Below are 891,219 nucleotides of genomic sequence, written 5' to 3' on the forward strand. Positions count from 1 at the left end.
TACAGATCATTCAGCATTGCGATGGTTGATGACAAGACCAAGTCCAGCAGGTAGACTGCATAGGTCTACAGGAGTACGAGTTCGAAATTGTTTATAGACCAGGCAGAACGAACGTAGTGGCAGATGCGCTATCGCGTGCGCCAGCAGGAGTATTGGCGGCGTTGGGAAAGAAGTCGAGAGTCACCAGGCAGCGAGGAAAGGTGACACAAGGAGGAACGTCTCAACCCCTCACGCGAGCAGCAAAACGGCGTGCAGATGAAGATGCACAACGAGAACGAGAACAGGTTGCGGTGGCGACAATACCAGCTCCGGATGACGTACGACCAGCGGTGAGTGGCGGCGACGAACAACACAGAGGAGTGGACGAGAACGGTGAACGGCGAGACCCGAAGACGATGAATGGTGATATTGAACGACCGAAGCAGACTAAGGCGACTCGGCAAACGAAAGTGCCGGCACGCAGGCAACGCAGAACTCGGACGTAGAGGAATGAACATCAGGAGATGGCCCCAAACGATGAAGACGAGTCGGTGCCAACATACGAGAACGATACTTCGCTGCAGTTGACGGACGACGAGATCGTCGAGGCGCAAGGACACAGCAAGTTGGTACAGACACTATTGAAGGCGGGCAAGCATCAAGGTATGAAAGTTACGCGAAATTACGGCTTGGTGTTGATACAGACGGCACAGGGACGCAGAGTGATCCTACCGCCAGCGTTGTGGCCAAAAGTGTTCAAGGAATGTCATGACTCAGTGTGGGCGGGACATTTGCGAGGTCCTCACACTTATGCGAGGATTGCAACGATGTACTGGTGGCCGCGAATGCAGAAGGAAGTACGACGTTGGGTGAATAATTGCCAAGAGTGCGGGAGCAGGAAAGTGAGGCCACGCGAAGTTGTACCCCTCTACGAGGCGGAGACGTTGGTGATAGATGGGTGCTTGATGTAGCGGGGCCGTTTCCAATAGCGACTGGAGGGCAGCGTTACGTCATTGCCGCTCTCGAGTATGTGACTCGATACGCTGTTGCAGCTACAGTGGTGGAGATCACGGCAGAAAGTGTTGCATCGTTTTTTCTGAAGGAGGTGGTGCTACGATTCGGACCATTTCGAGAATTGCTGACTGACGGAGCTCCTGAGCTCACTGGAAAGGCGATAGAGCAGCTAGTGGTGTTGATGCAGTCGAGACAGATCAACCCGGTACCATATCGACCACAGATGATCGGTCTTGTTGAACGCTTCCATAGGACGTGGAAAGACTGCGTGGCGACTTACATGACGGAAGAGAACCAAACGGATTGGGAGTTGTGGGTGAAGTACGCTGTGTATGCGTATAACTCGGCGAGGCATTCTACGGTGGCGTTGACCCCAAACGAGCTCATGATGGGTAGGAAATTGAAATCTCCGAATGAGTTGATGCGGAGGACGGCAGTAGGAGAGGCTGGTGAACTCATCGCGTACCACGAGAAGTTGTTGGAGCAGTTGTTGCAAAGTGGTAAGTGTGCGGAACAAGCGCGTGTCAAAGAGCAAGCAAGACAGGCGAAGTATTACAACAGGCGCGTACAGCAGAAGCGAGAGTGGAAAGCTGGCGACCGAGTGTGGTTGTACAGGCCGCCACGCGGGCCCAAAGCCACCAAGTTTGTGCACAACTGGATGGGACCGATGAGAATCGCAGAGTCTACAGGGTACGAGAATTGGTTGGTGCGACGAGAAGACAAGACGGGGAAGCCCGAGGAATTTATAGCACACGCATCGTTCCTCGTGACTTACCATTGTTCGGCAGAGTTGTTGGCCAAAGCGGCCGAGGATTTGACAATCGAGCTTCAAGATGAAGGTGCAGTCACTGCGGAAGACGATGTCGAGACGCGACAGACGATTGTACGAGCAGCGCAAGCTCCAGTCAATACAGCAGCGGCAGCAGGAAAGAGGAAGCGAAGTCGCAGCGCAGTGGACCGTGAAGACGCATTACGAAACTCGAGTACACGATTGGTGGAGTTACGAAGGCGCAGACGAAGGAACAGGGCAGGTCAGTACGTATTGGAGTACGAGATTGAACCCGCGACTGGCGAACGACGCAACGGCGGACACGCAGAACGGCATTGGGTGTCTATTACAGAGTACGAGCAGCTCTTTAACGACGGAAGGGACGTGGAAGACCCTTAGAGTGAGGAAGTCGTGTAACAGGTTAGCGGGAGAGCAGCCAGGCAGCTGGAGGGAACCGACAGACGAAGCTGTCGTAGCAGAAGAAGAGGTGAACGGTGTGCAAGCTGTACCCAGACAGCGACGCCTAAGCGAAGTGAGATCTTGGTCAGAAGATCGCCCACGTTGGACACAGAGGGCCGACGAGAGGCAGAGAAGGCAGAATCAAATTTGCAGCGAGGAGAGCAGACAGAATCGAATTTGCAGCGAGGAGAGCAGACAGAATCGCATTTGCAGTGGTGCAAGCAGGCCACGAGAGCAGATAACCGACCAGAAGGGTCGAAGGGGCGCAACCGAGAGTCGGTGAAGCCTACGGTGTTGTTGGACGACGGCTGAAAGCGGCAGTAGACCGACGGGTCAGCTGTTTGTTGGAGCGAGCAAGTGGAGCGAGTGCTGCACGCGGAGACGGAAGGATAGACGGCCAGTGTGTCGACGAGTTTGCTGTACGCTGCGGTGTAAGGGTAGGCGTCAGTGGGTGTACACCCAAGTGGCTAAGTGAGCGTTGCCGGAGGTGTCTGGCAACAGTTGGTCCCTTGAAGCCATTAACGACTTCAGTTGACGTCCAAGACGGACGAATTGCTGAGCATACAGACCAGCCCGGCGTGCAGGGTAATTGAAGACACGTTACAAATCCAATGTTCAGGTCCACGAAAATGCTGTCAAACAGCTTCCCCTGGCGTTCTTGCTGCCCTTCATGCGCTTCGCGACGTCGGACCTCTTGCTGGGATGTGTCGTTCCTGATTGGATCTACGTCATCCCCATCAAGGTCACCCTCGTCCTCCAAGTCCGTGCATGCGACTTCGGTGCCGATTCCGTCGCTCTCCGCGTCTCCAAATGGTTGGCACTTGCGCCTGCCTGGCACAACCTTCCCCGGCTAGTTGCTGCTGAGTCGGGCAATATTCCACTTCAACTTGCTTGATGGCGATTGCATCTCGGATGAAGTGATATTTGATCCGCAAGTGGCGAGTGCGCTGGATGCTGACAGCGTTCTTAATTGATTTGACTGATTGTCTACCCGGAGTAGAATCGTATCGGTTGACTGTGAAAGCCCGAGTTCTTGAAGAAGTTGGTGGACTCCAATGCAATTCTGGACGGCTGAGCATGCGGCAACATACTCAGCCTCCATAGTTGGCAAAGCCACGGTCGTTTGTTTTCGTGATGACCACGAGATGGTCATGTCGTTGATCAAGAGGACTGACCTCTCGTAGACTTCGCGGTTGAAAAATCCCCAGCCCAGGTTGCATCGCAATAAATGACTGGTAGTAGGTTAGACGTGATTCCATGGCCGTACTTGAAAAACAGCCCGGTACTGACCGTGCCTTTCAGGTAACGGAGGGTCTGCTTGACACCGTTCAAGTGTACCGATGCTGGGCAGGAAACGAAACGAGAGAGGAGATTTGTTGCTGTGGCGATGTTGGGATGCGTGCAATTGGATATCCAAAGAAGGCTGCCGATTGCTTCTCGGTTCGTGAAATGGTTCCGTACTCTCCTCAAAGAAGCGATGGTTCATACCCATTGGTGTTGCAGCCGGTCCACCCCAATATTTGCGAGCAGATCTAGCGTAGTCTGGTGCTGGTGAATCGTGATTCCGTCCGCAGTGTAGGCAATCCAAATTCCGAGGCACTTTCGTTCATCACCGAGATCCTTAAAATCAAACCGCTTGGTGAGTTGAGTCATCACGTGCTCAGATAGCTTCGGGTCTTGGCTCACAATTAGGATGTCGTCTACGTAAACCCCAAAACACAAAGCATGCCGCGTTGCCGAAGGAAGTAAAGGCACGGGTCCATCCGAGACCTCGGAAAACCCTGCGCTTGTAAGAAGGCGTCGATTAGATCGTTCCACAACTTGCCATTTCGGTTTAGGTCGTAGAACCCTTTTAGAAGCAGCCACACGCGATTGTCGTCTGCACCAGTGGTCTCGACTGGCGTTTTGAGGCAAATAGGCCTGCCCAGCGCCGATTTTAAGTACGCGTACGGGACGTCGCCTTAGCGGAGCTTGACTTTCCAGGTCGCCGCTAGCTTTACAATGAATCGTAAGCTTGAAATCTTCAACACCGGTGAGTAGGTCGCCTCGAAATCTATGCCGTACCTCTGTGTGAAGCCACGTGCCACCAGACGAACTTTAAACCGCTCAAGCTCGCCGTTGCTGCCGAATTTTATCTTGTACACCCATTTGGACGTGACAATGTTGGCTTCGTCAGGTGCTTCCACCAGTTCCCAGTTGCCGTTTGCGTCCAATTCAGCAAGTTCTTTATCTATGGCGGTTTTCCATTAAGGCGAGTGACCACTTCGCCCTAGCTTGCACAATGGACGTAGGTTCTTTCACGTGGTCCGCAGCTTTGATCGTTATCAGAGCTGCTGCAGATCCAGCAAATGCATCAATGAATGACTGTGGCAGCTCGAAGTCGGCAGGTTTGTTACCTCCGCGTTGTCCAAAGATGCGCCGAAGAACGCCAGCGGAAATTGGGCGCCCAAGTCTTCGGGAACACCAATATCATCACCGTCTCCACTTCGTTGACCACTTGGTGATGCAGAAGCTTGCTCTGCTGCTTGGTTGGTATCGGGAGTAGTTTGTTCCACATTTGGACTGGGGTTTTCTCCATAGGACTTCCGCTGTATCGGGGTCCTGTACATCCAACTTGTCAATGTTTTGGACGTCTGGGTTGGTCACAAACCGCTTCGTTCTTGGTAGCAGAAGCCGGTAGCTCTTATGCTTCGTTGAAACTCCGAGTACGATCGCTTTCTCAGGGCGTTTATGAAGGCTTCGACCGGTCTTGCGGGGGAACAAACATCGTGTAATTTGAGCCGAATATGAGAATATGCGAGACGCGAGGCTGCTGTCTAGTGAGCACGTCGATGGAGGACTTGCAGCTTGCATTAGCCCGAGTGGGGGACTCTGTTGCGGATGTAGGACGCGTAGAGAACAGCATCTCCCAAGTATCGTGCTGGCAGCGACGACGCCCAGAGCATGGCTCGAGCCGAGTTCATCCATGTCCGGTGGAAGCACTCAACTTCCCCGTTGGAGGCCAACGTGTCTGGGTGCTTGTTCTGCGGCCGGATGCCATTGCGGGAGGCATATTCTTCGAACTGTGAGTTGAGGAACTCTGTCCCTATATGGGTACGTACAATCTTAATCTTGAGGTCGTACTGCCGCTGGAACTCATTTGCAAAGAGTAAAAAATGTCGCATGTCTCGTCCTTTGTGTGCAGGAGGAAGAACCGGTTGTAGTTCGACGCATGGTCCACGATGGTGAGTACATGACGATGCCTATTACGGTCAGGCTTGAGGTCCGTTTTTAAACTCCATGCATATGACCGCGCTAAGTTCACTGGTAGGAGCTGAATCGGACGTGTCCTGTGTTGCATGATTGCTTATCTTCTGCGAAGGCCATACAGAATGTGACTTTTTTGTTTTCTAGCTCAACGCCACTTGCCAGGTTGTTGTTGAACATCCGAAGCAAGTCTTGGAAGTTCACGTGGCCAAGCCTCTCATGCCATTGTTGCAGACAGCTCTTCTTCATGTTGACGAAGAAAGCGTGCGCGTCATGGGCGGAGGCGCCCATCGTGGTTGCATTGACGACCCAAAGTTCATCTCGTTCAACAGCCTCACAGATGACAGTTCTGTCGAGAGAGTGGAATGCGCATTTGTCCGCGAACACAAGCCGAAGACCTTGAGCCCGGAGCTTCGACAGCGAAAGTAGATTTCGGCCGAGTTGTTCGCAGTAATACACGTTAGTAAGTAGGATGCTGCGCGTAATCCCATCGACAGTGGTATGCAACAGGCAGTTGTCCTTGAGAGACGATACTATTGTGTCGGAGTTGGCGACCTTGATAGTCAAGTTCGCAGGTTGTACGCCGAATAGTATATTCTGGTCAGTACACAAATGATGCGTTGCACCCGAGTCAAGAATCCACTCGGTGGGTGGGGACGACGGATTATTCGGGTTGTTTGAAGCTGCCAGCCATAGATCCCCTTCGTCGTCGTTCTCAACGGTGTATTGAGTGACCTCAGTTGCTGGAACAGACGCACTGTGGGCTTGGCCGTGGCGCTTCACCGCCGCCTTTACCTTTTTCAGTTCGGGGCGTGCAGGTCTGCGGTGCCTTTCTTCATCACATACGTAGCACACTAGTTTACCAGGCAGCTTTGCTGATGCAGTATTCGCCTGCTCATGGCTGCTACGCGGGTTTTGTTGGTGCTGGTTTGAGCTGCGCGGTTGGTGGTTCGTGGGATGCCCATTGTCTCGTTTCTTGTTCTGTTGTTCGCTATTTTTATCCTGTCGTCCGGCTTGGTTGCGCATGCGACCATCTCCGCGCATGTCTACTAGACGGATAAGCATGCGGTCTGCTTCTAGTAGATGACTCTCATGCGAACGGTCGATCCGGGTTATAAGCGTGATGTCGAGGTCCGGGCAAGCACTCGTACAGAACGTCTCCAGAAACAACAGGCTGTGGTCCCCTGTCATGAGACGGGCCACGTACTTTAAGTAGTCCACGTATTCGAACCACGTGTCCTGTGGACGATTTCCAGATGTTCAACGCTTATACAGCTGGACTCGACACCCGAATTCGGACTTCAACTTCAGCTTGAAATCATCATAGTTGAAGCTTGGCTTTTCTGTTCGCCACTGCGTCACGTTGATGTGAAAACAAGCATGCAGCCTTGCCTTCTAAGAAGTTGACGAGAACAGATACCTTGATTTGTGAAGTCCATCGCGACTGATTGAGCAAACTTTCCGTAATAATAGCTTGTTCGTACTCTAGTATAAAGTCCTCAAACCCAGCCACGAGTCTGGGGTACACTAAACTTGCGGCAAAGCATGTCTCTGATTCGTGGTATTGTACTCGCCGGTGTTAGCGGTGCAGAGGGTGACGATTGGATTGGCGGTACCCTCGTTGAGGCCACATGAAGTGCAGTTTTAAGATTTGCAATCTCGGCAAAAAGTTGAGGCGTAGTGTTCGCGTTGGATCTGAGCTCAGTCAACTCAGCCTGTAGTTGGGTCTGCGCAGCCGTCATTTGAGCGAATCTAGCGCGCATCCTCTTGATTTCAGTTATCATATTGGTCGTCGCAGCAGCTTGACGGCGCAGCTCAATCACTTCTACCCGCAAGCTTACTAGTTCCGGGTCAGGTTGCGTACCGACGGACTCAGTTTCCACCGTAGCCTTGCCAGATGCAGTTTGAAGCTCAGCCTCGAGGCTTCGACGTGCACGTGGTTTCATTTCGTCGTCGAGATTCATCACTTTGGTCGTGTAGCCGGGCAGCGTTCAACAAGTTGAAGTTGGCGCACGTCGCAGGCTCACACCTCACAGATATCGTGCATGCCAGGTATCAGGTGACGCAGTTATTAAAAACAGTAGCGGCTACTCGAGCTCTATCGAGCTCTTCGCGCGCGAGTTCTCTCAGCCAGCTGCAATGAAAGCATTAACTACTATTAATATACACTAGCCAAAGAGCAGAGACTGAAAGCGTTGAGCAAAATATACTTATGTTATGGCTAACGCCAGGCTTCACTTGTTACACATAAACGCTTGGAGTCCACCGAGTGCTGAGTTAATGCTGCGACAGCAATACTGAAGCTTTCGGTGATCCACTTCGAATGCTTTGTTTCCATCTCCGTCGTGGCATAGCACGTTCCGCGTTTGAACGAAATAGGCCATGTCTTCGTCTAATTGCTTGGCTTCGTCGTCGCTACAGCTCTGCATTAGGTTCACGGCAAACTGTCGTTGCTTGTTTCGACTGACGATATTACCTGCTTGCAAACCACACATTAAACTCTTTGGTTCAGAAATGATCGTAAAAAAGCAGCCCGTTTCCCACCTGGGTTGTTTGAGTATCGCCCGGCGAAGAGTTGGATGCGTTTTTCCGTAATGCCACAAAGGCGATATGAATAAAGTTTGAGCTTGAATTCGGCGCTCTCTCGCTCCAACTCGACAATTGTTTCCTTGGCCTTTTCGAGTTCGAACCTTAACTGGTCTTTACGACGCCGATTCGCGGCACATTCCTCCAGTGCTTCTTCCTTTTGCTGATTATACTCGTCCGAAATGTACTTCCATCGTTTAGCAGCTTCTGAACATTCGTTGAACTCAATTTGGCCCTGTAACGCACGGATTGCACGGTTGAGTTCCATCGTCATAGCTTCTCTTCCATCACGCCAAATTTCATTTTCTGCAGAATCCTTTGCACGTTCCTCATCAAACGCCATTCGCACTGAATGCTCCATCTTTTTGTTGAGCTTCATTTGAGTCTGTAATCGCAACACTTCTTCAAGCTGATCGGCAGCTTTTGTCGCCAGGCTTGTTTTCTCCTCCTCCAATTCTTTTTGTTTTGCTGAAAGTTTTGCTGCTAACTCAGTGAGATCCGATCGAGATTTTTGTTGGTCCTCGCGTTGCTTGTCCAGGCTAGCTTTCAGCACAACTAGCTCAGCGTGGCTGAGACTAGTTTCCGTTTTCGCCGGCTGAGACTCTTGTAGTTGTTTAAAATCATGATTCACGGACTGTAGCTCATTCTGGAGCTCGGCCACACTAGCTAGACGCGCAACATCACGCTCCTCCAAGTGAATTATCTTCTTCTTCAGCTCCGCTTCCGTTGATGATGGAGCACTTTGCAGTGTGAAAGCTCCTCCTGCCAATCTTTCTTCGTCTTTTCCTTTATGTTGGCGTCTAACCGACGTTGCTCTCTCAATGCTTCCCTCATTTCCCGCACGAGTGACTGCTCGAGCGCTTCCAGCTTCTTTGCGTGGCCCTTAAACGTGGCGAAGTGTCGATTGCGAACCATCCGCAGGTAGTCAACAGTTGTATCGCACTGCCGGGCGGCTTTGTACGAAGTCGCCATGAGATTTTTTTGCGACGCAGACAGTCTGAACGGCTCACACTTTAGCCGGCGCCCATATTGACGATGTCCATGCTTGTCTCGTTCCAATTTGAGTTTGAGTGCGCGGCACGCCTCTGGTAGATCTTCCAATGTGAGTTCTTCGTCTTCAAAAGCAATGGCGGTGTCTTTCTGTTCAGTCGACGGTGGAGCCAAGCTGGACAAGCAACTAATGCTACCGCGACCAGAGTTTTTTGTAGGATGCGCATCAGGAGAAATGATTGCAGGTGCTACACCCGTTTTTCCAACTGCAGTCGAATCGGGTTTCTCAGCTCTATCATGAATGACGACGTCTGCCTTATGCCTGTAATAAATAAACGTTACAATCCTTTATCTAGCAATATGTATTGTACCCACCTTACCTCTTCCCCGAAATCTCGTTCGCATACGCGTTTTTGTGTGCTCGCTTTCGTGTGTCTCTGGACTCTGGCGGATACCCAGGCTGTGGTATCTCCGTTTGACTGGTCTCTTGACGAGGCGTGGCCTTGGCGTCCGCGTCCGCGTCGTGAGCCATGCTGTCGACCTTGGACTCTCGAGATTAGCAAAGTGAGAAGATGAGATCAACAAAGTGAGAAGACTGGTGGATGATTTTTTTGAATATTATATCGGATGTAGGGGGATATCATAAATAACAGGAGAAATGTGTGGATTACCCAATGCCACCTGTTCAATGGTTGTCCATGGCTATTATTTTACTTTTCGTACACCTTATAAAGGTCCTAATTACGCGCAAAACTTAAGCCCACGGCTCACGAAGTCGTCATAATCCTGCTCCAGGGCGTATGCCGATGCAAGATGCATTCAAGCGGCTGATGGCCCCCTGCCTGCCACGAGTGGCGCAGGTGGACGCGGGGCTGGCGGCAGCGGTGCTGGTGGACGAGGTACGGGTGGTAGGCTGCATGTGGGCGACTGCGTGGCGTCGCGCTGATGAGCGCGGCGCTTCCAAGAGCAGTAGTCTACATTGGAGCGACTGGTAGTCTATTGCTTACCCCAAGCAGCACTGATAAACGAGGGACCGGTGGACGCGGTGCTGATTGCAGGCTTAATTCGGGTGATTGCTGAATATCACGCTGATGAGCGTGGCACTGACGAATGCGGCATGGTGGATTTGGGAGACTGGCAGCCGTCCTTCCTGCCGCGAACGGCGTTGATGGTCGCGAGGCTGATAGACGCGGTACAGGTGGACGCCGCACGGGTGGTAGGGTGTATTGCCGACTGGTAAAGGTAGCGTTAATGATGAATACGTGGTGACAAGAACGGCAGGCTGTGTTCAGGCTCTGGTTGCCCCTTGCCTAAAACAAGAATGGTAGCGCTATTAGCAGATAACGTGCAGTGCGTTTATTATATGTGTTGTGTAGCCTTCCATGCGTTAAACGCGTTTGTTTCGTCGGTACATATGTAGGGTGGAAAAACTACGAGGTCAACCAGGCGTTGCATTTCTGCGGCAATCGCTTTTGTCGGCGTAAATTGCTCGAGGTATTCTCGCGTAATTGCTTCAGTAAGTGTTAGTCCATCGAGGCTGACGGCGCGTGATAACGCAACGTATAGCGTTTGACACGGGACAGCACGACGCCGATCCAGCCGTGTAACAACTATTCCATCGTGGCAAGTTTTGCCTTGAAGCTTTTCGGTTGTGCATGCGAACGCGGGCACAAGTGCAAATTGTGTCACTGTGACGGTGGATTGGGACAAATTCGGAATATTAGCGAGCCGTACGCTTCCGTGGCGTGGGGGAAGACCAATGACACCTTCCGGGAAGCCATCTATCAGTATTGACTGCACCCCATGCAGCCGGATGAGCATCAAGGTTGGCAACCGTAATAGCTTGTGGATGAAAACATCAGACGCCTCATAGACAATTTCAGGTAGCTCGTCAAGGGGCGGGTGTGTGCCTACCAGTGTTTCTATCACTCCGTTCGCAATCACATCTGCATCGATCAAGTCGGGATGCTTATGCGTTACCATAACAGGCATTCCGACGAAAAAAAGCAGCTTCATCGGGATCCGGCCTGTAAGGTTATCATTTACGTTTGCGAGGTGTTCACAAATCAGCTTTGACCGTGTTGATGGCACCGCGATACATTCATATACGGCACATTGCCGTGTGTCCGCAATCCGGAAAATCATATCGTTGTTGATTGCACAACGCAGCTTGTTGGTGCAAACAACAACCGGTCGATATTTAAATTCGCATTGTCCCGTTGCTGGTTCTTCCCGTGATTCTGCCGTCCGAACTCTGTTGTTTAACAACTCCAGCTGAGTACCCGAAAGACGCCCCCATCGCAAGTCGTCGAGTATCTTTGTGTTGATAGAATCAAATCTGGCTCGCATATTTTTTGTAAGAAATACGACGAAGTTGATTGCTGCATAGAGTGCGTAACCAGTATGCCTTTGCCGACTTGCGTGAGCTGGAGGGGGTACGAAACCTAGGCAAAGAGTGGCACAACTTGTTAGACAAGATACTAAGGTGGTATCTACACACTAGCTAGGAATCGTACAAGGTGAGCCTGCGACGGGTGGTAGCTGCAAGAGGTCTCCAATCAGGATTGTATGCTTACCTCCCATGAATTTTTCGGGTGTCGTTGACATCGAGCGCGATACGGCGTCCGTTCCCCCGAGTAAACCTTGATCGATTATCGAAATTTCATCTATAACAACTAGCACCACACGCCTGAATCGAAATTGCATCTCAATCGTTGGGGATCCATTGGGTTCTGCACCGTTCAGTTTTAAATTGCGAGCACTGTGCATCGTTCGGCCTATAATGTTGATAGCCGCTACCCCTGTGAAAGCCAATGTTTCTACACTTCCCGCTCGCCCCCACTTTCTTGCAAACGTGAGCAGTGCATCAACAACAGTTGATTTTCCAGTCCCCGCTTCTCCTCCTAAGTAAACAATCAATTGATCTTTGATATCGTAAGGCCTCACTTGCGTCTGCGTCGGTAGTAATGGCTCCGACAGTGCTTCAGATATATCTTTTGAATACGCGTATAATAGATGACGCGCAGCAACCTCAAACACAACATGCTGCCAAAAATTGAGCTGAAATGCTTCTGATACCATCGCAATTTCTGGAAACGCAGGCAATTTTGTTGGCAACCAGCGAGGCCGCCCATCAGGAACACGAAACAGCACTGGTCCGAAACATTCACGTAATTTTTCTAATCGCGTTGGAGCCTCTTGAAACTGCGCAACAAAATTGTGCGTACCGAGACACTCGTCGTTATCCATGATAGTTGTCGTCACCAGCCTGGAAGCGTACGATGCAATATCAAATTCTGGTTCAATCGAGATAGCGCTAAACAGATTAGAATAAGACTGGCCTGCCGACTCAATTGCAGTTTCCAAGTTGAATACATTTCGAATAGTCGCTTTTGCATCGTCCAATAACTTCTGAGTGGAATAATCTGGTGTTACGATTGCATTCGTGTCGATAAGGTCGTCAGGAATGATTTCATCTAGAGTGCCAGCATATTGGCGACCATTGTCCGCAGCAGTTGGTATTGAGGACGTAGTTGCAGGAGGCCTTGTTCTGAGTAATTCACTGGCCTCAGCTGCAGATCCACAGCTTCGCACGCAAGCACATCATATTTATCGAACAAAACCCATATCCAAGCTGATACAATAGTCACAAGAGAGACATGCACCCTCCAAAGACACATGACGGTTTCCTGCTTCGGTGCTCCATCACCACGCCAAAAAATTCAACTCCGCCACTGCCGGCAATCCCATTATCCATTCTTCGTTAAAGCTCAAACATCATTCCTGTTTCCCCACCAACCCATGCTGCAACCCCACAACCACCACCCGCCACTACGCCAAGAACCACACCAGCTTCTCGCTGAAACCCACCTCCTCACTGCCGGTCAACACGCCTGGCTCCGACTATTCAGCTCAAGACAGCAACGCCATCATATCAATCCACCATCGGTGCTGCTCGTTCCACCGCAACCACACGTGCCTCAACCACAAGTACCACAACCACACGTGCCATTGCCTATTGTTGGCGGCGACTACGACTTCGTAGAACCTCGAGAGTGGCCCACAGACGTTGTCCGTATCGATCACAACGTCTTCTCGGCTTCTCGGCCTTATCCAGTAATGGAAGTTCCCCACTTTAGCAACGAAACCTGCGAATGTGAGATACACTGTGTTCCCCCCATTGGCACGCATCTGACAAGTGCGTGTGTCAACGTAAGCACAGCTACCGTTTGCGATGGCACCAACTGCAGACTTGGTGAAAACTGCGGTAATCGATTCCAGCAGCACTTTCCACTAGATTTAGTCGAGTCTCGAGTTGGACTTGGCGTGGTTTCCGCCCACTGGATTCCGCAAGGGGCCTTCATTATTGAGTATGTCGGCGAAATCCTGTACGGAATTGAAGCAATCGAGCATGCTGACCGACGATTCCAAGCACAGTTTCGCACTCGAACTAAGTGGAGTGGAGGCTCGATGGTGTTTGTCGACGCGCTGGCCTGTGGAAATGAAAGCCGATTCATCAACCACTCGTGCCAGCCGAACTGCGCCATGTACGAGTTCAACTGGACCAACACGACTCGCCTCGGGATCTTTGCAATCGACGATATTCCTCCCCTCCAAGAGCTAACGTTCTATTACGGTCGTCACGGCCGACAACTGTTCAAATGCCAGTGTCCTGCGCACCTTGGCCAAGCTCTCTGAGTATCTGTGCACATATTGCCACCATAGTGAGTTAATATGTTTTCATGAGCAATTACTTGGTCGGCCTTGGTCGACACTTTTGAGAGTAGTAGTAATACCTCCATGCCAGCCACCCAAGGCAGGCAGCAGCTCCATGCTGGCTGTCGACGGCGCGTCGTCTAATAGCAGTGCGGCCTACATCAGTTCCCCAGTAATGGCGCCGTTTAAGGCAAGCGGAAACGCCATGGTGGCCACCGAAGGGAAGCAGCAGCTGCATGCTTGCTGTCGGCGACGAGGCGTCCAAACATACCGTGCCTTCGAGCACCGCAGCAGTAATGACACCGGCGAATGCGAGCGGAAGCGCCATGCTGGCCCTGCACCGCAGCTTCCAGCAATGCGCCACTGGTACAACTGCTTTTCTCAGGTGTACCGTTTTTAATTCTAAACGATTTCTATATGGCAAGTTGAAGCTGGGGGGCCCTTACAAAAGCCTAGTGAGAAGTCGCGCCATATTTAGTGATTCGCTCTCATTGGCCGAAAGTGTACCCATGTTTACTTTGGCAGGTAACCCTGACGGTACTTTTACGCGACAAACGACCCTTCCTCCGGTGGATAGAGTACCGTAGCTATCTGGCGAAGTTTATTTCTAAGAGTAAGTCCAGTGCAGCAATAGACTACATTAACTTTAACCAGGGCAGTACCGTGAATTGCTGAAAAAGTTAACGAAAAGTAAATGGCTTCAATTGGGTAATTCTTTGAGAGCAAGTGACTCGACAAACCGGTACATTCACAAATATGAAGGGTCGTCCCATGCGAGTTTTCCGCACGGATGGCTCATACAAGCGCCAAGTGAAGCCAAAAGAACAATTTACAACAATCCGTAAAGAACAGGTGTAGCCACTCCCGGTTTTCGCAAAAACGGAATAAAACACCCCCAAAATCCCAAAAATTCAGTTGAGTGCCCTTTAGAAACGAAAGTTGGCTGTTATACTCTCAGCCCTTCAGGCTGAGAGAACACAGATGTCCGGTTTCAGAGGGTCGACAGTCTGACTTGTTCACGCTTCAGTGTGAGTCGTGTCTTGGTGTTCTGGCTCGGCGCTCGGCTAGCCCCAGCCACCTCCTCTATTGCGCACTAGGGAGGAAATTTCAAACTGACATGTATTTGAGCTCCGTTAGAATTTGCCTGCACTGCGTGCCCTCCTTCTAACGCTAGCCATGGTGCGCCGCTACTACAAACTTCCCCAGTGCCGCACTGGCAGACTGCCAGTGGCAGTGCGACGCCTCGGTGGGTACAAACTAGAAATGATATTCCAGCCCGGCTGAGATCTCACAACCCAGAACCCAGAGTCACCTTCAGCCTTCCGCCACTCGCTGTCTGCTGGCTGCCGCCCATTGGCGGACGGAGGCGGGTCGACACCGTTGCTGCATGGCTGCAGATCATTACCCTCTCTTCTTGGAGGCTCCTTTGCCTTTCTTCGTGGGTTTGCGCGGACGTTCGTCGACAAGTGACGACCACATAGCATGAGCTGCTGAGTCATCAGGCTGCGAGTTGACGAACTGTTCCACCAGTCGGGGAACGTCTTCGAACATGATTGCCGCTGGTTCCCACGATGCTTCGAGCGGATCAAGCCCGACCCACTCGACTTCGATCTCCCACACGTGAGACTCAGCACCGAGACGGCATTTGAGGAATTTGGCAACAAGATGACCACCGTCCGCATGCATAGCATGAGCTATCAAATCCTCCGTGACGTCGCGACGACTGTCTGCATACAGCTGTAAACGTGATGCATGGTGCGTGGAGACTTGGAACGGCGGGCTCAAATCCTGCACCTCGAAAATGTAGTCTGTGAGAGCGCGGACGATGCGCCGCGGACCTCGCCAGTGCACGGCCAACTTGTTCACGCGGCCAATCACCTGAGCCACAAGAACGAAATCTCCAATTTCAAAGTTTGCCATGTGCACGCCCGATTGTGCAGCTCGTCGTGCCCTTGCCTGCTCTCGCTTCGTCTCTGCAACACTGGTCACTGCTCGATGCATGTTGTCTAGCGCAACACGAATGTCCGCTAGATGCTGGCGTTGCTTCTCGTACACGGCCTCCACGTCAAAGAGGACTTGTGTCTGCGGGTGCAGGATGGCATGAATGGGAGGCGAAGCGGGTAGCGCAGTAAACGCTGTAACTGGAGCCACTCCACCAAGCCGGTCGGCTGGCATTTGGTTGAGGGCAGACTGCACCAATGGGAGAATGGTAGGCCATTCAGCCGCATGCAGTTTCAGCTCGCTCAGCATCGCCCGCATGCACCGTAGTAGCAGTCTGTTCACCACCTCCACTGTCCCGTTAGACCACGGACAGTATGCTGTTGTAAAATGATGCGATCCACCATAGAACTTCCGCACCTGCTCGAGAATGGTGTTCTTGAAATGAGTCCCACGATCCGATATCCACTGCGTAACAGGTCCAAAGCGCTTGAACCAATCCAGCAATGCCGAGCATGCTGCCTCAGCCGTGGCACTTTCGCAGGTAACTAATTCACAGTACCCACTCATGTCGTCCTTCAGCACCAGCACGTATGGTTCACCAGTCGAACTTGCCGGAAGTGACAGAAAATCAAAGTGCAGAACCTCATTGGGAGCGGAAGCGTGGAGAGCTTGGCCAAAAGGTCGAGGAACAACGCGCTCACCCACGACCATGCAGTGGAGACAACTACGCACAAACGCCTTCACATCGGCTTTTAGAGTAGGCCAGTCGAACTTTTCAGCCAGCATCTGCTGGGTCACTCCCTCGCCACGATGCCCACTAAGGCCGGCATGTGCCAGCACACACAGTCGTTGTTGGAGATCGACACACTGTTCGGGGATCCAAATACGGCCCGACTCCGTCACGAATAAACCCATCTCGTCGTTCCAGCGACACAGAGGTAGGGCATCGGAAGGATCTCGAGCTGCAAGCTGCTGACGTTGTTCAGTCACGATGTCGAGCTCCTAGGCCAAGCGAAATCCGGCTCTGTCAGCGGCGAAACTCGGTTCACCACCAGCAAAGTACTCATTCGAGCGGAGGCTACCTTTGTCGGTGCGCTTGCACCCCATCGAGACAAAAGATCAGCCCACACATTTTCATCCCCGCGTACATGCTCGATAACGTAGCGAAAGGCAGTGAGAGTCATTGCCCATCTTTGCAAACGGTCGACTTGATGGCGGCCGAGAGAACTGTTGACCGCGAGCGGGTCGAACACATACTGCAAATTTCGATGGTCGGTAAAAATACGGAAACCTCGCGGACGAAGCAGCAAATACATCAAGCGTTTGCATGCCGCAACAGTCGCGTAGGCTTCTTTGTCGATCGTAGACCAGCGTGCCATAGCCCCAGTGAATGATCCGCTTAAGAAAGCGAGAGGCTGGTGACGCTGCTTCTCGATGGGCAGGCCGGCATCCTCCGGTGGAATCTGCGACACCACTGCTCCGAAATGAGTTTGGCTCGCATCAGCAAATAGGCATACCTCCCAGTCGTCCTTCGGATGGGCTAATGTGACCATTTTGAGCAGAGCGTCCTTGACATTGGCCAGTGCCGTATCATGCTCCGGACCCCAGCCGACCGAGTCAAGCAGCACCCGATGTAACCGCGTTTTCTTCCGACTTTGAGCAACAGTAGCCGCCGCTTCCAGGACTTCGTACAGCTTTGCTGTGAGAGCGTTGTACTCGGGGATATTGCCACGCATCCAATTTACAGCACAAAGGAACTGCTGTAGTTCCCCTGCTGTGTGTGGCGCCGGCAAGTTTACCAACCCATCAATCCGAGATGGGCAGTGACGAACACCTTGTGCTGAAATCATTCGTCCACACCAGGTAGCCTCACGGGTGAAGAAACAACACTTTAGAGGGTGCAACTTCAAACCGTACTCTGCGCACAACTCCAGTACATTCTTGAGCACGACCAGCAGCGCGGATGGCGAGCGAGCATATCCGAGAATGTCGTCGAGCCAGGCGAGGATCTGACCGCCACGAAGAGGTCCAAAAATCTCCTCGACGACGCCTTGGCAGTATGCTACCGCATCCGTACTGCCCATCAACACTCTGGTCGGGGTAAACATCCCGCGGTGTGTCATGATAGTGTAGAGTTCCTGTGAGTCTTCATCCAGTGGAAGTTGCCAATATCCTCGCCACCAGTCAATCGTGAAATACGCTTCAGAGTCCTCGACTTGAGCCAAGTCTGCCTCGATGTCTGGCACAGGCCACGGCATCGGCTCGGTGAGAGCGTTGACGGCCCGTGTGTCGACAGTCATCCTGTATTCCCCGGGTTTCCGTTTCGCCACAATCCGAGGTGCTGACGCCCAGCGACTGCGGTGATTTTTCTTCACTAAACCGTGACGGACGAGTTCTTCGATGTGTTCCTCCAAATACCGTTTGTGATCAGGCGGATAGCGCCGCGCTTTAGCCTTCACAGGCCGAGCTCCTTCCTTCAGATGAACGCGAAGGGGGGGAACGCGCACTGGCGGGTCATCACCAAATGAGAGTCGGAACACGTCGATGTGGCGAAACAGGAGCTCCTGCAAATCGTCCCCTTCTTTGCTTGTTAGTCCATTCGCACGCGCCTCTTGTATTTTAAGTTCCAGAGCTTCTTGTACGGCCCGCGTGGTCTCTGCGACGAGCCTTGGAGATGCAACAAGTTCATCCAAATCATCACCGTCCACGTCCAATTCATCAAGGAGCCGAGTTCGCATCGCCTGTACGCGGACTAACGGCGAGTTGTTCTTGTCGGAGTCCTCCTCTGCTGGTTCCGTGAGACAGTACTCGGGCTGGCGTGTTCGTGCTGCAGCGAGCAGACCGTCTGTAGAGTAACCTAGGCGGTTCATCACTGGACGGCCCACGGTTAGAGCCAACGATCGATCTTCTTCGTGCACCAAACAATCCAGGTTGCGTAGAAGTAGTGGACCTGCTGAGGTCGCAAACTCCACTTCACCAAAACGTACTTTCCGGGCAACTGGGATCAAATGCCCACCCACAGGTTCCAATGCCGTGTTAGCCGAAAACGTCAGGATAGGAACACCAGCCGACTCCAAAGCGCGCACAATCCCTCCACTGACCACGGAGTCATCCGCACCACTATCTAGCAGCGATGTCTGCAGAGTAAAGCCGTCAATAGTCGTTTGAGCCGTACCGTCGTCATCCCTTAAGCCTATCGAGTGACGCAGGGGGTGATTGGACGTAGTTGCTTGCGCACAACCTGTCTCGGCACTGTCCTCATTCACAACTTGCACACGCTTGAAGTGAGTGCTAGTCGCGCTATTGGTCGACGGATTTCGCGCCGCCAGGAGTTTATCCACTTCATCGGGGGTTACATCTGGGCACTGCCGCACCAAATGCGTTTGCGATCCGCACTTGAGACAGGTACGACGAGGCGGGTTTCCACTGCGCGGCTTTGGGGGTGGCTTTCCCTCTGTCGGACCTGCTCGACCTCTGCTACTGTTTCCCGATGACGGCCCAGGCTTCGCTCCATGGCTGTGGTTGTCCTCCTGCTGTGGTCGGCGAGGCTGTTGACCAAACTTGCTCTGCGGGCGAGCCTGGGGCTTTACTTGGGCTGGCTGCCAGACCAAATATGCCTTAAGTTGCTCCAATACCCACGCGTAACACTTGACAATATCTGTCTTCAGAGCTTTGTGCTGGGCGTATTGCAGACGCTTCTGGATTGCCTCGCGGAACTCCGCCGGCTCCAGCGCTGCGACAAAATACTTTACCACCTTCTTCTGTTCCCGCTCCAGCATCACCTGCTCCACGGTATGTTCGTCGAGGATATGGTGCATGTCAGCCCGCAGCTGACCCATTCGTGATGCGGCATCAGGAAAGGTTGTCTTCATCTTGAGTTGTTTCATCGCCAGGTCCACTGCCGTATAGTCTTCCAGTTCCGGTTCCCGGGCTTGCAGGAAATAGGAAATCCACTCCCCCTCCGACACTTCGTTGGGGTTCTTCTGGAACTCGTACATGCAGATCATCTGGCATGTTCTTTCCTCAATGCATCCACTGACCGGCATGATAAATGGACGCGCGAAACCCGTGTCGAACGCACTGAGCGCATGATAGTAGGTCTCGTATGCACGCATGAAGCTCCGTCGGTCCTTCATCGTGCTGCCCGCGTACCGCGGCGCCGCAGGAAGCGTTGGGGCGTTCGTGATTCGCCCAGACTCAGCCTTCTCCTTCTCTGCCGAACTGGCCCTTGCAGCTGGCGTGTCCCGTCCCGGTGATGCTGTGGCCATTGTCACGTCGCCATCATCGGAAGAGCTCCCCCAGGCTGCAGACCCAGCCGTCAGCGTAGCAAAGGGACCGGACCAAAGTAGACGCCGCTGCCCGCCCAAGCCTCGGGCTGCGCGGTTCGACGTCGGCGTAGCGGCGTGCATCTCCTGCGGCTCAGGAGACGCCGGAAGCGGGGGAACGTCGATGGATAGGTCAGCAGCTTCTTCGCTCTCCATCGTCTTGAGTCAAAAATCCGCGAAAAATTAATTTTGTTCTGGCTCGGCGCTCGGCTAGCCCCAGCCACCTCCTCTATTGCGCACTAGGGAGGAAATTTCAAACTGACATGTATTTGAGCTCCGTTAGAATTTGCCTGCACTGCGTGCCCTCCTTCTAACGCTAGCCATGGTGCGCCGCTACTACAAACTTCCCCAGTGCCGCACTGGCAGACTGCCAGTGGCAGTGCGACGCCTCGGTGGGTACAAACTAGAAATGATATTCCAGCCCGGCTGAGATCTCACAACCCAGAACCCAGAGTCACCTTCAGCCTTCTGCCACTCGCTGTCTGCTGGCTGCCGCCCATTGGCGGACGGAGGCGGGTCGACACCGTTGCTGCATGGCTGCAGATCACTTGGGCTCACAACCTGAAAAAAGGCTAGATAGGAAGTCGGCTGAAGAGTGCGGCGATGTAGGAGACTTGAAGGTTGTTTGTTGGTTAGCGGGTAAAAGTGGGATTGGAAAGAAAGCTGGAGCTCGAAGGTTGGACTGCATGTAGAGCTACCCTTTGCCAAGCCACTTGAGTCCTTCATGGAGAATTGAGAACTGACATTGATTGTTATCTTGGCTTCTGCCTTCTGACCTACTCATGCATTGGTCTTGGTGCCTGAACCCACATCATTGGGTACAGCCAGTGACTGATATAAAAGTTCACCCATGCGCCAGTGCTGACAGGCGCCTGTGGCGGCAGGGTGATGAAGGAGTATGTCACCTTGGTCTCCTCTGTGGAATTAATGAAGTAAGGTGAGGATACTGGCTACACATGTTGCCAGTCCTCGGGCTGAATAGAAATGAGCATGCGCAGCAGGACATATCACTCCGCGTGTGTGCGTCCGTCGCTCTCGCTGGCTGTATATCACCGCTGTAATGCTTGCACGAGATTCGATCTTGCAACATAAACTTCATTCACCCTCGCCACCACATCCACCAACGTGCCCGTGAACAGCAGCCATTATCCATTTAACCCTCATGCAATTAGTCTTTTGCCACCCGAGCCCGCTTGCCAGACTTGCGTAGTCCCAGTGCGTCGCGCTCATCAGCCTGCTTGGACTTGAAGGCGCGTTGTAGACTCTCGAGTTTCTTCTCCGACACAGGCCATTTGCTGCATGCCTTGGAGTTCTGCCAGAAGAACACACTCGTGTCGAACGACGCGATGCGCCAGCGAGTCTTCCGGATCTGCTGCTTGCCCTCGCAATAGCCGTGCTGCTTCTGCGGGATGAGAAGGTGCCTTTGGTTGAAGCGACTCGAGTTCAGTTGTTGCCATCCCTGACATTCATTCAAAACGCACCATGCCATCAGTATGCTGGCAATAATACACACTAGTGCAATAATCAGTACCTCAGTCTCGTGCCACGCCGGGATGATAACAATGAACGCCAAGGGGCCGTCGGCAGCATTGAGGAGCTCAGTCATGTGGTCTGCCATCCGCTTGATCACCTTGGGAATGAAGGGCGGGTTCGCTTCGAAGGATCTACAGTTGAACACGAGAACAACAGCACAGGTCAGCGTTGCAATTCGTGTTAGAAAGTGACAAAACAAGTACTATCGCACCCGGAGCGTGGCGAGAAGTCGAAAAAGCTGCCCACACTTCCAAACGCGAAATCCGTGTCGAGGAAGGCGCTGCAGAACCGCGAGTAGCGGCAGTTCAACGGCGATGCGAAACACTCCATCTTGCAGTCGAACTCCTTCAGCAGCACGTCGAAGCACTCTTCGTTCAGCGCAGCCTGCCCGCCACAAAAAACAGCACAACCATATTAGAGATCAGCACACCTACAGGGCACACACCACTGCTTCCCGCACCTGAAATCCTCCGCCGTCCAACGAGTCGTACCGTAGCAGCAAGCAGAACAGCGCGCTCTCAAACTGCCTTTGGTCCTTCGGTGCCATACTCGACCCATTTCCGCTCAGCCCTAGCTTGCGCGCGTACATCTCCCGCAGCTTGGCAAAATGCGATGCACTGAGCTTCACCGTCGAGTTGCCATAGGTCAATTGTCGCACATCATCCCCCGCATCCGCCACGTGCACCTTCTTCTTCTTGCCGGCCACAAAGTCCTGCTGGCCGAATTTGCGTAGCATCCTCTCGGCCTCTTTCGTGAGCTCCTTGCACTTCCTCGTCGCACCAGACTTGGTGGCGCCGGCCTTGCGCAGCTCCTCGAACAGTCCGCTGTAGTCGCTGCTGGCGTGGGGGATGAGCGGGTCCTGCTCCTTCACTGTGAGCTGCGATGTCAACTGCCACGTCTCGTAGGCCGAGTTGGGCAGCTTCCCGATGCCCAGGTCCTCGCTGGCGCGGCGGATTTTGTTGCACAGCACACGCACAGTTTGCTGCCGAGTGATTTCCATTGCGGGGCTCACGGACCACGTCTTGGCGGCGTCTTGCAGCGTATCGAGCGCGGCCAAGTCCAGCGGCATCTCCTCCTGCGGGTTCCAGATGCCCGACGGAGGTGTGGAAGACACCTCGCGACCGCGCTTCTTGCCCGTTGAAGCGGCAGCTGCGTCCTTCGTCTTCGTCGCGGACTTCGTGGGCGGCGACGCATTGCCCGTGGCCGCCGCCATGGACGCCAGGATGGCCTCAAGCGGGTCCGCCATCGTCGACCAGCTATTGTAAAGTGCGATTTTGCGAGTCAAGGCATCGTGTTTTGGCCGAGTAAAAGCAGCGAAATCAAAATTGCTTCAATTAGATTAAAAGGTGTCGCTCGGACGAGTAAGATTTATTCTTGCGACTCTGCCACGCCCTCTTCCTCCGCCATGATATTGGAGATGAAGTCGAGAGACTCCTCCTTCGCCATTGAGTAGACGTTGCTGATCTTGTTCTGGTAGCCGATCCCGTAGAATTTGTCCGCGATGTTCACTAATTCAGGGCGGAATGTCGACGTGATGAACTACAAAATCCACCAAGCAAAACGATGAGCAGAAACGATGAGAATGAAAAGGAAGGGTGCGTACCTGTGCCGGGCTGTCCTTCGAGTGTGCTTGACGATGGATCAACGCCGCGACGGCAGCTCGGTGAGTGGAGTCCAACGCCTGGTCAATCTCATCGAACAAATAAAACGGAGCTGGGTCGACACGCTGGATGGCAAAGATAAACGCCAGGGCTACCAATGCCTTCTGACCGCCAGATAGCTGCTGCATCAAGTAGGAATCGCCTTCGCCGCGGAAATTCACCTTGATCTGCACACCAGAGTATGTGTCGACATTTGATTCCTCGTCGCCACCGTCCGTGCCATTATTGGACTGGTCCGTGTCAGCCCCAACCAGGATCATCTTGCCTTCTCCTGTTGGTACCAACTCGCGAAAGACTTCCGAAAAGAACCCCGCCACGCCTTTGAACGTACGGAAAATGGCTTCGTCCTTTCGCTTGTCCAAAACATCGATCAAGTCCTCGATAGAGCTGTACGCATCATCAATCTCTCTCTTGCGCTCCAGAAGCGTCTCGCGCTGTTCGTTGAAACTCATAAATTGGTCCAACGCCTTTTTGTTCACATGGCTGTACTTCTTCAGCTTCTCGTTGCGACGTTTGAACTGCTTGATCACCTCCTGGTATGATAACACCTTGAATTTCTCAAGCTCAGAAATGGGTAAGGTTCCGAGTTCACGGATATCTTTGGTTGAATCTTCACGCTTCTTTAACAGCCGACGGCGTTTGTTCAACACCTTCTCTGCTCGCCGGGCTTCCTGCTCAATTTGATCGCTTAGCGATACATCCTCTCCATTTAGCGCATCCACTTGCACATTCTCGTTCGTGATTTCCTGCTGCAAAGTCGCAATCTTTCGCTCGATATCTTTCAGCGACGAATTATTGTCGTCAACCAAACGCGAGGCATCTTCCAGGTCGATCTGCTTTGCCTTTAGGGCCTCCTCTCGCTCACTAATTGCCAGCTCTTCAATTCCTTCACCAAGTTGTCGCGCCAGCTCATTCTCACGTCGAACAAGGTTTTCTTCCAGAACCGTCTTGATACCTTCCTCCCTAGAACGTATCTCTTCTAGACGCTGTCTTTGGTCTCGTTCTTCAGCCTCAAATAGCGAGATTTTAGCAGACAAGGAATGCAGCAACTCCTGCTCAACTGCTGTCAAGGTATCTTGCATAGGGGTAAGAAGTTCAGATCGCAGCGAAGTAATCTTTGCAGCCAAGTCCTTCACTTCTCGTTCCTGGAGCTCACAGCTTCGCTCTCTCTGCGCCAGATTTTCTTTCTCACTGTGGATGTGGTTCTTGCGTCGAGAGATTTCGTCACACAAGTTTTTGTGCGCGGAAATGGAACGGTTCTTTTCCGCCTCTAGCTTCTGAATCTCGCTAATGACGCCGGTCACTCGCTGATCTGCTTGCTGGGCCTCTGTGTTCACTCGCCGAGCTCTCTCCGTCACACTTTCCAAATCAAGCTGTGCCTGCTTCACTTCCATCATTGCTCGGGTGCGAGATCGTCGAAGGTCCTTAAAGCCACCATTGAGCGCACCGCGACGGTGAACCATGTCACCATCCAATGTCAAGCAGTCCATATTCGTCTGTTCCGCGTAGCGCACGCACGCATCTAAGTCGCGACACAGCAATTTCTTACCAAAGGCAGTCATAACACCCTTGCGAACCTCGGCGGGGTATTCCAGTTTCTCGACCAGTGCGACAACATCGTCATTATGAGGGTAGTCGAAATGCTCCTTCACCTTTAAGCGGTTCAGGGGCAAAAATGTAAGTCGGCCTAAGTTCTTCTTATCCAGCTCGCGCATGATCTTGGCCGCTGTATCATCCGTGTCTACAACGACGTGAAAAAGAGAGCCACCAGCAGCCTCATCCGCAGCAATACAATACCTCTCGTCCACTGGTCTCACGAGGTCAATCAGCGGTCCGTAAATTCCTCGGATGCGACCTTGCATTTCGCGCACTGCCTGTAGACCACGGCGGACGTCGTATGCCATTGTGCTTTGCAACGCATTTTCTCCATCGTTCAACTTCTTCGTTAGCTCCCGCACGTCGTACGAAATCTGATTCTCCTCGCGCCATTTCCCTTTCCGCTCTTCATTAAGATAGTTACGCTGCTCCTTCAATCGCAACATCTCTGCTCCAACAGCGTCCACTCGACGGCGGTGTTCACGCAGCTCTTCTATCTGCTCTTGCAGTGTTCTGTCGGAGCCCTCAATTGATCGCGCTAAACCTTCTGTCGAGTGCCTCAGGGACGCCGTGTCAGACTCTTTTCGGCGCACCAAGCTCTCAATGTCGCTGATCTCACGCTGAAGGTAGTCATCGCGCTGTTGCTGGGTGAGAAATTGACTTTTCCGACTTTGTTTGGCAATCAGATGCTCCGACTGTGCTCTGCACTCCTGAAGGTTTCGTGCCACTTGATCGTGTGTTTGCTCTGCCTGTCGTAGCGCAGGAAGGATTTCATTCGTCAACCGCGCTCGCTTGGCTGCGATCTCCCGTTTCACCACTTCCACCTCCTTGGACACTGCCGACCGCTGCACGCCGTCCGAGCGGATCTGCTCCTTCAGTTCTTTCATCTCCATTTCCAACTTGTATCGAGCTTCCATAAGCCCGTTCCGCTCATCCTCCCGGCTTTTCCGGTCCTCCACCAACTGCGCGAGATCTTGGTCTCTACTACGATGGGCACTCTCGATCCTATTGATTTCAGCTCGCACGTGCATGAGCTTCTCGTGCAAATCCGTGGCCAGCGCGCCCTCTTCTTGCCTGTGTCGATCCAGCGCTTCGATCTCGGCACGTACCTTCTGCAGCTCCTTCTCGTACATGGTGTACTCCAGTGCACGTTGCTCCCTGTCCAGTTGCTGGTACTCCTGGAGCTCCTCCTTCTCCTCTTCAAGCTCCGACAGCCTCTCTTCAATGTAGCTCACGACCTCCTGGATCTTATCTCTCTGCGCCTGCGTCTCGTGCAAAATCTTGAGCGCCTTTGTTCTCTGATCCTCGTACACTTTGGTACCTGCGACCTCCTTGAGCAGCTCCAGCCGCTCGCGCTCGCGCATGACGGCGAGCGCGTTCACCTTGCCCTGCTGCACGATGTAGTAAGGGTTAGAGCGGGAGAAGCCGGCACTCTCCAGCAGGTGCACCACGTCGCTCTTGGGGATGTGCTTGCGGTTGAGGAAGAACTCGTCCTTCTTGACGCCGATGGTGCGGCGCAGCGCCACCTCCACGTCGTCCACGGGAAGACGGCCGTCGCTATTGTCGAATATGATCTCCACGTACGCCGACATGACGTGCTTACCCGAGCCCTCGTGTAGTAAAGCCTGGCGCTCTTCCGGCCGCAGGTTGGCGAAGCGAGACGTGAGCAGCCCGAAGCGGATAGCGTCGAAGAAGTTGGACTTGCCCGTGCCATTGCGCCCAATCACCACGTTGTGCTGTTTGCTAAAGGGCTCCACGGCCACCTGGTCCTTGTAGCTGCGGAAGCCGCAGACCACCACCTGCTTGATGTGCATGGCCACTAGTGCCTTGGTTGCCCTTGGCGCTTTTTTGGTTGCCGATGGCTTTTGATCGGCAACTTTTTAGTACAAGTACCGTTGTGACGGTGGCTAAGTGCGTCTATAGCTGATTGGCTGGGTTTTCGTCCAATTGGTGGTGCAATTCGAATCCCCCTATTTCCGATCTAGCGACTGGCTGGCGGCGCTTCCCTTTCGACTGCGCTAATGGGGCCAGCAGAGCACTTTGAGTTTTGCAGTAACTCTCGTAGCAAGTATGGGTCACCGTAAGTTCGAGGCTCCGCGTCACGGTCACCTGGGTTTCCTGCCCAAGAAGCGTACCAAGCACCACCGTGGCCGCGTTCGCAAGTTCCCGCGCGATGACGCGTCCAAGGCGCCGCACCTCACGGCCTTCATGGGCTTCAAGGCCGGCATGACGCACATCGTGCGCGAAGTGGACCGCCCCGGCTCCAAGGTGCACAAGAAGGAGATCGTTGAGCCTGTGTCGATCGTCGAGACGCCCCCCATGGTCGTCGTCGGTGTCGTTGGCTACCTCGAGACCCCGCGCGGCCTGCGCACGCTCACGACGGTGTTCGCCGAGCACTTGAGCGAGGAGATCAAGCGTCGCTTCTACAAGAACTGGTACAAGTCGAAGCGCAAAGCTTTCACCAAGTACGCCAAGAAGTACCAGACGGCCCCCGCCGACATTGAGAACGAGCTCAACCGCATCAAGAAGTACTGCCAGGTCGTGCGCGTGCTCGCCCACACGCAGGTGCGCAAGGTCAAGCTCCGCCAGAAGAAGGCCCACCTCCTCGAGGTGCAGGTCAACGGCGGCTCGGTGGCCGACAAGGTGGACTTCGCCAAGTCGCTCTTCGAGAAGCAGGTGCCCGTCACGGCTGTGTTCGCCAAGGACGAGATGATTGATGTCATCGGTGTCACCAAGGGTCACGGTATTGAGGGCGTCATCACCCGTTGGGGTGTCACCCGCCTTCCGCGTAAGACCCACCGTGGTCTGCGTAAGGTCGCCTGTATCGGTGCCTGGCACCCGTCGCGCGTTCGCTTCACGGTGCCGCGCGCTGGTCAGCACGGTTACCACCACCGTACCGAGATCAACAAGAAGATCTACCGCGTCGGTGCCGCGGGCGACAAGAAGTCGTGCATGACCGAACAGGACCTGACGGAGAAGGACATCACCCCTCTGGGTGGCTTCCCCCACTACGGTGTCATCAACGAGGACTGGCTCATGATCAAGGGCGCCATCGTCGGCACCAAGAAGCGTGCTCTGACCCTGCGCAAGTCGCTTCTGGTGCACACCAAGCGTTCGGCCCTCGAGGAGATCAACCTCAAGTTCATCGATACCTCGTCCAAGTTCGGCCACGGTCGCTTCCAGACGGCGGAGGAGAAGGCCAAGTGGATGGGTCCCCTGGCTCGCCAGAACCGCGCTTAGGTCGTTTCCAAGGCTTTTGCGCAGCTTTGCTAGATGGCAAGCCGCCCTTGTGGCGCTTGTTGAGTAGCGTAGCAACCATGCTTCTGTAGACCTGTTAGGGAAACCATAAGCAAACGAAGATACTGCTCTACTGCGAACTCTTAAACCTCTTCTTTATTGAGGAAGTGCGTGCGCACTTCAATGTTATCAGTGCATTCGACACGTACTGATACAAAGGACGTAGTATCAACTTTTATTCGCACTTAGCCCCATCTGCGAGCACAAACCGATCACCAAGAGCCGAGCGCTGCGCGGACGTGATGGCGGGGCTGTTACACCAGGACGCGCGCAAGTCCATTGACCATCTTGTGCTGAGCGCGCGCACTGACCGTGTACTTCGGCTTCGACCCGACGGCGGACTCGCTTCACACGGGATACCGTCGACGCTTCGCCCCATTCTGCTGGACGTTGCGGCCGCCTCAATTGGCGGTCGACAGATGTGTTGACGACGAATCCTAGGTGAATTCTGGATTGTGTACAGGTAGTCGGGGACCACGGACATGATCAGCCCCCAGCGGCAAGTCGGAGCGGCGCGTGCTGCACAACGCGCAGAAGGTCACCCAGGGGCCCTCGGCGGCGCTCGACTTCGACGACCCAAAGACGGGCGATATCATCTGCAACAACGCCGAGTGGCACACGCACATGTCGGTGGTCACGTCGTGGGCCGGTGCGGTGCAGCTCAGAAGGGGTTTTGTATGGTGAGTTCAAGCTGACGTGGTGATGCTGGTGCAGGATCTTCCGTATGAACGCGGTGTTGCAGCGCGACAGCGTCAAGAAGAGGCTGAAGACGGACCAGGGCACCGGTTTCCTCGACTATTCGTATCAGCTCTTCCGGGCCGACGACTTCCTGCATCTGCACAGGAATTACGGCTGCGTTGCGCTGATCGGAGCCAGCGAGTGACCAGTGGGGCAACTTTGTTTTGGGCATTGAGCTTGTTCGTAAGAGCACGGACGAGGTGAGGTGCGTTGCTGCGCTTCGCCACCAGGTCGACGGGTGAGGCTGGTCGGTGTGCTGGATGCAACAACAGGAGGGGTTTGGAGCAACGTTGGCACTGCTGACGACGGCTACGCGGGCAATGTAATTTAGCTCGTACATGGACCTGTTGCAAGTCGAAGGAAGTATGTTGATGCCGATGCGAACCCTGCCCACCACTACTTCAGTTCGACATGTACTGATAGTACTGATAGTACATGGTGGGCGCCAAGCACGGCGTCTACGGTGACATGGGCGAGGACGAGGACGTGGACAAGTTCGGCACGAATGAGCACATGGCGTAGATTGAGGATGAGGACCACTCGCACGGTGATGGAGAGAACGGACAAGGATCGGGCGTCGTGTGGAAGCTGCTATAGGAACGGTAGGCGGTATCTACTGATCGCTCTCATATTAATATCGTAAAAGGAATGAACGTGACGGCCTGTGCGTTGCTGTACATGCACTTAGTTTTTGCTGGCCATCTTTTGAGTTGGTGTCTCTGGGACAGACAAAAGTTGAGAGCAAATGCTTTATGGCTTCAATAAATACTACTACTACTTCGCGCTACGCAAACTGCAAACTTGTCTTCAGGCTGCTCCTAGCTAGCTGGGTCGGTTGCTCAGCATAGTACCTCGCCATCGCGATTGTCGGCGTCAAGCAGCATGTCCATTCGGCGAGCGAAATCGAGGCACATCCCACGAAGAAAGTCTCGGACGCAAGCACCGAAGCAAGGTAGAAGAGCAAGCGAGTGGGCGACCAAAGTGGTCAACAGGGAGTAATGAGTCCCCGTCGACCACTTCGAAAGCACACCACACCACGCCCGCAGCTCACGCGAAGCACGCCAGCATCTACAGCTTCAACGGAGGTAATGAGCCCCGATCAACTGAGACTGCTGGCGCGACTTCACGTGAGGCCTACCAAGCCGCGGCACTCCACGTCCAGCAACCTTCCACGAGTGATCAGCCACGACAGAGAGAAATGGGTCTCTGCTCGCCAAACTGGGCTTGCGGTGCCGCTTGATGTCGTGTTGCTTGTTGCTTGGAACAGGGGGAAATGAGCCCCGCGTCGCGCGGAATGGCCACGATACGAGGCAGAGATGAGTGCCCCATACCGTACCGATTCACCGTGCCAACCGTTCGATCCACTTGTCGACAATCATGATCTGCAGCAGTCCAGGCCCAGCTTTCGTCAAAGACGATTAAGCTGACGATCGCGGAGAAGTCTCCGGCGACGACGACGTGGACGATGTCGCCGCAGACGAAGGCCCCGACCGCTGGTTCTTGTTGTGCTCCCACCTGGACGTCGCCTTTGACGGAACACTCTTGGTCTCCTTGGGCTTCGTCAACTCCTGCTTCCGGCCATGGCGCTGCAGCGTTTGCGCTGGCACCTTCAGCAACGTCGCAGACGTCGTCGTCGCCTTTGTCGAGCCTCTCAAGCTCGCTGTCGACGGACTGCCACAGCTGTTGCTCTTCTCACGCAACCTTCGTCCCTGCTCCTGCAGCGACTTGACCTTCTGTCTCTTCTCCAGCTCAAACTTCCGCATGCGATCCTGCAGCGTTTGCGCTCGCACCTCCACAGGATTGGCCACAGACTCCTTCGACGTTGCAGACGTCGCCGTCGCCTTTGTCGAGGCCCTGGAGCTCATCGTCGACGGAATACCACAGCTGCTGCTCTTCTCACGCAGCCTTGGCCTCTGATCCTGCTGTGTTTGCGCGCGCACCACCAAGGTCGTGCGCTGCTGCGTCGGTACCGACACCTCCACGGGCTTGGTGAACCGCCTCTCCTTGACCGTGTTCGTCGTGGCCACAGCCGTCTTCGCGCCTTTCTCCAGCGCCGTGCGAAGCGTCCGGCGCAGCTCCTGGTGCTGCACGGCTTCGGCCGTGGCCTCTGCGAGTTCCTTCACGAGTTTGTCCGTGGCCTCGTCGCTGGACCGGCGGAAGCTGTCGAAGTCGTCGTCTTTCTGCTGGATCATGCTTTGGAGCGCCGCAACCTCGCTCTTGGACGTTGTCTTGAGCGTCACCATCTCGCTCTCGAGCGCCGCAACCTTGGCCATCAGCGCTTGCTCCCGCTCCTTGGCCAGCTCGTGCGCCTCAGCGAGCTGGCGCTCCTGCTCGACCTTCAGCTCGGCCACCTTGGTCACCGGCCAGTGCGTCTGGTCATACTCCTGCGCCAGATACGCCAGGTACTCTTCCTCCAGAACCTTCCTCTCCACCTCCTTCACGAGCGACGCGCATGCGGCCTTCCATCGAGAGTGCTCGGCCTGGAGTTCCTTGTGCTGGGCCTGTAGCTTGTTGTTCTGCATCATCCAAAGCCAGGTGTCGCCCTCCAGATCGTTGCGCTCGTTCAGAAGCTCGGCGTACTCTTCCTGGAGCTTCGTGTGCTTGTTCTTCGTCTCCGCGTGCTCGTCCTCCAGCAGCGCGTGCTTGGTCTTCATCTGCGAGTGCTCCTCCTCCAGCAGCGCGTGCTTCTCCTCCAGCAGCGCGTGCTTCTCCTCTAGCAGCGCGTTCTTGTTCTTCATCTGCGCCAACGCCTTGCGGTAGTAAGTCTCGGTCACCATGGTCGTCTTGGTCTTGGCTTGCTTGGTTCGGCTCCAGTTCTGGAATGAGCAAAACCCCACAGTGCCAAACCCGAGCGAGAAAGTGCAGCACCGCCGATGATTCGACTTGGGAAAATGCTGCAGGCCACGTGGCAATCGACTTCAAAACCTCGGGCGCTCCGGGCCCCACGTTTGCACTGGGACAAGTTGCTCCTGCACAAGTTTAACACGGCCCTGCTGCAGGTTGCCGAGATAAAGATGGTGCCCGCCGCCTCCGAGGAGGGCTCCAAGCTCGTGCAAAAGGCGCCCCGCAAGGCCTTTGCCCTTCATCTTTACGAGAGCTCCATGCAGGTAGCTCGGGAGCGTGCTGCTGCTGGGCGTGGCGACCACTTCTTCCACGAGCCACGCACTTTGGTGCCGCAAGAGAGCCAAGTACACTCCTTGGTGCAAGGCAACATAAGGAGCACCACAGCTCCCGATCGTACATGGGGCCTAGGCGCTTGATGCAGATTGCTACTGCGCGCGAGGACTTTGTGGTCGACACGCTGGCGCTTCGTCGCTACCTGCCGATGCTGAACCAGGACCCGAGAAAGTGAAGGCGGACCACAACCGCTTTTCCTGCTCTGCATTCGCTCCGTCTCAACTGCTGGCGTACAGACATTCCAGCAGACCTGCTCGCCTTTCTAGCTGGAACTGCAGCCGATCCTCCGTCTTTCTTCACAGACGTTTCTGAGTGTCTCGTCAAAGAAATCCAGCAAGACCGAGAAGAAGACGTTCATGAAGCTGCTAGCGGAGACCAACAGTACGTCCGTAGAACGATCCAATTCAGCTTCGTTTAACGTCCGAGCTAATGCCATTTTGCCAGACGTCCACGACTACTTTGCGGGATCAACAGCATACCCCAGTAACCACGAGCCGGACTTGCAGTAGAAGGAAGCAGGTCGCAGGTTGATGTAGGACAGCACGTCGTAGACTACGTAGAGCTCCGACGGGATGAAGTAGAGCAGCAGTAGGGCGCCGGTGGTCTCGCGCTCGCGTCGTCAAGAAGCACCCAGGGTCCTCGTCACCTGCGTGCCCACACTCACGTGCATGTAGCTGGTGATCAGCAGCTTGAGCAGCGACTGAAGCGCTACGCGCGCAGGCCGAGCTGAAGCGTACGCTCTGGCGCTTGGTCAACTCGTTCAGCAGTCCGTAGCCCACCCGGGTCCCATGCACGTGACGAAGATGCTGCGTTGGGTCTTGCTCTCGCGTCCCAGCGGCACCACTGAGTGTAGCATATGACAGCTTCAACATGCATCGAGTGTCGAGTGCCGCACAACTTGATCATGACCCACAGCTCGAACACTTCTGAAACGCCTCTTGCTCTTGGATTCATTGGCCGTAGCATCCGGGAAGCTGTGCGCGCAGTCTGAGGGAACGAAACAGCTAGTGCGACCGTCTCTTCGTTGCTCTTGAAGATAATCCAACACAATGTTTGCTAGCTTGCGGCTCCACCGCTCAAGGATTTCTTCCGAGCTCAAATCGCTGTACGTCAGACTCGATAGCAGCTCTCTATCGCCAACGCCGACAAGATGAACCAAATCACTGCCTTCCAACAGCAATGACAGCAATGACAGCAATGACAGCTTGTCACTGATTGCACACACGCATGCATCGACTCGCAGCATCTTAAAGCAACTTTCAAACTGGTGGGCTGGACCATTTCGCTCACTACCAGCCCCATCAAACACAGCATGGTGCGTGCGACCGCGGCCACGAAGCTCTTTCGCCATAGTCAAAACTTTGGTCCCGCTCGACCTCGGTGACGAGATTCCTTGATCAATTTGGCAGCGTTCGCACTCGAGTCCCGCTCAAATACCTTAGCCACTGGTGTCGCCTTTTGCTTTGCGTACAATCAGTCACGCAAGAATGTCATCTTCAGCCCGTTCTCGCTCTTCGTGGACTCCTGATCCACTTGAGCATCAAACCGCGTCAGTATCATGTGCCGCTTCAAACTACCCAAGGACGTGGATGCGATGAGGAACGGTTTGTCGGGGCTAACCACCTGGTGAAGGTCTCGATACCCACGAATTTCAGCGACGGCGCTTCTGCTCGACGCTGGATGGTACACATGGAACTGAATCGAGCTCCCGCGTAAGTTCTGTTGGTGAGAAAAGTGCAGCTTTCAAGCTCGAACCACCTGAGCTCGCCTCGCATGCGAACACGGCCAAGCCACATAGTCCGTCCGCACGGTAGCTGTCACGATGCAGGAGCTCTTCTGTGTTGTAGCTGTAGGTCTCGCGCTTCCTTACTTCGTGTTGGTGGCCATCATCCTCTTCATTGTCACTTTCTGTGTCGCGGTCGTCTAGCAGATGAGTGCATGATACAACTGCTGCTTGTTTTCCATCACCCTGAGTTGCTCAAATATTGCAGCACTTTCATGCGAAGTACTTGCCCTCTGCCTGATGAGTGGAGTCTCCCGCACCGTGAGTGAGCAACTACGCATCCATGGTCTCCACCACCGTTGGGGTCCCAAGAAAAGTAGCGTCGTGCGACGTGGCGGGTAGTACCTCTCCGCTCCCTTAGCAGTGCTTGCTACCCTGATAACTCCACCGGCAGACTGGCCTCAACTTCGCTTTCTCGTACCAGCACCACTTGCTCCACGCAGGATCCAGGCAGCCGTACACGATAGTGACGAGCTTGGGCCTTCTTTGTAATGTATTATCCCCCCAGTTGCAGCACGTGTCGATACAGCCTCACTGTCGTCACTAGTTCATAGAGACTTGGAGCCTCACTCGACTCTGGAATGTCCCCAAATCTTCGTTTCTGCAGCAAACAGAGACGAGCGAGGTCCACGGGTGCAGGTCGCTTTTGATGGTAAGCAAAGCAGCCCAGCAAGACGCGCTGGGCTCCGTCCCGAAGTCCTACATCACCTTCGAGTGTCACACTGTGTCCAAGCGCCAAAGCATTGCGATTAGCCTGGAAATCAAAAGCTTGACATGCGCCTTCGACACCCAGCGACCACTTTCTCAATGCTGGCGGACGAGTAGTTGAGTGCAACACGGCGTACTGTGTGGAACTTGAGAGAGTGAGGCCAGGCAAAGGCGCCTCGAGCTTCTCAAGAATAGAAACGTTCGCCTTTCGTGGTACGTCCTTGGCCACCACTTGCAGCGATGAACGAGGGCGATGGAACGGACAGCCTCGTGTCTGAGCGAGTTCAGCACGTACCAAGCGCTGAGTTAATTCTTCATCACTGTGATCGGCATCTCGTCGTTCCGTGGGTTCGTGCTGCGCTTCACGTTTACTCAATGTGTGGTCACCTACCAGGAATGGGTCACTTGACCGTGTACTTGGTTCAAGAAGATGCTGCAATCGGGTACTAGCGGCGAAAGCCGTAGCCCACTTGAAAATTGCTACCGCAGCTGCAAACCCTCGGACGGTGGCGAAACAGCACCTGCAGCAGCATCGGCAATTTTCTGCATCCGACGGGTAACACTGACGTCGCAACGCAGGAGCCGTGCACACTCCCTCCACCGAGTATTCGAAACATCCCACTCGTCATCCGAGTCACTGTGAAAATCGTAAGAAGCCGCGCCAGACCAAGCACAAGCGCTGGAAGAGACTTCCTATCTTCCGTCGATTTCGCCTCAGTCATCATGAGTGTTGGCAGCGCGGCCATTTCTTGACATCCCGCTTCATCAATTCCTTCAATGCAACTGCAATCACAGAACGAGACGATAGTGCAAGCTGCAGATGCAGATGCACCAGCTCTCGGATCTTGGCCATCCGAATTCGCCGAAAGCGACCTCGTGCCAGCACAATTTTGCAACGCGACGGCGAACTAGAAACCCGCCTGCCTAGATGAACGAGTTGGCTCGACAAACTCGATCTTCGTCTGCTCAAACAGCTCGCGAACCAGCATGCCCCGAGCAAATGTCTGGATCTGCACTAATGGCGTGTATTGGTCATTTTTCTGGCGCTCGGCAATTGCGGCTGCATGTACTGCTGCTTGCTCCTGATCTTCTCGTCGTTGCTGCTCTTGATTCAAACGTGCAATTTCAGTTCTCTCACCTCTGCTCGATTCAATCCGTTTGAGATGAGATGTTAGCAAGAAGGTGTTAGTTGTTCCTTTAACCACTGAAAGTGGTTGAATACAACGTACCGTTGCGTCTTGAGCGGCCTTGTGTTCCATCTTGAAGGTGTTGAGCATCTCCTCCTTTTCCTGAATGTTGACGGTGTCGCTCTCGTACAAGTACTTCCTTTCCTCGGGCTTGGGTGGTAAACACTTGCAGTTCCTTGCCATAAACTTGAGCGGCAACTTCAGCTTCATGAAGACGCACCATATCAAATGCACCAATGTGCGATGGCAAGACCGAGCTGTATGTTGTCTTACCAGCACGAGCTGGTGTTCGCGATTGTGGTCGGGGAGAGCGGATCTTGGACGGCGTGTTAGGAACGAGCTCTTCGTCGCTCACCACGCGAGTCTCGTACGGAGTTTGCGCTCTCTTTCTCTCTGTCAATAGCTGAGCCAAGGCACCCGCATCACTTGGTCTGCCGTGTCAATTCTATCTGCTGGTTGGAGGTCCAGTTGTTGGCCCGCCAGCTTTGCTCAACAGTCGAGCTTCAATGCATTTCATCTCGAAGAGCGTCGGGCCGAGGCGTCTACAGGTCGATGGCGTCTTCCTTCGCGACTTCCAATTGGATGTGGCCGTGGGAGCGATGGCAGCAGCTTGGAATCCATCAAGACCGGGTCCCACGAGCGGCTCGATGGCGCCAGGCAGGCTAGTGCGAGTCGCTTCGGGGGGACTGCGGTGCTGGAAACGACCGTTAGCTTTTAGTTTGGCGGCTGCTGTCGAATCTGAACCTCCACCAATCACATGCTTGAGATGTGATTCCAATTGTAAATAAACCATTTAAACTACATATCTAGTCCCAAAATGAGCTTCAAGCTGCAATACGCCAGTTTCTGGGAAGGGCCTACTACGTGTGCCAGACCGGCAACGCGCCGTGCCGACTGCTGGCCATCGCCAATGTACTGCTGCTACGGGGACAGTTGGCACTCAAGAGGATTGTGGAGGCTCCAGGCTCCGTGAGCACCAAGAACCTCATGCATTTCACCCACTGCCGAATGCTGGACCCGCCGGTGAGTTGCGCCACTTGATTGACTGGAGAGAAGGAGACTGACACTTGTGTGCTGCAGCTCAGCAATGTCAGTGGAGTGCAACAACTGACGCAGGAGAAGATATCCAAGGGCGTGGTCGAGCTGGGCTCCTGGGTAGCTGATGGTTGCACTTGTTGTTGGTGAATCCACGGAGCATGCGAGGGATCACCGTATAAATCGCTGAAGAAACGTTCAGCGCTTGATGAAGGTATGCTTTTATATTGCCTGTAGGTGACGCGATATTGACGGAAATGATGTGGTACAACAGGAAGGAGGTGCAGATCGTGTGCAGGTCGAGGGAGGCAAGGAACGCGCCGAAACGAGTAAGGACAACACTGAAGCTGAGCTGGAGGCAACTAACGGAGTTATTTGTACTGCTTGTTGCAGTTCTCGACCATCGTTGATGGTGGAACTGCTGTGATAGGGCACATCGTCCTTCGTCCTCAGCACACTACCGTAGCCTCCAGGGATGATTCCATACTCAAGGCCGCACAGGTATTATAATGCTGCCATCTTAGCTCCGCGTTCTTTTACGACTAAAGTGGGGATCACTAACACGTAAGAGGCCTACGCCTGCATTTGTCTTTGGTGGATTTGTTATGGCGAAAGGGCTTGAAAGAGCCGTATGCAAGAAGCAAAGACACAAGCAACGGGGGTTGAAATCCCTAGCACACTTGACGCTTCTTTTGCGTTCGCATTTTGCTTAACAACGTATCCTGGTGTTCCTCTGATGCTGACACAGCCTTCAAAACTCACAGTTGGTGCATCTTGCCTGCATTAATCACGTCAACTTACTCGGTTTTCTTCTTCTGCACGGGCTTCTTGGCGATGCTGATGTCCAGACGGAAGAGGAACATGCACACGATGAAGAAGGCCAGGAAGGCCGACACCAGCAGCAGCGGCTCATGCAGCATGAACTTCTGCGGGAAGTCAAAAGTCACCTCGAAAGGCACATTGTGGGCAGCAACAACGTTCTTCTTGTCCAGAACCACCACAGGTCGGCCGATCGCGGGCGTGTCCAAGTACGTCTGACGCGTCGTCTCGCTCGTGCCGTCAAGGCTGAACGGCACGTTCACCTGCACGTTGGTGGCGCCCTCGGGCAGGATCACCTTCACCGTTAGGTCATCCACGGAGGCGCCCTGGACGGGCGTCGAGAAGTCGACCTCGAGCTTGAACTTGTCGCCGACGTGAGTCAGCACCGAGTGCGTCGGCACTGAGTAGCCCAGGTACCACTGGCTTTTCCAGCCGCCGAAGAGAGGGAAGCGCGGCTTGAACTCCAGGTCCAGGTGCGAGCCCGTGCGGCCCGCGGGGCGCAAGCGCGAGGTGGAGATGTTGCCGATCTGGTCGCGGTAGTACACGTTCACCGAGTCCTTTGGCAGGTGCGCGTACATCTCGTGAAACGAGGCGCTGCGCTGGTGCAGCTGCACGTAGTCGTAGCGCGAGAAGCCGTCCTTGAGCTTGGCCCCAGTGTGCTCCATGTCGTACACCTCTTCGAAGGACACACGCCCCCACATGGACACTTCAATCTCCCGCGTGAGCTTCGTGATGGTCATGAACGGGGCGTGGTTCTTGTAGTGCACGCTCAAAGGCGATTCTTCCACACCGGCAGCGAACGCCTCCACGTCCGTGTAGGGTCCGAGGGAGACCACCGAGCCCTTCCTGGAGATGGGTTCGGCTGCATGGACGCTCTCCACGTTACCCGAGGGCAGCTTCAGCTTGGTAGTCTGCGTCTTTGTCACGTAGGGCGACGTAATGAGATGGCTTGCCTCGAAGAGCACCAGTTGGTCCTCCTTCTGCGTGATCTCCGCCGGGTAGGGCGTGAGCACGCGCGTCAAGAAGGCCGTGATCTTGACGGAGCCCGTCTCACCCTTGGCCAGGGGTTTCTTCAGCAAAACCGTGTAGAGCGCGGCGTCCTCGGGCGTCTTGGCCTTGGCCGCGTGCTCGTGCGTGGCCGGCACAATCTCGCACGGCGTTTTGCCGCATCGGGCTGAGACGTAGGCCAGCTGTGTCTCCAGCGCGCGCGGGAAGGCCACGTCGTACTGCGTCACCTCTGCGTCGGCGTCCGAGAAGGAAAACTCCGTGTGTTCGCGCACCACGTGCTTGGTGAGGTCGAACGTGCGCTTGGCCTGGGAGATACAAGCGTGTTAGAGCAGGTTTAAGGGGGAATTTGAACGTAACCAGCCGCGTACCGACTGGTTGATGACCTCGCCCTGCACGGAGGCCAGCGCCGTCGCCGCCAAGAGCAGCAGAACGCGCTTCATCGCCATGATATCACTGGAAGCTCCTCGTGTCAACTCTGGCTGTATCCCGACGACACGTAGCATTTGATCACCTCGCTGGGATTGGCGTAAAAGGTATCCTTTCCTTTCAGCCAGTCACAGAGCTCATTATTCTTTCGCGGTTATATCACTGGTTGAAAAGCGTTTCATGACTTTCCTCCAATCCGCGTACCTGTCGGTTCGTGGTCGAGCAGCGCCGCCTTCATAGCTGCTTGTGGCCCCAAATTCCCGACTGTCCTCCGCTGTAAAGAATGCTCTCGCGCGTGTCCCGAGTGGCGCTCCGCAGCGCGGCCGTGCGCCGCTCGTGTGCCAACAGCATGCGTCTGGGCCAGGTGGCCTTTTTCTCGGCCGAGGAGGCCCCCAAGATGCCGACCAGCGCCGAGGAGGAGCTGGCGCTCTCGCCCAAGGTGCAGACCGTGCTGGACCAGATCCTGGACCTCAACATGGTGGAGATCGCCGAGCTCTCGCACGCCATCCAGGTACGCCTTATCTATTTCAATATTTGCCAAATAATTCTGTGCTGATAGGCGAGTTTTCCCGTGCGCTACAGACCAAGTTCGGCATCGCCGAATCCGCGTTCCAGGTGGGCATGGGCGGCGGCGCTGGTGGTGGCGCGGCCCCCGCGGCCGAGGAGGCCAAGGAGGAGAAGACCGCATTCGATGTCAAGCTGGCCAGCTTCGACGCCAAGAGCAAGATTAAGGTTATCAAGGAAGTGCGTGCCATCACCGGCTTGGGCCTGAAGGAGGCCAAGGAGCTCGTCGAAAGCGCCCCTAGTACATTAAAGAAGGACGTGAAGAAGGAGGAGGCTGACGAACTCATCGAGAAGCTCAAGGCGGTGGGCGCGGTCGTGGAACTGGAATAGAAGCGCGGGTATTCGCTTGTGCAGTCGGGGAGGAACCTCTGCGTCTCCCTAGCCGTGTGCAACCCTCACAGATTAGCAGCGTGTTTGGTGTCGCTTTTTGCGTCGTCTCGCTACAGGACTTTATCATGCATAACGATCCATCGACTATTGCAAAAACCTCATACACGCGCAGTTTTGTCTTCATTTGGTGCAACGTTCGTGCCGATCAGGGGACGGAAGTCTACAAGCCGCACATGGCATCTTTTCGGCAGCTATCACTAAGTACGATTCGTAGGACCACTGTTGCGCTATCACATTGGCAGGACGCAATGGAGGCGCTTAAGAAGACGTTCCAGGGCGCAACCCAGCGCCTCAGTGAGGAGGAGGAGCGCCATCACAAGTGCGACGACATGCGCGAGAAGGCTCTGACCAAGTGTGAGTGCAGTGGCAGCCAGTGGACGCGTCTGCAGAGCTGGAAAAGTACATGTTTTCACATGTTTCAATGTTGTGCTGCCTCTTGAACTGCGTGGCTGGTGTTAGGTTCGCGCGTCAAGTTCCTGGTGGACGCCATGGAGAAGATGGGCTGCAGTCTCGAGCCCGGCTTCTTCTCCAGCGTGGACTGCGAGGGAAAGATCAACGGAGGCTTCCATCTGGACGACAAGGGCAAGCCTGGGGTGAGTGGAGACTCCCATTGCAGTGGGGACACTGGGATTGATGTGAAGTGCTGTTTTGTGTATTTGCTACAGGTTGTGCTGTGCCAGAATCACATTCCGGACCAGGAGTGGATGGATCGCACGATGGCGCACGAACTGATCCACGCGTTCGACCACTGCCGCAACAAAATCGACTGGAACAAGTGTGAGCACCACGCCTGCAGTGAGGTATGGTGCAGTTGGGCAGGAGATGGCGGGGATTGCTAGAGTGTAAGTGGAGGTGACTGATGGTGTTTTGATGTTGCACGCTTGGGTAGGTCCGCGCTGCCGCGTTGAGCGGCGACTGCTATTGGAAATATGAGTTCTTCCGCAAGAATTTCAACGTCAGCAAGCAGCACCAGGTATGCCGTAGATCTCTAAACGAAGCTGGAATATTATGACTGGATGCTGACCTTCACATTTTGTTGTCTTCAGGTGTGCACGCGGCGACGAGCAAAACTTTCCATTGAGCAGAACGACGCGTGCAAGGGCAGGGTGCGTTCTAGTGTTTGATCCTCTAGGGGCTAGAAGTGTCTCTTACCTACTGAGTCTGATGTTTCTGCATTGCACTGATGCTCCACAGGCGGACGAATGCATCGAGAAGGTCTTCGACTCGTGCTACCGCGATTGGTCACCCTTCCGCGAGATCCCGTAGATGGATCGAGCAGTGAATCTACTCAAACCACGCTGCAACTTCCAGCACAGGCGTCACCTCCAGTGTTGGGAGCATAGTCTAACAACAACGCAGCAATAGAGAAACAGCAACTTGCAGTGCTTGCACCAATCACAATCGGGTACTGGCCAATCATTGGCCCACAAACGAACTGACGCAGCCACCGAGAATGACGACTCCGCAGCCCGAGGATGTATCAGTGTCGCCCGCGCCGCCGGCAACGAACATGGAGGCACCGGGAGCGCCAACGTCTACACCTGCGTCTCCCGCTCCTGTGGCCAAAAAGCGGCGCGTGCAGAGGCGCGAGCGTATGCGCAAGAGCGCTCTGTGCAAACACTTCGACAAGCCCGGCGGCTGTCCGTTCCCCAAATGCAAATATGCTCACGGGAGGTGCGTCTGCGGCTGACAATGGCCTTGTTTTTTACTCTACTTTATCGTGACAATACTGCTATTGGCATTCACTTCCTGCAGGGTGGAGATGAATGACACGGACGCGCACTCGGTGGCGGCGCAGCGCAAACTCATCCGGGAGCAGGCGGTACATCGCGCCGAAGAGCAATTCCAGACGGCGGACGAAGGCGCCGTCACCTCCAAGCGCCGAGGAACGATGGTGAGCTGCTGTTGTAATTGCAGGCTCACAAACTGGAGACTCACCTTTTCGCTGCTGTAGATCGAGCGCTACTACACGGAGATGTTCTCGTGCGACACGATGGGCATCCCCATGGAGGACCAGTACGTGCACATGCACTCCAACCGCTTGTGTGTCGTGGGTGTGGCGGCCTCCCACCCGCTCATGCAGGAGGAACTAGAGAGTGTCGAGTTCTCGCAGAACGTGCTTGGGAACCGCGTGACAGGCAAAAAGAAGAAGGGTGGTCTCTTCGCGCTGCCGAACACGGGGCTCTGTGTCGTCAAGTGCAAGAGTGGACGTGAATTCAAACTTTATAGCTGCATTCGCGGCTCGCTGATTGAGGTTAACGAGCGCCTGCAGAAGGAACCAGAGCTGCTGAAGGAAAAGGTGCGTCTGCTGTGCTGATGGCTTGTTTAGTCCCCATAGGCTAATAGTTATCTCTTTTTCACGTGGCTGCCTTACAGAGCCAAACGGATGGCTACCTTGTGATCATTCAGCCAAAGAAGGTGGAGGTTGCGGAGATCCAGGAGTCGCTTCTCTCCAAGGATGAGTACAAGCAGTTCCGTGCCATCTCGGAATCTCTCGCGAAATCGAATACTGCCCAGGCTGGCGATGCTGCTGTCGCATCGAACGAGAAGGCCGCTGAGTCAACCTCAGCAGTGGCGGAAGTTAAGACTGAGCTGGCCAAGGAATCGGAAGAGCCGACGTCTGAGGTTGTACCTATGGAAGAGTAGATAGTGATAGCGAATAGACTTTGAGAAAGCAACCAGAATTCACACATCCATCGGACGCGGCACCTAGACACGAGAAGAGCAAAATGAGGCACGTTGAGGCACTTGCACAGGAAGCACCTTACCTCCACTCTCCAGACAGCAGCTTTCTCGGAGGACTGCACCTATACTTTCTTCTTTCTAATGACTACGTCGAGAACTGATCGGATGAATTTGGTCATCTCGGACCTGCTGAAGCTCAGCTCCTCCTGCAAACAAACACGAAGCCCATAGCCCAGTCAGATTGTCGCTCTACAAGCTTGGCCAAGAAGAAAACCCAAGGCGCAACGTACTCGTAAATATGACGGCACTTTAACGCCGGTCGGCGGCTTCTCGCTCGGAAGATAGTCGATTTCACTCGATGCGATGACAGGAACGGCCAGCTCGAACTCAAACTGATTCCCAGTTGCAGAATCCTTCGTTGTGCACACGATTTCCGTGCAGTCGTCACCGTCCTGGTCGTCCTCTTCGGTCGACTGAATGAGACGAATGTCCGTGCTAGTAACCAGACGGTAAACTTCCAACAGCTAAAGGTTCGACCACAAGTGCGTTAGTCAAACGACCAACACAAGAAGTCGCAGTACTGGGTCCGCACCTTGTTAGCTTGGTTGAGCTGCAGAATGGCTTCGCTGTTCTGCATTGCTAGAATACACAGCACACACAGAAACCATCAGACCATTTTCCTCCAAGGACTAAAACAGGCAGCAAAAATCACCTGTAGCAGCTGAAGCAGCAGCGGCGTTCACAGTCACAACATCGTCAGGCCCCGTGCTCCTCTTGAAGGACGCGAACTGGGACTCGAGCTCCTTGATGTGTTCTTTGAGCGCCGCCTTCTCTGCGTCTGCGTCGCTTCTGCTGCTTTGCTTGGTGTCGAGCTCGCGCATCCTGTCGGCCACAATCCTGTCCACATCCCTCTCGCGCCTCTTGCGCTCCTCCTCCATCTGCTTGGAGAGCGTCGTCACGTCTCTCTTCAGCTTCTCGATGAGCTTCTCCTGAGTCTTCTTCTCCTGCAGCGCTAGCTCTCGCACCTCCATGAGCAGCCGCTCGCTGTCGCTCTCGTACTGCTGCCTGCGTGCGCGGTGCTTGTCCTCCAGCTCCTCCTTCTTCACCTTTTTCCGGCGCGGCGGTTCCTTCTCCTCCGCAACCTTGCGCGGCCTTGCACGCTTCTTCTTGGGCTTGGGCTGCTCGCTCTCGTCGCTCTCACCACCGCTGTCGTCCTCAAACTCTCCGTCCCCGTCGTCATCCACGTAGTCCCACGAGTTCTTGCGCCGCTTCTTGGGGCCGTTCGCCTTCTTGGACCGCCCCACGGGCTTCTTGCTCGGCGGCATCGTCTGTCTTGGTCACACTTTCCCGCCCGTTTTGAAATTTAGGTGCATCCAATATTTACATGCTGCGATTGCGATTTGCGATTTGTGACAGAAAGTTGAAGTTGCCTGAGTGGCCTTCTTGAGATGGACGACGGTCGCCATCGTTCCGATTCAGCGGGAGCTTGGAAATATTAGCTGCAAGGTTTGTGTAGCCAAGGCTGCGTGCGTGTCGTTGAGACGGTGGAGGTGAGGCTCATTGCCCACGTGTCGTTGTCTTCAGTGAAGACTCGCCACCAGCTCCCCTTCCGTGCATACTTCACGGCGACCTACCGGGAGTGGCAGACATGACGAGGAAACTAGGTACAGTACAGGGTATTGTCGACAGCCCCATCCGAGAGTGGGCTGTAAAAATTAGCTTGGAAAATTGATTCCGTGCACAGAAGCGGTGTGGCTTCCAGCGTGTCTGTCGCGGACCAAAAACGGAGCTGCCGCCGCCGATCCAAACGCCCGTCACATCGTCGCAGCGCGGGCTGATAAGCATGCGCCAAGTTTTGCTCCGTTGGATATGGAGACTTTGAACTTCAAAGTACTACGTCAATTATCCACACAAAATTATCCTTATTAACAGCTTTGTTCCTCTGGGCATCTACGGCGCGGGTTGCACACTACTTCACTACTACTACTCTTCGTCCTCGCTCTCATCGTTTCGCCCCAAAGCTGATAAATAACACTCAATGGCCTCGTCGTCTCGCCCGCGCTCATGCAAAATGCGTCCCAGCAGCGCCACACCGGCACCAGTGGGTTGCAGTCTCAGACTCGTCATGCACGCCTCCTCGGCAGCAGCAGGCTGACTGACCTTCAAACGGCACTCTGCCAGCATGTACCACAGCGTGGCGTTCGAGCGTTCGATTCCCGTGGCGCGCGATAGCTCCAGAATGGCAGCCATGTACTCCTGCTGCTTCATGTACAACCGCCCGGTGCGAATGGCACGTGCCACCGCGGCATGCGCTTTCTCGTACCGAGCCACACGCGCCTTCGCCTTCTGCAACTCCTTCTGCGCCTTGGTCGCCCGCTTCGTGGCCTCGCTGTACATGTCCAGCAGATCCGGCAGCTCCTTCTGATGCTGAAGTACCAGCGCTTCCAGGTCCGACATCTGGCGCATGGTTTCCTGGTCTCTCTTGGTCAACTTGTAGTTGGCAGTCGTACGAGCCTTCTCCTTCGCGGCAAGACTGGCAGAGTCAATCCCCGCGATGGCTCTCTTTTTGGCTCGATGCTTGGCTTCTAGGTCCTTCTTTCCTCGATTGGACGCGGCGATCAGCCTCGCAAGGGCCTCGTCCTCGTCGTTGCTGAAACACTCGTCGTCGCTAAAGCAATTGTCGCCGCTCAACAAAGCATGCGTCTCCTTGAACCCGTCGTAGTCAGAGATAGACGACGTACGCGATGACTTGGCACCACTATTTTGAGACGATGGCTTTCTGCGCTGCGAGAGTGCCTCACGTTGCACTCGCTCTCGTAGAAGCTCACTGCTGTCTCGAAAACTGGCATCGGCAGGCCGGAATGGCGGTAACATTTTAGCAGAGCTCGGATGTTGGCCGCGAACCTTGTTGTCGTGCTTGCGCTGGTTCGACGGCACCGCATCGCGTCTCCTCTCACTGGAATAACCCACTGGACGCGCTTTACGTCTACTTGGGCCTCGACAAGACTCTTCTTCACTGTCTTCCTCGATCATCGGCTTCAGACTCATTTTTTGCATCACTGGTTTGGGTTTCAGGTATTTCTGCGTGATTGCCGACACTTCAAAGCTCTTCACGCTGCTGGAAGAAGCGCTGAAGTCCAGGTGCTCCTTTTTCTCCATTGAAGCACGATTGGTGCTGTCGGCTCGGTCCTTTCCAGGCCTACGCACCACCTTCTTTTTATCCGGCACGTTGTTGCGGACATTTGCCTTGGACTCTGACTCGGAGTGGTCGGACCCGGCCAAACTGAAAATGGAGAAGGTCGAGTCTGCAAATTCGCTTGGCTTCTCCTTTTCCTTCTTCTTTTGGCGGGGCGGCGGACGCTTCGGTGCCGCTACCGCTTTCAATTCCTCGTTTGCATTTAACCCGGCGTAGAGGTTGCTCAGAGTGGACGAGGTGGTGCGGCAGGTAGATGTTGTCTCCTTGCTACTCAATCGCTTGACTGCGCTGGGTGCTGGACTACGCATCTGCTCATGCTTCCGGTTCCTGCTTGGCTCTGTGCTCGGTATGCGGCGGCGCTCTTTCTGTCCGGGCGAATCGCGCGAACTTCTCTCGCGTGAAGGAGCTCTGTCATGCAGATCTCTCGCATGCAGCGCCCTGTCACGTTGTTCTCGTTCACGCGGGTCTCTCCTTTCACGCGGGTCTCTTCTTTCACGCGGGTCTCTTCTTTCACGCGGGTCTCTCTCACGTTGACGAGGGTCCTTCTCCCTGTTGCGTCGTTCCCTGTCGCGCGGGTCTCCTCCGCCCATGAGGTCCTTAGCATGCAGTTCCCTGTCACGCGACGGTCGCTCGCGTCCGTGCGGAGACCGCGCGGCATGCGGAGACTTTGCGCGCGGAGACCTCATGCGCCGCTCGCGCGCCGAATCCAAGCGTTCGTCCCCATCGCGTCGCGGGCGGCGTCTCGGTTTATCGTCTCCTCCGTTCCACGTCCTATTGTCTCGTCGAGCTCCCTCCAGTGTCCTCCTGGACCCTTCGTGTGGGCTTCGCGCGCGGTGTCGGTCCTCCAGCGTGTGTCGGCGCGGTTTGTCTTCCGGCAAAGTACGCGCAACAGCAGCAGCAGCAGCAGCAACAGGCGGGGGCGCGAGTCCTAACGCGGCAGTGCGGCACCTGGGGTAGCACTTGTCACACACGCGCTGTGGCACTTTGGACAGCGACGTGGGCACGATGACCTTGTTCTTGGAGTGCTTGCCGCACACCGAGATGCCGCAGTGGCGGCAGTGGTGGCGCGTGTGCATGAGCGAGAAGGCGGCGCTGCAGATGCCGCATTGGTCCTCCACCTGCCAGCGCTTGGGCGTGAACTGGGCCATGGCGCTGTTGCCGCGGGGGCCCGGAGCTCGCTGCGGTTGTGGCATCGGAATTGCCCTCCTCTCTCTGGTCAGTTCGTCCGTCCGCCGCTGCTTTCGCTTGCGGCCCGCCGACTAGCGAGCGAACTGAACGGCCGTCGCCGCTTTCCCCCCGAGACGGACGTCGACGTGTAAACGAGCGCCGGACTCGTTGTTGAGGCCGACAAAGCTGTACGGTTCGACACGGCCGAGGAAAGACAGGCGAGCGGAGAGCGTCGAGAAGATGAGCAGGGAACAGCACCAGACGCCCAATGCGCTTCGGTTCCGGCGGCGGCGGCGGTGGTGTCTTGGTCTCCCTTTCGTGATTGACTGACGCGAGGGTAACACCACGTGCTGCAGCGGCGAAGCACCCTCAACGTATGGGTTCCGACCACTCGATCACTGGATGGTGCCACTGGCAGTGGAGACTTTTCAAGTCCCAACGTATCTCCTGGTCCGACCATGCATGCGAGCCCCGCCTTTGCCAGTTGCAGATGGTTTGACGTAATGTCCTGAATCGAAGGTGATTTTTTACAGGGTAAACTGAAAAATGGGCACTCTCGGCGGCTTCTTCGCCCTCGACGACATCGAATGCTTCCCGTAAGCTTAGCCTATTGTCGCCGAGATCACCACGCTGGCTTCAACAGTGTCGGCTCTGGTAGGCCTGCTCGTGCGATGCCAATGACACTATAATAGACAACGTCCCATCGGAAGAAATGACACTGGGAAACGTATCTGGTAATGAAGAATGTAAGTCTTGTTTCAACGACCAACATTTGATTTCCGTTCCAACAAACAATTGTGGCAAATGCCACTCACTCCGACGCAAGAGTCTTGTGTCTTGTCCGACAGCTCATCGGAACACTTCCCTCGCTGCACAATAGTCTCCATTGTTGCGTACTAAACTGAGCCTAAGACTTGGTATTGGACGGCTTCTATTGGAAAAACGCGAGCTTCACCAGCGGTCCCAATGCTGGGCTTCAAGTCAACCGACCCGTGCCAAGATAGCAAGGCGAGAAACCTTCTCGATCGATCATCAGAATGCCGCGTCTGTCGCTATAATTCGCAGAGCCTCGAGGATTTCTGTTTGACAAGCCTGTATACTTCAAACTTGAGGCAAAAAATATAATCCGGTCCTTTTATTTGCAAACTGGTCATCCAGCAGTATGGACGCATTCCTGCGGCGGCGGCTGTTCGCGGCGGACGTGGCGCTTCTCGTGGACCAGACGACGGGTGGGGACGCCATCAAGGAGCTGCGTGCGCTCGTGGAGGCTCAGGGCGGCGTCGTGGTCGAGCAGCAGGCGGCTAACGAGGCTCAAGACGCGCGCGTGAAGCTGCTGCTGCTGCCAGGGGCGCCAAACCAAGAAATGCTGAAGCTCGTGACCGCCCGCTTCCCCAGCGCTGCGCTGGTTCGCGCCCAGTGGGCCAAAGACAGCGTTCAGAAGAACCGGCGATTGGCCACGGCCGCCTACCGCGTATTGGTGACCACCGAGACGGCGGAACCGCCGGCCAAGAAGCTCAAGCGCGCGAGTGCCGACCTGTTCACTGTTAAAGGAGATAAAGACTCAGATGTAGCACTACCGGAGCCCCATTTCACTCCTTGGAGGACGGTGCAGGACTCGTTGTACGTGCTGAACGCTCGAGCCAAGCAGCAGCAGGAACAGGAGAAGGTGAAAATTGCAGGCTTCGACCTGGACGGAACACTCATCGTGACCAAAAGCGGCAAGAAGTTTGCCAAAGACCAGGACGACTGGAAGTGGTTCCACCCCACGCTCGTGCGTGAGAAGCTGGCAGAGCTGGCGCGTGATGGATTCACGCTTACCATCTTCTCGAACCAGAACGGAGTCGCCAAAGGACACGCGACGGCCGCGCAAGTGCAGGTGTGGATGCCTGACTGGCAGTTCGTGGGAAGTGGTGGATGTTGACTGGTGTCTTGTGTCTGTTGTACAGAGTAAGCTGGAGGCGATCGTGAAGGCGTTGAACCTGCCCATGTTGGTGTTTTTAGGGACAGAGAACGATGCGATGCGCAAGCCTCGCCTTGGCGCGTGGGACGAGATGACGAAGCTCCTTGCCGCTGACAGTCAAGCAGTTGTCGATAAGGAGGCGAGCTTCTACTGCGGCGATGCAGCGGGGCGGCCCAAGGTTGCAGGGCGCTCCAAGGACTTTGCTGCGACGGACTACAAGTTCGCGCTCAATGCTGGCATTCGCTTCTTTACGCCGGAAGACCTGTTCCTCGGCTCAAAGCAGCGGATCCACACACGCCCGGACACGTGGGAGCTCGGCTTCGATCCAAAGTCCATCGTTATTAGCGCTTCTGCTGGTAAGTCGTCACCAAACGTCAAGTTTATTGCTTTGAACAACTGACTGATATATGCTGTCTGAAGAACCATTGCTGAGCCCAGTTTCGGCGCAAGTCACCAAGCCAGAGCAAGAAATTGTGGTTCTGGTGGGTTCACCAGCTTCTGGGAAGTCGTTCTTTGCGAAGACGTATTTGAGTTCGTACGTCCTTGTGAGTCAAGACGAGCTGCGCACAGCTGCTAATTGCAAGAAGAAGGGCCTGGAAGCGATCGCACGGGAGAAAAGTGTTGTCGTTGACAACACGAATCGTGACCCGCGCGCGCGAAAGGAATGGATCGCAATTGCTCAGGAAAAGGTTTGTTGTGTTTTTAAAAACCATGAAAGCGCTGTTCAAATTCTTACAGTTTGTGGTTTTCGTTAGAACCTACCGGTTCGATGCTTCGAGATGGACGTCGACAAACCGCTATCGATGCACCTCAACACGTTTAGGTCGCTGACGGAGCAGAAGAAGATCCCTGATGTCGCCATTCACGGATTTTATAAGAACCTCGTGCCGCCAACGGTAAGCGATCGCTGTGCAATGCAAAATGATCGGCGGGTTGTGCTAATGATGGGTGTACGTCGTGTTAGGTCGAAGAAGGGTTCGCAGAGGTCGTGAAAGTCCAATTTCGAGTCGACAAAACTGTGTCCGACACGCGCCAAGCTCTGCTGCGATCCTATATTTGAAAGCTTGAGCCTCAGGACAAAGTTCACTATTAATACCAGGGTGTGCTTCCTCTTTGTGATTGCTTCCTGCTACAGAACGGTGAGATATTTTGGGGCTTGCTGATGATAGCAGGAGCGAGAACATCTTACTTCCGTCTGTCTCACTTGTGCACTCCTTCGTGAGGACAAAAGTGGAGAGCGGCGGAAATTTGGGAACGCGGGAGCGTACGCAATGTCGTCCAAAATCAAGGATGGACTCTTCATGGGCGACATGGACGCTGCCCAAGACGCAGACTTCCTCCAGCTGAACGGGATAATGCACATTGTCAATTGCGTACCCCGTCAGGTGCCTAACATTTTCCAACAGAGCCTCGGCCTGTCCTACACCGCCTGTGACCTGGAGGATACACTGCGACGACCCTTTTTCGATCTCAAGAACCGTGAATTCACGCACATTATTCAGCTTATCGACCGAGCGCTCGAGCGGACGGAGAGCGTGCTGGTGCACTCGTTGAACGGTATCAACCGCAGTCCCAGCATAATGATCGGGTACTTGATGGTGAAATACTGTTGGGGTCTCGACAAGGCGCACGAGTTTGTGACGATCAAGCGCTCGGACATGAAGCTGCACGAGTCGTACATCGACCAGCTGTGCTCTCTCGAAGCGCAGATTCAAGAAGATCGCCCACAGCGCGCCACCGAGCGTCAGCTGTACGAGTGGAGTACGCATGCGGCTGACCCAAAGAGTGACGAATTTGTGCTCATCCACACGTTCCTGAATACCGGTTCGGCGCCTGATGTGAATGATGCAGCTGAACGCGGACGAAATGAAACGGGCAGGCGTTTACGCGGCTTAGTCCCTGAACGACGACTAACCTGGATCGACCAGACCCCCGAAATGGTATGCCAACCATTCAACGACACCGCACGCTGACCAAAGTGGCTAACTGAAATTATGTTGTGTTCGTTGTTCAGAGGAAGCTGCATCCCTCGCTGTTGGTCCGGCCGGAGCGTCCGCCCAATCATTCATACAGCAAAATGAGTGCGGTGAGTTCCATGGGCATCACGGATTTTTGTGTATTCGCTCTGCTAACGTACGATGGCGACACTATGCAGGCGAACGGATGGGTAGACTTACTCGATCCTTCACCGGCACTTGCCCAGCAAGCTAAGATTAAGGTAGATTCTGATGCGTGGCGGGAGCGATGGAGCCAGGGATTCTAATACCTGCTACCTTTGTTCATGTATTGTAGGAAATGGCAGCGGAAGCTGGCCATCTGGCTACTCGAGTAGCCTTTGCCGATCTCTCATCGTCTGGATTGAGTTCCAAGCTTGACCCCCGAGTAGCGAGCAGATATCTTGATCAGGGTGAACCAGAGTTTGACATGGCAGGCCCATCGGCTGCAGAAGCGTCGTTGGCACACAACAACAAGCGTCTTCACTCTTTTTCGGCTCCTAAGAGAACTGAGGTCCTTGACGATGAGGCATCTACGTCTCCATCGACGGTCAGTGAAGAGCTCGATTTTATGCCAGAGGACGCTTTGGCGGGCTCCAACCCCCGATACCTTCGTGAGACTCTCGCGTCTATCAACTCGCGGCAGCGTCGTCTATCGAGCACCAGCTCCGCTGCTTCGTATCGATCCTCGACGACCGCTAGCAAGCGTGTGTCGGTTCCAGCTAATGGGCGCAGCAACAGCTCCGGTGCCATCCTCGGCACAACTGGGTCAAAGGAGACAAAGGCAACAAGCGCTGCATCGAAAACTGTGGCTAAGAAGGCAGGAAAGAGCGCCACGACGTCAAGTTCACGACCAGCTTCAACGACAGCACAAGGTCGCGTATTCTTCAGCGTCGACTTCCCGCCACCTCAATCTTCGACGGCATCTCTTTCGAGCCGCAGCCGAGGCGGCCACATCCTTACGGGATCATCTCGTCGTTCCATGGCTGAGCCGCTGTCACAGCAGCCCCAAACATCCGCCCCGATGCGTCCACGAACGGCACCCCCGCGTAGCCGGAAAGACGTCGAGACGAAGGACCTACTGCAGAGCAAAAAGGTGGATTTGGGTGGATTCAGTCGGATCACGATCGATCCGAAGTCGCAGTCGTCATACCGCATGCACTCGTCCGTGGACTATACAGACGCCGATACCAACCCCGCTACTACCAGCTCAACGTCCCGCGGTGCTCGACGAACTTCAGCTTCCTCCACCACTACCACAGGTTATGGCCGAGCTAAGACTGCTCGAGCTTCATGGCGGTAGAATCAGCAACAAATGGCAAGATCTAACAAGCAACTCGATGGAAAACCAAAACAGAGACTCGATGATCCACATGAACACGACATGCTGTTGATACACGACGTGCGTTATTCCTTTGGTGGTTCGTATCTGTAGATAGCTGTTGGCTGTGAAGAGGCGTAGTCAGGAAGAAGGTGCAGCATGGGCGCCGGTGCCGTGACTTGCTTCACGTGGGTGCCTTCAGCTCGCGATGAAGGCCACACAGCGTGCTCCAAGGATGATCCTGAGGAAGAGGTATGGACTCAAGTGCCTAAAGAGGATCACGGCGCGCTCGGTACTACTTGACGTATTAACCAAGTTATGGATCTTTGTTCAGGTGTCGCAATCAGCATTTGCAATTAATGTTGTCATACCAAAGTCTCTCGCCCACGGCATGACCAATCTGAACATTGAGAAAAAAAACTTTTCAATGACGGACCGCTTGGTATTGTCTGCTCGACCCTCTTACTCAAGTACGGCAAGCTCGAAGCAGATACTACACCAGCTCCCGGTTGTTCTGCTTAAGCGGTTGCTATTGAGGGTTCTAGAGCGAAGAAATGAATTATTCCAGCAACAGCCAGTTGATGACACTGATTCAGAAATGGTTCTTACGATCCCAACCACGAGGCCGTACACACCTCTTCATTTGTACATTGCTAGCTCTATGATGAACGAGCATATCCGAATAATATTCGACATGTCAAAGCCAGTAATGGAGGTGGAGTCGGGGCTCTCGCTGTCTTTGCAATTGTGTTCACGTTGCGGAGTCAGCACCGGATGCAATTGCGGCTGGCGGCAAGACCATGCTATCTGGCCGCAATTGGAACATCTTAGCATTTTGGAATTCGTCGCCTCCAGTTTGGTAAGGATCTAATACTTAGGATACCATACCATACCATACCTTCATAAACCTGACGAATTTGGGGCTACATGCACAGCCTTTTACCGCTACTGCAAAAACGGCATCATGCTTCAACCTGCACCTTCGCGAACGTCGAAAAGAGAACATTTCAAACTTCAGTATCCAAAACTTCGGGCATAAAGTCCAGCGACCGATGGTTGAATGTCCCTACACGGTACGTGTTATCATACAATGCTCAGCCATTCAGCAGTTCTTACTTTCTCATGCCAATACTGCCTAGGTATTCAAGATAGAGTTACATCTCGGCAATTTAACGTGGCGAATATCTCGGCGATATCGTGAGTTTGTTAAGTTGCACAGCCGCTTAAAAGTGACAATTCGACACGACAAACTTCCTCAGCTTCCATCTTCAAAATGGTGCGTGCCGATAGCTCTTCGCTGCTATCCGCGAACTCACACCAGTTTGTCTGAATTTACAGGTTTGCGGTAACAGAGCATAGTTTTCTTCTTCGCCGGCAACGTCTACTTGAGAACTACCTCAAGGGAATATTTATGATCGAGGAGATCCAAGATACAGTTCCTTTGCTTGCATTTCTTGGAGGTCAGTTACGGGATGGATCTCTCTGCTCATTTGCATTATCCGCTTTTTACTCAGCCAATGATTTGCTTGACTGGGTCAAATGTCGTGCACAGTACTCTCAACATCTTACTTTGATCACGTGGCATTGCGAAACTACCGCCGGCAAATACTTCACCTCCAGGTGCTAGAATTCTACACTCGGCCAGGGGATTTAATTCTCTTCAATAGCCGAGCCAAAGTCAGCGGAATTCAACGATCGGTGAGTCTTAAAAAACTGGTCTTGCCCTCTTTTCAACGCACTGACGAACCACATCACCCTACCTTGCTGCTCCAGATGACAAGATCGGAATGGGATCACGTTGCTATTGTCGTTCCATCTCGCGACAATAGTAACCTTCAGCTCCTGGAGGCAACAGGTGACGGCGTCACGTTAACTCCTCTGGTGCGTATGCTATCGCCGAGCTGAAGAGCACAATACTAACCTGGCTGCTCTTGCTGCTTCACAGACCGCACGGCTTCTAGCATATTCAACTTTCCTTGTGCGGTATTTCGTGCTGAGGAAACTCCACACTCCGTTGCTTTCTCGAGCTGTTGTGAACGACTTGCTCGAGCGCTTCGCTTCTGAGGTTCGTGGCAACTCGTTGACAAGAAACAACATCGTGCTGAACGGTGGCTGGTGAATTCCAGGTTGAGGGCCTTCCCTACGGTTTGAGCATCCGGAGGATTCTTCACGCAAAACAAGCAGAGCAATCTCGATCACGTGGCAGTACATTCTTCTGCTCTGAATTGGTTCGTTCAGCCAGGAAACCCAGCTCTACCAGTTCGTTCGCCCAGTATTGATATTTCACCTCATACGCAGGTGGCAGAAGCTTATCAAGGGCTCGGAATCATCTCAAGCTCCAGCGAGGCAAACGATTTCTGGCCTGGTACGCAATTCCACAGAGCAGATGACTCGTACAGGTCAACTAAAACTAACCTCTCTCCAGGATCATTTTCACCCGGAGACTTTGCCGATGCTGAACTTGCTCGCCACGGTGCCTCACTGAGCCCCGAGATCATCATCGATTGTAAGCTGCTAGAAGTCGCCACCGCCACACAGCGATCTCAAAACCCAGCTTTACACTAAAACTAATACTACCCGCCGTACCAATCTCGGATCTCGCGATCTTGAAAAGGCGGTGGCCCTTCATCAGTCTTGAGTTCCTCCAAGATGAAGAAGCTCTTCAAGTTGGCGTCCAAGTTCCACGGCGTCGGGCCCGTGGTGTTTGCATGGCACCCGAACGGGACGTTCCTCGCCACTGCTGGCAAAAATGGTCTGGTGCACATCTTCGATCGACAGGGCGAGCAGCACGACGAAATCGGTCTCGACTTGACCGCCCCCGTCGTTGCTCTGGAATGGGACACGGAAGGTAGCACGCTGGCCATTCTGCAGCAAGGCAGCAGTGTCGTGCCGTTATGGGACAACGGGACACGCTCGACGTTGAGTTTGGACACCAACCTGAAAGACCCGACGTTCGCTCGATGGTCGAGAGAGGGGTCGCTGTTGGCTGTGGGGACGCAGAAGGGCAACCTCGTGCTGTACAGTAAGGTCACTCGGAAGCTCGTCCCTGTTGTGGGGAAGCACTCTCGTCGCATTCTGTGCGGATCTTGGAACGGAGACGACAAACTGGTGCTGGGAGGGGAAGACCGGATGCTCACAGTTAGCAATCCGCAGGGAGATACCATTGAACAGCGAGAGCTGAGCCACACGGTGAGTAAAAGGAAAAGAACTCTCGTTGTGGTGTGTTTAATGATCTTCTGCTGTTGCTGCTCTAGCCATGGGATATCAAGTTCGGTCGAAAGCGTGGAGATTCGATGAAGGCGGCAGAGCAATTGATCGCGATCGCATTGTCCAAGGCGATCATTCTCTTTAACCTGCAGGATCCGTCAAACCCCGTCGAGCTAACCTTCCAGACAGTAAGTCCGCCATCATTTGGAGCTGAGTGCCAATGAGGAATCTAACATGCTACGTCGTTTTTTCTTCACCTTTGTAGCACTACGGTAACATCATCTTCATCGAGTGGTTTGCAGACGGCATGATCATGATCGCTTTTTCAGAGGGCTATCTCATTGTCATCTCCACAAAAATTGATGTAAGACGCTGAAGGCTTTCACTCACTTTTTGGCAGCAAATTTACAGTGAGTTCGTTCTCGTGTAACAGGAAGTTGGCGAAGAACTTCAGTCTCACCGCTTTTTCTCGGAGCGAATTTTCACTGCCTGCTACTCACAAACACTCGACCGAGTCGCTCTGAGCGGCGAAAGTGGAATTAAGGTTGTCGACATGACTTCCTTCACCGAGGTCGCTGCGGACTCCATCAAGCTCTCCGATACCGAGGAGAATGAGGCCCACTTGATGAATTTCACGGCAGACGGTCAGATCTTGACTGTGGCGACCCAAGGTGGAACCGTGCTTAACTTTTTAGCACGGATGCCTCGTATTCACGACCATTACGGCCACTACGTTGCGTACCTGAGCTCGCTGCGAGAGCTAAGTGTGGTTGACACTCGTCGCAATGAAACGGGAAGCAGCAGCAATGGAGTGATTCGCATCGCGCTGTCCGTAGAGCCCTCGTTTGTGGCCATCGGACCGCGCCACGTTGCCGTCGGCATGAACAACCGCGTGTGGTTCTACCGCTGTGACGGATCATCCGCTGACGCACTGGTGAACGAGCAGCAGTATCTTGGTCGTGTCACTAGCATGAAGCTCAACCGTGACTATGCAGTGGTGCTTTGCGACGGCAAGGCAAGCCTGCACCTCATCGAACCAGGAGGTGGTAGCCCCAGTGGCTCGCACTCGCCATCGAATGGCGGTGAGCTACAAGGGGAACATGGTAAAGTGTTTTCAGGTGGCGGTCGCGACGAGCGGAACAGCGAGATCAGTGCAGTGACCCTGACCAAAGACTTTTTCATCTACTCGACAACGAACGGCACGGGCTCGCTCCAGTTTTTCTACCTGAATGCTTGGCAGTTCCTCGACGGCTGCGCTTATCGCCACGAAGACGGCGTGGGGATCGTGCAGCTCATGCCCAACAAAAGCGGCACCCGAGTTTTCTTCCTGGACGCTAAGCGACGTGGATTTGTGCTGAATGCGGCCACACGCGAGACCATGAGCGTCCCCAACCTACCCACGAGCACCACGGGCGTGCTTTGGGATATGGTTGACCAGCAAGTTTTCCTGGCATTGCAGCCGAAGGAAATGGGGGTCTTCCAGGTGTCAGACGCTACGATTCGAGGACCCGAGGTCACCCAGCTCGGCGTCTTGGAGGTTCTCCCTGATGGCGACGTGCTAATTGCTCCACAAACAACACCGATCCCGCCCGACTTGGAGCCCATTCTCGTGAGCGACGGCATCGTAACTTGTCAACATGCTTCGGGAGGTGGTCGACTAGCTTCACTAACTGTCGTGACGCACGACCAGCTACGCAAAGTTCCTCCTACCTCAACGGGAGCGGGTGAACCGGAGAAAGCAGCCTTCCGCCAGAATCTGAGCCTGCTACGTCTGGACGAAGCTTGGAGACTCGCGTCACGCATTGATCAGCGGGACTACTGGCTCGCTCTAGCCGGGCGTGCCATGCACACCCTTGACATTCCTGCAGCTCGTCGTGCGTATCGATCACTGGGAGACTCGGGCATGGTGCTCGGTCTCGACCGCCTAGCCGATATCGAGGAGAAAAGCCTACTGGCAGGTCACGTGTGCATGCTGTTCGGCGACTACAGTGAAGCCCGTCGTCTCTTCTTGAACTCGAGTGATCCGCTAGCAGCTCTACACATGCAGCGCCACCTGCTGCAATGGGAACAAGCTCTGAAGCTCGCCGATTCACTCGCGCGCGAACTTGTACCCGAACTAAGTGCTGCCTACGCAACGCAGCTAGAATTCCGTGGAGAGTTCGATGCAGCTCTCAGGATGTACGAGCACGCTGCAAACGCGATCGAGAGTATCAGCAGAGACGAGAGTGTTGCCAAGCCACCCGAACCAGAAGTGGCGGCTAAGCTGAAAACCCAAAGCCTCGCCGGGGTTGCTCGCTGCACTTTCCGGTTGGGAGACCTTCGTCGTGGCGTGAAGCTTGTGACGGAGCTGGGCGATTCCGCGGTGTTCAAGGAGTGCGCTGCTATCTTGGAGTCCCTGAAACAGACTGCGGAAGCTGCAGCGTTGTATGAGCAAGGCGGTCAGATCGAGAAGGCTGCCCAGCTCTTCGTGCAGATGAAGAACCTCGCCAGAGCTGCGCCGCTCATGGCTCGCGTCAAAGCGTCCAAAATTCACGCGCAGTTCGCTCGAGCGAAAGAGGCAGCAGGTGAATTCGCCGCTGCAGCCGAAGCTTACGAGCGTGCCGGTGAAATGGACAACGTTGTGCGGCTTCAGCTTGAGCACCTCGACGGCGCCGACCGTGCTTTCGAAATCGTGCGCGAGACCAAGTCGTCGGAAGGAGCTTTGTCGGCCGCACGATACTGCGCCGAGGACGGTCGGTATCCAAATGCTATCGAGTTCTTGCTGCTAGCGAATAAGGAAGACGAGGCCTTCGCACTAGCCCAGCAGCATGGCGAAGTCGATAGCTTTGCTTCGACTCTCGGCCAGGAGAATATGTCGGCAGCGAGGGCCTCACAAGTGGCGGAGCACTACGAGAGGATTTCTCCGGAACGCGCGGCCGAGTTCTACCAGGCTGCTGGTAACTACCACAAGGCTCTGAAGCTGCTGCTCGCATGCAGCGCAGCAGGTGGAGGAGGTGGAGCCGGTGGCAGTGGATCAGCTGCAGATTCTGCGCTCGTCCGTGCGATTGAAGTGGTCGGAGCAGCTCGCAACGATATGCTCACGCACACACTGATTGATCACCTCATGGGCGAGCAAGACGGCATCCCGAAGGACCCGCACCACATCTTCCGGCTGTACTTGGCGTTGGGCAACTACACGCAAGCAGCCAAGACAGCGGTGATCATCGCTCGCCAGGAGCAGGAGCTGGGCAACTACAAGCTGGCACGCGACGTTTTGGTGGAGACTTCGCGTCAATTGCGTGCACGCAGACTGAGAGTGGCTCGCGATCTTCAAAACGCACTAGCGTTGCTGCACAGCTACGTGCTGGTCAAGAAACTCGTCCGCCGATCGCAGCACGGGCCAGCAGCGCGAATGCTCGTGCGCGTGGCTCAGCACTTATCCAAGTTCCCGACCCACGCCGCCAATATCCTCATTTCGGCGGTCATCGAGTGTCAGCGCGCAGGTTTGCGTGCCTACAGCTACGACTTTGCTGCGACGCTGATGCGAACACCGGAATACCGTGGGTCCATGGACAAGGACATCCGTCGCAAGATCGAGGCCATCGTGCGTCGCCCCAACAAGGAGCAGCCCCCCGATACTCGAACCCCGTGCCCGTACTGTTCCCACGAACTTGCTGAGGCGGACTTGGACTGCCCAACCTGCAAAAACGCGATCCCATACTGTATCGTCACGGTGAGTAATGTCATCTACGCTAACGTCACCGCCGTCTAACCTTTGTTGTGCCTGTGCAGGGTTATCACATGGTCAAGGATGACTGGACCCAGTGTCCTCGCTGCACCTTTCCAGGTCTCCACTCGCAGTTTGTCGAGCACTTGGCCACGGATGCAACCTGCCCCATGTGTGAGCAGCCAGTGACCCCCGACGACCTGCACAAGGTTCCTGAAAACGAGGTCTTGCTCGACGACGAGGTCGCTCCAGACGCTGCCGAGACCGGAGCTTCGCCATAAGTAATACGCAGAGTAGTCTATAATCTTCGAAATACATGTAAGTACCTCCTCCTTACCTGCTACACGTCTCTCAGGACATGAATTGCATGGTCTTCTCGTACACGAGGAAGGTCACGGCGCTGACAGGGAAAGCTCTAAGCATGGTGGCACTGAAGCCCTTGAAGAAGAACCCCGGCCCTTCCTGCTGCATCCTGCTCCTGGCCATCTGCGTCATGGTTTGCTGATCGCCTTGGAGACTCTGACTCTGCACGCAGCTCTTGACCACGTCCTGGGGCATGCTCACGATCCACGAGAGCATGCCGGCGATGCCGCCCGCCATCATGAGCTTCAGGTCCGTCTCGTTCTCGCTCTTGCCCTCCGTGAGCGCGCGCTTGGTGGCCTCGTAGCCGCAGAAGTAGGCTCCGAAGGCAGGCACGTCCCTCAGTAGACACACCTGCCAGCCCTTAAACAGCGTGCGGGCTCCATACCGCCTCAGGATGGTGCGCCCTGCAACCAGTGAGCTGTGTTCCCGTCCCATCGCCCCAGTCTGCAGCTGGATCTTGACGTGCTCCGACGGCGCCGCAAAAACCACCTGCACGAGGCCTGCGCTGGAGCCGGCAATGAAGTGCTGGGTGCTGGACAAGGGCCCGTCCCGCTGCAGGACGCGCACCACTTGGCCCTGAACGCCGAACACCGCTGCGTTGATGGGCGCGTTGCTCAATATGGGGCTCAGCAGGCCGCGGTAAAGTCCGGCGGTGCCCTCGGAGCCCACGACGCGCCGCAACGTGCGCAAGACGCCGGCGCTGGCCTCGCGACTGGTCTGCAGCTGCACCTTGACGGTGTCCAGCGGGTGCCCGGCTACGATGCCTGCCACGCCGCCGATCGTGCCGGCGTTCAGGTCCTTGGCGATGTCCAGCCACTCCATGACGACGGGTTCCGAATCGCGAGTGAGGAGCTACTTATTGTATTGTGAACGTGGGATGGATGCGCTTTGAAGACGAGTGCTGCACATCACTCTGGATATTAAGTTGCTGCAACATGCTACGCGCAACGTTAGTAACTTCAAGTTGCACTTTTGCCTCACCAAGCAAGTTCTAAATGCTCTAGGCAACAATGTACATGCTTAGCGTGCATAGACTTCCTTCTCTTTTTCGCTTTGAGCTGCTTCTGCTACACGCCACTATCGAAAAGGTAAGACTCTTCGAACAGGTACATGGGGAACAATGCTTCTTGCTTGGGTGGGCGATGGAAGCACAGGACCGTGTACATGAGCGCGGAGTCAGTGACCGGCGCCGCACAGAACGTATGCCCAGACGACTATCGTTTGATTCTGTACCCATTCCGGCATCATGGACACGGACGTGTTTTGAATGTTGAGCGACATGGTGAGCGCATCTGGAGTCGTCATCTCCACGGGGAGTTCTTTGAGAGGATTATTTTTTAGCTGAAAGTCTGCGTCGCCAGTGTTGGAACCGTCTCGAGCTGATTGCACATGAGTGACAATATATAGGCCGACATGAAGGACATTTGGTACGAAATCTCGTTGAGGATGCCCTTCTCAAAGACGAACAACAAGCGCGTGCCACTTCACGTAGAGATCAGCTGGGATTTTTGTGAGGTTGGTCTCTGAAAATTGCACGCTCAACAACGCCACAGGTAGAGACTGAAGGAGTCCTGTTGGGAACTCGGTCATGTTGCTAGCAGTGAGAGTGTTATTGACTTCCGACCCTTTGGCTCTGGAATGAGCGCCCCTTCATTCACCAACAAGCAGCGCGAAGCACACGTGAAAACGAAGTAGCACGTTCGTAGTTCGAGCACGATGGACTTGTCGGCTGAAAACCCGTTCGCAGATCTCATGAACAAGGCTGTGAAGCTCAAAGGAGCCCAGCAAGCCCAGCTTCGGACCCAATTTGATTCGTGGCCGCAGTACTTCCAGCACTCGCTATTCATGCAAGAATCTGTCGTGACCGTTCGCACCAATCCTTTTCCTGAACGGATCGCCGCTGCTGAAGGCATGAAAGCGGCAGGAAATGATCACTTCAATGCTGAAGCGAACGAAGAAGCGGTCGCAGAGTACGAAAAAGCATTGGCGGTCTTCAAGTATCTCGAAAACAAGGACCCTGGCTGGAAGAAGAAGGGCATTGAGGACGGAGACATGCTGGTCACCGATTTCAAGTGCGACAACCCTGAAGATCAAACAAGACTTGATGCTCTGAAAACATCGTGCTACTTGAATATCGCGGGTGGGTAGTTCATGTGTTTGTTTGGATAGGTGAACGTTTGTTTTTCGGTATTAAACTTGACGCGATGATGGTTCTTGGGCAGTGGCCAAGTTCAAATTGAAGGAGTATCCTGTCTGCGTTAGAGCGTGCGATGACACTCTCGAAATTGATCCGCAAAACGTCAAGGCCTACTACAGGTAACGAAAACCCCTCGATTTTGTTTTGTTGCACCTGTTGTTGTGTAACACGTTGATCGAAATTTGCAGGCGAGCGCAAGCTCTGATCACTCCTGCGTCGTCTGGAGCGCTGGAGTTTGATCGAGCTATCTCTGATCTCCAGAAAGCGTATGCGATAGATCCTGAGAATCGAGGAGTGCGTAAACTGCTCCGAGAACTCATGGAGCAACGTTCCAAGCAGCGAACTCTTGATAAAGAGACGTTCAGCGGTATGTTCAACAGAGGGCAAGTGTACGGCGAGGCTTCGAAGGAAAATGGCCCAAAACTCGATGAAGCAGCTTCAGAGAAGAAATTTCAGCAGGAGGTACTGCATTTACCGTCATGTAGTCACCACAGTGTTGTATTGTCCGGTAGCTCATCTCTCGAATGGAATCAGGTGGAAGAAGCTGAAGCACTTGCGCGGGGATTCGAGGCGAAGGGCAAGCCCGAGTATGCCTCGGAAATCAGAGAGAAAATCACTCAGGCACGGGACGTTCGCAATCGCCGCCACAAATGTGTCGACTTTTTCAATCCGACGGATGAAATGATCGCAAACGCGAAGGAAAGCGGGTAAGATTGTCATGATTGGCAAGTGTCGCGTCAACTAACCGAGGCGTCTGGTTTTCAATGCCAGAATCGATCTGACCGACCGGAATGTCCAGCAAATGCTGCATGACCTTCAAGAAGAAGAGCGAAACAAATCCTCGTCGTCGCCATCAGGGAAGCAGAATGGTCAAGCAAACGAGGCCAACCGATCGGCGCCTAGTGCAGTCGAGTCAGTGGATTCGTTGCTCAAATCCATGTCAAGCACTGAAATCGCGCAACTGCTGCGTCGCGAGGGCATCGACTACCATAAAATCTCGGACCGGGAGCAATTTCTCGAGACGGCTCGGCAAGTGCTGCTGGCTAAGCTCGACGACAAAAAGGAGTCCGCAAAACCTTCATACGCTCGGACTATCGTCCTGCTCGCCGTGGCGTGGACTTTGCTGCGTTTGTATACCTCTGGTGGTCTCTCCGTTCTCGGTCGCATCCTTACGAACGTTATCACCGGCAGCGACGATGCCACTACCATCAACCAAGCAGCCAAGGTCATGGACATCTTTGACGAAGACTAGGAAGGAAAGGATCGGCGGAACCCCATTGACGCATTACTCGACGAGGACAACACGAAATCTTGGGTGCTTTTGATTATTCTCTTCTTCTTTGTCAGTCTAACATGCACAGCATCGCGAGAGGAAACATTGAGACGCCACATCGGTAGCACGCACTGCTTCTCGTCAACTTGAGTGCGCGAATTCCTACCTCCCGCTGGACGCCATCCCTGAATATATGGCCACTGCCTCGCTAAAATTCCGCCTCCACTATAGGCCGACTGTCAGCGGCTGCAGCAGAGTGGCCGCGACTGGCGGCTGAGTGGCCTCGCGAGTTAGCCTCGTGACTAGCAACATCGCTCGCTCCTGATAGACCCCGGGAGTCGGCGCCGGGGCTCGTAGACGACGAGTACGCCGTTGCAGTACCCGTGGCGTCTGTAGGGATCGACGAGATCACCAGCTTCTCGACGTGAACGCGGCCTGGTTCCTGCTCTTCGCTGCTTGAGCTCGAGCTTCCGCTGGACTTCTTAATAGGCGGCCGCTCACGGGAGATAGTTACCTCCACGCGCTCAAATTGCTCGTTCATCGATGCCTCGAGTTTCTTCAGGCCTTCGTGGAACTGCTTTGGCGAGATGGGCATCAGGTTCAAGTGTCCATTCTCCACGAACGACGACAGAGGAGTACCCTCGCACTCTGAAGGCATAGAGCTTTCATTCCCCAGAGGCGGGTCAGACTGATCCGAGTCCTCTTCATTGAGCAGAGGGGGTGGCGGAGGAGGGCGCAGCTCGGAGACCAGATTGGTCACCTCCACAAGCGCGTCTGGGTCTTCACAGAAGTAGGTGAAGTCCTTGAATGTGGGATCCTGGACTGGAGGAGCTGCCTTTTCGCGGTTACCACGACTCGACACCAGCGACAAAAAGCCCTTTGACTTCGCCGCCGACTTGTCTGTAGGGGACTGCACTTCGTTGTGCACGTCCAGATCCGTAAACTCGGTATCAACGTATTCCACGTCCAGAGCCGACGCAAGCTTTGGCTTCCACGGCGGAGTGATTTGCTTCTTCAGTAGCAGGTCCCAATCGATGCCGCGGAAGAATGGATGTCGAAGAATGTCGCTGATGTTGGTGCCAAGACGCTTCGTAGGATCCTTTTGGAGAAAACCTCGGAGAATAGACTTGAGCTCGTCTGTGAGCACCGGCTTGGAGGGGAAGACTAGAGGGTCATTCTGGATCTTGTGGTACATCTTTTCAATGTTGTTGTCGTAAAAAGGAGATTTGCCCACGCTCATCTCGTACAGCAGGATACCCAGACTCCACCAGTCGGCCGCTTTGCCGTACGATCGCTTGGCCTTGGGTAGCAGTAGTTCCGGAGCCGTGTACTGGGGGGATCCAGCCATGGTCTTCGCGCCCTTGTATTCCGACACGTGCAGCTTAGCAAGACCGAAGTCAACGAGAGCAACGTGCCCATCTGCGTCAATCATAACGTTTTCAGGCTTGATGTCCCGGTAGAGAATGTCGTGTTGGTGCAAATGGTGGATACCCAGCACCAGTTCAGCCGTGTAGAAATGAGCGCGGTCCGACGGTATCCTGCAACTCGATCCTTTGCTCATGTGGTGGAAGAGATCTCCGCCGCCGTAGTAGTTCATGCCTAGGAACAGCTTCGTCCGGCTTTGAAAGGCAATGCGCAAACCTGCAATAAAGGGGTGGTGGATGTTCTGGGCCACACGCATTTCCGTGAACGAACTCTCCACATCGTACTTTGTCATCTTGCCCTTCTCCAAGATCTTGAGCGCGTAAATCTGTCCGTCACTCTTCTTCACTGCGTTCACCACGGTACCGAAACCGCCCTTGCCAATCACGTTGTACACGGTGAAATCCTTCATGGAAATACTCAGCGACCGGTTCGATCGGACCGACGCGTCCGCCATCTCAGAGTACGGGTTTTTGACGCCAAACGACTTCCAGTTGCCCGTCGTGCTCTTGAGATCCACGTCCACGCGAAAGCGTAGAATGCGTCCGTACGGGCCGAAGCGGATACGGTGCGACCACGACTGTGTAATCACCGCGCCCGAGTGTTTGCTCTTGATCGTCTCTGTGCCCTTCACCGTCATGCTCTTTCCATTCGCGTCCAGCTCGCAGTCCTGCACCTTTGTCTCGATCAGATCCACGTTGCTCTGGAACGTGCCCAGGAAGTGCAGCAGACCTTCTCGGCCGAAATAGTCACCGCTGAAGGGCGTGCTCTTCGGGTATGACGACGAGAACACGAGATCCTTGTTAAAGTACGACAGCAGCTCGGTCACCACGCCGGCTTCTCCGCCGAGCATGCGTCGGAACGCGTCGTAGGCCTTGTCTGTGTGCATATCTGGCAGTGCTCCGTGGCGGTACGTGTTGTACACGGGTTTGTTGTTCTGCCTCATGCTAATGCAGTCCACCCCCGCCTAATAACAAAACAACACAAAAAACACGGCAACCCACTCAGAAAAAAAACTACAGCAAAAAATCCACTTTAAGCAATCATCCCACCTCCAGGAAGTAGACCCAGGCCAGCTGATCAAAGTGCGTGGGCACGGAGCAGTGGAAGACCTTGCCCTCCGTCGTCTCGAAGGAAAATTCAAAGCCGTGGCCGTTCTTGGCCACTTTGTCCACCTTGACGGACGCCACGTTCACGCGGCCCTTCAAGTGGCTGCGGTTGCGCGCGTCCACCTTGTTCTCATAGTCTACAAACCAGCCCAAACATGAGAATGTCAGTACTCTCTCTTTTTACCCCCGCACCAGTATCACCCTCCAACTTACACGATACGAGGTTCCCTTCGAGCGTGAAGAAGCGCATCTTCCAGTTGCGTACGAGGTGGCCTCTCTTGGTCACGTAGCCCTCCCACTCGACGATGGGCAGGTCCAGGCTCTCCACGGCGTGGTCGCCGCTTAGCGAGCTCGGGGGCGTCGAGCGGCTGTTGTTCCTGCTACGGCGCATGCTGGAGAAGAGGCCGCTCTCCAGCAGTTTGGACTTGGCGTTAGCGCTAGCGCTGCGGCTGCTGTGACTGTGGCTTTGGCTCTGGTTGGGCGGCTGCTGTGCCATCGAGGACAGCGCCGTGGTACTGGCGGACGTGGGGAAGCTCTGCTGCTTGTGGCGGGCGTTTAACGCGCTGCTGCTGCCCACGCGGCGGCGGCTGGCGTCGTCCTTGAGGTTAGTGATGTCAGGGCCCGCGGCGCGGCTCAGTTCGGCGCCCATGGCGGCGTAAGGGGCTCTCTGGGAAGAGGACGGTCGTGCGCTTGCGGAAGGGCGACCACGCGAGTGTGGAACTGGCAATGGCCTGGAATCAGCACTGGAAAGGGCGAGTTGATTGCACTGCGAGAATAGATTGTGATGTGGTGTACGCTAACACTAGATTTATATGGCGGAGGAAGCTGTGAGAATGAATATCATTCTGGAGACGGATTGGGTGATGCTGCTGCAGTTTTGGGGGGATGCGGTAGTGGTGAGAGCGGGATTTTCAGGACATGGCCTGGGCATACTCAACTCAAGAGGAATGGTGCTGTTGGCTGGGAGCGGAAGCTCTGCGAAGACAAACGATGTCACGCACTGATATTGGTACTCGTCGAGCACCTGCCAGGTGGCTGTTGCTGCCGAGGCACTCACGGCGCCCGAGATGCAGCCGCTGCTACAGTTCTCCATACAAATTTGCAATGCCGCGATACGCACAAAGCCGTGCGCGCTGCAAACATTTCAGCCAGTCACACGGAGCCGCGTGATGGAATAAGCAAGCGTCGGACCGAGCCTTGAAGCTAAAAGGCAAGTTGGAAGTTGCCTTTTTTGGCCGGCACGACACACATTTGGCTGTACTGTACTTGCCGTCAACGCAGCCTCCAGTGGAAGGTGCGCCCGGTCGAGACGTTGAGCTTGGCATGATCAAGGCCATTGCCGCCTGTCGCCTCCTGGCGCTTCTGGTCCAGCAGGTGCTTGGGCTTGTGAGCTGTCGCAACAAATGATCTCAATGCGGCGATCCGCACTTCTCCGAGTTGTCTTGGTGAACGAGATGCTTAATTTGGCGCAGTGCCTACACGTATGGCCGACCAAAGGCGGTTTTCAAAAACCTCTGGTGGTGTATTCTGGGCTCGTCCAGCGCAGTCTATTATGGAGACCAGCAGACTGGCATGTTATGACCACAGTTGGTCGCACTTGTAAACGTGATTTCAGAGTCCAACCACCAGCAGAACAAGGTAAAGGTTTCGGGAAATATAGCTGACCCCGGGCTTCGAGATGAGCTCTCTCCAGCAGAAAAATGGCAGCCCAAGGCGTGCACCTCAGCTGATACTGGAGCTGTCGCCGGTTCTGTACAGCGCGGCATGGCTGTTCATCGTTGTATTCCACGCGGTTTGCGGCGCTTACCTCATCTGCGCCGCGATGACTTATTGGTACCTCACGAAAGGGATCATGCCGTTCTACGTTTCAATTTGGTCGTTGACAGGCATCCAGAACTATCGTTTTTACGGTGTCGTGTTTGGCATCGTTGGTGGTATGCATGGACTTCAGATTCTGCGTATCCTCGAAATGAGCATCCAGGCTCGACGACTGACGCTCCGATCAGATACAAGCGTAATCAAAGCCTTGGCGTCGAAAGGAATAATGTCCAGTCGCCAAGACAAGTCTGCTAAAGATGTAGTGCAGAATTCATCATCAGGATCGTCGGGATTGCGGTTCGCTGGTCCGTTTGTGGTCATGTGGAACAACGTTTTCTCGCGTCAAGGGATATTTGGGGTCGAAAGCGAGCATTTCTCGACTGTTTTTGCGCTTCGCGAGCTGTTAGAAGCTAGCTCACAGACATACCAAGCCTATCGAGCTAGCAATTTGCTGCCTCGTGCCGGTCTCAACTCAATCATTGTTGGGTTGCTAATCACGAACTGCTGGACGACCGCCGCGATCGAGCTTTTTCTTCGAAAGTCACCAGCTCTGGAGAGAGTGATCACCTTAACATACGACGCTTCAATCAGCTTCGGCATGATGATCGCCGTGCCGCTGAGTATCTTCCTTCCTTATGTTACAACATTCAACTTCGAGTATAGCATCTTCAAGAACCCAGACTTTCTATATGAGCCCGTTCCTCTCTCTGCAATGGTCTTGGAGAATCGGTTGATCTTTGCGTCGAGCCTGTTTGATTTCGGAACCAAACTCATTCCACAACTCAGCATTATCTTATCTCTGGTCACCGTAAGCGAGCTTCTTGGACGCGGTGATGTGAAGGTGATTGCGGGGGTGATGCAGACAGTAGCTGTGCGACCGAAAGACGGCAATGCTGCTCAGGTTAAAAAGCTTAGCGTTGATCAAAAGTCACCAGTAGAGTCTGCTCTGCAGAAGTGGAAACACATCACTGTGGTCGTGGTATTCGTGCTTTGGGGATCCATCATCATTTTGTTTCACGGATTGGCAGCGCAGCGGGCAGCAAACTATGAAATGGTCGGATGTCTGTCAGTTACTCGACCCTGGTTCTCAAATGGCAAAGAACCGTGCTCAAGTCTTGTGTATGATTGCCATGTTCAAAACACCACCACGCCAGACCAGACGTCGTTTGATAAGCTGGACCATGATGCTCTTGCTACGCTGGCAATTGTTCATTGCCCAGAGCTAGAGATGCCTCCTGACTTCCAGCGTCTCGAGAATTTAGTGATGCTTCATCTGTACAATTCGACCATCGTGAGCTGGGACGCTTCTAGCTCTGTGTCTGCCACAACACACACGCGGTTGCTGTCTGTATTTGTGGGCAAGACGAAGATGGCTGAATTCCCGCAAGGGCTGCTCCAACCTCTGCCTGCGTCCCTGATGAGTGTACAGTTTTCCGAAACCAACCTTGCGAAATTACCCGATGATCTCTACGTGCGGTGGCACGCGCTAGCGATGATTTCCTTTGAAAACGGCATCTTGACTGAAGTCCCATACCAAATGTTCTTCATGCCCGTGTACACGTTATCGCTCATGGGGAACCAGATCGAGACACTTCCAACACTAGGGATGATGCCACCGGGTATGATCATACCCGAGCTTCGACTGAAAAATAATCCGCTCCGGGAACTTCCAGCAGCACTGATGAATCCGACGCCATTCATTATGTCGTTGAATGTGCAAAACACGTCGCTGACTACTATGCCAGCATGGGTGAAAACGAATACGAAGGTCGTCTGGGCAAACAATACCCCGTTCTGTGCAGCGCCCATGGCGGATCCGACGCTCGCGTACCAGGTAATGTGCTTCGAGCGCCCATTAGGGCAAGAAGGATACTTTCCCATGTACCTCTTCGATGCGCTCTACCTGTACGTCGAGGATGTGTACCGGTAGCTGTTAGTTCGACCTGTAGCAGAATTGTTGGCGTTCTTCGAGTCTACATATATATAATAATAATAAAAAAACCTCTCTTTACATGGACGTGCCTGGCGCTGCCATGAACGTTGCGCTCAACTGTGAGCTAGACAATGTGTTGTTGCCGTGCCTAAATGCTGTGGTCAGCGCCAAGTTGCCATTCGAGCACGCCAAGGACGCCGGCGGGCAGTACCTTGATTGTGCCACTCAATTACTGCGCGACGACGATGAAATTGAGCAGGCCATGCAGTCGAAGTTGCTCACACTTCATGAGGATAAACAGCACGTGTTGGTTTACGACCTGTTTTAACCCGATGTCAGAGGGGCAGCAATCCGATGAACTTTCGTCTGCTTCACAAAGTGTAGCAGACGTATAAAGCACTAGCGAGGGAAGCTGGTCCTGGTGTCTAATCCAGACGTGGGATGGTCTGCCCGTGCAGTTCTCTTGAGTCTAACCTACAGCTCTGCACTACCAGTCATATTGTACAGCACCTACGCAATTGGCTCCCTCGCATTGTTGGCCGTACGCACTTCAACATTGTTGTCACGAGCCCGGCATCCGCAGTCAATTCGAAGGTGTTCTCGGAGGTGTTGTTGTTGACTACGCTCCGAGACTTCGCTACTCCACCAAGCTCTCACTTTTCATTTCGCTCCGTCAAGCGCACTCGTCCAGTCTCCAAGCTCCAGCGCGCAAGCGCCGTCCTCCACGGAGGCGAGGAGGAGGAGGAGGAAGAAGAAGATCGCTGAAGGAGTCCCGACACTCCGTTGTTCGTTGCTGAAGAACTACCCGCCACATCCAAAAATGCTTTTCTTGGCGGACCTCCCAGTGCAGACGTAAGGCTCGAGGAGAATGCTGCGTCGACTCGAGCGCTGCTCAACGGATGTCACGTCATGCAACCTGCATGACGGGACTGAGCACCGTCCAAGTTTGCTTCAAGACAAGACGTAAGCAGAAAAGTTTCCTAGTGTCGCCGGGTGCCTATCTGGAGGTGGGGAAGGTTGCATGGCGATAGCCGGCTCAGGCATTAGCCCTTTCGGACTCTGTAGGCTACGTATCTATAAGACGCCCTTCGGGGAATAATTGGTTCATTTACTTGCATGCAGTTTTGTTTCCGGTTGAATTTTCAGCGCTTCTTCGGACGAATGCAGGGTACTGAAAAGTTGTTGTAGTATGAGAAAAATGTGCGAGTACGACTAGGTGCTTTGATTGATGCTTGTGTGCGAAGATTTGGCTTTGTGTATATGATATCTTGGCCCAAAGCTAAGATAATACTTCGAAGTTTGGCGAACGAGTGGTGATGCACGAGGATGAATCCCACTAATCTACTACTGGAAACTTGCTCGAGAGCGAGCACTTCTCCTCCATGTTAGCATTTCGTGAGGTGATCTTAGTAATTTGTTTTCACGTGTCGGAACCAGTTGCCTTGCTCGTCAACAGGCTGCTGGACGGCCGCAGCTGCCATATTCAGCTCGCCCGCCATGCAGTTATCAGCTTTGGCATTATGGTTGCAGTACCGCAGAACATCTTCCTATTGAAACTCGTGTGCACTTGCCAGCACATCAAGTGCAACGTGATCCAGTTGGTTGAACGTTTCCTCACACGGCCACCAGGTAGAGTAATATATCGGACGGTGAATAGTCTCTTGTAGATGAAGTTGAAGTAACGAGTGATCAGATTTTGCTAGCAGTGCGCCATTCCGAGATTGTCGGACGAAGCAGGGGGAATTCAAGGAGTGCTCTAGTGCGAATTCCTGCATTTTCACAGGTTGTGACTGTTTCGGTGATTGTAGAGGTCAATCTGTGTCAAGCGACAAACCCCACATGACTCAGATCCGCCAAGGAGTGAGACGAAAGAGGGGGATTCCAAGAGATCATCAAGAACTCTTGCTGCGCTCGTCAAACTCACTTTCAAATTCGATTCTTCTCCAGAAAGCAGCGGCGCAACAAGAAAACTACAACAGAAGAATGACGAGGCTGGCAATCCTCATGCTGGTGGTTTGTGCAGCGTTTACTGCATTGGCCGATGCAAATGGCGCTTCCACCGATCAACACGTCCAGACACGCGTCGAGGAGATCATGTCGTCCATGGTACGTACGTCGGAGACTAGAAAACACTGTTACTGCATCCTTTCTGACGTCTTCATGAAATGCACAGGACTTGGCCGCTATGCTCGGGCAGATGACACAGTTGGACGTGAGCACAATCCTGCACCCAAATCGCACGCTGAACCGAGCAGTTGTGCACGAGCACGCGAAACTCAATGTCGGCTCATATCTGAATACGCCCGGAGCCGAGCTGAACGACTCGAACGCGAACTCCACTCACAACTTCTCTCCAAGAGAGTGGCGCGAATTGATCACAGAAATCCAAGACATTTTCGCTAGCCACGGCAGTCAACCCATCATCTACGGGCTTGACTCGGTGCATGGGGCCAACTACGTCCGTGGGGCGGTGCTCTTCGGCCAACAACTCAACGGCGGTGCAACGTTCAATCCGGATCTGGTCTACAATATGGGTCGAATCACCGCCCGAGACACGGCTGCAGCCGGAATCCCATGGTTGTTTGCACCGATCCTCGAGATCTCGCAGAATCCTCTTTGGGCCAGAACGTTTGAGACTTTCGGTGAACATCCTCACTTGGTCTCCGTCATGGCGGATGCCATCGTACGCGGCATCCAAAACAACGGCACTACGGCGGCGTGTATGAAGCACATCATCGGCTACTCGAAAACGACAACCGGCCAAGATCGCGTTGGAGTCACGGTGTCCGATTTCCAGCTGCTCAACCATTTCGCACCCCCTTTCATGGCTGCCATCGCCGCAGGTGCCATGGCTGCGATGGAGAGCTACATTTCCATCAACGGCGTTCCGGTCGTTGCCAACACGAAAATTCTGCGGGATCTAGTGCGTCACGATATGGGCTTCCAAGGCCTCATCGTCACCGACTATGCAGAGATCCACAATCTCCACGTGTGGCACCGAGTCGCCAAGACGGACCAGGACGCGGTTCGAATGGCGTTGACGAACGCGCCGCTAGACATGAGCATGGTGCCTTACAACACTTCCTTCATCAAGATGGCTCGCCAGACCGTTCAAGAAAACCCTGCACTGCTGGGTCGAGTGAAGGACTCTGTCCGCCGCATTCTCACGACTAAAACGATGCTTGGACTGTACGAGAATCCACTTCCAGGGACAGACAACGACATTGCCCTCGTCGGTCAAAACGAGAGTCGTCAAGCAGCGCTAGAACTCGCTCGCGAGTCCATCGTTCTGCTTAAAAACGAAGATGGTCTCCTTCCGCTGAGTGCAGAAAGTGATGTATTCCTGACGGGGCATTCAGCAGACAATGTGGGCTTGTTGTGTGGAGGGTGGTCTCTTCGCTGGCAAGGTGTGTCGGGAAACAACCTCTTTCCGAACGGAATCTCGCTTCGACAGGGCATTGCAAACGTGCTCAGTACGAGCTCTGGTACACTTTACTACGCCAATGGACTTCACCCCAATGGTTCCTACTCACCCGCTGATCTAGAGGAGATCAAGCACAGAGCGGAACGGTCGAGCTACACGATTGTTGCCATCGGAGAGGCGGAGTACGCAGAGAAGCCTGGTGATCTCGACGACTTGAGTCTACCATGGGGTCAAGTCGAGTACGTTCAACAAATTGCTGCAACTGGAACGAAGGTGATCCTGGTGTTGGCGCAAGGTCGTCCTCGCCTCTTGCAGGGTCTCGCTGACGTCGTCCATGCTGTCGTGTACGCGATGCTTCCAGGTGAGCTTGGCGGCCAGGCGTTGGCTGAAATCATCTTCGGTCATGTCAACCCGAGTGGTCGACTACCCCTTACGTACCCAAAGACACCAGCAACTATCGGGATTCCGTACAACCATGCTGTCGACACGCGCTGCCGGGACGAACGTCCGTGCGCGATGGAGTGGAATTTCGGACACGGATTGAGCTTCACTTCGTTCGAGTACGGGAACGTGTCACTGAGCAAGACCACCATCCCAAACGGTAACGATGCCTCACTGGGGGTGACTGTGGAAGTCACAAACGCTGGATCAGTCGCTGGTAAGGAAACGGTGATGCTGTTCCTTATCCAGCCGTTCCGCACCATCTCGGTCCCGGAAGTCAAACAGCTTAAGAAGTTCACCAAGGTTCATCTACAGCCCGGAGAGACTCAAGTGGTTTCGTTCACTCTCACGCCTCAGGACTGGGGCGTGTTCGACCCACAGATCGGCTCAGGTTTCCGCCGTATCGTCGAAGCAGGCGACTACGTTGTGGCTTTGAAGCCCGAAACGGAGTGCGACGTCTACGACGAGAGTGGACCGATTTCAAGTGCTCTGTGTGCGCCATTCACCATTCTTGAGGGCTAGCTAGAGTTCAACAAGTCGGTCAGTTTCTTAGCAATGCAGGTCATACAAACCGATACAGCCGATTCTATCCATCACTTGCGTCAGCATGAATTGATCAATGCTAGCACTCCTTCATCAAACTCGTCAATCTTCCTCTGCCTTCTCTTGTTTTGGGGACGTCTTGGGCTCTGGAGTTGGCGGCGACAGCTCTAAAAACTCCAGGAGCACTGGCTGGGCGCGTGTGTTGGCACACCGTTTGCAAACTTCATTCAGATAGCCGTGGAGGCCAATGGCTTTCTGTTTGAGATAATTCGGTTCAAACTTGTTCCACATTCTTGTACCGGGCAGTGCCGGGATCTGCTCGTGTTGGAACATCTTGCGCAGCTGGTGATGCAGCTTCGCGAATTCAGAGTATCGTCGTTGAACAATGCTTGTGCCTGCAGCCGAGGATGCCACTTGGATTACAAAAGCGACATACTCTTGGTCGTTCTCATCTAGCTTGATCTGGTGTCCTTCAATCTTCGTTTGAAGCCATTCACCTGTTTTGCTGGCCTTGGCGGGACCACCGAAGCTTCCTCGTGTGCTGTCAGTCATGATCAGCACCGATGAAGGGCTGTTTTCTAATAAATCTTCATGGCGGAAAATCTCGACAGTAGGGATTCGCTCGAATACTTTCACCCAGCGGTTGAACGACTCCTGGTTCTGCACCCGCATTTCGACCGCAGACCCCCGGCGAGCTACCACACGGATGAGATACTCACGTTCGAAACAGAACGCCTTCGTTTTATGAAGCGGGAATTGTCCAACAAAATCGAGTTTAGGCGAGTTCTCGTAGCAAGACAAGTGGTCCTCTTGGAGAACGAGCCACCGGTCGTTCCACGAGTCATACCATCCGCTGGCGGTTTTCTCTTTGAGAAAGCCTGCTTTGATGGCGTTGAAATAGTCGATACTCTTTCCGGTTGGGAGATCGACGAGGTTCGCAGTGTCCCTGAGTACTTGGTCTGCAGGTGGTTCCTCCGCAAAAGTACTACCAGCCTGGACAACCGTCTGATTGACAGCATCCATCCATGCGTTTCGAATCGGCGTCGATGGAGCCTTGAAAAGGTGCACACCAGGCTGAATAGCGTTGTTCGATGTTGGCGGTCCTCCGGATTCTTGAGCAGCAACGGTTTCACTCGGCACAATTTTCAGCATGAATGAGTCTTCGCCGTACGTCGCTTTTGTCGTCGCGGTCAGCTTTAGTCTCCACTTGCGACGGCAGGCAACCTCGCTGAGTCGTGACAGGAAGTAAAGGCGGTCCTTGTCTATTAAGACAATTTGCTCACGCGAAAGACCTGTGCACCGGTCACGGACGAGTGCAGTGGCAGACAGTAACACCTTCGTATGCGGTGTGAGCTCAACAATGCTTCTCATGAGTCTTGGCAGAGGGACACGCGCACTCATGTACCGATGCAGGATATCAACCACCGGTTGGCACAGCCGCATCAAGGTAAATAAGACAACATCATCGCTCATCCAGTACGACGAGTGGGAGGCGGCAGCAAATGCCACTTCCATCATGCCTTGCTCGCGTTTGCGACGTCTCAAAACGTAGTCGTGCCGATACTGAAATCCGTGCACTGGGCCTGTCAAACCTTCCCAAGTCTCCTGCAACTGACCGAAAGTTTGGTCCTTGACAGCACTGAACTACACGTATCAATAGACACAGACAAGCGGACGAATAACAAGTTAGATAGCTCTCCATCGACAAAAACCACAGCTACGTTTAATACCTGCATCAACTGCACTGGTTCCTTGTCGTGCATTTCCTGCTTGATCAATGGCTCAATGCGGTACGCAATAGGGTCAATCGGGTGGTAAACATTGAAATACCGCCGGCATTTCGGGATTTTGATTCCGGGAGTGAACTCCCCATCCTCGATGTTGAGATCACCTCTTGATAGAATCATCACTCCAACCGGAGACCTGTCGCAACAGCCAAACCCGTGAGTCCTCACGATTGTAAATCCTTGTAGTAATGCACTTGGTAGATATCTCACCCGACGCCAAAAAAGTTGTCAACTTCAAAGTCAAGACCAGGGAAACGGACGCCATTGCTGGCTATCTCTCCCGGCTTGTGCGTCAGAATATCGTAGGAAATCATAGAGCCAAGGGAGTGTGCGAAGATGGACACCTTGCCGTCCCAACCTGTTCACAGCAGATACGTGTAAGTAGCTCATCATGAACAACACAGACCGTAGACACAAACGCACCTGGATGCTCGTCCATAAAGACGCGATACTTTTCATTGAGTTGGTGAGTGACGGAATCCACGATCAACTGACCGTAACGTGGTGACAAATAATACAGCACGTCCATAAAGGTCTCCTTGTTGAACTCACGAATCCTGAATTCCCACACCAGAAGCGCGTTATTCACGAGAAACAATTAACACGCAAAAACGAAAGGAGCTGGAAACGTACGCTGACGATCCTTCCGGGGAAATAAGGTCGAAAATGTTGTCCAATCCCGTTGGCTCGTGAAGATCTTCGTGCCACTCGATGGATTGCATTTCCAGTGCGAGAGGAATGTCCTGGAAAGTCGTTTCCAGCATTGTGCGGAAGATATCTCGGAAGGCGTGGTTTCCGCCTTCCACACCCGTCTCTCCGTTCCACGATTTGAACTCTCCGTCGCGGAAGTCAATGTGCTGTCCGATGCCGTGAATCACAAAGACAAGGTGGTTGAAAGTACGCAGTCGTAGCTGACACAACCAGAATAAAAGGGAGCGTTAGCAGCAGTATACACATTATCAACCCCGCCGCGAAACAGTACCGTAGAAGGGAACTCTTCGTCTTCCTCGTCGCTACCGGCCTCATCGACACCTGCAGTAACACAAATCACCCAGTCAGCCAGCCCCCTCCTCACTCAATTCCCAGCATCGTCCACGTACTCGACGACGTGGATGATCTCGACGTCACCGCCTTGCTGTAGCTCTTGTTCCGGAACGTAGCGATGCTGGGCCTGTCCAGTTCATTCCTCATGTGTTCATAATGCGCTTTGAGCAGAGGCACTCGTAGCGCCGCTTGCGGTAGCAGCCGCGCAAAGTCCACGACGATCGAGTCCAGCACGGGCGCCGGGATCTCCTGCGACAAGTAGCCGTAGAAGGCCTCAGCGGACTCGTTGGCCATGCCATAGGCCAGCGCGTGGGCCTTGAACCTGTCAAACTCGATCTCGTCTCGCAACGCGTGCTGCACTCTGTCCGTCACATCGTTATTCAGAGCGACGGCGGCTTTGCGGCCTTTCACAGGCTCCACGTCCTGGAATCCTGCGTCCACGTCGTCGTCCACGTCCTCAGAGCTGTAGTCGGACACGGGGATGGACGAGCTGCTCTGCGTCCGCTCGAGCGCGAACGTCTCGGGGTCGGCGGCCACGAACGTCGCGCTCTCGAGTACCTTCTGCTTGAAGAGAGAAGAAGTGGCGTCCAGGAGGACGCTGCAGTCCTGCAGCGCACACAGATTCTGCCACACGGTGGGGCCCGGGACCGCCGTCAGGTGGACACCATTCCACTCGAGCGGCTCGGCATCATCCCCGTCCGTCTCGAGATTGTCCTCCTCCTCCAGCAGCCGTTGCATGCGCTTGATGAGCTCGTTAATCTGCCGCTTGTACTGCTGCAGAAAATCCCGCGGGAAGAAGGCGCGCTCCGGGAGCGACTCGGGCGACGACATGTCCACGACGACGGGCTCCATGAAGGATGCGAGAATGGGGATTCCACCCAGACACCCAAGTGACGATGGTGATGACGGTCTGCGAAGAAGAGATGATATAATGGCAGAAACAAAAAGGATACAATATCTGGCTATTGTGTGGTAGGTATGTAAATAGTAGAAACAAGTAAAGAGGACAGCATCCAGATAACAGTATGTGGATATTTGCCATGTACTTGCCGCTGAAGTGGGCTCTACTTCTTGCTGTCTATCCAGGCCATGTAGTCGTCGATGAGCACGGGCCAGGCCTCGTTCTCATCGTACTTGTCGTACGACTCGCGCACTTTGACGAAAAAGTCCAATAGCAGGTCCCACGTGTCGCGAGTCACGCCCTTCACGGGCTTCTTCTCGCCCAGGAAGGCCAGCCAACTCGCCGTGAGCGTCTCAAAGCGCGTGGGCAGCAGCAGCTCCCACATGGCTACAGCAATGTCTATGCCGAGGCTCTTCTGGCCGGGCTCCTTGGAGAAACCGAAGCAAAAGCAGTAGAACTTCTTGAACTCGGGCTCACTCACGATGGCTTCGCGCAACTGCGGGATCTTGGCCTTGAGCTTGTCTGCAGAGTCGCAGTCCATCTCCTGCATGCCCTTTTGCCACTCCTTGCGAGAGAACGCGCACATGTAGGCCGCCTCCATCTTCCACGCGATCACGAGCACTACAAGGTCTTGCGGATCCACGCCGATGTCCTCGCAAAACTTGAGGATCCCTTCTTCGTTGATGGCGTCCTCGTCGTCATCAGGGTCTGAACAAAACCCAACTCATGTTAGCCATATATCTCCACAATTGCAGTACCATTGCAGCACAACACACCTAGGTAGCTATCGAACCACGCGTTCACTGTGTCCATGGAGATGGTGGACTTTTTGCTATTAACCAACACAGACCATGAACAACCCCCGTTAGAAAAACAAATACTGCGTAGTACGTGAGTATCACTCAGTGGCAGCTGTTACTACTGTACTCACACAGGCGTGAGGCTCTCGCCCCCGTTGGCAAAGAACTCGTCCACGGCACGCATCAAGTCCCAGCTGAACTTTTCCAGGTACGACTTGGCCATCGAGTCACTAGGAACCCAGCGAAAACGTAGGAACTCGTTAGTACAATTCAAATCGCATTACGGATGCAGATGCAGCACGCACTTGGCGTTCGTCGTGCTCTTGAAGGCCAACAGCTTCTTCTTCTTGTCGTTGAGGAATTTGCTCGACTGCGGAAGAACACAACAGCGAGCGAATGAGGATACGGAGGTCAGTGTCCGTATATAGCAGCAACACCAAGGGGGTGGTTATTCTCGAGCAACGCGCGGCACGGACCGACGCCTTACTCAGCGGAGCTTCTCACCATGTTTTTTTGGCGCTTTCTTCTTTCAATCTGAATTTCGACCAGTTGAATATGTGTGGCCCACATGTATGCAGGAGGTGCACATATATTACGCACGGATTTCTTCAAAGCAGTGGAGATCATGGGCAGAACTTCGAGGCAGAAACCATCGACCGCATCCATGCTTGTCTGAAAATGATGTCTATGCATTACTGACTTTAAAAGATGGGTAAAACCAACTGAAAGAAAAACTGCGTGGAGAGAAGCTCCAGGGTAAAGAGTAGCTAAAACCAAATCAAATCAACCAGCCGTCAGGCCAGGCTCAAGAAGAAAATCAGATCCACCGTGTCGTGCAGATGAACCGTCCACCGTTGCGCACCCGCGAGGTAGCCACGTTGCTGCGTCCACTGTACCGAGGACCCCGTTTCCAGTTGCGGCGCGTGCGCTTCTCATGGTAGCGGTGCAGCGCGCGCTTCTTCTCCGGGGTCTTGGAACTTTTGCAGATCCAGCACGTCTTGGGGTCATGGTGGTACGCGGCGACCTTCGCCTTCGTGTGCTTCGGAGACATAGACTGCACCGACTGTCGGGGACCGAGGGCGCCAACAGTCTTCACAGCCGCACCGTTGCTCGAAAACGACAGGTCCATGCGAGGCACCTGAGCCCGCGGGATACGCGAGTCCAGGTTCTTAAACACCGGTGTACGGATGCAGCTGCGAGGGTCCAGCGGGAACTGAGTCGCCCACACGGGGGCAGACGGGATGATCTTGACGGGGGCTTCTGCCTCCTCCATGTCCTCGTCCTCGTCGGAGGACGAATCCTCCTGCTGCTCCTCAACCAGCGCGTCGAACGCGGCCGAAAGCTCGTTCACGTTCATCACGTCATCCTCTAGACTGTCAATCCACGCGTCCTCACTGGCAGCAACCTCTTCCATGTCGTCGCAGGGGAGTGTAATGTCCGCTCCATCCACGAGACCCTCGAAGATCGCTGACAGGTCGTCCACGTCGTGGGCCAACTTGCCGTCGTCCGCTTTCTCCACGAGCTCCAGAGTCTGAACGGTGCCAGAGCTGAGCAAGCTCGGCTTGTCCAGCGCCAACGGCCAGTCGCTCCAGTTCTTCATGGGGTCGGCCATGCGCAGCCACGCCGTCGCTTCTTCCGAATCGCGCAACATGCTGCTACTTGTTGTTTTTCTTCTTGTCTTCTTCTTGTTCTTGTCACTTTTGAGCTGCTTTGTCTCGATTTGATCTCTCACTTGCTCTTTGTTGCTTCTTCTTCTCTTGTCTTCAATTCTTCATTCTGGGGAACCATCCTCCTAACTCCGTGCTACGTCGCCATCATTTCTAACGTTCCGTTTGTTCTTCAAACGCTGTTGCCATCTTCTCTTAGTCCATATTCATGTTGAGTACGGACGGAGGAGCTGAAACCGATCTTCAAGACATCATCTTGACCACCACGCAGAAAAACCCACCAACTTAGAAAGACATAGTCTCCCTTGTTCGTTTGCTCTTCTTAAGCTGCTTCCTTGGTAAAGGGCGGGGGGGAAGGGGGCCAACAGCGGCTTTTTGGGTAATGGCCGCCGCGACATCGAAGCCGGAACGCATGCCAGCGCAAAGGCGATACTCGTGCGATCCAATCGAGCCTGAAGGGGTTATTCTATCATGAAGGTGCTCGAATCCGTTCTAGTGTACATCGAGCTGCAGTTCAGTCAACAAATATAAAGTTTAAACAGGAACGACCTACACTCAGCTGCCACTTCAATACATCGATGGAATTCCGCTTCCCGACCTATCGCTCATTGCGGATGACTTGAATGGCTCGTAGCAGGCATAAACCGTATGGTATGTGTAGCGAACATCCACAGATATTTTCATGCACCAGTCATTTACACCCCTAACCTTGCTTCGGAATGTCTAAAACCCGTTCTACCCACCCAAATCTCGAGATAGAATATCAATTTGAGGTGGGGTTAAAGTCACCTCAAAGGACTTAATTGGATAAATCCGCTCCTTTCACTGGGCTTAAATTGTTCTGGGTTAATAACAGAAATTCGAAAAAGCCCATGTGCTATCGCGTTTTTGCACCATTACCATCGCTCATCATCACGATGAGATTGGACGTGCACGTCACTACATTAATTCACAAGAGTGCCCTCGCATTTAATCGCATACTCCCAGTACCACCCGCCTCTTCCGCAGGCAAAAAAGCGCGGGAGGCAAACTTTTAAGTTTGATATTCGACCATGGAACGGTACCAGCGCATCGAGAAGGGCGGGTCCATCGGCGAGGGCACGTACGGCGTCGTGTACAAATCGCTGGACCTCAAGACCAAGAAGGTCGTGGCGCTCAAGCGCATCCGCCTCGAGACGGAGGACGACGGCATCCCCAGCACGGCGCTGCGCGAGATTTCGGTGCTGCGCGAGCTCGAGCACCCCAACATCGTCAGGCATGCACCAGCAATACTTCCTATTACAGTGTTTGTAGAAGGGGAATGTGACACTAAAAACTATTTAAAATGCCAGTCTCCTCGACTGTCTGCAGGAGGACGGCAAGCTCTTCCTCGTGTTCGAGTTCATGGACAAGGATCTCAAGCGCCATATGGAGCACAAGCTCGGCAAGCTCGAGCCTGCACAAATCAAGGTCTTCTATTGTTGTTGCTATGCGGTGTTGGAGACTGTGGAGAACTGACGCTGTCTGTGCTGTCTACAGAGCTTCCTGTATCAGCTGCTCAAGGGCCTCGCGTTCTCGCACTCGCGCGGCATCATGCACCGGTGCGCGCCTTTTTTCTATTGCTGTAACTACCGTGCACTGATGATGTGGATATCGCTGGGTGCAGGGATCTCAAGCCGCAGAACTTGCTTGTGAACGCCACCGGCGAGCTCAAGATCGCCGACTTTGGCCTCGCGCGAGCGTTCAGCCTCCCCATCAAAAAGTACACGCACGAGGTCGTTACGCTCTGGTACCGCGCGCCCGAGATCTTGCTCGGCCAGGAAGTGTACTCACCTCCTGTCGACATTTGGTCCGTCGGTGTCATCTTCGCCGAGATGGTCTCCAAGAAGCCGCTCTTCCCGGGTGACTCAGAGATCGACCAGCTCTACCGCATCTTCAGGCGAGTTAGCTGGATTTTTATGTAGCTGGCGTATTGAAGAGCGTACTGACATTTCACTACTATAAGGGCATTTGGCACACCGAACGAGTCGACGTGGCCAGGTGTCACCAAGTTGCGCGATTACGCCCCCACGTTCCCAAAGTGGAGGAAGAAGGACATGCGAGAGCTTTTCCCGCAGCTAGATGAGGCTGGACTAAACTTGTTGGAGGTGCGCACACTCCGCCCATGCGTGTTTGGTTTAGGCTAACCACTTTTAACATTGTTGACCTCAGTCCATGCTGCACTACGACCCATCGGCGAGAATCAGCGCAAAAGTAGCCCTCCGCCACCCGTACTTCGACGACGTGGAGTCCAAGTTTTTGTAGTCGAGCTGCTCTGAACCGACCAAGGCCATTATCCATGCAGCCGAGGCAGTCGTGTTGACAATTTCCGTCTGCTCATCCTGAATAAGCCGCTTACTTTATCGTACATTCCTTAACTCTCGTCTGTTGCTGACTGTGTTCCAGTGTTGGTTGCAATAGATGTGGTCTCTTGGTGAGTGCAGGTATCGACATTGAGGTCGTTCATGTTCTGCTAAACAGAGAAATTGAGTTTGAGTAGAAGCACTAAAGCGCAGAAAGCTGTAACGTTCGCATAGAGTCGAATGTGTACCTGTGACGCAGAGTATTGTGCAAACGGAACTCCGCCCATGTCCACGACTGACAGCAAACTTGTCTGGTCTGAGCGAAAAGTGTGAGTGAACTCCGTCTCAACAAACCCAGTGCAAAGTATGAAGGCGTACCTGTGCTTTCAGTAAAGCGATCGATGTCTGTGAGGTAGTTCAGCATCGGATCTCGAATGGCAACCTCACGATCGACTTCGCTGTCCATACAGATAACCCTGGTAACTTGTGCGTCGTCGAAGTCAGTGTACGAAGCACTGCCCGCTGCCAGCTCGCTGAGAGACGGAAATCCGTGACCAATGTAGTCGTCAGATAAGGTGGAATGCGACCTCCGTACTTTTCGATTGTCTGCCAAGGAAAACAATGACGTTAGTTGCTATGATAGCGCCGCTGTTAGGTCTGCCAGGAGTCTTACCTTGTCTTGACAAGTTTCTATCGCTAATTTGTGAGTGACTAAGGAGCAGCTCAACGTCTCCAATGCTGCTCAAAATTTCACGCAGAAACTCATCCTTCTCCATCAGCTCCGTCAAACCTGCCGATCGCGTTATAGCTTGTAGTTGGAGTTCGTTATTGTCAGAGTCCATGGGCATGCCGTCATCAAGACTCCGAGATGAACTTCGGGTGTCAACTTGACGGGTGACAGAGCTTTCATTAACTTCGGACCGCTCCACGTCGACTGCGTTGGGATCTGAATCCAATGGACTAACATCCCGTTGTGTAACTGGTTCATCATTTGTCGAGTCCAACAAACTAGATTGATAGCAAACTTCAGCAATTTTATCGGCGTGGGTTGGTTGCGATTCTTCAGTTGTAAAAGGAGGTTTGAGATTGGTCTCTTCAATGCTGTCACTGGGGAGGCGACATTGAATATGCTCCTCTCTCGCATATTCTTGTCCTGAATGCCAACCACATTGGCGATCACTTGATTCGGCACTTGGTACTGGAGACAAATCGAGACCGAAAGGTTGGTTTGTCGATGCATCGAAGACAAATGGCTCAATCTGAGGAGAGCCACCGTCCCACGACGCCGTCAACTCGTCAAAAGTATCATGGGATTTAGCGGGAGACCTCGTTGGGGACGGTTTTGGGGAAAACTGCAGCCGCACTTGGCTCCAAACAGAAGGAGGATGGTATTCACGTGATTCTCGAGCTCGCCGCTTGTCATCTACCAGCATTTTACGGAAGCGATACAGCTTGTGGGCTTGCTTTTTCTTTTGCTGTTGTCCCAAGAACCCCAATATTGCACCAACGTCCTCATTTCGTTTCTTCAGCACAGAACCTTGACCCTCCATCGCGAATATCAACATCACAAACTTAATGACGATCACAGTATCATCACTGTTTGTCTCGCCAGAGTGATGGCCTCCGTCGAGCTCACCCCAATGAAGCTTGCAAGAACAGCGCACCAAAGCCTCAATGAATTCTGGAAAGTTCAGTGCCTCAGTATCTGGAGATGAACACGCCGATAGCTTCACAGCATTTTCAAGCTCACGGCGGTGAAAAAGCTGCGGGAACACTCGAACCTGCTTCATGAGAGCGATAAACGCAGTGCTGCTTATTCGATAGTCTTGTGTTTTATCTGTCGCCGAACAGCTCTGAACAGCTTGACGCAGGAAAAACTGTCCAAGGATGCGCATGTATTTCCTGATCGTAGGTAGTAACTTTTCCAGCGCCAGATCCATATCAGTGGGCATCAGTTCCCAGACCCAGTATGCCTTCGTTTTCCTTGGACGGGCTCTTGCTCGCTTTTGTAGCAAGAAGTAAGGTTGTAAGTGGCGCTGAGCTAACCAACTCAATGCACTCAATGGAGTTGGTGATCGTGAGGAGTCTTGCCGGATGCAAATGTCTAGGTATTTTCGATATGCGGGGTGGCTCTCGACTAACACTTCAAGGAACTGTTCAAGCTTCAATTGCTCTTCATGCTTGTCAGCGTCCACCGCATAGCGTGACAACTCGATATACTTCTCTTTAAAGCTCGCATCGAACACTTTCTGGAGCTCGCCGATGTAAAAGTCGTTTTGAAGAAGCGCTAAATCACGGACCATGCGATAGCAGATGCTCATTCTCGTTACTGTCACCTTCGCCAACTCATTTCCTGATGTCTTGGTGCCCGCATAAATTAGGACGCTATCGGCGTAGAAGCCTACGATTTCTCGGATCACGGTTACATCGCACACAGGGCCGTCATTCCATTGAGCATCTACATCAGCGAGGCCATTGCCGTGCTCTGAACGTTTAGGCCCAGTGCTGTCATTTAATTTCAAAATGTCAGCCAGGGATCTTGATTCATTGTTGCAGCGAAGGTTGACCCCTTTGACTCGCTTTTTGTGCGCAGTGTGTCGCGTTTTAACTACGGAAAGCTTGTCATCGCGACCCGTGCTATTGCTCTCGGAGACGGGGACTAGACTCAACGATGGCTCGAACATGGCAGGTGTAGCGTTCATTGGAGCGCAGACGTCAAAGTCATATCCACGTGAGCTGAAAGTATCAACACATTTTCGGCGATCATCACAGACTGATTTGGGCATTCTTCCATTCGGGTCGAACCCGTGTTGCTTAGTACACGAAAATTGCTCAACAGTGTTTGCTTCTCGTTCTTTCTGGAAGTTTGAGGCAAACTTAATCGCGTGTACTCCAGTAGTGACATACTTTTCCTGGTGCGTGTTTCCTGTCTGGTCAAAAGCGTCCCTATTTACTGTATCATCGTCGAAGAGAGGTAGCATGTTCCCGGGTATGGAATCATGGATTTCACGTGATGCATCCTCTTGGTATAGATGATTCTCAGATTCCAAGTACCTGGATTCCGGACACAGTTGGTTGCTGTTGGTAGAGTCAAGTAGCAAGAGCCGCTGGAGCAATTCAGCATCATGTGCTATTGTTTCGGGACAAGAATTATGAATCGCAACCGGCTGGCTATGAATTGTACCCTCAGTCGTATCGATGGTGGCTTTACCATCGTGGATTTCGTTATCGCCACAACGTAGATGATGATTTCGAGATATTGTATCCCCACTAGGCGTTTGGTTGTCGAATATTTGCCGACGGGGCTCGGAGTCAAATTCAAGGCGATCAACAGTAGCAGCATCGTCATGCTGCGCAGCTAATATCACAGTTGCTCTAGCATTTGGTTCAGTGCGGGAAATCTCGTTGCCACCGTCCTGATAATTTCGTGCATAGCTCGCATTTTCAGTGGGATCAAGCATGCGTCGCATCTTTCGCATCGATTCCACTCGAGTGTTAATCGCTTCTTTAGACATCACTTTCGTTTTTCTCCTGGGTAACTTCTTCTCCCTCTTCAGGTTACTGATACGCTTCGATTGGGCTATATAGTTTTGTTGCTGGGGGTGATAGTACGAAAGCTTGCCAATTGTTTGCTGCGCCTCCACCAAAACCTTCTCTTGTTTTGAATGGATGATTGACTTCCACCATCCAAGCATCGTCTTCAGAAGCAAACGAGTGTGAAAATGATCCCTAGCAAGAAGACTACTCTTGCTGCAGCCGATATGCCATCTTCGAAACCATCTCCTTAAGCGAAGAAGAGTTGCTTGCCGCGACCTCACTGCTGTTCTTTCCAGCTCACGATTTAGCTGGGTTTTCCAAAGGGATTGTCTCTCTTGAAGGTTTCTTCTCCGCTCAACCAAACACTTCCATTTGGCGATCATGAACATTTGAAGTCTGTAACGCCGCGACTCCCGTAAGTAGCGTAGGCGCGCTCCACGGTTGTTGTTACTGCTCGACATCGTTCGTGCAACACGACGCCACTCCCGAAGAATCTGGCAAGCAACATGAAACATTTTCCAGTGAGACCAACACTGTCGAGCTTGTCTAAGCTGGAGCTTTCTGTGTAGCAGTTTCGTGTATTTGCAAAGCTTTGAGGCTTGCTGCCAACGGTGCCATGCACGGGACACAGCCGACGAAGCTGGATACTTCCCAAAGACTTGGTGGAAGTGTGTTAACTTTCGGGAAAACACTTTCTGCTGCGCCGAGCGCTTGTGCCAGTTAGTGAAACACGAACGCAACTGTCGTTGTGCATGAGTGCGACGAAGCCTTGATAAGCGCTGGCAGGAGTGAAACTTTTCTTGCCACGTGAGGAACCACATCGCTTGTAGCTTTGCTTTGCGCTGGTGTTGTACAGATTCGCCACACAGACGAACACGATGCCAGTTGGTCGATCGGCGGTGCCATCCTCGAATGACTCGGGTACTCAACTTCCGGTCATACACTCGTTCAGCCAACTCACAAATGGCCCTAACTTTTCTCCACTTCTCCACGCGACATTTCCAATGAGTGAAGAGAGTTCCAACTATCTGCTTACTCTTGTAGGAACCCAAGGCACGTAAACAAGATCCCAACGTTGCTTGTCGATGCCAATTTAACAGCACTCGGCGCTTTGTACGCAACTGATAAAGCTCGTCACAACGGTGACGCTGTCGACACCTAAAAACAAATACGATCCACCGGTTCCACCTTCGCCGGCATGGATTGCATATTGACTTTTGGTAGCCAGGGCTCAGCTGCAGATAGTTCAGTTGATCTGAAAGCTTCCGTCGGGATCGTGCCATTGCTTGCCACGCTTGAAAATGTCGTTTCTTTAGGGAAGTGCGCATTTTTTGCCTGAGGTGGTGCCCCCGCAGTGAATTTTGGGTGTTTTGATATACTGCACCCCACAGACAGATTACTCCTAGATGAAGCAGGTGCTTGTGATGGTGTTGCTGTGCTCTAACCAGTTGTTGTGCGTGGTCCAGGCGATACTTGTAGTAGGATTTCCAATTCGCCAAGGTTCGTTGGCAGCAGAACTTGCTGTGCAGTTCTTCTGCTCGCTTTTCCTGATGGTGCCAACCCTGTCGCCCACAAATGAACCTCTTCCAAACACTGAGGTATCGGGATTCAGAAGCTAAACACGCGTGTTTGCATGCCAGTCGCTTGCGGTGAATTCTGAGCCAGCCTTCCGACCAAGCGCATCGCACAAGGCGAGTTTGCCACATCTGTTGTACCCGACGAATGCCTTCTCTCCTCCTTTTTCTTTCTCTAGCTCGTGCTTGTAGACGCTCAATAGCGATGGCTAGGCGATGACGAGTTATCATCAATTGTGCGCGATTACTGTGGGCACTAAAGCTGGCTTGATTCTTAAAGGCCTCAAAGTAAATAGCCCGAAGGTGCTTTTCACGATTTTTTCTTACTTTGTCACCGAGTTGAATTGCTTTCGTAGCTGCATCCCACGCCAAAAAATGGTCACGGAACACACGAGACAAGAGTTTTGCTCGTTGACGCTCTACGATGCTAGTAGTTCGAGCGACTTCACACCACAACACAAAATATCGCCTCCGCCTGACATCAAATTGCACTTGGCACGCCAACCTTCTATCTCGACCAGACTTATTCGCGACAGTTCTCCATCGATTCAAGAACTCACGCTTCCGCTTTAAATTCGACTTCCCACGATACTGTGTGCACATTGTACGTTGTTGCTCCTGAATAGAACGAAAGCCGTGCAAGACCTTGAAACATCGGCGCAACGCGATTCGAGCTTGTCGAGCTCGAAATACGTGGATTCGAAGTGCATCCCAGACATTACGCAAGAGTAAACGATGAATACAGTTAGTTCGCTGGGCTAGCACGACGTGAACATACTTTGTTTGCTTGGCAAATTGGATCCATCGACGCCACATACGCTGCAGAATCAATCGTCCCATAAAAGATCGTCGGCCTCGCTCCAGTAGATCACGCAGCAGATGACAGCCTTGCTTCCAGTGCACCCAACGCGAGATCGCACGAGACACTTTCCAAGAACCAAGAAGACGCTGTTTATCGTGTTCATATCGCCGCTGCTTGAGGAAACACGCCCATTTCGTTATAACCTTCTGCTTCAAGAACGCATCTACAATTGCTCGACGCCGAGCTTCCTGTCTGCGATGCCTGACAAAATGCCGCCACTGCCGAAACCACGTCCGAAGCGTGCGACGGTCTCGTTTAGCTGACCGCGACAGTGGTAAAACCGACGATTCTGCTGATGAAGCTGAAGATCGCAACCTGGAACTCCGTCGAGGTCTGGAACTCAGTCGATGCCGCGAAATTGACGATGCTCCATCACTGCTCTCGCAAAACCCGCTGCTCCTACTGTCACATGAATACTGGCTGGAGTCCGATTCATCGCCGAAAGTTTGCGCACGCCTCGAAATCACTGAAAACACAGCCGAAGGTGGCGGTAGCGCCGCGAGGAAGGCGTCATGTCGTTGGAGGAGCCCGCTCCTCTCGTTTTTGCGACTCTCAACGCTTTCTGCGTCCTCAGAGCCGCGCTCCAGTATCCCCAATCGGTACAAAGTCTCGAGCTGCGATGTCGCCAGCGCCTCTGTCGAGTCCTCCATTGTTCCCAACGCGGCAACCCAAAGTTTCACTGCTGTTATAATGTAGCCATGTCGCGGCAACAGTCGCCAAAAAATGACTTGACCTCAGTATACCTCGACTACTCATCAGAGACCATCAACGTTATGGTGGACAAGCAGGAGGAGGATATCTGGCGAGACTCACTGGTGCGGTACTTGGGCTATGCGAACGAGCTGGGCGAGTCGTTCCGGCCCATTCTACCCCGCCTAGTAGTGCCGTCCTACTTTGTAGCGTTCGGCTACGTGTTGGGCGACACCTTTGACAAGGCCAGCAAGGCTCACACGAAAGCTGTGGACGAGGGCGTCTCCAGCCGCAAACGCAATGCACTCGTGGCAGACGCCACGATCGACACGCTGGCATGGCAGACAATGGCCAGCGTCGTGATCCCCGGCTTGACGATCAACCGCGTGGTGGCGCTGAGCTGCGTCGCCGTACAACGGGCGGCGAAGAACTCGCCGGTGGTTCGGCGCTGGGCCCCGACGGCCATCGGTCTGGGCGTCATCCCGTTGATCATCCACCCGATCGACAGCTTCGTGGACGCTGCGATGGACAAGTCGCTGCGCAAGTGGTCGAAGGATTTCCTCGATGGTATGGACAAGTGAGTTTCCGATTCAAGAGACGATGAAAGGGAAGAGACGTTGTAGTTGGAATACAGCAGTTTGAGTTGACATTTTGATACTTCTCGAGTTGTTTTTCAGTTGATGTTGATGCTTACATGTCGACTTTGCCTGACAGAATGGAGGTGATGGTGCGGGCGTTGGTGTCCTCGAGGAGGAACGGCACGAACTCGGCGGTGGAGACGCTGTACGTGCGGTGACCGATGACTCGCATCGCGGCGTTTGTCAGTCCGCCGTGCGTCACGACGCCAACGTATGACGTCTTGTGGCTGTAGAAGACGCGATTCAAGAAGATGCGCACTCGGTCGTTGATGTGCAGTTCGGACTCGCGATCATCAGGTGTCCACCACGGATCTGCGTCACTCCACAGATCACTGAAGTCGACGCTCGGATACTGCAGCGCCTTGGAAGAGATGGTGCCGCGAAGGTCGCACGTGCACACGCCGATGGTCTCGCGGGGCCACTCCATCGATCGTTTCGGGATCTGCACGTGGTTCTGGAACGCGATCATGGACGTGTGCAGTGTTCGCTCCAAAGGCGACACCACCACTTCCTCCATCTTCAACCCCCTCTCAAGTTCTGCGTCGACTCGCTCCGATGCCTTTGCAGCCTGTTGTATACCCAAATTCGTCAACTTGGCATCCGTGTACTCGGCCAGTTTGCGATAGTATCGTTCCCATTCCTCCGTGCCGTACTTGGTCTCGGCGACGTTGTGGGTCCCCTGTCCATGGCGTAAGAAGAGGAATAGCTTCACGTGCACGCCTTGAGCTGCTCGGTCATTGATATAGGCGTCTACATCAGCCCACGTGACGTTGTCAAGCAGTCCGAGGTGCTTTGGGTTGGACGTAGGTATCTCCACGGACGGCGTTCCCTGTTTGAAGAAGCCCGGAACATATCGAAGCGAGAATGGCACGTTGGACGCGTTGGGGTCGGCTGAAACGAATAATGAGCCGATGAGTAGCTCCACGAGCATCAGCAGAGACGCCGAGGTGCGCATGGTACTGGCTGCTTGTCTTCGGCTTGGGGTTTGTCTTTGAGGCACAATCACGCACCAAGAACAGAGAAGCCGATGGGGGTTTCTCAAGGGATGAGTTATATAGAGCTGCAGTTCTGACTTGGTCCCGCTCGAACTCTCCGTGTGTGCTATCAGATGAACTGCGGACGGCTCGGTTGCATGCTCGTTTGGGAGGCCTCGGTCGCTGTGGCAATCTCTTCTTGCGCTCTGTCGGCTGCTCCGTACGACAGACAGAAGATTTTGGGCGCTGTATCATTGTCAAACAACTGCAGGAAATTGACGGTGAATCGTCAAGAAGGCTCCTGTCGATGACAGGGTGTCATGCGTGAGCGCTGAATTGTGAGGTTGGAGATCGCTTGAGTGCAGTGTGGAGCACTAACCGTTCGCACGCGGCGCAGTATGTTGAGGACCCTGCGGCGGCAATTCGAGAGACAGCGTCAGTGAGTTAGCACAAGGAGTTGGAGAGGCCACGCGATAGGAAGTGGAAGATTGAATTTCGAGTGCTACGAATGTGCTACCAGAGCGGCCGGAATCGTTTAGCTAGCTGGCTAACGCAATGATCTGGCCTACGGTGGTGAAGAACTGAATTGCATCAGGAACGTTACGTCGCACCATTTGTCGGAGCGAGCAATTCCGGGGGGTCTCGACTGTTTGGAGACTGATGCGGACGTGGCGGGAGTTCGACCGAGTTGCCTCCGTTTTCGTGGCACGGCGCAAATTCGTCCTTGTTGAAATGTTGGACGCCGAATCACGTGGAGTGTGGGCGGTAGCTGACACTGGAACGTGCTCAGTGGAGTCTTGCGAAGCCGCCATGGCTGTCGTGATCGAGGTCGCCCACTTCTCCAGCTCGACAGCGCTGGATGCGCGCATCAAGATACATTTACCGTGAAGGCCGTATTGCAGACGAAGGGTGTTGCGGAATCTCTCTTTGCCGAAACAAGGCAAGAGCTTGACGTTCGAGTCGAGGGGGATTGTCACGGACCTGCCGGCTATGCGTGGGCGCTGGATGACGAGGTTGAACACCGCGGAGCTAGAACGCCGGAGCGTTGCGATGCGGATCAAGTAGACGGTGCTTAGGAACCTGGGAACAGGTGAAGTGGCAACAACGACAATTTGTAAGCACAAGCAACAGAGAGAGAGTTGACGATAGTCTCCTCGTACGAAGCCTACCATAGGAGGCCGCACGATTGGATTTGGAGTTTGCCACACGTCATCGTAGCGGCCGAGAAGTTGAACGAAGGGTTGGAGGCTTCGCTGAGAAGGGATGGAGTACGTTTGTTGCAGGAAGCAAATTGGGAAGTGATAGCCATGGCCGCTTGAGACTGTACATCCATTCGCCGCTAGGATGGCATGTGGAAGTCGGAGGGGAAGGCAGCGAGTATCCACCATCCAGAAAAGTCTCAAGTGTGTGCTGCCACAGAGGCGGCCTCCTAATTTGACAAGACATACTTACGAAATGCTCTGGCTGTCAGCAACGACTGGCTCAGATGCAATATTCACGAGCACCAAGAGAACTAGTGGTGGTCCGGTGGTCTGTACAATCTCAGATACTTTCTATCCTGTTGGGACAGATTCGCAAAGCCCGTGGATGTCATCGCCACAATAGCCTCATTTGCATTGTCAGGAAGGATAGATGCAGTTGGTGTACGTGGGGTACATTGCTGGAGCTTCCGCGTTGGGATCATTTCTACGTTTCGGCAGTCTCGTAGCTGTCACATTTCTGCCTCGATTGATTCTGGCCACGAAGCTGACCATGATGGCTACTTACTTTGTACTTTGACACGCACTGAGAATCTTTGTTTAATTTGATGGATCTTACTTGGAATTGATTCGCGCGAGAAGGGTCTGGTAAATTGTATTATAGCGGAGTGGAAGATTGATTTTACAAAACGTCAAGTTGCTACATATCGGTGGACAGCAAATAGGCTGCTTGGGTGTGCTGATAACATGAAAACGGCACGAGGTTCGCACAGCAAGTTGATAGACGGACAGCTAGGGCGTTGGGCCTTCTTGGCAGTACTTTGGGTTGACTGACTCTTCCTGTAACAGTCTTGCGCCGAGGAAGGTCTTGCTTGGCGTGTCCGGCGTGCGGTCCTTGGGTAGGCAGGTGACGAGGTTGGTGGAGGGGTTGTTGCTATTGAAAGCAAATTGAGAAGTGATTGAGATTGAGCTGTTTGCTTTTACGGATGTCCTTGAGACCACTAGTGTACTACCCTAAAGCCTATCCTTCTCTAATCTCAGCTGCTATCTGTTCTACCAATGATCTTGTCTAAAATATCCACGTAGTTGTAGTTTCATCAAAAATCCAGTTCCCATACTGGATATTATCAAATCTTGATGATTTAGACCAATCAAATTAATGATTATCGGACGTATCAGATTCTTGTTCTTATCCTTGAATATCTTGCGCCATTCAGATATTGGTAGACATGCATACGAAAATTTATTGTTCAACCAGATTGGTTGTAGTTGCGGCAATACCTGCCGCTGACGGCAACTGCGTCACATGACCTCCCTTCAAGAAGACGCCTATTTTGAAAATGGCTTCGGTCGCTTCTTGGATTTCCAATAGAGGTCGATGAGCCCAGGAATCTGCTTTAGATTCTCAATGGGTTCCCAGGTTGCATCAGCTCTGAATTCACCTAGCCACCAAATCTTGTACTGCGGTTTTCCCTTGTACATGCGGTGATCAATCACCGCTTCAACGAGTTGTCCTTCGGTTCCATCGGCTAACACGACTTTGTTCACCTGCTGCCTTCGCTTTGGGTCCTTGCGATACGGTTTCAGCAATGATGTGTGGAACACAGGATGCAACTTTAATCCCTTCGATAATCCCAACTCATAGGAATCTTTTGAGATCTTCTTTATCACTGGAAAAGGTCCAATGTATCGTGGAGCGAGTTTCTTCGACTGGGCATACCCCTTGTGACGGATATCCAAATTCTTTCCGTCTAAAAGCACCATGTCGTTGACTTCGAAGTTCTGGACAAGTCTATTCTTGTCGTAATAATACTTCATACGCTCCTGCGCCTCGCTCATACGGTCTTGTGCGACCTTGAGTAGAGTCTCTTGCTGAAGTAAAAACTCTTGCGCTGTTTTCTCCAATTTCTTAAACTCCGGATCTGATGCCACATCGTCTGGCATGTAGGGGACATATCCTAGATCCGCTTCGAACGGCGACATTCGAATCGTGGAGTGTACACGTCGGTTGTAGGCAATTTCTGCCAAATGGAGATATTCATCCCAGTCATTTTGAGCTGGGTTGACGACACCTCGAAGATAATCTCCGATAAATCGATTTGTCCGTTCCGTTTGTCCATCTGTTTGGGGTCGGAAAGCCGATGACAAGTTGTGCTGCGTACCAAGCGCACTCACAATACTCTGCCAAAGTTTGGACGTAAACTTGGTGTCTCGATCGGATATAATGGTTTTGGGTAAACCGTGATCCTTTACATAATTCTTCATGAACACGTTAGCGATATCTGTGGTGTTGTCCGTTGTCTTCGTCGCAACGAACTTCGCTCGCTTTGTCAGCCGGTCAACGATTACCATAATCGCATCGCAACCTTTGGTGCTGACAGGCAGTGACACTACAAAATCCATTGAGATGTCTGTCCACCTACCCGAAGGTATGTCTAGTGGTTGAAGTAGTCCCGGCGGCTTGGTTTGTCTCGCCTTGTTGCGCTGACACATTTCACATGTGTTGACATAGCGCTGGATGTACTTCATCATCTTCGGCCAGTAGTATTTCTCGCGTACTGCCAAATAGGTCTTATAAAACCCTGGGTGTCCTGCTGCTACTGCATCGTGATTCTCGCAAATGACTCGATTCTTCAGATCTTCGTCATCAGGGATGTACAATCGTGGAGTCTGGTCTTCCGCAGTTTGATAGAAAAGAATGTCATCCTGTAAGGAGTATTTAGGCAATTCATCCCCTTGCTTCAGCTTCTTGATGATCCACTGTAGATCCTTGTTCCACGAATACATCGACTTCGCCGTTTGGGCCACTGTCACCTTGTTTGGTACAATCGTTGCCACAATTTCACGATTCTTGGCTGCTTCCAGTAGCTCTTGTAAGCTTACTTGAGCAGCTTTCAGTTCAAACTCTGGATTTCGTGACAATGCATCAGCCACGGTATTCGTTTCTCCGGGAATCCACTTGAACAAAGGCTGGAATTCAGCAAGCTCATTGAACCATCGTGCAACGCGTCGGTTTGTAGTCTTCTGAGTCAGAATCATCTCAATACTTTTGTGATCCGTTTCGACCGTAAACGGTCGGTCAAGAAGATACACACGCCATACTCGAAGAGCATGCATGATCGCGAGCAACTCCTGTTCTCGAACAGGGTAGTTTAGTTCTGCTGGCTTCATCTTCCGGCCAGTATACGCGATTGGATGCTCTAGCCCTCCCTCCTTTTGAAACAAGACTCCCCCGATTGCAAAATTCGAGGCGTCCATGCGAATACCAAAAGGTTTTGTGAAGTCAGGAAGGCCGAGAACTGGTGGTGAGGCTAACCGGCGTTTAAGCTCTTTGAAGCACTTGAGTTGATCGTCCGAGAGTTCAATAGTCTCTCGTGGACGCTTTCCCTTGATGCTGTCATGAAGTGGTCCTGCAAATTGTGCAAAGTCCTTACAGAATCTGGACACATAGACCGTAGTTCCTAAGAAGCTCTCCATTTGCTTCTTGGTCTTGGGAACAGGCCATTCTGCGATGATGCGAACCTTGTCTGGATCCATTCGGACTCCTTTTCGTCCGACGAAATCTCCTAGGCATGGAATCTCGTCCACACAGAACTGACACTTGGATAATTTGATGTAAAGTTGCTGTTCTTCACATCGCTTGAGCACACGATCTAAAGCTTCAAGGTGCTCTGCGACATCTTCACTCGGGGTGAATACGTAGATGTCGTCAAAATAGATCCTCATCACGTCTCTTAAGTCCCTAAAGACTTTCTGTAAAAGACGGTTAAATGTTCCGGGACTACCACTGAGTCCCATTGGAGTAACGAGGTATTCAAATAGACCATCAGGGGTCGAAAAAGCTGTAAACGGTATGTCCGATTCACGTAGCTTAACTTGGTAGTAACCCCACAGTAGGTCCATGCACGAAAACCAATGACTGCCCGCCATGGCATCAAAGGTATCCTCCTTGCGCGGCATTGGTATAGCCGGCAAAATTGTCGCTAGATTTAGCTGACGATAGTCGTGCACAATGCGCCATCCAACAGGCTTCTTGACACAGAACGTCGGCGCGGAAAATGCAGACGTGCTTGGTCGAATAATGCCCGCTTGAACCATCTCTTTGGTCCAATCTTGAATTGTGATGCGCTGATCAGGGCTCTGGCGCCATTGTTTCACCGAAATAGGCGTGGTACCAGGCTGGAGAAGGATTTCGTGTTCGATCCCTTCTCGTACAGGAGGCGTCTCGTTTGGAAGTTCCGTGCGAAAAACAGTATCCGCATACTTGCGTAGTATATCATACGCTGGATTATCCTTAAGTGCCTCCCATCCTTGACTCTTAAAGCGTTCTGCCTTCTCAGAGTCATGCGGATTGATGACAAAGATTGCTTCAATGTCCTTGTCATGACGCAACATTCTTAGAAATTGTTGAGCTGAAATAAGTCGCGTCTTGCCATATTGGCCTTTGTGGCCATGCTGCCGATAGTGGTTGAAAATCTCGCGACTTTGGTCGATACGAGATCTGCGTTGTCCAGCGACTCTTCTAGCTGGGCGTTGCTTAGGCAGTCTTAGTTGAGCATCTTGCTCATCCTCCATCTTGATGCGTGGTGTGACCTGCCCTGTACTCCAGTCGATATCCGGGTTTTGCTCTCGCAGCCACATCATGCCCAGAATAACATCCTTGTTTTCTGGAACGGGCATGACTTGGAAGGTTCCCGACGTCAATGGGAAACCTGGTAGCTGCAGATTCATCTCCACGGTTCGACGCGGACGGTGTACCACTTGGTCATAACCAAGGTCGACCTGCATCAACTCGCCTTCGGTTACATCCAGCCCAAGCGTTTTCACCAATTCCTCAGATACGCCATTTAAGCTGCATCCATTATCAATGAAAATGGTGACGGATCTCTCTTGACCCGTTTCTTTGTACGCATGAGCCTCGGCTTCCAAGATAGCATACAGTGCGCCGCTGATGTACCTATTTGCTTCCTTACGTTTTGGAGCGGTACATTGCGGGGAAATGTGGCCAACTTTGCCACAGTTATTGCATGTAGCTGTTTTCGTCCAGTCATCATTCTTGTTCTTCTTCTTCTCGAATCGCTTTGGTTTCTGCGATGTCGGCTTGATTGAACGTTTACCGGATTCGGCCGGTGCCTGCGATGACTTGGACGGAATGCGAGGTGGTTTACCCGAGTAATGTGCAAACTCGAAGTTAGAGGCAATCTCCATAGCGTCTTGAAGCGTACTCGGACTTTCTTCTTTGATTTTCTTCGCGGTTTCTTCCCGTAGTCCATTCTGGAAAAAGAAACGCTTCTCTAGTTCACTTATCTCTAATTCAGTTTGAGACAACAAGTCTTGGAACTTAGAGACATATTCGTGGATTGTTTCCTTTTGTTTTAAGTGAAACATCCGCTCGCGAAGATCATACTCGAAGTCCTTGGGTCGGAAACGTGTACGCAGTTGACGCTTGAACAGAGACCATGTTTGGTGAACGCTCATGCGCTCACAATCCGTGATAAAGGCACGGTACCAATTCAACACGGACTTGCCCAAGTTACTGGAGATTAGCGTCACAAAGTCTGACGAATCAGCTTCCATTATGTGACGCTTGTTGGCATAGTACTGTTCAGTAGCGAAGATCCATAGCTCAATGTCTTCGCCGTACTTCCCTTCATACACAGGAGGGTCCTTCTTCTTGTGTTCGCCTCTTGATGCAACGAGGAATTCAAAACGCTCGTTAGCCTGCTGCATTTGGGCTTGCATTTGGGCTTGCACCTGGGCTTGATATTGTTGTTGCTGCTGTGTAAGATACACTAGTAACTGCTGCATGGACATCGTATCGGGTCCATGACTTGATTGCGCAGCTGCTGCAGCGGGGGCGGCCGAATTTGCCTCATTATCGGCACTAGCCCCATTCGGTTGTGCTTGCGTGCGTGTTCTGGAACGTGTTGTCGGGCGTGTGGCTTCATTGTCACTCGGAGAGCTCATTCTGCTCTGTTGACGAGGTCTAGGGTTCGGGGACGGGCGCTCAGTTGCACGACCTCTTCTTTGGGTCATATCAACCGGACTTCTCAGCGCCGTCACTATATATACTACCGAAACCCTAAAATAAAGCCTTTGAAAATAAAACGGAACTGTCTAAATTCTTATTTACAGTCTACGTTTCTTGTAAAGTTGGACGGAGTGGTCGAATGTTCCTTCCAAAACCGTTTGGGTACGCTCGATAAGCTGTTTCAGCTGTTCCGAAAATTCGTGAACGACGTTCCTCGCACTTGAATTTTTACAATCCGGAATTTCGTTTCGGATGAGTTTGACAACCTTAAGTTGCTTTACCGTCGTTAACCACAGGTCCTTTCGAAGCTTATCAAGCTCCTTATGGCGATCGGTTAAGACCTTAGTGGTGTTGACGAACGGTTCTTCGGGCTCGCGAGTTTTTCGTTTACCCATGCAACAATGCACACTGAAACAGTTGCAGTAGCAATGGATGTAGATCAAGTAAGACCAAGTAGGTATACCGAAAGGAAGTTATTCTCCGTGTTTTCTGAGGCGGGACAGGGATTCACAAAGTGAAAGCACTAAACCGCGGACCCACAGAAGGAGTACCAATCGAGTAACCACACTGGTTCACAACCACACCGACTAGCCACTGAACGTAACGTTCGTGCTAAAAGACAACCCTTTCGCAACCTAGTGCTCCCCACGATGTGGCTCGCACTAATAGTCACAGGATACTCGCTTCCCACTATGTGGCCACAAGTACCCTAGCCTTGAACTCTTGAACTTGAACCGAAGCTTGAATCGAAGCTTGACACGGCAAGTGCTACTATGTAACAGTCTTGCGCCGAGGAAGGTCTTGCTTGGCGTGTCCGGCGTGCGGTCCTTGGGTAGGCAGGTGACGAGGTTGGTGGAGGGGTTGTTGCTATTGAAAGCAAATTGAGAAGTGATTGAGATTGAGCTGTTTGCTTTTACGGATGTCCTTGAGACCACTAGTGTACTACCCTAAAGCCTATCCTTCTCTAATCTCAGCTGCTATCTGTTCTACCAATGATCTTGTCTAAAATATCCACGTAGTTGTAGTTTCATCAAAAATCCAGTTCCCATACTGGATATTATCAAATCTTGATGATTTAGACCAATCAAATTAATGATTATCGGACGTATCAGATTCTTGTTCTTATCCTTGAATATCTTGCGCCATTCAGATATTGGTAGACATGCATACGAAAATTTATTGTTCAACCAGATTGGTTGTAGTTGCGGCAATACCTGCCGCTGACGGCAACTGCGTCACACTTCCTGGGCGAATTTGCAGAGGAGGACGCTACGAGTGATGCTCGTCGATTATTCGCACTTGGTTGGTGGGATCGACCACTTAGGCAGAACAGTGAATTGTGCAGCTCTGGGGGGCGAGGTGAGGCGGCTGAAGGCTGGAGATTTGCGCACAAAATTGTCGCGTTTCCGCGGCCACTTGCGTCCACTTGAGTGCAAGGTTGTCGTAGCCATCAGCCAGTCTTTTGATAGCATCGATAGAGTGCAACCCAAGTGTGCGTGCGGCGGGGGTGGAAGTCATGTCGATAGCAGGAATGTCACCACTGTCAACCGAAGCAGGGAGCGGGAGGAATACGGTGTCGTGATCGTTTGGCGCGATTTCTCTCGTCTCACTCGTGACGCTTTGACCGACCTTGGGCGTTATTGGCATACCGTTTTCCATCGCCGATGGAGGCGTTTGCGGCTCGTTGAAGCTTGATATCAGGTAATGCGATTGTTCATCGACAGAGTATGCACTGCTTTCGCTCGAATGCTCAGACACCGTGCGCGCGGTGCTTGAAATCGGTTCGCCTTCCACGGACCCTCGCGACGCCCCCATGGCTGCGATAATGCCGACAAGCCATTTTTCGCGCTCGAGCGAGTCGGAGGCGCGCATGGTGAGGCACTTGCGCATTGCGCCGTACCGGAGACGAATCGTGTTGTGCATTGCTTCTCTCCCGGAGCATTTCACAAGTCTCACGGTCGAGTCGATTGGGATTGTCAAAGTGCCGCCCGCAATGCGCGAGCGCTGGATAACGAGGTTGAAGGCTGCTTGGGCAGGACGCTTCGTGCTATCAAACAGCGGAAGCGCAACGTGCATCAAGTACACGGTGCTCAGGACCCTGTAAGTACGACAATGACACCCAGTGTGAGGGACACAAATGATTGCCATGTAGGCAAACTACCAAACACGAGTGTACCAGAAAATGCCACGTGATTGAACATGGAGTTGACCGCACGTCATGGTGGTCGTGAAGGTTGTCACTTGCTTGGAGGTTGGTTGGTTAGTTGATTGTTGTGCTGCTCGGTCGATGTGATCTCGGCAGAGCAAATTGGGGAATGACCGAAAGAATCCGTGCGCTTGAGTTGGCATGGTAGCAGCAGCACAACAGCGACTCAACAGCACCATAAATGTGCTTGAGACATCCAAAAGCGGCAAGTGAGAGCGAGTACTCGCGGTTGGTTCTCGTAGACGTTTTCCATCGGTGACCAAGCTGACAAGGCCTCGCAGAGATGGTGACCTCGTGTCTCGAAGCCTTCGTTCGTCGTCAAGCAGGTAAGAGACGGTCTCTGCGCCCGCTTTGTCCTCACCTCGCAGCATCGGACATGACGGTCTCACTTGGCCACCCCCGGGCTAAGATCTCTCAGCCATACGGTGAGTCTGAATCCGCCACACCGCTGACCACTGGACAGTTGCTCATATTGACCCCATTGCTGGTGACCGAAGTCTTGGTGCGTATGCAGAGCCATGTTAGCGCGAAGCCATTACGACCACAATGTGGACACGTTGGTGGTCAGCGGCCGCCAGTGGTGGTGGTACTGCAAAAACGAGCCTGAGTCGGGCTCTTCAACTTCAGATATCGGGAACATATCAGATTCGGCTACAACCGCATGCCTGGGAGACCGATACCGGAGACTGCGGCACGTTTGGCCGCTCTAACGACGTGGACAACCAATGCCTGCAATGACATGCAGCTCCCTAGCATTCAAACGCTTTTGCTACCTGTGTGTTGATAAGCTGCCAGTTTCAACTTCGGATTTTGTTGTTGTTATCGTATTCGAACTGACAAACGAACCCAATACATGCATGTAAACTTCAGTGATGCGACAGGATTGCCCGGAAAGTATCTGAAATTGCATGAACCACCAAATCATCAAAAATATCGATTGGTCTGGATAGAGGAAGTGGTGGTGTCGCCTTTGGAGCGAACACTGCACACGTCCATGATCGCGTTCCAGAACCACGTGCAGATCCCGAAACGATCGATGGAGTGGCCCCGCGAGACCATCGGCGTGTGCACGTGCGACCTTCGCGGCACCATCTCTTCCAAGGCGCTGCAGTATCCGAGCGTCGACTTCAGTGATCTGTGGAGTGACGCAGATCCGTGGTGGACACCTGATGATCGCGAGTCCGAACTGCACATCAACGACCGAGTGCGCATCTTCTTGAATCGCGTCTTCTACAGCCACAAGACGTCATACGTTGGCGTCGTGACGCACGGCGGACTGACAAACGCCGCGATGCGAGTCATCGGTCACCGCACGTACAGCGTCTCCACCGCCGAGTTCGTGCCGTTCCTCCTCGAGGACACCAACGCCCGCACCATCACCTCCATTCTGTCAGGCAAAGTCGACATGTAAGCATCAACATCAACTGAAAAACAACTCGAGAAGTATCAACATGTCAACTCAAACTGCTGTATTCCAACTACAACGTCTCCTCCCTTTCATCGTCTCTTGAATCGGAAACTCACTTGTCCATACCATCGAGGAAATCCTTCGACCACTTGCGCAGCGACTTGTCCATCGCAGCGTCCACGAAGCTGTCGATCGGGTGGATGATCAACGGGATGACGCCCAGACCGATGGCCGTCGGGGCCCAGCGCCGAACCACCGGCGAGTTCTTCGCCGCCCGTTGTACGGCGACGCAGCTCAGCGCCACCACGCGGTTGATCGTCAAGCCGGGGATCACGACGCTGGCCATTGTCTGCCACGCCAGAGTGTCGATCGTGGCGCCGGCCACGACAAGAGAGGACAAGTCGCATGTGTGGCTGTCGGTATTCCTGCAAATTCATACTCAAAGTTTATATGCGGCATTCAATCTATAACAGCTGATGCGGCGTCGTACAAACTTACTCCTTAACACACAGGTAGCAAAAGCGTTTGAATGCTAGGGAGCTGCATGTCATTGCAGGCATTGGTTGTCCACGTCGTTAGAGCGGCCAAACGTGCCGCAGTCTCCGGTATCGGTCTCCCAGGCATGCGGTTGTAGCCGAATCTGATATGTTCCCGATATCTGAAGTTGAAGAGCCCGACTCAGGCTCGTTTTTGCAGTACCACCACCACTGGCGGCCGCTGACCACCAACGTGTCCACATTGTGGTCGTAATGGCTTCGCGCTAACATGGCTCTGCATACGCACCAAGACTTCGGTCACCAGCAATGGGGTCAATATGAGCAACTGTCCAGTGGTCAGCGGTGTGGCGGATTCAGACTCACCGTATGGCTGAGAGATCTTAGCCCGGGGGTGGCCAAGTGAGACCGTCATGTCCGATGCTGCGAGGTGAGGACAAAGCGGGCGCAGAGACCGTCTCTTACCTGCTTGACGACGAACGAAGGCTTCGAGACACGAGGTCACCATCTCTGCGAGGCCTTGTCAGCTTGGTCACCGATGGAAAACGTCTACGAGAACCAACCGCGAGTACTCGCTCTCACTTGCCGCTTTTGGATGTCTCAAGCACATTTATGGTGCTGTTGAGTCGCTGTTGTGCTGCTGCTACCATGCCAACTCAAGCGCACGGATTCTTTCGGTCATTCCCCAATTTGCTCTGCCGAGATCACATCGACCGAGCAGCACAACAATCAACTAACCAACCAACCTCCAAGCAAGTGACAACCTTCACGACCACCATGACGTGCGGTCAACTCCATGTTCAATCACGTGGCATTTTCTGGTACACTCGTGTTTGGTAGTTTGCCTACATGGCAATCATTTGTGTCCCTCACACTGGGTGTCATTGTCGTACTTACAGGGTCCTGAGCACCGTGTACTTGATGCACGTTGCGCTTCCGCTGTTTGATAGCACGAAGCGTCCTGCCCAAGCAGCCTTCAACCTCGTTATCCAGCGCTCGCGCATTGCGGGCGGCACTTTGACAATCCCAATCGACTCGACCGTGAGACTTGTGAAATGCTCCGGGAGAGAAGCAATGCACAACACGATTCGTCTCCGGTACGGCGCAATGCGCAAGTGCCTCACCATGCGCGCCTCCGACTCGCTCGAGCGCGAAAAATGGCTTGTCGGCATTATCGCAGCCATGGGGGCGTCGCGAGGGTCCGTGGAAAGCGAACCGATTTCAAGCACCGCGCGCACGGTGTCTGAGCATTCGAGCGAAAGCAGTGCATACTCTGTCGATGAACAATCGCATTACCTGATATCAAGCTTCAACGAGCCGCAAACGCCTCCATCGGCGATGGAAAACGGTATGCCAATAACGCCCAAGGTCGGTCAAAGCGTCACGAGTGAGACGAGAGAAATCGCGCCAAACGATCACGACACCGTATTCCTCCCGCTCCCTGCTTCGGTTGACAGTGGTGACATTCCGGCCATTGATCTGCGCACTAGAAGCAGCAACAACTCTCCTTGGATACGTACGCAAAGGAATCTTGCTGTTGTAACGCAGTTCCTCGTCGCCTTTGGTCAGCGAATCGCCCCCTGCTAGTTCGTGAGGGGTACCAACACTCCCGATCGAACAACAAACCCTACCTGTGTGTTACTTATCGGCTAGCCAGTTGCGCTAACCAGATCCCGTACAGTCAACGCTCCAACGGAGTTGTCGACATCCCCATATCACCAGTTGATCCATCATAGATAATTTACATTAACAGCCCCTTACATTCCAATTCACTCACACCAATTCGCTTCTCTGATCAAGTTCCGCACATGACATGGCTGGGTTCAGGTCACTGTTGAATGCTCTTGGTGGAATCAGGAGCACTGCTTCATTCATCGGTACGGACAAGGATTATGAATCGCACCCGGGTGGCCTTGAATTTGTCTCCTCAGTCCTAGCGAAGATGGCTCTACCTCTCATCACGGACTCCGTTACGCCAATACGTCGAGCATTTGTTCGAGATATTATATCCCACTAGGCGTTTGGTTGCCGAATATTTGCCGGCGGGGCTCGGAGTCAAATTCAAGGCGATCAACAGTAGCAGCTTCGTCATGCTGCGTAGCTACTATCACAGTTGCTCTAGCATTTGGTTCAGTGCGGGAAATCTCGTTGCCACCGTCCTGGTAATTTCGTGCATAGCTCGCATTTTCAGTGGGATCAAGCATGCGTCGCATCTTTCGCATCGATTCCACTCGAGTGTTAATCGCTTCTTTAGACATCACTTTCGTTTTTCTCCTGGGTAACTTCTTCTCCCTCTTCAGGTTACTGATACGCTTCGCTTGGGCTATATAGTTTTGTTGCTGGGGGTGATAGTACGAAAGCTTGCCAATTGTTTGCTGCGCCTCCACCAAAACCTTCTCTTGTTTTGAATGGATGATTGACTTCCACCATCCAAGCATCGTCTTCAGAAGCAAACGAGTGTGAAAATGATCCCTAGCAAGAAGACTACTCTTGCTGCAGCCGATATGCCATCTTCGAAACCATCTCCTTAAGCGAAGAAGAGTTGCTTGCCGCGACCTCACTGCTGTTCTTTCCAGCTCACGATTTAGCTGGGTTTTCCAAAGGGATTGTCTCTCTTGAAGGTTTCTTCTCCGCTCAACCAAACACTTCCATTTGTCGATCATGAACATTTGAAGTCTGTAACGCCGCGACTCCCGTAAGTAGCGTAGGCGCGCTCCACGGTTGTTGTTACTGCTCGACATCGTTCGTGCAACACGACGCCACTCCCGAAGAATCTGGCAAGCAACATGAAACATTTTCCAGTGAGACCAACACTGTCGAGCTTGTCTAAGCTGGAGCTTTCTGTGTAGCAGTTTCGTGTATTTGCAAAGCTTTGAGGCTTGCTGCCAACGGTGCCATGCACGGGACACAGCCGACGAAGCTGGATACTTCCCAAAGACTTGGTGGAAGTGTGTTAACTTTCGGGAAAACACTTTCTGCTGCGCCGAGCGCTTGTGCCAGTTAGTGAAACACGAATGCAACTGTCGTTGTGCATGAGTGCGACGAAGCCTTGATAAGCGCTGGCAGGAGTGAAACTTTTCTTGCCACGTGAGGAACCACATCGCTTGTAGCTTTGCTTTGCGCTGGTGTTGTACAGATTCGCCACACAGACGAACACGATGCCAGTTGGTCGACCGGCGGTGCCATCCTCGAATGACTCGGGTACTCAACTTCCGGTCATACACTCTTTCAGCCAACTCACAAATGGCCCTAACTTTTCTCCACTTCTCCACGCGACATTTCCAATGAGTGAAGAGAGCTTCAACGCCGTATTCACTGGTCAGAATCAATCGCCCCATAAACTCCATCACATAAAACTCGCTGCTCCTATTGCCAAATGAATACTGGCTGGAGTCGGACTGCTAAAGGTGGTGGTAGTGCCGCGAAGAAGGTGTCATGTCGTTCGGGAAGTCAGCTCCTCCCGTTTTTTTCGACGCTCAATGCTCTCTGCGTCCTGAAGTGCGCTCCAGTATCCCCACTCGGTACAAAGTCTCGAGCTGCGACCGCCGTCGAGTTCTTCACCGTTCCCAGCAAGGCAGACCAAAGTCTCACTGCAGCTCGACAGATTGAAGTGAACGAGCTGCGAGCGCGGCGCGACAACCGCTACAATGTAGCCATGTTGCGACAACAGTCGCCAAATAAATGACTTGGCCTCAGTAGAATTATCGGAGACCATCAACGTTATGGCGGACACGAGACATCAGGCGAGATTCGCTGGCACGGTACTTGGGCTGTGTGAACGAGTTGGGCGTGTCGTTCCTGGTATAAGGCTGCCTGCCTTCCTACTTTGTAGCCAACGTGTTGGGCGACAGGTTGGATCACTGAGACGGCACAAGTTACCCCTCTCCAAATCAATATGGCTACAATCTCACTTACTTCCGATCCGTGAAAAACAGAACGTTCTGAACCGCATTGTCGGTTACGTCCCCTCGTCCTCACGTTGCCTCTCAATTGAAAATGACGTCGCCTCGCCTGCGCTACGTGCCTGGCTTCTTCCTAATGGGCGTGTCGGACGAGCCCGTGGACGAGATGGGGGACCCGCCCATGCGCATGGGCCTCGTGGACGGCAAGACCTGGCCGGACGTGTACGCCTTCATGCAAAAGTTCGAGCGCCAACTTCCCGGACGCCGCCTTAAGCTCGTGATCCTCCTTCGCCACGGAGAGGCCACGCACAACGCGACCAAGGCGCGCGTGGGCGACCAAGTATGGGAGCAGCAATACGAGATGCTCCCCGAGTTCATCGACGCGCCGCTCACGGCCCGCGGCCAGCAGCAAGCGGACGCGGCCGCGCTCATGCTCGAGAAGCAGATCGCCAAGTGTGGCCTCCAGCTGCAGCGCATCTTCGTGTCCCCGCTGGACCGCACGCTGCAGACGTACGACCGGGTGTTCGCCCGGCTGCGAGACATCCCCGTGTCCGTGGTGGAGCTCGCGCGGGAGACGCTGGGCGTCGTCAACTGCGACCGGCGCAAGCTCCTGACCCCCAAGCAGGCCGCGTACCCGCAGCTCGACTTCGACCACGTGGCCAGCGAGAGCGACACGTGGTGGCGACCCGACCACCGTGAGACCAACGACGAGATCGCCGCCAGAGCCGCCGAGTTCCTGCACGAGGTATTCTACAAGAGCCCCGAGAGCTGCGTGCTCGTGGTCTCGCACAGCGGCTTCAGTCGGGGCTGCTTCGCGGCCGTGGGCCATCGCTACTACCGGCCGAGGAATGCCGAGTTCATCCCGCTCCTCATCACGGACGCCACGGACGAGGAGCTGCAGCAAGCCGCATAGAAGCTTTTTTTCCTTTCACCTTTTTGTCAGACTGACGCTTGTGTGCTGTAAACAACTTAGATAGAGACGTGTTTCCATGGAGATTTGCCAGCGTTGATGATGTTGATTGAAAACAGTGATGGAAGCAAGCAGAATGCCATCCATCACCGAACGATGGCGCTACGTGAAAGCCTTGCGTAGTTTCCTGGGAAGTTGAGTCATTTGCAGCCTTTTACCTGGTTTGCTGTCACTTCTTGTTTCGCACACTACGAAAGCCCAAGTTATATGATGATGTTATCTCGAGTCGTGATGCTCGTGGTGATCTGCTGTGCACTGCTTCTGCAGGGAAATGTGGTCCGAGGACAGCAAGCGGCGTCAACCAAGTTACGCTACCGCCCTGGGTACTTTGTTCAGGGCGATACCAGTCAACCTGTTGAAGCGAACCCGCCTCACATGGGGCTCGTGGAAGGGAAGACGTGGCAGGACGTGCAAGCTGCAGTGGATGCAAAGCAGAAGAGTGGTGTTCGTATGAAGCTCGTCGTCTTCCTGCGTCACGGCGAGGGCACGCACAACGTGGCCATTGAAAAGTACGGCGGCGATGCATGGAACGCCTACTACTGCAAGCTGCCGGAGTATCTCGACGCTCCGCTGACTTCAAAGGGTGTGCAGCAAGCGGAACAAGCGTCCACGAAACTTAACACGGAGATTAGCAACGGCCTACAACTGCAACATGTTCTGATCTCTCCGCTCGAGCGCGCGCTTCGAACTTTCACGATCGCGTACCAGAACCAAACGTCCAACATCGCTAGCACGCCGCTTGAGCTACCTCGAGAGGTGCTGGGTGTTGACACTTGCGACGAACGCCGCAAGATTTCCGAGAAGAGACTGCAATACCCAGAGCTGGATTTCGGCGGATTTGTGTCCGATTCGGATCCATGGTGGACGCCGGATCACCGCGAGACTGACGCTGAGTTGGAGACCCGTGCAAGCAAGTTGTTGGGTATGATATTCCACAACGTGTCAGGACACAGCGTCGGTGTTGTCTCGCACAGCGTATTTGGCGCAGCTCTTTTGCGCGTCATCGGCCACCGCGAGTACAGTCTTGGGACAGCAGAGTTTCTACCGCTTTTGATCGAGGAGATGGCCACAGTTCGATCCGTGTGAGATCGACTTCGTGAACTCAGTAGCAGGTACGCATGATATTGATAATGGTGGCATCCGCCGAGGTCGGCAGCACTAACGAGCTTAATCACGCAGGCTCTTCGCCGTGCAACGACCCTGCATGATCCAAACTTGGCTGGCACGAACTCTCAATTCGCTTGGCACATTGTGTAAAAGCCACGATGCAGGCGCAACCTACATGTACTCAGTCTGCAAGTGCTCGATAAAGTCTGTCGCAGCCTAACAAACGTGTTGAGTCAAGACTCACGCGATTCCCATCACAATCTTAATCTCGATTGCGCAAAGAACTCGGTTCTCGGACCACCGGAGAGTCTTCAACGTGACGGCACAACTCCAGGTGGATACGGCCTCGCATTATCCATTGGTCGACATTTGACGCGAGATGTTGAAGTAACCCCAGCGTATTCCCCGTGATAGGATGCAAGTCATTTACCTCGGCACGCCAATCCACAATGGCCTTCCTCTGTTTGATTATGATTTGAAATTCGCTGCAGCGAGTGCCATTGCTGGATGGCAGGCATCACCGCAAGTTTACTTTCACGGCAAGACTAGGGCTTGATAGGTGCAAGGCTCCGTATGCATAGCAAAGTATCCTCTGGTGGCCATGAGTGGTTGATCGTCCTCAGCTCCTACGGCGTCTTCCTCTTCCACCATTTTGCTTTTTGCTTCCGTCTCCACACACCGATCGATCGAGGAGCCCCCCGCAACCATGACCAATCCCGCTCGCGTTGTGGCCCTGTGCGCCGCCGCACTGGCGCTTGCCGGCGCTGCTACCCACTACGAGTACAAGACAGTCGATGTCGACTACAACTTCGACGAGAACGAGAACGACCCCCGCAGTGTCATCATGATGATCCCGGACGGCACGGGCCCCAACGTCTTCACGCTTGCGCGCACGGTGCTCGATCCAACCCTCAAGACTCGCCTGCACATCGACCCGCACCTCATGGGCACTATCCAGACCCACTCGTCCACGAGCTACATCACGGACTCGGCGGCGGCCGCTACCGCTTACGCGACGGGGTACAAGACGTACGACAACGCGATTGCTGTGGACACATACGAGCAACCTCTAGGCACAGTGCTGGAGGCTGCTAAGGCGCGGGGGATGGTGACGGGTATGATTGTGACTTGCCGTGTGACCCACGCGACGCCGGCGTCATTCGCTGCGCATGTGGTCGACCGCGATTCGGAGGATGACATCGCTGCGCAGTACGTTGCGAACAAGAACCTGGACTTCCTGCTCGGTGGCGGCAAGAAGCACTTCAACGAGTCCATGTTCGAGGACCTCCAGTCTAACGGCTACACGCTGGCCAACAACTACCAGGACTTGCTGGACTACCAGACCGCGAACGCGGACACCGGTGCGCTTCGCCTGTTTGGTCTCTTCAAGGACAGCCACATGACGTACGAGGTGGATCGCCTGCGTGAGCTGGTTGATGACAACTCGACTGCGCGTGAACCGAGCCTCCCTGAAATGGTTGATATTGTGCTGAGTCTGTTGCGCAAGAACGAGCAGGCCAAGAAGCACGGCTACTTCATCATGATCGAAGGCTCGCGTGTCGACCACGCCGGTCACTCCAATGACCCGGGTACGATGGCGAAGGAGGCCATTGCGTTTGATGAGACGGTCGCTGTCGTACTGGACCACGTGGATCAGACGCCTAACACGGGTCTCTTGTCTGCTGCCGACCACGGCACCGGAGGACTTACGCTTGGACGCAGTGGCATGGAATACCCGTATGTGTGGTATCCGACCCAGTTGCAGCTGCAGAACATGTCGACCGAAGTTATGCAGGAAAACCTTGACAGCATTTTGGCGAGTGACGAGTGTGCCGTGGGAGCCAACGAAACGTGCAAGACTGTCCTGCTCGAGTCGGCGAAGTCAATGCTGTTCAACTACACAAACGTGACGTCTGTGACGGATGATGAAGTTGCGAAGCTCGTGACGGAAATCGGTGCTGCTGTCGACGAGACGCGCGATCTCTACTTCGTTCTGATTGAGCTGGGCCACATTATTAGCGCCCCAGCTTGGATTGACTGGACAACGGTTGGCCACGTGGGAACGGACGTGAACCTGTACTGCAAGGGTCCGCTCATCTTCGAGCGCATGTGCAAGGGCGTCCACGAGAACATATACCTGAACAAGATGATGACGATGTACTTGGGCCTGGAGCACCAGCAGGAGCTGGAAACGATGAAACACCGCAACATTACCGTTCTGGAGGATCCGCTGGCATTTTAAGCTACGAACTGGTTTGGATCCGGACGCTATTGAATGTGCAGCAGCTTTCTCGTATTCAATAATTTGATAAAAAAACACAATACACGATTGAGTCGCTGCAGGGAAGCTGAATCTTGATATTCTGAGGACTGAGTGGTGCTTGACGAATCACAACAATATCACGCGCCACTGCCTGACTCAGGCATCACCAATGAGTGAGATTGAGATGGACGCCGAGATAGCTTTAATGTAGCGGTGGTGGACCAATTGACGCAGACTCCACCCGGAACGCAAACCTTGGAAAGGCTGTCGCGTTTTCTTCGTCAGATCACGAGAAAGTCACGTAAATCGGTGGATTCCGCTGGCGTACGGTAGGCACCAGGACTCCTGGTGCCTGCTTGGCAGGAGGGCACCTGCGCGAGGTCACTGCAACACTTCAATCACGCAACTTCCCTCTGTGCTACCAATCTGTCCCGTGCATTCACCGTCACGGACGTCTGCAAGGTCTCAATTTGAGAATCTCGGCTTCTGGCTGCGCTCGCACGTGTGGCACCACGAGATGTCACGATTCGATCGCAGAGTGATTCAGCAGCAAGTGGCCCCGAATCACTGACAAGGATCATCAACCGGAGCTCGCGCCCCTCCTTTGCCACGAGAAGGACGATCTTGACTAAAAGGGCCAGGGATTAAGGTATTAATTAATCTCGTGTGCTTCAAGCAAGATTCACTGCACGACGCGAGCCGAATCCATCAACGGCCCACAGCTGTCGTTGAATCTCCTGGGCCATCTCCAATTTTCCCTCTTCGAGCACAACGTGCGTGTGGTAAATGAAGGGCTCCGTATCAATCGCCTCTTACAAACGGAGACCCGCAGGCTGGGTCGTCTCCGCTCCACCATTCCTCAACTTCTTTTGGTCCGCGCACACGCTTCCTGCACCTCGATGACCAATCTCGCTCGCGTTGTGGCCCTGTGCGCCACCGCACTGGCGCTTGCCGGCGCTGCTACCCACTACGAGTACAAGACAGTCGATGTCGACTACAACTTCGACGAGAACGAGAACGACCCCCGCAGTGTCATCATGATGATCCCGGACGGCACGGGCCCCAACATCTTCACGCTTGCGCGCACGGTGCTCGACCCGACCCTCAAGACTCGCCTGCACATCGACCCGCACCTCATGGGCACGGTGCAAACGCACTCGTCCACGAGCTACATCACGGACTCGGCGTCTTCTGCAACTGCCTACTCGACGGGATACAAGACGTATGACAACGCTATCGGCGTGGACACGTACGAACAACCGTTGGGCACGGTGCTGGAGGCGGCCAAGGCTCGTGGAATGGTGACGGGTATGGTCGTGACTAGCCGTGTGACCCACGCGACGCCGGCGTCCTTCGCATCGCACGTAATTGACCGCGATTCGGAAGACGAGATCGCTTCGCAGTACGTTGCGAACAAGAACTTGGACTTCCTGTTGGGAGGTGGCAAGAGGCACTTCAATGACTCCATGTTCGAGGACCTCAAGTCTAACGGCTACACGCTGGCCAACAACTACCAGGACCTGCTGGACTACCAGACCGCGAACGGGGACTCGGGAGCTCTTCGCCTGTTTGGTCTCTTCCACGACAGCCACATGACGTACGAGGTCGACCGCCTGCGTGAGCTGGTTGATGACAACTCGACTGCGCGTGAACCGAGCCTCCCTGAAATGGTTGATATTGTGCTGAGTCTGTTGCGCAAGAACGAGCAGGCCAAGAAGCACGGCTACTTCATCATGATCGAGGGCTCGCGTGTCGACCACGCCGGTCACTCCAATGACCCGGGTACGATGGCGAAGGAGGCCATTGCGTTTGATGAGACGGTCGCTGTCGTACTGGACCACGTGGAGCAGACGCCTAACACGGGTCTCTTGTCTGCTGCCGACCACGGCACCGGAGGTATCACACTTGGTCGAGGCCCGGCTTACCCGTACGCATGGTACCCAACTGAGCTGCAGCTGCAGAACATGTCGACCGAGGCAATGCAGGCTCAGCTGGAAGACGTCCTGGAAGGAAGTGACTGTGCTACGGGCGGTAACGAAACCTGCAAAGCCTCCCTGCTCACCTCGGCCAAGACACTCCTCTCAAACTACACTAACGTTACTACAGTCAACGACGACGAGGTGGTTGAACTGGTCTCTCTGATCGCTACGGCCGTCGACGAGACGCGCGATCTGGAGGATGTCATGATTGAGCTGGGTCATGTTATTAGTTTGCGCGCTGCCATCGACTGGACCACCATTGGCCACGTGGGAACGGACGTGAACCTGTACTGCAAGGGTCCGCTCATCTTCGAGCGCATGTGCAAGGGCGTCCACGAGAACACGTACCTGAACAAGCTAATGACGATGTTCTTGGGTTTGGAACACCAGCAGGAGCTGGAAACGATGAAGCACCGCAACGTTACTGTGCTGGAGGACCCCCTCAATTTTTGAGTAGCGTAAATGCACCGTCATTGTGAATAACCTTGCATTCGAGCAAGACAATTGCTTTTCTTACTTTCGTTCATTGTTGACACACTGATGAAGCCAGCTTTACTTGTGTAGGCTTTTGCTCTGCACCTCAACCAATTTGCTATACACTTTGATTGTAAAGGCAGTAAAATTGCGACGGGATGCCAGGGTCCGAGGCTCTGACGTTTTTAACTTGATGTTATCTGCACCACAATGGACCTAACGTAGCAATCGATTGCGAGTACTTGTATTCGGATGATGAGTACGAAGTATGTTTTTTTTGTTTTCTACACGATCGGTCCTCCGCAGCCATCGAGGGTCAGAGAAACTGGTGCAAATTGTGCTGAAACAACGCAAAAACTACAAGTGCTCAAGATGAAGACACTCATCTTCTTAACCATCGCAGCGGTGCGGCTAAACCTCGTTTCGTACAGTACTTAGGTTCTAGTCCATTTCCACGGCCGGCAATTTTAATCCCGCACATCCGTGACTTGAAAGGTAGAACCATTTAAAGCGTGAGCGAAAGTTCACCTCGGATAGTAAGCAAAACCAAACATTGGCAGAAGCAAAAACAATGCTCTTAGCACATCAAGCTGATATGTTGTAGCTGAAAAACGTTGTGCGGTGAAGCTTTCTATGTGTCATCCCACAGAAACGGCACGCGATTTCGTGTATGCGAGGCCGACAGAGGTACTTCGAAGTATTCTGCTTGATGCGTGATTAACGACTATATATTCTCAGTTGAAAAGTTCAGCAAAAAAATATAAACGGAAAGCCCCTCTTTCGGCATCAGTGAAGCAATCCATTTGTGAAAATCCCTCGGTGTGTGGGAATTGCTGGATGATGTAGCAAAATGCTTCAGAAGACCGCATTTGGATCAACCATCCGCCACTGGCGAGCAAAACATATTTTATGGTAGCTTCATGAAGATAATATAGTTGAGCGAACTACCAAACCGATCTTTATAACTGGCATTCATGTGTGCAAAGTGCTTGAACACATTGTGGGAGCACATTTTCAATTTTGATACTTACGTGTTTCCACTCCAATCAGCACATTTTGCGCTGGAAGCACTCCTTCTAAGCATTTTGGTCGACACATCGCAGCACCAACATATCAAGCATACGTACGGATACGTCGGCAAGTGTTTTTTGCCGTGTTCGTCAACGATTTCAATATCAGCGATATTCTGATCAAACGCAATTCCTTTCTTGGCAAGGAATCGTTGCCCGCTGATTCTTTAATAAAATGATAAGGTGCTTTTCTTGGATTGCTTGCGATATGAGGTACTTAAGAGGCGAACGAAGTAAGCTCAATATACACGTACATGTAGAAGACCTCGAAGTAGCGACAAAGATGTGTACGCGCTCATTTTGTTTTGAAAAGTATGAAGTCAATTGAATGCCTTTCAGCGTTTACATGAGCTCATGGATTCGGCAGGTGTTCACTGGCCACTGCCATGCATTCCGGTGTCACTCGTGCGTTATCAAACACTTTCGAAACAGCTACCAGGTTGCCAAGCAGCTTGAGCAGTGGCGTCAGCAAATCCACTTTGTGCTGCACCATGGCAACTCGTCCGCTCGAGTAATCCCACTCGAGGCAAACCGATCCGCGCATGACAAGTTGTTGGCCCAGCAGTCGGCGAGCTAGCTGTTCCCGCTCACCTCCTTTTTTATCGTTCACCAAATGCGGGAACGCGTGACGCAGTGTGTTTTCCGTGATGGTAGTCTGCCCAACGTGCTGCCGACCACCCAGCCCTCGGCGCTGTTCTCCAAGCACAAGAGCTGGACGTCAATGTCCGGGTGGAACGTGGTCACAAACCCCCAGTTCTCGATCAGTGCATCCACTCCATAGCCCGTATCACTGGCCACGCCCGGAACCATCGTCGACTGCAGGAAGCTGCGCTGCGTCTCCACTGGGACCTGCGCATCCCACCCCGGAGCCTTGACCCCATAGCGGAAGACGCGGAAATACTCGGCCGCCACGTTCCAGACCGTCGTGCCGCTCATGACGCCGGTAGAGAGCACTTGTCTCTGCAGTCGGAGCTCCTGGACCTCGGCGTGGAGCTGCACAGTGGCAGCCTCGAGGTCCTCGACTTTCTGGCGCTGCTTCATCTTGTGGCGCGCCTGGTGCAAGCGGTTGCGCTGTCGTCGACGCTCCACTTCGTCCGTCGTGGAGGTGGACGCATTGTCCACTGCTGCCACGCACTGTCGGCTGTTGCCGCTCGGGGGACGTTGGAGGGGTCCATTGGCATCGAATGAAACTGTCAAATGGACACCTTGGAACTGGCTTTTCTGCTGCAAGGGGAGGAGGGCGCTCGCCTCGCTTGACGGCGCGTAGGACGGGGGGCTGATGCGCTGTGCGATGTTACCGATCACGCTGTCGCTCAGTGCGTGGCGGTTCGGCGGGTAGAGCGCGCTGTTGTCCATGAGGGCGGAGGAGTCCAAGCGCATACTGTGCTGTAGGAAGGTGTGGCTGCGAGTCGGCAAACTGAATGTGAGCAAGGGGTTTGTCAGGCCAGCTGATCTGCGGTGATCACAAATGACGATAGGCTGCTCTAAATCCTACTATTATAGTAAATCCTTAAAAGGAGTACATTCAGTAGACACGATAACGTGGTAATCTGGTCGCCAGCCATGATGTGAGCCTTGGGTTTCGAGCGCTTTTGGTGCGTCGACCTTGAACGCGATGGTAGGAACTTCAAGCTGACTGTGTTATCCGTCAAGTCGTTCTCGACAATTACCACAATCGATGGGCATTAACGTTCTAACTGCTAGGCGTTGAGATCGGCAACGTCATGTGACCGCCGTCACCATCGGTCCTGAGGAACAAGTCCGTGGTTCCAGACTCCGATTGCCTTCACGTCAGTGGACCTAAGGGATGACCCAACTATTGTAGGGCTCTCGTCGCCGATCCTTACCGTCGTCGTGTTTTACTGGTAAATAGGATCAAGGACTCTAACAAATGTAAACAAGTAATGCTGTTACTTGATCATGTCTAGGGTTTATTTTTTCAAAAGCAGTCCGCGAAATTGAGTGTGTTAGCACCAGTCTTGATATAGTACATCTGACACGCCACACAACCACAACTCAGCTGACTCTTTTTGATTGTTTGAGGTCATTCCCTGCTGTGGCAGCTAGAGCACTATGTTAAGTCTGCAGCAAAAGTTGACTGTTGCTTCCGTTATAATTGCCAAAACCACGCACGAAGTAGTATTTTTCTGTTCGGCAATGTCGTACCACGGTCTCTATTTCTCTTCCAGGTGTCTCGAGTGGTTGTCTTTCAAAAGGAGCAGGGGCCAGATAAACCGCCACATTACCGTCTACTGATTTCGCTGCCAAGTGATGATGAGTCTGCCCAACGTGCTACCGACCATCAACCCTCCGCCGAAGTAATACACTCTCTTGCGATTTCTTGCATTGTCTCAAAGGTTAGCTTAGTGCCGAAAAGATGCTTTCGAATCTAGGTACGAATCGCGATGTAAATCCATTGGAAAGACGTGTGTCTTGTGCATATTGCGAGCCCTTGATTGCTTTGACGATGTTTGACGGTCGTCTTTCATTTTCAATTCAACTTCTATAATAGCGTGAATATTTTCAATTTTCGGTTAGGTACGAAATATGCTGGTCAACTCGAGGAGCGATTATCCTCGTAAGCCAGCTCGTCTCAATGCTCGTGCTGTCGTTGGTTGGTCATCTGCAGCAAAGCTCATTTCCAATTTGCGTCTGCACCGTTGTGCGGTCGTCCTCTCCGCTACAAAAAGCTCGGATTTCATCGACCTCATGTTCATAACAGAAAGTAAAGCTTCGCTTTTGCATCTCAAGAACCGCCAACATCAGCCAATGGACTCGAGCGAGCGAGCTCCACCAAGTCAGTCACTCAGCTTTGAGTTGACACCAAGCAACGTTGTGGGTCACACTGCAACAACTTTTCGAGAACCCATGGTTCACGAAGAAGTACGATGGAAAGGCGGCAGTACCGCAAATCACTGGGCTTCGGCGAGTTCGATTCTCCACGACTTCAGCCCATTCCCCACGACCAGGAAGTGTGTACCTACCTCACTCGGCACGCCAAATGAGCGCTCGTGTATTTCGTATGCTGGACTGGCAGCACCTCCAGAGGCCGACGGACTGCATGATGCCCTCCAAGCTTCACACGTCAACAACGAAACAGAAAAGTCGAATGAAGAAACTTCAGAGCATGGCCGAACTCATGAGGTTGATGAAGGCAGTACCGAAGCACGTGAAGCTGCCAAGGAGCATCTCCGTAAACAGCGGAGCCGGATTCACCAGGAACGGCATCAAATGAAGAAGCGTAAGATCGTAACCGACCTCGAGGGCAGTGTCAAAAAGTTGCGAAAAGATATTGACGAGCTCCGGATGCAGCATCGAATAGTTCAACTGGACAGTTCAGCAAACTCTACGGTGTGGAATGTGGCTGCTGAGTTCTTTCGCCTCTTTCGGAACGCGTTCAATGCGTCTGTAAAGGATTTTGCCGCAGGGATGTTGCAGCCTCGCGAATCTCCAGCTCAGCGAGGTTTTCTTCAGGTCTCAATGACTCCAGATGTGATCGGAAGTACGGGATACGGTGTGGAATCGCTGCTAGAAGACTGGAGGCTGATTTCACTGTACCACGAAGATATTGATATACAGCTGATCAGTCTGGAAAATGGACCAGGCAACTCTCTAATTGCTACCACCAAGGATCGAGTGACGATCAGCGCAAACACGTTGCGTTATGTATTTCCGCACCTGATGTATGGAGGAAGCGAAGAGGTCAACGTTAGCTCCAGATTGCTAGGTCAGCAATTCTCGCTTCGTGGCACCTTTCACTTCAGGTGGGATGAGGAGAGCGGCCGTGTCATGAGTGTGCAGCACAAAGGAGACTGGTTGACTCCCATGCTGAATCATCTTGGTAGTTTGGAGGACGTCTCTCGGGTATTTAATGGTGCTTTCATAACGCTCGACTGCGATTTAGTTGTTAGGGAGGATCTTAAATTGCCTTCAGGTTCAATGTTATGAGATGTTTTAGTTTGCTGCAAGTATCCACGTGTACTTTACGAGTTTGTCTACAACCTGGTGATGGTAAGTGGCCTTCTATTTGATGTTTATGTGTTTTCTATAGAAGCGTTTTGATAATATAAAAGACGCGACTTGATGTCGTTCATCTGTGTGGGTGGTGTTGCTTCTGGTTGATCTCGTAGTTTGAAGTTGGATAGGTAGCTTTGCATTGGGTCTGTTGCTGTGCTGGGTTGCTGCAGGTGGAATTGTCGAGTCTTGTGGGTTTATGTCAGTGTTCGAACTGTTTCCAGGTCGGCTTTTGCTGGTGTGCTCCATTGTACAACGAAGAAGCGCTGTAGCTCTTGATCCAGTTCCTGGATGGGGCTGTCGCTTTGTGTTGTCGCTGGTTTTGCATTGAGGGACTTCTGGATTGTTTTATCCACACTGTCGCTTCGGAGGTACGTCTTTGCTGTGTCTCCGAGTTTCTGTAGGTTTTGGAGCCCATTGTCCAGTATTTTCACCGCGTTGGTTTGTCGGGTTCCTTGCCTGATGCTTGATGCTGCCACGTCATATCGTCTTCCTCTCTGAGTAAAATCCATCCTCCGTTCACTTGCTCATCTGGGTTTGTGCTGACGTGGTATTGCAGTTTCCTTTTCGCGAGAGCTGGAGCTGGACTTGTCGGTTCGATGGTCGTCATAATGCTGTGGCAATGCCGAGACATCGACCTTGAATCCGTCAGGTGTCGCTTCGTTTCCACCCGCTTGCTATTGTCATAACTTGGAACGTTCCTGCTGCTTGAATTGCTGCTTTAGTTTCTTGTACTGAGATTTCTTCGTTCTCGAGCACCACTTTGTTACGATGTCTCCATAACATCAGCGTAGTGACCGTTGTCCAGATTCACCACAGTGTGTTCATCGCTGCTGTGTGGTGCGGTAATATATTGTTATATATTGTTGAGCTACTGCTAAAAATTCTGTCGTAATTGGGGGGGGGGGCTGCCCTTGACGCTATTGCCTCTTCTAGTTCTTGTCGCTTGTCGTTGCTAGATGTTGTTCCAGTCCATTTGTCGACTCATTGTGCCCATGCTGCTTGTGCATGTGCACATTCCCAACCTATGTGGTCGATCGTCTCGTTGGTGGCTGTGCAGCCTTCTCATTGACATCCTTGGTTGAGTGCTCCAATTACCACTCTATAGAGTGTCCAGTTCTGAAAGTCTGGGAAAAGTCTGTGTCGGTCCCATAGGTTGCTTGGGCTTTGTGTAAGCACCGCTCCTCCCTAGATTGAGTTTGTCTACAACCTTTCGAGTATCGTTGGGGACTTGGGTGATAAACTTATGTGCATCCACGCGTATGCGTGAAATTAACCTTGTGCCACGAACCGCGTTAGCATTGCAGGTGAACCGTGGATGTTCAAGCCAGGACTCGGTTGGGTTGCTACAAACTTCATCCCGGTTGTAAACGCTCAGAAACTTCACATCGAGAACGGTAATGGAGACGCGAGTATTGCGACCACCAAAGTCAATATAAAATCTCTAGCACACTTGAAAATGCGTTTTCGCGTATGGTCAACAATCGTAAAATGTGGGAACGCTCGGTTCCAAGCTGCTACGTCAGTGACTGTTTCTGCGTGTTTCGCACGCGTAAGATGAGATCGATAAAACGGCCGTAATTCAAGTCTGCTGAAGATGTGACGGCAATATGGTTGCTAAGGAAGGCCAAACCAATTTTGGTCAGGCCATTTCAGCTCGCCACACGTGATCTGAGTTGTGCGCATTTAAAAACCTACGGTCTCCATTTTTCGTGCTGCTGCAACTTCACGCATCAAAAACCTACTCTTTGGCCATGTCTGAATTTTTGCTCGAAGAGTTATTGAGCGAGACAAACTTGAGAACACTTTTCAAATGAACGTCGACTGGTGTTCTGACTCAGGACAACAGTGTACTAGGATGCACGACTACTACAAGTATTCACAAAATCCTTGCGCGTGCAAGCAAAAAAAAAACGAATCTGGAAGAAATGCTAACGCGGTTCGTGGCACAAGGTTAATTTCACGCATACGCGTGGATGCACATAAGTTTATCACCCAAGTCCCCAACGATACTCGAAAGATTGTAGACAAACTCGTAAGGTACACGTGGATACTTGCAGCAAACTAAAACATCTCATAACATTGAACCTGAAGGCAATTTAAGATCCTCCCTAACAACTAAATCGCAGTCGAGCGTTATGAAAGCACCATTAAATACCCGAGAGACGTCCTCCAAACTGCCAAGATGATTCAGCATGGGAGTCAACCAGTCTCCTTTGCACTGCACACTCATGACACGGCCGCTCTCCTCATCCCACCTGAAGTGAAAGGTGCCACGAAGCGAGAATTGCTGACCTAGCAATCTGGAGCTAACGTTGACCTCTTCGCTTCCTCCATACATCAGGTGCGGAAATACATAACGCAACGTGTTTGCGCTGATCGTCACTCGATCCTTGGTGGTAGCAATTAGAGAGTTGCCTGGTCCATTTTCCAGACTGATCAGCTGTATATCAATATCTTCGTGGTACAGTGAAATCAGCCTCCAGTCTTCTAGCAGCGATTCCACACCGTATCCCGTACTTCCGATCACATCTGGAGTCATTGAGACCTGAAGAAAACCTCGCTGAGCTGGAGATTCGCGAGGCTGCAACATCCCTGCGGCAAAATCCTTTACAGACGCATTGAACGCGTTCCGAAAGAGGCGAAAGAACTCAGCAGCCACATTCCACACCGTAGAGTTTGCTGAACTGTCCAGTTGAACTATTCGATGCTGCATCCGGAGCTCGTCAATATCTTTTCGCAACTTTTTGACACTGCCCTCGAGGTCGGTTACGATCTTACGCTTCTTCATTTGATGCCGTTCCTGGTGAATCCGGCTCCGCTGTTTACGGAGATGCTCCTTGGCAGCTTCACGTGCTTCGGTACTGCCTTCATCAACCTCATGAGTTCGGCCATGCTCTGAAGTTTCTTCATTCGACTTTTCTGTTTCGTTGTTGACGTGTGAAGCTTGGAGGGCATCATGCAGTCCGTCGGCCTCTGGAGGTGCTGCCAGTCCAGCATACGAAATACACGAGCGCTCATTTGGCGTGCCGAGTGAGGTAGGTACACACTTCCTGGTCGTGGGGAATGGGCTGAAGTCGTGGAGAATCGAACTCGCCGAAGCCCAGTGATTTGCGGTACTGCCGCCTTTCCATCGTACTTCTTCGTGAACCATGGGTTCTCGAAAAGTTGTTGCAGTGTGACCCACAACGTTGCTTGGTGTCAACTCAAAGCTGAGTGACTGACTTGGTGGAGCTCGCTCGCTCGAGTCCATTGGCTGATGTTGGCGGTTCTTGAGATGCAAGAGCGAAGCTTCACTTTCTGTTATGAGAGCCCGAACTTTGTCGAAGCATCCCAAGAGAACGACTGGACAATGTTGTACAGTCACTGACTTGCAATTCGTCGCGCTATTCATGTCGCTCTGGGTTGCACTCCGTCATGGCAGATTGGAAATGGGCTTTGCTAGTAGAGGTGCCGACGTTGACGTTTTTAACCTAAGAAACGTTATATTTGTTACAATAAAAATGTGTCCGAGTTAGTTATTTAGCTCAGAATAACACACACAATGCCGAAAACGAAAATATAGCCACGACATGTTCATGGTATTGCAAATATCATACAATGTTAATTTAACGCTAAAAAACTTAACGCTACTAACGTTTTATTCCGTGTTAGAGAGATAACGGTAACGTCGCCACCACTCTTTGCTAGAATGATCAAACACCGTTTTTCACAGAAGTTCAAGCCCAGCTCGAGCATAACGGCGTCCATGTTGCTGGCGATGCTGGTGGCGACTGTTTATACGCTGCCAACTATGGATTGGTCTAAGTTTTCCTCTGGAGGAAAGTACCATATTCATTGCGAGCCAAATGCACGGACAATGTGAAAAGCAAACGCCACAGAGCAAGGAAGTTCGGGTAAGTCTACATGTAAGCTTACCGGTACCTTGCCATTGTTGTATAAGATGCATGCGATTGAATTTCGTCTTGACTGCAACGTAGTTATTTTCCCCCGCCTACAACTATTTTGCTCTCAGGGGTCAAGTGTGCACGGTCAAACACGTGAGCTGCTTCTTCTAAACTGCCTAGCAACTCCATGATCGGTGTCAGCATATCTACGCTGTACTGCAGACTGACCACCCGGCCTCGTTCGGCGCCCCACAAAAAGGTAACATTGCCTTCCATCACAATTCGTTGCCCGTGCAGCTTCATCGCAAGAGGTGTCCATTGTCCGTCGTCAAAAAGATGAGGGAATCCATGACGCAGAGCCTTCTCGCTCATGGTAGTAAAGCTCTGCACCCTGGCTATCAGGGTGTCATCTGCACCAGCAACAAGGCGCACAAGCTCGACCTCAAGATCGTCATGGAGGAGCGACAACTCCTTCCACCCTTCCAGTATTGAATCCACCCCGTATCCTCCATCAGAAGCAACGACATCTTCGGCCATTGTGGCCAAGAAGAACTCTCGTTGGACGAAGGTCTCACGTGGCTGAAGTGATCCCACCGAGTCCTTCGTGATCAGCGGCTGCAAAGTTGGGATGGGTGGCTTGTATCCGTTCCGGAACAGTCGAAAGTACTCGACTGCAACGCTCCAGGCCGTAGTGTTGGTCGACACGCCGGCACAAACGATATTTCGCTGCACTTTGAGCTGCTGGATCTCATCTCGGAGCTGTCGAACGCTCATCTCAAGGTCCATGAACTTTTTCTGCTGTTTCATCTTGTGCTTGGCTTGGTGCATCCGGTTGCGCTGTCGGCGTAGCTCGATTTCGGCGGCAGCTCGAGTCAGCTCCGCCTCGTTCATGGGCAAGTGTCTCGCATTATTGGCCTGGTGCAGGGAGCTGCTACCACTGATCGCAACGGCGAACACGTCGAGTGACTGCGGTCTGGAGCGTTGGATCACTTGGCGGACGATGCCATTGCTGAGCCTCTGGCGGTTCGGTGGGAAGAGGGGGCTGTGGTCCATGGGCGTTGACGGACCGGATTGACGAATTGTGTTGTGAGCGTCGTCTTCGAAAAAATAAAGCAATGTCATCACGATTTTGTCACACTATACTAAGCCAACCGTCTCTCCCCCGTTCAAGCCAGTAGGCCATACGAATCGAATGGAATATTCAAGGCCGGCAGCCTCCCTCTGCTCTGTTCAAATCTCGCACGATAAGATCACATCTGAGAAATTATTCCTTTGCCCAACGAACGGTGCTTTTGATGATGCGCGGAGTTCTGTTTGAGTTGTCAGACGGCCACTCATGGAGGACCACGCTCGCAATCTTACCAGAATCTCTCTGTGATTGTGCTTCCTTGAATCTCTGCGCGCGACGGGATCATAATACAGTATGAACTAACGCACTATCTGATGACACGTATAGATCAACTTGGTCAACAATCGCTTCACTGGAGCGATTCCCGTAGATCCAAGTCCAACACCTAAGTCTTGGATTGCCTACCGTTACTGTAAGCAAGCATATATGGGAGTCTTTATTTTGAACAAAGTCTGGGATTCAAAAGGCTGGTTTGCACTTTACTGGAAAGGTTTAAGAATTGTGAGGGAAGGCGAAGGTGAATCCAAAGCGCATTTTCGATGCCTGTTTTGCAGGTAACCAACCTCAGTAAACAGGCAAACCTGAGTGAGGACCAGCTCTAATGAGATTCAGGGAATTCAGAACATCGATTTTCCTCATTTGGGCCCATGGCATCCATCCCGGATGGATGGTACAGACGGGGAAGCAGTTTTTCCGGTAGTGTATGTGCAATACTGGTACGTATTTGCTCAACAACCAAGGTGGTGCATGTCTTGTAAAGACTGGCCACGGAAAATGCCATTAAAATTGTGCGTTGTCAATATCGATTTTCGAGCCACTCCTTCTACCAACAGCTCTCGACACCGACCTCGTATCCAGCAGCTGTGGCCACCGAACACCTACGACGGATCGCCATTGACAAAACCAAGTGGAAGCGCCTTTTGACTACGATTAAGACACTGCCCCATGAAGCGGGAGTCTCGATATATGCGGACACCACTTTATGCCGCTAACTAGCAAAGTTGAGTCTAGCGCAGGCATAATTGGCTACGCGATAATGTACATCATTTCCTTCTGTCACTCGATAAGGTAAATTAACCATTTCCTTCTGTCATTTGCCATAAGGAAGCCTGCGCCCAAATCCTCACGTTAAATCTGCTGAAAGCTGTTATCAACCACCTGTTTGGCCGGCTCTTTCGGCGGCCTTGGCGTTCGAGAATCAATTCCCATTGGAAACTGCACCGAAAGGTGGCAAGAATGCGCGCTCTACCGTGCTATTTGAACAATCCAACTGCCGACCTCCTTGAACTTAGTGCGCTACAGCGCAGTGGGTTGTCCCAACCAACCAGGCTGGAGACGAAAGAGCATTTGCCTCCAATTGATAAGTCTCCCAGAGCCCTTCCCCATCTCCAGCTAGAGTTCACGCGCACTCTCAACTTAAGAGTGAGGGTCTCAAGACTCTTGAGTCAAGAGTACGAACTGCTGCAATCGCGATGCGGCATACCTCCAATGGGTGTGTTCCTGCCGGTTCATGTAACTTTCCGCTTCCCATAAGCTAAGATAACGTCTGATCCCCTCTTTCCTACCGCCGTGCCGAGTATTTGGCTCCTCTACCGTATTACAGTGATCGGGCGATGCAACCAGTCATGCAGAAGTACGAGTGCTACACATCGCGGAAAGTGAATACATGTAACGCCGCCTTACCAGGGTATGCATAAGTGTGTCAGCAGCGTCCAAGCGCGTTGCGCCGCAGAACGAAAGTGAGACCGCCTAACTTATAGTGCCTCCGCCACTCGAGCCTTACGTATCCTGCCCTCCTACAACTGTGTCGCACTGCCCACCACTTAGCTCCAGGTCGAAGGTGGGCCACTCAGCTCACAAGCGAAAGCCAGCCTAATTTTATCGTAGCAAATTCTAGCACAAATCGGTACGGATCACCTCCCACACGACCACGGTCCCAAGAAACGACTGGGTATGGACGACAGCGCATTGTGCCCTCCCAACAGCCAGTGGCTCGGCGATAGCGTCATCGGCGACGTGGTTCAGCACTCCAGCCGTAGCCTCTACGTCTGCTCGGCCAAGGGCGTTCCCAGGAACCTCCTACACTCAAAGTCTCGAGTGTCATTGCCCAAGCGCAAGCGGTCGCCTGCATCGCAGTCAAAAGCGCTGCAAGCCACAACGACAGAGAATCAGGACAACAGCAGGGGGAATGAGCTCGAGCGCCGTCGGGAGCGCAATCGACTGCACCAGGCGCGCTACAAGATGAGGCAGAACAAGCTCGTGATGGACCTCGAAGAGACCATCCGGCACTTGAAAGACGAGATCCAGGAGCTCAAATTGCAGCGCCAGCTCATCGTCTACGGAGCGTTAACGAGCACCAATATGTGGAGCGTCGCGGCCGAGTTTTTCCGCCTCTTTCGGCGCAAAGTGCAAGCTCCCACGGCTCTTGGTAGTGAATACCACGTACAGCGGAATTTTCTGCGCGCGACGATGGCGCCGGATGTGACGGATGGTGCTGTGTGGGGCGTGGAGGCCCTTTTGCAGACCTGGGCAAGCCAGTCGCTCTGTTACGAGGAGATTGATCTGCAGCCTGTGCGCATGGAAAAAGGCCCTGATAACGTGCTCTTTGCTACCACCAAAGGCACGCTTACGGTCAACGAAAACACGCTGCGCTTCGCGTTCCCGCACCTGGTCCGGGACGGAAGATGGTCTGCCCTCGCCACCGAGATGCTGGGGCAGCGTCTAACTTTGCGCGGCTTGGTGCAGTTTGAGTGGGATAGCACCAGTGGTCGAATTACGAGAGTGGAGTGCAAGGCGGACATTTTGACGCCGTTGCTCCATTTGCTTGGGAGCGTGGACGCGGTTTCTTGTGTTTTTGATCAGGCTCGACTCACCCCGGAAGGTAGACTGGTGGTGTCACGTGAAGCGGTCGAAGTGTCGTATGTTGATACAGCGCTACCCGATGCTCTGTAAAATATTCCTCGACGGCAACTGCCCAAAAGGCAAAAAGCTAACCGATAACTCACGTGACTTCATTACGAGCTTGATTATGGACGACAGCGTGCTCTCCCCTCCCAACAGCTTCTGGCTTAGCGACAGCGTTGTAAGCAACGTCTATCAGAGAGCGCGAGCCGGCCGCGAGCTGATCGTTTCTGAAGATGGCCAGGTGAGAGTAAGCATTGCATCCTCCGTGCGGTCACTTAAACCAACAGATTGAGGCCAATGCAAATTCTGAGAGGTCGAGGCGCAGAGTAGACGGCTCCATTGAGGAAACCAACAAGACGCGTTCAGACGGAATGGGGCTCCGAAGTCAGCGCAATCGAATTCATTAAGCGTGGTACAAGGTAAAGCATAGCAACTGAAAGAAGAGATCAGGAGCTCAAGCTGAAGCAGCAGTTTGCTGTCTAGTGTCCAAGCACACAATAATATCTGGAGTACTGTCATTTGAGTGTTTCTGACTATTCCGCTTCGTGAGAACTACAGTGTATCAAAGGGAAGGCTCACTCGTCGTGTGACTCACGAGTATGACACGACGTTAGGTGATCCCTGCTAATAACCTAGCGACACGTGAGCTGTCGACTTTTTGTGATTGTATCGTGGATTTGACACCCAGTACGCCATGACAATACGGTCTACTCTGGAGTGAGCGCTTCCTCGCTTGAAATTGATCAGTCAGAAGAGAAGCCACGTAAGACCATGATCGATAGCGCTCTGTTTCGTCCACACTACCGCCAACTCAGCGACCGTGTTGTTCATGATATTATTGTCCGAGCCATCCCCCAATCGCTGCAGGCGTTTAAACGAGCTTACCGAGTCGACATCGCAAGCGCTGGTCGTCACTGGATACATTTGACACGAAAATGAGGATTCCTGCCAAACAAACCAAGAACGAAGGAGCGGAGGACGAATTGGCGCTCCGCAGAGAAAGGAACAAGTTGCACCAACGACGCTACAAGAAGAAGCAACGTATCCAAATGCAGACCCTCGAAGACAACATTGAGCAGCTGAAAGAAGAAATCCAAGAACTCGAATTGCAACGCCAGCTCGTGGTCTTGGGTGGCTTTAGACAGCAATCACAGCCCAGCAACTAATCCGCACTCAGGTGTAACAAGCGAGTTATCAAACACACGAGACACGTCTTCCAAACTGCCCAGCACGCGCAGCAACGGGGTCAGCATGCATGCCTGGAATTGGAACCTCTTCACGCTATTCAGCTCCTGATGCCACTCGAAGCGCACTGAACCATGAACCACAAACTGTTGTCCAAGAAGTCTGTAAGCCAGTTGGGAGCCCTCGCTACTTTCATCACTGGTCAAGTGCTGGAACATTGGGCGATCCTGCTCTCGCTCATAGTAACAATTTGCTTCAACGTCGCGACCAACGAGTCCCCGGGGCCGTTCTCCAAGCATACGAGCTCAATGTTCATGGCTGAAACACAGATTCTGGAACTTGGACGCCAAACCGGGAGAGACGAAAATATTCTGCGGCCACGCTCCACATATTGTTGCTCATCGGCGCCATCAACAACAGGATCTGTTGTTGTGTTCGCAGCTCCCGAATCTGTCCTTGAAGCTGCTGATTGCCTTCTTCAAGATCCGCCATGAACACCTTCTGCTTCTTCTTGTATCGTACCTGATGGATGCGGTTGCGCTGTCTTCTACGATTCAATTCGTGTGCAGCTCGTGCGTCGGTGGATTGCTCGGTTTGGTTAGCAGCAGCCACTTGAGCGTTCGGTCCACCTCTTCCGTGGGTCTCCACTGCGCCATTAGGGCCCGGTTCTCGACGATAGTGACTCGTATTTACAACAGCATTCTAGCCAGAACAATGCTGGCTTGGTGAACCTAATAATTGTATTCTCAGAGTCTAAGCAGAGCTTGCTCGATAACATCAGGTTGACAGATCACCAGGTTTCGTCCTATCGATTTGTCGTTTTTATTCGCTACTAAGTGTAGTGCTAGCACTACAGTTAGCGTTTGTGCGAACACCAACGACAACGTTACACATCGGCGACACTTGTGTATGTACACTGCGCATGAAAATCGAGTCGTCCGCTTCCATCAAGCGTGACCAGAGCTTGAGCTTCTGCCGACGAGATTGTAGCACACTTTTCGACGTTCGGGGTAGCCTGCTGACAAAGCTACTTATAGGCACCCTCCTGCGGTAGCCCCTCTGACGCACACGCATTACCTTAGGGAGTCTCATATTCATCGGCACTTTCTTCAAGCTACCTGGAGGGATGCCTTCGGTGCCATTGGGTGTACAACTGGAAAACTGGAAGTTGATTTCGCTCTGTCACCACGATATCGACATCCAACTAGTGCGACTGGAAAATAAGCCCGCAGATTCTCTGATTGCCATCGCTCGAGGACGACATACTATCACCGAAACCATCCTGCGTTTCGCACTTCCGGAAACAGCGATGAAGGTAGCCTTGCCAGCAGGCATTTGAGCCGAAGCCTCGCCATGAATGGATGCTCAAACGTTATTTGGGATAACGAAGCAGGGCAGATACTGAGCATCCAGGACACAGCCGACATGCTGGTTCTCATGCTCCAGTTGGTGCAGCTTGGAAGATGTGTCCCGCGTGTTTAGCAACGCAAGACTTAACCCCGAAAGCAGATTTGGTTGTATTATTAATTGTTCTTTTTCAATTGTATGCTCGAGTTGATAATAAAATCTGTTGAACTCGAACCGACCGTTCCGGAAGACCCGAAAGCATTCAGCCACAATGTTCCATTTGGTCTGGGTGAAGGTGACGACTTAGCGCTGGAGTTTAAGCTCGCGAAACAGAAGAAACCTAGGCAATTGTAGCAATGTGCAAAGGCCGACTCGAAACCACGTTTCAATGGGGCCTCATTCAACACGATCAAATGTAACCTCGAATTTGGAGATGACGACCAACGTGGACGTCGTGCCTCACCCAGACACGATCAAACTTACCCTCGACTTTAGGAGATCGAATGTGCAGCTAGTGGGGTGCGTGAAGGCCAATAAATCTCGAGCACTCGTATCGACCATTTGAGCAAAACGGCGAGGCAGTAAGGTTGAAATTGTGCGTTCACCGTGCCACAGATGCGTCGCACCATGGCTACGTTTCTCACACGTCGCATACATCTCTGATAGGCGTAGGTCCATCTTTATTTTCTCCAATCAAGTCTTTTTCATTTAGCTCATCCATTTTTTTTCGGGCATACTCAGATCAAGATCTCCATGGGGTGGAAGGCCGTAGAATCAGAAGAATACGAAAGCTCAGCGCCCGCCGTGCAGGCACATTTCCACGCCGTCCGCGCCGAGGATGCGCTCCGCCGCGACGACGTGCGTCTTCCTCTCCGTTTCCTCTCTTCCAAACGCACTGATTTGCAGTGAAATTCACGTCATATTTGCCTCGCAATTGTATTTTTCCCCTGCAGTATGTCCAGGCCGAGAAGGAGGGCCATTTGGCCAGCGACAAGTTCCTGCAGGCGGCACAACGCGTCTCAGACAAGCGCACAATCGACGCGCTGATGCTATTGGCCGAAAACTATGAGTACCGGGCCAAGGTGGCGCGTGCGAGGAACCCGCGACCGGTGGAGACGCAGGCGGAGGCTAAAGTGGCAACGCAGGAGCTCCGTAGCGAAGACAAGGGAGATGGAGATGTGCAGACGGAGGTTCTGGACCCCAGAGAGGGCGAGAGGGTAGAGACGCAGCTGAACGTGGCGGCGGCGGAGATGGAGGAGCTCTGGAGGCGGCTCAACGAGATAGGACTGTCGAGTCCCGGCTCGGCTGATAAGGTGGGGGGCTGCAGGAGAGGAGAGCTGACGAGAGAGGGATCTGATGGCTGTGGTGGTGGCTGTAGAACTTGTTGATGTCATCACGGCATTTGTCGTCGTCGTTGGGGGACTCCTTTTGTCTGCTGCCGTCGAAGGCGAGGTGGGGAGATTGTGAGGAGAAGAGGAGGTTTTTTTTTAGAGCTGATGGAGTGATTTGGTAGGACGTCTGTTGGAGTCGTTGCGACGGCGGTGGATGGAGGTTCGACACTTCGGGCTGCGGTGGCGTCGAGGATGAGGAACCAGCGACAACGGTAGGGAGGTTGGTGGGTTTTGGATGTTGTGGAGTAATTAATTAATTGTGTTTAGGTTGATGGAGCAGCAGCTTGGGGGAAGAGCTCCGCTAGACCCGCGGAGATCAGGAGGAGGAACGCCGACGAACGGGAATGGAGCGACTCCATATCGGTATCAAGATGGACGGTCTTCGTTGGGGAACGGAAGTGACCCTATGAATGGACAGGGAGATCTTGATGGCTTGCAGGAAACTGTTGCTCATCAAAAGATGGAGATTGTTCGTCTACTGAACACAGTGAAGACACTCAGTAGTGAGAATACCAAGCTTGTGAAGGTATGCCGGGCGCGGTGATTGTCCGTGAATATTGTGGATTGATCCTGTGTGTTACTCCCGTAGAAATGTGAGGCGTTGACAAATGTACAAGCTGAGAACCGCGAAATCCGCGAATCCATGGATCGCTTTAAGAAGGACTACAACCAAAAGGTTCATTGCGGTCGGCATCTTATGGCATACTGCGTGGTGGTTCGCTGACGTGCACTTTATTCAGCTTGTCATGATAAAGAAGGCGCTAGAAGAGTGGCGACGTCAACGGAATAGCGGGCTTCAAGCTGTATCATCACCCAGCATTACGGGAGGGTATGCATCCTCAGTTGTCAGGCTCGGGCACCTGCTTCGCTTCGCTGATTATATGTTGTTTGCACCAGGAATTCTGCGTTAGAAAGCAAACTCAAGATGCAGGAGGAACAGATCACTAAGCTGATGGACGAAGCTAGGATCAAGGTGCGCCATCGTAGAAATATGCGTAAATTATCATTTGAACCTGACCTCTTTGAACCACGGAACAGGACGACCGCATCGCGAAGTACGACAAATGGTACAAGACGTTGAAGGCAGGCGCGAAGGCAAAGCAGCTCAGCCAGAGTCAGAATAGAAATGGCTCCAGCAGCTTTAGCAGCTCGAGCAGCTTCGTGCAGAATAGCGGGGGCGGTCTTGGCGAACCCAGCAACTCGTTCACGAACAGCAGCAGTTTTCACGACTACAGCCCAGGATCGGGCGAGTCCTCAGGTAACGCTAGCAGCAGCTCAAGTACGCCACGGCAGTTTAGTCGTCCTCCTGCTCACCCGAACCGCCGAGCATTGTGAGTTTGAGCTAGCAAGCAAACACAGGCGTTAGGGACCGTACAGTGAATGACAACCAACACACGACAATCGTTGAAACAGTTCATTGCTTTAGTAAAGCTGCACTGCATCCGAGCACACCACACACTCGAGCTACGACTTCAACGTCCCCGAAGAAGCGAAAAGATTGGCTACCCATCGCGCACCTAAGAGCCGCCGAGATGACGTCCGCCTCGCTCGTCTCCGAACCAAGCAGCGGGGAAGGGCCTCTCACCTCGGTCGCTCAACTTTTGCTGATGATCCTAACCAAATTCTACTATTGATTCAGCAAAGAGTACCTGACAGTACCCCTTGAACGGGAACAAACATACCCTGTTGGGAAGCCCGTCCTCTCGTCTCCTTCGGTTGGCGTTGGCGTTGTTGGCTGGTTGTGCGGCTTGCTCTGCAGGTCGTTGACCGGATACATCACAGTGAGCACACGCAAGACGGCGTGCTTAGAAGCCGAAGAGGCCGCTGAGCGGCATCTCCGCCTGCTCCCGTGCAAACGTCTCGAAGTACTGGTAGATGATGGTCACAGCCAGCAGGATACCGGTGCCCGAGCCAATGGCGCCAAGCAAGTCAGCCACCATGGAGAGCGCGCCAATGCACATGCCGCCGAAGGCAGCGGCCGTGGGGATGTAGCGGTTGAGCACGTGCACGATAGACGAGTCACGGTGGCCCTTCATCACCATCTGCTGGTCACGGAGCTGCTTGGCCACATCACGAGCCGACGAGCCAGAAATCTCGATCCACGTCTTGGAGAAGAGCGCGCACGAGCCGAGGATGAAGATGACGTAGATGACGAACCGGATCGGGTCGAACATGATCTGCGCCAGGTTGCTGGGAGCCGACATGTAGTACGCGGCGCCGCCCACGGGCACCGTCTGGCCGGCGCTGCCCTCCACGTCCTGCCACACGCCGAGGAGGCGCACGAGGAAGTTGCCGCTGAACTTCTTGTAGAGAAGCTGTGAGATGAAGTACAGGTTGGACACGAGGGCCGTCTGCAGGATAATGGGCATGTTGGACGTGTAGAAGAGCTTGATAGGGTACGTGCCCTGCTGGCCGCGCAGCTTCTGGTACTTGACGGGGAGGTCCACACGGAAGCCCTGGAAGTAGATAACGACCACAAATACGAACATGGTGGCCAGCAGGTTGGTGACGTTGGGCAGGTTCTGGCGGTAGAAGGCCTCCTTAAGCGCGCGCAGCTTGTCCGAGCGGGTGATGAGCAGGTGAAACAGAGCGATGATAGCGCCTTCGAACTCCGTGCCGCGACCCGTGTTGATGGTCGTGGGGGAGAAGGCCTTCCACACAATGTTCTCGCAGATGTTGGTGGCGATGAAGAGCGAAATGCCCGATCCAAGACCGTAACCCTTCTGCAGCATCTCGTCCAGAATGATCACGAGCACGCCAGCGCAGAGCAGCTGCACAATGATGAGGATGGCGTTGAACGCGCCAATGTCCGAGATGTTGCCGTACATGCCCGAGACCACGTAGGCCACGGCCTCGCCGAGCGTGATGAGGATGCCGAAGAGCTTCTGCGCGCCGCTGAACAGCGCACGGTCCTCCTTGAGCGTCTGGTCTACCTCGATCATCTTGGAGCCGGCCAGCAGCTGCATGACGAGGCCCGAGGTCACGATGGGACTGATGCCCAGCTCCATGAGCGTGCCGCGGTTCGAGGCCAGGATCACGCGCATCCAGTAGAGCGGGTCGGACGACTTGGACGTCTGGATGCCGTAGAGCGGGATCTGGCAGCACACGAGGAAGATGAAGAGCGTGATGATCGTCCACAGCACTTTCTCGCGGAACGGGATCTTGCGGTCGGGCTGCGCCACCTCGGGCAGCACGCACATGACGGGCCGGATCAGGTGCAGGAAGCGCATCGTGAACCAACTATACAAGCACTCTCTGGTCTCTCGATACTCTTTTGCGGAATGAGCGAGTGTGAGGGGGATCTTTGGGCGTGCTCCACAGGGCGACACGTATGACCGCGTACCTTCGTAAAAACAGCCAAAACAGGAGTAATTACGTCAAAGTACGCTGAAAACGGATGACCGCGCATAGAAAGGCGGTGAAGAACCTGCGAGACTGGATTAAGTCGCCAATTGCTGCCGCGCATCGCACAGGACTGCAGCACGTCAAGCCCGTGCGTTTCTTCTCGCAGGCGCCCAATGCCGGCGACGATAGCCCCACCGCCGACTACTTGGGAGTAGTGTACGACGCGTCTAAGGAGAGGAAGTGCAGCGCCGAGCTGGAGATTGAGGGCCACGTGATCAGTGGCGGAGACGTATTGGACGCCGCAAAGATCGACGACGAGCTCGTGACGCTCTACTATTGACATGGAGTCTCCCCGCAACTTCCTCAATGGAATCAGCTTAGGGATCAAAGGGTGAAACCGAGTGGCAGACACCAGACGCCGGAGACCGCTACGCAGACATCATCCCGTCCATTCCGCAGACCTATTTGACCATTGACGAGGTCACGGAGGCTATGGACAAGGAAAAGGTTATCGACGTGTACACGGTGGATCTGGTTGGCAAGATTAGTCGGCTTTCGCAACCGAAAGGGGTCGGCCATGCGCCGCATGTTGGCCTGCGATGCTGATCAAGTTCATGAAGGCGTGGCAAATTGTGGACGACTTTGACTACTCGATGGAAGTTCGCGACTGCGACGGCAACCACATTTTTTTTAGGTGCACTTGATGCGCGCAGACACCCGCCGGATCTTGGCACTGGGAGAAATGGAGGGCGACAAGCACAGCGTCTACGGTGACATGAGTGAGGACGAGCCATGGACATGTTCGGCACAAGTGAGCTCGTGGAGCACCATGAGGGCTAGGACCACCCACACGGTGATGCAGAGGACGGACAAGGATCGGGCGTCGAGTGGAAGTAAAACGTTAGTTGTTGTTGAAACGATAGTTTTGCTACTGTTCACACTTGTATCAAAAGAGAAATGAACGTGACAGGCGTTGCTTTACTTGGTTTTTGCTGATCATCGTTGTGCTGACGTTGAGACGACGTCTGCGTGCTCCAGTCTCCAGGGTGTCAAGTCAAGCATACTAAGTGTATTGTCTCAAAGTCCACAGATTAGTCGTCGAAGCAAGATGTATCGAGTACTCAACATCCATGACTTTTGTTCTGCATTGCTATTGTACTTGCTTTCAAGTTGTTCATCTGATGCGAGTGCTTGCAAGTTCCTCTTACAGATCCAGAACGCCTGCCAAACGTTGAACTCCACCCGCTGCTCACTCAATCATGGAAATGTGAACACAAGCATCATAGATGGAGTATCATCTCGTCGCGCTGCGTGGTCTCGGCCTTGGCCTTTGCGAGTTCCTTTGTGCGTCTAGCCCAGTCCTTCATCTTGGCCTGGCTGCTCTTGGCCCAGTAGTCCTCTTTGTCCTGTAGCTGGCGCTTGAGCGTCCAAACCTCGCGGGTCAGCGCCCAGTACCTGTCCGCGACAATAGCCTCAGCCTTGCCCATGGCCTGTATCTCGATCGCATGCTTCAGATCGGCCACCGTCCAGTGAGTCTGTTGCTGCTTGCTCATGAACAGCTCCGCGGACAGCACCTCGTTGTGTTGCGAGTGCTCCTTCTGCATTTGCGCCAGCGTCTTGAGGTGAACGCGTCGTTTGTCATGGTCCAGTCAAAAGTGCTGTGTGCGTTCCGATGGAGCTGTTGGGAAATGCCGCCAAACTGGGGACTTCTGGGCGGGGAAAGCGAGAAAGTGCGCCGCTCGTGAATTCAAACGAGCCTGTGGAAACCGATATTTTATTTCGCAGGCTGTACCATGGCCCGCGCGTCCTAGAAGTCGGCGTCGAACTCGTCGTCCTCCTCTTCCAGTGCGGCCTGCTTCGCTGCCGTTTTGCCCGTCGGAGACCTCTTTGTAGCTTGGTACGTTGATCTGCCCAGAGCGGACTTCGTGCCGATGAGGTTCTGCAGATCCACCTCCTCTTCCTCCTCGAACTCCGAGTAGTCGTTCATCTTGCCGCCGCGCATCAGCTGTTCAGCATGGATGGACGATTCGTGAGGTGGGCTCAATTGCAGGCAAGTATGGTGGTAAGCAAGCGCACCTTTTGGGAGAGCGTCATGGGGCCTGAGCTCATGGACGCCAGCACGTCGGAAGACCCGCTTGATCTGTCCTTGAAGCTGCAGATCACGTGGCAAGATACTGTCAAGGAGCTATCTAGCGAGACAGCATAGTGCAAACCCTACCTTGACGACGCGATTCCAAACACCTTGTGCTTCGGAGGGCTCTGTCGCTGGAGGAAGGCCGTCTGAAGTAGCGCGGGGGTGCCGATCCTACCCTCTGGCTCGGCAGTCTTGGCAGGATCTGGACTTGGTGTACGTTGTTCTTGTTTTGGTGGAGACGGCGGCGGAGACGTGGTGGATCTCTCTTTTCGTGGGCTTGGGGTCTTGCCACCACACACTGTCACTAGGAATTCACGGAGCTACGATGCACAAAGTTAGCTTTGAACGCCCAGAGGATGCTGTTACACTTGATCGGTACCTTTCGCTGCGATCGTTGGTTGTCAGGATCGTGCGCGAGGAACGCTGTCACGAACATATCTACCAGGGTCGAGGAGGATATTGTCTTCAGCTGCACTAGTTGTTTCATGTGACCCGACAGCGCTTTCCACAAGTCTATACAGCCACAGTGCGTTAGAACCCATCTGCTGTCAACCTTGACTCATCGAAGGTATACGACTCGCACTTACCGAGTTGCTTTTCCTTGTTGCTCTGGTGAAGTTTGCGTAGTTTTTGGTCATTCATGATGCCTTCGAATGCCTTTGGCGGAAAAAGCACTTCAGAGCGAAATAGCGATCGTTAGTGGCACCTCCCTACAGTTTGATAGCACTCAGCAAAGAGCACTTGCCTGGACCAAGGTCCCTCGAAATATCTATGATCAATTCAAAACAAATATCGGAGCCGAAGAATGCAATCTGCGCCTTGCGACCACCCACCGCCATCCTTTCACATAACACAATGTCGTCAGAGGGGAGTAGTAGTCAGCAGGCTAAGTCATATACTAACTTCAACAGCTCGCGCTTGGAGTCGTTTGATGACCCTGTATCAACAGACCCTCCCAGAGTATCTCCCTCAGTTGCACCCTCCTCTGTCCGGCTGATCAAAGCTGCGAGTGCCTTCACACGATCTACTGGCGACAGTTTTTCGGTGATTGATGCCGTATTTGCCTGCGTGTGGAAAGCAAAAGCACGTGAAAAGAGCCGATTTCCGAGCGAGCTTGCTATGAATTGATTTCAATCGTACCTCTTTTAGGGCCTTACTTGCGCTGTTTGTAGCGGGATCCACAGCAACGGGGGACTTACTTTTCACGATGGTATCGCTAGCGCTTATAATGCTGGGTATTTTTGCAACTGGTTGAACGTTGGTCGCGGACAAGTCGAAGTCATCACTTTGCATGCTCGTTAACAACATGTCCTCTTCAGCCGCTAGTGCATTAGTTGGCTTCAAAGCTGGAGGTGAAAGAGGCTCCAACAAGTCAAAGCTGTAAGGGATCGCAGGTTCAGGGACTTCAACTGGAACTATATCGCTGATGCTTTCCTCGTGTTCGTGAACGGATGCTTCGGCAGCGCCGGAAGTATGTGAAGCCGTGATTGAAGGACTCTCATCTGTTGAGCCGTAGGTAGCATCGTGGAGCGATTCCATCGTGCTCGTATTCTTGCAGCTTGGACTTGGATCGAGCTCTCGGTCATCTTCATCTTTCATTGATGCAATCGGAACAACTTCAATGATCCCAGAACGCATGATATCGTCGATCGGTTCAATACTAGACCCTTTCATCTCGAGTGAGCCCTCCGAGCCAAAATCACTCAACGTGTTGACGCTGTTAAAGGCTTCGTCAGGTTTTCTTGGGATGCTCATCTTTTCTACGTCGAGTAAAACGGCATCTCTCTCGTCCAATGTCGATGCTTTATTGTGTGCCTTTCCACGAACTTCATTTTGCGATTGTTGCACCGACGTCCCAGCGAGAAACTCAGTTTTCCCTTCATACATGCTTGGACTTACCACAAAAGTCTCCTTAACTGCTGGTGCGCTGGTCGTAGGCGGTTCCTCAATCATAACGTCTTCGATTACAGGCTCTAGGACAGCATGGTACTCCACATCAGCTCGATCGGCATCCACCGGAGTGCTCGGTGTGCCGGCGACTGGAGTTGTGATACCGATCGGGGTAGCAGGCGTGTTTGCCACGCGATTTTCTTCAATCTTAGCTGGTGGAGTGCTCGAACGAAGACCTTGTGAGCTTTTGATAGATTCGGAGGCAGGATTGAGGGATATTGAGTTGCTAATACCAGTAATATCGCTTTTGCGCTCGTTTTCGGTGCCAGCGCTATGAAAATTCACAGCATTTAGCATCATCGAACTCGTTCCATGCAAAGAAACCTGCTCGTTGGCTTCCGGAATGGGATCGAGCTTTCCTGTCACAAAGGTTGGCAATACTTCAACGTTGCCATATGATTTCTTGGTCATTTCTTCATGGCGGTTGCTTCCAATTCGCTGTTGACTCATATCTGGACGAGATACTTGCTGTGAGAAAATCGCACCAGACGTAGAGGTCATATTCCCTGATCCAACCAGCTGATCGCGCAGTACTAATGGGGCTTGAGCAATAGTGGCGCTTTGTTCGAAAGTCATATAATCATTCCTGGCACTTCCAATTGTTGTTGTCTGGTGTCTCTCGGTTACGCTGGGGTCGAGAAACGCAGGTCCTTCGTCGAACCTGCGTGGAATTTCTTCAACATAGTCATCTTCGAAAGTTTCCTCGGATCGATATCCTTGGTTTGGATACCGTTGGTTCATATCAGGGTAGTACGGCCGTGTAGAGGTGTTCATTCGTGCAGGTATCTCGACTCGGATCTGGCGCGCTGATATCTCTTCATCTTCGTACTCCTGATTCTCCTCAAATGCAAGCGAGCTAGGCAGTTTAAAAAATAGTACGTGAAGGGTAATGCGTGTCATAACAGTGGCAGGGGCAAAATGCAAACCTGTTGCCTTCTCGTAGAGCACGCAGTGTGTTCCGCGGCGAGAATGTCTCGGAAAGTTTTTCTGTGCCGTTCAATACAGTGTTAGTATGCAGATCCCTCACAATATAGTTGTCTATGCATACCTGCAAGCTCCTCATCCAGTTTGGGCATCACCTCCAGGTGTTTTTCCGCTTGTTGTTGAAGGTAGCTTCTCGCTTCTAGTGCCACTTCGCGGATACTTTGATCGACCTCCTTGGCTGCAATATACAACTCCACCATCAGTGACATAACCTTTCCACCAGCACCAACTCAACCACACTCGTACCTTGATTCGTACTCTGCGTGCGCAAGAGTTCTCTCTCGTACAGCTCGTTCTGCTCCAAGTTCTCAGCCATCTCCACTTCATGGCGCTGTGGAAACCCACGTTAGTCTCTTAGCCACAGACACAGTTCACTCCCAACCCACCGTCTTCCGAATCAAATCACCCAGTGTCTGCTCCTTCTCAAAGCTCTGCCATACCATACGAATCACAAGCATCAACGACCCAGCACTGCAGCCAACTACAGCTGCGCATCCCACCTTCTTGGCCAGATACCTCCGTCTCTCCACCTCCCTCTTCTTGTCCTCGAGCTCCCTCAGCTTCTGCACTCGCTGGCGCTGCAGCTGCTGCTGCCATGCAGGGAAAATCTGCTCGACGCGGCGGTTGTACCGCGCCTTCTCCTGAGCCAGCAGCGCGCTACTGCTCGACTGGTCGCCTTGCAGTCTGCCCCACGTGTCATGCACCTGCCGCTGCGTCTCGTGCAGAGAGTGCACGAACTCGTCGTTGCGCTTCTTGGCGGCGATCGCGGCGCTGCGCTGGGCCTTCCACTTGTGCTTGTAGCTTTGCAGCGCCACAGCGCTGAACTCGGCCGCCGTCGCCTCCCGAAGCGCCACGCGCTTCTCCACCGCCTGCCGCTGCGCCGTCCTACAGCGATAACTAAATCAGTAACACGCACTACACATGCTACCACACAGCAGAACATACAACTCCTCCCGCCTGCGCTGCAGGACCTCCATGCGCGCCGTATACTCCGTCGACATGATTCTCGCGTCTTCTCGCTTCAACCAAGTGACCATCACTCTGACCGCTTATGTAAATACAATAACGATATTGGCTGGAAGAGGTCAATTATATAGATATCATGTCTATATTAGTAAATAGATTAAACTATTTAGTTCATGAAGCGAATTTTCGCCCGGAGTTCAAAATTGCGCGCGGACTCGGAAAGGCAGCCATAGGAGGAAGCGGACGCCATGCACATCGAGGAGATCATCCTGGACGGCTTCAAGTCGTACGCGACGCGCACGGTCGTGAGCGGCTTCGACCCGCGCTTCAACGCCATCACGGGGCTCAACGGTAGCGGCAAGTCCAACGTGCTGGACGCCATCTGCTTCGTACTGGGCATCACCAACCTGTCGCAGGTGCGCGCCAACAACCTGCAGGAGCTCGTGTACAAGCAGGGCCAGGCGGGTGTGACCAAGGCGAGTGTGACCATCGTGTTCAGCAACCAGGACGCCAAGGCCTCACCCGTGGGCTACGAACAATACGAGCAGATCTCCGTGGCGCGCCAGGTCGTGATTGGCGGCCGCAACAAGTACCTGATCAACGGCCACACGGCCCAAGTGAGCCAGGTGCAGAATCTCTTCCACTCGGTGCAACTCAACGTCAACAACCCGCATTTCCTCATCATGCAGGGCCGGATCACCAAGGTGCTCAACATGAAGCCGCCTGAGGTGCTCGGCATGATTGAGGAGGCCGCCGGCACGAGGATGTACGAAAACAAGAAGATTGCGGCGCTCAAGACCATGATGAAGAAGGAGAAGAAGGTGGACGAGATCAACAACATCCTGGCCGACGAGATCACCCCCACGCTCGAGAAGCTGCGCGCCGAGAAGACCCACTACCTGAAATGGGCGGCCAACAACACGGAGATGGAGCGGCTGCAGCGGTTCTGCGTAGCCCACGATTACCAGAAGGCACACAGCGCACTGGATAACACAGCCCAGCACGTGGACAAGATGCAGCAGGCGCAGCGCGCGGCCGTGGAGCAGGAGGCGCAGATTGGCCACGAGATGGAGCAGGTGGAGGACGAGATTGAAGCGCTGCACCAGCAACGCGACAAGGAGATGGGCAAGGAGTTCCAGCAGCTGAAAGACAACGTGGAAAAGATCGGCAAGGAAGTGGTCAAGTTCTCCACCAAACTGAAGCACTGCAAGGCCTCGATTGAGCAGCAGGCGAACGCGGAAGCTGGTGTCAATGAACAGCAAGCGGAGACCCAACAGACCATGGCAAAACTGGCGAAGGACATTGAAAAGGTAAAGAGAAAGGTTAGCCAGGTCGAAGAGACCTACACGGCCAAGGAGACGGAGGCGAACGACTATCAGCGCCAGATTCAGGCACTGAATGCTGGCATAGAGCAGAGTGGAGACAGCGACGAGTCATTGTCGGAGCGTCTTGCGTCAAAGCAGCGCGAGCTGCAAGAAAACAGCACTGCGATCAAGCAGATTAACCTCAAGATGAAGCACACGGAGGAGAGCATTAAGCACAAACGCCGCGAGATCGATCAGACTCGCATCAACAACCGCAGCATGGACGAAGAGCGGAAGCACAAGATCGGTGAACTGGAACACATGCAGCACAAGGTTGACCAGCTGACGGGCCGCTTTAACCCCGACGAGGAGCGCAAACTGCACGACCACGTCCGCGGGCTGAAAGATAAGATCATGTATTGTGAAAGGGAGGTCGATGAGATCTCTTCCGGACTGTCGTCTCGTCTGGATTTCAAGTACACGGATCCATACCGTAATTTCCAGCGAGACAGTGTTAAGGGCGTCTTGGCTAACCTGCTGGAAACGAAGGAAGAGTGGTCCGCACTCGCTCTTGAAATCGCTGCCGGTGGAAAGCTGTACCAAATTGTAGTGGACAACGAGAAGACTGCAAAGGACATCCTTAAGTTTGGGCGTCTCATGAACCGCGTCACTATTGTTCCACTCAACAGGATTTCGCGCAAGACGGTGGATCATCGTAAAATGGACAAGGCTCGACAGGTCGCTCGCCAACAAGGCGGCAAGGTATGGGAAGCGATGGAACTGATTCACTTCAAGCCAGATTTGCTACCGGCGATGGAGTATGCTTTTGGGTCCTCCATCATCTGCGAGACGAGCGAGCTTGCAAAGAGCGTCACTTTCCACAGGGACATTAAAGTCCGGACGGTGACACTCGACGGTGATTCGTATGATCCAGCTGGTACGCTGCAAGGCGGGTCTGCACCTTCTAACGGCACTCCTATCTTGCTGAAGCTACACCACCTGATCAACCGCACACGGGATCTCAGCGACATGAGACGAGAGTACCAGGATGCCTCTCGATCGTTGGACGGCATGAAGCAGGTACGTTCCGGACGACTGGAATGCCCTGAATACGTTTGTGCCGAGAAGACTAACTGAATTGATATTTGTTGTGTTGTGGATAGGATTCTGACCACTTCCGCCAGTTAAAACACCAGATTGAGCTGAAGGAGCACGAGCTGCGATTGCTAGATGAACGCATCTCCGATAGTGTTTTCGCACAATTGGAGCGCGACGTTGCTGCGTCGGAAGAGCAATACGCTCAGGACAAAGAACTGTTGATCGCTAAAAAGGAAGCTGTTGTTCAATTAACCAAGGAAGTGAAAAATTTGGACGCGGATATCACCAACTTGAAAGAGTCACGCCAGTCCAAGATTGGCGTACTCGAGAAGCGGTTTGCTGAAGCCAAGAAAGAGACTCAAAAGATTGGAGTGCATCTCAAGTCTGCCCAGCAGGAACTCTCCGAATTGGTTTTGGAAGCAGAGTCTGCTGAGCAGGAGATGACCAGCAATAACGAAAGCGTATCCGGTATTCAAAAGGAGCTTGATTCCCTGCGTAAAGAGGAGAAAAAAGTGGAGGACAAGCTTACTGAGATTCAGGCTACCTACGAGAAAGCATCTCAGAAGCTGGAAGAGCGTCGAAGCAATTTGACGATGTACGACCAACAACTGAAGGAAATGGGAGCTCGTCAAAGTGCACTTTCCAAAAAGAAAAGTGATCTCGAGATCGAGCGCAAAAAGACGGAGCACAAAATTTCTCGAATGGCTAAGGACAAAAGTGACGCGAAAATGATGGTGAAGAAGCTCGAGAAGGCTCACCCATGGATTGAAACGGAGAAGGAATTTTTCGGTCGCGAACACACTGACTACGATTTCCAGCGACGGGATCCCGCGACCGCTAATCGCCGCCTGCTTGAACTGAAGGAAACGCAGGGTGCTTTGTCCAAGAAGATTAACAAGAAGGTTATGGGTATGATTGAGAAGGCTGAACAAGAGTACCAGGGCTTGATGAACAAGCGTCACATTATCGAAAATGACAAAGAAAAAATTACGTCAGTCATTAAGGAACTCGACGCGAAGAAGAATGAGGCTCTCCAGACCACGTGGGTGAAGGTGAACAAGGACTTCGGCTCCATCTTTGGCACATTGCTGCCAGGAACGCACGCCAAGTTGGACCCTCCTACCAACGGTAACTTCTTGCATCCACCCCTCAGACAAAGCAGGAATACTGAGACTGACATTTTTGTGTGTTTCTTGTCATATTAGGAACCATTTTGGATGGCCTCCAAGTGCGTGTTTCATTCGGCGGTGTTTGGAAGGAGAGTTTAACGGAGTTGAGTGGTGGGCAGCGCTCGTTGCTTGCGTTGTCGCTCATTTTGTCGTTGCTGCTGTTCAAGCCCGCGCCGATGTACATTCTAGATGAGGTGGATGCCGCGTTGGATCTTTCCCACACTCAGAACATCGGCCAGATGATCCGGTCACACTTTTCACACTCGCAGTTTATTGTGGTGTCGCTCAAGGAGGGTATGTTTAACAACGCCAACGTGGTCTTCCGAACCAAGTTCGTTGATGGTGTTTCCACTGTCACTCGCACAGTTCCGAAGTCGCGGGCTCGATAATCGCCTGAAACGTGCAAGAGGAAATGGCTTGGGCGTCTGAACGTCCGTCTTTAAAGACGAACTCGGCGTTTGCCGGTGTCACATGTGACGTTGATTGATTACACGATTACGTTTGCTACACGCTACATTGTTGCTGCTTTCTGCCTCGGTTTTGGATGCTCAGACGCCTTCGAGTTGCTCGATTCTGTTGTTCTCATCAGGTTCAGCTGTTTCATCTTCTTCATCCGCAGCGCCCATGGCATTTAAATCTGACATTGGCAGCATATTGCCGGTTGAAGTCAAAGTTGTCACTGAGGTATGCTCATCATACCCATCAGCCCCATCGTCAGGGCTCAAGAAAGCTACTTGAGACCGGCCATCGATGAATGAGGGGTCTATCTCGGCATGACTTCCCTTATTGTAATCGGGCACAGCAGGTTCATCCTCCAATACATCAACCTGCGATGCTGAGAGTACTGCATCGTGCTGCTGCTCGAAAGCAACCGGTGGGTTTATCACTGAGGTCAGTTCCAACTGCGCGTTCAGATCATCCATTTCTAGCTGGAACCTTTTCCGACGAGCAAGTTCCACCATCACCAAAAGCGGCATTGGGCCAGCGTTGGGATCGCTCAGGTAGATTTCAGTGAGAGCGTAGCCGTACGCCATACGCCACAACTTCCGGACGTGTTTTGCGATGGCGCGTCGATGATCATCGCGGTTGTAGAGCTGCGCTATCTTCACTGCAGTGCGTTTCTCGTTCAGGATGCTGAACACTGCATAGATCAACGTCATCACGTTTGTGATAATCGCCGCATTCGTCACCAGTCGAACCACGCGCTCATCGAGGTACAGCAAACCCATCTTGAGGATCAAACCACCTGAAGGATCGGCAACAACACGAGTGAGTTGTCATAACCGAATACAAGATTCACTGCAAGAGTTTGCGAGTTTTACGAACAGAATAAGGTAATGAAAAGCTGGATGTGCGTCACTCCAGCAAGTGCACTGTCGGAGGGATCCCTGTATGGCTTGTAGAACAACATTACAGAGAGATACACAAGCCTGCTCACAAAATTATCAGCACACAGGATGGTTAGTCGCGAGAAGAGAATGCTTCCGTACAAGCTGAATTTACGTGACATACAGGACTACAAGCCCACAAATGACTCGATTCGCGCCAGCCTTCGCAAGCAGGCTGATTATGCAGTTCAACAAGAGCTTGCGACCGAGGTCCCAAACTTCAAACCACCAAAACGCCGTGCCGTCTGTGAAGTAACAAAATAAACAACACCAGGTGTTGGTCAAGTGTGGAGCTGTACTAAGCTGACCAGCAATAAACACTTACAGGAATGGTAGATGAACCCCACTTGCGCTACGGTGCTTGGCTCCTGTAAAATACAGCAAAAAGGAGTGTTAAAGTCTTGTCATGCAGAGTTGTCGTCGCCTACGAAAAAGCTGGATCTCACGTTCAAGTTCCTGTCGCGTAGATACTGAGTTAACATTTCAGTCTCGAAAAGCTGCAGCTTTTCTTCGTCCACGAGTTGACCACGTTCAATAATGTGAAGTCTCATTTTGAGAAGCAAGCGCTGTTTTAGTGCATCTTCGGACGAGTCTTGGATCAAAAGGAGGGTATCTTGAACACCGCGCGAGCGCTTTAGCGATATAATCACCCAGAACAACAGCGGCACACCTGAAGCCACAGCCAAATGCATCTGATGAGTTACTGCATGTGAAATACGTGATAAAGCGACATACCAGCGACCCAGACGACGATCAACACCATGCTGAGCGGAAGATAGTATAACCATGTGCCTTCGTAGCACAGGTTACTTCTGTCGAGGCTCAAGTAGTAGTGACTGCCCACTTCGTCGCAGTAGAATGTCCCGATCACACGCTGAGAGAGCATCGGGTAGAACAGCAGCAAAACCCTAGACAAAAGATGGCAGCCGTTATCAACCTGCACCATTCTTTTGTACGAAGCGATGGCAACGTACCAGAAGAAGAGCTTAATGCACCTGTTTTGGTATGCCTTGTAATATAGACGCATCCACACACGTGCACGCCAAAGACGAAGATTGCTGTGTACAACCATCGCCAAAACATCATTTTTGATGCGCTGGGATGTCGGACACCTGGGACTGTGAGTGGATATGGATGCGGGGAGTTGCGTGAGGCGGTCTACTCTATTCAGGATGCTAGCAGCTAACCGCATGAGCCTTTGGGAAATTCTACTAACAACCGTTTGTTGTGGAGAAATCCCCAGCTTCGACTTGAGTCGCTCGAATAAACTTGACTTCTCTTTGTTGAAATGTGCGGCGCGCATTTTCTGCTCCATCTTCAGCTTAGCCACCAACGTTTTCCGTCGTTCAAGGACTGGTGGTGCACGGTGCTGCAATGTGAATACTGGTAGACCGCATCTTACGCAATGACGCGGAAGAGTTGAAAGCTTGACACGATACCGCAAAATCCCCCAAGAAGTGACCAAAAACACGAGGAGAAGCATTCCTACTAGAGCAAATAGAGCAAGGCTATAGCGGCAAGACGTAGTCAGTAAACTGTACAACCCTACATATGATAGAGAGCGTACACACATCTTACCGATAATTCATGAAGTAATCCCGCTTGAACAAGCATTCCGCTGCCGTTGTGTCCACGAAATTAAAATCTGCTAAAGAGCAGATATCCATGAGACGGCTCATAGTATCAGGCCACGGAATCTCATACACGTTCTTGAAGCTCCCGATGATCTGAAAGAACCCAACCATAATTTTAAACTTTTCTGGTCGCCATCCCGGAATTTCTACAGCTCTGGGCTCGATCTGGAAAAGATATGACCTAGGCTGTTTTCCCGACCTGGCACGTTCAGCTACGGATTGCATCATCGAGCGAACGCGTCGCCGAATACCTGCTTTGGCAGCCTGTAACAGCATTTGAGTTCGCGATTGGCCAGTATAAATCTGGAATCTCTTCGCAGCCTGAGCCTGATTAACAACTCGCTGTTCAGCTGTGTTCGAGAAAAGATAGCAGAGAAACACGAAAGCGGCGGCTGCAACAATCATGGGTAGCATCGCAAGCATCCGGGTACTTTGAGCCACGGCAGGGTCATTAGGATCCGAACACTCTACAAGGAAGTTGCCGCGTTAGTTATCGTTGTAGACAGCAACACAAAAATTACTGAATATGGACACGTACGCTTGCAAGACCCACTTGAACCCTTGTAAAATCCATCGGCACAAGTGGCGCACATGACGCCCGAATATCCAACAGCGCACTGGCCTGGAGGTTGGACAGATGCCGCGCTGACGGATACAGTAGCTGCCACACACGCGACATTCGTCTACATATGAAATACAGCAAAATCGAGCCCAACATACCAGTTGTTAGTTACTCCCCCACTAGGTTTTAACATGCAGGAGATACGCCTCCTACTTACGTCGCACGTGTAGTACTCATTCCCAGAAAGACACGAGTAGATCCTGCTTCTGCTCCAGTACGTAGAGAATGCATCGGGTTTCTCGCTCGCACATTTGTGAATACGAGCAGTCAGGTTGCTGATGTCGATAGACTTACACGGGTCGTCTGATGGCCATGATTCCGGGTCTTCACAACTGGATGCAGCGTAACTCGATCGAGTACTTGAAACAAAGTATCCCTGCTGGCGTCGGGGAGACACCACTCCTATTGATACCCCGCTACCATCCTTTTCCTCGCAAGTTGCCCCCGGTGGACACAGGTAGCATTTTTCACCGTCCAAACTGCAGCCACAGACAAAAGCATACTCATTAACTGTGTGCATTTGGTGAAGTAAGAATTGTATTCTTACCTGTAGGTCCCTTTTTCACAAGGGAGGCACATCCTAAAAAAACAAACGATGTGTTAGTAATCGCAGCGATGCAAACATTACAGGATGCAGCGTAAACTGACGTACCCGTTGACATTTTCGTAGCCGGGATTGCATTTATCAACGGTGATATCAACTACAATCGGTTTGTTCAGAACCGATGACAATGTGCAGCTCACGTTAAGCTGGTAAGGTTCATCTCTGAAATCCGAAAGAACTTCTGCCCCTTCGAAAATAATATACCCTTCATCAATAACGACCCAAGTCGGAGGAATAAAGGAGAATATGCCATCTTCGCTGGTTGATTTGGCTGCTCGACACTGTGTGACGTTATCGTAGCTTGCGATCGCTCCATAGTAATCACGAACTACAACTGTTGGCCATAGCACAGTCGATCCAGGCTTTGTCAAGCTTGGATTTAAGCTTGCTGATGTATCTGCAACATCCTGAGACGAGGATGAAGAGGAAAGTGTCAATTTTCTGGATGGAGTAGTCCCCACTGATGCAGACCCTAGACTCGAGTTCGAAGGAGTCTGCACTCCAACACCTAGGCTCACGCCACTTGTTACGATTGGTGGCCACCAACCAGGCGTGACAGTCATAGCATTTGTTGAAATCATGATCTTCTCGCTTCCGGTCAGTAACGCGCAGTCGATACATTCGAAAGTGAACCACGGGTAGTACACCCAGTAAATATCCGCTCCTGCAACTGCTGTATTTCCATCAAATCGTGCGGTTTTACAGCTTACAGGTTGGCTCTTCGTTTCTACCACCTTGTCAATGTAGATACCGGCTCCAAAGTCGTTGGCAGTATTGTTCTGGAATTCATTGTCGATTGCAGACAGGGAGACATTATCTTGAATTGAAATCGCACTGCCAGTATACGCTTTGTTTCTAGCAAAAAAGCTCCCTGCAACAATTAATGCAGCACTCCCTCTCATCGAGATTGCGCCGCCGAAAGAACTCGCGTTGTTGTCATTAAAGTTGGAATTCACCAGAGTTATGACGGCAGACCCCATCGCGTACAAAGCCCCCCCTTCTTTAGCATCATTAGCTTCGATAGTTGAGTCTGTAAGCGTGGCAACCGCTCTAATAGACGAGTGTAGGGCCCCACCCTGAACGCTAGCAGAATTATTTCGGATGATCGTTCGCTTCATTGCCAGATTAGTCGATCGACTAATTTGAATCGCAGCTCCTTTCGTGGCAGTATTGAATTCGAACACGGAATCTTCGATGTCCACGACGGCATCAATCACGTTAAGGGCGCCTCCTTCCGTGCCAGAGCCTCCATTACCAGAAATGAGGCATCCTTTCAGATGCGCTGTATTCCTTCTCCCCACGAACATTGTCGAGCCCAACCCGACATTGGTATTGCGAGTAAAATTCGAGTTGGACACCGTGCAATTTACACCCGCTCCAGGATATAAGAAAATTGCCCCTCCGCGATCCTGAACGGAGTTGTAGTCAAAGATCGAATTGCGAGTGGTCAGTTTTCCTCCGTCTTTCATATAAATGGCCCCGCCGTCATAAAAGGCAAAATTGTCGAAGAAATAGCTGTCAGTAATGTCAAGGAGGGTATTTACGGCGAAAATTCCTGCTCCGTAGTCGTATCCAAACCCGCGGTGCAAAGTTGAATTCTTGATGTATAGATTGACATTGGCCGAGTAGATAAGGCCACCGGAGTATCCTTGTCCAGAATGTAATAACGAATTAGCGATGGTTAGAGTTGTTTCAGCATTTTCGACGTAAATGATACCGCCATTCAGTGCCAGAGTGGCTTTATCGTTGCTGATCAGCTGTGAATCAGTTATCGCAATATTTCCTTTGGTAATGTAGATCGAGCCACCTTGGACGCCCACCTCGTTTTTTACCACAGTGTTGTTCATGAAGTCCCAGTTGCTGATCATCACAAAACCTTCGCTAAGCACAGCCATGGCTCCGCCAGACTTTGCACTATTCTCTGTCAGGACATTGTTTGACCCTGTTACGTTCGTCTGGGTTACCATTATGCCTCCACCAACGCCAGCCGTGTTAGCCATGAATGAGCAGTTGTTCATCGAAAGCGCGTTGATGCTTCCTGGTATTCCACCAGATCCTATGGCACCGCCGGAACCTGACATTGAAGCGTTGTTTCTAACGAAGGAACAGTTCCTCAGCGACAAAGTACTGGCGTAGCTGGCATATACGCCTCCTCCATCTGATGCATTTCCATTTTGAAACGACGAGTTATTTAGCGTGAGTGTCGCGCCATCAACGTATATACCAGCCCCGCGAGAAGCTTGTCCGTCTAAAAGCGCAAGTCCACTGGCGTCTAATCGGCTAGTCAGTGCGATATAAACCCCACCACCAAAGCCTTTGGTCGAGTCGACAGTTGGCGCGTAATTTCCTTGAAACCGTGCCTGCGGAGATGTATTGCTCTGCTGCATTATACTCGTTACCCCCGTCACGAATGCACCTGCTCCTGATGGAGCAACATTGGACGACACCGACACTCCGTCATGCCAAATCACTGCGTCCGCGATATTTATCCCACCTCCAGTTTCCTCTGCCGTGTTTCTCTCAATGACAGAATCGATGAGGGTACAAGTCGACCCACTATTTACATTAAGCCCTCCACCAAAAGAGGCAGAATTGTTAGTCATGGAGCAGCCTTTGATTGTTGCAGTACTGCGATCGAGGGTTATTCCACCTCCGGAGTCAGCTTTCCCAGACGATACAACCAACTTCTCAACAGATGAAGATTCAGTTAGAAAAACATTTCCCCCAGCATCAAGTGCTTTATTCTCTGAAATCAGTGAAGACGATGACGAACTTAAGGCAGACACCTCACTATCATTTAGGTAAAGACCGCCTCCAATATTTGCATCGCAGAGTTCAACAGACACACTCTGATGAATAACGGTCGCACTCTCCAGGTACATGCCGCCGCCAAAGAAATCACTGTGATCTTCTAGCACATTTACGTCTTGTAACGTGACTTTTGATTTTGTAGCGTAGAGACCACCACCTTTTTCGGAGGCGCGCGAATTCGTTAACGTTGTTTTTTCGATGCTGAGATCAGAGTCCACTGCGTATACAGCCCCTCCCTCCTTTGACTCACAATCGTCAACTTTGGCCCCACCGATACTTGTGCCTCCTGTTAGGTACATGCCACCTCCATGCTTCACGCCACTGCAAGATTTGATCAACATACCACCTGAGATAGTACTAGCGCTAGCGTACAAACCTCCTCCATCTGGCGCGTCATTCAGCCCCACAGAGACAGTGTCTGCAGTCATTTGACTGCTTATCATCCAAATTCCTCCGCCAGCCACGCTTGCAGAGCATCCTGTGAGCTCAACATCTACAAGGTTGAGCGCTGCATTCCCCACATACATGCACCCTCCACGTACAGCTTCATGAGACTCTAGTTTCACGTTTCTTACAGTAGCATCTCCTGCGACAAAAAATGCACCACCACGCTGTGAAGCCGTGTTGGAAAGACATTGAGTATCAACAAAACCATCCATGGTACCCTTGTTGACCCATACTGCGCCACCATCCACAGCACTGTTTTTCGTGAGAAGAACCGAACCTTTGCAAGTCAGACGCGAATTGAGCAACACGAGACCGCCTCCCTCCTGTGCCTCGTTAGCTTGAATAACCACACTCGCCCAATCAACAGTGCTATCCACAACTGCCACACCGCCACCCGATGCACTGGCGAGGCCACCTTCAACACGGATTCCTTTAAGGCTCGCCTGTGCGTTGCCAAAATACATACCAGCTCCCGTCGCTACATGGCATACACAATTATTCACAAACTTACAAGGTGAGCTTGACATCAGGACAGTTGATAAAAACAATACTTACATGCTGAATTCTCTACTACTGAAGACTGGGAAGACGCCTGTTTGTCGAAAGTAACAGTGATGACACCGGAGGCATATATGCCGCCACCATTTGTGACTGCCACATTACGTTGAATGGAGGTGCCCATGGTAGTTAAAGTTGTCGTACCACTGAGTGCCAACCCCCCGCCAGCGGCTTTTGCCGTGTTGTCAGCGATTATGCAACTTTCCATTGTCAGTTTTCCGTTGTCCATGGCAAGACCACCTCCAGTTGTAGCTTCATTTCTTTGAAGCAAAACACCGTCGAGTGAGATAACTCCATTCACGAAAGCACCACCCCCACTCTCCGATGCAGCATTTTCCGTGTACACAGTCTCAGTTGCAGACATTGAGCAAGCTCCTATCAAAGCCACCGCACCACCACGAGCCGCGGTACTTTTGGTAACATTAGAGGCGAACATCACGAGTTTCGAGTCCTTTAAGTACAGAGCCCCTCCTTCTGTGGCAGCTGAGCTTTTTGTCAAGCTTACTCGCCTAAAAGTAACATTACTGCCGCTACCAAAGAGTGCGCCACCGTTCCGTGTGGCAATCGTGTTGGTGATAAGCATATTTTGACCGACAAATTCACTGTCAACAATTTTAAATGCTCCTCCGTCTTCTTCTTTGCAGTGTTGCAATGTTATCCCCTCCACTACCATGATAGAAGACGTGCTGGATGCAAAACGTGCCGCTTCCTCGCAATTAACAGTAGTCCAAAACGGACCTTTCAAAGTAGTGATCGTGAGGTTCGTCGAAAGAATTTGAAGGTCGCGATTCAGTGTGCCGGAATATCTTCCTGGGTAGACAAAAATGACACTTTTATCCTTACTCAAAGCCACAGCTTTGGCCAATGTCTTGACAGCTTTCGACGCAGTTCCTTTCTCGCTTGCATCCATCATCTGACCAGTTCCATGCTCGTCGTCACCAAATTCCCCCGATACAACTATAACTTTCGCTGGGTCCATATCGCACACGGGGTGATGGCATCTCTTCGGGTCGGAACAACAAACGATTCGGTTGTTACAGCCCTCCCCAGTAAAACCAACACTGCAAATGCAGCTTCCATCCAGTTGACTGCGTCCATGACTAGTGCAAACGGTGCCATCGCCTGGAGGAGGGATTCGAGTGCTGTCGGTCGTTCCATCTATTTCATACTGCAACTCAAAACCTGAATGTGCAACACTGGCATCACTTGTAAACGCAATGATTATTGAGGCTCCAGTTTGGTAGACAAAACGTCCTGTTCGTCCGCAGCCGCCTTTCCACCACGTTTCCTTCGTCGTTGCATCAATAATCTCCACGTAATCGTGATCGCACTCGAGCATAAAAGACGAAAACTACGAAATAGTTGTCACAAGCACAAGTGAGTCGAGACCGCACCAACCTTTATACAGAAATTGCGTACCGTCAACGTAATATAGGTATAGGAAGTAGTCGGATCGATTCGCCATCGCTTCTTGACATTATTTGCATAGTTGAGTTCACTGATATGCCCCAAATTGCCCCGGCAAATAGCGTCAGTTGCTGTGTACGACGCGTCCAACGTCGTGACAGTGACTGGATCGCTGCTATATAATCCAGCAGAAGTAACAGCCTCAACTGTGTACTGATAGGAAGTCCCCGCAGAGAGTCCTTGACTGTCGTAGGCCACTGGACTCAATACACCAGCGACAACTTTAATCCCGTTTCGAAAAATATTATAGCTAGAAGCTCCGGAATATGAAAACCACAAAAGTTCGACCGAGTCGTGTGAAACTGTGATCAGCAAAGATGTAGAATGCGCTAAAAGTTAGTAAACCGGAAAATAAAGCTACAACAGATAAGTATTCCTTACCGCATCCAACTCGTGGAGCCGCTAGTCTGTTGGGCGCAGATGACGTGGTTGCATATCGCGAGAAACTTGCTGAACCCACATCTCTCACAGTATTCATTGCTGTCTGCCAGGTTAAAACAACAGGTTGGCGAGGGTTAGTAAGCTTTTACAATAAGAAATTAATGTCGTTGGGGTTCTACTTGCCATCGAAATTGAATAGGTTGTTGCCGGGGTCAGCTGGGTCAAAGTCATAGACGAATCTTTCGTGGTGAAGGTTTGAGCCAAAGCATTTGAGTCATCCGTCTTCATGACTGCCACAATATAACTATCGATAGCGTCTCCACCTACATCGCCGGGTAAGCTCCAGGTGCACTTAATGGAGTCGTAGCCTACAGACACAATTTGTAGGTCCTGAGGATGGCTGGGAGGGGTGATACTGCGAGTAGAGAACTCTAGGATGGAACTGGGTGGCGACTTTCCTTCATCATTTTGTGCCGTAACATACACCCAATACTTCGTGTTGGCGTTGAGCAGATCAATTGACGTTGTTCTTGCCATATCGTTGTAAATCTCAGCGAAAGGACCATCTTTAGAGCTGGCCATGCTTAATGAGTAGCTGTTCAATGGAATTCCTCCCGAATCTGCTGGTGCTCCCCAAGACAGTGTAACGAACCCGCCTGTGACTAGATCCACAGTCAGTTCAAGTGGCGCGCTTGAGATCGTTGGACTTGTAGTCTCAACAGCAAACGTAGATGATACCCCACCACTAGCGTATTTGCTAATTGGACGAATCTGGATTCCGTATAGAGTCTCTGGGTCCATGCCGCCCACAAGAATATTTGAAAATACTGATGCCGTGGCTAATCGCCGGTTAGCTACTGCAGCCAATCTTCTCGTGCCACTGCCAGCGCCATATGTAGCCTCTTCCAAGCTTGAATACGACATGTTCAAGATGTTGTCACTATCCAGGTAGAAGTTGTAGATCATGTCGCTTGGTAGTGCTCCACCCAGATCTATCGGTTCTGCAAACGAAATTTCCGCCGCCCCGCCGGTAGTTGTTTCCACGGTGATTTCAATTGCACCGTGTGGCGGCGTGGCAACTTTAGTTTTAAACGTAGCAATAACACTTTCAGATCCAAAACCAAATGAGTTGCTAGCCCGAATTACCACGTCGTAGCTTGAATCAGCGAGTAGCCGGTAGAACTCGCACGAAGTCGTATTTGTCCTCACAGTTGTTCTTCCGGACCCATCCAGACTAGACCCAATCGTAGCATAAAAGTCCGTAACAGCAGACCCACCATCGTCCACAGGATATTTCCACGACAGTGCCAACATGCCACCTGTCGAGCTCACGAGCGTGGGCGGATCGCATGATCCAGGGGGGGATCTGTTTGTGGTTTTGACGATATTTACTGAAGAATTGATTGAGTTGAAAACCCCATTGTTGACAGATGCGAGGAAGGCATAATCGGTCAGGGGTTTTAAGGGAGCGACTGTAGCTTGGTGGTTGGTCCCTGAATACGCGAATTGCCAAGCGCTCGATGGTTCATTTTGTTTGTAGTACAGCCAATGGTGCTGGATATCACTGCCCCCAGTGTCGTGGGGATCGATCAGATTCATCGTAATACCACCACCAGTTCTTCTGTACGCCACGAGCTGTGGTGCCCCGGGGGTAGTGACGTTCACTGTAGAAATAGTCGCATTTGGCCCAGTCGTAACTCGTCCAAAGTTGCAAAGGGAAAGAGAATTTAGGGCTAGTGCACTCACATTGTAGTTCGTGTTTGGCTCCAGTCGTGCCACAGAAACAAATGCCCTGATCTGAAGGTAATTCGCTTTCGATGTCGTTTTCAAGTAATAATCCTCTCCCAACTTCTCCCCATTCCAGTAAAGCGAAAAGCCCAAGATCGGAATGCCACCTGAAAACAAACAACACAGTGTTAGAGCTATATCAACTATTTGGCAGTTCAAGAAAGGTGATAGTACCTGTATCTTCAGGTGACAGTAGAGTCATGTTTATCATTCCGCCGGTTGAAATCGATACTACCGGAGCAGGTGGGCGATCTGGAAGGGTTGGTGCTGAAGTGTTAAGCATACTGAAAGTTGTAGCTTGCCCCAATTTCCCACCCGGCTGGCCCACAATTGAAGCTGCAGAATGAGCATATTTTAATTGAATAGACCCGGTTGCTGCGCTTGACATGTCCCCGACTACAAACCAAGCATCCTGTCGATAAATATTAGTAAACGAAGAATACTGTCCAAAAATGGGTACAGATGACAAACCTGGATTGCGATTACGGATCCGACGGACAACCAACTTGATAAATCGCTGGTTGTGCGCATAACTCGAGATCTCTCCGCGATCGACAAATTTCCTGGGAGTTTGACTGATTTTATCTCGTTGATAGCCAAGACAAAAAACTCGTACGCAGTGCTTGCGTTCAGTCTTGTCACCGAGGCAAATAATGGCTCCGATTTCAGTGACACTTTTGCTGCCAAAAAGTACGGTCGAGAGGAGCATGAGGCGAAGATGGAATATGACGAAATGCTAGTTCCCCCTATTGGAAACCAAGTAAACGTCAGAAGGCAGCCATCTCACACACGTTTTAAATGCTGGTAGTACCTGTGTCGAGCGGGGCTTTCCAGCCTAGATAGACTTTGCCTCCAGTAGCATTCTTGTACGGCTCTGGATTGAGGATAAGTGGGCCTGGTTGAGTTACTGTAGTCGTTGAAAATTTGAATGAAGAACTCATGTCGCCCCACGTATCGATGTCATTTATTATGTTCCCAGCCTGCCGGAACAGATTCAATTGAGAGTTCGTGAGTCAATTGGTAGTATTACAGAACAAAACAACTAATCAGTTACCTGAACAGAGAAATTGTACGTGGAGTTCGCAATTAGCCCGTACGCGGTTGCACGCGTAGTCGGCTGTAAGTTTTCAAAAGCGATCTAAAACACAACGTGGGGTATGAGGGCCTTAGGCATCCAAGAAGCGTCATAACACGTTAGACGCACCTGGGAGTTGGCATAAAGACGGTACTTGGTGATTGGAACACCCCCCGTGTCATCAGGGGAAGGCCATGTAAATGATATTCGACCGCCCGTTTTGGATTCAACAGACAGAGAAGAAACTGCACCGGGGGGTGTTGGAGCTGTCGTTGAAAACTGAGTGATGTTGCTAAAGGATCCATTTCCAAATGAACTAATCGCAGCCATGGAAATGTTGTACGCTCTCGAAGCTGTCAAGCTTCCAATCGTAAACGTCGGTGCCACTACCTTTATGAAATCAACCGAACTGGTCTCAGTATTAAGCCGCACCACATAGCTTGATATCGTTCCTATTGTACTTCCGTTATGTTCGGGATAGTGTGCTGCAAATGTTGCCGATCCACCCGTCCGCGATATTAAATCTGGAGGTGGGCATATGCCAGGATCAGAGATGTCGCCATCATCCAGAATCGTAACACGAGTGAGGGGTTGACGCAGTTTGGCCCCGCCACTAATTACTGTCATCGTAATAAAGAAGAATTCGTCTGGAAACTCAAACGTCTTGTCGTTAACGATGGTAAATGTGAGAGTTGCAGTCGTGACACCGCTGTCCATAACGATTGGAGCTGTTGCCTTGCGGTAATCCGATTCTGCTGTTGCCGTCCCTCCCCAAAAGTCAAAGGAGAGAGAGATACTAGTACTTTTGCCATATTCGCGAATAATAGAGATAGTAGCCGTCCTGGCATCTTCATAAAAAGAATAACTTGGCTTCTCAAAACTGACGAAACCAGCATCACCATCATCCACAATTGTTACGGTAGCTACACTGTTGCTACCGATCTTGGGTGTACCTTCCTTTTCGGACGATACTAAGGATACAATACGAACAGCAAACATCTCGTCAGGCGATTCATACTCTTCGTCGTTCAAGATGAAAATCACAATTGAATTTTGACTCTGCAGTGGCGCGAACACAATCGTTCCTGTGGTTGTGCTCGAGCCTTTCGTGATTGCATAGTCAGACCCCACAGTTGCTGGACGGGCTCCTGCAGTCTCCGTTCTATAGGTAAGCGTAATCCGCCCGCTCAGCCCTGAAACTCGTTGCACAATGAGAGCAACCTGGGTCGCATTCTCGAGAACGGACACGCTGCTTTCCGCGAAACTAAACTCACCAGCCGTATCAGGTAGCGTCTTAGCAGAATAAATGGGACTCCAAAGGCCGTTTCCTTTTTTGTTTGTGGCGGAGACGGAAACATTGTAGGCACTATTGTAAGCCAGTTGAGTCGCCGTAAACGAAAGATTAATGGATGGATTGATCGCCTCAAAACTGGAATTCACGACACGAACAAAATAGGACAAATCCAAACTTCCGCCAGTGTCGGCTGGTGGACTCCATGTAAACGAAATTGATGTTCCTGTAGCACCAGCAAACACTGGAGCCAGCATAATTGACCCTGGTTGGTTTAATGTCGTCGTTTGAATGGTGGTATTTTCACTTAAAAGACCTTCACCGGCCGAGTTAACAGCAGAGCAAGCAATAGCATACTTCGTCGATTCACTTACACCGAAAAAGGTGTATTGGGTTGGAACTCCAGCAACCACTTTCAATGTCGCCTTCAATTTCGCCACCCCAAGAACATACTCGTAAATGTTTAAGTCTGTTATAGGCGAGCCTCCCGTGAACTCTGGTGAATCAACTTGAATTGTGAAGTTACCACCAAAAACAGACATGCCCACAGGCTTTTCTGGACTATTTGGTTTATTCAAAGAGGTTGTTGCCATAGCAACACTCACCTCTTCGCTGGCCCCGACATCATTATAAATTTTGACGGAGCCAGTGTAGATAGTACTTGCAGTTAGACCTTTGAAGAGATATTTGGTAGCAGTCCCAGTACTGGATCCAACCAGTGTTGAACCCAGCATCAGTTTTACTTCATACGAAGTTATCGGGCGCCCACCAGAATCTCCGTCAGGAATCCACGACACGTTCAGAAAGCTAGAGCCTGATATCGTGCTTAACAATTGTGCCTTCTGTGGTTTAGTGGCCATCGTTGTGTTTGCTGGCAATTCTTCACTAGCCATCGAAGATATTCCATTTTGAGCTACAGTTCGCACAGTAAAGTTGTAGCTCGTGCTAGCTACCAAACCGTCCTTATTGATAAAGCTCCTCGTCGTTGCAGATAAAGTCCCGCTCACGAGCATTCCGTTACGAGAGACTTCGTACCCCGCAATGGGTTGTCCTCCAGTATCGATTGATCGATCCCATCCAATTGTAATCGCACCGCCAGTGTTGTAGGTCAATTGCCGAATATTCAATGGTGTCGACGGAAAGGTTATCGTGTCTGTAGTCGCGACGAGGGTGGAACTATTAGGACTTGTACCGGCTGCATTGAGTGCCATGATCAAATACGAGTAGCTTGTAGATGCTGTTAAATCATTGTGTACAAACGAAGCCACCTTTGCATCGTTGGTTTCAAAAAGCTTATTTGCTGTTCCAGACACATCAAGAAAGAAAAGCGTATATCCTGTCAGCGGAACACCTCCTTTATCGTTCGGTGCTATCCAAACCAGCTCAATAATTCCGCCCGTAAATTGGCCGACGAGAAGTTGAGGTGCAGGTCTTGGGGCTGTTGCGATTGACGTTTTTACGCGAATGACTTCACTCCATGCCTGTTCTGCTGAGTCGAAGCAGTTCGAGACCTCCAGGTACGCTACTACCTGCATACCATATTCCGTATTAGCTGTGAGGCCGTAAACCGTTCCTTCTTGTGCTGGAATGTCTTTCCCATCGTATCCGACCAGATTGGCCGAGCTACCAGCAATAGATACAATTCTTATCGTATAGCCTGTAATGTGCCGGCCGCCAACATCAAGAGGCTGGTCCCACGACAGCGTTATTGCACCACCAGTCGTGTTGCCTCCTTGTACATTCAATGGCGCGCTAGGAAGGGATTTTGCTAGCGTCTGATGGGATACGATGGGACTGTAGTCACTCGGACCAGCCGCGTTTTCCACTTGATACTTAAAGTAATAAACCGTTTGATATCTCAGTCCGTACACGGTGTGCTCGTTAGACGAATCGTTGTAAGCGGAGGTAAAATCATCATCACCTTCAGCTCGTATAAAAAGTATGTACAATTGGATATTGGATCCGCCGATATTCAATGGGTCGGACATTTGAATTGTCATCGCTCCTGCGCTGGCCCAGGAAACAACCGCCAGTGGGGGTGCATCTGGGAAGCTGGGTTCAGGCGTTTCAAACGTCAAAATCGCAGATAATACACCGCTCTTAAACGCAGTCGATGCTCGAATTTGAATGCTGTAGTTTGTCTGCGCTAGTAGTTGCCTAATTTCGGAAACAGTGCAAATTGTTTGTGAACCACAATTTGTTGAGTTAAACACGGAAAGCGTACTGGTTCCGGAAATATGGTAAATCAAGTACGCAATGATTGGAGACCCACCATCATCCAACGGAGCTACCCACGCAATCTGAGCGATAGAACTTGATAAGCTGACAACTCGGATATTGAGAGGTGCGGTCGGAGATGTCGCGGAGGGGGTTGTGTACATTGAAGGCGTACTGGCTAACCCAGCTCCTAAAGAACTCACAGCCTGAACAGAGACGTAGTAGGATGTTGATTGGCTCAGTCCGTACACGATCACCGTCTCGGTGTCAGAAGTTTGGGTGCGGACCAGCGCAGTATTGGCCTGCATGATGTTTACTGAGTAACTCAATGCAATATCCCTTCCGCCACGATCCACTGGCGAAGTCCACTGAAGCTCGAGTGAGCCGCCAGTTATAGATTGTTGCTGAAGATTTGTACACTGTTTTGGCAGTGAGATATCTCCATCATCGAGTGCAGTCACAGTTACATTAGGGTTCGCTCCATAGAGGACACCACCTTCAAGGATATTAAAGCCGATCGTGATACTGTCATCAACGTATTGAAATTCAAAATCATCAATGATTTCTATCGAAACAAACTGCTCTGCGATCCCCTCTGCAAACGTTATGGTTGAATCAAGTAAATGAAATCGATCCGTCACGCTTGCATTTTCAAGAATCACCGGATGGATAACAGCAGTAGGGCTAACACCACCAGTTCGAGTGATAGTCAGGTCTGTCGTTCGGTTGGACTCGTAGATCGTTAATGTTGACTTCGCAAATGAAATAAACCCAGCATCGCCGTCATCCTCTAGCACAACACGAGTAGTGCTTCGTAAACCGGTGTTGGTATCCGTAATGCCCACAGTGAACGCAATTCCAGGGTTGTACATCATATCATTGATGATTGGAATGTCAACATGACCCGCTTTGATGTTCTCAGCCAGAATCTTTGATTCTGCTGTATGTATATAGTTGATTCCAGCGACTGCGTCGTCATCATATGTCTCGAAAGAGTACGAAATATCCCCAAACGAACCATTAACCCGCGTAATTGGTACTGACACCGCTATGGCGTTTTCATTCACTGTCATCTCCGAGAGTGCAGCTACGATGACACCTTCGAGCGGTTGATTCGTGATCACTAGAAGCGACGAACTGGCGCTCCCAGCAAGGAAAGTTCGTGTCATTGCCACCACAGTTGCGGTGTAGTAGGAGGAGTACTCCAAATCTTTGATTAAGGTGGTATTCGAGTCGGACGGTTGCACTTGCTCAGGCTCAAGGTTTTCCTTAACACCGTCACTATTGGACTTGTAGTAAGTCACGCTGTAATGAATACGTGGATCTCCGCCGGTATCTTCAACTACGTCCCAGGTGAGCGTCATTTGGTTGAAGGAGACGGATTCGACCTGTAGGTTTTGAATTTGGCCCGGAGTGGAAATCGCCGTCGTGGTTATGGTAAGAATCTCACTTTTGGTCTCACTATGTGAGTTGCTGGCCGAAACCCTGAATGTGTATTTAGTTTCTGCGATTAGTCCGTAGATTGTTGTATTCCATTCACCCGCAAGAAAATGATGCACTTCATCGCCATCCATGTACAAAATCAGCGTGGCATCTTCCCCACCAGTGTAAGCTGGCTTTTCAGCATGAATATAAGCACTGCCACCACGAATATCTGTTGCACTGGGCTTTGGGGGAGCACCAGGAGCATCGATAGGACCCGTCGTGAAGGTAACATTCACTAAATTGCTTTCTCCTACTTCGTTGTACGATTTCCCCGATATCCTGTACTCTGTATTTGCTGGAAGACGCTCGAACGTAGAAGCCAATGCACTTGTAGTGATGTTATCGACCGTAGTCAATCCATCCGCGGTAAGTAACGCGATTTCGTACTCATTAATAGGGATGCCACCAGAATATTCAGGTGCCAACCATGAAACTTCGATCCTTCCTCCAAATGGTACCAGATTAAATTGTGGTGGATCCGGAAGCGAAGGCGGCCCAGTCGTAGCTGATATAACGATGGCGGGAGCCCTGTATAACCCATTGAAAGCTGCTATCTTGTATGTATAAGTTGTATCAGCACTCAGACTAGACCTGTCTTGAAACTCGGTTGTAGTTGTGCGAAATATGTCTGAACGCCCATTTCGAGAAATTTCGTAGTGCTGGATCGGAAGCCCGCCACTGTCGAGAGGAGGGTCCCAAGCTAGCAAGACACTGCCACCACTAACGTCTGAATAACGTAAGGCTCGTACTTGAGTCGGCTTCGAAGCAGTTAAGGTGGCTGTTGTGAAAATGGCGCTCTTCTCGCTAGGTCCATCTTGGTTCGTAGCGGTAACTGCATAACTGTAGTATGTTCCCTCATTAAGACCGTAGTGAGTAAAGTTTGCCTCAATAGGCAGGACGCTGCCCAAGTTTTCAACAACGCCGGTGCTAGTTGTCACCAATTCAACATAGTACCCTCCCAATTCCACACCGGCAAGATCATCAGGAGCACTCCAACCAATTGTAATTGCTCCGCCTGTTGCAGATACAAGGAATAGGTTCTCTGGAGGTGTCAAACGGCTATACGACAGTGTCAAGACGTCCAAGAATGTGCTAACATTGTAGGAGGCAGGATCAGCACAAAAGCTAGCGTCATTAAGAGCGACGACAGCAAAAGCGTACGTTGAGCTCCTTTTCAGGCCTCTAGCAGTGAAAATCTGCTCCTTCGAGTCCTGTCCGTCGTAAAGAGTGAAGTACCCGTCTGTTGCAACACTGTATTTTTGGTAAACGATATAGCCAACCACATCGGATGCCCCTCCCAAGTCATCAGGTGCGTCCCATTGAAGCTCAATGTTGCCGGCCGTAATAACCGGAGCGCGTAAATTGAGAGGTGGTGAAGGTAAGTCAATTGTAGCACTAGTTTGAAAAACTGCACGCTCTCCTTCCGGGCTCTCTCCCTACAGCACACACGAGCACAGTAAGCACAGACTAAACCAGAAATACCACAACAGCTAACGTACCATCGCGTTAGTGAATACAGTGTACACCTCGTAGCTTGTACTCGCCAGTAAGTTGCTGACAGTACACGAAGGATTATCGAACCCCGCCATCTCCACTTTACAGCCGACCAGGAATTCCGTTTCGGTGCCGGAGCCACTGTCGACAAACTTGCGCATATAAAGCGTGGAATATGTTAAAGGTTTTCCTCCGGTGTTCTTGGGTCGTTCCATCATGAATGTAAGAGCTCCCCCGCGAGGTTGTCCTGACAGTGTTACAGCTAGAGGTCGCCCTGGCGGTACTCCTACGGCTGTTGAAACAGATATCTGCGCAGTAGATTTCATTTCGTCGAGAACTGGATATGATCCTGTAACACTGGAGACGTAGGGAACGTAGTAACTCGAAGCATTAAGGTCCTTGACAGTAAAGTTTCTATCTTGAACATCGACGGAGTCAGATATCAAAACATTTCCATGGGTGTCTTTAACAGACACATGATACCCCTGAATCGCACTCCCGCCATCATCTTGAGGAGCTTTCCATGTCAATGTAAATTGTGTATTCGTCACATCTGCCGCACTCAAAGAGAGAGGGGGTCCTGGGGGAGTGATATCGTTTGTTGTCACAGCTATAGGATCCGAGTACTTTCCTAAGCCAAACGTATTCCAAGCTGCGACTTCGACATGGTACACACTTCTTGAAGAGAGGCCTGACAACGTAAACGACGCGGTAGTCGTATTGTATACATTGAAGAAGGTTCCCAAGCTGGCAGTTGAGACGCGAACCAAGTAGCCGAAAACGACCGCTGGGTCATCAACAACATTTCTCCACTCAACTTTGAATTCTCCTCCAGTCGTGTAATTTACAGAAATGTCAACGACTTGACGGGGGACTGCGTTCAAGATACTTTCATCATCGTGTATCGTCACGCTGTGTGTCGCCAAATGGTTGTCATCGTTCACTACCGACTGTCCAGTCAAACGGAGGCCGAAAATTTTATCGTTATTGATGACGTGGTTGTCAAGGATCCGAATCCAAATCTGTGAAATAGTCTGCTGGTCTGCCATCACCCCAGTTCCGTTCACAACGAGATAGTCCTCTCCAGCAACCGCAGTGATGTCGAATGACTCAAAACCGAAAGTTATGTTCCCTGTTGTACCGTTAAGGCGCACCACATTGACCATCGCAAACGATTCGTCCTCCAAAACGCCAGATGGGGCCTCGGAAAAGGACACAAACCCAGGTTGTTGCCATGCATCCGTGTGCAAACGAGCTACATGTTGACCAGCCAGATCCACTCCAAACGGACCCACAGCTACAAGAGACGGAAGAAGCTCAGCTGAGTCATCATTCCATATCGTGAATGTAACATTTGCACTCTCCTGCCCGTCAACAAAAGCCAGGCTACATGGTTCCGATTCAGCGCCAGAAGTGACCAAATACAAAGTACAACGACAACCTTCGTCAGGAGCACTGTTGCATCGCAGAAGTACTGTGTCAGGCTCAGTCATGTTCACGCCGACGGCAATGGAACCTGAGGTTCCGCTGCTTCGATGCACCACTGTGCGGATGACTCCGTCCTTATCGGCGCTATAGTCCGTTTTGGACATCCCGAACACTCCTGTATACAGCATCGACAGACGAATCAGTAAATCAATGTCAATCACCGCTTCAACGTAATAAATATCCTACCCGTTGAAATACCGCTCGTGTTGAACCAAACTAGGCTTGAATCGCTTGACCCAAGAGGGCCATTGGCATGGACACTGATCTTGTATTCTGTCTCATATGCCAACGTCTCCAGTTTATACGAAGCGGGGCATATATATTGGCCAACGTCGTCATCGTTTCCACAGGTGACAATTTCTTGCTGAATCTCAACATCATCTTGAAAAAGAGATACGCCAAAAGAAAGAATTTCCGTACCGAAAGGCTGCAATCCAAGCGCTACAACTGCGCTGTAGGTGCCCACTTTTAACATCGAAGCAACAGGACTCAGCGGGATTCCGGAAGTCGTCTTGTAGGTTGCTTCAGCCCAAAGCGATGCTGACGACAGTATATTTACCACTCTGGCAAAGATGACGTACTGAGTATTAGGTTCCAGACCCTGCACGACAAAATTACAGCAATTGAAGGTGGACGCCTCAACCTCGACCCCTGCGTATTTCACTACATACTGGTAACTCAATGATCCCTCACCGCCGGTATCACACGGAGGGATTACACTTACTTGCAGCGAGTTGTACATTCGTCCAGTCAAAGACAGTGTGGGAGGTAGTGGGGTTGAAAATGTCTCGGTGGAAATCTTCGTTGATGTCATGGCACCTTCAGCTAGTGACGCGTTCACTGCAGTAACGCCGTACACATACGCAGTGTCCGCCATCATTCCACCACAGTCCGTGAACGGGGGAGTAATGTAGCCTGGAGTCAACAATTCGTAGTTTCGATACACATAATAGCCGACTACCGGGCCTCCTCCAGTGTCCTGCAGCAAATGCAGAAGTGAACTTTTGAATCAATGCTTTGCCATTCCCGGGACAGAACATATGATGCAGCGTACCAGAGGCGCATCCCATGTGAGCTGCACCGACCCGCCAGTTGCTGATAGTTGGCGTAGGTTTGAAGGGTACGAAGGTGGGGTTTGACTCCTGGAAACACGTACAACATACAAAAATGCATCGTTAGTGAGATGCAGAGAAAAACAAATGTATGCAGTCTCCTCACGTAGTTCGAAGCCCCTGGAAAACAGTGCAATCTCCTCTTCCAGCCTGATTAATCGCTTGCACACCGAAATAATAGGTCGACGAGTAGTTCAGCCCATTAAAAACTGCTGACGTTGTTCCCTTCACCATTCTCGGCTCTTTTGCAGATACTATACGCCCGCATGGCATCCGGTACGTGTATCCGCTGTCTGGCCGAGTAAGACAGCAATCCATTGAACCATCGGGGCAACTAATCGTTGCTTTTTCACACACAGACGCACTTTTGATTAGCTTGTGTTGCTCCACCGAAAGCTTCACGGAGTTGCATTTTGAGCACGAGTCCTCGGCCGCCTTGTCGAAGCATGACGTGGAAGAAAATATGGTGATCTTGTATCCCATTGAGGATAACAACCCCCCTCCTCGATCCAGTGGTGGATTCCACGCAACTTCAATGGCCCCTCCAGAGGCAAAAATCGACGATATTCCCTGCGGTTCACTTGGAGGTGTCGGTGACTGTGTCTTGAATGTTGCACCGACAGATCGGGAACTGTTCTTTGCATCTGCGTTAGTGGCAATCACCTTTACCGTGTATAATGTTTCAGCAATTAGATCTTTCAACAGCGTAGAAGATGAAAGTGCATATCTCTCCTCTTGGCTGCCGAGTGGCATTAAAAAGATTGTGTAGCCTAGGTATAACATGTCGTAAGTTAGTCAAGACACTATACAGCACTGCAATACTTTGACACCAAGCGCACCGGTTATATCGACACCTCCACTGTCACGTGGTAAGGACCATTCCATCATCGCACTGCTTCCAGTGACACTCATCACTTTGATGTCGCGTGGTGGTGTGGGAGTTGAAGAAGCTGTCGTGTTCATGATAGTTGACGTACTATACGAAGAGGTACCCAGGTTCGTAGTTACAGCAGCGGAGATTGAGTAACTCGTGCTTGCCTTCAAAGGTGCCGCATCGTACGTCACATTGTCGACAGTCTCAAAGCTGCTCGTAAAAGAAGTTCCATCGTCATTGGTGATTGTGATCAAAAACCCGGTGAGTTCTGCCCCCTGCATATTAAAGGGTTTGATCAAGCTCATCGTTATCATGCCTCCACTGGCCTTCAGGAAGTATGGACTCGGCGGTGGGCCAGGCACAGAAGCTGCCGCAGTCGTTGCGTTTGTCGCATCCGCAAGCTGCAGACTGCTCGGAACTGAGATACAGATATCGGCAAGATTTACTGCCACTGCCTTGAAGATGTACCGGGTTTCTGGAAGAAGCGGTTGATTTTCCAACTCGGAAGAAGACAAAATCTCCACGGTATCAATCGTGTCCGAGCCGAAGGTGCTCGCAACCTCCACAAAATCGACGACAGCTTCGGTTGTCATGTACACGTTGTAGCCTCGTATTCGATCTCCACCTGTGCACATACGTGTTTGTAAGCAAGCCGTGGTATGCAATATGCCACTACAAAGCAGCAATACCATCATCGAGCGGCGGGTTTAACTTCAGAACAATTGAAGCACCTGCACTTGCCAGCATGCAATGCGATTAGAAAAAAAAAATACCCAACGGTTTGCAACCCATGACTGGACATACCTGTAGTGCTCAATATTGTTGGTGAAGGGCATGGGCCAGGAATCTGCAGCGAAGTGGTCACTACATTCAACGCATTGCTCTCTGAAGAGGAAATACCACCCTCGTTCGTTGCAAACGCTGATATTCGATAGCTCGTGAGCGCGTCTAAGCCGTATATATCGTAGATGAGTGAGTCCGAATTTTCAGGAGACTGAGATTGTCGTAGCAATTCAGTCAATGTACTGAGCCGCCAAACAACCACCGTCACACGGGAAAGATCGGTGCCTCCGGAATCTAGAGGTGGCTGCACACTCACTTGAACAAATCCACCGCCCACTGCCAATTCCGTCGGAGAGGTAGGGATAGCAGGTGCTGACTGATCCAAAGTAGTAGCAACAATCACATCCGAGTACAGCGGTGACGCCGACGAGTTATCAATGAAGCTCGCCTTCACTTGGAGAGTATACTCCGTGTTACCGGTCAATCCATACAGGTCGTAGGAAGTCGTATCTGGGCTTTTATTCCCGATCTCGTTGCCATCCAGAACCACCAGAAAACTCTTAATATCATCCTTCGTGTTGGTAGAGATCCACGCGGTCGAGATCGTCCTGGAATTGCCAATCAAAATACACCCAGATCAGCTAACTATCTTTCAAAATCCTCCAAAAGTTCTCATCGCACCATTTGAAGTGCAGCGCCCCGCCCGTTGCCGTCACAAACGCAGCTATCGAGGGCTCTGCTGTCTGTGCTGTAGCGTTCGCAATCCAAACGACCAGAAGCAGTATCCACCACGCTACGAAGTGTCGTGCCATGCCACTTGTCTTGGCTAAATTAGTAGAAGAGCTGTCGGCTCAAAATGGCGAAAGGATACGGCGACCTTTTGTGATCGCTTTGACAGGCAGGCAGAGACCTTCTGCGTTTGTCAATCTCGAGAAATACTTTCTTGGATCGTTCATGGGTACTTTGATAGATTAAAAATGGTTTGAGGCGTGATTGCCGGTCAATGGACATAAATTGACGTTTGCGAGCGTCATCAAAGGAATCGAACTCAAGCTGTGTCGAAGACTGTAATGCAAGGATAAACTCTCACCGTTGTACCTATTCCTTGGCATTGATGAACACCAAGCGATTGAAAAGGTCGATGCTCAACGGTATCATTCCGACTTCTGCGCGAACTTGTGGAAAGACATCGGCAGCTTTCTATGCGATCAATCACCCCAAATATCATCGTCGCGTTGCTCCGCTGGTCTGGTTGTGCTGCCCATGTTTGCCGGAACAGATTGGGGCTTGATTGAATCATAGTACAGCTCTGCGTGTACCCCGACTCAGCGGCTTCCTATGACCCTCTTGACAATGGATCAAATGTTCACGACTGTGGGGTCCAATGCAAGCTATGCTGGGTTGCTGGCGTGTACCCAAATTTGCCGTGATTTATTTGCTCTTGGTGGTGTTTCGCGGTGGGTTGTCGAGTATTTGGTGTTGATGAAAAAAGGTCGTGGAGAAGCGAAGGTCGCGAGTTTGGCCAATATCAACCAGGAACATCTGGACAGCTTATGTTGCCAAGTATTTGGACATTTTAAACTTCCAAACAGCGCATCCGTTTGGCGGCCTCTGCTATTGCTGGTCAACCGAATTGGTGCATGTTTGCTAACTCCGGTACTTGGGGAATTCGATATCCAAGTTCCTTATGTGTTGTTGGATCGCTCCATGACACGATTAAAACTGTAGCAGAGAGAGAGAGTTTACAAGATCTCTGAATGGCCTGCAACAATATGTAGACGATACGATGCTTGACCTTCAAGCGTGTCAATCGTGAGGGATGTTCGGTGCCTGATTTTACGCAGTGAGGATCAATGCGTTGCTGGTGCTTGGACACACAACGGCCACGCTTGGTCATCTGTTTCCTGGCGCGCTGATGAACGCTGAAATAGAAGAAATTTTGGTCAAACTTGCTCCCTCGAGAGTTTTCCGAGCCGCGAACACGTTTGGTGCTTCGACTCGACAGTACTTCGGCGCGCACCGCGTCCAGCGCCGAGTGGCCAACTCATTCCACAAAGAGATAACGAAACGCGCAAAATCGACTGGACATCAGTGGCAGCATTGCTCTGAATGGTGATGGCGGAGCTGGCGTCGACATTTTCTTTGCTCTGAAGATGTCGATTTCAGCCAAGCCACGCTAACAAATACCTGAGCAAGACGACTGCTCCCCCAGCGTTTCTGAAGTATCATGGTGCGCATGTGGTGCGAGGGATTATGAATTGCGTCGCCGTCGCCGTGTCAGATTTTCCGGGACTTGTTATTCCACCTAGATGCCTCGTCATGAGCCAAAACGCGACTTTCACATTTTATGGGTCGTTAGCGAATCATCCAGCGTGTTCGCCTGTTATCCCAGTCCACTCGGCACCAGAAATCGCTCTCAAAACGGCGATCCGGAAGTGGTTGATGAAGTCGTTGAGGAGATCGTGAAGAGAAAGAAACGGTTCGGTGACGCCAACGAGCTTTATGCTCTTTTTTTGAGACCAAACGGTTGAAAGCTACGGTCGATGCCCAGTTTGCGGCATTCTCGTCTTAGGAAGGAAACATTTTATCGTTACATCTTTACGTTCTCGACTCTCGGAAAACACGCACATTGTTTTCTTATGATTTCCTCGTTCTATCGCACATAGGTTGATGAAAGCTGTGGGTCCTGCTTCGAGCCGATGGCTCGTCCTTCAAAGTATGAGGCTCCTAACGAGGCATGCAGGATCGTGGAAAAGATGTCGTTTTAGCACACGTATAAATCAGAAGACTTCAAATCTCCACCACATTGTTGAGCCGATTGTGTTGCAACCCCCACGAGGCTTTAGCATACATGCTGAAAGCTTTAGCTACATCTACATATCACTACTATAGTTCTATGCAGGCAAAAATGGAGATCCTTGGTGTCACTACACCACACTGTGGCGCGGGTTCATTCGCACGTACTCGCGCATCACGCGATCTGCCTCAGGAAAGAGAGGCTTCAAAAACGGGTCTTCGTTCGACATGGACATCACCACGTCAGTGGCTTCGTGTCGGTAGCTCTTCTGCCACTTCTTGTGCTTTTTCAGTATTTGGTGGGCGGTGCTTCCTTGGACACGATCCTGAACAAAATGAGCATTATAAATGTTACTTCACATATCATCTACAGCAAACGTGTCTGCTTGATTCACGCACCTTTTCCAGCATGTTCAAAATCTCAATCGCTTCGGCACGGACGATATGTGGCTCCTTCATTCTGCCGATCCCATCGGGGTTCTCCAAGATGTTCAACAAGAACCCAAATAGATCCAGCCGGCTAGCGAGATACACAATGCCGGTGCTCGCATCTCGGTCGCCATGCTCTGGGTACTCTAACACTAACCGTCGCATGATTTCCAGAACGAAAGCACCCTCCAAGTGCAGAGGCCCTCCTCGCATGGGATTGGTGATCGCCATTAAGCAAGATAATGCTGTGGAGCACATTGGCTGCATCGAAATAATGCACGCTCGAGACATAGTGCATACGCGCAAGATGCGAACCACATTGACAACGCACGGCTCACACGCTTGCGAGCGGACCGTATCGTTCAGATAATCGCAGCATTTTGCCGGAATCTGCAGCTCTGCCACTTTATCGAGCAAGGACGTTTCCACCTGAATACAGCACGATCAAAATTCCGTTTAGTTCAATCGTCAAGCAGATGCAGCAGAGCTGAAGGTATTACCTGCAACAGGCACACGAGCGACGATCCCACTAAGTCCACCAGATCGATGTCGTGCTGGATCAGCTCGTCATCAGCTTGAGCCATCGTCGCCCGTAACGCAGATGTCATATGAGCAAGTTGCTTGAACAAAACTTCAAACTCGGACCACAAGCACGTCATGAAATACCTAACAATCACAAGGTGGATGCATCAGTACAACAGCATGCATTTCTACACTATGCCTTGAGCACGTACAGAGGATCGTGTAGGTTGAAAGTCGGGTCCTCCATGAACAGGGTGAGGTAGACGTTGCCAGCTATTGGAGCCGGGTAGAGACCGGTGTAATCAATCTCGAACGAGTCCACTACAGATGTAAAGTTGCCATCCTCCGTCTCGGTCGTCGACGTCGACGAGAAATAGATGTTGAGGAAGTTGACGACATTATTGCGCTGATGGTTGCGGAATTCAACGTTCCATACGAGCTCGGGCGTCATGTGGTCAGCCTGTAAAAGTCACACAAAGGCACGAACGATTAAATGTTGATCAGGCCAGCCAGAATGCGCGGTACCACTGCTGTGGGCCATCTTACCATAATGTATTCCACGATCGTATCTGGGCTCGAAGCAACTGTCCGAACGATCGCTGGTGGGAAGAAGCGGCAGAGTGCACGCCGCGACTCGATATTCAAAGGCCCTCCATCTTTGACCATTTCTGAGAGAACCAAGGCGGACGGGATACGCAAGCGTTCAGCAGCATCAAACTCGTCGTCGACGATCGTTTCTTCCACGAGCAACACCCAGCCAATAAATTCCAAGTACACACCCGACTGCAGAATTTCAGAAATGCACTTTGCTGCAGCTCCGTTTGCACAAAGGTTGCGGATAATCCGGAGGATGTCGGGTCCCACGTCTTGGCAGATGTGAATTAACTCAATGAGGATATCACAAATCCCGTATTCCATCGACGCCGTTCCAAAGCACTCCAGCGTCGACAGGACTTGCAGCGTCGCAATGCAATGCAGTCGGCACGGAACATACAGCTGCGGGGTCAGCACTAAACTCTTTTCGGCGTCTTCGCTCTGGTGGACTTCATTGTCGGGTGGGAATAACAGACGCAAAACCATCTTCATTGCGCTATCGTTGGCAACTAGGTTCTTCTCCACTAACGCCGGAGCCACAGAAGTTGCAATTGACAAGCAATTCAGCGCAGTAACTCGATCCATCGTTGTCCGCTGTTCTTCGGTAACGTCCCAGCCAGCATAAGGTGGAAGCGTCTGCACAGCTCCCTCCTCGTTGACAAACTCGGGGCAGATGAGTTTTCCGCTGTCAATAAATGAAAACAACTCTTTGAAGAATGCCTCTGTAAGACCCAGCTGGGACACTGGCGCCGGAACCAGACTCTTTTCAATAACGAGAAGACTCCCCATGAGCATCTCAATGTAGAGTCCACCGACATAGAACAGGTCTGCAAGGTACATGAACCGAAACTGGATTGCTGCAGTGTAGTGCTCGTCCATTTGCACTGCCGGCTCGATGTTCGCCCTAGGCGAGACAAAATCCATCTGCTCAAGACGCATCGCGCTGTTCCAGAACAACGTGTACGATTCACACTCTCCGTGGAAAATCTTTAAGAACTCGTGATGACTGCTGACTAACAGCAATCCGGACAAGTTTGGGGTCATCAGTGCATCGACAACTTGCTTCACCAGAGAATTAGCCGGAGATTGAAGTTCGCTCCCTTCAGCAAAAAACCCTCCCAGCTTGCAAAGAGCGCGGACAGCCATGATAGCCAACAAATTCTGCACCTCCACAGCCACGGTCGCAAATCCTTCCTCCTCAGAGCCAAGGCTTTCCTGTAAACGAGTGTGAACAGTAGTATCATCTAGATCCACCTCGTATATCGAGAAGAGCAAGAACAATTGCCATAAGACGCCGGCCTTGGCAAGCCGTTGCTGGTTCTTTTCCAGTTGTGCCATCCTAGACACGCCTACAATTAATCATTCAAGTATTCGAAACTGTGAGAACCAATTCCAGCAGTAGTTTGGATTCATAGGCGTACCTTCGAGAACTTGTTGAGTGATCTTTGACAATAAGAACGACTTTTTAGCGGCGTGGTTCCAAAGCCACAGAACCCGAACCATGTCCACCACCAACGTGGGTGACTCCGCAATCCAGTCTCGCCCACGAGGAGAGGCCAACAGTCCGGTGATAGTTTGGAGCAAAAAGAAGCAGACTTCCAGTAATTTTGGGTTTTCGGCTGCTTCACAGCCAACCATCGAGTCAACGCAGAAATTCACCACCTTCTCCAAAGTATTCAAACTTGGTTGCTCCAGCAGTAAGTCACCATTCGTGAGGGACACAGCGCACGTATTGTAGATAAGTTCTGCTGCGCAAACTGAGATCTCAAGAGTTTGGGCCTTGGTAGTGCCTTGAGGCGGGGTTCCTTGAGCTGTACAATGGGCATCCAACAGCGGAAGTAGCAGATCGTAAGCATCAAATTCGTAGTTAGACAGTTGTTCTGGATAGCGGTTGCACATAATGACCAAAGAGTGAAGCAGGAGCAGCAAATTTTCTGGGTCATGGCCGATAGTTAATAAGGTCGGTCGTGGGCAAGTAAGAATCTGGTAGGCCTCTCGCAGTTCACTCAACCTAGTCAAAGACACAGCATACATGCACGTCAGTCTACATATAGTTAATCCGATTAAAATCTGAGTGAACAAACCTCTCGTTGTACTCATCAGCGGGGATGTTCGACTGCAGCAGTGATCTTGCCTTCTCTTTGAAGCCGGCGCGAAGAGTAGCATCAGGAATCTGACTGCTTTCTTCCACCGTAAGGCCCAGCATTTGCTGTGCTTGGGTAGAATTAAGGGAGACGTCTTGTCTACTTATCTCAGCACGCCATTCCATTGTCAATTTTTCCATGAAGTCCAAGGGATCCAAAATGGCGAAGTTTTCGTGCTCACAGAACTGGCCCAAGTACACTCCACCACACCAAAGTTCTTCTGCAAGTTCCTTGAAGGCAACCGGTGCCATCCAACAGAAACACCACTCACGTGCTGCATCCTCTTCCAAAGCCTCAGCAAAATCTTGCAAATGAGCCTGACACTGGACCTGTAGATGTTTTCGCATTTCGGTACTCCAAATCACCAGAGGCGACTGCTCTCCCTCACAGAAAACCTTTGTAAACGCAGATGGAGACGATCTTTCGAGCAAGTTGATCATATCTTGTGGGAGAATACCCTTTAACGCGCTAGTCCTGTTAAATCCAGCCTGAACCTGGTGCGTAGCCTTCAGCAACCCAGCCATTGCATTGAAGTCGGGTGTTTCTCCAATGAATGCCAAGTAGAACAAACCCATGGAAAACAAAGATGCGCAGTTTGTAATGTCTTCTTCAAGTGATTCGCCAGCTTGCTGGCGATCAGCGTACAAAAATTCGAGAAGGGTGGCAACCTTCTCCCAAAGCTTGGAATGATTACTTCGGACTAAAACAGGAAGAATTGAGCGAGTATACCCCCAAAGTGTTGTTTTTCCTCGGGGTGGAGGAAAAATTGGAGCTGCTGAGTCCTCACCGTCCGTGCTATTGTCGCCTAGCAACGAGTTACTGCGTGCCACAGAAAGGAGAATACTAATGGCGTCATGCGCTGTTTGAAGCGGATTCAAACCACCAAGAACCCCCACTTCCCATCGTAATTGAGCGATTTCCATCACTTTAGCTTTGACTGTCAATGGTTTGCATGCAGGGTCATCTTGACGTCTCACCCAGAAAGAACTCATATCCGTGTGCTCTTCATCTCGTTTCTGCTTGAGCTCGTTCACGCTAAAAGGTCCGAGCTGTTCTCCCTCATCAGTTTCGAGAAGCCACAGTTTTTTCGGCTCAGCGATGTCACCAATTTCACGGTTAGTAGAGTGTGCCAGCTGGAGAAGCTGCACAGCAAGTTCCAGGTTGTGTTCATTGCTCAACACACGTCGAGCATTTCTGGGGTGCAAGCACAATGACCGCACCGTGTGAAGGAAGTTCTCCAGCATTGATGCATGAACAGTTTCACTCATCAACGTCCATAAATGTCCAACCTCTTCAAAATCCACGGCATTCACGTATCCTGCGTGGGCAGCTGCCACAACCCCCATACTTTTAAGGCACAGTATCGAGGTTTCCAGGTCATCCCTGTACTCAGCGTGGATGTTTTCTCGAAGTATTCGTACATACAGCGCTGCCAGTACCGCTGCAGGGTTTCGAACAGGGACCTGCTCGGGGGTAAGCGCTACGAAGTCGTCCTCCTCCTTTACTGTTCCAAAGAAGGACAGTTTGCTTCGCAAATGTGCCAATATTCTAATGTAGCACCCACCAACTACAACTTCGTTAGCTAGGCTAGCGTATGACACCCCGAAATCTTCGTAATTCCACCGAGCTTTCATGCCGCCGCTGTTAATTTGGAACCGGGTAAAATGCTTGATTTCGGTATAAAGTGCATACCGAAGCTCCCCTCGCGTTTGTTTACTCCAAATCATGTCGACAACCTCGTGGTCTAGGCTGAGCAAGTGAAAGAGCAGACGGAAATTCTCTTGAGTGCGGGCAGAGCGTGACATTGCGTAATGCCGTCTCTTCGAAGATTTATGCCCGTGGTGTGACGGCGATTTTTTGCCACCTGACAAAGCGCCCAAGAAACTCAGCGCAACATCTCTCTTGCGGAGGCGAGGCGCCTGGTCATGTGAACTAAAGCTTCGTGTCTTAGACTCACGGGCTGAGTTGTTTGTAGATCGCAAGCGTGTCGCCGTACCGTCAACCGAGCTTTTCAACTTTTGCAGCATTCTAGCCTTCGATTGTTCGTTTTCGATCGGTGTTTCAAAAGAGCTGCGTCCGTTGGTACCATTCCACGTCAGTGATGATCGCTCGCCTGAAAACGACGAGCGAGCCTCTGGAATTGGCAGATTTGACGCTGATAGGCGCCGGCGCTCTGAGTGGAGCCCGCCCGAATGCCCATTACGCGCACTCATGTCTCCCATTGATACGCTTTTTCGCGCCATCTTTTCTTGATGAATATCCAAACCGGCAATGCTGCTGGTTTCACCACCAGTTATCCAATACATCGAGTCACCCTGGAATGTCGACTCACTTGTTGAAGATGTGCGATCGTCATCAGTATACTCTAGCGAGCGCTCCTGGCGTTCCTCTTCCATTGCCTCACGCTCCAATCGATCGTAGCCTTCGATCTGGGCTGGTGTTCCAGGGGGTTCCTTCAGTAGATGGAAAAAGCCAGCAGGGATCATTCGCGACAATAGTTGCTTAGATCCATCGTGGTGGCTCATCCACAGAGACACCAGATACCGACTCACACATCGCTGATCAAAAGACTCGTCGAAAAGGCCCTGGTAAAAGTGTCGTAGCACAATCCCTTCTGTCAACGCCTTGTCTCGAATACTCGATGCAACGACTGGATCGCACTCCTCGAGAGTGGTCTTCAGCAATAGCGTGCCTGGGGATAACACCAAAGCAGCGTAAGCAAGATCATAGGATCATAGAGGCTGGCATATACGTACAAGCCTCGACGGTGGTTGCGCAGCGAGACTGGAAAAGAACTTTCAATAGCGTGCTGTAAAACTTGGCCACCCCTTCCACCAAGGTCGTGAATTCCACTGCGCCAGTTGTAGAAGCGCGAGAACATAGGCAACCTTCGAGGGTCTGGAGCAAACCCATCATGACAAGAGGGCCAGCCCTCGGTCTTTCATTTGTGTTCTTGCTATTCGGCTCCATATCGATATCTTCCAGGTGCGTCATGAGAGATTGCGTTAGATAAGTGTTACCGAGAAATATTTTCTTGTTTTGTGTTTCCACCTCCTCGCAATATCTCAAGGAGGGCTTGTCCAGATCTGTGAACAAGGATAATCACGCAAACAAGTTAATCCAACCACACAGCCTACCAACAACACTTCTTCAACTCACTGGCTGAACTCGGAGCAGTGTGTGCCGTCACTTTCCTCAGCAGCAGCGTTGTCCAAAACACAACAAACTCTTCGCCATTGATCAGCAAGTTCGTGATGGTCTCAGAGATCTGGCCAGCTTGTCCAATCTCGTGAAAGCCATAGTAAGACGACGAAATACGAAACAGTGCCTGGATAAGGGTCACCGCAGAGCGCTCCGGCACGGGCTTTGTCTTCGCGACGTAGTAGAGCTGGGCGCACACGGGCCGCAAAGCATCGCCAATAATGGAGTGTTTCGTATTGTATGGGATTCCACTCGCAGGGACGTTCGCGTTGAACTCAGCTACAATCTCGATAAAGCTGTGTCTCATGCAAATAGTTAACAAAACTACGTCTATACAAAACAATGCAGTGAGGCACATACCTTCTATCGCCAATTTTCAAGGAGTTCCCGAATTTCCCCACTGAGGCCATACGCTGAAGATACCAACTTCCGATCGAGGGGTCATTGAAAAAGGACTGAGTCTCGGCTGTATCTTCAACGGCGGAAAATGGCAGTAATCGCAAGCCTCGCTGGTTCACGACGCCGCTAATGAATACCTCGGGATTTTCCTCGCAGGTCGCACATATGTCGTAGATCGCACTTAGCACCCCGTCACGATCTTTGGCCATATACGTGCGTACTTGGTCGTTGCGGAACTGGATCTCAAACTGCTCTGCATTGGTCGGCTCGCGCACGAGCACATATATATCGGAGTAGTTGTAACATGCGATAACTTTCTCGTCTCGGTCCAGTTCTACCAACACCTTCTCGTGCAGTGAAAGGATGCGCTCCTGTGGCTCACTATACTTAGGCGTTAGCTTCCGCGCATGGAACTGCACAAACGGCTCGCCACTGTTCAATCCGTAGTACCCCCTCTCTTCCTGGACCTTCTCCACCGTCACGTTCGGCCTCGCCGTGATCTTGCATCCAATAGCTTCCGCCGCCGCTTGAATGCGGTGATAAATCTGCCCTCTTTGCTGACTAAAGAGCAGTCGACTACGCCCAGTATAGCCCACCGCGAACCCATCCTGGGAGTCTAAGAGCAGCGTCACGTGCTCCATCTCCGTGTACAAGTACTTGGAGCGCACGATCCCAGGCTGCGTGATGGTGACGCCGTCCATCCCCACGTCCAGCGTGCAGCTCAGCATCTCCCCCTTCCTGGACCACTTGGAGCACTGGAAGCCCGTATCCGGGTGCACATTCCGCTGTTGGTACTGCTCCTTGAGTCGGTACAGGTCCGACAACAGCCTCGAGCGGAAGCGGCACCTCAACTTGAGCTGTTCGTCCTTCTTGGCCCCTTTCAGTGTCAGCGCGAAGCCCTGCAAACGCCAAAAAAGAAATATAAAGGCAGCATTTTTTTTAAATACGTCAGTAAAAAAATATAATTACATGTGTTTTTTGCTGTCTTCCCACCTGGTTGTCCGTCGCGTCGAGGCTGATGCTGCGCAGGGCCGTGAGCGACCACGTGTTGGTCACCTCAAAGTCCCGCGGGTCGATAGTGCAGAAGCGCGTGGGCGCCAGCGCCACGATGCGCTCGTACTTACCCCTCCAGGACACTTTGATTACCTGGTACTTGGCCACGAACTCCTCGATGGGCGTCGCCCCCAGGAACGACACGTTGCTGGCGGTGGTGGAGCGCTGAGAGCGGCCGTCGCGGGGCAGCAGCCGGCGCCGCGACTCGGCATCCGGAAGGGACACGGTGGGCCCGCTAGAGTTGCCGTTGCTGCCGCTGCTAGCCTCGGCCGCCGCGCGCCCGAACAGAGTGTTCGACATGATGCGGAATCGCGTCTATTACTACTGTAGTATAATATTTCTATGATGCGGAACGGCTACGTCTGATATTTCTATGATATGGAACGGCTACGTCTGATATTTCTATGATGCGCTCCACTTTAAATGTTCGTTTGGTTCGTGAAACGTACCCTGGATACGTTAAAACGTAATCGCGCATGCTATCGATGCTGTTCCTGACGCGTGGGCCGCGGTGCGGCAGCCTCGCCCGCTTCTCTGGGGGTCGCTTCCAGCAGCAGCGTCTGGGAGGCGTCGTTTTGTCTCGCTCCGTGGGATCGTCCGCCCCCGAGTCGCAAGACGCAGAGACCAAGCCGCCGCTCTTGGACCGCGTGGTGATCAAGCTCAACGACTCCATCAAGAAGCACCCGGGCGAGACGCTGGCCGTGCTGTTCGCGTCGGACATCGGCAGCATCGGCGCCATGTATGGTGTGCTGTCGGTCTCAGGCATCGAGTTCTCGCCCGAGTTTGCGCTGGCCTTCGCTGCCAGTCGCCCATTCCGGCGCTTCCGCCTGCCGCTGGACTTGGCGGTCGCGGCGGGCGTCTCCAAGGTATTCCCGGCCTTCTCCAAAGTGCGGCTCTCGGACTTGGCGGGCGCTCTGCCAAAGTACGTGGATACCTTTGTCATTTAATTCTTTGTTGCGGCCGCTTATGCTCCTTGTTGTCATGCTGTTGCAGCCGACCTGGCCCGACCAAGATGCCCGACTCGGGCATGATAGCCAAGGCCATGAACAAAGCCAAGGACGTGATTGACAACTACGGAGCGGCCTACATGATGGGCTCTCGTCTTGCCGGCGTGAGTGTGGTCTGCGCGCTGTACGCTCTGATCAAGCAGGGGGTGGACCTCATGCCGATCCTCGCCTCGCTAGGCATTGATTCAGTAGGTGAAGCCATGGGGTCGTATGCGGCGGCGGTGGTCTTTTCATCACTTTTTTATCCTGCCACACTCGGTGTCTCGGGCTACATTGTGCCTGTGGTTGCCAAGCTACGCAGAACGGTCATGCCGTAGACAGCCGACTGAAAAGCGCTACCACGGGAGCTCTGCTTTAGAGTAATACATGTCGCCCTCATTTGTTTGTTGGGTTCCTTTCCCAGCTGATCCTTTGAATCAAATGCACGCCGTTTGGCATTCGAGAATATCTCGCATGATGGTGCCGCCGTCCAAGACTCGTGGTGTTCCCAACCGAAGCCCCCGACGCCAACAAAGGCCAACGGAAGGGCGGTGCCCATGCGTCTCACGCCGAAGTAGCGATGGCATCTGCGAGCTTGATGTTTGGCTGGGCACGACCGTTGATGCGGACGCGGCTCGGTCTGGTAGATGCATGCTTCGTCCCAACTTGCCCGTAGTTAAGAGCAAGCAGTGGACTGTGTTCAAATTCCCAGGTAAGACCACCGCGCCCGTGGAGGAACGGACTCAGCTAATCTCCTCGATGCTGTCTTTGCCAGGCCATCTTTACCGTTTGGTTTCGATGAACTGGGTTCTGCTGGTCAGTGTCTTTGTTGGAGCCTATGTGGGGGTAGTCGGTCTATTCGCGCTACTGCTTGCCGCCTGCCATGGGTAGATTCTTCGCAACTGTTCTGCATACAATGCGAGGGCTGCTATTGACCTGTGAATGAGCTAGAATGAACCAAGACAGTCCAGGAAATACGAAGAACTTCTTCAACTTAAGCCTCCAGACACTATCAACCACGGGTGAGAATTGCCACCGAAAGCGTTTACAGAACTATGGTTAATGTGTGCTTTTTGTCGGCAGGGTATGGGGCTCTCCATCCAGCAAACGCTTGTGCAAACTGGATTTCTGTTATGGAGTCCTTTTCATCCATGCTGCTTACGTCTTTCATAACCGGCATCGCTTTCGTCAAGTTTGCCCGGCCACACCCAAGCATTGTGTTAAGCGAGGTAAAAGATAAATGCCACATTGCTGGCATTGTTGCGTGACTAACGTTAATGGTATCAGGTGTTCACAGTCTCGCAGGGAGAGGACGGACTGGAGGTGCGGTTTCGAGTAGCCAACGAGACACGTCGTGATCTCGCCAGCAAGGGCGACATTATCGACGTGAGCTTCAAACTTATTCTTATGCGAGTTGAGGTAAATCTTTCTTGCAAAGGGGTATCAAGTTTGTGCTGACGACTGACCTTGTTGCCAAATAAATTGCTAGACCGGAAAACACGGAGAGCCGAAGTTGTGCTACTACGACTTGAAGCTAGAGACGACTCGCCTTATTTCGCTGAGGTACGCTGCTTTGAGGTTTACGCCTGTTTAAGTCAGGTCGTAACGTTTGCGTGCATTCCGGGTTCCTGTCCACAGGCTGGAGATCGAACTGGTGCATGTCATAAACGCCAGTAGTCCCTTATTCGAACAGACTTCGGATGACGTAGTGCGCTCGGACTTTGTGTTCATCCTCATTGCCTCCGGTTTAGACGAAAACCTTCACGATATGATTCACGCGAAACGGGAATACGGCCACCAGGAGACCAGATGGGGTGCGAAGTTTCAGCCGATGCTTAACTGGGATACAAAGCACAAATTCATCGAGCTCGACCTGGACAAGATATCAGCAGTGGTACCAGCTCCAATAAAGTCCAAGGAAGACCATTCCATCGATGTCAAGCTATTGAAGTCGCCAATGCAGAAGGAGGAAGAAGAAGAGGTCTCTGCTTCTTGGCTGTCCGGTGATGAAATAGCTGACAACGGGGGTGATTATTCAAGCCAATGCAGCTCTCAGCATTTTCAAACGGAGGATACGCTACCGCATAAATTGGCCGACGGAACCCTGTGGGAACTAAGTGACGATTACAACGGAGAAGCGATCGTGAAGCACACAAACAAAAGCCAACAAAGTGACGGGAAAGTGGCAGACACGAGTTCATCCCTGGACTACGACTTGGAGCAGGAAGCAGCTTGTGAGAAGCATGAAAGAAGCAACTCACGTTCGGTCTCATGGTGCCATGGTCATAGCCACCAACTGACTGGTGACCTTGAGGACCGGCCCATGAGTCTACTGCAACGAAGAGTCAGGGTTAGAAATCGATCACGGAGCTTGCTGATGAACGGGATGTATCAACGGGCTTTGTCAGCTTCGTGGCCCAGCTTGCTACTTTCGCTTATCGTTGCCTACATGGCCGTGATCGCTACAGTCGCGCTGCTGATCTCTGTTTCGGTGCGTTGAGTTGCTTTTTGAAAGCAGATTTTTCGACTGACATAGTGATCTTGTGTGCGCAGATACATGAACCTCTCGAACAACGCGTGCATGATGAATTCACGGCCAAGTATCAGGAAGTTCTCTTTTTCTGCGTTCAGACGGTCTCCACCGTTGGATATGGAGCTCTGAGTCCCAGACAAGATAGCAACGCCGCCAACTTCTTCGTGTTTCTGCTCGTGTTCTCCGGTCTGTTGGTTTCCACACTGCTCACAGGTTTGTCAAGTGTTGTTGATAGTCGCTGAACCTGTTGATGACAGTCATGCGTTTGATTTCCACAGGGATCACGTGGGCCAAATTCTCGATCCCCAAGGCGTCTACCCTGCTCTACAGTGACGTCCTGCTTCTCACAACATTCCACTCACAACGCGCAATCATGTTTCGCGCGGCTAACAACCGCAAGTACGGAGTTCTCGTTGAAGGATCATTCAGGTAGACGTGTCCAGACATCTTGGACTGAGGGGCAAGTGCTGTAACGATCGACTCTCTGATATTGATTGATCTGTAGGATGAGTATCGTGGTGCTGAATCGCAACTTTGGACGCAGAGAGACCCACGAGTTGCGGCTGGTACGAACGCGATGGACTAGACATCTAACGAGCTCTGCACTAATTCGTTCAGCTGGATGCAGGCTCGTAACGTGTGGCCGATCATTAGTTTGTGCAACACCGTGACGCACATCATCGATGAGCGCTCGCCTCTATACAACTTATCGACGAGCGACTTGCTGTCAGGAGATCACTTCTTCGTTGTGCTGTTCACCGGCCTGGACAACATCATCAGCGACACGATGGTCGCTCGCAAGGCGTACCACGCGTGCGATATCCTGGTGGACCACCATTTCGAGGACAACATCACGCTCGCAGCCGACGGTCTGTACGTCGACCTGGACGCGATCAACGCCACGTACTGCGAGTCTGACATCGGCGGCCAGAGTAGCGAGGAAGAAGAGCAAGCAAACGCCGACAACACTCCCCACAGCGACTACGTGCGATTGAGTGGCAGCAATGGTCACTTCAACATGTTGCGCTCGACTTGATTACCTCGAGCACCGAGATTTGATTGGGCTCCACTATTGGCTAATTCGAAGGTGGTACTGTACTTGATTGGGATAGACACATCGTCCTCCTCGCATCAGATGAGTGTCATTTCCCAATTTACCCCGAGGCGAGCTCAATGGTGGCCAACTCCCAGCACGAGGCAGCGACTTCCAACGCAACCGCCAACGCCGACGCCACTGCAGGCGCCGCGACTTCCTCGCAGAAGCGTGACGTGTACGTCACTGGCTTCGGCAAGTTCGGCGACATTCTGGAGAATCCCACGACGTTCCTGGCCAAGCGGCTCGTGGATCACCCCAAAGTGACCGAGGCCCATGTGCTCGAAGTCGCCACCGAGAGTGAGACAACAGCAGTCTACTGAACTTGGTGTAAATCCTAGTAACAAGTGGATTGTGTGCAGGCTGCGTGGAAGCTCTGGGGGACATGTACGCCCGGGCAGAGGTGAGACTCTCACCATTGAGCTTCATCTTTGGCGTGTAGACTAACGGTTCATTCATTGGTGGTGGCGCCGGCAGGAGCGTGGACGGCCGTGCATTTTCCTGCACTTTGGCGTGAGCGCGATCTCCCGCTCGCTCAAGCTGGAGCAGGTGGGCTACAATATGGCGGACTTCCGGATCCCGGACGAGCGCGGCTATACTGCCAAGAACGAGATCATCCATGAGGGAGAAGCGGACGAGATCACCACTAAAGTGCCGCTGGAAGAGATGCTCGAGCCGCTGCAGGCCGTGAGCCCGAGGGTCGCCATCTCCACTGACCCGGGCCGCTACATCTGTAACTACGTGTACTACCGGTCGCTCGTCTGGGTCAAGCGCCAGACCGACGAGGGGCATCCCGGCGTGAGTGTTTGCAGCCTGCTCTTTGGACATGTGTTTGCTGCTTACTGACTTTACTTGCTTGCTGTAGCACCTCGCGCTGTTCGTGCACGTGCCCGAGTTCCGGAACATCGTCTTGGAGGACCAGGTCGCGCTCGCCTCCAAGATTGTGGACCTCGTGGCCGAACTGTGATGTCCAGACCCGACATCCTCGTACCGGTACCCGGATACTTCAAGTACTAAATACACACCTTTTCCAACTAAGTACGTGTTGATGTTTTCCACGCCAACTTTGTGTTTGCCACACCACTCCGCTGACACGTCAAACCGTCGTCGCCATCCATTCCGCGTATACTGGCCTGCTGTCACTCAGCAAGACTCGAGGAGCCCAGCCGCAGATAGGTCCGGGGCCTTTTGCACAGTACAGACCCAGCGACAAGAGACTCGCACCGCGATGAGCGCCCAGCAGACCAAGGCTCCGGGTGCGTGGCTGTTTGCAATGCCGCGTCCCTCCCAGGAGGAATATCCATGCGCAAGTGACTGACCTCTTTTATTCCTGCTGCAGAGGGGGCAGAGCTCAAGGAGGCCATCAAGAGCCAAGTTGAATTCTACTTCTCGCGCGCCAACCTCGCCAACGACGCCTACCTCGTCTCCCAAATGAACTCGCAAATGTGGGTTCCACTCTACCACTCTACCATCAGCGCAGTAGGCTAATTGTTGTTGCCGTTGTGCTGACTTCCAGGTATGTACCGGTGGAGATCATCATCAATTTCTCCAAGATCAAGCAGCTCACGGACAACACGGCGCTTCTGGTTGAGGCCATGCAGGACTCTACGGTGCGTCCTTCGCTTCTCTCTCCTCTGCTACCGATGCTGCCAGCAAAGACGCAGTTGTCTGGCCAATGGAAAGTTTTAACTGCTCCCGACGTGATGCTGACTGTGTTTGTTGCTCTCCTCTGCAGGTCTGCTCGCTGAACTCGTCCAAGGATGCGATTAAGCCCAACATCAAATCCGAGCGCACCACCATCATTCTGCGCGAGATCCCGTCGTCCACCCAGCCCGAGGAGGTTGAGGCCATTTTTGAGGGCTGCGGCAAGGTCGCCAGCGTGCGTAGCGATGTCGGGGACACGTGGTTCGTGACCATGAACACCGAGTCGGAAGCAGTTAGCACGCTGCTGGCTCTGCGCAGCAAGACGTTCAACGGCGCCGCGATCAAGGCGCGTCTTAAATCGGAAAACGTGCTCAAGTCCTTCTACCCTACACAGCCAGCGGAGAACGTCATTGCTCCCGGCGTGGCCGCGCCGTACGGGGGCCGTGGCTACTACGCCTCGCCCAACATGGGCTACTACGACAACTACGGTGTCCAATACAACACAGTGAACCCTCGTGCGGGTCAGCACCACAACCACACCAACGGTGCCGAAAACAACCGGTATGCTGGCAACAACCAGCGTGGAGGTGCTGCCGCTGGCCGTGGTCAGGGCCGTCAGAACCGGGCAAACGGCACTGCTCACCAGCAGAAGGAGGGCCGAACCAAAAGCGGTAGCTTCGAACAGCGGGGACCCGGCAGTTCTCGTAAGAGCAAGGACAAGCGCTCAAAGGCTGCGTCTCAGCAGCAGCAGGCGAACGGGACCAGCAACGGCAAGAAGGGTGCTACCGCGGCTCCTGCCGAGCGTCAGCCGGTTCTTAACGCGGCCAACTTCCCGCCGCTCCCCACTGCTTTGGAGAAGGGCGAGACGTCAAACGTTATCACTTACAAGTACGCTCACGAGGACATCATGGAGATCGTCAAGAACATGGACGAGAATGATTGCATGCTGCCTGACGGTAAGATGGACTACGCTGTGCACCCCGCAGCGCTCACGCCTGAGGCACACCCCGATCTGCTGCGCAACCAGCGCACATACAGTATTGAGCAGGCCCGTGATGCCATGCGTCAGGGACGACCGATCCGCAGTGATTCGGTGGGCTCTATCGACTACGAGAGCATGATGTATGGTGAGGACTACACGAAGGAGGCTCGCGAACAGCGCAAGCAGAAGGCGGAGACTGCCCCTGCAGCTACTGAAGCTGCCCCCGCTCCGAAGAAATCTGCGAAGCAGACCTCGGCTGCGCCTACATCAGCAAAGTCAAGCGCCGCGCCGGCTAACGTCGTTGGCTATGCCGCCGCCGTTATCAACGGCACTCCGGCTTCTACCCCGGCCCCTGAACCGAAGAAGCAGCCTACTACGAAGACTGCCTCGAAGACTGCTAAGGAGGAGAAGAAGCCCACCAAGAAGGCGGCTAAGACTGCTGAGAGCGCGCCGAAGGCTGCTGCTGGCTCGGCGGTGGACGAGTCGCTGCCGAAGACGGGTGCATGGGGTGGCCGCAATTTCCTCGATGTCGTCAAGGCTGACCCGCCTGCTGCCCCTGTGAAGGCGGCTCCGGCATCAAGCGATAAGAGCGCAGCTCCTGCTAACGAGAGTGAGAGCAAGTAGACGGTGAACGCAACGGCTAGGAGGCGGGAGGCTGTGGTGATGCGTGGTGGTTAGGCGAAGAAGCACTCGTTTGGTCTGGGTCCTGGTCCGGTGTTGGCGCGCTTCGAGGCGGTTGATGCGGCAAATTAGTCCGTAGCTACAGCTTCGCTGGATCGCTGGCTGCAGCGTTGGGTGGTCGGTTGGGTTGCCAAGTGAGTTTGAGAGAATGAAACGAGACGGCCACTGACTGGAACAATGGTGTGATCCGGGCCTGGGGATGGCGAAGACGCTGAGGAGCGGAGTGGCTCTCGGCTGTCGTTGTGTTCTCTGCATTTTGGATATTTTTCTTCATTATACATGGATTTGCTGAATGCCCAAAGACGAGCGTGCGCGATGTTCATGTGACATTGTGTGCCCTCGAGCAGAGAGCTTGACGTGGGTGTTTGCTACGGTCTCCACGCCTGAAGCGCGCAAAGCCACACAAGCATGTTGCTTGAGGCTGCGGGTGGCTCAGTCGAGGAGGAAATTTAAGGGTACGGTGAGAGTTAAGGCCTCGAGCGGTTCTGCCTGGCAGGGTGCGATAAGAGAGTCGAGCTGATGCCGTTGCCGACATGCATTCCACGACAGCAATAACAAATAGACATGGGTACGAGGACCTGGCGGCGGAAGCATTCTTTCATCTCTTGACACGTTCACGTCACCGTCACAATCTTGCATCAATCATCAAAATAAAGCCTCACACGAGTGTCTCGTTGGCCACACCATGTTCCACGTCCGACGACAAATTTGAGTTCAAATACACCACCGCTGCCTTGCTCGCCTGTTCCTCGTTCATGTGCTTGGCGTTCATGGCTTGGATCTTCTCGAACATATCGCGCTTGCTCTTGGAAAGACCTGAGGATGCAGGGAAGCCCAACGTTCGCAGCGCCACTGGTTGAAGATTTGGACACGAACTGCCGATGAAACCTTTCCACCAGTGAAGTGGACTGCATTTCTGTGCCGACTCCCAGATAGCATCGTCGGCAAATAATCCTGTTCGTGCTGTAAACCGAGTCATCTCGTCCACAATAGACCCGTAGACCTCTGCATTTGACGTTCGCTTGATATAAGCCAGAGCCTCGCTAGTGGCTTCTCCCGAGAGGCTGGACGGAGGGAAACGTGGATCCAAAAGGTAAGCCGTGTACATTGCAGGGTGTTGGATGCTTTGCCAGCAGCCTGACATGATATGTTGGAACTTGGACGCGAGACTTCCGTATTTCTCGAGATGCCCCCAAAGTAGCGTAAATCGATGGTAAAATGTCGACAGCAGCGGGTAATCCGACTCGAACATCTTCAAAACCTCGAGGAATGGCTCAAAGAACCCAGTAAACATGGATACTTCTTCCCAGAAGGCTTGGCCGATAATGCGGTCCTTGACGTGGGTGCTTAGATTGTCGAGCGTGCCATTTTCAGCGACCAAGATGTCGAGTGAGTGACGATTGCGCTCGATGGCGAACAGAGTGTCGAGCAGTCCACTCGGACTCGTATCATCCGGGTCGCTCATCGGCACACTCCCCTCCATCGACTGCATCTGCTCCGAAACTCGCGCAATAGCATTTCGTGCGACATGGTCCTGCGCGAAGAAGCGTGCTAGCTGCTTGCAAGTGTCGAGTGTAGTTGCGATCACAGGCTGGGCCAGCATCTCGGTCATCATCGCGGTCATTGTGTGGGCACAGCTCGGCAGAAACGTGATGCCGGGATACTTGTTCTGGAGAGTCAACGATGCCTGCTTCATACTTTCCGTCGTATCCATCACAATCACCGACACTCTGCCTGTGCCGATCTGGGTCATAATGTTCTCGATCCTGTCCACGAGCACCTCCGGTGTGTGCGGGATGTCTCCCGGGCTTTCGAACCCGAACACCGCTGGGCTAGGTGTGCTAATCACGCAGCTCATCAGTAAGCGCTTCTGCGACGCCGCCCCCCACGTCTCGACGCCGACACTCACGGCCGTGGCGTCCAGCACTTCGGCACGCAGCTTGATCTGCACCTCTGAGTACTCGAGGTCAAGTACCGACGTCGCCAGCACACATGCACTGGGTGGGTCATAGCTCGGGTTCATGCGCTTGAGCAGCTTGGCAAAGGAAGGGTTCTCCACCGTGGCCACCGGCAGCCCGGCACCAAAGACGGCTCTGGCCACGTAGCCATCCAGGTCGCTCTTGTCATCCAGCACAGCTACGCTCGTGGATGGCGGCGGTGACGACGGCGAGACCGTTTGGATGACTTGCCCTGTGGTCTCGGTCTGTGTCGGAGGCAGCTCGTGCACGTGAGCTTGAGCTGGAGATTGCACTGGTTCTATCTTGGTGCGCGGCTTCTTGGATCGCGGGGAAGTACCTAACAGCTCGGAAAGAAAGGCAACTTAGCGACCATAATTGCACTCTGAAGGTTTAGTAAAAGCCATAGTCAACGTTTAAAAGCACGCACTGCGGTCGAGTTTGCGGCTGATCTCGGCGAACATCTCGGCCTTGATGGGCGCCGGACAGCTCGAGCACTTGCGCGCCAGGTGCATGCGCATGCGCGTGATCAGCCCGCACATGTTGAGGTCGCAGTACTTGCACGTGGCGCGCTTGTTGGCCATATCTTTGCGGAAGTGCTCCCACAGCGGGCTCGGCGGACGCGGCATCACTTCAACGCTTCGAGCTTGTTCCTTTCGGTTTTATTCATTCGACGCCAGTCAAAAAAGCCCCTACAGTGACTTGGCATCTGTATGTAATAACATACGAGGTTTTATTCGGCGAAAAAAGCTCTCTGTTTCAATTTGAGAGCGGTCGCGCGACAAATTGGGAGCAGATTTTTACCAAACCTGTGGAAATTTATTACCACATGGCAAATTGTTTCAAAGGTTTTGGCAAAAAAAGTTTGCCATAGAATATATTTTTTACAGGTTTGGCAAACTTTTTTCTCAGTTTATCAAGTCTCACAGGAAAGGTAATCCGACTGGATTTTTGTATGCCTTTTCCGAGCAGCTCATGTGGACACGGCATGATTACGCGCGGCGGCAGGTATCCGTTTCCAAAGTCAGTAACACTGGCCATCAGATTTACATACGATTATCCGCAACATGAACGAATATCGTTATAAGCAGTATCAGCAAGGACAGACCACTATTTTTGCGTAGGACTAAAACTATTGTGAATGAGTCACACGCAAAAATAGATGTGCCAGTTCTTCACTTCACACTTGACCAGCTACCCCACAAGAGTCCCGATCCATGAAGTTCCTCCGTTGCCTCGCTGTTGCCGTGCTCGCACTCTCCGCTGCTTCGGTCACCTTCACGTCCGCCGAAGAGACAGGTGTCAGGGCGCGCCACATGCTCGCCATGGGCGACGAGTCCATCATGCTCGCGCGCGGCTCGCTCCGCACAAGAGACTAGAAGCTTCTAGTGTAAAACTATTTAATCTATTGCTCGCACTCACAGCTCTTTATCATTCTTGTTTTGTTACATGTACCTGCCGCACGAGGCTCAGACCGTCCCACAGCGGCAGCACCACTTGCATCGAGCGAGGGTCTTCCGCCACGTAGCTGTTGAACTCGGCCAAGCCGCGCGCGATGCGCTCTTTGTTGCTGGCTAAGCCGCCGGCGTAAGACGCCACGCGGCCGCGGAACAGCGTGTTGTCGAACACCAGCAGCCCTGTCGGGTGCAGGAGCTGGTGCTCGAGCACCAAGTCGTAGTATGCACGGTATTTGCGCTTGTTGGCGTCCACGAAGATCAAGTCAAACGGCTGTTGTTCTTGACTGGAAGCGACATTGGTGAGGTATTCCAGCGCGTCCTGATTCACGGCCTTGATTTTGAGAGCGTGAGAGCTCCGAGCGAAGAATTTCTGAGCGAATTGCATGGTGTCGCCGTCGATGTCGCACGTCACCAGCGACCCATCCGAGGCCAAGCCGCTGGCGAGACACAGGGCAGAGTATCCGGTGAAGCAGCCGATCTCCAGCACTCGTTTGGCTCGAGTGGTCCGCACGAGGAAAGAGAGGAACTTGCCCTGCATCTCGTCGACGAGCTGCTCCGCCTTGGGCCACTTTCGAGCTGTCTCTCCCCGCAGCTCTCGAAGCAGCGCGCCGTCGGCCAAAGAGCTGCTTTGCTCGAACGCGTAGTCGGTTTGCAAGCTCGAGTCATCGATGCTTTTGTCGAGGACTCGTGAAGCAGTGAAATGACGAGTATGGGCACCTCTTGCAAGTGATCGCTTGCTAATGTACTTGGGCAGCGCGTTCGGAATCGGCGGCATCCAGTGGGTTGCTTGATGCTTGCGGCGTTCTTTTTGCTGCTGCGTCGACATCGCGTTCATCTTGATAAATTCCTGTTTACAAGCTTCACTGCATGCTCCAAGCATGCCCGTCGCACACTTGGCACACTGCAGGGTTAAGCCTCCACACATGACATTGCTGCAGTTGGTGTGGTGGCTGCACGGCTCGCCGCACTGGAAGCACTTGCCCAACACATCGGCCGTCACCTCCTCCGACTCCGTCAGCTGGCCAACGCATCGCTGGTCGAACACGAAGTTCTTACCCTTGAACAGGGACAGCTCCTCCTCCACCTTGTCTCCGCTGCTCGCAGCACTCTCTTCGGCAGAAGAACGACCACGCGCCGCCGACGCTGCCTGGCGCTGCTCCTTCAGAAAACGCATGTAGTTGACGATGCCGCCATGCAACTTGTGCACGTTGGAGATGCCCTTGTACTGCGTCAGGTATGCGCCCACCTTCTCGCAGCGGATGCCTCCGGTGCAGTACATCATGACCTCCTTCGGCTTCTGACCGTCGTGCTCCGCCTCATGCTTGTCGAGAATCTCATCCAGTGCGTCGAACGTGTCTCTGAAGGTGTCGACCATGATCCTCGTGGCTCCGTCAAAGCGTCCGATCTCATGCTCGTAGAAATTTCGCACGTCGAGTACGAGCGTGTCAGAATCGTGGCTCTCATTCCTCGTCTTGAGTTTGTGATGCCACTGATCGGGCGGCAACGAATTGCCCGACTCCTGCAAATTCAGATCTCCTCTCTTAAAACCAGCATGCACCAACTGCTTCCGAATCCGCACTGTCAACTTGGAGAACGGTTCCGACCCACCCTCCGTCTTGCTCCCAACCTCTGGCAGCGATTGTCCGAAGAACATGTTCTTGTCTGTGAAAACCTGCGGGAATGAAGTTGCAAGTGCGTCCACATTGCTCCGAGGTAGCACCAACTGCGCGTTGATTCCTTCGGGCGATAGGTATATCCGCCCATGTACGCCCAACGCCTTCCAGCCACCCAGCAGACGCCGCCGCAGCTTCGGGAGCTCGCTCTCCTCCAACGGCACGTACTTGTACAGACTCACATACTGTCGAGGCTCCAACCATCCATCACTACCTGCTCGGGTCGAAGCCCAGCGACACACCCACGGACGCTGCAGACGACGGAGCAGCATAGCCGCACGTTGCTACCTGAGCTCTTGGCCAATGACGATACTTCTAATGTACTGAAATGATGGCATCGTCCGATACAAACTCCAAATCAAAAGCCGTTACATTTCGGATTTCGCTTTGGGTGGTGGTAAGATGCGTGGCTTGTGTGCTCCTGTGCGGCTCGTGCCGCGTCTCCAGCGGTCCCCGCTGCTTCAGCTGCCATTGCAACGCGTTCTGGCTGGTGGTGGCGAGAGCAACGCGTTGTGGCACCGTCGGCTGTCCAGTACTCGCAACGACGATGGGATATCTCACCCGGCACTGCGTCGTCAGTACATTAGTCTGTACAACTACACGCCTCTGGACAAGCAGAAGCTGCCAAAACTGCGGAGGGACATGCGCGAGCAATGGGGAGATTTAGGTGTCGTAGGACGCATTTACATTGCTGAAGAAGGGGTCAATGGGCAGTTGGTGGTGCCGGAACTCGCGGTGACGGCGTTTGAGAGGTCATTCCCACACTTGCTGAGTAATGCCAGGCTGTTCTACGGACAGTTGATTGAAGACCAGCCACAGGATAATGTGACTGGAGGCAGGCTAAAGCCTGCGGAACCTTTTCACAAGCTAGACATTCGCATACGAGACCAAATTCTGCACGACGGATTCGAAGGAGGACCGCTGAATTTGCAGGAGTCGGGCAATTCGTTGCCGCCCGACCAGTGGCATCACAAACTCAAGACGAGGAATGAGAGCCACGATTCTGACACGCTCGTACTCGACGTGCGAAATTTCTACGAGCATGAGATCGGACGCTTTGACGGAGCCACGAGGATCATGGTCGACACCTTCAGAGACACGTTCGACGCACTGGATGAGATTCTCGACAAGCATGAGGCGGAGCACGACGGTCAGAAGCCGAAGGAGGTCATGATGTACTGCACCGGAGGCATCCGCTGCGAGAAGGTGGGCGCATACCTGACGCAGTACAAGGGCATCTCCAACGTGCACAAGTTGCATGGCGGCATCGTCAACTACATGCGTTTTCTGAAGGAGCAGCGCCAGGCAGCGTCGGCGGTGCGTGGTCGTTCTTCTGCCGAAGAGAGTGCTGCGAGCAGCGGAGACAAGGTGGAGGAGGAGCTGTCCCTGTTCAAGGGTAAGAACTTCGTGTTCGACCAGCGATGCGTTGGCCAGCTGACGGAGTCGGAGGAGGTGACGGCCGATGTGTTGGGCAAGTGCTTCCAGTGCGGCGAGCCGTGCAGCCACCACACCAACTGCAGCAACTTGATGTGTCACGGACTGATTTTACAGTGTGCCAAGTGTGCGATGAGTCTGTTTGGAGCATGCAGCGAGGCTTGCAAACAGGAATTTGTCAAGATGGAGTGCATGACCCCCGAGGCGCAGCGAACGCACAGGAAGGCGAATGCGCTCAAGTGGAAACCGAAGAACCCGAACTCTGTCAAGTACATCAAGTTCAGACCAGTTGCACCCGAGTTGCTGGAGAAAGCGTAGATATCGTGCGTGTCGACAGGAGGTGCATACTATACACCGCATGAGCTAGGCAGGTGCATTTTTGACCACTTCAACTTGGTTTGAATTCACGAGCGGCGCACTTTCTCGCTTTTCCCGCCCAGAAGTCCCCAGTTTGGCGGCATTTCCCAACAGCTCCATCGGAACGCACACGGCATCTTCGACTGGACCATGACGAACGACGCGTTCTACCTCAAGGCGCTGGCGCAAATGCAGAAGGAGCACTCGCAGCACAACGAGGTGCTGTCCGCGGAGCTGTTCATGAGCAAGCAGCAACAGACCCACTGGACGGTGGCCGATCTGAAGCATGTGTGATCGAGATACAGTCCATGGGCAAGGCTGAGACTATTGTCGCGGACAGATACTGGGCGCTGACCCGCGAGGTTTGGACGCTCAAGCGCCAGCTACAGGACAAAGAGGACTACTGGGCCAAGAGCAGCCAGGCCAAGATGAAGGACTGGGCTAGACGCACAAAGGAACTCGCAGAGGCCAAGGCCGAGACCACGCAGCGCGACGAGATGATACTCCATCTATGCTGCTTGTGTTCACATTTCCATGATTGAGTGAGCAACGGGTGGAGTTCAACGTTTGGCAGGCGTTCTGGATCTGCAAGAGGAACTTGCAAGCACTCGCATCAGATGAACAACTTGAAAGCAAGTACAAATAGCAATGCAGAACAAATGTCATGGATGTTGAGTACTCGACACATCTTGCTTCGACGACTAACCTGTGGACTTTGAGACAATACACTTAGTATGCTTGACTTGTGCGTCCTCTCCAGCGTTTGTAGGGCGGCTCGTTGGATCCGTGTCGGGTTGTCTTCGCAGCCTCGGTGGCACGCTTTTTGCTGGCCTCTTCGTCACGACGCATCTCGTACTGCTTCCTAATCTCTGCTGTCTTCTCGGGGTCGTGATGAAGAATGTCGTACCCGAAGCTCTCAGGTGGCTCTCGGTTCACCAAATTGCTATCTGCCTGAATGATCGTGCCCAGGATGCTACCCGGCAGCGTGTTGAACTGGCCGTGACGGTAGATCTCGTTCTGTAACACCTGTCGAGCGTAGTCGAAGGAGCGCTTGATCGTGCGCATTTCGTACGAGTTCTTGCCGATGTCGAGGCTGGGTTCGTTCGGGTTCTCCATCGAGATGAGGAACGGCCGGCTGCCATCGTACCAGCGGCGGTCTTCCTTGTAGAAGTACGAGCCGCCGTTGCGCACCGAGATGGCAAGCTGCGTGTAGTTGAAGTCCCGTCCGTACAGCGTCAAGAAACCGAGCAGCAGCTGGCCCAAGTTGTTAAACTTGGGGTCGTCATGCTCCGCGCCCAGTGTTCGTCCGTGGTGTTGCAAGAAGCTCACCACCATCATTTGCAGCAGGAACGACCCAACTCCCCCCGTGTACGTCTCATTCAGTCCTCGCTGCGCCATAAAGTACTTGAGTACGAGCGTGAGTGGGCGGAACGACGGGTACACCCTCATATAATGCTTGACCAGGTCCCCGGTCGCGAGTCCTCCTGCCACATTGAACGACACGTCCACGTGGATGTCGCTGGCCTTGTGCACCATCTTGACAATGGGGATCCGGGCCTTGTCGATCACCTCCAAGTAGCTCACGAGCTCCTTCTCCTCTAGACATTGAGCCAATTTGAACAGCGGCGCCTTGCCTGCGGGCACACCAAAGAGCACCATGTCAATGTCGCTCTGTGGCAGGAACATCTGCGTATAATGGGACCCAAAGGTCTCCACTGTGGCATCAGGCCAGAGCTCTTTGACCAATTGTCGCATCTCGTCAATGAGCTCGGCTCGGCTGCTCAGCTCGTGCTCTGTGGGGCTGACGAATGTCACAAAGTCCATCACCTCCTCGTGCAGACACTCGTACACGTTGTCCCGGAAATATCCCTTGCGGTCCCGCATCCAGGGCCGCGACTCGAGCTGCAACGCGTGGTTCTCTGTTTGAGGTTCTGCATTCTTAGTTGAGGTGTTTCGCTGCTCTTCCTCGTCCGCTTCGAACTCGATGAAACCGTCGTCTACATCATTGGACTCGGGGCTCTCATTAGCCTGTTTGGCCTGGCGTTTCTTCTCCTCCTTGGCGCGCTTGACGGCGTGCTTGGCCTTGCCTTTTGCCTTGACCTTGCTCTTGGCTTTCTTGCGCTCGGCCGCCAGCTTCTTGCCCTCACCATACACGTCGCGGGTCGCACCCTTGGCCTTGCGAGCTGCCGCCTTGGTCCTCGCCATGGCGATTGGCGCAAAATGACAGGCCGCGAGCGAGAGGCGTCACTACGATCATCTCGCAACAGTGACATAACTACAGATATGTACCTGAACACCGGCACACTGGTGTGCGCCACGCACTTCAACCCGACGAAAAATGTGAAACGGTTCAAGTTCAGTGCACCACCACGCTGGTCGCGGACGGGGTGTCACGTCGCATATCGGTGGTACATTACTTGGTTTCAGTATGGTAGTCCATCGCTTGTCGTCACTTGACCTCCGTCCGCACCCGCTTGATCGCAGATGGCTTCGTTGCCCCTTCGCCAATACTAAAGATTTCTCCAACTGGTCGCCATGTCGGACCGCAGTCGCTCGCGCTCGCGCTCGCCGTCTCCGCGCGCCGAGGACGACGAGGACAAGAGCGCGCGCCCCGACCAGCAGCAGGACGAAGGTGAAGGCGACGCGCGCAGTCGCAGCCGCAGCCGCTCACCACTGCCCGCGCGCGAAGGTGCCAAGCCCGACGTGGGCAACCCGGGCAACAACCTGTACGTGGCCAACCTGGCCACACGCGTGGGGCAGCCGGAGTTGCAGGAAATCTTCGCCAAGTTCGGGCGCGTGGACAAGTGTGAGGTGATCGTGGATCCCGTGACAAGAGAGTCCAGGTGACTGCAGTCTAGAGAGAGACAAAGACAATTGCACGACGGCTGACTGTTGCTGTGTAGGGGGTTCGGCTTCGTAACCTTCGAGGACGTGCGCGATGCGGAAGACGCCGTCAAGGAGCTCAACAAGTGCGTGGCGTGCGGCTTGCGAAGGTTGGAGACGTGACTGATGGATGTTATGCACTGCAGCCAAGAGGTGCAGGGTCGGAAGATTAGAGTTGAACACGCCAAACGGAAACGTGGACACGAGAAGACCCCTGGACAGTGTACGTGGAGGCTGCGGGTGAGGTGGATGACTGCCGCTGACTCTGTGTGTGTGTGCTAGATCTGGGCCCGAAACTTGCCAGTGCCAAGTACGGCGGCCGCGACCGCAACAGCAGAGATCGTAGTCGAGACCGTGGACGCCGCAGTCGCAGCCGAGACCGCGGCGGGTACTCGCGTCGTAATGACGATAGAGACCGAGGCCGTTTCGAAGACAGGGACCGAGGACGCGGCCGCTACGATGACCGCGATCGCGGCCGTGGAGGGCACGACCGTGACTCGTACGACGACCGGCGGCGCCGTTAGTCGGACGCACCAGCTTCTCCTGCATTTTGCAGGAACACGCGCCACTGCATTTGGTACTTGTGGCTGTGGATTGATGTCTCCCACCTGGGCAGGCCTGTTGGCCGACCTACGGCTTCGTTTGCTTCGACATCGACCTCCAGCCGCTTTTTCCCTGCGTGCCCAGCCCAGCTTGTGTTTAATCCCAACTAAATAAATCGAGCTCGTCCACTTATCCACCAACGTCGACCGCCGCAGCAGATCAACAAACCAGCGACTCGAAACCACGGCACCATCAGACCGTCGTTCCAGACGATCGCTGCCCTCATTCATTAGACGCTATCGCGGGCTTCAAGAGAGGCTGTAGGCCGAAAACGACCAAGCCGCTCTCGCTCAGTAACTGCTCTACTGGCGACTGTGCTCTACTCGCGCTTGAACACCAGCATGTTCGACACGACCTCCGACGAATCCGCGTCTCCGCTCACGTCGCTGTGGACAAACGATGCCGCCTGCAGTCGAGAAAATAAGCACTCAGAACCCTGGTCGGTATCACAGCGAGCGTCTACGATGAACGCACCTCAACAAAGTGCGTGTTGGTCAGGAGTGGTCTGATCTTGGCAGCAATCGTTGAGTACGTCACGATGTACGTCGGCAGTTCTGGTGAAAGGTCGCTAGCCAGATTATCCGAAGGCGACAAATGGTAGAGCTTCGTGAGGAAGTGCCTCGGGTCACGCTCAAGCTGGTGCGACTCGCAGCCTTCGGTTCGTTCGCGATTGCTTCACTCAAAGCAAACAGACATTAGACGGCTCAACACGGATAGAAAACAAGTGTTGGAACTCTGCAGCTAAAAAATACAAAGTCGTACGCTGGGGAGCAGTCTGGGAACCACATGGAGACATTCTGGTGCAGATAGCTGTAGTACGGCGTAGCATGACAGGGAGTCCAAAAGTGGATCGAAGCCTCCGGATTTTCTGTGCAGCAAACACGGAAAAGGTTAGAGACTTGGTTGAGTGCATGCCAGCAAATGTACCTTGGATACGCTCTGCCAGATAGTCCATTACTTCAACGGGAGCGCGCTGCAAACCAAAACAATAGCTCACGTAAATGCCATGTGACTACAAATTTCCTAGCTACCAATCCACAAACCTGGTGGGATCGAGACAAATAGTAAGCACTGAGCACATTCGGCACGATGACAGAGAATGCTGCGAGTCGCAGCAGATTCCACTGCGTTCTTTCGCGAAATTGAACGTATAGCTTTCGCTCGAGGTTGCGAAGACAGTACCCAGCGTAGACAAATGCGGGAGGCAGCAGTGGCAGGACGAAACGGAACTCTGCGGTAGAGAAGAGTGAGTGTGTAGACTCCCGAGCTGTGGCACGTGTATTGAGAACCTTACCTTTGTGGGCAGTGTTGCTGTAGACTAAGAGGGCCCACATGATAGTGCGGCCCAGATCTTTCTTTGAGGCCTGTTTTCAAAAGGTGAGTTAGAAAGAAAACCCCGCTCAAGGTGTGCAACACTAGATAACGCTTGCCACTCACTGGCACAGTGAGATACCCAGCAATCACGATCGGCAATGCCGTGCCTACAATAGCTGGATACCCCTGCGAGAAATACCAGTTCCACGGGTGCTCGCCGTACAGTTTGTCTTTACCCTGAAAGTGGTTACCACGTTAGCCTAGCAGAAGTATATGATCCTCACTTTGCCAGCACGTACCTCAAGGACGTTGAACTTGAAAAAGTTGAATGGCACGAAAGTCCACTCACCGTACCCCAGACGATCTATGCAAAGCATTGCCAGCGTCGTGACCAGCGCAATCGGCAGGACAACACCGAAGATAAGGTGACCACGGTCACGAGCCTGTAGGAAGTGCACAACCCCAGGGTACAGCCAAATGATGGCATTCGTCGGTCGAAAGAGCACACCCAGAGCTGCGAATGCAAGCGCTAACGTGCGGTTGCTGCGCTTCACTGGGACAGCGTCGTCGTTTTTCTTCCTGTTATCTCCATCCTCCTGCCACGCCAAAAAAAATCACAAAAGTATCAGCGAAATCTCCCTAACGACTTCCTGTATTATGCTCCATCACGTACCAAGAACTTCCACGGCCAATACGCCAGTGCAGCTGTCGTGCACAGCGTCTCAACGCAATTGGAAAACGGCCGCACCATTACGTAAAATACGAACCACGAGAAGAGTTGACACAGCAGCGCCCATTTGGCCGACTTGGCGTCAAAGTAGTTTCCCGCCAACTTGTACAAGAAATAGTCATTCATCGCCGACAGCAGTCCCTACATGACAAGATCGAAGCAATCAGAAAAAGCTCCTCGCACTACCAATAATCACCAAATTCACCTGCACAAGTCTCGGGCCGTATGCCACCGCCCACCGCGAGTCCAAATTCTAATGCACCACGTCACAAATTAACTCAACAATGGACTACATCAGTAGCAAAAAAACAAGACTTCTACCAGCAGCTCCAGAAACTTGTAGAGTCCAGCAAAGAGCGCCGGGTGGGCGAATCCCCGTAGCTGTGCGTCCTCCTGCCACTCCCACGTGCTGCAATCGTTGTAAGTAAGCAAAAAATGACACTATTGACCTTTTCGTGACAAAAGGCCGCACAGGTATCCGTAGCCGAAGACCAGTCGATGCGCCACCTCCGTGCTCTGCCAATACTCGTCCGGGTTGAAGGACGTGCGCACGAATAGCGCGTTCCAGAGGCGGAAGGCCGCCACACTCACCCAGAACACGCGCGTTGTCACCAGCTCCTCGAGCATCTTGACACGCACGGCGCGATTGACGAAATGAACAAATGCGGATACAGGTATCAAAATTGTTCCTTCTCTATTTTTGTGTTTCAAATATGTAGCCATGAGTTAATTGTTGTAACCATGTGTAGCGTATCGCCAGCCAGCTAGGGCAACTTGATGTTGAAGACCTCGACGGTCTTCTTGAGCGCCTCGGCCAGCGGCTTGACCACAAAGTCGGGCGTTTCCTGCGTGCCGATCTCAAGACGCGACGCGGCAGTTGGCACGAAGAAGCGTGTACCGCGCGAGTGCCGCATACCCTTGCCGGCGGCGTGTGCGAGCGACGACTGCCACATCTCAAGCTCCTGTGTCGATGCAGCCACCAGCACCACTTCACTCTGCACTCGCTCTACGACTTGACCGCTGTCCAGCTGCAGCGTCACCAGCGGCTGCGAACGAGTAGAGTTCGTGATGCGCAGGCAACGCGCGTCTCCCGCGTCCGTCTCGAGACGCACGTGGCCCAGCGGAATGATGCCGCGCAGCTGCTTGCGACTGGAGAAGTAGTAGAGACAGTTGCGGCTCAGAACGAACCAGCGACGCACTGTTGAGAACCCGCCCTTCTTCAGTAAGTAGCCGTTGAGACTGGTGTCCGAAGGCCAGAGCTCCTGCTCCTCAGCAGTGGCCGAGCCGAAACTGTGCCACATGACGTCCAAGAACACGTGCATATCGCGCTCGTGGCCGTCAATCGCCTTCAGAGATGGGCGTAAACGCGGACCCATCGGCAAGCTGTCCACGCCTACGCTGAGGTGGAGGCATAACCGAGCTGAGCTCTTCTGCCATTCGACGCGGTAAATGTAGCGCAACGGTGTCATCCATTCCACCACGGGCTTTGTGAACGACCCCACGTTGATGTACAGCACGCGCTGCTCCGTCACGATCAACCAGTGCGACAACTGAACCTTCAGCTTTTTGACTGATTCGTCCACCGAATCATTTCCACCTGCCAACGACAACCGACGCAACCGCGCCTTACTCGTCCCTCCCACCTCGATTTCACCGCCTTCGGAGTTGTCAGACTTCGACGTCGCAACCTCCTGCAGCAGCTCTTCAGCACTTTCAAATTGAACCGTGATCGGTCGTGCCGTGCCACGCAAGAGTGCCAACGTCTCATGGAATCCGACGCCTCGAACGTCCACGCCGCCAATACCTATCAGGCAGTCTCCTTCTTGCAGCACTTGCTGTCCTGGGGCTATCTGTCCGCGCACCTTGACCTTCGACTTCGCGGTCTCGTCCATCGCCTTGATTGTCACGTTTTCACAGTAGAAGTCCGTCTCCAGATCCATCCCCAGCCTTTTCTGATAAAACACTACTTCATAGCGCAGCTTGCGTCCGCTACTTTCGCCTGCACTTGTACTCGGGTGCTCACCGGCAGCGCGCCGACGCTCGTCATTCTCCTGAAGCGCTCGTCGCAAGGAGTTGGTGCGCTCGCGAGTTGAGTCATTATTGCTCTTGGGCTTGCCATTTCCAGCACTGCCACTGCGACGGCGATTTCGCGCCTCACGTGTGAGATCCGCCGCGCTCACTGATTGCATGATTTCGTTGTAGAAGATGATCTTTTCGCCAGACAAGCGATCACCGCCGACTCTTTTCAGCAGTTCATAAGCAATTGTATCGGCTTCCTTGTAGCACTTGAGCTCGTTGTAGCGTCCAAACACGCGCGGTCGCCGGACGCGCCTCATATTCTGTCCATTTTGCAGCGACCGGTTGCGCACACCCTGCGTAGCGCGTGATGCGAAGTCAAAGATACCTGCCACAGGCTTCACCGGAAGACCAATGATTCCCGTAATTGTGCCCCTCACGAAGCCCACCGCGCCGCTTTCCTGCGCTCCACGCATAGGGTTCAACACGAGCCCTGCAACACCCTCGTAGACTCCGAGGCTCAGCTCTTTTGAGCCTTGCACCAGGCCTTCGCGCAAACCGCGGACATGACGACGACGAGCGCGGGCACGATTCTGCTGATAGTGGTCATCTAGACTTAGATTTGCGAATCCTTGTCCAAACGTCCCCGAAATCTTACTTGCTGCGTCGAACGTGCCGTCCACCGTATTAGTCATCAGACTGGCTGTACCCTTGGCCAGACCCTTGCTGAAGCCCTTACCACCGATTTTCAAACCTTCCAAAGGCTCATACACGAAGTCACGCACTCCCGTACCAATATGATCCAAGAAGCCCACTGGGTTGCCCAAAAAATCAAACGAGCCCAGAATCTTGTGGAGCTGTTTCCATAACTGACGCGTGTAATACTTTGACACACGGCGGGTCAAGTCGCCACTCGTACCGAAGGCGTGCTCGATCATCAGAGCATTCAGGCGGACGGGAGCGTTATCAAGATCCGGCACATGCATCGTCAGACTAGGAATTGCCCAGGTCATTGCGGATGACGAGTCCTCACTACCTGCCTCTCCGAACGAGGATGGTGCCGAACTTGAGCGCTTCATTTCATCATGATTTCCTGTAATCTTCGACTTCTTGAAGCTTGCCGCTTCGTGAAGGCTGATCGTCGTGGTCGTTTGGAAGACATCGCTGCGGAACGTAATATCAAAGTCCATCGGGTGAATGTGCAATAAAGCAAAGTACACCTTACGGGTCTCCGAGGACGAGGTCGTAGTATACGATTCCAGACTCTTCAGCGGGTCCAATTCATCGCTGAGTGTGTTTTCTCTGTACTCTACCAAAGACTCCATCATTGTCTCAATCGGGATACTCTTCATTCGAATCTCACCTCCACGGTTCTGTGACCGATGCTCTCCCCATGACTGTGACATCGACGCCATGAATGCTCGAGCCGACACCAAGAGCTCTTCATCCAGCTGCGTGATGACTGGGTACAGCCAGAACGAGCAGTGCTTGAAGTAGTCCGTGTTGCCTTGCTCGTTAGACCATGTACAACAGAAGTGCATCGTAGCCATATTTGCCTGGCGGTACTTGCAGTCCGCACAACTGAAAATATTCTGGGTTGCGATCAAGCCCGTGTGTTCTTGAGAATCGTCATCTCCATCGCCACCAGCAGCAGCTCCTCTGCCTTGATTAACCATTTCTGCAAGATCTTCATCAATATCACCGAGTGTCCTTTTCCGTGTCGGGGTAGCTGACGTTGGAGCACCTTCCATACGAGGGCACAGCAATTTCGTAAATGTCGCTTCTTCGCTCTGGTTATCAATCTGCACATCATCCAGCGTGACGTTCATACGCATATTCGAATTAACGCGCGAGTAGTGGAGACTAATTCCACCCAGGTAGATGTAAACCAACTCCATAGGAAGCTCATTCACACATGAGATCCCGACTCCATCCACGCGCAAATGCAATGCCATACCGGATGTCAGCGACTCAAAGGCATTCGTCGAGGTTTCGCTAGCCGTAGGTGAATCAGATGAAGCTGACGTCGAGCTCGATAGCTCGTGCTTGCTCTCTTTCTCGTCAAAGTCTTCCTCACCTCCTTCAAACAGCTCCAAGACCTTTGTGGGTCCGTCAGCGCGGATACGAACGTGTACGTATGTTTTAGCTTGTTGAACCTGCGGGAGGAGATCTCGCTGGGAACGCATTGTTTTTGGGGCCAAAAGTGTTCCAGACGGCATCGGTGTCTCCTCTAAAAGCTCGTCGACGGCGTCGGCTTGGAGCCCCTGCGTAGCAAGCCGCAATCGCCTTACCCATATTTTGGCGATCTTAGGATTCTTGGCCTTTAAATCATAGCACTTGGTAGGCGTAATGATAGAGAATTGGTTCGAGCCGACAATGGTTGATTTAGCGCCCACCTTGACGGAGAGATCACTATCTCGAGGTGTGGTCATGCTCGTGCTATCTTCAGAGTCCATGTCAGAGTCTTCCGCAAGATTGATCGAATCAACAGTGTACCAAACAATCTTTGAGCACTGGAAGCTTCGCAGCGGGGCTTGTTTTCGTGCACCTGCATCGGTCGGTGCAGGCACTGGTTTTAGCACGCCAAGTTCCATCATTTCCTGCGCCGTCGTGAATGACTGCGCCCTTGTCTGTGTGCTCATTTCTGTGACCAAGAAATCCACCAAGTCTTGCCCGTTGACGTAAAACCCCTTCCGCATGACGCCACTTGTTGTAGCCGTTTGGTTGTCAATGTGTGCGCTCACAAACTTTTCGGATTCTTCGCATAGAACGCTAGACGTGGTCAACGATACTGCAAGTCGTATCAATTCTCTTGATCTGTCACCTTCATCTTCATCGTCATCATCGCCTCCATCGTTACCCAACTGCCTTGATCCTCCACCAAAGAGACTGCCCGAAATTGACGAAACTAGACCGTTCAAGGAGATAAAGCCACTTTTCGATGGGGCCTCCGCAGCCTTTTCAAAAATCGCGACCCCTCCAACACCTGGCACATCAGAACCTACTCGCAAGTCTACTACTCCAAGAAGCTCCTGATCGGTCTCGTTGGCGAAGTAGTATAGCATGTGTTCGTACAGTCGGAAGTACTTCCGATTCCACTTTAGCATACTGTCCTTTTTCAGCAAGTACCCTTTTTGTTCCGGTTTCAGGAAAAGCTCTGAAGGCAACGAGCGATGAAGCTGGATGCGTTTGTGTGTAGCCATTTCATCCAGATTGTACTCGCGGATCTCCACTGCATCCTTATCCGAGTCACCGCCTCTCTTTGCTGTCGACGACGTTACCCGCATAAATCGCACTTGAAGTGAACGAGACGAAGAACTTGAGCTACCAGGGAAGGCAGGGTCTTGGTTCGATGAAGATGACGACTTAACCTCGGACCCATTCAAATAATCCCACGAATACGCACATGAAGAGCGCGGTAGCAGTTCGTCAAAGTCCTTGTCTTCTCCCCAGTTTGTCTGCTTGTAGCGGATCCGAAACGATGTCATGTTATCAATTCTGTAAGGCGGGAAACGCCTTGACTCCTCCCGGAAGATTAACGCAACTGACCCGCCCACCAGCTCGATCTGGCACTGCAAAATGTAGATGCGGGAGGGGTCATCTCGGTCGCGAAGCTTCAGGTAGGTAGTCCCAAGTGAGTTAATACGAAAGCTCCCACTCCAGCTGTATTTGTACAGTAAAGATACTTCCAGTAGCTTCTCCCTTGACGCACTTGGCCAATGGAACGGGACCAGCTCGTTGGCAGCCAGCTGCAAGGTTTGAGGCGCATCAAATTGTCGATACTTGATCGTTTCTTCCGTCTTGTTGATCAAAATGTAGCGAGGAACGACGGTTGCCATGATAGTCTCCGAAAAGCGCCCACTACCGTAACAACTCCACAGAGCTACTTCCTGGCTTCCCTTTCTAAGGTCACTCTCCTGGTCCTGGTCATAGACCTCGTTGGTGAGGCTGATGACTTGAGCTACACCCGAATTTCCCATTGCATTGCGGTTAAGACGAATGACGTCGGACCACGGCGATGAACGCGACCTAATTCGAAGTACATCCCAGTGCTTCCCGCCTGAGCTGTAGGGTAGAACGTCTCCCCACGGCATTGGACGCATTTGGGCAGGATTTGAGCGTTTGGAACTCGTCACAAGTGACCGAGGCGTGGCGTGATGTGAACTCGCCGTACTTGCCTCGTCGTACAAGCGAATGGTTGTCATCGTTATCCTATGACACAAGTGAAGCCCATGACGACGTCCTTTGCTTTCAATCCTTGACGTTATAGGGATAGGCTGGCCGTACCACCGCTCGCCCTCTGGCCGTCCCGCGCTTCGAAGGGAAACGAAACGGGGCAACGCCAGCTCGTAAAAGTCAAAATCGTCCATCTCCAAAACACCAACAAACCCACACTTTGAGCAAACGAGATCAAAAATTTCCGACATGAGCGAGCTCGAGTAAACTTCGACAACAACGCAGGCAAAACGGTTGTGTGGAAGATACACTTGAATCCCATGCGATTTCCCCATGTGTGCTGGTTTTGTTGGCGACCCATTGATCATCGTAGCCCCCATTGCTCTTGTTGATGTTGGATCGTATGACAGCAACTCGTGCGAGCGCGTTGACTCCACCTCACCAGTAAAAGGATAGGCTTGGCGAGCACGCATCGAAGCTGGTGCACCGATCAGTCCCTCGCTACTAGATGGCGTTTGAAGCCGTTGCAGGGACCTGGCTGTACTCGTGGATGGAAGCGGTCCTGGTGCTTGCTGCTCCTCAAGTACAGAAGAATCCTCAACGTCATCAAGCTCAAATCCTTCACTCTCTTGCCTTGGCAAGGACGAAGGCCTCGCTGACCCACCATGGGCTGACGGTGAGTTGAGATCCTCAACACCCTCTTCGACACTCACCGCTGTATCCATATCCGATGGTAATTCCTGTGATGTACCAACCGAGAAAGACATGCTAATGTCTCCCCGATGAGTACTGGCCAGATTGTTTTTGGATGCTTTCCGCTCACGTGAGGACTTACGCTTCAGCAGCTTGTACCAATTGAACGCTACAGCTCGCTTGCGGTCTTTCAGAATACTATCCACTTTCACGGCTGTGACCCCAAGACAAGTATCCAACCCGTAACGTACGTTGCGCACTTCAATGATAATGCGCGCCAAATCCAGCGTCCTCACTTCCGGCGGGAAGCGAAGCAGCAGAGTATTTTGCAGATGGCCATCCCATTGAGGAGCTAACCCACCAGACGGACTCGGCTTTGTGGTTGCAGACCAGATTGCAACCATTTCAGGTTTCTCTAGATATCTATCTTTCGGGTTTTTGAGCACGTACAGGGATGCTCGTACATAGGGACTCTGCGCGCCAAAATACTGTGCGTTGTACAGCTCCCTCGCCTCCCGAATAACGACAATCACCGCAACTGGACTAGCCGATGGCTTAACCTTTTGCAGTCGAGTCAACTGATTCTCTCTAACACCGTCCCCGTGGAATGAAAGAGAGCGCGCAGAGAAATTATCGGCTTGCTCTTCTGCCGAAGCTGGACGTCGGTGCACATACTTGAGAACACTTTCAAGCCGCTTCGAAGACGAGCTCGTCGAATTGCAATACTCAAGATCAAGGTCGGTGTGATTGACGATCCAAATTGAGCAGAACACGACGACGTCCCGCCCTGATAGTTTCACTTGAAGTTGTAGGTTGGGGATACTTCCCTGTTCTCCAGTAATGTCACGGTCAAAAGCGCGGCCAAGCAACTGCACTGGTTCGATTGACTCCTTGTATGGAACTGTGTAAGCCGACATTTTTGGGTTGATAATCAACTTCGGAGCGCTCCAGCTGTAGTTCTCTAATCGGAAGGATACATACAATAGTTCTGTCGAATCAACCTGGAATAGTGGAAGCACGTTTCCCACAGCTAAAATACCTTCTGCAATCAGCTGAAGAGAGCCATTCAATAGGCGGTACGCCATCGCCGTCGCCAAACGATTGTGTAGGGTGAGAAAAGGAGACACAGAGAGGTAGTAAAGACTAGAATTGGTCGCCTCATACAACCCTCGTCGCTGATTCGTGGCTCTCGCCTCATCCAACTCATAATTCGCATCCCGTAGAGGGTTCATCCGCTGGCGCTGAACGGGCTCACCAAAGACATGGAGGAAATCGTCCTCCACCTTTTCGCTCTCTTCTTCTTCGACTTGTGTCAAATCAATTGTCCGTTTCTCTGCTAGATGGGGGTCGTCAGTACTCGAGAATGTGGCACGCATCAAATAGTATGCTTCCACCTCATAAGTGCACTTCCAAGTTGGCAAATCTCGAACGACGAAGCCGGACAGGGGAATTGCAGAAGACATCGAGGAAGTCGAGACCACCTCCAACGCCTTTGCGGCACTTTGCAGCTCCTCCATCGTGGAAAACGTCTCGAAATTGCAAACACAGTTGCCAGCTCGCACGAAACGCTTCGTGTTGACCGATTTTGCCGCTCGCACTTCATCGCCTAATTCTTCCAAGCTAGTCGTCAGCGGTGCGTATTGAACATACGGCGAAGGTCTGATACTGATTTTACTGTGAGGGTGAACAAGCTGGAGAGGAATATGACAAACTTGCTCACGATCAATAATCCACTCCTGGATACAGCCTCCCTCGCGAGGCGAAAACGCCCAGACCATAAGGGGGACAGACGTTCTGTTTTGCAGCACAACCTGAGAATGCAGGCTAATCAGCTTACTACCATCGGCTTGAATACTGATCTCAGCAACCAAGGTCGGAGGGGTCAAATCTTCTTCACCAGCATTCTCAAAATCATTTGTACTATCATGACCCGCAGATGCCGCCTGTGATTCTCGGAGAGGCACGGCTACATGCCCAACCATGTCTACGACGACAGGGTTTGCACTAACCCACTTGCTGTCATTCAGCCAGACAGAGAGTGTGTGGTTAACCGTGAGAGCTTGACGATCAGTTTCGCGCAAAAAGCGATCAGCCGATGCACTGTCAAAACTCCGCATGTCTCCCTGCTCTCGGCAATCAACGGACACTGTTTCATTGTCCGGGACTAATTGCTGAATAACATTGCCAGTACCACGACGAAAGCTAAATTTCAGCTCCAGGCCGGTTTTGTTTTCAACCCAAAATGGCGCCGTCGACTTTGACCCCGATGTGACAAAGTCTGCTTGCTTCAACGCCTCCGAAGACAACAATGGGGCCATAGCAGGTGTCATGTTGAAGTTGACAGTATTCGGCAAGTTTGCAAAGACCTCCACAAGACTGTTTTCTTCCAGAGCGCGATGGATGCGCATCTGAACTACGAAAGGCTCCACCAAGGGCTCCCATCGGTAGATGCTATTGTTGAAGTAGTTGAACAGCAACGTAGCGCCCACAGTAGTTGAGTAATCTTCGTCTTTAATGTACTCACATACGATCTCCCGCATGCGAAAATCAGCAATCGGGATCCCCAAGCTGTTGTTCACGAGCACCAGACGTAGCTCCCCAACATCACCGAGAAGCTTGTCTGCAACATAGGTTGTCAGCGTAGGCTGGGAGCTGGAGGAGGGTCCAATCCGTGCTCCATTTGTAGAGATCGTCGCCGAGGTTGACCGAGTGGATGTTGGTATCCACTGCAAGTAGTTGTTCACAATGTTGATAAATAAGTTCGCATCTTGCACAGAAAATCGAGTTTCTACAGGAGCCAGCACAAATGAGTTGCGTCGTGAAAGCGTGACGGAGCCTTCAACAAAATGATCAAATACCAAAAGAAACGAATTGGACAGAGGAAATGAAGCATCAATCTAGAGAACAGACAAGCATAAGCATCGTTAGTCTTTCGAATAGTGCCATACATGGAGAATCACCGCATACACCTCTTACCTGCAGGTCTGGAAGTTGTGAGAAATAGACGCCATGCTGATCAAACTCCAGATGGCACTTGGTCATATCTGCCGCATCCTCGCATTGTTGGTGCGTGGAATACGCCGCCACAATATCTGTCAGCATAACTAACGCTCGTGCGTCCGTCGTCTCAAAATCCTCCAGCATTGAGAAAAGACATCCGATCGTAGTCACGAAGAAGTCAATCTTCTGCCAATCTGGTGGCGGCAGCGCCATGAAGCCCACTCCAAAATCCGAGAATGCACCCTTCGCGAAAATTGGGTCCACGAAGAACGCCACGACATCGTGGAAAGCTGGATATACACCGAGGAAGTTGGTGTTCCTCACCTTCAAATCAAACATGCTATCCGTCCAATTCATCTTCTGGCTGTACTCAATTTGAAGACCATCTCCAGGCAGAGGACGAATAATTTCAGACGCCGCCTGACTGCGCGATGGCCGAATATCAACTGCCGTGAAAGACAGCGCCGACGCGCTAAACTCCACTGAATCATCTGTTCGCAAAGTAATCACCAATTCGAGCTGGTCCCAGAACAGATCGGCGACAGGGTGGTCACTGTTCGAAATGCGAAGCGCAGCGTCAGCTACCTTCACTGGGATTTTCAGCCATATCGCGTTGCAGTGCTCGTAATCAAAATGATGCCCTCCACAAATAGGACATAACGGAAAAGAGTCTTCCGTGACCACGCGAGAAACCTCTCCAAAATTCTCATAGATCATTCCCAAGAGCGTTATGTACTGTTCCGGCCCCGTGCCTATGCTGAGTTCGTTCAGTGATAGGCTGACGCCGAAATACGAGCTCAGTGCTGCCTCAGACAAACTTTCAGGTTCCGAGTCAATGCGCCCAGTCAGCAACGAGTGATGGAAAAGTGGCGACGCAGAGTTTCGTGTGGTTCCGCTTAGATCGACCAGCTCAAATTCGAAAAGCCCTACAGACGAGGTCGACATGTCTGCGTCTCCATGTCCCCGAGTCATCATGTTCGAATCCAACGCAACGCGCGCATCATGAAACTCAGCGTCCTCGGCCACGAAAAGTGGCGCCATTAAATGTTGAGACATACCTGCAACTTCGTGACGAATTTGCTCCATCGAGTTTGATCGCCCCCGTGAGCTACTCGTCGGTGTACCCGCCAAGAAGTGTAGGCTATCCCGACCTCCGCTATTTAATGCATCACCTTCAGCCTTGGCTGTATCAATTGCAGCGTCCACCTTCAGAAGGTACTGCGACAGCTGCTCTAATTGTTGATCCAAAAGAACAATTTTGTTGTGGATAATCTTTACCGCATCTTCAGCTGCTGGTAAAGCCTGAAAACCTTCATGCAAATAGTTTTGTGCTTGTTGGGTGGCGCTCCGAAGATCAATAAAGAGCTGGCTCCGGTTACTCAAGATACGCGAGCGTTGATTTTTAATTTGGCGCCTCAAATTCCTCAACTCCGTACGCCGCGATAGCTGCGCCTTCGCCGCAGACGCACCAGCCAGCGCTGAGCCATGCGACAATCGAGCTTCGTCGACGAAAGTACCATTCTGCAAGAAATCAGAGGTGGAGGGGTCGATTCCACTGCTCCAGATGCGAGCATTTGTCGAGCGCAGGATAATACTATCCCGTGAGAATGAGCTACGTGGTAGGGAAAATGCCAAATCATTTGCGACGACTTCAAAGCGCACTTCACCCATTTGGCTTCTCGATATTCCCATTGCGGCAGCGCGCTCGTTCACCTCAGCCACCACCGTGTCATAATACACACGTAGTACTTCGTCCACTGAAGCCGGAAGCAAACCAGTGTTTACCTTGAAGTGTTTGAAAATAACATCTGCCTTACCACACGTCGGATTCGCATCCAATGGATTGGCAAGACCTACGAGGATGTGGTCAAGTACGTAGTGATGAAACTGCTTGTAAACCCGATGCAGATACACTACGCAGACAGAATCCAGTCGCACACGCACAATAACACCCCCTTCATCACATCCACTGGCACTTGTCGATGCGCTATTTCTCGAGTAGATGATCATAAAGTCGATGACGTTTTTCACTCCGAACGACCCAACATCAGCAACTCCGTCTAACATGTCAGAGGGAGAACCAATGGCTTGCCGATTTGGTAGCGTTGCATTTGCCGGTGGTGCAGGGCTTAGATCTGTCAAATCAGTCAGCTGCAAATTTCTTACAGTACCTTTAAGTTCATATTTTCTGTCACACACAGCAGCACCAGATCCACAAGCTTGCAGTGATACACTTGAAACCTCTGCTCGTGCGATTGTCCTGATGGGGGCAAAACCATCAATAGCGACACCAGGCGATTGGTCTCGGTGCTTGATATCAATTTGAAATCCATGAGCAATAGACAAGTTCGCGACAATCTCGTCCTCAAAAGACGATGAATCCTCCAACAATGTTGACGAAGCTTGAGATCCTAATTTTGACAAATTGCGCCGAAAATCGTCAAGCTCGTATCCGAAACTAGTAGACAAAATAAAACCCAGCAAATATCTGTCGTGACACCCTCCAATCCATGCCAGCACCGTTTGCACGTTCGGAAGGAACAATTCTCCATACAGGTGCTCGATAGAAATCACAATGTGGGTAACTTGACGATCGAACTGCAAGGCTGATAGCACACTACCTGTTGTCCGCAACTCGTTGGAGTACATTCGATCCATCTGATACGTGGCACAAAGAGCAGGCGTGCGCAAACCTGAGCTTCCAGCGACTTGAACAATAACATGTTCATCTTCTTGAAGCGAAATTGATGCTACAGTAATACCCTGGGAAAAGGTCGTTGTGCATACGCGTGACGACCAGTCCACGTCCTTGATCGAGAGCGTAAACGACGCCAGCGCACCCTGATCTGGGCGGTCATCATTAACACAAAACTGAATTTCTGGTGTCCGAATCGACCACCTTCTTTGGCAAACCAAATTCACAGTCGAATTTCCAACTGCAGGATGCAGATCCCGAACTGGCCCGTTATCAGGTTTGTCCGGAAGAAAGAAGCTCCATTTACCAATCACCCAGAGTAGAGCTTCAAGCTCCACCACCTTCCAGTCGATCCGTACTGCCGGAAGTCGAGCTTCGTAGTTGTACATCGCAGTCTCTTTTTCAGGATCAAAGTCGTTCCGCTGGTAGGAAAGCGCTCCGTGATTTTCTAAGGTACAGTGTTTGCATGAATAAGAATCCATATGCCACTGCGTTCTTGAGTGACTCGTCTTCGTCAACGAAAGTTTGGTTATAGCGACAATTTCATGCATACCTTGCACATTGTTTAAACTCAGTTGAGCTTGTAATTTGGCTAAACTTTGTTCTCCTGAAAATAAACGGAAACTTGTCTGGAAATCACTTCTCACAAGTTTACGATCAGAGTCGGATGTACTGACTGTTACATCCTTCAGTTCAGCGCCAAAGCAAAATTGATCGTGAAGAGCGAATACGAAGCATATTTTCTCCACCTTGATTCCCATGTGCGCAATTGGTGCAATCTGGTCTTCACTGTACGCGACCAATTTACTGGGATGCGATAAATTCCACTGATTCCACCACAGATACACTGGTGCAAGTAGAGTCATCCACATGACCAACGTTTCGTCTTTGATAAACATCAATATGCTGCCCAGCTGAACATCCAGGGCAGGTTGGTGGCCAACTAAGCGACTCTGATAAGCAGGGATGACGCAGGATATCCGAATAATTGGGGTTCGCACCGAAGACGAGCCGAAATCTTCTTCAGTTGCATGATCAATAATGCTGTAGCTTTCGCTGCGACCAGCAACTTCATACATTCGCAGTGACTGGACGCTGAGCTGAATCTCGTCTTCCACGCACGATTGCTTTACAACACCGACCGTCTTCCCCAGGATCCAAACCCACTGGATACCCGTTAGCACATCTTCTTCAGTCGCAGCAGCCACTCTGGCAGAAAAGAAAATCCCAGCACCGTGCTGCAGTTCTGCCCGAACAGAAAGACTCGGTGGTGTAATTGCATCCTCAAACTCATCGTCGTCATCATCATCATCCTCCGCTGCCAGCGTAAACGTTTCTCCCACTATAGCATCCAGGCAATCAGTCAATAGCCACTGCTTCGCATACGAGAGAACCATCAAGAATCCATCCGGCCGGGATGCCTGCTGCTGTGTTAACGCGGCAAGACGATCGTACTCGTCGTAAGGCGCCTTCACTTCAATCAGAATGGCGTATAACACGTCGATATGCTCAGGTCCGAAGTGCACTCTGGGTTGGTTGGCTGGCAGCACGAATTTGTCTTGCCCGCTTGCGTTGTGGGCGGCGCAAATCTCGCATAGTTCAGTAATACTTCCAGGCTCACAGCCAATATCCACATCCAACTCCACGTCCGGAAATGCGGCATTGGCGCTATGATAAAACAAACTCGCCTACAAGCAGAAAAACACATTGTAAGCATGCAGACAGGTCTGTCAAGCTCCACATACTCTTCATACCTTTACTGTGCTGCGCCATTCGTGAAATAAATATTTTCGCTGCATCTTTGGCTCGTGTGTAGCGATCTGTTTATCCGGATACTCAATGTACGCCGCGACGCCCTCCACTTTCAGCAACTACCCAATCCAGCAGCCCATCAAAGTCAGTCAATTACAGAAACAAAACTCTCCGCAAACCACAACGCACCTTTCTCGACTCCATCGTCGCATTGGACTGTGGCGAGAACTCCAGCTCCCACTCTGCGTTTGTGTTGATCAAACTCACGTGTGCAATCTCCAACGTGCCGCTGCCCGGTTGCTGTCAATGGAAATACAATAAATCAGCCATCCATTCACACCAAAACTCCGTCATTTCATCCTCCTACCGGCGCCAAAGAACTCGGGTCGCAGTCGTAGCGAACTTGCACGTCCGACAGCTCGATCTGCACGTTAGCGATGATGTGCGACACCAGTCTCGACAGATATGTGCGATCTACAAACAGCAGCTCGTCAGCCTCCTGCTAATAACCCCACAACAACACAGCTCTGTTACCGTCTCCGTTGCTGCCGTCGATGCTTGTGTCCACGCGCTCCACCTCCTGCTGCTCCTGCATCTCCGCCGCCTCGTGGGGTGTGCGGTGCAGCGACACTCGGATGCGTTGCGCCTTGACCTGCACTGGCTGCGTCCAGAGCGCGCGCCACGGGATCTTGACGCTCAGCAGACCGATGGCGCCCTCCCCGTACGACAGGCGTAGCTGCAGGTCCTGAAACGACACGTCGCCCTGCCACAACGACAGCTTCAGCATGCTCGAATCGAACGTCACGAACTTGCCCAGCAGCCGCTGCAGCAGCAGCGCCACCGCGTGCTGGAGCATCGTCTCGTTAGTCTCGCACTCCCCACTCTGCCCACAATATGGCTACAGCCGGAATCGAACTTGAACGGGAGACGAATATGGTGTGTGACACACCACGTTACGCAGTATGCCACATGGCAGCGTTTCGCAGTGGATACTGTACAGACGCGAGATATGGCGGGGAGCATCGAGAGCTGGTACTATGGGCTGCCGTACGTCACGCGCTTCTACCTGTCTGTGTGCTTGGGCTCGACGCTGCTGAGCACGCTGGGCCTGCTCAATCCGCAGTCGCTCTACCTGGACTTCGACCTCGTGTGGCAGCGCTTCCAACTCTGGCGCCTCACCACATGCTTCATGTTCCTCGGGAGCTTCAGCTTCCCCTTCCTCATGCAGCTCATGATCCTGTACGTAGCCTGGATATATATGCACAGATGCAGTCGATTGCCCAGGCTTGGAGCACTCTTAGCGGCCGATTTTAACGAAGATCGTGCTTTGTCTTCTCCTTTTTGCAGGACCAACTACTCGTCTCGACTGGAGGAGGACCCGTTCCCGGGCGGTGGCGGCCCCACAGCTGACTACGCCTTCATGCTGTTCTTCGGTGCTGCGGTCCTGTGGGTGGGTGCAGATGGATATTGTATGGTGATCTCGTTCAATGCTGAGACGACCTTTTGCTTATCGAGTGCAGGTGGTCGCTTTTTTCATGGGCATCCCGTTCCTCGGCACATCACTCATCTTTATGATCGTCTACGTCTGGAGCCGTCGCAACCCGACTGCGCCCGTCGCTATCTGGGGTATGCTGCGTCTGACTTGGCGACCCATGCATTGCAGCCAAGTCCTGGGCTAACTTTGTTGAGCGTGTTCTTAGGCTTCCGTTTCGACGGACTGTACCTGCCGTGGGCGCTGATCGCCTTCACGGTGCTGGTTGGCGGCAACCCGATGATGGACATCTTCGGGGTCATCGCCGGCCACCTCTACTACTTCCTGCTGGAGGTGCTGCCTGCGACCAAGGGCTGGAACCTGCTGCAGACGCCTGCCATCTTGTACGTAGCGAGATACTTCTCTGTTCGGTGCAAGTAACTAGCATACCGCTGGTCTAACGGGTGTCACTGCCAACGTATTTTTCTGCACAGCGCGAACCTGTTCCCGTCTCCGCAAGTCGCGGTAGGAGGCGTCCCGATTATCGGCGCGCGTGGTGCTGCTGGCCGTGGTGCCGCTCCTCAGGGCGGAGGCGGCTACGCCTGGGGCACTGGCCAGACACTGGGCACGGATTAAGCGACGGTTGTCGTAGAGTACCACGTGGACAGAGACGTTCGTGCATGCTCTCGGTGGAGTCCAACGCGGCCATTCTAAGGGAACGGTATCCCATAAACAAACAATTCGCTTACGTGGTCGTTTACGATGATTATCGGCCTGTCAGATGGGTCATCAAGGATGGCACTCTAATACCTGATACCTTGTCACTCCAATACCTCACATATGAGTAGAACAACAGGTACGGTTCCCCATGCCCAACCATTTCAATAAGGGAAACTAGCAAATGTCCCTTATCAAATCTCAATACACCGCCTATCTCTATTATATTAAGTTTGCACATTATCGGCTCGGATTTGCAAAATATGAGTACCACTGTTGATGGGTGCTCTCAAACCTCACTGAAAAGACAAACGTGCGACTTTCCGCCAATCGAATGGGGAACATTAATTTATAGTGTGAACCACATCGTCTGTTCTGGCCAATCACGAAGACGCATGATTACGTTTAGCATTGGTTACGCGTCACTAAAGCCAAACCTCTTTGATTATTTACCCCTGTATATCTGGTAACAATTATCCCATAAATACTACTCATTCGCCCTTATCATATCTAATCCCTCTGAAATCACTTGAGGACACGTGCGCTTACTGTATTTTGGGACCAATCGCGTCTAGAAAATCACAAATCACAACCGAAGTCGCAGGTCAAAGCGGACCCGCGACTCTCACCCGCCGCACGCGCATGGCGGCGGAGCACGAACAGCGCAGACCGGGCATCGATGCCATGGGCGGCATGGACGGTGACATCGACGAGGCGAAGTTCCCTTCCACGCCGTACTCGGCAGTGCAGGCGCAGCGCGAGCATCTCCAGATGCAGTTCCAGCAGCAACTGCAAATGCACCACATGCAGCTACAGCACCAGCAGCACAAGCAGTCGCCGGATTCCATGGACGGCATCGGACCGGCGGCGTCGACGCTGATGCAGGTGCACAGTGGACATCTCACTAGCGTCGAAATGCAGATGACGAGCGGTGCAATGCAGCAAACAATTGCCACACAAAGCGCCGGTTTTCTAAGTGCGTCGCCAATGCAGCACCACAGCGCTGCAAAAATAGGCGGCGGCACGGTCATTACAGGAGGCGAGGAGGCAGGCATGCCGCAGCTCTACAAGACGAGCAAGATGCGGCGCCCCGAGCTGTGGCAGTTCATTCGGCTCGTGGTGCCGGACCCGCCGTACCTAGCCGCCGGACGAACGTACACCAACCAAGACGCGAAAGAAGCGTACTGTCTCAAGTGCAAGCGCATTATGCACTACAATACCGGCAGCAGCAACAATGTCAGTCGCCACATGGCCAAGTTTCACGCGGCCGACCTGGCGAACTACGCGCAGAAGATGGCGGACAAAAAGATGAAAAGCAAGAAGCAGCAGGATCGGAATACGTACGTGCAGACGAGCGAGGCGTCCCCAGGCAGCAGCGGCACAAGCAGTCCGGGCACTGGTCACAAACGGAGACGGACGGAGGTCGGGATAACTACCAGTGCTATATCACAAGCTGACGGTCCTCGGCTGAGTCTGACGCTGAGCGATGATCTACGAGCCACGGAAGTCGATGCCAGCAAGGAGGAATTGACGCAGGAAGAAACGGAGCGATTGAACGCGATTGTGGCTCGGTGGGTGTCCAAACACCACCACCCATTCAGCATCACGGAAGACCCGGAGTTACAGGAGCTACTCCGCTTTGCGGCGACGTTGCGCAAGCCGATCACGCTCCCCCCGCCGAGCTCCGTGCGAGCGTCCGTCCAGTCACTGAGCGCACGCACGCGGATGGATCTGATGCGGCAGATCTCGAGCGAAGTCCTCTTCTACTCTATGGCATCCGAGGTGTGGGTCACATCTGAGCGCGACATATTCGTCTCTTTCAGCATTCACTACCTCACGGAGAAGTTCGAGCGACGTCACTTTACGCTGGATGTACGGGAACACAGTGGTCACCAAATCTTCGCCTATGAGATCAAAAAGGATATGCTGGATACGCTGATCTCGCGATGGAACCTAGACCCGCGATATTTAAGCTCGATGCTTTGGCAGTCGCAACCGCGCGTTGATGATGGCGCGGACGCGATAACACAGCCACGCACTCAGCAAGCGGAGAGTGCTGCCCACGGCTTCGAGATCATCTTGGCCCCTCTGCTGCACGGCACCAGGGAGCTAGAGGCGGACGGTATGCAGGTGTTCTTCTTTGATGAGATGGTGAACAACGCTGTCGCTTGTGTGCCACCCGAGTACCAAGCGAGTGTGCAGTTTGTACGGGACCAGGTTACTATTTTTCGGGACCTCGCCTTCTTTCTGACCAACCACCCACGCGCCGTGGTACGTCTGAGCAAGCTCATGGCCGGCACAAGCCAACAGCGACTTGTGACCGACTCCAAAGCCAGTTGGATTAGTACCCTCGATATGCTCAAGCGTCTCGTTAAAAAGCGCGACGTGATCCACGATTTTTTCGCGTACGCAGATACCAGTGAAGGCCGTGCAGAGTTCCAAAATGCCTCGGGGTCATCATCATCTCCTTCTGAAGCAGACAGCACCATGCACCGCCGTGAGCCAACCGACGAGCAGTGGTGTGTGGTCGAGTGCCTATTGCAGCTGCTCCAACCGTTTGAGAATGTCGCGCTCGCCATCGGGAAGGAGAAGTATGCGGGGTCATCGCTTACGTTCCCGCTGCTGAAGTTTTTAAAGCGCGATTTGGAGAAGGTGACCAACTTCCAGCGGGTTTTTGCACGATATTGGAACAACCAAGCGAGCGAGGCCGCTGAAGGTGAAAACCCTCCGCGCGACTTTCAGACACAAAGCCAGAATATTGCCACGCAGCTGGAGGTCGTGCGGAACTTCCTGTATTCGGAGTTCAAGGCACACTTCTCGCGCGCTTGCGGCGAGCTCATGTGGGTCTCCCAACTGGATCCTCGCTTCGTGCGGATGAAATATCTGAGCGATGAGGAGCGCGAAGTTTGCAAGGCACGGCTCACCGATCAGTGCTTCGTGCTCGCCAACTTCAACCAGATCATGGCCAACCAGCGCATGAAGGCAGCCGCCGCCGCATCAGCAGTCGGCTCCGGCGTAGACAACAGCTCGCTCGATCCTGCCAGTGCCTCTTTCCTGGACTTCCAGGCCGGCATCCAGTCGACGCGCGAGGACCACGACACCAACAGCTTCCTGCGCGAGCTCCTGTTCGACGACGCGCACGACGACCCCGCTCTAGTGTTCCAACAGCAGCAGCAGCTGTTGCTGCACCAACAGGGACAGCTCGGCGATTCACTTGGCCCCGTTCCAGTTGCAACGTCAACCAGCTCCTCCTTGAACGCCAATTCCGCCGCGTACGTGGAGCAGGAGGCGGCGCTGCGCATGCGCGTGGTGGACGAAGTGAAGTGTTACTACGACGCCGTGGCCGCGGCTAAAGTGGCGGCCATGCGGGACCCCCTCAAGTGGTGGAGGGACAACACGACCAACTTCCCGCTGTTGGTGCCTCTTGCGCGTCAGTGGCTGAGCTCAGTTGGCTCGGTGCGGCCCTCCGACGTGGTGCAGATCGGCGCTGGCACGCACGGGGACCTCACCACCGCCACCGCTCAGGGCGTGCAGGTGAATGCCACTACGGGCGCGGCGCTTCCCTATGGCTCCCATGCCGTGCACTCAGAGCCCGAACTTGTGCGCGATATCATGTTCGTGCACGACAACTGTTAACAATAGAGACGTCATGTTACTGGTCAAAATCAAATACATTACATCCAATCAAAACACGTCTTCAGCCCGTTCTGGTGAGCCGACACTCACTCTGCAAATTGCTTGACAAAGGGGAGGGAGGAGCTCTCGCCACCAAGCGCCCGAGTCGGTCTATTAGCCTAGCACGATGCCGCACCCGCGCTTCCCCAAGATCGAGATCCAGGAGCTGCGCGACGACTTCATCCGCTTCGAGCTCTCGGAGACGGACGCCAGCGTGGCCAACGCCATCCGCCGCGTCATGATCTCGGAGGTGCCCACGCTCGCCATTGACCTCGTGAGCGTCGAGATTAACACGTCCGTGATGACGGACGAGTTCCTGGCGCATCGGCTGGGCATGATCCCGCTCAACTTCGACGGTGGCCTCGAGAACTTCCGCCAGCGGTTCGTGTACTCGCAGGACTGCGACTGCGACGAGAACTGCCCCAACTGCAGCGTCGAGTTCTCGCTGGACGTGACGGCAGACGGTGGCGTGCTGTCGGTCACAAGCGAGGCGCTCAAGTCGTCGGACCCGTACATCCGTCCCGTCAACTTCTCGTCGGAGGAGGAGCTCAACAACACACAGGACACGGGCGTCATCATCGCCAAACTCGGGCCCGGACAGCGACTGCGCCTCTCGGCCATCGCCAAGCTCGGCATCGGCAAGGAGCACGCTAAGTGGTCCCCCGTGGCCGTGGCCACGTTCATGTACGACCCCATCATCACTCTCAACCAGGCTGTGCTCAGCACGTACTCGCCCGAACAGAAGGCCGAGCTGTACAAGTGCTGCCCCACGGAGGTATTCGAGACGGACGAGAACTATGAACAGGTACGGTAGTAAGTAGCTGTGATTGCAGAGAGCTTGGTTGTTGATGGTCAGTGGCTGTGTGATGCAGTTCACGGTAGGAGACGCCATGCGGTGCATGTACTGCGACGAGTGCGTGAAGCTGGCAGACTCGTTCAAGGACAACCCGGAAGACGACTCGGCGGTGTCCATCCGGATGAGGGAAGACAAGTTCATTTTCTCAGTCGAGGTGCGTTGTATTTGCTGTATCGAACGAGCAGGCGGCGGCTTTGGTATCTTAGTCTCATCTCGATGTTTGTTGTATTTGATGACAGACTACGGGACAGCTGAAGCCCGAGGAAGTGGTGATCTGCGCGCTGGACCTTATCCGCGAGAAGCTGTCATCACTAAAGCACCAGTGCTTGGAGCTCAGCCAGGACGACCAGGGCTCGGCAGCACCGATCACCCCATTTGGATAAAAAGGAGATAGCCACCGGGATGCAGCTAGCCCGGATTGGCGCCGCTGGAGTTCGCTGGACCCCTGCCAGACGACGGGTCACAACGTAAACTGCCCGCCGCCAGCTTGCCAGACTCAAACAGCGCGAGATTCCACCCAGCTAGTTGCAGCTTGAACAGCGCCGATAGATTTATGCTGCAAGCGTCTTTGCCTTTTTATTCATACAACTGATATACCCGTGTTTCTGTGTGCTTCACGAGTAGTGAGGCAAGATCTCGGTGCTCCCAGCAAGTGTCTGCGAGTTTTCCAGCGCTGACATCGACGCACTGTCTGGGTTGGCGCTGGTGTCAGCAAATTCCGACACAAGCGGACAAGTGTTAGCGTGATGATGATCCTAGCACATTTACACACCCAGCCCGCCACGTACGATTGGTTTGGGTCCAGCTCGATCGCCTCTTGCTTATCGCACAGCGTTCCAAGCCGTGAAGACTTGTACACTTGCAGCAGGTTTCCGAGCAAATCGGTGGGGTGGACGTCACTGCTCGACACACCTTGACAGACACACAAGAACGCCACGTTCTCGTGGAGCATGCTCACCCCACGGTCGAATCCAACACTACCGTCTGGATAAAGCGTGTGGCATCCGGCCCCTTCACTTGTATTTCCGATCGTTGAAAACGATCCGTTGAACTCCATCGGATGTGGGTACGTGATCTTCAGGTACTTCACAAGGCAGTGCAGCAGATGAATCACCTTGCCCAGCGCCGCAGAAACTACTTCAGGTGGTACGCTCTCGTACTTCCCCGCCTTTGGGAGCGGCAGTCCCACAATTGTCCTAAAAAACACAGGGGCATTTGCTCGTGCTTTCCTCCTCTCCTGCTCCTCCGAGGCGCCTTCCCGCTCATCAGGAAGACCACTCAGCGGATCCTCCTCCACACCACCCTCCTCTTCCGGAGTCAACCCAAACAACGCGAACAGTTCCCGTAGTCTATCCCCTCTCACTTTTGCAGCATTCTGGCCCAGAACAACGTCAGTCACCAAAGGTTTTCACCACAAATTTCAACAGCAGCTTGCACCTCGTCCGCCCATTGGACTTGGTAGTCCAGACACTCGAGCACCGGGGCATGGAGACTCGCGACTTGCTGATTCTCGTTCTGCAACTTGTGCTGAGCTTCTTCCGCCCGCTCCGTGCGCTCTTCGAGCTTGGACGTGCGTTCCACGACTGTGATGCGCTCGGAGCAGAGCTGCTCGCGTGTCTTCATGACCTTATCAGCCAATAGTTCCACCTGCTTCATGCACCTGTCCAGCCGCAGCTCCGCGTGCACCAGCGCGCTCTTCGTCTGAAAGAAGTAGCAATTTAACATTAGCGGCGTTTATTGTCATATTGTTTTCGCAGGAAAGAGACGCACGTTCAGGGCGAACTCAGTCTTTTTGCGCAGCACCGCCACGTCCGCCTGCAGCGCGGATAGCATGGTGCGACGCTGCTGCAGCATGGCGGACGTGCAGCTCGAGCACGAGAAGACGTCGCCGTCACGGCGGCGGTGACACAGTGCACACTCGGTCTTGTCCATCGTCGCAAATTCACAGATGTGCAGGACAAACTTGACATTCGATACAAAATGCAAGACGTTTGATTGACCAATCATGGGACTCTACGATGGCTTCAAGTTGAAGGCATCTTGTACTCGCCGATAGAGCACCTAGGCGACGACCCACCGCATGCAATGCCGACTTGCAACTTTTGGAAGTCGAAAACGGTGTAGTATTCATGGAGGAAGTTGTCGCCGAGCACCCACCAGTACAAATCGTCCCCCAGACTCCTGCATCATCAAAGCGGTAATTAGATGCAGGAAGACACTTTTTTCGGGTGGAGTTTTACTTACGCATGGTTGAGTAGTTCGATGTAGCATGAGTCTTGGCCGCAGTCGAGATAACTTTGAGGTCCCAAGTGGAAGAAGTTGCCGTCATTGGACGACCCGAACGAGAATGAGAGGGTCGGGAAAGACTCGTACCCAACGTTCTCGCAAATGAGTTGGTCCAGATCGCACGACTTGCCAGCAGTCACCTCAGCAATGACGGAGTCGTATAGCTGCGGAGGTACGTAGATGAACGAGGTGCCAGTGTCAAGGATGGCGTAGCAGAGTGGCTCGCACAAGTTGGAGCTCTTGCCCTGGCGGACGACGTGGAAGTCGCTTACTGCGAGAGTCCAATAAGTCGGCTCCGTGGCGGCTACAATGAACACAACACGCACCTCAGACATCAAACCAAGAGAGCCAATCTATGAAAGCACTCACTTGGTAGGGTCAGGATGGGAAACTTGGCCAGCGCAGCTCCTTCGCCAGCAACAGAGAGATCATACCCCCCAAAGTGGAATTCCGAGGCTTCTTCCTCAGTCTCATCCGTGAGGTGAAAAGCAAACACGGGCATGAGGTCGGGGTTGGAATTGGACACGATATCCAAGATGGTCGGGTGCGCGACCTTGCTCATGCCTGCGAACGCCAGTCCAATCACTCCGTCATTTGCAAGCGCCTACAAACAACCGCGTTAACACTGTCATCTTTTGCATTCTACTACTGAGCTGCACCAACGAAGATACATGCATACAGGAATGTCACCCGTCTCTTCAGTGAGCACGGCGAAGGCTAGTTCCGGGACCGAGTAGTTCCCGATTGTAAAGCCGTCTATTCCAACGAGTCCGTACGAGTCTCCACTGCCGTAGATCCCTCGGAAAGTTTCCGTGGTCGGTTGAAACGAACTCGACTGATGCCGAACAAACCGAGCGTGGTCTCCACACGTCGAGCATGATTGATCGGGCAACCACGCATCACTGGATCCTAAACAAGCAGCACATGACCTAATGAGCACTCGACGCTCCCGAGAATTATCGCTGTCGGATGATACCTGTGTCAAAAAGCACTCGAAAAGACTGCGGGGGAGTCCCGACAGTCACAAGCCCAACGTATTGGTCGTTCTCGAAGTTGTGCAACGGCACCTGCGATATCTTGGCATGGATCGAAACGGAGTGCGTTGGTGTCGAGAGTTCTTGCATCGCAGCGGCTTGCGGCGAAATGCCTCGTCGACGCATAGACAGCGGGATACGAACCACCGCGCTGCATCTGGCGGCGCACACAGCGATCAACAAGTACACGAGCAAGGCCGCACATTCACACCACTGCATATCTGTTGAGTGTGTTTATCATGAAAGGTCACTGGCCTGCGGCTCTCAGCATTTTACGCAGAAGGCACCAAAAGAAGGGTAATGAGGTCTCCGTAGCTTGGCGCTATTGGGCCAAGTCCCAGCTTACGTCTCATGCTCGGATGCGGGCTTGACGTTTTCGAGTCGACTACAGTGTGAGGTCACTCGAAGATTGCAGCGGGACAGTAGTGAAAGGTGACGAGCTGACACACGATGATGGCCAAATACCAATACACGAAATGAATCTACTGACGCGGTTTGGTGGTGGGGAAGAGCACTCGATACTGGCCAAGCTAGCCTATTTGACAGTTCGGCTCGCCGAAAACGAGGGGCTACGGTCACAGCGACAACACCGGCACCATGGCGCGCTTCCCGCAAAAATAGGTGGGGGACAAGGACATGGGCAAGACGGCAAGACGGCAAGACGGCAAGAGATGACCGATCTTGCCGCCATGCCAATGCGCAGGCAAAACGCGCATAGCGCCTGAGCTTGACTTTTGCTTCGACAACAGTTCGTGCTGCCGCCCCTTTTTAGGGCAAAAATGTCTAAATCCGACCGTAACAACAGGGGGATTGTGAAGGAACAGGACAGAGGACGGGAAACCACGAGGGGCCTGTCCCGACAAGCGAAGTGAGAGGCATTGCACCTGCACTTAGTCTTCGCAGGTCCCGGTGTTGCCTTCTTGGCGGTATCGCGATACCCAGCGCGATAACAGATCAGAAGCCAACGAAACCTGCGATCGAAGGCATCGGATCGGATGAAGAGCAGCGCGTAGTTCGCGGATGGCCCCGGTCAGCGTTGGTAGAGGCCTTAGTGGCGTGTACTTTCCCCCTGACCAGCACAGCAACGAGAAACGCTAACATTGTCGCTTTCGTCATCGTCGAGAATTTCTGTGCTGCAAAAAGCTTTCGGACCAATCAACAGAGTCATGCAAGCTCGTCAATCTAAACAGGTTCTCATGCTGCCTTAAGCCACTTCGACCTTTGCTCGTGCGTGTTGTAGAATGAAAGAAATCGTACTGTACATGTAGCTCCGAGTCTTGTAGGATTCTCCTTCTTCCATCCAAAGCCATCTTCGAACATCTCATAGCGCCCAAAGTCAGATTCTTCGCCATGCGAGCGCGAAAGCAAGGGTCACCACTAATGACCAGACCAGTTCGTTCCTGTGGTGACTGACTGCATACTTGTGCAGAACCTTCGTGCGAGATTTTAGTCAGGAAGCAAATGCCCCTGTCGTCGATCACGTTGCTGTAGCTGTTTCTCGACGTTCGGAGATTTTTTCTGATTTTGTCATAATGCGTACGATTTGAAAACGTTTTCTGAAGCTCCGTCTTCTGCGAAACTTCGAATATACAAACGCCTATATATTAGCCGACCGACCACGCCAACCGACCCTAAAATTGCAGTTTCATCTTTCATCTTTGAAATCGAGTACCTTCAATGGTTGATACTTGGCTATAACGATATGGCACATTTTATTAGGGATAAGCATCAGAACCTTGCATCTTTTTATAACACCCTTGTATACGAGTGAACCTTGCTAACCGTATAGTATGCTTTCCAGTAGTCCCCAACCAAAGAAAAACGCAACGAAAGACACACACAACGCAACAATACAAAAAGCAAGTGCAAGCCCATTTACAGATATCCAGCATCAAGCGCACAGGTCTCGCCAGGAAGCGTCGATAGCAAGTAAGTGCCTTCCACACGTCACATGCTGCCGTCTGTGCCGTCGTCTTGTCTAGCTCGCCCGCCAATCTTCTGGCGTTGTCGCGGGCGCGACGAAACGGACGGCGGCGACAGCGGAGCCTTCCACCCAACGGGCCGCTTCTTCGTCGTCCATTGCCTCTCTTGCGCTGCTTGCAGCTGTTAGACAGGAGGGAAGGAAGGCGACGTCGAGCGATTCTTGGACCGTTCGCCCCCTTTGTAACATAACGGAACACTAACTACAATTCTCCCTCTGGTGTCTTGTGACGCGCGCCGTCGCTAGGAAACTGCACGCTCGCGACGAACACGCCCGAAGCGCACAGAAGAGCTTTGGACAACGAGAGCGCAGACTGATTAGGCGAGCTAAACAGACGCGAGACGGAACGTTTAAGAGAGAGCAGTAGGGTGTCAACAGCCATGCCCAAGCGCAAAGCTAATTGGTGGCCGCCCAGCATCCTCTCGGACCCGGACGTGCTGAGCGTGGACGACGAGGGCCGCTTCGTGCTGTGCAAGATCTGCCACGTGCACTACGCCGTGCACGGCGGAAAGAAGCCCAAGCCCGTCATCATGAACTCCAATTTCCGCACGCGCGCCTGGGACGTGCACAAGGAGCGCACCAACTCGCACCGCATGCAGAAGCGCCTGCAGCAGGCCAAGACGCAGCAAACAGAAAGACAACAGACAACAGACACGCAGGCGCAGCAGGCACAAGAACAACGGACAACAGATACACAAGCGCAACAGCAACAACAACAACAACAAACGCAGCCAGGACAGACCCCTCGGTCACAGCAATCGATGCAGGAACCACAGCAGATGCAGCAAGCCCAGAGGAAGCAGCCAGAGGAGCAGCAAACGCAGAATCAAAGGACAGGGCAGTCGCAGGACCCGCAGACTCAGGGCCAAAGCCAATCGATACCAGCATTATCAACGCAGGCCCAGACTTTAACGAAAACACCACCTCGCCAGGGGCAGGCTCCAGCTCCAGCTCCTCGCACCCAGCGACAGATGCAGCACCACTCTTTGCAACAGGCAACGCTGCAATCGCAAAGTGAGGCTGAGGTTCTGCAACAGCAGCAGCAGCAACATGGCCTGGAAGAGACCAAGGACGCTGGACACAAGGCATTGCAAGTACCGACCCGGAATAGTGTGACCGAGCGGCCAGTAAGTGCCGCTCCGGAATCTATAACGGCAGCAATCATGCCCAGGGACAGTAGAACGCATGACAGCGGACTGGTTAAAAACACTGCCGGCAAACGTCCCGCATCGACGGCGCCCGATGGTGCACCGACACAGAGGCGTCGCGTGTTTCGGGCAGGATCACCCGGGTCTTCAATGCAGCTTCTGGCAGAGTCGGAGGTAGCAAGACGTGCGACTGGGCACGCGTACGAGAGGAATTCGTTCATGGTGCCTGGTCCTGGAAACAACGCGAAGAAGACAGTACCCAGCGAGCATGATATGGCGATGGAACAGCAGGCCGATAGCTCAGCGCGCTGGCGGCACATGCATGACGACGTAAGTCGCGCTCTGAATGCAGCCCCTCGACGACGCCAGCAAGGGCCGGCCTCGTACACTAGCGGGGAACTACGTGCAGCGAAAACGCTGGCCAGAACGGAAACGGGAGACCTCGGCAGCAACAACAGCGAGAGGGTAGCCAAGAAGCTTCGGTCGCTTAACGCTGAGTACCACGCCAGCAACATGCGCCATGCAGATGCGTACAATATGCGGCACTCAGAAACCTTCGACCGCCGCAGTGCTGGCTACAAAGAGTACTGGGGCACGCTTCGTGACGTGTACACTTCCTCTGGCACCACAAGTGGTGGCTCGGGCAATGCAATATCCCATCGCAAATCGCACCACCGCAGTGGTTCGTCGTCGGTCAAGCAAACAACTCGAGAGGCAAGCAAGGAGGCAGAGGCTGATTCCACGACCCCGGATGACTCCGGCTCCAGTGAAGATGCCTTTAAGCCGGTGGTCGTCGTTCATGACGCTTCGCTCATCAACGCCATTGAAAGACTCACGGATGCCACATCCAAGCAGATCGCGAATCTGTATGAGAAAAAAACGTCAGACACGAAGGACACGCTAGCGGGGCTCACCTCTGTGATGACGGACTTGCGCGTGCAGCATGGCAATGCAATTGGGCGAATCATCGAGCTACAGGAGAAGCACCTGAAGGTCATGGAGAGCATCCTGGAAGTCAAGTTGCGCAAGGAGGCAGCTCGCAACGGGAAACACAGTTTCTGCTGCAATGACAGCACGACCGCGAGCAGCAGCGGCAGCGGCAGTAGCCCCGACAGCAGCACAAGCGGCGTCAGTACGTTACCCAACCAAGTTGCGGAGAACCGGCAGCGTGATTGAGATCAACAAGCAGCCAAGCGCATGGAATGTACGCGTTCTTCCCCGGATAAGTGAGCGATCCGAGCGGCGCAAAGAGAACGAGAGTGAGGTTAATGAGTGATGATATATAAGTCTGCGCAGTCGCGAGCGCAGACATCCATACCTGGTTCTTGAGAGAATGACCGAGTCTTTCGCGTTAAAAGTTCACCACGCCACTTCTAGTGTAGACGTCTGCGACTGCGCTTTCGATCGCGACTGCGACTGCGACTGGAGCTCGACGAGCGTCTTGTCCGGTGTCGACTGCTCCGTCTCCGACTTCTCGATCGCTCTCTGTCTCTTGATCGCTCTCGACTGCGCCCTACACTGCGTTCTCTCCTCGATGGTTCCTCCTTCTTCTCCTTCATCTCCTTCTTCTCTTCCTTCCTCTTGTGCAACTCCGTGAGCTTCTGCCGGATCTGCACGTAGCCCATGTGCACTTTGCCGCCGAAATGGTCGGCCAGGCGCCTGTCACTGTCGAAGATGCTGAGGAAGGCGCCGCACACGTCACACACGCGCAGCTTCTGGTTGACGTCCTGCACATCCCTGCGCTTGAGGCTGTCAGCGTCCTGCGCGTCCTGCGTGTCCTCGTGCAAACGCTTCTGGCCGCGGGCGATCTTCTTCTCCACGTCGTCCAGCAGCCTTGACAGCTCATTGGCCAAATCTCGCTCGTAGCCGAAGCTGCGCGAGCTCTGCTCGTAGGCGGCGCGCAAATGCGGAATGTGCAGCAGCTCGCAGGCGCCCACGTCCAGCCGCGTGTTCTGGAACAATTCGCGCGGACACAGACCGCACAGCCAGGGTTTACAAACCTTAGCGTGCTCGAAGTCGATGGCAGCGTCGTCGGGCCGGTCCCCGTCCCGGTTGAAGCCCATTAGGCGGTCGAGGAGCGCGCGCTGCTCGTCCATGATCTTGCGAAATGTATGCAGGCACAATGTGGAATCGAAAAAGTGACATCACCGCACTCGTAATAGTGACATGTACATGTAGCCATTTACTTCAAGTTGAAGTTGATGTAGCCATGTTACACGTTTACCTAAAAGTCAGTGGGTTTCTCCCAGGACGACAGACCAGTCTGCTTGTTGAAGTAGAAGGGTTTGCCGGCGCCATCGTCCCATTGCTCTATCCACGGGTTGGGCTGCGGCGCATCGGGGTCGGCTGTCTTGTTTTTCTTGGCCTTTTTGCCTGTGAGCCGGGCCTCTTGGCGCTTGGCCTCTTGCACTTCCTCCTCCTGCTGCTTGGCGAGCTGCTCCTCCAAGACGCTCTCTTCGTCGCGCATGGCGTTGTCGACGATGGCTGCACCAGCTGCAAGTTTGTCCGCGAGCTCGTGCGTCTTGGCCAAGATCTTGGCACCGGCGGCGGACTCGGTCACGGTCTGCTTCACCTTGCCGGCCATTCTCTCGACGAGAGTGGTCTGGGGCATCACTGATATCATGCCTTTGCCTGTCTTCCAGGCTGCTGGCCATATCTGCTGGAGCTCCACGGGGTAGTTGCTCTGCACGCATACGCGGAATGGACCCTCCATGCCGCTCACGTAGGCGGCTATCAGCAGAGTGTACGTGCGTGCTGCCAGCTCGCATTGTACTCGGACTTCGCGACTGCGGCCGGGAACGCCACTGTGAGCTGCTACGTTGTCTTGGTTGAGAGTGGTGACTCGCCTTGCGCGGTCCTTCTGGTCCTTGTGCGCCACGATGTAAACTGCAATAGGTAGCACCGTCACCGGAGCCATACCATGCGAGTCCACCTGCGTCACGGTGACGATGACCTCTGTGGGGCGCGATACACGCAGCGAAAAGTGCGGGTTGTTGTCGAGGCCTGTACACCCGGGGTTATGCCGCGTCGGAAGCCCGCTAGCAGTGGCGTCTTCGCGTGAAAAGCGCGCGTCGATCGTCTTAACGGACCATTTGTCCGGGTCGTAGTAGCGGCACACGTACAACGCGCGGAAGGCGTGGCAGAAGTCATCGAAGCTCATCCAGAACGTGTTATCGTCCCCAGTGTCGCTGCCCTTCCGAACATCCAAACGCTTTCGCAGGCGGCGTGTCCACAGCCGCGAGGCATCGCTCCAGTCGCCTTTCCATTCCTGGTGGTCTCCTGGTGGATTTCGCAGTTGCAAGAGCTGAGCGCCGTCTACATCTCGCACGTCGTAGATCACATAGCAGGCATCGAACACCAAGCCGGATGCGCGTAGTGCTGGATCTGCGTGCTCGCTGGGTAGCGAGGCAGCACCGAGCAAGAAGCGGTTCTTGCGAAACAACTTCAATTGTTGCCACAGCGTCTTCTTCAAAGCCCCTCGAGCTGCTGGCGCCAAGAACACTTCTTCGCACTCGCACCCTGAGAGTACTCGCAGTGCATGGTGCACGTAGCCGCCTTGCAGTGCGGCATACCCGCCGTAGTACTTGGCGAACGCCTTCTCAACCAGCGGCACCCACAGCTCCTCGAAGTCACGGCTGTGCGCAAATGCTGCCCCAGCGCTCACCGAAAGCTCTGCGTCACCATCAGCGTCCATCCCAGCAGCTTCACGCTCAGCAGAGTCGTAGAGTACCGGGAAGTAGTCGTCAACGATAACGGTCTCCCATTGACAGTTTTGGTAGAGCCTCAACGCGTAGGCACCAGTGAGTGAAGTTTGCTTGGTAACAAACAACCGGTCGATGAGCAAATCCACTTTCCCATCGTCAACGCCACCTGAAGCCGCCATAATGCTCAATGCACTCAGCAACCACGCATCATCCAGACGACCCACGCGCACATCGTCCGGATCTGTGCCACCATCAAACAGGCCTGAAGCAATGTTGATAGCGGACGACACCTTCCACGTCGGCGCGATCTCCGCTTCCTGTGAACACCCAGCAAGCGACGTCGTGTCTGGAGGGAACTCCCGATCCACGTACTGCAGGGACCGACCGAATTCGCCCGATACGCACGAGTATCCCGACTCGATCTCCAACAGTGCTTCGCGCGCGTTCTCAAGACCCTCATCGTAACCTGGTCTGCTTTCCTCCTCCTGGGTTAATATGCCTTCGCTCTCGCGACGCAGACGGCGAGCTAAAAACTCCTGCATGCGTTGACGGCACTGTTCGGCTTCTCGTGGTGCCCAGTATTCACGCAACTCCTTTTGCGCTACAAGGGCCGCACGGTCCTCAGCATCTACAATTGTGTCTGTCCGCTCCATTTCTTCGTTGAACGCGGCCTTCAGCGCGTGGAACCTAGCACGGGCGTCTGGAGTGAGTGAGAGCAGCCAAACGGCCACCAACGGGATGTCGATGGACGCAAAAGAACTCGTGCGGAACACATTGGCCGGAGGACTGATTCCGTTAGACATGAGCTTGAAGCGGTTCTCTCGTAAGAACTTCTGGAACAAAATCTTCTCCCGGCTCAGGCGTGCATCGGACGCTGTCAGCATCAACAGCTGCAAGTGGATCACACACCGAGTTTCCTCGTAGAACTCACGGTCCAAAGCTGCGTCTAACTGAGGTAGCTCCAACAGCAGCTCCACTACGTCTCGTGACGGAGATGCTGGTGTCGTATCAATTCGGCGATTTGGCTGGAAAACTGTGAGGTCGCTGCTACCTCCTCGTTCGAGGAGATCTGCTTGCATCTCAGCGTCTAGAGTTGACCCATCTTGAGCATTAGCCTTAGATTTCTTGCACCACCTGAGCGTCGATGGGCAGTACTTCCATCGTATGAACCGAAGTAGGCGTGGAGGAACTGTGAACGCGTACAAGAACCCGAAGGGCCCCACTCCACGCTGGAAAATATCGTACCTCACTTCTTGCCACGATAGAAGCCCATCCGGTCGAGCCACTTCTAGCCCGTGGATAGTAGTGATGTATCGGCATTGACGGTCCACATCCTCGATATCGAGCGCGATGTCACCGCTTGTATGTCGAGGCTCCACCTTTGCAACTTGATCCTCAGCCTTCGGCTCTGCTGCTTTTGTTCCCTTTTTCCGACTTGCAAACGCACTAGCGGCACCTCCACCATACGCAATGGCCTGGAACTCGAGCTCGGCTTTCTTTTCTCGACGTTCTTGCTCCACAAATTCGGGTGACTCGAGAGTGAAAGGCTGGCGCCGGCGGTTTGAAACAGCCTGGGCAGCTTCGCTGGCGTCTTTGAGTATCATTTCATTCACGTACTTGGCCGCAATTCCCATTTGTACAGGGGTGACGGCGCACAAATGGGCCGTGACGCCAGCAAAAGCCAGCAACACGAGACTGCAGAGACCCACGCCGAAACCGAGCGGGTCGAAGAACATGACGCCCGCCACCCCCCACAAAAACGCCAATAGAAAGACCATGTAGAGCGGCATGACGTTGTGCGTCTCGTCCACGACGTTGTTGGTGAAGGCATTGTACGAGAAAACAGGAAACAGGTACGGCGAGTAGAAGACGGATTCATCGGCTGAGCTCTTGGCCACAATCCAGCCAGCAACAAACTGCAGTGAGTTCTTGAGAAGCAGTACGACGAATACAATGGAGAGACACGAGAAGAAGCTCATTCCTGTGGCCAGAGCGGCAATAATGGCAGCGACTGTGGCAGCTAAAACGATGAAACTCGCTTGCCGCTGGTAGACGGGGGCGAGATAGCGGTCGTTCTCGACCCATTTCACGAGATAATACGTGAGGAAGATAAACAGCGCCAGCAAAAAGGAGAGCACCCCGCCAAACGCCACGCTGATGAACACGTACACCTCGAAAATCCAAAACGCGACAGCAACCACGCAAGCTCCGCCAATACGGCGTATTGGACGAGTAATGACCCAGTTCTCGTCCTGCCATCGACAGAGTGTGACTGCAAACAGCAGGAAGGTCGGGTAGAACACCAGGATCGAGAGAATGGCGAGTGATTCGACTTGGTTCACGTTAGCCTTGAGCACAGCAAAGAACAACACGAACCCAGTGATCCAGGCCAGCACGCCGCTCCCTCCAAGCGCATACTTCATGTCGGGTGTGAAGGTGGCCGTCTGGAAGTATTTGATGGTCGGAAACAGCGTGAAGATGAGCACATAGCTCCCTGTCCAGACGAGCTGACCCAGCCACGCAGGGTTCTCGGTAGCAGTGAGAACCATACCATAGAGCAGGATTAGAAACAATAGCCCGACGAAGCAGCCGAGAGTCATGTGATCTTGTGGCAGCAAGAAGCCTTGTTTGTATGCCTGGTACATATTCATCTTGCCGAAGTCTATATCGCCCTCTCCACCCAGAGCCATCGTCTTGCGTCGAGCCAAGACAGCCAAGCTAGTGGCATTATCATCCAGTAGCGGTTTTTCAGCCTCATCGCCATCGTCCAGGGCGGTGTTGGCCCCACCATTGCGATTCAGTAGCGGTTTGGCCGTCGGTGAGAGATTGTCCTCCTCGCGATACTTCTTCAGCCAAGTTTTACGAGAGAGCAAAGCTCGCCAGCCAATTTCTCCTGCCATGAGATTTCGCAACAACGCAAAACGTGGGGGCTTTGCTGGCATCATTGCTAGTGTCGTAGTCACCTGCAGGTTGCCCGTCGCTTTCTCGGAAATGACAGGGAGATCCGGGGCAGGTTTTGCCAAGCTTGTGATGGTAGTTTTGCTGTCACCTCCCTGACTGGCGGCTGTTCTGCTTCGACCCGGAAGCGTGAGGCCTAGTTTCTTGGTTGGACTTGTAATCCCCGCTGTCTTGCTCCCAACGAGCCCCAGTAAACTCTTTGACGGTAATGTCGGCATCTTGAAACTCTCATCGGCACTATCATAGACGTGGTTGTTTCCTTTGCCCTTCAGAGGTGGAAGCACGAATGTCTCGCGCATGAGCTCGGCTTCCTTCTCCAGTGCAGCTTCAGCGTCGAGAAACCCACCGTCGTCATCATCATCGAGAACGTCTTCTTCGTCGTCTTCAGGGGGCCAAACTACAAGACGGTAGTCGTTCTTTTGCCACTGCACGTGTACTGCAAGCGAGAGCATGAGAATCAGCGGCGCGAACACCGATGACACGAGGATGAAGGTCGACTTTGTCGATGCGTATACGAACAGTCCAGAGCAGATGACGAGCACTTCCGACGCAGCCGCCAGCATGAAAGGTAGTCGCAGCGGCCTCACGAACAGATAAACATGCATAGCATAGTCCGAGAGGAGCTGCTCTTTCTGGAGAAAGAATGCTCTCGAGGTGGCGAGCGACAGACCAACAAACAGCACGACAATGAAGGCGAGTACGCCAAATATCCACAATGGCCACTCTTGGCCCAGCACGGGAACTCGCACAGTCTGGTTCGCGTCGGAGCCGAAAGCTACTCCAAGTAGCAGGAAGAGGTAGAAAAATGACAAAAACCCGAGAACGAATTCAGGCGTCGTCCCCACATCGAGTTGCTGCTGCCGCTCTCGCTGCGGATCATGGCCGAAGAACGTGACACCACCAGCTTCCTGCTTGTTCATGCGGGGCAGGTTTCTGCCGATGATTTCTCGACAGAGAGCAGTGCCGAAGACCATGTACAGAAAGGCATGGCCAAGGATCCAGTAGGTTCCGCATGTGACGGCGAGGCACACTCGAACGCAGCTGAGGAGGAACACCACGTAGCCAGCAGACCAGTTATTGGCATTCTTGCCACGATGCAGCATGTACACGCACAAGTCCACTAGAATCAGTGTGATAGAGATCCCAAGGGCCTGAGTTCCGTACTCCGTCCACGTGCTCGCCACGACGCAGTAGACTAAGAGCGTGGCCAAAGCACTCCAATAGTACCGACGATTCAAGCGCTGCCGAGTAGAGGCAGGTGTCACAAACGCGCTTTTGAGGATGTCAGCGTACTCCAATCCTGGCAACGACTGCTCCACCGTGTAGTGTTCGCCTAGGATTGCAGCGAACGCAGATTCCTTCCGTTTTCGCTTGGCCTTCGAGGCCGCAGCAGATCCTTGTTGCTGGTCTTCGGAGTGAGCTTCGCCTTTTGCAGAGGCCAGCTTGAGCCCAAGAGTACCGAGGTTCTTGAATTTGCTTTTCAGCGTAGTGACCTTCTTGGAAGCTCCTACGACAGCGATCACTTGCTTGAGAGACTTGGAGAGCTTGGAGTCGTTGGTGAAAGCGAGCCAAATGATCGGCATCATGTTGAGCGTGAGGAAAATGGACGAGAGCGAAAAGAAATCGAGGTCTTCGCCGCCCACATACACCTTGGGGTCTGCAAACGTGGACGAGAAGAGGAATACGAACGCACCGAAGAATGCCGCAGCGAACAGATGCAGTGTTCGTGCCGTCATGCGCCACCCTGTGCGCACCCAAACTGCGGCCGCGTAAATGCCTCCGAGGGCACCAATACCCAGGAAAATGAGTCCGAAGCCGAACGCTGGGGGCGTCACCAGACATACAGATGTCACTCCCCACGATAGCAGGATTAGCACGGGGGATGCAATCACAATATACAGCGCACAGGTTGCGTAGAACAAGTTTCGTCGGAACTGCTCGTTGTTGACGCCGTCGCCGTAGCAGAAGAAAAGCTGCGCCACAATGTCGGGCTTCTTCGCTTTTGCCTTTACAGGCGCTTTATCCTTTGATTTTACTCCAACTGGACTGGGGTTGTCTTTCCTGTTGGCCGGTGCGCCTGGAGCAGCCGAGAGCTGGCCATTGTGATTCACAACTTTCTCAGCCAGGAACGACTGCACGCGCTCAATTCGCCAATGCATCCGTTGTAGATACCGCAAGACAAGAGTCACCAGGAACACCAAGGTGAGCCAATATTGACACCCTATCTCGAGGAAAATCCCGCGTGAAAACTCCTTTGAGTAGACAGCAGGCACGACGTCCAGCGACTCGTGCGGGACAGCGATAATGAAGTACATGCTTAGCGTGGTGTCCGTATAGTTGAGCCGCACATTGGCCCCCGTGACAAGTCCTCGTCCTTCGGCGTCTCCGTACTTGTTGATGGCGTGCGGAGTGAAATTCTGCGCCACTGCCTTAAAGTCTCCAGCTACGTCCATCAACTGCGCGTACTCTCGCGTATCGACCCAGCCGAAGGTCGTGTTCAGCCATTCAGGCGATGAAGCCTCGTCGTCTACGCGACGGAACACGAAAAGCTGAGCTGCAAAGTTGAAAGTCACGCGCGCGTATGGAGCATACCCATAGGAACTGATCATCGAAATGTTGCCTTTGTCGTTGTTGGAAGTACTCGATGAGCGGATCAGCAGTCCACCCTGCGAGTCCGCCATTCGGTAGTAGCTCAGCAACCGCGTCTCTGAGCTGGAATACACTCTTCCGTAGAGCCACGAAGCCTCATCGGGGAAGTAGCCGCCCATTCCTTCGTTGACCAAGGCACCCGACACGAAAACCTCCTCCGCTCTCGTCTGGAACGGTACAGCCGTCATGCGAATCCTCATGCATGGCGTCGAAGAAGTCTCGTCGGAGCAATCGCCACTCTCACTCAAAGGGACCCAGAGCTCTTCGACGCACATCGGTTGCTCGGGGATCTGCCATGTGGACGTATCGTTCGAAGGCACCTTTTGCTTCACAGCAGAATACGCCGAGCAGTAGATGGCGTTGAGCATAACCTGAGCCACGAGGTCGTCGCCGAACTCGAAGCCGCTGTCCTTGTCCCAAATGCGCACGACGATCTCCGTTCCAGCAGGCCGGAAGCCGAAGTTGAGATCTCGTGCAAGGTCGTCCTCCCCGGTGCATCCAGGCTCAGCACATGGAGGCCACTTCGGATTAAGCGAGTTCCACACGATACCCGACGTGCGTACGTTGTCACCGATGCTTGCCTCGACGTAGGCGTCGGTCTCGAGGCCAGCGAGCCCAAACCCATCCAGATTAGGCAGGTGCCGCATTTCCACGACGGTCAACGTGAGGTTCCCACCAGCAGCGGCGTATTGTCCGCCATCGGGGCAATTACGGGCTCCTCCCGTGCAGGAAAATGCTGCCAACGTTTGGGTGGTCGAGTAGCGTGGATCTGGGTAGCCGAGCGACTCTGTCGTCTGTGCTATCACCTGTGAAAGCGCCAGGAGCTGCAACAGGACACCGACGATGCCGGCATTTTGCACATTCCACCGAGTCATTTGATGGTACGGCGGCGCAAGGCTGGCATGGATGACGAGTGAGAGGGTCGCGGCCCGTTTCGGAGCCAGAGCCTCCTCCAACGTAACGGAAGTCCGCTTGCTGTTGTGACCAATGCTGGCCGACGAATGGACTTTGCACCAAGCTGTCACGACGAGACTTTGCATCCCGCGATCTTTGTACCGCCTTCAGGTTTGTCATCAGTGACGGTGACAGCAGCTCATATAGTGATACATTGATATGCTTACTCGCATTTAGATAGTTTGGTAGCTTAGGGCAGGTCCGCCGTTGGCTTCTTGGCTAGCACAAAGTTATACGTCACAGGCTCTTTGGTCGTCCGCGTGAGCGTGGGGGTCCACTCGCGGCCGAAGTGCGTTCCTTGCGCTACGAGCGCCGCTTGCACCTCCATCTCCCAGGGCAGCTCGCTGAACACGCCCTCAAAGACGTCGTCTTCGCCGTGCTTGAAGAGCAGCTCGCCCAGCTCGCTCTTGCAGAGTTCGTTCACGTCCTTGAACAGGGTCAGCTCGCCTTCCTTGAGCAGCGCGAGACCCGACATGTCGCCCCAGATTTCGCTCCCAGCGGCCGACAGGATGTCGATGGTCTTGAGCAACGCGAGGTTACTGGCGCGGTTCAGGTACATCATGATCCCTTCGAGCGCCCAGAACGTCGGAAGGTCCGGGTCGAAGCCGCTCGAGAGCAAGCTCTCTTCCCAGTTGAAGGCGTTGAGGTTTGCCACGATGCAGTCGTGCCGGTCCGCGAGCAGCTTGGGGCCCAGCTCTTTCAGCACCGCGCGTTTGTGCTGGAAAAGCTCGGCGCTCTGGTCGATCTCCAGCACGTGGCAGCCACGCAACGAGTCAAGGCGGAACACGCGCGTGTCAAGTCCAGCGCCCAGCAGCACCACCTGACGGATGTTGGGGTTGCGTTGGGCGATGGCCTCGTCCAGGTATCGACTGCGCAGCGCGATGTAGTCTTCCGGGTGGGGTTGCTCCTCTTCCCACTTTTGAAGTCGGCGCGTGAGCTGCGGCGCAACCTGCCGCGTCAACGGCTCCGCGAACGGGTCGTGCACCAACGGATCGTCCCGAGCACCTTCGATGGCGCGCAGGCAGGCGTCCATGAAGCTCATGAACTGCGCAAAGTCCTCGTCCTGCATTTTGCTGCACGACGACGCCGGAGGAGAACGGACGTCGAGCGGTTCCGAGGCGAAGGTGGACACGTTGGCGGCGCGCTCCATGGGGCAAGTCGAGAAATGAGAGCCACATCAAGCAGCGGCGATGATCGCGCGTGGAGAGAGACCAGGCTGCGCGGGCATAGCGATGCGTGCCGGCAGCCGGCCGGTCCCTTGGAGCAGGCTTTCCACCCGTCTCTAGCGCTCAGCGGAGGTGGAGTGCAGCCGCGCCTTCGCACGCCATGCTCCCGACAAGGGAAGAAACGCCGCGCGGATCCATTGCGGCGCCACGGGCCTCAGTTGATGCGTGCGTGCTGCTTCGATTCCCGCGTTGGAAAAGATCGCTCCCAGGCTGGAAGCTCCAGCGCCGTTGAGGACCTCAATGAGGTGGCCACGGGATCAGTTGGCCATGGTGACGACAGAGCGGCTGCGCGCCGCACGACACCGCGGCCTGCGTCCACCTCCGGCTGATCACCGACGTCCACGGGGTCCGTTATCGTAGAAGTGCAAGGGTATCACACCGTCACGTGGTCTCGGATGGAGACTCTCGAGTCACTCTAACGTCGTGACTCACCCAAGCTCAGCGGCAATTATTGCTCACGATTCGTGGCTGTGAGCCGCTGCGCTACCGGTAGTCGCGAAACCCACAGACGAGTCCAGGACATCTGAGCGGCCCGATCGAAGAAGGGTCCTTACAATGTGAGTCACGTGGACTCATCGGTCCTCCTCGTCTGTGAGCCGCGCTTCAGGTGGCTGTGCCTCATCAGCACCTGTGGCACTTCTTCCGACCTGTCTGTCTGGCAAGCCACGCTGGCTGCGGGGCTCTGGTGGCCAATGGTTCTGGTCTGCGGCGCGCTCGACGTGTTACTCTTCAACTACTGAAGCAAAGCAATCCTCCATCAAGCGTCGTGCCCGCGTCTTGATTTGTAACTATGCCGCGGTCTCGTCGTCGTGCCCAATCTTCATCCGGGGCTCCATAGAAGTGCTGGAGGAAGCGGACAGCTACTGCCTCTCATGCGGTAGGCAATGCTCCGACACGTCGCTCTCCGACGCATCCGCCCCTCCGTCTCCACTACCAAGTGCTTCAGTAGTGACTCGTCTTCTTCTATCTGCATGTATTTTAATACATTGCTGAGGCTGCTGCGCGCACTCTGAAGCTATTGGAGCGCGGCAAGGTCTCAACGCTGGGCATTGACATCTTCAAACGCAACACCAAGCCCATTATCATGGTCACGACAACCCGTCGGTGGTGAATTGTTGGACTGTGAGAGCACTGAGACGACGATCGCTGTGATGATTCACCACACTACAGTAGAGTAGTTAGTGAAGCGGTGCACATGCTGGCGGTGTGGGTGAGGCTCTCAGTCTTCATGTCATGCTACCCGTCCACTGGTGGCCACGGATATGCCATTCAGCACATGCGAAGGCGATCAGCGAAGTAGTGAAGACGCTGGCGAACACAGCAGCCACGACCTGAGAGTGGTGGATCATATCATTTCCTGGAATTGATCAAGTTTGCGCAGACAAAATATACGTCAGAAGAGTGTCGTATGGATCAAGTTTTGCTGTTTATTATATGTAAGAGGTGGCGAGCACGGCGGCACAGCTGAGAGGCTTTTGAAGTCGATGGTAACTGGAAAAGTGTCATCAACACCTTGAAGTCGCTCTCGAAGTCCATTGCTTCTACACAAAAGGATCAACATTGTAGCTTGGGTCTTGTGTCTTCCTCTGTAAGCCGCCAGAGGACCGCTCTTCCAATCACCACTCTCTTCCAATCCAGAGCCCCACGTTCGCGGCCCACGTTGAAGCGCCCATTCACTTCCGAAGTGGCGTCTTGAGACTGAGTATGCTGCAGCGCACCATCGTCAACTCCCTCAAGCCCACTGCTAAGAGACTCATGTCGACGCAAATCCCCCCGTTCCACCTCGCGGTGCCAGTGCACAACCTCGAACAAGGTGCGACTAGAGAGAAGAGAAGCGTCGCGTACATGCATCCTCAGTCTCCTATGCTCTGTATACACCCAACAGCCAAGGAGTTCTACGGTGCCAAGCTGGGCTTCATTGAAGGCCGCTCATCCAAGCAGTGGCAGGTCCGTGCCATGCTCTTCTCCACCCTGTGCTCACTCGATCTCTGATGGTGTCGCACCCCCGGAATGCTGAGCAGGACTACAACATGTTCGGCCATCAGCTCGTCGTGCACCAAGTCACCAACGAGTACCGTGGCGTGGACTACTTTAACCCCGTCGGTAGGTGCTCCCCACCGTTTGTGCTTTGCCATTCACTGACGCTGCACTCTTCCCACAGACGCGGACGATGTGCCGGTTCCACACTTTGGCGTGGCTCTGACAGTCGACGAATTCCACGCGCTCTCCAAGCGGGTGCAAGGGCTCAACATCGAGTTCATTGTGGAGCCGCACCTGCGCTTCGTCGGCCGCAAGGGAGAGCAGTGGACCATGTTCTTCAAGGACCCCAGTGGCAACAATCTCGAGTTCAAGGCCATGACCAACCCCGAAAACCTCTTCGCCAAGTACGTCGAGGAGTGAACCGTGACACGAGTTTTGCTCCGCTGAATCTGAAAGAAGTTGCTGGTAAATGCAGATAAATTACGGGGTCTCTGGGATTGAAAAGCTTATCTAGATGCAGGTGGGTTACTGGACTAGTTGTTGCCTCCATCAATGACGTATGGCTCCAAGCCACCAAACTCGTCTTCACCAACAGCATCGCTGCCTTCCGGAGCAGTAGCTAGCTTCTGCCTATGGCCGTTTCGTACATGCGCGAGGTACATTTCGTCGGATACGTGCTCCTGTGTAGCAGCCGGCTGTGGCAACTCGTTCAGATCGTCCTTGCTTGTGTGTGCAATCGATGCAGAAAAGTCAATCTCCTCCGTTGGTGCACTGTTGTAAGTTTGACGAAATCTATCGCCGCCGCAGCAGACTCTAGACTGCCGTGTCCTTCGCTGTCATCGTCGCCATCTTCTGACTGGCCGGGTCGTACATTGCCATCGGAGGCTGCTGCTGCTGCGGGGCTGTCGGCTGCTGCTGGTACATCGCTGGCTGCACGACGACCGGTGTGGCTATGACAGAGGCCGCAGCTGCAGTCGGAGCAGGACAGTGTGGGTGGCGACGCTGCCAGCGGCGCTGGCGTTTGCACTGGCGGCGATGCTCGCGGCGGAGCTCGCGGTCGTAGTCCTGCTGGCAGTCGCGGCGGCGGCCGCCCGCACGGCGTAGCAGAGAGAGGAGAAGGAGGACGCCCATGGCGGTGGAGAGTGGGGAGGTGGGGAGTTGGAGGCAAAAGCCAAAGTGAGTGAGCGGCGTGCAGTCGAGTCCTTGTCGATTGGCTTGGCTAAACTATGAGCCGGGGCTTCTGTAATCCGCCGAGTGGCATGATTACGACAATCCAGCAAGTGGTGAAATCGAGTGCAGCCACTTGGTCGAGTATCCAGGCAGCGGTGGCGCGGCGATTGAAGCGGTAAGACAGGTGTGGCTTGGTGGGGTCGGAGACGTGTTCGACTGGCATGCATTCGCCTCCTTTGCAATACCGAGAAGTGCCTCGCTTGGAGTATCTTGTCGTAAACGTATTCGAGTCATGCTTACTGCAAACACAATGGAGTCGCTGTTGGCACATCAGCTATGTCGAGTTGCATTCGTGACTTCACTTTCCATTTCGTGTACACCTCAACAGATCGCCTTCGACCGAGCCAACAGACGAACGATGTGTTTGCTTGTCCTCATCCGCGTTGCCCGCCGTTGTATCTGCCACCGATGTGACAAAAACCAAGAGGACGAAAACGCCAGCTACGAGCTACGTCGTGACGGGCCAACTTCCTCTCGAGCACCGCCTCCTCGTGCCCAGGTTGTCGACATTCAGCCGGTTCACGTAGTAGGCGAATCAAGTTCTCGACCGATGGCTCAACCCGCCGCTGCGTAAGGAATTGCTGTAGCTGGTGAAAATCAAAGCAACACTTTCTGTAGCAGGTAGATGAAGAGGCACGGTAACACCACAATTAATTCTTTGTTCATCTATCATACAGCTCAGCAGTTGCTGGCCATCGATCCATTCTTTTGAAGCGCACCACAGCCAAATCACCACAGCATGCACCAATTCCAGCCAACTATTGCCAACGGGGTTTTCGGCATGGTTCGCTTAGTTATCTTCTTCGCGTTAGCGATCGAGGCACTTCTCGGTATTGCAAAGGAGGCGAATGCATGCCAGTCGAACACGACTCCGACCCCACCAAGCCACACCTGTCTTACCGCTTCAATCGCCGCGCCACCGCTGCCTGGATACTCGACCAAGTGGCTGCACTCGATTTCACCACTTGCTGGATTGTCGTAATCATGCCACTCGGCGGATTACAGAAGCCCCGGCTCATAGTTTAGCCAAGCCAATCGACAAGGACTCGACTGCACGCCGCTCACTCACTTTGGCTTTTGCCTCCAACTCCCCACCTCCCCACTCTCCACCGCCATGGGCGTCCTCCTTCTCCTCTCTCTGCTACGCCGTGCGGGCGGCCGCCGCCGCGACTGCCAGCAGGACTACGACCGCGAGCTCCGCCGCGAGCATCGCCGCCAGTGCAAACGCCAGCGCCGCTGGCAGCGTCGCCACCCACACTGTCCTGCTCCGACTGCAGCTGCGGCCTCTGTCATAGCCACACCGGTCGTCGTGCAGCCAGCGATGTACCAGCAGCAGCCGACAGCCCCGCAGCAGCAGCAGCCTCCGATGGCAATGTACGACCCGGCCAGTCAGAAGATGGCGACGATGACAGCGAAGGACACGGCAGTCTAGAGTCTGCTGCGGCGGCGATAGATTTCGTCAAACTTACAACAGTGCACCAACGGAGGAGATTGACTTTTCTGCATCGATTGCACACACAGGCAAGGATGACGAGCGGACCCGGTCACAAGTACATTAACACAGCCATCAGAAAGCACCTCTTTGCCGAAACATTGTGACGACGTTGTCTGCTTTGATCTCTCACTCGCTGGCAATATAATCGGTTAGAGTTGCTGTATTAATATATTGTGGTGAGTTGATTTCAACAGGAAGAATGGATCGATGGCTAGCATCATTTCATTTCGTCGAGCAAACTATTGTAGTGTTACTGTTTGCTGCAGGAAATTTTGTATTGTATCGACACCTTACGCTGCAGCGGGTTGAACCATCGGTCGAGAACTTGATTCGCCTACTACGTGAACTGCCTGAACGTCGACAACCTGGGCACGAGGAGGCGGTGCTTGAGAGGAAGCTGGCCCGTCTCGACGTAGCTCGTAGCTTTCATTTTCGTCTTCTTGGTTTTTATCACGTCGGCGGCGGATGCAACAGCGGGCTACGGGGATGAGGAGAAGAAAGCACATGTGCAAGTTTGTTGGCTTGGTCGAAGGCGGTCTGCTGAGGTGTACACGAAAAGGAAAGTGAGTTCAACTCGAGAGCCGACCGAAAACAACTCGACACAGCCTCATATACCAGCAGCGACTTGTAGTAAGCATGGCCACGACACGTTTACGACATGATACTCGTGGTTTTCCACAACCCAGCTCTCAGATCTCTCACAGCTGTCCCAATTCGCCTCAGCTGTTCATGCCGTTGCAAGTATCAAGAATCGATGGTCTAGTCTGCTTTAGTAGTCTTCTTCACGTCCTCCGTCTCACTTTTGGCTGTTGGATGCAGCCAGTTCTTGTACGAGTAGGCAGAGGCACCAAGCATTTGCTCCAAGTGACGATCGAGACACTTCTCGATACTGCAAAGGTGGCGAATGTATGCCAGCTTAGGCCACACAGCACGCTGTCCACCTTCGAGGTAATGTGCCATGTCTTGCACAGTTGGGTTTAAAATGGCCTTGATGCCGATCGATTCGAGGAATCGGAAGTCCGGGATGATAGTCACGTTCCCCGAAAAATTTTGTTTGAAGTACGAGCTGAATTGGTGGCCGTAGATCTTTGGGAAGAGGCCTAAGAATGCGAGCATCTTGAGGCGATGGCGCACGTCGCCAGCGATAACGCTTTCCAGCTTGTGAAAAATGCTCTTACTGTTGCTCGGTTTGTCGATTTCGTCGCTGACAAACGGCACCACATGAGGGTTCACCTGCGAGACGATAAAGTTGGTGACATCAAAACCACTTGCCATTGTTTCCATTGGCAAGTCGTGTTGGATACTGCCATCAACCCACTCCTTGTTCAATGACGCGTAGGGTACGATGTTCCCCTGAAAATCTCTTGCCATAAGCTGCTTCCCTTTCATGATGCCAGGGAGTGAGCAGGATACGGCGACAGCGCTCCAGAGCAGCACATGGGGTGTGTTGATATGACTCAGCAGCAGCTTCTTTGGTCCTTTGTGACCCGTGATGTCCGACGCCGATACGGTAATACACACGTGGCGACCGGTCTTAAGGAAAGCGTCTTGGAATGTGTAGTACATAGTTTTCTCATCCGCATTCATAGGTTCGCTGTAGTAGTGCTCCGTGGTGCGCTCAAATTCCGACGAGGCCACAAGGAACCCCGTTTTCACACAATGAGCGAGCTGCTCCAAAAGTGGCGGAAACCAGCGAATCCCAAGCGTGAAATATCGCGTTGAAATATCGCTCACCAGAACATCATTTAGCAATTCGTCATTTGTTCTGCACGCAGTAAAAGCCGCCGTAATCGAGCCACCAGACGAGCCGGAGATGACATTCGGCAGTACGTTAGCCTCCAGCAGTGCGCGGATAATGCCCATATGGTACATTGCGATAGCACCTCCCCCACTCAAGCACAGCGCCGTGGAACCAAACGACTGCTTCATCCGCCGGAAGAAGCGCACTTTCTCAATATGAGGAAACTCTTCTTCGCTCATTTCTGCGAGAGTATCCAATGCTCGAATGACCAGTGCGTTGTATTTCGTGATCGCAGTCTTGGTGCCAGAGTTGCATTCAAGGTGAAGACTCGGCGAGTCCACACCCAATTCGTCGCGCATGACGGTCGACGCAACAATGTAGCGCAGCTCGTCCACGTTAATTGTCTCGCCAGCATCCAGCGCACGCGTCAGCGCCTCTACATTGCGCCGCATCTGCTGAAAGTCGCAGTGCTCCGTGTCTTCCGCTCGAATTGTGGTCTTCCAGTTGTCCTTGCCTTCCAGTTCGTCCAGGTACTGCGCCATTTGCTTCCACTCACGGTAGCTCTTGGTTGTTTTCATGAGTCGCCGCAGCCTCTCGGCCTGGTGGTCGCGCACGCGGAACAGCCCAACGTACACGCCTCTCACTGCCACCAACATTTGCTTCACCATTTTAACAGTGACGTACAGCGAGAGGGAAAGCATGATACGAGCCATCTGATACAGCGCGACGATCCACTGCAAGATGATGACAATCTGCAGGCCGCAGAACCAGCCCACCCACTTGTACTTGCGCACCAGCAGTATCGCTGTAGCGACAATAACCGCCACGGCTAGTGGTCGCGCGACCACCTGCGGGTCCGACAAGTCCTCGAGCTTGGTGTATCGGAGACCTTCGACCACCATCCAAAACTCTGCGACAGCCTCGCTCCCCAGAGCCACCAGCACGCTTCGACAGTGCTGCACATACTCGTCTAGATGCGCGGGTGCGTCGGCGAGCCGCGCGAGCAGCGCCTCGGCCAAATAACTACCCAGCCCCAGCACCACGAGCGTGCCGCCCACTACGTTGGCCACGAACTGCGCGAAGCGGTTCGAGTCCTTCCACTCGGCCTCCTCCCGCAATGCGCGCTGCAGGTCCTCGAGACTGCGCTTCTTGTTCATCGGCTGCATGCCAAGATCGACTTGCGAGGCGCTCGCCGACTCGGAAACTGGCTTGTCTCGCGCGCGAGGGGTTTCAGCTTGTGACTTGGTTTTGTATGCTTCGAGTCGGCATGCTGCAGGTCAGCTGCGGGTCTATGTCTTGGTCAAGATGAAGCGACGACGCTGCGGTAGACTCGACCTTGAGAGAGCGCGACGGAGTCCACTAGGCGAATGAGTCGCATTACGGCTTGCAATTGCGAGGCATCCGGCGCCTCGGCGGTGTCGGCGAAGTTCGTCTTGAACGACCACAGCACGGCGTTCGACAGCTCTGTCAAGACGATCTCGCGGACGGTGGTCGAGTACACGTCGACAGAGTGCTTGGCTGCTGCGTCTTCCGCTGCAGCTGACGCTCGGGTGACCCAGGCGGCTTGCAGCTTGTCCAGGAGATCAACGTCTGCGTGCAGCGGTGACTGGGTCTTCAGTGCTGCTGCTCGCATTGCCTCGTTGTCGATGACACCAACGTCTGGGTGTGGCTTCTTCCTGCGTATCCGTGCGAGCATCGCATCTCGGTGAGCCGCTGTGCGAGGTGATAGTTTCGGCGGAGCAGCGGGGAGACGCCCGAGCAATGCTCTCGCCTCACTATTTAGCAGTCGCAGCATATTCTTCCCCTACAGCAGCAACGGTCACAGGTTAGTACTCCTTATCAACCACTCCTTATCAACCTCCAAATGTGCCAGCTCACCTGCTTCAAACGGTGGTAGATCGGAAACACCGACGAGAACGTCGGCGCATCCGCGACCTGCTCAAACTTGTGCGACTTCACCTCTACCTTCTCTAGCATAAACGTTATCAACCGCTGGTACCCACCTCTCAGCCTTGACACTTGCTTCGGGAACGGCATCTGAATGCGGACCACCGGCACGTCGGTCCTACCCTTTTGCTGCTGCATGAATTGCCTCTTGGAGCTCAACGACAAGTGCTCACTCATTTTGCAGCAGAATGCGAAGCGATTCGACGCCTCTCTCTCCTTCACCTGCAGCTCTCCCAACTGCGTCTCCAGCGCCTTCAACTTGCGAGGGTATTCCAGTCGTACCTTCGGCATTTCCTCTGCCTTGCCCTCCACCGCCTCGTGAGCTGCTCGCGTCGCCTTTGCGACTGCTAAAATACTCTGCAGCGTCTGCTCTTCAGCACCCGAAGTCGCCTCTTCTGCACTAATTTCCTCCTCGCCCTGTCCTGTGGCCAGTTGCGCCCGAACTTTGCGGGCGCGTCGGATGGCGTCCTGGATCGACTGTTCCACCGCCAAAGTCTCCGTTCGCTGCGCGGTTTTCACCTCGATGAGCGACGTTTCCAGGCTGCGGATGAAGTGGCAAACGGACTCGAGACTCTCGCATTGCCGTTGTAGCGCGAGCGACCGGAAGCGTACGTCGGAGTCGATGCTGCAGACCTTGCGCAGCAGCTCTTCGGCGACGACGTCCCAGTCGGTCATTACGGAAAGTCTTTTTGGGTTATAGAATTTTCAAATGTTGTTTGGGCTGTAGCCATCTGAATCCCACTTGATATTTGTATGGTGCTCCATTTCACCCAAACCTTGTTGCACCGCTAGCAAGAGTTGTATTGAGTGGGTTTTCTGCAAGCCGATGTTAACTCGCGATTGGCCAGGACGCTTCAAGTTGCCCTTTCCGGAGATCCGCGCGCTTGCGTCTCGTTGGACCCCACGCAGAGAGGAAGCATGCCAGGATGTTCTGCAGCACGGATACTAACGGTAAGTGCAAACGGTTGCAGACACAGGACGTGGTTTGGGTCCGGTGTACACTGCAAACTGTACATTCACTTCTAGAAGAAGCCCGCGGGATTCTCTGCACTGTATCCACTGCCCAGTCCGGACCAACGAACTCAGTGCTGTGCAGTGGTCATGGTGCTCCGGATCAGGTTTCAGCCACCATTTTCAGCCACCATTGGTGGTCCACCAAACGCTCCCAGGCAGCAGTCGCACGGAGACGTTGTCGATGCTGGTATCGCAGGACACGCGTGAAAATGGCCATGAGGAAGCAGAATGTTTGCTCCACAGCTGGATTTGAGTCTGTGAAGGCACCGTTTCCCTCGAGTCAGATTTGCTTTTTGGCTCGCGATTTGTATTGGCGCGTTTTTCTGTCGCAGAGAAGCCCATCGAGTTCCGGCCTTGTCCTGTATCGTCGTGTTCGCTCGCTTCAACAGCAAAAGTTCACTGGCGGCGGGACGCACACTTGACCCTGGCAATTCGCGCTCTGGCCCGGCCTGCATCGCCGCGTTGTGCCCCCCCCCCCCCCCCCGCAGTCGCGGAACAGCCGGGGAGAGCCACACACCCAAGCACCCCCTCATCGCCATGAGGCAGCAGACCGATGGTGACGAGCTTCGCGGTCGCGCGAGTGCCGCTCGAGGTGAGCTCACGCCACAGTTCCGCACGTGCATCTTCCTCGGCTAGGAAAATGACGACCGACTGGCTTTTGTGCGCAGGTCAACAGCAGCAACACCAGCCGCTCGCTGCCAACGACGGCAACGCGCGAGGAAATTACGCTCGCAATGACCAGGTGGGCGTTTCGCAGTGTTTTTTTTCGTAGGATTCTGCAGTGGTTTAACACTCGCGGTTGCCTGATCAGGACAATCAGGTGGCTGTACAGGAGCCACGACCGCCGAGCAGGAGCAGAGGCGACCGCGACTGGAACGCTCGGATCCGCGCGTCCATCTCGCGCTTGATGGAGATCGACGGCATTTGCTTGGACCCGGAGTCGTTCTCCAAAGGAGCGGAGAAGAGGAAAGCCACAGCGTCGCAACAAGCTTTCCACACCCGCGTGGATCGCTTGCAAGCCGCGAGTGAGATGGCTCATCAAGAGTACTATATCAGGTTGCGGGATGTTTACTCTGCGTCCACCGCAAAGAAAATGAGGCTGACGACGACGACCAACTCGCCGCCTCCGTCAGCGTCTGCGAGGCACGAAGCATTGGACACCTTAGCCGTCGCCGCTGCTGCTGATCAGTTTACCGAGCCGGAAGCGCCCACGCAAATTAGAGCGAAGCAGAAGAAAAAACTTAAACGAGATAGCCGGCGGCAAAACTTACTTCCAAGTCAAGAGAACGAAGGTACGTCCCGCAGCACGTTGGCAATGTGATATGTTACTTTTTACAGACGGTCGCTGCGTATTCGTCAGGATCTGAGCGAAGCCCCGTGCCAGTGCACGATCCGGCATTAGCCAAAGCGGTGGAGAAGCTCACGAGTAAAATGGCGGAGCTCCTCTGTCAATTGCACGCAACTTCAGATGCAACAGCGGCAGAGCCCATCCTTGCCGCCGCCGCGTCCATCGCCCTGGAGGCGACGGAAATGCGTCGCTGCGAGGAGGTGGCGATGACGCGCATGGTGGAGATCGAGGAGCACCGCCAGCAGATCATGCTGGGACTCCTAGAGTACACAAAGCGCAAGGAAAAGCGGGGAAATGACGACGGAAACGCCAACACCTCGTCCGTCACGCGTGGCATCTCGCCCCCACTACAACACAGCGACAGCGCTCATGCCATCCAGGCAAACGAGAAACAAACGCAATGAGCACATTGGCAGCATGCACATGTAACAATGTGCGGCATGGTAGCCTGCCCCCCCCCCCCTTGCGAACAATAAAAGGCCACAACGACATTCCTGGTCAAATCATGGACAACGTTACTCTGTTGAAGAGAGCCATCGAGTGTGGTGCACTCTAACTATACACAACATTTACATAGCTGTCATTTACACAGGCATTATCTATCTGCCGCGATGGACACGGAGATGGTCGACGCCGACGCTGCAACGGGGCTGTCAGCTGATAACCTCGTCACTAACACATATCCAGTTGGAGGTGACGCGCCCGCGTCTGCTGCAGACGCCGATATGACGCAGCCGAGTGCGTCCGAGGACGAAGACGAGGGCAAGTCGCTCGTGGCGCGGCACGGAGATGTGACGACGGACGACGACCCGCAGGAGAGCACGGCGGACGAGGAGGAGGATGACGAAGAAGACGAGGTGGACAGTGACGAGGACACGGTGGAGCTCTCGGACAGCGCGTCCATGCTGCGCCTGCTGCAGAGTCTGCCGGAGGACGAGGCGAGACGCCACGAGCAGTTCCGGCGCTCGCACTTTGAGCGCGGCGCCATCAAGAGGGTACCCGAGCAGGTTAATTTATTGAAGATAGTTAAGGGTACTACTGACGCCGTCGTGCTGCTTGTAGTGCATGGCCCAAGCCATCCAAGAGTGCTCGGCCACGGACAAGAAGGCGCCCAGTGTCAACAACGTCATGGCCATCGTCATGGCAGGCATGACCAAAGTGTTCGTCGGAGAGATCACGGCAGAAGGTACGTAGAGACGTGGAGTTTGGTGCTGAAAGAGCTGTGGGTGACTATCGTTTGATGTGCGTTGCGCAGCTCGGAGGATCATGGAGAAAAACGGCGAGACGGGCCCGATCCGGCCGCGCCATCTCCGTGAAGCTCACCGAAAGTACTATAAGCGTCGACCACTAGCACGGGGCCGTAATACGCGGAGGCTGTTCCGGTAGGAGCGCCGCCGACAAGCAGGTGGCAAATGCACACAATGTACGCGGACAGACTTGCTTGGGGTCACATGTCTATTTAGTTGTCATAAGAATCTATCGTGGCGGCTTTTGCTCATCCAAGAGACGGTCGTCTTCTCGCGGGGGGATGCCTTCCTCTTCCTCGTAGGTGCCGTAGCCGCCACCTCGAGGCGATGCGTTGGCGCTATCCTTGCTGCTGCGCCGGTGGCTGGCAGCAGCAGGGATCGTGGACACGGACGAGGAAGCCGACATGAGTTGCGATGAAGGTACACGTCCAGGCGATTCCGGGTAGTAATACTCCTCTTCTTCAGTGTACATGGACAACAGCCACTGGTCCTTTAATATCTGGCTGATCTCCGGGAATGACGGACGTACATCCGGGTTTTGATGCCAGCACGATCGCATCAGGTGTGCCAGTGCCGGTGGACAGCTGATCGGAATCACTGGCCGAAGTCCATTTACCACTGCCGTCATCTAAGCACCAGACCACACCAAAACGGCGTAAGTATGACATGGATATACTCAGGCCCATTGCGATAGAATACAACGTACCAGTTGGAAGGGGTTCATGCCTTGATCACCATACGGCTTGCTCCGCGACCAAGTGGAGTACAGCAAGATGCCGAAGGAGTAGACGTCGCCCTTTGTAGAGCACTGAATACCACCCATGGTTGCCATCTCGGGTGCCATGTAGCTTGGTGTACCGACCTCCGCGGTCATGGTCGTGGCATCTGGCTCGATGAGTCGCGACAGTCCGAAGTCGCAAATGTTGACATCTTCTGTCTCGGAAATGAGCACGTTCGCCGGCTTGAGGTCGCGATGTACCACGTTGCGGCTGTGCAGGAAGCCCATTCCGCTAACAATCTGGTTGATGACCTTCATGAAGACAGATTCCTGCAGAGGACCTTTGGCCGCTGGGTTTTCAATTAGTGCACTCAATGACTTTGGACAAAAGTCTGTCACAATGTAGAGAACCCGGTTGTAATAGCTCACACCATAGAAGCGCACAACATTAGGGTGGTGCAGGCGGCTCAAAATGCTGACCTCGCGTCGGAAGAAGCTTTGGAAGTACTCCTGACCCGTCACGGGGCTGTACAAACGCTTGACGGCCACCACCGAGCTACCGCCACCACTGTGTAGTAAACTTCGGAACACCTGGCCCGAGGTACCATTTCCCACCTCGCACTGCAGAGAGAGCGAGTCAAATGGAATAAGCCAATCGCGGCTGTCATTCGACACGAAGTACTCCAGATCCGACATATCCGAGATTTCTACGTACTCCGATTGTGAGAAGCTGTTCCCACGGTTCAGGAATGGTCCTTGCAATGTGTGTGGCTGACGAGCCAGGCGGCGCATGGTGCACATGCAGAAGCCCAACGTCGAAAGTGCAATTGTGCCCAGAATGGCCACCATCGCGAACGGAAAATCGTACGACTCGCAGCCTTCGCCACCGTAGCGAGCATCGCAGTGGCAAACTGCCTGCGTGCCTGACATAACGCATTGGCCATGACCATTACAAGCCACCTCGCTTTCAATGAAACCGGGGCAAAGCTGGCAAGTCGGCCCAATATATCCTTCGGCGCACGAAGTGCACGGCATCTTTCCTTCAAGTTTCCAACCCTCCTTGCATAAACATTCACCCGTTCCATTAAGTCCACTCGAGCAAGTACCATGGCCACAGTCGCGCGGACACGGTACGCAATCCTCACCGAAAAATCCTTCCTCGCAATCGTAGCAATCTGTGTGAGAGTCCCAGCCACGGTGGCAATTGCATTTGCCTGAGCCGTGCAATCCATCGTCGCACCTCCCTTCGCCACATTTACGGCAGGAAACGCAGGTCTCTCCATAATAACCGCTCATGCAGCCCACACAATTGTTTGAATCGGACCATCCAACGTCACAAATGCATCGCCCGTCTCCATCTACGCCTGAGTTGCAATGTCCGTGTGGAGCACAAATTGGGCATGACCTGCAGTGAATTCCAAAGTGCTGCGGCGCGCACTGGCACGACATCGTCATCGGGTTGAAGTCCCATCCGTCGTCGCAGAGGGAACACCGGCTTTCAGGCGTGTAGCCTTCATCGCAAATACATATTCCGTCACCAGAGCTGGTGTCATTACATCGGCCGTGGCTGTTGCATGAGCGGCACGGCGTGCATGATGGCCCATAAAAGCCATTTTCGCACTGGAGACATCGAGACTCCGCTGAAAAGCCTTCAGAGCACACGCATTCTCCGTCACCAAGCAGGCCGTAGTTGCACTTGCCGCCATCGCAAGGTTTGCACGGCTGACAAGTCGACCCGAAAAAAGAGCTCATGCATTCCATGCAGTTGTTGTCCGCGTCAAAGCCTACAGCACACGAACAGCGACCGCTGCCCATGAGGCTATCATCGCAATTGCCGTGCGGGAAATTACAGTCTGGGCAGCGCTTGCATTTATCTCCAAAAAAGCCGGGCAAGCAAGTTGCACAGCGGGTGTCCGGGTCAAAACCCTCCGGACAAATACATTTGCCTGTTCCCATCAGACCGGAATCGCAGTGGCCATCATTGAGGCACGGCTCGCACGTTCGCTTGCATTTATCGCCAAAAAATCCGCTCGCGCAGTCCCGGCAGTCAGGAGCAGCATATCCGTTCCTGTATTTCCCGTAAACCAGTTAGCACAGCGTCAGTTAAATACTCGCTATCACTTCTACAACATCTGATAAACTTTTCGTACACGCATGAACAGGTACGAGCGGCCATATCATTTGCTGCACATCCGCACTCGCCATTACCAAAACAGGCGATTAGTGTGTTGCTATCCCACCCCGGGCACACTGCACACGAAAAAAAAATCATAAAAAATATCAGCATTTGCATGCCATCAAACCACAAACCCAACAATCCGCACCTGAATTGTCCTGCGCTTCGAGGTAAATATTGATCTCCGCATATCCTGCAATGGAGACACCCACCATGGAGCATACGGGGGACTCCTCGTGTGGCCCTTTCCAGCTAAAATGAATAGAGATCGGTAAATCCTCGCTTGTGATTTCCGGAATGATGGATTTCCGTCCTTCCGGCCCAATAATGCCGTTCCCCCACGGTGGGAAAATGTTGAACATGTCATTGCAGTGTGGATAGTTGGCCACCAGGTACGCCAGCGACGGGTGAGCGGGCGTCTGCAGCATCTCGACGCCGTTGATAAGCAGGCTGTCCACAGATCCGCGTCCTCCCGCAGGCGACTCCCAGTCAATCTGCTTCACGGCCACGGATAAATCTGCCTGCAGCACAACAGGATCACTCAAAATTTAATCCCGATTTTTTTTTACCACAAAAGTTGCAATTGCGTACCTTGCACACCGTCTGCTGCGTGAGCTCGAGTCCTGCAAAGTGCACGGGCTCCAGTGGAGAGAAGATGCACGTGCTGTTGGCCCAGTCCAGACACCTGGCGATGACCTGCGTCTGCTGTACGAGCGTCTGCACTTTGCCTATTGCTGCTGTCCACAGCACGAACGTCAAGGCCAGCCACGTCTTGAGCCTGGATATCCTGTAGGTCCTGCGCATCCTACGCTCCTGCATCTGTATCGTGGCCCCAACGCGCCTGCGTCTCCGTCTCTGGGGCCTGCAGCGTTGCCTGCCACTGCGACTGCCGAGGACGACGCTGGCGCGCACACACCTCTTGGATGTGGTCGCTGCAGTGCGGAGAAAGAGAGGAGATGGATGCGGGCGTGAAGGCCGTAAGAAGTCGGATACCTGGCTATCGCGATGATCTGGCTTGATGACACGATTTGTATTTGAATATGAAATACAATAGAGAGAATTTTTAACTGTGATAATGGATGACGTATCTTTGCTCAAAAACGCTTTTTACGGGACTTTTTACGGATTGGCGCTCCCGTTTTTATTTTACGGGCAAGAACTTCAATAGCAAGACTTCAACGCCTGTATCTCATTGTCGTGGGGGGCGCTAGCCACAGCTGCGCTCGAGCTGGCATTGGCAGCGCTGGACGAGTCCCGGCGAAATTGGGTCCCGATTTGCACCGCGCAGGCGACTGCAACCGCTTCAAGGCGGCGGCCGTGCTGGCGCTTTCAGATGCCCTTCATCGGTGACTACAATTGGAGTACCCGTGATCAACAACCACGGCAATCATTATCTCGACTTGGCAGCTTGTGCTGTGGTGTCGCCAGTCAGAGATGAGTCAGACCGTCGGAAGAGATGCATGGCCATGTACGTTTGCGTCGTCAAGCCGTTGCAGTCGCCACTTCGCAACAAACGTATCGTTTGAGCAATTAGCGACTTGCCACTGTGCTCAAGACTGCTTTGTGCTAAGGCAGCAACCTCAACGGCAGCGATTTTTCCTTCTTCAAGGCTTTGCCGCGTTAACTGCTCCATGTCGGGCTCACTGATATGCCTGGAAATGCATTGGTGCGAAAGAATGCGAGAGCGAGAGGGTAAGTTACATGAGTCGTGTTTTGTATTGATATGGTTTTCATATTTGGCGCTGGACGCCGGGTACAGGGCACTTGCCTGTGCGTTATTTTATGTTTCTATTGTTTTCTAATGTGCTTCTCTTCATTTCCGCGCCCCATTTTCCGTCATGCCAGGTCCAGTAGCATGTCGAAGCACTCGTCGGAGATCTCGCGGATGCGCTTGTTCCAGTGGGAGGTGGCGTTCTCGTGTAGCGCCGACGCAATCTTCTCACGCAGAAGCTGGTCGCAGGACAGGTACACGCTCATGAGCTGGAAGTTCGCGCACATGTTGCAGGCTTCCTGGGCCACAAGGAAGTGCGTCGACTGGATGCAGGCTTGGATGCGCGTGAAGGCGCGGTGTACCACGTCGGCGGGGAACATGAGTCCAAGCTGCATGAACTGCGACAGCAGTCCCGCCGTGAATCGCACGAAGAACAGCTGCAACTGGACGTTCCGCAGAGGCCACTTGAGCAGCATCCAGCGCAGGAACTCCTCGCCGTGCATCGGAGAGAACGCGGCCATGCGGTTGACCAGGTCCCCCATCGCGCGGTACGTCGTCGCCTCGGCGGAGTCGCTGCACTCTGCGAACTTCTCGAGCTGGTTGCGGTTGGAATCGGTGTTCCCGCTGCCTCCAGGAGAGCTCCGTACAAGTAACCGGATCGCGCGCATGATCTGGCTGCATAGCCCGCCGATGGTCTCGCGGATCTCGTCGTCACTGCTGCCGAACACGTCGGCGTTGTGCCGCGCGTCCTTCTCGATGTCGCCCACGGCGGCATTCAGGAATGCAACCATCCCCTTGACAGTCACGAGGTCCTTGCCGGCATCACAGGGCGTGATTTCGGCCAGCCCTTGGTGCTGGAAGATGGCAAGCGATGCCGACGACGCCGCAGTCAAAATGCACGGGCGGCTGTCTGGGATCGCGCGAAAGATCGCGCTCATGACAGCGAACCTGTCATACTGGGCGAGCACGTCCAGCTTCACCATTGCCAGCATCTCGTGGGCGATCCACTGCGGGGTATAGTACAGTTCCTGCAAAGTCTCGGCAGGCGTACCGCGAGCGGGCATCTCGTGGATGGGGGTGTCCGAGTTGAACAGCATGGTCGTCATTGCGGCCTGAAACTTGAGCAGGTCAATGTCGAGCACGCCGCTCTTGGCGTTGCGAGCCGACGGAAGGTCAACGATGTCGTCCTCGTCAAAGTGGAAGACGTCCTCGTGCGGACCGCCGCCGAGCAGCAGCAGGTTGAGCTCCTGGGTGACTTCCACGTCGGGGAAGAGCAGACACATGAGCTCCAGCACAACCTCGTCGGCGTTGAGCGCGTCCGCAGCGTTGGCGCGCTTTTGCTCGTGTCTGCGGCGCCCCACTCGGCGCTTGGACTTGCGCTTGGGAGTGCTCTCTCCGACCGCTTCGGGGGACGACCCGAGCTCGTCAAAGTTGTCGTGGCTCAGCAATTGGCCCGACTCGTTGAAGATCCGCGCGCTCTCGAAGAGTGTCATGGGGCGAGCCTCCCGTCGGCGGTCACTCTGTCTCGCGGCGAAAGCCGTGGAGGGCGCCGACGACGCGAGCGAGAGCGTGTTCAAGCCGTCGTCGAGCTCGTCGCCGGCGGTCATGGCGGGCGGCCACGAGGTCGCGGGCGGCCCGGAGCAGCTCAGCTGTTGTTGCGGGTCGGGGATGCAGCGGTGCGCGCTCTTGGCGGGCAGCCACGCGTCCCTTTCGAGACGCATGACGTCGGCGCGGTGCGCGTGGTGCGCGTGCTGCTTAAAGCGCGGCTCGGCGCGGCCCTCGGCGGAGCGGCGGCCGGCGTCGCGCTGGTGGTGCTTGAGCTTGCGCTGCAGCTTCCAGTCCGGCTCCTCGAGGACGCGGCGCGAGGTGTCGGCGGCGGGGGACATGGCGGCGTGGGCGCTGGGTACGGCGTGTGAGGTGAACTGGCGAATGCGTCAGCGGCGCGATCGACTGCAACCTGGTGCATTTGCCGTTTGTATGCACCGCGCGCGGCTATGGCCGCCATGTCCGTATGAATTCTCGTGTTCCAAACTGAATTATTACGTATGCGACAGAGGCGTGCGCCCATTGGCCGCCCAAGCGGTGCAGCCCGACCCCTTGATCAGTTCAAACTTGAAAATCGAGCGCGCCAAACGGAATCCGCAGATTCCCGCGAAACGACCGATACGCAGCTGAAAGATACAATTCCCATCGGGTGCAGTCTCTATTGCGTTCTGCCGCAGTGACTGCGGCACAGCGCGATCTTTCCGTCGTTGCGTTTGGCGGTTGAACTGCGGGCGGGACGATCCCGCCGTTGCAATCGCTGTGCGGCGAGCAACGTTCTCCTGGCGCAGCGCCGCCGCCAGAGAAGGCACCCCGTCCCCTCCCATTGCAGCCGTCTTGATTTGAGGGTGCCAGCTGTGACACTGCCGACGTCGCCGGGTCCGGATTGCACACGAGGACGGTCTCTGGTCCTCCAGATCCACTTCAACTTGCCCAGCCGTTTCCGGTCCGTCGACGAGCCTGAGATTCCGCGCGAATCGCCAGATACGACGAACGCGCTGGACAAGTTGGCGAGGACGGCGACCGATTCTCCTTGTTGCTGGCAGCAGCAGGAGGAACTTGCTGCTTCCACCTCAGCAGATGATAACTCTTCGTTGTGGAGACTGGCAAATCGCGCGGCAAATCGATCGAGTCATGAAGCTTCGTAACCGCTTTCGAGGGGTCCACCAATGGCTGCAACTTGTAGTACCCTGCACAATGTACATGTAGCTTATTCGCCCTACGTCACCACGTTGCATGTCTGAAGCCACGATGCGCAAGCTGGTGCTTGCTGCACAGCTTGCTGAGCCGTCTGCACTGCAAGCTTACGACCAACGCGGCGACGCACTGACGAGCATACATTCGTATGGCAGGAGCTTGTTCGAGACGGCGACGGCCACTGTGCACACGAGACAGCGACTTCTAACTGAGAAGTCGCCAGTTCTATCGTAGAGCCAAGTCACCAAGAACTCGCTCGCAACGATCAAATCAATTGAACGTTCCGTGACCAGCTCGGTGGTATAGTACAGTGCTGTACGCTAAACAGAGTTTGTGGGGCCGCCTCGACCACCAAAACGAGGCGTTCTGTCAAGTCCTGGTGAATCGTGGCGTTGGCGCAGGAAAGACCATAGTCCACAGAGTTCTAACGCTTTGAAGCTAATATTCGTGTTCGTCGCTGTAGGAATCATCCGCAGTGTTTGTTGTGATTTGACAACCGGAATCCAGTCCGGATACCGACTTAAACATTGGCCACAGTGTAAATGTATACCACCGATATGTATACTTGTATACGGTACTGTATACACGAATACCGAAAAAGTTCGTGATGGCCTCGGTCAAGCGCGAACCATCGGCGCCGCGGATGCTGGAGCTGCTGGCGCCACGTTTCTCGGACGTCGGCGGCGCTGGTGGTAGTATCCCTGTATCGCTAGATCTGTCGGCGACGCTGGACGTGCAGCTGGTCTTCTGGGAGCGCTCCGTCACGCGCCAGCTCGAGTGCGTCAACGTGGACGAGGGCTGTCCGCGCTGCAAGTTCGAGAGCTTCCTGCGCGGACTCGTGATCCTCAAGCGGCGTGGCCTGCTGCACATCAACGGGGCGTACGTGGTGGACGCAGCAGAGCCAGGATTCGCGCTGCTGCGACTGCAGGTGGAGGGCTGCGAGGCAATCGCAGAAGCCTCGAATGTTGACGAATTCAAGTTCGTTACAAGCCACTTGCGGAGAAGTTCTGCTTCAGAGACGACGGAGACGCAATTGCAGGCAATTGAAACTGCGAAGCGCAGTTTGTGCCACATTGTAGGCTGCAAATTGCATCGGTGGAAGACGCCACGTGCACAAGTGACGCCCGAGAGAGTGTTGCCAGTTGCAGTTGCAGTTGCAGCTTCAGTGTCTGCTCCTGCCAGAGCTCGAGCCCCAGTACCAGTTCCTTCTCCTGATCGAATTAGAGATCCCGTTAGGACCCCGGTTCCCGTTCTGCCTCCTACTGTGGCGTCATTGACAGACCCAACCTTAACGGATAGTATGATGCTGGTGAAAACGGAGACACAAGTGCCAGCTCCGGCCTCACCAGCCGCAGAGGTGGAGGAGCCGAGTTTCTCGGATAGTGCCGAATCGTATGAAGTGGAGGGCGAAGTGCCGACGGAGCCTCCGCCAAATCGGAAGCTGAATCTTCCAGATGTATTTTACAGTTTGATGGCTCGCACTGAAGCGAACCCGTCCAAACTGTGGAGTGCAGACATCCCGGGGCTAGACTTAAGGCTTTATGAGCATCAACAGCGAGGATTGAGCTGGATGATGAAACGAGAGCGTGCGGCGTTGTGGGATACCGTCCTGCCGCATCCTTTTAATGTTCCTGGCAAGCAGAGTGGGCAGAATGAGCGTACCTTAGAGGAGGAGTTCAGTGAGACGGCGCACGATGTCTGTGGCGGGATGTTGTGTGATGAACCGGGGCTGGGTAAAACTATCACGATGCTGGCGCTGATTCTCCTGACAAAAGGCCAGTCTACGAAAGATATGCCTGTGCGGGTGGATGCACCAACTTCCAACACAGCTAGTGTTCAACTCCGGTCAACTTCACGTGGTCCCTCACTTCGAGGTGAAGACTTGGTGAGCTCAGCTGCGTGCCTTATTGTAGTTCCAGATGCGCTGGTCGAACACTGGGAAGAGCAAATTGAAGCCCACGTGGTGCATAATGGCCTCAAAACGTATGTCGACAAAGCAACAAAGGAACAAGGAGACTTGCCACAATGCACCAAGTTGGCGAAGTATGATGTTGTGATCACATCGTTTTCACGCATGGCCAAGGAGTGGAAGCTTCACCGGCCTCCTTCCGCGTTGGAAACGCAAAGCATATCGAGATACGGCTTTGAGGACCAACCAGATCGGTACTTGGATGGAAGTCTCCGAGGGCACGTGTCATCGCTCCTGTCGGTCCATTGGCTGCGTGTAGTCGTGGACGAAGGTCATAAACTTGGCGGTCGGGCTCCCACGCAGCTCATGCAAATGTCAAGGCTGCTGTGCGCGGAGAGGCGTTGGGTGATGACTGGTACGCCGTCGCCTAACACCCTCCAGTCGGCAGACCTCCAATATCTTCATGGACTTCTAGTTTTCTTGCGCAATCAGCCGTACGGAAGGCCAGACGGATATGCCTGGTCGAAGGCAATCGCTCGCCCTTTTGAGCAAAATGAGGTCATCGGATCCTATCGCCTTCAACACCTCCTCGGCCGAATTATGATACGGCACACGAAAGAGTCGATTCGTGATCAGCTTCCGCGCCCAATCCGCCACACCGTGATCGTTGACCCCACGCCAAGTGAATTTAAGCTGTACAACGCTGTTGCCGAGCGTGTGCGAGCGAACCTAGTTGCTACATCCATCGATCTTCCTGAAAGAAAAGCTACTGGAAGTCAGCAACGTGCCTCCCCAGACAATGTGCATCCGAAAAGCTTACTGCATCGTCAAAACCGCCCAAATGCTGGATATGTGGAAACCGCTCTTATACTTTCATTTATGGGTGGATATGCTGTTGATTGGACCGTGAAAGACGGATGGAAAAAGGGGACTCTCGAGAAAACTATCACGAGAACTATCGACAAACTGCGCAAACTGGGTGTGAACGAATCACGAATATCAGAAGTCACTGCGTATTTGAACGGCATTCTCCTGACGAAGAAGACTAGGTGCGCAGACTGCGGAAGTGAGCGACGCTTTATGATGGTTCTGCCTTGCGGGCACTTGTGTTGCGCATTTTGTGTGCAAGACATGAGGAAGGAAGCGGGCGAGTGCCTCTGCAATTTTTGCGAGGATCCCTACGACGAGGACGAGTTCGATTATTTACAACCAACACGTACAGGCGAGATAACAGATCAAGGCCGAGAAAACACGCTAACGAAGCTTCGAGCGTCTGGAGTGAATGAGTTGAGGATTGAGCGCGTGATTGCATATATGGACACGCTAAAGTCAAAGCCAACGACGGAATGCAGAAGTTGCAGGCGTGAACTGCACTTGCTGCTGATTCTACCTTGTGGTCATTTCTGCTGCCCCAACTGCGTAGAGAAGCGATACCAGGAGACGGGTCCGAGTTGTTGTCTCTGTCATGCGCCGTATTCTCGGAAAGAGTTCTACAAACTACAGCCTGGCATTTACCCAACAGCACTTGATGAAGATGGCGACAAACGAGGGCAAAGAAAAAAAATGGCCGTTGACAAGAAGCGAAAGCAAACAACTCAAAGAGCGAAAAAGACCGTAAGACTTGTGAACGTGAAGCGAGATTTTTGGAAGATTGAGTCGAGCAAGATATTTTACATGGCAACTCGCGTTCGTGAGCTGAAGAAGATGTTTTCTCAATCTTCGCGTGGACGACAACGCGAGTTGAAAGTGATAATCTTCTCACAGTATCGAGAAAGTATTTGGCGCACCAAAGTGGCGTTCAAGCAGCAAAACATCCCCACGGCAGATTTTATCGCACTCGTCAACCCTCGCCAACGCATCAAAAACTTGAAGAAATTCCGATCAAAGTCAAACTTGAACGTTCTTCTTCTTTCAAGCCTAGGCTCGCACGGCTTGGATCTCTCATTCGTCACGCATATCTTTTTGCTGGAAGAGATATGGGACAAATCCGTGGAGATGCAAGTTATTAGTCGAGCGCATCGAATGGGAGCGAGTGCTTCAGTGGTGGTGGAGCAGTTGTGGATGAGAGGGACCGTGGAGTGTCAACTGACATCGATGAACCAGCATCTATTTAATAGTGAACAATCGACAGAGGACGGAGACAGCATGACACAACCAACTCGAGAGGAGGTACAAGAATCCTCAAGCGCTGACAAGGGCAGCTTCCAGAAGATGAAGTACAACTACATCCTGAACAATTTGCGCGTGCTGGAAAATGGCATTTGTGGAAAGGAAAACGAAGTCCGTTTCTCTGTCGTGGATGAAAACGAGACTGTTATTCGCCATGGCGTGCACGCCATTTCAGATTCAGGCAACGTGACTACTGTTTCAACCAAGCCAAGCACTGCACAGAGGTGCCCTGCTCCGACAATCACTTCATCAGCGTCGAAGTCTCCACCTAGAAGCAATCCACCCACTACGGAAATTTCTCGACAAAAGCCGAACGCTCCTGAAGTCATTGTCATCGACGATTCTTCCTCGGACGAAGAACACAAAAGTCAAGCCAATGAAAGCGACAGAGAAGATGACATTCGAGTGCCATCACTCAAAACACGGCGGCGTACCGGGCCAGTGAAACAGGAACCCGTTTACATCGAAATCAAGGACGAGGAAACGGAATCGGAGTGATGCAGCAAAGACAAATGTACTTTGTGGCGATCGTGACGGCTTAATGCCACTCCGCAATCTATACAGGGTTGACTGATTCTGGAACGAAACTTGACGTGAGGCTGTTGCGTACGAGATCTCCTTACGGAAGACGCGCTCCATCAAGATGTACGATTCCAGCTCGGTGAGGGTCAGCGTCTGGATAGCAGAGGCGACTTCGTCGTCGTACAGGGGGTTGTTGTTGTTGCCTCCTCTCTCTGCAGCATGTGGGAATGATGGCCATCTTCTCGTCGTTCATTCCCGCCTTAGGAGACGTCTCGATGCGCCATGCGCATTTGACAGAGTTGCACGAACGTGGAAGACACTGCTAGAGCCAAGCTCCAGATTCAAGTACGAGGTCGCGCAGACAGAGAAGACCACATAGAGAAACCAAGCGCTGCAAGTTCTGGACGCAGTATCCCAGTGCATCACGTTAAATACTTAAACCCTTGACGGTCTATCGTCGAGCTCTTCGACGCCACGCCCTGCACCACGCGTCCCTTTGCTCCGGAGCTAGGTCGCTTACAGCACTCGACGCTGTCAAGCACTAGTCTCGCTAGTACTCGTCTTCTCATCTAGAGTCTTCACGCAGCTCTTGCGCACCTCCTTGTTGTTCCTGCTTCGGCTTCAACCCCTCCTGGGCTCAGCCATTCTGAAATACTTCGTTCTGGTAATCCTGCACGATGCTTCCGAAGCGCTGGATGCACCCGACGTGAGGGAAGAAGTGCACTTCAAAAAAAAAAAAACCGAGCGGTCGTAGGACAGCACACTGCCCACCATCTTCACGACCTTAGGGGCTGAAAATGAAGGTTGTGCCATCGATGCTTTGAACAGAGTTGGGGGTTGAGCAGCAGGAGAGGTGACCGCCCGAGCATATACCAGCCCTTCCTCCACAAGCAACGACATAGCCTCGCGAGTATCTTGCAGCGTCAGCAGCTTGCTCATCTTCGTGTGGGCTCGCTTCTCGGTGATACCAGGCGCCTGAATAATCAACGACAGCAATTTGCGCTGGATCTCGAACAGGAACGTATAGTTTGTTCCGCCGTCCATCTTCAACCACGGGAAAGACAAGGTGTTCTTCTCACCTTTGAAGACAACCTGGAGTTTCGACGATGACCTGGCACTCGGAATCACCGAAAACGGCCTCAGCAACCACACGTCTCCATGCTCCTTCACAATGTAGCGCTGTTCGTAGTATCCGTTCACACACATCAGCACACCCTGATCAACAAGCGCGTTGAGACAGCGTGCCACACGCATTCGTAGCTCAGCGTGACGCTCATCGTCGTCGTTTGAGCGCAACTTTCCCATTAGAGATGGCATTGTCAGCCCCTCCTCGCCAATCCCACGGATATGAGCAACCACTACATGAGCAACCACCACATGCTCCAGCGCTCTCTCGGATTCCTCTCGATACTCAAACGGGCGGAATGCAATTCTCCCCAGACCGCTGTTGTCGTCGACCTCTTGCAGAGAAAACGCCTCACAGGCGCGTGTGTCCTCGACACTCGCAGCGTGCATTCTAGTCTCAACTCGCCAACTCGCCAACTATCAATGAGATCTGACGCCTTTGCCAGCGTTCACCTTGTTGGCCAAGCGTGCAGCAAAGCCAGATCTGGCCTTTAGGCTCTTGCAATTCAGGAGACTCTCCCTCTTCGTAGAACTGGGCAGTCTCTTCCCGTTTGTCTGCTGTGTCGCGAGCGTATGTTCAGATTCCGCGTCCGCATCGAGGGTCGTTGAGTGGACTGCTGTAAGCGAGCATGTACCGAGCACTTGGCAGCTTAACTCGAGCGCACACTGCCCAGGTGTGGCATTTATCGGGAAGTCATCCTCGACAAGGTGATCACTACTGTGAAGAGATATGCCGCGCTGCCCTGCTTCGCTGGACTCAGGCTTGCCCGCTGTGATCTCTTCGAGCGTGGAGCTAACCATACTCTCTTGCTCGGCAGCTTGCTGGAATAGCAACAATGGGTACAACAATGTGGTCACCTTGAGTGAGTCTTGAAGTCGCTGGCTGGTGGAGTAGCCACGACCTCGCTCTTTCTCCGGTGCGCGAACGATCCAGTTCTTTAACCAGAGATATCGCCAAACGAGTCGGATCTCGTGTGGACTCCAGGACGAAACCAACTCCTCAGCGACAAGCGGGTCATACTCTTCTCGGGAAGACACGATCATCATCACAACGCACCGAAAAAGTGCTGTGAGCCTGGTTGACCCTCGGATCGCAACCTCCTCGTGAAATAACCCACCGGGGTTGTCGGCTAGCTTCCATTCCCGCTTTGCGCTTTCAAACAGAAGTTTGACGACAGGCTCCATCAGCTTTTCCTTGAGCCGCTTCTTCACGTCAATCTTCCGTTTGCCCAACTTTCGTGCAATAGCCACAAGACCAAAACCCGTTCGAGAAATTGTGTGGTTTCGGAAAGCGACTTGCTCCTTTTCCCGCTGCAATCCGTGAGGAACAGCAATTTTCCACTGACCCTTGCAGCTGTCAATAAAGTACTCCACCAAAAGCTGTTCATCCACATCTGTCCAAGTGAGTGGTCCTGGTCCCCACTTCGACTGATCTTCGTGGCCTGCATCCTTCTTCCTATGCCTTCGTTTGGCTTCACCATAGCCGGCAGTGGACGAGGCGCATGAGTTTCTTGGTGCTCACGGAGCCTGGGGCCTCCACGATCCTCTTGAGCGTCAACTGCCCCCGTAGCAGCAGCACATTGGCGATGGCCAGCAGTCGGCACGGCGCGTTGTCGGTCTGGCACACGTAGTCGGCCCTTCCCAGAAACTGGCGTATTGCAGCTTGAAGCTCATTTTGGGACTAGATATGTAGTTTAACTGGTTTATTTACAAGTGTAATCACATCTCAAGCATGTGATTGGTGGAGGTTCAGATTCGACAGCAGCCGCCAACCTAAAAGCTAACGGTCGTTTCCAGCACCGCAGTCCCCCCGAAGCGACTCGCACTAGCCTGCCTGCCGCCATCGAGTCGCTCGTGGGACCCGGTCTTGATGGAGTCCACGCTGCTGCCATCGCTCTCACGGCCACATCTAATCGGAAGTCGCGGCAAAAGACACCATCGACCTGCAGACGCCTCGACCCGACGCTCTTCGAGATGAAATGCAGTCACTAGGCCCACCAAGACTGGGGCGAGACAGATAACGAGGAGGAGATCAGCAGCTTCCGGTGGAGCGGAATCAATTACCTACTGACATTGGCCTCAGCTTTGGAGTTTTTGGGCAAGCACACGGGTCTTACGGAGTGAGTGGCTGGGGTCCTCGCTTCAGCGCTCTTCGTGAAGCTGAAGTTGCCGCTCAAGTTTATGGCAAGGAACTGCAAGCACTTGTCACGCAAGCCCAGAGAGAATTGGTTGTACTGCGTCGAGTGTCTGAGGAAAAGTGGTGCTTGTACGAGAGCAAAATCGTCAACAATCAGGAAAAGGAGGAGATGCTCAACACCTTCAAGATGGAGCACAAGGCCGCTCAAGACGCAACGGTACGTTGTATTCAACCGCTTTCAGTGCTTAAAGCAACTACTAACAGCGTCTTGCTAACATCTCAAACGGATTGAATCGAGCAGAGGTGAGAGAACCAAAGGCCCAGGGTTGAATCAAGAGAAGCAAGATCAAGGGCAAGCAGCAGTACGTGCCGCCACAATTGTTGAGCGCCATGAACATGACTGTCAAACTGCGCCTTTAGTACAGCATTTGTACAGCATTTGTACAGCATTTGTGCGCGACACAGATCCAGACATTTGGTCGGGGTATGTTGGCTCGCGAGGTGTTTGAGCAGACGAAGATCGAGTTGGTCGTAGCCAGCTCGTTCATCCAGGCAGGTGTGCGCGGGTTCCTAGTTCGAGTCGAGTTGCAACACTGTATTGGCACAAGGCGGCCTCTGTCCATTTGCAACGTGTGGCTCGCGGCTGGTTTGCTCGGCGGGTAGCACAAGCAAGACGACTCCGTGAATTTCCAGCCGAGCGTATTCAAAAGGTGGTGCGAGGTCGCTTTGGGAGAAATTCGGATGGCCAAGATCCGAGAACTGGTGCGTTGGTGTGTGCAGTTTGCGCTTGCGGCTTGATCTGTGAATGCAGTTGCATTGAAGGAACTGACGAAGCGGGATGTCAAGAAATGGCCGCGCTTCCAACACTCATGATGACTGAGGCGAAATCGACGGAAGATAGGAAGTCTCTTCCAGCGCTTGTGCTTGGTCTGGCGCGCCTTCTTACGATTTTCACAGTGACTCGGATGACGAGTGGGATGTTTCGAATACTCGGTGGAGAGAGTGTGCACGGTTCCTGCGTTGCGACGTCAGTGGTGCCCGTCGAAATGCAGAACTTTGGTGATGCTGAGGCAGGAGCTGCAACGAGCATTTTTGTCACCGCCCGGAGGGTTTTCAGCTGCGGGAGTTGCTGTAGCAACGCCATAGTTGCGTGAGTCGGTGCTTGGTACCTACGCAGAATATCTGGACTTCCGAGTCGAGACATTTGAGCGCATTCCACGAGGCTGGCAAGCAGCGGTAGCACTTTTCAAGTGGGCTACGGCTTTCGCCGCAAAAACGCGCTTACAACATCTTCTTGAACCACGCGGTTTGATGCTCAAGTGGATCAGGAGTCCACGAAGAGCGAGGACGGGCTGAAGGTGACCTTCTTGCGTGACTGATTGTACGCAAAGCAAAAGGCGACACCAGTGGCCAAGGTATTTGAGCGGGACTCGAGTGCGAACGCTGCCAAATTGATCGAGGAATCTCGTCACCGAGGTCGAGCGGGACCAAAGTTTTGACTATGGCGAAAGAGCTTCGTGGCCGCGGTCGCACGCATCATGCTGTGTTTGATGGGGCTGGTAGTGAGCGAAATGGTCCAGCCCACCAGTTTGAAAGTTGCTTTGAGATGCTGCGAGTCGATGCATGCGTGTGTGCAATCAGTGACAAGCTGTCATTGCTGTCATTGCTGTCATTGCTGTCATTGCTGCTGGAAGGCAGTGATTTGGTTCATCTTGTCGGCGTTGGCGATAGAGAGCTGCTATCGAGTCTGACGTACAGCGATTTGAGCTCGGAAGAAATCCTTGAGCGGTGGAGCCGCAAGCTAGCAAACATTGTGTTGGATTATCTTCAAGAGCAACGAAGAGATGGTCGCGCTAGCTGTTTCGTTCCCTCAGACTGCGCGCACAGCTTCCCGGATGCTACGGCCAATGAATCCAAGAGCAAGAGGCGTTTCAGAAGTGTTCGAGCTGTGGGTCATGATCAAGTTGTGCGGCACTCGACACTCGATGCATGTTGAAGCTGTCATATGCTACACTCAGTGGTGCCGCTGGGACGCGAGAGCAAGACCCAGCGCAGCATCTTCGTCACGTGCATGGGACTCTGGGTGGGCTACGGACTGCTGAACGAGTTGATCAAGCGCCAGAGCGTACGCTTCAGCTCGGTCTGCGCGGTAGCGCTTCAGTCGCTGTTCAGGCTGCTGATCACCAGCTACATGCACGTGAGGGTGGGCACGCAGGTGACGAGGACCCTGGGTGCTTCTTGACGACGCGAGCGCGAGACCACCGGCGCCCTACTGCTGCTCTACTTCATCCCGTCGGGGCTCTACGTAGTCTACGACGTGCTGTCCTACATCAACCTGCGACCTGCTTCCTTCTACTGTAAGTCCGGCTCGTGGTTACTGGGGTATGCTGTTGATCCCGCAAAGTAGTCGTGGACGTCTGGCACAATGGCATTAGCTCGGACGTTAAACGAAGCTGAATTGGATCGTTCTACGGACGTACTGTTGGTCTCCGCTAGCAGCTTCATGAACGTCTTCTTCTCGGTCTTGGTGGATTTCTACGACGAGACACTCAGAAACGTCTGTGAAGAAAGACGGAGGATCGGCTGCAGTTCCAGCTATAAAGGCGAGCAGGTCTGCTGGAATGTCTGTACGCCAGCAGTTGAGACGGAGCGAATGCAGAGCAGGAAAAGCGGTTGTGGTCCGCCTTCACTTTCTCGGGTCCTGGTTCAGCGTCGGCAGGTAGCGACGAAGCGCCAGCGTGTCGACCACAAAGTCCTCGCGCGCAGTAGCAATCTGCATCAAGCGCCTAATCCCCATGTACGATCGGGAGCTGTGGTGCTCCTTATGTTGCCTTGCACCAAGGAGTGTACTTGGCTCTCTTGCGGCACCAAAGTGCGTGGCTCGTGGAAGAAGTGGTCGCCACGCCCAGCAGCAGTAGCAGTAGCAGCAGCAGCACGCTCCCGAGCTACCTGCATGGAGCTCTCGTAAAGATGAAGGGCAAAGGCCTTGCGGGGCGCCTTTTGCACGAGCTTGGAGGCGGCGGGCACCATCTTGATCTCGGCAACCTGCAGCAGGGCCGTGTTAAACTTGTGCAGGAGCAACTTGTCCCAGTGCAAACGTGGGGCCCGGAGCGGCCGAGGTTTTGAAGTTGATGACCACGTGGCCTGCAGCATTTTCCCAAGTCGAATCATCGGCGGTGCTGCACTTTCTCGCTCGGGTTTGGCACTGTGGGGTTTTGCTCATTCCAGAACTGGAGCCGAACCAAGCAAGCCAAGACCAAGACGACCATGGTGACCGAGACTTACTACCGCAAGGCGTTGGCGCAGATGAAGAACAAGAACGCGCTGCTAGAGGAGAAGCACGCGCTGCTGGAGGAGGAGCACTCGCAGATGAAGACCAAGCACGCGCTGCTGGAGGACGAGCACGCGGAGACGAAGAACAAGCACACGAAGCTCCAGGAAGAGTACGCCGAGCTTCTGAACGAGCGCAACGATCTGGAGGGCGACACCTGGCTTTGGATGATGCAGAACAACAAGCTACAGGCCCAGCACAAGGAGCTCCAGGCCGAGCACTCTCGATGGAAGGCCGCATGCGCGTCGCTCGTGAAGGAGGTGGAGAGGAAGGTTCTGGAGGAAGAGTACCTGGCGTATCTGGCGCAGGAGTATGACCAGACGCACTGGCCGGTGGCCAAGGTGGCCGAGCTGGAGGTCGAGCAGGAGCGCCAGCTCGCTGAGGCGCACGAGCTGTCCAAGGAGCGGGAGCAAGCGCTGATGGCCAAGGTTGCGGCGCTCGAGAGCGAGATGGTGACGCTCAAGACAACGTCCAAGAGCGAGGTTGCGGCGCTCGAGAGCGAGATGGTGACGCTCAAGACAACGTCCAAGAGCGAGGTTGCGTCGCTCCAAAGCATGATCCAGCAGAAAGACGACGACTTCGACAGCTTCCGCCGGTCCAGCGACGAGGCCACGGCCAAACTCGTGAAGGAACTCGCCGAGGCCACGGCCGAAGCCGTGCAGCACCAGGAGCTGCGCCGGACGCTTCGCACGGCGCTGGAGAAAGGCGCGAAGACGGCTGTGGCCACGACGAACCCGGTCAAGGAGAGGCGGTTCACCAAGCCCGTGGAGGTGTCGGCACCGACGCAGCAGCGCACGACCTTAGTGGTGCGCGCGCAAACACAGCAGGATCAGAGGCCAAGGCTGCGTGAGAAGAGCAGCAGCTGTGGTATTCCGTCGACGATGAGCTCCAGGGCCTCGACAAAGGCGACGGCGACGTCTGCAACGTCGAAGGAGTCTGTGGCCAATCCTGTGGAGGTGCGAGCGCAAACGCTGCAGGATCGCATGCGGAAGTTTGAGCTGGAGAAGAGACAGAAGGTCAAGTCGCTGCAGGAGCAGGGACGAAGGTTGCGTGAGAAGAGCAACAGCTATGGCAGTCCGTCGACGGCGAGCTCGAGAGGCTCGACAAAGGCGACGACGACGTCTGCGACGTTGCTGAAGGTGCCAGCGCAAACGCTGCAGCGCCATGGCCGGAAGCAGGAGTTGACGAAGCCCAAGGAGACCAAGAGTGTTCCGTCAAAGGCGACGTCCAGGTGGGAGCACAACAAGAACCAGCGGTCGAGGCCTTCGTCTGCGGCGACATCGTCCACGTCGTCGTCGCCGGAGACTTCTCCGCGATCGTCAGCTTAATCGTCTTTGACGAAAGCTGGGCCTGGACTGCTGCAGATCATGATTGTCGACAAGTGGATGGAACGGTTGGCACGGTGAATCGGTACGGTATGGGGCACTCATCTCTGCCTCGTATCGTGGCCATTCCGCGCGACGCGGGGCTCATTTCCCCCTGTTCCAAGCAACAAGCAACACGACATCAAGCGGCACCACAGGCCCCGTTTGGCGAGCAGAGACCCATTTCTCTCTGTCGTGGCTGATCACTCGTGGAAGGTTGCTGGACGTGGAGTGCCGCGGCTTGGTAGGCCTCACGTGAAGTCGCGCCAGCAGTCTCAGTTGATCGGGGCTCATTACCTCCGTTGAAGCTGTAGATGCTGGCGTGCTTCGCGTGAGCTGCGGGCGTGGTGTGGTGTGGTGTGCTTTCGAAGTGGTCGACGGGGACTCATTACTCCCTGTTGACCACTTTGGTCGCCCACTCGCTTGCTCTTCTACCTTGCTTCGGTGCTTGCGTCCGAGACTTTCTTCGTGGGATGTGCCTCGATTTCGCTCGCCGAATGGACATGCTGCTTGACGCCGACAATCGCGATGGCGAGGTACTATGCTGAACAAGCGACCACGCTTGCGAAGACCAGTCCGAAGACAAGTTTGCACTTTGCGCGATTTGTACGTGTAGCTTTAGCTGAGTAAGACTTTATAATTGCTTTTGTCCTGCCAAGGTTGTTGTTGTATTGAGTCTGTCTGTCTTAACTACGTATGCGCTACAGACCAAGTTGCAATTTCTCTAAATCACCAGCGGGCTGCTCACAATCGAGAAACCCGTCGCCTCGCCGTGTGCTTGAGCACAACCCACTTTCTACCAGACTAGTGATTAACAATTCTTATGCGTAAGTGAACTTAATGAAGAATCTTAATATTAATGATTACCATAAAATTGAGTTGCTCTTCTGGCACAGCTCGCGTCAAGCCCCCTCCTACTTCACGCCCCACCACGTGAACGATGCTGGCAAGACGTACGCGCGAAGAAGGTCACTAGAAAACTGTCCGATGAAAATGAGGGTCATCGTTGCGAAAGCTACTACCGTGAGGTGCCAGTTCGAAAACACCTCCAACGTAGAAAGCGTCTCTGCGGCCACGAAGCTAAAAGGGTCCCGCTGAATCGTGTCGTAAACACTTCTCGGCACGTCAACGCGCTCAATGGCGAAGTCTTCGGCACGCGTTACAATTATGCCCAGTGAGTTCTGTTGTGCGCCAAACATGAGCGAATGAGTATCGTTTCGCTACTTGTACAAGGGTAAATCGATAAATGCAAATGCTTACCTTATCTGGCATGTGACGGAATACATCGAAGGCAACATCTCCAGCGCTTAACCTGCGCGAGATAAACCACAGGCTACAGTTGATACCACGAAACATACCCACCAGCAGGATATGCGTCATAAAGAACGTACGAAACGAGAGCGTTGTCTTCTCCCTCTTTAGCCAACGGCGGAAGGTTTTGCTTACGGATCCAATCGGCGTTCAAGTACACCCACTTCAGAGCACGATTGACTTCAGTGCTAGATGTGAGCACTTGAGCCGGATCTCTGTCGTATTGCATCCGCCGTCCACCAGCAAAAAGACAATCAAATCAGAACCACATCTCAATTGGAGCAACCTTCCTTCTTAGCGCACAGACCTGGCTCCGACGATTTTGGGCAGCACAAGCGTGATGCCTTCATACACGAGCGATCGGGCACGGTTTCCCATCCGATGGCTGATACTATGTGCTCGAGAGCGCTCTCGTTGAAGAGTGTGGTCTCGAAATGTTCGCCTCAGGCTTGCATGCAACCAAAATCGAGCTGACTCGGCTTTCAGCATGTTGTTGATCTTGTGGCAAGTTGCTCGTGCCACCAAGAGATCGTCGGCTGTCAAGAAATGTGCCACCTCAAACTGGACTTCGTACGGTAGGTTGAGAAAGGTGCTATCCTTTTGCGAGCTGCAACATCACACGAGAAGCACATAACAAGTTATACATTTTATTCAGCCAAGTGGTCGAAGAACGAATCCACTTACTCTTGTGATAGTCGGGCTGATACACCGGCAACCAAACGGCGCTCGACTTCAGCGACATATTCCATCGTAAGCTCTCCACAAACACACGCCACGATTCCAGCCGTGGTGCCAAATTGAATGGCAACCAGAAGATCTCGGGGCCAGAAAAACACATACGATAAATACCAGCCACCGCAGAGCGAGGCAATTTCCATCCACGACCGCCGCGCGTGACTGGTAAAGTTCGTCTTAAAGTACAAAATTCTCTCCTGGAGGATCATGCCGACCTTGCGCGTCGGCTTCCAGATGACAAACATATCTCCAACAAGCGCGAAGATGACACCGCTTGTTGTCGCGAGAACAAATGCCACCTCGATACTTCGGAGATGTGTGTAAATAATGTTAAACGCCACGGCTCCCACGAGGCCCAGTAGACTCATAACGGGGAGCGGGAGTATTTGTGTTTCCTCCACCTCTTCCTTCTCAGCGTCTGTAAAACGAAACAAGACAGAAAAAAACATCAGTAAGACAAACGATTGCGGAGATCGACAACTGCATTGCCGTGTATCTGTAAATGGCTTACCATTCAGTGGCAGTGCTCGCGCACAGTTTCGCAGTTGCTCTCCACCTAGGGTGACAAGCATTCCAGAAAGAGTTCCCACTTGAACTGCAACCATCAGGTCATGATAGATTGCATAGCTACCGTATATAACACCCATGAAGCAGCCAAACTCGACAAAAGACCGCACCGGATACGCGTGCCAGTTGTGCTTTACGTTGATGAATCGGTCCTGCAAGATGACACCTGCCCATCGGGTTGGCTTAAACAGCACTAGCATGTCGGCGAAACACAGGAAGGCAATTCCAGCAACGGTGGCCAGTAGAACAGTGACCTCAAGGCTGCGCATGTTCTCGAATATCCACTGAAACGTACCCGATCCAATATACGCGAACAAGAGCATCACAGGGAGTGGTCGAGCGCGGCTGGGCTCACTGACGTTATCACATGACGCTCCCATAGGAGATATCGGTGCAGCAATTACATCCGCATCGCTGAGCAAATTTCCTCCCCATGGAATAAGTTTCGACCGGTTCTTTCGGAAATACTCACCCGAAAGCGTCACCGCAATTCCAGAGAACGTGCCGAGTTGAAGAGCAAGCACCAGGTCGTCGTACATGGCAAACGACCCACAGATGACTGCAAACCACGTGAAAAGCTCCAAGAACGAACGCAGTGGCTCTAGTTGCCAATTTTCTTTGGCATTCGTAACTCGACGTTGCAGCAGAATCCCCACCTCACGAGTTGGCTCCCACATGAGAAACAACTCGCTTGCTGCCAAAAAGAAAATGCCAGCAAATGATGCGAGACAAAACGCCGCCTCGATACTGTCAAAGTAGTGGTAGATTGACACAAGTGATATCATTGACGCATACGTGATCAGGAACAGGCAAAAGAGTAGCGCGCACGTAGCCGTTAATTGCATTCGTATGTGCGTACCAACAGTCAGGTGCAGGCGCGAGCACACCCAATGGCCACCAACGGACACCACAATACTCGAAAGTGCTGCGAGTGTGAGGGAGCTGAACACCGTGGACGATGCAGCAAATGTGCCAACAAAGACACCGACGAAGACAAGTGTCTCAACGAACATGTGCAGAGGGAACACGACCCACTTGTTTTTGAATTGTTTCACACCAGTTTGGAGCAAAATTGCAGGATGCAGCTCGTACGGCGCTGGGCTCGTCAGGTAGCCCACCGATGCAGAAATCACGACGTTAATGGCAGAATACTGAGAGAGTGACAGTGCGAATTTGTCCTGGTTGATCACCGCGAAAAACGTTGAGCACATATCCAACGTTGACACCACCATAATGCCCACAAACGTCCACTTTACGCGCTTGTAAAAATGAGGGTATCGCTCTTTCACGCAGCTTAACGCACGAGTGGACCACGACTGTGTCGCATTGCTGAGGCTCCCTGCTCTCACTGCCGGAGGGTCCTCTTCTTGTAAAGAGTTGTGCTCAGCACACGATATTTCTCGCAGCTGGCCTTCTTCATTCACCTCGATATCATCCCAGCACTCTCGCGAAAATGCAATGCAGAAGGCCGACAGTCCACAAGAAAACACGACCCCCGGAAGGCCATGGGAGGCCTTGGACGCAAGGAGTGTAATGCCGCTCACGCAAACCTTGGCTCCCAACCGTCTTCCGAACCGCGCAAGCTCCAAAATCGAAGGTTTTCGACCAGACAGAGCGAGAACAGTGAGTGTAACAGCGGCCACGCAGATGAAGCACAGCATGAGTGCCAGCGAGCTCGAAGGCACGTTAGCAGCCCGCACAATCGCGGCATACACTTGGACGAAAAAGTAGAGCATCATCACAGCCACGGGAATGAGCTTCACCCAGTGGTCAGCAGGCATCTCCACGGCTGGTTGCGGGGTCGGCGGACTCACGAACCGTGGCCTGCTCGCCGAGGCTAGCAACTCACTACTGAGGATCAATAGAGCGCCACAGAACGTGCCGAGCTGCAGAGACCGCAGCATATCTTTCGAAGTGCTGTAGTACAGCGTCGTGGCTCCAAAGGTGCCCGTCACTTCGACCAGCGAGCGCACGGAATGCAGCTCCCAGTTCTTGCGCGCACCCACAATGCGTCCTTGCAGCACAATCCCCGCTCGTCGCGTCGGAGCGCACAGCAACAGCAGCTCGCTGGCAATGATCAGCGACGCGCCCACCAGCGTGATCAGCAGGTAGTTGAACACTAACTGGTCCACCGACTGGAGCTGCTGCTCTTCCTCTCCAACTACGTAGCCATGCAGCGTGCGACCCGTCTCCGAGATGATGTACCCCACACACGCGTACGACAGCGCCACCTTGAGCCACAGCATGCCTCCGATGCCTCGCATCTGCAGCGGGTCCAGTCGCGTCTCCAGCAAGTGCAGATACGCCGCCAGCAGGTCGCTGACGAAGGCCAGCGCCATGGCGGCCGCCGCGCCGACGCCCACCGCGATCCAGCTCGAGTGCGACGCGATGTACAGCGACAGGACGCTCGCCATCCACGTACAGACCTCGAGGAACAGCCTTCGCTTCTCTCTAGGCCACGAGCGCGGATTGGAGCGATCCAGCAGCAGCTCGCCCACTCTTTGGGCCTTCTCGCTCCCTGGTAACGCCCTCAGCACGTGGCAAACGCTCAAGTGGCAGACGCCGGCGCTCGCCACCAGCAGGATGCCACCCACCAGGTCGTGCACACGCGGCGGCAGGCCCCCGCGCTTCAGGGCGAGCCACGCGGCCAGTGCCAGGATTCCTTCTAAAGCCAGCACGATGCGGCTCTGGGAGCGCGCGCCTCGCTGCTGGGTGGGGGCCGGAGGCGCTAACTGCAAGGCCGAGAGCAGCAGGTCGCCCAGCTCGTACGTGGGGGCGCTGCGGTCGCTAGTCTTGGGCCACGGCGCCGCGGCGCGCATCGCGGGAGTGATGGTCGCCAGCGTGGAAGGTTCCTTCTGCGGAGACGTCAACTTCCGCACTGAGCTGGGTCGGTGACCTTGAATTACGCTGGGCAAACGCGGGTTTAGCTGGCGTTACATCCAATAGTACGACAGTTTGGGATGAGTCCTCGCGATGAAATAGGGGTGGAATTAAGGGAGGGAGAGAAAAGACTGACGACGGACAGCGGTGAAGTTGAGGTGATGGCTGCGTCATTGGCGCTAGGGTCTCCATGTGCGACATCCACGAGGAAACCTGAGGCTGTGGTGAGGGCAAGCAAATGGTGGTCGGTCCCGGGCGTCGTCATGTTGACTCTCGCGTTCGGTGATGACTGCGGTAGTCGCGGCTCTCAAATGCTGCTGCAAATGCATAGCCCGAGCGCACGGTTAGGACAAAAGGCTGCGTGAAAGGAGACCAGGCGACGGCGCCGCTGAAATTGTTGGTCGTGACGCGAGGACGCTGTTTGCAGCAGCCAACGTGTTCGATGCCGATTGAGCTCGTATGCCTTGTGGATGGCGTCTTTGAGTGTTATGAGTTATGAATCGGCTTCGGAACGAATCAACGTCGACCTTCGTGCCAGAGAAATATCTTCTGAAGACTAAGCTGCATCAAGCAAAGGGGGGGGGGGGGACCACGACCAAGACTCAGCAGACCAGCTCACGTATTACAAAAACTTCCATTGCTTTATTTCCCCCTCTCCTTCATCCTACTCACTGCGGTGCTTGCTGGAAAATGAAAGGGGGGCAGGAACACTCGACACGTCAAAGAAGAGGAAGATCCACACGCAGACGGAAGTAAGCTTAGGCCAACTCCACGCTCTTGCCGCTGGCCTTGGACCACTTGAGCAGCGCCTCCAGCATCACGTTGGTGTCGGCGTCGCCCTCCACCAGGATCTGCTGCTTCTCCACGTCGCACTTGACGTCCGTCACGCCTGGCCCAGAGAAAAAAAACTGTATCGTTAGAACATCATAGCTGAAAGAGAGGGGATCACGAGGAGAAAGCGCACCTTCGATCTTGGTCAGGATGCGCGTGCAGGCGCTGGAGCAGCCATCGCACGTCATGCCCACCTTGAACTCAGTCACTTTCACCATTGTCTTGCGGGGAGAGGAGTGTTACGGCTTGCTCGGTGAATTGAGTTGTGTGAGAGGAACGCGTGTGCCAGCAAGGAAATAATTACAGTTGGTGCTGTAAACTTGTATGTATGTTATCTTGAAGGGTATTGAATGCCAGAGTTCTATTATGCTCAACTACGGATCTGGTCTGAATACTGTATTACAGGTTATCTATTGTAGTATATTTTAGAGCGGTAACGGTACTACGTTATGTCGATTTCACGATTTCACTGTAAAGGACATCCTGTCCTCATCACGCTATTGTTGACAGGGAGAAGCTGAGGCGTTAAAGAGCACAGGGTGGACCGAAGCAGCAACTCGCCAGGATGGCGGCTGGTGGAGGCGCTTGCACGTGTAAATAGTTGGTCGCAGCCAAAAATCGTCATTTATTAATACAACGCGGGTGTTCGAGTGAATATTCACGGTTTAAAGTTTTAGTGTCATCTTAATTTTTGCTGCCATTGGCATGCTCGCGCTCCGGCAGCGATGCCACGTTGCTCTCTCAGGGCTTGAAGTTGCTCAAGGTGGTATACCCTTCGTCACCCTTGGAGGGGTCCCAGAAGTACTTGTACTCCAGCATCGGGGTGAGCGGCAAGTCGTTCTGGAAACGGCCCACAAGGTCCGGGTTTGCCATGAACAACCGCGCGAAGCCCACGAGGTCGGCCGAGCCGCTTCGAAGGACACCTTCCGCAGTGTCTCTCGAATAGCCCTTATTGGCAATGACAGTTCCCTTGAAGGCCGTCTTAGCGTCGAAGGTAGTCAGGGGGCGGCACTTCCCATGGTACACTGCGTCTGCACCAACACCCTCCCAGCCGTCGAGGATTGCCAAGTACGCCAATCCATGCTCCTCGAGACGCTCGTACACATACGTGAACATTTCAGCGTTGTCGACACTGCCCATGCCACCATACGGGCTGTTTGGAGCGGTGCGCACGCCAACGCGATCAGCTGGGTAGACGGCCTTCACCGTCTCGATGACCTCGTGCAAAAGGCGGTAGCGATTGTCGAATGAGCCGCCGTATTGGTCCGTGCGTTGATTTGTGCAGGACTGAAGGAACTGGTCGATCAAATATCCTCCAGCAGCATGCACCTCGATGCCGTCGAAGCCCGCTGCCTTCGCTCGTTCGGCGCACTTGCGCCACTGTTCCACTACGCCCGGGATCTCGTTGAGTGTCAACGCACGGGCTCTTTCGTAGCCTACATGCTCCCCATTGAAAGCGCGCGTTCTTCCGGCCTCATACAGCGTGGGCGAAGACGACACCACCTCGTTGTTGGCATGAAACGAAGGGTGCGACTGACGCCCCATGTGCCAGAGCTGCACGAAGATTTTGCCTCCCTTCTTGTGGACACGGTTGACAACCTCCTTCCAGCCTTCAACGTGCTCGTCAGTGTACAGAGCTGGGGATCCGTACCAGCCGAAAGCCTGCTCGGAAATGGCACACGCTTCCGTGACAATGAGGCCAGCCGTGGCACGCTGCTCATAGTAGACAGCATTGCGCTCTGTGGGTACGTGGGTGTCAATGTCGCTGCGAGCACGGGTGGTAGGACCGTACACGATGCGATTCTTGAGTTCAAGGCCGTCCCCCAGGCGCAGAGGCGTGAAAAGCTGGTAGTTGGCAGTCTTGGAGACCATAGTTGGGGGTGGAGTGACAGTTGTCCAGAAGCTTGGCAATTGCAAAGTGAGCTCTCGGGTGAAAGGTAGAGTATGGCTCTTGTTCACCGACAGGTCAGAAATGTTTCTGACCTAAGCATGTCGTTTGCGTCAGGTATTGCCAGCACTTCCCGCGCCACTACAGACGGCCTGAAGAAGGTCTGACCTAAACAAGCCGCTTGCGTCAGACGTAGCCATCTTGTTGATTGTCCTGGCAACGACAGCACCTTTTCACTTGTTGAGAGTTTCAAGTCTTAAGAGAGCAACATACTGTCGCTGCCACTGAGCGTGCCTGTGAATTCCAAGCTTCAGATGAAGACGATGCAGCGTGTGAGAACCTTTCGCCTACACGCACCTGTCCCTGTCCGACAAACTTTGCAACGCCCTTACCAACATCCACTACTTCTTCCCATGCGGATAATACAATTGACGCCTGCAAAATGGTTGACGGCGTATTAGCCCGCGCTGAAAAGCCAAGTGCACTTGAAGCAGTTCCGCTGTATCCCATCTAACTACATATAGCTGAAGTCAATTCCATTATATAGGTTTTCTCGTTTTTGCCCAGTCTCGAAGCAGCGCGCCGACCAAGCGATGGCGGACACCGCGGCGGCTCCGAGCGCCGTCGGCGTGGACCGAACCATCGAGTTGCTAGCGCCAGTGTACGCAGAAATAGGTCAGGTCAATGTTCGGGGCGCAACAGCCGTCCCCATGGCGCTACAACGCACGACAGACGACTGGATCCAGCTCGTGTTCCCCACTCTCAATGTCTTCAAGGACGTGGTGTGCGTCAACGGCGCTAGCGGATGCCGCTGCGACTTCGTGCGCTTCCTCCGGGCGCTGCTGGTGCTCACCGAGCGGCTGATCATCCAGCTGGACGCTACGTACGTCGTGGTGGCCCAAGAGCGCGTCGCGATGCTCCAGATGCGCGTGCGCGTGCACGAGAACGCCGGACGCGGCACGACGCTCAAGGACTTTGACTTTGTGCTGTGCCATCTACAGGCCTCCGTGCTGTCCATTGTACCACGCAACGAGCAGGCGAGGAAAGAGGCGCTGGTGGCCGCGCTGGAGGAGGCCAGGAACAGCTCGTGCCATGTCGTCGGCTGCAGACTGCACCCGTGGGACGCAGCCAAGCAGGCGAAGCAGACCACGCAGAAGCTCAACCTGCCCGACGTGTTCCACAGCCTGACGAGTCAGATGGAGGTGGACCAGATGGAGATCCGAGACGACGCCACGTACTTGGCGCGGATGACGCGCCCGCACAAGACGGTGCTCATGACCGACCTGCCGACCAACATACTGCAAAGTGTCGTGTGCCTCATGGATGCGCGCGACCTCGCGTCGCTAAGTGGCGTGTGCTCGCTGTTCCAGCACATGGCGTACGAAGTGGTTCCTGGACTGAACCTCGTGCTGTATGAGCACCAGCGGAGAGGGCTCAAGTGGATGCTGCGCCGCGAGACACCGTCTCTGACTTGCATACCGCAGCCACATCCGTTTATACTACCGTCGGACTCGCAAAGTAAAGCTGCAACCGCTATTGATTTGATTGAGGGCCGCGTCATCGCGCACCCTCACGTGACTGCAAGCGACGCATGCGGAGGCATGTTCTGCGACGAGCCAGGTCTTGGTAAAACCATCACCATGTTGGCACTGATCTTGCGGACAAAGGGACAAACGACAGATAACACACCAGTCGAAACGCATGGCCCTGGCGGGGATACAACAAGACCGGGATTGCGCTCGTCAAGGTCGCGGGGTCGTTCGGTGAATGTTGAAGACCTGGTGAGCTCTGGCGCCTCTCTAATTGTTGTGCCCGATCCGCTGGTAGAACACTGGAAGTATCAAATCGAAACTCATGTGGCACCAGGAGCCTTGCGTGTGTTTGTGGACCCTGGTCTTGAACACACCTTGCCGTACAACATCGATCTTGCTCAGCATGATGTTGTCGTCACCTCCTTCACACGGCTGGCGCGGGAGTGGAGACTTCACAGACCAACTTCGGCTTTGGAGGCGCGTATGCCTGAACGATACGGTTTTGAAGGCCCGCAACGGTACGCTGACGGAACTCTTCGCGGAGAGGTGTCTTCTCTTCTGACTGTTCATTGGGTACGAGTGGTTGTTGATGAAGGCCACAAACTGGGTGGTCAGACTCCATCAGATTTGATGCAGTTAGCCCGGTTGCTGTGTGCAGAGAGGCGATGGGTTATGACCGGAACGCCAACGCCAAATACCCTCCAGTCAGCCGATCTCCGCTATATGCACGGACTCCTTGTGTTTTTGCGTAATTTACCCTACGGGAATCCAGACGGGCAAGCTTGGGTGAAGGCTATTGCTCGTCCTTTCGAGCGGAATGAGATTGTCGGATTTTACCGCTTACAACACCTCCTCAGCCGAATTATGATGCGGCACACGAAAGAATCGATTCGTGAGATATTACCTGAACCGATCCGACGCACAGTTTTCATTGACCCCACGCCGAGCGAGTACGCACAATATAATGGTGTTGCCGCTGCTGTCCGTGCCAACCTGGTCATTACGAATATGGACCCGAAAACGCCTGGTAATCAGCATCCGGACAGCCTCTTGAATCCGATCAATCGTAAGGATGCATTGCGCGTCGTCTCCAATCTTCGGTCTGCGTGCTGTGGCGGGTCTGCCGTAAAGGTATCACTGGCCGAGATATCTCGATTGGATACAATTAATATGCTGAGCATGCTCAACGTTGACGGCGAGAATATGGCTGTGGTGATTGAATATCTTCGTAAAGTGCAGCTCCAAGGAATGGTCACTGAGTGTGGATGCTGCAAGCGCAAACTGCAATTGCTTATGATTATCCCGTGTGGCCACTTATGTTGTGCAGATTGTGTGGAAGATCGAATGCAAAGGGTTGGTCCCAGTTGTTTTCGCTGCAATGCAGTGTTCGATCGTGAAGCCTTTCAAAAACTGCAACCAGGTTTTGAATTTGAAATGGTGGAAGACGTAGCGCTTGAAACGGACCATCCTAACCTAAACCAAAATGGCCGACACGGAGGACGTGTCAATCAAATTCAGCAGCTTGTCAACCAAGACCAACGACATAACCGAGAAGGACGTGAGCCCCAGGCCCGTGGGCGAAATCGACGTGGCCAAGGGGCAAATGCTCAAAATGGCCCCCGACAGCCTCGTCGCGCGCTAGATCTTACGCGCGATATTCACTTCATTGACGCCAGCAAAGCATTTTACGCTGCCACCAGAATTAAAGAGTTGAAGGAGGAGTTTCTACTCGGGAATATTCATCCGAGTGGCCGTTCGTCGAGGCGCCAGGCGCGTTATCTGAAAGCCATCATCTTTTCGCAGTTTAAGGAGCACATTTGGCACACTAAGGTTGCATTTGCGCAGCAGGGTGTACCAACAGCCGATTTCATTGCCGGACTGAGCCCAGAAGTTCGAATGAAACAACTGATGCGCTTTCGCAAGGACCCAAATGTGAACGTTCTTCTGCTGACGGAGGTTGGCTCGCACGGTTTAGATCTGTCATTTGTCACGCACCTTTTCTTGATGGACGAGATCTGGGATAAATCGCTGGAACAGCAAGTTATTAGCCGGGCTCATCGAATGGGTGCAAACCAAGCCGTAGTGGTGGAGCAATTATGGATGCGAGGGAGTGTGGAAAGTCAAATGTTGAAGCCACCGGAAACGGAGGAGTTGAAGGTCGAGCTCGAGAATAAAAAGAAGCCAGGCGTAGCTACTTCGCCTTCTCGAGCCAGGCAAACGCAAGAAGGTGGTTCTCCCGGTAGGTCACCGAAGAAACCTAACACGGGTGGAGGGACAATGTTTAACGCCCCGAGCAAGAAGCGCAAACGACACCGACCTGGAGATGCGCGGAAGGCTGCAAAAGGCAACAAGAATACCTTCCTTCAGCGTAAGCTCGACTATGTTCTGAACAACCTTCGGCTGCTAGGAGAAAACATTGTCGGGGAGCCTGGCCAAGTTCGCTTTTATGTTGTGGATGAACAAAAGGATGTAATACGCCAAGCAGTCCACGTCATGCCTAATCAAGGCTCTCGCGAAAGCACCTACTCGGCAGAGACTACACCGCCACAAGCAACGGTATGGGCAGCAGCTGCGCCGCTTCCGCCAGTCCCGGCCACTGCGCACCCGCATCCATCAGCAAAACGAACTGTTACATTTGGAGAAGCGTCTGTGGAGAGCATTTCTTCACATGTTCCAAAGCCCAAACGCCCTGCTCCGGATAACGTCATTGTAATCGACAGTTCTTCTGATGAAGAAACCAAAGAGGAAGAGAACGAGCAAAAAAACGAAGACAATGATGAGAGAGACGATCTTGAGGCGACAAGGATGGCACAAACTGCTCGACGTCGCTGGGCACAGCAGCGAAGTATCATTGTTGCCCTGAGCTCGAGCGATGATGACGATGAAATCAGACCACCGCCTCTGAAGACCATGGCAGGCACGAGGACAAAGCGGAACGGAATTGTAAAAGTTGTGACGAAAGTGAGCCCCAAGGCGAGGGCTGCGTCCTTGAAAATAATCGACGATGATGATTCAGATACTGAGTCGGAGTGATTTGGGGGACCGCTGACAACGCGAGCTAGAGAATGGCAAACAGGTACTTGTTCTTATGCCAATGTGTGAATAGATCTGGAGTACGGTAGATATTTAACCCCACACGGCTTCATGTGGAGAAGCATTGGCTTCACCTGCCTTTTTGATGATGGAATAGAAATTGTCGCCGGAGGCTTGGCATTTCGTCTTGTCCATTCGCAACTGTGCGTTGCGCAGGAAGCCGAGAAACTTGCGCTCTTGAGCACTCAGATCGGGATGCCAAACATCGATGATCAACACGATGCGACTGCGGGCGTCGTCGTCGTTCCACGCTTCGTGCTCGAAAGAGTCGTCGAATACAAAGCACTTGCCCTCTTGCGCGTAGACCACCTCGTCGCCTGCTCGAAGACGGCACATGCCTCCAGGAACCACCAGCGGCAGATGGCAACGCAGCTTCTTGTTGGTCGGCCCGTGGTGCTTCTTGATATGTGTACGCGGCGCCAATGCAGAGAAAAAGGCGTGGTCGTAGTGCGCGTCAATGGACTCGATGATCGCAGCCGTCTTGGGGCACAGCTCTCGGTTCGCTTTGAAGTCCACGTTATGCAGGAACAAGTACAGCACGTTCCAGTCGCCCGCGTCATGGCCAGCACTACCCAGTCCGTCCTCCGCCTACAACAGCAGCAACAACATCAACCACTGCTACAAACCAGCAAGTTGATCTCTCACTGCTTACGCTGGTGTCACTGGCCCAGGATGGCGCCCTGTACGGCTGGAAGCCCGACTTGACGCTGCTCTTGAGCGCCAAAAGCTCCTCTTTGATGACCGCGTAGTTGCTCTCCAGCGTCTCCACCCACGGAAAGTTTCCGCAGTCCCACACGGGCGTCGCTCGCAGCAACGGGATCACTTGTGGGCAACCCATCTGCCACTCACAGCACTCGTCCGGGACGCGGCGCTGGTTGAGCTGCATAACGATCCACTTGCGCAGGCGTCGGAAGTCTTCCCCATCTTTGCCTAAGAACCTGTCCAGCCACTGTAATACAATCCGCTCGCTGAACGTCGACACGCCCCAGGACCGAACCAACTCGCGCAGCTTCGCCTCGACATCATGCACGTCCTGCATTGCCACAATCTGTGTAGCCATATCTTTCTGCGACAACATAATTACACTTAATGGCGTCGCCGATTGGTTAGAAAATAGAACGAGTTAGCAGTAATTCACAAATTGGCCCTACAAAATTGGCGCGACTTCAGCGGACACCATGAGCGGGTACCTGGACATTGACACGATTCTGGCGGAGGACGAGCGAGTCAAGTGCACGTTCAAGACGGACGTGCTGGACTGCGGGTACTTGGACGCTAGTTGCCGCGATCCGGACCTGGCGAAGGGCGCCGTGGTGGAGCTGCCGCTGTGGCTGGCGGTGGTGCTGGCCAGGCGGGGCGACGTGTCCGTGGAGGCGCCGCACTTCCTGACCAAGCGCTTCCGGCGCATGCTCAAGGCCGGTCCGTCCAGCGTGAACCTGCGCGAGTTCTCGTGCTATGTGTATGAGGTGGGGCGCCAGCTCATCCCGTACGTGGAGGCCGAGGACCAGCGCGAGATCGACGAGATCTTGCGCCTTTGCTTCGGCGGCGAGCGGTACCGCCACCTCCTCAACAACGCCATGAGCTCCTTGGACGCGGACACGACCGAGTTCACCCGCAAGCTCACACAGGACGAAAAGAAGCTTTTCGAGGCGGGCCTGCGCGACGCCAAGGACTTCCTCCAGTGGAAGGGCCGCAACGCCGAGACCATCACCACCGCCGCGGTTGTCGAGCGCTCGCTCAAGAAGCGCAAGTTCCGTGCCTAGATCTCAGGTGTCCACTTTTGGAGGACGCTGGTGGACACACGGTAAAGGTCAATATAGTTAATAAAATAAATAACGAACCAAACATAGCAATAACTCCACCAATTTTATAAGGTATTGATTCTTATATCGTACTTAGTCAATACGTTTCGGTACGTTTCTGTCAAAAATGCTTTTTGAGTCAAAAATGCTTTTTGAGTCAAAAATTCGGTTTTGCATTTTCGACACTTCCCGTCAAGATGCTCGTGACGTTCGTTCTTGACACGAGCGCGTCCATGAACCAGAGCACGAGCTCGGGCATGACGCTGCTGGACTACGCTAAGTCGGCGGTGGAGCGCTTCGTGAAGCGCGTGCGGGACCCGAGTCGGCGCTACCAGCACCACTTCATGCTGTTGTCATGCGGACGAGAAGGTCATAAAAAAAGTGGCAAAAATGGCGATTCCGCAGCGTACACGGGCCGCGTGCGCGTGGGCTGGGACCAGTCCACCAATAAGGAGGCATTCCTGCGGGAGCTCAAGAACCTGCGCGCCACGGATCTGAGCGACGTGGGCGCGGCGCTGCGCCAGGCCTTCGAGCTCATGAACCAGATCCGGCTGCAGTTTAATTGGGACAGCTACGCGCTGGGTCGTACCCCATGGAACACCAACGTGTCAGTCTGTGTATTATTGACAGACGCCACTTTGCTGTCTAATTCTGATGGCCTGGTCCAGGACGCGCTTACAATTGCGCCGTCTTCCGCCGTGGGCGCCGAGCTCACGTACGAGCCGTTCAGATGGGACCAACGGCTTTTTACAGTCGCGTTGAAGCTCTCAGCCTCCATGAACGGGCTCAAGACCCAAGCGGCGGTGCCCGCGGACCTCATGGCGCTCAGTGAAGCTACGGGCGGGATGCTCTACATGCCCACGTCCAAGTCTGCAGTGGAGCAGAGCATGGACCAGATCATCCTCAAGCTAAAAGCAGGAGCAGTGGTGAAGTTCAAGTGTGAAGCTGCAGAAGGGGAAGCAGAATTCCCCGTGACGAGGAACATTGTGGCGCCCATTCTGAGCGGTAAAGAGTACTGCTGGCCGCTAGCTGAAGCTTTTTGGCTGGACAGGAACACGGCGGCTTTGCCAACGCGAGAGGCGCATCCGACGCTGCTGTACTGCAGGACAGTGGAGAACGCCATTGAGGCGGCTACGAGCCACATGTTGCTGGACACGCTCAAGTTCCCGGCCGACCACTACGTGCTCGAGATGCCGCTCAACCCCACGCCCGGTCGAGGTCAACGCTGGCTGGTGTATGTGCAAGGCAGCAAAGGAGACGGACGGTTGGGAGACCCGGTGGGGATGCTGCGCTCGCCTACGTCAGGCCCCAGCGTCTCGTCATCGAATGCGGTGCTCGTGCTACTGCCGTATAACTACCCGAAACTCTTTTCACTGCTTGTGGAAGTCGCGCGCGTGTATCAGGCGAGCGGACAAAACATCAACTCGGCGTCGGGAGCGTGGATGTTTCAGTCCAAGGCCATGCCGTCCTCGTGGCGAGAGGCGTTCTCGGCGTACCTGAGCGGCTGTCCGCTCTACTACTACGCGCCGTTAAAGAAGGCGCTACGCAAGTACAATTTGCATGAGATGGTGCCGGAGGTCCAGGACTCGGGACGCAGCTACCAGATCTCCAGCTTCTTGAACAGGCTGCGGGAACAAGCAATTGCAGAGAGCGACAGCAACAACAAGTTGTTTTCTCGAGGGAGCCGGAGTGAGACCACCAACTCAACGTCAGGGCTGCGTAGCAGCGGTATCCCCGATTCGTCTCCGTCTGCGTCGCCAATTGCAGCCAGAGATGCGACCGGAATGAACCCAACGGATGCAACACTGGATGCCATTGCGAGCATGTCGCTCCAGGACCTGCGTGCGGCTCACCAGAAGAGCAAGGCTCTTTTCTTTGAGAAGTCATCGAAGCATCAGTTCCAGATAGCTCTCCCGCGCGTGACGGCAACGAAGGACGCGTCGGTGCCGTTAAAGTTGGCGCCTAGTTGGCGTGCCGTGGAGGAGGACGAAAAGCATCGCCAACCGATTGACGTTATGAGCGACTACGAATCTAGGCTTGTGAAAAAGGAGGCACTCCGTAACCCGCTTGCTGAAGCTGAGCCTGACGAGGATACACCGTCTGGACTACGACGACGCCAGTTATGCTTCAACCTTGGTAACCCGTACAAGAAAAGCTCGTCGAAGGCAAGCAACGTGTATCAAGGCGAAGCTGCGGATGAAGCAGCTGCGCTTGGGGGCCAGTCTCCGAAGCGCCAGCGCACGCGTAAGCGGTCTTCTCAGCTGAAGCGGGACAAGAAGCACTCGAAGCGCTCCCACAGAATGCACGGCTCGCCATCCTTCAAGTCGTCGCCGGGATCGCCCTCACACTCACCCAGCTCTCCTGTTTCCAGTACTTCGTCCACAGTCTCGTCCCCCGGTCGAAGCGAGAGTGGCGACTCGGTCATGACGGACAGCTCGGTGGGTTCGAACTACTCGGTCAAGGCTGAAGCCGCACAGATGCTTGGTATCCCACTCCACGACGGTGACTTTGTGGAGGATGAAAAGAGCAGCAGCTTTGTTCGGCTGGTCTATGGGGTCCTGGCAGAGAACTGGGAATCGTGGAGCACTATCATCCGTCTTATCAAGGCGCGTACGACTACGCAACAGGTATGGAGCATTTCGTCTGTAGGATGCGTCTTGATTAGCCTGATTGACGCAATTTGTTATGTTGTGGCAGGAGAAGGAGTTTGTTGTCAGTGGCCTTCGGGCGATGAAGGGCGGCCCGACAGCTGTGAAAACGTACATCGAGCAAGCCATTCACTATTCGCAGCAATTCCGACAGAAGGAACTGGAGCAGCAGCTGAAGCAATTGCTAGAAGAAGTGACATCCGCGGCGAAGGACCAACCCGAAGGACCGGCAGTCAATGGACTGGACAAGGAAGTAGCAGCCTAATTCTGCGTTTGGTGGAGATTTGTCCTTTTCAATTCGAACGGTAACCTTTTATTTCAATTTGTAGGTGTGCTGCCGCAGAGCACCTTGATCTTCTCGTAGGCTTCGAGCGACACCATGGCGTGCGAGTAGTAGTAGTCGATATACGCATTGCCGTCAATAATGTTGTTTGGGTTACCAACCGATGTTTTGGTGATCAACAGGATTGGCCGCCAAAAGTCGCGAAACGAAAACCATCTTGAAGGGACGGACGTACACGACATCGCTCGTTCCTGGTTGTGGGGACAACTAGAACGTGAAGAACGCGTTGCCGCAGTCGCATCAATCAGGCCGGATGAGCAAACGCAATTCAAAAAAGGTGAGGGACTCCGATTGTATTGAAAAGTGCCGCTGCTGGGTGTGACGAGTTGACTTTTTTCCATTGCAGTCTGCAAATGCGGCATCTCTCAGCTTGGTACTAAAAGCTCTGGACAAGTATGACCAAGAGGATACAAGCTCGACGCAATCGGCATTTGGATCTCTTCTTGGAACAGTAGGAAAAACTCCCTCCAAGAAAGAACCCCCGCCCCGAATTCAGCCGCTGAATTATCCGGTCCAGAGCGGCGCTACAGGAAGCAAGACTGCCAAGCAACCACCCAGGGTCAGCAGAAGGGCACCACCAAAGGCAACGAAGAAGGCCGCCCCGGGTACTTTGGGAGGGGCGGCACTAGCGGAATGGCTGGAGTCTCAGGTTCCACGTGACGGCCTCGGACACCCAGCTATTGCCGCATCCTATGCAGGATCATCGAGTGATGCGGATCCCTATGCGTGCATTGCGGGTAATTTTCTTCCGTTGTGGTGCTTTCTTGATGTGGAAGATGCAGGTACTCTTGGCCAACCTCCTGAATTGGCGCAACAATTGCCGATGAAGGCGGTTGGACTACCACTCGATGATATTACTGGTGTTACGGGGAGTTGGTCCAGTTGTATGGTGACAGCCTTTGACGCTTCGCTAGATCGATTTATTGTATCATGGTCGGCTGGAAAGCGCGTGGGGTCGCCGGTAATGCATCGGGGGCTTTTGTGCATCGAAAAGGACGACTGCGAGGCCTTCGTACAGCGTATCCAGCGTGCTGTGCAACGACGAGAGCAAGCAGAAGCTGCGCTGCGGCAATCGCTTTATGTGGAGAGCATGCCGATCAGCTCGGATACTCAATTGGATTCGCATACTATCAGCAACATTCTCCAACTGACGCTCTCGTCTTCATCGGTGCCTACCAACATAGGCACATCGGCGCTGTTAGAGGAGGTGAACGCCGACTACATGTACACAATGAACAAGCTGATCTTCGAAACCAACGTGGACGACATGGAAAACGAGTTCTCCGACCTCAAACTGCCCAAAGTGCCAGCCCCGCCGCCACCACCTCAATGCGGTGTCATCTCGCTTCCAGCGTATGACTACAATCGCAGATTTCTGGACATCGCAACTGATAAGTTCGTGAATCTACCGTTTGCAGTGAACGCACTGTTGGATGTACGCCGTAGTTGCGTGGACGTCGGCTCCCAGAAGCTTTTGCTGGAACAGCAGCCCACAGAGATCAGCTTTGGTAGCGGGGCACGGCCACAACCCAAGAGCATTACGCTGGCTGAGTTCCACTCGCTTCATACGCAAATGAGTCATACGGCACTGCGCTCTATGCGTGATTGCTGGACGCGTTTGGCGGCCAAGCGTATCCAGTTGCACTTCTCACAGGCGCAGCATCTGCAATACAACCCAGCGGAGCCGAACCGCCAGAAGTACTTGGAGATGCCGCTTCGACGATTTTTACAGCGCGTCAACTACATGATTGAAGACACGCTCCGCCTGCTCATCCAGCAGAATTTCGAGGGCTACGCACAGTTTGTTGAAGAAATGGCCGGCTACCATGTCGAGGTACGGAGTCCCAGCGATATTTGTGAACGCTTACTGCACTCTTCCACAACCGAGCAGATAGATTCCCAGCACAAATTGGATTCTGCTCACAACTCCATCGCGACACATCAGCCGCTCTTTCGGGTAGAGCTTGTCATCTCCTCGGAAAGACACATCTTAAACCAGAACGAAGTGGGCAAACGCGCAGCAGAGATTCGCGAATGGTCCCTCGCGAATGTCCAAGATCGCTCAGCACAATGTCCAATTGAGTCCATTGAGCCCCAAGAAGGATATCGGTTTGAGTACGTGACAAGCCCAGCCGAGTTTAAATGTGCTCTCGCGGGTCAGTTCGATGTTGCAATTGATCGCCTGAAGTCGCTCGAGTTAGTGGAGCGCCTTGTGATGGACCGTATTTTTTGGCCCAACCAAGAGAGCATCGCGTGTCTCCGAGACTCTGCGCAGTCCGTAGCTACGCTGAAAGAGCATGTGGGGAATGTTGTGGAGCGAGCTGCTCAGCCGTTGCTGGACTACCACCGTCAGTTTGACCAGTACATCCCGCTGCTCAACCTGGATGTTGACGATTACCTGAAGACCATCATACGTATGCAGCCCGAAGAGAGTGCCGAAGGCGAAGATGGCGAACCAGCTCCTCTTCTTCCGCCTGTCGAGCTCAATGAGCTTCGTCGACTATTAGCTTATCACCGCGACGAAGAAGAAAAATTGATGGAAATCATTCCGTCTCGTGCAGTGAACCTCGGACTCTTCCAGGTGGACCTGACAAATATTCGTTTTACTCTAGCGAAGAAGCACCGCGATAGTTTTGCGCGGTTACTAGAAGCACAAGTGGCGTACTGTTTCCAAGTGGCAACTCGCATCATGAGCAAGTTCGACGAGATTAACCAGAATTTGTCTTCAACTCCGAAGGATATCGAAAGCTTGACCGCGCTGCAGGAGTATATCACTGGACTGCCCGCTGTGCTGGCTCCCCTGCAGGAAGAGATCTCCCAAATGATGCGCGACAACTCCCTCATCGACGATTTCCACCACTACGTAAGTGACGAGCACCTGCGGCTAACCTGGCAGGTACAGGGTTGGCCCAGCAAAGTGCTAGCGCAGAGCGCGCGTTTCAAGTGGGCACTCGAGGAGCGCAAAGTCAAGTTCGCCAAGCAGATGGAGTCCGAGCAGGAAAGATTTGAGAAGACACTGACAGCGCTGCAAGACGAGATTGAAACCTTTTCCCGCTACGAGAACCTAGCGTTCGTGGATGACGTGGCGCATCATGCGATGTCTGTCCAGCGGAAGCTTGAGCAAGCACAACAAGATGCGATACTATTTAACAGCCGAGAGACGCTTTTCGGGCACGAAGTGACTTCGTACGACTCACTGGCGAGCGCCAAGAAGACGTTCGAGCCTTACCATCAACTCTGGTCTACCTCATATAACTGGATCCAGAGTCGAAAAACTTGGATCCAAGGAAGCTTTACCGATATTGATGCTGAACAAGTGGAGAAACTAGTGGATACCTACAGCACAGGAATTCAAAAGGCCTTCAAATTCTTCAGCAACAGCGGAAACGAGGCGTGCTCGAAGATTGCAGAGACAGTGAAGGAGCAGATCTCGGTTTTCAAACCGTATGTGCCGCTCATTGTGTCCCTGCGAAATCCTGGCATGCGGATTCGTCACTGGGAAGAACTCAGTAAAAGCTTAGGTTTTGCACTTGAGATTGATGAAAGCTTCACGCTAACCAACATCTTTCAGCTTAATCTGCTCGACCGTATCGACGACATTGTGAAGGTTGCTGAGGCCGCTGGCAAAGAGTACCAGGTCGAGCAGGCTTTACGAACGATGAAGGCGGCCTGGGAGAGCGTCGACCTGCAGATTGTTGCGTACCGCGAGACTGGCACTTATGTGATCAAGGGTGTCGACGAAATTCAGGCAATCCTGGATGAGCACGTGACAATGACACAAGCCATGATGTTCTCATCGTTTAAGGGACCCTTTGAGGAAGAGATCGTCGAGTGGAACACAACTCTGCAGCTTATTTCGGAGGTGCTGGAAGAGTGGCTGGCTGTGCAGCGTAACTGGCTGTACTTGCAGCCCATTTTCGAGTCTCCCGATATTAACAAGCAGCTTCCTGCGGAGGGCAAGCGGTTTGCGTCTGTGGACAAGAACTGGCGCCAAACGCTGGCATCTGCGAAAGCCAAACCAAAGTGTGTCGAGTTCTGCCGGAGCACGAAGTTGTTGGAGAGATTCCGAGAATCGAATCACTTCCTGGAGCTCGTGCAAAAAGGGCTAAGTGACTATTTGGAAGTCAAGCGCTCAGCATTCGCTCGATTTTACTTCCTCTCGAACGACGAGTTGCTGTCCATCCTATCAGAGTCCAAGGATGTCAAGCTTGTGCAGCCACATTTGAAAAAATGCTTCGAAGGTATCGTTCAGGTCACCTTTGAAGACGATCTGAATATCAGTGCGATGATCTCAGCTGAAGGCGAAAAGGTGCCGTTCTCGACCATGGTAGACCCCAAGGGCAAGAACGTGGAGCACTGGATGATGGAGGTCGAAGACATGATGAAGCTGTCCATCCGCGATATCATGGAGCGCGCTATCGCGAACTACACACAAATTGATCGATCACTATGGATTCAAAAGTGGCCGGGGATGTGCGTGCTTAATGGCAGTCAAATGCACTGGACGCGCGAGATGGAAGAGGCCATGGATGCCGATGGACGTGAAGGCGTGCAAAAAATGATGACTCGCCAACTCGGTCAGCTAGCTGACATGGTCACGCTCGTGCGTGGTAACCTCGATAATATGGCTCGCATCACGTGTGGTGCTCTGACGGTTATCGATGTGCACGCCCGAGATGTCACTCGCAAACTTGTAGCTCAAAATGTGGAGTCGAAGGGAGACTTTCTGTGGAGCTCTCAGCTAAAATACTACTGGGCGGACAAGAACCTGTGGGTGCAAGCAGTGACGTCACGACGTCCGTACGGCTACGAGTACTTGGGGAATTCGTTTCGACTGGTGATCACGCCGCTGACGGATAAATGCTACCTCACACTGATGGGTGCCCTTCAGATGATCCTAGGTGGGGCACCTGCTGGGCCGGCTGGAACAGGAAAGACTGAAACTACCAAGGATTTGGCCAAGGCACTGGCCAAACAGTGCGTTGTGTTCAACTGCTCTGATGGTCTGGATTACATCGCCATGGGCAAGTTCTTCAAGGGGTTGGCGTCTTGTGGAGCCTGGGCGTGCTTCGATGAGTTTAACCGTATCGATATCGAAGTGCTGTCGGTCGTAGGACAGCAGGTGGTCACATTGCAGCTTGGCATTCGTCGCGGCGATACACGAATCGTGTTTGAAGGATCGGATATCAAGCTGAGCGACCAGTTTGGTGTGTTCATTACCATGAATCCTGGCTACGCTGGGCGTAGTGAACTACCCGACTCGCTTGCAGCGCTCTTTCGACCGGTGGCTATGATGGTCCCCGATTACGCGCTTATTGGTGAGATCATGTTCTTTGCCTACGGGTTCTCGGATGCACGTGCGCTTGGCGCAAAAATGGTGACGACGTTCAAGCTCTGTTCGGAGCAGCTCTCGTCCCAGTTCCACTACGACTACGGCATGCGTGCTGTGAAAACGGTGATCACAGCAGCAGGCAATCTCAAGCGCGATGATCCCGACATGGATGAAGACGTGTTGCTGCTTCGGGCGCTACAGGATGTCAATCTACCGAAATTCTTGGCGCACGATATCCCGCTCTTCAACGGCATTATCAGCGACTTGTTCCCTGGCAAATGCCGTCCGAACCTTGATCTTGGTGCGCTTATTAGTGTGATTAAACTGCAGACCCATCGCCTGAATTTACAGCCTGTTCCGTACTTCCTCACCAAGTGCATCCAACTGTATGAAACAATCGTCGTGCGACACGGTCTCATGGTTGTCGGTGCTACTGGAGGTGGCAAGTCATGCAACATCGCAGTGCTCGCCGACGCGCTTACAGAACTGAAACGACGGGGAGAATCCGGGTTCGCGTTTGAGAAAGTTATCAAATACCAGCTCAACCCCAAATCGATCACGATGGGGCAGCTTTACGGTGAATTTGATGCCAACACGCACGAGTGGCAGGATGGTATTTTATCCACTCTGTATCGTGCGGCTGCAAGCGACACAAAGCCTGACCGTAAATGGGTCATCTTTGACGGGCCTGTGGATGCTATCTGGATTGAGAACATGAACACTGTGCTTGACGACAACAAGAAGCTTTGTCTCAATAGTGGTGAAATGCTGCAGATGTCGAAGCAAATGACGATGATGTTTGAGGTGGAGGATCTATCTGTGGCTTCTCCGGCTACTGTTAGTCGGACAGGTATGGTTTACATGGAGCCAAGTACACTTGGCCTTGGTCCACTTGTCGATTCGTGGGTCGAACACCTTCCAAAATCGGTGGCACCATTCGCACACGTGTTCATGTGGCTCTTTGATGTGTACTTGTATTCGTCAGTCACGTTCGTTCGCTCTTTCTTGGGTGAGCTCGTGCCCACGATGGATAACAATTTAGCGCAGAGCCTCATGAACATACTGGATTGTACACTAGACCCTTTCCGAGAAAAGCCTGCGGCTGATGGCACCGGTGAACCTCAACCGGCATCTAAATCACCGAGCGCACAGTTCAAGGACGACATTGAGCCGCTGTTCATCTTTGCGCTGATCTGGTCTGTGGGTGCTTCTACAAACGATGCTGGTCGTGTACGATTTGATAGTTTCCTGCGCAGCGAGTTGGTGGCGAACAACTGCAACCCTCCACTACCGCCTACGGGACTGGTCTACGACTACTGCTATCAGCTCTCTAGTCACAAATGGGTACCCTGGATGAGCACTGTCAGTCTCTACAAGGTTCCTGCAAACTCGTCTTTCGCCGAAATCGTTGTGCCTACTGCTGATTCTGTGCGCAACAACTATCTACTCGAAGAGTTGATGAGCGCCGGCAAACACGTCCTCATGGTTGGCGGCACTGGTACTGGTAAGACAGTGAACATCACGCGCTACTTGCAGTCCCTGCCGGCGGATATCTACATTCCAATCCCGATTTCTTTCTCAGCGCAGACGTCTGCTAACCAGACGCAGGACATGCTGGATGCCAAGATGGAAAAGAGACGGAAAGGTGTCTACGGCCCACCGGCAGGCAAGAAGTACATTATCTACGTGGATGATCTGAACATGCCCAAGCGCGAAAAGTACTTTGCTCAACCTCCTCTGGAGCTGGTGCGTCAGTGGTTCGATCAAGGCGGTTGGTACGACCGCAAGCTGCTCGTCTTCCGTAGCATCATCGACATTCTGTTCGTAGCCTCCATGGGTCCTCCTGGTGGTGGGCGCAACCCAATCACTTCTCGACTGGTACGCCACTTCAATGTGGTTGGTTATGCTGAACTTGGAGATGACAGCAAAACCATCATCTTCAGCACCATCCTTGGTAACTTTCTGGGCTCAGGCTTCCCTGGTGACGTCGCGCGGCTCACCGATAATGTCGTCCGAGCCTCCATCAGCGTGTACAATACGATTTGCCGCGAGTTGCTTCCCACGCCAGCTAAGTCTCACTATACGTTCAACCTGCGTGATCTGGCGAAGGTTTTCCAGGGTGTCCTCATGGGTGACAGTCGTCGTATCACGGAAGCGGATTCGTTGATTCGTCTGTGGGTGCACGAGTGTAAGCGAGTCTATGAGGACCGAATGGTGTCTTTGCAGGACCACGACTGGTTCCGCGAGCTCATGCGCTCATCGACGAACGAGTTTTTCCAGCGCGAGTACGATCAGGTTGTGACAAATGAGCATCTGATCTACGGCGACTACTTGGTGCCAGGTGCTGATCCAAAGATTTACGAGGAAGTGGTTGATGTGGACAAGGTGCTGAGCATTATGGATGAATACCTACTCGACTACAACGCAGAGAGCAAGTCGCCCATGTCGCTCGTGCTCTTCATGGATGCTGTCGAGCATGTTTCGCGCATCTCTCGAATCATTCGACAGCCCATGGGCAACGCGCTACTTCTTGGTGTAGGTGGTAGTGGTCGCCAGAGTCTTACAAAGCTCGCGACGTTCATGGCAGGGTACAAGTGCTTCCAGGTGGAGATTGTTAAGGGCTATGGACTCACCGAGTGGCGTGAAGACGTCAAGAAGTGCTTGTTACTTGCAGGCGTGAAAGATACGCCGGTTGTCTTCCTCTTTTCAGACGTACAAGTGGTCAATGAGACCATGCTAGAAGACCTCAACGGTGTCTTGAACGCTGGTAACGTGCCAAATCTCTACGGCCCAGAAGACCTGGATCAGATCGTCACAGCATGCAGAGTGGACTGTCAAAAGAGGCAGCTCCCTCCTACAAAGACCAACATCTTCCAGCAGTATATCAACCGTGTGCGACGCAACATTCATTTGGTCATCTGCATGAGCCCCCTGGGCGGCTTGTTCCGTGACCGGCTTCGAATGTTCCCGTCGCTGGTGAATTGCTCAACCATCGATTGGTTCAGTGAATGGCCTGCTGAAGCTCTAAACTCAGTCGCCTCTGCCATTCTAAGCGATGGTAACTTAGCACTCGGCGACAAGCTTCCAGCGCTTGTGGAGGCGTTCAAGATTGTACATCAAAGCGTGGAAGAGGCTTCCAAACAGTTTTACAATACTTTACGAAGGTACTTTTACGTGACTCCGACAAGTTACTTGGAGTTGTTATCGGCATTTAAGTCGGTGCTCGTTGCAAAGCGAGAGGAAGTGAATATGATGCGTAGCCGTCTGCAAAACGGCGTGGACAAGCTGTCAGAAACCAAGGAAATTGTTGCAACGATGCAGACGGAGCTTGTGGAGCTTCAACCAGTTCTTGCTGCTACGCAGCTGGAAGTGGAGCAAATGATGGTCCAGATCGCGAAGGACAGTGCCGAAGCAGATGTGACAAAGGCAACGGTTGAGAAAGAGGAGGCAGCAGCCAGTATCAAAGCCAGCGCCACCAAGGAAATCGCAGACTCGGCGCAACGTGACCTCGATGCTGCTATACCAGCATTGGAATCCGCTGTGGAATGTTTGAATCGGTTGAAAAAGTCTGATATCGATGAGGTCAAAGCTCTCAAGACGCCACCTGCTGGTGTCAAGTTGACAATGGAAGTGGTGTGCATGCTCTTCGGTCAGAAGCCTGTGAGCAAGCCTGACCCTGATCGCCCTGGCAAAAAGATCAATGACTACTGGGAGGTTGCACAGAAGGTGGTGCTCTCGAATGCGAATAAGTTCTTGGAGAACCTGCTCGGTTTCGACAAGGACAACATTCCAGATGCCATTATCACGAAAGTTGCGCCTAGTATGGAAGACCCGAACTTCACACCGGAGGCAATCGAGAAGTCTTCGAAGGCCTGTACTGCAATCTGTATGTGGTCACGCGCCATGTACACGTATCATTTCGTGGCCAAGGCTGTCGAGCCTAAGAAGCAAGCCCTCGCCCAGGCGCAAAAAGAGTTGGATGAGACGCTTGCAATTTTGAAGAGTGCACAAGCGAATTTGCAGCAAGTAAGCGATCGTTTAGCAGAGTTGGAACAGTCCTACAATGGTGCTGTGGCGAAGAAGGAGGAGCTCGGACGAAAGGTGGTGCAGTGTCAAGTTCAACTGCAGAATGCTGAACGACTTATTGGCGGTCTAGGCGGTGAGGAAGCTCGCTGGAAGGAAACGGTCGCCCAGCTCACACTAGACTACGCCAACCTCACGGGAGACGTGCTTGTATCAGCCGGCACGATTAGTTATCTGGGTGCGTTTACGGCCGAGTTCCGTGAGCAACTTGTGGCCTCATGGCATGAAGCTCTCGTAAAGCACGCGGTGCCTCACTCTCCAGGCTGCGATTTGATTCGGACCCTGCAAGATCCTGTAAAACTGCGCGCGTGGCAGATCGCTGGATTGCCTACTGATACAGTCTCGACGCAGAACGGCATCATCATGGGGCGTGCTCGAAGATGGCCCTTGCTAATTGACCCACAGGGACAAGCTAACCGCTTTATCAAGAACCTTGGACGCGATAAGAAGCTTTGTGACAATGGCATGGATGTGGTCAAACAGTCAGACCGTGGGTTCCTCCGTGCACTAGAAAACGGTCTGCGCTTCGGCAAATGGGTGTTACTCGAGAACGTAGGCGAGGAGCTTGATGCCGCTTTGGAGCCTGTGCTGCTGCAGCAGAAATTCAAACAGGGAGGTCAGGACATGATCCGACTAGGTGAGAACGTGATTCCGTACAACGACAGCTTTCGCTTCTTCCTCACTACCAAGTTAGCAAACCCGCACTACGCACCGGAAGTCTGCGTGAAAGTGAGTCTGCTGAATTTTACGATTACAATGAAGGGCCTCGAGGAGCAGCTTTTGGGTGTGGTGGTGCTCAAAGAATTACCCGAGCTCGCAGCCAAGAAGAATGAACTGGTGCTATCAAATGCAGAGGGTAAACGGCAGCTTTACGAGATCGAAAACCAAATCCTGTACCTCTTGTCGCACTCTGAGGGTAACATTTTGGATGATACAAACCTCATCGAGACGTTAGCGTCGGCGAAAGAAACCTCCGCCGTTGTAATGGCGAAGATGCGTGAAGCCGAAGAAACCGAACGCGAAATTGATGCGCGCAGTGACGGTTACCGTCCGGTTGCCTTCCGAGCAGCGTTGCTGTTCTTCTGCATCGCCGACCTCGCACTTGTGGATCCCATGTATCAATACTCGCTGACGTGGTTCACGGGGATTTTCGTTCGCGGCATTCAAGCTGCCAAACCGTCTGCCCAACTGGAGACTCGCCTCACAAACCTGAATGAGTATTTCACGTACTCCGTCTACAAGAACATTTGTCGGTCTCTCTTTGAGAAGCACAAACTGCTATTCTCCTTCCTGCTGACCATCAAGATCATGCAGGGGAACAACGAAGTGGATGCTGGCGAGTGGCGTTTCTTGCTCTCAGGGATCGGATCCAACCCACCTGTCGAGGCCGACAACCCAGCTGCACGATGGCTCGAAGCGTATGCGTGGCAGCAAATCTGTGCCCTTGCCAGCTTTACTTCTTTTCAAGGTCTTGAAGTTGAGTTTGCAACGCATGTTGCAGCGTTCCGAGCCATCTTTGACTCGACAGATCCCGAAAATCAGCCGCTGCCTGGTGAATTCTTGTCCAAACTTGACGAATTCCAGAGACTGTGTATTTTGCGTGTCCTACGGCCAGACAAGATGATGCCCGGGATTCAAAACTTGGTGTGTGCCAAGCTTGGCAAGGAGTTTATTGAGCCGCCGCCGTTCGACCTCGCCAACACGTTTGAAGACGCAACCCCGACGACGCCTTTGATTTTTGTGCTGTCTCAAGGTTCCGATCCGGCCAAGGACCTTCATGGATTTGCTGTAAGCACAGGCATGGAGAGCAAACTCAAATCGATTGCGCTGGGTCAGGGCCAAGGCACTTTGGCGGCGCGGCTAATCGAAGGTGCCACGACAAAGGGCGAGTGGGTTTTGCTGCAGAATTGCCACTTGGCTCTGAGTTGGATGCCCGAGTTGGAGCGAATATGCGAGGAACTCGACCCTACCAAACTACACGAAAATTTCCGCCTGTGGCTTACGAGTATGCCGACACCGGCGTTCCCTGCCTCGGTGTTGCAGGATGGCGTGAAGATGACGAAGGAGGCACCCAAGGGACTGCGAGCGAATCTCAAGAACACTTACTACAAGCTGGACGAAACGCGTCTTGGAGCTACTCGAAAGCCCGACGTCTTCCGCAAACTGCTCTTTGGACTCTGTTTCTACCATGCTATCGTGTGCGAGCGGAAGCGGTTTGGTGCTCTCGGGTGGAACATCCCGTATCAGTTCAATGAGACGGACTTGGACATTAGTGTGGCGCAGCTCGAGATGTTCTTGGACACCTACGACCATGTGCCCTTCGACGTGCTGCAGGTGATGACCTCCACCATCAACTACGGTGGTCGAATCACTGACGACAAGGATATGCGGACGTCGGATGTCATCCTCATGACCTTCTTCAAAGAGGCCATCTTACACCAGGACTACGCGTTCTCAAGGAGCGGCATCTACTACTCGCTGGATTGTGATCCGCGCAATGCGTACGACGGCTACGTGAACTACATTAATTCACTGCCGATCAACCCGGAACCAGAAGTCTTTGGCATGCACGAAAACGCGAACATCACAAGTGCTCAGGCTGAAACGTATGAGGCTTTCGATCTGCTGTTGTCTCTGCAACCAAGAGTGAGTTCTGGTGGAGGCAAGAGCCGCGAAGAAATTATCGCGGATGCTGCTCAGGCCATTGCGTCTCAGCTACCAGCTCAATATGACTTGGAGCACGTCCAGGCGGCATACCCTGTGTGCTACGACGAGTCCATGAATACGGTACTGGCACAGGAGGTGGAACGCTTCAACAAGCTGCTGGCTGTTATGCGGAGCACGCTGCATCTTGTCCAACAAGGTCTCAAAGGTCTTGTAGTCATGTCTGCCGAACTGGAAGCCATGGGCGCATCGCTGTATGATCAAAAGGTCCCTGCCGTTTGGGAAGCAAAAGCTTATCCGTCACTCAAGCCGCTAGGTGCTTGGGTGAAGGACCTGCTGGAGCGTCTGGCGTTTATCTCCAACTGGATCGCGCACGGCATTCCGGCCGTCTTTTGGATCTCGGGCTTCTTCTTCCCGCAAGGTTTCATGACTGGCACGATTCAGAACCACGCGCGGCGATACAAACTGCCGATCGACTCGCTGTCTTTCCAGTTCATCATGATGCGCGAAAGTGTCGAGCAGCTCGTTACGCGGCCTGTCGATGGTTGCTACACTTACGGTTTGTTCTTGGAGGGCGCTCGCTGGAACCCGGAGGTTAACGCATTGGACGACCCGTTGCCGCGCGAGTTATTCGCCAAGATGCCAGTCATTCACCTGTTCCCACAGCCTCATCGCGAGGCCCCGCAACGTGGCATTTATCGCTGTCCGGTCTACAAGATCCTCACGCGGACAGGCACGTTGTCAACTACAGGCCACTCGACCAACTTCGTCATGTGGCTCGAGATCCCAGCCAACAAGCCCAACATCTTCCGCAACTCGCTGGTATCGGAGACCAACGCACAAGTGCTTTTCGCCGACCAAGAGTACTGGATCAAGGCAGGTGTGGCCTGCTTCTGCAGTCTGCGCTACTAAAACACAGACAACGAGAACAATACCTTGTTAGACACGATCCAGCAGCCAAAGAGGAGTCGCAGAAGAGTTCGTTTTTCTCCTTATTCGGCCGAGTCGCTGCTTTTGCGTTGCCAGACTCGCCTTTTGCTGGGAATGGGTTTACTTTCACATAAATATATGCATACTGTGGCGTGAGCTCGACTGGTTGTCAAGCAGAGAACCCGGTGTGAGGAAAGCTGGTAGTCGTCATCTCGCCTTGGGTCGTCGCTTGGAATAAAACATGATTATGCGTGGTAGGCTAGAGCAGATACGAGATGAGGCGGATCCACGGCGAGACTTGATCCACCTGGTCCATTTGCATCGAGATGCGGTGGATCAGCAGCGACAAGCCGTTGCACACACGGTCCATGGTGTCGAACATGACCATCGCCGATGCTGCGGGTGGCGCCGTAGCAGGTTGCGGACTGCAAGCCGTGGCCAGAAGCACCAACAGAAGCAGCACCGCCAGTACGAACCCGGGCGGGTCCGTTATCGACGCCGCGCACACGTAAACAAACGACGAGAAAGTGCGTAGACTCGGCCGGCGTCGGAAGGCTGAAGCAGCTGTGTTGGTGGTGAGCGCCCGGGGAGACGATGGCAGCGTCAAGTGCGGACACTTTTGCTTGGCCGGCGTCGCGGCGCCCCGCGTCTCGGCAGGATACAGCGACGCAATGAGGTCTTTTAACAACAAATTCACCTGCAGCTCGTGCATCGTCAGGATGCCTGCAGGTTGACGACATAGTGGACACAAGTGGCCCCTTGTCTGCTGCACTGTTGGTTGTGGAAGCCTGAAGGACGGTGCTTCTGCGTCCTCCTCGTCTGATGACGCAGCTAGACGTGGCGAGCGCAACGCTGGACGAGCAGTGACATCGTGTGCCCACGCCGTCAAGATGCAGCCTCGGTCGAAGTTGTGTCTGTACAAGAGTAATATTAGTACTCCATGCGGAGAAGTTGCAGCAAGGGACGTTCGAGCGGCGTACCCGCAAGGAAGCGTCACTGGAAAACAGAGCGTGTCGAAGCAAATGGAGCAGCGCAGGTCTTCGAGGGTGACACAGAGCGACGAGAACGCGACTGGGCGCTGGCGGCGACGCGCGGCGGCTACGATGGCGAGCTGTAGCGGCCGCGGCAGGCGCTGGGCGGTGACGGCCATGGACGTCGTGAAGAGCTCTTGTGGCGCAGCCTGATAATCCGGGACTGCGTCTGGAAGAGGACGGCGCAGTCTGAGTCGGGACTTTCGACCAATGCGAGCGCGCGAAATAGATCTTCCGGTATGGGGATTGGATGAAAAGATGTGTTGTTGAAGTCGGCTCTGTTTTAGCGTAATACCGGCCGTAAAGATGGATGACGATGCCCAGCATACAAACGCCAAGTGTTACGTCCCGTCTATACGCTACGGAGAAGCCCTTAAATCCGAGCCGACGGTTCGCGGTTGAAGCGACATACGGCGACCGCCGACACGAACTGCGCCGACGACACCGCCAGCAATGGTGCACTCTTCTCGCTCGACCAGAATGACATTTGCTGTATCCACAAGCGTATATATGCTATAGCTGGTGGTTTGATGGTGCCGATGTCAGAATGAGATCCAATACGTGCGTCGATGCGCCCGGCGACAAATTGGAGTCTTCACGCCCGAACGTACATGTACTGGGCAGCTTCTTGGTCATCGCCGTCAATGCCAATGCCATTGCCGCTAGTCGGTGGTTGATGACATCGCGACGCAGAACTGTTGAAGGAGGGATCAGGCCCGTTTTCTGGAAACACCAATGCAAGCCTGCCGTTGCCTGCGACGGGAGCGGCTCGTAAACCTGCGGCGAGCGGTCGGTCAAGAATTGCAGGGAGGCGAGGTGAGGCAAGACGAGCAGCGGCGCAAGATTCCCTCGCGACACTCCGACTGGTCCATGGTGTTGCCGAGAAGTTATTCGCTCACGCAATCCGAGATTGCAGGACAAGGATTCGCGCAGGCAGGCTGGAATTGCTGACTCGCATGCGATCACTGATTGCCTGTCGGCAGCTTGCCCTCAAACAAGTTCATATCGCAGTTTTCATCCAAGAGAGGAACTGCGTCAACCAAGAAGATAAAGACGACTCCGGAATGGTCAAGCTGCAGCACTGCAATGACGGTCGTGAGCCAAGATCGTGAGAAGATCGATGCGCGCAAACGCTGGGAGCCTTGAGCGCTCAGAGAGCTCGTTTTCCAGAGTCAAGGCTACCATTAGGTGGCTGTCTGCTGAGGGTCGAGCAAGCGCTGGGAGTGTTGCGCGTTGTTTCCGCTGAATGCGAGGCGACTGAAACACAGGAGACATACCTCGACTGCTCCCGTCGAAACAGCTACGCGGCTTAGTGCTTCCTTCTCCAGGGGCAGTGTTAAAGGTCTCGATTTGAGCGTGCGGGCTTGTCAAGCGAAGAAGCAAGCTCCCGCCAAATGGACTACAATAACATCTCGCTCGCGACACCTTTCTCCGCCGCCAGCGCCACAACGAGGCGCTCGCTCGCCAGGAAGAACGCACGCCAGGCGAAGTGCTTGCAGCAGAGCTTGAAGTCGCAGGTGCCCATTGAACTCCTCTGCCATTGGTCGAAATGCAGCCTCCATCGGGCTGATTCCGCGCTCTCATTGGTCGCCGCCACATCCGAGACGAGAGTGTTGGTTCTGATTCTCCAGAGCTGTTCCCCCGATCTTCGCATACAAAGTGCAAGAGGAAAACCGCTTCAACCGTTCCGCACCCCTCCGCATTCTCTCACACCCAATTCCGCCCCCAAGAAGAAGAAGCCTCCTCCCCTCTAGACCATGCGCGTCCTCTCCGGCGCGCTCCTGTTCGCCAGCCTGGCGCTGTGCGACGCCCTCAAGTCGCCCCTCGAGTACGAGCACGAGTTCTCGGCCTGGATGCAGACCCACGGCGTGTCGTTCTCGGACGCGCTCGAGTTCGCGCGCCGCCTGGAGAACTACATCGCCAACGACATGTACATCCTGGAGCACAACACCGAGAACGCCTGGACGGGCGTCACGCTGGGCCACAACGAGTTCTCCCACCTGTCGTTCGACGAGTTCAAGTTCAAGATGACGGGCTTTGTCATGCCCGACGGGTACCTAGAGCAGCGTCTGGCCTCCCGTGTGGACGGCCTCTGGGGCGACGTGGAGGTGCCCGACGCCGTGGACTGGCAGGACAAGGGCGGCGTCACGCCCATCAAGAACCAGGGCATGTGCGGTTCGTGCTGGGCCTTCTCCACCACGGGCGCCGTGGAAGGAGCAACGTTCGTGTCGAGTGGTAAGCTACCGAGCCTCTCGGAGCAGGAGCTCGTGGACTGCGACCACAATGGCGACATGGGCTGCAACGGAGGCCTCATGGACCACGCCTTTGCTTGGATTGAGGACCACGGAGGGCTCTGCGGGGAAGACGACTACGAGTACAAGGGCAAGGCGGAGGTGTGCCGCAAGTGCGACAATGTGGTCAAAGTCACGGGCTTCCAGGACGTTAACCCGCAGGACGAGCATGCGCTCAAGGTGGCAGTGGCCCAGCAGCCTGTGTCGGTGGCCATCGAGGCCGATCAGAAGGCGTTCCAGTTCTACAAGGCGGGCGTGTTCAACTTGACGTGCGGCACGAGACTGGACCACGGCGTGCTGGCGGTCGGGTACGGCGCCGACAACGGACAGAAGTTCTGGAAGGTCAAGAACTCGTGGGGACCCTCATGGGGAGAGCACGGATACATCCGTCTCGCTCGTGAGGAGAACGGACCCGCCGGCCAATGCGGTATTGCCTCGGTGCCCAGCTACCCGTTCGCGACGCTGATTTCGAAGGATGAACTGACCGAGGAGACTGAGGAGGTGGAAGAGCCGAGATCGGTCCCTGCTGATAAGCCCGTGGACTCGTTCCCGGCTGATGAGGCGCGCGACTTCCGCCCCAAGAACCTGGCTGATCTGTTCTCTTCGGCCAAGATATCGCAGTGTGGTGATGTTGGCAGCGCGATCATTGACTTTGACCACTTGGAAGTGACCCCGACGTCGCCTCAGCGCGGCCAGCCGGTGGTCTTCTTCGGCAACGGTAACTCGAAGCAGGACTTCGACTCAGCCAACTTCAAGCTGGGTGTGAAGCTGGCTGGCACCCAGGTGTTCGGACACAGTGGCAAGCTGTGCGGCGACACGCACGTTCCTCTTCCGCTTGGCCTGGGCCACATCGACGTGCACGGTTTCGCCTGCCCCATGAAGAAGGGCAAGTTCTCGGACCTGAAGGTGGACGTGAACCTGCCGATCATTGCCCCCGCTGGCAACTACGAGATCCTGCTGACGAGCGACGACGACAGCAACAGCCCACTGTTCTGTGTGAACGTCGAGCTGGATCTGACGGGCGCCGACGAAGCCACCACGAAGACACACGTGTACGAGCCTCTGTCGTACATGTAAAATTGCTGCGCCTGCAAACGTGAATTGTATATCGGCGGTGCCGAAACGAATTCAAGAGCTTTATATTTTCTAGCCGGATACAGTGAGCTGTCGTCGTTCCCCCGAATGGGAAGGAGGAGCTTGTTGCTTGTCTAACATAAAAATGGTTCCTTGCTCGAACATCGCAGCGATACAGCGATTGCATCTCACTCTAAGTAATGTTGTTCTCGCTCGCTTGTTTCAGAAAGGAATACAGCAGCGCGTTGGCGAGTTTTTAGCTGATCTTCGCTCACGTGACTCGATGCCGAGTTGAAGTTGCGAACACCGAAATTCGTGCACATTGTAATATTATTTGAGCATCTACTGTAATCAGGGCTCGCCGTTTTCAGCGTAAGCAGGCATCCGCCCAGTAGTTGCCTGTTGCCAGTGGTTGGCTGTTCACTCCATGCTAGGCTACGGATACATGAGCAAAGCAGCAGCGACTTCGGTCGTTTTGTCACTTTTCGTTTCCTCCTGGGCTTAGAACAAGCCCCCCCCCCCCCCCCCCATTCGACCATGGACCTCATCTTGGAGTACGCCGACGAGTACGTGCTGGATGCGCTGTACCCCGCTGAAATGCCTCGCGACTTCATCCCTCGCCAAGTTGCGTCTATCACGGGACTTACGCTGGTAGGTGGGTACTTCCTCTACCTCACGGGCGCCGGGTTCGCGTACGAATTCCTGTTCGACAAGGAGTTGATGAATCACCCCAAGTTCTTGAAAAATCAAGTGCGACGCGAAATCTCCGCTTCATTGAAGTCGATCCCCGTGATGGTGCTGCTCACGCTCCCGTGGTTCCTCGCCGACGTGCGCGGGTACTCCAAAACGTACTCGGAGTTCGGCAAGTACGGCTACACGTTCGAGGCCTTGAGCGTGTTCTACTTTATCATGTTCACCGACATGTTGATCTACTGGTTCCATCGCTGGCTGCATCATCCGCTCGTGTACGCGACGCTGCACAAGCCGCACCACAAGTGGATTATCTGCTCGCCGTTCTCGTCGCACGCGTTCCACCCGTTGGACGGCTACATCCAGAGTTTGCCCTACCACCTTTTCATCATGCTATTCCCCATCCACCGCGGCCTCTTTCTTACGCTGTTCATGGCTGTCAACTTCTGGACCATCAGCATCCACGACGGATTCTACCTCTCACACAACAAAATCGTGAACGGGGCACTCCATCATTCTGTCCACCATGAATTGTTCCGTTATAATTTCTCTCAATACGTCACGTTATGGGACCGTCTTGGTGGGACCTATCTCGAGCCACCCAGCACGGGCTACTCCGTCCCGAATGCCAAGAAGCTCGAATAAGACGAAGGCAGGAGAAGTTGTGTAGGTTTCAAATGCATCAAACCCGTCATATCCGATAGGTAAAATACATCAGCTTTTCAATCGCATTCATCAATTTCTGAGAACACCATGGACCTCTCCGTCCTCAACGCCGCTGCGTGTGCCCCCGGGGCCGATGAGGAGGACTCGTCTTTTCGCCAGAAACTGCAGTATTGCTGCGGGTCGACGCGGTGGGCGGCCGAAATGCTCAAGAAATTCCCCGTGAAGGATTTGGAGGAGCTCTTCCGTGCGGCAGATGAGGTAGACGACGCTTTGGCGCGAGAAGACTGGCTCGAGGCGTTTGCAGCGCACCCGAAGGTCCGTTTGTTGTTATTGTTGTTGTGGTTGATTGTTACAGAATGTGGGGTGGGGTGCTTTGCTATTGACGTGGAGTTGTCGACTGGAATTTGGTAGATTGGGAGAGCCAAGAAACCCATCAAGGAGTGGGAAGCTCAGGAACAAAAGGTTGCGTAGTGAGGAGTGCTATTCTCTATTTTGCTTAGCTGGAAGTGCAGAGAAGATGAAGATGCTGAGGCTAACGGGTGGTGCGGTTTATGATATAGGCAACGAAGAACGCGGATGAGGGTGTGTTGGACCGACTTGAAGAGCTCAATGATGCGTACTACAAAAAGTTCGGGTGTGTGTGTGTGCAAGCACGATTGCATCTTAGTTGTTGTGCTTTATGGTTTAACAGGGCTGCTGGTGTTGCAGGTATATATACATTGTGTGCGCGACGGGGAAGTCTGCTCCCGAGATGTTGCGCATTCTGGAGTTCCGCATGGACAACAACTCCAACGACGAGCTGTCTATTGCTGCAGCAGAGCAAAGCAAGATCACGAAACTTCGGCTCGAAAAGTTGCTGCAACAGTAAGCAAGCATCAAGTATGATGCTGTCGATTGCCTCTGTTGTGGTGGCTGCCGGTCGACCGACTTGATGTTGCCGTGCTAACTAAGGGTTGTTGTTCAATATTTATTAGACTGCAGAGTGTCCAGGCCAGGCTGTAGGGTGCAAAGTCGATGCCAAGAGGGGCGAACCTGGGAGAAGCAGAAGAAACATTGTAAGTGGGGTGCAATACAGATTTCGTAGATCCATCTCGGTAAGTGGATGCATCTTTGTGAAGTCAGCAGTTCTGATTGTCATGGTCATATTACAGGCACCGATTCAGCTTTGAGTTCGCGTGGTTGCATCCATCAAAATGAGTTCGTGGTCCGTGGAGAACGCGTGAAGAAATAAGAAATTGAGCCCTGGAATAACATTCAAACAACTTTGGATATTTGTGAACCATTTCATATATGAAGAAATGCTGCGAGCGCGACCTTGACCGCTCCTACGCTGATGCCCAGCATTTGTGTGTGTGTAAATGGGGCAAACTTTCCAGTACATGCATTGATTTGAAATTCGAATTACATAATCGTAATGCCGCGTGTCCCGGCTGAGTTGTCCCGCAAGCTTCGCGCGGCCGGCCAAGGTCACGTCCTCAAGGCACGAAGTGCGTTTATCTGTCCTCCATACCTCCATCTAATTTTCATCTAAATGTGCAGTTCGATGATGCCGACAAACTCTCGACTTCCGAGGCACAAGAGCTCGCGAACGAGGTAAAAGCATTTTATTGCAAAAATCCATGCATTTATCTAGATAATCGCTAAATGTATATGTTTGCAGCTTAATTCGCTTGATCTGGAGCTGCTGCAGTCCATTTTCCAAGCTTCGACCCAAGCAGAGACCGTGGAAACCGGAACCATTGAACCTCTGGGGAGTTACGACCTGCTGGAGCAATGCTCGCCCGAAGACAAGCAGCGCTGGGTCCATCACGGCCTTGAAGCTATTAGTCAGGGCCAGGTGTGTGCCTTGGTACTCAGTGGGGGACAAGGTACTCGGTTAGGCTTTGCAGGGCCCAAGGGAATGTACGACATTGGCCTTCCGTCGGAGAAGAGTCTGTTCCAGTTGTTCGCTGAGAGGCTCTTGGCTCTGGAAGATCTCGCGGCAGACAAGTTCTCTGGTCGTCCACGAGAAGAGATTCAGATTCCGTTCTACATCATGACGAGCAAGATGAACCATGAGACGACCGAAGCGTGTTTCAGACAGCACAATTTTTTCGGGCTGAAGGAGTCGCAGACGTTTTTCTTCCCGCAAGGCACGCTGCCGTGCTTCACTACCGATGGAAAGCTCATTTTGGAGAGCGGGCACAAGCTGGCGACGGCGTCGGATGGTAATGGGGGGATTTATAAGGCGATGGAGTCGAGTGGGGCTCTCGCTCAACTGCAGGCGCGTGGCGTCAAGTACTTGCATGTATTCTCTGTGGACAACGCGCTTTGCAAAGCGGCCGATCCGACGTTTATTGGATACTGCATCGACAAGCAAGCAGATTGTGGCAACAAGGTCGTTTGGAAGGCGAACCCCGACGACTGCGTTGGTGTTGTGGCTAAGAGGAACGATCGCTTTTGCATCATTGAGTACTCGGAGATTGACCGTGAGATGGCTGAGCGTGTGGACACTCGTACGGGCAAATTGGTTTTCGGAGCTGCCAACATCTGCAACCACTTCTACACCATGTACGTGGATCTTTTCGCTGCGGTGCTCTGTAGTTATTATGCCAGGTCTAACTCCATGCTTGTTATTTTTTTTTATGTAGCGATTTCTTGGTGAACGTGGTGCTCCCGAACTTGAGTCTTGCGTATCACGTAGCGCACAAGAAAATACCCATGGCGGACGACACAGGCGCCACTTACACGCCTACCAGTAATTCGGGCATCAAGCTGGAATCTTTCATCTTTGACGTGTTTCCGCTATCGTCGCGGATGGCAGTGCTTTCTGTTCCTCGCGAGACCGAGTTTGCACCGGTGAAAAATCCTCCTGGATACCCTACCGATTCGCCCGATAGTGCGCGTCGCATGCTGCAAGACGAAGGAAAGGCTTGGCTCGTTGCCGCAGCTACCTCAATTTCCAAGGGTGCTGACAAGGTCGAGAGCTTTGTGCATGAGAAGCTGAACAAAGCTCAGTGTATCGAGATTTCACCCCTGGTGTCGTACAACGGCGAAGGGTTGGAGGCTCGAGTCAAGTCATTGATGGAGGGTCTTCCACGCGAGATCATTCGACTTGAGAGCACCAAGCTCATGGCCAACGCTAACTCCATTCCTGCGTCTATCCGACGCACATTTGATGATGCGGGTCAGAGTCATGTCTTCCGTTTCGTCGATGCTGGCAAGGTCACAGCTCAGGACGCGTGTGAGCTGATTGAAAGTCTTCGGCAATATGACCCATCGCAGATTGCTGGTCTGTTTGAGCGATCGACTAAGGCTGACAACGTGGTGTCAGGAGCTGCTGATGAGGTAACGCCGCTGGAGGATGGAGTGGTGCACCAACTGAGTGAGACTGATCCCGAGTTGAAGGCGAAGTGGCTAGATCTGGGTCTTGAGGCAGTGTCAAAAGGCATGGTAGGAGCTCTGGTGCTAAGTGGTGGCCAAGGCACGCGTTTGGGCTTTGCTGGTCCCAAGGGCATGTACGATATAGGCTTACCCTCCGGCAAGTCCCTCTTCGAGATTTTTGTGCTACGAGTTCTAAAGGTACAGGAGCTGGCTCAGACCCACTTTAAGCTGGCCGATACACCGAAGATCCCGTTGCTCGTTATGACAAGCGAAATGAACCACGAAGCCACGGTGTCGTTCTTCCGGGAGAACGAGTTCTTCGGGCTCTCAAGGGAACAGATTCACTTCTTCTGCCAAGGAACGCTGCCCTGTTTTACTGAAAGCGGTAAGTTCATTCTCGAGACGCCAAGTCAACTCGCGCAGGCCTCGGACGGCAACGGCGGTATTTACCCGGCCCTGAAGCGCAGCGGGCTACTTGATCTTTTGAGTGCCTGCAACGTGCAGTATTTGCACGTGTTTTCTGTTGATAACGTACTCTGCAAGGTGGCGGACCCGGTGTTCATTGGCTACTGTGTAGACCAAGATGCCGACTGCGCGAACAAGGTGGTTTGGAAGACTCGTCCGGGCGAGAGAGTGGGCGTGGTGGCGAAGCGCAATGGCGCATACTGCGTGGTGGAGTATTCAGAGCTTGATCGAGCTGCGTCGGAGCTAGTGGATCCATCCACTGGTAAGCTTAGCTTCGGAGCTGCCAACATTTGCAACCACTTCTTTCGTTTAGACTTTCTTCATCGCTGCTGTAACCAGAGCGACGCCGAGTATCACGTGGCGAAGAAGAAGATTCCGTACGTGAATGATGAAGGAACGGCCACGATCACGCCAACGACCAACACGGGTATCAAGCTTGAGACCTTCATCTTCGACGTGTTCCCGCTTTCGAAAAGCATGAAGGTGCTGGGCGTGGCACGTGAAGACGAGTTTGCTCCGGTGAAGAACGCTCCTGGAGCTGCCTCGGACTCTCCTGACACAGCGCGTCAATTCATCTCGGAGCAGTGCAAGCGCTGGTTGCTGGAAGCGGGTGCGACCTTCGCAGACAGCGCGCCTGGTGCAAACTGCGAAGTTCTGCCATCGCTGTCGTACAATGGCGAGGGTCTTGAGGAGGTGGCACGCTCGAAGTCACCGATCCAACTACCCGCTGTGCTCGGACGCGACTGAAAACGACTGCAGAACGACTACATGTAGCTGCTTCATAACGAGAAAATGAATTCGATTCTCATACTGCTGCGAGGGGACTAACACTACGATGCCTCCCCACCCTATGCTTACTTATCTTCTTGTAATTCTCTTCGTCGCCTTCACGCCATCCGCCTCGCTCCCGCCGTCGTCCGCTGTCCCCGCCGTCCTCACACGAGCCACCACGTGTCCGTCGCATCGAAGACGCCATCTCCAGTCGAAATCGCTCAAGTCGAAAGCCACGCCGCCAGCCAGTCGAACAATGAAGAAAAATCAAAATCAAATATGCAATTGGTTGGGCACCAACAAACAAGAACAGGGGGCACACAAGGCACACAGTAAGAGAACACCATCGTAGGAGTAACCCGACTCACGCACGCCAGGGCCAGTCCAGCCAGGGCGAGTGCTCGTCTGTTCTCAAACTGCGTCAGCTTTCTGTTCCTCGTGCTCTCTCGTCCGTGTCTGGAGCTTGTCCGCCGAGCCGTCTACTCGTCCTTGGCCGCGTCGTCCTTCTCCTTGTCCGCCGCCTCCGTCGGTTCCGTCTCCTTCTCCTTGGGAGCGTCCTTCTCCTTGACCGCTCCCTCCTGCTCGGCCGCTTCCTCCTCCTCCTTGGGGGTCTCGTCCTTCTTGTCCTCCTTCTCATTAGCACTAGCAGTCTCAGTAGCAGAAGCGTCCGCGGCTTCCTGCGGCTTACCGTCCTCCTTCTGATCGTCGTCCTTCTCCTTCTCCGGCTCCTTGTCCGCCGAGTGGCTGCGCTTCCGCTTCTTCTCGCCTTCGGCTTCGCTCTTGCTGCGACTACGGCTGCGCTTCTTAGTCGCGCGGCTGCGGCTGTTGCTGCGGGATTTGCTCCTGCTGTTGCTACGGCTATTGCTGCGGCCGCGGTTGGCCGCGCGCACCCGCACGATCGAGTTCTCGCTGCGGCCGCGGAACTCCGAGTCGTCCAGCTTCTCCACGGCGTACTTCATGTCGCGCTTGTTGCTGTATTCGACGACGCCGCCGCCGTGGTTGTCCACCTCGGTGAATACCACATCCCCGGCCTTGCGCATAAAGTCCTTGAGGTCTTGCCACGACACGCGTGGCGGCAGGTTCGACACCTCCACGGTGAAGTCACCCGGCCCACGGATGTTGCGCGGGTAACGGGCCGACACGCGGGCTGCTGGCTCTCGGCGCCCGCCGTTCGCGGCCTCCACGCGCAAGCGGCCGCCGTCGTACTCGTAGCCGTCGCGGCCGCGGATGGCGTCCTCAGCGTCGCGCGCGTCCTCGAAGTCTACGAAGGCGAAGGCCGGCGGGCGCGACGGGAACTTGACATCGATGTCACGGATGCGCCCGTACTTGTAGAAAATGTCCTCCACCTCGCGCGTGCGGATGTCCATGGGCAGGTTGCCGACGTACACGCGCGTGCCCGACATGATACGATAATCTAAGGGAGGAGACTTGCTCTAGACTTGGAGAATGATGAATGAGGCGAGAAGAGGGACACGCCAGTCAAAAAGAAGAGGTTACCCTGACTCGTTTAAGTGCGATAGTTACATCCAAGGGTACCATGTCGCACTTAAGTGAAACATGTTGAAGTGGTAAGGTATCAAAGCTCGTCCTCGTCCTCGGACGGTTTATCTAGCAGCCGGTGCCGCCTGCGATGAGCAGACACGACGTGCTGTCGAAGATGGCGAGCGTGTTCACGGTCACGGACCACACGAGAGAGAAGGCCAGGTACATGATGGTCAGGCCGCCCAGAATGCGGTTGGACCCGCCGGTGCGCGCGAGCTCCTGCGTCTCCTCCTTCTGCTTGGGCAGCAAGAAGAGGAAGACCCACGAGAAGATGGTCATGGCGTACGAAATGATGATCGTGTACGTGATGTCGAGGCGGACCGAGTGGTCGTCGGTCTGCACACGAGTGTTCGTGATGTTGAACGGACCGTCGATGAGCAAGGTCAGCGTTGTCGCGAACGGAGATGCTAAGTTGCCGACCGTCGTCACAAGACCGTACACCGCGCCTTCGTTGCCCACGCCTGCGATCTCGACCGTCACGAAGAGAGCAATAATCCAAGCAACGCCGCTCGGGATCTGCACTGCGATCGGCGGGCCGAGCCAGAACCACTGGCTGCGGAACACGTCCCAGACCGTGATAAGAGCGACGGTGCAGTCGATGATAATGACGACAATGCCCGTGGTGACGATCATCCAGCGCCAGTCCCAGTGGAGACCGTACTTTGACGTCACCATGATGCCGATCATGAAGCACACGTGGCCAAGAACGTCGTTGAGTGTGCTGTTGATGGGCGTCACGTCGACCATGTACGACTGCACCGGTGAGCTGGCTGTGTACGAGATGCTGGAGAAGATGCCCGAGAAAAAGTGGTAGGCAATGACTTGGTACACAACGCGCTTGCAGAGCAGATCCCTGAACTCCTTGATGTACTTGCGGAAGTCAGCACGCTGCGTCTTCTTTTCCTCGATGAAAAACCACGTGATAGGGAGGACTGGAGCCGTCAGCACAGTCATAATGATCATGAGCTGCGGGAAGCTGAGCGAGAAGTCAAAGTCGCCGCCGTACTCTTCACCATTGAAGCAAAACCCGACAAGAAGCTCGCCCAGGATCACGAGAACGTACCGCACCGTGTAAATGGCCGACTGGGTCTTGCCACGTTTGGCGATCGGCTCCTGTTGCGCCAATTCGCACACGATACTGTCGGAGCAGACGTCGGAGAAGACGTAGCCAACCGCAGCGCAGAACATGATGATGACGTACTTGGCACCTTCACTAGGAGCGTCGTAGTTGATACGCGCCTCGATCTCCGGGGTATAGTCGGCAGTGTCGATGTCGCGGTCGGAGGCAACGGTGTAGTAGGGTTTCCCGATCGGCATGATGGCCATCACTAGCAGCATTAAGATGCAGATAACCCACCCGATCAGCATGTACGGACGACGACGGTAGCCGTAGATCGGGAAGCAATCCGAGATGATGCCGAAGAAGACCTTAAAACTCCAGGGAAGCACAACCAGCTCCTTGGCGGCGGCCACTTGAGCACCGCTGCAATTGAGATACTCCTGCATGAACGGGTAAATGGTCTCAGGAAGCATGCCGTAAACGATGCCAACAGCAGCGTACTGGAACAGCAGACCGACGTATTTCTTACTGGTCAGCACGGGCATGCCACCCGGGCGCAAGGCTCCGCCCTCGAGCTCTTCAGAGAAGCCATCGGGAGTCTTGGCACTCGCATAGCCTGTTTGGTCCTGGTCCTTGGTGATACTCGTGCTCACGGCCGAGAGGCGTTCCAGATCGAACACGTTCTTGTTCAGTGTCGAAGCCATCGCAACGTCGCCAACCTTGCTGTGGAGACTTGAGACTGAAGTGGTAAGACTCGGAATGAGCTCGTTGACGGTGATAGCTGCAAAGTTTGCAGCAAACTGAGTGATTCCAGGCGTCACGCGTACATGTACTGGAGCGCTGCATGGATTCAAGGTCGTCTCGCTAGTCGGGTCCTTTTTTGCGGCCTGGCTCACGGTGGCCGTGCTCCAGCGATATGGTGTGCACGCTCGATCTCCGATCTGTCCTCCTTCGTCACATGTTGTCTCCCAATCAGGCACCAGAACCGCTTGCTGTCGGAGACCGTGGGCGAATCACCTGGGCGACTTTCGTTGTCATGAGAGTGACTAACATGACCGTGATTGATTCAGGATCAATTGCCCATGCGGCAGTCAGTATTCCGTCAACAAACGCTGCGTGAGATGTATTGGAGAGGAGTTCACCGTTCGGTGCACGCTACTCTGCATTACACTACACTACACCTGCGTGGAACCGGAGGCGCCTAGCAACCGGTGCCGCCTGCGATGAGCAGACACGACGTGCTGTCGAAGATGGCGAGCGTGTTCACCGTCACGGACCACACGAGCGAAATCGCCAAGTATGCGATGGTCAACCCGCCCAGGAGTTTACTCGATCCGCCGGTGCGCGCGAGCTCCTGCGTCTCCTCCTTCTGCCTGGGCAGAAGGAAGAGGAAGACCCACGAGAAAATGGTCATCACGTACGAAATGATGATCGTGTAGGTAATGTCCATGCGGATAGAGTGGTCGTCAATCTGCACACGAGTGTTCGTGATGTTGAACGGACCATCGATGAGCAAGGTCAGCGTCGATGCGAACGGAGATGCCAAGTTGCCGACCGTCGTCACAAGACCGTACACCGCGCCTTCGTTACCCACGCCTGCGATCTCGACCGTCACGAAGAGAGCAATGATCCAGGACACTCCGCCCGGGATCTGCACTGCGATCGGCGGGCCGAGCCAGAACCACTGGCTGCGGAACACGTCCCAGACCGTGATAAGAGCGACCGCGCAGTCGACGACGATGACAACGAAGCCCGTCCAGACGATCATCCAGCGCCAACTCCAGTGGAGACCGTACTTTGACGTCACCATGATGCCGATCATGAAGCACACGTGGCTCAGGACGTTGTTCAGCGTATCGTTGATGGGCGTCACGTCGACCATGTACGACTGCACCGGTGAGCTGGCTGTGTACGAGATGCTGGAGAAGATGCCCGAGAAAAAGTGGTAGGCAATGACCTGGTACACAACGCGCTTGCAGAGCAGATCCCAGAGATCCTTCATGTACTTGCGGAAATTGGTGCGTTGCATCTTCTCTTCCTTGATAAAGAACCACGTGATGGGAACTGCCGGTACTGTGAGCACAGTCATAATGATCATGAGTTGAGGGAAACTCAACGAGAAGTCGAAGTCACCGCCGTATTCTTCGCCGTTGAAGCAAAACCCGACAAGCAGCTCGCCGAGGATCACGACCACTGTGCGCACCGTGTAGATGGCCGACTGGGTCTTACCACGCTTGGCCACCGGCTCCCGCTGTGCAAGTTCGCACACAATGCTGTCGGAACAAACGTCGGAGAAGACGTAGCCGAAAGATGCCAGGAACATCAGCATCACATACTTTGCTCCCTGGCTGGAGGCGTCGTAGTTGATACGCGCCTCGATCTCTGGGGTGTAGTCAGTGGGGTCGATATCGCGGTCGGATGCGACCGTGTAGTACGGTTCGCCAATTGGCATGATAGCCATCACCAGCAGCATCAAAATGCAAACCGTCCAGCCGATAAGCATGTACGGACGGCGACGATAGCCGTAGATTGGGAAGCAATCCGAAATGATGCCGAAGAAGACTTTGAAGCTCCAGGGTAGAGTGACCAGCTCTCTCGCGGCAGACACCTGGGCTCCACTGCAGTTAAGGTACTGCTGAAGAACCGGGTAGACGGTCGACGGGAGCATGCCGTAGACAACACCGACAGCAGCGTACTGGAACAAGAGGCCAATGGTGTCTTTGCTCGTCAGTACGGGCATGCCACCCGGACGCAACGCGCCATCTTCGAGTGCTTCCGGGTTGCCATCGGGAGTCTTGACCTTCGCATAGCCGCTTTGGTCGAGGTGGTCAGGCTCCTTCGTGATGCTCACAGCCGATAGACGTTCGAGGTCGTGTATATTCTTGCCCAGTACTGGAGCCATGACGTCGACTGCTGGAGTTGAAAGCGTTGCAGAGCTTGAGGTTGCGTCGTCCGGAGTAAAACGCGGAATGAGCTCAGCTCGGGAGGTGAAACAACCTATGCTAACTCCAAATGGTGAAAACCAAGCGCTCACGAGGTCGTTGAACACTTGGTAGCGTTATGCCCACTTCACGAAATTCAGATCGAGAGAAACCGTAGTGATGTCCTGAGGACTGTTGCCGCCTGCCACATTTCGTACCAAAGCAATAGGGCTTCCGATAATTTGTCCGTTGATCGGCAACCTCGGGAATTAATTAGGGGGTTCGACTCGAACTTCGAGCCCGTTGTGTCAGCGCCACGGGACATTGCAGGACAAGCGCATGCGGGCGTCTCGCGTGTCGTCCAATCAAGCACCAAAACCTGCAGGTGTCGAGCCTCATTGGCGAATCGAGAGAGCCAAAACGCCAACGACTCGAATGCACGGATTAACTTCGTCACGCTGACCGATCCCAAAGTGGTCGACTAACGTGCTTTTAGGCTCTGTTCGATGCGTGATGTGTGTGCGCATGAGTCACATTGTGACTGCGCAAAGTGATGAACAAGGACGCCGCCGAGTCACTGAAGAAATACAAGGAAAGTCAGTACGTCTCCCCAACAATGTGCCCACGGCTCGATTTTTGAATAACTGGAGTCACACCGTCGTGGCAAAGCCGCTAGTGGCAGCTTGAGACGGAGATCCCTGGTTCAAGCATGAGAAGTAGATCCTCGCCACAACACTAATGATGTCCCCGGTGCACGCATGACAGAATGCTCGCAGCGACCTTAATTGGTCGAAGTCATGCTGGTGGTACCCGGATAGTGCACAAGAACATGCACACGCTCACTGCTCTTGCTATCCATCTCAACCAGATTACCTCCTCTGCAGCGTCCTGTCCTCTGAGTAATCCATGCTTGCGTGCTCCCAAGGAAAACGAGTGCTTCCAAGTATTTCACATTGCATTTGCTTGCACCTAGGACAATTAGTGCGTCGTTTCGATATCGATGCTGGGAGGTAGACTTTGCCGCAACAATCGAACCACAGTATCTGTAGCATGCGGTAGTGGTGCATCGCTACGTAGCTTCATGCTTGTAGAGGTATGGTATACACAGCAGCCCCGCCAACAGCTGCAATGAGAGGTTCCAAAGCGCGGAGTGGCGTTTTCCAGCCAGCCACAGGCGCTAACGAAGTTCATAGCAAAGCTCGGTTGTCAGACATGTGAATTAACAAATGACCAACTGACGACGGGTTTTAAGACGTACCGAGATGATGCTGACTGCCCCAGAAAACACCGACAACGACCCACAGAATGAGCTCACAAATTTGAGCGCGAGCAGATTGTTCGTCCCCGTCGGTGATACGCGACTCAGCTGGTACGTCAGTCCAGCCAGCACGCTCGCGATGAGGTTGCAGCTAAGACACCCCCAGTCGATGAACGGACCGCCGTTAGGCGATGCAGCCGTACGCAACTGCGACGGCTGTCGAGGAAAAAGCTCGCACAGGTAGTTCGACAGCAGAACTGCGCTGCAGGACATTAAGATCCCTAGCACCAGCTCTTCTCCGTCCGCCACCTGCAATGGTCCAATGAATTGCGGGTCCTTTGGGTCTCTGCGTCCAGTTCACAATAGTTACAACCTCCACAACGCCACCTAGAGCCAATCCAACCTACCTTACGAAGCCATGTGGCCCCAGTGTAGCTCTCAACGTCGTCAGCCCGACAAACCCAACCAAGCACGCCATCAACGACGGTCTCTTCACCCTCTTCATAACCCGACGCACCCTCGAGGTCATGAGGTTCACCCACGCCGCTGCCTGCTTCCCCATCCAAAAGCACACGCAGCCTCCAAGAACCGACGCACACACGTACATCGGCCCCGCCACAAAGCTGTCGCCGCTCAAATCCCCCGCATGGTCAACCATGAACGAGTACGACGTGAAGACCCTGCAGTTCCATGAGCGTAAGCCCAACACTCTTAGCCTAGTACATGCACCCCTCTCTCCTGCCTCTCGTACCCCAAGAACGCGGACCGGAATTGTACACATGCGATCGACACACCTTCGCTCTTGAGTCTGTCCTCGTACCCGTAGGTTACGCCGTCCAGGAAGGGCCCGAGCCAATTGAGCGCGGTGCCGCCCACATTCCAAGCGAAGCACGTGGTGACGCACTCGGCCACCGCTGCCAGCAGCAGCAGCCACAAAAACTGTTCATCCGTCTGCTCCTTCTCCTGCTCCTGAGCGGGCGACTGAGGCCCCATAACGTCAACAGCCATGAACGCCTGCTCGCCATCCTCCTCCTCGTCTTGGTGCGTCTGCACACGTAACATCAAGTCTCGAAATGGCTACACCTAGGGTAGACATGAAGTGTACCCCGTGCAACGTGAAACTCTCGAAATGATGGTACCTATTTAATGTACATTTGGTGTTGCCGAAGTGGGTCGTCTCACTTTGCAAAAAGCGCGGGACCTTGCCGCCACTTGGGAGGAGCTGCTACGCGCGCGCGGACCGACGTGAAGGACGCATCTTGGTCGTCTGCACTCGGCACCAACATAATGGACGACGAAACAGCTACCCCCAGCCCGGAGCGCGACCTCAGCAGCGCGCTGCCGGCCACAGCAGGCGACGATGAGCTCAGCGCTGTTTGGCTTGGGGACGACAGCCTCCCCAGCACGCGGGAGGCGCTTCCAGCCATCACTAGACCGCCCGAAGCCTCAGAGACGTCGCACACTACGCCGCTGGCCAAATTTGAAGAGAACAAGAGCGAGGAAACGCCCGTGCATCAGCAGGAACGGCCGGTGGACGAAAGCGAGGTGTATTTCCTCATCGCGGACTTCTTGAAGCGCCGCTCCACGTGCCAAAAGGCCGCAGACACGCTAATCCAGGAGCTGGCCGAGCATCAGCTGCTGCGGAGCGGCGTGGACTGGGCGGGTAGGCCCCACACGGCCACGTACGAGGATTATAGACGGCGCCATCGAGATATCTCGTCTGGCCACTTGGTGGAGCTGCTGCAGGGCGCGGCGGCGGGCTTTCCGCGACTTAATGGTAAGCAGGAGGCGGACGAGAAGGTGCGACACGCGCCCACGGAGGAGAACCGCAGCTTGCTACTGAAGGCGAGAGTGAACAGGAATGTTGCGCTGCCACATGACGAGAGGAAGAAGCTAGCGAAGGAGATTGTGAACGAGCTGTTCAAGCTGCGAGCAGTGCTGAAGACGCTCAAAGTGGTGGAGAAGGTGATTAAGAAGTACGAACGGTATCAGAAGTACACGGCTGCGAGTTGCGTGGAGGAACTGCCGGTGGAGTTGCAGAGGATGATGCTGGGTGAAGGTGTAGCCGTGAAGCAGGAGACAGAGACGGATAAGGTGACGACGCTGGCGGCGGATGTCCGCGCGTTGAAGCAGCTTTTCCAGCTACGACAGGAGCGAATGGAGGTGGAGAAACAGATCGAGGCGAGGATGGACCGCGCAAAACGCTCTGGTTTGTTTCAGACAACCGTGCGGACTGGCCGCAATCAGGCCTCACGTCTGCGACGGCGGGAGGTTAGCTCGCAGCATGATACACAGCTCCCGCCTGCGTACGTCTACAGCCGGATTCGCCGGCTCAAAACGCTGAGCGGTCATCTACAGATTCAGGCGTACTGTCTGGCGTATGATAAATTGGGCAAGGTCGTTATTACTGGATCCGATGACAGGTACGACTCGCTGGGCCTGCAGGCTTTGCTGTACCCCTCACACGTATCTGAAGACTCTAATGTGATCTACTTCGCTGTGTGTGAGCAGGCTCGTAAAAATTTGGTCGATGAAAACAGGAGACTTATTGTTTACACTCCGGGGACACGTCGGCAACATTACGGATCTGGCGGTGAACTACTCAAACACGCTCCTGGCCTCGTCGTCCGACGATAAGACTGTCCGGGTATGGGAGCTTAGTACGGGCGCACCAGTCGCCGTGTTAGTTGGGCATTCTAGTGTCGTGAATGCAGTTCGGTTCCACCCATCCAAGAACATTATCGTCACGGCCTCGGACGATGGAAGATGCTTCTGCTACAAGGTACCGGAGATTCCTCTCGTGGAACAGCCAGAAACAAAGATTGAGACTGCTCGCCGACTGTACGCGCTTAACGCGTACATGCTCAGTTTGCATCCCATCTACGCAATGAAGCACGCCCGCCGCGAGGGTGTGCGGTCGTGCAAGGTACACTGCGTAACGTTCAGTCGATGCGGAGACTTTGTGGCTTCTGGCGGCCACGATGGAATTGCGCGTGTATGGGACTTATCCATGGTTTCGGCTCCAGACGCACCTGCTGTTGTGCCTCGATTCCAGCCTACCGCAGAGCCACAGACATTACAAGTGCCAGGACAGCAACCCAGCGATACCGGGCCAACGCCCAGTGATCAACTACCACCGGCCAGAATTCCTCTCGTACCAATGCCATTGGTTCAAGCGAATCCGGCACCTGTGTCTTTGCAAAACCTGCCAGTGCAAGAACCGATCAGTCAGATTGGTGCTGCGGTTGCACCAGCTGCAATAGAACCTTTATTGCCTGTGGTGAACCCGATGCGGCTTCCAGGTCCTGATCAGGCACCATTGCTGCCTCAAGTTGATACGCAGAACCCCCTTCCGACTGTGGCAGAGGCATTGCAGCGCGAGGTGGCGCCGCGACAACAACAGCCCCCACAGGTACAACAAAGCGAGCTACCTTCTCTATCTCTTTCCGATGACGACGTCCCAAGCATTGAGCCGATTGCGTCGTTGAAGGGGCATAAAGGACCAGTTTCGAGCATCGCCTACAACTATCGGGGTGACCGGATTGCCACTGCGTCTATCAAAGATAGCGTGGCGCGTATCTGGAAGTGGAAACGGAAGTATAAGAGCCTGCATGGGGTCGTTCTCCTCGCGAAAGAGTCTTTGGTTGAGCACGATGACATTTCAGCTTTCTACGGGGTGCGCGGTCGAAAAAAAGCTGTCCCAGTTGTAGACACGCTGGCCTGGACACACGATGACCAGCGTCTCATCACACTTCATAGCGTCAAACTGAATTCAGAGTCGGCGGATCCAACTTGGGAGCAGAGGATACGAGTTTGGGAACCGGATAGCGGGCAGTTGGTGATGGCATTGGGCGCGATTGACAACGAGAAGAAAAATGGGCATGTGAATGCAGCGTTTGCGCTAGGTGCACACCCAACGGACTGGCGCATTATAGTAACGGCAGGCTACGATGGACGCGTCTTTTTATGGGATATCTCGACAGGTAGAATGCTCAAGTCGTTCATGAATTTGTCGCCGGACTCAAAGCCGCTTTCTAACCTTGATGGCGGCTTTACCCCGGATGGCAATGGTTTTTGCTTCACGGATCAGATCGGTCGCCTTCTCATATTTGGTACGGGATCTGGAGAGCAGTATGCGGCAACGCCTGTGCAGCAGTACTTCCTACACGATTATGTGATGCTAGTTACCGATGGACACTATAACGTGCGGGACAGGGAAACGCAAGAATTGCCGAGTTTAATGAACTCAGGTCCTCTGATGGACGCATCACTGGTTCAATATCCACACCAGCCGCCCCACTTGCTGTCCGACGAAACGATCACGCCGGAGGAGTATGAGGAAAATCGACGACTGCGAGTCCAGCAGAGCAAGGAGTCGGAAATTCAATGCGCGGTACGCCATCCACCTGAGACTGAGGAGGACATCCATTCGTTCCCCGTTGCTATTATCAATCGTGAGGACGACAAGAAACCCGCTCAGGGACAAGGAAGCTTTGCCGCAGACGCAATCGCGTTAGCTAGAGCCTCGTACAGGTTGAACGGCGCCCCCGTAAGGCTGTCCGAGCTTCGTCGCCGTGGTTCAGGATCTAGAAGACATGTGCGACGGCGCAATACCCCGACTGATGAGCGCGACACGTCAGTGTTAGAGATCGAAATTTCGAGTGAAGATGATCGGAGTGACGAAGACTTCCAGGTGCCGACACCGCGGCACGCTGCCGAGGAAGAAGAAGAGGACGAAGAAGAAGACGAGGATGAAGATGAAGACGACCTTGATGAAGATGACCTGCTCAGTGATAACGGAGATGCTGATTTCTCCCCTGCAAACTCTAGACGGAGGCGCCTTCGCAGCACCAGGCAGCGAAACTCTCCTCGTGCTAGGTTTCCATCTCGCGGGGGTCGGAGATTGCAATCGGAGAGTGACGGGCGTGACGGGCATGATCTAGAAGACACCCCTCGGCAGTTGCGAGCACGAAGAAATACGGTCAGGGCTCGGTCCCGACTGGTGTTAGATAGCGACGAAGAAGACGAGGGCGGTGAAATCCCCACCGAGCAGCGTATCGGTGATGCCAGCGGTGAAAGGGTCCTGGACAATCTTGAAGTTGAGGATGGAGTCGTGGTCGAGTCGAACGATGGTGTTATCATGGGTGACAACCAGTTGGATCGGTTTGACCAGAACATGACTTATGCGGAAATGCTTGAAGCAAAGAGAGCCCAGCTTGGAGCAGCACCAGTCCCAGCGGAAAACAGCGACGATGCGTTGATCCCTTGTGCCCTTTGCGGTGTTGGAGATGACGATGCCATGTTAAAGCTACCTGGGGATGGAATGGGGGTGCACCCTCTAATTTATGGTGTACAGCGGGTATTCGTGCACGATCAATGCGCTATCGCGTCCCCCCTGTGTTTTAACCGAGACGGTATTTGGTATAATGTGGGCAGAGAGATTCGTCGCGGACGGTCACTGACCTGTGTTGGGTGTAACAAGCGTGGAGCAACAATTGGTTGCACCATTGGTGCGTGCCGTAACTCGTACCATTGGAAGTGTGCGATCAACTTTGGGTGGTCTGTGGATCAGATGCACTTCTTTTGTCCAGACCACCAGTCAAGACGCGCGCAAAGGCACCGGCAAGAGGAAAACCACAGCATTGCTGCGGAGGATGGGGGTGCTATTATCGAGTCTGCTTCCAAGCGCTTCGGTCTCAGATTCCACCGCGAATGGCTTCAATTGGTGAGCCTACGGTCGATTCATCAGTACGTTCCGCAAGTTGGCGACTACGTTGTATACCTGCCGGAAGGCCATCCTGGGTATTTGCGCTACGGGGGAATGCCCAACCCGAGATATTACGAGCGACTTTCCAAGTTTTATGCCATCAAGTGCCGTGTCGTCGATGTAAAATATGTATTTCCGACTGCGGATGAGTATTTGAGGTGTAGCTCAATCAAGTGCGAGCTCTCGCTTGCGGTGCTTGCTGTGCCAACATCTGCGGCTCGTCCGGCAGGGGAACGCGATGAGCAAAAGCAGGAGGAAGAGGAGTCCAAAGAGGGCGTGCCTTCCGACACAGCCGACTTGTTTAATCCAGAGTCTTCTCCCTTCGCTGAATTCACGAGCGTTGATGAACAGTTAGCCCCCGCTGCGAGCGAACCGTCAACACGCTTCAATTTCAAGGTGCTGTACCACTCTAACGATGTGGCAAACTTTCTCGTGCTGGATCACACCTACGAAAGTGGTGTTTGCGGTAACTGGCATGCGGGCGATCGGGTTCAGATGCCGTTTGTGCAGTTGGATCAACACGGACTGGAGATTGAAGCGAAAATGTCATACGGAACAATCGAAAGCATTCTTCGAAAGCCATTGACATCAAGCAACTATGGAGAAATCACGCCGTGGGAATGCGTTACAGTTAACTGGGACAGCCCAGAGGATGATACCTGCGCTGTGTGCCCATGGGAGCTGGAGTCAGCATTGGCAGAAGAACGGCGTGAGAAGCGCGAACTTTCGCTTCGTAGGCGTTCGACACGACTTTACTTCTCTCGAAGTATTATCGCCGATAAGTGCGAGGCGTTATTACAGGAAGTTGACCAGGTACTGACGCTCTCAATTTCGCGCGACTTCATGTATCCTGTTGATGAAGAAACCTTCATAGACTACCCGATCTCAATTGCGAACCCGATCGATTTGACTAAGATCCAGCGACGACTGCGGCTCGGTTACTACCGTCAAGTGGAGGCATTCTTATCTGATGTGAAGTTGATCAGTATTAACTGTGAGACTTACAACATTCCGTCGAGCCCGATCTCCCAGAACTCGCGGAATTTACTCTCCGCTATCTTGACACAAGCACAACGTCACTTCCCGCACTTAATGCGCGAAGCTAACGACAGCAACCGCCGCGATGCAGACGGAGAGCGAGCCGGTGCGCGCTACACTTATCCGCCTGATGATTTCTTGACCAATTTCAGTGAGGATGCAGAGGAATTGCAGTTGTCGCTGCTTGAAATTGGGTTGTTGACGCCGGCACCAGATACCTCTAGCAGTAATTCTGCTACTCCTGTTGCTTCTCGCACCGAGACTACTTCTAGTTCGGCTGCTGACTCCACTCCTAGCGTGCTACCTGCTTCGCCCCAATCGCGATCACGTCGTCATACGCGCAGCAGTGAGGACACGAAAGAAAATGACGGTGAAGAGACTAAGGAGGAGAATTCAGGGGAGCAGCCCAATGAAACAACTGATGACACCATTTCCAGCCAAGCGGAGGTGAGGACGACGAATACAGCTGACCCCGCTGTGTTCAACAGTCCGAGGCAGCTTCGGAATCGAGAAGTAGCTGAGCCGCAAATCCAGTCGCCTCGTGCTCGTCGCACTCCTCGAGTAGTGACGACGCCTGTACCTAGTGGAGAAGGGCCCGCACGGAAACGGCAACGCAAAAACCCTGCACAAGAACTCCTGACCTACTCAGCTCTCATGGAAAACTACACGAGCTCTCAGCGTGAAACTATTGAGCGCGCGTTCGAGGACGACCTGAGGTCGGTGTTGCAGATTTTCCACGAGGCACTGGCTGAAGCTGACAAGCAAAATATATTCGCGGCACCCGTGACGGACGACGTTGCCCCACAGTATTCCGAGATTGTGTTGCACCCGCAGGACTTCGGCGCAATGCAAGACAAACTGTACAGGTACAAGAGCTTCCGCCAATACTTCGTAAGTGCTACTCGCAATGGGAAGTTGTGATGCTGATTGATGATGTAACTAACTGGGCTTCGTGGTTTCTTGCGATCTTCCAGGCTGATGTTGAGTTAGTGTTCTCGAACGCCATCACGTACAACACTTGGGGCTCTTTCATCGGTGGACTCGTGGAGGACTTGCAGAAGTACTGCATCAAGTTCCTGTTGGACGCGGCGTGTGTGAATGTCCAAGGGCACAAAATACCCGCTTCAAAGAAGACCGCACGGCCTACAGCTCGCTCGTCCACCTTGCAGAGCAAAAGCTCGCCCGCACGGCCAGGTAAGCAGCGTGCTCGCAGGAAACCTGCTGCAGCTAGTTCCGAGAATGAAGAGGATAGCTGGCATAGCAGCAGCACTTCTGAGAGCGAGGAAGACGATGACGACGACGATGAGGAGGAGGAAGAAGATGAGGACTTCAGTGACGATTCGGACTTCGGTAATGCTGGAAGGAAACGCCAGTTGCGGCAGCGGGCCCCAAAAAGCAAGAAGAAGGCTAAGCGGCGCTACTGACGTGGTGTTACGGCCGTAGTGCTGTAACACAATGAAAAGCGGCGATTTGAATTCAGCCAAGTGTCTCCTTCTCGTACGAATTCTTCAGCAAGTTATCCAACCAAAACAAGAATGGAATATTTAACCACACTTTTCTCTAGTAAAAGCACGCGGCAGGCTGAGCGAATAGGTGCTATACCTTACAGCAGCTTGACACCTTGCGAGACCTTCTTGGTTATCTCATTGTTGTGCGCATCCATCTTGTCGATAATACGGGAGGCAATGAGCTGCAGCGCGCGCAAGTCCGAGCCCTTGACCTTCTTGCGAGCCTTCGTGTCGGCGATACAAATCGCACCCACAACCACACCCTTGTCCTTGGTGAAGATAGGCACGCCCAGGAAGAACTGCACCTGCATGGATAGCGCTAGTGGGTTCTTGGCAAAGCGGATATCCTTCCGACAATCCAGCACCACCAGCGGCTCTTGCGACATAATGGCGTGGGCATCCACGCCAATGTCACGCGGCACTTGGTCTCCCACGAGGCCAATCGTGGTCACGAACAAACTCGTCGAGGCCGTCACCACGGAAAGAGCCGCCACAGGACAGTTCACGGTAGAGCGCGCCAGGTCCAACAAGTCACGGAGGGTGGTGTTCGCGAAGTCTTGCGACAGGTTCAGTGTCTGGATGCGCTTAACACGCTCCTTCTCCGTCGGCGTCAACGGAGCATCCGGCCACGGGTTGCCCTTCGTGAACGTCAGCTCGTAATCGAACGGCGTGTTAGCGTACACGTCGCCATCGTCTTCGCCTCCCTGGCTGCGGCCACTGCTGGACGCATTGCTCGGACTCCCGGCCAGATTGGCCGCCAGCGTCGGCTCAATCGTAAATCCGGCCAAAGCCTCCTCCAGCGTCACGTGAGCTGAGCTACCAAAGCACTCGCTGTCACTGCCACGACTCGAAGAAGCGCTCGACCTGCTAACCCCACTGCGAACGCTATCGTACGTTGATCCCTTCGCTCCATTCTGGTCGCCGTTCAAGCAGGCCATGCACACGCGCGTGCTTCCTGCGAACTTTGAGCGCTGCGCGTCCTTGCGGATGGCCGAGCACTTCGAGCAGACCGCAGAACCACAGATACGACAGTGGTGCGCGCGGCGCGTGAACATGGAGAAAGCGCCGCTACACACGGAGCACGAGTCGCGGAAATGCCAGCTCCGGCGGTCACGCAGCTGGTTGCGACGAATACGGCGGTTCACAATGGCACTCGGGATAAGCCGCACACAACCCGCGAGGCGCAGCAGCCAAGCTCGGTCGTGCTCCAGCGACGGTGCGCGGTACGGCGCAGTGATGAAGAACGAAACGCGCGTCGTCGTCGAGTTCTTGTCTTCAGACGCCTCCACCACGAAGCCGCACTTGCGCAGCGGTTGACGCTGCATGTGCGTCTGCGAGAAGATGGGTCCACAACGCGGCAACTCCAATGACTCCATGACGGAGACCCCGTACGACGCGCCACCGCCCAGCGGGTTGTTTCCTCCGTTGCCGTTTGCGAAAATCTGGTTGAAGCGCATGAAGAAGAACTCCCTCATCGGAGCCTGCGGGTGCACGTCGTTGAGGGCCAACCACTGCACCATGAGCGACGCTGTCGTCGGCTGCGAACCACGCGGCGTCTGGGGAGTCGCCGGGGTGCCCGGAGTGCCAGGCTCCGGCACCGGCTCGGGCGCGTTGCCGGAATCGGCGCTCACGTCCGTGTAGTGTAGCGCTTGGCCGGCCGCGTACTGCGCGCCCAGCATGTCCTGCAGGTAGGCGTCCACCTCGGTGGCCGTGCGCGCCGTCAGCAGCGCCATCACCTCGTCGCACGTCGTGTTCTGCAGGCGGACGACGCCCTTCATGACCAACAGGTCGTCGCGGTCGTCGTGCATCTCATAGACCGTGAAGTTCTCCTTCTGTTGGCGCAACACGGCGCTGGCCGCCGCCGATCCGGCCACGCCCTGGTCGTCGTCCGTGATCCAGCGGATGAGCTGGTTGGTGCGGCGCTCGCCGACGGCTGCGAGCTCCTTGACGCGCTCCTTGGTCATGGTGCGCGGCACCTCATACTGACGAGCTACCTGCTCGGCGAAGCCGCGCGAGCCAGAGCCGCCTGAGGCCGCGCCGCCAGTGTTCTTGCCGCCTGTGCTGTTGTTCCTACGAAACATGGCCGATTGAGGGAGGAAGCGGGACTGACTGCCTGCTACGGAGCTCCTGGGAGCGATGAGTGCCCGTGACTACGGCAGGCTTTGTGGCGATTTGCACCATATGGGGAGCTGTATTCTGGACGGGGCTGTCATATTTTATCATGAAGCGACGCGGTGGAGTCGGCGGCTGGTTGAGCAGCGGGTGGTCAAGGCGAGGCAGTTGGCGGTGCGAATGGTGACTACTGGTTGGAGCACTTCCGAGCTCGGTTATTGGCGCGGGCGCGTTGGAAAGAGGAGCTGCTGCGCGTGCCACCTTGAAGCCGTCCCGTGCAGCAGGTCTCCTCAATGTGTGTCCACTCGTCGTCTCTTTGTCGGGGTTCATCTTAACCCCATGTGGCTTTGCTCGTGGAGATCGTTGAGGGCGCTGTTGCCGCAGTCTTGGCAGCCGCGACGCCACCGACAACAGGTGATGGGGTGGATGATGCCGTGGGTCAGCAGCTGGTGCTTGGAGTAATTTTGCAGCGCAGATGGGAAACATGAGCGAGGATACTTTCACCACGGGCGGGCTCCCCAACTGGCGCTGGTCGCTCGCTCGCTTCGCCGCGACTGGCGCGTCAGACCGTAGTTGCGTCGGGGCAGCACCGACGTTGACAAGGAGTCCTTGCAGCTCCAGCTTTGTTTCTACACGGCAAAGTCGGCAAGCATTCGCGCCTCAACGATGGTGAGGGGGCCTGTCGTACACGACACACTCGAGCTGTAGAAATGGGTGCTTCGGTCGCGTCTCCGACGTCGAGCAGGTGCAATAGGCGCGACACAAATTCTCTGCACACGGACACAAATTCTCTGCACACGACACAAATTCTCGACAAGTCTCTGCGAGGGTCGAAACGTGGTGTCGAGCGTGGCGTCCGTGCTAGGTGGTTCACCAATAGTGAAGGTTCCCGCCGAGTCTCTTTGACCGTCTTGACTTTCACGCCGAGAACGTGACATCCGCTCCGCACAAGTGTCAGCGCGCTTGCTTGGAGCCTGGGACTGAGCTCGGTCAGTACACGGTACAGCATGCGCTCACGTGTTTCCCGCGCGCCGCTCACGACCACCCATCGTCTCGGGTACCGCAAAGAAGCGCCCCACCGAGCTCGAAGAAAGGGCCTCGCTTCGCGCGCAAGCTTCACGACGTGGTGGTGGTCGTGACTTCGCACTGGCCGTGACTTCGCACTGGCCGTGCTGGCGAGTCGAACAAATGAGCTCTGAGCTCTGAGCACGGGCCAGCAGCGGCGCTGGCCCGCAGCTCCCTGTCTGTAGCTCTGCAAGGCGGCGTGGTTGCAGTGCAGTCAGCTCACTTTGACAGCAGCCATGGTGGGCAACCGCCGAGGCCATTTTCGAGGGCACTCATCTGCTGGTACGACCCGCCCATCCATCGCCACCGCGCTGTAGCAATCGCTCAGAGACGGGGGTGGTCAAAGACGCCGGGAAATCGCCACCAAAATGGAGACGCCGTCGTCTTGGCGCGACAACTAGGCTCGTGACTAGCGTTGCATGTGTCGTAGCTCACAGGGTGATCGCCATTTTCGCGCATGAAGCTTCAAGTTGGCCACTTGAGCGCCTCACGGGCGGTGACGGCTCGGGACAGCAGCATCTGGCCACTTGTCGCCGACGCGCGTTGACGCAGATGGGACACCACAGGCAACAAATCGCCGCGAGCTTTTGTCGGGTCGCCGCCAACGCGAGCACTCGTTCCATCGGTACCAGTCCTGCTTCCTCCCTCCACTGCGTTCGGTCGGCCATGTTTCGCAGAAACAACAGCACGGTCGGCAAGAACACCGGCGGCGCGGCCTCGGGCGGCTCGCACGCCTTCGCCGAGCAGGTAGCTCGTCAGTATGAGGTGCCGCGCGCCATGACCAAGGAGCGCGTCAAGGAGCTCGCAGCCGTCGGCGAGCGCCGCGCCAACCAGCTCATCCGCTGGATCACGGACGACGACCAGGGCGTGGCCGGATCGGCGGCGGCCAGCGCCGTGTTGCGCCAACAGAAGGAGAACTTCACGGTCTATGAGATGCACGACGACCGCGACGACCTGTTGGTCATGAAGGGCGTCGTCCGCCTGCAGAACACGACGTGCGACGAGGTGATGGCGCTGTTGACGGCGCGCACGGCCACCGAGGTGGACGCCTACATGCAGGACATGCTGGGCGCGCAGTACGCGGCCGGCCAAGCGCTGCACTACACGGAAGTGAACACGGACGCCAGCAACGAGCCGTCTCCAGAGCCGAACACGCCGGTGACGCCACAGGCCCCTAGCGGATCCAAGCCCTCTGCGGCGTCTGTCCTGGTTCAGTGGGCGGCACTGAACGACGTGCACCCGCAGGCTCCGCTGAGGGAGTTCTTCTTCATGCGCTTCAACCAGATTTTCGCAAACGGCAATGGAGGCACCAACCCGCTGGGCGGTGGCGCATCGTACGGGGTCTCCGTCATGGAGTCATTGGAGCTGCCGCGTTGTGGACCCATCTTCTCGCAGACGCACATGCAGCGCCAGCAGCTGCACAAGTGCGGCTTCGTGGTGGAGGCGTCCGAGGACAAGAACTCCATTACGACGCGCGTTTCGTTCTTCATCACTGCGCCGTACCGCGCGCCGTCGCTGGAGCACGACCGAGCTTGGCTGCTGCGCCTCGCGGGTTGTGTGCGGCTTATCCCGAGTGCCATTGTGAACCGCCGTATTCGTCGCAACCAGCTGCGTGACCGCCGGAGCTGGCACTTCGGTGACTCGTGCTCCGTGTGTAGCGGCGCTTTCTCCATGTTCACGCGCCGCGCGCACCACTGCCGCATTTGCGGAGCTACTGTGTGCTCGAAGTGCTCGGCCATTCGCAAGGATACACAACGCTCAAAGTTCGCAGGAAGCACGCGCGTGTGCATGGCCTGCTTGAACGGCGACCAGAATGGAGCTACCGGATCTTCCAGCGCGTATGATACTCGTAGTGCAGTTGGCAGGTCGAGCACTAGCGGTGGAGCATCGTCGAGTCGTGGCAGTGACAGCGAGTGCTTTGGTAGCTCAGCTCACGTGACGCTGGAGGAGGCTTTGGCCGGATTTACGATTGAGCCGACGCTGGCGGCCAGCCTGCCTATGAGCCCAAGCAACACATCTACCAGCAGTGGTCGCAGCCTGAACGAGGAAGACGGTGACGTGTACGCTAACACGCCGTTCGATTACGAGCTGACGTTCAAGAAGGGCAACCCGTGGCCGGATGCTCCGTTGACCTCGACGGAGAAGGAGCGTATTAAGCGCATCCAGACACTGAACCTGTCGCAAGACTTCGCGAACACCACCCTCCGTGACTTGTTGGACCTGGCGCGCTCTACCGTGAACTGTCCTGTGGCGGCTCTTTCCGTGGTGACGGCCTCGACGAGTTTGTTCGTGACTACGATTGGCCTCGTGGGAGACCAGTTGCCGCGTGACATTGGTTTGGATGGCCATGCCATTATGTCGCAAGAGCCGCTGGTGGTGCTGGATTGTCGGAAGGATATCCGCTTTGCCAAGAACCCGGTGGCGCTAACGATGCACGTGCAGTTCTTTATGGGCATTCCGATCTTCCTCAAGGACACGGGTGTGGTTGTGGGTGCGATTTGTATCGCCGACACGAAGGCTCGCAAGAAGGTCAAGGGCTCGGACTTGCGCGCGCTGCAGCTCATCGCAGCGCGCATCGTCGAGAAGATGGACGCGCACAACAACGAGATGACCGAGAAGGTCACGCAGGGTGTCAAGCTGCTGTAACCAACTTCCGAACATGTCCGGATGCGTTTACTTAGAACTCAAAAAGTGTGCGGTCAACTTTGTCTAGTTTCTCCCTCTTTAGCGCGCGGCGGCGACGCACCACTACCACCACAGTGCAGCAACAGCAGCCTAGTCGCGCACGTCGAACACGGACAGCAGCAGCTCGCACAGCTCCTTGCCGAACTTCTTCTTGTATGTCACGGTTTTATTTAAGTAGACCACATCACAAATATTGTGTGTCACACACGACACAACCTTCCGGGGGTTCTGCACTCCCTCGCGTGTGGCTCAAATCGTTTAAGGGCCCCCACCTCTTGAAGACACTATGGCTCTGCGTGTAGCGGCGGAGAAGGCGGCGCAGGCGTCCGCGTCTAGCCCGGCCGTGACGCTGTACCGCTACATCACCAAGCAGGTGCCACGCGTGTTGACGCTGTACGACATCCCGATGGAGCCAGCCGACGCGCGGCTGGCCGTGCAGGCACTTTTCCGCCAACACGCGGCCGTGAAGGACCCACGCGTGGTGGACATGCTCATCACCAAGGCCAACATGGAGCTGGAGGAGACGCTCATGCAGTGGAAGCAAAAGGTGCACCTCATGAAGCTGCTGGAGGAGGGCCAGGCGCTGCGCCAGCCCAAGCCGCTCGAGGACTCGGTGGACCAGGCGCTCGAGAAGTTCTACGCCGGCCTGGACGACGACGAGGACGAGCTGTAAGGCAGACGAGAGACACAGAATCAGAAACAAAATACAAAGACGACAATGTGACGGCGTTTGATTTATAGGAACGGAACAGAGCTGATGGATCTTCGTGGCCTTGATGGAGGGGCTGCTTACATGTTGCTGAGCTGTTGAGAGGACAACTAAGCTTGGACCCAATGTTGGAGCCCACTTGACTATGATGTTGGTACGACATTTGTATTTTGGACTAATCGGTTCCTGGACGCGAAGCTTACCAGCTAACTACTGTATCTGCCTGGCTCGCTTGGGTGTGCGTTGATGAACAGGAATCATAACGCTGGAGGGCTCGATGAACCGAACGGACTGCCCTCCATGACTATAACTTAAGAGAAAAAACACGGTCTTGAAGCTCTTCGATCGAGCTCCAGGAGGAGGCTGCAGCTAGTCGGACAGCGGGTTGACATGCATACGGACTTGACACTGTGTCGTGTAGGCTGTTCGCAGAAGTTCCTGCATGGTGACCTCCGCTTCCGCGACGTGCATGCCTGGAGGTGGCGGGGCCTGGAGTGAAGACTTGACCTTGTGCACGTTACCGCCGTCTCTCCTCACTGCAATGCTCATGAGCGTGTTCTGTTCAACGCCACGGATAGCAACATCGGCCAGGTTGCGCAGGAAGAGGTACTTGTCACCGGACAGCAGCTCGCGCGCGAACGGGTCGGCCACGCTGAAGGAACCCACGACGAAGCCGTCCGATGTGATCATGGGAAAGCCCGCGAAGAACCGCACACGGCCGTCGGATACAAGTGGGTTGTTGACAAAGCGCAGATCTTCCGTCGCGTCCAGGACCACCGTCGGCTCAGAAGACATGATGGCATGGGCATCCATCAGCATGTTGCGCGGCAGCTCCCGCTTGTCAAGCCCAACCTTGGCCATGAGGAACCCGCTTTTGTCACCGATGAAGCTGATCGCCGCGATCTGGCAGCCCAACTCAGCGGCAGCGTACTCGCACATTTCCTGGAACTGCTTGCCTGGGTCAGCCAAGTGCAGCTCGCGCACCTTCTTGAGCCGAGCGGGTTCGTCCGCTGGAATAGGTGCCTTTGGCCACTCCTGGCGGCTGCTGTAGCTCAGCGCGTAGTTGAACGGTGTGTTCGCATGTACCGTGAGCTTCTTCTCCAGCTGGGCAAGATCATCGACACTTGGTCGAGTAGCTTCGTCCGTCCAGTGGAACTCGCTGAACTCGGAGAACTCGGATATTGTTTCGCCACCTACCTTCACGGGGCTGTAGCCGCCTCGACCGAACTCGCTGGCTGGATTGAGCACAGGGCTGCCGGATGAGCGCTGCCGGCGGAAAGACCCCATGCTACTCATCGGGTGCGTCTTCGAGCGAGCCGTCTCGCTATAGGATTCAGACACGTTTGTTGTGCCAGACAGAGAAACATTGCTGGCATCCAGGTCGTAGCCGTCCATTGAGCTGGAGAAGCTCGGCAAACTCTGGTGGCTGCCGGTGGTTTGGGATTGAGAAATCGAGTTGGAGCCGCTGTTGGACGAAAGGATCGACGTCGTGCTTGTTGTGCGGCATTGACTACACAACCGCACCTCGCGACTTCCATTGGGCTGGCGCAGGGTCTTCATCTCGGAGCAGCTACTACACACGACGTCCCCGCACACGCGGCAGTGGTGCTTGCGGCGGAACACGCTGAAGGCCTTAGTGCACAAGTAGCAGTTCGGTCCGTCCTTGCGGAAGTCGCGCTTTGTCAGCAAGCTTTGAGTACCCAACGCTCGGGTAAGCAGCGCGTTTGGGATCTGGGCAACGCAGCTCACGACCTTGGTCATCCAAGAGCGGGTAAGAGTAGACACCGCGTCACGGCCTGGGTGGCTCTCGGACAGGAAAAACGAGATTTCCAACGTGCCGTCATGTCCGGTTTCCTCCACAACGATACCTGTGCGACGCAGACGAAGACGCACCACATTCTGCGAGGGCGGCAGTGGATCGCAGCCGTCCAGCTCGATGGATTCCCAAATGGACGCACCAACGTAGAGCCCCGAGCCGTTGTTCTGGTACATATTGCCGTGTTCCAGGTTCTTCTCAAAGACGTCTCCATACCGTAGAAACACGTAGTCGCGGTGCGGTAGGTTCGGCTTGGACGCCTGCAGCGCCGTCCAGCTGACTGAAAGACTCTCGTTCGGCCGAGAGGCCGACTCGGGCTTCTTGTACAGCACGACCCCGTCGAGAAAGAGCGTGCCGAAAACCTCGCCCATGACCTCGCGGAGCTGCGACGTCGAGTCCATCTGGAGCATTTGCATGACTTCCTGCAGCGGCGCGTTCACTGTAGCCACGGCCTTCATGGTGTAGAACTCCTTCTCGCACAGCTCGAAGAGCTTGAGTCCGCCCTTGTCCTTGAGCTGCTTCATGGCGAAGGGAGACGTGAGCGCGTCGACGCGCGACTGTCCAAGGAAGCGCAGGTCGCGCTCGATGTCCTGCGTGATCTGGACGCGGTACGACTTCTCGACCATGGGGAACATGGAGTACATGGTCGTCGTCTGTCTCGTGCAGGGCGAACGCCGATCGTAGTCAAGTGACTGACTGCTCGTGCCTTTTCCTGAGTGCGGCTCCTGCACGCAGCTCGTGCGCTTTGTCGCTCTCTTCCGGCCAGCCGACGCAGAGATGTATCAGCTCGCTCGCGGGTGGCGTGCTTGGTTCTCTCCCCCGCTGGTGCTGCGCCAACTGTTTGCGCTGTGATTGTCGCCTGCAGCGAGGATAGCAGGATGGGGATCCCTATCTCCTCTCGCAGTTAACTCTTGGAACAGTGAGACCGAGCAGCAGGTGACCGCCGTCGCGCTCTGACCTCTGTAGGATCGAAGCCGCCTGACCAAATGCAGCAGCCGGTGGCACGCGAATTCGTGAGTGGCTTGTCGCCAGGTGGAACACGAATATTGGAGACTGCAGCAGAGCGATTTGAAGTGATGCTAGCGGGGAAGGGATGAGTCGGCGAAGCAGGGCTAAACAGCTGGGTGAGGCGATAAGAAGCAGATCAACACGCAAATGGCACTTGAAGACGACGATCTAAGGTTATCGACAACGAGGAAGGCCATGTATGAAGAGGACCCCATGGAGTTTAAACGTGCTGCTGGCTGCAAGTATTTAGCATATTGCGGCGAAGTGCGACGAGCTCTACGGGTTTTCCGGGCCCTCGAGGTCGCATCAGCGACCCAAGTGAAGGCATCCTCGTTTGGCCCGGTTTCCTCCGTTGGACAGGGCAGTGCAGGTGATGTCGAGCTGGTGGCGCGGCCTTGATTGGCGCCGCGTTCGAGCGAGCCGCGACTCTGCCCTTGGTGTCACTGAATGCCGAGGCTCTGCATTTCAGCGCCCTGGTGCTGCATTCGCCGTGGGAACCCAACCTTTTGCCCTGCAACTTGTATCCACCCCGCCCGCTTGCCCGAACTTCGGGCACGGCACCAAGCTGATCAAGGTGGCCGGCGAACGCGTCGGCCATTCGAGCGCGGGATCTGCGCGAGTGCGGCTCTACTTGCGCAAGCACCAGCGCCCAGGCCGCAAGTCGAAGATGGCCTAGCATGGGCAAGCTCGCTCATTGTCAGGACTTGCCGCGGGTTGTACGGTCTCAGCTTTAACGCGGTACTCTACACGCACTTGCTCGGTCGCTCCAATTGTCGTCATCGCGGTGGTGCACTTCAACTTTGCCCGCGATAGCATGCAAAAGCTCGGGCGAAGGCATACACCGATGGTCTCTACATGGCGTGCGTTGGCAGGCAAACTGCAACACAGCTGCAATGCGCCGATCGCCTACACCTTGATACCTAGCTTCAACTGAGGTACATGAAACATAACAAACCGTGACCCCCTTTACTCAGAGCACTCTCTGCATAAAGCTCAGCCACAGTACACGTATTCGCAAGCTGGCGGGCTAACTATATGTATGCAGAGATGGTTTGTGTGTGTTGATACCCTCTCGATAACGCAAAGCAGGCTAGCCTCGCCCAGCTGACGAGGACGAGCAACTTGCGGAAGGACATAGCTGAGGAATAAATGTTAGTGTTTTTTTGTCAGCTGCAGTAGCCGGTTTTAGGTGGTAAGGTCTCGCTGCCAGTTTAGCAACTACAGCTCCGTCGTATCGCACTTGAATAGTGCTTGCCACTCCTGGCTGCGGTCTCTCCTCTTCTACAGGGGGTGTAGGCTCAACTTTGTCACTCGGGCTTGGCTGCAGAGGCCAAGAAAGCAGCACCGCGCTTGAAAAACTGCGCCACCAGCTGAGCATACTTTCAACAGCCACATAACAGCGTCAGGTTTGATGCCAGAGCTCGTGAGTGGACGTTCGCGTAAGCCTACCTCTTGTACGATCTCAGACAGATCAGCGTCCGGCTTTGGGCTCAAAACCTTCAGCTGTTCCGCGATGAAGCGAGTTGCTCGCTCACACTCGAGTTGGGCAGCTTGAAGCTATAGCAACAACACGGGGCAGAAGTCGATGACTACACGATTGGGTCTGTTGGGTTCGACTCAGCTTTGTAGACGTACCGCTTGCTTTCGTTCTGCAATGAGGTTAGCATTTCCTTTCTGCTGATCCACAGCCAGCTATGGAGTCACAAGACCCGTTAAATTCTGACTGAAACCACAAGCCTTCATTCAAACTCGACTCACCACCCGCTTCGCGTACTCGTACTCGAGTACGGCCCTAGCGCGTTCGTCAATGAGAGCGTCAACTCGCTCAAGATCATTGACGTGGTGGTCGATCTTCGCCAGAACGGTCTTCTCCACTTGACCCTGCGCAGTGCCCGGCATCAGACACCCCTAGGTACAAGCTAATGTGCTGTCGAAGACAGAGGGCGAATTGCTTACAACGAAGACGAGCGAGCATTCACGGATCTTGTGTCCTTCCACCACGACGTTGGAATCTTGCAAGTCATCCTGTAAGCGGGCAGAATTACCGGTGAAGCAGCAAATAGCCATCGACAAATCTACTTTCAATCACAGCACCACAGTTCTAGCGCGATTAGCATTGGTAGCGAACCACTGGTAACCCTTTTCAGCACTTACCGACGATGCTCTGCGAGTGAGCAAAGAGGCCGCTCCGGATCGTTGTAAGATGCTCAGTCGCCGCACGGTTGCTTGTCTGCGCGCGACTAAATGTTAGATCTCTTGATGGCTCAGCGAAGTGGCACGCCACAAGCGCTCGCTGGATAAACCGATTTTTGCAGCTCCGAATGCGCTGGGTCAAGCTCCTTTTCGGACTAAGAATGCCGTTTTCGATGCGTCGCACGTCGCGAATCTGTTGGCACTGGTTGCTGTTGCTCTCTTCATCGTTCTCGCCAAGGAGCGGACAGGAGTCGTTGCCGGCCTCTCCAGAGCGCACGCTGTCGCTTTCTTCTCGTATGCCGGGGCGGCTCGCGCGGCGCCTTGACAGCAACATCTCAACACCAGCAGTTTGTTGACAGGGAAGCAGATCTCACTGGACTAGGACTTCGAAGACTAGGCCGAAAGACCCCGCTGCTATCGTTCATGCAGAGTGGTCTCAATCTGCACGTGCTTCTTATTCAATACGAAGTCCCAAACAAGCGGTGCCGGACTTTTTCGTTGCCATTGGAACGTACCAACACGCAGGGTATCCATAGGACACTCGTTGCTGTCGAGTACTTCTCTTTGGACCGTCGTTGCTATTCGCTTGACATGCTGCTGACTCACGAGACGCCCGGACAGTGCCGCCCAATAAAGCACAGCGCTCGCAGCCCACCTCAATCGCCGCCTTCATACGTAGTCCCTCCACTCTCGGCTCTTCGTTGCCGACTGGGAGTACACTGCCAATACCCCCGGCGGGAAGCCTACCACCACTCGAGTTGAGATCATGCTATACATTCAACCACGCTCATCTTGGCGTCACTGTTCTCCTGGGGTTTTCGGGAGCAGAAGCAAATTTCAAACTCCTCCTGAATGACGCCCCAGTGAACTTGACCTGGATACACATCGATTGCATCCCTTCATGACTTCCGTCCGCAACGCTCAGGAAAACGAAGAATTAAGTTGGTCGGGACGGAGGGGTGTCAGTTTAAGTAACGGGTGGTTTTTGCGCCGACGTCATTAATGCGTGGTTGCTGAGTGTAAAGAGAGTGCAAGTTGCAAGGTGTCCGATAAGTTACATTGCTGCGTGGAGCTCTCGTCAACACTATTCATGCACATTACCGACAAATCCAGCTGCAGCAGCTCGCTTGAACCTTGCGGTCTCAATTTACGCTGCCGTCCCCACCCGTTCATTCCTCACTTGTCGACGTAGCCCACAGACTGCTGCCACGGAAGACCTTCATCGGTTATCAACACAATGGGATTCCGTCTGGGCTTCATCTTTGACGGCGGCGAGGCCAAGGAACTCATCCCGCTCAAGCTGCTCTATGTGATCCACTACTTCGCGTTCTCCATGCAGACGTACCTGCCGGTGCGTTCGCGAACATGGGATTGGAAACTCGTTGTGCCTGTTGCTAACCGGCGAGGTGACTTGTATGGCAGATCTACTTCGACACGACGGCGCACTTCTCCAAAGCGCAGATTGGTGTGCTGCTAGCTATCCCGTGCATCTGCGCTATCATCAGCACACCCATTTGGGGCGCTATTGCTGATGGTATCCACAACCAGAAGCTCACGCACGCGGTATGCCTGGTGTCGGCAGCGTTCTTGTTCTTCAGCATTCAGTACGTGACGTCCTTCCCGGTCATGTGCGCGATGGTATTCGTCGCCAACTTCCAGACGCAGCCGTCGTTCTCACTGCTCGATCACGCGGCGATGGCGTGGCTGGAGCGCGTGGGCGGAGACTACGGCAAGCAGCGACTGTATGGCGCGGCGGGTTATGGCGCTGGTGGCTACTTCGCCAGTGTGGTGGCGTCGTCGTTGGGCATTGTCTGGTGCTTCAACATGGTGCTCATTCTGTCGAGCGTTTCGCTGTTCCTGCTGCTCACGTACGTCCCGAATTTCCAGCACGAGGCCGAGCACCACGAAAAGGGCGAGCTGATCAAGAGTCTCAAGGCCATTCTGCGCCAGCACGACGTGCTTCTTCTCTTCGTGATCGTGATCCTCGCGGGTATCCTAGGTGGGCTTATCGACAACCTGTTATTCTTGTACCTGTTCCACTTGTCAGGCGACAACCCGCACATCGTTGGTGTGGTCATCGCCGTTGAGACCCTTTCGGAGCTGCCTTTCTTCTTCCACGCCAACAAGATCATTGAGCGCTTCGGGACGCCCAAGTGCATCCTCGCGAGCCTGATTGCCTACGGCATTCGGATGTTCACGTATGCGTTCGTGCAGCACCCGTGGCTGGTGCTGCCCATCGAGACGCTGCACGGCTTGACGTACGGCTTGTTGCTGGCGGCGTTCACCAATTACATCTACGGGGCGGCTCCCAAGGGGACGGAGGGCACGATGATCGGCGTGCTCTTCGCCGTGCAGCGCGGCATCGGCGGCGGTTTGAGCACGCTTGTTGGTGGTTGGATTTACGGCGCGTTGGGCGGCCGCACGATGTGGGGCATCGCCGGCTTCATCGTCTTCCCGCTCTCGCTGTTGGCCACGGCTGGGTTTGCTCATCTTGCGCGCGATTACGCCGCGCAGAGCCCGACGGCCAGCAAGGAGGACTCCGGCAGCATCACGTCCGACGAGAGCTCACTGCTCGCCACGTCGACGGAATACGGCACCAAAGACGTTAGCGCCCAGTGCTGAGCGAGCAGCACGAGTGTCGTCATACAGTTTTGAAGGAGGCGTACTCTGTGTTCAACCTTGGCACTCGTCAGGGCACCCGTTACCCGTAGCAATATAACGCCATCTTGACCCACAGACTGCAGTTACCAACTCGACTTACCTCGCAGTGGCAGATCGAGAAGGACAACCTTCATTGCAAGCGAAGTTTGCTGCGTTGGGCGTTCAGCTCGCAGCCACGCCTGTGGCATGCCTGCTACATGAGGATCTCCTGGCCAGGCAGCGAGTGAGTCTCGCTCGCTCGCGTCTGTACTTGCCTCGTGTGCTGTCGAATGCAAGAGCTTAAGCTTAGAAGGCGTTGGCGAAATTGTTTGGACTCGCCTTTGCAGCGTGGACCTCATTGGAGCCTCCACTTGAGGCCTGCCCTCCCTTTTGCTGCCTGCGACGTAGTTCATCTGTAGCATCAGTGGTGCAGAACGAAAGGCTCGTAAAACTGCACTCGACAAATCTGCGCTTCTGAGCGAAACAACTGAAAGAAGAATCAGCAATTCGCTGCTATCAAAGAGTGCTTGCCGCTGCTCGGCTTTATTCTCGAAAGCCTCTAAAGCACAACCTCTGGTCGCGCTGGCAAAACACATCGACCATCGGCACTGCTGAACCTCTGGAGCGCAAGGACAGCCAGCATAATACCAGTAAAAGCCACAACGCTGCTCTAATCCATGCAACAATGTCCGAGTGAGCGCTCGATGGCACGCACTCGCCTTTTCCATTAAGTTTTGTTGAGCCTGCTAGCGATGACCCCCGACTCGCACTCTTCTTCTCTCCATCAAATACAGCGAAGTGCATTCTCTAAATGCATCGGAGGAAGGAAGCGAACAGATGCAATAACTCACAACTCCGGCACGCCGTCGATCTCCGCGTAGCCGTTCTTCTTGGCGATGCGTTCGTTGATGTCGATCGAGCACAAACTCGACGAGCTGCCCCACTTCTCGCGAGCCGCAGCGCTCTTCTCCGGATAGTCGCGGGCGAGGCACGAGAAGATGAGCGAGAAGAGAATCGTGAGCGGGAAGACCACGAAGGCGCCAATGCCCCACATGACGCGCCCGCCAAAATGCTCGTACACGTAGCCGCCCATGAGTGTTGAGCAGGCCGCACCCATACCCTTCTGCACCGCCGTCAAGAGGCCGATCATCGTGCCTTCCGTTCCCTCGGGGGATGACTGGAACACGTAGTTGGTGAACGCAGCCCACAGCAAACCGAACGTCATACCGTGTAGCGCCTCGAAGGGCAGCCACACCCACGGGTTGTGCGCGTACGTGTAGACCATCATACGCACGCCGTAGGCCACGACGCTGAAGATGATGCAGCGTGGCGTGCCGAAGCGCTCGAAGATCTTGTTGGAGAAGAAGAAGAGTGGCAGCTCCGAGATGGTCTCGACGGCGATGATGACACCTACGAGCCTCGCGTCGTTGCCCGACAGGTTGAAGTACCTGCAGCAGTTGCAAAGGCATCAGTTAGTCAATAATTCAAGATCAGTCGGTACAGCAAGCAAAAATCGATCACCACAAAAAGAGATAATTGTCGATAAGTCCACCTAGGATACCGGCAAGCAGTACCACGATGTACAGCACGAGCACGTCCGGCTGGTCCCAGATGACAGCGAGCGACTGGATGTAGTCGGTTTTGGGGCCTTCCCCATCCGGTTGGTAGGCGGGGATGAAGCGCAGCAGGATGAAGAGCGAGATGACGGACAGACCGAGCACCATGTTGAAGCACCAGGCGATGCCGATGGCGGCGGCCATGACACCGGCGAAGTAGCCGCCGATGCCGTAGCCCACGGCGCCGTAAAGCCGTTGCTTGCCGTAGACGCCGCCAATGTGCACGAGCATGGTCATGGCGGTCTGGTCCAGCAGCGACCACGTGGGCTGCGTCTGGAAGTTGGCGACGAAGAGCATGATGCACATGACGTTGAACGTGGACACGAACCGCAGCGAGAACATGAAGACCGCGGCGGACACGAGGCAGAAAATGTGCACGAGCTTCTGGTTCTTGATCACGTCGGCCACGCCGCCCCAGATGGGCGGCGCGATGATGGCGCACACGCACGGCAGCGTCAGCAGGATGCCGATCTGCATCTTGTCGAAGTGCTCCGTGTTGTCAAAGTAGATCTGTCCAGCGTTGGGTTAGCGTCTGAGAGCTAGGCATTGACGAGCACTACACTTACGGGCAGGTAGGTCTGCGTGGAGAAGGCGCAGTAGTGAATGGCGAAGAAGAGCTTGAGCGGCACGAGCCGCTTGCTCTCGCCGCCATCGATGGTGAACTCGATGAGGCGCAGGATGGCGGACATCGCGGCGGCTTCAACTGCTGACTTGCGGGGCGAATTCCGATGTGGATTCAAGGGGGCCAGGATTTCGAATCCTGACTCAGCGTTCGAAATCCCGGCTTGGCATTTCGGAGCAGCTTCTGCGAACGGGCACGACCGTGTCTATGCTGCTGGGTCACGTCAAGCTTGCTGTGATGATTTCTGCATCGCACGGGCGGCGATGACTGCAACTGGAGCCCTAGGATCACTGCGGATGCAAGCAGCGCTTGCGGCGGAGGAGAACTGTCGACGCCATTCGGGCAGCAAGCGCGACTTGGAGCTTGATTTGGGCGATGGCGCGCGTCTGCCGTAGACTTAACGTTTGTATGCCGCCATCTTGAAGTGGCCAATGAGGCGAAAGTGCACGAAAAGGCGCGGATACCTCACTGATTGAAAGTGCGCCAGACCAACCCAAGGACTTTAATACAACAACGAAATCGAGAACGCATGAACGCACCAACTCATGGCCACGCCAGGTTGATGAAGGTTAGCTCATGGTGTTTATTGCATGCCGTGCAAGACGGTGGCATGTACTGCTACGTCTGCGCGCACATGATAGAGCAGGTCGCTCAGACCATCTTAGAGACCTTGAAGGTCAGTTGAGGGCTTCTCCCCAATTGAGCTGAGGGAAACCATACGCATATGCTAGGATACGAGTGGCTCAGTATCTAGGTACATGTAGCGGTAGTGCCTCGATAGGCTACGGCTACGAGTCTGCTCCACCAGCAGTCGTTGATGTAGTTGGCGGTCTTCACAGTCGCGCCACGAATACAACCTGGTTGCATTGTAGACAGCATGTATTAATACTAGCGTGTTACTACATGTCATGTAGCTCTGTTGTCGGGTAGACGTTTATGAACATTTTGCGTTCACGTGGCAGATTTGCACAACTCTACTGGGTACAGTACATGTACCAAGCATGGGTGGTTGCAGTACTCTGCGAGCAAAAGCTATGGGCTTGTCGTGACGCCTTCGGTTAATTAAGCAGAGAGATTGGCCGCAGGTGATCATGTTCAAAGTTGAGCTGGTGTCCGTGTTGGCTGCCATTCCCTTATTTCTTCTTCTTCGACGCTAGCAACTTGGCACGCTCCTGGACCCGCTTCTCGACCTCTTCCTGAGCGGCTTTGCGTGCCTCCGCCAACGACATTTTTTGCTTGCCACCCGCTCTCGCCTTGGTGGGTCCACGAGGTTTTTTGGCCGGAGAAGGCTTAGCTGCTGCACAGCATACACAAGCACAATCAGCAACAAATATTAGCGTTCTGGATCCCCCGGAGGCAAAACACTCACCGGCGGCACGGGTGGGTGTGCGCGGTCGTGAGTGAGATACATCTTCCATCTCAACATCGCCAGACCAACTTCTTGGTACAGGTCTCTTACGTCCGATTTCGTCCGTCTTCACTGGTGTTGGCGCTGGCTGGCGTCGACTGGCTTCGATGGCGGCACGAGCCGCTACCTCAGCCGCGTTTGCTGCCTGTTGCGCAGCTAGCTCCGCCTGTTCACGAGAGGCTTGTTCCTGCTGAACCTGCAACTCCATGCTCACACGCTCTTGCTCCTTCTGGGCAATCGTGTACTTCATCTCCTCCAGCTGCCGCTTCAGCTCTTCAGCTTCATCCCTCTTCTTCGCCTCAGACAGCACCCGATACTCGAGCTGAACCTTTTGGGTCTCGACTTCTGCAGCCTTGAGCTTCATTTCCTCTAGTTCATGTTTCAGCCGCGCCGCTTCTTCCTCCTTTGCCTTCGTCTCTCGACGAGACTGCTCGATTGACTTCAGCTGTTCCTCGTGCTTCTGCCTTTCCAAACGGGCTGACTGTAGCTTCATCTCTTCAACGCGCTGCTGCAGTTCACAAGCCCTACGCTCCTCTTCTTGCAGCTTGTCTCGGAGACGCTTTGACTCGTTATCCTTTTCGCCGAGCCACTTTGAGTGATCACTTTTTAAACGGTTGATCTCCGCTTCCTTTTCCTCGGCGGCAAGACGTTCTCGCTCGCGCATACGCCTCTCCTTTTCAGCCAGATCCAATGCCTTCTTTTTTTCAATTGCCAATCTGCGAGCATTTCACATGGTAAGTCAAGTGCGTTAGAGGATAGATCGGTATAACAGTGCGGATCCACCAAGCTACAAACCGATTGAGCATTTTCTGGTTGTCCACGGCTGGTCTGCAATCACTGGTAAGAATCTCGCGCAGGCCCTTCGCATTGAAGCTAGTGGTCTTGTTGTCCACTATACTTGACAAAAACTTTGCAGCAAGTCCCTGCAGTACATGGCGAAACACCGAATCGATTTCATCATCGGTGGTGGGAAACCCAATCTCCTTGAGTTTGTCCTCGAACGCTTTCGTTACGTTGATGCGCAATTTCTCGTACTGCTCGGTTTCCTTTTGCACGCCTGCGTCCTTCTCAAGTTGCTGGTTGCGGTGCAGGTACTTATCCGCGTACTGTAAAAAACACGAAACAACACAAACCCCAATTCTAAGCATCTACTACGTTGCCAGCCAACAACAGCAGACATACGTGCTCACTTACATCATCCCCAAGCTTCTCCAGTTCTATGCCCTTTGCTTCAAGATCGCTCTTGAGGATCGTCCACCCTTGAAGCTTATCGGCCATGGTTCCCTTGACGTGAGCTACAGCACTGTCAATCGCAGCCTTAATTTCTTCCTCCAGCAGCGGCAACTTCCCATCAAGATGATACATAACTTGCTTTCCTAAGTCCTCCCTAGCGCCGTAGCAAACCTCGTTCAAGATTTGGCGCATTTCAATCATGTAACGCCGGTTCATCTCATCCGCCAATTGCGCCTTGTGGTGCTCGAGGTCTGTGCGGAAGTCTGACGTGTTGTACTCATTGACGTTTCCAGCTGTCTGCATCACTTCGTTCATTACCCTTGTGAAAAGGACTTCCACCTCACTTTGCAATTTGGTTACCGTAACGGGACATTTGTCGGCGAATCGTTTATCGAGGTTGTCATGCAGCTCCGAGCTCATTCGGGCTTTCGCTGCTCGCACCATATCATTCATCGCTGCCGAAGCGTGATGAATAGCCTTGTCGTTCGCTACTTCCAACTTATCAAAGAGTAGACTTGCATTCTGTCGAATACGGCCGCATTCAATCTCAACTCCACGCTTGCCCTGCAAACCCATTGGAAGCTTTTCGATGCGTGCCAGTTCCCGGTTGAGTAGGTTCGTGCATTCCTGGCGCAGAAGTGAACCTTTCATCGGAATCTTCGTTTGCTCGATCACTACGCATTCCGTCTTCAGGACTTGAAACGCAGCATCCACTTTCTTGGAGAGGTGCGCTGCAATTTTCTCGCTATTTGCATGAAGAGCAATTGTGATTTCCTTCTCGGCGAAACCGCGGAGGGACGTTTGGACTTCCTTGCGCACTGTCGCCGGGAAGGTGCCCATTTTCTCGTACGCCTCCTGAATAATAAGTTCGACGTCCTTGTGCAGCATCTTATCGAATTCATCGCTCGAGATCATCTCTTCCAGGCCAGCAGCTTCGCAATACGCCGAGATATCCTTCTCGCAACTTTCCTTGGATGCTTGAGCCTCCGCACGCACCATCGACGAGTAAATCGACTCTGGCATGATTACTTGGTCGCTGTTCAATGTATCAACCAGCGCCGGCATGATCTGCGCAAGGTACTTGGCCGTCAGGGGACGCTGGTAGAATTTCATTGGGTGCTGCAGTTGGCTTGACAGACACTTGCGCAGCTCTCGCAGTTTGTCCTGGAACGGCTTCTGCAGCTGATCAAAGCGGATCTTGTCTCGCAAATTCGCCGTGTTAGCCACAGGCGCAGGGAACAGCCAAATATTGATCGACTCGAACGCTTCAACCAGGTTCACACGAGCCAGGTTGCGCACGTTCACCTCGTCACTACGCCCCTTCTCCTTCTGAAACAAATCCCGATACACTTCCTCCGGCGTCGAGTCCACAAAACTCCAGTCCCGGAACACTCTGCATCCCACAACAATAACAACAAAAAGTCAACAACAAAAACATCACCTTTCATCCACATCCACGTACAGGTGCAAATGTCCGAACACTTTCGTGTTCGCTCCATCGGCCAGTTCAATGCCCTGCGCCGCCCGGGCCAGCACCGCCAGCAAGTTCAACATCCTGTCGGCCTGGAGACTGTCCTTCCAGTTGAAAATCACAACCTTGGAGGACAGCAGCACGGGCGACACGAGTCTCGAGTCGTACGTGATGTCTCTGTCCCCCTGTCCCTCGGCGTCCACGAAGCCCACGTGAACGTTCCTACTGGCCTTGGGGGTGATGGGTGGGCACCCGTTGAAGCCACTGAACTGGCTGAGAGGTACGAAGTGGCCCGACAGGTCCACGCCCTGCGTGCAGGGCTCGCGCAGGTTCGAGATCTTGAACAGGTCCTGCTGGTCGGCCAGCAGGTTCATGAGGAAGCTCTTGCCCTGCCGCGCGGCCCCGAATATGGAGATGAGGTTGATGGGCGTGTCTCCGAGCGGCTGCAGCACGTGGCTCGCGGCCTCGGCGCTGATGAACATTTGGTCGCTCTTGCCGGCGGCGTGTTTGCTCATGCCCAGCCACTTGACGGCCTACAGAAAGAGAGAGAGCAACTTAGAGTTAGAGAGAGTAAGGAGAGGATACAGATGCAGCAACAAAGAGCACACCTTGGGCTTGGACGCGCCCTCAGCAGAGAAGAACATGCTCTTAAGCGAGTCCATTCGCCTCTTGTGAAGCTGAGTTTTTGGATCGAGAAAATGCGGGAGGACAGAGAAGATGATATAGGTATATTAAATCGATTTAGAAAGGGTTTTAGCCCTTTCTAATACGATCATCGGTAGCTATATCGCGTTCCCTTCATTCCGCATTTTCTCGATCCAACCGATACTGGGCATGTTTCGGAGCAAGAAGAAGAAGGTGCAGGGCCGTAAGCGGCGCGAGGTGGAGGCCGAAGAGGGGGCGGTGGCTGCTAATGTGTCTGCAGACATCGACACTACGTATTCCGTTGAAATTCCGGCGTCGAACGATGCCGTAGAGGCCGAGAGCGACCTACAAGTGCTGGAGGAGCTGCGGCGCAGTCGCTCTCGCGGTTCTGGTGCCAAGAGCGCCATGACGTTCAGCTCCAAGAGCGGAAGTGGTCGGTTGAGTGGAAGTAGTAGCCACGCGGCTGTTGCTGCGGCGGAGACAGGGCTGCTGAGCTTTGACGACGGGGAGAAGAGCCGCAGGGACAAGAGGAGGAAGATGCGGCCTAATCTCGTGGCTGCGACTGCTGTGGATGTGGAAATGGAGGGGGAGAGTGTTGATCAGTACTCAGTCGAGATGCTGGCGACGCTACGTAGTGAGCAAAGTGTCCTGCTGTCGAGTACCACGCAAGAGGAGTTGGAGGTGGAAGAAGGCAACGATGAAGATGTGAAGAGAGTTGTGCAGGAAGCAGAGGAGGAGGAGTTTATTTCGTTGCAGGGAGGAGGGAAGAAGACGCGGCGCATGAAGAGCCGCGTCACGTTTGGCGTACATTCGGAGGACCAGGGTATCTCGAAGACCGCAGAGGTCGTGGAGGAAGTGTCGGGTGAGGAGGATGAAGATAATGAGAACAGTCGCAGATGGGAGGAAGAACTGATGCGCAGAGGAGGCCATCGCGTGCCGACGCCGGCGGAGTCGAGTGGAAATCGCTCGCGGGATGGTCTGCCTACTTACCCGACGCGGAAGAATGTGTCGTGTGTTACGCTGGCGAGTGTACTGGGAAAACTAGAAAAAGGCTTGGAGGCAACTTCGTTTGAGGATGAACGCGCGTCGCGTGAACTAGCTCGACTCGAAGCTGAGACAGTTTTGATCGAGATGACGCTGAAGCAGCAGCAGGAAGAGCTGCTCGTTAGCAGTGAAGAGTTTGAATACTTTCAAGAGGTGGAAGATTTTGTGAAGGGTCTCAGCTTCTGCTTGCGCGAAAAACTGCCAGTGATCGAGGCACGGGGGAAGAAAATCGTGGAGCAAAGCGTACAACAGGTGGAAACAAAACGCCAGGAAGAATTGCAAGGTATAGCAGAGGAGGTGAAAAAATATCTTGGGTCTGGCCAACTGCAGCAAGGCGACGTCGTTGGCCTGAGCAATTTGGATGTATACTCGAATGGAGCTAGTTCCGTTGTGCCGTCTACAAATGTTGCACAGCGTTCTGCGAGGCTGCAAAAATACCAGCAACATCTTGGTGAATCCTACGTATCGCCGGACCGTGAGCCAGAAGAGTATGGAGATTTGTTTGCTGATGCGATTGATGAAATCAACTCGCTTGACCGGGTGTATGGACGCTTCCAGGAGTGGAAAGCAAAGTTCCCTGAAGTGTACAAGAATGCGTTCTGCGAGTTGGCCCAAGAAAAGTTATTTGCTCCCTACGTGCAAGCAGAACTGCTTTATTGGGATCCACTAGGTGCTGCAGACACGAATATCGAGTTGGGGAAGTCTTGGTCGCTTGACGATTTTGGTTGGTTTCGAGTCCTTCATCAGCACGTTCGCCAATCCGATGTACGCGGCGGAAATATCGATGGCCCAATCTTGTATCAAATCCGTGACGTCTTCCTTGAGAAGGTTCGTATTGCTGTATCAAGGTATTTTGACCCGTTCTCAAGTCTCCAAGTGCGTAGCGTGTCCCTCGTGCTAGAAGAGATCAGCAGGCGGGGCTACACTCCCCATGTTAAAGATGCCCTACAAGTGTTGGTAGGCACAGTGCTCGAGTATTTTTCCATCGAAGCCAAGCGCACAGTCCTTGTTGCGGTTGGCAAGGACACATCCTCAGCATGCGAGGAAGTGAATGTGTTCGCGCGGTATCTACTGGAAAGGTTTAATTCCCTGCAGGACAACCTACTCACTCTCTTCGTCGCTCTCCCAAAGGGTGAAATCGCTGCTGCTGGTTTCCGCTGCTTGCTACAAGTACTTCACCACCTTCTCGCGTACGTTCGCCATTGCCAGAAAGCACAAAAAATGCAGCAAGTCCCCACAGCTACTCAAGTCGTCAGACAGCTCTCCGGTTCCTCATATTTGCTACAAATTCTATCAGAGCCCAGCCAGGAGCGCGAGCTGAAGCATGTGATGGAACTGTTCGCGCCATTTTGCTGAAAACTTAGTTGAAACAAATATGATATTGGTTCCAAGAAACATGCATCCGTCCCGCTACACTCATCGGAAATACGACTACTTTAGCGGCGGCGGCGCTCCTCGTACTCGGCCTGGATCTCCTCGCTCGTCTTACCCGATGTCTCCGGCACCAACTTCAGCGACAGCACGAAAAAGATGATGAGCAAGCCGGTGAAGGGCGTGTAGCTCCAGTCGTCAAAGGCATCCGCCAGGTACGGGTAACCCACACCGACGATGAGGTTGCAGAGCCAGTTGGCACCGATGCAAATGGACGAAGCGCTGGCACGGATCGAGTCCGGGAAGATGTCAGCCGTCATGACCCACACGAGCGGACCCAAGGTCACACCGAAGACAATCACGTAGAGCGCCGTGAAGACGATGGAGAGAGCTGAAACGTCCACGAGGAAGGCGACAGTCATACCGATGGACATGACAATCATGCCCGCAATGCCCCATAGGATCATGTTGCGGTTGCCGAAGCGCGTGGCCATTACGCCCGTGAAGAAGGCCGGCCAAATGTTGATGAAATCAATGATGAGCGTTCCGATGCGCGAGTCATCGATACCAGCGTCCGAGAAGATGTTGCCCGAGTAGTAGAACACAGCGTTAATACCCGAGAGCTGCTGCGTGCAGGACAGCAGAAGGCCGGCAAGGAACTGCGTACGGTACTTGGGCGACAGCACGGACTCGGTTGGCACAACGGAGTAGCCCTCTTCGGCCTCGCCGAGCTGCTTTTTAGGCTCAAGCCAGCCCAGCGCCGTTTCCACGTGTTCTTCACCGTACAGGCGGGTGATGACCTGCCTGGCTTCCTCGCGGCGGTTCTTCATGAGCAGCCACGCGGGACTCTCGACAGACAGCGAAGGCGATAGCACCATGTAGATGGCGGCCAACACAATGGGGAAACCAGCCAGGTAGCGCCATCCATCACCGCTGTCAGCGAAGAAGAAGCAGATAGCCGGCACCAGGATGCCGATGGTGGTGGAGATCTGCAGGCCAAGACCCAGGTGACTACGCAGGTGCGGTGGCGACAGCTCGTTGACGTACGCACCGATGGTTCCCGTGGCAGCACCCGAGGCGATGCCGGAGACTACACGGCCAAAGGCAAATGGCCACACATTGGACACGGATGCCTGGATGACAGCGCCACCGATCATGAAGAAGCAGTTGAAGAAGAGCAGCTTCTTGCGACCAAGCATGTCGCTAAAGTAGCCGCACAGCAAACTGCCGACCATGGCGCCGAAAATCCATGCGTTCACGGCGAAAGTCCATTCGAGCTTGGAGTGGCCGCTGAACAGCGTGCAAGTACCGGGAACAACCGGGCGAGCATTGCACTCGTCCGTGTTGTTGTAGTCGGTCAGGTTGAGCTGCGAGGTGGACCACCCGCTCTGGAATGGCTGCAGCAAGGAGAGAAGGACGCTCGTGTAGAGGATTCGGTTGGGCTTGATCTGGAGCGCGGCGGCCTTGTTGGCGTCGTCAAAGGCGATGTCGGCCTTGGGCGTAGCAGCCTCGTTGTAAGCGCCGTCTGGGTGAGGCGACATGGCTGGTGAGCAATGGAAGATTGACTTGTGCGTTGCTCGTCCAAATGGAAACTGAGTTCGAGAGTGGGTCAATAAGGTGGAGACCGCGAGGATCACTTGTAGGCTCTGTCATTGCTTGTGGCTCGCTCACATCGCGCTCTATGCGTCTCTCTCTTGATTGATTGGGTTGCAGACTTCAATGCCAAGCGAGATCGCTTACTTATCTCGTTTCTGCTGGCTCTCGGTCTGCAACGCCTCCAATTTACCCCGCGACGCATCGGGTTCCGGTTGCAGCTCCCCTCAAGTCATTTTCGAGCGCTGGATCCGTACGTTGCAGATCAAGAGGATGCGATTACGCCAAGTCTACATGTAGCGCGACAGCAAGTCAACCAAGCTGCTTCAACTTGACTGACGTTGTTGAGTTGATTCATGCTCGCAAAAGTCGGGTCAGGCTGCACCGGCTGAGGCAGTTTGCTAGTCTCTGATAAGCTCAGCTTGCTGTTGCTGTCGAGTTGCTGTCAGTCCTGGCTCAGTCCTGGCTCAGGATACACGTGGACTGCAGCTCGAATTAATGGCCCGACTATGCCTAGATTACTCCAGCAATTCTACACTCGATCCTGATTGTCTGCGTTGACGCTGAACAGGGGATCTGTTCGCGAGAACCAACGAGAGAGAGAGACAGACTGGTCTATTTAACCTTATCAGCTTCTAGATGTCTGGTACAGCCTAAGCCTGGTTAGCAACGCCGGTGTCTCCTGGAGATCCGGTGGTTGTACGGGGCTTATCGTCTTTGCTGACTGCTCTCGTGGTTGTTCTTCTAGTGCTTGCTGGCACACAAACAACCGAGTTCCTTGAATGACTGTGTCTGGGTTTCGGCGCTCGCGTTTAGCAAGCGCCTTGAGCTGCCTCATTCCTGTGGTCCAGAATTCCTGGACACTGCTTTCCTCTGTGACATCCTCTTGTTGGAACACGACGCGGTTCCGCTGGATCCATAGCGTTGTGATGCATACGCTGCAAAGTATGTGCCATATCCTTTTCCAGATCGCCGCATACTTCTGTGCATCATCTGGATGTTCGCGGTTGAAGCGGTCTGCTATGCCTTGTGCGAGCTCCGGTGCTGTCCGACTTGCACAGTTAGTGACGAATCGCTCGATGTCTTTTCCTGCCCAGTGCTTGCCCGTCCAGTTACTGAGGAGCTTCTGCCAACACGCTTTAGCGCACGGACAGCCCCACATCACGTGGACTAACGTTTCTTTTGTTCCTTTGCATGCCTGCAGCTTGCGGCAACTGTTGTCATCTTGGCGCCCGTTGTGATAGAGGTTCAACTGCGCTGTTGCGACTCTATAAGAGACCCAGACCTGGTAAGCTGTAAGCTCCCGCCTGTGAGTCCATAGTTTCTTCGGAGACTGGTGGAGCGTCGCCGCTTGCCAAGGACTACTTCTTGCTAGCGCGTGCAACTTGTCAATTTGGGCTGCTAGTCCGGCTTGGGCTTCCTTGCATCTGCGGAATGGTTGTTGCTTGAGGGCTGTGAGTACGTGCTTGTTCGCTATGTTGTCCGGTACGCTCCATTGAATACTATGCACGCTAGGGTGCGCGTAGAACACAATGCTCCCCGTATCCTGGAATCTCCGCAACTTGGCTCGATCTGCCTCTGTGGCGTTGTCTTCTGCTCCTGTCTCCACTACCGTCCAACTAATCCCGTTGGCGGTTTGTGCGACTTCTATAGCGGCCTTCTTCTGATCAGGCTGGTCCCACCGTACGCCTTTGGCTCTTCCGGGTGCTATGCATTCCCATCTGTAGGTGTGCTTCAGTTTGGGTTGGTGCCTGAGTTGCATCTCGGCGTCCACCTGCAATCCCTTACCGATTTCTATCGGCGGCGAGCTGAGCAGTATGGTAATTGCCCACCGTCGAAGTTTCGCTTGCTGATGCCTGTGTCCATTCATTTCCGGGATGACGAAGGAATATGTCCACCTGCCTATCCGTTGGATCCCCAGTTCTGCAAGTGAGCATCTTCGGATTCGATCGTATACGTTGCCCGTTAATGTTTTTCCTGTGGCATCAAGTATCCACGGGTTGTCCTCCCATGAGTAGGTTGGCCAGAACCGTTCTTCTTCCGGTGACCATACCCCTGTCGATCGTGGCAGTGGTCTCGAAAGTTCCACTACCCATTCTTCCGTTGTTGTCCAGCTGATTGCTCTGCTCGTTAAGTCTTGTAAGTCAGCTTTATATTGGTTGTGTTCCGCCTCGGTGCGTGACACTGCTGGCCGGATCCACTCCCCCATTGTCTGCATCAATACCGTTCCTGGCTGATTCATCGTTCGCCTGTTCTGCCTGCTCTGCACTGGTCGAGGGGTGATGTTGCCACTACTCAGGACATCTGCTCCTCTGAACATCCATGCCTTCCACGCTGCGTGGTAGATGTCCTTCTTTTGTAGCATCCACAGCAGAGTGTGCTTCACTCGCTGCGTTTTACAGGCCACCTGGACTGAGGCTAAGCCCACTCCTCCTGCTTGCTTTGGAGTGTACAGCAGTGCCGGGTTTACTTTGTGCCTCGAGGATTCTTCTGCCGTCGAATGATGCCACAAAAATTGCTTCTGTATGTTCTGGATCTGAGTGTTGGCCCAGTGCGGCATATTAAAGGCCGCTGCTGTGAACAGAATGGCCGGGAGCATTATCACATTTAGCATGAGCACACGGAATTCGACACTTGTTGACAGCTGTGTCGCCGTGGCAAGCCGTCGTTGCACCGCTCGTATCCTCGTCGCCCAGTTGACATCCGTGAGTGGCCCCGTTCCGACTGCATATCCTAAGTACCTGACTGTTTCCCCATGTTTCAGCACCGGAATCCCGTGATACTTTCGCGCGTCGATTGCTGTGTTGAGGAATATGGCGCAGCTCTTTGCTGGTTGCACTTGCAGCCCTGACAGTTTGCCAAACCATTCCACGATTTCCATAACACGTGGCAACTGCTGCGCCTGACTGAGAAACACCGTTGAATCATCTACGAACGCTGAGAATTTGTGTTTGCGCCCAGCACTCCCCGGTACAGCAATCCCCACTAGGTCTTGATCTTGTTGTATCGCTAGTGCTAATACTTCTGCTGCTAATAAAAACAGTAAGGGTGCCAGAGGGCATCCTTGACGGATCCCAGATTTGACTTGTAGCGGGTCCGAGAGTTCTCCATTTACTAGGAATCTTGCGGTTGTGCCAACGTGAATCCGTTGTATCATTTTCACGAACTCGGGCGAGAAACCAAATTTCCTCAGAGTGAGGAAAAGAAAGTCTCTAGCTACCGTGTCGTAAGCCTTGCGGAAGTCGAGCAGCAGGATCAGCTCACTTAAGTCTGCTGCTAACTCTGGTTTTGCCGCCGCGGTGGCTAGAACTGCTAGCATCATTATGACAGTTTTGAGCATCTGACGTCCTTGGACGAAGCCTTGTTGGGATTCACCAATTGGTTTGCCTAGCACTCGCTGAACTCTGGTTGCAATTATCTTGGTGTACACTTTGTAACCCGTCTGTAGTAGCGAAATGGGGCGGAAGTCCATGGCATCCTCCGAGTCACCCTTCTTTCGGAGCGGAATGATCAATCCTTCCAGAAATGATGGCGGTGGGTCTCCTCCCTTCAGCAATTCATTCCCGATTGCCACCATCGCGGGCACGAGCAGAGCTTGGTAGTCTTTGAAGAAGTCATTATTTAGGCCGTCCGGTCCTGATGCCTTGTGTCGATTTAGAGCCCGGATCGCGAGGATGACTTCCTCCTGCTTGATCTCTTGCATAAGGTTGCTGTTTTCCGCTTGTGTGAGTCGTCTTTCGTTGGGTATCGTCACAAACTTATCAAATTCTACTTCGAGCGCTGTACCATGAAATGCATTGTGAGCTTTGCCAAGTACCGGTTTCCACTCGGATCCAAATTTGCTTGCTATGTTCATCTCTCGTCGAAATTTCTCCCCATGAATGTGTTTAATTGCTGAGATCGTTTGATCCTTCTCCCAGTTTGACACTCGTTTAAATTCCCAGCGCATGTGCTCCATTGTCCGCTCCAGTCGTTGGCCTAATCTCACTAGGTGCTCTTCTCGGATGTCCTCCTCCGTGACCGCTAGGAGATCTTTCCGAGTGAGTAAGTGAGCTCGATGCTGAGCATTCAGGACACCAATTACCGCTTTCCGTCGCTCCTTATCCTGCTGCGCGACTTGCTTGATGCATTCTCCACATATTGCCGTGGTCTTATCCCACGTCTTGGCCGTCTCCTCGTGGCCTACTCCTCGGTCTGATAGCGCCGTAAGCACCTCCTTTTGCACTCGGTCCGGGTTCGCTGTTTTAATCGGATATGAGACTCCTGTTTTCCGTCTTCGTTTCCGGTGGGCCGGGTTTGCCTCACGCATGTGCAGCGTGACGCGTTGATGATCCGAGGCTGTGGCTGGTTCTTCTACTTCTACTCGCTCCACTACTGCAGTCCACGTTTTCGGTACGTAGTACCTGTCGATTCTGCTGGCGGCCTCTGGCCCCCAATAAGTGAAGAATTCTGTTGGGTCTTGGTATTCTACCTCTTCTGTGTCCGCGTGTTCTTCAAGAATTCTGGCATCTTCTAGTTGGCGCTGCTCCAGTAACTGCTCCAGTGCTTTGCTCTCTGGTCGTTTGGACCTGTGCCCGCCCAGCCTGTCGAGCAGTGGGCTTTGTACGCAGTTGAAGTCCCCAGCTAGTATTGTGTCCTGTTGATGTCTCGGCCACGCTTGTAATTGCGTAAAGAACGCTTCTCGGTCTCTGTGATCGTTGGGTGCATATACATTGGTCACTAGCAGCTCGCCAATAGTGATCGCCATTACCCGGTTGGTCCATCGTGCTTGCTCCCATGGCTGCACTTTGTCTGCTGCGCTGGGGTTTAACAGGATGGCTACCCCTCCGTGTCGTGCATCATGCACACTCCAGAACGACAGAGTGGGGCTGTTCCGCTGATGCTTCCGCCCCCAGAGCTCTCTCCATGTTTGCTGTAAGTCCGCTGCTTCTTCCACCGACTTGACGTGGGTCTCTTGTATGAGCCATGCCAGCGGCCTGTCGTGTAGTGGTGTTCGTCTCCATGCTTGTAACCACTTCCGTCTACTATCCTTCGTAAAGCCCCGAACATTTTGAATTTCCAGCCGCTTGTTGCCGGACCCTCTAGGTTGGCGGTTCTGGCTGTCTCGTGCTCGATCTTCGTTTCGCATGTACCTGTAGCGCCCGTAGGCGTCGCCAGTTGCTTCAAGATCCTTCCCGCTCAATCTTGCTGGCAGCGCTCTTGGGCTACTAATCATTGCGGAGTATTGGATCCGGTCCTCCGTGCTCTAACGCCTGGGCGAAGTATCTGGCGACTCTGAACCAGTCCACTTGTCGAGCGTCCGCCTCGTACGCTGTTTTGTACGGCTCCAATTGGCGGAGCGCCCGTAAGTGCCTGGCCAATCTTGATCGGACACCTTGGTCACTGTCGGCTTCCTGGCCCGTTAGCGCTCTTATCTCTTTCTCGTAGAGGAGAGAACATAGGATATGCTGAGCTAGCCGTAGTTTGTTACCTACGTCACATAGTTTTAGAATCTCGTCCTTGCCGTACCCGTTGCCTCTCAGACGGACCCAGTCGTCCGGGTTGTCCACTGCCGGTACTGCATTGGGTGGAGTTGGTCGGCTGATCCTGTTCCTCCAGTCTTTGATCCAGCGTTGTGTACTGCGGTCTGTCGTTTGCGCTCCGTAGACTCCGAGTTGTCCGGATAAACTCTCTCGTCTCCATGCTGCCGTCCAGTCTTCTAGTACTGGATCGTCAATCGACACTAGTACTTCATCCGGGAAGGGAAATCTCTGTAGTAGCCGCAACAATCTGGTTGGCTCTCCTCTGGCCGCCTCCGACCACTGCTGTGCACTGCGCGTGTCCCGTGGAAATGTCATTGTTGCCGTGGCCGGCCACGTGCTTCCCAGTTGCTGCCACAATTCCGGCCAGGCATCCCTCGTTACTGCCTGCTCCTGAGTTGTTGGTAACTGTGCCACGTCTTGCATAGCTACTGGATGGTCCTCTGCGTTTTGAGTACTTCTTTTCGCCCTCATCAAGATCCGAATTCGCTCTCCTTCTGTTGGTGTGATCGAGTGGGGCCTCTTCTGCGTCGCTGTTTGGCTTCGTGTGAGGCGTGAAATTGCCGACTCTGCGCTCTGGGAGCTGGTTATCCTGCTCATACTCGAAGGCTCGTATGCTTGATCTCTGTCTTCATCCGTGGCAGGCTCTGGGTCTACTTGGGCTTGCTCCCCCTCTCGTTCCGTTTCCGCCGCTGACCGCTGCCACTGACGTAGAACCTCTATTGACACCTGGTAGAATTGGAGCCACTGCTGGATGTCCTCTGATGTTTCGTGCGTTAGATCCAATTTGAGGAGGATCGCTCTTTCCTCAATGGATAATTGTGAGGCCGTATTAACTAGAAAGGCTAGAAGTTCCGCGTATCGGTCAGGTTCCGCGCGTTCGAGGATGAGATAGATTTCACATTTCAGGTCGTGGGGGATCGTCATGCTCGTCAGCCGCTCCCGGAGTTCCTCGATATTCCCGTTCCATTGACTGGGGTTCCATGGGTCCAGATCTGCTTCCTTGCCTTGGCTCGAAGCTGCGTGTACTGACTTTCCAAGCCCTCCTACTTCAGTTTGGACTGGCTGTGACATCTGCTGAGTTTCTTCTGCTTCATGGGCTTGCGTCCGAAGTGCTGTTGGCCCTGAGTGAACGAATGCCGAATAGTGTTCTCCCCAGTATCGGACTACGAGCGGAGGCGGTTTGTTGCGCTGCTTTGCCTTTTTGATTTCTGCTAGACACCTACCCACCTGCAAGGGGATCTGTTGCCCCGTGTTGAACAGCTTGCGTCCGCGAGAGATCGTGCTCGGTCGGTATTTTGAGCAATACCATTGCTCTTTCTTATCCGTGTTGTACGCTAATACGTAAATCGGTTGTTGAAGAAAGTTTGCAGCGGTGGCCATGAGCTCGCTGCAGCCCCAAACATGTCTTGGTATCATCTCTTGCCGGTCTGAGGATGACTCAGCGTATTCATGGAGAAACCAGCGGAATTGTTTACCCGACTCGCGTGCATCCATGCCTTCCCAACCCCGGTTGACGTTGATTAGTGTCGTTGTCCGTGTAAAGTGGTTAAACTGTTCCGTGCAATTCAGTAGAGCCGTCCATTTAATCCCCCTCTTGAGGTTCGTAGTGAGCGATTCCAGACACTCACCATGCGCAGCAAGGTCATGGTCTGCGAGTGCTTGTGCTAGAGCCATTGCCATGCAATTGCCTGTCGCCGGAGTCGCTACTTGGCGCATACCCAGAAGTTCTTCTATTTCTGCAAACGAGGTGATTCCTCCTCCGGTGTCCCGGCCTTCCAGGAGCCTAGGTCCTTTGAAGTCGCCGATTGTTGCCAGTGCTAATTGGATCTCGTCACTTTCACGTTGCTTTAACGCCACCAACTGTGGGCTGTCGATTTGTTTGGGGGGCTTCGCTGCTACCAGATGCAACAGTTTCTTTGCGTCTGCTGTTATCGGTGCTGGTTTGTTGACTTCGGTCTCATCGTCTGACAAGATTTCTACCACGGGTTGGTGCTGAGGCACCGGCCTTTTCTCTTCCTGGTTTTCATCATCCTCCGAATCGTCAAACAGTTCAGTGAATCGAGATGGTGCTCCCACCTGCTTTTGCTGTAGCGTGGCTTGGTGTGCATATAACTTTCGGCCATGAGCTAGAGGCACAGTCACCCATTTGCGTGGCGGCTTTGGTTCCGGGGTCCCTCTGGTGCTATTTCCTTTCCGTTCGGGCCCATCCGCTGGCTGTGACTGCTCTCTGTTCGTTGCTTCCCCACTTGCCGGTGTAGATGGTCGTTCTGCCGACGGCGCCACCGCCGCTTGGTTTTTCCGGTCGGCTTCCTGTTGCAGGGATAGCCTTGTGGCTGCCGACTTCCTAATTTCATCGAGACTGGCGAAAGGCTTGGCCATATCTTCCAGCAGAGCTACTTCACTATCCTGAGCGACTCTGCTTCGCGAGAACCAACGAACACTTCCTTTGCGACTAGACTTCAAACTTCATCCATGCCGCATGCGGGGCAGCATGACACCAGTCGACCACTTCGGATACAGAAGTCATAAAACCCTTGGACACCAAGCAGCCTTAGATCCGCAGTTAACAAAGTAAATACAATCCGCAGCTGTACCACGTTGAAGTAGCAACAGCAGACACGTAAAGGGGCCCTTGCATCACGAACATTGCATCGATGGGCCAGCACAAGGCCACACTGTGTAACCTACACGAGCGTGTACAGTAGTTTACCGGGCGGACAAAAAGCAAGATCTGCCCCTCGGAGATCGAAGCCCGGACCAGCGCGGTTGCTTTCCTGTCACATTGGCCCGATCTATGTGAAAATAAATCAAATGAACGCCTTCACTGCACTCGCGAGTGCACTGCTCCAGCTGGCTGCCGTAATCGGACAAATCGTCATTCTCAAAATTCAGAAAATGGAGTCAACATGACCCCCACTCCAATAATACGGGCACTACCTTACTTGCAGAAGCTTTTCTTTTTGCATATGCATTAACCACTCTAGGTCCGAACGGAACCTTATCAAACTAGACAACACCTTTTGTTAACAAAAGTAGATGCTAAGCAAGTACATATCTATCCTTGCTGCAGTGCTTGCATCGATGTCAGGTGAAGGTTGATCCGTCTAAAAGGCAAACGCCCACAAAACTGTTTAGGAGGGCCTACGAAAGGTTTGTGCTCCTACATAGGACCTTAAAACAAGGGGTGTTTTGGCAGAAAGGCACAATACATAAAACCCTACACCCTGCCCTTCATAGGACCTATTAATACCTTTTGAGATCAGATTGGCAATTTTACCTGAAAGTGCTGCGAGAACAAAAAACATCAACAAAAAACTGACTTCGTACCGAACAATACCGGTTTTCTTGGCGCCAATACCTTTTTTGTCTTTCTGAAGTCCACCATGGAGCTCGTCGGAGGTGAACGCGTCGTTAATGGCACCGTGAAGCGCGCGTATCCGTTGCAATCGCTGCGCTCAGCGTCTGGACGTGGAGCCGCGCCATATTCACCTTCTTTTAGTGGCGGAGAATTGGGCGCATTCGGTCCTGGTGTCGGTCCCTGCGGCCCCGATGCGTCGCAGTTGGTCGCCGTGTTAGTGGAGAACCATATCCTTTCACCTAAAATTGTATTGCATTGTAGAGTAACTAATCGCTACATAGTGAAAAGCGATATACGCTTCCTTAACTTTAATGTTGTACGCACGACGTTTAAGACGTGTCTCGTCTTCTTCTACGACAAGTGGGCCACCAAGATGCAGTTTCTCAAGCGCCATGCAAGTCCTGGCAGTTTTCTTTTATACCCCGTGGGAGCGATACTAATGCATGGCGTTATGTGGGGTTTGTGCTGGTGCAGTACAAAGTTCGGATCAGCGGACGAGGTTTTGTGGCGTTGGAGTGGGAGGCCGGAGCGGAGACGGAAGAACGCGCGCCGTGTGTCGTCGTCGCCGAGAGAAATGTTCTCAAAAAGACATTGGACAGGCAGCCACGACTGTTTAACTTCCCGCATAGTTTGCATATCGAGGTCGTGTACGAGGAACCCCAACGCTTACCCCAGTCGGATCAACTCCGATATTTGCCAGCCAAAACTATCACCACGCTTGACTTGCACACTGGTACACACGATGCCTTGCTTCTGAATCGGGCCGGTTGTTCGGATTGAGGGAAACTGATTAAAATCGTGTGATGTACCAGCACCACCCACGAGGCAGACACAGATTCAAGTCCAGGCACCGCCGAAGAAGGTCTTCGATTTGCTAGCTGGAGGTATTTTTCATGTTGGTGACTGACCGCAACTTGTGGCTTGTGCAATGTAGAAATCTATCCATGGAAAGCGGACTCTTGATGAAGCGAGAATTTCTTCACCAGCGTATCGATACTCCACCTTGTCTGAGTTGGTGCCCGGGAATGCTGACATGTATGGTGTCATCGTGAATATCTCGCTTCCGAAGAAGACAAGCGGGCGCGATTTCTGCGTGAGTGTTACTGCATTCAGACAGCAAAAAACAAGACTGACCATGAACGTGACGTTCACGCGCAGATGACAGTGAGCGTGACAGATGAGAGCTGCCCTACGCGGGCGGAAGCAATCCAGATCAACATCTTCTACCGTACAATCGCGCAGATGCCTAAGATCAAGGTACGCTAACTACGTAGATAAGGTGCCTCGCTTTGTCGTACTGATGTGCTGCGCTTTATGAAGTACGTCGGCGACATCATCCGTTTTCACAAGGTGAAAATTCAGCAGTACCAAAACAGAATCCAAGGCCTTAGTTTGTAAGTTACCGGGAAATGAGGGGATACAGGATACGAAACAGGCTAACAGTGGGTGTCTGTCTTGTGCAGACCTCGCGGAACGCGGCATCTTATTTTGCGAGAGCATACCAACGGTAAGCTTGAGCAGCTACCGTGCTCGGACACGTGGACCTTTGAGCCCTCCGACGAAGAGCGAACTCGCAAACTCATGTACGTCTCGTGGCATTTGTTGCTTCCTTGCGGTCTTTAATTTTTGTATTAATATTGCAACATTTCGCTCTAAAGCAAATGGGCTCAAAAGAGCCTGACTGAAGACACTACGCTACCTCAGGGGTGTCCGCAGCCCCCCAAGCTCTTAGCCGAGCTGAAGTTCGCCGAGAACTTTATCGATCTCGTCGTGCGTGTCTTGCACATCGACGATAGCGATGAGCCCGTTCGGCTAATTATTTGGGACGGCTCAGGGAATGCAGCGGACTCGGATCCGGCGCTGGTGCAAGCATTACACAGCAGGGGTGCTTGTGTTCCAATGAACGGCCTATTGAAGGAGGTGATCATGACGTCGTGCTGGTCAATTGTACGCGACATGGGATTTGTCGATGGAATGCTAACACATTGGTGCCGTTTCCGCAATCTTGCGGTGGGCGTGGATGAGCCCATACCCGGGGCCGCTAGCGCTCCAGGCAGAAGGGAGATTCTGCGCTTTCGAGAGGTGACATCCTTTGTGCTGATGCCCGACTTTGTACCTGAGGTGCAACATCGCCTTTCATTGACGAACGGGTCAAACCAAAGTAATACTGGAGCTGGCGGTCCGAGTGCCTCAAGTGAACAACCTCCTAGTCAAAGTCGAAGTTCCACCACAGCTGGTCCTGTGGAAGTTATCACAGTGATCCCCGACCACATCCAGAAAAATGTCTCGGTGACCCCGTTACGAGAGATTGTTAAATCCCCGCGAACCCCTCGGAAATTTCATTGCTTCGCTCGAGTCCGCAGTATATGGCCTACCGATATCGAAAAGATCTGCAAACTGAAGCCTGGTAGCAACGGCGACTTCATTTATTCCTTCGCTTTGACTGTCGAAGATGGAAATGACACCCTGAACATTATTGTGTACGGGAAAGACGCGGTAAGTAGACCCAACCCAGTCACTCAGGTGTGTGTGTTGAAGACTGCATACTGACCCAGTTTGTATGATGTTGACAGGAACACTTTCTTCACGGAATCCCCCCGTGCGATTTAAACAAAAGCACAAGTTCGAAGACGCTGCTGGCGAAGCGTTTTGCAGCACTGTTGGACACGCCCAAATCCTTCCATTGGTGTATCAAGTCTTACTCGGTATCGTTGCCACCTGCCAGGGATGGCATCGCGGCTGCTGCTGGGCATTCTGGAGGATCAGCGACCGCAGTTCGATATCGCTTGTTCGACACATTGCTTCAATGCTCCTAAAAAACGATGGGGAATGTGAGAAGCACATGTACCTGTCACCGGAGAAACAACCCAATGGTTTCCGCCATGAACATGAACATCATTCCGGTATTCAAATGCAACAACACGAATACTTATGATTGATCTTGTTGACGTGCTGCACTTCACGGAGAACCAAGACTCGAGATGGAAATACTGTCGGCTGGGTTGCCCTTCATCTCCAGATCCAAGTCGCCCAAGCGACCTTGCTGGTGGAGCTGATACACAACAAAAAAGAGACAGCATAAGCACGCGTTTTATATACATTGTCAAATTCAGCGCAACCAGCCTTACCTTTTCCAACCAGTAGAACTCATTGTCCTGGGGCATGTATCCGCTCATACGACCGCCACCCATCGCGTTCTGAATAGCCTGAGACTGCATTAGCTGTTGGGACATCGACATATGGCTGCTGTACATCATTGTATCGCCCATCCTCATCGACTTCTCCATCTCTTCCTCTTTCAGCTTGCCTAAACGCTGCATGAGTGCTTCTCCCTCGCGTGCACCGACCCACTTCGGGTGGTTCTGCTTGAAATTGATGAAAGAGCTCTCCATCTTGGCGTCGTTGCCATATTCCTTGAAGTCAAACTCGGCGAAACGGCACACTGCGCCGGTACTCGGGTGGACTAGCGAGTGCGAGCGCAGGAACAGTAAGATCTCGCGAGCAAGTCGGGGAAGAGAGACGCACAGGATATATGGCGCCAACAAGACAGACACGCATTCTTCCGCGAACAACACAGCCTTGTAAGGAAACAACACTGTGAACGCGTCCCGAACCTCGAACGAGTGACACTGGCCCCGCCATTCCTTAGGAAAGTAGTGCGTTTCTGCGGAGACCTGCATCATAGCCTCTTCGCAGTCACCGTTGATCAGAAACGGCGACGTCGACGTCGTAAATGACCGAGATAACGCGAATACACCCGTTGCAACAGTCAGATACCACAGTAGTTCATGCCCCATCAGCGTTGTCTCCAGCAATATTGATTCTTCCAAAAGACTCACAAGGACCAACACAGCCATTAACGAACTCGCACAAAAGGAAACACCGCCAGCAATAATCGCCAGCGATCCGGCCGGAAACATGCCTAGGTATCGGTCTGCCAGCGAGTACGAACGAGCCATTCGCGCATCGAGCACGTGTGGCAGTTCATTATACTCGCGGAAGCGCCAGATAGCATACGACGACCAGCGACGCGTCCCCAAGTAGTGTACGTGGTTAGTTTGCCACTCTTGCGCAGCCAGGAAGAAGAAGCGCGACAGGCGATACAGCAAAATAAACGGTGCCAGCACGAAGTTGAGCACACCCGCAATCACGAAACGCTTCTTGAGCATTTCAACATTGTGAATCACCGTAGGAGCGAGATTCAAATCAGTGTCGAACATTTGATCCAGCAGACAGATATTCAAATTTGCCTCCAAATTCCGCGAGCACATGATGTGCGACGTCGAAAGAAACTGCAGCGACGTCGGCAGCAAATTCTTGCTCTGAAAGAGCGCATGGTTCATAAACGCAATCAAATAGTTATCGCGCCGCATAATGCGTCTCGCAAAGTCATGGGGCGACGACAGCAGCGCCGGATCAATCTGCAGCTTGTAGGACGACAGCTGCCTCATGTTCACGGGTGCATTAGCTCCGTTCACCAAGTCCAGCACTCTCGTCACCACTTCATCCCACGCGATCGTCTGCACCTGTCGTTCGTCAATATGCAGCCTTTCCTTGTAGAACACCTCCATCTCCCTCGTGTCTCGCAGTGTGCCCACCAACTGGAACGCTCTCGAGACCCAGTACACCAGAAACATGGCAAAGTAGAAGGCTCCAACCAGACCCAGCAGGCCATTGTTATCTGCTCGGCACGTGATGTAGTGCTCCATTTCCTGTGCACAGCCGCCCGTCTCGGGGTGGCGATGACACTCCAATAGTGGCCCCCACTGCACGCAACCTAGCAAGAAGCTAGACAGCACCACACTAAAGAGCCCCGTGGCGAGCCCAACCAGCTCTACCACCACAATACTCCAGAACCCTTTGTGGTAGTAGTAATTGTACAGCGTGATGAGAAATGCGTCCAGGCTGGGCACGTTTCCAAAGCGATCGGGCACGGGGGACACCCGCCTACTGGCCGAGGCTGCGTTCTGTGCATTGCCGTGCCTTTGCGCACCTGGCAGCGCTGCCTTGGCCGTGTCCAGCACCTCTCGGAAGAGTGTCGAGATGGCAGGAAGGTGCGCGTTAACACGCAGCGACGGAAGCGGCGCGCCCCCGTGGGGAGAGGAACCAGTATGGCTGCCTAGTGCCGCATCTTGGCTGGATGTGGAACCAAACGGGGGCGCGCGGTGGTCGTCTTTGAGCTCGTTCCAGAGCAATTCGTCTTCTTCTTCCGCTCCGACGAGGTGGTCGTCGTTGGAAGAAAGTAGCGACTCGTCCATGGAGATATGGAGATTGAGTTAGGTGTGTGTGAGAAGAGGAGACGAATCTGAAGATGACGCACGACACGGGAAGCGCTAGAGAACGCTGTGAGACGCGGGGCGAAGACGGCAAGACGGCGGATACAGCTCCGTGGAAAGCCTTCTTTTTCAGATTTGATGTCTGAGAATTTGGCCACTGGTCGTACTTAAATGAAAATTGTGTTACATACATAAATGCAACGCCAAGAGAGCAACGCTGAACGTACAGAGATTGATCTCAATAACGGCACGGTAGGAATCGAAGCGATTTCAGAGGGATTCGATATAATGCAGACAAATGAGTGTTTCGATGTAGTACCCGTAAGCAGATATGACGGGGTACAGAAAGACGAGGTGCGCTTATTGAGTAGGACGTCTGTCTGTTCGTGGCCCTCACCCAGAAGGCTACATGAAGCGTACAGTGCTGGTGATAACCGACAAATAATACACTATGTCAGACTCCCAGAAAGTCCACAATTAGGTCTATATCGGTAATTAATACCACGGCCAATGCTCAGTAGCGAAGCCGCCGGAGACCGAGGGCAGGATAGGATGGACACAGCTCAGGCAGCTCACAGGCGCCTTCGCAGAGCAAGCGGCCGCCTCTGCTCGATCGCTACGGCGAGTGCAAGCCCGCCTTGAAGTCCTTCCTGACCTGTATGCGCGACGAGGAAGGCATGAAGAAGACGTGGACGGGGGAGACCAGCGAGGGCAGGAAGGAATTCGAAGGCTCCATGGCAAGTTCTGCAACAGCTCGTACGAGAAGCTTAGCACACGGCCCAATGTCTCCGGTGCCTACAAGAGCGCCTCGCGAAGGACGGGTGCTACGTGCTGGGTCTGCCGCACAGCGAGCTGCCGAGAGACTAGACGAACGAGCAAGTAGTGGCGTTCGCAGACAACCGCGGGCCCGAGGACGAGAGTCTGTCACTGCTGGGCCTGATCCTGTTCGGTAACGAGACACGGCCGACGCCATTGCGAAGATCGAGGGCGGCAACGTTCGCATGGCGGCGACAACGCCGTGTGCGACTACAAGATGATGTCCGGCATGGTGACGTCGAACTCGCGCGTGATCGTGGGCGAGATGGTGTCGATGACTCACGCGAAGACGCTGGAGTGGCGTGACGTGGACTCGAAGGAGGAGTATGATCTGCCTGTGGTGAAGCACCTAGTCGAGCAAGGCGCGGACGTGGAGCCGGCCGTGCCGGGTGTGACGTTCGACCCATGGGCGACATCAAGGAGCTGCTGCTGCACGTCGGCATCTTCCGTCTCAAGTACCCCGGCCTTCTTTCGAGCAACGCCTTCACGTATCCTGGTCGAATACTTTGTGGTGCTCCGCTCAGTACCAGACGGACTTGATCCCCATGCGTAAGTAGCTAGAACCTCGAGAGATGACGGCATGTGACAGCACGCCATGGAGTCCACGACTTCTTCGGCTGCTGTCTGATTCATCTTCGAGACACACAAGATGTTCTCATGCAGCTATCACCCACAATCCGCCACTCCACAGGCTACGTGAGCTGTAGGTAGCTTCCGTTAACGTTTGCACGCTCAATTCATTCTTAAACTTGCCACTTGAGGGTCACCCGAGCTCGAACTCGGCAGAGTTCGTGACAGTTAACTAACTATTAGTAAGCGAGCGATGCCACCAGCAACGGATTCTGACGCGCGCGATGAGCGCCCCCAGCACCGTCCACGTGTCAATCCGGGACGTGATGGGATGTGCCCCCGGACGGCTACACCCCTCCCCCACCAGATACAGCAACTGGGCAAGTTGAAAATGGCACCTCAGCTCAAGACGCTACGGCACAAGGCTCAACGGCAACGTCATTTTCCGCACCGGCCTCTTTTACGCCTGACATGTTGGCGCAGTTGCTGCAACACACGCTGCAAACCACACAACAACAAGCGACGCAGATGACTCAACTCCTGGCGCAGACGACGCAGATCCAACAGCAGATCCTGGAGACTCAGACGCGCCCAAGGCCATCTCGAAAGAAGCCCGATCCACCACGCTTTGATGGCAGCGATCAGGACGACTTGGAGCTTTGGATTTTCTCCACAGAGCAGTATTACTCCGAGTTCCGTACTGAGATGCACGACTTTTCGTCGAACTTCTCGGACATGGTCTTTGCCAACCTTGGCACGGACGCCCAAGCATGGTATCGTGATGTGAAGATATCGCTTGGGGACAGTCCGCTTACATGGAGTGTTTTCAAGGAGCATATCCGGGCGCGGTTCCGCGATCAGGACTATAAGTTCAAGACGCTGACCAAAATGTACGAGTTGAAGGCTACAAGGTCCGAGCAGGAATACACATTTCGCTTCGTGCACTTGCTCTCGCAGGTGGACACTGAACTGCCTGAAGTCATCAAGCGCTGTTTTTTTCAGCAAAATCTGCGTGCAGACACGTCGGCGTACATTTCGCGAAATGTGCCTGACACTCTGGAGCAAGCCATCGAAATGGCTCGACGTTTGAGGACGCAAAGCCCGCTAGTACGCGGCCTCCTGCAAAGGAGCCGGTGAACCAAAACGCCAAACCCAACAACAAGTCAAAGAAGAACGCCTCCAAAAACAACCCGATCAAGCAGTGCAATTACTGCAAAAGGAAAAACCACATGGAGGACGAGTGCCGTGCGAAGGCACGCGACATTGCCGCTGTCGTAGAATCTGGGTCGTCAAAAAACGGCTCAGCTCGGTAGGGTAGCAACCTACCGAGCCAACAAGGTCAGAATGCTCTGGCAGTAAGCTTTCTGCACCGCCATCGTCTGGTGAAGCCGCTAGCAGCAGCTCAAAACGCCTAGCGTTTCATTCGGACAAGCTCTACTGCTATTTGACCCAGGACGCACAAATTCACAACAACGTTGCTAAGCGTTTCGTGGACAGCGGGTTGTCATTCAACGCCATCTCCCCAAAGCTGGCACAAAAGCTGGACGTCGAAGTTAAACAATGCCCTGAATCAGAGTACACATGCCAAGTGCGCATAGCCCTCAGAGCTGCGAGAAGTTTCTTTTTCGTGAGTTGGGTATTTCAGTTCTGCTTCGCTGAGTTTTCTGCCGCCATAAGCAATGACCTTCGTCGTCGAGTTGGTACAGGTAGTTCCCGACAGCAAAGTCAGACGCATCCATTTTCACGCAAAACATTCGGTCAAAGTCGGGGTGAGCTAGAACGGGAGGCTTAGAGAGTCTGCGCTTGAGCTCTTCAAAGCACTTGTGATGCAGCTCGTTGAACTAGAGCTGTTCGTTTCGAGTCTTCCCCTTTGTCAACTCAGTGAGCGGCGCCGAATATTCTGCGAAGTCTGGGCAGTACTTGAGCACATATACACACGTGCCGAGGAGCGACTGTAGTTCACGCTTCGTGCGAGGCTTCGGGCAGTTCTGGATCACTCTCACCTTGTCGGGGTCCACCCGAAAGCCATGGATTCCAATGAAGTCGCCCAGACAAGGAATTTCCGAGGAGCAGAATGTACACTTCGACAGCTGAACGTAGCGATGCTCCTCCTTGCACCTCTCGAGAACCTTTTCGAGGGCGGCAAGGTGATCCTCCATATCGTTTGTCTCGGTGTAGACAAGCAAGTCGTCGAAATAGGCCTTGCAGCAGCTGCTCTGGTCGGCAAAGACTTTCTGGGTCAGACGATTGAACGCTGCTGGGCTACATGAGAGGCCCATGGGAGTCACCAAATATTCGAATAGTCCGTCAGGAGTCGAAAATACGGTATAGGGCACATCCTGTTTCCTCAAGCGCACCTGAAAGAATCCCCACAAACGTTCCATGGCCGAAAAAGTCTTGCCTTTGCGCATGGAGTCGAAAATGTCCTCCTTTCGTGGAACTGGCGTCGCAGGTAGCCAAATCTTAGAGTTTATTCCTCTAAAGTCGTGCACTACTCGCCAGCCCACCGCCTTTTTAACGCAAAAGGTTCGTGCTGAGTAGGGTGATTTCGAACGCCGAATAATGCCAGCTCGAAGCATTTCTGTTGTCCACTCACGAATTGCGGTCTTCGTTTCTTCGCTGAGCCGAAACTGCTTTCTCGCTACGGATTCATCGTCCACCAGTTCGATTTCGGCTTTGATATCCTCGTTTCGCGTTGGGGGTACTGTAGGAAGCTGCGTTCGGAAGACGACGTCTTTGTATTTTAGCAGAAGTGATTCGGCAGGGTGTCCGCGAAGTGGATCCCAGTCTTGAGCTAATTGCCGGTCTGCTTTAGCGCTGTCAGGATCATGCTGCATCACGAAGCAGAATTCGTTGTCTTCTTCTCGCAGTAGCTTCTTCAGGTCTTTTGCTGCTACAACACGAGTTGATCCTTGTGCACTGTCAAAATTATGATGCATGTAAAAGTACTGGAGAGCATCGTCCTCACGAGTACAGCAACCATTTCTGAGGCGTTGACGGCCGACCTTACGAGCTGGAGCGTGTCGTAAGCACTGTCGAAAGAAAATTGTGGACGACTGGGTATCACTGCGGAATGATATTGTTCGGCTCCTTCAGTCGATATCCGGGTTCACTTGCTCAGGCCATAACCATCCGAGTAACGCGTCCTTGTCCTCAGGAATGGGCATGACGTACATCGACGACTTGTACCCGGGAAAACCTTCGATATGAACGGTAAGAACGGCTTCCTTGCGCGGGATTGTGATGCGTTGATTGTTTCCGATTTTCACTGATAGTGATCAGCACGGACCATCGCACGCTCGAAACCATCCTTCAGCAGAAGACGTGCTCTCAACGGCTCGCAAGATGGCTCAACGAGCTTGGAATGTACAAACCACTTGTCAAATGGATCAAAGGAGACTCCAACGTAGTGGCTGACTTCATCTCTCGAAATCCCGGCTGGAAGCAGGACACGACCGCCATTTCTCTCACTGCACTGTTGAAGCACATCGGGACAGACAATGAAAACAATGGCGTCTCAACCCACCTGTACGCAAGCCAGCATCGCGGACCATCCCGCAAAATACAAGAAAGATGCTCAGAACTATACCAAAGTGATGGTTGTTTTGGCCCCATCGTGAAGCAACTACGAGCCAAGGTCAACAGCGAAGCAGCCCACCTGATGCTGAGCTAACCAAGAGCGCGAACATTGACCATTACGAACTACAAGACTCGCTGCTGTTCTTTCGTTCACATCCTTCGCAAGATTGGCGACTTGTGTTCCCGACAATCGTGAACTTCGTAACCGCATTCTTTTTGAAGAACATGATTCGGTTGTCCGAGGACACCCGGGTTCGTTGAAGACTTTGAAGTTCACGCAGCAAAATCATTATTGGCCGTCAATGGCTCGTGATATTCGATCATACTGCGCTACGTGCGAAATGTGCATGCGGACGAAGACGTCTCGAAGCAAAGCTCAAGGACTCCTGCATCCTTGAGACGTTCCGGAAGGTCGATGGAAACACATTACCATGGCCTTTGTGACGTCGCTCTCGGAGACGAAGCCGCATCGCCACAATGCTGTGATGGTGATCGTGGATCGCCTTACGAAACGGGCTCACTTCATCGCGACTAAATCAACAGCCACAGCGCAGGATGCAGCAAACCTTTCCCGGGACAACTTTCAACGTCTTCATGAACTTCCAGTGTCTATTGTGTGTGATCGAGACTCAAAGTTTACCTCTAAGTTCTGGACAAAATTGCTGGACCTGCAAGACACCAAGTTAAAACCGAGCAGCGCGTTCAAACCCTCAACGGACGGCCAGACAGAAATCACAAACCGTTTTCTTGGCGATTTCTTGCGTGCCTACATGAACCCATATCAGACCGATTGGAACGAATTCCTTTCGTTGACCGAATTTGCGTACAATTCTCGCGTCCACGGCAGCATCGGAATGGCTCCATTCGTCGCCGATTTAGGGTATTTACCACCTTCCGTGAGTGACTTAGTGGTTCCACCGCGTCTCGATTCGTGGACACGCAGCAAACTATCCTGACCGAATACCAAGACGCGCTAGAACAAGCTCAACAGCGGATGAAGTTTTACTATGATCGCAGCCGACCAACCACTTCGTTTCGCGTCGGCGATCAGGTACTGCTCGACATCTCAAACTTGGCTCTCCACCACGTCGGCAATGATGAAAAGCGGTCACTGGCCCCGAAGTATATCGGACCATACCCTGTTCTCAAGATTACGTCTCCCAACACATATAAGATTGGCCTTCCACCAGGTCTCAAACTCCACGACAAGTTTCATTTATCTTGACCAAGACGCTACACGCCGGACGACTCTGCTATTCGAGACAACCGCGTTCCAACCTTGATTGCACACGATGAAAGCCTCGGGTTGCAGGTCAAGGAAATTCTCAAGCATCGAGTTCGTCGTGGTGCCGACGAATATTTTATTCGTTGGTACGGCAGTGCAAATCAGGACTCATGGGAATCTGCCGAATCACTCATCCAAGTCCGCGGGATTATCGACGCATTCCATACTCGCGCCAAACAATCACGGCCTCGGACACGCTCTCAAGCGGCTCAAGCAACCACTACGCCGCTTTCCTAAGGGAGGGAGTGTGGCAGCGCGCCATGGAGTCCACGACTTCTTCGGCTGCGGTCTGATTCATCTTCAAGACACACAAGATGTTCTCATGCAGCTATCACCCACAATCCGCCACTCCACAGGCTACGTGAGCTGTAGGTAGCTTCCGTTAACGTTTGCACGCTCAATTCATTCTTAAACTTGCCACTTGAGGGTCACCCGAGCTCGAACTCGGCAGAGTTTGTGACACGGCAACTTGGCATACTTTTGAATGAAAAGTATATTCACGCATAGACATTGATACTTTTGCTCGCTGCCTCCTCATCTAACTATCCTCTAGGTGCTCGTGCCGGTCGCGTAAAAGCAAATGATCTGAGTGCCGTCCTCTGCCTCCAATTATCGTACACGCTGTGACTGCTGCTCCTCGGACGTCTTCACCGTTTGGTCGTTGGGTTTCACCAGTAGTTAGCATGTAAAAGGCAGTCAAGGTGAACGAGGCAACTTGGCACGACACAAGCAAATATGAAGTCTTGGTAACTCAGCTAAAGCTACACATTCAAATCGCGAAAGCGTAAACTCGTCTTCAGACAGGTCCTAGCAAGCGTGGTCGCTCCAAGCAGCATGTCCATTCGGTGAGCGAAAGCCAGGCACATCACACGAAGAAAGCTCGGACGCAAGCGCCGAGGCGAAGTAGGAGAGCAAGCGAGTGGACGATCAAAGTGGTCAACAGGGAGTAATGAGTCCCTGTCGACCACTGCAAAATGTCCACCACGCTCGCACCTCACGCGAAGCACGCCAGCAGCTACAGCTTGAACGAGGGTAATGAGCCCCGATCAACTGAGCTTGCTGGCGCAACTTCATGTATGGTCTACCAAGCCTCGGCACTTCACGCCCAGGAACCGCCATCGTAGAATAGCCACAGAATTGCGCGGGACAGAGAGAGACGAGTCTCTGTCCCGCCAAACTGGAGAGGCCTTGGAGAGCCGACCACGCGAAGAGGCAGCAATGAGTGCCTCCTAGCGGATCAATTCCCCACGCCAACCATTCCAGCTTGTCGCCGATCATCAACTTGCTGCAGCAGCCACCACGCAACAGTCCACGTCCAGCTTTCGTCAAAGACGACTAAGCTGCCGACCGCCGAGAATGCTACGGCGACAACGAAATGCGCGATGGCGAAGGCGCCAGCCTCTTGATCTTGGACGCCCAACCGAACGACTCCTTCTTCGCAGCACTCTTCGTGTCCTTGGGCTGCTGCAGCGTCTGCGCCGCCGACTTCACAGACCTGCTCGCCAGCTTCACAGACACCGCTGCCGTTTTGTCGTGCTCTTGGAGCGCACCGTAGTCTCTCCACTCAGCTTCAGCGTCTCCAACCTCACCACAGTCTCTGTCAACTCCACCTCCCGCCCCTGGACACAGCGCGGCTGCGTCTGCGTCGGCACCTTGACGATCTTGATCGCTTCCACGGCCACTCGCTTCTTCTTGGTGGTGGCAGCTTCCCAGCTGGTCACAGCCGTCTTCGCGCTGGTTAGCAGCGCCGTCCTCTGTCTTGTTCGCATCGACGTGCTGCTCGGTCTCGGCCTTGGCCTTTGCGAGTTCCTTGGCCAGTCCGTTCGTCGTCTCCTCGCTGGCCAGGTGAGACTTGGTGAAGTCGGCACGTATCTGGTTCATGGCGCTGCTAAGATTCGCCACCTCGCTCTCGAGCGCCGCAACCTTGTCGGTCAGCGCTTGTTCCCGCTCCTTGGCCAGCTGCTGGGCGTCAGCGAGCTTGCGCTCCAGCTCGGCCTCCAGGTCAGCCACCTTGGCCACCGACCAGCGAGTCTGGCCATACTACTGCGCCAGCTGGGCCATGTACTCCTCCTTCAAAACTTTCCGCTCCACCTCCTTCACGAGCGACGCGCATGCTGCCTTCCACTGCGCGTGCTCGTCCTGGAGCTTCTTGTACTCGTCTTGTACATCCTGCTTCTCCATCATCCAGAACCACGCCTCGCTCTCCATATCGTTGCGCTCGTGGTGAAGCTCTGCGTGCTCCTCCTGCAGCTTTGTGTGCTTGCTCTTCATGTCTGTAGCGGGGCTACACATTCGGTTCACCTCCTACCTTAGTGCAACATGCACTAAGGCATACATTCAAGTGACCACCACAGGGTGGTCCACATTCATAGCAAAAGGCATATGACTGGTAGAAAGTAACACCTTTCTACCAATAAGAGTCATTCAATAGATAGGGGTTCTGCCAGCCATCCAATGGCAGAACCTCTCATTAGAAATATCAGTTTTAGGAGGAAACCCCATTTACAATCAATACAGTTCTCATTTACCACCAAAGCTTTCGTTTGGTTCATTTATCTTGGTTTAAGTATACTTGTGGATACAAGTATACTGAACTTAAGTAAATTACTCCTACGCTTCCTCCTACACGTGCGCACACGTGTAAGCTTAAGTAGTGGGTCTAAGCAGACCCATTACACCTGGTAGCACTTTGTAGTCCGTCCAACGACCGACTAACACGTTCGTATGGAATACGAACGCGGGGCTGAGAACCTGCCCTCGGACAGTAACATGTCCGTGGGTAGCCCAAACACGTCTGCAACGCATGTTGCGCGTGCAGACTGCCCCCACCTGTCGGAACCAGAGTGGGAGGCCCTCCAATGACTGTCAACAGTCATTGGGGAAGCGGCGGTAGCAACGATGTTGCGAACGCTATCACCGACGGAGCAACACGGTGTTGCTCTGGGTTTCATCGTGAAGGAACAGCGTGAAACCGCTGCTCGAACTTCGGTGTCGCCATCGGCCACACCGCGCGTGGAGTCATTGAAACTCCACGTAAGCAGCTACGTTGGAAGAGAGGGCGAGCCTCTCCTCCGTTGGCTTGTCGAGGTCGACACTGCCATTACGGCTCGACGTATCGTCGACCCGTTGTCGAAGGTTGCGTTCGCCATGTCATGTCTTGGCGGACGAGCAAGGAGTTGGGCGTACGGACGCCGACTCACAGACCCTACGTGCTTTAGCACGTACGAGGATTTCAAGGAGGAGCTCAAACAAGCGTTTGAGCCCCCGCAGAACGAGTTCCGATCGAGGGCGGAGTTCCTCGATCTGCAACAGGGCAAGCATGACGTGCATGCTTACGCCCAAAGAGCACGGTACTTGGTCTCGAACATCGTGACCAACCCGATTGACGAGGCGACAAAGGTCGTCACGTTCATGAAGGGCCTTAGAGATGGGCCTGTGAAGACCTATCTCTTCCGAGAGTATCCAAATACTCTCGAGGCTGCAATTGCGCTTGCAATGCAAGAAGAGTTTAGCCTGCGGCAGGCTAAACTGCATGTGAACGCCCCACGGCTAATGCCACGACCGGTGGCAAGGCCGTCGGGAGGTCCCGAACCAATGGACCTCTCGAGTGCGACAGCTGCTGGTTCCCAGCAGCGTCGTGGATCAACGAATGTGCGTTGTTTCCGCTGCGGAAACATCGGTCACTATGCCCGCGAGTGCACAGCACCTGTGCACGCGGCGAGGAGCCGTCGTGGCGATACTGGGTATCGCCACGGGCAATCAAAAAACTAAAGGGACCAGCAGGCGCGGGGCGCCCTGCTGGTGATGCGATCGAGCGTGTCGACATCGGACACGCTGCAATGAAGATCGCTGCCCCCAGTGAGAGTCAATCTCACTGCAAGAAGCAAGATGACAAGCCGAACCTTGTCATCCTGAAGGTAAGCTCGAAGAGAGAGAAGTCTCTTCGTGCTCTAGTGGACTGTGGAGCGTCGAACAACTTTGTTCGACTGCAGAGCCTTCCAAGGCTTGACTTCGAGGAGGTGGAAACACCTCGAAGTCTATTGGAAGTGAGGCTAGCAACGGGTGTCGTTGTTAGAACCGAGAAGCGTATCGTACGCGTGCGCTTCTCTTACCAAGAGAAGGAGTTCGTCGACGAGCTTATCGTCCTCGAACTGGACGATAAGTTCGATATGGTGTTGGGCATGCCGTGGCTTGCACGGCATGATCCGGTGATCGACTGGATGAAGCGCACGATCGTGCGCCTCGGGAGCAGCAGCAGCGCGACAGAGAGCGATGGCCCTGTCGGCGCAGCACATGCACCACGTGGTGCATGCGGCCCTCCACTAGAGACAGCGCGGAATGCGGCTGTCTCCGGTCACCCCAAGCGAACGCCAACGACTGCGAGAGTCGTTGGGAGAAGATGTGAACCGAATCAGCAGGGCCTGGTTCAATCCGATTCAAGAGGGTCTCGAAGCGTCCGGGGCGACGCGGTAGTGTCGACAGGTAATGTCGACACACAATTGGTCGAAAGACACTCCGCCGTTAGGCGTCGAGGTAAAGAAGGCGCGTCGGCTCTGGGAGCCGACGCTGCAAGCAGTGCGGACGGTTGCAAACGTCCCGCACCGGAAATGCTTGCGAGCTCGCGTGCAGCCGGGCTGCACGACGAAGCGGTGCGCGATCAAGCCGGGCTTGAACGCGTGCGCCCGCGGGTAAAACCCGCCGGCGAATACAAGGAACAACTGTCCACGGCCGGGCCTGGACAAGAAGAAACTCGCGGAGCCGGGCTCCGCACGAGAAGTGAACGACGCAAGCGAGAAAAGCTGCGCAAGTCTCGGTCAGGGACCGAGACGCTACAAGCAGTGTCTGCCGGGCAGACACAGGAGTTGGAGACGACCGTCGAGACATTGAGTGTCTTGACGCGTACAAGTATTGGTCTCCAATACAAGAAGATGAGGCTGGATAATCCTCCGACGTTAGCGTCGGAGTTGATGTCGCTCCCAGTCACAAGCTGGAAGCGTTTCGCTCGCGAACTGCACGATGGACGCATCGAGCAGATCTGCATCCTCTCGGACGTCGAGAGGATGACGTGTGAAGCAGAAGAGCTGAATCAGCTCATCTCTGAGGGCGCGGACGCCCTCAGCGCGAAGTCGAAGAAGGAACGCTTCGACGAGCAAGGCTGGGACTCGCTCAAGGCGATCCCCTTTTACAAGGTCTTGCGTGAGTACAAGGATGTACTCCCGGACGACATTCCTGCGGAGTTACCGCAGGATAAGGGTGTTCAGCACGAGATTGATCTCGTGCCGGGAACGAAGTACTGCGTCACGCGACAGTGGCCACTGCCGCGTGAGCAAGTCAAGGCAATCGACGACTTCTTTGAAAGTCGTCGCAATGCAGGACAAGTGCGGGAATCGAAGTCCCCGCACAGCGCGCCTACGTTCTGTGTGAAGAAACCACAGGGCGGGTGGCGCATCGTTCATGCGTACAACAAGCTGAACGATGCGACGGTACCGGCACAGACGCCGATACCTCGAAAAGATGTGATCATCGATTCGATGACCTCGAGTACTATCTTCAGTACTCTGGATCTGAGAGACGGGTTCTATCAGATCCTCATGCGTGAGAGTGATATCCCTCTCACGGCGGTAAGCACTCCGAGCGGCATGCTCTGGGAGTGGCTCGTGATGCCGCAGGGGCTGAAGAACGCCCCAGCGACGTTCAACAGGTGCGTCACGCACTTGTTGCGCTCGGTGCGCGACTTCGCACCGAGCTATTTCGACGACGTGTTCATTCACAGCCGGGCTGTGAATGGGAAATCGGATGTGGAGATGCATACAGAGCATCTCCGCAAGTTGCTTGAGCTCATGCGAAAGCACAAGCTCTACGCGAACCTGAAGAAGTGTATCTTCGGGGCGACCGAGATACCCGTACTTGGGTGTCTCGTGGGGAAGAACGGCGTACGCCCTGACCCAGCAAAGGTCAGAGTGATCAATGAATGGCCTACGCCTTCAAATGTAAAGGAACTGCGGCAATTCCTTGGACTCGCCACGTACTTGTGCAAGTACGTGAGCAACTACGCGGGCAAGATTCGCCCGCTGTCGCAGCTCTTAAAGAAAGAGGCTGCATGGGAATGGACTGCTGATTGTCAGCAGGCCTTCGAAACAGTCAAGCAGGGCTTGACTGAGGCGCCGATCTTGGCGGTGGCCGACCAAGATCGCCCATTCCACGTGGTGTGCGATGCATCCGATTTCGCGATCGGATGCGCACTGATGCAACTCGATCACGAAGGTCGTGATCGTGTGGTTTACTACCAATCGCGTCAGCTGAAGCCAGCTGAGCGCAATTACCCGGTACATGACAAGGAACCCCTTGCCATGAAGTATGCACTCGCAAAGTTTCGAGTGTATCTACTTGGGAGTAGACCATTCGTGGTCTACACCGACCACGCATCGTTGCGTACGGCGATCAAGTCGCCGCACATATCACAAAGAATGGCACGGTGGCTGTCATTCTTTGCTGAATACAACTTCCAGGCTGAGTACAAACCTGGAAGGTTGAATGTCGTGGCCGACGCGCTTTCGCGTCGGCCAGATTATGCGGTGCAAGAGGCCGACGCCAACGCAGTTGGCGTCGTCAGGACGACTACACCCTCGTCGTCCTTGCTGGACGAAGTGAAGGCCGCATACGCACATGATGCGGATGCGAAGCAATTGTTGGAGTACTTCTCCACACCTTCTGACAAGTCTCGTCAGAAGCTGGCCAAACACCTTCGTGCCCGTGTACACCGTTATCGTGTACACAATGGTCTGCTGCTTTACAGCGCAGTCGACGACAACGCAGATCGCATTGTCGTACCGGATGATCATGAGCTGAAGCTCAAGATCACGTATGAGTACCACGATGCCCCGACATCGGGACATCCTGGCCGTGAGAAGACATATTTGCTTCTCACGCGTGACTTCTATTGGAGTCACCAGTACAAGTGGGTACGCAAGTACGTTCGTGCTTGCGAGGTATGCCAGCGCGTGAAGCCTGCGCCCAACTCGCAGGCTTCGCTTCAATCACTACCGACTCCGTCGGAGTGCTGGCAGTCCATTTCAATGGACTTTGTTTTTGGTCTTCCGCAAGACAACAAGCGGAGGACTGGTATTGTGGTCTTTGTTGACCGCTTCAGCAAGATGGTGCATCTTGCTGCAGTACCAGCCGAGGTGACAGCCAAACAGACGGCATGTCTGTTTGTCGACATGGTGTTTAGACACCATGGTATGCCACTCGACATCGTGTCGGATCGGGATCCGCGCTTTACAGCGCGATTCTGGCAAGAAGTGTTTACACTTCTTGGGATGCAGTTGTCCATGTCGACTGCGGATCACCCGCAGACCGACGGACAAACAGAGCGTGTCAACCGCGTGCTGGTTGACACCATGAAGAGCTACGCGCACTCGTTCCATCAATGGAGCGACTGCTTACCGATGGCGGAGTTCGCCATCAACAACTCGGTGCATGTCTCGACAGGACACACACCGTTCTACGTGAATGCCATGAGGCACCCACGCGTACCGAGCGTACTCGGTGCGGTAGCTCCTTCCTTAAGTGGGGGAGGATATCCGGTTAATTCAAAACAACCGGATAAGCACGCTGATACAAGCAATGTATCAGCTGTGACGACTCGCGCACGTACTGCGCGCAGTCATGGCGACGACAACACAGTGTCTACGACGGGCGTAGACACTTTAAACGACAACGAACATCACGCGCAGGCCGGGCCTGCTGCGAACAAGGAGCACGAACTGAACCAGGGGTTCAGCTTGGATGCAATGGACTTTGTCCAGCGTCGACAAGCCGTAATTCGGTTTGTCCAAGATGCAATAGCAGCTTCTGTCGATCGACAGAAGCTGAATGCCGATAACACCGGCAGGGGAAACACAAATGAATTCAAAGTTGGTTCATTAGTTCTGTTAGCTACTCAGAACCTAGCTAAACATGCAGTTTCCGATTTCGGAGCAAGCAAGCTTGCTCCGCGCTTCATTGGGCCATTCACCGTGTTGGCGAAGCATGGCAACGCGTACACACTGGACATACCGTCCAGCATGCGCTTGCACCCAACGTTTTACGTTGGGCGACTGAAGCCGTACGTGCAGCACGAGTCACCTACGTCTGGTGACTCGCCAAAGCGCTCTCGAGCGCGGCGACGCGCTTCGAGACGCCGGAGAGCCTCGTCCCGACCTCGACCTTTACGTTCGAGGTCGTCTGCGCAACCTCCGCGAGCTGAGCCTTTAACAAGCTCAGCTCCTGACGCAGAGCAGCGAACTGCGACGCTTGGAGACGCTCAACAGCCTCCAAGCGAGACTCAAAGTTTGGTTGACCAAACCCGGGGCGTCTACCCGCCCCCCCCCACCCCCGTTGCGAGACGCACGCGGGGCAACTCGCTGGATCGTCCAGCGAATTGTTGGTCATCGGAACCAGACCCGAGGTCCGGTTCATTTTCGTATTCGTTGGAGAGGATTTCCTCCCCAACACGATACGTGGGAATCACGGAATGTCCTGATGGAGGACATTCCGGAAATGGTGACGGCGTACGAAGGCCGCCACCGCCACCTCCGCCGAAGGGCGTAAAACTTGGGCGAGCGCTGTAGTCGCCTACAGCACTCGGATAAGTGCTGCGATTATCCGCAGCACTAGAAGACGCCTGCGCCTGAAAACTGGCGCGCAGGGTCTTGAGGTCGTCAGGTACACACATGGACGTGTACCCGTTGACGTCCCGCTCGGTGATGCGTACTGCTCCGGGGTAGCAGTACTCACAAGCAGTGTCGTAAGGCACTGCGCAAGGAAGTCCGATACCGACTGCACCATGGTGCAGTCGTTCAAGTTTACCACGCTTCGAGAATTTCTCGTAGCGCCCCCGCGCCTGGCTAATCCGGTCGCGATAGCCAGCGGGGTTCTTGTTGAAGTTTTCAACAAAGGCACTCCAACTTTGACAAAGTGCCTGCCACTCGGGCACTTTGCTTCTGCGAGAAGTCTTCTTGCTCGCAAACCATCGGAGCTCATGGAAGAGCCCGATGTAGTAGTCGCGCCTTTGATTCGTTAACGGATCAAAGTGTACTCGCTTCGCGACGTCATCGTCAACGATGGCGTTGCACGAGTACAGCGCGTACAGATTCGGTGGCGCGGTCGCACCGAATCGGCTGCCGATCTCAGACTGAGACGGCATCCACGGCTCGCGCACTGGTTCAGTGCGCGAGGCCGCAACAACAGCGGATGGAGCAGAGTCATCTCCATCCCGCGGAGTCGTCAAGGCTCCAGCGGCAGCGAGCGGTGTTCCACTGCCGCTGCGCGAACGCTTCGAGCTCGAAGCGTTCGGGTCGTCCTCGCGTGGACGACGCAGACCCACATTGGGGTCAGTGTGGCCCGGAGACAAGATGTCCTTGTCTCCTTCGAGTTCCCCCTCCTCGACTTCGCTTCCGTAGTCGAGGGGAACTCCCTCTCCACTCGGAGAGTAGATGCCCACTCCGGGTTCGACAGCAATGATCTTGCCTGTCTTGTTTCGGATGGCATGTTTCTCATGCCATCTCGAGTGGTATCCAGCAACAGAGAGGCGACTCTCTGTTGCCGCGCTTGTCGGCATCGCCGTCGAGGCGATGCCAGTAGCGGTCGTGGCTGAGGCAGCGGCCGTCGTCGCCTTGGAGGCGACGACAGCACTTGCTGTTGCCGAAGCGGCCGGCGTCTTGGACGAAGACGTCGTTGGCGTGCTCATTGGGAATGAGCACGTGTTCTCCCGAAGAAAATACGGATTGACGTGTCGAGACCGGCACGTCAAATCCTAACGGGGGGATGGTGTAGCGGGGCTACACATTCGGTTCACCTCCTACCTTAGTGCAACATGCACTAAGGCATACATTCAAGTGACCACCACAGGGTGGTCCACATTCATAGCAAAAGGCATATGACTGGTAGAAAGTAACACCTTTCTACCAATAAGAGTCATTCAATAGATAGGGGTTCTGCCAGCCATCCAATGGCAGAACCTCTCATTAGAAATATCAGTTTTAGGAGGAAACCCCATTTACAATCAATACAGTTCTCATTTACCACCAAAGCTTTCGTTTGGTTCATTTATCTTGGTTTAAGTATACTTGTGGATACAAGTATACTGAACTTAAGTAAATTACTCCTACGCTTCCTCCTACACGTGCGCACACGTGTAAGCTTAAGTAGTGGGTCTAAGCAGACCCATTACAATGTCTGCGTGCTCTTTCTCCAGCAGTGCGTGCTTGTCCTTGAGCAACGAGTGCTCGTCTTCGAGTATCGCGTACTTGGTCTTCGTGTTCGCCAGCGCTTTGCAAAGGTACGTCTCGCTCACCATGGTCCAGTCGGAAGAAGTTTCTTGCTTGTGCTCTGCTGGTCCAAACGGAGAATGACTCGTTTGGGCCTGGGGCGGGCGTTTGGGCGCCAAACTGAATTCAAACGGAATAAAGATGCGACATCTCTCGTTTTGTGTGGCTCTGGCGCTAAGAATGACATGTTCTAGAAGCCCCGCACTGCTGGGCCGAAAGCGATCCCAATCCACTCGCTGTTGTGGCCCCACTTGGCCAGCAGCAAACCTCGCAAGGGCTCTGCGTGGGCTCCAGCGCTCTACGACGATGGGATCAGCTGCTGATGACAGTCGCGAGCGGTGGAGGCGGGCTCTTCAAGAGCAAAGAAGAGGAAGAGCAACAGACGCTTCTTCGCCGGACCCTTCTGCCGCTACTGCTGCTGCTGGCACATAGCTGTTGCAGCTAGTCGAAGCTGTAGCCATTACAGTCCCATTGTAATACAGGTCCCACTTTAATGGCTACATCTTCGATTAAAGTTGTTGCAACAGGTATGTGTAATGGCTACCTCTTCGACTAGTCGCGACGTAGCATATCTTCCACACCGCACGGCCATGCTCAGGCCCAGGACGAAGGTGCTGGTCAAGGCCAAAGAGCGCGAGTCGTCAGCAGTAACGGACCGCTCGTGGTCATCAATCCAGGTCGAGTTTGATTGCTGTCGATGGGAGGGTTTAATTTGCGCGAGCAAACGCCGTGCTCGGCGGCTCGTCGTCAATCTGCGGTCATGCCAAGGACTACAGCGACTGGGAGACGAACGGTGTTGAATGCTGCAGCTTCGTGGACTGTTCGCCGCACTTCAAAAAGTCGCTGAGCCACGAGCTCGGCGGTGATGACTACCGAGGAGGCGACGGCCCACTTCGTGTAGTAGGAAGATGCAGAGAGACCAGCCTCTCTTCATGCATTCAGGACTACCCTCTCACATCCAACACGAACGGTCTCCTGCAGGAAGTTATGGGCTGGAATGACTTGACGGCCCACGATAGCAAGCAAGGCACTATGTCTGCCGCTTTCCTTTACCCGTGATGGGCCGTGAAAACCTTACTGTCGTGGCGAACACGCTGGCAAACAAACTGATCTTTGATCGCACGAAGGTGGTGGGCATTGAGCACGAGATCAACAAGTCCAAGGCCGTGTTGAAGGTCTTGCCGCGCAAGGAGCTGGTCCTATCGGGCGGAGCTGGCAACACGCCGCGAGTGTTGCTGCTCTCGGCTGTTGGCGCCGCGGATCATCTGAAGGAGATTGGTGGGCCTCTTGTGCACCACTTGCCGGCAGCGGGAAATAATACGCAGGACCACATTGGACTTTGCTGGCAAGGAGCCTGTCACGGTGTACAACGCATCGAAGAGCTACCCGGGCAACGTGCTCAAGATTGGGTACGAGTGGTTACGTGGCTCCAGCGACAGCACCTTGAAGCTCCGCAGTGCGAGCCCTCGAGACCACCCTCCCATCGATCCCAAGAATGAGTACATAGTCGAAGAGGAGAGCCAAGTCACACTGCGCTTTCACGGACTGGAAGGTCTCTGCATCAGTCATGCCCGAACGCGCGGAGGAGGCAGCGGACTTGATTTTGGGCAAGGCACCGGATGTGACTGCGTACGAGCCCAAGAATTGGGAGACTAGCCAGCGATGAGGACGGGAGCAATTTGCAACAGCATCGAGTTGAAGACGACAGCGGTAGGTAGGATGCATCCCCCGGAAAAGTGGTGCATGTCAAAGAATGGTTAATGTGAAGGTGACGAGTAAAATAATTGTTTTGCTTGTTCTTCCTACTTTGTACGTGCTCTCCAGGTCCACCAACAGCAGACGCCAGTCCTCCTTCAGCCACGTGGGTGCGCTCCTCTCTGCTCAAGCCGAATTACGTCAATTGACCAGGAAATGCGATCAACCTCGGAAATTGTATAGTTGTATCTGTAAGTACCTTTCGACGGGAGCTCGACGAGGAGAGCAACCAGCAAGGTATTGGTGCGCTCTTCCAGTTGCTACTGCAGCGTTTCCGCAGAACTGGACACAATTGATGGAGGAGCGAGGTGACTTTGGTATATTATGGCTGTGTCATCCAACTGACCATGCTTGGTTCTACCGTGGTGGTGATTTTCATGGATGGGTGGGAACGAGCTCTGCATTTTTTGCCAACTGGTGGCTGCAAACATGGCTCTGTTATTGCGTTTGGCAGTGCGCAGATCTGGACGCGAACGTGGTGGAGGATTTGAGACTGCATTTGCCTTGGAGCTCACCGAAACGAACCAATCCAAAAGATCGGGGAGAAGTGGGGCGACCGACGAGTTGGGCCATCAAAATACCGCACTGGCGAGGACAACTCGTTTGGTCCACGAGGAGGCTGAGGAAACAAAAGTAATCAAGTTTGTTGTGAGAGCACAGCAGCAGCCACATCATCGTGAACCAGTGGCACCATACGCTCGCGTTTCCGGCCGCAGTGATTGATGGCTTATCTTGCTGAAGTGACGCACCAACGGTAACGCCGCAATGACCAGCGATACGAGCAAGCCATCGGTTACCACCTCTATTTTTTGTTCGAAGCCAGTCACCAGACAAGCGATCAGCAGCACCGAAGTGAAATCAACAGACGAAGAAGACATCGCACTGTCATTGGTACCAGTTCCACCTCGCGTGCAGTTCGTCCCATCGAGTCGTAGCGCTCGCCGTCTTCTCAATGACACCGAGTAAATGGAGTGTGGCTGCTGCGTGAAGCTTGAGGTCCGAAGCGCTAGATCCATCGAGGCGCTGTCGCCTCTGGGGTAACTTCGTGTCGAGCGTCTTGCGTGCCTCCACATGCAGCTGGCGGCGCAACATCGACACCAAGAGCTGCACAAGGTCCCGCAGATGAAGCAACACTAAGTAGTCGAGCGCTTCGTCTTGCTTTCCATGCTGCCCCACTCTAGCTCCCAAGCCAGCAGCAGCACACCCGGCATAGGCGCCGGTCTCACACCCACACCTCCCGCTGCATCCGAATCTCCACACACCTCCGTCTTGAAGAAGCTCGTAGTCGCTTGTTCCAGCGCTCTGTTCTCCCGCACTGCATCTCCAGTATACAGCAGTTTCAGCACCACTAGCACTTCCATTTGCGTGTGCTTCTCGCCGCTTCCTGAGCAGCACGGTGCGCCAGCGGGCTGCTGGCGAAGACCGGCTTCCCAGCTGTGCATCGTCTTGGCCATCTTCACGGTGCCGTCCAGCACGAGCCTCTCTCTCGAGGCCGCTATAGTTAGCAGCAGCTCTCTCAGCAGTGTTTCTTCCTCCAGGAACTGCAGGTACCAGGCCACGAGGGCCGTGTGCTCTACCGTGCCCACGCCCGCGAGCTTGGGCTGCTGGCAGAAGTGGCGGCCGTGCACCTCCTCGAGCAGCGTGGCCTGCAGTCCCTCATTCAGCAGCTCGTCCACGGCCCCATCCGTTGCTTGGGCGTTGGGAAGCTGTGGGTCCCTGGTGCTGCACAGCAGCTCGGTCCGCACGGCGATGACGTCCTTTCAGTACTTGACGAATCTCCGCTTCTTGTCGTCCTTTGCCTGCTGCTCGTCTCCAGCGTTGTTTGCAGCTTCTGGGCGCTGCATGGCGCCAGCAACTGGCAGCGCGGGGTCAGTAGCATCCTGCGCGCCTCGTTGTCTTGCTTTGGGGTCGCTTGAACGCCGGATTGCGCTCAGAACAGCGAATTCTTAGGCGTCTCCGCTGTGTCCACCACGCGCGTTCGCAGAGGCACCATGCCCAACACAGAACTGATGTGGCCCAGCACACGCGCCACCGTCAGCTCCTCGCGGCGTCAGCAAAGCAGCTACATGTACCAATATCTGAGCCATCATTAGGCAAGAGGTGAACCACAAATAGGTGTGGTCCACACCTTATTCAGTGTTGAAAAGCTGAGCCTTGTCAGAGCGCGAAGCTGAAGGAGCAGGCGCTTGTGGACGTGGCTGCTGTACGACCCGAACAAGTCCAAGGAGCCCAGGCCTGCTTTGGCGCACAACACTTTGTGCCTGCTGCTCGCGGGTTGAGTTCGCGCACGGCGTGGAGCTGTCGCCCATGTACAGGCGCCTGGTGGACCGCGATGTCGAGTGGCTGCATGTAAAGGTTCGCTGTCTGTTGGTGCGGAGAGGGAGCTGTAACTGACATGTTGCTGGTGCTTGCAGTAGACAGGCTCACGGGTCATCTGCTGCAGCTCTGGAGGCAGGTGCAGCATGACGTGCGTATCTGGGCATCGCCCCGACTACATGCTACACGAGCCTCCGGCCGACGTGACTGCTGCTGTAGTGGAGCTCACCACCATCGTGTCATTGCTCGCGTGTAACAGGTCGCTCGTGTTGGGCATGCACTCACCCGTTGGCTTGCAGGATGCTCTGGCGTTGCAGTGAGTTATGCTTTGCCAGTTTCCTTCTGACTCTTCTGAGACGCACTACGGTGGATAGATCATCGTCTGAGTTCCCGACGGGTTCCGCAGAACGACGCCATCGCAGAGCTGCCGAATGCCAAGCGCTATGGTGTCAGAAGCATACGTCTGTACTAGCTTTATGCATTGTGGATCGTCCCTAACCTATTGGCATGCTTATCGCGCAGTGCTAGTGTGATGTTCGTAAATGAGGCCAACGTCAAGACTTGAGAAGTACACCTTGGTGGAGTGCATCTCCCCAAGGAGAACCCCACTGTGCTCGTAGACAACAGCCTCATATCGAGCAGCTCTAAGATCAGTGAACTCGGCATCTTTGTTTCTAGTTTGTTCGACGCCGAAGGAAAGCGGATCGTGCACAAGCACGAAGGCCATTTGCTACAACTAATGAATAAAGATATCTTTCAGGTCTATACTTTCGATTGTTGGTGCGTTCGAGGCACACAGGTTCTTGCTTTCACGACAATAATTAACTACTTGTGCGCTACCAACTACTGCATGCAAGGGCCAAGCTGCAATGTCTCTACACGAACATTATTCCTGAACTCGGTTCCACAATCACATCCAGTCACAGGAATCCAGCGAATGAACCACGAGGCATGAGCTGCTTCCGTGCCGTTCTTGTCGGGGTGGGGCTACAGGCGGGCACGCCATAAAACGCGAAGGTGGGCACGTTGAAGTGAGTCCGAGGCAAAGTTCAGTTTCGTGACGCGGCCTACGTGGTGTACCTACACCTGATCGAACTCCGGTGATTGTGCGCCTGTCGTTTGGTCCATCGTCCAGCACCGGATGAAGTCGTCTCCGTTCACCGCTTGCGTCTCCACGCTCCAGTTCGCCGCTCGGCGCTGCAAATACTACGCGTTCATCAATGCGTTCATTTGTAGCGTCGCAATGGGCAGCTACGTCGCTGTCTTGGGTGCCGAGTCTCCGTTGACGTCTACCTCGGTGCTCGTAGTCTACGGCGTGAGTTTCGTTCGCATTCTCGCGATGATCAAGTGGTTCGAGTGGATCGCGACCAAGAAGCCGCAGATTAATGGAGAGAAACGCGTGCAGCTCACGGAGGAGCAAAGTAGGAGAATCTACCGACGCATACTGTGGCTTGTGGTCCCGACAGAGTGTGTTTCCTTCTGGTTCGCGCAGCAGACCGGTGTGACAGTGCACGGTGCTGTGAATTGGAGGTCGTTCCTCGTGAGTTTCGCTGCGTTCATCCCCAAGTCGCTGCTGTTCGAGGTCACCTTCGACTTTTTCCACTTCGCCATGCACTGGGTGTGCCACTACAGCACGTGGCTCTACAAGAACGTGCACAAGCGCCACCACCAACACCTGCACCCGTGTCCGCTATCGACGTACGAGCAAGATGGCGTTGACCTCTGTCTGACCAACGTGCTGCCGTTCTGTTTGGCATGGAGCCTGGGTGTTTCGTTCTCGGACCTCCAGCTGCACTTGCTGTTCGCCTACAAGACGTACGTGGAGGTGGCCGGCCACTCCGGCTTGGAGATCAAAGGATTTTCATTCCCGCAAATGCCGCTGCTGAACAACATCACAAGTATTTGTCTGCGTGTGCACGACCACGACTTGCACCACACTCACCCGCGCTGGAACTTCGCGAAGCGGTTTTCCCTTTGGGATAAGTTGTTTCGTACCTTTCGCGCTGGTAGACCGTTAGGTGCACAATCGTCGTAAGGCACATAACATCACGTCCAGTGTTTATGAATCCGACAAGAACTATTCTATTAGGAGCTACAGCCGCCAAGCCCTGTCTTAATTTTCAATAATGGCAAAGCAGGATGGGTAAATCGTGTTTGCACCAGTAGGATGTAGCAGCATAACTAATTAGCTAACTGATTGACGCTCGTGCATCTGAATGACTTACCAAATTAGTGCTGGTAGTCAAGGGATATATACCTGTGTAAGGATTCGGAGACATCATCTTGCATTGTGTTAGGTAAACTTCTCTCTTGACATTGTTTTTATAAAAAACCACGGATCGTGTTTAAGAATAACACTTCTTCGAAGGACTGTTCAACCACAACAGCAGCTCTCTAGCTGGACATGATGGCGTTTATGAAATCAAAGTTTCTTACTCTCTGGAAGACAGCTCAGGTTGAGCTACAAGGTGAGTATTCTACTCAGCGAGTCCGACACCTCTTTACGTACTCCAAAGAAGCTGGCACCCTGCGCGTATTACTCGCTCAATTTGGAACACCCCTGCCTTGTCTAGCGATAACTGCGATAGTCGACATGATGCCAATGCGCCCAATTGCGGAGGGTATCGACTCGCAGCAGTTATTTTTCGTTCGAGCATTCTTGTCATTTTGGCTTGCCAATACCACGACGTACAACCAGTTCAAGCATATTGTGCCGCAACTACCGCTTTCTAACGTGAAAATTGCAATCTACGGCGCTGTCGTGGCTGCAATTACTGTGGCTGTAATGTATGGGCTAATACTTGTGATCGGCTTCCCGTTGCCCTTCAGTATCGTAACTTTGGCTGTCACTCTTTATGTTACCAATGGTTTCGTGGATGATTAAATCTCGCACTGATTCGGTTGCGTGGCCATTGGTTGCCACGTCATTAAAAGTGATGATTTGCCAAGAAATTCTCGTCGTCGTCTACCCTACTTTCTTTTACGTCTTCACTGCAGTCCCGGACAGAGGCAAAACCTATTTTGCACTGCTGCTGCCTGTCCTCAAACTTGTATTTCGCAATGCCATGGCAAGGACCGTCGGATACCTGAGTGATGAAGTCCCTGAGGGAGTCATCCTCAACGTGGAAGTAGTGAGTGCACTTTTCGTGTCTTACTGTATGCAGAACACACCGTCAGTTCAAATGACTATCGTGCTGATGGTTGTGGATGCACTTCAGATGAGTGCATCACTGTATGATATTGGGATAATCATAAAACGCATGAAGGCTTTGAGGAAACGGACAACGGTATTGACAGAAACAGAAAGACTAAATCGTCGAGCAAATTCAGAGTTCAATCTTGCACAAGGCACATTTTCTCGGCAGACGAATTCTCACAAAGCGTCTCCTGTACCTACGTCACCACTTACAAAATCGATCCTCAAGCTTTCAGCAGTTGTCCAACCATTCATTCCAAATCCACATGAAAGCAGTGGAAAGCGACAAAAGTTTTCAATTAGCTCCACGACCCCAGTTCTTGCTGGTGTGGAAGGATTTGGACCGACGTATAGTGGTGATGTGGCAACTGCTGTGGGTCACAGCTTCGATCTCCAGTACGTACTGGAGCTGAAAAGAGTGCTGTATATCACGGAATTTGTTGTCTTGCTGAACTACGTGGAGGTTATCATCCCCTTGATATTTTGTGAGTCAAATTCGTAAAATTGTTGTGTAACATGTATCTCACTCACACGTGTCGTATGTGCTTGCTGTGGATTAATAGCAGCATACCTGTTTATGATGTATCATTTACCCAACCGAGTATACTACAAGCAGATCAATGGGATGGATGACACACAACTTTGGAATACCCTTTCCAATGTGCTGCTATATTCAGGATTGCAACTGGCATCCTTGATCGTGCTGAATATGGTATTGTGGCAGAAAATGGGTATTTCCGGCTTTCGGCAATTGTCTTTTGTTTTAGAGAGGCAGTGCAGCCCTGTTCAGAACAAACTTATCTTGTGGGTTTTCTACAACGTGCAGACCGCACTACAACACTTCGGTAAGTGTTTCGTTTGAGAGTTTTCTCGTAAACAATACTGACACGTATTTCACAATTTGATGCATTTTAGGATTTAACTTTGCTGTCACTTTTGCGTGGCTTCAGCGAAATCAAAGCGAGTGACACGACAATTGTCAAGTTATGTTCAGAGATAAGTTACAGAATATAAATGAGCACTGTAATTGTTTTCATCCCCATCCCCGACTTCGCCTTCACACTGTGTAATGTCCCGTGTAACTCTAAAGACATTTGATGATAAATATCAAAGACTCTGGCTCAATATCACGTTGATGTTGTACAGTGCGCTCAATACTTCGAAGTATTTGCGTATAACAATGAGGAGGCATCGTCACATATACCGACAGCGAAAACACAATCTATCATTGAAGTATTCAGTGATACGTCCTCAGTTCATTTTTGAACAAGCAATAGTAAACTTGATCCAAGCGACACTGGCTGCCAGACAATGGGCACAGCCTACAAATATTATCGGACTCTATGCAATAATATACTTGACAGTATTACAGTGGAGCTATTATGTAACACAAGTAGAAATTCTCCCCCACACACTTGATCCAACCGCCCATTGACTCGTCACACATACAAATACCTTTGGGTCCAATTACTGAGGGTTTTACACTAATCAACTCTTCTTCGTGCAGTAGTCTCGTTTAGGATCGCCACCGCCATGATTTGCGTCCAGTTCAGCATGTTGTAGTGGGAATGCATTGATCAGATCGCTATTTGTATGGCATGCGTGATGTACTCGTTATTGGATTTCCGCTGCCTTTCAGCAGTATTACCGTATCGCCGGCTTGGCTTCTGCTTGTCATCCTGCCCCGCAATTGCAAACTCAGATCCTGTACGCCGGTCTACTTCCGCTGTTGGCACATTAGTGCAGATACGTATTCTTAGAGATTTTAGGCATCGTACAACAATTCCAACCTCGAACAATGATGAGCTCACCTGCAACGCATCCGCCGCCATTAAAACGAAAGCTCTTTGAATTGATACCACAAACGTGTGCTAAAACCCTCCACACCCAAGGTGACGCTTTCCAGGATCTCATCATTTAGGTGCACCACCGTGTGGGCCATGACATCGCGCAGAACTAGCTTGACATTTGGGCAAACAAAGATATTCCAATCAAAGGTATCGTAGAGAAGACGTAAGAGTAGGTCGGGTATGCAATAACAAAAATTTCTTTGCACGCCACGACTTTGAGTGAGTTGATCACAAAGCACAGGATATCTTCAACAGGCACACAAGCTCTCACACAAATTTAGCAGAAATGTTGTTGCCAGTTTCTAGTTCCATCTTGAAGATGCCAAGCCATCATATGGCTATCCTGACAAAGCCTAGAACTCGACGCGCCCCGGCAGCGATCACAATTCTTCCTGCTCTGGCTGAAAATAAACGCAACGTGCCACGCAAGAAGTCATTACTCAGTACTCAGCCGAAGCAGTGAGTCTCAGTATGTGGATGAGCTCCGCGGAGTTCGTGGTCTTGCTAAACGATGCAGAAGTGGTGATTCCGCTTGCTTTCGGTGAGCTCAAACCTCACTATCGCTTTTTGGATTATATCATTAATTTGGGTGTATAGCAGCATACTTGTTCTTGAGGTAACATCTTCTCAACCACATTTCTTACGAACAAATGGATATCATGGATCACTCTCAGTTGCGCAAGACCCTGCTCAACTTGCTGCTGTACGTTGGGTTTCAGCGACTTTCACTATTTATTTTGAACGTGGTGCTATGGCACAAAATGTGCTTTTCGGCCTCCAGACAACTATCATTTGTTCTAGAAAGACAAGTCAGTCGGGTGCAGAATCGAGTAACGGTAATATGCTGGGCTTCTACAACGTGCAATTCTCTCTTCAGCATTGCGGTATGTGTATTACTACAACACTTCAAAAGAAGACTAAAATCACGGATCCCTGTGCTGGCGCATACGTTTTGACTACATTTATGTGATTACAGTAGAACCAAAGTTAGTCCGTCCATGAAATGTGGGTCTTAGCTAACTTCGAGCAATAACTACAGGGAAAAAACAATGATGACCTTATTTACAATAGCATTTGACGGTAATCAATACTCTCCTAGCGTCAAAGGCATCCACGTGATGAACAGCATTCTTTTGTTAGCCATCACATGTTTGTCAACGCTTCAAAATCGATGTTGACGATATTGCGAAACTATTCTAATCCGCGTTCGAGACAAAAAGACTGCATTCCTCCAGGTCATCTAATCCCGATAAGACCGGGAAGACAAAGCTTACGGAATAAGGTAGCTACGAAGAGGTAGTGTCCATGTGGCTAGCTCGCACTTTCAGTCTCTACGAATTTTGATGGAAAGTCGAACGTACCGAAGCCGAAGAAGAAGCAAGTCTGGTACCTATTGGCAGCCGCAGCTACGTTACGATTGCCAAAATGGCAGGAAGCACAACTGGGGTCAAGTGGAAGAGCGATAAAGCGTTGCAGCAATCGAAAAGAGAGGCCCCAGCCACCCTACAACCGCTTGATTACACTCCAACCCCCAAGGAAAATATTGACCTCGTGCAGGTGGGCAAGGTATGAAGTGAACTCATGGATCGTTAGAGCACTGGTATGGGTACTTACTCCTTGTTTGAAATGGTGTCCAGAGGCACAGTCTGAGTGGAAAACACGTCAAATCACGCCCGCACGTACTTGAAAGCTTGACAGCGTCTCCGCAGATACACGCGACAAAACCCAATCCGCTCACTGTCTAGAAAGGTAGGCTCACGCTGGTACAGTACATCTTCGTTCAAGAAGTCTCCCCGAGTAGATTAAAAATGGGCAGATCCCTCGAAGAAACAACCAGCTCACTGTCTATTTGATAACCTCGTAGCAACAGCAGTATCACCTGGTGTGGACTGTCAAGATGACAACGTATTCGATTATGTATCTCATCTAGACGTTGTTAAGAAATAAAATATCGTGACAAATTAATACTACTACATGTAGTACTGAAATCTGTACCAGCACGCTCTCATTTACTCCTGGCGTCTTCGCTTGGTAGGCGGGGTTTCCGCCTCTTCTTCAGTAGCTTGGTCCACTTCCTTTCCAGAGTCGACACCCTCACCTTCGCTGGATGAATTACCATCGCTAAAGGAGTCATCCGACGATACGGATTCTTTGCGTTGTGACGGAACTTCCGCCTCCACCGTGTCTTGAGTCAGAGTGTCTATTTCTTCCGTTTCCAAGTGAGCAGCTTCAGTCGATGCAGCAGTCGCCTCTGCTTGTGGCTTGGTTGGCGTCGCGCGAGCAAGTTGCATAGTCATCTCCGTCGCCTTCTGGTTGAACAGTGCTCGGTTGTGCTTGAAAATGTCAGACTGCATGCCAAGATGGCAACAATCAAGTCAAACCTCCACAAAAGCCTTATCGAACCAATCCTCCAGATGCAATAATCTTACAATTTCCGGCATCAGACCGTCGTCTGCATTAGGTTCCGCCATGAGCAACCGAATAGTCGTCAGCAGCGTGCTGATGTTGACCGACGGCAGCCAAGAGCCCTACCAAAAGTGCAACAATTCATATCAACCGACTATTCACCATACTATCACCACGAATTAACCCCCACCTTGGGCTGCATCTTGAGTGTGTCGAGGCAGATCCGACCTCCATCGTCGATATTTGGGTGGTAAATGGGCGTGATGAAGCGCACTTTGGGCGGCTCAAATGGGTACCTGAAGCCCACCAAATACTCAATTACCATCCTCCATGCCAGTGTCACCACGTCCGTCCACCTACCGTTCTGGGATCTCGATCTCCAGCTGGAACACGCCCTTCTCGTAGGGAGATCCGTCTGGACCCAGAATTTCTGCACCAGACCCGACCGATAAAAATAAGCTATATCACAAAATAAGCTAAAATAACGCCGTACGAGCTTCGAGTTGGTCGATTTTGTCGTCTTTGGGCCATGCGCTGATGCCTGCAGATCGTATTTCAATAGCAAATTAGGTCGTTGGATGAAGCAGCGTCGATAGAGCAGCCTCAACGCACCGAAGGGCGGGTCGCTCTCCAGCATCGCGATTTCCTTGCGCATTCGTCCTCGCATTGCCGCCATGTCCGTCTTCTTGACAATCAAAATGTTCTGATTGGTTACTATTTCAAACATTTTTAAATGTTAAAATACTTTAAACGATACAAATCTTGGCGACCTTCCAGCAATGGAAGACTTGGAGCAGCTCCAGCTCCTGGGGCGCGGAGGCTACGCCAGGTGAGCGCCATGATAGAATCATTACTCTAACAACGCATGGACATATATGTTATAACGTATAGTTAGCTGGTATCTGCATTTGTTTGGATAACCTCTAACTATACGACACTTTTTCGTTAGTGTCTACCTTGTCCGCCGTCCTAATTCGCCCGATTTATATGGTAATGCGCTATCACAAAGTATGTTCTCTCCAAAATATAATTGCTAACGATCGGTTCGTTGCAGCATTAAAAAGAATTTCTCGAGCCAAAATTGCTACTGAGCAGCAGAAATGTCGACTGGAAGCTGAGAAGTTCATTCTACAACAAGTCAAAAGTCCGTTCTTGTGTCGAGGCTTTGAGGCCTTTGAGACGGCGAAGGAAGTCGGCTTGCTGCAGGAATTCATTGAGGGGCGGGCGTTGTACGAATGTGTGTGGAAGTATCGGGAGTCAGGGAAGTTCCCGGAACATGTCGCTAAGTTTTTCGCGGCGCAACTTGTTCTGGCAGTTAGAGATTTACATGCTGCAGGGTTCATTCACCGTGATCTCAAGAGCGGGAATGTGCTGGTGGGGCGGGATGGATCTGTCAAGGTGATCGATTTTGGACTGACCAAAAGAGTGGACGTGGATAAAGAGGGCGGAGACTCCCCGGCTCGCACGCAGTCCATGTGCGGGACGCACTACGTTATGGCACCTGAGATCTTCTTTCGAGAGCCATACGGAGCTACTATTGACTGGTGGTAAGTGATGCGAGTGCTCTTTTAGTACTTCAAGTATGCGTTGTGAAGCGCAAACTGATGAGTCCTTTTGTGTGCAGGAGTCTTGGTGTTGTGATTTATGAAATGGTGGCCGGTCATTCGCCCTGGGAGTACCAGTGCCCAACGAATAGCACAATAAATGAGTACTTTGCGCGGATAAAACGTATTGCCAGCTCACCATTCCAAGCTAATCTTGGTAGAAACCACGCACAAATGCCAGATCTGAGTGCTGATCTGCAATCGCTGATAAGGTAAGACATTGGCCTACTACTTTGAAGTTCTGCACAGGGGAGTTCTAACCAAAAACCGCTTCAAAATATTAGTGGGTTACTGACAATTAATCCCCACGATCGTCTTGGAAGGGGTGGTGCGACTGAGGTGCGAATTTTGAGGCGTTTGTGTTCCGAGCACAATACTCACTATCACTTGCTGTTTGAAACACTTCAGATAATGCACCATGCTTGGTTTCATGATGTGGACTGGGACATATTGGAATCAAAGGGTTCTTCAATCGCTGTGCCATATGACCCCATCGCTGACTACAACGCAGCACGAGCGCGCACTCCTCCACCAAGAAATGAAAGCTTGTCCAGTGCAGAGAGTATCGATTCAGAAGAAAATGCTAAGTATTTTGCCGGTTTTTAGAAAACAAATGCTGTCTCGATTGAGTCAAATGGTGATGACTTGAAACGGGAGAGTCCCATCTAATCTACCCTAGTTGCCTGACGAAAGCTTGCTGGGACTCACGTTCTTCTGTGGCCTTGAGGCTCGTAGCTTTTCTATCATTGTTCGCCGCAGCGATGTACTCATCAATGAATTGGGCAATGCAGGGGTGAAATTCGTAGCGGCCGCCAAAGAAGTCAACGTAGTTGGTGCCGTCGAACAAATAGCCATCCGGTAGCGGGTCCATCGCCTAAACAATAGCACAATCAGATGAAAATCACGAAATATCATCAGCAAGATTTCGACGAGGTCTCTCGGCAGCAGCGCGGATGAATCAGTACGTACATGTTGTCGCTGGATTTCGAGTTTCTCCTTGAGACTGATAGAAGCCTTTGATCGCAATTGGTTAGTCGAGGATTCCGCATGAGCGTAACAGTTCAGAAGAAGCTCGCGAAGTTTCTCAGCACTAAGGCCTTGACCAGTGAATTTTATCTCCATCGACGGGAAGTTGTCGGCTTTGTTAATCGGCTGATCTGAGGCGGACCACAGGCGAGACAAGGTACCGGTCGAACGATACTCGTACACACATCCAGGTTCATCCTTGAAAACAACTCGCCCTTCAACACACCAGCAAGATAGTGATCGTCCGTTGGAGAAGACGCTATCAGCAGACGTAGTAGCAATCGAAGAACCTGACTGCTGTGCATCTTGTCGAACTTTCTCCACTGCGATAGATTGAGCAATGCGAATTCCTTTTGTGGCTTTGCTCTCCATGGGATAAACCTGGTCCATCGACTTTGTCACCGAAGCAAAAGGTGTCAGAGTTCTGGTGATCAGATACGAAAACTTGGATCGGTCCATGCCGGGAACAATTTCGAAGCGAAAGCTCACAGGAGCTTGAGTAGGCTCTGCAACGTATCGGGTGTACGTTGCAGCTGCGTTGCTGCTCGCAGCAATGTCCCATTCATAGAAGTGCGTGTTACGATACTGCTTATAGTAAGCACTTTCGAAGCGATCAACGGCAAGCAAAGGAGTGAGCGGTCCTTCAAAGACTTCGTGTGAAAGAACCATAACATCAGCGAATGGATTCACTTGGTCCATGTGGAAGCGCAATCGCTGAAGAATAGCAGGCGCGACATCAGTGCTATTTGTCAGCACTGAGTGCGTTACAAATCCGGGCGTCATCTGATCGAACAGCTTTGGGAATGGCGCTTGCGTAGCTAGTGGTTCCGGTAAGTAAACGTTGTTCGCGCTCACGCAATTGATTACTGCTCCAATCCTGCTTGGAAGAGAGGCATCGAGCGCGGCACGTCGAATTGCGCAGGCTACCATGATTGGGTCGACGTACCCAACGACACTCAACATGATACGCGGAGGAAGCTGCAGCTTTTTGGCAGTATCTTTAATCTCGTCAAGCGCTCGAGTTAGACTTTGCGAAATCGTGAAATACCCGGACGCCTCCGGTTTCTCCTGCTTTGATGTATCCAAGTCGCGAAGATCGACGTCGACTCTGCTCCACTCAAAGGTAGCCGATGAAATTTTGCAAACTGAATTGGCCATTGCCTTGGCCCCACTTCCTGGAATCCCTATCATGACCGTAACCGGGACACATAGTCTGTTGAAATCCTCGGTATTGGGTTTGGGAAGTGTTGTAGCCGCACTGGGGTCTTTCGGGATAAAGTCTTGCGGGAAAAAGTCGTCAACAGCACGGGCATCCTGGCCTACAAAAGTTTGCTTTTGCACAAGCATCTCGCATGTCTGCTTCACATGAACCGGTACTTCAAAGTTCGCGACCTCGTGGTCCCGAGGAGTATCGCCTTCAAACTGTTCGCTGAGGTCACTGGTCCGATAAACGGGGACGTTTAGCGTAGCAGCGGTGACTTTCCACTCCTCTAATGCACGAAAGACATCGTCCTGGAAGCGAGTTCCCGATAGCATTGGTATGAAGAGAGCTTGGGAATCAAACGAAAAAGGGAGGACTTCTGACAGCTACAGAAAACAGGAAAATATTAGTGCTAACACAGGTCAGTCAGTATTAAACCACAAATGCATACCGGGGTCATGCGATTGTTGCTGTCTTCTTTCACGTCCAGCTTCAGCAATACAAGCTCTTCGTATGGTGACGGGAGAATGGTCAGGCTCTTCACGTGTCGCTCAATGGACACGACAATTGGGTTGAAGTAAGGACACGTGAACACCAACCCGCCGGTGAAAATGCGCCAACTACCGCGGATAATAGGCAGCAAGTTGCTGTCAAGGAGGATGGTCGCCTTCGACGACATTTCTGTCTGAGAAATGCGTCCCTCTCCACCGGACTCGATGTCTGCATCGAGTGGAGTCACAGCTTTACCGAGACGAACAGAACGACTCTGAAGCATGAACTCAGACTGCAGGGTACTCATTAACAAATCAACGGAGTCGGCTTCCTCGCCACCTTGAATCCACGAGCGGAAGTACGCAAACGGCTTCGTGACGGGGAGAATGCGCTTGGTAACGTAGTCAGTAACGCGGCTGGTGCTGCCACGACCATGAAACAAAAACGTATCCCCGACAACGAGTGAACCTAGTGGTGCTGCAGGATTGGCATCGCTGGGGATATTTGCCAATTTCACTGAACAATACAGAAGACACCAGTCTGAAAGAAATACGATCAATACCAAGCACCACCATAAGCAATTCATAAACAAAGAGAAACGAAAGACGCATACCTTCGGTAAGGGAGTCGATGGGTTGTCCTCGAGCATCCATAATTTCGGCTGTTAGGCGTAGTTGGTCATCGATGAATTTCGTCGGAAACTTGCTGGGCCCCAGTAACCGAGAGTGCGTCTTGTCCATAGCGACCATGGCTTGAATCGCCGCCGCACGGGCTGGATCAATGCATCGGTCAAGTGACGCTAGTTTGCGGTCCATGCATTCCCCGGCCAGCTCAGCAACACCAGCCTCAAAGCCTCGGAGAAGCAGAGAGTACAGATCAATCATAGCCTTCGTGTCTGTACCAGCTTCCGTAATGTCCACGCTCGGTTTGACGGACGATGGCACGAGAGCGTCTTCGTCGACTACTCGTTTGCAGATTTTACCCGATGAAAGAAAGTAGGTGCGTGCAAAGCGCACGCCCGTAAACGGGTCTTCAGCTTGCACAACCATGTGCGTGGCTGGAGCGCCTTCCTTGGCACCCGAGTTCGCTAGAAACGCGGATGGAGACGCCTTCTCCGTTAAAGAGCTCGTTCTCGCTCCAAACAGCACTCGACTGCCTCTATTAGGGGACATCTTCAGTCCTCGGGCGCTATACTGCATCGTTCCAAACTCGTAGAAACTCAACAGATCTTCTCCCAAATCGCTCTCCGACTTGGCGTTGCGTGCTTCGGGAGACTCGGCATGATCGAGCTTCACAAGGAATTCAGCAAAATGGTGTGCCAGGAAGGGCTGACTCTCCTGCACCACTCGCTTCGCACTGAATCCATCCAGCTGAGCCAAGACATCCATCAGCTCACGAGAGATGTTCACCACTCGATGGTTCATAGTGAAAAAGCCTTTTCCAGCGGACGCGCCACCTTCCAATCCATAGGATTGAACAAGTGGCCACTTTTCCGGAAGCATCGCGTCCTGCAGATTGGTACGATCGCGGTCAAGACCAAAGGGTACCCCCACACACTTGACGCCTGCCATCATGCTCTTGAACGCGCTGATCTTGCGTTCTTCTTGCTCATCCGGCTCCATCCCGTCGTGGATGACATATTCCGTAACGTGACGCCACTTGGAGATGACTGGTAGAACCTTCACGGCCGCTTCACTCTCGGACGAGTAAAACACCGACACTCTCTGTGGACCAACGAGCAGGATGACGTCTTCGAGCCATTCATGTTCGTGCGAGATCACCTGCTCGCCAAGAAGTTCCTGGCCTGAATTCCCTAGGAAAAGGTACTTGAGAGCAGCCTGCGAAGCCTGCGAGTGGAAACTGTCCACGCCCCCGATGATCAAAATCGCATCCAATTTGGTGTCGCCTGCAGTGCATAGCGCCTGGACGCGCTGGAGGCGGTCTACACTATCGCTGCCCTTGAACTCGACCTTCTTCCAGCTCATTTCGTGATGCACCCAGAGGAATCTGAACTGAGCTCTTGGCAACGCTTGACAAAGATCCACTTGAAGAGCCACTAGAAATCACACATCACATGCTCGAAACGGACAGAGGCTATTGTGGTGGTACTCAACCATCTACTGGTACTCGTTTTCTTGTCCGTCCTATCATTCTGACAAACAACTACTCTCGACGCTGGCACCCGTTGCTAATTCCCATCATGCCATACGTAGATGGCGTACACAGAAAAGCAAGTGCGCTTTCGCTGGATTTGAATGCCTTGGCTAGGAAGGGGATTCGTGATGTCGAACGTTGCGACGACTTCCCGTTTTTATCGGCCCCAAGCTGCGCGAGTATTGCATCGACAGCCATCGACGACGAGCTGGGGACGGATTTGAAGCCGCGGCCACGGACTTCGGACAACCTTAAAGGTCTGGGCTACATTGTAATAGCAGCATTCAGCTACAGTATTGTGGCAGTGTGTGTGAAACTTACGAGCAAGCACTCGACTCCGAATGTGGTGGTATTCTGGCGCATGAGTATCGCTTTGGTAACCAGCTGCGTAGGTACACGCTAATCTCTATTTCGCTCATTTGCTGTGTCTTCGCTAATGGTCAGCTCTACTGTGAAGTTTTGGTTGTGCTACAAACAGCGAGGCTTAGTGGTGGAGAGGGAGTACTGGGGCATCCTTTTCTTCCGCAGTTGCATCGGTACAATCAGTGTGAGCTTGAAGATTTACGCCATGTGCAGCATGGTGCTGACGGACGCGGTGGCCATCATCTTCACGTCCCCCATTTTGACGTGTCTGCTGGTAATGTATGCGCTGCCTGCCTGCCTGTACATACAGGTTTATCCTTGAATTTACTGACTTAGCATCCAATCGCAGGGGACCGCCGTTCTACGAGAAGCTGTCAGTTGGGCCGACGTTGTCGCTACAGTCACCTCATTTGTTGGGCTTCTGTTCGTGACTCGGCCTGCGTTTATTTTTCCTGCAGATGAACGAAGTGGCGATAAAACGGAACCGCGCGCTGCTGTTTGTGCCTTGGGGGCTTCTGTAGCGCTTGCTATCGGGAACATTGTATTACGGAGAATGCGTGGGATGGATAGTTTGGTGTCCATTCACTATTTTCTTACCTTTGGGTCGTGCTACGCGGTTCTTTCGCTGTGGATTTTCAACGAGGTTTGTCTTCAAAATTGAAGTGGTCTGTTTTCAAACTGTGACCTATTACCTTTATGTTCCCTTTCTCAGAGCTTGTACCTTCCACGGGAGCCCGTATTCTGGTTTGCGATAGTTGGAAGTGGGTTCTTCGCGTACGTCGGCCAAGTCTTTCTCTCGATGGGCTTCAACCGAGAGAAGGCTGGTATTGCATCCGTTATGCGCTACTTTGACGTAGTGTTTGTGCTAGCTTGGGATGTTACGATTCTTGACGAGCACGTGACATTGTTCAGCATCCTTGGAGCTATGATCATTTTTGCAGGGGGTACCCTGATCGTAGTACACAAAGCTCGGTCAAACTAGCGCTAGTCTTCTTTAAATTTTAGCGGAAGCCTCGGTACGTTATAGAATGATACAATTTGATTTTGATGCATCGAAAGTGGCTGGCTCACTAGATTAGGCGTTGGTCTTCTTTCTCTATTTGGGCTGTTGGGGTTGCTGGACAGATGTATAGTTACCAGTAATGAAGAATTAAAACGGTCACGAATGGCAACCTTCCGAAGCAAGACAAAGTTCATCTCATCTGGGTGATTGGAAGTACAGCCTGAAAATAGGAAGGTGGTGCAGAAGGAAGGGATCAACTTCGTTTGATGATGCAACGAAGTTTTCTAACGGCTATTCTTGCTGCTGAGTGCTTCGAGTAGCACGCCGAAGTTCATTTGCAGATTGACGAGGAGTTGAACAAAGTCTGATGTCCCCAAACATGAGTAGATCTGCTGCGGTCCAGCCACTCCCACCCGATGCCCCGCGTACCATTCCTGACCCCAAAGCGAAACTTGCCGGGGATGTTGAAAAAGAGGACCAACCTTTGTTGGATGCGTTTGGCTCTGATGACCCCGTCTCCAAGAGTGAAGTGGACTCTTCCATTTCAGTGAAAAGTGCGGACACTGCAGTGTGGAGTATGATGAAACGGGCTAGAGGGCTCGGATTCATTGTCTTTGCAGGGATGAACTTCAGCATCGCGTCGATTTGCATCAAGTATGCAAGCCACCGAGTTACATCACACGAAACGGTGTTCTGGCGGATGGTTGTTGCGCTAGTTCTGAACTACGTAAGTCCGTGCTTCAACATTCACTTATTGGATTAACTGACCTACGTACTGTGCGGCAGATCTGGATTCGCTACAAGAAACGGGAACTGTTTGTAGACCCGAAGTATCGTGGGCTACTGCTGTTTCGCTGCATTGTGGGGACAATCAGCGTCAACATTCAGTTTTACGCCATGTCAAAGATGGTGCTTACGGACGCTGTGGTTATTATCCTGACATCACCAATCTTCACCTTCTTCTTGGTAAGCAATGAGTACTCCTCATTGATTATTTTACGCTAATTGTGTGATTTCCTTACGTACATTTCTAGGGTGCTGCTGTGCTAGGAGAGCAGATCAATCGAGTTGATCTGCTTGCTGGTATTACATCGTTTTTGGGCGTAATGTTTGTGACGAGGCCTGCATTCCTGTTCCCAACCGATACTGCCACTCATCAAGCGCCAAAACTTGCCGTGTACTGTGCAATTGGAGGCTCATTCCTGTCTGCGGTTGTGTATATCCTCCTACGCCGCCTGACTAAAGTACACCACCTGGTCGCCATCCACTACTTTTTCGTGTTTGGATCGTGCACATCGATTATAACACTACTGTTCCTGGGCGTGGTAAGTCGGTCAAACAAGTTTGGTGTAGGTTTGATTTAGGTACGGTGGCTAACCTCTGGTGATCGGCAATGTGTCACGTGTGTAGCCCGTCAAAGTCCCGCTTGAAGTGACGTTCCTGTTTGCCATCTTCGGCAGTGGCTTCTTCTCCTTTATTGGGCAGATTTTCATGACCAAGGGATTCCAGCAAGAGAAGGCAGGAATCGCCTCAGTCATGCGCTACTTCGACGTGGTGTTCGTCGTGGCCATGGATGTATCCATCCTTGGCGAAAGCGTGAACATTCTCAGCCTTGTTGGTGCTGCAATCATCATGGCCGGGGTTTCCATGATCGTCCTTCGCCGAGCTTGTGAAAAGGCGTAAGACACCAACAAAACGTGCATGCAAGAAATGCATATTTAGTTGCTGCAACTTGGCACGAGTCTACCAAACGCTTGAATAAAAGACATCTGGAATACTTAAATGTTTGTTTATTGGATTCCCAGCGTCATAATGAAACTCATCTGCGAAGCTGGTCCATGCGTCTCACTACATGTACATGTAACTAATTAATCGGTTGCAATATCGGATTGGGATCAACGGCGGAACGCACTTTTCCCATTCCGTTTCTTGCAGGTTTCGTTACTTCGGTCCGTTCGGCGAGCATTGAAGACGAGGTCAAAAACGAGATCAGGTCAGTGAGACGGTCGAAGTGAGCGTTATCCATCTCCTTGCTTCAAATAGAGGTAAAACGCTCTGCGTGCTTGTGACTGCGGTGTTTACCCAGCGGAAAGATTGGACGTACAGAGATAAGAGTCAGAGTCGGGACTGAGCTCAGCCACCAGCGCTTCTGATGAATGTAGTTGTCTGTACGAATCGTAAGACGCCGGATCCTCAACAGATCAGCTATAGTTGGTGCTGTCATCCAAGTGCTCTTCCAGCAGCACTTCTGAATTATCAGCTACACAACAACCTCGTCGAAGGCAGCTTCGGCACCCGTCTCACAATTGGAGCTAGCTCAACGGTGCGCATGCCTCCTCGTAGCAGCGCACGTGGACTGGCGGTAGTGACCCCACTACCGTCCAATCTTTGCGGTAACCAAGCCGATCCTATCAAGGAACTAGCGGGTAATGTCCGGGTTGGTGGAGATGGCGATACGACTCGAGATGACCTTCCACTACTGAAACCCGACAGCTCCAGCGACGTAATCTCGAAGCTGGACGAGATAGAAACCGTGACCATTGTGCTTCCCTCGAACTCCAACAGTTGGATCCCGGAACGGGTTCGGGGCTTGGGCTACATTGCCATTGCAGCGTTTAATTTCAGCATCGTCTCGATGTGCGTGAAGTACGCGAGTCATTACGCCAACTCCAACATCATTGTCTTCTGGCGGATGCTGATCGGCTTCGCCCTGAATTGCGTACGTGCAGCCCTCACCACTTCTCCAGCACCTTGACGCTTTTACTAACTCATTGTGCATTCTCCACGCAGGTATGGGTGCGCTACAAGAAGGCAAATCTGTTCGTCGCGCGGAAGGACCGGCTCCTTCTTCTCTTCCGCTGCTTGGTTGGGACTTCGGGAACCACACTCTCGTTCTACGCGATGTCTCACATGCCGCTGACCGACGCTGTGGTTGTCATCTTCACGAGCCCAATTTTCACCTTCTTCCTTGTCAGTAGTGACTGCTATTCCTCTCCAGGGCTTGCCGGACACTAACTTTTTTTTGTTATAGGCGGCGGTGGTTCTTGGAGAAGCGATTGACTACGTCGACCTCATCGGCGGCGTCACTTCCTTCATCGGTGTTTTGTTCGTGACAAGACCGGCGATCCTGTTCCCGTCACATGATTCAGGAAGCAGCGCTCCGTTTCTCGCCATCGTCTGCGCCATGGGGTCGTCCCTCTCGCAGGCCATCGTGTACATCTCGATGCGGAAGATGAAAGACCTGAACAGCGTGATCGTTATGCACTACTTCTTGATGTTCGGGACCTTTTACTCCACGTTTATGGTCTGGGCGCTCGGAGTGGTAAGCTGTGCAGTGTCAGTCTCTTTTGTTGAAACTGGTATTAACCTGCGTCTCTGCGTATGATACAGAAATACGAGCTGCCCACGGAGCCAGGATTCCTCTTTTCCATCTTTGGCTGCGCCTTCTTCTCGCTCGTGGGTCAGTGGTTCCTCACCAAGGGCTTCCAGACGGTCAAGGCGGGCATCGCGTCCGTCATGCGCTACTTCGACGTGGTGTTCGTCATGTGCCTGGACGCGCTAGTGCTTGGCGAGAGCGTCAACCTCTACAGCGTCCTCGGGGCCGCCATCATTATCAGCGGCGCCTCCGTCATCGTCATGCGCCAGGCCGTGGCCAAAAAGTAGCAAAAGTAGCCACCTCACCTTTACCTTGGCTACAAATAATATTTCAGAGGAAGGGTAATATCAATCTATTCGGATATCAACTATAGCAGATCTCAGACAGACAATACTGCGTTATCCAATACCATCATTATAAAAAGAGTTCAGCGAGTGCGTGTCTCGGTGCACGACCACAATGGCGAGCAGCTCACTGAGCATCTTCGTGCTCCAGAGCTGCGTTGTCCCTCATGATCGCTCCGATCTGCAGCGAATTAAAGTCTGCGACCGTTCCTGGTCCAATTGTGCGCGTGCAAGTCGCACATGACGACGCCAACGAGGACCCGAGCGTCGCCAAAGTCTCCGCTGCCGAGTACGGAACCGCGGGCTCGCCCCAGACGCTCGCCCTTGGCTACATCGCCTTCGCCGCCTTCAACTTGAGCCTCATGCGCGTCTGCGTCAAGTACGCGAGTCGCCAAGTGACGTCGCACGAGACGGTGCTGTGGCGCTCCTCGGTGGCGTGGCTGCTGAACCTCCTGCTGGTCTACCGGAGAGACGTCAAGCTCGCGGTGGCGCCGAAGCACCGTAATATGTTGTTCTGGAGGTGCTTCTTCGGTACGTTCGGGATCAGCATCCAGTTCTACGCCATGGCTCAGATGGTGCTGACGGACGCTGTGACGATCATCTTCTTGAGCCCAATTTTCACCTTCATGCTGGTAAATTGTTAATGCGCTCATCTGTATCGAGTATTTTTCTCATTTTTATTGGTGGTTCGGTGCGGCAGGGTGCGTTGATTCTGGGTGAAGCGATCGAGCGTCTGGACTTCATTAGCTGTTTGGTTTCGTTTGTGGGCGTCATGTTCGTGACGAGACCGGCGTTCTTGTTCTCTGCGGACGAGGAGACCAAGGAAGTGCCCCCGCTTGCGATTATTTGCGCGCTGGGCGGCTCTGTCATGCAAGCTGCTTCGTACATTGCGATGCGGCAGCTACGCGAGCTGAATTATGTCGTTATCAACCACTACTTCTTGCTGTTTGGACTGCTGTACGCGCTTGTCACGATGTGGTTCTTCGATGCAGTAGGTAGCTTTGTCATTTTGGATGTGCCTCGGTAGAGGGCTGACGAGATAATGTGTTGGTGTCCACTGTGTTGCGCCACAGAGCTTTTCAGTGCCCAACAACGCTAAACTTATGGTCGCGTTGTTTGGAAGCGGTGTGTTTGCGTTTGTCGGACAAATTTTCCTGACCATGGGCTTCCAGCAGTCCAAGGCTGGCATTGCCAGCGTCATGCGCTACCTCGATGTTGTTTTCGTGCTGATTTGGGATATCGTCTTGCTCGGTGAGCACGTAAGCATGTACAGCGTGGCTGGAGCCGCCATTATCATCGCAAGCGCGTCATTCATTGTCCTGCCGAAAAAGATGAGCGTCAAGGGGAAGCCCAAAACGGTCGAGTGATGCTGTCTGCCTGCTGAATCGGTGTTGTGTCGTATCCATGCATTTAGTACTTGCACCAGTAGTATTTGGCATGAAACCTAGGACTCTGAATCGCGTTGTTGTCTATTGACTCAATCAAAGCACCACGTGAGACCCAACGATACTAGCCAAGACACCAGTTTATTCACCTCGCCGACACGTTGGGAAGTCTTGATGCGCGACTGCAAACAGCCGGGCACGTGCTTGCCATCTTTCTCTGCTGGTAGCACACCGCAGGAGGAACGCAAGTCTCCATCCATAAAATAACAACTACTACCTGGCACTGGGGTATATCTATCGATGCCACGCTATCGACCGGGAGGAGGGCAGTCATGATGCATGTTCGACGCATGCAACACGCGCCAATGTCCTCACACGATCGACTTGGAAGTCCGCTGGGGTTCTCGCGTACTGCCCGACACAGTACCGTAGTTCGTGCCCCACCTGTCCCTGCCGTCAGAAGGCGACAAGATCGGGTTCGAACGCGGCGTCATGGACTGGCGCATCGTCAGCTTATAATCCGGGTACTCTTCCATCTGCAGCACAGGCACCCGCCACTTGGCCAGCACGTCGGGCGTCCACACAAACACAAACACGCCGACGCAGAAGGCGCAGATAATGTGGCCGCAGAAAGCCGCCGGCACCGTGCACAAAGGCGCGGCCCCCGCGTCCGGGATGATCTTGGTCCACAGCACGTAGACGTTGTAGATCGGCAGTATCACGCGCGCCAAGAACCAGAACAGGTACGTCGTGTAGAAGAAGAACTTGTGCGTCTTGGTCTTGCCGTAGCCCAGCTGCTCCATGAAGGTGGTAATGTTGAGCGGGATGACGGCGAACTCGACCATGAGAAAGAGCTGCAGCAGGTACAGGTCCATCCCGCAGCCGGCGTGCATCGTGTAGATCAGGTACGGCAGTCTGCAACCAGTACAAACAACACACAACAGCATTAGCCCCAAGAAATTAGTGGACGCAGCGTCAGAGGACGTACGCAGCCACGACGTGGTGGATGACAAAGACCCGCCACATAGGCACTTGCCACAGCACCAGCACAAACAAGTCGAAGAGAAAGTAGCCGCACGCTGCAATAGAAAATTAGACCTCCGGCACCACTGGAAGCAATGGCTACTCTACGTACAGAAGGAGAAGAGCGTGGTGGCCAGATACATGGGCGTGTCCTTGAGCGGCAGCAGATCCTCGTCCCATTGCTGCTGCATGAAGCTGTAGCCCATCCCCGTCACGATCACTAGCGCGTGGATGGTCGAGTTTACTCTGCACAGACAGCGTCAGATACTGGAGCCCTTCATTGAGGGCATTGGGGGAACTGTACCGAGAGCACCAGTCGCCCTGCTCGGGGATGGAGAAGTCCCGGTAGACCTTCACGTAGCGGTCGGACAGGCGGTTGGCGACGTGGAACACGAGTGCGAAGAAGCACATGGAGCCGAGCAGCACGTGCATGCTGTGGACGGCGTCCGCCATGACTGCGGCAGCTCAATCGATCAACTGAAGTCTCGCTGGTCCGTTGGCGAATGGCACGCACCAGCTGCGTATCAGTGCGGCACCTCAATTTTGCCGAAAAGAATGGTGCTGTGCCCGACTGGACAAGTGCATTAGCCGTACTAGTGCACCCGATTGAATAATTACGGTGTACTGTTGGTATTCCACGTCGGGTACAGGAGCCACATTGGTTGTGTGTGATATAAAAAAGAATCGGTCCTTACCTCAGCCAATCAAAATCGTGATTGGAGTAGGACGTCACGTGGAAGTGAATTTGGTGGGAGAGGGGAATACCGCCAATTTTGAGTGACAATTGATGGTACTATCGCCTGTCGTGGGCATGGTTGCCCTTGCCAGATGTCGGCTTTAGATGCGTGTTCGGTCATTTGGGTGGTGCTGCCGCCGCCGACCTGGACAGTTGTGGCTTTGGAAGACGGTTTGGCCTCCATAATACACTCGCAACGTCACTCGACGCCACTTCACAGAGGTGCTGGATCTTCAATGTATCCAATTCATCTGTCCTCCTTTGCGTGATAAGCTCTTGAAGCTGCTCGCTAATATTATAATGAACATGGTGTCAGGATTTCTTGGCGCTCACCACGCATCCTGGCGAATGCTATCGCGAAGGTTCCTTGTGAGGTTGGCTGTTATTGGTCATGAGCAAGTAAGCAATGATCAGAGGCAGTGTCTAAAGCTCAGAACCATTCCATACCATCAAGGTCGACAACTCCCAACGAATGCATTCCGATGTTGCCCCGCCTTTCAATTTTCAACTTTCTCACTACATGAAGATCCGACCGTGCATAGTACCAACCTCTGTCACTTGAACGTGGACTCAGCACCAGTCTTGCCGGTGCCGGTGCACTATACTACTCCCCATGCGAGTCTTGCTCCACCGTTGTCGATAACCACGACCACAAAGTAATCGCTGTGAGAAGCGCTGCGTCGCAGTCACTACTTCATCTTCCAGCTTGCAAGGTTGCCTACAAATCAACATGGTCGCAGCACCGAATCATGCGCTGGTGGTCGGCGGCCTCGCTGTCGACAAAGAGATTGCCCACCAGTGACGAAACTCACTCTGTGTTCACGAAGCTGCCCGAACGACCTGGTGGCGCCAAACAAGGCGAAAAATTCGGACGCTGAGATCGTTCACAAAGTGCGCAGGTTCATGATAAAGCAAGACGCAGATCGACTGGGTGGTGTTCACACCGAGGGTCGTGACGTAGCATGGACCTCATGAGAAAATGGCCACGTAGGATTACTGACGGCAATACTGTGCAAACGCAGTGTGATGGATGGTGTTGATTTTGAACAGATTCACGGACTTGTATTCGTACGTTCCAACAACATTTTATGTTTTGTAGAGTCGAGGTGGTTGATCTCTTCGTTTGTCCACACAGATCTCACGCACGGGCTTTTTCAGAGCGTGCTCCACAAGCTTCCTTCGTGCATAACTTCCCTGGATTCGTCGACACGAACCAGTTTACGTTGGTATTCGTGTCTTCCAGCACAATCGTTGGCATGGCTCGGGCGCCCACCCGAGCTGTGCGCGAAACGTACGACATCGGTTCTAACAAACGTCGACATTAATACGCTGCTGGCTGGAGACTGCTTGGGCCTGATGCAGAGTTGATCCCTAAAACCAAGTACCACACTGACGAGCTGAAGGAAACAGTTTGAAACCACACAGTGACGACAACTGGGGAGATCACGACGCATGAGCAGGGCAAAACACGGTGTTGATCGATGGTTTCGAGCATTGCAGAACTGCCTGAGCATTCGTTGGGAAACACAAAACATTTATAACTAAGGACACTCCGACAATGTGAACTAGCCTACCTACCCACGAGCTCGAATGAACGTCGCTCTTACGGACACGCGCACTCGCAGTTCTCCGAGAACTCCTTTCCGTTCGGGTCCTCCGGCACGTCCAGCGTCGGGTTGCGGTCGAAAAAGCCGTCAGGACGGAAGCCGAAGCCGGCGTAGTCCACAGGCATGATCGGCCAGTCCTCGACTCGCGGGAAGTGCGTGAGGCCGAACGTGTGCCAGACCACAATGTCCTCGCCATCGACCGAGCGGTTGGCCTTGGCATACGCCGGCAGACCGGAGTAGCCCGGGTGCTGGTTCGGCGTGTAGCCGGCGGCCCACATCTCGTCGCGAGCGTACTGCGTGACCCACAGGTGCTTCGTGGCGTACTGCGCGCGCTTGTTGATGGAGCTGTCGTCCGCAGCCAGCAGCAGAGGAGCGCCCTCCGGGAACAGCACGTACGCCGTGGGGTTGCCGAGGCGGTTCACCTTCTCACTCGACGCGATCAACCACGCACGACCCAACTTGTTGTCCGCCTCACGCTGCGCGTCGCTCTCGCGCTGCAGACGCGTGGCCACTCGCTTGAAGGCATTGCCCACGGGGTTCTCGGGACTCATCGGCAGACGCTTCACCTCCAGCTCATCGACATGGCACTTGTTGCCGTCGATGGCCACATCCAGACGAGCGGAGAACAGGTGCTGGTGGCACGGCGCACCGAGGCGAGGCGCCATCGGAGTGGCAAACTCGTACTCTCCTTCCGGGCGACCCGAAGAGAAGACGATGCCGGTGGCCTTGCACTCGAGCTCGATCTTGCCGTCCAGGTAGAAGTACCAGTAGAAGCCGTAGTCGTAGTTGCCCACCGTCACGAAGAAGGAGATGACGAGACGCCGCTGACGGCGCACAGTGCCGCTGTTCGTGAACACGTCCGTGTGCTTCCAGAGCGTCCCGAAGTCCTCTTCGTGGATGCAGATGGCGTTCTTGAGCAGCACCGGCTCACCGAAGTCGTTCGCGACCGTGGCGTCGAGGTACTGGATCTTGCCGAGGCAGTCGCACCCGAGCACGAGGCAGTTCGCTAGACGCCCGAACTGGTACTCGCCCGCGTCGAAGTAGTTCTGCCACTCGTGGGTGGGCTGCGGCTCCCCGTACGGCACCACCATCTCCGAGACGGCAGCGCGGTTGAGAATGGGGCGCTTGGTGCCGCGGTCGGCGAAGGAAATGTCGTGCAGCGTGAGGCCTTCACGTCCGTTGAAGCCGATGCGGACCTCCCAGTTCTGCCAGTTGAGCACGTGGTTCTTCACGGTGAAGCTCGCACCTCCCGGCTGAGTGATACGCAGCGGCTTCATGTCGGTGCGCATCGGACCAGACAGCTTCGGGTCGAGGTAGTCGCCCGACTCCATCGGGACGTGGTCGTAGCCCGTGTCAACGAGGCGAACCACGCGCTCGCTGGTCAGGTCGACGTGGGCCACGACGCCATCGATGGGGTGTGCGAACATGGAGTGCGTGTTCTCAGTCGCCAAGAAGCTCAGCACGCGGATCATCCGGCGACCGACCTCCTCCTCGTAGCCGAACACGCCAGCTGACAGGGGAACGCCACGCACGATGCTGAGGTCGGTGATGCCGCGCTTTGCCAGGGCAGCAACGTAGCCCGGGTCGGCCTTGGTGATCGTCTCGGCGGCGACGTAGTCCTCGTCCAAGATCGGCCCCCAGCCGTCGGTTGCAGGGTTCATCTCACGGTTGTGGATCACTTTGTGGGCAGGGATGTCGACCACCATCTCGCGCGCCACGTTGTTTGACTTGTCCAGTACTAGCAGACCGATCTCGCGAGGGACGTCGTCGCCGGCCTTCCAGACTCCCAGCGTCTTGTGGTCGGGCTCACGCAGCATGACGTACGAGTAGCGGAAGTTGGGTCCCGCGTATCCGGCCTCGCCAACGATCTGCTTCATGCTCTGCATCTCCTTGGCAGTGACGGGGTCGAGCGGGTGAACGACGGCATCTTTGAGCTCGCTGAGCTCGGGCGTTTTGGCGTGAGAGCACATCCTGAGCCGAAGTCGAAGAGGCGACTGTGAGTTGGATGGAAAATCCGATAATGAGTTTTGAGCACACCAGTTGTGGCGATATGGAGACCTCCTAGCCTCCACCCCATGATGGAGCGAGTCTCCATCTAAGCTTACTATATCGGGGATGCAGATTACCAGGCATGGGGTCCCGTCTCGTCATCTGCAGTGGTTGTCCAAACCAAGTGAGCATTGGAGGCACGAACGCACCTCAGTGCGATGGCCGCCGTGTGCGCACCGAGGTGAGACCGTGGAGGTGACGCGGCGTCGGCGGATTCCGGTGGGCGAAGGTATTCGTCTGCGTTGTCGTGATCCGCTCGGCGTCATGGCGGATGCGACCGAGTTCCGGTGGATTACCAGGCACCGGAAGCGTACCACAATCGTGTGGAGGAGGACGCTTTCGATAGTCGCGCATGGTTTCTGCTCGACTAGCGGTGACGGCGCCGCCATCACAGCGACGAGCGTGGGCTCATCTTGAAGATTTTGCAAATCGGTGAGCGATACAGGGCGTCCTGAGCCCAGACTGTACGTCGGACATGGCACTTGGGGAATGATCTCCGTGAGGAACAGCTTCCATCCAGTTTTTGCAGCGCATTACCAGGACTTGCAGCGTACCATCAGCTTTCGGCAGGTTGTCTGGAGTTGAGTTGGGGGCAGTGAATTGACGCTGCAGCATAACAACGTGCATGTAAACGAGCTATGCTGCTGGTTGACTCCCTAAACGATCGACAACCCAAGTGAGTGTGATTGTGGTGGCGATTGGTCTGACAGGTCGTTGATGAGCGTTTTGAGCCAAATGTTCTCACAGCAGCTGATCGTACAACAATTGCTGTGGCGACTGCAACTACATGTATCACCAATTGAAACAAAGACTTTTCGTTAGGTATTATGCAAAGCAAAGAAATGCACTGCTAGAAATTTACACATTGCTCTGGACGCTGATGAGGTTCTGGCGGATGCTCTTTGACGGCCTCGGCGAGAGCTGATTAAGCTTCTCGCTATTCAGACGCGGAAGAACATATTTGAAGTAGTATCCCGTGCCAATCGCAAACATGATCGCCGCGGTGATCACGGCGATGAGGAAGTTGTCGCTGGATGTGCCGCTGTAGATGATGGCAGCGAAGCACAAGAGGCAGAGGAACAAGCAAATCACTGCGCCAGGGATACCAAAGGGGCTGCGATAGGGTCGTGGGCGATCGGGCTGCTTGACTCGCAGCATGATGAACGACACCAGCTGAAACGCGTACGAGATGAGGGCGCCGAAGAGCGCGAGGTTGATGAGCACACTGCCCAAGTCTACAATTCCGACGATGTAGAAGAGGACGATGGCGAGGACTTGGTTGACGACACCGCCGGCGATAAGTGCTGCGTAGGCCGAGCCACGAGTCGGGTGGACCTTCGTGAGAAACTGGGGCAAGTACCCGTCACACGCGATGGCGTACAGCAAGCGGCTCATGCAATAGACGAAGGAATGGGTGCTGGAAATGATTCCGATCACCGTCAACCACATGAACCCGGCTGTGGTGCTGTTGTCACCGAAAACGCTTTTGTATCCGGTCACCAAGGGAGCTGTAGTCTCGAAGACAGCAGCGGCACCCGGAGAGATGAGGGCGCTGCAAACCAGCGTGAGCACCGCCAGAACGACAAGCGTAGCCATGGACCACACGATCCCGCGCGGGATGTTCTTCTCAGGCTCGATGGTCTCATCAACCGCAAGCGGCAGCTCTTCGATCCCGAAGTAGAACCACAGCGCGAACGAGATGCCCTGAATGGAGTCACTCCACGTCGTCCACTCCCAGTTTTGATCTACTACCCACGTCTTATAGTCGAGTTTGGTGAAAGCACCGACGTAGAAGATCACGAGCATAATGGTCGAGAGCACCGTTGCAAACACCTGCACGCGGAAGGTGGCCTCGACGCCCATGATGTTGAGCGAGATGAACAGCACGTTGAATCCGATCCACCAGAGCGGGCCGTAGTTGGTGTCGAGTCCAAACAAGGCGTCCAAGTACAGGAAAATGCTGTAAAAGGTGGTCGCGACCGTGGCAATGACCTTGATCGTCTCCGCGAGACCAGCAAAATATGCTGCCTTGGGGCCGAGGCCGTGCAGGGAAAACACGTACGGGCCTCCTCCCGACGGGATCGACGCGGACATTTCTGCGATCGAGAAGGTCAGCAGCGTGTACAGCATCGTCACAAACACCAAAATGATGAGGAGACCGTCGAAACCGGCGATGAGCGAGGACTGCCATCCGTAGAATTCACCGCCGATGACCGTGCCGACACCGAGAGCCCACAAGTGCGGCGTTTTAGCATATCGGTGACTCTCCTTTTCTGTAGTGAGGAGGCCATCAACGGATGGATATGTTGTTGGCGACGCCATGGTGGAGAAGTTGTCGACGTGGTCGCTCGCAAAACGAAAAGTGAGAGTCGAGAACAAAGCAAAATGTTGAGGTGGGCCAAGCTAACGATCGAGCGGAAGCGATTAACAAGCAGTCGAGCTGCTCATGAGCCCGACTTCAATTGCCCCTGCGAATTGGCGTCGTTGTGCGTCACCTTTATGTTATGCTGGTTTGCTTCAGCCAAGCGGTGTCCGATTGGTAGGTGGGGCTGCGTCACAAACGCTGCGGGACTGAAGACGAACGCTTCAAAGATGTTTGGTACCGTTACAGTGCGACGCTCAAATCAGAGCTGTTAGCACGGGAGCTAAACAAGCTCGCTATCAGTTGAGGTGTTAGTCTCATCACCACGCGCGTCCAGGTACGACAAGGAAGCCAGGAAAAGAATCGTGAGGTTGGTATACATTAGCAGTGTGCACTCCATGCTTGTGTGTCGTGACGCTATCTAAGCTGCCAATCAAGGATCCGTCCGCCGTGAGCTCTGACTGCCGTGACGCGCCGGACTGCAGCACGAACAAACATCAACAAGGAAACTAGCATGGCCAGTCGAACGTCGCTGAACGTACCGGTGATGCGTTGCAGTGCCTCTGGCACGCGAAAGCACCTCAATCCAGTTTTTTGTTGTTGCTAGTCCGGTATCAAGGTATGCCAAATCCAATTCTATGACTGAACTTCGTTTCCCTCCAAGACTCTCGAGCTGGTAGCCATTTCGATGTTAAACGGCAGCATAGGCGCAGCGGTCGCGATATACTGCCGGTCTTGCTGCCCCCTCAAAGTGATTAGCCTCAGTGGTGATTATGGTACCACCTCCGCTCTGGATGAGCAGCTCGTGCCGCTCTCACCAAGGCGTACCATCAACTCTTCGATCAAAACAACCCCTTGTCGGTCCCTCAATGGGTACCTCTCTCTTCTTTCGATCCATGCCCGCATCGCGCACCGATTTGCAAAATCTTCAAGATGAGCCCACGCTCGTCGCTGTGATGGCGGCGCCGTCACCGCTAGTCGAGCAGAAACCATGCGCGACTATCGAAAGCGTCCTCCTCCACACGATTGTGGTACGCTTCCGGTGCCTGGTAATCCACCGGAACTCGGTCGCATCCGCCATGACGCCGAGCGGATCACGACAACGCAGACGAATACCTTCGCCCACCGGAACCCGCCGACGCCGCGTCACCTCCACGGTCTCACCTCGGTGCGCACACGGCGGCGATCGCACTGAGGTGCGTTCGTGCCTCCAATGCTCACCTGGTTTGGACAACCACTGCAGATGACGAGACGGGACCCCATGCCTGGTAATCTGCATCACCGCTATGGTAAGCCTAGATGGAGACTCACTCCATCATGGGGTGGAGGCTAGGAGGTCTCCATATCGCCACAACTGGTGTGCTCAAAACTCATTATCGGATTTTCCATCCAACTCACAGTCGCCTCTTCGACTTCGGCTCAGGATGTGCTCTCACGCCAAAACGCCCGAGCTCAGCGAGCTCAAAGATGCCGTCGTTCACCCGCTCGACCCCGTCACTGCCAAGGAGATGCAGAGCATGAAGCAGATCGTTGGCGAGGCCGGATACGCGGGACCCAACTTCCGCTACTCGTACGTCATGCTGCGTGAGCCCGACCACAAGACGCTGGGAGTCTGGGAGGCCGGCGACGACATCCCTCGCGAGATCGGTCTGCTAGTACTGGACAAGTCAAACAACGTGGCGCGCGAGATGGTGGTCGACATCCCTGCCCACAAAGTGATCCACAACCGTGAGATGAACCCTGCAACCGACGGCTGGGGGCCGATCTTGGACGAGGACTACGTCGCCGCCGAGACGATCACCAAGGCCGACCCGGGCTACGTTGCTGCCCTGGCAAAGCGCGGCATCACCGACCTCAGCATCGTGCGTGGCGTTCCCCTGTCAGCTGGCGTGTTCGGCTACGAGGAGGAGGTCGGTCGCCGGATGATCCGCGTGCTGAGCTTCTTGGCGACTGAGAACACGCACTCCATGTTCGCACACCCCATCGATGGCGTCGTGGCTCACGTCGACCTGACCAGCGAGCGCGTGGTTCGCCTCGTTGACACGGGCTACGACCACGTCCCGATGGAGTCGGGCGACTACCTCGACCCGAAGCTGTCTGGTCCGATGCGCACCGACATGAAGCCGCTGCGTATCACTCAGCCGGGAGGTGCGAGCTTCACCGTGAAGAACCACGTGCTCAACTGGCAGAACTGGGAGGTCCGCATCGGCTTCAACGGACGTGAAGGCCTCACGCTGCACGACATTTCCTTCGCCGACCGCGGCACCAAGCGCCCCATTCTCAACCGCGCTGCCGTCTCGGAGATGGTGGTGCCGTACGGGGAGCCGCAACCCACCCACGAGTGGCAGAACTACTTCGACGCGGGCGAGTACCAGTTCGGGCGTCTAGCGAACTGCCTCGTGCTCGGGTGCGACTGCCTCGGCAAGATCCAGTACCTCGACGCCACGGTCGCGAACGACTTCGGTGAGCCGGTGCTGCTCAAGAACGCCATCTGCATCCACGAAGAGGACTTCGGGACGCTCTGGAAGCACACGGACGTGTTCACGAACAGCGGCACTGTGCGCCGTCAGCGGCGTCTCGTCATCTCCTTCTTCGTGACGGTGGGCAACTACGACTACGGCTTCTACTGGTACTTCTACCTGGACGGCAAGATCGAGCTCGAGTGCAAGGCCACCGGCATCGTCTTCTCTTCGGGTCGCCCGGAAGGAGAGTACGAGTTTGCCACTCCGATGGCGCCTCGCCTCGGTGCGCCGTGCCACCAGCACCTGTTCTCCGCTCGTCTGGATGTGGCCATCGACGGCAACAAGTGCCATGTCGATGAGCTGGAGGTGAAGCGTCTGCCGATGAGTCCCGAGAACCCCGTGGGCAATGCCTTCAAGCGAGTGGCCACGCGTCTGCAGCGCGAGAGCGACGCGCAGCGTGAGGCGGACAACAAGTTGGGTCGTGCGTGGTTGATCGCGTCGAGCGAGAAGGTGAACCGCCTCGGCAACCCCACGGCGTACGTGCTGTTCCCGGAGGGCGCTCCTCTGCTGCTGGCTGCGGACGACAGCTCCATCAACAAGCGCGCGCAGTACGCCACGAAGCACCTGTGGGTCACGCAGTACGCTCGCGACGAGATGTGGGCCGCCGGCTACACGCCGAACCAGCACCCGGGCTACTCCGGTCTGCCGGCGTATGCCAAGGCCAACCGCTCGGTCGATGGCGAGGATATTGTGGTCTGGCACACGTTCGGCCTCACGCACTTCCCGCGAGTCGAGGACTGGCCGATCATGCCTGTGGACTACGCCGGCTTCGGCTTCCGTCCTGACGGCTTTTTCGACCGCAACCCGACGCTGGACGTGCCGGAGGACCCGAACGGAAAGGAGTTCTCGGAGAACTGCGAGTGCGCGTGTCCGTAAGAGCGACGTTCATTCGAGCTCGTGGGTAGGTAGGCTAGCTCACATTGTCGGAGTTTGTCCTTAGTTTTCAAGTGCATGGATCATGTTCAATCGTTGGCATGAACATAGTTCAGATCATTTTTCGTGTCACGAATTGACGTCGAGGCCTCCTTCGGCTTCTGTCCGTCGTTAATCTGCTGCGTCTCCACCGCATACTTCTCCATCGTGAACAGGCCCAGCATCCACTTAAGACCCACAATCCAAACGCTCCATCAACTCTTTGGACTTATCTGGGACCACCACATCCATGTTGTGCTGAATCATCTGCGTTGAGAATAAGCGGCTTTGGTGGTGCTGCAGTGGACCACTGATCTCAAAAACTCCTCAGTCGCCGCCTGAACAAAAAGAGGGTTCCTGCCAAACGCTCATACTGCGTCTTCTGGACACACTCAAACGTTTCAGGCGTGCACACAAACACAGTAGGCGCTTTGCCGAGAATGTGCACGCACCAGGGTTTACCTTTCCACTTGCGGCAGTTGTCGAGAGCCCAGTCGTGAAAGCGTCGGGAAATCTGAACGTGTGCCACGAGCAGAGTATTCCCCAAACTCTTTGACAGGTAGCCAGGTGCAACACGGCTCGACTTTTGGGCTGACGGAATCGCCAAGTGCGCGAGAATGAAAACCACACACATGACAACAGCGATTGGGGTGGAATGGCACAGCTCGCTGATATCCACATCGCTCAACGCCATTCTGGATTTCTCGTTTTGATCAAACGAAACCGGAAACGTCCGCGAACTAGCTGCAGACCTGCCGTCTCAGTCAAAGCCAACAATGATCTTCAGCCTGAAGACAGCGATCATACAGTTATCCAAGCCTGCGTCATTCCAGTACAGTCTCACTTGGACAGCCAAGGTGTGAACTGAGGGTCATCCGTAGTGCGTGCCAATGCTTCGAGAAAAACGTCTTGCTCTATTTCGCCTTAAACCACGAGTCATCGACGTTGGCATCCACCTCCAGGGCTACAGACAGCGGCTTCTGGAACGGGTTCTCCATCAAGTGAATCACGAGTTTCATGGCTTCATCTACTGACTCCTCAGGGCCCTCGACAATGATTTCATCGTGAATCTGGGACACCATCTCCCAACCAAGCTCGCGTAACCTCGGGTTCTGGTGCACGAGCAACATGGCCTGCATAACGACGTCGGCAGCTGCGCCTTGAATTGGTGTGTTGATGGCAGCACGCTCTGCGTGGCCCCTGGACTTTTTCGACGCCATACTGTCGTCCTTTAGCATCGCATCGGGGAGTCGACGATATCGCCCTAGCAGCGTGCGAGTGTAGCCGTACGTTCGTGCAGTCTCGATAGCTCTCTTCTGCCAGTGGCGCACCTCTGCTCGGTCCGCATACCATTTTTCAAGAGTCTCTGCAGCCTCTTTTCGTGACACATTGAAGTCTTTCGATAGACCAAAGGCAGTCTTGCCGTAGGCGATGGAGAAGTTGAGCACCTTGGCGTTTTTGCGCTCGTTGCCGAACTTGTCCTTGAGCAGCGGGGCTGGAGGCTCTTTGCCGCAGGTGTGGTCCCATTCCAGCAGCGCCTCACCATTCTCCACAGCTTCCGCCACGTAATCGTACATGCCCATGGCCGTACGAGAGTGGAAGTCGCCACCGGCCTTGAACGCCTCAATCATAGCCTCGCACTGGGTAATGTGTGCCATGAGACGTAGTTCCAGCTGCGAATAATCAGCAACGATGAGCTTCTTGCCCGCAGGTGCTGTGAAGGCGTCGCGGATCTTGTAGCGGTCTTTCGCCATCGCCGGTTGGTTCTGCAGGTTCGGCTTCCGTGACGAGAGGCGGCCTGTGTCTGTGTTGAGATTCAAAGAGCAGTGGACGCGGCTGTTGCTGTCTGCGAGCTCTTGGAGTGGCAAAATGAAGTTGTTGAGCATCGTGTTGATGCTGCTGATGTCGAACAGCGCCTTCAGTGCTACGCAGGCGGCAGCACCCTCCTCCTTGTCCTCAAAATGGTCATAGGCTCGGCCGTACTTCGGCGGATCTGCTTCAGGCTGTGAAAATGAAAAACAAGCAGACAATTAATTAGTAGGTAAAGCTACAAACTCCCGCAGCATTTATCCAAGAAGCACTCACGTGACCAGCAAGGTCCTTGAGCACCTCGGCGCTGGCAGCGGGGAGTCCACTGGCTGTAAAATGTGTCGGTGGAATGCCCAAGCCGCGAATGGTAATATTCCGCTTCTTCTTGGCCTTCTGCTTGCCTTCTTCAATGTAGCCTTCCGTGTTCTCCACTTCAAAGGACCGTTCAGCAGGCAGCACTTCCTTTTTCTTCTTCTGGTCAAAGTACGGGGCAAACAGCAGTTGTTGCTTCTGTGCAGCGCTGAATAGATTCATGCGCTCGCTCTCCTCGCAATACCGGGATGCCCACTTCAGCACGAGTCGTTCGAGTCGAGCACGGTCCTGCAGCGCCTGCTTCTCTACCCCAGCGAGGTACTCGAGATCCACGTGCATGCCCTTGCGCTCAATATCCGTCAGACACTCTCCGAACGGGATAATGTACTGGCGATAAAAGTCATACATGGACCCAACCTGCGGCTCTACTTCTCCTTCGCCGGTCTTCGGGGGCTTCTCAAACCAGAACGTCTGGTCCAGCTTGTGCTGGAGCACTCGGTGCAGGAACCACGTGCTCTCGGCGTCGTAGACGCTGTATCTGATCCAGCGCTTCCTGAACTCGGGGAACCTCTGCAGCTCCTCCACACTGGGCATGAGCCTCTCCTTGCCCTTGGACCCGTCCTTCTTGAGCTTGGGGATGCCGAAGAGCTCCTTCATGGGCTTCTTCCTCTGCAGCAGCAAATCCGCCGTCAGGGCCTCGAGCGAGTAGCCTCCGTTCTGGAACCTGGCCGTGTTCCAGAGTCTAGCCATGTGCATCGTGTCCCCTCCAAGGCCTTGCACATTGATCCCGTGGTTGTACAGGACGTGGCGGTCGAAGCTGTAGTTGTGCCAGACTTTGCGGTACTGCTTGCTCTCGAGGAACGTCTTAAAGTATTGCAGTGTCCCTTCGGCGCTGTCCAGATTGTCCACCCAGACATATGGTCCATTGCCATAGTCCACATCAGGTCCACTGTACAGCGACAGGCATGTGACGACGCCATTACCCACGGGTCCTACTGCTTTAATGTCAATCTGGCCCACTTCCGTGTCGCAAGCGTGGAAATGGTCAGGACCCAGCGCCTTGATCTTATCCAGCACGCGGCGCGCGCCTTCCTCGTCCTGGATGAGGTTCACAGGCCGCGCATCGTCGTCCGCAGAGGTTAAACCCTGCAGCAGGCGGCGGTCGATGGCGTTCGACGTCACGAACTGCAGCTGGCGGGGAGAGGACGACGCGGTGGCGGTGGAGAAGCGGCGCAGTGAGAGACGCAGCCGCCAGGAAGAGCGCAGCATCTTGAGGAGTGCTCGTGGTGATCTGGTGGAGCATATAGAGGGCACTCTTGTGAGTGTGGAAGAGTGACATGGGTACATGTTCTTGTTGAAGTTGCCTTTTTGATTTAGTGGAGCCGGGAGACAACGACGTCGAGGGGGCCTTTGATCTGCAGCGTGATGGACGAGCCGTACGTGAAGTCGAATGGATCTCTCACCGTCTTGAAATCGAATTGGCTCAGTAGTTTAGCCAGCGAGATCTTGATCTCGGCCAGAGCGAACTTCTTGCCCAGACAAATGCGAGGCCCGCCCAGGAAGACGCTGAACTTGAAGGGGGACACGACTTTGCCTTTGCCTGTTATTGGGTCGATCCAGCGGTCGGGCTTGAACTCGTCCACGTCGGGACCCCACACCGTCGACATGCGCCCCATGGCGTAGTGGGGCATGACGACGCGCGTGCCGGCCTTGATGAGCGTGCCCTCGTACAGATACACGTCTCGCGTCGCAGAGCGACCCGTGATCGCTACGACGGGGAACAGCCTCAGCGTCTCTCGGACCACGGCCTCCAGGAACACCAGCTTCTGGGCGTCCTCCATGCTCGGAGCACGCAGTTTGCCGCTCGCGAGGCCCGGCAGCTTTTCGTTCAGCTCCTGGCGAACGCGCTTCAGAACGTCCGGGTACCTGTTCATCATCAAGATGACCCACGACATCGCAGTCGCGGTCGTCTCTCGTCCGGCCGCGAGGAAGCTGATGACAAAGTCGCGCATCAACTTGAGGTCCTTCTTCGTGTGCACACCCTTCGTGTACTCCACGTCAGACTTGTCAATAAACAGCGAGATCAAGTCTTTGCGCGCGCTTTGACTAGCATCCTGGCGGTTCTTGTCCTCGATCGAGCGTGCCATGACTCCATACACCAAGTCATCCAGCTTCTTGACGTCTTCGGCCAACTGCTTCTCCGGCCCGACGTGCAGCCAGCGCAGCAGCTTCCAGTACCACATTGGCTGCTGGATGCGCTCCAGTATCCGCACCGACATGCGATCGAACGAGTCGAGCAGCTCCGCGTTCTGGTTGGACTGCACGCCATGCAGGTCGACGTCGAAGCCAACTTTGGCGAAGATGTCCATCGTGTACAGGTCCAATAGCCGCTTCATGCTCACGACTCGATCCGCTGTCTTCTCCTTCAAACAAACGTCATCGAGTCGCTTGATCAACTCGTCGCCCTTCTCGGGCACCACCACCTCCATCGCGTACTGCAGCATCTGTGTAGTAAACAAGTGACTCGCAGTCTTGCGCTGGTGTTGCCACAAAGGCCCACTAATGGCGAAGATACCCTGTCCTAGCACGTCATACATGGCCGCGGAGACGAAGCGGCTCTTGTCGAACGCCTCGAACTGCGTCTTCTGGATGTCTTCGAAGGCCTCAGGGCAGCAGAGCACGACCGTTGGCTCCTTCCCCACCACGCGCAGACGCCAAGGCTTGCCCTGGTACTTGCGGCAGTACTTGAGGGCCCAGTCGTGGAACGTCCCCGACTTCTGCGCCGCGATGATCTCCAGCGTATTGCGCAGGATCGGGAGGTCGCCGTCCGGCCCCGGAAGATGCTTGACAGCTCGGTCGTGGGCGGAGGGCGTCGCCAAATACACGAGCAGCGCTGCCACGCAGGTCGCGGCGACCGACGCAGGCGACACCCACGCAGTCATGGCCTCCAGCTTCATCTCCTCCGGCTCCGGACAAAAACAATCAAATGTGGGTCCAGATCGAGTCAGGTCACTTCAACTTGGTTGGTCGCACCTTAGGCATTTCTGTCCCGCTCGAATTGACCTACATGCTTGACGGTCTTGTGACCCGGACGTCCACGGGGCCTTTGACCTGCAAGGTGACGGACGGGACGTAAGTGAACTCGAAAGGGTCTTCCACGGTCTCGATGTGGAACTTGCTGAGGACCGTGGCCAGCGTCAGCTTCATCTCTGCGAGGGCGAAGCGCATGCCCAGACACATGCGCGGCCCAGCCAGGAAGGCTGCGAATTTGTACGGAGACGCGTGAACGAGCTTGCCCGTGTCTGGGTCGATCCAGCGCTCGGGCTTGTACTGCTCTGCGTCAGGCCCCCAGACCGTCTCGAGGCGGCCCATTGCGTAGTGCGGCAGGATGACACGCGTGCCAGCCTTGACGAAGGTGCCGTCGTACAGTGTCGTGTCCTGTGCGGCGGTACGCTGCAGTACAGGCGCGACCGGGTTCAGACGAATGCACTCGCGGATGGCAGCTTCGAGGTACACGAGCTCGTCAATGTCCTCCATGCTCGGTGTCTCGGCGTCGTTCAACCCGAGCCTTGGCAGCTTGTCCGTGAGCTCACGACGCACGTTGGCAAGAGCCTCTGGATGGCGGTTCATCTCGATGATGTACCAGGTCATCGTCAGCGATGTCGAGTCTCGTCCTGCAAAGAGGAAGACCATCGACATGTCCCTCAGCATCGTCGGGGTCATCTTAACGTGATCGTCGTCGCTGTACTCGACGTTGGCTTTCTCAAGGAACAGCGATATGACGTCCTCGCGCCCGCTGTTGAAGGTCCCTCCGCTCTGCTTTCGCTGCTTCTTCCCCTCCAAGTTGCGGTGGATGACGTCGTACACGACACCGTTGATCAGCTTCATGTCACTAGCCATTTGTCTCTCAGCGCCAACGCTCAGCCACCGCGCGAGCTTCCAGATGCACATGGGCTGCTGGAACCTCGCCATGATGCGGCGTGTAGCGCGCTCGAACGCCTCCATGAAGTCGCTATTGCCGCCAGTCTCCAAGCCGCGCAGCTCCACTCCGAATCCGATCTTGGTAAAGACGTCCATCGTGTAGAAGTCCAGCACGCGCTTGATGTTGACGACCTCTCCACTTACTGCAGCCTCACTCAGCTTCTTAGTCAACCGCACACTGTGGTCGCGCACCACGTGCTCCATAGCGTCTCGGATCATGTTCATGGAGAAGAAATGGCTGGCAGCTTTGCGTTGGTGCTTCCACTGGCTCCCGTCCACAGCGAAGATCCCGTCACCGAGCAGGTCCTTGGAGATGGTCGCGACGGCTGAGCCTTTGACGAACACCTCGAACTGCGTCTTCAATATGTCCTCCATGGCTTCCGGCGAGCTCACAATCACTGCCGGTGGACGACCAAGCACCCGAACGCGCCACGGTCGACCGCCGTGCTCCCGGCACTGCTCCAGGATCCAGTCGTAGATTCTCGCACGCTGTCTGACGGCCAGGTCCAACGTGTTCTTGATCACTGGCAGCGTACTGCGAGGTGTCGGCAGCTCGCAAACCGCTCGATCCTGGTCATTCGGAGACGTCAAGTAGGCGACAGCAGCGGCCACCAGCGACGCGGCGATAGCAAAGGGCAGCATGACGGCACTGCTCCACACAGCAAGATGAGGAATGCCGCGTCCGTCACCTTCACAAGGATAAGCTGAACTGAAAGCGCACTGTGGACAGCGTACACGCCCGATGAAGGTTGTCTATATCCAGAGACCTCCATAGCGATGAAAGTGCTCACCGATAGCGATGCAGGACGCGGAGGTATCTGCGTGACGTTTGTAAGTTTTGCATAAGAATAATATGCAGGCGTGTGACTATCTCCAGGTAGACGCACGCTATGGGTGCTACCATATCGTGGGAAGGATAGCGCGTGGGGGTGAAGTCGAAGGTGCGTCGAGTTGGTTGGCATTATCGCATTTGCGAGCAAGTGCTCAAGCGCCGACAATGTGGAGCTCGCTCAAGTTTGCGATAGAAGCGTCGACGACGTCGTGGGGAGCTTTGCTGCTATGCTCGCTGCTGGTCGGGTGGCACTTGTTGTCGATGCGAAAGCAAGCGCGAGCACCGTCCAAGTTTGCGCGTCCTCAATCGACTCTCCCTGTCCTTGGCAACACGGTCGACCTCATGTTCACGCACCAAGAGGACATTCACGACTGGATGCTGGCGGAATGTCGGCGCTGCAAAGGACGCCCGTGGGTTCTTGCAGCCCTCGGCCGCCCAATGAGTTTGGTGCTCTCGAACGTTGAGGCGTTCGAGGACGTTTTGCAGCGCAAATTCGACCAGTTTGGCAAGCGCAGTGCGTGGCTTGTGAGCGACGTGTTTGGAGACGGCATCTTCGCAGCCGACGGGGTGTCGTGGATTCACCAACGCAAGACTGCCAGCCACCTCTTCTCACTGCACATGATGCGAGAAAGCATGGAGCAAGTGGTGCGTGAACAGGCCGCCGTCCTGTGCAAGACGTTGTTCGCTCACTTAAACAGCAACCAGAGCTCCTCAATGGCGGATCAACACGGCGTTCCAGTCAACCTCAAGTACACGATGGACTGGTACGCAACCAACGTGTTCACTCGCGTGGGCTTCGGTGTCGATCTGGACTCGTTGCCAAGCCAAGAGCACGACGAGTTCTTCCGAGCCTTCACGCGTTTACCCATCGCCATTCACCGTCGCATCCAGCAGCCAGGGTGGCTGTGGAGAATCAAGCGAGCTCTGAACCTGGGCTACGAGAAGCAGCTGAAACTCGACATGAAGCGCGTTGACGACGTCATCTACCAGGTCATCTCACGGTCCATGACATCGAAGTCGTCGGAGGATCCGAGGCGACTTCCCGATCTGATCTCGCTCTTCCTCGCCAAAGAGTCCAACGAGTATCGCGATCGTGATACGAAACAAGAAGGCGGAGCTGCTGCCACTCGCAGCGTGAAAACCACGCCAAAGTTGATCCGAGACATGGCTTTCAACTTCACCGCGGCAGGTCGAGGAACTACCTCGCAGAGCTTGCAATGGTTCATCATCATGTTGAACCGCTACCCGAGCGTCGAAAGGAAAATCCGTGAGGAACTTCTGGCAAAGCTGCCACAGCTCTTTGAGAGCAGCAGTTCGCCTCCCACCATGAATGACGTACAGCAGCTCGTGTACTTGGAAGCAGCTATCAAGGAGAGCCTTCGTCTGAATCCTGTCGCTCCACTCATCGGTCGCACTGCAACGCAAGACGTGTGCTTCAGTGACGGTACGTTCATCACATCAGGTACCCGTGTGGTCATTCCAACGTATGCTGTCGCTCGCTTGAAGTCCATCTGGGGTGAAGATGCTGCCGAGTTCAACCCCGAGCGCTGGATTGATCCTCAAACCGGAAAGCTCCTGGTCATTTCGCCGTACAAGTTCTTGGTGTTCCTTGCAGGACCAAGGTCATGTCTCGGAGCCAAGTTGGCCATGCTGGAGCTCAAAGTAGCGCTTGCGACAGTCTTGAGCAAATTTCATCTTCGAGTGCTGCGAGACCCCTTTGAAATCGGCTATGCTGCGTCGATATCTCTGCCAGTGAAGGGCGACGTGCTTGCTGTGGTGGAACCAGCCGAAATGGTTGTTCCTCCCAGTGCAGAGAACGTGGAGCGATCAGCAGGCGCTGCTTAGTGTACGCATCATCTGTCAATGTAACCTGCACAAAACTATATTCGAGTGTGTCCATGAATGAAGAAACTTGCCTTGCATGACCCACAACTAGTTTTAGTATCTACATCCGCAGCGGGGTGTTGGCTTGCCCTACCTAGAGCCCACGTACATGAGTGTGGCTACCACATGAATCGCGCTGTTGATCCATCGACCCACTCGAACGGACGATACAGGAAGACGTACAGTGTCAACGCATTGACAGCCATGTACACAGCTATAACTACCCACAGGTGGAAAGCAGATTGCTACAACATCATGCAACAGCGGAAAAGCGCATTAGTCATCACCATCATGTCCAGACGATGCATAAAATTCTTACGTTGCTTGAGTTCAAGTGGAGAATGATGAACGGAACGCAATAGTATCGCGGCCTGTTCACGCACATACCACGAGTGAATCAGTACAGCAAGGCTAATAAAAATGAGATCTTCTCTGATGAACGTACTCGACGAGCGGTGATGGAATAAGGACCAAACACACGGCAAGTGCGTATACCAGTTTCCACAGCGGAGAGCGTCTTTGTCCTGCCAGCACAGTTATGTTAGTGAACATATATTCCCGAGGAGCTATAGAAGCATCGAAGTTCTTACCCAGTTCACGCCAACACCGCCAGCCGAAAAAGAGGTATACTGGGGTCGGGAGGAACTTGGCCAATTCATGTTTTAGGAAAAACTTTCGCCACACGTAGAAAGTGTAATGCCGATTGTCTGCGAGCATGAACTTGTGCACGGGACTGAATCGGTGAATGATGCCGACAGTCGCTACAGTCACAAATAATATGAAGAGAACGCCTTGAAATGAACCAGCGTTCCTGCGCAGCGACGCAGCAAACCTCTGGAGCTGGCTTGGCGCGATGAGGCTAAGACCAAACCCGGTAGCTGCCACCACGATGAAGTACAGCACCTGCGCTCCATGGAACGTCACCTCGTGGTTTGACTTGTCCCCTGTGCAATGCAAATACAAGTGACTCAGCGCTACCGCATCAATACCAGGCTGGTACCAGAAACAGGATGCTTACCAACAACAATGCCGCCATTTTTCACAAGAAATCCAAGAAACCCGGCAACAATCACGACAAATGGCCAGACAATCTGGAGAATCGACGGCAGGTTGGAAACAATAACGCCAACAAAGTTGAGGAAGACTCTGAAAGAGCTGGTTGCAGCATCGTCCAAAGCAAAGTTAATCGCTGCTCTCGACAGAATCCAGAATAATACAACTTACCTATGCGTGACAGCGTCAGTCCCGCTGGTGTTCGAATCCTTTTTAGATGAGCTGACGTTGGCAGCAAGCGGCAACGTGAGAGGAAGCTCACGTGCAAGTGGGCGCCACACACAACGCACCCGTATATGAACTTGGAATGTGCCAGCTCCACACATCGAACCACGACCGTACCGGCCACAAAGAACACCCACACGATGTTGGTCTGGCGGAAAAGCACCGCCACTGCACCACTCTATCAAACAAACACCACCGTCAAATCAAGTATTAGCCACGACATCAAACAACAGCCTGACCAACGCACCACAGCACTCAGTAGAAAGCTCCCTCTAGCGGGCGGGTACTGCAGCAGATCCACGCGCTCCGCCAGCCACAGCATGAGCAGCACGAAGAACGTCGCGCCTCCGTCCGTGTAGAACAAAAAGGCAAAGAAAAACAGCGGCGGGAACACTGCAACCCGAAGTCCGTGCAGCCAGGCGTTGGGGTCTAGCGGCGCCACGTGGCGTCGCAGCAGCACGCAGAGCGCCATATTCCCCAGTGCAAACAGCACATTAACACTGCGCAGCACCGATAAGGAGCAGAACTCCCAGCCGAGCCTTGCAGCAGCTTCAGAGTACAACGTCGACACCAAGTACAGACCTGGGAACGTCGTGATCTTGGGGTCCCACTCGTCTACAGCCGAAAGAGCCCAAAAGTGAGCAGGATGAAGCTACAAGTTAAGCTGCTGATAGATACACACCGAAGCGCCTTTGGCAGTACTTGTGGGCTTGAGGAGCGTGGAACACCTCATCCTAATCGATAGGAAGAGGTTTAGAGAGGGATGATACACTTTTGGCGGGGTGGATTCCGTACCATGTAGGGATCTGGTACGGTTCTGTTCACTGTGACGAGTAGGCAGGTCAAGAGCGACCCTAGCACAGACATGAGAGGCAGGATGGAGGCATGGGGGCGCGGCAGGGCGACGCTATCGCTGCCAGCACCTGCCATGATTGCTGTGAGGGTATTTTGGAGGGACTGGATTGGCTGAAATGAGATTTTCATCGACTTGAAGCTGGGGACGGTGAGAGGCACTGTACTGTTCGGACTCCACCAGTGGACCACCTAGTCTGGAAGCGCATTTCCGGTTGCGACCGCATTTGCTTTAGCTCAGCAATTTACCGTTTCTGTTGCGCTTGGCGACACTAATGCAGGTGAACTTTGCTCACTCATGACGAAAGAATTCGCTTCGCTTCGAGTGCCCTCTGACAGTATGACTGGAATCGTTACCGTCCGACGCCGCTTTTCAGCCCTGGATGAAACTGTCCATTTCCGAAACTGTCCGCGTGTTTGCCTCAACTCCTCCCACGAGACGTGGGCCACGACGGCCAACTTTCTTCCAGAGAGCAATGTGACCAGCTAGTTACCGCTGGCCTGGACGGAGCGCTGCCATCGGTCATCAACAACCTCCCTCGCCGTAACACCCTCAAAGAGGTATCTCCCTTAGCTCGACTTGGACCCTTTAATATTGCACATCTCCTTCTTCCCTCATCCTCAGCGTCTACTACCTCATCCTAAGCGTCCACTGCCTCATACAAACCGCCCAATTCATCCCAATAAAAAAACGGAAGCTTTTTCCCTCACAATCCAAATCTCCCTCCCAGTCGCAGGCCCCATGCCGGCGTCCGCCCCAGGCTCCGCGTCCTCGAGCCCGGACAGCGCGTCCGCCGCGGGCTTCTCCTCGGCGCCCATCAACCCCGTAGTGACGCACAACCGCCGCCACAAGAGCGACGGTGGGTGGCCCAGTGACGCGCAGAGCCAGAAGGACACGTCGCCCAGCAGCTCCGGCACGCAGGACGAGGACATCCGCTCCAAGGCGCGCCCGTCCTCCGCCGGCTCGCAGGCCAGCACCAAGCAGGAGTCCACGGACCAGGCACCCAATCAGACGCTGCCGTCGCTGTCCTCGGGCGGCGCAGCGCTGCTGCAGCTGCGAGAGCACAAGAACTCGCCCTCTAGCAGTAACAATAACAGACCTAGCGAGATGGACACTGGCAGTCAGCTGCAGAACACCCCCGCAACAGCGCAGAACCACATGCTGTTCCGCAGCAGAGAAGAAGGGAACCCACTGATCCCAGACGAAGACATGGACGAGGAACAGGACGAGGAGGAGGACGTCGAGGAGGACGATCCGTCCGCGCCCCCATCACCACACGATCGAGATATGCGAATAATGTTTCACGGACGAGAAATCTTCGCGGAGGACCTTATTGGTCTCCGTGTAGCCAAGACGTTCGCTGGACAAGGACGTTTCTTGGGTCAAGTGGTCAAATTTGACAAGAGAGTGTCGCTCTACACGGTGGTCTACGCGGACGGTGACGCCGAAGATTTAGCCGTTGACGCTACGCTGCAGATCCTGATCCAGGACGAGATCGAGCGCGCGGACCCCGCGCAGCCCCCGCCGGCCATTTCGCTGCTGTTTAAGAAGGGTGAGGACGGATCGACCCCCACCAGTCCAGACACGGGGGACTTTATGATGCAGCCGCCGCCGGCGCAACGTCAGACGAGCAATACGCAGCGCCGCACGCGGATCCAAGTCAGCGAACGGGAGGCGCAGTTCGTCATCAGTTTGTTCGAGAACCACGCGCTGCCCAGTCTGGTGCGTCAAGGGTGGCGTGTGCAGAGCAGCAGCTCGGGAAGAGACACGCGCTTCTTGTCTCCTGTCGGCGAGATCTTCCCGTCCGCGCTGGACGTCGTCGGGTTCATTGCGTCGGACAGCCAGCTCCTGACCGCGTGCTTCCCCGCCAACGTGCACTCTGCTATTCTGTCATTGCTACCTCCAGAGGCGCAGCCAAGTACTGCATCGGCGATGGATACTGGCAGTAACCACGGAAGCAGTGGGAGTGCATCACGGAAGCGCACGACCTCGGACTCGCCAGGTGCTCAGCAACTAGATGGCAAGCGGACACGGCCGACACGTGAAGAAGCGTACGCGCTCCCTGTTCGTGGTATGGCGCGGAGCGGTGATGCAGCGCAGTACCGTCCAGAGGACCTGGACCGCCGAGCGGAAGCTGCGAGTCGGATGTCCGCGTACCGTGGACAAGGAATGGGAGGTCGTATTCGTATGTCAGGCGACCGATTCGTTAGCGGTGAGACTACAAGTGAAGCTCACATGCAAGCCCCACCTGACATGAGAGGATATCGGCGCCGAGATCCAACGCTGGAGAACCCCTTTACCTCGCGATGGCCCGGTGGCGACCCGGCAACCGGCCGAATCGATGCGGAGTACGCTCGTCGTTTTGTTGACTCGCCTGGTTGGCGTGAGCGAGCGGAGCCGTATCTGCCAGACCGCCCGCTTGAAGCACATCCGCGTACTCGCATTCGAGCTGAAGGCCGCTACACTCATCGACTAAATGCACGGAATCCAACTGACGCTGCGGACGGCAGTGATGTCTCGGGTGGACGCAGCTACTATCGAGACTCGACGGAATCGTCCCCCGGCGGCCAAGCCAGCCCAATGACCACTAGTGGCTCATACCCGCAGTACCGAGCAAGAGCAGGAGAGTATCGTTCAAGCGAGATTGCCACCCGCATGACTGCCGTCCCCCGAGTATCTCGTGAAACTGCAAGCTTTATGTCACCAACGGACACCCTCGGGGCGAGCGCAGCCTTCTCCATGGTGGACGTTGATCGCATCTCCAAGTCACGACCTGGCAGTGCACATGAACAGCAGCCACGGGGTCGTTCTCCGCGACAAAGCGAAGCATACATGCAGCACCAGTCTCTTCAGCACCATCATCGCACGAACAGTGGCCATAGTTACCATAGTCAGCGGGGTGGTGAAGGCCACTATAGCGCCGAGCCTACCAGTGAAGCTCAAGGAGAGCAGCCCAGTTCTACCGCGGGTGGAACGAATGGAGCCTCCAATCAGCAGCAGCACGAGTAACATCAACATGTATCATCGCGTGTTTATATTTTTCACTTAGTTATGCTTGTCTGTCTCCCCGTGGCTTTGAATTTCATCTTTTCGATCACAATAGACATGATAAAACTCGAGGTTTCTCTTCGCTTCTTCGTGCGTGGCAACGGATTTCGCGTCGTTGAGAGCAGCGACCACCTCGGATATGCGTGAAAACTTCCACTCGATCAATCGTCGAGTTAACACACGCAGTCGCCGCGTGAATGAAGTTTCGCCAAAGTCACGGGTGTACTGCCGACAGAGAGTTGTGATCAGTAGCACGAGGCGCGTGTGTACTTCGGACAAGTGGGCAATCGAGTCGATGTCGGCCACCATCTTGCCGCTTGCCACGTTTCGTTGCAGATGAGTTTCGATCAGGGCGGTCGCTTTCTCGACGCCGTGGAGCCATTGTGGCTTGACACTGGCAGTATCCAACTTGTCTATGCGAGCGTGTTTGCCGGCAAGTACTTGTGCTCGGTAGTGTGCCAAGCGAGCAAATGCGCTAACTTCATCCAGATTCAGGTCAGCAAAGCCCGGTTCGCGACCGCAGATCGCCACGAAGTTCTCGCTCCTGGACAATTGCAACGGGTATACGTCCAGCAAATTTGGAGAAAGATGGTCGTCTGTCATCTCTTCACTTGAGCCAAAACTGGCAATCAAGAAAAGTTACACAACAGTAAGGACCAGTTCGAGCATTGATCAGCGAGGAGCCACTTTACCTGACGCTACTGCGTTTAGGCGGAGATCCTCCGTAGTATTTGATGGGCTTCTTTGAGACGGGTCGAACTTTCACTTCTCGGTGTGCATCGCTTGACTCGCTTGTGGGTAGCTGTTGAATATCGTCATTTGAAGATGCATTATTATTGCTCAAGACTGCGACCTCTCTATTGGGCTGTTGTGCAGTGCAAGACGCGTCTCTATTTTTCTCCGTCCGGGTACTCGGCTCACTTGAAATATCGTGTTGCGATGTAGTCGTCGTCTTCTTGTTGGGCCGACCCCGTGTTTTTCTCGTTGGAGATGGAGACCGAGACAAGTGTTGTATCAGTACTTTTCTCCGAAGAAATGAATGAACTTTAATTTGTGGCTGCTGGTCGAGCGTAGCTGATGCTGTACGCCGCGTCAGATTCTGTTTTCCAGTACGCTTAGCTCGAGAATCAGTGAGCATGCTATCAACCGGTGGTGGGTGGAGTCTTGCCCAATCACGTCGCCACCACCGCGCTATTCGTCCAGCAGGCCCGTCAATCCACGCGAAAACTGCGCGATAAATTGCCGAGAACCTTGTGAAATACACCAAGCGCATGCGATAATAGAGAGGGTCTCCATAGCAAGCTGAGATGTGATTGCCATTCTGACGGCGAAACCATTGAGCCATCGACCAAGCGACTTCCCTACACACGTTCATGTGCATGGTGGGACCTTGAGGCCCGACAAACGCCAGCAATGCCACCAGGTAGCGATATTTGAACCGATTCGTTGGCACAAATGTCGTCTCGGGGGCCAACTCCAATGCTTGGCCATAGAAATCTGCAGCGAACACGTAGAGTTCCTCGTCGAATAACCGATCGGCCATGGCCTCCCATTCCAGGAAGTTTGGTTTCACAGGGGAATCTATACTACCCGAATCGGACTGCACAACTAATTTCTTCCACCAGAAAAGTGCAGCATCCATTGAGTCGAGCTGCTCATATGTACGCGCCTACCTTCGGTAAAGTGAGCAATTGGTGACGATGTCCAGCCAGGACAAAAAGCAACGTACAATAATGCAGATTCCTTCAGAGCGTGAAAAGGGTGGAGGCATTTTCTGGTAGACACTCTGTAGAGTCAAACAATGCTACAAGTCAGTGGACTCAGGAGTGAGGGCAGAATTTGTGCAGGAACTTACCAGCATGCAGTCGATGCTTGCTTTTAACTGCTGGGCAGCCTTTAGAAGCTGGGCAATATGCAGTACTGTCTTTTTGTATAAATCACTCGAAGGTTTCACGATTTCCAAGGCGCTTCGCAGCGCTATCGTTGTCTCTGTATAGTTCTCGCTTCGTAAGCACTCCCTGGATGCGATCAAAATGTCAGTATGAAAGCGAAAATATTATCTTGTGGTCCTAAGACGAACCTCGCGTAGCTGATGGCGCTGTTCACGACCCGTGGCGTATCGCTTCCATCGTTGACGTCCTTGTTGTCATCATCCTTTGGGGTCAACGCATCCTCAGTGTCTCCGTCCAGTTTTGGTAGATTTGGTACCCTCACAGCGTCACCAGGAGCACTGTTGCTGGGATCATCGTCACCTGCCACGGCCATGTTTTTGCACTTGAGCACACGACAAACTTACCACGTCAATTTTCGAGAGCCGCTAACGAAACCGATGCGAATGCGCCTACACATTGGTACCAATGATAGTGTTGGGGGGAATATTTTGCTTTATTGAGCTCGAGGTACATCTAAGGAGCGACTCGAGCTAGACGTAGGCACCAGTTGGACCGACTGTACTCGACAGATATCAGTTCGAGGCCAGGCACCTGAGCTATTAGTGCTTCTAATTCTCCGCTACGATACACATGGCAGTATCGTTCGTATACGACCCACCGCTTCTCTTTGTCAACGCGTCCGTGCGGTCCTATAACATCGTCGTCTCCGACATCATGTCCCTTGTCCTGCGCGTACTTTTGCTGGAGTTTCCACTCAACCATCACGTCCTGTTTCTCAAAACGGCGCTTCGAGCGTTCATCCTGCTCGAACGCCCACGCCACAATAAGCACCTGACCCCCAACACGCACCAACCGTGCTAGCTCGCTGCACAAACACGAAAGTTAGCCTCCAGTGCTTTCTTTTTACCAAAACTAATCCTCCATTTCAACCCCCACCTTATCAATGCAACTCGACGTTCGTCCGTCGAAATGTGATGCAACACTGCAATTGACAGCGCAGCATCAAAGGCCCCAGTCCGTAGTGGCACTTTCAATGCATCGCACCCCAACATGTTGCTACACATTTCACAACAGTCTCAGTTAGCACAAAATACCAATATCCAAAGAAAATCTAAAATCCACCAACCGATCGCTGGAAGCGCCAGTCTGCATCAACGGGATGCTGCGATCGGCTCCGATCATGCAAACCGACGGGTTCACACGCAGGTATTTGCCATTGCCACAGCCCACGTCAGCCACAAGAGCACCGGGTTGCAACTCGTCCAGGAATGTCGTGACTTGCGGCCATGGGTGGTGCCTCGTATGACTGAAATGGGGTGCAATGAGGTCGTACACCTTGTGAACGTGCTCGCGCTCGAGCTCCGTCGGGGCCAACGGACTGCACGAAGCAGCTGTGACGTCGGCCATCAATTAAGAAATGGCTTCACTCATAGTCGCTATTTTACCCCTCAAAAGTGACGGTACCCATCTTGTAGCTACACACTTCAACTTCGCATTTGCTACGTCTCAAATGTGTTATCTTGCTCAATTCGTCATGGTTTCAACTTGCTATTCCTCGCGTACGTTTGTGCTGTGCGGTGGAAGAGCTGGTGGGGCTGGGAGTTCCCGCAGCTCACTCCTCGAGACCCGAACTACTTTTGCTCCTGTGCTTCCTCCACTGCTTTTGGGAATGCTACCTCGACTCTGCGAAGTGCGCAGGTAAACCTTGGCTGTAGCCAGATCCTTCATAAGACCATCATTGGCATCTTCGAGCTGCTCGATGCGACGCTGCAATTGCCTCTCACGCTCGCCGTCCGAGGACTCGTCGTCTGAGCGTCGCTGCTGTTCACTTGAAGACCGAATGAGCTGCTGCAGTTGAGCTTGCATCTGCTTGGCCTTAGACTTGTAAAACACCAGGTGCTTCTCCAAGTCTGCGATGTACTCGTCCTTCTTCTGGCAGCGTACGATTAACTTCTGCCACTCACCATCCTTGGCCGCGTCGCCTTCTTCGCTGGTGCTAGACACAAAAACCTGTGGCTGCATTTTCTTAAGCTGCCCCATGGCCTCTGCACTCTCCAGCTGCTGAGTTGCAAGACGGCGATCGAATTCGTCCCGCGCTACTGCCAGCCCGCTCTCAAGTTGTCCAATCATTGCTTCACGCTCGGTCACCAGACTTTGAAGCTCTTGGACTTCGCTCCCCATCTCGCTCACACGCATACGAAGTTTAGCGATCTCGTCAAGAGACTTGCTCATAACGTATGTTGTAGCGTCAGAGTCGACACCACTGAGTCCAAGTTGCTGGACGAGACCATTTGCCAGACCTTCCAGAGGAGACGTTGCGTCTGCACTTTCAGAGCGTTGCTTGATTGCCAGCAAATCGTTTCGCGCAGCCTCCAGCTCAGCGTCTTGAAACGCGATGTGCGAGTCCAAGTCCACCATCAGCTCTTCGAGATCCTGCAGCTCTTGCTGAGCCTCGCTGTCCAGGAAATCTGCTTGCTCTTCCTTTTTTCGCAGCGCTGCAAGTTTCTGCTCCGCACGCGCGCGTAGCTTTTTGAGTCGCTCTAGTTCTTCAAGTGACTTTGACTCTGCTTGCATCCGTTCGTCCAATACATGCAGAGACTTGGACAAATCGGAGATACTCTCGCGCACTCCCAAGCTCTGCCGCATTTTCTGCATTTCCAGCGCATTCACACGTCGAGCGGCCTCACTCCTGCTCTGCTCGGCTTCTTTCTTGCCTTTCAGCAAGTGAACCACTTCGCGACGAGCAGCATGGTACTCAATGAGCTGCTTCACACTGCCTTCGAACGCTGATAGCACAGCTTCCTTGCCCACAAGTCCACTGCTGTGGGATTTCCTCGCAGTTGGTGGCCGACCGGACATACTGGAGGATGACGTACTTGGTCGTTTATGCTCGATGCTTGTCCTCGTTGCTTTAGCACTGAGACGGTGACGAGGGTTTGACGTACTTGAGCTTCTTGTAACATCCTCTTTGGCTTCGCTGCGCTTGTGGTCAAGCACCGAGTCTTCGAGAGCTTCGTTATCTCGCTTTAACGCCTCGATCGAGTGCTCTGCCTGGCTGAGCTGTCGCTCGTAATTCTGCCGCTCCAGAGCCCAGCGCCTGGTAGACTCTTCACGGGCATCCAGCAGTTCCTCCTACATCACACAACAAAAGCCATTCTCGTTAGAACCGACATGATGGACACACTATCAATCTGACGCAAGCAGCTTCTCACCGTACATTCTTCTTCTGCAGTTCCTCGAGTTTCGCCTGCAGAGCCGTGATAGTGCTCTCGAGCTTCTCAATAGCTTCACTCGTTTTCAATCGAGACCCCGAGGTGAGACCGCCACGGCGGTTCTCACCTCTACTGCTCGAAGCATGACGTGCAAACCCAGCTGCACTACCAGTTCTCGATTTGCCCGGGGCTGTAGGCATCCTTGATCCCACCATACTATCGTTCTCTTCAGGAGTGTCCATGATCACCTTGTCTTCATCACCATCGTATCCTGCCGTACCTCCACGTCGTGTGAATAGTCCACGCGATGACGTTAGTGTCTTACTGCCACTTCTAGAAGACGATCGAGAGCTTTGGTTGGTCGGTGAGGCGGTCGATGTGCGACTCGAACACTCTTTTTCCTGTCGCTCGGTGTCGCGTGGAGACTGAGCCTTAGATTCGCGGTCTCTAGCACCACTGCTGGACCCAGGGACTTCGGCATTCGTCCACAACTGTCCACCTCGTTCCAGCTCCTGCACACGCTGTATGAGCTTCTCGTTCTTGCTCTTGGCTTCAAGGAGTAGTGCCTGCATTCGCTGCATGTCGGTATTCTTCATCTCGAATATTTGCTCGTCCCGTGTCAAATTTGCTTTGGCTTCCTTAAGTTCATGACGCAGCTTTTGGACTACCACGGTCTCTTCTTCGGGCTCGGCGGTATCATTTTCCTGCCTTGCGGGGTCAGTATCTTGCTCTGAGCGGCGGCGTGACGCGGTCGGTAGCAACTTCTTGGCATTGATGTCACTCCCATTTGCAGTCTGGATGGATGCGTTTAGCAATTTCACAATTTCGTTCAGTCTTTGCTGAACAGGCCGCCCTAGGGACTTGATCTCACGCTCCATGGCTACCAGGAGAGTGGCAGCCTCCATCGAGTATGTGCGAATGCTTTCCACAGCTTCACCGTACAATCTCACGCACTTCGCCGCCTGGTCTAGCTCGTGGCTCACTGTCGCCAGCTCCTGAGCATGATCTGTGCGCTTTTCCTTCTTCCCCAACGACGAGGATGGTCGAGACGGTGGACGCGATGGAGGAGTCGCAGTCTTCTGGTGCTGCAATTGTGTCTGGAGATTGGCAATTTCATCCTTCATGCGCGACATCTCGTCGTTGTGCAGTCGCTTTTCCTCGCTCGCAACGCGGTCGTTCACGATGGCTTTGTTTTTGATGTTTTTCGCTCGGTTCGCGTACTTGAGCGTGTTGAGTGTTTCCTCAAAATTCACACTTGCAGGACTCACACAAGCAATCATGAGAGTGCGAGCGTTGCCACCGAGACTGTCTTGCAGCAGCCGTGTTAGCTTTGAGTCCCGATAAGGAACGTGAACAGTGCCGCTGCCATTCCCGGCGCTCCCAATGCGTCGTTTATCATCCCCTAGTGCGCTGATTACATTTCCGAGAGCCAAGAGGCCTTGGTTAATGCTCACAGATTCTTTGAAGCGGCCCGCCACGGCACCCGTGCGCTTGGCACGCTCCGACCCTGCCAAGTCTACGAGATGGAACTTCGAGAATCGTCGTGTGCCTGAAGCGAGGTCGCGCTGCTCCAATAGTAAAGTGAAAATGGCGTGGGAGCGACTCGACTGCTCGTTCATTAGCGTGCTTCCAGTGACACGCGATGCTCCTCCGACAACCAAATGCCTGAATACTGCCTCTTTGGTATCCGCAAGCTCCGATTTCACTCCGGCAATCACGATGTTACCCTCACCGTCTTCACGAATTGCCAGTTGCTTCGATGTGGTCTCTGGATGTAGCAAGTCGCGAAGTTCTTCGTTGTAGATTTCAACGTACTCGACTCGCAACGTATGCTCAAATCGGCGCTGATTGTCACTGCTCTCACCCTGAAGCAGCTTCTTGAAGACAGCTTTGATCACCTACAGTTGACGATTGAATAACACAGACGAAAATGTTAGCCTGTGTCCGACGCAAAGATCACGACCTGATTCCGTACGCGTGGAATGATGCCCTGCAGCTCTCCATTCTTCTCACGACCTCGGGCATCGAAACCAGAGCCAGCCATTGTATGCGTCTTGCCGGTCCCTGTCTGCCCATAGGCTAACACTGTAGCATTGTAGCCCTCCAAGAAGCCATCTACTAGCGGCTCCACACACATACGATAAGTTTCCTGCAGAAATACACACAGAGAATCGCGTGTAAGCTGCAATTATCACCACTCACGTTCTTGCTACCAAGTAAAATTGTTACCGACTCACCGTTTGCGAGCTGGTGACACCCAGGACGTTATCGAAGGTGAACGCTCGGTCCCTCCCGACGATAAGCTGTTGAGGCCCCTTGTTCGAGCCATCGCCACCACCTCGGGATGAGACTGAACTACTACTCGACAAACCGTCGAAAGAGGCAGCAATCCGGATACAGCTCTTGGTTTGCTCGTGTTTCTCCTTGGAGCTAAGAGGTCGGATACGAACACAGACTTTGACCGAGTCCTGCCCCTCCACGCGCTCTCGACGGCTTCCATCGGCGGTCATGACTTCAAACGAATTGCTTCAGAGCAATCCCACTAACTTGTGAGGAATGGCTCAGGACGACAGTGCCAGCAAGCAGTTGGTGAAGACTGGCCATATTGTCGTTACCTTCGGGGCATCCCTGGAAGGAAACGTCTATCTACTTGCTTGGATGTTTCACCTTGCAAGCAACAGCACGCCGCTAAAGTTAGAGGAATATCTTCGCTCTCTGCATCCTGCCCATGTTGTGCAGTGGACCCAACGTTAACTCATTTGATGGATTGCGACTGATGTGACTTGACCAAGGTTATCGAAAGCCTGTCACACATTGCGTTTTCCTAACGGGGAAGTTGAACACCATGGCCATCAACCGCAGAGGCAGTAACCCACATGATCTGGCAGTAACAAGCGATGTCGAGACCACACCCTCACCCGACAATTCTGCGAAGAGCTCGAGGGAGACTGTCGGCTGCATCATCGGAATTGATTTTGGGCGTACAAAATGCGAGGCTGCGGTCGCTGTGGAAGACGGCAGTGTAGCGTTGATTCCGCTAGAGATTCAGAACCCAGGAGATTGTTTCTCGTTACCAAGCTACGTGTCCGTGGGCGTTGGCTCTCGTGCTGGGGAATGGGAGGTCGGGCTTCAAGCGGTTAGTCGAGCCAGGGCAGGACATCCGTACACTTTTCATGATCTGACACTGCTGCTAGGTAAGAAGGTGGGAGCACTATCACCACAAGACATAGCTCGATGGGCCTTTGCTGTCCATGCAGGAGTCGCTGATAAAGCCCTCGTCGAGTGTTCAGCCAAAGGCACTTCTCCGGATCTAGCGTACCCTGAGCAAGTTGCAGCCATGCTTCTGTCCACGATCAAACAGCGCGCCGAAGACTTTACGGGTAAACGTGTGGCCGGAGCTGTTGTGAGTGTACCAGCAGCGTATAACCGCACACAGCGCCAAGCTCTTCGTGACGCGTGTAGTATTGCTGGTCTGCACGTTCAGCGGCTTGTGATATCCTCCACTGCATCTGCTGTCGCCAGTGCAGAGTCGCTTGGTGATAAAAACGAGAATGGTGTTATCATCTCCAAGAAAACGGTTGTAATGGTTGACTGTGGCGGTGGAAGCTTGGACGTCACCTTAGCCCGGTTGGGATTTGATCGTAGTGCAAATGGATCAGGAGGCTCATCGACTCGACTCAAAGTTCATGTTGAAGCCACAGCAGGCAACCTGGAGACGGGAGGAGAAGCACTCACGGATCGTCTTTTTGAGCATTTTGCCAGTGAAGCGAGAGCGCTCGACAACTCGCCAAAGACGGCAACCCCAGTTTTCTACCGACGACTTCGCCGTGCTTGTATCTTGGCCCAAAAAATCCTTTCGATATCACCGCAAGCCACCATCGATCTTCCCCCCTGGCAACCTCGTCGTGGCGCTCGTACTTCTACTCCAGCGAGCGGAGGTGTTGCTGGGTTCACCAGCAGCATATCGCGAGTGGATTTCGAGAACCTGTGTGTAGAAGTATGGGATCCGATCGTGAATCATGTCGAGCAAGTTCTTCGTCTGGCAAACGTGAAAAAGGAAGAAATTGACGCGATCTTGGTTACTGGAGGAGCAATGCAGGTTTCAAAGCTGCGTGAAGCTCTTGGAGACTGTTTTGCGCAACAGCGTGACCGCATCGTCGATTTACCGAAGCATACGGCGGCGGTTGGTGCAGCATTAATTGCAGCACGAAGCGCAGACTCCCTCGATCTGCAGGAACCGACGCCGCTGGCGCTTGGTATTCGCAGTTCCAGCGGTGATACGCTCGTGATAGTGCCACCTAGCACTCCTGTTCCAACCCGGCAAGCTCGACTGTACTACGCAAGTTGTCAAAGTGAGATTACGTTCGACATCCTCGAAGGCTTACTCGAGCAAGATGACAGTCGCAGTCCTGGAACCAGCCCGAGGTCGTTGGAGCACTGTATGGGGCGGGTGCTTATCGACGGAAGTCGTGCTTCTGCTCTGTTGATTCTGAAGCTGGAGATTGTGTTTGAGATCGATGCGGCAGACTACTTGACAGTCATCATCTCCGACAGCTCGAATAATCGTACAACACGCCTGCAGGTTGCTGGTGATGAAACGTGTCTATCTGCCGAAGCCATAGCACTTGGTAAGGCTACTCTCAGCCAAGTGCTGAGCAATGCTGTTGCGACAAAAGAAACAAACGCACCGTCATCGTTGCTTGGTTTGACTCCTGCACCGGAAACTCTGGCAATACAGGAGATAAGCCCCATCGATACCCTGCGGACATGCGTAGCCAAATTGAAGCCCATGGTGCTCGCAAACGACCTCGGCGTCTGCATTCCACCGGGCGATTTGTTTGTTCTTCGCTCCAAAATTGAGCAGGCGAGTTCCTGGCTCGATCAGATTGATGCAAGCCAGCAACGGAACGAGAACACTGACAAGCAAAGACACACTGCGCAAGAATACCTGCATCAAATCCGCGTAATGCATCTGTCGAGCACCGCGAGTAGCGCCTTCGCCCAGTTGCGACAGGAACTTGACCTGCTAAACTAAAAACTAAACCGTGCGAATCAAGAGTCACAAACCAGAACTACGCAAACGTTTGGTACCCGTTCATTAGCTGCTCACACGAGGACATAGCAAGCATAACAACAACAAAAATTGCTCGTTAAGGATACTTTCTCCCACTTACTTTAGTCAGTAGTATCCAGCCAATTCTACAATTTGAGCTCCGAGTTAATGAGGTCCACGAGCTTGTCCAGATCGGCCAATCCCTTCTTCACATCGAATGTCCTCAGGTTGCCCAGATTCGTGTAAAAGTCGATCAACGGCGCCGTCTCCTGGTTGTACACCTCCAACCTGAAAAAGTCACCAAAACCTTAATGCCTACTAAAACACTAAAATAAAGTATCCACCCGCACCTTTGCTTGACCGTCTCCGGCGAGTCATCCGGGCGCTGCACAAGTGACGCCGAGCCACACGAATCGCACACGCCCTCCACTTTAGGCAGCAGAGGCGGCATGTAGTACTCTCCCTTGTTAATAAAGGCCACGTTGTAGCCATCTCCACACTTGGTGCACACCCTGACAAATAAAATACTAAATGAGCAACATTCCAACTAATACAATTTCTTACCGACTCACCGCCGGCCGCTGATCTTGTCCGTGAGGATCCACTGAGGCAGGTCAATATTGACCACCAGGTCCAGCTTAGTCACCTCTTGGAAAGCTTCGGCCTGGGGCACGTTGCGCGGGAAACCGTCGAGGATGAAGCCGCGCTGGGCGTCGTCCAGCGCCAGGCGCTGCTCCATCATGTCCAAAATGATCTGGTCAGGTACCAGCGCGCCACTGTTGTTGTACTCCTGTCATTTAAAATAGTAATACGAATGATGCACACAGCGTTAATATCGCCGACTCAATAACAATAAGAAACGTAGCACTACCGCGTACCTTAATTTTGGCACCCAGGGCAGTGCCCGTCTTAATTTCGTGGCGCACAAGATCCCCCGTGGAAATGGTGGGGATCTGCAGCATGGGCGCGATGCGAGACGCGTACGTTCCTTTGCCGGCGCCGGGCGCGCCCAGGAACATGATCTTGAGCGACTTGGCGGCCATGGCGATGACTTGGATTGTGAGCCGGTCACTGCGTCATTTAGATGGCAGTAAAAAGAGGTATTCGTTATAGTGACAATACAAATGCCAAGTGAAAAGAGATTACGAAGCACAATGGGTCAGCTTCAATGTTGCCTATCCAAGTGATTGGCAAGTCGAGTTGATAATTATGGAGTGCGCTGAAAATGGGAAGTGGAAGTGATTTCCCCGCAAACGGTCAAGGGACGACGTTCCTTAAACTGTCAAACTTACCAATCATCATCGTCGTCCTCTTCCCCCTCCTCGATATATTCGCCACTGCCAGAGTCGCTTTCTCCGTATTCGGAGTTGTATCCCAGCATCTCGTTGAAGCAGTTCTCGGCACGTTAACCCTTGGGTCTTCGTATCTGCTGTAGCTGTCGTCGTCATTCGAGTTCCAGAGCATGGCTCGGTCGGAGTCTTCCGGGCGCCAACTGAGCGTGAACATGTCCATCATGGAAAAGCTGTCTCCAGACTGCCCAATTACCGAAGCGTTTACACTGAGTGATGGGTGCATTTGCTTCACGCGTTCCATCAGCGGTCTCAGCTCTTTGCGCATGTACGTCGCGCTCCATTGCTTGTTCCGTCTCGAATGGTACGGATTGCCGAGATACGCCTCGAACTTCTGTCGACTCGCTGCTGCTCCAAAGTCGTTTTCAGCTAAACGACGCAGCAGAGCCACCACCACGGAGTAAAAGTTTGGCTCACCGAAGAAGCCATTCTGCTGGCCCCCGACACGAAAATCGAGCATACGCCAGTTCTCAAGGCAAGAATTCGGCTCAAGCACTTGACGCATGTACTCAAAGATACCGTCTCCGGTACACATGACAGCAGCATTGCTCTCCACAGCCTCCAGGAACTTGAGATCGGCAAGTCGAAGCAATGAAGTGTTTGTGAATGGACGAATAGGCGTCACTGTCATCACTTCAAAGTCAAAACGCTTCCGGATCGTGAACTTCTCCAAGAGAGGGCAGTGAGCGACCAGCGACTCCACAAACTTGTCACCAAAGTCGTCGATCTTGACATTCGGAGTTGCCGAATCGCTATATTTCTGGAGATCAATCTCTATCGTGAGATTGGTCAGCGCAGGGTAGCCGCTGAAGACCGCTCCGACGTCTTTCGCGCGGCACCTGCAGCAGTCCTTGATCGCAGTTATCGTTGCCTCGTCGCATGCTTGGAGATATTCTGTCCAGCGCCACAGAAGGTTGACCGGTATCTTCTTCTTCTGCCCCCCCCCCCCCCCCCCCCCCCCCCCGGTATTGTCAGTGGAGCTGGCCTTGCCCACGACAGACAAAACTTTATAAGTTTTGGAGTCTCCTACTGATACAGCGCGACGGGTGGATTTACGTTACCGCCATGCATCCCCCCATTTCACTGCGCTTCTGGAAAGGTAGATGCTGAAGTACTTTTTCGGGCTGCTTCCGTTGAGCTGTACTTCATTGTGTCGTTTGCCAAGTTGCGAGAGTTCACACCAAGAAGAGTTCTTGACAAACGTGGTACACGTTGAATTCCAACGATTTGGATTGAATCACGCGCTCGACGGATGTGAGGCGTCGACGAAGGTGCTGGAGAGTTCTCGCTATTTCTTAGTATGTACTACGTTGACGACAGTTGTTGAAAATCAAAGCCCCACACACCTACTTCGCATTTTCAACACGACAATCTCGCTTGCAGTCGCTCATAGCACGTGTAGTCTGCAGCCAGATAATCCTTGACATGCATTTCGCACGGGCTCGAAACGGAGGTGGAGGCATCGAGCGTGTTCGCAGTTCATTGCTAGCCACACTACCTCGGTGACAAATGGAAGTCGGTCGTCTTGAGAAAACATCTGCAACCTATGGGAGATGGATTTCATTTTCGTACATGTAGTACGCTAGCAACTGTATTGCTACTATCACTTCGGTATGCAAACTGATTGTTAGTGTGTGCCAATAAGTCTGCGGAGTTAGGCGGTTCTCATTAGTGCATTCTAGAGCTTACATGCCTGCGAAGCGCGGTACCCATGACGTGACGACTCGAACAGCCTAAAAAAGACCACCTACCAGCACGTCATTGTTCAACGCTATAAAGAGTATTGAGAAGAGGGGAGTGCATGATTGCCTCCCAGACACCAGAAACATTGATGATGTACGATTCGCCATATTTCTCCAGGTTGATATCAACGGTGTACCGTTTCAAAGGCGATATCCTTCGTGTGTTAGCCGTGGCAGTCAGTGCTCGCCATAGCAGACGCCTCATTCTGTATAACGATCCTCTTCAAACCTGTCTTAGATCCAACTTGTAGTCGGGATGGCGATTGAGAAGTTGCATTTCGACGTACAAGTCAGTTTCAAACCCAACCCATTGCCTACTCTTCGTCCTCGTCCGAGCTTTCTTCGTAGTCATTGTGGACCGTAGGGCCAAGCAGTTCATCGAACATGTCTGTGAGTCTCCCAAACACGTTGATGCGCGGAGCCTCGTCCGTACTGGCGGCCACTGGCTCAGGGAACGATAGAGCGGCGGCCTCTCTGCCTTCAACGCTTGGATCGTAAAACAAATTGTATTCCTCCTCGTTGACGAACAGGCCGGAATCACTGTAGTCGGGCCGCCAGATGAGGTTAAGTCGGTCAAATCTCTTGAAGCTGTCACCAGACTTTCCATTCAGGTACGCGGTTGCCTTCAGTGTCGGATGTACTTTCCGCACACTGTTTATCAACGGGATCAGCTGCTCCCGCATGTAAGTCGCGCCCCATTGCCTACTCACCATAGAACGGAGCGGGTTGACGAGGTACACCTCGAACTTCTGCTTGTTCGAAGCTGCGCCGAACGTCTCCTCACTCGTTTCTGACAGAAGTCGCAGCAGTGTCGCTATTTCTCTATAGAACGACGGCAGCCCCGAGTTGCCATTTGCTTGACCCCCCAGTCGAAGTGTTAACTCTCGCCAGTCACCATTGGTAGTGTCTGAGCCCAACACGCGACGCAAGTACTCGAAGATCCCATTTCCTGTGCACATTACAGCGAGATGCGTCTCCACTGCGTACACGTACTTGAGATTGGCCATTTTGAGTAGTGAGGCATCCGTGAAAGTGTGAATAGGATCGGGAACCAGTTCATCGGCCCAATTCTTGATCATGATCCTCTCCAGAAGTGGGCAGTTGTCAGCCACAGACTCCCAAAACACGTCGCCAAAGACGTCAATGTCGAAGTGCACGCTAGAACGTCCTTTTAGCTCAACATTGATCATAATGCTAGTCAAAGCCGGGCAAGCCTTAAAGATCGTGTCCAGTTCCTGAGCTCGCCGCCCATAGCAGCGCTTGCAGGCCTCAGTCGTTTCTTCACCGCAGACTTTAAAGTACTCCTTCCAGTTCCACAGCAGGTTTGGGCCAAGACAAAGCTTTCGTAGCTGCGGCTTGGGATACGTGCCAAACACTCGGAAAAACGGGTCTGCGAACGGCACCGCGGCCCACTGAAACTCTCGCAACCCCCTACACTTGGCGTTGAACTTCTCCCACGTGTCCAGCGAGATCATCCACTGATCCTCGCACCGAATATCCTCATAGTTGTGCATGACACGCTCCATTCCATCCAAATACTCGATGTTCGGACAGAACTGCGACACACTCTCGACAAAGTCCGTGCTGGAGCGGAAACGCTCGACGTCGATCCTCGTGGGCAACGTCAACTGTTTTAAGCCTCCACGGCTTCCCCTCAAGTACCACCGTTCCAATGAACTGTAAACTGCTTTCAGCATCGTCTCAATCCTCGACCCTTTCGCGACCACCTCCAGCTTGATCTTCCGTGGCAGAACCAACACTTCCATTTGCAAGCAGAACTTCCCCGCCGCTACCAAAATTGGCGGTAGGTGGCCGCTCCCCAGTGGCACAAGCTTCAGATCCAGCCGTCGGAGTTTTGGAAGATGCACAAAGAGAGCGTTCCAGTCCATATTGAAGAGCAAGAGCTCTGTTTCCTTGGTCGGAATCAAAAAGTCTGAATTTCCAAAGCTGCTGCCGGGTTTCCCGATTTTCACGCGAAAATCGCGGACATTTCGGCCGCGCAGCAGAATTTCACGACGGATGGCCATAATCTCGGCGCGAGTTGCATCTTTCAGGTATATCTCCATCGTTTCCTGTTTAAACTGTGCCATGAGCTGCAGCACCGCGTGCAACCAGCTTTTAGACACCAATCCGACGTTCTTGAGGCACGTTGGAGGCAACGAGCGCTCGGTGGGGCCCAGATTCTGCGAGAAGTTATACACCGCGAACTCCAGCACTTGCGATAAGAGCGACAGCGGCAGATGCGGCAACGACAGCGCTACCATGGTGCGCTCACGAGGCGGCCGAACCGCCGACGGGCTCGCCGAGCGCTTGGCCATCCAATTTACTTATCTGGGTTGTAGTGACGCTATCATTGAATCCCCAAACTCAAAATTCGGGAACCTATCGTTGAAAACTACCTAGTGGGATATCAAACAAAATTTTCCGATGGCCAAGCGCCCAGCGAGTCCAGCAGCAGCTTGCTCGCCTCGTGTGCGCGCTATGGCGTCGCTATCGCTGCCTTCTCTGCCGCTGTCGCTCTTCTCGCTCGTACTGGAGTTCACCGTGTTCAGTTTCTCGCAGGATCTGCGCCCGAACCGGCGCTCGCTGTCTGGCAAATTCCTGATGGACGTGGCGCTCGTGGCCAAAAGTTGGTACCATGTCGTGGACGAGCTCGTGGCACGCTACCATCGCGACACGATGGAGCTGACCTTTAAATTCGGCTCTAGAGTGGAAGTTCTGGCCGTCAGGCAGCAGGTTCAGCTGCGAGGACGTGCGGTGAGGGACCTTAGAGTCAGGATGGGGAAATCCGATGGCTCCCGGTTCGTCACTGGTGTTTGGTGGTGGATGGAGGACCGAGAGATCCCGTGGGACGCCTTGTTTGCCCACATGCGGGGCCTCAAGAGACTGGACTTGAGGTGCATGCCGCTCGAGAGCTGCCATGTGCCCATTCTGCTGCAAGCGGCAGCGAAATACTGTCTGCAACTCGAGATGCTGGTGCTGCCGAGGAAACAGGACATGACGAAGACGGTCGATTGCGCTGCAGTGAGGATGATGATGCAGGTGTTGAGAGGGGCAATGGAGAGGTGGCACTTGAAAGGCAGGTGTGGAGGGCTGAAACAGTTGACGGTGCCCTCAAGGGAAGAAGAAGATCGGCTCCGGACTAGCACGGCGTTTATTAATGATGTAATTGAGTTTTGTCCGAATGTGGAGTATCTGGACGGGTATTATTATGCTACTGACGAGATGAACGACGTCACGTGCGAGGAGAAGTGGATGATCTCGCTGGACACGTGGAAGCAGTTTAACAAGACGTGTACCAACTTGAGAGATTTCCACTGGGTGGTAGTGCCCTTTGCGGATCCGTTTTTCCGTGTGTTTGGAGATCACGTCAAGCCCAAGTTGAAGAAACTTGCTTTGACGTCAAACCTCTCGTGGGAGTATGTCAAGAAAGATGGCTTGACTGGCCCGGCAACTGTGAAGCCTGGTTATGGATCCCTTGCAAATGATGTGGTTACTTTACTACGAGGTTGTCCTGCATTGACTGAACTGGAGATCGCTATTGACCAAGAGAAGAATGAGGGAGCTCTTGCAACGCTGCTGGATCCGGACGTGTTTGGAGACAAATTCTGGGAGGCTGTGGTTCATCACTGCCCATTTTTGCAGTCTGTGTATTTACATGACTGCTCTGGGTACGGAGGAAGTCGCGTCGTCAGACCGATTCACACATTCACAGACCGCAGTCTACTAATGCTGGCTGACCACACGCATTTGACTTCGATTGAACTGTCTGCCGTTTGCTGTTCTGGAAACGGCGTGTTTGAGTATTTGCAACGCGTCTTCCAAACGAATGGTTTTGCTGGAGGGAATCGCAGTCTTGATATCAGCCTCGCTGGTGCAAGTAATCACGACATCACACTCCCACACCCCTTTTATTATGAGCTCGTAGCATTACTGAAGCGCCTCGCCGATACAAGTGAGGAGGATCTAGGTGTCAAATCATGCCCTCACAAAGCGTCGCTAAATGTATTCAATCCGCACAGCTCGTCGGTCGACGAGGATTGGAGCATATCCTACATGCGCGATGAGCTCAAGCCGCTGATGGAAAAGGTGGCAAGCGAGCATCCGACCCTGGACTTTCACATTGTGCTTTGCAGAGACACCGAAGACAGCTTTCGTCGTATTGACAACATTGAGCTAGACTGGTGTCCTGGTTTCCAACAGGGAGAGATGGTTATTGAGGATGAATTCGTTGGAGAGGCTGACAGTAACAACAGTAACAGTGACAGTGATGAAGGTGAACTACCATTTGACGGCCTAAATCAAGGTGGGCCTCTTGATGCTGAGGAGTATTGGCGTTACGCCATGTTCCATGACGACGAAGAAGTCGAGTTTGCGCACGAACTAGATGACGATGATGAAGCTTGATCCTTCACTCCTTGGTTACCTCCGGATCCCAGTACCAATTCAGACGTGAACTCCAAGAATCACAGCCTCTATCTACCAACGCAAGACTAGCTTCATAAAACGTAGCAAGTTTCGCCACACATTGTAATATAACAAGCTCCTAACTTAGAGAACCCCCATCTTTGGACAAACCACTGGAAACATGTAACGTGCTGTGGCACTAAATTGGCAGATCACGGTCTCCAATGTCTGACGTCACTAACTTCAGATTCACCATGAGCGGTCAACAGCGAACGTGGCTGGTTGGTGTCGCTCTGGTGGTGGCGACCGTCTCAGTGTGCGTCGCTGTGAACGCGAATCTCCATGTGACCTTCGCCGCCGCATGCGTAGCCTCGTACTTACCGTCCTATTTGGATGGATCCGAGTACACCGGTGAGCGATACTGGCCCTGGTTCGCGACGTTCATCGGACGGGGCATGGCGCATATCCCAGGGACGTTGGAGTTCGAGGAGCCCATTGACGCCACCAAGCAGCACATTTTCTGCTCCCATCCCCACGGGCTTCTGTCCACCCACCACGGACTGCTCATGTCGGGCCAAACAGTTCCACGTGAGCGATATACCAGTTGATGGAAACTCGAAATTTGAATAGTGGTGGCTTAACAGGTTGGTTGTTGTGTCATGATGCAGCTTTTTACGAGACGGTGCCGCTGACTACGCGACGTCACTTGGCTGCGTCGGTTTGCTTTCGGGTGCCACTTTACCGTGAATACGTGCTGTGGTCAGGGTGTGTTGATGCTAGACGCAGCGTGGCTGAAAAGGTTGGTAGCGGAAGTATCGGTGTGGTATTTTGGATTATAAGTTGACCAGCATTTGCGTAGATGCTTCGGAATGGCAAGAGTTTGGTCATCCTGGTGGGCGGGATAGCTGAGCAGATGCTCTCTCAGCGCGGAGATCACACGATTTACGTGAAGAAGCGCAAGGGGCACATCCGCTTGGCGCTGAAGTACGGCGTGCCCATTGTGCCGGGCTACGCGTTTGGAGAGACCGACCTATTCACGCACTCTAGGTAAGAAGCTCGACGTATTGTTCTGAGTGGAGCTGCGAGGAATACTGACTTGTTTATTGTGCATCGTAGCGTGCTGCTTTCGTTTCGCCAAATGATCGCCAAGAAGTTCTCGGTGGCACTTCTGCTTGGCTACGGGTATTCGAAGTGGTGTTTTTGGCTGCCGTACAAAGGAGTTGTCGTCAACCAGGTCTTTGGCAAGCCTATACCAGTGGAAAAGAAAACGGACCCCAGTGCCGAGGAGATTGAGAGGCTCCACAGCCAGTACGAGCGGGAACTGATTCGCATTTTTGACAAGTACAAAGGGAAGTATGGGTATGAAAACTGTACGCTGCATGTGCGCTAGCTAGAATCGCATGCATTTTGTATAGGGAGTTGAGTTCTAGCAGCCGAAAGAAGTTCCTCAGATGAATCAATTCTACATACACTTCCTCAGCGATTAGGCTTGAAGGGGTTAAGCTACGTATAAAAACCGCGTCTGGTCGACCTCGTGGCGTCGAAGATACTCCTTCTGAATGAGGATTTCAACGTTCTGCTTTATGGCCGTGGACGTTGGTACGAACTGGTTGACGAGCATCTCGGCAACTTCGTGCATCAACTGTGCCTGGTGGATATCCCGGCGTGTCTTCATCACGCGCACAATTGCAGCCTGCAGCGACATCTTTCGGTCTTCGTCAACTTCGCGCGTTGGCGCTTTGATGGCCTTCGGGGATTCGACTGGGCTATTCGGTACGGCCTATTCAAAATAAGACAACATGTTATCCGACATGCTCGGCGTGGAGTTACGGCTCTGTATCAGCACGACTCACCGAAATTCGCAGTTTGCGGCTGGAGAAACCGAAATTGATTGCGTATGTCGGGTTTGCAGCATCGCCGTTCGAGGAAAGTACTTTGATCTAAACAGCCAAACGTGCAGAGGTCAACACAGGTATGCAACTAATACGGATAGCACAAACCTTGACGAGGCTTGCTAAGTGGTGAGTGCAGTCTTGCTCAGGGATATTGGTCAACTGAACAATGTCAGATCGAGACATTTCCTTTGCGGTATTGAACTAACAGCAAACAGTAAGGAGGCGAGTCAGAATTACAAATAGCTTGGGGCAACCAGCAGGCATTACCTGGACGAGAATCAGCATCTGATAGAAGCTCAACAAGAACTCATAGCGTTTGTCGAAACAGTGGCTTTGGATCATTCCAAACGAAAGGTGGTGAATCCACAAAAGTTTCCGACCAGTGCTCCTCTCAGTGTAGAACTTCGTGAACAGGATGGTGTGTGCTTCGATGCCAGGTGGTAAAAATATTTTGTGCTCTGCAGCTGCACTTGATATGGGCCACGCTCCAGCTGTAAGAACATCACAGTGGTATGATAGAGCGTGGTGGAGGTCAAGCGCAGATACGTTGGCCGCGTCTTCGGAGCGCAGCTCAATATCCTTTTCTTCCAACCAAGCAGCGAATGCATCCATCAATTCCTGTCGCATAGTACGGGTTGTTAGCTATGTCATCAAACAAATATGACAGTCTAAACTGCTCGCGCAAAAGTACCTTGCTCAACAATTTGTCCTTCAGCATTTTCTGTAGCTTTGACACGAAGTCGCATCCGCAAATATCGCGCAGCTTCTGGATAAGTAAAATCTCCATGTCATTTGAAGCAGAAGTGCCTAGCGATAAAATGGGTGTGGTACAACTCATTAGTACGGCAGACCACAGCAAGACATGGTCAAGGTCCATTCACCTTTGATGAGCCGCTTTGCTAGAAACTTCGAGTAGTACTTCTTGAATATGTCCTTGTCATCGATGAGGCAAAACACCACGCTGATATTCTCAATCTTCTGCTCCAGCATATCGTCCAGAAGTGGTGGTAGCTTTGATCGGGGTGAGCCAGGCAAAACAAGAGCCCGGCTAGCCCCGTGCTTCTTGTCTCGTGACATTAAGTAGTGGGTGTACTTTGCTAGCAATTCAGGTAGTCGGGGATGGGAATTGGCAAATGTCCGGCAAGCCTGGTACGAAATAACAAGTTGAATCCACTAGTTAGCAACCGACGTAGTGAGGATTGTTGTGAGTCAGCACGGAGTAAACGACGCACCTGGTCCAGCGCTGTTCGCATCAATGGGTGATAACCAAAAGCGTCTTTGATCAATTCGAAGTATTTGTTGCGAACTTGCACAAGAGCTTCGATGTAAATCTCCGGGTTCTTAGTTGCATCTTCTTGCTGGAATTTTTGGACGACCTCAAGACCGCTTCGTTCAATGTATTTCTTCAAGATATTCTGCTCATACAGCATAGCAACACCGACGTTCATTAAACACATATTACAAAAGGGATGAACACAGCAATAGTCCACCTTGAATGACATGAGTGCGTTCTCATTGGCTAGCTCGGAGAAGAGGGAGAACAAACGGTGGAGATCGTCCTTCTGATTGTTGATCAAGAAGCTCTCGGCATCTTCACAGATCTGATCAGCATGCTCATCCACTAAAACGCGGCAGCAAGCCTGTCGAACTTGAATAACCGTTCTGAAACATAAGAGCAAATGGAAATAGTTGTCAGTCTGTAGCTGGAGTACAAGTGAATCACGTATGACTTACGTTCGATGCAGTCTTAACTCGCAGCGCTTTTGTTCCTGGTCGCACAGAAGCTCGGCCTCTCGCAAGTATTCTGAGATCGTCACCCTGGACAGCAGCTCCATCGCCTTGGTAGAGTAGTACCTAGCAGCATCCTGAAAACAATGTAAGTCTAATTTGACCCCAACCTCGGGAAATTGCAGTTCCTACCTCCAGGAAAGGGTGTTCCAGTTCTTCTCGATAAAGGCTCATTTGATCCTGTCGGCACAGACCCAAGCTGAAATACGTCTACGGGGGCACAACTCGTGTCAGCCTGTTTACCTCACTTTAAACACAGCACCATAATGAACACACCTGCACCGTGCTGGTAATGCAGTCTCCATCTTCAAAGCACTCGCTTCTGTCGCTTCGTGCCGCATGGAAAATGTGGATAATCGCCTTCACCAGACGTTTCTTGAGCTTGGAGAACGCGATGTCGTGCCAAATATGAAGAGAAAGCTGCTCAACACTCACCCACCACTTTAACGAACACGTTCTGCAACCCAAATACACTCAAACGCAGTCCTTACTTCTGTGACAGGATACACTCCAGGAACAGGAGCTTGGCCGGTCTCGCAGTGGGAATACGAAATCCAGTAGCGGTTCTACATCATACAACCACGCAGCTTAGCGAACAGCCTCCTAGGTGAATCCAATAGATCAACCAACCAGGTAACGGAAGAGCTCTGAAATGTAGTTGGTCCCCGTCGCGAAGGACTCGAACGAAGCACAGTAGTGTTTCAAGAACTCTGGCTCGCCGTCGATAGCATTCAGCTCCTTCAAAATGGCCTCCACGTGCTTCACCAGGAGTCCTCGCAATCGGAAGAAGAGCATCTCCGCCTGTGGCGCCCCTGGGTTCGTGCAGATTTTGTAGATGCCACTGCACACAACAACAGCAGCATTGAGACTAAAATGCCTTCAGCTGCAGCTCGTTAGCGCTACGTACGAATACATCTCGAGCCACTTGGCATTCGTCAGCGTCTGCGGCGTCCCCGTCACGAGCGATGCCAACGGCGGCTGCATCTCTCTCCATACATTCTCAAAGTTAACCTGCACGCCAGTTCAACCGACACAGATCTTAGCTCCTAGCATCGATAGAACGACGGCCATAGGCCACACATGCATACGCGAGGCCTGTCTTACCGTCGACGCCTTCAGCAGTGACATCCTTCTCTTCCTCTTCTCTGGGCTGCGGCCAGTTCCACGCGTTCCGCTTCAAGATCCGCAGTACAAGCGCCTATTCGATGCGGAATGGTCGGTTGCAACTTGAGGGGGAAACGTCCCCCTGATTCCACAACTGACTTCAAAGACCGTCACTCTGATGATTGACCCCGAAGCGGATCTGGTGCAGGTGGCGCAGGAGCTACGCGAGGTGGAGGAGGACCTGAGCGTGCTTCTGCAGCGGCAGAGCGAGCTGCTGGAGCGCAAGAAGGAGCTGCAGGAACAACTGGCGTGCGAGCGAATTGGTGACGAGGGCGCAGCCGAGGAGAAGCCGGCCACAGACTGGAAGGCGACGTTCCCGTGGACGAAGCAGATCCAGACGCTGCTGACGGCCACCGTAAGAGACACAGAGCCTCTACGATCGTACTATTAATGTATAACGCTGTGGACGCGCTAGTTCCAGTTGTCGGGCTTCCGGTCGGTGCAGGAAGAAGTGATCAATGCAACGCTGTCCAAGCAAGACGCATTCGTGGTCATGCGGTCCGGGGGAGGCAAAAGTCTCTGCTATCAGCTACCAGCTCTGCTGGATGAGGTACAAAGTGTCTTCGGTGATGGTGGAAGTGTTGCACGTCTCATGGATATTTGCGTACTCCTGGTAGAATGCTGGCTTCACAGTCGTCATCTCGCCGCTGATCTCGCTCATCCAGGATCAGGTATTGCAGAACCATTGCTGATGAACTCTGAGGAATGGACATTGAACTTGTTGGTAACTAAGTGTGAACACAGGTGATGCTGTTCAATGACATTGCTGGGGAAGGCGCAGCGTGCCGACTGTCGGGGGAGCAGTCTCGTGCGGAAGCTTCGGCAATCTACAAGTCCTTGTTGACGTCGGAGGGCTCGCTCAAAATACTGCTGATCACTCCTGAAAAACTGATCAAGAGCAAACTCCTCATGTCGAGGTTTGAAAAGGCTTACCAGAGTGGACGGCTCAAGCGGTTTGTGATTGACGAAGCCCACTGCTGCAGCCAATGGGGTCACGATTTTCGGAGCGTACGTTGCCAAAGCGCTGACTAAATTATGCAATTCGTGCTCACAGGGTAATGTTCGTATCCATAGGACTACTCAAAGTTGGGTATACTTAAGCGGCAGTTCCCGACAGTACCCATTTTGGCATTGACAGCGACGGCCACTCCGCGGCTGGCTGCAGATATTAAGTCCATCCTCGAGATACAGAATTGTGTATCATTTCGGACGTCTTTTCTCCGAAACAATCTACACTACGAGGTACGAACAATAAAAATGCAGGCATGCTACGGATGAATGAATGATATCCATTCTCACTGTTGATCTAACTTACTTTAGGTCACAGGGAAACCAGCGAAAGATGCTACAGCCATGGATGCCTTGGTCCGTCTTGTAAAGTCATTTTCATCCAGCGACACGGGTATTGTCTACTGCCTGACTAGAAAGGAAACCGAGCAAGTGGCACAGCAACTTCGACAGGCGAAGGTTCGTGCAGCATGCTATCATGCGTACATGGAGGGCAAGGAAGAGACACACATGTCTTGGTTTCGCAACAAACTTCAAGTCGTGGTAGCAACCATTGCATTTGGTCTCGGGATCAACAAACCAGATGTGCGCTTTGTTATCCACTTTACGCTTTCTAAGGTATGCCTCTCGACACGAAAAATCGGTCTTAGTCTTCGCTTGTGATGAGCCACCTCTAGCTTACCTTATGGGTTTCTACATGTAGTCAATTGAAGGATACTACCAAGAGTCCGGACGTGCAGGTCGTGATGGCAAGCCTGCGCGTTGCATCTTGATGTATAAGCCATCCGATGTGCTACGTGTTTGTAACATCGTTCAGGCCGAAGTCGGCGGCATGCAGAACATGCGGTCGATGATCCAGTACTGTGAAGAACTTTCACAGTGTCGGCAATCCATGATGGCAGCATATTTTGGGTTCGCATTGCGTGCACTTCGATCTAAATGTTGAAGTAGTTTGCTGCTATTGGGCTCATTGCTACTGCGTTTTTTACCTCCAGCGAGACACCTGAATCCGCAGCAATATGTGAAGGAGCATGCGATAACTGCAAACGTGACACGGATACTGAAGATACGATCGACTTCTCCGAACACTCGAAAGCTCTCATTTCAATCACTGAGGACGCCAAGAGATTGTAAGTAAACCATTATGGGCGTGAAGAACCTTTCACCAAGACTCACAAAACATTAACGTGCTACAGGGAGAGGCGACTAACACTCAAGCAACTTATCGATGAGTTCAAGTCCAGAAAATTCAGTCAGCAATGTACAGACCTGGACCCTACGATAGCAGCCATGTCGCGAGCCATGTGCGACACCCTTGTCATCAACCTTCTGCTAAGGTACAAAGCTACAGTAGACGCAACAGGGATGGAGCTTTCCGAGTATTAACATGTTATTTGTACGCATATACGTAGCAATGTGCTTCAACCCGAAATCAGTTACACGGCATACAACACAATTTGCTACCTGGTCCCTGGGCATCGAGCTCAGCACCTGAAAAGGGATCGATTTCAAATCCAGCTTCCTTGCAGTCTCATGACTGCAACTGAAACTTCAGAGGGTGCAACTGATGCAAAGCCATCGAAGAAAAGAAAGCGATCACCTGACATTATCGAGATTGATTAAGCCGATGCCGATATTCGGAAATGAATAAATACGGCACTAAGGCTTCAAGTGTTCATTATTACTGCAACGACAAAGCATATTATGCGGTGAATGTTCTCAAAACGGCCCGTTGAAGCAAAAAGAAACCTGAGAGACTGCCAGTGTCGGCTTGTTCTTGTGTGTGGCAAGCCGTTCGCGATATTGGTGGCCGTAACTCATTGGGGTGCCTGACCGCGACGGAAGAGGCTCAGGTGGAGTTGGCGGCTTGATGGAAAGCTTCTGGCTGGAGTGGCCTAGCATCAACCGATGTGCTGCTGCCACTTGCATCGGTCCAGGAACGACTAGCGGTTTTTTATCGGCTGCGGCTGATAGCCACTGTGCTTTATCAGTCCCGGAAAAGCCGAAGCAGTCTCGGCCGAGTTCTTTTTTCTGAGCCCCTTTGAGTGGTGGTAGTACCACCCCATTGCTGTCTGTTTCTGGCCGTCGATGCTGCAGTGGTGCCGAGAACCTCAATTGTAGCTCATCGATATATTGCTGCGACGCGTCCAACATTTTACGATATTTGGAGCCCTGCTGTGAGTTCAATGGAGGAGGGTAGATGCGAACGAAATCTATCAGATGCTCGTCATCTTCTACTTGGTCTGGGCCATCCGCGCGCTGTTGAGTACTAGCGACAACAGCATCGCGCGGTGCAAAGTCGTCGATCCGCTTACCGTATTTTTGATGGAGGCTGCGACTAAGTTCCTCCTGATTGTCTGCATATTTGGTCACAATTGTGTCAAGGTGCCTTAGTCGATCGGAGTTAAAGTGGCCGTAGTAATTGGTGAGCGCTTCACGAAGCTGGCTTGTTGTCAATGGAAGCTGCGTCAACTTATCAGAATCACAGGTTTCTTCAGGGGAACTCGTTCGTGGTGATGATGGGATCAATGGTTGATTGTCGCTTTGTGCAGAATAATTTGATGTCGACAATGAAGCCCCTCCGTAAAGCCTTTGCTGAAGTGCGCGAGACTGCTCACTTTCGTATCGCTCCTTGTCCGATGCCGATATATTCAACAGGTCGAAGGTTTGAGAAATGAGCGGTTCCTTGATACTCCAGTCCAATGGCGAATCACAACCAAAGCTGGGTAAATGGTTAACTTCCAGTAGCCATGGCTTCAGTTGTTCATCCACCAGAACGTCCATTCCTAGCAGAGAGAAACAGCAAGAAGAAGAAGAAGCAGATGAGGATGATGACGAGGTCGAGGTAGTAGCGGACTCGGCCGGACCATTACCAGCAGCACCTCCCTCATCACTGCTACCAACACTTTCAGAGGCACTGACAGGGCGAGCACTCTTGGTGCCGTTATCACCACCCATATTATTGTTGGTATCACTGGCCTGAGGTCCCGATCGCGAAGCTGAGTTTGTACGCCGTGCATATTTCGCAAACGTGGATCGATACTCTTGAGCGAGTGTGGGCTGCACAGAGAGGATTGACTTGAGACAGATATCACCAATCTGCTCCCACAGGGTGTCAACTCGGTCAGCGGGAAATATCTCCTTCAACCACGTGAGAAACCATCGTAGAGAGCGCTTGCTACCTTTGCCTTCAGTACCATCCCCACTGTTCACCTCAAAGTTGTTTGAGTGCTTGTTCACGGCGTAATTAGTGAGGTGCATGAATCGGTGCTCCAGGTTATCGGCATTTGGGGTCACATAGTCGGCCGTGCACATGCGTACCAGGCCATCTTTGAAAATGTAGACTCTCAATGGAGAGCACGATGTCACCAGTACGTAAATCCGCAGGTCAAACTTTTTGCCGTCAATCAACAGTGGACGCGCTACATACTGCTGAGCAACTAGCACATCGCCACGCGGGATTTGAGATAGCTTGCGCGTGAGGAATACTCCACGTCCTTGACACATGTGATCAGGCTTGACGATGAATGTGCGTTGGCTTTCTCCTTCCGAGTTAAAGTTTTGCTGGAACTCATACTGGTCAAAAGGTAGGATCCACGTCCGGGGAACAAAGTCGTATTCGCTCGGAAAAAGTTTCTTCATCCGCTCAAGGTTTCGAGCGAGCTTGGATTTACATGCCAGGTTGGCCATTCCTGGGAGGTGGTTCACTTTCTGGTAAGGCAGCAATGTCTTGAAGGTTGGGAGGATGTCTGGCACGTCGATCCAGTGGAGATTGCATACTGTCGGCTTGCCTTCAGGTTTTTCGTCCGTCACGAGCTTCCACCCACGAGCTCGCGCAACACGACGCACCACCTCGTACCTGCATAGCGTCACATTCACCCGGACTCTCTTGGTCTTTCGCTTTGAGGTGCGCTTGCTCTCCATTTCAACGCAGGTTTTGAGCTTGTAGGTTGTCGTTGCTGTCAAGGTGACTGAGAAGGCTCCCAGTCAAGAGTGAGCCATGGGCAGCGTTGGCACTGCAGACATCTATTTGCGGGCCATGAGTGAAACTACAATTCTCAACGCATTGAGCCATGTACTCTTCACCGCCACTAAAAATACGAAAAAGTTGTCATGCTCCTCGACACACAAGTTGAAATCTTCAATGCAACAATTAACCCCTGCCACCTCTCATAGTGCGCTTCGAATAATGGTGTCGAATTCTGGCTTGAGCGACGCTCCACCCACCAGGAACCCGTCCACATCCTCCAGAGCGATGAGCTCGCTGCAGTTGTTGCCATTCACCGATCCCCCGTAAATGATCCGCACACCGTTCGCCACACCAACCGACACGTTGGCGGCGATCCACTTCCTGAGCTTCTGGTGCGCTTCTTGAGCCTGCGCCGGCGTGGCAACGACGCCCGTGCCAATTGCCCACACTGGCTCGTACGCGATCACCACGCGCTCCCACTCCTTCTCACTGGTGATCGCCGCCAGCGCCTTGGTCTGACGCGTCAGCACATCCAGCGTCTGGTTCGCCTTGCGCTGCTCCAGCGTCTCCCCAATGCAGAAGATAACCTGAAGCCCCAGATCCAGAGCCTGCTTGGTCTTCTTGGCCACGATCTCATCCGTCTCTCCGTAGTACGCGCGTCTCTCCGAGTGGCCCGTGATGGTCCATGTGAGACCAAAGTCGACAAGCTGCTCGGCCGCGATCTCGCCCGTGAAGGCACCAAGACCCGTGAGACTTACGTTCTGCGCACAGACTGCGATATTTTTCTGCAGTAGTTGCTGAACGAGGTCCAGGTGCAGCGAGGGAGGCGCCACCACGACGTCCACTTGAGAGGGATCCACTGCAGTCTTGTTGAGGATTGTCACGAGCTCACGCACGGAGCTCCTGGTGCCGTTCTAAGGAGAAGAGCAATCGCATAGTTAGCTTTGGGTATTGGACGAGTCGATGAGTGCACGTACGCATTTCCAGTTGCCACCGATGAGGAACTTGCGAGCCATTCGCGAGACGTGTAACGTGTAACCTGCAAAAGCGATTGTGACACCGTTTGGGATTGTGTGGCTGTTGACGATACAAGTTGAAGTGAATTCACTTGGTGTTTGTATTGTCTTTTTAATGTGGTACTTGATTGTGGCAAAAATGGCATTGTCTGGTACATGAGTTCATCGAGGATTTACATAGCGACAACAAGTTCGAAGTACATGTAGTAAATATCTTGTGAGCTGACCGTGCCAGGCTGTCAAACTCGCTGCATAACCTGATCGATCTCTTGTCGTTGCTGTTGAACTTGTCGCTTGCGAACGTCTACGTGAGTCAGCATTTCATCCGAGGGGGGCTCACAGCAGTCGAAACTACTGCCTTCATCGTTGAAGAATAAGCATTTGCTTTCGCGAAATTGAAAAACGAACCCGTCAAAGTTACACTGGCAGCAGCTCGCGCAGCCTCCACAGCCAGCATAACCACCTCCCATGCATTTGACAGCAGGGCCACTCACAGCAAACGCTGCGATGAACAAGACCATAGTGCCGATCGCAGCCACGATCATGACAACGTACCCTGTAGCTAGTACAGCGTCGATGTAGACGTAAATGACTCCATGGCTGGCTTCGCTAATGCCCAAAAGTTGATCTAATCTTCGTAGATCGAGAGCAAACCACATCGCCAGCACTAACTGGAAAATTAATGACATGCCAAGATCCATCGCTGAAAGAAACTGTGCGCCGAAGACTGCAAAGATCGCAGCTGATATGGTGCCCACGACAATGAACGCAACCGATCCATCCACATGAATGCGCAAGAAATCGTAGCTTGCAACGGTGAATACCCGTGGTAACGTCCCCGGGGTATAAGTCGATTCACTGGAAGGATCGATCCACGCAACACTAGGCCCAGCATCTGCGCGAGATGATACGTTGGCATCAACAACCTTCGACCGCTTTCCGCTTCGAATGACCTCTAGTAGCAGCACAATCAGCGTCCAGGCTAGCGTGAAAGTACAATTGAAAAATTTGACATCGGTTTGAAAGAGTACGTCGAACCCGATCCATATCGCTGTCTCTGCTAGACTGAAGAAAAATAGAGTGCACCACTTGAAGACTCGTGCCTTCCGCAGCCGGTATAGCAGTCCAAGCAACGCGAGAAGAATGGCGAGAAAAACGAAAAGCAAGCTCGGGCTGTAAGTTTCGAACGCTGATACGAGAGGAGAGTTTACAGCCGAGGAGAACGTGAAGATTGTCACGGCCACCCACACTGCCAAGCGTTGAAGAGCGAAGCAGCCGAGTAGATCCCGCTTGAATGCTATCGATGGCGACTTTGTTTGACTCATCTCTTCACTTTTTTCTTGTCCACTGACGCGTCAATTCGCGCAGTCTATTTTAGCTACGAACTAACCGAACACTAAAACGATGGATGGGGTTGGTTTGAAAGTACTCTGGGAATAGTGAAAATCGGGTCGGAAAAATTCAATGTCATTTTGTTTGAGCGACGCTAACAGTCTAAGATCTTACGATTCCAGATCAGCAGACATGGAACTTGCCTTGTATTCAGCTGTCGGTTGCCGCTGCTGTTCATACTCCATGAATTCAACTTGTTCCGCCAAAGAACTGATCGATGTTTCTAGCTGCGCGATGATTTCTGCTTCGACTGGAGAGATGCCGGGTGCTGGCGTAGTCATTGCTCGAGCCTCCAACTCTGCTCGAAGCTGTTGATTCTCAGCCTGGGCGTGAGAAAATAGCACGCATTACTTACTTATGTGCAGCCAATCTTGTTTTCACATTCGATGTACTGTCAGCACGAAATGTAGCTTACCTCAATTTTGCCCACGTACGCTTGCGTCTTTCTTCTCTCTGCTTCCAACGCGCTCAATCTCTCGATGAGATACTCGATCTGGCAAAATAAGTCAATGGTTAGTTGTCTCTTTCGCCCTGAGTGACTAGAGAACTCAGAGTACACCGTTTTGACGTGACTATCTGCAGCAGACGCTCCTGCTTCATCATCGGTATCGTCGTTATCACCCTCGCCTTCGTGGTTGTTACTGCCGCTGTTGTTATTACTTCTGCGGGGTCCTTGGTTTGTGTTGTTGTTACTTGTAAATCGAGGGTGAATAAGACCGCTTTGCTTCTTCGGTGAAGCTAAACCAGTCATTCTGGACGCCAATCTCGAGGAACCAGTATTCTTCACTGCTGCATCTTTTCCTGGGGACTCCAGATAACAGATCTCGATCACTGTGTCTTTTTCAACGCCCCAATCCAGTAGTAGTCCACCCAACGCCATTCGCTTCTCTCGTGACTCCGTCGCTACTTGCTGAAGGAATCGGTTTCTGGGGCTCAACAACGAGTCAAGCTTGTCCAACGTACTTGTCGCCACTACAAATCATGGGGTGGTCAATGATTCATTAGTCTCTCGCTTTGGTAACACGACATGGGTTTAAAAAAATCTGTACCTGGCGATTTCATGTTCGCCAGAGCTAGAACAGCTAACGTGCGGTTGCTCTTGGTGAAGGTATCAATGAAAACTTCGGTTCCTTGCTGTGAAATGTTATTTCCACCGAGGTTGATACCTGCATACCAAGGGTCATAAAAACAATAAGACATTCCGAGTTTCAGGACCATTCCGCGAGCTAGGCATACCTAGAAGCCACTTGTCGTTATAAAGCGCATCGCAGATCGCTTCAGCGGTCTCATCGCTAAGATTGTTGCGTGACAAGTTAAGCAAAAGCTGAGGCATCGATGAATTGGGCGCAACTTCACCACGCAAGCTGGAGCTCCATACCGCTTCGTCCTTGATCACACCGTGGAGCTGCATACACCATGATAGATAAAGTCACTAATTCATAGTTTTGCAGGTAAAGGATGCCTACTCACCGTAATGATTTTTGCAAAATGGTCTTTTGCCTTGTCTGTAAGGTTACACCCCGCCAAGGATATCAAGTGCAGTTTAGGGCTCTTCCCGAGAGCCATTGCGATAGCTACAGGATTAGCGAAAACTCTGATGTAAGTCGCTTTACAGGGATAATTTGCAATCTTCACACTACCTTCGAGTCCATCGTCGCCTATGTTGGTGCCACTAAGACTGACGTCTTCCAGCTGATGACAGTGAAACAGAGCCTGTCCACGATAACCAAACGTGTGTGTTCAATCTACTGCCGTGAATTTTTTAGTGCTGCTCGGACGCACCTTTGAGAGGAGCGGTACGATTTCTGGTTGCATCTTGACTCCAATGACGTGAAATCGTTCCAAGCTGGGTGTCTTGAAAGCTGATGTGCAAGCCGATCTATAACGTCGAGAAAAAGTAGTTTAGTTGAGCAAAATATGTAAAAAGTCTCGCAACGATGAGCTAACCTTGCAGCGATCGTCGCTCCTTCCTTTTCGTACGCGTACGCCCTCTTTAGTCCCAGACGCTCAAACTTGGTACGCAAGTCTAATACAAAGCAGCCCGGTGCATGTTAACAGACTGTGTGAAGCATTAGCAGAAATCGTAGTCGTGGGCATCGGACCTCGATTTATCGTCACAGATCCCAGCGAAAGACTGATGTGCTTGCAAGTCTTCAGTTTCTGAAGAAATCCCGCGTGGAATGCGAGCTATCTCAACACAAATTCGTCAAAACAACGAGAATCATCTTCGTAGTATCCTTTTAAAGCTCACCTCTTTCTCTCCAAATCGGTCAAGTTTGAGCACAAATCGTGCCTCTCGCAGTGCTGCTAGCAGTCTTGCGTCCGGGTCTGCGTGCTTTTCGACGCAGGCATTCAGATATCGACGTTGATCAACCGTGTAGGTTTCTTTCGTCCTCGCAGTGGGTTGGGTGGGTGCAGCACCAACTCGCTGGCTGTGCGCCTTGGCTGCCAGCACATTTTGTTTGCGCTTGTAGGCCTCAATCGAGAGGGCTGTGGTCATGGCGAACAGCTTCTGCGGCACAACAAGCCGTCGTTGATAAAAGTACAACTGGTACGGACGTCGCTTCGAAAGTGGGGGTTACAGCTAAGCTAGACAGCGCAATGCAAGTCTAGCTATCAAATTCAAATCGGACACTCAGTCGGCTAGATGATGTGGCTCCTCAACGTCAAATTGACGGCAAGTGTTTCCACTTTGCTTCTACACCAAACAAGACCGAGAGATATCCGACAGCAAACGCTACTGATGTCTTTACTATGGTGCCAGGAGGAGTTGTGGTGGAATGTGGCGCGGGATTTGTTGTTGTCAGACAGCGAAGGTCATACCTGTAAATCATCATGCATCAGAATTCCTTCTGATTGAATGGGCTCGTCGTGTGGAGCTGTGCTTTGAGCCCAATCGCTTTGTGTGAGCATACAAGGCTTCTTCGTAGTACATGTAACGTTAGCGCGAAAGCAACTAGGTGGCCATGGTTGTCCACTGCGACGTCCGCTCCGTGCACAAGGGGTTGAAGTGGCAATTGAGAGATTATGCCACGAGTGCAACTAAAGCCAACTAGCGCAGGTGCAACCAAAAGCACATGCAGTTCCGTTATGCTGGCGATATAAATCTGGTGACCGAGTAAAGCACCAACGCAGTCGAGCGCTCGTTCATCAATCATCACATAGTTATATAGTATAGATATCGTCTGCAAGGTGGTCATCCAACGACAGCAAAGGAATTTGTTGTACCCGTAACTAGCGATTTCACGCTTCAAACAATATCATCATTGTCATGCGTCGATGGCCCAATCTCTCCAGACACCAAGGCCGTCAAGAAATGGTTGTCCTCAACCAGTGACACCTTGCAACGGTGCGCTGCACTTCCCTGTCAATCTGACCGGGGATTACTCCACCGAGCTCAAGTTGAAGTGCAAAATACAGACCGGCTGCTCTCACCGGTGCGAAACTAGCAAAACCAAACGACATCCCAAATCGTAGCGCGTTAGTCGCGACGATGTACACATCTTGCCATCATCGCTGTCGCGATATAAATCAAGTTGCAGGTATCCCGCTTGGGCAAGTTGCCCCATGCATGTCAATGGCAAGCGCGTTGCAGTAGACTCACAGCCACACCGCTTGCATTCCCTCTTCGCAGCGTCTTCGGCTCACCATTCACCGCGCCGTCTTCACCTCACTTTCCATTTGGACAACCAAAGCTCAACTCAAAGTTTCCAAGCTAGAGCAACAACCCCGCCAGCGCGAGTCCCAACCAAAGAATGCCGTCCGAAGCACTAACGGACCCCGTGTACTCCGAGGCCACGACACCCAAGGGCAACGACATCCTCCTCCCGTACGACGAAGCTGCTGAGCGCAACGTCAGGCCTAACTGGATCCTGTACTCCAGCCTCCTTGTGGCATTACTGCAGCCGTTCCAGAGCGGTTGGTCGTCCTCCCAGACGAATCTGTCGCAGTACAGCGATACCGACGACTGCAATGCGCGTCCCGTGGCTGAAGACACGTGCCTCATGTTCCCGGGCCACTCGAAGCTGGAGTGGACGTTCGCCGTGAACGCGTGGATTTTCGGCGGGATGATCGGCAGTCTTTGCTGCGGATACTTCAGCGATTTGTGGGGACGCAGGAAGCTGCTCTTTGTGAACTGCATCTTCATTCTCGCTGGTGCCGCAATTCAAACGCCCGTGTCGAACGTCTGGGCATTTGCATTCGGCCGCATGGTCGCGGGCATTGCGTCCGGGACAGCCACCGGTACACTCGGCGCGTACACGAACGAGTTGTCTCCGCCGCACCTGCGTAACATCCTCGGCATGGGTCTGCAGATCTCCGTGACCATCGGCATACTGTTCCCCGCCATTTGCTTCTTCTTCGCAAACACGAGCGATGGCTGGCGCTACCTGGCTGGATTCCCGGCGGTCCTGGCCGTGCTCTTCCTGTTGCTGGCTCCGTCCATGTGTGTCGAGAGCCCCGCGTGGCTGCTCATGAAGGGCCGACGCGAAGAGGCCAAGCAAGTGATCACTCGTCTCTATGGCGAGGAGAACGTCCACCTCGCGCTTTCGTGGCTCGAGTCGTCCAGTAAACCCGACCCAGAGCAGGCCCTCATCAACGACACGGCGCAACCGGAGTCGCTGTTTGCCCCCAAGTACCGTCTCGCTCTTGCAGCCGCCATCCTGTTGTCCACAACGCAGCAGCTCTCGGGCATCAACGCCGTGTTCTACTACTCCAACTCCATCTTCGAGGATGCAGGCATCTCGGACCCGCGGGTGGGCACACTGATCATCGACTTCGTCAACATTTGGCCGGCCTTTTTCACGGGCCTGCTAGCCAAGCGCTTCGGCAACCGGAACCTCATTCTCTGGGGCATCGCTGGCATGTTCGTCATGGCCGTGCTCATGACGGTGGCTTTCCTTGTGGACGTGGCGGCACTTTCCGTCGTCTTCATGGCGTTGTACGTGGTCGCCTTTGGTGCGACGCTGGGGCCGCTCGTGTGGGTCATCACGGCCGACCTGTTCCCGGACTCAGTGCGTGCGACCGCCACGTCCATCGGTATCGGTGTCAACTGGCTGTGCAACCTCATCGTCGGTGTGGCCTACCCGTACATCGCCGACGCCTTCGACGACTACAGCTACGTTCCGTTCGTGGTGCTGTTGGCGATCTTCTACGTGCTTGCACTGAAGCTGGTCCCAGAGACGTACGGCAAGTCGGCCGAGGAGGTGCAGCGCGATTTTGAGGAGCACCGTCACCAATAGCTGCCACGGAACGCCAGTCACGCACGAGAAGGAGCGAGGGTGACGGTGTATTTCGACGAATTCCAGGTCTTCATTTCGTCGTCGAGGCATGCTGATCCCGTAGCATACGCACTGCATGCAGAGTTTTGTAGCTCTAGCTAATCGATTGGTAGCCTTTTGCTTTGAACTTGGTAGCCTGTCGGTGATGAATGGACCGCCGTATTATAGTACTAAGCATTAGCTGAGCTTGCAGGTTGTTCGAGATCATAGAGCTACCGGTAGCAAGTCTATATCCTGCGTGGACGCTCACTATTGTGCAAAAGGCTAACCTCAATAACCCAATTCCAACCTAAAAGTCCCAACCTAAACTCTAAAACCCGCAACACACAACTCGTACACAACTACACACCATTTTTACACAAGCTACGCCAGGAAAGATCCTTTGAAGGGGGAGAACCACAACGCGAAGCACGCCCAAGCCAGCAGCTATGAAGGAGACGGCGCAGATCCCCGTGCCGGCCAAGGACCCCGCGGTCAAGGACGATAAGGCACCCGATGCCTCCACGCCCACCAAGCCCACGGACGACACGCCCGCCGAGGAGGAGCTCGTACGTCCATTTCACAATAACCCCACAACAATCTTTTCTGCATTTAACATTGTCTTCTTAGTCGGAGGAGGACCGCAAGCTCAAGGAGGAGCTGGATATGGCCGTGAATCGTGTGTGCGATCCGCAGGAGACCGATGGCGTCAAACAGCTGGCGTTGGAGTTGCTGCGCCGCGAGATCCGCTCGGCCACATCGTCCATGACGTCCGTCCCCAAGCCGCTGAAGTTCTTGCGTCCGTCCTACGATGCGCTCAAGGTAGCGCTCGAGGGATTCGCGCCCGGGGATACCCACAAGCTCATGGCCGACGTACTGGCTGTGCTGGCCATGACCATGGCCAAGGAGGGCTCGAGGGAGAGCCTCCAGTTCAAGCTGCAGGGCAACAGCACAGACCTCGGCGCGTGGGGCCACGAGTTCGTGCGTTCACTGGCTGGAGAAGTCGGAGAGGAGTACAACGCCCGTGTTACGGCCGAGAACGCGCTGGACCCGGACGTGAGCGACCTGCTGAAGATCGTGGACGCCATCGTGCCGTTCCACATGCAGCACAACGCCGAGCCCGAGGCCATCGACATCCTCATTGAGGTGCAGCAGCTCTCGAGGCTGCTACAGAGCCCCGACATTGATGAGAAGAACTACCAGCGCGTGTGTCTATACCTGCTGGCGTGCGCCGACTTCATGTCGGACGCCGATGACCTCGTGAACCTGCTCAACACGGCCTACGCGCTGTTCCTGCGGCTCGAGCAGTTCCCGGACGCGCTGCGCGTGGCGCTCCGCGTCAACAACGACGACTTTGTGGCCGAGGTGTTCCAGAAGTGCAAGGACGACGTGGTGCGCAACCAGATGGGCTACATCTTGGGCCGTCAGCGCTGCTTCTACGAGGACGAGAGCGAGCAGTCGGTGAACGAGATTATTGGCAACTCGGACTTGAATGACAAGTTCCTGTCGCTGGCCCGCGACCTGGACGTCTTGGAGGCCAAGACCCCCGAGGACATTTACAAGTCGCACTTGTCGGAGACGGCCAGCGTGGGCCGCGGCCGTGACTCTGGGTCGCAGCCTGCTGATTCTGCGCGTGCTAACTTGGCCTCGACCTTTGTGAACGCGCTTGTGAACGCTGGCTACGGAACAGACAAGCTCATGACGCCGGAGGGCAACACGTGGCTGTACAAGAACAAGAAGCACGGCATGATGAGCGCGGCTGCGTCGCTGGGTATGATCATGCTGTGGAATGTCGAAGAAGGCATCACGCAGATTGATAAATACTTGTACTCTGGCGATGAGTACGTCAAGGCTGGCGCGATCCTGGGAGTTGGTGTGGTCAGCGCTGGTATCCGCAATGACTGCGATCCTGCTCTTGCGCTGCTGTCGGAGCACATTGACTCGGGCAACTGCTCGATCCGCTGCGCTTCGTGCCTTGGTTTGGGAATTGCATATGCTGGTTCGGCTCGTGAAGATGTGTCGGAACTGCTTATTCCGGTGGTTTCGCACGCCGACGAAAACGCTGACATCCAGGAAGTGTCTTATGCTGCGCTGGCGCTCGGCATGGTTGAAGTTGGCACTTGTGACGAAGAGGCTGGAAGTGTGCTCATGCAGCGATTGATGGAGAGTTCGGACGCGGAGCTGGATTCGTCCTGTGCACGCTTCCTTGCGCTTGGCCTTGGCTTGCTGTATCTTGGGTACGTCATGTGAGGAATGCAGATTGACAATGTGGATTCTAATCCCAGTACGTTGTGTTTTGCCTTACAGCCGCCAAGAGCGTGTGGAAGCTATGCTGGAAGCCGCGAAGACTATCGAGCACAAGATTTCGAAGTACCTGGCTATCACGCTGGAGACGTGCGCGTATGCTGGCTCGGGTAACGTGCTGAAGGTGCAGCAGCTGCTGCGTACTTGCGCAGAACACATTGAGGACCCTATTGAGGCGCAGCACCAGAGTGTTGCCGTGCTCGGTATCGCTTTGATCACAATGGGTGAAAACATTGGCAGTGAAATGGCGATGCGGTCATTTGACCACTTACTGCAGTACGGTGAGGTGGCGGTGAGGCGCGCTGTTCCTCTGGCGTTTGCTTTACTAAGTGTGTCGAACCCGGAGTACGCACTGATTGACACACTGTCGCGCCTTACGCACGACGTGGACTCGGGCGTCGCTCAGAACGCTATTCTCGCACTTGGTCTGGTTGCGGCCGGCACGAACAACTCTCGCGTGGCTGGTTTGCTTCGTCAGTTGTCGGAATTCTACAGTCGCGAGGCAAACCACCTCTTCGTTGTTCGTATCGCTCAGGGCTTGCTGCACATGGGCAAGGGTCTGATGACCTTGCACCCATTCCACTCCGACCGGTTGATTATGTCGCGTGTGGCTGTGAGTGGTCTGCTGACGATCCTGCACGCTTCGCTAGATATGGAGCACACTATCCTGGATACTTCACACTACATTCTCTACTGCATCGCAACCGCAATGCAACCCCGTATGCTGATCACGCTGGACGAGGAGCTTAACCCGCTTCCCGTGTCGGTCCGAGTTGGCCAGGCGGTATGTCTATTTGCTCACTTTATTTGTTGCGTAGCGCGCAATTGTACTTACGTCGTTTCTCTTCGTTCTGTCAATTTGTAGGTGGAGATTGTGGGTCAAGCTGGTCGCCCGAAGTCTATCACGGGTTTCCAGACGCACACGACTCCTGTGCTGCTGAATGTGAAGGACCGCGCGGAGCTCGCGACTGAAGAGTACCTCCCGCTGACGAACGTGCTAGAAGGCGTTGTTATCCTCCGAAAGAACCCGAACTACGAGCCGGAGACTTAAGCAGGAGTGAAGGAGGAGGTGAGAGGGGCCGGACCAAAAGAAAAGAGGGCGCTGTTGTGCTGCAGCCTCTGGTCTTTCTCGTCTCCTCTGGCTAGCGATAACCAAGCCAACACACAAAATACCTTTAACGCATACTGCCCCGGATTGTGCTTTGTCGAACCTTACTTATTCTGACGTCGTGTGTGCTGTGTGCTGTGTGCTGTGTGCTGTGTGCTGTGTGCTGATGTTGGCCAGGGATGAGTGGTGCTTCTTGGTGATCGTGCTGACTGGACGTTATTGACTGTTTCGTTGTGCCTCTTCGGGTGCAGCCCAAGATCGAGGGACTCGGCTTCAGGTCAAAAGAAGAGCAATGGAGGCGGCTTATATGTCTGGGTCCACGCCGGCTATGATGGCTGCCACGGCCTCAGCAGGTGGCCCAGCCGTCCCGAGGCGTAGTGAGGGCAACGTAACGCTCGGATTGTTCAGTAAGATCGCTGCAGCCCGCAAGGAGAACCTATCGACTTTCGTACGTGAACTGCCATTCCTCACAATAACTTCAGCTGTGAACTCATTCGCTGTGTGCAGTCCAAGGCAGCCGTTGGCGATCTTGGAGCTCCAGGCCGCAGTTTTGAGAAGAGGCCAGCTGCGGAAGCTAGTCATTTTCCGGAGATCAGCGAGCCCGCCAGTGCGTTTGGCTACGGCTGGTAAGGAGCTATTGGAAGACGGTCTGACAGAGCTGCTTGTTTCCGTATTGAGCAGATGTCGTGCGCAACCCAGCCTTGAGGGCACCAGTAATTAATGAGCGCAAAGTAAATGCTCGCGCGAACTCTCAGAATCTCCGGTGGACGAAACAAAGCGTGCCCGAAGAGCCATTGGGGACTGTCGGCTCGCCAGCAACTGTTAACGGCATAGACTTCAGCTCACCAGGAGCCAATCGTGCAGTTTCGGCAACGTCGCAACGCTCAATCCCTATAGGTTTGGCTACCCCAAGCAGCCGAAGGAGGCACCTATTGCCACCACACCAACACCTTTATCAACAACGGCGCGCCACGGTCGACTCGGTGGGTGCAATGTCGTGATGATAGAGGAGGAAGACCGTTGTGATGCGATACTAATTTGAATCACGGTCTATGCGAGCAAGCATGGCGAATCAACAGAGCTACTAAAAGGTGACCGAGAAGCTTTTGTTAAGGATGCACCAACACGACCTGGTACAGCTAGTGAAGTAGGTGTCTATTTTATAGATAGGGTGTTGCTGCGTTACCGCTTCATGAGTTGCACACACTAGAACCAACTAAAGGCGTTTTTTGTGCACTATAGATCCTGGATACGCGGTATTCAGCGTATCAGGACAATATTAGAGGCTACGTCAGGTGAGAACAAGCTTCAACATATACCACACAGCTGATGTTAACATCCATTTACTAACTAATTCACAATGATATAGGAGGCCGCCTGAAGCTTTATCCAGCTCGCTAGATTCATCAAACTCGGTCCGTGGTAACAACGCCTCCTCATCGTCGCATACAACATATTGAAAGTTTAACGATTGGCACTTCGCTACGAAATGGTAGACGCATATTTGGCATGCTCATCGGCATGGAGAGGTGCCTAACACACTCCAGACAGGAGCGGTTGATAGTCGATTCGACCATTCAAGTAAAGCGCAGCCAGATGCAACAGTTGCCAATGACACGAAACATGCAGGACTTACAAGCACTCCAAATCAAGAGGTAAGAAGAATTCCGCTTACAGGGCTGAAATATCGTACGGCCACTGACCTGACCAAGGATAGGTGCACTTTGCAGTGACGGCGGAGATACCCGGGGTGCCGATCGTCTATCGAAACCAAAAGGTGCGTATCGTAGCAAATCCAATTCGCTCGTTCAGAGCTAACCATTTTATTGTCTGTAGACAAAAGCATCAAACCCAGAGCGATTAAACCTCGATCGTCGTAACCTTCCAGTAATCCCTCTACTGGAAGGCGAGCAAATTCTGCGGCTACTCAATTTGCAAAACAATGTCATCCGGAGGATTGAGAATTTGTTGGGGTTGCCCAATCTTATTTTTCTCGATCTCTACAACAACCGTATTGAGGTAGCATCCGATCCAATGCCATCGTTTGGGTGTCATTTGTGGGCTCTAACGTTCAATTAATGTACGTTGCATTGACAGAAACTCGAGAGCTTGCACTTGGTACCGAACTTGCGTGTACTCATGATGGGAAAAAATCGGCTTCGCACGATTGAAAATCTGGAATGCTTGAAGAAACTGGACGTGCTTGACTTACACAGGTGCGTATATTCGAAGCAGCTTTATGATTTCTGCGCTAAATACTTACCGCAATCGGAACTTGTTCAACGGAAGTAATGAAATCGAGCAGATGCAAAATCTGAATGAGCTCAAGGAACTACGTGTACTAAACCTCGGTGGCAACATGATATCGACAGTCGAGAACATCGACAGGCTGGTGTTGCTTACCGAGCTCAACCTTCGTCGAAATCGGATAACGCGCGTCGGAGAGATCGGTAAGCTTCCATCACTCTTACGGCTTTTCCTATCCAACAATAAGTTAGAGTCGTTTGACTCGATAGAGCCTCTCTTTCAGGTACGCTGGTTTGGTTACCCTGCTTTTTATTCGTTGTGTGACAGTCAAGTATGATTTTCTGTGCTTGTAGGTGTCGTCTATCAACGAGTTACGTCTCGACTCAAACGGCGTTTGTGGGTCTAATCAAATGGAGTATCGCGGCCGCATGATTCGGAGATTTCCTTCACTAAAGCATCTGGACCTGAAGCCGCTTAGTGACGCAGACAGGAAAGAGGCCCTATTGCAAGCTAATTCCCCAACCAAAGATGGAGTAAATGGCAGTAACGATGTCGAAGCAGCCGCACGAGTACATGCTATCGCGTGCGTGAAGGCAACATGGGAGCGGCGTGCAGACCTTGTCCACACTGGATCCAGTACGAAAGACTCAACATCGTGGGGGGTCCCTGGAAAGGAGGAATCGATGCCACACATAGGTTACGAGGAGCGCGAGATGACTCCTACGAGCCGCGAGGAGCCGATTGTGCACAGTGACAACGCCGGTTTTTCCGAGTTGGAGGTATACGGCGATTACCGCGTGCTAGTTGTATACGGAAGTGGACTCGAGGTGCTCGAGATCACCAAAGCGCATGCTCTCGTCAACGCCATCTCGTTTCGCTATGTGGGCATTGGTAAGATCATGGCCTCTGTCACGAACGCCACGAATACGACTCTCAAGCTTTTCACGCGGCTGAGGCGGCTCATCTTTTCGAACAACGATCTACAATCTTTTGAGGAGTTGTTGTGGCTTGGCAGTTTGGGCTCGAAAGCGGAAGATGTATGCTCTTGTGCAAGTCAAAGGGCTTGATTGGAGACTAACCACGGACTGATGCTCTTGCAGGTATTTATTTCTCAAAACCCAGTGTGTTCCAAGACTCTTCTCAAGCGCTACATCGGAGCCCGAATCACAGTATGTTTCCCCGTGGTCCTATCACAAATGGCAGTAACTTACCTAAAGCCTGTCTATCAAAGAACACGCTGCGACTCAACGGCGAGGAGATCACTCCAACGGACCGACATCTAGGCAAGCAGCTCTTCCCCAAGCCCATCGTCCCTCGTGTTCGGTCAGTTGAAGCGTCCGAGCCCAACGCCTTCTTACCTTCCAAGGCTCGAGCAAAGGAAGTCAAAGACATAAAACCCTCACGGGCCGCATCTGCCCTGCACAGCACCACGACATCCTCCGTGGTCACCGATATTTTCGATTCGGCCTCCGACATCGAGAAGAAGACTGCCGTACGTTACCCCTCCTTTGTGAACCTCACCGTGCTCAACCAACACCTGCAACATCTCCACAGGCACTCGATCAAGCATGGAAGGGCATGCTGCTGTCCATCGTCAAGGTCCGTCCACCCTCCAACCACCACTTTACCACCCACACCTCCCTTTTAACTCTTGTTTTGACGCAGGAAACACTGCAAGACATTGAGCGACGCGACAGCTTCATGTCCGGCTGCCTCGACAACCTCTAGAGTCCAGTTTTGCCTCCAAAAAGCACACAAACAAAATTAAGAACAAGAGTCTATTCCTCCATCTTGTCCGTCTTCTTCTTCTTGTCCTCCTCGTCTACGTCCATCTCGCCGCGCGCCTCCTTTTCCAGCTGCCGCATGCGCATCCGCCGCGCCACCTTGGCCGACACCTTCTTGACCGTCTCCTTGCTCTTGTGCGCGCTGGCCTTGCGCTCGCGCTTCTTCGTGAGCTTCTCCTTGCGCAGCCGCTCCTTCTCCACCTCCAGCTCGTACTGGGCCTTGATCTTGGTACGGTTGTTCTTCCTCGACATGTTGAGCTGCTCAATCGCCTGACGCTTTTGATTGTATCGCTTCGCTTGAGGCCACCGATCGATGTTTACAATTGCACCACACTATTTATACACAACCTTTGCGATCAATTTCAACCAATCAGAGTTCTTGCCAACGTCTGACTCAGATCCACTGAGCGGATCCACTCGCGCACTAATTGTGCGGCGGGGGAGCCATGAAGGGCCGACATAAGAGCGCCCAGGCGCGCTCGCTGTACAACCTACTGCCTGCGAGTCTCCGGTACGCTGTGCTGAATTGCCTGCAATGGATTTGCAACGCTTATTCGTTGGTAGTATTGCTGTTGGCGAGTGGACTGACGGTGGAGCGTGGTGGACGAGCAGGCGGACGCTGACTGGGGTCTCTCTCGGCATCTCCATTGGCATCACAGGGACGTTGATTCTTCTGGGCGTGGAGGGGGAAGAGAACAAGGCTGGAACACCAACTCGCCGCGTCCCGATCCCAATTGATCGCAAGCCGTTGGAGCCCAAGACGCTCCCAAAACATGAAGCGCTCAGCTACGGGATGCCCTCAGACTCGAACGTCCGCGTACGATCGGGCTACGTCGTGTCCTATGACTATCGGTACTTGCGATTTACATTACGTTATGGCGGAGAACCAAAGAAGTTGACGTGATGCTTGGATTGGTCATTGACCTAATAGCACGCGTAATGCGTCGTGGGTCATGGAGTACCTGACCAAGGACTCACTGCGTGCAGAGCAAGAGACGGATCGCGCAAATTCCAAGTTTGCCGTGGATAAGGACGTCCCAGAGGTGTTTCGAGTGCACCCGAACCGATACCTAAAGAGCGGCTATGACAAGGGACACCTCGCACCAGCTCGTACGTTGTTTGCGACGATGTTGCCTTGTTGGACCAGTCTTAACGGTGTGCATTCGTTGCTGCAGGTGACATGAGCCACTCGCAGGAGGCCATGGATGAAAGTTTTCTCATGACCAACATGTCGCCGCAGGTTGGTGTAGGATTCAACCGTGGCTACTGGGCACGTCTTGAGGGGTTCATACGCCATTTGGCCGGTCAGTACGACGCCATTTACGTCATTACCGGTCCGCTCTTTCTACCTAAGGTGAGCAATTGAAGTCTATGCATGTTGTGAGATTTTATTGACACGCCACTTACGTGCTCGGTCAGAAAAACAAGCAAACTGGGGAGTACGAAGTGTCCTACCCAGTATTGGGCACGCCACCAGACGCCGTCGCGGTCCCTACGCACTTCTTCAAAGTAGTGCTGGGAGAAAAGCGCGGAGATAAAGGCTTTGCCACAGCAGGCTTCATTTTGCCCAATAAGGTCATTCCGGAAAACAAAAACCTTCGTGACTTCCAGACACCGCTAGACGTCATCGAAAAACAAGCGGGTCTGCTCTTCTTTGATAAGGTACGTCCACTCGATTCTAGCTTTTTTTTTTGAAGAAAACTAACGCTACTTGTATTGCTCGGGTATATACAGCTTGCTGGAGTGGAAAAAACCGACTTGTGCAGTGAAGCCAAGTGTACGTTGGCTGCTGCTTATCGCCGAGCTACATCTATAGAATCGTCATGAGAGCAAGGGTACCTGTTGATGAGTGTCGTGGCAAAATACAGAACTCTATCCTTTATATACTAACCTTATCAAGCAATCAACCTGGTGGAATTTAGCAAGTTTTCTAATCGGAAGAACCGACGGAAGGAAATGTTCAAACCTGGCGACCCAACGGCATAACATTGGTGGACACCCTGTTGTCTTTTTCAGTGTTGCCCTTTATGGAGCTGCTTTTCTTCCCAGCCTGCTGTCCATTTTAGGATTTTGGTCTGTTTGCCGACCCTACTAAAAGCAACCATGACATTGAAGCTATAATAGTTGTACCGTAGTTGATCTTGACGAAAGTTGCGAATCTTCCATCTCACCGTAAGGTGCTCCATCGTGTGCTGGAACCCTTCACTGGTTCTCTCGGCCTTTCCCCTTCTGCTTCTTCGTTGGCAGCTCCACCGTTATCGGCTACTTTCCTCCTTCGGCTGCATCACCTTCACTAGTTTCTTTTTTCTCCGTCGACTGCGTCACCTCAATTGGATGTCTTTTAGTGGGGTCTGGTTCCTTTGCCATAATATCCTCGCTCTCCTCACTGTCCGAGCTGCTGCCTTCTGACTCACGTCCTTTTCGTCCTTGTCGTCACTCTCCGAGCTGTCTGCAACTTCCTCTCCTGAGGCCTCCCCTCCTCCTCCTCTTCACTCTCAGATTTTTTTCTCAACAACCTGCACCTTCGACAACTCCTCCTCTTCTTCACTCTTCGAGTTGTTCTCAATATCCCACACACTCTCCTCATCTTTGTCACCCTTCAGAACTGTCCTGAACCTCCTTGGTCGTCTCTTTTTCACTCTGTTCCGCTTTGTCGTCTCCTATTTGCGTTCTCCGTCGCTGCTCTACTGTTCCTTCATCTCCACGTCCTCCTCACCCTCATCCTACGTCTGTTTCAAGTCGCTCTCCAACTCGGTCTGGAAGAGCTGCCCTCGACGTGCGCGCAACTTGAAGTGGCTGAAGCGCGTGAGTCGATTCACCCATTGGTGGAAATGATCCCGCATTATCCTCCAATCGCAAATCATCGATCTTTTTCAGCGAATCACAGCGCGTTCAGTATTGAAGATGAGTCTCAACGAGCACGACGCGGCGCTGTCCGGGGTCATGGGCGTGGAGGCGCAGCAGAGCGAGGTCGTGGTCAAGCGCAACCAGTCCAAGTACGACTTTGTCAAGGTGCGCGTGTGGGTCGAGGACCATGTCTACGTCCTGTCGCGCTACTTGCTGTGCCGCGCGCTGGTGAGCGCCAAGGTGCGAAGAGTGACGATATTAAGTTGCTGGTGGTGAGATAAGTTGCTTTAACGTAGGTGCTAATTGGCAGATCAATTCGAGGGACGCCGTGCAGATTTCATTGGACTTGAAGAGGGTGAGTGAGAGGAGGGGTATGCAAAGAGGAAGAGTTGCTCATTAAGGTTGCTTTGATCGTGGTAGACGCTGGTGGACTTGAACCTGACGGATATCGTGCAAGTGGGTGATTTTTGGTATTTTTCTTTTTCTTAGGGGAATGCTGATCGGTGTTTATTGTTGATAGGAGCAATTTGAGGACTTTTTGTATAAGACGATGCTGGTGTTTGGTTATGGGGAACCGCAGATCTCGTGCTATCGGATGATGTCCAGGTAGAGGATTTTATTTGGTGTACGGTTTTTATTTCTGACGTTGGTTTTAACTGTAGCTTTCACCGCAATCGTGTTCCGTTGCTCATCATGTTGGCGGGAACAGCGTGCATTGGGAAGTCGACGCTGGCAACGAAGGTGCATCGGTTATTGGCGAATTACTGAGCGAATTGCACCTTAACTGTTCCGTGAATAGCTGGCCGACCGCCTCAACCTCTCCAGCGTTCTGCAGACCGACCTCATCTTTGAGCTGATGTGCAACTTTTCAGGGTACAGTGAAGAATTGTTCCTCTAATTCTGTAGAAACCCATACTTTTGCTAACGCATATCAATGTCTGTAGCCAGGAGAAAACTTCATACATAACGACGACTTTTCCGTCCACGGGCGACCTCATTGCTGAATACCAAAAGGAGTGCGACGTGGTGCGCAAGGGAGTTAAATCCGATATCGACAAGTGTCTGAAGGACGGCAAGTCGCTTATTATCGAGGGGTTCCACATCGACCCTCGTCTGTACCAGAAAACTATCGGAGCGCCTGAAAAGGATAGCAATGCCAGTTGCTCGGGTATCGTGGTGCCCTTCTTGCTAACCCTGGACGAAGCCGACCACTACAGCTTTATGACGAACTCACCTGACCCGAGATATCGTGGTGATCAAAACACAGCAGGCTTCCGTAATTTGCAGGACGTGCAGAACTATTTGGTTGTGCACAGCCAAGAAGACGGCGTGTTACCATTCACAGAGGTTCGCATCAACCTTCACTCGTTTCATGCCACGCTCGACCATCTTCATGACGTGGTGCTGAAACGCATCGAGGAGGTTTTTGTGAGTTGCAAGGCATCGTAATGTGAGATAATGTTGCCTTTTCTCGCTCACGACGATTTTGGCCAAGACTGAAGCACTTGCTGGAAACTTGTTTACAACATTGAGATTTGCAGGCAATGAACCGATGATAATCTTTACCGCTTAAATAACGGTGGTGGCAGGTGTCACCAACGGTGAAATTTTCTGTGGTCTCTTGTTGGAGAAGAACTTCTGGACTAACTCGCCGTCTCCAATTGGGGGACGAAGTCCCCACTATTGACTTGGTACCGATATACGCTCGAGACCGACGATCTCTTGCCGGATATTGAGTGCGTGATGATGGCTGGATCCAACGGATCGCGGACCTTGAGCAACCCGAGCTGCTCAGCTACCGGCAGTTGTTAAAGTTTAGAAAAACTTAAATACGGTACATGTTGATGACGAACGGGCATGCAATGGTGAGACCAAAACAGGAGTTTCTGTACCTAGGAAGCGTATTCTGGACTTGGACTTCTAACGTACTCGCCAGATTAGAAGCCGTCCCCTCTTGCTAATGCTGACCCGGCATTGATAAATAGTGCCCCCTACCGAATAGAGCCCTCCACCGTCTCTACCATTTCATTAGCTTCGCTGGTCAGCATGCACTAAGTGCAGTGGTGTCCTCATTTCCGAAGATGACGCAGCGCCGCCAAGCAACAGGTCATCGCCTGGATTGAGGCAGAAGGCGATGGCAAGCACACCCGAGCCATCACGCAAGGCATGCCGTGACACTGATGAAGCTACAGTGCTTCGAAGTGTTGGTGCGACAGGGTTTGCTGCAGACTCCACTGACTGGTTTATTGCTAAGCACGATGTCTATGGCCAGAAATTCAACGCTTGGTGGGGTAGCGACGACGAGAACCTGGACGAGGACACGCTCAATATGCAAGCCTTAGGCGACGCGCTTGACGACAGCTTTAGTCTTCTTGTCATTACACTATTCAATTGTGCCCGGGCTTTTAATCGGGCGAATGCGTTATTATACACGTAACACATTATCGTAATACAGAAATCTGCGTGAATAAGCACCGAGTGAACAACTTATATCCTAAAATGTTTATATAATGAGGTTAACAGCGAGATAGGCGAAAAGGGACTTAAATATTAGGTTGCTCATCTTTGCTCTTTTTGCATCCTTTGTACACCCTGTCAACCCATATACTAGTATATCTGGCGTTGCCTATACAAGGGGCGTACTCCACTGTCGATTGTCAGGAGGAACACCGTTCGGCGCAATCTGCTGCACTGGTACTGAATGTACCGCGGCAGCTCGCACAAAATACTTTATTGCGACGACGAGATTTGGTATCAGGTAACGGTAACGGAATGGCGGAGAGCTCTGGATAAGTGCACTGCCAACTTCTTCTGGCGGGAAAGTGTAGTATGTGATGGAATACGAGCGGCTATTGAAGTTGTCGCAGGTATGGTGCCCATCAACTTGCACTACTGTCGTACTTAAGACCTTGAATACCTCTAGCACACAGCCCAGTTCAGAAATCGTAGAGTGTCGTAAGTGCTGTTGTTACCGCTAACATAAAATTCGTCAGTGAAGTGACGCATCCAGTGCATACCGAAAGTCCGTGCTTGAACGTTGAGTCGAGGTCCCATTGCACAATGTACGATGAGATATCCTTGTTGAAATCTGGAATCGTATTTGATGTCGCCAGCGCAGGTGGCGAAATGAACACTTCGATCTCGTGTCCAGAGACGACCAACAAGATTACGTACAATGTAACGCTGGTTGCCCGACAGCTGTCACTGGCGAAGGTTGAGGAAGCTCAAGAATTTAACGGCTCATTTGAGCCGTAAAATGCAAGTCGTTTGAGCCTCAAATGACTTGCATGTAAAGGCGATATTCTTATAGTGGGTTCAGCTGCGTCAGATGGGGGAATACAGGAACGGATGGTCAACAATGGCAGTGAGGGGGATTCTAAGCTTACTAGTTATAATAACAGCCTGAACAAACCAAACCGCGAAACGTTCAATAAATTGCTTGTCAACTACAGTGCACGAAATTGTGGTTGCGCTCAAATTAGGGCTGAATCAAAGAGGACCGAAGTGTACGCGAAGGTGACACTGAGGAGGAAAGCCGAGGACCACACTGAAAGGTGATGATGCACTTAATTACGAAACTCAAGGACTACTTTGATCTGTATTTGGGCTGTCAGTTGACGTGAGCTATTATTTAAAATATCCAAGTAACCTTACTTGAAAGTCCAGTACATGTACAACTAACGATGTAGCCGCTGCAAACATCTCTGTCAGCAAAAAGAAACCAGCAAAGTACAGAGTTATATTCAAAAAAGGATATCTGCCATCGCATTTAACCGTCAGTTGTACACTACGCATATATTTATAGATATTTACTACAATAAAACGGGCATTCTCTAAGAGTCAGGCAATAACACACGAAGGTCCCATCGCAAACCACCTCCTTGGCGAATCATTCAGCATGCCCGCCGCGAGCATGCTTACTGACCGTGGCAGACCGCCATTTCGCAATTCGCAATCGTTAGAAAGACTTCGCCTCGCTCAATTATTATGCGCCTACTAGACCACGTCCTGTTAGCAACGGTAGTCACGCTTCTTGCGAGCACCTACGCAGCTGCGCAGACCAAGATTTCGGCGGTGACTTCGCATAGCTCCCCGAACTGGGGCGAAGAGCTCGTGAGAGATCGCAACGGTGCCAACAATGGGAGATCTCTGCGAGTCGGTACAAACACTGTCGAGGAGAGAGTTACATGGTTGGAAAAGCTTGGGAAGCACGCCAAAGTGTTCTGGTGGCTTGAGACCGAAAAGACCGACGACTATGTGCTGAAGGCGCTGAAGCTGAAGGGGTTGAGTGGAAGCGATCTCACCAAAAACGACAACTACAAGTACTTCCTGAAATTTGCGAGGAAGGCCGAGAGCAATCGACTGAACAAGTGGCTCAGGAAAGATTTCCCCACGTACGAAGCCTGGAAGGAGTTGGGCCTGCAAAAAGTTCGCACTATCGAGCAGCTCAATCAGATCAGGAGCACCAAAGAGTTCGCAGTCTACAAGCGCTACGTGAATGAGTTTGACGACTACGTTTACAGGTCGATGGTGGCTGGTTTTAACCCTCCTAAGGTGATGGTCGCGAGGGGTGCCCCGGAAGCAGAGATGACAGCACGAGTGGAAATTATGGCCGAAGCAAAGAGGTCCGAAGCGTATGCGAAGTTGGCACTGGGGATGACTGTGCCTGGTAGGCCGATGATTACACTGAAAGGAGAAGCACTCAAGAAGCATGATGACTACGGGTATTTTAAGCTGTTTCTGGCGGAGGCCGCAAAAGTGGCGAAGACGACGAACAAGGTAGCGTAGGTATATGACGGTGCATCGCTGTCGGATATTTTGTCGAGTAAGCTCTTCAAAATAAACCCGTCTTTTGATCAAGGCATTAGAGGCAGCGCTCATACTCGCGTTTTTGAAATTGCCGTTGAGATCAGGATCACGAACATGATCGTGCTCACGTGCGAGCCCTCCATTCATTTTCATAGGCTTCACAACACAATATTCCTCCGGCCAGCTTCAACATGGGCCTCCACCCGCGACAAAAACCACAGTTATAGCCAAGAAATTGATGGCTATTTGGGCGAAGGCGACGCAGATGCTTACCAGGTGGACCTCTTAACTACAATGAAATGGTGCGAGGCCGCATGTGGTAGCATCTATACGAAACTGTTGGCTCTCATAAGCAAAGGAAACATGTCATGCATTTTTAACTAAATCAATACATTGGACTTTCTTCCTATCTCACAGGCTGATAATTACAGTAATATCACGAACGTTTTTTTAAATTACGCCTAGCGCAATTATCTCTGGCTCAATATACCGACATGTTTGGTGTTGCACACTAGACCGCCGACTAATAAGCGCACTACTGTAATCTCGGCGGTGCACACTACTTCTTGTTCGATGAGCAGATAAGTTGACGCTAATGATAGGAGCGATGTCACTGAGCCGGTCAGGGTCAAATCTGCAAGGACCCCAAGAAAGTAGCTGGCAAGAAGCTTGTCTACAGTGTGGGCATCAGTAAAGTAGCAGAAGAAAATATGAAGAGTTTGGGATGAGTCCTTGTATGGTGAGTTGACGGATACAACGCTAACTGTTTGATTTACTTTGTGTAGCAGTGAGCTGACTTAACCTGATGGCAGCACGTTCCGTTTGTGATAATCGAACTGTAGTGAAACGGGCTCTGCCGTTTACGAGCAAAATGATATGGTAAGTCTTTGACGATGATTATCAGACGACTTATCATCCAATACTGGCTTTCCGCAACACAAGACACTTTCCATGGTGCAAACTCAGATGTGTTGTTCTCGCCGGCCATGCTTGAGGGCGCGGTGGGAGGATTAGCTGCGAACAAGAATTCGCGAGTAAGAAGCTATCTGCCGACTGGTTACGCTGTGCCTAACGGTCTACCTTCGGCGATGTTCTCTTGAGTGGGAAAGGAGACTTGCCGTCCGGAAAACCATACTCGGATGATAATTCATTTGACGGACCGCGTGGTGAACGAAAAACAGAAGATGGCGTCGACGACTTCATTGTAGAATGGGGAAAGAAACCTTGTTGATCAGACAGCTCGACACGTTGCCGACGTCAGACTTGAGCAATACTAGTTGAAAGCGGGCAACGAAGATGTGATGGCTGGCTACCAAGTGGTTATACATTCGTAGAAGCCGTAGATAGCTTAGGAGACATGACAATAAACGCTGGCGCTTACCATGTAGCCTTTAGACGTGACGATGTTTATCTGAAAATATCGCTGGAAATCTAGAGCTCAAGTGTAGAGAGAAGTCCGGCTAATGCAGAGTGGTCTGTATGGTGTTAGTACTAATTCGGGATGATATGGATGAATAACAAAGTCTCTCCGACCAATCTTCATCTTAGTATGGTACATATAAGCCAATGAGACTGATCTTTAATACGTTTTGGCAAATAAAAAATCTCTATTGTCTTTGGCGAATCAAATCACGTCAACGATTTTATTTTATCCAATAAAAGCACGATATTACGTTGTAGTTGGAAGCTGAGCGATTTCGACATATCTGGTCAGAGCTGGCGCCCATATATATATATATATATATGCTACAAGCGAGAGGCACGCCACGTATCACTCGCATATTTGCCGCCTCTTCGATCAAGAACAATGAGCCTGAGCGACTGGAAGCCCGCCAACACGAAACGCGCGCGCGACGGCCAAAAAGGCGTTCAATCGCTTCCTCTCCGCCTAGAACACGAACATGGAGCATGTCAAGACTTTAATCATTGCCGACCCATGCCGCGCGCGAGGGGGGGGGGGCATCATAGTGACTCTGATGGACAAGTTCGGTGTGTGCCTGCACGAGCACGGGGGCTGCACTTGTCGCGCCACTCCGTCGCTCAATATTTCCGCCAAGCGAAGTGCTGGTTCCTCGACGAGTATCCTGTTCAAGGTGGAGCTGTGACCTGGCAGCTGCTCAGCTTGGGGTGTACCCTTGAACAGCGCTGCATCAAACGCGAGAGAGGTGGGTTCGTCAAGAAAGAGGTTGCATGAACGAATGATGATCTCAAGAACATGACAAGCTATCTGTATTCAACGGCGTGCTGTGCGTCAGACTAGAATTGACGGTGCAGTGGATATTCGACCGCGGAGACTGAAACTTGACCACGACCAACAAAGCCTTCACATACGTCTTCAATACTCCGAAAGAATAGCCAAGGTGGTGAGCGGGAGGGCACCAAAACAAGCCTCTGTTCTTCCGTCACTGGAAGGCTTCGACTCGGCGACACAAGAGGATATTAGAGAGGTTAGCCGCAAGCTCTTCAATGCAAGTCATGCGCTAGATAACAAGGCATTCAATGTCTGCGCAGCTGTAAGAAATGTGCTGACCACTCCTATCTTCCTTGACTACCCGTCGTTGATGAAGACCAACGCGCAGGCGCCTGCAATGACGACGATCCAGCGCTGTGTTGTAGCCGCGGGCGTGACAACGACAAGCCTCACAGAACTCACGATGTCAAACGTTCAAACCAACACCACCGCGGAAGCCCTGATGGAAGGAAACGTGAGGACCAACGTTGCGTTCGATCATCAGACTGCTTTGATTGAAAAGTTAATCGAGGCTAACCGTAGCCTGGCGGCGTAAGTCATCTCGCTAGAAGCTGCAAGCACCAGCATTGAAGCAAAACATCAGCACATGATGATCAAGCCAAGCGATCAAGAGATGAAGATGAAAGCGTACCTGTGAATCGCCGACGCCGCTCGAAGACGATACCACTAATGGGCACATAGCTCGCATGGTGCACTGCTGTTCCACCCAGATGGCTAAGCACGAACAAGCACAAGAAATCAGACGCCAAACAGCTTGTTGTCTTCATGAAGCTTTTCATCAAAGACGGATACACGCTCGACGAGGCATCGCCCAGCTACTAGGATAACGTCCATCAGCTCGGAGAGTTAGCGTCAAGCAAAGTCACGGCGTACTTAGGCGCGCGAGGCGTACCGTCAAAGGGATTCAACGCTGTACTCAAGGCGCTTCGTCAGCTACATCGCGAGGGAAGACTCAACGACCTTATCAATGTCTATCGCCACCGTTTCGCCATCGATAGAGTTGGAGATCTGCACCTTTTCATCACCAAGACACATTAAACCTGCTCCCGTAACGCAACACGATCTCCTTTCCCACGTCCTTGTAGTCGGTGCTTCCGTTGATGTCAGGTCTGCAGCAGTCACTTGAGCATAGCAAATTCACCGATTGGCGGAATCGAACCGCCTTCATCCCTTCGGTAGCTCTTCCATTGAGTTACATCGGTTGGGGTTAGACAACAACATCGCAGGGGTACTCGTCTGGAGTGCTCGACGGGGAATTAACGGTGATCCACAGTTCTTCGTGGCCGCGGCAACCCTATCAGGTGACCAATGCACGGTACCCCCCCCCCCCCCCCCCCCCCCCCTCAATTCACCGCGCCGGGTGGTTAATCGAGCACTGAACTCACATGGCAAAATGGTGCAGCAAAATTGCACGTACGCTACTCATTTACGAGGCGTAATTACGTCTGCCACCTATCAATGAACCAGTCATTTGAGAGGATGTATTTTTACGAAACCTCTACAACCTGGTGCGATATAATTTTTGTGATACCTCGAATGCTGGTCAGAGTTGTACTGACGGTCGGAGTCGTGACGATATGGGTTTGTGAATCTACAAGTTGACGCTAGAATGGACTATCCCGACAGTCAATAACGCGCCACAGCGTAAGCATGGACCACTCTACATTGCTTCCTGGACGTAAATAACGGCATTCATGTGTTCGTGAATATCACGATCAGCCCCGACCCAGCTCTAGTACATCAAAAAGAGATTATATCGCAGAGCAAATATCACAGTAGTTGCTTCTGAGCAACGTAGACACATTAATCAATTTGGATACCGCAAAAGTCATAAAGATGCAGCATCATTTACTATATGAAAATGTATGGGTGATGCATCTATTCGGCGTATCCTGTACGATTGTATGCACTTCAAAACACGGTAGATTTATCGCCAAAAGCCACGTTAGCCGGTGCCTAATTGAGTAGACACTCGACGGTCACCATTCTCACACTTCCAGCGCTGAACTCCTCCCTCCTGTGAAATACCCAAGGAACAAATCCCGCTAGCCTACACAAATGCGTTCAAGCTACGCTCGATGCTAGACTACCTCGCTGCTGCCGAACAAGGTGTGACCCACGCCGAATTTTGCAAGGTGCAGAGCATAAACCTGCAACGCCCAACGTTGTAGGTTTGGCAGCGATAGCTGTACAAACTCAAGGACGCAGCATCGCGCGAGAACAGCAACCCCTCGCGCGCACCAAAGTTAACACAACATGGCAGTGGGCGTGTTTCCTTGACGGCTGCTATTGAGGACACGTTGGTGATATTTATTAAGGATGCTAGGCAGGAGGACCAGATAGTCGTGCGTGAGACGATCGTAATCAAGGCTGTGGCCTAGGACCCTGACTCCATGAAGGAGAGGAGATACGACGTCAAGATGTCGTGATGTACGAGTTTCATGAGAAGAAGAGGCCTGGAGATTCGAAGGTTTAGCTACTCTGGAAGGGAAAACACGCAGTGGGCTCGACCGGTACCATGTAGAGTTCATCACCAGCTGGTCATGAATCTCTGCTTCGACCCCCACCTTGTCCTCGCTCCCCAAACGAACCATCTTCAACATGGAACAGACATTGATCTACTACAACATGCCCCCCCCCCCCCCCCCCCCCCCCCCGTACTACGGGGAAAAACGCACTTTATAAAGAACGACAGGTACTTCCTTAAATACAAAGTTCAAGTGAAAATCAGTTTGTCTACTTGTGTACTAACGAATCCCTGGATGGGACCGGTACTCGTGCTTTGTTGTGCTTGGCCAAGAATTCTCACGTAGAAACATTGCAAGTGGTATTTTTCCGGCTGATGCATCTTTATGACAGTTGTGGGTGTTTCTACTCCTCATCCAACCAACATGACTGGAGGCAGTACTTGTGCTACACATGCCTTGTGTCTTCTGTTACCAAGCCAAAGTCATTTCACAGTGTAGTTATGTGATTGAAGATCATATGCCTCTCTGCTGCCACATTCAGTGAGATGAGGGCGACAAGACGCCCACGTATTTGCCGGTATGTCAAATTCGTGGGGAGACGACAAGAACATCCCATCTAGCCAGAAAAATAGATAACATTCTGTAAGCGTAAGGAAGATACTGAGGAGGAGAGGGCTACACTTATCTTGCCGTTCTGTATCACGCGCAGAGGTGAAACTACTGTTCCTCCTCATTAATTCGTTTATAAGTAACTGGTCAAATTCTTCCTTTGCGCGCACCCAGCGATGGACAGGCTTCTTATTATTGCTGCATCTTTGTGCTAAATGTGATCCGCCAGCACCTGCTGCAACGAGGAGTGTAGCCACTTTATGGTAATCAGAGTCTAGCGGACTCGCACGAAGATGACGGCTGCAGCACCGGGACGCGACCTGCCATTAATCACGCCAGTGATGTCAGTGTTGGTGATAAGAGTTGCCCTGTGGAGCGTTTACTTAATGCCATGAAGCTAGGCACATGAGACCGCCATTCAACTCATGAACTCGGTTGTGGGCAACCAGCAAGAAGACCCGATTCGCCCTAACCAAGGCGTGAATACCGGTAGTTCAGTCGAAATGTGACCGGTTCTTGATCATTGAGAGCGAAAGCGCCTACGATAGCATACCTTTCGCAGGTTTTGAAGTATATTTTAATCAAGATAATTCCTTGCTCTGTAGGATACATAATAAGAGCTTGGACTAGGAGGGTTAAGTGGGCCAGACAAGTATTAATATTACGTGTATTATTAACCCTTTCGTGGTAAACAGGGGCATTTTGACCCCTTTCATGGTTGAGTCAAAACCTGCGAGGAAATCGACCACGAAAGGGGGCAAAATGCCCCCTCTGACAGAAGTTCAACCTGCACACCACCCACCTTTGTAACAGCCAATCGCATCACTTTCTTCTTTCCCTACCCCCTCGATATTTTACAAGGTGTGGCACACACCACTGAAATATACGCGTTTAAGTGCGAAAAGGCTCACTTAAGTCCGAGATTGCGTCAGCGTAGCTGAGAAAAATGACACACGCATCACTCGATTCGTTGAAGCCCCGCACATGGTTTACTCCTGTTAGCAACGACTGACTCTGAGCATATTCAATATTGAAACCAAGCTGGTCACCCTAGTGCGTATCTTGTGGTGTCATGCGATCCACTTTCAGTTTCGACGATGACAAGCAGCTCGTTCAGATCGCCCGGACTTACATTGATGCTGGGACGCGGATCGCGTGGAAGGACGTCGCTCGGCGCATGAGACCTACAGGACATTCAGCAGCCGCGCTACGCCAGAGCTCCAGTCGCTCTTCCGAACATGGGGACGAGATATTGCTCGTTTCCCGTCAAGTTTCTTCACCGAGGTGCGCCGTCCACGTGGTCGCCCTCCAGCAATAACGGTACAGCTTCGGAACCTCGCCGCACATTCTTCGCCAGGTCGATCACGCCAAGCAGGAGCAACGGCCACTACTACAACTCGTCCAGGCGCGGCACCGCCTCGTAAAGCGCGCCAGTCAGCTGCGGTGTCAAGACCAAGCACAGCAGGAGAAGCGACGAGACCGGTAGCACGACAGGCACCAGCGGCAGTCGCGCCAACCGCTCGTCCTGCTGTGGAACCGCCACACGAAACTCAACAAGTACCGGCACCCCCCGTCGGAGGCCCAGCAGGAGAAGCGCCGTCAGCATCTGCCATGCCAGTTCTGTCGCCATCGAGTGCAGACGAAGCAGTGACTTCAATGTTTGCTGGTGTACCGCGTGCTGCGGTCTGTTATGATGGAGGTAGATCCCATTTGAATGTTGGAGAAGTGCTGCCGTCGGGTGTTACAATACTACTTCGAGAGCTTGGTGATATCGATTCAAGCGACGTATTTCTCGATATCGGTTCGGGCCTTGGGAATGTCATCGCTCAAGTTGTGCTCGCAACCAAGATGTCAAAGGCGATCGGTATTGAGGTGCGTGCGGATGTCTACAGACTCGGTGTCGAGATGATTTCCAGAAGCCTGCATGGTCGACAAGTCAACGAAAGAGCTGAGCTCTACTGCAAGGATATCACCGGCCTTTGTATCTCACGCTTGCCTCCGTACGAACTCGCAACGATCGTGCTTTGGAACAACATATTGTTTGAGCCTGTCGCGATCGAATACGTGAAACGCGAGCTTGCCGAGATGCTTCGGGCGCGTTTCATGGTATGCACGGCTTCCCTTTGTCCACGACACCGCGAGCCTTGCTTCTCTGCGTTCTGCTCTTCCTTCGAGTTATTCAAAGAGATAGATATTGCCTGCAGCTGGAAAACCGAGCCGCTGCGCTTACTTTTACCGGTCGTTTGAATCTTACTGGGTTGCGTAATTTCAATAGTGAAATCCATATAAATACACACTTCAACATGACATGGTAGACTTTGCTTTCTAGAAAAGTGCATGCAACATTTTCAATAATTACTTCGAGATAAATGCACACACCAATTACAAGTTGATTGAGCGAACTACACTTAGACGGTTTCCAGCGGTTGCTTCTTGTTCTGGGGTCAGGCTGCGTTGACGCATGCTCTCATGTTTGAGCTTGTACAAGTCTGAGCTCGTGCGCACCTTGCCTTTTGCGGAGAATAGCTTGTGTGGAAGATAAAAGCGATGATACTTCTCCCAGCACGTCCATGTCTGCTTCGGACACATGTACGACTTGGTGGTCACGAACACGTGCTGGCAGAGACAAACGGTGTGGAGAACGCAGTAGTCGGTGACCTCCGTGGCGTATCTGTCCTCCCACCTGCACACTGCACACTGCCGTCACTTCCGATTTGAATCTGGATATAGCTGCTTGGAGGAAACCGCTGAGCACCTCTTCTGTGGGCTACCGAGACATTCGTCGACACCGCGTCTTCCAGCGATCCAGACTGCACTTGACGGTGACATTGATTCGTCCACCTCTGCCGGTACATCCAACGAGCCTACGTCGGTGTAAAACATGCGTCGTTCACTAGGCGCCTCTTTCCATTTTCCAGACAGTAATTCAGAGCTGATCTGGGCGATGAAATCGCGATGAGAGTCGCGATCATTAGTCGGTCCGAGTGCCAACTTGCGCGTGAAGTACGCGTTGGAGCGCGTGATATCCACGAGCGCGAGGCCCAGCTTCTTATACCATTTCTTGAAAGAGTGTCCATCCGCTAGAGAGAACCTCCCTCGTACTTGATCGAGTCTGTCGACGCCCTGCATGTTGGTGTTGTATTCTTTGATGCACGTTGGGGTGCTAAATGTTCGCTTGTCAGAGCGAAGTTGGCGAGCCACAGTAGTGACTGTTGAAGCATCGGCATTGGAAATCACAGTGACAATAGCGCTATCGTACCACGAAGCCGCCACCGTGTTGCGATCAGCAGAAACCGCTTGTCGATAGGTTCCCCGAGTGCAATCCTTCTTCTCAATCACGACGTGTCTTGGAAAGTGTGCGCTGGCCTTCCTCACCGTCCCACGTCCATACAGCCCTTTTAGACGCATAGCATCAAGTAGCTGCACCGACGTGTAGTAGTTGTCGGAGTTGATAATGCGACGGGTGCCATACACTGGCCGAACAACTTCCAGTACACACTGCCGTATCGACGAGGATACTGCTAATTCATCGCTGAGGGCTTGAGCCTCCGCTTGTGTCGTCACACCTGCAAGCCGCTCCGTCACATCGCTCTGACAGTGTAGCCGAAATTTTAGATAAATCCACGTGGTAAAGCAGCAGAGCATGTAGAGGCGGAAATGGTACTTCCCTGTTGGCTTCATAGGGTTGTACACAATCAGCGGTTTGCCGCATTTTGACCTGCACGCGACACTTGCTTTCATCGAGAGCTAAGTTTCGCCCAGGAGAAACATACTTGGGGCCTGTCATCTTGAGTAGATTGGGCAGCGGTCTGATTCTAGCTGCCTGGTCGTGGTTAGCGTTGTTCACTTCAACGCACTGGAAGCAAAATGATTGTCGAAGCTGCTTGAAGCGACGAATAGGCATGACTGCATCAAGACTAACGGAGTTTTCTCCGAAAATTGCAGTTTCCACCTGCTCTCCCCAGTAGTTGCTGTACTCACCTTTATCCACTAGCTCCATGTAGAACAGCACCCTGATATATGTCATGATCGCATCCAGAGAAAAAGGTTCGGCAAGTGCAATGTCATGCGCACGGGCGTAGCTGTTTGTTTCTCCAAGAAAGTACTTGCTGCCAAAACGATACCGGAATGTACGCGAAGAAGCTTGCCGAAGCTGAGTGCTCGAATAGATGCTTGAACTGAGGAAGCAGATATGTTTTGGTACTGCCGTCCGAGTGCTGGAACAAGTCTTCGGGTTCCTTGCTCTGCGCCCCAGGATCGAAACGCATATTCTTTATGGCTTCCATTTCCGCTAGCGTTGTTGGAAGCTCCATCGGTGGATCAAACAACTACACGCACTCCTCCATGCCATCAATGCTCCCCTCCACTTCAATTTTTTCTTCTTTTTCGACCGCACAGAGGTGGTTCCAGCGTACTCGTGAAGTGCTTCCGTGCAGGGATCGGTAGTTAACGTTCCCGCGCTGAATCATGCTGAGATTCAAGTGTTCATCATTTCTCTGATACTGCGAGTCTAGCCACTGTACACCTGAAACATCGATCCTTTGACGATCCGACACACGTGACCGACAAGATACGCACTACCGACACCCGCATACTTGTCCTTGGTCTTTTTCCGTTTTGTCCAGCCCTTTTTCTCTGGTGAAATGCCACAAGTGTGTCAACGTACAATCCCGGAATGGGCGGTGGTCTGGCCAGACTATTTCGACGCGTTCCAGCTGATGGAGTCGCTGGTGAACCTGTTTGTTGAACGGTCCGGTACGCGCTGAGGGAACGCTGTCCTCACTGTCAGCAGTATCTGTCGCAGGGGCGCCGACGACCGAGATTTCTCCTGGTAGCGATACACTCTATGTCGATGCTAGGCTCGATTGCGTCGAAAGAGCCACATTGTCATGAGCTTGACCCAGTGCCTGCACAAGGCTGCGCATCGATGGAGCCTTGGGCTTTGCCGGACGGGCGCACTTTCGTGCAGGCTCATTGTCCGTCGTAGGTTTCGGCTTATTCTTTGAGCCCTTCGGTCTGCCCCGCTTTCTCTTCGGCGCTGACGCTGGACCACCTTCGGCATTCTCCATGGCTGGTACAACTTCAACAACACGTTGAGCAGCTCCAGTTGCGTTCTCATCAGGGCTCCGAGTGTTGCCATCGATTCTACCACTGCCGCTTGTGGGACCGCTGCCTGACGCTAGCACCCGAGGTTCTGGCTCTCGCTACCGCCTTCACCAGGCGCTGCCCCGCCTAAGTTATCACTCTGATGACTCTCCATGTTCGTCGGAGGTGTTTCTTGAGGCTGAACAGTCAATTGCGATCGTCAACATCTGCCGCTATTTGCATAGTTAAAGCAAGATAAATGCATAACTCGCCGTTCTGAAGCCATGAATCAAATTACTGCTAGAACAGCCAGCTTGGTACAGTAGGTGATGAAAAGTTACGCACTACGCACACTCAACTCGTGAAAAAGAGTACTGTCTGTGCAGGGTCGCAAACAGTACGGCGATCGCTGGTGCAGGTGTTGGGCTTCGCTACTTCATGCAATTCGCTAGCATGTCGGACACTCCTGTCCTCTCTCACACACGGATGGCTGATGCCAATAGATTTCAAGTGGGACCTGATATCTGACGGGATCTGGTTCAAGATCTGCCGTCTTACGTCATCACGCCAGTCGGACGAACAGCCAATCAAGTGTCATGATCGTCAGAAAAGCGGTGGAAACCTTTTTTAGACCAATCAGCGAAATGACCAGCTGCCAGGTGCGGTAGTACCGTGGCGTATGAAAGGGGGCATTTGCCCCCTTTCATCATAACTTCGCGACCTAGCCCTCCTAAATCCCATCCTCCTTCCACTATCCAGAAAGGACTGTTTTAAGGCGAGTACCGTGGTTTATGAAAGGGGGAAAAATGCCCCCTGTCACAGCTTAGCATCTTGGTTTGTATAGTATACTTTAATTGAGTGAAGACCCAGCGTTCACGAAAGGGTTCGATTTTACTACCAAATCCTGATATTTAGTCTTGATAATGTACGAAGCATGTAACTCAGCCAAAACAGATGTTATTGTACTAGTTTGCGATGAGACCTTCGCGTTCTGGTCTTGAACTTCTACTCCAATATCGCTATAATGTCCGCCAGGAAGCGTCGTCACTAGTGTCCTTGCAAACACAACGACATTTCAGCTTAATTAAAACAAACATATTATTATAGTACTTCTGTGTCAAAAGGATTGGTGGTAGGAAACTTGGACTTGGTAGGAAGAAAGGAAAAGGAGAAGTGATCATTGTCTTTAGGCCTACGGCTTCATGAACTCGTACAGCTCGTCCTCGTACGCTAGGTTCCTTTTGTAGCCGTCAGCTGAGATCTCTGACCCGCGCAAGCCAACGGACAGTGCAGCGTCCCAGCTTCACTTCCGTTATTCTGTTCAAGTTTCGTTCAAGTGTGTTGAAATGGGTATTATAATTGTTGCTCGTATATCGTATGTAGTGCCCAATGCAATCTCAGCTGTCAGCCTACCCTAGATCATTTTCGTAGCCTTTTGTACTCTCCTTCAAAACCAGTGAACACCGCCCTCGGGTGATCTAGTGGTTTGACCACGCACATCGGGGCCGGGAGGTTGAGGGTTCGAGTACAGACTTCCGGCCGGAGTAGAGCAGGGTCAATACTGTAATGGACGACCCCACATGGCACGCTTGGTACGACTTTCACCTCCTCCGTGGTAAGGTTAATCAATTTGTTCAAAAACAGACTACTCGGTTTCGTAAGTAAGTGCATCACTACCTGTCACTATGACTGACAGCTTTCTAAGGGCAGTCACCCCCGTTGCCTCCTTCGCATACATTTTGGCCCTCTATGATTTGGTCTTAATTTTGCGTACTGCGGTTAGCAAGCAATTTCTTCAATGTTTCCTGCTTAGGGTGTGGGTTTGAGAGTACCGAGTAATATTAGTAATCGCATACGCAAGTTGGCGGGCATAGACCATATTTTTCCTGCCCCAGCTAACTGTAAAAGCACTGCCACCAAAAATGTATGTTATTTTCTTCTGGATCTACAATTATTTTGGTGTGGCACTACAGTTCGGAGTAGATCGTCAAAAATGTTCTCTAAACGAAACGCTCCAACCGCATCATCAACCTGACCAGTTCCGAGAGCTACATCATCAATATCACCAGGATTATCACTCCCCACGCACTCATCTTACGCGTCTTATTGGTCCCGACCTATCAGCCCACAGTTACGAAAGCTTCCGACAATAAGGGAAATAGTTAATTAGGGTCGTTTAAATGGAAGACTAGATTAGATTAGAAGAAGACTTGAACGACTCCATCGGTTGATAGTAACATGCGAAATGTTGAATATATTGATAGATCAAGCCAGTCTCTAATTTATAGCACCCTCGGTGCTCGTTACGTCTAGCCACTTTGCTACTGGGTGTGCGCCTTGTAGAGCACACTGAAACAACGGCGCTACTGGAAATGTGCCCGATCCCCCGTCCGACCTGCAAGTTAATGCTGTTGCAGCAACAACAACCCTCAATGACATCTTCACCGCGAACGCCACTGCCACCTGCGACCACGTCTGCTTGCTGTTACGAGTGCAGGGTAGTCAGCGCACCACCGCAACTAGTTGTGACGGCTGCAGCTTGAATAGCCCTCTCCCCCAGCATATTGATCACATCTATGGATCGGCAAACAACGCGTGTCAGGTATAAAAAAACTATGATCTCTACTTTTTTTTTGTATTTTCTTTTCCCTTGACTGACCAATAAAATTGGTGGAATGAGTGCTCTGCAAGGTTGGCTCTCCAGTTTGGCCGCATTGCCAATAAATGGCCGTATTTAATCTTGTCGTTTCTATGAATGTCAGTACCCACTGTGGTCATGAATATCGAGGTGGTACAGAAATAGATCCACTGTTATAACTAATATTTTCGGCTTTACAAAAAAACAAACAAAGGAATATGAAAGGGGGCGAGAAACCAAGTGGAAAATGAGACTTGGCATTCAGTGCTGACAGCTCAGACGTTAAAGCTTGAAGGCCCTTCGGAAGCAGGGTTATCGCGAATTCGAGTCCCCTCGATGCCGGTAATGCTCCGCACTAAATGGTAAGTCTTGGTCAAATTTTGATTGTGTCTAATTACAGTACTAGCATCATTATCTTACTCTTTGTACTACGGCAGAACACACACAATCATGTGGCTCCGCTCTAACCGAAACACGCGTCGCTGCCACACACTTGGCGGATATCATCGTCGCAGTCTTGGCAGACGTCATTAGCGCGGTCATGGCAGGTGTTGCTCCAGTCTTGGCACGATTGGCTCTATTTGGTTTGAGGCAGATACAGCTTCCTCCAGCCTGACATGGGTCAATAGATGTCCCGCTTGCACTTCGTAGATTTTTTCGGTCTCGCTGGCAGTTTCAGGATCTTGTTCCCGACTATTGGTTCGACGAAGTGATTTTATTTGGGTCAAATGCTGCGCAGGTCAAGTCTTGTGCAACTCGCTATTGAGGTCAACTAATGGTAAAAAAAATATCACGGCAAGCAGACAATTATATTACTCAATCACTACACATTGAAATCGAAACTATTTATATGACGCTTCCCGTGCAAAATATCAGCATTATATATAAATTGGAGTGAATCTTGCTTATAGTGTTGACAGTGTAATCTAATGTGGCAGTGAAAGCGAGCAAAAGGTGGTATATGGGGGGGGGGGCATCCCATGTGCTGCTGTACCATCCTAGTTGCTGCTGTAGCATCAAACATATGCAAGCTTCACCCTTTCAATCTTACCCAAAATCCCCAGGACCCGACAACAAGCTCCACTTCAACGTTCCTGTCTGGCACCATGGCTCCGCAGTTTTGACCTCAACGATATCCTCTCCGACTCCGTCCCTTCCAATTTCTCTCTCTACGAAGGCACTGATATTTGCGACGTATCATCGGGAGATACCGAAATCATACCAAGGAAGCCCTCACGCTCTGATTCACTCGAGTGGTGGTCTTCAAGTTGAAGATCGTGAAGTGGGCGACAGTTTTGTGCTTCCTGATGATATTGAAGCTGTTTCAGGCTCAAACTTGGTTGTTTACGACGGACTTCCTACGCGTTTTACCATAGAGGGTTCACCAAGAACTATCGCTGCAGCGCCAATCGACGGACCTACTACTTGGTGAAGCTGTACGTGTCTCGACAGGGATTCGTTCAAGGGACGCACAAATCTGATTGTGTTCCAGGTATGCGTCAAATGCCAAGTGAACCGCTACCTACTTACGTAAATTGGAGGCAACAGATGCTGCTGGCTACGATAACATCGGCGTCCGCGATGTGACTTTGACCCCGATGGAAGTGTGGCAGATTATGCGGGATCGGTGTTACAGCGACGACAACGTCGTCGTCCATGGTGCAATCAAAAATCAGATTATATGTCGACTATACAAGACCAGAAGGAACCATTTCGGTGGTGCATTTTCGAACGACTTGGGATGGAGCCTTCATGCGACGTCAAGCACAGCCTAGGGCTCAAGTTCTTTAGCTTCCACTTCACCTATTACGAAGATGAAGTTTGGCATCGTGTGATGGGATGGGTGCATTCACAGCTGACAGATAGACAAGATGAAATAGCATCAATGCTGCATTTTCATCGACGCGATCTACCGATGTGTATCAACCCAATTCTATCAATTGGTCATTGTGATGATGTATGACCTTATTTCGGGGCTCTACCTCCTGTGTGGTATGTACTGACATCTGAAAAGATGACACAAGTTTATGAACACCTCGTGCGCTACATCTGAGTCGCGTCTAAAACGTAGCTTGATCCCGCCCGCATTACCCGTGATTTCGATTTTGCTACGATCAAGGCAGTCAAGAACTAGTTTTGAGATTCTAGAATTGTGATCTGCCTGTTCCACTTCAAGCATGCCTTGCGACGGAAAATACTTAAGCTTAAAATCACCGAAGCTGAAACAGGTCTCGCCATGCACGACGGATGTATTGACCGACTAACGGTGATTCGTCGGTGCGATATTGTTTTTCGTGGAATTCCTGATATACGACGCATGAATAAACGCGACTGTGGTGACCAAACTATCGCGTATTCAAGAGCCAACTGGAACAAATTTTGGACGTATTTCTAGAATACGTGCATCAAGAAATTTGTACAGGAATGGTAGAATGTGAACAGCCTAAATGAAGATATCGTCAACCGGACTAACAATTCGCTTGAGCGGTACAATCGTACGCTCAATGACGCCTTTTCTATACCTCATCTCGATACGATTCAATTCACCAGTGTCATCGAAGAGCAGAGTCGAGAAAATACTAGGCTTATTCTGTGATATTTACAACCGGAGAGCTAGTGCCCCGACCCATAACGAACCTCAGCAAGCGCCACGTTTTGAGTCTGACTTAGATTTGGATGTTGATTTGGATCTGGATGACTCTAATGACGAAGATTCGGACAATGATTTGGTGAGGTCGATGACACCAGAGTACTGGATGGTATATTAGATGCTATATCTTAATTTTTGAGGAATCCGTAGTACCCATTTTATATTACTTCTCTGGCCCGGAAAAGAATTACCACTTCATCAAACGAATCGTAGCTATAAAACTAATAATCGTATCAATACTGCGAGACCCTTATTCGCTAGCACAAGAGATGCTACCTACTATTCTATGTTCTGTCACCAAAACCTACGCCCGGAGTGGAGAGCATGTTTGCCACATTCAAGTTTTTTTCGCAGTGCTCTGGTTTAGACGACTTAGCACAAATTAAAGATAGTACCGTGAAGTGCTCGAAACACCTGTTCAGGACAATCTGACACCTGCTTCGATTAACGCTTCCAGCGAATGTAATTGGCAATCGCAAAAAAACAGGTTTTTACTGATTAAATTGATATGTGCCAATTCACCGTTCGGACAGACCACATTTTAGCCAGTCATACAGGACTCAGTTTTATGCCTACGATATGTTAGATAACAAACTATGAATTTAGCAAATTGAAGTGCACAACATAGAAGATGGTGAATGACAATATCTATGATTATCGCATCACACGTCAGTGATGTTGGTGAAGAGCTTGGCGTCAGTCCTCGCCTTTTTCGAGAGTGTGATAGATTGTAATCGTTGTGTCCATGATGCTTACTCACTATTTACAAGACGATATGAAGAGTCAGGAAACAATGACCAAGCGTTTCCGCCGTAGTAGCCTTGAACGCGCGAACTGCAGCTGTAGTGAGCTGGTCGATGATGTAGGTTTTGCTGTTGGTACTGAAAGAACTGAGTAAAATTGAAAAATCCCTAGTCCAACACATTCATGTCAGGCGACGGTAGAGGTTGACATTTCATCTTGAGTTGCCAGCCATTTTTTTTGGTTGCCGCAGCAATCTCTTGATCATTTATTAGGAGGTGGGGGACGGCATTATCTTGTTGAACATATACTACTCGGCGTTTGCCACCTACATCATTTACATTAGTATAATATCAGTAATATTACTTCCAACAGCATCTATATGGTAAACAAATATACCTGACCACTAGCCGCGAATGGCAGGAAACACATTCTCCTAGAACATCTTCATGTAAACGGCCCGTGTCATGTTCACACACTTCGTAAAGATGGTACCCTTGGGTCGATTCAAGGAGGCCGAAGTGCTACCGTCTGCTCAACGATTGACCATATTCTAATTTGCCATTGAACTGGCATTTCAGATTACTGTCATAGCGTGGCCGAGCTACAGCAGCTAAAACCATCACCTGACCTATATATCGCATATTTGGCGACGATGTGTGAGGGGCTGGCTTATTAGCAGTCAAGTAAAACGTGTTCGTAGCCCGGTACATATTGAACCATTTCTCGTCAATATGAACGGTGTCATACATGTGATGTAGTCGATGTAATCTCCTACCTATTGCATATAACAAAACCCACAGACGTTTTTAGATCCGAATTGAAGTACTATTTAAATTAGTACTCTTACCAATAGGTTGCTCGAAGTGCGAACGACTAGCGCTTTCTTTTGTGCGCTTCTGTCAGGGTTGGCTTGACACAGACTGTAACGCACTCTACAAAATCCTTGCAACTGTAACGCAGAAGAGTCGTTGGTATGATGGGACATAGCCCTCAGGGACTGACGCCGTCAATGGGGGGGGGGGGGGGGGGGGGGGGCAAGATGCATGCAACGCGCTCCGCAATATATGCGGACACCGTTTGGACAGGGGGACGACCATGTCAGTCCTAGGAGCTTCGTTTTGAAGGATGTCACCGCTTGCTGTCGACAGCATCCTAACTTTGCCGCCGCTGCCCCACGCTTCAACCGGCCATTGATCTATCTCTCGGCGAGACACAGCGCAATGGCTGTGGGGATTTCTTCAGGGGTGACGGGGGTGCCTGTGTTTCTTCCCATTGGGTGCCTTCCAAAACCGGTATGAGATTCTTTAATAAAGTTTTTTTATAGCATGTTTAATGAGCGAAACCGTCGCATTAATAACCCACTGATCCGCCGTGCTGCAAAACGACAACCAAAACCGATTTAAACCGTATATTCTGTCCTGAGGTTAGAGTCGCACTTTCGATCAGCTGACTTACTTTCAGTATAGACCTCGACTAGGACATTTTGTCGCGGGACAGAATCTAGAACGATGATGTGCTACCTTTCAAGCGCTCGCACCCTGACCCGGCAACCCCGGCTTCATGGCGCGCGGCATGCAATTGTTAATATCTCTCGCGTCGCGCAGTAGCCACGATGAACACCATGATCATGATGCTAGCTCTCTGTGCCGCATCACTGTTCCCAAATCGCAGAAGACGAACTGTGCTGCTTCGCGATCTTCGTAGACGCCTTCACGACGAGATTTGTCGCGCAGAGTGGTTCGCATGCGCCACTACGTCACTCTGCACTGCTTGAAAGACCCGCGCGACGCATCCTGGATGGACACGTGGTTGCGAGGCACCGACGAGAATCTCATCACAACCACGAGTTGGTGCCGGTAGGCTCTGATCGAAAGGTGGGGATATATCTATGATATGACTAATTCTTGTGTGTTGTTATATGCGTAGGCGGTCATTTTGCATGCTGGTGCAGCGTTTCAAGGCGTTCTACAGCCTCCCGATATACAGACCAAAAGGGGGACGGCCCAGAAGGCTGCAAGAGCACCATCAAGTGCTGGGTTTACTACTCGCTTTCTACGTAGGGTCCATGCAGCGCACATCGCTGAGTAAAGAGTTCGGAGTGCCGCCATCCACACTAGCCCGTGTGTTGAACACCGCTGAGACAATATTGTCCCGAGCTCCACACCATTTCGGACCGGCTCGTATTGTGTGGTCTTCGCCGGAGCGACAAAAAGCTCGTGGCGCTACGGCATCCGCTCATTCAGTTTACGTGGAGTTTCTTGGACGGGAAGAACCTTCGAGTACGCTAGCATCGACCGCCATCTAGAAAAGGAACATTACGCTGACTGTCTGTGTGTGTCTTGTGGTGACTAGGTGCAGCAGCTCTCCAATCCAGACGTCCAGAACGCCCACTACAACGGGTGGTTGCACAGCGTCTACGTTACCGGGACGTCGTGCTTCAGCACCGACAGGCTCATCGTCTGGGCGAAGCACAACTACCCCGGTAGCTGGAACGACGGCGACACTAGCCTGGATTTCCGTCGCAAGCTCGCCGATCCGATGTTGAACCCAGATTCAAGCTACGGCATCGTAGCAGACAGTGCTTCCCCGTGCGGCCAAGACATGACCGGGAAGGTGATGACACCTCTTAAGGACGGCGATTTTGGGCGGTTGGTTCCCTCTGTTCGCAGCGCCGCTAAGACTATGTCAGCGGCAATCACTTTCGTCCGTCAGCCCGCCGAGTGGGGCATGGGGTCGATTGAGAAGGTGTATCATCGGCTCCTGCTCCCTCTTCCCTTCGACATCGAAAAGAGGCACATCCGGTTGGATAACCTCTTCCGCATGACCAACTTCAGAGTGCGCACCGTCTGTATTAACGAGATACGGACCACCCACGTGCACGGCCCCGAAGACAACGAGTAGACGGTGCTTGCTTGTACTCTTTGACCGATCCACCCTTCTGGTAATTCCGCTCAGGCTTCTATTCGGTGATGAATGCTATAGTCGTAAGAAAGTCTACGTCGAAAGTGAAACACACGTTATTTAGCTCGATTCATATCATTGTAATGCAGGCGTGTTCAAGCTAGCTAGTTCTGCGCACACTCGAGTGCCTTTGCGATTCTAACTCGAGCTCACCGACAGCGCTGAGGTGCTGGACACCGACCCTCGGTGAAATCGTAGCCCGTGCTGGGTCAGAACACTACTGCGGCGGCTGAGACCCACGTTGAAGGGCGCTGACGAGCAACATCAACTGCTCGTATCGCTCGCGAGCCTCTGCATGATCCCTATCCAATCTCTTCTCGTAGCGAAAGCGATTCTCTGCGGAAACGGCAATCTCTTTCTTGTTTTTCTCCTCTCGAAGCGTTCTGATCAGTTCCATTAAGCCCTGGCTTTGTCGCGGCGAATAGATTCTCTCTCATCCTGTTCTTGACGCTCAGCTGCCAACCGCGTCTCTCGGCCCTCTCGATGCCGGCGATCCTCGGTCTTAGACCGGCGATCGGTCTCCTCGTGCATGAAAATGAGAATCTGCATCATATCGCCACCCGCCGATGACTGTCTGGCCTCCACCTCGTCCTTCTTCTTCCGAATCTGCTCAATGTGTTTGCGGGCCCGCGCGCGTTTGTTACACGGGTAGGTTGCGCCGGTCGTTGAACTTTCGGTTGCGTCTCGTTTGCTCCCCGTAGCTGAAACTCTACTGTTCATTTCGTTCATGTTGTCGCGCAACACTCGAAGATCGGAGCCCCCGAGGCGATTGCTGGTGGTGTTCTTTTTGGAATGGCGCTGCATCTCCTGTGTGTCCTGGGCGACGCGCATAGGGTCACGATTAAGCGCTTGACACCCGCGCAATGTCGCCTCCGCTCCAGCCCCAGCGACAGGAGTGACGACTGCAGTAATCGCTGTCTGAGAGCCTGCTGTGACGTCCAAAACGCCGGAAGCTCGCGGGGCGCTGGCAGCCTCTGCATCCAAGTCAGTGGGTCTTCCTGTATCTACTGGAGTACCGCCGACGTCCCCTCTGATCGAAGGCGAGAGAGACTCGGTGCTCTCAGGTGCGTTCTCCTCCTCACCCTCGGACCATACATCGGTCCCAATAGAGGTGTCGAAATTACCCTGTCTCGTCATCACGGTCCCGACGTTGAAACTCGACACGTCCTGTGAGTCATCCGGCTCGCCCTGCTCATACTCAGTGAGGTCGTCCATCAAGCGCTGGCTGTCCTCCTCGTCTTCGTTGTCGTCTTCACTCTCCGAGCCTCGGGTGGCTGGATCTTCGTTGTTATCCTCTTCTTCACCCTTGTGGGAGCGGTCCCCCGACGCATTGTCCTCTGCTTCTGCTACCTCTTGGAGCAAGTGAACATCGTCTTGACCGCAGTCGAAGCCGTCGTGAAACGTGTGAGCCCCACCCTTGAGCTCTATTGTTCGCTGGACCTCTTGGGCTAACGCTATGGGCCGCAGCTTGGCAGGGACATCTCCGTTGATACCTGTTGGCTTGGCCTTTCCGTACAAGCTAAGAAGCTTTCGCCGGAGCGAGTCGTAGTCTCTTTCCAGCCAGCTCGTCGCCCGGCGCTGGTTATACACGGCGGCGGCGGACTCCCACATATTACGCCCGATGGGCTTGTACTTGTCCGCCATCGCACAGAGCAGTATCTGCTCGTCTAACCCGTAGTCATGGTAGCCCGCTCGTCGACCATGCTTAATCGCCCGAACACACGCCAACATCGAGTAAGTACAGTACCAAGGGTTGCCCACGCGTTGCATATTCCTAACTCGGCTCATGGTTTCGATGCAGTGAGTTCCTTGACGCTGGCTCGGAAGGAGAGGGGGAATTTTGGAATGACTTCACGTGCAGAGAGAAACTGAACAGGCGGGTCAAATATCTTTGTTTCACTATATATTTTCAAATACAGCACTTATAGTAGGAACGGGTTCAACCCCACGACATGCAATACGAATCCAGCTCGGGTAGTTACTCAACTACATGCAGCTCCCGGAGCGAGACGGGCGGCTTCACAGCGGCAGGGGGGTGTCAGGCAGGTGTTGCAGATCAGCCCCACCAGCCACAGCAACAGAGATACCAGAGTTGGTCTCCGTACGAGACGGCCACCTCCTCTCCGGGGATTACATCTCGGACGGTGACAGCTACGACCGTCAGCGTCTCTCCGGTCTGGGCCTCATGGAATGTTGCAGCAGGGTTGCAGGCATGATTCAGCATGCGGAGCTTACCGCCCTGCTCCAGCGCGTCGATGTCCACGTATTTGTTGCCCGTGCTTCTTGTTCTTAGGTGCATGCGATAGCCCTCGTTGACCGGTGCGTTCCGAAAAGGGGGACCCAGAAGCTACACGTGACCCAGGTACTGGCCAAGTACCTCGCCGGCTGGAATAGCTGCAGTAGCAACGAGTCCACGCATCCCGGACTGGGTGTTCCTGCAGAGAGAGAGAGAGCGAAGGATGCTCAGTCAGTGAGTTCCCACACTTACTCCCAAAAACACAGTTGGTGTCCGTACAAAATCGCCCATTCTTGGCGTTTATGCACGTGATGGCATTGCAGCGCTCCGAGCATCCACAACCAGCACCTCCTCGACCACCAATTGGTTGCTTGGGGAACTTCCACTTGATCGGGTTGTACTGGGACGTCAACAAGTTCACATCAGCGGCCAGTCTTGGTGCACCCAGTTGTTGGTGTTCTATCCGTGCATAGTGCCGTCAACCACGGCAAACCCTGGAGAACTTGCCACAGAACTGGTTTCCAACGGCCGGCCAGTACGAGGCATGGACACGATGAGCGCCAGCGCCTCGGAATCGTACGCGTCAGATTCGTAGGCCCCCGCAAACCATCGTGGCGCCCGCGGACGGGGGCGCACTTCACCGTCATCGAGTGTACGAGTGGTTTCCGGGTGAGCCAACGGAGTTATTGCCGGCGAAGTTTGCGAGGGGGCCGGCCTTGGGTCCAAGGTGCCACCGTCGAGGTCTGCGAGGCCGTGCGCTGCAGCGATCGGGATGCAGGCGTTGCAGGACGAATGGTCGCATGGGGAGAAGACGGATTGGTCTCCGTCGTTGCGCTTGAGTCTGCAACCGTGTTGCTCCTATCCAGGCGAGACAGCTCAAAGTCGCTCAGCGACTTCACTTGCATAGTTGCCGCCTCGACAACTAGAAGATGCGAAACACGTCGACCTGACCGCAGCCACGGGAGCAGAGAAGTGTCTTTGGGTGGAGTGGCCGTGAGCTTGCGCCGCTTGGCGTCTTTCGCTTTTTCGGTATTCGTACCAGCGAATTCAGCGACGACTGATGACAGAGAGCACTTCGTGCGAAAGCCAAGTCGAGGGCTACGCAGATATAAACCTGGTCAGTGCTTTAGTACGAACGGGACGCCGGTGGCGGGCTACATACCTCCAGACATCAGCGTGCACGAGGCCTACCTCGCCGGAGCCTGCTTGTGCAGGATGCAAGCGAGGACGCGCCGTCCACGTCTGCCTGGACCGCTCTCAGGGCGGCGTCGTACTGCTTGGAGAAATGGACAACATCATGACCTCGACCTGCAACAGGCGAGACGACACCACACATGAGAAAAACAGAATTCCTCGCCGGTCCCCCGTGGAACAGGACGCGCCTTCCAGATCACGTACTATACAGCGGGGTACTTCTCTCCCGGGGCGCAGATTTCGAACTGAGCGAGTTGGATACCCGAGAGCACTTCGCGCGCGAACTTCGCGCCTCGCAGCCCCTGAAGATCTCGCACCTTCAAATTGAATGTCAGCGGCTCGTTAAGGGTAGTAAGCTCAACACATAGTGAAACACTGTCAACGTTTAATCGGCTGCAAGTTCAGGGTCCGTGATAAACGGCGATAAACGCCGTTTATAAATTTTTTTGTGAGACCACTTTTTGGTCTCACCAAACAAATTATTTTTAAGCACATTTTTAATGGCGGTTTGAATGACCCCTTCCCTAGTCATTAAACGATTTTATGGGGGTTATGGAAGGCACCCATTGGACGCCTTCCATAGCCGGTATAAAAACGTTTAATAATCTGACCAAGAAGTCATTAAACCGGTCATTAAACTTGGTGATCAAACTGAATTGTTTGGTGAGACCGAAAAGTGGTCTGACCAAACAACTATTTGGTTCGGTTTTATCTCGTTTTATGACACCCTAAATTAGCAACCTCACCAAACTAATGTCTTGAACTCACTATGCCATCAGATACTACCTCCAAGTAGAAAGGTTCGTTTGAACTTCAATTCAAACGATCTTGAAGGGGGGCAGGGAGCGCTTTCGCGCACACCAGCCCGGCATTCCCATTTGAAGAATCGTCGCCGACTGCGCAAGTCGACTTGATGTCGCAGGTAACTGTGTATGCGCTTGATCTAAGTGTGTGTACTGATTATTGGTTACATGTCTAGGTGGCCGCTCTCTAGCTCCTTCACAGTAGCCGAAGCGTTCGTCCGGAAAGTGCTCTCTATCTCGCGTGTGACCTCCGCTGTTCGCTAACACCAGTCGTGCTTCACGTATGCAAAGATACTATGGTGAAAAGATGTGCTGCTGTCATCGGGGGTGCGGGTGGGCCTCCACGCCCAGAAGGTCACGACAAGCGCCTCAAGATGACGCCGCCGAGTTCTTCAGGAGCGACATCGTTCTTGCAGCTGCGTTCTGGCCCTGTCGTACGCCATCCGCTCATCATCGAGGCTGCCACGATGCAAGTGGATTCACTCAGCAGCTTCGTGCTAGCTCCGGTGGATCCATGCGAGTCGTGCTTCGATTCCAATGGCATGGTGAAGCTGCACGACACGCCGATGACCCCTACATCCACTTCACCGGCTTCATCTCGCACAGCGTCACTATCACCGCAGTCCCAGCCGTCGACCGTTCCGTCGAGCTCCCAGTCGACCATTGTGTCGCTGTGTTCGCCAGTCTCCGAGTCGTCAACTCGGAGGTCGAGTCGGGGCTATTGGACGCCACGACCCGCTCCGCTGTCGAGCGCGTCGACACCATCTGCATCTGCTGTCGGCAGCTAAGGTAGCCGTCCGCCTGTACATCTTCTGGTTCTGTCCCCAAGCGTCCATGGGTCGACCCAGGAAGCCTCGACCACGCCTACGTCACCGACACCACCATTGCTGTTGAATTCGGTAACCCGCCTGCCATCGTCTGGGCTCTCACCCCCTGTTACGTCTCGTCCGCGCACCCGCGGTGTCCGAATGCCCATCGACCACGCCATGTTTCGAGGGCGAGACATACCTGCATGGTTCCCCGAATGCTTCGAATCAGATGGGTATGATTCGGATACCGTAGAGATATTGTTGCGCTGCCCTGAGAAGAATTCTGGCGTGTGCCCCGAGGAGTCCGTCGCCTCTCTCGCGACTTCGTCCATGCTGGAAGGTTGGATTCCCGAAGGGTGGTCAAGCTTATTCAAGACCAGCTGAACCCGAGTTGCTGGAAGTTCCCATTAGTTTCCATTGGGATTCGCGGTGGGGCCTGGTGCGAGCAGCGCTGCCGGGCCGCGACATGTCTGAATGCTCAAGAGAGCCGCTTCTGCACGGAGAAGGACTGTATTTTCGGTGGCCTGTGTGGTAAATCGCTCCCGGAGAGCAAGGCCCTCTGTATCGCGCGGAGCACTCAAACTGGAAGGCGGGGCATCGTGGGGTGATCATTCCAGCCGGAGAGGCGATCGGCCAATACGTTGGTCACGTTCAGCTCTTTGGGTCACCGTGCCAAAATGGCCCCCCTAACGACGGCTTCCAGATGCATTTAAAAACGCGGACCACAGGGGGCACGTCGGCATTGACGCCCCCGAAGTCGGAACCGACGGAGCGCAGACCCAAACTGCTCAGACGCCTGCTTTATCCAGCACAAGGACGGCTCGATCGCCGTCAGAGTTCACCCCTCAACGACCTGGGGCCGCGACGGTGTCCTCTGCAGCAAATACATCTACCGCGCGTGCTCCTTGCTCCGCAGGGTAACCCAGGGCAAGTCGTCGTGACCCCCTCGACACCGTCATGACACTAGACGGTCGTATCTTACAGAGAGATCCGGCTAGAGTCCAGGCAGATGCCATCGAGCTCGAAGCTCATCCCTCGCTCGACATCGGTACTAACTGACTTGGACGGCGAGACATCAGGGTGATGAGAGACAACCTGGCCACCATGAGCGAGTCAGGCACCAATGCCAACGGCAAGAGATACCCCGTCAGCGATGCAACACCGTCCTACGGGAAGAACAAAGCGTATCCGAGCAAAGGCTTGGCTAGAGGAGCTCAAACGCGACATTGAAGCACTGGGCAAGGAGCAGTTTTCAACTGGTGCAGACATGATGCAGATGCTCGTCTTCTTCCAGAAGGATAGCGACAGGCGGGCCGACGCCGAGGAGAGACACCGGAGAGGAGAAAGGGAGGAGCGTCGAGAGGCCGACCGATTGGAACTCGAAGAGAGCGAACGCATTCGCCTCGAACTGGCTGAGGCAGCCGAGCGCAGACGCGAACATGACAGCAAAGAGGCGAGGGAGGTTCGCGGGGCGCAGCGTCGCAGCGAGGCTGCGCTGGCAATAGACCGAGAGGAGAATTGACGTCGATATGAAGAGCGCTTAGCGATGGATAGAGCAGAGGCGCGTGAGCGCCACGAGCAGTTGTTGTTTCTGCTGGCAAAGCCCCACAAAAATTGAAATCACGAACATCCAACAAGCTGCACTGCAAGCAAAAGTAAAACCTTGTAATTCATGCGTTATTCTCTTTCCAGTAGACGAACGTCGTGCGGATCTGACTAACCTCCACTATGCGGACACGGTAGTTAGCTAGTCTGAACAGGTTGTCCAGGCGCTGCCTTCGCTTATTGACGTCGTAAGGCAGAGGTTGCAGAAGCCGGTGGTAAACTTTCTCCACCGAGCCCATGCCCCACTTGATCGTCTGGCGTACAGACGTGATCGCACCTGACATGAGTTGCGCAGCGGGGCGGACCGACGGCACCAAGCGAGGTCTCCCTCCTTCAAGGGGGTCATGATACGACCCACCATGTCCGCACCGCATGGAAAGGCGCTGTCAGCAATGATGTCAAACCGCGGGTGCGGGTTGCACTCCGGGTCCAGCAAAATCTCTCGGAACTGAAGGCTGGTGTCAGCGTCATTCCAACTTCCCGGGCAGTTGTCCTTGCTCCAGACGATGAGACCGTCAGCGGAGAAGCACAACGTTCCCGTGACGTACACGGCATGCAGCCAGCCATTATAGTGCGCATTCTGGATATCTCCTTGCGGAGGTTTCTGCACCTGCAACGGTAATAGATAGCGTAAGGACGTCATTGCAGCAGCTAGATCACATACCCGGAAGTTCTTGCCATCAATGAACCCCCACGTAAACGGGAGTAGGGGCTCACGTGCCGCTGTCAGCCTGGCTAAGGCCTTCTGCCTCTTAAGGGTAGGCCACACAATCCTGGCGGGGGCGTACCCCTTCAAGGCTTCCGTCAATGCATCCTCCGCCGCGTTCAGGATGCGACTCAGCGTCGAGTGCGGGACGCCGAACATCGAACCGAGTGATGAATAGTCCATGGAGTCTACATAGAACGCCAGAAGAATGCCCAGCACCTGGTGGTGCTGCTGGAGCTTCCGAGGTCGACCACCTTTCGGCCGATAGCCTGGGATAGAGTAAAGACACGATTTTTGTCCTTATATACGTGTCCAGAATAATGGCTCATACGTTTTGTCATATATACTTTTCACATGGGACACCGGATAAAAAAAGAAAAACAGGTTTCGGTCGTCTTTTTCGGAGCGTCCAATCCAATCGTGATAAATGCTGACCAAGGAGTCATTAAATCGGGCATAAAACTCGGAGTGATAAAACTTTTTATACCGGCTATGGAAGACGTTCATTGGGATGTGACTGGCTCCCATTTAATCCTCGTGCGAGATCAGTTTAGTGCAAACAGATCCTATTAAATATCATGATTTTGACCTATAGAATACTGTGAGGTTTTATAAAAAAAAAAAACTGTTATTTATTTTCCAGACCGGAGAAGTATACAAAATCGACTAAACGTTTTCGGTGTTTAAAACTGACTTGGTTTTACTATACTCAATGTTTGGCTAACAATTATAAAATAGTCGGTTGCTGAAGCTAATCGTGAACGTATGTGCCCAGGTAATGGTCCCATCGATCGCCTGCGAAACGACTTAGTGACTGAAACTCTGCGGTGGATAATGTCCGCTCATTTCAGTTAGCCTGATCCATCCGAGATGCTCACCCCTAAGAGTGGGACGAGCAGCCCAAGCTCTTGGATATGTCTCAGATATGACGGAGGATTTGCACACGATACTTATCTCAAGTTGTCGAGCTCCCCTACAGATATGGGATTTGAACCCCCGACTACCCGATAGACCACGGCTTATCCGAGCAGTCATATTCATAATTTGAACGGGCGTTACTACCGAACAGAAAAATTACCCACACAAAAATGCGACGTGGGCACAAGTGTTAAAGCAATATCTGGATGTCATCCTGTTCCGACTCCGACTCAGAAAAGATGAGCTCGTCGCCCGAAGATAGTTCACTAATTAGACTATCTATAAGACAAAGTTTTTCAAAAACGAAAGGTATGTCTTGGAGTTCGGCCATTTCGTCATCTGACGGCTCTCATCCTGGTAGAGGTGCAAGAATATGAGCGCGACGAAACCCGTTCTTGATGGTTGAGGCTGAAAGTACCGCCTGGATCGAACAAACCCAACCGCATATCCTTGAACGCGTATGAACAGCAAATTTGAGCGATTGTGTAGATCCAGCGTGCGCCCATAGTTGTCCTCGCAGAATATTTACCCACTAATTCCGAAGGCGTGACTTGAAGGGCCTGTCCCAGGCTATATCAGCTGACTGACAAGTTGCGATGTACGATGGAGGTACACGCATTAGGTGAAAGTTTATCGATGTTACAATTTCCTGAACCACCGGAGTCCAATGACACAAAATATCGTCAACTACCAGGATAGATGGCTTCCACAGACACTGGCGCAAGCCAATCATAGTCTTCAGCCACTACATCGATACATTATCATTCTACCATGCAGGTGGTTTCACATAGAGTTGCATGTATGCATGATTTGTTGTGCCTCTTTCTAAACATAAATTCCGAAGCCGCGTCGTTTGTCTCAATTTGTTTGATCGGCGTCTGACACAGTAGAATGGCTAGGCTTCAACACTAAAAAGGAGGATACTTTGTCCTTCAGAGTCGCCTAGAAGTGTTGCTGTCACACTCTTTTCATCTTTTCCGCCGTAACGCACTCATATCATTTTGACACATCGCGCGTTGACAGAGATCTTAGACAAATACTAAAAAAAAGAGACACTTTTTCATATATCAGTTCAGAATTCATATTCCAATACATATCAGCCACATTGCAACAGTATATTACCGGTTTGATCTGCATTGACAGACCTCAACAACATCGAAAAGATTTTTCTACCCTTACTTTTTTTTACATCAATCGAATCTATGCAGTTTCCTAATCACGATTAAGGGTGTATAGCTGTTGGATACGCAGTAGTTTTCCCAGAAACTGTCTTCAAATATCTCTCAGATTACGTTCTTGTCATTAGGATTATCGCCAGTATGCTCATAAATCGGGGTGTCAAACGTGAGACTTCCAAATAAAGTACCCAATCAGATTACGTATCTATCCTATTTTCAACCAATCAGAAACACCTGACTGACCTACACCAGTCGGGCTCGTAGAGAAATTACTCTGCCCACGGGACTACGACGGGACTACGATGTTTGGAATTCCATTCCGCAAGATCAGAACCAAGATGGAGCTCTATCGATGCATTGGATCACAATTTTATGAATCATACTATTCAGGAAGTTATAATATTTTATAGGTAGCATGCCTAATCATCGCAGCTCTCATTGTCGCTGTGCTCGCTTGAACAGCTTCCGGATGCTTCCCCAATGTAGTCAGTAAGATAGCCGATAACGCATGTGTGCTTTTGTAGATCAACTAGGTTTGAACGAGCTTTATCGATGCAGCCTTGCACCGTAGTTAAGCTCACATAGTTGAACACCGTATCTAGACGCGAACGGATCTCTGAAAACGTTGCCTTTGCCGTGTACTGCCTGCCCACCCACCCCTTTATGTTTGCTCATACGAACTCTATCGGTTGAAGGTCCCAGTGATGGGGTGGGGTGAATACAACTTCGTGACCGGCATCTAAAGCTTTACTAACAAGCACAGAAACTACGTCTCGCTTGATGTGCTCTTCCAGCCTGCTCCATAGCACCGCGTTTAAATCAATATCTGAGTAACCGATGGCATAACGCGACGATACCTCCCGGAGTACTCGCTTAGCACGTGTCTTCTTCATACAACTTATGGGCATGAGGTAGTGATATTTGCATTGTCCATCACTGTTATGCAGTTCGCAAACCTCCGCTTTCGCAAACAATCGATGAGCGTGCCCATCCATTTCACGAAGTACTCGTGGTTGAACATGGCGTGGTAATCTTTTGTTTGTTTCCCACCCTAAAAAATATCGACAGTAGATGGGTCGGTCATGGTCACAATCAGGTAGTGTTAGATATTTATCGATGATGGCAGCAATAAAATACAGTCGGCGCCCCTAGTGTTTCGCCTTGACGATGGCAGGGTCGGTTGGATCATACAACGAGTGCTCGTGTCGTGAATAATTGTGGTGGAGGTAGCTTTCATCAAGATAAATAGTGACGCGATTGTCTGTTTCCTCTTTTGTCATCAGTGCTACGTATTTTGTCGCACTAAACCACGTTATCGGGCGACATAGCGTAAGCTGATCCTGGTTTCTTGCCCCTCTTGTAGCCATTCCGCTTCACATAGCGCTGAACCGTTCGAATAGCAGCGTTGACATCGTCATTAGACTATTAGAAAGCCTTTCTCCACGAGATGACCCAACACGTCCTTGGCCACCGTTCGAGTTTGCGTATTGCCACGCTGCCAGATAAACGACCATACTGCTGTCTCTATCGCTAGACTGTTTGGGATTCGATAAAGTTTTCTAGTCGATTCGCCGAGGGAATCACGACGCGCACAGCTCCATGTGGAACGAAATCAGACCACACTTGATGAACAGCGTCTTGAGAGCGGCTCAGCAAGGGAGCAACCTTCACAGCAACAGGCTCTTTCTTACGTAGCTTGACTGCCCCTGAACGCGGAATCGATGAGACAGCAATTATGTCAAGCCGCTATTCTTTTGTCAATGCTCTTCTTCGCTCATTTTCAACTAAGATTGTAATGGGTCTGCTTAGACCCACTACTTTAGCCTGCACGTGTGCACACGTGTAGGAGGAAGCGTTGGAGTATTTAACTTAGACTCAGTATACTGAAACCTAAAAAAAGGAACTGAACGATAGTTTTGGTGCCAAATGAGAACTGTATTGAATGTTAACTGGGTTTCCTCCTAAGATTGGTATTTCTATTGAGGGATTTTGCCACCGGTTGGCTGGCGGAATCGCTATCTAATGAATGACTCTGATTGGTAGAAAGGTATTACTTCTACCAGTCATATGCCTTTTGCTATGAATGTGGACCACCCTGTGGAGTGGTCACCTGAATGTATTCCTTAGTGCATGTTGCACTAAGGTAGGAGGTGAACCGAATGTGTAGCCCCGCTACATTAAGGTCTACCTTCAACAGCTTCTTTTTCGGGGGCAGGGCATTTACTACTCCCCTCGACCATGAACCGCTGGCTCCGCTTCTTGGGATGTTAACAGATATTGTGTTCGCTGGGCGATTGTGCAGAGCATGTCACTTTGCGTTTGAAGCGTGTACAGCCTTGCAGAGACACATCTGCAAGAGCCGCGGTTCCGCACAGATTAGACAAATGTGCGTAAACGTCTGCGGGTGATACTTGACGTGGTCATCGAAAACGTGCACGACAGTCCAGATGGGGTTTGACGTCTTGTCCGGAGTGTAATAACCTACCGCCGCTGGGATGTTTTCCTAAAGGAGCGGTGGTTTTAACCATGTCCGATTGAGCAAGGTCGATCACTGTAATCTGACTAGACGCAGAGATTCCAGAGAGGCTACTCGGAGTCAACTCCTGTGAAGCGTCGGCGTTGCTGTAAATGGTGCTAACGCAGGTGGGGCTACAGAAGCTGTATAAACATTGAGTTAGTAAGCACACCTATCTGGCTTATCTGGTTAGTCGTACCGTTTTAATAGATCTGCACATATTACAGAGGTCATTGCTGCATAGGTGATGCCCCTGTCGCCGTATATACAACAACAGAACGTCTTGTCCACGTTTTCAAAGCAGCAGTCGATCTTGGCGCACTTCATCGTTAGGATTGAGGATACGAAAATCTAAGAATGAGAGCGGGGTGAGTGTTGGCTTTCGCCGAAAAACCACCGTTGCATGCGGCCATCAAAGATCCATAGGCTGTCCAGGCATTCTTGGAATGAGTAAAGCTATTAGTACTAACAATTCGAAATTGTACAACTAAAACGTTTAGTTCTACTAAAGCCTAAGCCATGGCATAATATGCTTAGTCCTAATAGTTTAGCACTGCTATTAGTACTAACAAACTAACGGGGAGACTACTATCAATCCCTAGTGACGACGAGGAAACCCGTGCTGCCAGTGCCACGAACCACTGAAGTCTTCAATAGCAAGATCTTCAGCTGGTTCTGCACCCTTTAGACGTAGCATAGTTGAGGCGGGGACGCCATACATCCGCAACAAGTTCATCCATTGTACTATCGCAGCTTCGACTTCGAGGTGCAGGGTTGTAGCAATTTCAGGTGCTTGTACATACTTCATGCCCACCACGGTTGCATTCTTACAGCGCTCTTGAAGTACGGGCAACTCCTTCCGCGACTAGTGGACTAATTTACGCTGTGTTCTTTTGCATCGTCAGATCAGTTAGGGTAAAAAAAATGCAGTGTCTCCGCTATTTTATTGCAGCTATTGAAATGAAGAATCACCTCCAACTTGTGCCGGTTCGTGAAGCTGATACGCCTGTGCTTCAGGTTTTTGCGACCGCTCCTGATAAGTCGTTTTCGCCCTCGGGGCTTCGTCATCACAGCCAACGTTAACGCCAACGCCCCCATTCAAAGAATGCGGTACGCCTTCTGTTCCTCATTGAATATATTACTGAGCACATAAGATACAACGGCACAGCAATCGTTGGTTTCTGATTGGCTGTTTGGATTGCCAATAGTGGCTGGCAGCCAGTGAGCACAGAAGGAATACGGTACTAAAGTTTTGAGAATAAATCGACGATATTTAAACATCCACCTTTCAAATTTTGTATTATCGTTAGATGATAAAATATTTCATTTTGGAGTGATATCACTCGTGGCGAATTGCAGTCTTTGTTTGGGTCAAATACATGATTAATTTAATCTGACGTCGACCCAAAGGCGAGTTGCGACTTGACTTGTGTGTGGCGGAGCGGGATCACAAAAATCGATGATGCCATCCAACTTACGCCCGGTACGCCCGGACTGCCGACTATCGGAGGGGGTACTCCGTTGATCAGGCGTGATCAGAAAACCTTGTAGTCACCTTGTGCACCCGACGGCGGGGCCGGTTACGTTCTTTCGGTGTTCACTTGAAAAACGTCAGTGGGTGACCAAGGCGGAACGGTGGAGCTGGACTGCTCCTTCCGGGGAATGGGTGAGTGGCGGCCACGAGGGTATTCTTCACGCTGTCGTCAGTTGTCTGTGATCGGGTTTTGGGACAAGTCGATCATGTGGGGGGTATTCTTTGGAGTATGCTGCTATAGCCATTTCCGTTGCTTGCCGCCTTTTTTGGCGAGATCTTGAGTTGAGATGAGAGAATGCGATCGCCCCCTAGTCAAGCCATTGTGGAGAAGTGGGCCCAGGGAAGGCGGTGAGATGGCGCCGGCTGCGATTGAAAGGAAAAGCAGATGGCCCGGATCGACGGGAAGTGACAAGGCACGTAAATTCCGCGACAAAGACGGAGCGGATCCGGGCGACGACGGTTGGTCGGGTCTATGAACCCGATTCACGAACCCGATCTTCGACCCGATCGAGCAACGTGGCGGACCCGATTCAGCAACTCGACAGACCCTGATTTTGGAATCTAGAAGGAATCAGGTCGGCAGGGATGGGTAAGCACGACATAAGTAGGGGTAGGGGTAGAATAGAAGGATTGGCAAGCTTCAAGGAAGGAACGGATAGGATAGGACAACATAAGGCTCAGTCCCGAATTCTCTTTGTGATACGCAAGTGGATTTCCTTCGTGTCCAAAGACCAGCCAAGCGGCGACCGTGTAGAGCCCCGTAACGTGGCCCCGTCGTCTGCTCGCTGGATCGGTGTACTCACCCCCCAAGACCCGTGCCTAATAGGAGGGACACGTTAAATAATACCGTCCAGGCGCCGCCCGATAACCCGACGATGAAGACGAAGAACCGTGCTGGCCTGATAATGCCACACACAACAGAGGATACGCCGGCCTGATAACACCGTGCGACCGAGGATTAGGCGAGCGAGAAGGACGTCACAGCCAAGTGAGACGTCAAGAAGAGTGTCGCAGAGCGAGGACCATCCAGGCTGCGTCAGGAACGCTTCAGGCTCTATACAGCCTTGATCCGCACTCTTACCCTGAGATACGTTGCTCAAGTACCGGAGAAATAGCCCGACGCTAACGCGAATGGTTTGTGCGAGGACGACTTTGCAGGTTTCTGCGAGGACCCTACTCCACACTATCCAGGTGTATGTCGTGTCTTCGGTTGACTTGGCGAGTCCTTCGTCGGGTAGGCCAATGTAGTTCCTTCCCCGGAAAGTGTGGACGCCACTTGTGTCTTGCAAGGCAAATCAGAATCTCTTAACCCCCCCCCAGCCCGAGAGCCTGTATTAGACTCGATAACGCGAAACTCTTAGTGTTGGTTTTAGTATGGTGTATACATTTTTTAGTCAACGGGGGGTACGTCATGAGTGCAGAGCCATGATCTATAACAACAACAAAAAGGCTCGTTGTGTGCATGGGAAGAACCAGGTTGAATATTATTTCAAAGAGGTAGCTCAAATTCCCTCTATAAGTGATCAGAGGCAACCTGCCAAGCCACCAGTTTGCCGCCATTTGAGATTATCGCGTCGTGCTGGAAAGATGTCAGGTTTCCACAAGGTATCGGCTGAGTTAGTGCAGGAGGGCTGGACATCCAAGCGCCCTACCGGACTGGACGTGGATCACTCGTACTTCCGCCCAGGCAAGACGAAGAAGCACACGCGTGGAGTTAATTTCTTCGTGGGGGCTCAAGAGCTGATGGTGTACCTGGACAAGCTCGCCGTTGGTACGCATGAAACTGTTTGTGGATCACCTACTGCTCCTTCTGACATGCATGATGTTCTGGTAGATGAGATGCGCCAAGCGGCGAAGAAGAAGAAGGCCCCACGGAACGCGAAAGAGAAATCTCGTCGGCCAGCCCTAGGTATCCGCGTTTCCCACTTCTCGTGTCCGATACTCGTTAACCGTCGTCTTATATCGTGTACCGTACGTGTTGTACAGACCCTTCGTCATCACCCTTGGCGCCAGACCCAAGAAATACAGTGGGTGAGAATGAACGGACAGCGGATGAGGCACGGAAGGATCCTCCTGTGCAAGGTAATTCTATCAACGTTTGATATCGTGTCTAGTACACTCTGGTGGTTCCTGTGTATCATGTATTGGACAGAAGCCGGGTCTGCTAGCCGAACGGCAGTACGTAGTGTTTGTGCTTCGGTACGAACTGAGGATAACACGTCAACTTTCACCTCAAGCCCCACGGCAGTGACTTCAACTGGTACGAATCCTACGAATCCTAGCGTGCATGCAATCAATTTGGATACTCACATCTGCATACGCTTTGTAGCTGATGAAAATTATCAACATGAGTGACGCAATTTGACTGCTGAGTTTGCTGAAGTTGCAATCAGCCCAGAGACACAATGGCTCTGCCCCACGGCTCCTCATATTGACGATGACGAAGTGAGCTCCGAAGATTTCAGCGCTGAAGAAACGTCTCCCGTTCTCGAGTCTGAATCGGATGGACCTTCTGGTACGGATATCATGTACTTCCTCTGGGTGAAAATAATTGCAACGAAAAACAGGTGGCCTGATCTTTTTTTTCCTCATGGGCTCGCTTTGAGCCCGCTGATAGGCGGAATCGACGCCATTTGCTCTCAGCTTTTCGTACGTCTTTTGAGCGCCAAAAATATCCTTCAGACAAGAAAGTTACGAGCGAAAGTGTACGCATTGGGCATCCTCATTACCCCCCCCACCCCCACCCCCCCCCCCCCCCGCATGAGCGCCCGAACCACGCCATCCAAGCCAAACCTCACCGACAGAGAGCGAAAGGATGCTGTGATTTTTCTAAGAGGAGCCATGAGCCATGCTGCTGAGAAATTTAGTGTGGACATCAGCACCATTAGCCTAGTCTGTGGCCGGTTTAAATCGGCATTTGCCAGCGACGGGATCGCCGGCGTGGTTAGCAGGATGCTGGGGCCAGCCGGCCGCAAGAAGAAAGACCGGCAGGCGCTTTTAGCGCGCATCACCACCATTCCGTTTCGTCGGTGCATGACACAACAGTGTCTGGCAGATGAGCTAAGCGTAGCGCGCTCTGTGGTGCGGGACGCGATCGCGCAGGGCCAGCTCCTGCGCCACACCAACACCATCCACCCGCTCTTGACGAAGGAGAACAAGCATGCTCGAATTCGGCACGCTCTTCGCCACATGGTCCACGGATATGATGGCTCCCACTTTTCGCCCATGTACAACGTCGTGCATGTGGTTCAACGAGGACACGAACAAAAGGGTCTTCTACTTCCTGCCAGGGGAGACCGTGCCTCATCGCGAGCGTAAAAGCAAGCCATTCATCGGTAAGACAATTTTCCTGGCTGCAGTAGCTAGACTTAGGTAAACGGAACCTGCACAACTTGTCAATTTTGTTCATTCGCTGATATTTAATGTTATTATTGTGTGCAGATATGATGCAAATGGACAGGTTTTATTTGACTGGAAAATTGGCATCTGGGATTTTACGAAGCAAACAGAAGCGCAGCGCACCAGCAAGAACCGACTGGGAGGAACGATCGAGACGAAGAACTTGGATTCTGTCAATGGTAAAGTCTGCAAGCGCTACCTGCTTGAACATGTTATACCAGCAATCAAGGCCAAGTGGCCAATTTGTGAGAAAGGTATGCCAATCATCATCCAACAAGATAATTCTATACCTCACTGCAAACCCAATGATCCAGATATCCTCGCCGCTGGGCGTGCTGACGGATGGAACATTCAGCTCGAGTTTCAGCCAGCAAACTCTCCAGATATAATACCCTTGATTTGGGATACTTGTCTTCGATACAAGATCTCCAGTATCAAGAGGACTGCTACAACATCGACCAGCTCATTCGTGCGGTAAGGAAATCGTACGACGCATTCGAACATGAGAAGCTGGACAATATCTTTCTCACCTTGCAGAAGGTTTTCGAGTGTACAATGTGCACCGGTGGTTCGAACGAGTACAAGCTTCCTCACATCGGAAAGGACAAGCTGCGCTGTCAAAGAAAGCTCCCCCAATCGTCACCATGCGATTTAGAGGCATTTCGCTACGCTGCCGCCATTCTTCATGAAGGAGTCGTAATTGATGTGTACAGAGAGCCTTCCTTACTGTTGTACCTACGTAATACCATATTTTACTGCAATTCCTTTCAAGAGTCTTGGGACTGTGAATAGTACATTCTTGCAATAATTCCCGCCCGGAGGAAGTACTATACACGATACAGATACATGATTGGTCGATCTAACATGTACTGTTCTAGATATCAACGTCACCAAGCCTCGAGACGCTACCGAAAGCTACCATGTGCTTGATTCTGACGGAGAGAACGACGATGGCTTTGACGATGATGAGGACATGCTTGAGTTCATTGGACCTGATGAGCTTGACGACGAAGAGGAGACTGTGGCTCCGGATGTGCCGTTCGACGATGCGCTTCTTGCTGCTGTTGGCGGAATGGAGAATGTTACGGTCGAGAATCTAAGTCGTAAAGGAAGCTCTGCTGTTCTTGAAGAGATGGCCACTTCAAGGTGGCTTGCGCCCCTATCCCAAGAGCCGTATACGTTTATGGAAGGACCGTACGAGCCCCGGGCCAACAACGCTATGCGTGAGGATTATCCTGGACTCTTTGACGGGCAGTATGGACCTACGCAGGCAGCGATGGCTGCAGCTACGACGCCTGCTGGTGCAATTTTCTACTTTATGACTCCCGAGTTGTGGGATGACGTAGCGAGAGCTAGTGAAGACTACTTCGCGGAGAAGATTGACGAACGCGTGGACGGGCAGTACGAGAGACAAGTTGCACGAGAGCGGAAGAAACCTGGCTATCGACGTCAGACACGTGAGCAGATACGTGTCAAGCTGGAGTAGACACCACCCATCACCGGCAGAGACATGTGCATATTCATTGGGCTGCTGGTTGCAAGGACAATCTCCCCCAACAAGGAGAAGCTGCAGCACCACTGATGAGGGAGCACTTCCTCGTGGTTGCTTTGGGCGCTACATGGCGCGCGACCGCTTCGCTCACGTCTCTCGGAATCTTCACTTCAGTAGTAACACTGACCCCCGAGCGGCTACTGACCGCGCATGGAAACTGAGACCCATTATTGGAGTGCTCCAAAGCACTTTTCGATCCGGTTACCTGCCTCCCCGGTCATGGCTTTTGACGAGGCCATGTTCCCCTCAAGGTCATCGTTCAACAGGATGCGGGTGTATATGAAAGACAAACCGCACAACTATGGAACCAAGCTGCTGTTCCCAGACTGCCTATTTCATTCGGTAAGTACATGAGCGTGTCTTCGGACACGCTCATTTTTTTTTGAATCGATAAGTCCGTTATCATGTCTAATACCGAGTGCCCTCTGTGATATCGTGTACAATACAGGTTTGAAGTCTACTTGGGTAAGGCAGGCAATGCAGATGGAGTGGCGTTACGTGACGAGAGAACTGGTTCTATGTCCGTCGTCCGGAATCTGCGTGCTGCTTTGGCGATCATCCACTTCCGGAGAAGCGCCTGGTCGTTATAGATCGCTTCTATACGTCCGTGCCCCTCGCTCTGCAGTTGCTGACGATGGGGTACTAGCGTGGGGACCGTCCAGACTGATCGCAAAGGGCTCGCTGCTACAATCGTGCCTCAGAAGGATAAGAACAAGAGGAGGAAGAAGGAAAAGTCACGCCCGCGAGGAGTCGAACGCGGTCCTTCAAATATGCTGAGTCTCGCCTTGTTCTCGGAATAAAGACGACGAAGTGGTGGGACAACCGTCCAGTGTACTTTTTGTCACCGGCGGGAGCGTTGACCTGGATCGTATCGTCCGGCGTGCCAAGGGTGGAGTGCAAGAGGAAGTTGCCTGCCCGAGAGTCGTGAAAGACTATCAAACGTTCATGGGAGGCGTGGACGTACATGATCAGCTCCGACTGCAAAGGTGAGTACTATCGTGTCTGATCCAGATATCATGGAATCTAATCGTGTATTGTACAGATACTCTCTCCAACTCGCAGTTCGTTTCAAGAAATACTACAAGAGTCTCTTCCTCGGCTTCGTTGATCTAGCAATCATCAACGCCTTGATCGTATTCAATCGTGCCCGCGCTGCTGCGAACAAGACGATGCTCTCGCATGTCGCGTTCCTGAAGCAACTGCACCTCGAGCTCTGCCAAGTTAGTGTTGCTGACTGGGAGGAGCTGCTGCGTACACAAGGCCAGAATTTCACGCCGACGAAACAACGTATCAAGGTATCGAAGCACATGCTGGTCCTGACCGAGGACACGCGCAAGGGGGACGTGGACGGGAGCAAGAAAAGAAGGCAAGAGCCTGCAAAGTCTGCTCTCTCTTGAAGGAGAAGGTCACGGGTGGCGATACGTCCTTCCGGTGCAGCGAGTGCAAGCTGAAAAAGATCTACCAGAAGACCGGTGAGCACAAGGAGTCGCCTGTTTACCTTTGCAACAAGATAAAGCATTCATTTGACGGACAGGCCCGTACCTGCTTCGAGATTTGGCACACGTGCTGGTATAACGGCACCCTCAAGCCAAAGCGAGGCAAGCGCAAGCTTCGAGTCCGCGTCACGGAAGATGGAGAGGAGTCTGACGAGGGCACGCCTCAGCCGCGGCGCCGCAGAGTATCTGCGACCACTACCAGTTGATTGCTTGCACGACGAAGCCCACGCAATATTTGATTGCAGCGTGCACTGCATTTTGTCTTCGTTTCAGTATTGGATATTTGTGCTGATAACCAGATGGTTTGACATGAATGTCCTTTCCAACTTTCGATGTCGTCTTTCTGTCAATATGGATTTTCTCTATCCGCCAGATACGCTATTTTTTATCTTGGGTTTAGTAAGGAAGACATCAGTACTCAATACATGATAGTTCGACCCACAGGCGCAAAAAATCTCTCCGGGCTGGGGGGGGGGGGTTAACCAAAGGTAAAGGCCCTAAAGATCTCTCTCTCTCTCTCTATCCTGCTCTCTCACTATCCCGCTTGCGCATCTCTTGATTGCACACCGTAGCTTGAACTTGGTCTAATGTACCAAGATCACGGTACCAGCGCCAAAAAGATTGGTCCCTTGTACCCACAATAATTGTGATTGCCGATCGCATATCGAAATGTTGTCGCATGTCGATCTGGACCAGATCGTGTATCGAAATAATTGCTCAATATCGATCGTGATCAGGTCGGCATAGATGGTTACGCCATACTCATCAGGTCGACATGTGTCCACTTCAAGCCGGAGGTGGATGTCTTCTGAACACAACCGGACATGACTGGACATAACTGGCCTTAACCGCAATCCTTCCATCGCGATTCCTCCAAACGTGATATCATGCAATCAGTCCTCCAGGTCGCTCAATCCTTCCAACTGGCTAGTCGCTTCACCTCAATGTGATCCACGTCCAGCATGCCTACCTTGATTAGAAACAACTGCAACACCATCATTTGCGTTGACGTTGCTAGCGCTGTCAAAGTTTGCATCGCCGAGCTCGACGCCTGCAGTGCCTGGAACACATACAGCAACAAAAACCACACAGTTAGATACCCATAACTCTCCGCGAAAAGCACTTGCATACATTATGCGCTTTCTGTCCTTGCAGCAGCTGCACTTCGGCCAGCCCGCTACCAACACGATACTCACGGCCGCCACAGTCGCTATGGGTCACCATGAGGCCTCTTATTTTGAGACCGCCAAAAAAAAACACGGCGGTAAATCCCTAATGATCTTACCGTATGTACGCTTGAGGCTTGCTAAACGCCGACGCAGTGCGTTCACAGGACGCGTTGTCTTCATATTGCGTGCTCCATACTCCCAGACCTCCTTCTCGAACTGAAAGGCGATCTGCACTAGCAACTTGTCTTCGAAGACCGTGAACGTTGTACGCATGCGACTTGCTTGAAACAATGAATTGGCAAGTCAATTTGGAGCGCATGTATCTAAGGTTTTGTAAACTACAAGTGTGTGGTGTGGAGAAGCCTTGCGAAATTGTCGTTTATGTACATAGCGTCTGTGCGGTCGACGTGATTATGCTTCGAACGGAATAAAGCACGGCTGACACAAAAAATACCCCATCTCAATTTCAACGCAGGTTTTTGATTGGTTGTAACAAAACAAGGTAGGTGAGAACTGGGGAAAAGCTAATAGGGCGCAAAATGAGCGCTTTTACAGTTCGTTTTCTCACCGTGAATTGACAACACCCTTAAAAGGCAAATATGCGTCATTGTACCGCGAAAGGGTTACCCCCCCCCCCCACCCCCAGCGCGAGACGCTGTATTAGACACGTTTCTGCAAAACGCGTAAGCTGTACTAGACGCGTAAAGGATTTTTGACGTCTTTTTTGTATTGAGCTATACAAACTTGAATTCTATGAAGGCAAGGCATGCATCCCCATTGTTCCCGCGTATCCGAGCATAGCTGTGCAAGTCTTGATTTTAGTATTTCGGGAATATCAGAAACCACGGTAGTTGATGGGTGCAGGACTCATCACCATTTAGGCTTGCAGGTTCGTTTCGACGCCACTCATTTCCCGTTCATTTCAAAAACCGCCGGCAAGCACGCAGATACCGCCACTTCGCACAAATGGCATTTCAAGCACGTTGGAGAGAGCTGAAGAAGCTCGGCTGGCAGTCAAAGAGGCCGACTGGACTCTCAAATGATCACACGTACTTCAAGCCCCACAAGACAAAGATGGATGTGCGGAATGTCGACTTCTTCGTTGGTGCAGAAGCGCTCATGACATATGGACCGCATAGATCTCGGTAAGTTTGGGGCGTGTCGGCTGTCGCACGGAAGAGACTGACGACTGCGTGAATTAGTAGAGCAAATGGAGCGCGAGAAAGCCACGAAACGAGAGGCGTACTCCCGAGAGGTTGATGCGCTCAACCGAGCGGCCGGTGAAGTTTCGAAACAAGAGGACGCCGTGAGCGCAAGTGGAGCAGCACAAAATGGGATATCGTCCTACCCGACGATGAAGCGGGTACTGAAGAGATCAAAGGAGAACAAGCAGGTATTGCCGTGTTGGCTTGTCATGTACACGTTATTACAACTAACCGTTTCATGTATTGTACAGTGCATCCTGAACCTGAGGAACGCAGCCGATCTGACAGCCCTGAGACTGGAACATCTCTGATCCCCACTTCCCCGCAGGAGCTTCTGTGTCGAGTGCGTCCTCTAGCACCTTGACCGCAACCGCAACCAGTTATCCTGGTGCGTACGTCTATAGTATGTTGTACTGGTATCCATATACTAATAATTTGTTACTGCTTGCTGTACAGAAGGAAATGCAGCGACTCTGTCTTCGCGCCGAAATCTTGACGTTGAATTTGAAGACGCTGGCAGTTCGTGTAGTGAGTATGTGATGTCGGATAGCGAGCACAGTGAGAACCGCGACGTCATGCATGTATCGGCAGGTGAAGAAACCAATGAGGTCCGTTGCAAACGTATACGATGAGGAAGTCGTGTATGTACACGATATCGATACGCTTTGCTGATTCTATTGTGTACCATGCAATTTTACAGTTGACCCGAACATTTTATTGCCTAATGAGAATCCGAACGACTACGCTCGGCTCGGTTCTGACGACGGCAACGAGGGGGCGTCTGTCTACAGCGAGGATGATGACCTCGGGCCCTCAGAAGGCGCGGCTGAGGATGCTAGCAGAGCTCCTGACTTACATTTTGAGCCAGAACTGCTTAATGCAGTGAGCGGAATGGCGGAGATTGCGCGGGCAACGTGAGCAAGGCTGTATTGAGTGACATGAAATTCAACGGGTGGACGGACCCAAGCAATGTGACTTTCTATCCGTACATGCACAAACCGTACGATGCCCGGTCTGATGATTGGATGAAGGAGGACTATGCTGGGATCTATGATGGAGACTATGGTCCTACTGCTGGTGCACTCACTGCTGCTGAAACACTGGTAGGGGGATTTTTGCACCTCCGCACATGTGGGAGGCTATTGCTGGGGCACGTGATGACTACTTCGAGGCGAACCTCAACACGAGAGTAGCAGCACAGCACGACAAGCAGCACGCTCGCAAACTGAAACACAAGGACTTCAAACTACAGTCCCCCCGAGCAAATAAAGGCGTCACTCCAACGCACCCCTGAGCTGTCTGGTCGAGCGTTTTGTGTCTTCATTGGCTTGCTGATTGCAAGCTCCATCACGCCAAAGAAAGAGAAGTTTGGCACCACCGGAAGACCACCGACGAAGGCGCAATCCCTCGAGGCTGCTTCAACTCCTTCATGAAGCGCGATCGATTTGCACACACATATCGCAAAATCTTCATTTCAGTGACAACGGAAACCCACGGGCGCAGACCGACCGCGCTTGAAAGTTGCGTCCTGTCATCGATGTTCTGTAGGAGACATTCCAAGCCAACTATATCCCTCTCCCAGTCATGGCATTTGATGAAGCGATGCTTCCTTCGAGGTCAACGTTCAACCGTATGCGAGTCTACATGAAGGACAAGCCCCACAAGTGGGGAACCAAACGTTTCATGCTATGCTGTTCACAGACTGCGTATTGCATTCGGTACGGAAGAGCGTGCCTTTAGGTTCGCTCTGTTTTTCTGGGTCCTAAAGGTGCCTTATCGTGTCTAATACAATGTTGTGAATTTTTATTGTGTGCGATACAGTTTCGAGGTCTACTGTGGAAAGGGGTAGATGCAAGTTGATTGCACGCTCCCTTATGAGAAATCTGGCCCAGCAGCTATGGTGCGAAATCCCTGCCTCGTGTTCGGACCTACTGGGCCTTCTGATTTCCGCCTGATTGTCACGGACCGATTCTAAACGTCGATGGTTCTACTGATGCAGCTCATTACTATGAAGTTCTACACTGTAGGAACAATCATGAGGAACAGAAAGGTTTATGTGAAGCTATTCTCCCAGAAAAGCTGAAAAACGGGCGACGAGCGTCGAATAAGCGGCCCAAGGACGTAGAGAAAGAAAGCTTTCAGATGGTTGATTCTCTCCATGTTCCAGCTATGAAGGCATTTCGCTGGTACGGCAACTAGGGTGTTCATATTTTTGCGACTGGAGGAGTGGGAAATAAGATCGGATTGTACGACATGACCAGCAAACAGCAGAACAGGCTGAGCTCATGGCACCAAGAGTGGTAAAGGATTATCAGACGTACATGGGAGGCGTTGACGTACACGACCAGCTACGCTTGCAAAGGTAATTCTTGTTATTGTGTATGTACAGCTTTATATCTGTGGGCTAATGTGTTTTCTACTTCTCTGAATTTAGATACTCTCTTCAATTGACACGGCGGTACAAAAAATTCTACAAGTCGTTGTTTCTGGGGCTTGTAGATCTCGTTATCATCAATGCGTTCATCTTGTACAACTACCGATGCACTATGGATGGCAAGCCCAAGATGTCGCACGTGCAGTTTCTGAACCGGCTCCACATTCAGATCATTCAGCTCAAAGCTGAGGATTGGAGCCAAATGCTGCGCAATCGTGGCATGCAGCCAACGCCAACTAAGCTACACCAGCCTGCAATCAAACATGTACCCGTGCAGACGGATGAGTGGCGAAAAGGCAACTCTGAGGCCACCAGGAAGCGCCGGCAGCGCGCCTGCAAAGTTTGCTCGGTATTGAAGGGCTCCAACGCGTCACGGGGAGGGGAGACCACGTTCTACTGCGCAAAATGCAAGCTGAAGACCGCGCCAAAGAACGCTGACGCCGCACGGGTGTTCCTCTGCAACGAAATCAAGCACTCATGTCAGGGCGAGGCAGCGACGTGCTTCAATATCTGGCACAAACACTGGAAGAACGGGACCTTGATTCCTAGGCCCACCGTCAAGGAGTGAGGCAATATCCACGCACGAAAGCCCTCGAGGCTAGATGCTGACACTGGTACTGGCGCGGAGGCTCCGTCACAGGCATCGAGTGAATCCGGAAGTGATAACGGGCATGACCAGCAACGCAAGCGTGTCCGCAGAGAGACGGAATAGCGCTGCGGTATCTGCTACAGCTCTTTATTTGGCTTGCCTTGAGTATGTTGCTAGGCGGCTGATAGCCATATGTGTTTAGTCTCTAAATATCAACATTTGCATAGACCATCTTCACTCTAATGGGGCTTGTATTTGCACCATCTTTGCACGAGTTGGACACTATTCGGTCAGAAAGGTGTATCGGTAATACACCTTTCTAACAGTAATACACGTTAGTGATGGCCTGGTGAGTCCGGGTTACGGGCCTGACCTGTCTTTGACCGATACACGTTTCCTTTTATATATGGTTTACTAAAGAAGCCGGTCGTGATGATATATTTTATCGTGTATAGGGTTTCGGCAAACGGTGGAGCTCAGAATGCTTCGCGCAGGGGGGGGGGGGGGGGGGGGTAATAAGTTACATACAATTTGTATGTGCTTCCTACGTTAAGGATTTGAAAATGCCTCCGAAAGACTACAGACAACAACGGAAAAATACGCTCTACTTAAAAATACGCCATGCGACAATTCCTGACTTCTGGTCTGATACAAAAAAGGATTTTTATTATAGCCAATAAGATTTACCTAAACTCACTTTTTTAACCAACGACACAAATTTGCAAATTACTGGACGCAAGGACATCGCGACCTGCGAGCATTGAGAGCATTTTCAAACTCGAACAATGCGTGTCAAGCGCTCGTACAAGATGCAGTTTAAGCGCCAAGTACTTAGACGAGTAGCAGAGGTCGGTATTGATGCCGCCATCGGCGAAAGCAATGTCCCGCGCTGGACAGTGCGGGACTGGGTCAAGAACGAATACAAGATAACAAGCTTCGGCGGATCACAGAAGAGCAAGACGCTCAAAGGACAAGGGGGGAAGGAGATAATTCCATTTTCACATGCTCTTGTATTGTATATGAACCATTAGCGGCCGCGACAACAACGTAATATTTTATAATTTGTTTTTCAATCTATTCATTAACTTATCTTCATTTGACTATAGATTGTTACAACCCTATCTAATCACCAATGAGCTACCCTTTTTTTAGATCGATATTCGTCTTTTTATATAATCTCGACCTTTTTCTTGGACTCGAGTGCTACTTTTGACCAATCAGATTTATTATTTTCCGATGGCGTATTTTTTGGTAGATATCGGCTTACTATGGAGGATACTGGTCAGTGCTGGCGTATTTTTCCGTTGTTGTCTGTAATGAGAGCTCTGTTTGTCAACTTCGGCGGTCGGAAGATGGCAGGACCAGGCAAGACACGTTCTCGCCCCCGGGCAACGACCGAATTGGTAACTCGGTTCCGGACGCCGTGTCCTCTGCCCCCTGTCCCCGCGCGGCGTGTGTTTAGCTGCAAAGCCAGCAACCGCCCTAGACACTTTTCAAGGTACGCGTACTAACCCCCGGAAGCTGTGCCAGCGGATCTGCGACCCTCCCACGTGCCCCAGCCAGTTCAGCCTGCTTCGAACAAGTGAGTTGACTTCGAAGGGCAATTGGAAGAGGAAAGCAAGGATTACTACCAAGCTGCTTAAGTACCAAGGCACGGAGGGCATGGTGACCCCTCCCGTGATCAAGATTTCCCACCACATCGCGACGGACCTGGTGCCTCGTAGCGATTCTGATCCAGCACCAAACCACTGAGGACGTGGTGACCCTCAAGTGTTCAAGTCTGCCCACCAAAACGCGGAGGACTTGGTGGAGCCTTCGTGTTGCACGATTATCGTGATCCACCGTGGCGAGAGATCTTGGTGACCCTCCTGCTTCCGTAAAGTTCATCTGCCGTTCACCTCGGCCTCGATACATCAACATTGGGTTAAAGTCCCAAAGAGATATTGGGCTTCGACGCCCCCAGTGACTTTCAGGGCTCTATAGTTTCTAGTTAAACACAAATAGAGGACCTCATTACCCCCCCCCCCGTTCTTGTCTGTAGCGCAGGCAGTAGGGTGGATGCCTACACTGATTCATTCGTCATTAACAACCGAAAACCCGCGAATGTGAGCGCTACCTGTAATGTCTTGATCAAAAGACGGGTTTCTTTTGAAGAGTTTTACCGAGCTTACTCGACAAAATATCCGACAACGATGCACCGTCATATACCTACGCTACCTTGTTCGTCGTCTTCGCCACTTTTGCGGCCTCCGCCAGAAACAGTTCAAAATACCCGTAGTCATCATGGTTCTTGAGTGCTTCTCCTTTCAGTGTAACCCCCGGCTTTCCAGGCACAGTCAACCCCAGTGCCAACTTCGCATACACCATGGGCCTCTTTGCTTCGGCCATAATTTCCACTCGTGCTGTCATCTCTGCTTTCGGGGCCCCCCTATCGACCACCACTTTAGGAGGGTTGTAACCAGCCACGGACCTTAAAACGTCGTCATCAAACTCATTCACAAAGCGCTTGTAGATGCCAAACTCTTTGGTGTTTCTGATCTGATTGAGCTGCTCGACAGTGCGAACGTCTTGCAGGCCCAACTCCTTCCAGACTTGGTACGTGGAGAACTTTTTCCTGACCCACTTGTTTAGTCGATAGCTCTCAGCCTTCTTCGCAAACTTCAGGAAGTACTTGTAGTTAGCGTTCTTAGTGAGATCACTTCCTCTTAACTCCTTCAGATTCAGCGCCTTCAGCACGTAGTCGTCGGTCTTTTCGGTCTCAAGCCACCAGAACACTTTGGCGTGCTTCCCAAGCTTTTCCAACCATGTAGCTCCGGCAGTATTTGCATTAACTCGCAGAGATCTCCCATTGTTGGCACCGTTGCGATCTCTCACGAGCTCGTCGCCCCAGTTCGGGGAGCTATGCGAAGTCACCGCCGAAATCTTGGTCTGCGCAGCTGCGTAGGTGCTCGCAAGAAGCGTGACTACGGTTGCTAACAGGACGTGGTCTAGTAGGCGCATAATAATTGAGCGAGGCGAAGTCTTTCCAGCGATTGCGAATTGCGAAATGGCCTCTGCCATGGTCAGCGAACCGGCTCGCGAGCCCCACGAGCCAGCCACAACGGTGGTGGGCATGTTGAATGATTTTACGTTTGCGATGAGACCTTCGTGGATTACGGCATATTGCCCGCGCCTATCAGAAAATCGACGTTTTCTTTGTACCGCACATCTAGGTGCGCAGCAACTCATCCTTCTGACGTCCCAACAACAACAAAAAACATGTGAAAGCAGATATGTAGTAAATTTTTGCTAAATGTATTAGTTTTTGTTGTTGATAGAAGTTGATGCATGTTTGCAGCGGCTACATCGTTACTTGTATTTCAACTACTACCACCACCCTCGGAAGTAGGAGGGAGTTACAGCAGACTGGCTCAGCAAGCCGAGACAATGCCTGTGGGTTAAGATCTGTGTGGGCAGCACGCGGGGTTTTTCAGCCCAGGACCAAGAATCTCCACCGCGCTCTAGATGTGAGGTTAGGGTGTAGAATTTCGTATTTGTAGCGAAATAACACCTGTCCTCGATGCCTTAGCATAAGGAAAGGGTGCTCGGACAGATATAACCTGGCCACATATTAAGTTTCAGTATTCTTAGGATATGTCCAGGCTAATGCAGCTCGCACGACAGGCGCACTGTTGGCGAAGATTGACGAAGCTCTTGGATTTAAATAATGACTCGAGCCACTTGCTTGTAAAGTCTTTTCCACGCGGTATTATGGAGACTACAGTGTACTTCCTCGATGGTGACCGTGTGCATTATGTCCTGGCTCTTGCTAGTAGAGGTCTGTATCCGGACTAGAAGAGGCATGTATGCGATGACAGAGGATGCACAGATACCTCTTCAGTTCGCTCTCCTATTGCCTTAATGACAGTGTATGTGATGACAAAAGTTGCAGTGGCAGATGTAGTACATGTCATGTACTCTCTCACTGTGAGTCACAGTCATTGTTGACCATCATTTCCCGTATTCCCCCATCTGACGCTCCTGAATCTGTTAAAGTAACGATTTGCAGAGGATTAGGACAGCGGAGGATAGCGCGAAAAGAAAGGAAGAGAGGGCTCTTGAGGAGGAAGTCGGTTTGGAAGGTGGCTTGTGTATTGGAGGCCCAAAGGAGAAGTTTGGTAGATTCAGAAGATTGAGAAGTGAGGACTGGAAGTTCTCGGTGGGGATAATAATCTCTTATCTGTCATACTTTGACTGGTCTACATTGCACGGGATAAAAATCCCTAATACTACTTGAGTACTATGATAAAGTGTAGGCACGTCGGAGATTCATACTTTAACATTACCTACTACTTCCTCCGGTTTTAAATAGGTGCCGTATAACCTGTGTAGTATCCGAGGTACTTAAACATTAGGTTGCTTAACTTTGCTCTTTTTGCACCTTTATACACCCTGTCAACCCATATACTAGTATATCTGGCGTTGCCTATTCAAGGGCGTACTCCACTGTCGATTGTCAGGAGGAACACTGTTCGGCGCAATCTGCTGCACTGGTACTGAATTTACCGCGGCAGCTCGCACAAAATACTTTATTGCGACGACGAGGTTTAGTATCAGGTAACGGTAACGGAATGGCGGAGAGCTCTGGATAAGTGCACCGCCAACTTCTTCTGGCGGGAAAGTGTAGTATGTGATGGAATACGAGCGGCTATTGAAGTTGTCGCAGGTATGGTGCCCATCAACTTGCACTACTGTCGTACTTAAGACCTTGAATACCTCTAGCACACAGCCCAGTTCAGAAATCGTAGAGTGTCGTAAGTGCTGTTGTTACCGCTAACATAAAGTTCGTCAGTGAAGTGACGCATCCAGTGCATACCGAAAGTCCGTGCTTGAGCGTTGAGTCGAGGTCCCATTGCACAATGTACGAAGAGATATCCTTGTTGAAATCTGGAATCGTATTTGATGTCGCCAGCGCAGGTGGCGAAATGAACACTTCGATCTCATGTCCAGAGACGACAAACAAGATTACGTACAATGTAACGCTGGTTGCCCGACAGCTGTCACTGGCGAAGGTTGAGGAAGCTCAAGAATTTAACGGCTCATTTGAGCCGTAAAATGCAAGTCGTTTGAGCCTCAAATGACTTGCATGTAAAGGCGATATTCTTGTAGTGGGTTCAGCTGCGTCAGATGGGGGAATACAGGAACGGATGGTCAACAATGGCAGTGAGGGGGTATTCTAAGCTTACTAATTATAATAACACCCTGAATAAACCAAACCGTGAAACGTTCAGTAAATTGCTTGTCAACTACAGTGCACGAAATTGTGGTTTGCGGTCAAATTAGGGCTGAATCAAAGAGGACCGAAGTGTACGCGAAGGTGACACTGAGGAGGAAAGCCGAGGGCCACACTGAAAGGTGATGATGCACTTAATTACGAAACTCAAGGACTACTTTGATCTGTATTTGGGCTGTCAGCTGGCGTGAGCTATTATTTAAAATATCCAAGTAACCTTACTTGAAAGTCCAGTACATGTAGAACTAACGATGTAGCCGCTGCAAACATCTCTGTCAGCAAAAAGAAACCAGCAAGGTACAGATTTAAATTTTAAAAAAAGATACTAGTATTTGCCATCGGATTTAACCGTCAGATGTACGCTATTAACACGCATATATTATTATTTTAATAATAGATGTGTACTACAATAAAACGGGCATTCACTAAAAGCCAGGCAAGAAACCCTCCTTCTTGGTGAAATCATTCAGCATGGCCACCACGAGCCGGTTCGCTGGCCGTGACCGAGAGTCATTTCGCAATTCGCATTGCTGGAAAGACTTCGCCTCGCTTAATTATTATGCGCCTACTAGACCACGTCCTGTTAACAACCGTAGTCACGCTTCTTGCGAGCACCTACGCAGCTGCGCAGACCAAGATTTCGGCGGTGACTTCGCATAGCTCCCCGAACTGGGGCGACGAGCTCGTGAGAGATCGCAACGGTGCCAACAATGGGAGATCTCTGCGAGTTAATGCAAATACTGCCGGAGCTACATGGTTGGAAAATCTTGGGAAGCACGCCAAAGTGTTCTGGTGGCTTGAGACCGAAAAGACCGACGACTACGTGCTGAAGGCGCTGAATCTGAAGGGGTTGAGTGGAAGCGATCTCACCAAAAACGACAACTACAAGTACTTCCTGAAATTTGCGAAGAAGGCCGAGAGCTATCGACTAAACAAGTGGCTCAGGAACGATTTTCCCACGTACGAAGCCTGGAAGGAGTTGGGCCTGCAAGACGTTCGCACTATCGAGCAGCTCAATCAGATCAGGAACACCAAAGAGTTTGGCATCTACAAGCGCTACGTGAATGAGTTTGACGACTACGTTTACAGGTCGATGGTGGCTGGTTACAACCCTCCTAAGGTGATGGTCGTCAGTGGCGCCACGAAAGCAGAGATGACAGCACGAGTGGAAATTATGGCCGAAGCAAAGAGGTCCGAAGCGTATGCTAAGGTGGCACTAGGGCTGACTGTGCCTGGTAGGCCGAGGCTTACACTGACAGGAAAACCACTCGAGAAGCATGATAACTACGGGTATTTTAAACTGTTTTTGGCGGAGGCCGCAAAAGTGGCGAAGTCGACGAACAAGGTAGCGTAGGTATGGATATTGTCTGATATTTTGTCGAGTAAACCCGGTAAAGCTCTTCAAAATAAACCTGTCTTTTGATCAAGACGTTACAGGCAGCGCTCATACTCGCGAGTTCTCAGTTGTTAATGACGAATGATCCTGTCAAAAGCACTCGTTCTTGAAATGCCGTTGAAGAGCCCAAATGCGCGCAAGTTTTGCAACCGAATATCTATTTTGTCCAAAGACCAGGTACAGTAAACCAGCGACACACGTCGATCTGTTGACACTGCCAGGGCTCGAAAAAAACTATAATATAATAACTATAGTATTATATTGACGAAACTACTTATTATTGGCAAAGCAAGGCTCCCGTAAAATATGAAACTGACCCCGTAATAACTATGCCGACTTTTTACTACAGAAAGTGGGGTCCTCAAAGCCCACCTCGAATGACTTATTCCTGTGTATATTACCATCTCTTCCCACAGTCATGCCAACTCACTCATTTCCATTTATTTTCTTGGTAAACACAAATAGAGGACCTCATTACAATCATTTCCATATACAACAAGTAGCTCGCGCAGATTGTTCCTTTCGTAATGATTTAGAAGGACAGTTCCCATTAGAAATTGCATTCAAAGTCTAAAACTTGATAAAATAATAGCTGAGTCTCCCGTCCAGATTTCCCAGATTTGTGAATAGGAACAGCTTTACTCAGGTGCAGGTTTGTTTCAGGTTCTCGTCCAGTCTTCTTTCAGATTTTCATGTATGCGCAAAAAAGAACCAAGTCAATGATATAAAAATACTGTCCAAACACTACACAGACAGTGATACCTGCAATAGTCATGTGTGCACTCCATGAGCAGAAATCGAAGTGACGAAGCGATTGTTTTGTCGGAATGCAACATTGCAGCTGGACCAACAATCTCGCCCAGGTATGGCAGAGTACGGATACAGGTATCGTACAGATAATACCATGTATTGACCATCTCGCTCAGGAACACATCTATCACATCTTAACCTTCGACTTCGAGCGGTGTTTCACCTTCGCCTCCAAGATTGTGTGCAACATCTCCCAACGTAGTTTGGTGGTACCAGAAGGCGACACGTCTGTTGCTGCCTCACTGGGCACTGATTTCCAGAGTTGGAGGCGTGCAAACACACCGCAGCTGTCACCATCGTTCTACAGGGGTCTGCGTGTAATTGTCTGACATTGCGGAGACACTTTCCGACGGGATTACCTTCAAGCGCTTCGTTGTTTTCTGGGGGCCGATGCTGTCGTACTGCTGAATCGTTTTAAACTTTTCGTCGATCACCAAGCAGCTCCAGCGAGCGTTACTCTCGTAAATAGGCATTAAAACGTACTGCTCGGTCGAAATATCAGAACAAATATCCTGTAGTTGTTTCTCTGCTATCTGTAGGGATACCGAATCCCGAGATGGAAGTGAGTACCTTCGAGATGCGTGTCAAGATTCACACACAAGTTCGCTGGCATCTCGGCGGTGCCGAGATTCACGAGGGCGTGCTGCTGACCAGATTCATGAGAGCCTTGGACGATGGCCTCAACTCTCATTCTTTTTGTATGCCACAGCCGATTCAAGATCGGCCTTGGGCGCCCAGGCGTCATGCTGCATGTTCGTTGTGCGTGTTTTCCGTTTTGGCACTACATCATTAAAAATGTCATTCTACTTTTTACCTGCTTTCCAACACTTCTCCCAACCACCACTCGACCCACTTCTCCTCTACGCCTCTCATCGACTACCCTCTGCTCTGCGGCTAAGTGCTACCAGAATTGGCGACCAATTGCGCACACGGTCCCAATACTATCTGTGTTGTTTTCTTGGCTGGCTTCTTGAGTGGCGGCATCATCACCGTCGTGTTGTTCTTGTGGACCCTCAGAAATACCGAGAAGGCGCGCATCATATGGTCATTAAATCACGTTGAATCTCTTATGCAGAAGAGGTCAGCAGATATTGTGGTGTCAAAACCAAGTCCAGGTATTACCATGTATGGCCAGGTATTCAGAAACTCTTCGAACACCACACACACAGCAACATGGATATCCACGATGCGCTTTTTCCCGCCAATAATCCAAGCGCATTGTCGACACGTAGACTGCAGGTTACCTATCCACTTCATGTCGTCCAGTTGACCTCTTGTGTAGGTACCAATCGTTTCAATTGCCACTACATATCCATCTGCATCACCAACGTTCTCACCATTGCTATAAAGCTGGATTTCCTCATTATCTCTACGTCTAGCAGCTTTAGTGCCCGATAAACAGTGGACTCTGGGAGCGGGTATCGAGCTTTGTCCAACACGTAGTCGCCACCAGGGATTGACAGTACTTTGGCTGATAATAATTTATTCTACTAATTACTACCAATCTAATATTGTAAAGCCATAGTAGATAGTAGTTTCAGATCGACCCAAATATATACTACTATAGTAGATAGTAAAACAAATTGTGATTAATATCGTTAATATCTTATTACTAGGATTGGCCAACGCAAGGGTTCGATGATATCGATGCGGCTTAAGAGAGGCAATAAGTGCGAATGTTGTTGCTGATGCCGCTGATGGGAACCACTAATCGAGCGAATGGTTCGTCGCACTGGACCGCTTAAGCAGTCTTCCGTATCTTGCAAGCGGTTAGTGGCACAGGATCGCTTGAACAGAAGACAGCGCGGCTCGGCTAGCTTATCGGCTCATTTTGCGATTTTCCAACAACCAAGAACTCCACCTCACTCTTCCTGCTCAGTCACGCCCTTCATGAAGTACGCCAACTCCGAGTGTTCATACGCCGGACCACGATGGGCCCGTGTGTGGTTTGTGCCTTAGTGTTCACTCAACGAACAAGACGAAGGCAAAGGACGACCTCACCCCTATGCTGCTGATTCGACGCAACGGCGTCGTTTGCTGGAGGGCTGAAGCTGTCTGCGAGAACGTGGATATCTTTCGCTGGTTTTGCGGGTCTGGCAGCGTCCAGTTCCCGTCCATTGCGGCACTGTCCCGTGTTTGGTTGGGCAGAGCTCCTCCCAAAGCTTTTCAAGAGCGCGTCTTCTCGACTGGAGGCATTGTCATGAGCAATCTACGCACAAGAACGGACAACGAGCGCTCAGAGATGCAAGTGCTGTCGGAAGGAGATCCGTCGTATGGAACTCGACGGCGAAGGCGCCACGGCAGACAGGATCTGATCATTTCTCTGGTCGACGATAGTACTAGCTCGCTATTATAGTACTGGTACAATATTATTCTAGATGCCGAACTCAATACTGCTCTAATAGTAACTTTGTAGGGGCTACTAGGGAGCTACTATAGCCATTTGGATGAAAAATCGTTCTACTGTCATTCCCTGTTCGCCACACTATTGGTTTTCCTACGGACTCTCCTGGCACCTGAAAGGTCGTGAAGAATTATCCTACCTCGCGTAGGCCGGACTGAATCTCTTTCAAGGCGGCTACGACTTCACACACGTCCCGATCACGAAGCAGGCCACGCAGTTTCATACCCTTGTTGTATTCTTTCTGTTCAGCCTTTACTTTCGCACGCTGATCACTGCGGTTCGGTCTGGCACGTTCCACCGGCACAACTCTGCTTTTAAACTTGATATGTATGGGTAGACTGGGTGCCTGCCCGGGTGATGCGGTTACTGTGAGTGCCGACTGCACGCAAGACTGTTGTGCAGGTGAGACGTCATCCGAGGCTTCATTATTATCGCCACCGTCACGAACATCCTGTGTATCGTAACTAGTGGGATCACCACTGCCAGTATTACCACAGTAAGAAGATGAAATCCCCTTTGTCTGTCCACATCTCTGCTGGACAACCACATGAGCGCGGTCGTGAGTTGAGGATATGCAGCAGGGCAGCAGCGGTTAGCGTGGACGACAAGCGGCGAGAAAGGACGACATGTAGCAGCGAGGACAATGAACAGAAACCAAGGCAGCAGACGGCAGCGTGGACAACAGGCAGCAGGCGAGGATAGCAACAGCAAGAAGCAGCGGACAGCGGCGAAGACCAGGAGGTCCAGGACGGCGAAGAGGCGCACGCCTGGGTGCAGAATGTGCTGCACTCCGAAGGAGCAACCTGTAATTATACAGGCCGAGTCATCACGAGTCACGGCTACTCGCGATCGTTTGGCATTCGACGTTGAAGTTGCCGGATTAGGCAGCAACGACTGCTTGCTGAGGGAAGTGTGTTTGTAGGATGACGGGAATAGCCCTCATAACCGGGTCTGCGCTGAGACGAGCAAGTGCCCAGAGCAGAGCGTGTTAACAATCAATTAAGCAGTAGTCACTAAGTGAGAGTCGACCATCCATTGCTAGTGAACAAACGTACCTGACGGAGAGCGGCCCCAAGTGTGGAGAGAGGTGGGTATCAGCAGCCCCACAGGATCGCCGGTATCAGCAGTCCGTACATCAACGTGTTGCAGCCTAAGAGAGGGCATTACGTACCCCCGGTATCAAGTCCGGGCATCGTATAACCCCCGGTATCAAGTCCTGGCGCTCACGTTGAGCGATTTGGCTAAGATCTTGGAAGGTCGTCCCTTGCACCGCTGATCCAAGGACCGTAGCTATTGACTGCCATACGTGTTAGTTAGGGTAGGTGTATTCTAGGGCAGCAGTAGTTATAGCAACCAGGACACCGCTGTTGGCCAGCAGCAGGACTGGCGGGGAAGCGGGGTGGACACAGGTGTGTGGCAAGCGAACTTTGGAGCGCGAGGACACAAGAGCGAAGGACATAGCTAGCAAAGCTTCCTCCACCACCAGTCTCCCTGCTCCTTTTATCATACTCGTGTCGTTCTCCACCGCCACCCTGTTGCTCCTGGCCCATAATGATGTGCCCTTGGCGTAGATTATTCCACCACGCGTCGAACTGATTCATAGCACTGTCGAATAATTGATCGTTGAACTGGGCTAGCTTTCCACTAATACGACTGAACGTTTGCTGTGTACGCCGATATTTCTCTTGTTCCGTTTGCGTGTGTATCCCGCTTGAAATCTTAGCGACGAACGGCTTCTGAATCGGGGGTACGCAGTCGGTTCGCCTCCTACCTGAGTGCAACAAGCACTAATAGCTACATTCAGGTTGACCACTCCACAGGGTGGTCCACATTCATAGCAAAAGCATATGACTGGTAGAAAGCAACATATTTCTACCAATAAGATTCATCAATTTGATACAGATTCTGGCAGCCAACCGATTGCAGAACCCCTCATTAGAAATATCGGTTTTAGGAGGAAACCCAGTTATCATTCAATACAGTTCTCATTTAGCACCAAAGCTATCGTTCAGTCCCTTCATTTAGGTTTAAGTATACTTGTAGATACAAGGATACTGAATCTAAGTTAAATACTTCTACGCTTCCACATACACGTGTGCAAATGTGTAAGCTTAAATATTGGGTCTAAGCAGACTCATTACAAACCAGCAAGAAGAGGAAAGACAAGAACAGCTATCAAGCAGTGAGACAAACCAAAATCATGTCGGGGACGGACCGTTTTGCCAATCACAAATATCCAACCAATCTTACCGTGTCATTGAAGGAGCTTCTAGCTTGGGGAAGAAGAGCCTCGAATGTGAAGATAGTGCTGAAGATATTTGAGAGATATCCTGTTCAGCCGGAAGACGCTGGAACGTGTAGCGGGGCTACACATTCGGTTCACCTCCTACCTTAGTGCAACATGCACTAAGGGATACATTCAGGTGACCACCACAGGGTGGTCCACATTCATAGCAAAAGGCATATGACTGGTAGAAAGTAACATCTTTCTACCAATGAGAGTCATTCAATAGATAGGGGTTCTGTCAGCCATCCAATGGCAGAACCTCTCATTAGAAATATCAGTTTTAGGAGGAAACCCCATTTACAATCAATACAGTTCTCATTTGGCACCAAAGCTATCGTTCGGTTCCTTTATCTAGGTTTAAGTATACTTGCGGATACAAGTATACTGAACTTAAGTAAATTACTCCTACGCTTCCTCATACACGTGCGCACACGTGTAAGCTTAAGTAGTGGGTCTAAGCAGACCCATTACACCTGGTAGCACTTTGTAGTCCGTCCAACGACTGACTAACACGTTCGTATGGAATACGAACGCGGGGCTGAGAACCTGCCCTCGGACAGTAACATGTCCGTGGGTAGCCCAAACACGTCTGCAACGCATGTTGCGCGTGCAGACTGCCCCCACCTGTCGGAACCAGAGTGGGAGGCCTTCCAACGACTGTCAACGGTCATTGGGGAAGCGGCGGTAGCAACGATGTTGCGAACGCTATCACCGACGGAGCAACACGGTGTTGCTCTGGGTTTCATCGTGAAGGAACAGCGTGAAACCGCTGCTCGAACTTCGGTGTCGCCATCGGCCACACCGCGCATGGAGTCATTGAAACTCCACGTAAGCAGCTACGTTGGAAGAGAGGGGGAGCCTCTCCTCCGTTGGCTTGTCGAGGTCGACACTGCCATTGCGGCTCGACGTATCGTCGACCCGTTGTCGAAGGTTGCGTTCGCCATGTCATGTCTTGGCGGACGAGCGAGGAGTTGGGCGTATGGACGCCGACTCACGGACCCTACGTGCTTCAGCACGTACAAGGATTTCAAGGAGGAGCTCAAACTAGCGTTTGAGCCCCCGCAGAACGAGTTCTGATCGAGGGCGGAGTTCCTCGATCTGCAACAGGGCAAGCATGACGTGCATGCTTACGCCCAAAGGGCACGGTACTTGGTCTCGAACATCGTGACCAACCCGATCGACGAGGCGACAAAGGTCGTCACGTTCATGAAGGGCCTTAGAGATGGGCCTGTGAAGACCTATCTCTTCCGAGAGTATCCAAATACTCTCGAGGCTGCAATTGCGCTCGCAATGCAAGAAGAGTTCAGCCTGCGGCAGGCTAAACTGCATGTGAACGCCCCACGGCTGATGCCACGACCGGTGGTAAGGCCGTCGGGAGGTCCCGAACCAATGGACCTCTCGAGTGCGACAGCTGCTGGTCCCCAGCAGCGTCGTGGATCAACGAATGTGCGTTATTTCCGCTGCGGAAACATCGGTCACTATGCCCGCGAGTGCACAGCACTTGTGCGCGCGGCGAGGAGCCGTCGTGGCGATACTGGGTATCGTCACGGGCAATAAAAAAAACTAAAGGGACCAGCAGGCGCGGGGCGCCCTACTGGTGATGCGGTCGAGCGTGTCGACATCGGACACGCTGCAATGAAGATCGCTGCCCCCAGTGAGAGTCAATCTCACTGCAAGGAGCAAGATGACAAGCCGAACCTTGTCATCCTGAAGGTAAGCTCGAAGAGAGAGAGGTCTCTTCGTGCTCTAGTGGACTGTGGTGCGTCGAACAACTTTGTTCGACTGCAGAGCCTTCCAAGGCTTGACTTCGAGGAGGTGAAACACCTCGAAGTCTATTGGAAGTGAGGCTAGCAACGGGTGTCGTTGTTAGAACCGAGAAGCGTATCGTACGCGTACGCTTCTCTTATCAAGAGAAGGAGTTTGTCGACGAGCTTATCGTCCTGGAACTGGACGATAAGTTCGATATGGTGTTGGGCATGCCGTGGCTTGCACGGCATGATCCGGTGATCGACTGGACGAAGCGCACGATCGTGCGCTTCGGGAGCAGCAGCAGCGCGACAGAGAGCGATGGCCCTGTCGGCGCAGCACATGCACCACGTGGTGCATGCGGCCCTCCACCAGAGACAGCGCGGAATGCGGCTGTCTCCGGTCACCCCAAGCGAACGCCAATGACTGCAAGAGTCGTTGTAAGAAGATGTGAACCGAATCAGCAGGGCCTGATTCAATCGGATTCGAGAGGGTCTCGAAGCGTCCGGAGCGACGCGGTAGTGTCGACAGGTAATGTCGACACACAATTGGTCGAAAGACACTCCGCCGTTAGGCGTAGAGGTAAAGAAGGCGCGTCGGCTCTGGGAGCCGACGCTGCAAACAGTGCGGACGGTTGCAAACGTCCCGCACCGGAGATGCTTGCGAGCTCGCGTGCAGCCGGGCTGCACGACGAAGCGGTGCGCGATCAAGCCGGGCTTGAACGCGTGCACCCGCGGGAAGAACCCGCCGGCGAGTACAAGGAACAACTGTCCACGGCCGGGCCTGGACAAGAAGAAACTCGCGGAGCCGGGCTCCGCACGAGAAGTGAACGGCGCAAGCGAACAAAGCTGCGCAAGTCTCGGTCAGGGACCGAGACGCTACAAGCAGTGTCTGCCGGGCAGACACAAGACACAGGAGTTGGAGACGACCGTCGAGACATTGAGTGTCTTGACGCGTACGAGTATTGGTCTCCAATACAAGAAGATGAGGCCGAATAATCCTCCGACGTTAGCGTCGGAGTTGATGTTGCTCCCAGTCACAAGCTGGAAGCGTTTCGCTCGCGAACTGCACGATGGACGCATCGAGCAGATCTGCATCCTCTCGGACGTCGAGAGGATGACGTGTGCAGCAGAAAGAGCTGAATCAGCTCATCTCTGAGGGCGCGGACGCCCTCAGCGCGAAGTCGAAGAAGGAACGCTTCAACGAGCAAGGCTGGGACTCGCTCAAGGCGAGCCCCTTTTACAAGGTCTTGCGTGAGTACAAGGATGCACTCCCGGACGACATTCCTGCGGAGTTACCGCAGGACAAGGGTGTTCAGCACGAGATTGATCTCGTGCCGGGAACAAAGTATTGCGTCACGCGACAGTGGCCACTGCCGCGTGAGCAAGTCAAGGCAATCGACGACTTCTTTGAAAGTCGTCGCAAGGCAGGACAAGTGCGGGAATCTAAGTCCCCGCACAGCGCGCCTACGTTCTGTGTAAAGAAACCACAGGGCGGGTGGCACATCGTTCATGCGTACAACAAGCTGAATGATGCGACGGTACCGGCGCAGACGCCGACACCTCGAAAAGATGTGATCATCGATTCGATGACCTCGAGTACTATCTTCAGTACTCTGGATCTGAGAGACGGGTTCTATCAGATCCTCATGCGTGAGAGTGATATCCCTCTCACAGCGGTAAGCACTCCGAGCGGCATGCTCTGGGAGTGGCTCGTGATGCCGCAGGGGCTGAAGAACGCCCCAGCGACGTTCAACAGGTGCGTCACGCACTTGTTGCGCTCGGTGCGCGACTTCGCACCGAGCTATTTCGACGACGTGTTCATTCACAGCCGGGCTGTGAATGGGAAATCGGATGTGGAGATGCATACAGAGCATCCCCGCAAGTTGCTTGAGCTCATGCGAAAGCACAAGCTCTACGCGAACCTGAAGAAGTGTATCTTCGGGGCGACCGAGATACCCGTACTTGGGTGTCTCGTGGGGAAGAACGGCGTACGCCCTGACCCAGGAAAGGTCAGAGTGATCAATGAATGGCCTACGCCTTCAAACGTAAAGGAACTGCGGCAGTTCCTTGGACTCGCCACGTACTTGTGCAAGTACGTGAGCAACTACGCGGGCAAGATTCGCCCGCTGTCGCAGCTCTTAAAGAAAGAGGCTGCATGGGAATGGACTGATGATTGTCAGCAGGCCTTCGAAGCAGTCAAGCAGGGCTTGACTGAGGCGCCGATCTTGGCGGTGGCCGACCAAGATCGCCCATTCCACGTTGTGTGCGATGCATCCGATTTCGCGATCGGATACGCACTGATGCAACTCGATCACGAAGGTCGTGATCGTGTGGTTTACTACCAATCGCGTCAGCTGAAGCCAGCGGAGCGCAATTACCCGGTACATGACAAGGAACTCCTTGCCATGAAGTATGCACTCGCAAAGTTTCGAGTGTATCTACTTGGGAGTAGACCATTCGTGGTCTACACCGACCACGCATCGTTGCGTACGGCGATCGAGTCGCCGCACATATCACAAAGAATGGCACGGTGGCTGTCATTCTTTGCTGAATACAACTTCCAGGTTGAGTACAAACCTGGAAGGTTGATTGTCGTGGCCGATGCGCTTTCGCGTCGACCAGATTATGCGGTGCAAGAGGCCGACCACACCCTCGTCGTCCTTGCTGGATGATGTGAAGGCCGCATACGCGCATGATGCGGATGCGAAGCAATTGTTGGAGTACTTCTCCACACCTTCTGACAAGTCTCGTCAGAAGCTGGCCAAACACCTCCGTGCTCGTGTACACCGTTATCGTGTACACAATGGTCTGCTGCTTTACAGCGCAGTCGACGACAACGCAGATCGCATTGTCGTGCCGGATGATCATGAGTTGAAGCTCAAGATCACGTACGAGTACCACGATGCCCCGACATCGGGACATCCTGGCCGTGAGAAGACATACTTGCTTCTCACGCGTGACTTCTACTGGAGTCACCAGTACAAATGGGTACGCAAGTACGTTCGTGCTTGCGAGGTATGCCAGCGTGTGAAGCCTGCGCCCAACTCGCAGGCTCCGCTTCAATCACTACCGACTCCGTCGGAGTCTTGGCAGTCCATTTCAATGGACTTTGTTTTTGGTCTTCCGCAAGACAACAAGCGGAGGACTGGTATAGTGGTCTTTGTTGACCGCTTCAGCAAGATGGTGCATCTTGCTGCAGTACCAGCCGAGGTGACAGCCAAACAGACGGCATGTCTGTTTGTCGACATGCCACTCGACATCGTGTCGGATCGGGATCCGCGCTTTACAGCGCGATTCTGGCAAGAAGTGTAAACACTTCTTGGGACGCAGTTGTCCATGTCGACTGCGGATCACCCGCAGACTGACGGACGAACAGAGCGTGTTAACCGTGTGTTGGTTGACACCATGAAGAGCTACGCGCACTCGTTCCATCAATGGAGCGACTGCTTGCCGATGGCGGAGTTCGCCATCAACAACTCGGTGCATGTCTCGACAGGACACACACCGTTCTACGTGAATGCCATGAGGCACCCACGCGTACCGAGCGTATTCGGTGCGGTAGCTCCTTCCTTAAGTGGGGGAGGGTATCCGGTTAATTCAAAACAACCGGATAAGCACGCTGATACAAGCAATGTATCAGCTGTGACGACTCGCGCACGTACTGCGCGCAGTCATGGCGTCGACAACGCAGTGTCTACGACGGGCGTAGACACTTTAAACCACAACGGACATCACGCGCAGGCCGGGCCTGCTGCGAACAAGGAGCACGAACTGAACCAGGGGTTCAGCTCGGATGCAATGGACTTTGTCCAGCGCCGACAAGCCGTAATTCGGTTTGTCCAAGATGCAATAGCAGCTTCTGTCGATCGACAGAAGCTGAATGCCGATAACACCGGCAGGGGAAACACAAATGAATTCAAAGTTGGTTCATTAGTTCTGTTAGCTACGCAGAACCTAGCTAAACATGCAGTTTCCGATTTCGGAGCAAGCTTGCTTGCTCCGCACTTCATTGGGCCATTCACCGTGTTGGCGAAGCATGGCAACGCGTACACACTGGACATACCGTCCAGCATGTGCTTGCACCCAACATTTTACGTTGGGCGACTGAAGCCGTACATGCAGCACGAGTCACCTACGTCTGGTGACTTGCCAAAGTGCTCTCGAGCGCGGCGATGCGCTTCAAGGCGGCAGAGAGCCTCGTCCCGACCTCGACCTTCACGTTCGAGGTCGTCTGCACAACCTCCGCGAGCTGAGCCTTCAACAAGCTCAGCTCCTGACGCAGAGCAGCGAACTGCGACGCTTGGAGACGCTCAACAGCCTCCAGGCGAGACTCAAGGTTTGGTTGACCAAACCCGGTGCGTCTTCCCGCCCCCCCCCCCACCCCCACCCCCGTTGCGAGACGCACGTGGGGCAACTTGCTGGATCATCCAGCGAATTGTTGGTCATCGGAACCAAACCCGAGGTCCGGTTCATTTTCGAATTCGTTGGAGAGGATTTCCTCCCCAACACGATACGTGGGAATCACGGAATGTCCTGATGGAGGACATTCCGGAAATGGTGACGGCGTACGAAGGCTGCCACCGCCACCTCCGCCGAAGGGCGTAAAACTTGGGCGAGCGCTGTAGTCGCCTACAGCACTCGGATAAGTGCTGCGATTATCCGCAGCACTAGAAGATACCTGCGCCTGAAAACTGGCGCGCAGCGTCTTGAGGTCGTCAGGTACACACATGGACGTGTACCCGTTGACGTCCCGCTCGGTGATGCGTACTGCTCCGGGGTAGCAGTACTCACAAGCAGTGTCGTAAGGCACTGCGCAAGGAAGTCCGATACCGACTGCACCATGGTGCAGTCGTTCAAGTTTACCACGCTTCGAGAACTTCTCGTAGCGCTCCCGCGCCTGGCTAATCCGGTCGCGATAGCCAGCGGGGTTCTTGTTGAAGTTTTCAACAAAGGCATTCCAACTGTGACAAAGTGCCTGCCACTCGGGCACTTTGCTTCTGCGAGAAGTCTTCTTGCTCGCAAACCATCGGAGCTCATGGAAGAGCCCAATGTAGTAGTCGCGCCTTTGATCCGTCATCGGATCAAAGTGCAATCGCTTCGCGACTTCATCGTCAACGATGGCGTCGCACGAATACAGCGCGTACAGATTCGGTGGTACGGTCGCACCGAATCGGCTGCTGATCTCAAACTGAGACGGCATCCACGGCTCGCGCACTGGCTCAGTGTGCGAGGCCGCAACAACAGCGGATGGAGTGGAGTCATCTCCATCCCGCGGGGTCGTTAAGGCTCCAGCGACAGCGAGCGGTGTTCCACTGCCGCTGCGCGAACGCTTCGAGCCCGAAGCGTTCGAGTCGTCCTCGCGTGGACGACGCAGACCCACATTGGGGGTCAGTGTGGCCCGGAGACAAGGTGTCCTTGTCTCCTTCGAGTTCCCCCTCCTCGACCTCGCTTCCGTAGTCGAGGGGAACTCCCTCTCCACCCGGAGAGTAGATACCCACTCCGGTTTCGATAGCAATGATCTTGCCTGTCTTGTTTCGGATGGCATGTTTCTCATGCCATCTCGAGTGGTACCCAGCAACAGAGAGGCGACTCTCTGTTGCCGCGCTTGTCGACATCGCCGTCGAGGCGATTCCAGTAGCGGTCGTGGCTGAGGCAGCGGCCGGCGTCTTAGACGAAGACGTCGTTGGCGTGCTCATTGGGAATGAGCACGTGTTCTCCCGAAGAAAATACGGATTGACGTGTCGAGACCGGCACGTCAAATCCTAACGGGGGGATGGTGTAGCGGGGCTACACATTCGCTTCACCTCCTACCTTAGTGCAACATGCACTAAGGGATACATTCAGGTGACCACTCCACTGGGTGGTCCACATTCATAGCAAAAGGCATATGACTGGTAGAAAGTAACATCTTTCTACCAATGAGAGTCATTCAATAGATAGGGGTTCTGTCAGCCATCCAATGGCAGAACCTCTCATTAGAAATATCAGTTTTAGGAGGAAACCCCATTTACAATCAATACAGTTCTCATTTGGCACCAAAGCTATCGTTCGGTTCCTTTATCTAGGTTTAAGTATACTTGCGGATACAAGTATACTGAACTTAAGTAAATTACTCCTACGCTTCCTCGTACACGTGCGCACACGTGTAAGCTTAAGTAGTGGGTCTAAGCAGACCCATTACAGAACGCCACTTGGAAGTTGTGCGACCACCAGACTACGTGCACACTGTCGTGATTCCAGGTGACCTCGCCCGATCAATGCAGGCGGCAATGGTTACAGCCAGGTATCAGCAGAACAGACCTGACGAACTATATTGCCTGATGAAGCAGAAAGGACTTGTCAATGATCTCGTGGTAACCATCGATCCGAAATTCTGGAAGTTCAGCGGGTAAGGTTGTTATATCACTATTATAATTACCCTATCATTATGGTTACTGTACGATGGTTGCTTTAGTAGGGTTACTTTGACCGAATTTCGTATATGTACAACCGCGCAGTTTGTTTTGGTCGTAGGGCATATGTGGGCGCGTTGACAACATTCTACGCTATAAAGGCCAAGTGCAGATCGTATCTCGAAGACAGAAAGTGGCTGGAACAGGACTGGCGAAAGATTGACTCCGATGTGGACCTTTTTGCCGTTGAAACGGAAATCGAAGGCTTTTCGTCAGATGCTGTTCGTGCACGTCACCAAGCGGTAGCTATCGAGGGTTTTTTCGAAGTTCTGATCCAGTCAGCTTCGCACTTACTTTGTGACGCTGTCTAATTTGGTTATGATCGGGTTCGACAACATTGTCGGAAGCCTGTGCCGAGGCTGGTTGCACGATAGTGTCGTCGATTTCTGTATGGAAGCTGTTGTGTGATCAGTTGGCCAGTCACTATTTCTATCGACGTTGACGGGAGCTGTGGGCTGGCCCACTACACCCACAGCACAGATTTCGGACACCAAGTTCATCGTCCACCCAGTGAATTTGCGTTCAAACCACTGGGGGTTCATTATGATACGTCTGCTCTATAAAGATTATACGGGTACATGTTTACACGTACGAGCCGCTCATCGATGATGAACATCGCGAAGAGATGATGCAGGTTTGGAAAGGAATAGGAGATGATAACGAAGACGAAGATAGTGAAGGGGCAACAGGGTTGATATCAAGAATCGACGTGAGCTTGCTATAGATCTAATTGAGTGGGTTGAAGGGCCGCAACAACCTGACTACGCCAGTTGTGGTGTCATGGTGGTAGCCTAGGCATACAACTATCTTACTGATAGTTTGCAGCTGCAGCAACACACCGTATCCTAGAATGGTGTCTGTGTGATGCGCTTAAAAATGCTGTGGATGGTTGTGTGTCATTCACGAGAGCGTTCCGTATCTGCATGGGAAGCAGACAGAGCTAGTAAGATTCATCAGCTGCTTCTGAATCAACCGTGATAGGCAAAACCAAATTGTATTAGTGTTCGAATACAACATGCCATCTCAATGATGTTTGTTTAGCTTGTTCACCAACACCTCCAATAGAACATCAAAAGATAGTGTATCTTCATGGGATGTACGTTTATCTCCATCAATTAGAGCCTCTGCCAACTCGTAGCTGTGCTCTTCACGCTCTTCAATCAGGGCTTGAAATTCTAGCTCAGCTGTCATTATCTTCTCCAGGCTAGCGCTTATCTGCTCTAGCTTCTCCTTCATGCTCGCAAGGTCAGCAAGTCGACCGCGAATCAGCTCGTATGACAGCGCTTTCTCGTTCATGACAACGAAGAGAGAGAGAGAATCACAACAACAAGATCTCCTCACAAATGTACTGTGCAAACTTAGGGATATGTTTAAATTTGTCCCAGTGGTGCTCCACTTGCTGCCACAGCCGGTTGTCCAGCACCCCAGTAGTTGTAGCCGAGGATTAACTCTCAGCACTACTGCTGGCATTCGTGTCGTTGCTCCTTAAGAACGGGTTGGTGATGTTTATGCCGTCCCTTGATTCACGTTGCCTTGGCTCGCGTCACCTTGGCCGCTGTTGGCTTGGTCAGTAGAACCGCTCATCTTAGTTTTTCCACAAGACATTCTTGGGCTCATAACCTAGCAGATAGCTACGAGGGGGGGGGGGGGGGGGGGGGGGGTGCTTCGGCACTGCGTACTTGGCCTCGTAGACGAACAACTAGATGAGAACAAAATGATCACAAGGAAGAAAACATGCGAATGTATTCATTTCCTGCTCATTACCACATGCTCTTTCACAAGCAACATGTCGTACACGAGGAGGAAAGACCGTCGGACACGTAGCGACACCATCAACCGCCATAAAACCCTTTGCTCTCTCGTGTCCCAACTGACAGCGCGAGGATCATCTTGTCTCCGCTTACATCTGACTCCAGCTGAGTGACATCGTCGCACCATTATGCAGTGCAACCAATACAGCATGCTGCAACATGCAGCTTTCTGCTATCTAGCACGAAATATAAACGGCGGCATTCTTCAACATCATTTGTGTAGGAAGTTAATCCACTCGTCAGTTGTTTCTGTTATTGTGTGTTCTCTCGGCTACATGTCATGTCTTTTCGCTGGGGAGTTTTGTCCGGAGGCCATCCTTAGTACTTCGAATCGATCGTAAATGAAAGACAGATCGCAAAAACACAATTGGGACAGAATTTGACATTAGCTCTCGCTTGAGAACCCATACAATGACGATGACCACTGTGTTGGCTCTTAGTAATCGGCCCAATACCCAACTCTGGAATAAAGATCACAGAGGACTCCGCCGCTCGTTATTCCTGCCATCAGTTATTCGTATGGGACAAAACCCCGACTTACTTGTCTACGAGGTCGCTGAACACACCGCATCAAATGCAGATTCTGCAGCATGACAGTCGTCAGCGGCCGATACAGCTATTCGCAGTTGGCACGAATGCGCTCAACTTCGATCGGCTTCCACCGTGCGCTCTGATTTTTTTTCTCTTCGACGATAAAATTATCAGAATGCACACATGACGACCCGGTGATGCTGTCTCAGTGCTCGTCAGGGTAATCTGCTAGCCTGGCCGATCGCGTTGTCTGACTAGTCTTGTCGTAGGAATGCGATCCTGCTCCGGGACATACAGCATCCATCGCTCGACTGACAGCCGCCTTACAGCGTAGATCTCTACTCCCTTCCATTGACACCGAATACACCACATAACCTACGTGGGGTTGGCGAATTGGTTTAACCAAGAGACAATTAGAAGCAGCATTTTGGTCAATACCAAAGCCGACAGAAGGGATCGAGGCCCACTAGGTATCTAAAGCATCGGCATGGTCTTGCCCACAGTGAAAGGAGGGTTCATCTGGCAGCAATTGTTCGAGTCAAGTTCAGTAGTGAAATCAATACTTCGCATTCAGTCGCATTGACAATCCCCACCCAAGTTCGTCTTGTTCTCCACGGCGGAATTTACAACGGCATTAAGCCCACCGAATCGGCCAATGGCAGAGATAACCCTCCTAGAAAAAGCTTGCAAAGTACTGGAGATGTCTGTAGGGGCCAGAAATCTCCGAATCGACGCGGCTCCCAAATCCAATACGCTGGAGAAGGGACCTATTACAGCGTCAGTAGAAATCTGCACTTGTTGGTTAAGGAGAAGAATGAAAAGTGAGTTCGTTTGCAGTTGTTGTGTGCCTAAGCTGCCTACGCTAACCTTGTGCTTCCTCCTTGTTGTGCTTTCGCAGATCGTGCGCTCGAACGTCGTCAATTCGACTGCAACATCTCGACCGCTGCATTGTGACCCTCCCCAATGCGACTACCATCACATTGCAGACTTCCAGGCAGCATCGGCCAGCTTCCAACAGCGTCATCGAGGAGTGGGCGAGTAGCCGTGTCGACCAAGTGTTTCTGTCTCTTGTTACGCTTGGTTCGTCGCGACGGAGCGCAACTCTGTTTCTTCATTGCTACACACTTGAAATGAATTGCTGGTATAACACATAATCCCAGCAGCTACGTGTTTGAACTTCCAGCATTTTCGACGTAGAGGTTGCAGAATATTCCGCTGGTTGAGATACCCGTCACCAATCCTCCGCACGTCTTGGACGGACGAGGAACATATTTGTGCTGCGTCGGGATAAACCGCACAAACTGTAGCTCCGTTGTCATGGCAACTTTCAGTGGTCGGTACACATTCTTGTAGTTGGCTCGAGCTCGCTCAATCGCCTTAGCCTTCCATCAGCTGTACGACCGCAGGTGCCAACTTGACTGGTCGGTAGATTGATGCAGTACTGGTACGGCGATCATTCGATGTCGCCCCAGTGCTCATCGATGAAAGCCCGCCCTCGTGTACCCTCGCTAAGTCGTGAAGCTGTTGGAAATCTTCTTGCCAGATGCGATTCATCGCTTTCACAGCTGCCTCCTTGGTGAAAATACCTTCATCTCCTTCCGTGAGCAGACACATAACTGGAGCGGGCAGGTCTTCACCGTGTCCGTCGTGTGTGCAATATGGTAGAAGGACCTTCTTCGTCAATATCAACGCGTCCATCAGAGCTCGAACACCAAGATGCGTCTTGTTCTTCGTTGCGAAGTGATCGAGCATCTTGAATTGCAGCATGTCAACGAATTGTCGCGAGAAAGCGTCCGCGCAAGCTTGAACCAAGCCGCACATGCCTTTGAGGAGGAAATAGTTCCATATACACTCGATTTCCAGTTCCAAGACATCGCGAAGGACAGCAGAAAAACTCGACGCCGACTTTGTCGTAATTTGTTTCTGCTGCTTTTGTCGTCTAACAATCCTGGACGAAGTACGTCGCTGCATTTTGATTCAAAGCTTGGAGACTTGGCGGACTATCGAAACTAACGAGAAATTTCATGGAGACGGATCAAAACTGACGTTGAAGCTCCTGTGTGTCACACATAAACGTAAACTTCAATTTCCGGAATCTTTGAGTAGATTGGCAATGGAGAAGAAGCGCCGCGTTCCGACGACTCGTTCCGCGAGCAAGAAACAGAAGCTCTTGGCCAAAGCGAGTGCCGCTCCACGTGGGTCTGCAGTCAGCGGCTTCTGCTTCATTCTGGACCTGGGGTCTGCCTCCGTGTGGGACTTTCTGGGCCCGCAGGACGTGGCCAGCACGCTGCGGTCCTGTCCTGGGCTGCTCTCGCAGGATTTCGAGGACAAAGTGGCGCTGCAGGCCGTGGGACACTTCGCAGTGGAGAACAGGACGCACTTGGGGCGTTGCTGCGAGTGCGACTGGATGCGGCGTCTGGACTTCCACTACCACTCGGAGGACAGATGCAAAAGTGCAGCCCCATTCACAGTGGACTGGAACCTGCCAATTCTCCAGGTCCCAGCAGGTCCTCGAACCTTTTTAGAAGCTTTATTACAGACAAAGAAGCTCATGCAGCCATTCGTGTCGGCGGTGAGGACGCGGGACGCCATGTTCGCCCCGATCGTGTGCCCTTTAGTGTCTGCTAAATGCCCCAAATTACGCACCAAAGCGGCCGTCGCTCGCGCGATGGATGAAATCAGCCAAGGAACAGGGTCGAGATACTTCTACAAGTTCAAGTTGAACACTCAAACGTCCTTTGTGGACTATCTGGAGGAGCATTGGACCGGCATCAAGGACTCGTCCTGTGCGTATTGTGACAGTTTGACGGATTCCATTGTTGAGAGAACGAGGAAGTACACTGGGCTGTCTACCAAGGAGATCGGATATGTTCGTGCAAACTGTGCGAAGCTGTACCGTCCGTTGAAGGCTGCGCTGGAGAAGGATCTGCACTACGTGCGGTTCATTCGACGCCCACGACGTCGGTCGCGTCGGGAATGGACGTTTGCGGGGAGATACAAGGGACTTGTGGCGGGTATCACAGACGGAGCCGTTCTCTGTGGACTCTTTTTAGAGAGTGGCTTCTGGCCCCATGATTAAGGTGGGAACCGAGTATATTTACACCAATATCTCGTGGAGAACCTAAGAATTCGCCAAGAGAGGTTTTGCTTTTACTGGAGCTAGGTAGCTTTCTTAGCAACTTGGCATCAATCAATCACATGCGTTCTTTTGGATCCGCACAAAATGCAAATTGTGCGATGGTTGGCAAGAGCAAGAAGCGCCTCGCTCCCAAGACGACCACGAAGGGAAAGAACAAGAAAAAGGGGCGAATCGCTTGCCTGCCTGGGATAGCTGCCTCGAAAAACTCTCCTGCTGGTCGTTTTTGCCTCGTGTTGGAGCTAGGATCAGCATCCGTATGGGACTACTTGCCTTCTGGGGACGTCAATACTTTGCTCGATATGTTCACTGCTGATTTCACGGAAGAATTTGCCGATGCGATGTCGTTGAAGGGAATTAAAACGTTTGTCGAGGAAACCAGTTCTCACTTGGGGCGGCAATGCGGTTGCGACTGGATGAGAAGTCTTGATTTCGTCCCTCATTCAGACGATCAGTGCGTTGATAAATCCCCATTCGCTTTTGACCAAAATATGCCAATTCTTCAGGTGCTACATGGTGCCCGAGCTTTGCTGAACGCGCTCATCCTAACGAAAAAGCTGCTGACACCACTGCGTAGGCGAGGCGGGGCGACTTTCGTTCCAATGGTCTGTCCTCTTATAACGAAAGACAAGAAGCTGTGTCCGCGCACTGAGACGGACGTGAAGCAAGTGATGAACAGAATTTGCTGCGGCACGGGAACACGCTTTTTCCACGAGTTCCAAAAGAAAAGAGGACGTGCCATTCTGGATTACCTGGACCATCACTGGAGCGGAATCGACGGTTCCTCTTGTCAATACTGTGATAATCTAACGCGTCCTCAGAAGAATTTCAGACGGTATAGTCTGCAAACGTTTGGGCAGCTTCGTACAAACTGCAGTGATGTCTATCGGCCGCTGAAATCTGGTATGATGAAGGACCTCGAGCTGCTCCGATTTGTTCCTCGACCTCGAGGCTTGCGATGGCTTCCGAGTACGCTGAGACCTGGCGTATGCTACGGCCCATACGAAGGGCTCGTAGCAGGCATCACGAAGCACGGGATACTATGCGGATTCTACCTCGTGGACGGGTTCAGGCCATACTAAAAGCATGCAGCGATGTTCAACCAATATTGCGTTGCAAAGGTAGCAAGTTCATTGGAGCTAATCATTCCACTGCATGTACATGTGCATGCCCAGTTGTGAACGCTTTCCGGTTCAATACCAATTGCTTATCTTTATTTTCAGTCGGAATGTACGGCCACTCGCTGCTTTGCTCACCCCATGGGAGGCTCCATGACTTTTTATGAATGGTTGCTTGGGGAATGGTACTGATAACTCGCGAATGAGGGTTTCTTCGTGGTATATACCGTAATGTGTTGTAATACTACGGACAAAAGGCGACTGAGACGGATAGTTTACCATTTATTTTGTCTTTCGTTCAAAATGAAGCAGTAAAACGGGTCGATGTCCTCGCTGACTGTAGCGTGCAGTGTCGTTGACAATGCTTCCAGCTTACTAGTATTCAAGAACACAGACACATGAGATTAGAACTGTTTCCGTGAACTCGATTTGTTTCAACGCTGCCATGTTCAGTAGATGATTAACGGGGACAGCTCGTCTGCGGGGTTTCTTCGCTAAATGTGCATAACGTCAGTTAAACAGAACATGGATGCTCGTCGTTACGGCAATTGTTGTACAGTACTGCACGTGATTCATCATTCCCAAGGCTGTTTTACCTGCTCAATAATTTCCGTGCATTCTCGAATCCAAAACATCGTCATATTCAGTGAAGTACATATGTCAAGAGTGAACCGAGTGGAGATGTTTCCACCAAACACCAGTTTTACCATCTCACGCTCTTTGTTTTCGATACAGCTGTGGAAACTCGAAACCACGATTCGTGCTCGACAACATGCCTATAGTCAGGCGCTTGCTGTCCAACACCGGCTTGCAAGATGGTAGCAGTCGGTATACTTGAGCACACCTTGTTTGAGCTCTTTCCCTCTTGGCTCTTTGCGTTGGCGTCTCTTGTAGCTGTAACAGACTGTCACAGTACTGGCAAGACAATCCTTCGATAGCTTCCCAATGTTGACCCAGGTATGTGATCCCTTCTGCTCTGAAATCGTAAAAGACACGCTCTCCAGCTTTGCGCTGAATGCGATGCATTGCTGGCCTCACTGCTTCCTCAGTGCACGAACTCAGACTCAACTTGTCCTCAAGCCACGCTAGTAGTCGGTCAATCAGCACAAGACCGCGTAGAAAATGCCGTGCACATCCTGGAATGTTAAAAACAGGCAAAGTCTTCTACACGCCGAACGGTAAAATCCCCCCCCCCCGGCAACAATCGTTGAAACAAGGAAAGAAATTCAACTTTCACATCCAGTCATAACCGCCACCGCTCCCCAAGTGTGCATCCTCAGCTCGACAGCTAGTTGGTCAACAGCCTCGAAGGCCAGTTTGTCGACAAGTTCGTGTGATAGCCCGTATGCTAAGACTTCAAGCAGATTGGAAACTTCTTGGAAGAGCAAGTGATCCCAAACTGGCACGGATCCTCACTCCAAAATGTGGCAAATGATACGACCATGAAAATCACTGATAAACTTCTTCTGCTTCTTGTTGTTCCCTACTGTACCACTGCTTCTTTGGGCTTCAGTTGCACCTGCCATCAGAGTGGAAATCCAGACGCGTATTCCACTGCAAGCAACTTCTCAAGTGAGCTCTCCGGAAGAGAAAAAGGTTCAGGATTGAAAACCTTCACATTTGGTTATTTCTCAAAAACACTCCATTCTCCGCGTTTTGTTTTTGATTTTGTAAACGGCATACTGGGGAGGAGCTTGAGATCACGTACCTGGTTGCGAATGATGGCGCTTAGGGCGTTGCTCTCGTTGGAGCAAACGAACAGGTCGCAGAGTTGTGTCGATCATTAAGGCCCACCAAGGGAAAACCCCAGCCTCGAACGACTTCTCGCTACAAACTTGGCAACCACCTCCAGTAGCCTCGGACGATGCTACAACTACTGCTAGAGTACCCAACACTTGCCAGTATGCGGGAAAATGTGGTTGAAGGCCAATACCTTCGAGTGTCGGCGAAAGAAACGAAGGAACTGTGTCGTAATGTGCTTATATGGCAAGATACGCTCGTGGAATGGCTTGGCCAGGATGTTGACAAACGCTCCATACTAAATCTCACTAAATGTGTTGAAAATGAATATTGGGAGGAAGTGCCAGCCACCGATGTGCTAGCCGATTGTCGTCTCAGTATACTGGGGAACGCGCGACTCGTTGGTCATGAAGTGATTTGGAGTGTGATTTTCGCTGCGTTGCGTCCACTGCGACAATATGTGGCTGGATTGGGGATACGCAGACATACACTCGATCAAGCAGGTGAAATCCTTCACGTGGGCGTTTCGAACAGCTCTATACTGAACCGTCTACGCCTAAGAGTGCGCTGCCGCTAGTTTTTGGACAGGTATCTCTATTTGATGGGTTTGAAGATGCGTGCTTTTCGATGGAGGTGTATCCGCTTCCCAGGATTACGACTGATGGCAGCACCAATCCTGAAGAGGTATTCGTCTTCGCGGAGGCAGTACACATTGGAGCGTTGCCCCTGTTAATGTTGGCAATTACCAACGACTTGTTGAAGATTAAGGGTCAATATCTGTGCCTGCAGTCTTAAAAAGATGATTTTCTTCCCGACATCCTGTTCATTGCCATCAGAGTGGTGCAACATCACAACCTAGAAGCATCAGAAGCTCTACGGAGTTTCCGAACGGGTTGAGAATGAAAACTGTGAATTTTGAGCTCCTCAAAAAGTGTTCTGACACGCTATCGGGATTCTTGGGTAGGCAGACGGTTGTGAGAGGTTTCACAGTTTGCATTCTCAGTCGCTTCTTGTCTGTCGCCTCATTGTGTACGACCAATACCCGTTTACGAGATAGAGACCACAAAGAACCCCACCCGGTGAAATGCCTGCCAGCAAACCTTGGTATTTGGTTTCCCCGCGTTGGCCATATTTTGGTCGGCAAATAAAACGCGCGAATCGAAGCTCTTTCTCCATGGCTGCCTTGAGAGGACGATACACTTCCGTACAGTTGGCACGAATTCGCTTGACTGATCTGGTTTTCCACTTCGCGCGACTCGGATTCTTGTAGTGAAGATCTTCCAGATTGTAGCAATATTCACAATCCGAGCCTTCGATGCTGTCCCAGTGTTCGTCAATGAAATCTGGTTTCTTGTATGCTCGCTTGGCTGTGGAATCGCTGAAGAACCGTTTGCCAAATCCTTTGCAGACGCTATTCAGCGCTTTTGTAAGGTCTTCCTTATTGTCAAGAATTGTGCTCTCTTCAGTGATCACGCACACGACTGGAGCAAACATATCTTCGCCGCGTCTGCTGTCGATGCAGTATGGTAAAAGGATCCGTTTTGTTAGTACTAGCGCATTTAATAACTGGCGTGCACCGCCGGGGCTCTGAAGAAGCGCCAGAGACTTGTGCACACCAAAGGGTGCGTCACTACTGCATTCTCCGCGGCGAGATATAAAGTCAAGATTTTGCATCCAGTCACAGGGGCAGTTATGCCCTATGTGTGTTTCGTTTTCCACCGCAAACTGGTCAAGCGCCTTCAACGATACCATCGCTACGAATGCCTCCGATAACCCACCAACACAAACTTGTAAACAATTCGAGATGTCGTCGGCAGCTAGATAATCCAACACTGATGCGGGTCCTAGCTCGAAGACAAAGCACAAGCGGTCTACACCCGAGTTCTTCCGAGTCGCCGCGCCAAGTTTCTTCTTCTTCTTCTCTCGGCCGGGAATTCTGGCCGAAGAGCAGCGCTCCATCTTGATATTCGACTTTGCGCTCTAGTGAACAAACAGTAGGCTTCACTTGATGGATATTGACACAGTCCGTTTAATTGAAATGGGTGGACTAATCTTCAACGGGAAGGTCATTTCACGTCAATTAGACGACCGAGATTGCTCCAGCCTGAAGCAGCAACTCCGGAGTAAAATCGAGCTGAACGCAGCAAGATCAAAAGTCAGCTCACATTTCTAGAGTACACATTCAGGTAGTTGAACACTGGGCCTGTGATGACCATGTGAAGTTGAGAAGTCCAGCAAGAATTGACAAAATTTCGTGTTCCATCATGGCTATCAAGGAGAATAACCTCCGTACGTTCGCTGCATCCGTTCACCTAGTGCTGAGAATAAGCTTTATCGAAGGCAGGATCTCAGATCGGGTATTGGTTGGGCCCCAGCCAAGTTTCACGACAGAATGAGTAGCTTTGTGACCAACCGACAACCGAAAGTTCATCTCAGCAATCAGGGCATTATACATCCATCACCTCATCTCGTGGAAAAACAAATTCTTCTTCTTGATAGCTATGTTGTCATTGGCAACGCCATACTCCTACGCAGATTCCAGCGAAGAAACGCTGGCTACGGCCAGACTTTCTGGATGAACACTAATATGGTGTCGACGCCCCTGCACAGGCCGGTAGAACTTCAAACAGATTTCACGAGCGCGATCAATCGCTGTGCGTTTCCATCTGAAAGACTCTCGCTTCTTGATAACTGCGTTTGCCAAGCTCTCACAGCGTTGGCACTGAGAACAGCATGGAGAAGGATCTTCACCAAGTATGCTTCATCCGTCGGCCGCGTGCTCTGAAAGATGCATGGATGGTGAGTGGCCCCTTACGACGGATTGGTGGCCGGGATATCCAAGGAAGGAATTCTCTGTGGCCTGTATGTCGCAATGGTTCCTCTTAGCTCTTTATTTTTGAAGCAAAAACGCATCCCAGCCGCGGAGCAAAGTTTGTTCAGGGCCCGAGCGATGGCGTCCTTGCTATTGAGATTCAATTTCTTCCCTTCCGTTGGGAGCACTCACCGTCGGCAGCAACGTTACCAGATCATCGTATCCGGTTTCTGAAGAAAATGGCTCCAGCATTTTCGTGGTGAGCACCAACACGCTACGCAGAGTGCAAGCACCTCCCGGACCATGCAGAGTCGGCATCTCTTTATTCACGCAGTAGGCTGACGTAACCTCTGTTCAGAGTGCTGAAGAAAGTCGAGTCCTTGCATCCAGTCACATTTACAGCCTCGTCCTAAATGTGGCTTGTTCAAGGCAGCAAAATGATCGAGCACTTTCAGTGACACTGCATCGATGACATCTTGTTAGAATCTTCCGTGCCCGAACGGAAGTAACTTCAAGACATCTTCAGGGGGGTAGATATTCTCATATCCATATCAATGCAGATCCCAGTCCCAAGACATCCCAAAACCGATTGGCACTGCTTCTGTGTCTTGCTTTCTCGCTGGGCCGTGTCTACACGGGTTTCGTGGAGCTCCATGTCATCTTGATTCACACTTTTCAATTGTGAAGGTCCTTCTGTAGACATCGTTGACGACTCGTAACTACTACTTGCACGTATCATGCGAACGTCGTTGACGACTTCTAAACTTTGTTTATTATCTTTTGTAGGCGCGCAGGCGATATCAATTTTGTTTTGCTTCACTATACCACGGTTTTATTTCCCACAGTACCCCCAACAAGAGACCGCAGAGAATTCCACCCTCAGTGACTCCTGCCACTACTGCTGTTTGTGCAGTAAAAATTGTCGGCCCGTGACTCAGACGACGCCAACGCTTCCTAGAAATTATCACGTGCTGGACGTGCTTTTCCACTATTGCCTTCAGCGACCGGAATAGTTTCGTGCACTCTGCTCGTATTCTGTTTATCTCAGGATTCCAGTAGTTCATCTTGTCCTTCAGACAGTCTGAGTCAGACTTTCACAGTGCTGACAAGTGGAGCAGTTAATTCCGTCCCAGTGCTTCTCGAGATCACTGCTCATCGATCGAGGTCGTAGAAAGAGTGAGTCCCAGATCTTGGGTAGACGATATTAATCGCTTGGGAGATGGTTGCTTTGCTGCGTACGTTTCGATCTCCTCCCACCTCCTTCGTGGTAGATACCGTAATGTGTTACTTCAAGTACTTACAAAGCACGCTCTCAGACAGGATTTGATAGCAGTGGGGGTTTCTTGGGATTAATACTTATACTAATATGAGCTCGGTCTTTATATGGAATTAGTCTTTGCACTACTGAATTATGCGTTAGTATATGGCTACTAATAAGACTACTAAAAAGCCATATACGCTGGATTTCAGCTGCAGAGCTGGCGTTGCGCTTGTTCATCGTCAGTACGCGTTCGCAACCGACTCGTAACAAAATACTCCACTGAGAACACGCGTTCTTGAACGCAGTCGACGAGCTTCGGCCCATACAAAATCTTGCTAAGATCAGCTTTGCAATCGTCGGGTTTTTGTTTTCACTATACTCACAAAACTACCGCGAACGACGACACCAAGGCGACAAGAAGCGAATGTGCTGACACAGCTGCTCAATGTTCTATGCGCCACCTTCCCTGTTGGTGCACAATCTTTATTTTTGCCTACTCGCCGGGTGCACGGCATCCTCGATTGGGTGCTCCGCCGCATACGAGCTCCAATTCACTGCCAGACACTGACCTACTCTCCTGGTTAGGCGAGCTGAGTGTAGTAGCCACTAAATCGCGTCACGTGTGCAGTTGGAAAATAGTGCCCTTTAGATCGCCCGATGCTCTTTGCGTAAGACCTTTCGTCTTCTCCAGGATCTTGTTTATGGCAGACACGGCTGAAAGACGAGTCCGGGACCCGAAGGAAGTTCTTAGCCGCTGTTTTAGTCTAGGAGAAGAGTACACTGGAGAACACCCATGCTAGCGGTTGAGCCTTCTCTGAAGTTGGTACTATACTAATAATTCAAGATAGCACTACTATGTCGCTGACTTTGAAGGGTATGCTTAGTCATAGTCATAGTGCTAATCGTATTAGTACTACCTGATACTATTCGGCACACTACTATCAAACACTGATTACGGGAATAATGTATTACCGTAATACACAGAATCGGGCCCCGATTCGGGGCGTCCAGTGCAATGCAGCTCGCACGACAGACACCACAGCCGTGAGGAAGCTCTAGAAGAATTGAATGGCTCGAATCACTTGCATGTACTTCAGCTCGGTTGCTGTTGTGGTTTATAAAGTAAGCTTTTTTCCACGCTACGTTCTAGTGAGTTCAGGAGCGTCAGAGGGGGAATACGGGAAATGATGGTCGGCAATGGCAGTGAGACGGTATTCTCACACCCACACCCTGAGCAAGAAACGTTCACGAAATTGGTTTGCTTGTCAACTACAGTACGCGAAATTGTGTTTTTTGTCAAAATACGGCCGAATCAAAGTGGGCCGAACTGCAAAGTCCCTGGAAAGCCGACGGTCACACTGAAAGGTGATGATGCACTTAATTACGAAGCTCGAGGACAACTTGGGTCTGTTTTTGGGCTGTCAGCTGACATTGAGCTGTTATTTAAAATATCCAAGTAACTTTACTTGAAAGTCCAATACATGTACAACTAACGATGTAGCCGCTGCAAACATCTCTGTCAACAACAACAAAAAACAGCAAAAATTACATTAAAAAAGGATAGACTCCTTCACATGTTTTGTTATTGGAACGTCAGATGGGGGAATGATGAGCTTGCTGTACGCTACGCGTATACATGCAGTACTACAATAAAACGGGCATTCTCTAAAAGTCAGGCAATAAAACACGAAGGTCCCGTCGCAAACCTCCTCCTTGGCGAATCATTCAGCATGCCCGCCGCGAGCATGCTTACTGACCGTGGCAGACCGCCATTTCGCAATTCGCAATCGCTGGAAAGACTTCGCCTCGCTCAACTATTATGCGCCTACTCGACCACATCCTGTTAGCAACGGTAGTCACGCTTCTTGCGAGCACCTACGCAGCTGCGCAGACCAAGATTTCGGCGGTGACTTCGCATAGCTCCCCGAACTGGGGCGAAGAGCTCGTGAGAGATCGCAACGGTGCCAACAATGGGAGATCTCTGCGAGTCGGTACAAACACTGTCGAGGAGAGAGTTACATGGTTGGAAAAGCTTGGCAAGAACGCCAAAGTGAGGTGGTGGCTTGAGACCGAAAAGACCGACGACTACGTACTGAAGGCGCTAAATCTGAAGGGGTTAACAGGAAGCGACCTCACTAAGAACGCTAACTACAAGTACTTCCTGAAATTTGCGAAGAAGGCTGAGAGCAATCGACGGGCCATGTGGGTCAGGAAAGATTTCCCCACGTACCAAGTTTGGAAGGAGTTGGGCCTGCAAGGAGTTCGCACTGTCGAGCAGCTCAATCAGATCAGGAACACCAAGGTGTTCGCAGTCTACAAGCGCTACGTGAATGAGTTTGACAACTACGTTTACAGGTCGATGGTGGCTGGTTACAACCCTCCTAAGGTGATGGTCGCGAGGGGTGCCCCGAAAGCAGAGATGACAGCACGAGTGGAAATTATGGCCGAAGCAAAGAGGTCCGAATTGTATGCTAAGGTGGCACTAGGGCTGACTGTGCCTGGTAGGCCGGGGATTACACTGAAAGGAGAAGCACTCAAGAAGCATGATGACTACGGGTATTTTGAACTGTTTTTGGCGGAGGCCGCAAAAGTGGCGAAGACGCCGATCAAGGTAGCGTAGGTATATGACGGTGCATCAGGCACTACCAAGAATCGTAGCGCCGTTCGTGGTCTACTCATTGGAACGATGAGGGCACCACGAGCAGGGATTGATAGTACTACATGCACATGTTTAATATACCGCAGCGGTGGTGCGTGGTCGTCACTCGACGACCCTTGTCATCAAGCACAGACGAGTTGCTGAACGAGTAGGGCGTGTAGATGCGGTAGTCGTCATCGGTAGTCGGAGCGATCTTGGTCTCGGTGCTTGGTGTGGCCTTGTAGGAGTGCATGCGAAGCTACTTGTTGTGCTGGCTGTTTTTTCTGATGCTTGCCGTTTGACTTGGACATGTGTTCGGTTTTGTATGCATTGTTGTCTGGGGACTTGCTCTTGTCTTGATGCGGAGTCTGCCGCTTATCGCTGCCTTCATTATCGACCTCCATGTCGGCGATGGAATCGGTGTCAGATTTGGCATAGCGTAAGTGACGTCGATTCTCCGTTCGTCTGCGAGCTGGAGAGCAGTTAGTTTGTACTTGCGCACAACTACTGGCACGTCCACGAAGAAGTCGTCATCGTCGTCGTCCAGGTCGCTGCCATCCTCGACGAATGTTGGCGCTGGTAGCGCTCCACGGTGAATATCAAACGGAAAGTGAGGACGCATCGCGTGCTTGATCGCTATCATGGACTGCTCCAGCGACGACATGGGGCACAGGCGCGAGATCTCACGAGCTGAACATGGTTATGGTGGATGATGTGCTTGACTTTTTTCTTGCTTGCGTTGTTTGTAGCGAAATTGTGAATGAGCTACGGACTGGATAACTTCGATTGATCATGCTGAAGGGACGACAACGGAATGTTGTCGAATGGGGCACTTCAACTTGTCCCATACGATTGTTCATATATTTGGCAGGTCGGGTTTCTGGAAGAGAGTCGAATGTTCAAGAGCACCGGTCAAGGTCTGGCACGAACTTCTGCGAGGTGTTGGAAGGAAAACACAACCGATAACCCCTTGCGAGAGAACTGACTCAAAAATCGAGTGGGGCTTCCATGTAGTGCCACCCGCGCCGGGTCAGTACAGCATAAAGTCCATGCAGAAATCCACGCGTTGTAATGCTTTCCATCCATTCCGTCGCATTGGTCGGAGTTGTTCCCGTGGTGTACGGATGGGCGTGAAGATCGTCGCAGTGCTAGCACGATTCGCTCGCGATGCCATTCCAGTGTGCTCGTCTACAAAGTCCGCATCCGAATGCCAGCTCCGCGACACATTGCACGATTGAGGAGTGGCTGTTTTAGCGTCGTGCACTGTAGTGAGCAGACTTACAGGCAAGGTGCTTTCCCTTGCAGAGGGTTCAACGGGCGAGCCAGCCTCGATTTCCACAAGTGCTTGGCCTCCTCCCATAAGATACCGCTCTTGTCGCCTCAGCGGATGACATCGCAGTAGGATGCTTCTACCCTCTGCATTTGCGAGCGCAGCCCATGGACCTACGGACTCACGCCACGAAATAAAGGTCGTCGTCATTGAAGAGTCTTCAATCAGCCCATGCAAATCGTCACTCCGATCCGCGTATGACTCCAGCAGTCACGTCGGTTTTCTCGCACTAAAGGTACCCATGTTCCGTGACCTCCTCGAAACCTCCTCATTTGACAAAAGAAAACGTCAGTACCAAGTCGGATCATGAGCATTAAGTCCCTGTGTCCCTCGTCTCCTCCCGTGCTGCCGCCGCGCTACTCGTCGCGTCTCTTCCGTTCGTCCTTCGCCACATGCTTCTCGGTGGTCGGCGCCGTGCGCAGCCAGCTCTGGGGCTGCGCCTTCGTGGCGCTCGTGGTGCTGCTCACGTCGCTCAACTACTGGCGCAACCCGGTCAAGGGCTGGCGCCGCACGGCCGACATGACGGCGGTCTGCTGCGCTGCCGTGTACCACGCCTACTGCTGCGTGTTGCAGTGCCAGGACCCCGTCGTGCAGGTGCTGTACGCGCTCGTGGTGGCCAACTCGGGCTTCTGCTACATGCAGGCGCGCAAGGCGCCCAACCAGGACGTGTCGTCGGCCTGGCACTGTGGCCTGCACCTGCTGGGCAACGCCGCCAATGTAGTGCTCTACCTGGGCATCTCCATGTAACGTAGTACACTTTAGTATAAGGCAGGCAAGTGTCGGAATGAATACATATCTTATGAGCTGCATCATGTCGCGCGAGACGCGCCAAAGCGCGAGCTCTCAATGGCCGTGAGCGCTGCTTGGGCCAGAGCGTTGACGCGGTCGCGAGAGAGCGCAAGACTCCAAGACGAAATGTCGAGACGGTACGTGACCGACTTGCGCCCGGTCTTCTCGCAGCGATACTCGTCCAGCAATGAGATGGACACGTCCATATTCTCTGGGGGGAAATGTTCTCGCACGACGGCGTACAGGAGCTCCTCAGTGAACAATTGCTCGTCCGTGACCCAGAAACTCACGTCGCGTGCCCACTCAATGGGGAAAATGGACTTGCGACCGGGAGCTTCGTGGCTGAAGACGTGCGAGATGCCGTCCTCCGTCCAGAACGCCTTCTCTCGAGACTGGTACCCGACGCTGTAGTAGCCGAGCGCTGCCAATGCGTCCACGGGGCAAAAGTGCGCGTCCTGTAGCACCAACCCCGCTGCAGCAGCGCAGTGCACAATCTGCCACGTATCTCCCACCGCGCGCGTCTTCCGCTCGAGTCTGGTGCCTCCCTGTCCGGCACAGAGCGTGACCCAGACTTGTCCGTGACTCGCCAGCATTTGACTTGCGCTCGCGAAGAAATCGACCAGCAGTTGGCGGTGGCGGTGAATCTTGTTGCGCTTGTTCCTGTTGCCCACACCTCCGTCCGCCGCAAAGTGCGGGAAGTTGAACACGACGCGGTCGAACGCAGCTCCGAACGTGTAACTCTCCAGTTTCGTGGCGTTGATGCTATGTCGGACGTTCACGCCGCCACTGCGCAGCTCGTCCAGAATCTCGCGCGACTTCGGGTACATCTCGAGCAATTGGCTCTCCGTGTCCAGTGATGTGGCCGTCACAAGGAGCTCGGAAGCGCCGATGCGAACGCTGTTGGCCCGCAGGAACGCGCGCGAATAGGAAAAGTTGCCATCGCCGACCACCAGCACCCGAGCGCCGCGTTGCAGAGGCCCCAATGAGGTTAAATCGCCTATAACATGGCCGCAATCACAAGAAGTAGTAGATGCCATGGCCAAGTGGTTCCTCGGTAGAACTCGAGCACGCAGCAACTTGCTGCTGCTGCGAGCTACGATGCACATGACTGCAAACCAATGGCCACAATATTTGTAACACTTAACCGATATGATTGCAAAATGGGGGTAGTTAACTGCTGCGAAGTATTGACGCTTGCTTCCTCGGGTGCTGGCGTCTCCTGTCTGCGCCTTAGGCGTTCCAATGGTACCACAGCATGGCGATCACTAGAGCGACGAGTGTGGGGCCAAGGAAAGCGACAGCGACGCGTCCGGACTGCGCCGTTTGAACGGATTCTGGCTCGGTGTTGAGCTTGGAAGGAGAGACCTCCTTCTTCTTCTGCTCCCCCTTAGTATTGGTCTTGCCCTCCTTCTTCTCACGGCGTTGCTTCAACTGTTAGATATACGAAAGGTACAATAACGAGAACTTGGTCAGTGGATGTCGTGGAGTTTCTTCCCTTGGGGACGCACCGTGAGCTCCAGGTCGTCGATGGTCATACGCAACTGCCACGGCACTGAGATCTTCTGCTTCTCCAGCTCGGCGATCAGCTGCTGGCGGCAGGTCAGGAAGTTCTTGTACTTGGTCACCACTTCCTCGCCAAAGTCGTCGTCGCGCTTGGCCTGCTGGTGCGCCGCCTGCAGCTCATCGTCCAGCGCGTACAACTCGTCCAGCTTGCTGCCAATGGCCTTGGACTTGCTGCCCAGCGACTCCAGGCCCTGCGTCAGAAGCGAGCCACTCGCCATCTCTTCCGAGCCTTTGTACTTGACACGTAGTATGAGCTCCTGGTGGTCGAGGACAAAGGCGGAAATGAAGCAATGAGTGCACAACGTAAACGCCTTCGGCAAAGCAAGTTGTAATCAAATCCACTTCCGACGGTGTTGATCAATCGATTGTCAAACCCTAGGGCCAAGATTCTAACGGTAGAGCAAAACTCCATTAGCGTAAAATGAACCACAATGCTAACTTCCTCCTCTTAATTACAAGCCCAACCGCTCACGTCGCCGCTAACCATGACGACGAACGCGACGGTGCCTAGCCATCCCTGGATGGACTCCCCTGCCTTCTCTACCATGTCATCCTGCATGAAACACTCTCGCTTACAGCTCCACGACGTCGTTGCGACGCTGGCCGTACGTGTTGCGATCTTGGGTGATGTAGTGGTTGGCAGCTGAGCGCCGACTCGCGTCGTACGTCTGCTGGCGGTCGTCATCCTCGTGTGTAGCCGAGCGTAGACGGATCTCGTCCGCGCTGTTGTAGTCCACCGCGTTGCTGCCCTGGACGTACGGGTTGTCGTTGGTGGAAGTGTTGTTCACGTTCGAGTACTGCGACTGGAGAATCGGCTGGCCCGTAGGTTGCTGCGCGTTGCTTGCCTTGCGTCCAGCAGGCGTCTCGTCCTTGAAGTAGTCCTGCGCGGTCTGCTCCTCCTGGTCGTAAGCTGCATCGCGCTGCAGCTTGAACTTCTGCCAGAACGTGTAGAGCGAGCGGATCATCAGCAGAGCCAACACAAACAGGTTGAGGCCCACGATGGCCACCGAGATGCCGTTCTGCAGGCTTGTCGGGAAGCCGTCGCTGGCGGCCGCGGTGACAAGGAAAAACGTCAGCACGAGCACGGCGATTTTCATAATGGACACGAAGCTCGTGGTGGTCTGCACAAACTTCGAGTGGTGCGGCGACTGGATCTCCAGGTAGAAGAAGAACAGAACGTTCAGCGCCAGAATGATAGAGACCTGCACCGTGCCCGACATGCTCGCACACCCCGTGACCACACCGGTCGTAAGGGCGAGCATCATCTTGGCCGCGAAGAAGTAGCGGTTCTTGTACTTGTACTCCTCGTACAGAGGGCCGTAACGCATGTTCACGGTCTTCTTCATGTGCTGCACAGTACCAACATCCGCGATCTCAGCCTCGTGCTTCTTGATGACGATGTAGCCGTAGACGAGGATACCAGCAGCCAGGAAAACAATAGCGGCAATGGCCAGCAGACACTTGGGGTCGGTGATGCTCTCGTACTTCATCGAGTAGTAGATCTGGAACGTGGCCGTGACACCGATAGTGTACTGCGAGAGGATGGCCACGAGCACCTCAAGACCGATCATCTTGTCGAAGAACTTGGACAGGTACTCTTCACGAGGCATCATTAGACCGGACACCAAGTAGCCAATACCGAACAGACCCACCACGCAGGCCATGACGCAGAAGACGCCAGCAAGCGTCACAATGAACAGCATATCTTCCTCAATGTTCAGCTGACGGGAGTACTTGGCGATGCCAGTGAGCTGGTCAGTGCTGCTGGAGCTTGAACTGCCGCTGGAGCTCGAACTTGCCAGTCGACGCCCGGCGTTGCTGCTGCTGCTTGACGTGCTGCCACTGCCTGAGCTGCTGCTATCCGAGCCATCCTCGAGCTTTCCGAACGGGAGGAACGTGAAAGCCGCAGGAGCCATAGCCTTACCGAACTGCGCCAGAGCCGACGACTTGCCGTCAAGCTGAAGCTGGTTGACCAGCACTCCGAACTGGCAGATCTCGACCGTCGTGATAGCCATCGTGGAACCAGCGGCCGCAAGAGAGGCACCCGCAGAGCTCACTCCGCCCACGGCAGTACTGGCAATAGCAGCAATGCCTGTGATGGCAACAGTCACGCCAGCCACACTCTTGGACGTTGCCGCCACCACCGTACCGGTAGTGGTCGTGTTATCCTTGGTAATAACACCGTCCACCTCGTCCTGCTCGCGCTGCTGCTTCTTGGCGGCATCAGCCACACTACCCGATGCCGAGCTGTCGATGAGCATGGCCGAGCAACTGCACGACGAGAAGGAGCTCTCAGACGAGTACGTGCACTGCTGCGAGTCCGACATGGTCGAGTTGGACAAGAACGTCGACACGGTGGACGAGCGCTGCTCCAGCGCCGCAATCACGTCGCTCGAGAGGAACGACTCGAGGCTCAGTCCGTCGTACACGGACGACGAGATGCCGTTGTCTCCGCCGTACACCCACGCGCTGTTGGTGCACGCAGGGAAAGAGCAAATGGAGACGCACGTGGACCCCGAAGTGGAGCCCACCGAGCCGCTGTAAATGACGCAGCTCGAGGCCGACACGGCCGAGGCCACGTCAATGCTGGCGCCGCCGCATGTCAGGCCGAGCGTGTCCCAGGCCGAGTAGAACGTGCTGTCGCACGTGAGCACGTCCGAGCTCGACGATCCGGAGCCAACGGTGCCCGACGTCGAGCTAGAACCTGCCGTCGTTGTGGTCGTCGTCGTCGTGCCCGCCGTCGTTGATCCAGCGGTGGTCGTCGTTCCTGTCGTACCTGTCGTGGAACCGGTCGTGGTTGTCTGCAGCTTCCGCGCTCCAAGAGACAACGACGTGGTCGTCCCAGCCGAGGTGCCCGTGGATCCGGATGACGTCGTCGTCGTCGCCGTCGTCGTCGTGTCAGCGGACGGAGCTGTCGTCGTCGGTCCCGTCGTCGTCGTGGTTGTGGCAGTGGCGGACGCACTTCCGGTGGTGGTACTGGTGGCCGTCGTGGAAGTCGGCGTAGCGGTGGTGGACGACGGGGTCTTCGTGGTGGACGACGGCGTCGTGGTCGTGGTTGGGGTCGTGGAAACACCCGCGCTGCCCGTCGAGTCGGCGCTGCCTGCGGTGGTTGTGGACGTCGACGCGCCGCTCGAGCCCGCACTCGTGCCGGATCCGGACGACAAGCTGCCCACGTCTGCATTGTTCGTACCGGCCTGACTGCCTGCGTCCGAGAAGTTGGAGCCCGAGGCGGACGACGAGGACGTGGCCGAGCCGCCGCTGCCGCTGCCGCTCGACGAGGAGGACACGATCTTGGTGATGGGGTCTGTGAGCGTGGACGTCGTCTGCGACTGCACGTACACGGGGCACGTGGCGGTGGCCGCTGCGGAGGACGCGCTGGCCGCCAGGAGCAGCAGCAGACGCGCGTTCATACTGATGGTTCTGTTACCTCGCTGACCTGTTTCGCTAATGGCGGTGTACTCGTTCCACTGGAAGCGAGTTCTCTTCGCAGAGGGAGAGAGAAAATGAAGAGCGTTTGGCGACTGGGCGCCAGTTTTTCCACAAGCCCGGTATAGTGAGGCCAAGTCAAAGTGACCGCTGCCCTAGCTCGCCCGCATGGCGTGCCGCTGACGACGAAGCGACTGGGGAACCTGCGCACAACGCATAACCTGCTGTGTTCGATGGATGCTGACTGCATTTTCGCATACTGTTTCTATTTGTCGCATCCTGCGAGACGTGATAAATGATATCCGAGGAGCATGCGCGAAGAGGCGCTGAGATTTCGCCCAATCCGAGGCCGGGTTTTGCGCCGCTGTTGCAAATGCAACGTGCCGACACCTTCGCTGCGAGCGCGCCGAGGCTGGATTTTTCCATCAGGTCCGACACCTGATGTAGGAGGCGCCCGTCGCGACTGGCGGCGAGGGCGGGGACGGGGAGCTGTGGAGCTCCACGGCCATTGTCGTGGGTGCCGCACGCGCTTGGTGTCGCAGTGGAAGGGCGATAAGCGCCAAATTGGCGGCAATGTGGCGCCCACAGTGCAAAAAATTGGTGCCGCGCGCAGCCGGGGCGAGCAGGTCGCGCGAAGGTACGCGTCAAGCAGCGGTGGTAACCCCTACGAATTTGCATATATTGCAGGTTTCTAGAAGTCCACTGTATTTTGTAACCAAGCACGACAAACGAACTTCTGGTGCTGGTAGGCTCCAGCATCCCGTGCTCAGCCTTCCAACATGGTTCTCCTGTAGTGGTCCAGTCTGCACTGCAGCCTATTCACAAATGTCCTACGAACAACGCAAACAAGCAAACAAAAAAAACTGCCTGCCGTTCGGCGAGGCGGGCGAATGAATCGGATGTGGAGAACGCGGTGACGGTCGTTTCTGCGAAAAAGGTATTTGCTAAAATGCTCGTTGGTCTGTTCCCGTCTATCGGTTCTTCTCTTCATTCTCCAAAATCTCAGTTTGCGAATCTGGGCAAGCGTTCGACATGGCCCCTCCTAAGTTCACGACGCGAGACAAAAAGAAAATAGGAGCTGGCAAATCTGTCTGGTGTCGCTCAGACATCCAGCGATTCTGTACTCGATCGCTTATGTTTCATTTTGGAGCTCGGATCAGCGGAAGTGTGGAGATATTTGAACCCCGAGGACATCTTCAGAACCTTTGAAGTGTGTTTGGACGGACTTTCGCCGGATTCTGTTGACAATGTGGCACTCAAGGCGATCGAGCAGTTTGCTATTGATCAGAGGACGCACCTGGGACGGAACTGTAGATGCGATTGGATTCCAAGCCTGAGCTTTAACCTTCGCTCAGCAGCACCGTGCCCTGATGGATTATCCTGCGGTGTGGATAAGTCCGTGGCGATTCTTCGCACCCCGCGGGGGAGGGCACGAGATCTCCTGTACGCACTCATCCTGACGCAGTCGATGTATCTCATTCGATAAGTCTGAGGTGATCGTATATGTTCCTATAGTGCAAGGTGGGAGGAGATCGAAACTTATGCAGCAAAGCAGCCGTCTCCCAAACAATTAATGTCGTCTGCCCAAGATCTGGGACTCACTATTTCTACGACCTCGATCGATGAGCAGTGATCTCGAGAAGCACTGGGACGGAATTAACTGTTCCACTTGTCAGCACTGTGAAAGTCTGACTCGGGCTGTCTGAAGGACAAGATGAACTACTGGGATCCTGAGATTAACAGAATACGAGCAGAGTGCACGAAACTATTCCGGTCGCTGAAGGCAATAGTGGAAAAGCACGTCCAGCACGTGATAATTTCTAGGAAGCGTTGGCGTCGTCTGAGTCACGGGCCGACAATTTTTACTGCACAAACAGCAGTAGTGGCAGGAGTCACTGAGGGTGGAATTCTCTGCGGTCTCTTGTTGGGGTATTGTGGGGAATGAAGTCGTGGTATAGTGAAGCAAAACAAAATTGATATCGCCTGCGCGCCTACAAAAGATAATAAACAAAGTTTAGAAGTCGTCAACGACGTTCGCATGATACGTGCAAGTAGTAGTTACGAGTCGTCAACGACGTCTGCAGAAGGACCTTCGCAATTGAAAAATGTGAATCAAGATGACATGGAGCTCCACGAAACCCGTGTAGACACGGCCCAGCGAGAAAGCAAGACACAGAAGCAGTGCCAATCGGTTTTGGGATGTCTTGGGACTGGGATCTGCATTGATATGGATATGAGAATATCTACCCCCTGAAGATGTCTTGAAGTTACTTCCGTTCGGGCACGGAAGATTCTAACAAGATGTCATCGATGCAGTGTCACTGAAAGTGCTCGATCATTTTGCTGCCTTGCACAAGCCACATCTAGGACGAGGCTGTAAATGTGACTTGATGCAAGGACTCGACTTTCTTCAGCACTCTGAACAGAGGTTACTTCAGCCTACTGCGTGAATAGAGAGATGCCGACTCTGCATGGCCCGGGAGGTGCTTGCACTCTGCGTAGCGTGTTGGTGCTCACCACGAAATTGCTGGAGCCATTTTCTTCAGAAACCGGATACGATGATCTGGTAACGTTGCTGCCGACGGTGTGTGCTCCCAACGGAAGGGAAGAAATTGAATCTCAATAGCAAGGACGCCATCGCTCGGGCCCTGAACAAACTTTGCTCCGCGGCTGGGATGCGTTTTTGCTTCAAAAATAAAGAGCTAAGAGGAACCATTGCGACATACAGGCCACAGAGAATTCCTTCCTCGGATATCCCGGCCACCAATCCGTCGTACGGGGCCTCTCACCATCCATGCATCTTTCAGAGCACGCGGCCGACGGATGAAGCATACTTGGTGAAGATCCTTCTCCATGCTGTTCTCAGTGCCAACGCTGTGAGAGCTTGGCAAACGCAATTATCAAGAAGCGAGAGTCTTTCAGATGGAAACGCACAGCGATTAATCGCGCTCGTGAAATCTGTTTGAAGTTCTACCGGCCTGTGCAGGGGCGTCGACACCATATTAGTGTTCATCCAGAAAGTCTGGCCGCAGCCAGCGTTTCTTCGCTGGAATCTGCGTAGGAGTATGCCATACACGAAAAAATATGTCTACGAGTCGAAGTGGCGGATGCAAGAGGTGTAGCTATCCGCTCCGTCATGTCAACATTCAATTTGTAGCCAGCATTTAGCTCGGTTTCCGGAAGAGCTTGGAGTCTCCAAGCTGCCTATGAATCGCCATACTTGGAGCAGGATTGCTACCCAAGCCAAGAGGAAACAAAAAAAAACAATTTGTTTTGTCAACGTCGGAATCAGGGTGTCCGATATGGGAAATCCTTTCACAAGACTTCATTGAAACGACCACGGAGTCCGTCTCTGTCCCAATTCACTGCCAATCAAACATGGTACGCAAGGCGGCGGCATCGTCCCCGACAACTCTGCGGCGCAATGGGGCGCGAATCCGCAAGGCCCTGGAAGTCTGCGACCTCGCCGAGCACGCGCAGCAGCTGGTGCGTAACTCGCCGCCTCTGCGCGTGCTCGGACTGGACGTCAACACCACCAGCACGGGGTTCGCCGTCGTGACGGAGCGCGGCCGCGTGTGTCGCTGGGGCCACATCCCCACGGCGCAATTCGCCAGCGCCGACGTGCTGCCCATTGGCGGCGTCATCGACGAGTTCTTGGCTGCTGTACAGGCCGCAGAGCAGCAGCAAGGTCGAGTGCAATGGGTCGTGGGCATCGAAGCTTTCATGCGGATGTTCCGCTCCGGCCGCTTTCACAACGCCGGCATCTTCCAGTTGGCTCAGCTCAACGGCATCGTGTCCTTCGCCTGCTGGAAGCGCTTCGACGTGCTGCCACTGCACACGCACCCGTCTGCAGCTCGAGGTTTCTTCGGTCTTAGTGCTCCGACGATGACGTCAAAGAAGAACAGCATCAAGCACCAGGTCATGAACTTCTTGGAACAGCAGGAACCCGAGCTCACTCAGGCTGCAGGTGGAGAACTAGAGGCACCAGAAGCTCTGCCGAGCTTCGAGCGGATGCGAACGGGTGCGCTGGCCGACTCGGCCTTCGACATCGCCGACGCCTACGTGATTGCGGCGTACACACGCTGCGCGCACTTGCAAAGGATGTTGGAAGAGCAGCAGCCACAACTTGTTGGGGATTTCTCGAGGCGATACCTCGAGCTGGGGCAGGAGGCGGCAGCCAAGATGAAGAAGAGCTCGCCGGAGATGGAGGCTTTAGAGACCATGGACGACCACGAGAAGCTCGTGTACACGCGCGGCCTGTTCTCGTTCGGCATGGACAACTGGTTCAAAGAGCACAACGCCTGCTTCATGCTGCAAGAAGACAAGCATAGAGTTTAGATAAAATTACTACTCGTGTTGACTGATGGCTTGCATCTTAGTCATTTCGACGAAATACTCGAGGAGGTTCGCTTTCTCATTACAAGCAGATGCCCGCGGCGATGCGCTTAGTGGAACTCGTGCACGTCGGTCCAAACATCCTCCTCCTTCTCGCGCTTGTAGTAGTCGAACAGGCTGTCGGGCTCGAGGCCAAGCAGCGGCTGGTTCTTGTGGACAGCCATGGCCTCCACGAAGAGCTGCACCAAGCTGATGTTCGTCAGCAACGGGATGGAGAAGTCCACCGCCGTACGACGGATCTGGTAGTTGTTCTCCATCTGCTGGCTCTGGTTGTTCGGCAGGTTCACGACCAGGTCGATCTTACCGTCCTTGATCAGGTTCAGCGCGTTGTTCTCGCTGTCGCCGTCCGACGGGAAGTCCACCTTCGTCGACGGGATGTCGTACTTCTTCAGGTAGGCGTGCGTCTTCTCGGTCGTGTACAGCTTGTAGCCCAGCTCGTGCATCTTGTAGGCAGCGTGCACAAACTCCTCCGAGAACTTGTCCTGCATGGACAGCAGAATGTTCTTCTCCGGCAGCTTGAAGTTCGACGAGATCAGCGCCTTCAGGAACGCCTCGTGGCGGTTCTTGCCGAAGCAAGCCACCTCACCCGTCGAAGCCATCTCGACGCCGAGCAGAGGGTCGGCACCGCCCAGACGCGTGTACGAGAACATCGGCGACTTGATGCCAACGTAGCCCTCCGGACGCTTGGGGCCGTCAAGAGGAGGCAGGTTGTCGTTCTCCGTCGACTCGCCCACCATGACCTTCGTGGCAGCGTTGATGAAGTCGGCGCCCGTCGTCTTCGAGACGAACGGGAACGAACGCGAAGCGCGCAAGTTGCACTCAATCACGCTCACGTCTGCGCCCTTAGCCAGGAACTGCGCATTGAACGGACCCGAGATGTTCAGCGCCTTCGCGATCTTCTCGGCGTTGCGCTTGATCTGGTTCGTGTAGAACGAGCTGGCCTCCACGGGCGGCAGCACCAACGTGGCGTCACCACTGTGCACACCGGCGTTCTCGACGTGCTCCGAGATGGCAGCAGCGATCACCTTGCCGTCCTTGGCCACTGCATCCAGCTCAAGCTCCTTGGCACCCTCCACGAACTTGGTGATCACAACGGGGTGGTCCGAAGACACAGCAACAGCCTGGTTCAAAACGTTGTCCAGCTCCTCGAAGTTGTACGCAACGTTCATGGCAGCGCCACTCAGCACGTACGAAGGACGAACAAGCACCGGGTAGCCAACACGCTCAGCAAACTCGCGGGCGGCATCGTGGCTCGTTAGCTCCTTCCACGCCGGCTGAGGCACACCAGCCTTGTCCATCAGCTTCGAGAACTTGAAACGGTCCTCAGCACTGTCGATCATCGTCGGGTGCGTGCCCAGTACCTTCACGCCAGCCTTATGCAGCGGCAGCGCGAGGTTGTTCGGGATCTGGCCACCCACAGACACCACAACGCCCCGAACGCCCTCACGGTCGTTCACGTCCATCACACGCTCCTTCGAAAGCTCCTCGAAGTACAGTTGGTCGCACTCATCATAGTCCGTGCTCACCGTCTCGGGGTTGTAGTTGAGCATGACAGCGCGGTGGCCAAGCTTGCGCAGCGTACGGATGCAGCTCACAGCACACCAGTCGAACTCGACAGAGCTACCAATACGGTAGGCACCGCTGCCGAGCACCATCACGCCATCGTTCGGGTCCTGCGCAGGCACATCGTGCTCAGTACCGTTGTACGTCATGTACAGATAATTGGTCTGAGCCGGGTACTCAGCAGCAAGCGTGTCGATCTGCTTCACAGCCGGCACGATTCCAAGCTCCTTACGCTTGGCGCGAACGTCATCGTCCGTGCTGTTGAACATGCGAGCAAGCTGACGGTCCGAGAAACCGAGCTTCTTCGCCTGAACGATCTCAGCAGGGGTCACCTCGCTCAGCTTTTTGCCAGTCAGGTTGACATCGCAGTCGCAGATGGCCTGCAGACGGCTCAGGAACCAAGTGTCGATCTTCGTGATTTCATGCACCTGATCAATGGAGAGCTGGCCGGACTTCAGCGCTTGCGCGATCTGGTAGATACGACGGTCAGTCGGCTTGCCCAGAGCCTTGACAAGCTCATCGTGCGGCATCTCGTCATAGCGCGGCTCGAAGCCCTCGTTCGAAGGCTCCACCATACGCAGCGCCTTTTGGATCGCCTCCTCGAAGGTACGGGCAATAGACATCACCTCACCGACACTCTTCATCGACGAACCGATCTCCGTGCTCACATTTTCGAACTTGGCCAGATCCCAACGCGGCATCTTGGCTACGCAGTAGTCCAGCGAAGGCTCGAAGCAGGCAGTCGTGCTCTTAGTCACCAAGTTCGTCAGATCCGGCAGATTGATACCCAGAGCAAGCTTGGCGGCCACGAAAGCAAGCGGGTAGCCCGTCGCCTTGGACGCAAGAGCACTTGAGCGCGACAGACGCGCGTTCACCTCAATAATGCAGTACTCTTCCGATTCAGGGTTGAGAGCATACTGGATGTTACACTCACCGACAATGCCAAGGTGGCGCACCACATTCACAGCAGTCTCACGGAGCATGTGGTACTCACGGTTCGACAGCGTCTGCGAAGGCGCAATAACGATCGACTCACCCGTGTGGATACCGAGCGGGTCGAAGTTCTCCATGTTGCACACCGTCAGACAGTTGTTGGCGGCATCGCGCACCACTTCGTACTCGACTTCCTTCCAGCCCTTCATGGAACGTTCCACCAGAATCTGCGGGCTGCCAGAGAAGGCCTGCTTGGCCATCTTGCGCAGGTGAGCCTCGTCATCGCAGATGCCAGAGCCCAGACCGCCAAGCGCGAACGCCGAACGAATCATCACCGGGAAGCCAATGCGGTAGGCAGCCTGCACAGCGTCGTCCACCGACTCTACAGCCTCACTCTGAGCAATGGACTCGTTGATCTCTGCGAGCTTCGCGTTGAAAAGCTCGCGGTCCTCCGTATAGTTAATCACCTCAATCTGCGTACCGAGGACCTTCACACCGTACTTGTCAAACACTCCGCGCTTTTCAAGCTCCACACCGCAGTTCAGAGCAGTCTGGCCACCCATTGAGATAAGGATACCATCAGGGCGTTCGCGCTTGATAACCTGCTCCACGAAATCGGGGTTCACAGGCAGGTAGTACACGTTGCTAGCCTGGGCCTCGCTCGACCGGTCAATGTTGGTCTGCACGGACGCGATATTGGGGTTGATCAGGATCGTCTCAATGTCCTCCTCCTTCAGGGCCTTGATAGCCTGCGAACCCGAGTAGTCGAACTCACCAGCCTGGCCAATGGACAGACCACCGGATCCGAGCACCAGCACCTTCTTCACCTTCGGGCGTTCAATGATCGGGCGCTGCACTAGGCTCGTGATCGGACCCTTCTCCTTGGTGCGCACAGCGTCGAGGAACGTGTCAAACAGGAACTCTGTGTCCGTGGGTCCGCCAGCGTGCTCCGGGTGGAACTGCGCCGTGAAGTACGGCTTGGATTTGTGGATGATACCCTCGTTGGTGCCGTCGTTGAGGTTCACAAACAGCTCCTCCCAGTCGCTGGGCAGCGTCTTGCCGTCCACCGCGTAGCCGTGGTTCTGGGCAGTGATGTAGCTCTGACCGGTCTTGAGGTTGTGCACAGGCTGGTTCTGGCCTCGGTTGCCGAACGGCAGCTTGTACGTGTTGGCGCCAGCGGCAAGACTGAGCAGCTGGTTGCCCAGACAGATACCGAAGATGGGCTTGACGTTGTCGCCCTGCAGGTCCAGGGCCTTCTTGAGCTGAGCGGTGGTCTCCTTCATGATGGCGGGGTCGCCGGGGCCGTTGGAGATGAAGAGGCCGTCGTACCAGCCGATCTCGGACGAGATGTCGTGGTTCCACGGCACGCGCTTCACCTCAGCGCCGCGCTTGACTAGCTCGCGGATGATGTTGTACTTGATACCGCAGTCGACGGCCAAGATCTTGAGTGGGTTGCCCTTGCCATACGTGATCACGTCCTTGGTGGATACGAGGGATGCCAGGTTGGCCTCGTTCACGTCGACGAGTTTGGGCTTGTCGCTGCCCTCGACGAGGATGCGGCCGGCCATGGCGCCGTGCGCGCGGATCTTTTTAGTGATGGCGCGGGTGTCAATGCCGGCAATACCGGGGATGCCCTCGCTCTCGAGCCACTCGGAGAGCGACTGCGCGGCGTTCCAGTGGCTGTAGTGGTTGGAGTAGTCCTGCACGATCATACCCGCGGCGTGGATGCGGTCGGACTCGATGTACTTGTTGAGACCATACTGGTCCAGCGCCTTGGTGTCGGGTACGCCGTAGTTGCCGATCATGGGGAATGTCATGTTGAGGAGCTGACCCTTGAACGACGGGTCCGTGAGCGCCTCCGGGTAGCCCACCATGCCTGTGGTGAAGACCACCTCGCCGGCCATGGATTTCTTGGCGCCAAAGGACACGCCGTGGAAGCGCGTGCCATCTTCGAACTCGAGCACGGCGGGCGTCTCGAAGCGCGGCACATTGCGGCGGTCCACCTTCTCGCGCGCGGACACGAGCAGGCGGTTGCCGCTGGCCTTGTACAGTGGCGCGCGGCGCTTCACCGAGTGCGACAGGCGAAGCATCCTGTCAGATGGAGGGGGGCGAGCGCGTGGAGGGCCGAGAGAGGCTCTTGTCCGCGACGCTTCCAGTTGGGAAATGGCATTCCGCACTCGGATCCGAAGCGGCGGCCAGCCAAGATCGCGCTGGTACGTGGCCGCCCGTGCATAGAATCCGCCAGCTGCGGAGCGCCTGTTGCGGATCCCGTGCGCAGCGGAGCTCGACATGCATAAATCAAGGGCAGAGCCGGGCTTGGAGCACCACACAGATTATGTACACCACAAAAACGAGCCCTGGGCTCCGCTGGAGCGCTTGGCTGAAGCAGGTCAAGTCTTGACCTCTTCCGACTGTGGCGTTTGGGATCATTGGTCACGGTTCACTGGCTGCGACGAGTCGAGCGCCATTTACTTTAGCTTATCTGCAACCGGTGTTTCTGCACTCTACTGCAGTGCAGCCGCTTGACCATGCCCGAACACACTTCAACTTGCGAGCATGCGCCGTCACGAGGCAATAAAGAACGGCCGAACCCGAGCGCGCATGTTGAATGATTGCCACCTCGATGAGCTCATATCGGGAACCCCCACCGCCGCGACAACCGGCTTCTTCGCCATTCTCGGGCAATGAGCTTTCATTCGATGCACGCGACACGCTCCGAGCCTGACGGCATTGGCAGAGCGAAGCGCAAGTTTCCACGCACTCTAACGGCCAGGAGAACGTTCACCTGCGCCATAGCCCGTGCCCAGCGCGGAGCCTCATCATCATGATGTTGAGAGGCGCGTCCTCGCGCCACCCATTCGAGCCGGACAGAGTGGGATCGCAGCTGATCCAAAGTACGCGGCCGGGCCGTTGGCGTGCCGACCGCGCACCTATTCCAGCCAATCAGCGGCCATCCGAGCATTTAACTGGCTGCGCTGCCTGTTTGACTACCGGGCGAGATGGGCGTCAGCTTAAGTTCGGTGCCGTCTGCCATTTCGAATCCGAACCTAATACTTCATTCTCAACGATGATTGGATAACGTTTTAAATTCAGCTTTACTATGAAAATGGCTACATTGCTCAGTACTACCCTTACTACACTGCTAATTCCGTTTTAGCACTCAATAGAACGCCTATCGCTTTAGACAGGTGCTCAACCGCCGGCTCGGGGTTACGTACGCCGCCGCCGCACAACCAAAGAGTCCTCTCCAGTGCGATCTTCCAAGTATGTTGCGCTCCGTGGCCAAGCAGATGCCGGCGCTGACCCGCGCTGCGGCGCGCAGCTCGCAGGCGGCGACAATGCCCGTTGCTGCTGCTGCGTCCCGTGCGTGCGCGGCCCAGCTCGCCGCCGGAGGGATCCAGACTGCCAGCCGCCGCTCGCTCTCGTCGGCCTCGTCGTCCGACGACTACGCGCTGAACCTGGCCAAGGTGCTGGCCCCGGAGGCCACGCTGGAGGAGTTCAAGCAGCTGTACCGCACACCTGGCGTGAACCACACGACCGTGATCAAGATCGGCGGCGAGGTGATCATCAACGAGCTGCAGACCCTCATCGAGTCACTGCGCTTCATGAAGGATACGGGCCTGTTCCCCATTCTCGTGCACGGCGCCGGCCCGCAGATGAACGCCGAACTGGACAAGCAGGGCGTCGAACCCCAGTACGTCGGCGGTAACCGCGTCACGGACCAGAAGACGCTGGACATCGCCCAGAAGATCTTCATTGACACGAACGCTACGCTCGTAGCCGCGCTCAACAAGGCCGGCGTGCCTGCGCGCGGCATCACAAGCGGCGTCATCCAGGCCGACTTCAAGGACAAGGACGTCTACGGCTTCGTGGGTGAGGTGAACAAGATCCACGGCGAGGCTGTTCAGGCGGCCATCGACGCTGGCGAGATCCCCGTGCTGTCATGCCTCGGTGAGAGCGCCAACGGCCAGACGCTCAACATTAACGCGGACGTGGCTGCGCGGCAGCTGGCTCTGAACTTGCAGCCGCTCAAGACCATCTTCGTCAACGCCAAGGGCGGCTGGATCGAGGACGACGGCACGAAGCTGAAGAAGATCGACATGGCCAAGGACTACGAACACATGGCTGCTCGCGACTACACTGGTCGTCAGGGCACGCTTCTCAAGCTGAACGAGATCAACACGCTTCTCCAGGGCCTTCCTTCCACCTCGTCGGTGGTCCTCACGTCGGCGTCGCAGCTCATGCGCGAGATCGTCAGCAAGAAGAGCGCTGGTACGACGTGCATCAAGGGTGAGAAGCCTGCTGCTGCCAGCGCCAAGAGCAGCGCCACTGTCTCGGCTGTCCCGCGCGGCCCTAACGGAAAGTTCCGTGTGGGTCTGCTTGGCGCTCGCGGATACGTGGGCCGTGAGCTCATTCGCGTGATTGGTCGCCACCCGGAGCTGGAGCTGGTGTGTGCCAGCTCGCGCGCCCTGGGAGGTGAAAAGGTGGTCAAGATTGCTGCTGCTCCGCCTCTTAACCCGCACACGAAGCTACCAGCCAAGCCGGTTGAGGATGTGACTTTGAACATCGACCCCGAGCTGGAGTTCTGCGAGCTTGGACTGAACGACATCGCCACTTCGCCGTTTGGAGAGAGTGTTGACGTGTGGGTTCTGGCGCTGCCTAACGGCTACTGCGAGGAGTACGCCACGGCCCTGGACGCCCTCCGCCGCAAGGACAAGATCATCATTGACCTGAGCGCCGACCAGCGCTTCAACTCAGAGTGGACGTACGGTCTGCCTGAGGCCCCGGGCGGTCGCACGCGGCTACAGGGTGCCACGCACATTGCTAACCCGGGCTGCTACGCCACTGGTGCGCAGCTGGGTCTGATGCCGCTACTTGGTGGAAAGCCCGAGGTGGGCGGCAAGCTAATTGACGAGAGCGTGCCGCCGCACGTGTTTGGCCTCTCGGGCTACAGCGGTGCCGGCACCAACCCGTCCGCGGCCAACGACCTGGAGGTACTCAAGGACAACATCATAGCGTACAAGTCTGTGAAGCACATTCACGAGAACGAAGTGAGCCACCAGCTAGGTACGGCAGTTCGGTTCATGCCCCACGTGGCACCGTACTTCCAGGGTATCCACCTGACGCTTTCGGCGCAGCTTGCTGACAACGGAGTGATTACCTCGGCGAAGCAGGCTGAGGAACTTTACCAGGAGTTTTTCGCGAAGGAGGCTCTGGTGAAGGTTACGCCTGACATTCCGTTCGTGAAGAACAACGCATACCACCCGCACGTGACTGTCGGCGGCTTCCAGCTGGATCCGGACACGGGCCGCCTTGTGGTGATCGCCACCATCGATAACCTGCTCAAGGGTGCGGCTACGCAGTGCATGCAGAACATTAACGTTGCCCTTGGTATTGACGAGTACGCCGGTATCGACATTGAGTAGAGTCTTTTGACCCTCGCCGCTTTGACGCGTTTGTTTGCTTCCAGTTGGCATGCAAATACAGCACGACGATACGAGACCAAACAGCACAGTCGTACAGTGCACTCGTTTATTTTGACTGCTACCGGTAGAGCGCTTGACTTCACATACTAACAGCAGAACTTGCGGTTCATGCCGACAGAGAAGACTTAGTACTCGAAAAGGTTCACACTGCTTGCTTTGACAGCATCAGCGCTCACAAGCCCATCGAATGGATAGGTGAAGTGTAAACAAGCCTTTACACAAAACGATACAAAGAGCACAGCACAGTCTGGGGTAGACGAATTGTTTCGTACAGATGCAACGGCGACTAGTACTGGAGGATCGGGTCGCCGATACGGTCGATAATGGGTACGGTACACTTGAGGTCGAACACCTTGCTGAGCACAACCTTGAACACTTTCTGCACGTTGATGGAGTGCGAGGCCGACGTAAAGATCAGAGGCGCCTTCATGGCCTTGGCAAACTTGCGCGCCTAGTAAGCAGCAGTCAGCACCACCAACACAACCTCACACCTCCTTAATTGCACCCACCTGCTTTGTGATATCCTCCTGCTCCTCCGCCGCGAAATTGGCGAAGTGGTCGTACTTCATCCCCACGAGAAACGGGAATGCGTTCTAAATCACACACATAAATCACCAGAATCAGCACCACAACCTCAGAAAAATCACCACAATTGTCCACCCACCTTGTTGATGGAGCGCACTTGGCGGTACCACTCCTTGATGCTCGTGAGCGTGGCCTTTCGGGACAGGTCGAACATGAAGAGGATGGCCACGGCGTCGTTGCACACGAGCGGCAACATGCTGATGAACTCGCGGTGGCCACCCAGGTCCCAGATGCTGAACGTGATCTCCGTGTTGCGTAGCGCAATCGTTTTCTCCATGAAGTTGACGCCCAGCGTGTGGATGTAGTCCTCGTCGAACTTGCCCTCCACGTACTTGACCATGAGACTCGTCTTGCCCACCTGCGCGTCGCCCACCATGCCCACCTTGACCACTACATTGTTGCGACCTGACCCGCTGCCACCTGCAGACGCGGCGCCCGCCGGCCCCACGCCGCGCGACGGCCGCTCCACGCGACTTCGAGCGTCCTCTCGCTTCTCCTCCATCTTTCTCGCTGCTCGCGCTCTCTAATTATTCAGCCTGCGCATACGTAGGCGAAAAATGACGTGATGTCACTAAACGCGTCACTAAAGAGGGAGACTCGATGCTGGCACTAAATAATACTTTCGAAGTACCAATTGTGCAGCACACATAAGTAGCTTACAGTGAGGCTGAGGTGTTCACGTCGAAAGTTGCTGGGGAGCTAACGACAAATCGGATATAACTGTTGTCCCTATGATGAACCGACCTATTTGCTGTTTCTTTGATGCTCGGTATAGGCATGGAGTAGTGCAGCACTTCACATTAACCAAATTCGCCAAGTGTGTGACGTGGTGGAGGCATTTACGCTGATTTCGAACTCGGATGCTTCTCGTGCGTTTATTTCGAAGGTGGAGTCTTGCACTAATGGAAATTGCGAGCGTGAGATGGCTGCTTTGGATACGCTCGATAAGCAAGGCATTGTGAGGGCAATAGAGCCTTCAATTATGGTGCCAGTGATCCAGGTTCGTCCGAGAAAACGAACCGACAGTGATCGTTCTCGCCAGCGAATTGGTCGTTGCGGAAAATGTGCCAGATGTTTGGCTTAAGATTGCATGAACTGCGGGCACTGCCAGGATAAGAAGAAGTATGGTGGACCGGGTCTTCGGAAACAGTCATGCAAAAACAGAAAGTGCTTGAACCCCAAAACATGGGGGGTATGCAACCAGGAAGAGGAAGCGCAGCAAGACAAAACGTGCCAAAAGTCGAAAATCGTTTGGCTTCGCCGTTAGTTATTGAGGAATGCGAACTCTTTGTGAAGCCTCAGGTATTATTCGCGTGCAAGGACTGCGTTGCGCGTCTCAGTTCGAAGCTCTTGCTCGATTTCCACGAGTGTGTAGAGCATTCGTTGCCAACAAGCCATTACGTGATTGCTCCGACAGCATTCGAGCGAGAGGCGAGCCGCTTGATCACGATCAAAATTCCATGCTATGCGCTCAGACTAATCAGATAGATAGAATCCCGCAGCTCCATCACGTACACCGGCAGCGTTAGGCAATGCGAGGCTACAAGTATGTAAACGGTTTCTGCTTGTTTATCTGATTGAATTGTATCGCACTATGTTTTCCCTTTTCGAAACACAGGGCCAACATTTCCAGTATTTCTTCGTGGAGCCATTCGTCATTTTTGGACGTATGGAGGTTCGTTGGTGCTAGATGTACATGTACAAGGATCTAAGCGTTGACAACCTCAGGGGGCTCGCAGCGGGCGATGTGAAGTGCCACGTGGGCAACGACAGCGTGATGGCTACGATGTAAGCTGTGGTCTCATGGGAAGCTCCGAAGAACGACACTGTCTGACTGCATCCATTGGTGCTTCCGCATCGGCATGTGCCAAGGGGACCTCGGCAGCTTGTTTGAGCCTCCGAACGCCGATTTTGGTGAATGGCCGCGAAATCGGCATCTCGTCGCCACCTGCAACGCTGAGCAGCCGCAACCTGGCGCAGATCGGTGCGAGGGTGCTTTATTTCCTGCTGCCGAAGACGACGAAGACCATTTCAGCACATTGAAGCAAATGATACGAAAACTCGCAGGCAGCGTTGAAGTGGCCCGTGGCTGATCAGAATTGTAATTTTAATATTGACCAATGGGCGCTAGCCAATTGCGCCGACCAATGGATGGTTCGGGCGCCCGCCAACACCCGGCAACGGCTCCACACTCAGATCGATCCCCAGCAGCGCAGGACGTAGACAGAACCCAGGCATCATGGTGGTCGCAGGCATTGACATCGGCACGACGCACGGCTGCGTGGGCGTGTGGCACAACGGCAAGGTGAACATCATCGCCAATGACCAGGGATTCCGCACCACGCCCGCCTATGTGTGCTTCGAGGGCGAGGAGGTGATCGTGGGCGACACGGCCGTCAACAAGCTGCCGTCCCACGCCGAGAACACCATTTTCCACCTCAAGCGGCTGCTGGGCAAGGCCCACGCCGACGTGTCGGACCGCGACTACGTCAAGGAGTGGCCTTTCAATGTCACTGCCGGCGCCGACGGCGTCGCCCAGGCTGAGACGCAGCGCAACGGCGAGAAGCACCCGGTGACCCCCGTGGAGTTCATGGCGCTTTTGCTGCAGAACCTCAAAGAACTGGCCGAGGACTTCACGGGCGAGAAGCTCGAGCATGTGGTTATCAACAAGCCTGCGCACACGGACGAGTCGTACACGGAGCTGCTGGACGCCGCCGCCGCCAAGGCCGGCGTCAACGTGCTGACATACTTGAGCGAGCCGCTTGCTGCCGCCATTGCGTACGGCCTGGACGAGGCTTCCAACAACGACAAGCCCGAGTACGTGCTGGTGTTCGACATCGGTGGTGCCACTCATGACGTGACCCTGCTGAACGCCGACAAGGGACTGTTCGAGGTGGTTGCCAGCAAGGGCAAGGACACTCTTGGAGGTGAGGACTTCTCGGCCGCATTGTTCGAGCACTGCGCCAAGTCGTTCTTGCGCAAGACCAAGTTGGACGTCAAGACCAACCAGAAGGCGTCCAGTCGTCTCCGCCTTGCTTGCGAGACCGCCAAGCGCTCGCTGTCCACGCAGACGCAGGCGAACATCGAGGTGGACTCTCTCATGGAGGGTGAGGACTTGTCGCTGAAGCTGTCGCGCCCCCGTTTCGAGGAGCTCATCAGCGACTACGTGCACGAGACGATCACCGAGATTGACGCGATCCTGGAGGAGAACGACCTCGAGAAGGACGACATTGACCACGTCGTGCTGGTCGGTGGCTCTACCCGCATCCCGCTGGTGCAGAACCTCGTCAAGAAGTACTTCGAGGGCAAGAACGTGCACACGCAGCTGTCGCCCGATGAGGCTGTTGCTTTCGGCGCCACCATCGAGGCGTCGGGCCTTGCTGAGCTCGTCGGCGTCCCTGAGCCCAAGAAGCCGCTGAACTTGGTGAACGTGGTGCCGCTCAACCTGTCCGTGGCCCTGGCCAACGGCAGTGTGTCGGAGCTCATCCAGCGCGACACCGTGCTGCCTGCCACCGCGACCGAGCTCTTCACGACCTCGGAGGACAACCAGGAGGCTGTGTTCCTGCAGATTTACGAGGGCCAGCGCCTCATGGCCAAGGACAACACTCTCGTGGCGCAGCTGAGCGTGTCGGGCATCACCCCGAAGGCCAAGGGCGAAGTCGAGATTGAGGTGGACTTTACTGTGAGCACCAAGGGCGTCCTTACGGTGACCGCCTCGGAGCGCAAGGCCGGCAAGAAGTCGCTGGAGGTGACGCAGGACTCCAAGCGCCTGACGCCCGCCGACGTCGCTGCCATCGTCAAGAGGGCGGAGGACGCCGCCGAAGAGGACGACGAGAAGCTGGGCGAGCTGGAGGACGCCGAGGAGGCTGCCGAGCTCGAGGCTGCTGCCCCGGAGGCCGAGGCCGCCAGCGCCCCCGCCGTGGCCGCTGTGCCCACGCAGGACCTAGACTAAACTACAAATCACTAATCACTTGCAACACACAATGCAAGACACGTATTTGTCACTACAGTTCCTCTCCATTGATCCACATCTCTCCATGCACTTTAACACAAGCTCGCACCCGAGCCAGCCCGAGTCCGATTCGACCTGGACTTTGCCATGGACAATACAGAAAAAAAAAATCCCATAATTCCTCTGTTAACTGCTGCTTACTGCTTTTATCGGGTGTAGAGGTCTCGGTGGTCGAAGGCGATGGGCTGGAGGACGGACTCGTGTTCGAAGGCCAGGGACACGCTCATGGGCTCCAAAAGCGCAGCGTACGGAGAAGACGACAAGCCTGCGCACCCCATGGGATTGTGTGGATACTTCTCCTTGCAATGGCGGCAGCGAGCGGCTCGCTCAGGCAATTGACGCCGGTCTTGGTGGCGGCGGCGTCCACCAGCTCCAACTTCATCTTTTGTTGGCCTTCTTCTTACCTGCCTAATAGAAGTATCCCTCCACAAGGTAGAGTCCACAGAGGACCCCACCGGTTGTCACTCCCGCCACGAGGCCGTCGTACGGGTCGAGGCTTGAGGATTTCCACCGTTGGCGACGCAGGCTGCGAGGCCGAGGAACAAACCGCAAAAAAGTCAGATTCTCCGCCATGGCGGTTTTCAAGGGGCGATACAGCTTCGTGCAGTTAGCGCGCATTCGCTCAAACCGTCTAAAAGTTGTCACTCTGATTCCGCGCGTCGGTTTTGAGTCGCAGTACCGGCAAGACAAACCTTCCATTCCGTCCCAGTGATGATCCAGGTAGTCCGCACCTGAATGTCCTCGCTTCTGCTTGAACTCGTAGAAGAAACGCGTACCAGCACCGTGGCGGATACTGTTCATTGCTCGCTTCACGAGATCTTGGTTTACATCTTTCTTTATCGGGAGAGGACACACCAAGGGAGCATACGTGGCCCCGCCACGTCCAGTCGACAACTGCATCAACTTCTTGGTTAGTGTCAGCGCGTCCAAGAGGTCTTGAGCTCCATTTGGTCTCTGGAAAATCGGCATTGTCATATCCAAATTGCAGGTAGCGCCAACTGTGCAGGTAGCTGGCTGAGGAACGAAGTCAAGACTTCGCATCCAGTCACACTCACAGCGGCATCCCAGGTGCGTTTTATTTTCCACTGCAAACGTTTTAATTGCCTTCAGCAGCACCATGTCAAGCATCTCTTTTGTAAAGGCAGAGGAGAACGTGTGAAGCAACCGTCTGACGTCGTCACAGGGTAGATAATCCCAAATCACTGCAGAACCGAGCTCAAGGACAAGGAAAAAACGACCAGCAGGGGAATCGTCTGGGACACTCACGCTAGGTGCACTGGAAGTAACTTTCACCCTCTTGTTCTTCCCCTTGGCTGCTTTAGAGGAAGACCGTCGCTCCTTGTTCGCACTACGACTGCGTTTTGATGCCATCGTTCAATGAAGAATGGACACGATTTCCCCCTTGAACGATGGCATCTCCGAAGTTTTCGCAGAAACTACGAACTGGTGACGTGCTGACTTGATGGATATAGCGAGCCTTCAGCGCGAGGGATTGTACCCGCTCCAAACATAAAGCCCGCACAGCACCCCACTAGTCTGTTGTTCCTACCACTAGACTCTCGATCCCCCCTCCCCTCCCCCCCAAAAAAAAAAAAAAAAACAATATTTTAGATCCACACCCTCGTGCGGTTGGCGACGACGCTGACGGATAAACCGCACATGCAACTTGAAGTGTCTGAAGGGCATGAGTCGGTTCATCCATTGGTGGAAATGATTTACGCATTATCCTCCAATCACAAATTATCGATCTTTTTCACAACGCGTTCAATATTGAAGATAAGTCTCAATGAGCGCTGTCTGGGGTCATTTTGAGGACTTTTTGTATAAGACGATGCTGGTGTTTGGCTATGGAGAACCGCAGATCTCGTGCTATCGGATGATGTCCAGGTAGAGGATTTTATTTGGTGTACGGTTTTTATTTCTGACGTTGGCTTTAACTGTAGATTTTACCGCAATCGTGTTCCGTTGCTCATCATGTTGGCGGGAACAGCGTGCATTGGGAAGTCGACGCTGGCAACGAAGGTGCGTCGGTTATTGGCGAATTACTGAGCGAATTGCACCTTAACTGTTCCGTGAATAGCTGGCCGACCGCCTCAACCTCTCCAGCGTTCTGCAGACAGACCTCATCTTTGAGCTGATGTGCAACTTTTCAGGGTACAGTGAAGAATTGTTCCTCTAATTCTGTAGAAACCCATACTTTTGCTAACGCATATCAATGTCTGTAGCCAGGAGAAAACTTCATACATAACGACGACTTTTCCGTCCACGGGCGACCTCATTGCTGAATACCAAAAGGAGTGCGACGTGGTGCGCAAGGGAGTTAAATCCGATATCGACAAGTGTCTGAAGGACGGCAAGTCGCTTATTATCGAGGGGTTCCACATCGACCCTCGTCTGTACCAGAAAACTATCGGAGCGCCTGAAAAGGATAGCAATGCCAGTTGCTCGGGTATCGTGGTGCCCTTCTTGCTAACCCTGGACGAAGCCGACCACTACAGCTTTATGACGAACTCACCTGACCCGAGATATCGTGGTGATCAAAACACAGCAGGCTTCCGTAATTTGCAGGACGTGCAGAACTATTTGGTTGTGCACAGCCAAGAAGACGGCGTGTTACCATTCACAGAGGTTCGCATCAACCTTCACTCGTTTCATGCCACGCTCGACCATCTTCATGACGTGGTGCTGAAACGCATCGAGGAGGTTTTTGTGAGTTGCAAGGCATCGTAATGTGAGATAATGTTGCCTTTTCTCGCTCACGACGATTTTGGCCAAGACTGAAGCACTTGCTGGAAACTTGTTTACAACGTTGAGATTTGCAGGCAATGAACCGATGATAATCTTTACCGCTTAAATAACGGTGGTGGCAGGTGTCACCAACGGTGAAATTTTCTGTGGTCTCTTGTTGGAGAAGAACTTCTGGACTAACTCGCCGTCTCCAATTGGGGGACGAAGTTCCCACTATTGACTTGGTACCGATATACGCTCGAGATCGACGATCTCTTGCAGGAGATTGAGTGCGTGATGATGGCTGGGTGCAATGGATCGGCTGTGCGCTATGGGAGAAGACAGCTATCATACAATTAGAGTGCTAAGGTTCACGAGAAGCTCGAGGTGCCCATTTTTCTCCAGCCACGACTAGAAGCTGCTGCGCCGGGGAATCACCAGTATCATGACTTCATCTGCAGTCTAGTGGCCGTGTACCCCTCGACTTGGGCACGGCGAAGCGGGCGCTATCACCCTTCCCTGCTGGCCTTCTTTCCGTTTGACACTGTGTTTGTCAAGTTAAGTACTCGCCGAGTTGGTGGAGACAGTGAGTCTACTGTTCCCTCAGCATCGCAAAGCGAGGCGCGGCGACCCAGAACTCGTGAGGAAGAGGCCCAAGAATACCCCGGCCAAAAACGAAAGAAGAAAGTGGAGAGGACAGCTTTGGTGCGCAACAAGGAGGGGTCACCACTACATACTACTGTAGTGGCAGAAAAGGAGTAGATCAAGCTGCTTTAAAGCTATTTGATCAGATCTAATTGATTAGATATATTCACGCTACGAATCGGAGCTGCTTAAACTGATCATGCAGCCTGTGGCAATATCTGTGAGTTGATTAGTCTGTATGGTATTCCGTACAGCTTCCACCCTCCTCGATCTCGAATATTTGTAGTTTTTCGCGAATGGCTAGGTACGTGACAGCCTTTTCGTTTTGGTTTACCGTACGCTCGGCAATCGGTAGTTTTTAAAGTTAAAAAAACAAAACGGTACATGTTGATAATGTAGGAGTCACGCAATGTAGGTTTACATGATGCGACCAAAACAGGTGTTACCGCTTGTGCCTAGGAAGCGTATTCTGGACTTGAACTTCTACTAGTATTATACTAGTAATACATGTAACGCAGCGTAAAACTGTGCGGTCAGAACAGCTGAGTCCAGGCCAGAATCGGGACGTCCAGTGCAATGTCAGCTCACGAAAGCCGTCACTGGCGAGGGTTGAGGAAGCTCAAGAATTTAACGGCTCAAATGAGCCGTTAAATGCAAGTCGTTTGAACCTCAAACGACTTGCATGTAAAGGCGATATTCTTATAGTGGGTTCAGCTGCGTCAGATGGGGGAATACAGGAGCAGATGGTCAACAATGGCAGTGAGGGGAATTCTAAGCTTACTAGTTATAATAACAGCCTGAACAAACCAAACCGCGAAACGTTCAATAATTTGCTTGTCAACTACAGTACACGAAATTGTGGTTTGCGGTCAAATTACGGCTGAATCAAAGAGGACCGAAGTGTACGCGAAGGCGACACTGAGGAGGAAAGCCGAGGGCCACACTGAAAGGTGATGATGCACTTAATTACGAAACTCAAGGACTACTTTGATCTGTTTTTGGGCTGTCAGCTGACATTGAGCTATTATTTAAAATATCCAAGTAACCTTACTTGAAAGTCCAGTACATGTACAACTAACGATGTAGCCGCTGCAAACATCTCTGTCAGCAAAAAGAAACCAGCAAGGTACAAATTTAAATTTAAAAAAACGATACTAGTATTTGCCATCGCATTTAACCGTCAGATGTACGCTACGCATGTATATATAGATGTGTACTACAATAAAACGGGCATTCGGCAATAAAACACGAAGGTCCCATCGCAAACCTCCTCCTTGGTGAAATCATTCAGCATGGCCACCGCGAGCCGGCTCGCTGACCGTGGCAGACCGCCATTTTGCAATTCGCAATCGCTGGAAAGACTTCGCCTCGCTCAATTATTATGCGCCTACTAGACCACGTCCTGTTAGCAACCGTAGTCACGCTTCTTGCGAGCACCTACGCAGCTGCGCAGACCAAGATTTCGGCGGTGACTTCGCATAGCTCCCCGAACTGGGGCGATGAGCTCGTGAGAGATCGCAACGGTGCCAGCAATGGGAGATCTCTGCGAGTCGGTACAAACACTGTCGAGGAGAGAGCTGCATGGTTGGAAAAGCTTGGCAAGAACGTCAAAGTGAGGTGGTGGCTTGAGACCGAAAAGACCGACGACTACGTGCTGAAGGCGCTGAATCTGAAGGGGTTAAGAGGAAGCGACCTCACTACGAACGCTAACTACAAGTACTTCCTGAAATTTGCGAAGAAGGCTGAGAGCTATCGACTGAACAAGTGGCTCAGGAACGATTTTCCCACATACGAAGCCTGGAAGGAGTTGGGCATGCAAAAAGTTCTCTTTATCGAGCAGCTCAATCAGATCAAGAACACCAAAAACTTCAGAATCTACAAGCGCTACGTGAATGAGTTTGACGACTACGTTTACAGGTCGATGATGGCTGGTTACAACCCTCCTAAGGTGATGGTCGTCAGTGGCGCCACGAAAGCAGAGATGACAGCACGAGTGGAAATTATGGCCGAAGCAAAGAGGTCCGAAGCGTATGCTAAGGTGGCACTAGGGCTGACTGTGCCTGGTAGGCCGAGGCTTACACTGACAGGAAAACCACTCGAGAAGCATGATGACTACGAGTATTTTGAACTGTTTTTGGCGGAGGCCGCAAAAATGGCGAAGACGACGAACAAAGTAGCGTAGGTAATGCATATTGTCTGATATTTTGTCGAGTAAACCCGGTAAAGCTCTTCAAAATAAACCCGTCTTTTGATCAAGACGTTACAGGCAGCGCTCATACTCGCGAGTTCTCAGTTGTTAATGACGAATGATCCTGCCAAAAGCACTCGTTCTTGAAATGCCGTTGAAGAGCCCAAATGCGCGCAAGTTTTGCAACCGAATATCTATTTTGTCCAAAGACCAGGTACAGTAAACCAGCGACACACGTCGATCTGTTGACACTGCCAGGGCTCGGAAAAAAAACTATAATATAATAACTATAGTATTATATTGACGGAACTACTTATTATTGGCAAAGCAAGGCTCCCGTAAAATATGAAACTGACCCCGTAATAAGTATATACTAGCATTTTACTAGAAAAACTGGGATCCTCAAAGCCCACATCGAATGCCTAATTCCTGTGTATATTATCATCTCTTCCCACAGTCATGCCAACTCACTCATTTCCATTTATTTTCTTGGTAAACACAAATAGAGGACCTCCTTACAATCATTTCCATATACAACGAGCAGCTCGCGCAGATTGTTCCTTTCGTAATGATTTAGAAGGACAGTTCCCATTGGAAACGCCATTTAAAGCCTAAAACTCGATAAAAATAATTACAATATTTATTATTGCCGTCACCAGGACTGCTACTTCCTCCACATCGTTTTGATTGTTACAACCAGCTCTTAAGAAAAAAAATACTGTACGACACGCTCATCTGATTGGATAAAATTAATTCCCATCGCTTCCGCTATTCGTTGATATTCGATTTGTTTGCAGTCGGGTCTAGAAGCAAAGTTACTGGCTGTGGGGGCTAGCCAGTTCGGCCGTCGGCCACCAGCTCGACCCGCTGCACCTGCCACATACATTCTATCACTTTGCAACCTACACTGCGTCACTCTCATGCCCAACTTAGATGATTCAGCACGCCGCACCATCGTCAACGCTGTTCTTCTTCAAACGGTAAGCGGTAATGTACACAACGTCCGATATGGTGTTTTTTCTGAGCTTGGTCGGCAATATGAGTGTCATGAGCAAACACTAGCTCGTGTTTGGAAGTGTTTTATGAAGACGATGGCCGCCGGAGTCGTGAGAGGCGACGTTTCCAGCAGAATCAAAGAAAATTCCGGTCGTCGAGGGTACGATAGAGACGAGTTGGTTATTAAGATTAGGGCAGTTGCGTTGCAAGAACGACGGACGATAAAGACGACGGCGAAGACAGTTGGGATCTCCACGGGCGTTCTACAGCGTTTTATGAACGGAAAGGTTGTGAGCCGCATCACGTCTAGGATCAAGCCTGCCTTGACATCGCAGAACATAGCCTGTCGGGTTGAGTACGTGCTTTCGTTTATCGACGAAAATAGGTTCGTCTTCGAGCCCGTGTACGACATCGTACACGTGAACGAGAAGTGATTCTACGAGGATGTGAATAAGCACTCGTACTACGCCGTAGAAGGTGAAGAAGCGCCACCGTGCCGGTGCCGGAGCAAGCGGGTCATTCCCAAGACAATGTTTCTCGCGGCTATGGCCAAGCCCAGGTAACCTGATAAATTTGCGTTTACGTATGTGTCATTAAGATTTTATCCCGTATATTTTGCAGGTACGATTACCATACAAAGTCCATGTTTGACGGCAAGATTGGTATCTGGCCGTTCACAGTGGACACTGTTGCACAGCGCTCAAGCGTGAATCGGCTCAAGGGTGACCCCATCACCAAAAATATCGAGTCTATTGACAGGAACATCTACAAGGACTACCTCATTGGTAAAGTCATGCCCACCATCAAGGCAAAGTGACCCAGGGGTGAGAAGTGGAAGGTGATTTTCATCCAACAGGACAACGCAAGACTGCACCTCTCGCCATTTGATCCTGACGTTCTTGCTGCTGGTACGTCTGGAGGCTGGAACATCCGACTGCGCTTCCAGCCGCCGATTTCAACGTGCTCGATCTCGGATTTTTGCAGTCGTTGTAGTTTCAGAAGGGGAGTCGAGGAATTGCGCAGCTGGTTAATGCTGTAACTAGCGCGTACAACGACATCAGGATTGAGACTCTGGAGAATGTATTCTTGTCGCTGCAGGTAGTCATGATATGTGCACTTGCGTGCTATGGAGGAAGCGAGTACAAGTTTCCTCACTACAACAAGGCGCGGCTCAGACGAGAACACAAGCTACCCGAGTCGCTGCCCTGCGCTAAAGATCTGTACCACCGTGCAGCGAAGGAAGTCAATTGGCTGTTCTTGCGTAGTTAATTCCCCTCTAAATAGATGATACTAAAAAAAAACTGTGATTATCATAAAAAATCCTACCATACATCATTGTAACAATCAAAACGATGTGGAGGAAGTATGTTTTACAGATTTGGACACAAAGATATGACGCCCGAGGCTTTTCTATTGTATCAAAGAGATGTGGACACAAATGAGTGACATCTGCAGCCATTATTAAATTTAGCCTATCCGAGCGCGCTATTTAAAAAAATGGTAGCCTCAATATTCTGTTCATTCGGAGCCGTAAAATGTCGATCTGGGCCCAACTAGTTAGGGACCTTAATTTTATTCGGGTGACGAGGGTTCAATCCCCCCCCCCCCCATCGACCATAAAGTTAAACACCCATGTGGTGACCTTGGTGCCAGGGTTCCAAGGCAGCACGTGCACCTGTTGACGTCCCCCGCCCAATCTGGTCGTCTATTAAAGGCCAGCTTTTACCCACGCTTTCTTTATACAGCTTTCACTAACCGAATCCCACGCAGTGACAACGCGCTCAACTAAGTGCTTCCGCTTTTCTGGCGCCGACAAGCGCTGGAGCTTGAGCAGACGTTGCCGGAGGGGGGCATGGCCGCTGGTGCGGATAGCTTCGAGCTCATAGGACAGTGTGACCACCCGAAGTTTCTGCTTGAACGGTCCCATCACCCCGACGTCCAGGGGCTGAAGCACCGAGGTGGTGTTCTTCGGCAACCGCACTACCCCCGTGCCCCAAGTCGCAAATACCTCCTAGGCCGCAGCACTCACGTGACACTTGAGGTTATCAATGTAGAGCGCTAGCGGTTCGGGTGATGTGTCACTGATGAAGTCGCCCCAAGCCTCCTCTGCGAAGGTGTCCAGCAACACCCGAGCGTCCATCCAGGCGCCCTTCTGGACGGTGGTCACGACCTTGTTCGAAATACCCTTGACTTCCTCCTCGACGCACCCCGCAGGCTGACCCTTGAAAATGATGACGGGGCGGAGCTTGCGTCCTGTAGCTGACACAATCAGCAGCACGCTTGCTCATTCGGAACGAGTTCGACCCTTGATCTCGACCCCTTGTTCGTGCCCCTCTCACTGATAATGCGCGTGGGGGTGTCGTCGTAGTAGATGGCCGTCTCGTCAGCATCGAAAATTCACGACCTCTTATACGTGGCTTTAACCTTGGCGTCGACCCCGCTGGTGAACTTGCGCTGCTTTTCAAGGTCTTGCGTAGACAGGATAGATTTAGTTGGCCGCCGGAACGAAACCCCCCGCTGGTGTATGATCCGCCGGATCATCCGGTCTAAGCTCTCCTCTTTGTTCTTCGCAAGATAATCTGTAGTGAAGTCGGCGTAGCCTTCCTTCAAGAAGACCAACACGTGGGACGTTTTCAAAGGAAAATCGTCGCGTCGCATCTGCTTGATCCACTGCACAACCTCGTCACAGTGAGGGAACGAGTTTAGTCTACCTTGACCACCTACGCTGCACTTATATCGCTTCTTGTTATCGCATGCATACCTAATACTAGCCTCCTTCTTTACCCATGCATGCACCGCAGTCCTTGACTTGATACCATTGAGCGTGGCAGCTTCGGTGACGCTCAGACCAGCGTTGATATCGTCCAGCACCTTTGTTTTAAGGGCGTTAGAATATGCGTTTCGCCGGTCTCGAACAATCGCGTTAACTTCTTCGACCAACTGACCCCCCTCCTCTCCTTCTAAGTCACCACTGTGTGTGCAATCATCACTCACCCGCCAAACTCGTAAACGAGCGATCGCTCCATCCTCCATGGACTCTATTTCGCATTTAATTATGAGTGGCATCGGCGCGTTGCATATCTCAGCAATTTTATTGGTCAAAATATTTGTATAGAACCCAACTTAATAAACCTTGACTTGTGTCCGTCATATCTTAGTGTCCAAATCTGTATTGCCATTCTGGATTACCTGGACCATCACTGGAGCGGAATCGACGGTTCCTCTCGTCAATACTGTGATAACCTGACGCGTCCTCAGGAAGAATTTCACTCGGTTTAGTTTGCAAACGTTTGAGCAGCTTCGTACAAACTGCAGTGACGTCTATTGGCCGCTGAAATCTGGTATGATGAAGGATCTCGAGCTGCTCCGATTTGTTCTTCGACCTCGAGGCTTGCGATGGCTTCCGAGTACGCTGAGACCAGGCGTATGCTACGGCCCATACGAAGGGCTCGTAGCAGGCATCACGAAGCACGGGATACTATGCGGATTCTACCTCGTGGACGGGTTCAGGCCATACTAAAAGCATGCAGCGATGTTCAACCAATACTGCGTTGCAAAGGTAGCAAGTTCATTGGAGCTAATCATTCAACTACCGGTAGTGATTTCAATGTAGGCAGGCCCCATCGTGAATGTTGCTTTGCATTGGTTTCACCACGAGCAGGGGTTGGTAGAACTATACCAGATAGTACTATGCAACGTGTGTCAACCAGGGCTCGGAAAGAAAAAAATTGTATTGGTTTCTCATGTCCTCTTTTCTTTTGGAGCTCGTGAAAAGGTCCTTTGTCCTTCGAATCGATCGTAAATGAGAGACTGGTCGCAAAAACACAATTGTGACAGAATTTGACATTAGCTCTCGCTTGAGAACCCATACAATGACGATGATGACCACTGTGTTGGCTCTTAGTAATCGGCCCAATACCCAACTCTGAAATAAAGATCACAGAGGACTCCGCCGCTCGTTATTCCTGCCATCATTGGGGCAAAACCCCGACTTACGTGTCTACGAGGTCGCTGAACACGCCACATCAAGCGCAGATTCTGCAGCATGAGAGTCGTCAGTGACCGATACAGCTCCCACCGGGTGCCTAAAGCATCGGCATGGTCTTGTTCACAGTGAAAGGAGGGCTCTTCTGGCAGCAATCGTTCGAGTCAACTCCTGTAGTGAAGTCGAGATTTCGCATCCAGTCGCATTAGCAATCCCCACTCGAGTTCGTCTTATTCTCCACGGCGAAATCTTCAACAGTCTTTAGCGTCACCGAATCGGCCAATGGCAGAGACAACCCTCCTGGGAAAAGCTTGCAAAGTACTGGAGACATCTGTAGGAGCCAGAAATCTCCGAACCGACGCGGCTCTCAATTCCAAGACGCTGGAGAAGGGACCCATTACAGCGTCATCGAGGGGTGGGCGAGTGGTAGTGTCGACCAAGTGTGTCTGTCTCTTGTTACGCTTGGTTCGTCGCGACGGAGCGCAACTCTGTTTCTTCATTGCTACACACTTGAAATGAATTGCTGGTATAACACATAATCCCAGCAGCTACGTGTTTGAGCTTCCAGCATTTTCGACGTAGAGGTTGCAGAATATTCCGCTGGTTGAGATACCCGTCACCAATCCTCCGCACGTCTTGGACGGACGAGGAACATATTTGTGCGGCGTCGGGATAAACCGCACAAACTGTAGCTCCGTTGTCATGGCAACTTTCAGTGGTCGGTACACATTCTTGTAGTTGGCTCGAGCTCGCTCAATCGCCTTGGCCTTTCACTTCAAACTGTAAGCTGTACGACCGCAGATGCCAACTTGACTGGTCCGGAGATTGATGCAGTGCTGGCACATCGATCCTTCGATGTCGCCCCAGTGCTCATCGATGAAGCCCGCCCTCGTGTACCCTCGCTAAGTCGTGAAGCTGTTGGAAATCTTCTTGCCAGATGCGATTCATCGCTTTCACAGCTGCCTCCTTGGTGAAAATACCTTCCTCTCCTTCCGTGAGCAGACACATGACTGGAGCGGACAGGTCTTCACCGTGTCCGTCGTGTGTGCAATATGGTAGAAGGACCTTCTTCGTCAATATCAACGCGTCCATCAGAGCTCGAACACCACTTGGAGTCTCTAGAATCGGCATATCCCGGTTGATACTGCACTTGTCCTCGTGGGCGAAGCCGTCCAGACGTCGCATCCAGCCACAGCGGCACTGGCGTCCTAGATGCATCTAAACTTCAATTTCCGAAATCTGTGAGTACACCTTTGCCCGACCAAAGTGGTGCTAGTCCAATCCAATACGGATTTTTGAAAAAATTGAAAACGGAAATTCTGATTAGAAAAAAATCTCATTACTAGCGCAGAGCAAAGTGGCGAATACGCAGAGCAAAGTGGATTCTCGAGGCAGACATCTGATCAGGTGCCGTACTGCATATTCTCCAGGCGTTCCGCGGCAGCCACCGCATGTTGGCAATGCAGTGCCATCTTGTTGACGAGGCGCAAGTCCATGCAGTCAATGCAGCGCTTGGCCGCCCGCTCCAGTATCGCCATTCGTGCGGCCGCGATCGTTCCACGGGGACGAATGGCAACCAGTTCCTCACGGGACAAGGCCAGATCGACCTTGATCTTGGCCTTAAGAACGCTGAAGCACCCTGTAGCATAGTGTTAGTATGTTAACGCATACAGAAAGACAAATTGAGCTTACCTTCGATGGGGTTACACATGGGCGAGTACGGCGCCAGCCTCAGTAGCACCAGATTGTCATGCTCCTCGACGCGCTCTTCCGTCTGGCTGTGGGCGGGGGCATTGTCCAGAACAACAACGACTTTCTTGCCTTGGAAGTGCTCAACGTAGGTGATCGAGGACTTGACCTTGTCGTAGATCTCATCGACGAACCCGGCGTTTACATCCATATGGATGCTTCCCTTCTCTAGCCGGTAGTGCACCAGTCCCACCTTCGTTGAAACGGCGCATTGTATCTGCAGGTTGGCCCCCTTGGACGGAGGCAGCATAACGGTAGCCCACTCCCCCTTCTTGGCGCGTCCTTGGCTGTGATTGCAATATACGTTGAAGTTGGTTTCGTCGTAATAGACGATAAAGTCGCCTGCAGCCATGTGCTGCTGCAGCGCTTTAGCAAACGTCTTTCGCTTCTCCTTGTTGGCATTATTGTTACAGATCATAGGCTCGACGAGGACCTACAGTACAGTACATATAGCGGTTAATAATTGTTGTACATATAACGTGACAGATAAAGTTACCTGCTTTATGGTGTAAACCTTGCCAATGAGCTTATTGCTGATTGTCGAGGTGCTGAGATCTACCCCGAAGTCGAACCTGACCATGTCCCTCATCGCACTGAGGGTGTACGTGCAGTTGTCGTCGAGGTACGCTTCGAGGGCGGCCTCGATCTCAGGTGTGCACTTGGTGCAGGAGCTGCGCGCGCCACCACGAGGGCGTAGCTCCACATGACCGCCGTCAACGATCCGACGCGCTGAGGTCGGGGGATGCCGTTGTGGGCGGCCACCAGCATCCAGTCGTCGCCGGAGCGATAGGCGTCGAGCAGGCGAGCTCTGGCGGACGCAGGGTGCGGAGTTCTGGGCATCCTGAGTTGGGAGGGGGGCTGAGGCTTGGCTTGGAAGGAGGCTTTTCAGAAGTGAGGGGAATCAGCGATGAGGCTCAGCACGTGGAGAACTCCCCGCGAGTGACTTAAGGAAAGCGCGCAAAGCGGCTTGGCATTCGCGCCAAAGTCGATGCCCCGCTCAAAGTGGTTGGCTTAGCGCGCTCCACCACGTTGGACTGCGATTAGACCACTTTGGTCTGTGAAGAGACCAGTACTCGCATATTTGTGAAGTGGACAAAAATATAATGTAAATGTTGAAATTAAAGTCCAAAATTATGAGTACTTCACCACATTGGATTGGACTGGTCGGGCAAAGGTGTAGTATTTTACGTGTATTTGTATGAGTTAGTGACTTTGGTATTTACCAACGCTTAGTGCTTCAAAAAGAATGCAACAAGCTCCGTACCATCACGGAATGAATGAGTACGCAACGGGTTTAAGCTGGTTAAACGCATCGGATCTATCGCTTTTTGCCTTTACCCTTTCGTCTAGACGATGACGCCGACGAGGTTTCTTTAGCCGTCGACTTGGACTCGATTTCGATCGTACCGCCCTGTAGCGGATAAAGCAGTGTGATCAGTCTTGTAAATGTGGTTCGTACAAGAAAGATCTAAAACATACCATAATCTCCTCGCGGTGTGCACTCTGCTCGACCTTGCTCTGCGTATCTAAATAGAACATGAGGTCGCGGACTTGGCCCTCTAAGTCGCCGATACGAAGTGCAGTTTCCTGTTCAATGCGTGCGTTTTGCTCCTCTAGGAGATGCACTCGCTCTTTCCATTGCTTCTGGTTTTCGATCAGCGACTTATTCAGCTCTCTGCACCATGGATAACCATACACAATGAATTTAGCCGTATGTTTCGCGCAGTAGTCCATAATCGCAGTCACTCACCTGACAAACATCAGCTCTTCCTCGAGCTTCTTAGTCTTCTCTGCTAACGTTGCGTTTGCTTTTTTGAGCTGCTTCCGCTCGTGTTCGTGTGCATTCAAAAGATGCCGGCTCTCACCTTCATCCACACGTGCAAGCAGCCGTTCGTAGTAGAGGCGCTGTTCCTCCAATTGACTATTACAGAGCAGCAATCATAAAACACAGAAAAGCATGCCAGTGTTACTGAGAATTCACCAACCAACCGACACACGTAGCTCACCTCTTCAAAAGGAAGTTGTACTCGACTGCAAGTTTCTCCAGCTTGAGGTGTTCACCCTCTTCTTCCTCAGCAGAAGTGATGGGTGGGTTTTGCGAGCGCTCACCGCTCATATTGCTTGGGTTCGGAAACTCGACAAACTTTCCGTCTTGTTTATTCAAAATCAGTCGGTGGACATATCCGTCGCCGGCATAGTCCCACACGCGTTGTGTCTCCAGCTCCAATGAGTATGTGTGCAGCGTCTCCTGATAATGCTGCTTGGCATGCTCTCCTGAATAGCGGCCGCAACCCACGTGACCGCAGATCAGGCAAATCCACAAGTGTTCCGTCGTGCCGCACACTTCGCACGACGAGCCGATGTCTCCGTGGCTGTATCGACACACCGGACAGCTCGATCCTTCCCACCGAAACAGACAATCACAGTGAAACGAGTGATTGCACAGCGTCGTCAAAATACCCGACGCCGATGCATCCAGCCTATCCAGACAAACAGCACACGTCGGGATCTCCGTCATGCCAACTGGTGGCGGCGGAAACAGCTTCCTCATCTGCGCACTGCTGGCTCTTCTCTCCGAGCGAGGGCTTAGCGGCGTCGCCGCAGCAACTGCAGTCTCTTCATCTGTCTGTTTCTCCTCCAACGCGTCACAATCCGGGTGGTCTCCACCCAGCACGGGGTCAAACTCAATGCTCCGCACAAACACAATCTTGCATCGCTCCTGCTCGATCGAGTTGAAGTACTTGCCATTATGGTCCTGCCCAATATCAAAACATTCAAATAAGACAATGAAACAACAATAAAAATCCAGTGCGTTCGCAGCACCAGAAAAAATTGGTCTGCTCGTTCTTGCGAGTTGAACTGCATGAGCACCATGCAGTTGCTGCGTTCCGGGTCCTTCAGGATGCGCACGAGCGCGATGTCTTGGCGGAAACTGGCCAGGAACTCCAGGATCTCCACGGGCGACATGTGGGACGGTACCGTCACCACGCACACTAATGTGCTGCGCTCGGTGGGCAATTGCTGGCTGGGGGAGGCCGACGACGCGGACGAGTAGGGCTTATCCGCGCGGTAGAAGCGCAGTTTGCCGGTGGTGACGCGCACCTGCGGGTTGCCGGCCAGGAAAGACGCACCCTGCATGTCCTGCGCAGCGGCGGGCGACGGCACCTCGGCCTTGGACTCCTCCTCCTCGGCCATGTCGGCGGCCTGCACGCGGATCTGGAACATGTCACCGATTGCACAATGAGACAAAAGATGCAAATGGGTGGATTTTCTGTGTGGAAAATGTGTGGCTTGTGCGACTGGACCAAATTTGGGGAATTTTGTGGCGATAGCCCTTATCACCACTTCAACCGCTGTTTTTTAGGGTCATCTTGAGCGAGCCGGCAAGCAATGAAGTGCCTCTGGGAGATTTGTGTGCAAGCACAGTAGTTGTACGACACTGGCAGTCAGAGTGGTGCAGACCTTGCTACCTTCACGAATCGGTGCATCATCGTTGTTGACTACCGTTGACGCTGAAGTTCGGGCTTGTTTTGAATCAATCAACTCAACTGTCTGCTAAACAGTCAGCAGAGAGTTTTGCGCTGTATGAACTACAGCGGGAATGGCTAGTAGTACGCAGCAAATGTACCGACGAGTGTCTTTCTTGTTGGTCTCAGATGAATTTCAGCGAAGGCAAAGTTGTAGCAAGTGCGTTCTCGAATTTGGTCTGGATTTTCCGTACCAAAATGCGGTGGTAGCACTGCTACGTACCCAATTTGCCGATCCCATCTCCACTTCGCAGTCCCGCACAAAAAATACATCACTTGACAAAACGACAGAAAGAGACCAAGCGTACCTGTCGCCCGTCCAAGCAGAGAAGGAAGCAAAAGTCAGCCCCAGCGCTATGTTTGCCCAGCCGTGCGTCTCCATCTCCTCCTAATACCCCCCTCCTTACTTCCCAGTTACCTAACTGTCTCTTCATGCAGGTACATGGGCGAGGCGCACGTCCAAAGCGCGCCGGAGGTGAACCCCATCAAGCCGTGCGTGATATACACAATAACTAGTAATAGTAAGCAGGCACTAAATTGATGTTTATTTGTGTGCAGTGACCAAAAGACCGAGGAGACCAAGGCTGTATGCCACGACTGGCCGTTCGCGCTGCTGTTCGTGCTCAATGTCGGAGTCATCATCGCGTTGACTGCTCTGTGGGGCGTCAAGACGGTGACGGACCCGGACAACAACTCGAGCGAGCTGCTGTCGGGAGATGACACGAAGGTCGTGGTGGCCATCGCCGTGGGTATGGCGGTCGTGTCGATGGTGCTGGCGCTGCTCATGGTGAAGCTCATCGTGGCCTACGCGCGCGTGATGATCCTGTTCGTGCTCTGGTTCAACGTGGGCATCTCGTTCGCCTTGGCTGCCTACGGATTCATCATTGGCAACATCTTCATCGCCATTATTGGACTCATTATCGCGCTGTTGAACCTCTGCTACGCACGCGCTGTCCAGCACCGCATCCCGTTTGCGGTCGCCAATTTGCGTGTGGCTGAAGGAGCGATTGCCAAGCATTCCTCTACCTACCTTGTATCGATCGTGTTCACCGTCGTGCAGATCGTCTGGGTCGTGGTGTGGGCGATGGCGCTGCTGGGTGTCGCCAACAAGATTGCAGAGGACAATCCGAGCTCCACGACCACGACCACGGCCAACACCAACACGACGACTTCTACCAGATCAACGTACAAGCAGTCGGGGGAATCCTACGTAGCGTACTTCTTCCTGCTCTTGTCGTTCTACTGGGGCCTTCAAGTGTTCAAGAACATCGCGCACACCACTGTCGCCGGTACTGTCGCGAGCTTCTGGTACCAATCCGAGTCGAAGGGCGCTACAGGTGGCGCACTGAAGCGCAGCACGACGACTTCGTTTGGCTCCATTTGCTTCGGTTCTCTTATCGTTGCTTTCCTGCAGGCACTGCGTGCGGTACGAAACTAATGTGCATGGTGTTTGTTTCGAGTAATGGGTCTAATATTCATATCGCTTATGTATCACAGTTGGCTGAAAGTGGTCGCCAGGACGGAAGCGCGCTGGCATGCTTCGCTGAGTGTATCCTGGGCTGCTTGCAGTCGCTGATGGAGTACTTCAACCGCTGGGCCTACGTCTATGTCGGCATCTACGGCTACAAGTTCACGCAGGCCGGCAAGGCGGTGTTCCAGCTCTTCAAGGAGCGCGGCTTCGATGCTATCATCAACGACGATCTTATCGGCAACGTGCTTGGCTTCGCAGCACTGGGTGTTGGTACGTTAATTCAACGCATTGCAATTGTTCTTGCTAGTGCTAACTGCAAAGCTGCTGCTTCCCTGCCCAGGCCTCATCTGCGCTGGCGTCGGCGCGCTCATTGCAGAGACAACCGACGTGGTCTCCTTCCAGAACAGCACCGCGTTCCTGGCGATCCTCGGCCTCGTGGTGGGTATTGGCGTTGCCGTGACGCCGCTCGCAGTCATCGACAGCTCCGTCGCCACCATCTTCGTGTGCTTCGCCGAAGACCCGGCCGCTTTCCAGCGCTCGCACCCGGAACTCTACGCCCCACTGGTGCAGGAGTGGCACAACCTCTATCCGGAGATCATGGTGCAGGCAGGCTACTGGTACGCCTAGTCCGCACAAGTCCAACAAACGTACATGTGTACACCAAGTTTCTATTTTATAGCACGAGCTATGTTACCCATTTGTTGCCAAAAATAGATGTTGTTGCCAAAAATAGATGAGTTCTGAACCAAAAACGCCCACTTCAACGTAAGTCAGCATTAGTTGCCTGGCATGGTGTCCTCCACGACGTTGCTGCTCTTCCGCGCTGCCTCCGCGAGTCTTGTGGTGCGCCGCCTCATGGACGGCGACCACGAGGAAGCGAGTGCAGCTGCCGACTCGGACACAGGTTCCGCACGCTCGGATACCTTCAAGGCGATCCACTATGCAGGCATTCTGGGGCTGATTGTCATGTCCGCCATCTCATCGGGCCTGACGCTGGGGCTCATGTCGCTGGACAAAGTGAGTCTGGACGTGGTAGTGCGCGCCGGCGACCGGGCCGAAGCGACCACGGATGAGGTGCTCAAGGCCAAGGCGGCGAAGCGTATTTTACCTGTTCGCGCAGACAGTAATTTACTGCTAACGACGCTGGTGTTGACGACGGTGGCAGTGAATAGCCTATTGTCCATTCTTATGGCGGACTTGACCAGTGGCCTCGTGGGGTTCTTCGCGTCCACGATCATCATTGTCTTGTTTGGAGAAATCGTGCCACAATCGCTCTGTGCACGCCACGCACTGATCATCGGCTCGGCCTTCGTGCCGGTGGTGCGCGTGCTGCTGTTTGTGTTGTACCTTTTCGCCAAACCTGTGAGCTACGTGCTGGACCGCACGGTCGGAGAGGATGTGGGCACCATGTTCACCAAGAGAGAGCTCCAGAAACTCGTGGAGATTCACGTGAGGCAGAAGGTTGTTCACCCGGAAGAGGGGTATATTGTGCGTGGAGCCATGAGCTACAAGCACAAAGTGGTCAGTGACATCATGATCCCGGCCGACAAACTGTTCTCACTTCCGATATCCTTTCCCACGATGAAGTTTTGTGTGTTTGGTTTCGTGTTGTGTATCCCTGGTTGCTACCATTGTTTTATTTCCTTAACCTGTTGCCGCTGATTGTTATTCTGCATTCTTTCCTCCACGCCTGCACGACACTGAGCCTAGACACGCTCAAGATGATCTACAACAGCGGATTCAGCCGTATACCAGTGTGGAATAAGGACCCGAACGACGTGGTGGGGATCGTCTTCACCAAGGACTTGATCTACGTGGACCCGAACGAGGACGTGCCGCTCTTAGCTTTTGCTCGCGTGTTTGCGGTCTCGGCGCACCGCATTTGGCTTGACGCACAACTCGGCGAGGTGCTCAGTGTTTTTAAAATGGGGAGCACCCATATGGCGCTCGTCTACGATGTCAACAACGCTGGCCCGGTACGATGTACAGATGACTGTGTGCTTCACCGTATCGTAGCTGACCTGTGGTTTATTCACATGTTCAGGGTGACCCGTTCTACGAGTTGAAAGGCCTCGTGACATTGGAAGACATCGTCGAGGATATCCTGCAGTCCAAGATTACCGACGAGACCGACTCGCCCGAAGCTCGAAAGGAGCGACAAAACTGCACAGACCAGATCGGGTATTCTGACGAGGGTGAGTTTGTGGCACACGCCGTTGTCTTGCCTCCGCCATCCATCTCTCGCCGTGACTCGCTCTAAGTGTACACCGTGTGCTACCAAAGTATGCTCAGAAGAATCCCCTCTCCTGCTTGAAAGCAGTCTGGACTTCGGTACTACCGCTCAAGCATCCAAATTACAGATCCAGAGCAAGTAAAACCAGCAGAGCAGACTGTGTTCACCACGTACGGCAAGGCCGTCGTAAATCAGCGTTACCTCCAGCGTGGCATAACCAGCGATGAGGGTCTACGAGACGCGAAACTGTATTCGCTACGCCTTCATGTTTAGAGGCATGGCACCTACAGAGGCAACAATAATTCATTTCCAAGATGCCAATTCCATTTGACTTCCAATTTCAAGCGACGCGTCCTCTCAAAGATTTGGATATCCGTATCATCGCAATGGCAAGGCGATGGTCATCCCTAGCAAGGTTGGCTTTGTCTGTGACCATTATTGGAAGGGCTGCGGCGACATCATCAACCACTACAACGGAACTGGGGTGCAATTCCACAGTAGCTGAGCAGGAGGCTATAGAGCGATGGTCACTACTATCCGAGCTAACGTTTTCGCGCGACTGTGGGTAGATCAACTTGGCTGCCCCTAGAGCTAACTATTTGCTGACAACTTGTCGTCGATGTGCAGCTCATGCAGCAGCAGCTTTTGCTGACAAAATTTGGATTGTCGGTGGCGTATCGGCATCCTACTACACGAAGCGTCTAGAGTACACAACTTCGCGCTCGGATGTGATCTTTTCTCTAGATGGCGTCGAATGGACTGAGGTGCTGGAGGAAGCTCCGTTTCGACGACGCTATGGACACTCGTTGACCACCTTCACCGATTCCAGTGACAATGTGGAGCGCCTTACGCTCCTCGGGGGATTTTCGCCCGAGGCCGCGACCGATATCTGGGTGACCACCGATGGAGGTAGGCAAATGTACCAGTATTTAAATCCCTCAGCGCGCGTTTGACAGGAAATATGCGATGTGTGCACAGCTACTTGGGAGGAATCGACGGCAGCAGTTCCTTGGGCAGGTCGAGGCTATCATTGCTCGGTTGTTTTTGATGGCAAACTCTGGGTGCTTGGAGGCAGTCCGATGAACAATGAGGTTTGGTCGACGTCTTCCGTTCTCTCTGGGCCATGGACTCAGCAGAGCAGTGTACCCTGGTCACCAAGAGCTGCTCATGCATGCACTTCACATGAAATCATGACCAATACGACAGAAGGCGATACATCTCGCGAAGAGTTCATTTTCCTCATGGGCGGGTGGCGCGACACAAGCCTGCACGACGTCTGGCGAATGAACTCCGACGGAAAATGGGAGTTGATGAAGGAGGCTGCTCCATGGGAACCACGGGCGTGGTTTTCTCTTGTGTCTTTTGATTCTAGGACGAATGGCGACGTGCAGCTCGGTCCACGGCTGTGGGTGCTGGGCGGCGGTATCGTAGGCAACGGAATCGAGAAAATGTATCCGTTCTCGGATGTCTGGTACACACGCGATGGTGTGGAATGGATAGCAGCCAGCTCGAACGCGTCAGGCATTTCAACCGCCGAGTGGAGTATGGTGACCCAGAGCAACGCACAGGTTTGCATGGGTAAGTGGGGGCATTCGGTTGTGCCCTTCCACCGCACAGTCAATCGGGCGTACTATTGCCACACGTCGTGCACGAACGAAGAAGGCACGATCAGCCTCGCCAACCAGCTCATTCCAGTGTGCAACCCGAGCACGACTCTGCCAGAGATACCTGCCCAACACACTGTGCTTCTCAACAACTCCATGATCACAAAAACAATCTACCCGGATGGGTGCGGTTTGTGCGTGACAGACCCCAACGCTCGCTACCAAAACAGCACAACTGTACCAACGCTTCTTCTTCTGGCCGGAAATGTCGGCGTCCAGAAAGTAAACGACGTATTTCGTAGCAGCGACGGGAGTGAGCTCGACGCATTTGACCGGGCGATGGCAATGGGCTAGCATGACTGAGAGAGTTGTCTTGTTGCCTCGAATGTAGTGTTGTGCGAGCGGGATGGCGAGATCTGCTCCAACCAAGGCGTGTGCGTGCAAGGTGGCACTTGCCTCTGCAATAGCGGCAAGACCGGGTCCTTCTGCGACAGCGAGTTGGGCTACACCATCATCGATTCGAGTACGTATCACCTTTGTGTGGATTTTGGTGGTCTGGAGCACTTTCAATTGACTCAATGGTGTCAACTTTGCAGCGAGTTGCTTCCCGGAGTCGGCACCGGTGGTCGTCGCCGGCGGCAAGACAAAACGTTTGGGCGACGTACAGATTGGAGAATCGGTGCTGTCACTGGACGGGTCAGGAAAGCCCGTATTCTCCACCGTCTACTACATTCCGCACGAAAGCTTTCGCGATAGCGAGACCGAGTTTATTCGTGTGGAGCACGAAGGCATGAAGCGCGAACAGGTCCGTTTGTACATGCCGATCAGACCCTGGCCATACGGAGAGGTGGTGCGGCGACCACCTCTACCAGCAACCGACCAGGATCGGATCGCCTTGTCTTGTTGAATGTAAGCTGACGGTTGTCGTGCCAAGCAGAACTTCGTTGAGCCTCTGCAGCTCACGCCCGAGCACCTCGTGTTTTACCTACCAGAGAGCAGAAATTTGAGCCTGGGTTCGTTGATGGCAAGCCTGGCACAGAAACCAGCGAGTGAGCTGCGGGCGAACGACCTGCTCTTGACGTTCCCCTCAACGTTCCCATCTCCGTATCGATCATGCCCGCACAACAACACTAACACCGAAACCGTATCGAGGACGCCCAGAAACGCTTCAACTTCAGCCAGCTGGAGCTGGAGCTGCCGCGACACCGTTGACAAGCATGGGGAGCGTCAAGCTGGACTCAGCTTGGTCAGAGTCACCGGATTGACCCGCGTCACGCATCGCGGCGCCAAGACGCTCTACACGATGTCGGGCAATCTGTTTGTGGCGGGCGTGCTCTGCAGCAACTTTGGCGACTTGTACCCGGTGCTGCCTGGTCAACAATGGCGGGATTCGGTAGCAGTCAAGCTGTTTGCGCCGCACCGTGTGGTGTTTAGGCTGCTCCCTTATCCGCGCACGGCCGAGCTCCTACGCGCGCTCATGGACCGGCTGGTGCTGCCCGCGTTGACATGGCTTCGCCCGCTCCTCTCCAAGCAAAGCAAAGGAGCTGGGATATCGTGCACCGGTAGTTAATCAAGTCGCGTTTCGCCCCACCGAGACCTTTACACTGTAAAGTTTACAGCGAGAAAAACAAAAGATCGGCACTTGGCATTTTTTAGAGACAACAGCGCAACAGCAAAGCCGCAGGAGCTTCGAGACGGAGCCGCCCAACATTTTTGCTGCATCCTCCTGTCTTGGGCGAAGGGGATAACCTCGCAGTTTTTGCTGTACGAATCGACACCAGGATCACGAGAAGAGCTGCCACCGGTGGTCATGCGCCAATCCAGCAGGAAGCTTGAGTTGTCCTCTCAAAGTTTACCAACGGCGCTCCCGCCGGTCTCTGTTGCGGTGCTGCAGAAGCAGTTGGTGGCGGCGCTCCAAGCTTGGGGGAAACTGCTAACTTTAGCTTACTGTATGTGCGAGTCGTTACGTGACAGTTTGCGCTCGCGATCTGAGTCTCCGCTGGGACGCCAGCTGGAGTTTCCTTATCGGCCATAGCGCCGCGGTCGAAAAAAGAAGGCGAATACGAGGGGAATCGGCGGAACGCGGCCGAGGCGTTCCAACGCCGAAATGCGTGCGGACGTTAGCGTGCGTGCGAGTGGAGGCGTCCGACGCCTTCTGGCTATCGTAGGCGGGTGGATTTTCACCCTTACGGAGCTCTTCCTATGCATACCCATTCATCCTCGCCCCATAGCGTCTTATACCATGCTGCAAATTGCAATGAAGCTTGTGGCCGAATGCCAAAAACTCAAGGCTGGTTCTGAAGCAAATGGGCCACTCTGGCGAGTTTAACTAGGCACCATACAAACACCATGTGTAACTGTGCCGGAAAGACTGCCACCTCAACGGTTTTGGGGGCGAGTAACGCAGGCTGGTCTCGCGCACGTTCGGCGCGAGCACCTGGAAAGGCAAAGTCTCCGTACAGGCCACAAGCGACGAGACCAGCAGGTCGGCAAGTCGCTACGGTGTACGGGCTCCGGTTGCCAGTGCGTCCGAAATACTCAGTGTGCAATTTGCCATCAACGTCCCATTTGCACTTTTCCACCACCGAAGCACCAGACAAGATGCTAGGCAAGCGTTGCGCGTCAGAAATGGAGGCCTGCCTCACCGAGTACTACCGCCAGGAGTGTCTGCGCGCGCTGTACGCCAAGCAGGAGCGCCCGCGCGACTGCGCCTGGGTCAGCAAGGACATGATGGCCAAGGCCCCGCGGAGAGCGCGCAAAGGCGTGTCGTTCGCCATGGCCCCGGAGATCATCGGCCGCGCCGACCCCACCGTCGACCGCAGCCCCATCGACGTATCTCCCGTCTCCAAGCTCGAGCTCGTCGTGCTGCTCTCGCAGCGCACCTTCCCGGTTCAAGCCTAGGTGACGCGACAACTCAACCAGTCAGCCACCAGAACAACCTGCACAGGACAACCAGACTACATTCGTAGTACATCAAAGAACGGCGGACAACGACAATGCGAGCTAGTGCATGCACCGCACCGCTTCCGCGCCGTTCTAGACGACCACATACCCCTCACTCCTCATACGAGTGAACCTAGAAGACCGGGCCCGCGGCGTTCAGTAACGGACTGGACACGTCACCCGAGTAGCAGCATGTAGCTTACAGAACCACCGCTATTTAAGAGCAATTCAAAATGCCAACACTTCCAACAGCACACACCGTTCTGGCCTTCGCATTCAGCAACACCTTACACCAGCAATACGTTCAGGCGACAAACCACCGTCAAAGGGATCAGTTCGGTGCGGCATGTCGTCGCACAGCTCGCCAGGCCTGCGTTTCAGACGTCGAGCGGCATGAGGCGATCGACGTCTCGCCGCGACACACCCTGCTCGAGCAACTGGGAGCGAGCCTTCGCGCGTGTGACGAGAGCCTTGTCGCGCGCCATCTGCAGCTCCAGCTGGCGCAGCGTGAGCTCAACTCGAGCTTTCTCCAAGTCGATTTCATCAATCGACCTCAGCGGCGGGCGCTTCTTGACCGGTTCCTCGAACCGATCCTGTTGGCGTCCTGCGAGTCCATGCCCCACCAAGTCGATTTCATCAATCGATCTCAGCGGCGGGCGCATTTTGGCCGGTTCCTGGAATCGATCTCGCTGGTGTCCTGCTAGTCCATGCTCCTCCAAGTCGATTTCATCAATAGACCTCAACATCGGGCGCTTCTTGACCGGTTCGTCGAATCGATCTCGCTGGTGTCCTGCTTGTTCACGCTCTCCCTCCTCTTCCAGCCGCATCACTGAAATGGATTCCATTGCCCTGCTCTTGCTTTTCCTCACGGGCCGCGTCGTCGGCGGCGTCGGGGGCGTCGAAGGGCCTCTCACACCACCCACAGACTCACTGTCAAAATCCCAGACCATGTCCTCCGACATGGGCTCCATGCCTCGTCGTTCACGCAGCTTATACTGAAACCGCTTCTTCATAGGAGAGGGCGACCGCGACCGCAACCGCGCAGGCGGAGGACTAGCAGCTCGAGCAGGAGTGACAGGAGGAGCGATCACAGCCGCTACAGGCTGCACCGTCTTCCTCTTTGTGCTGAGTCTCGGCCGCTTCTTGGGGCGTGCATCCTCCTCCACGTCCTTCATAATAGGTTGCAACAGAGCGAAGTAGCGGCAGTGGCGCTCTAGTACCCGGTGTAAATTGCGCTCGGCCGGGGTCCCTTCAGCCGCTTGCAGCTCGCGCTTGGTACTGGCCAATCGCTCCGCGGCTTCGCGGTACGAGTCCTCCAGGTCCGCCATCTTGGCCTGCACCTGGTTGGCCGTGCGGTGCACGAGCCCCTCGGCGTGCAGCAGCTGCACGATCTCGTCGGCCAGCGGGCGGAGACTCGTTCCTGAGGTGGAGCAGCTCCGCCAGCGGCCGTAGTTCCCCTCGCAGACCAGCCAGTCCAGCAGCACGCCCATGGAAGACTTGCGGCCAGGACCCGTGTGGTCCGACGTCCACTTGGTCGGCGCAGACTGTTTGGTCGCCTGCCGCGCACGGAAGAAGCTCGGCTTGACGTGCATACCCACTGCGATTCTCTTTGGGCCAGCCACGCGCCCCCTCGGCTTTCAGCCAATCCGCAAGTTGAAGTCGAACGATTGGCCGAAAACAGTTGCTACACTTCAAGCACCATCTTGTAGATATGTTTACCAGTGTTAGAGTGCCGCTCGCTACTAGATTGCCATGCATGAAGGCGCCGTTGCTGGCTATCGCTCATGCAGGTTTGCTAACGGAAAAACACCCGCCCGACGTACATGCATATCAACGATGTGGTAGTCGTCGACGGCGTAGTTCTACCGTATTTTGAGATGAGTTACAACCGTCTTTTGGTATTTGTAGTGTCCATCACTCCATTTCCGCATTCTTCTCCGTGAACATCCAAGCTGCACGATGAAAAGGATGTCTGTCTTCTGGAAGACGGGAAGCTGCTTGTCGTGGAGATCGAGGACAAAATGGCTGCCGTGGACTTGAAACGCTGCATCAAAAACCAGGCGAGTCGCCCTGCAAGTGATGTTTACATATGCTTTCACTAACATGAGGTACTGCTCAGCTACTACCCGACCATTTCAGCTTCTCGAGGTACGTCGAGTATTTATTTTCTTGTCAAGGATAGGGCTTTACTTTGCTGTTGTTAGCGCCAGGGTCCGGCAAGAGAACACCCCTGCTCGACAGAGGTTTGTGTTTGGCTATCGTTCATCATTACCTACGCACACGGTATGCTACAGCTTGCTAATCGTACGTCTATGACTCGCAGCGGATTCGAACCTACCTCAAGGTATGCTTGTACCTCGCCGCTTTGCAATACACTTGTGACTGAGAGAGAGAGAGAGACGAGCAGAACAATAACGTGCACAACTCTTCTGCATGACCCTTTCTAAGCGTATGTGCGACTCTGCTTTTCTTTCTATCCTGTTCATGTTGTGGGTTGCTATCGGGACTGAACCAGTGGACGAGCAGCAAACGCCCGCGTGGCTTGCTCGAATGGGTCTCGAATGGATTTGCTTCGTCTTTACGTTGGTTAAGTCCTCGTCACTTTCGCTCCAGATCAAGAAGAGTGTTTAGCTGGTAACTCATTTACGGGACGGTTTGCGCAGTAGTTTACGCCCGTAAACTTGTTTCACAGCATAGCTAGGAGAAGTAAATGCAAGCAGTCTAGCTAATCTCAGTTGTCAATTTGCCATCGAGCCCAAGAACTCATTACAGTCACCTTCTCGATCGGCTTCGGCGACTTCGTGCTCAAGGTACCGAGGGCTATGCTGGCCCACTTCCGAGCAAGGCTTGCCGAAGAGGAAGACTCTCCAACCAGATAGCATCTTTGGATAGACCATTTTAGTCGTGAAACAAACACAATTTTGCTTTGGTTGCATGGTGTTCTTCGTAGGAATGGTGAGTATTCTGATAGAGGTACTAGTTACATCAATACATTTGGAGAGGCTGTGGTTCTCGTACAGTTAATATATAAAATAACACGTTCCACTTCCGTTTTTTTGACGAGTTTGAATTATGGCGGGGAAGCGCGGCATCTGCAGCTCGCCGCTGTCGTCTGCGGACGAGGCGGAGGACACTGGGGCGTCCTCCAGCGTTTTCCCGGAGCTGTCTCCGTCCCCTTCGCCCAAGCCTGAGCGCGCTAAGCCACACTCCAAGAGGAAACCCGCGGCCACGAAGTCGCTCTTGCAGCCGCCCAAGAAGCGCAAGACGCAGAACCAGAAAAGTGCCAAGGAACTGATACACGACGCGGCGCCGGAGCTCGTGGAGTATCTGACGGAGCAGCTGGGTGCCGTGAAGCAGACCAAGTACGAGGCGGAGTTTGGTGGAGGGCAGGGCTTCATCGTGAAGCTGCCGCCCTCCAGCTGGAAGAGCAGGCGCCAACGGGGCGAGCTGGAGACTTGGGTGAAGGCGTTGGGCTTCTCGTCCGGTGCTACGCTGAGTCGCACAGCTCTACGCATTGCGAGTCTCAAGGCGGACGTGATTCTGCGAGAACTGAAGCTGCGGGTGCCTTCAGAGTATGACAACTTTACTTTTTGGGTAGGGTGGGGATGGCTAATAGTTGTAATCTTTGTGATGTAGGGCAGATGAGGAGGAGGCGGAGATGATGGTTGATGAGAGTGGAGATGCAGAGGGAGATGAGGACTCTGGTGGTGCTGGTGAGAAAAAGCAGGGAGGGTATTTAACGGATCCGGCGATGCTTCGGTTGAAAAAGTACTTTGAAAAGTTGGAGGCTCAAAAGCTCGAAGTCGTGTCATATTCGGAGAACCACCGACTGCTGTCGTCCACGCAGCACATGGCCATCGCTGATGCAATGGAAGATGTACTGGCGCAGCCTTCGGTTCGTAGGGATCGCCGTCTGGCTAGACGACTGTCGAAGCTGGGGAGAGTGTCGGGTCGCCGCCTATCGTCCATTGCTGTGGCACCATCATCATTTCTTCCGACTGTGGAAGACGACTGGATGTGGAATCGAGAGGATAAGCTGTCATTGACGCCTGTTAAGAGGCGTATTTCACTTGGTGACACAAGTTCGACGCAGAAGAAGAACGTGCTGGGAGAAAGCGTGCTATATTTTGTGCTGCATTCTGGCTTGGTGGATACTAATACGTTGAAGGAAGTGCTGCGCAAGGTCTCGATCATGTGGGAGAAGATCGCTGTCATGTAAGTTTCTGCAGGGGTTGTTACACATCCTCGATCAACCAGCTAATACTGAAATCTTGTGTTGTGGCATGTGACAAGGGCGTACGCATGGACAATCGCAGACTACTCCAAGTATGTACAAACGATTATCAATACTGTTGCTTTTCATTCTGGTATAGGCTCTAACGAGGCTGCTTGCGCTGTGAAAACAGGAAATCAAACTTCTACTCGATGAATCAAGTCTACACGCGTCACCCTCGTGGTCACTATCTCGCGAACGGTGCTTACAAGGAGGTGTTTAAGGTATTTTCGTCGGAACGAAAGCGACTGGAGGCTATCAGCGTAATGAATATCGGCGCCATCGAAGACACCGGCAACAAGGTACGTGCACTCTATTATTTCAGAGCGATGCACGTCACTCGTAGCAACTCACACTGTTGTGGTAGGGGGTTATCCGTCAAGAGGTAGCACATTCGGTGCTGCTTTCCAACGCAACCGAGCATGGCATTTGCCCCAACTTTCTCCGGATTTATGATGTTTTTCTCGCGGGTGAGCACCCGCGACCGGATCTCTGGGGCAGCAAAACGCGTCGTAAGCCGGTTGAATTGCTAGCGGACACGGACGCGGACTCTGGGGTCTTTGGTCATCTGCAAGACCTGCCGTCAGATGCGAAAAAGGAGAGCGAACGATTATTCCAGTACATTCGAATGGAGTTCTGCGATGGTGGAGACCTTGAAGACTTTATTGGCCTCCAGAAAAACAAGATCCTCCCTCTAGAGTCGGTTGCTATACCGTTTTTCTTCCAAATGGTGTTTGGATTGTACTGTGCTCGAGACAAGTTTAATCTGCGGCACTGCGATATCAAGGTTCGTGATGGCTGCTACAGTAAAACAAGCCCGTGTGTTCAACAGGGTTTACTAATGCGCTCGTATTTTTTGCGTACTTTGTATACACAGCTTCTCAATTTCTTCCTGAAGGACATCGGACGAGCCAATCCCAGCAAAACACCAGGTGCTGCTGATATTGTGCTGAACTATCTACTGGAAGACTCGTGCTTTGTTTTACGAATGCCCGCGTCTTTTTCGTACTATGTAAAACTGGCGGATTATGGTTCTGCCGACTCCAACCCAGACAATTTGGGGAAACCCGTCACGATTGACCAGTTTGCTACGCTGGAAAATTCACCTGTGGAATTTCTACTGGAAGGCGATGCAGCTGAACAGTCCTACGCGGCAGATACGTTCTCACTGGGGCTTTGCCTCTTGCATTTGTTTACCGGAAGGTATGCTAGGTTGTTGGCCCACTCTGGTTACTCTTGTGGATGTGCTAACTTGTGTTACGTGGTAAACAGTGCTCCGTACGAAGAGCTTTTGGATGCAGTGCACTGTCCAGCCGAGCTTCTAAAGGACCTGAAGTTCTTGTGGACGGTAAGTGCTTGCGAGAAGGTTTTTATTTTGCACACGTGAGTTTGGTTTAACGGTTTCGACCATGCTTGCTCTTTATTTCATGATGCACTGTTAGAGCACTCGCAAAAATTCAGGATTCTCTGTGATTAAAAGCGTGGCACGCGGTGACGACGAGAATACGCTTTGCCACACTCTGTATCGGTACATTGTACTGTTTGGGCTACCAGAGCAAAATCCAAGTGAAACGAGGGGGATCGACAAGGTGTGGCAACTGCTGTTAAAACATCTACGACCGGAGGATTCGGCTGTCAACTACCCCCAGCGACGATCCAGACGAAATGCAGGCTCGAAGGGCACATGTCCACACTCGAAGACGAAGGACCAGTATGTGCGTGACCAGTCGCTATACTCGCTGAAAAACGGCTCCAACGATATTATTCGTCGTTGCCGTGAGGGGTTGGAAAGTGTTCCCGGTGCGATGGACCTGCTAAAGAAACTAGTTGGCTTCAACCCCTCACAGCGCCCCACACTCAAGCAAGTGATGTACCACCCCGTGTTTTCGAACCTTCGGTCACCTGCCAAGAAGAGCGACGCTGATTATGTGGTTAGCTACTATAAGAGCAGACTTGAAGGCGTTCGATTGGTTCCAGATGTGTAGAACTTCGCTGGGGAACAACTGGAGATAGAACTTGCCAACGACTGCCTAACTAATTTGAATCAGATTTTTCATTTACATGCTCTATCTTATCTAACAAGAGAACGACTTCAAAACACTTTCAAAGTCGTTCGAGACCAAAACGCTCCGCCCACGATCGGTGGACGACGCGCAATATCGTCTATCTGGCTGTTGTCCCCATAGCCACCTGCTTCAAGAGTAGTTCTGCTGGTTGATTAGCAGCCGCCAATACGCTGCCTTCACCTGCTCCAGCCTCTCATGAGTCCTTCAACTCGAAGCACCGTAATCTTAATCGGACGCGGAGCTGTACAAATTTCCCGAATCAACTCCTTCGGCTTCAAGTACTTTTGTCCATTGACAGCCACCACCCGCGAACCAACCAAAATGCCATGCTTTCTAGCGATGCAATCCTCGTCGACACTGCGAACAACGCAGTAGAAATCGTTCGAAGACAAAGAACAGCCGAGCTCCTCCTTTGTATGCAGCGTCACGTTAATCTCAACGGTCCTCGGCTCCGGGACGGAGGATATCACGGTCTTTGGCCCCTCCGGCGCCATCTGGGAGCGAAAAACGAAGTGGAATACCATCGGCCGCGGCAGCGTTCGGAGCATGTCCACGACCTCGTCAAATTTCATGTTCTTCACGCTGTCTAGACCGATGAGAAGACTTCCAACAATTACGTTCGCTCGCTCAGCAGCACCTCCGGGGATAACCCGAGACACCTCCGCATAACCACTGTTGGCCTTCGCTATGGTGAAGCCTAACGGTTCACCAGGAGCTCCAATCTTGCGTTCATACTTTCTCCACTCCACACCACACTATCATAACACAGCAACACCAGATAACAACGTAAGCTAAACAAACATTCAACGAGGCGCAGAAAAATCCATGCAGAACGCACCGATGCACTAACACTACACGTCTTTGAGTGAGCGTTCAGCTGCTGCAAAGGCACCATGGAGCGGCACGTCGTACACTTCACCGCAGTGTCACACGCAGGATCGTTCAAATCCAGAGTCCTCGCTGTCATCGTCGGCGACACCGCAGGGTCATCTTGCACAGGTCGCTCTACCCCACCTTCCTCGCTGTTTAAGGAGGCAATACCCGCCAGCATCGACAGAAACCCCGTCGCGGTGAACGCGCAGTCCACCGACGCATCTTTCGCTGCTGCGAGTTGCACCCTGCTCCTGTACGCTTTCGCCACGCCGGACGCGTACTTGTCCACGAGCGGGAGGTCCGTGACCCCCGTGCCCGCGCACACCGCGAGCCATTTGGCGTTGCCGCCCAGCTCCAACGCGCGCACCTCGTTGGCCGTCCACGCGTCCATCACCAGCGACTTGACGAAGCTCGTCTGCACGCCCAACGAGCGGTGTCTGCCAGCACAGACCAGACACAGCAGCACGCCGAAGGAGACGCCCGCCCACTGCGGACACGCGCTCTTGCAGTCCACACAGCGCTGTCAACACAAAGCACCAAGTCAGCTAAATAGTACGCGCTACATCCATTGTGGCATGGGAACGTACGTCGTTGCCCGGCAGCAGGCGAATCGCCACTTCGGTCGCGGGCGAGAGACGCACCATCGCGGTGGGCTCGGGCATCACGCCGCGCTTGCTGCTGCCCACGACAGAGCTGCTGTCCGCGGACGACGTCGTGGAGCTGCAGCTCGAGGACGCCTTAAGCTGCGTCATATCGGAGCCGTAACGATTTTCTAATTCTGTGTTCGCTGTTCGCGATTGGACGGCGCAAAAACTCAGGACGCGCGGGCTGCGTCCCGATTTAAGTGGATTTTTCACCACCGCGGCATAAACCGACGCATCATCATGCTCCGATTTTCAAAAGAAGTGGGACAAATGCCGCAGAACGGAAAACCCCCTGGGTTTTGCATCAGGGGAAACAAAACACCCAGGGTTTTTCATCGCGGAGTTTGGCAAACCTGTGAAAATGTATAGGTTGATGGCATATTGTTTCAGAGGTTTTGGCAAACCTTTTTTGAAAAAACCATGGGACAAACGCGGGAGGAACAAAACACCCATGTGTTTTTCATACGGGGAACACATTAGGGCTAGGCGGCGATGAGTGCATCGTGGTCTGCCCAAATAATGTTTTGGCTGCTGTTTAAATGGCTGGGAAAGTCGGAAAGTGGGCAAATCGCACTCCAGCCATTATTATTTCAAGCAACTTTAGTCGGTGTCAATACACGCGGAGGAATTTTTGCCCCGGGCGGCCATAGTTTCAGGTACAGTAACTATTGCCACCCTCCAGGTGGTGTCAATACACGCGGAGGATTTTTTGCCCACTTTCGGATTTTGCTGTATTAATTGGCTCGGGAATTTCAAAGTGGGCAACTTATCCTCGAGTCGAGGATCAGTTGCCCACTTTGAGCTTTTCCGAGCCATTTAAACAGCAACGACGAGGATCGGCCTTTCCGAGCCATTATTATGTCATCAACGTGGAGGACGGAGGTCGGGCCACGTCCGTTTTTCCTAGCACGTCATTTTCTGGAAAAGATGTCTGAGACGCGAGAACTGCACGACGCGCACCAGGAGAATGTGGTCCCTCCTCCACTCGGAGAAATGCCACTTGCCCAGTACTCCACCCGCATCACCCACCCCAGACTCCCGATAGAAACTCATCCCCACCCCCAGTACTTCGCCGCGCTCGCAAGTGTGCCAACGTCCCCTCGGCCAGTCCCGGGTGTACCAGAAAACATCGCTCTCGCCACCGCTCGGATGCACACTGCTTCGCGACGCGTCGTGCCGAATGCCTACAGGACGCAAAGTCCGCTGCCCAAGAAACGCCGTCCGCGACTAAACCCCAGCAGAGAAGTCCCAGATTCGCATGCGATACCAGAAAGGGGAGAGAATTACCCAGCTGCATCAAAGCACAGGACACGCCTGCACCACGATCGACGCCATCGTCCACGCCCAGCCCAGCCAAGACGAGTCGAAATCAGGTAAACCCTATCGGTGAACCCCCATGCGTTTCGTGGTGGAAATGCTGAAACGAGGTCTTAAGCATCACACAAACTCAATCGCTCAAGGATATCGCAAAGCTTATGGGGTCGACCGTCGAGTATTTGGCCGCATGGAGCAGGACATATTGGGTAGACTACAAACTGCAGTTGTAGACTACTGGTTTTCTCGCGACGAAGCTGCACCTCAGAAGCTCATTGATTTGCTCGACGGCGCAGAGACCTCAGTAGATATTGCTATGTTCATCTTGTCGCATCCTGAACTGACAGACGCTATCATCCGGGCCTCCCAGCGTGTCACGGTTCGTGTTCTCGTTGATCGGGCACAAGTCATCGAGAAAAGCTCAGCAATGATAAGAAAACTGGTTGAAAACGGGGTCAACGTATATCACGCAGGCCCCAGACTCATGCACTGGAAGGTAGCGATTATCGATGGAACCGTGTTGACGATGGGAAGCTGCAATTGGAGTGTGGGGGGAATGACGTTGAATTGGGAACATACTGTTGTATTGCGTGGTCCTATTGTTGGAGCACACGCCGTTGAGTTTGACGAACACATGTGGTCTGTTGCCGTGCAAAACAACTGGCAAGTTGAGATAGATAGCCGCGGTAATGTTCATCTGTAGCGTCAAGCGATGGTGACAGCAGTGCCGCAGCGGGTACTCCGAGCTGGCAGTTTGGTTTACAAGGCACGGGCAACTACAGCACGGTCGCGTTCGATGGAGCCCGCCATGCAGAGACGTTTGAGACGCGCACGGCTCAGGCGCACCTTGATTCGATCAAACGTGAGTTCGAGCTGCTCTGGGATGAAGGACGGATTTGGGTTCTTCTGATCGTAAGTGCGCCCGCTGACAGAGTCTCTTTCTGGCACAGTCTCTTGATAGCTAACACGACGGACTTGTGCGTGCTTCTCTACGTTTATTGCTTGCGTGAACAGTGTAACCTCGTGAGCACTAGCTTGCAACTTGCGGTAGACGCGTATCTCTCTCTCTTGGTGTCGGCGGTAAGAACTTGGGCTCGACGTACATGCTTCAAGAACTAAACGTGACTGTTGTGCAGGCAAAACGCGCGAGTGCGATAGCATGTTCTTCGATGACAACGGCGGGCTGTTCGAGCAGTCACTGCGTCTGGTGATTTCCACTGGGACGTACTTGGTGCCGAACTGGGGCGCACTGTATGTGTTTTACGTACTGCCACGCTTCCAGTTCTCCACGGTCTTGGACGTGCCCGGACTCCTGATGGACGACGAGTGCGACGAGGCGGCGTATGAATTGCTTTCCGTGATGAACGCGTAAAAACAACCTCGCTACAACCAATTTAAACAGCAGGCAAAATAATATTTGGGCGATGCACTTATCGCTAGCCCTCCGATTTTAAGTGCAGGCAAAACCGGTATTCACTAGTACGTGCGCTTTTGCGTACCCATTTCAACACCAGCTGATCGAGTGGCTGGCTGCCACGCACCTGTTGGCATTCCCAAAGTCGCCAGCTTTCGTCGTCACCTCCCCCGATTGCACCAAAATGGACTTCTCGGCGCTGGTGGCCGCTCTCATGAGCAACGACAACGCCACGCGCAAGCAGGCCGAGGCGTCGTACGCGGCCTTCAAGGCCGAGCAGCCGCAGACGCTCGTGGCCAACCTGGTGCAGCTGCTGCGCGCCGCGCCCGAGCCGGAGGCGCGCGCCTTCGCCCCCGTGCTGCTGCGCCCGCTGCTGGAGGTCAAGGCCGGCGTGTACACACAGCTGGACGCGACCGCGCAGGCCACGCTCAAGGGCCAGCTGCTGGAGGCTGTGGCCAGCGAGCCCGTGGCCCACATCCGCCGCAAACTCGGCCACCTCATCGCCGAACTGGCCGCCGTCTCGGCCAAGTTCGAGCAGCCGTGGCCCGAGCTTCTAAGCGCCGTGTCGGCGCTCACCAGCAACGCAGATGCACTGCTGCGCGTCACCGCTTTCGACCTGCTGGCCCAGCTGGCCGAGTACGTGGGCGAACTGTTGGCCCCGCACAAGGAGAGCTTCCTCACGCTCTTCACGAACGCACTCAATGACGCAAATGGAGAGGTGCAGATCGCCAGTCTCAAGGCGGCCGCGGCCTTCCTGCTCACGCTTGAGGACAAGCAGGAGCTGTCAGCCTTTGCCATCATCATCACCCCTATGCTGCGCATCATCCAGGTGCTCGTGAGCTCTGGGGAGGAGGTGGCCTTCCGCGAGGTGCTGTCCGCGCTCGTGCAGATCGCCGAAGTGCACCCCAAATTCTTCCGCAACGCGCTGGACGATGTGGCTCGCGCCATGATCTTCGTGTGCTCGTCGCAGGAGCTGGACGTCGAGACGCGCGAACTCGCGCTCGAGTTCCTTATTTCGCTCTGCGAGAACGCCGGCGGCATGGTCCGCAAGTCGCAGTTCATTGTCACGTCCGTCGTGCCGCTGGTGATTCAGCTCATGTGCGAGGTCGAGGAGGACGAGACGTGGGTGCAGAAGTTCGACGACCCGGAGACCTTCACGGAGGCCAACGACGCCGACAACTCGATCAGCGACGCTGGAGCCGCTGCCATTGACCGTCTGAGCACCTCCCTGGGCGGCAACGCTGTGCTGCCCGTGGCCATTCCGGTGATCAAGGGCTTCTTGGGCGATGCCGACTGGCGCAAGCGTCGCGCTGGACTGTACGCCATTTGTCTGCTGGGCGAGGGAGCCAAGGCGCTCATGACGCGTGAGCTCGACAACGTGGTGGGTATGGTGCTGCCCTTCCTGAACGACCAGCACCCGCGCGTGCAGTACGCTGCGCTTCACAGCATCGGCCAGATCGCGGAGGATTTCGGCGAGGTCGAGAAGGGCAAGAACTTCCAGGCCAAGTTCCACGCCGTGGTTGTGCCCGCCCTCACGGCGCTGATTCAGAACGAGCAGGGTGTGCTGCGCACCCGTGCGCTTGCCGCCAGTGTTGTCATTAACTTCTGCAACACCAACGTGTGTAAGGCCAAGCACGTGGCTCCGTACAGCCAGGCTCTGCTGGAGGCTCTCTTCAACGCGATGCGCTCGTGCCCGCGTCAGGTCCAGGAGCAGGCGATTACAGCAGTGGCCAGCGTGGCCAAGGTGATCGGCGATGAGTTCCTTCGCTTCTACGACATTTTCATCCCGCTGGCCAAGGAGGTGCTGACGAACGCTCACGGCAAGGAGTACTCTCTGTTGCGTGGCAAGTCCATGGAGTCGATCGCTCTGATCGGCCAGGCTGTGGGCAAGGAGCGTTTCGTGAACGACGCCAAGGAGATCATGGAGATTCTGGTGCGTGTACAGTCGAGCGAGGAGCTGGAGGGCCCAGAGGTGCAGTACGTGGCGCAGTCGTGCGTGCGCATTGGCAGCATCCTGAAGGAGGACTTTGTGCCGTACCTGCCCCACGTGATCCCTGCTCTGATTAAGCAGGCGCAGATCCAGCCCGACATTCAGCTGTCGGACGTTGCCGACGACGATGTCGAAGAGGATGGCCAGACGGCGGACGGCAAGGACACGATGACGCTCGAGATCCGTGGTGTGGGCAAGAAGCGCCTGGAGATCAACACGAGCGCTCTGGAGGACAAGACGAACGCTTGCAACATGCTGTATCAGTCGGCGCTTGACCTGGAGGGATGGTTCTACCCGTACGTGGCTGAGGTGGCGCAGGTGATGATCCCGCTGATCGACTTTGAGTATGTCGAGGACATTCGCATTGTGAGCAGCCTGACCATGGCGAAGCTGCTGAACTGCGCGGTGGACGGCACCATGAACCACGGCCACGGCGCGACAGCGCCGCAGTTCCCGCAGCAGTTATTCGAGAAGTTCTTCGAGCCGATGCTCAAGGGTCTGCAGGAGGAGGAGGACCTAGAGTGCCTCGGCGCCTTCGCGGAGGCCATGTCGGCAGTCCTGGAGGTCTGCAAGGAGAGCCAGGAGAAGGGTTTCCAGGTGGGCATCCCTCTGGACCACGTCCCCCGCGTGGTGGAGGTGTTCAAGAAGGTGGCGTCCAACAGCGCCCAACGTCTGATGACCCAACACCAGGAGAACCAGCAGGACGAGGACTATGATGCTGAAGCCGCTCTGCAGCAAACAGAAAACGATGAGCTGGAGGAGGGTGTCTTCCGCTCGATGGTCGACTCCATTGGCTGGATCGTGAAGATCCAGAAGGAGGCGTTCTTCCCTGTGTTCCATGCTCACCTCCTGACGTTCGTGACGCCCCTGCTGGAGCAAAAGACGGTGCCGATGCTGCGTGGCCAGGCTATCTGCATGATCGACGACATCATTGAGCACTGCGGTACTGCTGCCCAGGAGCTGGTGCCGCTGTTCCTGAACCACCTTGTGCAGGGTCTCGAGGACCCGAGCGCGTCAGTGATCCAGGCGTCCGCCTACGGCATTGGTGTTAGCGCTGAGAAGTGCGGTCCTGCGTTCGACCCGTTCTGCCAGAACGCTCTCGAGAAGCTGGTCAACTTGATCAACGCCTCAGCGAACGTGGAGGACGATGAAGTTGGCGCGGCCCGCGACAATGCTATCAGCGCTGTGGCGAAGATTGTCCTGACCCGTGAGGGTGCTGTGGATGCCGCGAACATGTGGCCCATGTGGCTCAGCTGGCTGCCGCTCCGCACCGACGTGCTGGAGGCCCAGGATGTGCACGCTCGCCTGATTTCGCTGGTTACCAGTGGCAACGCTCACGTGCTCGGCGCTGAATACGCCAACCTGCCCCAGATCCTGAAGGTGTTCGCTTCTGCGCTCCGTAAGTTCATGCCTTCTCTGCTGATATGTCCTGCTGTGTGAATCTGTGTCTGACTTGTGCTTTGTTTTGCTTTGAAACAGTGTTCGATCTGGCCCAGGCGGAGGATGCTGCGGACGACGAAGATGTGTCGACCATTTCGGAGGAGACCAAGCCCCAGCTGCGCGAGCTGCTGGCAAAGCTGCAGTCTCAGCTGCCTGGTCCGGTGGTGCAGGGCGCTTGGGCGAAGCTCAGCGGTGACGAACAGCAGGCGCTGTCTCAGTTGTGAGGCGTTGGGGGAGAACTTGGTTATTGATCGACGACATCGGACATGCATATAGAGATACGAAAACGATAGGCTAGTACCGGTAGGTAGTTTTGTCGCGTTCAGGTTACGGCCGCTGCGCTGGTGGTCTCGTTGACCTGCTAATGAATAGAAACATAAGTTGGAGATGCACTTATATGTTTACTTAGACTTGTGTGTGTTGGAGGTTTGAGTAGGTATCAGAACGTTGCAGCTCTCGGCGTATACTAGTAGTTGCTAGAGAAGAGGGAACACATCAGTTACTGGACTTGCCTACACATTCACGGCTTATCTCTTGAGCAAAAACTTGAGTGCCAGCCCTGCAACAACCACCGCTCCGACGATACCCACGCCTACCACGTTATCTTCTGCTCAGAGAAACAACGACCTGTTATCAGCCCCCAATAGCAGCACAACCTTCCACTTTCATCACGGACCTTTTGCAACGACCTCCTTGATCCGTTTGTGCAGCAGCTGCGCCTTCATGTGTGACGGCTCCATCCGGAGCAAACGCTCGCAGTAGCTGCGACTTGCGCGGTACTCGCCCAGTCCGCACAGCGTCAACGCGATCCAGTACAAACTCTCTTTTGGGGCATAACTCTGTTTTAACAGATCTGATAATACACAGGTTAAAGCCAACTTCACTTTTTAACAAAGCTGCAATCAACTGGTACCTTCCAGTAATCCGATCGCGCGGAATTTGTCGTCGCGCTTGCGGCTTTTTGCCAATGCAATGGCGTATCGCAGCTTGACCTACACTCCGCACCAGCAGAAAGTGTTAACGTAAGCGACCGCAAGACTACCATTCCGCACTGGTTTGAGGGCTCAGATCGGCGGAATCAGATGATACCTGAGGCGACGGCTGCTCCTTCTCCTGCTCCTGCAGATACTCCTCGCGCGCGGCCGCCAGCTCTTCAGGAGAGAACCAGTCCGCGTCCGTCTTGGCGCCCTTCATGGTCATGGCGCCCGCCTGCGCGTTGCCTGCCTGCCTCCGTGGCACCTCGGCGGGTCAAGTGCAGATGCTGCTCTTTTTTACTGCGAATTCTTCAATGAGAAAAATGGTGTGGCGCTGTGTATTACTTTTTGTTTTCACAAGTCGCAGATTCATGTTGAATTTGTGTTTTGCTGGCGTGTAGGGTCTATTAGCTAGGAAGAGTTGGTCGCTGGAGCGGGCGAAGGAGGCACCTTGGGCAGCGCAAAGTCCTTGCTACACGCTTTCCGCACGTCGAGGAAGAGCTGGAGGTAACGACAATAGTGAGCTACAGCCCTTTATCGGCCAATGAATGCTGCTAACGTACATGAACATTGAGCAGGTTGATGAAGATGATTCCACCAAACGCCATAGCAAAGTGCAGCTGTAAGTGACAAGAACACGCTGTTAGTAGACTTGACGGCACAACTATAACTGCATGTACTTCGTACCTGCTGCGCGAAGATATCTCTTGCTTGATACGTCAGCACGGCGACGATCAGGTGCGGTGCGAATCGTGCCACGATGAACGACCCCCACTGCGCACGCCATATCCATTGCAACAGCCGTGACTGTCGCGCTGAATAGCTGCTCATGGTGAGCATTTTTCGGGCGTGCATGAACACTGAGTGGAGCTCACAGACCAATGCAAGTGACAGCAGTGGCACACCTACAGTCTTGGTTAATGCGGAGATGTAGCAAACGAGCACCACCACGTGGTGCAGGATGATGCCGGGGGACTTGACGTACAGGCCGTTCAGCACGTAGTCCCACAAGTCGTACGCAAAGTATCCTGCAGCAAAGAGCACCGACGCAAGCGTTAGCCTTGCCATCAACGCAACACAACAACCACTCCCTTCACGTCGTTACCAGTGGAGACAGCGGTGGCCAGGAACTCGCCGCTTGTCACAGTGTTGACATAGTCATCGTGCAGCGAATGTGCTGAAAGCAAAGCCGAAATCGCCAGCAGCGACGACAGCGCCGAGTGCAACATCGATACGATCGTATTGCTAAACAGCAACTGGCCGAATCTAGATAACATTGGAAACGCCTTCACCTTGGCGGAAGCCAATGGCACAGCTACGACGCGGACCACCGCAAACGCCTTGCAGCAAAGAGCCCACCAGCAACATCAGTGCCCAAAACAATAGTAATGGAGTATTCATACCGGTAGTCGAAAATTGCAGCCGTACCAGTGAGGATGCCACGACAACCCACAGTCGCGGATCAGCATACAGCTACCAAAAGGTGTCATCAAAAACGGTTATTCAGGTCGGAGATGATTCACGTTGCAAGCGTCAAAGGCCTACCATGGCCGCGCACATGCTGAACCACGTGACAACGAGCGCTTCGGTGAACATGGCGTTTGCAGAGGCTAGTGGACGTCTTCAACGCGGTCGGCTCGATGAGAAATGCGCGACTGGAGCGCTTCTTCCCGAGGCCAGCGCCGGGTTCTTTGACGTTCCCAGCATTGCGCTCGCCTATCAATACTAGAAACGACATTTCTACCAATCATGGACGATGGTTGTTGATAAGAGGATCCGTACAACGCAGCACGTGTGATCATCCATGGAGTGGATGCAATGAACGACAAGAATGAGAGGGGGGTCAACATCCAATCTCTATTGCTTCGTCTGACACGCTAATCTCAACTCCGAGAATGAACTTCTCCCAGTGGAAGCTCGAACGATGGCAGCTCAACACATCGATGACTAAAACGCTGCTCTTGTCTTTATAGGAGAAATAAAAAACGTTTTTCTTTGTAAAAAATGCTACAGGCTGGAGGTGCAGGAAATGGAAACGAGGCTGCTGTCAATCCACCGACTCGCAGTTATACACACATTTTCCTCTCACTCTTCACATCCAGGGTGGGGACTTGGGGGCTCTCATCGCCAGCCAGCGTCGGCTTCGAACTTGTGTCGCTACACGTCACTCTCATTTTTGTGCACTTGGTGGTCGTCTGATAAATTATGATGATACTGGACGAGGACAGAGCTGGCTGGTGACGTGGCCTTCGGTCCGTCCTCTTTACTCGTCTTCGCGGCAAATGCGCTGGAAAATGGTCAGGCGCGAAAACTTGGACGTCGCCGACTCGGTGCTGCTCGACGACCGCGGCGACATGGCGTTCAGAGCCTCCCCGCTGCAGCTGCTGGTGATACTGCTGCGCAGATCAAAGCTGCCCAGGTCGCTGCTCTGGAACGAATAGTCTAGGAACGGGTCGCGACTCAGGTACGAGTCAAACTCAGGCTTCGGCGGCGACACGCCGCTAAGCGGGGCCAGCGTCATGGGGGCGTTGAAGCCTCCAAACGGCACGGACAGGTCGATCGGCTCGAGTCCGTTGGTGTACGGGTTCACGAGCAAGTCTTTGTTTTGAGCATCCTGATCGTCCGACTCGCTTGCTGTGCTTGACATGTTGTCACGCAGGTCTCCGCTGCCGTAGTTGACGAACCGCTGGTCCTCGTCGCCCGGGTGGCGCGTGTGGAGGAAGCGGCAGCGCGAGCCGTACATGCACTTGCCCGTGGACATGAAAGCTTTGCAGCGCGTGGTCTTGTACTTGGGGTGGCGCAACACGCCGCGCAGCTCGTCCTCGCCGTGTGCGAACTGGCACTTGGAGCCGTAGCGGCAGCTCCCGTTCTCGGTGAAGTGCTTGCAGAGCTCGGTCTTGTAGAGGTTGTTGCGCGCGGTCTGCGGCAGGCGACCGCAGTCGATTATGTCGCCGTTGGCCAGCACGTGCATGCGGTTGGGGCTGCCGTAGCTGGGAGTCTCAATGGGGCCCATGTCGGTCATCCGCATCTCTGCTGGGAGGCTTGTGTGGAGTGGAGTCTATTAGGTTGTGCTTGTCTGGGTCGACAGGCAGCGCGCTGGAGAAAATGTAGAGTGAGTAACTCGGTGCACGCGTCCGAAGGAGCGAGAGGAGACCGGAGGCAGGAGACGACGAGCGAGCGACGCACTGCACGTATCGAAGGCGGCAGGAGAGAGGGAGCGAGGCAAAGCTGTCGGTCCCCGATACGAGCGAATTGCGTTGTGACTCGGCCTCCATGGCCCCGCCCCAGCACAATACAACCGGACACTCTGAATTTCTCACCGGCGCTGAACCCCGCCAGCGTAGAAGCGACCGCCGCCATCCGCTGCTCGAGTATCAGAGCCGAGCGACGGCGTTTGCAACAGGAACCCTGGCCCTTCTGCCTTATCTCGACCTTTTTTGCATACAAAGGCCGAGTCAAAAAAATCGGCCCAGCTTGGAGGTGGTGAGACCTTATTCCTCGCGGCCTCCCGCTGCGGTTCGCGGTGAGGACGCTGCACGCGGTAGGGAAGCTTCCTCGGGCCGTGATTTATTAGAGACGTAGCGCCGAGTATTATACTGCAGCCAGGGCTGGTTGCCGCCCTCTTCCTCGAGCGCTGGCTGGGATAGGCCCACGGACGACAGCCTCGAGCTCGCGGTGGCTCGCGCAGGGATGGGGCTCTCGCACAAAACGCTGTGCTCCGCCATCTTCCATCTGGCATGGCGAGCTCGGCTCGGCGTGGGCCCGTTCTCTTGCTGGTTGCAGTTCGAGGACGAGGCTCCATACAGACGAAAGGCATCAACTCAGACCCGCAGCAGCCGGAAGATGTCAAGCACCATCCGTGCACCAAGATCCACTCGAGGCTCGAGCCTGTCGGGGCTGGATGGAGTGTCGATTGCCAGTGCGGCGGCACGTGCGTCGTCCGAACAGATGGCGCCGGTCGGGCGTGGCGCTCCATTCCGACGTCCGCGGCTGGAACCCAGGAGCTGTCGGTGCGGCCAGCAAGCTCCAGTTTCTGAGGCTGTCGGGTGGCCGCTGCGGAGACTTGTCTGCTGCACCGAAAACCACGAGCGGATGACGAGGAATTTTCGCCGTGCTGGCTACCGAGGCTGTCGTGCAGAAGCCGTCGCGTGGTCGACAGTCTCAACTTGACATGGGGCTTGATGCCTCAAGCAACGCGGGTCCTACATGTAGCCGCGCTCGCCTACCGAGGCTTGGACAGTTGATAGCCAAGTCAACTCTAGTCAGGCGCTTCGACGCTCTCCGTGACGAGGCAGCGAGCGTAGCAGGAGCACACGCTGCATGCACAACGATCGCGAGCAACGCGACGTTGACCGATAGGGAGCTTCGCTCCGTAGCTTTTGACCAAGTTGTGGCGACGAGCGCCGCAACGCTACGGCACTCACGCCGCGAAATCCGCCACGCTAAATCGCGGCGCGGCGTAAAAGAGCGCGATTCCCTCTAGCCCGACAGAAGCATCGGCCGATCAAGCACGCCAGCCTGGCATGAGCGGACAGGGGATCGGCTCCAGCTGCTGGCTGGAGGCACAGATAGCCTTTGTCGGGTGCCGCGAATCTTCAACGGTCTCTAAGATCAACTCGGATACGAATAGGATACCGCTGCCTCGATGATCGCAGAGCGCATCACTGCCCGGCACCGGAGACCGAGTCAACATCCTGCATCTCGTGCGAACGACAACGCAGGACAAGACAAACGACGACACCACAATCGCACAATGCAACAATGAGATGGACGCTTGCACGCAGAACCAGGCCGACGAGCCAAGGCTCGCCAACGGCGTGTTTCTGCCTGCGAGGGGAAGACGCCCTTGGGAAACGGACAGTCGTTGCATTTACGAGGCGTTCTATCAAGCGCGTCAAGGAGCTGCCGCGGCTGCCTCCGCGGACTTCTCCACGAGGTCCCAATAGTGCACCACGTTCTTGGCCTCCATGACCTTCCGCGCCGTGACCGTCGTCCGGCACTCCTGGAAGCGGAAGCTATTGAACGCCTTGCGCGCGACGACGCCCTGCCAGACCAGCAGGCAGCCGTTGCCGCGCTTGGCCGCGTCCTCGTCCTCGCTGTCCGACTCCTGCTCGGCCTCGCGAGCTCCTTGCCAGTCGATGCGCCGCATCATCAGTTTCGTGTACTGCTTGATGGCCTTCTTACCGCCTTCCACCACGACCGTATTGATATCACTGTCCTTGCAGATCAGCACGCCTCCCGTGAGGTGATACTGCTGCGCGTTGACATCCACCTTGAATCGGTGTTGCGGGTTTGAGAGATCCGGCACTCTGTTTCAGTAGTAGAAGTTGAACCGAGTTAGTCGACACCAAACAAAAACACACACAACGAAATAGCGCAGAGCACGTACTTGAAGAGCGCCACATGGATGTCGCCGGCAGCGTCCTCCTTAATCTTGCGAAGCTTCTTCTCACGACGCTCCTCGGGCGTGAGCTTGCGAGCGAGGTTACGCATCTCGTGGTTCTTTTCGCGCTGGGCGATCTGCTCGCGAACCTTGCGCTCGATAGCCGACGGGTCTGCCACAGCTTGCTCCGAAAGCACGCGCATCATATTGGATAGCTTCACCTTCGGTTCCGGGGGTGGTAGCAAGCCAAGTGCAACCTTATCCTGTTTCTCCTTCTCACGGTCAGCACGGTTCTGCCGGCGGATCTTCTTGCGCTCCTACATCAAATGGACACATGTAAGCCAATGAAATGCACCTCATAACAGATATACAGTGACTGGCACGTACTACAGCAGTGAGCATGAGCGGCACAGACACCGGTTTGTCGTCGTGCTTGATAATCAAGTTGAGCCGCGCTGGGTGCTCAATAACGTGCACGGTGCCGCAGTACTTGAGCTTCATTTCAGTGTACGAGACCGTCGCATCTGGGTTCTCCTTCAGAACTTTTGCTTTGATGAAGCCAAATTTGTCTACCATGGCGCGTTTGTCCTTCGGAAGGTATTCCACATCCCACCACTCAACGTCCGGAGTGGCCATCTCTGGCTTCGGTGGCACCTCCACGGTGTCAACCTCCATCCTGTTGGTCTTTTCCTCATCTACAGGAGTCGGGTCTGCTGATTCATCAATCGGTACGATTGCTTCCTTCTGGTATCCTCGCGGGTTGCGCCCCGACGTGAATCCAGCCATCATTTTTTTGGCATCACGCGCGCGCACCTGCTCAGCCTGCTTTACATAGGTGCCTTGGGTGACAAAGTTAAAGGTCTTGCGGGCACGCCTGCAATCCAAACAACCAGCCAAATATTAGCTACACTTCCCACATTTGAATACGTTTTCACACGTACGTCTCTCGCTTCGTGACCTTCAGCCTCGGATCCACCGTCTCCAATTTGTCTTCCTCGTCCACTGTGCGATGTGATAAGTACGGGTTCTGGTTCTTCTTGGCCCTCCCGCTTTTGGGTGCTCCCTGGTTCGCCTTGAGCGTCGCGACGGGCGCTACCATCGGTTTCTCCGCGACAACATTTCCGTTTGCGTCAACCTCTCGTCCCTGTTCATCAAGTAACAGCGGCGCCGGCATAAATGTACCACCCGCGTGCTGCGTGGCAACGGGTACAGTAGCTGCGGCCCCGGGCGTGCGCAGTAGCGCCTTGATGTGGCTCATTTGGCTCTGTACGGACTTGTAGATCTGGTCTGTGCGCCGCCTCTTCTCCTGCTCGATGCGGCGCAGCTCCTCCGTGTCGCCATGAGCGGCTGTGGCGCTCGGTATGGCCGCTGGAATGGCTGCAGCGACCGATCCGGGGATGGCGAGCGATATCTTGGCTGCTGCAGCGCGTGCCTGGGCCGCGGGGTTCAGCGCGGCCGTTGCACCGGACGATACGGCCTGTCGCTTAGGTGTTGGGGCTGCGGAGGTCCCTGGGGCGTCGCCGAACCTGCTCTTCCGCTTGCGCCGAGGCGCCTCACCATTTTGCTCCATGATCGGCGGCGGATGCTCGTTCGATTGGGTGGAGCGAAGCAGTAGCGTGATTGCTCGTTTAAGTACGATACGACACAATAATGTTTGAGAGGCATATCGCATTTGACACAAATGGAGCGAGAAAAAAAGCCAGCACCAACAGCATGCCGTTTGACAGTGGGAGGGTGGTATATAGCTTGGCATTAAGATGACGTTCTTGTCGGTTTCGATGGGTGGAAAAATGCCGTTCGGGAGGCTTTACGTTTACCGTTGAAACCGCTGCCAAACATTTATACGATACATTATTTTCAGCAGGTATGATTCCAATGTGTATTTGTATCTCAAACCCGTTCATCCCGATATAGCTGCATATATCTTATACGTTGTTGAGATGCATTCTTACCGCGGCCTAACATTGAAGCCCCCTTCCACACAAGAGAAAAGAAACCGCGGACGGCAAGCCGAATACGAGATGACGTCCAAGTCGTCCAAGAAGAAGCCGAGCCTGGCCGAGGTGATGGACGAGCTGCAGAGCCGCTTCTTGGTGAACCTGCCCGAGTCGGAGCTGGCGTCGAGTGAGCGCCTCTTCTTCCAAATCGAGCAGTGTTATTGGTTCTACGAGGACTTCTACGCCGACCAGTACGCGCACCTGCAGCACGTCAAGCTTAACGACTTCGCCCGCCAGATGTTCGCGCACTGCCCGCTACTGCGGCCACTCGCGCACCGCTGCGACGAGCTGTTCCAGGACTTCAAGACGTACCAGCGCCAGGTGCCCGTGGTGGGCTGTATCCTGCTCAACGCGACGCGCACCAAGCTGGTGCTCGTGCGCAATTGGAAGGGCACGTCATGGACCTTCCCGCGTGGCAAGGTGAACGAGGGGGAGACGGATATGGACTGCGCGCGGCGAGAAGTGTTTGAGGAGTGCGGCTACGACGTGGGCGACGCGCTCGCCCCCAAGCAGTTCCTCGAGTTTGTGGCGAACGACCAGCGCATGCGCATGTATTTGTGTCCTGACGTTCCCGAGGACTACGCGTTTGCACCGCAGACGCGTAAGGAGATCAGCACCATCAAGTGGTTCACGTTCGACGCATTGCCCAAGAAGACGTGGAGTGTCATGCCTTTCATGTCGAGGTTGAAGCGGTGGGTCAAGAGCCACAAGGCCAACAAGAAGAAAAGCAGCAATGCTGCTACCAACAGCTCAGGCCGTGCAGCCTCTGCGCCACGTAACCGGCCGCTGACGTTGCTTACGAACGGTGGAGCTCAGCAGAACACGGAGGGCGACAACGGCAAGAAGAAGACTTTGCAGGGGGAGCGGTCAGTGTCTACGCCGCACAATGATCGACCAGAGACAAATGGCTCTAGGAAAGGCAACCGCGGCCACTTTGGCACGGAGTTTGACACAGCCACGTCTTATGACGGCTTGAATGGAGAGACGTTCGGCAACGCGAAGAAAGGCTTCAGCGTGGAGGAGATGTTCAGTGTGAACGAGCGCCTCACGGGCCAGAAGTTCGAGTACGATGGCAACCCGCATGATTTCGGCAAACCGACGTCGCGGCCGACACCAACGCGAGCCGCAGCTCCACTATTTAATCTCATGGGCCCGAAGCCTGTGCAGATCTTGACACGACCTTCGTCTGCACCGTTGACGCGCGTGGAAGAAGAGACGTGTCCGTCGCCCAGTCCACCTCGCCAATCATCGGGGTCAACACCGTTCGGGTCCTTCCAGTTTGATGCCGTGGATATCATGGCCGTAGTGACGTAACTTGAGAGTGGCGTCGACAACCAGATCGAAGGAGTGAGCCCGCCGCCGCAAGGGTGAGGCATCTGACAAGGACCGCGACTGCAAGTTATCGCGCCTCTTGCTTCCATAAGGGAGGAGCAAGAGTGTCCTGTCCCCCTCAAACGATCCCCGCTCTTCGCCGCATCCAGGCAGGTCGTTCCTTCGACCAGGTGTCATTCATATTTTGCATTTTGTTTTCTAGCTTTGTATCATAGTTGAAGCTGCAGGCCGCCCCAATGCCCACGAAGGAGACAAGAAGAGCACACGGGATGCCTGTAGCTAGGTGTTTTTTAACACCGCCCATTGTGAAGAGCTATTTATCTGCTGCGGTGGGCCCCCGCCGGTGGCAATTAGCCGAAAGCGGGGGAGAGTGAGACAACTGACCCTGCTGTGTTTGAGGGTGATACATGTATGAAGGATTAGCACAACAAGCAAGTCATCGTCATTATCAACTTCTCGTACTGGTACGCACTTGGACTCGTGTAAATAGCCGCAGACCGCGAACTTCATGTCTACATGTAGAGCAGTCACCCAGCCTACACAATGCCCGTTGGCACAAACTGTCTCCGTAGTAATGGGGTGCAGTGTCTGCCTTTGATCGCCGCTTTACTCCCCGGGCGAAGTAGTGTAAGAAATCCAGCACACGAGGACAAGCTGCAAGCAGGACACGCTGAAGAATCAAAGTACCAACGACACGATCAGCCAACATACATAACCCAAGGAGCGCTTCCTGATACTACATTCTTACCCAAAGAGCAAGTAGTTCCGGAAGAGGCGGTTTTCTGGAGTTGGCTCCGCTACGGTCCCCTTCATGCAGTTAAGCTGGGAAATCATGGAAGCAACGTTAGACCTCACAAGCTTACACACACCCTAAGCGGAATGACGCACCGTGAAATATGACGCCGCAACACCAGTGTACAGGAGCGACACGTAGTAAGCGATAGAGCCAAGCAGCTGGAAGACGATCGTATTGATCACCAACGGGATGTACTTGTAACCCGAGAACGACACCAGGTCCAGGAATGAGATGGAGCTGTTCAGCACATAGAGACAGGCAGCCAGCACACCGATTTCAACCAGCTGCATCACGAGGCAATAGCTCGCGTCCTTGGTAATGACATCCGGGCTGAACCTGTTATCCACGTCAGTTCCTTAGTTGGTGAGCAACCCATTCATATGCCAGATCCAGGGAAGTCGACTATCGCGTATCGCAACGTACTGGTTCGAAGTGCCTTTGCTGTAGCCCACAATCAAAATGTAGGTGAGGAAGCCCATCAGCGGGATATAGAGATCCGGGGCATTGCTGTCACGCGTAGGAGGAGCATACTGCATCTGATAAAAGATAGCAACGCACTGTGATTAGGACTGGGATCACACAAAATACGTAAATATCTAACCCCCAGGAAACGTACCGGCTTGGATTCGTCTTGCTCCCCATTTCCCATGCGGCGCCAGTTCTTGTGTCTGAACGGAAGCAACAGGATCTAATAACCCAAGAAATACATCGTCAGGCGATAATATCAAGTTAAATCCAAGTTAAACCCGCACCTTGAGACGGCTCTTAACGTAAGAGTTGTTGACAGTGAAGTAGTACTTGAGGCTGCCCCACACCCCATAAGCTCCCGGGAGGTACATCTCCGATTGCTTCTGCAAGAAGTCCTGTGCACTGTTCATCGCCAGTCCTGCCATCGGATTGCTGCATCCAAAATCACCACGTCAGCACTACCAACTCCTCATCATCATGTAAAAATCTCTCTGCAAACCTGGAGAACTGGTTGATGAAGTCTTGCTGCTGCTGCGGGTGCTGCATGTGCGGCCGCGGGTTGCTGTTCGGCGGGGTCTGCTGCGGAGGGTTCTGTCCGTATCCGCCAAAGTTGCTCCCGTGCGTAGGATGGCGGTGCTGGAAGCCCGCGGTCGTCGGCTGGAACTGCTGTTGCGGAGCAGGCGTCTGCTGAAATTGCTGCTGCGGAGCAGGTACCGTATTCATTCCTGGCTGGTGGAACTGCACAGCAACAATGTTACGTGGGTCAACCACAATCTATTGCACCCTAGGAATCAGTTGGACTCACGTCCTGGGAGAAGGCCGGTGGGGCCTGCGAATTGAAGAATCCATCGTCCTGCACCGGAGTCTGAGTCTGGTTCTGCGCTTTCTGGTAGAACTGGTGCGCAGGCCCGCGTTGCGGCGCCCGCTGCTGGCCCACGGCAGGCTGCATCGGGAACTGCGGGGCAGCGTTGAATCCCGGCGCAGACTGAAACTGCGTCGGGCGCTGGCGCTGGTTGGGGTTCGGGAACGAGCCTGCAGGACGTAAGGGGAAATGTTAAGGATCCTGTAGCGCTGCAGGAGGGGCGCAGAGCGGCGCTGTACCTGGTTGAGCCATGGCAATCCTGCCTTCGCTTTGTTCTACGTGGCAAAATTTGATGTGGTGTACACAGTGTTCTATACTACCGGTAGTTCGTGAACTTTGATGGCGTTCTTGGCGGACGACGACGATGCGTTCGAGGCCGTGCTGAGCTTCGTGGACGACTTTGCAACAGATGATGCGTCGTCTGCAGCTGCTGCATGTGGTGCAGGACCGATGGTGGACGGTGAGCTAGATCTGACGTTGATGCAGGAGATGCAGCTTCAGGTCGATGGCGAAGACGCTCCTGCTGCTGCACCGCTGCGTCGTTCAGCGAGATTGTCGCGTCAAGCTAATTGCAATGACATTTGCACGGTTGATGTGGCTCCTGATGCTTCCAAAGCTCTTCGTTTGAGTCGTCGGACGGCCAACAATACCAAGAAGAAGATGCTGCGAAAAGCTGGAGTCTATGGAGACGCCAGTCGGGCTCGCAACGAGCACAAGCTTGAAGTCGCCTACTTGCATGAGAAAGTTGGTCAGTTGGAGTCCAAGCTGCAGACGCTGCATGAACGGAGTGGTCCAGCTGTAGCGTCGATGATGTTGGAGCAGTCGACGCAAAACAGTAGGCAAAGGGAAGAGGTGCGGATTCGTGGTGGGGTCTTTGCAAACGTGGGTTCAAGTGACGAACAATTATTAGATGATGCAAGTACATGGGAGGGCTTTGCAGCTCGTGAGCGAAGCCAACTAGAAAAGTCGGAGCGTGAGAATGTCCGGCTGAAGCTCATTCTCGCGAGCCAGATTAAGGTGGCGAAGAGCTTGGAGAGCCTACTGCTGAAGCGAGCACAGCAACAGGTAGAGTGCATACTTCTTCTTCGTCCTAATCCACAATATCGCTTTGGTATAGGAGTAGAAACCCACTCGGTTTTGGTTGTGATAACTGTTCTGGTTCAGATTGCCGAGTGCTCCGCATCGATTCGAAAATCAGTGGACGAAGGATGTCCTTCACGCCACACACTGGACTTCCGCGCGGACGCTTCCGACTTCCAGGAACTGCTGCAGTATCTTAATGCAACATACAACGAGGTGGATGCGGTGCTGGCTGCGAATGGCCTCGCTTGGATGGAAATGACGCAGCGAGACGTGCAAATGCGCGAAGGCGTCAATGGAATGTACCTGGAGGTGTTTTCGAACAAGGAGATGCCTTTCGGATTGCATGCTACCGCAGAGGCAACATGGAATTACTTTAAAGGCTCAAAGAAGCATCGGGGCACTCTGTACGCGAAGGCAGCGCAGGTACGAGCAGCCCGCGACAAAGACGCTGTGTTTTTCTTGTGCCTGATGTGTTCGATACTGATGGGCTCCTGGATATGCAGAACCTTGACACCCCATACACGATCATCGAGCATTTTTCTAAGGAGCTGGTCGCGGGCAACTCGAGTACGGACGTCCGCATCAAGCAGATCGTACGTCGATACGTCGAAGCCGACCGCGAAGTTGTTGTTTGGGTAGCGTCAATCACGCCCGTTGACATCACACAAACACCATTCGGTGGGTTTACGTCCCGTCACCGTAACTACGCAGTCATCAAGCGCGCTAGAGCTTCAACTCCTCAGCACGAGTTGTCCTTGCTGCAGCTTGTCTCGCACGGCATGCTCGACACGCACACAGGCACCATCTACGACCCCAAGTACGTCCGAGCACTCACCGACTTCTTGCTGAACGACGCAGCACGCAACATCAAGGCTGACCAACAGCTCATCGAAAACGTCCTCATGGACCAAATGCTGCAACATTAATTAAAAAACGTCCACCTCGATGAACGTGGACGTTTTCCGATTTTGATTTACACAAAAAAAAATAGACAGCTCAAATCTGATCGAAAATAGTCATCACAAACGCGGTGGGATGGCGTTTCTGGCGGAGGATGACGATGCCATGCGCGCATTTGAAGCCGTGTTGAGCTTCGTGGACGACTTCGCAGTCGAGGAATCCTCGTCGGAAGACGCAGTAAACAATGATCTCTCAACCGTGCAGCTTCCGGTCGCGAACAGATCAGAAATGCCTTCGGACGGTGCTCCAGACCACGAAAGCGACTCACCTGCTGGAGTTATCGTAGACCCTGCGGAAAACTCGAGGAGAAGGCCGTGCCGGACATTAGCAGGACCGAGTCTGTTAAATGGCAATGAGGTTGCAGCGCGTCCGGTCTCGGAAGCTATCAAATCGAGACGTCGAGCGGCCGACAATGCCCGGAAGAGGATGCTGCGCAAGGCCGGAGTCTACGGAGACCCCAACCGAGCGCGCAACGAGCGTAAGCTGGAGATTGCCTATTTACGCGAGAAGGTGGGGCAATTAGAGGCGGCATTACAGAATGTACAGGAGCGACCAGTGGACGCAACAGCAAAGAGAACAATACCGGTATCTCGTGAAACTGGTCATTGTGCCAGCGCCTCGACGGAGTCCACAGAAGTGCAGGTTTCTAGTATATGGGAGGGCTTTGCAGCTCGTCAGAGGACTCGGCGGGAGAAAGCAGAGCGTGAGAACATCCGATTGAAGCTTGTGCTGGAAGGTCAGATCAAAGTGGCCAAGAGCTTGGAAATCTTACTGGTGAAACGTGCGCAGCAACAGGTACGAGCGTTGTTGTGCGCTTCTATCCGTGGTATATTTGTTGAATCTGTCTGTGACTTAATACGTTGATGGAGCAGATAGCTGAGTGCTCATCATCGATTTTGAGACCAGGGGATGTTTCCTGCCCCTCTGGCCGCACATTAGATTTTCGTGCGGATGCTGCCGATTTTGAGGAACTACTGGAGTATCTTGACGCTGCGTATAGCGAGGTTGATGCAGTTCTTGCCGCGAACGGTCTCGCGACCATGGAAATGACGCAACAAGACTTACACATGCGCGAAGGGGTGAGTGGGATGTATCTCGAAGTTTTTTCTAACAAGGTCATGCCGTTTGGGTTGCACGCCACTGCGGAGGCGACTTGGAACTACTTCAAGGGCTCGGAAAAGCATCGAGGAAATCTATACGCAAAAGCCGCACAGGTACAGCAGTCTTTTACTGGTCACTTCAAGCAAACAACTGACATGTGCTGTTTTCCCAACTTCACCGCAGAGCTTAGACACGCCGTACACGATTATCGAACATTTTTCAAAGGAACTGTTCGCTGGCAATTCAAGTACAGACGTCCGCGTGAAGCAGATTATAAGGCGCTACGTCGAAGCCGATCGCGAGGTTGTGGTGTGGGTAGCGACCATCGCACCAATTGAAATCAAGCGTAAGGCTCTCGCTGGGCTGATTTCCCACCATCGGAACTACGCGGTCATCAAGCGCGCCAAGGACTCGACACCCGAGCGGGAGCTGTCACTGCTACAGCTAGTCGCGCACGTGACGCTCGACACCCAAGAGGGTACTATCTACGATCCGAAGTACATTCGGGCGCTGACCGACTTTTTGTTGAGCAATGCGGCAGGCAACATCAAGGCCGACCAGGAACTCATTGAAAACGTGCTGATGGACCAAACGCTGCAGCAACACTGACCCAGGCGATCCAAGTGCTCTATGAGGGCAGATCGGCGGCAAGCGCCCCGTGCAGGCGCTGGAAGTTGGTCGGGGATGGCTCGGGTCTAATAAAATGTGTTCGTTGTCCCGGACAAGGAAAGATATCATGCATTCTGTGGTTTACGCCCCTATCGGCTTCAACCGCTGCTACAATATCGCTTCATCCCGGCAATCCAGTTCGTCATTGTCAGACCAATTTCGTAAAGCTCATTGCTTAACCAATTCTCCAAAACCGTTAAACTTCATATAAAAAACCTTCCCTTCGTCATGCGATAACCAGTCAATGCGTAGACTCAATCACTAAATTACGCGTTATAGAGGTGGACACGTGCATGTCGTTCCTACAAAACGAGGATGCGGCGCGCGCCTTCGAGGCGGCGCTCTCGTTCGTGGACGAGTATTCCTTCCCAGAGAGCGACGCACACGTGCAGCCGAGCGCAGCGGTCGTGGGTCCACAGCCGGTGGAAGAAGCGGACGAGAACGTCCAGCGACGAGCGCGCGCCAACGCCAAGAAGCGACTGCTGCGCAAGGCGGGACTGTACGACGACCCGAACCGCGCCAGGAAGGAGCGCAAGCTCGAGATAACGTTCCTACGCCGCCAGTTGGAGCAAATGCAGCTGGAGCTCAAGACATTACAGACACCGCAGAGGAGACAGGACACAGGAAAGCAAGAAAGAGCTCAGCGGGGAGTGCTGGTGGCTACCCGCTCAAACCCAGCGGTATCGAGCGCGTGGAAGGAGGTCGCGGGGCATCAGAGAGAGCAGCGGGACAAGGCCGAGAAAGAAAACGTGCGACTGAAACTCATCGTGGAGCGGCAGCAGAAGCTGGCGGAGGCGCTGGAGACGCTCGTGCAGGCGCGGATCAAGCAGCAGGTAGGAGGAGCTGCTTGTGGTAGTTGCTGGGAGAGAGAAAGGGTTTGATGATTGTGTTTTGTGTAAGCTTAGATGGCCGAATGTTCTGCCTTGTCGAAGCCCAAGCTGGGGAGGTGTTTTACTGGTCGGACGCTGGACTTTCGTGCGGATATCAACGACTTTAAGGGGCTGATTCGAGAGTTGGGGAAGGCTCGTCGGGAGGTTGATGCTGTGTTCGCTGCCAACCGGTTGAACATGACGGAGTCGAGTCATCACGGCGTGCAGCTGCGGTCGAGCAAAGGCGTCAATGGGATGCATCTTGAGGTGTTCTCCAACAAAGCCATGCCTTTCAACGTGTACGCCACTGCGGAGGCTACCTGGGACCACTTCAAGGGCATGAAGAAGCATGGGGGCAACGGAAATCTGTATGACAAGGCCGCAAAGGTGAGACTTTTCAGTGAACAGAGGCTTGCGACTGCGTGGTTTGCTAACGATGTGCGTGTGTATTTTTTGGTATCAGTGTCTTGACTCTCCGTACACTATCATCGAAGACTACGCCAAGGAGCTGTTCGCAAACACGGCCCGTGCCGACGTGAGAGTGAAGCAGATCGTTCGCCGCTACGTGGAAGCCGACCGTGAACTCGTGATTCTCGTAGCGAGCGTATCTCCCGTCTCAATTGCACACGAACCGTTGGCGGGCCTCACCTTCAACTACCGGTGCTACGCTCTGATCAAGCGCGCTGCAGCCGCAACTAAAGACCACGACTTGTCCCTGTTACAAATGTGCACGCTGGCATCGCTTGAGAACGAGGAAAACCGGACGTACGACCCCGCGTACATGCGAGCGCTCGGCAACTTCGTGCTGGGCAACACTGCAGGCAACATCAAGGCCGACCAGGAACTCATCGAGAATGTGCTTGTCGAGCAAGTCTTGAGTCAGCGTCCATCGATTGATCCCTCCGTTTGATGTTAAAGTATTCCCAATCCCATATTCCCCTTGTTTGGCTTGACAAACAGCCCAGCATCGAATCGACCTCTTGTCCTCAGCAAGACGCAACCAGAGTCTCCGGGCACTGCAAATCCCGCGACATGATTCGCACATTGTCCATCTGAATTTCATTAGCAGAGACCTTCCAGCCATGGCGCTGTGTCCCGATGACGACCAAGCGCTCGAGGCGGCGCTGTCCTTCCTGGACGAGTTCCCGTTCGATGGCGGTGACGCTCTGGCGGTTGTCACTGCTGGAGACGACCTGTCCCCGTCGATGCTCCAGACGCCTCAGTGCAAGACGCCGCTGCTGTTGGACAAGGAGATTAAGCGCAGGAACGTGAATGAGAGGAAGAAACTGCTGCGCAAGGCGGGCGTCTACGCAGACCCGAATCGAGCTCGAAATGCTCGCAGACTGGAGCTCGCCTTCCTCAAGGAGCAGATCGAGAAGCTGCAGGTTCATCTACAGACGTTGCAGAAGAGCTGCTCGGGACAGCGGACTGCGGCTCAGCAGCAGACTGCGTTAATCACAGCGCAGCAGATCCCGAGCATGTGGCAGTCAATATCAGACAGCCAACGCAAGCGACGAGAAGGAGCGGAGCTGGAGAACGTGAGGCTGAAGCTTGTTGTGGATCGACACCAGAAGGTGGCGGACAATCTGCGCGACTTGCTGCAGAAGCGAGCAAACCAACTGGTAAGGCGCAAGGGCGACGAGAGTGTTGATTCAAGGCTGAGACTGACGTTGTGTCTTGGTACAGGCAAGCGAGTGCTCGTCCTTCATGGATGTGAGCGCCCCGAAGCCTCATATCGTCCACGTGCTGGACTTCCGTGGAGACCTCACGGACTTTGAAGCTCTGTTCCGTCTCAATGAAGCTGCGTATCGGGAAGTGGACGCCATCTTCGCGGATAATGGGCTGGCGAAGATGGTCGCGTCTCCTAGCGACGTACACATCCGCGAAGGTGTCGGTGGCAAGTATCTGGAGCTGTTCGCGAACAAACTTCTGCCTTTCAGACTGAGCGACGCTACGGAGGCTGCATGGGACCATTTCAAGGGAACTAAAAAGCACGCGAGCAATGGAAATATTTACGAGAAAGCGGCAAAGGTGAGTGCTGTTGAGTTGATAGTGGCAACGCTTTGCTTGCTAACGTTTGCGGTGGAACCCTGGTCGATTGTGCCAACAGAACCTCGACAAGCCGTACACGATCATCGAGGACTTCACCAAGGAATTGTATTCCAACAACTCACGTGCAGACATCAAAGTGAAGCAGGTGGTGCGGCGCTACGTCGAGAGAGACCGCGACGTGGTGATCTGGATCTCGCACGTATCGCCCACGGAGATCAAGCACAAGCTGCTCCGTGGTCTCACCTACCACCTCCGAGGCTACGCTCTCACCAAGCGTTCACCAGCTTCGACACCAGAGCGTGAGCTGTCGCAATTGCAGTTTTGCTCGTTGATTTCGCTGGACCAGGAGCCTGGCACGAGGTACGACCCTGCCAATGCGCGAATGCTCATCAACTTCTTGATCGGCAACACGGTGCAAAATATCCGCAACCACCAGGAGCGTATTGAGAGTGTGCTAGTAGATCGAGCGCTAAGAGAACACATGCAATAGACGAGCATGGCTGCTTCGACTTGAGGGCAAATCCCGCAGCCTTATCACAACATCGTCGTCGTGTCTAGCGAGCAAGCCATTTGGTCGGGAACATGCCTTTGTCGCGGGGCTCGCTGCCACTCGTGGTCTGCGTTCATTGCTATCTTCGACTAGAAACGCCATGGCGTTCCTGCAGGGAGATGACGAGGGCGACAAAGTGTTCGAGGCGACCATGTCTTTCATTAATGAGTTTCCGTTTGATGAATCGGAGGCGGACGCATTGAAGGGCGCTGCGTCAAAGACGTCGGCGCCAGTGGCAACGACGCAAGAGCTGAAGCCCGTTGACAGCGGCATTGATGTTGTGGAGATATCCTGCGGCGACGGTGGACTCGCGACGAAATCGACGGCATCGGCTGCTTCCTGCACGGTGCCATCGATCTTGAGCGTGGACACGACTGGAATGACTCGACGAGAGAAAACCACTGCGAGAAATGCAAGGAAGAAGCTGCTTCGGAAAGTCGGCATCTATGGTGACTCGAATCGAGTACGCAACGAGCGCAAACTGGAGATCGCCTACCTCCGCGCGCGGATCGAGGAACTCCAAATCGACTTGCACGCTTTACAAACACACAAGGGCGGACAGTTGACCACTACCTCAATACACTCGCAGCAGCAGAATCGGGATCAAGGGTCGAATACGAGCGCACTGGTCGTGACGAAGGCGACCACGCAGATCTCAAGCATCTTTCAAGAACTGGCGGATCGCCAGCAGCGCCGACGAAAAGAGGCTGAGCGCGAAAACATCCGCTTGAAACTCGTCATGGAGCGCCAAAGGAAGGTTGCAAGCACATTGAGCAGCTTGCTGCAGAAGCGAGCGAGTCAACTGGTACGTAGCATTCGGTCTCGCCTTCAACTTGTGTGGAAGTTGGTCAGCACTGACGTGAATTCTGCAGGCATCAGATTGTTCGTGCTTCTCCAGCCTCAACTGCCCAAAACACCAAATTGTTCATGTGCTGGACTACCATGGAGACGTCAGCTCCTTCCAGGGACTCTTCCGACACCTGGCAGCTGCTTACCGAGATATCGATGCCGTGTTCGCAGCCAACGGTCTGTCTAACATGGTCGTCACCCCAAGTGACGTGCACATTCGCGAAGGTGTTAATGGCAAGTACCTCGAGGTGTTCTCCAACAAAGTACTGCCGTTCAAATTGCGTGACGCAACGGAGGCTGCATGGGACCATTTCAAAGGGACGGAGAAGCACATGGGCAACGGAAGTCTCTACCAGAAAACGAAAAAGGTTTGCTTTTAGGCTGCACGTCCCCCGTACGACCCGCCTGCTTGCTGTCGTTCTAACAGAAAGGTTCTCGTTGAGCGTGGCAGGAACTGGACGAGCCCTACACAGTCATTGAGGAGTTCACGAAGGAGGTGCATTCAAACAACTCTCGTGCAGACGTGAAGATGAAGCAAGTGGTGCGTCGATTTGTCGACCCTGACCGAGATATCGTGATCTGGGTCGCGAGTGTGGCGCCAACGGAGATCAAGCACAAGATGCTTCAAGGCCTGACGTATCACCTTCGAGGCTACGCTCTCACCAAGCGTTCTGCAGCCTCAACGCCGTCACAAGAGCTCTCACAACTGCAGTTCTGCTATCTGATCTCTCTCGACCAAGACATCGAGACGAGATGTGGCCCCGACGAGATGCGAGCCCTCACCAACTTCCTCATTGTCAACACAGCACAAAACATGCGAGTCCACCAGAGCGGCATCGAAAATCGTCTCGTGGACCAAGCACTTCGACGCCAAATGCCATGAACAGTCGATACTCGAAGGTCCGTGTTGCATGTATCCATTCCACTTGATGCGAATAGGAAAACTAGTCTAAATCTTGATACAGCGCCAATGATCAGCTGTTGTGCTTTGCAGGGCGAGTGTTCATTGGACGTTTTGGGTGACGACTACCGAAAGACATGGCGTTCTTCCTGGACGAAGACGACGGCGGACGAGTCCTCGAGGCAGCGCTCTCGTTCGTAGACAGGTTCGAGCTTGATTCGTCTCCTCGGGCGAATTCTACTGCTCCCCGGGCGCTTTCCGTGCTGCCGTCGACGCCACTGGACGCAAACGCAGATGAACTGACACGACGTGCGGTGGGGAATGCCAAGAAGCGGATTCTGCGGAAGGCTGGGGTGTATAGCGACCCGAACCGAGCTCGCAATGAGCGCAGAAGGGAGGTTGAGTCCCTTCGACAGCAAGTCGAGAAGCTCCAGGTAGAGCTCCGGATATTACAGAGTCGACGAGTGCCGAATGGAGCACCACGAGCTGTCGACTCGTTCATATCGAGAAGTTCTGCGCTACAGATACCCAGTATGTGGCAGCAAGTTGCTGCTCAGCAATATCGGCGACGCAATGAAGTAGAGAGTGAGAATGTCCGCTTGAAGCGCATTGCGGCGCGCCAGAAGAAGGTGGCTGAAAGTCTCGGTGCCATGCTGAAGAAGCGAGCAAATCAATTGGTACGGAACCTACAGCGCTGCATTGTGATGGAGTTCTGCAGCCACTTGATCTGACCTGTGGTGCTGTTGTTTTACTGTAGACGAGTGACTGCTCCTACTTTACGGATACGATTCCCAGGCAACAACTTGTCGGCATGACCACGTTCCAGGAAGATGTAGGAGACTTCCAAGGGCTCTTTCGACAACTGGAAGCTGCTCGCCGAGAAATTGACGTTGTATTCGCTGCGAACGGCCTCGCAAATATGGTTGTGACTCCAAGTGACGTGCATATCCGAGAGGGTGACGATGGCGAGTACCTCGAAGCATTCTCCAACAAGTTTCTTGCCTTCAGACTACCTTCTGTAACTGAGGCGCTGTGGAGCCATTTCAAAGGACTGGACAAACATGCCGGCAATGGAAAGCTCTACGAGAAAGCGGCAAAGGTGCGTACCGAGACAACACCTGTGCTTGAGTATTATAATGGTAAGCTACATTAGTTCTGACGGTTAATTGCTAGGACCTCGACGAATCTTGCACCATCATGGAGCACTACACGATGGAGATGCATTCCAACACATCTCGAGCAGATATTAGAGTGAAGCAAGTCATCCGGCGCTACGTGGAGGAGGACCGCGACATTGTGATTTGGGTGTCGCGCGTATCGCCCGTCGAGATCAAACACAAGATGCTCCGAGGTTTGACGTACCATCTCCGCGGCCACGCAATGGCGAAACGATCGTCTGCGTCGACGCCAGAGCGTGACCTCTCCCAACTTCAGTTCTGTTCACTCATCTCTTTCGACCACGAGGCTGAGACATTCCACAACCTCGACAACGTGCGTGCCATCATGAACTTCCTCATCGTCAACACGGCTCAAAAGATGAAAGTTCACCAGGATTGCATCGAGAACGCACTCGCTGAACAAGCACTAAGACGCGAGATAGCTGGATGAATCACCGTTCTATCAATGCAAATACGGAAACCAGTCGAAAACCAGTGGCCGATAGCTTGAGTCGCTTGCTGAAGAAGCACTCTTATTATCTTCTGCTGTGTTTTGCGCTGAGCTTACTTAACCTGTCTTGTTACCAACAGCAGGAAGACACCCACAAGTTGTTGATGTCTTGCTGCAGACAAGCGACTGGATATGAGTCCCAGGCAACAAGTTGCTCATATTGTGGGCTTCCGGCACCTGGTACCCATAGCTGCTCGCAAAGACGTTGACATGTTGCTTTTCAAGCGGAGTTACAAGTTGACAGCTGGGCAATCTTTGCTGCCTTCTCGTAAATGCTCCCGCTCCCGAAATGCGTCTCAATCTCGTCGCTGTGTAGATTCGGGGACTTGGTATCCAAAGTGCTGAGTAAATTGACACCAAGTTCGGTCCAAATGCACCATGAACTCCCTGGTTGTGAGCTTAACATGCAACCAGGACCGAGCGCTCTCGTCAACAAACGTGGACCTTATCATCCGGGATGAGACACTGGCACATAATAATCAAAATTGACTAAGAAAAACTCGAGCATGGCCTTCTTGCTAGAAGACGAGGACCAGAGCATCGTGGAAGCGGCGCTGTCCTTCGTGGATGAGTTTGCAGCCACCCCCGCCGCGTTCCCAGACACTGTGCCATCGCTAGCAGAGAGCGGGAACACCGCGGTCGAAGACGAGCTGGCGCGGCGCGAGAAGCTAAACGAGCGCAAGAAGATGCTGCGAACCGCGGGCGTGTACGGCAACTCGAACCACGTGCGCAACAACCGCCGCATCGAGATCGCGTATCTGCGCGAGCAGCTGGAGAAGCTGCAGCTCGAGCGAGACGCTCTACAGAAACTCAGGGGACGAACGGGAGTCCGAACGGCTTCAGTGAAGCGCCATAGCTCGGTGCATGTGCCCAGCGCTGAGTCCATCGCGTCCTTGTCGACGGTGTGGGAGAGCATTGCAGAGAGTCAGAGACGCCGCCGGAAGAAAACGGAGTGTGAAAACATTCGCCTGAAAATGGTTCTGGAACACCAGCAAAAGGTGGCGGACAACCTGAAAAACTTGATTCAGAAGCGAGCGAGTCAGTTGGTAGGTCGATTGATCAGTTGGTGGGGTTTTAAGTTGCTAACGTCATTTGGATGGTGATCAGGGAGCCGAGTGCTCGTTCTTCACGGACGCCGACTACAAAAACCACCACGTGCTGGACTTGCGCGGAGACGTGGGCGAGTTCCAGGGACTGTTTCGTCACGTGGACAATGCTTACCAGGAGCTCAACGCGGTGTTCGCAACGAACGGCCTAGCCAACATGGTGGTCACACGCAGTGACGTCCAAGTACGAGACGGCGCGGGAGGCAGGTATGTGGAGCTCTTTTTCAACAAGGTGCTGCCGTTCAAGCTGCAAGACGCGACGCAAGCTACGTGGGAGCACTTTAGAGGATCAGACAAGCACATGGGCAACGGCAGCGTGTACGAGAAGACTGCCAAGGTAGAAACGTCAACACAGTGGAGGGTCTGCATCGTGAAGCTCTAACGTGTTGGATGTGTTGCCTATGCAGGACGTCAACGTTCCCTTCACGATCCTCGAGGCCTTCACCAAGGAAATGCACTCGAACAGCGCTCGCGCCGATGCAAACATGAAACAAGTCGTCCGACGCTATGTGGAGCCTGAGCGTGAAGTCGTCGTTGCCGTGGTCAGCGTCACCCCGGCACAAGTGCGAAACAAACTGCTCAACGGATTGAGATACCAAGTGCGGAGCTACGCCGTGACCAAGCGCTCTGCAGCGTCAACGCCCGAGCACGAGGTGTCCCAGCTGCAGTGCTGCTCGCTCATCTCGTTCGACGAAGAGATGGAGGCGAAGCTCGGCTCCGACGCCATCCGCGCACTCACGAACTTCCTGATCGTGAGCTTAGCTGCGAAGATGCAGGGCCACCAGGACTGCATCGAGAACGCTCTCATGGACCAGGCGCTATACCACTGACGCAGCCATCCGTGTCGTGATGAGAGCGAGAGCTGTGGAGGACCGAGGTCAATGTCGTCGTGCACGTATTAGTTAGTAAGGGATGTATGTCATGGAAGCATGAAGACCAGCATGCTCGTCTCGCGTTGCTCAGCAGTTCGTTGAGGTTCAGGCGGGACCTCAAGTCACTCACCATCGAGCACACGCAGCCGCGGGTAGACAATGCAGTTGTGCTAGAGTCTGGACCAAGTTAATGCACTGAAGCTGAGACTTCGCAAACATCACAAGCAGCGGTGCTCGCATCCATGGCTTTCTTCGAAGACGAGGACGACCGCGCGTTCCAAGCGGCGCTGTCCTTCGTGGACGAGTGCGCGCTCGACGAAGAGGAGGTCGAGGGTGCAGCAGTGTTGAGGACCGCCGCCTTGACGCAGCGCGAGGATGAATGGGCCGCGCTGACCTGCGGCTCAAAGCCGTCGGTTAACGTCACTGGCGTCGAGACTTCATTCGGAGTTGAAGGAAGCTACGAGATGGCATCGACGGTCTCCTCTAACGACCACAGGCTCGGAAGCTCGAGTCGAGACAAGCTGAGACGGCGATCAGAGATCAACGAGAGGAAGAAGCTGCTGCGCAAGGCTGGCATCTACGGAGACGCCAACTGGATGAGCAAAGACAGCAGGCTGGAGATCGCCTACCTTCATGAGAGAATCGAGAAGCTCCAGCTCGACCTGCAGGTTCTGCAGACTCGAAAAGGCAGACAACCAGCAGCTATTCAAGTTGCCGCACAGGAGCAGACAGCAGACGAATCGGCCTTGCAACTGCCCAGGGTCTGGGAGGAGATCAGTTGTCGACAGCAACGCCGACTAAAGCAAGCGGAGCGCGAGAACCTTCGCTTGAAGCTTGCGGTTCAAAGGCAGCAGGCGGTGGCGAACTGTATGACCAACGTGGTCCGGAAGCGAGCGAGTCATTTGGTGCGTCAATGTGTCACGACGTTGCTGTGGCTGCTAGACTTGGCACTAACGTGTTGTGCTGCTGTTCTTGTGCTGCAGACGACCGACTGTTCTTCCTTTACGGCCTTCTCCGACCAGCATACTGTGCGCGTGCTGAGCTCCCGCGGCGGTGGTGCAGGCGACTTCCCGCTGCTGTTCCGCCACCTCGAGACTGCGCGCCGAGAAGTCGATGCCGTGTTCGCTTCCAATGGCTTGGCAAACATGGTGCTTACTCCCAGTGACGTGCACATTCGCGAAGGCGTCGATGGCAAGTATCTCGAGGCCTTCTCCAACAAAGTGCTGCCCTTCGGACTGCGCGCCGCGACAGAAGCGACCTGGGATCACTTCGAGGGATCCGAGAAGCATCGCGGCAATGGCAACATCTACGAGAAGACTGCAAAGGTACGAAGAGCTTCAGTACAGGCCGAAGATACGTACAGCATGACTTTGGCGGCGCTAACGTTTGGACTGTGGCTGCCAACAGAACCTCGACGACCCGTACACGATCATCGAGGAGTTCACCAAGGAGATGCATTCCAAGAATGCACGCGCAGACATCAAGGTGCAGCAGCTCGTCCGGCGCTACGTGGAGCCCGACCGCGACATCGTGATTTGGGTCTCTCGTGCTGAGCCAGCCGAGATCAAGCACAAGATGCTGCGTGGATTGACGTACCATCTTCGAGGCTACGCGATGACAAAGCGGTCTCCTGCATCAACGCCCGAGCACGAAGTCTCGCAGCTGCAGTGCGTTTCGCTGATCTCCCTCGAACCCGAGGCTGAAGCGATGTACGGCCCCGAGACCGTGCGAGCGGTCACCAACTTCCTTATCGTCACCGCCGCTCAGAAGATGCAAGCCCACCAAGACCGCATCGAGAACGCCCTCGTCGACAAAGCGCTACGACGCCAACGTGGCCTGGCGACACAGAGCAACGTAGCAGTCCCCACTACCTCCTAACTGTAAAACATGAACTGACACCCGAGTTGTTGGCAACAAAGACGCCTCACACAAACAATTGAGGCACACAGAGGCATAGGGGGTACGTAGCAAACATGGTGTTCTTCCTGGAAGACGATGACCAGGTCATCGAAGCAGCGCTGTCCTTCGTGGACGAATGCGGTCTCGACGAGGCGAAGCGTGATAGGGACAGTAGGACCAAGTCGTCTGCGCCAAGTGGGGGCGACCATGGCAGCTCCGAGACAACAAGCGACGACGAGACGCCCATGGTCCAGTCTGCTCGATGCAAAGCTCCAGTGAGGTTATCGTCCCATGAAGACAAGATCAGACGTCGAACGGAGGTCAATGCGAAGATCAGGGTGCTGCGCAAGGCAGGCGTGTACGCGGACTCGAACCGTGTGCGCAATGGACGGACGCGGGAGATCGCCTTCCTCCGCGAGCAAATGGAGAAGCTTCAACTCGATTTGGAGACGCTGAAGAAGCGCAAAGGCGAACAGACGACAAGTACACGCGCCCCAGCAAGGAACTCACAGCAACGAAATGCAGCACACACATCGACGAATCCCACAATGTGGCAGGCGGTTTTGGGCATCCAGCGGCGCCGCCGTGAGGAAGCTGAGAGCGAAAATATTCGTCTGAAGCTCATTGTCGAGCGCCAGCGGAAGGTGGCGGATAGTATGGCCAGCGTACTGCAGAAGCGAGCAACTGGACTGGTACGAAGTGAGATGGTCTGTAGAGCCGCTGTAGATTGGCTGTCTGACTGGTGTTTTGCTGCAGGTGAACGAGTGCTCAAGCTTCATGAGGCAGAACTGCGTACAACATCCTATGGTTCACGAGTTGGCCTTCTGTGGAGACATGGGCGACTTCCAGGAGCTCTTTCGGCAGCTCGAAGCTGCCTACCATGAAGTGGACGTCGTATTTGCTGTCAACGGCCTCGTTCACATGGTGGATACACCGGACGATGTTCACATTCGAGAAGATGGCGAAGACACGTACGCCGAAGCGTTCTCGAACAAAGTGCTGCCTTTCGGTCTGCGTGATGCAACCGAAGCTGCATGGGACCACTTCAAAGGATCAGAGAAGCACCTGGGCAATGGCAACATCTACGAGAAGACAGCGAGGGTAAGCAGCTTCGTCAGAGGCGGCACTACCTCAGTGATCGTTGAGCTAACATTTGTGGCCTGCAGGATCTCGACGAGCCGTACACTATCGTCGAGGAATTCACGAAGGAACTTTTTTCTCGCCGCTCTCACGCAGATATCAAGCTGAAGCAAGTTATTCGACGCTACGTGGAGCCCGACCGAGACATCGTCGTCTGGGTGGCGCGCGTGCTGCCTGCAGAAATCAAACACAAGATGCTGAGTGGGCTCACGTACCGTATCCGAGGGTACGCCGTGACAAAGCGGTCGTCCGCGTCCACACCAGGTCACGAGGTCACACAGTTGCAGTGCTGCACGATGATCTCGCTCGACAAGGACGCAGAGTCGAGATGCAGCCGTGAAAACCTGCGAGCGCTCTCCAACTTCCTCATCGCCAGCACAGCTCTCAAGATGCAGGCCCACCAGGACCGAATCGAAAGCGCTCTGAGCCAGCAAGCTCTTAGACAACAAGCAGCAGACGAACGAAAGGTCGAGTAGAGCGCTGCGTGACGGGCGTCCAGCGGGACCGAGTTATGAGACAATACACACCATCAGATGGTCTGAGGAGCTCCGCCCTTTGCGCATTGATCATTTGATCAAGTGACGAGCATGGCGCTGTTCCAGGAGACTGACGAAGCGTTCGAAGCGGCGCTGGCCTTCGTGGACGAGTTCTCGCTCGATGAAGCTGCAGCCGAAGCAGCAGACCTCCCCTCGCTGCCGTCGCAAATCCAGGATGATCTGGCAGCGAATGAACCGAACTCCGCGTCCACGGCGACACGTTCGACGTCGAGTGAGGACAAGAGACGGCGACAGCGGGAGGTCAATGAGAGGAGGAGGCTGCTGCGCAAGACTGGGGTCTACGGAGACTCGAACCGCGTTCGCAACGAGCGCACCAAGGAGATCTCCTTCCTGCGTGAACAAATTGAGAGGCTGCGACTTGACCTGCAGGTTCTACAGAGTCGACAAGACCCAGAGCAAGCGACTGCAAAGCGGGCGAATGCTGCAGCGTTAGTCGCGACGAACTTGGCCGCGATAAACAATATTTGGACGGAGCAAGCAGCTCGACAGCGTCATCGTCGGGAGGAGGCGGAGCGTGATAATGTGCGATTGAGACTGGCTGTCGAGCGACAGACGAAGGTGGCAAACAATCTGCAGAGCTTGATGAGAAAGCGGGCTAGTCAGCTGGTAAGGAGCGTTGCGAACTCATCATGTGAAGTTTGGCACCAACACCCGCTAATCTCTGCTTTGTGTTGTTGTCAGACGAACGAGTGTGCGTCTCTAGTGAACACGTGCTGTCCAAAGGGGAATGCCGTCGATGTCCTCGATTTCCGCGGGGATATCGGGGACTTTCGTGATCTCTTCTGTCACCTTGACTCAGCTTACAGAAGTTTAGATGCAGTTTTCGCGGCGAATGGCTTGGCCGACATGGCAATTGCTCCTAGCGACGTCCACGTGCGCGAAGGTGTAGACGGCAAGTACCTTGAGTTTTTCACGTACAAGGACCTACCTTTCAGCTTGCAAGACGTAGCAGAAGCTGCATGGGACCATTTCAAAGGAGTGGAGAAACATATGGGGTACGGACATTTGTACCAGAAGACAGCAAAGGTAAGCTGACATTGGACGAATTCTTGATCCTAGATCGATCTGATACGGCGGTCGGTGACTGCTTATTTGTGTGCTTATAGAACCTTGGTGAGCCCTACACGATCATCGAGGACTTCTCCAAGGAAGTCTACTCTAACAGTTCTCGCGCCGATGTGAACGTCAAGCAAGTTGTGCGGCGATACGTCGAAGCTGATCGTGATATTGTAATCTGGGTTTCTCACGCAACACCGACCCAAGTCAAGCACAAACTGCTCCAAGGACTATCCTACAACTTTCGTGGCTACTCCATTACGAGGCGTTCGCCTGCGTCCACCCCAGGAAATGAGATGACGCAGATACAATTATGCTCGCTGATCTCTCTCGACCTGGAGGAAAAGGTGAAGCATGAAACCGACAACGTCCGAGCGCTCACCAACTTCCTCGTCATCCATGCAGCTAAGAACATTTTATCGCACCGAAAGCGCATCGAAAATACGCTGGCTGACCGAGCTATAAGAATCTGATCCTGCCTGTTCCTTTTGCGAGGTTAGCTTTGGGACCCGGATGATATTGCTCAATGGAAGCTTTACAATCAAGAGTGTACCAAATACTGTGTACATTCTATCATGACGGTGGTCACTTTGGCGAGCTTATTTCTAAAATCTTAACACCGCGCTTGCAATACCTCCAACCTCAGTGCATTTATCGCGCAACACGCCCAGCAAACGCTAACCGCTCGATGCAAACAAATCGCTTCATTTAATTGAACGTAAGGCATAGCTTTTTGGTCGAAGCAATGGTGTGTCATCTATATGTGTTTGTGGACTTCGTGCGATGCAGCTAGCTTTATAGGTGATGAATGAGGCCTAAAGCCAAGCCTATAACGAAGCAAGGCAAACCGAACCACGGTACTCCGCTTTTTTGATATACGGTTACTTTTGACTTTCGACCGAAGACGATATACCGGGTTTTCGTTTTCTAGCGCCAGGTTTTTCATGTTCGTTTTACGAGCAGACCCAAAACACGCACTAAAGTGGCAAATTAAGTTAGTACTAATACACTCCCGGACAGAATATTACGGTCATCGACATTTTTTGCTATAACTTTTTTCTACTGGGAGTTGAGGCTTGCTGTTTAGATATGTGCTGTAGGCACCCTAGTGAAGCATAGTTACGATTAGAAGTTTACGAAGTTCGAGCTGCGAGGGGAGGCTCCCATACAAAAAAAAAAACATTTGTGGACCTGGACACAATATACGGCCAGCCAGACCCATACCAAAATTAAGTCAAACGTAATGAAAAGATTATGTAATTTGCTATTAGTAGTGCGTTGTGTTGCCCTGCTTGGAGATGACCTCGATGCAGCGTCTTGGCATCGAGTCTATGAGCTTGCGCAAGTAAGCAAGGTCAACAGCCTCCCACGCCGCATAAATAGCCGCTGTCAGTCCCGCAACGCTGTCGTACTGCTTGCCATTATGATAGACGATCTGAGCCATCATGGCCCACACGTTCTCGATTGGGTTGACGTCCGAAGAGCGGGCAGGCCAGTCGAGAACGCGGATGTCTTCCTCCTCAAAGAATGCGGTCGTGAACTTGAAGCGGTGGATAGACGCGTTGTCTTGCTGGTAGATGTAGTCCACGCCATGATGGAGGTGCGCGAACGGGAGCATGTACTCCGACACGGTGTACACGTAGTGCTCGGACGCCTGTCGCCCTTGGAGAACTGCGAGCTCCGACTTTCCGGCTGCACAAAAGCTCCCCCAAATCATTACAGACCCCCCACCGTTCTGCCGTCGCACAGTCTGTCTGGTAGGCCGCCGTATGTCACGCCAGTAATGGCCAAGGCCATCTAGCCCATCGAGATTGAATTTCTTCTCGTCAGAGAAGACGATTGTGGGCCACATGTCAGGCTGTACAATCATCCGCTTGGCCCAATCCAAACGAGCTAGCTTGTGTTGCTTGGTCAGGGGAGGGTGTTGTCCATCTTGGCGTAATCCAGCCAGTCAACGCCAGCCAGAAGAAGGCGGATCGTTCGAGCCGTGCACGAGCACGAAAGCTCCTCCTTCAGACGCGTGGAGCTGTAGTCTCCGGTAGCAGCCTTGCGCACGATGCGGTGTGTCTGCCGTTTGGTTAGCGACGGCTTTCGGCCTGCTGTATGACGCCGCGTCGAGCCTGTCTTCAGAGCTCTCTGCACTCAGTCCCTTGAGCGCTTCGTCTTCTCGGCAATAGCTCGGATGCTGAAGCCGCCCTCACTCAGTCCTTGGATCCGTCCGCGCTCCGCCTCGGTCAGCGATGGTCCTCTGCCCATCCGGTTGGGGACCGACGGTGAGAGCACAAGGTGGTCGAGCAGGGAGCGGCAGCATCTTGCCAGTGGACAGGTGGTTCTGAGAGCATTTACTTTATGACACAATCTTTTCATTACGTTTGACTTAATTTTGGTATGGGTCTGGCTGGCCGTATAGTGTGTCCAAGTCCACAAATGTTTTTTTTTTGTATGGGAGCCTCCCCTCGCAGCTCGAACTTCGTAAACTTCTAATCGTAACTATGCTTCACTAGGGTGCCTACAGCACATATCTAAACAGCAAGCCTCAACTCCCAGTAGAAAAAAGTTATAGCAAAAAATGTCGATGACCGTAATATTCTGTCCGGGAGTGTATATCCGGATATCGAATGTAGGAGTCCTTTAAAACATATTTCCCAAGGATAATACAAAAAATATATGAAGTGGGGAGAAATAAATGCAACCAGACATAATACTCTACAAGTGCAGGACGATTCCGCCCCTTACGATTCGCCACAACATATGAAATGTAATGAACCACAGACTATTACACCGAATGTTGGAGGTCTCGTTACGGAATGCCTTTAGCGGAACCAAAAGCAGGGGGGGGGACAGAGACGGTCATGTTAGCACTGTGGACTACTAATGTCTACATTCAAAAGGACATTGAAACGCAAAACCGCTCCAACAACCCCGTTGAGAGCAAAAACAAACCGTGCGAAACGAGTTTTCGGGTCGCATCCGACCCTGCGCTTATATATCACGAGTTGAAGGTCAAACGGACCACTACTGGATGACGTCTCGATGTACCACCGAGCCCATTCTTCGAACGTGTACTTTGCCGTGTACATTGTCGGTAACGGCTGCAAACACAGCATTTGAAACACCAAAGCACTGCAAAGGTATACAGTAACTTGGACTTTGACCTGGTTGTTAGTGATAGCGAAAAAAACGGGTGAAATAGTTCTGAAGGTGGGTTTGGATTCGGACAGCGTCTTTACTCGACACCAGCGACATCACGTACGGCATTTTCTTATACGTTATCTGGTCAACCGGAACCACAGTCAGAACGTCCAGGACACCTAACGCTATTGCATATTTGATTTAATTGAACGAATATCGACCATGACGAATACGCATCGAAACACAGATGCCGCCGATAACCGGCTGAGTATGCATTTGATACGAACGACCTCAAAGTCGTTTGTGATAGTGCCGGGGTCACCTGCATTTTGGTGAGCACGCAAAATGTGCCAGTATATATAAATATACGTCATTGGTGAGCGTCTGTTGAAATGATGTCGACAAGTTGCTAGCTTCCAATGATCAGCGACGTGCCAAGGTACACGAGCGGACGGATCAAATCCGGACGGCCCATGCTGATGACCCCTGTCACTTGCTGGAATAACCGTGTGAAAGGGTTGAACTGAATAAACGAACGGTTATCTGACTCTGAAGTTGATACCGTTGGATACGTCTGGCCTTACCGTCATATAGCGACTCTCGTTGCTTGCTTCCGGACGTGTAGTTGACTGCCTCGGCTTTCACATGGGTTTGAATGCTTGACAAGGGTAGTCGTGGACGAGTTCACGAGACGATTGGTCCCGGGGATGACAGCCAGAGAATTGACTGCCTCAACTTTGGGGAGGGGGGGGGGGTCTGTATTATGGAAAAGCCTGGCTAAGGCCACACAAATTCAAAAGAAGAATTTACAGAACTGATTTTGCAGGTTGAACTTTTACTAATTTAAAAGCTGACCTTTGTTGTCACATCATCGAGACTTATCATATGAACCAGAAGCTAATTGGTTTTCAGCTAACCCACCTTAAATTAAATATGAATTTATGCTGTTTTCAGACCCGGTCGTTTCGTCTGGGTATACATCATATGGCTTTGGACGTACCAGTGGCGGCGTTTCAGACGATTGACATGGATTCGATGATACACGTATAGCGGTAATATAGCGTCAAGTGAGTTTGAGCCGGGTCGTGAAACTCGTCGGCGATTGCTTACTTGAATTAAAAAATAAATAAAATGAATCCTACAGATAGAATAAGAACCCCCGCGATTAAATCTACAGAGGCACTTCAATTTGAAATTACCCGTCTGGGAACGCTGCATGCTGAAGCAATGGCTGCCTACCTCATAATCAAGCTAACCTCGGTCCAAAACGCGTCGCTGCCCCGTTTCAGCCTGTGATTATCTGCACACTGCTACTCGACCTCGACCACGCCACCTCTGTACCCAGCTGTTGCCCCCCCCCCCCCCCACACACACACAAGTATGGTTGCAACTGCAGTCTTTTAGAACGAGGATTTTGTTATAAGAAAATCAATGCTTGATGATGAATTATGTTGATGGTTATTATCTCTTTTGGCAGCCAGGCGATGCTGGCTACCATCGAGCGAGTAGAGTGCTCACAGCACGACTCCCTATTTAACACTCCCACTAAGTACTGGGGGACAGTTTTAGATGCTAGCTTCTCTTTTAGTTTTATGAACTGTTTTGTTGGCAGAGCTTTTGTGAGTATGTCTGCAGTCACCTCTGTTGTAGCACAATACACTATCTTAAGGCGACCAAGCTCAACAAGGCCCCTTGTAAACAGACATCGGATTTCAATATGCTTATTTGCTTTATGATTTCCTGGTTTTTAACGATGCTGATGACAACATTGCTGGCACACCATACCTGAACAGGTACTTTTTGTGGAAATTCCATTTCACCAAGTAGATGCCACAACCACTCACTTTCTTTAGCCCTTTCGCTTAGTGCAATGAGTTCTGCCTCAGCAGTCGAGAGCGAAACGCGTCCCTGTTTGCTACTGCAACACAATACACTGGTTCCGGTCGTTTGGATTACGTACCCTGTTACGGACTTACGTTCTTTTGGTTGACACGCGAAACTCGCGTCAGTGTACACTTCGTAAGTCACATCTCTCGTTTTTCCATCGAGAAACAAATCGTACGTTGACGGCTCTTTCAAGTATTTGAGTATACGCGTAGCCGCATCCCAGTGTGTGAGGTTATAGCTAGAAAAAACTTTCTAAGCTCTCTTACCACATTGGCAATGTCCGGTTGCGTTCCACGGACCAAATATTGAAGTGAACCAACAATATCTCGGTAGTCAAAAGGCTGTGCAGGATTCTGCTGTGCGCTCATTTCCGTCTCTGGCTCAAGCGCAAGGCCATAGACTTGTGGTGTCATGACAGGTGTACTGTTGATCACGTTAAACTTTGTAACCAGCTCTGCAATGTATCTGCGTTGTGAGGTCGTCATCACACGCTGTTCTATATTGCAGCGTACTTCCATTTTGAGGATATAGTGCATGTCACCAAGGTCCTTCATTTTGAACCGTCGTGAGAGTTCCGTTTTCAGTTTGTTGATGAGCCGCATATCTCGCGACATGATTTTTAGATCATCAACATACACAACAAATATAAGCCATTCATCTTCCACTTTTGTACATAGATACAAAACGCTTTGTGACAGCGTACAAGACCCATCGAAGTTAGGAAGGTATGGAGGACTTTATACCAAATCCGAAGGGCTTATTTAAGGCCGTATATGCTCTTATGAATTTACAGACTAGATTCTCATAGCCTCTCTTCGCAAAATCATGAGGTTGCCTCATGTAAATCATTTGTTCGCCGTCCATAGTACCGTTTAGAAATGCTGTGTGAACATCCATTTGATGGATATGACAGTCTAGTATGGTCCTAATCGCTAGAACGAGGTGTAGCGACTCGAATCGTGCCACTGGTGCGTATACCTCATCACAGTCTACCCAAACTCTTGGTTGTTACCTTGTACTACAAGGCGTGCTTTAAACCGCTCGACAGATCCGTCAGCGTTATACTTTACTACGAGTACCTAATGACATGTCAAAGCTTTACGTCCTGGTGTTAGTTTTACGAGTGTCCATGTCCCATTCTCGATAAAGGAGTCATATTCGAGCTTCAGTGCTGCTTTCCACTGTTGCGTATGAGGTCCTCTCAAGGCCTCTTTTATCGATCGTGGTGTAGGTACCTTATGTTCCAGTATCTTTCTCGCAATGGTCTTGGCAAGTATCACCTGGAAACACTGATAGTCCTGATATCTGTTTGGCTTCTTTGCCTCTCGACGTGAACATGGTTCATAGCTTGATGGTACTTCCACGAGCCCCACACGTCGGCGTTTATTCAGAACTCCCACTGCTTCCGTACTCTCGGATACTCGAGTAGGTGATTGATCTCCCACTGCTTCAGTAGTCCCCAACTCCTGAGTAGGTAGTTGGGCTCCCACAGCTCCGAGTACCTCTCGCGGGGCAGCTTGGGTTGTGTGAGTTTCGTCGGTCTGTTCGAATGCTCGCTTAACCATGGTGGTTACGTTGGCTGTGTCGAACAGCACATCACGCGATAGGATGACCTTATTGTTCTAGATGTCTCATAGTCGGTAACCTTTTGTATCCTCCGACATACCCAGGAATCGGCACTTTATAGTACGAGCAGACAACGTTTTGCCCTTTGATAGAACAGCTGGGATATACGCAAAGCACACAGAGCCCCAAACAGGTAGCTTGCTCACATTAGGATGTGTCCCATACACTATCTCGTATGGAGTTTTATTTTCCAATCGGGCCATAGGCGTGCGATTTTGTGCATAGGTCACGTACATTAGGGCTTCGGGCCACCACTTGTGCCCCATTTCAGCATCCTTCAAAACACGGCGAACTCTGTCCAGTTTACGGTGATGATCGCGCGCTGCAGCTCCGTTTACTTCGGTGCTATCTGCGTTTGAGGTCTGAAAGACAATTCCTTTTCTTTTGCTGAAGGTTTAAACGCAGTGTTCACGAATTCAGTACCCCCGTCGGGCCTAACCCGACGGACCGTGACCTTTCCCTCACGTTCAAGCTGCAGCAGAAGTTCCTCAACGTTTTCAAAGACTTCACTCTTGCCGCGTAGGACATATGTCCAGCGCCACGACGTGTTATCATCAATGATACTCAGAAAGTATTTGATCGTGCCTGAGCTGCCGTACATACCCATAGTATTCATGGGTCCATTTGTGTCCATGTGGATGGTGCTTATGGGTTTCCCATCCCTTGAACCCTTAGCATTGCGGTATGACACCCTCCGTTTTTTCATCTCTGCACATGCTGTACAAAAGAACGAAATTCTCATTGGTCCTAAAGTGGAAAGCTTTGGCATTCCGGCTACCAACTTAGTACTCATCATTGTAATAACTGCCTCCTTATTAAGGTGTCCTAACTTTACCTGCCATTCTTGCAATGTCCGCTCCATCCTTTCAACATCAGGGCGAGCTAGTGGTTTGCAGGGCTCCTGCTTCGCAGCATTACAGAACATTTGTCGTTCTTGCAGTGTTTTATTCTCTATCTAGTATGCACGATCGATGGCTTTTGCAACAAACACAAGTGTGTTTTCATAGCATACAAATTTGTACTCTCCAGTTAAGGATCCGAATATTTGGTACCCACCGCGCCTGAGCCAGAACTCGCTCAGAATGTTCGAGGTAGCGTCTGGTACCAGTGCTATATTTTCCAACCGAAACGGTCTAATTCCTTGTGGACTACGTACAGCGGGTGGGCAAAGTCAGCCCCCCTCCTATGTTCAATGCGTTCGGCATTTTATTAACACTTCAACTGCAAGATGCTTAATACGACGTGTGGCCGTCATTGCAAGCTCACACCGCTTTCAACCTCTTGGGCATCGACAGGACACACTTTTTAACTAAATCGTCGTCAATATTAGCCCACATTTTCTTTAGGTTCATCTTAAGATCGTCAATGAACGTTGTCAGATTCTTGTTCAACTCCTTCTTCATGATGAACCAGACATCTTCGATGGGGTTGAGGTCGGGGTTCTGGGACGGGTGGCCCAGCGAAATTAGCTGCAGCTCCCGGAGGTACCCAGCGGTCAGCTTGGCGGTATGGACCGGCGTGTTGTCATGCACGAACAGGGCTCGCCAGAAAGGCCTAAGAACGGCATTGTAATAGGAATTTCCTTGCGCAACAAGCGTCTGTAATAGTCGCCTGTCACCGACATCTCGCAGAAGTGAAGTGTTCCTACGCCGTCAGCGGTGATGAATCTCCACACCACCAAGGACTTTCTGATTGACTTGAACGTGGGCACAACACAGCGCTGGTCAAACGCTTCGTGAGGCCTTCTCCACACAGAAATCCGGCCAGACGTGCCGTGAAGTTCCACAGACGCCTCATCGCTGAACAGCACTCGACCCACCACTCCGTGGCCATATTGTCAAACCGCTTGGCGTACGCAGCGCGAAGCCGGCGGTGTCTAAAACTCAGAAACGGTTTCTTCCGAGCCGATCTCCCGTGCAGTCCAGCATCCCGAACCCGTTCACGGACGACTGTACTCGATACCGGCTTGTCGATATCCTTGGCAATCTGAGCAGCGACGACCGCTGCGCTAACAAAGCGGTCACGTTCGCCTTCACGAACGATTCTTCGATCAACGCGGGCATCGGTTTGCCGAGGTTGCCCAGCACGCCGCGGTATGGTGCTGTGACCGTGCTTTTTGTAAAAGCTGATGATCAATCGCACGCTGTCTCGAGAAATGCAGAGGTGTTTGCTTATCATCTTGTGTCCCAGCTTCAACTCGAAGTTTGCAGAATGTTGAAGTTATTAAGCACAAAGACGGAGGGGGGGGGGGGGGGGGCTGACTTTGCCCACCCGCTGTACATACAATTTGATTGTACCAATGTGTGTTTAGAATGCTTAGAGCTCTGTGCGAATGTGTGTATTGGACTCTTTCTGCACAAACCGCGCTGTCTCGCTCGTTAGGCCGTGTCCGCACCCTAAATCAAGCACCCAAGATATGACTCAGTGTCTAACAAATATGGATACGCAATTCGCCCCTTTCTTCCAGATTGTTCATCATGCCAGCGAACTGTTCTGTCGTTGCTGCAATCGTTTGCTTGCATGCCACAGCGGACGTTTCGTCCGTAACGCCGAGGCCAGCCGAGCGTTCCGTGATAGGAAAGGCCATTCCCGCAACGTCAGAACCAACTGCGTTGACGACTAACTCTATTGGCTCGTCTTCGTCACCGGATAGCGTGATGCCTCTCCCCGGTGTCAGTGGCAATTCAAATGTGCTTGGCGGGGGCTGGTTTACCCGGCTGGGCTTGCCGGTACTTTCTTCTGCACGGCTTTTCATGCGTCAACTGGTACTGTCGATTGCAAGCATTCCTGCAACGAGATCACGCGCCGAGAATTCGTATTCGCCTTGCCTCTCATCTTTGGCGCCGGCTCGTATGATTCTGTCCGCGGCTTTACGCTTAGGCGCGACCAGATCCTGCGACGGTGCACCCCAGACGCTCGATCTTCCGCAAGTTCGTACTTTTTGTGGGGGCCGATGTTGTTCATCTTGTTGTGCACGCCCCCACAATAGTGGCACCTCATGTTCCCAAGATTATGGTGTAAATTTTGCCAGGTGCAGCCGAAGTCTTTCTTGTTCCCCAAGGCTGCCCTCTTCGACTTGCCAAAGCCAATTTGCACATGGTTGACCGGGCTTGTATTGCCCAGATCTCGCCCTTGCTTTTGCGCCCAGAAAAACGCACAGAGCTTAGCTTCCACACGGTCAGGAGTAAATTCCAACGGTGTGAAGTCGTTTGCTTGACCACACCGATGATTCGGTAACACACCCAGAACTTTGAGCATCAGCAAACTGGAAGAGATCACGCCCGTCTTTAGCGCCACGCTACTGTTGCGATTGATCTGGTCTTTCACAGCCTTCAGCCGTGCAAAGAGGTGGCTCACACTCTTGAAGTCAGCATTTACCACTTGCTCAAACTCTTGCACGTGGCCTACCACACCCGAAACGGTGTTAAGGTCGAACCGTGTTTCGACATCGTTCCAAATCACATGCACAGACTGATGTACTTTCTCGTTCAGCTTGTACGATGAGGGTATGGTCAGGCTCAGCAAGTCATAGATGTAGGAATCCTGGTCATCCACGAAAGCCAGTTGCAAATCGTAGCCCTTCTTCTCCCCCTCGGTGGCATCATCATTTGGTGGGGTCACCGATGGCTTGCCTGTTAGCGAGTCTTCGTAATGGACTGCTGGCTGCGACCTCTTGGCTTGGAGTTCCATCACCAAGCGCTGACTGCTCTTTACCCGGAAGTGAACCAGCACACGATCCTTCCATGAAACGAAATCACCTTGGAATCCGCTGAACTTCAGCGTAGTCAGGTTTCCAGTGTTGACCTTGCTCATCATACTTGAAATATTGAAATGAACACTCTGTTTGAAGCTCAATACAGTATATTTTCTTTTATTCCTATTTACCTATTCTCTAGAACCGTGCTCAGTGTTTTGAGGCAAAAGAGGAAGTGAGCTCGTCTTCGTCCACGACTGCCATACTCCTCAGCCTCTTGTCGTCATCGCACTATTGGTGGCAGGGAGATCTCTGCCAACTCTATCCAGATCACAGATGGAGATCTGAATTTCCTATTGTACTTGTTAACAATTATGTTTAACACTTTAAAGAGGTTTCTGTTTCATTTGTCTTCTCTCTTTTGGTAGCCAGGCGATGATGGCCATCATCCAGCGAGTAGAGTGCGTACAGCGCGACTCACCATTCAAAAATGGGGTTTGAATGAGGTGTGCTCTCTTGACTATCAACATTTTTGGAAGGTGTACTCCAAACTTGACGGGCCGCATTGCCAGCAAGTCGATGTAGCGGGGCTACACATTCGGTTCACCTCCTACCTTAGTGCAACATGCACTAAGGAATACATTCAGGTGACCACCACAGGGTGGTCCACATTCATAGCAAAAGGCATATGACTGGTCGAAAGTAACACCTTTCTACCAATGAGAGTCATTCAATAGATAGGGGTTCTGCCAGCCATCCAATGGCAGAACCTCTCATTAGAAATATCAGTTTTAGGAGGAAACCCCATTTACAATCAATACAGTTCTCACTTGGCACCAAAGCTATCGTTCGGTTCCTTTATCTAGTTTAAGTATACTTGTGGATACAAGTATACTGAACTTAAGTAAATTACTCCTACGCTTCCTCATACACGTGCGCACACGTGTAAGCTTAAGTAGTGGGTCTAAGCAGACCCATTACACCTGGTAGCACTTTGTAGTCCGTCCAACGACCGACTAACACGTTCGTATGGAATACGAACGCGGGGCTGAGAACCTGCCCTCGGACAGTAACATGTCCGTGGGTAGCCCAAACACGTCTGCAACGCATGTTGCGCGTGCAGACTGCTCCCACCTGTCGGAACAGAGTGGGAGGCCCCCCAACGACTGTCAACAGTCATTGGGGAAGCGGCGGTAACAACGATGTTGCGAACGCTATCGCCGACGGAGCAACACGGTGTTGCTCTGGGTTTCATCGTGAAGGAACAGCGTGAAACCGCTGCTCGAACTTCGGTGTTGCCATCGGCCACACCGCGCGTGGAGTCATTAAAACTCCACGTAAGCAGCTACGTTGGAAGAGAGGGCGAACCTCTCCTCCGTTGGCTTGTCGAGGTCGACACTGCCATTACGGCTCGACGTATCGTCGACCCGTTGTCGAAGGTTGCGTTCGCCATGTCATGTCTTGGCGGACGAGCAAGGAGTTGGGCGTACGGACGCCGACTCACGGACCCTACGTGCTTCAGCACGTACGAAGAGTTCAAGGAGGAGCTCAAACTAGCGTTTGAGCCCCCGCAGAACGAGTTCCGATCGAGGGCGGAGTTCCTCGATCTGCAACAGGGCAAGCATGACGTGCATGCTTACGCCCAAAGGGCACGGTACTTGGTCTCGAACATCGTGACCAACCCGATCGACGAGGCGACAAAGGTCGTCACGTTCATGAAGGGCCTTAGAGATGGGCCTGTGAAGACCTATCTCTTCCGAGAGTATCCAAATACTCTCGAGGCTGCAATTGCGCTTGCAATGCAAGAAGAGTTTAGTCTGCGACAGGCTAAACTGCATGTGAACGCCCCGCGGCCGATGCCACGACCGGTGGTAAGGCCGTCGGGAGGTCCCGAACCAATGGACCTCTCGAGTGCGACCGCTGCTGGGAACCAGCAGCGTCGTGGATCAACGAATGTGCGTTGTTTCCGCTGCGGAAACATCGGTCACTATGCCCGCGAGTGCACAGCACCTGTGCACGCGGCGAGGAGCCGTCGTGGCGATACTGGGTATCGTCACGGGCAATCAAAAAACTAAAGGGACCAGCAGGCGCGGGGCGCCCTGCTGGTGATGCGATCGAGCGTGTCGACATCGGACACGCTGCAATGAAGATCGCTGCCCCCAGTGAGAGTCAATTTCACTGCAAGAAGCAAGATGACAAGCCGAACCTTGTCATCCTGAAGGTAAGCTCGAAGAGAGAGAAGTCTCTTCGTGCTCTAGTGGACTGTGGAGCGTCGAACAACTTTGTTCGACTGCAGAGCCTTCCAAGGCTTGACTTCGAGGAGGTGAAAACACCTCGAAGTCTATTGGAAGTGAGACTAGCAACGGGTGTCGTTGTTAGAACCGAGAAGCGTATCGTACGCGTACGCTTCTCTTATCAAGAGAAGGAGTTCGTCGACGAGCTTATCGTCCTGGAACTGGACGATAAGTTCGATATGGTGTTGGGCATGCCGTGGCTTGCACGGCATGATCCGGTGATCGACTGGACGAAGCGCACGATTGTGCGCTTCGGGAGCAGCAGCAGCGCGACAGAGAGCGATGGCCCTGTCGGCACAGCACATGCACCACGTGGTGCATGCGGCCCTCCATCAGAGACAGCGCGGAATGCGGCTGTCTCCGGTCACCCGAAGCGAACGCCAACGACTGCGAGAGTCGTTGGAAGAAGATGTGAAACGAATCAGCAGGGCCTGGTTCAATCCGATTCGAGAGGGACTCGAAGCGTCCGGGGGGACGCGGTAGTGTCGACAGGTAATGTCGACACACAATTGGTCGAAAGACACTCCGCCGTTAGGCGTAGAAGTAAAGAAGGCGCGTCGGCTCTGGGAGCCGACGCTGCAAGCAGTGCGGACGGTTGCAAACGTCCCGCACCGGAGATGCTTGCGAGCTCGCGTGCAGCCGGGCTGCACGACGAAGCGGTGCGCGATCAAGCCGGGCTTGAACGCGTGCGCCCGCGGGTAGAACCCGCCGGCGAAGACAAGGAACAGCTGTCCACGGCCGGGCCTGGACAAGAAGAAACTCGCGGAGCCGGGCTGCGCACGAGAAGTGAACGGCACAAGCGAGAAAAGCTGCGCAAGTCTCGGTCAGGGACCGAGACGCTACAAGCAGTGTCTGCCGGGCAGACACAGGAGTTGGAGACGACCGTCGAGACATTGAGTGTCTTGACGCGTACGAGTATTGGTCTCCAATACAAGAAGATGAGGCTGGATAATCCTCCGGCGTTAGCGTCGGAGTTGATGTCGCTCCCAGTCACAAGCTGGAAGCGTTTCGCTCGCGAACTGCACGATGGACGCATCGAGCAGATCTGCATCCTCTCGGACGTCGAGAGGATGACGTGTGAAGCAGAAGAGCTGAATCAGCTCATCTCTGAGGGTGTGGACGCCCTCAGCGCGAAGTCGAAGAAGGAACGCTTCGACGAGCAAGGCTGGGACTCGCTCAAGGCGAGCCCCTTTTACAAGGTCTTGCGTGAGTACAAGGATGTACTCCCGGACGACATTCCTGCGGAGTTACCGCAGGACAAGGGTGTTCAGCACGAGATTGATCTCGTGCCGGGAACAAAGTATTGCGTCACGCGACAGTGGCCACTGCCGCGTGAGCAAGTCAAGGCAATCGACGACTTCTTTGAAAGTCGTCGCAAGGCAGGACAAGTGCGGGAATCTAAATCCCCGCACAGCGCGCCTACGTTCTGTGTGAAGAAACCACAGGGCGGGTGGCGCATCGTTCATGCGTACAACAAGCTGAACGATGCGACGGTACCGGCGCAGACGCCGATACCTCGAAAAGATGTGATCATCGATTCGATGACCTCGAGTACTATCTTCAGTACTCTGGATCTGAGAGACGGGTTCTATCAGATCCTCATGCGTGAGAGTGACATCCCTCTCACGGCGGTAAGCACTCCGAGCGGCATGCTCTGGGAGTGGCTCGTGATGCCGCAGGGGCTGAAGAACGCCCCAGCGACGCTCAACAGATGCGTCACGCACTTGTTGCGCTCGGTGCGCGACTTCGCACCGAGCTATTTCGACGACGTGTTCATTCACAGCCGGGCTGTGAATGGGAAATCGGATGTGGAGATGCATACAGAGCATCTCCGCAAGTTGCTTGAGCTCATGCGAAAGCACAAGCTCTACGCGAACCTGAAGAAGTGTATCTTCGGGGCGACCGAGATACCCGTACTTGGGTGTCTCGTGGGGAAGAACGGCGTACGCCCTGACCCAGGAAAGGTCAGAGTGATCAATGAATGGCCTACGCCTTCAAACGGAAAGGAACTGCGGCAGTTCCTTGGACTCGCCACGTACTTGTGCAAGTACGTGAGCAACTACGCGGGCAAGATTCGCCCGCTATCGCAGCTCTTAAAGAAAGAGGCTGCATGGGAATGGACTGCTGATTGTCAGCAGGCCTTTGAAGCAGTCAAGCTGGGCTTGACTGAGGCGCCGATCTTGGCGGTGGCCGACCAAGATCGCCCATTCCACGTTGTGTGTGATGCATCCGATTTCGCGATCGGATGCGCACTGATGCAACTCGATCACGAAGGTCGTGATCGAGTGGTTTACTACCAATCGCGTCAGCTGAAACCAGCTGAGCGCAATTACCCGGTACACGACAAGGAACTCCTTGCCATGAAGTATGCACTCGCAAAGTTTCGAGTGTATCTACTTGGGAGTAGTCTACACCGACCACGCATCGTTGCGTACGGCGATCAAGTCGCCGCACATATCACAAAGAATGGCACGGTGGCTGTCATTCTTTGCTGAATACAACTTCCAGGTTGAGTACAAACCTGGAAGATTGAATGTCGTGGCCGACGCACTTTCGCGTCGACCAGATTATGCGGTGCACGAGGCCGACGCCAACACAGTTGGCGTCATCAGGACGACTACACCCTCGTCGTCCTTGTCAGATGACGTGAAGGCCGCATACGCACATGATGCGGATGCGAAGCAGTTGTTGGAGTACTTCTCCACACCTTCTGACAAGTCTCGTCAGAAGCTGGCCAAACACCTTCGTGCTCGTGTACACCGTTATCGTGTACACAATGGTCTGCTGCTTTACAGCGCAGTCGACGACAACGCAGATCGCATTGTCGTGCCGGATGATCATGAGCTGAAGCTCAAGATCACGTATGAGTACCACGATGCCCCGACATCGGAACATCCTGGCCGTGAGAAGACATATTTACTTCTCACGCGTGACTTCTACTGGAGTCACCAGTACAAGTGGGTACGCAAGTACGTTCGTGCTTGCGAGGTATGCCAACGCGTGAAGCCTGCGCCCAACTCGCAGGCTCCGCTTCAATCACTACCGACTCCGTCGGAGTGCTGGCAGTCCATTTCAATGGACTTTGTTTTTGGTCTTCCGCAAGACAACAAGCGGAGGACTGGTATTGTGGTCTTTGTTGACCGCTTCAGCAAGATGGTGCATCTTGCTGCAGTACCAGCCGAGGTGGCAGCCAAACAGACGGCATGTCTGTTTGTTGACAAGGTGTTTAGACACCATGGTATGCCACTCGACATCGTGTCGGATCGGGATCCGCGCTTACAGCGCGATTCTGGCAAGAAGTGTTTACACTTCTTGGGACGCAGTTGTCCATGTCGACTGCGGATCACCCGCAGACCGACGGACAAACAGAGCGTGTCAACCGCGTGCTGATTGACACCATGAAGAGCTACGCGCACTCGTTCCATCAATGGAGCGACTGCTTGCCGATGGCGGAGTTCGCCATCAACAACTCGGTGCATGTCTCGACAGGACACACACCGTTCTACGTGAATGCCTTGAGGCACTCACGCGTACCGAGCGTACTCGGTGCGGTAGCCCCATCCTTAAGTGGTGGAGGGTATCCGGTTAATTCAAAACAACCGGATAAGCACGCTGATACAAGCAATCTATCAGCTGTGACGACTCGCGCACGTACTGCGCGCAGTCATGGCGACGACAACACAGTGTCTATGACGGGCGTAGACACTTTAAACGACAACGAACAACACGCGCAGGCCGGGCCTGCTGCGAACAAGGAGCACGAACTGAACCAGGGGTTCAGCTCGGATGCAATGGACTTTGTCCAGCGTCGACAAGCCGTAATTCGGTTTGTCCAAGATGCAATAGCAGCTTCTGTCGATCGACAGAAGCTGAATGCCGATAACACCGGCAGGGGAAACACAAATGAATTCAAAGTTGGTTCATTAGTTCTGTTAGCTACGCAGAACCTAGCTAAACATGCAGTTTCCGATTTCGGAGCAAGCAAGCTTGCTCCGCGCTTCATTGGGCCATTCACCGTGTTGGCGAAGCATGGCAACGCGTACACACTGGACATACCGTCCAGCATACGCTTGCACCCAACGTTTTACGTTGGGCGACTGAAGCCGTACGTGCAGCACGAGTCACCTACGTCTGGTGACTCGCCAAAGCGCTCTCGAGCGCGGCGACGCGCTTCAAGGTGCCGGAGAGCCTCGTCCCGACCTCGACCTTTACGTTCGAGGTCGTCTGCGCAACCTCCGCGAGCTGAGCCTTCAACAAGCTCAGCTCCTGACGCAGAGCAGCGAACTGCGACGCATGGAGACGCTCAACACCCTCCAAGCGAGACTCAAGGTTTGGTTGACCAAACCCGGGGCGTCTTCCCCCCCCCCCACCCCACCCCCGTTGCGAGACGCACGCGGGGCAACTCGCTGGATCGTCCAGCGAATTGTTGGTCATCGGAACCAGACCCGAGGTCCGGTTCATTTTCGTATTCGTTGGAGAGGATTTCCTCCCCAACACGATACGTGGGAATCACGGAATGTCCTGATGGAGGACATTCCGGAAATGGTGACGGTGTACGAAGGCCGCCACCACCACCTCTGCCGAAGGGCGTAAAACTTGGGCGAGCGCTGTAGTCGCCTACAGCACTCGAATAAGTGCTGCGAATATCCGCAGCACTAGAAGACGCCTGCGCCTGAAAACTGGCGCGCAGGGTCTTGAGATCGTCAGGTACACACATGGACGTGTACCCGTTGACGTCCCGCTCGGTGATGCGTACTGCTCCAGGGTAGCAGTACTCACAAGCAGCGTCATAAGGCACTGCGCAAGGAAGTCCAATACCGACTGCACCATGGTGCAGTCGTTCAAGTTTACCACGCTTCGAGAACTTCTCGTAGCGCTCCCGCGCCTGGCTAATCCGGTCGCGATAGCCAGCGGGGTTCTTGTTGAAGTTTTCAACAAAGGCACTCCAACTTTGACAAAGTGCCTGCCACTCGGGCACTTTGCTTCTGCGAGAAGTCTTCTTGCTCGCAAACCATCGGAGCTCATGGAAGAGCCCGATGTAGTAGTCGCGCCTTTGATTCGTCAGCGGATCAAAGTGCAATCGCTTCGCGACGTCATCGTCAACGATGGCGTTGCACGAGTACAGCGCGTACGGATTCGGTGGCACAGTAGCACCGAATCGGCTGCTGATCTCAAACTGAGACGGCATCCACGGCTCGCGCACTGGTTCAGTGCGCGAGGCCGCAGCAGCAGCGGATGGAGTGGAGTCATCTCCATCCCGCGGAGTCGGCAAGGCTCCAGCGACAGCGAACGGTGTTCCACTGCCGCTGCGCGAGCGCTTCGATCCCGAAGCGTTCGAGTCGTCCTCGCGTGGACGACGCAGACCCACATTGGGGTCAGTGTGGCCCAGAGACAAGATGTCCTTGTCTCCTTCGAGTTCCCCCTCCTCGACTTCGCTTCCGTAGTCGAGGGGAACTCCCTCTCCACCCGGAGAGTAGATACCCACTCCGGTTTCGACAGCAATGATCTTGCCTGTCTTGTTTCGGATGGCATGTTTCTCATGCCATCTCGAGTGGTACCCAGCAACAGAGAGTCGCCTCTCTGTTGCCGCGCTTGTCGGCATCGCCGTCGAGGCGATGCCAGTAGCGGTCGTGGCTGAGGCAGCAGCCGTCGTCGCCTTGGAGGCGACGACAGCACTTGCTGTTGCCAAAGCGGCCGGCGTCTTGGACGAAGACGTCGTTGGCATGCTCATTGGGAATGAGCACGTGTTCTCCCGAAGAAAATACGGATTGACGTGTCGAGACCGGTACGTCAAATCCTAACGGGGGGATGGTGTAGCGGGGCTACATATTCGGTTCACCTCCTACCTTAGTGCAACATGCACTAAGGAATACATTCAGGTGACCACCACAGGGTGGTCCACATTCATAGCAAAAGCATGTGACTGGTCGAAAGTAACACCTTTCTACCAATGAGAGTCATTCAATAGATAGGGGTTCTGCCAGCCATCCAATGGCAGAACCTCTCATTAGAAATATCAGTTTTAGGAGGAAACCCCATTTACAATCAATACAGTTCTCACTTGGCACCAAAGCTATCGTTCGGTTCCTTTATCTAGGTTTAAGTATACTTGTGGATACAAGTATACTGAACTTAAGTAAATTACTCCTACGCTTCCTCATACACGTGCGCACACGTGTAAGCTTAAGTAGTGGGTCTAAGCAGACCCATTACAGTCGACTTGCACCCAATGGGTGATCAAATTAAGCACATTCATGGTATCGAGGCAAGCAACGTGGAAGGCATTAATACCCACTCCAAGGAGATGTCGTACCTGAAGTCTGAAACTAAAACGTACGTCATGATTTTCCTAGTTTGAGATCGCACGTCCACTTATGAAGCATTTGTGATTGCTAATCGTGTGCCAGCAATTTAGTCATGAAAACGCTACATGCAAAACGTTATATTGAATTGCCCTACAGCCAAATATTACCGTATTTCTCATTATTGGCTTAATATCTAAAATATTACGTTTAATTTCGAAACGTTTTGCAAAATATTTTAAGTTTATAGATACCACGTCGCATTATGCTCAACAGACCATCATCACTAACCAAATAACTTTAATATGTGTTTTGGTAAACGGTCAAATGGGGAATATTTGTCCAATTCATGTTTGTACCGTGAGCACGTTGGGTTTACTGTCCCTTGGAATCACTGCCTAAAATATTGCGAAGTACGAAACTTATACAATCTATTTAGTGTATCAAGATAGCCGTATCCCATCCCATACCCCTAAGGCCCCGCTGAATTGTAGAAATGCATGCGGCCGTTACCAGGATGCGTCTTCTGCGCGAACTACCTGAGTCAATCCCACGCTGCAAGCGACGAAGATCGCTATTGGGGCCATCCTCGCCTTCGCTTGACTCATCAAAGAACCCCGAAGGTGAGGTTGGCTGTACAACGAGAGAGGATGCTGAACTGGGCGGCGAGGAAACGTGGTTTCTGTCATCATCCGTCCCGTCAAAGTGAGTGCTGATTCGCAGCTACATCCGCCACGTCGACTGAGGCGTCAGAAACAACGGACAAGTCTCCTCGTGTAGCTGGATCAAGCGATGGCGACGCAGAACCTACGAAACTGGGGGCAAGTGGCTGTAGTGCTAACGGCAGTGGCGCAGACACACGCAACACCGGCGATGGTGAAGACGACCATACCGCCGTAGTTGACGTAGCTCAAGCCACGTGTATTGATTGTTGGCACTGAGCCTGGCCGTAGCTGAGAGTTTTACTTACAGCAAAGAAGAATCGGCCGACGCTGTACCAGAGGAGGACACAGCCGGGACAGCACCTGCTTCAAAGCCATGGCCACTGCTCCAAAACAGAACTCACCCGAACCCAGTGTAGTCAGGCTGTTAGGCTAAGATGACATCGATTCAGCTAAGTTCCTGGAGCGCGGACCGGTCATCTCACTTGCTGGATGTTTCAGGAATGACAAGACGAAGGTACGCCCACGCCAGAAGGAAGGTGAGTGTATGCGGATTGGTTATTATTAGGGTTAATAGGATGGAGAGATATTATTATTTAGAATTGGTATAGCATAGTGAAACTAATACTTTGAAGCCGATTGGTATGAGAACGGTGGCGGTGGTGGGAATAGACGGTTGGGGCTGTCTTCTGATCTAGTAGTAATTTTAACAAGCGTCCTCACCGTGGCTTCGACCTTCGTTGAAGCCCTGTTCGCGTGGCCTTGATTTGCATAGGCACCGTTTCTTGTGCTACTGATTCAGACAGGATTACGACCGCCCTGCCGGGTTGTACAATTTCACAGGATAAGATTCGGATGCATGGGAGAGCAAGAGCGGCGAGCCAGATCATTAGCACATATATTATATATATCAAAGGCATGGATATGCACTTGCACGACAGGTCTACTCTTGATGTATTTTTAGCTACAGAGCTGACTGAACCCAAGTCTAATCTCGGCCTCTGATTGACACCTTACGCGTTTTAAGTGATATCATTCAATGACGGCTCAGTAGAACATTAATATTGGTCCGTATCTGAGCTTAATCATAATAATATTAAAAAAGCAGAGAATCACGCCTTCTTGAATAGTCAAAATGTGTCTTTCCAACACAATCTCAAGAAATTTCTGAAAGAACGAGCCAATATACTGCCGTTTTATGCTGCCACTTTGGACTTATAATCGTATACGGATTTAGATGCTCCAGGATGGGGTGAGGTCGGCGTAGTCAACAAACTTCGGTGCCTGACGGCCATTCTTATATTTCCCCGAGAGCCAATCGAGTTGTTATGATCAATGCAACCGGTGTTGGAGGGTAGAATATTAAATATCCAACCGTCCAACAAATCGTTGTACCCATTCAATTGTTAGGAGTGGCGCAAGGTTAATTATAGGAAGGAGTAATTGATTGCAGGACAGTGGCTTGTATGTTGAAGCTACAGTGTGTACTATTTAAGAACATGCGTTGTGACCTCCTCTCAAACTTGGATGACCTTGCTAGCTGTGAACCTACTGAATGGTCGTGCTACTGGTAGGAGCACTGTCATGACCCAAAATATCACAAACGATATGGATGACGAATCGTTAATGTCATCTTACAACCTAAGAATTAACTTTCGCCACGAATTTCCGCCAGCATGATAGTGCTAAGCAGTCGTCGAAATTGGATAATGTGAGGAAATACCGCAGGAAAACTGTTCTTGGAACTCATTTAGAGCCGAATGACCTCTAATATCTTCATCTAGTAACGAGCACCACGGACCTTAAGCCTTCCAGAGCTGTTTCGACCAAGAGCTTCCCACCTCGATCATCACTGACGTAATAGAGATGTTAACTTTTTAAGGGGCTGCATCATAGTCATGCCATGGCCACAGCCATAAATCAGTCTGTTCAGTTGTTATATGGTTGTAGCTCATTTTGATGGATGTGCTGCATAGACAACCAAGCGGACCTTGGCCTCGATCACCACCATCTCGGTATAGATACCAACTTCACAAAGGACTGCATGCAAAATTGCGAGCAGGGAATTGAGTCAGAACAAAAGGTATCACTTTTTGAACTGATTGAGTGGCTATGAGATGATATTTCACATGTGGGGGATTTGGGATACTATACGTTGTTCACGATTTGCTTTGACATGTGATTTAAACGCGTTGATGAAGTACACAGGCGTTTGACGTTCAAGGCCAACAAGCCAAAGTACTGTTCACTCACTGAATAAGCATTTCTTGCAAGTATATTGCAGCTATAAATTGGAATTGAACAGCAATCATGAATACTTCGACTATCGATCCAATATTACTGAATAACCCGGTGTACTAAATGTTAAGCTTGAGCGTACTACAGTAGAAACAAAGGCATTCGTAATCTGATTCGTCGCTAAGAGTAACGTTAGCGTTATGCACCAGGTAGTGATGGATATATTGCCTTCGCTGACCGCTCAGTCGCACGGACGAAAGCTACAGATAAGAGACCGTCCTCATGAAATCCTACCCGCCAAGACGTCTGCCGTCTTGTCCCGCACACTGCGTCTAGGTGCTCTATTCGAATATTCGCGTTTTGAAAATCAAAGAGAAAAGTTCGATTATAGCGCTCGTCGAAATTTAACTCTTCGCACTATTCAGCCTAAGCTCGGTTGTTGTGGTCTCAAGTTCCCAGCCATTATCTGGGCTTGCAGCGATCGAGCCTAGAATGCCCGCGTTATCGCCTCATTGCACCAAACCGGGCTGCCCCCACTGCTTTAGCTCTCATTTTCAAATCTACAGCGATGACCACAGCCAAACTCCAGCAGAAACGCTGAAGCTACACCATCAAGGACAAGCTTGCCATCATTGTTGAGCAGAAAAGAGACTCGTCGGCAGTAGCTTCCGCGCCCTCGATATCGTGCACGACGTCGCTCCAGGAACGTTGCGAGGATAGTGGAACGATCGTTAAAATAATTACTGGGACCTCCAAGAATCGACAGGTCACAGCACGATCGGTGCGACGTTTGGGAAGTGGAAGTCGTTGCCCAAGTACGGTGGTGTGGAGGGGATACTCCACACTCGTGTATTCCAACGAAAGGGCAAGTGGCTACGAGTGAAGAACGGCTACATACGACGGCAAGCGCAGAAACATCTACCGCAAGCTACACGGCCTCGATGCGTTAAAATTCGACGAATCGACGAGGTGGCTGGCGCGCTTCAAGAAAGAAAGCAGCTCCTATCACGACGCCTAATGTCAACCTGTACGTTTCCTGAAGATGCAGCTGCGACCTACCACCTCTTTATTCAGCGTGTTCAGCAACGTATTCCCGCTCTCAACATGCGCCCAAGAGACACTACAAACATGGGTTGAGTGCCCCGTCACGTTGGTAGGTCTGCTCGCTGCTTGCAATAAACGTCTTTGGGATATTCTACGAGAATGAGGGGACACAAACCAACGAGCTTACTAGTGGCAAGCGCAGCGACCAGATCAACTCAATGCTTCAACGCTTCATTCAAACGGTGGTGCTTCCAGCAGACCAAAAACACCTCGTTGTCTACGCAGGCAACTATTCAGGACAAAACAAGAACAACCTAGTTGTCAAGTTCTTCGTGGCACAAGTGCAGATGGGCACACTGGAGCGCGTCGACTAAACGTTTTTCGTCAAGGGGCACACAAAAAATTCGTGTGACCGTGGCTTCGGTCACATCCGCAAACGCGTGGGTCGGGTGAACTGCTGGAATATAGATCACATAGTTGCTGCTGTGGACGGTGCTGCTACCACCAATACAGCGGTGGTATCTCGCGAGATGACGCGTTTGTCAAGAACTATAAGCCTATTATGACAGAACTCTACGAGACATTGGTGGGGGTCCAGCAGTGTCAGATATTTAGCGTGGAGCAAGCCAAGCCCGGAGTCGTTTAGTGCATGAAGGGGCCGGACGACGAGCCTGTCGAGCAAGATCTTCAGCGCAAAGTTGACGGTGTTTTTACGGAGATCTTTAATGTGGGTCGCATGCTCACTCACTTCCTAGAAGACCTGAGCCCGCCACCAATAAATCCCGAGAAGATGATGAATATGCACAGACAAATCCGTCTGTACGTGCCGAATGAGTTTCAGAACGATCCCATCTACGCTGCCCCAAGCAACAACTAGAAGGCGATGCCAAGACAGCAAAGCAAACTCATAAAGAGCACCATGGCGCCATGGAAGTCACTGCAAAGGCCAACCAGGACCGCCGTGGTAGAAATGACGAAGGAGAGGACCCCCTTGGCCCGAAACGGTCGCGCAAGTGAAGCAAGGCGGGCGTGATGCATAAAAAATGACGGAAGTGCGACGTTGATATTTATGCCCAATCAGAAAATATATTGATACTAATCACCCCATAGTCACTATTTTGAATTTGAAAACAAACGTTCGTTTTCGAAAGTGTTCTGATACGATTCAGAACAAACGGGCGGTGTCATTTGCAATTTACGTCTGGACACCAAATAAAGAATAATAATTTCTGTCGGGGACGGGAGATATTTTTTGACGAAGCTGTAACTTGGTGGGTTCTTGGTTCTAGAAGTCGTACAGGGGCTCAAAAAAGAGCAAACACCCCTCATTGGCACGGTGTGCTTAAATCGCGATTCGCACTTAGGTTCATTAGTTTTTTTTGTTTGACGCCGTCTCATATGGAGTATAAGTTCCTGAATTTTAGTATGGGCAAGCCTGTTTATATGATCCGCCCTATTTGAGCCCCACCGTTTATATGAGCAAAATCTTGTGGAACCAAACATTTGACTTGAACTTAGTATATCTGCTGCTTATATCCACACATGTTATATGAGCCACACGGTATGGCACCCAAGTTTGATCAAGCCTCTTTATTTGAGTCACAACAGTCTCGCTCTGGCCCATTTGTCTTCAGAGAACCCTACACACCCTCATTGAGGACTCGGCAAAATCCATGTTTTTAGATAACAGCAGGTGGGTGGCAATCCAATTTCGGGTAGGTGACTTTAGAACACACTTAAGTAGGGGTGAAGTCACGGTTTAAGCTTGAACTTTGTAAACAGGGGTCTGCCGTCAAACATCTCAGATAGTAAATACTTCAGGCTGAATTTGCAGTGCTGCAGTGACACACAGGTCGATCACATCTCTGTTGGTAGTCATTGCTCTTAAGGGCGTTGGCAGGGGGGAGGGTTAAATAGTTTGATTTTTGAAGATTACATTTTCGACTTAAAACCTTTGGTGGTATTCGAGCACGAGCTGCTTCTCGCGCGTGGCGCGCACGGGCAGGAGCCTGCGGGGGATTCATACTAAATTTCACATTTCCTTACGTTATATTTATATATATATATATAGGACCAGTGCTCGGACATTACAATAAAGTAATGCCCTACCAAATCTGCACACCAATAGGAAATACATGTAGGGTGAGAAAATCAATAATAAATAATGGTTCAATAGCTATTGTATTGTACTCCATGCGTCTAGTTCTCGTCGGCAACAGCTGCGTCGACACTCATAAGGGTGTTAGCATCCCAGAACTAACGATTGGTGCGCAAGAACACGATCATCTCGATGTTGACCGGGAGGAGTGACGATCGCTGCGGCGTCATGACGAGCTTGCGCTGCGAGAAAAGTCTCTCGCAGAGGTTGCTCGTCGGCAGTATAGCTGCCACGATGGGGCTGTAGCGTGGCGACAGCTGCGGTGTGGCTGCGTCCGAGCGCAATAGCGCCGTCGCAAAGTCCTCTGCGGCATTGCGCGATCGCGTGTTCACTCGTTGCTGGGGTGGGCTCCGCAGCCGCCTCCAACTCGAAGGGCTCCAACACTTCTAGCTCCTCAGGTGTCAGCTCTTCTCCGCGTGCTCCTGCCACCTAATAGAAGCAGCAGTTAGAAAATTAGCTATGAGCAACATAACGTATAAATGCAACATAAGAACACAAACCTTCACAACTGCGCTCTCAAACGCCGGTGAATGCACGATGTGGGCGTCAGGGAGCAAGTACTCCTCAGTCACGGGGTAGATCTCGGTCATCTTGTCGAACACGACACGGACAGCGCTCATAGATCGTGTCTTCCTGGAGCTTCTTGCAGACGCTGTTAAACGTCTTCAGGTTCTCTACGAGAGCGATGACACGACGATGAACAGCTGCCTTTGGCACGAGGTCATCCACTGCATCCACGTGCTTGATCGCGTCACGAATGCGCACGTACCGCTCCAGCATCATGAGCCTCGAGCTCCACCGGGTCGCGTTCGCCCGCAGCGGTGCCAGTGGCGTGTGGCGTCGGAGCTCCGCGCGGTTCTTGGGGTGCGTAGCGCCGCCACCAACGCGGCCACAGCTCCGATGAGGTCCTCGTGCTCCGCCAAATACCGTTTGGTCGCCAGGTTGAGACGGTGGGAAGCGCAGCCAACCAATGGAATGCCGAACATCGTCGCCGTCAGCTGAATGGTGGCGCAGTTGTCACCAATCAAAAAGCGTAAGTGCGCTGGAGATTGGCCATAAATGGCCAAAATGTTCCGAATGAACGCAACGTGAGACGCGGCCAACTGGTCCGCCTCGTCAAGTGGGGCCACCGCTAATAGCACGCAGTGCAGCTGGTCATCGCGCCAAAACACAATGTATGTGGCCACGAAGTGCTCAGCAAAGCACAACCAGCCGTCGTACATGACGCCAAAGATCGACGGGATGATGGCAGCAATCGCTCGCTCGACGGCCTTGGTTGTCTCGGCCATGTACCACTTCAACGTCTTCGAGCAGATTGGCTTGAGACGCGACATGGAGCGGGTGAGAGGCTGGTCGACCTCAGACAGAGGCATGTTGCGGTCGACCACCCATGGTAGATGTTAGCGATCTTGTCGTTGACAAAGCCGAAGGAGTGCAGAGTTCCGGCGTGCGAGCTGGCGTGCGCGAGGTAGTCGGCCTCGTACTCGGCGTTCTTGTCCTTCAGGTGGCTCATGAGGTTGCCGTAGCCACTAGAGGGAAGCTGGTGTCACACCGTACCGCAGTACTTGCATGGTCGGGGAGAGCGGCGAAGAGCACGCGGCAGATGTCGGCGTTCTTGGCCATCGTTTGGGGAGGAGGAGGAGTTGCTGGGATATGATAGAATGAGCTAGTAACCCGCCCAAGCTGTCACTGTCGTTTGGATAAAATCACTGGAGGAGGGAGACTCTACGTAAAAAACTTGGCTTCACTATGTCCTTTACTGAGTACATGTATTGTCAGCAAATAGCATTAATACAGCCCAGTAGTGTAGTACAATAATAATAATTGTGGTAGTAAAATACAACTTTTATTTATTATATTATATTTTTTTCCGAGCACTATATAGGACCCAGTATTTTTTATAGGTTGCGGCAATGCGGACACGTACGTGAAGAAGGGAGGGAAGTCGTAATACTCCGGGTACGAGAACTTGTCCATGGCGGCGAGGAAAGCAGAGGCTGATTGGTGATGTGGCGCAACTATTCCTTGAAATGAGATATGTAGGTTGGAATGGGTACATTATTTATAGATGGATGTAGCTTTACCTTGAAACTAGTGTAGGATGAAAAGCAGTTACTCATTCCTCAATCTCACCGATGGCACCGTCCTGCGCTATGAGCGCGTGCTCCAGCACGAAGGCTGCATCATCGATCGTCCCCAGCAAGTGGAGAAGCGAGGATAGGAAGTCAACTGTAGTCTCCAATCGCACCACTCGTTTGCTCGCTTCATCCCATTCAAAGCAGAGGCGGCACGGGAGACAAAGACGCTGGCCCAGCAGCTTCGACCTCAAAAGGGCGGTCTTGTCTTCTTGGCTCGTGTTGTACTGGCCTCCGTCGCCTTTCTTTAGGTGCGGAAACATGTTTTGCATGGTCGAGCTCGAGATCGTCACGTTGAGGGAGCCGGTGGCCGTAGTGAAGTCGTCGGAGATTCTAGTCATATGCTCCAGCTGGAACTGCAGGTCGTCAAAGTAGCTTGTGCACCGTTCCCACTGCTCCACGAGCGCATCTACGCCTCGCCGCTCTCCCAGCATCACGTCGCTTGCCACGGATGTCTGCAGGAACACGAGCTGCTGCTGTGCTTCGGACTTGTGGAGCCAGGCCTCTGGACCAGGGGATACCTGGTGGCTAAGTCGAGTTCCGTTGCGAAAGAGGTTGAAGTACTCGACCACTACATACCACGCGCTCGACTTGGCGTTTAAAATGAGTCGGCTGTGTTGCATCTCCAGAATCGGGATCTCGCGCTGGAGCTGCTCTACGCTGGTCTCAACTTCCTTCGCCTGCTCCGACTGTTTCTTCCTGTAGCGAGCCTGATTCGCGCGGCACTGTTCGCGCCGGAGGGGGGTCTTGATACGAATTCGCTTGCACTTAAACTTTGCGGCATTTGATCCGGGGCTCCAGATTGTTTTGACAGAAGGCACCGTCCTGGATGTAGCTGTCGGCTGCGGGAGTGACTGGGTTGGTGTCGAAGAAGCAAACGGAATCACTGGAGGCTTAGCGGCCTCATGCTGCGTCGGCGGGAGCGTTTCGTAGGTGCCGTGTGAGTCTTTGGTCGCCCGTCGAGCGAGCGATGCTTCCGTCAGATAGTCGAGAGGTGTCTGCTGCGCCAGGCTTGTTGCCTTCGGCGTATTGAATGCAGCGGCTCGCGTCGGTGGGATTGGCGGCAGCGCCTTGATGAACATACCGCCGCCGCCGCCGGTCGCTCGTGGCAGCACGTGCTCGATCACGTCGGACGCGAATATGCTTGACACACGGTCCATCGGATTCGGTTGCTGGAAGGTCTGGGAATGACACCACGCTGCTACAGGTTATACCCGTTGGAAACTGGACGCGGTGGGTGATCACTACGTGACTCGTGTTTACTGCAAATACTGGACCCGTTGTGTCCATGGAGCGCAATCGACCACAGATTTCGATTGCTCTCCACCACGTGAAGCGCTGCTTTTGGACACGTGCTGCTCCTGGAACAGGATATCCTGCTGGTTTCGCTGCCATCGCCTTGTGCAGGGCATTTTGCCGGCAAGTGCTCGCGGCTGCAGGATTTGATCCGACATGCGGTTCGGGAAACGCTGTATGTCGCACTGACGCCGTCGGAGACTGGGGAACTGGAAGCGATCGTCGACCTCTTCTACATCCACAACTTTCCTCTCGCAGTTTTTTTCTCTTGACTGGTTGCGCTTCGCCCTGATACTAGAGGAAACCGTTGTGTACACAAGTACGGCTACGCCGTTGTCAACCCGGCCTCGCGTAAGAAAGTGCCGTTCGAGTCGACTTGCTAGTCTACTTTGCCAGGCTGGAGTACCCGCTGCTGCACTGCTTTCACCATCGCTTGACGCTACAGATGAAAATTACCGCGGGTATCTAACTCAACTTTCCAGTTGTTTTGCAAGGCAACAGACCGTCATACTCAACGACGTGTGCCCCAACAATAGGACCACGCAATACAACAGTCTGCTCCCAATTCATCGTCATTCCTCCCACACTCCAATTGCAGCTTCCCATCGTCAATATGTCTCCGTCGATAATCGCTATCTTCCAGTGGATGAGTTTGGGACCTTTGATTGAAACGAACGTTGACCCGTTTTCGATCATCATAGCTGAGCTTTTCTCGGAGACATGTGCCCGATCAACGAGAACACGAACCGTGACACGCTGGGAGGCACGGATGATAGCGTCTGTCAGTTCAGGATGCGTCAAGATGAACATAGCGATATCCACTGAGGTCTCTGCGCCGTCGAGCAAATCGATGAGCTACTGAGGTGCAGCTTCGTCGCGAGAAAATCAGTAGTCTACAACTGTAGTTTGTAGTTTGTAGTCTGCACAGTATGTCCTGCTCCATGCGGCCAAATACTCGACGGTTGACCCCCATAAGCTTTGCGATATCCTTGAGCGATTGAGTTTGTGTGATGCTTAAGACCTCGTTTCAGCATTCCCACCACGAAACGCATGGGGGTCCACCGATAGGGTTTACCTGAATTCGACTCGTCTTGTTTGGGCTGGGCGTGGACGATGGAGTCGATCGTGCTGCGGGCGTGTCCCGAGCTTCGATGCAGCTGGGTAATTCTCTCCCCTTTCTGGTATCGCATGCGAAACTGGGACTTCTCTAATGTGGTTAGTCGCGGACGGCGTTTCTTGGGCAGCGTACTTCGAGTTCTGTAGGGATTCGGAAAGTGTGCTCTATGATATATCCGTGCTCTATGATAAGTGTTTGACTGTACGGTCAAGGGTGCTGGGAGTGAAGGTCATTCTTGAGACAGTCCGCCGAGCATGGCGTTCTTGCTGGACGATGGCGACGAGCAGGCCTTCGAGGCGGCGCTTTCTTTCGTGGACGAGTTCAAACTCGACGAGGGAATGACGAAGGAGACGTGGACGACCCGGGATGCTGCAGATTGCCACCAGGAACACGAGCAAGCGCCAAAGGCCCGTGACGACCTATCGTCGAATAGAAGCGAGCCTCAACAAGGCGAAGCACACGCCGCAACGGGCGAGTCCCTGACCAACAAGGCGAGGTCCAATGCAAGGAAGAAGCTGCTGCGCCAAGCGGGCATCTACAGCGACCCAAATCGCGCTCGCAACGAGCGAACGCGAGAGATCGCCTTCTTGCGCGAGCAGTTGGAGAAGCTGCGGCTGAACCTGAAGGTTCTGCAGAGCAGGCAGCGTCAAGGGCAGAATGGGGTGGTGCATGCTGCGGTGGTCTCGAGACACTGCAAGTCGCAGCTGTCCAGTATGTGGCAGGAACAGGCTCTGCGACAGCAGCGTCGCCGAGAAGAAGCAGAACGGGACAATATCCGCTTGAAATTGGCGGTGGAGCGACAGAAGAAGGTGGCGAGCACCCTCGAAAGCTTAATGAGGAAGCGATCCAGCCAATTGGTAGTGTGTCTCTTGTTTTTGTTTTTCTATAATGTCACTGACTACGAGATTTGCTGTTCGTGCTTTCAGACGGATGAATATGCCTCTTTGATGACCTTGTGCTGTTCACGACACAATACTGTCGATGTGCTCGATTTTTGCGGCGACATTGATGACTTTCGAGGGCTGTTCAAACGCGTCGACAATGCATACAGGGATGTGGATGCAGTTTTTAAAGCTAACGGTTTAGCAAGATCGACTATCTCTCCGGGTGATGTTCATATGCGCGAAGGCGTGGACGGCAAGTACCTCGAGTTTTCCACATACAAAGCCTTGCCATTCGAGGTGAAAGTTGCTACCGAGGTTGCCTGGGATCACTTCAAAGGAGTGGAGAAGCATCTCGGAGTCGGCAATATCTACGAGAAGGCAGCCAAGGTTTGTGCGTCAAACTTGAAGAATGTTGTATCCATTCTTGGAGCTCAGCTAACAGCTATTATTTGCACTTTGGCGGTAAATGCTGGCGAAACAGAACCTCGACGAGCCTTACACGATCGTCGAGGACTTCTCAATCGAAATCTACTCCAACAGTTCACGTGCAGACTACAAAACGAAGCAAGTGGTTCGACGGTACGTCGAGGTGGACCGAGATATCGTGATCTGGGTTTCGCACGCCACACCTGTCGAGGTCAAGCATAAACTTCTCTCTGGTTTGTCCTACAATTTCCTCGGGTATGCAATTACGAAGCGCTCAGCGGCTTCGACAGTAACTCAAGAGCTGACGCAGCTTCAGCTATGCTCACGAATCTCTCTCGACCAAGAAGCTGACACGACGTACACCTCCGAGAGCGCTCGCACTCTCGCCAACTTCCTGATTGTTCACGCAGCTAAGAACATCGTGGCCCACCGCGATACTATTGAAAACGCTCTGGCCGATCGAGTTCTGAGACAGCAACTGCAGTAAGAATTTACCAAACATGTGAAAGTATTTGCACCTCAGAGCAATATGTGGCTGTCACCTGCCCGAAACAAAGGATGCGTTTGTCATGCTTACAACAGCGTCCAATGGGGCAGACTTGTCAGTGAGACTCATGCACGGCATCCGATCATCATCTGGTAAGAGACGGCCGGCTGTACAGAGAAGAGAGTCTGTGGGAGGTCCGTTCATTTACCCGTTCGTCTGCTGCCACGCAAGGCGCCGGGCTGCGACGGAAGCATGGCGTTCCAACTGGAAGACGACGACCAAGTGCTGAGGGCGGCCCTGGCCTTCGTAGAAGAGTTTCAGTCCCCGCAGAGGAAGGATATCTCGACGGAGAACCGCGATGTACCGGTGTCAGACTCGAGACCTCGGTTGGACGACTGCGTGCAGGCGCCCCGACCCAAAAGGCGAGCAAAAGCATGTTCAAGCGAAGAAATAGCAAGACGGAGGGCGGAAGTCAACGAGAGGAAGAGGCTGCTACGAAGAGCGGGTGTCTATGCCGACCCCAACCGCGCGCGCAACGCCCAACCGCGAGAAATTGCCTACCTCCGCCAGCTAATAGAGAAGCTCCACATCAATATCGAGGCTTTACAAGAGAGAAATCGGTCGTTGCCAGCCTCGCCCAAAGGAGCATGTCGTGTACGTGAAGCACAGCAGAGGGGAGCGCTAGTCTTGGTGGACTCCTCATCGCAGATTCCCAGCATGTGGGAGAAATTGGCTGGCCGACAGCAGCAGCTACGTGAAGAAGCAGAGGAGAAGAACGCACGCTTGAAGCTCGCAGTGAAACACCATCAGAACTTAGCGGACGTCCTCAGTAGCTTCCTGCGAAGACGAGCGACTCAACTGGTATGTGTTTATTGGAGTGCCCTTTTGCTGATGTCTTAACAAACGCTGTGTGCGGAGTTCATGCGAGGCTAACATGACGATGCCTTGTTTCTCTACAGGCGAACGAGTATTCCTCTTTTGTAGGCCCTCGTTTCACTAAACACCACATCGTCCAAGCACTGGACATCGACAGAGAAAGTAGTGAAATCGGGCGGCTGCTTCGCCATCTCGAAGCTTCCTACAGAGATATGGACACCATTTTCGAGTCGAATGGCCTGGCTGCAATGGCCATATCTCCAACTGAAGTTCATATGCGTGAAGGCGTCAACGGCAAGTACCGCTGTCTCGAATTTTTTAGTTACAAGATTTTGCCTTTCGAGTTGAACGCAACGACCGAAGCCACGTGGGCCTATTTCAAGGGAGTGGAGAAGCATCTCGGCTATGGAAACCTGTACAACAAGGCGGCCAAGGTACAGTAGTGAATGCCCTCACCCGGGTGCGGTCTGCGACTAATTCGGTGGCATGGTAAACTGGAACAGAACCTAGACGAACCATATACCATCGTCGAAAACTTCACTAAGGAGCTGTATTCCGGTAATGCTAGGGCGGATATCCGAGTCAAACAGGTCATTCGCCGATATGTCGAAGCCGACCGCGATGTTGTGATCCGGGTCTACCGCGCAGTACCTGTCGAGATCAAGCACAAGCTGCTCAGCAGGTTGACGTACTACTTGCAGGGCTACGCAGTTACAAAGCGGGCACCGATGTCGACTCCCGAACGCGAGCTGTCGATACTGCAACTATGCACTGTCGTGTGTTTCGACCAGGAAGAGGCCGCGGCAGCGTGCGATCCAATCAGTCTGCGAGGACTCACCAAGTTCCTTACCGTCCACACAGCGCAGAACACACGAGCTCACTCCGATTTGATCGAGAACGCATTAGCCGACCAGGTAATGGCGCAATACATGTACACGCAGTAAGGGAAGCAGACCACCGCAGAAGGGCATCTCCTTAGAGGTGGCGCTGTCCTTACTCGAGGAGTTCGCGTTCAATGACGCAGCAGAAAACGTGTCCTCCTCGGTGAATGGCATTCAAACACCGAGCTTCGGCGAGACTATGCCGATACTCCGTCGCTCGTGTAGCAGCTCGATAGCAAGACTGCAGCATCACAATTAGATAAATAGGCGAAGATTAACGAGAAGAGGAATATGCTGCGCAAGGCAGGCGTCTACGGTGACCTGAAGATCGCCTTCCTTTGGGAGCAAATTAAAAGGCTCCAAATCGACGTGCAGGTTCTGCAGCAGAGAGAGAAACACAAGTCTGCAGGTTTGTCAGAGAGACCATGGAAGGCAGACGCAATGGAGTTAACAGACTCAGCGTTGCAGGAAAACCTTTGGGAGGAATTGGCTACACGCCAGAAGCATCGGTGGAATGAATCAAACGCCAGGAATGTACGCTTGAGACCCATCGCTCGGGCGGATATCCAAGCGAAGCAAGTGTTACAGCGCTACGTCGAAGCTGATCGCGACGCCAGCGTCTTTGTGAACCGTGCGGTGCCGACTCCACAAGATGCCGACGAAAAGGTCACCGGACTCGACACCGGAAGGCGCTGCAGTTGCGCTCCCACGTCTCTCTCGACCAGAACGAGACCCGCACGCCCTCACCAAGACCCCCATCATCCACACGGCGTAGAACATGAGAACGCATCGCGAGTTGATCGAGAACGCCTTGGTCGATCGAGCTCTAGACTTGCCTGGCGTACATTAATCAAACCCTGTCATTTCCGTTGCATTATGGCCCTCCTGGACGACGACGAGACGGTCTTCCAAGCCGCGCTGTCCTTCGTAGACGAGTTCTCTTGCGATGAAGACGCTGCGGGGCGTCCCTCCTGCGTGACGGACAACTCGGTGCGGCTTCACGGCCCTACAACGCCCGTGGTATTCAGCCCTGACGCTCACAAACAGCGACGCCGGGACCAAATCAACGAAAAGAGGAGACTTCTGCGTAAAGCTGGCGTCTATGGGGATCCAAACCGCGTCCGCAACGCAGGGCGATTGGAGCTTCTCCAGCTTCGAGAGCAACTGGAGCAGCTTCAAGTGGACGTTCAGGTGCTAACGAGGATGGAGACTAAGGAGAGACCACGAAGTTTGATCAGTTCGCCTTCGTTGGGACCCTCAGCATGGCAGGAGCTGGCACTGCGACAGCGACGCCGTCGTGAAGACGCAGAGCGGGACAACATCCGCTTGAAAGTTGCTGTGGAGCACCAGCGCCAGATTGCCGAAGGGCTTCGAGACCTCATGCAAAAGCGGACACGACAGGTGGTAAGGCCTTCTGCTCTACGCGTCAACGTCTTCCTTCGTGTTCATGCGGTGGTGTACTCATCGGGTTGTAATTTATGATGCGTACTGCTGTAGACAAAGGAGTGTACGTCGTTGACGAGCCGCCCAAGCTTGACGCACCATGATGTGAATCTTTTGGATGTCAACGGAGACATGGAGGACTTTCGAGTCCTCTTTCGACACCTTGAAAACGCCTACCAGGCGGTGGATACTCTTTTCACTGCCAACGGTTTGGCTGCCATGTCGCTCCCCCCTGGGGACGTGCACATGCGTGAAAATGTCGACGGTAGATACCTTGAGTGCTGTAGTCACAAGCTGCTGCCTTTTGCGATGAGAATGGCGGCCGAGGCGACTTGGGAGCACTTCAAGGGAGTGGAGAAGCACTTTGGCAACGGCAGTCTCTACGAAAAGACTGCAAAGGTGAGTTCTGAGCGTCCCTTGTTTTAAAACACCTGGGCTACCTAACTTGCTTGTTACATGCAGGATCTGGACGACCCGTACACGATCATTGAGAACTTCACCAAGGAGCTGTACTCCGACACGTCTCGAGCAGATATCCAAGTGAAACAAGTGGTGCGGCGGTATGTGGAGACTGACCGGGACGTCGTGATTTGGGTCGCGCGCGTCGCACCCGCCGAGATCAAACACAAGATGCTGCGTGGGTTGGCGTACCATCTCCGAGGCTACGCAGTCACCAGGAAGTCGCCCGAGTCAAGACCAACCGAAGAGCAGTCTGTGCTTCAGCAATGCTCGCTCGTTTCTCTGGACCAAGACGCTACAATGAGGTGCAACCCAGCCGATCTACGCACGCTGACCAACTTTATGATGGTGAACACTGCACAAAATATCCGATCGCACCGGGAGCGCATTGAGAACGCACTCATCGACGGATCTGTAGCACGTCGCATGCAATAAATAGTCCATTTCAATAGTGCTTCATGGCGTTCCTGCAAGACGACGACGACGCCTTCGAGGCAGCACTGGCGTTGCTGGACGAGTTTGCGGCCGGCGTGGCAGTAGACGGAGGCTCCTCGTCTGTGACCACTAGTTCTTCGAGCCTGGACCCCATGAACGGCGCGATATACGTCCCTGACGCCCGTCCGGAGCTGACCAAGAAGCAGGGGCTGAGTGACGAGAAGGAGAAGCGGAAGGCTGCGTTCAATGAGAAGAGGAAGTTGCTGCGCAGAGCTGGAGTGTATGGAGACGCGAACCGCGCGCGCAACGAGCGTTCAAGGGAGATTGCGCACCTCCGTGAGCAAATGGGGAAGCTGCAAGTGGATCTACAGATTCTACAGACCAGACAAAGTCAACAGCAAGACGAGGGCAAGGAGATGAGCACGACTGTGCCGAGCACAGAGTCTCAGATCAGCAGTAGCTTGTGGAAGGGAGTGGCAGATCAGCAGAGGCGCCGCAGACAGGAGGCAGAGCGTGATAACGTGCTTTTGAGGCTCGCCGTTGAGCGCCAACGGAATGTGGCGAACAGCTTGACGAGCATCATGCACAGACGAGCAGCTCAGCTGGTAAGACACTTGGTTCTGATGGGAAAAGGAGCAACCTGACTAACGTTCTAGCTTGGCTTGCCGTTTGCTTGGTGCAGACGAACGAGTGCGCGTCTCTGGTGACTACGGCGTGCCCAACGCATCAGGCTGTGAATGTGCTAGACTTCAGTGGGGATATGGAGGACTTCAGAGGACTCTTCCGACGCCTTGACGACGCATACCAAAAGATGGACGACATTTTCATGGCGAGCGGTCTGATGGCCATGGCGATCCCCCCTGGCGACGTCCATGTGCACAGGGGTCTCGATGGCAAGTCGCTCGAGTTCGTGAGCTACAAAGTGTTGCCTTTCGATGTCCGTGCAACCGCTGAAGCGACTTGGAACCATTTCAAGGGAGTGGAGAAGCACTTGATCAACGGCAGTCTGTACGAGAAGTCGGAGAAGGTGAGTCAAGAGCCAGCAGCGTCACCCGTATACTCTCTGATGGTTCGTGTGGTTTGGACAGGACCTCGACGAGCCGTACACCATCATCGCCGACTTCAAGAAGGAGGTCTACTCGGCGAGCTCCAGAGCCGACATCAAGGTGAAGCAAGTCATCCGGCGCTACGTGGAACAAGACCGCGACCTAGTACTCTGGGTTTCGCGCGCGGTCCCCATCGAGATCAAGCACAAGATGCTCCGTGGGCTGACCTACCACCTTCGAGGCTTCGCCGTCTCGAGGCGCTCGTCCGAATCCACGCCAGATCGGGAGGTGTCGGTGCTGCAGCTGTGCTATCTGGTGTCTCTGGACCAAGACGCCGCAATGAGGTGCGACCCAACGAACCTGCACGAACTCCTCAACTTCCTCGTCGCCACCACAATGCAGAACATCCGCGCGCATCGTGAGCGCATCGAGAACACTTTGATCGACAAATCTCTACCGCGTCGCACGCAGCAGTAGCCCATTTTCATTTATAAAAAAACAAAAACATTTTAGAGTGCACGAGTGCGTGGCAAATGGCCTTCCTGCAGGAAGACGACGGCGCCTTCGAGGCCGCGCTGTCGCTCCTGGACGAGTTTGCATCCGATACTGCAGCAGCAGAAGCTGAGCCGTCGTCTACTGCGACGCCCGCCGCCAGTTGCAAGCCGAAGACGAGGGGTTCACGTGGCCGACAAGTGCGTGGAGAGGAGGAAAAGAGACGGAAGGCGGAGCTCAATAAGAGGAGAAAGCAGCTGCGCAAGGCTGGCGTCTATGGAGACGCCAACAAAGCGCGCAACGAGCGGTCCAGGGAGATCGCGTTCTTGCGAGAGCAAATGGAGAGGCTGCAGCTCGATCTGGAGGTGCTACAGAGCCCAAAGGGGGAGAAGCCGCGTGTACTGGTCAAGAAGGCAGGAGTACAGGTAACCGGTGGTTTGTGGCAGCAACTGGCGTGTCAGCAGAAGCGAAGGCGAGAAGAGACGGAGCGAAACAATGTGCTGCTGAGGCTTGCTATTGAGCGTCAGAAGAAGGTGGCGGGTGGCTTGCGCAGCCTGATGCAGAGACGAGCGACGCAGTTGGTAAAGCGCTCGGGTCTTGGGAATCCTTTGGAAACTGACTGCTATTCGTTTTGATGTCCCCAGACGAACGAGTGCTCGTCGCTGATGACCTTGGTGTGCTCGAAACACCACGTCGTTGAGGTGTTGGACTTACGCGGGGATTTGGGCGACTTTCAAGAACTCTTTGGTCGCCTTGACGATTCGTACAGGAAAGTGAACGAAGTATTCATGGCGAATGGCCTGGCCGGTATGACCGTGTCTCCTCTCGACCTCCACGTGCGCGAAGGTGTCGATGGCAACTTCTTCGAGCTGTCAAGCTACAAGGTGCTGCCGTTTGATGTCCGCGCTGCCACGGAAGCGGCGTGGAACCACTTCAAAGGCGTGGAGAAACACCTAGGAAATGGCAGCCTCTACGAGAAAGCAGAAAAGGTAAGCGTCGAAAGGATCAGTCGTGATAATTGACATGTGCTAACAGTTTGAGGGTCTCCAACAACAGGATCTCGACGAGCCCTACACGATCATAGCAGACTTCAAAAAGGAAATCTACTCTGCCAGCTCGCGAGCCGACATCCAAGTCAAGCAGGTGATCCGACGCTACGTCGAAGAAGACCGCGACGTCATCGTCTGGGTCTCGCACGCAATCCCCATCGAGATCAAAAACAAGAAGCTTCGTGGCCTGACGTATCACTTGCGAGGGTACGCAATTACCAAGCGCTCTGCGGATTCGACCCCGGACCGCGAGCTGACAGTGCTGCAGCTGTGCTACATGATCTCCCTTGACCAAGAGGCCGAGAGCAGATACGGCCACGACGACGTTCGAGCAATCACAAACTTCATGATTGTCAGCGCCGGACAAAACCTGCGAGCACACCGAGAGTTCATCGAGAACGCACTGGTGGACCAAGTGCTTGCAGCCGGCAACACTACCCAGTAATATAGACTACCAATAGACTGAACATTGCCCAATAGCTCTGCTGGACGATGTGTTCGAGGCGGCGCTGTCCTTCCTGGACAAATACTCGTTCGAGGAAGCTACGGCTGAGGGTCTCTTCCCCTCGGACGGCCAGAATGAGGAGCTTCACGACACCTCCAACCCTTCTAGCAACCATGCACCGCCGATTCAGTCTAGATTCGAGACTACAGGACAACCTAACGGAGACCAAGCAAGACGACGCAAGGAGTTTATGAGAAGAAGACGATGCTGCACCACACAGGCATCTGCGGTGATCCGAACCGGACATGACCATCTCTCCGACCGACACACACGTGCGCGCAGTTACCAACGACAACTATATGGAGTTCTTCACGTTCAAAGAGCTTTCGTTAGGGGACCGGGGCACTGCGGAATATATATGTTTGACAGACACGATGCGGCGAGTGCCTGGCGTTAAGTGCAACAGGGCGCCTAGCAAGCGGTCGCCACCTTTGCAAAATGCTTCATCAGCTTGGAACGCTACGAGAAAATGAAAGCCAAAGCTTGAAAGGTCAAGTGAAGCAAGCTTGTTCACCCGTGAAAGTCGTCCAGTTCGTCATTTGACCCAAAGTCACGCCTTTACTCGCCTACGTCTTTCTGTCTGTAAAATCAAACTGTCGCCAAATTAACGGCACTACCAGCTCTCCATCACGCTTTCCCCACGAGCGCTTGCCGAGCGAACTCGCCCGATTAGTTCTACACATGGTTGATATATTGAACCGGGGCTTTCTCGATGGCACTCTCCAACACATTCATGAGCGTGTCCTCCCCTTGGGTCCCAAAAAACTCGGCACAGTTCTCTGGAGTCGAAAAATTCAGCAGAATCACCTCGTCGATTTGCTTGAAGGCACCACTGAGATAAATGGCCGACTTTGAGACCGAACGATCCTCTGCTTCAAATTTCTTGTTTAGCTCGGCAGAATATACCGTAGCGCACACGACCAGTACGTTCAGTCGGCCCTCTTTGGATTCAAACATCCTGTTGAACTGATCACACTCGTCTTCCACCGTCGTCCTCTTGACCTCGGTGCGGATACATTGTTTAACAACCAGACCCACCGTCAGCGGTTTGTTATGTACCTTCGTCACTAGCAGGATGTCTGGCGACGCTGACTTCGAAAACGGTGTCAGATTCACTCGACGTTCGTCAATCACAAGGTTATCAATTTCCGCCATGAAGGAATCCAAGTGATCTGGTTGTGCGGTGGCTGTGGCCAGCGTGGGCGACTTGTTCCCACTCTTTGTTATTTTCGGCATCCAATACGTCGACGTCGCGAGGTGCACTCCTGTGCAGCGCCCAAACTCCTGATTCTCGGTAAAGAAGCTGGGAAGCCTCCTTCTGACATAGCTCTTTGAAGCGTGCCAAGAAAAGCAGCTCAAACATGTCCAGGTAGTCAATCGATACTTGGCCAATTGCAGGTACGAGTTTTCCAAGGATGTATTTGACCAAGTAGACGGACGCCAATATCACGTTCTGGATATACGACGGCATGTACAGCTTCGCAGTATCCACTGTCCCATCCCACGCAATACCAAAACCGTTGGCGATGGTGTCTAACGCGATTGCTTTGTCTCCCGAGTCCGTCCAGATCTCTGACAAGTCCATTGACTTCTGTTCGATTGCACAATTCATCAATCGTCGAAGAGGTGCCTTGTAAATCCGCAAGCGCCGATCAAAATCCTTCCAATCAATTTTGGCATCGGGTACATCAAGCGCGGCGTACTCAACAAGTGCGCAAGGCGTAGACCAACGACCACGGGTGGCCAAACGTCGTTTTGAAAAGATGGTGAGCAACCTCGGTCACTTGCTTGTCGTCGAGTTTACAGTGCTCTTGGATCGTCTCCTTTTCCTTGTTGTCCCAATAAATCCTCTTGATTATTTCTTTAATCGAAGAGGCTCCAAGAAGATGAAGGCTGAGTCGTTGAAACTTGAAAGAGCGATTGCTCAGCCCTGGATCTGGCAGTGATCTCAAGCTGACGTAGTTCAGGGATGGCGCGCGACCAGCAATCAGGAAAAACAACTTTTTCAACAGGAAATAACGGGAGCAGAGTATCGTTGCAGAACATCATGAATTGTTTTTTTTGGAGACATCATCACCGGGTATGACTTTCGTAAAAGCTGCGCCGACCTTATCGATCACAATGAACAGTGCACCAACTTCCTTCGTCAAGTGTCTGAACAAAACATCGAGCGAAACCGTGTGCGCAAGTGCACGAGGTCGGATACCGTAGTTCTTGTCAAAATAAGCACCGATTCGGGCCATCAAACTCCTTTCATTTTTCATAAAGTCACATACCCCTTTTTCATCCAGGAGGTCCAAAAGAGCAAATTGGATAGAGATCGTGTGGCAGTTGCGAATAACATCCAAGAACCCACCCTCTACTTTGTTGTCTCCTTGTAAACGATCCCATTGTTGTTTACATCTTCGAATGTACTCATTGCCGAAAGTTGACTTCCCAAGGCCGAAGACATGGTCTACAAGAGGAATCGACCATTCCAAACCACCTGTATTTCCGCGATCATACGTGGCTTGGTGGCACTCTAGAAGCCGTCGCTCGATCTCGGTTCACGAAGAAAAGATTGGAGATATCAAGGGAATATACGAGCTCCTCCATTTTCCATTCCCTTTTTGCCGTTTCGCCGGATCTCGGCTTCTTCTTTTGACTCCTCTCGTGGTCTCGTCCGCCCAGTCGACATCGTTTTGCCAGCTTCTTCAATAGTAGCGTCCGCTAACAGAGAATCCTGCTTCGGATCACTACTGTATGCGTTCCAGTCCGTGTACACCTTGAGTTGCGAAGCAGCAATTCTCGCGAAGAGGCTATCATCATAAATGTTCTTCACCACAACCCGTAGCTGCTCAACTCTGCTCTCTTCAGAGAGAGCGACGGAATCTGCATCTGCGAGAGCCACGTGAGTGTCGGCAGCCATCAACTTGAACCAGACCTTCGGCACTTGCACGATAAACGAGTTCTGCTCGTTATCACCAAATGAACCGATCTGCGCACCTGCCTGCAATGGTAATTGGTCTACGACTCGACCATCCACTAAAGTCCCGACCCGAGTCAAGAACGCCGCCATGTTCTTGTAAACTTTGAACATCCCGCGAGAAGACTCTCGCGGTATTTGTTCTTCACCGCATCTCGGAATTGAAGCACTATGGAATCATCCATCTCAACCGCATCAGCCGACGAAATCGGATCCCCTCGTTCGTTTACCAACTGGAACCACACGAACCGAGCCATCGCTGCCGCTTTCTGTTTGACGCCGCAGATTCTCGAATGGGGAAGAGAAAACTGCGGGGTGACCAACACTCGTTCACCCTCTTAAGTGACTGGGGCTGTGGCTTCATGGCCAAACTCGAGGACCATCTCGTTCAACAAGCAGACGTAGTAAAGGATACAAATCCTCTTGAAGAACACGAGCTCCGCCAGTGTCCCAACCGCAGCATTTCATGTCCTAATAACAGCGGCGTGGAAACGTTGTGGGCAGAAGAGCTAAAAGATGACATGGTAAACTAATTTATTCGGGGCCGGGACCTCGAGGACCGGGGCATCACGTGAGAAAGGCTCTACGCACAAATAAAACTGTTTCTCTGCATCGTTGGACACACAAACATCGAAAAGGTAGCTTTGGGCGGGTTATTACAGATGCACTTGATTTTATCGAACACTTTCATTTAATAGATAGATTTCTAGCGTGTGCACCCCCAATGTCAGCGACTTAGTGAGTCCCCTGGGGGCTACATATTTTTGGGATCGGTTGGGTCTGGATCAGAAGTCGCTCGAGTTCGCTACAAAGTGTTGCCTTCGATGTCCGTGCAACCGCTGAAGCGACTTGGAACCATTTCAAGGGAGTGGAGAAGCACTTGATCAACGGCAGTCTGTACGAGAAGTCGGAGAAGGTGAGTCAAGAGCCAGCAGCGTCACCCGTATACTCTCTGATGGTTCGTGTGGTTTGGACAGGACCTCGACGAGCCGTACACCATCATCGCCGACTTCAAGAAGGAGGTCTACTCGGCGAGCTCCAGAGCCGACATCAAGGTGAAGCAAGTCATCCGGCGCTACGTGGAACAAGACCGCGACCTAGTACTCTGGGTTTCGCGCGCGGTCCCCATCGAGATCAAGCACAAGATGCTGCATGGACTAACGTACAACCTCCGTAGACAGGTCGTAAGGTCACATCCCCACGCAAGAGGTCGCCGTGCTCCAGCAATGCTCGCTCATCTACCTCAACGACGAAGCCCGACTACAGTGCCACCCATTAAGTCGGCGCGCGTTCACTCACTTCCTGACCATCCACGCAACACAGAACCAAAGGCGCGCATCGAGAGCTCGTCGAAAACACTTTACTCGGCCGCTTCAAGCTCAGAAGTATGAAATAGAGCAGGTCCCATTGCCCATCATATCGAAATTTACAAATTCCGACGATGCCTATCGTTAAACACAATAATTGTTGACGCTCCGGCCGCATTATTGACACCTGGTCGCTATGGCCTTCCTGGAGGACGACGACGCCGTGCGCGCCTTCGAGGCGGCGCTGTCATTCGTGGAGCAGTACTCGATCGACACGTCGGTGTTCACGGCGTCTCCCTCAGGTTTCTCGCCGGCGGAGGACATCGAACTGCTGTCACCCAGTCTCACGCCGGCTTTCAGCGCTCATATGGCGTCCCCCGGGGCCGCCAGCGACTCGTCCACGGCATCACCGTCTTCTCCAGTATTTCAGCTCTCGAACGCAACCGCTGCGAGGCTCGAACGCGGTCCACAGGCTGCAGGACAGGTGTCGGCGCACAGGAAAGCCAGTGCTCGAGGCAGGAAGAAGACTGCGGGCCCTAAGAAGCCCGTGACCAGGGGAGACCCCAACAGAGCCAGGAACGAACGCAAGATCGAGCTGGCCTTCCTCAGGGAGAAGGTGGCGCAGCTGGAGCTGGAGCTCACTGCACTGCAGCTCCACCCGAGAGCGCAGACTCGAGCCATTCGTCAGGAAACTCAGAAGCAGCAGAGAGAGACCAAGAAACAGGGAGACACCATGTCGGTGTACGACCCAGTGCAGGTACCGACGGTGTGGAAGGAGGTGGCGTGTCGCCAACGCAGACGCAGGGAGAAGGCGGAGAGGGAGAACGTCAGACTCAAGCTCATTCTCGATAATCAGATCAAGATGGCGAGAGGACTCGAGAGTTTGCTGCAGAAGAGAGCCAAGCAACAGGTCGGTGATGGGGTGGAAGGTCTGGTGAAGAGGAGAGGAGACGCTGATGCTTTGGGTGGTTGCTTCTGTAGGTGGTGGAGTGCTCGAGCTTGTCACAGACCAACAAGTCCAAGTACTCGCAAGGACGCACGCTGGACTTCCGTGCAGACGTCAACGACTTTAAGGATTTGCTGGCACATCTCGACAGGGCGTACCGCGAGGTGGACACTGTTTTCGCTTCGAATGGGCTGGCGACGATGGAGAGCACGCACCGAGACGCTAGGATGCGAGAAGGTGCCGACTGCATGTACTTGGATATTTACGCCAACAAGGTCATGCCGTTCGGGATGCGTGCGACAGCTCAGGCCGTGTGGGACCACTTCAAGGGCGCGGAGAAGCACCGCGGTAACATGTACGAGGGGAAGGTTGCGAAGGTGAGAATTCGACTCGACTTGATGCCGCTATTGTGTGTAACTAACCGTGAGTTGTGGCGACGTAAAGCACCTGGCAACGCCGGACACACCAGACACAATCATCGAGGACTTTGCAAAGGAATTCTTTGCCGATAGTTCTCGGGCGGATTTCCATGCCAAACAAGTACTCCGACGCTACGTGGAGGAGGACCGCGAAGTTGTTATCTGGGTAGCAAGTGTTGTCCCGCTTGAGTTCGATGATCAGCGAGTGAAGGGTCTGGGGTTCCGACATCAGGGATACGCTCTTACAAAGCGCGCGGCAGTCTCCACACCTAAGCGTGAATTTTCTCTGCTTCAGATGTGCTCCTTGGTGTCACCAGAGAAAGAGGATCACACGGTGTATGACCCCGCAGCGGTGCGTGCACTCACTGACTTCATGTTGGGCACAGTGGCAGGCAACATCACAGCCAGCCAGGAGCTTATCGAGAACGTGTTGATGGACCAAGTTGTACAACCGTAGTACACGGATACTACATCCCCTGCGCTAGCAACGGCCCTTGGGTACAGCGCGCCAATCTCTATGTTGCACGTACACTAACAGAATCACATTGACAGTCTTGCGCATTAACCTTTGTTTGCTTTTCTGTTCTTAAGCAGCTGGACAACGATGGAGTTTGCTGGAGCCAGCACGCTTTGCTCCAGCTCTATGAAAATTCGTCGCGTGTGTATTACTGTGAAAGTTTGTTTGCGTTACCGATGCGTTGCCAGCTTACAACAGCAAGCCGACAACTACGCTTGTAATTGTCGCCCACCACGCGATCTGGGTCAGAGGCGCTGAAGCGCTCGTACTGTCGCCGACAGTGGTGGAGGTCACCGCAAGTGTGAAGTTCGCGCACAGCTCATTCGTGATACCGTTGTCGTTGTACACGTCGCAGTCTGTGTCGGGATGGATGGCCACGACGAACTCGCCGTTCTCGGCAACCTGATTGAAGCCGCTGCCGATCTGCGGGTTATATACGCTCCAGTCGTCTGCTGTTAAGGTGACCATGACGGTCGCGGAGGCCCCCGCCTCGAGCTCGATCTTCTCAAACTTGCGCAGCATCTTCACTTCAGGAACCGAAATCGCGCGGTATGGCTGAATCATGAACAGCATGACGGTCTCCTTGCCAGCCATCGTACCGTTATTGGTTACTGTCACGGAAACGGAGATCGTTGCGCTTTGGCTGGTGATTTTGTCGGTGCTAAGTTTCAAGTCCGAGTACGAAAAGTTCGTGTAGCTCAGCCCCGCACCGAAGTCCCATTGCATCTCGCAATCACCGGAACTGCATTGAGTGCTCACGCGGTGGCGATACGGGATCATGATGTGGCCGGAGTACCTGGGGTACGTGATCGGCAGCCTTCCGCTCGGGTTTACCTCGCCGTACAAGATCTCCGCCATGGCTTGGCCTCCTTGTTCACACGGTAGACCGCCCCAAATAACGGCGTTCACGGAGTCCGGCAGCGAGCCCAGCAGCCTCGGACGCCCTTCGAACAGAATCAAGATCACCTTCTTCCCCGTGTCCGCAAGAGCCTGAACGTACTCAAGTTGGCCCGAAGGTAGCACCAACTCATCAATGTCGCCCCACTTCTCAGCGTACGGAGCCTCGCCGATGGCAGCGATGATGACATCAGCGTCGCTGGCCATGCCAACTGCCGTGGACAAGTCTTCGTCGGAGTACGTGCCGTCGTCGCTGAGTCCGTTGAAGTACGTAACGGAATCGCTACCGACCAAGTTCTCAATGCCCTCTTTGACCGACATACCGTGGGCGAAATAATCGTTGCCGGACGTGCCTTGCCAATAGATGCTCCAGCCACCGCACTGATAGCCAATATCGTCCACAGAGAATCCCGTCAGGAAGACGGAAGTGCTGTTGGTCAGGGGCAGAATGTTGTCGTCGTTCTTGAGCAGCACGATGGACTCTCTAGCGAGGTCCAGCGCCTCCGCCAGATCGTCGTCATTCCCCACGAGGGCAACGTTATCCGCACCTGGAACCGGGGTATCGTACAAGCCCATGTCCAGTTTCATCTTGACAATACGCTTGGCTGAGGCACGCAGACGAGCTTCGTAGTCCGAGTTGTTGGACAGCACGTACTTTGCCTGGTCGATGAAGTCGGTGCTGTACGGCACCATGGTCATATCCAGCGACGTGTTGGCAATCACCAGCTCCACTGCAGCCTGCTGCGTACTCACAACGCGGTGCCAGCTCTGGAGGTTGTTCACCTCGCCCCAATCCGTGACCACAACTCCGTCGAAGTCGAGGTCGTTGCGTAAAAGGTTGTTGAGGATCTTGGTACTCGAGACGACGGGGACGCCGTTCACCGAAATATAGTTCTCCATCGTGGACATGGCGCCGTGCTCGATGCCCGCCTTGAACGACGGCACGTGGTAGTTGAGCAGGTCGTAGTCTGAGATGGTCACGCCTTCACGGTCAACACCAGTGACCGTCTGCGAGTACCCGATGAAGTGCTTCATGCACGCCCCACTCTGACTATTATTCTGTACGCCTTGGATGTAGGCAGCCCCTAGCACCGAGGCCAGGTACGGGTCCTCTCCGAAAGTCTCGTATGTGCGGGTCCACAGCGGGTTGTACGAAATGTCCAGGATGGGGCCCAGCACCCAGGAGATACCTGCTGCAGCCGTATCCCGACCCGTGACGTACCCCATTTTGCGAACGAGCTCGGGGTTGAAGCTTGCACCTGCATTGATCTGCTGCGGGAACATGACTGCCTGGTCCACGTACTGGGCGCCGTGCACCGAGTCGAGTCCGTAGACCATGGGGTGTCCTCCGTTCTCGTCCATGTGGAACGTTTGGATGTCCTCGATGGTGTCGCGCCAGCCGGTGGCGTTCCAGCCGGCGAACGGCGAGTTCAAGTAAGACCCGACGCCGAGCTGCGCGTACTGGCGCACCAAGGTCTCGTTCACCGAGTTGTCGTCGTTGAGCACCATGCTGATGTCGAGCTGGCACATTTGGCCGATGACCTGGTCCGTCGAGAAGCCGTCCACGATGGTCTGCGCCTGCGAGTCCAAAGCGTCGGAGGACCCGCTGGAGCTTGCGAGCGCCGACTGCAGCACCGCCGCAGTTAGTAGGAGCCACTTTGTGAGCATGGGACTGGCAATTCACCGACGGGTATTTCCCACGAGGAAAATGGGGGAATGACTTTCAAATGAGATGCTCGCGCCCGACCGATGAAATGCTGGCTGGCTGCTTCTCCGCATATCGCCTGTGCTTGTTGTTGCTCGCATCCAGATCAGGTAGAGTATGTTGCCCTATCGGTAGTGCCCAGGGGAAAAATGACGAGCTCCATGTACCGCCCTTTCAGTTCGATAGTAATGGTGTTCTGGTGTCCACAGCAATCGGACCCTGTCGAAGATCGTGCAGGAGCACCGCGTACAGACTTGGTCAGCTCAGCTCGATCAGAAGCAGGCCGCCATATCATCGAAGCCGGATTCGTTGGCGCCGTAGAGTCCGGTGTCGTCGCAACAGACGGTCTTCACATTGTAGACGCAGGATGACTCGGGTGTGTTGAAACTGCAAGTTCGTTGTAGGTGCAAGCAGGTGTATGGTGCTGCCTTTCAATGGCAACAACGGGGAATGTATCCTGGTACATGTAAGTTAGAGCAAAAACTGCCTCGATGTGCAAGTCGTGCCTCCCTCTAATCTCACGGGATCACGTCAAGGACAGGTAAGATTTTGGATTGCTTCGCTCCCGCTCACGGCAGATCGGATGTGTTAAATACTTACCGAGAGCGATTGCTGTGTTAGTGCCGTTTGCCTGCGATGGATACCTTGTGCATTATACCATTCGGGAATGTATTGAAAGTATCGGTTCCTTTGTCTAAGCGTGCTTCTTCATTCGAGGCAAGTCTGCAGTCTTTCGACTCCCTAAAGCAGGCCGCTGCCGATGTTCACGGTGCCCGCGCCGTTGCTCGTGTCGACGCTGAACTCGGCGCACAGCGGGTTGGTGATGTTGTTGTACACATTGCACCACGTCTCCGGCTTGATGGCCACCACGTAGTCGCTGTCCTCGAACACGCGCTTGAGCCCCTTGCCGATCTGCGGGTCGTACACGCTCAAGTCGTCGGTGGTGAGCGTGAACGACACGTCCATGGACTCGCCCGCCTGCAGCTCGATCTTTTTGAACTGCTTGAGCTGCTTCACCTCGGGCACGGAGATCAAGCGGTACGGCTGGATCACGAACAGCATGACAGTCTCCTTGCCAGCACGGGCGCCCACGTTTGAGACGGTCACCGTAGCGGTCACCGTTTCGGACGCACTGGTGAGCAACGTCGTGTCCAGCGTCACGGCCGAGTAGTTGAACTGCGTGTAGCTGAGGCCCGAGCCAAAGTCCCATTGCTGCCAGCAGTTGTCGTACGCGCAGCGAGTCGTGACGCGGTGGTTGTACGGGATAGCGATGTTGCCCGAGTCCTTGGGGTACGTGATCGGCAGTCGTCCGCTCGGGTTCACCTCGCCGTAGATGATCTCCGCCATGGCCTGGCCGCCGAGCTCGCAGGGCAGCAGGCCGTCAATGATAGCCATCGAGTTGTCCGGGATCGAGCCAAGCAGGCGCGGACGGCCCTCGAACAGAACAACGATCATCTTCGTCTTGGTCGCGCGCAGAGCCTCAATGTACTTCACCTGGCCCTCAGGCAGAGCAAGGTCGTCAATGTCACCAGGTTTCTCCGTGTACTGGGACTCGCCGATGACAGCAACAGTGTACTCGTGCTGGCTGGCAAGCTCCACAGCGGTGGCCAGGTCCTCGTCCGAGATCGATCCATTGGCAAGCAGTCCGTTAAAGTAAGAGAACGAGTTGTTCCCGACCAAGTTCTCGAACCCCTGGCGAACAGTGACGCCGTTCGGGAACATGATGTTGCCGGAGTAGCCCTGCCAAGCCTTGCTCCAGCCACCACACTGGTAGCCCACGTTGTTTGCCGAGTGGCCCGTAAGGAAGACGGACGCATCCTTCGGTAGCGGCAGAACGTCCTCGGCGTTCTTAAGAAGCACGATGGATTCACGCGCCATATTCAGAGCGGCGGTCTTGTCGTCTTCGCTGCCTACCAGCGATACGAACTCCGCTCCCGGTACAGGGGTTTCGTAGAGTCCAAGCTGGAGCTTCGTCTTAATGATACGCTTGGCAGACTCACGCAGACGAGCTTCCTTCTCAGGGTACTTCTGGAGCATGCTTTGTGTGTAGTCGATGAATTTCGTGTCGTTGGGCACCATGCTCATGTCGAGCGACGTCTCCTTCAGTGACAAGGCCACAGCATCTTCGTAGCTGTTGACGACGCGGTGCCAGTCCTTCAGGTTGTTGATCTCAGCCCAGTCGGAAACCAGGAGACCATCAAACCCTAGGTCGGAGCGTAGCAAGTCGTTCAGAATGCGAGGGTTCGCAATGACGGGCTCGCCGTTAATGGAGATGTAGTTCTCCATCGTCGACATGGCACCGGCGTCCATGGCCGCCTTGAACGGCGGCAGGAAGTAGTTGAGCAGGTCGAAGTCTGCCATGACGACATTGTCTCTATCGTGTCCTGACGGTGTCTTGGAGTAGCCGATGAAGTGCTTCATGCAGGCCGCAGTCTGGTTGTAGCTCTGCAGTCCACGGACAACGGCATCTCCCATCACAGCTCCAACGTGGGGGTCCTCACCAAACGTCTCGTAGGTGCGAGACCAGAGCGGGTTCTGTGCGATGTCGAGGATAGGACCAAAGACCCACGGGATTCCAGCAGCTTGAGTGTCACGAGCGGTGACACGACCCATCTCGTAGACGAGGTCGGGGTTGAAGCTTGCGCCGCTATTGATCTGTTGGGGGAAGATGACAGCGCCCTCGACGTAGTTGGCTCCGTGCACCGAGTCGAGGCCGTAAATAATGGGGTGGCCGCCGTTCTCCTCCATGGTGATCTCCTGGATCCGCGTGACGATGGCACGGAACTCGGTGGCAGTCCAGCCGTACTTCTCCTCCATAGGTTCGTCCCAAATCGTGTTGAGGTACGAGCCCACGTACTGCTGGGCATACAGACGGACCCAGTCCTCGTTCAACGTGTTATCCTCGGGGTTCATGACGGTACTGATGTCGATCTGCGTCATTTGGCCGATTACTTGGGCCGTCGAGAAACCATCGACGATAGCTTGAGCTTTGGCATCCAGTGCGCTATCCTCGGCAGCCGAGAGTGCCGATACAGGCAGTGACAGGAATGCTGCCAGCGTGGCAGAATAGGCCGCGGCCAGGAAGGGCTTGACCATCGAACTGCGTTACGTTGACGGCGTCGAGGCTGTCCACTACCAGGTTGTACTGCGTGATGCAGTGGGGAAGTTGAGAAGTGAACTCTGGAAGGACAGCCTCAGCGCGCAATGCCAATCGACACTGCTGTCCCATCCAACTGCTCTGCCATGTTGACCGTGCGGCACGCCGAAATGTACATGTATAGTCAAGTTTACGCGGTTGTGGAGTCGAAAGAGATCAATATGCGCTCTGCTATCCATGAAAGTGCCCGTAACCCGTATCTCAAAGAGCTGTAATGGCTGCTGGGCCTCAATACACTTCAAGTGTTGCTCGTGTCGGATGGCCGAGACTGGAGCTTCTCACAGCGGATAGGACACTCTCGGAGCGCACTGAGCCATGGAAATGCAAATCGCCTCGAGTCCGGAGTTAATCGTCATGGACCAGCTCAGACAAGGTCAAGGTTTTGTAGTTGGTGCGACTGCGGCTTCAACCATTAAAGCGCGGTGAAGATGCACCTTTACTGTGGGAATGATCCTGTACATGTAGGTAAAGGTACCAGTGTTCTGCTGTAATTGTGCAGGGCTCGTTTCTTATGAAGCCTTACGCGCTCATTTGTCTAGCTTGGCTGTGCATTGAATGAAATGTCTACCCTTAGGCTGAGGGTGGCTTAAAAGTTACCGGCCTCAACTGTTCCAGCTCCAGCATCTTCGGCCACAGGGGGCATAGTGGTGGCAATTGAAGAGACAACTGCAGGGGTTTCCGTAGTGATGGTGGCGTTCGTAACTGGAGGAGGAAGGCCGAAGCTGTCACGTCCCGTTTCGATCTTGAACACAGCGCACAACGGGTTGGTGATGTTCTTGTACACGTTGCACCAGGTGTCCGGCTTGATGGCCACCACGTAGTTGCTGTCCTCGGTGATCTTCTTCAACCCCTTGCCGATCTGCGGGTCGTACACGCTCCAATCATACGCCGTCAGCGCAAAGGACACTTCCTGGGACTCTCCTGGCTGCAGTTCAATCTTCTTGAACTTCTTCAGCATCTTCACCTCAGGGACGGAGATCGTTCGGAACGGCTGCGTAAGGAACAGCATGACCGTCTCCTTACCCGCACGGGTACCCACGTTCGTGACGGTCACAGTGGCAGTGACGGTGGCATCAGCACTAGTGATCGCCGTCGTGTCCAGAGACACAGCAGAGTAGTTGAATTCCGTGTAGCTGAGTCCGGCACCGAAGTCCCATTCCATCCAGCAGTGGTCGTAGGCGCACTGCGTGTTCACACGGTGATAGTAAGGGATGGCGATGTTCGCCGGGTCCTTCGGGTAGGTGATCGGGAGCTTTCCACTCGGGTTCACGTCTCCGTAAATGATCTCGGCCATCGCCTGTCCGCCCAATTCGCAAGGCAGCAGACCATCGATGATCGCACTGGCAGAGTCCGGGAGCGAGCCAAGGAGACGCGGACGACCCTCGAACAAGACGACAATTACCTTGGTACCGGTGGCAGCAAGCGCTTCGACGTACTCGATCTGACCAGCAGGGAGAGCCAAGTCGTCGATGTCACCGGGCTTCTCTGTGTACTGCTTCTCACCGATAACCGCAATGGTGTACTCATGCTGACGAGCCATCTCAACTGCTGTGGCAAGGTCTGCCTCCGAGTACGAGCCATTGTCGTAGAGGCCGTTGAAGAAGGAAAAGGAGTCATTTCCAACCAAGTTCTCCAAGCCCTGACGAACCGAGACACCGTTTGGGAACATCTCGTTGCCAGAGTATCCCTGCCACGCGATGCTCCATCCACCGCATTGGTGACCGACGTTGTCAGCCGAGTGGCCTGTCAGGAACACAGACGCCTCCTTCGCCAGGGGCAGCACACTTTCATTGTTCTTCAGAAGTACAATGGACTCGCGAGCCAAGTCCAACGCCACCGCCTTGTCTTCATCATTGCCGACCTGGAATTCAAACTCCGCACCGGGCATGTGGTTCTCGTAAAGTCCAAGCTGGAGCTTCGTTTTGATGATACGCTTGGCAGACTCGCGGAGGCGGGTCTCGTACTGAGGGTACCCCTCGAGCATGTTTTCCGTGTAGTTGATAAACGCGGTGTCATTCGGTACCATGCTCATGTCGAGCGACGTGTGCGTGAGCGACAAGCGGACAGCATCCTCGTACGTTTCAGCGACACGATGCCAGTCCTTCAGGTTGTTGATCTCAGCCCAGTCGGAAACCAGGAGACCATCAAATCCCAGGTCGGAGCGAAGCAGGTCGTTCAGAATGCGAGAGCTCGCGATAACGGGCTCGCCGTTAATGGAGATGTAGTTCTCCATCGTCGACATGGCACCGGCGTCCATGGCCGCCTTGAACGGCGGCAGGAAGTAGTTGAGCAGGTCGAAGTCGTCCATGATGACGTTGTCTCTATCGTGTCCTGACGGTGTCTTGGAGTAGCCGATGAAGTGCTTCATGCAGGCCGCAGTCTGGTTGTAGCTCTGCAGTCCACGGATAATCGCCTCGCCCATGACCGTCACCAAGTGGGGGTCCTCGCTAAACGTCTCGTAGGTGCGAGACCAGAGCGGGTTCTGCGAGATCTCCAAGATGGGTCCGAACACCCACGGGATTCCAGCAGCTTGAGTGTCACGGGCAGTGATCTGGCCCGCTTTGTAGACGAGGTCGGGATTGAAACTAGCACCGCTGTTGATCTGCTGGCCAAAGATCACAGCACCAGTCACGTAGTTGGCACCGTGCACCGAGTCGAGACCGTAGATAATGGGGTGGCCGCCGTTCTCCTCCATGGAGATCTCCTGAATCCGCGACACCACAGCGCGCCATTCGGTGGCAGTCCACCCGTACTTGTCGCCCAGCGGTTCATCCCAAATCGTGTTCAAGTACGAGCCCACATACTGCTGCGCGTAGGCTCGAACGGAATCCTCGTTCAACGAGTTATCTTCGGGGTTGATGACGGTGCTGATGTCGACCTGTGTCATCTGGCCGATGACCTGGGCCGTAGTGAAGCTATCGACGATAGCTTGCGCTCGGACCTCCAAAGCGGCGTCGTCGGCCATGACCGTACCGGAGAAAGCCGCCGCCGCCGCTAAGCTGCTGGCAGAAACCCAGGATGTCCACATGAGATGCCCTTGAGTCGAGTGGGTAGTGGTGGTGGGTTGTCCTGTGCGAGGCAGGGAGGAAATTGGAGAATGAGCTTAGTTTGTGTTGCCCTTTTCTCTTAGTTCACGAAGCCTGTCGAGATCAGTCAGGACAGGTTGCCGTCTTACTGTCCGCCAGACAGATCTGATCTTGGGCTATACCATTCAAGCTGAATTTGCCGGCTGGTGGTGCAAAGGTGATCCCATGGTGCCTCATTTGAGGCTTGGGCGCCTCGATGTCCACGAACGAACCCCTCCCCGCAGCCCCAACCTGTTCAATCCAATTTACATCTGCGACTGTCATCTTGTACGAATTGACGAGCACCTGTGTGGTAGCCATCAGTCAACCAAAAGATCGCGAACGGCGCGAAAGCAAGTTTTTGCTTGTGACTACAATAGGCAACCACTTCGGTGCTGATCCGTGCAATGCTCGAGTTGAATAGCCTTCATGCGGAGTACGAGGTGCTGCATGTAGTTTATACTTGCAAGATGGCACCGTGGTCCTCGACGTAGTGATGGAAGGACGACATTCGGCTTGAGGAGCCAGGACCTCCGTGGACAAGACTGTGACAATGTACTGGCATGCTGGATAGACACCTGGACGGCCCGTCTTCCTGTTGGCAACGCCTGCATCGACTGTCTTTCCAGCCACACAGTGCAAGCCCAATCTGGTGAGGTTTCGCAGCACGGCAAGGTCGCGACTGCAAGAAGGCATCAGCCGGTAAACACCACCTGGACTATGAGCGGTCAATTCGTTGCCACATGTACTGGTGGTCTGGGCACTTTGTCATCGATCTCCGGATGTCACCGCTGGGAACCGGCAAGCAAGGGATGCACAAGTGCTGTATCCGAAGTGGCAGGCCAAGTACGAGGATGCATGTACCTACACTGTATCAGGATAGTGCGAAAACCCCACAACAAGACGCAAAAGCAAAAATGAAGATTTGCTGTAGATTCAACGACAATACCGCACACGCACGCAGGCTCAGCAACTGCCTACAAACCCACAAAATCAACGGCGCAAGCATGCACAAACACCCTTCTAATGCTCTCAACAGTCCCTTACGAACGACGACGCGAGGTCGTGCCGTTAATACCGAAGTTGACGGTGCCCGTGTTGAGCGTGAACTGCGCGCAGAGCTCATTCGTGATGGTGTTGTACACGTCGCAGTCGGTGTCGGGCTTAATCGCCACAACGAAGGTGCCATCTTCAGCAACCTGGTTGAACCCGCTGCCGATCTGAGGATCGTAGACGCTCCAGTCATCTGCCGTTAGGGTGAAAGTAACCTCCTGGGTGATGCCAGGTTGCAGGTCGATCTTCTTGAACTTGCGCAGCATTTTGACCTCGGGCACGGAGATCAAGCGGTACGGCTGAATCACAAACAGCATCACGGTCTCTTTACCCGCGATGGAGCCCGAGTTTGTGACGAACACAGACGCAGTCAATGAGTCATCGGGGCCGGACACGGTCGTTTTGCTCAGCGTGACAGCAGAGTAGGTAAACGTGGTGTAGCTGAGCCCCGTGCCGAAGTCCCATTGCATCTCGCAGTCGACGTAAGCGCCGCTGTCATCAACACACTTGGTGGTGACGCGGTGGTTGTACGGGATCATCACGTTGGCCGAGTCCTTCGGGTACGTGAGCGGAAGTCGTCCACTGGGGTTCACCTCGCCGTACAGGATTTCCGCCATTGCCTGGCCGCCAAGCTCGCAAGCCAACAAACCGTGAACGACAGCGGTGGCAGTACCAGGAAGAGTACCAAGCAACCGCGGACGACCTTCAAACAGAACGAGGATGACTTTCGTCCCGGTTGCAGCGAGCGCCTCAACGTACGCAACTTGTCCCGCGGGCAACGCCAAGTCATCGATGTCTCCTGGCTTCTCGGCGTATGTGCTCTCCCCAATGACAGCGATCGTGTACTCGTGCTGGCTTGCATAGCTTACCGCCGTGGCCAGATCCTCCGAAGTATAGTTTCCATTGGCGTTGAGCCCATTAAAGTACGTGAACGAGTTGTTACCAACAACGTTTTCCAGACCCTGACGAACCGAAATGCCGTTCGGGAACATATCGTTACCGGAGTATCCTTGCCACGCTACACTCCATCCGCCACACTGGTAGCCCACATTGTCAGCCGAGTGGCCGGTGAGGAAGACGGATGATCCATTAGCGAGCGGGAGGACGCTATCGTCGTTCTTGAGCAGCACAATGGACTCGCGTGCCAGGTTCAATGCCACCGTCTTGTCATCCTCGTTGCCAACCAAAAACTCGCTGTCGGCACCAGGCACGGGGTTTTCATACAGCCCGAGCTTGAGCTTCATCTTGATCACACGCCTAGCGGACTCACGCAGGCGGCTTTCGTATTCCGGGAAGTTGTTCAGCATTTCCGTAGCGTACGTGATGAACTCGGTGTCGTACGGGACCATGCTCATGTCCAAGGCGGTGCGAGTAAGCGAGAGCCGAACAGCCTCGTCGTACGTGTCCACCACGCGGTGCCAGTCCTTCAAGTTGTTGATCTCGGCCCAATCCGTGACCACGAGGCCGTCGTACGCGAGGTCATTGCGGACGAGGTCCTCGAGGATCTTGGTGTTGGCCACCGTAGGAATCCCGTTGATGGAGATGTAGTTCTCCATGGTCGAGAGGGCACCAGCCGCAATGCCGGCCTGGTACGGCTTGACGAAGTAGTTGAGCAGGTCGAAGTCGGCCATCGTGACGCCGTCACGGTCATGCCCTGACTGTGTCTTGGAGTAGCCCACAAAATGCTTCATGCAGGCCGCAGTCTGGCTGTTGCTCTGTAGACCGCGAATGATTGCGTCGCCCAGCACTGAGCACAGGTACGGGTCTTCGCCGAACGTCTCGTAGGTGCGTGCCCACAGCGGGTTCTGCGCGAGATCGAGGATAGGACCGAACACCCACGGGATCCCTGCTGCCTCCGTGTCACGGCCAGTGATTTGGCCCACCTCGTAGACCAGGTCGGTGTTGAAACTTGCACCGCTGTTGATCTCTTGGCCAAAAATCACAGCACCGGAGACGTAGATGGCTCCGTGCACCGAGTCGATCCCGTAGACCATGGGGTGGCCACCGTTCTCCTCCATGGTGATCTCCTGGATGCGGGTGACAATGGCGCGCCACTCGGTAGCGTTCCAGCCCCACTTGCCGTCGATCTCACTCCCCCACGGAGTGTTGAGGTAGGAACCGACGTTCATCTTGGCGTACGTGCGCACCGCGTCTTCGTTCAGCGAGTAGTCGCTGTTGAGCACTTGGGTAATGGTGATCTGCGTCATCTGACCCAGCACCTCGGCAGTGCTGAAGCCGTCGACAATGGCTTGCGCTTGCGAGTCGTACACATCGTCACCCAGAGCGCGCGTGTCGACCGGAAGAGCGGAGAACGCTGCAAAGCAGCCGATTGCAGCGATCCACGACGTCAGCATTGTCTTCTTCTTGGCTCGGCGGTGGCAGAATACGCTGCTGCCGGGAGATTGGGAAGTGATCTACTGCTTCGAAGGAGCGGGGGGTCAATGCTCTAAGGCCGGTGGTGGGCATCGATGAAGGCCTGACCATTGCCTGTCTGTCTACGTAGGGGGAGACGTGGGACGCACGCGTTGAAGGTGCCAGCAATGCCCTTGGTGACCACTATCCTCCGTTTCAGTCTGATACGCGAGTGCTGCCCAACTAGCGAGAGGATCTATGAGCTTCAACTTGAAGTGGACGCGCATTTGTAAACACAAATCGCACGTGAAAGGTTTGTTCGAGTACCGCTCTTGTCATTGCTGTGCAGTATGTGCCGTGGAGGACTATTTGCATTCGTGTATCTCGAGCACCCAGGATAGATTAATATCCGCAAGCATGGGCGAAAGGAATGCAAACCTTTTTGCCAGCCATGAAAGCAAACTCTTCCACCTACCAGCTGCTGCTTCTGACCAAGAAATCAAGCGAGGTGGGACCTTTGCCAACTGTCCGAGGTACCGGTGACTCGAGAGACTCGAGCTGAGTCTGCTTGGGAAGTTCAGGTCTCGTACACTGCAACAGCGTCGACACTACAGTCTCTCCGGAAACACTTCATCATCGCGGCAGGCGACGGGTAAAATTAATAGTTTGGTGGCCGCCGTTAAAATGGTTGTGGGCGAAGAGCAGCAAGCCCACCACCTTCGGAAAGCGTGCGTGCAAGACCGAGCTGTGTGTGTCGAGTGCATCTGGTTGCAGTTCAATGTCTGCCTCTAGGTTGAAGCGTTGAGTAACCTGCGCCAGTCGGTCAGTGAGCATGTTTCAGCCATTGGTACCGCCAACGCACTCATCTGGTCGGGACCACGTTCGCCGGAAGAATGCATCAACGCCATCGACTGCTAAGAAGCAGCGACCTGAGAAGCACTAAGCCGTTTCGCCAATGCGACGAGTCCAGCATGAAACTACTTACCTGTCTACAAGCTGAGACCGCCGCTCCATTCGTTCTTCCGACGCTCTAGCATGAGAGACGTGTCTTGGGGCCTGACGGAGCACAATGTACAGCTCGTGTTCCTCTTCACGGTGACCTACTGGTCTGCCAGCAGGTACGCCCCAAGTGAACTGACACCCTTTCCTGCATCAATGCTGACCTTGTCGTAGTATTATTTCGCAGCAGGTGCTATCGGGCTACGTGTACGTGTTGACGGCTTCCAACGTCCCTGTGGGCTTCGTCAAGGGCATTCAGGGTCTAGCCCAGCTACTGTGCGCATTCCCTGCTGGTTATGCAGCGGACAGTACACGTCGAGACCGGATCCTCGCGCTTTCAGGCGTTCTCGGCGTCGTGGCTTCGGTGCTGACAGCGTTGGCTTTCGAGTTAGGCGACATGGTCCTCATTTACGTGGCTTTCGGACTATGGGGGGCCTTCGCTGCCTTCCAGAGCTCGGCCATGGAGGCTCTGTTCGCTGACTCGGTGCCGGTAGGGCAAAGATCAGCGCCGTTCACGCTGAAGTACGTCATGCGCAACGTCGCGCTTGTGCTCGGGCCTTTGAGTGCGATGCTGTTGCTATGGAAGCACGGTGATGCGTGGACGCTTGCAGCACTGCGACCCGTTCTGCTTTTCGGAGCGTTCATCGCGGCAGTGTCCATGGTCGTGCTGTTTCAGTTCAACGACGACCTAGCATTTGAGAACCGGCAGTACGTGTTCGCTATCGAGCGCGAACTGAGCTCCATCGAGCGCAACTTCACATCCGAGTACAGCGAGAGAGAAAGCTCCGCCTCCGAACGAGGAGGGAGCTTTTCTCGTGTGCACATGCCCTCGACAAGCGAGTTCTCTCAACTTCTCCGGTCTTCAAGGGTTCCTTCAGTAACCAGCGGCTACTACTTGGCTGCTCCAGTGCGGAGTGACGATGGCGAGGATGTCCCGGTACGCCCCGTCATGGCGTGTTGCGGGATGCTCGACACTGCGCACGTCCCGTACCTGCTGTTTGTGTCGGACTTCCTTGTGAGCAACGGCACCGGACTTGTCACGGCGTTCTTCCCGCTCTTCTTTCTCAACGAGTACGCGCTGTCTCCGGTTCGAGTGCAGACCCTCTTCGCACTGCAGCCACTGGTGATTGCACTGCTGTCGCTCCTAGCGCAAATGGTGTCGAGCGCTACTGGGCGAATGCCCATGGTCGTGGCCACGCGTGCACTTGGCACCATCAGTTTGCTGCTGATGGCAGTCTCGCACGACGTGACCGACCAGAGTGTGCTGTTCCTAGCGCACGGAGCGTTGATGCAGTGCACGGAACCACTCCGGCGATCACTTCTCATGGATTTCGTGCCCAAGACGCATCGTGCGCGTTGGAACTCGCTGGAGGGACTGACTGTTGCCTCTTGGGCAGGTAGCGCCGTACTCGGTGGAATGATCGTGGAGGCTTACGGATACCGACTGTGCTTCGTGGCGGCAGCGCTGGTGTATACGTGCGGTCTCGCCCTCGAGACCATGCTCATTCCTCTAACACGGCATGCTGTAGAAACAACGGAGGTTCAGAAGCCTCATGCAGAGAGCAGTACGTCACGATAACTCATAAAACTAAGAACTATTCGGTTGTGATTCTTCCTCTCGGACGATGTTTGGAGCGATGAGAATGTCGGTGAGAGCACGTGGCCTAGAAAAACCAGCGTACACAATTGCAACTAAGTCAGTTCCTTCTCCGGAGTCGAGGCAGTAAGCACGTAGCATCGGTTGATACGGGACAAATCACGACGAGTTTGTTCTTGACCTGGACTGGCGAGACGCTCGGCAATGATGTATCTTACTCCTCAATGGATCCTTCGCTTTAAAGCGCGATCTGCCAGTGCATTCTCAATGTACTGCCGGTTGACGACAGTGTTCTTCAGCCCGTGGACAATGAGGAAATTGGTGAGAGCGCGCACGTTGTTGGCGTCGTACGTTGCGCCATCATTTAGCTCCAGCGCAATCTGCGTACACAGTTGGAGCTGCGTCAACTCGTGCTCCGGTGTGGAGGCAGGGGACCGCCTCGTAACAGCGAAGCCTCGAACGTTGTGCGTTAGTCCTCGAAGCATTTTGTTTTTGACTTCGATGGGAGCTGCGTGCGAGACGCGAATGACGACGTCGCGGTCGGCCTCCACATATCTGCGCACCACTTGCCTCATCTTCACGTCAGCGCGGGAGTTGTTGGAGTAAACCTCCTTCGTAAACTCCTCGATAATTGTGTAGGGCTCATCGAGGCTCTGGGGATAAAACAGCGAGTTAGAATACCCCAAAACACAAACCACACCTTCTCCATATCCCCCACCTTCGCCATCTTCTGGTACAAATTGCCGGACGCCATGTGCTTCTCTGCTCCTTTGAAATAATCCCACGACACTTGTGCCGTGTCTTGCAGTCCAAACGGCAGGTCTTTATACGTGAAGAACTCGAGGTACTTCCCGTCCACGCCTTCGCGCATATGAACATCCTCGATCGGGATGTTTCTACTCGTCAGGCCGTTGGCTGCAAACACGACATCCACGTCTCGGTACGCGGCATCCAAGCGATAGAAAAGCTCTCGGAAGTCTTCCACATCGCCGCAGAAGTCCAACACGTCGATCACTGGGTGGTTGGCACAGCACTGGCTGATGAGCGACGCACACTCGTTGTTCTACAGTAAATGACACCAATTAGCACCAGCACTTCGACAACTCTCCACCTGAGGTTCTCACCAGCTGCCGCGTCCGCTTGCGGATCAAGACCCCGAGACTGTCCGCCACCTTCTTCTGGCGCTCCATCGCCAGCCTCAGTCGCACGTTGTCGCACTCGGCCTCCTCCCTACGACGTCGCTGCCTTTCGGCTTGCTCCTGCCACAAGCTCGGTCTACTGTTTGTGACTGCAAGCAGCGTCGTCTTGGTCCTCGTCTTGTGGTTCTGCAGAACATGCAGATTCAGCTGCAGCTTCTCCATCTGTTCGCGGAGGAACGCGATCTCCCGCGTCTGCTCGTTGCGCGCCCGGTTCGGGTCGCTGTAGACGCCAGCCTGGCGCAGGAGCCGCTTGCGCTCGGCACGTCGGCGGCGCTTCTCCTCTTTGGGCAGAGGCACGACTGAGAGACTGGTCGCGGCTTGGACTTGTGCGTTGGCCGGGGCGAACTCGAACTCGTCCACGAACGACAGCGCCGCCTTGAACACGTCGTCCGGGTCGTCGCCCTGGAAGAGCGCCATGACGCTTTTTAACAAAAGGTGTCTCATAACCAGCTTGACCAATGAGAGTGCTGGCGGTCAGGTCATGCAACACGTTGGAGGTGGCTTGCCTAGCCAGCGGCGAGAAAGCGTTGAATCCCCCAACGATACCGTTGTGTCGAGATGCTGCACCAGCCAGACCACAGAAGCTTACCTGCATCAACGTTGACTGAGAAATAGCGCTGCCTTCGACGAGGCTGTTTACTCTCGCTGTCTTCTCATAGATGTTGCCATTGCCCAGCTACTCCTTTAAAGCGGACGTCTGCAGCGTTTGGTTGCCTCACACAGTCCTGCTCGAGGATTCTTCGACATCCGTGCCATTGCCAACACGGGCACACAGCTCTTCCTGTCCTGCTCAAACTTGCCACCAATACCACTTCAACGTCTGCAACTCGTCCGTGATTGGATAAAACCCCGCTCCCTATCTACCCGTAACCGCCACAATAACTGATATCGAGAAAGTTCGATCAAGCAAGACGTCACTCCGCCACTAGCCACCTCGCCGAATCTGCCATGGCGACGTCTGTGCCTCCCACCAGCGCCTCGAGTCTCAACGTGGGGTGGGACCCTTCTCCGCTCTCCCAGCCCACCGAATTCGACGCCAACTCGCTCATCGAACGCACGCAGGAGGTGAAAGTGGACGTGAACGACTACTCGCGCTTCAAAGGCATCGGCGACGACGACAAGGCCCCAACTAGCGAGGGGAAGACCAAGGTGGCCCCTGCTGAGCCCGATAGCAAGTGTCGCAACTGCAGCAAAGCTGGGGCCAAGCTCAAGTGCAGCGTGTGCAAGAAGGCCGTCTACTGCGCACGCAAGTGCCAGGCGAGCGATTGGCAGTTCCACAAACGCATCTGCAAGAAGCCCGAGCCGCCCAAGAAGCCCGAGCCCCCGCGTCCATCGCCTACCAAGACAACGCCTTCAGCCGCCAGCTCCTCTGCTACTACAGTGAAGACGCCGGCAAAGCCCAAGAGCTCCAGTGCTGGGTCCGTTGTGGTGGCGGACGAGCCGGACTTGCCCGCGGACATGAGGGGCTACAAGAACGGCCTGCCGTACTTCCATCGTGAACTGTCCAAGGAGGAGAAGAGTCTCATTGGAGACATTGCACCTCAGAAAATTGAGAGCAAACCGACGGTGAGGAGTTGATTGTGCTTCTTTGTGATTTGGAAGCGGAAAACTCATGAGTTTTTGTGTTCTGTAGAGCTCGACGCAACATGATGGCTCAGCGTGGAACACGGCCGGCACTTTTGAAGAGCGTGTGGTGACCAAGTGGGCAGAGGAGAAGTGGAGCGAAGTGTTTACTGGGGCTACCTATTCGGAAGGGAACCTGCAGGCGACGCTGAAAGCACCGGAGAAGATCACGGGCGACGCGAGCATCTGCGTCGTGCGAGGCAAGAAGCGGTATTTGTTTGACTTCAACTTCAAACTGCCCTTTGAAGTCGCGATTAGCGGCGGTAGCACCTGCAAGGGCTCGTACGAGATGAACGACATCTCGAACGACGAGGACTACGAGGTAAGACGGCGGTACGTGGACTTCGTGTCGGGTTTCATTTGGCTAACGACCGTTGTTTTGTTTGTAGATCTCGTGCAGGTTGACCAAGAAATCCAGCTCTGCCGAACAGGCCGCCGTGCAGGCGCTCGTTGCTACCAAGAACAGCGGCCTGCAGAAGGAGCTGGTGCGACTCATCGGCGTGTTTGCGAGCGAGTTCCAACAACAATAGAAAGTGAAGGCAAAAGTGATTCAGGGAAGGTGGACGGACTCGTGTTGCACATAGCGATAGCAAAGACCTTCAGCTACACAACGCACTGCATGAAATACAAGCACTCGACACTGTTTGCCCTCACATTCAGCTTTCGGTTTGATGCGTACGGGAGCCTCTGTCCACTATGACTCCGAGTACAAAACCTGCGGTGCCAACTCGGGGCTGATAGCATGCTCAGACGCGAGGCTCTTTCGGGCGGCTATCATGCCCATGTGGCAGCTCTGGAAAACGTCGTGTCCTTCCAGCAAGCCGTACACTGTCCCACCAACCATGCTGTCGCCTGCAAACGATTAGCACCACTCAAATGAGTCAATGATTTCAACCATCCTGAGAGAAATTCAGCTCGTACCGGCGCCAGTGCAGTTCTTCACAGGGATCTCTACGCCGGGTACGTGCACCATTGTGACAGAGTGGCCACCATGAACGTGGTGCATGCCCCAAATCTCAACCGGAAAGTCGCAGTCCTCCACAATCTCTTGCAGGTCGCATACAGATACATTGATCGACGCTACAAGGACTCCGTGCTTGCCCAGAGTGACCATAACGTGCTTTGGTCTCTTAGTGTCATCATCAGCCATGGCGAGCAAAGCTGTCGATCCAAATACACAGTGAGTACAGTTCGTCAATCCAGGCTGCAACATTGAAAGCTTTTTCACCGTACCTGTGATGAGGTCGTTCTTCAACCGAGTCATTTCTTCCTTGGGAATGATAGCCGAATCCTTAGTAAGCGGGAAACGTTCATGGGCACCCGTTCGGTCCGGGCTCGCACCCACTTCCTCGAGCTTTAGTCTGATGGCATTGCTTATCGCGTGGAGCTCGTCAGCGTTTGGTGACATGTACTTCATAGAAGACACCGCGTCGCCCTCCACTACACGAAGTGCTTTCTGTACCGACGTAGGCTCAAACCAAGTATCAACGCCGAAACGAGCACTGCGCTTAAACAAATCGCCAATCGTATTCGGGGATAAGTTGCCATCCGCGATCACGAGCTTTGCGTTATCAATCGTTTTGTCAGATATTCTCTTACTTTCCTGGATATGACAAGAGCACACAACTCACGTTAGACTTTCGATGCAAGCAGACAAATAGTATCCAGCTCACACAACTTACGATTGCCTCAAATGCGCTCATATCCGCAATAGCAGCGTCCATGTCTCCAGTCGAGTCCAAGACAGCCGAGTACACAGCCGTCGGCAGCTTATCTGATACGTGGACAGAACTGGTGTCTAGGCCGAGTGTCTTGAGGTTTTCCAAAAGAACGGAGCCCGATGTGTCATTCCCCACGGACGACACGAGCAAAGGATCAAGCCTGAGTCGATGTAGACATTCGGCAATATTCCTTCCGACGCCTACAATCAAGATAGAAAATGTTAGTAGCATTCATGAGAAGGCTAAACTGTGCAAAGCGAAATACCTCCACTAGACTGCTTGATGGTTCCAATATTGGAAGTGCCGCGGATCAGTGGCGAAGTAGAGGAACTGATAATATCTAGCACAAGACCGCCGACTACAAGAACGCGATTACTGCTGCTGGACCTTGCCTCGGAAGACTTCAGCGAACCAATGTCAGATCAATGATGGAAACACGGAGGATACGACCACAAGCATACCTTTTCCTCCGGTAGTGAATACACAGCACTCGCTTTGGCTGTAGGATCCATCACGGAGCCAGTATCCAGATCAAATAGGGCGCAGGCAATCTGCAGTGTCAATCAGGGCAACAACCAGCATCGACATCAATGAGTCTCTGCACAACAGTAATATATATCCTGCTCTGCAGTACTTACTTGACTGCCAACAGTAGCGTTGCTGTTGACCAAATCAATGTTGGACTCGAGTGACACCCCCTGCGTGATCTCATTTACTCGCTTCAGCAGGTACGGCGTCACAGCCTGGCCGCTAATATTTTTCTCGACAACCTCCTGGAGTCCCAACTGTAGCGCATAAGTCGTCAATCTCCGTTACCAGTAACGCCAGATTCAAGTGTACGTACGTACCTCGATAGCCTGGTTGATGGTTTCGGTGGGCACAGGCTTCGGGTTGGGAACGGCAATGATGTGGCCATTCGGCAGCCCTAGCGCTTCGCTTTCGTAGATTAAGCGCGCAATGTCTTGAGGCGTGTCTCGACGCAGGTGGGCCTTTTCACCACTATCTTGCGTGAAGAAAGCGGGGAACTGGTCGGTCTTGTATCCGATCACAGGTACGCTCTACAACGTCAGCATCAATGCACCAACTTATCAGCTTCTCTCCTTCCCTCTACGTGTTGTTCAATCACAATAGTACATGGGTCTCGAGGAACTCCAGTGTGCGCGGGATGTCGAGAATCGACTTGATGCCGGCGCACACCACCGCCACCGGGGTCCGTGACAGCTCCATCAAGTCTGTCGAGATATCTGCAGTACACAGACCCCTACCGATGAGCAACCACTCCATCATGCAGAGCAATGCACCAACATTTTTAGTCTCACGTACCCATCGTCTCTTCACAGAAGCGATGCACTCCTCCGATGCCTCCCGTCACGAACACTTTGATGCCAGCGGCATGGGCGATGCGCCTGCATCCAAGTAACCCATTAAGCCTCCACTAAGCCTCTCCACATACCATCAATCCCCTACATTGTGCTCGACACCGTCGTGGCTCCCACCACGTTCGTGTCCGTCACGGCAGCCGCAATGTCCCTCGTCGAGCATTTTTTGGCGCCAGCGCCGAGCTCTGCCAGCTGCGTCAGATCTCGCTCCGCCAGCCCCACTTTCAGCGATCCGTCAGCGATGCAGATCGTGGCAGGACACGCTCCGTGGGCGCGCACAATCTCCTCCACGTGCTGGGCCATCTCCAGGTTCTGCGGGAACGGCATCCCGTGCGAGATGATGGTGGACTCGAGCGCCACCACGGGCCTCTTCGCGCGCCCGTACAGCGCCTCCGACACCTCCTCGCTCAACGCCAAACGCTGGCTTAGCGCCGTACCGCTGCGTCGCCACATCGCGTCTGTGTCTGCGTGCGCTTGAGGCGGCAAAATCTGAACTGAGAACGTTATGTTGGGTATCTTCGACACGCATCTCCGCTTCAATTAGGTGCGGTGCGTCACCCCGCTGCGTCAGCGGCGCTCCGTTTATGCTGTGCTGAAAATAGTCAGAAATTCGCTGGACTAAAGCAATGTATCTGCTCGAGAGGACACTATGGCCTCAAGAAATATACCTGGGGCAGGTAGTGCCGCCTGGTAGAGCTAAAACGAATGGTAAGAAACTGTTCAGTGAGTAGTGCTCACCAACAACGCTGGTACATATTTATTGTCAGGCGACGGCCACCAAGGCAGTCGTACCTCGTGCACAATAGACGCACTATTAACGGAGTTTGCACGCCGTGGGTCTGATCTTCGTGCCGCGTTCACTGCTAAGTTACCGAATCTGAAGTTAGCTGCTGAGTAGAATGGCAAGGGTACTCTGGTTCATACGACGGCATCTTTGTAAGACGATCACGGGCAAACAGCTATCTACTACAAGTATGCATTAGACTGGCTCATGCCAGCCCTTCTTGACACTAATTCAACCAAGCAGCACCAAATCATCGAAGTCATCCAATAGACAAAACCAAAATATTAAAAACTTCAGGAAGAAATCTCGGTCTCCTGCTAAATATACGAACACGCGGGCTGGTTTACATACGCGCAGCGATTATTCCCCACCTAATAGTGATTGACATTAAAAAAATAGTAATCTGTAGTGGCTGCAAGCCATGGGATCAGCAAAACTCCTCTCTCGAGCTGCAGCTGCAACGGACACGGCGTCCGTTGCACGATGCATAGGAAAACCAACCGTAACCACTACAGAGTAGTTAGCAGGCAGTGCATGTAAGGGAACAGAATTCAACAAGCCTTCGAGTTCTCAAGCAAGCGTCGGAAGACACTACAAAGTTAACTTTAGCTGTGTCTGACAACACACAGCAGCAAGCAACGGCCATGAGCCAACCCCAGCAAAAGCGCAGCCGCGCGAACACTGCCGGTGAGGTCGCTGACTCAACCACAGTGCAAGCCGCGATGAAGCTTTGGACGGCGCAGGAACCGCCACCAATTACATGCTTCTCGCACGAAGCCCTCGTCAAATGGAAACGAGAGCGTGAGCTCTACGAGGCCGCCGCAACCTCCCGCTGCCAGGAGTCCGGTGAATCACCATCAGCGGTAATAATCCCTGCTATAGACACGATCAACAAACGCTTGCTGAAGACGTTCTGCGAGCTTGAGTTGAAAGTGAATGTGGCTGAGATGACGAACCATAAGCTGATTGAAGCAATCTCGCAAATCATCGCGAGCACGATTAATGATCAAGTCCCGAACGTGCACGCCATTATGAGCCAACACCTAAGAATCGATCTAAAGCAGAAAGGTGTGAAAGCTCGCATTCTGAACTACTTTGATCGGTTTGAGGAACTCATTGAAGAAAATGGCCTAGGCAATACGCTAGAGAACAACGTCAAGCTGAAATGCAAGTTGTTGATTGAAAATCTGCGTCCAGCCTGCCTGAAGGAACAAGTGCAACTGCGCCTAGACATTGATCAAACAGCAAAAAGCAGTGTGCCACGTCTCTTTGACGTGATCAAGGCTGAAGCACTGAAGAATCAGCAATCGTATGACCTGTATCAGAACCAGACAAACAGGGACAAAACCCAAACCAAGCCGCCAAAACCCACAGTTGGAGGCAAACAGCAAAGAGGCGTTCGACCTCAGCAGAGCAGCGAACGACCAGCGGCACAAGCAGCTAGGAAGCGAGATGACGCACCAGCTCGCGGCTGCCTTCACTGTAAAGGAACACACTGGGTGAGTGACTGCCCCACAGCTACAGCGGAACAGAAGAAAGCTGCTGTACAAGCGTTCATGGATCAGAAGAAGAATACTGAAGCCTCAAAAATGAAGCGCTTTCTGCAAGCAGATGATGAGTTAGAGCCCAAGCGTGTTGCGTTCAACGGAGTGGTGGTCATGCCTTACCACCCCGACAACGGCACGAAGTACAATGTGATCCCGCGATACATTGTCGAAGAAATTATTCAGGCATGCCCAGCGGCGCAAACTCGACGTCTAGAAAAACCTGTGGATGGCAAGGCGGTCGGCGGAGCGATTATAACATGCCAAGAAGCTATTGAGCTAGATTTGGAGCTGCTGACGCCTGCAGGCAAAGTTCGGATGAGGAATGTGACGTGCATTATCACGGAGACTGAAGAAGATGAATTTCTTTTGGGATGGTTGACTTTGAAGGCACTAGGTATTGATGTGGATGAACAAATTGCTGCTCTAGCGAACCAAGAAATTATTGATTTCGATCCTTTCGAGTCTGCCATACCTCTGAGCTTTGATCCCCCCGACAAGAAGCAGATTGTCGCTCGTCTCTGTGAACTCGTCAACGAAGCAGTAGAAAATGGTTTCCCTCGTGAGCGAAAGAAGGAGCTGTTTGATGTGGTCACGCGCTATGATATATGGAGATTAACCATTGGCAATGACCCTCCATCGGAAATTGAGCCTTTTGTGATTCGTTTTAAGGATGGCACAGATCCAATTCGCTGCAAGCCCAGGACTTACGCTCCAGCTGAGCGTGACTGGATGAAGAGCTTCAATGAATCCCTGGTCAATCTGGGCTGGGTGTACCGCAACGAGACAAGCCGATGGGCGAGTCCGGCGCGTCCTGTTAAGAAACCTGGAAAATCTGGCGGACTTCGACAAGTGGTCGATTTTCGTAGGACCAATGCTCGAGTACTACCGCTGGCAGGAACAATGCCAAGCCTAAGTACCCGTTTGCAGCATGTGAAAAATAAGAAGCACAAGCAGACAGTGAACTTCATCAAGAGCTTTTGGCAGATGGCCCTGGCAAAGATCAGTCAAGAATCGCAGTCGTACATGACCGAGGATGGCATTTTCACTCCAACGCGTCTGCAACAAGGCTCTGTGGATTCGTCCATTCACTTCCAGCAGTCTGTCGAGAAAATAATGCGTGAAGCCAAATTGTTGTACGAACACGTACTCGCCTGGGTTGATGACCTGCTAATTTACGCGAACACGATTGACGAGTTCTCGTGATACTGGACCGCGTGTACAGCACGCTAGCAAAGTATGGACTGTTCCTTGGCCTCAACAAGATCTGTCTGTACACTCAGCATGCCAAATGGTGTGGCCGTGTCATCACACCGGATGAAGTGTGTGCTGCCGGGTGGATGCGGAACTCTCTCGTGGATTTTGCCCGGGTTGCAGCTCCTCTCCACAATCGATTGCAAGAGGCGCTGGCTGGCACCAAGCGCACCAAGCATGTTGCTGCAAGATTGGCGATCACTTTGACTGCGGAAGAGCAGCAAAGTTTTGGACAAGTGAAGAAATTACTTGCCAATTCGGCCACGTTGGTGACTCCTGATGATACAGATGAGCTAATCCTAATGACGGACGCTAGTGACGTTGGGTGGAGCATTATCCTGACTGTTGTGCACGACTGGAGCCCGACTACAAGCATCGTAGAACAACATCACCAACTTGTTCACTGCATGAGTGGCACGTTCAAAGGCGCATCGAAGCACTGGAGTGTCACGGAAAAGGAAGCCTTCCCGATTATAAAAGCCGCAACTGAGCTAGACTACTTACTCATTCGCTCAAAAGGCTTTCGCCCATCGCAACCTCATTTTTATCTTTGCCCCCGGTGACGAGATCAAAAAGCATGTGCGTGGGAAGCTACAGCGATGGAGTCTAAAGCTGAACGAGCTTCGCTACATGATTGAGCATATTAGTGGCGACGACAATGTCTGGGCAGACATGATTTCTAGATGGGCGCAAGCACCCCCGCCTAGTGAATCAAGTAGCATGAAGCGCCTCCGTATTGATGAAGACAGCGAGCACACGCCACAGCCAAAGCCAGCCCAATCCACGCAGCAACTTCGGCCTTTGCACACTGATGATGACTGGCCGACGTTTGATGAGATTGTCACCGCTCAAGCGAGCGCAAATGCAGAACGGCCCCCACATCTAACGAATAGTACCGATGGTGGTTGGCACGACCAGGCTGGGCGGTTGTGGATTCCGCCAAGTGCTGCAGTGCTCTTGGAGCGTTTAATGGTGATTGCTCATTGTGGAACAATGGGCCATCGAGGGGTGAAGGTGATGATAAACCACCTCCAAGAACACTTCTCGATCGCCAAGCTTGAGGCTCTAGCACGCAAATTTTGTGCTCGCTGCCTCTTGTGTTGCCATGTAAAAGGTGGTAATATTGTGCCAAGACCATGGGGAGAAACATATCGGTCGAAGGAGCGGAATGAAGCTCTTCACATGGATTATCTCTTCATCGGCGACTACAATGAAACTAAGAACTATTTGCTCGTCCTCAAGGATGATTTCTCACACTTTTGCGAGCTGATAGAATGCACCTCAGCAGATGCTGCAACGGCGGCGAATGCTATCCTTCAGTGGAGCAGCCGCTACGGCACGCCGCAATTACTGATCAGTGACACTGCAGCCCACTTCAAGAACCAGCTACTTGATGAGTTGTGCCACAAGACGCAGATGACGCAGAGCTTTACCTTGGCATACTGTCCGTGGATAAACGGCAGCGTTGAACGCCTAAATCGTGACATACTGCAAGTAGTTCGCGTTATGCTACTGGAGTGGAAAATCGAGCAGGAAAATTGGATGACATTGCTGCCATTAATCCAGGCCAACCTGAACCACAGCCCAGTTGCCTCGCTTGCCAACCACACGCCAGCAGAAGTTTTCATGGGATTACGAGCAGCAACACCGCTACAGAAAGTGCTGATTGGCAAGGATGCTATCGCAAATAATCTCATGGATGCCAGCAACTTTACCCCTGATATTCAACTGGCAGTGGATGGAGTGAGAAGCAGCATTAACGACATGCACAACGCCATCACGACTGCAAAGGAGAAGCAAACGAAGCGTAACAAATCTAACCAGCGTGGTGCTCAGCCAGTGAACTTCCACGTCGGAGATTTTGTTTTATGGTCTCGTGTCGATGCGAAGACACACACCAACAAGCTTGCTGTCAAATGGATTGGTCCTTTCAGGGTGATTGGTACCAAGGTCAATTCGTTTGATATTGAACATCTTATCAGTGGCGCCACGCGCAACGTGCATGCGTCACGTTTGAAACTTTATGCTGATAGCAGCTTGGATATTAACGAAGAGATTATCCAGCACATTGCAAACCAGGACATCTACCTTACTGTCGACAAGTTTAAGCGGCACAAGAAGCATCCCTCGCATGGGTATGAAGTACTCGTCGGTTGGGAAGGCCTTGAGGAAATTGAAGATTCCTGGGAGCCCATCAAGAACATGTATGAGGACGTCCCAGACAAACTACAGGAGTACGTGGATTCCAGCGACGACAATGCCTTGGCTCGGTATGTGTCCAACCTCAGCCACAAGCATACGAAAACGGCACCTTCACGTGCCGCGGCCAAGATCGACACGCAGAAGAACAAGAACAGGAAGCCCTGTCAGAAAACAAAGAGAACGAAGAAGACAGCCAAGAAGTAGCTCATAGCTACAAGTGCAGCATGCGGAGTTTAGCTTGGAGGGCGATGTAGTGGCTGCAAGCCGTGGGATCAGCAAAACTCCTCTCTCGAGCTGCAGCTGCAACGGACACGGCGTCCGTTGCACGATGCATAGGAAAACCAACCGTAACCACTACAGAGTAGTTAGCAGGCAGTGCATGTAAGGGAACAGAATTCAACAAGCCTTCGAGTTCTCAAGCAAGCGTCGGAAGACACTACATAATCTCTCGTAAGTGAAGGTCATGGACCTCAGATGGAAATCCTTCCAGTACCTACGGACAAGAGTGGCGAAGTATGTGTTATACTGGTTGGTGGATGCAGAGACTTGCACCACTTTGCTGGATACAAGTGAGGCCATGGTGGAGGTACCTGACGATTCGATCGTAGCGCATATTGTCAAGGCAGTCTACAAAGCGAAGGATTCGTATTTTAGGCGCTACATGGTGAGCCAGTTGAAAATGGAGTTAACGCTATGTGTGCGCCACACTAAACCCATTTAACTGCATATCCATTCCGGCGCCACTCATAACTGTTATTGATCGATCCTCCAGCACCATGGGCTTCGCGCACTCGCTCGAGGTGCTGCACGCGGTTCTGCAGCTGTACGCGACGGGTCTGAGCGGCACTGACACCTTACCGAGCTTCCGTGACCTTCCCTACCCGCACGTGCAGCAGCGTCTCCAGCAAACGCTGCGCGCCGTGGCTCTCACGGCCTTCGGCGCTGTGACTTTCCCGCTGCTGCTACTGTGCGCACTGCCCGTGCTCTCTCCGCTGGAATTCCCGGGTTTTGCGTCGTTCCTCGTTGTCGCCGGGAGTCTATGGACCGCTGCAGTCTCCCATCTGACGCTTCGGTACGCGCTGCTACCCATGCTGCGACGAGCAGAGGCCGAGCCGGTCCACAGCACGCGTGGAGGGCTCCAAGCGGCGGTCTGCACCGTGGTTGACGCTGTGAGGTGCGCCCAGGAACAGCCGCAGCTTCCGGTGCTGCTGTTGCTCTGTGTGGCTCACTCGTACACGTGGAAGCTGGTGCTGTACCACGGGATGGCGTCCAGCGTTCAGGTTGCAGCGGACTTTGGCTCGTTCGCAGTTGCAGGCGGCCTCGTGGCCTTTGTGTCCTTCGTGATGGTGGAGAAGAGTCTGGGTGAAGACCCGTTCGTGCTGGACCCGCGCGCGGCCTTTGGGAGAGCCATGCAGCGCGACGCGGTGCGTGCCGTGCGTCGCGGAGTGCTCGTATACGTCGTGGGGCGGCTGCTGAGCTGGTTGTTCGGTGGAGAGGCTGAGAGGAACGTGGAGATTGGTGAAATTAGTTTCCTCGCGCTGCATACGCGGAGGGTGATTTTCCAGGTGACGAGCAGTGTGCTGGAGAACTTAGCGGTCCTGTGCTCGGCCTCGGTGTTCCGGATCCTGCTCTTCCGTGCGAGCCACGCTGTCGTGGCCAGTGCGTTTGGTGGCAGCAACAACGTGTGGGACTCACTGGCAGGCAGGAAGGCGAAGGAAGGGGATGTAGCTACTGCACTTTTTGCGACGGAGATTGCTGCGAGTGCGCAGGTCAGCACGCCACTGAATGAACAGTACTTGCAGAGCCTGCACAAGCGTATGGACGCGGCATTGAAGCAGATTTCAGAGAAGAAGACGCCCAAGGCTCCTGCAGATGCAGAGGACGTGGAGATTCTGGACAGCTTATTCAAGTTTGAGAACCTGCTAACGGGTTGCAAGTTCGACGCTGCTGCACGAGAGTCGCTGTTTGCTTCTCGTGACCGGTGGATCGCTCTGTTCAGCTCTACGACTGCAGCGATTGATAGTTTCACGCTGATGCTGCAGCTGTTGAATACGCTGCCAGACAGGAAGGGTTCTGCGGGAGAAGACTCGCGTACGGGTGCTCTTGCACTTGAGCAGTCGGTGACCTCTCTGTCGCGCTTCTTGAGCTCGCAGCACGATGCGCACCCTCTGCTTCTGCTTCACCAGTACCCACACCTGGCGAATCTTCGCATCTCCTCCGCGAGTGTGAAGTCGTCAATCAGGTTTTTCTTCGAGTCAAAACTACAGTTTGCCATTCGCCGCTTCGTGATGGAAGAGGCACGCCGGCGCGTGTTCCAGCGTGCGAAGGTTGTGCGTGCGGCGGAGTCGTTGCTGTGCCATCTCGTGAGTGTCTCGCGTGCGGAAGACAAGCAAGGATATGTTCAGGTGCGGTCTACTTTCATTATGTGCTGTCGTGCTCGACTACCGAGAACTAACCCTTCCTATTTCTTGCGTACTGTAGCATACTGTCCCTGCCGTGCTTTCGTCGCTCCTGGAGTGCCGCAATGCACTGGAAACATATATGGAGACATGCCTCAAGGAGAGCACTACGACCGATATCTACGTTCAAGAAGCCACCGCGCTAGCAAAAGGTGAACATCATTGTGAAGTCTTTGCTGGAGTGACCGTCACTGACCTGCAATATGTATTGTCGTGTGCTTAGGAATCGACAGCGGTATTTATCGCATCACGGAGGTGTTTCAGGGCGAGCTGTCCCTGTTCGCGTTTCCTCCGGGCGTCAAAACGGCGCTGCTTGCGTACGCGAGTTTCGACGCTTAGAGAATAGTCAGGCGACGTCGATTTCGATAATTCAACGGCGCCATTGCTCTCCATTTTGCAGCTGTCCAGGCGAAGTATCGTGGCTGTACATTCGTCTACTGGTTGGGGTTCTGGAAGTCAAAATTACCCTTTGCCAACGCTGCGACGAAGTCCACCATTGCAATGCACTACAACACGCAGAAAACAAAGAGTCAATCGGAATGCATCATCACTGTGGAACGCAAACTAGCTTACCTGTTCATCCACTGGAGCACTGGAAGGTATCCGTTGCATGGCTTGGATAGCTGCAGTCTGGCACAATGCTATCAGCGACGCCGCGTTAGCACCGTCTGTATCTTCGACGAGCTTAGCTAAATGGACGTCGTCGTTCCATGGCATTTTGTTGCGTTGAATCTCCAGGATCGCCTTGCGCTCGCTGCCGTTGGGTAACCCGACATACACCACATTCTCGAAGCGCCCTGGTTGGAGGAACGCCGGATCGACGGCAGACAAGGAGTTCGTTGCCGCCAGAACAAATATCCGACCGGTAGCCATACTGGTCACAGTGGAGGGTGCAGCGGAGCTACTGTGTACTTCGCTGTCGTCGGATACAGCCTTGAGCGTGTCAAGCTCCATCAAGAGCTGTGAAATCATTCGAGACGTTGTTTGGCCAGCTGTGGATCGGTTGCCGAACAGCGATTGAAATTCGTCGATGAAAACCATGCACGGACTTAGCGCCCTAGCAGTGTCGAATGCACGCGTAATAGCCTTCTCACTCTCACCAATTTCAGCCTTCATGAGGTCACTAGCTGACAAATTGAGAAAGTTGCAGCCACTCGCCCTCGCAGTCGCTTTCGCCAGCATAGTCTTTCCTGTTCCTGGAGGGCCGTGGAGTACCATTCCCAGAGGTGGTGAGATTCCCATTCGACGAAACACGTGAGGTTTCTCCAGTGGCCACACGACCATCTCGACCAAGTTTTGCTTGACGCACTCCAAGCCACCAATGTCGTCCCATGAAACGTCTGGGACAGAGGAGCTGAGGGTATCGGCACCGTTGCTGGTGCTCGAAATTTCACGTGCGGAAGTGGCTATCTCCGATTCAAGGGACTCGGCACTGATGCCCTGGGTATCTCCCCGTGATAACCGCATGCAAATCTGTTGAGCAATGGAAGCGATATTGCTTGGCCTTTGGCCGTATCGAACTGCCAAAGACATGAGAAAATCATGTCGAAGGGTGATTGGGGATGGGAGCAACGCCATTAGTAGGCCCAGAGTCCATTGCTTGTCAGGAACCTAAAACGTGCAGTTCCTGGGGTTAGAAATGTAGTTCGTATAAGTGCACGGTATCTAGCATTACCAGAAACCACTTACATCGAGAAACACTTCGTCTGTGAATAACTGTCGCACTTTTGAATGGAGAGCGCCAAGTACGGATACTGTTCCAACCACCGCGACCCGAACGGATTCTGCTTTTTCTGAGCAGCACCACGAAAGTTAATCCTGATTCAAAACGATAACACATGCTGCCAAAAACTTACGAATACTCTCGAGGCAATTTACAAAACGACAAACCAGCTTGTACTTGGTCTCGTCGAGAGTCATTGGGAACAGCAGCTCCAAGTCTTCTAACAGCAACACACAAGGCTGAATACGTAGTGCAGCCGAGAAGAAATCTTCGAGTCGCAATTGCGGTGATGCCAGCAATCCACCATCCAGCACGAGAATATTCGCTCTCAGTTCACCTGCAATTTGGTGCACTAGCGTCGTCTTCCCGGCACCGCTCGGTGCATGCAACAGCAACGAGCGAGGGGCAGCCATTGTACGCGCCGTATCATTTACACCCTGCATCAACCCCATCGACGCTGGGCGAAGTGCCATAGACACCAGCTCGCGAAATCCTCGCGCATGAGCACCGACCGGCTGAAACACCCGTTCTCCACGTGATGGTACAATTGCAGACGATGAAGCGGTCGGGAACACTAACACCAACGTCTGATCCGTCACGACTCCACCATCAAACACAGCACCATCTTCATTACCACTGCGTCCACGGAAGTACGACTCATACGTCCATTCACCATAGTCCAGTCCGTCCCATTGCAAAGCAACAGACCCAACTGATCCGGTCAGAACTCGTCTCCGTAGCAAGCTCTTCACGAACGGGAGCGCGAGCTTCTGCTGGCTGCCTCCAGCCGGCGCCAATGCCAGATACTGCACCACTCGAACATCCGATGGCGCCACACACTTCACCTCAACTTCATCTCCCGATTTCAATCCGTTGCAGCTATCATTCGAACTTCTATCTTCGCTGCAGGACGGCCAATGGTCGATTTGGACCTTACCACCACCTTCTGACTCAAGTTTTCCATCAATTTCCAGCCGAAAAACACGCGGCCGATGCAATTCGCAGCATTGCAGCGACACGTAGCAACCCCACGCAGCATTCAACACCTTAAATCCTGTCGGAGACACATACGCCACGCTTGTGGCGCAGCCGGACGCTGCCACTGCCACCTCCATCCGCATACTCTGTCAATGTCAAAGCAGCCATGTCACTAACATCTGACCCACTTCAGTGCCAATATTCGACGTCACTAAAATCGACTACCTTATTGCAATGCCATCTTACCTTCGCGCGCCACACCAGTCGCACACATTTGATCAATCATCGCCATGACTTGGGCGGTGCCACGGCAAGACACCGTGACGTTCGGCGAGCTCCAGAGCGAGCTCTACAGCGTCTCCGAGCGGGATGACGCGCACGTGGGCGACGCCTTCATCCGCCGCGGAGGGCGTGTGTTCCCGTCGGCGCGCGTGGCTAGCGCCAAACCGCGTCCGTTCGGCCAGCGCGAGTCTTTGACCGACGAGGCGGACTCAGCTTCGGACTCGGGCGCGCTCAGGATGATGAAGCGCTCGCTACGCGCCGCCAGGAGCTTCCTGCTGGACGACGAGCTGGCGGTTCTGCACACGACGCTGGACGCCGCTGGGGGTGCTGTGCAGAGGCTGCTGAAAGTTGCAACAGGGGCCGAGGACGACCAGGAGCTGCAACTGCAGGACGCGCAGGACACGCAGAACGGTGAGAGCATTGTGGACCTGAGCTGGCACCCGACGCGCAACCTGCTGGCAGTGGCGCAGTTGGACGGCGTCGTGGCGCTTTATCACGTGGAGAGCGCGGCGTGGGACGCCCGCGTGCTGGAACACCCCAAGCAGATGGACATCGGCAGCATCGAGTGGGGGAAGTTCACGGGAGATACACTGGCTGTGGCCTGCCGGGCGGGCGTCTTTCTGTGGAAGGTGCCTAAGAAGAGTGGAGGTGGGTGGATGAAGAGTGGATGAAGGTGACAAGGGGAGCTGACTGGTTGTTTTAGAGCCTGTGCTGCAGGAGATCTTGCAGCATCCGAGCAATGCTGGCTTTAGTCAGGTGTGCTGGAATGCGGACGGGAGCTTGTTGGCGGCGACTGGGAAGGGATCGCGCTCGGTCGTCGTGTTTGACGCGATTTTTTCGAGGAAGACGGAGCTGCAGAGCCCCTACAAGCTGTCGTCACTGCACTGGTCGCCAACCGGCGAATATTTATTCGTTATCACTGAGTGAGTGGCTTGGTGTAGTAGTGCGTTGTGTAGTGTGTACTGATAAAAGGTTGTCAACTTTTGGTAGGAACGGCGTATCGCTCATGTGGGAGACTTTGACATGGAAGAGAGAGACCTGGGAAGTCGCTGCCGGGGTACGTCTTGCAACGTCATCTCGTAGACTCCAGCGTACAATTTACTAACAGTGTTCTTTTGACTGACACAGAGTTGTGGGTGGTCGAGTGATGGACGATGCTTGCTGGTGGCACTGCGTAACAGTGCTCTCATGTATCCATACGTGTTCCAAGATTGTCCTCCCTCGATAGGTATAGAAAACAATTCGCTGAGCTTGCTTGTGGCACACCCCAATTAATCATGGGCTGTATGATGCTGCTGCAGACGCACAGATTAGTTCACCGGCTCTTGATTTTGCTGAGAAGGAGCTCTTTTCACTTGACCGAAGCACCTCTGCGTAAGTTAACACTGGTTATCATTGTGAAGGGCCGGTCTGCCTGGCGACACTGACATTTATCATTGTGTACGTCTGTAGTATTGTTGGCGGCAAAGTTCAGAGCATTGCATGGGACCCTAGTGGATCGAGGGTAGCAGTCACGTATCGGACTACAGCAACCGGGTCCCACCAAGCTGGGACTGGAGAGCTGGTCGCCATTTTCAGCGTGGTGTGGGAGCCGTTCCTGATTTTCACCCGCAGGTTTGTTTCCCATTGAAAAGCGCCAGGCATAGCAACAAGCGCTCTGACTTGTCTATTGTTTCAGTGGCCTTCTGCGTGGACCTCCCAACGCTGGCGTACCCCGAAAGCTCGCATTCGCATCCAACTTCAAGAATGGCGCACTATTGAGCATTGCCTGGAGCAGTGGTTTGATCTCGTTCCACCCGTTCTACCTGCAAGACCCCAAGGCACCGTAGACTCAGCGCATCGTGCTAAACCAACAGAAGAACCATTAAGACCCAGCGTCCAAATTCAGAACCCAGAGCTGGTTGTTGTGCTTTCGAGGTGCCTCGTTGTGCTTGAGCAGTTACAGGAGTTTGGTGAATAAACATCCGCCGAGATGAGTGTCCATGTGAAAGCCCACTGCCGGGCCGGTTGCGGAGATCTTGGAGATCCCGAGCTCGACTACCTCTGTGTGGATTGCCATGGCGATATCATCGAGCTTCGCCAGCAAGAGGAGCTGAGGCAGTACAGGGCGAAAGCGCCTAGTACCGCAACTTCCGTGGATGAGAAGTCGGGCAACTCGCCACCGTCGCCCGTGCGAAAATATCGTGGGCCTCGACCTGTTGATCATGCCAAAGGTGACCACTAGCAATTGTGCCACATATATGCCGATCCTCAGCTCACTGTGCCTGATGCTTCCTTTGCAGCGCTCGAACACTTCTTGCTCCTGCATCGCGAGCAAAATCCAGATGTTATTGCTCGTGAGTTGACGTTCATGAAGCGCGAGATCGCGATTCGTGAGACTAGCAAGAAGCAATTACGGAAGTACATGGTTGCAACCGACGAAGAAGAGCAGGTCGATCTGAAGGAGTGGGGTCGCTATGAGTTTGGCCCCCCAAAACCATTGCCGACTCGGGATGTGGGAGAGGCTGTCGAACTAGCAGCTCAGCTCAAAGTGTTCTGCAGCTGGCGTAAACGCCAAGTTCAAAAGCGAATTGAGGCCAGACGGCAGCAGCAAGAAGCAGAGCGTCTCGCAATGAACAAACAGAAGAAGAAGGGAACCAATGTCCCCTCGCTCTCGATTGCTTTGAGAGGATCCATGAAGACGGCAGTAGAGCAAGCCTCGCCGAAGAAAAAACGATCCCCTGTCAAGCAAGGACAGTCGCCAACCAAGCGAGGACTAGTACTGAAAGCTTGGAAAAAGAAAGCTGACAAATGAATATTTTGTCAAGCAAAGTGAGACTGGAACTACGTTCGTCTAGCCAGGCCTGTCCCTCTTCACTGCATGGTGCCCCACGCCCTCTCGTTGCGCCTGCCTCATTCATTGTCAGTCATCACGCGATAGTCCGTTGAACTGTATACCGTCTGCACCAGAAGCACAGCGCCCCAATTTAACAGCATGAAGAACTCTCGCGCTTCGACGATGTGCCACTAAGGTCAATCGTCTCGGGTACGTAGCTGCGCCACAGAAGCAACCAAACTATCAATCCCCAACGCACTGCGATCTATTGTTGCAGCCATCACGTACATATCATCGTCTTGGCCCTTTTGCAGCGCCGAGCTGGCAATCGTCTGGAATGCCTCCTCCACACTCGTTGCCTCCTTTGCACTCGTCTCATAGTGCTGAATCGGCTGGTCACAACCACATCAACACCGTCACCATCTACCATACCCACAAAGCTGTCACACAACCAGTAAATACCTGCTGCATATTCTTGGCACGACACCATTCCTGCGCCTTCTCCTTCTGAACCTGAAGCACATCAACCCCACAATACATTAGCACCATCTCCCCCAAACTCCCCACTCTCACGTCACCCACCCTTCTCTCCGACTCCTTGTCCACCTTGTTGCCCAGAACAATGAACGGGAAGGCGTCGGGGTCTCTCGGCCCCGCCTGCGCCAAAAACTCGTCCCTCCACGTGTCCAACTTCTCAAAAGACTGCAGCACAACAGTCAGTATCCCCTCAGTCTCCTATAACCCTCCCAACCCCCTCACCTTTGGGTTGGTGATGTCGTACACCAGCACGCAGGCGTCTGCGCCCCTGTAGAAGGCCACACCCAGACTCTGGAAGCGCTCCTGCCCTGCCGTGTCCCAGATCTGCATCGTCACCAGTTTGTCGTCCAGCATGATCTCCTTGGTAAGGAAGTCGGCGCCGATCGTCGCCTTGTACTGGTTACTGAACTTCTGGTTCACGTACTGGTTCATGAGCGACGTCTTCCCCACGCTGCCAGCGAATAAAAGAAATATATATTTAAGAGATGTTTCTACTGAGAGCCGCAGAGCGGGAGATCGTACCCGCTGTCGCCCAGGATGATCAACTTCAGCAGCACTTTCTTGCGGTGTGACATGGTGCGGCAGTCTGCGCTCGGTTCGCTCGATAAATGCAAGAAGGTGGAGTCGACGAGGCTTGCCTTCTTCGCTGCAAAATGCTGATTGGGATGAGTTTTTCTTCGTAAATCTTCGGGGTTTTGACCAATGAGAGAAGCGTACTCGAAGTTGAAGCGGAAATGGCTACATTTTGACAACGACGAGAAAGAGGTTTTTGTGCACATTACGCTGATACTTGGGCGTTCTGCTTACAAGAGGCGCCGCGTAGGTGCTCCAAAGCGGAACTGGCAGATGGCGTTGCGGGTGGGGACCAGCTGCGTGGTCGGAGCAGTCGCGGTCGGAGCACTCGGGTCGCGGTTGGCCACTGCCTCCTGGATCCGGTTGAGTTCCAACATCACGCCGGGGTCGCAGTTCATCTCGGTGGCGATGCGGATCGTCGTTTGCACCGCCTCCAGATCACTCACGGGCTGGCGGACTGGGGCTGTTGCCGTACGCTGCGAAGTATTCCACGCCAACCACGTGTCCTCCAACGAGCCTGGGTATCCTTGGTCAAATCCAGCGTACTCGGTTATATTGGTGTTCGAGGAGCTGCTGCTGCGGCGGGGAGCTGTGCGTGCTGGTGCCATCTGCGAGTCGAAAGGTGTGGAGCCCCCCGACGAGTTTTCCGTCGCCACTTGCGAGATGGTGTGGCGAGTGAGATCTGCAGTGCTCACTTGCATGCCCACTGTTCCTTGAGTAGCGTGCAGTGCCGAATCGGCAAAGTCCGCGTCGGTCAGGTCTTCGTCGCACGCTCTTTCAGTACTTGGAGACACCACCTCGATCAGCCGCATGGGGCTGACGAGCTTTAGGCGCTTCAGCAACGCTTGTATCTGTGCATCCAGCTTGTCGTCGGCGCGATTGTCCGGGACAACTTCGGACCCAGTCTCCGTCGTCACCATCACTCCCACGTGTGCAAAGCTAGCCATGATACGGGACCGCGGGATCTGTTGCCATCCTTGACTCACCCACTCCACCACTTTCTGCAGCGGCACGTCGTAGACGTCTAGCTGTCCTTCCTCGCGTCGGTCTAGTGCGTAGTCCAAGAGCTGGTAGCGGTACCGGCGCTTGACAGCTGACGCAATCCCCATTTCCAGCGCTCGCACACACAACTCGCCAGCGTGGTTGCGCTCCACAAAGTGCAGCTTGACGTTCGAGAGCGACGCCTTCTGCACGCTCATCGCTGCCATCGAGTCCACGATCAGCACAATCTGACGGTTGGTCACGCGCATGCGCCAATCCAGCGCCATGAGCCAGTCGCGGAGCATTGTGGGCGGCACCCAAGCCTTGTGGTTGCACGCGAACTGGTACGACCGCTCCTCCCCGTTCGCAGTCGGGTCTGTCGGTAGCGGGTGAGGTCCCACAAAAAACGGGTTCAATCTATCGCTACCGTCAGCATTAACAGCCAGCAACATGGTGAGCTTCTTGTCCGGGTGGTGGCCCGTGGGCAGCGCCTGCCTGTCGGGGCTCATGGCGTAGAACAGCCGCGTCTCATGCAGCCAGTAGACGTTCTCGGGCAGCATGCCCATCACCGCCGTCTTTAGATGGTCGGGCGTCGAGATGACGGACGTTTCCAGTGCGAACCTGGGGCGTCCGTCCACGTCTTCCTGCTGCACGCGTGCGCCTTTGCTGCCTTTGCCTCCCCCGAGAGAGAAGCCGTGTCGGCCCATGAACGAGTGCATCCAGCCGTTGGAGAACTGGGGCGGCGAGCTGGTGACACTCTCGGGCAGCTGCGGGGCCAGTAGCTCGAAGAACACGCGTGCCTTGTGGCGCACCAGGTCCCCGGGCAGCCGCAGGCGGCGCGCCTGGCAGTAGAGGAACCAGTTGGCCAGCGCCGAGTCCACCTCGGGGCACTTGACGGTGCGAAGCTTCTTGTAGTCGCGGCCCTCCCCCGACACGAGCTCGAACTGCGCCCGCTTCTTGAGCATGTAGCTCATGGCGGCCTGCGACGGCACATAGTCGAGCTGGAACTGCTCCTTGGCCCACTGGCCCAACTGTGCCTGTGTCGTCTTGGGGAACTGCCGCGCGTGCAGACAGATGAGTCGCTTCTGCTCGTGCGTGAGGTTGGTGCTGCGCGCCTTGGGTCGGGCCATGCTGCTCAGGGTCGTCGGCGACTTGGCAGGATCTGTCTTAGCCAATATATTGGCTCTGAGGAGGGAAGGAGAATGACAGTATACTGAGGTTCAGTATGGGCGTTTGAAAAAAAGCGCGCCAATCGAGAACCAGAGGGAGCCAGTGCTCGGTGGTCGACCCCTGTCAAACCTGATCTTGAAGATGTGGACCACACATTCGCGATCTTTCACGGTCGCTACGAATGCTGGTTGCGCACAACACTTGCCATGGCATAGGCATCCCGTGCTCGGCGCCGGCAAGGATACTAAACTATACGATGGAGTACCAGCGTTAGCTGGCGTTTGACAGACGGCGACTTGCTGGCGGTTCGCGAACAGAGTAGCGCTCGCGTGCGTTTCGTCCGCCACGTCAAGTAGGGGCGCTTGCGCAAGTGCTGTACACTGGTGGCCGATGCAGAGCCACAAAATTCGTGTTATGCCCGGCCTTGCCAGCATGCTAGCGTGCCGTGTTGTTATTATATGACCTTGCTCGTCCATCAAGCGGCGACGCGCGTCGCGTCCGGCCAGCATTTTCCACAGTATTCATCAGTCGCCATGCCAGCGAAGCCATCTTGGCCGAGTCTCAAACGCGCCAAGCATAATGATATAGTACAGGCACCACCAATGAACGGCAGCCCAACGTGGAGAAGACGCGGCCATTGGTCCTGCGGTGCGCGTCATCCACGTGGTTTGTCTTGGCTCGTCGTCTAAAGGGGACGTCACGCCGGGTGCGCGGGAAACCGGGAAACCGCTGAGGTAACGATGTCTTGCTGGTCTGACGAATTGCCGTTGTCGTTGTCGCTTCAACCATGCGGTCACAACCCACGCAAAGCGCGCGCGAAAGCTGTCGTCCGTGGCGTGGTTGCCCACGCGACTTCAATGCAGCTTTTTAATGGAGAGTCTCCATTGAAGACGACCAGCTGAGCTGAGCTCTAGCTGAATGAACACGAATATGATCGAGTCTAATTCGTGTCTTTTCGGTTTGTTCGATTTTCAGTCTAAATATGGCAAGTTTACTTATTCGGAACGTGAATTTCGAGATTGAAGGGTCCGACCTCAATTAAGCGGAAACCTCAAATTACCAGCGGAGGCGGAGAATCGCGAGAAGGTCTTCTGATGCCCGCACTGGGCGACCGAGGCAAAGAAGATTGTAGCGCGCTGCAGCAAACCACCGGGCAAGAAAGCAGGCTGAAGGCTCGTTTTCAGCCTCAAGAAAACGAGCTTCAGCCCGCTTTTGACAGCCGTGTTATCAGGCGGACGGTGATTGGCCGAGCTCGGTTAAAATGGCGACCCTTCGCGGTCGAGCGGACACGACTCCATAGTAAAGTCCACTAGGAGCTGGGCGACAGGGCGCGGGTATGGCACGGCAGCGGCAGAGCGGAGATGAGCCGATCAACCGCCAGAAAGAATCAGCAACATACTGAAGGCCAGTGAGTTCCGAGCAGGGCGCGAAAGCGGAACAAAGATCGCAAAAGGCCAAGCCGGACTCGCAGCGGCTCACTTTGCGATTTGCCGTGTCGGCGCCGGAGCTCTCGTCGCCTTCCCCTCGCCTTTGAAACGCTCGTCTCTTCATCATGGTGTCCCAAATGAGCTGCTCGGGGGGAGTGCAAGCGGTGGCCAGCCTCCGCGAGGACTATTTCGACTACGTGGATCGCGTCTGCAAGCCGCAGTCGCTGGACGCGCGCTCCGACGACTCGGGCCGCACTATGGACGAGGCCGTGGACCTCGAGGTGCTCGCGTACATGGCCGTCTCGGACGCCCAGTGCTGCTACAGCCCCCGGTCGCCGAGCGTGTCGGGGCTGCCTCTCGTGTGCAGCAACTGCGGTGTGTCCTTCTTCTCGCTGCAGATCCCCGACGACCAGGTGGACTGCTACTGCTCGGGCGAGTGCAAGTGGAGCGTCATCATGTACCGCGAGATGGACCTGCGCATGTTCGCCATGCGCAAGCCCACGCAGCCGCTCGGCAGCACGTGCTCGTCCTCGAGCTTCTACGGGGAGAACGACGACGGAGACGACGAGGCGGGCGACAGCTTCGCGTCCTTCAGCTTCAGTGACGACTCGACCGCCAGCTCTTCGTGCTGCTCCAAGTGAGCGGTCGATCGTGTTGCAGCAGTGGAGTATTTACTATTTAAGGTGCCATAGCACTGCGAGAGATGAAGGCGGAGAGAGGGGGGGAGAGGGATGTAGTTCTGAATGCGTGTGTAGCTTAATGCTAGTTGTGTATAAGTCCCGTACTTTGGGAGTAACCTCCGTCTAACGGATCCATTTGCCCATTCTGGTTCGGCTGCTTGCATGGCGCTTGTCTACTGTCCGTCATTTCCCATTTCATTACCGTTACTCCGGAAGGTGTCCACTGAGCAAGGTGTCGTTAAACGGCATGGAATGTTCAAGCAGCACAGGAATGCCGGCAAGCCTCCGACCTGCCTCGACACCTCCGTCACTCCTCAAAACCAACATGTCTGTCAAATGAGTTTGCCTTTATTACGCCTATGCAGCAGTTTAACGAGACTGGACTCGAAGATTTTTCCTGACACTCATCGGGAGATCGGTCGTCTCCCTGGCGACTGTCTTCTGTCGGAGAAAACCAAACGACTACTACGCTTCAGGGCGGAGAGGTCGTTTGGCTTACTCGTCGTCATCGTCGTCGTCGTCGGCCATTTCGTCCTCCTTGATAGACTGGACGGCCCACTCGTTCACCTCGTCGCGCAGGTTGTCCGGAACCAGGTGGTGCTGCCACTTCGTCTCCTCGCAGATCCAGCTCAGCTCCAGCTCGAACGGGTGGCGCACCTCGTCGTGCAGCGTGTTCAGACTGCATGCAAACAACAAACACATCATAAAAAGTCAGCACGTAGCCTCAACATGGTTTACAACACCCAATGGCGTACATCTTGGCAACGTATTTCATGGCTTCGCGGCACGTCATGTCGAAGAGTTTGTACTTCTCGATCTCTGTCTTGGCTGATTGCTGGCCCTTGCCTAGCGCACAACCACGATAGCTCTGCAACCAGCAATAAAACCCTGTCAGTAACAAAAAATATCCACCGCTCTGCTGTCATCTTCACGTACGTAGGTGACTCCAGAGGGCTCCACCACGTAGAGACTCGACTTGTTAGTGTCCTGGTCGTAGCCCGCCAGCATGATGGCCGTGCCGAACGGTCGGATGGAGCCGTACAGCGTGTAGTAGTGCACGAACTGGCCCATGCGCTCTGCCAGGAGCTGCGGCGGGATGCTGCATCCGTAGTTCTTCCTGTAGTTGAGCGCCTCCTCGCGCGCGCGGTTCACGAGCTGGCGGCCGTCGGCCACTAGCCCCGCCATAGACAGACCCACGTGGCGGTCGATGGCGTACACGCGGCGGTGCGTGCCGGGCACCAGCATCTTGGACAGCAGCGTCTTCTCCACACCCATGATGATGCCGTCCGTGCACTTGATGCCGATCGTTGTGCTGCCAATGGGCATAAAGATGCACGTGGGTTACTAACCGTATCGACTCAGTTCGGTTATGTCTCGAGCTTACCCGCTGTTCTCGACGGCCTTCTTGGCGTATTCGACCTGGAAGATGCGTCCCTCGGGGGAGAACGTGCCCGCTGAATAGTCGTAGCCCGCGCCAGTGCTGCTCATGGTCTAGATTAACCTGCAGGCAGAGCAATGAAAGAGACGTGAGACGACTGAGACGGTCTCGATAAGGTCAAGATCGCCATCACCTGCGCCGCTTTCTCGGACCTGCTGAGCGGAAAATATATCCTCCCCCTCCATTTTGGATCTTTATTTTCGACCAATGAAGGGAAGGAAGTGACTTCATTGGATAAAATCGGAAAGATTGGCATGTACTGGAAAGGTCAGTTTAGCGACCGGTGGATAAGTTACCAGTTACTTTTCAACTTTTTGACCTTTGCCAGGCATTTAAAAAGAATCGCGCGCATGCTTGAGCGGTCTTGAGATTCTATGGTGATAAATTGAGTTCCAGCTGGTAGGGCAACAGGATCGTACTGCCAATTTGGCAGTCGATGCAAATGCATTACACTTTATCAGGACTGACCGCAAATGCCAGCTAATTCGTTTAGGACGAAGCGAAGAAACCTGCACAATAGGACCTAGCTAGCGTTTGTGTCTGTGCTTTAAGCTGAAGAAAAAGGAAGTGTCGAACAGTCGTTGATATGTTGATGAGAACCGTGTGCTTTGGCAACACAGTTTCCTACATATTCGCAAAGATATGGTAACCTTCCATGTCTGTATTTATACGGCAGCAAGTCGCTGAGGAAGCTGCTAACGAGTTGCCCTATTTGATAATCTTTGCTAGGAGTCGAACTTGGACTCCACCGCGGTCGTATGTGAATTGGATATGCGTGGGTCAGTGCTTTTCACCTGGGAGACGTGCGTACGCGCGAAAGGGGACAATACGGCGCGGCCCAGCGCACTGGCGCCGCCAACGACAAGCAGTTTCTTGGGAAAGTTCGGTTTTGATCAATGGGATGGGCTAGCCATTTGCCCTTTGGGCAAAATTGTATTATAGTTTCGACTGCCAACTTTTGACGAGCACTTTCCTGTTCAAGTTTGAATTATTTTGACCGAAGTAAGTTATGCAGTCAATGCTATTGCCACTTCAAGTTCAGAACTACCAAAGACGTCGAGCTGCCTTCTACTACTCGGCAGCGACCGTGAGGGTCGCAGTAGAAAGCGTTGACCTCCTCGCCAAGGTGGTTACAAAGAAAACCTTGTTCCAGTCCAGACGAGAGAAGTGCGTGAGCTGCTTGGTGTTGAGACCCAATACGAAATCATTGCCTGTTTGCTCGTGCACGAACGCCTGGAACATGTTGAGTCTCGCTGCACCAGCGGTTCATGTTTCTCAACCAGGGTGTATTCTAACATGCTAAATTATCCGGACACGTATTGGTCAGTTTATAAAGCGTACGAGACAACAAAACCCAGCATCACGTGCCATTACTAAAACATGTGATGATATTTCCTCAAGTACATCCTCTTTTCATACGTCTCGCCTCTTCCACTTGTTTGGGGTTCCCTAGTTGGGCATAGGACTGTGATTTGAGTACTGTACTGCTTTTACGTACTACTAGCAGTATACTGAAGTAAGATACTAGAAGTACGGGCAAATGGTGGTCAATTCAGGTTAAATACAGAAAGCGGGTCAAAGGCGTGGACGATTTGCTGTCCACGCCTCTTGACACAGAAACCTTGCAGTATAACATATCCGGATCCAAGTCTCACAGTTTGTGATCCGTCCCCACAGACGCGAGGAGCTTGCCCGCAAAGGTATGTGAGGCGTTTGCCCACACGATCGCGAGGCGTTAGCCCACATGCAACTAACGGAATTGGACGGTCCTTCCTTCTCTGTCATAGCGGAGCAAATAGGTTTTTGGACTAGGCCTACTTTCAAAAGCTCAAAGTGTATTCATGTAGAGTTATTCGTAACAGCAATTGATGGACCCAACGGAGTGCTTGGGAACGCAGCTTCCGGCTGTGTAGCCAGCTCCATGGGAAGCGAGAGTAGACGATCAGGTTTGCGATATTGCAGACGACACAGGAATTGTGAAAGTAAATTATGAAGCCTCAAAGTATGAAGCAAGATGCTGTTTGGCAATCTGCTTTGCACAAATGGATGGCTGCAACTCATTTTCACGATTGAATTAATAATGCGAACACGTACGATGACATCGCATCCAGGAGCTTATCTCGGCTGGTGTCACTTCGTCAAAAGTGTACCATGCCGAGTGACATTAAAATCGTGTGTTGTCAATATCGACTTTCGAGCCACGCCATTGGCTCAATATGGTAAATTGACCACGCCTTTTGTCATTTGACCTTGTATCAGTACATTGTATACATTTCCTGGACTGTCGAGGATCACTCACATTCTGTAGTCACCCTAAACGGGATTATGCTGTTTCCCTCTTACCCCCCTTCCTGCTTAGTAAACGGTGCTTACGACCTCGGCGAGGTTACGATTGCTTACAGACCACTGAGCACAATAAAATTTGCCCGGACGGTCTCCGTCATGTATGCAATCTCGTTGCAACCCAACCATCGGTCATTATCAAACAGCTCGTTGGAGCCAGCCATGCCCGTCTTCTCGCTATATCCGCCCAACACCACGTCGCTGAGTGATAATGTGATCTGCGCTGTCACTCAGCGCTCAAACTCGAATCGCAGGCACGCCGCTGTGGCCATGATTGAAACGCCACCGGAAGCCATGAATGCCCAAGCACCCTTCCAAGCCTGCACGAAACCCTGCATGGCCAACGAAGCTACCAGTACCAGCAAACACCAGCAAAACACTCGAGCACAGCGAGAACGTCGCAGAGTGAACCAGGCGAGATACCGGAAGAAGCAGCGCATGTTGACGCTCGCCCTCGAAAGCGCTAACTCAAAGTTACGACAAGAGGTTGAGGAACTCAAGCTGAAGCGATGCAACACTCACATCGGCATCCCCACCACACAGACAGTCTGGACTGTGGCGATGCATTATTTCCGCATTTTCCGCTTTGGCCTCAGGTCCCCTCCGCCATTGCTGCGTGACTTCGTGCTGAGCTTTCTGCAAAACGCTATGGCCCCGGACGTGACCGACGGCTCGATTTGCGGGGTGGATGCACTGCTGGAGAACTGGAGCCTGTTCTCGGTCTACTTTGACAATATCAACATCCAGCTCGAGCGCCTGGAAATTGGTGGTTCGGTGAACTTGGTGATGGCAACCACGACTACAACTGTCACCATTTCTGCCGACACGCTACGACGGGTATTCCCTCACCTGGTCGCTAATGAGGAAGGTAACAGCCTCGCCACCAAGCTGCAGGGACGCTGTATCTCGATGCGTGGGTCAGTGCTTTTCACCTGGGACGACAAAAACGACTGCGTGGCGAGTATGCAAAGCCGATCGGACATGCTAACGCCATTGCTTCAACTGCTAGGAAACCTGGAGGACGTATCTCGCGTATTCGACAACGCTCTTGTTACGCCTGAATGTAGATTGACAAGAAGGGAGGGGAATTGAGCTCGATCATATCGTGTTTGTTAGTGGCCAGGATCGAGCTCTGTAGCATTAGTCTCAACGAAAAAGTAATGCCTTTTGGAGCAGGATACCACAGAGGATTGTCAATCCTCGCTGCCTTTTGATTCAACTGTCATATCCTCATGGCAGCGTCTATTTGAAGTATGAGCGCCTGCTGCAGTAATGACGCGTGTTACAGAAGAACCCTCCGTTGATGAAGAGAACATTTTGCTGTCACTACTCGCATCCTGGGGCACAGTGGTGAATCGCCCGAGATCCCGTTCGTAGAGTTTGGTGCACCGCCAGTGGATCGCAACGAGAGACTGCAAGTGCTTCAGAAGATGGTCGCGCATACTCAGTATTGCCAAAGCGGAGACCACACGGTTAAAGCTGTGGAGCGAGGCGTAAAGCGTGTTGCTGCGCTCGAGGGTGACGATCGGTTCGTGTTTGTGGTGAGCGATGCCAATCTGGAGCGATACGGAATCGAGCCCGGATACCTAGGTCGGAAGCTGCTCGCGGAACCTGGCGTGCAGGCTCACGCTCTTTTCATTGCCTCCTTTGCCGACGAGGCTGAGCGTATCCGTCGCGAACTACCCGCAGGGCGTGGCCATGTCTGTCTTGACACGTCGGACTTGCCTAGGATGTTCAAGCAGATCTTCACATCCGCCTTTGGTGGGAGCTAACTGCAGTGTTCCGCAGACAGCGACCATCTACCTTTGAGCGAGCTTACTATTAAGCTTAAAACACACTACTTTTTCGTTGAGACTAATGCTACAGAGCTCGATCCTGGCCACTAACAAACACGATATGATCGAGCTCAATTCCCCTCCCTTCTTGTCAATCTACACTCGGGTGTAACAAGAGCGCTGTCGAATACGCGAGATACGTCCTCCAGGTTTCCTAGCAGTTGAAGCAATGGCGTTAGCATGTCCGATCGGCTTTGCATACTCGCCACGCAGTCGTTTTTGTCGTCCCAGGTGAAAAGCACTGACCCACGCATCGAGATACAGCGTCCCTGCAGCTTGGTGGCGAGGCTGTTACCTTCCTCATTAGCGACCAAGTGAGGGAATACCCGTCGTAGCGTGTCGGCAGAAATGGTGACAGTTGTAGTCGTGGTTGCCATCACCAAGTTCACCGAACCACCAATTTCCAGGCGCTCGAGCTGGATGTTGATATTGTCAAAGTAGACCGAGAACAGGCTCCAGTTCTCCAGCAGTGCATCCACCCCGCAAATCGAGCCGTCGGTCACGTCCGGGGCCATAGCGTTTTGCAGAAAGCTCAGCACGAAGTCACGCAGCAATGGCGGAGGGGACCTGAGGCCAAAGCGGAAAATGCGGAAATAATGCATCGCCACAGTCCAGACTGTCTGTGTGGTGGGGATGCCGATGTGAGTGTTGCATCGCTTCAGCTTGAGTTCCTCAACCTCTTGTCGTAACTTTGAGTTAGCGCTTTCGAGGGCGAGCGTCAACATGCGCTGCTTCTTCCGGTATCTCGCCTGGTTCACTCTGCGTCGTTCTCGCTGTGCTCGAGTGTTTTGCTGGTGTTTGCTGGTACTGGTAGCTTCGTTGGCCATGCAGGGTTTCGTGCAGGCTTGGGAGGGTGCTTGGGCATTCATGGCTTCCGGTGGCGTTTCAATCATGGCCACAGCGGCGTGCCTGCGATTCGAGTTTGAGCGCTGAGTGACAGCGCAGATCACATTATCACTCAGCGACGTGGTGTTGGGCGGATATAGCGAGAAGACGGGCATGGCTAGCTTCAATGAAACTTTGATAATGATCGATGGTCGACTGAACCACACGAGGCGAAGGAGAGCAACAGCACCACCACGCGATTATGACGTCCAGGTGTACGGATGAATACTAGTAATAAACAAGCATAACCTCACTGAGGTCGTAATCAGGCAGAGCATGAGTGATCCTGGACCGTGCTGATAACAACGCCGTGCGCTCTGAAAATTTGAAGAGAGTGAGTACATATACTTCGAAGTGTACGATTATCATGCAAACGGAACATTCACGTGGTCACTGCCTTGCTGTCTTTTTAAAAGACCGACCCGACCACCACTATTAGCTAGCTGTACACCGAAGCTGTTGCTTGGCGAAGCTTATATGTTTGAGTTAACTGCTACGAAATGGAGTGTTTGAAGGAAGCAGCACTCTACCGGTGGCGGCGACGTATTTTGTCAGGGTTGCGACCATCGTACTTAATACGGCTGATAGATGTTGGTCATGCGCGACTCCCCCATTTTCTCTCATTCGAGCCGTGAAGGAGAAAGCGCTACTATTGAAGAAGCTGGCAAAACGATGTTGACTGCGCTCATCGTGGAAGTACCAGGGCGGACGAGACCACGGGAGGAGTCAAAGAAGAAGCCGAAATCCCGGCGAAACGGCAAAAAGGGACGAAGTGGGAATGGAAAGAGGAGGAACCCCTATACTCTCTTGACTCAAGAGTCTTGAGATCTCCAATCCTTTCTTTGTGAACCGCGATCGAACGACGGCCCAGCTTCTAGACTCTAGAGTGCCACAAAGCCAAGTATGATCGTGGAAATACAGGTGGTTTGGAATGGACGATTCCTCTTGTAGACCGTGTATTCGGCCTTGGGAAGTCAACTTTCAGTTATGACTTCAACAGGTGGCTGCACCAGTGACTACGACTATGGTCGGCTTCTTCGACGAGGGTCCCCGGCAATCCGGGCCCAGGAGGCAGCAGAAGCGTCATGGTAGAGGTCGGAACAGAAGTAGAAGAGGCGAGGCCGGTGTGGGCGGCGGCAACTGCACTAGGACGGCGCACAACGACAAACAATGAAGCAGAATTGTGGGGCTGCACAGGCTGTTGGCCCACGCGGTGTCACAAGATTGGACTGACATCCACGTAGTGGGGGACAGCGCAATGATACTTCGCATGATGCGGACGAGGACGCCACCCAAGGCCAGCCAAATACGACACTGATATCGCATCAATTGCAGATTAGCGGATATATGCAGAGTGGAGAGCTGGACTCACCACTACAGGCAGCACAACAGGATGGCGGACTGGCCGGCGAATGTGGCGATGGACACACACCAGCGTGATGGCAGACATGGATACGGACGGCACCAAAATATGCACTGTGTAAAGGGCTGGAAGACCGGGTGAAGGAAGATATGAAGCAATGGAAACAAGAGAGAGCTCGGCTATGGAGGCAGCGATTGGGAGGAGGTCAACAGGCAAGTCGTCAACTCACTGGTCAAGATGTAAATACAGGACTGGAATGGTTATTAGAGTTCATTTCTAGGAATAGAAACAATAACGCAATACACCTCAACTACCACAATAAAAACTTTCAGCTATGAGCACATTCGAAGATGCAAGCAACAATGGGATCGTTTACGAGGGGACGACAAAGTAGAGGGTGGGTTCTTGGATGTTATTCGCAACTGCCACACGATCCCTATCCAATTTGCTCTTTTGGACCTCCTGGATGAAAAGGGGATTACTTTGACAAGAACTACGGTATCCGACCTCGTGCTCTTGCGCACACGGTTTCGCTCGATGTTTTGTTCGGAGACATTTGACGAAGGAAGGTGGCCCACTGTTCATTGTGATCGATGAGGTCGGCGCAGCGTTTACGAAAGTCATACCCGATGATGATGTCTCCAAAAGAGAACAATTCATGATGTTCTGCAACGATACTCTGCTCCCGTTATTTCCTGTTGAAAAAGTTGTTTTTCCTGATTGCTGGTCGCGCGCCACCCCTGAACTACGTCGGCTTGAGATCACTGCCAGATCCAGGGCTGAGCAATCGCTCTTTCAAGTTTCAACGACTCAGCCTTCATCTTCTTGGAGCCTCTTCGATTAAAGAAATAATCAAGAGAATTTATTGGGACAACAAGGAAAAGGAGACGATCCAAGAGCACTGTAAACTCGACGGCAAGCAAGTGACCGAGGTTGCTCACCATCTTATCAAAACGACGTTTGGTCACCCGCGGTCGTTGGTCTACGCCTTTCGTGCGTGTGATTTCTACCGCGCACTGTTGCGTACGCCGCGCTTGATGTACCCGATGCCAAAATTGATTGGAAGGATTTTGATCGGCGCTTGCGGATTTACAAGGCACCTCTTCGACGATTGATGAATTGTGCAATCGAACAGAAGTCAATGGACTTGTCAGAGATCTGGACGGACTCGGGAGACAAAGCAATCGCGTTAGACACCATCGCCAACGGTTTTGGTATTGCGTGGGATGGGACAGTGGATACTGCGAAGCTGTACATACCGTCGTATATCCGGAACGTGATATTGGCGTCCGTCTACTTGGTCAAATACATCCTTGGAAAACTCGTACCTGCAATTGGCCAACTATCGATTGACTATCTGGACATGTTTGAGCTGCTTTTCTTGGCACGCTTCAAAGAGCTATGTCAGAAGGAGGCTTCCCAGCTTCTTTACCGAGAATCAGGAGTTTGGGCGCTGCACAGGAGTGCACCTCGCGACGTCGACGTATTGGATGCCGAAAATAACAAAGAGTGGGAACAAGTCGCCCACGCTGGCCACAGCCACCGCACAACCAGATCACTTGGATTCCTTCATGGCGGAAATTGATAACCTTGTGATTGACGAACGTCGAGTGAATCTGAAACCGTTTTCGAAGTCAGCGTCGCCAGACATCCTGCTAGTGACGAAGGTACATAACAAACCGCTGACGGTGGTGGGTCTGGTTGTTAAACAATGTATCCGCACCGAGGTCAAGAGGACGACGGTGGAAGACGAGTGTGATCAGTTCAACAGGATGTTTGAATCCAAAGAGGGCCGACTGAACGTACTGGTCGTGTGCGCGACGGTATATTCTGCCGAGCTAAACAAGAAATTTGAAGCAGAGGATCGTCCGGTCTCAAAGTCGGCCATTTATCCCAGTGGTGCCTTCAAGCAAATCGACGAGGTGATTCTGCTGAATTTGTCGACTCCAGAGAACCGTGCCGAGTTTTTTGGGACACAAGGGGAGGACACGCTCAGGCATGTGTTGGAGAGTGCCATCGAGAAAGCCCCGGTTCAATATATCAACCATGTGTAGAACTAATCGGGCGAGTTCGCTCGGCAAGCGCTCGTGGGGAAAGCGTGATGGAGAGCTGGTAGTGCTGTTAATTTGGCGACAGTTTGATTTTACAGACAGAAAGACGTAGGCGAGTAAAGGCGTGACTTTGGGTCAAATGACGAACTGGACGACTTTCACGGGTGAACAAGCTTGCTTCACTTGACCTTTCAAGCTTTGGCTTTCATTTTCTCGTAGCGTTCCAAGCTGATGAAGCATTTTATAAGGGTGGTAACAGGTTTCTTTTCGCCCGGTCCGTGACGCTAATGCTTGCAGCTAAGGATGCAGTGCTGCTCGAGTGCGTCAGTCATTGTATAGCTCGTTTATTTATCTTGTTTTCGTAGAAACTACATCAAGTTGCCATTTGTAACCCCGGTGGGAATGGCGACTGCACGCCCTGTGGCGTGACATTCACAGGAAGTGGTGGGCTTATCTCTCAAGCAGACAGCCTTAGCTATTGCTAAGCGCTAGGTGGCTCTTTGCAAAATTTGTGGTGGAACCCTGTTCACGCTGGTCACTGCGGCTCGCACAAGTGGCGCATTGCATATCTCGTTTTCACGTTGACATGTAGATCACCAACGCTCTCAACGTTGAACCATCAGCATGGCATGTGAATGCATGCAGCTTTAACCTGGACAGTCATCTGCGTCCTGGAAACCTTATAGTGCCTCGCAGAACTCATAAACTGGATAGTCCGCGTCTCTATTGGTACAGTAACAATCAAAGAGCTGGCGACCGAAGGCGCTCCAGACCAACACTTCGAATGAATATGAATGATCCAATTCGTTCAGACCTCGTTCCTGGATTTGAGAACAATGTACAAGTACTGTGTAGTAGCAATACTAAGACATCTCTTGGTCCCGCAGATTCCATAGCAAATGTATATGAGCCATCGCCTTTCGTTTGCTAAGGAAATCTGCGTAGTACTAACGCGGCGCATACCCTTGCAATTTATTCACGCTGTAAAAGTTATGCTCGGTCTGCCCAGAGTTCCTCACCATAATCTCGTGCGATTTTAAAATGTAAAGTGAACGGTCTAATCCTGCGATACCCATGCAGCACCGGCTTCTTAAGTGTCAACCTTGTGGAAGGCACAAAAGTACTTTCATTTGTCTGATCGAGCCTGGTGGTATCGGTCTCATCGATCGTTTACGACCTTGCCCTCATAAGCTCTTCTTATGAGGCGGGTGGGCTACTCTACCTTCCTACAGCAGACACTCGAACCACTTCACTGGCATCTTGGCATCGTTCAAGAGCGAATCGCCACTACGGAATGCTGTATCGGCGTGATTGATCCTCGGCGTGTAGAAGCGGTTCGCGATAGGTATCGCCAAACTCAGATCGCGGGATGCCTGCAGCACAGCTCTGGAACTCCACCAGGCCGTCATTCTCGTCCGATTTGTGTGGAACCACGTTGGCAAGTGTCCAATAAAGCGGTAGGCGAAGCGATAAGACCCCGGAGAACCCACTGCTACACATAAGGGCGTACACATTTTTCCGATAGGCCTCCTGCGCAGCAGCGTAAGCTGTATCCAGTTCCACAGAGCCGTAACGCTCACCCTCGTACGCTAGAGATTGGATTCCGGGACCAGCAGGGCAAAAGCCTCTCAGTTCCACGAGCTTATCCAGAATAAAATTTGTGTCACCCTTGCACGAATCCTGGAAGTAATCAGAGACCATACTTCCTTTCATTGGTGCAGCAGAACTTACCCACGTCGAACTTGAAGCCAGGCTGCACTTGCCATTCGCGATTGCGCCGGCCATCATTAGACCGCCCATGGAGTGCGTCACAATAATCGTGTCAGAAATGGTAGTTCCTTCGCTGGTCTCGCTCAGTCCGAGTGCTAGATCACACACTTTCTGCTGCTGCCCGTCGTCGGTCCAAGATATATTGATCGTATCGAGGACTGCAAATTTCGTCGATGTACAGCATGGCGCGTGGTCAACCACATTACCCCAATATTTCGCGACTGCGAGTATTTTCAAGCCATGAACGAAAAGACACGGACGCGGTGTTGACTTGCACGAACACGAGTCCTCCAACGAGAAATCGAACTCAGCTTTCAAGTTTCTCACATCTCTACCAGGAGCCATCTTACCCGTAAGCAAAGATCTTCCCATTGGCGATACTGCACTTGGCAACATCGTCGTCGTGCACTCTGCTGCTGTGGCACGATTCGGCGCGATAATTTCCACATGGCTGTCTAAGTACTCCACAGTGACATCCATGTCGCTCCCGTACATCGTGAAGCCAGACGAGCCCGAGACGCACAATCCAAAATCGAGGCCATTGACGGAAACACGAAACTTTTGTGCACCCAAACAATCGCCAACACCACCGTAGCTCGTTGGTATACCCGACACCGCTGTGGCCTCGCTCAACACTGAGACGATCGAGTTAATCGACGGTAGGACCGCCGAACCTACACATTTCGCCGATGGATTGCCGGTTCCAGGAGAGCTGCGCGACGCGAGCATCACACCATTTATAACGGTGTAGTTGTACAGTGTTGGACCCGCAGCAATGGACGCAACCGAATTGTAACGCACACTAGCGACTCCACTCGTCTCATTATCGGCAAATACGACAGGGCTGGCGAGCACGGAGAAGGTGGGACACCCGTGAACTTGCATGGCACTGCGCTTGATCGTGAAGTTAAAGCGTAGCGACGGCCATTCATTCCTTGGTGGCTGAAAGGCGCGAGGCTCCAGTTGCTGCATTGGAGTCGCGGTTTCTTGCCGACTTGCTCCTGCTGGTATTGCGAGAGCAAACAAAGTTGCAAACAGAATAATCGAGCTTGCAAGTATAAGTGGTGGCATCTTGCGGGTTGGGCGACGGAGGTGAAAATTGAAACTGACTGCGAACGTGATGGCTCGATTCGATATTTTTCTTGCAATCGTGTCCCAATTTGCTTTCGTGCGCGCTTGCAACCACTTCCAGACACATTTTGTACTCTGTCACAATTGACGTCCCCGTGCAGAGATGGGCACCATATTCGAGCGATTCCCATAGGACTCAGACTTTGGAGGTTCATGTATGTCATGACCGCCGGAATTTTCATTTATAATACCCTCAGACTTGGTTAGAATTGCCCCGGTTTTAAACACATGATTGGAAAGAGCTCTTCATGAGCAACAACAACAACAACAACAACCGACCTCGGAATTGTATTTTCTTCAATCCTCTTTTAGGCCTTTATATTATTATTGAACTTAACCAGTCAGTCATGTTCTGAATCACCATGCCTCCATGATGATGTTTCTCTGCTTACGACCTCGGCGGGGTCACGATTGCTTACAGATCAACGGATCCGTTTAAAAATTGCAATGTACAACGTACCGGCTTTTGCTTGCGTATGGAACAGGATACTGGTATACCGGTAGCATAATCAGTCAATCTATACTCAAGTATATTATAATGTATTAATAATATTAATATTGTGCTTTCCAATGGTTTGTCCTTTCCACTATCGTTTTGGTCGAATTGTAAAGTCTGTAGCTCGATTTAAATGGAGATGGTGAAAAAGATAGGACAATTCAATCGACTAGTTCGCAAGGTTGGATTTAGATATCGAAAGCCTTCGAATTGCAGTTTAAAATCGGCAATTCGGGCCGATGTATAATAAATCCATCTTTCCGTTGACGGCTTAATGCACGTCGATGCAGATCATGTTCGAACTAGTTCAGATTCCAATAAACCTTGTCGCGCACAAGTGCAGCATGTACTCTCTCAAGACTTTCGGTGTCGAGCCATCTTTCTCATTAATGTGTATGGTATTGTACGCAGTATTATATGTTAGTGATATATTTGCCCCAAATGTGCGAAACCCTGCGGCGTGGTACAACTTTTTTAAACTAATGGTGTAGTGGAAGACGGAAAGGAAAACGAGCCGTCCTCACGATGGCCGTGCGATGTAGTAGCTCGTGTTCAGAAGTACGTAAAAGGCCATCCCACATTTTACTTAGAGGAACAGCCGGTGACATTTTGATTTTAATATAGGAAACACAGCACTGGCTGGGCTAACTTACTCGAGGCGGAACAACTTTTCTGCAGCAGCACGCCACGATGCAGGAGCAGCTAGTACACACACAAACGAAGCTAAAGAGCCATCGCACAGCGCAAACAGAGCAATGTTAGAGCGTTTGCAGAGGGCGATATCTTGGCGTCCTTCAAGGAATTCACCGCCACCGAAGTGATCGTTTAGGAGGTAAGGAAAAGCAATATAAAACACGCGTGAGCTTTTTTCGCATGTTGATGGTCTGATTTATTTACTGGTCGAGGTCGATCTATGGCATTAAATGGAGCGACAAAAAAATCTGCAATGCATAATGGAGCGATTCCACAGGCGTTTGGGACGCCTAAAAGTGAGCTTAAGACAGTGTCTCAAACTTTGGGAAATCGCGGACAACCACAGCAACTTTGAAAAGGACCGTCACTCTGATTCCCCCACACTCGAAGCTGGGAGTGGGAGCGCGGTGCTTCAACTCTCGCTCGCTTTAGCCGCATGTTGACGGTGGTACACGCCACGTTATGTGGCTACCCACTGAGGATGCGATATGCCTAGTGATGACCAGCACGGATGCAAACGACGTGCCGTACATGTGGCAGTCACTGCTGTCGACGTCCATCATCATCCACCCACTGAACGGCGTGACAAGGCGACCAAGAGGACATGGCGCCTGGTGAAAGGGCGCTGCCTCGTGACAAGGTTGGAGGATTGAGTATTCGCTGCTAGGATTGCGTGTGGATCACCTCTTCGAGCAGAGGAGCGGAGAGGCCCTCGAGCAAAGCTGGCAGCTTTAATTTGTGTTAGTTCTTATATTCCATCACTTTCATTGGAAGTCTCAGTCGCAGGTGCGATACAGCACGAAGGCATGGAGCAGAAGCCGAAGCACCAGCGGGACCTAGCTGCTTGGCTAGAGTTGACCTTCACCCACAGCAAAGCTATGGTACAGCTGGGAGGCATTCATATGTATAGTGGGGGGAATGATGCAGCCTAAGCATATCTTCATGCGCAGAGTCTAAGTTACTATCCTGTTCTACGCTCTCTGCAATCGCGCGCGAAGGTGGACAACTTGGGTCTTCAGAAAAGCGACCACGTGCACGATGAATAGTTTTCGTGCCAGATAATCTGTCAGCGCGGCTTTGTCGAAGAGTGGGGACTGATTGTTGCGCGCGCGCAAATGCGGAAGTGATTCACCTGAAATATTTCCAGAGTATTTAGGGGATGGATTTTATCAAAAAATATAAGTTGTGGTAGTCTGGTCGGTCCCAGATCGTTTAACGGAACCCCCCACCCCCCCCCCCCCCCCCCCCCCCCCCCCCCCCCCCCCCCCCCCCCCCCCCCCCCCCCCCCCCCCCCCCCCCCCGCCAGATTTTGAGTTTAGTCGAGGGTCCGGCGTGTTGCAATCAAGCCGAATACCAATACCGGCTTTGTGACGGGGCACACACAGCACCTTGCACAGAGGAAGTGCTAGAGAGCGTAAGCTCTCGGTGAACAACAAGTTCACGGTTCCCGGTCTAAGGGAACCGACTACGACTTAGACGGTAGGTTTAAAGATGAATATATTTTATAGGTGAGTCAAGCTTGATCCTTACAAACTCTAAGTCAACTATAGTAAAAGCTAAACAAGTGCCCAATGGTTGGCTCACCGCCAACCGGTACACGTACCATGGGCACAAAAGAGAGACATCCCGTCACTCTTTATGTAACATGGGTACACGTCGGTGTACCCCGTTACATCCTCCCCACTTATCTGAGAATCACACCTTATTCTCCAATCAGAAGGGAGAATTGGAACTCCCAAATTGGGAATTCCCGGGCGCAGCCACAGCACGGCTGGCGCGCCTCTCGACAGTCACGCAGTGACTTGTGTCCGTGGCGGACACCGCGAGGTGCTTCCTTGCCAAAGGACGATGTCGGCCGCGAAGCCGACGTCCTTAGCAACTCGTGTTGCAGCGCTAGCAAGCGCACAGTGCTTCGGCACGGGATGCTACTGCATCCAAACTTGCGGTGGTTCTCCTTAACCACCTGCAGTTCACTTGGGAGGAGCCGTGGGCCTCTCCTGACACTTCGTGTGTCTTGTGCCTCCCGTGTGGGTCGACACCATCCCGGGCATCACATAGCCCAAGAGTGGAGGGAGCTCGCAGCTCACCTGCCATGATAGCGGACCCGCATGGGTTACGCTAGTCATGGCTGAGCGCGTGAAGCATCGGCGCCGTACACGCGCTCAGGTCATTCGTTGACCAAAGCACTAAGCATCGTGCTTCGTCGTAGTGATACGACGGCTGCTATTAGCAGCCTGCTCATCACTAAGAGCATTTCGGGTAGAGCAGCAAGCTCCACCCCGCGTCTAGGTCGTCGTACCATAGACGCTTCGGTGTCGGACATCGACACCGAGGTACCCATCGGTACTTGAAGCATGGTGGAGAGTTACATGCACTCTCTACCACCTTCACTCTGGTGCTGGCGATTGCTTCGTGCATCGCCAAGACCAGGGCACGGTCGGAGTGTGTGCAAGCCTGCACGACACTCGGTCTTGTTCAAGACCACGATGGCGTACGGGCCTGTGAGCCCATACGTCAGTGGTTCGCCGTGTACTACGGCTACCACTAGAACATTGAGATGTTCCGAGTGCGTGCAAGCATGCACGGCACTCATCACCACATGTGACCGCGTCGGCGTACGGGGCTGTGCTCCCGTACGCCAGAGGTACGCCGCGTGTCCAATGTACCACGGCTGCCTCGAGTGCCGCAAGCGTGCAGCACTAATGCTGTACAGTTGTTGGCTCATCCCAACAACAGCTTCCGTGAGGAAGCTAGTCTCTCTAGTGACCTGGGAGGAGAGGTATTTCCGAACCCCTCCCCCTCTTACGATTGATCCCCCTCCGGGGTGACCGCGGCTGGAATTCATCCAGCCGGGAACAGTTAGAGTCTGTGCGACTTGACGTGGAAACGATATACCCACGTCGGGTGAAGCCACCATGGGCTCACCTGGTGTGTGGAACTATGTTACCCACACAGGAAGCGCAACCCGCGTCTTCCTCTTCAGTTAAGGTCTGGGCGACCGGGCGATATACATTGCGCCAGGCACGACGTCAACCATGTGACTCGTGCCGTGAATTGAAACACTGGGTTCTTCGGAACCCAAGCGCAGCTTGCGCTTTGGCATACAAGGGTCAGCAATGCTGACACCTCGGCCTTTGGTAGCAGCTGATAACCGGCTGCACCATCGAGCCGACCGTGTGTCTGAGGAGCATAGCTCCGAGTCGTTCATTGCGACTCCGGTCTGGTACGTGCGCAGACCCGACTTTCGGCGGCGACGGTGTCGTCGGCGGTCATCAGGACGTGGAACTAAGTTACCCACGTCTTGGTGGCGGTGCCAGGAGTCTTATCGACTCCGTGTGGAACTTGGTTACCCACACAGGAGGTGCTTATAGCAACCTCCAGCTGGCCACGATCTCGGCCGTGGACTTAAGCCACCGGTCCGGTAGTGCCACTCGGCACTACTGAAGTCGAAGCCCGTACGGCGCGACGACTTCTCGGCGATGGTCGCTGTGGTACAGCGCAGCCACACATGCCGGGCAAGATGCCCTGTCCATCGGCTAAGCCTTTGGCGGTCCGCGAGGGTTATCCGCGATGGACATGGTCTTGCGACCTGTTGACGTAGTTATGCGTAACTACGTCAACAGAACTCTTCCAGGACGTTCCTGTCCAGAACAGAAGAAGAGTTCAACTCTTCAGGAGAGGTCTCCGGTTACAGGAGTATCATCTCCCCAGCCTTCATGCTGACCTGGAAGTCGTGCAGCGACATTCCCTCGAGGTTCAGAAACTCTGACACCTCCGGCAGGGCGGTCAAATTTATGACCGCCGCCTTGACCTGACAGGTCTCGCCGTCGAAGATGTGATAGCATCTTCGGCCGGCCGTGCCTAAGGAGCGTTGATTACTCCGAGTCGCTCGTGGCGACTCCAGTCTGTTTCAACAGACTCGGCTTACGGCGGCGACGACGTCGTCAATGCCTACCCGGCGTGGTTCTTCGTTACCCACGGCCGGTGGTGACTCAAGGGCAGAGTCGGGAATCTCATCGACTCCGTGTGGAACATTGTTACCCACACAGGAGGTGCTCTCGGCAACCTCAGCCCTGGCCACGGTCTCGACCGTCTTGGCCTCACGTGGACTTGTTCTACTGGGGAGCTGACATCCCCTGGCGCTGATACAGTCGAGGCCTGTATGGCGCCACGATCAGGAGCGGTGGGTGCTGCTGGCGTTGCAGCTCCCTTCGCTGGACTATTAGTCCTGTCCACCGGCATTGCCTGTGGCGGTCCATTGCCCGCAGTGGACGGTGTCTCAACACCTGTTGCAGCTGCAACTACTCCGACGACTTCCGTACGTCGGCGGACGCCATTGCGTCCTGGTAATCCTTTCGGATACCGCGTGTTCTGGCAGAGGTGGGATCATGACTCACCAACGCTCTGCCAGAAGCTGGGTGCCGGTTAGCCTAGATGGCTTTCCGACACCAATTGCTTCAGGGTGCGTGCGTTCATGGCACGGCGCACCCAAGCGGACGCCGTACGTGTCCACGACCACGTACGGGTCGCAGCTGTTCAGGTATGTGAACCTGACAGCAAGGTCTATGCAGACCATTGCCGATGCTCTCTCACAGAGAGTTGGCAATCGCTCCGGTGGCGTACGAAAACATTCGATTCCCCTGGAACTAAACGTTCCTAGGGATATTAACATCCCCGTACACTCACGTGTACTAACGGCAACCAGCGTTGCCATCACCGATTCGAGACATAATGTCTCTCGTAGGCTAAGCCTCCATGGTGTGCGCCACCCGCACACCCGTCACGGAGACTCAACTCTCCCCCTCTGGGGAATCCACCATTACTGGTGGCCGGAGTTCCCTCGGCACCTGGTCGCGGCTTGCGCCAGCGACCGTTAGGCCCTCGGGGTTTGAGGGATGGGTTCTTCCCCACCCCAGTCGAAGGACACACACGTTGGTAGTGTCCTAGTCCGCCGCATTTATAGCAGCGGACCGAGCCAAGCTCAGCAGAGCTTAAGTCCATAGGCTCTGGCTCGTTGTTCGCAACGACAAGTTGCGCAACAACCGGAGTACCAGCCTGCTTATGGCTGTACTCCTCCTGGAGGGCGATCTTAATCGCCTCCTCCATAGTGGATGCATGCACGCGGAATAACTGCGTGCGTGCGGGACCGACCTTCAGGCCGTCCATGAAGACCGTCGTCTTGACGTCTACGGGCAGGGGGTTCCCACCAACGATGATGCCAACGTGCGCATCTCTTGTACGTACTCGTACAGCTCGCGCTTCCCTTGCTTACAGGCGAGGAAGCGTGAGCGCTGGCGGAACGCATCGTTCGCCGGGAGAAACGCAGCGCGAAGCCGCTCGCACAACTGTTCCCAGGATGCAAAGCATCCAGGAGACGTCGTCTCCAGCGTGTACGCCCAATTCTTGGCACGACCGCTTAGGTTGGACAACGCGAACGCAACGCGAAGTCCCTGATCCGAGATGAGACCCGCCCTCATGGCGATCTCAACTTCTCGGATCCAGAAGTGAAGGTTTTCACCTTCCTTCCCTTCGAACGCAGGTACAGCCAGCCGCAAAGGCTTCGGCTGGACCGGCTTCGGCTCGGCCACAGAGGCCTGCAGGTTTCCCTGCACGTGAGCAATGAGCTCACGCTCATACGTGTCGAACGCGTTCACGCGTTCGACTTGCTCGGCTGGCGTCACCGACGCCAAGCCTCGGAGGACATCCCTCCCAAAGATGCCTCCCATCTTTCGAACGGACTCGAACTGCGAGTCGTTCAAGTGAGGAAACTCACTTCGTTCCATAGTGGTTCAGTCTTTGAGACCACAGAGGATTCAGGTAGTCCAATCCTACCCGCGTAGGCGTGGATTGACTACAAGTGCTACCAAGTGTGACGGGGCACACACAGCACCTTGCACAGAGGAAGTGCTAGAGAGCGTAAGCTCTCGGTGAACAACAAGTTCACGGTTCCCGGTCTAAGGGAACCGACTACGACTTAGACGGTAGGTTTAAAGACTGATATTTTATAGGTGAGTCAAGCTTGATCCTTACAAACTCTAAGTCAACTATAGTAAAAGCTAAACAAGTGCCCAATGGTTGGCTCACCGCCAACCGGTACCACGTACCATGGGCACAAAAGAGAGACATCCCGTCACTCTTTATGTAACATGGGTACACGTCGGTGTACCCCGTTACAGGCTTTGTACAATTAAAGACCTTCGATCATACCAGTAAGGTCTTTCGGGTATACATTGCTGGATGCAGAGACATCGGCTAGCCTGGGCTAGATAAGATGGCGAGGAAAGCGTAGTTTCCCGATGCAGTGTGTATAAAGATAGAATCCACGGGAGTTGGTGAGCGCACCCAACCGGTGCTCACTTTCGATCTCTCCTCCCGCAGCGAAAACCTCCAAGGCCTTCTCCCTTCTCGGACATTCCAACAGCAGCGGTATGTCGCAAACTATTTCTACCTTCGTCCTGGCGTTCGGTGTCGTTGGTTTCGCCTACGGCAAAGTGGAAGGCACTGTCGCTCGAGGTGGCAAGGTGAAGGTGAAGCTGGTCTCAAGCGGACACTGGTTTGAGGAGCAGGGGCCGACTGTCGAGTTGACTAGTGATGAGGTCACACCGAGAACTGTCACCGTTGAAGAAGCACTCAATAGTGCTGGAACTTTCGTGGGGGGCGTTATTTGCACCTCTCGGGTCAGGCCGGGAGGTGCTCGGGTCTGGGACTATGGTCTGGTCACTGGGTACCCAAGAAATGCGAGGTCTACTGGATATGAATTTCGGAGGGCTGAGGCAACTATTATGTACACGCCAGACTCGACTCAGGACGTCGCCGTCGAAATCTACGCCTTGCAGCCTTGTGCGGGGCTGAGCACAAGTGAGGCGAGGCGGGTGAACGCCTTTATCGTCCAGGGTGTATAGCGCACGCGCGCCAGAAGACTCGGCCGATCAGGAAGCTTAAACTTCGCCTTTCGGAAAGCCCAATGGGGTCAGACTACCTCCAAAAGTACGGGACTTCCGGAAGTAGCTTGGCGTGTGACCTTGTGTAATCCCTATAGGTGTCGTTTGTCTTCGGAAGACCGGACTCCACCTGATGAGTTGTTCCTACACAATCAAAATGAATACAAGAATACAGAGTGCGTACGTTCACTTCCCGACGCAATTAGTACAGCTGGGGTTAGACCACTAGCAAAGCCTTCCCAGATGACCAAATAATACAGAGAGTTATACACAATATACAGCTGCTACTTATTCTTTTGGACCCTTGAGCAGTGGGTCCGTACACCAGTCTACTTGTGTTTCACCTGGAAGACTGGTCACTTCCAGATGCACCCTTGTTGCGCACCACTTCCAGTAAGGAGGATTTATAACTCCTTCCAGAAGATAACTTTCAGATATATCCAAAAGGAAAACCACTTCCGGATCACTCAATATACAGTCCTATCACACAGCAGTCTATTCGATCAAATTCCGGGGGGTGACTACTAACAACCTCCTGAAACGGCAATTACTATGAAATGGGGGGTCTAGAGGACACACTCCCAACTGAAATATGAAATAGGACAGATCACGTACGAATGCGCGTCACTCGGTCACCGCCTAATTTGGTCTTGAGCCTTTCGGAGAGTTCCACGGCGGTCTTCGCGATCACGACGCGTCCAAACGCAGGCTGGGTGAACCCGGGTCCCCGGAAATACACGGCGGCTTGTCCGGCGTTATCCCAGCGTGCTTCCAGGCCAACTGATAAGGGCCCTGGAAAACACTTGCGCCCTTGGTGGCAAAACGAACTCTCTGTTATTTTTAGTCTCTGCTAGAAGTCTTCTGTAAAGGTCTCTGCTGGAAGTCTTCCACATGCACATTTGTCTTGGTTTCACTATAGGGTTCCTTTGGCGTAATCAGCATCCGGGAGGCTGACACATCCTGGTCGCAAGCCGGCTCTTCGTGCATAACATATCCGGCTGGTCGTCTTGGTCGGTCGCTAATATCTTGGGCTTTGTATACTGGAAAATGGAAAGGTCTTGGTGGGTACAAATCAGGGGCGTCTGGTCAGCCTCCGCACCCACAACGTCTGGGTCATCTGCGAGTCACATCAGGAAGGAACTTTCGGAAGGCACACGTGACTTCCGGAAGTAACTCGACATTGGGAGGACTTCTGGAAGTCACTTGGTCTCAGTATGCTGTGGGAACTTGTACCAGTTCTCCGTTCGTCCTCGTTCTTCCCTGTCGCGCGCACTTCTGGACCAATCATCACCGCGAGTGCTTCCATGGGAAATGGGAAACGACGCTCGGACATTTTACGTCCAGTCGCCACGTGTCAACCGTCCCTCTCGTCATAAGCTTTCATAGAGGAATTTGCTTTCCCCCCGAGCTGACAGGTTGTGATGAGATCACACGTGCCCAAATTGACCAGGGTATCCGGTCGGAAATCACATCCGGACGGCGGATTGGTCCTTCAACTGGCGGAGGTCGCTTCCTTTCTTCGCCCTGTCCCGGATCGTCCAATCACATCACTTCTTGGCGGTCGGAAATCAACGACGTCGAAGCGCGATCAAATCGCAATCTCCCGCCTGGTGAGCAACAGCATGGCTCCCACTGGCACTTCAGGTCCTCCTGCAAGCTCCGCGCGGACGCCTTCGGCGTCTCCTGGCGACGGCAGCCCCAGTGGGGGTGATGTCGCTGGCGAGTCTCCAAGCGTCCCTTCCCCAACTCCGCCGCCCGTCGATGACGAGGAGGAAGAGGTGGAAGAGGAACTTCCGGAAGAAGAGGAAGCTCCCGATGACGCGGCGGATGAGTCGGTGGATGCACCTTCGGGACGATCGTCGGCTCAGACCCCCTCTCGGTTACTGCTTTTGGATCGAGCACTTGCTCTCCAAGGCGAGAGCGCACTTCCTTCCGGACGCGACATCCCGCACGATCGTCAGTTGCCAGCTCCGGCGCGTTATGAAGTCCCTCCGGAGCACACTTCCGGTAGACAGGTCCGTCTCGTTGGATTTCCGGCGACTGAAAGCCACAACGATGGGAAAACGTTCACCCAGAACGGCTACGGCGGTCTGGAGGCGCTAATGCAGATGAATGAGTTGACCATCGGTTCTCTGGCGCAGTTGTATGATTTCTTCGACGAAAATGTGGACATTCACGATTACGTCTTGACGCCCCGCAAGAAACCACTTTCGGAAGATGACATGGAGCATCAGTTGGGTCACGTTGGTCTGAAGCGCGAGATCGCGAGCATTCTGACCGAATTTGGTCCGGAAAATTTGGCTCAGCGGGTCTTTGGGACAGTGGACGTCCTTCAGAAGGTGATGGCTCGTTATCGTCGGGTGCGAGAGCAGGTGGACGATTCCAGTTCTGCTGTCCACGACGCCGTCGAAGCTCGTGATGAACTTCTGGTGGTAAAGCAGGACTACCAGTTCCAGACGGACTATTGGAGTCGGAAGGTGGCCGAGGTTCTGGCGGAAAAGGACGAGGTCGTCCGAAGTTCCCGTGAAGACATCATCCAGCTCCTGAAAGAGCATGCTGATGACAAGCGTCACCTCAAGGAACAAGTGGCCACGCTCACCCGACGTCTGGACGACTCGGAAGCGCATCGCAAGATGCTGAGCGACCGTCTTCAACAGACGCGTCTGGAAGTGGCCGATGTGATGAACTTCTTAAGTGACCACTCGCAGCTCTACTTGAACTGGCCTCGCCTCCGAGATCTCTTGGTTCACTTCCGGAACGGCACGCGTGTTCCATCTGGGTGGAACACCATGATCACGGTCGTTGCAAATGACGACCCGAACTTCGCACCGACGTCTTACACTCGGATGAACCGTCCTCACGGCGACGATGACGGAGAGTTCAAGGACAGTGGTCCTCCTTCAGACGCTCTGACCGTCGACCTGACGCAAGACTCATCTTCAGGTGTGCCTGGTGGCAGTTCACCCAAGCGCAAGCGGTCTTCTGGAGGCAAGTCACGTGGTTCGTCCCGCAAGGTTCCAGACGCCATCCAAGATTTCCCGTCCGAATGGGACCGGACCTCCGATGAGCAGTGTCTTCAGGACACCAGCAACATCTCGTCGGAGCAAGATGCCCACAAGATGTTGGCTGACTTCCCGGTGGTCTGGGACCAACTTCGTTTGGACGTCCAGATGTTAATGCGGTCTGGCGTCGGGTACTCGGGAGCGGTTGAGTTGCTCGACCAAGATCAGGTCCTCCACACCAAGTTCCCGCTCGACCCGCTTCTGGAAATGCGTCCGGATGATGTTCTGGAACAAGCTGGACGAGACACCGTGGACCAAGCACGTCCCGAGACGTTACTTCCGGGCGGCTCGTGCGAAGCTGGACGACCTTCTGGAAGATGATGTCAGCCTCCAGTCTGGGACGCTCTGATGTCGCTGGACCAGGAAGAGGACGACCTCATCCCGGAGGTCTTCGAGCCGGAGGTCGATGACAAGACCAAGGATGGTGACTTCGTCCCGGGTGAGGAATTTGAGCTTCCTGAAGATGAAGTCATCCCGGTCGACGAGTCTCCTCCCAAGCGTACCCGTCAGAAGTCCAAGCGTCGTCGCACAAGTTCGTCGACATCTGGATCTACTCCTTCCAAGAAGCTCAAGCGTTCCAAGCGTCGGAATGACCTGTCCGCTACTGACTTGGCCCGGAAGGATTTCGAGTCTCTGACGTCCTTGGAGAAGACGATCATCGAGACGCCTGGTCCGAGCATCACTTCTTGGATGCACTTGGGCATCCGGGTGAAAAGAGGTGATCCGACCACGCTCTCTGCCCTCCAGACGCCGGGCTTTCCAGACTACGCTCCGAACCGGTTGACTTGGACCTCCTGAAAGAGCGTTGCGACGGGCAAGAACTGGGTGCCTTTCTGAACACCATGCCTTGGCGCAAGATGTTCGATGAACGTCCGCGTGAATTGTACTTCCACAAGCGCGAAGATCTGGATGACGAAGTGCTAAATGCTCTTGACGACTGGATGGACTTCGTGTGTGGAAACTTCCGGGCGATCTGGGACATCCTGCATTGGCTCACGCTGGATCGCTCTTCAGATGCACCGCCGGGTATTCTCAAGATTCAGACCAAGCGCGCTCGTCGTCATGAAGGTTTCCGAAAGAAGGCCTTGGCACTCCAGAAGAAGTTGTCCACCAAGTTGCCGTCTACCATCTGGAACGAGCCTGGTGTTTGGAAGTTCCCGAACAAGATTTGCCACTGGATCCTGATGGACAAGCAGCACTTCAAACCAGGGACTTCCGAATGTTACTCGTTGCAGGAGCAGATGGAACTTCTGGACCGCCGTGAGCCTGCTCGCGCGCAATGGAGCTTCTGTTCCACGGATGCAGAGCGCATCGCCCACCTCCCGGAAAACGTTCGTCGCGGTCTGATTCCTGCTGATGAGCGGGATCCAGTCACTGACATCTTCTCTTAGTCTTCCATTGGCAATCCATCCGGACGTCGTCACACATCTGCACGTTTTTCTCTTCCAGTAGTCTCAAAGTTAATCGTCCGAAATATACTCACTTGACTTTCCAAATGTTCCCAATCACAACTTCCCATAGTATCCACTTCTCGAAATTCGCCACTTACAATACACACTCGATACTCACTCCAATTTCACAGCAATATAATCACACATTTCCAAAAGTCCGTTCGTCTGATCCATCCAAAAGGATGATATCTCGAAGGCCTAAACTCTTGGATGGTCATCACCTGCTTGCATAGTTTGGAAGCGAGCTCTCGCACGTGCACCTTGGTTGAATTCATAGAGTAAGGCACCACAGCTCAGTTGTGTCACTGGTAACCACTCGGGTTCATCATAGCCTTTCCACTTGATGAGGTACTCTCGGCGCCGCCTGGAAGTACGAGTACGTTTGGACCAACGTAAGTCCAAAATCTTTTCAACTTCATACTCGTCCCTTCCAGCATCCGGTTCCCAACTGTCTTCTGGAAGTAGTGCAGCATCAAAGTCGTCATCTTCGTTCACGTTCAACTCCATATTCGGGCGTTTTGGAAATAGAGCCCGGGGCTTCAAACGACTGATGTGCACCCAAGGGTTGACACGATATCCGGTGTCCTCGATCTTGAGCTTCACCCTGAAGTCATCATGCACTTCCTCAATTCGGAAGGGGCCATGCCACATGTGGGCCAACTTTCTGCTCAGTCCAGGTTGGACCTTCGGGATGTACAACCACACCAGGTCACCCACTTCGAACCCGGACTTCAGTCTGTCGGAAAGTTCTTTCCACTTCTGCGTTTGCGCATCCGAACGGTGACGCTTAGCTTTCTTCTGTAGGTCTTCTGCACATGCTTTCGCATAGCTGTAGTCCCGTTGAAGCTTTCGTCGCCACTCATAGGCGGTCCTCTCCTGAAGACTTGATGGCTTCGGACCCAACATTGCAGATAACGTCCCTTGGGCATCCCATCCGTGAACCAGATAAATGGCGTGTCCAGGCGAGTTGCGTCGAATGACGTATTCAGAGCGAACATGAGTCTTTCTGAATGATCGTCCCAATCGCTCTGATCCGCTTCCGAAATGTACGCTCGGATGCTCCTGACCACCGTCTGGACGGACCGCTCCTGTTGGCCATTTGCTGGGGACGATATGCCAGTGTGGCGCGCTGTCGACTTCCTAAAAGTTCTCGGAAGCGGGTGAGCACCTCGCGCATAAACCTTGGGTCTTGATCGTGACGCAACATCGAACTTGCTCCAAACCTTCGGAAGACGCACTCTTCATAAGCTTCCGCTACGTCCTGAGCTGTCGTCGAACTCATGGGTTTGCACATGACGAATCCGGAAAACGCATCTTGGAACAAAAGCAAAAAGGTGTTCCCACGCTCGGACTTCGGCATGTGCGTCACAAAGTCCATCGATACAACTTCGAAAGGTCTTCTAGGTTCGATGTTTCCAGGCGACGGACCAGCATTCGGAGGTCGTCCCTTGCCGCTGGCACAATCAACACATTCCTTCACATAGCGTTCCACATCCGCATACATCCCAGGCCAATAGAATTCCGAACGCAATTTCTCGTGCGTCCGAGTGATGCCTTGATGGCCGCCCTGATAATCTTCGTGCGCATAGTGCAGCATATCTGGACGGAGTGACTTCGGGACGACCAGCCTTGGCTCATCCACAAAGTCCCTCGGGCGGTCTCGGGTAGATCGTGCAAGTCGGTACAGCACATCGCGAGTGTCGAGCGCAAACAAGTCAGCAACTTGGCAATCTTTCGGAGGCGTCTGGGTGATAATCTGTCAACTTCACCCTTCAGGAAATCTTGATCTCTGACAAGTACTCGTCTTCTTCCTGATGAACTTTGATGCGGCGCCATCTTTCCGCTTGGAATTCCAGAGGTCCCATTGGTGGTCCATCCAGAGATTCGGTGGTTTGAAGGCCTGACCTCGTCATGACTGCCATCACTCTGGCGGCTGCCGACAACGGGGCAGAATCAGCATCAGGAAGCACCGTTCCTACCTGAGCGTCCCTCGCATCCGAGCTTCCGGGTCCCACTGGACTGGAACTGTCATCGCCATCTGGAGTGTCAGTCTTCGTGACCTTTTCGGGTATTTTAGACACTACTTCCAGGTGTCGGAGCTCATGTTCATCTTGGACTTCCCATGACTCACCCAGTAGCAACGTCTTGGAAGTCAAGTAATCGGCGGCTTGATTGTACTCCCTTTTGAGGTGTGCCAGCCTTACCGTCCGGAACTTGGCCTTCAGAACATTAGCCTCCGCGAGATGCTTTTGCAGGTGAGGCTGATTGCAATTGATTAACCCTTGCACTTGCTCAATAACAATTCGGGAGTCACCGACCACGAATAGATCTTCGACATGATGTTCGAAAGCCATCGTCATACCTTTCAGAAGTCCGTAGTACTCAGCGTCATTCACAGTAACATCTTTTAGAATATAACCATGTGCTTCTAGAACGGTCCAACCGGGCACCTTCCAAAGGATGCACCCGCAGCTTCCTTGACGAGTCGATGTCTTGGCAGATCCATCGAAGCTAAGGACGATTCCATCGTAATCTGCATCCAACATCTCAACACTCACCACAGGCGGCTGCCGGATCTCACCTTTCGCTGGAATCAATGATTCAGCAACTTGGTCTAAGTGTTCACGCGGAGTGATCCCAGCGCCCATGATAGCAGCCAGACCATCCTCGTCCCGTTGAACCTTCCGGATTTCCATGTTCCACCCGGATAACGCGAGTCCCCATGGGACGCATCTTCCGTCGGCGGATTTGGAAGTGATGACCCACTTCAGAACGGAGTATCTCGTATAGACGATCAGTGGACAATGTTCAACAATCGTCCGGAACACCTGAAGCACCCTCATGATAGCGATCACCTCTTTCTCGGCGACATGATACCTCACTTCGGAGTCGTTCAGGACGCGGCCGGTATACCTGACCGGGTGTATCTTCCCATCATATTCCTGCCCGAGGACTGCACATGCGGCCCACTGATTGGCATGCGGGATGATGACGAACGGTCGGGAGCGATCCGGATGGCGTAGCAACGGAGTTGAGACAATCTTCCGCTTCAGGATTCCAAAGGCCTCCTTAGCTCTTGACAGATTACGTCCTGAGCGCACTTGGTCATCCGAGAGTTCATACAGCACCGCAGCTACCACTGGAAAGTCCTCAATAAACTTGTGATAATAATTGAGACTTCCGAGGAACGATTGTACCCCTTTCAGTGTGCTTGGGAACGGCAAGTCCTGAACGCCTTTCGCAATCTTAGGTGTCGCTCGGATGCCTTCAGCACTGATCTCGTGCGACAGATACGGGATCGACTTCTTTCCGAACTCACTTTTAGGGAGGCTCACGGAAATATTCCAGTACCTCAACCTGAAAAGGAGTGCGTTCAGATCATCACAAAGTTGGTCCCAGGTTTCAGCTCCATGTGCAATGTCGTCGATATAGGAACTACGTCCCAAGACAGGGCCCATCTGAGATGGCGCAGGGATATTCCTTTTGAACACCGTCATGTACTCAGTCAGCGTCGGGACTTCAGGATTAGTATCCACATCCAGAAGATTGGCTGCCGGAGGGGGCAACTTCAGGAAATCCAAGACGTCTTGGTCGACTTCAGCTTCTTCCTCTGGAGGCAGCCGGACGAATCCCCACAGGCAGTTATTAATTACTGCCTGATACACCAAAGGCGCGTTTTTGAGTCCAAACGGCATTCGCACCCATTGGAAGTGTCCAAACGGACACACAAAAGCTGAAATCAACTTGGCACGCTCTGACATTCGAACCGCCCAGAATCCACTAGCCATATCCAAGCTCATGAACCACATTGCGTTCTCAAATCCGATCAGTAAGTCGTCAATCAGTGGTAACGGGTAGTTCGAAAGTTCGATAAAACCATTGACGATCCGGTAATCAATACACATCCGGATGTCTACACCGTTTTTCTTCAGGACAATCACGATCGGAGAGGACCATGGTGATTCGGAAGGTTCGATCAATCCAGTTTCCAAGAGTCTCTTGAGTAACTCATAAACCTTGATAGCCAAATGAGGTGCGATGGATCGGGCGCGTTGTGCGACCGGCTTGGCCGTCCCAACGTCCAAATCACAAATCACTCCTCTTGCCGGAGCAGGAGCGGCATTTCCATCACCCAGAAAAATAGAGCGGTGGTACTTCAGGATGGACCGAAGCTTCTGCTCTTCCAGAGGTGATGTCGTTTCCGAATCTCCCACATCAGCCGCATCAATATCACATGTCGGGCTCAACTCTTGGAGTTCCGGAAGCATCGCCAGCTGATCACGCAATTGGGCTAACAAGTCACTTCCTTCATGGATGTACACAGCGGGTTCCAAATCCAGCTCTTCTGCGTTCAGACGCATGCACCTCTCATACTCAATTTCCAACTTTTGGATTGGGGTACAGAGCATGGCTTGGGTTTGCGGATCCCGGAGTTCGTCCAATCCTGACAAGTCATCCAGACAATCGTTCACATCGTTAGCACCTTCATCCGGAAACTCTTCATTCAGACTAATCGAATCAAAGAATTCATCTCCGTCCGAATCCACGTCGTCCGTCAGAAGTTCTGCGCCTTCCAAACGTTCTTCAACCCTTGGTATGACCTCCGACTCCCTTGGATGACATCCGTCGGCAGTATCTTCCGGACGTGGCACTTCCTCAACCTCAGGGTCCTTTTTCAGCTTCACCGTGTCTTCTGCGATGACTTCATCTGGAAGAGTCTCCTCCACTTTCGGACGTAAGACACGAGGCAGATCCTGAAGTTGCACCATGTGAACTTGGTCGCTTCCAGGAAGCGGTCGAACCAATAGCTTAGCCGGCCATGAGTATTCGGACTTCTGGACGCAAGGAGGTTCGGCGTCCCTCATCATCTGCTCAAATCGTTCAGAACGTAAACGCATCTGATTGGATTCGGTATTCTCATAGATGAGAGTCTGCCACTCCTGATACCTTCGGAGACCCGGGCGGACAAAACGTCCCGCCCTCGGGAAGAAGCCAAACTCGATGATCCGAGCAATCGGCGTCCGAGTGTCAATGCTAAGACACCTTCCGGAAATGTTCACCACTTTGATGGCCACAGCCCACGATCTAGCAGCATAGATGATCTGGGTTACCCATCGGTCTCCCCGACCAGCCCATACTACATCACGTTGTGGATTGCTCTGTCCGTAATGTATCCGGACGATAGCATGTTCACCTGGACGCAGGAAAAGCTCTTCACGCGGTCTCACCGGAAGGTCCAAACCTCTGTGGTAATGATCCGCACCACGTCCTGATAGCAACACAGTTTCTTCATCCGGAAGTTGCACCAATCCTTCTCGTGCGCACAGTCGCACTCCAGCGGAATACATGAAATTCATTCCAAGCAACACGTCGACACCTTCACCAATGTTCGCGACCCAAAGTTCCAAGACATACACAATTCTCGGACCCAAAGTGATTTTCACTTCAGCACTCGCGGTGATGATGGTCGGAATGCCACCCAGTCCAGATACCCGGAGCTGTTTGCAGAAGCTTAACTTGAGTTTGAGTCTACGCGCAAGATCCAAACTCACCATGCTTACTGACGCTCCAGAATCCAAAAGGATGTCTGTCCGACAATTGTTCACCGCTCCGTGAACCATCGCAATCCGTTTCGTGTCATCCGAACAGTGATCTTCCCACCAGCCATATCGTTCGCCTGGTCCCAGTCGGAATTCAACAGGTACTTCCGGATCTTGTACTTCCGGCCGTACACCTTCCGACAGAACTCGTTCAGGACGAAGTTCATCTGAAAGAGGGTCACCACTTTCCGGAGTCACGGTCATGCATTGATGTTTATCCTGTTTTTGGCGTCTCAACTCCGGACCAACATACACTAGAAGACACATATCGGGGGGTTTCTTCAGCCCGTCGCGTTCTGGATCCCCATCCAGCGGGCTTACTAGTTTAACGGCTGTTCCCCTGGATCCACTTTTCCTTCCAGAAGTTGCTTCCGGATAGGAGACGGCAGATCCTTCAGTGCTCCTTGACGTGCAAGATTCTTGATCGCTTGAAAAGCCTTCCATTCTTCACACTTGCCTTCGTGAAACTGGTTACAAATCGCACACGGATGAGTCCTGCAGAGGTGTGTCGGATGTCCCATCCGATGGCATCGATCACATTCGATGTCCGACCAACAATTCTCCGTCAGATGTCCAAACTCCTTGCACTTGTCACAGAACTTGGACGCGTTCGGACTTCCAAAACGTTGCTGCCGGCGATCCGAACGGAAATCAGAAGTCGGTGACCGCCATCCAGGATTCTCCATCGCACGAAATACTGCTTCGGAAAGGTTATCCATGCTCGAACCGGACACGTTCGTGGCATCTGCAGTTGGAGTAGGCAGCACACTCGGAACATGTTCTCGACTTGGCACTTCTTCCACATCTTCCAAAAAATGGACTTGTCTGCCGTGTTCGCCATCCCGGTTATCGTCATCGTGAAGGACATAGGCCCTTCCAGAACGTTTCGGTCGGAATCGATCACGAGGGACATTGTCCGCTCGGAAGTCTCTCTTCGGAGGTGGAGTATCGTAGTCGTCGTCTTGATTCATTTCTTCATGCTGTTTCAGGACATACTCCAGGTCCTTCAGACGACGCAGACGTTGTCCTTGCAAAGTCGTTCGGAGGCGAGAGTCCAGAAGCTTTTTCGTGAACACTTTCAGAGGACGCTCACGTTGCTTACTCGATGCGTCGAACTCGATCCCCGCTTTGTCGGCCACCTTGTTCAGGCGGTAGTAAAATTCCAGCGGAGTTTCTGCCTTCTTTTGGATCATCGTGTAATAACGTTCTGAATCCGAGGTCTTGGCCTTGCAATACATATCTCGGAACTCCTTCAGGAACTTCTTCCATTTCCGGCGCACGTTGGGATTCAAGTTCGAACGCCAGTTCCGAACGGCAGCAGGTAACTTCAGCTTCATCTCATAGATCTTGACCTTATCCGACCAACCACCTTGAACGGCAAAACTCTGGAATCGTTCCAACCACCGGATATGGGTAGCTAGTGACGCCTTCTCATTGAAATCTTCCAACGTGCTGGCATTCACATACGGTCTGAACGTGAACAGAGATCCGCCTGGACCTGGTGTCGTATGGACATTCGGAACGACATCTTCGAAAGAGCTGCTATTTGAACTGTCCGAGTCCGAGTCACTCTTACTGGAGTCAGAACTTGGGTCAGAATCCGAAGGATCACTTGACTTTCCAGATGACTTCTTCGTCCTCTTTCCTTTTCCAGATGTCGAACTTTTCTTGGACGAACCAGATTTTTCGGACATGTGCCGTTTGACGGACTTTCCAGGTGCAGTTGACTTGGTTCCAGAGGACAACTCGGCCTTTCCAATTGCAGACGTTTTACTTCCAGACATGGGTTCCGCTTTCACGTTCACAACCGGCTCAGAAATCTTCACGGCTTTTCCCATCGGGTTCTTCGAAACTCTGTCACCAGCAAATGCCTGCAACGTAGCTTGCAACTGTGCCGCGAAGATCTCGTCAGAGCTTCTCACATCCGGCTTTTGATGTATCGTGTCAGCGGCAGTTCCGGAAACACTATTGCGATCTGAATGGGCGGCTGTACGACCGGAATCCGGGCGTACCATCGGAGCCGAACCAACTTCTTGAGCCGAAGCACTTCCAGAAGGCTGCTGGGCAGATGCCGTTCGGAGTTCCCGCACTTGCCCTGCTAGAAACTTCTGCAGGTTCTTCGCAGTTTCTCGCTCTTGCTCCCGGTCAACCCGTAGAGCTTGGAGTTCCTGCTGGAGCGTGGCAACCATGGCTGCAGTCCTCTGTGCTTCATCCGTCTGATATGCTTCCGCTTGAGTCTGATATTGCGTAAACCGTGCTTCCGCACGTTCGCGTTCCAGACGTACTGCTTCCAAATGTACCGCATCTGGATCATCTTCGGCGTCGTGACTTCGACGAACTTCCACCGGAGGTTGAACCGGTTCCTGTTTCGGAATGACGTCCCTGAACTTCTGTTCGACAATGTGATCCAACTTGGCTTCCAGACCGGCAGACATCTTCTCGTAGAGAGACCCCTGCTGAAGTTCCATTCGCGCCATCGCTTCCTGAACTTGGTTCATTGTGTTAAGCGCGACTTGTGTAGATCCGGAGGTTACCGACTGACGTGATCTTCCGGAATGACTCGAACGAGAGGATCTTTCCGAGGGTGACCGACGTTTGGATCGTGTCGAATGTCTGCTGTTGGAACGTCCACGCCGACGACGGGCATCTGCATCAGAGTCTTCTGACGACGACTCGTCTCGGTATCGGGAGGTCCTTCGAGAGGAAACCTTGGACTTCTGCCTTCGAGAACCCTTTGCTTTGTCTTTTGACATGACGATGTCTTCCTGAATCACTGGTACTGGGTTCCGTGGAATCACTTCGTGAGTGACGTACATACCTACACCAGTCTCCGCCGCAACGGCTCCTCCCAGACTCTGAGCTGTCATTGCCCGTGGTTCAAACACTGAGAACGGCATATGTACTCCTGCACCTTGGCCAACACTCCATCCAGAAGATCCAGACGAACTATCTCTGGAAGTCCGTGAACTGGATGTAGCACTAGCCATCGACTCGCTTGACCCTCCGGAAGTTTCAAACATACTCGGCGTAGAATCTGAGCCAATTCGTTCGGATACATTCTGGGCAGAGGACAAACTGCTTCTGGAGGACAATACTTCCAGGTTCTGGACAACCGAAGATGGCACCGACTGGAGCGATGACGGCGACGGGATCGATGAAGGAGGCGGTCGGGCAGCCACACGTTGAACACGTTTAGACGCAGCTTCTTCGTCCGCAACCCCTCGTGGACTTCGCACCTTCCGGAAACCGGCAGCTTTCAAATGCCACACATACTCCGATCCCAACAGATTGATCTCGTGATCCGTCGCGACTACTATTCCAGGCGGAAAATGAGCGGCAACTTCAAGACGCAGTCGATCAGCATCTCCAGGGGCAGCTTGACTCAGCACTTTTAGAAACTCTTGAGCCTGATTCACCACCTGTCTCCACTCAATCAACTCCACCACAAGTAGTTGCAGCATTTCGCCTACCACTCGTCGGACAAGATCCGGATGCACTTTGTAGACTCGCGTCCGGAACCATCCAGGCACCAAATTGACAAACTCGAAACCAGCCTCGAAAAGGATGGTCTGCAAGACAGCAACGCAATCCCGGGGTGTGAACATTCCAGGAGGAATCAGAGCGGCGGTCAGATCTCGGGCCATTCCAAACGTGCGACGTCGTAACTGCATCTCCGCAATCCAGGCGTCCGCTTGAGTCGGCATCGACATCCGTCGTCTCAGGTAATCCGAAGTAGTCAGACTAGCAACCATAAACGATTCGGAATCCAAACGCACTTGCGGCCAATCATACTTGACATCCGGAGGGACATTCTTTTCAGAAACATCACGTTCCCAACGTCGAACTTGATCTGCCACATACGCTTTTGCCTGGGCCTCCGTCATTTGAACGTCGGCCGTCCCAGTTTCCACTTCTTGAATTTCAGGATGGTAATCCTTCTGCATAGCGGTTGGAGGGGGCTGGATCGACACGACATCTGGAAGCTCCATCTGCAATGGGACATCCGATCGCACAGGCAAAGACATCTCCACATCTTCTAGCACAGAATCTTCTTGAACAGTCGATAATGGCCGCTCATCTTTGATCGTTTGCGCTCGTTCGGATGTCTTGATGTCATCCAGAATTTCAACTTCTTCTTCCGGCTGAAGAGAGTCCGAAACTCGATCTTCTGCCGGGGGCTCAACCTTCACGACGTCTCCCTCAGACGCCTCATCAGACTCTTGCGAGCTGGAATCATTTTCGTCATCCGAACCAGATTCCGATCCGGACCACTCGGAGTCTTCTCCCCCATCCGAAAGCACCTCCACATCACCGTCCTGATTCGCTTGGTGCGCCTCCTGAACGGCGGATTCAGAAGTGTCTTCTTCTTGGGCCGTCGACTCCTTCGCTTCTTGGGCAGCCTTGCGCTTCGCAGCGTTTGCCTTCCGAGCATTCCTGACGACCTCATCCAAAGTCGCCTGCTCCTCCGGAGGCAGCCCTTGTACTCGACGTGATGACCGGGACGCATCGCCGCGTTCGGATCCCTCACGTCCACCTTCGCATGTGCTTTCAATTCCAGCCATAATAACCACGGTTAGAAGATTAGTTAGCACCCAGTCCCCTAGAACTCAATCAATAATATAAGAACAACTCGGTGAAATCACTAGACGTCCAAATCCGGGCACGCGCACCAGCTGAGGCGAGGCGGGTGAACGCCTTTATCGTCCAGGGTGTATAGCGCACGCGCGCCAGAAGACTCGGCCGATCAGGAAGCTTAAACTTCGCCTTTCGGAAAGCCCAATGGGGTCAGACTACCTCCAAAAGTACGGGACTTCCGGAAGTAGCTTGGCGTGTGACCTTGTGTAATCCCTATAGGTGTCGTTTGTCTTCGGAAGACCGGACTCCACCTGATGAGTTGTTCCTACACAATCAAAATGAATACAAGAATACAGAGTGCGTACGTTCACTTCCCGACGCAATTAGTACAGCTGGGGTTAGACCACTAGCAAAGCCTTCCCAGATGACCAAATAATACAGAGAGTTATACACAATATACAGCTGCTACTTATTCTTTTGGACCCTTGAGCAGTGGGTCCGTACACCAGTCTACTTGTGTTTCACCTGGAAGACTGGTCACTTCCAGATGCACCCTTGTTGCGCACCACTTCCAGTAAGGAGGATTTATAACTCCTTCCAGAAGATAACTTTCAGATATATCCAAAAGGAAAAACACTTCCGGATCACTCAATATACAGTCTTATCACACAGCAGTCTATTCGATCAAATTCCGGGGGGTGACTACTAACAACCTCCTGAAACGGCAATTACTATGAAATGGGGGGTCTAGAGGACACACTCCCAACTGAAATATGAAATAGGACAGATCACGTACGAATGCGCGTCACTCGGTCACCGCCTAATTTGGTCTTGAGCCTTTCGGAGAGTTCCACGGCGGTCTTCGCGATCACGACGCGTCCAAACGCAGGCTGGGTGAACCCGGGTCCCCGGAAATACACGGCGGCTTGTCCGGCGTTATCCCAGCGTGCTTCCAGGCCAACTGATAAGGGCCCTGGAAAACACTTGCGCCCTTGGTGGCAAAACGAACTCTCTGTTATTTTTAGTCTCTGCTAGAAGTCTTCTGTAAAGGTCTCTGCTGGAAGTCTTCCACATGCACATTTGTCTTGGTTTCACTATAGGGTTCCTTTGGCGTAATCAGCATCCGGGAGGCTGACACATCCTGGTCGCAAGCCGGCTCTTCGTGCATAACATATCCGGCTGGTCGTCTTGGTCGGTCGCTAATATCTTGGGCTTTGTATACTGGAAAATTGGAAAGGTCTTGGTGGGTACAAATCAGGGGCGTCTGGTCAGCCTCCGCACCCACAACGTCTGGGTCATCTGCGAGTCACATCAGGAAAGAACTTTCGGAAGGCACACGTGACTTCCGGAAGTAACTCAACATTGGGAGGACTTCTGGAAGTCACTTGGTCTCAGTATGCTGTGGGAACTTGTACCAGTTCTCCGTTCGTCCTCGTTCTTCCCTGTCGCGCGCACTTCTGGACCAATCATCACCGCGAGTGCTTCCATGGGAAATGGGAAACGACGCTCGGACATTTTACGTCCAGTCGCCACGTGTCACAAGCCTCGTCATGACCTCCGAAATGAAGAAGCAACACGAGACAATTTACAACAAGTTCAACGGAATCGACTGCCCTGCCACTCGTGACTCAAAACGGCTGTTGGCTGACGTAGCAAGAAAGCCCATTGATGAAGCTCGATTGCTCCCGCTACTTGATATCACTAGCTTCGAGGTGTCCCAGGTGGCGGTCCGACATATTCTAGACTACGTATTCTTTGAAGAAGGCGAGCGTACTCACCCCGCCGGAGCGGAATTTGGTGATACCATCTTCGACGAGGTTGAATCTCAAAGAATTCTCCCAACGACGACAGCCACAAGCCAATCCGAAAACCCCTCGGGGACAGAGATTGTTCTAAGTGACGGTCTCAGTGACTCGGACGAGGACGAGCACGTCGTCGGTGCTCCAAGACGCGCTGAAAGTCAAGAGGGGCCACCCGGGCCGAAACGAAGGCGCCAAATAACAACCACGGACGGCAGAGCTAACCCGGTCTCTTTGTCTCAGGCTCCTGTGGTGCCGGACGCGTCGGGACTACGTCTGGACCCGGATGTCGACCAACTAATTTCGCTCCATCGCTCTAGAGCAGTGACAGATGCCTCAACTCAGGGAGTGTTTAATCGCGCCGAAGGAGCGGCCGGCAAGGCGCATTTACATCCCACAGGTATGCAGACAACAGTCCACTTAGCGCTCGTGAACGGTAAGTACGCGTCATTTTCGGCGCAGCAGTTTGTGGAATTTGGCCAGGTGCACTGGTGAAAATTTGGCTTCTTCCCCCACCCTGCTGTCCTGCGTGGTCTGTTTGGTTGGGATTTCGGTACGAGAGGGCTGTCGATACTGCACTTTGTTCGTGTTACGGAGTTGGAGAAGCGAGAATTGGTGAAAAAGAGCGACATGAGCAATTTCTTCAAGAAGAACGCCCTTCCGCCACCGACAGGTGCAGGCAATTTAACCATGATAGTTGGCGCGCTAGACGTTCTTGCGCACGTTGCTAGGCAGCTGTATAAGCCAGTGGTGTACGAAGCACTGGGAGGAGTATCGACGTTCCTGACCGAATTACGTGTAAGCTAGTTACCAACAACACCGGCAGCCCTGGCAGAAATCACAGCTGGGATCGATGACCGATTAGAGCTCTTTCGAGTCTTCATCGCGGATGAGAGCTGGGCACAAGTGTCTGTTATCAAGTCGCACTTCACCGCTTCACACGAGTCATTTGTCAGGGTTCACCAACTGATACTCTGGCAGGATGTTGCCTCCGCACTGAAGTCGGCTAAACCCAGCACAAATCGTAGCGAACGAGGGCAACGAAGCTCCGGACAAGACAAGCGAGTCTACATACCTCTCGAAATTCGCAAAGCGCTACCAAAGCAGGGCAACAAGCAGCTTTGCCTTCCTCTCCACCCAAGGCTGCCGAGGCAAGAATGGAAACTGCATCATCAGCAACTTATGTCATTTCAAGCCCGCAACTTTGCCCGACAGCGTTCGCGAGTTCGTTGCCAACAATTATGGCGGACATGCACTGATGGTGCCGGGAGGAGACTCAAGGCTCGGTCCCCCCGACGGCGAAGGGCCACGTTTTCCACTCCCCACCGCTGAAAATTAATATACTACAAGGCGATCAAGCACCATTCATATCGCCCGCCACTCCACACCAGTGGCGTCCAGTATTTCCATTGCCTAACGAAGTCACCAAGCCTTGCACTGGTACAAACTCTGGGACCGGGATTGCAACCGGGCCGCTTGACGGATTGACACCGTCGTATCCGTCTGCGGTTGGGCCACTCCAAAGGTTCAATCCTTCGATCCAGTCCACATCGGACCGCTCAAAAGGCCCCTGCCTTTGAGCCCGTCCACCCTCGGGCCGCTCGAGGAGTTCATATTTCCGAGCCCGTCCATCAGACCGCTCAAAAGGTCCCTGCCTTTGAGCCCGTCCCCCCTCGGGCCGCTCGAGGAGTTCATATTTCCGAGCCTGTCCATCGTCGGGCCGCTCGCGGAGTTGAAACTCCCGAGCCCGTCCACACTGGAACTACCCAACAGGTCCATACCTTTGAGCATGTCCATCCCTAGGTCATTGAGCCAACCCGAAGGCGTGAGGGAACCCGTAATGCAGCACCGCTACGAAGCTCCGCCATCCGGCCAGCCATCTCACAACGAATTCGTGTCCAGCAAGCAAAAGCGTCTCGAAAATACCAAATTGATTTGCCAGCGACTAGCCCAATTGTATCACGAAGTGATGGACTCGGAGTTCGACAATGCCTTGCTCCAACAAGGACTGGTAACCCCGACACGCACACCAAGTTCGGTCACGGAGAACGGTCGAGTGTCATATCTGCTAGACCGACAGAAGCAAACCGTATACAGTGAGTTTATTCGCCGCACGGGAATGCCGTTGCCGGAATTTGTCCGCTTACTACGAGGTGAGTCCGTCCTTGACCCCCGTCCGAACAAGTCTCTGGAAGAACCTTTCAATAAGCCCACCTGGAAAAATTACAGATATCAACCCCAGTGGGAACGTATCGTGTGTCACGGCGTTATTCCAGCATGGAAAACGCCGTTCAATCCACAGTCATCAGTGCCAGCGAACCACGGCTCAGCTAATCGCGCCCTCAACATCATTGTCAAGCATCTTCGCGCGGGCCAGGACTCGAATCGCTATCCCATCTTGGACATTGATCTGCTCTCGTTGTTACGGGACGTCACGTGCAGTCCGTTCGGAGCAGTACAAAAAGGCGATGTGGATCTCTGTGTCGATGCTCGAATCATCCATGACCTTTCCTTCCCTCCTGGTGAGTCTGTGAATGTCAACACGGAGCCGGATCATGAGGTGAATGAGCTACGATGGCTCTGACGCCTTGGCTAACCGAATAATTAACGTTGCGGATGTATTTCCTGCGTTACAGCGAATGTTGACCGGGGACGTGAACGGAGCGTTTCGCAATATTCCCATGTCAGCTGATCATGTTGGGCGGTTTTCCGGAACCATTCCCGAGCTTGGAGTGCTGGTCATCGATCTATGTTCTGGAAGAATTCGCCGTCATCATACTGGGTTGCGGGTGGAGTTCAGCGCCTTCTTGGCCGCTGCAACCGGCTGAAGCAAATGCAAACTTCGATGCGAAGACGTGGTGTGATGACCACATCGCTATCGAGCCCGATATTGGATCCCGGCTAAGCGAGGCTGAACTTGCACTCCGGTCAGCAACGATCAATATACGTGGATCTGAGGCATTCAACAAGAAGAAATTTACAAGATGGTTCAAAACCGGTCGCGCTTTGGGCCTCGACTGGGATCTAGCTGCTCAAACTGTCTCGATGCCACCGGAAAAAGTGACAAAAGCACTAGAGCGCCTTCATATCATGGGCGCCAGAACGAAAACAACACGAACCGAATTACAGAAGCTTCTGGGCAGTCTTCGTCACGTGGTTACATGCATCAGGCCGGCAGCACCCTTTTTCCAACGGGTTGCAGCTCTAGCACGCAGCGCACCACGGTTCGGATATGTAGTTGTCTCCGAGAACGCAAAAGATGATCTCCGGTGGTTCGAGATCATTATTCGAATTGGAAGATTGAATGCAATTCCTCTGGCTCGTTTCACGTGTCGCTACGCTCCTGACTACCACATCCAAATGAACGCCAGTGACCAAGGGCTATGCGCCTTGTTTCCGGCACGAAGAGAGTTCATGCAAGTAAAATTTACGGTGGAAGAAAAGCGGCTCATTAATTTCTGCAATGAGACCGGCGATAGCACATTCTGCATCAACGTACGGGAGTTGATGAGTGCGGGTTTTGCGTCTCTGGTATGGGGCCCTGTGTCGAAGAGTCCCGGTGTTAAAAGCGATTCCCATGTAAATGTTTTGGATTGATAACACCTCGGCTGTGGCTTGGAGCAACCGCAAGTCAAGTCAAAATAGTATCGCTCAAATGCTGCTTCGCATTCTCTCCAGATGCGAAGTCCAGTACGAGTTTTATCCATCAGCCTCTCACGTAGCCGGTGTGGACAATATCATGGCAGCCGCAGGCAGCAAGGCGTGGCGGTCGCCAACTTTGGCCATTATGTTTGCTAACTTGAGCTCTGATTGGAAACAGGTTCAGATCCCGGACGACTTGCGCGATCTCTCAAATCTTTGGGTGCGCCACTGCGAGCAAGGGCTTTAGCCTAATCGTCCAGAAAATACTATGCACGAGCGTGGGAGCAGTGGTCTGCTTGGTGCAGCATGATGCGGTGTAGTCCGTGACTGACGTCTGCTGATATCAACAAGAATTCAGAGCAGCTTGGCGCATTTGCTGTGTACCTTTGGAAGTACGGCATGAACCGGCGTCAACGCGGCAATACTTACTCAACAATTTGCACGAAACTGTGCGCTGTGCGGTGGTTCCACCGCAATACGGCTGGTTACGACCCGGGCGTGAATGCAAGCCATGCCATCCAACTGCGCGGCATTTGCCGTTTTACCGATCCAGTGGTCAAGCAGCAGCCCTTGACCGCGCGCCTTCTCCGATCGATCTTTGGACTTCTTAATCTGACACGGCCGCGCGATCAACTCTTGTGGGGTGGTCTCCTCCTTGGATACTTCTTCCTGCTCCGACGATCGGAGTATCTTTGTATTGATAGCCGAATCCACAACTACGTCCTGTGACTTTCAGCAATTCAATTGCTGGATGACAAAGAGCAGATCACAGGGCCAAAGAAAGCCAAAATGGCGGCGATCAGCCTGAAGGGAGCTATAACCAATCAATTCGGGCGAGAGGAATTGAGGTTTCATTACAAGTCGGGAGACAAAGTGATATGTCCTGTCAGAGCAGCACGTTGGGTCCATAAAAAGCCGCTCGAGCTTTCGGCACACGAGCAGATGATCTCGCGCTGGCAACACAACAAGGTGGGATAACGTCAGCAGATATCGCAAAAATTGTCAAGCAAGCAGCCCAGAGTGCCGGTCTGGATCCCGAGCGGTTCTCAACTCACTCAGTCCGCATCTGAGGCGCTACATCGTTGCTCAATTCCGGTGCCGATCGACTAGTCATCAAGCTGCTTGGTCGGTGGTTGTCGAACGCGTTTGAGGAGTATCCAGTCCTGTCCGCGAAAGGTTCCACAAGATTGTCAAGACAAATGTGCTGAGTGCGCTCAAAACAACCCGCAACAATGGTCGGTCACGTTGACCATTTTAACATTGGGGGTAGCCGCCGCGCCACGCCCCTGGTGTGCGGGAAAATGAATAAGCATTTTACCCCAACTCAACATCGCTGGAAAAAGTCGGGTTTACACCAAAAGCCGAGGCCAAAATGCCTCCTGCACGCGACGGCACCGACATTCGCGCTCCAATAACTTGTTGAGGTATGGAGGAAGTGACGAGTGGATATTGGTTGATGATTCTGACGTCGACGAGGCGAGTATTGGCACAAAGAGAAGTGATGGCAACGATGGTAGTGGTATTGTCACGTTCCTGACCTCAAAAACTTGTACGAAGGAGCAAATCGAGGCACATCGCTGCGAGACCTTAGCTGGTGTTGACAAGGAACGCCTGCAGTTTATGAATGATGCAAACACCCTGCTTACGCCAGGAAAACAACTCTAGTTTATTTTGCTCAGTTCAGATCCGATTTTAAAGCGAGCATGGGAGAAACGGTCGCAAGTGTGTCCTGGCACTCGATGAGTGGTGTGAAAATAGAAGTACTTCGATCAGCTCACTCAAACCGAGAAGAATGGGTTTCTGTCGTGGCTTTCGACTCTTGTGCGTAGCGTTGGGTAAAGGTGCAGTCAACAACTCGATTACTGAAGCGATTAACTGTCCATCACCCCAAGTTTCCATGGACTGAGCTTTAGCTCTAGCAGAATCACTCTGTGAAATCTCTTATGCTCAGGCAGCCCTGCTGTGGGGAAAGCTCAATTATTTTGTCGGACTAACCCAGACAAGTTGGCATTCTCAAATAACATGGGATTGTTGTGGACACGCACAATGGCTTGTGATAGCTGACAGGTCTTCGTTAACGTGAAGAACTTGTTCGTGGAAGCTGCGGGACTGTTAGACCCAGTTGTGGACGAACTATCGCAGCACGTTGATGCAATGAGCTCACCACTCTCCACAAAACAGCGCTGGCCTCTCTTGCGTGGACGCGTCGTCAATAGCTTATCAACGAGACAATGGACTGCTAAAAGCCGTTCCCTTGGTAAGTTGTGAGCGCCAACCTTGCTCATGGAACTGAAATAATGGAGTAACTGCAAAGCCCACGACCTTCTTTAGTGAGCAAGGATTTTTTCGAGCATGTCGAATGCGCGCTTCTTCGTCGGCATTTTACAACAGAGCACCAAAGGCCCACTCGAAGTCACATCGAGGGTTGGACACGATCGTGAAGTGTTTGTGCAAGTTCAGAAAACTGGGGGCGAGTTTGACCCGTGGAGAAGGAAAGTGCCTGATTATATGGCTGAAATCTTGCGCCTAGGGCCTCTGTTCTTGCTTCAAGTAGGTGAAAACATGAGCAATCAAAATGCACGCAATCAAGGAAACACGACTGAAAAGAAAAGAACACTAGATGAAACGGAGGTGATTATAATCGACTAGCCGCTGGTGCAGTGTTCTAGGTTCGAGTTTCTTTGGCTAACAGGATTGACAGCAATCCATTTTCTACAATTAATTAATAGTAGTGCTGCTTCTGCTGCCTTCACCAAGGATATTATCAGCGTCAATGGTGTTCTCATGGATCACCTTATTGAACGATGTTGCTACCACCAAATGGAGGCGTATTTCTGACGACGGGTGTCATGACACTCAAATCATGAAAGTCAACAGCTCTAGTTAAACCAAAATGAGGCATGTGTGGGCTCGTTAGAAAGCTCTAGGCTACCAGTACAACGATCGTTTGACTGGATTTGGCGGATTTAAAATCACCCCTCCCATTTACCCAGACCCGATTACGATGTCTCGGTGGTACTTGTTGATATTCATACAAGTGATTCTCAAGGATATCTGCTTCCTATAAATCCTTTCTCGAACACAGTGAGTTTGTATACTATACAAATCCAAGAAGTTAGCAAACAGAAGGAGGCAAAATGTCTCCATAGAGGGGGTCTAATAACGCATCGTGATAGGTCAAAATGATTTAATTCGGATTTCTGGCCGCTGGGTGTCATTCCGAAAGGGCATCGCTCTCACCAAGCAGCAGTTGCAAGCGTCAGAGCCAGGACAGAATCAGCAATATTGGCAACAATGACAGATGTGGGACCCCGGCGTATCTTCGCCATATCTTTCCGAGCACGCATCCGCGTCACATACGAGGCTGACATTCCGCGAAGGAAGGCTAATCGAAAACGACCTCTTGTTAGTTCAGTGTGTCAACATCTCCGCCGTCGTGAGGAAGCTCGAGCAGTGTGATCCGTTCGTCAATGGAGAGCGCGACAATGACAAGAAGCAGAACGCCTTCGACCTACCGTCCACCAAGTCTTAGCGATCCAAATAGCGCTACCGCAAGTACATGAGCGAAAAACGCCATGGAGCGGTTAGTCACGCGCACGTTCCCGTTGGATGGTGATGGCTCTAAGAAGCAGCAGAAGCCTATGGTTGGTTTCACATCGGAGGGCGCGAGCATGCATGAATTCAACTAGTGCACCGGTACGGAGGGCAAGCGCGTCATCTACGACACCGTCAAGCAGGGCCGACGCAACAGGGAGAAGCACAATATTTTCCTTGGCAAGAAGAAGAAGAAGGCGCGCGACTACCAGAGCACAGGCAACACTAAGAAGGACTTCTTCGAAGACACAGTCTCCTTGCGCTTTAGCGAGCATGTAGGTGCGCTGACATCTTCAGGAAGCGTGCCCAGACGTTTTCATCAAAAGAACGCTACTGAATGGGATCACGCGCTCAAATGTAGTAAATCACGCACGCCAATGCTTCAATAGACAGACTCAGTTAGAGTAGACGTCGCTTTTGATCTCAACATGAAGCACATAGCTGAACGTGCAAACGAACTCTTATTGTAACCAATGCAAGATGTTGACATCATGCCTACTGATGGACGCAGCGCCGTCCAACAATCCACCCCATTTGTAATGGGTCTGCTTAGACCCACTACTTAAGCTTACACGTGTGCGCACGTGTAGGAGGAAGCGTAGGAGTAATTTACTTAAGTTCAGTATACTTGTATCCGCAAGTATATTTAAACCTAGATAACGGAACCGAACGATAGCTTTGGTGCCAAATGAGAACTGTATTGATTGTAAATGGGGTTTCCTCCTAAAACTGATATTTCTAATGAGAGGTTCTGCCATTGGATGGCTGGCAGAACCCCTATCTATTGAATGACTCTCATTGGTAGAAAGGTGTTACTTTCTACCAGTCATATGCTTTTGGCTATGAATGTGGACCACCCTGTGGAGTGGTCAACCTGAATGTATGCCTTAGTGCATGTTGCACTAAGGTAGGAGGTGAACCGAATGTGTAGCCCCGCTACACCATTATCGCGGGCCTTTCTACATGTCGAAAGAGCTGCCACGCTGATGCCGTAGTACAAAACAGCATCAATACTGCCAGTAACATTGCCACAACCGCCTGCAACGAACAAGCATCAACAGTCAGCACTATTCAAGCACAGCATCCTTGCTATCGTTGCAGCCCCATACCTCGAATTTAACCACCGCTACAACTGGCTGCGTCTGCAGGTGAACTCACTTTGAATCACATCCCGCGCTCATCCTCGGGCTCGGTCAGCAGGTTCTTTGCCGTGGGGTCTTCTCCTCGAGGGCAGTCCAGCTCCTGGTGGAAGCCTGTCTCGCGGCAGAAGCTCTCGTCGCTCTCAGACTGCCCCCCCCCCCCCCCCACACACACACACACACACACACAAGCGAATAGGCCAAACGAGACACGGGGTCGTACACGCGATGGGCGGTGGCTGCGCGGTCTTGTTTCAGAGCGCGGAGCCCATGACGCAGCTGGCGCGTGCGTGTGATACCGGAGACGCCATCCCCACCTTCGCTGCTCGTTAAGAACCTGTACAGCGCCACACATACCAATTGCCAGCACCATGGTCACGTTGATCACTTTGCAGAACAAGATTTGGGATGCGATCAGTGCGATTTTGCGAAATCACATATACCCTGCAAATTACATGATCAGTTTAGAAAGGAAAGATACACAATATAGACAGTATTATTTGCTGAATATAATATCCTACCTAAAGTGATATATGCCTGTGTCCCACCCTCAACCAATTGGAAGCTTCTTAAAGCTTCACATACCACTCTTTATTGTGAGTTTCACTATACTTGTAAAATACCTGTAAATTACCAAGAGTTTTCCTTCACTGCTATTTCCGTAACACTCACCCTTCTTCCCCCTCAGTTCATTCCTTGATCAGCAAACCCTGCATGAAATCCGCTCGCTCCTGACTGGGATTCGCTTAAACCAAGGCTATCTTAGCCTTCGGGCCTGGCTGCATTAGGTTCGAGTAGGTTCCAACTAGGAGCTGCCACCATGGCTTCCACGACAGATTTTGCTGCTGCTACAGCTGCTGTGGCGTCGCGGGCAACGTTTGTTGACTATTCATCTCGTCGGAATCGTCTGCATCGGACGTTGGTGGCACACGTGACGGAATGACGGTGCAGGAGAAGGCGACACGACTAGCAATGGTGCAGGGAAGGGTGATGCGATGGGTTGTGAGGATCCGGTGGCCATCCGACATGCCCTCGGAGTCGGTCAAATCTGAGTCTGAATCTGATTCGGTCCTTTCACGTTCGCTGCATCCGGTGATTATAAGTGAATCAACCTCGAGGCTCTTCGATGATGATAGTGAAAATGATGATGACGTCGGCTCCGTACAAAATATTCGTCGTAGAAAGTGTAGCGGGACTACACATTCGGTTCACCTCCTACCTTAGTGCAACATGCACTAAGGGATACATTCAGGTTGACCACTCTACAGGGTGGTCCACATTCATAGCCAAAAGCATACGGCTGGTAGAAAGTAACATCTTTCTACCATTGAGAGTCATTCAATAGATAGGGGTTCTGCCAGCCATCCAATGGCAGAACCTCTCATTAGAAATATCAGTTATAGGAGGAAACCCCATTTACAATCAATACGGTTCTCATTTGGCACCAAAGCTATCGTTCGGTTCCGTTAACTAGGTTTAAGTATACTTGCGGATACAAGTATACTGAACTTAAGTTAAATACACCTACGCTTCCTCATACACGTGCGCACACGTGTAAGCTTAAGTAGTGAGTCTAAGCAGATCCCATTACAATACGAACGCGGGGCTGAGAACCTGCCCTCGGACAGTAACATAACATGTCCGTGGGTAGCCCAAACACGTCTGCAACGCATGTTGCGCGTGCAGACTGCCCCCACCTGTCGGAACCAGAGTGGGAGGCCCTCCAACGACTGTCAACAGTCATTGGGGAAGCGGCGGTAGCAACGATGTTGCGAACGCTATCACCGACGGAGCAACACGGTGTTGCTCTGGGTTTCATCGTGAAGGAACAGCGTGAAACCACCGCTCGAGCTTCGGTGTCGCCATCGGCCACACCGCGCGTGGAGTCATTGAAACTCCACGTAAGCAGCTACGTTGGAAGAGAGGGCGAACCTCTCCTCCGTTGTCTTGTCGAGGTCGACACTGCCATTGCGGCTCGACGTATCGTCGACCCGTTGTCGAAGGTTGCGTTCGCCATGTCATGTCTTGGCGGACGAGCGAGGAGTTGGGCGTACGGACGCCGACTCACAGACCCTACGTACTTTAGCACGTACGAAGAGTTCAAGGAGGAGCTCAAACTAGCGTTTGAGCCCCCGCAAAACGAGTTCCGATCGAGGGCGGAGTTCCTCGATCTGCACCAGGGCAAGCATGACGTGCATGCTTACGCCCAAAGAGCACGGTACTTGGTCTCGAACATCGTGACCAACCCGATTGACGAGGCGACAAAGGTCGTCACGTTCATGAAGGGCCTTAGAGATGGGCCTGTGAAGACCTATCTCTTCCGAGACTATCCAAACACTCTCGAGGCTGCAATTGCGCTTGCAATGCAAGAAGAGTTTAGCCTGCGGCAGGCTAAACTGCATGTGAACGCCCCACGGCTGATGCCACGACCGGTGGTAAGGCCGTCGGGAGGTCCCGAAACAATGGACCTCTCGAGTGCGACAGCTGCTGGTTCCCAGCAGCGTCGTGGATCAACGAATGTGCGTTGTTTCCGCTGCGGAAACATCGGTCACTACGCCCGCGAGTGCACAGCACCTGTGCACGCGGCGAAGAGCCGTCGTAGCGATACTGGGTATCGTCACGGGCTATCAAAAAACTAAACGGACCAGCAGGCGCGGGGCGCCATGCTGGTGATGCGGTCGAGCGTGTCGACATCGGACACGCTGCATTGAAGATCGCTGCCCCCAGTGAGAGTCAATCTCACTGCAAGAAGCAAGATGACAAGCCGAACCTTGTCATCCTGAAGGTAAGCTCGAAGAGAGAGAAGTCTCTTCGTGCTCTAGTGGACTGTGGAGCGTCGAACAACTTTGTTCGACTGCAGAGCCTTCCAAGGCTTGACTTCGAGGAAGTGAAAACACCTCGAAGTCTATTGGAAGTGAGGCTAGCAACGGATGTCGTTGTTAGAACCGAGAAGCGTATCGTACGCGTACGCTTCTCGTATCAAGAGAAAAAGTTCGTCGACCAGCTTATCGTCCTCGAACTGGACGATAAGTTCGATATGGTGTTGGGCATGCCGTGGCTTGCACGGCATGATCCGGGGATCGACTGGACGAAGCAGCAGCAGCGCGACAGAGAGCGATGGACCTGTCGGAGCAGCACATGCACCACGTGGTGCATGCGGCCCTCCATCAGAGACAGCGCGGAATGCGGCTGTCTCCGATCACCCCAAGCGAACGCCAACGACTACGAGAGTCGTTGGAAGAAGATGTGAACCGAATCAGCAGGGCCTGATTCAATCGGATTCGAGAGGGTCTCGAAGCGTCCGGAGCGACGCGGTAGTGTCGACAGGTAATGTCGACACACAATTTGTCGAAGGACACTCTGCCGTTAGGAGTAGAGGTAAAGAAGGCGCGTCGGCTCCCAGAGCTGACGCTACAAGCAGTGCGGACGGTTGCAAACGTCCCGCACTGGAAATGCTTGCGAGCTCGCGTGCAGCCGGGCTTGAACGCGTGCGCCCGCGGGTAAAACCCGCCGGCGAATACAAGGAACAACTGTCCACGGCCGGGCCTGGACAAGAAGAAACTTGCGGAGCCGGGCTCCGCACGAGAAGTGATCGGCGCAAGCGAGAAAAGCTGCGCAAGTCTCGGTCAGGGACCGAGACGCTACAAGCAGTGTCTGCCAGATAGACACAGGAGTTGGAGACGACCGTCGAGACATTGAGTGTCTTGACGCGTACGAGTATTGGTCTCCAATACAAGAAGATGAGGCTGGATAATCCTCCGACGTTAGCGTCGGAGTTGATGTCGCTCCCAGTCACAAGCTGGAAGCGTTTCGCTCGCCAACTGCACGATGGACGTATCGAGCAGATCTGCATCCTCTCGGACGTCGAGAGGATGACGTGTGAAGCAGAAGAGCTGAATCAGCTCATCTCTGAGGGCGCGGACGCCCTCAGCGCGAAGTCGAAGAAGGAACGCTTCGACGAGCAAGGCTGGGACTCGCTCAAGGCGAGCCCCTTTTACAAGGTCTTGCGTGAGTACAAGGGTGTACTCCCGGACGACATTCCTGCGGAGTTACCGCAGGACAAGGGTGTTTAGCACGAGATTGATCTCGTGCCGGGAACGAAGTATCTGTCAAGTCGATCGACGACTTCTTTGAAAGTCGTCGCAAGGCAGGACAAGTGCGGGAATCGAAGTCCCCGCACAGCGCGCCTACGTTCTGTGTGAAGAAACCACAGGGCGGGTGGCGCATCGTTCATGCGTACAACAAGCTGAACGATGCGACGGTACCGGCACAGACGCCGATACCTCGAAAAGATGTGATCATCGATTCGATGACCTCGAGTACTATCTTCAGTACTCTGGATCTGAGAGACGGGTTCTATCAGATCCTCATGCGTGAGAGCGATATCCCTCTCACAGCGGTAAGCACTCCGAGCGGCATGCTCTGGGAATGGCTCGTGATGCCGCAGGGGCTGAAGAACGCCCCAGCGACGTTCAACAGGTGCGTCACGCACTTGTTGCGCTCGGTGCGCGACTTCGCACCGAGCTACTTCGATGACGTGTTCAGTCACAGCCGGGCTGTGAATGGGAGGTCGGATGTGGAGATGCATATAGAGCATCTCCGCAAGTTGTTTAAGCTCATGCGAAAGCACAAGCTCTATGCAAACCTGAAGAAGTGTATCTTCGGGGCGACCGAGATACCCGTACTTGGGTGTCTCGCGGGGAAGAACGGCGTACGCCCTGACCCAGGAAAGGTCAGAGTGATCAATGAATGGTCTACGCCTTTAAACGTAAAGGAACTGTGGCAGTTCCTTGGACTCGCCACGTACTTGTGCAAGTACGTGAGCAACTACGCGGGCAAGATTCGCCCGCTGTCGCAGCTCTTAAAGAAAGAAGCTGCATGGGAATGGACTGCTGATTGTCAGCAGACATTCGAAGCAGTCAAGCAGGGCTTGACTGAGGCGCCGATCTTGGCGGTGGCCGACCAAGATCGCCCATTCCACGTTGTGTGTGATGCATCCGATTTCGCGATCGGATGCGCATTGATGCAACACGATCACGAAGGTCGTGATCGAGTGGTTTACTACCAATCGCGTCAGCTGAAACCAGCTGAGCGCAATTACCCGGTACATGACAAGGAACTCCTTGCCATGAAGTATGCACTCGCAAAGTTTCGAGTGTATCTACTTGGGAGTAGACCATTCGTGGTCTACACCGACCACGCATCATTGCGTACGGTGATCAAGTCGCCGCACATATCCCAAAGAATGGCACGATGGCTGTCATTCTTTGCGGAATACAACTTCCAGGTTGAGTACAAACCTGGAAGGTTGAATGTCGTGGCCGACGCGCTTTCGCGTCGACCAGATTATGCGGTGCAAGAGGCTGACGCCAACGCAGTTGGCGTCGTCAGGACGACTACACCCTCGTCGTCCTTGTTGGATGACGTGAAAGCCGCATCCGCGTCATGCGCGGATGCGAAGCAATTGTTGGAGTACTTCTCCACACCTTCTGACAAGTCTCGTCAGAAGCTGGCCAAACACCTTCGTGCTCGTGTACACCGTTATCGTGTACACAATGGTCTGCTGCTTTACAGCGCAGTCGACGACAACGCAGATCGCATTGTCGTGCCGGATGACCATGAGCTGAAGCTCAAGATCACGTACGAGTACCACGATGCCCCGACATCGGGACATCCTGGCCGTGAGAAGACATACTTGCTTCTCACGCGTGACTTCTATTGGAGTCACCAGTACAAATGGGTACGCAAGTACGTTCGTGCTTGCGAGGTATGCCAGCGCGTGAAGCCTGCGCCCAACTCGCAGGCTCCGCTTCAATCACTACCGACTCCGTCCGAGTGCTGGCAGTCCATTTCAATGGACTTTGTTTTTGGTCTTCCGCAAGACAACAAGCGGAGGACTGGTATAGTGGTCTTTGTTGACCGCTTCAGCAAGATGGTGCATCTTGCTGCAGTACCAGCCGAGGTGACAGCCAAACAGACGACATGTCTGTTTGTCGACATGGTGTTTAGACACCATGGGATGCCACTCGACATCGTGTCGGATCGGGATCCGCGCTTTACAGCGCGATTCTGGCAAGAAGTGTTTACACTTCTTGGGACGCAGTTGTCCATGTCGACTGCGGATCACCCGCAGACCGACGGACAAACAGAGCGTGTCAACCGCGTGCTGGTTGACACCATGAAGAGCTACGCGCACTCGTTCCATCAATGGAGCGACTGCTTGCCGATGGCGGAGTTCGCCATCAACAACTCGGTGCATGTCTCGGCAGGACACACACCGTTCTACGTGAATGCCATGAGGCACCCACGCGTACCGAGCGTACTCGGTGCGGTAGCTCCTTCCTTAAGTGGGGGAGGGTATCCGGTTAATTCAAAACAACCGGATAAGCACGCTGATACAAGCAATGTATCAGCTGTGACGACTCGAGCACGTACTGCGCGCAGTCATGGCGACGACAAGACAGTGTCTACGACGGGCATAGACACTTTAAACGACAACGAACATCACGCGCAGGCCGGGCCTGCTGCGAACAAGGAGCACGAACTGAACCAGGGGTTCAGCTCGGATGCAATGGACTTTGTCCAGCGTCGACAAGCCGTAATTCGGTTTGTCCAAAATGCAATAGCAGCTTCTGTCGATCGACAGAAGCTGAATGCCGATAACACCGGCAGAGGAAACACAAATGAATTCAAAGTTGGTTCATTAGTTCTGTTAGCTACGCAGAACCTAGCTAAACATGCAGTTTCCGATTTCGGAGCAAGCTTGCTTGCTCCGCGCTTCATTGGGCCATTCACCGTGTTGGCGAAGCATGGCAACGCGTACACACTGGACATACCGTCCAGCATGCGCTTGCACCCAACGTTTTACGTTGGGCGACTGAAGCCGTACGTGCAGCACGAGTCACCTACATCTGGTGACTCGCCAAAGCGCTCTCGAGCGCGGCGACGCGCTTCAAGGCGCCAGAGAGCCTCGTCCCGACCTCGACCTTTACGTTCGAGGTCGTCTGCGCAACCTCCGCGAGCTGAGCCTTCAACAAGCTCAGCTCCTGACGCAGATCAGCGAACTGCTACGCTTGGAGACGCTCAACAGCCTCCAAGCGAGACTCAAGGTTTGGTTGACCAAACCCGGGGCGTCTTCCCGCCCCCACCCCACCCCCGTTGCGAGACGCACGCGGGGCAACTCGCTGGATTGTCCAGCGAATTGTTGGTCATCGGAACCAAACCCGAGGTCTGGTTCATTTTCGTATTCGTTGGAGAGGATTTCCTCCCCAACACGATACGTGGGAATCACGGAATGTCCTGATGGAGGACATTCCGGAAATGGTGACGGCGTACGAAGGCCGCCACCGCCACCTCCGCCGAAGGGCGTACAACTTGGGCGAGCGCTGTAGTCGCCTACAGCACTCGGATAAGTGCTGCGATTATCCGCAGCACTAGAAGACGCCTGCGCCTGAAAACTGGCGCGCAGGGTCTTGAGGTCATCAGGTACACACATGGACGTGTACCCGTTGATGTCCCGCTCGGTGATGCGTACTGCTCCGGGGAAGCAGTACTCACAAGCAGTACTGCGCAAGGAAGTCCGATACCGACTGCACCATGGTGCAGTCGTTCAAGTTTACCACGCTTCGTGAACTTCTCGTAGCGCTCCCGCGCCTGGCTAATCCGGTCGCGATAGCCAGCGGGGGGTATTGAGGGTATGAAGGGTTACCGGTTTGGTATCGGTTGTTGACCGTGAACCGGTTAACCCGAACCGGTCCAATCCGAACCCACGCCGATTACACCACCGACGATTACGCCACTGTCGATTACGCCACCTGTGGGTACAAGATTGTAGGTACAAGATGGACTTCGACGTGGCGCTCTCTCATTGGATGAAGTAACTCAGTATCCAATAAAGAATCAAGTAGTGTGTATCCAGTAGGTCTAGAGTAGCGAGAAGGCTAGCGAGCTAAAGACCTCAATCAATCACTTTCGAATCTTCGTTCTACCCCTCAAGTGGTTTCCAGTCTCCGCTCCGGTCTCGCTCAGAGTGCTGCCCTCCCTCCGCTCCGTCAAGCTTCGGTGTCCAAGATCCATACCTTCCATCAGGTTATGAGCCCAAGCACCATGTCCTCTGCCCACGACGCCTCCACCAAGGTCTCCATCGACAAGTTCAACGGAGACAACTACGCGACGTGGAACCGCTACATGCGTGGCGTGTTCCTGACCAAGTCGATGTGGCATGTCGTGAACCGAGAGACGACGCCGAGCTTCACGGACTCGCGGCCAAAGGACGAGTACGTCAAGTCGAGCAACATCGCGTTCGGACTGATGTTGCTCCACATGGACGCGGACTACCACCATGTGGTCGACGACTGCGAGGAAGCGTGGGTTGCGTGGACGCGCCTGAAGACGCTGTACGGTGGTTCGCAGAAGGCTGGTCGCATCTACCTGAAGCGCCAACTCTTCAGCATGGAGATGTCGGAAGGCGGGAACGTGTTGCATCACTGCAACGAGGTCCTCAACATCAGCGCCAAGCTCAGCAGCATCGGCGCCAAGATGGAGGACGAGGACGTGGCGATCTGCCTGTTGCGCAGTCTCCCCAAGAGCTACGAGAACGTCGTGCTGAACTTGGAGATGAGCAGCGCTGAGCTGCGATTGCAAGACGTCGTGAAGGTGCTGACGAATGAGCGCATCAAGCGGCAAGGCGAGAAGACGGCGACGGTGAAGACGGAGGACGCGGCCAAGGCGTTCAACACCGACCGAGAGTCTCGCCAGTGCACGTACTGCGGGAAATTGGGGCACACGATCGACAAGTGCTTGACCAAGCAGAAGGACGAGAATCGGGGCCCAAGACGCGGCGGCAATGGCAATGGCCGTGAACGCGGGGCCAACAATGCCCAGTGGAGGAACGATGACGCCAGCTACGACTACGGTTGCGGCTATGATCGAGTGGCGTTCGCGGTCTCACTGATGCGTGGCATTTCGACGGGCAAGGATATGCTCGGCATGTGGGTGGTCGACAGCGGCGCAACGCACCACATCTGCAACGACAAGGCCAAGTTCGCCCATTTGATTGAGCGAAACGAGGGCGAACTTTCGGTGGCCGACGGCAACAAGGCGGCCATCATGGGTGTGGGGACCATCGTGGAACGAGTGGTTCTGCCCAACGGCGACGAGCGCGACATCGAGATCAAGGAGGCGCTGTACGTGCCGAGCATGAGCAAGAATCTGCTCTCGGTACCACAGATCAACAAGAGTGGTCTGTTCCAAGTCGTGTTCGACGGCACCCAGATGCGCGTTGCGCACAAGGCCTCCAAGCAAGTGGTGGCGGCGGCGAACCTCGTGGATGGCCTCTACTGGCTCCAGACGCCTCAGCGATCGGCGAATGCGGCGACCAGTGGGAAGACGGTCGACCTGCACGTGCGTATGGGTCACGCTCCGATGGAAGTGCTTCGCAAGATGGTCGATAACAACGTGATCCAGGACGCGAAGGCACCTTCCAAGTCGAGTGGACCAAGCGTGTGTCGCGGCTGTCAGCAAGGCAAAATGGTCCAGAAACCGTTCCCAAGCAACCGTGACAAGCGTCGCTACGACACGTTCGAGCTGCTCCATGCGGCCCCATGGAAGAAGAGTCACTGGGTGGCAGCAACTATCTGCTGCTGATCGCGGACGAAGCCAGCGGATGCATGAAGGGGTTCTGCCTGCGTGCCAAGTCGGAGAGCGAAGACTGCATCAAGACGTACGTCACGAAGGTGCAGACGCAGTTCGGCAAGAAGGTCAAGTTTGTGCGGCACGACGGAGCTCGTGAGTTCGCGACCAACTCGCTGAAGGCCTTCTACGAAGTCGAAGGCATCGAGCAGCAAACCACGGTTCCGTACGCGCACCAGACCAACGGCACGGCAGAACGCGCTATCCGGACCATCGTCACGATCGACCGCAGCATGCTGCATCACGCCAAGTTGGACAAGTGTTTCTGGGCTGAGGCGGCAATGACGGCCATCTACGTGAAGAACCGTCTGCTATAATGGGTCTGCTTAGACCCACTACTTAAGCTTACACGTGTGCGCACGTGTATGAGGAAGCGTAGGAGTAATTTACTTAAGTTCAGTATACTTGTATCCTCAAGTATACGTAAACCTAGATAACGGAACCGAACGATAGCTTTGGTGCCAAATGAGAACCGTATTGATTGTAAATGGGGTTTCCTCCTAAAACTGATATTCTAATGAGAGGTTCTGCCATTGGATGGCTGGCAGAACCCCTATCTATTGAATGACTCTCATTGGTAGAAAGGTGTTACTTTCTACCAGTCATATGCCTTTTGCTATGAATGTGGACCACCCTGTGGAGTGGTCAACCTGAATGTATTCCTTAGTGCATGTTGCACTAAGGTAGGAGGTGAACCGACTGTGTAGCCCCGCTACACCATCCCCCCGTTAGGATTTGACGTGCCGCTCTCGACACGTCAATCCGTATTTTCTTCGGGAGAACACGTGCTCATTCCCAATGAGCACGCCAACGACGTCTTCGTCCAAGACGCCGGCCGCTTCGGCAACAGCAAGTGCTGTCGTCGCCTCCAAGGCGACGACGGCCGCTGCCTCAGCCACGACCGCTACTGGCATCGCCTCGACGGCAATGCCGACAAGCGCGGCAACAGAGAGTCGCCTCTCTGTTGCTGGATACCACTCGAGATGGCATGAGAAACATGCCATCCGAAACAAGACAGGCAAGATCATTGCTGTCGAAACCGGAGTGGGCATCTACTCTCCGGGTGGAGAGGGAGTTCCCCTCGACTACGGAAGTGAAGTCGAGGAGGGGGAACTCGAAGGAGACAAGGACACCTTGTCTCCGGGCCACACTGACCCCAATGTGGGTCTGCGTCGTCCACGCGAGGACGACCCGAACGCTTCGAGCTCGAAGCGTTCGCGCAGCGGCAGTGGAACACCGCTCGCTGCCGCTGGAGCCTTGACGACTCCGCGGGATGGAGATGACTCTGCTCCATCCGCTGTTGTTGCGGCCTCGCACACTGAGCCAGTGCGCGAGCCGTGGATGCCGTCTCAGTCTGATTCGGTGCGACCGCGCCACCGAATCTATACGCGCTGTATTCGTGCAACGCCATCGTTGACGATGACGTCGCGAAGCGATTGCACTTTGATCCGCTGACGAATCAAAGGCGCGACTACTACATCGGGCTCTTCCATGAGCTCCGATGGTTTGCAAGCAAGAAGACTTCTCGCAGAAGCAAAGTGCCCGAGTGGCAGGCACTTTGTCAAAGTTGGAGTGCCTTTGTTGAAAACTTCAACAAAAACCCCGCTGGCTATCGCGACCGGATTAGCCAGGCGCGGGAGCGCTACGAGAAGTTCACGAAGCGTGGTAAACTTGAACGACTGCACCATGGTGCAGTCGGTATCGGACTTCCTTGCGCAGTACTGCTTGTGAGTACTGCTTCCCCGGAGCAGTACGCATCACCGAGCGGGACATCAACGGGTACACGTCCATGTGTGTACCTGATGACCTCAAGACCCTGCGCGCCAGTTTTCAGGCGCAGGCGTCTTCTAGTGCTGCGGATAATCGCAGCACTTATCCGAGTGCTGTAGGCGACTACAGCGCTCGCCCAAGTTGTACGCCCTTCGGCGGAGGTGGCGGTGGCGGCCTTCGTACGCCGTCACCATTTCCGGAATGTCCTCCATCAGGACATTCCGTGATTCCCACGTATCGTGTTGGGGAGGAAATCCTCTCCAACGAATACGAAAATGAACCAGACCTCGGGTTTGGTTCCGATGACCAACAATTCGCTGGACAATCCAGCGAGTTGCCCCGCGTGCGTCTCGCAACGGGGGTGGGGTGGGGGCGGGAAGACGCCCCGGGTTTGGTCAACCAAACCTTGAGTCTCGCTTGGAGGCTGTTGAGCGTCTCCAAGCGTAGCAGTTCGCTGATCTGCGTCAGGAGCTGAGCTTGTTGAAGGCTCAGCTCGCGGAGGTTGCGCAGACGACCTCGAACGTAAAGGTCGAGGTCGGGACGAGGCTCTCTGGCGCCTTGAAGCGCGTCGCCGCGCTCGAGAGCGCTTTGGCGAGTCACCAGATGTAGGTGACTCGTGCTGCACGTACGGCTTCAGTCGCCCAACGTAAAACGTTGGGTGCAAGCGCATGCTGGACGGTATGTCCAGTGTGTACGCGTTGCCATGCTTCGCCAACACGGTGAATGGCCCAATGAAGCGCGGAGCAAGCAAGCTTGCTCCGAAATCGGAAACTGCATGTTTAGCTAGGTTCTGCGTAGCTAACAGAACTAATGAACCAACTTTGAATTCATTTGTGTTTCCTCTGCCGGTGTTATCGGCATTCAGCTTCTGTCGATCGACAGAAGCTGCTATTGCATTTTGGACAAACCGAATTACGGCTTGTCGACGCTGGACAAAGTCCATTGCATCCGAGCTGAACCCCTGGTTCAGTTCGTGCTCCTTGTTCGCAGCAGGCCCGGCCTGCGCGTGATGTTCGTTGTCGTTTAAAGTGTCTACGCCCGTCGTAGACACTGTCTTGTCGTCGCCATGACTGCGCGCAGTACGTGCTCCAGTCGTCACAGCTGATACATTGCTTGTATCAGCGTGCTTATCCGGTTGTTTTGAATTAACCGGATACCCTCCCCCACTTAAGGAAGGAGCTACCGCACCGAGTACGCTCGGTACGCGTGGGTGCCTCATGGCATTCACGTAGAATGGTGTGTGTCCTGCCGAGACATGCACCGAGTTGTTGATGGCGAACTCCGCCATCGGCAAGCAGTCGCTCCATTGATGGAACGAGTGCGCGTAGCTCTTCATGGTGTCAACCAGCACGCGGTTGACACGCTCTGTTTGTCCGTCGGTCTGCGGGTGATCCGCAGTCGACATGGACAACTGCGTCCCAAGAAGTGTAAACACTTCTTGCCAGAATCGCGCTGTAAAGCGCGGATCCCGATCCGACACGATGTCGAGTGGCATCCCATGGTGTCTAAACACCATGTCGACAAACAGACATGTCGTCTGTTTGGCTGTCACCTCGGCTGGTACTGCAGCAAGATGCACCATCTTGCTGAAGCGGTCAACAAAGACCACTATACCAGTCCTCCGCTTGTTGTCTTGCGGAAGACCAAAAACAAAGTCCATTGAAATGGACTGCCAGCACTCGGACGGAGTCGGTAGTGATTGAAGCGGAGCCTGCGAGTTGGGCGCAGGCTTCACGCGCTGGCATACCTCGCAAGCACGAACGTACTTGCGTACCCATTTGTACTGGTGACTCCAATAGAAGTCACGCGTGAGAAGCAAGTATGTCTTCTCACGGCCAGGATGTCCCGATGTCGGGGCATCGTGGTACTCGTACGTGATCTTGAGCTTCAGCTCATGGTCATCCGGCACGACAATGCGATCTGCGTTGTCGTCGACTGCGCTGTAAAGCAGCAGACCATTGTGTACACGATAACGGTGTACACGAGCACGAAGGTGTTTGGCCAGCTTCTGACGAGACTTGTCAGAAGGTGTGGAGAAGTACTCCAACAATTGCTTCGCATCCGCGCATGACGCGGATGCGGCTTTCACGTCATCCAACAAGGACGACGAGGGTGTAGTCGTCCTGACGACGCCAACTGCGTTGGCGTCAGCCTCTTGCACCGCATAATCTGGTCGACGCGAAAGCGCGTCGGCCACGACATTCAACCTTCCAGGTTTGTACTCAACCTGGAAGTTGTATTCCGCAAAGAATGACAGCCATCGTGCCATTCTTTGGGATATGTGCGGCGACTTGATCACCGTACGCAATGATGCGTGGTCGGTGTAGACCACGAATGGTCTACTCCCAAGTAGATACACTCGAAACTTTGCGAGTGCATACTTCATGGCAAGGAGTTCCTTGTCATGTACCGGGTAATTGCGCTCAGCTGGTTTCAGCTGACGCGATTGGTAGTAAACCACTCGATCACGACCTTCGTGATCGTGTTGCATCAATGCGCATCCGATCGCGAAATCGGATGCATCACACACAACGTGGAATGGGCGATCTTGGTCGGCCACCGCCAAGATCGGCGCCTCAGTCAAGCCCTGCTTGACTGCTTCGAATGTCTGCTGACAATCAGCAGTCCATTCCCATGCAGCTTCTTTCTTTAAGAGCTGCGACAGCGGGCGAATCTTGCCCGCGTAGTTGCTCACGTACTTGCACAAGTACGTGGCGAGTCCAAGGAACTGCCGCAGTTCCTTTACGTTTAAAGGCGTAGACCATTCATTGATCACTCTGACCTTTCCTGGGTCAGGGCGTACGCCGTTCTTCCCCGCGAGACACCCAAGTACGGGTATCTCGGTCGCCCCGAAGATACACTTCTTCAGGTTTGCATAGAGCTTGTGCTTTCGCATGAGCTTAAACAACTTGCGGAGATGCTCTGTATGCATCTCCACATCCGATCTCCCATTCACAGCCCGGCTGTGACTGAACACGTCATCGAAGTAGCTCGGTGCGAAGTCGCGCACCGAGCGCAACAAGTGCGTGACGCACCTGTTGAACGTCGCTGGGGCGTTCTTCAGCCCCTGCGGCATCACGAGCCATTCCCAGAGCATGCCGCTCGGAGTGCTTACCGCTGTGAGAGGAATATCGCTCTCACGCATGAGGATCTGATAGAACCCGTCTCTCAGATCCAGAGTACTGAAGATAGTACTCGAGGTCATCGAATCGATGATCACATCTTTTCGAGGTATCGGCGTCTGTGCCGGTACCGTCGCATCGTTCAGCTTGTTGTACGCATGAACGATGCGCCACCCGCCCTGTGGTTTCTTCACACAGAACGTAGGCGCGCTGTGCGGGGACTTCGATTCCCGCACTTGTCCTGCCTTGCGACGACTTTCAAAGAAGTCGTCGATCGACTTGACAGATACTTCGTTCCCGGCACGAGATCAATCTCGTGCTAAACACCCTTGTCCTGCGGTAACTCCGCAGGAATGTCGTCCGGGAGTACACCCTTGTACTCACGCAAGACCTTGTAAAAGGGGCTCGCCTTGAGCGAGTCCCAGCCTTGCTCGTCGAAGCGTTCCTTCTTCGACTTCGCGCTGAGGGCGTCCGCGCCCTCAGAGATGAGCTGATTCAGCTCTTCTGCTTCACACGTCATCCTCTCGACGTCCGAGAGGATGCAGATCTGCTCGATACGTCCATCGTGCAGTTGGCGAGCGAAACGCTTCCAGCTTGTGACTGGGAGCGACATCAACTCCGACGCTAACGTCGGAGGATTATCCAGCCTCATCTTCTTGTATTGGAGACCAATACTCGTACGCGTCAAGACACTCAATGTCTCGACGGTCGTCTCCAACTCCTGTGTCTATCTGGCAGACACGTCTCGGTCCCTGACCGAGACTTGCGCAGCTTTTCTCGCTTGCGCCGATCACTTCTCGTGCGGAGCCCGGCTCCGCAAGTTTCTTCTTGTCCAGGCCCGGCCGTGGACAGTTGTTCCTTGTATTCGCCGGCGGGTTTTACCCGCGGGCGCACGCGTTCAAGCCCGGCTTGATCGCGCACCGCTTCGTCGTGCAGCCCGGCTGCACGCGAGCTCGCAAGCATTTCCAGTGCGGGACGTTTGCAACCGTCCGCACTGCTTGTAGCGTCAGCTCTGGGAGCCGACGCGCCTTCTTTACCTCTACTCCTAACGGCAGAGTGTCCTTCGACAAATTGTGTGTCGACATTACCTGTCGACACTACCGCGTCGCTCCGGACGCTTCGAGACCCTCTCGAATCCGATTGAATCAGGCCCTGCTGATTCGGTTCACATCTTCTTCCAACGACTCTCGTAGTCGTTGGCGTTCGCTTGGGGTGATCGGAGACAGCCGCATTCCGCGCTGTCTCTGATGGAGGGCCGCATGCACCACGTGGTGCATGTGCTGCTCCGACAGGTCCATCGCTCTCTGTCGCGCTGCTGCTGCTTCGTCCAGTCGATCCCCGGATCATGCCGTGCAAGCCACGGCATGCCCAACACCATATCGAACTTATCGTCCAGTTCGAGGACGATAAGCTGGTCGACGAACTTTTTCTCTTGATACGAGAAGCGTACGCGTACGATACGCTTCTCGGTTCTAACAACGACATCCGTTGCTAGCCTCACTTCCAATAGACTTCGAGGTGTTTTCACTTCCTCGAAGTCAAGCCTTGGAAGGCTCTGCAGTCGAACAAAGTTGTTCGACGCTCCACAGTCCACTAGAGCACGAAGAGACTTCTCTCTCTTCGAGCTTACCTTCAGGATGACAAGGTTCGGCTTGTCATCTTGCTTCTTGCAGTGAGATTGACTCTCACTGGGGGCAGCGATCTTCATTGCAGCGTGTCCGATGTCGACACGCTCGACCGCATCACCAGCATGGCGCCCCGCGCCTGCTGGTCCGTTTAGTTTTTTGATAGCCCGTGACGATACCCAGTATCGCTACGACGGCTCTTCGCCGCGTGCACAGGTGCTGTGCACTCGCGGGCGTAGTGACCGATGTTTCCGCAGCGGAAACAACGCACATTCGTTGATCCACGACGCTGCTGGGAACCAGCAGCTGTCGCACTCGAGAGGTCCATTGGTTCGGGACCTCCCGACGGCCTTACCACCGGTCGTGGCATCAGCCGTGGGGCGTTCACATGCAGTTTAGCCTGCCGCAGGCTAAACTCTTCTTGCATTGCAAGCGCAATTGCAGCCTCGAGAGTGTTTGGATAGTCTCGGAAGAGATAGGTCTTCACAGGCCCATCTCTAAGGCCCTTCATGAACGTGACGACCTTTGTCGCCTCGTCAATCGGGTTGGTCACGATGTTCGAGACCAAGTACCGTGCTCTTTGGGCGTAAGCATGCACGTCATGCTTGCCCTGGTGCAGATCGAGGAACTCCGCCCTCGATCGGAACTCGTTTTGCGGGGGCTCAAACGCTAGTTTGAGCTCCTCCTTGAACTCTTCGTACGTGCTAAAGCACGTAGGGTCTGTGAGTCGGCGTCCGTACGCCCAACTCCTCGCTCGTCCGCCAAGACATGACATGGCGAACGCAACCTTCGACAACGGGTCGACGATACTTCGAGCCGCAATGGCAGTGTCGACCTCGACAAGACAACGGAGGAGAGGTTCGCCCTCTCTTCCAACGTAGCTGCTTACGTGGAGTTTCAATGACTCCACGCGCGGTGTGGCCGATGGCGACACCGAAGCTCGAGCGGTGGTTTCACGCTGTTCCTTCACGATGAAACCCAGAGCAACACCGTGTTGCTCCGTCGGTGATAGCGTTCGCAACATCGTTGCTACCGCCGCTTCCCCAATGACTGTTGACAGTCGTTGGAGGGCCTCCCACTCTGGTTCCGACAGGTGGGGGCAGTCTGCACGCGCAACATGCGTTGCAGACGTGTTTGGGCTACCCACGGACATGTTATGTTACTGTCCGAGGGCAGGTTCTCAGCCCCGCGTTCGTATTCCATACGAACATGTTAGTCGGTCGTTGGACGGACTACAAAGTGCTACCAGGTGTAATGGGTCTGCTTAGACCCACTACTTAAGCTTACACGTGTGCGCACGTGTATGAGGAAGCGTAGGAGTATTTAACTTAAGTTCAGTATACTTGTATCCGCAAGTATACGTAAACTAAGACAAAGGGACCGAACGATAGCTTTGGTGCTAAATGAGAACTGTATTGATTGTAAATGGGGTTTCCTCCTAAAACTGATATTTCTAATGAGAGGTTCTGCCATTGGATGGCTGGCAGAACCCCTATCTATTGAATGACTTTCATTGGTAGAAAGGTGTTACTTTCTACCAGTCATATGCCTTTTGCTATGAATGTGGACCACCCTGTGGAGTGGTCACCTGAATGTATTCCTTAGTGCATGTTGCACTAAGGTAGGAGGTGAACCGACTGTGTAGCCCCGCTACACCTGCCGTCACCCAAGGTGGAGCACAAGACTCCATTCGAGATCGTGTACAAGTCCAAGCCAAGTGTGAAGCACATGCGTGTGTTTGGATGCCAGACGTACATCCTGACGCCGAAGGAAAAGCGGCGCAAGTGGGACCCCAAGGCTCGCGCCGGACTGTTCCTCGGCTACGAAGAAGTGTCCAAGGCGTATCGACTTTATGACATCGAGGCGGGGCAGGTGGTTGTCAGTCGCGATGTCAACTTCGATGAGTCGGCCTTTGGACTTTCGGCGCATACTTCGGATGAAGACGTCGATGATGCTGCGCTGGACCTGGACGCGCTGGACCTGGACGACAACGATGGACCGCGCCAAACGAGCTTCAAGCAGGCGGGGAAGCGCAAGAACCGACCAAGCAGCGACGACGACACTGCCAGAAGATCGCGCCCCGTTCGCCATCGAGCTGGCTTAGAAGAAGCAGGTGCGCCGGACGTATCCTCGTCGCGCCGAGCTGAACCCGACGAAGAAGAAAAGTCTGGGGACCAAGATGAAGACGACGACTCGACGCCTCCAGTATTTTGGCGTGCCAGTGCCAACGCTGTGGAAGCAGCAGCCGATCTATCGGAGCCGACGACGTTCCAAGAGGCTGTGAACGGTCCGGATCAAGTGCACTGGCGCAAGGCGATCCGCGCGGAGCTCAAGTCGATGCGACTGCGTGGTGTGTTTCGAGCTGCCAAGTTGCCCAGCGGCCAGCGCGCCATCGGCACCAAGTGGGTGTTCAAGATCAAGCGCAAAGCGGACGGCTCGATCGAGAAGTACAAGGCGCGCCTCGTGGCCAAGGGCTTCAAGCAGAAGTACGGCATCGACTACACGGAGACGTTCTCGCCCGTGGTCAAGTACGTGACGCTGCGCATGATCATCGCGATCGCCAAGTACTTCGGCTGGCCTCTCGACCAACTCGACGTCGTGACAGCGTTCCTGTACGGGGTCATGAAGGAGGTGGTGTTCTGCGTGGTTCCTGAAGGCGTCGAACTGGATGGTGACTTCGACTGCCTGGAACTGGTGAAGGCCATCTACAGTCTCAAGCAAGCTTCGCGCGTGTGGAACGAGACGTTCGACGAGTTCATGTGCTCTATCGACTTCCAAGTGTCGGCCTTCGATCCGTGCCTCTACATCAAGGTGATGGGCGGTCACTGCGTGCTCGTGCTGGTGTACGTGGACGACGTGCTGATTACCGGGAGTTCGCCTGAACTGATCGCACGCACGAAGGCGGACCTGAAGACGCGCTTCGAGATGACCGACGGCGGCAAGTGCGCGTTTGTTCTTGGGATCGAGCTGGTGGACGGCCCGGACGGCAGCGTGACCATGTGCCTGCGTCGCTACGTGGACGACATCCTGAAACGCTTCGCCATGGACGAGTGCAAGGCCGTGGTGAGTCCGGTGGACATGAGCACTCGACTGATTCCAAGCGACGCGGCGACCAAAGTGAACGCTCCGTTTCGCGAAGCGGTTGGTGTGTGGTGTTGTGATTCACAAAAACTTCGTTAGTGCGGCTTCCACGCAACAACACAACAATTCGCCGAGTCAGGTCGGCGTTGTTGGGCTTGCGCAGGGTTCTGTTGGTTCCCTTTGCGGTTCGGCCCAGCCGGGTCCAGTTGAGGCCCTGCTCTCGCTGAGTACCAATCCAAACTCCAGAAGCTCGCCTGAGCGGGGCAGCTTCCGTTCCTCAAACCCTGTGACCTCCACCAAAGGATGGACGTCGGCGCGCGAGCGCTTTTACAGGTCACTGAGCGCAGAGTACGCTCAGCTAGAAGATTGCGGTGTCCTGGGTTGTGCAGACCCACCGACTCGTCGATTCGACGAGGTTTGTCTTCGCTGGTAGCGAGAAGTGCCCACCCCGGGCCGACCTTGATCTCTTGGCGCTACCAGTCGATTCCCCTACAAGCTATGCCTCTCGGGGAACGACGGCAGACATAATCCAGCCCACGCAGGGACTTACCGGAAAGTATACGCTGTTCTTGGACTTAGAAGATTCTGCTCTGTTTTGTTATCTCTGTGTCGTCGGGGAGTCCCTTCGAACTCCCCCCTTTGGTCTCCTATCGGTCTTATACAAATACCTAGTGAGATGGAGTCGTTATAGATCTCCCTGCGACTCTTCGCTCAGCTTCCTAATTGATCTTCGCCAAGTCGGGTCGTTATGGATCTCGGCCGACCCTTCGCTCCGATTCCTGATTTATCCTCTCCCACTTGGAATAACTCCAAAATGGAATGCCCTCGCTGAGTCGCTGAGTCTTGGTGCTCGCCAAGTCCGACTGCTTCGCCGAGTCCGCCGCTTAGGTGCGAACTTCGATTAGGTACGACGTACTTAGCTGAGCCAGAATGGGCGGTCTACCCAAAATATGAGTTTCCCTACACCACAACTGCCTCGGGCGTGATACGAGCCAGGCTGGTAAGTGTCTCGACCATCATTCAGGTGTCAACTGTCCAACGGTCAGAAACTCACTTCGTGACTTTGTTCTCCAACCGTCCAACGGTGAGAAACTCTCTCCGTCTTGCTTGGTGCGCACATCAAGCGCCTTGTCGTCTTCCTCTGGTGACCAGGTACGTCTTGCTGCTCCGTATATCGCTTGTTCTTCCCGGTGGACTGCTAATCATTTACCCTTGTGCATCTGGTTGCATTTATATGGACCCCCGCACCTGCCGCCATTTCTGCTGACGTGTCCGACCGTGCCAAGACTCTTGACCGGCTCTGGATCTTGTTTCTTCCATATCGGACCGCGTGAGCCTCCCCGGACGTCGACAAGTTCATCGCCGAGCTGGACAGACCAGTGTTGCCCCCCGCAAACGTCCGACAAGTCTGTTTGGGAGTCGCTGGGTCAAGCTGATCCTTCGGCTGCGGCTCTCTCGTCGACTCCTATTGCACCATTGAAGGACTCGTCGACACCTGGTAGAGCTGGAGCCTCTGCTCGCTCCCACTGGCTGAGCTTCTCGGCCCGGTCCGGCCCGACTCGTCGAGTTTCCGATAACTCGTCGGATCTCGCTGCAGTCAATTCCGCTGACCTCGCTGAGATTCAACGTTTTCTCTCCAGCCAAGAGGAGAGCCAGGAACAGCAGGACGCGTCTTTGGCTTAGCTTGTCTCTCTCCGTGTGACGGGTTCGACGCCTCTGGACGAAGTTTCGTCGCGTCAGTACATCCTGAGCGCCAATCCACTGGCTGACGCCCCGACCGTACTGCAGCAAGGCGCAACACGGCCACACGGCGTCCTGGTGCGACCAATAGCTGAGATTGGGCCGAAAATCGCCAAGTCCGGACTCGCTGGGCTTCGGCCGGAACTCACTAGCTCGACGAGTCCAGCGAAATTACTCCCCACATTCGTCCCGTCAACACGTCGGTTCGTACCTCCGCCGGCTCGGCGATTCTCGCTCCCATGATTTTTCGACAGCTTCTGCTACTACTCCGAGGCAGTCTCGCTCCAAGCACTCGAACGTCCGATCCCTAGCAAGGAAGGCTTCGGCCTAGCGACGCCTTTTCATAGCATAGCAGTGTTCGACGAGTCCTCGGCTTCTCTTAGACGTTGCTACGCCAGAACTCGGCGAATCCGTCAATCGTTCTCTGGCCTCGCTGAGTACGACCGATTCAAGCACGGCCATCTCGTCGGTTATGCTGGTGGGCTTATCACGCGCTCAAGTTACCGATTTTGATAGCTCCGGTCTTTTGTCGAGTGTTGCGTTCCTCGAGTACGAAGCCAAACAGCTCGGCGGTAATAGCTCATTCGCCTACTCCAACTATTTCGACACCGGTGGCAGCTCGTCTTGTTGCTCAGTTTGCTGTGAAATGTGGACGGTCTCCCGCTGCTTCCGACAAGCCATCTAAGAACGTGCAGCGTCGAAGTTTTCTCGCCGAGTTACCAAGAAGGCCAGGAGCTCGTCGAAACCTGAGGCGAGCCGAAGGCTAGTTTGGCCGCCCCTGTCATCAATTCATCGATGACCGCTACGCCTTCTTCGGTTCGACTGGTTTTAGCAAGGATTGCCCAGCAAATTATACCTGGCCGCTTTGAGTGTTTATCCGTCAAGTTCACCCCAAGTTCGAGGCAATTTGTGACGAGTCATAGCCTGGCTAGTCGAGATTCAACCGGCAGGTTTTCGCCGAGTAGCTCTCCCCGAGCCACCAAGATTTAGGCTCGTCCAGTTGCTGAATTCGACGAGTCTTGTTTTTCCTTTCTCTCTTGTTCTTTCGTAATCCACACCTTATCCATTTCGTAATACCAATTCATATAATTGACGCAGTAGCTTTCATCCACTCGTCCTGCCTGCTGTCTTCACAGGTCGGTGGTCAATCTTCGTATGCAATAGCTTTTAACTCTCGTCTGCAACTTGCACCATTTGCAGACGGCTTTCACGTTTTATTTGGCAGAGGTAGCCAAAGAGAAGGCTTCCCCACCATAGATTCGACAACGGTTCCCAGCTGGGTTCATCACAATCGACCCATTTGCTAGGAACCGACGTTGAGCTCGGCCGGTACTCGTCAAATCCGTCTTGCAAGTACTTCTAAAGATCTGGCCACTTGCATTTCTCGTCCTGTGTCGCTGATACTCGTTCACGTTGTTCTGTCTGAACGACTACTGGGTCGATATTGTGTGCACTTCGTGATTTCAGTCGTTTGTGTTCAGGGTGACCTCGCTCGGCCACTCGCTGAGGTTATGGAAGCTTATTCACCACTTCCAAAGCATCATCGGAACTACCAGCATCGCGAAAATTCGGCGAGACGTCATTGTGTCGTGCATCTGGCACTATCGGTTCATTCTCTGAGTCATCTAGCTCTTCCTCGGCGAATCTGACTCGGCGAACGTGGTGATCTTGACTTCGCGTCGTCGCTGAGACTTTTGAAATTTCTTCTGCTTCGGTCGTTGAGCCTTCGACTACATACAGCTGCTGTCGGATCCGGTTTAATGTTCGCAGCTTTGTTTTTCGATCTCCGCTGAGAATAACACGTCCTGCCATGGCTTCAAGAGCTTCAGTGGCTAATGCATCTGCCGCCAAATTATAACGGCGGACTACATGTAAGTAGCGGACCGAACTTAGGCGTCCGACGAGCTTTTTGTGGCGTGCTAATTCAACTTGCAGGGTCTCCTTCTTGCATGCCATCACCCCCATGGATTGCTGGATTGCGATCCTGGAGTCGCCCACAATGATCAAATCGGTCACTCCTCGATCAACAGCCTCAAGGACACCGTGGTTCATCCCGGTGTACTCAGCGATGTTGACCGTGGTTGACGGCAGGTGAGCACTCGCAGCGATCACAATGTCCCAATTCGGTAAACGCCACAAAATCCACGAGCAACTCCCATAGCCGCCGTACTTCTCCGGTTTTGCTGACCCATCGAAAGACAGGACGTGCCCCTCAAAATCACGTGGCACTCGGGTGTGCAACAACTCGGGATCCAACCGTTTGCTCACCGGGTTAGCTTCGGGCAGCGTCATCCAACGATCTCTCGTCGAAACTGTAGAGTCAGCTTCACCCGGGTCCCATTGGTCACCTCTGTCCATCCCGCTGGAACACCGTTTTTGTTTACCGTTGCTTGGAGGTGAACGGACCATGGAGTGTTTGGGGCCTACCAAGTGCTCTCCATCAATATTTCCATCGGATGCAGCTACTGTTAGCGTCGGTGGTGGCTCATCAGTAAGACTCAGCGAACTTTGTTCATAATTGACCGGTTTGAGTCCCGGAATCTGACTGGCTGAGTCTGTTTTGGCCTCACGATTGGGCGAATCATCGTGAACTTTCGCTGGGTCCAACTTTGGTACATTCGCTTAGTCATCAATTTCTTTTCCGCGGTCAGCAGACGTGGAACTCCCCTGATAGTCTGGGGCCTCGCTGAGTTCTTCTGATGCTTGTACCCCCGCTTCATCCGTGAACTCGCTGCGACTCGATCGCTTCTGAATCGCCTTGGGGGTGTTGTAATGACGTTGTTCGACTGCGGGAGGTTGTCGACTCAGCCATTCCATGTACAAACGCTGCTCTCGCTTGAGAAGCCTGTTGTCGAGAGCGCCTTCGTAGGCAAGTATTTGCCAATCGCGATATTTTGCTGAGTTCACTCGCACATACCCTTCATCTCGTGGCAACACTCCGTGAGGAATCCACATGATCACCGGAAAGTGAGCAGGACACCACGTGAGTCTCGGCGAGATATTCGTCAGCAACACTCGCACCGCTCGTCCCTTCGAATTATGTTCGATCGTCGGGATCACCCCTTTCATCTGTCGAACCCACAGTTCGTGAGTTGAATTACTAGGTTGCCTCCGTCGTAGCTTGAACTGGGCGATAGCTCGGCTAGTAATATCTAATGACTCCGGTGGGCCACCGATTACTTCACGCCCGTACTCTGTCTCGTCGAAATCTCTCGACGACTTAATCAATGGAACTACAACCTCATCGGGCAGCTTTGCCGTTGAGTTGTACAGGTCCAACCTAATACCAGCTGGTATCATGAAGTCGGTGCCTAGGATCAGGTCCACTCCTGCGTGGTGGGGCATAATCCACACCTCGAATTCGTAAGCTACTTCCCATCCCAGCGTGATTTTCACCATCGCTCGAGAAGTAGTCGCCACTTTGGACTTCGCAATTCCTTGAACATCGATTCTCTTGTCCAGGCTGGTTAATCGCTTCAACCGTAGCCTCCTTGCAAAGGCCTCGGTTACTGCCGAGACGTTTGCCCCAGTATCCAACAATATATTGGTTCGTTCATCATTCACAGCTCCCATAACAAGAGCTCGCATCCGTACCCGGCGATCGAACTTCCTCGATGACCACCAACCGAGTCGCTCACCAGGGAGCAGTTTCCATCTCTTGGCGTGACCAATCGAGATCATCGATCGCTGAGTTATATCCATACTACTAATTACTCGTTCGCCATCTTCGTTCGACTCGCCGAGTCCGTCATTCTTATCCATATCCATCCGTTCCGTCTCACCGTCAATCTTCCTCCACTCGTCGGGCCGTTCCGCTTCACCAACGAAAGCGAACACGTAGTTCGCTTCCACCGCTGGTTCAGCTGACTGTGGCAGCCCGGTTTTATCCAACCCAGTCAGAGTTGGCGAGCCCACTAGTTTAAATGGCTCGACGAGTAAATGTCCTGGAGATCTTCCGGGACGGTGGACTTGTCGACCGACGTCTTGACGAACTTGGCGAGTTTCTCGAAACGTTGGAATAGCTCGCACCGGCCTACGTCATGCACTTGCTTGCAGAATTTGCAGCGTTTGCGGCAGAAGTGTGCGTCGTGGCCTGGGGCTCCGCATGCTCCGCATGGGCCGTAAGCTCGTCGCTCGCGAGACCCGTCTTGGCGGTCCCGGCGATCTGATCGATCTCGACGTTCATTCGATCGGTCAGGGCGATTCGCTGAGTTCTGACGGGCCCGGTATGACTCCCCGCGCTCATTGGACGAGCGGGGTCGATCGCTGGTATTACCCGCATCGATGTAGTCGGATCCATAGTCAGATTCAGACTCGCTGAGTTGATCAAGATCACTTCCGCCATTTGACGAGTCGTATAGATCAGTGTCTCCCGTTGCTCGGCGGTTGTCGAGTGCGGCCCACAGGTCGTTCACAGAAGCGTCTGCCAAAGTGACTCGTCGATCGCGATCATCCTCTCGACGGCTTCGGCGTTCATCGCGTCGGTCACGTCGGTCGTCTCGGCGATCGTCGCGTCGATTATCTCTGCGAGACTCGCTCCGACGACTTGAGTCGTTCCTCGAGTCCATTCGCCGAGGCTCTCGGCTACGGGCCGTGCTCAGGCGGTCGCGCTGTTTCTTGCGCTTCTCGCCGAGTAGTCGCTGATTGATTATCTTCTCGACTTTGTGGATATCGCTGAGTCGCTGTGGATACAGTAGGTCCATGACGTCGTCATCTCCGCAGCTTAGCAGGAAATGCTCGACGTGATCAGCAGCGTCAGCGCCCCCTCTCTCATATTGGATCTGTGCCGTCCGGGCATAACCATTAAGTCGCAGCAAGAAGTCGCAGACGTGTTCGTTCTCCCGACGCCTTGCTGAGTAGTAACGGGACCTGGCCGACTGGTCGAATTGCGAACAGTAATAGTCCAGGAAAGCTTCGCTGAGTAGACTCCACTTTCGTTGGGTCTTCTTTGGAAGCTGGCGATACCACCCCTTGGCAGCTTTGCCCAAACTCAGTGAAAATGGTTCGCACCACTCATCTTGTGGCTTGCACGTTCCTTTCATATCATAGATGAATCGCTTGATCCATTGCAGCGCGTCGTCAGACCGATAACGTTTGCCATCGAATGTTGCAATCTTTTCGAGCGGTGCATGCGTCCGAATCTCCAACACTTGACCTCGGTCGCTCTCAGCCCCATCGAAGCTGAGCTGGCGAATATGGTCGTACGGTGACTCGTCAAATTCGCGTCGATCCGCGTAATTGTCATCCTCGCTCAGCTCGTCGTCTCTACCTGACGTCCTTGCAGCATCAGCGCGCACCAAGCGTCTGAATTCTGCAGCTTCTTCATCCGTTAGGAATTCCGCCATTGGACGTCGATCGCGCTGCTCTCTGACCTTATTGGGAGATGGCATGTGCGAGTCGGCGAAGTACGGTGTCCCTTCGGAGCGTCGGAACACTCCGCGCTTGGTCTCGGGGGTCTTCGGTAGCGGGACCTTGGATGGGTCCTCGCTGAGTTCTGGGAACACATACGGTTCCGTGACGTACGGCTGTGCGGTCGCGGGTGGAAACGCCTTTTGTTCGTCGAGTAGTTCATCCGCTCGGTGGGACTTCGGCACTTGTCCCTTAGGTCCACCTTGCATACCGAACAATTCTTTCAGCTTGCGCTTCCATCTCATCAGCTCACCCCCGACTGAACTCACATTACACGTCGTCAGCGCGGGTTTGCTGGGCTTGTGGCCACATCGGTAACCCATCGCTCGGAGTAACAGCACTGTATCCTCGACGAGTTGCTCAATAGTCTGACTATTGACCGGCTGGCTCAATTCTTCGCTGAGCTCCGGCCATTTCGCCTGGCACATGTACATGGGCGCGAACATATTCATCCACCGGCTCCCAGTTCTCATCTCTTCGACGAGTCGGGCCAGGACTCGATTAGCTTTCGGAGTCTCGGCGTTCCTCGTGGCCTTCGGAACCAGTGGCGGTCGGTCACCTGGGGCCAGGCCTTGTTCATCATCAGCATCTTCGCTCGACAGGTCGAGGGTTCCCTACGTGGCTGACTTGCAGCGACATTTCTTCCACTTCTTCGCGGAGTTCGGCGGCCGTCTTCACGCCGCCGTACCCCGTCTTCTCATCATCATCATCCTTCTCTTCTTCTTCTTCTTCTCTTCCTTGGTCATCGTCATCGAACTCATCGAACTGGACGGTCCGCATCACATCCGCCTCCATGGCGGCGACGCTTGCCCTCGTCGAGCTCGACTCAGCGAGCGGCGACCCTCCGACCGTCGCCGGACTTGCATCGCTCGGACTCGTCGATCCCTTGACCATCTTCTCTCACTTTTTGCTCGAAACTTGGTTACTTGGTACCTACGAAAACAAAGCACACTCCTGAATCCCGGGTCGCGGCACCAGTTGTGGTGTTGTGATTCACAAAAACTTCGTTAGTGCGGCTTCCACGCAACAACACAACAATTCGCCGAGTCAGGTCGGCGTTGTTGGGCTTGCGCAGGGTTCTGTTGGTTCCCTTTGCGGTTCGGCCCAGCCGGGTCCAGTTGAGGCCCTGCTCTCGCTGAGTACCAATCCAAACTCCAGAAGCTCGCCTGAGCGGGGCAGCTTCCGTTCCTCAAACCCTGTGACCTCCACCAAAGGATGGACGTCGGCGCGCGAGCGCTTTTACAGGTCACTGAGCGCAGAGTACGCTCAGCTAGAAGATTGCGGTGTCCTGGGTTGTGCAGACCCACCGACTCGTCGATTCGACGAGGTTTGTCTTCGCTGGTAGCGAGAAGTGCCCACCCCGGGCCGACCTTGATCTCTTGGCGCTACCAGTCGATTCCCCTACAAGCTATGCCTCTCGGGGAACGACGGCAGACATAATCCAGCCCACGCAGGGACTTACCGGAAAGTATACGCTGTTCTTGGACTTAGAAGATTCTGCTCTGTTTTGTTATCTCTGTGTCTTCGGGGAGTCCCTTCGAACTCCCCCCTTTGGTCTCCTATCGGTCTTATACAAATACCTAGTGAGATGGAGTCGTTATAGATCTCCCTGCGACTCTTCGCTCAGCTTCCTAATTGATCTTCGCCAAGTCGGGTCGTTATGGATCTCGGCCGACCCTTCGCTCCGATTCCTGATTTATCCTCTCCCACTTGGAATAACTCCAAAATGGAATGCCCTCGCTGAGTCGCTGAGTCTTGGTGCTCGCCAAGTCCGACTGCTTCGCCGAGTCCGCCGCTTAGGTGCGAACTTCGATTAGGTACGACGTACTTAGCTGAGCCAGAATGGGTGGTCTACCCAAAATATGAGTTTCCCTACACCACAGTGCGCTGATGCACCTGATGACCGCCACGCGCCCGGACATCGCGTACGCCGTTGGCTATGTGTCGCGCTTCATGGAGAACCCCCAAGAGGAACACTGGGTTGCGGTCAAGCGCATCTTTCGCTACCTGCAAGGCACCAAGACGCATGGCATCTGCTTCAAGCCGGGCGACAAGGTCGACTTTCGTGGCTACTCGGACGCGGACTGGGCCGGCGACCTCGCGGACCGCAAGTCCACTTCAGGCTACACGTTCATGCTGATGAGTGCACCTGTGAGCTGGGGAAGCAAGAAGCAGTCAAGTGTGTTGCTGTCCACGAGCGAAGCGGAGTACATCGCGCTCAGTCTGGCTATCCAAGAGGGCAAGTGGATCCATCGCCTGCTGTGCGAGATTCTGGCGGCTGCCAACGAGACGGGACCCGAGCTCATGATCCGTGAAGACAACCAGTCGTGCATCAAGATGACCAAGAACCCGGTGAACCACGGCCGCGCCAGACATCAAGTACCACCACATCCGCGACGAAGTGAAACGCGGTGAAGTGAAGCTCGAGTATTGCGAGACTTCTGTGATGCTGGCGGACGTCATGACCAAGGCGCTTGCGGGACCACGCCACACGGAGCTGACGGCGGCTCTCGGCATTCATGGGACTTCGCATTGAGGGGGCGTATTGAGGGTATGGAGGGTTACCGGTTTGGTATCGGTTGTTGAGCGTGAACCGGTTAACCCGAACCGGTCCAATCCGAACCCACGCCGATTACGCCACCGACGATTACGTCACTGTCGATTACGCCACCTGTGGGTACAAGATTGTAGGTACAAGATGGGCTTCGACGTGGCGCTCTCTCATTGGATGAAGTAACTCAGTATCCAATAAAGAATCAAGTAGTGTGTATCCAGTAGGTCTAGAGTAGCGAGAAGGTTAGCGAGCTAAATACCTCAATCAATCACTTTCGAATCTTCGTTCTACCCCTCAAGTGGTTTCCAGTCTCCGCTCCGGTCTCGCTCAGAGTGCTGCCCTCCCTCCGCTCCGTCAAGCTTTGGTGTCCAAGATCCATACCTTCCATCAGCCGCTGCGCGAACGCTTCGAGCCCGAAGCGTTCGAGTCGTCCTCGCGTGGACGACGCAGACCCACATTGGGTTCAGTGTGGCCCGGAGACAAGGTATCCTTGTCTCCTTCGAGTTCCCCCTCCTCGACTTCACTTCCGTAGTCGAGGGGAACTCCCTCTCCACCCGGAGAGTAGATACCCACTCCGGTTTCGACAGCAATGATCTTGCCTGTCTTGTTTCGGATGGCATGTTTCTCATGCCATCTCGAGTGGTATCCAGCGACAGAGAGGCGACTCTCTGTTGCCGCGCTTGTCGACATCGCCGTCGAGGCGATGTCAGTAGCGGTCGTGGCTAAGGCAGCGGCCGTCGTCGCCTTGGAGGCGACGACAGCACTTGCTGTTGCCGAAGCGGCCGGCGTCTTAGACGAAGACGTCGTTGGCGTGCTCATTCCCAATGAGCACGTGTTCTCCCGAAGAAAATACGGATTGGCGTGTCGAGAGCGGCACGTCAAATCCTAACGGGGTGATGGTGTAACGGGGCTACACATTCGGTTCACCTCCCACCTTAGTGCAACATGCACTAAGGCATACATCCAGGTTGACCACTCCACAGGGTGGTCCACATTCATAGCCAAAAGCATATGACTGGTAGAGAGTAACATCTTTCTACCATTGAGAGTCATTCAATAGATAGGGGTTCTGCCAGCCATCCAATGGCAGAACCTCTCATTAGAATATCAGTTTTAGGAGGAAACCCCATTTACAATCAATACGGTTCTCATTTGGCACCAAAGCTATCGTTCGGTTCCGTTATCTAGGTTTACGTATACTTGCGGATACAAGTATACTGAACTTAAGTTAAATACACCTACGCTTCCTCATACACGTGCGCACACGTGTAAGCTTAAGTAGTGAGTCTAAGCAGACCCCATTACAGAAAGTGGTTAAGGTGGACACCGTGGTAAGCGTGCTGCCGTCATGTTGCTGCTGATACCGGCCAAGGTGGATGCGTTGTGAGCCTGTTGTCGCAGTATAAGACGGCCAATAATAAAAACGATGAGGACATAATGAGAACGTATTGTAAAAACCATCAATAAATCTTCAGTATGTCAATCGAGTGTATTCATTCCGACTGATTTGAAATAACTTTCACTGGAAGAACCCTGGGTGTCAACTCTGCTGGTTTATCATCTCTTCATTCAGGCGGACGATAATGGATGCATTTCTTGCGCTGACAAACCTCCCAGATCCACTTGGTCTCGGCTTCGTTGGCTATAATATCAACCAGATTGACCGTCATCCAAAGTTCGACAGTATGTCGGTACTTGGCTTCAACCTGAGGTAGCGGCATGGCGAAACGACCGCAGTGTAAGTCCATCTGCTGGTCGTAAAGGAGTTGTTCAACAGCACGAATATGTTCTTGAATCACGCTGCGCGTTATCTATCAATTTACACCACAATCTTAGAAACCAGCTTAGTGAAAAGTGAGTTCTGTAATGTACCTTTGAAAGTCCCAAGCAGTTTTGCAGCCTACTCAACATTCACAAGAAGGCATTCTTACGCTTCTCGCATTTTGGATATAGCGCAGAAGCGTGGAAGAGACTTGATACATCTCCTTGATCAGTGGCAGTTTGACGAGTGCATCGGCATTTGCACGCCAATAGGGCGTTTCTAGTAAATCAACTTGGATGCCAGGCACAAAGACGGGGTAGAGTGAGTCGAATTCTAGCTCCTTATCGTAGCAGGATCTTGCAAGATGTTCTTCAGTAGAGAAGCCAATTGAAGCTCTTGGCTCAGGACTCTAGGGTGCTCGCGGCGATCGACCATAGCCGTCACCAGACTGCAGATTCGAAAGTGAGGGCACGCAAGATCGCAAACAACCCTTCCGGATAGGTACAGGCGTAACTATGTCAACACTACGGGCGCCTCATCCGCCGTCACCTTGACCGTCTTCTTCTGTGCTAGCGCGATGGCAGAACACTCACCACCGTGCACACCATCTATCACCGTGGACGCCTTCTCCAACATGATGACAGCATGATCACTACCGCGTCCGCCGCCTTCTCCAGCGACGCGCTCACCGTCACCTCGGCCACGTTGTCAACTGACAGCCTCTTCACCAGCTCATCCACCGTCATGAACAATAACGAGTGGTATGAGCATTATTGCAACTGGCTCTAAGCTGCTCTTCACCCATTGATTGCAATATATACGGTAACTTTCAGCACATTCTGCAGGGTGTTATCGGTTTGCGGAGGGGTCGCAGCGAAGAGGCTAACTTACCCCTACCCACAACCTACCCGTCGGCAAATGATTGGATGAAACAAAAGTGGGTGAGTTGAGGCGACCCTTCAAGTCCAAAGGAGGCATTTTGCCTCCATCGAGGGGTCAAAACACGCCCTATTTTGTAAACACACTCGTTGGATGCAAATTGTCCACTTTGTCCGCGAAAGGGTTAATAAATTCGGTGGTAGGCTGTACCACTGTTAGGCTCGTTATAATTTTATTGGCAGGAAGGATATGCTTCCTCTACGCGACGCTGTTACCGTAAAGCACCCTCGTAGCATGAGTTCTCCAGCTCGGTAAGGGTAATTCCAGTCCGGCTCACCATACTCGTGCCAGGCATGAAATACCAGCATTTCGCATCACGGTAATGTGTGACGATAATGCATCGCCAGCTCTACTCACCACTACGAAACCTACGAAACTGGCATCAGCAGCGTCCGTTTTCCAAACGGACTCACACATTGGCACAGCAACGGTTAGAAGCCTTCTCCTCCTGCATCCTAGGTAACAGCTGTAGATCATAGCAACTTCTATCCTTTCATTCAATCTATTAGTCTTCATTTTTCAGCTTCAAGTACAAGTCCTCCGCCAGACTCCGTTCGTCTACAGAGCACGTGACATAATGCTTGTGGAGGGTTTCTCAACTGCCGTAGGCCAGTACGAAAGAATAACGAAATAGAACTCAAATCTGAAAGTAGAACCATGATGATGGCGCTATTTACTTAGGTTCACAACGCTAAGTACTTAAAACCCGAGGTCCTTGCCATAGGTTCCCTTCCACCACTTGGAGTACTCCATCCACAAGTGGTAATTCATATCTTTGTCCAACTGAGCTGCCGACATCGTCTTGAGTTTCTCCGAGATGCCCAGCTTTTCGCGCAATTGATACGGGTTGTCAATCATCTTCGAGATTTGTTTGAACAGCTCTTTGTTAGAATCCATAAGCTGGTATGCTTGGGTCTTGAGAGTTTCCACTTCGTCAAGAAGGGACTTCAAGCTCGACGACTTGGTCAACTTCGCGGCAACTTCAGTTATCCCAGCTCTCTCTTCGTCATCAGAGTTATCCTCCAGGTCGGCATCGACAGCCTCTCGGATTCTCAGCGACCTGTCGTCCATGTCGTTCTGGGCAAAATCGTTCGAGTTCAGGGTGTCCGGCGTAGCCACGGATGCTTCAACCGTTATAGGGTTGGCCAGGAGAGTGGCGGCAGCAGCGAAGAGGAAGACGCTCAAACGCATGGTCAATCGTGGTTGGATGAAGGGGTTTGAGCCTTGAGCAGCAAAAGACGAACTGATTGTAGCTGTGGCAGCCTGCACTGAGGTGCCGCTGCCTGCCAGCAATGGACTAGCAGATCTCCCATTATATCATAGAAATGGTTTAAGAAATACTGGTACCGTCCAGCACTGAATCCTCGATGATCGCGAAGTCGTTGTAGCGTTATGTGTTTTAGGAATGGGGACATAAACCTCGTTGACGTTAAGAAAAGAGTGGCTCCCGTTCCCGTACAAAACTTCCCGTTAGCGTTTTTTTATTCATATGTAAGCTCCCGTTCAGTGAAAAATAAAGTCTCCAACCACCGGTGAGAGCGCTTTTGCCGAGAAGGTGTCGCTCAAGAAGGTGGGCGTGCTCGAGTTGCTGGGCGTGCTCGAGTTGCTGGGCGCTTAGATTGCCCGTGCAGCTACCGAGTCGGTATATGCTTCGCCCGAGGCGCGCGTTGGTGTGGTAATCACCACATCAAGAAGTCCCCCAGCGCCCGTATCCCCATCGAGTATCCCCACCCACGCCTCACACACACGACGGCACAGTCATGAATGCCCAGTGGACACTGTCACGGTTGGCATTGGCGCTGGCATCGCCGACACACTTTCTGGAACGGCATACAAGGGCCCTGAGCAGCAGCAGCATGTCAATCCTGACAACCTCAACGTCGAGAGGCGCTTGTGGTTTGACCACGATGTTTCATTTCATACGTAAGTGCTGGCCTGCTCCCTTGTGGACAACTGAATCAGAAATCGTTCTGCTTGGTTGAGGTGGCCGAGCAACAAACCAAGATCAACGGGGGCAAGCCGAAGTTCGTGTACGTCCTCACGCACGAGGTTATCACGTTCCGTGTACTGTGCAAATGAGGCTGAGTCTCAGCTACTCCGCGGCCTCGACTCGAAACTTTTAAGGGTGACAACCGCCGTTTGTGGGCCCCGGGGTGCGCGGTGTTTTAATCACGAGAGGTATTGTTACTGTGCTCTCGGTTAATGAACGTTCCCCATCCCTAAAGTGTTTACTGTAGAAGCAATAATCAAGTGGATTTGCTGGGTTGCATATAAAATACCGTAAGATGCAGCCATGTAGGAATAAGGCATTCTGTATAACCTCTCGTACAGATGAGCCGTCTTCGGAATGATTTGGTTTGGGATTTGTCGCCGAACCGAATGCACGAACGTGGATATTAACACTAAATGACTGAGAAACACATACTGGAAATGTCCCTTATTCAGAATGTGGTCGAAAATGAACTCTGCGAATAATTGCTCGATGCTTCTGCAATTTGGTCATCGTATCGACACTCACTAAGCATTTACCTCAGAATCGCTCTGACGTGCAAATTATTGGAGCGCGAGTGTCGGTGCCGGCGCGTCCAGGAGGCATGTTGGCCGCGGCTTCTGGTGTAAGCCCGGCTTGGTCGCAAAGCTTTTGCATCATAACTTGTACTACTCCGATGCAGAACTGCTGTCACGTACCACTCTTAAGCCAAATCCACAACTATTGTCAGTTAAAGTGACTTGCTTTAATTATTGAGTTACATGGGCAAGCCAGCCGCGGTGACAGCGGACTGGACAACATCATGAGAGTAGAAAAGGCTCACGGGAAGTCTTCCCTCCCGAGCAAGCTTGCATTTTGACGTATGCGCAGGGCGGAAGTTGTTGCCGCCGCCACCTTTCATGCATGCCTCCATCGTTACTAGGAGTGAGAGAAAGGTGTTGTTTAGCGTTGAGCTCGGCAGCTCCCAAAACGCTTCTGTCACCGCCATCACCAGTTCGTTCAGCGCTCTGGTTGTCTTCTTTTTCTGCCGTGCTTAAATTGCATTGAACACCCCCAAGTCACAGCCATTCAAAAGGATGGGCGACATCTGAAGTGTGTTCCCAGTTTTGCATCCATCGACGGCAACGCGCACAGCATTCGAATCGCCTTGCTCACGAGTTTCGTTTTAGCCCAATCAGAGCCTTCTAACACATATATTGACCAATAAAGACAAATGTATGCTGTTTCCTGACAGCAGTTGTGGATCGGAGTAGTACCATACAGTGGTACTTACTTCTACAACGTGACAACAACGGGGGGAGGGGGGGGGCATGTTGCCTCTGGACGCTTTCCTTCACGAAGAAGCTGTCTTGGACGGCTCATTCTACGTAGCTGCATGCTCCTTCACGTCTAGTCTCCTATGGTTAGTGAGATAGAGCACCGTTGTTTAAGGATATGTAATCCACGTTGTTTGAATATGCTTACGTTTCCGTTTAAGGTGGCGACTAAACGATGCAAATTTTCGCGTCATGGTGGAGATCGACCTAGACTTACAACAGTGGCGGACAAACAGGCACTTAAATAGGAGCATTATTTAGCTCATTGTGTCTCTATGGTAAGTCTCAACAATCTTGCGCCGCCGACGATCCGTAGCAGAAGGAGGGACGGCCGTGAGCACCAAGGAATGGGCTCGCTGCTGTATCAGCAGTGCTGATACCGCAAAACAAAATAGAGTCTGCTGTTGCCTCATAAGCAAGGGGTTTGAGTTCCAGCCAGGGGTGTATTTTTAAAGTCAAATTATCCGGGTACTTACCCAAATTCCCTGCACAGGAATCTCGTATAGATCAGTTTATACAACGAACGGGATGGGTACAGTAGACAAGCTACTGTGCACTTCCAGTCGGGGACTGCATCACGTGCTAAAAAAAACTCATGAAAAAAAACATTGTGCACTTACGCCCGGCTGGGATGGATGCCATACCTCAAATTCTAAAAATCTCGAGGTGCCTCAGAGAAATCGACACCCTGAATTCCCTTCCAAACAAGTGAAAACGTGACGTAAACAGAAAGCCTCAGCCTAAATTGCCGTTGCCCAAGTTTGGCTGCCTCCCGATGTATTAGCCCCGACACACAGGCATCAAACATGCGATTCAAGTGCATTCGATTTCGCCCCCCTCTGTGTTCCCTCGACGTCGTGAGAAGACCCGAGTTGTTGAAATTACAAACCACACCATCAAGACTCGACCGAAAAGCTTCTGAGCTACCTCGTACACGTCGTTGAACACATTTTGTTTTTGTGGGGAAATATCAAGGAAGATCACTTGCACAAGTCACACCAGGCCGCCGATGGTGTTCGGAACGAAGACGCAGTTGGTCGTCTGCATGGTGCCGTACATAGGCCAGGGACGCCGTTGGGGGAAGCCGGAGATGCCGCGACGACCTCGTTTCCCCCACGTATTGACGACATCCCCGAGCAGCACAAGCGGCACGCCGAACATAATGACGGCCGTGACGTCTGCGAAGTAGCCAAGCATATTGGCAATTGAGTCGTCGTCTGGCTCAGGAATTGGTACGATCAACGCGATCGTGACAGCGAGATGTACCGTCCGTGGAATTCTCGCTCGTAGGCAATGCAGGCCCCCGAGAAGATGTCTCTAGGGTCAATTGACGTCGCCTACAGGGACGAAAGAGTTGTCTATCCACGAGTAGATGCTCCTGTTGTGCCTTGTGCAAGTGATTCTCGTTGTTATTTCCCCACGAAAGCAACATGACAAGGCCGAGAAACTGATCCGCCGCTCGCGCGCAGGAGGCATAAGATAAATGGAAGTAAATGAAAGTGTTTTCAATCTACCAATATAGTCAATACTCATTGTTTCTCTATCAACTTGGGGAACATCCCCTTCCGTCTATTTTAGCTAGGATATTAAGAACGTGTATGGCGCCTGCGTTTGTTCACTACCCCAACACACTGAGCCCGGCGACATTAATGCCCAAACTTTCGGCCCTCTCTTTCGTAGTTCTTGTCTTCTTGGACCTGATGAGTTTGCGCAGCGTTTACGAGTTGGAGTCGGTAGTGCACACGGCTGGTCCAAGCTCTAGGCAGTACAGAGCTAGCATTTCGGTATGGATGCACGCCACGCGCAGCGCTATCTGGAGCATCAGCGTCGCAGGAAGGTGGATGAACAGCCTCCCATTTCTCTTTGGTTTCGCGCTGCTGACGGTGTCCGGCGCCACCTAGAGTTGGGCGAGTCGTCGTCCAATTCGCCCTCGAAGGAGTTGCAGGCGTGGCTGTGCTTCTGTGTAAAGGTGTGGTATCTTTCTGTGCTGATTGAAGTTCCAAACCTGGAGCTGTCGACGCCAATAGCTGCTCAACTGGTTGGGATGGCCGGCATCACGAAGTAAATGACAAGAACGAGTAGTGGAGAAGGACGATGCATTCAACAAGTAAAGGCTAAAAGCAACAAAGATATGCCGAGCATCCATGGCGTAATTCCTGGCTCCTTGAATTATCCACCTGATGCCATTGTTGAGCTTGACGTTGTCGAAAGCCTCCTTGGCTTGGTCGAACTACACCGTCCTGGAGACCATTTCCGTTATTAGCGATCACGTCGAGCGTGGGCCGGCTAAGTAGCGGTCACATCGAGCTGCTTAGAGCACAGGACGTCAATGAGGAACACGATGTCCGTCCTGTCCAGGCCGCCCTGCGGCGCCATGCACGACCGCCTGGAATCCAGGCTGGATGCAAGGGGACGATTCAGCACTGGGCGACGATCTCCTCGGCCATCTGCTGCGGCGTACCACCCGGCGACTTCTGTAGCACGGCAGCTGGAGTCCCTACTTGGTAGTTTTGTCCATATATGCTGTGCTGCTTTCCAATCCAAGGGTTGGCAATGTCAGCCTGAGATGCCGCATTCTACCAGATGGAGTGGATGAGCACTCGGAGGTTACTGGTACATGCCGCTGCGTGCCAGGTCGGGCCTGGCAATGGACTAACAGATCTCTCATTATATCATAGAAATGGTTTAAGAAATACTGGTCCCATCCGGCACTGAATCCTCGATGATCGCGATTTCGTTTTATGTGAAAAGAAGCAACAATAAAGTCGATTTGCTGGGTCGTCTGGTACGTATTATGCAACCTTGAAAAAAGAAGTCATTCCCGGTTATCCCGTGCCGTATGTACAGTTGAGCCGTCTTCATAATGATTTGGGATTTGCCGTCGAACCGAATGCATGTACTAGTACAGTGTAGTACTTCCTCCGGTCGTGAATGATTGCCTGTAGAAACATCTGGAATTTTTTGGAACGGTCTGATTTCGCCTGTGTCCTCGCTTAGACCGCGCTGATTGGTGGAATCGACGCGGCTTGAGCTCAGCTTTCTGGAGGGCTTTTGAGCGCCAAAAAATATTTAGAAACGATGCAGCTGTGGCCAAAAGAGTGAAGAATGACTATCGTGTTGAGGCTACCTCACTACCTTATTTGCACCTGTGCCATCAGGTGCCGACCCCTGCGCCGACCCTAGCGCCAACACCAACGCCAACGCCAACACCTCCGCTTGCCTCCGCCCCCACCCCCACGGACTAAAGAACCATGAAGAAACCAAACCTCACTACCAGGGAGAGGCAGGACGTTGTGTTGTTCCTGTTAATGCACGGCGTTCGAGGCCTACCCGACATTGGAGCTGTCGACAGTGTTGCTATACGCTAGAATGTCAATGTGAGCACCGTTAGACGCGTGTGGCGTCGCTTTAAGCGACGGCATCGACGGAGTGACTAGTCGGTCAAGGGAGCGTTCCACCGGACCATAGATAATTACTGTGATAACCTCTAGCATTGGATGAAATCATAAACTGTATATGTGATAATAATAGAAAGGTTTGATTCGATGCTGTACGGAAATCGTTCCGAGCTTTAGAAGCTTACACATTAACATATTTCTCACGTTACAGAAGGTGATGGAATGTGTGATGCGTGCTGGTGGATCCAACGAGTACAAGCTTCCCCATGCCGGTAAAAGCAAGCTTCGACGTGAGGGAAAGCTGCCTCAATCATTTCCATGCGCTTCCGATGCATTTCGTTTTGAAGTTGCTGTTCTTCACGAATGAGTCGTTATTAACGTATAAACACAGAGAGGTTGTTCTTTATTGTTGTACTCCTAAAATACAATACAATTCCGTATTACGTTTTGCAGTTCTCACACCTGTGGAAAGGCCATCCAGGCAATCATTTCACGACCGGAGGAAGTACATTACTAAAAATGACTGTAACCTTTGTCAAGATATACAAAGTGGAATTGTTATTAACAGGCAAGTGCATACAAAAATGGCACGTATAACTGCGGTGTGTGTTATAAACGCTCGATGTAAAGCTAGTTCATCGCCCGGCTGCACCAGGAGGCTTTTGCCGAGAGTGCAATGCATGCAATGAATTGCGAGGCTGACATGAACTCCAACTCAATGTTGGAGCTACAGTCACTTTCAAAGGAATTCGAGGATCGTCCACAAGAGGAGGAAATACTTGTCGTCAGAGGATTCGAAGGGAGTTGGTACCGCTGCGAAGCACACCGATCGGCATCCGTATCGACACGAAGCATCTCTACACAACACCAAAATAATATTTACAGCTTTTTATTCCTCTTTGTGACCTCCGCAATAGACCTCGCCTCCTCCTTCAGAGTCGCCGCCGTACTGGTCGAACTGTGGTTACAATTTGAACAGATGAACGCCGTCGGCCGTCGGGATATTGCTGCCTCCGATGCGGCGGCCCGGCAACGACCCACAGCATCCGTCTCGCATATTCACTCACTCTCACATACAATGGAAGCTCCATCTCCTCTTCTCTCTTTGTAGCCACTGGCTCGACGAATTCTTTCTCCACACGAGCGCGGCAGCACCCGACCTTCTGCACCCGTGTTGCAGTCTCTCGTTCGGTCGGAGAGTGCATTGGGGCTGGGCAGCCTGGTAGGTTTGGCAGAACTTGCGCAAGCACCCCATAGTGGAAAGCACTGGGTCCGAGCGCAAGGTGTCGATGAACGTCTGCAGGCGGGCGTTGAGCACATGGTCCGTGAGCTCAGGCTGCACGAAAAGCACAGCGCCGCTCGACACGTGCGGCACTTGCACTCCGCGCGACGCCTTTTTCGCCTTGACCTCCTTCTCCAGCTCGCGCTCGAGTTGCTTGAACTTGTCAAACGTTGCAGTCACGTCCCACATGATCACGGGGTTCATGTGCTTCTCCTGGCCGGCCGACTGGGCACCGCACCGCAGTCCACGCGCATGACATAGACGTCGCAAGGCTTGCGCTTGCCGGGCATCGCTTGCACGAACGCCTTACCCACACAGTTCGCTTCGCCTAGGTTCATGTCGACGCGACAGCGCATGTCACCGGGCACCACATTGACCAGGAGGCGATTCCTGTTCAGCTGCGCCAGCACACGACGTCGGACAGCCGGGGCCTGCCGCTCCTTTCTCTTGGAAGCGGCCGCATCGTTAGTCTTGTCGACATGGGTGGACTTGGACGCGATAATCCTGCCGCCAACGCGGAGCAATGGGGGCGTGGAGGCTGTAACAGCCACCGGCTTGGCGATGTAGTAGCTTTGGACGGAGGCCGCGTTGCGCGTGGCATTCATGGACAGCATGGTGCAGTGTAAAAGATGCTAACGCAGCGCCCTGCACCAGGAGCGCGAGCACGGACGCGAGGACGTTCCAGGCCAGTACGCAGGCGACATAGGTGGCGAGCAAGAGCGTCGCGGCTGAGCTGAGGGTGACGCCGAGGTGCACGAACGAGTCGTAGGCGCTCATGAGCACGGCGAAGAAGACGCCCGGCAGGTTGAGCACGATCGTGGGCTTGGTATTGTCGGAGCTCACGGCGCGGGCGCGGATCTTCATGCTGGTGGCCTCGAGGGTCTTTGCAATGGCGCAAAGGAGTCGTGCATTCATTCAGCGCTCGCAACTGAGCCCGAAAGTTGGCACCGGCAGGTGCATGCGGCTCACAGCAGGAGGCTCGGAACGCTGCTGTGGCGTGGGATTTTTCTGCGTCTGGAGTTGCGCGAACTGGCTGCGTCTCCTTCCACCCTGTTGATGACTCTCTTGGCACTGGCCTGCTTTCTTTCTGGATTGAGCGCGGGGAAAGACGGCGGCTCTGCCCTGCAAGGTGCACAAGCCATGTTGATGAACTTGTTGACGAGGTGACTCGCATATGCTGCAAGGACATCAGCAGCACACGAACTGTCCGAGCTGCACGAAGGAGTGGGCCGACATGAACTGGAATTCGCCAGTGCCGTTGGACCGACCATCACACGCAGATTGTGCTGTCGGCACTGCCGCCGACCCGCTGCAAGAAATGCGTGAGTACAAAACTTCCCGTTAGCGTTTTTTTATTCATATGTAAGCTCCCGTTCAGTGAAAAATAAGTCTCCAACCACCGGTGATAACGCTTTTGCCGAGAAGGTGTCGCTCAAGAAGGTGGAACGTGCTCGAGTTGCTAGGCGCTTAGATTGCCCGTGCAGCTACCGAGTCGGTATATGCTTCGCCCGAGGCGCGCGTTGGTGTGGTAATCACCACATCAAGAAGTCCCCCAGCGCCCGTATCCCCATCGAGTATCCCCACCCACGCCTCACACACACGACGGCACAGTCATGGATGCCCAGTGGACACTGTCACGGTTGGCATTGGCGCTGGCATCGCCGACACACTTTCTGGAACGGCATACAAGGGCCCTGAGCAGCAGGTAGATTTGAATTTGGAACAGATACAGAACGGATCAGGTTTTGGATCGGGCCGGCCGATTTGAAGGCAACACGTGAAGAACACACTCATGACTGCAGGCAAAGGGCATTGGCAAATTAATGCAAAGCTACTAGCTAGTTGCTAGATAGCTAGACTACTACAACACTACAGCAGCAGCAGCACCGTGCTGGCAGGCACCTTCATGATGCAGTGGCGCATCGCCATCTGAAGTCGTAGCTGCCGACGCTGGGTCAGAATCAGTGTCAAATATGGTCGCATCCTCGAGCGCCTTGGGTAGATCGATGGCAATGGGCAGCTCAATGGTCTCTCGCGTTACGCGCTTGCTACGGTCACGAGGTATATCACCCAGCTGCTGAACGTACTCAGCTGAAAGTTGCTTGATCACGGTCACGAACGTGGCCATGGAAGGGTGTGGAGTGGGGAAGCGCGTGTTGAGAATGCGATTGAAGCGCTCGAGCGGGTTATTCGTGCGCGCAACAAGCTCATTATCAAGACCGTACACGTTCCAAAGCTCCACCGAGTATCCGTCAATCCAAGTACGCTTAAAGTACACCCAAAACTCCTGCCACTTTGCGTTTGAGTACGCAGTTCCTTGCTTCTCACAGCGTTGCTTGATTTCCGTCTGAGCCCAAGCAATCCCATGCGACTTCACTTGATCCGGATTGGCCACTGTCAACATATCGATGACGCCTCTTGTCATCGCTATACTGCATTCTGCATCAGGTATAGCATACCGCTTCATCGCACGCCGCAGCGCCTGCTTCAGGTGGAATAGACAACCCAAGACAATGGCGTCACGGAACTGGGTTTGCACTGCTTCCACTAAAGCCGATTCAAAGTCGCATACGACTTCGGCTGGACTTAGTTGCTGGTCAGTAGCTTGGAGAACAAAGTGCATCATATCCCAATATGCATCAACACTGCGCGATGTACTTAAGATATAAAACACGGGGATGTACAGGCCTGACGCACAGTCATGAACCATGAAAACCACACATTGCTGAAAATTGCGTGGAACGCACCGAAAGGTGCCATCGATAAAGAGCGACACGTTGTGGTAGCGAAACAAGTTCACCAGCGTTGGATGAGCCCACCCTAGCAAACGTGTTGGACTGTTCACATCGTGGCGGTTTGCTGAAACAAAGTGAAATTGGAAAAATGACACCGACTCATTGAGTGCAAGCGAGAGTGGTGGAATCTCCACCGATCCGTGCACGTTGCCACTGTAGTGAAGAGATCTTGCTCTGTAAACGCGGTTGACCACTTGCGACTCAGACAACCCAAGCATGACATTGTTGTCATTGCCGTAGAAGATGCTGCGCAGCTCCTGCCATATTTTTCTAACCGGTCGAGCGACGTCAGCAATAGCCAAGCTGTCTGCCATGGCCTTCATATCCTCGTTGACATCGGACAGTCCACTAGCAACCTGCGCGATCTGGCATGTATGCGGCCGCGCATTGGAGTAGCCCATTGTCGAGATGCGGAATTTCATAGTCCCCTTGCACTTTGTGCGTCGGGATGTCGAACAACGATACACGACCTTCTTTGATGAAGTCCATGAACGCGTGTACTCATAACCTTGAGAGTAGCACATCGTGCGCTCTTGACGATGCTTCTTGGGCAACTTAGCATCTCCCTCGTCGTCTTGCTTCGGTGACAGTGACTCTTGCTCCAGTGACTCTTGCTCAGCACCTCGCCCCAGCGACTCAGCTCGTCGTTTCAGCGACCCAGCACCTCGTTCCTGTGATCCAGTAACGCACACTCCACCTCGCGCCGGTGACTGAGCACTTGTGTCTGCCATTGTCTGCTGCAAACTGAGACCTACCACCGACCCGCATTAGCAGCAGCACATGCACCAACTCCCATGTTCACATCCTGAAGTCTATCCTGGAGTTTCTAAAAACCTGATCCAAAACCTGATCCGTTCTGTATCTGTTCCAATCGACAGGTACCCGAGCAGCAGCAGCATGTCAATCCTGACAGCCTCAACGTCGAGAGGCGCTTGCGGTTTGACCACGATGCTTCATTTCGTACGTAAGTGCTGGCCTGCTCCCTTGTGGACAACTGAATCAGAAATCGTTCTGCTTGGTTGAGGTGGCCGAGCAACAAACCAAGATCAACGGGGGCAAGCCGAAGTTCGTGTACGTCCTCACGCACGAGGTTATCACGTTCCGTGTACTGTGCAAATGAGGCTGAGTCTCAGCTACTTCGCGGCCTCAACTCGAAACTTTTGAGGGTGACAACCACGTTTGTGGGCCCCGGGGTGCGCGGTGTTTTAATCACCTTCCCGGACGCCAAGATACGTCAGCTTTACGTTATAAGAGAGGTATTTTTACTGTGCTCTCGGCCTTTACATTAATGAACGTCCTCATAAGTCGTGCTTGGGCTGTTGGAATGCTTTCAGATCACCAAGGCACATACATGTAGTAGGAGAGTGTGAAGCATGCACGACTTACAGCAATTCGTACTCGAGTACGATTTATAGCTATCCCGTGCAAGACAAGTCGTACGGATTAGAGTCAAAAGTGCCAACAAACTTCAAAGTACAATACATGTATTACCGGAGCATGTTATTTAACCAGTTCGGCCCTGTAGTAGTAAACGTGTTCTCGCGTTCATTGCGCTAGTTTAGAGTCATTTGGTTGAGCCTCCTTGCTATTATTAATAATAGTGTAGCGATCGCATACGTCGGATCTCTCTCTCCTAAGGGTGTGTAGGAGAGGAGGGACTAGATTAGTCTCCTCCATTCGTTCGGGTCTTGAGCGTGGCAGCACGCCCTGTAATTACCCGTAAATTGCTTACGGCCACGGCGGGGTCACGACCGGTCCAAGATCTGGTAATCGCATGATGGTGATGATGTTTCATGTCGTCTCGTGTGGTTGAGTCGACCGTCGGTCATTATCAAAGTTTCATTGGAGCTAGCCATGCCCGTCTTCTCGCTCTATCTGCCCAACACCACGTCGCTGAGTGATAATGTGATCTGCGCTGTCATTCAGCGCTCAAACTCGAGTCGCATGCACGCCGCTGTCGGGACATCTCCGGAAGCCATGAGTGCCCAAGCACCCTTCCAAGCCCGCACGATCGCCTGCTTGACCAACGAAGCCAACGAATTCAACGAAGCTATAGAACAGCGAAACACTCGAGTACAGTGAGAACGTCGCAGAGTGAACCAGGCGAGGTACCGGAAGAAGCAGCGCATGTTGACGCTCGCCCTCGAAAGCGCTAACTCAAAGTTACGACAAGAGATTGAGGAACTCAAGCTGAAGCGATGCAGCGCTCACATCGGCATCCCCACCACACAGACAGTCTGGACTGTGGCGATGCAGTATTTCCGCATTTTCCGCTTTGGCCTCAGGTCCCCTCCGCCATTGCTGCGTGACTTCGTGCTGAGCTTTCTGCAAAACGCTATGGCCCCGGACGTGACCGACGGCTCGATTTGCGGGGTGGATGCACTGCTGGAGAACTGGAGCCTGTTCTCGGTCTACTTTGACAATATCAACATCCAGCTCGAGCGCCTGGAAATTGGTGGTTCGGTGAACTTGGTGATGGCAACCACGACTACAACTGTCACCATTTCTGCCGACACGCTACGACGGGTATTCCCTCACCTGGTCGCTAATGAGGAAGGTAACAGCCTCGCCACCAAGCTGCAGGGACGCTGTATCTCGATGCGTGGGTCAGTGCTTTTCACCTGGGACGACAAAAACGACTGCGTGGCGAGTATGCAAAGCCGATCGGACATGCTAGCGCCATTGCTTCAACTGCTAGGAAACCTGGAGGACGTATCTCGCGTATTCGACAGCGCTCTTGTTACACCCGAGTGTAGATTGACAAGAAGGGAGGGGAATTGAGCTCGATCATATCGTGTTTGTTAGTGGCCAGGATCGAGCTCTGTAGCATTAGTCTCAACGAAAAAGTAATGCCTTTTGGAGCAGGATACCACGGAGGATTGTCAATCCTCGCTGCCTTTTGATTCAACTGTCATATCCTCATGGCAGCGTCTATTTGAAGTGTGAGCGCCTGCTGCAGTAATGACGCGTGTTACAGAAGAACCCTCCGTTGATGAAGAGAACATTTTGCTGTCACTACTCGCATCCTGGGGCACAGTGGTGAATCGCCCGAGATCCCGTTCGTAGAGTTTGGTGCACCGCCAAGGAAAGACTGCGAGTGCTTCGGAAGATGGCCGCGCATACTCGGTATTGCCAAAGCGGAGACCACACGGTTGAAGCTGTGGAACGAGGCGTGAAGCGAGTTGCTGCGCTCGAGGGTGACGATCGGTTCGTGTTTGTGGTGAGCGATGCCAATCTGGAGCGATACGGAATCGATCCCGGATACCTAGGTCGGAAGCTGCTCGCGGAACCTGGCGTGCAGGCTCACGCTCTTTTCATTGCCTCCTTTGCCGACGATGCTGAGCGTATCCGTCGCGAACTACCCGCAGGGCGTGGCCATGTCTGTCTTGACACGTCGGACTTGCCTAGGATGTTTAAGCAGATCTTCACATCCGCCTTTGGTGGGAGCTAACTGCAGTGTTCCGCAGACAGCGACCATCTACCTTTGAGCGAGCTTACTATTAAGCTTAAAAAAACTACTTTTTCGTTGAGACTAATGCTACAGAGCTCGATCCTGGCCACTAACAAACACGATATGATCGAGCTCAATTCCCCTCCCGTCTTGTCAATCTACACTCGGGTGTAACAAGAGCGCTGTCGAATACGCGAGATACGTCCTCCAGGTTTCCTAGCAGTTGAAGCAATGGCGTTAGCATGTCCGATCGGCTTTGCATACTCGCCACGCAGTCGTTTTTGTCGTCCCAGGTGAAAAGCACTGACCCACGCATCGAGATACAGCGTCCCTGCAGCTTGGTGGCGAGGCTGTTACCTTCCTCCTCAGCGACCAGGTGAGGGAATACCCGTCGTAGCGTGTCGGCAGAAATGGTGACAGTTGTAGTCGTGGTTGCCATCACCAAGTTCACCGAACCACCAATTTCCAGGCGCTCGAGCTGGATGTTGATATTGTCAAAGTAGACCGAGAACAGGCTCCAATTCTCCAGCAGTGCATCCACCCCGCAAATCGAGCCGTCGGTCACGTCCGGGGCCATAGCGTTTTGCAGAAAGCTCAGCACGAAGTCACGCAGCAATGGCGGAGGGGACCTGAGGCCAAAGCGGAAAATGCGGAAATACTGCATCGCCACAGTCCAGACTGTCTGTGTGGTGGGGATGCCGATGTGAGTGTTGCATCGCTTCAGCTCGAGTTCCTCGATCTCTTGTCGTAACTTTGAGTTAGCGCTTTCGAGGGCGAGCGTCAACATGCGCTGCTTCTTCCGGTACCTCGCCTGGTTCACTCTGCGACGTTCTCACTGTACTCGAGTGTTTTGCTGGTGTTTGCTGGTACTGGTAGCTTCGTTGGCCATGCAGGGTTTCGTGCAGGCTTGGAAGGGTGCTTGGGCATTCATGGCTTCCGGTGGCGTTTCAATCATGGCCACAGCGGCGTGCCTGCGATTCGAGTTTGAGCGCTGAGTGACAGCGCAGATCACATTATCACTCAGCGACGTGGTGTTGGGCGGATATAGCGAGAAGACGGGCATGGCTAGCTTCAATGAAACTTTGATAATGATCGATGGTCGACTGAACCACACGAGGCGAAGGAGAGCAACAGCACCACCACGCGATTATGACGTCCAGGTGTACGGATGAATACTAGTAATAAACAAGCATAACCTCACTGAGGTCGTAATCAGGCAGAGCATGAGTGATCCTGGACCGTGCTGATAACAACGCCGTGCGCTCTGAAAATTTGAAGAGAGTGAGTACATATACTTCGAAGTGTACGATTATCATGCAAACGGAACATTCACGTGGTCACTGCCTTGCTGTCTTTTTAAAAGACCGACCCGACCACCACTATTAGCTAGCTGTACACCGAAGCTGTTGCTTGGCGAAGCTTATATGTTTGAGTTAACTGCTACGAAATGGAGTGTTTGAAGGAAGCAGCACTCTACCGGTGGCGGCGACGTATTTTGTCAGGGTTGCGACCATCGTACTTAATACGGCTGATAGATGTTGGTCATGCGCGACTCCCCCATTTTCTCTCATTCGAGCCGTGAAGGAGAAGGATCTTGTTGGTCGGTGATGCAAGTTGCGGAATGCGACGGTGATGGCGCGGCTCGTGTGGTTCCAGTTGGTGAACGAAGAAGGAAAACCGATTACGTCGGCTGATGCGATCAATCAGGAAATCTCCATCGTGCTTCAATTCCGAAATGCGGTGAAGAAAGTACATCGCGATAACTACCTCGCGGGGACTGCTGCTTCGCAACTCAAGGTGTACACGGACTGGAACGCCTACAATGGTGATTTGAAGCAAGATCCTCTGTTAGCGGACGCTACTATTGAAGAAGCTGGCAAAACGATGTCGACTGCGCTCATCGTGGAAGTGCCAGGGCGGACGAGACCACGGGAGGAGTCAAAAGAAGAAGCCGAAATCCCAGCGAAACGGCAAAAAGGGACGAAGTGGGAATGGAAAGAGGAGGAACCCCTATACTCTCTCGACTCAAGAGTCTTGAGATCTCCAATCCTTTCTTTGTGAACCGCGATCGAACGATGGCCCAACTACTAGACTCTAGAGTGCCACAAAGCCAAGTATGATCGTGGAAATACAGGTGGTTTGGGATGGACGATTCCTCTTGTAGACCGTGTATTCGGCCTTGGGAAGTCAACTTTCAGTTATGACTTCAACAGGTGGCTGCACCAGTTGACTACGACTATGGTCGGCTTCTTCGACGAGGGTCCCGGGGCAATCCGGGCCCAGGAGGCAGCAGAAGCGTCATGGTAGAGGTCGGAGCAGAAGTAGAAGAGGCGAGGCTGGTGTGGGCGGCGGCAACTGCACTAGGACGGCGCACAACGACGAACAATGAAGCAGAATTGTGGGGCTGCACAGGCTGTTGGCCCACGCGGTGTCACAAGATTGGACTGACATCCACGTAGTGGGGGACAGCGCAATGATACTTCGCATGATGCGGACGAGGACGCCACCCAAGGCCAGCCAAATACGACACTGATATCGCATCAATTGCAGATTAGCGGATATATGCAGAGTGGAGAGCTGGACTCACCACTACAGGCAGCACAACAGGATGGTGGACTGGCCGGCGAATGTACACACACCAGCGTGATGGCAGACATGGATACGGACGGCACCAAATATGCACTGTGTAAAGGGCTGGAAGACCGGATGAAGGAAGATATGAAGCAATGGAAACAAGAGAGAGCTCGGCTATGGAGGCAGCGATTGGGAGGAGGTCAACAGGCAAGTCGTCAACTCACTGGTCAAGATGTAAATACAGGACTGGAATGGTTATTAGAGTTCATTTCTAGGAATAGAAACAATGGAGCGATTCCCACAGCTATTCTGGGATGCCAAAACATAGGTTTAGCTGGTGCGCACAGATTTAGAAAAGGGCGTGCCCACCCGCAGCACCTTGTTCCGCATCTATAGCAGTATGAGTTACGAGGGCAACGACGAGAGCATTGTGCTCATTCTGATGCTTGCATCCACCGCCGAAGGCCAGAGAGAGAAGCGTGATCGTCAGCGCAGCCAACACTACCTCACGAGAGCCAACCTCCACCCGGAGCCACAATATGGAACGGCATGGGAGGCGATGTACGGCGCTGGAAATGACAGACCGTTTATCACTACGACCGGATTTGATGTTAGTTGCTCCCACTACTTGCTTTCGCACTATGAACTCAGGTAGGGTGCAAACAGGCAACGGCATGAGTTGGCACCTTCATTTTCGCTTAGCGCCGGAGGAGTGTGGGATGCTGTCGAGTGGCTGTCCTCTTCATTGCTCAAAGCTCTTTCTTCGCCAACGTCGTTCTCCATAGACACCTTTTCTTCGATCCGGCACTGGATCTGACAGGCCACCCGGACATTTTCAGGACACCTTGGATCCCCCATTGGCTTCTTGACGTTTAGCAACGCTTGCAATTTCTTCTTGAGCGGCAGAACGTCACTAATGAACTCCAGGAGCACGTCCACATCCTGGGGGCTGTCATTCTCGACACCTGCGACCCTCCCGCGCCTTGTCATGATGCTTGTGGTTGGTGATAACAGCTCAAAGGCTTGAATAGGTTCGTCTACGCGCCTCCAAGTTGAGAATTCCCAGCTCCTGCTCGCTCTGCTGGTGTCGCCCGGCCTCTGTGTCCACCTCCGCGTCCGTGGTGGGCAGTCTGGAGTTGATGCGGGACAGACCTTGATGCGGAAAAAGAGTGTGGCTTGTTAGTTAAAGTTATTAATATTGACAGGTAGAGCGCTTAAAAGAGGTATTTTATTCATGTTCGCAGGTTTATTCTGCCAAAAACCAGATCCATGATCTGAAAGAGGGGGGGGGGGGGGGGGGGGGCTCTTTCAGATTTTGAGTCTGAACCGCTGCCTTTAATCAATAAACGCATAAACAATCGCGAATTCATGTCGGTAAGCCGGCCGATCCTCCATTTTGATGTTTTAATGGCTCAGAATGTCAAATGTCGGGCAACTTATCCTCCACTGCAGGATCCGTTGCCCGACATTTGGCTTTCCGAGCCATTTAAACAGCAGCAAATATTTTATTTGGGCAGTACTACCATCCACTCGCCGCCTAGCCCTATTGAAGAATAAAATGGTTTTTCTATGTATGGGGTAGGGCAAATCTTGGATTCAAATGGCTGCGGGAATCGCTCTAATATAATAAATCCATCTTTCCGTCTGTCCGGCTAACAATGCACCACTTTCATACTCAGTATAAAACATAGTGGTGCCAGTTTTCGGACACAGGAATTGGTGGATGCAGATCATCTTCGAACTAGTTCGGTTTCCAATAACCTTGTTCGTGGACAACTGCAGCATCTACTCTCAAGACTTTCGGTGTCGAGCCATCTTTCGCATTCATGTGTATGGTATTTGGACGCAGTATGTTAGTGATATATTTGGCCCGATTGTGCGAGCCCTGCGGCGTTGGTACAACTTTTTTTAAACTAACGGTACGGAAAGGAAACGATCCGCTCGTCACGATGTCCGTGCGATGTAGTAGCTCGTGTTCACAAGTACGTAAACGGCTATCCTACCTTCTACTTAGAGGAACAGCCGGCAACATATTGATTTTAGGGAAGGAACACAGCACTGGCTGGGCGAACTTACTCGAGGCGGAGTAACTTTTCTGCAGCAGCACGCCACGATGCAGGAGCAGCTAGTACACACACAAATGAAGCTAAAGAGCCATCGCACAGCGCAAACAGAGCAATATTAGAGTGTTTACAGAGGGCGATATCTTGGCGTCCTTCAAGGAATTCACCGCCACCGAAGTAATCGTTTTAGTAGGTAAGGAAAAGCCAATATAAGACACGCGTTAACCTTTTTTCGCATGTTGATACCCTTGATTTATTTGCTGGTCAAGGTCAATCTAAGATATTAAATGGAGCGACAAAAAATCTGCAATGCATAATGGAGCGATTCTCGCAGGCGCTTGGGACGTCTAAAAGTGAGTTCAAGACAGTGTCTCAAACGTTTGGAAAATCGCGGACCCCCCCCCAGCACGGATGAAAACGACGTGCCGTACACGTGGCAGTCACTGCTGTCGACGCCCATCATCATCCACCCACTGAACGGCGTGACAAGGTGACTACGAGGACGTGGCACCTGGTGAAAGGGCGCTGTCTCGTGACAAGGTTGGAGGATTACGTATTCGCTGCTAGGAGTGCGTGTGGATCGCCTCTTGGAGCAGAGTAACAGAGAGACCCTCGGAGCAAAGCTGGCAGCTTTCATTTTGTTAGTTCTTTATATTCCATAATTTTTCATTTGGAAGTCTCAGTCGCAGGAGCGATACAACACCGCGGAAGGCAGAAAGCAGAAGCAGAAGCATCAGCGTGGATCTACAGAGTTGACCTTCACCCACAGCCAAGCTATGGTACAACTTGGGAGGTGATCTACATGTATGTACTAGCCGAGCACCGCCCGCGTTGCGGGTGGTGGGTGCATGTTTGGTTGGTGCCCGTTCGCTCGCTCTTCCAGCTCGCTTCACCACTATGTTTACTATGACAAGCTTATGTTTTATATCGGTATTTTACTGTTGACTTGTACCACAACCCTAAACCCTCTACGACTCGCAAGCTTCGCCTCCGCTTGTCTAACATGCACTGCTTGGTCCTGGGTTTTCACCCGCGTGCTTCGCACACGGACTTCAAACCCGCAGGCGTACTCGCTGCGCTCGAGGGGGAATGGTGACTCTCAACAATTACCGCTATGCAAAGAGAGAAATGTATTCCTTTCGTAAAATATGCATTCACACGAAGTCGTTGCCTACGCCCTCTCGAACAGCTGTCGGTACACTATGTTCGCCGTGTACACTCCGTCTTCTTCCTCCCACTCTGGATACTCGACCAACGCCTTGAATCTCGATCTCGACGTAACCCTTGACATGGCCACATACAGTTGACCGTGGGAAAAGCAAGGAGTCGCCAAGTACAGTCCCAGGTACTGCACCGTTTGTCCCTGCGCCTTGTTGATCGTCATGGCAAAGGCAGTCTGGATAGGAAACTGCCTGCGTCTCAGTCGAAATGGGAAATCGCGGATGTCGCCATCGCTGATGAACACGATGCGCGGGATCAACACATGCTGGCCTTGCCTGTCGCCGGCCATGATGGTGGCGTGGATGACATGATCTTTGAGTTCGACGATTCGCAGGCGCGTTCCGTTGCACAACCCGAGGTCGGGCTTTAAGTTCCGCATCATGATGATCGGCATCTCCTTCTTGAGTTTCAGCTTGTGGGGTGGGATGCCACTGATGTTCAGGGAGTTGAGTACCTCCTGCTCGAATAAGTTCCCGTCCTCGTCATCCTCCACTGAGTCCGTGGACACATATTCTCGAGCTGGTCCAGTCATGCGATCCGCTACGGCTTTGTTGATATGATGGATTATCGCGTTCGTGGTGGTGAGGATGGTGCGACTCGCAAAGTATTCGTCCGTTGCGACTTCCGAATTGTTGATCTCGGAGTACATCTCGTCGATCATGCGCCGCATACCTCGCGGAATTGCTCCCGGACGGATCTCCTCGTCCTCATCTGGATCACCGACGGGGTTGTTGATGAGCATGTCGCGTGGAATCTTAATGTAGTCATTTCCCAGATCGTTGTTTACCTCGTGTCTCCCCTCTCCAACCTTCAGCAGGTACTCGGAAAACGCAGCCATTTCTGCAGCACTATCGGACGTGGCAGCCGTGCGAACACGCATGTTCTCTGTCAGACGCACCTTCTGGAAAGTGGCCACAGTCCGGAAGACTTCAGGCATGCGTCGATTGTCTCTGTCGCCGAGCCGCCCTTCACCACGGGGAGAATTTGCCTGAAATCTCCCGAAAGCACAACGACTTTCCCACCGAAAGGTTCTGCCTCATTATCCAAAACATCACGAAGCGTTCTGTCCACTGCCTCAAACGCGTGCCGATGCGCCATGGGTGCCTCATCCCAAACTATCAAACTTGCTTTCCTCATCAATTCCGTGACCTGAGATCGCTTGTTGATGTTGCAAGTAGATTCGCCGTCTATCTTCAAAGGGATTTTGAAGGTAGAATGCGCTGTCCGACCTCCCATAAGCCGTAGAGAAGCAATCCCACTGGAAGCGACCGCGATTGCAATTTTTCCGGATAGACGAACCTTGACCAGTATGTTCCGAAGCAGTGTCGATTTCCCGGTACCGCCTGGTCCATCAACGAAGAATAGCTTCCTGCCTTCCTGTGGGTCCTCGACAGCTTGGGTGATCTGATCATAGTTCAAGCACTACTCCTCATTTAGGTGGTCCTCCTCGCTCACAATTTGTTCAAGAACAGACGCGTCATATCCCGTTAGCTCTCGTCGGATGAGATTGTTTTGCAGAACAGACTCAAGCACCAGGCGAGGGTACTCGCTCAGCTGAGGGAGATTGTAGCGGGGCTACACATTCGGTTCACCTCCTACCTTAGTGCAACATGCACTAAGGCATACATTCAGGTGACCACCACAGGGTGGTCCACATTCATAGCAAAAGGCATATGACTGGTAGAAAGTAACACCTTTCTACCAATGAGAGTCATTCAATAGATAGGGGTTCTGCCAGCCATCCAATGGCAGAACCTCTCATTAGAAATATCAGTTTTAGGAGGAAACCCCATTTACAATCAATACAGTTCTCATTTACCACCAAAGCTTTCGTTTGGTTCATTTATCTAGGTTTAAGTATACTTGTGGATACAAGTATACTGAACTTAAGTAAATTACTCCTACGCTTCCTCCTACACGTGCGCACACGTGTAAGCTTAAGTAGTGGGTCTAAGCAGACCCATTACACCTGGTAGCACTTTGTAGTCCGTCCAACGACCGACTAACACGTTCGTATGGAATACGAACGCGGGGCTGAGAACCTGCCCTCGGACAGTAACATGTCCGTGGGTAGCCCAAACACGTCTGCAACGCATGTTGCGCGTGCAGACTGCCCCCACCTGTCGGAACCAGAGTGGGAGGCCCTCCAACGACTGTCAACAGTCATTGGGGAAGCGGCGGTAGCAACGATGTTGCGAACGCTATCACCGACGGAGCAACACGGTGTTGCTCTGGGTTTCATCGTGAAGGAACAGCGTGAAACCGCTGCTCGAACTTCGGTGTCGCCATCGGCCACACCGCGCGTGGAGTCATTGAAACTCCACGTAAGCAGCTACGTTGGAAGAGAGGGCGAACCTCTCCTCCGTTGGCTTGTCGAGGTCGACACTGCCATTACGGCTCGACGTATCGTCGACCCGTTGTCGAAGGTTGCGTTCGCCATGTCATGTCTTGGCGGACGAGCGAGGAGTTGGGCGTACGGACGCCGACTCACAGATCCTACGTGCTTTAGCACGTACGAAGAGTTCAAGGAGGAGCTCAAACTAGCGTTTGAGCCCCCGCAAAACGAGTTCCGATCGAGGGCGGAGTTCCTCGATCTGCAACAGGGCAAGCATGACGTGCATGCTTACGCCCAAAGAGCACGGTACTTGGTCTCGAACATCGTGACCAACCCGATTGACGAGGCGACAAAGGTCGTCACGTTCATGAAGGGCCTTAGAGATGGGCCTGTGAAGACCTATCTCTTCCGAGAGTATCCAAATACTCTCGAGGCTGCAATTGCGCTTGCAATGCAAGAAGAGTTTAGCCTGCGGCAGGCTAAACTGCATGTGAACGCCCCACGGCTGATGCCACGACCGGTGGCAAGGCCGTCGGGAGGTCCCGAACCAATGGACCTCTCGAGTGCGACCGCTGCTGGTTCCCAGCAGCGTCGTGGATCAACGAATGTGCGTTGTTTCCGCTGCGGAAACATCGGTCACTATGCCCGCGAGTGCACAGCACCTGTGCACGCGGCGAGGAGCCGTCGTGGCGATACTGGGTATCGCCACGGGCAATCAAAAAACTAAAGGGACCAGCAGGCGCGGGGCGCCCTGCTGGTGATGCGATCGAGCGTGTCGACATCGGACACGCTGCAATGAAGATCGCTGCCCCCAGTGAGAGTCAATCTCACTGCAAGAAGCAAGATGACAAGCCGAACCTTGTCATCCTGAAGGTAAGCTCGAAGAGAGAGAAGTCTCTTCGTGCTCTAGTGGACTGTGGAGCGTCGAACAACTTTGTTCGACTGCAGAGCCTTCCAAGGCTTGACTTCGAGGAAGTGGAAACACCTCGAAGTCTATTGGAAGTGAGGCTAGCAACGGGTGTCGTTGTTAGAACCGAGAAGCGTATCGTACGCGTACGCTTCTCTTATCAAGAGAAGGAGTTCGTCGACGAGCTTATCGTCCTGGAACTGGACGATAAGTTCGATATGGTGTTGGGCATGCCGTGGCTTGCACGGCATGATCCGGTGATCGACTGGATGAAGCGCACGATCGTGCGCTTCGGGAGCAGCAGCAGCGCGACAGAGAGCGATGGCCCTGTCGGCGCAGCACATGCACCACGTGGTGCATGCGGCCCTCCATCAGAGACAGCGCGGAATGCGGCTGTCTCCGGTCACCCGAAGCGAACGCCAACGACTGCGAGAGTCGTTGGGAGAAGATGTGAAACGAATCAGCAGGGCCTGGTTCAATCCGATTCGAGAGGGTCTCGAAGCGTCCGGGGCGACGCGGTAGTGTCGACAGCTAATGTCGACACACAATTGGTCGAAAGACACTCCGCCGTTAGGCGTAGAGGTAAAGAAGACGCGTCGGCTCTGGGAGCCGACGCTGCAAGCAGTGCGGACGGTTGCAAACGTCCCGCACCGGAAATGCTTGCGAGCTCGCGTGCAGCCGGGCTGCACGACGAAGCGGTGCGCGATCAAGCCGGGCTTGAACGCGTGCGCCCGCGGGTAAAACCCGCCGGCGAATACAAGGAACAACTGTCCACGGCCGGGCCTGGACAAGAAGAAACTCGCGGAGCCGGGCTCCGCACGAGAAGTGAACGGCGCAAGCGAGAAAAGCTGCGCAAGTCTCGGTCAGGGACCGAGACGCTACAAGCAGTGTCTGCCGGGCAGACACAGGAGTTGGAGACGACCGTCGAGACATTGAATGTCTTGACGCGTACGAGTATTGGTCTTCAATACAAGAAGATGAGGCTGAATAATCCTCCGACGTTAGCGTCGGAGTTGATGTCGCTCCCAGTCACAAGCTGGAAGCGTTTCGCTCGCGAACTGCACGATGGACGCATCGAGCAGATCTGCATCCTCTCGGACGTCGAGAGGATGAAGTGTGAAGCAGAAGAGCTGAATCAGCTCATCTCTGAGGGCGCGGACGCCCTCAGCGCGAAGTCGAAGAAGGAACGCTTCGACGAGCAAGGCTGGGACTCGCTCAAGGCGAGCCCCTTTTACAAGGTCTTGCGTGAGTACAAGGATGTACTCCCGGACGACATTCCTGCGGAGTTACCGCAGGACAAGGGTGTTCAGCACGAGATTGATCTCGTGCCGGGAACGAAGTACTGCGTCACGCGACAGTGGCCACTGCCGCGTGAGCAAGTCAAAGCAATCGACGACTTCTTTGAAAGTCGTCGCAATGCAGGACAAGTGCGGGAATCGAAGTCCCCGCACAGCGCGCCTACGTTCTGTGTGAAGAAACCACAGGGCGGGTGGCGCATCGTTCATGCGTACAACAAGCTGAACGATGCGACGGTACCGGCGCAAACGCCGATACCTCGAAAAGATGTGATCATCGATTCGATGACCTCGAGTACTATCTTCAGTACTCTGGATCTGAGAGACGGGTTCTATCAGATCCTCATGCGTGAGAGTGATATCCCTCTCACGGCGGTAAGCACTCCGAGCGGCATGCTCTGGGAGTGGCTCGTGATGCCGCAGGGGCTAAAGAACGCCCCAGCGACGTTCAACAGGTGCGTCACGCACTTGTTGCGCTCGGTGCGCGACTTCGCACCGAGCTATTTCGACGACGTGTTCATTCACAGCCGGGCTGTGAATGGGAAATCGGATGTGGAGATGCATACAGAGCATCTCCGCAAGTTGCTTGAGCTCATGCGAAAGCACAAGCTCTACGCGAACCTGAAGAAGTGTATCTTCGGGGCGACCGAGATACCCGTACTTGGGTGTCTCGTGGGGAAGAACGGCGTACGCCCTGACCCAGGAAAGGTCAGAGTGATCAATGAATGGCCTACGCCTTCAAATGTAAAGGAACTGCGGCAGTTCCTTGGACTCGCCACGTACTTGTGCAAGTACGTGAGCAACTACGCGGGCAAGATTCGCCCGCTGTCGCAGCTCTTAAAGAAAGAGGCTGCATGGGAATGGACTGCTGATTGTCAGCAGGCCTTCGAAGCAGTCAAGCAGGGCTTGACTGAGGCGCCGATCTTGGCGGTGGCCGACCAAGATCGCCCATTCCACGTTGTGTGCGATGCATCCGATTTCGCGATCGGATGCGCACTGATGCAACTCGATCACGAAGGTCGTGATCGTGTGGTTTACTACCAATCGCGTCAGCTGAAGCCAGCTGAGCGCAATTACCCGGTACATGACAAGGAACTCCTTGCCATGAAGTATGCACTCGCAAAGTTTCGAGTGTATCTACTTGGGAGTAGACCATTCGTGGTCTACACCGACCACGCATCGTTGCGTACGGCGATCAAGTCGCCGCACATATCACAAAGAATGGCACGGTGGCTGTCATTCTTTGCTGAATACAACTTCCAGGTTGAGTACAAACCTGGAAGGTTGAATGTCGTGGCCGACGCGCTTCCGCGTCGACCAGATTGTAGCGGGGCTACACATTCGGTTCACCTCCCACCTTAGTGCAACATGCACTAAGGCATACATTCAGGTGACCACCACAGGGTGGTCCACATTCATATCAAAAGGCATATGACTGGTAGAAAGTAACACCTTTCTACCAATGAGAGTCATTCAATAGATAGGGGTTCTGCCAGCCATCCAATGGCAGAACCTCTCATTAGAAATATCAGTTTTAGGAGGAAACCCCATTTACAATCAATACAGTTCTCATTTACCACCAAAGCTCTCGTTTGGTTCATTTATCTAGGTTTAAGTATACTTGTGGATACAAGTATACTGAACTTAAGTAAATTACTCCTACGCTTCCTCCTACACGTGCGCACACGTGTAAGCTTAAGTAGTGGGTCTAAGCAGACCCATTACACCTGGTAGCACTTTGTAGTCCGTCCAACGACCGACTAACACGTTCGTATGGAATACGAACGCGGGGCTGAGAACCTGCCCTCGGACAGTAACATGTCCGTGGGTAGCCCAAACACGTCTGCAACGCATGTTGCGCGTGCAGACTGCCCCCACCTGTCGGAACCAGAGTGGGAGGCCCTCCAACGACTGTCAACAGTCATTGGGGAAGCGGCGGTAGCAACGATGTTGCGAACGCTATCACCGACGGAGCAACACGGTGTTGCTCTGGGTTTCATCGTGAAGGAACAGCGTGAAACCGCTGCTCGAACTTCGGTGTCGCCATCGGCCACACCGCGCGTGGAGTCATTGAAACTCCACGTAAGCAGCTACGTTGGAAGAGAGGGCGAACCTCTCCTCCGTTGGCTTGTCGAGGTCGACACTGCCATTACGGCTCGACGTATCGTCGACCCGTTGTCGAAGGTTGCGTTCGCCATGTCATGTCTTGGCGGACGAGCGAGGAGTTGGGCGTACGGACGCCGACTCACAGATCCTACGTGCTTTAGCACGTACGAAGAGTTCAAGGAGGAGCTCAAACTAGCGTTTGAGCCCCCGCAAAACGAGTTCCGATCGAGGGCGGAGTTCCTCGATCTGCAACAGGGCAAGCATGACGTGCATGCTTACGCCCAAAGAGCACGGTACTTGGTCTCGAACATCGTGACCAACCCGATTGACGAGGCGACAAAGGTCGTCACGTTCATGAAGGGCCTTAGAGATGGGCCTGTGAAGACCTATCTCTTCCGAGAGTATCCAAATACTCTCGAGGCTGCAATTGCGCTTGCAATGCAAGAAGAGTTTAGCCTGCGGCAGGCTAAACTGCATGTGAACGCCCCACGGCTGATGCCACGACCGGTGGCAAGGCCGTCGGGAGGTCCCGAACCAATGGACCTCTCGAGTGCGACCGCTGCTGGTTCCCAGCAGCGTCGTGGATCAACGAATGTGCGTTGTTTCCGCTGCGGAAACATCGGTCACTATGCCCGCGAGTGCACAGCACCTGTGCACGCGGCGAGGAGCCGTCGTGGCGATACTGGGTATCGCCACGGGCAATCAAAAAACTAAAGGGACCAGCAGGCGCGGGGCGCCCTGCTGGTGATGCGATCGAGCGTGTCGACATCGGACACGCTGCAATGAAGATCGCTGCCCCCAGTGAGAGTCAATCTCACTGCAAGAAGCAAGATGACAAGCCGAACCTTGTCATCCTGAAGGTAAGCTCGAAGAGAGAGAAGTCTCTTCGTGCTCTAGTGGACTGTGGAGCGTCGAACAACTTTGTTCGACTGCAGAGCCTTCCAAGGCTTGACTTCGAGGAAGTGGAAACACCTCGAAGTCTATTGGAAGTGAGGCTAGCAACGGGTGTCGTTGTTAGAACCGAGAAGCGTATCGTACGCGTACGCTTCTCTTATCAAGAGAAGGAGTTCGTCGACGAGCTTATCGTCCTGGAACTGGACGATAAGTTCGATATGGTGTTGGGCATGCCGTGGCTTGCACGGCATGATCCGGTGATCGACTGGATGAAGCGCACGATCGTGCGCTTCGGGAGCAGCAGCAGCGCGACAGAGAGCGATGGCCCTGTCGGCGCAGCACATGCACCACGTGGTGCATGCGGCCCTCCATCAGAGACAGCGCGGAATGCGGCTGTCTCCGGTCACCCGAAGCGAACGCCAACGACTGCGAGAGTCGTTGGGAGAAGATGTGAAACGAATCAGCAGGGCCTGGTTCAATCCGATTCGAGAGGGTCTCGAAGCGTCCGGGGCGACGCGGTAGTGTCGACAGCTAATGTCGACACACAATTGGTCGAAAGACACTCCGCCGTTAGGCGTAGCGGTAAAGAAGACGCGTCGGCTCTGGGAGCCGACGCTGCAAGCAGTGCGGACGGTTGCAAACGTCCCGCACCGGAAATGCTTGCGAGCTCGCGTGCAGCCGGGCTGCACGACGAAGCGGTGCGCGATCAAGCCGGGCTTGAACGCGTGCGCCCGCGGGTAAAACCCGCCGGCGAATACAAGGAACAACTGTCCACGGCCGGGCCTGGACAAGAAGAAACTCGCGGAGCCGGGCTCCGCACGAGAAGTGAACGGCGCAAGCGAGAAAAGCTGCGCAAGTCTCGGTCAGGGACCGAGACGCTACAAGCAGTGTCTGCCGGGCAGACACAGGAGTTGGAGACGACCGTCGAGACATTGAATGTCTTGACGCGTACGAGTATTGGTCTTCAATACAAGAAGATGAGGCTGAATAATCCTCCGACGTTAGCGTCGGAGTTGATGTCGCTCCCAGTCACAAGCTGGAAGCGTTTCGCTCGCGAACTGCACGATGGACGCATCGAGCAGATCTGCATCCTCTCGGACGTCGAGAGGATGAAGTGTGAAGCAGAAGAGCTGAATCAGCTCATCTCTGAGGGCGCGGACGCCCTCAGCGCGAAGTCGAAGAAGGAACGCTTCGACGAGCAAGGCTGGGACTCGCTCAAGGCGAGCCCCTTTTACAAGGTCTTGCGTGAGTACAAGGATGTACTCCCGGACGACATTCCTGCGGAGTTACCGCAGGACAAGGGTGTTCAGCACGAGATTGATCTCGTGCCGGGAACGAAGTACTGCGTCACGCGACAGTGGCCACTGCCGCGTGAGCAAGTCAAAGCAATCGACGACTTCTTTGAAAGTCGTCGCAATGCAGGACAAGTGCGGGAATCGAAGTCCCCGCACAGCGCGCCTACGTTCTGTGTGAAGAAACCACAGGGCGGGTGGCGCATCGTTCATGCGTACAACAAGCTGAACGATGCGACGGTACCGGCGCAAACGCCGATACCTCGAAAAGATGTGATCATCGATTCGATGACCTCGAGTACTATCTTCAGTACTCTGGATCTGAGAGACGGGTTCTATCAGATCCTCATGCGTGAGAGTGATATCCCTCTCACGGCGGTAAGCACTCCGAGCGGCATGCTCTGGGAGTGGCTCGTGATGCCGCAGGGGCTAAAGAACGCCCCAGCGACGTTCAACAGGTGCGTCACGCACTTGTTGCGCTCGGTGCGCGACTTCGCACCGAGCTATTTCGACGACGTGTTCATTCACAGCCGGGCTGTGAATGGGAAATCGGATGTGGAGATGCATACAGAGCATCTCCGCAAGTTGCTTGAGCTCATGCGAAAGCACAAGCTCTACGCGAACCTGAAGAAGTGTATCTTCGGGGCAACCGAGATACCCGTACTTGGGTGTCTCGTGGGGAAGAACGGCGTACGCCCTGACCCAGGAAAGGTCAGAGTGATCAATGAATGGCCTACGCCTTCAAACGTAAAGGAACTGCGGCAGTTCCTTGGACTCGCCACGTACTTGTGCAAGTACGTGAGTGTGGTGTTGTGATTCACAAAAACTTCGTTAGTGCGGCTTCCACGCAACAACACAACAATTCGCCGAGTCAGGTCGGCGTTGTTGGGCTTGCGCAGGGTTCTGTTGGTTCCCTTTGCGGTTCGGCCCAGCCGGGTCCAGTTGAGGCCCTGCTCTCGCTGGGTACCAATCCAAACTCCAGAAGCTCGCCTGAGCGGGGCAGCTTCCGTTCCTCAAACCCTGTGACCTCCACCAAAGGATGGACGTCGGCGCGCGAGCGCTTTTACAGGTCACTGAGCGCAGAGTACGCTCAGCTAGAAGATTGCGGTGTCCTGGGTTGTGCAGACCCACCGACTCGTCGATTCGACGAGGTTTGTCTTCGCTGGTAGCGAGAAGTGCCCACCCCGGGCCGACCTTGATCTCTTGGCGCTACCAGTCGATTCCCCTACAAGCTATGCCTCTCGGGGAACGACGGCAGACATAATCCAGCCCACGCAGGGACTTACCGGAAAGTATACGCTGTTCTTGGACTTAGAAGATTCTGCTCTGTTTTGTTATCTCTGTGTCTTCGGGGAGTCCCTTCGGCTCCCCCCTTTGGTCTCCTATCTTATCCTATACAAATATCTAATGAAATGGAGTCGTTATAGATCTCCTGGCGACTCTTCACTCAGCTTCCTAGTTGATCCTCGCCGGGTCGGATCGTTATAGATCTCGGCCGACCCTTCGCTCCGATTCCTGATTTATCCTCTCCCATGTGGAATAACTCCCAAGTGGAATACGCTCGCTGAGTCGCCGAGTCTTGGATTCGCCGAGTCCGACCGCTTCGCCGAGTTCGCCGCTTAGGTGCGAATTCCGATTAGGTGCGACGTACTTAGTGGAGCCAGAATGGGTGGTATACCCAAAATATGAGTTTCCCTACACCACAACTGCCCCGGGCGTGATACGAGCCAGGCTGGTAAGTGTCTCGACCATCATTCTGCTCTCCAACCGTCGGAACTTCGTTCGAAATCTCGTTACCACCGTCCACGAGCTCGTCGAACACTCCGTCGCCTTCTTCCGTCGACCAGGTGCGTACTGTTGCTTCTGGCGCCGCTTGTGCTTGTTCGTGACGTGTTAATGCCGCTCTCTTGTGCTTATGGTAGCTTCTCGTTAAATCGCCGCGCTTCACCATCGCTCCTGCTGACGTGTACACTCGCTGTGTCTCGTCCGACTTCGTTGCGAGGCGTTTGGCTACGTTCGTCTTCTCCTGGTCTCTGTCGACTCATCGTCGAGTCTCTTCGCCGCAGATTTACGCTGGTGATCTTTTCGACGACTCGCTAGCATGGTGCATTCGCCAAGCCGTGCTGGACCGCCAGCTACGCCGGCTCCTGTTCCACCCTCAGAGGTCTCGTCGATGCCTGGTAGAGCTAGAGCCTCTGCTCGCTCCCATTCGCCCAGTCCGGCGACTCCTCTTCTTGATTTGGCTCGCCTCGCTGGGTACGACTCGTCGAATCTCGCGGCAGGCGAATTCGCTGGCCTCGCTGAGATTCGGCGTGTGCTCGCCGAGCACGAGGAGTCCCAGAAGCAGCGTGACGCCGCGTTGGCCTCGCTCGTTTCTCTCCTTTTGACCAGCGCTCCTCTTCCTGACGATGCGTCGTTGCGTCAATCCATTTTGGGCGCTAATTCACTCGCCGACATACTGGTGGCTGTGAGACAAGATGTGGCTCCGCTTCCTGATACAGCGAGCGAGGTCGCTGACCTTCGGACTAAGCTCGCCAAGTCCGAGCGAGTCGCTGCTGCCCGCCTCAAGCGGATGGAGTCCGCTATCGCCGAGTCCGCCAACACCCTACACCGGTTGGACACCGCTACACATGAAACAGCGAAGTGGAGGGCAGCATCGCTGAGGACCACTGAGCTCGTCGAGTCCTTCAACAAGACCATCCTTCAGCTCAAGGCTCAAGCTAAGGTGGACTTGCAGCTTGAGTCCGAGCGAACTCAGGCTGCCGAAAGGACTATTCAAGGTCTCAACGCCGAGTTAGCTGCTCGAGAGCAGACCATCGATCAGCTTGGTCGACAGCTGGTCGAAGCGAATGCTGCGCAGACTTTTCTCCGCGGGGTGGCAACGAAATATTTTCGCGACGCGCAAGAGGCCGCCGTCTTGGCGTGTTCGGGTGGTGACTACGCTCTGGCTAACGCTAAGCGCACCATCTCGAGACAGGCTGAGGTAATCTTGAGCCAGAAGGCAGTCATTCGCCACAATGGTCGTTATCCGGTGCACGACCCTCACTTAGCGGTCGCTGCACTTGTTGGAGTTGACGTGCCTGGGCTGGATCCACGGGATCTTCATCTGAACGCTCGGTTGTGCCGAATCCTCGCTGAGCGTTTCCCCGAGTCGATTGAGCTGGCTGGTTCGACGAGTCCCAGCGAAATCACTCTCCGGATTCGCCCAGTCAGCTCATCGATTCAGGTTTCTGCCAGTTCGCCGAGCGGGGTTCATTCAAACTCAGCGAATGTTGCTCACCCGAGCTCAGCGAGTGCAGCTTCTCAGGCTCTATCTGGTCGTTCCCGCTCAACTCATTCCCGTTGCCAGTCGCGTCGTCAAAGTCGTCGTTCGGTCTCCCAGTTGCGGAACGCACCACTCCGCGATCTGACCTCGTCGGAGCGTCTTCGCCGATACGCGAATCCAGCTTCCCCCACAGCTGCTGGTTCTCGTCGGAGTCGCTCGAAGAGTGTTCCCCGTGGTCTCTACGAGCGTCCGGTTCCTGGAGAAGAGGGTTTCGATCCCACCACCACTTTGCTTAGTGCTGAGGTGATCGACGAGTATTCTCCTTCTCTCCTGATCCCTGGTCGGAAGCGTCTCCGAGCTCCGGCCTCCAGTCTGCTCGGGCCTGGATCGTCTGGCTATCGCCCTCAGCGACCGTCGCTGAGTCCGTCGCCAAGCCCTGATCCGCCAACGGCTACTGATTCTGATAAACCGTCACCTGAATCGTCCAGTACGGCCGATTCTGACCTGGCCCGTTCGTCGGTTGTGTTGGCAAGCTTGTCTCAGGCTCAGGTTACAGTTCTCGACAGCTCTAGCCCTTCGTCGAGTTCGGCTTCCGTATCTACGCAGCTGTTGGACTCGTCGAGTGAAGCTTTTTCGCCGTCACACTCTCCGAGCTCGTCGAGGGGCATCACAGCTGAATCGTGTTCAGTCTCGGCCCGTTCGACGAGTTCTGTCTCCAGTACTTCTCTCAGCAGCTCGGCGATAATCGTCTACACGCCTCCTTCGGTTGCCCCGGCACTGATGCCTCTCCAACCGGCGGCTTCGCTTCGACGTCGCCCATCTCGAGCGGCTGCGCGTAATGCTACATGCATCACACATGCTGTCCTCGAGGAGCTGGACGCTGCCGATGACGACGTTCTGGGTACAGCCGCAGCACCTTCCGTCTCGTCGAGCGAGATACTGCCTCCTGTTCCGGATGCAAGTATGGTCGCTGAGTCTGATGACGATTATCCGTCGTCAACGAGCACTATGGATCTCTCATCTCAGCAAACTCCACCTCGCGGGAAACTTCAGAGTTACGCCGATGCCCGCCGAGTTGTCCCGTCAGTGGTGAAGCGTGGTTGTGCCCCTGTCGCTCCCCCCAAGTCATCTCGGAAGAAACGTGCTGCTCCTGAGGTTCCTCGCCGAGCTACCAAGAAAGCTAAGAGCTCGGCGAGATCTCCAGCACCCGTCTCTAAACCGACAGCTCCGCGAAAGGTGTCGAAGGGGCGGCCTCAGAAGTCGGGACCTCGGTCTCCGGAGAAGATTAACTCTTCTTTGATCTCTCGTCGGCCGACCAGCCCGCGTCAAGCTCGCTCAGCGAAACCAACTTTGGCCTCGCCGAGTACTTCCGCACTCTCGGCGAGTACGCCAGTCGTCGAATTGCCTCCGACTCTCGCTCTGCCACTCGCGAAATTGCGTGCTCGCGCAGCGCAAGCGATTGCTCGTGAGGCACGCGAGACTCCGGCCATGCGTCAGACTCGTGACGTGGTATTCTTCCACTATGGTTCTGCCCGGTGCTGGGCGGAAATCACGGCTTGTCGATCTCCCGTGAAGATGGAAGATATCGACGGGAAGTCTCAAGTTATGTCGACTCCGGTATCTCTCGATGGCCTTCGGCAGATGATGAAGGTCTTCGACTCGTCTCACCCCTGCCAGCATGTTCTCGCCAAGTTTCCTGAGACTCCCATGTTCATCTCGGAAAATGCTATTGACTTGGCTCGCCATCGTCTTCACATGAAGAAGAGGTCAGCGAAGCCAACTGACCCAGTGGCTATCTTGTGTGATGCTTGGGCCCGATTTCTTGGAGATTCGCGCGAATTCGACGAGGCTCAAGACAATGATACCCGAACCAAGATTTTTGTGGCGCTCTGGGAGCGGAACCACTGGTTGGTAGATTCGAGCGTGATCATTGGTTTGCATCCCGACTTGAACCCTGGTCGATCGGTCGCCGAGCTCCTAACGCTGTGGCTCGCGTATAGCGCCGAGCGTAAACGTCGTGGGGACTTGTTGAGACTTGTAATGAAGTCTCTCGAGAAGGCTCTTCATGAAGCTGTGGCGACTCGTTCAGCAGCTGGTCCCGCACCGACTCTCGACCCGGAGTTATATTTCGAGCCAACTGTCCCAATGTATGCTCTGGTTAACCAGCCGTGGTTTCCTACCCGGTCAGATTGGCTCGCCGAGCTCGACGAGTTGGATGACCAGGAACCGTGGCGAGTGTGGTGGTTGACCCATCCGGAGAAGCACCCGTACAACACCTGTTTCCGTCCGCGCAATCCCGAATTCCCTATGTTCGCTCCCGAGGGTATTTCGATCGGTGAGATCGAGCTCGATCTCGAGGAGGACGTGGATCCAAATGAACCAGGCCCTCCATCTGTCGATGGGAGTGCGGCTCCTCCCGCTAATCGTGCGGACATTCGCATATTTGAAGGTATTTTCGACGAGTCGTAGGTCGTCGAGTCGCAGACTTCGTCTGGTGTTCTTCATCGACAAGTTGTCTCTTATTGCCAAGGCCCAGGTTCTTTTAGTCGCTGATTTCGATGAGTCTTGGTGGTTCTTTCTTGTTTCTTCGTAATCCATATGTCATCCATTTCGTAATATCAATTTATGCAATGACGCAGTAGCAATTCCATTCCTCCAACCTGCCTGCTGTCTTCACAGGTTGGTAGTCGATCTTCGTATGCAATAGCCTTTAACACTCGTCTGCAACTTGCACCATTTGCAGACAGTTTTCACGTTTCTTCTGGCGAAGGTAATCGAACAGAAGGCCTCCGCACGATAAATTCGACAAGGGTTCCCACGTGGGTTCATCATATCCCACCCATTTTACTTTGAACAGACGCTGAGTTCGGTCGGTACTCGTCGAAAGCGGCATTTCATCGTCGAGAATGGCTTCTACTTCATATCGCCCAGTTCGTTCGTCAGGTTCCCAGCTGTCTTCCGGCAACAACTCCTCGTCAAAGTCAAATCGATCGTTTTCGCTGAGACCATCTACTAGCTGAGTCGTGGGACGTTCGCTGAGCTCAGTCACCTTCTTCAGCCGTGATACATGAACCACGGGGTAGAATCGATAACCGCTCTTGTCCGGCAGTTCTAGCTCGTACGCGAATTCTTCTACCTTGTGCTTGACTCGGAAAGGTCCGTGCCATCGGTGTGCAAGTTTCTTCTTCAATCCGGGTTTGACCCGTTCCATGAACAACCAGACTTGGTCTCCTTCTTTGAATAGGGACCGCACGGACTCAGCTAATTCTTCGTTCGCGCTTGCAGTTGCTGTGTCATCTCTCGCTGAGTTTGTCTTGGCTAATTGTCCATTGTCTTCGTTACTCGTTGAAGGAACAGCTCCTTGTTCAGCTCGGCTCAACAATTCGTTATGCTCTTTGGCTCGCCGGGCTTTTTCTTTCAGTTGGTATTCTTTGGCAAGAATGAGCGCGATCTCTCGCTGCCGGTTTGCTTCTCTGCGCCATTCTATAGCGTTTGCTGACGTCGTTTGTTTCGCTGAGCTTTTTGAGGCTCGGCGAATGGATGAAGTCATCGATTTTAGTGTAGACTGAGCATCCCAGCCGTGTACCAAGTAAAATGGCGTTTCTCGCCGAGTCGAATCTCTTGAGTTGTTGATAGCGTGGACGAGTTTTTCTGCGATGTCATCCCAATCAGCTTGTAACGGGTCCTCTACGTAGACTCGTACTGTCTGGATCATTGTCTTGACACTACGCTCTTGTTGACCATTTGCTTGAGGTCGATAACTCAGGGTGGCTCGTGACCTAGACTGCATCATCTCAGAAAACGTCTGGAAGACTTCGCTCATGAACCTTGGATCTCTATCATGTCGAATGAGCGAAGGAGCTCCGAACCGACGAAAAATGCATTCTTCAAATGCCTTTGCCACTTCAAGTGCCCCTGTGTCGCTCATTGCCTTGGCGATCACGAATCCAGTAAAGTGATCCTGGAAGAGAAGCAGTGCAGTGTTTCCTCGCTGAGTCTTTGGTAATGGAATAACGAAATCCATGGACACGATCTGGAATGGTCTGTCTGATACTACGTTACCTGGCGAATATCCTCGCAAGTGGGGTTTACTCTTGCTGGTATTGCAGTCTTCACACGCTTGGACATGCTTGACCACATCGGCATACAACCCAATCCAATAGTAGTCTGTCTTCACCCTGTGATACGTTCTCACGATTCCTTGGTGTCCACCCTCGATGGAGTTGTGACAATTCGCTAGGATTTCGTCGATGAGCGTTGTCGGAACTACTAGTCTCAGCTTCATATCTTCTTCGCTGGGTTCTTTTCGCTCTCGTCGGCGACCCAGATAGTACAGTAGGCCATCTTCGCTGAGCACGAATCGGTCAGCAACTTTGCCTGCATTTCCAGCTCTTCGTCGAGTGAGCTCATCGAATTCACCTCGTAAGTATTGTTTTAGGTCTGACCACTTGCATTCTTCGTCTTGTGCTGCCGATATTCGTTCCCGCCGTTCTGTCTGAACGGCTAACGGGTCAATGTTCTGGGCGCTTGGTGGCTCTTGTTGCTCAATTGTAGTGTGACCTTGTTCAATCACTCTTTGAGTTCCTGGAGGCTTGTACATTGCTTCGAACTCGTCGTATTTATCGCTGTCATCGGTGAGCCTTGTTGAATCGTTTCTCCTTAACGCTACTGGCGTTGTTGGTTCATTCGCTGAGTCATTTTGTTCGTCCTCGGCGAATCTGACTCGGCGAGTCTGACGGGCTTGGCTTCGTGTGGTTGCCGAGACTTTAGGAATCTCTTCTTCTTCGGTTAAGTCTGTGACGGCATACAACTTCTCTTGGATTCTGTTTAGCGTTCGCAGCTCTGCTTTTCGATTTCCACTGAGGACAACGCGTCCTGCCATGGCTTCAAGAGCTTCAGTGGTTAATGCATCTGCGGCCGAGTTATAGCAACGGACTACATGCAGGTAGCGGACTGAATTCAGGCGTTTGACGAGTTCTTTGTGGCGTGCTAGTTCCCTTTGCAGGGTCTCCTTCTTGCATGCTATCACCCCCATGGATTGCTGGATTGCGAGCCTGGAGTCGCCCACAATGATCAGGTCAGTCACCCCTCCTTCCAGTGCCGCGAGGACTCCGTGGTTCATCCCGGTGTACTCAGCGATATTAACTGTTGTTGACGGCAGGTGAGCACTCGCGGCGATCACAATGTCCCAATTCGGTAAACGCCACAAGATCCACGAGCAACTTCCATAACCGCCGTATTTCTCGGTCTTCGCCGACCCATCGAAAGACAGGACATGTCCGTCGAAGTCGCGCGGCACGCGCGCGTACAGCAACTCGGGATCCATTCGGATACTCGCTGAGTTCTTAGGCATGGGTGCAATGTGAGCTAGTGACTCGTCGAGTCCGATGAAAGGAGTGATCGAAGCTTGTAAAAGCTGAGCGAATTTGACATCTCGTTCACGTACACGCTTGATCTTCAAGTGATAGGGTGACAGCAGGACGGCGAAACTCACAGCGCGCCCGTATAATGTTTTCGATGAGAATAACCATTCTAGCGTCGAAAACCTCGTGTAGACATGGATGGTTTTCCCAGCGACTAATGTGTAGCATATTTTGAGCAACTGTAACAATGCCAGCACTTCCTTCTCCGCTGGCGTGTAGTTCGCTTCATTTTCTTTCAGCACGCGACCGCAAAATCTAACCGGGTGGAGTTTGTTGTCGTGGGACTGCATCATTGTACTGCTTAGTGCCCAGGCATTAGCAAAGACCATGACATGGACATCCTTCGCCGAGTCGAAGTGTCGCAGTATTGGTGCTTCAGACACTTTCCGTTTTAGCTCAGCGAAAGATGTTTTGGCAGCCGTCAGCTGGCTTTCGTCCATGAAATCGTCTTCCTTGAGCTGATAGAGGACCGCTCCATATAGTGCCATGTTTTGAATAAAACGGCTGTAATAGTTCAATGCCCCAAGGAAGGCTTGCATGCCTTTCTTCGTTTTCGGAAATGGTAGTTCAGCGATAGCTGCCAGCTTCTTCGGGTCAGCTGCGATCCCGTCGGCTGTCACTTTGTGAGACAGGAAGTCCACCTTCTGCTGAACGAATATGCTCTTCGTAAAGCTCACACTTATTCGGCACTCAGCGAATCTTGTCAGTAAGCGATCAAGTGTGGCTAGACACTCATCGAAGGTAGCACCACCGAAACAAATGTCGTCTACGAACGATCTTCGGCCGAAAACGGGTATGAATTCGGACTCGTCGGGCTCGCCGGTGCTAAACATGTCACTCTCGGGGCTGTTTATGAGTTCCTGGAGTGAGTCTGTCTCAGCGAGGGCACGATAATCAGCTTCGAATTTAGCCCCGTGGGGGGGTGAATCATTACTTCGGAATAGGCGAGTTGGTCGCTGCGCTCGCTGAGCTGTTGCTGCTGTTTCCGCTCGTTGCATGTTCTTGGCAAATGCAGTCCACCCACCCCTCGGTTGTACGTACCCCCAAAGGGCATTATCGATGAGTCGTTGATAGATCATTGGCGCATTTTTTAGGCCGAACGGCATGCGCAGCCACTCGAAATGGCCCAGAGCGCACACGAAGGCGGATATTTCTCGGGCTCGCTGAGTCATCATCACCGCCCAAAATCCACTCGCTGCATCAAGCGAACAAAACCAGAGATAGCTTTCCAGCTCTGTAAGGAGGTCATCGACGAGCGGCATAGCATATTCCATGTTGACTGTAATGGCGTTCACCATCTTGTAGTCGATGCATAGCCGAATATCGACCCCGTTCTTTTTCATCACTATCACGATGGGTGATGCCCATGGGCTCTTCGAGAACGACACCAGTCCGGCTTTCAGCAGTGCCTTTAAGAGCTCGTATAGTTTACTCAGGTTCTTTAATGGCACTCGCCGAGCTCGTTGCTTGATCGGTTCATGTCCTTGGACGTCAATATCACATACTACTCCGTATGCTGGAGGTGGGAGTGCGTTTCCACTAGAAATCATTATCGCTTTATGCCGTTTCAGGGTGGCGATGAGTTGTCTTCTCTGCTCAGCGTCATGCGCTGACGACACAACGTTATCACCGTCATAATCGAGGTCGGTTGGTTGGACATCCGTCAGATCGGGCAAGAAGGCCAACTCGTCCGCGTAATCTGTCAGACTCTCGTCGCTCGACGAGTGTTCAAACTCAGCGAGCCGTGTGTCATCATCTGGACCAGAGGTCGTTGATACAGACGCTTCGGTAGCATTCACTACATTGAGGAATCGTAACCGGAGATTTTCGACAGGGTCGTCAGCGATGCCTACCCCTCCACAATCGATGAGACATTGTTTGCCGCTATCGAGTGTTTGTTGAGCGGTCTTTTCTTGTTGAACATCGTCCTCAGATGGTAACTGTGGTTTACTCTCCCTCATCGAGTTGCTCGAGTTGGATTCGCCCGGGTCCCATTGGTCACCCCTGTCCATCTCGTTGGAATACTTTTCTTGTGTATCATTGCTTGAAGACGAACGAACTATAGGGTGTTCGTGATTTACCACGTGCTCTTCTTCAATATTTCCCTCGGCTGTAGCTACTGTTAGCTTCGGTGGTTCATCAGTGAGACTCAGCGAACTTTGTTTGCGATTGACCGGGTAGAGTCCCGGATTCCAACTCGCTGAGTCTGTTCTGGGTTCACTGAGGGGCGAATCATCGTGAACTTCCGCTGGGTCCAACTTTGGTATATTCGCCGAGTCATCAATTTCTTTTCCGTAGTCAGCAAGCGCGGAACTCCCTTGATAGTCTGGGGCCTCGCTGAGTTCTTCTGGTGCGTGTACTCCTGCTTCATCCGCGAACTCGCTGCGACTCGACCGTTTCTGAATCGCCTTGGGAGTTTTGTAATGATGTTGCTCGACTGCGGGAGGTTGTCGACTCAGCCATTCCATGTACAAACGCTGCTCTCGCTTGAGAAGCCTGTTGTCGAGAGCGCCTTCGTAGGCAAGTATTTGCCAATCACGATATTTCGCTGAGTTCACTCGCACATACCCTTCGTCCCGTGGTAATACTCCGTGAGGAATCCACATGATCACCGGAAAGTGAGCAGGACACCACGTGAGTCTCGACGAGATATTCGTCAGCAACACTCGCACCGCTCGTCCCTTCGCATTATGTTCGATCGTCGGGATCACCCCCTTCATCTGTCGAACCCACAGTTCGTGAGTTGACTCACTGGGTTGCCTCCGTCGAAGCTTGAACTGGGCGATAGCTCGGCTTGTAATATCTAATGACTCCGGAGGACCACCGATTACTTCGCGCCCGTATTCTGTCTCGTCGAAATCTCTCGACGACTTGATCAAAGGAACTACAACCTCATCGGGAAGCTTTGCCGTTGAGTTGTACAGGTCCAACCTAATACCAGCTGGTATCATGAAGTCGGTGCCCAGGATCAGGTCCACCCCCGCGTGGTGGGGCATAATCCACACCTCGAATTCGTAAGCTACTTCCCATCCTAGCGTGATTTTAACCATTGCTCGAGAAGTAGTCACCACTTTAGACTTCGCAATTCCTTGAACATCGATTCTCTTGTCCAGGCTGGTCAATCGCTTCAACCGTAGCCTCCTTGCAAAGGCTTCAGTTACTGCGGAGACGTTTGCTCCAGTATCCAACAATATCTTGGTTCGTTCATCATTCACAGCTCCCATAACAAGAGCTCGCATTCGTACTCGGCGATCGAACTTCCTCGATGACCACCAACCGAGTCGCTCACCAGGGAGCAGTTTCCATTTCTTGGCTTGACCAATCGAGATCATCGATCGCTGAGTTATATTCATACCGCCAATTACTCGGTCGTCGTCTTCGCTCGACTCGCCGAGTCCGTCGTTCTTATCCATATCCATATCCATCCGTTCCGTCTCCCCGTCAATCTTCCTCCACTCGTCGGGCCGTTCCGCTTCACCAACGAAAGCGAACACGAAATTCGCTTCTACCGCTGGTTCAGCTGACTGTGGCAGCCCGGTTTTATCCAACCCAGTCAGAGTTGGCGAGCCCACTAGTTTAAATGGCTCGACGAGTAAATGTCCTGGAGATCTTCCGGGACGGTAGACTTGTCGACCGACGTTTTGACGAACTTGGCGAGTTTCTCGAAACGCTGGAATAGCTCGCACCGGCCTACGTCATGCACTTGCTTGCAGAATTTGCAACGTTTGCGGCAAAAATGTGCGTCGTGGCCTGGGGCTCCGCATGCTCCGCATGGGCCGTAAGCTCGTCGCTCGCGAGACCCGTCTTGACGGTCTCGGCGATCCGATCGGTCTCGACGTTCATTCGATCGGTCAGGGCGATTCGCTGAGTTCTGACGGGCCCGGTATGACTCCCCGCGCTCATTGGACGAGCGGGGTCGATCGCTGGTATTACCCGCGTCGATGTAGTCGGACCCATAGTCAGATTCAGACTCGCTGAGTTGATCAAGATCACTTCCGCCATTCGACGAGTCGTATAGATCAGTGTCTCCTGTTGCTCGGCGATTGTCGAGTGCGGTCCACAGGTCGTTCACAGAAGCGTCTGCCAAAGTGACTCGTTGATCGCGATCATCCTCTCGACGGCTTCGGCGTTCATCACGTCGGTCACGTCTGTCGTCTCGGCGATCATCGCGTCGGTTATCTCTGCGAGACTCGCTCCGACGACTTGGGTCGTTCCTCGAGTCCCCTCGCCGAGGTTCTCGGCTACGGGCCGTGCTCAGGCGGTCGCGCTGTTTCTTGCGCTTCTCGCCGAGTAGTCGCTGATTGATTATCTTCTCGACTTTGTGGATATCGCTGAGTCGCTGTGGATACAATAGGTCCATGACGTCGTCATCTCCGCAGCTTAGCAGGAAATGCTCGACGTGATCAGCAGCGTCAGCGCCCCCTCTCTCATATTGGATCTGTGCCGTCCGGGCATAACCATTAAGTCGCAGCAAGAAGTCGCAGACGTGTTCGTTTTCTCGACGTCTCGCTGAGTAGTAGCGGGACCTGGCCGACTGGTCGAATTGCGAACAGTAATAATCCAGGAAAGCTTCGCTGAGTAGACTCCACTTTCGCTGGGTCTTCTTTGGAAGCTGGCGATACCACCCTTTGGCAGCTTTGCCCAGACTCAGCGAAAATGGTTCGCACCACTCATCTTGTGGCTTGCACGTTCCTTTCATCTCATAGATGAATCGCTTGATCCATTGCAACGCGTCGTCAGATCGATAACGCTTGCCATCGAATGTTGCAATCTTTTCGAGTGGCGCATGCGTCCGAATCTCCAACACTTGACCTCGGTCGCTCTCAGCCCCATCGAAGCTGAGCTGACGAATATGGTCGTACGGTGACTCGTCAAATTCGCGTCGGTCCGCGTAATTGTCATCCTCGCTCAGCTCGTCGTCTCTGCCTGACGTCCTTGCAGCATCAGCACGCACCAAGCGTCTGAATTCTGCAGCTTCTTCATCCGTTAGAAATTCCGCCATCGGACGTCGGCTGCGCTGCTCATTGACCTTATTGGGAGTTTGCATGTGCGAGTCAGCGAAGTACGGTGTCCCCTCGGAGCGTCGAAACACTCCGCGCTTGGTCTCGGGGGTCTTCGGTAGCGGGACCTTGGATGGGTCCTCGCTGAGTTCCGGGAACACATACGGTTCCGTGACGTACGGTTGTACGGTCGCGTGCGGAGGTGCCTTCTGCTCGTCGAGCAATTCATCAGCTCGGCGGGACTTCGGCACTTGTCCCTTAAGTTCCCCTTGCATGCCGAACAAGTCTTTCAGCTTGCGCTTCCATCTCATCAGCTCAACCCCGACCGAACTCACATTACACGTTGTCAGCGCGGGTTTGCTGGGCTTGTGGCCACATCGGTAGCCCATCGCTCGGAGTAACAGCACTGTGTCCTCGACGAGTTGCTCAATAGTCTGGCTATTGATTGGCTGGCTCAACTCCTCGCTGAGTTCCGGCCATTTAGCCTGGCACATGTACATGGGCGCGAACATGTTCATCCACCGGCTCCCAGTTCTCATCTCCTCGACGAGTCGGGCTAGGACTCGATTAGCTTTCGGAGTCTCGGCGTTCCTCGTGGCCTTCGGAACCAGTGGCGGTCGGTCACCCGGGGCCAGGCCTTGTTCATCATCAGCATCTTCGCTGAGTTCTGCCGCTAGGCTGCGCTCGACAGGTCGAGGGTTCCCTACGCGGCTGACTTGCAGCGACATTTCTTCCACTTCTTCGCGGAGTTCGGCGGCCGTCTTCACGCCGTCGTACCCCGTCTTCTCATCATCATCATCCTTCTCTTCTTCTTCTCTTCCTTGGTCATCGTCGTCGAACTCATCGAACTGGACGGTCCGCGTCACATCCGCCTCCATGGCGGCGACGCTTGCCCTCGTCGAGCTCGACTCAGCGAGCGGCGATCCTCCGACCGTCGCCGGACTTGCATCGCTCGGACTTGTCGATCCCTTGACCATCTTCTCTCACTTTTTGCTCGAAACTTGGTTACTTGGTACCTACGAAAACAAAGCACACTCCTGAATCCCGGGTCGCGGCACCAGTTGTGGTGTTGTGATTCACAAAAACTTCGTTAGTGCGGCTTCCACGCAACAACACAACAATTCGCCGAGTCAGGTCGGCGTTGTTGGGCTTGCGCAGGGTTCTGTTGGTTCCCTTTGCGGTTCGGCCCAGCCGGGTCCAGTTGAGGCCCTGCTCTCGCTGGGTACCAATCCAAACTCCAGAAGCTCGCCTGAGCGGGGCAGCTTCCGTTCCTCAAACCCTGTGACCTCCACCAAAGGATGGACGTCGGCGCGCGAGCGCTTTTACAGGTCACCGAGCGCAGAGTACGCTCAGCTAGAAGATTGCGGTGTCCTGGGTTGTGCAGACCCACCGACTCGTCGATTCGACGAGGTTTGTCTTCGCTGGTAGCGAGAAGTGCCCACCCCGGGCCGACCTTGATCTCTTGGCGCTACCAGTCGATTCCCTACAAGCTATGCCTCTCGGGGAACGACGGCAGACATAATCCAGCCCACGCAGGGACTTACCGGAAAGTATACGCTGTTCTTGGACTTAGAAGATTCTGCTCTGTTTTGTTATCTCTGTGTCTTCGGGGAGTCCCTTCGGCTCCCCCCTTTGGTCTCCTATCTTATCCTATACAAATATCTAATGAAATGGAGTCGTTATAGATCTCCTGGCGACTCTTCACTCAGCTTCCTAGTTGATCCTCGCCGGGTCGGATCGTTATAGATCTCGGCCGACCCTTCGCTCCGATTCCTGATTTATCCTCTCCCATGTGGAATAACTCCCAAGTGGAATACGCTCGCTGAGTCGCCGAGTCTTGGATTCGCCGAGTCCGACCGCTTCGCCGAGTTCGCCGCTTAGGTGCGAATTCCGATTAGGTGCGACGTACTTAGTGGAGCCAGAATGGGTGGTATACCCAAAATATGAGTTTCCCTACACCACATGAGCAACTACGCGGGCAAGATTCGCCCGCTGTCGCAGCTCTTAAAGAAAGAGGCTGCATGGGAATGGACTGCTGATTGTCAGCAGGCCTTCGAAGCAGTCAAGCAGGGCTTGACTGAGGCGCCGATCTTGGCGGTGGCCGACCAAGATCGCCCATTCCACGTTGTGTGCGATGCATCCGATTTCGCGATCGGATGCGCACTGATGCAACTCGATCACGAAGGTCGTGATCGTGTGGTTTACTACCAATCGCGTCAGCTGAAGCCAGCTGAGCGCAATTACCCGGTACATGACAAGGAACTCCTTGCCATGAAGTATGCACTCGCAAAGTTTCGAGTGTATCTACTTGGGAGTAGACCATTTGTAACGGGCCAGGTGAGTGCCCGTCACTAGCTTACACGTAGCGGTGAGGAAGCGTCCAATAAGCTCAGGTATACTGAGACCAAGTGTTTAGTCTAGGGTAAAATCAACTCTGGTTTATTATTGGGACCGGGGCGGGTGGCCCTCGGATCCATGTGAACCACTCAAATGCAGGTTGACACCTGATTGGTCGAAATGGGTCTGGCTCCCCACTTTCAACCAATCGCAGGATGACAACGAGGCACACGCTAGCCGCGTGCCTTTGTCTCTACTTTGTAGATCTACCTATATAGATCTACCTACATATGTAAATGGGAGGGGCCCATTACATCACCCCCCTCTTAAGGTTGCACTCACGCTTCCGTGAGTGCGAGCAAAGAAAACTGAAAGAAAAGAAAACTGGGAAACGGCGAGAACGCGGCGTCAACGGGATGGTCTCAACGGCGACGAGCAGCAACCTCTGCGAACCGCAGAGGCACAATCAGAATTGCGCGATCGGAGACAAGATGGAGCGACAGACGGACACGAGCGCAGGGACTCCTGCGGATGGAACACGCGCGAGCAACTCGGCAGCGGAGATAGCGCGGGCAACACCTATGGCGGCGATCGTGGAGGACCCGCCGCTGGAACTCTCCCAGCGGACACGCGGTATGGACCGGGAGCTCAAGCCTCGGGCGTTGTACGATTTGTCGGGAGCGAAGTCTCCAGGATCCCTGGAGGAGATGACGGGCTACTTCCGCCGATTTCGTGCGCTGCGGGGGACGTCGCTGACGGGTGTCTCGCACGATGCGCTGCAGCGGTCGTGGTGTGCAATGATCGTCCGGTGGAACCGGATGCATCAGGAGGGGAGCAACTTCGTCGCCTGGCTCACCAGTCGCGAGGAGGTCGTCGGTGAACACTCTCTCAGCGAGCTGAGAGCACGCGTCTGCAAGAACGCCTGGGAGTCCGATCATGATTGTTACGTCCACGTGCGCGAAGGCTGCACGTCGTGCGAGAGTTCCGAGCGTTTGTCCGAGGAAGAATGGCTGCGTCGCGTCACTGAGCATCCGCTCAGCGAAAGTGAACAGTCGTGGATCGCCAAATATCGCCGCACGCTCTCCGAGGTGGCCCAGTCTACTAATCGCGGCGTCGGACGCCGCGGGGATACTCAGCGGAGTCCTCCGCCGCCACGGAGACGTGCACGCCGGCGTTCACGTTCTCGTTCGCCGCAGGACCGTCTGCGGCGTCGTTCTCGTTCACGATCGTATTCTCGTATTCGCGGACAACATCCGGGACATCCCGGAGGAGTGCGGCGCGAGGCTCCCACGTATCTTCGTCCGGAGCGAACCCGAGCCAGCGTACTCGGTAACGTCGCGCGGTCGAAACCGCGTGCTTGGAGCGCGTACTCGTACGGGTATGGGCATACGTACGAGGTGGATCTTCGTGCTCCACAATACGGTCCACGATCCAGCGGATATCACCAGCCGAGTCTACAATCGGCGGGGGACCTTCGCGACGATAGAGCTCGCGTCCTGGTCGCCCAGGATGACGTGGACGAGGCAGTGAATTGGGCGCGGGACGCTCAGCTTGATGCTGAGACGGCGGAGGAGCGGGCTCGTCGGGCGGAGGGTGCAGCAGCGGCTGCTCGCCAAACGAGTGCGGAACTGCTGCAACGGACGCGGGAGCTGGAAAGGCGCGTGTTCGGGGCGCCGCAGACGGCACCACGTCCGCGCGAGCGGACGGATGGCTCGGATGGCTCGATGGCAAGGCGCGCACGTCGGGAGGGACGTCCTGTTCATGCTGCGCCGGCGGATGCTCCGGGGCCGACGGGATTGTAGCTGCGTGGTATTTCTTGAGTCGCCCGACGTAGAACGTCGGGTGTAGTCGTAGGGAAGATGGTATGTCCAGTGTGTAGGCATCACCGATTACCTTCGTAACCCTGAAGGGACCAATAAAGCGCGGCGCGAGTTTGCTCGCGCCAAGATTCGTTACGGCCGAAGAGCGTATGCCGTCTGTCGACAGGAGCACACGATCTCCTGTCGTAAATGTAGCCACGTTCTTGCGCCCACGCTTGTCGGCGTTCTCCTTCTGCTTATCCACTGCTTCTTGCAGTGCATCTCGTACAAATCGGGTGACCGATTGTCGCTGCAGCACGAACTCAGAGACGGCCGCATCATCGACTGGACGCGCCGGAGGCTTCGGCGCGTAGTTAGCTGCGACGGGATCGGTAGCCGGGCCAGGGTTGATTAACGTGCGCGCAGTCCAATCTGTCAGTGAAGACACCGCGTTGTTCGGCGTCGCAAGGGTCCGTCTCGACTTCGCGCGGGTGACTGCATTCAGCGTCACGGACTGGTGGGCTGCACTCGACAAGGGAGCTGGTGGTGGTGATGGTGTGCCATCCGTGCTCACCACTGGTAATACCGGTATCGGTATCGGTGTGTCTGTGTTCGTACTACCAGCACCATCATTTCCTTCCCCACCCAGAGTGGAGCCACGAGGCATCGTGGGGTGGCCCACGGCGAGCAGAGCGGGAACGCGCGGGTGCCGCGCGTTATTTACAAAAAAGGGGGTCAGACCCGTCGATGCGTGTTCCGCGTTGTTTAGCGCAAACTCGGCAAGCGGCAAAAAGGAGCTCCAACTAGTGAACGAAGTCGCGTAACTTCGAAGGACATCTTCGAGGACTCGGTTGACCCGCTCCGTTTGACCATCCGTCTCCGGATGCGCCGCCGTTGACATGAGCAGCTTCGTTCCCAGAAGTTGGAAGAGACTCGACCAGAATGCCGACGTGAACCGCGGATCGCGGTCAGAGACGATCGATTCAGGTAAGCCGTGGTGTCGAAAGACCGCGTCAACGAAATGCACCGCGGACTCAGCCGCGGTGATCGTGTCGGACACCGGAATGAGATGCACCATCTTGCTGAACCTATCCACAAACACCAAGACGCCAGTCCGACCGTCGGCATCGGGTGGAAGCCCGAAGATGAAGTCCATCGACACTGAGCGCCACGCCTCAGTTGCAATCGGCAGGGGTCGCAGGGGAGCCTGCGACGACTTTGACGGCTTCACGCGCTGGCAAATCTCACAAGTACGGACCCACTTGCGCACCCATTTGTACATGTGGGGCCAGTAGAAGTCGCGGGATACTGCCGCGAACGTCTTTTCGCGGCCCAAGTGACCACCGACAGGGCTGTCGTGGAACTCGTGGATGATCCGAGCGCGCAGATCATCGTCGTTCGGGATGGCGATGCGGGGAGCATCGAATCGATCGATGCTGTACGTCAGCAGATCGCCGTCGAGTTGATATCGGTTAATCTGATTGCGCGTGTTATTCGGCAGCGCGCGGAGTGTTTTATCACTGGGGGAAAGAAGATGTGCGAGGATGGCGGCATATACCGCGTCGTCGTTGTACGCAACGGCGATTTCTTCGCGTAGCGACATTTCTGGGGTCACGTTCATCAGGTTGACACCTGATGTCAAGCACATCGCGCAGTGATCTTCGTCATCCTCGTCTTCGTCAATCACTTGACGACCCCGCGTCGCTCGTGGATCATAGTCTGGACGCCGAGACAGAGCATCGGCGAGGATATTGTTCTTGCCGGGCTTGTAGTGCACGACGAAGTTGTACTCAGCGAAGAACGACAGCCATCGTGCCATGCGTTGAGACAGATGTGGAGACTTCATCGCTGTGCGCAGCGATGCGTGATCCGTGTACACCGCGAACGTCTGTTCTCCGAGCAGGTACACTCTGAATTTGATCAGAGCGTATCGCATCGCAAGAAGTTCCTTGTCGTGGACGGGATAGTTGCGTTCGGCCGGCTTCATCTGTCGTGATTGATAGCTCACGACTCGTTCGCGGCCTTCGTTGTCAAACTGCATGAGCGCGCACCCGATAGCAAAGTCGCTAGCGTCGCAGACGACGTGAAACGGTTTCGCGTCATCTGGGAGCATCAGTATTGGCGCCGAGGCCAAGCTCTTCTTCACCGAGTCGAAGGCTACTTGATGCTCGGGGCGCCACGACCACGTGGCGTCTTTCTTCAACAGCGACGACAGTGGCTGTATCAAGCCGGCATATCCCTTCGTATACTTGTGCAAGTAGTTAGCGAGGCCCAACCACTGACGCAGCTCAGTGGGGTTTTATGGTGGTGGCCACGAGCAAATAGACGACACTTTTTCCGGGTCAGCACGGACTCCGTTTTTGCTCACGTAGCACCCAAGCACCGGAATTTCCGGCGCGCAGAAGACACACTTCTTGAGATTCGCGTAGAGCTTGTTCTCTCTCATCACTTGAAAGACCTGCCTCAAGTGCCGCAGATGCACGTCGATCGCGCTGAGACCCTCTTCAGCGTGACTGTGCACAAAAATGTCATCGAAGTAACTCGGAGCGAAGTCACGAAGCGGGCGTAGCACATGGGACACCATGCGATTAAATGTGGCTGGTGCGTTCTTCAGACCTTGGGGCATCACGAGCCACTCCCAGAGCATACCGCTGGGCGTACTGACTGCCGTGAGAGGTACATCGCTCTCTCTCATGAGGATCTGATAGAAGCCATCGGTCAAGTCGATGGCACTGTAAATGACGCTGCCCGACATGGAGTCCAGTACCATGTCCTTCCGCGGGATCGGTGTCTGCGCCGGGATGGTGGCATCGTTCAACTTGTTAAAGGCGTGTACGATGCGCCACCCGCCAGTAGCCTTCTTCACACAGAAGGTCGGGCTCGAGTGAGGCGAGATGCTCTCACGGACGTGACCGGCTTGGCGGCGGCCTTCGAAGAAGTCGTCGATGGCCTTGACTTGATCGCGCGGCAGTGACCACTGCCGCGTCACGCAGTACTTCGATCCAGGCACGAGGTCAATCTCGTGGCGCACTCCGCGATCCGCTGGCAGCTCCGCAGGGATCTTGTCTGGGAAGACGTCGGCGAACTCGCGAGCTGTCTCGTAGACCGGATTGCCGGACGCCTTCAGCGATTCCCACGACTGCGCAGCGAAGCGCTCCTCGCGCGCTGACTTTGGTTCAGCGCTTTTCGGGCGCGACGACGTGTCATCATGGGCAATTGCGTTCGTCTCGTCAGACACTGGGTTGGCAACGGTGATCAGGCACACTTGCTCGATGTCACCAGCCTTGAGATCCCGGAGGAAGCTCTTCCAGGAGAGACCTGGCAGGTCCGTGATGGACTTGGCGTCGCGAGGTGGACTCGCGACCTTGATCATTCGAGCGTGGTTGGGAACACCTCCCACATATTCGACTGCACAGACCGACTCGATTGGTGGCGTCGTGAGTTCCACTGGACTGCGGCGCGGCTTCAAACGTCTCCGCGACCGTCGGGATGTCTTCGTGCGTGCTCAAGACCGATGTTTCGCTGTCGCCGGACGATACTTCACCCTCCTCTAGGCGCGAGAGGCCATGCTCGACCGCGCCGCTCATACGCGGGAGCAGCTCCTGCTCGACCGCGGTATCGTCATACGGGAGCCCCTGCTCGACCGCCTCGAAGTCATGCGGGAGCCCCTGCTCGACCGCCTCAAAGTCATACGGGAGCCCCTGCTCGACCGCCTCAAAGTCATACGGGAGCCCCTGCTCGACCGCTTCATCATCATACGGGAGCCCCTGCTCGACCGTCTTGATGGCATGCGGGAGCCCCTGCTCGACCGCTTCATCATCATACGGGAGCCCCTGCTCGACCGTCTCGTAAACACGCGGGAGCCCCTGCTCGACCGTCGGGCTTGTCGCTGGGAGCGCCATGCGCTCCGCCGCCTTGTTCCTCGTCCGCGGGAGCCGCGGATGCTCAACCGCTCGCCTCGCGCGCCCGTAACCGGACGGGTGTTCGACGCTGTCGTCATCAGTCAGCAGTACTGCGCAAGTCGTGCAGAGAGGGCCATCGCTCGCTCTGCGCACAACGTGCGTCGTGGACGTCCCGTCCACGACTGTGACATGGGGCCAGTCTCTTGGTGCCACCAAGAGGTGCGTGAAGACTTCGCTCACATCGAAGTCGCGTCGCCGTTTGACTGACCGGGCTAACCAGTCGATCTGGGGCTGATACCGGGACAGCCATGGTATACCCAGGATACAGTCAAACGCGTAGTTCATCTCAAGCACAATGAAGTTGTCATTGCTGCGGAAGCCGTCGAACGTATACGGCAACGAGACTTCTCGTCGCGCGACACGGAACGGCTTTCCATCCGCAAGCTTGACAACGACATCACCAGGCACATCACACACGGGAACACCCGCGGGTAGGATCGACAGGCATGAAGCGCGGAAGAAATTGTTCGTCGCTCCTGAATCCAGGAGCGCGCGGAGTGGTCGTCGGGCACCGGCGACATAAAGGCTGACAATAATCAGCCTCGAGTCGCCACTAGCAGTGGTGGCATTAAAGTGTGCATAGAGCACAGGGGGGCTAGGAGGTCGGGCTGCCGCCGGGGGACCCGGACCTCCGTTCCAGCCAGTAGGTCGCCCCGCACCTACTGGCCCCGGCCGTTTTTTGGCTGTGCGGCCGGAATCCTCTCGTCGGGCGTGACGTGCTTCATGTGGGCGAGGATCGGAGCTGGCGCGCGGCACACCGCCGCGCGATGACCAGGCTTTCCGCAGCGGAAACAATTCAGCGAGAGGTCATTCTGACCACCGCGGCCTCTCCCAGAAGACGACCACCGTCGGTTCTGCGAAGCCTCGATCGCATCGATCTCCATTGGCTCGGGTACCGACACCCGAGTTTGCGCAGGCATCGTCTTGGCGTATGACGACGTCACCAGGTAGTCCTCGCGTAGCGCGAGAGCGAAGGCTTCTTCCAACGTGGCAGGCTCGGCGCGCGTGAGACAGTACCGCGTCATACCTTCACACATACCAAACACAAAGACATGGACTTGGGAAGCCATGTCGATCGGCTTCGTGACGATACACGATGCAAGGTGTCGCGTTCTCTGGACGTAGTCGCGCATGGCCATCTTGCCTTGCTTTAGGGCGAAGAATGTAGCTCGAACGCGCGACTCATCTTGCGGTGGTTCGAAGGCGAGACGCAGGTCGCTCTGGAGTGCCTCCAGAGTCGGGAACGCGTACTGGTCGACGACAAGTTTGCCGAGAGCCCATTCTTTGGCCTTTCCGGATAAACGGGATAGCAGGAAGTTCACCTTGGCTGATGGCGCCTCGATTAGCCTCGAGGCGATCGCGATGTCGATCTCTCTGAACCAGCGATTCAGAGGTAGGCGATCAGGACCCTCGCCAGAATAGGAGGATGTCTCCATCTTGACGGCATTGTTCCTGGACGCATGCGAGGGAGTTGATACTCGCCGTTTTGCTTCGGCGAGCTCGCGGTCCATGAACTCTTGGATGGCTTGGCGCTGTTGGTCGGGGGTCGCTGAGCTCAGCAGCGACGTGACGACGGTTTCTCCGGACACCGCCGCGAGGCGGTGCAACGCTTGCCACTCGATAGACGTGAGATGGGGGAAGGCCGCGTGTTCCAGGGTCATCACTGGAGGTCCGGCGGGCTGGTCTTCACTCATCTCGAACTTGGTCATGGGAAGGACTACGAAGTGCTACCAGGTGTAACGGGCCAGGTGAGTGCCCGTCACTAGCTTACACGTAGCGGTGAGGAAGCGTCCAATAAGCTCAGGTATACTGAGACCAAGTGTTTAGTCTAGGGTAAAATCAACTCTGGTTTATTATTGGGACCGGGGCGGGTGGCCCTCGGATCCATGTGAACCACTCAAATGCAGGTTGACACCTGATTGGTCGAAATGGGTCTGGCTCCCCACTTTCAACCAATCGCAGGATGACAACGAGGCACACGCTAGCCGCGTGCCTTTGTCTCTACTTTGTAGATCTACCTATATAGATCTACCTACATATGTAAATGGGAGGGGCCCATTACACCATTCGTGGTCTACACCGACCACGCATCGTTGCGTACGGCGATCAAGTCGCCGCACATATCACAAAGAATGGCACGGTGGCTGTCATTCTTTGCTGAATACAACTTCCAGGTTGAGTACAAACCTGGAAGGTTGAATGTCGTGGCCGACGCGCTTTCGCGTCGACCAGATTATGCGGTGCAAGAGGCCGACGCCAACGCAGTTGGCGTCGTCAGGACGACTACACCCTCGTCGTCCTTGCTGGACGAAGTGAAGGCCGCATACGCACATGATGCGGATGCGAAGCAATTGTTGGAGTACTTCTCCACACCTTCTGACAAGTCTCGTCAGAAGCTGGCCAAACACCTTCGTGCCCGTGTACACCGTTATCGTGTACACAATGGTCTGCTGCTTTACAGCGCAGTCGACGACAACGCAGATCGCATTGTCGTGCCGGATGATCATGAGCTGAAGCTCAAGATCACGTATGAGTACCACGATGCCCCGACATCGGGACATCCTGGCCGTGAGAAGACATACTTGCTTCTCACGCGTGACTTCTATTGGAGTCACCAGTACAAGTGGGTACGCAAGTACGTTCGTGCTTGCGAGGTATGCCAGCGCGTGAAGCCTGCGCCCAACTCGCAGGCTCCGCTTCAATCACTACCGACTCCGTCGGAGTGCTGGCAGTCCATTTCAATGGACTTTGTTTTTGGTCTTCCGCAAAACAACAAGCGGAGGACTGGAATAGTGGTCTTTGTTGACCGCTTCAGCAAGATGGTGCATCTTGCTGCAGTACCAGCCGAGGTGACAGCCAAACAGACGGCATGTCTGTTTGTCGACATGGTGTTTAGACACCATGGGATGTCACTCGACATCGTGTCGGATCGGGATCCGCGCTTTACAGCGCGATTCTGGCAAGAAGTGTTTACACTTCTTGGGACGCAGTTGTCCATGTCGACTGCGGATCACCCGCAGACCGACGGACAAACAGAGCGTGTCAACCGCGTGCTGGTTGACACCATGAAGAGCTACGCGCACTCGTTCCATCAATGGAGCGACTGCTTGCCGATGGCGGAGTTCGCCATCAACAACTCGGTGCATGTCTCGACAGGACACACACCGTTCTACGTGAATGCCATGAGGCACCCACGCGTACCGAGCGTACTCGGTGCGGTAGCTCCTTCCTTAAGTGGGGGGGATATCCGGTTAATTCGAAACAACCGGATAAGCACGCTGATACAAGCAATGTATCAGCTGTGACGACTCGCGCACGTACTGCGCGCAGTCATGGCGACAAAAACACAGTGTCTACGACGGGCGTAGACACTTCAAGCGACAGCGGACAACACGCGCAGGCCGGGCCTGCTGCGAACAAGGAGCACGAACTGAACCAGGGGTTCAGCTCGGATGCAATGGACTTTGTCCAGCGCCGACAAGCCGTAATTCGGTTTGTCCAAGATGCAATAGCAGCTTCTGTCGATCGACAGAAGCTGAACGCCGACAACATCGGCAGAGGAAACACAAATGAATTCAAAGTTGGTTCATTCGTTCTGTTAGCTACGCAGAACCTAGCTAAACATGCAGTTTCCGATTTCGGAGCAAGCAAACTTGCTCCGCGCTTCATTGGGCCATTCACCGTGTTGGCGAAGCATGGCAACGCGTACACACTGGACATACCGTCCAGCATGCGCTTGCACCCAACGTTTTACGTTGGGCGGCTGAAGCCGTACGTGCAGCACGAGTCACCTACGTCTGGTGACTCGCCAAAGCGCTCTCGAGCGCGGCGACGCGCTTCGAGACGACAGAGAGTCTCGTCCCGACCTCGACCTTTACGTTCGAGGTCGTCTGCGCAACCTCCGCGAGCTGAGCCTTTAACAAGCTCAGCTCCTGACGCAGAGCAGCGAACTGCGACGCTTGGAGACGCTCAACAGCCTCCAAGCGAGACTCAAAGTTTGGTTGACCAAACCCGGGGCGTCTTCCCGCCCCCCCCCCCCCCCCCCCCCCCACCACCCCCGTTGCGAGACGCACGCGGGGCAACTCGCTGGATCGTCCAGCGAATTGTTGGTCATCGGAACCAGACCCAAGGTCCGGTTCATTTTCGTATTCGTTGGAGAGGATTTCCTCCCCAACACGATACGTGGGAATCACGGAATGCCCTGGTGGAGGACATTCCGGAAATGGTGACGGCGTACGAAGGCCGCCACCGCCACCTCCGCCGAAGGGCGTAAAACTTGGGCGAGCGCTGTAGTCGCCTACAGCACTCGGATAAGTGCTGCGATTATCCGCAGCACTAGAAGACGCCTGCGCCTGAAAACTGGCGCGCAGGGTCTTGAGGTCGTCAGGTACACACATGGACGTGTACCCGTTGACGTCCCGTTCGGTGATGCGTACTGCTCCAGGGTAGCAGTACTCACAAGCAGTGTCATAAGGCACTGCGCAAGGAAGTCCGATACCGACTGCACCATGGTGCAGTCGTTCAAGTTTACCACGCTTCGAGAACTTCTCGTAGCGCTCCCGCGCCTGGCTAATCCGGTCGCGATAGCCAGCGGGGTTCTTGTTGAAGTTTTCAACAAAGGCACTCCAACTTTGACAAAGTGCCTGCCACTCGGGCACTTTGCTTCTGCGAGAAGTCTTCTTGCTCGCAAACCATCGGAGCTCATGGAAGAGCCCGATGTAGTAGTCGCGCCTTTGATTCGTTAACGGATCAAAGTGTACTCGCTTCGCGACGTCATCGTCAACGATGGCGTTGCACGAATACAGCGCGTACAGATTCGGTGGCGCGGTCGCACCGAATCGGCTGCCGATCTCAGACTGAGACGGCATCCACGGCTCGCGCACAGGCTCAGTGCGCGAGGCCGCAACAACAGCGGATGGAGCAGAGTCATCTCCATCCCGCGGAGTCGTCAAGGCTCCAGCGGCAGCGAGCGGTGTTCCACTGCCGCTGCGCGAACGCTTCGAGCTCGAAGCGTTCGGGTCGTCCTCGCGTGGACGACGCAGACCCACATTGGGGTCAGTGTGGCCCGGAGACAAGGTGTCCTTGTCTCCTTCGAGTTCCCCCTCCTCGACTTCACTTCCGTAGTCGAGGGGAACTCCCTCTCCACCCGGAGAGTAGATACCCACTCCGGTTTCGACAGCAATGATCTTGCCTGTCTTGTTTCGGATGGCATGTTTCTCATGCCATCTCGAGTGGTATCCAGCGACAGAGAGGCGACTCTCTGTTGCCGCGCTTGTCGGCATCGCCGTCGAGGCGATGCCAGTAGCGGTCGTGGCTGAGGCAGCGGCTGTCGTCGCCTCCAAGGCAACGACAGCACTTGTTGTTGCCGAAGCGGCCGGCGTCTTGGACGAAGACGTCGTTGGCGTGCTCATTGGGAATGAGCACGTGTTCTCCCGAAGAAAATACGGATTGACGTGTCGAGACCGGCACGTCAAATCCTAACGGGGGGATGGTGTAGCGGGGCTACACATTCGGTTCACCTCCCACCTTAGTGCAACATGCACTAAGGCATACATTCAGGTGACCACCACAGGGTGGTCCACATTCATAGCAAAAGGCATATGACTGGTAGAAAGTAACACCTTTCTACCAATGAGAGTCATTCAATAGATAGGGGTTCTGCCAGCCATCCAATGGCAGAACCTCTCATTAGAAATATCAGTTTTAGGAGGAAACCCCATTTACAATCAATACAGTTCTCATTTACCACCAAAGCTCTCGTTTGGTTCATTTATCTAGGTTTAAGTATACTTGTGGATACAAGTATACTGAACTTAAGTAAATTACTCCTACGCTTCCTCCTACACGTGCGCACACGTGTAAGCTTAAGTAGTGGGTCTAAGCAGACCCATTACAGAGATCAAAATCTTGGACGGAGTACCCACTGACACTGAGTAAGTCTTGGATACTCTTCAGAGTGTCGAACGTCACAACAGACGTTTTAAAAGGGTCCAACAGCTTTCGGTTCCTGTACGCATAGTCAAGCGAAAGGTCTTTGAAGAATTGGTCCCAAAGACCCCGAACATCCGTAGGCGCCGAGTAGACTAAGATTGCTGCAAAGAGCTGGCGCAGCTGGTACGGCATCTGGAACTCGGCAGCCTCCGACAAACACAAAACCCATTCGCTGTCGTTCTCCAGATAGCCGGCATGTTCAGCCGCGTCTCGATACGTGGGACACAGCACACCATCAACTGTCCGCAGGTCTTCGAAAGACCTCGGTCCTCGGCGATGGCATAATAGCAAGCGTAAATAGAAGCGCTCCATATCACGCGGTGAAACATGCACCATCCGACCAATTGCAGCCTGGTACCTTTTACGTCGAACCCAGCACTTCGTGTTTCCCATCCAGCGGAATTCCTTGGGTATATCCTGGTACAGCATTGTCTTCGCGATCTGGTTCTCGGGTTCGTCGCTCGCACACAATTCGAAGAAGCGGGTCAACATTGTGTGATTCCCACGACCAAGGACACGCTCCGGGTCTTCCGTCGCTCTGAAGAACACAGTTTGGGCATCTTTAACGTGAACGGTAAGCTGAGTGACTGCGTGTGTCTTTCCTTGGATCAAGAAGTCGAGTAAGCGGATACAGGCTTCAACTGGAGATATGTACCTGGCCGTGAGGAAGCGCAGAATCTCGTTTGGCTCTTGCCGAGGGAGCTCTCCACCCGCGCGAACTTAGCACATCTTTATCAAACCCTTTGTAAACGTACTTGTACAGATATTTCACAGCTGAAATATCCGTGCACACCTCGACGTTGATGTGGCAATTGTACTTTTGGGATAAGTACGGGTTGTACGGAACAACCCACTGGTTAATAGTGGCGTTGTCGTACTCCCTGTCCTTCCATATCATGACACCTTCAGCTCGTCGACGCCGTCTGTAGACCGGATAGCCGTTCACATTGGTCCTTGTCGCCTCTGCAAAAGGTTTTGGATATCCCTGCGTACACTTCCCGTCCTTCAGGCAAGTGCACGACGGGTTTGCCGCTCCACAGGGTCCATGCAGCATGCATGTCATGATCGTCTCGAATAGCTGCGGGAACTTTTCTCTGTCAGGAAGCTCTGCAGACACCATACGATCTACTATTTGACGAGTACGTGGCTTGTCCTCTTCAGCCAAAATGATCAAGATGTGCGCGTGAGGGAGCCCTCTCTTTTGAAACTCGACCACGTAAATCCGCGCTTCCATACGGCCCAGCACTCCTTCGCTCAGGTCTTTAAGCTGCGCTTGCAGTTTTTGCTGCCAGACACGGGCTACAATATCGGGGCGGTCCTGAGCGTTGTGTTGATCGGACCCGAGGGCCTCGACTATCTCTTCCCATGTAGGGCTGCAGGTCGTTGTCATGAACACATCAGGCTTGCCGAATTCTCTAACAATGGCCATTGAGTCTTGGTAGGACTGGTACATCGCTCGAGGGCTGCCCATACGAGATGAGGGCAGAATAACGCGGCGTCCCACTTGGTTGAGAAAATGGGTATCACCACTACGGCCTCGATCAGGGTGGACCAACGTACCATCGCCTCTGTCAAACTCGGAGAGTAGCCCTTCGCCTGCTTCCAGCTGAATTGTTCCTTCGTTCAGCAGTGCATCCTGAAGCCCTCTGTACTGATCCGCGCGAATTTGCTTCTGTTGTGAGGCCACCCAGCGAAGTTGCTCCTGCTAGCATTTAGCGCGTTGGTCGACACACCACTGCTGAAAGAGACGGCCGCCTTGATGAAGAGCAGACTGATCTCCCACTTTTTGGTGCAACCGGAAGGCGACATGTTCGCGAAGGGACATCTGGCTCTTGTTGCGACGTCTGACTCCGTTCGCGTATGTGTCCGTGTAGGTCCAACCCAGCTCCCCATACGGAAGCAGAAGAGGGTACTGAAGAGGATCATACTCCGGGCGCGTCTCGAACAGTCGCAGAAGCCTGTGATCCCGAGTATACAGTAGTAGATCGCGAGGCCTATCCAGGTTGCCGTCCTCGATGAGCGTCGCGCCTACCTCAGAAACGGTTGGCAAATTGTATGTCCGAGGATGCGCTATATTTTCGTGGAGGCGGAACACCATATCCACGACGTCGCTCGTGTCTCGCGAGCGCACTTGCTCTCCGAAACTCAGGAACTGCTGAGCAAATGGGTTGTGCTGCTCCATCATTTGCTCAATGTCCATCAACGCCACAGGATCCAAGTCAGCAAAAATTCCTCTGCGGCGTTGGGCGCGCTGCTGCATGTCCGGGTCCACAATATAGATCTGCGCGAACTTAGTGTCCGTGCGCTCTCCGGTGGCGGGATCAATATAGGGGAGTAGAGATCCCAAGTAGTGACCCATTGCACCCTGGATGCGGTACGTGTATACGCCCCTCTGTCCCGCTACGCTTGCATCCTGGTTGACGTCCTGGAAGGATCGGTTGGAGCACGAAGCGCCAATGGACGTGAACGCATAAGCTTGGTTATACGCTCGTATGTGTTGTCGAAACGCATGATCCCGGTACAGTTGCAACAATCTCGGAGGTGCAGGCCGTAAAGGGGGAAGACGAACCTTGTCTTCCAGACAACAGCTCATTTTGGATTCTCCAGGCCACTTCCAAGCGCCACAATGTTCACAAACAGTGGTGGGAGGAAGCCGATGGTGCCCATTCACAACGTCTGGACCCTGGACGTAGGCCACGTCAAAATCCTCATGGTTTGCCAACGCCTCTCCACGTCGAGCCGATCTACGCCGAAATCGCTCTCTCTCGCGTTGCTCAAGTGCTTCTTCCTCAGTCTGTTCTCTGCGGCGTTCCGCATGTTGTTCTTGGTTTACCATGCGTTCTTCGGCACGCTCCTCCTGCGTGAGCTGAGACCGGCGCTCCGCGTGTTGCTCTTGGGGCACCCTTTGCGCTTCATCACGCTCCTCCTGCGTAAGCTGACCTAGATAAAGGAACCGAACGATAGCTTTGGTGCCAAATGAGAACTGTATTGATTGTAAATGGGGTTTCCTCCTAAAACTGATATTTCTAATGAGAGGTTCTGCCATTGGATGGCTGGCAGAACCCCTATCTATTGAATGACTCTCATTGGTAGAAAGGTGTTACTTTCTACCAGTCATATGCCTTTTGCTATGAATGTGGACCACCCTGTGGTGGTCACCTGAATGTATGCCTTAGTGCATGTTGCACTAAAGTAGGAGGTGAACCGAATGTGTAGCCCCGCTACACCATCCCCCCGTTAGGATTTGACGTGCCGGTCTCGACACGTCAATCCGTATTTTCTTCGGGAGAACACGTGCTCATTCCCAATGAGCACGCCAACGACGTCTTCGTCCAAGACGCCGGCCGCTTCGGCAACAACAAGTGCTGTCGTTGCCTTGGAGGCGACGACAGCCGCTGCCTCAGCCACGACCGCTACTGACATCGCCTCGACGGCGATGTCGACAAGCGCGGCAACAGAGAGTCGCCTCTCTACCACTCGAGATGGCATGAGAAACATGCCATCCGAAACAAGACAGGCAAGATCATTGCTGTCGAAACCGGAGTGGGTATCTACTCTCCGGGTGGAGAGGGAGTTCCCCTCGACTACGGAAGTGAAGTCGAGGAGGGGGAACTCGAAGGAGACAAGGACACCTTGTCTCCGGGCCACACTGACCCCAATGTGGGTCTGCGTCGTCCACGCGAGGACGACCCGAACGCTTCGAGCTCGAAGCGTTCGCGCAGCGGCAGTGGAACACCGCTCGCTGCCGCTGGAGCCTTGACGACTCCGAGGGATGGAGATGACTCCGCTCCATCCGCTGTTGTTGCGGCCTCGCGCACTGAGCCTGTGCGCGAGCCGTGGATGCCGTCTCAGTCTGAAATCAGCAGCCGATTCAGTACGACCGCGCCACCGAATCTGTACGTGCTGTATTCGTGCAACGCCATCGTTGACGATGACGTCGCGAAGCGATTGCACTTTGATCCGCTGACGAATCAAAGGCGCGACTACTACATCGGGCTCTTCCATGAGCTCCGATGGTTTGCGAGCAAGAAGACTTCTCGCAGAAGCAAAGTGCCCGAGTGGCAGGCACTTTGTCAAAGTTGGAGTGCCTTTGTTGAAAACTTCAACAAGAACCCCGCTGGCTATCGCGACCGGATTAGCCAGGCGCGGGAGCGCTACGAGAAGTTCTCGAAGCGTGGTAAACTTGAACGACTGCACCATGGTGCAGTCGGTATTGGACTTCCTTGCGCAGTGCCTGATGGCACTGCTTGTGAGTACTGCTACCCCGGAGCAGTACGCATCACCGAGCGGGACATCAACGGGTACACGTCCGTGTGTGTACCTGACGACCTCAAGACCCTGCGCGCCAGTTTTCAGGCGCAGGCGTCTTCTAGTGCTGCGGATAATCGCAGCACTTATCCGAGTGCTGTAGGCGACTACAGCGCTCGCCCAAGTTTTACGCCCTTCGGCGGAGGTGGCGGTGGCGGCCTTCGTACGCCGTCACCATTTCCGGAATGTCCTCCATCAGGACATTCCGTGATTCCCACGTATCGTGTTGGGGAGGAAATCCTCTCCAACGAATACGAAAATGGACCGGACCTCGGATCTGGTTCCGATGACCAACAATTCGCTGGACGATCCAGCGAGTTGCCCCGCGTGCATCTCGCAACGGGGGGGGGGGGGGGGCGGGAAGACGCCCCGGGTTTGGTCAACCAAACTTTGAGTCTCGCTTGGAGGCTGTTGAGCGTCTCCAAGCGTCGCAGTTCGCTGCTCTGCGTCAGGAGCTGAGCTTGTTAAAGGCTCAGCTCGCGGAGGTTGCGCAGACGACCTCGAACGTAAAGGTCGAGGTCGGGACGAGGCTCTCTGTCGTCTCGAAGCGCGTCGCCGCGCTCGAGAGCGCTTTGGCGAGTCACCAGACGTAGGTGACTCGTGCTGCACGTACGGCTTCAGCCGCCCAACGTAAAACGTTGGGTGCAAGCGCATGCTGGACGGTATGTCCAGTGTGTACGTGTAATGGGGCCACGCTGGCCTACACCGTTGCCGAGCAAAAGAACTTGTGAAAGGGGGAGACCCATTGTTCTTCGGTGTGGTTCACACTGGTCACCTTAAGTACGAGTACGTACTTCACACGAATTGGTGTGTGGCACTCGGCAGCACGTTAAGTACGATGGTGTACATCACACTAGGTACGGAGTCGGACTTACCGTAGCGGATCAAATGGGGGCCACCCATTTGGAAGATCGTCAGTTTAGACAGGAGTTCAGTATGCAGATAGTTTACAGTAGTTAGAACCTTACAAGTGAGATTAATACAGACAGTTTAACTCTAACCTGGAAGTTCGCAAGTCGTTTGGTACTCGGTACCCGGAAACGACTGGAAGGCAAGCTTACAACAGAGACGCCAGGCGTCTGTTGTGGTTAGCGCGTTAACGCTTCCTCTAAGGCTAAGGTGCGTGTGACCCCCGTCACACCTGGTAGCACTTGTAGTCACTCCCGCGACCGGCGCGGATCGCTACAATCAAGATCTCTCTGAGGATGGAAGACTCAGAGAGCAGGCTGCCGTCCCGGCAGGATTTTCCTCATCTTTCAGATGCCCACTGGGCTACGCTAGAAAAGATGGTCAGTCTCCTGGGCGAAGCAGCGTTTGCTGGATTCCCCAACCTCCCTGCAGAGCAGCAGAGGTCACGCGTGGAACGCTTCGACAAGTACGAATCGTCGCTGATTGCTCACGTGAGTACTGCAGCACAGGAAGCTGCTCGCACGGCGATGCGAGCTGAGGCGCAGAGTGTGGCGCAGGCGAACCCCTCGGGTCCTGCTTCATACGCCGCACGGCAAGGAACTACGAAGCCCGTCAGGATGTCGGTACCGACGTTCGACGGCAAAGAAGCAGACAGTCTTGTCTTCTGGATTCGTGAGATCGAGATAGCGCTGAGCGCTGGGCAGATCTACGAGTCAAGAGCCCAAGTTGCCTTCGCGCTTTCCAATCTGGGAGGGCGTGCACGCGCATGGGCGATGGCACGAGAGACTTCGTCTCCTGGGTATTTCACCTCGTGGGCGTTCATGGAACAAGAACTGCGTTCGACTTTCCTTCTGGCCAATGTGGCCTACCGTTACCGGTCACTCTTTTTGCGGTGCAAGCAAGGAAAGCGCACGCTTCAAGACTATGTCATGGAGCTGCAGAATCTCGAAGCTGCCATGGCAGGTGCTCCCCTCTCTGAGGACGTTAAGGTGACGGTCTTCATGGATGGCGTCCGTCCGGGCCCGGTTCGGACTGAGCTCTTCCGCAGACAGCCAACGACGTTCAACGATGCCGTGCACATCGCCATGCTGGAAGATCATTGCGTGCGCTCGGCGCAGGGTTATGCGGGTCGCGCAGAGGCGACGGAAGATCCCACTCCTATGGAGATCTCGTCGGCCGAGTCGGCTCGTCCCCAGCGCAATCAACGCGCGAGTGGTCGCTGCTTTGGCTGTAATCAGCTTGGTCATTTCCGCCGGAACTGCCCAACGAATCCGTGGAAGACGGGCCGCGGCAAGGCCGCTCCGTCACTCAATGTGATCGAGTCTGCGGTTTCGGAAAACGGCGACTCCCAGTAGGTGCGGGACGCCCTGCTGGGAGACATCGCTCCTCCTCGAGGTCGGTAGCTCTGCCACCTCCACCTCCTGGGGAGCAAGTCCCAGGGACGACACTTCTGTGTCTCTCCGTGGCCGCCGCGCGGTCCAACCTCGTGGTTGTCACAGCCAGCGTTAAGGGATATGACGAGCCGTTGAAGGTCCTGATTGATTCGGGAGCGTCCTACAACTTCGCGACGAAGTCCAGTGTGGCTAGGAACAGTGCATTGTATGCTAGTGCTTTGGAAGCATCTAAGCGAAATACAAACGTATCTGTTCGCCTGGCGACTGGATCCATCGTGTCTACACGGAAGGTTCTACTATCTCTAAACGTCAAGTTTGACGACTTCAATTCGGTCGAACCGTTCATTGTCCTCGACATGGATGATCGATACGATCTTATCCTAGGCATGCCTTGGCTTACTAAACATGAGCCATGGATTGATTGGCGAAGTCGCACCATCGGTGCTAGTCACAAACCCCTCGCGGACAGAGCCCTGGCGGGTCATGTCCCCTCCTCTTCCCGAGACGGGTTTGTGCACGAACATCGTGTGCCACGCGGCGAACGGCACTTTGCAGGTACTTCGGAAGTACTTGGACTGCCTTCGGCTATGCCGACCGCGAGTTCTACATCCTCGAGAGCTTATGTGCCTTCGGTGGGTGTGGGAGAAGCTATGGGATTTTTGTGTGCTCCTCAGGATGAGGCTCATGGAACTCTCAAGAACGAGAACGTCGCCTTTGCCCACGGGGCGGGCGGCATACAAGGCGTCCGAGCTGCGGCAGCTCACGCAAGAGAAGACGCTAGAGCTGGGGCTCGCGCAACCGAGAGTGGTCGAGCGGGGTCTCCCACTACGCAAAGCGTTCGAGCTGCGGCAGCTCACGCAAGAGAAGACGCTAGAGCTGGGGCTCGCGCAACCGAGAGTGGTCGAGCGGGGTCTCCCACTACGCAAAGCGTTCGAGCTGCGGCAGCTCACGCAAGAGAAGACGCTAGAGCTGGGGCTCGCGCAACCGAGAGTGGTCGAGCGGGGTCTCCCACTACGCAAAGCGTTCGAGCTGCGGCAGCTCACGCAAGAGAAGACGCTAGAGCTGGGGCTCGCGCAACCGAGAGTGGTCGAGCGGGGTCTCCCACTACGCAAAGCGTTCGAGCTGCGGCAGCTCACGCAAGAGAAGACGCTAGAGCTGGGGCTCGCGCAACCGAGAGTGGTCGAGCGGGGTCTCCCACTACGCAAAGCGTTCGAGCTGCGGCAGCTCACGCAAGAGAAGACGCTAGAGCTGGCACAACTACAGCGGGACTACGTCCAGGCGTAGGACGCCGCATTGCAGACCCCTCCGAGAGGGTGGTCGGACCAACGGTATTGGACATGCTCACGGGCGAATACAAGGACGGCGGGAAGTTAGCTGTTCTGCCCGCGGTAGCAGAGCTACTGGAACTCGAAGAGCTCTCGTATGTCGAGTTTCTCGACTCTCTGAAGGCGGGCGTGCTCGAGGAGATGGTCCTGATCCGACGCGAATTCGATTCGATCGAGCTCAACACCTCCTCGGTCATGGACCCCGAGGTGTTGGAAGACGAGAGGACCTCCTCGCGGCAGAAACGATATGGCGCGGCCATTTTGAAAGACCCGTCGGATCCGTACTACCCCCTTTTGAAGGAGTTCTCGGATGTGGTCAGCGATAACCCACCGTCGGTGTTACCTCCAGATCGAGGTGTGCGACACGAGATCGATTTGGTGCCGGGCACCAAATATTGCACCACGCGCCAATGGCCACTACCGAAGGAGCAAGTCGATGTGATCGACGCATTCTTCGCGGCGAAATATGCCGCGGGCATGGTGCGCGAGTCAAAGTCGCCGCACTCGTCTCCGACGTTTTGCGTGCGTAAACCCAATGGGAAGTGGCGTATGGTACATGCGTTCAACAAGTTGAATGCAGCAACCATCCCGGCGTCCACGCCAATCCCTCGCAAGGACGTGTTACAGAACAACATGGCGGGCTGCACCATCTTCAGTGCACTCGACATGGTCGATGGCTACTATCAGCTGCTGATGCGGGAATCAGACGTCCCGCTCACAGCGGTGAGCACACCCAGCGGGATGCTGTGGGAATGGCTCGTGATGCCCCAGGGGCTGTCGAACGCACCAGCCACGTTCAATCGATTGGTGACTCAACTCTTCCGGCCGATGCGGCAGTTCGTACAGACGTACTTTGATGATATCTTCGTGCACAGTCGTGCCTCAGGAGGCAAGACGGCTGTCGAAGTGCACGTTAACCACCTCCGCGAGGTATTGATGTGCATGCGCGAGAATCGCTTGTATGCGAACATCAACAAGTGTATCTTCGGAGCCGAGGAGATTCCCTTCTTGGGATGTTTCCTTGGCAAGGATGGTGTCCGTGCGGACCCTGAGAAGATATGCGCGATCGCACAATGGCCAGTGCCAGTATCCCAGAAGGACTTGCGCAAGTGGCTTGGCCTTGCCAACTACTTACACAAGTACAGCGCCAACTACGCTGAGATGGCACGGCCACTGACGAACCTCTTAAAGAAGGAGGCGGAATGGTCGTGGAACGATGAAGCCCAGCAGGCTTTCGAGGCAATCAAAAGCAGCCTGCAGAGCGCTCCGATTTTGGCTTTGCCCGACGATGATCGTCCCTTCAGTGTGGTATGCGACGCATCCGACTTCGCCATAGGCTGTGCCCTTCTGCAGGTCGATGCCGATGGCAGAGAACGGGTAGTATCTTTCCAGTCGCGCCAACTCAAGGCGGCTGAAAAGAACTACCCTGTCCATGACAAGGAGCTTCTGGCGATGAAGTACGCGCTCGTAAAGTTTCGGGTACACCTGCTTGGCAGCGAACCCTTCGTGATCTACACAGATCATGCGTCTTTGCGGACAGCGACGTCGTCGCCCCACCTCTCTCAGCGTATGGTGAGGTGGCTCTCCTTCTTTGCGGAGTATAACTTCACGGTGGAGTACAAACCAGGGAAGCAGAACGTCCTCGCGGACGCGTTGTCCCGGCGCCCGGACTATGAGCTGGCGCACGTTGCGTATCTCGAGTCCCCACTCTATGAGCTGCTACGCGAGGCGTACGCAGAGGATGACGATCTCGCCGATCTCGTAACTTCACTGAAGGTGCCTGAAAAGGCTGTGAAACTCACAGCTCGGCAGCGCTCACGGTTGCACCGCTACTCACTAGCGGACGGTCTCCTCTACTATCAGGTAGACGAAAGCGACGAGCCCCGTATCGTGGTTCCCAACGACGAGAACTTACGTCATCGAGTCCTCTACGAGGCACACGACACGCCGCTCAGCGGCCATCTTGGCCGAGAGAAGACGTATACGTCTGTGGCGCGCAACTTCTGGTGGCCACATATGTATAAGTGGGTGCGCACGTACGTGCAGACGTGTGAGACGTGTCAACGCGTGAAGCCCGCCCCATCGTCGTCGGCTCCATTGATGAGCTTGCCGGTGCCGGCTGACTGTTGGCGCTCGGTGAGCATGGATTTCATCTTTGAGCTTCCGGCGGACACGCGCGGCCACACTGGCATCTTGGTCTTCGTCTGCCGACTGAGCAAGATGGTGCGGCTTGTCGCGGTGAAGAAGAGCGTGACGGCGCCGCAAGCGGCACAGCTCTTCGTCGATAATGTCTTTCGACACCATGGCCTCCCGGAGGCGTTCGTGAGTGATCGAGATCCGCGCTTTGTGTCACACTTTTGGACACACTTGTTCCGTCTTCTCGGTACGAGATTGGACATGTCCACAGCGGACCATCCACAGACCGATGGTCAGACGGAGCGCGTGAACCGAGTGTTGGAAGACGTACTGCGCAGCATCTGCACTGAAGACCCCACCAAGTGGAGCACGCTGCTACCCCAAGTGGAGTTTGCGCTGAATAATGCTGTGCATTCGTCGACGGGTTTCACCCCATTTTACGTAAATGGCTTGCGGCATCCGCGTACGCCGCTATCGTTGCCACCGGCTTCGAGTTTGGGTGGGGGAGAGGCTATCGCCGAAGATTCGCGTGGCCTCCAAGGCCTCCGTTCGTCCGTCAAACGGAACCTCCTCACGTTCATCGAGACAAGTGAAGCAGTACGACAGCGCGTCCGGGACGCTATGGCGGCTGCTCAAGACACGCAAAAGGAACACAGTGACAGGCAAGGGCGTAAGAACACGCACGTGTTTAAACTTGGGGACCAGGTCCTCTTAAACGCTAAGAATCTTCCTATCCAGGCAGTCACTGCGGTGGGCAGCACCAAGCTTCGGCCACGATTCGTGGGGCCGTTCACGGTCATTGGGGTCCACGGCAACGCGTACACGCTGGACCTGCCATCGGCCATGGCCACGCATCCAACGTTCTACGTGGGCTTGCTCAAGCCTTATCGCCCGGCTGAGGCAGACGACTCTGAGAGTCCGACGAGTTCGAATACTGCCGAAGGACGCTCGCCATCATCTGCATCAAGTCAGCTTGGGGTGGGGCTGGAACAGCCGGCGGAGCAGCGGCCCTCTGAGGGGTCTGATCCTCCAGTGCGCCCACGCGGGCATAGAGCTGTCGGATCCAGTGAAGATGATCCCGAAGGGCACCGCGGTCCTCCTGAAGGGCTCGGTCGCTCTCCGAGCAGCGGTGGGCGACCTGACGAAGCTCCTGCTCGAGGCCATCAACCCGCTGTTGCAGATCATGCGCTCCGCGCTCGAGACGACCTAAATCGTGAGGGACGTCCCGTCTTGACTCAACAGTCGACTCGACAAGATGCACGCGACCGCGTAGGGACACAAGATCCGTCCGTTGCATCTCCAGCAGCCTCTGGCAGCCCTCCACAGCAGTCAGGAGGCTCCCCGGGCCGACGAGACGTCTTTCGCCGAGGTGTACGACGTCGACGAGTGACGCGAGGCGTCCTGGTCCGTCGACACGTCCGTGGCGTCCCCCGCCCCCACTGATTGGTAATGAGGGCGCTCTCTACTATCATGTCGAGAGGATACTGAAGCGCCGCGGGCGTATCGGTCACTACCAGTATCTGGTGAAGTGGCGCGGTTATCCAGAGGATCAAAACACGTGGGAGTCTGGAAGCCGCCTCTCGGAGGACTGCGCCGACCTCGTGGACGCTTATGAGCGTTCCCACGGAGCCGGTCGGCGTTAACCCGGCCAAGAACACTTCGAGGTTCTATCGGCTGGGACTGCCAGGACTTCTGGACCTTCTGAAGGACCTCCTCGAGGATGACCCCCGGGGTGGGCAGGTTGCGGTCGAAGCTGCGGGTGCGCCACTGGCCGTCGACGACCATCTTCGCCATACGAAACCGAAGACGTCGCTGGGCGAGCCAATCGAGGCGATACGGAGAATCCGGAAACTCAGGCATGGGATATCCCAAGTGGCGGAGCCACTGCGTGAACTCAAGTTCGTTGGATTGACGGGCCAGGCCCGTGTCGTCATACAAGACGACCGGACACTCGTCGTAGTGCGGCAACCTGTGCCCGGGTTCCCGACTCCGCCGGAGATACTCGCTGTAGTCTCGGAAGGACCAGTATCGCAATGCGAGAAGTTGCTCTCGCGTTCGAGGAGTCGCAGACTCGTGATCGCGCTTCGAGTCTCGGCGCTGCTCGATGGCGACCTTCCATCTCGAGCGCGCTCGCTGAGATGTTGTCGGTTGTCGCGCTGCAGCAGCTCAAGCGGGACGTCGTCTTCACTACAGACGTTGGTGATGACTTGCGGTTCCCGCTCGGTCGATGGGATTTGACGCAGGCTCGGCCTTCGCTCGCTCCGTGTTGCGCTCAACGGCAGCCTTGCTGCGAGGAGTCATGGGACTCCCTGGATGGAGAGCGCGTTGCTGCTCCGTGAGCTTGGGGGAAGCATTGGGGTCGTTGACCTCCCCTTGCTCGAGTCCCTTCTCGGAGTCCGACTCGTCGTAGTCGACCTCGTTCGAGACGTCCTCCGGAGGCGAACGCTTCGCGTCCCGAATCGGGCCTTGATCAACCTCCATCTCCGTGACGGACGAAGTCCGATCGGCGGCAACCTGCCCATCGCCCGCAGGTTGCGAATCAGGGGCGTCGTGCGCTGTGTGAGCCTCTCCTTCGTTTGTCGAGTCCCGCGGGCACCCGGCTGGGTTTCATCAGGCGTAGAGGCCCCGCCACTAGCTCTTGGAGTTTCCTTGCCGCTGGCCGAGGTCGTTGGAGGCGTTGCCGTAGATGCCGACGGCGTATGCTGGTCGTCCGCTCCTGGAGCCTCCTCCATGTCGACATCCGGGCAATCCTCGTCGCCAAGAATGAGCCCAGGGTTCGTACAGTCGGTGTCCGACTCGCTGCTGCTGCTGGCCTCCTGCGGACCGGGCAGCTGCACCGCTGTGCGCTTGCTGCTGGATCGGGACTTGGTCTTGGCAGGCTTGGCTCGAGAGGGCGGATCGCCCGGCTTCTTGGAAGCGGATTTTGCTCTCGGGTGTTTGGGAGGCTTCTGCGCCTGGGCGGCATCGCCTTTCTTCTTAGCATCGGCAGCGCTACGCGCGTTGGCTCCGCCTGTCTTCGCCATCCCGGATGTGGGCGTCTCGGTCGCGTGCCCGTTGGGCTGGTGTGTCCTCGGTGCGTGTTCACTCGGGCGCAAAATGCGGAATGAGGCAGGGCCTTCTTCGTCGCTGGATTCCCCCTGGGACAGGTGCTTCCCGTTTGGGTGTGGGAGGGTGTAATGGGGCCACGCTGGCCTACACCGTTGCCGAGCAAAAGAACTTGTGAAAGGGGGAGACCCATTGTTCTTCGGTGTGGTTCACACTGGTCACCTTAAGTACGAGTACGTACTTCACACGAATTGGTGGTGGCACTCGGCAGCACGTTAAGTACGATGGTGTACATCACACTAGTACGGAGTCGGACTTACCGTAGCGGATCAAATGGGGGCCACCATTTGGAAGATCGTCAGTTTAGACAGGAGTTCAGTATGCAGATAGTTTACAGTAGTTAGAACCTTACAAGTGAGATTAATACAGACAGTTTACTCTAACCTGGAAGTTCGCAAGTCGTTTGGTACTCGGTACCCGGAACGACTGGAAGGCAAGCTTAACAGAGACGCCAGGCGTCTGTTGTGGTTACCGCGTTAACGCTTCCTCTAAGGCTAAGGTGCGGTGACCCCCGTCACAGTACGCGTTGCCACGCTTCGCCAACACGGTGAATGGCCCAATGAAGCGCGGAGCAAGTTTGCTTGCTCCGAAATCGGAAACTGCATGTTTAGCTAGGTTCTGCGTAGCTAACAGAACGAATGAACCAACTTTAAATTCATTTGTGTTTCCCCTGCCGGTGTTATCGGCATTCAGCTTCGTCGATCGACAGAAGCTGCTATTGCATTTTGGACAAACCGAATTACGGCTTGTCGACGCTGGACAAAGTCCATTGCATCCGAGCTGAACCCTGGTTCAGTTCGTGCTCCTTGTTCGCAGCAGGCCCGGCCTGCGCGTGATGTTCGTTGTCGTTTAAAGTGTCTACGCCCGTCGTAGACACTGTGTTTTTGTCGCCATGACTGCGCGCAGTACGTGCGCGAGTCGTCACAGCTGATACATTGCTTGTATCAGCGTGCTTATCCGGTTGTTTCGAATTAACCGGATATCCCCCCACTTAAGGAAGGAGCTACCGCACCGAGTACGCTCGGTACGCGTGGGTGCCTCATGGCATTCACGTAGAACGGTGTGTCCTGTCGAGACATGCACCGAGTTGTTGATGGCGAACTCCGCCATCGGCAAGCAGTCGCTCCATTGATGGAACGAGTGCGCGTAGCTCTTCATGGTGTCAACCAGCACGCGGTTGACACGCTCTGTTTGTCCGTCGGTCTGCGGGTGATCCGCAGTCGACATGGACAACTGCGTCCCAAGAAGTGTAAACACTTCTTGCCAGAATCGCGCTGTGAAGCGCGGATCCCGATCCGACACGATGTCGAGTGACATCCCATGGTGTCTAAACACCATGTCGACAAACAGACATGCCGTCTGTTTGGCTGTCACCTCGGCTGGTACTGCAGCAAGATGCACCATCTTGCTGAAGCGGTCAACAAAGACCACTATCCAGTCCTCCGCTTGTTGTTTTGCGGAAGACCAAAAACAAAGTCCATTGAAATGGACTGCCAGCACTCCGACGGAGTCGGTAGTGATTGTAGCGGAACCTGCGAGTTGGGCGCAGGCTTCACGCGCTGGCATACCTCGCAAGCACGAACGTACTTGCGTACCCATTTGTACTGGTGACTCCAGTAGAAGTCACGCGTGAGAAGCAAGTATGTCTTCTCACGGCCAGGATGTCCCGATGTCGGGGGCATCGTGGTACTCATACGTGATCTTGAGCTTCAGCTCATGATCATCCGGCACGACAATGCGATCTGCGTTGTCGTCGACTGCGCTGTAAGCAGCAGACCATTGTGTACACGATAACGGTGTACACGGGCACGAAGGTGTTTGGCCAGCTTCTGACGAGACTTGTCAGAAGGTGTGGAGAAGTACTCCAACAATTGCTTCGCATCCGCATCATGCGCGTATACGGCTTTCACGTCATCCAGCAAGGACGACGAGGGTGTGGTCGGCTTCGTGCACCGCATAATCTGGTCGACGCGAAAGTGCGTCGGCCACGACATTCAACCTTCCAGGTTTGTACTCAACCTGGAAGTTGTATTCAGCAAAGAATGACAGCCACCGTGCCATTCTTTGTGATATGTGCGGCGACTTGATCGCCGTACGCAACGATGCGTGGTCGGTGTAGACCACGAATGGTCTACTCCCAAGTAGATACACTCGAAACTTTGCGAGTGCATACTTCATGGCAGGGAGTTCCTTGTCATGCACCGGGTAATTGCGTTCAGCTGGCTTCAGCTGACGCGATTGGTAGTAAACCACACGATCACGACCTTCGTGACCGAGTTGCATCAGTGCACATCCGATCGCGAAATCGGATGCATCGCACACAACGTGGAATGGGCGATCTTGGTCGGCCATCGCCAAGATCGGCGCCTCAGTCAAGCCCTGCTTGACTGCTTCGAAGGCCTGCTGACAATCAGCAGTCCATTCCCATGCAGCCTCTTTCTTTAAGAGCTGCGACAGCGGGCGAATCTTGCCCGCGTAGTTGCTCACGTACTTGCACAAGTACGTGGCGAGTCCAAGGAACTGCCGCAGTTCCTTTACATTTGAAGGCGTAGGCCATTCATTGATCACTCTGACCTTTCCTGGGTCAGGGCGTACGCCGTTCTTCCCCACGAGACACCCAAGTACGGGTATCTCGGTCGACCCGAAGATACACTTCTTCAGGTTCGCGTAGAGCTTGTGCTTTCGCATGAGCTCAAGCAACTTGCGGAGATGCTCTGTATGCATCTCCACATCCGATTCCCATTCACAGCCCGGCTGTGACTGAACACGTCATCGAAGTAGCTCGGTACGAAGTCGCGCAACAAGTGCGTGACGCACCTGTTGAACGTCGCTGGGGCGTTCTTTAGCCCCTGCGGCATCACGAGCCATTCCCAGAGCATGCCGCTCGGAGTGTTTACCGCTGTGAGAGGAATATCGCTCTCACGCATGAGGATCTGATAGAACCCGTCTCTCAGATCCAGAGTACTGAAGATAGTACTCGAGGTCATCGAATCGATGATCACATCTTTTCGAGGTATCGGCGTCTGTGCCGGTACCGTCGCATCGTTCAGCTTGTTGTACGCATGAACGATGCGCCACCCGCCCTGTGGTTTCTTCACACAGAACGTAGGCGCGCTGTGCGGGGACTTCGATTCCTGCACTTGTCCTGCCTTGCGACGACTTTCAAAGAAGTCGTCGATTGCTTTGACTTGCTCACGCGGCAGTGGCCACTGTCGCGTGACGCAGTACTTCGTTCCCGGCACGAGATCAATCTCGTGCTGAACACCCTTGTCCTGCGGTAACTCCGCAGGAATGTCGCCCGGGAGTACATCCTTGTACTCACGCAAGACCTTGTAAAAGGGGCTCGCCTTGAGCGAGTCCCAGCCTTGCTCGTCGAAGCGTTCCTTCTTCGACTTCGCGCTGAGGGCGTCCGCGCCCTCAGAGATGAGCTGATTCAGCTCTTCTGCTTCACACTTCATCCTCTCGACGTCCGAGAGGATGCAGATCTGCTCGATGCGTCCATCGTGCAGTTCGCGAGCGAAACGCTTCCAGCTTGTGACTGGGAGCGACATCAACTCCGACGCTAACGTCGGAGGATTATTCAGCCTCATCTTCTTGTATTGAAGACCAATACTCGTACGCGTCAAGACATTCAATGTCTCGACGGTCGTCTCCAACTCCTGTGTCTGCCCGGCAGACACTGCTTGTAGCGTCTCGGTCCCTGACCGAGACTTGCGCAGCTTTTCTTGCTTGCGCCGTTCACTTCTCGTGCGGAGCCCGGCTCCGCGAGTTTCTTCTTGTCCAGGCCCGGCCGTGGACAGTTGTTCCTTGTATTCGCCGGCGGGTTTTACCCGCGGGCGCACGCGTTCAAGCCCGGCTTGATCGCGCACCGCTTCGTCGTGCAGCCCGGCTGCACGCGAGCTCGCAAGCATTTCCGGTGCGGGACGTTTGCAACCGTCCGCACTGCTTGCAGCGTCGGCTCTGGGAGCCGACGCGTCTTCTTTACCTCTACGCCTAACGGCGGAGTGTCTTTCGACCAATTGTGTGTCGACATTACCTGTCGACACTACCGCGTCGCCCCGGACGCTTCGAGACCCTCTCGAATCCGATTGAATCAGGCCCTGCTGATTCGGTCCACATCTTCTCCCAACGACTCTCGCAGTCGTTGGCGTTCGCTTGGGGTGACCGGAGACAGCCGCATTCCGCGCTGTCTCTAGTGGAGGGCCGCATGCACCACGCGGTGCATGTGCTGCGCCGACAGGGCCATCGATCTCTGTCGCGCTGCTGCTGCTCCCGAAGCGCACGATCGTGCGCTTCATCCAGTCGATCACCGGATCATGCCGTGCAAGCCACGGCATGCCCAACACCATATCGAACTTATCGTCCAGTTCCAGGACGATAAGCTCGTCGACGAACTCCTTCTCTTGATAAGAGAAGCGTGCGCGTACGATACGCTTCTCGGTTCTAACAACGACATCCGTTGCTAGCCTCACTTCCAATAGACTTCGAGGTGTTTCCACTTCCTCGAAGTCAAGCCTTGGAAGGCTCTGCAGTCGAACAAAGTTGTTCGACGCTCCACAGTCCACTAGAGCACGAAGAGACTTCTCTCTCTTCGAGCTTACCTTCAGGATGACAAGGTTCGGCTTGTCATCTTGCTTCTTGCAGTGAGATTGACTCTCACTGGGGGCAGCGATCTTCATTGCAGCGTGTCCGATGTCGACACGCTCGATCGCATCACCAGCAGGGCGCCCCGCGCCTGCTGGTCCCTTTAGTTTTTTGATTGCCCGTGGCGATACCCAGTATCGCCACGACGGCTCCTCGCCGCGTGCACAGGTGCTGTGCACTCGCGAGCGTAGTGACCGATGTTTCCGCAGCGGAAACAACGCACATTCGTTGATCCACGACGCTGCTGGAAACCAGCAGCGGCCGCACTCGAGAGATCCATTGGTTCGGGACCTCCCGACGGCCTTACCACCGGTCGTGGCATCACCCGCGGGGCGTTCACATTCTTGCATTGCGAGCGCAATTACAGCCTCGAGAGTATTTGGATACTCTCGGAAGAGATAGGTCTTCACAGGCCCATCTCTAAGGCCCTTCATGAACGTGACGACCTTTGTCGCCTCGTCAATCGGGTTGGTCACGATGTTCGAGACCAAGTACCGTGCCCTTTGGGCGTAAGCATGCACGTCATGCTTGCCCTGTTGCAGATCGAGGAACTCCGCCCTCGATCGGAACTCGTTTTGCGGGGGCTCAAACGCTAGTTTGAGCTCCTCCTTGAACTCTTCGTACGTGCTAAAGCACGTAGGGTCTGTGAGTCGGCGTCCGTACGCCCAACTCCTTGCTCGTCCGCCAAGACATGACATGGCGAACGCAACCTTCGACAACGGGTCGACGATACGTCGAGCCGTTATGGCAATGTCGACCTCGACAAGCCACGGAGGAGAGGTTCCCCCTCTCTTCCAACGTAGCTGCTTACGTGGAGTTTCAATGACTCCACGTGCGGTGTGGCCGATGGCGACACCGAAGTTCGAGCAGCGGTTTCACGCTGTTCCTTCACGATGAAACCCAGAGCAACACCGTGTTGTTCCGTCGGCGATTGCGTTCGCAACATCGTTGCTACCGCCGCTTCCCCAATGACTGTTGACAGTCGTTGGAGGGCCTCCCACTCTGGTTCCGACAGGTGGTGGCAGTCTGCACGCGCAACATGCGTTGCAGACGTGTTTGGGCTACCCACGGACATGTTACTGTCCGAGAGCAGGTTCTCAGCCCCGCGTTCGTATTCCATACGAACGTGTTAGTCGGTCGTTGGACGGACTACAAAGTGCTACCAGGTGTAATGGGTCTGCTTAGACCCACTACTTAAGCTTACACGTGTGCGCACGTGTAGGAGGAAGCGTAGGAGTAATTTACTTAAGTTCAGTATACTTGTATCCACAAGTATACTTAAACCTAGATAAAGGAACCGAACGATAGCTTTGGTGGTAAATGAGAACTGTATTGATTGTAAATGGGGTTTCCTCCTAAAACTGATATTTCTAATGAGAGGTTCTGCCAGTGGATGACTGGCAGAACCCCTATCTATTGAATGACTCTCATTGGTAGAAAGGTGTTACTTTCTACCAGTCATATGCTTTTGGCTATGAATGTGGACCACCCTGTGGAGTGGTCAACCTGAATGTATCCCTTAGTGCGTGTTGCACTAAGGTAGGAGGTGAACCGAATGTGTAGCCCCGCTACACTTGTGGTGACGCGTTAGCATCGAGGGCCTGGGTATGGCGCTGGTCCAGCTCCTGACGCCGCTCATCACTAACAAAAGAGACCACTGAGCAAGGGACACTTGACAACAACCAAGAAACAGCCGTACCGCTCCCGCTTGCTGCCGACATTCACCATGGTGCTGTCCGCAACAACTGCAACAGCAAATGCAGCGTTAGTGGACTTCCCAATAAATGCGCACGTGCATTGGAAAACAACCACCCAAAACTGCAGTCGTTAGTAAAAGGACGGTCGATACTTCGCAATTCGCAAGGAGACGCCTTCTGGAGACACACCTGCAGGATACCCGTGTAGCACCGCCAGTCTTGCACAGTCCTCGCCACGAATCCGAGTCCTGCACGGCTGTAAAACACCTCATTAGCCTTGCCGCGTTTGCTTTTGTTTGTTTCTGGTCCCTCACATCCACCGTTATCCCTTTAAAGCACCCCCGCATTGGTGCTGCGTCTCAATACCTTTGGAGACACAGCTGCGGGTTCGAGGTGCTGAAGCGCGACTCGGTACCTCAATTCTTTTTTCTTCTTTTCTTTTGGTTGCTTCCTTTGGCAACGGAGGTCTACCGGTCGCGCTCAATGCCACTGAGCTTTATCAGCTCAGGCAATTAACCGTTTTGGTTGTAAAGGGACACGTGTCAGCTTTTTGGGAATCTTTTTTAATATATTTTTTTAGCAGCAAGGCATTATAGGCGTTAAAGGGCCGTACAAACCCCGAGTTCGCGCGCAGACTGCACCAAACCAACGGTTTTCCACCGGTACCACTGCAAATAGCCACCGTCTAGCGATCCTCACTTGTCACATAGTGCCGACTCACCTTTTGATTGGAAAGTGTCTGCCACAGCCGGAGCTGCTCAGAAACCACAATAGCATGTTACCACACTATGGGCCGGTCCCTTACACGGCATCAAGCCCGGGGCTGATGGACGACCGGCTAGGCCGGCTTTTATCGCCGTGTGTACCCATCCTAGTCCCCGGATTGGTATGAGACTTCCCACTATGCCGGCGG

General features: G+C 53.4%; 212 protein-coding genes across 214 annotated transcripts; 110 read left to right on the top strand and 102 right to left on the bottom strand.

Annotated features, from left to right (window-relative positions):
• Window positions 1–21,254: 21,254 nt before the first annotated feature.
• Window positions 21,255–21,491, bottom strand: KRP23_4968 (uncharacterized protein; the record flags this gene model as incomplete). Its single annotated transcript, XM_067895859.1, has 1 exon — window positions 21,255–21,491. The coding sequence occupies one exon, from the start codon at window positions 21,489–21,491 to the stop codon at window positions 21,255–21,257; it is 237 nt and encodes a 78-aa protein (XP_067746571.1).
• A 1,435-nt stretch (window positions 21,492–22,926) lies between these two features.
• Window positions 22,927–26,629, bottom strand: KRP23_4969 (Structural maintenance of chromosomes protein 3; the record flags this gene model as incomplete). Its single annotated transcript, XM_067889987.1, has 2 exons — window positions 22,927–23,097; window positions 23,162–26,629. The coding sequence occupies 2 exons, from the start codon at window positions 26,627–26,629 to the stop codon at window positions 22,927–22,929; spliced, it is 3,639 nt and encodes a 1,212-aa protein (XP_067746572.1).
• Window positions 26,630–26,885: 256 nt separating this feature from the next.
• KRP23_4970 (60S ribosomal protein L3) lies at window positions 26,886–28,055 on the top strand (the record flags this gene model as incomplete). The annotated part of the gene is made up of 1 exon (XM_067889988.1): window positions 26,886–28,055. The coding sequence occupies one exon, from the start codon at window positions 26,886–26,888 to the stop codon at window positions 28,053–28,055; it is 1,170 nt and encodes a 389-aa protein (XP_067746573.1).
• Window positions 28,056–28,594: 539 nt separating this feature from the next.
• KRP23_4971 (Tyrosine--tRNA ligase) lies at window positions 28,595–28,995 on the top strand (the record flags this gene model as incomplete). The annotated part of the gene is made up of 2 exons (XM_067889989.1): window positions 28,595–28,761; window positions 28,827–28,995. 2 exons carry the CDS (start codon window positions 28,595–28,597, stop codon window positions 28,993–28,995), a joined length of 336 nt encoding a protein of 111 aa, XP_067746574.1.
• An 8,542-nt stretch (window positions 28,996–37,537) lies between these two features.
• On the bottom strand, window positions 37,538–39,013 carry KRP23_4972 (Dolichyl-diphosphooligosaccharide--protein glycosyltransferase subunit 1; the record flags this gene model as incomplete). Its single annotated transcript, XM_067889990.1, has 2 exons — window positions 37,538–38,872; window positions 38,936–39,013. 2 exons carry the CDS (start codon window positions 39,011–39,013, stop codon window positions 37,538–37,540), a joined length of 1,413 nt encoding a protein of 470 aa, XP_067746575.1.
• A 263-nt stretch (window positions 39,014–39,276) lies between these two features.
• KRP23_4973 (50S ribosomal protein L7/L12) lies at window positions 39,277–39,887 on the top strand (the record flags this gene model as incomplete). The annotated part of the gene is made up of 2 exons (XM_067889991.1): window positions 39,277–39,504; window positions 39,576–39,887. 2 exons carry the CDS (start codon window positions 39,277–39,279, stop codon window positions 39,885–39,887), a joined length of 540 nt encoding a protein of 179 aa, XP_067746576.1.
• Window positions 39,888–40,195: 308 nt separating this feature from the next.
• Window positions 40,196–41,213, top strand: KRP23_4974 (Mitochondrial inner membrane protease ATP23-like protein; the record flags this gene model as incomplete). The annotated part of the gene is made up of 6 exons (XM_067889992.1): window positions 40,196–40,301; window positions 40,407–40,540; window positions 40,613–40,747; window positions 40,837–40,920; window positions 40,994–41,053; window positions 41,142–41,213. 6 exons carry the CDS (start codon window positions 40,196–40,198, stop codon window positions 41,211–41,213), a joined length of 591 nt encoding a protein of 196 aa, XP_067746577.1.
• A 187-nt stretch (window positions 41,214–41,400) lies between these two features.
• KRP23_4975 (Protein Abitram) lies at window positions 41,401–42,593 on the top strand (the record flags this gene model as incomplete). The annotated part of the gene is made up of 4 exons (XM_067889993.1): window positions 41,401–41,621; window positions 41,703–41,841; window positions 41,902–42,246; window positions 42,324–42,593. 4 exons carry the CDS (start codon window positions 41,401–41,403, stop codon window positions 42,591–42,593), a joined length of 975 nt encoding a protein of 324 aa, XP_067746578.1.
• A 161-nt stretch (window positions 42,594–42,754) lies between these two features.
• KRP23_4976 (uncharacterized protein) lies at window positions 42,755–43,957 on the bottom strand (the record flags this gene model as incomplete). The annotated part of the gene is made up of 4 exons (XM_067889994.1): window positions 42,755–42,838; window positions 42,923–43,156; window positions 43,225–43,271; window positions 43,345–43,957. The coding sequence occupies 4 exons, from the start codon at window positions 43,955–43,957 to the stop codon at window positions 42,755–42,757; spliced, it is 978 nt and encodes a 325-aa protein (XP_067746579.1).
• Window positions 43,958–44,615: 658 nt separating this feature from the next.
• Window positions 44,616–47,021, bottom strand: KRP23_4977 (Vacuolar protein sorting-associated protein 27; the record flags this gene model as incomplete). The annotated part of the gene is made up of 1 exon (XM_067889995.1): window positions 44,616–47,021. The coding sequence occupies one exon, from the start codon at window positions 47,019–47,021 to the stop codon at window positions 44,616–44,618; it is 2,406 nt and encodes an 801-aa protein (XP_067746580.1).
• Window positions 47,022–48,157: 1,136 nt separating this feature from the next.
• KRP23_4978 (Bifunctional polynucleotide phosphatase/kinase) lies at window positions 48,158–50,015 on the top strand (the record flags this gene model as incomplete). The annotated part of the gene is made up of 5 exons (XM_067889996.1): window positions 48,158–48,871; window positions 48,942–49,311; window positions 49,376–49,644; window positions 49,711–49,851; window positions 49,920–50,015. The coding sequence occupies 5 exons, from the start codon at window positions 48,158–48,160 to the stop codon at window positions 50,013–50,015; spliced, it is 1,590 nt and encodes a 529-aa protein (XP_067746581.1).
• A 211-nt stretch (window positions 50,016–50,226) lies between these two features.
• KRP23_4979 (Dual specificity protein phosphatase 1B) lies at window positions 50,227–52,252 on the top strand (the record flags this gene model as incomplete). Its single annotated transcript, XM_067889998.1, has 4 exons — window positions 50,227–50,895; window positions 50,970–51,041; window positions 51,111–51,173; window positions 51,248–52,252. 4 exons carry the CDS (start codon window positions 50,227–50,229, stop codon window positions 52,250–52,252), a joined length of 1,809 nt encoding a protein of 602 aa, XP_067746582.1.
• A 2,667-nt stretch (window positions 52,253–54,919) lies between these two features.
• On the top strand, window positions 54,920–59,464 carry KRP23_4980 (WD repeat-containing protein 19; the record flags this gene model as incomplete). The annotated part of the gene is made up of 5 exons (XM_067889999.1): window positions 54,920–55,459; window positions 55,525–55,665; window positions 55,743–55,841; window positions 55,911–59,189; window positions 59,249–59,464. 5 exons carry the CDS (start codon window positions 54,920–54,922, stop codon window positions 59,462–59,464), a joined length of 4,275 nt encoding a protein of 1,424 aa, XP_067746583.1.
• Window positions 59,465–59,534: 70 nt separating this feature from the next.
• Window positions 59,535–60,368, bottom strand: KRP23_4981 (Mitochondrial basic amino acids transporter; the record flags this gene model as incomplete). The annotated part of the gene is made up of 1 exon (XM_067890000.1): window positions 59,535–60,368. The coding sequence occupies one exon, from the start codon at window positions 60,366–60,368 to the stop codon at window positions 59,535–59,537; it is 834 nt and encodes a 277-aa protein (XP_067746584.1).
• Window positions 60,369–61,262: 894 nt separating this feature from the next.
• On the top strand, window positions 61,263–62,995 carry KRP23_4982 (Peptidyl-prolyl cis-trans isomerase D; the record flags this gene model as incomplete). Its single annotated transcript, XM_067890001.1, has 5 exons — window positions 61,263–61,686; window positions 61,769–61,862; window positions 61,932–62,205; window positions 62,278–62,450; window positions 62,515–62,995. 5 exons carry the CDS (start codon window positions 61,263–61,265, stop codon window positions 62,993–62,995), a joined length of 1,446 nt encoding a protein of 481 aa, XP_067746585.1.
• Window positions 62,996–63,224: 229 nt separating this feature from the next.
• Window positions 63,225–66,196, bottom strand: KRP23_4983 (RAC-beta serine/threonine-protein kinase; the record flags this gene model as incomplete). The annotated part of the gene is made up of 3 exons (XM_067890002.1): window positions 63,225–65,405; window positions 65,491–65,684; window positions 65,761–66,196. 3 exons carry the CDS (start codon window positions 66,194–66,196, stop codon window positions 63,225–63,227), a joined length of 2,811 nt encoding a protein of 936 aa, XP_067746586.1.
• Window positions 66,197–67,225: 1,029 nt separating this feature from the next.
• Window positions 67,226–69,295, top strand: KRP23_4984 (uncharacterized protein; the record flags this gene model as incomplete). The annotated part of the gene is made up of 1 exon (XM_067890003.1): window positions 67,226–69,295. One exon carries the CDS (start codon window positions 67,226–67,228, stop codon window positions 69,293–69,295), a length of 2,070 nt encoding a protein of 689 aa, XP_067746587.1.
• A 1,986-nt stretch (window positions 69,296–71,281) lies between these two features.
• On the top strand, window positions 71,282–73,087 carry KRP23_4985 (Lysosomal beta glucosidase; the record flags this gene model as incomplete). The annotated part of the gene is made up of 3 exons (XM_067890004.1): window positions 71,282–71,404; window positions 71,472–72,961; window positions 73,084–73,087. The coding sequence occupies 3 exons, from the start codon at window positions 71,282–71,284 to the stop codon at window positions 73,085–73,087; spliced, it is 1,617 nt and encodes a 538-aa protein (XP_067746588.1).
• Window positions 73,088–73,808: 721 nt separating this feature from the next.
• KRP23_4986 (putative phospholipase, mitochondrial) lies at window positions 73,809–77,389 on the bottom strand (the record flags this gene model as incomplete). The annotated part of the gene is made up of 7 exons (XM_067890005.1): window positions 73,809–75,350; window positions 75,437–75,629; window positions 75,704–75,851; window positions 75,917–76,050; window positions 76,127–76,404; window positions 76,476–76,525; window positions 76,594–77,389. 7 exons carry the CDS (start codon window positions 77,387–77,389, stop codon window positions 73,809–73,811), a joined length of 3,141 nt encoding a protein of 1,046 aa, XP_067746589.1.
• A 212-nt stretch (window positions 77,390–77,601) lies between these two features.
• KRP23_4987 (DCN1-like protein 2) lies at window positions 77,602–78,745 on the bottom strand (the record flags this gene model as incomplete). Its single annotated transcript, XM_067890006.1, has 5 exons — window positions 77,602–78,146; window positions 78,215–78,270; window positions 78,370–78,468; window positions 78,544–78,608; window positions 78,743–78,745. The coding sequence occupies 5 exons, from the start codon at window positions 78,743–78,745 to the stop codon at window positions 77,602–77,604; spliced, it is 768 nt and encodes a 255-aa protein (XP_067746590.1).
• A 310-nt stretch (window positions 78,746–79,055) lies between these two features.
• KRP23_4988 (uncharacterized protein) lies at window positions 79,056–79,889 on the bottom strand (the record flags this gene model as incomplete). The annotated part of the gene is made up of 1 exon (XM_067890007.1): window positions 79,056–79,889. One exon carries the CDS (start codon window positions 79,887–79,889, stop codon window positions 79,056–79,058), a length of 834 nt encoding a protein of 277 aa, XP_067746591.1.
• A 1,068-nt stretch (window positions 79,890–80,957) lies between these two features.
• On the top strand, window positions 80,958–82,188 carry KRP23_4989 (Cyclin-dependent kinase 2; the record flags this gene model as incomplete). The annotated part of the gene is made up of 6 exons (XM_067890009.1): window positions 80,958–81,160; window positions 81,237–81,354; window positions 81,424–81,485; window positions 81,551–81,823; window positions 81,890–82,031; window positions 82,096–82,188. 6 exons carry the CDS (start codon window positions 80,958–80,960, stop codon window positions 82,186–82,188), a joined length of 891 nt encoding a protein of 296 aa, XP_067746592.1.
• Window positions 82,189–82,297: 109 nt separating this feature from the next.
• Window positions 82,298–83,002, bottom strand: KRP23_4990 (uncharacterized protein; the record flags this gene model as incomplete). The annotated part of the gene is made up of 4 exons (XM_067890010.1): window positions 82,298–82,393; window positions 82,475–82,542; window positions 82,605–82,832; window positions 82,900–83,002. 4 exons carry the CDS (start codon window positions 83,000–83,002, stop codon window positions 82,298–82,300), a joined length of 495 nt encoding a protein of 164 aa, XP_067746593.1.
• A 5,970-nt stretch (window positions 83,003–88,972) lies between these two features.
• On the top strand, window positions 88,973–89,470 carry KRP23_4991 (Mitochondrial fission process protein 1; the record flags this gene model as incomplete). The annotated part of the gene is made up of 1 exon (XM_067890011.1): window positions 88,973–89,470. One exon carries the CDS (start codon window positions 88,973–88,975, stop codon window positions 89,468–89,470), a length of 498 nt encoding a protein of 165 aa, XP_067746594.1.
• A 109-nt stretch (window positions 89,471–89,579) lies between these two features.
• On the bottom strand, window positions 89,580–90,482 carry KRP23_4992 (putative phosphoglycerate mutase; the record flags this gene model as incomplete). Its single annotated transcript, XM_067890012.1, has 1 exon — window positions 89,580–90,482. One exon carries the CDS (start codon window positions 90,480–90,482, stop codon window positions 89,580–89,582), a length of 903 nt encoding a protein of 300 aa, XP_067746595.1.
• An 8,569-nt stretch (window positions 90,483–99,051) lies between these two features.
• Window positions 99,052–99,951, bottom strand: KRP23_4993 (uncharacterized protein; the record flags this gene model as incomplete). The annotated part of the gene is made up of 2 exons (XM_067890013.1): window positions 99,052–99,829; window positions 99,908–99,951. 2 exons carry the CDS (start codon window positions 99,949–99,951, stop codon window positions 99,052–99,054), a joined length of 822 nt encoding a protein of 273 aa, XP_067746596.1.
• A 980-nt stretch (window positions 99,952–100,931) lies between these two features.
• Window positions 100,932–101,348, top strand: KRP23_4994 (putative phosphoglycerate mutase; the record flags this gene model as incomplete). Its single annotated transcript, XM_067890014.1, has 1 exon — window positions 100,932–101,348. One exon carries the CDS (start codon window positions 100,932–100,934, stop codon window positions 101,346–101,348), a length of 417 nt encoding a protein of 138 aa, XP_067746597.1.
• A 109-nt stretch (window positions 101,349–101,457) lies between these two features.
• On the bottom strand, window positions 101,458–103,023 carry KRP23_4995 (Mitochondrial fission process protein 1; the record flags this gene model as incomplete). The annotated part of the gene is made up of 2 exons (XM_067890015.1): window positions 101,458–101,770; window positions 102,737–103,023. 2 exons carry the CDS (start codon window positions 103,021–103,023, stop codon window positions 101,458–101,460), a joined length of 600 nt encoding a protein of 199 aa, XP_067746598.1.
• A 2,812-nt stretch (window positions 103,024–105,835) lies between these two features.
• Window positions 105,836–106,654, top strand: KRP23_4996 (putative phosphoglycerate mutase; the record flags this gene model as incomplete). The annotated part of the gene is made up of 1 exon (XM_067890016.1): window positions 105,836–106,654. One exon carries the CDS (start codon window positions 105,836–105,838, stop codon window positions 106,652–106,654), a length of 819 nt encoding a protein of 272 aa, XP_067746599.1.
• A 264-nt stretch (window positions 106,655–106,918) lies between these two features.
• Window positions 106,919–107,797, top strand: KRP23_4997 (putative phosphoglycerate mutase; the record flags this gene model as incomplete). The annotated part of the gene is made up of 1 exon (XM_067890017.1): window positions 106,919–107,797. One exon carries the CDS (start codon window positions 106,919–106,921, stop codon window positions 107,795–107,797), a length of 879 nt encoding a protein of 292 aa, XP_067746600.1.
• Window positions 107,798–108,524: 727 nt separating this feature from the next.
• Window positions 108,525–110,060, top strand: KRP23_4998 (Repressible alkaline phosphatase; the record flags this gene model as incomplete). Its single annotated transcript, XM_067890018.1, has 1 exon — window positions 108,525–110,060. The coding sequence occupies one exon, from the start codon at window positions 108,525–108,527 to the stop codon at window positions 110,058–110,060; it is 1,536 nt and encodes a 511-aa protein (XP_067746601.1).
• A 920-nt stretch (window positions 110,061–110,980) lies between these two features.
• Window positions 110,981–112,513, top strand: KRP23_4999 (Repressible alkaline phosphatase; the record flags this gene model as incomplete). The annotated part of the gene is made up of 1 exon (XM_067890021.1): window positions 110,981–112,513. The coding sequence occupies one exon, from the start codon at window positions 110,981–110,983 to the stop codon at window positions 112,511–112,513; it is 1,533 nt and encodes a 510-aa protein (XP_067746602.1).
• A 16,310-nt stretch (window positions 112,514–128,823) lies between these two features.
• KRP23_5000 (uncharacterized protein) lies at window positions 128,824–130,796 on the top strand (the record flags this gene model as incomplete). Its single annotated transcript, XM_067890022.1, has 9 exons — window positions 128,824–128,928; window positions 129,024–129,383; window positions 129,449–129,522; window positions 129,584–129,673; window positions 129,729–129,987; window positions 130,051–130,137; window positions 130,202–130,290; window positions 130,359–130,434; window positions 130,500–130,796. 9 exons carry the CDS (start codon window positions 128,824–128,826, stop codon window positions 130,794–130,796), a joined length of 1,437 nt encoding a protein of 478 aa, XP_067746603.1.
• Window positions 130,797–131,266: 470 nt separating this feature from the next.
• Window positions 131,267–132,691, bottom strand: KRP23_5001 (Protein transport protein Sec61 subunit alpha; the record flags this gene model as incomplete). Its single annotated transcript, XM_067890023.1, has 1 exon — window positions 131,267–132,691. The coding sequence occupies one exon, from the start codon at window positions 132,689–132,691 to the stop codon at window positions 131,267–131,269; it is 1,425 nt and encodes a 474-aa protein (XP_067746604.1).
• A 167-nt stretch (window positions 132,692–132,858) lies between these two features.
• On the top strand, window positions 132,859–133,146 carry KRP23_5002 (uncharacterized protein; the record flags this gene model as incomplete). The annotated part of the gene is made up of 1 exon (XM_067890024.1): window positions 132,859–133,146. The coding sequence occupies one exon, from the start codon at window positions 132,859–132,861 to the stop codon at window positions 133,144–133,146; it is 288 nt and encodes a 95-aa protein (XP_067746605.1).
• A 1,467-nt stretch (window positions 133,147–134,613) lies between these two features.
• KRP23_5003 (uncharacterized protein) lies at window positions 134,614–138,875 on the bottom strand (the record flags this gene model as incomplete). Its single annotated transcript, XM_067890025.1, has 14 exons — window positions 134,614–134,811; window positions 134,883–134,958; window positions 135,025–135,260; window positions 135,320–135,453; window positions 135,528–135,614; window positions 135,686–135,780; window positions 135,844–136,004; window positions 136,081–137,746; window positions 137,817–137,877; window positions 137,939–138,052; window positions 138,121–138,205; window positions 138,261–138,305; window positions 138,375–138,759; window positions 138,820–138,875. 14 exons carry the CDS (start codon window positions 138,873–138,875, stop codon window positions 134,614–134,616), a joined length of 3,399 nt encoding a protein of 1,132 aa, XP_067746606.1.
• A 213-nt stretch (window positions 138,876–139,088) lies between these two features.
• KRP23_5004 (Structural maintenance of chromosomes protein 2-1) lies at window positions 139,089–142,800 on the top strand (the record flags this gene model as incomplete). The annotated part of the gene is made up of 3 exons (XM_067890026.1): window positions 139,089–141,224; window positions 141,308–142,370; window positions 142,448–142,800. 3 exons carry the CDS (start codon window positions 139,089–139,091, stop codon window positions 142,798–142,800), a joined length of 3,552 nt encoding a protein of 1,183 aa, XP_067746607.1.
• A 159-nt stretch (window positions 142,801–142,959) lies between these two features.
• Window positions 142,960–148,554, bottom strand: KRP23_5005 (uncharacterized protein; the record flags this gene model as incomplete). Its single annotated transcript, XM_067890027.1, has 13 exons — window positions 142,960–143,657; window positions 143,738–143,841; window positions 143,924–144,044; window positions 144,125–144,167; window positions 144,246–144,469; window positions 144,535–144,707; window positions 144,774–145,307; window positions 145,378–145,900; window positions 145,972–146,116; window positions 146,213–146,534; window positions 146,603–146,635; window positions 146,708–146,756; window positions 147,735–148,554. 13 exons carry the CDS (start codon window positions 148,552–148,554, stop codon window positions 142,960–142,962), a joined length of 3,789 nt encoding a protein of 1,262 aa, XP_067746608.1.
• A 1,355-nt stretch (window positions 148,555–149,909) lies between these two features.
• On the bottom strand, window positions 149,910–155,516 carry KRP23_5006 (Titin; the record flags this gene model as incomplete). Its single annotated transcript, XM_067890028.1, has 13 exons — window positions 149,910–149,948; window positions 150,013–150,395; window positions 150,473–150,735; window positions 151,690–151,826; window positions 151,895–152,244; window positions 152,324–152,426; window positions 152,507–153,094; window positions 154,070–154,218; window positions 154,286–154,523; window positions 154,583–154,857; window positions 154,923–155,091; window positions 155,166–155,249; window positions 155,316–155,516. 13 exons carry the CDS (start codon window positions 155,514–155,516, stop codon window positions 149,910–149,912), a joined length of 2,979 nt encoding a protein of 992 aa, XP_067746609.1.
• A 5,597-nt stretch (window positions 155,517–161,113) lies between these two features.
• Window positions 161,114–166,742, bottom strand: KRP23_5007 (Titin; the record flags this gene model as incomplete). Its single annotated transcript, XM_067890029.1, has 13 exons — window positions 161,114–161,194; window positions 161,277–161,615; window positions 161,679–161,873; window positions 162,828–163,037; window positions 163,149–163,276; window positions 163,348–164,140; window positions 164,216–164,303; window positions 164,380–164,566; window positions 164,639–165,043; window positions 165,113–165,772; window positions 165,837–165,878; window positions 165,952–166,538; window positions 166,612–166,742. 13 exons carry the CDS (start codon window positions 166,740–166,742, stop codon window positions 161,114–161,116), a joined length of 3,846 nt encoding a protein of 1,281 aa, XP_067746610.1.
• Window positions 166,743–168,857: 2,115 nt separating this feature from the next.
• Window positions 168,858–177,368, bottom strand: KRP23_5008 (DnaJ-like protein subfamily C member 13; the record flags this gene model as incomplete). The annotated part of the gene is made up of 13 exons (XM_067890030.1): window positions 168,858–169,052; window positions 169,126–169,584; window positions 169,656–169,821; window positions 169,890–170,137; window positions 170,224–171,620; window positions 171,693–172,282; window positions 172,356–172,744; window positions 173,705–173,762; window positions 174,720–175,107; window positions 175,172–175,501; window positions 175,575–175,912; window positions 175,977–176,914; window positions 177,009–177,368. 13 exons carry the CDS (start codon window positions 177,366–177,368, stop codon window positions 168,858–168,860), a joined length of 5,856 nt encoding a protein of 1,951 aa, XP_067746611.1.
• Window positions 177,369–177,544: 176 nt separating this feature from the next.
• Window positions 177,545–178,392, top strand: KRP23_5009 (uncharacterized protein; the record flags this gene model as incomplete). The annotated part of the gene is made up of 2 exons (XM_067890032.1): window positions 177,545–177,990; window positions 178,062–178,392. The coding sequence occupies 2 exons, from the start codon at window positions 177,545–177,547 to the stop codon at window positions 178,390–178,392; spliced, it is 777 nt and encodes a 258-aa protein (XP_067746612.1).
• A 136-nt stretch (window positions 178,393–178,528) lies between these two features.
• KRP23_5010 (Inward rectifier potassium channel Kirbac3.1) lies at window positions 178,529–181,623 on the top strand (the record flags this gene model as incomplete). The annotated part of the gene is made up of 12 exons (XM_067890033.1): window positions 178,529–178,766; window positions 178,830–178,941; window positions 179,006–179,076; window positions 179,138–179,283; window positions 179,342–179,473; window positions 179,544–179,617; window positions 179,693–180,288; window positions 180,463–180,545; window positions 180,608–180,800; window positions 180,866–181,016; window positions 181,093–181,153; window positions 181,216–181,623. 12 exons carry the CDS (start codon window positions 178,529–178,531, stop codon window positions 181,621–181,623), a joined length of 2,265 nt encoding a protein of 754 aa, XP_067746613.1.
• A 137-nt stretch (window positions 181,624–181,760) lies between these two features.
• On the top strand, window positions 181,761–182,647 carry KRP23_5011 (Pyrrolidone-carboxylate peptidase; the record flags this gene model as incomplete). The annotated part of the gene is made up of 4 exons (XM_067890034.1): window positions 181,761–181,980; window positions 182,043–182,083; window positions 182,158–182,478; window positions 182,546–182,647. 4 exons carry the CDS (start codon window positions 181,761–181,763, stop codon window positions 182,645–182,647), a joined length of 684 nt encoding a protein of 227 aa, XP_067746614.1.
• Window positions 182,648–182,908: 261 nt separating this feature from the next.
• Window positions 182,909–184,930, top strand: KRP23_5012 (La-related protein 4; the record flags this gene model as incomplete). Its single annotated transcript, XM_067890035.1, has 4 exons — window positions 182,909–182,936; window positions 183,020–183,125; window positions 183,197–183,290; window positions 183,416–184,930. 4 exons carry the CDS (start codon window positions 182,909–182,911, stop codon window positions 184,928–184,930), a joined length of 1,743 nt encoding a protein of 580 aa, XP_067746615.1.
• A 715-nt stretch (window positions 184,931–185,645) lies between these two features.
• On the bottom strand, window positions 185,646–187,571 carry KRP23_5013 (E3 SUMO-protein ligase ZBED1; the record flags this gene model as incomplete). Its single annotated transcript, XM_067890036.1, has 2 exons — window positions 185,646–187,282; window positions 187,373–187,571. 2 exons carry the CDS (start codon window positions 187,569–187,571, stop codon window positions 185,646–185,648), a joined length of 1,836 nt encoding a protein of 611 aa, XP_067746616.1.
• An 802-nt stretch (window positions 187,572–188,373) lies between these two features.
• On the bottom strand, window positions 188,374–190,344 carry KRP23_5014 (tRNA uridine(34) hydroxylase; the record flags this gene model as incomplete). The annotated part of the gene is made up of 1 exon (XM_067890037.1): window positions 188,374–190,344. The coding sequence occupies one exon, from the start codon at window positions 190,342–190,344 to the stop codon at window positions 188,374–188,376; it is 1,971 nt and encodes a 656-aa protein (XP_067746617.1).
• A 130-nt stretch (window positions 190,345–190,474) lies between these two features.
• Window positions 190,475–191,824, top strand: KRP23_5015 (tRNA uridine(34) hydroxylase; the record flags this gene model as incomplete). Its single annotated transcript, XM_067890038.1, has 1 exon — window positions 190,475–191,824. The coding sequence occupies one exon, from the start codon at window positions 190,475–190,477 to the stop codon at window positions 191,822–191,824; it is 1,350 nt and encodes a 449-aa protein (XP_067746618.1).
• Window positions 191,825–192,592: 768 nt separating this feature from the next.
• KRP23_5016 (Terminal nucleotidyltransferase 4B) lies at window positions 192,593–194,068 on the bottom strand (the record flags this gene model as incomplete). Its single annotated transcript, XM_067890039.1, has 1 exon — window positions 192,593–194,068. One exon carries the CDS (start codon window positions 194,066–194,068, stop codon window positions 192,593–192,595), a length of 1,476 nt encoding a protein of 491 aa, XP_067746619.1.
• Window positions 194,069–194,398: 330 nt separating this feature from the next.
• On the top strand, window positions 194,399–195,270 carry KRP23_5017 (putative RNA-binding protein C25G10.01; the record flags this gene model as incomplete). The annotated part of the gene is made up of 4 exons (XM_067890040.1): window positions 194,399–194,706; window positions 194,767–194,832; window positions 194,893–194,969; window positions 195,029–195,270. 4 exons carry the CDS (start codon window positions 194,399–194,401, stop codon window positions 195,268–195,270), a joined length of 693 nt encoding a protein of 230 aa, XP_067746620.1.
• Window positions 195,271–195,668: 398 nt separating this feature from the next.
• Window positions 195,669–198,020, bottom strand: KRP23_5018 (Mannosyltransferase APTG1; the record flags this gene model as incomplete). Its single annotated transcript, XM_067890041.1, has 12 exons — window positions 195,669–195,755; window positions 195,824–196,022; window positions 196,112–196,217; window positions 196,277–196,322; window positions 196,393–196,580; window positions 196,644–196,713; window positions 196,787–196,900; window positions 196,963–197,259; window positions 197,337–197,534; window positions 197,599–197,646; window positions 197,715–197,802; window positions 197,866–198,020. 12 exons carry the CDS (start codon window positions 198,018–198,020, stop codon window positions 195,669–195,671), a joined length of 1,596 nt encoding a protein of 531 aa, XP_067746621.1.
• Window positions 198,021–198,157: 137 nt separating this feature from the next.
• KRP23_5019 (putative vacuolar protein sorting-associated protein 13C) lies at window positions 198,158–208,319 on the bottom strand (the record flags this gene model as incomplete). Its single annotated transcript, XM_067890043.1, has 3 exons — window positions 198,158–203,270; window positions 204,246–207,175; window positions 207,255–208,319. The coding sequence occupies 3 exons, from the start codon at window positions 208,317–208,319 to the stop codon at window positions 198,158–198,160; spliced, it is 9,108 nt and encodes a 3,035-aa protein (XP_067746622.1).
• A 1,417-nt stretch (window positions 208,320–209,736) lies between these two features.
• Window positions 209,737–212,581, bottom strand: KRP23_5020 (Vacuolar protein sorting-associated protein 13b; the record flags this gene model as incomplete). The annotated part of the gene is made up of 6 exons (XM_067890044.1): window positions 209,737–209,766; window positions 210,723–211,661; window positions 211,728–211,844; window positions 211,915–212,025; window positions 212,093–212,199; window positions 212,260–212,581. The coding sequence occupies 6 exons, from the start codon at window positions 212,579–212,581 to the stop codon at window positions 209,737–209,739; spliced, it is 1,626 nt and encodes a 541-aa protein (XP_067746623.1).
• Window positions 212,582–212,734: 153 nt separating this feature from the next.
• On the top strand, window positions 212,735–213,832 carry KRP23_5021 (Derlin-2; the record flags this gene model as incomplete). The annotated part of the gene is made up of 5 exons (XM_067890045.1): window positions 212,735–212,964; window positions 213,073–213,175; window positions 213,246–213,351; window positions 213,426–213,600; window positions 213,691–213,832. The coding sequence occupies 5 exons, from the start codon at window positions 212,735–212,737 to the stop codon at window positions 213,830–213,832; spliced, it is 756 nt and encodes a 251-aa protein (XP_067746624.1).
• Window positions 213,833–214,555: 723 nt separating this feature from the next.
• On the top strand, window positions 214,556–217,549 carry KRP23_5022 (uncharacterized protein; the record flags this gene model as incomplete). The annotated part of the gene is made up of 1 exon (XM_067890046.1): window positions 214,556–217,549. The coding sequence occupies one exon, from the start codon at window positions 214,556–214,558 to the stop codon at window positions 217,547–217,549; it is 2,994 nt and encodes a 997-aa protein (XP_067746625.1).
• Window positions 217,550–217,715: 166 nt separating this feature from the next.
• On the top strand, window positions 217,716–218,827 carry KRP23_5023 (DNA-directed RNA polymerases II, IV and V subunit 3; the record flags this gene model as incomplete). The annotated part of the gene is made up of 3 exons (XM_067890047.1): window positions 217,716–218,393; window positions 218,461–218,598; window positions 218,684–218,827. The coding sequence occupies 3 exons, from the start codon at window positions 217,716–217,718 to the stop codon at window positions 218,825–218,827; spliced, it is 960 nt and encodes a 319-aa protein (XP_067746626.1).
• A 231-nt stretch (window positions 218,828–219,058) lies between these two features.
• KRP23_5024 (uncharacterized protein) lies at window positions 219,059–220,376 on the bottom strand (the record flags this gene model as incomplete). Its single annotated transcript, XM_067890048.1, has 4 exons — window positions 219,059–219,146; window positions 219,233–219,819; window positions 219,882–220,145; window positions 220,215–220,376. The coding sequence occupies 4 exons, from the start codon at window positions 220,374–220,376 to the stop codon at window positions 219,059–219,061; spliced, it is 1,101 nt and encodes a 366-aa protein (XP_067746627.1).
• Window positions 220,377–220,468: 92 nt separating this feature from the next.
• On the bottom strand, window positions 220,469–221,854 carry KRP23_5025 (Pregnancy-associated glycoprotein 2; the record flags this gene model as incomplete). Its single annotated transcript, XM_067890049.1, has 5 exons — window positions 220,469–220,625; window positions 220,689–221,034; window positions 221,100–221,334; window positions 221,410–221,639; window positions 221,707–221,854. 5 exons carry the CDS (start codon window positions 221,852–221,854, stop codon window positions 220,469–220,471), a joined length of 1,116 nt encoding a protein of 371 aa, XP_067746628.1.
• A 2,271-nt stretch (window positions 221,855–224,125) lies between these two features.
• On the top strand, window positions 224,126–226,069 carry KRP23_5026 (uncharacterized protein; the record flags this gene model as incomplete). The annotated part of the gene is made up of 1 exon (XM_067890050.1): window positions 224,126–226,069. One exon carries the CDS (start codon window positions 224,126–224,128, stop codon window positions 226,067–226,069), a length of 1,944 nt encoding a protein of 647 aa, XP_067746629.1.
• Window positions 226,070–226,266: 197 nt separating this feature from the next.
• KRP23_5027 (putative RNA-binding protein Luc7-like 2) lies at window positions 226,267–226,989 on the bottom strand (the record flags this gene model as incomplete). The annotated part of the gene is made up of 1 exon (XM_067890051.1): window positions 226,267–226,989. One exon carries the CDS (start codon window positions 226,987–226,989, stop codon window positions 226,267–226,269), a length of 723 nt encoding a protein of 240 aa, XP_067746630.1.
• A 128-nt stretch (window positions 226,990–227,117) lies between these two features.
• KRP23_5028 (Calpain-type cysteine protease ADL1) lies at window positions 227,118–235,079 on the bottom strand (the record flags this gene model as incomplete). Its single annotated transcript, XM_067890052.1, has 1 exon — window positions 227,118–235,079. One exon carries the CDS (start codon window positions 235,077–235,079, stop codon window positions 227,118–227,120), a length of 7,962 nt encoding a protein of 2,653 aa, XP_067746631.1.
• Window positions 235,080–235,348: 269 nt separating this feature from the next.
• KRP23_5029 (putative S-adenosyl-L-methionine-dependent methyltransferase) lies at window positions 235,349–236,308 on the bottom strand (the record flags this gene model as incomplete). The annotated part of the gene is made up of 1 exon (XM_067890054.1): window positions 235,349–236,308. The coding sequence occupies one exon, from the start codon at window positions 236,306–236,308 to the stop codon at window positions 235,349–235,351; it is 960 nt and encodes a 319-aa protein (XP_067746632.1).
• Window positions 236,309–238,088: 1,780 nt separating this feature from the next.
• Window positions 238,089–238,843, top strand: KRP23_5030 (uncharacterized protein; the record flags this gene model as incomplete). The annotated part of the gene is made up of 5 exons (XM_067890055.1): window positions 238,089–238,197; window positions 238,270–238,331; window positions 238,406–238,487; window positions 238,546–238,768; window positions 238,840–238,843. The coding sequence occupies 5 exons, from the start codon at window positions 238,089–238,091 to the stop codon at window positions 238,841–238,843; spliced, it is 480 nt and encodes a 159-aa protein (XP_067746633.1).
• Window positions 238,844–239,177: 334 nt separating this feature from the next.
• KRP23_5031 (uncharacterized protein) lies at window positions 239,178–239,495 on the bottom strand (the record flags this gene model as incomplete). Its single annotated transcript, XM_067890056.1, has 1 exon — window positions 239,178–239,495. One exon carries the CDS (start codon window positions 239,493–239,495, stop codon window positions 239,178–239,180), a length of 318 nt encoding a protein of 105 aa, XP_067746634.1.
• A 1,213-nt stretch (window positions 239,496–240,708) lies between these two features.
• On the top strand, window positions 240,709–241,026 carry KRP23_5032 (uncharacterized protein; the record flags this gene model as incomplete). Its single annotated transcript, XM_067890057.1, has 1 exon — window positions 240,709–241,026. The coding sequence occupies one exon, from the start codon at window positions 240,709–240,711 to the stop codon at window positions 241,024–241,026; it is 318 nt and encodes a 105-aa protein (XP_067746635.1).
• Window positions 241,027–241,848: 822 nt separating this feature from the next.
• Window positions 241,849–243,996, bottom strand: KRP23_5033 (Triacylglycerol lipase ptl2; the record flags this gene model as incomplete). Its single annotated transcript, XM_067890058.1, has 1 exon — window positions 241,849–243,996. One exon carries the CDS (start codon window positions 243,994–243,996, stop codon window positions 241,849–241,851), a length of 2,148 nt encoding a protein of 715 aa, XP_067746636.1.
• A 134-nt stretch (window positions 243,997–244,130) lies between these two features.
• KRP23_5034 (uncharacterized protein) lies at window positions 244,131–245,452 on the bottom strand (the record flags this gene model as incomplete). Its single annotated transcript, XM_067890059.1, has 2 exons — window positions 244,131–244,634; window positions 244,709–245,452. The coding sequence occupies 2 exons, from the start codon at window positions 245,450–245,452 to the stop codon at window positions 244,131–244,133; spliced, it is 1,248 nt and encodes a 415-aa protein (XP_067746637.1).
• Window positions 245,453–246,328: 876 nt separating this feature from the next.
• On the top strand, window positions 246,329–247,543 carry KRP23_5035 (uncharacterized protein; the record flags this gene model as incomplete). The annotated part of the gene is made up of 4 exons (XM_067890060.1): window positions 246,329–246,383; window positions 246,460–246,533; window positions 246,603–247,083; window positions 247,152–247,543. 4 exons carry the CDS (start codon window positions 246,329–246,331, stop codon window positions 247,541–247,543), a joined length of 1,002 nt encoding a protein of 333 aa, XP_067746638.1.
• Window positions 247,544–247,750: 207 nt separating this feature from the next.
• KRP23_5036 (Transcription initiation factor TFIID subunit 11) lies at window positions 247,751–248,525 on the top strand (the record flags this gene model as incomplete). The annotated part of the gene is made up of 3 exons (XM_067890061.1): window positions 247,751–248,134; window positions 248,202–248,325; window positions 248,395–248,525. 3 exons carry the CDS (start codon window positions 247,751–247,753, stop codon window positions 248,523–248,525), a joined length of 639 nt encoding a protein of 212 aa, XP_067746639.1.
• A 90-nt stretch (window positions 248,526–248,615) lies between these two features.
• On the bottom strand, window positions 248,616–252,084 carry KRP23_5037 (putative serine/threonine-protein kinase; the record flags this gene model as incomplete). The annotated part of the gene is made up of 7 exons (XM_067890062.1): window positions 248,616–249,014; window positions 249,093–249,182; window positions 249,249–250,027; window positions 251,009–251,172; window positions 251,255–251,354; window positions 251,429–251,801; window positions 251,872–252,084. 7 exons carry the CDS (start codon window positions 252,082–252,084, stop codon window positions 248,616–248,618), a joined length of 2,118 nt encoding a protein of 705 aa, XP_067746640.1.
• Window positions 252,085–253,116: 1,032 nt separating this feature from the next.
• KRP23_5038 (uncharacterized protein) lies at window positions 253,117–254,877 on the bottom strand (the record flags this gene model as incomplete). The annotated part of the gene is made up of 1 exon (XM_067890063.1): window positions 253,117–254,877. One exon carries the CDS (start codon window positions 254,875–254,877, stop codon window positions 253,117–253,119), a length of 1,761 nt encoding a protein of 586 aa, XP_067746641.1.
• A 153-nt stretch (window positions 254,878–255,030) lies between these two features.
• Window positions 255,031–255,360, bottom strand: KRP23_5039 (uncharacterized protein; the record flags this gene model as incomplete). Its single annotated transcript, XM_067890065.1, has 1 exon — window positions 255,031–255,360. One exon carries the CDS (start codon window positions 255,358–255,360, stop codon window positions 255,031–255,033), a length of 330 nt encoding a protein of 109 aa, XP_067746642.1.
• A 1,013-nt stretch (window positions 255,361–256,373) lies between these two features.
• Window positions 256,374–260,306, top strand: KRP23_5040 (F-box protein; the record flags this gene model as incomplete). Its single annotated transcript, XM_067890066.1, has 2 exons — window positions 256,374–258,054; window positions 259,063–260,306. 2 exons carry the CDS (start codon window positions 256,374–256,376, stop codon window positions 260,304–260,306), a joined length of 2,925 nt encoding a protein of 974 aa, XP_067746643.1.
• Window positions 260,307–260,967: 661 nt separating this feature from the next.
• On the bottom strand, window positions 260,968–261,845 carry KRP23_5041 (uncharacterized protein; the record flags this gene model as incomplete). The annotated part of the gene is made up of 2 exons (XM_067890067.1): window positions 260,968–261,021; window positions 261,102–261,845. The coding sequence occupies 2 exons, from the start codon at window positions 261,843–261,845 to the stop codon at window positions 260,968–260,970; spliced, it is 798 nt and encodes a 265-aa protein (XP_067746644.1).
• Window positions 261,846–269,201: 7,356 nt separating this feature from the next.
• KRP23_5042 (uncharacterized protein) lies at window positions 269,202–273,719 on the bottom strand (the record flags this gene model as incomplete). Its single annotated transcript, XM_067890068.1, has 6 exons — window positions 269,202–269,468; window positions 269,548–269,599; window positions 269,679–269,813; window positions 269,906–270,205; window positions 270,283–270,751; window positions 270,845–273,719. The coding sequence occupies 6 exons, from the start codon at window positions 273,717–273,719 to the stop codon at window positions 269,202–269,204; spliced, it is 4,098 nt and encodes a 1,365-aa protein (XP_067746645.1).
• An 819-nt stretch (window positions 273,720–274,538) lies between these two features.
• On the bottom strand, window positions 274,539–274,829 carry KRP23_5043 (Heavy metal-associated isoprenylated plant protein 33; the record flags this gene model as incomplete). The annotated part of the gene is made up of 2 exons (XM_067890069.1): window positions 274,539–274,669; window positions 274,745–274,829. 2 exons carry the CDS (start codon window positions 274,827–274,829, stop codon window positions 274,539–274,541), a joined length of 216 nt encoding a protein of 71 aa, XP_067746646.1.
• A 523-nt stretch (window positions 274,830–275,352) lies between these two features.
• On the bottom strand, window positions 275,353–276,483 carry KRP23_5044 (12-oxophytodienoate reductase 1; the record flags this gene model as incomplete). The annotated part of the gene is made up of 1 exon (XM_067890070.1): window positions 275,353–276,483. The coding sequence occupies one exon, from the start codon at window positions 276,481–276,483 to the stop codon at window positions 275,353–275,355; it is 1,131 nt and encodes a 376-aa protein (XP_067746647.1).
• Window positions 276,484–277,092: 609 nt separating this feature from the next.
• Window positions 277,093–279,673, top strand: KRP23_5045 (F-box protein; the record flags this gene model as incomplete). The annotated part of the gene is made up of 2 exons (XM_067890071.1): window positions 277,093–278,549; window positions 279,553–279,673. 2 exons carry the CDS (start codon window positions 277,093–277,095, stop codon window positions 279,671–279,673), a joined length of 1,578 nt encoding a protein of 525 aa, XP_067746648.1.
• A 254-nt stretch (window positions 279,674–279,927) lies between these two features.
• On the top strand, window positions 279,928–281,064 carry KRP23_5046 (F-box protein; the record flags this gene model as incomplete). Its single annotated transcript, XM_067890072.1, has 1 exon — window positions 279,928–281,064. The coding sequence occupies one exon, from the start codon at window positions 279,928–279,930 to the stop codon at window positions 281,062–281,064; it is 1,137 nt and encodes a 378-aa protein (XP_067746649.1).
• A 93-nt stretch (window positions 281,065–281,157) lies between these two features.
• Window positions 281,158–282,202, bottom strand: KRP23_5047 (Aspartate beta-hydroxylase domain-containing protein 2; the record flags this gene model as incomplete). The annotated part of the gene is made up of 2 exons (XM_067890073.1): window positions 281,158–281,712; window positions 281,777–282,202. 2 exons carry the CDS (start codon window positions 282,200–282,202, stop codon window positions 281,158–281,160), a joined length of 981 nt encoding a protein of 326 aa, XP_067746650.1.
• Window positions 282,203–282,302: 100 nt separating this feature from the next.
• Window positions 282,303–282,887, top strand: KRP23_5048 (putative DNA replication complex GINS protein PSF3; the record flags this gene model as incomplete). Its single annotated transcript, XM_067890074.1, has 1 exon — window positions 282,303–282,887. One exon carries the CDS (start codon window positions 282,303–282,305, stop codon window positions 282,885–282,887), a length of 585 nt encoding a protein of 194 aa, XP_067746651.1.
• Window positions 282,888–283,123: 236 nt separating this feature from the next.
• KRP23_5049 (Integrator complex subunit 6-A) lies at window positions 283,124–285,839 on the top strand (the record flags this gene model as incomplete). The annotated part of the gene is made up of 2 exons (XM_067890076.1): window positions 283,124–285,553; window positions 285,624–285,839. 2 exons carry the CDS (start codon window positions 283,124–283,126, stop codon window positions 285,837–285,839), a joined length of 2,646 nt encoding a protein of 881 aa, XP_067746652.1.
• Window positions 285,840–286,740: 901 nt separating this feature from the next.
• Window positions 286,741–298,908, top strand: KRP23_5050 (Dynein axonemal heavy chain 1; the record flags this gene model as incomplete). Its single annotated transcript, XM_067890077.1, has 1 exon — window positions 286,741–298,908. One exon carries the CDS (start codon window positions 286,741–286,743, stop codon window positions 298,906–298,908), a length of 12,168 nt encoding a protein of 4,055 aa, XP_067746653.1.
• Window positions 298,909–299,185: 277 nt separating this feature from the next.
• Window positions 299,186–300,076, bottom strand: KRP23_5051 (uncharacterized protein; the record flags this gene model as incomplete). The annotated part of the gene is made up of 2 exons (XM_067890078.1): window positions 299,186–299,840; window positions 299,907–300,076. 2 exons carry the CDS (start codon window positions 300,074–300,076, stop codon window positions 299,186–299,188), a joined length of 825 nt encoding a protein of 274 aa, XP_067746654.1.
• A 1,638-nt stretch (window positions 300,077–301,714) lies between these two features.
• On the top strand, window positions 301,715–303,325 carry KRP23_5052 (Cysteine proteinase RD21A; the record flags this gene model as incomplete). The annotated part of the gene is made up of 1 exon (XM_067890079.1): window positions 301,715–303,325. The coding sequence occupies one exon, from the start codon at window positions 301,715–301,717 to the stop codon at window positions 303,323–303,325; it is 1,611 nt and encodes a 536-aa protein (XP_067746655.1).
• Window positions 303,326–303,859: 534 nt separating this feature from the next.
• KRP23_5053 (Delta(7)-sterol 5(6)-desaturase erg31) lies at window positions 303,860–304,657 on the top strand (the record flags this gene model as incomplete). Its single annotated transcript, XM_067890080.1, has 1 exon — window positions 303,860–304,657. The coding sequence occupies one exon, from the start codon at window positions 303,860–303,862 to the stop codon at window positions 304,655–304,657; it is 798 nt and encodes a 265-aa protein (XP_067746656.1).
• A 108-nt stretch (window positions 304,658–304,765) lies between these two features.
• KRP23_5054 (Uric acid degradation bifunctional protein TTL) lies at window positions 304,766–305,847 on the top strand (the record flags this gene model as incomplete). The annotated part of the gene is made up of 7 exons (XM_067890081.1): window positions 304,766–304,993; window positions 305,090–305,140; window positions 305,239–305,312; window positions 305,387–305,542; window positions 305,653–305,676; window positions 305,754–305,772; window positions 305,830–305,847. 7 exons carry the CDS (start codon window positions 304,766–304,768, stop codon window positions 305,845–305,847), a joined length of 570 nt encoding a protein of 189 aa, XP_067746657.1.
• Window positions 305,848–306,092: 245 nt separating this feature from the next.
• KRP23_5055 (UDP-N-acetylhexosamine pyrophosphorylase) lies at window positions 306,093–309,253 on the top strand (the record flags this gene model as incomplete). Its single annotated transcript, XM_067890082.1, has 4 exons — window positions 306,093–306,158; window positions 306,218–306,271; window positions 306,339–307,228; window positions 307,309–309,253. 4 exons carry the CDS (start codon window positions 306,093–306,095, stop codon window positions 309,251–309,253), a joined length of 2,955 nt encoding a protein of 984 aa, XP_067746658.1.
• Window positions 309,254–309,756: 503 nt separating this feature from the next.
• Window positions 309,757–310,680, bottom strand: KRP23_5056 (Serine/arginine-rich splicing factor SR30; the record flags this gene model as incomplete). The annotated part of the gene is made up of 1 exon (XM_067890083.1): window positions 309,757–310,680. The coding sequence occupies one exon, from the start codon at window positions 310,678–310,680 to the stop codon at window positions 309,757–309,759; it is 924 nt and encodes a 307-aa protein (XP_067746659.1).
• A 5,189-nt stretch (window positions 310,681–315,869) lies between these two features.
• On the bottom strand, window positions 315,870–317,120 carry KRP23_5057 (uncharacterized protein; the record flags this gene model as incomplete). Its single annotated transcript, XM_067890084.1, has 4 exons — window positions 315,870–315,977; window positions 316,059–316,404; window positions 316,466–316,738; window positions 316,810–317,120. 4 exons carry the CDS (start codon window positions 317,118–317,120, stop codon window positions 315,870–315,872), a joined length of 1,038 nt encoding a protein of 345 aa, XP_067746660.1.
• A 225-nt stretch (window positions 317,121–317,345) lies between these two features.
• Window positions 317,346–324,287, top strand: KRP23_5058 (Bromodomain and WD repeat-containing protein 1; the record flags this gene model as incomplete). Its single annotated transcript, XM_067890085.1, has 3 exons — window positions 317,346–318,481; window positions 318,570–323,754; window positions 323,838–324,287. The coding sequence occupies 3 exons, from the start codon at window positions 317,346–317,348 to the stop codon at window positions 324,285–324,287; spliced, it is 6,771 nt and encodes a 2,256-aa protein (XP_067746661.1).
• Window positions 324,288–324,466: 179 nt separating this feature from the next.
• KRP23_5059 (WD repeat and FYVE domain-containing protein 3) lies at window positions 324,467–326,452 on the bottom strand (the record flags this gene model as incomplete). Its single annotated transcript, XM_067890087.1, has 1 exon — window positions 324,467–326,452. The coding sequence occupies one exon, from the start codon at window positions 326,450–326,452 to the stop codon at window positions 324,467–324,469; it is 1,986 nt and encodes a 661-aa protein (XP_067746662.1).
• Window positions 326,453–328,214: 1,762 nt separating this feature from the next.
• On the top strand, window positions 328,215–330,194 carry KRP23_5060 (WD repeat and FYVE domain-containing protein 3; the record flags this gene model as incomplete). Its single annotated transcript, XM_067890088.1, has 1 exon — window positions 328,215–330,194. One exon carries the CDS (start codon window positions 328,215–328,217, stop codon window positions 330,192–330,194), a length of 1,980 nt encoding a protein of 659 aa, XP_067746663.1.
• A 325-nt stretch (window positions 330,195–330,519) lies between these two features.
• On the top strand, window positions 330,520–331,044 carry KRP23_5061 (NADH dehydrogenase [ubiquinone] 1 alpha subcomplex subunit 6; the record flags this gene model as incomplete). Its single annotated transcript, XM_067890089.1, has 2 exons — window positions 330,520–330,902; window positions 330,975–331,044. 2 exons carry the CDS (start codon window positions 330,520–330,522, stop codon window positions 331,042–331,044), a joined length of 453 nt encoding a protein of 150 aa, XP_067746664.1.
• Window positions 331,045–331,311: 267 nt separating this feature from the next.
• KRP23_5062 (RUN and FYVE domain-containing protein 2) lies at window positions 331,312–333,402 on the bottom strand (the record flags this gene model as incomplete). The annotated part of the gene is made up of 1 exon (XM_067890090.1): window positions 331,312–333,402. One exon carries the CDS (start codon window positions 333,400–333,402, stop codon window positions 331,312–331,314), a length of 2,091 nt encoding a protein of 696 aa, XP_067746665.1.
• A 1,671-nt stretch (window positions 333,403–335,073) lies between these two features.
• KRP23_5063 (uncharacterized protein) lies at window positions 335,074–336,293 on the bottom strand (the record flags this gene model as incomplete). The annotated part of the gene is made up of 6 exons (XM_067890091.1): window positions 335,074–335,145; window positions 335,216–335,323; window positions 335,402–335,458; window positions 335,525–335,647; window positions 335,723–335,841; window positions 335,921–336,293. The coding sequence occupies 6 exons, from the start codon at window positions 336,291–336,293 to the stop codon at window positions 335,074–335,076; spliced, it is 852 nt and encodes a 283-aa protein (XP_067746666.1).
• A 903-nt stretch (window positions 336,294–337,196) lies between these two features.
• On the top strand, window positions 337,197–338,581 carry KRP23_5064 (putative transporter YwbF; the record flags this gene model as incomplete). The annotated part of the gene is made up of 2 exons (XM_067890092.1): window positions 337,197–337,310; window positions 337,382–338,581. 2 exons carry the CDS (start codon window positions 337,197–337,199, stop codon window positions 338,579–338,581), a joined length of 1,314 nt encoding a protein of 437 aa, XP_067746667.1.
• An 865-nt stretch (window positions 338,582–339,446) lies between these two features.
• On the bottom strand, window positions 339,447–340,904 carry KRP23_5065 (putative transporter YwbF; the record flags this gene model as incomplete). Its single annotated transcript, XM_067890093.1, has 3 exons — window positions 339,447–340,047; window positions 340,121–340,725; window positions 340,782–340,904. The coding sequence occupies 3 exons, from the start codon at window positions 340,902–340,904 to the stop codon at window positions 339,447–339,449; spliced, it is 1,329 nt and encodes a 442-aa protein (XP_067746668.1).
• A 1,066-nt stretch (window positions 340,905–341,970) lies between these two features.
• Window positions 341,971–345,611, bottom strand: KRP23_5066 (uncharacterized protein; the record flags this gene model as incomplete). Of its 2 annotated transcripts, none has more annotated exons than XM_067890095.1 (6): window positions 341,971–342,134; window positions 342,297–342,961; window positions 343,041–343,351; window positions 343,440–344,871; window positions 344,941–345,482; window positions 345,558–345,611. In XM_067890095.1, the coding sequence occupies 6 exons, from the start codon at window positions 345,609–345,611 to the stop codon at window positions 341,971–341,973; spliced, it is 3,168 nt and encodes a 1,055-aa protein (XP_067746670.1). The 2 variants fall into 2 exon arrangements, with proteins under 2 accessions (XP_067746670.1, XP_067746669.1); XM_067890094.1 differs by having other exon boundaries at window positions 342,207–342,961.
• A 172-nt stretch (window positions 345,612–345,783) lies between these two features.
• On the top strand, window positions 345,784–347,994 carry KRP23_5067 (PAX3- and PAX7-binding protein 1; the record flags this gene model as incomplete). The annotated part of the gene is made up of 1 exon (XM_067890096.1): window positions 345,784–347,994. The coding sequence occupies one exon, from the start codon at window positions 345,784–345,786 to the stop codon at window positions 347,992–347,994; it is 2,211 nt and encodes a 736-aa protein (XP_067746671.1).
• A 10,679-nt stretch (window positions 347,995–358,673) lies between these two features.
• KRP23_5068 (Protection of telomeres protein 1) lies at window positions 358,674–361,298 on the top strand (the record flags this gene model as incomplete). Its single annotated transcript, XM_067890097.1, has 10 exons — window positions 358,674–358,695; window positions 358,764–358,876; window positions 358,957–359,215; window positions 359,295–359,344; window positions 359,417–359,575; window positions 359,641–359,739; window positions 359,803–359,876; window positions 359,946–360,065; window positions 360,141–360,978; window positions 361,056–361,298. The coding sequence occupies 10 exons, from the start codon at window positions 358,674–358,676 to the stop codon at window positions 361,296–361,298; spliced, it is 1,977 nt and encodes a 658-aa protein (XP_067746672.1).
• A 143-nt stretch (window positions 361,299–361,441) lies between these two features.
• On the bottom strand, window positions 361,442–363,740 carry KRP23_5069 (Autophagy-related protein 9; the record flags this gene model as incomplete). The annotated part of the gene is made up of 2 exons (XM_067890099.1): window positions 361,442–361,534; window positions 361,611–363,740. 2 exons carry the CDS (start codon window positions 363,738–363,740, stop codon window positions 361,442–361,444), a joined length of 2,223 nt encoding a protein of 740 aa, XP_067746673.1.
• Window positions 363,741–381,376: 17,636 nt separating this feature from the next.
• On the top strand, window positions 381,377–381,974 carry KRP23_5070 (Oxygen-dependent choline dehydrogenase; the record flags this gene model as incomplete). Its single annotated transcript, XM_067890100.1, has 2 exons — window positions 381,377–381,565; window positions 381,627–381,974. 2 exons carry the CDS (start codon window positions 381,377–381,379, stop codon window positions 381,972–381,974), a joined length of 537 nt encoding a protein of 178 aa, XP_067746674.1.
• Window positions 381,975–383,206: 1,232 nt separating this feature from the next.
• KRP23_5071 (uncharacterized protein) lies at window positions 383,207–383,917 on the bottom strand (the record flags this gene model as incomplete). Its single annotated transcript, XM_067890101.1, has 2 exons — window positions 383,207–383,789; window positions 383,841–383,917. 2 exons carry the CDS (start codon window positions 383,915–383,917, stop codon window positions 383,207–383,209), a joined length of 660 nt encoding a protein of 219 aa, XP_067746675.1.
• A 463-nt stretch (window positions 383,918–384,380) lies between these two features.
• KRP23_5072 (uncharacterized protein) lies at window positions 384,381–384,954 on the top strand (the record flags this gene model as incomplete). The annotated part of the gene is made up of 5 exons (XM_067890102.1): window positions 384,381–384,428; window positions 384,491–384,540; window positions 384,649–384,705; window positions 384,764–384,835; window positions 384,912–384,954. The coding sequence occupies 5 exons, from the start codon at window positions 384,381–384,383 to the stop codon at window positions 384,952–384,954; spliced, it is 270 nt and encodes an 89-aa protein (XP_067746676.1).
• A 678-nt stretch (window positions 384,955–385,632) lies between these two features.
• KRP23_5073 (Fatty acid hydroxylase vlmA) lies at window positions 385,633–386,424 on the top strand (the record flags this gene model as incomplete). The annotated part of the gene is made up of 1 exon (XM_067890103.1): window positions 385,633–386,424. One exon carries the CDS (start codon window positions 385,633–385,635, stop codon window positions 386,422–386,424), a length of 792 nt encoding a protein of 263 aa, XP_067746677.1.
• A 5,020-nt stretch (window positions 386,425–391,444) lies between these two features.
• KRP23_5074 (Ubiquitin-conjugating enzyme E2 T) lies at window positions 391,445–392,517 on the bottom strand (the record flags this gene model as incomplete). The annotated part of the gene is made up of 6 exons (XM_067890104.1): window positions 391,445–391,783; window positions 391,865–391,963; window positions 392,032–392,137; window positions 392,202–392,271; window positions 392,335–392,382; window positions 392,454–392,517. 6 exons carry the CDS (start codon window positions 392,515–392,517, stop codon window positions 391,445–391,447), a joined length of 726 nt encoding a protein of 241 aa, XP_067746678.1.
• A 103-nt stretch (window positions 392,518–392,620) lies between these two features.
• On the top strand, window positions 392,621–394,051 carry KRP23_5075 (cAMP-dependent protein kinase type 2; the record flags this gene model as incomplete). Its single annotated transcript, XM_067890105.1, has 6 exons — window positions 392,621–392,670; window positions 392,791–392,831; window positions 392,896–393,388; window positions 393,466–393,657; window positions 393,730–393,784; window positions 393,854–394,051. The coding sequence occupies 6 exons, from the start codon at window positions 392,621–392,623 to the stop codon at window positions 394,049–394,051; spliced, it is 1,029 nt and encodes a 342-aa protein (XP_067746679.1).
• Window positions 394,052–394,115: 64 nt separating this feature from the next.
• On the bottom strand, window positions 394,116–398,149 carry KRP23_5076 (Dynein axonemal assembly factor 9; the record flags this gene model as incomplete). The annotated part of the gene is made up of 4 exons (XM_067890106.1): window positions 394,116–394,319; window positions 394,415–396,058; window positions 396,124–396,704; window positions 396,778–398,149. 4 exons carry the CDS (start codon window positions 398,147–398,149, stop codon window positions 394,116–394,118), a joined length of 3,801 nt encoding a protein of 1,266 aa, XP_067746680.1.
• A 1,085-nt stretch (window positions 398,150–399,234) lies between these two features.
• Window positions 399,235–399,663, top strand: KRP23_5077 (putative transport protein; the record flags this gene model as incomplete). The annotated part of the gene is made up of 2 exons (XM_067890107.1): window positions 399,235–399,324; window positions 399,394–399,663. 2 exons carry the CDS (start codon window positions 399,235–399,237, stop codon window positions 399,661–399,663), a joined length of 360 nt encoding a protein of 119 aa, XP_067746681.1.
• A 400-nt stretch (window positions 399,664–400,063) lies between these two features.
• KRP23_5078 (putative transport protein) lies at window positions 400,064–401,367 on the top strand (the record flags this gene model as incomplete). Its single annotated transcript, XM_067890108.1, has 5 exons — window positions 400,064–400,238; window positions 400,305–400,411; window positions 400,471–400,650; window positions 400,719–401,009; window positions 401,095–401,367. 5 exons carry the CDS (start codon window positions 400,064–400,066, stop codon window positions 401,365–401,367), a joined length of 1,026 nt encoding a protein of 341 aa, XP_067746682.1.
• A 646-nt stretch (window positions 401,368–402,013) lies between these two features.
• On the top strand, window positions 402,014–403,347 carry KRP23_5079 (Solute carrier family 35 member G1; the record flags this gene model as incomplete). The annotated part of the gene is made up of 4 exons (XM_067890110.1): window positions 402,014–402,403; window positions 402,475–402,654; window positions 402,716–403,006; window positions 403,075–403,347. The coding sequence occupies 4 exons, from the start codon at window positions 402,014–402,016 to the stop codon at window positions 403,345–403,347; spliced, it is 1,134 nt and encodes a 377-aa protein (XP_067746683.1).
• Window positions 403,348–403,571: 224 nt separating this feature from the next.
• On the top strand, window positions 403,572–404,771 carry KRP23_5080 (putative transport protein; the record flags this gene model as incomplete). Its single annotated transcript, XM_067890111.1, has 3 exons — window positions 403,572–404,036; window positions 404,105–404,395; window positions 404,478–404,771. The coding sequence occupies 3 exons, from the start codon at window positions 403,572–403,574 to the stop codon at window positions 404,769–404,771; spliced, it is 1,050 nt and encodes a 349-aa protein (XP_067746684.1).
• A 389-nt stretch (window positions 404,772–405,160) lies between these two features.
• On the bottom strand, window positions 405,161–406,265 carry KRP23_5081 (uncharacterized protein; the record flags this gene model as incomplete). Its single annotated transcript, XM_067890112.1, has 4 exons — window positions 405,161–405,704; window positions 405,778–405,868; window positions 405,925–406,058; window positions 406,117–406,265. The coding sequence occupies 4 exons, from the start codon at window positions 406,263–406,265 to the stop codon at window positions 405,161–405,163; spliced, it is 918 nt and encodes a 305-aa protein (XP_067746685.1).
• A 1,886-nt stretch (window positions 406,266–408,151) lies between these two features.
• On the bottom strand, window positions 408,152–410,125 carry KRP23_5082 (Histamine oxidase; the record flags this gene model as incomplete). Its single annotated transcript, XM_067890113.1, has 1 exon — window positions 408,152–410,125. The coding sequence occupies one exon, from the start codon at window positions 410,123–410,125 to the stop codon at window positions 408,152–408,154; it is 1,974 nt and encodes a 657-aa protein (XP_067746686.1).
• A 937-nt stretch (window positions 410,126–411,062) lies between these two features.
• On the bottom strand, window positions 411,063–412,526 carry KRP23_5083 (putative transporter; the record flags this gene model as incomplete). Its single annotated transcript, XM_067890114.1, has 1 exon — window positions 411,063–412,526. The coding sequence occupies one exon, from the start codon at window positions 412,524–412,526 to the stop codon at window positions 411,063–411,065; it is 1,464 nt and encodes a 487-aa protein (XP_067746687.1).
• A 1,464-nt stretch (window positions 412,527–413,990) lies between these two features.
• On the top strand, window positions 413,991–415,964 carry KRP23_5084 (Histamine oxidase; the record flags this gene model as incomplete). Its single annotated transcript, XM_067890115.1, has 1 exon — window positions 413,991–415,964. The coding sequence occupies one exon, from the start codon at window positions 413,991–413,993 to the stop codon at window positions 415,962–415,964; it is 1,974 nt and encodes a 657-aa protein (XP_067746688.1).
• A 950-nt stretch (window positions 415,965–416,914) lies between these two features.
• On the bottom strand, window positions 416,915–419,390 carry KRP23_5085 (DNA polymerase I A, chloroplastic/mitochondrial; the record flags this gene model as incomplete). Its single annotated transcript, XM_067890116.1, has 2 exons — window positions 416,915–418,003; window positions 418,086–419,390. 2 exons carry the CDS (start codon window positions 419,388–419,390, stop codon window positions 416,915–416,917), a joined length of 2,394 nt encoding a protein of 797 aa, XP_067746689.1.
• A 1,167-nt stretch (window positions 419,391–420,557) lies between these two features.
• On the bottom strand, window positions 420,558–421,078 carry KRP23_5086 (uncharacterized protein; the record flags this gene model as incomplete). The annotated part of the gene is made up of 2 exons (XM_067890117.1): window positions 420,558–420,625; window positions 420,697–421,078. 2 exons carry the CDS (start codon window positions 421,076–421,078, stop codon window positions 420,558–420,560), a joined length of 450 nt encoding a protein of 149 aa, XP_067746690.1.
• A 2,021-nt stretch (window positions 421,079–423,099) lies between these two features.
• KRP23_5087 (Cytochrome P450 86A4) lies at window positions 423,100–424,779 on the top strand (the record flags this gene model as incomplete). The annotated part of the gene is made up of 2 exons (XM_067890118.1): window positions 423,100–424,123; window positions 424,688–424,779. 2 exons carry the CDS (start codon window positions 423,100–423,102, stop codon window positions 424,777–424,779), a joined length of 1,116 nt encoding a protein of 371 aa, XP_067746691.1.
• A 158-nt stretch (window positions 424,780–424,937) lies between these two features.
• KRP23_5088 (putative Dol-P-Glc:Glc(2)Man(9)GlcNAc(2)-PP-Dol alpha-1,2-glucosyltransferase) lies at window positions 424,938–427,026 on the bottom strand (the record flags this gene model as incomplete). Its single annotated transcript, XM_067890119.1, has 10 exons — window positions 424,938–425,063; window positions 425,138–425,189; window positions 425,264–425,342; window positions 425,409–425,762; window positions 425,837–425,973; window positions 426,043–426,093; window positions 426,162–426,274; window positions 426,344–426,711; window positions 426,779–426,830; window positions 426,892–427,026. The coding sequence occupies 10 exons, from the start codon at window positions 427,024–427,026 to the stop codon at window positions 424,938–424,940; spliced, it is 1,467 nt and encodes a 488-aa protein (XP_067746692.1).
• A 664-nt stretch (window positions 427,027–427,690) lies between these two features.
• Window positions 427,691–429,958, top strand: KRP23_5089 (uncharacterized protein; the record flags this gene model as incomplete). Its single annotated transcript, XM_067890121.1, has 1 exon — window positions 427,691–429,958. The coding sequence occupies one exon, from the start codon at window positions 427,691–427,693 to the stop codon at window positions 429,956–429,958; it is 2,268 nt and encodes a 755-aa protein (XP_067746693.1).
• A 36-nt stretch (window positions 429,959–429,994) lies between these two features.
• On the bottom strand, window positions 429,995–432,262 carry KRP23_5090 (uncharacterized protein; the record flags this gene model as incomplete). The annotated part of the gene is made up of 6 exons (XM_067890122.1): window positions 429,995–430,619; window positions 430,690–430,799; window positions 431,367–431,666; window positions 431,727–431,783; window positions 431,853–432,015; window positions 432,078–432,262. The coding sequence occupies 6 exons, from the start codon at window positions 432,260–432,262 to the stop codon at window positions 429,995–429,997; spliced, it is 1,440 nt and encodes a 479-aa protein (XP_067746694.1).
• A 140-nt stretch (window positions 432,263–432,402) lies between these two features.
• On the bottom strand, window positions 432,403–433,296 carry KRP23_5091 (Alkylated DNA repair protein alkB-like protein 8; the record flags this gene model as incomplete). The annotated part of the gene is made up of 3 exons (XM_067890123.1): window positions 432,403–432,754; window positions 432,826–432,945; window positions 433,016–433,296. The coding sequence occupies 3 exons, from the start codon at window positions 433,294–433,296 to the stop codon at window positions 432,403–432,405; spliced, it is 753 nt and encodes a 250-aa protein (XP_067746695.1).
• A 141-nt stretch (window positions 433,297–433,437) lies between these two features.
• On the bottom strand, window positions 433,438–436,234 carry KRP23_5092 (uncharacterized protein; the record flags this gene model as incomplete). The annotated part of the gene is made up of 2 exons (XM_067890124.1): window positions 433,438–435,021; window positions 435,107–436,234. 2 exons carry the CDS (start codon window positions 436,232–436,234, stop codon window positions 433,438–433,440), a joined length of 2,712 nt encoding a protein of 903 aa, XP_067746696.1.
• Window positions 436,235–437,946: 1,712 nt separating this feature from the next.
• On the top strand, window positions 437,947–440,136 carry KRP23_5093 (Heat shock 70 kDa protein; the record flags this gene model as incomplete). Its single annotated transcript, XM_067890125.1, has 1 exon — window positions 437,947–440,136. The coding sequence occupies one exon, from the start codon at window positions 437,947–437,949 to the stop codon at window positions 440,134–440,136; it is 2,190 nt and encodes a 729-aa protein (XP_067746697.1).
• Window positions 440,137–440,300: 164 nt separating this feature from the next.
• Window positions 440,301–441,197, bottom strand: KRP23_5094 (adenylate kinase; the record flags this gene model as incomplete). The annotated part of the gene is made up of 4 exons (XM_067890126.1): window positions 440,301–440,442; window positions 440,505–440,666; window positions 440,727–440,944; window positions 441,033–441,197. The coding sequence occupies 4 exons, from the start codon at window positions 441,195–441,197 to the stop codon at window positions 440,301–440,303; spliced, it is 687 nt and encodes a 228-aa protein (XP_067746698.1).
• Window positions 441,198–441,411: 214 nt separating this feature from the next.
• KRP23_5095 (uncharacterized protein) lies at window positions 441,412–442,384 on the bottom strand (the record flags this gene model as incomplete). The annotated part of the gene is made up of 2 exons (XM_067890127.1): window positions 441,412–442,263; window positions 442,343–442,384. The coding sequence occupies 2 exons, from the start codon at window positions 442,382–442,384 to the stop codon at window positions 441,412–441,414; spliced, it is 894 nt and encodes a 297-aa protein (XP_067746699.1).
• A 1,175-nt stretch (window positions 442,385–443,559) lies between these two features.
• Window positions 443,560–445,563, bottom strand: KRP23_5096 (uncharacterized protein; the record flags this gene model as incomplete). The annotated part of the gene is made up of 2 exons (XM_067890128.1): window positions 443,560–443,896; window positions 444,908–445,563. 2 exons carry the CDS (start codon window positions 445,561–445,563, stop codon window positions 443,560–443,562), a joined length of 993 nt encoding a protein of 330 aa, XP_067746700.1.
• A 109-nt stretch (window positions 445,564–445,672) lies between these two features.
• KRP23_5097 (uncharacterized protein) lies at window positions 445,673–446,391 on the top strand (the record flags this gene model as incomplete). The annotated part of the gene is made up of 2 exons (XM_067890129.1): window positions 445,673–446,142; window positions 446,271–446,391. 2 exons carry the CDS (start codon window positions 445,673–445,675, stop codon window positions 446,389–446,391), a joined length of 591 nt encoding a protein of 196 aa, XP_067746701.1.
• A 1,515-nt stretch (window positions 446,392–447,906) lies between these two features.
• KRP23_5098 (2-acylglycerol O-acyltransferase 2-A) lies at window positions 447,907–449,042 on the top strand (the record flags this gene model as incomplete). Its single annotated transcript, XM_067890130.1, has 4 exons — window positions 447,907–448,240; window positions 448,321–448,451; window positions 448,512–448,699; window positions 448,769–449,042. The coding sequence occupies 4 exons, from the start codon at window positions 447,907–447,909 to the stop codon at window positions 449,040–449,042; spliced, it is 927 nt and encodes a 308-aa protein (XP_067746702.1).
• A 108-nt stretch (window positions 449,043–449,150) lies between these two features.
• Window positions 449,151–452,463, bottom strand: KRP23_5099 (Cullin-1; the record flags this gene model as incomplete). The annotated part of the gene is made up of 15 exons (XM_067890134.1): window positions 449,151–449,432; window positions 449,506–449,592; window positions 449,653–449,748; window positions 449,815–450,165; window positions 450,239–450,354; window positions 450,429–450,693; window positions 450,780–450,962; window positions 451,038–451,209; window positions 451,282–451,412; window positions 451,468–451,545; window positions 451,612–451,755; window positions 451,827–451,901; window positions 451,966–452,176; window positions 452,243–452,346; window positions 452,440–452,463. The coding sequence occupies 15 exons, from the start codon at window positions 452,461–452,463 to the stop codon at window positions 449,151–449,153; spliced, it is 2,319 nt and encodes a 772-aa protein (XP_067746703.1).
• Window positions 452,464–452,617: 154 nt separating this feature from the next.
• KRP23_5100 (ATP-dependent DNA helicase Q1) lies at window positions 452,618–455,130 on the top strand (the record flags this gene model as incomplete). The annotated part of the gene is made up of 10 exons (XM_067890135.1): window positions 452,618–452,854; window positions 452,915–453,049; window positions 453,117–453,170; window positions 453,244–453,507; window positions 453,574–453,741; window positions 453,820–454,125; window positions 454,211–454,419; window positions 454,503–454,637; window positions 454,704–454,844; window positions 454,920–455,130. The coding sequence occupies 10 exons, from the start codon at window positions 452,618–452,620 to the stop codon at window positions 455,128–455,130; spliced, it is 1,860 nt and encodes a 619-aa protein (XP_067746704.1).
• A 1,468-nt stretch (window positions 455,131–456,598) lies between these two features.
• KRP23_5101 (Tubulin polyglutamylase ttll6) lies at window positions 456,599–457,431 on the bottom strand (the record flags this gene model as incomplete). Its single annotated transcript, XM_067890136.1, has 2 exons — window positions 456,599–456,606; window positions 456,690–457,431. 2 exons carry the CDS (start codon window positions 457,429–457,431, stop codon window positions 456,599–456,601), a joined length of 750 nt encoding a protein of 249 aa, XP_067746705.1.
• A 246-nt stretch (window positions 457,432–457,677) lies between these two features.
• Window positions 457,678–458,493, bottom strand: KRP23_5102 (Triosephosphate isomerase, cytosolic; the record flags this gene model as incomplete). Its single annotated transcript, XM_067890137.1, has 2 exons — window positions 457,678–458,391; window positions 458,455–458,493. 2 exons carry the CDS (start codon window positions 458,491–458,493, stop codon window positions 457,678–457,680), a joined length of 753 nt encoding a protein of 250 aa, XP_067746706.1.
• A 1,502-nt stretch (window positions 458,494–459,995) lies between these two features.
• Window positions 459,996–462,385, bottom strand: KRP23_5103 (Centrosomal protein of 78 kDa; the record flags this gene model as incomplete). The annotated part of the gene is made up of 11 exons (XM_067890138.1): window positions 459,996–460,208; window positions 460,301–460,378; window positions 460,445–460,857; window positions 460,935–461,051; window positions 461,122–461,290; window positions 461,356–461,459; window positions 461,526–461,598; window positions 461,668–461,764; window positions 461,833–461,911; window positions 461,988–462,072; window positions 462,137–462,385. 11 exons carry the CDS (start codon window positions 462,383–462,385, stop codon window positions 459,996–459,998), a joined length of 1,677 nt encoding a protein of 558 aa, XP_067746707.1.
• Window positions 462,386–465,592: 3,207 nt separating this feature from the next.
• On the top strand, window positions 465,593–468,498 carry KRP23_5104 (26S proteasome non-ATPase regulatory subunit 2; the record flags this gene model as incomplete). Its single annotated transcript, XM_067890139.1, has 4 exons — window positions 465,593–465,712; window positions 465,774–467,380; window positions 467,451–468,231; window positions 468,313–468,498. 4 exons carry the CDS (start codon window positions 465,593–465,595, stop codon window positions 468,496–468,498), a joined length of 2,694 nt encoding a protein of 897 aa, XP_067746708.1.
• Window positions 468,499–468,847: 349 nt separating this feature from the next.
• KRP23_5105 (Leucine-rich repeat-containing protein 49) lies at window positions 468,848–472,530 on the top strand (the record flags this gene model as incomplete). Its single annotated transcript, XM_067890140.1, has 16 exons — window positions 468,848–469,003; window positions 469,063–469,162; window positions 469,237–469,538; window positions 469,619–469,702; window positions 469,798–469,850; window positions 469,925–469,970; window positions 470,052–470,210; window positions 470,273–470,332; window positions 470,392–470,574; window positions 470,653–470,771; window positions 470,845–471,085; window positions 471,156–471,839; window positions 471,903–471,971; window positions 472,034–472,294; window positions 472,357–472,401; window positions 472,468–472,530. 16 exons carry the CDS (start codon window positions 468,848–468,850, stop codon window positions 472,528–472,530), a joined length of 2,625 nt encoding a protein of 874 aa, XP_067746709.1.
• Window positions 472,531–472,580: 50 nt separating this feature from the next.
• KRP23_5106 (uncharacterized protein) lies at window positions 472,581–472,838 on the bottom strand (the record flags this gene model as incomplete). Its single annotated transcript, XM_067890141.1, has 1 exon — window positions 472,581–472,838. One exon carries the CDS (start codon window positions 472,836–472,838, stop codon window positions 472,581–472,583), a length of 258 nt encoding a protein of 85 aa, XP_067746710.1.
• Window positions 472,839–473,032: 194 nt separating this feature from the next.
• Window positions 473,033–474,413, top strand: KRP23_5107 (Nuclease; the record flags this gene model as incomplete). Its single annotated transcript, XM_067890142.1, has 6 exons — window positions 473,033–473,097; window positions 473,199–473,438; window positions 473,518–473,696; window positions 473,762–473,940; window positions 474,006–474,248; window positions 474,321–474,413. 6 exons carry the CDS (start codon window positions 473,033–473,035, stop codon window positions 474,411–474,413), a joined length of 999 nt encoding a protein of 332 aa, XP_067746711.1.
• A 1,077-nt stretch (window positions 474,414–475,490) lies between these two features.
• On the top strand, window positions 475,491–476,882 carry KRP23_5108 (2-phosphoglycerate kinase; the record flags this gene model as incomplete). Its single annotated transcript, XM_067890143.1, has 7 exons — window positions 475,491–475,673; window positions 475,744–475,788; window positions 475,854–475,889; window positions 475,954–476,039; window positions 476,096–476,174; window positions 476,233–476,306; window positions 476,378–476,882. The coding sequence occupies 7 exons, from the start codon at window positions 475,491–475,493 to the stop codon at window positions 476,880–476,882; spliced, it is 1,008 nt and encodes a 335-aa protein (XP_067746712.1).
• A 2,538-nt stretch (window positions 476,883–479,420) lies between these two features.
• KRP23_5109 (Secreted RxLR effector protein) lies at window positions 479,421–480,221 on the top strand (the record flags this gene model as incomplete). The annotated part of the gene is made up of 1 exon (XM_067890145.1): window positions 479,421–480,221. One exon carries the CDS (start codon window positions 479,421–479,423, stop codon window positions 480,219–480,221), a length of 801 nt encoding a protein of 266 aa, XP_067746713.1.
• Window positions 480,222–500,044: 19,823 nt separating this feature from the next.
• KRP23_5110 (uncharacterized protein) lies at window positions 500,045–500,863 on the bottom strand (the record flags this gene model as incomplete). The annotated part of the gene is made up of 1 exon (XM_067890146.1): window positions 500,045–500,863. One exon carries the CDS (start codon window positions 500,861–500,863, stop codon window positions 500,045–500,047), a length of 819 nt encoding a protein of 272 aa, XP_067746714.1.
• Window positions 500,864–504,236: 3,373 nt separating this feature from the next.
• Window positions 504,237–504,545, bottom strand: KRP23_5111 (uncharacterized protein; the record flags this gene model as incomplete). The annotated part of the gene is made up of 1 exon (XM_067890147.1): window positions 504,237–504,545. The coding sequence occupies one exon, from the start codon at window positions 504,543–504,545 to the stop codon at window positions 504,237–504,239; it is 309 nt and encodes a 102-aa protein (XP_067746715.1).
• Window positions 504,546–505,843: 1,298 nt separating this feature from the next.
• KRP23_5112 (uncharacterized protein) lies at window positions 505,844–506,212 on the top strand (the record flags this gene model as incomplete). Its single annotated transcript, XM_067890148.1, has 1 exon — window positions 505,844–506,212. The coding sequence occupies one exon, from the start codon at window positions 505,844–505,846 to the stop codon at window positions 506,210–506,212; it is 369 nt and encodes a 122-aa protein (XP_067746716.1).
• Window positions 506,213–521,972: 15,760 nt separating this feature from the next.
• On the top strand, window positions 521,973–522,278 carry KRP23_5113 (uncharacterized protein; the record flags this gene model as incomplete). The annotated part of the gene is made up of 2 exons (XM_067890149.1): window positions 521,973–522,155; window positions 522,219–522,278. The coding sequence occupies 2 exons, from the start codon at window positions 521,973–521,975 to the stop codon at window positions 522,276–522,278; spliced, it is 243 nt and encodes an 80-aa protein (XP_067746717.1).
• A 4,920-nt stretch (window positions 522,279–527,198) lies between these two features.
• KRP23_5114 (Secreted RxLR effector protein) lies at window positions 527,199–528,104 on the bottom strand (the record flags this gene model as incomplete). The annotated part of the gene is made up of 1 exon (XM_067890150.1): window positions 527,199–528,104. The coding sequence occupies one exon, from the start codon at window positions 528,102–528,104 to the stop codon at window positions 527,199–527,201; it is 906 nt and encodes a 301-aa protein (XP_067746718.1).
• A 2,717-nt stretch (window positions 528,105–530,821) lies between these two features.
• On the top strand, window positions 530,822–531,616 carry KRP23_5115 (Secreted RxLR effector protein; the record flags this gene model as incomplete). Its single annotated transcript, XM_067890151.1, has 1 exon — window positions 530,822–531,616. One exon carries the CDS (start codon window positions 530,822–530,824, stop codon window positions 531,614–531,616), a length of 795 nt encoding a protein of 264 aa, XP_067746719.1.
• Window positions 531,617–549,814: 18,198 nt separating this feature from the next.
• On the top strand, window positions 549,815–550,780 carry KRP23_5116 (uncharacterized protein; the record flags this gene model as incomplete). Its single annotated transcript, XM_067890152.1, has 1 exon — window positions 549,815–550,780. The coding sequence occupies one exon, from the start codon at window positions 549,815–549,817 to the stop codon at window positions 550,778–550,780; it is 966 nt and encodes a 321-aa protein (XP_067746720.1).
• An 8,807-nt stretch (window positions 550,781–559,587) lies between these two features.
• KRP23_5117 (RxLR effector protein Avr1) lies at window positions 559,588–560,388 on the top strand (the record flags this gene model as incomplete). The annotated part of the gene is made up of 1 exon (XM_067890153.1): window positions 559,588–560,388. The coding sequence occupies one exon, from the start codon at window positions 559,588–559,590 to the stop codon at window positions 560,386–560,388; it is 801 nt and encodes a 266-aa protein (XP_067746721.1).
• A 1,654-nt stretch (window positions 560,389–562,042) lies between these two features.
• KRP23_5118 (uncharacterized protein) lies at window positions 562,043–562,483 on the top strand (the record flags this gene model as incomplete). The annotated part of the gene is made up of 1 exon (XM_067890154.1): window positions 562,043–562,483. One exon carries the CDS (start codon window positions 562,043–562,045, stop codon window positions 562,481–562,483), a length of 441 nt encoding a protein of 146 aa, XP_067746722.1.
• A 62-nt stretch (window positions 562,484–562,545) lies between these two features.
• On the bottom strand, window positions 562,546–563,631 carry KRP23_5119 (Ferredoxin-fold anticodon-binding domain-containing protein 1-like protein; the record flags this gene model as incomplete). Its single annotated transcript, XM_067890156.1, has 1 exon — window positions 562,546–563,631. The coding sequence occupies one exon, from the start codon at window positions 563,629–563,631 to the stop codon at window positions 562,546–562,548; it is 1,086 nt and encodes a 361-aa protein (XP_067746723.1).
• Window positions 563,632–563,755: 124 nt separating this feature from the next.
• Window positions 563,756–564,306, bottom strand: KRP23_5120 (uncharacterized protein; the record flags this gene model as incomplete). Its single annotated transcript, XM_067890157.1, has 2 exons — window positions 563,756–563,956; window positions 564,034–564,306. The coding sequence occupies 2 exons, from the start codon at window positions 564,304–564,306 to the stop codon at window positions 563,756–563,758; spliced, it is 474 nt and encodes a 157-aa protein (XP_067746724.1).
• Window positions 564,307–564,660: 354 nt separating this feature from the next.
• On the bottom strand, window positions 564,661–567,498 carry KRP23_5121 (uncharacterized protein; the record flags this gene model as incomplete). The annotated part of the gene is made up of 1 exon (XM_067890158.1): window positions 564,661–567,498. One exon carries the CDS (start codon window positions 567,496–567,498, stop codon window positions 564,661–564,663), a length of 2,838 nt encoding a protein of 945 aa, XP_067746725.1.
• A 3,394-nt stretch (window positions 567,499–570,892) lies between these two features.
• KRP23_5122 (uncharacterized protein) lies at window positions 570,893–571,852 on the top strand (the record flags this gene model as incomplete). The annotated part of the gene is made up of 1 exon (XM_067890159.1): window positions 570,893–571,852. One exon carries the CDS (start codon window positions 570,893–570,895, stop codon window positions 571,850–571,852), a length of 960 nt encoding a protein of 319 aa, XP_067746726.1.
• A 107-nt stretch (window positions 571,853–571,959) lies between these two features.
• KRP23_5123 (Carbamoyl-phosphate synthase [ammonia], mitochondrial) lies at window positions 571,960–576,495 on the bottom strand (the record flags this gene model as incomplete). Its single annotated transcript, XM_067890160.1, has 1 exon — window positions 571,960–576,495. One exon carries the CDS (start codon window positions 576,493–576,495, stop codon window positions 571,960–571,962), a length of 4,536 nt encoding a protein of 1,511 aa, XP_067746727.1.
• A 1,176-nt stretch (window positions 576,496–577,671) lies between these two features.
• KRP23_5124 (Protein arg-6, mitochondrial) lies at window positions 577,672–579,831 on the top strand (the record flags this gene model as incomplete). Its single annotated transcript, XM_067890161.1, has 1 exon — window positions 577,672–579,831. One exon carries the CDS (start codon window positions 577,672–577,674, stop codon window positions 579,829–579,831), a length of 2,160 nt encoding a protein of 719 aa, XP_067746728.1.
• A 346-nt stretch (window positions 579,832–580,177) lies between these two features.
• KRP23_5125 (Septum-promoting GTP-binding protein 1) lies at window positions 580,178–580,978 on the bottom strand (the record flags this gene model as incomplete). Its single annotated transcript, XM_067890162.1, has 3 exons — window positions 580,178–580,342; window positions 580,401–580,484; window positions 580,556–580,978. The coding sequence occupies 3 exons, from the start codon at window positions 580,976–580,978 to the stop codon at window positions 580,178–580,180; spliced, it is 672 nt and encodes a 223-aa protein (XP_067746729.1).
• Window positions 580,979–582,715: 1,737 nt separating this feature from the next.
• KRP23_5126 (Heat shock 70 kDa protein) lies at window positions 582,716–584,428 on the top strand (the record flags this gene model as incomplete). Its single annotated transcript, XM_067890163.1, has 1 exon — window positions 582,716–584,428. One exon carries the CDS (start codon window positions 582,716–582,718, stop codon window positions 584,426–584,428), a length of 1,713 nt encoding a protein of 570 aa, XP_067746730.1.
• A 1,846-nt stretch (window positions 584,429–586,274) lies between these two features.
• Window positions 586,275–587,218, top strand: KRP23_5127 (2-phosphoglycerate kinase; the record flags this gene model as incomplete). Its single annotated transcript, XM_067890164.1, has 4 exons — window positions 586,275–586,375; window positions 586,432–586,510; window positions 586,569–586,642; window positions 586,714–587,218. 4 exons carry the CDS (start codon window positions 586,275–586,277, stop codon window positions 587,216–587,218), a joined length of 759 nt encoding a protein of 252 aa, XP_067746731.1.
• A 2,023-nt stretch (window positions 587,219–589,241) lies between these two features.
• On the top strand, window positions 589,242–590,042 carry KRP23_5128 (RxLR effector protein Avr1; the record flags this gene model as incomplete). Its single annotated transcript, XM_067890165.1, has 1 exon — window positions 589,242–590,042. The coding sequence occupies one exon, from the start codon at window positions 589,242–589,244 to the stop codon at window positions 590,040–590,042; it is 801 nt and encodes a 266-aa protein (XP_067746732.1).
• A 5,857-nt stretch (window positions 590,043–595,899) lies between these two features.
• Window positions 595,900–596,214, bottom strand: KRP23_5129 (uncharacterized protein; the record flags this gene model as incomplete). The annotated part of the gene is made up of 1 exon (XM_067890167.1): window positions 595,900–596,214. One exon carries the CDS (start codon window positions 596,212–596,214, stop codon window positions 595,900–595,902), a length of 315 nt encoding a protein of 104 aa, XP_067746733.1.
• A 1,882-nt stretch (window positions 596,215–598,096) lies between these two features.
• KRP23_5130 (BRCA1-associated protein) lies at window positions 598,097–600,003 on the bottom strand (the record flags this gene model as incomplete). The annotated part of the gene is made up of 6 exons (XM_067890168.1): window positions 598,097–598,189; window positions 598,258–598,453; window positions 598,529–598,568; window positions 598,644–598,699; window positions 598,785–599,533; window positions 599,602–600,003. 6 exons carry the CDS (start codon window positions 600,001–600,003, stop codon window positions 598,097–598,099), a joined length of 1,536 nt encoding a protein of 511 aa, XP_067746734.1.
• A 658-nt stretch (window positions 600,004–600,661) lies between these two features.
• Window positions 600,662–602,403, top strand: KRP23_5131 (Protein PNS1; the record flags this gene model as incomplete). The annotated part of the gene is made up of 5 exons (XM_067890169.1): window positions 600,662–600,675; window positions 600,744–600,797; window positions 600,864–601,731; window positions 601,803–602,046; window positions 602,117–602,403. 5 exons carry the CDS (start codon window positions 600,662–600,664, stop codon window positions 602,401–602,403), a joined length of 1,467 nt encoding a protein of 488 aa, XP_067746735.1.
• Window positions 602,404–602,565: 162 nt separating this feature from the next.
• On the top strand, window positions 602,566–604,151 carry KRP23_5132 (Metal transporter CNNM4; the record flags this gene model as incomplete). Its single annotated transcript, XM_067890170.1, has 4 exons — window positions 602,566–603,342; window positions 603,465–603,752; window positions 603,821–603,971; window positions 604,060–604,151. The coding sequence occupies 4 exons, from the start codon at window positions 602,566–602,568 to the stop codon at window positions 604,149–604,151; spliced, it is 1,308 nt and encodes a 435-aa protein (XP_067746736.1).
• A 244-nt stretch (window positions 604,152–604,395) lies between these two features.
• Window positions 604,396–607,183, top strand: KRP23_5133 (uncharacterized protein; the record flags this gene model as incomplete). The annotated part of the gene is made up of 6 exons (XM_067890171.1): window positions 604,396–604,570; window positions 604,637–604,918; window positions 604,988–605,926; window positions 606,005–606,136; window positions 606,210–606,418; window positions 606,551–607,183. 6 exons carry the CDS (start codon window positions 604,396–604,398, stop codon window positions 607,181–607,183), a joined length of 2,370 nt encoding a protein of 789 aa, XP_067746737.1.
• A 1,031-nt stretch (window positions 607,184–608,214) lies between these two features.
• On the top strand, window positions 608,215–608,514 carry KRP23_5134 (uncharacterized protein; the record flags this gene model as incomplete). Its single annotated transcript, XM_067890172.1, has 1 exon — window positions 608,215–608,514. The coding sequence occupies one exon, from the start codon at window positions 608,215–608,217 to the stop codon at window positions 608,512–608,514; it is 300 nt and encodes a 99-aa protein (XP_067746738.1).
• A 419-nt stretch (window positions 608,515–608,933) lies between these two features.
• Window positions 608,934–610,148, bottom strand: KRP23_5135 (uncharacterized protein; the record flags this gene model as incomplete). The annotated part of the gene is made up of 1 exon (XM_067890173.1): window positions 608,934–610,148. The coding sequence occupies one exon, from the start codon at window positions 610,146–610,148 to the stop codon at window positions 608,934–608,936; it is 1,215 nt and encodes a 404-aa protein (XP_067746739.1).
• Window positions 610,149–611,628: 1,480 nt separating this feature from the next.
• Window positions 611,629–614,814, top strand: KRP23_5136 (uncharacterized protein; the record flags this gene model as incomplete). The annotated part of the gene is made up of 8 exons (XM_067890174.1): window positions 611,629–612,128; window positions 612,193–612,771; window positions 612,850–612,882; window positions 612,963–613,131; window positions 613,197–613,616; window positions 613,707–614,032; window positions 614,102–614,177; window positions 614,272–614,814. 8 exons carry the CDS (start codon window positions 611,629–611,631, stop codon window positions 614,812–614,814), a joined length of 2,646 nt encoding a protein of 881 aa, XP_067746740.1.
• A 257-nt stretch (window positions 614,815–615,071) lies between these two features.
• Window positions 615,072–616,520, bottom strand: KRP23_5137 (putative ADP-ribosylation factor GTPase-activating protein AGD6; the record flags this gene model as incomplete). The annotated part of the gene is made up of 3 exons (XM_067890175.1): window positions 615,072–615,650; window positions 615,734–616,288; window positions 616,356–616,520. The coding sequence occupies 3 exons, from the start codon at window positions 616,518–616,520 to the stop codon at window positions 615,072–615,074; spliced, it is 1,299 nt and encodes a 432-aa protein (XP_067746741.1).
• A 2,804-nt stretch (window positions 616,521–619,324) lies between these two features.
• On the top strand, window positions 619,325–622,794 carry KRP23_5138 (Importin-5; the record flags this gene model as incomplete). The annotated part of the gene is made up of 2 exons (XM_067890176.1): window positions 619,325–622,529; window positions 622,610–622,794. 2 exons carry the CDS (start codon window positions 619,325–619,327, stop codon window positions 622,792–622,794), a joined length of 3,390 nt encoding a protein of 1,129 aa, XP_067746742.1.
• A 303-nt stretch (window positions 622,795–623,097) lies between these two features.
• KRP23_5139 (Mitochondrial fission 1 protein) lies at window positions 623,098–623,770 on the bottom strand (the record flags this gene model as incomplete). The annotated part of the gene is made up of 4 exons (XM_067890178.1): window positions 623,098–623,177; window positions 623,247–623,423; window positions 623,484–623,562; window positions 623,660–623,770. 4 exons carry the CDS (start codon window positions 623,768–623,770, stop codon window positions 623,098–623,100), a joined length of 447 nt encoding a protein of 148 aa, XP_067746743.1.
• A 185-nt stretch (window positions 623,771–623,955) lies between these two features.
• Window positions 623,956–625,140, bottom strand: KRP23_5140 (TLC domain-containing protein 2; the record flags this gene model as incomplete). The annotated part of the gene is made up of 6 exons (XM_067890179.1): window positions 623,956–624,045; window positions 624,108–624,164; window positions 624,232–624,572; window positions 624,650–624,884; window positions 624,973–625,017; window positions 625,090–625,140. 6 exons carry the CDS (start codon window positions 625,138–625,140, stop codon window positions 623,956–623,958), a joined length of 819 nt encoding a protein of 272 aa, XP_067746744.1.
• Window positions 625,141–625,807: 667 nt separating this feature from the next.
• On the bottom strand, window positions 625,808–626,572 carry KRP23_5141 (mRNA decay activator protein ZFP36L1; the record flags this gene model as incomplete). Its single annotated transcript, XM_067890180.1, has 1 exon — window positions 625,808–626,572. One exon carries the CDS (start codon window positions 626,570–626,572, stop codon window positions 625,808–625,810), a length of 765 nt encoding a protein of 254 aa, XP_067746745.1.
• Window positions 626,573–628,438: 1,866 nt separating this feature from the next.
• KRP23_5142 (U4/U6 small nuclear ribonucleoprotein Prp3) lies at window positions 628,439–630,497 on the bottom strand (the record flags this gene model as incomplete). Its single annotated transcript, XM_067890181.1, has 4 exons — window positions 628,439–628,853; window positions 628,934–629,244; window positions 629,315–629,801; window positions 629,869–630,497. 4 exons carry the CDS (start codon window positions 630,495–630,497, stop codon window positions 628,439–628,441), a joined length of 1,842 nt encoding a protein of 613 aa, XP_067746746.1.
• A 451-nt stretch (window positions 630,498–630,948) lies between these two features.
• KRP23_5143 (mRNA-decapping enzyme subunit 2) lies at window positions 630,949–632,238 on the top strand (the record flags this gene model as incomplete). Its single annotated transcript, XM_067890182.1, has 1 exon — window positions 630,949–632,238. One exon carries the CDS (start codon window positions 630,949–630,951, stop codon window positions 632,236–632,238), a length of 1,290 nt encoding a protein of 429 aa, XP_067746747.1.
• Window positions 632,239–632,862: 624 nt separating this feature from the next.
• Window positions 632,863–634,634, bottom strand: KRP23_5144 (Protein YIF1B; the record flags this gene model as incomplete). Its single annotated transcript, XM_067890183.1, has 9 exons — window positions 632,863–632,926; window positions 633,005–633,078; window positions 633,145–633,388; window positions 633,476–633,588; window positions 633,669–633,740; window positions 633,805–633,952; window positions 634,020–634,258; window positions 634,326–634,552; window positions 634,622–634,634. 9 exons carry the CDS (start codon window positions 634,632–634,634, stop codon window positions 632,863–632,865), a joined length of 1,194 nt encoding a protein of 397 aa, XP_067746748.1.
• Window positions 634,635–635,189: 555 nt separating this feature from the next.
• Window positions 635,190–635,976, top strand: KRP23_5145 (uncharacterized protein; the record flags this gene model as incomplete). The annotated part of the gene is made up of 5 exons (XM_067890184.1): window positions 635,190–635,264; window positions 635,394–635,447; window positions 635,547–635,764; window positions 635,845–635,888; window positions 635,969–635,976. 5 exons carry the CDS (start codon window positions 635,190–635,192, stop codon window positions 635,974–635,976), a joined length of 399 nt encoding a protein of 132 aa, XP_067746749.1.
• A 524-nt stretch (window positions 635,977–636,500) lies between these two features.
• On the top strand, window positions 636,501–637,289 carry KRP23_5146 (uncharacterized protein; the record flags this gene model as incomplete). Its single annotated transcript, XM_067895860.1, has 1 exon — window positions 636,501–637,289. The coding sequence occupies one exon, from the start codon at window positions 636,501–636,503 to the stop codon at window positions 637,287–637,289; it is 789 nt and encodes a 262-aa protein (XP_067746750.1).
• Window positions 637,290–637,543: 254 nt separating this feature from the next.
• On the top strand, window positions 637,544–638,135 carry KRP23_5147 (uncharacterized protein; the record flags this gene model as incomplete). Its single annotated transcript, XM_067890185.1, has 3 exons — window positions 637,544–637,639; window positions 637,710–637,773; window positions 637,846–638,135. 3 exons carry the CDS (start codon window positions 637,544–637,546, stop codon window positions 638,133–638,135), a joined length of 450 nt encoding a protein of 149 aa, XP_067746751.1.
• A 353-nt stretch (window positions 638,136–638,488) lies between these two features.
• Window positions 638,489–641,789, top strand: KRP23_5148 (uncharacterized protein; the record flags this gene model as incomplete). Its single annotated transcript, XM_067890186.1, has 6 exons — window positions 638,489–639,028; window positions 639,101–639,451; window positions 639,528–639,650; window positions 640,636–640,686; window positions 640,751–640,777; window positions 641,760–641,789. 6 exons carry the CDS (start codon window positions 638,489–638,491, stop codon window positions 641,787–641,789), a joined length of 1,122 nt encoding a protein of 373 aa, XP_067746752.1.
• A 1,058-nt stretch (window positions 641,790–642,847) lies between these two features.
• On the top strand, window positions 642,848–645,220 carry KRP23_5149 (uncharacterized protein; the record flags this gene model as incomplete). Its single annotated transcript, XM_067890187.1, has 5 exons — window positions 642,848–642,883; window positions 642,967–643,056; window positions 644,022–644,093; window positions 644,174–644,248; window positions 645,203–645,220. The coding sequence occupies 5 exons, from the start codon at window positions 642,848–642,850 to the stop codon at window positions 645,218–645,220; spliced, it is 291 nt and encodes a 96-aa protein (XP_067746753.1).
• Window positions 645,221–646,058: 838 nt separating this feature from the next.
• Window positions 646,059–647,020, top strand: KRP23_5150 (uncharacterized protein; the record flags this gene model as incomplete). The annotated part of the gene is made up of 4 exons (XM_067890189.1): window positions 646,059–646,130; window positions 646,192–646,374; window positions 646,438–646,527; window positions 646,598–647,020. 4 exons carry the CDS (start codon window positions 646,059–646,061, stop codon window positions 647,018–647,020), a joined length of 768 nt encoding a protein of 255 aa, XP_067746754.1.
• A 911-nt stretch (window positions 647,021–647,931) lies between these two features.
• Window positions 647,932–651,775, top strand: KRP23_5151 (uncharacterized protein; the record flags this gene model as incomplete). Its single annotated transcript, XM_067890190.1, has 10 exons — window positions 647,932–647,967; window positions 648,046–648,387; window positions 648,470–648,547; window positions 649,519–649,653; window positions 649,718–650,062; window positions 650,128–650,259; window positions 651,211–651,264; window positions 651,340–651,349; window positions 651,676–651,684; window positions 651,765–651,775. The coding sequence occupies 10 exons, from the start codon at window positions 647,932–647,934 to the stop codon at window positions 651,773–651,775; spliced, it is 1,152 nt and encodes a 383-aa protein (XP_067746755.1).
• Window positions 651,776–663,255: 11,480 nt separating this feature from the next.
• KRP23_5152 (Retrotransposon-derived protein PEG10) lies at window positions 663,256–664,128 on the top strand (the record flags this gene model as incomplete). Its single annotated transcript, XM_067890191.1, has 1 exon — window positions 663,256–664,128. The coding sequence occupies one exon, from the start codon at window positions 663,256–663,258 to the stop codon at window positions 664,126–664,128; it is 873 nt and encodes a 290-aa protein (XP_067746756.1).
• A 14,739-nt stretch (window positions 664,129–678,867) lies between these two features.
• On the bottom strand, window positions 678,868–680,046 carry KRP23_5153 (bZIP transcription factor 1; the record flags this gene model as incomplete). The annotated part of the gene is made up of 1 exon (XM_067890192.1): window positions 678,868–680,046. The coding sequence occupies one exon, from the start codon at window positions 680,044–680,046 to the stop codon at window positions 678,868–678,870; it is 1,179 nt and encodes a 392-aa protein (XP_067746757.1).
• Window positions 680,047–683,348: 3,302 nt separating this feature from the next.
• On the top strand, window positions 683,349–683,996 carry KRP23_5154 (uncharacterized protein; the record flags this gene model as incomplete). Its single annotated transcript, XM_067895862.1, has 1 exon — window positions 683,349–683,996. One exon carries the CDS (start codon window positions 683,349–683,351, stop codon window positions 683,994–683,996), a length of 648 nt encoding a protein of 215 aa, XP_067746758.1.
• A 2,237-nt stretch (window positions 683,997–686,233) lies between these two features.
• On the top strand, window positions 686,234–689,428 carry KRP23_5155 (uncharacterized protein; the record flags this gene model as incomplete). Its single annotated transcript, XM_067890193.1, has 9 exons — window positions 686,234–686,257; window positions 686,351–686,695; window positions 686,759–686,817; window positions 687,780–687,795; window positions 687,873–687,893; window positions 688,167–688,217; window positions 688,279–688,323; window positions 689,282–689,309; window positions 689,373–689,428. 9 exons carry the CDS (start codon window positions 686,234–686,236, stop codon window positions 689,426–689,428), a joined length of 645 nt encoding a protein of 214 aa, XP_067746759.1.
• A 1,529-nt stretch (window positions 689,429–690,957) lies between these two features.
• On the bottom strand, window positions 690,958–691,518 carry KRP23_5156 (uncharacterized protein; the record flags this gene model as incomplete). Its single annotated transcript, XM_067890194.1, has 1 exon — window positions 690,958–691,518. The coding sequence occupies one exon, from the start codon at window positions 691,516–691,518 to the stop codon at window positions 690,958–690,960; it is 561 nt and encodes a 186-aa protein (XP_067746760.1).
• Window positions 691,519–692,851: 1,333 nt separating this feature from the next.
• Window positions 692,852–693,361, bottom strand: KRP23_5157 (uncharacterized protein; the record flags this gene model as incomplete). The annotated part of the gene is made up of 1 exon (XM_067890195.1): window positions 692,852–693,361. The coding sequence occupies one exon, from the start codon at window positions 693,359–693,361 to the stop codon at window positions 692,852–692,854; it is 510 nt and encodes a 169-aa protein (XP_067746761.1).
• A 1,389-nt stretch (window positions 693,362–694,750) lies between these two features.
• KRP23_5158 (uncharacterized protein) lies at window positions 694,751–696,128 on the top strand (the record flags this gene model as incomplete). Its single annotated transcript, XM_067890196.1, has 5 exons — window positions 694,751–695,332; window positions 695,411–695,464; window positions 695,536–695,877; window positions 695,945–696,040; window positions 696,090–696,128. 5 exons carry the CDS (start codon window positions 694,751–694,753, stop codon window positions 696,126–696,128), a joined length of 1,113 nt encoding a protein of 370 aa, XP_067746762.1.
• Window positions 696,129–696,434: 306 nt separating this feature from the next.
• On the bottom strand, window positions 696,435–699,001 carry KRP23_5159 (Lysosomal beta glucosidase; the record flags this gene model as incomplete). The annotated part of the gene is made up of 2 exons (XM_067890197.1): window positions 696,435–696,450; window positions 697,437–699,001. 2 exons carry the CDS (start codon window positions 698,999–699,001, stop codon window positions 696,435–696,437), a joined length of 1,581 nt encoding a protein of 526 aa, XP_067746763.1.
• A 778-nt stretch (window positions 699,002–699,779) lies between these two features.
• On the bottom strand, window positions 699,780–702,134 carry KRP23_5160 (Lysosomal beta glucosidase; the record flags this gene model as incomplete). Its single annotated transcript, XM_067890198.1, has 1 exon — window positions 699,780–702,134. One exon carries the CDS (start codon window positions 702,132–702,134, stop codon window positions 699,780–699,782), a length of 2,355 nt encoding a protein of 784 aa, XP_067746764.1.
• Window positions 702,135–702,569: 435 nt separating this feature from the next.
• KRP23_5161 lies at window positions 702,570–708,667 on the bottom strand (the record flags this gene model as incomplete). Of its 2 annotated transcripts, XM_067890200.1 has the most annotated exons (4): window positions 702,570–702,648; window positions 703,632–705,264; window positions 706,221–706,237; window positions 707,073–708,667. In XM_067890200.1, the coding sequence occupies 4 exons, from the start codon at window positions 708,665–708,667 to the stop codon at window positions 702,570–702,572; spliced, it is 3,324 nt and encodes a 1,107-aa protein (XP_067746765.1). The 2 variants fall into 2 exon arrangements, with proteins under 2 accessions (XP_067746765.1, XP_067746766.1); XM_067890201.1 differs by lacking the exons at window positions 702,570–702,648; window positions 703,632–705,264; window positions 706,221–706,237 and having other exon boundaries at window positions 708,253–708,340; window positions 708,414–708,667.
• Window positions 708,668–709,700: 1,033 nt separating this feature from the next.
• KRP23_5162 (uncharacterized protein) lies at window positions 709,701–711,243 on the top strand (the record flags this gene model as incomplete). Its single annotated transcript, XM_067890202.1, has 2 exons — window positions 709,701–709,783; window positions 709,839–711,243. 2 exons carry the CDS (start codon window positions 709,701–709,703, stop codon window positions 711,241–711,243), a joined length of 1,488 nt encoding a protein of 495 aa, XP_067746767.1.
• Window positions 711,244–711,903: 660 nt separating this feature from the next.
• KRP23_5163 (uncharacterized protein) lies at window positions 711,904–713,055 on the bottom strand (the record flags this gene model as incomplete). The annotated part of the gene is made up of 5 exons (XM_067890203.1): window positions 711,904–711,914; window positions 711,980–711,988; window positions 712,315–712,324; window positions 712,386–712,862; window positions 713,050–713,055. The coding sequence occupies 5 exons, from the start codon at window positions 713,053–713,055 to the stop codon at window positions 711,904–711,906; spliced, it is 513 nt and encodes a 170-aa protein (XP_067746768.1).
• Window positions 713,056–713,408: 353 nt separating this feature from the next.
• Window positions 713,409–714,613, top strand: KRP23_5164 (uncharacterized protein; the record flags this gene model as incomplete). Its single annotated transcript, XM_067890204.1, has 3 exons — window positions 713,409–714,026; window positions 714,094–714,405; window positions 714,473–714,613. 3 exons carry the CDS (start codon window positions 713,409–713,411, stop codon window positions 714,611–714,613), a joined length of 1,071 nt encoding a protein of 356 aa, XP_067746769.1.
• A 164-nt stretch (window positions 714,614–714,777) lies between these two features.
• On the bottom strand, window positions 714,778–717,636 carry KRP23_5165 (Pseudouridine-metabolizing bifunctional protein C1861.05; the record flags this gene model as incomplete). The annotated part of the gene is made up of 11 exons (XM_067890205.1): window positions 714,778–714,935; window positions 715,005–715,244; window positions 715,317–715,686; window positions 715,766–716,004; window positions 716,070–716,205; window positions 716,266–716,355; window positions 716,443–716,589; window positions 716,653–716,862; window positions 716,939–717,048; window positions 717,128–717,210; window positions 717,272–717,636. 11 exons carry the CDS (start codon window positions 717,634–717,636, stop codon window positions 714,778–714,780), a joined length of 2,148 nt encoding a protein of 715 aa, XP_067746770.1.
• Window positions 717,637–723,743: 6,107 nt separating this feature from the next.
• On the top strand, window positions 723,744–725,765 carry KRP23_5166 (uncharacterized protein; the record flags this gene model as incomplete). Its single annotated transcript, XM_067890206.1, has 3 exons — window positions 723,744–725,372; window positions 725,449–725,578; window positions 725,650–725,765. The coding sequence occupies 3 exons, from the start codon at window positions 723,744–723,746 to the stop codon at window positions 725,763–725,765; spliced, it is 1,875 nt and encodes a 624-aa protein (XP_067746771.1).
• Window positions 725,766–725,860: 95 nt separating this feature from the next.
• Window positions 725,861–728,270, bottom strand: KRP23_5167 (ATPase family protein 2-like protein; the record flags this gene model as incomplete). Its single annotated transcript, XM_067890207.1, has 4 exons — window positions 725,861–725,932; window positions 726,000–727,037; window positions 727,116–727,219; window positions 727,283–728,270. 4 exons carry the CDS (start codon window positions 728,268–728,270, stop codon window positions 725,861–725,863), a joined length of 2,202 nt encoding a protein of 733 aa, XP_067746772.1.
• Window positions 728,271–728,417: 147 nt separating this feature from the next.
• On the top strand, window positions 728,418–730,238 carry KRP23_5168 (Aladin; the record flags this gene model as incomplete). The annotated part of the gene is made up of 7 exons (XM_067890208.1): window positions 728,418–729,057; window positions 729,113–729,332; window positions 729,400–729,466; window positions 729,538–729,637; window positions 729,711–729,783; window positions 729,862–730,023; window positions 730,088–730,238. 7 exons carry the CDS (start codon window positions 728,418–728,420, stop codon window positions 730,236–730,238), a joined length of 1,413 nt encoding a protein of 470 aa, XP_067746773.1.
• A 143-nt stretch (window positions 730,239–730,381) lies between these two features.
• Window positions 730,382–731,203, top strand: KRP23_5169 (uncharacterized protein; the record flags this gene model as incomplete). The annotated part of the gene is made up of 2 exons (XM_067890209.1): window positions 730,382–730,622; window positions 730,692–731,203. 2 exons carry the CDS (start codon window positions 730,382–730,384, stop codon window positions 731,201–731,203), a joined length of 753 nt encoding a protein of 250 aa, XP_067746774.1.
• Window positions 731,204–731,375: 172 nt separating this feature from the next.
• On the bottom strand, window positions 731,376–732,336 carry KRP23_5170 (Ras-related protein rab7; the record flags this gene model as incomplete). The annotated part of the gene is made up of 6 exons (XM_067890210.1): window positions 731,376–731,442; window positions 731,513–731,616; window positions 731,687–731,737; window positions 731,807–731,926; window positions 731,984–732,212; window positions 732,284–732,336. The coding sequence occupies 6 exons, from the start codon at window positions 732,334–732,336 to the stop codon at window positions 731,376–731,378; spliced, it is 624 nt and encodes a 207-aa protein (XP_067746775.1).
• A 228-nt stretch (window positions 732,337–732,564) lies between these two features.
• KRP23_5171 (CENP-B-like protein 1) lies at window positions 732,565–734,445 on the bottom strand (the record flags this gene model as incomplete). Its single annotated transcript, XM_067890212.1, has 1 exon — window positions 732,565–734,445. One exon carries the CDS (start codon window positions 734,443–734,445, stop codon window positions 732,565–732,567), a length of 1,881 nt encoding a protein of 626 aa, XP_067746776.1.
• Window positions 734,446–736,037: 1,592 nt separating this feature from the next.
• Window positions 736,038–736,553, top strand: KRP23_5172 (uncharacterized protein; the record flags this gene model as incomplete). Its single annotated transcript, XM_067890213.1, has 1 exon — window positions 736,038–736,553. The coding sequence occupies one exon, from the start codon at window positions 736,038–736,040 to the stop codon at window positions 736,551–736,553; it is 516 nt and encodes a 171-aa protein (XP_067746777.1).
• A 534-nt stretch (window positions 736,554–737,087) lies between these two features.
• Window positions 737,088–738,080, bottom strand: KRP23_5173 (Proteasome subunit alpha type-3; the record flags this gene model as incomplete). The annotated part of the gene is made up of 4 exons (XM_067890214.1): window positions 737,088–737,271; window positions 737,348–737,460; window positions 737,529–737,904; window positions 737,977–738,080. 4 exons carry the CDS (start codon window positions 738,078–738,080, stop codon window positions 737,088–737,090), a joined length of 777 nt encoding a protein of 258 aa, XP_067746778.1.
• Window positions 738,081–741,803: 3,723 nt separating this feature from the next.
• On the top strand, window positions 741,804–742,145 carry KRP23_5174 (von Willebrand factor A domain-containing protein 8; the record flags this gene model as incomplete). The annotated part of the gene is made up of 1 exon (XM_067890215.1): window positions 741,804–742,145. The coding sequence occupies one exon, from the start codon at window positions 741,804–741,806 to the stop codon at window positions 742,143–742,145; it is 342 nt and encodes a 113-aa protein (XP_067746779.1).
• Window positions 742,146–745,946: 3,801 nt separating this feature from the next.
• KRP23_5175 (uncharacterized protein) lies at window positions 745,947–746,510 on the top strand (the record flags this gene model as incomplete). The annotated part of the gene is made up of 1 exon (XM_067890216.1): window positions 745,947–746,510. The coding sequence occupies one exon, from the start codon at window positions 745,947–745,949 to the stop codon at window positions 746,508–746,510; it is 564 nt and encodes a 187-aa protein (XP_067746780.1).
• A 27,266-nt stretch (window positions 746,511–773,776) lies between these two features.
• Window positions 773,777–774,520, top strand: KRP23_5176 (uncharacterized protein; the record flags this gene model as incomplete). The annotated part of the gene is made up of 1 exon (XM_067890217.1): window positions 773,777–774,520. The coding sequence occupies one exon, from the start codon at window positions 773,777–773,779 to the stop codon at window positions 774,518–774,520; it is 744 nt and encodes a 247-aa protein (XP_067746781.1).
• Window positions 774,521–814,791: 40,271 nt separating this feature from the next.
• KRP23_5177 (uncharacterized protein) lies at window positions 814,792–815,283 on the bottom strand (the record flags this gene model as incomplete). Its single annotated transcript, XM_067890218.1, has 1 exon — window positions 814,792–815,283. The coding sequence occupies one exon, from the start codon at window positions 815,281–815,283 to the stop codon at window positions 814,792–814,794; it is 492 nt and encodes a 163-aa protein (XP_067746782.1).
• A 6,582-nt stretch (window positions 815,284–821,865) lies between these two features.
• KRP23_5178 (uncharacterized protein) lies at window positions 821,866–822,942 on the bottom strand (the record flags this gene model as incomplete). The annotated part of the gene is made up of 3 exons (XM_067890219.1): window positions 821,866–822,303; window positions 822,393–822,710; window positions 822,772–822,942. 3 exons carry the CDS (start codon window positions 822,940–822,942, stop codon window positions 821,866–821,868), a joined length of 927 nt encoding a protein of 308 aa, XP_067746783.1.
• Window positions 822,943–827,982: 5,040 nt separating this feature from the next.
• On the top strand, window positions 827,983–828,324 carry KRP23_5179 (von Willebrand factor A domain-containing protein 8; the record flags this gene model as incomplete). The annotated part of the gene is made up of 1 exon (XM_067890220.1): window positions 827,983–828,324. The coding sequence occupies one exon, from the start codon at window positions 827,983–827,985 to the stop codon at window positions 828,322–828,324; it is 342 nt and encodes a 113-aa protein (XP_067746784.1).
• Between the last annotated feature and the right edge of the window lie 62,895 nt (window positions 828,325–891,219).

The sequence above is a fragment of the Phytophthora ramorum genome (genome assembly GCF_020800215.1).
Source record: "Phytophthora ramorum isolate Pr-102 chromosome Unknown Phyram_PR-102_s0004, whole genome shotgun sequence".
NCBI classification, from domain to species: domain Eukaryota; phylum Oomycota; class Peronosporomycetes; order Peronosporales; family Peronosporaceae; genus Phytophthora; species Phytophthora ramorum.